This window comes from Lepus europaeus, chromosome 1 (genome assembly GCF_033115175.1).
Source record: "Lepus europaeus isolate LE1 chromosome 1, mLepTim1.pri, whole genome shotgun sequence".
Lineage (NCBI taxonomy): Eukaryota > Metazoa > Chordata > Mammalia > Lagomorpha > Leporidae > Lepus > Lepus europaeus.
In genome coordinates, this window is record NC_084827.1 from 155,549,249 (window position 1) to 156,702,681 (window position 1,153,433).

At 36.4% G+C, this 1,153,433-nt stretch overlaps 1 protein-coding gene across 1 annotated transcript; it reads right to left on the reverse strand.

The window, feature by feature from the left end:
- Positions 1-6,272: 6,272 nt before the first annotated feature.
- On the reverse strand, positions 6,273-818,817 carry ERBB4 (erb-b2 receptor tyrosine kinase 4). The gene is made up of 28 exons (XM_062197030.1): positions 818,778-818,817; positions 817,965-818,116; positions 604,184-604,370; positions 427,565-427,699; positions 394,408-394,473; positions 367,015-367,133; positions 362,500-362,641; positions 357,894-358,007; positions 356,923-357,049; positions 349,330-349,403; positions 347,495-347,585; positions 345,809-346,008; positions 321,195-321,327; positions 310,819-310,912; positions 295,298-295,452; positions 287,010-287,054; positions 253,892-254,024; positions 249,102-249,224; positions 246,549-246,647; positions 187,107-187,292; positions 60,696-60,851; positions 57,612-57,687; positions 53,491-53,637; positions 50,201-50,298; positions 48,653-48,823; positions 11,145-11,192; positions 10,084-10,381; positions 6,273-6,718 (listed from the first exon to the last, which is right to left on the reverse strand). The coding sequence occupies exons 1-28, from the start codon at positions 818,815-818,817 to the stop codon at positions 6,273-6,275; spliced, it is 3,855 nt and encodes a 1,284-aa protein (XP_062053014.1).
- Between the last annotated feature and the right edge of the window lie 334,616 nt (positions 818,818-1,153,433).

The following is a 1,153,433-nucleotide window of genomic DNA, read 5'->3' on the forward strand; positions in this document are numbered from 1 at the left end:
AAACCAGGTTTATGTCAACACGGAGGAGGTATGATTTGTTTCCTTCAAAAGGCCTACAGGCCTGGGGCACAAATCTACATGTTAGGGGTAAAAATAGCAATAAAGGCAAAGTGGTTTGGACAAGTTAGACTATTGCCTACAGGTATGAAACTGTGTTGTCCTATATTTATATATGGGGAAAACTCACTAGAGCATTAAAAGAACAAATGTCCTTAAAGAGAAAAAGTAGAGAAAGAACCATTCTATTAGATAGCATGGATATTCATTATAGTGAAACTGCACTCATTACATATTTGTTACATGTATGAACAGTCCAAAAAAGAGTTGCAGGTGGTTCTCAAAGCTGAATACCCTTTACCTTTATGATAATAAGACCCATCATTTGGAAAAAAGAAATTACAGCAGCTGTAAAACATTTGTGATCAGAAATAAAATATGACAAATAAAGTAAATAAGTTAAATTTCTGGTAAAATAACATCTCAGTTATATGTATAGTTTTTATGGAGAAACTAAATCTAAGCTCTACCTATGTTATGTACACACATACATACATGTGAGTTTCAAGACTGATCACACAGCTAACTCATTTCAAATTCCTACAGAGAAAAACATTGCATCAATTTTCACTGAAAAACATAAAATGTTATAAGATATCCTCTGTACAGTAATTTATTTAAGAAATACTTTAAACAACGTCCAAATTGCTAGGGTTTTCAATGGAAGAATCAGACAATTGAGGGCAAAGGCTGTCAGTATTTCAAAAAGTAGGGTGTGGGACCTCAATGATCCACTATGGCTTAAGAGCAGAACAGCATTAGGAGGGACACTTTGAACCAGGCTTGTAGAAAGTGAAGAGAACTGGGCCAGTTGTGTCAATGGGAAAATAGTAGGGATGCTGTTTTCTTCTAAAGTCTAGAGAGAATGGATTTTTCTGTGATCCCTAACAAGGGATCACATATTTGGAAAGCTGACTGTTGAATATTTTAGAAGGAAAAGCATGTGAATAACTCCATTAAGCTGGGGCTTAGAGTGTCTTCAGCCCATGACTCAGGAGCATTTTCTTCTGCACAAAGTATCACCTATCCAGGAATGAGGTGAGGTGGGGGTCTGCAAACGGGACACAAACTACAGTTTTGCACCTCTATTAAATCTACTTGAACAAGAGTGTCTGAAATTTCTACTATTTTAGAGAGACTTTTCTTTCAGTGAAAGGAACAAAACAGCCCATGGTGATAAGCAATATTCACTCATTCAAACACAAGGGTTCCTGGCCTGAAAATGTCCACAACAGTGTTGGGTTTGGAATTGTAGACAGAACTCCTATTGCAAAGGCATTAAAAATGTATTAATTCTACCCAGAAATATAAGAGCTGGCCCTGTTGTAATATCAGTACTAAGAAGGTCTCCACTGATGATAATCTTTCAAAGTTATGCCTGGAATATATCTGTATACTGACATTTGTTCTTAAGTAAACGGTAACCAGGAGACCCCAATCTACCTTTATGTGTTTACATGGGTACAAGGCTGTCCTTTGAAGTGACATATACCAAAGTCCATGAACACAAAGAGAGACAGAGCAGGATTCTCTGCTCAGTAGAAGTGAGTTTATCTGACTTTTTAATAATTGGAAACTTATACACCTGGACTTCTAATATTGTCTACCCTAATAACTAGAACCAAAAGAATGGCAATAAAGTAGCTTGAAATGATTAGATAAGCATTTATTTATTTATCAGAAAACTGTTAACTAATTAACTAATTCTTTGTTTTTTGGATGAAACAAGAGGGTCATTCTCTTATGGCCATAGTGGGAAAAGAAAATAAAGGACATGTCACAAATTAAATTTATTTGTTCATTAACTAAATGACACCACTCATGCTGTCTCTCCATAAGGTAATAGAACATTTACATTTCCTTTACTTCATTTTGAAGACTTCTTACTTAAAGTCATATGTAACATATTTGCTTGTTAAACTCTACAAGGTGGTGTTTGCAAATTAAAATGAAACTTCACTTTCCACTTAATACATTTTCAAAGAGATAAAGGAATGGAAGCATGAGAAAAAAATTGTAATGCTTTAAAGCAAGTTTTCACAAGTGGCACCATTCATGCCTACTTACAGCTAAATCTAACAAATAACAATTTTAAATGGCAAACTTATTTTTTTTAGTATGAAAAGTCCACCTTACATCTCTATATCCCACATCTTATTTTGTTACATTATACTTTGTGGTTAGTTTTCTAGTCTGATCTATTTAATAATATGAAAATCATTTAACAGCTGATAACCTAAAACTACATCTTACAGCATTATCATGGTTCTGTCCAGATATATACATGCTTTCATGATCACTTTTTCTATTACCTTATGAACTACATACACTAGCTAAATAATTAACAATTATAGATGGATGAATAATTTAAGTTTTGAAATAAAGGTTAGGTAATCTAGAAAAATTTGTATATACATTCTTTCCTGTCAGGCTTAAACAATTTTAATTTCCTTTTCATTCTGACACTTCAAAAAGCACACTGATCATCCCTTCACCTTTATCTACTAGCAGAGCCTGATGGTCTTTTTACTGATCTTTCCTTAGCATAGGAAATACGCACAATTGTCATGTCATTCCCTTCCTTTAGAAGGTTTTAATACATACATTATAACACTTAATAGAACTCTACTTCTCTCAAATTACAGATAGCTCAGTCATTCTTCATGAGCTATGATAAAGGAATCTATTTTTAGTTTGTAAAATTCCACGAAATTTGACTTTCTGCATTGTTGTTCATGCTATTTCAAGAATACTACTGGAGAAAGGAATCTTATTCTAATTTGTACTACTAATGTTATTCAGAAGACAAAGAGTTGCTCAGTGGACTAAACATCTCACCATGGTATTGATATTTTGTGGTTCTGGATATCACCTGGCTAAGAGGATACTTTGTCTCATCTGTTTAAGAACTACTTTATGCAATCATTTAACTCTAAAGATTTTCCACACATGGAAATAAGATTTCCCAGGATATGTATAATCAACACACTTGGTAATTTATGAAATTGGCCACTGTAATTTGAATATAAAATTTTCTTAAATTTATGTAATTTATTCTGCATATTTCCATGGATAAAACTGGACATTGGAATCTGACATTCCAAAACACTTTTCAGGCTTCCATTGCCATTTTGTCTTTATTGGTTTAAGTAAGTCATTGTCTAGAACAGATGAAGTTTTTTCTGTCTTCCTTTTATATACTCCAATTATGTTTTCCTGGGGGTGAGGGGACAAAGAAATCCTTAAACAGCTCAAACAAATTATTTACTACAGAAATCACTTGAAAGGAATAGTAGAGTGGTGCTATTGTATAGAATTTTTGGTCATTTTGAATTATATTTGTATCTACCCCAAGGTATTAATGGGAGATTACTTGACACATAAGAGTCTTGTGTTCTTGGGAGAAAGAATTTCCTATTACTTTAACAATAAAAAGTTCATTTTCTTTCCTTCTCTAAAATAAGTGATTCTGCTTTTATATCCCAGTAGAAACCACAGGAATATTGCAAATCAGAATGAAATGTTGAGGTATAGGATACGAAAAGGGTGTTGTCATGATGAGTTGGTACAGATTTATCTAGTAAAGGAGGCTTATGTTAAATTCTTCACAAGTACTTGCATGAGGTCCCATTTCCGTGAAGACCTCTCTTAACGGATGGGAGAACTCTGAGCAACGAGACTGTGGTCCCCAAATCATTTCACATCTTTAGCCCTAGGGAGTTTGTGTTAGAGCCGCACTAGAAGGGATCTCAATCCTTGGTCTTCTGCTGTACTGCCCTCTTTCAATTTGCTTCACTTCTCACATTATAAGAAGAGATCAACTCCAAAGACTTCCAGGTTCTAAGCCAAAGACCATCATCTGCTGTTGATTTAATGCTGAAATTAGAATCCAGATAGGCTGATTAGCTAGCATGCAATATCTTTCTAGACCAGCTTGTGTTTGGATAATAACATCAAAACTATCCTGTTTGTCAATTTCAGTAACTTGAAGGATTTTTAATTCATGTTCCAAATGAGTTCACAGGGGATGTCTCGCTAAGAAACTGAATTTATGATAGTTTATTACAAAATAGTTCATGTAATATGATTCCTCGAATCCATGAAAAAATTAAAATGTCATTCCCAATTAATATCCTGGGCTGTAAAGTTTTGAACCTCCTGTTTGAAGTTAGGGATAATATTCCATTTATCGGGCATAGCACACATAATACTGCACTTTTGGTAGATGGTAAATGGAAAGAAGTGAAATAAATAAGATTGGATGAATGAATGTATGCATTCACTTTTCCAAAATAGGCAGAAACATAGATTTACTTGTTTGTTTGTTTGTTTGTTTGTTTTTGTCTAAATGCTGCCTGCTTTGCTGATGAAAATATTTATTCTAATTGATTTCTTTTAAGCTATTGACCCTAACTTTTTGGTACCAATGCTTTAATAATAGGAAGGACTATTTAAAAAAAATCTAAATGACTTGGGCAGAATTTCTTAGAAAAGAGAGACACATCTAATTTTCCTATTTAAGGATTTGAGCCCTCTTTTTCCGGAAGACTCATCCCTGTCATTTGTTCCTATCACTCAACTCAGTAGGTTAAGTAGGTTAATCATGTATCATTCTTTCAAAATGAAAACATAATTAAGATCGTTCTAGAACTAGAATGCAGTGTGTGAAGAGTTATTATATTGAGTATCAAATAGTATGTTGGATAATAAAATAATTACATGAGAAGATTCTTTATGTTTATTTACAACTTTTGACCCAAGGATCTAGCCATACTCACAAATGTTTGTGTTTTTATTATATCAATTTATGTGCAAAGAATTACTTTCTACTCAATATAAATAGAGTCTTATACTAGAAATTCCATGGAATTCAAGCCAATACTTGTATCTCTTCATATGGAGCATACAAACTGAACAAATTTCCTTGCGGAGAAAATGTGATATCATATGTAGATAATGTTCTGGCTCTCTCACCATAATTCTTGGATACTGTCCAAAGTCCTAATTTGCTTGGTTTGGCATTTTCATTATCTTCCTTTATCTTAGCTCTTTTTAAAAAATGTACTTATATTAGTTAATTTGCTGGTTGCTTTCATATTGCTTCATTCAAAATCCAAAATGGAGTTCGGAAAAAAGAACAAATAAAATTATAGCTTAAGTGCAAACTACGTTTCAGAGTATCTTCCAGGTAGACATACCCAATCCAGTGTTTCTTCCAGTTCAATGGATTTCGTCATTGGACCACCCCTAAAAGTTTCAGTAGTTTTCTTGAACCATAAAGAACTGTCTCTAGTTTCCTTTCTACTCTTAAGACTACCAACTGCCTACCAAGTATTGTCACTTTATGGAGAAGAAAATGTCGAAGAATGTAAAATATGAGACGAGGATATATTCAATAGTGTCAAACATGAAATCTTGATTTATTGTTTCATTTGATTAATGTCTTGGTTTCCTCTCCTAATTTTAAATACTGTCTATTTAAAATAGTATCTATTTCACCATATTAAGTATCTCTTACTTAAATTCTGTCAAAAAGCTTTGATGTAAATATCCTTGTAGTTAGAACTTAAAGGCAAATATAGGAAAGAAACTAATATTAGGACCACGTCAAAGCAAAAACAAAATTAAAAGAATAGGCTTTAAAACATAATTACTGCTTCAAACTTTGATAGAGACTTAAAAACTGGTTGGCCATTCTTACTTCCTAAGATAGAGACTGTTGGCAAAAGAAATCGGATTCTCAATCTGAGTTACTAGTGTATGTTATACTAGAAAGGGCTATCCTTTTGTTCTGATGGAAACTTTAATATGGTTTCAGAGGAGTTGATTATGCATACATCAGTTCCTACAGATAGGAACAGATAGTACAGGTGTTTCAACCCTCTACACTAAAAGAAAAAAAGAGCTGAGAATTAGTTTGGCAGCAGGCAGTACTGCCTCATATGTTCAGGTCCTTTTCTAGCTGTTCCATTCTACTAACCAACCCATGCAGAGAAATGAAGAAACAGTGCAGTTCCACCTGTCTTCCTCTTTCAGCCCTTCCTTCTAATGTTCAAGTTATATAAGCACATAACTATCATTGCATCTCTATGTCTTCCACGGGGAAGTGTCAGAACTACTGGCCTTAGGGATAGAAGGAAGGCCACCAGAGCAAGAGAGGGGGTATGGAAACTGGAGTGGGCTTGTCTCTCCACTTCAAAACTACACAGCTGAGCTTATACCACAGTATTCCGGTGTCTGTAGGGTGGAGGAGGCAGCACAGTGCCTGGCTTCAGTGAGAACTCAGAGAGGTATTCAGGATTCTCTGCCACAATGGGCCGGATCCGTCCATTCTGTTTATAAAAATATTTTGTGCTGTACTCCTGCAGGTAGTCTGGGTGCTGAAGGGTGCTCCGAGGCGGCAGGCTGTGGTTCCAGTAGTCAGGGTTGTCAAATGCTTTCTTGGCCTTCTCTGGCACAGACAGTACGTTGTTCTTCAGGTACTCAGCATTCCCCAAGGCGTTGGCAAATGTGTTGAGGTACAATGGCTCATTCACATACTCATCCTCTGCCTTGGGTGGACCACTAGAAGCCTTGTGATACTCAGGATTATCCAAAGCTTGAAGGTCTCCATTTTTTCTTCGAGAAACAAAAGGATTCTCTTCCACAGGATTCAGGTATTCTGAAGGCACACAAAAATAACAGTTAACATATATTCTCTGGAAAGTGTCAGATGAAGGTTATAAACAAAGGTCAACTTGTTTGTTGAGAACAAGAAAGTCGCACACTTGTTTCTCACAGCTATTTGTGGATTACTAAAAATGTTTATGTGGAACAGAAATAACAAAGTTAATAACAAAACAAGGCAACAACAAGGTGAAGATCGGAATTCCTATCTCCCAGATTGTTTTTCTTTTCTTCTTAATTGTCTTTCCTACATATGGGACCAGTTATTTTAATGCTTCTTTTTTCTGGAAGTCAGTAATTTATATTAGAAAATAAGATTGCCTATCAGGCTAGAAAAATGTAGAGAAGTCGGAATTCTTATAAAGCACATGGTAAAACAAAGGACTAGTAGCTTAACTCCACACCACACTGAATAAAGTGAAGAAATAGTTGTTTTAGACTATATGGTTTCCTGTGAATGTCTGTACAAGTAACAAAGATCCCACTGAACTTTTACATGTAGGAAGAAGAGCATCTAAAGAAAAAATGAAAGAAAACATCTAATATTTTCTAGTTGGCTCTCTTGATGTTATATATGAAACTGCTTAATAAGAAAGTATAATTATAAAATTATTTTCAATATTTAATCATAACGGAAAAATAGCAAACTAAGTTTGAATCATATTAAATAGCTGTTTTGTATCTTGAACCAGTCATTTAGTGCCTATTTTTGTATGGCTCAGTCTACTAAATCCATCTGGTATAATAAGTATTAGCCTAAAATAAAAAAAGATGATAATTAATGCTGCTCTCCTCAAGCTTAATTGCATCTCTGTGTATATAATATAGATAACATATAAACATATACACACAGATGTAGCAGATACTTTTTTGGTTCTTGCTTTTACTGCACACACAAAACACTAAGTTATTCCTATTTTTGAGTCAGAACTTGGATATGGCACAAGTCTTTGTTCAGATGCCATCATTCTGAAATAAACTTTCTAAACCCTATACTTAGCCCAACAACATGTAGATGACAAAAATTCAATCAAGTTCCGAATATAAGCATTTTAATAAAGTTAACCATTAAGCATCATTTGTAAAGGTCGAAAGGCAATAATGAATATCCTAGATTCATATATATATATATATATATATATATATATATATAAATGAATTAAAGAAAGCTCAATAATTTATAAAACACTATTGATCCCAAATGACTATCTTGTGAAAAATGAAGTGCAACCTTTACTTTTATAGCTTTATAAATAGTAAACTTGTATTTTCTTTTGTGAATACAGTCTACTCATCTATTATCCTCATGTAAACTTACATAACCATCTGGTTATATATGGAGAAAAAACGTTATGGTTCAATGACAATCTTCCCAGATTGTCTGCTTTCAAGACAATCTGCCAAATCTTCAGAAAACCTACATATGTGTCACCAAGATACAGTTCATCATTAAATTAAAACTTTTCTATATCTTGACAGATTATTTTAATTTATAATATGTATTTAGGGAACCTCTAAATTATACTTGATAAGTGAACATAACCACATAGAAAAGGACTCATACTGAGCCATAAAATAGATTTTGAAGCTGCCACTGAAGACTCTGATAGACATGATCATTGCTTTCTTTTTTTTAAAGATTTATTTATTTTATTTTAAAGTCAGAGTTACACAGAGATAGAAGGAGAGGCAGAGAGAAAGAGGTCTTCCATATACTGGTTCACTCCCCAGATGGCCGCAATAGCCAGAGCTGTGCCGATCTGAAGCCAGGAGCCAGATTCTTCCATATCTCCCATGCAGGTGCATTAGCCCAAGGACTTGGGCCATCTCTACTACTTCCCCAGGCCATGGTAAAAAGCTGAATAGGAAGTGGAGCAGCCAGGTCTTGAACTGGTGCCCATAAAGCTGCAGGTACAGCTTTACCCATGATGCCACAGCGCCGGCCCCATGGTCATTGTTTTCTAATAACAATCATCTGTCCTATCCATTTCATGATGCCATTAACATGGAAGAAAGCACCTTGTGGCACTCCAAAAAATATTTTGAATCATTTGATGTGGATGTTTAACAATTCTACTCTAACTTTACAAAGTCATTGTTGTGTCTTGTAAAACCACAACCTGTTATTTTCAAGACTTGGAGGTATACATATAGGTATATAAATGTCACATCTTTAATTTTTGAAAAGTGTCTTAGAAGAAATCATAATTTCCCATAATAAACTATATTATTCAAGTGGCACTATTTAAATGGATCAACCAAATCTTTTATTGGTGCTATCAAAAGCTTCAGACAGGGGCCAGTGCTGTGGCGTAGTGGGTAAAGCTGCAGCCTGTTGTGCCAGCAGCCCATATGGTTTCCAGTTGCACCACTTCAGATCCAGCTCCCTGCTAATGTACCTGGGAAAGCAGTGGAAGATGGTCCAAGTGCTTGGGCCCCTGCATCCACGTGGGAGACCCAGAAGAAAGTCCTGGCTCCTGGCTCCTGGGTTCGGATCAGTTCACCTCTGGCTGTTGCAGCAATTTGGGGAGTGAACCAATGGATGAAAGCTTGCTCTCTCTGTCTCTTCTTCCCCTCTTTCTCTCTTTCTGTAACTCTGCCTTTCAAATAAATAAATAAATATTAAAAAAAAAAAAAACTGGGGCTGGCTCTGTGGCACAGTAGGTTAATGCTCTGCCTGCGGTGCCAGCATCCCATATGGGCGCTGGTTCTAGTCTCGGCTGCCCCTCTTCTGATCCAGCTCTCTGCTGTGGCCTGGGAAAACAGTAGAAGATAGCCCAAGTCCTTGGGCCTCTGCACCCACATGGGAGACAGGGAAGAAACACCTGGCTCCTGGCTTCGGATTGGTGCAGCTCTGGCCGTTGCAGCCATCTGGGGAGTGAACCAATGGAAGGAAGACTTTTCTCTCTGTTTCTCTCTCTCTCACTGTCTGTAACTCTACCTCTCAAATAAATAAAATATTTAAAAAAAACTTCAGATACTTTTGTTCAACAATTCTAACCTTTACAATCTCCACAGTAATCTATTAAACCAGTGGTTCTAAAAATTTTGTGACATGCTACCTGGCTGAAAAACCCTAATACAGATATGTTTAGTTAGTTCTTCTCAAGCTTGTTTATCCACATCACATGAATATGTTGTTAAAAATTCAGAATTCCTAAATGGGCCCTGAAATTCTGATTTCTTAAAATCACCCAAATAATGTGGAAGCTGCAGATTCAAAACCATATTGTAAGAAGCAGGAGCCTTGATCTCTTTTGGGTCACACATGCCATATAGTTGAACTATTTGCCAATTTCCGTTCCATTTTGATGGGAGGGGATATTGAAAAACAATCATTTCTCAACATTTAGTTTGTACCTTGTTTGGGTTTGTCTCTCATAGGAGTCATGTAACCTTCTTCATCCAGTTCTCCTCGTGGGCTCCGTTCTGGGGCAAACACAGTGGGGTCAGCACTGTACCTCTGGGTGCTGCTGTCCTCTTGGATATGGGGTGCCACCGGCTTGCGTAGGGTGCCGTTACAACAGGAATCGTCAAAAATTTCAGCTGTGGCACCCTGAGCAACTGGAGCTTCTGGGATTGTGCTGGTCGTGGCTCTATAGGGCACAGAAACTCCTTGTTCTGCAGTGAAACCCCCATCTCGGTACACAAACTGGTTCTGGTGATAGCAGAAACAGAGTTGGAGGGAAGTTGTTGTTAGGAAAATTAGTACAGAGTGAATGCTAAGAACAAAAAGGATATCACATCTTGCTTTTCAGAGAAGTCATAGTGTGAATTGATGTGGTTTCTTTACCTAGTTGCTAATGATTTGAATTACAGACTGAAAACATCTACAATTGGATTTTTTTCTTAAAAGGTAAATAAATCATAGAAAAATAATTTGGAAATAGATACTTTAGTTTTACTAATATCTGATACAATAAAAATATTTGATGTCCTTCTCTCACAATTGCCTATTTTTGGTGTAGAATTCAGTGAATTTTCATGGCATATAGTGTGGTCATTAGTCGTATACAATTCCCATTAAGAATAGAAGTAGACCAATAACATTTAGAACGTCCACATTTTCTTACTGCTTTTTGGTTACTATTACTCTGCGGAGAGTCGTCACTGAGAGTCTGGCTTTTTAGCACATGACCTATCCTCAAGGAAGTAAAGATAAGCTCCTCACTTGGAAGCATAATTTATGAGCCAGGTAAATCCCTCAGATATCAATCAAAAGCTAGTGTTGATGCATGGTATCTCAACTTTGGATTATCTACAAAGATAAAACACACCTCAACTACTGAATCTATAGCAAATTCTTAACTCACTGTTGGCAAAGGCAAGATGAAGAAATCATGGGGAGACAGGAGAGAGGAATCATGGTAAGCCAAGACCAAAAAATCCTAAAAGATGAAGGCTGATTGTGAAATACTTACTCCTGACATAGGGGTGTAGGCAGGAGGAGGGCTGTGTCCAATTTCACTCTAATAGGAAAGAAAAATGGAATGATGGATATAATAAGAGGCAATATGAATGAAAAAATAAAAAAAGACAAGACAAGAAAAATAAAAGGCACATGCATTGTATGAATCAAAGGGAAAAATGTGCACAACAGTGAATTTCCCTAAACAGTAAAAATGTATGCATTCTCACTGCAGGCAAGTTTATTCATATGTTTTGAAGAAATTAACATTTCAATTCAAGCCCTGAAAAGAAAAATTATATAGAAAAATTAAATTTTTTCAATAGATTAAAATTAGGTTCACAGAAATATTCTTCTTATTAACCCTAGAATGAAGGGAAAATCGGTAAATACAGTTGTAAATGAGGGAGTTTCCTTCTTTATGTGTTGAGTGACTGAAATTGCCACTTAGCACCATATTCACTTTTATAAGAAATATGTTTAGGATATAGATGTAGAGTTCAATTTGTCTACAACAATTTTTGCTATGAAGTTACAGTGATTTTTCCACTGTTTCAGCAAAGGGTCAACTTCTCAGCCTGTCCTTATAGAAAGACATATTCTTTTGTCTTCAGTATGCACTATTTTATTTTCATTCTTCTTTTAAAGTTAAGAAATAGCAGAAAATTTGGAAAATCAATTCCTTTCCAAGAAACACACTCTACATTACAATCAGTCAAAACTATGTTTCAGTGGTTGGAAAAAATACATCTATAGTTTTACAGCCTAATACTCCATCTTATGGGCTAAGTGAAAGAAGGAATAAAGTAAATATGGAGGACAATATTTCTTAGGGCAAGGAAAAGGTACTATATGAATCCCAACCTATTTCTTCAAAATGTCATATATATTTTATATATGTACATATGTATTTCATTCATTCATTAAACACATTTCTTGACTACGTACTATCTATGTGTCAGGAAATTTTCCACCTTGGTAGGCTCTGGGAATAATGAATAAAATGGACCAAAATGGTTAATTGTATGAAGTTTGCATTCTCTACATGTCAACTTCAAGTGAAGAGAGATGACTAAAATAAACCTCCAAGGCACCTACATCTTTCACATAACACACAGCTAGATATTCCAGGTGAGGGTTTACATAGGTTAGTGATTCATAAAACAGTCTAAGGCTCATATAGCCCCATGGAGATAATTTAATGGCAATCAATACAATTAGATAATACAATTTCCTTAATTAACTTCATCTGTTGGACTAATCAAGGAACAAGTTCTGAATCTGTGTAATGAATTTATATTTTAATTCTCCCCACAACTAAGATGTCATAGTGAATATTGACCTAGTTCCTTCTCTAGTAACATACTATTACCAGCAACTATATTGAGGGTTATGACATAGAAATCTATAAAACATTTAATAAGTAGTATTGTACAACATGCAGATTATTTTATACATTGTTAGAAGCCTTGGGCTACAGTGCCAATTGCGAGTGGTATGAGAATTTGGTCAAACATGAAACATCCCAGATCCTTCATTTCCATCTTTGGCTTCTCTATTTTTAGTGAAGATGAAGTAAGATGATGCATATAAATGAACTCTGTAAACTCTGAACTATTATATAAATGTAGAGGATATATAAAACTTAAATATTCACATCTACAAATTGAAAATTTAAAGTCAAGCAATCAAGATGCCAAAGCTACTCATCAAAGAGGTGTTTTTAAATGCTTACCTGTTCTCTGATTATCTTAAATATAGGCACAGTTTGCTATCTTTTAGAAAGATAGGAAATCAAATACATTTGTTTATAAATCTGAAAAAATAAATTTTCTGTACAGGCAGTGACTTGTAAAATATAAGAAAGATATAGTTGCCTGGTAGGACTTTATCATATTATAAACCCTGCTTTACCTTCACCATGAAACTTCAATTATTTAGCAAGTACTTAACAAATACATATTAAATATTTACAATGAAAGCATAGGCACTGTGTTAGATGCTGGAGATACCATGACATGGTAGGAAAGACATAATCCCTGACATTTTGAAATTTGCCATGATATTACCTGAGATTATTAAAAGACAATATAACAGTAAAATTAGGCTAAATTATTTTCAATTATGTGAATAGATAAGAGGGCTTCAAAAATTTCATAGAAATTTATATTATGAAAAAACTATGCATAGATTTCAAAAATTTCAATATCCCCCCAAAATTCAAAACTCCATTTTCCAAGAACTTTTTGAAATGCCTAGATATATCAGAAAGCAAGCTATTTTAAGTTATTAGTCATTGTTAGTGTTCCTTGACTTCTTATCTTCCAAGAGTTGCTGTACTGGGTCATGTTTGACTACAATCATAGCTGAGGAACTAGCATTGATTGCACATTTTGCATTTCATAAAACTGAAGGGATAAGCATTCAAATGAATAACTCACACGTCATTCTTCATCAGGAAACAGTTTATTATCTATATTCATGATCTGGGCTAGAATGCCTGCAATTGTAAAGGCATTGTGATAAAAAAATATCTGGACCTCTTTCAGTTTGTCTGTTCCAAGACATGAAGCGAGACTCTGCCCTATTAGGATGCATCCACTGTCCCTGCTTTCACAAGTCTTTCTGTCAGCAACCTGCCAACTCTGTATCTGGACATACTGCCAAATAGCATCACAGTAATTCGAGAGTCTTCATGCTTTGCTCCGTTTTCCGCATTAAAATAGAAAAAAAGTGCTATGCAAAACCCTGTTAGCATTCATTGTTTTAAGGGTTACTGGCTGCTTTTTATGCTTCTGTTTCCTTTTTTCCAGTTTGCATTTTTAAAAATCTGTTTTCCATGATAAAAAGCACCTCATTCATTCCCCCTGGAAGGGCAAAGCAGTTCCAAGGGAACATCTGTGAGGCCAATTAGCTGGGCTGGAAATGTGATATAATTGTTGTTTAAATATATTTAAATTACATGTTAATCGCTATGTCATAATTTATAGGCTTTGAAAATAACTTTTTGTACTTCAGAGCCAAGCCAGATTTCACTGGTTTCTGCTGTTTTTAGTTTGCAACAAGCTCTTCTATTCCTCTCTCCCTCAATTCCCTACACTTTAGAGCTGAACTTTTAATATTGGAAAGAATGACAGCTGCAAGTAAATTGGTTGAGTAAAAATTAAGATCTTCACAGCAGTTAGAATGAGCTGGAGTGACCTTAAAGTTCTGAGCAGAACAAAGCAGTGCTCTCAGTTAAAAAGCTTTTGTTTTCTCATTGTGCCATTTTCTGCTGTCCATCAAAGCCCAGCTTTGCAGATCTTTAGGAAGCAACACTGGATGCATCTGTTCAATTAGCTGGTGAGGGGATTTACTGTCAGCAGGACAGGGATAGAAAGAGGTGGGTTATGAAGGTGACATGGAGTTTGCTCCTGATGGGAGATCTCTAAGGGTGATGGATACAGTTGAGTTTAATTTTGTGACCACATCAACAGGATACTGAATGATTAACTTGTACTTAAATGCCAGAGGTTATGAAGAAAGCAAGAATCTACAAATACATCAAAGCTAGTGATCAATGCACTTTTAAATACAACATCTTCTAAAATGTACTTTTTAGTTGAGTGATAAATATTTGAACCTTTGTCTCATTACATGCATGGTACTTCTTGTATTGTTTAATATTTCTCTTAAGAAATTTTAAATTGTTAGCCAGATGGAATATGTCTTATTATATTATTCAAAATTACCGTACAAATTTAACTTCTTAGCAAACAAAAATACATGGCTAATGCTCAACTTCAACTACATTAAATGTGTGCCTAATGAGATACAATATTATCTTTAAATATTATCCTCCATAGTAACCAAAGGATTATAGTTTTTAGGGTCAAGAAATACTGCAAATTGGTAACTAAAATGGAACATATATCTGTAAAATATTGCCAATATATCATCACTAATTTATTATCCAGATACTTCAAAACAGTAACTATTAGGGATTCTCTACTTTGTATCCTTGGCATAAATGGTTACACTCTGATGGGCATTTTCACAGGTCAGATAGCAGCATAGCAAAAATGCTTTTAGTGTTATTTACAATTCCTGATGCATGGTGGTAACTCTATGTCTCAAACTGAGTACAAAATACCAGTGCTCTGAGACATCTAGTTTTAGAATATTCATTTGCCATAGAACAGCCAGAAGACAACAAAGTAAGGTATCAAAAACTAGTAACGACTGAGAGAAGCCCCCTAAGGTTTCAGCAGCTGACTTAAATATAATGAGATGTACTATACATAATGTCTATTATCTATTCCTGTATTATTTATTTCTTTGCTATTTATCTATTTGGTTTGATTATGTGGACTCTGTTTTTTGAAGACACTTTTTACTCTGAACACACAACGAATATATACACAAAGACAAAACAATCATGACCCTATGATCCACTTGAAGAAATATTGACATGGGCTTTCATTCTTTATCCGCTTTTTTGGAAACCTCCCTTTTTCTCCTGGCCCTCATCTACTTTCTTATCTTCCTTTTTCCTTCCCCACACTGTGCCTCAACTGTTTTCTCAAATAAATTCTCATGGTTTCTCTTTCTAGTTTTAGTAAAACCTAATGTCAAGGAGGCATCCAAAACTCATTATTCAGTATAAGACTCTAACAATTTTACAGTAGTATCCCACTCAGTTTATTTATATTTAAGTTAGTTACAAGGACTTAAAGTAGAAAGAAGTCATAAATACAATGTTAAGAATTAATCGTGTACACATGTGCACACACAAAGCTTTCAAACAAAAGGAAAATATGTATTATGATAAAATTATGCCTGGGTTTCAAAATTATTTTGCACCAAAATAAATATCTTTCAATTCCATTTTCCATGAACTTTTTATGTTTTTGTATTGTTTTGTTTAGGATTTATTTATTTATTTGAAAGGCAGAGTTACAGAGAGGCAGAGGCAGAGAGAGAGGTCTTCCATCTGCTGATTCACTTCCCACGTAGCCCCAATGGCCGTGCAGGGGCCCAATCACTTGAGTCATTCACTGCCTTTCCAGGCCAAAGCACAGAGGTGGATTGGAAGTGAAGCAGCAGGGACTTGAACTGGCATCCATATGAGATGCTGGCACTTGCAGTAGGAGGCTTTATCTTCTACTCCACGGTACCAGCTCTCCATGAACTTTCTGAAGTGCCCTCATAGATGTGTGTGCATGTCTATTCAGTCCTCCCTAAATGTGCTTTCTTGACCTAACATGATATTACATATATGTGTGTGTACACATTTACCTACCTTGCCCAGAGCAAAGCCAGCTTTGAAGCAGAAAGAGATAGTTTAAAGTAACTGGAGGACACAAAGATTTTCCATAACAGCCTTCTTGCTTATGGATTTATTGTTCCTAGTACAGGAATTAGTCAATAAATTCCTATTCCTGCTTGACTGGTGGCAAGTAAACTATTGTGTCCCCAGGCAGCAAGTCCTATACACTTTCCAAATGTTGATAGAACAAGAGGATATTCCCCTTTAAAATATTCATGATTAGATGAGTCAATAAAATGAAGCTGAGTCTTCCTCCTTTTACACTTCTCTGCTTTGAGTCACTGCTCTGGGCAGTATTATAAGATGGAGTCAAAAATATTATTAACCAGAAAGAAAAAGGGCAATAAAGAAACAATTTACATTAAGACCAACATTCCTTATCTACACTCAACTTATGTAATAACATGAATTTTATTACTCTCCTTGAGTTCAGTAATAACACAGAATTTATCTCTTGATCCTGGTACCAATTCTAAATTTTTGTTTGGTTAAGATAAGTTATTTTGCACGTATAGATTTCTTTTAAAAGCATGTTGTGATAATAGAAGTCCTTCCTAATTATCACTTAGAAACTCTTACTGAAAAATGCATACAGCTAGAAATCTAAACAGGACAATTTTCAGCAGGTGTCTACAGAGTTCTTTTCACTTAGAGAGGGAATGGCATTTTTTTCAACTTCCTATGCATAAGTTTAAGAACATATATTTCTATTGACATAGCTTTGTTTAAGGCTAGACATGAAATCTCCAAACAGTTTTTATTGTGTTTAAATTCATGATTAACCTGATGCTTCAAGTGAGTTCTAGAGCTGTTCCTGTTTGAGTAATTTTATCCCCATCATGAAGAGTATTAATCCATGAACAATGAATACGCTGGGTTGGGCAACTTTTGATGAGGAAAATTCCACAGATAGCACAAACAGCCTCATGGAGTTCTCTATCTCTAGGGCTGGAGTCCTCCATATTTTTCACTAATTCACATAGACTTTAATAAGTTCCTTAATTTCTTGGGCCTTGGTTTATTTAGCTCAAAAAGGGGGGAGGGATGAGGTAAAGCGCAAACAATGGGAATGATAGCTTCCAATGACAGAATTATTCACATGAAAAATGAATATTCTCCTTTAAGCCGACACTGTTAGTTATTATTATTATTATTATTATTGACAGGCAGAGTGGACAGTGAGAGAGAAAGACAGAGAGAAAGGTCTTCCTTTTCCGTTGGTTCACCCCCCCCGATGGCCGCTGCGGCCGGTGCACCACGCTGATCCGAAGCCAAGAACCAGGTGCTTCTCCTGGTCTCCCATGCGGGTGCAGGGCCCAAGCACTTGGGCCATCCTCCACTGCACTCCCGGGCCACAGCTGGCCTGGAAGAGGGGCAACCGGGACAGAATCCAGCGCCCCAACCGGGACTAGAACCCGGGATGCCAGGGCTGCAGGCGGAGGGTTAGCCTATTGAGCCGCAGCGCCGGCACCCTGTTAGTTATTAAATATTGTAAAATGTGATTACATTAAAACAACATAGCTTATAAAGTTGTCTCTTATGCATCTTTTCAAAGTACTTTAACCACCTTTTCTTTGTTTTTACTGAATGGAGTCTCTACAAAGTGTTACTTAGCCTTTAAGCAACATATGGATGTTTGTTCTTGGGAGGCAGAACTATACTTGGATGATGATTATTGAAATGCAATTTTCAAATGATAGCTTATAATATAAACTTTTTATTCTATAGATGGAGACACTGATGTTCCTAAGATTAATTTTTCAAGGTCCCACACCTAGCTAGTGACTGCATTAGAAATAAGATTCCCTGTTTTCCTCTGTTCTCATTATATCTTACAACCATGAAATCAGCATCTAATAAACACTAAGAAGTTTGTTTTAGAGATGCATTTTTAGGCTTTTCAGGAAAAAATATTTCTCATTCTTAATATGACTGAAAGCAGTTGCCTTAACCACAATGACATTTATTCAAGCTGAAATACATATTGATATAATCTTAAGGTGAATTTAATGGAGCTTTAATTTTAGATTATATCAATTTTCTTATTTAATAGGCTATTGATTTTAGACAAAAGGAATACTTTATAATATTAAATGCTGTAGGACACACTAATTAAAAGTAGAGTTTATTAAAATGATTCTTTATTTACAAAACAGTTTTCCCTCCATATAAGAGTATATATTATTTCAATATTCCAGCTATAAAAGCCAACCATTAATCATCAATATCTACATATATTCTTACTGCAGTTGGTATACTTCTGCCTACATTATGTTTATCTCTGTAATGTCTCTATGGTTAGATAATGTCTAGAGACTAGAAATAGTTTTAAAATAAGTAACCTGTAGAACAGGTTTGAAGTAAGAATGAGAAAAAAGGACTACAAACATTGTGTCTTAGATGCCATTACTTTAGAATTGTAAATTTAACATGTTGGCTTGGCTATAATAGGTTTCTTTTTGTACTATTAGAAAGTGATTAAATCTCAATTTTAGGCTTTCCTTATTTGTGCGCATGTGCATGCATGAATGTGTGTATTTGTTCATAGACATACTAAAAAAATAATAGCTTAAAACAAGATGACAAAGGCTTATTTAACCCACTCTAATACACTGTCTTTTACAGACAGCTAATTTGTGTGCTTGCTTGTGCATTGTTTTTACCATTTTCAAATATGGATATTACTGATCAGCAAATGAATTTTGTTCAATGAAACTCCATGTACAATAGAAATATTTGCTAGCAGTTATTTAGTTATTTCACTCATTTGTTAAGTTGTAAGACAAGAGCAAAATGTTCAAATTGTGTCTTTAGCAATAATCCATGCTTGAAAACAATAATGATGGTATTTAGAATAATCCATGTGTGAGAATGTAAAAAACATGAACATAACAACATAGTGGGGAATGGAGAGCACATAATATGGGAATTAAAACTGCAAATTTTATAAATTTAACTGTGGCATGTAGATTTTCTTCTGTTTTAAATGATAGATGTTGGCCACAAGCAAGCAATTCAATATAATACAGATAATGCCTTTCAGTGTTCATACCATTTCGATGTGGACCAGTTTGGAAACATCATCAGTTGTGCTAGGATATGCAAACTGTTCACCAGATAAAAACTGATTTTGTAACAATGGCTCATTTATCAGACTCCTGCACTTTAAGCTACCAGGTGGCACAGCTGTTGCTGTAAGTAAAAAGATTTCTAACAGTCCACCTGGAATTAGGACAGCTGGTTTTTGTGGGCTGATCTGAATAATGTTCTGTGGATACTTGGGTACTGCTACTGACAGAGCAAACAGCACATGACCGTCCCATCAGCCCAGAGCAAACACTAGTTACATTTCACTGAAATGGGCTGGTATTTACAACTGATCTGAGCCAAAATGAATATCAGATTGAAGGCAGAATCCCTAGAGAAAGCAGCTCTTCCCCAGAGCTACTTGTTGACCATAGGCTAAGCAAAATGTCCCTAAATCTGATTTTGCTGTGTATGAAAAGGACGAAAAAAATATACAAAGAATTCCTGCAACTATTCATGCTGCACTTTGGGATTTCCTGAAATGAAAAGTGACCAAGACTTTTAGTTCTCCATTTTCGCTATGTGCTGCCAAAGTCAACCAGATTAGCCAGGATCATGGCTATAGCAATTTCCTTTCCAGAACAGTTAGCACCTTACTTTGAAAAATTTAAAAATTAAATAGTCCTAAAACTAGAGAATCTGACATAAATATGTAATGGATGCCATAAAATGGCCCAATCACATGCTCTCTGTTTTCTGCCAAGGTAACAGAGATGGCAAGTGACTTTGCTTAAGACAAAACAGCCAGTTTCTAACAGGAAAAAAATCAGGTGGCTGAACTAGAAAATCATTTTTATGGTTTACTATGCAGAGAAAAAATTCTGCTGGGGATCCTTAGACTATGTCTTCCTAAGGCAGGGGCAGCCCAGGCGAAGCTATCCAGCAGGTGAAGGTTCATTTATTAAAGTAGGCTTCTCAATGTTAATCCTCCTTAATAGAACCCGGGGCCCATTTATTTCTTCCCTAGTTCTCTAGGAAATATGACTATACTGTTTTCTTACTCCTGGTGTACTATTCTGGGTTAGCAACTCACACTTCAAAACAGTCTCTCTTAGCTATACACTTATCTTCTCTTCAGGGACTTGTCTTTAGCTAAGCTGGAGGGTATCTCTTTAGTCTGACAAATTAACGAGGAGCATTTTGTCAAAATGTGTTAGTGGATCACTTGGACCTACCTCAGGTAACACTGAACTACTGACTCTCAATCCATACCCATAAAATTAACTGCTGGTCTGACATCCCCACAGGAACATTCCTGTGACATTTCAAATGTCAAAATGGAAAAGAGTGTCTCTCCATACTTCAAATGAGTCATTTCTCTTCCTCAGCTTGATCAGGGGTGTTCATATCATATCAAATTGTGCAAGTCAAATATCTTAATTTACATTTTAACAGTTTTATTTATTTAATTAATTTAAAAGAGAGCACATGTGAGATCTCCCACCTACTGGTTCACCCCTCAAATGCCGGCAGTGGAAAACTCAATCCAAGTCTCTCATGTGGGGACAGGGATTTTACTAACTCGAGCCACCATCTGCTGCCTCCCAGGGTACAAATTAGTAGGAAACTGGAATCAGAAGCAGACCTGGGACTTGAACCCTGGCACTCTGGTAAGGGCTGTAGGCATCACAAGCAACAGCTTAACAACTCCAACAAATGCCTCATCTTAGAGTTAGTTTTGATGTCACCTCTCTCTCACTAATATCTCCAGAGTTCAACCCATCTTTCCATTCTCATCGCCACTATTTTAGTTGTTTTTAAGGCACCATAAAATTTACCATTCTAATTAGGATGCTTTGAGAGCAACAGACAGTGCTATTAATAATTATGTAATGATAATGGGAATAGATCAGGGCTTCCTCTGGAAAACAGGCATGTATGATAAATCTTAATGATATACTATTTTGGCTAGGCTAGAGCCTTCCAACTCTCCTTGATCTTACTCTTTGCCATCGCACCAATCTAATATTCAAAATTCATCTCCCTGCTTAAAAATCTACAAGAACTAATATTACCTTCAGGCTAAATGAAGTCTCAATTTTCTTGTGGCATTGAAGACTTGTAATAACTGTGATCCTCTCCGATTTCTCCAGCCTCATGTCTCTTCCCTCTCTTCACTGACTTACAAATGAACTACCAGCAGTTCTTATGATAGGACATTCCCTCTAAAATCTCCAGGTACGACCCAAATTCTAAGTATTTCTTCAATGTTCTCATTGACTTCTTTGTCTTAGTACATGCCAATCCCATGGAAGATTATCATTACCCTTGTTATGTTTGATTATTGTTTCAACAAATATTTAACAAGAACTTAGTATGTACCTCACAGAAATAATTTATCAACTGTATCCTAATTGTTTATTTCATTAATATGTCTTGTTTGTTTAACTATGAGGCTATTTAGAAGAGATTTCAACTCTAAGTTACCATCACATCTATCTTTGATACTTAGCACAGTGCCAGGGGCACGGACATGGTCAATGTTCAATAAAGAAAGATGTCTTAAGACCAAACTCATCAATGACTCCATTGATGAAAACCTCAGGGTCTTCATTTAGTCAGTCAGATATGCTTTAAAGAATGCAGGATTTCAGCACTCTTTAAATTATAGATTACACATATCTCACTCCACAGATAGTTAAGGGTGGATCCTAAATTGAAGTTGAATCCAGATGCAATGATCTGACTGTTATATCACAGCTAGTATACTCCCCTGTCAATATCAGGTACTACTTATGTAAGCATTGTTTGAAATCTTCATTCTAACGTTAAAACAACAAAACATATTCTTACAAATGGTGAATGGTTGCAAATACAGGGGACATTTCAAATTTAGCTATGATAGTTTGGGATTCTATTACTAATATGACACTTTTGAGATACCATTTATTTCTTCTTTGAGGCCTGGGAAACTCAGGTTTTGGCTTTATCCTGAAGAATACAAATTGTTAATTAAATATAGTGGGAAAGATAGATCTTGCAGACTCTAGGCAGATGCAAATGTCCTTTTTCAACAAGTGCCTCATACCACCTTCCTACGTTTACATACTTTGAGGTATAGCACAGCCACAGAGTGAAGGGTATTTTTACATTTTTCAGAAAATATGTTTAGGGTAATCATGGCTTAGTATAGAAATTCAAACTGTATGTCAATGAAATTCTAAATCAAAATGAGAGTTCCATCTTTGAAAGAGTCCAACAGAACAAAGTGTTTGGTTACAGAAAAGCACCCTTACCCATGCTACACTACTGTGGAATGAAACCATTCCGAAATCTCAGAATCTTCATCTGTGGAATGGGAATTGTAATGCTTGCTCTTTTTGCTTTATGAGTATTGCAGCTTCATGTTTATGTTAAATATCTTAAAAAGAATACTGTAGTACTGTGCATTAATGTGTAACATGTTTATGTAGCAAGTTAAAGAAAATAAAGTTTGAATTTTCTAAGTATCACACAGCCATACTAAATGCTGCAAACCAAATAAGCATATATTTCTTATTTTGTAAGCATAAAAGGATTCAGTTACATGATAATTTGTATGAAAGCAGCTACATGATTGTTTTGCATATTCTGTCACAAATATCATTTGAAATAACTATCAAAATTATTGGGTGTTATTGGCATAAATAAAGTAGTGAGGAAGGGCAGATGTTTGGCACAGCAGTTAAGTTGCATCTTGCGATGCTTTTTTTTTTTTTTTTTAGATTTATTTATTTGGAAGTCAGAGTTACAGAGAGAGAGAAGGAGAGGCAGAGAAAGAAAGAAAGAGAGAGAGAGAGAGAGAGCGAGCAGCCTTCCATCCGATGGTTCACTCCCCAATTGGCCACAACAGCTGGAGCTGTGCCGATCCGAAGCCAGAGCCAGGAGCTTATTCCTGGTCTCCCACATGATGCAGGGGCCCAAGGACTTGGGCCATCTTCTACTGCTTTCCCAGGCCATAGCAGAGAACTGGATCGGAAATAGAACAGCTGGGACTCGAACCGGAGCCCATATGGGATGCCAGCACTGCCGCCTGCAGCTTTTTACCCACTGTGCCACAGCGCAGGCCCCAAGGGATGCTTTCATTTTACATCAGAGTGCCTAGTTCAAGTCCTGGCTCCTCCACTTTCCATCCAGCTACCTGCTAATGAGCACCCTGTGAGGCAGCAGATGACAGCTCAAGTGCTTGGGTCCAGGCCACCCAGGTGGGAGGGCCAGATGGAGCTCTGAGCTCCTGGCTTTGCCCTGTCCCAGCCCTGGTTGTTGCAGGTATTTGGGGAGTAAACCAGCAGACAGAAGATCTCTCCATGTCTTTCTGTCTCTTTTTCTTTAAAATAAAAAATAGAAATAATTTACATGCTTAATCGAATGTCTATAGAAAAACATACCACATTTAAACCCTAAAATATTCCTTTAAAATTAAAAACGATGTTTTTTCTTAATGCAGCACTAAATCAAAGTAAAGCCCCTCAGAACTCTTTCATGACTTAGTCATAGAAAGGTGTATATTAACTGTCCAATAATAAATTCCTTAACCAACTAAAATGAGTAAGGGACTGACCTAACAGTAGAGGTTATGGTAAACAGAAAGAAAATCTTTATTAGTTTTGCTTTCCTTAGATGATGAGGGTGAGAGAGTCAAGGGAACACAAACATTATAAATTTACATTTCTGCAGAGTGTGTGTTGGCCTTGATTTTCTTGAATCGCTTCTTCTGAACACTTGAAAGCATGCGGACTCCCACTAAGATCTGTCTGCGAATTCACACAGAGGCATTGTCAGCAGGCCAAGGAGAAGCCCTCAGTGCTGAACACGTGCTCAGATTGAATCTTCTCTTCCCTATGATTTCTGTCTTTTCAGAGAAAGCTGACACATTAAGAGAAGCACATAGTCATGTCGAAAATGTTTGAACTCTCACACTCTGTTTGGTGGTGCAAGAATCCCTATGTGACACTTCTTTAATAAATTGAGATCTGAAGCATTTTTAGATTTCAAATAGATAAACATTTTGAAGAAAGCTGCGTCTTGGAAATAGAGTATCAATATTACAGAAAAATGTTCAGGTTTGCAACTATAAAGTAATTCATTAAATGACTTGAAGTCAGAAAAGAATTAAATGGAATAGACATTTTCTATACCCAATTGGCCTTTCTACTAGTGACTACCAAACAAACTGAAGAACAAGACAAATGAGAAAAGCCTCTGGTATATATCCTGGGTTGTTTTGTCCTTTATTTTATTAACAGCACAATTACTATTTGTCATTTGTAAGCAAAGATATTAAATCAAGGTACCCCTATGTTTTGAAAAAAGAAAATATTAATACTTGTCCTTATGAATATAATCACAAAGGAAGGAATACTATGGTTGTCTTTCTTGCTGTAAGCCTTAAATATTTGTCATCCAGGATTTTCTTAGGAGTGCTTTTGTTTTTATTATTTAAAAAATATATGAGTATTTCCATTTAATTATTGTTTATAGCCATTGTCTGTATTCCCACTAAACTATGGTCTTTTTGCTTTTTAACTTGTTAAACTTCTTGGTAAGCTATTAGGCTTTTTACTATAATGTGATTTTAAAATATTACCTCAAAAACTAAAAAACAGAAAGAAATGGAAAAAGTAAGAGAGTGGGTTGGAGGAAGGGAAGGAGGGATATCATTATGTTCTTAGAACTGTATCTACAAATCATACTGAATCTTTTAAAAACTAATTAAAATTAAAATTTAACAAATAAAAATATACACGACTTCTAGTAATGATCTAATTCATTACTATCTTTTTTAGAATAACAAGGTCTTTAGAGAACAGTTACATTGGTCCTTCTCTTTTCCAAAGTTACTTAAGTTCTACAAAGATACTTGGTAGCTTAGATTTTAGTAAGCAAAATGATATATTCTTGCTATAAACAATAAATGAGAAGAGGACATTCTGATCATTCCTAGAACTGACCACTTAAATTCTTATTGAAAGGTGCTCAAAAGTCAGATGAAAGTAATTAAAAGTAAGATTATCACACTGGCAGCATCTAGGATTGTTATCCAGTCTGTTGCCATGCAAAAGCATATTGAATGTCAATTATGCGGGAGAAGATATTTCCAAGAGAGCTTGACATAGGCACAGGCTGTGAATTATTTGCTTTGAAATGCCTTCATATTCTCCTGCTTGGAAATTCTGGTCAAGAGAAGAGCAAAAACAAGTGCCAAGCTCATCCGAAGCATATGGTCAGGTGAACATTCATAAAATGTTTATTAGTTCCCAAATAAAATTTTAAAACATGCCAGGCCATCTTTCTCCAGAAAGGAGGAAAGAAGCACACTAAATGAAAGCTTCCTTGTTATGCTAATAAACTTCCAGAGTCCACCCCATCCATCCCAGAAGCCCCAGAGGAGGCTCCCACTAACATGCTCTTTGAAACCAGGAGCACATTAACTCCTGGCAGCCTGTCCTGCAGGATGCTGTCTAATCTCCGCTGCCCAGAGCTGGATTTACCGTGAAGTAATGACGCTGAAGCTTCAGGCTCTTCAATAATAGGCCCCTTCCAAGACCTGGTGAAGAGCTCAAGTCATCGGTTCACATGATTGTGTAATTTTTAAAATTTTACTCTGTAAACTATAAAGTGATATTTTAAAAAGTAAATTTTAGAAAGTAAAACTTTGAAAATTTTAAGGATTTTGATTAGCAGGTAAGAATTGCATACTTTTATGGGGTACAATGCAGTATTTCTTTATGTCTGGAGCCTGTTTCTTCTCCAGTTCCTGAGAGAGTGGATAATATGCTATTGTGAACAATAGTCATCCCATTGTGCTGCGGCGCACAAAAGTAAGGATTTTATTTTGCATTCTTTTTCTCAAACAGGCTCCACTCTCACACTTTTTTTTTTTTTTTTTTGACAGGCAGAGTGGACAGTGAGAGAGAGAGAGACAGAGAGAAAGGTCTTCCTTTGCCGTTGGTTCACCCTCCAATGGCCGCCGCGGTTGGCGTGCTGCGGCCGGCGCACCACGCTGATCCGATGGCAGGAGCCAGGTGCTTCTCCTGGTCTCCCATGTGAGTGCAGGGCCCAAGCACTTGGGCTATCCTCCACTGCACTCCCTGGCCACAGCAGAGAGCTGGCCTGGAAGACGGGCAACCAGGACAGAATCCGGCGCCCCGACCGGGACTAGAGCCCGGTGTGCCGGTGCCGCAAGGCGGAGGATTAGCCTAGTGAGCCGCGGCGCCGGCCCCACTCTTACACTTATAAAATTATAAGTGGATGGTCCCACAAAATCTGATCCACAACTCTGCTCTCACTGTTCCTGACAATGTTTCTTAATGCTTTTTCTTTATCAGAAATCTAGCAGCTACAAGCAGCCACCCTGCACATTCAAAGGGTTTCATGGAGTAGTTTTTCGACAGGAGAACATTCATTCCATGACTCGGCTCAGAAATCAGAGTCAGGATTCGTATGAGAGTCCTCCAAAACAGTTTGTGGAAAAACAGAATTAAGAGATAGGTTTATTTTTGGTGCAAAAACATTTTAAAATCCTTGCATAGCTTATCCATAACACATATTTTCACCAACTTTTTGAAGACTCCACGTATGAAGTAAAGATACAAATAATAACTATTAAAACTTCACTCAAACCTATCTCATTTTGAGGCTTATGCTAACTAATGACTCCACAGGTCCTTATCCTGGTAACAGTGACTGAACCGTCTTTGGAGGCACTGCCCACACTCACTTGATCAGGTTCAATGGTGATGCTCAGATTGCTCATTTTGACTCAGTCTCAACACCTTTCACCTTGGATATCACTGAATATCTTAGCATTATTGTTTCAGAGCTTCCTCCTTGCCTATGAGCTTATCTCTGCTGCACTTGAACTACCATATGGCTATACCTTAGCATCATGAAGAAAAACTCCCATTACAAATTTTAAAAAGACCTCTTTTTCTGACAACACTGTTGATTCCATTTCTGATATTCTTCATTGCATTGATTTCCTTTCTCATAGTCATCTGCCTTGAAGTAAACAAGATTTGGGTTTCAATCCTGTGTCACATACTGGCTATGCCACAAGCTACTCAACATCCCCAGTTTCCTTTAGACTAAAACTCAGAAAGAATGACCCCTTCTTTTTGTTAGTCCCATATTTTATGTGAATTTACAAACAAGAACCTAGTGTAACATTCAGTTCATAGTAGGCATACAACATTAGTGTTTACATAATCGCATAGAATGGTGTAGACAGCTGGATAAAAAGAAAGAACTTCCCTAAATGCTATAATCATATACTCACTGATCCTCAGTATAACCTTTAGATCCTTTTTCAACTGCCCTATCAGTTCTCAATTCTTGTGCAATTTTGATTCCTCTCCTCCACTGATAATTTCCTTGGTGCTACTGAACAATCAAGTTTTCAAGCAGAATGGTGTTTCTAAAAAGCCATGTTTTCTACACCTGTAGTGAGTCCTCAGCTTTGTCCATAAAGCCTCACCAGCACACTTCCCCATACCTCAGCTGATCTTTTGAAGCTTCCTGACACATCCCTTTTCCTGAATCTCTGTCTACAGCTTTGCTCTGGAGTCCCAGACTAATCTGGAAGGAAACATCTGAGAAGGACACAGAGTGGAGAACCAGGTCCAACAGCACAAGACTGTACACTTTATGTTGTGACCCTTCAATCTAGTCTACTAGGTCAGTTTTCAATCACATGTGCCAAACTCATGAAGCGCTGGTGTGAATTATTTTTGTTGTTGGAGAAGGCAAAGGGACTGAATAATGGATGTTTAGTAAGGGGAAAGATTCAAGATATGAGCACCACACCAAGAATCTGGAACCAAGGAAGAGAAGTGCTACCAGTTGTTGAGTCATGAGTTTGAAGTGCTTTCCCTAGAGTGTGCTGAATTTTCATAAGTAGCTATGGGAGATGCTATCACTATTGTCATTTTAGAGAGGCGTATACTTGGAGGATAGGGAACTGGCCAACTGTTTACACAACTACTTAGTAGTGCAGCGTAAATTTAAAAACAGGCAGTTAGACTTCAGATCTCCTGGTAAACTCTGCTACTGGTTTATCTAATTGCTTCAGCAAATAATTTCTACCCAGAGAATTCACAAAGAAAGGGAGAAGCTTGAATGTCTCCCATCTGCATAGCTTATCTGATAAAATTTCACCTAATGCTCAAGGGACAGAGGAACTTCCACCTGACATTTGGGTTAAACCTTATTCTTGGGATAGCACTATGGCACAGCAGGTTAAGCCACTGTCTGCAGTGCCAACATTTCAAATGGACGCCAGTTTGAGTCCTGGCTGCTCCACTTCTGATCCAGCTTCCTGCTAATGCGACTGGGAAAGCAGTAGAAAATGGCCCAATTCCTTGGGCCCCTGAATCCATGTGGGAGGTCTGGAAGAAATTTCTGGCTCCTGGCTTAAGCCTGGTCCAACCCTAGCTGTCGAGGCCATTTGGGGAGGGAACCAGCGGATGGAAGATTTCTCTCTCTGTTCTCTCTCTCTCTCTTCTTCTCTCTCTCTTTCTCTCTCTAAATCTTCCAAATAAATAAATAAATAAATATATTTTTAAAAAACTTATTTTTCCATATCCAAATTTTTTTCTTGCCTAAGGTCAACTTTTTTACAAATTAACTGGAACTTTCCCTAAGTCACTCCAGAATTTTCTCCACCTGTCCACTTTCTCACTACCTTTTGTTATCTCTTTGATTACACTGATTATACTAGTTCACTCCAAGAATGTTTGGATAGCCATTATTCTAGAAATAACCCATCTACCTCTGACCTCATGTTCTGTCTCCTTTCTTCCCTTTGCATGGAAAATTTTCAAAGAAATTCACACTTCTTGCCTTAACTCTTTAGTCAATTTTATTCTGCTTTGTACTAGTTCTAGATTCTACTGAAACTGCTCTAAAAAAGAATAGTGATATATCATAAAATGAGAAAAATAGTGATTTCCAAGCCACCATGACATACCTCACTTGAGCTCTAGATGCACAGATCTGATAAGCACAGCTATTTATATTCCAAAGTATTAATTTTATGTCCTTATTCTACTCCTCTATTTTCATACATAATAGCAATGTTAAGTTCTCAGTTGCTGGTTTAGTAAAATTGCTCTCACCCTTCTTTCCATTTCATTATGCATCATTCACCCGGTACCCAAAACCATCAATGACATTAAACCTTACATCTTATCTTCTCCGTCTTGGAAAGTAACCAGTCTTTCATTGTGTTAGTTCATACATCCAAAAGTTATCAGAATTTTCTTAGTAGACATAAGAAAATTGCATCCCTGTATACAACCTTGATTTGTTCAGATAATACATCATGTATTTTCCTAGGCTCTAGACTAACAGTTTTTCACTGCAGTTTCTAGGCTATTTACTTATTTTTAAGTTTCTTGTGGCAGGGTTGGCTCCAGCCTTAGTAGGCATTCATTAGATCAGGAACATAGTAGATACTTAAATAAATGTTTGGTGAATGAATAAATGATTGAATGAATAGATGTTCTTTGTCACTTGCCAGGATTAAGCATCATTTGATAGAGGTAAGTGCAATTTCCTGTCTAAATTAGTAGATATGTAGCCACTACCAAGACCATTCAGACAGCCCCTTAAAGATCAAAATTAACATTTATGAGTAATCTGATGATAAAAAAGGTCAAAAAGTCAAAATCCTTTACTGATGCACTCATCTTTAAAGTACTGAGTATTGACCTTATAACAGTGATGAAACAGCCAAGAAATGTCAGAGGCAGAGTGAGAGGCAATGCATCACTGTAGCAAAGAGTACAGGCTCTGCAGATTTGAGAGCCAGGCTGCCAGGTTCTGTCATTTCAGAACTGTGCCTCAGTTTCCTCATATACAAAATAGGCAATAAAATATTCAACATATAATAAAAATAGTAATGGTAAAATAGCAAAAGAGAGTCAAGAGTGAAATCTAGCATCAAATGTGTTTCATGATTTTAAATACATGTATAAGTATCAGACAATATGGTATCTATGATAAGAAAGGTGATAATAGGTCTATTTATTATTTAAACTGAGTAATTATATGTATTAAATGTATAGATATATAAAGCACATATTTAATCATCAGGAGTAAAAAATGAATTTATTCAATTCAACCCAGGAGTATCTAACAACTTGATCTCTCTCACACAGAACTACAGTACCTGGCTCTAAATAAAAAGAAATTCTATCAGGCTTCAGACAAATCTAAATTATGTACATCTCAACATCTCCAACATGCTAAGAATTTTAAAATACATTTTCTTCTTCCAGGGAGTGAAAACAATCAAGTAAGGATGTTACTAAACAATGCCTTGATTATTGTCAGAAAAAGCAAACCAATTTGGTTGTGGATTAAACTTCAAATTTTTCCCTTCTTTGATCTGTAGTACTTCTTTATCACAATGTAGTACAGTTTACATCAAAAGACAGGTTCCTAGTATTTGGAATTTTTCCCACAGTGGTCTACCCATCTCTCATTTCAGCCTTTGCTCAAAATAATAAAAAGCTGGTCAATAGCCATTCATTTACCGCGTCTGTGTGAAAACAGATCACAAATTAGCTTTTCTTTTGAACACTTTGGTATATCAGAATTCTAAACCTAAAAGGGAAGTGTTCGTTTGGGCAGGTGAGTGAGAAAACGGACTGAAAGACAAGATGCTTGTGATTAGGAAATGTTCAACTGCAGCAGGTGCACAAAGGAAAGCTGATGAGGAAGCCCACCCCCTACTACCCACAACCATCTTCTCCACTCTTTCTCCTGAAGTAATCAAAGGATATTCTGAACCTCTCAAAATGCCATCAATCCTCATTGAGAATTAAATAAAATCTCTCTCTCTTAAGTCTTTGCAGAAGCAATCATCATAGCAGGCTGGCCTAACAGGGAGCCTGGCAGACAAAGATGGATTTGTAAAATAAATAAATAAATATATACAGAAATTAAATAACCTCCCCAAAATCTGAATAGAAAGTTGATGATAATGTCCCAATTTTATTATATAAAGAGTAAAGAAACTCACAATTGTGCTCTCTGGGTCTTGTACAGTAAAGAATAAGCCTCTTGATGAGATTTTTTTACAATAAATTACAGCTGAACTGGGAATCTGGTGGCAATAATACTAAAACATAACCATCTAAACGATTTAGATAAAACATTAACATTCTAAATCTCAGTATCCTTCCAAGTTGTCCCTCCCTCCTCTTTGTTTCTGTGTGTAGCTTCAATTTTCTTCTCTAGCACTTTTTAACCAAGAGAAAAGTCCTCTTCTCATTGTTCAAAAAGGCTTCTTGTGCCACCTGACAATTGCTCAAGTGTAAGATAATTTTGCAAAGATCTCTGAAATGATCTTTAACATCAGACTCTTCTTTAAAAAGCAGTTTTTCTACCACATGTGGTCTCAGTGTTGTAGGAAGGTGTTTGGCAGTGACAGAGCCAGCACTGATAAGAAACTGAAAACAAGGATAAGTACATGAGATTCTTTCAGGTGAATCATTATTTAATAGCTAGGTCATTCTGGAATCTGCAGAGCTGACACTAGTTTGCTCCTTGAATTACCAAGCTCTTAACCAAGTTACCTGGTCATTTGATAAACCAGGAATTCTTCTGTACTGTTTAAATGGGATTCTGGTGTGAAAACAAAATGCCACACAAACCACTTTAATTAAACATTATTCAGATGAATGTTTGAGATGATGGATTTGGTAACATGATTTGATCAGGATATAGTGTGTATGTGTGTGTGTGTGTGTGTATGTGAGAGAGAGAGAGAGAGAGAAAAAGAGAGAGAGAGAGAGGGAGACAGAGAGGCAATCATTATATATTGATTAAAATTGAAACTACTGTTCAGTTATTACATATTTTGTGTTATAGAAATGAAAGTGATTCCTTTGTGCTTAATTATATTGCTTACAGCAGACTTTGAGGATATGGTTGGTAAGGATGTTTTTTAAAATATTATTTTGTAGGCTATAGTTAAAAATATTTCATAACAATTTCTCAATTACTTAAACAAATTAAAGAAACCAGAATTTTTTCATAAACTTCATTTGCATAATGATTAGGCTTATATTTTGCTTAATTATTATTTACTGGTGATAACATACTGAATTAACCTTTTCTTTTACCAAATGAAACTTGGAAGTTAAAAGTATAGACTACATGCAGGCCAGAGAGCGGATTCAAACTTCACTTTACCATATGAGCCAGAAACCTCATAAAAAAAACTATCTATGTTCCATTTTTGCCTTTGTAAAATGGAAATAGTTCTACTTCACAGTTATCTATGTGGTGAAGCTTAAGGGCAATAAATGCAAAACAATGCATGATCAATACATTGTAACTACAATTAAGTTTATGTTTGAACATTTTGAAATATTTGTTAAACTTGTAAAAATCATTTTATCATCAAGTAGATAATCACTGAGTCCCAATACAGACATTATTCTCCCTGCAGTTTTGCTTTGGTTTTGTCTTTATCAATTCCACTTGATTCTCCTAAATCATTAACTCTTGAGGACAGGGAGTCTCACAGAAGCATACCCAGTAGAGGACTCTACCTTTTCATTGCACGGTTAGCAAGAGCCTTTTAAACCAACTGATAACTAAAGCACATTAGACCTGAAGTCAAAAATCAAGATTTCCATGTTTTCAGACAGTAAAACAAACAGACAAAATAACAGAATCAAAAAAAAGAAACTATTAGACATAGATCTCAGAGATTGGAGGGTTCAGCACTGTGGTGTGGTAGGTAGGTCACCATCTGCAATGCCAGCATCCCATATGGGTGCCCGTTCCTGTCCTGACCACTCCACTTCTGATACGGCTCTTTGCTAATGTGCCTGAGAAAGCAGTGGAAGATGGATCAAGTGCTTGGGCCCCTGCACCCACATGTGAGACCCAGATGAAGCTCCTGGCTCCAAGCTTCAGTTTCAGCTTCTCTCACCCCTCATCATTGCAGCCACTTGGGGAGTGAGTCCGCCGATGGAAAATTTGTCTCTTAGTCTCTCTCTCTCTCTCTCTCTCTTTCTCTCTCTCTCTCTCTCTCTCTCTCTCTCTATATATATATATATATATATATAAAACTCTGACTTTCAAATAAAATAAATAAATCTTTGAAAGAGAGAGAGAGAGATTGGAGAACTACTTTCCACCTCTTTCATAAAAGTACAAGGACACTGGGTATATGTTGTATCTTTTCCAGTATCATTCCACATATTTGCAAAATTAGAGGATTTGTATTAGGTAGCTAAGGTCCCTTCCAGCCCCACCACTCAACAAGTACACAATGACATATGTCCCCCTTCTATCTAAACACCATATCGGGGGCCTGCACTGTGGCATAGCAGGTAAAGCTGCTGCCTGCAGTGCCAGCATCCCTTATTGGCACCGGTTCGAGTCCCTGCTGCTTCACATCCCAATCAGCTCTCTGCTATGGCCTGGGAAAGCAGTAGAAGATGGCCCAAGTCCTTGGGCCCCTGCACCTACGTAAAAGACCCAGAAGAAGCTCCTGGCTCCTGGCTTCAGGTACGCGCAGCTCTGGCCGTTGCAGCCATCTAGGGAGTGAACCAGCAGATGGAAGACCTCTCTTTCTGTCTCTCTGCCTCTCCTTCTGTCTCCGTGTAACTCTGACTTTCAAATAAATAAAACTAAACACCATAACAATAGTGCAAATTTAAAGAGTTGATCTATATGCTAGGGCCATGGACAAATCACACTGGTTACATTTCTATTCAGAGAAAACCTACTTGAAAGAAATATCTGAAAGAAGGACATACATTTTAAGGGAAAGCAAACAAAATGAAGTGCAAATGATAGGGAAGAAGAATATGTTGTTGATATGTTAAGGAGACCCTGGTATTGGTGTGTATGAATATGAGCAGAATATGAGTATGAATATGAGCAGAATTTTACATACAGAAAATAATTTTTTACATTTTTTTTAAAAAAAGGTTATTGCTGACCTCTCATCCTTCCCCAACTTTGAGGCTAAGTTCTAAATCTATTACTAGTTGAAAATCAGAGAAATCAGAATCATTTTGACGTATCTGTAATTTCCAAGAACTTGTTAGAATAAACGAATGCAATCAACATTATCTTCTTATATTTTAAAAACAGACAAACCTATGAAATATAAAGAAGATATTGCCTTCTCTTAAAACAAATAATCCACACAGAAAACACCAACATGATCTATATGTTTAAGGAGGTCAGTGTTCAGATAATGCTTGCAGCTCTGGGCAATTTTGTGCATGTGAGCTGGAGAGTAGTGGAAAATAAATTGCAATGACTGGTCAACTGGAATGATCCAGGCATTTCCTAGGATAAATGTTCAAAACTTCTTCAAATGTTAGTGACAATAGGGCTATCTATCATGTAAAGCAAGATCTAATAAACACATATAATTCAAGTTTCTTCCATTGATGAAAATAATAGATGTGCTCTAAATTGATGAGAGTTAAAAAATGAAAAGCATTGGTACAAATATATGACCAGGTGTTGGAAATATTAATTAGTATTATCTTTCATTGGGTACAATGTGAACATTCTATTTAGAAATTGATGTTAGGGAGATAATACAGCAAATTCTGTAAAATGACAAGGGCCTGAGTTAGACACATGGCAGCATGAAGAGTAGAATTTGAGAGCTGTTTTCTAGGAAGTCCAAAAACTAATTTTGTTTTGAGTTGGATCATTTAATGAAGTATAAGAGATTCAAAACCATATGTAAAGCCTTCATAACACTGACAACAAATCAGGAAAACTGAGAGAAAAATCTATCCAACATCCTCTGACAACCACAATTCTCAAGCATGTAAAATAGAAACATATTATGAAATCTAGGATTTTAAAAGTAACTTAAGAAAAAATCACTTTACATTTGCTCATGTTGAGTTTTTCATCGTGTTCTGTTCTGTCTTGGCTTCTGACCCATTTCAGATTTGCTCCACCAAAACCCCATTTCTGTTCCAAACTAGATCTTTATCCTCCACTAAAATACAGCTACAATAATGTTGTATAATCAAGCTGATTTGGTTTCTACTGTCATTTTCCTGTAATTTCTGATATTTTTCTCAGAATATTATCTGTTCAACTAGAAGTAAACTCGTTGAAGGTAGAATCTCTGTCTTCAAGCTCTGTACCTTCATTGTCTAATACAGCCTTTAATAAAAATTCAAGATATTAATTCATTTACTTTTTAGTTATAATAAATTAAATAATTTTAAAAATAAAACAAAAATGAGACAGTACCTAATGATATGGAGACTGAGTAATAAGAGCTCTTTCTTTTGTCTTAATTAAAAAAATGATAAAGTCAACAACAACAACACAGCTCCAAACATTATGTCAAGGATACTGTGCTAGAAACCTTGACATACTTTGGACCAAATGTAAAACCAATATCCTGAGATTACAGTCAGTTATCAAGAAGTACCAGCCACTGTTAGAATCGACATTGATCCTTGGTAAAATGCAACAAGTGTAGCCTTGTTAAATCATCACAAAATTCTCCCACTATATCATTTAGCTATGAGATGCTTCCTTAACATGTGCCTATAGGATTTTTCTCTTTATATCCAATCAGATATTAACAAGTGTATAGAAGTAATTCAAAATGATTTTGGTTATTTTCTAACCAAATATTTTTAGAAGAAAACATAAATGCATAAAATACAGTAATTATTTTGAAAAGTCATACTATGATATGGTAAATCTCAAGATAAAATGAACTTCTAGAGATTTCATCTTCTTGTCATGGAATTGAAGAAACTGAGCATGAATAGGTGATTTGACCAAGACCAAAGTGTTACCAAGTTGGTTCCAGAATTCTTATCACCACCAACTGAATGAAACCAGTTCCTGCAGTAGCAAGAAATGTAAAGGTAACTCAAGATAAAGAACCTCCTTTCTCCAACCTTATATTAGTTGAGGATTATAGCCTTAATCCCTGTGGGACTACTGAAATTTCTAGGTCCAGGGGTGGGCATTTGGCCTAGTGATTAAAAGGCAACTTGGGAAACTATATCCCATATCAGATGGTCTGGGTTTGAGTCCGCCCTAGATTCCAACTTCCTGCTATTGTGCATCCCTGGGGACACTAGGTAATGGCTCAGATGTTTTGGTCTCTGACACCCATGTGGGACACCTGGACTGAACTCCCGACTCAAGGCTTTGGCCTGACCCAACCCCAGCTATTGTGGGCATTTGGAGAGTGAACCAGTAGAAGGGAACTCTCTGTATCTATGGCTCTCTACCTCTCAAGCCAAAATCAATTAATTAAAAAATTTCATCTGCCTTTTGTCATTTGTGAGTTACCTAAACTCTCATTGCTCAATTTTCTTTTTTTTTTATGTTTTTTCTTTCTTTCTTTCTTTCTTTATTTATTTTAACTTTTATTTAATGAATATAAATTTCCAGTGTACAGCTTATGGATTACAATGGCCTCCCCCACCCATAACTTCCCTCCCACCCACAACCCTCCCCTCTCCCGCTCCCCCTCCCCTTCCATTCACATCAAGATTCATTTTCAATTCTCTTTATATACAGAAGATCAATTTAGTATGAAGATCTCAACAGTTTGCACCCGCATAGAAACACAAAGTGAAACACACTGCCTGAGTACTAGTTATAGCATTAAGTCAAAATGTACAGCACATTAAGGACAGAGATCCCACATGAGGAGCAAGTGCACAGTGGCTCTTGTTGTTGACCCAACAAATTGACACTCTAGTTTATGGCGCCAGTAACCATCCTAGGCTCTTGTCATGAGTTGCCAAGGCTATGGAAGCCTTCCAAGTTTGCCGACTCTGATCATATTTAGACAAGGTCATAAAAGACAGAGTGAGGATAGTAACCAATGATCCTAAGAGTGGCATTTACCAGGTTTGAACAGTTATACAGCATTAAGTGGGGAAGAGAACCATCAGTATACACAGGTTGGGAATAGAGCCATTGGTGGTAGAGTAGAGGTTATGATTACAAAGGAATGAGGCCCAAGTGTGCTAGACAGGGTCTAGAAGAAAGGACAGAGTCATTATTAGAGGAGCTAAGAAAGGTGTTGTCTAAGCTACAATTAAGTTTTCTGATTGAGAGGCAAATAGAACCTGATAGAAGGGGCTTGATAATAATCTGTTGGGCTTTAGGCCTTGTAAGTTCAGAGGCCCAGACCTATCTATCTCTTCCCATGGGGTATATCCTAAGGGAGGTGTGAACCTCCTAGGGGAAGGCACTCTGTTGACTTTCATTACTTAGCTGGCCTGGGAGGAGAGCTGGCCAGGTAAAGGCAGGGGGCATCTCTAACAAGAAATTTACAGTTCTGCCTGCAATGTTGCTGACCCTACTTGGCCGTCCCCTCAGCTGCAGTGGTCACTTTGGAAGTTGGGCTGAGTGAAGGGCTTTTCAGCTTAGAGCCAATAAGATCTGTGGCTCTGACCTGGGCATCCTTCGACTCCAGGGCAGGTCCATTTCCAGGGATCCAACTCTTGGCAGAGCTGCCAGGGCTCTTCACAAGCTGACTTCTGCTGAAGCCCAGGCTTACCACATTGAAAGCCACTGCAGTGTACTGGCCTGTTGGGTCTCCTTGAGGGCAGATCACTGTACAGATAAGCCATTAATAGGCCTGCCACCCATTGCTTCTGATGCCTAGCTTTCTTTTCCTCCTGGTTTGTGTTAAAGCAGACCAGAGGATGCAAGTCAAGGGAGCGTCCAAGTCCCATCTTTAATCTTCGGTGACCTGAACTACAAGTCTATAGTCACAGGCATGTTCTGTAGTAGTTTTTCTAAGGTAGACAATGCCCATGAGGAAAATTATATTCTCACTTTAAAACTTTCTTTCCCTTTGGTCTGAAAGGGAGGTTTTTTCTACTTACTGCTTACTTCGCTGATGGCGAAGTGAATCTAGCTATGAGATTATTATTTAAGTTCTTATTTTGGCTAGGCTATTACAGAAAAATGTTAGCCATCTCTTTTATAAGGTCTAAAGATTAAATTGTGCCTCCTACAGATTCCTTCATAATAGAATTAGTTTCCTAGCTTGAAGAGAATAGAGAAATGAAAGAATAAGTTGGGCTTAGAATAGAGAAATGAGGGAGCAAGTCCTAGATCGCTTGCTGACAATAGCAATATTACATGAATACTTAGCAAACCATTTCAACCATTAGATAACAACTTAAGAAAACATTTACCAGAAGGTCCAATGCCTTCTATAAATTTTAAGAATCATGTATTTGAAAACACCTCTTAAATATCTAACATGGTGTAGTTTGTTTAACCAGTAAACTGAAGCACAACCATGTAAAATGTTTTTAGTTTCTTTCTACCAACAAGTTTAAACCATATGATACACAGATTCAGGTCACACAAATTAAAATGTATCTTTGATTGATTTTAGCAGCTTAATTTTATGGACAATCTTATCTATAAGCCATTTAAAATAAAACTCTTAATAAAATTTCCTATGTGGACATACAATATGTACACACATATAACATAGCATAATAGACCAATATAGCAATTTTAATAATAGCTTTTAAAATCTTTAACTCTTTTTGTAGATTGCCAATTGATTTGAACTGCTTTTTGTTTTTAGATTACTTTAACACATTGCTTTAAGAGAGCATCAGAGTTTAATTCTATGTCAAAGAGAAATTGAGCTTCCTGTGATCTTTTGCTGTGAGGTTTCCTTCCTTTACCTTCTTTCATATTGGTGACCATGTTTCTGTGTTTCTGTGTGTAACACATCTTTAAGCATCTTTTGCAGGGCAGGATGAGTGGCAACAAATTCTTTCAGTTTCTGTTTGCTATGAAAAGTCTTAATTTCACCTTCATTCACAAATGAGAGCTTTGCAGGATATAATATTCTGGGCTGGCAGTTTTTCTCTCTTAGTACCTGGGCTATGTCTCGCCATTCCCTTCTAGCTTGTAGGGTTTCTGATGAGAAGTCTGCTGTGAGTCTAATTGGAGATCCTCTGAGAGTAATCTGACGTTTCTCTCTTGTACCTTTTAGAATCTTTTCTTTATGTTTCACTGTGGTGAGTTTGATTACAATGTGTCGTGGTGAGGATCTCTTTTGGTCATGTTTATTAGGGGTTCTATAAGCTTCCTGTACTAAGATGCCTCTGTCCTTCTCCAAACCTGGGAAATTTTCTGCTAGTATCTCACTGAAAATGCCTTCTAATCCTTTCTTCCTCTCCATGCCTTCAGGAACTCCTAGAACCCGAATATTAGGTTTTTTAATAGTATCCTGTAGATTCCCGACAATATTTTTTAGATTTCTAATTTCTTCTTCTTTTCTTTGGTTTGCCTGTTTCCTTTCCTGTTCTCTGTCTTCTAAGTCTGATATTCTCTCTTCTGCTTCGCCCATTCTGTTTTTAAGGCTCTCTAATGTGTTTGTCATTTGATCTATTGAATTCTTCATTTCATTGTGGTTTTTTGTCACTATCAAAGTTTCATGTTCTACTAGTTGTTTCATTTCATCTTGATTCCTCCTTAATATTTCATTTTCACGAGAGAGATTTTCTATCTTGTCCATTAAGGATTTCTGTAGTTCAAGAATTTGTTTTTGAGAACTGCTTAATGTTCTTATCAAATTTTTGAGATCTGCTTCTTGGATTTCTTCTATCTCATCATCTTCATAATCTTGAATTGGGGTGTCTTTTTCATTTGGGGGCATCATAGTGTCTTCCTTGTTCTTGCTAGCTTGGTTTTTGCGTTTGTTGTTTGGCATGTTGGAGATATTTGGTTTCTTCACTGTGGTGTTTTTTCTTGTTACACTATGGCTCTATATTAAGTGGACTGTCTGCTTTTGGTGGAGCCTTAGAGGCTTGAGATAAGTGTGGACTGAGAGCTGTGTTTGGTTCCTCAGGGTTGAGGGTGTGTCAAAGATGACACTCCCAGGTTAGGCGTGGTAAATCTCTCTCTCTTTTTTTTTTTTTGATTCAAAAGGGAAGTAATTCTGCACAGCTGAACGTAATTGGAGGTAGTTAGCAGGCAAATGATATACCCACAGGAGCCAGAGATTGGAAGCTCTTTCCCAAGGACCACACAGGGAATCTCTGCTGCCCTCAGTGTGGGCTCCAATTCTCCTGCAGTCTCCCACTGGGTTGCCAAGTTAGATGCCAATCTCCTGTTATTTCACCCCTCCCCCCAGAGTCAGGTTTTTCTGCTAGGCTCAGGGCCGGTGCAGACCTGAGGTTGCCCTGCTTATGACGTATGTCCAAAATGGCGCCTGCTCTTTGTCTTGCTCGCCTTGGAGGGGTGAGCGGAGAGAGAGAAACTCGTGTCTGTATCGGTCACTTTTTTAATTTTTTTCCCTCTCTCTTCTAGTTAGCCTGGTGAATTTTTCCCCACGGAGTTTCAAGCCTTGTTCCCTCTAGTCTCCTCTTTCAGCTTGCCCGCTGGTGTCTCGGGCTATTGAGGTTCGGCTCACCTCGCGTTCCAGCGCTGGTGCGTTGAGTCTGCCGCTGGTGTCCCGTACTTGGGCTTCCACGCTCTCCACGCAGGTCCACTGTGAATCACTAGTTCCGGAAGAGTTTCCTCTGCTGTTTCATCCCCTACTCTTCCTTGACCCTGCAGTATCTCCACTTTTATTAACCTGTGTGTCCTGCTGAACCATCAATGTGCTCCCTTCCTATTCCGCCATTGTTTTTTTTTTTTTTTCTGCTCAATTTTCTTACCTTTTAAAATGGGACTAACATTAGTACCTACCTCACAAGATTCTGTGGAGTAAAATTAAGATAGTTCATATAATATAAAACACTTTGCATAATGCTTTGTTATAGTACGCAGTCAATAATTTTAGCTGATATTACTATACTATTTTTATTATTTGATAAAATTGGAGGTCATTATTTTGATTTATTAACATATAAACTAAATTAAAACTGTCATATTTTCAAATGTTATTACTGGGAATAACACCAGTGTTTCTGCACTATCGTTTTGCTTGAACTTTCTCCTAGTTTATGTATCACCAGGATGCATATATAGCACAACATCATAAATTCTATCAGAAAGAGAAAAGTTTTGCTTGTATTTATTTTGTGGGTAGGGTGAGTAATTAAAAAACATTTCAAAAATAATTACATTGCTTAAGGTAATCTTATTAAAATATCTTTATTAATGTCATGAAAGCTAACCTGAGGGCAGGAGGTAGTGTAAAATAAAGCCTGTAGAATCACAGTTCTGTAGCAGTCAGAATATTCAGTTTACATTCAATTATTTAGAAACTGATACAATTTTTGAGATAAACTCCTTTATTTTCCTTCATATTTTACTTCTTCTGCTTACATTTTGCTCATTTTTCAACTTATTTATATATTTATCCTGTGAGAAAGACATCAAAAAGAGGAGGAAAATGCAAACCTATGAAATCTGTCTGCACTCCTTAGCAGATAAAAAAAACAAAGTGGAAAAATGTTTAAATTAAGTGATAGATCCCTTGTGGGTCTTCACCATTGTGGATGAGCCATCATTTCTCTGTCTCTCCCTGGCCCAGAGAGATGAGTTAGTTGATATGTTTTGAAGAAAGAGGTGGAACACTTAATCCTTAACACTATTTTTCACAAATAACTGAATGATCCTGTGACAGTGAGAAAAGGACCTGGTGGTGTATTTTTTTCTTTTAATTTGACAGGTAGAGCTATAGATAGTGAGAGAGAGAGAGAGAGAGAGAGAGACAGAGAGAAAGGTCTTCCTTCCATTGGTTCACTCCCCAAATGACTGCCACTGCTGGCGCTGTGCTGATCCGAAGCCAGGAGCCAGGTGCTTCCTCATGGTTTCCCAAGCGGGTGCAGGGACCCAAGCACCTGGGCCATCCTCCACTGCCCTCCTGGGCCACAGCAGAGAGCTGGATTGGAAGAGGAGCAACCAGGAGTAGAACCCGGCACCCATATGGGATGCTGGTGCGGCAGGTGGAGGATTAACCAAGTGAGCCCTGGTGCCAGCCCCCTGATGGTGTATTTTGACAAAAGACTTAGCTTAGCCTTATTGCAGCCATGATACCAGGCCTCAGTAGCAGGTAGGATAAGAGTTGCAAAAACCCCAGAGCTCACCTGCTGAGCTTGCTCACAAACTTAGCTTTATCTTCATCACCTTGAGCAATTCTGTAATCTATACCCACCAGATGATCATTACAAAGTGCTATCATGTCTCAGTTCCTTGAACTGTGCAAGCCTTGTTGTTACCACAGTGTAACTCACCCTCTTTCCTTCTGTCTGTCTAGCAACTGGTCTGTATACTCACTCCTCTACTGCCGCACCCTACCTTGGGCACTGTTTGGGTCTAGATTGTAACTGCCATGTTGCTTGGACAATGAGAAACTGGGGAAGAGACATCCCTATGGTAGGGATAAAAACAGCTGCATTTCTGAGGGTAGTGCCTGCTTCCGCCAGCGGGTCACTGCTCCTGAGGCTAGGAATCAATCAAAGCCTCATTTCTGCTTCCTTCATTTTTCTGAGGCTATCATTAGGTGGCCCTAGGTGAGCTTAATTCCCACTCTCTGTAATAGTACCATGAGGGGCTGGCATTGTGGCATAGTAGGCTAAGCCTCCATCTGCGGCACCTGCATCCCACATGGGTACAGGTTTGAATCCTGGTTTCTCCTTTTCCAATCCAGCTCTCTGCTTATGGCCTGAGAGGGCAGTGGAAGATGGCCCAACTGCTTAGGCCCCTGCACCCACAAGGGAGACCATGAAAAATCTTCTGGCTCTGGGATTTGGAACAGCTCAGCTCCAGCTGTTGCAGCCACTTGGGGAGTGAACCAATAGATAGAATACCTTTTTCTCTGCCTCTTCCTCTCTCTCTCTTTCTCTCTCTCTGTAACATTCTCTCTCAAATAAATGAATAAAAATATTTCCAAAAAAGAGTACATTGAAGCTTTTACATTAAATTTATTTAAATTTTATTTTTTAAAAATATTTATTTTCATTTCATCTAAAAGACACAGAGACAGATGGAGAAATATCTTCTATCTGCTAGTTTATCCACAAAAGTGCAAAAAAGGCCAAGGCTGGACCAGGCTGAAGCTAGAATTCCAGAACTCAATTTGAATATCCTCCATGGGTTTCAGGAACCCAAGTGTTGGAGTCATCATCTGCTTCCTCCTAAGGAGTGCTACAGCAAGAAGCTCAAATCTAATAGTGGAGCTGTATGCACTGATTCGGGATACATGCCTTTCTCTCAGTGTCCTAATTGCTGCGCCAAATGACTGCCATTACATTTTCTACTGTACTGAAACAAAACTACTTTCAGCCTTAATCTATTATTGATTTTTTCATCCCTGGCTGTGGCATAAATATACAATTCATTATATCAAAAATATAAATCCAAGAAACTAAAAAAAAATGAACACTGAATTTATCCATGATCATCAGAACAACCGATAACAAATTTCAAAATTATATTGAGCATCTAATTGAAAGTAATAGCAGCATATGAGCAAATAAATCTATCTACAAAGAAGGAGGAAGCAATGGAACCTAAAGCCTATCCCTGGACTGAATATTCCAAAGGAGAATGGCTGAACCATGTGTAAAAATTAAAACTCTGATCCACAACTTGCTGCAACCTGCCTGTTGTCTACAATAACCTGTTGTCTACAATAAACAGCCCAGGACGCCAGCCTCCTATCAATCAGATTTGCAAGGGGCCAGATTGCTATCTGTAATAACAACCCAGGAAGCTAAACAGTAACTTCTGTAACAATCTGCCATAGATGGCCAGAAGCTGATTAATAACTGACAGCTTCCTTTCTGTACTTGCTTCCAACTTAAGACCAATCACAGAAAGTCAAATATGCGTCCCTAAAAATTACTTCTAGTTAGCCTGCCGACTGCTTCACCCAGAAAAGAGCCTCCTATCAGGGTGTATTTGAAATCTTTCCTTTTTTTTTTTTCCTACAGAGTCTCCCCATCCACTCTGCTTGCCTTTCAATCTCTGTCAAAACATAAGTGTCAGTGTGTGGTTAACTCCTTGCTACCGCAAGCTCCAAATAAATGGCTTTGCCTTTCTTTACAAGTTCATTGTCATTTATATCCCCATTACTGAGCATTTATTACAGGTCCATCAATGGACAACATGCTCACATATAATACAAAGTGCCCATAGGACAGATCCTGTGGCCAAGCATTAAGCTGCCACCTGGAACAAGCAGATCCTGTATCATATTGGGTAGGGTCATGGTCTGGCAACTCTCCTTCTCATCCAACTTCCTGATAATGTGCCTCGGTGGCAGCAGATGATGGTTCAACTACCTGAGTCCCGGCCACTCTTGTGGGAGACATGGATGGAGTTCCACACTCCTGTTATTGGAACCAGCCAGGTGCTGCTGCTGCGAGTATTTGGGGAATCAATAAGTACATGGAAGATATTCTCTCTCTCTCTCTCTCTCTCTCTCTCACTCTGTGTTTGTGTGGGGGTGTGTGTGGGTGTCACTCTGACTTTCAAATAAATAAATAAAACTTAAACGGGTTAATCTTTGTGTTATTCTCTGAGAAACCTATTATTAATTCTCATTTCGTAGATGTATAGAACTGAAGTTTATAGAAGTTAAATAACTTCTCATTTCTCATTTTTCTACTATTTATATCATGCTGGAGTAAGTACTTCTTGTATATTGTTATGACAAGAATATTGGAGATAATATTAATTTCACTATAATACCAACAACTGTAAATTTGGTGAGCATTTTCTAGTGTTGTTTGCATTTGTGTTGGCCAAATTTCCAGGTAAATGATCAACTCTGTATTTTGAATTGACTCACTGCTTTAGTTACAACTTATCAAGATACATATGAATTCAAAATAATAAAATGCACTAGAGAAGCAATAACTTCTATAATTTATTTGCTACTAGAACACAACAGCAGAAATAATTTTGTTGTCTAGTACTAATTGCATCAACAGACTTTTCATAGATAAGAAGATGTGATTATTTATGAGATACAATATTGACAAAGAGAAAAATAAAGATTAAATTTGGGTGATTTTTAGAAGAGGTAATAAATATTCACTAGCCTGGTTCTAAAGATATCCTGCAATTTTTTTTTTTTTTGGACAGGCAGAGTGGACAGTGACAGAGAGAAACAGAGGGAAAGGTCTTCCTTTTCTGTTGGTTCACCCCCCAATGGCCACTGTGGCTGGTACGCTGTGGCCGGCACACTGCGGCCAGTGCACCGTGCTGATCCGAAGCCAGGAGCCAGGTGCTTCTCCTGGTCTCCCATACGAGTGCAAGGCCCAAGGACTTGGGCCATCCTCCATTGCACTCCCAGGCCACAGCAGAGAGCTGGACTGGAAGAGGAGCAACAGGGACAGAATCCAGTGCCCCGACCAGGACCAGAACCTAGGGTGCCGGCGCTGCAAGCAGATTGATCAGCCTATTGAGCCACGGCACCGGCCCCAATATCCTGCAAATTTTTTAAGATGAATTTATTTATTTGAAAGCTACAATTGCAGAGAGAGAGAGAGAGAGAGATGGAGAGAAAGATCTTCCACTTCCTGGTTCATTCTCCTAATGCCCACAATAGCCGGATCTGGTCTGAGCTGAAGCCAGGAATCCAGAAGTCTATATGGGTCTCCCAAGTGAGTGGCAGGGGTCCTAATACTTGGGCCATCCTCTGCCACCTTCCCATGTACATAAGCAGGGCACTAGATCAGAGGTGGAACAGTTAAACTTGCAAACAGGCACTGTCATAAGGGAGTCACAGGCAGTGGCTTAACCCACTGTGCTACAGCACAGGCTCCACTCTGCAGTTTTTTAAAGTTAATTGCTTAACACTCATAGAAGATATATATTATTGTGCTTATTTCAAAAATGAGGGACAAAGTTGTGGAGCCATCTAGAAAATTACCTAAAGTTTCTTGATTAGTGAGCAGTAAAATCCATATTTAAAAACTGAGTTGTTATTTGATTTCAAAGTTCACCAAAAATGCTTAGAAAATATTTGATCAAAATTCACTTTAATATGTTGTCTTAGCACATAATTTGGTAACAGAATCTAAAATTGAAGTAATTTATTTTCTAACTGTAAAATAACATGATTTAGTCTTCTAGGAAAGAAGGGGGAGGAAACTGCATTTGTATACATTAGAAATTACCGTAAAAGTTCTACAAAGACAGATTGAAAAAAAATAGTGCCATATAGATGACCAAAAAGGCTTTTTAATGCCTGAAAATATTTAAGCACAATTTTTTCCAAAACTGGAAAATAAATCTATAGATGACATTGTTTAAGTAATATTGGTAGAAAAGAAATGATCCCTGTAAGTCAAATTAGTTCTCAAATGACTTCTATTTCATCTCAATAATTCCATTTTTTTTCTCAAATCTTTATCCTAATTAAAATGAAGACAAATTTGGAATGTGAGAATTCATACAAAAAATCCATACTTTTGGTCTTTATGGCCAAATTTTGGCCTATAAGAACGAAGGGGGAAATTTTTTTCTTGAAAATTTACTGTTATAATAAAAAACCATGAATTTGCCGCTTAAAATTACACACATATAATTTGGCTATTTTGCATAGTATGCAGAGTTGGGGATACATTTCATTTACATATCTTAAAGACTTCCCTCTCTCCCACAAATTAAACTGGTAATCATTACGTACCAGTTGACTTAATTTTTAAAATTTTTCACTCCTCCCCATTGAGCATATGGGAAGTTTTCAGTTTGGACTACAAAACAAATTTTCCCTAGAAAGATAAATTAATTGAGGTCTCCATCTTTACTTCTTTCTATATCAGATCTTGTAGGTAGAGGTAAATCTGCAAAAGATGTGGGCTGGTTAGGGAATGCATTTTATAAGAAAATTACTGGGGAGTTTCCCAAAGAAGGCAAGTCACAGATGCTAAGGTTCATGTCAAGGAAAAGAGTATATCAAAGAAATAACATGTTCCAATAATTTAGAGACAGCTTACAATAAAATCCTGTTCTTCCACTGACTAGCTGGATGACACCAGTCAAAACACCTAACATCTCTGCAGTTTTTCTTCTGTAAGATGGGAATACTAATAATATAACCTTCTGGGACAGTTGGAAGGATTCAGAGGGTTATTCATGTCAATAGTAAACTCTAGGTGAGTATTATTTTTTATCTCCGAAATTCTGAAGTAAAGTTCAGGATATAACTTTATTTTAGAGAATGAGAATTTTCTTATGCCTGTGGTCAAGAGAAGTAGGGTACTGTTTGTTCTACCAGATGGATAATGTTCTTAGATGGACAGGGTAAACTAAGAGAAAGGAATTGCTTTCTAGAAAAGAAAAAAAACATTGTGTTTATTTTATAAATAGAAGAAACTTATTACAAACACAAATCCCCTACTTTTCCATGTACCATAATGGCCAATGAACATCTGAATGCAGTACTTATCATGTTGTACTTTGTCTGGGTGTGTGAATCTTTCATTAGCTTAGACTCTTGGAAGCAAGAGTATGTCAAACTTCTTTGAATTTCAAATGTGTACTAATGCTTTCTGGGTGGAAGTACTCAATCCATGCTGAATTAATGATGAATAGACTTTTAAAAATAAACAAATGAACAAATGCATGAATTTGACAGAGTTCAGGAAAAGAATGGTATTCTTATAGAGTGGGTTTAATATTTAAAAAGGAACAAATTATTTTCAGAAGCTTCTTTGAAAACTGAAATCCACATCTAAGGGATGACTCAGCAGGCCTCTCAACATGATTGATTCAGTTCAAAGGATTGCAAAGTTTTCTGTGTTTCTATTTCAAATTGACCAAAAACAGTTAATGTATCTTAAATGAGTGAAAGAGTTGTACTTGCTTTGCTCCCGGACTAAAAAGTCACATCATCTTTTTAAGAAAGAAACCTGGGAACCCTGTTCAGTAATATTTTTCATTTATTTAGGATGATATCTAATTTTATTTGAATTAGTTTTTCAAAATTAGGATTTATATCAATTAATTTGAGGAAAGTATTTCTTCTTTGAGAATCTTGAAAATATTTTAACATACATATTATATTATCCATGCTAGTCTTCCAAAACTGACTGTATTTGGAAGATTTAATGGGCATGGTTTTTAATCTAGAACTATATGATTGCTATGAAATTTTAGTACCTATCATCTTGATCCATGATTTCATTTCTCAGACACAATGATACATGCACATAATTATTTCTTACCCTATTTGAGTCAATTCTTGCTCTGGAAGTATAGATGGGAGGTGGGATGTTGAAAGCCTGAGGGACCAGATATTCCTCAGCATCCATCATATCTTCCAAGTCTTCTTCATCCAAGAGGTTCTGAAAGAACTTGCTGTCATTTGGACTGGGAAGCTTCATGCGATCATCTCCCTGAAAGATCGTCAAAAATGAATCTTCCTTTCATCTTAAGCATGGGATCTCTGCAGTAAATTTTGGCAATATCAAGACTACAGGTTGAAATGTTCAAGTATGCATTTCAAAAAACATTTCTTTTTTTAGTAAAACCACTAGCCATAAATAAGCCTATAGTATGCTTAGAGATGAAAGGGTAAGATAAATAAATTTAACAAGAAGAATGTGATGAGTAATTTTAGAGAGGAATAAAGCAGAAGGCTGTGGATGTTTTGAAGAGTACAAAAATCTATTTCAGATCTGAGAATAATGGTTGATTGTCAAGATGGTGTGTGGGTTATGACTTTAAGAACAAATTTAAAAAGTAATACATTCATCAATTTTTATTTCATTTGGTTGGTTTGGTGCTGTAAAGTTATTGGGATGCTTGGGCTCTGTGATGTGTTCCATAACATAAAGTCTACATTGTCAAAGTAGTAGCATTCACAATCACAGAACAAGTAGAAAATCGAATGAATGGGTGTGAGATGACAAAACCTCTTATTCTTCTCACCTCATTTATTTATTAACTTATCTTTACTTTTTCAAATTTATGACATTTTCTAAAAGTTTCAGTTAATGAAGGTTAGTTTTAGGGAAAAATATCTGGAAATCATTATCTTCAAAAAACTGCTTTTATCTTCATATCAGCCTATTGATATGAAGATAAAGAAAACCTCATATTACTGAATGAGCATAATTCAGTGTATCTAAAGTCCATTTGATTATAGTTTTGGTGAAAATCATCAGTGAAACACCATAATTTTTAAATTATCCAGGCCTTTTTCCTACTGTTAGACAAAAAATATTCTTTGGGCCTGTTATTTGATTTATATCTGCATCAAGTCATCTGAATCAATTATGGCTTAGATTCTGCATATATACCCAAATAAAAGAAAGCATTTCAAAATATTTTTCTAAGAAGTTAAATGTTAATATACTAAAACATTTGAATCATTTTCCTCAGGCATTAACAACATTAAAATAAAAATCCCTGTTCCTCTGATTCTGAAAAGGAAGATTATAATAATAATGAACATGAATTACACATAATGTTAATACAAAGTAGTGTGCTAGAGGCTGGTCTGAGGATAAAGACCTTTTTCTATAAATGTGCAATCATAATTATCTGGCTATTCCATAACAGAATCATGTGTGTAGTGTGTATAGTTAAGGGAAAGTGCTTAGAGGTGGTTTTGATATGCAGTTAAAAAAGCTCTTTCCAACTTGTTTCACATGGCAATCCACTTAGCTAATCAATGTTAGTGGTCATATCGATAGTTCCAAAAGTCTAGATGTTATTCACATTTAATATGATTTGCCACTGGGATTCTCTTAAAAACAAGTGAAATGTACCTGAATAACAAGATATCTTTGAGGGTCTCGGGCCATCCTTGAAAATTCAGCAGCCAGTTCCTTGAATTTAGGTCTACTGTCAGCATCAATCATCCAACCTGGAAATTCACACACAATCAAAATGTTAATATATCCACAATTAGGAAAAGGAAAATGTGAAAAGTATTTTTACAATATGATTTGAAAAATAAGAAAACAAAAGAAATAATCCAATAGGTAAGGTTCTATCTCAGTCAGTTGACATTTTTAATGCCATGCAATATGCTATAAAATAATGTATAATTTTTTTTGTTGATCTGATTTAAAGCTTATTTTTCGTAGAAAATAGGACATGGGTAATTATGATATAATCTAAGATATTTTTCATTAATGTGATGATATTTTTTTTGATGATATTTTTACAAAACATTTGCTTTGATGGTTATAAATGTGTTGACTGGAATATTTATCATTTTGTGACAGGAGTGACATGGAAGAAAAAATTTGGTTGCAAAAGTCTGGAGTGCAATAAAGAGGAAAAACAGGAATAGAGAGCAAGTTTCTCATGCTACCTTTCCTCTGCTGGAAAAAAGTAAAGCCAAGGGATAGGTAATGTTTGTCCAGCAATGGCCATTAGCTTATCTTTCCAGCATAAAAGTGCTATCAGAAAATTTCAGGACATGCATTATTATGGCACTGAGTGTCTAGATAAAGTGGGTCTTATCTCCCCAGGCTATGTTTATAAACCTGAAGTGGTGACAAGAAAAAAGGGATCAAAGTTCTCTTGATTTTCCTGCTGAATGAATCTCTTCTACCTAAATTTTAATTCTCCAAAAAAGAAGGGGTAAAACTCTCTATTAGTAAATGCTTTCCTGGTTTTATATTATTTTATGAAAGTTTCTAAATCATTCCCTATGTTGGTTACATGATCAATTTATAAAATACATGCATGTGTCTAAACTTTATTGCAGAGATGAATATCTAGCAATGTTTGATCAAATAAAGCTATTGTTTGTTTCATTGTTTTCTAGGAATTCAATCTTTATTCTTGATCTAAGAATCCTCTGCTATACGTTTGCATATCATTATCATTACCTACCTTTTTTCCTTCTAATAAAGCTCTAAAGGTCTATGTTCTACATGCATTCATATTTTAAAAATGCTTGCTGATGCCAAGATGCTAATGCAAAAATAGGCATTTCTGGAACTACTGGAGTCAAAAAAGGTTAACTTTGCAGTGAGTATTGGTTTCTCTCTAAGTAAATATTGAGTAAATAGAACTATGCTTTAAGAAAAGGGCATGCTGACCTGAACTGCAAAGAACATTTTTTATTTCTTCCCTCACTGTCAGAATGCATCACACATGTCATGAATATAAATCTGAGTAGACCAGGGTCCAAAGTCTCTTATTAATAAGATGCTTATTCACCTTCACCAGTTTGTTTCTTTGCTAAACCTGTGTAAATCAAAAGGGGAAAACCCCAGATTATACTAGGGAGATTGCTGTACGTTAATCTTACTTAAATTAAGTCAGGAACTCCAGAGACTTCCCTAATTCTATTTAAATTAAGGGCCTAGGCTTCCAAAACACATTTATAATACATATGTGTCTGGGGCAAAGGAAGGGGAATGAAAAGTAAGGCAGTTTGATGTAAACAAATGATCAAATTGAAAAAAATAAGTAAATACTCATAACCTTTTTCATTCAGTGTAGATTCATTTCTCCCCACTTATTGCTTTCTCTTGACTAAAACTGTTATGTCTATTTCTGTTAGATTCCGTTTTTTAAAAAGTATCAGTTTTAAGCTTTCTCTATGTTTAAATCATTTCTTCAAATAATTTATTTAGTTATATTTCCCATTAATATTGCTAACATTAATGTCATTAGTAAGAGTATTGTGCCTAGCTATCATTTCATGACAATTTTGCTGTCATGGAAATGATATGAATAAGGAGTATAAGAGACAGATAAATTTGACATCACATCACAGCATGGAAGCATGATACTGCTTTACATGAACAATAATCACATCAAACATAAGTGTCTACAAGCTTCTTGCACAATTGTTTTTGAACTGTTATATTTCCCAAACAAGAGAAACTTTTTTTTCCAGGAACATAATATTATAAAAATTTAACATACAGGCAATTCTTAGTATTTGCATGTATTTGCAAAACCACAAAAAGCATTCCTCTAACTGTTTTTTAGGCAGATAGATTATATCAGTGTGTAATTCCCCAAAGCAAAACCTAATATGAAAACTTATGACCTTGACATTATTAGAGATGCAGTTCCAGAAATGGGAATTAGTCCAAAGGGCAGTAACTAGGTAGGAATGACAGCAAGCACTCACAGATGTGTGAGCTAGCTACCCCAAGCTGAAGTAGCTACTCTGTCTTGCAATCCCATATTTCAGATGAATTTCAGCAACGTTTCTTTATTTTTTGCATTCAATTTTATTTATCTATTTTGTATTTGTTTGCATGCATTTCATAACTACAACTTTAGGAACATAGTAATTCTTTCCACCGTACCCACCTTCCCATCCACATTCCTACCCCTATTCCCCTTCCCTCTCCTGTTCCCAGTCTTGTTTTTTTACTAAGATCTATTTTAAATTTATACACAGAAGATTAACTCTACTCTAGGTAAAGAGTTCAACACTTTGTATAAGTAAGAAAAAAAAAAGAGAAAAAGAAAAACAGAAAACAAACAAAACACCAAAAAAATAAAAATAAAAACAAGAACAAGACTGTTCCTCCACAGTCCAGACAAGGGCTGCTCAAAGTCACTGCATTTCAAAGGTAATTTCGCTCTTTTTTTTTTTTTTTATAAACTTAATTATCCTTAAAGAAGAACTTAAGAATGATACATCTTTTGTGAGCACTTAGACATAACTATATTTGTGAGACATAAGAATATCTTCCACTAAAACAAAGTAATTCTTTGAGAACAAGTATTACTATTAAGTCTCATAATACAACTCCTTGAGGACAGAGGTCCTGCATGGGAGGTTAGTCTACAGTGACTCCTGTTGTTTATTTAACAATGAACACTCTTATGTATGATGTCAGTGATCACCCCAGGTTCTTGACTTGAGCTACCTAGGCTACAGAAGCCTTTTGGATGTACAAACTCCTTCAGTATAGCGACAAGGCCACAGGCAAAGTGGAAGCTCTCTCCTCCCCTCAGAGGAAAATACATCCTTTTCTGGTGGCCGCTTCAGAGAAACATTTTACAAATAGAGAGATATGGATAATTATTTGCTAAGAATGATGAAGATGATTATAGTAATATTTTGAGATCTTACATTTGACCATGACCATGTAAACATCGATAGTGCAGATGGGAGGCTGAGGCAAACGTTCTCCTTTCTCTAATAAATCAGGAATTTCTCGGGTTGGAATTCCATCATAGGGTTTTCCTCCAAAGGTCATCAGTTCCCATATAGTTACTCCTGCGTTGGAGATGAAATTCTTACATAAGCATATTAACAAGATAGTTGCACAAATCAGCAAAGTGCCTGTGATAAAAGAAAGCTTTGTAAAGACCAATTACAAAAGAGTTCCAAGAAAGGCTTTTCAGATTCCTATGCCCGTTATGAGAATCTGAATGCCAAAATCTTTGTGGAGGATTCAATTCTCATATTATTGTCTTGGAATTTCTAATCAATAGCAGAAATAATTTAAATTGTGTATCAGAATATAGAATCTGTTGCCGATTTGTACTTCTAAGTAACACTTTTTACTGATCCAAGTTGTGTTTCATTATACCAAATTATAGTCCCAAACAGTTAACTTGTTACATACATATGTATTTTTGTATTAAATAAATATGACTGATATTAGTTTTGAGATTAGCCTCTCTGCTATAAAAGCCCTTAAAGGAAAAATTCAGATACCTGAATGATTGATAACTTTAAATTATGGCAAGGAATTGTAGACCTTTTTAACTGGTACCAAAAAATAACTGGAATAAAACAGACTCATTTCTTTAGCACATATGGGAGGCTGAGTGAGGAGTGATCCATATGTAAAATACTATAGGCACAGTGGACGTCCATGAAATAGAAGTGAATTAAGAGCAATTTATTCCTTAGATAATGACACTACTTCCTTGAGTTACAAGAAAACTGGTTTCCTCTGAAAAAGCAAATATCTAAATGTTAGTATGCAAGGAGTCTGTTCTTATAATAATGATTCTGATGTATGCAATAAAATATGCACTACAGAGCTCCTCTCTACAATATGATAATTACATAGCTAAAAATTCACATTTTTCTTAAAAATAAAGATGCTTAAGTATAGAAATAGCTAAGTTGGCATAATAATATTACAAAGTGAATTTTGATCAATGCTTGTATACAACAGTCTTTTAATACAAAAAATCCATTAATTAGAACCATGCTTTATTTCCACTACCATCTCCAATGAATCATTAATTCAATTAATGCCTTCTTTGGTTATAACATTTGCCATTTCCTGATGATAAAAATACAAAAATACAAGACATAAAATTTATGTCAATTTTATGATGTTTTGTTAATGTTTATAACTTATGATTCTCAAATATAACATAAATATATAACTAGTGGTACATTTTAACTGCATGGTCTTTATTAAGCCTTAATTTTGCATATCAAGGAGTGAGCTTCATAGAACCAATGTTTGTTTGTTTGTTTGTTTGTTTCGACAGGCAGAGTTAGACAGTGAGAGAGAGAGAAGAGAGTGAGAGTTATAGACAGTGAGAGAGAGACAGAGAGAAAGGTCTTCCTTCCATTGGTTCACTCCCCAAATGGCTGCCACAGCCGGTGCTGTGCCGATCTGAAGCCAGGAGCCAGGTGCTTCCTCCTGGTCTCCCATGAGGGTGCAGGCACCCAAACACTTGGGCCAGCCTCCACTGCCTTCCCAGGCCACAACAGAGAGCTGGACTAGAAGAGGAGCAACCGGGACAGAATTTGGCGCCCCAACCGGGACTAGAACCCAGGGTGCTGGCGCCGCAGGTGGAGGATTAGCCAAGTGAGCCACGGCGCCAGCCAGAACCAATGTTTTTAAAATCCAGTGTCCACGAGGCAAACTGAATAAAAGTGAGAAGTGTATGACTTTTCTTTTGTAGTCAATATCATACTTTTACAGTATATATTTTATTAAAATATTTTATTAAATAGGCAATTATAATAGAGAAAGTAGCAGGTCGGAGCTATGGCATAGTGGGTAATGCCACAGCCTGCAGTGTTGGCACCCCATATAGGTGCTGGTTCGAGTCCCAGCTGCTCCATTTCCAATCCAGCTCTCTACTATAGCCTGGGAAAGCAGTAGAAGATGGCCCAAGTCCCTTGGGTCCCTGTACCCACGTGGGAAACCTGGTAGTAATGCCTGATACCTGGCTTTGGGTCAGTGCAGCTCTGGCCATTGTGGCCATCTGCGGAGTGAACTAGTGATCAAAGAGCTTTCTCTTTCTCTCTCTCTCTCTCTGGCTCTACCTCTCTCTGTAACTCTGTCTTTCAAATAAATATTTAAAAAATAGAGTAGATGCTCTCCTATCTCTGTCAAAACTTCCAATTTAAGCATGAAATAAAGCAATTAAAAATCAAAATAACAGAAAATATTCTATAGAAGTATGTAAACACAAAAACAAAACTTGAAATATCAGAATCACCACTTCTTTCTATAATAATCCATTCACCTTGTTGTGGAGATAATAATATGTAGTTAAACAAGGATGGCTTCTTGTAAAAGGAAAACTTACTAAGAAGCATACTCAAAACTTACATTGCAATTCCATAATTTGAAGATATATATTAGAATTGATTCATATTTTTATCAAAATAAAAATGCACCCAATGGTGATTTTCCATAGTGCTACAGTGTAAACAAGTATATTTCTCTCTGCCTTCTAGAATTTTTGCCATCAATTATGATACATCCTAAAAATCTTAGCATGCCTTATGAATATGGGTTGATGACCCAGACAATGTTTCAAAATGGAGTTTTCTCTCTCTTTCTCTATAGTCTCTCTCTCTTTCTTAATCTTCATCATCATCATCATCATCATCATTTATCATTTATCTTTACTGAATACTTTTGAGATTTTGCCATTCAACATGAGGAAACTTTTATAGCCTGAATAACAGAATTTTCTCAAAAGACAAATGTTACTATTAAAAATATAACTGTTTTGTCCACATTTGTTTCTTTATTTCTTTGTTTTAAGGTCACTTAAAATTTGCCTATATGGGCCACCATTGTGGCACAGCAGGTAAAGCTGCTGCCTCAGATGCCAGAATCCCATATAGGCACTGATACGGGTCCATGCTGCTCCACATCCACTCCAGGTCCCTGCTATTGGCTTGGAAAAACAGCAGAAGATGGCCCAAGTGCTAGGACTCCTGTCATCCACATGGGAGACCTGAGGAAAGCCCCTGGCTCCTGACTTCAGTTTGTCCAGCCCTAGCATTGCAGCCATCTGGGAAGTGGACCAGTGGATGAAATCTCTCTCTCTCTCTATTTGTCTCTCTTTATCTCTCTATAACTCTTAGATAAATAAATAAATCTTTTTTTAAATTTTCCTATAGCAGATTGCCACATCTAAGGGAAACTTAAGTAGAAAAGAGAAACAAAAATAAAAAAATATATAGTACACCATATAACATCCATGTTATGATGATATATAAATTTGCCATATAGTATCTGTTTATCTATATCACATAGTATTTACTATAAGCTTTATCATGTAATACATAAATGCTAATATTATAATCTGCATAACACGTTTCATGTAATATATGTTTATTTTCTTTGTATCATGTAATATCTACATATCTATAGTAGCTATATATATCTATATATTCTATGTATCATGTAATTTATATATATTTACTTTTTATACTAGTTTAAAAACTAAATTTCTCCAAGTATGCTTATGTCTATACCTCAAGCACATCATATTTTCTGTTTCTAAGCTGAATAAAACACATGTAGCTTTCATGGAAATTGTAGTGCCTCCTATGGCATATACATACACAGAAAAATCCACTTTATTTAAATGTCTTAAATAATTGTTTAAAATTAAAAGGTAAACCTAAGTTTATGTTTCAATTAAATGAATTGTACCATATTTTAAATCCTACCACCACAAATTGCTACCAAAGCAGACATATAGCACATGGCTATTAATATATAGTCAGTAGAGATATTATTATAACACATTTTAAAGAACAAAGAAATTACAAAACAGGCAGATGCTGGAGTATTTTTTAATGAGAGAGCTAAGAGTTAATTTTAGAATATGACTCTTGTAAAAACAATATGATTTAGAATATGATTCTTATAAAAAGGTTTCCTTAATACAATAAAATATTTGGTTTAAGATATTTTATACAAGCAACATATGTTTTTTAAAAGCGTTAATTCACAAGGAAGATTTATTTACCATAGCTCCAAACGTCACTCTGGTGGGTGAATTTCCTATAATGTATACACTCCAAAGCCATCCATTTGATTGGCATCTATTAAAAAAAGTGAAAGTTTTATAGTACATAAAATATTTTCTATATTTATTTCCCAAATGTCAGTTTCTTAACTGACCTCAACTATATTTTTTGACTGTGTGTATAGATATAAATATCAGAATATTTCAAAAAGTTCATGGAAATTGGAATTAAAAGACAAGTTTTCTTTGGTGTAAAAGATTTTTAAATTTATTCATTTAAGGAGTCTTCAAATAACTTACGGGAAATCCATAGTATAAAAAATAAGCATGGATTTTAATTTTTTTAATCAAAATAAATGACGTTTAGCTCAATTTTCCATGAATTCTTCAAAAAAACCCCATGTGTGTATATATATATATGTATATATGTTAAAAAATAGTATATATATATTTTAACATAAGAAAGAAATGAATTTAGTTTTATTAAATTCCAGTGAATTAACTCAGATGTGCTATACTTAGCTTTTTGAATAAAAGCTTCATAAACTGTGAAAACTAAGGAAATAGGAATAATTTTTTATACCTCATAATGTTCAGTAATTAAGTTACTATTTAATATTATAAACAAGATATCAACTCTAAACGGCTAACTTGCAGTTAAAATTGTGTTCCCATTTTTTTTTCTCCATAGAAAATAACATTTTTCACATTTTCAGTTATCCTTTTTCACACTTAGAGACACATTTTGGGAAACTTATACAATGAACTCTTTCTACAATTGCACCCTGACTTTCTCCTCTCAATATAATTCGGTCACTAAATTGCTTCAAGTCATGCATTCCAGAGGTAGCTTTGCTTTGTTCTCCAGCTACAAATGACCTCCCTTGTCTTGGTTAGCCAGAATTGAAACTATGTACCGTTTTCAGAATAGGAACCACATAAAACAGTGTGAGAGAATCAGCACAAATCCATCATCACTACAAGAAAAACAACTCAACCACATACCCTGCTCATGATGGGTCAGCAGAATGCATTTCAACTACGAAGGACAGCATTATATAGCTGGGAATATAATTAGGTTCTACAGAATAAAGATAAACACTTCTACTTTGCAGTTGAAAGCTGAAAACTAAATAGGCCTTTGAAATCATGAGGTTGGCTGCTCACCAAGGTGACACCAAGGTAACTCTATGATAGAATCATGGTATTCAGTGAAAGGGAACAGAAGACACATTGAAAATAATTTCCCTATGGGCAAGGAGTTAGCTAACTTTATGGACTACGGACATTGTGTTAAGAAGTAAGTGTAAATCACAGGTGGCTTGATAAAGACTTAATGGTTACCAGACATCTAACGCTATAATGAATCTTGCTTTAGACAAATCTTACAGCTGCATGTTCTCAAGACAAGTGAAGTCATGTAATTTATAGACTTCTACATTTATGCAATCTTGTAGTGAATTTCAAAGCCTTAGTCTCAAACTCCTGAAATTTTATAGTAAACAAGCAAAATAGGCTAATAAAATCAAGGAAAATCAGACAACTCCACAAAATTGAACTTTTTTAAAGAAAAGTGTGCTATTTTGACTTGTGAAAAGTTTGAATAGAGACAGATATACAAGAGTTTAGGATAAAAATCAATGTTAAGCATTTGAAAACCTAACATTGTAAAATATTTATAACATACATTTGAACAGTCCATGATAAATATGGCTCATGACAAACATATTTATATGACATGTGAGTAATGTCATTGTGTAAGTTTATGAGTCACCATAGATTAGACTGTATTAGGATATTTCATTTGGCCTATCCAGATCTAGGATTCCCTAAAGCATCTCCATATGAAGGCTACCTTAACTGATTCACTAAGAATGGCAATCCAGGGGGCAACACAGCAGATCAAGCAGTCCCTTGCAATACCAGTATACCATATCTGAGTGCCAGTGTGAGTCCTGGCTACAGTGCTTCCCATCCAGCTTCCCACTTATTGAGCCTGGGAAGGCAGCAGATTATGGCCCAAGGGCTTGCGTCCCTGCTACACATGTGAGAGACCTGGAGGAATTCCTGGTTCCTAGTATTGGACTCACCCAGGCCTGGCTGCTATGGTTATTCAGAAAGTGACCCAGCATATGGAAGATATTTCTCTCTCTCTCTCTCTCTCTCTCTCTCTCTCTGCCTTTCAAACAAGTAACTAAATAAATCTTTAAAAGCAGAACAAAGCAAAAGAATGTCAAGCTGAGCAGCAACTCAAAGAGGAAATCCAAGAACTGAGGCATGGACTGAGGCCATATAGTGGTTGAGAGTCAGGAACACAGTTGTTAGGCAGACGCCGAGACTTAGTGGCTCTGTTCAGGCCCCTGGGATATAGCAGATTATAATCTAGTGGACAAAGTCAGAGAACAAGGGAAACAGTAAACCATACACTGTGATAGAAGACAAAGAAAAAAAAATGAAGCTCAATAAAAACAATCCATTGTATCTGATATAAAGGGATTAGAAGTTAAAAAGGTTGTGAATCTTCCAAGGAATTGTGGTGCCTTTCAGTAGCCAAGCTTCTCTCTTGTCTATGAAAGCAAAGTGTGCCTCTTTGTGAGCCTAAGTCCCTGCTCTCAGACTGAATGGGCACTTCCTATGGTACTGTGTTAAAGTTTAAGTTCTGGAGTTCCCAAGGATCCACTCACATATCTTCACTGGAGCTAACATGAAGACCACTTGGGTCCAGACAGGCACATGCATTGCTTTGCTTCAGTTACCTTTGAGAAATGGAAACTGGAGATATATCTATCTTATCTATCCATAGATACATAATAAATACCTATCTACCTATGGATATATTAGACAGATATCAATATAGATATAGAGGATATATATAGTTAGATAATATAGGTATAGATATAGATATAGATATACACACATACACACACACATACACATTAGATCCTGGGCAGAAAAAAAGGCAAATATAAGAGGACTTTATAATCTTCTAAACCTCAGGCTCAATCATTTCTTCCCATAAAGTACAGAGTTAAAAGGCTATTATAGTCTACTTTCAAACTATATCGCTCACAAAAAGATACCTACCTTTCCTCCATCAGCATTATACTCTTTTTCATCTCCTTCCAAGAGTCTGGCCAGTCCAAAATCTGTGATTTTCACATGGTTTGGAGATTTTACTAAAACATTACGGGCTGCCAAATCCCGATGAACAAGCCGTCTTTCTTCCAGGTACATCATTCCCTGAAAAACAGCACGTTCCCAACAATAGTTGGTTAATGCCTACGTATGTTTTCCCATATACTGAAAAGGAGTCTCTTAGCATTCAGTTGAAAGTGCTTGATTTCTTCAAGTTTAGCCAGAATACTGGAAAATTTTCAAAATACCAGAAAACCTGGGGGGGAAAGCCAACTTCAAGTAGTTTTTGGCCTTTCCCCTTTAAAGATGAATGAATTACCTGCACATGAGCTAAATGTTAGATCATCTTTTTTCTTCAGATTTGATGTCCTTCCACAAACACTTTCATTAGTGAGGTGTGCAGGTATCTAAGCACATCAGCTAACAAATACTTGGACTGACCACAAATTTCTAATCATTTTCTTCTCAATAATTTGTTTACTGTCATCTTCCTCATACATCCATTTCAAGCAAATATACCTATTTATAATTTTAAAAAATATTTCACTCATAAAATAATAGTGCTAAAATCACCACTGTAAGTTCAGTAGAGGCCAGATAATTATAGAATTTTTATTAATTATGCACAGAATAAAGTGTACCCTATGGGTCTTAAAAGTCTATGATTTTTAAATGCTTTCATGACATTAGCAGTGATTATAAGAATTGCATAGTTTATAATGGCCCACTAATTAGCCTTTAATTTGCTGTCTTCATAAAACATATAAGCAAATTTAAAAATAAGATTTATTGATGATTGACAAAAGGTAAAATAGTTGGCTCTCACCCACAATACATATTATATATATATATGTACATTAATACACACATATCTTATACACTGTAGCTATACATACTTAGAAAAAATAATGTAATCCATAGAAGTAATAATTAGTTTATTAATTTTACTTCATCAGTAGCAAAACAGAGTTATTGAATCTTATCCTCAGCAAAATGTTTATATAACACTAAGGAAATAAACTCAGAGGCCTACATTAGGTTAGATTACAGTGAAGATATATTTAATGAAGAATTAGGGAAAATTCTATATTTGATGATTTCAATGATAAAAGTCACCATTCAAAAACAAATCAAAATTATTACAAAATGGCTGCAGCACAGTCTTCTGCCAATTGCAAATCAATGCTTTTGGCAGTTAACATTACAACTTCAGGGCTCTGATGGATTAATGGTTTCTGATATCAAAACAAAAGCTGTAGAAAGCAGACATATAAATCATACAGGTCAAAAAATAATGAACCGCATGCCCAGTGTAGTGTAAAGAGAAGATTGCTTCAAACAGCATCATGAGCCAAACTCCATATAAATGCCCATTAAACACAACCAATGGAGATAACACCTGATATGATCCAATCAGTCAGCAGTTAGGTGACACTGGATGTATTAGTGTTTTCTGAAATCAACTCACAAGTGGAATTTATGGGATTTTTGCCCTCTTTCCTGAATAGTGCTTTCTGACTACATCAAAATGGACATTCCTAGAGTAAGATAAATGGAGATGATATAGCCCTTACATGACTTTAAAAAAATCAAAAAAGAAACTTACTGCTTGGAGATAAAGCATCTTCATGTCTCCTCAAATAATTTTGTCCTTTTAAGAAATGTCCATAAAACATTCATTATTGTCTGTCTTACCATATTCATATCAGAATATGGGAAGTGTGTTGGTATTAGGTTAATATTCAGATCCACACACATTTATTTATAGAACACACACTAGCATGTAACCATTAAAGGCATCTGATCTCCAGTTTTCTAGACTTGCATCAGGAATTCTGTTTTTATCATTTATAATACTCCTCTGCCTTCTTCATGTATGAGTAACTGACTCTTCAACTAATTGATGCCAGAAGTAATACTATGGGGAAAATATTTCCAAGATATGCTTATAAAATGAAATCTGAAACATAAAATGAAAAATTATCATTGGTGATTGATTAAATAATGAAGAAGAGTAAATTGAGAATGATTCTGCTTTATTTTTTACTTTTATAATTTAACTAGATAATGATTCCTTGAGCCAAATGTCATACTATGAGAAATACCACTTATGTGTTTTTAAACATATTCAGCAATAGTGATATATATTATACCACCAAGGAACCAACTCACATTCACTATGAAATTTAAGATTGTGCAATGGTTAGAATGCTTATATCTCCACCCATTCATATTTTAAACCCTAACCTCCAAAGTGATGGTATTTGCAGGTGTGGACTTTGTGTGGTGAATTAATGAGAGCAACAGCCTTCTCAATGGTATTAATGATCTTTGAAAGAGACACCAAACTGATCTCATGTTCTCTCAATGAAATAAAGCCATAGTGGCTATTAACAGTAAGGAAGTGGGTCCTCACAGAACACCGAATTTACTAGCACCTTGACTTGCTGTATCTAGCTGCCAGAATTGTGGAAAAATAAATTTCTGTTGTTTATAAGTCATCTAATGCATAGTGTTTTATTATAGCAGATTAAGATACTCTAATGGCCCATTCTACAACACAAGCAAAACTTCAAAACTCCAGTAGTCCTTTGATACTCTGCACACAAAACCTCAGCATGTGAGAAACTACCTTGAACCTTAATACTGTTTGTCCAGAAAAAGTGTCTTTAAAAATAATGAGAACTCACTATAGGAGGCTAGGTGAAAAAATCTCTGCAGTATTTCTCTCCCCTAGCTGATCATCACTGAAAGAAATAAAAACAGAAGCTTCTACATCAACAACACCAAATCATCAAAATACATCTGTAGAGTTGCTTTGTAACTAGAAAGCATGATTGGACAGATGGATGCTTCCAAGTCAGTAATTATGATTGCCACCTCAAGTTCTACTTTCACACCCTGAATAAGTGTTGAATTATCTGTGGATTTCTCTCAATGTATTTCTCTGCATTATAGTCATTAAGATAGGATTTTCTTACTGGAAGATTTCTAATGAGTCACATTCTTTGATAGATCCACCAATATGAAATCACTCTAATTTAAAGTGATGGAACTGAAGAGGCACAGAGTTATTAGAAATAGCAGTCACAAAATTAAACCATATGAAGTCCCTGGAAGATTAAAGATGAATAAAGAGGGGTCATTCATTATAGTTAGAGGGATGATGACTTGTTTGGGGAAAAAAAAAACCCTCATACTCTGCCCTATAGCATCTCCCATGTTCTTTCTAGTCCATCTCAAGTAGAGTAGATTATGGGAACATTAATACCAACAATAAACATAGCTAATATCAACACAAGGCTTAGGACACAACAGACACTAAATGCAATACTTCTACTTTGGTTGGTTAGCTGAATCCCATGAGTTTTGCACAGTTTGCATGCCATTTCAAATACAAAAATGCCAAAATTATGAGAAGTGGAGTTTCTTTCTCCAAACGATCTGGATGGGAATTGGTTTCTTGCTGTAGGACTACACAGTTGAGCCTACCCCTTCTCGTCATGGGCAATGGAATAATGTAGGCACATAGTACACAGCTGTAAAAGATCCTAGTGGTTTCATGGAGAAAAAAAATCTGAGCTTTCTATGAATTGAAGGCTGTAATGCAGGTTATTGAATTTATTTATATTTAACATCTAGTTAAATTATAGAAACTCTTATAGTTTCAAAGGAATTTTAATTGTATGGTTTGGAGACTCCATTCTTGCTCTGACCATAGGAAAAATCAGGTTGTTGGAATTGGAATGGATGTAGATTCTACAGTCAATTTCTTGGTTCAAACCCCAGTTTTGCCATATTGTAGATGTGTGGTCCTAAGTAAATTATTTAACCTTTCTGTCATCATTTTTCTCCTCATTTAATAAGCACAATGGCATCTATCACAGTTTTCTGTGAGGGTTAATTAGCATGCATACTACACTCAAATACTAACTGACATATAGTAAGTACAGAACATACAAACCTTGATTATTGTTCCACAAATAAATATCAACCATCTGATAATGGACAAGAATTGCTTTCTCTCGTTAACTTGAATTGCCTCTTTCAGAAAATCCGTGAACCTCAGCTAATACATCACAGTGGGTGTTCAATAAACATTTGCACATTGTGATAAATATACCCATATCCTACTGATCATGATTAATATGCAGATACACATTTCAGAATTATTGTTATTCAAAGTGTTATTAAATCCTGGTTTTCCTGAGGGAGCTGTCATATAAGGAGAAAGAAAAAATTGAGGGATGTATTAAAAGATTTTGTGCTCTCCAAAAAATATATTTGATTTCAGGAGTTTAGTGAAGAAAAACGTCATGAACAAGATAGATGTAAAAGTCTTAATAGATAGTGAGGTGAGGTCTCCCAAATTATTTGTCACTAATCACCCAGAACAAAGACGAAGTTTCAGTGGATAGGTTTTGGGTGATATTTTGTATACTTCACAATTCACATACTACAGCCCAAATTTATTATAACTGCTAAGAATTCACCATTACACAAACTATTCAAAATTTACCATTTTTCATACTTTCTAAGGATGCGCTGTCTGCAAAGATGTGCATCACATATATCACACTAGCTAGAGATGGTCAAATTTTATTCTTGATCTTCAGAAATGTACTTTGATACAAAACTCAAAGAAATTTTTATTATAATTGAATTTAACATTTTAATATCTTTCAGAAATAACTCACATATAGGGCTCCTTGGAAAAAAATCAATGAGTGAATTGATTTTAAAATATTGGTATTGGTAAATACCTGGCAATGACCTTCTTACAATATTATGATATTTGAGTCATAATCATGTAGCAAAACCAATCATTATTATGTTTTAATTCCATGTGAAAATGTATTCTTCTCAGCTGCAGGAAGCTACAGAGAGTCAAGAGAAACAATACTATTTCTAACAATAATTATTTGCTTCTCAAATACTTGCTATGTGATAATTTGATAATTTCATCAAATACATGTGTAGAACTAAACATTTTGAGTTGCATTAGATTCCACTGGTCCTAATCTATGAAGTTACCAAGAATTCACTTTTTTCTGTGTTCATTCAAATGAGCCAAGCATTATTAATAACATAAAGGTTCAGGAGACCTAGCTTCATTTGAAAATATCCCCTCTTTTATACCTGTCCTTCTAAAATCAGTTCTATTCCTGAAGGGAAATAAAAATCCTCATGTATAAGCATGTTCTATGGAAAAAAAAAAAAACTTTTAGAGTGAAGAAACTGATTTTACACAAATCGTGCATGAAGGATAACCAAGGGGGCTCTGTAACTGTATCAACAGAGAAGTCTTTTCAAGCAGTAAAATCTGGTTTGTGGCCGAGTAGAAAGCACACAGAACTGATCATTCAGAGATGGAGAAGTCCTGGGCAAATTGCTAACTAGGTTTATGACCACAGGTACTCATTTCACTTCTGCTATAAAAGTGACAGATTGGCCTGAATGATCTCTGAGGTTACCTCTAGCTTTAAAGTTTTATTCCATGATAGATGGAACTGTAAAATATATCTATCTGAAATACTAAATTGTGGGCCAATAATAGACAGAGAAAACCATAAAGAGATAGAGTAGATGTCTCCCGTCAGGTGTTTACTGAGAGCCATGAATGTGTTCTGGTAAAACTCATTTTAGCTCATCCTAGGTTTAAGATACCAGATGCTAGAAATAAACCCTGTTTACTTACTTTCTGTTTAATCCTGGTCAATTTCCAGAGTACTCGTATGTTTCACTTTTCATATTCATTCTATGGGGATAATGATAATCTCTACCCTGCGGACTGTTTCAGGATTCAATGGCTCAATCACTGTAAAAACACCTAATATACAAAATATTCTGAGATACCATGTATTCATTAAACAAATGAATAACCTGAAATCCATCCTTATTATTGAAAATGTAATACGATGGCCCTAAGGAAAAGAAAGGCAGTCAGCTGAAACACTGCCCATTCCGCACAGTCAGATATAGTAATTTCTGATTCTCTTTCTAGTTGTTCCTGTTCAGAGTTAGAAAAACAGACTCATGTGGTTGTTCTGGCCTGGCTTAGAATTAATACCTCTTAATTCTCATACTTGCACAAACAGCTGTAATCTTTTTCTAAAGATTTATTTTTATTTATTTGAAATACGAAGTTACAGATAGAGGTAAAGAAAGGTAGAGACAGAGAGATGAGAGAGAGATCCTCCATCTTCTGGTTCACTCCCCATATGGCTGCAATGGCTGGAGCTGAGCCGATCTGAAGCCAGGAGCCAGGAGACGTGGGCTATCTTCCACTGCTTTCTCAGGCTCATTTAGCAGGGAGCTGGATAGGAAGTGGAATAGCTGGGACTCAAACTGGTGCCTATATGGGATGTCAGTGCTGCAGGCTGGGGCTTTAACCCGCTGTGCCACAGCACTGGCCCCAACAACTGTAATCTTCAAAAGACATGGTTAGGTTGTAGGCCTTAAAATGATTTTGAAATCTTGAGAATAACCTATTTTCTGTCATTTAAGTCATAAGTAAATATTATTTGCTATTTGAAATATGTTTTCTGCAAATAATCTCAACATGTTTATATGCATGTGTGCACTCGTACTTGCATGTAGAAGATGCTACAGTTAGCTGTCCATAAATCTCAGGACCGAGGCACTCATATCCTCAGCAGGAAATGCTGGCTGCTGATGGCTCTTATCTCATTAAATCTGTCCTGGGCTGTGACACTCAGTCCTACCACAGAGGGAGCTGCTTTGCTGGAGTTTTCTTCCTCTTACCAGAAGCAGTCCACATCCATAGGGGCAGTGATTGGTTAACGTATTGACAAAAACCTTAGCCCTTTAGACTACTGTGAATAGTTATGCCAGCTCCATGCTTCTTACTGGTATTGGATGAAGCCATACTGCAACTTTCTTGTAGCTCAACTTTTTCCTCTATCCCACACTGTTTTTCTCAATACCTTTTAGGTATTCCCAAGGATATTTGCAAAAAAAGTACTTCTTGCATGCAATCTATCTCAAACACATTTTTGGGAGTCAACTTAAGGTAAAATGTCTAATTTTTTCTTTTATTTTCCTTTAGGAATTCAGGTGGACAGAGTATTCAGCTAATCATATTTCATAATTCATATATCAGTTATCATAGTTCTCCTGTAATCTCCACCCAAATTACATTCTCTATCCATCATAATGGAGTTTTGCATTATTTTAACACATGATAGTTTGTGTATTGTGATGTCATGCTTTACTCATTTTTTAGATTTAAACACATTGGTATAAACAATCCAGTTTCTGCTTCTTGTCGCATTAAATTACACATACAACTAACAGACATGTACACATATATAACACATTTCGGCACTGTCGATTTACTATCTATTTAAAAACTGATGAGCACCAAATATTCCTCCATCTCCTTAACACAATAAACAATGCTGATATACACCATTGTGTAATGCTGTATATTCACTCAATAATATAAATAATATGCTACTCAATATTAATTTTAGCATAGGAATCTAGGTAAGTAATAACAGAAAAGTCATCCTACAAGAATAACATGGAGAGGGTTCTTGCTAAATAAGAACATTGAAATATAAACGTTATTGTATCTGCTTGCATATACAAAATGAGTAATATTTACTAAGTACTTACTTTGATAGAAACTGCTCTAAATGCTCTGTATGTATGGACTCACAAGGACCCAAAGAGATTTAGATTACTGTCATTCCCATTTGAAGATGAGGACACTGATGTACAGCCAGAAAAACTTACGTGCCCAAAGGTGATAGCTGGTACATGATGAACAGTAGCAGAGCCAAGATTTGTGTGCACCAGCTTTATTCCAGAGGCAATGATCTTAACCATCTTGGTATATGACCACATATATAAAATCATACTCAACAGACAATACAACCATATATGAAACTAACAAAAGAGAGTAGCTATAGTGGAATGACTAATATACAGTGAATGCCCTCAGAATTCAGTGAAGACTCTTGCACATGATACACATTATTTAAAAGATTGATTTATTTATTTGAAACTCAGAGTTACACAGAGAGAAAGTGAGGCAGAGAGAGAGAGAGAGGCTCTCCATCTGCTGGTTCACTCCCCAATTGGTCACAATGGCCGGAGCTGCGCCAATCAGAAGCCAGGAGCCAGGAGCTTCTTCCTAGTATCCCACGTGAGTACGGGGGCCCAAGACCTTGGGCCATCTTCTACTGCTTTCCCAGGCCATAGAACAGAGCTGGATCAGAAGTGGAGCAGCCGAGAACGGCAAGATGGCGGAATAGGAAGGGAGCACACTATTAGTCCGGGGGAGAGACAGGTTATAAAAGTGGAGATACTGCAGGTTCAAGAAAGAGTAGGGGAAGAAACAGCAGAGGAAACTCTTCCGGAACCAGTGATTCACAGTGGACCTGCGTGGAGAGCGTGGGAGCCCAAGTTCGGGACACCAGCGGCAGACTCAACACACCAGCGCTGGAACAAAGGTGAGCCGAACCTCCATAGCCCGAGACACCAGTGGGCAAGCGGAAAGAGGAGACTAGAGGGAACGAGGCTTAAAACACCGTGGGGAAAAGTTCACCAGGCTAACTAGAAGAGAGAGAGGAAAAAAAAAAAGTGACCGATACGGACACGACTTTCTCTCTCTCCACTCACCCCTCAAAGGTTAGAAAGACACAGAGCAGGCGCCATTTTGGACATACGTCATAAGCAGGGCGACCTCAGGTCTGCACCAGCCCTGAGCCTAGCAGAAAAACCTGACTCTGGGGGGAGGGGTGAAATAACAGGAGATTAGCATCTAACTTGGCAACCCAGTGGGAGATTGCAGGAGAATTGGAGCCCACACTCAGGGCAGCAGAGATTCCCTGTGTGGTCCTTTGGAAAGAGCTTCCAATCTCTGGCTCCTGTGGGTATATCATTTGCCTGCTAACTACCTCCAATTACGTTCAGCTGTGCGGAATTACTTCCCTTTTGAATCAAAAAAAGAAAGAGAGATTTACCACACCTAACCTGGGAGTGTCATCTTTGACACACCCTCAGCCCTGAGGAACCAAACACAGCTCTCAGTCCACAATCATCTCAAGCCTCTAAGGCTCCACCGAAAGCAGACAGTCCACTTAATATAGAGCCATAGTGTAACAAGAAAAAACACCACAGTGAAGAAACCAAATATCTCCAACATGCCAAACAACAAACACAAAAACCGAAGTAACAAGAACAAGGAAGACACTATGACGCCCCCAAATGAAAAAGACACCCCAATTCAAGATTATGAAGATGATGAGATCGAAGAAATGCAAGAAGTGGATCTCAAAAAATTAATAAGAACATTAAGAAGTTCTCAAAAACAAATTCTTGAACTACAGAAATCCTTAATGGACAAGATAGAAAATCTCTCTCGTGAAAATGAAATCTTAAGGAGGAATCAAAATGAAATGAAACAACTAGTAGAACAAGAAACTGTGATAGTGACAAGAAATCATAATGAAATGAAGAATTCAATAGATCAAATGACAAACACATTAGAGAGCCTTAAAAACAGAATGGGCGAAGCAGAAGAGAGAATATCAGACTTAGAAGACAGAGAACAGGAAAGGAAACAGGCAAACCAAAGAAAAGAAGAAGAAATCAGAAATCTAAAAAATATTGTCGGGAATCTACAGGATACTATTAAAAAAGATAACATTCGGGTTCTAGGAGTTCCTGAAGGCATGGAGAGGGAGAAAGGATTAGAAGACATTTTCAGTGAGATACTAGCAGAAAATTTCCCAGGTTTGGAGGAGGACAGAGGCATCTTAGTACAGGAAGCTTATAGAACCCCTAATAAACATGACCAAAAGAGATCCTCACCACGACATGTTGTAATCAAACTCACCACAGTGAAACAGAAAGAAAAGATCCTAAAATGTGCAAGAGAGAAACGTCAGGTTACTCTTAGAGGATCTCCAATTAGACTCACAGCAGACTTCTCATCAGAAACCCTACAAGCTAGAAGGGAATGGCGAGACATAGCCCAGGTACTCAGAGAGAAAAACTGCCAGCCCAGAATATTATATCCTGCAAAGCTCTCATTTGTGAATGAAGGTGAAATTAAGACTTTTCATAGCAAACAGAAACTGAAAGAATTTGTTGCCACTCATCCAGCCCTGCAAATGATGCTTAAAGATGTGTTACACACAGAAACACAGAAACACGGTCACCAATATGAAAGAAGGTAAAGGAAGGAAACCTCACAGCAAAAGATCACAGGAAGCTCAATTTCTCTTTGACATAGAATTAAACTCTGATGCTCTGTTAAAGCAATGTGTTAAAGTAATCTACTATGTTCTCTTGATGTCTGTTACATTCTAATTGTTCAAAAACAGCTGAATTTTTATTAAGAGCTATGGGTTATTTAAATATGTGCTTATTTTCAAAGATTTGAATAATCACCTTGTAACAATGATCTAATTGGGTCTATGTTATGTCATGATTTTAAGGAATCTTATTTCAACCAGATATTTTGGATTTTGAGCCTTCTTGGCATTCTTGACAGGCATTCAAAAAATCAAAGTTTCAAACTATCTGGACTCTAAAATTTCCAGGAAATCCTGGACTTTGGTTTTCCCAGTTTGGGCCCAACTGAAAAAATCGAAGGACCTATGTCTCTCATCTTATAGAGACACCAACTAATCAGGATATTTGGATTATATTAGAAGTACTGTCAAGATGTGATGTGGTACCAGACTTTAAGTTTCTATAATGGAAAATGCTATTAATACAAATGTTTGAGAATTAAAAAATCTAATGATCTTGTGTTATTAGACATGATAGTTATCTTAATGAGAAAGCCCCAGAGGCCTAAAGGGTTAAATACTTGTAAAATCCTATAAGTGCTTTCAAAAATACTGTGAAGTAAGCAAGTGCCTCTTGTTGGTTGATGAGTTTATAATTTTAAGCGACTTAAAGTCTTTTGTCATTCACAGTTATATATGATGTGCTGCTCATAAAACTAAAGTGTTATTGGTTCTGTGTTTAGCTGTCCTCCTATAGGTTCCTATGGACTTTTTCCAGCCACTTCTATTGTATTCAGTACTTTGGGATGGCTCTGTAAACAGATGAAGCCAATAATGTATTAACAGTACCAACTGAGAGAAAGTATGGTTAACTGAGGTTACTAAAAACAAAAAGCCATTCAAATCAATTGGCAATCTACAAAAAGAGTTAAAGATTTTAAAAGCTATTATTAAAATTGCTATATTGGTCTATTATGCTATGTTATATGTGTGTACATATTGTATGTCCACATGGGGAAATTTTATTAAGAGTTTTACTTTAAATGGCTTATAGATAAGATTGTCCATAAATTTAAGCTGCTAAAATCAATCAAAGATACATTTTAATTTGTGTGACCTGAATCTGTGTATCATATGTTTTAAACTTGTTGGTAGAAAGAAACTGAAAACATTTTATATGGTTGTGCTTAAGTTTACTGGTTAAACAAACTACACCATGTTAGATATTTAAGAGGTGTTTTCAAATACATGATTCTTAAAATTTATAGAAGGCATTGGATCTCCTGGTAAATGTTTTCTTAAGTTGTTATCTAATGATTGAAACTCTTTGCTAAGTATTCATGTAATATTGCTATTGTCAGCAAGCGATCTAGGACTTGCTCCCTCATTTCTCTATTCTAAGCCCAACTTGTTCTTTCATTTCTCTATTCTCTTCAAGGTAGGAAACTAATTCTATTATGAAGGAATCTGTAGGATGCCCAATTTAATCTTTAGACCTGATAAAAGAGATGACTAACATTTTTCTGTAACAGAATAGCCAAAATAAGAACTTAAATAATAATCTCATAGCTAGATTCACTTCGCCATCAGCGAAGTAAACAGTAAGTAGAAAAAACCTCCCTTTCAGACCAAAGGGAAAGAAAGTTTTAAAGTGAGAATATAATTTTCCTCATGGGCATTTTCTACCTTAGAAAAACTACTACAGAACATGCCTGTGACTATAGACTTGTAGTTCAGGCCACTGAAGATTAGAGATGGGACTTGGGCACTCCTTTAACTTGCATCCTCTGGTCTGCTTTAACACAAACCAGGAGGAAAAGAAAGCTAGGCATCAGAAGCAATGGGTGGCAGGCCTATTAATGGCTGATCTGTACAGTGATCTGCCCTCAAGGAGACCCAACAGGCCAGTCCACTGCAGTGGCTTTCAATGTGGTAAGCCTGGGCTTCAGCAGAAGTCAGCTTGTAAAGAGCCCTGGAAGCTCTGCCAAGAGTTGGATCACTGGAAATGGACCTGCCCTGGAGTCGAAGGATGCCCAGGTCAGAGCCACAGATCTTATTGGCTCTAAGCTGAAAAGCCCTTCACTCAGCCCAACTTCCAAAGTGACCACTGCAGCTGAGGGGATGGTCAAGTAGGGTCAGCAACATTGCAGGCAGAACTGTAAATTTCTTGTTAGAGATGCCACCTGCCTTTACCTGGCCAGCTCTCCTCCCAGGCCAGCCAAGCAATGAAAGTCAACAGAGTGCCTTCCCCTAGGAGGTTCACACCTCCCTTAGGATATACCCCATGTGAAGAGATAGATAGGTCTGGGCCTCTTAACTTACAAGGCCTAAAGCCCAACAGATTATTATCAAGCCCCTTCTATCAGGTTCTATTTGCCTCTCAATCAGAAAACTTAATTGTAGCTTAGACAGCACCTTTCTTAGCTCCTCTAATAATGACTCTGTCCTTTGTTCTAGACCCTGTCTAGTGCACTTGGGCCTCATTCCTTTGTAATCATAACCTCTACTCTACCACCAATGGCTCTACTCCCAACCTGTGTGTACTGATGGTCCTCTTCCCCACTTAATGCTGTATAATTGTTCAAACCTGGTAAATGCCACTCTTAGGATCATTGGTTACTATCCTCACTCTGTCTTTTATGACCTTGTCTAAATATGATCAGAGTCGCCAAACTTGGAAGGCTTCCATAGCCTTGGCAACTCATGACGAGAGGCTGGGGTAGTTACTGGCGCCATAAACTAGAGTGTCAATTTGTTGGGTCAACAACAGGAGTCACTGTGCACTTGCTCCTCATGTGGGATCTCTGTCCTTAATGTGCTGTACATTGTGATTTAATGCTATAACTAGTACTCAAACAGTATGTTTCACTTTATGTTTCTATGTGGGTGCAAACTGTTGAAATCTTTATACTAAATTGATCTTCTGTATATAAAGAGAATTGAAAATGAATCTTGATGCAAATGGAAGGGGAGAGGGAGCGGGAGAGGGGAGGGTTGCGGGTGGGAGGGAAGTTATGGGAGGGGGAAGCCATTGTAATCCATAAGCTGTACACTGGAAATTTATATTCATTAAGTAAAAGTTAAAAAAAAAAAAGAAGTGGAGCAGCCGGGTCTTGAACCAGCACTCATATGGGATGCCAGTGCTGCAGGCAGCAGCTTTACCCACTACTCCGCAGCACCAACCCCACATGATACATATTTAAGGTTTATGAACAAATCTCTTCATCTTTTCTGGGTTCCCCAAAGATGGTGCCCGAGGTACTTTAGAAAACAACTCTTTGTGATTTCAACCATGTATCTTCAATAATGTGAAGACTGACTGGCATTTACCTGGCTTTCAGTACATACTTTTGGCTGAATTAAATGAACCTTAAGGCCAAAATTTTATGTGGCTGTCCAGGAAGCAGGACTTCATATTTCAGTACAGGTAGAGCACATTTAAAGTATACAACATTTACGATAGGATGGGAGACAGCAAATGCTGCAGCTTTTAGGCCAAACCCCAAATGTTGCTGTCAAGCACCAGGGACCTAAATGGAGGTTCCATTCACAGATTGCTGAGCCTGGCAGAGATAATGGATGGTTTTTTCTTATCCCCACAATTCTCTTAAGATTTTTCATTTATGATTTTTCACAAGCTTTTGGAAAATCCGACTTAAGGACAGCCTTATTGGGAATTGAAAGCCCTCTTAGGGAAACCAAAGAGCAAAATAAATGAATAACATCAACAACAACAATGAAAGAACAAAAAGGTAAAATAAGCAGCATGTATGAGAAGCCTCTGCTTTCACACTAGATCTATTAGGAGTAAAAAGTTCATTGCCTGGATCAAGAGAATACCAAACACGTAACAGTTTTCCCCTCTCATTGACCTCTTGCCAACAGAATTACAGAGGGAGGAGTGAATCGTGCAACATCCTCACTCTCACAGGGAAGTGTACTTAAAATGGATTACTTCTGCTCCTTAGGCAGCAGATCAATAAAGATGTGGATTGCAATGAGAGCAGAGATGTCTGTGGGTTGTAGTATTTATCCTCTGTGTCTCTTTAGAAATTAATTAAAAATCAATGAAGTGTGCAACCTATTAATACAGCAACCACTAGATTAACAGATAAAAGATGCACCTTGCTTTGAGCACACATAATGTGCAAATACACCCCAACAGTATAGGGAGGAGATAGAAAGTCTGACTTGTTAGTTATGATTGAGCAGAAACAGATCAGTCATCCTGTTTTACATGGTTTCATGAAATTGCATGGTACTTGTTAGAAAAATCATGAAGCTCAGTGATGGGCATATGTACAAGTGTACTTCATAAAGACTGTGGAGGGGAGTGTGGCTAAGACACTGAAGGGATGCTTGCATCCCATATTGGAGTGCCTGGCTCAAGTCCTGACTCTAGTTCTAACCCAGTTTTTTTTTTAATGAACATCCTAGGGGGCAGCAGGTGGTGGCTCAAGTACCACCATGGGAAGGCACAAATTAGGTTCTGGGCTCCTGGCTTCAGATTCATCCAATCTTGGCTGCTACAAGCCTTTGAGGGCCAAAACAGCAGATGGAAGATTCTCTCTCTCTCTCTCTCTCTCTCGCTCTCTTTTGAGTAAAGTAAAATGTAAGAAAATCTACTTTAGGCCGGCACTGCGGCTCACTAGGCTAATCCTCTGCCTGCAGCGCCAGCACTCCAGGTTCTAGTCCCCGTTGGGGCACTGGATTCTGTCCCGGTTGCTCCTCTTCCAATCCAGCTCTCTGCTGTGGCCCAGGAGTGCAGTGGGAGATGGTCCAAGTGCTTGGGTCCTGCACCCGCATGGGAGACCAGGAGGAAGCACCTGGCTCCTGGCTCAGCGCAGCGCGCAGGCCGTGGCAGCCATTTGGGGGCTGAACCAACGGAAGGAAGACCTTTCTCTCTGTCTCTCTCTCTCACTAACTCTGCATGTCCAAAAAAAAAAAAAATCTACTTTAAAAAACAAAGTTTATAGAGAGATGAAAGATAAGTCTATTTTGAAGCAAAAAAAAATTGTGAAACCCATATTTTTTTCCTTTATGTATTTATTTGAAAGGCATAACCAGAAAGACAAAGATAGAGATACAGAGAGAGTCACAGGGATCTCTCATCCATTGGTTCAATTCCCATATGCCCATAACATCCAGGGATGAGCCAAGCCAAAGCCAGGAGCCAGGAACTCAAACCCGGTCACCCAAGTAGGTGGCAGGGATCCAATCACTGGAGCCATCACTAGCTACCTCTTAAAATCCACATTTGCAGGCAGCTGGAATTGGGAGTGGAGTTGGGATTACCCTGGCATTTCAATATGTGATGCAAACATCCCAAGAGGTATCTTAACTGCTTCATCAAATGTTTACTCTGCTTTTTTTTGCATAATCTGAAAATTTCCATGAGATCTTTTAAGATACCTTACATGTATCAATTTCATTTTTATTTCATTTCATATTTTTGCCTCAAAATCATTTTAAAACCTCATTTTCCATGCACTACCTGTTGAAGTCCCCTCATATATATAATCTTCTTTCTTAAGCCAATTATACCTAATTTTATGAAATGTTTTTATTACAAAGCTAAACTGCCATTATACAGACCCAAAGGATTTGAATAACTATTTTACATATAGTTTACTGATTTATGAGTACAGGCAGTTGTGCTTATTTATAACTTAGGACTATTTTTAAATAAGTATCTTCCCATGAAAAATGTTAAATTCTTAGAACTGTAAAATAAAGGTTCTTATGTGATTTGAAATAACTTGGTGTCCACAAACGGGGCTGTAGCACACATCATTCGGATAGGTTCTGCCTCTGTCTTATGTGCATGTCAATGGACCTGACCTACCTAAAACCTACCCAGCACATGAAAAATTCACAATGGTGCTGCCCACATATTTCTTTCTGGAAGCACCAAACTATTTCCCACATGCTAGCTCTGGCCCATGCTCTTCTTTCTCAGTTCTGTTCCTGAGCCACAGATTCCAGTTCTCATCACAATCAGAGTGCAAGCTCATTTTGATGCCCTTCCTTGTTTCATCCTTTTGCTCTCATACAAAATTCTAAGGTCTTGGCTCTGCTCCCTGAATACAGGCTAAGAGAAAGAGACTCCTATTTTTTTTTTTTTATCTTTGCTCTTTTTTTTTTTCTTCTTCTTTTTTTATTAATTTACTTGAAAGGTAGATTTACATGGGAAGGGAGGGAGAAAGATAGAGATCCTCCTTCCTCTGGTTCACTCTCCAAATGGCCGCTATGGCCAGAGTTGTGCCAATCAGAAGCCAGGAGCTAGAGATTCCTCTGGGTCTCCCGTGTGGGTGCCAAGGGCCCAAGGATTTGAGCCATCCTCCACTGCTTCCCCAGGTGAATTAGCAGGGAGCTGGATAGGAACTGGAGCAGCCGGAACTCAAACCCAAGCCTGTATGGGATGCTGGAGCTGCAGGTGGCAGCTTCGCCTACTATGCCATAGCATCAAACCCTCTTTGCTTATTTTCTAGCCCAACATTACCATAGAAGGATCAGATATAAGCCCAAAACTTAAAATGATAATGGTCTATTTTTAATTATTTCAACTGGTAAGAAGTTGGAATGTTTTCTGTCTTCAAGACCTGAAGATATACAATGCCTTCATTGTTCCTTGACTCAATCTGCTTGCACAGTTTTTGCAGCTCCTTGCCCCTTGCAAAATTTATCCAGGTATTTCTGGGTTCTCTCAGAAAGCTTCACAAGTGCTAATGAAAACTCTTTTTTAGTTCTTTTTTGTTCAGGGATTTTCCCTTTTTTCTGCAGCCACTGAAGCAGCAATTATAGCCCTGTAGAAAAATGGACATCTCTTGGGGACCACTATCTCTTCATGCCCTAGAAGCTGAGCTTATGATATTCAGGTTGGGGGATGATGCGTTTCCAATTTTCTCACCATGTAAGAGCCCTGCTGTTTTCCATGCAGCACTAAGGAATTGCCCTACCCTCTTCCGAACTTTGTGTCATATTCTGTCTCTGGTTGTATTAATAGCTATGCTTGAAACTCTGGTCACAAGCAGGCCTGTGTTATGGCACAGTGGGTTGAGCCACCACCTGTAACACTCACATCTCATATCAGAACGAAGTTTCAAGTCCCAGCTGCTAAACTTCTGATCCAGCTCCCTCCTATTGTGCCTAGGAAAGCAGCTGAAGACACCAACTTCTTGGATCTCTGCAACCTATGTGGGAGAACAGAATAGAGATCGTGGCTCCTGGCTTCAACCTGGTCCAACTCTGGCCATTGCAGCCATTTGGAGAGTAAACCAGGAGATGGACAATTTCTTTCTCACTCTGTCTCTCCCTACCTCTCCAGCACTCTGCCCTTCAAGTAAATAAAATAAATCTTAAGAACAACAACAGCAACAAAAACTAAAAGATTTCCCCTTTTTATGGCCACTTCCCCAACCAGATTCAGACAAGGAATTTCTAGCAGAACTATCCAGACTTGTGCCACTCTAAGAAGACAATCACTATAAGAGCAGGAGGTATATTTGTGTACTTGAGGTTTTAATGGTATACAATTGCCTCTGCTCTCCCCTCACTCCACATCCTGACACGACTGCCAGGCAAAAGGAACAATTCATAATGGGAACCTATATGCTGAGACCCTAATCAGGACTGAACTAATAATTAAAATGCATTAGTAAAGTATAAAAAGGTACAACAAAGAACAATTTCTTCAGCAACTTTAGCCACTGACTCCATAAAGGCTCAGACCTAGTCTAGGAGGTGGGTGTGAAAGACTGATCCATCCCTCTTCTCTAAATCCTTCCCCTTTTCAACCCAAATTCTTGTCATTTCCTCATCTTCTACCATCTGAAGCCTGCATAGTTACATGCACAAATGTTTTTCCATGCATGTGGAAACCCACTGCTTCTCTCATGTAGTCTGAGAAAGTCCTCAAGCAATTGGACCCAGCTTGTACCTACAGCTTCTTTTCTTGGAATTCCTCAACTGGAGCTTTTTGGTTAACTCAAGCTAAAAAAATTCTTCTGGTCTTTTGTCTTTGTCTCTCTGTCTCTGTTTCTGTCATTTCTAGCTAAGACCAACCACTGGGATTGTGAAGCATTATTTTAAAGTAACTTCATGGTGTAAGCTTAAACCAAAATTATTTCAGAAAATAGAAGGAATATACACATTAGGCTGCACCTCCTGTGCTCAAAATTTAGAAATGCTATATAGCATATTGTCCAATGCCAGCAATTTTAGATAAAGAGTGAAAAAAAACACTCAAATACATCCGAGTTCAGGTGAGCACTCATTCACTGTCCTGATTAGTTTGCCACACTATTTTTAAGAGAACTGAACATCACAGTAAACGAAAGAAGTAAAAAACTATGTTTTGGCTTCCTCAAATCCTAAAAAAATAAAGATTTTCATCTGACTGCCTCTCATTATTTTGCTCCAAACTCTTATGGATTGTTTACTGCCCAGAGCTGTGAGTGGTGTGTTCCTTTTGAGACAACATAACTCATTTTGATCCTCCTCACATTTATGAATTCCATCACATTTTAGACAGTCAATAAATAGTAGTTGATTGATTGCTTTCCCCCTCTCTCTACACCTATCTATTTATATTCACTCTTTCTGTTGCCTTTGAATCACCAGGTTAGCAAGAAGGAAATATCAACAATAATAAATGTACTCTCAAACAAGGAATCTCACAACAAATAAAAGTAAAGAAAGAGGAAAAATTAAAATATGTAATATTATTATAGTAACAGTCATATATTAACTCAAGATGATTTTTATAGTGTCCATTTGTTCTTTTTTTTTTCATACGAAACATCTTTTGATTTTCAAGGGTTACCTGCCAATGCATTATAATTTGCTTACTGAATATTTTTAATTATAAAACAACCTTGGGCTTGGGGGCTAAATAATATCTGCTTCCCTATAAAAGTAGGGAAATGAGAGTTGTTAATGCACACTTCCAAGATGGATTTTGGAAATTTTTCTCTCCTTTAAATTTCTTCTTCATTTTGCAGATTTAGGCAGCTCATATCCCGTATGGGAGAGTACTGAAATCACACATTATAAAAATCATGTTACAAAAGGTCATTGTCGGCCCATTCCTATCTACCTTTGACAGTGGAGAGGATGTAGAGAGCTGTAATAAAAACACTGGTCTAGGACAAGAAACCCCAACTTTCAATATCAACTCAGTCACTCATTATATGGAGCTATGTGTATGTGAACACAGGCATGTAATTTTCCCAGTTTGCCAGTCCCTGAATCTATACAATGGAAGTATTTTATTAGACTGTTGTTAGAATTAAATTAGCTACTACAGAAGAGTGGCTGTCAAGAGTTCATGTAAACACTCAACATTGATGATTTTTATTATTATAGTCCCTTTGTCCAGCACCCTGAATTATAGATGATTTTTGATTTCCAAAGCTTAACTTCCCAGTAACTTGCAATTTTCTCAATCATCCCAAGACATACTTTTATACTCAGAATCCCAAAGATCATCTATCAACTGACAACCACATCCCCTTGTGTTACTGTCTTCCCTGCAACAGTTTAATTCTATCAACCTTACCATTTTTCAACTTTGGTTTTTGTTTCTATACTTCCATTTCTTTGTACAGTTCTCTGAATGACATTCCACTTTGGTGTTCAAAAGAAAAAGATGAAAATGGTAAAAAAGAAAGTTCTCATAAAATTAATATAACTAAGACAAAGAAATCACTAAGGATGCTAAAACTAATATATCTTTAGCCTCAACTGGACAATCACTGAACCTAAGTGAGATGACTACATGTTAATCTTAAGAGCAAAATTTAAGTAGATAGAAAAAGCTACAAATACATACTGCACTCAAAGTTAAAAAGTAAACAGATATGTTACTCTGAAGATATTTATAATTGAATCCCACTTAATATATAAATCTGTCATTTATGTTTAAGATTTTTTCACTTTTTTCTCTTTTAGGAATACATTATGTGTAAAAATGGGGAGTAACTTATACTTGTCTTTGGGTGTATTCATTTCATTAGATTATCAGCTACTTAAAGAAACATGAGGAAAGACCAAGTATTATTTATTTTATCTTGATCATTTTCTAGGTGTTGTTCTCATAACATATATTATGTATACAATTAACTCTCAGTATAGTTGAAAAAGATAAAGTTTCCCTGTTTCTCTCAGCAATCATCTATGGAACAGCTTTATGTGCCGGGCACTATACTAATGGTTTTGAATAGGAAGATGAAATCACATTTCCTTCACAATGCTCAGAGTCTGGTGTGAGAGACTGATACAGAATGGATATGATTTGCTAACTCCAAAACTCTGTACCCATGTGGAGGGGTAGTGAGAACTATAAAAGGTGATGAAGTTGTTAAAACAGATTAATGTCGGAGAGTGGCAAGATGGCGGAATAGGAAGGGAGCACATTGATAGTTCGGCAAGACACAGGTTAATAAAAGTGGAGAACTGCAGGGTCAAGGAAGAGTAGGGGAAGAAACAGCAGAGGAAACTCTTCCGGAACTAGTGATTCACAGTGGACCTGTGGGGAGAGCGTGGGAGCCCAAGTTCAGGACACCAGCAGCAGATTCAACACACCAGCGCTGGAACGTGAGGTTAGTCAAACCTCAATAGCCCGAGACACCAGCAGGCAAGCGGAAAGAGGAAACTAGAGGGAACGAGGCTTGAAACCCCGTGGGGAAAAGTTCACCAGGCTAACTAGAAGAGAGAGAGGGGGAAAAAAAAAAGTGACCGATACGGACATCAGTTTCTCTCTCTCTGCTCACCCCTCAAAGGCTAGCAAGACAAAAAGCAGGCGCCATTTTGGACATACATCATAAGCAGGGCGACCTCAGGTCTGCACCGGCCCTGAGCCTAGCAGAAAAACCTGACTCTGGGGGGAGGGGTGAAATAACAGGAGATTAGCATCTAACTTGGCAACCCAGTGGGAGACTGCAGGAGAATTGGAGCCCACACCAAGGGCAGCAGAGATTCCCTGTGTGGTCCTTGGGAAAGAGTTTCCAATCTCTGGCTCCTGTGGGTATATCATTCGCCTGCTAACTACCTCCAATTATGTTCAGCTGTGTGGAATTACTTCCCTTATGAATCAAAAAAAAAAAAAAAAAAAAGAAAGAAAGAAAGAGAGAGAGATTTAGCACGCCTAACCTGGGAGTGTCATCTTTGACACACCCTCAACCCTGAGGAACCAAACACAGCTCTCAGTCCACAATCATCTCAAGCCTCTAAGGCTCCACTGAAAGCAGACAGTCCACTTAATATAGAGCCATAGTGTAACAAGAAAAAACACCACAGTGAAGAAACCAAATATCTCCAACATGCCAAACAACAAACACAAAAACCAAGCTAACAAGAGCAAGGAAGACACTATGACGCCCCCAAATGAAAAAGACACCCCAATTCAAGATTATGAAGATGATGAGATCGAAGAAATGCAAGAAGCGGATCTCAAAAAATTGATAAGAACATTAAGAAGTTCTCAAAAACAAATTCTTGAACTACAGAAATCCTTAATGGACAAGATAGAAAATCTCTCTCGTGAAAATGAAATCTTAAGGAGGAATCAAAGTGAAATGAAACAACTAGTAGAACAAGAAACTGTGATAGTGACGAGAAATCATAATGAAATGAAGAATTCAATAGATCAAATGACAAACACATTAGAGAGCCTTAAAAACAGAATGGGCGAAGCAGAAGAGAGAATATCAGACTTAGAAGACAGAGAACAGGAAAGGAAACAGGCAATCCAAAGAAAAGAAGAAGAAATTAGAAATCTAAAAAATATTGTCGGGAATCTACAGGATACTATTAAAAAACCTTACATTCAGGTTCTAGGAGTTCCTGAAGGCATGGAGAGGGAGAAAGGATTAGAAGGCATTTTCAGTGAGATAGTAGCAGAAAATTTCCCAGGTTTGGAGAAGGTCAGAAGCATCTTAGTACAGGAAGCTTATAGAACCCCTAATAAACATGACCAAAAGAGATCCTCACCACGACATGTTGTAATCAAACTCACCACAGTGAAACATAAAAAAAAAAAGATTCTAAAAGGTGCAAGAGAGAAACGTCAGATTACTCTTAGAGGATCTCCAATTAGACTCACAGCAGACTTCTCATCAGAAACCCTACAAGCTAGAAGGGAATGGCGAGACATAGCCCAGGTACTAAGAGAGAAAAACTGCCAGCCCAGAATATTATATCCTGCAAAGCTCTCATTTGTGAATGAAGGTGAAATTAAGACTTTTCATAACAAACAGACACTGAAAGAATTTGTTGCCACTCATCCTGCCCTGCAAAAGGTGCTTAAAGATGTGTTACACACCGAAACACAGAAACATGGTCACCAATATGAAAGAAGGTAAAGGAAGGAAACCTCACAGCAAAAGATCACAGGAAGCTCAATTTCTCTTTGACATAGAATTAAACTCTGATGCTCTGTTAAAGCAATGTGTTAAAGTAATCTACTATGTTCTCTTGATGTCTGTTACATTCTAATTGTTCAAAAACAGCTGAATTTTTATTAAGAGCTATGGGTTATTTAAATATGTGCTTATTTTCAAAGATTTGAATAATCACGTTGTAACAATGATCTAATTGGGTCTATGTTATGTCATGATTTTAAGGAATCTTATTTCAACCAGATATTTTGGATTTTGAGCCTTCTTGGCATCCTTGACAGGCATTCAAAAAATCAAAGTTTCAAACAATCTGGACTCTAAAATTTCCAGTAAATCCTGGACTTTGGTTTTTCCAGTTTGGGCCCAACTGAAAAAATCGAAGGACCTATGTCTCTCATCTTATAGAGACACAATTAATCAGGCTATTCGGATTATATTAGAAGTACTGTCAAGATGTGATGTGGTACCAAACTTTAAGTTTCTATAATGGAAAATGCTATTAATACAAATGTTTGAGAATTAAAAAGTCTAATGATTTTGTGTTACTAGACATGATAGTTATACTAATGAGAAAGCCCCAGAGGCCTAAAGGCTTAAATACTTGTAAACTCCTACAGGTGCTTTCAAAAATACTGTGAAGTAAGCAAGTGCCTCTTGTTGGTTGATGAGTTTATAATTTTAAACATGGCGACTTAAAGTCTTTTGTCATCCACAGTTATATATGATGTGCTGCTCATAAAACTAAAGCGTTGTTGGTTCTGTGTTTAGCTGTCCTCCTATAGGTTCCTATGGACTTTTTCCAGCCACTTCTATTGTATTCAGTACTTTGGGATGGCTCTGTAAACAGATGAAGCCAATAATGTATTAACAGTACCAACTGAGAGAAAGTATGGTTAACTGAGGTTACTAAAAACAAAAAGCCATTCAAATCAATTGGCAATCTACAAAAAGAGTTAAAGATTTTAATAGCTATTATTAAAATTGCTATATTGGTCTATTATGCTATGTTATATGTGTGTACATATTGTATGTCCACATGGGGAAATTTTATTAAGAGTTTTACTTTAAATGGCTTATAGATAAGATTGTCCATAAATTTAAGCTGCTAAAATCAATCAAAGATACATTTTAATTTGTGTGACCTGAATCTGTGTATCAGAACAAGGCCCTCAACAAATGGAGTTGAAAAACAAATGAAGGCATCATGCTCTTTTATTCCCATTCTCCAGACTGTGATCTAAATAAATCCCTTTCTTTAACAAATTGCCCAGACTGAGGTATTCTGTTACAGTAAGATAGCACATTAAGACAGAGGCATAGACACAAATAGAAGATGTAAAGGAAGTATTCAGAAAGTACAGAAAAAGAAGAGTGAAACAGTGGGCTGGGGCTGGCACTGTGGCACAGCGGGTTAAAGCCCTGGCCTGAAGTGCCAGCATCCCATATGGGCGCGCTGGTTCGAGATCTGGCTGCTCCACTTCTGATCTAGCTCTCTGCTATGGCCTGGGAAGGCAGTGGAGGATGGCCCAAGTCCTTGGGCCCCTGCACTCATGTGGGAGACCCGGAAGAAGCTCCTGGCTCCTAGCTTTGGATCAGCACAGCTCCGGGCGTTGTGGCCAATTGGGGAGTGAACCATCAGATGGAAGACCTCTCTCTCTCTCTCTCTGTCTCTCCTCTCTCCATGTAACTCTGACTTTCAAGTAAAATAAATAAATCTTTAAAAAAAAAAACAAAACAGTGGGTGACTATAGAAGAGCTCACAGGAGAGGAGGAATTTGAAATTGATAGTAATTGAAAAACAAAAAAAACCTTTTCTGCTATAATGCAAAAGCTAAACAACATTCTAGATACTGCAAAAAGCTCATAACAGGACTCCTAAAAGGTAATATTAAATACATACACCATAAAGTTCTATGAGGATGGGACCTAAGCCGATGGGGCTAGGAGTACCATAGTAAATGTCTAACTTAACTGCTACTACCTAACATGACACACAAAGCAGTTACTGAACATTTTGATAGAACAAATTGACATAATCAGATTTGGCAGTTGTGTAGGGAACAGACAAAAGCAAAGGACATTAGAAAGAATGAGGGGGACCAATTAGGGACTAAAATACTAGCTCAGAGCTATGGCTTACTGTATGACTAAATCAGTAACTTGGAGAATTACGTTTAGGTTGACAGCAGCAGAAAGAGATGGAAGCATATCAGTGAAAATAAGCCAGTAGAGAGGGTGAGATAACTCAGTTTTTCCAGGGAAAACACAAGAAATATCTCATTGTTAAAAGAATGTGCAATAGAAAAGTAGATTAGCAAATATGATAAAAAATAATGTCTAGAATTGTAGAAGAACAAACACAGAGTGTACTGTGAAGTTGGACAGGAATCAAGAGAGAAGTTCAAGATGAAACTGGTGACAGAATCAAGACAAAGGGAAGTCAAAAGGGTAGCTGAAGAGAGATCCTTGCATTTGGAAACGGAAATATTGGTGGTTTGCTGGGATTTCTGTGAACTCAAGAGTAAGTAGATTTGTAAAATTGTGATCAACAAAAAATTATATTCTTTTTAAAAGTATATGAATGTATAAATGGTCATTTTTGAGAAGGGAAAAGATAAGATTGCGGTTGTTCATCTCCTGCCCTCAGAGAATTGATATGTTTATAGGATGCAACAGAATCCGTGAGTCAGGAGAGATTGATGATGCAGGAGGAGAAGAAATGATGGAGAAATGCCCCAGCAGGTTTGAGGTCAAGAGTGCAGGAAAAGAGGTGGGCTTGGTCAAAGAAGGGAGACAGAGTCTCTGAACTGGCAACAAAGGAAAAGATGAAGCTGGAAGGAAGCAAAGGTGAGGAAGTTCATGTCTTCTATCATTGTTTTTCTCAGTAAATTAGGAAACAGTCACTTATACTGAAAATGAGAGGGAATACAAAACAGAAAGAAGGTGGTTTCGTGTGGCCCAAAGGACAAACACTGTTCTGATTTCAGTATGTGCACCTGCAAGTAAGGTATGAGAAGAGACTGGGAAATAAGCCTATGTTCTATGGAACACAGTAATTATTTCAAAGAATATTGAGGGGCAATGCAAGATAGAAACCATATACTTGTAATTGTATCACCTGGCTTGAGTGTTTTATTGTCCTTGAAAGCAGAGAAATTGTGTATTGGGGTTCATTTAGGGAAGGGTATTAGCAGGTATGTAAGACAAGAAGACAGATATAAGTATAAATGAATAAGAGCAACTTTGTAGGAATAAAAAGTTAGAAAAACTCTTAGAAGAAACTCAGAATGATTTTGGACATTATCACAAATTTTTAAGTGGTTTCTTTTTCAAAGGCTTTTTCACTGTTACCAAGAAAAACACAGGTTACAAAATATTTCTTCTAAACTTTTAAAAATAAAATCAATACCTCCAAGAATCTATTTTTAAAATGTTACTTATTAAAATCAAAATGTGAAAATATTACATTATACTTGCATAGCATCAGGTAAAGATGTATATTCCACAAACAATGTGACTATAAAAGAGACTTCTTTTTTTAAAATCAAATGAATAATCCATCTTTTATTTGATTTACCTTAACAATTTGACTTCCTACAATACCTCCTCTATTTTCTTTAGAAATAATTCATGTCTCCTGCCTAATTTAATTTTCTGCTGTCATATGCTTTTGAAATAATTCAGGATGGCACAATAGACATTTAGCTAATAGGACCTGCCTGTAAGAAAACTATAGACCCCCAATAAACCACTGAAAGGGTAGTATAAAGAAACAGCATGCATACATCATGGAACTGAACACACAGATTTCATGAAACCAGTGACCCTGGAGTACAAAAATCAGTGGGTTTATTTTGCTGTCAGAGTGAGTTTATTTGAATCCTAACTTGGCATTTCTTTACAATTAAGATCATGTTTGACAAAGCTGGACTACCTTTCCACAACTTTACAGCATTCAATATCTTTTTAAAAACATGTAATGCAAATTTAACACTTCTATCTTTTATGACAAGACTTAGCTCAATCTGAAATAATCACTGTATTAACATTTTTTACCCATTCAAATAGTTCAATTCGTTATTACAGAAACAGCAAGCATCCCCAGCCTGTCATTAATTCCTACTGTTTTAATTACAAGAAAAAATAGTCTATGGAAGGCTTTTGTGGATAATGGCACTGTAAACACAATCTTATGCAAAGATATGAAAATAAAACAGAGTATTTTTTTCTACATCAATATTCAGGTAGAAATACCATAATTTCTGGCTAGAAAGATGCCTGTTATAATGTTTCTTTCTTTGAATTTAGTCACAAAGAGACACTGCTTGGAAGCACATATTACTTTCAACTATTTGGAAACATATGACAGCTATATTCAAGACCAACATTTTTGTAAAGCAGTTCCACAACTACTAGGACTTAAAATAATTTTTTAACTTCTCTCAAACCATACTTAGTTCCTTTTTCTGTTTAGTGTGATTGCATATAAATGATGGGTAGCAGCATTAGGAAATTCAGGCTATTCAAATCTTAAATTTAAGTGCTATGTAAGATTTACTCAGAAAGAAAAAGCACTTTTTGAGTCTGGTAATTAATAGAATGATTAGATCATCATCGTTACAAAACTGAACACTTTATTAGAATCTTTGTTGGGGTCAGGGAAATAAGAGGAACTGTATAGTATATTTTGTTTAGGCTAATTATAACCACTATTATTTTTAATCTTAATAAGAATATATTGCTAATGGAGATTCCTTTGAATTTTCTAGACCAAAAGTGAATTTAAATCCAAACAATACCGAAGGATAACTAACTTTGAGCAAAGTATTTGAGCAGCCACCTGGTAATTTTCCAAGGGTGACAAGGGCAATTTGGAAGGTACCCCCACTCAACCTCCTCCCCACCTACACACACACATGCATGCAAAGAGAGAAAGAGAGAGTATGTGAAAGAAAGCAGAGAGAGAATATCAATGCAGCCTTGAGAAATGCTATAGGAAGAAACAAAGGCACAGATGGAGGTGGAAGATGAATTCTGAATGGAGAAAACAGCAATGTTTCTTAACCAAAGTAGGACTCAAATTACACCTTGAAGAATGAAAACAGTTTGTAATTTTAAGAAGAGCCATAAATACATTAAAAGCTCACCATTTACTCTTTTAAGATTAAACTCTAGCAATTATTTTAATAAATGCTTAAAATATTGATGTAGATCTATCTTCTGGATGTGAGACAGAAGTCAGTTCACTGAAAGATATACAGCACTAAGAACTCTAGGGGATTAAAAAATAAAGATACCCTTCATATTAATACATTTAAAATATTTTTGGGCAAGCTACACAATCCAATTATTTATATTCAATATATTTCAGTGTTCCCAAATAAAAAAATTGATATATTTTTAACCACTATTCTACTTATACTCTGACATCAATTTTAATCACCTTTACAAACTAAAATTTGTTATATCTGAATATGAAGTCACTTTAGTAACTATCAGTGCACACCTCATATAAAGTCTGATTCTGATAAATAATTTTTGATTTTCTGGTGATAATATTTCAAATTTATACAGAACCATTTGGAAGGACTAGATAGAATTTATATTAAAATCAAGTTGTATTTTCATGTTGTTACTGTATTGTCTTGAAGAGCTCTGCATGGCATAGTGTTGCTGGACGAATATTACAACTAGCATGAAAATGTTTCCTCAAAGCTTTAAGTGTTTTATAAAATCTAATACTTTGTATTTCAAAACCAATGTTCGGCTACTATTTTCATCTATTAACATTAAAGTAAAGTTGTAGAGATGTATTAAATTAGCAAATGGTTATTCATGATACTATAACCCAAATTGAGTTCTAACTCATGAATGTTTTGTTCTTTTTCTTCTAAGGACAGTAGCTTATATTCACTTTCTAAACTGAACAGACATAGTTCCTATGCAATTTAGATGAAATCTGAGTATGAAATAGAAGGCACACATACCATCTGTGAGGAAATATCCTCATCCCTAATTAATATGCACCATTACTATAGGCCATTTCATTACTGAAGATGAGTTATAAAATATCAAGTTGGGTTTAGTAAAAGAGTGCTAATTTAATGAGATTGAGAAGTTACCTACATGAATATTGTAGATATTGGCTACAATATTTTTTTTTTTTTTGACAGGCAGAGTGGACAGTGAGAGAGAGAGACAGAGAGAAAGGTCTTCCTTTTCCGTTTGTTCATCCCCCAATGGCCACTGCGGCGGGCGCACCGCGCTGATCTGAAGCCAGGAGCCAGGTGCTTCCTCCTGGTCTCCCATGCAGGTGCAGGGGCCCAAATATTTGGGCCATCCTCCACTGCACTCCCATGCCACAGCAGAGAGCTGACTGGAAGAGGAGCAACCAGGACCAGAACCCGGGGTGCCGGCGCCGTAGGCGGAGGATTATCCTATTGAGCCGTGGCGCCGGCATACAATATTCTTTTACTAAGGAAGGATAACTTATGTAAGTCAGAGGGTTGAACATGAGTGTGGTTAGAGAAAGATAAGGCTAAGCCTCTAGAGGCTTCCTACAGAATAGATGACCATTCGACAAGTATTTATTGGAAATCTTTATTCTAAGCACTACAGATAATGGTAAACACTCATAGCACTTGCTAAGTGATAAACACTTTCTTGAGCACTATTTCTGGCCATGGACACAGATGGCATGGAAAAAGCGATGACAGAGTGTTGGTCGGATTTCATTGCTGTGACAAAATACCTGAAACTGCCTTATGTTGACAAAGTTTCTGAGTATTTAGCTCAGTTTAGGAAGTGGAAGCTTCAAGACAGTAAGCCAGAGAATGAGGAAAGGCATGCTTTGCTCTTTTATGACAATCCTTTCATGAAAACTACCTTAATCTCTTCCAAAGACAGATTCTCCAGTGATTTAATGACCTCATACTAGCCTCCTCTTGTTTAAGGTTCCACCTTGGGGACTAAGCACCCAATAGACGGAACTTTGGAAATACACTCAATCCACACCGAATCATAGCAGGCAGTTATGGGGGGGACATACTGAATCCTAGCATTTGAACAAAGCTATATAAGTTGGTTTCAGCAGTAAGATCAAACTACATGCAATCTCTCTATTGTGAAAGTTCCAAGTGAGTGCATTGTTTCCCTCAGTTAACTGGGAGAACATGTTTTAGACTCTGGCTACGCTACTGAAGGCTACACAAAAGCATTCTTTCTCCAAATAAAACTTATCTTAATATCTCTAAATAGCTCTTGGTAATGTCTAGCTTAAAGTGTCAGGCAAATAGTGGCTACTAAAAAGGTACTAAATATCGTTATTAAGAGTAAACTTCTATTATCTGTAGACTTGTTTTGTCACACCATCACCATCACATTTCATTGGAAACAGAAATCTAGGAAATTTATTTTTTTACTTGTATTTATTTCTAAGTACATTCTTTCCAAGAAATAGCTTTACTTTCATATATTCAGCACTTACACACAAATAATTATACTTTAATTAATGATGAATAAATATATTCTGCTTAACAAACAACTTAATTTTTGGTTTGATCTCAATAATATATTTGGAATAAAATAAGTAAATCTTATTTATTTGCATCTTCTTCATAAATAGAAAAATCACTGTGTACTCTTTTTGAATTATTTCCTCATATATTCCTTAATGAATCAACTAAATATCAATGTACACAAAAAACAAAATATGAAGTAGCTCCATTATCAACTACTTCAACTTCTAGCAGATTAGCTATACTAATACCAGTACCACACTGGCCAAGTTAAATCACGGTAAGTAAAAGGTATTGGATACTTCCTTTGAAGTTTTTCTTCAAGCACTATACATTTCGTAGCATAAAATCTTAATTACACTTCAAAGTCATCACATTGATAGAAAATTTTACTGGGTTTTACTAAAAACGATGTTTTCGGTAGTCATGTTGAATAATTTGGTATTTCTAATAATGGTTTAAGAATATTAACTACTGAGACCAACATAATATTGAATTGTACAGTAAGTATGTATGATTCTATCTCAAAACAATAAAGGATTAAATGTCTCTCATAGTGTTTTAATTTAGTAAGAAAGAAGGCATTAAAAACTGAATCACTTCCATCTTTAATATCTTCCCCTAATAACAGACTTCAAGGAGAAAATTTGAAACCTAGTTTCCTAATAAATTGCTATTTTTTATCAAGATGTATCTTTTCATTCAAGGTGCAAGATAATGATTTCAGCAATGAAATGGTAACACTTCAAGAAATGTGTAAATTAACATTGACTAAATTTTAAAAAATTTCATACTGATCTCATTTAATAGGAGTGTAATTAATGTCTTTAAATTTTAAGGTCTCTGACATATTGAGCTTATTTTTTTTTTTAGATTTATTTATTTTATTTGAAAGCTGGAGTTACACAGAGAGAGAAAGAGAGGCAGAGAGGGAGCGAGAGAGGTCTTCCATCCGCTGGTTCACTCCCAAATTGGCTACGACGACTGGAGCAGCACAGATGCGAAGCCAGGAGCCAACAGCTTCTTCCAGGTCTCCAACGTGGGTGCAGGGGCCGAAGGGCTTAGGCCATCTTCTACTGCTTTCCCAGGCCATAGCAGAGAGTTGGATCGGAAGTGGAGCAGTCAGGACTCAAACTGGCACCCATATGGGATACCAGCACTGCAGGCAGCAACTTTACCCACTATGGCACAGCGCCAACTCCCTTGAGCTTATTTTTAATGTATGATAAAATTGTCAAAATAGTAGATATTGTTCAAGGTCATTTGATAGCACAACTACAGAGAGCTAGTCATATTAAAAATTTGGTTTATTCAATGTTCCCATCTATATAAATATTTTTAAACTTTCCTGATGTTCCTCTTTTCATTCTGTAGTATTCTTTAATATAACTAATTCACTCTCGGATAACAAGCACACACACACACACGCGCAGAAACAGAGAAAAAGGAAAATGGAGTAGTATATGAGAATCAGTTAAGTGCATAATGTGTTTTTGACTACATTCACTGGACACATTTTCAGATGAAAAGCTCTAATGTTTTCCTACATTCATTTTGAAACATTAAGGTATTTTGGATCTTAACTTCACACACTTGTGTCATAAATCAATACCATCATCTCATTCACAAGGATATAGCAAAGCAACAGACATAGACCCCAGGACAATAGGTGTATTTTGTGTTGGATCAGGCTAACTTACATTAAAAATATGTCTGTGGCAACAGTACCATCTGTTCACTATTCTGTGGAGTTGTTTTTGTGCTTTAATGTACCTGAGATCGCTGTACATAATGGAATAAAACTGCTTCAGATAGCTGTCTAGGAAAAAAAAAGGCTAAAGCAATAAAATCCAGTAGTTGTTGTAGGGATGGTAAAAACACAGAAATTCTACAGAGTCTCATAAGTGGAGAACATGCAATAAGCAATTTACTATATAAATCTTAATTTTCAATAGCATTCAAAGATCTTCAAATGTCTTTAGAAAAAGATTGCAAATAACTCCCCAGACATGTACCTACAATTGTACTAAGTTCTCCCATCCTCTTCAACAAGCAACATCCATGATATTTCTTTTTCTTTTGGAGTTAATTTGTGAATTAATAACAGTGTAACTCTAGTATATTCTTGTTGCATTTATACATTTTGTTAAAAATTATATATTAACCACACATTTCCTTTAAGCATATTTGTAACCCTAGAATACTTAGGTCAACAATATGATTATGATGTATTACTACTTAAGTGTTCTTGAATAAAATTCACAGGCATCAAGGAGTAGAACACTGTGGATATACTTAAGACATTACAAAACTGAAAATAGATTTAATTTATTATAAACCCATTCATTTTCTCACTTCATGATTCAAATTTCTATGACAATACTTTGTGGTAGCAAGAACATTAGCTCCTCAATTCCACTGATGTCAGTAGTTCTCTAATGTTAAGATTGCTAAAGCAGATAAAATCCCATTTTTTTTTTTCATTTTGGCAACTTTAAGATGTTTAAGGTAATATGCACAAAATCAGAATTTTAAAGAGTACGTATTAACAAGAGAAGGAAACAGAGGATGTCAGTTAGGGAGTTATTAGTTTCATTTTTAACTTCAGATCTTCCAACCCCTGTTTTAATTGGGATCATTGTAATTGATGTTACTTAGTGTCTAGAAAGAGAGACCCATGAGAGCTCCATTAGCCTTCTTAGGATAACAAGCAAAGGTAATAACTTTTCCTATTAAGCAAACAAAGACCATGGCCAACTCTCATTTGGCTTGTCAGTGCCTTCCTGCCAGGATGGTTCTGCTTTCTCACTTGTGTTAGGAGCTGGCTGGCTAGCAGGCACACAGGGTGTGCTGTCAATAATGCCTGGTGAGTTTTGAAACCATTTCCTAAATAAAACCCTTTCAAAATTCTATAAACCATTATTTTTCTGACTGTGTCAGCTTTCACTACCACTTACAGCAAAGAGTATGCTTTATCCTCCATGATGCTCCTCTAAGTATTTAGCATCCTTTTTATTTCTCTCTCCAATAATCATTAGCACAGTGGAACACAAATTATTCTTTTTAATATGATCATATATTTCCATATAAAAATGCTCTTACACACACGACTTACATTTTTTGAGCGTGTGAAACAGAAAATTCAGTATTCCATAATCTAGCACCCACTTTCACTGGCAAGCTGCAATCTTGCAATTTGTATGTCAGAATCACTTCAATATTCATATTCCATACTTTGAGGGGACAAAGGATTCACAGTACGGTTTTACAACTATGAGCAGTAGGTGGCAGCACTGATCAGCTGCCTTTTGTTTTTGTTTTGTTTTGACAACTGAAATCGGTTTCTTTACCATTAAAACCAAAAAAGCAAAAAGGAAAAAGTGTTGGATGTCCATATGCCTACCTATAAAACCCATATGGATTTCTAATAATTTGGAAGTGCAAAGTAAAATGATGACTTAAGAATGAAAATCACAACACAGTTTCTTTATTTCTTAGCTTGTTAGTATGTAATCATTTACTGTTTATTTTGCCTTTTTTCTTTGTTTACTCTGTAAGTAAAAAATTACAAACATGAAATATGTTCACAAGTAAAGTGTTCTGAAGTCAAGTGCTTTCCAGTTAATTGTTGCCAGTGTTAGGAGAGCTCTTTCTTCATCCTCTCAGGTTCTGCACAATATACACAGGCTGAAATACTGTGACCTGGCCCCGAGTGACTTTCTAAGGAATAGCCAGGAGTTTCAGCCAGTTTACAGAACAGTGCTTTGATGTCTTGAAGATTCAGGCAATGGTGTTGTGGCATAGAGGATAAAGCTGCCACCTGCACCACCAGCATCCCATATGTGCACCGGTTGGTGTCCCAGCTGTTCCATTTCTGATCCAGCTTTCTGCTTATGGCTTGATGGGAAAAGCAGAGAAAGATAGCCTAAGTGTTTGGGTGCCTGTCAACCAAGTGGGAGACCCAGGGGAAGCGTCTACCTTAGGACTGGCCCAGGCCCTGCCATTGTGGCCATTTGGGCCTGGACGAGAGGATGGAATCACTCACACTCTCTCTCTCGCTCTCTTTCTTCTTTCTATCCCTCCCTCATTCTTTGTGACTTTCAAATAAATAAATAAATAAAATTTTTAAAGATTTTATTTATTTATTTGACAGGTAGAGTTACAGACAGTGAGAGAGAGAGAGAGAAAGACAGAGAGAAAGGGCTTCCTTCCACTGGTTCACTCCCCAAATGGCCGCAATGGCTGAAGCTATGCCAATCCAAAGCCAGGAGCCAGGTGTTTCTTCCTGGTCTCCCATGTGGGTGCAGGGGCCCAAGAATTTGGGCCATCCTCCATTGCTTTTCCAGGCCACAGCAGAGAGCTGGAGTGGAAGAGGAGCAACCAGGACTAGAACAGGCGCCCATATGGGATGCCAGCGCCACAGGCGGAGGATTAACTTTGTGTGCCACTGCACCAGCCCCATAAATAATTATTTTTAAAAATATTTGGGCATTGAACATGATAAGTTGCTTGTTTGTTGACATTATTTTAACCACATACATTTATCTAATTGTGCATGGGCACTCATATGGACAAACTTATTGGGTGTACATTCATGAAGAGTACGCATCTGTGAGGCCACATATATAATGGGGGAATCTGAGGTAACATTGTTCAAGTCTGATATTTTCTCACTTGTTAAGTGGATAATCTCACTAGCTACCTTGCAGATTTGATTGAGAAATGAATTAGGTATTTTGTAAAAGGCATAACTTTATTTTATCCTTTATGGCTGTTTTTCACTAGGTATTAATCCATACAAGCAATATAAAAATATATCATATATGATTCTTTAGTCCTACCACTTTGCAAAGTGCCACACAGACTTTAAGTACTCAATAGATGTATACTTTAAGAAGTTTTTAATTTTAATTTCTAGTTTTTAACAGATTCGATGTGAGTAGTAAATATAATTCTAAGAACATAATGATGTATCCTTCCTCCCTGCCTCCTATCCTCCCACCCTCTTTTCTTAAATCAGTATTTGCAAACTTCCTAGATACAGTGAGTTTACAATATAAATCAAGCTGGTCAATCTACTGAGGTGAAGCCTAGTATCCATTCAGCATTCAAAGAGGACCTCAAATTTAAGCCCAAATTTTAATAGATGTGTTATGTATGTGTGTATATGTTTGTATGTATATTTATACACATATCTATTTCATCTGTGTATGTGTATACATATACACACAGCTATATAGGATTAATATAAATATATTTCAGTGGTTTAGTATACATGTAAAATATTTGCATTATCACAAAGGTAATGATTTTTACATGAGGTAGTTTTTTTGTGAAGCTCTTATAAATATATACATTACCACGTTTAATGTTTGTGACAACTATTTAGCTAGAAATATTTAATACTCAGAAACCTGAGCCTTAGGATTTTAAGAGACTCACTGAAACAGGACTTGCTGAAAATCATCATGTCTTCACACTACACCATGTGAAATGTACTCACAGAGGCATTCTTTTCTTGCAAGAGTTGGCCAATACATTTTTGTTATATCAACCCTTTGAATTTGGCCTATACAATATTCTTAGATTAAATGGTTTGAACAGATGTATTTAAAGAGAATACTTCTTAGTTTTCCCCTCAATATCATAGATATATTTGTGTTTTGTAAACTAAATTCCTCTACCTGTAATATTGCACTAGACATTGGACTAAGTAACGTATGCATTAGCAATAGTAATGACAGTCAGAAGGAGGCAATCATATTTACTATCATTCTCACGAAAGCCCTCATTGAAGAACCGCACAATAACTGCCACTTATCTTAGAAAGGTAGCAATATAGAACATCAAATTTCCCAGGTTAGAGCTGATCCTTGAATATGAGTTGATGGGGCTGAGGCCTTTGCTTGGTCAACAACTGCTCTCGAATTTTGTACAACGCGATGAGGGTCACAGAAGAAGAGCACTCAATCATATAGTCTAACCCACAAGAGAGTGTTAAGGTTAAACTCACAAGGAAAGTGACACAGCTTTTTCTCTCTCACATTCCTCAGCCATAAATATAATTTTCAGAGTTAGATATATTCGAGGATAATTGGATTTTTATGATTCAACTTTCATTCCTAGCATCATTAAATTGAGATTAGAGAACTACTATCACAGCTTCTCATGCCACTGTTAAAAGACCACACCGTAAGTCAGAGGGATCATTGGTGTGATACAGATTTCACATTAGTTCACTGACTTCAACTTATTTGCTACTTCAGATCCTTTTGCCTCACCCGCATCCTGGCCTTTGGCATATTTTTTCTCATTCTGGCCAGCATCCACAATGAGAATTCTACAGAGCTCCAATCAGTTTCATGAAGGAACAACCAGAAATGCCTTCCCTCAACTGCAGGCTGTATACTCTCATTGCTCATCTGTTGCCCTGATGATTTCCTGTTTACCCTGAATTTACAAAACGTGCCCAGGTTTTGTGCACATGCAACATCGAACAGTAGAGCAGCTAGCCTACTGCATGTAAGCCTTTGACCACTTGGTGACAGGACACTCTGAATGAATAAACTCTACCATTAATCCTGAGAGGTTTTATTTTTATTTTTTTTTTGAAATACAATCATCCAGATGACAGAAAGACTGCTCCATCAGATGAATGAAGTTTTCTCTGACTGCTGCTTTCCTGATACTGTACTCTATAAAAAGGAACACAAAAGCTTCTCCCTCATGTATTGCTTTCTGGGAAACACAGGCTTAAATACCCATTACTAACAAAAATAGAAAACCCAAACCAAATACACAATAAAATTCCTCAATTGTCATCAATACCCTGCAAATATTGAAATGAGGAAAGTCACACCTCACTGCAGTTCCAAGAACAAGTGTTAGTGATTCAACCAAATGATATGGGATAGGATTTCTTTTCTTTTTTTCTGGTATGTAGTATAAAATGATTAAAATTTTAATCTTCAGAATTTAATTCAGAATTCTATTTCATTATTATAAGCATTTTCATAAGCAAAATTCATGGAGAAACACCTGAATTTTAATATTTTTCCAAATAAAATCCTGATTATTTAAGTCTATTTGAAATTCACATCACCACAAATAAATGGCTGATTATATAACATGTATACCTAAGCCAACATGTGGCAGTGTTCAGAAAAAGTTAAAATAAGAGATTTTCTGATTTCCTTATTCCAAGGGAATCTTATAGTCCATCTTGTTCCATAAAAAGATTTAGGACAAATGATTGGGACAACACATTTGTGGTCAACCAACTATTTCCTTGCAGTAGGGACACTTTCACTGTTTGAATAACCCATGATTTCTTTAACATTTTTCTCTATCAAGAATTCAAGTAATTCCATCACTTTTTTTCTGGGGAAATGGCTCAAAGTCACAAAAGAAGTCTCTGGAAAAAATATTGTAATTTTGTTAATCTCTTGGTTGTTCTTATCTACAGAATGAACATTGAATTGAGCCACCTTGAGGGTCATAAACATTTATTCACATGCACATACCTTGGCTGGTAATCAACATCAGATACTGCAGAGTATGGAAAAGATGAAAGAATATAGTTTAATTAGGGTCATAGTAGGAAGCTGGAACACCAATAAAAGGAACTTCCCTTCTAAAAATCCCATACTGTTGGGAACCTCCATAGTAACCTTTTTCATGACCCTCTCAGCTAAGACCAGATCACACATCTAGGAATGTTTGAAAATGACAGAAATATTACTATGAATAATTCTTGTGAAAAAATTATAACTATTTTTATTATAAAATTGAAACTGTATTTCTGATAGCCTCCTTTATCAGTCTGTACCCTTTTAAGTCAGGCATTTTTTCTATTGCTGACCATGATCTGATTTCTACCAAATTGTGATTACCTTAAAAGTACCATTTAACATTTATCTTTGTAAAACTTAAAACTTTTAATGTTCAACATTGTCCCCTGCATGTAAGAGATCAGTAAATATTTTCTTTATAAATTAATGCATTGTTGTTAAACCTTGATCAGTCTATGCATTGCTACATTGCTTTTTTAGTGTGGGTTAATACCCATTAACTCAAAGTTGAAAAACTGAGGGTAGCCCAGGCAAACTTTAAATGTATTCACTTTTAAAATCTGGTTAATAGAAAATGTGCTAGTAGAATATTCATCTTGGATAAACTTACAAAAAATTCTAGTCATTAGTGTGTATTATATATTTGAATAATTTCTTATATTTCAGTCTGCCATATTAGAGTATAGCCAGAATCTGGCTTCATAGGTAATTAATACAATCAAAAATCAAGGCAAATATTTTTTGCATTTTCTTTTTACTTTTCTGTGCATTTTTATTTCAATGTTACTTGAATTTCATACATTTTTACAATAAAATAAATTTGTGATAGTTATAACAAATATTAGAAGCTGTCAAGTCTAGTCTCAACTTGGAGAACACTGTTTCTCATTTATGTTATTGATGTTATCCACTATCTCCTTTGACCATGTATACTCCTGTCTTTTTTTTGGTCACTAGTCTTCCATCTTAGAGGCAAAATATGAAGTACAGGAAAGTTTGATATGATATTGTGTTGTAGATTAGAGATTTAGTACTCATTTTATTTCTTTTTGTGTCTCCTACAGATTGGAGGAAATCCCTGCTCCTGAGAAGCTTATCTTGTTTCAGGTTTAATTTAAAAGGTATATGAAAATTCATCTGTGTCACTTCAAAATACACAAAGTTCATTGTTATATTTTTCTGAAGTGACTGGAAGGCAAGTTAACTGAGTCATTTTAAAAATGTGAAAGATAAGGAGAATGTTTACATTTGTAAGTGGGCATCTGCATTATTACTTGTCAACACCAATGATACAAAAGAAATCAGAGCTGACCTTTGCATGAAATAACATGAAGGAAAAATAGGAATTGACTACAGAATGAATAATTTTTACTTTTTTTACAAAAAGATTTGTGTATTTATTTAGAAAGTCAGAGTTACAGAGAGGGAATTTTTCATCTGCTGTTTCACTCCGTAGATGGCTGCAATGGCCAGTGCTGGGCCAGGGCAAAACCAGAAGCTTCATCTGTGTCTCCAATTGGGTGGCAGGGGCTCGAGCTCTTGGGCTATCTTCTGCTACTTTTCTTAGGCCATTAGCAGGGAGCTGGATCAGAAGTGGTGCAGCCAGGACACCACTGGTGCCCGTGTGGCATACTGACTTACACACCATGCCACAATATTGGCCCCATATTCACTTTTTAAGAAAGTAGAAAAATGGGAAAAAAAAGTCAGACACGTCAGAGGAATTCATTGGGAGACTTTTTTTTTCCTTCCTTTTCCTTTGCATGAGATCCCTTCTTCTCAATTTCCAGGCTACTGGAAATTATTTTTTTCTAACTACTTGACATTGAAGATAATGATAAAAATATTGATTAATAAACTAATGTTTATATTTGACCTTGGAAAATTTCTACCAATTGGAGAAATGGAGAAATTGGAGAATGGGAAAAGTGCAAGAAAAAAGAACCATACATATTAAAAGCATATAAAGATACATACATAGGAGAAGGGAGATATATGCACTATGAAAATATGGACAGGCAGGAGTGCGGAACAATAAAGAAACTAACGAAGCAGACTTCTAGAAGAAGAATCTATTAAAAGATAAAAACATTAATTAAATGGATAAACTTGAAAATGAGAGAAACAGACATGACATTGTATTTTTGAAGCACTCTGGTACAATGATTATAAGACTGTTGCTCAAATATTTATTTACTTATTTGAAAGGCAGAATTACAGAGAGAGAAAGAGAGACAGAGAGAGAGAGAGAGAGAGAGGGAGGGAGAGGAAAAGAGAGAGAGAGAGATCTTCATCCACTGATTTACTCCCAATGGCTGCAACAGCCAGTGCTGGGCCAGGCCAAAACCAGGAGCCCGGAGTTTCTTCTGGTTCTCCCACAAGAGTGCAGGAAGGGGTCCAAGGACTTGTCCATCTTCCACTGCTTTCCCAGGTGCATTAGGAGGTAGCTGGATCAGGAGCAGAGCAGCAGCATCTTGAACCATTGCCCATATGGGATAGTGGTGTCACAGTGGAGGATTAACCTGCTACACCACAATGTAAGCCTTGATTATTATTTTTTAATTTGAAAATAGAAACATTAGAGCATTTAAGTTATTTTAGTGTGAAAGTTTTTTTGAAATTCATGCATACAAGGAGTCTTCAAATAGTTTTTGGAAGGTGGAACTAAGGTGCTATGGGTTAAGCCACCACTTGCAATATTGGTATCCCATACCAGAACACAAGTTGATGTCCTGGCTGCTCTACTGATGCAGCTCCCTGCTAATGTGCCTGGGAAGGAATCAAAGATGGCTCAAGTGATTGGGCCCCTGCTACCCAAGTGGGAGACTCCAATGGCATTCCAGGCTTCCAGGCTTCAGTTTGGACTACCTCTCACCATTGTGGCAATTTGGAGAGTGAACCAGTGGATGGGGGATCTCTCTATCTCTTTCCCTCTCTCTGCAATTCTGCCTTTCGAAATAATAAATAAATCTTTAAAATGTTTGTTGAAATATATGGAAAATAATAAACTCATCTTTGAATTCTGTTTACTCAAACTTATTGATGTGCACTTGTACAAGTGAGGATGAAAGTAATCTGCAGGCCAGTTATAATTGTTGATAGGATTATCTATGAGATGAATAGGAAAGCTCATAGGAAGCAAGATTCACATGTTTCAGAAGGTGGAAAAATGATTTTTTTTAGGAAATGACCCAAAAAACCGGCTTATTGTGCGAGATAGCTTATTCTAGTGCTTACTTTGAAAGAGCTGTTATGCTTCCCAGCATTCCTAAAAAGTTAACATTCTTAAAGCATGTAATTACCTTAGCCTTCCTTCTCAAAATCAATATTTTGTAACTATTCACTTAAAGAAAAACTATTCCCAAATTTCTCAATTTTCATTTTAGTTTATATTTTGTTGGTATTAACCTGACATTATATCACTAGACAGCAAACCCAGTAACAATTTTTATTTCTCTTCAGTCTAACACTAATTTATATATATATTTTTTTGACAGGAAAAGGTAATGAATCTAAGTTCACACCAAAATTTAATCTGATGGAGAACAATTTGTTGCTCTTTAGGACTAACCTAAAAAGAAGGATTCTGCTACAGCATTTTAGTCCATGCTAAAATGGGTAAATTAGAAGCAATTTAACCATTTTAAAATTATCCCAAAAAACGGGGGTTCTGGGAGGCTCAGGGGCTCAGACGGAATGTACTCTTGAGTGAAATGCTATAATGTTCCTGCTTGATTATGATCCCAGATCGGAAAAGGAGCTAAGATGTACAGTGCTTATCAGTGTCATTGGTAATTCTCCTTCATCTACAAAAGAGCAGAGCTACTTTAGTTTGAGGTTTCCTGGCTCGGTTCCTGCAGGGATCATTCATGAAAAAATTGCAAAGCTACTTATTTGATTAAGAAGGCTAATTTAATGCTGCTGCAGGAATTCTACACAAACACCTCAGTGATTTTGCAAATACTCCTTCCTGGGTTCCTTTGGGAAGTCTCCAAGGTGCTAGATCAGCATTGGTTTGCAGAAGCACACAGTCTGCTCATGGTTTCATTAAACGTAACTGAAAGTGGGCCTCATTTAGCATTACCCAGATGGTAAAATTGGGGCTGATTATCTGCTCTTTGCAAGCTGAAATGCGCTAATGCTAATGGGTCAGCCAGCACTTCACAAAATTTAGTGGACGGAGGATGCAGCTGGGAGCAATTTAGAATGCAGACTCTATACCCCCACTTCCAGAGATTCTCACTCTGTGGATTTGGCTAAGAAGCAGCATTTAAAACATGTATTTCCCAACTTTCTTCTGGCAGGTCTTTCCAGGAAGTTGAAGAGCAGGTTAAATGGTCCCTCTATCAAATAGTGATTTCCAATCACACTGAAAGCAGCAGTCCAATTCCCTTCAATGACCTTAGATGGTCTAGTCCCCTATTACCTCTCTGGTCTCTCTCTCCAGTCATTGACTGTACTCCAGCCATAATGGCCCCATGGCTATTGCCTAAACATATAAAGAATGCCTCCACCACAGGGTTTTGGCATTTATTCTTTCTTCCTTTGAACTAAACTCTTTCCACAAATATCTGCATGTCTAGCTTTCTTATTTCCTTTATGCCTTACCTCATATGAGGGTATTTCCAAAAGTTCATAAAAAATGGAATTTTAAAAAGTTTTGGTGTGGGGCCGGCGCTGTGGCACAGCTGAAGCGCCAGCATCCTACATGGGCTCTGGTTCAAGACACGGCTGCTCCTCTTCCAATCCAGGTCTCTGCTATGGCCTGGGAAAGCAATAGAAGATGGCTCAACTCCTTGGGCCCCTGCACCCACATGGGAGACCCGGAGGAAGCTCCTGGCTCCTGGCTTCGGATGGGCGCAGTTCCAGCCATTGCGGCCCTCTGGGGAGTGAACCATCAGATGGAAGACCTCTCTCTCTCTCTGTGTGTGTGTGTGTAACTTTGACTTTTAAATAAATAAATAAATCTTAAAAAAACAAAAGTTTTGGTGCAAACATTTTTGGAAATTTATGCATAATTTATTCATAACATGCATTTTCCACAAACTTTTTGAAGATCCATTTTGTGTCACTTTCTCAAAGAGCTATACTGCTAACACGATCTAAAGTTGCAACACCTCTCTCTATAACTCCCCGTTCTTTGCTTTATATTTTTTTTCTTGACCACCTGTTATTTTCTGATTTCTGTAATAGAAGATAAACATGACAAAAGCAGGATTTTGTTTTTGTTTGCTTCACTGATTTGTATATGCCCAGCACCCAAGAAGCTCCCTGGAACATGCATAATAGATAATTATCAAATAGTTATCAAACATATGAATTAATAATGAGACATCGCCTGGAATTATGCAACAGTGTGGCCTTCCAAACAATTCAGATTTATCCACATAAGCTCTTTGGTCATAAAAATATCAATACAAATATGGCTGGAGTTCAATTTCAATAATCTCAGCAATACCAAATCAAAACTCAATTTCAGCATGTTTTAGAGGGCCAGTAAGGTATGGTAGGCAGATATTTTGTCAGTGCTGGGGGCTAAATATATTCTGTTTGATACAGAATAATAGAATGAAACTTTTCCTTCAAGACAGAAAAGCTGGATTTAAGTCATAGCTCTGTCCTTCAATAACCATGTGGTCTTGGTCAAATCACTTGAAGATTCAATTTAAAAAACATATCATTAATCTCAAAGATGCATGCTCTTATCTACAAAAAGACAAAAATAGTAAATGTTTCTGTCAGCCTATTATAGAATCCTGAAAATTAAATTGAGAAAAGCAGGTTTTATATTATAAGTATTACAAACATATAAGCAAGTGCAGAGTTATAATCTTTCACAGTTAAAATGCTAACCCTTTAGGACAGACAACTGGTAGCTCCTAGTGGACCAGACCTTATCATATCCATGAAGAGACATATTGACTTTGGGACTTGACTAGAAGATTCTTTTGGACAATAGGATATTAACAAGCAGAGGCTTGATAATCACTTGCTCATTAGAACTTACACTCTTTCAAACCAACTGCTGTGCTATGCTGTCAAGAGGCCCATGCTGCACTCCCCAGAAAGGAAAAACCACATGGAAAACACAGGAGTGAGTGAGCAGCTATCTGGGATACCCTGGCTCCAACTGAGAATAAATTGATGGATGAGAGGTTTTCTTATCCAATCTGGCCTCATCTGAGTTCCCAGCTGAAGGTATGAGGGGCCTCAGGCACACCATATAGAAGAGAGGCACCTCCCATCTAGGGTTCGTTCAACCACGGTATCAAGAGAAATAACAAACTGCTGTTTTAAGATATAAATTTAGGAATGGATTATATTGTCGCTACACATAATTGAAATCACTAGGTTTCTGAAAATGACATAAAGGATACCTTCAATAGCAGGAATTCTAGTGATTGCAAGAAGCAGAGACAGCATAATAAAGGGAGTAGGAGGGAAATATCCATTAAAAACTCTTAAAATTAAGCATATTCTCACCCACTTCACTTATTTTTGAAGCCTAGTACATAAATTACTACTTATTTGTATGAGAAAAGAACCCCAACTGGAGTCGTAGATGTAGGTAACTTAATAATTGAAATCTATGTTGGACAAACAACAATAAAAAAATGCATTGAAACTTCCTGTCAAGTTTTTCTAAGACTTTCTAGTTGAGAGAGGCCAACCCACTTTTAGAGCAATTTTGAATTTCTATTCTGTAACTTAGAGTGGTTGCCTCTTGGCAGGAGTCTATTGTTAATGATTAGGACTTCTAAAAGGGAGCAAATCCTCTAGCAACTTCCAGATTTACCAGTGGGGATCTGCCCCTTGGTGAATAAGCCGCATGGCTGAAATTTCAACTGGGGTGTTAATCAGTTCTGAAGCTAAGTTCAGAATAACCAAAGGTCAGACCCTTTGGGCTGTGATTCTTGCTTTGTGGTAGTATAGTCCCTTTTGGAGGCATTTTATCTAGCATTTCGCAAAAGAGTGGAAGTGAAGAAGTCATTGTGAAAGTACACGCAGTCACAGGGAATTTTATTATTGTTCAGACAGAAATCTTCTGAACTCAGAAAGAACCCTGACATTTTTAAAAGAGAGATTGCTAACCCTTTACATGAAGTCTCTCTGTCCTCCGAGTTGGCATTGTAGTCAGCACAATAGCTTTCACTTTCTAAGCAACAAGGTTGGGAAGCTTTTCAATGTGAGGTAAAAGGTGTCTTCCGACTACAAGTAAGTAACATGTTTTCATCCTCTTTGTAGTTTCTTTTTAAAACCAAAAAGCACATTCAATGATACAGTGAAATATGAATGAGTTTTCTTTTCCAAATTTGTCATGAACAACCTTGCTGTTGCCTAGGAAATCCAAGGCTCCAAGGAGTCGGACCGGACCATGTGTTCAGTCTAGCACAGGATTCCAAGCTAAATTCTTTGGTCTTGACTTATATGTGTCACAACCTGTGTCCAACAAAATTTCAAAGGTATCAGAAAGTTGCACAATTCCTGAAGCATTCTCTAGTTGAAAAATAAAAAGACACACTTTGTGGCAAAGTAGTGCCTTTAATTTATCATGTAAACTCAACAAATTCAGTGAAGAGAATGGAAAAAGTCACGAAAGTGCCAGGGTTTACAGAAGCTTTTTAAAAAGTAATTCATCTCACACAGTCATCACATGAGGACATGTTTAATATCTGAAGTATATGGAAAACGCCAAATTACAATGCTCAAGTAAAAGTCCAGGTGTGTCCTGAGGAAAAATTGAAACACTTCCATGTTACAAATAGTGACGTATCTTTTCTCCTCTCGTTCCCTCTCCCTCCCTTTTTTTTTTTTTTTTGACAGGCAGAGTGGACAGTGAGAGAGAGAGACAGAGAGAAAGGTCTTCCTTTTGCCGTTGGTTCACCCTCCAATGGCCGCCGTGGTAGGCGTGCTGCGGCCGGCGCACCGCGCCGATCCGATGGCAGGAGCCAGGTGCTTCTCCTGGTCTCCCATGGGGTGCAGGGCCCAAGGACTTGGGCCATCCTCCACTGCACTCCTGGGCCACAGCAGAGAGCTGGCCTGGAAGAGGGGCAACCAGGACAGGATCGGTGCCCCGACCGGGACTAGAACCTGGTCTGCCGGCACCGCAAGGCGGAGGATTAGCTTAGTGAGCCACGGCGCCGGCCAACTTTCTAACATTTTATTGAATGCTTTTTTGTGTGAATTTTATAATCAGCATTATACATTGAAACCTTTCTTTCAAGAATGAAAAAGCAAAGTTTTTAAATGTATAACAAATTATGTGAGTCCTTTAAAAATTATACAAGCCTGTGAAAATGGTATTAAGATGCTTATTTTGGTGCAAAAATGTTGAAATCTATGCATGCGTTTTTCAAAATTCATATCTTCCATGAACTTTTTGAAGACACCGTATGTGCATGTATTTCAAAATTTTTGGAACTAAAAATGCTTTATCTTTTTGTTCCATTTTGCCATGAGTTTCCTGAAGTACCATGTCATATATAGTACTGGGATCTCAGATGTGCTACAGAATGGTCTCCAAAGGTCATGTTAACAATTATTCTAAAAATCTTTTTGTTAGAATAAAGAACCCCAGAAAATTTACCTTGTGCTTCTGCCATGGTTTAACACTAGGAGTTTATGTTTTAAAGCAATATACTTGCTCCAAAGTAAGTGCCACCAATTCCACAAAGACTAAGAAATACTACAGCAGGATGAGTATTCATTGTGAATCAAGAGAACTCTTTTCTTGTTATCCCTACCTCTGGACTCAGCCCTTGCTAGTTTGCTTATCTCAAAAAAGGAGACTTGTTATCTGATCTATCTGCCTCCCTGGGTTGTTGTGAAGCTTTTTTTTGTCTATGTGCTCAAACTATGCAGTGAGCTTTATCCTTACAGAGACTCTGGGGAAAACCTTCCCTGGAAAGTCTAAACAAAAATAAAAACATTCTAAACAGACTGAATTTCATATCTAATACAGAGTAGTTGGAGGCAATGGAAAGGGAAAGTGTGGAAGGAAACACAATGCTAAATACCTGCTTGTTTTATGTTACTCATAATTGCAGGTAAACATCTCCGTCACGTTGGAGCAGAGAGACTAAATTCTTCCTGGAAGCTGTAAATCCGTGCCTCCTTCTCCTCTAATCCAACAAAGGGTGATCACCAGGTAAAACAAGTGACTTTGGCACTAGAGCCTCAGGCAGTATGCATTGTGACTCCCAAAATGTCTGTGGAAATGGAACTACCTGGGCTTGGACCTTGAATTGAAAATCATGAATTACTTTCTTTTGGGGAAGCCTGAAGGAGCAACCTAAGGATAACTTCTGTACCCAAATATGAAGCAGCTAAAGATGGAGGCCCAGAAAAAGGGACCGTAGTTTAAAAAAAGAAATGCAGTTGTAAGTGGATGGATCATACCCAGTGAAAGGCATGTGTTAAAATGCCAGTACATTTGTGGAATACACAGAAATAATATCACCTTTATTCATCATGTGAATCACTGTGGAGAAATTAAAAAGGGAAGAGGAAGAGACAAAAGAGAGGAGAAAACCTACATTTTCTAAAAATGAAATACTCCATACAGGCAAGGATGTACTAACATATATTTGTGAATCTCCACAAAACAGAACACTTGGGAAGAGGAAGCAAAGGGAAAGAAAACACAGCACTGCTAGGCTAAAAGAAGACAGGATCAAATGCTTGGTTCTGTGAGAGAGACAGTGCCGCAAAGTGGCAGAGCACGCCAACCCCTGTGGGGATTTTTGGCCATGATGTGTGACACAGACAAGAGCATATTCAAAGGATGAGGGCAGTTTGGAGGAGAACAGCACTCTGCTCATGGGAAACCTATATGAAAATGTGTAAGTTATAGACACAGGGGAATCTGGATACAGGAAAAGTGCACTTATTGTGACATAAGGAAGTGGCAGAAATGACCCCCAAAACTACACATCCCCACCTAGATGGGGTCATCAATCTCAGGACTTGGAGCAAATTAGGGTGATCAAGGAGGGCTACAGATTTTGATGCTGAAAAGAAAGGATTTGTAAACAGGAGAAAGTCAAAGTGGGAGGAATATTTTACACCCCCAAAATATAAAATAACAGAAGAATAACGCGGTGTGTGCTTTTACTATAAGCCTCTGGAAATATACACCCTTGGGTAGTTCAGATCCTGCAGAAGAATAACAAAAAAACTGCATACTCCTACAAAATATATATGTATATTTTTCTTCAGTTAAAAAAAAAAAAAGAAAAAAACCCTCAAGGTGGTGAGTCCTGTGTTTCACAGACAGCATTGTCAACTCGTCTGGCAGAGATGAGAAAGCTGACAGCCCTCCAGAGGGCTGCGTGCAGAAGTCTGGAACGGCAGAGACCTGATCCCGCATGTAATGAGACCAAACAGAGCTGGAGGGAAACTGCTCGCAAGCCCCTCACACGAAGAATTCAGCAGCAGCTGCCTGCCTGTCATGCTTCACCTTCCTCTCTATGGCCTTCCCTTTCTGCAACAGCGGGGGCAACATGAAAAGGCTGCAGTATGTTACGGTTAGGTCAGTGTCCATGTAGGCAATGGTCTGAATATATGCTCTCATTTATCCGCTTATGCAATACATAAAATTTGTGCATGTGCCTGGAGCTGTGCAAAGTGTTTGGCATGTAGTGATAATTAAGATACACTTTTCACTGAGGAAGCCTTCACAGCCTGGTGGGGAGATTGGAAATGTAAACAAATAACCATGTGTACACCAATGATGCATGTGCACTCCAAATCAGCTCAAACCTTATCACAAACAATTCAATTCAAAGAAACTGTATGTGTGTGTGTGTGTGTGTACACAGGATTCACAACCTTTAAGATTTTTTTATACAAAAGAAAAAATGTATATATATATATATATATATATATATATATATAGTAAAAGAGAATGCAGGGTTTTTGTTATTGTCCTTGTTTTGTTGTTATCTATCTATCTATCCTCTATTTATCTATCTTTCTTTCTTTCTTTTTTTCTATCTATCTATCTATCTATCTCCTGAGGAAGACCTTATAATTACAGAAGATTTTGGCCCTGTACATAAATTTGTTCGGGACTACAGTCTTAAATGAAAAACAGAATTGACATAGCTTTTCCATGATAAAATTTGGTTTGACAAACTGGGTGTTAATTGGAAGCATTGTCCTATCTAAATCACATCTTAGTCATATAAAAATCTTTGTCATGCAAATGCAACTGGAGGTTACCTAGCTTTGTATCCTGGATGTGGAGTGTAATTGCTTATCTTCTGCTTTCTTTTTAAGACTAAGTAAAGGGTTAGCAGAACAAAGACATTGCTCACTGCCTCCCAGTGGGAAACAGTAAACCTTAAGCGTGTCTAAGAGGGTTTGGGAGTGTTGAAATATAGAATTTTATTAAGAGAAATACCTGAGGAACTGGTTATAACCATATTTGAAGGCACAAAGAACAAAGCACCAAATCTTCCTAAAGGCAATTGGTGACTCAATTCCTCCCTCCCTCCCTCCTTCCCTTCCTCCTTCCCTCCCTTCCTCCTTCCTTTTTTTCTTCCTTTCTTCTTCTCTCCTTCCTTCTCTACTTCCTTTCCTCTCTCCTATTTTTTCTTACTGATTTATTGAAGAACAAAGAGCTTCATTCATTGTGGTTGCTGCAGCAATCAAAATGTTCATATTCAAATGTAATGAAGGGCTTATCCCACAACATAAATGTAATAGCCCAGACTTGAAAATGGTAGTTTTTTCACTTTGTGTTGCTATATGGGCAAAATGTTGAAATCTTTACCTAATATATACTAAACTGATCTTCTGTATACAAAGAGAATTGAAAATGAATCTTTACATGAATGGAAGGGGAAAGGGAGCGGGAAGGGGGAGGATTGCGGGCGGGAGGGAAGTTATGGGAGGGGGGAAGCCATTGTAACCCATGGGCTATACTTTGGAAATTTATATTCATTAAATAAAAGTAAAAAAAAAAAAAGAAAATTGAGTTCTTAATCAACATTGCCATTTTAAGAGCATTACTAAGTTCTCAAAGGGAAAAAAGAAGGGCAGTGATAGTGGCACAAGCACCCTTGACCTTGATTACATCCAGCTTGGCTCCTCTTTGGCTCTCTGACTTCTCACATATTAGATCCTCAGGGATAAAATTGGAAAATATCACAGAACAGTTGTTCTTATATGAAATCTGAAATCAGCTACCACATCACAATTTGGATGAGTGGACTGAAAAACTGCGCAGCTGCATGGATTGTTTTTCTACCTTCATTTACTGGCAACTCTTTTGATGCATCAGTTTCAGTAATTAGTAAAGCAAGTATCAATATGTGGCACAGAGATGCCTTAAGATAACTTTTTTAACTTTTATTTGATAAATATAATTTTCCAAAGTACAGTTTATGGATTACAATGGCTTTTCCCCCCCATAACCTCCTTCCCACCCACCACCCTCCCATCTCTCACTCCCTCTCCCATTCCATTCACATCAAGATTCATTTTCAATTATCTGTATATACAGAAGATCGATTTAGTATATATTAAGTAAAGATTTCATCAGTTTGCACCCACACAGAACATAAAGTGTAAAATACTGCTTGAGTACTAGTTATAGCATTAAGTTATATATGGTCTCTGTAACACCTGAGAACTGCAAAATGTAATCCACTGGAGTGATGCTTCTCTAACATGACTGTACTGTGACTCGTCAGTGGTACTTGTGGCAATGCAGATTCTGATATCGTAAGGTCTGGGATAAACAAGTTTGTATTCCAGGTGATGCTAAAGTTGTTGGTCTATGCATCACATGTGGAATAGCAAGGGTCTAAAAAGCACATTGCTCAACTGCCATTTTCAAAATGACTGCAACAGTCTTTCATGCCACATCCTCCTTGGCAATCTAAGTTTGTTACTCCTTCACTGGGAGGTAGAGGAGAATCTGTTGATACATCTCCTTAAGTCTTGATGAGTCCTGTGATCATTCAGACAAATGGGATACAGTGAAACTGTACCAGTTTTGGTGATAGCCCTCAACTGGACTGGCAGCTTCAACATTTAGGCTTCGGAATCCAGATGCAATAAAGGGAGTATGGAACAAAGACCATTGTGATGTGAGGAGTGCAAGCCATGTGAGGAGGCCTGGGAGAATGAGACCTGCTACCTGAGGATGAAGACGGGGAGAAAGTCAGAGAGCATGAGGCACTAGTCATGTATGTGAAGAAGCCACAGTGAAAATGGCTTCTCCAGCCCAAGTGATGGCATATGAATCAGAGAAAACACTAGCCAAGACTTTCATGCATTCCTGATGCACAAAATCTGTACCAAGTTACATGGTTGTTTAAGATCCCAAGTTGAGAAGTTTGCTGCTACTCAGCAATAGGTAATTAAGTCAGAATTCATAAACAAGGCAATGTTATATAGACTAAAAGTGAAGACTAGCATCTTAATATTGTTTACATTTAATAAATGTGCTAATGATACAAGTTTCAAAAGAAAACTTGGAAGTGATCATGCTCCACTTCTGGAAAAATCATACGCTGCATTATATTATAAAAAAACAAACAAACGAACAAAAACAAATAAAAAAAACCAGTTTAGGGTCCCGTGCTGTGGCATAGTAATTAAGCCTCTGCCTGCCGGTTCTGGCATCCTATATGGGCACTAGTTTGAATCCCAGCTGCTCTACTTCCAATCCAGCTCCCTGCTAATGGCCTGGGAAAGCAGTGGCAGATGGCCCAAGTGCTTGGGCCCCTGCATTCATGTGGGAGACGTGGAAGAAGCTCCTGGATCCTGGCTTCAGATTAGCTGTTGTGGCCATTTGGAGAGTGACCCAGTGGATAGAAGACCTTTCTCTCTGTCTCTCCCTCTCTCTCTGTAACTCTGGCTCTCAAATAAACATTTTTTTTTTTAAAATCATAGCTTGTTTATGCAAAATTGCAGTTCAAACTCTGAAATAGTAATGATAATCAATATTTTGTTTTAAAATTACCATTTGTTTTGAGGTAAGTGGTAAAATTTGAGAGCTTTGTTGTTTTTTGTTTGTTTGTTTTTTAATGGTAGAGTTACAGACCGTGAGAGGGAGAGACAAACAGAAAGGTCTTCCTTCCATTGGTTCACTCCCCTAATGGCCGCTACGGCTGGCACTGCACCAATCTGAAGACAGGAGCCAAATGCTCCTTCCTGGTCTCCCATGTGGGTGCAGGGCCCAAGCACTTGGGCCATCCTCCACTGTCCTCCTGGGCCACAACAGAGAGTTGGACTGGAAGAGGAGCAACCGGGACTAGAACCTGGCACCCATATGGGATGCCGGGCCAGAGGTGGAGGATTAACCAAGTGAGCCATGGTGCCAGCCCCTGAGAGCTTTTAATTGATATTAGTATATACTTTCTCTGTGTTGCAGAAAGGAAAAATAAGTGTCATTTATTTTCTCCTCAAATTGGGAAAATCATAATTTTAGTTATTGTTTAACAAACAATAATAGTTTTCACTATGTACCAGATACGCTATAGAAGGTCTGACATTCAAATATATTTTGAATAGAGAAATGAAAGGAAGAATCAGCATCATGGCATAGTGGGTAATATTTCTTCCTGAGATTCTGATATGTGTCCTGGCTGCTCCACGCTGATCCAGCTCCCTGCTAATGGCCTGGGAAAAGCAACAGAAGATGGCCCAAGTGCTTGGGTTCCTGCTACCCATGTGGGAGACCCAAAGAAGCTCCTGGCTCCTGCTTTGGCCTAGTCCAGACCTGGCCATTGCAGTCACCTGGGGAGTGAAGTGGCAGATGGAAGATCTCTCTGTCTCTCTCTCTCCCCACCACACTGTGTGTAAGTGTGTCTCCCCCTTTCTCTGTAATTCTTTCAAGTAACTAAGTATGTAAATAAATAAATAAATAAATAAAAGGAAGAGTTCCTCTGTCCTTACTGAAATCATAACAGACAAGGAATATTATAACAGGTGGTAGGTAACAGATGAATAGAGATCTTGAGATACAGAGACACAGTAGATATAATCATGTGTGTGTGTGTATATATATATATATATATATATATATATATATATATATAGTGTTCAGCATATAGGCAGAAAACTGAGCTGAGAAAAGTTTTATATGAATGTCATAAGTGAGAAAATGGTTTACTTTAGTCTTGAAGGAGAAGCAGGAGTCTGACAGTAAAGAAGTCTTGATAATAACTAACCTTTCTCAGGTACAGAATATCTCATATGCACACTAAATATAAATATTAAATAACAGAGAGAAATGGCAAGTGCAAAAGTTGTCCAATATGCAAAAACAGCACATTGATGAATAGAATAGGACTAATTCAATCTATGATAATTCAGAGGAGGCAGAATTCTTGCTGCAGGGAGACATTGCAAGCTTTTAAGTTGACAAATGATCTCTAACCAAATCTGTACTTTGAGAGATCCCCCGTGTTGGTGAGTATAAATTGGAGGAATTTAGGACTAGAGGTAGAGATATAAATTTGGAGGTTTTTACAGTAAAAATACATGTAAGGCATAGTTCTAAGGGATGGGAATAGGAATGTAAAACACTGGTTTTAAAGACAGTTTGGTGTTAATAATTCATGATAATCACAACAATAATAATGATAATAGTATTTATTATTTTCTATTATGGGACATCATAGGCTAATAAATGTATACCCTCAAAAGATACCCATGTCTTAAGCTTTGGAAACCATGAATGTTAGTATATTGGGGGAACAAAAGGGTCTCTGCAAATGTGACAGTGAACGATCTTGACTTGGAGTAACTGTACTGGATTATCTGGGTGGGTCCTAAGTATAACTGCTAATATCCTATTATGACAGAGGAGGTGGGAGATTCTGCACATATAGGTAAAAGGTAAGGTGAGGATGGAGGGCAGAAATCAAACTGATGAAGACACAATTTAAGGGATCCTGGCAACCTCCGGAAGCTGGAAGAAGCAAGGATCAATTCCCCCTTAGAGACTCGGGGATATCCCTGCTAATGATTTGATTTCAAGTCCAATGATCCTGATTTAAGATCAGAACTTGAGGAAATTAAATTTTATTTGTTTTGAGCCATCATTTGTGGCAAATTGTTACAACAACCAAAGGAAATTAACACATGACAATATAAATATTTCTTGAATTTCTCAGCACTCTTGGGTCATCTTCCTGGTACAAGGAAATGCACACTGTCAAAAAAGTGAGAATATTTGCCTGCATTTCTCCTGGAAATATTTTACTTTTCACATACCACGGGAATTTAAACCATAGCCCTTTGTCAAGTTAACAGCTTTATTCCAAAGGATAATGAACCATATTTCTATCACATGAGAGGGCCAAATGTTTATAGCCTGGACTAGACGTTTAGTATAAGCTCCTTGGGAGCCAGGAGGACTGCAGCTCTCACTCCCTACTTAAATCTCAAGGACAAATGAAGCAAGAACTTGCATGTTAGGAAACACTGACCAGTGTTACCAGCTGATTCTGAGTCTGAACAGCTATGCTGGCACACAACTATCAAAGTGAATTGAAGATGAATATATCTGCTGGTCATAACAAAAAGACCACAGATAGATCTGACTGCTGGAGAGGAACATAGGTTAAAGCAAAAATCCATGATCTTTTCCATTTTGTCTTCGAGGAGCAAAGTTGTTGTTTTTTTCTTTCCTTTTATGTACAGAGGGGACAGCTGCCTCTCTGTTTTATAAAATGGCTAAAAAATATTTTTTCTCTGTTCTTCCTCACTTATGGAGTATCTGGTCACTGTGTAACAGAATTTTTCATTTTGATTTTATTGTGTTGCTTTAGGAATAAGGGGTGGAAAACAGAGGCCCACAGGTTATTGTATAATTAATAATGAATCTGTCTCTGGTCTAGAAAACCTCATATGCACAGTAAAGATAAATATTAAATACTCAGCACTTACATTCTAAGAACTTCTGTAGATCTTGGGGGGGGGTTCTTAAAAAGTTCATAGAAAAAAGTTAACAGATAAGTTTATATGTTGCAAAAGTTTTTGTAATCCATGCATAGTTATTTTAATAGAAAATTTTTATTTAATGAATATAAATTTCGTAAGTATAACTTTTGGTTCATAGTGGTTCTTCCCCCCATAACCATCCTCTCACCCGCAAACCATCCCATCTCCTACTCCCTCTCCCATCGCATTCTCCATTAAGATTCATTTTTAATTTTCTTTATTTACAGAAGATCAACTCTATACTGAGTAAAGATTTCAACAGTTTGCATCCACACAGAAACACAAAGCATAAAGTACTGTTAGATTAGTTTTAACATTAATTCTCATGGTACAACACATTAAGGACAGAGGTCTACATGGGAGCAAGTGCACGGTGACTCCTGTTGTTGATTTAACAATTAACACTCTTATTTATGACATCAGTGATCACCCGAGGCTCTTGTCATGAGCTGCCAAGGCTATGGAAGCCTCTTGAATTCACAAACTTTGACCTTATTAGACAAGGCCATAATCAAAGTGTTCTCTCCTCCCTTCAGAGAAAGGTACCTCCTTCTTTGATGGCCTGTTCTTTCCACTGGAATCTCACTCACAGAGATCTTTCATTTAGGTCACTTTTTTGCCACAGTGTCTTGGCTTTCCATCCATGCATAGTTTTTTTAATGATATACATTTTCCATGAACTCTTTAACGGTTGCATGTGCATAGATTTCAAAAATTTGGAGAACCAAAATAAATTTATCTTCAAATTCCATTTTTTCCCTAAACTTATACATAAGGGAAAACTGAGATTTCAAGAATTCAATTTCATTAGAATCACATTAGTATGAGGGTACATCAAAAAGCTTTTTGAAAAAAGGTATTAACTGGTGATGTGCATTTTTCATGAACATTTTGAAGACTTCTCTAAGTAAGTCAATCATGCTTCCCCATAGCATATGAGTATGTTGACCCTAGAGCATATGCTTTGAACTGAGAATTCCATGACAGACGTTAGAGAGGGAGGTAGATAGACATCCTAGAAGGCTCTTGCATATGTCAGTTCCATTTACCAAGAAGTATATGACCTAATAAATATATTTTAATCACAAAAGATAATATGTACAATTACCAATACAATGATTTCGATGTACCATAAAATATTTTTTCAAAAACTTTCAACAAGTGAAATTGTCATATAATCAGATATATGGGTGGTAAAGATACAAAATTCTGAGTCTTTGGTATGTAAGTGAAGCTTTAGTTTTCATGACCCTTACCCTCCTAAGAAGTCTTTAATAGGTAATAAGAGAACAGAAGTGAGTCTACAACTCTTTCCTCAGTTTCTACTCTGTCAGATTTACCAAACCTTCACAATAACACGAGCCAATTCCTTAGAGTCTCCCTACCCCATCTCCCTCCCATGTGTGTGAACATGTGTGTGTGTGCATGTGTATGTAAATGTTGACTTTGTTTCTCTTTTAGCTTCCTCTGAATAACTCTAACTAATACATATTTTGTCATTTTTTTCCTTGGAGGAGTCTAATATACTATAGATAAGAAGAGTCATAAAGATATACAGTAGGGAAAAAGACAAAAATAAATAAGTTTAGGAATACATCTTCATTCTATAAAACTATAAAGAAAAGCAAACGACTATAAGAAGAGTCAAATTAGAGGTTACTTCTGTTGGAGGGGACTGTGACTGGGATGGGGCACACATATCTCCTGGAGTCTGCAAAATGTAGTTTTTGACCTAAGTAATGATAATGAGGGTATTTACCCTGTCAATCACATTGCATTAAGGTCTCTAGATTTGTGTAAGAATTTATTTGTTTAAAGAAAGCAAAAAAAAAAAAAGAGAGAAGGATAATAATAGTCACTATTAATAATAGTTAATGCAAATCTGTAAATACTAGTTTTGGAAACCACAAATTTAGTAAGAATTTTAAATTTTAAAGTTCAAAAGTAACTTTTTATTGACTAACATTTCGCTTTGCCTATGTGGAACAACTGTATTATTATCATTAATAAATAGAATGAAAAAATGATACAAAAACAGCTAGAAAAAACTTTTTACATAATAGCTGTCAGAGAATGCATTCAAAAGTCCATCAAGGTGGTATTATAAAGCCATTCACCACTGCTAGGTTAGAAGTGGTTAATCAAAGAATGACTCCTTGAGCAGCTGCCCAAGCTAAAACATCCCTTGGCACATGGATTCTTGGCACTCAAGGCCAACAGGAAGCCAGATCTACTGTGAAGTTCCTGCAAGTGCACATTCAGCCAAATAAAGAAGAGTTGCCAACCATATTAATGGGATCACTAGAAAACAGTCTATTAAAACTACAGAGTGAGAACTGAGCAAAGTATTGGAAAAAAGTAACTTTTTCAATACCAGAATTGGCCAGAAATCTACAGTTAAGAAACAAACAAACTCACTGAATCCGAAGGATTCTTGGATTAATATTTGAACAAATAGGGGATAATACCAAGCAAGAGTCCTAGTACTTTCACAATTTAATGTCCCTACATGCAAAGACAGTTGTGTATTTCCAAATATATGCTGGTTGTTTTTAGTTGAATGTGCTATGAACACCTAGAAATGTGTGCATTCAAAAAGAATCTCATATTCCTTACCCCAAAACAGTTTCTCTTCCTAACATCCCTGTCTTTATTTGTGGCACAATCTCAATCTGGATTTCCAGAAATCAAGCAATCTCTCTTCCTCCTCACACTTCATCTCCACTCAGAGGCCAGATATATTTAATTCCAAAACTCTTGAAACACTGCTGGCATCTGTACACTTAAGGCAATAAAACACACTTGAATCTATAAACTTCTCTTCATTCCTGCTTTCAATATCCTAATTCATGGTTTTATTCCTGTGTAGACTACAGGTCTCATAACTCAGCAATGCCATTTTCCCTCTATTCAAATTTATGTTATGAAACATTACTTAGTTAACACTGCAAAAGTGAACAAAAATATCTCTCTCCTCCACAAACAAAAGTAATATCAATAACAAAAAATCAGAGCCAGCACTATGGTGTAGTGGGTAAATCTACCACCTGAAGTGCCGGCATTCCATACGAGCACTGGTTCGAGTCCCAGCTGCTCCACTTCTGATCCAGCTCTCTGCTATGGCCTGAGAAAGAAGTGGAAGATGGCCCAAGTCCTTGGGTCCCTACAACTGTGTAGGAGACCCGGAATAAGCTCCTGGCTCCTGGCTTCAGATTGGCGCAGCTCTGGACTTTGTGGCCATCCGGGGAATGAACCAGCTGATGGAAGACCTCTCTCTCTTTCTCTCTCTCTCTCTATCTCTCTCTTTTTCTCTCTCTCTCTCTCTCTCCCCCCCATCTCTCTCCTTCCACACCTCTGCCTCTCAAATAACTAAATTCTGCCTTTCAAATAAATAACTCTGCTTTTTAAATGAATAAATAAATCTTTTTAAAAAATCTTTATATGTGCATTATCTACAGGGTAATATTTAAACTCCTCAGGCTGATAACATATCTTATCATGCTTCCCTAACTTCATGCGTGGTTTTATCTGTCTAGCAACATTTACGCATCCTTCAGCCAGTCATATAGGCTTCATCCTGTCTCTACCCCACACTTTGCATCATCTCCCTTTGTCCCAGGTCCCTCCTGGAACTCAGTGCCTCTCAGACAAGAGTGTGCATCAGAATCACCTGGATGACTTAAAACACAGATTGCTGGGCCCCAGTCTCTGGGATTCTGTTTCAGTAGTTATGGAGCAAATCTAAAAATGTACATTTCCAACATGTTCCAGGGGCTGCTGAAGCCAGAGGTCTGGGATTATACTTTGTAAATTACTGATTGAATAACTTCCCTCTATCTCTTCTTTTATAATAAATTCATCACTTATGGTTTCATAAATTATCATTTCTTTCTGTCTCGGGTAATGCATCTAGTGCAAAACCATGAAAACATTCTTCTTCCTTCTGAATGCCTTAATGTTATATTTCTGTTTTACAGCAGTTAGGTAATTTGCTTTTCCTAGAATCATGCAGTAAAATTTAATTTTCATTTTAGAGTTTACACTCTTTGAGGTTGGTGTCCAGGTCTAAATTTTCTAAATTAGAGACCAATAGCATGAAGTATGGAATATTAAATCTATTATACATAAAAATAAATATTTTCTGCCCACTACATAAATATATCTGAGCACACCTACCTGCTGCACCTAAATAGATTTGTCTGCCTTATAAATACATCTGAAATTGTGGCTCTACCACAAATACTCATCCGCAAATAAATGGGTAAAGGTAATATAAGGTTGTCTTTTGGTCAAAGCTTGGCTTTTGCATTGCATGTGACCATGCTTTGCCAGCGAGTTTAGGACTACTGCTGTGCTTCCATCTGCTGGAACCAATAACAATGTTTTGGGACAAAATATTAAAGCACTTAAATTCTTAAGCAAGAGCACCATTTGTGTCTAAATCTGAGATATTTAACACTGCTTTCTCTTTTCTTTAGAGACAGCAAATGTTTAAGGCTAAAGTGATTTTGAATGTAATGGTCTCCCAGAAAATGCAGAACAAAGTGGCTGGCATAGGCATACTGAAGTGTGGTGTAAATGGCTGTCTATGCCAGAAAGCACTTGAATATGTAATCCATCTGCCACTACTGGAGCTGACTTAATCCTTTATCTTTCTTTTGCTGCTTTATTTCAAGTCCCATGCAATAAGTGTGAAAGCATCTTTAACTTTCATATTTTTACTTTTGCTATAGGGAACTGGCATGGTATCCTAGAGAAGAATCATCTAGAAATAAGAAGTCCTATGTTCAAGTTTTGCTATGACCTCTACCTCGCTGGTGAAATAGTTCATCTCACTAGGTTTCACAATTTTTATGCATCAAATAATAAGAACAGATACGTTCTGTTGATCTCTAGCATTTTACAAAACTATTTCTGTCTTGAGTAAAGTAGCCTTCATGGTATTATAACACATCATTGTCTTAAAAGGGTTAATGCAGCCACTGAAAATTAGTTTTCATCTGAACCAAGAATAGCACACACATTATACTCATTGCCACCGAAATATAGTTAATTCATACACTGCCATTTCTATTATTTGATCACTTCTGTATATCAGCATGACATAACTGCTCGATGCACTTAAGTAGGACTCACAACTGCTAGTCAATTGGCTCCCCAATTACATAGCCATAACAGTCTATATCTTTTGATTTTAAATAGCATTATTTCCATTGTCAGTATCCCATTATGAGGTTACAGGAACATTAGTGAAAAGTAATTGAATACCACTTTGAACTTGGAACAAAGCTCAGTGGGCTGTTTCAAATGTAATGCTAAAATAATATGAAAGAGATAATTGATATGAAGAGATGAAACAACAAGATGGAAAAAAAAACACAAGGTGAACACACATGTTTGAATTCTAAGAGATCAATGGTATTCTATTAGTTTTAGCTTCTAATTAAAACTTTCATTCCTACTAGGCTGGAAATCACTTTCTCCCTCTTACAAACCAGTATCTATTCTCTGGAGAGCTGGCATCCTTGTGCACAAAGGATATGTTCATGGTTATGTACTCCATGAGAAAAGAAGCTACTCATTTGACCCTGTGTCTCTCATAATGCTCAGAGTATTTTATCAATGTATTTAGGAAAAATGTGTTGAAATAATTTCATTTGTTTTGAAATCTTAAAATCTACATGTTACAAATGAATACAGTGCACTTCGATTTTAGGCTTCTGGTCAAGATGGAGGGATATTGTGCTTTAATCTCCCAACTAAAACTAAAAGTTGTAAAAATGGAAAACTACATCCATCAAACAATGGTAGTCAAGACACGGGATAACAGACAATGAATAAAGTGCTCTCTAGAAGATAAACCTTAAGATTGCCCCAACACACTTTTTGGATTATTTTCCAGGCTACAGTTCAGACATAAGGAACCCAAGAAGATAGGCAGTTACCTTTGGTTGAGTAAGTGAAGCCAGCAGCTGGGGAAGACAAGTTGGCCAGAGTTCACAAGGCAACACAATCAGAGATGAGGGAATCACATAAAAAGAATTGTAAAGTGTCCTTCCTTGAGGACTTTTCAGGAAATTGATCAGCTCGTGAATGTGAAAAATTATGCACAGTCAGGTAAAGAGCTATTACTTCAGGGAACAGTGCCTGATGTTCTCACAGGCTCTGGATAGTTCCCATACCAAAAGCCAAAGTAGAAAGCTTCATAATTCAGGAGGTAACAGTAAAAGAAGAAAGGTCATGCCTCAGTAATGGTAAAATTAACCCTGGACCTAATGCAGTTCTGGTACAGACTAACAAAGATTAAAAAGTAAGACCTATTAGTTATTTTTCAAGTAAGTTAGCTGCATCTCAGAAAAAAAAATCAAGAATATTTATGAGAATAAGAATAATCTGGTTGTCAGCAAGTAAAAATTAACATTTGGATATCTGATCAAAACCAAAAGGTACACAGAAGCAGAAAAATACAATCAATACTCCAAAACTGACCCAGCAATGAGACAAATGATGTTACTAGCAGACAAAGCCATGAAAACTATTATTATGATTGTTTAAGAAGAAAAAGACATAGAAAATATAAAAGAGACACAAACTGAGCTTCTGGAGAGTAAGAAAAAGCCCTAGGATAAAAAGTATTTTGGATGGAATGGAACCTGATTCATATTTCAAAAGAAAAGATGAACGAACTTGAAGGTATAGAAATGGAAACTACCAAAAACAAAGCCCAAAATGTAACACAGAAAGAATTCATGAACTGATTGACAAAAGAAGTAACCAAATACATGAGCAACTGGAGTTTCTGAAAGAAACAGAACAAAAGGGAGTAACTGAGAAAAAAATATTGAAAAAAGTAGTGGCCTCAAATTCCAAATTTGAGAAATACTGTAATCTCACAGATCTATGAATCATTTATAAGCCCCAAAATAAATAAACTGATAAATAAATAAGCAAACAAGCTATTCCCACGGCATGATCATAGTTAAATTGAGCAAAAAAGTTAAAAATCATAAAAAGAGCCAGTGGGGGAACACATTACTTATGAATATAGATAAGGATGATACACATTTCTTTTTGGTAACAATGCAAGTTGAGCACTACATCTTTAAAGTATTGAATGAAAAAAAAATTCTGTCAACATAGAATTCTTTGCACAGAAAGAAACATTTCAAAAACAAAAGTGAAATAAAGACTTTCAGAAACTTAATGAATTTTAAACTAGCAGACCTATACTACAAGAACTGTTGAAGGAAGTCCTTCAAACAGATAGAATCTGACATTGCAAAGGCACACATAATGCAAACATGAATTCCAAATTTGTTGATCTAGTTTCCAAATCCCACCTTGCTTACTTATCCTTGCTCTTGCTCACTGGCCCCCTTTTTTTTTTTCTGTAGGAAAACTCTAAATCAGCCATAAAAATAATCTCACTGTCATAAATCACCTAGTTGGACTGAATTTCTCAATTTTGTCTATTTGGTTTTGGCCCAGTTGAATTTGTATCTCTTTAAACTAGACTTTGTGGTCTGAGTTCATTTTAAAGTGTGATTTTCTTCTCTGAAATTCTTTTTTTGTACTATACCATTTTCTATGGGTGTCTTCTTCCCCTCATTCAGACTTCAAATTTCATCAGATTATTAATCTTTGTCTGGAATGTCCTAGAGCACCCTCTTCCTTAGCTTTGGGAGAATAACAGCTAATACATAAACACTCATTAAAGATAATAAAGCACTGAGCATTTGAGGATTGATTCAGGGATCCTAACATTTATAATTTTAATTTTTATGAAAGAATGCATTATGCTTTCCAATTGGTTTACAAATGAATATTTGAAACTCAAATTCATTCTTATATTGGTGTTTATCTATATCAATATATAAATGTATTCATGCATAATAAACAGACTGTAGTTTTCTCCATAGAAAGATAATGTAACTAGGCACACTACATAATTATTACAAGTTTATAGCTATTAGCAAAAATTATTTCATCTTTCTTGTCCTGTGTATCTGCTGATAGCTGGAGTCCAAGAAGAAGATTGCCTTGCTTTTTCCCTCTTAATTAATGCTGCTCAATGCCTTTTCATTCCCAGGTGCAAAAAAAGACAGTTAATGAATGCCACACATAAATGAGAAACAATATTAAATATTAATTTTTACCACATTTTTGTCCTCAATAGCGTAGAAGGATTTTCGCTAAGGCGTTCCTTTTAGTGACCTCATTGTAAATTGATTCTAATACATCTAAAACTTAAAAAGCCATTGTTAATAATATCTTCAGTTCTAGAGCAATGCAAGCTCCAGGAATAACCTCAAGCAGAATGAAAATGACAGTTGCAAAACTTCTAAGACAGACAGCTTTCTATTCAAAGTATGAAAATACATTTTATCACCTTAGAGCTGCTTTGCTATATTTAACAGATGGTAAGTTAGGAACTCAGGGTCTGATTTTAAACACATTTGGGGTCAAATCTTATTCCTGCATTTCCTATTGCCATGGGTAGCCCTGTACAAGCTACTCAATTTCTCTAAGCCTCAATCTTCCTCCTGTGAAAAATATGGATGATGGCAGCATCCAGATCACAGAATTGTGGCGAAGTTTAAATCACTGTAAGATGTCACATGCCCAACACACAGTAAATGTTCAATACAATTTAGATAAAAAATATTTTTTAAAAAAATGTAATAATTTTTAAAACTCATGTTGATGAGTACCTTTGGTTCAGCGTGTCATTGAATAAAACATAATAGCTTGGGGCTGGCACTGTGGTACAGTGGTTGACGCCCTGGCCTGAAGCACCGGCATCCCATGTGGGTGCCGGTTCTAGTCTCGGCTGCTCCACTTCTGATCCAGCTCTCTGCTATGGTCTGGGAAAGCAGGGGAAGATGGCCCAAGTTCTTGGGCCCCTGTATCCTTATGAGAAACCTGGAGGAAGCTTCTGGCTCCTGGCTTCGGACTGGCGCAGCTCCAGCCGTTGTGGCCATTGGGGAGTGAACCATCAGATGGAAGACCTCTCTCTCTCTCTCTCTCTGCCTCTCCTCTCTCTGTGTAACTCTGACTTTCAAATAAATAAATAAATCTTTAAAACAAAAGAAACATGAGTAGTAGCTACTCATGTTAAATCTATAAAATAAAATATAATAGCTTAATCAAAGAGAAACTCATAAAATTAATTAATTTTTCTTTAAAATATAGTTGAAGGATTGGATGCTTAACCTAGTGGTTAAGAAACCTGTGTTCCACATTAAAGTATATGGGTTTGATCCCCAGCTCCTGACTCAAGCTTGCCATCAGTGCAGTCCCTGGAAGACAGCAGTGATGGTTCAAGTAATTGAGTTCTTGTTACCAATGTTGGAGCCCCGGATTATGGTGTTTGATTCTGGTTCTGACCTGGCCCAGCTCCAGCTATTGTGGACATTCAGGGAGTGAACCAGTGGAGAACAGCACTTTCTGTCTCTTGTATACCACCTCCCCCAGATTAACTTAAACATATCTATCTATCTAAAGAACATTCATTAATGTTGAGGCTACTTACAAACTGTGTTAGCCTAACAATAGATAAATCTAAACAAATTAATCACTACAGCATTATTTTACCTCCATGATACCAAGTTATTCTGGCCAACATTTTTTTTATATACTTTTTTTTTTTTTGACAGGCAGAGTGGACAGTGAGAGAGAGAGACAGAGAGAAAGGTCTTCTTTTACCGTTGGTTCACCCTCCCCATGGCCGCTGCCGTTGGCGCGCTGCGGCCGACACACCTCGCTGATCTGAAGGCAGGAGCCAGGTGCTTCTCCTGGTCTCCCATGGGGTGCAGGGCCCAAGCACTTGGGCCATCCTCCTCTGCACTCCTGCACACAGCAGAGAGCTGGCCTGGAAGAGGGGCAACCAGGACAGAATCCGGCGCCCCGACTGGGACTAGAATCCTGTGTGCCGGTGCCACAAGGCGGAGGATTAGTCTAGTGAGCTGTGGCGCTGGTCCTGGCCAACATTTTTAAAAACTGAATTGAGTAAATACTGTGGCATTACGTAAATATACACTTGAAATATCTCCTTCTGCAAAGCAACTGGACATTTCAAAAGATTTGAAAATTTCACTATGAAAGTCTGAATTTCTGAGAAAATAAGTGTCCTTTTTTTAAAAAGAACAAATGACATTGTGATGTTTCCATTAGTCTAGAGCTTGAATAACACCCATTGGTAAGGTGATTCAAAAGCTGATGATACTAAAAGGAGATGGTGCCTTTAACTGACCCAGAGAAAAGCAAGCAGCAGGAGAATACTATGCTATTACAGTAAATTTCACTGACAGTACAGGGCTGTGGGGGTTACTGAAAGGGAAAGGAGCTACACAATAACCACTGGCCAGAGTAATTAGCTGGGGTAATGAAGAGAGAGGAGAAGTGTGTTGGACACTGAAGCCCTGAACTGTCAGCATTATTGTTCTCCGAGGCTTTGGAAGAACAATGCTCTGCTGAGCCTTCAGTAATCGCTATACATGACTACTCATGAAGAGAGTAATTAAGAAATGTCAGTGCTTCCTAGAAAAAAAAAATTAGCACTCATCAGACCACACAGAGAGTTTCCCTGGAAGAATCAAATTTTTTGTTGTGGATCTAAAATATTAACAGAGCAGAATTTGTACTTCATGTAGTTCAAAAGAGTGAGCTATGAATAATTAAACAAGCCCAACAATGTGATTCCCTCCCCCAGCACGCCCAGATCCCATACTGAAAGAACTGGCTTTCCATGCCGGAGCGAGGAAACGCTCCTGAGCATTGCTTCCAAAGCATCTCACACCCCCTGCCCTCCAAGTTACCCTGTGCCACATCATCCTGCTTTATTTTACCATACTATTTATCACTGTTGGAAATAATTTATGTATACATATATATATATATATATTTATCACGCCACTAAATTTTAAGCCCCAAGAAGGAGGAGATATGGTCCTTTTTATTTTCCATGTCATTGTAAGTGCCAGAAGAGTCCCTGGTAGTAGTAAATGCTAAACAAGTATTTCTTTTTTTTAAAAAGATTTTATTTATTTATTTGAGAGGTAGATTTACAGACAGTGAGAGGGAAAGACAGACAGAGGTCCTCCTTCCGCTGGCTCACTCTCCAGATGGCCGAAACGGCCGGAGCTGCACTAATCCGAAGGCAGGAGCCAGGTGCTTCCTCCCGTGCAGGTGTAGGGGCCCAAGTACTTGGTCCATTCTTCACCTCCTTCCCAGGCCACAGCAGAGAGCTTGATTGGAAGGGAGGCAACCGGAACTAGAACCGTTGGCCATATGGGATGCTGTTGCCACAGGTGGAGGATTAACCTACTACACCATGGAGCTGGCCCCTAAACAAGTATTTTTTAAAGTAAAATCATTGAGGAACAACACTTTTCCTAGGGTAAGTATCATATTGAACCTCATACACATCTGAGGAAGCTATGTTTTTAGTTAACAGCAACCAATTTTATTTAAAAATTCAGCTTTGGATAAATAACACACTAAAGTACTATAATATATTATAAATTATGGGGTTTATTTTGCTTTTTTAAGAATTTTTTTATTTAAGAGGTAGAGTAAGATAGAGAGATAGAGATAAGGAAGGAAGGGAGGGAGGGAATAAGGAAGAGAGAGAAAGAGAGGGAGGAAGGGAAGGGAAGGGGAGTGAAGGGAAGAAATAGTGGAGGAGAGGGAAGGGAAGGAGAGGGGGGAAGGGGAGGGGAGGGGAAAAGGAGAGAAACCGGGGACACAATCTAGGTCTAAGTCTCCCTTATAAGCGTAGGGACCCAACTACTTGAGTCATCACCTGCTGCCTCCCAGGGTCTGCACTAGCAGGAACGTGGAATCAGGAGTGCAGCTGGCGCTTAGAACCCAGGAATTCTGCTATGGGATGAGGCATCCCAAGTGGCATCTTTAGTCACTGCGCCAAATGTCCATCTCTGTGTTTGTTTCTGATTTTTCAGTAGGCTGAATTTAAAACATAGAACTTACTTGAAAGTTATTATTAACAAATTCATCAATGTAATAGTTCAAACTTTTTACCAAAAATGAAGGTTGTGCTTATACTGCAGATGACAAATTGTCCAAAATATTTTCTTGCAAAGTAGACTATTAGGGAAACGAAATCACAGACATACAGAGCAAGAAGGTGAGAACACCCATTCTGTACTAATGAGGCTAATCAAATCAAACACTCTTCTCCCATTCCATTCCAACTTATTTACTTTGCTCTTTGAATTAAGCAGTTGTGTCTATATGGCTAATTGTAGCTTTGATTCTCCAATTTGCTCTTTAATCAGATTGCATTAGAAGTAAATATTTATCTCCCCAAAGTAGTAGACTTTATGGCTTGTGAGAAACAAAAGCTAATCTTTTGCATTTTCCCAGGTAGAACACATTTTAATTCAGGACAGAAATAAGTTGAGTCCCAAGAATGAACAAAATATTTTGTTAATTTGATAGAAATTAGCTGAAAACAGAATTGATAGTGGTTTCCAAATAAGATTCTTTTCACCACAGCTGGCTCCTTATTGTTTCACTAATTTTACAATAAGAATAAATGGGTAGTAAAATTGTTTTCTAACTTGAACAGCTCATTATGATGACCATTAAACTGTATGCATAGTGGCAATGAGTAGAATTTTGACAGCCAGAATGTCTGGATTTGAACCCAAGCTCTGTTACTGAGTAGCTATATGACTTTGGGCAGGTGATTTAATTTCTATGATTCAGGATCCTCAACTACAAAACTCTGGACCATAATAATATCAACCTCAAAGCATTGTTGAGTGTGTTTTATGAATTAAACCTGTAAAAATCCTGAGATAATGCTAAATATTGGCTATTGCTGAAGTAACTATTAAAAGCTATTTGCTGGTTGCCTTGTAGCCTATGCTCACTTTGTATTTATCAGCCATTGTCAAGTAGTGCTTCTATCTATTTATATATCTGTCTACCTACATAAAATGTCAATAATTTAATGAGACATGTGAAATTATACAAATTATACAACACTCTATTTGCAAAATTGAGGATAAAAATGAATAAAAACATTGTTGATTTATATTTCAATTGGATTTATAGTATCAGAAACTGTGCCAGTCCCTGGAGGTACTCTGGTGAAGAAAAACAGAATAAGCCCCTGTAGTTATGTAACTTATTGGCAAGGCAATAATAATTTCAAATAAATACACACATATAATATGACAAAAAGCATATGAAAGAAAATGCACAGCACCGACACATTCATCCACTCTTTCAGCAAATATATTTTAGGGACTATCATGTCACATTCAGGAGATAGGCATCATGATCAAGATATACCAGGTTTTGGTTTTACAGTTATAATGAATATAATGCCATGTAACGATACCTATTACTTTGAAGACAAGAGTCTATTTAGAACACTTTCTTATAATATCTTGAACAAATCAAACTCAATCTTAGTTTTTCTGTTTTAAAATCGGTAAAACAATAATTTATTTTTCTGTATAATTTTCACTTTAATTACAATACTCTGGAGAGCTTCCATGCTAAGATGTTTTAAATCCATAGAAATTGCAGCTCTCAGGGAAAAAATCTTGAAGTTCCTTTGTTACTTAAAATAATACAGGACCAAGGGTGGGAAGTAAAACATTAGTAGAAATAGTAACTATAATAAAAGTATTGATATTGATATTAGTGTTAGTCTAATAAAAGATAATCTTGGGAAAAATACACCATTTTTGACATCTTTCTTTAAAAATATGTACTTATTTATTTGAAATGCAGAGTTACACAGAGAGAGAGACAGAGAGAAAGAAATTTTCCATTTATGTTTCACTCCCCAGATGGCTGCAACAGCCAGGGCAGGGTCAGGCCTAAGCTGCCGGTGTCCCAAGTAGGGACTTAATCATTGCACCACCTACCTTCCCACCACCACCACCACCTCTGCCTACTTTTTAATTGCTGCTATATCCCTCTGACACTGAGTTTTCATCTCTTCCTCACATCGGACCATTCCTCACATTTCAGCTCACAAATAACTATTTTTAAAATTCATTCTTTAGATAAACCATTCTAACCTGGTGTGTGTGTGTGTGTGTGTGTTCTTCCTGTTAGACTCTCTCATGAAATTCATTACTTCTTTCTTCATAGCATTAAGTATAAAGAGTTATATGTTGATGTATTTATTCCTCAGTGGCCTATCTTGCCCACCAGACAAGCTACATGGAAGCGGAAGTGATGATTGTTTTCTGTTGAATACCAGCACCTAACAAGGTATTTTACATGTTGAATTAGTTCAGCTAGCTCCCTGTTGTAAATAATGGGCAAGCATGGAAAGACATTCAGAAGTTACAAAAGGATAAAGAATTGAGGATTAATACCAATTCAAGAAAGTGTGAACGTCTCATTTCCTGTGGTTTGGGAAAGACCCAAAGGAAGATAATAAAGTGTCCTTCAGAAAAACTTTGCATTTTCTTTCCTTATCCCTCCCTTATATTCTTTGTATCCTAATTGGCAATACAGCTGCATAAAACAGCAGGAAAAGACACATCTTTGATGCTGGTTGTTTGATCTCTAGAAAGTTATTGCACAATCACATATGAGAGTGGGTTATTTTTAGCCACAGTTGTTTGTAAATTAGAAAATAAGAAACTGTATGGTGTTTCAGGAATTGATCATTTAAAATGTGCTCCTGGAAAGAGGAGCCGTGTCATTGTCGAATCCATATTCACCATAGACCCTGCTGGGACTTTAATGTGACACTATCTCTGTCCTTAATGTGCTGTACATTGTGATTTAATGCTATAACTAGTACTCCAACAGTATTTTTCACTTTGTGTTGCTATGTGGGTGCAAACTGTTGAAATCTTTACTTAATATATACTAAACTGATCTTCTGTATATAAAGAGAATTGAAAATGAATCAGAGTCTCCTGTGGAATTTGTGGAGTTTCTTAAATCATAAGATGATAATGTTTATACTTCTAGGACAAAAAAGTGTTCACACAGAAGGGAAGATTTACCAAAGTCTAATTTTGCGGAAGTGTTATTTGCAATTTGTTGGCAATTTGTTCCAGGAGACTTTTCTTTCACATCATTCAGCCTAAAACAAAATTATAGTCATGAACCAAGTTTCGAAGTGAATTTAATTCAATAATTTTGTTTTATAGATGAAGAAACAAATTCTTGATATGAAATGACACAATCAGGGTAGGATCAGGAGAGGATTTAGTATCTTCTGCAGGAAACTTAAAACTCCATCTTCTGGCCGGTGCCGCGGCTCAATAGGCTAATCCTCCACCTTGCGGCACTGGCACACCGGGTTCTAGTCCTGGTCGGGGCACCGGATTCTGTCCCGGTTGCCCCTCTTCCAGGCCAGCTCTCTGCTATGGCCTGGGAGTGCAGTGGAGGATGGCACAAGTGCTTGGGCCCTGCACCCCACGGGAGATGAGGAGAAGCACCTGGCTCCTGCCTTCGAAACAGCGCGGTGCACCGGCTGCAGCGCACCAGCCGCTGCAGCCATTGGAGGGTGAACCAGTGACAAAAAGGAAGACCTTTCTCTCTGTCTCTCACTCACTATCCACTCTGACTGTCAAAACAAAACAAAACAAAACAAAACAAAACAAAACAAAACAAAACAAAAACTCCATCTTCTATGACTGCCAAAAAATACATCACAATAATCCTAAAAACTGATCATGAGTGGTTAATATATCTAATAAATATGTAGAATATCAAGGAGAGATTCCACTCTCACATTAAAACATGTGCATCATCAAATATTTATTGAATTCCTACTATGCTAAATTGTGCTTAGTTTGGTAATTATATCACACTACAAGCAACAGATTATAAAGTTCTTAAAGTGGTAGAGTCGTTAGAAGGAAGAGTGGATTTACAAATGATTTAGCTGCTAAAGGAAATCATAAATGAAGTCAGTGAAAACATTTCAAATGTGAATTGCGTTCAGAAACAACTTTTTTGCCTTGCTTTCATTTCTGCACAGTTTCTCTTTCAGAAATGCCTCCTCTGGTCACGTCTCCAGTACAAATTTGATAAATGCAAGGAAGCATCAAGAAGTTCATGGAAAATGAGCATTATCTTTTAACTTCATTCCTCTATGAACATTTTCAGTTAAATTTGATATTTAATGGTAATAATAATATTGAAGCCTGGGGATTCCAGGTTTGAGGCATAGAGAGCTACAGACTACATTTCTTAAAGCATTATATACTGCTGTTGGTGCCTACGGTCATTCACTACGTATACCATCAAAATACGACCCATAGTCCAGTGGCCCATAACACAGACTAATTCAGAACATAGTAAGTCGCAGCAAAAATGTCAAATTTACCTTAAGGGGAAAAAAGACTTCAGCAAGTAAGGTTTGTTTGTATTTGAATAAGATGTATTATATAGATGAAGAGCAAAAATGTTGATCTAAGAATTGGACTACCTTGGGAGTTTAGGAAAAAGGAATGGTCCAATGAAAATATTTTCACTGTCCATCTGAACACTATAAAGTAAGTAGAAGTCTTTGCCAATAAACTTAGCTATTTTGATTCTATGGCAAACACCCAGGGTTTAGACTTGCATGGGGCAAAGTTCAAATTTTCTCCCTGCCACTAAACCTTGATCAAAGTATTTCATTTATATTTCTTTTATATTATCTGTAAAATGTGCTAATAAGGCTGTAGTAATAAGGTTTATCATGAAGACTGCGATAATGTAAAAATAATCTACCTACCAGTGAGGACTTACTATGTGACTGGCACTATTATAAGTATCTACATGAAAATTCTCCTTTAATGCCAATTAAACCCTATGAGGCAATTTCTATTTAAGCAGGTAAAATAATAGTGTTCAATATCTTTCTGCTCTTCTCAGCAAGGATGACAGAAAAAAAGGAAGATTCAAAACTAGATTATCAGATCTCACAGCCCACTGTCTTAATCTCTATTCATACTACCTACCTTTACCTAGAAACACAATAACTGACATAGGAATAAAATTCAATAATAAGGCCAGCGCCACGGCTCAATTGGCTAATCCTCTGCCTTGCGGCACCGGCACACCAGGTTCTAGACCCGGTCAGGGTGCCGGATTCTGTTCCGGTTGTCCCTCTTCCAGGCCAGCTCTCTGCTATGGTCCAAGAGTGCAGTGGAGGATGGCCCAAGTGCTTGGGCCCTGCACCCCATGGGAGACCAGGATAAGTACCTGGCTCCTGCCTTCGGATCAGCGTGGTGCACTGGCCGCAGTGTGCCGGCCGCAGTGGTCATTGGAGGGTGAACCAATGGCAAAGGAAGACCTTTCTCTCTGTCTCTCTCACTGTCCACTCTGCCTGTTAAAAAAAAAAAATCAATAATAAGCCTTTCTACTCAGACCCACCAATTGTTTCAGATATCTAACTGGTTTCTCTTGTTCTGGCGCTTACTCACTAATGAAGATTTAGTAATTAAGCTTTGACTTTCCAAGTAAGTTTACCTCCAGCCAGAAAAATTGCTAATCATGGCATTCCAGGCTGCCTGATATTAGGTTTGTAAATTATTAATGGGCACTCAGGTTTTGTATATCATAATGACTGATTAATTTTAGCCAGAAAGACAGAGTGACTCTTCTGAGGGAAGGGTTCTGAGTAATGAATGCTGAATCACGAGGTCATTTGAGAGGTTATTATTTAGCTCTTCCAGTCGTCATTTTGAACCTCTTTCTCTTCAAATTTTTTAATATATATGATTTTTTTTAAGATTCACTTATTTACTTGAAAGTCAAAGTTATAGAGGGAGGCAGATATTGAGAGAGAGATCTTCTATCCACTAGTTCACTCCCCAGATGGCTACAAAGACTAGTGATAGAACAGGCCAGAGCCAGGAGATGGTAGTTTTTCTGGATCTCATATATGGGTGCAGAGGCCCAGGCATGTGGCCATACTCTACTGCTCTTCTAGGCCATTAGCAGGGAGCTGGATAGGAAGTACAACATCTGGGACTTGAACTGGTACCCACATGGGATACCAGCATAGCAGGCAGCTTTATCCATTATGGCACAACACTGGCCCCTCTCTTCAGATTCCTATGGTAAGATATTCTGAACTTTATCTAAATCACTTATAACATACTTTTGATATCATACTTCCCAAAATATTGAAAGTAAATGCTTGATTTATTTTCTCTTTTAGGTAGAGCAAAACCCCTCCACCCAATATAGTATATTAAACAAACAGAACAATCAAATATATTCCTTCTAGCCCTCAATTCCCTTGCTTAACCTTGTAATGTTGCAATTAACTCTTGGTATGACTAACTCTAATACTCAGATACTGGGAGGAAATGCTCATTATTAAAAAGTCTCTAAGAAATGCATTTCCTTCAGCAAAAATTTTTTTAAAAGGGGGGGGGGATTCTGAGTAAGTGAAACACAATACCCAAATTTGGAATAAAAATTTTAAAGCAATTTTTAGTTACATTATCTTATTCAGTACAATCCACATAATAAGAGAAAGTGAGTTTACAGCTGGTTTGAAATATACATTATACATTTTCTTTTTTGACAGGAAGAGTGGACAGTGAGAGAGAGAGAGAGAGAAAGGTCTTCCTTTTACGTTGGTTCACCCTGCAATGGCTGCTGCGGATGGCGCGCTGCAGCCGGTGCACCACACTGATCCGAAGCCAGGAGCCAGGCGCTTCTCCTGGTCTCCCATGCGGGTGCAGAGACCAAGGACTTGGGCCATCCTCCACTGCACTCCCGGGCCACAGCTTTTTAACCACCCCACAATTAAGTCTTAGGACACAATCACTTTTCAGAGAAGTTATACTATCCAAATTCTTAACATTGTTAACTAGCTTGAGAAATAAGTATTTCTGACAACTTGTTTCCTTAATCCAATGATTTTCAAAGCAGGGTCTTTAGAGGGCATCAATGTCATCTTAGAATTTGCTGGAAATGCAAACTCTTAGGACACATCCTTTACATAAGTGTCCCCTGTCCTCACCCTAACAGTCATTTAGTCTCTACGAAATCAAATGGATAAAAGCTCTTGCTTTACCACTTCCTAATGTATGAGCATGAAAAAAATTTTTTATTTCTTCCAAGGTTCAATAATCTCCCCTAAACTCTCTCTCACATGCTTAAATGTATCCAATTCGTTCCATCTCTTAATCTTCTTCATCCAGCCACCATAACTGTTACCCAAAGCACTGATAAATTTTCTAACTTGTCTTCTAACTTTACTCTTATTATACACTAATCTATAGTGTTCTTTGCAGTGAATAAAGGGATAAATACAAAACTATCTCTATGATGTTCATTATGCTCAAGCTATTGCACACTTATGAAAACATTAGTGGTTGGAATTTGCATATGTTGGGATGGAGGTCCTGATTATGTTGGAGCAGAAAATGGAGTAGGAAGTTATGGTAATATGTCCAGCAGAGAGGAGAGAGCTTATGATAGGTAGTACTATGAGGAGGAAGTGCTTCCTTTAACTTTCAGCAATTAAATGTCATTTCTACACATGAAATCCAATGTCATCTAGACTACAGGAGTTCTGTAATTAGATAACCCATAGCACTCTTTACATGACCAATATAGCACTTTCCCATTGGTAATCTATGCAAAAACCTGCTCAATGTGTTTTCAACCACTGTTCCATTTCTTAGATGTTCTGTTCCCTCTGCATTACATCTATGCTCATTATGTAATAGGAGCTTGAAAACATTTCTTCAATATAATTTTTAAAAGATTTATTTATTTATTTGTTAGGCAGAGTTACAGACAGTGAGAGGGAGAGAAAGAGAGAAAAAGGTTCTCTATCCAACCAGTCACAACTGCCAGAGCTGGACTGATCTGAATCTAGGAGCCAGGAGTTTCCTCCAGGTCTCCCATATGAGTCTTGGGGCCCAAACACTTGGGCCATCTTCCACTGGGAAACATTTTAGAAAACAAATAGGGTTTCCTTTTTCTTGCCTAATAGCTCTGGCTAAAACTTCCAGAACTATATTGAATAGCAGTGGTGAGAGTGGGCATCCCTGTCTGGTACCAGATCTCAGTGGAAATGCTTCCAACTTTTCCCCTTTCAATAGGATGTTGGCCGTGGGTTTTTTCATAAATTGCTTTGACTGTATTGATGAATGTTCCTTCCATACCCAGGTTGCTTAGAGTTTTCATCATGAAAGGGTGTTGTATTTTATCAAATGCTTTCTCTGCGTCTATTGAGAGAATCATATGGTTTTTCTTCTGCAGTGTATCACATTGATTGTTTTGCGGACATTAAACCATCCCTGCACACCAGGGATAAATCCCACTTGGTCTGGGTGGATGATCTTTCTGATGTGTTGTTGCATTCTATTGGCCAGAATTTTATTGAGTATTTTTGCATCTATGTTCATCAGGGATATTGGTCTGTAATTCTCTTTCAATGCTGCATCTTTTTCCGGCTTAGGAATTAAGGTGATGCTGGCTTCATAGAAAGAATTGGGGAGGATTCCCTGTTTTTCGATTGTTCTGAATAGTTTGAGAAGAATTGGAGTTAGTTCTTCTTTAAATGTCTGGTAGAATTCAGCAGTGAATCCATCTGGTCCTGGGCTTTTCTTTGTTGGGAGGGCCTTTATTACTGTTTCAATTTCTGTCTCAGTTATGGGTTTGTTTAGGTTTCCTAGGTCTTCCTGGTTCAATTTAGGTAGGTTGCATGTGTCTAAGAATTTATCCATTTCTGATAGATTTCCCTGTTTGCTGGGATATAAGTCCTTGTAGTAATTTCTGATTATTCTTTTTATTTCTGTGGTGTCTGTTGTTACATTTCCTTTTTCATCTCTGATTTTATTGATTTGGGTCTTTTCTCTTCTTTTTTAAGTTAGTTGGGCCAATGGGGTGTCAATTTTGTTTATTTTTTCAAAAAAACCAGCTCCTCATTTGGCTGATTTTTTGTAATTTTTTTTATTCAATCCTGTTGATTTCATCTCTGATTTTAATTATTTCTCTTCTCCTACTAGATTTGGGTCTGGTTTGCTGCAGATTTTCTAGATCCTTGAGATGAATTGAAAGCTTATCTATTTGGTGCCTTTCCGATTTCTTGATGTAGGCACCTATTAATATAAACTTTCCTCTTAACACTGCTTTTGCTGTATCCCATAAGTTTTGGTATGTTGTGCTGTTATCTTCATTTACTTCCAGAAAATTTTTGATTTCCCTTTTGACTTCTTCTATGACCCATTTTTCATTCAGGAGCATGTTGTTCAGTCTCCATGTGTTTGCATATGCTCTAGGGATTCCTGAGTTGCTAATTTCCAACTTCATTCCTTTATGGTCTGAGAAGCTGCATCACATGATTCTAATTCTTTTGAATTTGCTGAGACTTGCTTTATGGCCTAGTATGTGATCAATCCTAGAGAAGGTTCCATGTACTGCTGAGAAGAATGTAAATGCTTTCTGTGTAGGATGAAAAGTTCTGTAGATATCTGTTAGATCCATTTGGGCTATAGTGTCATTTAAATCTACTGTCTCTTTGTTAATCTTCTGTCCTGTTGATCTGCCTATCTCTGAGAGTAGAGTATTGAAGTCCCCCAATACTATTGTATAGGGGTCTAAGCCCCCCTTTAAGTCCCTTAACAAATCTTTTAAATAAACCAATGCCCTGTAATGAGGTGCATATACATTGATAATCATTATATCTTTCTGTTGAATTGATCCCTTAATCATTATATAGTGTCCCTCTTTGTCTCTCTTAACAGTTTTTGTGTTAAAGTTTATGTTGTCCGATATTAAGATTGCTACGCCCGCTCTTTTTTCATTTCTATTGGCATGGGATATATTTTTCCAGCCTTTCACTTTCAGTCTGTATGTATCTTTGTTGGAAAAATGTGTTTCTTGTAAGCAGCAAATAGATGGGTTTTGTTCCTTGACCCAATCAGCCAATCTATGTCTTTTAACTGGACAGTTCAGGCCATTAACATTGAATGTGACTATTGAGAAGGAGTAGCTTTGCCCTGACATTTGCCAGATATTTTCTAATACATGTTTTGAATTTCCTGTGATCTTTTGCTGTGAGGTTTCCTTCCTTTACCTTCTTTCATATTGATGACCGTGTTTCTGTGTTTCTGTGTGTAATACATCTTTAAGCATCTTTTGCAGGGCAGGACGAGTGGCGACAAATTCTTTCAGTTTCTGTTTGCTGTGAAAGGTCTTTATTTCACCTTCATTCACAAATGAGAGCTTTGCAGGATATATTATTCTGGGCTGGCAGTTTTTCTCTCTTAGTACCTGGGCTATATCTCGCCATTCCCTCCTTGCCTGTAGGGTTTCTGATGAGAAGTCTGCTGTCAGTCTAATTCGAGATCCTCTGAGAGTAATGTGATGTTTCTCTCTTGCACATTTTAGGATCTTTCCTTTATGTTTCACTGTGGTGAGTTTAATTACAATGTGTCGTGGTGAGGATCTCTTTGGTCATGTTTATTACTGGTTCTATGAGCTTCCTGTACTAGGATTTCTCTGTCCTTCTCCAAACCTGGGAAATTTTCTGCTAGTATCTCACTGAAAATGCCTTCTAATTCTTTCTCCCTCTCCATGCCTTCAGGAATTCCTAAAACCCGAATGTTGGGTTTTTTAATAGTATCCTGGAGATTCCCGACAATATTTTTTAGATTTCTAATTTCCTCTTCTTTTCTTTGGTTTGACTGTTTCCTTTCCTGTTCTCTGTCTTCTAAGTCCAATATTCTCTCTTCTGCTTCACCCATTCTGTTTTTAAGGCTCTCTAACGTGTTTGTCATTTGATCTATTGAATTCTTCATTTCATTATGATTTCTCGTCACTATCACAGTTTCTTGTTCTACTAGTTGTTTCATTTTGATTCCTCCTTAATATTTCATTTTCACAAGAGAGATTTTCTATCTTGTCCATTAAGGATTTCTATAGTTCAAGAATTATAGTATTTTTTTTGTTCTAGTACTATTTTTTGAACTCTGTAATTAACACACAATTATTTTTAAGTGTTTAAATTTTAACTGAAAAGTGATCCCTGTTAAATGTAAGAGTGGGAATAAGAGAGGGAGGAGATGTACAATTTGGGACATGCTCAATCGGACTTGCCCCAGATGGTGGAGTTAGAAACGTGCCAGGGGATTCCAATACAATCCAATCAAGATGGCATGTACCAATGCCATCTCACTAGTTCAAGTGATCAACTTCAGTTCACAATTGATCACACTGATAGGTCTAAGAGTCAAAGGAATTACACAAACAAGACTAGTGTCTGCTAATACTAACTGATAGAATCAAAAAGGGAGAGAATGATCCAACATGGGAAGCGGGAGACACAGCAGACTCATAGAATGGCAGATGTCCTAAATAGCACTCTGGCCTTACAATCAGCCCTTAAGGCATTCGGATCTGGCTCAAGAGCCCATGAGAGTATTTTAGGCATGGAAAGCCAAGACACTCTGGAAAGAAAAAAAAAAGAAGAAGAAGAAGACCTAAATGAAAGGTCTCTGCAAGTGAAATCCCAGTGGAAAGAACGGGCCATCAAAGAAGGAGGTACCTTTCTCTGAAGGGAGGAGAGAACTTCCACTTTGATTATGACCCTGTCAGAATAAGCTCGAAGTCGGCGAACCCTAAAGGCTTCCATAGCCCTGGCAACTCATGACTAGAGCCTAGGTAGATTACTGATGCCATAAACAAGAGTGTCAAATTGTTAAGTCAGCAACAGGAGTCACCTTACGTCTCATGTGGGATCTGTCATTAATGTGTTTTCCAATGTGAAGTAATGCTATAACTAGTACTGAAATAGTATTTTTATACTTTGTGTTTCTGTGTGGGTGCAAACTGATGAAATCTTTACTTAGTATATGCTGAATCGATCTTCTGTATATAAAGATAATTGAAAATAAAAAAAAAAACACCTTGGTTTTAAATTGGACATTGCATAGAAAATTAATCAATTTTTAAAAAATATCATGTAGGATCTCTGTCTTTAATGTGCTGTACATTGTGATTTAATGGTATAACTAGTACTCCAACAGTATTTTTCACTTTGTGTTGCTATTTGGGTGCAAACTGTTGAAATCTTTACTTAATATATACTAACTGATCTTCTGTATATAAAGAGAATTGAAAATGAATCTTGATGTGAATGGAAGGGCAGAGGGAGCGGGAAAGGGGAGGGTTGCGGGTGGGAGGGAAGTATGGGGGGGGAAGCCATTGTAATCCAAAAGCTGTACTTTGGAAATTTATATTCATTAAATAAAAGTTTAAAAAAAAAGAAGAAACAGCTAGGACTGAAGTCAAAATTCAGCAGAATGGGAATGACAGAGATAGGAGGAGGAAAAGGTATACACATTTGCTAAATAATTAAGTCCTAACTAGCCATACTTGGCTAGAGGAAATGAAATGTACTTAATGGAAAAGTAAATATTTGTTTCTTAATGTCATTAAATTTTAATTAAATTTAATAACTGAAGTATGAAAAAAAAGAAAACAAATAGGGTTTCCTAATACAAAACATGCCGAAATTGGTGGCAGTCTTTAAAAATAGGAGAAAATGTCGCTACGATTTGGGATATAGTTGATTTCAAAGAATTTTTAAAGATCAGCATCTTTAGGAAATATAATAATCATATTGATACATTTTGAATAAATGAGAATACACTAGTATTTGATTTGGCAGACTAAGGCTATAAAACATATTAATAAAAACAGGGAAAATAGTAACAAAAGAGAATATAATTTATATATAATTCCTTGATGGAAAAATAATGTTTAATAGACCAGGAATAATAAGCACTGTGGAATCTGTTTTTAGAGACAAAAGGATGGATCTAGAGCATAATAATAATTGGGAAGTCTTTAATACAGCAGACATTCTTGAGATCCTATGTTTAAGCCACTATTGCCTAGAAAAATTGTATCAAAATAATTGATCAAAAAATTGTATCAAAAGAATTCCTTGTACTGAATGACGAGTGAAAACACCATAATTGGTCTTTTGTGACGAATAACTACATCTACTACATGAGAGCTGTTAATAATGTATGCATGAATATGTGAAAAAAATTCTATTTCATTTTTTCTCTTATTTGCAACACCAGAGTTTCTTCACATATTCATTATTGTGACAACAGGTTGAATTTGCAATTCACCACCTGCCTAAATAGCATTAACCTTTCCATAACCTTGTAATATCACGGTTATGCTTTGTCTGATATCTGAATTTCCCTAGTACAAACTAGGAAAAAAATACATTGTCCTCTCTGTTAGCATACATCCGTCCATTCCTGAAGCCAATGTAAGTAAAGTATTATAGACAGATGAATATTAACATTTGAAATAATTTTCATTAAAATGGATTAAATAGCTCTAAAATAATCATAAAAATGAACTTATTTGTAAACAGATCTTAATGAATGCACTGTAATAATAATTAGGATTATCATTATAAATTTATATATCATTTTAAAATTTACAATCTGTATTCACAAACATTATAAGCATATTAAACAAGGATCTATACAACATGTCAAAAATATAGGTGGGGCTGGTGCTGTGGCGTAGCAGGTAAAGCTTCCATCTGCAGTGCCAGCATCCCATATGGGCGCTGGTTTGAGACCCGGCTGCTCTACTTCTGATCCAGCTCTCTGCTGTGGCCTGGGAAAGCAGTGGAAGGTGGCCCAAGTCCTTGGGCCCCTTCACCCACATGGGAGACCTGGAAGAAGCTCCTGGCTCCTGGCTTTGCATTGGCACAGCTCAGGTCATTGTGGCCAACTGGGGTGTGAACCAGAAGATGGAAGACCTCTCTGCCTCTCCCTCTCTCTCTGTGTAACTCTGACTTTCAGATAAATAAATAAATCTTTTAAAAAAACAAAGGCTTATCTTCTTCTATTTCCATAGTCATAAATAATCTTCATACTGATCAATCCTATTGTTATTTCTTAGTTCTTATCTACTTTATTTGTCAACAGCACTGACATAATTAATTATTCTCTCTTGAAAAATTCTGTTAGTCCAGTGTTCCTGCTGCCTTTCAGATAGCTCCTTCTTAGTCTCTTTAGCTTCTTAGTCTCTTTTGCTAGTTCTTTCTTATCTCTCTGATATCTTAATTTGGTGTTCCTAATTTGGAATTAATTCCCTAATGTGGAGTATTCTGACTTTTTCTTTTTCTTCTTACAGTGACTCCTTATGTGATTCCAGGTTTTGAGCACCACCTAGATACTTACGATTCCCAACTCTCTAGCGCCTGTCTGGACCACTCCCATGAATTTCAGAACCCCATATCCAATTTCCCATTGACATTTCTCTTTGGGTCTTAAATACTATGGGCCCAAATCTGGACACCTGCCAATATCCTCTCAAGATAGATTATATACCAGTTCTTTCTATTTCTTAACAGCCACACCAGTCTCCCTGTTGCTCAGATCACAACCACTGGTATTATATTTAAAACCTCTCTCTAATATTATATACCTTCTTGTAAACTTTTCTTCCAAAAAATAAACAAAATGACAACTTTTCAATGTCCTATTACTATCACCTTGACCCAAGCTACCAGGTCATGACTCACCTTGATTATTTTCCTGTTGGTAGCCCTGCTTTACTCCCGCCGCTCTTTCCGGTAGTCTAATCTCAACATAAATGCTAAAGAAATCCGAATACCACGGTGGTTATCTCACCTGATTTCTATGTATTGAACACTGCAGTGGTTTCCACCTGACCTGGTAAAATCCAAAATTCTCACAAATACCTAGAGAGCCCTGGAGGAAACTTTCAATGTTACCTTCCAATTGTCCCTTGTGTTAATCTCTGTCTAAAAATTGGGCACCCACTGTGCAGGACTCTTTGGTGTTCGTCCACTATGCCAAGAGGATTCCTGTCTCAAGACTTTTGTTTGTCCATGTTTTCTTTCCCCAGGTTGTCCTTCAATCACCCGTCTCCCTGATGTTATGCATGTGCTTTCTCAACCGTTCTCAGCAATGCTCTCACGGGTTTATCAATCTAACATTACAGACAACCCTGACATTTTATATTCTTTCATATTTTATCTCCTCCCTTGAATATATTTTCCATTAAGGAAGGATTTTTCTATTGTATACCCTAATACATTCCTAGACCTGGATTAGTCCTGGTACACAGTTAGTACTTAATAAATATTTGTCACAAGTACTCATGAGCAGAATTAGAGTTGTTAGTATAGTATACATGATGTCAAAATCTAAACTATAATTAAATGATTTTTGAAAAATTTATTAGCAAACAGCATTTTTTTTTTTTTACAGGCAGAGTTAGACAGTGAGAGAGACAGAGAGAAAGGTCTTCCTTCCATTGGTTCATCCCCCAAATGGCCACACTATGGCTGTTGCTCTGCGCTGATCCAAAGCCAGGAGCCAGGTGCTTCCTCCTGATCTCCCATGCGGGTGCAGGGCCCAAACAATTGGGCCATCCTCCACTGCCTTCCTGGGCCACAACAGAGAGCTGGGCTGGAAGAGGAGCGACCGGGACAGAATCCAGCGCCACAACCGGGACTAGAACCTGATGTGCCAGCACCGCAGGCAGAGGATTAGCCTAGTAGGCCACAGTGCCAGCCATAAACAGCATTCTAATAACTAACTATATTATAGTAATTCTTAAGAACACAGAAGTTGCCTGTGTTGTGGCACAAAAGGTTAAGTTGCTGCCTATAATGCTGGCATCTCATTTGGGCACTGGTTCTAGTCCTAGTTGCTCCAATTTCAAATCAGCTCCCTGAACCTAGGAAAGCAACAGAACATGGTCCAAGGACTTGGGCCCCTGCACCCATGTGGGAGACCTGGATGAAGCTCCTGGCACCTATTGTGGCCATTTGGGGAGCGAACTAGGGGATGGATAATCTCTCTCTCTCTCTTTCTCTTTCTTCTTCTTCTTCTTCTTCTTCTTCTTCTTCTTCTTCTTCTTCTTCTTCTTCTCTGTATATCTATATCTTTCAAATAAATAAATAAATAAATCTATATTTTGAAAAAGAAAATAGGAAATTTTAGGAAGCAGAAAGAATAAAGATACAAGTCTGATTTTAAAAACATATTGAGAATGAGCATATGTGAGTTGCAATGTGCAATGTTTAGCCTGTGTTTACTTTTATATACTTTCCTTTAAATTTCTAAGTGCTTTCAAGAGTCCAGAATATGTACTGTAATCCACATGTTTTAGAAAGCCTCTGATACACGGCTGGTATTCAACATTTGTTATATTATACACCTATTCTGTCAATCTATAAAAGAATCACTGATAGGAAATGAGATATATGAGAAGAAATAAAGGCATCATCTACTTGAACAGGAATACACAAGACAATGGAGAACATTATGGAAAAGTTTTGTAAGAAAACACTACCATAAAAATGAAATAGGGATATATGTTGTTTTAAAAATAGGTAAAATGATAGATCCTGCTATAAGTAATTGGATATAATACGGGGAAATAAAGGTATGAAAAATAGCACATTTATTGGAGTGGATGATGCTCTTATAAGAGAGCTTATTTATTTCATGGAAGGTCCTTTATTTGAAAGAGTAAATAAAACATACCATGCTACTCACACTATATAAATGTGTGGTATGAAATTCAAAATAATGTAAACTGCTTAATTTTTCATGACATATATTTTAGTCTACTCACAAAAGGCAAATAGGAAGAAACTTCAAAAGCCAATGTGTTCAAGTTGTTTGGCAGCGGGATGACAAGTGTATGAGGAAAGAAATACTATAGGCAAGGGTCTGTCAATAGTTCATCCATGGGTGGAAGCATTATGTACCATCACCAAGAGATCTGCATATTTTAACAAAGACAATGTCAGTACCCCATATAGAGCACCACATGAAGCCCTTCTCATTCCCTTGGTGAGAGCTTTGTGTGTCTCCTATTCACAGTTTTCCAAGTAAACAATTGGCCCTCCACAATACAGGCTGGCTTCTGGCATACTAAGCACTTCTATAGCACTTTGTACTCTGGCAGTAAAGTCTTCAGCATGCCTATTCATTATGCAGAGTTTGCAACCCACTCTAGCTGTTTTACTACTCTGAAGGACATGGAATTGGAAATTTTACACTGGTAGTATAACTTGCTTATTTCTCTGCTATGAGACTAATTCTAAGATAGTTTTTGGTATCTGAATACTAATGTTATACATACAATAATATAAAAAGTAATATTAATAAGCATGATCAAAATAAGATGCTCATAATTCTTTCTAAATTTCACCACTGACAATATATGGTACACATTTCAGATTCACCAAAATTTCAACTATTGTTAAATACATATTATGTTACATGGATGGTTTGCTAATGGGCCATTTTTTAAAAAAAAACATAAATAGTTAGTTGACATAGTAGAAATCCCAAATCTTTTACCAGAGAGCTATGCCTACATTATGCTAACTGCTTGGCAGGAAATTACAAAGTTGTTCATTCCTGCAATAATTCTTCTACTCAGTCTTTTTTTTTTTTTTTGAAGATTTATTTATCTGTTTGAAAGGCAGAGTTATAGAGAGGCAGAGGCACACACATACACACAAACAAAGAGAGAGAGAGAGAGAGAGAGAGAGGTTTCTTCCATTTGCTGGTTCACTCCACAAAAGGCTGCAAAGGTTGGAGCTGGACCAATCTGAGGCCAGGAGCCAGGTGGTTCTTTCAAGTCTCCCATGTGAGTGCAGGGCCCCAAACACTTGGTCCATCTTCAGCTGCTTTCCCAGGTGCATCCACAGGGAGCTGGATCAGAAGTGGATCAGCTAGGGTTCAAGCCAGCACTCATATGGGATGCCGGCACTGCAGGCGGAGGCTTTACCCGCTAAGCTGAAGAGCTGGCCCCTATCCAGTCATTTTTTTTGTTTTGTTTTGTTTTGTTTTTGTTGTTTTTTTATTTGCCAGATAGAGTTAGACAGTGAGAGAGAGAGACAGAGAGAAAGGTCTTCCTTCCATTGGTTCACCCCCTAAATGGCTGCTACAGTTGGTGCTATGCCGATCCAAAGCCTGGAGCCAGGTGCTTTCTCCTGATCTTCCGGGTGGGTGCAGGGCCCAAGCACTTGGGCCATCCTCCACTGCCTTCCCGGGCCACAGCAGAGAGCAGGACTGGAAGAAGAGCAACCGGGACAGAATCCGGTGCCCATATGGGATGCAGAGGCGGAGGATTAACCAAGTGAGCCACGGTGCCAGCCCCTTATCCAGTTGTTTTAACACTACAATTGTCAAAGCTATTTTTGAGTTCTATATTGACAGAATCAATTTTACTCATAGTTTCATTATCATTTATGACCAATTAAAAGGATATAATTTAAGCCACATTACTTATTCAAATATTTCACAAAGCATTCCCATTTTATGAATAACAACAGATGTTTACTTATATTTTTTAAATGTTTATTGATTTATTTTCATCTACTTGAAGAGGAGAGAAAGAATGAGAGAGAGAGAATCTTCCATTTGTGCTTGTTAACTCACGCAAATGTCTCCAACAGCTAGAGTGGACAAGGTTTAAGCCAGGAGCTCTGAACCTGGCTGCCATCACCTGCTGCCTATAAAGATACACCAGCAAGTAGTCGGATTGGAAGTAGAATTACCAGGACCTGAAGGGGCACTCCGATGTGGGATGGGCTACAACAAGCAATGGCTTAACCCATTCTACCACAACATTTAACCCATATTTGAAATTCTTACTGCTTTATATTTAGAACAACCATTTAACAGAACTCTAGCTAATAGGCTGAAACATAGTTACTGGAAAAATAGATATTATTGACAATAACTTATTTACCATATTAAAGATGATTTAATTTATTAGCATATTTGTTTCTATAAAAATATGAACCTAGCCTATTTAAAATATAACCTAGAATCACGTTCGATTCTATTCAAATGATCAAGTTACTTCTTCAATATTAGTAGCTTGCCATTGAATTACTGAATACATGCTTCTCTTAGGTCACTTAGGGAGAGGGAGTAGGAGGCAGGACAGGAGTGGGGGTGGGAGGGTGGGTATGGGGAGAAGAACCACTATATTCCTAAATTGTACCTATGAAATTTGTATTCACTAAATAAAAGCTTTAAAGAAAAGAAATGTAAAGTGAACACCTCAATAGTCACAGTTCTGTAAGTATATCATGGCTAACATTTCCAGAGTACCATTTTTGTGGATTAGTTTTATACAGAGTTTTCTGACACCTAAATTTTGAGAAAGGTGTTTATCTCCCACTGTGAAGACTGGTTTACCAGGTCATTCTAATTCTCCCATTTTTTAAATAGTGAATCCTTTGGTATAATAGGTTTGGCATTAATGAAATTAAAGGTTGTGACTGAGTAACTGTAATGGTCTATCATTTTGAAAATAAACATTTTTTTTTGTCTCAAGTTTTATTTTTTCTCATTACTTTAGTAGGATTTGGCATGTATATTTCACTGGAAGGCCATTATCTGTTCATAATGTGCAATTCCATTAAGAATATTACCTAGTTAATTTATAAGTCACCACCTATAAAAATAAATAAAAAGATAAATATCCACCAGAAGGTAGAAGGAAAGGAAGCATTTTATGTCTCATTTGAAAAGTTTATTAAAAATCTCCTCTCAAAGTAGGAAGAGTTACAAAATAAACAGCAATTTAAACAGACATTGTCTTATTTTGCTTCTCTGCTAATAAGATAAATACTGTTTTATGAATTTCTGTCTACTTCTCTTAAGAGTATATGTACCTAAACATACTCACCTATATGATATAATATATTTGTTTAACAAAATCATATAAAACCGCAGTTCATCTAACCATATTTCTCCCCCGAAAGGAATAATTTCATTTGTTTTTAGTTTAATCATGTCATTGAAATCCCCCTAAATTGTAATATACTTCTATTATTAAAGGAAATATACAAAGTATAATGTATCATTTTACATTGCTAATTCAGAGACACCTTAATGAACAACAGTTACTCAGTTTTATAGTATGTCTCAGAACATTTATTAACTATTTAGCTACATTTCCTCACCTGTAAAATAAATCAAATTGTTGTTCACATTGACAACTAGGTACTTCATATTTAATTTTTTTTTTCTCTCTGTGCTTAAAGCCAATGAAATGAGTTCCAAATGGTGGAACTTTGGTGAACTGTGACAAGCTGATTAGAAAGATCTCAGGAACAGTGGATTCATTCCTGTGTTCTTCATACCTGCCTGCGGAGCTTTAAATTCTACCTGTCTTAAATAACAATAATCTTGAGAGCTTGCATGTACTCATAAAATGCCTCTGTGTCTTCCAAAAAACAAAAGTGTGAATAGGATATGATTCAACAGCTGAAAGGATAACTTTGCTGGACATTTCATGCTCAAATTAGAGTGATATAACAGAAAACTAATATGCCAAGTGGGAAGTAATTTCTGTAGTTGTCTCAAGGTTATTTATTCTTTCATTATGATTATTCTTAACTTCATCAAAGTATAAGCTCATCAATTAATTATAAACATATTTCTTTCATAAAACTGTATTATAAAGCAATTTATCAGGTTAAGGATACATTCCAATGGAACCAAGCAAAATTTCATGACAGTGGGTACACTATGAAGATATTATCTCTTACTATAACATTGAAAGTTGAAAGTCTGCAGTTCTACTATATTTTCTGATGTCTGTTATACTCAAAACTCATAATTAGATCTTCACGAAAACTTAAAAGTGCAGTGTGTGGGCTGGAAATATTGATGAAAGTTATCTTTGATGGTTAAATTAAGGGTTTGTAATCTCTTAGACAAATTTTGGTTTTACAGATGCCTTGCCTATAACGTGAACTTTCCACACGTGTATTTCTGAGACTCCTTATGAGTACGAAGGTCACAGTACTGCTTGTCATTGACTCCTTAGATAACTCACTAAAATGCTTCACTGGAATACCTGGCTCTGTATTTACTTTTCCTTGAAGTTGTCATTCAAGATGACAGGGCTTCATTAATCTACTTCATACATAATATAATCTTGAGATTGGAAAATGTTTTCAATTATTTCATATCTCTGAAAAGCACTGTGGTTATTAAAAGTCACTCTATAGTTCTCTACTCATTTCATCATTGCTATACTGAGTTATTTCTTCAATAACTGTCTATTGTTTCACTAACTTATCCTTTATTTTGAGGAATCACCAAGATCAGACATGCAAATAACATTTTCTCATTCCATAAGAGAATATGACAATCTAGGTGATTTTCTCTTTTGTCCTGATATTATTTTAAATTTTGCTACAGTACATTTATACCTTGAAACAAACAACATTCAAGGATTTTTTCCAGGTAAAATAGTGTAAAATATGTAAAAGCCCTTAGTTTAAACTTTAAACAATAATGTTAAAACTTCAAGGTATTATTAAGAAAAAAAATATACAACAGAAAGGCCAGAATGCATATTGGAATAGTTACAACTAATTCAATAAACTCTGAGAGAATTATCAAATTCAAGTATTATTACATTAAAACTGCCTACTTGAGGCCATGACACAAATACACTCTAATTTAAGTGAATCATTTAAAATTTTTTGAAGTGTGCCCATATATATAACCCATTTTGTATCTTCATCATTGCCTGGCATTGTATGTTGTACATGATAGGAGCTTGAATAAAAAAAGTGAAGTTAATTACAGGTGATATGATCTGACAGCACTGTCAAAGTGTTAGTTATTATGACTCAGTTACATAGCATAATTTTATGCATGTTCTTGAATAAATACAGATAGAAATGTTACAGAGAAACAAGACTGATATACTAAGAAGTAACACAAAAATGAAAATGGACCATGAGCATTACTGAAGAGAATAATTTAATGGAAAATTCCTGTGATGTTTTACCCTGAGAAAGCAAAACTTGAGCCCTAGCGACCCTAATAAGAAATGACAAACCTTGAAAAGCTATCTATAAATTTTCTTTAAAGCAGCATGCCTTTCAGATAAGCAAAATTGTTTTACATTGTTACCAACTTCTATAAATGCCAGTTCAATTTCAGAAGCTATTGTTTAATTGTGATCATATCAAAGAAGAATTTTTCCTAGAGTAAAAGCACTAAAAAAACCTGGAAAGATTATGTTAATAAAGCAAATGTATCTTGTTTCCATAGTAACTTTGGAAACTAAAATATTCACAAAAGTCTTTTTTTTCCCTCTATGCCACTGTTTTCAGAGAAGCCGGTTAGTTGATTACCAGCTCATGGATCATAAGCCTTTAATGGTGTCAACTGAAAGGCAGAATGTTGGACTTCCATGGAATGATACAATCCTACATCTAAGCTTCTGAAAATAAATCAAGAACACATAGCATGCCAGAGGGTACTCAAAAACTATTGTGTAGACAAGACGCAGCTTCACAAAATATGGGCTTAAAATACAAAAAATACCACATAAAGTCATTTCTTAATGATAAAACAATTAATAGGCTTGAAATATAAAATTGGGAGCTATCTTAGGAAAAAAAAAAAAAAAACTGGAAACATCTCTTGTGGAAGTTTGGCGAGCTCTTGTGGTCTACAAATCCAGCAATCAGAGTGTACCCATTTGTCTTCTATTTTAGGATAGAAATTTGGGCAACTCTTTGATTAAAATCACCTGTCCCATTTGTTAATTCCCTTCTACTATTACTGTCACTTTAAGTGTTACTCCATCATTCTTGGAGATAGGATATCGTATGTAACTGGACTAAATATTAGTGTTTACATGCTTTCAACAGAGCACTGATTTCAAAGCTGAATGATTCCCTTGGTTTATTTTTTTCAAAGAATAAACAAACAAAATATCCTCAAAAGCCATTTTTCTGTAGAAGGGAATTTGGTAACAATATTCAGACATTTACAGGTATGTGAGAAATCACTTTTTTTTTGACAAGTGCACAAACCAAATTAATTTAAATGCCTACTTTTGTAACTATCTCCACATATACATAAAATTTCCCCTTCTAGCCAATAGAAAGTTGTTATTTTTTAATAGTAGATGAAACATTTACTCCTCATTTTCAGAGTGCTATGCCTTTAAATTTTAACTAAAAATTTAAAGAGTTAATCTTAAAGTACAAATCTTTAAAAGGGTATTTTGATCTGGGTAAGAATATTCCCAGCTTGTCACCCACTGCCATGTTTGGAGATTTGCATAATAACACAACTAAACACCTGACCCATCTCTGCATGTAGAAATTAATAACAAAGATCTTTTTCCCTTCTAGGTGTCCATTGCCATAGTTACCTCAGAAGTTCTGAAAATATGCTTAAATAAATGAAGTCATGTAGAAATTAATCATTGACTGGAAAATAACTTTTCATGATGAGGTCAGGCTTTTGTTTCTGGGTCAGGCTGAAACGTTAGACAGTATTCTGATTTGAGCAGAACTGATTTCTTCTGGTTGGAGATCAGACTTTCAGGGTCTTACACAAAACCCTGGCTTGCTTCAGTGTGCAGGGATGGTTGCTTTATGCATCTGTTCCCTCAACCCTCTAAAGCAAACTTTTATCCATTCCCTTTGGAATGGTGAGCCCTGACAACACGTTTTTAGTCAGAGTACAGTGAAAATAACAAATCAAGGACTGGTCTCATGGGACCAAAGACAGGCTGGGAGATTCTAGTGATGGACCATTCGTTTTTGAAGGACTAATTAATGCAGGAATTTGGAAGACTTATGTAGAGATGAGAGAGGCTGAAGTTATGAACCTTAATACAAGAAAAATCAGGACAGGAGGAACAAAATTCAGAGCTATCAACGAGAAATAGACTTCTGAGACCAGCTTTACTTGTTTTTGTGAAAGGAATAATTTAGAGAAATTTCAGTTCTGTGGAGTATGTAAAGAGACAGACACTCTCATGCATACAGGATTGAAAATCAAAATGGCTCAGACCTATTATCAAGATATTTGATACAAGATATTTATTATCAAGATATTTAAATCTTTCACCAGTAATTCTACTTAAAAGAATCTTTCTCAAGGAAATACCCAGAAATTTTATATAAAGAATTTTAAATAGGAAGCTTGTATCATTTTATGCCACCCAAATCACTTATAATAGCTGAAAATTCAAAGTATTGTCCTTTAAGATTCTATAGCTATGTACAAAAATGACATCCAAATCCTCTAAAATAATTTAAACAAAAATTATACTACTCAGAGATAAAGCACAGAAATTAAATAATAATAATGTTATACTGCTGTTCCCAGAAGACATATAGCAAAAGTTAAAGACATATTTTTCATGCAAAGCAATTGTAAATTGAGATCCTTTGTTTGGGCATCCTTCCTCCTGTCTTTGAAATCCTTAATTGTGTACATGAGAATTTTCTCTGTCATTCAGGTCTATTGTGATAAACTGGGGACAACTCTGCCCTGTAAATCTAAGAGGATTAATCCTGGGAATGGGGCAGAGAATGAAAACATACTTGGTATTCAGTTTCTTTTTCAAAGTGCAGGAAAAGAAACCTTGTCAGACCTTTAGGTCCTTGATACCTTGGGACACTCCCACACAACCCATATGCATAAGAATTGAGCGAAGAATTGAGTGAAGATTCAGGGCTCAGCACCAATAAATCAAGTAAGCAACTGGCTCATAGCTCAGTTTTGCAGTGGTCTGGAGTCCTGAAACTGATACTGATGACTCATCACAGTCAAAAGAATCAGATGTGCTCAAGGGATTGGGGTGGACCATCTCTAATTCTGCCATGTCCTAAAGCTATGACTTCATAAATGATTAGTGTTTTGTGCTTTTTAGTGTCTTACAAATTTTCTGTAATGATCAAGTAATGGGGAAAACATTCTGAGTAAATTCAGAAAGGATTTTTTTTTTTTTGTTTTTAATTTGACAGAATTATAGAGAGTGTGAGAGAGAGACAGAGAGAAAGATCTTCTTTCTGTTGGTTCACCCCCAAATGACCACTACGACCGAGCTACACCACCGATCTGAAGCCAGGAGCCAGGTGCTTCTCCTGGTCTCCCATGTTGGTGCAGGGCCCAAGCACTTGGGCCATCCTCCACTGCCTTTCTGGGCCACAGCAGAGGCCTGGACTGGAAGAGGAGCAACCAGGACTAGAACCCGGCACCCATATGGAATGCCGGTGCCAAAGGTGGAGGATTAACCAAGTGAGCCATGGTGCCAACCCCCAGAAAAGATATTTTTAAAGAAGTCACCAATTTCCAGATAAATCAACAACCATTTGGAAGCTTGTACCAATTAACTCACTCACTTATTTGCTCATTTGGCAAGTATTTATTGCATATGTCTCATATGTTGTAGACCTATAGGAGCTGAAGTTGTAAAAATATATATTATGAATTCTGCTAGGAGGTTGGTGGTTTGGAAGTATTGAGGAATAAAAAGCTATATAGGTCTTTAAAACTTCCCTAACCCAGGATGAGAGGAAAGTTCATGTGTAATGCCAGATTTCTGATTTATATATGAGGAGATAGGAGTAATGTTTGTTAAGTAAGAAAATATATGTTTAGATTTAAACTAAAGATCAGAAGAGAGATTAAAGAATAGCTAAAAGGAGACATCATGAGCTCATTAGATATATTGAATATAAATCCCAAGGAGCTGCTAGATATTTAGGATTTGGCTTGGAGACGATTAGGTTGCAAACTCTTTGTGAAGACATCCGTTCTCCACTGTTACACAGGGTAATATGGAACATAATGCAGTATGGCAGGAGAAAGAACAATCAGAATCAATGCTAGTTGCAGTACTGGGATGTGGTCTTGGCTAACCATGCTGAGCCACACATTTTCATTTAACTGGTGGATTGAAGGCTGTCTGTATGGAGAAGGCAGGCAAGCAATGGCAAGACAGGGTGTGAAGGTATTTGGGGTCTTTGAGGCAGTGACTGGTTATTAACTGGTATGAATAATGTTTTAATATTTCTGCCACCATACAGCCAGATCTATAAGTAACATGTTGATTTTAGCCTTGCCCTTGGGGTCTCATAGCTTTTCTTCTTACTTTATTTCATTCTTAATTACTGAGCAAAACTTATAAAGAGGAAGTGATGTTAAATAATGGAGAAATGAAGCTTTCCCACCCAGCAGAGTTTGGAGAAAGATTGTTGCATCTCTTGGGAGCAGATTAAGTGGTAGAAGCAACAACCTGTAACACTGAAGCAAACAGAGCAGGAGAACCTTGCAGTAATAGGGACATAGCTAACTCTGATCACTGATGCTTTGGGTCTTAGGTTATTACCTCTCAGGCAAAGGCTCACGGAGATTTATTTTTTTCCCTGCAATGCAGCCAACTCTTTTCCATCACTGGTCCTGATTCTCATTCCCTTTCTTAGAGAGCTTTTAGAGAAAACTATATTTAATTGAAATTCCTGCACTGGAGAAAGCCACTCTTTTGTAAATAGCAAAATAGCAATTTAATTAAAATTTCTCTGCTTTACTCATTTAAATTTCTGTTGATATTTTTCATGACTTACTGAAAAGACAGCACATTTCAATGAAGGCATATTGTAATGGGAGCCATAAATTAGTTCTAGGGGCAAATCATAAAAATATTACTAAATACTAAATATTACTAAATAATAAATATTACTTAATACTTATCTGTACCATAAGAGTAAGGTTGTTTTTGAAATAATAAATAGTTATCTTTCAGTTGTATACTTCAGTGACTTGAAAATTTGGATCACTTGCCTATTATGGGTTCCCATTTTCTCATCTGAAAATAAGAATATTTTTTCTTAGCCAGTTTTCCTTATCTTTTCTAAATTTAATATTCTTCAATGAAAGAGAATGCTTTTATGGGTGAGAGCTGATTTTTTTTTTTTTTTTGCATTTTTACCCTGTGGTCCTTGGCCTTTATGAACTATAGAAACACCTTACAGAAATAAAGAGGGCTCAGTCTCTGACAGTTATATTATTTTGTGGTTAGCAAAACACTAAATTTGTATAAATTACCAGAAAGTAAATCATTGTGCTTACATAAATTACATAAAACTCTGACACATGTATTATAGAGGCATTTTCAATCTGTTTGTAGTTCTGAAATCCAAAAACTAATTGCCATTCCCATGAACATAAATAATGATACAAAATAAAGAAGGTAGATTTTATTTTTGGTATCTCCTCTGTTGATAATCACAGAGAAATATGAGATGACAGCTTCCTTTTATATTCGGGCAGCCTGTCAAATCTTAGTTTCTTTAATAGTTTTCCCTTTGAAACCCACCCATCTTTATTTCCACCTGGTCTCATTGTATAAGTCTAATTACTTGCCATTGCTTATCATGTATCTACTTTTATTCTTTTAAATTTCTTGTAAATATGTTTTTCCATGACTTCTCTTATTCCATAGCATTGAATATGAACAAAGGCATGAGGCCTGGAATGAAATTATTTATCTTCTAGGTATCTCCTTTTCCTACACCTGTAAAACAGGGACGAAAATCCTTCCTACCTCACAGGACTACTCATTTAAGAATTAGGGGCCGGTGCTGTTGGCGCAGCAGGTTAAAACCCTGGCCTGAAGAGCTGGCATCCCATATGGGCGTCAGTTCTAGTCCTGGCTGCTCCTCTTCCGATCCAGCTCTCTGCTATGGCCTGGGATAGCAGTAGAAGATGGCCCAAGTCCTTGGGCCCCTTCACCCACGTGGGAGACCTGGAAGAAGTTTTGGCTTTGGATTGGCTCAGCTCTGGCCATTGTGCCCATTTGGAGTGAACCATCAGATGGAAAACCTTTCTTTGGTCTCTCTATCTCTCTGTAATTCTGCCTATCAAGTAAATAAATAAAATATTTAAAAAAACATAAAGTGCTTTAATTATTCATAATTGTAAACATGCTTTTGTATTACTTTATGTGATTTTATACTCATTTGTATGGAAATATGCTTTTATTTTTATAATAAAATATCATCTTATCACTTCATTGACTTAGATTGCATGACTTATTTGGCAACAATTTAATTAACTAATATCAAAATGAGTGGGTTTTTAACATTGCTTTACAATCTAGTTATATGCATTATAATGTCTTTTTAAAAGGCTATCTCAAAGAAACTTAAATGGAACACAAGAGTAAAATATGACCCTTGTGATAAAGATGAATGAGAACGCTCAATTAGTCAACAATATGGAAAAGAGATTTAGAAGTCAGGTACATTTGTCCAGCATAGAAAGCACAAGAGTACTATAACAGAGCCTAAAAATGAACATGCGATTTAGAATTAGCTGAAAACTATGCCTAATAAGTAAAATTATTTCTAGGAGAGCAAACTTTCTAACAAAATATTTATTCCTCTTTAAGGAAGATTAACACACCTACGGGTACATATGGTTTATACTTGAAAGTGACCATAGTGTCTTTTGCCTTCCTGAATACTATCACTTCTAAAATAGGCAGAAACAAGTTGGTTTGAATTTAAAAAAAAGGGTCAATTTCAGGTCATCTTATCTGAGTCTCTCCTTCATATCATAATAATTAACAAGTAAACTTTAAATGGTCTAATAAATAAGGAAATTTTTGAGAAAATTAAACACTAGATACAGAAGGTACCACTGTGCACTGTTAGGCAGGCAATATAAAATAAGATCTAAGATGGGACTCTTATCCAGTGAAAACACACTTCTCTTTGCATCAATTAACCTTATCTACTTCTAATCGCACTACTATCCATATTCATAATTCAGAATATCAAACACTCAAACTAGTTAGTTGGCCACATTTATGATTACGCAATTGGGTATGGGTTTCTCTTTTCTGTTTAAAGTTGTAGATCAAACTGGCATAGCTATATGGCCCCCACCCCCTGCCTCCTCCACTGCCATGGATACTGAAGACTTTTCATCTCCGAGCAGATGGCTACTGAAATCACACCACTGATACTGCAGTGTGGATCCAAAGAGTTCCTGGATAATGCTTTGAGCTTTCTCAAAAATTAAACCTGAAAAGTTGTTCAAATTCCAAATTTCATATGAATAGGACTAAAGGATATATAGAAAAAGGTCACTGAATCTTGAAGGTACAAATTCAAGCAAAACAGCTGAATATTAATACATATGTACATATATTTGTACTTACATTTCTAATTGCTACCACGGAAAAATAAAAATAGATATTCTATATAAATATTTTTATATTTATCACCTATTTTCTAAATCCTGTTTTGGTTGAACTGGAAATAGGAAGACTTATTTATTCAAGAGAGTGATCCTGGACATTTTCTCACTGAAGAAAGATCAATTACTCTATATTTGTATTTATCTCCCAGTCTTATCTTGACAAAAAGAAATAAAAATGGATTTCCTAAGGTCTTGATCTATTAGCCATAGTTCTCCCATTTCAGGAGATGAAGTCTCTAATATATGAGGTGTCTGCTGTCTCCAGCCACTCCTACTCTTCTATTTATCTGAATTTCCAATTGGATCAAGTTTAGAAGATGTCTGAGGGAGATGGGAGATTCTCCTTAGAAACTTCATATGGAAAAGTATGCTATGTGCTTCAATAATAAATTTTTTATATCTTTCATTCCCAAAATTCTAAGGAAATAAATTTAGCTTTTGTCTTACGGTATTCATTTTTCACCGAAGTTGGCTTTAAGTCTAGGAAATATATACTTAAGAAGCATTTATACTTACTCTATATTGTCATATAGAATATCTATCAAAGGTTAAGGGAAAGAGGGTTGCTGAACAAAGAAGAAATTATCTAGGACACAGGTTGGAAAAAATACTGCCATTAAGCGAAATTAACATGTGGTCTAGATTATTTTTCTACTGCTAAGAAACAGAATGAGTTTCCCTATTAAACAATGGTAACCAAAAAAAAAAAGGAACAGGAAATGACAGAGAACAAAAACCATATATGGATCACAAAGTCCCAGATACGTTCTATCTGGCTCTTAGCAAAAATTTGCCAATCCGGGCTGGCACCGTGGCTCACTAGGCTAATCCTCCGCCTGTGGCGCTGGCACCCCGGGTTCTAGTCCCGGTTGGGGCACCGGATTCTGTCCTGGTTGCTCCTCTTCCAGTCCAGCTCTCTGCTGTGGCCCGGGAAGGCAGTGGAGGATGGCCCAGGTCCTTGGGCCCTGCACCCACATAGGAGACCAGGAGGAAGCACCTGGCTTCTGGCTTCGGATCGGCACAGCATGCTGGCCGTGGCAGCCATTAGGGGGGTGAACCTACGGAAGGAAGACCTTTCTCTCTGTCTCTCTCTCTCTAACTCTGCCTGTCAAAAAAAAAAAAATGCCAATCCTTTTTATAAAAGGATGGAAAGCAACAAGAGGTATCTATTAATTCAGATTTTGCTGATAAGATATATCAATGATATTATTGTTGCAAAGTAAGAAATTTTGAGTATGTGTAGGAAAGGCAACAGGATAAGAAACAACACTGGATAGTATAATTTATGATTTTCATTAAAGGAAATTGCAATGCACACAGCAGTTATGGGGAACCTGGAAGGAAAAAGGAACTGTGTTAAACATCCTGGCGCTATTACATCAAGGGTGATATCCACAGACAGAAGGTGACACCTACAGTCAAATGGGGATTTCCACAGACAGAAGATGATAGGATTTTATGTTCTGATAATCAAAACATCAAGCAATAATAATAATAATAGTAGTAGTAGTAGTAGTAAGAGAAAAGATATCTGAACTCCAAAATGTTCAATGTTTGTCTTTTTTCTATTGCTCAAAATCCTTTTGACTATGTAATCTGTGTTTTAAAGTAAGAAATTGTCCATGTTAAAAAAATTACATATTGTAGAGTTGCTCCCTTTCTCTATCCTTTTCAAATATATGACACCCTAGAGATAGCACTGTTAACAGTTTTAAAATTTATACATTTCTATGCATTTGCTTATATAAGCATTTAAAATTTGTACTATCATCATATAATTTTATATTATTTAATATGATGTAAATACTTAATATATAACATATGTATTTAATATATATTTAAGATATATATGTATATATATAAATCAGTTGCTATTTATCCATTTCACACAAGTGGAAATATATAATATTGATTTTTGTGTCTATTTTTTTCCATTTATTATATTATATGATTCCAGAGCCTTAGAGATCTTTCCATATCTATAACACCTAGGCACACCCTATTATTTTTAATTGCATCACAAACTTCCCTACATGTATTCTTTATCTATTTCCTTTCTTTTTAGATATTTAGGTTCCCCATTTTGCCATTACAAATACAGCATAATCTTTTGCCAATGAGTTCTGAAGTTTAAAATTTTCTTCCTGTTGTACCTTAACTTCAGTTGTCACTTTCAAAAGCTTGTTTGAATAGTTTATTTTATTATTTTTCTTAAGCACTTTTCCCAACAGAATTTTTATGTCTCTAAAGAACTGGATAATCTTAATATTCATTTATTTTAAAGTTGAATTTGGGAAAGGAAAAATTGCTTGGTAAACATTTAATAATCTCATTGAATAGAGATATCAGTATTGATATATAAAGAGCCAGAATTATCCAACTATGCAATCTTTGAACTCTCGCTATTAGAAGAATATTCACTAGACAACCTGTGTTTTAAAATGATTTCACATAAGTTTAAAATATGCAGTGAGTGGTAAGTCTAGATTACTTTTAGGGGCTTCCAACCTCGAGGTGTTTTAAACAATTTTTGGTGCTAATTATTTGCTGTACATGATTGCATTTCCTCTTAAATCTGTTCACATACGATAATAGTATGGACTAAAATACATGAGCTGGAATTTTTGATCAGACTTTCTATGTAAAAATAAATTTGACTAAAAATCAGTAAATTTGGACAGTTCTTTATGCTCATAATTAGTAAAAAGGCAATTTCTCAGAAGACTGACTCCTCTATGGTCCCCTGTAAATTGACATATTAACAGTATACTCCCAAAACTATTGTTCCAACACGACTAATTATTTGTCATTGCTGGAAGTGCATATGTAGCATTAATTACTTTGATTTGTTCTTACCTTCCTTAGCAAATAATCACTTCAGTTTTTAATCCTCTTCAGAGTAGGAATCTGTTGCTACTAATTGCTACCATATAAGTAATTATCTCCTCTTAATAATTTTTCTTCTTATTGTTTTTGTGCAGTAAGTGTATTGGCTGGTTATTGCAGGCTAACCCCCACACTCACCATCTCCATCTTCCCTAATATACTTGAGACAGGATTTATAAAGGTGGATATTTGGAACTTCTATGTGATAGTAAATAACTTAGGACAAACCAGATTTTTATCTTTCTCATCCTCTCTAAAAGGTGCTACTATTCTTTAACCAGGGACATTACTCTCTTTAAAAATCCCCTGTGGATGTTAACTTTGCAAGCAATTCACACTAAATTGCATAAACTCTACATCCTCTTACAGGGCATCATTACATTGTGGCCTCTGTGGATAATCATCGTGATTTGAAATGGCCAGTGGCAACTATATCGCTGACATTTATTATACCATCCTTAGTGGTCTCTTTACCATAGTCATAAGGGAAGCTGCTTTGTAACAGTAGCAATATTAATTGCTACCATTATCTTACCTCTCATGTTAAATTTTGGGTCAAATGATTGGTATAAGTTTAAATGAGCAGTCAGGGATGAAAAGGACAAAGGAGTAGGAGGAAAATACATGACTACACTTGAGCCCTGCTGCATACTGAGAGGTAATTTACACAAATAGGCTAGACTGAAACAGATGGGAAAAGGGAGAGAGGGGGAGGGTTGACTAATGACACCTGACTGCCAAATGACCCTGTGGGTTTGAAGGCTGGCAGGACACCTAACACTGTGCCAGCAGCCACTTGGAACTGCCCGGTTCTCACTCACATTTCATTTAACAGGCTAACCTTGGTTTTTATATTGTTACCCCCGCCAGGGAAATTTATACCATATCTAATCATGATTCAGAAAATATACATTCTAACTGGTCTCTCTTCTTTTAGAAGCTATGTGTTACAGAACTGTTCAGGATTTTACTGTAACAGTAGCCTTTGCTTCCAACAGGGAAAATTTGATTCATTTGTTCCTTTAAGAGCCTCTTGTAAACCTATGGTATGTGGCACCTTTTGTTGCTTAATAAGAGCTATGGTGAAAAAAAGAAATTATTTATTCTGAAATTATACCTACATTATTAAGTCCTTTGCTCATAGTGAAATTTGTTTGATCTTGACAGGTGAGGCGTTCCTAAAACTATATATAGTGGACCCCTATCTGTCTCCTATTCACTTTCATACTTAAAACTTTTAGTCTCTTTCAACTACTAAATCAATGTTCACTGGATACATATTAAAGTACATTGTGAACTTGAAATCAAGAATTTTAGGTAACACTATTTGTTATCCTACCAAGTACCTAAGAAAACTGAAAAAATAATTTAGCACTTGTGTGCTTCAGTTTTCCCACATCTAAAATGGGAATAATTTATTCTCTCTAGTCCAGTAGTGAAGAGCATAAAGAGAAAAAATGTGAAGATGTGTGATGTGGGTAAAGATCCGCATAAAATCCAGATTGCTTAGGTCATTTGAACATGTATAGAGTTTATTTCTAGTGACAGTGCAGAAGTTCCTAGCCAATTAAAACTTAATTTAAAAACTTCTAATCATTCTATGTTAGCTAAGAAGACATACGACATTTACAGGGATCATGATACTGAGTGTTTTTAAATAGTATTTATGGACCTTAAAAGATCAATACAGGTACTTAAACAGTCATTTTCTTTATTTTTTTGTTGTTGTTTCTTTAAGGAATACCAAGACTATATGAGAGCAGTGAGTGAGGAATACTGACTGAGGTCCTGACCATATTTATATTCTTAATTCATTCATATAATATTAAATGAGCATCACTGTGGTTATCTGAGAAGTGATTCTCCTTCCCTATCCTGTTGCTGCCTACTGAGCATCTTGGAAATTAAGTAAGCACCAATAGAAAATGTGCTACATTCTAGAATTTCAAAATTTTCAAGTGAAAGGAAATTCTCAGGAATATATATGTCCAATCTGGTAATAATGTCACCCCACCTTCCATACCTCATTTTTCACGTCTGAGTCTACAATGGATTCTAAGTTTGGTATAATTTATATTGGTCAAAACTGAGGGCTAGAGGCTATTGGGTTTAGAAAGAAAGAAACCTTAAATTGAGAAAGGCAGGTCCTCCCTGAATCAGGCAACGTTCCCTGTGACAGCCACTGGGAAGGAGGTTGCAGATGGAATAAATGTAAATTAGAAGGCTAATAACCCTTGGGAGAATCTCACTCTGGGCCCTGGAGTCCTATATGCCTGAGAGAATAGTTGGATGGTGTGGAAAGATGCAAAATACCAATGATAGCCAAAGTGAGAATTCAGAAAGAAAGGGAGAAAATGTGAGATTAATGAAGAAAACTGGAGAATTCTTGAGATTAAGAGAGAAGCATGGGGAGAAGGTAATCAGAGAAGCAAGCTACCAAGGAATGGGAAGATGATAGTGAATTTTTTATGTCAACTTGACTGGATTATGAAATACCTAGAAATACAAATTGTTATTTTAGGTGTGTCTGTGGGGGTGTTTTGAAAAGAGGTTAACATGTGTGTCTGAGTGGACTAGTTGGGAAGACTCAGCCTCAAAGTAGACAGCCCCATTGACTGGGCATCTGTTGAGAGAAAATATGCCAAAGGCGAATTGATTTCTTGCTCTGAGAGCTGGGACACACTCTCAATCCTGGCTTAGATATTAGTTGCTGGCTTTTGTACTTCAGGACTCAACACCAGCAGCCCTCTTGCTGGTGCTCCGGCTTTTGGGCTCGAAGCAAGAGTAAAACTCTTCAGTTTCCTGGTTCTGAGCCTGTTGTCCTTGAACTGAGCTGCCCTCCGGGCATCCTAAGGACTTCATCCTGCAGACCACCTGTCCTGGGACTTCTCAGCTGCCATCATGGCATGAGCCAATTCACCCAATAAATTCCCCTTCATATATCTACATATCTACTCTATCGATCTTGTCTCTCTGTAGACAATGTAGATCATTCTTTCTTCCTTGCCCCTCGACTAGGGGCAAGGCAGAAAGAATGGCTGAGGCATTTGCCTTCCCATTATAACTTTGACCTGCATCTCACTCTGAATTCTTAGCAGCCAGATGAGTGTCTGCATAGCCTATGAATTTTAATTAGGGTGCTTAGGCCCACAATGCAACATGAAATTCACTTCCACACCTGTTCTCTCCTCACTCTTCTCCCACCCTAGAAAGGTAGGGCATCAGTAGCTGTTAAGACAACTTTGATATTAAGTACAAAAGCTTTTTTGATTCATCAATCTCAGCAATACTAATTTCATTTAGTTCTAAAGACAGAATAGTATAAATATACATATAGTGGAAGGCTGAAAACAGTTACTTAGTTTTTAAAAAATTACCCAGAAAATCAGTGCAAAAATTCAAAAGGATAAAACATGTGATTTCTGAGTTTGTCATAGAAGCTCACTTTGTTAAATTGGTTGAAATTTCTCAAAATAATGAAAAAAAATTTCTTTAAAAAGAGCTATGAGTAAAAGCTTTATAAAACCATGTAGTTTGGCAACAGGAGACACAGGAACACAAGATAATTTTTAAGTATTTTCCAGGGGTAAGAAACGCTAAATTGTCCACTTCCTTAAATAAATTATTCATTTTTAAAACATCCTTCTTCAAAATGAAAGCTTTAGATATCTAGGTGCTTTTACTTTGATATAACTTCTACTCAGGAAAAAAGAGATAGTGGTTGAAGAAAGTATGTTTTCTTAAGGTGCATTCCTGTGATATTAACATAAATATAGCTTTCAAACACAACATTAAAGTCCAACTCATCATTAAAAATACTTTAGTGAATTTTAAAATTTATGCTTGTAGAATACAAAATGTAGCTTGAACTGAATTAAAATCCCTAAAAAGTGTAATGCATACAGAAAAATCAAGATTGATATTCATTTCATATTTTATCAATTTATAATAGATTAAATATAAAGACAAATTTTGTGTAAATTTCTATAATTTTCCTTTACTCCAATCATTTTCAAAGACCATTTTTTTAAAAATCTGGATCCCTTTCCAGATTTCTACAAAACTCTGGGAATCAGAAGAGGATTCAAGATATATACTACAGGGCCAGTGCTGTGGCTCAGCAGGTTAAAGACCCAGTCTGCAGTGTGGGCACCCCATATGGGCACCAGTTCAAGTCCCAGCCACTCCACTTCCAATCCAGCTCTCTGCTATGACCTGGGAAAGCAGTGGAAGATGCCTCAATTCCCTGGGCCCCTGCATCCACGTGGGAGACCTGGAAGGATCTCTTGGCCCCTGGCTTCGGATGGTCTCAGCTCAGCTCTGGATGTTGCAGTCATTTGGGGAGTGAGCCAGTGGAATGGGAAAATTATCTCTCTTTGGCTTTACTTCTCTCTGTAACTCTGTCTTTTAAAAAACTAAAATTGGGACTGGCGCTGTGGTACAGTAGGTTAATGCCCTGGCCGGAAGCACCAACATCCCTTATGGGCACAGGATGGAGACCCAGCTGCTCCACTTCCAATTTAGCTCTCTGCTGTGCCCTGGGATAGCAATGGAAGATGGCCCAACTGCTTGGTTGCCTACACCCACCTAGGAGACCTGGAAGAAGCTCCTGGTTCCTGGTTCCGGACTGGCACAGCTTCAGTCGTTGTGGCCAATTGGGGAGTGAATCATCAGATGGAAGACCTCTCTCTCTCGCTCTCTCTCTCTCTCTCTGACTTTCAAATAAAAATAAATAAATTTTTAAAAATATAAATAACTGAAGTAATTGTTAGAAAAAGATATACCACAAATTGTTCTGTTATCTTGGAATATAATTCATCCGGCTTTATTTAAAGGATCAAGTGATTTTCTCCGTCCATCAGATAGATGATTTGGTGTCATACTAAACATGTCTCCCTCCAACCTTTCTAATGTAAAGGTAATGCCGTCTAAGAGAGAAGGTTGAAAAAAATAGGGGCTTTAAAAAATCACATTGTCCTTATCATGTTTTAATGTTCTTCAAGTAGTGGAACAATTCTTTCTTAAACTAAAAACTTAAATGTTCAAAGTTCTTTCCATAGCTTATTGCCATTTACATAGCCTCAATTCATTCAGCACAGTAGCCATTGTGATAATATTGTTTTTAAGTTTTTGAAAGTCTTTATCACTTATACTTGATTTCATATACTGTTTTCTTATAAACATCCTAATATACCCATAAGTGATACCAAATGCCAATTAAGATCCAGACTAGTAAGTCCTGGTGATATTGCTGATATCAAATTTATTGCCTTGTATAAACAATTCAAGCTCATTTTGCTCATTAAGTATTATTATAATGATACCAGCACCCACAGATCATGTCCCTGAACTATGTGCTAATATGAATGAGACATATTCATATCTTATATGAGAGTACTTCAAAAAGTTCATGGAGAACAGAATTAAAATATAAATTTATTTTGATATTAAATTTTTGAAATAATGCATTTTTTCAGAATACACAATTCCATGAACTGTGTGTTATATAATCTATTCCCAACATACTTTGAGTACTTCTCTGTTAAACACTGTGCTGGGTGGTACAACCACAGGCAAGTATGTGATGGAAGAAAGACATAAGCCTCAGCCATTCTCACTCATTCCCCCCAAAAAATAGGTAAACATTGGAATGTATTCCTTGCCCTTGAATCTCAATTGGGACTCACACCATATTGCCTTTACAGCCCGCATTCTCTTCCAGGTTCCCAAGGCCCGACACCTGAAAGACCTGTTCCAAGAATTTACCTCTGCTTGTTACCCTCACCCCCACCCCTATCCCTAGCCTTCCTAAAATATAAAAAGGCCCAGCCCTGGGGTCAGGCCCTCTGCCACATGTTCCAGAATGTGCGTGCTGGCAGTTGGTCACCCACCTGTACGAATTTATTTTCTATGAATAAATTTGTTCTGGCTATAGATGCATATACTGCCTCTGCTCTATTCTGTGCCTCTTTTCCTAAGAGTATGTAGTATAGAGCAACTTGCACAAATGATTAAGATGTAATAGAATACATCAAAAAGATATTTAAGTTCTATAAAAGCATGCAGGAAGAGGAAAACACACGATGGGAAAAAATAAGTTTCTGGATAATACCTAAGAAGATAATTAAATTTAAGCTGTTTTGATTTCTATACAGGGTTATTAGAAAAAGCTTTTCAAAAGATATTAAATAACTTTCATGTTTGCTCTGTTAAAATCCATACATGAGTTATGTATTCTTTTAAAAAATAAATATGTATTTATTTATTTGAAAGGCAGAGTTAGAGAGAGAGAAGAGGGAGTGACAGAGAGATCTTCCATCCACTGGTTCACTTCCCAGTGGCTGCAACATCTAGAGCTGGGCTTGTCCAAAGACAAGTGCCAGGAGCCAGGAGCTTCTGCCAGGTCTCCCATGTGGATGCAGGAGCTCAAACACTTGGACCATCTTCTGCTGCTTTTCCAGGCAAATTAGCAGGGAGCTGGATCAGATGTGGAGCAGCCAGGACTTGAACTGGAGCCCACATGGGAAGCTGGCACCACAAGCAGAAGCTTCACCTGCTGTGCTACAGAGCTGTCCCTGAGTTTTATATATACATATATACACACACATACACACACACATATAACTGTTGCAACTTCCACTGATATATATTTTTTCCTCTTTTTCTTTCTAACACTTCTTTGTGCTAATTGTTAAATGTATCATTTTCATCAGTGTTATCGTTGTGAAGCTCATCAGTTTCCCACTATGTATAAAAGGCATCATTAAACTCTTATAGTGCATCAGGCACTGTGTTAAACTAAGTTCTTTGCACAGGTTAACCTACACATGTAATTTCTTTACACATGGTGAGTTAGGTTAACGCTCACAATTCTACAGGGAAATACTTGTGTTATCACCACTTTACAAATGAAGAGTCTGAGATTCAGAAAGATTAACTAGATCAAAGTCAAAGATATAATACATGGGGGAGGCAGAGTCCATATTTTTTACATCAGTATTGATCCCATTACTTAGGTTCTTTTGATTTCTGAGTTCCATCATGGATTATTAGCTTCATTCCACAGAGGAACTCTTCATCCTCTTTAATAAACTGGAGCATAGAAAAGCATGCTTCAGGTCCTTTACTTTTACCTATAGAAGGAGATCTGCTTACATTTATAGCACACATAATTGGGGAGTGCCTTAGGCAGAAAGACAAACATAGCTCATGGCCTGCAGGTTGTTGGAATAGTTTCCTCGGTGCCAGAATACTTGGGCATCAGAGTGAGGCAGTCTTGTGTGACTTCCCCTGGACATTCTTTGTCTGTAATAGTGAGGAAAACTCTCTGTTCACTCTCGGCTTCTAGTTGTGACACAGTAGAGTGAAAGAAGGGGGAGGAGGTTCTAACTGAAATCCAACTTTCACATCCCTCTTGTTTTTTCCTGCATCCCTTGTAATTGTGATTCAAATGACTTGCTAAGGTCCTTTTTTATAGCTTTGCCATACTTTGGATGACTCCTCTTATTAATGTTCAGTATGCCATAGGAGCCAAGGTCAGAGGTTGAACAGCTGAATAATCCCTGATTTGCATGCTTGAGGCACACACACACACACACACATAAAGATAAAGGCATTACAATGCCAAAAGGCATAGTTTACTAGAAAATACAGTCAGAAATTGTTCATAAGAAGGAAAGGCCAAAGTAATGCAATCAAAGCCTTATGCTTTAGGAGTCCACTAACCTCTGAATTGGAAGTAAATTAGCATTTTTGCCATTTATTTTTGGTGTAGTAACTCAAAAAGCATTTTATCAAACATAATCATTTATCCATCAGCAAGTGATTGTAGAAGCCATATTTTCTCCTACTTTTAATACCTGTATATCCTTTGTTGAGATCATCATTTATATACTTCATCAAAACCCCCTAAGGAATCAGCCTGCCTCCCTGGACATAGATATTTTGTATTTTAGATGCCAGGTCAGAAAAAGAACCAGCAGAAGATTTTAAATGTCCATATTTCACAGACAACTCTCTAATATCACCTAAGTGTATCATGGAATACTATTTATAATTAATATCTGCAATATGCTTTCTTTTTTTTTATTAAACTTTTATTTAATGAATATAAATTTCCAAAGTACAGCTCATGGGTTACAGTGGCTTCCCCCTCCCAAAACTTCCCTCCCACCCACAACCCTCCCCTTTCCCGCTCCCTCTCCCCTTCCAATCACATCATGATTCATTTTCAATTCTCTTTATATACAAAAGATCAGTTTAGTATAAATTAGGTAACTATTTTAACAGTTTGCCCCCATATAGCAACACAAAGTGAAAAAAAATACTGTTGGAGTACTAGTTATAGCATTAAATAACAGTGTACAGCACATTAAAGGCAGAGATCCTACATAATATTTTTTTAAAAATTAATTTTCTATGCCATTTCCAATTTAACACCAGGTTTTTTTTTTTTTTCATTTCCAATTCTCTTTATATACAGAAGATCGATTCAGTATATAATTAGTAAAGACCTCATCAGTTTGTACCCACACAGAAACACAAAGTGTAAAAATACTGTTTTAGTACTAGTTATAGCATCACTGCACATTAGACAACACATTAAGGACAGATCCCACATGGGATGTAAGTACACAGTGACTCCTGTTGCTGACTTAACAATTTGACACTCCTGTTCATGGCGTCAGTAATCTCCCTAGGCTCTAGTCATGAGTTGCCAGGGCTATGGAAGCCTTTAGAGTTCGCTGACTTTGATCTTATTCCGATAGGGTCACAGTCAAAGTGGAAGTTCTCTCCTCCCTTCAGAGAAAGGTACCTCCTTCTTTGATGGCCCCGTTCTTTCCACTGGGATCTCACTAACAGAGATCTTTCATTTAGGTCTTCTTCTTTTTTTCTTTTCCATGGTATCTTGGCTTTCCATGCCTACAATACTCTCATGGGCTCTTCAGCCAGATCCGAATGCCTTAAGGGCTGATTCTGAGGCCAGAGTGTTGTTTAGGACGCCTGCCATTCTATGAGTCTGCTGTGTATCCCACTTCCCATGTTGGATCTTTCTCTCCCTTTTTGATTCTATCAGTTAGTATTAGCAGACACTTGTCTTGTTTGTGTGATCCCTTTGTTTCTTAGACCTATCCAAGCCATCGAATGTGAACTGAAATTGATCACTTGGACTAGTGAGATGGCATTGGTACATGCCTCCTTGATGGGATTGTATTGGAATCCCCTGGCACATTTCTAACTCCATCATTTGGGGCAAGACTGATTGTGCATGTCCCAAACTGTGCATCTCCTCCCTCTCTTTTTCCACTCTGAAATTTAACAGGGATCACTTTTCAGTTAAAATTTAAACACCTAAGAATAATTGTGTGTTAATTACAGAGTTCAACCACTAGTACTAGAACAACAACAACAACAACAAATACTAAAAAGGATAAAGTATTACATTGTACATCTAGAGTCAGGACAAAAGCTGATCAGGTCATTGTTTCTTATAGTGTCCATTTCACTTCAACAGGTTTCCCCTTTGGTGCTCAGTTGTCGCCGATCAGGGAAAACAAATGATATTTTTCTCTTTGGGACTGGCTTAATTCACTCAGCATGATGCTTTCCAGATCCCTCCATCTTGTTGCAAATGACTGGGTTTCATTGTTCCTTACTGCTGTATAGTATTCTATGGAGTACATGTCCCATAATTTCTTTATCCAGTCTACTGTTGATGGGCATTTGGGTTGGTTCCAGGTCTTAGCTATTGTGAATTGGGCTGCAATAAACATTAATGTGCAGATGGCTTTTTTATTAGCCAAATTAATTTCCTTTGGGTAAATTCCAAGGAGTGGGATGGCTGGGTTGTATGGTAGGGTTATGTTCAGGTTTCTGAGGAATCTCCAGACTGACTTCCATAGTGGCCTAACCAGTTTGCATTCCCATCAACAGTGGGTTAGTGTCCCTTTTTCCCCACATCCTCTCCAGCATCTATTGTTGGTAGATTTCTGGATGTGAGCCATTCTCACCGGGGTAAGGTGAAACCTCATTGTGGTTTTGATTTGCATTTCTCTGATTGCTAGTGATCTTGAACATTTTTTCATGTGTCTGTTGGCCATTTGGATTTCCTCTTTTGAAAAATGTCTATTGAGGTCCTTGGCCCATCTCTTCAGTGGGTTGTTTGTTCTGTTGTTGTGGATTTTCTTGATTTCTTTGTAGATTCTGGTTATCAACCCTTTATCTGTAGTATAGTTTGCGAGTATTTTTTCCCATTCTGTTGGTTGCCTCTTCACTTTCCTGACTGTTTCTTTTGAAGTACAGAAACTTCTCAATTTGATGCAATCCCAAATGTTAATTTTGGTTTTTACTGCCTGTGCTGCTGGGGTCTTTTCCAAGAAGTCTTTGCCTGTACCTATATCTTGCAGAGTTTCTCCAATGCTCTCTAATAATTTGATGGTTTCGGGTCGTAGATTTAAGTCTTTAATCTACGTTGAGTGAATTTTTGTGTAAGGTGAAAGGTATGGGTCTTGTGCAATATGCTTTCATAATTTCACTTTATAAATAATTTTATTTGGCTTGTATGTTGGCCAGTTGTGAACACTTAAGATCACTTTGTTATGACCAATATAAAAAAAATCCTAATTATTTCACATCACATTTGTTTCGCCTGGTCCTTTATGTCCACTTTCATGCTAAGATATGCACATGTATACTCTAATATTGTACCTTACTGAATTTATATACTATTGAAAATAGCAGGCAAGTCAAAGGTTGTCCTGAAAACTTGTATTTTCAATTTTATTTAAACCACTTTAGGGAATTGAGGATTTATTTGACAGCTTTGACTGAGTGGGCAAGGTAGTAAAATTCTTTTGCTTAGCTAAAAAAATCCATTTTATTTAAATTGAGTCCCCTTTATATTCTTAAGAGTGCATTTTCAAGTGCTTCAGAATTATTAATTACCAATACTCCCACAGGAGTGACCTCTTTGGGGTCCTAAAACACAATTTTTCAAGGGTATGCAGTTAATTTACTCACTTTATCTGATTCAAAGTAGAGATTTTTAGATTCACTCAATCCCAGTGGGGAAAAGCACACCCTAGACAGTATTTCCCTGTTAAACAACTCTTATTTGAAGTATTCAGAGAGTATGCAGGCAGAATAAGGTGATCGCATTTTTCCTTCCTATGTTATATGTATTTTGAAGATAGAAAAATTTAGACCTTACAATGTAGCAATTTCTGTTGACAAGAAATTCAATTATTGGATTGCAAAGGGGTTGTTTTGCTGATAAAATTTCTGATTCTAGTAGTCTGCGCCAATGTTTCTTCACTTCATAAATTGTTTATCAGCCTTTCCTACACACACCAGTAGGGAAAACAAAAAAAACACGGCACTAACTCTGATGTAGTAGCATCGGTAGTTCTGAGAATACCATTTCTGTGGGTTGCATTTTCAGTCTTTATTATAACTCTCCCTTGCCTACAATTCAATTTCTTTTAGACCCATATGGTGCCAATTTCTTGAAAGCTTTTTATAGTAATATTAAAAATCTCAATCTAAATATCAAATTAGAAGCCAAATCATAGGATATAAATCTATGTGGGCTCACAAAATTTCCCCTTCAGGCCTTGAGATTCCAGTAATTTATTTCTTTGTTTCTTATGAGGAATAAATTGCTTTTAATGTTGCATTTTATAAAGGGCTTAAAATGAGAGGATGTCCTCCAAAGTATTTGACTTTTGTGGTATTTTTCAAAACAATCATATCTTAGAAAATCTCAATATTTGAGCAATGATAAAAAAATTGCTTTGGGCTGAAATTTTGTATTCTGTATCACAGTCCACAGGAAAATTTCACAGCCAAGTAATAAACCTGGAAGATATGGGTTTATAATGGAAATGTTGACAGACTCTAGCAGACCCTGCTGTAATATCTTGAATCTGATTTAAAAGAGGTTTCCAATAATGCTTTTCCAAGCCAGTCTTTTGGGGAATGCAAGTTTTTTTTTTAAAGGCTTTTCCACTATCTCTACCTCAATGATTGATGAAAAAGTGTAGAACTTGTGGCCAGACACCTCAAGGCACCTGTGAATAAGATCATGGGCACCTGTAACAGAAAACCAAGCATAGGGAGACCACTGTTCTTTAAGAAGCCACCCAGTTAAAGTCCTACTGCAAAGAGATGTGATAAAATGACAGGCCACAGTGGTTACATGGATTATATTGGCATATACTCAGGTGATGGAGTAAACTATTACCACATTTAGTTACATTTAACAGAAATATTTTATTGTAGGACAATAGTAAGGATAGCTGTGACTAACATAGGAATTATAAGAGCATATAGGTCATTCATTACATTATATTCTATGCTCTACCACATTCTCCACTAAGGTATGGTACAAACTTTACTGAATATGACAGGATGTAGGAAGGATTTCCTTCAATTATCTAACTAAGATGAAGAACCAGTTAGGCCTGAGTGTTATCAATCTGAAGTCACTGCCTTGCTCCATCTCTAGAACAGTGCAATATGGAGAGGCAGTGCTTGGAAAAGCTTAGATAAAACTGAGAGGAAGATTATCAGAGAAGAATCATGCTCCATATTTATTATCTTGGTGACTTTAAAGTCATAATGTGACCTATGTACATCTCAGTGTTTTTATGCAAAATGGGAAAATATTAACAATAATAACAAAAGTGATACTAACAGGTACTATGGGTGCTAGCATATGCCAAGCAGTTTTAGGTTCATTACATATATTAATTCATTTAAACATTTAATAATACCCATCTCATAACTTCGATGTAAGAATTAAAAGAGGTATTCCATATGAAGCCCTTGCCATAATGTCAAGTGCATCTCCAATGCAAGTGTTAGTTAATTTTGTTATTAGAAAATTGATCTTGTTTCATGAACAACACTTAAGTTAAAGAGATATAAGGTCAATTATTTTTCATTATTGGTTGTGTTGTGATTGTCACTGTAGATTTATATAAACCAAACTATGACAAGGCAACTTTTTTTTACAAAATCCCTGATTGGTATCAGTCAAGGTTGGCCATGTATCAGGTGCTCGGAGGAAATCAGGTAATTCTCCCAATCCCACCAAAAAATGTGTTTATTTGTAAACTTTTGATTTAGGGATTACCCACATTCAGAGTGGCCCTACATTCTTACAGTTCATAACGAGAACTGAGACATTTCAAGTTGATCTTCTGACTTATATGACAAAGTTTTAAAGAAATAAACATTCTAAAATCTTCACAGCAAAATATTGACAGCTAGGCTCTTAACATTTTTAATAGAAAGCTACAGATCATAAGTATACAGCTCAATGAAATTTCACAAATGGATTACACGTGTATAACCAACACCCAGGTTACCAACAGTACTGCTATCAAAAAAACCATTCCATAACTTATGAATATCTTTACCCCTGTATAGAAATTAGTTTAAGGATATTCTTATTTAGTATTTAATGTATTCTGTGTCAAAGCTTTATAAATTTATTTTATTTTAGTAGAACAGCTTTAGTAAACCTTAATACAAACCAGAAAGGACATAAAAATACAAAGAATTAATCATTAATTTTATTAAAAAATAGTTCTAATTTTTGGGCTCAACCAAGGCTGGCATTTAATCTACAAGGGACTTCATAACAAAATCCTTGGCTTAAACCTTATGTACTACAATTTCTAATAGAGCAGCCCATTAGTAAATGATATTCATGCTAATGTACTTGCTTGGGGCAGTAATTATCAGAGTCCCTAGTTCTGGTCCTTGCCAGTGAATATGAACCAGCGTGGTTGATGTAGTATTGTAATTATACAATTAGCCTTGTCAAGGCATAGAGCATTGGGAATAGCAGGATCTTGAAGCTTACAACGTGGCTGGCTGATAGATGACTATCATTAAGCTCATCCTTTGTTCACTTTGTGATGAGGTAGATACTGAGCTTAGGAAAAGACTCCTTAATGAAGGATAAAATACTTGACCCATGGCCATTTTTCTTCATGTTCTCATAACTGCACAGCTCACCATTTCTCTCCCCAGCTTAACATATATTCTGTTCATCTCTCAACTTAGCCTGATGAAAAATAACAAACAGCTGTCAACAAGCCCTTTCTAATTGTTCAAATTTACGTGATGCAAAGCGAAATTTGGAGCAATATTGTTTAGCTTGATACTTCCAAACATGATAATAATGGCTCTCAAAATCTTACATTCATGTTCATGTACTTGTATACATTATTAGGTTGAGCATTCTGGAATGTTGGCTACATGGAGTTACGGTCAAAACTCAAATTCTTCCTAGTAATCTATCAACAGTCAAGAAATATAACTTAATACACACATATGCATATATTTATGCAGACATGTATGTTATGTGTGCATATGCATATGGGGTCATACATATAATTTATGCTGTGTTTTGTTTTGTCATTTATGATATCAAAGAGAATTATTCAAACTTTTTGAACCTTCTAAGAAGGGAGAAGATTCGTATAAAACTTCCACTTCCTTCTCTCAATCACTTTGAGCCTGTCTTCATTATTAACCTAATTTTCTCCCCTACTTTCTATGCCCTTCTGGGTTTGATTGGGCTATCTTTCTTCTGCAGCCAGTGACCTGCTTAACCACTTTTCTATGGTAATTAGAGGTTGCAGAAGCAGTAGTGTAGATGTTCCCACTAAGTAATTGTAAGAGGATCTGTTACTACCTCTTTGATTCTGTTGTTGCCTTCTTTCCCCATTACATAACTACATAGAATCAGGTTGTGCTTCAAGCTGCTGTGCAATCTTTAAAGATGTCATTTCAAGTGAGAATATCAAACTATTGATGTTAGAATCAAGCAGCATCCAGATTATTCTATGTTCATTTTAGTATACAAAACACAAATTTGGAAGATATTTAAAAATCAAAATCATAAATATTGATCTTGGCAAGACTTGAAGGCAATTAAAGTAGAAGATGGGTGTGGTTATGAAGGGATGGCATGAGATACTGAAATAGTTCCCTATCTACACTGTGATAGTAATTATATGAATCTATAGATGTGATAAAATTATATAGAATTACATGCACATGTATACAAATGACTTCATGTAAAATTACTGAAATCTGAATGAACTCTTTGGGATGTAACAATGTTGATTTCCTGGTTGTAATGTTGTAGTACAGTTATGCGAGATGTTATCACTGGGGAAATTTGGTAAAAAAAAAAAAAAAAAAACAAAAAAACTGGGAACCTCTTCCATTTTTTTAGGAAATTCTCATGGATCTACAATTAATTAAAAAATACTTTATCCAAATTGTTATAAAATAACTATAAGGAGAAAGTTGGATAATGGTCATGTGTGGAAAAAATGATCTGTATTTTATTTTCATTCCCACTATGGCTTCTCTGTTTGCAAGAAAATCACTTGTTCTCATTCTTTGCTTCTCCTATCTGTAGCAAAAATGCAAGTCTTATCTATCTGAATTACTGTAAACATCTTGAAATACATGGTAAAAGTAGCATTGCATACATGCATCTGAATGATCATGAATATATATCACATCTTCTGGACAGCAATATTACAACACTCATCTACCTCTACAGTTTTAGAAACACAAGCCATAGGGGAGCAATAAACTAGATATGCCACTCCTGCCACTTTGATTTTGCATTTGAGAAAATCACTGTGCTCCTAAAATCTTACCACAATACCAATCCTTATATAGTCATGACAAATAAATGTAATTGTGAACACTTTACACACATGAAGTATAATTTAATCCATTTGGATTGCATAGCTTTTCTTGTGTGTGTGTCAAAAAATTACATTAAAAGAACTAGTTACATTGAAAAAGAAGAAATTAAGTTCTTTACTTTCCAGATGTGTATGGGAGCTGAATGAAAACCTTTGCCATTTACAGAAAGGAGTAACTTACAAGCAGAATTGGAGGTGCTCAGCATGCCAAACAAAGCCACAGGCAAAACAAAGCAAGAGGGAAGCTTGCTATTTTATAGGTTAGACAAGAAAGAACCTAAATGACTTCATCTCTAAGTTAGAGACCTTCATATTTCATGCAAACCCCAGGAAATAATTAAGCCTTCAGTGCAATTCTGGGACCTGTGCTCTAAAAACTGCCTCAATAAACTTCCTTTTCATCTGGTAGTTTCAGGACTCTCTTTTATCCCTTACTACCTTTTATAGATCATCCTCCTTTAAGGCAATGGGAATTTGGCACATAAATAAAAAGCATGAGATTGTTTCTGGGAGGGATAAACATGATTCAAACTCAGCCAGGTGCTTTATCACCAATCTGGGAGGCTGCAAAGTTATCAGACATTCTGATAGAAAGACTGAGAAGTAAAACCATTGGAGGGAAGGGAGGAATTAAAAAATAAATAAATAAAAATGTCTGGACAATAAATTAAATACACAGAAGTATATGGGAGCAAAAATAAGCTAACTGCCTCTCAATTAAATTCTTTAGGTGGAAAAAAGTTCATTATATATTTTTTTAAAAATTAACACAAGAAATATGTGACCTCATATTTTACACAAAGTCTTTCTGAGACTAAAGTAGTCAGTCATTCTACTCAACTTGCAAATCAGGGGCCCATACATGTTGCAGAACTGAGGCTCAGGAGTGTTGCTGGCTATCAGTGAACTTAAACTAGGGCATGTGAGTGGCAGGGCAGGCTATGAATTCATATCCTGCCACTGTCACTAAGAACTGTGTTCATAAATGGACTGTATCGCTTCTTTAAGCTTCAGCTTCCCCTCCTCCAACAGAAGCACATTAGATGGTCTCAGAGCTGGCCTTGTGAATACCGAGCGAGGCCTCGGGGTTCCACAAAGCCCTCTCAGTGCCCTCTTGCTGCAGCAGTGACAGGTTGGTGTGGTTCAGATTTTAACCAAGGTTTCACATGAAGACCCAAATTCATCCCTTTAAGACATTTAAAATCTCTGAACTGGATGATCTTTTGGACTCTTCCTGCATCAAATTTTTCACAGGGCTTGATAATCATTTTTAAAGATTCACCAGCTCCACAAAGAGATTGTTTAAGTTTGAGTTCTTCCCATGTCAATTTTTTCCTTTTTTTTTTTTTTTCTTTTTTTGACAAGCAGAATTAGACAGTGAGAGAGAGACAGAGAGAAAGGTCTTCCATCCGTTGGTTCATCCCCCAAATGGCCGCTACGGCGGGCGCTGTGCTGATAGAAAGCCAGGAGCCAGGTGCTTCCTTCTAGTCCCCCATGTGGGTGCAGGGCCCAAGCACTTGGGCCATCCTCCACTGTCTTCCCAGGCCACAGCAGAGAGCAGGACTGGAAGAGGAGCAACCAGGATAGAATCCAGCACCCCAACCGGGCCTAGCACCCAGGGTGCTGGCACCACAGGCGCAGGATTAGCCTAGTGAGCCACGGTGCCAGCATCCTTTTTTCTTTTTTAAAAATTGTATTTATGTACTTGAAAAGCAGAAGTAAAGAATGTGAAGGAGACTGAGAGACAGACTGAAAGATATGCCAACTTTCTATTGCTTTCCTTTCCTTTTGTGTACACAGTAAAACACCTTATTAAGATAGCAGTTGTGTTTCAGTTTGCTGGTTTGGAATGAACATGAAAGCCCACGTGTTTCTAGTCTGTCTGGCTATCTAAAATGAACTTTTAAGAATTTTTTGTACTGTAGAACCTAAAATTACAATTCCAGGGGTGGGCATTGGATATAGTGCTGCTTGCAACATACATATTACATATTGGAGTACCTGGATTCCAGTCCTGACTGCTCTGATTCCAGCTTCTTGCTAATGTGTACCCTGGGAGGCAACAGGTTCATATGGTTGGGTTCCTGCCAACCAAGTTGGAGATCCAAACTGGGTTCTTGGATCCTGGCTTTGGTCTAGCCCCAGATGTTGTGAGCATTTTTGGGATAAATCAGCAATGGGAAATCTCTTGTCTTTCTAACTTTTAGAACACAAATAAATAAATTTTTAAAAAGATTTATTTATTTCAAAGGCAGAGATACAGAGAAAGAAGGAGAGAGATCTTCCATCCACTGGTTCACTCCCCAAATGGCCAGGACGGCTCGGACTGGGCCACGCTGAAGCCAGGAGCCAGGAGCTTCATAGGGGTCTCCCATGTGGGTGCAAGGACTCAAGTACTTGGGCCATCCTCCATTGCTTCCCAGGCACATTAGCAGGGAGCTGTATTGGAAGTGGAACAGCTGGTATTTGAACTTGTGTCCACATGGGATGTCGGCACTATATCCTATACTGGCCCATAAATAATTTTTAAAAATAAAATTAAATGAAATTGCCATTCTGAAGCACCAGCACTCAATAGATCAGCCTTACTAATATTGTGTCATTTGAGAAACTAACTTATTTTTTCTAGAAGTGGACATGATGGAACTTTCACATGCTGGACTAGTAGAAGAGGCTGAACACCACAACATGGAGGAAAATTCGGTTCTCCAAGACTGAAGAGGGAAGCGGACTCACTGGTGGGGGTTCCAGAAGGGACTTGGGGGTGGGGTGGGGTGGGGAAACCCCTGTTCCTACTCTTACTCTGTACCCAGAGCAGAGCTAGGCCTTGCATGAGATAGTGCATGGATGGAGTCCCAGGCTCTGGGGCACTGAGCAACATAAGAAAAGGGTTTGTAGGAACTTACTCTGTGTGGACAAGGTGAATTACATGAAGTAGGACCCTGTCCTGGTCACTTAGGCCAAGTTCACCATAGAGAGAGCCATTCCACCTATCCCCCACCCTCTGCAAAGCCTAACACAGTCCAGTGAAAATCCCAGAGCCACCCAACAGATTACCCATTGACGTTAGATCTAAAAGCAGTAAAACACACAATCCAATAAAAAAGGCAGGGAAACAATAATTTGCAAGTTGTATAATTGCACGTTAAGCCTTTGTTTGCAATGTAAATTAAAATCCCATCAAGATTGCATTACCAATGCCATCTCACTAGTCCAAGTGATCAATTTCAATTCACAATTGATCACACTGATAGGTCTAAGAGTCAAAGGGATCACACAAACAAGACTAGTGTCTGCTAATACTAACTGATAGAATCAAAAAGGGAGAGAACGATCCAACATGGGAAGTGGAATACACAGCAGACTCGTAGAATGGCAGATGTCCTAAACAGCACTCTGGCCTCAGAATCAGCCCTTAAGGCATTCAGATCTGGCTCAAGAGCCCATGAGAGTATTTTAGGCATGGAAAGCCAAGACACTCTGGCAAAAACAAACAAACAAACAAACAAAACCTAAATGAAAGGTCTCTGCAAGTGAGATCCCAGTAGAAAGAACGGGCCATCAAAGAAGGAGGTACCTTTCTCTGAAGGGAGGAGAGAACTTCCACTTTGACTATGACCTTGTCTAAATAAGATCGAAGTCAATGAACTCAAGAGGCTTCCATAGCCTTGGAAACTCATGACTAGAGCCTAGGGAGATTTCTGACGCCATAAACAAGAGTGTCAAACTGTTAAGTCAGCAACAGGAGTCACTGTGTACTCACTCCTTATGTGGGATCTCTGTCCTTAATGTGTTCAATGTGAAGTAATGCTATAACTAGTACTGAGACAGTATTTTACACTTTATGTTCTGTGTGGGTACAAACTGATGAAATCTTTACTTAATATATACTAAATTGATCTTCTGTATATAAAGAGAATTGAAAATGAATCTTGATGTGAATGGAATGGGAGAGGGAGCGGGATATGGGAGGGGTGTGGGTGGGAGGGAAGTTATTGGGGGGAAGCCATTGTAATCCATAAACTGTACTTTGGAAAATTATATTTACTAAATAAAAGTTTAAAAAAAAATCTATCATTGGAAAGACAAAAAAAATTAAAATATGTTATTTCAAAGACAAATAAAAGGAAAAAAGAAACAAAGGAAGGAAGGAGGGAGGGAGGGAGAAAGCGAGGGAGGGGAGAGGAGGGCAGGGAAGGAAGGAAGGAGAGAAGGAAGAAGAGGAGGAAGGAGAGGAAGGAGGGGATGGCAGGGAAGAGGAGGTGAGGAAAATGGAGAGGAGAGAAAGGAAGCAAAAGAGAGAGGTAGGGAAGCATGGAGGAAGGAATATCATTATATTCTTAAAATTGTCAAAATAAATAGATAGGGGCTGGCACCCTAGCAAAGCAGGTAAAGCTGCCGTCTGCAGTGCCAGCATCCCATATGGAAACAAGTTCATGTCTCAGCTGCTCCTCTTCTGGTCTAGCTCTCTGCTATGGCCTGGGAAAGCAGTAGAAGATGGCCCAAGTCCTCGGGTCCCTGTGCCCACAAGGGGGACCCAGAACAGGCTACTGGCTCCTGGCTTCAGATTGGCTCAGCTCTGACCATTGTGGCCATCTGGGGAGTGAACCAGCGGATGGAAGACCTCTCTCTCTCTCTCTCTCTCTCTCTACCTCTACCTCTATGTCTCTGTAACTCTGCCTTTCAAGTAAATAAACAAATCTTTAAAAATATAAATAAATAAATAAATAAAATACATAGAAAAGAAATGTACAGATTCTGCAAATATTCACTGATTATGCTATCCAGTGAAAAAATTTACACACTGCATCTCTAGGAAGTACTTAAGGACTTATCCATGTTTTTTAGTTTAGTTCCTTATTCTTATGTTAGTTTGCATTATGACTCTGTGAGAGTCACTGAAAATATTTATCCTGAGTGACTAACACCACTGACTTTCTCAAAAGGTCCAGTGATCAGGTGGGCATTTGGCCTGGTGGTTAAGACAACGGTGAAGACATCTGTGTCCCACATGGGAGTAGCTTGATTTGTCTGGGCTCTGCCCATAGTAATCCCAGCTTCCTGACCTTGCAGACCTGGGATTCGACAATGATGGCTCAGAGATTGGGTTCCAGTCACCCAGATGGGAGTCCTGGTTTGAGTTCCTAGTTCATAGCTTTGCCCCAGTGAGGATCCACTGTGGGCATTTGGGGGAGTGAACCAGCAGATAAAAACACATCTGTCTATCTCTCTCAAATAATTAAATGTTCTAAAAAGATCCAGTGACAATCCATCAGTGCATGCAATTCAAATTTAAATAACTAGTAAAATTATAAGCAATATTTGTCATTCTTGTTTCTTCCAGAAATTAGTAGACTACAAAATAATTTCATTTTAATTTTAATTTTGAAATGTTATTTAACAAAGTTTACCCATGCTTCTAATAGTATGACTTCTAATTTCAATATTAATCTTCTTCTTGCCTTTATAAAACATAAGCATTTCTCTGATCCAAAACATACCCAAGGAATCCATTTAATCAGTTGGTATTCACACACTTCTAAAAAGTCCTAAAAATCTTTATCATCTTATTAAATATAAAAATAAATGCAATTTTCTCTTTTCTCTTATGTTACTAGTGCTCTGCGCATGACTGAGTCCATACCTACCCATGGAGTCTGGTCTTCACAAAAAATAACTCATGCATTTACCAGGCACCACTCAGATTTTATTCTCACTTTCATTCATACAAAAGGAAATGGCTGTATCAAATGGGAAATGAAAGCTTCCTGTTACTCTGTGTAGGGCTGGCTAAAAGAATATTTAAAGTAGTAAAGAAAGACACTCAATGAAGGTTCTGCTCATGTAACCAAGTCAAAGTTTAAGGAAGACATCACATCTGTATACACAAGAGGAATTTGTTCTTTAATACAGGAAAATGCTTTCCTTCCAATCATTGTCAACTACATTTTTGGAATGAGAGAAGGTAGTCTTTTCCCTTACTTTTTAAACAAATCCCACACTTCCACCAATGGCAAAGAAAAATAAGGTGCATAGACACCTTTCCATGGCCAAAAAAAAAAAAATCAATTTTTGCAAGTTCCAATTAAAAATAGGATATGGACAAGAAAAATAATTTGTGAATTAACAAGGTGAAGCAGGGAAGGAATAAAACAATGTTAACTGAGAAAATCTATTAAACTGACCTAAAAATCCTGTTGACCCTTAAGGCAATACAAGTTTTCTCAGCAAATATATATGTCAAATCAATCTACTTGCAAAAATATTACTGAGCTATTACTATTTGTGAAAAAAATCACTAATCTGAATATTTTAGTTAAATAGGTTAATTATAATTCTTTAAAATATGGAGCTATTCCTATTTCAATTTCCTTATGAAAGAACTTTAAGTTTGGGTCAGTTTACAGCTTAATCAGGAAATCTATAGGTAATCTTGAAGGATACAGTGGGACACTGACATATCTTTATCAACTGGATTAATTCAACTGGATTAAATGGCAAACTACCAATAAAGCTGAGGATGGTGTGGCGGGATTTGTTGCAGCTGTTAAGATTCTGTTTGAGACATCAGCATTCTATTTTGGAGGACCTGGATTTGAGTCCCAGCTCCACTTCCCTTCTAGCTTCTTGCTAACACACACCCTGAGAGGCAGGGGTGAGGCTCAAGCACTTGGGTCCCTGGCAGCTGGCACTCTGGGAGATCCACATTGAGTTCCAGGCTCATGCTTTGTTCTGATTCAGCACAGGCTTTTGCAGGCCCAGGGACTGAATCAAGGTATGGAAGATCTCTGTGTCTCTGCATCTCTCTCTCTTTTAAAACAAATAAAATAAATAAATTATATAAGTTTTTAAATCCCTGGGAATCCTATACTTGAATTAAACTGCAAATCAATTATGGCACCAGAAGAAAATCTGACAAGTAAAATAGGTCAGGAAGGCTCTGAAGGAGGTTTTGGGATTTTGAAAAAACAAATAGTGGCCTACATACTAGGTTTTTGGGTTTTAAAAATACAGTGACAGCAAAAACAAGAATGTATAAATAATATTTTTCCTAAGAGTCAGGGAGTAAACTTAGTGTAGTAATAGGAAATCAAACCAATATATACCTTCCAAACTTGAGACTGAAATGTCAGAATTTCCTCTTTGCTCTTCTTCATTAAAGGACTGCTGACTAAGAATTACGCCCTCATCAGCTCACTGATAATGTTTATCAATATTAAAAATAATCTAATTTTTTAAAAAAGATTTATTTACTTATTTTAAAGGCAGAATTACAGAGAGAGAGGGAGAGAAAGAGATCTTCCATCTGCTGGTTCACTCCCCAAGTAGCCACAATGACTGGGGATGTGCAGGCCCAAACCCAGCAGCCAAGAGCTTCATCCACGTCTCCCACAGTGACACAGTGCCAGCTCCAATAACCTAATATTCTAACATGAAAATTAGAAGCTAGGTTATGAGCACAAGTAGAACAAGATCTTAGAAAAATGAGTGGAAAGCACAACGAAGATGGGAGATTCCAAGTTCTTTCTTCCAAAGATTAAATATATTAAATATTAAATGTGAGATTTCCTCCTGCCTCCTGACCATCATGGCCTAAGAACAGATGCTGGGCCGGCCCCGTGGCTCAATAGGCTAATCCTCTGCCTGTGGCGCCGGCACACCAGGTTCTAGTCCTGGTCAGGGCACCGGATTCTGTCCTGGTTGCCCCTCTTCCAGGCCAGCTCTCTGCTGTGGCCTGGGAGTGCAGTGGAGGATGGCCCAGGTGCTTGGGCCCTGCACCCACATGGGAGACCAGGAGAAGCACCTGGCTCCTGGCTTCAGATCAGCGTGGTGCACTGGCCACAGCGCGCCGGCTGCAGCGGCCATTGGAGGGTGAACCAATGGCAAAAGGAAGACCTTTCTCTCTGTCTCTCTCACTGTCCACTCTGCATGTAAAAAAAAAAAAAAAAGAACAGATGCTAAATCTTTTATAACTGGGGTTTAGAGGTCAGGTATTTAAAAAATTTCTTCAGTGGAGTTTCCTAGCTATACATGGATGTGTCTTTATATTATTCATATCAGATATTATCCAAATAATCTATAGTGTTCATTCTCATTTTATACTAAGCAATGTTCTTAGTGTGTTACAAATATAATAATATTAAATATTTTCTACATGATTACTCTGAAATAATCTCTATTATTGCTTCAATTACAGGGACATAATGAGATTAGCTAGCTTTTCTAAGGCCTCGCTGCTAATAGTGACTGAGATGGGACTTGAACCCGGGGAGTCTAGTTCTAGAGCCTTGGGGTTTGACACAAACCAGTGCAAATTAAATCTTTTAAATTCTTAATTTTTAGTATCACTGTGATTAGTACGTATGACGCATGGCAGTTTACAGAATGGTTTTGAGCTTGTTTCATAGTTTCTAGAACAATAGAAACAATTCCTCCATCATTCATGTTCTCATGAAGATAATACAAAATATTATTAAAGATTGATTTTTTTTCTTTTATGGCACTGATGATGTGACATAACTAGAGATAAAATGCCATGCTTCTCTCTACTCCTCAAATCTAGAAATCTGTGGAAAGAAAGGAAGCCACTTGCAGCTGCAGTGATATGCAGATGTATGGAAAGGAAACAGTGCAGAGTTTAGAGACTTTGTTGAGGAGTCAGAGTTACCTGTTTTGGAAACCAGGTGCATCAACATTATCAGTGTGTCCTTTCACACTTTATATTCTCATCCTGTATAAACTGGGGAGATACACAGATACTTCAAAATGTTCACAGAAAAATGGAATAAAGGAGTAGGTATGTGGCATGGCAGTTAAGCCGCCAGCTGAGATGTCCACATCCCATACTGGAATACCTTGGTTTGAATTCAGGCTCAGCTGAATTCAGCTTCCTGCTAGTGCACAGCCTGGGAAGTAGCTGATGATGATTCAAGTACTTGGGTCCCGGTGTGGGAGCCCTGGAGTGAGTTCCTAGCTCCTGGTTTGGACTTGGTCCAGCCCAGGCTATCAATGAGCATTTCTGCTACTTTCCTAGGCACATTAGCAAGGAGCTGGATCAGAAGTGGATCAGCTGTGATTTGGACTAATGTCCATATGCAATGCTGGCATCTCAGGTGGCAGTTTTATCTGCTATATCACAGTGTCAGGCCCCTTAACAAATTCTTATTGCACTTTTGATAAAAACCCAAACTTTTTATGCTAAACTGGATTACCAAAACCATGTTCTATTGGGATATCCATGGCATAACTAATAAATCTGTCCCACTTGGATAATAAATTTCATGGTCCCCATATTGGTATTGGCCTCTGTGACCTGTCCTTTGCTTAAATAGACATTTATAGCCAAAGTTTTCTCCCACTTAGTGGATTCTCTTCTTAGTTCTGCGCTATAATTTAATTTCTTCAAATTCCAAACCAGAGTATTTAATTCTATAATTAGTTGTTTTCATTACGGTGTACAGAGAGAAACAGGCTCATGTGGATATTGTTTACCCTTTTCTATCCCCCATCAGCATAGATTCAGGTATATGGTAGATGTCCATACACATTTGTTGAGGAATTACTTGTAAATTTGCTTTACAGTCAGCAAGATGTAAAATGCAAGATTCACATTGTGTGAATTTAAATAATAAAAGTGTGCTCAAGATGTTAACTATCAAAGTTAATACAGAAGTAGAAGAGGTTACATCTGCCTGGGGAGAAGGATTGACTAGGGAAGGCTCTCTAAAGGGGAAAAGTCCAGTTAGTGCTATTAGATGAAGAAGGCCAGGTTATGTGAATCAAGAAGCTATTGGGGGCAGGCATTTGACATAATGGTCAAGGTTAAGTTGAAATACCAGCATCCTATATTGCAAAACTTGGGTTCCATCCCCAGCTCTGGCTCCTTACATGAGCTTTTTGTTAATGCAACAGCAATAACTCAATTGATTGGGTCCCTGCCAATTAGGAGACCTAGATTAAATTCCCAGATCCTGGCTTGGGCCTGTCACAGCCTCAGTTGTTATTTGGAGAATGAACTAGCAGAAGGAAGCTGTCTCTTCTTTCTGCCCCTCAAATAAATAAATAAAGTTTACAATAAGGAACTGTGGCAAAAGACTTCTAAACAGAGAGGATGGCATTTTCAAGGTAAAATGGTGCAAAACAAGGTGATTATTCAATACATTCAAAAGTTTCTATAATTAGCATATAGAGTGCTGCATAAATGATATATTAATGTCATAATCCATAAGGACAAAACCTAATTGTGAAGGAAATAACAGAATACACAGATAGCTAAGAACTTTGAAGTTTAGCTTTGTTTTTAGTTTCAGTACTAAGATGACTTTAAAATTCCTATTGCATGTTTAGCTCACCTTATAAATTATAGAAGTTCTCAGATAAAATAAATCAGCCTTTGAACAGTTATATTTCAAATTTAATAACTATAAAGAATATTCACAGTTGAGAGTTTGTCACATAATATTCACAAAATCATAATACAGAGTCCACAAGGAAATTAAATTAAGATGTACAGGATATAGAACTACACTGGGACTATCCCTTAAGTAATTTTTTGGGTTTACATTTTAAGATGAACATGAAATTTCTCTTTGTGACAACATACTTTTACTCAGTAAGAGATTATAAAAGTAAATAGGACCAAACAACTGGGTAAACATTTTGAAACTTATGTTATACAAATGTAAAGGTGAAAATTATCAATAGAATGTGTAAAATGTCAGATCACATATTGATTGAATGAACAGCAGATATAGCAAATTAAAACTAATTACAGCCTATTTATCTTTGAAGAGAAAATTTTCAGAAATATTCTCAGAGCATGTAATCATAAATGGTATCTTTGAATGTAAAGAACGTTTTTCAGAGGTTACACAATGATGGGCTACAAAACATGGATTCTATTTTGAGCCCCCAGTGCTTCAAAAGTTTGAGCTAAGAGTTAAGTTGGGAGAATTCACACAAAAATCCATAATTCTATCCCTCTTGAAAAATGGGAATATCAGATAACCCTGGTAATACTCCTCAAGCCACAGTGCCTGAGAGGAAATTCGATGTTTTCTGTATCACCACAGAGCCATCTCCCCCATTGCACCAGGCCACTAGTCTCATGTGTGTTGCATGTATGAATCCTGTGTCATACCCAAAGCCCAATCATTAAAAATGAATGGAAAACATTGAAATGTCTAGGGAAATGTTTATACTTTGACCATTTGTAATAGTAAGAGTTAAGCACACAGGGTATTGTACCAAAATCATCTAAAAATGCAACGATTAAGAATTCAACCTTCTTTTTTATTGGTTTTGCTTGTTAACCAGACTATACTAAAATGAAGAAAAAGTCAAGAAATCCAATAAAGGCATTTTCCTCTCTGACTAGTAAGCTACGTGTTTTGGCCTCTGGTCACTACAGCTTCAATGGCAAAGTACCATAATCCAAAAACTTCTAAGTACAGCTGACTTCTGTATCTACATGGTTCTACTTCTAGGGCTTCAACCAACTGTGGATTTAAAATCCTTGAAAAAAATATGCATCTTTGCTGAACTTGTACAGACTACTTTGTTGTCATTATCACCTAAAAATACAATATTACAATACTTACAGAGTACTTACGGTTTATTATGCATCATAAGCAATTTAGAGCTGATTTAAAGTGCAGAGATAGGATGTGTGCAGGCTGCATGCAAATGCTCAGACTACTCTGTTTTATATAAAGGACTCAAACATCTAAAATTTTGATATCCATAGGGGTCCAGGAACTCCCACAATTACCTCTAATGGATACCTAAGGATGCTTGTATAGCATGTATTTTATCTGTCATTTGTATGTCAGTAACTTTCTATATGTATCTTTCAATATAGCAAAAATAGGCTATTTTGTTGATTGAAAGACTTGACATGCTTTCTGTACCTAAACTGTTCTAGATTAGAATAACCAGAGAAATTTCACTTACATAGTGAATGTCAGCACTTACCTTAGCTATCTGTACACACCAGTTAAGCAGCAGCTGTGAGCCAATGTTGTCCTTGTGTTCATGAACATAATCCAATAGGCAGCCATGGGGCATAAGTTGGGTAACCAGCTGGATGGTTGGGCTCAGACACACACCCAGTAACCGGACTAGGTGTGGATGGTCCATACTTGCCATTATCAGAGCTTCCTACAAAAAATATATATAATATTGTCATCTCAACTCAATTTTATTTACACTTATAGTTCTTCAATTGTATTCATAGTCTGATAATCATTTTGAAGATAAACTCTCACTAAATGAAATAAATTTAAAATAGACACTGTTTTCATTATTCAATCCTTAAAGTTATGCAATTCAATGAAATTAAATAAAAATAAAGACACACATTTACTAACATGGAAACCAATATTGAACAATTCTCTATAAAATTAATAGCATTTCTCTTTTATAATATGAATAATATTTTACTTATTTACTGTCAAGTAAACTGAAACTAGTCCTAATTTGCACTGTGGATTTTTAACCTTTGATATTGGTTCTAGAGTACAATAATGCAAACAATACAGATATTTGGAAGCAGGGTAAGGTAACCCAATTTTCAGTTATTTGGTATTGGTGTTATTGATACAGAATTGGATACAGTGATGTAAAATACAAAAATTTCAACATAAAGAATTATACTCAGAGGCCGGCGCCGCGGCTCACTAGGCTAATCCTCCGCCTTGCGGTGCCGGCACACCGGGTTCTAGTCCCGGTTGGGGCACCGATCCTGTCCCGGTTGCCCCTCTTCCAGTCCAGCTCTCTGCTGTGGCCAGGGAGTGCAGTGGAGGATGGCCCAAGTCCTTGGGCCCTGCACCCCATGGGAGACCAGGAGAAGCACCTGGCTCCTGCCATCGGATCAGCGTGGTGCGCCGGCCGCAGCGCGCCTGCCGCGGCGGCCATTGGAGGGTGAACCAACGGCAAAAAGGAAGACCTTTCTCTCTGTCTCTCTCTCTCACTGTCCACTCTGCCTGTCAAAAAATTAAAAAAAAAAAAAAAGAATTATACTCAGGATGCTCATTGTTAATTTAAATAGGATAAATATTTCAATAAGATACTTCATTCCATAATTTTACCTTTATTCAAATTCATTTCATCTGTAAAATATAAGTGATGTATTCCTCATAGATTTGTAAAATTTGAGGGCAGGTGAGACTATAAAACTTTGTCTACTCCAACTTTCTCATATATTGAAATGAGAAAAATGAGTCTGAGTTTCTTTATCACTTTGCTGAATACAGATAAAAAGTGGACATCTGCTGGGTTTTTGTGTACCCTAACATTTGCCTCCAGAAAGTTATTTTAAGTGTCTTTTCTACAATTTGAGGCAAGCATAATCATAAATGGTATGCTTATGCATTTTATTATAATTTGATATGTACAAATAAAGTAACGTTCATCTCTTATTAAAATAGTAATAAAATTCTGCTTTTATGAAGTCACACAGAATCACTTACATAGTATTTCTGTCACTATTTCACAATTAGAGAAATCCACAATTAGAGAAATCCACACTGTAGCACATTTTGCAAAAAAGCAGTCCTGAACTCATTAAAAATGTCAACATGATAAGACACATCAAGAAGTGTGTGATGATAAAGTTAAAATCCATTATAGAGATAAAGCCATGCTGGATCTATGGAAACATCTATTCAGTTTCAATGCCATAATTGATTATTTTATATTAAATAAGAAATAATTTTATGTTAAATATTAGATATCTATTAAACTTATACTGAATTTATTCTGTTTCTTTTTTGGTAGCTGTGTGTGTCTGTGTGTGTGTGTGTGTGTGTCTATCACTTGCACTTATCATTACGAGTGTAACTTTTATGACCCCATACTCAGGGTGTCAGGTCCATAAGTGAAATTTAGGAGCCTCCATTTACAACAAGAACTCTAGGTAAAGCCACTAGGAAATAAGAACTTTGAGAACCTGTGGCCCATGTTAATATCTGCATCAAATATCTCAGTAATCCAATGCAAAAGCAATAACACACAACAGTGTTAGACCCTTTTTATAACCATATGAAGCAGCCTAAGAACACAGTAGTTCACAACTCTGAAATGAAGAAATGAGGGCTTATTGGGACTACAGCCCCAGTTCATATGACCAGTCAGTAGCAGAATCAATCTTAAAACTCAGGATTTTTGATTCTTAGTGAAAGGTTAGTTCCTATGATAGAAAAAAAAATCATAATTTTTATGTCACTTCCAATAGCACTCCACACTAGACGTTCATATTATTAAGAAGACAGACTTAAGCACTTCATAGGAGCCCATCTGAATGAATTTGGCCCATTATACTTTAGTTCTTGCAGACAACTGGAAAAAAAAACAACAACAACAACAACACACTTGTGTTTACAGGGAAGTTCTCCTCACATAGAATGTGCTTTGAGAAAAAGCCATAGAAAATTTATTTCTTTGATTTACTAAGGCTAATACTTGATATGTGTCATTTCCTAAAGAAAAAGAGAGTGATGGAATTTAAGATAGAAAAAAAGATTTTGAGGTGATTGCAGCCTTTTTCAGGTTAAAACATGTAAAGTATTATAAAAGTATCATGTGTTTTTCCCCCAACTACTTAAGGAATAATAATAATTCCATTCTAAGTATACATTTGAAAAGATTACATTACAGAAGCGTAAAAAAAGTTGCATGAAAGTTCTCTTTTAAAAAATTGATTAGTAAGTCCTGGCAAAAAAGCTGGGTTTGTATTAAGGAAAATTGCTCATCACACTACAAAGAGTATTTGAAACCAAATTGCAGAGTATTTGCATAATAGTCCTCTTTTTTTTTTTTTTTTTTTGAGAAAGAAAAGATGAACAAGACACTAATTGTAGGTTTTATTTTTTTCATAAAGGAAATAGCAGATGGCTTTTTTGGAGGGTAGGGGAATAGATAAAGAAAAGGGAATGTGGATTCATTTAGTGTGATGAATGGCATGGAAAGGGAAAAAAACTCAATATTTTAATCATAGAGTGTTCGGTTTCAATAAATTACTTTGTGTTAAAATTAATTATGTTCTCTGTTACTTATCTCTGTGTGGGGCCTATGGAAGCAATTTTGGAATCTGTTCTGCTGTCGCCAGCAACTGTCTGCGAAGGCCACAGGGATAAATACAACTTGACAGGTACATTATCTATTTTTATAGAAGTAAAACCATCCCATGTCTTTGTTTCCCTTTTTGCTGTTTAAAAAAGGTGAATTAGAAGTTTTCTCATTGGACAGAGGGGAAGAATGTAACAGGTGCTATACTGAAAACTCTTAACACAGAAACACTTTTCTGTGTCATGATGTCTAGTTTGAATAAGGATATTTTGTCAAGCTACCAAGGGTCTACCAGGGTACAGACAAAAAGCACTGCAGCATGTGTGCTATTCGTCTCAGGCCATATGCTATTTGTATCTCTATTTCATTCTGAAGGGAAGACATTTCTGTACAATATTACAAGTGAGCAATGCCATTTTTCACATTAAGGGATCATTTTGCCCAGCCATTAGATATTTATACCTTGCCACTTCAGCTTGTTTTCTCACTCATGTTGGTCAGTGGTTTCAGAAAAAGGAAAGGGAAAAAAAAATACGGCCACCAGAAAAGCTATGGGCTATTTTGTTGAAAAAATGTTAACTTCAGCCAAACCTTTACTGTTTCATTATGTGTATGGACCATTAATTCGATAACCTCCAGCTGAAAACTGGGAAAATCTTATTGTATCAAGGATAAGGAGATAAAAATGGGTATAGAGGAAAAGAAAAGAGAGATAATTAGTACAGACATAAAAAAGTGCACTTAACACAAGTCAGATTTGTTAATGCTTGAAATACATGCTGACCTTAGAGATAGTGAGGGTGATGGTGAGGCAGAATACAAAGAAGGTAATGATGTACATAATGATGAAAAATGAAATGAACCTATTAGCCAATCTACAGATGGTACCAAGATAATAAAATAAATGAAATTTGCATCTGTTCATTCATGTCTAGAATAAATAATAATTTACTTGTGCAAGTAGGTGAATAACAGTTGGGCAAGCTGAATTAATATGTTCATCAGTTCAAGTTCATCAAGATTGTTCAGTGGTCATAATATTACCTTCCCATGCATGGCATTATCAAAATTACTTATTGTTTTATTCATTTAAGAAGACAAATAAAGAGACAGTGACAGTGTTCCTATCTACTGGTTTATTTTCCAAATGACACACAGCTGAGGCTGTGTTGAGGCCAAATCTGGGAACCAGGAATACCATTTGAATCTCCCACATGGGTGATGGAAACCCAATTACGAGACAATATGTCTTTCTCCAAGGGTCTGAATTAGCAAGAATCTATAATGAGGAGCTGGAGCTGGGAATAGAATCCAGGTATTTCAATACGGGATGCAAACATCTTAACCAACATACTAAATGCTCAAACCTTCGGGGTCTTTTTTTTTGTGTATGTACCTCAAAAATAAAGATTAGAAACATTCTAACCTTTGGAATCATCAGTTTCTCATCTTCATTTTGCAACTTCATCCACTGAGTGTCCATATGATAGATTTAGTCATTATTTAACTCAGACACAAAAGGAAGACCTTTGTTAGGTAGTTTACATATTATAGAATTCTATTTTTGATTGTGTTTTCTCCCTCCTTCCAGAGACCTCTTGTTACATGGAATTTCTGTTCATTCTTTCTATATTTTCCTATCCCTCTAGCTATATACTCACTTAAATATATTATTGAAGACATGCTCACTGTGTGCCTGCGACTATGATTGAGTCAATGTCTACAGTACCATCTTTATCCTTATGTAGCTTTTATTATATTGGAAGAGGCAACCAGTAAACAAGAAAACCAGTAAATTATAAAACAGATGGATACATTAACTATAACTTATATTACAGAATGTGGAGAAAACAAATAGGATATCGTGATAGGAAATAAAATGGTGGTTTCAGATCTCCTTTAGATAGGGGTCACTAGGAAATGTGTCCCAAGACGTGATTTTTGAGAAGTCAAATATGCAAATTCTAGGAAACAGCATTTGAGGCTAAGCAAGCTGAAATAGGTTGACATATTTTGGAAGCTCTGAGAAGGCTCATGTGCCTGTAGTTTCTCCAGGGCTATAATAATACGAGATGAGATTGATGATACATGTAGAGCATTTGGGGTCAAGCCCATGTAGGATTGTAGGAAGAAGACTGGATTTCTTTATAAATCTTTTAATTCCTTGTGTCTGTTAGGCTTCATTCACCTTTACCACAGCCTCATCACAACTGGTTACAACTATAGTGAAGTGTTTCTGTCATCAGACCAGACACCACCCGCTCCATTGTTATTCCATTTTGTCATTATTTGATGAAGGGCAACTCTCTCCATCTGCAGTCATAAACCTTAAAACATTGTTAAAGGAAGGCAGAGATTTATGAGGATATAGCCTAAATCAATTTTGAATCTCCAAAATAACAGTGATTTATTTTAGTTTTTAATTTCTTGCTTTTTTTAAAAGATGCTATCTATTTATTTCAGAGGTAGAGATACAGAGAGAGGGAGAGACAGAGTGAGGTCTTCCACCCACTGGTTCATTCACCAAATGGCCACAACAATCAGAGCTAAGTGAATCCGAAGCCAGGAGCCAGGAGCTCCCTCTCAGCCCTCCCACATGGGTACAAGGGCCCAAGCACTTGGGCCATCTTCCACTGCTTACCCAGGTCATAGCAGATAGCTGGATTGGAAGAGGATCAGCTGGGACACAAACTGGCACCCAGATGGGATGCTGACGCCACAGGTGGAGACTTAGCTCACCATCTTTTTAAAGATGCATTTTATTGTACATCTCCTCCCTCTCTTTTTCCACTCTTAAATTTAACAGGGATCACTTTTCAGTTAAAATTTAAACACCTAAAAATAATTGTGTGTTAATTACAGAGTTCAATCTGACTTGCCGCAAATGATGGAGTTAGAAATGTACCAGGGGATTCCAATACAATCCCATCAAGGTGGCATGTACCAATGCCATCTCACTAGTCCAAGTGATTAATTTCAGTTCACATTCGATGGCTTGGATAGGTCTAAGAATCAAAGGGATCACACAAACAAGACAAGTGTCTGCTAATACTAACTGATAGAATCAAAAAGGGAGAGAAAGATCCAACATGGGAAATGGGATACACAGCAGACTCATATAATGGCAGGCGTCCTAAACAATACTCTGGCCTCAGAATCAGCCCTTAAGGCAGTTGGATCTGGCTGAAGAGCCCATGAGAGTATTGTAGGCATGGAAAGCCAAGACACCATGGAAAAGAAAAAAAAAAAAAGAAGAAGACCTAAATGAAAGATCTCTGTGAGTGAGATCCCAGTGGAAAGAATGGGGCCATCAAAGAAGGAGGTACCTTTCTCTGAAGGGAGGAGAGAACTTCCACTTTGACTATGACCGTATCGGCATAAGATCAAAGTCAGCGAACTCTAAAGGCTTCCATAGCCCTGGCAACTCATGACTAGAGCCTAGGGAGATTACTGACGCCATAAACAAGAGTGTCAAATTGTTAAGTCAGCAACAGGAGTCACTGTGTACTTACATCCCATGTGGGATCTGTCCTTAATGTGTTATCTAATGTGCAGTGATGCTATAACTAGTACTGAAACAGTATTTTTACACTTAGTGTTTCTGCGTGGGTACAAACTGATGTGATCTTTACTAATTATATACTGAATCGATCTTCTGTATATAAAGAGAATTGGAAATGAAAAAAAAAAAAAAAGAACCCTGGTGTTAAATTGGAAATGGCATATAAAATTAATTAATTTTAAAAAATATATTATGTAGGATTTCTGTCTTTAATGTGCTGTACAATGTTATTTAATGCTATAACTAGTACTCCAACAGTATTTTTTTTTCACTATGTGTTGCTATATGGGGGCAAACTGTTGAAATCATTACCTAATATATACTAAGCTGATCTTCTGTATATAAAGAGAATTGAAAATGAATCATGATGTGATTGGAAGGGGAGAGGGAGCGGGAAAGGGGAGGGTTGCGGGTGGGAGGGAAGTTTTGGGAGGGGGAAGCCATTGTAACCCATGAGCTGTACTTTGGAAATTTATATTCATTAAATAAAAGTTTAATTAAAAAATAAAGATGCATTTTATTTACTAGAAAGACAGAGTGACACACAGATGGTGGGAGAGAGCTTTTTTATCTGCTGGTCCACACTCCAGATGACCACAAAATCAGTTCTGAGACAGGCTGAATCCAGGAGCCAGGAACTACATCTTGGTTTCTCATACTGGTGAGAGATGCCCAATTTACTTCAACTATCTTTAACTGCCCTCCCAGGTACATCAGCAAGAAGCTGAATTGGAAATAGAGCAGCCAGCAGTTGAACTTGCACTGTGATATGGGATGCTAGCATTAACCAACTATGCCACAAGGCTGGCTCCTAGTTTTTAATTTATTAGTGAATACTTACTTCATTTACTTTGGCCTATATATCTGGAAAGAAAAAAAAAAAAGCTTTGTATCTTTGTCAAATGTACTCTTGGTATTATTTCCTTCTGTTCTTTTTTTTTTTTTTTAATTTTTGACAGGCAGAGTGGACAGTGAGAGAGAGAGAGACAGAGAGAAAGGTCTTCCTTTTGCCGTTGGTTCACCCTCCAATGGCCGCCGCAGTAGGCGCATTGCGGCCGGCGCACTGCGCTGATCTGATGGCAGGAGCCAGGTGCTTCTTGGGCCATCCTCCACTGCACTCCCTGGCCACAGCAGAGAGCTGGCCTGGAAGAGGGGCAACCGGGACAGGATCGGTGCCCCACCGGGACTAGAACCCGGTGTGCCGGCGCCGCAAGGCAGAGGATTAGCCTAGTGAGCTATGGCGCTGGCCATATTTCCTTCTGTTCTTTAAGCATCATGTTACCAACAATTGTCTTTAGTGCAACTTCACCTTCACTCCTTATTGGCATCTTCCCTGTATGTACAAACATATTCAGGTGTCCTGCATTCTAAAAAGGAAAGTGCCTTCAATTCTACCCTAACCCTATGCTGGAAGCATTGCCAAGTCCCATGTTGTTTATTTCTCCTTTTCACCATATTCACAAAGTCAACAAAGTTCTTTTCTCATTGTTAATTTTTTCTGGCCTTTACTTTTATTGTTTTATCTCACTCATCACCCTTCTTTTTAGAAGTCCCTCTGATGATAGTGTGTTTTCCTATTAATTCTTCACTCTGTCCGTATTCTTGTGACCAGTATTGGCACCGGCTTTTCTCTCTGGTATCTTGAATGTGGAAAAAATACGTTTGCTTTATTACTAATATTATTTGCTTTATTCTGTAATGTTTGGCTTCCATATAGATTTGTTCTCTAAACGCTCAGGAATGAACATATTTTATAGTTTTAAAAATGTGACAGAATTGCTAAAAACATGTAGCATTAATATTACTTTTTGTGACTTATCATGATCTGAGTTTGAAGTAATGTAAACAGCACAGCATTTTTTTTCTTCAAAAAAGAAAACAAAATACATTATCAAAATCAACATATATGTTATATTCCAAATATAATTGTGCTCATAATCTGATTCTTTATAACCCCTATAATTCTGGCTTTTGTACCAGGGCAGGTATTAATAGGCTTTTATATATGTATATCACTAATATTATAACATATATTCTATTTTATTAGAATTCCCTGTTAAAAGTATGGTGTCTTTAATTATTACTTTGAAACTAGTAATATTAATTGTATTCATTCTTTTATCACCAAATCCTTGTAGAATATATAGCTCATAACAAAGATACAATTTTATGAACAAATGAGCAGAATATTCATTATATTCTGCCTTTCCCTTCTGCTCCAACCGAGGAATCAAACCCATATTTCAAACATCTTCTGATCATTTTGACTTAGGGACTTCTTGACATTAAGTATTATGCAAAAAAATAATTTTCCCATACCACCTTGCCTACTACATTTTTACTAACATTTCAAATTGCAGGGACAATTTTGAATTCAGTTTCAAAATGTTGGATTCAGATTTATCATTCACATTTCTATTTTCCTTTCACTCTATAGCTTATGATTTGTCACATGCTATTAATTGAGTATTCCAAAGTATTAGCATTTTATACAAACATACATCCTTCCATGTATTAGTATTTTCTATGTCTCAAATTGAGGTTCACCTCATCAATGTAAAAAAGTTTTTTTTGACTGTTTAGCTGTAACTTATTAAAAAAAAAAAACCTTGAAAATTTCTGAATGACTACATAGATATCCTTAAATTGCATATATTCAATAAACAATGTTGATTTCATTTGATATTCTGGAAATCGCAGTGCATTTTGAAACAAAATTTAGCTATGCTTTTACTACGATTAATGACTTGTGAGCTTGGCCTGCATGTTTCTACTTGTCCCTCCTGTTCCCTTCCCTACCTTGCCAATAGCTCAGTGAAAAAGAATCAAACAGTTGATGACAACAAGGCACCTTGCTCCCTGGCTTTCCTTTGGGTTCAGGTTGAGGGTAACCCCCAGCCTCCCACTCTCCAATTCTCTATCAAATGCCACAGCTGCTACCAAGTTCAAGATAACCTTCCCCCTGCTCCTTTCGGCTTACCAGTGCCATTCCTAGCCCTAAGGTACTTCTACAAATCTTAGTTTTCATTAACACTGCCCATAAATTTACAAGAACCCTGTCTCTATATTCTCTTCAGTATCTCCAACCTAGTGTGCCATGTGTTTCCTGTTGACATTCTTTTAATGAGTAAGTCACTTAACCTAACATTTGTTTTGGGAAATGACAGATGAGGTGACTGATGAAAAATACATGTACACATGGTACCAGGTCCCTCTCATGATGCCCGTGGCAGATAGCACTCATCAATCATTGTTTGGAAGATAGATAATAGCTCCCAAATACGCTTACATTCTAATCTCAGGAACCTGAGAACATTACCTTATATGGGAAAAGGGTCTGTGCAGTCGTGACTAAATTAGAGATTTTAACAAAGGATCATCCTGGGGTTGACACCGTGGTGCAGCATGTTAAAGTACTGGCCTGCAGCACCGGCAGCCCATATGGGCTCTAGTTCAAGTCCTGGCAGCTCTACTTCTGATCCAGCTTCCTGCTAATGCGCCTGGGAAAGCAGTGGAGGATGGCCCATGTCCTGGGCCCCTGCACCCATGTGGGAGACCCAGAAGGAGCTTCTGGTTCCTGGATTCAGATCAGCTCAGCTCCAGCTGTTGCAGCCATTTGGGAAGTGACCCAGTAGATAGAAAACCTCTCTCTTACTCTCTCTTTCTCTCTCTCTCTCTCTCTGTCTCCACCTTTCTCTGTAACTCTTTCAAATAAATAATATAAATCTTAAAAAAAATTGGATCATCCTGATTATCAAGTAGACCTTAAAAGCCACAAGTATCCTTATAAGAAAGGCAGAGGGAGATCAGATATGGTTGCAAACAGGAGAAAGCAACGTGAAGAAGGAAGCAGAGACTGGAGGGATGCATCCACACACCAAGAACACCTTCAGCCATCAGAAACGAGGAAGTCTGAACAGATTTTTCTCTAGAGCTTCTGGAAGCATGCAGTCCTTCTAAAACCTTGATTTCGAATGCCTGCCTGGGATATATTTCACTTATTTAAGCCACTAAGTTAGCAGTGATTTGTTACTGCAGTCACAGGAAGCAGACAATCAGGTATACTTTCCCACCTAAAAAGAGTAGGACACATAATTGTTTCAGCTCAGTGGTTCAGACAATAAGAACTTATTATCTGGGGAAGGTAAGGTTAGGTAAAGCACTGTTGCCTGATGTTATACATATTTTTAAAATTGGGGTCAGTGTTTGGTGCAGCAGTTGAACTGCTTCTTGAGATGCCCACTTCCCATAGTTGAGTGCTGGATTGAATCTCAGGTTTACTTCATTCCATCTTTTTATTAATGTCCACCCTGACAGGAAGCAGGTGATGGCCCAGGTAATTGGATCCCTACCTCCCATATGGGAGACCTGAACTGAGTTTCTGGCTCCTGTCTTTGGCCTGTCCAGCTCTGCCATTGTGGGCATTTATTTATTTATTTCAAATAAAATAAATATGCAGGCAAATAACTAAATAATATTAAAATAAATTAATTAAAAATTTATGTTGCTACCAATCTAGTTTACATATATATTATGCAGATACTTTTAATTCATTTATAAATTAACATATATACTTAGTAGCTAAATGACTAAGTACAGGCAAAGAGTTTATCAAAGAACCTAGCAGATTCTTAAAAGTGTTAACTATCGCTAAATTTTATTAAGCGAATTATCTCTAAAGAGAGTGTAATCATTAAACAGTAAAGGCATGACAGAGAATCTATTTAAAAAAGTAAAGTTGCAGGGTGAGTGGTCACTTGGAACTTTTAAAGTCTAGTGCTTTAAATTTAATGTAATCTGTACATTAAAAATGCAAAGCAAGAAAATTGACAAAAACCTAAACATTTTTTTCTGTCAGCACTTTACCAGCTATTCTTTTCTGATTTAAGCCCAGGGAAAGCTAGAAATATCTCTTCCCACTTTCAGCATAAAGAAATCATGAAGAATTGGGAAATGGCCAAAAGGAACTTCCGGAGTTTCAAGAGAACTTAAATGACTATATAAATTTGTTCTTTATCAAAGAGTAATAAAGGGATACTAGTGAATTTTTGTAGTTAGGGTAGAACACTGCATAGCCTAGTGATTCAACTTGAAATGTTACAGAAAGAGAAATACAGAGGGCTAACTCAGGAGAACAAGTTCAGCAAGCTCCAATAGGGGTCTTTTTTTTTTTTTTTTTTTTTTTCCTGACAGGCAGAGTGCACAGTGAGAAAGAGACAGAGAAAGGTCTTCCTCTGCTGTTGGTTCACCCTCTAATGGTCGCCACGGCAGGCGCGCTGCAGCCAGCACACCGCACTGATCCGAAGGCAGGAGCCAGGTGCTTCTCCTGGTCTCCCATGGGGTGCAGGACCCAAGGACTTGGGCCATCCTCCACTGCACTCCTGGGCCACAGCAGAGAGCTGGACTGGAAAGGGGGCAACCAGGACAGAATCCGGCGCCCCGACCGGGACTAGAACCCGGTGTGCTAGCGCTGCTAGGTGGAGGATTAGCCTGTTGAGCCATGGCGCCGGCCCCAATATGGGTCTTATAAAGAAGATGCTGCATTGTGTTATTAGGAAGGAAAGTAAAAACGTACTAGAACCAGAATAAATCGTTCCAGGCTACAGATTATTCATTACAGAGGAAATAACAATGATTCATTTCTAATTATATCTATGGTTTTCACTTTTTCTTTTTCTATATGAAAAAAGCTTCTAGAGAAGTTCTTTGCAGCTTTTTAGTTCTTTGTAGGAGAGTACTTTAAAAGCTCATGGAAAATGAAACTAAAGAGGACCTTTTTCTGGTGCACAGCTTTTTGAAGTTCATGCATTTTCTATGACTTGTGAAGACTCCTTGTAAGCATACCTGTGGTCCTCCTAAAGTCACATTTTAAAGAATTCCATCAGGTAGTAATCACAATTACTACTTTGTGTTGAGTTGTGTCTGGTGCAATGCTAAGTGATTTTACATATGAATGCATTGTATTCTAAGGACAATCTTGTCTGAAAAAATTTATGTCAATTTCCTGATAAGGGGACACCTATAAAATGGAAAAGAAATATGTCAAGATCTTAATGCTTTTAAGTATACTAACTGGGATTCGGATCTGTTTCTAATTGTATCACTGCCAAGACTTTTCACCAAGTTGTCTCTTCTGGGGTTACTAACGTAACCAAGTAGATTCAGCATATTTGTTGATTTTCTTAATGTCCTAATAAGAATGACCACTGGTAAGAGTAACCAGTTAATGGAATCTGTACAAAATGACATCCTAACAGACACTATGCTTTTTTTGACAAATCAAGGGAGCACAATTTATTCTTAAGTACCTGAATTTAATCCTCCAATAATACAATATTAAATTACTTTTGCAGGAGATATTCTTAGTACAAAGAATTGATTTTAAGATTGATCAATCTGCATCTTGTAAAATTACATTGGGGTTAAAATAGATCAGAACCTAAATATGAAGGCAATAGCAATTATTTAATCACTTAGTCCTTTATATGGTAATTTGTGAAATTTGGGGAATTAATAATAACAATACTATCTTTCAAGATACTTCATAATCTTTAAAGAAAGCAGCATTCTCTGTTTTTACTCTGCATTTATAAACTCAGTTAACTATTGGCATTAATAATTAAAGACATGTAACACAATAAAACTAGGAAGCCTCCCCCATCTTTGCAATTAATACTATATCTCAGACATACCACAAGTAAAAAAGCAGACAAAATTGTGTTATTTACAATCCACCCAAGATAAAATAGCAAGTGATTTAATTAAGCCTTTCATGTTTCACAGTCTCATGTTCATATATGATAATCCATATATAGAAATAATTTCTCCTGTCATTCATTTCTTATCTCCTCTACTTCCATAATGAACTTAATTATTATCATTAGATAAATTAAATTTGAAACTATGATTTATATGCAAGTCCTTATATTAAATATTCATGTTGGCACGATTTTAATATTCTACACTGATCTTGATATCAAGGGCATCTAGGTAAATAACAATGAGTATAATCTTATATTAATGTTACTTATTCTATTATGCTTTTAATACAGTAATAATAAATAATATTACCTCCCACTCAAGCAGAGTCATAACAATCCGTGAGAGACAATATATGGTGTCACAAAAGACCTCTACTGCTAATGCCTTGACTGCAGGAGACTCTAAGTCAAAGGAATGTGTGGCTTTGTGTGTAGACACATTGTGAGTGGTTAAGAAAGTTTCCGTGGAAAATAGAATACCTCATAAAACTTCTGCAATAGGGCATCTGCTGAATCTGGTATTTGAAAATAGCCACTGAAAACTAACCGAAAGTTTAGAATTGGGTGGTGTCTTGAATTTCTATAAAGACTTCCCTAAAAGAGGTCAATCCACAGCCATTGTATTCTTCACCTGCTACTTCAAATAGTAGTGTAGATCATGTTATAGTTGATGTTATATGTTTCCTTGTTGATATCAGTATTCATTTTGTGAGTCCTGTTAGCGAATAGTTAGATTCTTTCACTTACTTATTACATTATTCCTGACACTGCTGGAAGGATACTGCATATAATTTTACAAGGGCACAAAAATTAAAAAGCCATATATTCTATTCTAATGTAGCTCATTTCCTAATAAAAGTCTTTAAAATTAGCTTTTAAAAAGGTCCTGTATATTAATAATTATTATAAATACTTATGATGTAAGTTTCATATAATAATTAATTGAAGAGAGTGTTTATCTTTTAACTGAAAATAATGAATGAATGAAATCAAAGAATTTGAGCTCAGATATTTGTATGAGGGAAGAACATGACAAGATAGCAAGGTATAGATATTGAATCACGGACTCTAGGGTAGGCCTTATGTTTTATCAGTGTGCCATGAAGCAGTCACACTGTCAAAACCTCGTTTCCAAGCTATGTAATGGCCTCTGTGTGAAACTTTCAATGTGATAATCCTATGCAGTTTAAAAGGATATAGCATAGGGTTGCAAGATAACAGTTGTCCAAAACAATTAAGATTTTTTTCTTTCTAAAATTAAGAAAGTAGTGAAGTGTGGAATGCATTAGGAATTCGGACAGATCAGCTTCTGCGGAGAACACGCACCAGGCTGAAAGAGCTTCTTTATACATCTAAATTAAGAAATTTTTTTTTTGTTAATAGAGAAAGCATACATTTATCTTCCTTAATAGAGGGCACCAAGAAAGTTCACAAGCAACTTTGTGAATAGTAGCATGGTCTCTTGTTCCCCTTTCATTCAACAAAGACCTCTTTTTTAGTTTTCAGATGCTGATCTGAATCATTTTGTTTGAAGAAAACTTAAACAAGGTCATTTTCATTTACTCATTGAGTTTTCATTAATAATAGTCAAAAAATAACTTCAACGACATACTATCCTACTATGAAGCATCTTCAAAATGTTCATGAAACATGCATGTCACAAAACCAAATTTACAGATTTCAAAAACTTTTTGCAGCAAAATTATCTTTTAAAGAAAAAAAAACCTGGCAAGTTGGTGCTAAGGCCTACAAGAGTTTAATAATGGCTGACATTTGCAATTTATTCTAAACAAGTGAGGTCAATTGAATAATAATGATCAAGAAATTAGTAAAATTTGGCAACACTTCCCAGGATAAATCACAGGGAGAATCTGGTAGCCAAGATATTGGCTGGGAAACTACTGTACATGAGACAGTAATGCCATTCTTACTTATTTACTTATTTATTTAATATCCAATGACAGATCTCCCAACTCTTTTACTGCCAAAGTTCTTGCAACAGCCAAGGTTGTGCCAAGCCAAAGCCAGAAGCCAGAATCCAGGAACTAAATCCAGGTTTCCCATGTGGGTGGCAAGGAATTGAGTTCTTGAGCCATCACCTGCTGTCTCCCAGGGTATGCATTAGCAGGAAACTGGAGGCAGAACTCAAACCCAGGCACTTGGTTGTGGGATGCTGGTGCCTCAAGAGGTGTCTTCATAGCCACACCAATCCCTAACCAAACTCCTATCCTTTGTAATGGGATTCCAGCAGATACACTGCCTCCAGGGGGATCTGGAATGAGTACTGGGCTTGCCAAAGGCAGACATGATTTTAAAGGGCTCTGGCTTGTATCTGTTAGTCTCTGGGGGCTGAGATTGCATATTTTTATTCTTTTTTTTTTACCTTCTAAAATATAACAGAGAATCAAGGTCAACTTAACTAGAAGATGATGAAAACATGTTCCAGACACTGGATAAAAACTTTTCCTATTCTTTCTGAACACAACTGCCAAATTTTAACTGTCTTTCTCAGTACTAGGAAGATTTCTGTCACTAATGTGGGTAGACTTTTAATTCTCAGCATTTCTTTTTTTTTTTTCCCCACCACTTCTACAATTACTAGCACTTTCTCCGTAGTCCACTTTGTCTTGTGACTGCATTTCCCACCCACTAACATTTTATGTTAGTATTGGTCAGTGTGAGCTATTGCTTTATTTACACATATCCTCAGCCTTCTAAAGTAGGCCAATTACTCATTATCCATTTTGCTACATGTACTGAAAAGGGCAAAAAGTCATGGAATTCAATAGACACTGATTGTTCTTCTAAGCAGTTCTGGAAAAGGAAACAGAAGTAACAATAGTCAACAATCAATGGAACGTCTAACAACATCTCCGTGTTCTTTACAGGTATATGCATGGATAGCTTTCCAAGAGTAGGTTCAGAGATTTTCATTTGTGGTTTCCTTGCTGCTAGTCTACCTCCACATATGGAGACAAAATAAACTCTAAGGCAGTTCCACTAATCTGTTCCAGTGTTGAGCATTTACAGTTTTGTGGCATCCAGAATTTCTAAAATCTCTGCAAATTTTAACTAATTCCAAGGAACTAATGGCCATGATCTAAGTCTTTCCTTAAAGAACTAAACTGAACTGAAATAGAACCATTTTTAAAAGACTAAACGTATGGCCGGTGCCGTGGCTTAACAGGCTAATCCTCCGCCTTGCGGTGCCGGCACACCGGGTTCTAGTCCCGGTTGGGGCGCCGGATTCTATCCCGGTTGCCCCTCTTCCAGGCCAGCTCTCTGCTATGGCCCGGGAAGGCAGTGGAGGATGGCCCAAGTCGTTGGGCCCTGCACCCACATGGGAGACCAGGAGAAGCACCTGGCTCCTGGCTTCGGATCAGCACTATGCGCTGGCCGCAGCGGCCATTGGATGTTGAACCAACGGCAAAAGGAAGACCTTTCTCTCTGTCTCTCTCTCACTGTCCACTCTGCCTGTCAAAAAAAAAGACTAAACTAAAAATATTTCAAGAGTTAAAAAAAAGGATATTTTGACTTAGTAGAAAATGTTTCCATTTCAGCTAAAACCCTCAGGAATTAGTTGTTTTAGTTTGTTTCATCGGGGAACTGGAAAATTACTATTACATATGAACATAGATTACCTACATTAAAAGTAAAATAATTCATATATTCAGAGTAGTTATTCATCAAATCTTCAAATGGTATGTAAAATCCACTCATAAAGTAAAACCTTCCCTTTTTAGATACTTAATTGAAATTTATATAAATTAAAATTCAGAAATGTGTTAAAACATGTACTGGAACATCATAACCTGAAATTTATTTCAATTTGTATAGAAACTACATATTTGAAGGTTCTTTAAAACCAATCTCAGTGATTTTTAAGCACAAACTAAGCAATTAAGTGTTAGGTGTGATTAAAGCAGCAATGCACTTGAGAATATCTGCAATATCAGTACAAAATTATGGTACTTTCTAACACTAAGGAATTTTTGCATATTTTCTTCTAAATGTGATAGATATATTAAACACTTCATTTAGCAGTTATCAGATGACTTAGATGGCTTTGAAAATAAATACGTAAAAATATTCTGACCATGAGCTATAGGTTTCTAATGGAACAATGTGCTTTTCAGAGAAAATATCAATAATGGAATTCATTTGATCAACACTTTCAAATGTTTACTAAGCACTTATTATGTATCCAACCATTTTTCTAAAAATATGCATCAATTGCATACCACATGATATTCCAAACTGTTCTATTTCACAAACTTTCATGCCATTGTCAACATAGATAAAAAATACGATTGTTTATTGCTTAAGAAAGGACAAGTATTTTCAAATAGTTCCACTGGATGGTGGAAAGGTTGAGAGGAATGAATTTTTATAAAATGTTTAAAATTTCAGAATAAGCTATAGTAAATAGAAACTAGAGCCAAACACATCTGTAAAATAGTAAATACATAATAAAATATCACTTATAAGTTACTTATATTCCCAATATTTTTTGAAATACAGCATAGTAAATTTTCTTATATGAATCACTTTTCTATATTTTCACAATGCTTTGTTTTCTAAAATAAATAAAAAAAACTGTATTAAACCATGTACTCATCAAAAGCTAACAATTAAAACAATGTATCCGTTATAAAAATTTAGGCTATAGAAATTAGCTATAACAAATGAATATCTATAGAACTGCATTTTATTCCCTTTAAATTAAAGAAAACCCATAGGAATTAAATCTAGAAAAGCATTTTCTGTGGATGTGACGTTAATATAAACTGTGTAACTGGTGAACATAGGCATAAAATAAAGAGGTCACAGAATTTTTTTGGCAATTATATGAATTAACAATGATTTCTACTCATTGTTGAATACTAAAAATGTCCCCACAAAATAAGAAATTGTTCTTTTGATTTTTCCCTTTGATTCCCTTTAATAGTGAAACTCAAACAATTTAAAAGGCAATTTGAACTTCTATTTTTCATTTGGCTATGCATTTCCTTTGGAATCATTTTTTAAATTATATAATATGACAAGAGTGATAATATACTAGATACTCTCCCTATTAATTTTAAAGTAATTGCAAGAGCAAAAGCCATGTCCATTGTGCATGTCTGAACTGCCTCAAGGAAGATCCAATTATAAACTGATAGGTTTTCAACACATGTAGCTTGCATATTAAATTCAGGTACACTGCCAAAGTGAGATGTCTCTTTTGTTTTTTTACACTCACAATAACTTTCAGTTAAACTAAAAATTTTCAAATATGTTAGGATTAGTCCTTGGCATTTCATTTTTGTTCTTTACATTTCATATATGTATATATAAAATAATGTTCTAGAAATGCAATTCACTGAGTAAATAACCATATGAAGATAAATGTTCAAGAATATGACAGTGGGCACCAGTGCATGATTTATAAAGCAACTTACCCTAGGACTCATATTTTAACTGCTGCTAATGTGTTAGTTGCTAAGAATATAAGTGGGCAACTTTATTTCACATTTCTTTCAAAATATGTCATACCCAGTAATAGTGCAGTATATACTGACTTACAAAAAGATTAAAATATAGTTTGAATACTAGACTAGCTTCCTAATTTACTGAATTTTAAACCTTTGCCAGGGACTTTGGCATATTAAGATTAAAAATGGGAGTCGAGGGGCATTTGGTACAGCAGTTAACACACTGGTTGAGATGCTCACATCCCATTTCAGAATGCCTGGTTTTGACTTCTGGTTCTGCTACCAATCCCTTTTTCTTGCTAATGTGGACTTGGGGAAGCAGCAGGAGATGTCAAGTATGTGGGCCCCTGCCACCCATGTGGGAGACCTAGACTGAGTTCCTGGATTATGACTTTATCCCTGTGGATTAACTCTATTGTTTCCTTATGGATTTTCTGTCTGGTTGATCTGTCCTTTGCTGAAAGTGGCATATTGAAGTCCCCCATTACTATTTTATTGGAGTTTATGTCTCCCTTTAAATCCATTAACATTTCTTTTAAATAGCCAGGTGCCCCGTAATTTGGTGCATTTATATTTATAATAGTCACATCATCCTGATGAATTGATCCCTTGATCATTATATAGTGACTTTCTTTGACTTTTTTTTTTTTTAACAGTTTTTGTGTTAAAGTCTATTTTGTCTGATATTAGGATGGCTACACCAGCTCTTTTTTGGTTTCTATTAGCATGGAATATATTTTTCCATCCTTTTACTTTCAGTCTATGAGAATTTTTGTTGGTGAGATGTGCTTCTTGTAGACAGCAGATAGATGGGTTTTTGTTTTTAATTCATTCAGCCAGTCTGCGTCTTTTACCTGGAGTTTTGAGGCCACTTACATTCAGTGTGACAACTGTTAAGTGACACCTTTGCCATGCCATACTTCCATTAATAGTCCTTTTTTTTTTTTTTTTTTTTTTTTTTTTTTACTTTGGGTTTCCTTTGTACTTACATTGGGTGATTTTTTTGCCTCACCTTCTCTTGTAGTGATGTTCCTTTTTCTGTGTTTCTGTGTGTAGCACATTCTTGAACATCTTTTGTAGGGCTGAGCTGGTAATTACAAATTCTTTCAATTTCTGTTTGCTATGGAAAGTCTTTATTTCACCTTTATTCATAAATGAGAGCTTTGCAGGGTATAGATTCTGGATTGAGAGTTTTTTCTCTTAAGACTTGGAATATATCTTGCCATTCTCTCCTAGATTGCAGGGTTTCTGATAAGAAGTCCACTGTGAGTCTAGTTGGGATTTCTCTGAATGGGATCTGGAATTTATCTTGTGCACATTTTAGAATCTTTTGTTTATGTTTTACTGTGGAGAGTTTTACTACAACGTGTCATAGGGAAGACCTTTTCTGGTTGTGTCTATTGGGAGTTTTGTGTGCTTCCTGTACTTGGATGTCCCTTTCTTTCTTCAATTTGGGGAAGTCTTTTGTTATTATTAAAAATGTCTTCTAATTCTCTCTTTTCATGCCTTCAGCAACTCCTAGGACATATATGTTGGGAGATATCTTGTAGATCTCCAACAGTGTTTTTTAGTTTTCTAATTTCTTCTCTTTTTTTTTTTTTGTCTTACTGTAAAATTTCAGAGATTTGTCTTCTAGTTTGGATATTCTTTCTTCTGCCTCAGCTACTCTGTTGTTAAGACTTTGCATTGCATTTCTTATTTGACCTATTTATTCTTCATTTCTAGTATTTCGTTCTGATTTCTCTTTAATTTATCAATTTCATAGGAAAAATTTTCATTTTGTTTGTGAATTTGCTTCTGATTTATTCTATGTAATCTGGTGATTAATTTTCTGAATTTCATTTCTGGTATATCCTCAATCTCTTCATCTTCACCTTCTACTACTGAAGTGTTATAGTATTCCTTTGGGGGCCTTATAGTGTCCTCCTTATTCTTATTTAAGTTTCTTCCTTTTTTTGATATTTGTGGCTTTTTTTTTTTTCATTGTCTGGTGGCTTTTATCTTTGGCTCGTGTCTTTGTGTGGCTTAGTGGGACATCTATACTTTCAGTGAGTCCCAAGAGGTATGTGCTGGGTGTGGCCTGGGTGCTCCATTCAGTACTCCCAGGTGGAACAAGGATCCAAGGTAAGGCCCCCATGGTTATCTGGATGGAGGAATGTGTTTCCCTCTTTTGGTGTGACCCTCCCTTCTCACAGCTGCAGGATGCCCTGGTGTTAGTCCCTGATGTGTTCAGCACTCATTTGCACTGCTTAATGAACTGCACCTTTGATCTGTGGAGTCTTTCCTGTGTGCATGGCTACCTCTGTTATGAGCTGATATAGGTTTGTGGGTCTTGGGAGGGTGTGCACCACCTGCCTCCTGGGGCACAGCTCACTTCTCAATGTTGGTGGGTAGGCATGAGCTTCCCATAAGCTGGGCTTCCTTTTGCCATACAGCTTGTGTCGAGAAGGGGGGAGAAATTCTTCTGAATTTTTGTGGCCCTTGCTGTTTGGGTGGGGGGTGGGTGACCCCCACTATTGCTGAATGCAGGCATGGGAGGTAGGGGTGATAGCCACTTCCACTTGCCTGCATTCCCACCGCCAAAAAAAAAAAAAAAAAAAAAAGGGAAGAAAATGGCTTCTCCTGGCTGGCTGCAGGTCTCTGTGGGTCAGGGGAGGGGGTAAGGAGGGAGGTGTACCACTTCCTTATTTATTAATTTTTTACCCCTACATGGAACTTCAAAGGCCGTTTGCCAAGTTCTCCCTCCTGCTGTTATCTGCAGCTCTGTGGACCCACGGATTCCCCTCTCACCTGATCTGCCAGGGCCAGCGTCCCTCCCAACCCACCAGGTCCAATCTTCCACTATTTATTTTTTTTTTCTTATTTGCTCTTTCAGTGACCTGGAACATCTTTTATTCTTGCTGGGTTTCCCACTGGGAATTTCCCATGGCTTTATCTTAAGCATGTAGTTTCTCTCCTTTTTAAATACTATTTTTGCCCCACATCATTCAGACTGTCCTTTTGCTGTTCTGCCATCTTGGAACCCCAATACTTAGATTTCTACAGCTATTTTTGTGGTCATTTTCCAAAGTTCAAGAAATTTACATCAAAACATGCTTTCTTATTTCATTACCTTTACATTATATCAAATAAATAAAGTAGAATTTTATGAGTGAAACTTTGAACTGCAATAAACTAATGCAAATTAAAACACCAAAGAAAAATTAATTTGTATGAATAAATGAAATTCAGAAGGCAAAAGAAGGAAATTGATACATTTGATTTGAACATATTTATGCACATTATCAAATTCCATAAAGATCTCAAAAGCCATATGACAAACAAGAAAAATATCTGCAACTCTTCTAGAAGTTAAAATTGCTAACATAAAAAGCTGACAGAATTTAAGAAGCAAAGCACAACCAATCCAATTGAGAAAGAGTATAGATAATGAAAAGGTAACTGGCAGAAAAAGAAATCCAGAGTTGAAGAGTGTCATTCACAATAAGGGAAATGCATATTAAAAGTACACTGGAAATATTTTCAAAATGTTAGATACTGATCTAGTCAGCAAATATTTTTGGTAGCCACCATATTTTGTAATATGAGATCTTCCCTTTTCCTGATGTAATATTTCCTTTTACTTTTGCTTATTACGTGATGACCACTGCTTACTATTCCCCAAACGATGTACAGGGCAGTGATTTCTGCAGGACTCCATTTGAATATTTTTCTAATTTCTTTTTAGTTGCTAAGTATAGGATCTCTATTAATTTGAAACCACAGTAAAAGTTGAAGATGTGGAGATATATGAGAGTACTTTAAAAAGTTTATGGAGAATGGGATTAAAAGATAATTTTTATTTTGGTACAAAAATGTTTGAAAGTCATGCATAGTTTTCTCATATTATGCCTTTTCCATTAAGTGGATGAAGACCTGTAATATATTTTGCATTTACCTTGGCTTTAGCTGTTTACATCTCTCACAAAATACACATATACTGATGGGAAACATTAATTCCAGACTCATTTATTTAACTAAATTCACTGGATAGTTATGGAACAAAATGTGTATACCCTCCAAAGTTATATTCAAATCTTACCCACCACTACCCCAGCGTCTGACCTAATTTCAAAGCAGGGTTATTGCAGACATAATTAATTATGATGAGGTCATATCAGAGTAGGATGGGCCTCTAATCCAATATGACTGGTGTCCTTTTAAGAGGACAACTAAGGGCAGGTATTGTGGCACAACAGGTTAAGCAGCTACTTGGGATGTCCATATCCCATATAGGAGTGCTGGTACAAATCCCAGCTGCTCCACTTGAATCTAGCTTCCTGCTAATGTACCTGGGAAGGCAGCAGGTGATGGCTCTATTACATGAGTCCTTGTAATCTAAGTGAGAGACCAAATGGAGTTCCTGGCTCCTGGATTTGGCCTGGCCCATTCCTGTCTGTTTGTGGACATCTATGGAGTGAAACAGCCAATGGACGATCTCTACCCCAACTCTTACTTCCCCTCTGTCATGCTGCCTTTCATAATAAATAAATATTTTTAAAAGGAGGACAGTCATGTGAAGACACAGAGACAAAGGGAGGATGATATGTGAAGGCAGATTGAATTGATGCCCTACGAGCCAAGGAACACCTAGCACAACCAGAAGCTGAGAAACTCAGAAGATCCTGCCCCAGAGGCTCCGAGGTAATGTGGCCATTCAACGCCATGATTTTGGGATTCAAGCTTCCAGAATTCTGTGAGAATAAATGTATTTTCAAGGCAGAAACCAAAAGATCACTGGAATTCCATGTGTCACTTTTTAATTGGGAAAAATATTCCAAATATTTCATAATAAATGCACCCTCTGTTACATAGAACACGGGAAAATACCTGCTGGCATAATTTCAAGTAGAAATATAAAATGAAACAACCTTATGAGTGTATCTGCTATAATATAAAAAAATTACAAAAACATATACCCTTTGACCTTGGATTTATGTATCTGTAAATTCTTCCTATAGGTGTATCTTCATAACAACAAAATGACATACATTCTTCATCCCAACATTGTTTGTAATAACAAAAGTGTGGGAACCTCCAAAGATCCAGCAAAAAGGACAACTTAAATAAACTGTTATATAGACACAAAGGGTCATAATTTGCAGTTGTTAGGAAGAAGGTGAAACTTCTCTACGTACTGATGTAGATAGATCTCCATCATATACTAAATGGTAAAAAGCATTGTATTATAATTAATTTCAAGTATGACTCATGTAACTTTCAAACTATTACCACAGATAGGTACTATTATCATTATCATTTCACAGATGATAAAATATATCTCCAAGACGTTAAGTGATTTGTCAAAGGTCACACAGCTCTTAAGTAGTGGAGCTTAAATTCTAACTTGGCATTTTGTCTTCAGAAGCCATCATCATAATTACTGAGCATCTAACCACTGAGGAAAGCATATGGTATCTACCAGTTTTAAAGGTCAGCCATTAGGCACTGGAAGAAAGAAATCAGATTCAGAATTTTCTGCCTACAAATAAATCTTGGTCTTGACCATGCATGTCCTTTTGCAGTACTTATTCTGTATAATAACTGTCTCTATTATAGACCATATTGGAAATACATATGTGTCTAATTCACTATTTTGATTTTATGACACAAAATATGAGATCATCAATAAAACTATGCTCAAATCCTGAAGACAGAGAATTGCAATCTCAATTTTTCAAATATAACAGGCAAATATTGTCCTAGGTAACATTTTAAGTCAACAAAATTTGGATGCATCAAAAAGGATTCTGATTTGTTAAACTCTAATATAATATTCAAAAAGCATTCATTTTTAAAATTTTTATTCTTACCAAAGCAAAAGAAACGCATTCTTACTAAGTAACTTCTTTCTTTAGGTTTATATTTAAGTTAAAATGCAGTATCCACATCTAGAAAACATGGCAGTCTGAAGTTAATTCTATGGAAACAATGTGAGAAAATGCCAATAAAAGCTCAAAGCTAGTTAAAGTTAAATCATTAAATCAATCCAGATCCAGCTTAAAAGAGATTTGAGGTCAATGTGAGTAGTCCTTATGACTTAGCAATCAGCCTCTTCCATTTTCATACCGACCACTTAAAAATATTTTCAATTAGTCCCAATTTTTAATACCCATGAGTGGAAACTTCATAAAGTATTCATAATGTTGAATGGCTTGTAACTGAGATTATATACCAGAAGTGGCTAAGTGAGGTTTTAATTACATCTATCAAAGATTTGAAAAGTCTCTTCAGAAGTATTGTCCAAATTAAATTCAAAATTGATTATGGAGTGAAAACTATTCTAAAATGATTACCATTGATTCATTATATTCAAATTCCTACTTTAAATTTAGTGCTATTAAAAATATCTGAGTTTTGTGTATTTTAGCATCCAACATAATTTGTGGACTCGGAGGCTAATATTCACTTTGAGGTATCATTATGAAAATTGTTAATCAGGTCAACAGGTACAATACCTCATTATTGCTCTATCATTATCATTATGAGATATTAATAAAGTTTTCCATTTTTGAATTCATAAGTTTATTCTTGGAAGGAATTGTTTGGTATAAAGTGGGAAGAAAAATAAATAGTTGATATTAGCACAAGGAAGAGTTGTCATGATAAGGCTAAACATATTTTTCAATTTATACTAAAAATATCCCTAGGGACAGGTTGTTCATTCAATGAAATCTTGTTATCATGTTACTGGGCAGGAAGATAAAGAACTTAAGAACTTTTGGCATAGTGCTTAAGTGGTTGCTTGACATGCCTGCATCCCATATTGAAATGCTTGTGTTCAAGTCCAGGTACCCTCCTGATTCTAACTTCCCGCTAATGTACATCCCGGGAGGTAGTAGGTGATGGTTGACGTATGCAGGTTCCTTCCACCCACATAGGAGATCTGCGTGGAGTTTGTGTATTTAGTTTTTGCCTGGCCCAGTCCAGCTTCACATTTGGGGAGTGAATCAGCAGATGGTAAATCAATCTCTCTCTCTCTTCATCTTTCATATAAATAACATGGATAAATGTAAAAGAATTTTTGAATTTTTGAAACTATTTATAATCATACAATCTTAAATAACATAATTCTTTCCAACAAACGTGATCCCAAAGCACTTGAGCCATGTAACTGACTTCACTTTTCCTATTATGATAACTCTTGAGGTATGTTATAATATTAGCACCAAAAAGCTAAACTAGAAAGTTCTTTAGTGGCTACTCAGCAGATAATAAAGATACTGATTCATCTCTTATATAATTGAAAACCTTGGAGGTAATTGGAACATCATTAACTAATTACTTATTCAAATAAGCATGTTGTTATTAATCAGAGTTATGAGGAAAGCCACCAGCTTCCATTTTCACATTGTACATGATAAACATTCATTTATCTGTCAAAAAAGTAGAGAAGGACAAGGAAAAGAGGACACATTAGTTTATCACATAAGGCTTCTATTTTTGTTCTTATCTTTCTGGTTTTATCTCTTGTCACTTATCCAGTGAACTATGTTTCCAGACAGGCTTTTTGGAGCTAGACTCAAACATGCTAGGTCTTTCCCTGTCACCATGTTATTGCACATGATGGTCTTTTACTTCCACTCACTTGATCACTGACAGATCAAATTCTGTTCATCCATTGCAATCTGTAGTGCAGTTGAACTAATGCCTTTTCTGTAAACTCATCTCCAATCCCCCCTGAGCAGTGCAAATGCACTGTTTTCTGTGGGGTTCCTTAGCATATCATGTGTGCTTTCCTGATAGAGTCAGCTGCAGTTGTGTTTTCCCAAATTCAACTCTGGAGTCCTCAAAACAAACAGAATGTCTCATATCTCTGTATATTTTGACACCCAACACAATGGTTGCTACTCAGTTTGATAACAAATCGAAAGGTCCTAGTTGAGTCAGTTGGACTGCAAAGTGAATTCTGTCTGAAATACATAAAGTGTGTAATTAGAGCTGAGTGCTTTATTGAAACTGAGTCTCAATTTCTGCATTTTTAGGATAGAAATAATATCTACTTGGTGGAGGCTGTGCAGGAAGTAAATGAGTTATTTGTATCATGAAGCATAATATCTGACAGGTAGTAATCGTCCAATAAATGAGTGGTACAAAGGAGGTATGAGAATTGGAAGTAAGAGAGACAAACAGGATGGCAGGCTTATTCAACAGCTGCAGAGCTGAAAGAGGCCAAAGTTGAGGCGGGGAAAGGGAATCTCCCTCTGGTAGCTTAAGAAGAGGACTCTAAGCAGCAAAGGCCAATAGAAAAACAGAATTACAAACAATGTAATCGTTCTTTTTGGAACAATAATGGGGCTTGCTTCATCACAGAACAAGTATGGGAGAGAATGCACATTTGGGTTTAGCATGGCTTGTGGCTGGCCAGGTGACTTAGCAGAAAGTTAATGGGACAAAGGAATAGACTGGATGGCTATAAGAAAGCAGTTGAAGTTATTGATGATTGAACAAAGAAGTAAGGCAGGCCATCACAGCTAACAGACTTGGAGGTGAGAGAGGGCTTACAGGTTCTGAGTGAGGCCAAGAAAAAATGTAATGAAGTGTGGAAGTAAGATAAATATAAGAAAAGGTGATTATGATCAGAGTGGAAATGTATAGTTTAATTTCTCAGAGGTAGAACAACTTTCATTAATACAAGGCAAATCTATATTATTTCTGGACATGCAAAAGGCAATGAATTAATATCTCCTAAAATTTTTCAAATCAAATCCACACCAAATTCTAACCTTTTTCACATCTCCCTAAAGACCCAATATTTATTAAGCTCTGTGTTCTCTGAAGCATCAACTATAACATTTTATATGAATCTATCTTGCATTCTTCCAAGTATTTCAACTTCTCCCACCACTTACAGCACTGACCATTGTAAGTTACATTAGTGTCTACTGTCATAAAATGATAATGCATTACTTGGCACCAGGGTTACAGAGTGGGTTGAGCACAGAGATTTATTTATTGAGTCACTGTGTGCAAAAGGACCACTGCCAAGATCAACCTTCAAGGAAAGATCTATACTATTGGCAGCCAGAATTCAGCCCTACAACTTTTCAGGTGTTTCCTCAGTGGTGCAATACCACTTTGCCCACACTTAAACCCCTTTCCCAGGTGACCCAGATCTAATAATTGATGGATGTCAATTTCGGGACATCTTTGAAGAATCTTTATAACCCTACAGCTAAAAAAAGAGTAAGACAAAGCTATAGTCATGCCTGAAGCATAACTTGATGTCCCTCTCTCTCCAATCCTAATTCCTACCCCCAACCCATATTGTGATTGAGCCACAAAGCGTTCCTCAATAACATTATGCAGACTATATTCTATATGAGAGTATACTTCCTGTGGAATCCAACTATAACATAACCACTTAAAATTAATTGAATAATTTGCTTTTAGAAAAAAAATTAGACTCCTCAGAAGCAGATACAACAGCAAATATGAAATGTTTTATTAATTTAACTGATAAGTTTATGTAAATTAGAGATAAATTAAATATTATAACATAGGTACTTATTCACAAAGTATTTGTTAGCTATATTCTGTTCCAAGGATTTGAGGAGCAAGTGAGACTGGTATAACATACATAAAAAATTTACTGCACCTATAGAAATAGTGAAAGTTGCCTAAAAATGAAGATAATAATATTGGAAAAGTGTTTTGTGACATTCTATATAGGTAAATTTCTTTTTTTTTTTTTTTTTTTTTCTTTTTTTTTTTTTTTTTTTATTTTTGACAGGCAGAGTGGACAGTGAGAGAGAGAGAGAGAGAGAGAGAAAGGTCTTCCTTTGCCGTTGGTTCACCCTCCAATGGCCGCCGCGGTAGCGCGCTGCGGCCGGCGCACCGCGCTGCTCCGATGGCAGGAGCCAGGTGCTTATCCTGGTCTCCCATGGGGTGCAGAGCCCAAACACTTGGGCCATCCTCCACTGCACTCCCTGGCCACAGCAGAGAGCTGGCCTGGAAGAGGGGCAACCGGGACAGGATCGGTGCCCCGACCGGGACTAGAACCCGGTGTGCCGGCGCCGCAAGGCGGAGGATTAGCCTGTTGAGCCACGGCGCCGGCTATATAGGTAAATTTCTTAATGAAGGATCTTTCATGTTTGTATTATCATAATCTCAAACTTCATAAAGTAACTAAAGATGAGATCAGTAGCATTCAAGACTGAAGGTATAAACATTATGAAGGGTGTGGCAGGCACATACTCTGCATAAACATATCCAGTTTGTGAACAATTTATAGATAGCCAAATTGCTTTCCCTTATTTTGCCTTTATGAGAATAATTTTTTTTTTCATCTTCATATGTATTTGGGAAGCTGTTTAAATTACAGCCTGGAGAAAAATCAACTCATCTCAAATTGAGAACTAAAAAAGATTCAAATAAAATATAATTTAAGAAGCATAATATCTTTTCTGGAAGAACTTCTCATAGAATAGAAAAACAATAAGTTATAAAATTGTGGACATCGGCTTGCCCAGAAAAGTTAGTTAATGAGACAGGCTGGAGAGTAGGTATGAAGGAAGACTTTGTGCTGGCTACTGAAGAGTATTTAGTAGGACTATGCTAGGAGATGGGAATTATGACAAATCTAGAATTGTGAACTAAAGGAAGACCCTCTAAAATACTACATGAATGAAGTCACTAAACTGATAATAAAATGAATATAGTAAATGGAAGAAAAAAAAGATGATCTGAGATATACCAGAGGAATACAGTGCCTTGGAAATAAGCTTTGAATTTGAGAAAGAAAATAAAATGCAAAAACAAACAAACAAACAAAAAACAACAACGAATGTCAAAATAAGAAAAGAGATAAAACTGTAAAGAATATATCAAAGACAAGAAGGAAACATATAGTTACTGGAAAGATTTATAATCAAATTAAGATAACTCTTGCAATTCAGTATTTTTCTAGACTCCAGACAACTGGAAATGTGCAAAATTAGAAATGTCCATTGAGGAGAGATCCAAGATGACAGAATAGGGAGGGAGCTTACTACTCTAGTCTAGGGGAAGATAGTTTAAAAAAAAAAATGGAGAGAGTACAGTCTCAGGGTAGAGTTATGAAGAAAATGGCAGAGGAAACTCCATGTAAATTAGAGGGACACTGTGGACCTAAGTGGAGGGTGTGGACATGCACAGTTGAAAACTCCAGCAGCTGAGAGCCTCAGCACCAGCTCTAGAGAGTAAGGTGAGACCAGACTGCAGTAGCCCAAGGCAGTGGCGATAAAGCTGTGGGAAGAGTCTGGCGTGAGTCTGGCTTGGAGCTCTGTGGGGGACAGTGTACCTGCCAAACTAGAGGAGAAAAAAAGGGGGCACGTTTCTCACTCCCTGACCACCTGGCAAGGGCATCCTGTAACGAGCTGAGAGAGGGCAAGTACCGTTTTGGATATACATAACAGCTGTATCAGCTGGTTTCTGTGTGCCTAGTAACTAGCTGAGAGGAGATACCTGAGTCTGGCTAGGAGAAGTGGCAGGGGGCTGGGAGCTGGTGACTGTTGGGAGGCTTGTGTGCTGGGACTGTGAAAACACTGTGGTTGTATGGGAAGGCACAGGGTGTGGCTGGAGCTTTGTGCAGTCACTGTGAGTGGATCCACACACTCAGGGCTGCCAAATTCCCTGGTGAGGGTCATTGCTGTGAAATCTGTGCTTACATCAAGGACTGCACTGATCCTTTATGTGGCTCTTGTGGTGGCACAGACAAATATTGTACCCACTGGGGCTAGGGTACAGGCATTAGTCTCCTTTGAGGAGAGGTGAGTGTGAGACTACACCAACAGAGCAGAACAAACTTCCTCTCTGACTGAAAAACAATCAAAAAACAAAAAAGGAGGAGATTTACCACACACAACCTGGGTGTCACTTTGGACACTCCCTTCATCCTGGAGCATTGAACAGAGCTCCCTGGCCACACCTACTACATGCCTCTGGGTATTCACTGAAAAAGAAGACATTTCCTAAGCCACAGAGGTATAGTTTAAAGATAAAAGCCATCACAGGGGAAAAAAAAATGCTCCTAAATGAACAGTGGACAAGTCCTCTCAAATAAGATCATGAGGTATTTGCATTCTAACAGCATCTTTGTCAGCTATGTGAAGTTAGGCTAAAAAAGTATTAAGCCTATGTTCAGAAAGATCAGGAAAAGACCAGATTAAAAATGTCTTTACAACTTGATATTGGGCTGATGAGTAGAGAACAGTTGTGGATGACCTGGGTGACTCAGTGGATGGTGTCACCATTCATTCAGACCAAGGACGTAGGTTTAAGAACAGGTTTAGAAGCACAAATCAGATCACTTTGGAGCATTTGAAGGGAGGGCCTGTGGGTCCTCCATGTTCTTATAACAAGTAAGCAGTAGCTATTTTGTGCTAGGTTTCAGAGGAAACACTTTCAGAAGATAGACTTAGAAAAGAATGGGGAAACATGTTTTCATTTTAATCTGAAGTATTTTATCATTTGAATTTCTACATGTATTTCTTTTTTATAGATTTAGATTAATTTTAACTATGTTCTTTATTATTTATTTGAGGAGAGGGGGAGAGACAGAGAAGAGGAGAGAGAGTGTTTCTATCGATTAGTTCATTCTTCAAATGTTTATGACAGCTGGGGTTGGGCCAAGGCCAAAGCTAGAAGCTGGGAATTCATTCCAAGTCTCTCACGCCTTAAGCACTAGGCTAAATACCTGCTCTGCTATTTTATTTTAAAACTATTCTAATACAGTGAAAATTTAACATATACATATAAGCATACCATGTGTTAGTAAAAGAGAAAATTGTTATAAGGCAGATAGCATCCAAGGTTGAGTTAGAAATTCACTACCCAAAGCTTTGATGGTGATATATCTGATAGACTCTAAGGCTCGAATTTTGTTATTTCTCATACAGAAAATTGACAGAAGGAGACATTTTTGTCAATTCATGGATTTGAATCCTTTCCTGTCACTTACTAGCTATGGGACTTCGGACCATTCAACAACCATCTGAGAATTCAATTTCTTCATTATACAAACTCTATTCTATAGATTGCTGTGAGACTAAATAGGGTAAAATACACAGAGACTTTGGCATTGGTCCTAATATACTGTAATTGGTGAAACACCAATGACTTAGAATAGTCTCCAGGGCAGTTTGAGAGCAAGTACTGACCTCTTAAATTTCCTGTAAAGTTATTAGCAGAATAACACTGGGGTTTAAGAAAAGACTTGAGCTGATTGTTCTTAATAGTGTACCCACACTTCAAAAGTTTTACGAATCCCCTGAAACTGAATAAAAACCATGGTTGAAAAATACATAGGCACACTTTTTATGAACAAAGGATCCATAGCTTTCATCAAAATTTTCAAAAGGATCTTTGAACTTGAAAAAAGAAACACTAAAAAAAGTGAGAAGAATCCCAGCTTTAGGGTGTTTTTATTTTGGCCTATAAAGGAAATGCGAGTATTACTGCTGTAAAACATGGCTATCCATGCTAATTTCAGGTAGTTACCTTTAGCCTTATGTAAGTATGTGTTCTCGAGCTTCCAGGCTCACAAAAAATAATCCCTTGTTCATTTTCCTTTTTAGCTGTCAAGTTAGATAGTTTGATATGTTCACACATAGTTCCCTGGGGGCTGGCACAGTGGCACAGCAGGTTGGCTGGCTGTGATGCCAACATCCTAAATGAGCACTGGTTTCAGTACAGGCTGCTCCAAGTCCACAAGCTCCTGCACCCAAGTAGGGTATCCAAGTAAGTTCCAGGCTCCTGACATTGGCTCTATCCAACCCCGGTTGTTGTAGCCAACTGGGGAGTGAACCTGTACCTGCAAGATTCTCTCTCTTTCTCTCTCTCTCTCCTCTCTTTTTCTCTCTATCTCTCTGTCTTTAACTCTCTCTGTCTTTCAAATAAATAAACATTAAAAAAATTAAGTTCCTTCTACCAAGAGGTATGCAGTTGTTAAGTGTCTGCTTTGCCTAGATAATTCTCATAACCTTACAGTCTATGAAAAGAGCAGATACTATAAGCATTTCTGGAGCTCTTATTATTAGTTAGCAATGCCACTGCCAACATCCATCATTTGGTAATTAAGATGGGGAATATTTTTCCTTATATTTAAGTCAAATAAGGTAAATTTTAGTCACAAATTCCCAATATCCTTAAACACTAACCTTTAGGAAAAATTCAAAGAACATAACTTTTAAATTCAATCTAGGAGTTAGACATGTTCTTATGTATATCTCTCAGAGCCCTAGTAATAGTTAACAATATTGTTTCTTAATATGGGTGCTTAGGACATTTTTTGTTTCCATGTTTGTGTGACAATATCATAAACTTAAAGAGCTCTGTGTCATTCAGTAATCAATCACTGTTCATGCGAAGTATGTTCAATGCTGTTCCTTATGGAGAAGCTTTCCAGAGTATCATGAAATTACTGGATGGCTGGCATTAGTGGATGATAGTCTTTAGTTTCATTTTTATAAAATCTAGTGGGAAAAAAGATAAAACAACAAAGGACCTCTCCAAGGCTTTTTCAATCTAAACTCCTGCAGGACTTCCACTATAGTACAGTAGGTTAAGTATCTGCATTTTTTTCTGCTCCTTTCCAAAAATCTTATGAAAATGAGAATGAAAACATTATAGAGACATGAATCAAAATCACATATAATGAGAAAAGTGTAACAGCAAGTGAAAAGCTGTCAACAAACTTCATGAAAAGTGGAATAAAAGAAGGCAGCAAAACCAAGAAAATATCAAGTGCCTAAAAAGAGATGGAAATAATGTAAAAGTCATTTCATTCAGGAGAAAATGTAGACAGCAGACACTGGAGATTTTAAGAACATGAGAGGATTTAAAAGTTTGTAAAGAGAATGATATTTTAAGATTTGTTAATTTTGATGCACAAAAATTCTGAAATTTTTGCCTCACTTTTTCATAAGGTGCATTTTCCATGAGCTTTTTGGAGACCCCCTTGTACAGATGGTAAAATTCAAAGAGGGGTTGAAAATAGAAACTGCAATTAAAATCCCTATAATATTAAAATTCAACCTAATTCTGATATTCTGTATATTCAGGGTAGCAATTATCTGCTCCTCCTCATCCTGGCCAAGCATATAAAAAGAAAAGTTTAAAATGGCAAACTGAACCAAAATATACACAATTTGGAAACATCACTCACAGCTGAGATTGGAAAAGACTAACTGTAAAAAGTCATTGTTTTCTTTAAAGTCTACATAATGAATCAAATTACTTGAAACCATTGCTAAAAATTTCAGTAGCCAGGTGTATAATTTGTCCAGCAGGCAACTATAGACATCACCCTGAAAAGCTAGATGTTCCATGGTGGAGGACTCAAACAAATGGTCATACATCTGCTCACAATAAAGGGCAAATCACCAGATGTTTGTGGAAAACTTTAGTTCCATTAACAGAATCCACTCAAATAAATAGAAAGAGGAGAACCACCAAGAGGTAAGAGACAACACAGAAAATAGAGGAAAACACTAAAAATTCTGCATCCTGACCAATGAGAAAATATAGTGCATTTATCAATGAAGAATTGTGTGTTTTTTAAGAATGAGGATAAAAAGCAAATTAAGAATATAATCCATGATGTTCATAAAAACAACCTGGAAATAAAATTCAAGAACATTCTCAGAAAAATATGTAAATTTGGAAAATCTTTAAAAAATCAGAAAATTACAAGATTTATGTATAAGGTGCAATAATTAACTATAAATTCCAGAGGAACAGAAAAATAAAATAGCATGATCAAAGAAACCATGGGGAAAAAAACCCAAATTGTCAAATTGTAGGATATACATTTCCAGTTTCATATGATCCCTCAAGAGCTCAACATAGGGACTGGCATAGCAGGTAAAGCTACTGCCTGTATGGCACTGGAATCCCATATGGGCACTGGTCCAAGTTCCAGTTGCTCCACTTCCAATCCAGTTCTCTGCTAATGCACCTGAGAAAGTAGCGAAGGATGGCCCAAGTGTTTGGGCCCCTGCACCTTTGTGGGAGACCTGGAAGAAGCTCCTGACTTTGGGCTGGCCCAGCTTAGGCCTTTGCAGCCATTTGGGGAGTGAACAGGCATATGGAAGATCTTGTTCTCTCTCTCCTGTCTCTGTAACTGTGTCTTTCAACAAAATAAATAAATCTTTTAAAAAGGAAAAAAATAAAAGCTCAACAAGATGAGTGAGGAATAAAATGCCCTCAGAAATTAAGAATTTGGATAATAATAAAAAAACTTTTCCAAATATTTCCAAGAGGAAAAACAAGAATTCAAAATCACAATGGCATTGTACTTCACCACATTGATACTGGAAATAAGAATAGAGAAATATGCAAAATATTGAAGAAAAAGAACTACGCAAACTATTAAGTGAGAAGTAGAAAAAGTATTTTCAACAGGTCAATTCTCAGAAAAGAAAGGGAAAATCACCATTATCATACACCCTTCTCAGGAATCTATAAACGGAAGACTCTTGGGCAAACAATCAATGTATTGCCTCTCACCTACAAAAACGCACTTTGGGCAAGATGGCGGAATAGGAAGGGAGCACACTATTAGTCCGGGGGCAGAGACACTTTAATAAAAGTGGAGAACTGCAGGGTCAAGGAAGAGTAAACCGAGGTAACGAGAACAAGGAAGACACCATGACGCCCCCAAATGAAAAAGACACCCCAATTCAAGATTATGAAGATGATGAGATCGAAGAAATGCAAGAAGTGGATCTCAAAAAATTGATAAGAACATTAAGAAGTTCTCAAAAACAAATTCTTGAACTACAGAAATCCTTAATGGACAAGATAGAAAATCTCTCTCGTGAAAATGAAATATTAAGGAGGAATCAAAATGAAATGAAACAACTAGTGGAACAAGAAACTGTGATAGTGACGAGAAATCATAATGAAATGAAGAATTCAATAGATCAAATGACAAACACGTTAGAGAGCCTTAAAAACAGAATGGGCGAAGCAGAAGAGAGAATATCAGACTTAGAAGACAGAGAACAGGAAAGGAAACAGGCAAACCAAAGAAAAGAAGAAGAAATTAGAAATCTAAAAAATATTGTCGGGAATCTACAGGATACTATTAAAAAAACCAACATTCGGGTTCTAGGAGTTCCTGAAGGCATGGGGAGGGAGAAAGGATTAGAAGGCATTTTCAGTGAGATACTAGCAGAAAATTTCCCAGGTTTGGAGAAGGACAGAGACATCTTAGTATAGGAAGCTTATAGAACCCCTAATAAACATGACCAAAAGAGATCCTCACCACGACATGTTGTAATCAAACTCACCACAGTGAAACATAAAGAAAAGATCCTAAAATGTGCAAGAGAGAAACGTCAGATTACTCTTAGAGGATCTCCAATTAGACTCACAGCAGACTTCTCATCAGAAACCGTACAAGCTAGAAGGGAATGGCGAGACATAGCCCAGGTACTAAGAGAGAAAAACTGCCAGCCCAGAATATTATATCCTGCAAAGCTCTCATTTGTGAATGAAGGTGAAATTAAGACTTTTCATAGCAAACAGAAACTGAAAGAATGTGTTGCCACTCATCCTGCCCTGCAAAAGATGCTTAAAGATGTGTTACACACAGAAACACAGAAACATGGTCACCAATATGAAAGAAGGTAAAGGAAGGAAACCTCACAGCAAAAGATCACAGGAAGCTCAATTTCTCTTTGACATAGAATTAAACTCTGATGCTCTGTTAAATCAATGTGTTAAAGTAATCTATTATGTTCTCTTGATGTCTGTTAAATTCTAATTGTTCAAAAACAGCTGAATTTTTATTCAGAGCTATGGGTTATTTAAATATGTGCTTATTTTCAAAGATTTGAATAATCACCTTGTAACAATGATCTAATTGGGTCTATGTTATGTCATGATTTTAAGAAATCTTATTTCAACCAGATATTTTGGATTTTGAGCCTTCTTGGCATTCTTGAGAGGCATTCAAAAAAATCAAAGTTTCAAACAATCTGGTCTCTAAAATTTCCAGTAAATCCTGGACTTTGGTTTTTCCAGTTTGGGCCCAACTGAAAAAATCGAAGGACCTATGTCTCTCATCTTATAGAGACACCAACTAATCAGGCTATTTGGATTATATTAGAAGTACTGTCAAGATGTGATGTGGTATCAGACTTTAAGTTTCTATAATGGAAAATGCTATTAATACAAATGTTTGAGAATTTAAAAGTCTAATGATCTTGTGTTACTAGACATGATAGTTATCTTAATGAGAAAGCCCCAGAGGCCTAAAGGGTTAAATACATGTAAAATCCTACAGGTGCTTTCAAAAATACTGTGAAGTAAGCAAGTGCCTCTTGTTGGTTGATGAGTTTATAAATTTAAACATGGCGACTTAAAGTCTTTTGTCATCCACAGTTATATATGATTTGCTGCTCATAAAACTAAAGCGTTGTTGGTTCTGTGTTTAGCTGTCCTCCTATAGGTTCCTATGGACTTTTTCCAGCCACTTCTATTGTATTCAGTACTTTGGGATGGCTCTGTAAACAGATGAAGCCAATAACGTATTAACAGTACCAACTGAGAGAAAGTATGGTTAACTGAGGTTACTAAAAACAAAAAAGCAATTCAAATCAATTGGCAATCTACAAAAAGAGTTAAAGATTTTAACTCTTAGGTAGAAAGAAACTAAAAACATTTTATATGGTTGTGCTTAAGTTTACTGGTTAAACAAACTACACCATGTTAGATATTTAAGAGGTGTTTCCAAATACATGATTCTTAAAATTTATAGAAGGCATTGGACCTTCTGGTAACTGTTTTCTTAAGTTGTTATCTAATGGTTGAAACTGTTTGCTAAGTATTCATGTGATATTGCTATTGTCAGCAAGCGATCTAGGACTTGCTCCCTCATTTCTTTATTCTAAGCCCAACTTGTTCTTTCATTTCTCTATTCTCTTCAAGGTAGGAAACTAGTTCTATTATGAAGGCATCTGTAGGATGCACAATTTAATCTTTAGACCTTATAAAAGAGATGGCTAACATTTTTCTGTAATAGCATAGCCAAAATAAGAACTTATATAATAATCTCATAGCTAGATTCACTTCGCCATCAGCGAAGTATACAGTAAGTAGAAAAAACCTCCCTTTCAGACCAAAGGGAAAGAAAGTTTTAAAGTGAAAATACAATTTTCCTCATGGGCATTGTCTACCTTAGAAAAACTACTACAGAACATGCCTGTGACTATAGACTTGTAATTCAGGCCACCAAAGATTAGAGATGGGACTTGGGCACTCCCTTGACTTGCATCCTCTGGTCTGCTTTAACACAAACCAGGAGGAAAAGAAAGCTAGGCATCAGAAGCAATGGGTGGCAGGCCTATTAATGGCTGATCTGTACAGTGATCTGCCCTCAAGGAGACCCAACAGGCCAGTCCACTGCAGTGGCTTTCAATGTGATAAGCCTGGGCTTCAGCAGAAGTCAGCTTGTGAAGAGCCCTGGCAGCTCTGCCAAGAGTTGGATCACTGGAAATGGACCTGCCCTGGAGTTGAAGGATGCCCAGGTCAGAGCCACAGATCTTATTGGCTCTAAGCTGAAAAGCCCTTCACTCAGCCCAACTTCCAAAGTGACCACTGCAGCTGAGGGGAAGGCCAAGTAGGGTCAGCAACATTGCAGGCAGAACTAAATTTCTTGTTAGAGATGCCACCTTGCCTTTACCTGGCCAGCTCTCCTCCCAGGCCAGTCAAGTAATGAAAGTCAACAGAGTGCCTTCCCCTAGGAGGTTCACACCTCCCTTAGGATATACCCCATGTGAAGAGATAGATAGGTCTGAGCCTCTTAACTTACAAGGCCTAAAGCCCACCAGATTATTATCAAGCCCCTTCTGTCAAGTTCTATTTGCGTCTCAATCAGAAAAATTACTTGTAGCTTAGACAGCACCTTTCTTAGCTCCTCTAATAATGACTCTGTCCTTATTTCTAGACCCTGTCTAGCATACTTGGGCATCATTCCTTTGTAATCATAACCTCTACTCTACCACCAATGGCTCTACTCCCAACCTGTGTGTACTGATGGTCCTCTTCCCCACTTAATGCTGTATAATTGTTCAAACCTGGTAAATGCCACTCTTAGGATCATTGGTTACTATCCTCACTCTGTCTTTTATGACCTTGTCTAAATATGATCAGAGTCGGCAAACTTGGAAGGCTTCCATAGCCTTAGCAACTCATGACGACAGCCTAGGATGGTTACTGGCGCCATAAACTAGAGTGTCAATTTGTTGGGTCAACAACAGGAGCCACTGTGCACTTGCTCCTCATGTGGGATCTCTGTCCTTAATGTGCTGTACATTGTGATTTAATGCTATAACTAGTACTCAAACAGTATGTTTCACTTTGTGTTTCTATGTGGGTGCAAACTGTTGAAATCTTTATACTAAATTGATCTTCTGTATATAAAGAGAATTGAAAATGAATCTTGATGGAAATGGAAGGGGAGAGGTAGCGGGAGAGGGGAGGGTTGCGGGTGGGAGGGAAGTAATGGGAGGGGGAAGCCATTGTAATCCATAAGCTGTACACTGGAAATTTATATTCATTAAATAAAAGTTAAAAAAAAAAACGCACTTTGATATACCCTGGGATAAACAACGGATCCCTTTCAGCACTTCTCCTTTACAGTGATCCTGGTGTCAGGTTTTTAAGTAAAGGACTCTGCAAGAACACTGAAAGAGGAACCTGCTCCCTACAATTTCTGGCCCAGGGTTGTGGGGTGGGTGGGGCAGGTGTTGGATGTGTGTGTAGGGTCTGCAGTCTGGGTGTGAAGACTTTCAGTACAGTCCACCCCAGCCATAAGATCAGAACCAGGTCAGTATTCTATGTCCTTGAAGCTTCAGCCTGGTGATAGTGTTTTCAGAGTCACTTCAATAAGTAAACCAGATTCCTGTGTGGTTTCCTGGCTGTGCACACCTCTTGCCAGTTAAAGTGCTTTGGCTCTCAATAAGCCCTGGTGCAGTCTCGCTCCAAGGGCCTTCTTGGACAACACTGGAAGTCTTCTCTCAGTCTGTCTGGATTCCCCTGGCATCTGAGCCACCAGTGGTTGATCACCTGCTCCCCAGCCTACCCTCCAGTAGATACTTTTCTGCAGAACATCTCCAGATTAGCTACAGGCTGACTGAATCAGTGAACTGCTCTGCTATCATTTGGCCAACCACACGTACTCAGACTCTGAACTCCAAGTTTGTCCTTCTTTGCATTCCCCCCCTCACTCGTAAGGCTCTATAGAGAATTTCCCTATGAGTCTATCATAGCACTTCTTTTACCCATAATCATTCTGTATAATACACTCCCCCTGTTTAACCCACAGTGTGGTTTCTATTTCTTGATTGGCCTCAGCCTACATTTGTGCATTCACTAAAGTGAAACATTAAACCAAGAAGGAAAAATATATAAGATCTAGGAAATAAGGGATCAAACTCAGCTCAAATGCAACAGGAGATTCTGAATGACGAGGAAGAAAGGGCCCAGAATTAAAGCTGGGCCTTTGACACAGACACTATTATTCCACACTGCAGCATGAGGAGAGAATTCTTAAAGAAGAATTTCTTCCAAATTATAGAGAAAAGTGCAACTGAGAAATTTATTCAAGTACCTGACCTTGGAGAAAACAGAATTCTGTTAATATGTCTGGGATTAATTATATTTGAGCAGATAGGACACTTAGAAAAAAATTCCTTAATATTACAATTAGCAATGAAAAATACTTACACAGCAATAATACAGAATAATTAAATTATCATTATAATTTAAAGAATGCTATAAATACTATATAGGCTATATGAGTGAAAAAATGTGTAGAAAAATACATGAGCATGCTGAATATTCATTTTCTTTGTTAGGAAGTCAAGGGATTATATTTTAAATATATAGATATTGCAATATTTTAATTTTAAATATATCAAGATATTGCAATATAAACATACATTTAGAAAGGTGAAGGAAATACCAGAAAAAACAGCTAAAAATGTTGCCTATGGAAAGCAAGATCCAAGGTTCCAGCAGTAAGACAAAATGTTGTAAGCTTAGTATTCCTATGTACTTTATAGATATTGAGTGAATAAATATATATTTGTGTATGTATATAATATCACAAGTATATCTATATTCATTACTTTGATAAATAATTAAGAAAAAAGTCTCATTAAAAATCCAATGCAAATATGAATGAAATCATGTATTGCTTGTCCTTCTGTGCCTTGCTTTTTTCACTTAACATAATGACCTTCGGTCCCATCCATGATGCTGCAAATGATAAGATCTCATCCTTTTTTATGGCCTAATATTATTGCATTGTGTATATGTACCACGTTTTCTTCATTCATCAGCTGATGGACGCTTAGGTTTCTTCCATTTGTGAGCTATTGTGAATAGTGCTGCAATGAAAGGACTCTTTCACTTGTGGGATTGTAAAGTTGACCTCATGTAAGTTGAGTACAATGGAGTAGGGTAAAGCTGCTACCTACAAAGCTGGCATCCCATGTAGGTGCCAGTTCGAGTTCTGGCAGCTCCACTTTTGATCCAGCCCCCTGCTAATGGCCTGGGAAATCTGCAGAAGATGATCAAGTGTTTGGGCCTCCGCCACCCACGTGGGAGACCTGGAAGAAGCTGTTGGCTCCTGGCTTCGGCCTGAGATATCCACTCCCCCTCTCTTTCTCTGTCTCTCCCTTTCTTTCTCTGTAATTCTAACTTTAAATGAGGAAGTAAATTTTTTTTTTTAAAAGAAGGTTACAATGGTGGTTACCAAAGGCTGGGGTGGCGGTGAGGATGGAGGGAGGGCAAAGGTTGATTTACCGGGTTTCTAAGTCATAGTTATGTGTAAAAAGTTCTGGTGTTCTACTGCACAATAGGGTGATTACAGATAATGATAATGTATTGTATATTTCTCTTAAAAATTTGAAGAAGAGGATTTTCTGTTTTCACTGTAAGAAAATGCTAAGTGAGGAGATAGATATATTTACCCTGACTGTACATTTACAATGTATATACATTCATCAAAATATCACATGGCACACCATAAAAATGCACAATTTTTTGTCAGTTAAAATTTTAAAGAAAAACTAAGAATCCATTACCAAAGAGAGATAACAAAAGGGAATAAGAGGAAAGACAAGAGAAAGATAGGATCATGAAGTCTGAAACAAAGATTTCTGCTAGTCTTTCTGGTTAGAATGAGGAGGAAAGCGTTAACACTTTAACAGTCATGGGTCAGGTTGTCTCCATGGCTCTCCCTCCCTCCTCACTCTCTGGCCCCAACTTTTCTGAATCTTCATCTTTATGTAATGCACGTGATAAAATTGCTGGACTATCAGTAGCCATTCTTGAATGATCAGACTGTATCCTTTTCATTTGATCCAGGGTTAGACACAATTCCAAACCAAGCCAATGAGAATCTTTTCGCTGAACTCTGATCCCTAGATTTTGGTTAATGGTGCACTTCAAACAAGATAACAAAATCATGAAATAAGAAAGTTCTCTGTTAATCTTTATAGTCTTTAATTTGCTAGTTCCAGGTCTCTCCCAAAGCATAGATATACTTCAAGTATGTGGGTTCCACCAGATTTCTATTAATTATTGAAGCAGGGATATTTAATTTACTTTTTAAAATTGAAATATTACAGGAACCACGATTTTTAAAGAAATTGTTTCACCTCTCTCAAATTACCCATTACTTTATAAAGATTAAGTTTTATAGTCTAATAAATAGGTCAATAAATGTTGCAATGGCAAATTAAAAAAATACCTGCTCCACCAAGTTGATAGCAACAGTGTTCACAATAGCCAAAATATAGAATCAATCAAGGTATCCACATCGAGATAAAACATGTGGTGTACATACAAACACACACACACAATGGAATATTATTTAGCGAGAAAAAACAATGAAGTTCTTCATTGGAATCAAAATGGTTAGAACTAGAGGTCATCATGTTGAATGAACTACACCAGACACAGAAAGACAAATACTGCACGTTCTGCCTTATATGTGAGAGCTAATTAAAAAAAAAAAAAAGAAAGGAATTGTCTATGTATATCAGTTTTGCTGAAAATACAGTGTTTTCTCAAACTTTGTTTTAAATCTTTGTCAAAAAAATTGATAGTAATTATATTCTACTATAGTCTTAATGATTTTGTAACTATTTTAAAATTTACTTTAAATGAGTGAAGTTGGACAACTTTTCATTTGAATACTATGTATAGCCCTTGCCTATTTTCCTGCTCAATCATGGTCTCTTTATTTTTTATTTGCTAAACTCTTTATTTAATGGAGTATTAAGCCTTTGATTATAATGTAAACTAAGAAATGTACCTCAAAAATAAAAAATAGAAGCCAGTGATGTGGTGTAGCAGGTAAAACCACCTCCTGTAGCACCAGCATTCCATATGGGCACTGGTTCAAGACCCAGCTACTCCACTTCTGATCCAGATCCCTGCTAATGCACCTGAGAAAGCAGCTGAAGATGGCCCACGTGCTTGGGCCCCTGTCACTCATGTAGGAGACCTGGAGGAGGGTCTTCACTCCTGGCTTTGGCCTGGCCCAGCCCCGGCATTGTGGCCATTTGGGAAATGAAGCAGTGGCTGGAAGATTCTCTCTCTCTCTCTCTCTTTCTCTTTCTTCTCTCTTGGAAACCCTGCCCTTCACATACTTCAATAAATCTTTTAAAAAATTAATTAAAAAAGAAAAAATGCCTGTTAACAGGGAAGATATGTAAATACATCATTATTCTCTGTAAGGTGTTATCATAGTAATCAACACCCTGAGAAAAGAAATATGATTGACAGTCAATTTATATGAGCACAGTGAGTCATGGGATTTCTCTAAATCTTAACGGAACTTTTACCTATTTTGTTTGTTCATCTGTTTCTCTAAAACCTAAACTGATTTTGTTTGTACTTACTTAACAGGTAAGTTTTACCTTGAAATTATGTCATTGACATGTTCCTGAATTTAAGAACTTGAGAAAGAGAAACCCAAATGATAAATATCACTTAGTAATCCTCCAAGGCCTTTTGTCTCTGAATACTTTATGCTCTAATGCTAATTTGTAAGTCAAATAGTTTAGGTGTGTGCCAGTGTTCAATTCAGTCTTATCAAACTCATAGCACAAAGAGACCTTGTAATGTAATATCTCATCACCAAAATGACAGATAACATAGGATCATGCTTCAAAAATGTCTTAGCTAGCAAATACACATTTTTAAGCAGATTGTTTGGTTCAGTTAAATATCAGAAATGTCTTTCATCAAGTCTTGATTTGCCTGACTATTAACATTGAACCAACATTGTCTCTTTGGAATGCATTTCATTTGAGGGGATGAAAATAATACCTTGTATTACTAACAAAGATATCTTAGAAACTTCATTTACTATCCTCATAATAACAATTTGGCATATACCTTGCCCTTTAAAAACTGGAACATTGCTGCATCAATTTGAATTGCTAATGGGAAAAAGAGACATGCAGGAAAAATTCCTAAATAATAAGATGTTCTTAAACATAGGCTTTCATTTTCTTATTGTGAAAAGTTGACATTAATTATGCAAGTCTCTCTAACTGTACTTTAAATCTGGATGGTCTTTGTTGCTTTATTTTGAAGATGAATGGAAGATAACTTCTTCAATACATGGGTCATAGTTAAACTACACAAAAACTTTCTCTTTTTCTTTCTCTGATTTGTTTTATGATGTTCAAGCTAATGAAACTTTTAATCTAAAAGGTAGAAAATAATGTATTGATTAGAAATGAGCTATGGTGCGCAGAGGCCAGTGCTATGGCGTATCAGGTTAAGCTGCCACCTGCAGTGCCAGCATTCCATATGGGCGTTGGTTCGAGACCTGGCTTCTCCACTTCTGATCCAGCTCTCTGCTATGGCCTGGGAAAGCAGTTGAAGATGGTCCATGTGCTTGGGCCCCTGTACCTGCACAGGAGGCCCGGAAGCTCCTGGTTCCTGGCTCCTGGCTCCTGGCTTCAGATTGGCACAGCTCCTGCCATTGCATCCAACTGGGGAGTGAAACAGTGGATGGAAGACCTCTCCCTCACTCTGCCTTTCCTTCTCTCTCTGTGTAACTCTGACTTTCAAATAAATAAGTAAATAAATCCTTAAAAAAAAAAAAAAGAAATGAGCAATGGTGCATGAGGCTTGTCATTAGTTAAATGTTAAATTCACTGAAGGAAATGTTTTGTACATCAATCTTCAATCATTCTAGAAAATGATATATTTTTAAGCCTATGGATACAAGAAAATGAAAGTATCCTAGCAGTGAAGGTCTCTTCAGATTTAACAGTAATTTCAGAATGTACTCCATTAGGGAAATACAAGAGTTCTTACTCATTGCCCATCTCTTTGCAACATATGTTCTGCCGCAGTTTTAACCTCCTGAAGTCAATAAAAGTTGTGGCAGTTGAAGAAGTGATTTACTCTAAAGAGAATTTACAAATATTGGAACTTATTTCACCAATCCCAGTTTAGTACCAATTCAAAAACGTGCCATCCTGAAGAGAATCTGATTGAAAAGATGGAAATTAACTCAGAGTATTTCATCATAATGTCTTGAGTTACTTCAAATGTGATTTAGCAAATAAACATTTCCATGCTAATAGTGACAATTTATTATTATATTTATTAGAATCTGCCAGAATTATAAAAACAGTAATTTATACCTACATAATGCACAGCAGAATTAAAAATTACTTTAGTTTTCTAAACAGACCTGGAAAAGTTCCACCTTAAAATTTCTTTTACAAAACAGATGAGGTGTGCTGCCCATTTGACTCCCAACTTTGACAGCAGAAGTAGAATTTAGACCAAGACACAACTCTCAATTCAGTATTTCTTCTAAAAAGTAGAAGTCTCTCCTAATTAGCATTTAGAAATTTCTAATTAAAATAAATTTTTTTCTAATATTAAAAAGTAGACCTTTCCATTAAGAAAAATCTAACTGAAGTCATCTATAAGTTTAAATTAGTTATATCGACATTCAGAGGGTGCTAAATCCCTTGGATAATAGGTGGAGCATTAAATAAAGGAATGTTATACCCTTTGCACTTTGTGTTTCTGTGTGGGTGCAAACTGACGAAATCTTTACTTAGCATATACTGAATCGATCTTCTGTGTATAAAGATAATTGAAAATGAAAAAAAAAAACCCTAGTGTTAAACTGGAAATTGCATACAAAATTAATCAATTTTTTAAAAAATATCATGTAGGATCTCTGTCTTTAATGTGCTGTACACTATTATTTAATGCTATAACTAGTACTCCAACAGTATTTTTTCACTTTGTGTTGCTATGTGGGAGCAAACTGTTGAAATCTTTACTTAATATATACTACTAAACTGATCTTCTGTATATAAAAAGAATTGAAAATGAATCTTGATGTGAATGGAAGGGGAGAGGGAGCAGGAAAGGGGAGGGTTGCGGGTAGGAGGGAAGTTATGGGGGGAGGGGAACCCATTGTAATCCATAAGCTGTACTTTGGAAATTTATATTCATTAAATAAAAGTTTAAAAAAATAAATAAATAAAGGAATGTTAATCTGTAATAACAATTCTGTTTACTTCAGAAACAGTGGAAAGATTTTATGCTTCATTGGGAAACTCCTCTACTGTGTTTCAGTTAGAAAACTCTGCCAGCAGAATCATATTTCAACAGTTTATAAATATTTCAGTCCTCACATGTAAATAGGAATATGTCCTTAACATTATACATGCTTATGTTGTAAAAAATATAGTTATTTCACTTACAAAAATTTACTAAGGATATATGTAGACATAATAAGAAATTACAACCAGAATTAGAAGAAATACATGTTATGTTGAAAATGTACTATTTTTTTTTTTTGGTTGTTGACTTTCAGTGACAATTTGATTTGCAAATGGAAGAGTTGATTTATCTGTAATGTACCTGCTGATATGTATATACCTCAAAAATATAAAGGTAAACTAAGAATATTGTTATGATCATTATATGAGGAATAAGGGTGTGCATTAGTGAAAAAACCTTCTAAAATATGTTCATACCAATAAAACAGAGAGGAATTCATGGCATTTTCTGGGTGAGAATTTATAGTGAGAAATTCTTAATTAAACACTTTAAGTGACAACTACATTAAAATTGATAGTAATAAGCTTTGCTTTTAAATAGAAAAAAATTTTAACATAATATTTAAAAATATATTTGTTATAAGAATGTACAAGTTTTTGGTTTTAGCTTATTTTTCAAAAATGTATTTGAAAGGCAAAGTTACAGAGAGAGAAGGAGAGAGAGAGAAAGAGAGAGAGAGAGAGAGAGAGAGAGAGAGATCTTTCATCCACTGGTTCATCCCCCAAATGGCACCAATAGCTGGGGCTGTATCAGTCTGAAGCCAGGAACCAGGGGCCTCCTCCAGGTCTCACACTTGAGCACATGGGCCAAAGTACCTGTGCCATCTTCTTCTTGTTTCCCAGGCCCACTAGCTGGGAACTGGGTTGGAAGTAGGATGCTGGTGCTGCAGATTTACCCATTACGTCACAGCACCGGCCCCAAGAAAGTACTAGTTTTAAAATGAGGTATTTTACCTATATACAAAAACTATATTTCAATAATAATATAGTATTTTCAGTTAATCAGCATTAAAAGAGTTATGGGGACATATTTTTATATAAAAGTATTCTCTCAAAGAAGATTGCAAAACATATACATGCATACACAAGCTAAAATACATAATTACAACAAAATTAAATAAGGATAGAAAAATAAAATTAAGCGAGGGATGAACTTATTTTCTAAAAGGCATACATTTCATTACATAAAAGCTCAAGCTTTTCAGCAATGTGCACAAAAAGAAAAAAAAAAACACGCACTGTAGTAGATATGGTATAAAGGTCAACATCAACAATGAAAAACTTGGATACATCCAAAGAAATTGCAAGACCAACTTCGGTATTCTGGTATCAGTGAAGAATTGAAAAATCCCTAAACTCATTAATTATAACACTTCTTTTTTCTAACCACCTATCTGGTTGTTTCATCTTGATGACACCTTTGTTTTTGTTGTGAATTTAATATGCTACAAACTTCAACATCACTGAAGTGAAGGCAATGTCATGTTAGTTACATTTTTAAACGCTAGAATACATACACAAGACTAGGCACATGGCAGATGTTTCACAAAAGTCCATTAAAAAATAACATAAACCTATCGTAAACCATCCTTTCAAATTTTTCACAGCAAACTTGGTACTCAGTAATCGGGTATTACAGATATGGAACAGCTTACAAACAAAGATATATACAGCCTATTTGGAATGCAAAAATACAAAGCCAAAGTTGAGAATGATTTGGAATTGACTGTCCTAATATAGGTCAGAATTTATTCTCTTTTAAATTCAACATTATGTTAAAAACTATAGAATGCTGTATTTTGAAGCATAGAACTACAAAGAAAAAAATAAAATATTTTGTAGGGATATAAAAAAATAATAGGGAATATAACTGAAATCAAATGGCTCTTTAGATCTTAATTATACATTATAAAAAAAAGAGAGAAAATAACTGGCTCCCTTGGCTACTTTCTTACCAGGAAACAAATGAAAAACAGTAATTTATTTCTAACCATAAATCCCAAATGCTTCATTTTCATTTTCCTCAAGTTAACTTTCTCACCTAGCTAAGCAGCATTTTCAATTATTATTAGCTGCTGGTCCAATATCAGCTGACCAGTATCCATCAAACTCTTGGTTCAATGAGCTTAAGGACTCCCTGGGAACTCCACATATGCAGACTTGTCCTTCCAGCTTCTAATTATTTCCTCACAGATAATGGAACATTTAAGTTCAGAGAGGTTAGAGTCAATGTGTAAGTGGATCAAAATCCTAGATAAAATTGCAGTGGCAAGGATCATTCAAAAAACCCCACTCTTTTTAGTTGTAAGATAAAGGACCCTCACTGATTGTTTATTCTTCTGTGTCAAACTGGTTTTATAATTTGACTCCCTCAGAGGTGCTCTTTCTTCTCTAATCACACTGTGTCAAACCATACATAAACTGCAAGTGAAAGACATTAGAAAGAAGGCTTCTTAGAAACTGTAGTAGCATATAGAAATGTCTAAAAGAGTATATTTTTTAAAGAGAAAGAGAGACCTTCCATTTGCTGGATAATTCCCCAGATTCCTGGGACTGCCTGGCCTAATGCCAAAGGGAAGAGCTAGTAACTCAATCAGGTCTCCCACAAAATTGGCAGGATCCCAATTCCTTGAACCATAACCAATGCTGGAGTCAGGAACCAGAGGTGGGTATCAAATTCAGGCACTGGATATGGGAGGCTGGAATCTTTACCAAGGGTCTGAACCATGAAGTCAAACACCCTTTCCACCAAAATATCTCGGTATGTGTTCCTTCTTGGGAGGAATGGGGGAAGCAAGCTATTTATGTATTACGTATAGTACAACTTGCATTTTAAAAAGCTCAAAGAAATATAGATTCCTTGTTCATGAAAAGTGATAATGATGAAGTTAAGACATTCATGTAATATCATGTATCGGACATGTTTGTGCTACAAATCCAGAGGATTTATCTATTCTTTTTCAAGAAAGTCACATATAGTTTGAATTTCTAATCTGGGAGTGAGAGTGAGTGATTTAAAAGTCATAGGGAGCCCTCATAAGCCAAAATAAAATGATAAGGCTGTCAACAGATAACCTCTTGAGCAAATTTTGATTTCCATCAGTACAACAGGTAGCTCAAGAATTCAGAAGAAACAAAACTCTACAATTTAACTGCCATATGTTCTATTACTCACGGAAATTGTCTTACTTGGGCAATGTAATCTTTTAAAGGAGGAAAAATAATAGAAGGAGAAGTCAGTAAAAAGGAGCTGGAAAGCTTTCGATTCAAATTCAGGCTCTGTGCACCCTTACTAGGTTTGGATTTAATTTCTAGGTGTAAATTTCACTGTACTCACAAAATAGGCAAGTGAATACCCCTTTGCAGGCATTTCTGCAGCAACAAACACTTCTTTATTACTTTATAATTTTCAAATTTGATCGTAATTTCACTTATTTGCTTCTAGAAAGTGTTTTCAAAATATTTATGCTATCAATATTTGTTTCATGGTGAAACATGATCAAGAAGGACATGATAGGAGCAGGCATTGGGTGTCTGCAAGCCATGTCAAAGTGCCACGCTTCAAATTATGCCAAGTTTTTGATCCAGCCTGCCTGTTAATAAACAAATTGGAAGTCAGCAGGTCATAGTTCAAGTACAGGAGTCCCTGCTACCAACATGGGAGACCTGGATTGAGTTCCGGGCTTGGCCCTGCCCAGGCATTTGATGACTAAACCAGCAGATGCGAAACATTTCTCTCTCTCTCTCTCTCTCTCTCACCCTCCCTCCCTCTCTCTCTCTCTCTCTCTCTCTCTCTCTCTCTCCCAAATGGATGAAAATATTTTTTAAAAGGACATGCTAGAATGCTAGACTAATCAAGAAAAACAGTGCTAGAATCCTCTCTTTCACTCTGGCTTTCATATATCATTGAATGAAGATTTTTGTTCAAATATACTGTAATGAATTTCCATATTGTACAGATTAGCTCTTGCAGTTAAAAGGGGAGAGGTTATTATGACACATGAAACAATACTCAAGTCCATTCCTGTTTACTTAGTATCTTGGCTAAATCTACAATATTTTGCCAAGTCTGTGTATAAATTACTCCATGTAATCCAATCTGCTAAATGTGAAGTTAATATCTGAACATAAAGGTCTGTAGCAGCCTGGGGTGATCTGTGTTAACTTCAGATGACCTGCTCACTATGACCATTACTTAGGTGTTACAAGGGTTTTAGAAAATGAACTAATAGAGCTTCTGTTCAGAAATTCTTTTGATGCAATCAAAAGAAAAAAAAAAAGACCCATTTTCAGGTTGTTTAGGTTCAGCCTGTGCTTTGAAAACAGTAGACACAAATCTGACTGACAGAGCAGTCATAGGAGGTAGAATGAAGACTTTTTAAAATAATCATTTTAAGAAAAGTACTGTAATGAAAATTGGAGACGTCCTTGTGAAGTACTTATGTAATATCACTTCTAATGAAACAAACCATGTGATCATGCAATAGAGACTTGCTCAGTGGTGTCATTTTACATACAAAGGGACATTAAAAATTATGAAGAGTAGATTTAACATTCAGCCAATTCACAGTGTGTGTGTGTGTGTGTGTGTCCACAATGTATGTGTATATTTATATATAGATAGATATGAATATAGAGAATATATATATATATCTCACTACACTAGGTAGATATAATGAGAGAGAGAGTGTGTGTGTGTATATGTGTGTGTCCCATGGCAAATATCACAGCATGGGAAGCCTTCACTCATTGAACCAAATCACTGCTTTATGAACAACTACCACGCAATCACGTCACGTAAGTCTGTATGACATATAATGTAAACCAGGAAGTTATGAAGATGATCTCCCCCCTAACAGAAACAACATCTTGTATTCTTCAATATATAAACATATTATTAACAAAGCAATTCATATGAAGATCTGATATGTCTAAAATTGCTGATTTTGTGAAAATTCTATTTTCTGATCTTTGTTAGCATTTTGGGCAAAAATTGTCTAAGTCATCCTTATTGTGAAATATTATTCAATTTGGAGTTAGCAATTCCACATGGTCGGTCTAATTTTCTTCCTGCTCTGTAACACATCCTCTAATCATATATGAAATTATCCATTGTAATGATTAGAGAACAGAAAACTGGAGGATACCTTTAGTTTGGAAAGCCAGGCCTTCTATTGACTACTGATTTCTATTCATGAATTTGAATACTGGTGCAGAAGACTATGTGCTCTTGAGACATATCCTTCCATTCATACAAATTTAATAAGTGCCATGGATAAATAGAAGCACTCAGAATTTACTAAATTATGATTGAAGTTTGCAGACAGCAATCTGCTTTGGATTTGAGCACTCTCTTTGAGGTCTTCAAGGGAGAAATTAAATGTATTGGAATGCAAAAATTTGTCAAGTACTTTGTCTGGTTTCAAACACTTTTATTTATTGACCATCAAGGCAATATATAAAGTTCAAATTTTAGAGTAGCTACTAAACTGTTAACTAGCAATGACTTCAATTACTTTCACTTACTTTTGCAAAAATCTGTGACAAAAATCACTGTTTTTTCCTTTTTACACAGGATCCTATCCTTGCTTCTTTATCTCCATTGGAATAGAAATAAGCAAGCAGGAAACAAGGGTTTGGAAGGGATTGTAACAACATATTTTGCTCTGGGGAGCAAAAACTATCCAAAATTGCTGTGAAGGGGAGGACATTGTGGTGCAGCAGATTAAACTTGATGTTTTAGACACTCACATCCCATAGCAGAGTACCAGCTTTTTTTTTTTTTTTTTGACAGGCAGAGTGGACAGTGAGAGAGAGACAGAGAGAAAGGTCTTCCTTTTGCCGTTGGGTCACCCTCCAATGGCCGCCGCGGTAGCGCGCTGCGGCCGGCGCACCGCGCTGATCCGAAGCCAGGAGCCAGGTACTTCTCCTGGTCTCCCATGGGGTGCAGGGCCCAAGGACTTGGGCCATCCTCCACTGCACTCCCCGGCCACAGCAGAGAGCTGGCCTGGAAGAGGGGCAACCGGGACAGGATCGGTGCCCCGACCGGGACTAGAACCCGGTGTGCCGGCGCCGCAAGGCGGAGGATTAGCCTACTGAGCCGCGGCGCCGGCCAGAGTACCAGCTTTGATTCCCAGCTACTGCTCTTCGGATCCATATTTCTGGTAATACATCTTGTGAGGTAGGGATAGTCACTCTAGAGTCTTTGGACCCCTACTGCCCATGTGGGAAACCTGGATGGAGTTCCTGGCTCCTGGTTTTGGCCCTGGATGGGCCTGGATGTTGTGGGAACTTGAGGAGTGAACCAGCAGACAGTAGTGCGCTCTCTCTGTCACTAGACTCCCCAAGTAGACGAAAATAAAAAAAAAAAAAATACTACAGAGGATCCAAGTAAGTCAAGAGTAAGAGCCGGAAAATGAATCCTAGTACTGATGCTGATATAATGGATGCATTCACAGACAAGCAGTCAAAAGGTTATGTGCAATTGATTTCTGTGTGAGAACTAAGGCAGGCTACTGGCTTCCTGTATGCAGGAGAAAGTCTTTCAGGGGTTTTCCTGTTTAAGGGATTTCAGCGGGTACATGAGCGCTTTTACAGAGTCAAAAATGAAGGCTTATTTCTCAGTGATATGTTTTGTGCTCTAGATTCCTAACAATGTTTAAATTGAATTTGTAGAAAGAAATCAGGGAAGAGAAATACAAATAATAAGGAAAATGATCCAGGTACAATGTGCCAGACACAGATAAGACAGCTGACAGGGAGACTACTTCGGAGATTAATTAGGTTAGAATAAGTGAGGGCTTCAAGCAAGAATAATAGAAACGTTTAAAAAGTCAGAAAAAAAAAATTCAGTCTTAACTGTGTCCTTTTGTTGTGCTTGCCAATAGAAGTATAGTGGTGGAGTCAACAGACAGATTTTTGAGAAAGTATATTTAAGTTGAGAAACAAGAATAATTAGGATTTGATTAGCTCTAACTGGGGAATGAACACTCAGGCCAAAGCAATGACTGCTCTGGTTTAAACGATGTGAAAGAAAGGGAGGGAAAAGAAAGATCAGTGGGGAAGCAATCAGGGGCTCTGAAAACGAAGCATCTGGTATTTTACTTTAATGGAAGTAGTAAAGGATTTTATACACATGAATAACATAATTTGAACTTTGTATTAAAAAGTTGGGAGATCAAATTAGAAAGTAGCTTCATTATCCAAACTGAGTTAGTTAATGGATCGTGGCAGCAAAATACAAAAAGAAGAAGTGCTCCATTTATATTTTTGTCATAGAACAAAAACATTTGAACTAGAATTAAAAGTGGATAGTTTGAGGGCCTTTGACAGTCAAAAGTAAATCTCAAATTTCTAGTAAGGACAATTGGGTGGGTAGAGGTGCAAAATAGTAACACTAACAGCAGAAGAGAATTAGAAGAAATTAGAAGAAAGGATGTCTTCGTCCTTTCTGGAGATGTTAAATTTGAAATCCTTCTGCGATTTCAATGTGGTGATCACAAGGATGGGGATGATGTCAGATCTACAAAACAGATGAATGATGGGATTTGATAATCTAGTGAGCTGATATATGGAAAATATGTAGATTGAAAAGAAAATATAGTGGCCAGTGTTGTGGCACAACTTGGGATGTTGTCATCCCATATCAGAGTGCCAGTTCAAGTACTAACTCTTCTGCTTCCCATCCAGCTTCCTGCCCATGCACTTTGGAAACCAGTGGGTAATGGCCCATGTACTTGGGTCCCTGGCACCCAAGTGGGAAAACAGGATCAAGTTCCTTGCTACTGGCTTTGGCCTGGCCCAGCCCTGATTTTGTGGGCATTTGGGAGTGAACCAGTAGATCGAAGATCTCTCTCTTCTCTCTCTCTGTCTCTCTCTTTCCTGTCTTTCTCTCTTTTTCTGTCACTTGTGCATACATACATACATACATAAACCCTTTTTTAAAAAAGAAAAGAAATCTGGACTCTGGCACTAAGAAATTTCAATATTTCCAGGATTGCTACTGCCTCCATGATTTAGAGAAGCAGGGAAGATGAAGGTTTTTCTACAAATGGGATTGTAACGATGAGTCATGAATCTATGTTGACTATAAAGGGACAGGAGAATGGGCGGCAGCAGAAGGATAGTAAAAGACTGGAAAGATTCAACACAAAGAGGATATACTGGAGGGGCACAGAGATGTAGGTAGGCAACAGAGTGTCCAAAACTGACTTCAGATGGTGTTTTTGCTGACAAGCGGGTTCTATATAGCTCAAAAATATGAATAAGAGCCAATGAAGTGAACTATAACTGCAATGATTTATTTTAGTGACTGGGGAATTTTGCTTGTCTTTGCTTTTCTTTTCCTTTTTAGTTGAACTTTGAAAGACTCCAAATTCTATTTCCTATGTAGTTTATGGATACTCTTTCTGAAGTATAATTTTACCATTAAAATCAAAATAACTTTCCTTAATTATTTTAGCTGTAATTTTTCTTACGGAAAGAAAATTGGTTAACTAAATTTTCAAGATCATGTAAATAGTATAGAATTTTGTGACATATAAGTAATAGACCTAATAAAAAGAAATTCTGAAATTTTTCATCCCCAAAATTCATGAATTACAGTCATAAAAGCAAATGAACAAAACCTACAAACCAAAAAGAAATAATTAAACTAAATAATATCCATTTTTAGAAAATCAGTGATTTAGTATGACATAAGATCTGGCTAAGTGTTACTGTTAACTATGAGAAGCCAAACATGTGAAATTTTGTAAGGTGAAAATGTTACAGAACAAAATATATTTTTCAGTCATTATGCAAGTCTGCTGTTACCTGAGAGAAAATACAAACTTCCCATAAATTGCATTCATCTCACACTGTTAATATTACATCAATTAGAGCTGAAAACTCCAATCAAAATACTGAATATCATAAAGGCAATCCAGAAAAGAGAAATAATATAAACACAATTTTCATGAACTTCAGAAAACAGTTATATAAGAAAAATGAAATTTCTTTTGGTATAAGAAGAAGGAACCAATTTATTTTTCTTTTGAAATCAATATCACCATTTAAACAAAAAAAGTTGGCTGATTTAAAACAGACTGCCTTGAAGCACCTTATTGTGAACCATGTGGGAACTTGATGTGGGAAAGCTGAAAATGAAGCCCAGAAGATTCACGTAAGCACTAACCCAGTATTGTTGATCAGTCATTGGAATTTAGGATAATTACAGAATTTCTTTCATCCTCAGCTTGTTTTTTTTTTTTTTAAGGAAACAAATAATTTAGGCAAAACATTTAAATATGATGTCAACTTATATTAGGCTTACCGGGAAAAACAAAGAGTTGTGGGAACACTGAAGAACCTGTCTGCTTTTAGCAGACCAGAGCTCTTAATTCCAGGAATCTTGCTCAATCACATCATTTCTTAAACATGTACTCACAGCATTTGGTGGCCTTACAAAACAAACAACTGCTCCCCACAACATTTCCCCACATACACAAACCCTGCATTTCCCCAGTGAAATGGTGGCTTTTGAAGCGAGAACTAGGAATGAGTAAATGCAAGCATTCTTATGAAGGTGGACCTTTGGACTCATTTTCTTAATGTTGTTCAATGTGATCTTCCATTATGGGAATGAAGAATGTACCAGCTATTCACTACTGGTATGTTATTATTGTCATTATAAATCCATTAGACATATTCGGGTGAGCTAAGTAACAGCCCTGTGACCAAATTCTCCTTTTCTTGCTTTTAGTGTAACATTTAATAGAGTACAAACTGCCTCTTATTTATTTTTCCCTTTAATAAAAATTCTAAGGAAATATAAAAGTCTTGTCTCCCTTGCCCTTGGATATCAATATATGTGTTGGATATGGTGAAAATTCTGTATATTTAGTCATTGCATTCCTGTCATATATTATAAGATCCAGTGAAGTACAGCTATATCTAATTAATATAAGGGTAGTAATTATTGAATCTGGAATATTCTACTTTAAGTGTAAAGTTAGAGGACAGCTAAGTCTAATGCTTACTAAGAGTATTCATTTTCCATTGTTTTTGGAAAACAATGGAATAGACACACACACACATATATATATATATATTAAAAACTCTTACCTCTAAAATAAACTACTTTCTCTCAAATTCTTGTTTCATGAATTCTGCTCCTTGAAGAACCCAAATTCAGACATATATCAAATACATTTCTATTATCTTAGTAACTCTGAGGTATTTGTAAATTTTAATTGAATCCTTAGGTCCACATTATAAATAATTTTGCTTATACAAAACATGATATTGTGGTTTGATATATTATTCAAATACTTAGAATGATCTGCACACATATCAGATGAGCAAAAATTGTATATATAAAATGTAAGTATATGTCCACATTAACATAGTGCCAACCTTCTTAAAATACTGAATTCATGGTTGAGTTACTAGTTAAACTGTGCTTTAATAACTGTGATACTATCCTTATTATGTTACAAAAGAAGTCACCGAAATAGTAGGAAGTGTTTCTACCTGACAGTGATGGAGGCTCTGCTGACAGCAGTCCATCAGTCTTTTAATTTTCTAGCATCTATTCACAAGTAGAAAAGACATCATCAAAATATTACTGCTTTTTAGTTCCAAAAAGAACAAACTTTTTGAGTCTGGTGGTTACCAAGTCCATTAACATCTAGGAAAATGATTCCTTTCATGGCTCAATCAGAGCCTCATCTGAAATTCTGCAGAAATCGAAGACTTCAAGCTGCCATCACCACTTCTGTTTCCATGGGAATAGAGTTCAGATCAAGAAAAAATGATGGGGTTAGGAGCTTTCAAATAATAATTCAAAATCATGATGAGGTTTTTAGAGTTTCTTTTTTTGGTGATTATTTTATAGCCTCTTAACCCCCTTTTGCCAGTCTGTTTCCATGGAAATATGACAAAAATGGCTGTGCAAACCTCCAGCAGAGTTTATTAGAATTCTTGTGAATGTCAGTTTTGGCTGTAGCCTAGGCTGTACAAGATCTTTTTTATATGAGTTTTGTATGTGTACTACAGTGTTTCCACTTGCAAGTTTTCCTTATAATTTCTATTTTCTTTAAAAATTCCTTTAACCAACTTATAAATGTGGTAAGATCAAATTGAGTGATTGGGACAACATCCGGAAAAGCTTCACTTCCAGATTTTAATATAAAAGCCAGGAGATTTAGCTGTAAAGACTGTTAAAACATTTCAAAATTTGTAGAAAGGAACATAATTTAGTTACTGGACTCAATGTTTCTTACATAGGTGTTGGTAGTTAAGCAACACAATTCATATTTAAAATAGCACTAATAAGGCACAGAACTGATCAGACTGGCTAGCTTGGATCAGTTGATTATCAGTTCTACTACATAATAACCAATACTAAGTTAAAAAGTTTTTACAAGATGGTTAGGAATATTCCTAAACCAATTATTCAAGGTCATAGACTGAGCACCTATAAAATATACAAAAGGGCTTATAAAAGAAACCGGGTAAAAATATATCAGGGTCTACCCTTTAAAAAAAGAAAATCAAGTACATATGCTTGCATCACCTTTCATAGAAAGGTCATTTGAAAATCAAAATCATTATTACTGAAGACATAATTCTAAAAGATACAGAAAGAACTCATATGGCTCTCTGATAGAACCCCTGATAAGAGATCTTGTGTTGAATGTGAAAAAATAACAGCCTGCTTCATATATAGTTTTATTCCATTCAGCTTTCTGAAATTTGCTGAAGCACTCAATCCACAATTTTTGCTAAGGAAAACCTTAAAATTCTGATTGACCTTATAAAGCACTTTTATCCTTTAACATGCTCCTGTTATTCTATAGTTGTAACTTTCTACCTATAGAGTCATGTCTTTTGAATTTGAATTAAAGAGTAAAGTTTCACTGGGTAATTTCCATCTGACTCAGATTGGTTTTTGAGTTAAATTTAATAGACTAACACTATAGAAGCTAATATTGATAGCTTTCAAATAAATAGATAATTATGAAATGAAGCAGTCCAACTAATTTTTCAAATCATCATCCCTATTCCAAAAATGCAATTTGGCATAGCAGTTAACTACACAGCACTTGAAAGGTAGGAGTGACCCTCAGACCAAGTGTAGTCTGCAGCTTATTTATTTAAATAAAGCTTTATTGGGACAAAGTCACACTAATTGTTTTATTTTAACTGTTGATGATAGCTGCTTTCCCACCCAAAAGGACAGAGTTGAGAAGTTGCCACAGAGAAGACTCTGGGTCTTTTAGAAAACATTGGTTAACTTCTATTCAAACTTGCAACTTTAGCTTAAATAGATCTGCCATTTCCATACTTTGTGACCTTGGATTAAATTGTCAAGATTAAATTTCTGAATTATTTATAACAGTGCATGTCATATGATGAAAACTTAGTAAATACTATTTACCTAGAACAGGAAGCACTTTGTAAATATTATTGACTTATTATTACTATCATTACATCAACACAGCGTCCTAATACTGTTCAGTGTAACCAGTTTTAAAATACCCACAATATTTGATTATTAAATGCAATCGTTTGTTTATAGTTTCTAAAAAATGCATGCAGTGCAAATTATGTATTGTTTTCATTAGAAAGATATTCACCTAAATTTAACAATATATGTGAAAACATTATGTCTCTCACTCAACATGTATAAAATTCATCTTGGAAACTGCAAATAGATTCAAATTCCAAAGGCAAATTCTAGGTCACTATCTAGTTAGATATCAGTGAACCAAAAGTGATCTCAACTGGTATTAAAGTTTCTTTAACTCTAAAGTCATACCATTTAGGGAAGAAACTTTGTAAGTTATAGAGCATTTTTTAAATCTCAAAGCAGTAAATTTATTAATACATACAACTATGATTGCCTGGGTTTCTATACTTACATCCATGAACTCCACATTGGCCTTGGGACCAGTTGTCTCATTGAGAATCTTGATAGCCACAGGGATCTTTACTGTTTCTCCTTCAGGTACCCAAATACCCTTTCAGAAAAAAAAAAATAAATCTAGCTTATTACATATAAAACATTTGTAGCAGCAATAATAAAATCTGATTAGACATCTGAATCCATTAATTTCTTAAAAATAATTTAGTATTTATGTATTATTTCATGCAAACATTTATTTAGCACCTGTTATATAAATTACTCTGCAAAAATTCTACAGGCTTTCTTTGTGTAAAGATGAGTTATATATGTAGTCTGTTTTTCAAAGTGTTTTATATAACTACCAATTTTTTTTAAAGATTTATTTATTTATTTGAAAGTCAGAGTTACACAGAGAGAGGAGAGGCAGAGAGAGAGAGGTCTTCCATCCGCTGGTTCACTCCCCAATTGGCCACAACGGCCGGAGCTGTGCTGATCCGAAGCCTGGAGCCAGGAGCCAGGAGCCAGGAGCCAGGAGCTCCTTCCGGGTCTCTCATGCGGATGCAGGGGCCCAAGCACTTGGGCCATCTTCTACTGCTTTCCCAGGCAATAGCAGATAGCTGGACCGGAAGAGGAGCAGCCGGGACATGAACCAGCGCCCATATGGGATGCCAGCACTTCAGGCCACGGCATTAACCCACTGCGCCACAGTGCCAGCCCTATTACTATCAAATTCAATATGTGTGTATTAAAAAAATGTTAAATAGTGAAGAAAGCATTGAAGTAGACTAGAATAACAGTTTCTGATTTGGATGATATCACAAGATTTTGAGTTGGCTATTCTGTTTTTAAAGTTCCTATTGTCTTATCTGTAATTTGGAATATTAAGCTAAGCACTATAGGAAATTCTCTTAGGCTTTAATATTATCTAATTATTCTACAACTAAGATATTACAAAGTATATTCTCACATTCCTCAAGTTCATATTGATTTAAGAGTTAGTTTTTGAGGTAGTTATTTAAGAATTAGTTTTCACAAGCAAGCACTAGGGAGTACTGAAAATATGAATTAGTATATAGTATTAAACTGTGTGTGCATGAAAGCTTTTTATCATCTCTGAAGTAAATACAAAGTATTTTTCTGAGTCATTGTTTATTCTATCATCCTGTAAAAATATAATTAAAATATCTGGAAAGGACTATGCATTGAGAAACTATAATGCTGGTAGACATTGTGGGTAGTACAAGAATCAACTAAATAATAGCATTTCTGAATTCAAACTTTTAAATAAAGACAAAGATTTTGATAAAACACAAGAGTACATAGATTATATAACATTTACTAAAAAGCATATTGTCCCAAATAAACACAGATGCAAATTTGAGATCATGAGGAGGAAAAAAAAATCACTAAATCTCAAATTTTAATTTATTGGTCCTGACATCAAAAAAGACATGAAAATTAACAAGCTAAATTCCTTGTGATAAAATTTTAGGTAGGACTTAGTCTTGAATTATAAAATCTCCAATTTGGAGATTAGAAAAGATATTAAATAAGCTTTCATAATACCTATGGAAATTGATCAATCATTTATTAATTTCAAATTTCATTGAACAAAATGTGTGCACTAAAATTCTATGGCCCGCGTTGAGTCGCAGGGCATCCCCTATCAAAATGCTAGTTCAATTCCTGGACGCCCTGCTTTCAAATTATCCTTTCTGCTAATGTACTGAGAAGGCAACAGAAAGCAGCCCTACTGCTTATGCCCTTGCTATCTTCGGGGGAGGCCAGGATGAAATTCTTGGCTGCTGGCTTTGGCCTGGCCCAGACCTGGTTGTTGTACTTATTTGGGGAATGAACCAACAGATGGAAAATCCTTCTCTCTCTCACTCTTTTCGCCTTTTCTCTGTTAAACAAGCAAACACAAATTCCATCATTTGTACTATCCATTCTCAGATATGTGTCTTATATATGTCTTTCCTTCTATCTGACTTAGATTTTGCATATAAAGGCAATTTTATAGTTTGTAAATATGGCAAGAGCATCAAAACCAGGAGAACTGATTGGTAACCATTAAACTATGTAACTAAGTAGTCAGATATGATTTAGGACATTGTTCTAGCCCTTTAACACATCAGCACATCCCTGTGGAGTCTAAAGAGATCAGGCAGTCGACCTAGAATGATGAGAAAAGAATAAAAGAAGAGCAAAAGGTTATGGTACATGGCAGAGGATGTCTGCGATTCCACAGAGAACTACACAGGTGGAAAGGGAAATGGCCTGAGGATGGGTATTTTGGATTTGCCAAAGGGAAAGATGGTATTGAGAGGGGCTCAGAAAGTCAAAGAATTACACTTGGCTTTGTACTATTCTTTCCCACCTTTCTATTAAGACAGTATTCATCCTAGCTTATTTAATAAAAAAATAATGAATTCATTTGTGCAGCATCTTCCCAATACTATAAATATCTTTCTCTCTGAATTTTAAAAAGAAATCAGGCTGTCTAAATCAATCAATCACCTTGGCTATATTTTTTGTCTAGGCTGAAATAAACTTACATAATTGCACTTACTTTATAAACGGTTCCAAAAGCACCAGAGCCAAGGACTTTCACCCTCTTGAGCTCAGTTTCTTTCAGAATCCGAAGTTGAGCTTGATTAGGTGCTGTGCCACTGGGAGTCAAGGGCTCCACCAACTACAAAGCAACAAGAAGGAAGTTGTACAACTTTCACTCCAATAAGCACGCCTTCTCTCCCTCTCTGGTTCTCTGGCAGACATGTGAAGACATACAAACATATTTGTCTGTGACAAACAACATTCTTGTTACATGGGCCACTCTCTCTCTCTCTTTTTTTTTTTTACAGGCAGAGTGGACAGTGAGAGAGAGAGACAGAGAGAAAGGTCTTCCTTTGCCGTTGGTTCACCTTCCAATGGCCAGCGCACCATGCTGATCCGAAGCCAGGAGCCAGGTGCTTATCCTGGTCTCCCATGGGGTGCAGGGCCCAAGCACCTGGGCCATCCTCCACTGCACTCCCTGGCCACAGCAGAGAGCTGGACTGGAAGAGGGGCAACCGGGACAGAATCCGATGCCCTGACCGGGACTAGAACCCGGTGTGCTGGTGCCGCAGGCAGAGGATTAGCCTAGTGAGCCACGGCGCCGGCCTACATGGACCACTCTCAACTGCTACAGACTCACGTCTAGGCACTCCTTCAGAATCTGTCCCTTCTCTTCTCCCACTCGTGGCTGGGATAAACACAGGAAATAAATATGTGCCCATCTTGAGGCAAACTAGTCTAGGAAATCTGATGCATATACACAAATAGGAAACACTAGTGATTTAAGTCTAGCTGGGAAGATAAGACAAACAATAGATGAGGACAAAAACAAGCATAATGCAAATATTGTATCCTAGGACAGTAGTTTTAAAACTTTAGTGTAGGCATGAATTTCCCAAGGTTCTTGGTTAAAATGGAGATCCTGGTTCAGTAGGTCTGGAGCAGGACCAAAATTTTGCACTTTTACAGAATTGCTATATATGATGGGAGTCACTGAGTACATTTTAAGAGCAGGGCCCTAGTGTACCTCCTAGATCAAGCATTCTATGATAAATCATAGCATTCGCGCTCACAAGTGAATGCTACAGAATGCAAAGGGACAAAACAATCATTGGGAAGGGAGGCCCACCATTAGCTTTGGCTTCCTAAAGAAAGACTTGAATATCAATCTCAAGGTAATGAAAATATATTGACATTAGGAGGGAAGCGCCACTGTGCAAAATAGTTTGGGCACAGAATCAGGGAGAAAGAGGAAAACATAATGGAATACAATCAGGAGTTAGGTCTGAAAGGTGAGATTAAAGTGCAGAACACCATGTCATGCAGTGGGCTGGGTGTGGCCCAAAGATGCTAAATTAGCCTGATACTTTTAGATGTCAGAGTTAAGTTGTCATTGAGCTGGAGAGGATGAAAGCAAGCAAAATGTATGAGAATGTGTGCCATTTCCTTGCATAAATGAGAAAAAAAATTTACACAAGAGAGAGGCTGGCTACCATCAAGCTTATATCCTATGGTAAAAGTTTTTGTCAATGCTTGAGGAAAGAGGCAAGTGGGCGAAACAGGAGGATTTTTTTTTTTAAGTTAAAAAAGAACTAAACTTTAAACACAGATAAATAGCCTGTTCTTTCTCAGCATAAGGAAATAATTAAGGGCTACTCCTACTCAAATTGTCTTGAAACCACCACTGTATTTCAAAATGTCTATTTACAAGGCTAAGTGCACTGTAGCCTTCCAGCTTGGGTATTATTATCATGCTTCTGTGAACATCATGGCCTACTTAATTAGTGGAACAGTCTTGAGTGTTGGTGAGTGTAGCAGTAACAGGAATTTAGGACAAATATATTAAAAAGTATCAATAAGAGTTTTTTTCTAACAATTTGGGAACGTGCTTTTATTTAATTTTCAGATTTAGGGTGTAAAAAGTATAAATGTGATTATATATAACTGTATTCAACTCACATTTTAAAATTTTCAGAAATAAATCACTAAATTGTATATGAGAACACCCTTTGGGTTTGAAGACAACTTCTAAACAGGAGTTGTTTGGTGGATTTTGACTTGCATACACTATTTGGAAAATGAATAAGATTTATGAATCCTCTTTCAAAATCACATGCCAAAGTCATATAATGTCACATTCAAACTTGGAGAGAAGGCTTCAGTACTTTGAACTTTACATATATATGTCTTCTCTCATGCCAAAATTTTATTTATTTATTTATTTATTTTTGACAGGCAGAGTGGACAGTGAGAGAGAGACAGAGAGAAAGGTCTTCCTTTTGCCGTTGGTTCACCTTCCAATGGCTGCCACGGCCGGCGCACCACGCTGATCTGAAGCCAGGAGCCAGGTGCTTCTCCCACGGGGTGCAGGGCCCAAGCACCTGGGCCATCCTCCTCTGCACTCCCGGGCCATAGCAGAGAGCTGGCCTGGAAGAGGGGCAACCGGGACAGAATCTGGCACCCCGACTGGGACTAGAACCTGGTGTGCCGGCGCCGCTAGGCAGAGGATTAGCCTGTTGAGCCACGGCGCCGGCCCAAAATTTTATTTTTTAAAAACTTCACAGTTTTGTCTCTGATGTTTAGTTTCTACAAACTAACCATGGGTATCATTTAAAAAATTCTACAGACATACTTTCTCCAGAATTTGAATATAGCATCTTTAAAGGAAGTGTATTTTACATTGTGAGCCAACAGTGAAATGGTGGAAAGAGGACTGGATTAAAATCTGAGGACTGTACACCAGTGCTGCCTCTCACAGACTTAGAAGTAATTAACCTGCCACACTTGGCTCCTTACTTCCCATCTGTAAACTAGGTGCAACAATAATTACCTTAGAGGACAGAGAAAGGGAATGAGATAGCATAGCTGGAAAATTCTGGAGTGCTGTCTGGCATATGTTAGGCAGTGAATGTGTCAGTCTTTCAGGGACAGACTCACATATTATCAATACATTTTTGAAAGAAAGCATCTACCAAAGCTTCAAGCTTATAGTCTATCTTGTATTTAAAAGTATAGTTTTTAATTTTATGCTTGTAACAGAAGAAAGAACCTAGAAAAATATGATTTGGGGAAAGTATATTATCTTTAAAAGTTTGCCTACACTGTATTATACTTTAAAAGCATTCCAACAATATATTATACTTAAACAATTTATTCATCTCTGATGCAGAGTCCTAACTTCAATATTTAAGAAGTTAAAGTGATCCTTTTAAAAATTATTCTTCTATTGCAGTTGGTGTAGAAAGATCTTAAATTTAAAATAATCAGGCCCTAAGCAATTTTTTTTTTTAGAAAATAAAAATCAGTTCATAACACCAGTACACGTTTACCTAGTAAGGAAATCGAAATTTCAAGGTCATTCTTTTTTTTAAAGAAAAAAAAATATATATATTTATTTATTTGAAAGAGCTACAGAGAAAGAGAAAGGGAGAGACAGAGACAGAAGAGAGAGTTCACTCTCCAAATAGCTTCAGTGACCAGGGCTGGGAGCCAGGAGCAGGGGCTTATGCATTTAGCCCATCTTTTGCTGCTTTCCAGGCACATTATCAGGGAGCTATCCTGGAATTGGAGCAGCTGGGATTCGAAGTGGTGCCCATGTGCAATGCCGATGCTGTAGAAGGTGGCTTAACCCACTTAACTACAGCACTGGACCCTCCAGGTCATTCTTAAAAAGTACCTCGTTAAAAAGCAAAACAAAACAAAAACAAACAAACAAATTCAACACCACTCTTTTCATAGCAATGAACTTTTCCTGTACATGGTTAATAGACTACTTTCTCTTTTTTAAATTCAGTTATCTGGATGTCCACTGCTGTTGAAAAACTTTACTTCCTCTCCAACTCTACTTTAATGTTCAGAATTCTCTCACTGAATGCCCCAAGCTGTCAATGAGGAAAAATTCTATCCAGCTCTAGCCTCCTAGCTAAACAGAAAATGTGCACAACAATGTGTTCCTTCCAAACTTCATTCTGGTGAAAGGTGAAGGTTTGGAAGTGCAAGGTTGAAAGTGGTCAAGTTGGTTTTCTGTAAACAGCCAGGTTAACATATGGATTACTACCATATTTTTCCATGTATATTGACTCTCTTTGTTTTGAGTATCTATTGATGAGACAGCCTATTACAATTTCAGAAAATTCTAATCCTTAGAAAGTATTTTCCTGAAATTGTTTTTCTCATATTCTGTACAAAGAAAACTATCAGCTTGCATGCTAGAGAACTGAATGTGGCAATATAAAAGAAATTATAATAACTTATGGGTAATTTACATATTCACAATAAGCACTATGCATAATATTAAATGGATCCCATAAATTGAGTTGTAAGGGCTTTGTGATTATCCTGTAAGCTCAGTATTTCACTGCTGGTATAATGATATCATTGGTTGCCAATTGAATGATTTTAATTAAACCATACATTGCTTGCCTATCTGGTTATATTTTGAACTAGAAAAATTCTCTATCACTTTCTTAGTTCTACCACTGAGATATCCTCTCCCCAGCCACTTTCCAGTTTTGTTGCTCTTGATATACCCTCTATGGACAGCTTGCTAACAGGAGCCCCACTGAAGAAATAGATTTCTTTTCTCTCCAGTACAACAATTTCCCTGACCCCTACCATCTACTTTTGAAGCCATGCACCTTCCTCAACTTTTTCTGTAGACTCTGATTGTTCATCTGCTCTGTTTAACATGCTGTATTCCTTCATCAGGATATTGAATACAATTTTCACTTGGGTTAAGAAAACTGAGTATCTTCTAGACCTAATGAACATCGTTAAGCACATCAAAAGAAGAAATAAACAACTCACCTCTGTTTCCAGGAATCTTCTCAAGGCTCTCTTCTTTTTGATGCTCTTCCTTCTAACATACACTGCAAATGTCAGACCCACAATGACCAGGATAAAAAGCCCACCAATGACTCCAGCTGCAATCAGGGGAGTTCTGTCAATCAGAATGGAAAAAAAATATGAGGAGATAAAAGACAGAAATAGGAAAGCAGTTGTTTAAGATCTTATTTACATTTTACAAATCCAGTCATTTAGAAGTAATGCAAGTAAAAATGCATTAGTTCTATAACACAACATTTTTCATGGTTAAAAAAGGTTACATTTTTGTTTTGCTTTGTTTTATTCTTAAATAATAAACCATGCTCATAAAGCTAATCCTTGGGAATGAGTAGCCACAACATGCTTTTTAATTAAAAATGCAAAATTTGGTCAAAGAATGGAGAACACATGCCAAGTGTTGATATGGGAACATTTACAATTGTTTAAATTATACTATGATCTATGAATAAGTGAAATATATACTTTAATTGTATTGCTATAGACTGTAATTCTATTTTTAGCATTTTCTCTAGAGCAAGCTTTCCCAACAGTGGCACTACTGACATTTTGGGAAAGATACTAGATTGTGGTAGGGGTTGTTGCATGTATTTCAGGATGTTTAACAGCATCCCTGGCCTCCATCCACTAGGTGGCAATCTTACTACTATCTCCATTCATGATAGTATCACTAGACATTGCTAAACATCATCATTATTTGGGAACCACTGCTGTAAAGCAAAAATGAGAGTGGTCTGGAGAAATATGAACCTTAACACTTCCGGAGTGCCAGGGTACTGGTAAAATGTTGATATTGAATAGAAGTGCAATTGGAAACTGATAAGGATAGCCATGGCAGGAAGAACAGGAGAAAGATAAAGAATTGGGTCAGATAATTTCAGTGAGAATGATGGGAATGGGAAATTGCATTAATAAAAAGTGTGTGTAAGCAAACGTATACTCCCAAAGTTCTGTACATTAAGTATTACATGAAAGGTGTGTATAATACCAAATTGAGATTAGCAAGAGGTTGCCTGGAGACTTTTATTGTTAAAATGTTTATCCAATATATTACAAAAGATATAATTTTGAAACTGATCACTTATTGTTTTCGAAGATAATTTTTCCTTGCTTGAATGGTAAAACTTGTGGTTTTCAATTTCTTGTTCTACAATAGAGCATTTTCAGTGAGTTTTCAGTGTTCAGAGTTTTGAAGTCTATAAATTTTGTATGCTGCAGAAAATAACCAGGAGCAAAACTCATAGGTGTACCTAATAAATATTTGACTATGCAACCATTATAGATATTGAAACTAACAAAAAACTACTCACATTCCTGTATTTTCCATAATAAAATATCTAATATTTTATATTCCTAATTTTTAGAAGGACTTACTCTATGTAGCTACATTAGTTTAGAAAAGAATTACTTGCTTTTGCAAAATAAACCATTACTCAAGATGACTGAGCAGAAATAATGATAGTGGATGACTGTAATTAAAGTCTTGAAATTTTAAGGGGGTCGTGGGGGAAAAATCTGAGTAACTACTTCTAGAAATGAAATCCTGTCTTTCAAAGATTATGACTGCTATATTGTCATATAAAACTGCATAATAATCTTAAAAAGTAGTTCATTCTAAAGGTTGTTTCCTGACAGCTCTATGTACTATAGCACACTAAAATGTTGCTATAATTCAACTAGATTTTCCTAAATGGGATATTCTGAAGATATAAAAGCCTATGCTGAGAAAATTAAATTACAGTCTGGACACAAACTCATCATTGTGATATGTTTTGGTGTATCTAAGATCATATTTTTGAGAATGCCAGTTAAATATGTATTTAAAAAAAATTTTGGTTTTCAACTAAAGGCATTTCTGCTCAAGAGCCTAACATAAATTGGAAAGTCACTAATACAGGAAGAATTATATTTTCGTTTCATAACTTGAATTTTTTTAAAGGTTTATCTATTTTATTTGAAAGGCAGAGTTACAGAGACAGAGGAGAAACAGAAAGAAAGAATCTTCCATTCACTGGTTTACTCCCCAGATGGCTGCAACGGCAGGAGCTGGGCCAGGCTAAAGCCAGGAGCCAGGACCTTTATCCAGGACTCCTACATACGTGCAGGTGTCCAGGTATTGGGTCATATTCCATTGCTTTCCCAGGAGTATTAGCAGGGAGTTGCATTGTAGGTATAGCAGTAGGACTAGAACTGGCACCCACATAGGATGCCAGGGTCAAAGTGGCGGCCTAACCTGATATGCCATAATGCCATTCTCAAGTTAATTTGTTTTAATTGCAAAAGACTTATATATAAATGAAAACAGTATCCAACATAGATTCAGGCAAACTCTGAACTTTATTTGTTACACAAAAGAATACCTGGCATATATTTATGAACACACAAGTCAATATATTAAATAAAATGTTCTATCTTGGTTTTTGTTCAAATGTCTTAAAAATGATCCCTTCCAATAGTTAAGATATTTTTATCTTATTCCAGTAAAGATCAATTGTCATGTCATTACAACAATTGTTCATGATAATCTAAATGAAGTATTCAAGACTCAAAACACAGCTATTTGGTTTTATTCTCAGAGTTTATTTTCAAAATTTTCACATAGAAGTTTCTGATTATTTTTTTTCTTCTCTTACCACTCTATAGGAATGACCTGAAGAAACAGATAACTACAATTCCTGCACTTAAAAATCACAAATAAATGTTAGACATTTCAAGAGGCAATGATTTTCATAGAACAGCCTCTTGAAAAAGAAGTCATTAGCTACAAAGAAGCAAAGAAAAATTGATAAATGGGGATCATCTATAAGACACATTGGAAGTTCTATTTAATAATGACTGTCATGAAAAAAGGGGATGAAACTAAGAAGATTTAATAGACATAACAACCAGATGTGAAATATAATTCTGGATTTGATCCTGGTTTGGATACTTTTAGGATAACTTGAGATCTAAATATAGATTAAATAGCAGATGAGATAAAAGTGTGCAAGTGTCTCAAGGTATGGACCATCAAAACTGGAAGTACTGGGTTATAAAACATTAGGATCTTAATGTGACAATGTTTTTGCATAGATATATCTTTATAGACCTGAAATAATACAAATAAGACTTTAAATAATAGTTATTTATTGGAGTATGAAAAAGTACTCTTATTTTTGTATTTTACTGTTAATTTCCCAATTTTTATAATATATTTATTATGAAATAATTTATTAAATTTTGGAAAAATACAGAAAAAGAAATCATTGTCTAAAAGCTTTGTTTTGTAAAAATGAACTTGTTTTATTTTTTCTTGAATGTTTAGTTCGCATTTTTAAATTAAGATTTCATTTTACTATTCCCTGTCCACTTTAACAGTCTAAGTACTTTTGCATATATTTTCTATTCATTATAGTTTAATGTGTCTAAACAATTTAATTACCATTATGCTTCTTACAATGAACATCATGTTCCATAAAATCAAGCTAATTGGAAAAGTTAACACTATTTACATATTTCCTGCTTCTCTCAACTTTGAAGATTCACAGATATTTGCAGTTGTAGGTTAGACACCTATTTTTCTCCATGAGTTAATGCTTAGGGCATATGAGTTCCCTTTGGTTCAGGAGGACACAACTACTTAAATTGCTTCTTCAAATTGTTTCATGTATCTTCAAGGTTTAATGCTGGCTATTGTCAATCAATCTGTTTCTGAGAATGTTTTCCTCCAATATGTAACTCAGGGAACTCATGGATGAGACACTATTGAAATCAGAACAAACACTAACAGAGCTAAAATACTTTGCAATCCCTCGTCTCTAAGAGGAGTAGTATTTGTTGGTTGGTTTATCTATTGACTATAAATTAAAAAGAATTGGGACACTGTAAAGTATAAATAATAGGACAATTCACATGTCAAGTACAAGCTTATACTAAAAGGATGTAACCCATCAATAGTTTACCTTATTCTGTGATTTGGAAATAGTGTAATGAAACTGATATTATCCCACTACTCATAAAACTAATATCATAAGGATTCTGAGTCACAAGTGATCTGTGGTAATTTGTTTAAAAGCATATAATTTGGTTTTCATAATTCACTTAGAAATTCAGAGACCACACAACATATTATATTCAATTATCTTGAATGCAATTAGCCCATAAAAGAAAAGTGTCTTTCAAAAAAATAGTACTCATATAAGAAAGATACATTCTTTTCATTGATTGTTATATTTGAACCATGCTATTCCTCTTGCTACAGAATATAAAATGTAGGAGTACATATAAGACCTTATTTTTAAAAACACTCAAATATCCTTCTGTATATCAGATTATAAACAAAGGGAAGTAAAATCCACACAATTTATAATGAAAATTCAAATGTTTCTAAAAACTGCTTTCTTAGATGCATTCCATTTAATTTGAGAGGCTGGCTAGACTTTAAAATGACAGTGAGGCTCCATCATTTGAGGTGGTGACTAAGATACCACAGGTCATATCACGGTGGGTGCTTGGGTTCAACATTTGGCTCTGGCTGCTGACTCCAGCTTCCTACTAATGGAGTCCCTGGGAGGCAGTGGTGACGGTTCAGGTAACTGGGTTCTTGTCACTGACTGAGGAGACTTAGATTGAATTCCTGGTTTCTAGCTTTGGTTCAGCCCACTCCTGGTCTGAGCATTTGGGGACTGACCCAAGGAATGGGAGCTCAATATTTTCTCTATCTGTCTCTCAAATAATAGTGATGACTCAAGTAATTGTGTTCCTGCCACCCATAAGGGAGACCTAGAAGGAGTTCTTGGCTTCTGGCTTTGGTCCTGGCCCAGCTCCAGCAGTTGTAGCCATTTGGGTAGTGAAATAGCAAATCAAAGCTCTCTCTAGTTATACATCTGTATCTCTGTCTCTCCATCTCTCAAATAACTAAATCTTCTTTTAAAAAAATCTAGAACAAAGGACTTTCAGCTTTTCATTGAAAAGAAATAAATGTTTGAGAAGATGTGTATGTTTACTATACAATGTAAACCATATGATACTACACAATGTAAACAATAGTCTGGCTTTGAACCAGTGGATAGAATAAATCTCTCTCTCTCTCTTTCTCCTTCTCTCTTCCCCCCCTTTCCCTCTCTCTCTCCCCCTCTCTCTTTTTCTCCCTCTCTTCCTCTCTGTCTCTCTGTCTCCCACTCTCTCCCTCTCTTTCTCTCTTCCTGTCTGATAAGTAGGTGGAAAAAAAAAAAAACCTTTTAACAAAACAACACATTGTATACCACAAAAATGTAGTATGCAATTGTTACATGTCTGTTAAAATGTTAACAGGAAACTGGAGAATATTATGTTAAGAGAAATAAGCCAAAAACAGAAAAACAAATCTCATCTATTCGCACTCATTTGTTGACCTTATAAAAGTTGATCACATACAAGCCAAGCGTAGAATGGAGGTCTTTAGAAGCTAGGAAATGTAAGGGACAGGAGAGTGAGAGTGTAGATTATGGATACCAAAACACACAGGAGGGGAAGTGGTTCTGATATTATATAGCAAGGTAGGGGAACTATACAAAAATTACTTATAAATTTTAAATAACTAGAATAAGAGTTTTAAGGTTCCCAACACATAGAAATGATGATATTTGAGGAGATGGAAATGTCAATTTTCCAGACTTGATAATTATATATTTTATATATGATTAAATTACATAAATTAGTACAAATAGTATATACCAATTAAAAATTAAAACTGGGGCAGTGTTGTGGCACAGCAGGCTAAGCTTCCACTTGTGACAACAGTATGCCAAGTGGGAATGCCAGTTTGACTTTCAGCTACTCTGTTTCTGATCCAGTTTTCTGCTAATGTGCCTGGGAAGTCTACACAAGATGGCCCAAGTACTTGGGACTCTAACATCATGTGGAAGACCATGCTGAAATTCCAGCCTCAGATCTGGCGATTGTGACCATCTGGGGAGTGAACCTGTAGATGGAAGACCTCTTTCTCTATCTTTCCCTTTTTCTCTGTCACTCTGTTTTAAATAAATGAATATTAAAAAAATAAAAACAGAAAATTTCAGTTTCTAAATTCTTCCACCCAAATTTAGCTCCCTAAATCACAATATACAACTGAAGATAAAAGATTAATACAAAATAGTGGAAGTTTTGCAGTAAATATTTTAGAATTTTAAAAATGCATATTATTGTGAAAAAGCAGTTTTTTAGAGAAATGGTATACTAGTCTATTTTAAGCTAAATATATTTATTTGAGAGGCAGAGAGCTAGAGGCAGAATGGATGAAGGAAGAGAAAGAGAGTGAGAGTGAGCGAGAGAGACAGCACAAGAATTCCCACAGTGGCTGGCACTGGGTCTGTCCAGGTCTCCCACTGGAGCAAAGTAGGGACTTCAGCCTTGGCATCCAATATGAGATGTAGGCAGGGGACTTAACCTCTAGGTCAAATGCACTTCCCCAAAGCACTGTTTTGAATAACAAAATAACATTATTGAAAAGAGTCTAAATTTATTAGAGGGTTTTTTTTTATCAGTAAGTAAAATGTTCCTTTGATTTATAATATGGGTGTATTTTTCTTTATTTTTGGATTACAGAATAATTTTCAATTAATGATAAAGGAAACAACCTGTAGTCATGTAGTACACAAAAGTTCTCTAATGAAACTGACTTTAAATCAAAGAGCTCTGCTTTTAGTAGGCTAAGTTAACTAAATAATTAGGTGATTGGTCTTCAAGAGTTGTTGGATCAGAATTAAAACTGTTTGGGTATTTATTTATGGGCACAACTACAGGTTAAACTGAAAATGGATGTAGGGGGTATTTTAATGTACACAGCTGGTAAAACAAAACAACAATCTAGTCAGATAAATTTAATAGTATACTAAGTGGGACATCTTCATGTAACAAATTATAAGCCTCAAAAAAGTGACAAAATTTTGTCTCTAACATTATTGTTTAATCCTTAAAATTCTATGTGACTTTTCTACATAGTGGCGTGTTATGGCAGAAAGATGTCCGAGTCAGACCAATCCACATTTCAACTGTGTGTCTATTGCTAACTAGTTGTAAGTTTTGGGCTGCTATCAAATATTTCTTCTTAAATATACATAACAGCAATCTTTATGGTAACAAACAATAAATGTGGTGGAGAACTACCTAGTCTTACATTTGTGAGATAGAATGAATTGACCTCTAGAGTCCATATTTAGTACCATCATCAAATACTTATAATCTTAGGCTAATCATATACCCCATTTGGCCAGGACAGTTTCAGTTTTTGCTGTTGAAGTATGTTAGTAATAAATGGAACATGTATCCTACCATTAGCCCAATCTAAGGAAATCTATGTTACCTTAACACGCACACACACACACACACACTCACACAGACACACACTAATTGTAGAATTGTCTTAGTATTACTTCCAGTAAATGGTACTTGCTTAGAAGGTAAATTCATTACTGTCTCTAATAAATACATATTACTTAAATGAATGTTTAGTAAATTAGGGTCAAACATGTAAACTTTATTTTAATATGTAAGTTAGTAACACTGCCTATCATATTTTGTCTTATATTTCTTCTGAAAGACTCATAATGGCTATAGACAAAAGCATGAGTCTATCATGAACCAGAGGCTAAACATATCCTCAGATCTGTATTGTATGTTTCCTAGCTTGTTCTTACTATAAGAAAAATGTAGTTGATCAAGAGTTTATTAACTTTTTACTAAAAGAAAATTCTTAGAATCAATTCTCCATTGATGACTAAGACAAATAATACAATTTTGGAAATAAGAATATTTTAAGTATTTTACTATGTAAGCAGTTTTCACATTGAAAAAGACATATTCAAATACAAATAACATAAGATGTGACTGCCATCAAGAACTCATGGGTTTTATAGCAAACCTAGTGGCACTAACAATCCATTTCATTTCCAGTGGAAACTAATAAAAATAAAAATGAAAATATCAAAGTCTCTCCATCCTGATACAGACACAATTCGCTTTTGTAGAGCTAAATGAAACGTTTATTTGGTCAGATATACTAACATACGATTTATTTATTTTTTATAGAATGATTGTGGACTTTCCATTCTCATAATTCCCAATACTTGTAACTTTTATAATTAAGAGTGTTTTTTACATGCCTTACATAGTTTCACAATAACTCTGCATCATTAATCTTATAAACCTCATATAAAATATAAGGAAATGAACTCTCAGAAAGGCTAAGGTATGCAGGTAAGATTAAACATAAATAAGAATGCTAACGTTTTATAACTTGAATTCTCAAGCCCATTAATTTTCAGCCAAAATATACTGTTTCACTTTATGAAGATGATTAATTAGAATTGATCGTTTAGAGTATACAAATAGCATTCATCAGGTTTACCTTAAATACCTATGCCTGACAGTAAAAAAAACAAACAAAAATAAATGGATATCAGTTTGTTTAGGTGCTCTCATAGACCCTTTGTTTTATATTTAGTTTCATCTGAATACATTGATTCTATTCACACTATCATTTTTTTCTGTATTTCTATATTCAATACAGTTTAAATCCATTGTTAAATCCATTTATACTTCGGGGAATAAAATGTATTGGTGGCATTATTTGTCTTTTATCTTCATTTTATCTTCTCAATGAGAAAACAGTTAAGGGGACTCTTCTTTTACTGAGAAAACTGGATCTCCTTTAAGAAAGGCACGGACAAGCAGAGTCTATCATAACAGCAACCATGCCTGCTGCACTGCTACTCTGTTCAGCCTTCCCTGAAACAGTCTGGAGTTCAAAGAGAGACCTTGAAACACAAGGAAACAGTGACATTCCCCAGCAGACATTTTAAGGGTTACTGCCTAGGGCAAGGAGAATTACATTAGCAGACTTTTTTTCTTCTCTCGTAAATTGTGCTTTTTCTGACCCAGAATTCCACCTGCTCTATAAATATGACACTTTTTTTTCTTTTTGAGCAAATGATAGTGATCTGGGTCAAACTCTGAAGTGTCAGACATCAGTTGACAGTTATAGTCTTTACTTGAAGAGACCTAGGTTACTATAGTATGTCTCTGTCCTTTGATTAGGGCATGAAATTCCTCAGCTACATTAAAAATAATACCAGAATTCTAAGTGTTGAAGCAAATAAATCAAAACGTTCTTTCCCTGTTCTTAAGGAAATTAAATATTTTTGACCTGTCTTCTTATGTTAAAATTTTTCCAATGATTTTGCAATATGTGAATGTCGCATCTCATTCTATAATAGTGTATGTGAGTAGAGACACTATCATAAAAGAAATATATAAATACTACATGATTTCTAAAATTATTGGGATTAGTCTCTGAGAAATTTTTGTAATAGTTTCATAGTGATCCCTTCCTTCTCTTTCTAGAAAAAACTTATACCTATCTATGTGTTCTTTTTTTTATAATATTTGAGAAGTACATGAATTTTTTATTTGATTTATAAGCAACCATTATTATTGTTAAGGATACCACTTTGAGGCCGGCACCTCGGCTCACTAGGCTAATCCGGGTTCTAGTCCCGGTTGGGACGTCAGATTCTGCCCCAGTTGCCCCTCTTCCAGGCCAGCTCTCTGCTCTGGCCCGGGAGTGCAGTAGAGGGAGGCCCAAGTGCTTGGGTCTTGCACCCCATGGGAGACCAGGATAAGCACCTGGCTCCTGCCTTCGGATCAGCGCAGTGCGCCAGCCACAGCGCGCCATCCGCAGTGGCCATTGGAGGATGAACCAACGGCAAAAGGAAGACCTTTCTCTCTGTCTCTCTCTCTCACTGTCCACTCTGCCTGTCAAAAAAAAAAATAAATAAATAAAGGATACCACTTTGAGAATATATGTATATGAATGTGTGCATATATGTATATATGTATATAATTTATCTGTGAATTTCTGTAAATCAAGCATTGAAAAGGAATTAGACCAGAAAATATCTTCTTTTAACAAAGTTTGTTTTCTAAAGAATTCAGCTGAATTTTTGGTGCTCATATATTTTTTTATGGTTTATACTGACTATACAGTTTCATAAATGTCTATTTTAATACAGTCATTTTATCATTATCTATATTCTTACCCTATGTAGGATAAATACAAATACATTTAGGGCTACAAACTAAATATTGCAAACATTAACTACAAAATACATTAACTGGCACCAGCATGGTGGCACAGTGGGGTAAGCCACTGCTTCTGCCACCAGCATCGCATAGCGGAGTGCCAGAGCCAGTTCTGGCTGCTCTCTTCTCATCCAGCTCCCTCCTAGTGCACCTGGGAAGGCAGTGGAGGATGGCTGAAGTACTTGAGACCCTATCACCCACATGGAACACCCAGATGGAAGTTCCTGGTTCCTGACATCAGTGTGCTCAGGCTTGGTTTTGTGGCCATCATGGAATGAACCACAGGGTGGAAGATATGTCCCTCTGCCTCTCACTGTCTATGTCACATGGCTTTTCAAAAAATAAATAAAATCTTTAAAAAACACATTTAACCATTAAGTTCATTTCATGGACAAGGTAATCTGAAGCAATAGATGAAAAGCTTAAGAAATTGAGTATATAACTCTATCAACTTAAGTTTACCTATGAAAGTTCAAACGTGGTAAGGAATTTATTACTTTCTTAATTAAAAAAACTGCCTAAACACTACTCTGGGAAGGTATAAATCCTTGTGGGCAACATTCTTTATTTCCATATTCTAAAAGTTTTCTTTACCTAAAAATCCTCATTTCAGATATCTGTGTTGCTAACAGAGATTATATTCTGTTGGTAAGTTGTATCTGCTTTATCTATGAAGCATTAAACTGGCACATGAGTGTCATGTTTACTGGGTACAACTGCATAACATGGATTTAGAACAGTCCTATTTTCTGAAGCTTCACAAATATTAAAAGTCTATCCTCTTTATATACAACTCTCTATATAAAATGTCTCTAAATTTTTAAATCATATTTTAGATCCACAAATTCTTGCTTTAGACTAATACAAAGTTTTTGATAAAATGTTTGCAAAAGGAGAACAGAACTCTTAAGAAACATCATTCCTCTGTATTCAAATAACATGTGTTTTACGTCTATTGACCTGCTGGTAGCCCCATTTCCCGCTATGGATCATCAAGTGTTTATGGAGCAGACAGTGGCCTGCAAGAGTACTTTAGATTTGTGAAGTGAGATGGGAGGGGACTTCGTGAGTTGGGCAGTCATGGGAAAAATAACAGGATTTTTGGAATATATATATATATATATATATATATATTGCTTACCTAAATAAGTTTACTAGATATTCTTGCATGACTAATGAGCAAAATTAATTTTTCTAGGTATTTTTTATGTGATATATTAAATCTTTCTTCTAATATAATTATTTATGTATAATGAATCTGAGGTAGATTATATGACTTGTCCAAAGTCACAAGCATTCCAAATGTGTAATCAAGATTTGAATCCTGGCATGTTTTGTTCCAAAGTCTTTTCTCCTATTGAAATGTGATTATAAGAACATATTACAGAAATTATTCCAGCAGAAAATTATAAAGGTAAGCAGGGAATAGATGTATTAAGCAAGGCTAGTTAGTTGGCTATTTTAATAGTCCACATCAGTTTATCAGAGACAAACTAGGAAAGTATTAAAGAAGAGATAGAGAAAAAGGTAATAAGGGGCTGGCGCTGGTGGCACAGTGGGTTAACGCTCTGGCCTGAAGCGCTGGCATCCCATATGGGCACTGGTTCTAGTCCCGGCTGAGTCTCTTCCGATCCAGCTGGGATAGCAGTGGAAGATGGCCCAAGTCCTTGGTCCCCTGCACCCGCATGGGAGACCCGGAAAGAACTCCCGGCTTCGGAACAGCACGGCTCTGGCTGATGCGGCCATCTGGGGAGTGAACCAGCAGATGGAAGACCTCTCTCTCTGTGTCTCTACCTCTCTCTGTAATTCTTTCAAATAAATAAAGTAAATCTTTTTTTTTTCAAAGGTAATACAGCAAAGGAATTAACAAAAAGTATAAACTTAATGCATGGAGAGATGAAGGAAAATTCAAAGGTGGCTCTGCTTGTTGGCATCGGGCCTGGGTGGGTTTAAGGTTGATGATGTCATTCTTGGACATGTAGCATCAAGAGAGAAATAACATTTGGAAGGGAGAAGTATTTGTCCTTTTGGATCTATGGATTTGAACTTTCACTCTACTTTCAATTTTTTTGTGTACAATTGTTACTCATTTAATTTCAAGATCTATACTTGTACTGGTTTAATTAGTAAGTATACATTTTTAATTAAAGTCACAAGCAACTTCATGCCTTTCCATTTAATTTTTTCCAATAATTTATTTCTCCTCTGGGAAAGTCCAGAGGACTTTTTTTAAATTTCTTTTTTCTTTCTTCCTCCTTTCCATTTTTGAAGGACTACATTATTTCATGTACTTCTCATTACTTCTTTGATCTCTTGTCTTATGTATATACTGATCTTTTGAAACTTATCATTTGTTTGAGTAACAAACCTTTTTTTTTTTTTTTTTGACAGGCAGAGTGGACAGTGAGAGAGAGAGACAGAGAGAAAGGTCTTCCTTTGCCGTTGGTTCACCCTCCAATGGCCGCCGCGGCCAGCGCGCTGTGGCCTGTGAGCAGCACTGATCCGAAGGCAGGAGCCAGGTGCTTCCCTGGTCTCCCATGGGGTGCAGGGCCCAAGAACTTGGGCCATCCTTCACTGCACTCCCTGGCCACAGCAGAGAGCTGGCCTGGAAGGGGGGCAACTGGGACAGAATCCGGTGCCCCGACAGGGACTAGAACCTGGTGTGCCAGTGCCGCAAGGCAGAGGATTAGCCTATTGAGCCGCGGCGTCGGCCCAAACCTTTAAAATACTTGATACATTTGAAAATTCTGTTTTACATTAAGGTGCCTTTCTCCATGGGTCACAAACTGGAGCAAAATGTTTTATTAAACTTTTGTGGATCTTACTGTTAACTTTGAGGTCTTAATGGTGCTCCCCATTTGGTGAATTAAAGTTTGATATTTAATTTCACATTTAAAAAACTTTAATGAAAAAGTTCAAAACAGTTATTCTGAAAGAGGTCACTTTAAAAATATATTTTAGTAATTTCCATAAGGAACATCCTTATTTTGCAAATATAAACTTGTGATTCGTGATTTCAACTTTATTGCCATTAGGTAACCCAATTTGATCCCATTTTGCTATCACATACACAAGATTATCTTGCCTTAAACTTCATGTGTCTTCTTTATATACTTGTGGACAAAATTTGATTTAGATATTCATAATTATTCTTCCTTGGATTCTTTTCTATTTCCAGGTAAATTACAAGTGCCACAAGATTAGAGAGCATCAATTATACATTTTTGCTTGCTCCACTCTTTCTACCAATAACAAGATTGCTAATGATTATTATTAAGTGAATCAGATAGCATATGGGACATTTTAGATGATAACATATTTGTGAAAAATGTAATCGCTCCACTTGATCTGACTTTTTTAAGTATATGGAACAATTTTGGAAATAGAAAACACATTCTTTGCATTAGTTTCTAAATAATTTGTCTGCAATTGCTCGCTTTACTCTAATTCTCTTGATTTTTGGTCAAATTCTCATCACAGTTTTAGCCTCTTCTCTATTACATCTGCCCTTATCAAGCTAACACTTTCTTAGTGTAAAATCAAACAGTCATTTTTTAGAGCTAATCTTCATCAGTCTGGAGATAACATTTGTCCTGAGTGATTCACTCTGCTCTTCTTAAAACACTGTCTTCCCTTGAGTTCCTCACATCCTTTTCTCTAGGTTTTCCTCTATTCGGTCAGCCCTTTGAAAATTATTTTCGATATTTCTTTCCTACTTCTCTGACCTATAAAAGTAAAAGGGTCCCAGGACTCAATCATTGAATTTCTTCACTTCTCTACTTATATATATTCCCTAGAGATAATGTATCATCCATCTCTTTATCTATGTAATGATAATTTCCACTTTTATAAATTCAAACACAAGTCTTTTAAGTATTAGAACTGTGTCGCATACATTATTTTATTTCCTAGGAGCTTAGCTTATTTTCTAATAACAAGAAGCACTAAATAAATAATTATTACATGCATAAAAGAATGAATAATCTACTTCCATAATTATTTGCATACTTTTTATAATCTTAAACCAACCTTTAAAAATATATACATCCTGCAATAATTTAGAGCTTCCTATATTATTTAAACTTAACAAAAACAATTCTAAAATATGTATCATCAAAACAAGTTACTTATATAATGATTTTCTAAACTGAATCTGATGTGTATTTAGCATTTGCTTATTCTTGATTTCACAATAATAGGTAAAATAACAATTTCTCCCTGAATCAGTGAAATTAATCTTAAACAAGTTAACTTGTGTGTGCCTGTAAGTCTGGTTTCTCTGTCACCACCACCACAATGCGTCAAAGTTCCTGGTTGACTAGTCCCCTGCTCCCTAACACCTTCAAACAGCTAAATAATAATTTCCGCAGTCTCTCTGCATCTTTGTGGGAACATACATCAAATCTATGCTAATGAAATGAAAGAGTATGTTCACTGGAAGAATTAATGGATAAGGTGAGTGGAGACAATGGAGGCTGTCCCTCCACTTCTGTCCTTGGATGTAACACAGGTGTTGTATCCATTTTATTACCAACACAGAAGATTAAGCCTGTGACACAGACTCTGGTCCTGAGGTTATTGATACCTGGAAGTGGTTACAGCTTCCTCAACTTTAGACTTATGTTATATTCAAAGATAGCACATCAAACTCTTTGTTGAAGCTATTTATAACAGGTTTTCTTGTACTTGTGGCCCAGTAAGTTCCCAGCTAGAAGAAGGAACTATGCCCATATTTTCAATTTTTTCTTTTCTTGCATTGTAACTATCAAATGCCTTATATCAGGACAATAGGATTTTTAAACAAAAAATGAAAGCATTGGTCCTTCCCTTCCTAGTTAACACTTAATAGCCTTGGAGACTCTCTTACCTCTGCTTAATTATCATATCCTGTTAGTCATTGGCCAGGCTTTACCTAATTCAGCCATTTATGAAACCTTTTATGAGGGGGAAACATAGGTAGAGGAAGTGCCCTATACCTTTAAAGTAAAGTGTAAAGTGTCCTCAGAGAAATACGTTATGAATTGTGGAATTTAAATATGTTGTAATGGACATGTTAATTGTCACCCATTTTCAAATGATGATAAAATACAAAAGTAGCAAATTTCTCTAGATCTTATGCATCTCAAGGAAATACAAGTATGTAGTGGAAGAGCAATTAAGAGGAAGCAAGAAAAACAGAGCTCTTAATTTGCATTTATCTTGGCAAAATACAAGTACCTCATTTTTAAAATTTCTGGGTCCACATAGATTGGAAGTAACTCAAGGGAAAGAATGAGAGGGTCAGGCTATTTCAGTCTACTCCATTTTAAAACATTTTACTGAGGACTTGGAGGAAAGACAAGTCCTCCTTCAGAAAGATTTTTGGTCATTGCACTCTAAATAATGTTTTTAACATAGCATGGCCTATTTTTATAGTGTAATTGGAGTTTTATTTTGACCAAATTTGCAAAAAAACACATTTAAAATTATCTGAAAACAATGGTTAGTAATATAACCCCCTTTTTAACTTATATAAACACCCAACCCCTAATTAAAACACATTTCTAATTAGGGGTAAACCCATTTTTTTTAAAAGCACTTGCCTAGAAAATGTTATGATTCTGCAGATGCTCTGCATACGAATTCACAGCCTCCAGATAATGTAATAGAAAAAAAAAATCGAACCTAAGCCAATTCAAACAACATTGCAATAATATAATACTGAGACAATTTTATACTTTGCCTGAAACCATTTTAATTTACATGCAAAAGAAATCATGACTACTAAGGAAAAAAACCCACATCTACATGAAACATTCTTTCCCTAGCTAGAATATTAATTTTTCAATCTGTTCTTTGTTATTTTTCTATCATTGAAATTATGTATAGTATTAACATTCAGCTCTGTGGGATGCTGTATATTATTTATGAGCATCCAGGAGAGGCTATTTTAAAATCTCTTTTTTTAGTAAGTGGTCATCACAAAAATAATCCAAAAGTAATATGGAATAAGCAAAGCATTTTCCTTTAAATGTCCTTATAAACTTTGCTTTTCTCAGTCTTTTAATTTTCTAGATTACACATCTTTATTTTTCCATCTGGAATATTATCTCAGCAAATGCTTATTTTTACTTATTATCGTGCCAGATGAGTTTACGCAAAATTTCAGTTTTTCTTAAGGCAAAAATAAGAGACCAAGAGAGAGCAGTTACCAGGCCCTAACTTCACTCTCTGCCACTGAGTTACTGCTGAAGAACACTATCATTTTTTCGTGGGTACATTTGAAAATAGCCAAAAAACAAAATAAAAACCAAAATCAAAGAAACAAATTAAAGATAGTATACAATGGGCACATCTTGCAAAGTTCATTATAGTTATCTTTTATTATCAGTAATGATAGTCAGTAATTTCAAAGATACACAGAAAGAGCGAGAGATAGGAAGGTAATGAGAGAAAGAGAAAGAGAATAGAAAGAGAGAGAGAGAGAAAGAGAAAGAAAGAGAAAGAGAAAGAGAAGAGAAAGAGAAAGAGAAAGAGAAAGAGAAAGAGAAAGAGAAAGAGAAAGAGAAAGAGAAAGAGAAAGAAAAAAAAAAGAAGTCCTCCCAACCAATTTAGTCTTAGGCTTTAAAAATATATATTAGGTATTGCTATTAGTAACTTATTCTATAAGCTTTACTTATTGTTTCAAAGTTGTATAAGATCAAAGCTGTCCCATGAACTGCTGAAATATTAAAGAGCTGTATATGCATAGCTGACCATTCAGAATTATTTAAAAGCAATTAATAAATCAACAAACTTTGAAAGTTAAACATAGTTATCCATCACATTTTCTCTAAACCATGATTAATGGCATCATAAATGAAACCATAAAAGCATTAGAAGACATTTCTCAAACACATACTCAAACACATGTACCAATTTTTGGTGAAAAATGTATAGCCATACTTTGATGGATCTAATTTTAGATAGGTATAAAATATGTTAAATTATATATTTTAAAATGAGACTGTAACACAAATGTTTTCTAACTCAAGTGCTGTAACTTCTATAATCTTAATGTGTTTCCTATTTGAATTTTAAATATCAAGTAGAAAATTTGAATTAAAAACAGTGTTGTTAATGTGTTTAGTTAATTGCTAACTGGACAAATTTTTATAAAACAGTGTACACATATAATATTTTATGACTGTTAGTCCTATAATTTTTAAATGTTACAAGAGAAGACACAACAATGAAAAAAATTTATGTCTATTGATTTGGAAGGTTATGCATGATGGACCACAGGTCCCTATTATAAGCTGCCAAATATCACATAGAGTATGCTCCCATATTTGTAAACAAACAAAACCTATACTGTTAGATGAATGTATTAGTATATGGATAAATATACTATCATGCAGATATGCCCACATATCTGCATTTAATACACTGAACATATATTGCTCTTATAATTTTAATCTTCATTTTAAAATAGGTTAAAGAAAATAACTAACCTTATAAGAACATCAGGGAGAACAAAAGAAAAAGAAATATGTAAAATGGGGCTGGTGAACTTTAACCATAAGAGGATGCTTTCGATTTAAAAGAAAAGTGTATCAGACAAACTGCTCAGACAAGAACCACTGCTTGAAGATAGATTTACTTGCATCAGTACAATAACAAGTCAAAGAAATTTTATTTGTAAGGAGCTTTATCATACTTGCTTACTTGAGAGAATTTGAAAAAACTGAAATGTGAACATATTTCCCTATTTACTGATTTACTAATGCATGCTCTGTACATGCACAATTGCTGATATTTGCAGAAATGGTGTAATTTGGAGTAATTGTTATATATCATCATTTTGTAATTAACACTACAGGTATTAAAATTTGTTAATTGCCTCAAAATGCATTCAGGATGTTATTAGATTCTGATTATATATTTAACAGTCTTCTAATTTAATGAGTTCAGAGGCACATATAGCGAACCACAACCTGCTGTTTTCCTTGCAAAAACAAAACAGGTGACCTTCAAGTTGGATACATGTAAGGCAACACATTGCAAATAACTGATAATTTGTGAATTAATGTCAGAATACTCTAAATACAGAGATCAGCACATTTTACATTTCATTTCAACTGCCAAACCATCTCTCCCTTCACACAAGCAGATATCCTAAAACACCTCTCTCCCTTTTGTCAAGATGACCTAATCTACAGCTTCAGAAAAAATACAGAACATTAAACAGAAATCCCCTCAAACTTTGCCTACCAGTACTGTACATCTGCATCTTTCTCTATGTGCTACATATTCCCTCCTGATAAAATGATGAAGAGAGGTTCTCTTCTTTCCTTAGCCTACTATTTTTCAATATATTTTGCTTCTAATTCTTATTGTATCAGGAAACTGCTATGATTGATGATATCTTCGCTTTCCTGTATCTCTAACTTTTCACATCATGAAGATCTTCTAAAACAGACTCAAATTTCACTCATCATCAAAATACCTTTCTGTTTACTTTATTTCTTCTTTCTCTTTTTCTTCACATCTAAAATTTCTCAGAAGGTTTCAATACCTGGCTCTTTATATTTCCATATTTCCCATTTATTTCTACCTCATGTCTGTTTGCGGAGAGACTGCTACATCTACAAATGGAATTTTCCAGTTAGCACCACATGGATATTTCAAATTCAAAAGAAGTTCAGCACATCCAATCGTAAACGTAGGATGATCAAGTTAGGAATGTCCAGTTAAGGTTGCCCCCATCCATCCAATCTTACAAGCCAGAACCTAGGAATAATTATTAATAGTTTCTATACTCAAATCCTTCATTTGGTCATCACTGACATAAAAATAGATCTTACCTCTTCTTATTCTTGGAAAATAGAAAGGAAGAATTGTGATCACAAACATTTAAGTTCAAATCTTTGTTCTGCCACTTACTAATACACTGAGTGTTCTCCCATTTGTATGATGGTAATAGAGATAACTATTTGTATATCTTTGTGAAAATTAAATTTGATGTTGTAGTACATCTGACAGATATATATTTGGATTTTTGAGTTAGGTAAACCAATTCACAGCTAGATATGATAAGCTTTTGAAAAAAAATAAACACTGACAAAGAAATAAAAACTAGTGGTTGGGTTTTCCCATTTTCCCATCGGCTCTTGCTTTGCTGGTGGGTAGAACAATATAGCTATCCACTCTGGTATTTGAACTTAAGATTTTAACCCCTAAGATATGGGATCCAGAGGCACAGTAATGAAATAGCTTTGGAAATAGGTTTCATGATTTATTTTTCTCTTGAACAAGTAAACTTTTTATGGTACAAGGTTTTCGTTGTTGTTTTATTTTTACTCCTCTGAAAGTAACGATAATTATGCCATAAACTACTCAAGCATATGGAATACTTTACTTTGAGCAAAAGAACAGAATGTCATAAAATTACAATGGCTACAAGCATTCAGTTTATGAGAGGTGAGTTTCCCCTTCCTTATCATTCATTCTTTAGTACTAAGTTACCATGAAATTATGAGGAAATTATACCACTTTGGGTTTGAGGAAGGATGGTAGCAAAGAATGAAATTCACTGTGAGGGAATTTCATTGGTAAATCAAAGTGTTCTTCTGTTAATTAGCTTCTGCCTACAAATAAAATATAGAAAAAATAACTATGTTTATGAAAGAATGATTAGTTAGGGAATGTGCTGAGGTAATAAGAAAAAAGCATGAAGAGAGCAATCTGAGTTAATATCTACACATCATTTTATGCAACCATGTCACAGAAGGGGGTCCTAGTTAATTAGATTCCTTTAGTTAAACAGGAAATATGAAAAAAGAAATGGATACTTGTTTAGGGCCTAATACAATGTATGATTATGCAGTAGGATAATTTTAACTGTTTTCTGAATATATAGCTATATATGCACACACACTTTGGCCTATGTTTAAATAATATTTCTGCTCAACTTTACTCATTTCTGATATTAAATAATTGAAATAATATCTTAATAGAAATATTGACTATAAGCAACATAATTTTCAGAATGTCTGTGCAATGTGATTCCAAGTTTTTGAGTAATTTTCTATTTTGAAAATGGACAATACTTGGAATTCTATAAGCAGATCCAAATGATCATATTTAATCTTTTTTTCTTTAAGAAGTTTGCAAGATCTGTTTGCATATGTATATACAAGTACAAACAATATGATTCATCCCATGTGTAACTTATTGAGGCTGATGAACTAAACATCCTTCCATAAATATTCAAAAGCATCCCTTCCACTCTTAGTGCTGTATGTAGAACTCTCTCTAAAACTGAGTATTAATTCAGTTTCGTGATGACCAGGCTAGAGTAGTTCCCTCCCACAGGCATATAATGTAAGATTAATAAATAATTTAAAATATTCTAGTAGACATATTTTGAAAGAGGAATTATAATAAAATTTTATTTACCCAATGTGTCCCAAATTATTAACATTTCAACATGTAGTCAATGTAATGAGTTAGTAATGAGACATTTTACATTCAATTTGTATACTATGTCCTCAAAATAGAGTGTACTTTTTATAATTACAGAGTATCTCAATTCATTGTAGCTGCACTGACAATGCTCAATGACTAAACATGGCAGTGTTACCATATCGGACAGTGCAAATGTAGAGCAGTCTTTGAGAAGACAACAGTCTGAAGACTTAAGAAGAAAGACCATGAATTTGGAGTAAACTTGGGGACACTTCCATTATCATTTTGTCTATGAGGTACTTCCTACTAATTCAGTATTGAGTACCTAGAGATAATATGGACATTGAAACTTCACCTATCAGTATATAGATGTACAGAAAGTTTATGGTTTTAGACTAGAGACAATACCTTACTGCTTATTTCAAGTTCTTTTGTAGGGCAAGAAAGGATTAAATTACATGATGATAGTAAGACCAACTTATCTTTCAGATATAAAGGTGGCCTTATATTGTAAAGTTGCATGAGATCCAGAAAATGATATTTGCAAAAGCCTTGCAAGAAAAATTGTAATAAGGCATTATTGGAAATGTTATGTTTAAGTCAACATGATAGATAGATGTGGTAGGCAGAAATTGATGCTCCCAGAATTATAGCCATTGATATATTATATATATATATATATATATATGTGTGTGTGTGTGTGTGTGTATACATTTTCTCCTACTTAATGGAACATTACCCTAATCAAACATAAAGCTAGGTATAAACATAAAAACTACATTCTGGGTGTAATTAAGATTCTAAATCACTTGATTTTAAGAACATGACTAGGACCAGTGTCATGGCATACAGAGTAAAGCTGCCAAGTGCTAAGCCAGTATCCCAAACGAGAGCTGCTTTGCGTCCTGGTTGCTTCACTGCAGATCCAGTTCTATGCTAATGGCTGGGGAAAAGCAGCCAAACGTGGCCCAAGTACTTGGGTTCTTGCCACCCATGTGGAAGACCTGGAAGAAGCACCTGGTCCCCAGTTTCAGCACTGGCTGTTGTGGCCATCTAGGGAGTGAACTACCAGATGGATGATTTCTCTTTCTCTCTGTCTGTCCCTCTCTGTGTAACTGACTTTTGAATAAATAATTTTTTTTGAAAAAAGACAAAGGGCAGAATCTTCAATCTGCATCTAAAGGTCAGAGAGGGAAAAAAAAAAGAGATGCAAAGAATGAGAAGGATTTGAAGTGTTATTGCTGACTTAACTGAGGGGAGTTTGTGATAAAATTTGAACCCAGGGTCCAAAGAAGCTGAGCATAGTATTAGCCAAAAATCAGCAATGAAATGATGACTTCATTTCCACTACTTTAAGAAACTTAATTCTGCTAATAATTTGAATGAATTTGGAAGTCTAGAGAATGCAGTCCAGACAGCATCTTGGTTTTAGTTGGTGAGATTTTAAGAATAGACCCTTAGTTAAACTTTGCCTGTACTTTTATTTTTTATGTTTTTTCCCCATTTTATTTGAAAGAAAATAAAAGAAACAGACAGACAGACAGATACAAACAGGCAGAGTGTGAGGTCTTCCATCTATTGGTACATTCCCCAAATGCCTGTAACAGTCAGAGCTGGGTCAGACTGAAGCCAGGAACCTGAACTCCATCTAAGTCTCCCACGTGGGTGGCAGGAATCCCACTATTTGAGCAGTTACCTGCTTGCTTCCCAGAGCGCACAATAGCAGGAAGCTGGATCACTAGCAGAGTAACTAGGACACCTACCAGCCTGCCTGTACTTTTACCAACAGACTTATATGTTTGATTATGAAGTTCTGCCATTTGTGATAATTCATTCTACAAGAATAGAAAATAAATAGTACTTAAAGTGGTTCTCTCACTTTAAGTACTCAAAGATATTTTTATTTATTTATTTATTTTTTTATTTTTGACAGGCAGAGTGGACAGTGAGAGAGAGACAGAGAGAAAGGTCTTCCTTTGCCGTTGGTTCACCCTCCAATGGCCGCCGCGGTAGGCGCGCTGCGGCCGGCGTACCACGCTGTTCTGATGGCAGGAGCCAGGTGCTTATCCTGGTCTCCCGTGGGGTGCAGGGCCCAAACACTTGGGCCATCCTCCACTGCACTCCCTGGCCACAGCAGAGAGCTGGCCTGGAAGAGGGGCAACCGGGACAGGATCGGTGCCCCGACCGGGTTTAGAACCTGGTGTGCCGGCGCCGCAAGGCGGAGGATTAGCCTGTTGAGCCACGGCGCCGGCCTCAAAGATATTTTAAAATCACTCCCATTTTAGTTCACAAATAACTAATCCGGGTCTATGATATTTTGAATCCTAAAATAGGTTTGAAGGCCAAACTATGATGCCCTAAATTCTAATCCACTATTTTCATACTGGTGATGTTTAGTTTAGTAATTCAATGTTACATACTTATTTTTTTCTATAAGGAACTGAAATCATTTCATACACTAAATAAGCATGCTTCTATGAATTGAGCATAAAAAGTAGTTGTAAGATGAAAAATAAATGCTAGATGTGGTAACCGTATCATTTACAACATATTAATTTGAAGTCATTCAATTAACAGTATGTGGGCACTGACTTATGAGGAGATGCTGCCTTTAAATAGTTTACTAATTACCTTCACATGAGTTGTTAGCACTAGGTTAAATTTGTTAGATGCCATTTGTCTTTGCATATGTATATAACTTGCTTAGCACATAACTGCTACTTTTCCACTACCTTTACATTCTGTCAGCGCATCTCCTTATGTACCATGTACAGAAATGTTTGCAAGCAGGTTCTGTTTTCACTTGGTGGTAATGCAGAGAGATCTTAGGTGAAGTGTTATGAAATAGGACTGGTATTTCTAGAGTGTACTTTATAAGGAAAGAATGCCAGAAGTCAAATAGCACATGCAATATACCTTTAAAACTATAGATTTGCTTAAAGAAATGTGTCAAGGTTTCAAGAATATTTTTCACTATTTTATTTTTATTTTTAGTGGCAGACATAAGATTGCCAATAATTAATTATTTCAGTAAAACTTAAGACATTTTTGAGATAACATGCAAAAGACAGTCCTGACATCTTTCTAAATTATAAATTAATATAAAACATGATAATTCCTGTATTTTATAGGAAAGAGTGGAAGATATGTATTCCTTTTTTTTTTTTTTTGACAGGCAGAGTGAATAGTGAGAGAGAGAGACAGAGAGAAAGGTCTTCCTTTTTGCCGTTGGTTCACCCTCCAATGGCCGCTGCAGCCGGCGCATCTTGCTGATCCAAAGCCAGGAGCCAGGTACTTCTCCTGGTCTCCCATGTGGGTGCAGAAACGAAGCACTTGGGCCATTCTCCACTGCCTTCCCAGGCCATAGCAGAGAGCTGGCCTGGAAGAGGGGCAAGCGGGACAGAATCCAGCACCCCAACCGGGACTAGAACCCGGTGTGCCAGCGCTGCAAGGTAGAGGATTAGCCTGTTAAGCCACGGCGCAGGCCAATATATGTATTCCTAATGGTTCACTCTATACATTCAGAATTTTTGCTTTGATCCTTAACTAGTTATGAGCAAATTTTTAAAAGTTCATGGAAATGGAGTAAAAAATATATTTTCATGCAAAATCTGAAATCCATGAATATAAATTATCTTCAAAATGTTCATTGAAAATGCATGTTATAAATAAAACTATGCATGAATTTCAAATTTTATTTTACACCTAAATAAATTTACCTTTTAATCCCACTTTCCACAAAACATTCAAAGTACTCCTATCTAATCAACATCTTTCCCATTTAAAAATGCTGTCTTTAGACCTTGTTGTAGACCTAAAGTCAATGCTCTTAAAAAGTCTGGCACTTCTACTTCCAACCTCACTTCCTGTTAATGCATCCTGGGAGGCAGAGGAAGATGTTCAAATACTTGGGCCCTTAAAACAAATATGGAAGATCCTGATGGAATTCCAGGTTCCTGGTTTCAACCTGGCCCAGCTCTGGTTGTTTCCAGCATTGGGGGAATGAATCTGTGGTTGAAAGATATTCTCTCTCTTTCTCTCTCTCTCTCCCTCTCTCTCTCTTCTCCCAACTTCACCACTTCTTTCTGACTTTCAAATAGATTAAAATAAATTAACTTTTTTTTTTTTTTTTTACAGGCAGAGTGGATAGTGAGAGAGAGAGAGACAGAGAGAAAGGTCTTCCTTTTTGCCATTGGTTCACCCTCCAATGGCTGCTGCGGCCAGCACATCTCGCTGATCCGAAGCCAGGAGCCAGGTGCTTCTCCTGGTCTCCCATGCGGGTGCAGAGCCCAAGGTCTTGGGCCATCCTCCACTGCACTCCCGGGACACAGCAGAGAGCTGGCCTGGAAGAGGGGCAACCGGGACAGAATCCAGCGCCCCAACCGGGACTAGAACCTGGTGTGCCGGTGCTGCTAGGCAGAGGATTAGCCTGTTAAGCCACGGCGCCAGTCTTAAATTAACTTTTTTTTTTTTAAATGATTTATTTGAAAGAGTTACAGAGACAGAGAGAGACAGAGAGAGATCTTCCATCTGCTGATTCACTCCCCAAATGGCCACAATGGCTAGTGCTGGGCCAGGACGAAGCCTGGAGTCAGGACTTCATACAAGTCTCCCATGTAGCTGCACTTAGGCCATCTTCTGCTGCTTCACCAGGCACCTTAATGGGGAGTTAAATGGGAAGTGGAACAGCCAGGACTTGAACTGGCACTCATATGAGATTCTGGTGTCACAGGCACCACAAATGCAGGCCCCATAAATGACCATTTTTAACAACCTTCTTTGACTTCCGCTCATAAGTGTGGATTTTTAATTTGCTACAATATTAATATCTCTAGAACTCTTAAAGTTTGGCTAATAATGTACCAGCATATGGGTATCAAGGTAAAAGCCACTATTGCAACCTTGTAATACTAGATCCTTTTCTTTAAAGCTCCACCTGAACTCTGTGATCAGTGATTAACAACCAAGGGAGGATGCTCTGTACTTCCCTCATTATCCTCTGATAGCTTTGGTATTTTCTGGATGCTCGGAAGTGTGGGACAAAAATCATGCAGGAAAAGAAGAAATTCACCCATTCTTTTTCATCTCGTTGCACTCTCTTCAAAAGTAAACTTAATATACAGGATGCAGTGGACTGCGGAGAGACTTATAATAAAAGGGCCGTGTACTTTTATTTATTGGACTTATGGATCATAATGCAGCTGCCACTCATCTAAGGTAACTATCCATGGGCAGTTCTGTCCATTTGAGTGGGACATAACTTATGAACTAAGTTCCTCAGGGGCAAAACAAACACAGGAAAAAACTGGGCCATTTGTGAAAGTGGTGCCAAGATATCGTCTTTCTCATATATCACACATGGGTCACACTGCTAAAGGATAAACTGCTATGTGACCTCTCAGGTAATAACCAGCACACCATAAAGTAAAAGTAAGACACAGGCATTGCAATGTGACAAGAATAGGAAATGTTTCAAACAGCCCATATGAGAGTGAATTAAAGTGAGATCAACTACTTTATTTTATATTGTGAAGCACCTTGAATAATTGAATTGGAACAAATCATTACATAAAGTGTACAGATATTTTGAGGTTATAAAAATCTCTCACACAAATTCAAAAAGAATTGTTAGTTTACTGATTTATTTATAACTAACATAAATAAGTGCTTTTTTTTTTTTTTTTTTTTTTTGGACAGGCAGAGTTAGACAGTGAGAGAGAAAGAGAGACAGAGAGAAAGAGTTATAGACAGTGAGAGAGAGACAGAGAGAAAGGTCTTCCTTCCGTTCTTTCATTCCCCTAATGGCCACTACGGCCGGCGCTGTGCCAATCCAAAGCCAGGAGCCGGGTGCTTCCTCCTAGTCTCCCATGCAGGTGCAGGGTCCCAAGCACCTGGGCCATCCTCCACTGCCCTCCCGGGCCACAGCAGGGAGCTGGACAGGAAGAGGGGAAACCAGAACTAGTACTCAGCGCCCCAACTGGGACTAGAACCTGGGTGCCACAGACGGAGGATTAGCCAAGTGAGCCATGGCGCCAGCCTCAAATAAGTGCTTTGCCAATAGATCCTTTGCCTATTGAAATTAACAAATTGAGGCCCTTCTGGAATAAGTGACTAAGACCTTAAAAATATTGGATATATTTTTGACAAAAAAAATCTAAAACAGAACAGAATTTTACATTTTGTTATGTCAGAGTTATGAAAAGAGTATATGTAAGCTAAAATAAATATCATAAAAAAGACTAATAAAAAACTTGCTGAACATATTTCTTCATAGGATTTTTGAGGGAAAACCATCAATAGTAACTGCTATTTTTAAGGCATTTAATTCAGATAAGAATAGGAAAAGTAGGGAGAGGTTCTAAAATATCAGGTATTATTTCCAATATAAGTAGAATATTCTAGGAGACTAAAAGTTTTTTTTTTTTTTTAAATTCCGTTCTATCTTATCCAGTCTTCCTGGAAGAAATTCCAGTGGCAGCCTGTAAGGTAAATGAAGTGTGGAAAACCAATTCACAAATTGCAGGCTTGGGAAAGAATAACACTGCTTAGAAAATGAAAGTCGATCAAGATTGGAAACATTTCACCTGTTTTCATTTAAATTTTCAATCTTTTTTCCCCGCTGGTTTAGGAAACAGAATACAGCATAATGGGGCAGTAGGGAATAGGAACTCTAAATATTTTGATATGGCCACATTGACATGCTCAATGTAATTTTCTCTGACTAAAAGAAAACTAAGCATTTGGATCATTTCCCAGTTAAAACAGTTTTTATGGAATTTAAAACAATCATTTTTAATCATGATTTTTCCCTTTTTAATGCAGAATTCTTTTCAATTAATTCAGAAAGATGTTTAAAAACTATCATGGAATTTAAAAATGGAAATGACTTGAAATATTTCTAGACTAGCCCTTTGTTTTCAGTGAAATGTGAATGTACAATAAGCATTTATTGCAATATTGAAGACGTGAAAAAGGATATACTTAACACTTTTACTTCTCATCCAATCTGTGTCAAAATGAGCCATACACTTTTCTAAAGCAGCCAAGCAAAATCCTTCATGTAAATTCTAAATTATCTTACAAACAGAACCTGACAAATCAATGAATTTTAGCAAATCACAACAACTGAAGAATAGAGTCACATTGCTTTTAACTTCCAAACAGATACTAATTAAAGAATCAGGAGTTTCCAAAAAGGAACAATTAGCTATCTGCCATCCATTCTTTAAAATCATTTCACTTAGATATTTGATACACAATTCAGATTGCTTCAAAACTGAGAAACTTTGATGTTAGTCCTGTAGTTACTAACCTATTTGATTAATGATCCTGTGGCATGTAAAGTATAATGGAGCACAATTTCATGATATTTTAAGAGATACTTTTATGTCAGTATTTCAAAAAGGGGTAGTAATCACCACACTGAACATGTATGATGGCTCCTGTGTGTTATCTTATTTAATCTTCACATTAAATTGAGGACATAAAAGAATTCCCATTCTTATTACTACTTGTTGAATTCTTTATATAGTAGAGGGTTAAGCCTGCAATTATAAAGAAAATTTAAAGTATGTCATTGTGAAATTTAAAAGAAAAATAAGAAAGAAAGAAGAATGGAGGATAGAGGTAAGGAACAAAAGATGTTTGGGTAGGAAATATCATTATGTTTTTAAAACTGTAAGTGAGAATATAATTTTCCTCATGGGCATTGTCTACCTTAGAAAAACTACTACAGAACATGCCTGTGACTATAGACTTGTAGTTTAGGCCACCAAAGATTAGAGAAGGGACTTGGGCACTCCCTTGACTTGCATCCTCTGGTCTGCTTTAACAAAAACCAGGAGGAAAAGAAAGCTAGGCATCAGAAGCAATGGGTGGCAGGCCTATTAATGGCTGACCTGTACAGTGATCTGCCCTCAAGGAGACCCAACAGGCCAGTCCACTGCAGTGGCTTTCAATGTGGTAAGCCTGGGCTTCAGCAGAAGTCAGCTTGTGAAGAGCCCTGGCAGCTCTGCCAAGAGTTGGATCACTGGAAATGGACCTGCCCTGGAGTCGAAGGATGCCCAGGTCAGATCCACAGATCTTATTGGCTCTAAGCTGAAAAGCCCTTCACTCAGCCCAACTTCCAAAGTGACCACTGCAGCTGAGGGGATGGTCAAGTAGGGTCAGCAACATTGCAGGCAGAACTGTAAATTTCTTGTTAGAGATGCCACTTTGCCTTTACCTGGCCAGCTCTCCTCCCAGCCCAGCCAAGTAATGAAAGTCAACAGAGTGCCTTCCCCTAGGAGGTTCACACCTCCCTTAGGATATACCCCATGTGAAGAGATAGATAGGTCTGGGCCTCTTAACTTACAAGGCCTAAAGCCCACCAGATTATTATCAAGCCCCTTCTTTCAGGTTCTATTTGCCTCTCAATCAGAAAACTTAATTGTAGCTTAGTCAGCACCTTTCTTAGCTCCTCTAATAATGACTCTGTCCTTTGTTCTAGACCCTGTCTAGCGCACTTGGGCCTCATTCCTTTGTAATCATAACCTCTACTCTACCACCAATGGCTCTACTCCCAACCTGTGTACTGATGGTCCTCTTCCCCACTTAATGCTGTATAATTGTTCAAACCTGGTAAATGCCACTCTTAGGATCATTAGTTACTATCCTCACTCTGTCTTTTATGACCTTGTCTAAATATGATCAGAGTCGGCAAACTTGGAAGGCTTCCATAGCCTAGGCAACTCATGACGACAGCCAAGGGTGGTTACTGGCGCCATAAACTAGAGTGTCAATTTGTTGGGTTAACAACAGGAGCCACTGTGCACTTGCTCCTCATGTGGGATCTCTGTCCTTAATGTGCTGTACATTGTGATTTAATGCTATAACTAGTACTCAAACAGTATGTTTCACTTTGTGTTTCTATGTGGGTGCAAACTGTTGAAATCTTTATACTAAATTGATCTGTATATAAAGAGAATTGAAAATGAATCTTGATAATGAATGGAAGGGGAGAGGGAGCGGGAGAGGGGAGGGTTGCGGGTGGGAGGGAAGTAATGGGAGGGGGAAGCCATTGTAATCCATAAGCTGTACACTGGAAATTTATATTCATTAAATAAAAGTTAAAAATAAAAAAAAAATTGTATATATGAGGGGCCGGCACTGTGGCATAGCCAGTAAAGCCGCTGCCTCCAGTGCCGGCATTCCATATGGGTACCATTTTGAATCCCGGCTGCTCCACTTCCAATCCAGCTCTCTGCTATGGCCTGGGAAAGCAGTAGAGGATTGGGCCCCTGCACCTGTGTGGGAGACACGGAAGAAGCTCCTGGCCCCTGGCTATGGATCGGCGCAGCTCTGGCCATTGTGGCCAGTTTGGGAGTGAACCAGTGGATGGAAGACCTCTCTCTCTCACTCTGCCTTTCCTTCTCTCTCTGTATAACTTTTTCAAATAAATAAGTAAATCTTAAAAAAAACTGTATATATGAAACACATAGAATTTATTCCCTTTTTATAAATAAAAAAGGAAAAAATAAACATCTTTTTCCAGATGAGAAACATGCTAGCGCCAGTATTTGAGCTCAGGCTTACATTCAATAATTCCTACTCTTTTTCTATAGAATGGTCTACAGGTACATTTTCTTGGGAATAACAGGTTAGATAGTCTTATCTACACATCATTATTGGCCATAGTTACCTACATATAGCAAAGCTCATCTTAATTAGGTGTAATATCTGACATGACATGGTACAGCCCGCAAAAGCGGGCAACAAGATGGAGAATTCCAATACTACTTTTGTTTAAAGTTTGAAAACATTCAATCTATAATAACAGAGTCCTATAACTTCAGTTATGAGCATTACAAAGCACAACAGATCACTATGATGTTAAACTTTTCTCTGCTTCTGTATACTGTCCTAACCTACTGTCATCAGTAGTAGGGACTCTCCTTATGATCAGGATTCACTACTATAGAGGGAGAAATGGCCTCCTTTCCTTTAATGAGCCCATTATAAGGGGCAGAGTCATCCATATCCATCAAATCTCCCTCGATGACTTCCAGACTCTCCTCTCCCCCTAGAAGGCAGGTTCTCCCCTTCCTGAGGTTTGAAAATCATATAGATATAGATATAGATATAGATATAGATATAGATATATAGATATAGATAATCTATAAATATCATATAAACATATATCAATATAACTATATACACACACAAACATAACAATATACATATGATAACATTTATTGAATGATTTCTATAAGTCCAGCACTATCTAATAACACATTAACACATTAAATCTTCTCAATCAACTTATAAACTGTATTAATTTTTCTCATTTTATATATGGAGAAAGTGGGATTCTTATACTTTAAGGAACTTATCCAGGATAATAAATCTGAAAATGAAGAGTCCAGCTGTAAATTCAAAAAAATCTCATTCCAAAGATAGTACACTTAACCATTACACTACTTTACTCCTAGTGAGTCTAATGGAATTATTACGAGGAAATCATCAAAACAAATGTGAAAAAAAAAGCTTTTTAAGATGAAAGTACAGTGACAATCAGTGGTTTGATGAGGAAAGCTTATTTCATGAATATCGGAGGCATCTAAGATAAACCTTGGCTTGCAAAAGTATACTTTAGATTTTAGCTCTCTCATCACCTCGTTCTTTCTCTTTTCCCCTCCCTTACTCTATCCCTTCATCTCTTCATTGTTTTTTCAACATTTTTACCTTGTTCTAAGCAGACACTAACCAGTCTTCATTATGCCCAAGTGTCAAAGTGCCACTGTTTCATTCTTGTACTTACTTTCATTTGAGGATTTAATTTCTCTATTTACCTTGTTTTAATTTATCATTTCTTTGGTCATTTTTAAAAGATTTAGAGATAATACCATATGAATGAACAACACCATGGCTCACGTCAGTGACATGGATGAATCTTGTTAGATACTTAGCAAAAGAAGCCAGAATCATAGAGTACAGCTTTTATGAGTAAGTTTATATAAGGTGAAAAATATACAGTAATTTACAGTGTCAGAATTCAGGAGAGTAGCTAATCTTGGAATGGGGTACATGGAAGTTTCTTGGGTTTTTACTATTCTGCTTCTTGATCTGGCTAATGGTTACACAAATGTTTCATTTTTGGAAGTCCACTGACCTTTACACTTACATGATTTATGTTTTACAATTATGGTGAAAATTTAACCGGCAGTATTTCACCTCAAATTCTCACTTTGCTAATTGTAGTTTATCACTATTTTTTTCTTCCTAAAATATGCATTCCATTTACTCATAAATAAAGCTAACATTATTTCTACAGAAGATTGTAAAGGTAACATTTTCCTCTTTAGGAAATGTTATAAGATTTTACTATATATTTTAAAAGTCATGTTTATTGAGGCATGATTTATATACAGTAAAATTCACCCTTTACATATTTTTATGTTCGAGATGACGTTATATAATTTTTGACAAACACATACATTTGTGCAACCACCACCACAAGCAAAATGAACAGCTCCCTTTTCCCCATAAATTCCCTCCTGTTCTGCAGTCAACCTCATCCCCCTCCCTCCAGCCCCTGAGAAAACTGATCCATTTTCTGCCCATGTAGTTTTGCCTTTTCCAGAAAGCCACATGGAATCATACAGGGTGTCGACTTTGCAGTCTGGCTTCTTTTGTTAAGCATACTGCACTTCAGATCCATCCATGTTGGGTGTGTGAACAATCTGTTTCTTTTTATTGCTCAGTAGTGTTACAATGCATAGGTATACAGAAAATGAACAGCATGTAAGGTCTTTCCAGTTTGAGGTGATCATGAATAAACTACAAACATTTGTGGATGAGTTTTTGTGTGAACATGGGTAATACAATTTGTTTTTTAATTCCAAGTAATACTTCTACCTGTATAAAACAGTTTCTATATTGCCTTTGGTCTATGGTAATTCTGGTACAAAGAGATGTACCAATCAATTAAAAATAATGGAAAAATTCAGAACTTGAAATCTAATTAAGTAGTAAACACCAGATAAGCAAAGATCAACTCTTGCCAATCCCTCCTCTTAAAATAGTTTTTCAATAATCTACATAATTAAGAGTAATAATATCCTAGTAAATTCTAATAGTACCTTTAAACTGTATAAAATAATTAATAATTTATATTAATAATTCTTTAATTTGTGTAGAATTAAAAATCAGTGACATTACTAGTTAGAATTCTCGAATCACAATGAGTGAAGGAGAAAAGTGCTTTTTATTCTTTAATAACTCTTAAACAATTACAAATTTAATTCCTTTGGTTAGTACTTTTCGTTCATGATAATTGGGAAAAGGATTTGAGTGACAAAATGGAAACATGGTAGATGTTACCTAGCATGTTGTGGTAAAGTGGAATGGCCCGTCCATGGGTAGTAAATGCAGTCATGACTAGTGGGACCGTTACACCTGCAGGCAATTACAGAACAGAAAACATCATTCTCCATTCAGAGTGACATGCACACACATGCACCAGTGCTCACACATGGAGCCTTGGAGGAAGTACATGGGAAGCAAGCACACCAAGTACCTATCCATGAGGCCGATGCAGTCTTCAATACTTGAGCCTATGCACCTGCAGAAGATGCAAATTTTAAACAAATACAAGGAAATAAAAATTAATCACTTTTAGAAGAAGTACAATAAATAATCATCAAATTACTAGATAAGTTATAATTATTAGACAATTTTGAAAAACTATGAATTCAAAACCAACAAAATGTTTTTGGTTGGTTACACATAGAAATGACTTGCAAAGAAATGTGTCACAGCGAAGGAAATTTTAACCTGCTACTGTGGATAAGTTCCAAATGCACACAGCTAATTTCCAGAGTTTTAATTCCTTTTCCCCATTCATAATTCTGTCTTGATGAATAGTTATAATTATTTTCATATATATAATTTCTCTTAAAAGGCCTTATTATTAAGTAAAGACTAAAATCAATAAAAAAGAAATCTGAGCAATTGAATATAGTATACTAACCTTCTATTTAATGCTCATTGAAGATTGATTTTGGCAGAAAATGAGTTAACATGCTTTAGTGCTATTCTTATGGATACTTTACATAATCAGATTATTCTGGTCCTTGGTTGCAACTGTCTTTAATACATACTTATCTTTAAACATGAATTTATTTAAAAAGCAAATTAACTGGTTTTACCATACTGCAGTTTATCTTAATGTTCTCTTTGAAAATAGCAGTGCCATAACAGTCAAACAAAAGAGGGTTTAAACTGCCATAATATTAAACTCAAAAAAGAACAAGTAAATTCTCTGTAAGTGAATGAAAACCTCCACATCCAGGTAACTAAAGAATCCACTGAGATTTATATAAGTATACAGAATTCTAATATATAGTCCCTAGGATTTCATTTTAAATAATTATAGAAATATTATTTCATCCATCTTCCAGTATCCTTGAATTGTATTTTGCTTTTCTCCCATCAGAGATATACAACTCCAGGGCATTTTCAAGATTCTTCCTACAACTATGATTTATAGAACTTCCTAGTATGACTGGCTATAAAGATTTTATATGTTTTTAAACTCTCAATTTTCAAAAATGAAAATGAAGTTGAAGTTAATACCACTATATAACAATATAAAAGGTGTTCAGATAAGAATGCTAGACTATCCAATATATTTTAGGCATTTTTACTTTTTTTAAATGTTTTTTATTTTAATTTTTAATTAGTTTTTAATAGATTCAATATAGTTTATAGATAAAATTTTGAGAATATGATGGTATTTCCTTATTCCTTTCCTTTGTCCCTCCCACCCCTTCATTGCTTCCACCCTTCCATGTCTCCTCCTTCTTCCTCTCTTTCTTCCTTCCTCCCTCCTTCCTCCCTCCCTTCCTTCCTTCCTTCCTTTCTTCCTTCCTTCCTTCCTTCCTTCCTTTTATATTTGAGATAACATCTTCTAAATTTACATTACAGTAAAAAGGCTTAATATGTAACCAAATAGGAAGTTTAACCTAGTTTGGTGGGAATACAGACAATTGCTTTAAACAATAATTGAGTGAAAAAACCTGTTAACTAATTTAGTTGATCTAAATATATATCTAATTAATAATAAAGTCACTTTGTCTGTTTCATCAATATCTGATATAACAGTTCCAGTTAGCTGGCAAATTATTTTTGCTTTAATTTTGAGGATTCTTTTTGTGCAACATAATAAATAGAAAACATCTTTTAAAAAACAAAGCAAATAGGAAATGCAAGATATAGCACTTAGCATTATGCATAATCCATAATCAAAACCATTTATAAAAATGGAAAACTAACCCCTAAAAAGCTTCTAAATTGTCTTACATGGTTTTCTTTTGATTCTATTCTGAATAACTTAGCTTTTTCTAAGTTCTTTTTATATCTCTTCTTCAAAATGCATTTTGATGAAGTATTGCCATTTTGTAAAATTAATAGTCTACATTCTATTTCCAAGTGATAATCTGAAAAGCTATGGTTAGTTTGCAATCATTATAATAGCCCTTGAAAGATACAAATATTTAAAATATTTGAAAGTGAAATTCAACTTGAAGGGAAAGTGTGAGTAATGAAAGATTTTCACCCATTCAAGAAATCCTGTGTTACATGACTACAAGTGATCCTACTGTTCTAGGAGCTGCTAAGAGAAAAAAGAAATGAATTAGACACTTCTGTTCTCAATGAGCTCACCATTTAATAAAGGAGCCAGATGCATAAACAGATGTGTATTACATAATGTGAAAAATGGGATAAGAGACATGAACAAGTGGGTTAGGGGGGTGTGAAGGAGGCACACCTCATTGAAGCCCTGAGGTCACAGAAATCCTCTTGGAGGAGCAGGAAAATTACACGTTAGGGATGTGAGAGTTGGTTTGTAATGGGTAAAAAAACAGCAGAAACAAAAGCATAGATCTGGAGACATGCATAATGTATATGAACAATCTAAGACAATTCTGAAGAGTTAGAAAGATATGAAGCAACAGGGAAAGGAAAAAGAAGGAGCTTGAGTGTTAAGGGGAGACGGACTTTGAAGACTACTTACTTAATAACAAACTAAATGAAACGCAAACGCTACTATAGGAGGTTAAGGGAGTAGTGAAATTGGTAGATTTGCATTTTAAATAGATCTCTTTGCCCTGTGAAGGTTAGGCAGCTGGAAGCCAGGTAGATTTCTCTAGCACAAAGACTCTTATAATCTGTGATAGAGATGACTGTGCAAAGCTAATGAAATAGTAACTGAGACAGAGGCAGAGTGGACAGATACAAGATATGTGTTGAAAGGTATGGGGATAAAAGAGAAATTAATGGCAATTTAATGGGAGGTGAAAGATCAAAGGGGTTAAGGATGACATATTTCCAGCTTTGAGAATGGTGGAGTTATCAGTGAGGGAATTCAAGAGGCAGAGCATGTTTCCTTGAATGTGATCAGAAGGCTTGATAACTTCACTTTCGTGTATCCAGGGTTCAATAATATTGCTCAGCAGTTGGAAAGATGAGTCAGCAGCTAAGGGAGTTCCAAGAGAAGGCAGGAGTATAATGATCTGGTTTGAAGTAGCATACAGAAGTCTGAAATAATGTAAGTGCTGATAGATGGCTGAAGAAGACTATATAAAGTGATAAAAGCAGAGGCTGGTGATTGAAATCCAAGGGGCTGTCACAGCATATGACAAAAAGTGACATTCAAAAGCATGAGGATATATAATTAAGGAACACCATATAACTGCTGTGTCCTGGAAGCCAAATGAGGAAAGCGCTTCTAAAAAGAATAGGTGATCCCAGTTGCTCCTCTTCCAGTCCAGCTCTCTGCTGTGGCCCGGGAAGGCAGTGGAGGATGGCCCAAGTGCTTGGGTCCTGCACCGCATGGGAGACCAGGAGGAAGCACCTGGCTTCCGGCTTCGGATTGGTGCAGCGCACCGGCCATAGTGGCCATTTGGGGGTTGAACCAATGGAAGGAAGACCTTTCTCTCTGTCTCTCTTTCTCACTGTCTAACTCTGCCTGTCAAGAAAATAAAAAAAAAAAATTTAAATTTAAAAAAGAAAGAATAGGTGATCATCAGTGTGAAATGCATAGAGGCCTATTGAGGGAAGAACTGCCAAAGGGTTTCACTTGTCTGCCTCAGGGTCTCTAGAACTCAGCTGAGAAGAAAGTTGAAGTGGAACAGGAGAGGAGGGCCTGAGGCAGCAGGGTGTAAGGCCAAGAAAGGTTGTTGAGGAGATGGTGACAGGATAGTTGAGTCTTTACACGTATTTATAAGATGAGAACGAAAGAAAAATGAAAGAGAGGGTATGAACGAAATGGCATCATCCTTTCTAAATACAGGCCACTGTATATTAAGCAATGTATACTGTATTTCTACTCTGCACTTTGTATGTATAAGCAACAATTAGCATATGCAATTTATATAGATTCAGCAAGACCACAGAATAATAGAATATCTAAACAATCAGAAATGCACAAAAGGTAATAAATCAGGTTATGGAAAATTACAATTATCAAATAAATTAGTTTTCAAAGATAAAATGTGTACAGAAAAATCAGAAAAAGAACCCATTGCATGTCTATCATATTACATAACAATATCTGAAATTTTGAATATTGATTTGTGTTTACTGTCTGTTGTTTAACGTAGTGACTTATAAGTGCCTTGATGTAATTGTATAATCAACATACATTAGATATTTTGACAAAATCTCCAAATTTTGAAATAAAAATGGAGGCATTAAAAAAACTTAACTTGAGATTATAGATTTAACAATTCTGTAAGTGGCCCTTCTTTCCTTCTTTCCATAAATGTAAATTCTGTCACTATAAATACAAATTTTTTTAAAAGATTGATAGGAAAAGACTAACACATTTGGATGAAATTTAATAATATGAAACAATGTGATATTAACAAAAAATAATGAGTTTTAAAAATATTTCTCATGAAATAAACATTTCAAATCACATCTAATTTATCATGGTTTGGTTTGAAACAAAACCTAAATTGGGGGCAGGCAACTAGCTTAGCAGTGAAAAGACCTGTTGAGATGCTCATGTTTCCCCTTCGGTGTGCCTGGCTTCGCGTCCTGAATCCATAGCCACTTCAGTGTGCCTGAGTTTGAGTCCGGGATCCATCACCTAACTCCGGCTTGCTGCTGCTGCAGACCCTGTGAGGCAGTGGCGTGGGTTAAGTCCCTGCCTTCCATATGGGACAAGTGGACTGAGTTCTTGGCTTCCAGCTTTTGCCCTGGCCCTGCCCTGGAGGTTGCAGGAATTTGGTGAATGTAACAGCAGATGGAAGTGTGGGCTCTTTCTGTCTCTCTCTCTCTCTCTCTCTCTACCCCCCAAAAAATAAATAAATAATTTTTTTAAAAGTTGTGTCTTCTTCCTACTGGCCCCAATAGACTTCACCTCATTCCTTTTCTCTAAAAACAAACAGGGGCTGCTGATGAGGAGTAGTGGTAAAACCACCACCACCTGCAATGCTGGCATCCCATATGGATACCAATTTGTGTCCTCCATTTCCTACTTAGCTCTCTGCTAGTGCACCAGGGAAAGCAGCAGAAAATAACCCAAGTGTTTGAGCCCCTGCCCCAGGTGGGAGACCCTGATGCAGTTCCTGGCTCCTGAGTTCTGCCTGGCCCAGCACTGGGCCATTGCAGCCATCTAGGGAGTGAACTAGCAGATGGAAGATTCTCTCTCTCTCCCTCTCTCTCTCTTTCCTTCCCTCCCTTCCTCCTTCTCTCCCTGTAACTTTGATTTTCAAGATTAATAAATATTCAAAAAATAAATGAGCATGAACCCAAGTGATGATGTACTGTCATTTCTTTTTAATAATAAATTTAGTTTACAAGTCCTATTTTAAAACTCCTATCTTACTAATTTCAAACAGGAAAACCATCCCTCAGCTTTAAATTCTTGCCCATTTCTCTAAAGCCCAGCGGAGAAGGGTCTGATCTCTAATAGAGGTGTAAATTGAAGAACATAAATTCACTGGACTGTGAGTTCATGGAGGTCAACAGTGGTGCCTTGCTCAATTCTGAACTTGCCTATCAATGCCTCTGAGCAGGCATCCAACACAGCAAAGTTGGAGAATGAATGAAATGAGAAAAGCCTGCTAAAATAAGAGTCTCTGGTCAACATTAGATGAGACAATATATTTGTTTTTTCTCCTCTGGGGATATTAGTAAGAATCTCTTGATAGAGGCTGAGTGAAAAACCAATTTTAAAAGTAACTAAATAATGTATTAGAACCAATATATTTAATGTACATTTTGAGTCATAAAACACTTTTAAGTTATTACCTAGATAATTTTATTTTCAAAAATCATTAAATGTTATTTAAATAAGAATTTTCCATCTGAAAAATGCAATTTAAAAGACTATTTCCATTAACTTAATTCCTGAATTATCTGACATAATATTGGCACATATAAAAGGAAAGCTATTTTCCAAAGTGGAGCTAGCATGGTGAGTTCATACGTACTGAGAGGTCAGTTATTACATGTGTTTAGGAATAAAAATAGTCCCTCATTTCATTATCCCCACTGCATCTGTGATTTTTCGAGGAAAAGAACACACTAATGGTCTGTTTGAAAAGAAGGGACTCAGTGCACTGAACACATCAGTGCTTCGGTGCAGGATCTCAAAGCACAAAGGCTGTGCAGTAAAACAGTTCATGTGGAGATTAGGGAACTTATGATTTCCTCGCTGGAGATTCCTCAATTCTTTCTGGCCTGGAAACACAGCACTTTTATGAAGTGAATGGATAGGGACACTATGGAGGCCGTTGGGAAAAGGAAAGTAAAAAACAAAAATCCCTCAGGAATAGATCAGTAGATAATATATTTTTATCTTGGGAGATATCAAGGAGTACAAAATTCAAATTCTCTCTCACCTGCAGCCTAGAGTTGATAAAGACATCTTCCTGCCTTTTTTTTTTTTTTTTTTTTTTTTTTGGCAGTGCCCAAATGACCTGGTGAGATTTGTTCCCTAAAACTCTTTTATCCTCCCTTTTGGCTGAGATCCAAATGTTGCTGCTACAGCACATTGATCTCTTTTCATTGTCCCCTACTTCTCCTTCCCCTGCTATATATGTTTTCTTTTATTATATAATCATGATTTAAAGGGAAGACACCAGCCACACATCCTGAGTATGGCTCTGTGATCTCACTTTCATTTCCCTAATGGCTTCATTGTAATTAGATTTGCAAAAACAGCGAAAGGTCTCATTTTGAATGGCAACAGCTGTTGACATCAACATTATATTGAATAATTTACTGGTTTAATTTTAGCTGCAAAACAATAAAACCCTCTTGTGGATGATTTTAGCTTGCAAAGTTTTCTCTTCCTGTTGCTGACTCTTTCTTCTGCTCCAGCCACACCAGTTGTTTTTCCATGAAATATTCGTAACTTAAGTGTGCCAAAAACTCACAGGGGGAGTAGTTTATTACTTCCAGTTTCCTTGAAGCAAAGTGTTTATGTATTTCAAAATCCTCAACCTTTGCACTTCTGTGTAAACCAATGAGATGGCAGTGAGTTCTTCCATACTGAAATGAATTTGAATGACAAATATGTTACCTTTTGAGAATCTGCCACTTCATAGAGTGGCTTAAGTTGGTTTCTGACCTGCAGAAAACTGTAGTAGCAAATAAAAATTGATGTTTTCTTGGCAGAAAATGATGCTGTTTTGTTAATAGCTTCAATGTTCCCTAACAACTAGTTTTTAATCTGGCAGAAAATCTCTGTGGAATCTCATATAGAAGCTAGATAAAGTACTCAAGATGATTCTCAGTAAAAGTGGGTATGTTTCTATGTGGATTTACACATACCTGTGGGCGCTCAAACTGGAGAAAGTGCTTTATAGACAGTAGGAAGATAGAGTACAGAAACTTCCCTTAATTCTAAAATTATTCACCTCATGGAGAAAATAAAAAATCCTTACAAAAAGAGATTTGCTATAGTTTTAACAAATAGGTGTTGGCATTTGTTCAATGAGTAATGTTATTTTTTTCAGGTTAGTGCTTTTCTCCTTTCTCTTTTTAAAGATTTATTTCTTTGAAAGGTAAAGTGACAGAGAGATGGAGAAAGACAGATCTCCCATCAGGTGTGTCACTCCCCAAATGGCCACAACAACTAGAGCTGAACCAGGCATAAGACAGGAGCCAGGAACTTCATCTGAGTCTTCCAGAGGGGTAAGAGGAACCCAGGTACTTGGATTATCATCTGCTGCCTCCCAAGCACATAAGCAGGAAGCTGTATTAGAAGTGTGGAGCAGCCTGGACTCAAATCAGCACTTAGATGTGGGATGCAGGTGTTCCACGAGGCAGCTTAATCCACTGTGCTACAACACCTGCCTCTTTATTTCTGTAGAATATGTTCATTATTCAGTGGTTATAGGAGGAACCGTGATAAGATTATCTTCATAAAATCTATTTGTTATTTTAATCTGCATATCACTAGGTTTTCCTTTATATTTTATCAAAGAGAGATGTCCTCACTTTAAGCTAACTGTAACAACAAAGAAATAAAAGCAGACCACCTCTGTGAAATACTCAATAAACACAAATATCAAAAGTAACATTTCAATCATTTCTGTTATCATGTAGCTACAGTAACATTTGTAAGAACTGTCATAATGCATCCAAAGTATATCTGACACCAGCTTCTTGAACCTGTCAATAAAACACTTATAGGCAAATATCAAGCACAACTATCTCAGAAGACACAATTTTTGTTCTTTAAACCATTCTCTAAAATCAACATATTGTGAGGCTATTCTAAATTTAAGGGATCGGCTAGCAATACATACAAGGTTCAGTCTTTGCCCAGCAAGGATGCTTACTTACCCTTGGGTGCAGTTGGGGTGGCATGGATGGCACTCCCGATCCTGATCTGCATACTTGAAAATGAAACTGTTTGCCCCCTGTATGCCATCTGGACATTTTTCCACACAGTTTGGGCCATCCTTAAAATGAGAGCACTTTGTACAGTTGTCAGGTCCCTGAAATGTGAAAAAGAAAAAAAAAAGTGGGAGAATGATAAGTGGGTGCCATTTGGTCTGGAATGTACTCATATGGTTTAGCTGCTGAGATATCAGTAGATGGCAAATAAATCTTCCTCTAAGGAACTGTAGAACCATTTCAGCAGTACAAATGTGGATGTAGTTGCTGTCATACAAATTGTGCTAAGAAGAATCTTCAAGTTCAGTTTTGGTATCCTATATGTACTAAAATGTGGAAAACAATTTAGCAATATATATTGTTCTTGAAATATGTTCTTTAGGCCGGCGCCGTGGCTTAACAGGCTAATCCTCTGCCTTGCGGCGCTGGCACACCGGGTTCTAGTCCCGGTTGGGGCGCCGGATTCTATCCCGGTTGCCCCTCTTCCAGGCAGCTCTCTGCTATGGCCTGGGAAGGCAGTGGAGGATGGCCCAAGTGCTTGGGCCCTGCACCCCATGGGAGACCAGGAGAAGCACCTGGCTACTGGCTTCAGATCAGCAAGATGTGCTGGCAGCAACGGCCATTGGAGGGTGAACCAACGGAAAAAGGAAGACCTTTCTCTCTCTCTCTCTCTCTCTCTCTCTCTCACTATCCACTCTGCCTGTCCAAAAAAAAAAAAAAAAAAAAAAAAGAAATATGTTCCTTTTTCAAATCAATACTGTCTGGATTAATTGATTTCTATGTCATACCTCTAATGTGATTTTACAGCCAATTCATTAATTAATTTAAATTATTTCTTGGTTAATTTAAGTTTTCAAAAGAAAATTAGTGTATTCTTTTTGTGTTATTTTGTGACATTATAGTATAGCAATATTTACTAGTAACATATTTCCCCTGGGGTCTTTTATTACCATTATTGGGAATATGTGAATGCATTTACTAAATAGTTAATGAGAAGTATACAACAGTAATTGGACAACAATGAATTTTGTATGAGTAGGGTGAAAACTTTCCTTTAGCTGAAAAATGACTTCATTTGAAAAATAAAATTTAAAATATATTGTGATTGAATTTATCAGGTATTAGGCAGTATGACAAATAAAAGTAATACAAGATTATTCTTAATTTGAAATAAGCTTGTAAACATTCTGAATATTATATCTCTTTTTAGGGATGTTAGCAAATCTGAATGATACTGAGAGCCAAATAAATTTACATTATGATGAGCAAATACAAAAAACTTCACATTAATAGACTAATATTTTGAAACTAAGATTAAACATCTAAGATTTTTACAAAATAAAAACTAGATAGGATCTAGTGCAGTGGATAATAAACAAGCAAGAAACCTAACAGTACATCTTCACATCAAAGAAAACTAAGGATATTTTTTCTTCAAATGCTATTTTTCTTTAGAGATGGCCATATTTTTTTTTAAATTTTTTTTATTTGACAGGTAGAGTTAGCCAGTGAGAGAGACAGAGAGAAAGGTCTTCCTTCTGCTGGTTCGCCTCCGGGCCGGCGCTGCGCCAATCCGAAGCCAGGAGCCAGGTGCTTCCTCTTGGTTTCCCATGTGGGTACAGGCGCCCAAGCACTTGGACCATCCTCCACTGCCTTCCCAGGCCACAGCAGAGAGCTGGACTGGAAGAGGAGCAGCCTGGTTTAGAACCCGGTGCCCATATGGATGCCAGCGCCGCAGGCAGAGGATTAGCCAAGTGAGCCATGGAACCATCCCCATAGAGATGGCCATATTTTCAAACATTCATCTGTTCTCAATAATATCTACTTTAAAATTATTTTCGCTTCTTTTTGAATGCCACATTATTCTGGGATTTCGCTTCTCTTTGGCCACTCCTCCCTGAAAATTTTAGCCCTGACCCATTTTCCCCCAGCATCTATATCCACTACTAGGTTCTACAAGTATTATAATTCACACTGAAGACAACTCAGACAAATGTTACATGAGGTTTATAAACAAGGTCAATTTGGAAGCCACCCTATTGCACAAATATGCATGGAACTATTCATTAGGTAACTAGGAAGATTTGTTTGCTACCCACTAAAGGAGATCAGCTCCATTCATTGCAGTGGCTTAGATCCCTAAACAAATGTTAATGGAGTAACAGCCAGACGCTGTAAATTGGTGATACAAGAAACCAGGAAATCAAGAAATGTAATACTTTAAAATTTAAAACTGAAGGCTGCTAATGAATAATAGTGGTTTAAAGAAGAAAACACAATCAGGAGGATAATTTTGGAAATCCTGAGACTGGTGAGATTCAATCAAGCACCTGTCTATTTCACTTTTTTAATATAGGCTCAAACAAAAAATATAAGAAGCTGTGAAAACTAATCCCCATTCTACTCAAATCATTTTCTAATCGTAACTTCTCATTTCCTCCAAAAAAACCCAGAATACTTCACATGCTTCCAATTTTAACACCTGCTCATGGGTACTTAGGCACATAATACCATCTATAATACAGAATCATTTACTGTGCAAGTATTCTCAATGGCATGATTTATTGTACAAGAGACAAGCTTTTGCAGAACACAGAATAAAACTTGCTATTAACAAATTAGGCAGTTATAGTCTGAATTAGGAATTATTTTTCTATTAAATTTTTGTAATATATGATAATGTCAAGGTGAAATCAGAAGATATAAAAATTCAAGAAGCAAAGATTAAATTCATATTTAATCTTTAGGTATATTAATTATTTTTTATTCTTCTTTGTTGTTTAAGCATATCAACTATTTGATTGTATTATCACTATTTGAAATGTAATATGCTAAGCTGACATTACTAAAAAATGTCCTGACAAATCTCAAAAGAAATGAAATGTACTGATTCCCATTTAATTTCCATAATAAAGAGACTTTCAGAAATATATGTGTATAATGCTCATTCTTTTATCATTGTATTCCCAAATCTTTTAAGAACCTAGGTGCAGTGAATGAACTATCACAATAATAGAAAATGGATATGAGATATTCTTCTTTATCCCTGAACCTAAGCTACCTTTACACTCAATAATCTGTCCTGGGAACTGAAAGTCAGCTGTAATCCTGGTAGACACATTAATTTTTTTCTTGGGATGATTTTTTTTCAGGAAGCTAATGTAAGAGACACAGCTACAATATTCCAGTATCTAATTCTATTCTTCCACCTGTATGGGAAGAATGTAATTCCCCTCACACTAGAAGTAAAGCATGGCTTATTTTGGGCAGGTGATACAGGAGATGGTCAGTGCTAACGTCTCCAGTCTTCTCTTTTCCTGTTACCATGATTCAAGAGCTCCCTGTGTCTATGGATGGGCCATACATTCAAGGTATCCTAGAATGCTAGGATTTCACAGGGAGGGGAATGCATTTCCCAGGCTTCCAGTACACTTTACATAAAAAAGAGTTAAACGTTTTTTCTGAAAGCTACTGTCTTGTGCCAGTTATTTGCTATGACAGCATAACCTTTCATTTTTCTTTTTTTTTTTCCCTCTCATTTAAGGAATACGAATTTCATGCATTTCACATATACAAATTTGGGAACATGGTGACTCATCCCTCCCTCCCTACCTCCCACCCACATTCCCACCCTTCTTCTTCTTCCCTTTCCCATTCCCATTCTTATTTTTTACAAAGATCTATTTTCAGTTAGCTTTATACTCATAAGATTAACCCTACACTAAGTAGACAGTTCTCCAAATAGTACAAAGAAAATAGAAAAAAAAAAAAAACAAACAGAAACAAACAAAAAAATTGTGGGGCTGGCACTGTGGCATAGTGGGTAAAGCCACTGCCTATAGTGAGGACATCCGATATGGGTGCTGGTTTGAGTCCCAGCTGCTCCACTTCTGATCCAGCTCTCTGCTATGGCCTGGGAAAGCAGCAGAAGATAGCCCAAGTCTTTGGGGCCCTGCACTCATGTGGGAGACATGGAAAAAGCTCCTGGCTCCTGGCTTCAAATCGGCCCAGCTCTGGCCATTGTGGCCACTTGGGGAGTGAACCAGCAGATGGAAGACCTCTCTCTCTCGCTCGCTCTCTCTCTCTCTCTCTCTGCCTCTGCCTCTCTGTAACTCTGCCTTTCAAATAAATAAACAAATAAATAAATCAATGATCTTTTTTTAAAAAAATAAAACATTGTTCCTCAACAGTCAAGACAATGGCTATTCAAAATCATTGCATAATACAATGTCAGTTTCACTCACACATATTACCTTTTAGTTACTGTATTAGTTACCATAGACAGAAAGAACATGTGATAGTTGTCTTTTTGTGAGTGGCTTATTTCATTAAGTATAATGGTTTCCAATTGTATCCATTTTGTTGCAAATGACAGGATTTTTTTTTTTTACTGCTGTGTAGTATTCCATAGTGTATATATACCATAATTTTCTTTTCCAGTCTTCAGTGGATGAACATTTGGGTAGATTCTATATCTTAGCAATTGTAAAATTAGTTGCAATGAACATGGAGGTACAAATCACCCTTTCATATGCTTATTTGGTTTTCTTTGGGTAAATCCCCAGAAGTGGGATGCCTGGGTCAATACGGTAGGTCTATATTCAGCTTTCTGAGGTATCTCCATACTGACTTTCACAGTGGCTGCACCAGTGTACATTCCCACCAACAGTGGATCAGGACACCCTTTTCCCCACATCCTCACCAGTATTAGTTGTTTGTTGACTTCTGTATGAGAGGCATTCTAACAGAAGTGAAGTGAAACCTCACTGTGGTTTGGATTTGGATTTCCTGATGCTAGTGATCCTCAGCATTTTGTCATGTGTCTGTTGGTCATCTGGATTTCCTCTTTTGAAAAATGTCTGTTCAGGACTTTGCACATTTATTAACTGGATTGTTTGTTTTGTTGTTGCTGAGCTTCTGGAGCTCTTTACAGATTTTGAAAATTAATCTTTTATCAGTTACATAGGTTGTAAATATTTTCTCTCATTCTTTCAGTTGCCTCTTCACTTAGCTGAGTGTTTCTTTTCTAGTGAGGATGCTTCTCAGCTTGATGTAGTCCCATTTGCCAAGTTTGGCTTTGATTGGCTGAGCTTCCAGGGTCTTTTCCATAAATTCTTTCCATATACCAATGTCTTATAGGGTTTCCCTTATGTTCTCTGATAATTTGATGGTAGCAGGTTGTACATTTAGGTCTCTGATCCATTTTGAGTGGATTTTTGTGTAAGGTGTGAGGTAGGGGTCTTGTTTCATACCTCTGCATGTGGAGATCCAGTTTTGCCAGCACGATTGGTTGAAGAGACTCTCTTGGATGCAGGAATTGGTTTTTGATCCTTTGTCCAAGATAAGTTGGTTGTAGATGCAAAGATTGATTTCTGGAGTTTCTATACTGTTCCATTGGTCTACATGTCCGGATTTGTGCCAGTATCAGGCTGTTTAGATTATAACTTCCCTGAAGTATGTCTTGAGATACAGTATTGTAATGTCTCCAGCTTTGTTTTTGTTGCATAAGATTTCTTTAGCTATTCAGGGTGTTTTGTGCTTCCAATATGAATTTTAGCATCATTCTTTCTAGATCTGAGAAGAATGTTGGCATTTTGATTGGGATGGCATTTTACTTTTCGTTGTATGGACATTTTGATGATAGTGATTCTTCATTTATTTTTTTATTTTTTATTTGACAGGTATAGACCATGAAAGAGAGAGACAGAGAGAAAGGTCTTCCTTCTGTTGGTTCACTCCCCAAATGGCTGCTATCGCCGGCGCTGCACCGATCTGAAGCCAGAAACCAGGTACTTCCTCCTGGTCTCCCATGCGGGTGCAGGGGCCCAAGCCCTGGGACATCCTCCACTGCCTTCTCAGGCCACTGCAGAGAGCTAGACTGGAAGAGGAGCAACCGGGACTAGAACCCAGCACCCAAATGGGATGCCGGCACCTCAGGTGGAGGATTAACCACGTGAGCCATGGCGCCGACCCCAATGATGATAGTGATTCTTCCAATTCAAGAACATAAAAATTTTTCCACTTTGTCTTCTTTTATTCCTTTTTAAAATGTTTTTGTAATTTTCACCACAGAGATCTTTGACATCTTTGGTTAAATTCATTTCAAGGTATTTAATTTTTTTTGGAGCTATTGTGAAAAGGATTGATCTTAGAAGATTTTTCTCAGCTATGGCATTGTTTGCGTATACAAAAGCTATTGATTTTTGTGTGATGATTTCATATCCTACTTTACCAAACTCTTTTTTGAGTTCCAATAGTCTCTTGTAATCATGTCATCTGGGCCGGCGCCGTGGCTCAGTAGGCTAATCCTCCGCCTTGCGGCGCCGGCACACCGGGTTCTAGTTCCTGTCGGGGCACCAGATTCTGTCCCGGTTGCCCCCCTTCCAGGCCAGCTCCCTGCTGTGGCCAGGGAGTGCAGTGGAGGATGGCCCAAGTGCTTGGGCCCTGCACCCCATGGGAGACCAGGAGAAGCACCTGGCTCCTGCCATCGGATCTGCGTGGTGCGCTGGCCGCAGCGCGCCTACCGCGGCGGCCATTGGAGGGTAAACCAGCGTCAAAGGAAGACCTTTCTCTCTGTCTCCCTCTACTGTCCACTCTGCCTGTCAAAAATTAAAAAAAAAAAAATCATGACATCTGCAAATTGGGATAGTCTGACTTCCTCCTTTCCACGTTGTATCTTTTTGATTTCTTTTTCTTGCCTAATGGCACTGAATAAAACTTCCAGGGCTATATTAATAGTAATTGTGAGTCAGCATCCTTGTCTGATTCTGAAGTTTAGTGGGAATGCCTCCAGTTTTCCCCCATTCAGTTAAGATACTGACTGTGTGTTTGTCATAAATTGACTTGATTATGTTGAGGAATATTATTTCTATACCCAATTTGCTTATGGTTATCATTGTGAAAGAATTTTGAATTTTATCAAATACTTTCCCTGAATCTATTGAGATAATCACATGGTGTTTGGTCTTCTGCTTCTTAATGTGATGCATCACATTTATTGATTTGTGGATGTTTAACCATTCCCCTGTACATCAGGGATAAATCAAACTTTTTCCTGGTGGATGATCTTTCTGACATGTTGTTGGATTCAATTGGCTATTTTGGGGGTGGGGGGGATTTTTACAGCCCTGTTCATCAGGGAAATTGGTCTATAGTTCTCTTTTTTTTGTTGTTTCTTTTCCTGGTTTAGGAATTTAGGTAATGCTGGCTTCACAGAGGAAGTTTGGGGAGATATCCTCCCTTTCAATTGTTTTGAAAAGCTTGAGAAGAATTGAAACCAGTTTTTCTTTAAATTTCTGGTAGGATTCAGCAGTGAAGCCATCGGGACCAGTGTTTTTCTTTGTTGGGAGGGTCTTTATCACTGATTCAATTTCCATCCGGGATATTGGTCTACTAAAGTGTTCTATGTCTTTATGACTAAATTTTGGTAGGTTGTATGTGTCTAGGAATCTAACCATTTCTTTTAGTATCCAGATTTGGTAGCATACAGCTTTTTGTAGTAATTCCTGATACTTCTTTTTATTTCTGTGGTATTTGTTACATTTCTTTTTTCATCTCTGATTTTATTGATTTGGGTCTTCCAATGGTTTTTTTTTTTGGGGGGGGTGGCAATGATGTGTCAATTTTGTTTACTTTTTCAAAAATCTAGCACGTCATTACTCTTCTGTATTTGTTTTTGCTTCAATTTTGTTTATTTTTTCTCTAATTTCAATTATTTCTTTCCTCCTACTAATTTGGGGTTTGGTTTGTCATTTTTTTTTCTTTTTGTCCTTGATGTGCACTGATAGCTCATTTATTTGATGACTTTCTAGCTTTTTGATGTAGGCACCAATTGTAAAAATTTCCCTCTTAACACTGGTTTTGCTGTATCCCATAAGTTTCGATATAGTGTTTTGCTGTCTTCATTCATTTCCAATGATTTTTATGTCTATTTTGATTTCTTCTATGACCCACTGTTCTTTCAGGAGCATGTTGTTCAGTCTCCAAGTCTGCATATGTACTAGATATTCTTGAGTTATTGATTTCTGGCTTCAATACATTGTTATTAGAGATGCATTGTATGATATTTATTTTTTTGAATTTGCTGAGACTTGCTTTATGGCCAAGCATATCTTCTATCCTAGAGAAAGTTCCAAGCACTGATGAGAATAATATGTATTCTGTAACTGTGGGGTGAAACGTTCTAGAGATATTGATTAGGCTCATTTGGTCTATAGTTTTGATTAGCTCTGTTATTTCTTTGTTGATTTTCTGTCTGGTTGATCTATCCATTGATGAAAGTAGGGTATTGAAGTTCCCCATTACTACTGTATTAGAGTCTATGTCTCCCTTTAGATCCGTTAACAGTTCTTTTAAATATCCAGGTGCCCTGTAATTGTGTTCCTATACATTTATTATAGTCCCATCTTCCTGTTGAATTGATCCACTAATCACTAAATAACATCCTCTGTCTGTTTTAACAGTTTGTATGTTAAAATCTATTTTATCTTATTAGGATGGCTACACCTGACAATTTTTTTCGTTTTTGCTTTCCATTAGCATGTAAAATCTTTCTCCAGCCTTTTACTTTTAGTCTATGTGTATTTTTGTTGGTGAGATGTGTTTCTTGTGGGCAGTAAATGGATGGATCTTGTTTTCTAATGCATTTGGCCAGAATGTTACTGGGGAGTTGAGGCGATTTACATTCAAGGTTACTATTGATAGGTAATGACTTGACCCTGCCATTTTTCCATGAATATTCCTATTGTTTACTTTGGATTTCTTTTGTATTTTTACTGGGGGGTTTTCTGTCTTCACATTCTTTCATGATGATGGCTTTCTTTCTGTGTTTCTGTGTGTAGCACATCGTTTAGCATCTTTTATAAGGCTAGATGAGTGGTGAAGAATTCTTTCAATGTCTGTTACAGAAAGTATTTATTTTACCTTCATTCATAAATGAGAGCTTTGCAGGGTGCAGTATTTTTTTTTTTTCCTCTTAAGACTTGGAAAAGATCTTGCTATTCTCTACTAGACTGTAGGGTTTCTGATAAGTCAGTTGTGAGTCTTATTGGAGATCCTCTGATAGCAACCTGGAATTTCTCTTGTGCATATTTTAGAATCTCTTCTTTATGTTTTACTATGGAAAGCTTGACTACAATGTGTCATGGTGATGATCTTTTCTGGTCATGTCTATAAAGAGTTCTATGTGCTTCCTGTACTTGGATGTCTCTTTTTTTCTTGAAACTAAGGAAGCATTCTGTAATTATTTCACTAAATAGGCCTTCTACTCTATTCTCTCTTTTCACACTTTCAGGAACTCCTAAGACCCATATGTTGCATTGTTTGATAATTCCATAAATCTCCAACATTTTTTTTAAGTTTTCTTTTTTATTATTATTTTTTGTGACAGGCAAAGTTAGACAGTGAGAGAGAGAGACAGAGAGAAAGGTCTTCCTTCCATTGGTTCACCCCCTAAATGGCTGCTACAGCTGGCGCGCTGTGCCAATCCGAAGCCAGGAGCCAGGTGCTTCCTCCTGGACTCCAATGCGAATGCAGGAATGCAGGGCCCAAGCACTTGGGCCATCCTCCACTGCCTTCCTGGGCCACAGCAGAGAACTGGACTGGAAGAGGAGCAACCAGGACAGAACCAGCACCCCAACTGGGACTGGAACACAGAGTATCGGCACCTCAGGTGGAGGATTAGCCTAGTGAGCCATGGCACTGGCCTGTTTTTAAGTTTTCTAATTTCCTGTTTTTGTTTTTGTTTTTCAGTCTGACTGAATGATTGCCTAAGATTTGCCTTCTAGCTTGGATATTCTTTCTTTTGCTTCACCAATTCTATTGTTAAGGTTTTCTATCATTTTTTATTTGATCTACTGAATTCTTCATATCTAATATTTCATTTTGATTTCTGTTTAAAAATCTCAATTTCATGGGAAAAACTTTCATTCATATCATGTGTTTTTTTTCTTCAGTTCATGGATGTGCTTCCGGTCGCTTTTGAGTAATCTTATGATTAATTTTTTTAATTCGATTTCCAGCATTTCATCAAACTCTTCATTTTCACATTCCAATATTGTAAAGTTGTTGTGTTCCTTTTTTAGGGGGTAGGGGTCATGGTGTCTCCCTTATTCTTATTTCCTGAATTTCTGCATTTATTTTTAGGCATTTGTGGAGTTAATTTTTGTTTTGTTTTTCCTCTGTTATCTTTTATTTTTGAGCTATTCCACTGTGGCTTAGTGGGTGTTTGTACTTTTAGTGAATACCAAGATGTGTGTTATAGATCTGGCCAGGGAGCTCTGGTCAGTGCTTAAGTGCAGATCAAGTATCTAGGGTAACACTCAAGCTGGGCATCATCACTCTCCTCTGGTTAACAGGGGGGAGAAGAATGGTCACCTCTGGTGGTGTGATCACCTTCTTACCTCCTCTCCCTCAAGCTCAGCAATGCCTGGTGTTAGCACCCAGTGTGTTCAACACTAATCCTCACAACCATATGTACTGCACAAATGATCTGCGCTGTTCTCACTGTGATCACGGTTCCCACTGCAATGAGCTGCTCTCGGCAACCAAGGAGCTCCAACAGTATGCAGCAGCACCGAGTGATTGCCCAGAAACCCAGCTACATCCTGCCTCCTCTCATGCAGTTACAGTATTTTCAGTCTCAGTACCCAGGGCTCCCATGGCCAAGGAGTGCAAGGAGGGTGGAGTGTACCCTCTCCACCCTGCTAGCCTGTCCAGTTCACAAAGATACTGAAGGGTTCCCAGAGCTGCAGCTAGACTCAAAGGCAGTGGGATTTGCAGATATTTCTCCTCTGATAAAATTCCTGGTCATACTTGTGCACAATATCTGCAGGCCACAGTCCCACTGGCTTCACAATTGTGCTGGGCACATACATGAGTGCTCATGGGCATCACTTCCCTTCCATCAGAATGGCCCAGATCCCTGAGGGGAACATTGTGACTGCTCATCCAGAATGGGAAAAAAAAATGCAGTCCACTAAGCTCTCCCTCCAGCTGTACCAACAGCAGCACAGACCCATGCAGTCTGACCTCACCTTGCTCATCAGAGTGGGTGGTGTTTCTGGATCCAAGCTGCTGGGTCCTTTGTTGTGTTCTTGGTCATTGCTGCTTGTCTAGCACAACCTTTATTAACCTGACTTTACCAGCTTTATTAGCTTTTATAAAGATGCATTTTAAAATCCAGGCTTCTCCTATCCTTTTTCTTCTCTTGTTGCTTCTCTAGCCTATATTTTGTTCTTCTGCACCTTTGTCTAATTCCCTTTGCTTTTTTTTTTTTTCTTCTCACATTCCCACTGTTAATAGGTCTGTACAGTAGTAGTGAAGGTAAGATGGAATGAATAAAATTGTAAAAAAACAATACAAAAAGAATAAAAAAGAAGTCCAAGTGCAGACAGACGAGGGCATAAAAGCAAAGAACTTCCTTTATCTCAAATCTCTCTTTTTCAAAGTTATCTAGAATTCCAGTGATGTTTAAGTAGGATAATACCTTCCTATTTTACATGGAACAGTCACTTTCTCAGAAAGAATTTTACCTTCACCATACTAAAACCATTATTGCCTGAAAAAAATAAATAAAATAAAAAATGTGAGAAATGCCCCATTCCTTAGCCTTCTACTGATTTGAGTTCTTGCTCTCTCTGATCTCTGGGCATATCAATTCCTAATTTTTATACTAGGCTGTAATCTTATTTATCTGTACGGGTAAATGCTGGTATTACAGAATAAGGTATTCATTAAAAAAACTTATTTCCTCTCTCTTAGTTATCAAATAATTTTGAAAAGTGGAAGAATCTTAACTTTTAGACTGTTTAAAGTATATTTTTATAAATTGTCTCATCCTTTGAGGAACACATGAATGGATGAGTAGACTGAAAAAAAAAACATAGAAATTGACAGAAATTTAAAAAGTACTTATTTGGGGTCAGTATTGTGGCATTATATGCTAAGCCTCTGCCTGTGGCTCCAGCAACCCATATGGGTACTGGTTTCTGTCTGGTTGCTTTACTTCTGATGCAGCTTCCTACTAATGTGCCTAGGAAAGCAACAGACTATGGCTCAAGTGCTAGGGACCCTGCAACCATACCGGAGGCCCAGAAGAAGCTTCAGGCTCCTGGCTTCAGATGGGCCCAGCTCTAGCTTTTGCAGCCATTTGAGGGAATGAACCAGGAAATGGAAGACCTTTCTCTCTGTCTCTCCCTCTTTCTGGCTGTAATTTTACCTCTCAGATAAATAAATAAAATATTTTTAAATGTAATTATTTATTCCTATAATTTCAAGCAACAGGAGGTAGCATGATGAATAGAAAGAAAGTGGAACTGACAAACGCCCTAAGATTTGACACTGAAATTATGATCCCATAGAGCTAATATATTAAACAATTCTTCAACTTTTCTGAGATTATTCCTCACTGGTTAAGTGTGAGACACATCTAAAAGACACTGAAAAAAAGTATGTATAAATACATGGCATGCAAAGTAGCTCACAACACTCTATACTGCCTGCTAAATCATGAATATGAATTTGATTCATAGCGCTCATAATAATTCTGACTTCTGGTTAGTAGGTAATGTAGTCATGGAATTTCTTCATTCTTGAAAACCAATTTAGTCATACTTATGGGGCAGCTATTGACTTCTCTCATTAAGGAAAGTTAGACTTTGCTATAAATTTTAAAATATCAAGTTCTCATAGGAGAGATCTTCCCCATGAAACTAACTCTAAAAATATGGTATATTAATAAACAATTAACACTACTCAACAAATTAATTTTCTATCTTTACAATTTATTGAACCCAACATATTAATTAATAGGAATATTTGATTATTTGAAAAGTAAAAATGGCATTTAAAATCAAAATATCATAACTTAGATTCATTTTTACTATACAGAATAATATAGATGGAAAAAGACTAGTATGAAAATTTAAATTGAAATATGGAAAGAATGGCTCCACACTAAATTCTGAGAAACTTTTTTAACATTTATTTATTTATTTTGTCTCTAAAAGCTTATTGTAAAGAATCAAGTATATATAACACTCTTTATAACAGTATAAAATATTAAAGAATACACACATATAATGATGCAAAATGTTTTTCTCAAATAAGGTTTGGTTAAACCATGGTGCCTCCAGTCAATGACGCCTTATGAAGCTAAGTAAAAGCTTATATATTGGCATTGACACGTGCCCATGTTACATAACGAAAAAAGTAGGTGACAAAACAGTATGTATGGTAGAGTTCAGGTTTTTTATTACTATGCTTTTTATTGTGTGTGGGAGGGCAGCTATTCTCACTGATACTGCTTGGATATTCTTCTACTGTTAGTGTCAACTTTCTGTCCTAACTAGTCTCTGGGGCAGGCAGCATCTACAGTTGGCCTTAGGCACTTCTGAGGGCAGCAGGGCAGGTGTATACCCATATTCTCAAACCACGCTGGACTCCCAGTGGTGATTGCAATGAATCATGTGATTTCTACATAGGATATTCATATAGCTTTCTTGAATAACTTTCATTCTTTGCTAGAGATGGTTGCATGGAGGGCAGCTGTGTCTTTTTGGATCCCTAGCCCTCATTATGCATATGGTTTCACCATTTATTTTTTACTCTGTTAATATATTAAATACTCAGCAGTAGGCTAGCTGATGGAGTCTGATGCAAAGAGATTGCTACACAATATTTTTTTTGAGTAAATAAACAAGAAATTTCTTAGACATTTGTTTAGAATAAAGGGGGAAGGATAGAAAGGGAAATTATTTTATGTGCAAAAACAAAAATTTAATCTAGAAAATAGTAATAAGAAATTTTCAGTACAGTGACACCCATGATGGTTCACAAATGAAACATTAGAAAATTTGTCAGTTGCTCATGGTTTTTCCACAGGTATTGCTGTAAACCTATGTCCTATATAGACTATGTCTGGACTGAGAGACATTTGGCCATCTCCACGCTTGTTCAGAGGAGATGGTCAAATGCTTGACATTTTATTTGCACATTAAGTTTTAGTCTCTCTGAAAGATGATACTCTTTTCATTCTCTGGCTTAGTCAAGAATTCACCTAAATTATGTTTTAAATCAACTCTTCTACTTATATCACAACTTGCTTTTACTATCCAGTACAGACATACATTCCCTATGTTTCATGACATTCTTTACAGAATTCCCATTTCTTCTGTGGCAGAGTAATGATATTTTGCATTACCATCCATGGTGGAGAAAGAAAACAGCTGCATATGCCCTTTGCATACTTACTTGGAGATCATTACATATTAAATTGCCTTTTAGGCTTTGGTTCTTCAGGCCAATAACATCACTTCTTTTTCTCAGAGGTCTGATTTCCCAAGCTTAAGCATCCTTGTGGTAGTCCTCTGAATTGTCCAAGTTTTCCACAATCCTACTTTAGATGAAGTTCCAGAACGGCTCATTGGGGCCTAATGGAAGTTTGGAGGTCTCAATGATACTTTTTTCTAAGCTAATTAAGTGCTGAAGCAGCACTCTCATAGAAAAATTAATACTATTTAATTTCAAATGAATTTTTATGGAGCAATATGGAGCTCTTGGCTGCACTCAAATGTTGGTTCCCAAAGTATCTACTGAGTATCTACTCAATAACACAGATAAACTGGAAATTTGTCTACAGAAGGATGAATATGACACTTTGGAATGGCAAACGCATACTGACCGCATATCCAGGAAAAGCCTGAATGATGGAAAGCAAAGAGAGGTCTAAAAATAATTACCAATTTCTCTCTAATACCAACTTCAAAGTATGCATGATAATTCATCCATGAGGACTTCCCTAATCCTACAGTCTCTCCTTAGATTCTCAAAGTGAATTCTACGCTCTGCCATTGTATTTATAACAATGCTTTAGATTTTAGTTTGAGTATTGACTTCCTCCTTCTCTCCACTGTACTTCACACTGCCATGACACTGAAATGATGAAAGAAGGTCAGAATGTATTACAATTCTCCTTGAATACATGAACTTTGGCACTTGCCTATCTTTCCACATTTCTTTTCAGGTTTTCTTGATTACAGAGCTCAGGAACCACTTCTAAAGGGCTTTCCTTGATGCCCCAATACTCATTTCAAAGGCAGAATTAGTTTCTCCGTTAGTTGCGTTCCAATAATAACTTATGCCTATTTATATCATATCAATTGTTATGCTTTAACCTAATTACTTGTGCATCCCTGTTTTCAACACTGCAATCTCCCAGGACAACTTAGCATCTTATAATTCTGCTTAAATATATTATCTAGGGAATAAATATTCATGACATTGAATTTTTTAGTAGTTCATCTCTATTACTAAACTGTAAGCCTCTTGAGGATAGAATATTAAAAAAAGTTTTCTTCTAGTATCCTATAAATACCTATTGAATGAATGGATAACCGACAAGACAATGACATAACACTGATCCATGATACTAGTTAAGCCAACAGAGCCACAGATGTATTTAAGCTTACCGGTCCATGGCATGTAAGGAGGCCATCTTCCATCTTCTCACATTGGGGGTCACACTCCACACAGATGGAGCCATTCTCAAACTCCCGAAATTCGCTGTGAAAACATCAGCTGCATGAGGAGGTGTAAGCAAATAAGCTGTCATCTTAATAAATGAAGTAACATCTGTTAACAGTCCTATTGGCAGGGTAAATTCTAGAGTTTGTTTCTTGATGAGCCAGGAGCATCAGAACCATTTCCCAGTACATTAAGGAATAAGTTTTCCATTAGGAGAAAAGATAAAGTGAAGCCAGATGGCTCCTCTTGCCCTCCATTGTATTCACCGATAGACTCATTCTGGAAACTTCTCTCCTGTGAGAGAGATTCTCACAGTCTAAAAATAAGAAAGTGTAACTCTTCTGATGACACAGCAAAACTGTTTTTACCTTTATGCATAAAGCTGTGCCTGTTTGTCTCTATATAAAATGTTATTCCTGGCTGAAGCTTTAATTTGTGAACTCTGAAGGAACTATTGTAGTTTTCTTGTTGCTAAGTTACATGAATGTTCCCCATCCTTGTCCTTCAAATCCCAAGACTCTTCAATTTATTTTTGGTGAAACTTCAAAAAACACTTTGATTTCTTTTCTTCTTTTAAAAAAACTGCCTTGGAGAATTAGAAAAAAAGTCTTTTTATAGTAGATTTTATTTTCTTAGATTATTGATCTAATATCATAACATCTTTCTTTAGCCTACATTCTTTTTGAAGTAATTCTATATGGTATAAGATTTTTAAAAAGTTTAATGGTAATATCCTAAAACTTTCTAATTGAAATCTACTGGAATTATGGTCATCTTTTCCCATACTCCTATATTTCTGTGGCTATTTGTATATTGTACGTTATGACTACATACATTTTCCAAGTAATGCCTATAACCAGTTTTCATTTGCATAATTGGATGTCAGTTAGGAACAAGATGTTTAAACAAGCCCATTCCTACTAATATACAAGAATAGGGTATTGTGTAAAGATTGTTTAAAATGTCATCTATGACTCATTAACAAAATTTCACTGTTTGTAACTACATTATTTTGTGCATTTATATATTGAGTTATCATTACAAACTAATATCATTATTATAAATATTACAACAATGGATCAATTAAGTGATAAGTTCAAATATATTTTCTCCTCACATGAAGTATTCATGTTTTCCTCATTTGAATACTTTACTCTTTTTTTTTTTTGGACAGATAGAGTTAGACAGTGAGAGAGACAGAGAGAAAGGTCTTCCTTCCGTTGGTTCACCCCCCAAATGGCTGCTACAGCCGGAGCTATGCCAATCCGAAGCCAGGAGCCAGGTGCTTCTTCCTGGTCTCCCATGCGGGTGCAGGGCCAAAACACTTGGGCCATCCTCCACTGCACTCCCAGGCCACAGCAGAGAGCTGGACTAGAAGAGAAGCAACTGGGACTAGAACCCGGTGCCCATATGGGATGCCAGCACCATAGGCGAAGGATTAACCAAGTGAGCTACGGCGCCAGCCCTACTTTAGTCTTAATAAGCCACTGAATTCCAAAGGGTTGAGCTATGTTTTTTGTTGGTTGGATTAAGAGGTTAAAAAGTAAAACTATATATATTCCAAGGCAGAATAACTTTTTTTAAGGAAGAACACAAATAGTTTAATTATGTACATAATGCATAGTTAGTTGCATTTTAAGTGTTGCAATTTTAAGTTGCATATAGTTTGTTTCAATTCAGACTTTGTGAATTTTCTTAAGCTTAAAATCTCAGTTACCGGGCCAATGTTGTGCCATATCATGTCAAGCCGCCTCCCTCTATGCCAGCGTTCCATATGAGTACTCGTTTGAGTCCCAAACATTCCACTTCTGATCTAGCTCCATGCTAATGGCCCGGGGAAAGCAGAGGGAGATGGACCACATAAGCAGAGGGAGATGGACCACATGGCACTCACATGGGAGACCTGAATGCAGCTCTCGACTCCTGTCTTCTGCATGGCTCAGAGCTGGCCATTCAGGCTATCTGTGGAGTGAACCAGTAGATGGAAGCTCTCGCCCTCTTTCTCTCTCTCCCTCTCCTCCCACCAACTCTGCCTTTCTTTTTTACAAAATCTCAGTTACGTAGAACAGGTTTTCTTTTGGATGATTCATACAAAATGACTGAGTATGGTGGACAGGGATGGTTAAATTCCAAATGAAATTAAAAACATGGTTTGTATAGTGAAATCATATGACATTGAGAGCAAACCCCGAGATCTTCAGCTAATTACTGGCTTTAGATAATAGTTTCTTTGGTGATTAAAGGGTTATGGTACTAAATGAAGATCATAAATTTTATACTGCTAGAACCGGGATAATGCTTCTCTTACTCTTCTGCAAAAGCCACTTTTCTACTTCTAAAGTTGAGTATAAAATGTATGTTGTTATGATTTGATAATAGTTTGGATGTCCCCTGAAAGGTTAATGGGTAATAGATTAAAGGCAGAAACTTGATGTAATTATGGCATCTCAGTGGCAGGCCCAGAGGGGTCATGGGGACTGAATCCAGAAGGAGGTTTCTTGAGTGTTAGTTACTTAAGGGTAGTTCAGTCTAGTCTCTGCTTCCTGGTTCAACATCGCTCTGCATGAGTACTCCCACATCAGTTGGACACCTGAACCAATGTGGCCACCTGAATTGAACTGTGAACCTCCAGAACTATAAACTACAACTTTTTCTTTGTAAGATAGTTCCTTTTAGGTGTTTTTTTTTTTTTTTTTTTTTTTTTTTTTTTTTTTCTGACAGGCAGAGTTAGACAGTGAGAGAGAGACAGAGAGAAAGGTCTTCCTTCCGTTGGTTCACCCCGCAAATGACCGCCATGGTCGGCACACCGCGCTGATCCAAATCCAGGAGCCAGGTGCTTCTCCTGGTCTCCCATGCGGGTGCAGAGCCCAAGGACCTGGGCCATCCTCCACTGCACTCCCGGGCCAGAGCAGAGAGCTGGCCTGGAAGAGGGGCAACCAGGACAGAATCCGGTGCCCCGGCCAGGACTAGAACCTGGTGTGCCGGTGCCGCAGGCGGAGGATTAGCCTAGTGAGCCGGGGCGCTGGCTTCCTTTTAGGTATTCTAATTAAAGTACCAACAAGCTGACTAATACATAAAATTGGAGAGTTTTGGGGGTCATTTTTTGGATTACGCCAGAAGATGTGGAAGAGCCTTTAGAATTTATTTTCAGGAAAAGGTTAGAAGAGTTTGAAGGATCAGGCTAGAGAAAGATTTCAATGCTGCAAGCAGAGTATTTCAGGCAATTCTGAAGTCTTATCAGAGTGCTGGTGGAAATGTAGACTGGAAGGGCCATGCTGACGGAGTCTCAGATGAGAATGAAAATTCTGTTGGGAATTAGACTACAGGGAATGCTTGTTACGTGGTGACAAAGAACCTGGGTTTTTTGTGTCCATGTCCTGAGACCTTTTGGGAAGCTGACTTTAGAAACAGTGGAGCAGTTTGGTGGAGATTTCAAGGCAGGGAGGTTTTCAGGCTGTAGCACGGGTGCTATTGGCTGTGTCACAGTGAAAATCGGGAACAAAGTGGAGAAGAGTTGAAAAATCAGGAACATTCTCATTCTAGCATTGAAGCAAGAAAGAACAAGCGTGTTTGGGAAAGGAAAGTGAGATGGCGAAAATGTCTACCAATAAGATTAATGCAAAGAAATGCAAGCCATGTACTAATGGGTACATGGGAAATAGACCCCTAATGGGAGAAAGACATTTTAGAGATCTTCAGGCAGTCCATTCCATCACAGTCCCATCAGAGATCTAAGAGTAAAAATTTGTTTAAAGATTTCCAAGGAAAAATCCTTTCAGAAAGTAGCCCCTAAGAAAACTGCTCACCCGGGATTAGCTCCAGATTTGGGTTTGCCAGTCTAGGCAGGGCTCCTGCTGCAGCAGACCTTGGCGCTGTCCAAGTAATGCTGATTTTGAAGACACGTAGAATACAAGAGGTATGGGCTCATACCTTGAGGCAGCACCACTGAGATTTCAAAGGAAAGCTTGCAGGACCAGAAAGAGTTGTGCAACAGGGTTGGGGCCTCTGCATGGAACAATGCCCAATGGAGTTTTGAGAATGGAGCTGCAGAGGAGACCTCAGAAAAGTATAAGCGTCAGCAATGTGAAGTACCCACTGAGGAAAACTATGAGCAGTGTGCAAGAAAAGACTGAGAATATCACCATCATCACTCCGTACCTCATAAGAGTAGTCATGTGGGCAAAGATCAACAAGCCATGGAGACACGGAGGCCTCCACCTATACTATAAATGATGTTCCAGACAACCTAGGAGCCTAGAGATTGGTCACAGGAGTAGAATCATTGCAAAGAGTCTTCACTAGGGCAATGTTAAGTGGAAGGGTGAGGGTGGAGCTGCTTCATAGCCCTACCAGGGCAATTTCTAGTGGATCTGCAAGGATGAGATAAAACCTATGAGAACTGCAGCATGAGTTGTAACTCACAAAGCCACAGTGGTGAGGCTGCCCAAGCCATTGGGAGCCCAGTCCCCAACAAGTGTTCCTAAGGAATCCCCAGACATAGAACATTAGTATTTAATGTTTGCCCTGTTGACTTTCTGTCTTGATTTGGCCCAATTAAACCTTGCTATTTCCATGCGTTCCTTTTTTTGAAAGGGAAATTAATGACCTGTGCATGTCCTTGCGTCTTGGAGGCAGGTAACTTTGGTTTGGACTGTGCAGGTTCACAGCTAAGGGAGTTTGCCCTCAGGCTAAGACAAGACTGTGGCTCTTGGAATTTTGGATAATTGTTGGACTGAGTTCAGAGCTTCAGACTTTTTTTTTTTTTTAAAAGGAAAAGTGAAGAGATGGGGATGGTATCTTCTGATTCATTTTCCAAGTGCCCAGAACAGTCAGGGCTAGGCCAACCCAAAGCCAGGAACTAGAAACTCCATCATGGTTACCTCTATAGGTGGAGGGGTCCAAGTACCTGAGAATCATCTACTGTCTCCAAGGCACATTAAGAAGCTGAATAGAAAGCACAGAGTAGCCAGGACTAAAATCAGGCACTCTAATATGGTTGTAGGTATCCCTAATGGTAGCTAAATCACTGGGCCACAATGTTTATCCTTACTTTAGGACTTTTTGGATATAATAAGTATATATTGGTCTGAGCATGCATGAGGTTTTGGGATTTAGGACATATGGTATGGTTTAAATAGGATTTGGTTCCCCCAAATCATGCACATCTTTAATCCCCAATGTCTTATATTAATGGTTAATACATTATAAACACTTGATCTAATTATGGAATCTGGAAGGTAGGCCCACTGAAAGGTTTTTGGGTCATTGAAAGTGTGCTCTTAGAAAGTAGGTCTTGTGAAAAGGCTGGTTATACAAGCAGAGAATGCTTCCAGTCTCTACTACTTCCTGGTTCACCATGTGATCCACCCTCTGCAGGCATTTCATCCTTATCAGATGCCAGACTAGTGAGAGTACCCAATCTTGGACTGGGAACCTCCAAAACTGTAAGCTCAAATAAACCTTCCTTTCTTAGAAGCTCCTCTCACATATTTACTTAAAGTGACCAATGCTCACTAATACAGTTCTGGTTGCTTGTGTATGAAAAGTCATGAAGAAAACCTATTGCCTTTTCTTCCACATATTTTCAATACTATGGCTTTTGCCTTTCTTTTCTGATCTCAGAGAAGATCCATTTTGTAGTCTGTAACTTATTATTTCCATTTTTAATCATTGTCTCCTTCATTGCTCTATTCTTCCCTGTCCACTCATGTCTCTAACATGACTTTTCCAGACTTCCTGTTTTACTGAGATCTAACCCAACAAATTCATCCATTGAGTGTGAGTATTGCCTACTGGCTTTTGTTCATCTGTTCTACGGTAATATTTTTCTATACGTGCCTTATCTTAACCAATCCTGTGATTAATACTAGGTGATTTCACATCTAGCCTTTCCTAAATTTAAATTCAAGAACCAACACTTAAGATTATAGGCTTTAAATACCTCAACTTCTCTAAGCTTCAGTTTTCTAAATAGTCTCTGTAAAAGGGAAAATAGTTTTCACTTAGAGTTTGCAATTATTAAATGCAAAAATGCCTGTGAAGATCTTAGAGTAGTACTCTCTTTGATGTTTTCTGTTGGTCTTAAAAGTTTCAGAAGAGTTGCCAGATAAGAAAAGTTTTAAGGCTCCATTGAAAATTACCTTTCTCTTTCATTTTGATTGCTTGTGTATTGTAGTTAAGAGTTGCTGAAATACAGTGACTTCTATGACCTGGATTTGAATGCTAATCAGCCAGCAATTGCCTGATTTTCTCCTTTTTCAAAGATTTTGTTTCTCTACTAATAGTCAAACTTATTTATATAAACAAGCTCCCTGATTTTGGTACATGTGTATGTATACTGATTACTTTCAGTAGCTTTAAAGATAACTATTCTACTTAGCCATTTAATCAGCTCAGTTTAATAGACCAAAAAAAAAAAAAAAAGAAAAGAAAATAATGATCACAATATTCATGGTAGGAACTCTAACAAGAGCTTACTATGCATTTTCTCATAGGATAATCACAACTATCCTTTAAAGTTGACACCACTGTCATTCCCATTTTTCATATAAAAAACTGAGTTTAGAATTACTGAGGTTTTTGTCTGAGGTTTGACAACTCTAGTAATAAGTGATAAGTTAAGATTTGAATTCATTTTCCCTTAAATGTTGCCTTTATCACCAGGCAATAGAAACATGCCAGTACCACACAATCTCAGGTGAGGAACCCAACAGTGGATACACAAGACTTTTACATGATACTTTCAATTATTATTTTTCAAATTATCTATGTTTTGATTTTTCTAGGACTCCCTTAGTATTGCATTGAGAAACATATTTGATATAATGGTGTAAATACGGGAAATGTTAAACTTAATGTTAAAACAGTCAGGTAACTTCTCTTTGCTTAGGAAACTAACATTTTTCCTACAGTATGCTTCCTCTGTTTCACAGAGATGGAGATAGAAAAAGATAAATATAACCACATATTTATGAATTTGATAATTCTAAGAAGTTCAAAGCTAGCCTGCCAAAGAAAAACAATTTTATTCTGAAAGGGAACAGAATGGAAGTCAGCCTCCCTGAGCTCTAGTTTTGACTTGATTCTCCTCTTCTGTTGTGAATTTAGCCAGCATTTACTTAGAATTCCCACTATTAATGGCAACAGTTCTCATTGATGCTGCTAGACAAAGTAGTTTCTAGAATCCATTCTCTCTTTAGAACTGCTCATATATATTCACTAAATGTTTAACGTAACATTTGTCTAATGAAATTAAAGTCTGTTAAGTTTAATGTTTACAGCATCAATTTCTACACAAACAAGCACAATTTGTTCTTAAGGATTTTATGTACAGAAAACATCCTTATAAAAATGTGAACAACCATGAATAGAATACGAGACAAACAGCACGTCATAACTTACTGTTCATTATCAAATTTGTAAGCCAATTGTACCTCACAAAATTACACATTAACATTTTTCTGAAAAATGATTACATTCATAGTTTATTTTATAGTTAAAATTTAAACTTAATCCCCTCCCCAAATTGCATGAAGGAAATTGATTTTGATCATGTGAAAAAGAGACATGTCAAATAGCCCTGGCAACTCATGACTAGAGCCTAGGGAGATTACTGACGCCATAAACAAGAGTGTCAAATTGTTAAGTCAGCAACAGGAGTCACTGTGTACTTACATCACATGTGGGATCTGTCCTTAATGTGTTGTCTAATGTGCAGTGATGCTATAACTAGTACTGAAACAGTATTTTTACACTTTGTGTTTCTGTGTGGGTACAAACTGATGAGATCTTTACTAATTATATACTGAATCGATCTTCTGTATATAAAGATGATTGGAAATAGAAAAAAAAAAACCTGGTGTTAAATTGGAAATGGCATAGAAAATTAATTAATTTTTAAAAAAATATTATGTAGGATCTCTGTCTTTAATGTGCTGTACACTCTTATTTAATGCTATAACTAGTACTCCAACAGTATTTTTTTTTTCACTTTGTGTTGCTATATGGGGGCAAACTGTTGAAATCATTACCTAATATATACTAAACTGATCTTCTGTATATAAAGAGAATTGAAAATGAATCATGATGTGATTGGAAGGGGAGAGGGAGCGGGAAAGGGGAGGGTTGTGGGTGGGAGGGAAGTTTTGGGAGGGGGAAACCATTGTTTTTTTTTTTTTTCTTTTTTTTTTTAACTTTTATTTAATGAATATAAATTTCCAGTGTACAGCTTATGGATTACAATGGCTTCCCCCTCCCATTACTTCCCTCCCACCCGCAACCCTCCCCTCTCCCGCTACCTCTCCCCTTCCATTTCCATCAAGATTCATTTTCAATTCTCTTTATATACAGAAGATCAGTTTAGTATAAAGAGTTCAACAGTTTGCACCCACATAGAAACACAAAGTGAAACATACTGTTTGAGTACTAGTTATAGCATTAAATCACAATGTACAGCACATTAAGGACAGAGATCCCACATGAGGAGCAAGTGCACAGTGGCTCCTGTTGTTGACCCAACAAATTGACACTCTAGTTTATGGTGCCAGTAACCATCCTAGGCTGTCGTCATGAGTTGCCAAGGCTATGGAAGCCTTCCAAGTTTGCCGACTCTGATCGTATTTAGACAAGGTCATAAAAGACAGAGTGAGGATAGTAACCAATGATCCTAAGAGTGGCATTTACCAGGTTTGAACCATTATACAGCATTAAGTGGGGAAGAGGACCATCAGTACACACAGGTTGGGAGTAGAGCCATTGGAGGTAGAGTAGAGGTTATGATTACAAAGGAATGAGGCCCAAGTGCGCTAGACAGGGTCTAGAACAAAGGACAGAGTCATTATTAGAGGAGCTAAGAAAGGTGCTGACTAAGCTACAATTAAGTTTTCTGATTGAGAGGCAAATAGAACCTGATAGAAGGGGCTTGATAATAATCTGGTGGGCTTTAGGCCTTGTAAATTCAGAGGCCCATTGTAACCCATAAGCTGTACTTTGGAAATTTATATTCATTAAATAAAAGTTTAATAAAAAAAAGAGACATGTCGATATTGTTTTTTTGTCATTTTGATATAAAATGCAAAATTATAATATTATCAAAGATCATAAACAGGTTTTAAAAATTGTACAATTTATGAGATTTCAGAAGAAATTAAATAAAGAAATTTGAAACTTCATTTAAAAAATGTTGAAAATCTTTCAATTGAACAATATAAGAAAACTTGACTTGGGCACAGCACTAAAAAGTGCATTATCCCACTAATGAAACACAAGTATTAAGCATAAAATGCTATGTTGTGATAAAGCGATTTTATGAGTATATGAAATGGCATGCAACAAGATAAACAGTGGATTTTATTACTGACAATGTGATACTACAATAGTATCAGGGAATTTTTAAAAACTCGGTTTAAAATATTGCTTAGGTTATACAGAAAGTGAAAGAATACTTTCAAAAACCTCCTCAACTAGAAATTAGAAAGGTAGTTATTTTAAGCAGTTGTCAAAGATACATAAATAAGAGCTTTCCTAAAACAGTAATAGATGTATGATGTATATAGAAAAAATAAAAATTTATCCAATAACTCCAGATGAAAATTAATAGGAAAGTATGAAAGAAAAAAATCCAGATCATCAGGACATATGGGAGGTAGGATTCCATAAAATAATTGCTTTCGTAAAGAAAATAGAATACATTTTTTAGTTTTCTTAAGTATACATTGCTATATTAGGAATTGTCTATTTTACTATAAACTATTAAAATGTACATAATAGCTAATATACACATATATTAGGACTTGTTATTTCAAATAAAATTATTCTTCCATAAAACAATTCTATTTGGGGCCGGCGCCGTGGCTCATTTGGCTAATCCTCCACCTGTGGCGCCGGCATCCCATATGGGTGCCAGGTTCTAGTCCCGGTTGCTCCTCTTCCAGTCCAGCTCCCTGCTGTGGCCCGGGAAGGTAGTGGAGGATGGCCCAAGTGCTTGGGCCCCTGCACCTGCATGGGAGACCAGGAGAAAGCACCTGTCTCCTGGCTTCGGATCGGCGCAGCGCCAGGTGTGGCGGCCATTTGGGGAGTGAACCTTCGGAAGGAAGACCTTTCTCTCTGTCTCTGTCTCTGACTGTCTGTAACTCTACCTGTCAAATAATGAAAACGCAAAAAAAAAAAAAAAAAAAATTCTATTTGTTGACTCCTTTATGCAATAATAACTGTTAAAAAATCTTGGCCTACACAAACATTCTGAAATTTCACCATTTTTTATACTGTTAAAATCTGAACTGATTGGCTCACAAGGTAAATATAACATTGTGAGATGCCTTACCCATCATAGAGGTTACAAGACTCAATGCAGATCCTTCCTCTGCTAAAGCGGCGGCATGACAAGCACTGGTCCGGCCCAGGTCCCCAGCAGCCATCATTTGAACACAGATGGTTGCACACCATTCCTTCAGCAGCTACCAAATACACCAGAATCAGGGGAAAAAAAAAGAGAACATTGTGTCAAAACTTTTAATCTTCCTGAGTGAAGCTATTTCTGAAGGAATTTGTTTGAAAGATATCTGTATCAAAACAACTTTGTTTACCTACCCTGTCACCGTACCCCACTCTACCTCCAACTTTTTTTCCTTATGGCAAGGTTCTAGTCATTTTGTTTGCATAGTAATGCTACATTTTTCATAAGACTAAACAAAAGTTAATTGCTAATATAAAAGTATAAGGAGAAGTGTTAGGTAATAGCTTTCCAAGGTAAGGGCCAAAGCGTATCTTTTCCAAGACAGCAGTTTGCTCCACTAACACATTACATTAGCTTCAATTCAATATGAGAGCTTCCAGTAGAAAAAGAATAAGATAAATATACGTGTGTGTGTGTGTGTGTGTGAAAAGAGTAAAAGGATGAAAAAGAAGAGGGTTGGCAACTGGTACTGTGGCATACCAGGTAAAGCTGCCACCTGCAGTGCTGGCATCCCATGTATGTGCCAGTCTATGTCCCAGCTGCCCCATCTCCAAGCTAGCTCCCTGTTAAAGGCCTGGGAAAATAAGTAGATGATCCAAATACTTTCTTGGGCCCCTGATACCATGTGGGAGAAAAGAATGGGGTTCCTGACTCCTGGGTTCAGCCTGTTCCTGACCTGGTTGTTGTGGTCATTAAAGAAGTGAACCAGTGGATGGAAAACCTTTCTTTCCTCCTGTGTTAATCTCTGTTGCCTCTGCCTTTCAAATATATATATATATATATATATACATATATATATATAAATCTTTAAAAAGAAAAAGAATATTTGGAAGTCAATAAAGGGCAGGGGAGGAGGTACAGAAATAAAGTACAACTGTTTTACAGATTTCTATTTTAGTCTGACTAAGCCTACCTGGATATGGGTCAAGTTGGTACATGGAGGAAAAAGTTTTGAAAACGTTATTCAAAAAGTTATAGTGGTTATTTAGAAAAAAATGTACAGATTAAAATAGTAAGCATGGTCTTTAGTCTTATCTCTGCTTTTTGTTGATGGGAGAAGTAACACAGAATTTGATGTTCATGTTTTAAAATTGGCACTTAAGGTTCATCATATCACCCCATGTTTATACTGCACAACATTTATATGCAAACAGGGCTCCCTGGTATATTATTATTTATATGTCTTAATACAACTGTGGTGAGAGGATACTAGATATCGAAAGAGAAGTTCTATAAAGACTTCAAATGTTATTCCAGCACCTGAAAAGTGATTTCAGGCATCTGAAACACAACTTATAAAATGTTAAGAATTATCAAGATGAAAACATCAAAGTCAGTTTTATTTCCTTGTTAGTTACCAACTGACTCACTGTGGTATGTGAGATTTTCCGGTGAGCGCATCTGTGAGTGGGGTGGGAGACCACTGGGTGTGTTAGTGTAAAATGAGCAGAGGATTCTATTTGTGATGTCTGTAAAAGTTAACTTTTCTCATGTGCTTGGGAGTGAATTGCCTGCATCTGTGATTCTGACTAGTTTTGAACAGGGAAATAGACCTCCACATTCATATTTTCTTTGTCCTTTACCCTGGGGCTGTAAGTAGGCTCCTATGTCAAAATGTGTAAAATGTTTTCTCAAGGCAGACTCAGGCCTTTCAACAAATGCCTATATAACTGAATAATCTCTCCCAGTGTTGTTTAGGAAGAGTGTGTGAAGCAGTTTTATTGAGGTATACATGACATAAAATATACTGCTCAAATGTACAACTTGATACGTTTTGGCATATGCATATAATCACAAGCCACATCCATAATCAAGATAATAAACATATCCATTACCTCCAGAAGATTCCTTAGGAACTTACATAAGCCTACTCTCCCACTCCACTCCCCTTAAACAACCATCGGTCTGTTTTCTATTACTCATTGTCTACTAGTTTGTATTCCCTAGAATTTTACATAACGCAATTGTAGAGTGTTTGCTTTTTAATGGTTTCTTTCATTCAGCATACTTTTTGGAGCTTTATCCCTGTGGCTCTGTGTACTGACTGTTCCTTCATTTTTATTACTGTACATATACCAGTGATGATATTCCACATTTTTAATCCACTCACGTATTTATAGATATGAGATTGTTTCCCATTTTTGGCTATTCTAATTAATCTAACTCGAACATCTGTGAACAAGTCATTGTATACACATACGCTTTCATATCCCTTGGGTAAACAGATAGCAGTGGAATAGCTTGATAGTATGGAAAGTATAGCATTAGCTTTATAATAAATTGTGAATGTGGTTTACAAATTTTCACAATTTTACTTTTCCAGCAGCAATGAACATAACTGGAGAGTTGCATTGCCAACACTTGATATGGTCAGTGGTTTAATTTTAGTGTTCCTCATTGGTATGTGGTGAATCCTGATTATGGCTTTGATTTGTAATTCCCTAATCATTGAAGATGTTGTGAGCATATTCTTGTGTGAATATTATTTTATATTTTAATTTTTAAATTTAAATTTTAATTAGTTTTTAACAGACTCAATGTGCTTTGTAAAAACAATTCTAAAAACACAATGATATTTCCTTCCTCTCTCACTCTCTATCTCCTCCTTCCCCCTCCAAACCATCTCTCCTTCTCCCCCTCCCTTTTTTTTTTAGGTTTTTGAGATAACATATTTTAAATTTACATTACAGTAAAAAGGCTTAATACTACACCAAATAAAAAGCTTAACAAGAAAAAGCAAAAAAGACGTAGTTGAGTGGGAATATAGACAATGGCTATAAAGAATTGGATGGAAAAATGACCATTTCACCCATATTTAGTAAATTTTAAAGTAAATACAGATCATTAAAACTATATTTTCCTTTTGTTGAATACATATGCAGAAGCATAATTTCTGGGTCATTATAGTAGTAGCATTTTAATACGTTATTCCTTTTTAAGAAAAGTAACAAACTGTCCTTTAGAATTCTTGTACCATTTTACATTCTGACCAGCAACATTTAAGTTATTCCATCTCTCTATATCTTCTCCAGAATTTTATTTTCTCATTTCTTAAAAAATAAAAACCATCCATTCTGATAGTTGTAATGATAGGTGATTAATTATAATTTTTGTAAAATAGCTAGTAACCTTGAGCATCTTTTAATGTGCCTGTTTATATTTTTTAAAGATTTATTTATTTATTTGAAAGTTAAGTTACATAGAGAGAGAAGGAGAGGCAGAGAGAGAAAGAGGTCTTCTATCCACTGGTTCACTCCCCAGATGGCTGAAATGGCCAGAGCTGCACTGACCTAAGGCCAGGAGCCAGGAGCTTCTTCCTGGTCTCCCACATGGGTGCCAAGGACTTAGGCCATCCTCTGTTGCTTTCCCAGGCCATAGCAGAGAGCTGGATCGGAAGTGGAGCAGCCGGGACTCAAACTGGTGCCCATATGGGATGCCGGAACTGCAAGCGGCAGCTTTACCCACTACACCACAGAGCCGGCTCTGTCTCTTTATATTTGTATATCTTTTTCAGAGAAATGATTCTGTCCATCTTGATTAGATTGTTACTGAGTGCTTTGATCTCTTTATGTATTTTTCTTTTGACATCTATCATTTATGTACATACATATCTACCTATGTATATCTAATATATGTGATTTTAATCTTATTTCCAATTCTATAGCTTTGACTTTCTTTCTATTGCTAGGAAATTTTTATAGCAAATATTTTTAACTTATATTAAGTCAAATTTAACAGTTTTTTTTCTCTTATGGATAATTCTTCTGTTATGAAATATGTTCCCTTTGCCAAGTCTTATATCCCAAATAATTGCACTTTTTTTTTTTCTAAAACTTCTACAGGTTTGCATTTTACATTTAAGTCCATTATCTATCTTTACAGGTTTGTACAAGGTTTAAGATTGAGATTAGTGTTCACTTTTTGATCTACGGATATCCACTTGTTCCAGGATCATTAATTCTACACTTGATCTTAGCCAAAAGGCCGATTGGCACTGGACCACTAATTCTAAATCTTCCTTTAGGAAATTTCTTTCATACTTTCGTAAGAAATAATTTGGGTTCTCTATTCTGCTTACTTTACTCATCTTTATGTTTAAAACTGTTCATCATGACACAGTCAATACTGTAGCAATGTAATAAATATTGAAATTGGGCACATTAATGCTTCATTTAATGCCTTTTATTTTGCAAACCTGTGTATCAATTTGGGCAGAATGGATAATTTCATGATTTTGAGTCTTCTAATTCATAAACATTGGAAGCTTCTATATACATCTAGATCTTTGCATTCTTTCATCCATATTTTGTAATTTCAGTGATTATAAATTTTGTTACAGTTTTCATTTCTCTGTTCATATGTTAGTTTCTAGTGTTTAGATAAAATCAAATTTTATGTTTTATCTTTTTTCCTATTATGTCTTAAATTCATTTATTTACTTTGTGTATTTTTCTACAATCACGTCATCTGCATATAGAGATGGTTTTATTTCTTAATTTTAAATCTGTATGTCGTGAATTCTTTATTTATTGTCTTATTTTGCCAACTAGCACTTACAATGAATAGTGAGAGAACAGTCTTTCCTTTTTTTCCAGTTTAGTGGGTAAGAATTTCGACTTTCATCATTAAGTATAATGTTAGCTCTAAGACTTTTTATAGATAGTTTTTATCAAGTTGAGAAAGTTCATTGTCTTCCTGTTTTTCTGAGATTGTTGAACAGAAATGTGTATCAGATTGTTCAAAGGCTTTTTTTCTGTACCAATTGATATGGCTATGTGATTTTTCTTGTTCAGATTGTTAATATACTGTATTACATTATTTGATTTTTAAATATTGTGCCGTCTTACAATCTTGAAATAAAACTATTTGGCTATGCCACATAATTTTTTTCATATATTCCTTAGTGCTATTTGCCACTACTTTGTTAAGGATTTTTGCCAGTATACATATGCTTGAGAGAGACAGTTTTCAGTTTCTGTTTTCTTTTGTTCACATGTGATTCCTAATTTCCAAAACCACCATGCAAAGTAGAAATGATCATTTATTTCACAGGCATACAGAATCGCAGTCTCCGCTGCCTTGGTCTGCCAAGGTCTGCCTGGTCTCCTGTTATCTGGGGAAGTGACACCACTTGCCCTGGTAAGGAGGACAAGGTTCCTCACCACAGCCTGGTGACTTTCAGTCTGCACTATCCATTCCATTGCTGCCATGGGTGAAGTTGCAGTCAGTTTTGTTTTTTGTGTATCTGGGGTAGGGAAGTGATTTTCACATGTTTTTATCTTGCTGGTCTGCAGCCTCCTGATCCTTGGGGTAAACAAAACAGTATTTTGTTGGGGATTTTTTGATCTGCACCTACTGGTATTTCTGAGTTGCCAGTTCATCACTTCCATATCTGATATCTGAAGTAAAAAATAAAACTCAGGGACCTTATATCTGGGTTGTTCTTTGGGTCCCAATTTCACAAAATGGACTACCTCTTCACTCCACCTTTCAGAATCTTAAATGTCATGTCCAGAGATTTTAGTCATACTTCAAATGATGAGTTGTAAAATTATGTCTCCTGAATCTTCCCAGAAGCAGAAATCCCACTATAGGTCTTCAATGCAATCTTTACAAATATACTCTTGCTTCATGTATATTTTAAGAATTTGGACTACAATATTTTTATTTCTCTACTTCTTACTTAGGAGCTATTGTCATAATTTTGCCTTTCCACATGCTATTCACCCTGCTGTACATTGTTTTTCTTTTACTTTAAGCATGGAATTATCTTTCAAAGAGGATTAAATAACAATGACAACATTCTATTTATTTATACATGTATCTACCATTTCTCATGTTCTTTTTTCTATGTATTGGTCCGTATTTCCTCTGGTATTATTTTCCTGCCTGAAAGATTTCTTTTAATTCCTCGTTGAAATCTTATTTTTATTTGAGATATAGAAAGACAGGGCACCTCCTCTCCCTACCCCACCGCCTCCTAAAACGTAGCATCCATCCACTGATTTGCTTCTCAAATACTTTCAATGGCTTAGACTGGACCAGGTTGATGCTAGGAATTGGGAAAACAATCCAGGTCTTCCACATGGGTGGCAGAAATCCACTTACTTCAGTCACCCCTCTCCCTCTTAGGGTCTGTGTGAGCAGGAAGCTGGAACCAGGTGCTGAAGCTGGGACTCATGCCCAAGTAATCTGATGTGGACATGTGGACATGTGGCATCTTAAATATGTGGCCAAGTGCCCACCTACCTTTACCATTTCTTGTCATACAATTGCCTATCTGTGCTGCTCTTTCCTCTGGTACTGCCTGTGACCTCTTGCTTCCTTAAGCTCCCTGGACTCCCAGCTCTGCCTCCTCACCTGAATGCCTTGGGTGTTTCTCTGGATTCCTCCTCACTGTATCAACAGTCTAAACTTTTTTTTTTCTCAAGACAGATAGAGAAGGTATAAGGTTCACCACACTTATTTCCTTAGTCTCAGGAGTCACATTCTTTCATCATCTATCACCATTCTATTGCACGCTGTTATTTCCTACATTTTGTTATTTTAATTGTTTCATGAAAGAGGGCAAATCTGACCCTGTTCTATTTCAGACAATGTAGAAATTATATATATATATTTTAACAATCCAAACTGGGATTACTTGCTATTTCTTGTTTATAGACAGAACGTTTTTATATAATATTTCTCTAAAATGCTTCAAAATCTCTGTTAACCATTCTCTAAACTTTACTGAAAATTATAAGTCTTCCTACTTTACTTAATTTTCTCACTTTATAGTGATTATTTAAATAAGATAAACATTTCTACTGTGAAGGAAAAGAGACAGAATATTTTCCTGTGTAGTTAACTATTCATGTTCTTATATATATTGATTATTTTATGTAATTCATGAAGTTTATCTTCATTGCTTAATTATGATTCTCTCTTAAAGACTTATTAAAGTATAACATTATCACTGTAGTTTCTTATAATATGGAGACTCCTCCCCTAAAAAGTTGAATTATCTGGGGAGTGAGCATTTAGCCTAGCACTTAAGACACCCACAACCCATGTCAAAGAATGTGGGTTTGATTGCTGGCTCCAGCTCCTGAGTCGAGCTTCTTGTTACTGAAAATCCTAGGATCCAGTAGTGATGTCACAAGTAACTGGATTCCTGCCAAACATGTTGGACACCTGAATTGTGTTTCAGTTCCCAGTTTTGGCCTTGGCCCAGCTTTGCCACTGTGGGCATTTGAACAGTAAATCAGTGGACAGGAGCCCCTGCCCACACCAATCCCATCTCTCAAATAATAGTTTTTGAAGTTCTGGTTATTTGGAAGGCAGAGTTACAGAGAGGGAGTGTGTGTGTAGGGAGAGAGAGAGAGATCTTTCATCTTCTGGGTCACTCCCTAAATGGTCACAAAGGCCAAGGCTGGCCAGATCAAAGCCAGGAGCTGGGAGCTTCATCCGGGTCTCCCAAGTGGCTGCAGATTCACAAGCACTTGGGCCTCTTTCACTGCTTTTCCATGCGCATTAGCATGGATGTGTGCTGGAAGTGGAGTAGTTGGGACACAAAATAATGCCCCTAAGGGATACTGGGAATTACAGGTGGTGGCCTTACCTGTTATGTCACAGTGCTGGCCCCTCAAATAAATTTTTAAAAGTTGAATTACTTGATGCTATACTTGGAAATAGCTATTCAAAATGAGATTATTCATTACATTAATTGTGAACCAGTCGCAAATGTTATTTCTGATTTATTCATAAAACACTGAAAGAAGTTTCACTGCATCAGTAGAAATGGAATATTATCACAGAGCTTATATCATTGATTCCTTAGATGTATAAATGACTTCCCAGTAACTTATGAAGATGTAAAGAATAAGATAGTTTAATAAAGCTAAGTAGCGGTCAGCATTGTGGCATAGAGGGTAAAGCCACCACCTGTGACGCCAACATCCCATATTGGCACCAGTTCGTGTTCTGGTTGTTCCAATTCTGATCCTGCTCCCTGCTAATGTGCCTAGGAAAGCAGTGGAGATGGTTCAAGTGCTTGGAACCCTGCCACCCATGTGGGAGACCCAGAAGAGGCTTCTGGCTCCTGGCTTCAGATCGGCCTAGCTCCAGCCATTGTGGCCATTTGGGGAGTGAACCAGTAGATGGAAGAGCTTTCTCTCACTGACTCTCCATCTCTCTATGTAATTCTGCCTTTCAAATAAATAAATAAATCTTTTAAAAAGCTAAGTAAGTATAAATGAGTAAACTTAAATTTTAAACAATAGATGAAGAATTAGAAAGTAGCAAAGATTGATGACATGAATAAAGTTATAAAACTTTTAGCTATTAAGGTTGTTTATCAAGTATTTCATGTTCTGAGTTGTGCATGTACACAATTATATAAGACAAACTTTATCATCAGAGAAAATCTTGAAGAAGGAAAGGAAATATCAACAGTTACATTATCAGAACTTTTAAAGACAAGTGGAGTGTATTTAAAATTATCCACCATACAGTCATGAATCTCTGATGATTTATCTGTATCACCTTTGTATACTTCCTGAAAATACAATCCATGCTTCAAATTCTTTATCAAGTTCTGCCTAAGGCCCTCAAATACATTCTCAGTTTCCTTCTTAAAGATGTTGAAAAATCTACCTGCATTCCCTCATCACTGCCTATTTTATGAACTTCCATGAATTTTTGTTCCATTTATTTTATGAACTCACATTATTTTTTACAGGTTTTATATCCTCTTATTCCTTCTCTCTCCTCTCCTCTTCCTGGAAGGTGACAGAACATTACAGGATGTGGAAAGGTGAAATTGCTCTGATTTTTTTTCCTTTTTTTTTTTTGCTTTTTTGTTTAAGTTTTGTTGTTGCTTGGAAAGGAAGCTGTAGCTTCACCCAAGAACCTATCTTCTTTTCTACTACCTACTGCCTTGCTGCATCTTTATTCATATGTTCAATACCAGAGTAGTTTTGGGTCAGAGAAACAGTGCATACTGGAAGGAAGTAATAACAAACTAGGAACCATAATAATTACTTTCTTCTCATTCTTTCCAAACCACCAGATGATGGAACTGAAGGGCTACGGATCATTTTTTCCCAGACTGAAACCAAGGAAAGTATCTGCAGACAGCATAAAACAAAAGGCCAAGGAAGCTACTTCTTTGAAATTCTTAAGAGAACAGAAGTTTTCTATCAGCACCAAGAATTCAACAGCCCTCTGACCTCCTAGAGAGATAGACATGTGTGAGGCAGTAGATGCTCTGTTCAATGGCTTGCAGTTCAAAAGGCCATTATAAATGTTTCTAAAGAAACGTTAGCAATGTAGTTATTAGGAAACCTTTAACTCCCTGTGCTTTTTTCTGGAAACTGTAAAATAGATTTTTCTTTATCTCATCTGAATTGTACCTGTCTGCTAAAAATTTGGAGAGATAATAATGTGCTTAATATTTTGACCTTTATAGATACTGTAGTTTCATTAAAATAGAGGCATGCTTGAAATAATGGATTCTGCAATATTGCTGCATATGTGAATGTAAATGGATTAATTCTAAAATAGTGAAATGGGGTACCTTTTTACAGGCACAAAAGCAGAAAATAGATCTATTTCATTTTAGAACAAAATGATCGATGCTATTCATATTATTTGCCATACATGGAAGCATGAATTTTACTTTGAATGTATTTGGACAGGTACAATAATTGTTTAAGGATTAAAAATATTGCTTAATAATAATATAAGCTTTGTGGTCATAGGTTCAAATCTTTACTCTTTAATAAGCCATGTAGCCTTATCTGCATGTTCCTTGTTTGTAACATTAATAATATTTACCTTTAAAGACCATGATGAAGACTAGATTTCATATTAGTAGAGTACTTTATAAAAAATCCAAATGGTCTAACATACTTATAAGTAAGCATACAAAAATGTAGTCCAAAGAAAAGTGAAAACATGAAGGCATATTCATGTGTTTAAAAGCATTCACTGAGAAACTGCTTCCTTATGATGGACATTGCTAAAAGCTGAAGTTGTTAGAGAAATATGAACTAAAATACATATTCTTTTACCTCATGGAACTTAAAGACAGAGTAGATGAGGTAAGAAAGGTACATAGGAACAGTTAAGATGAAAGGAGTTGAAAGGTAATGGGAGTTGCACTCTAACCAGAAAAAGCTAAGGAGTGAATGAGATTAGCACTTTTAGAGAACAGGCGGGACAAGGGCATCATGGGAAAGCAGCACCCAGTAAGCTAGCAAAGTAAACAGGGTCCAGGTTATAAAAGGCCTCGGTGACCATTTTCAGGATTTTGCATATTGTACAAAAAGTGGTAGAAAACTATTGAAAGGTTTTATGCACAATAGTTAAAAAGCTTGTATTTACAAGTAGTCATTCCAATTGCTTTGATGGAATTGGTATGGAAACAGGAATGAACATTGGGTGGCAAGGGAACAATAGCAGTAACAGAAATAGGCACGTGAACCAGGCAGCTCAATTAGAGTTCTTTCCACAACACCGATTCTGGAAGAGAGAAAGTTTGTGGTTTTAAATTTGTATGCATATTTTTTAAGGATGCTCTTAATATATCCCTGCCAGGACCAATCAACTTTTATTACAAAGAAGAATTTATCTAAGAAGAAAATCCACAACAACAAAACAAACAACCCACTAAAGAGATGGGCCAAAGACCTCAATAGACATTTTTCGAAAGAGGAAATACAAATGGCCAACAGACACATGAAAAAATGTTCAAGATCACTAGCAATCAGAGAAATGCAAATCAAAACCACAATGAGGTTCCATCTCACCCCGGTGAGAATGGCTCACATTCAGAAATCTACCAACAACAGATGCTGGAGAGGATGTGGGGAAAAAGGGACACTAACCCACTGTTGGTGGGAATGCAAACTGGTTAAGCCACTATGGAAGTCTGTCTGGAGATTCCTCAGAAACCTGAACATAACCCTACCATACAACCCAGCCATCCCACTCCTTGGAATTTACCCAAAGGAAATTAATTTGGCTAATAAAAAAGCCATCTGCACGTTAATGTTTATTGCAGCTCAATTCACAATAGCTAAGACCTGGAACCAACCCAAATGCCCATCAACAGTAGACTGGATAAAGAAATTATGGGACATGTACTCCATAGAATACTATACAGCAGTAAGAAACAACGAAACCCAGTCATTTGCAACAAGATGGAGCAATCTGGAAAACATCATGCTGAGTGAACTAAGCCAGACCCAAAGAGAAAAATATCATTTGTTTTCCCTGATCGGTGACAACTGAGCACCAAAGGGGAAACCTGTTAAGTGAAACGGACACTATAAGCAACAATGAACTGATCAGCTCCTGTCCTGACTTTAGATGTACAATGTAATACTTTATCCATTTTAGTATTTGTTGTTATTGTTGTTGTTCTAGTACTATTGGTTGAACTCAGTAATTAACACACAATTATTCTTAGGTGTTTAAATTTTAACTGAAAAGTGATCCCTGTTAAATCTAAGAGTGGAAAAAGAGAGGGAGGAGATGAACAATTTGGAACATGCTCAATCGGTCTGGCCGCAAATGGTGGAGTTAGAAACGTGCCAGGGGATTCCAACACAATCCCATCAAGATGGCATGTACCAATGCCATCGCACTGGTCCAGGTGACCAATTTCAGCTCACAATTGATAGCTCTGACAGGTCTAAGACTCAAAGAGATCACACAAACAAGACAAGTATCTGCTGATACTGACTGATAGAATCAAAAAGGGAGAGAAAGATCCAACATGGGAAGTGGGATACACAGCAGACTCATAGGATGGCAGATGTCCTAAACAACACTCTGGCCTCAGAATCAGCCCTCAGGGCATTCGGATCTGGCTGAAGAGCCCATGGGAGTATAGCAGGCATGGAAAGCCAAGATATCATGGGAAAAAAAAAAAAGACCTAAATGAATGATCTCTGTGAGTGAGATCCCAGTGGAAAGAACGGGGCCATCAAAGAAGGAGGTACCCTTCTCCGAAGGGAGGAGAGAACCTCCACTTTGACTATGACCCTATCGGAATAAGATCAAAGTCAGCGAACTCTAAAGGCTTCCATAGCCCTGGCAACTCATGACTAGAGCCTAGGGAGATTACTGACGCCATGAACAGGAGTGTCAAATTGTTAAGTCAGCAACAGGAGTCACTGTGTACTTACACCCCATGTGGGATCTGTCCCTAATGTGTCGTCTAAAGCCAAGTGATGCTACGACTGGTACTGAAACGGTATTTTTATACTTTGCGTTTCTGTGTGGGCGCAGACTGATGAGGTCTTTGCTAATTAAATACTGAAGTGATCTTCTGTATATAAAGAGAATTGGAAATGAAAAAAAAAATAACCTGGTGTTAAAATGGAAATGGCATAGAAAATTAATTAATTTGAAAAAAAAAATTCTGTAGGATCTCTGTCTTTAATGTGCTGTACATTGCTATTTAATGCTATAATTAGTAATCCAATGGTAGTTTTTTCACTTGATGTTGCTATATGGGCAAAAAGTTGAAATCTTTACCTAATATATACTAAACTGATCTTCTGTATACAAAGAGAATTGAAAATGAATCTTTACATGAATGGAAGGGGAAAGGGGAGGGTGGCGGGCGGGAGGGAAGTTATGGGAGGGGGGAAGCCATTGTAACCCATAAGCTATACTTTGGAAATCTATATTCATTAAATAAAAGTTTAATAATAAAAAAAAAAAAATGCAAAAAAAAAAAAAAAAAAAAAAAGTAGAAATGGCGAAAAATATGAAAGCTTTGGGTATCAGAGCTCTAACACCGTTATCCTGGTATATAATTTAAATATGTTTAAATTACCACAAAAAGTAGAAAAAAAAATGACAATCACAGGATGATCAAGCATGTTGGTTTCCATTTCTAATGGGTCCGTATTTTCAATGTAAATTCACCATATTGACTTTGGATGGAGTATGTTTGTCTTGCACACACTAGATCAAGCATTCATCTTGAATTATAGAACCATACTCTCTTTCAGATAAAAAACCAAAATGTTAGATGGTAGGAAACAAATGATTCAAACAAATGGTATTTTCTTCCTTGTTAGAAATAGCTTAGCTTGAGCCGGCGCCGCGGCTCAACAGGCTAATCCTCCACCTTGTGGCGCCGGCACACCGGGTTCTAGTCCTGGTCAGGGTGCCGGATTCTGTCCTGGTTGCCCCTCTTCCAGGCCAGCTCTCTGCTGTGGCCAGGGAGTGCAGTGGAGGATGGCCCAAGTGCTTGGGCCCTGCACCCCATGGGAGACCAGAAGAAGCACCTGGCTTCTGCCATTGGATTAGCGCAGTGCGCTGGCCGCAGCACGCTGGCCGCGGCGGCCATTGAAGGGTGAACCAACGGCAAAAGGAAGACCTTTCTCTCTGTCTTTCTCTCTCTCACTGTCCACTCTGCGTGTTAAAAAAAGAAAGAAATACTTACATCCCATGTGGGATCTGTCCCTAATGTGTTGTCTAATGTGCAGTGATGCTATAACTAGTACTGAAACAGTATTTTTACACTTTGTGTTTCTGCATGGGTACAAACTGATGAGATCTTTACTAATTATATACTGAATCGATCTTCTGTATATAAAGATAATTGGAAATGAAAAAAGGAAAAACCTGGTGTTAAATTGGAAATGGCATAGAAAATTAATTAATTAAAATATATATATATATTATGTAAGATCTCTGTCTTTAATGTACTGTACACTCTTATTTAATGCTATAACTAGTACTCCAACAGTATTTTTTTTTCACTTTGTGTTACTATATGGGGGCAAACTGTTGAAATCGTTACCTAATATATACTAAACTGATCTTCTGTATATAAAGGGAATTGAAAATGAATCATGATGTGATTGGAAGGGGAGAGGGAGCGGGAAAGGGGAGGGTTGTGGGTGGGAGGGAAGTTTTGGGAGGGGGAAGCCATTGTAACCCATAAGCTGTACTTTGGAAATTTATATTCATTAAATAAAAGTTTAATTAAAAAAAAAAGAAATACAAAACCAAATAAAAAGATAAAGAGATAAGGGAGTTAAGGGAGTGAGAAAATGACTCTGACCTACAACTTTGCCAAAGAGAGTCATTACAAATGTACTAAGACCTATAGGATATTAGGACTATAGTGTTTTGCATATGAGAGAATGTTAAAATGTTTATGGAAATATGTCTTAAAATGTATATTACAAAAATTATGCATGAATTTAAATTTTTTACACCAAAATAAACAGAGTTTAATTTAAAAAAAAAAAAAAAAAAAAAAAAAAAAAAAAAAAAAAAAGAAAACAAAATCAAGCAATTAGAGGATTGAGCCTTGGTGATGTGGTTTATTCCCCTGGATCCAACTACACCTGAACAAATAGCGTTTGTACTTCTCGTTTCTGACAACTGATATGCTCTTGTCTTGCCAAAAGCAATTTGAGTTGGATTTCTGTCACCAAAAGAACACTGAAGTATATTTTTATTGCTGCTGTAAAAAATTTCCACACATTTATAGTTGCTTCAAAATATGTTCGGTCTCTCTATAGTTCTGGAAATTGGAAGTCCAAAATATGTGATAAAAAACTAAAATCAGAGTATCATCATGGATGACTCTGCAGGATCCATTTAAGAACATGCCCCTGGCCTCCACAAGCTTGTAGAGACTGTTCTGGAATAACCACTTATAGCCACACCACTCCAACCTCTGTGTTCTTGGTCACTTCACCTTTTATTTATTGTATTCAAAGTCCCCCTTTCTTCATCTTGTGAGGACACATGTGATTACATTGTGGCCTACCAACTTAACCCAGGGTAATCATGGCATCTTAAGATCCACAAGATCTTTTGTGTCTCTTTTTCCATATAAGGTAATATTTACAAGTTCTTAGGACTAGGATGTGGAAGAAGTGTATTATTCAGCCTACTGCAAGGTCTAAATTCTGTTGCAATAAGCTCTATGGATAGGGAAGTTTATATATATGAAAGCAAGAATGGCATTGTATATATTTACATGACATTATGTACCCATAAAATATTAGAATGAATCAAAACCCTAAAGTTAGGGAAGTAGGAGTGGAACAGTAAGTGCAGAGATATAGTCATCCACAGCATTAAATAGATGTTACCCAATGCTTGTTCATCTTAAGGAGCCAGGTTGATCTCTCTCACCTGCATCAGACCTGGGCAAGAAATTCTCACAAGAGGAGGTGAGAAGTAGCAATGAAAAACAGACAAAAATTTGAAAATACTTGAATAAGCAAATTCCAAGAATAGTGAAAACATTACATTTCTCAGAATAAACATTAACTATAATAAAGTAAAATAAATCCATGGTATTTTATTAAAATGTTAAAGAAAATAAAATTTAACAGCACAATATATATTGTATAGTAATTACCCAATTAATGTGTAAACTATCATTAAATATTCCTTTCATTTTATTAAGTGTGCTGCTGTTAGTAAATGCAAAACAAGAAGCCACCTGCTATTATAGGATGCCTTTAAAGTTTACTCTTCAGCCCTGTCTCCCAAAGCTGTTATTAAATGTATGTATTATTAAATGTATTAAATTCAACTGTGAATTTTCCTGCCATAAATTCTTTGTGAGGGAACAAATACTCACTGGAAGAAATTAATGGCCAGGACCACATGTTTTCACATATATTTCAGACAATAGAATGATAGGGAGAATAAAAGGGGATGGGACAGAGTAGAATTTCCCAGAGTTCTCAACAGATTTCTGTCTCAGAATAATCTGGTCTATATTAAGAATGCAGAATCCCGGTCTCACATCACACTGTATGTGTTCATTTCATAGTGCTGGTAGAACAAAGTGCTATAAACCTGGTGGCTTTAAAACAACAGAAATTTATGTTCCCACAGCTCTTCAGGCCTCAATTGAGGTGTTGGCAGGCTAGTTCTTTCTCAAGGTCTCAGACTAGGAATCAGATCCATGGCTCTCACCTAGCTATGGCTGGTTGCCAGCAATCCATGGTGTTCCTTAGCTTGTAGCTGCTTAACATCAATCTCCATGTCTGTCATCACATGGTCTGTCTTCCCTCTGAGTGTGGTTCTCATTTCTGTCTCAGTGTCCATTCTATTTTATAGGTCACAAATCATTGTATTAAGGAGCCACCCTAATCTAGTATAACTTCTTAATTTACATTTTAATTATGTCTCCATATATCCTCTTTCCAATAAGGTCACATTCAAAAGTTCCAGGGCCTGGGCCTTTATCATTTGTTTCTGAGGGACACAATACAACTGAATACTGTCTGAGCAACATCTGGAAAGTGAAGCTCAGATTTTTGTATTTTTCAAATTTAATAAATTAATTTGGGATGCAGAAGAACAGAGGGAGTGAGAAATGAGAGTGAGAAAAAGAGAGAATGAGAGAAAGAGGGAGAGTGAGCAAGTGAGTGGGTGAGCTTATCTCCTGGTTCACTTCCTAAATGCCCAAAAGCAACAAGATTGTGTCTTGCTGAAACTGGAATCCAGGAACTCAATTTAGTTCTTCCATGTGTCCCAGGAATCTAAATATTGGAGCCATCACCAGTGTGCCCCTTAACAAGAAGCTGGGATCAAGAATGGAGCCAGTACTGAAAACCAAACAATCCAATAAAGGATGAGTCCAAATGTCTTTCTGTTATGTACTTTAAATAATTAAAAGTTTTAACCTTAAAATTTAACTCCACTGATCTATACACAAGTCAGGTTAAGATATTGCCATGTGTGCTAACAATGCCAGCCTTCAGTCATCCTTCACTTTGTTGTGGAAACTCTCTTTCTGCCTTTAGCGTTTCTAGCCTAGATAATACAGCAGATAATATTTTCCTGAAACTCATTGGGAACAGTAACCATTTACTTCCCCTTGGATAGGAACATAGACAACATTTTGTAGTATTATTAGAAACTAGACATTGTGCTGTCTCTAACACAATAAGGAAACTTTATTTAGATTTTGTTTAGTATGTTGAATTATTAGTTCAGTGTAATTAACATTTTTTATCTTCTGATTACCTACAATATTACTGACTTCACTATAACCTGAGTTACATAATTTCAGGTTCATACTAACTGTGGTTTACTAAATAGTGAGAAAGACTTCATTAATTTTCCAGTGAAGATCCAAAGGACGATTCTTTTAACGTGGTAGGGAGCATTTTGTTTGTACATGCAGGATTATCTAAGATAATACAGGCTGGGCTAGAGGTGCACAAATGAAAGGCAGAATATGAGGCTAAAAGGAAGAGGGAAAAATCTCATATTTGCTATACTTTCTTCAAACCAATTAAACCTTAATTTTTAAACAAAGTTCACTTTTATAATACATAACATATTAGAAATGATGTTGATGGTATCACTTGCACTGTTTATTTTATAGAATATCAAAATTTCTTATAATATTACAGAAGTAAAATGTTTAATATCTTATTTTTGTTACAGGAACCAGAGAAAAGCATAAAAAAGAAACATTAAGACTCATTGCTTCATTCTTCATTGGTGTCCCCTACTCATCAACTCTTTGGATTAAATTCTAGAAACACAGTGACTTACTGCAACGTTGGATCATGATGCCATGCAGAGGGTTCAGTAATTAGCTATTTTTAAATTTTCTTTTATTTGACAGGTAGAGTTATAGACAGTGAGAGAGAGACAAAGAGAAAGGTCTTCCTTCCGTTGGTTCACCCCCCAAATGGCTGCTACAGCTGGCGCTGTGGTGATCTGAAGCCAGGAGCCAGGTGCTTCCTCCTGGTCTCCCATGCTGGTGCAAGGGCTCAAGCACTTGGGCCATCCTCCACTGCCCTCCTGGGCCATAGCAGAGAGCTGAACTGGAAGAGAAGCAACTGGGACTAGAACCCGGCGCCCATATGGGATGCCAGCGACGCAGGTGGAGGATTAACCAAGTGAGCCACGGCGCTGGCCCCTAGTAATTAGCTATTAACTACACTTTTGCAGTGTCCTTTTTCTAGATTCATTTTCAATGAGACAGATTATTCTGCTAGCAAACCTCAGGAATATAAAAGTGTACTTAAGTACAATGAGCCCTCTGAATTCTGCATCATGGGTTCAAAATCCGCATATTCAATCATATATATATAAATGTATATTTGTGTGTTTGTATATATGTATATGTGTACATATATATTTATATTAGATGTGATAATGTACTTTTTATCATTATTCCATAAATAATATAACAAACTATTTATATAATATTTACATTGCGCAATATATTGTAAGCGATCCAAACATGATTTATAAGCATATGAGAGGAAGCTCACAGGTTATATGCAAATATCCTGTATCCATTTAGTAGAGACCTGAACATCCTCTGATTTTGATATGTACAGGAGTTTTGGAACCAATTTCCTTGAATACCCAATGCTTATTGTATTCCTTTTATGTTTTTATGCACAATTTATATGTTTTCCATGATCAAATACTTGTCTATTGAAAGATTAATGTAAAAATTCATACTTTATGCATTTTTAAACTACTACGTCTGTTACAAATCAGAAAACCTATTTTTAAAATACCTTAATTAGAAGAGAAAATTAAAAAAATAACATTTTAAGGGATTCTCAAGAACAGACTTTACTCAATAAGATCTCAGGAGATCCCTTTTAAATTCTTCAAGTCCAGCTTTCTTTTAATAACTATTCAATTTCTTCCCTGTTAACAACCGGTTGGTATGCTTCTTGCAAATTTCTAATTTACCAGTTTAATAAAATAGATATTTCTTCTGCTCCTAAAAGAAAGAACTCTGTATTTCCCTTTCCATTTATTGCTTCCCAATAAAGGATTTTCACTAAGGAAATGTTAAATATTATATCTTTTATACCATATATTGTGTGCATAGGTGAGTTCATACTATATCATCAGTTTTTATTTGGAAAATAAATAATTGCTTGATAATACTACTAATAATAGCAAACACATAAGCCATGCATTCAATGAGATAAATATGTTATTAGTTCCATCTTACAAGTGATAAAACTGAGGTATGGAGATGTTAATGGTTTTTATCAAAGGTTAGATATTAGCTTTGCTAGAATTAAAACTCATCATCATGGTACAGTGTGTTAAGCTGCTCTTGGGATGCCTGTATCCCATATAGGAATACCAGTTCCAGTCCCGGCTATTCTACTTCTAATCTAGCTCCCTGCTAAGATATCTGGGATGAAACAGATAATGGACCAATTTCTTGGGCCCATCGCATCCATAGGGGAGGCTCTGATGAAGTTCCTGGCTTCTGGCTTCTAGCTTTTGCCTGGCTCAGTCCTGGCTCTCATGACCATGTGGGAGTGAACCATCAGATGAAAGTTATCTCTCTCTCTCTTCTTCTTCTCTCCTTCTCACTTTGTCTCTTTGTCTTACAAAATGAACAGACATAAAAATACATTTAAAAATCCTGGCTATTGACCCTGAGTTTTGCCATGGTTGAAAGTTGTTTGTCCTTATCATTGTAACAATATTGAAAGGCAGTGGGACTTTGAGGAAAGTAATTGGGACATAACTGCCCCATGAAGATATTAATGCTGATCTCTTGGAGGGTGTAGCAAATTAGTTACTGCAAGAGTAAGTTTTTATAAAAGAGCGACCTGCCTCCTGACTTCTGTGTCTTGCTTCCTCTCTTGCCATGTGAACGCCCTCTCAGGCACTCTTACATGAGATACCATCTGTCAGACTGTGATGAAGCCAGAAGGCCCTTACCAGAAGCTAAACAGATGGGGCAGCCTCATGTTGGACATTTAGTGCCACAAATTGTGAGCTAAATAAACATGTTTATTTTATAAAGTATGCAGTCTCAGGTATTTTGTTATCACAACACAGAATTGAAATATGACAAATGGACTCTTAAATAATATGTTATATAGGGAAATTACAACATATATAAGGAACAAAATATGAATTTCATTTTTGAAGAACTTTTTCAAATCCACATGGAAAAAACAATTTCCAAATTGAACTGATATAATCAATCAAATGGTTTATAAAAGTAGAGTAACTAATTAATCATCCTAGAAAAACAAAGTAAATGTCAAATACGTGTAAATTTAGAAGATGTTTTTGCCTTCAGATAACTGAAATTTAGAATATTAGATAATATCTGGTGTTATAAAGTCTTACAAAATATTCCTGATCAAACAGTTCTTGGGACAAGAATAAACTGATCCAGTACTATTTTTGAAAGATGATATGTGAAAGAAAACATTTATGTAGGTTCACTTACACATGAATTCCACTTCTAGGTTTGTAGACTCAGGAAATAAATGCAGGGTATGTGAAGTTTTTATGAACTAGAACACATATTAGAGTAGTAATAATAATATGAAAAATGTAAGTAATTTAAATTACCATCAATATGGTTGACATTCAATCAATACCTTTAATACAGCTCTTAAAAGGACAAAAAGAGCTTAAAAAGCAGACTCAGGGAATTTCACAATATACTAAACAGATGGCATAGATGGCTGAACAGTATAAAAATATATATGGTATAATTCCATTTATATATGAAAATGTATATATTATTTTCTTCAGTTATCAATATACAAGAGTACTCCAAAGAGTTAATGGAAAATGGAGATAAAACATAATTTAAATTTTGAAACATGTATGTAAGGATTCTTATAAAAGTTAATGAAAAATGCATACTATGAAAAACTGCATGGGTTTCAAAATTTTTTACCAAAATAAACATATCTTTTAATTTAATTTTCTGTGACCTTTTTGAAGTAACCAAGTATCACACATATATTTATGAAAAAATCTTTTCTTCTTTATATATTTTGATATATAACAATAAAAAATGTACTTCAATAATTGGAAAAATAAACATTTCAATTTTGAAAAATCAATAATGAATTTAATTTCTATTTTATACTGCATTTAACTTTATATGCCCAAATAATTTAAAACATGAGATGTATAGGCTCAAATGTAACTAGGATTCTCAGGGGCTGGGATAATATTTATATCTACATTGTTCATACATCAGTGTTAAATATTTATGCTTAATTATTTTAAGAGATTCTAAATACCTTTCTTCCACCAGCATCGTCATTTTGTTAGTGCCGTAAACACATAGATGAAAAAGGCAGAAAATATAACTTTTCATGTCCTGAAATTTCTCACAATCTCAATCTCTTCAAACCACAAAATCTGCTTTGAAATATTTGACTTAAAAGAGTAAGATTGCTCAAATCTCTGTCACCCATTAAGGATGACGTGAAGTTTTTCTTTTATTGTCATTACTGCTTTAAATCATGTAGAACTCCAAATATCACTCTCTTAAATGAAGAGTTGCCATTTCTTTAAGTTAACAAATCAACTCCCAGATTTAAATCATAGAGTATTTTGTGATGCATTGCATGTGCACATGCATACTCACATGCACACCTCATGAACAAGTATGCTTGAGTTGTAGCAAATATTTGTGTACATTCCTTTGTATCCTGTCTCTGTATGGTATGCAAAGAGAGGATATCTAAAAATGCGATGTTAGCAGTACATTTAAAATGAATCAAATTTTGGGGCCAGCGCTGTGGCACAGTGGGTTAACGCCCTGGCCTGAAGCGCCGACACCTATATGGGCGCCGGTTTGAGACTGCTGCTCTACTTCCGATCTAGCTCTTTGCTATGGCCTGGGAAAGCAGTAGAAGATGGCCCAAGTGCTTGGGCCCCTGCACCCATGTGGGAAACCCAGAAGAAGCTCCTGGCTCCTGGCTTCGGATTGGCACAGTTCTGGCCATTGGGGCCATCTGGTGAGTGAACAATCAGATGGAAGACCTCTCTCTCTCTGCCTCTCCTCTCTGTGTAACTCTGACTTTCAAATAAATAAACAAATCTTTAAAAAAAAATGAAGCAAATATTAAGCTTTCCTGTTTAAAGATAGTACTATGCATGATAAGGATGTGTTAATCATAAGTGAGGAATCATTGTAGGATCACTGTAAACATCAGTGGCAGCATTTCTGAGGTCAGGTTTGCAGCATAATTACATTTCTGAAAGTTCAGGCATTTGTGATTTTTATGGGTTGAATGTGCTATGAGACTGAAGTCCAAATTTTGATAAATGGATTTCATGCAAAGTATATTTATTCTAAGATGTTAAAAATGAGGAATGATATGCTCGATTTTATACTATAGCATCACAAAACTGTATTTCTTCTAACTGCTTCATTTCATTCCCTAACTGCAAAATAAACTCCATGCATGCAGAACAAGAAAATAAGTTTATGGTCTGAAAAGGAGCTCAATTCAGTCCAAGAGGCATAAGGTTAATGCAGAGTTAAGAACACTTTGGGTTTTCAGTTTATTATTATTATAATTTTTTTACTCTCTTGGTAATGTGAAGAGTTTAGTGATATTAAAATATGTAATTTATTGAAATATACTTTTTCCCCATCTTGATTTTTTATATTTGATTTCTTTCTGTATTTTTTTGTCCCAGTTGCTTTTTTGTAAAGTATCAAAAAGATAAAAGAAATATGGATGTTTACGGGATCTATTAACTGATTGTGTCAAGGAGGAATATTTTTCTATGATTCTTTTATGTTTTCCTTAGATATTTAAAAATCTTCAGTTAACTTCTTATCTTTGAAAGGCAGTGGTACAGTGTGTTATTTTGTTTGTTACTTTGTTTTTGAAGGAAGTAGATGGAAAAGAGTACATCCCTGACTTAGGAGAACATTTATAATCGGCATTGAAAAGGATTCTGTTTCCCTGCAGTGAATCACATACGTTTCCAGGACATCTACATACACATAACAGATATATGGGCGAAGCATACTTTGTCTTAGGGATCAGCAATGTATAAAACTAAAGAAGCAACTCAGGCCAAATAAAAAGATGATTCTCATTCCATATGAACATGCGTACTTTGACACATTAAATTAGTGTTTATATTTCTTGGAACAGAAGAATATGTGAGAACTGTAGTTGGCTCAAAGCAGGAAATTCTTATTACAACAGAACTTTCTCTGGAAAATATTTTATGGTTCAAAACCTCCTATAATGTAAGTGATTTCCTCACAAATTAAAAGTCACATTTTATGAAAATTGATAGCCTGTGCTGCTGTGAATTCCTTTCTGGAGGAAGGTAGGTTATTAGTAAATAAATTAATTCACTGCCTACTACAGTAAACTTAACTTATGTTGTCCTCTTATGAGTTTGCAATTTTTTAAAAGACCCTCTACTATTTATTTACACATTCTCTCTCGTCTGTCACTTTCTCTCTTTCTCCTCTCACATTTGTGTGTACCTTTAGGATTGCTGTTCTGATAATGAGACCAAAGGTTTCCTTCGGAAATCTGTCTTCTAAAAGCAACTGACTCATCATACCTACAAGGAAGATAAGCATTTACAAACAGATTATCTGCATTTGGAGACTTTTTTATTTGGCAATTATCATAAATAAAGCAGACAGTTATATGAGTAGTGGTAGCACTTATAGGATAAAGAAAAAGTAAATAGTACTCAGTAGAAAAACATGGAAGAATTAAGTATTAACCATTGGAGTTTCAATGTTTAATAGTAATGGAATAATCGTGTTTCTATAAAAATGTTATTTGCTCCAGTGTGGAAAAGAAGTGAAGAAGTAGAACAAGAAGTAGAAAAACTGATGAAGAAATGGAGAGTAATATGCCTGTAAAAATGTATTCACAAAACAATCTTCTTAAACAAGAAAAGCTTTTGAGTACTATTTGAACAATATTTTTCACATATTTCTAAAAAATGCAGCTGCATTTTTCCTACCACATCCAAATGGCAAAACTAGATTATCCTATGTTCTAAATTCATTGAAACCAAACAGCAGAGAATTCAATAAGGTGAGTTCCATAAACTGATTGAATTTGAGGAAATACCTGGATGATTATTAAACATTCATGTGCTCAGGTTCCATCTAGGCCTATTGTGTCTAATTCTGCTAAAGGACAGTTCCCAGGGTTAGGCAAGATGTTTTCAAACATGAAAATTTTTATAAAGGCACCTTTTCTGATTATTTTATAGGATGCTAGTATTTATATCTGCCTTCCTTTTTAAAGGATGTGTTAAGGGACTGGCATTGTGGTGTCCCAAGTAAAGCCCTCCACCTGTTGATGCCAGCATCACATATTGGTGATGCTTCGAATCCCAATTGTTGCACTTCCGATCCAGGGAGCTCCCCACTAATGCACCTGGGAAAGCAGAGGAAGATGTCCCAGGTTCTTATGCACCCACATGAGAGACCTGAAGGAAGCTCTTAGCTCTTGGCTTCAGTCTGGCAGTTGTAGCCATTTGATGAGTGAACCAGCAGGTGCAGGATCTCTTTGTCTCTCCCTCTCTGTAACTCTGCCTTTCAAATAAGTAAAATAAATCTTCAAAAACAAAAAGGTAACAAGGCAGTAATTCTGACTTCTATATTTTTAATTGTTTGGTCTAGTGAAGAATGGGAGAAAAGTTTTTACATTTCTAAATCTTAAGTGCTTGGGTGATGTACTTACTACAATTTTCAGCTTTCCTATTGTCCCGGATCACTATTCGTTGGTTGATGGTGCTGAAGAGCGTTGTCCAGTTAATGGTATGATAGTAACACAGGTTGCTGTTGTCAGTGATATAGATGTTTCCTGCACTGATTTCCTTTAGAGACTGGAACTGCAGAGAGGTGATGCCTTGTTGCTTGAGGATAAGCAAGGAGAGGCCACTAAGAGGGAGACCAGGGGTGGGAGTTAGGAGTGGAACAATAATGAAACAATAATGAAATGCATTCCTGAAGTGAAACAAGGATGTCTCAACTTACACCAAACAATGTCACTAGAGAGTAAAAGGAGATGGAATCAATATATCTGAGCTCAGAATGGTTCTTCTTTACATATTCTATACAGTCAGTTTAAAAGTAAGTTTAGGAGACATTAAAAATTAATTACTGAGCTGGCTTGGAGATGTGGGAAAAAGTTCTCTAAGAATTAAATAATCACTTTGCATAAACCAGTTATAATTTCAAAGAAATTGTTTTTAATTCAATGTAGTCCATACTTTTGTAATTATTTTTCTTGTCCATTCTCTAAAGAATTAATATACTTCCAACATCCCCATATTTCAATCAGTTAACTAAAATGACTTTACATCTTGGAGATCAAAGATTTCCCTTTTCATTTACAATTTTAAATGAGTATTTAGAATTGTTTTCCAAGTTGGAATGTGCATGCATGTACGCTCAGTGACAAAGGCAGAGACAGAATTTGTTCTCACAAAATTTTTCCCTACCCATCTTGAGCAAGAGTTAAAATGCCAAAACAATGTTTTTCATGATTTATAACATTTTATTCAATAAATAGTAAAATATGTTTGCATATAACACTTAAATACACATTATTTCTCGACTGTCCTTTTTCACAAAGATCCTTTTCCCTTTAGATTTTGAAAATCTTTTATAGATATTCTTGCCATATATTTTAATATAACATTCAATGTACTTTCTATAACATTATTATGAAATATTCAATGACAGTATTGATTTTAGATACCTTTCAGATTTAAGTAGACAAATTAGATAAAAATCTTATTATATAAATTGACTTCTAATCTTTCAGGAATAAGACCTTCATAAAGATAACATATGAAATAAACCTAAAATAAAAGGAATGCCTTCATAAAAAAAACCCTGTGTATTTTCATCATGTGAATTTAAAATATGACAATAGGATTTTAGAAAGTGTTTTTATAAGCTCTAATTTTTGTCCATTTATTAACCAGTGCTGCATGAACAACTGTGGATAAGTGTCTGAAACATCAGCCCTGGGAAGTGTGGTTAAACTACAGCCCCAGAAGGGAAAACAGAGGCTCCTGGTACAAGATTATACCATATACACCTAAACTATTAGCAAGTCACTCAGTTATATCATTTAGTTATGATAACATACGAGCAAAAAGAAAGTTCAGTTTTATAGTTCACATAATGCATTCTATACTTGCAAAACACTATTATTATGTTAAATGATAGGTAGTTGAAAGAAAGAAAAAAACTATGCATTACACATCATCACAAGAGGTATCTTCATTGATTTATCTTTGTAACTAACAATAGAAACATGATATTCTCAGAATCTGTAAATCAGTAAGATTTAAGATTTTGACTTATTGTACTCAGGTAATATAGGAAATTTGCAGCTTTTAACATATATACTTACCTATAGAGTACTCTTCCACCAATGGTGACCAAGTTGGAAAAAACACTGAAGTCAGTCATGTTTGGGGGCCAAGATTGTATGTTCAAGAAACCTACAAGTGATTAGGACAGTAAGACTATATCAGAATATCATTGTCAATATTAGTAATAGTAGTGATTATCCTTGAAATATGATGAAAATGTATTGAATGTGGGCGGTTAAGAAAAGAGCAATGAACATATTTACCTTTGAAGCATCCCATCACATTTTATTTTTTCAAGATTAAGTGTCAGGGTTTTGGGGCCATAATATTCAATAAATAATTAATATAAAAATAATGAGCATGGGGCCACTATTGGAGCATAGCAGATTAAGTTACTGCCCGAGATGCTAGCATCCTAAAGGGGCACCAATCCTGTCCCAGCTGTTCCACTTCTGACCCATCTGCTTGCTAGTGGCCTGGGAAAAGCAACAGAAGATGATCCAGGTATTGGGTCACTGTCACCCATGTGATAGACCTGGAGGAAGCTTCTGGATCCTGGCTCCAGCCTGGCCTAGTCCCAACCATAGCTCTGTAACTCTTTCAAATAAATAAATCTTAACAAAAATAATGAGAAATATATGTATTTCTTATATGCATGAAAGAGTAAAACTATATATGTTAAAGAATTAAATGATTCCATTTCACTCATATTTTAAATTTTAGAATATTCTAAAATTTATTTTTAAAATATATTTGAGAGAGAGAGATGGCTGGGGCTAGATCAGGCCAAAGCCAGGAACCAGCAACTCAATCCAGGCCTTCCAGTGGAGGCAGCACTCCAGATACTTGAGTGATTAGCTGCTGCTCACCAGGGTACATATTAGAAGGAAACTAGAATCAAGAACAGAGCTGGGATTCAAACTCCAACACTTCAACATGGGATGTGGGCAACTCAACCAGAATCTTAACTTCTAGTCCAAACACCTGCCCCCTCTTTTATTTATATAATTAGAAAAAATATAGAGCTTCAGTTTACCTGAAATTCAATTTACATGCATACTTGTAAGTGTCTACCTTGCCTTCTATACCATTTATGTACACAGCTAAACTTACTGATTGGATTTTCTATTCTTCGATGGTAAATACATGACTCAAATCTACAGACTCAGTCAAATGCTGTGACAGCCTTCAAGACACAAGTATGTACTAAATGAATGTTCCATGTTAGTCATATTGCTTGTGAAAAGGTAAACATAAAAATATGGTTCAGTGGGGGTGGTGATGTGGCACTTCAGGTTAAACTGCCACCTACCAAAACTGGCACCTCATGAACACTGGTTCAAGTTGGCTACTCCACTTCCAATTCAGGTTCCTGCTAATGGGCCTTGGAAGGCAGTGGAAGATGGCCTGAGGGCTTGGGCCATGGCCACCCACATTAGAGACTTAGATGGAGTCTTAAGCTCCTAATTTCCTCTTGGCCCAGCCAAGATGTGGCCATTTGGAGAGTGAACTAACAGTTGGAAGACAACCTCTCTCTCTCATGTTCTCCCTCTTTCTCTTTAACGCAGCCTTTGAAATATATAAATAAATATGAAAACAAAAACATGGATTCAAAGATCAGCTGACATCTACAAAAATGTAAAATTAAACAGTAACATTAAAATTGTAAAGATATTTGTGTTTGTAATTCCACTGGCTTTCAAAATATGCAACAAAGCTAAGGTATAGGACACCCATTGTTCAAAATTACAAGAGGTTTTACAAACTAGAATTTGCTTTGAAATGAGTTGTTGATTACAATATTATATAATGTTTAAGAAATCACAAAAATTTATCTAGCTCATAGTATAACAACTGGACTTTTTAAAATTACCTGTTATCTCTCTGACTGTCCGAAAGACATTCAGTTTCTCTGGGTCTATAGCTTCAATTGCATTGTAAGGATCCCTAGAGGAAATCAAACAAAAATTTAGCCAAATTTAAAATTTGATGAAGAGTGAAAATGTGGGAAATGATACAACAATTATTTCATTCAAATTGAATTTTAAGTACCAACAGAAAGTTAAAAATATGTTGTTCAATGCTAGAAGTGGAAGAAGATTGAGAGGTATTTTTAAGAGATTTTTGATCACACAGAACAGGATGTCTTTATCAAATGTTCTTAGATTATAGTAATAATTTGGTTTCACCTATCCTGAAGAAACTCCCAAAGATAGTAAGTCTGCAGATGAAACACTTTTATTTATTTTGCTTTTGAAAGTTTATATACTGGCAAGTACATATTCTGAAAGTAAACTATGCTGAGAATTCAATTTAGGATCCTGAAGGCAATCTAAATTATATTTGAGGATCATAAAAAGTACTGAAACAAATACAGATAAAGTTAACTCCTTTTTTTGTCTCAGCACCGCCTTGATCTGTTTGTGAATTTTCATAATATTCATGTAACATTATATTAAAGGTATTCTTCATAGTGATTATTTGGAATAGTCTTGGTCCTATCTAGCTCATTTCTATTTACCTTTGTAACACAGGAACTATTTGCAACCATCTGTAGGAATTATGCTAACATTTGAAAACAAAGCTTGCAACAAATTCCACGATACTCAAAAGGTGTAGTTTTTTAGATGTTTAAAAATATTATCTCTTAACCCATAAATATTAATGATATTTAGATATAAATATACATATAGATATGAATATAAAGTATCTTTTAAAATTAAATATTTAATGATATTTTTCATTTTAATCCTCTGAAAACACTTTTCAGTTATAACATGGAAGTATTTGCTTACTTGGATGTTATACAAAACTTTTGATGGTAATTCAAACAACACTTTCAGCTTTTTAAAATTAATCAGTTTATTTAAAATGTAGAGACACACAATGAAAGATATGGAGCTCCCATGTTCTGGTTCTCTCTGGGGATCCAAAACTGGGAGCTGGAAACTCAATCCATGTCCCCTATGTTAGTCCTAGGGACCCAGTGACTTGAGCCAGGTAGTACTGCCACTCAGAGCCTGCAGTAGCAGGAACTTAGAATCTGGAGCCAGGAGTGAACCGTGGGTACTCTGATGTGGGATGCAGATCTTCTAACTACTATCTTAACCAGCAGGTCAAGGAGTACTTCCATTTTGTTTTTGTAAGAAATACATAATATGTTTAAAAAGTTTTATTACATAAAATACATTCTGTGATATCCTGGGTAAGTAGAGTGTATAGATTAAATATTCCCTTTATAGAAGATAAATCTTACTCATTGTTCATATCTCTATAACTGATCAAATCCTTTAAGGACATTGAACTGAGGTTTTATTTGTTTTGTTTTGTTTTTGTTTTTAGAAGGATGTACATGTCTGTAGCAATCAAATGAGTTTTATTACTGCTGTGGACATCTTTTTTTTTTTTTTACCAATCTATATGAACATTCTTTTCATATGGGGAATAATCACTATGCTGCATTTATTAATAATAGGATTATCAATCAAGGGATTCCACAATATCCTGACAAATAGTAAGTTTATGGCCTGTCTCCTGGGAATCTGAATCTGAACTTTAGCATTTTGACATCCCAGAATTTGAGCCTCGAAAATAACTATCAGGTCCTATAACCTTGATCTCTGGAACCACCTTGTATTGGATTTCAGAAGTTCGTTCATCAGCATATTCTTCTACAGTGTAAACCACCCCATATCTTTAAAAATCATTCACTTGATTAAATTACTGTTTCAAGCTACGAAATGCAATCAATACAATGTACTACTAGTGTAACACGGAGTGCTACCAAAAACCAAACACTGGATATTGCTGAGATTAGAGAAAGAGTGTGAATGTATTTCCCTACAATTCAAACATAAAATATTGATCAGACTTTTCTCAATGCCACAGAAATCTCTCTCAAAAGCTTCCAGTATAAATTAAATGTTCTGAAAAAATCAGTCTATTTATAAGTAAAGAAATATGGAATGAGTAGCTATGCTTTTGATGAATATGATAGCCAAAAATTAACAGCTTTCAGTGTTTATTCTTGTGATGAAAAACAACGTATAATTCAGCTGTAGGAATATAATTAAATACCCTGGCTTTATTGAGGAAGACTCAAAATTCAAGGCAAGCACACAATAATCAGGTCATTCCAAAGCTTTCTTGAGAAGGTTCCAGGTTGCCAGGAATGAAATGAATTCTGAACTTTTAACATGAAGTTCAGTGGACCACAGAAATTTTATATACTTAATTCTCGAGATTCAGGACTCTCGTAAAATACGCTGACAGAATTCCACTTACTAGCTTCAAAGTACCTCTTGGGAGTTCATCATACAGTCACGTGAAATCCATAGTACTTTACAATCAAGAACTTTCCTACCTAAATTCAGAGCTGTGTGAAAGAACATTATGTGTACCTTGTCATTGTGTTTGGTGATCCAAAATAAAGTTCAGGATAAAGTGAGAGGAACATATTTTCACAATACCACTGAAATTACATTTTATCACCAAACCTATTATCTCTCTTCCATTGTCCATCATCACTGCCATCTATCAGGTAAGTCTGCCCTTTTGTGCAAGTGCCTCTTTGTGATACAGCCTCAACATGCTTATTTAGCGAGCATCTTGTTATTCTAAACACATGCCTATGAACAGTGTCAAGCATGACAAAATGTGAAAGGGGAATATTCCTATAGAAAATCAGAGGCACTGAGCTTTGCATGGGATTCCTTTTTTAAATAAGGAAATAAATGCCTATTTCTGTTTCTGACAATGGAACTACTGGGCTACAAACTGATCATGAAAATTAGCTTTCTTGACCCCTCTCATATATTAAAAATTTAAATGAAAATTTGCCAATAAAATTACTTCCTGAAGAAACTCTTCTCATTTAATTATAATTTCTGCCCTTTTATGAGTTTAAATAAATATCTCCACTATTTTAATAAAATCATGCACTACTATTAAAATTTAGTTTGTAAAATATGGAAGATAATAAAGGAATTAAGTGAAGTAAAACATTTCTTTACTAGTTTTCTGTTTAAAATGCCCTGTATTATCCACCTTTTAAAAATCCCTCTCTTTCTCTCCACATTCACAATTTACATGTACCAGTATACCTATATTTTAAATATGTATCATAAATATATACTTTATAGATATTATATACATATACATATACACATGCATATATATTTGATGCCCACTGAATTAATTTCACAGCTGAAAGTGAAAGGATTCAGAATGTATGTTTCATGTTGGCGAGAGACTCAGAGTGAGCAAGTGGATCATGCTTTCACATTTATTTATCTTGAAAAATGCCTCATACATTAAGAAACAATAATATTAATTATAAATTCACATATTCCAGGTTTAAGTGCTATGATTAATGATAGTCATCTGAACTAAGAAGTATGGTTTATTTTAAAGAAAGTTTTGCCTTTATTTGGGTTCCAAAATAGTCTAAAGGACTATAATCAAGTCTATAAAATAATATTTGTTGTATAAAAAATTGTAGTATAAACTAGACATGGTCACCAGTAATTCTCTTTTCTACTGCCTTCTCTTGCATCAATTTTCATTGCTTTTCATTTTCTTGCCTTTCTCTTTCCCTTCATCCCCTCTTCACTCATTAAGGTTTTAAAACTGTTCTGATATGGGCCGGCGCCGTGGCTTAAGAGGCTAATCCTCCGCCTTGCGGTGCCGGCACACCGGGTTCTAGTCCTGGTCGGGGCGCCGGATTCTATCCCGGTTGCCCCTCTTCTAGGCCAGCTCTCTGCTATGGCCCAAGAAGGCAGTGGAGGATGGCCCATGTCCTTGGGCCCTGCACCCGCATGGGAGACCAGGAGAAGCACCTGGCTCCTGGCTTCGGATCAGCGAGATGTGCTGGCCGCAGCGGCCATTGGAGGGTGAACCAATGGCAAAAAGGAAGACCTTTCTCTCTGTCTCTCTCTCTCACCATCCACTCAGCCTGGCAAAAAAAAAAAAAAAAAAAAAAAAAAAAACAAAAAAACAAAACTGTACTGATATGGCCAGCGCTGCGGCTCACTTGGCTAATCCTCCACCTGCACCCCGGGTTCTAGTCCCGGTTGGGGTACCAGATTCTGTCCCGGTTGCTCCTCATCCAGTCCAACTCTCTGCTGTGTCCCGGGAATGCAGTGGAGGATGGCCCAAGTGCTTGGGCCCTGCACCCACATGGGTGACCAGGAGGAGGCACCTGGCTCCTGGCTTCGGATCGGCACAGCATGGCGGCAGTAGCGGCCATTTGGGTGGTGAACCAATGGATAGGAAGACCTTTCTCTCTGTCTCTCTCTCACTGTCTAAATCTGCCTGTCCAAAACAAACAAACAAACAAACAAAAAAAAAAACTGTACTGATAAATTCAAAGTACATTTTATTTTAGGGGTTTGGCATTATGGCATAGTAGGTAAAGCCACCACCTGTGACGCAAGCAACCCATATAGGTGCTCGTTCGAAGTCCAGATGCTCCAATTCCTATCCAGATCCCTGCTAATGATCTGTTAAAAGCAGAAGAAGATGGCCTAAGTGCTTGGACCCCTGCTTCCCACATGTAAGACCTGGCTCCTGGCTCCTGGCTCCTGGCTCCTGGCTCCTGGCTCCTGGCTCCTGGCTCCTGGCTCCTGGTTTTGTCCTGGCTTGGATTCAGTCATTGGGTCCATCTAGAGAGTGAACCAGCAGATGGAAGATCTTTCTATGTCTCCCTCTCTCTTTCTAATAAATAAATAAATTACTTAAAAATTTTGTTTACTTGCCACAATAGTCAGAGGAAATAGGTATCTATTATTAAATCACTTCTCAATTTTTAATTGGAAAAACTTGCTTGACATCAAAAGATTGCTACTCAATGGATCTAGTCCATGGTACAGCTGTAAATCAAATTTCAGTCTAGTCTGGATCAAGTTACTCAGGTAGAAAGTCTAATTCTTATTTCCAGAGGTTTTTTTATTTTAAGGCAAGCTTTTTAACTTTTAATCCACATGAGTTGATTTTCTGTAAGTCATTTTTCACCTGGATTAATTAGCATGATTTACTTTCCTTAGAAATCTGGGTTAGTAAGCTTTATAATATACTTCTAAAAACTTCTGAATGTGAATTCCCTACTACACAGTGTCTTTTATAATCCACTGAGATATCTATTTCAATATTTTTGTATTTACTTATTCAATTCTCTCTGACTCTAGATCATAAATGAAAATATGTAAATAATTTTATAAATTGCATAAATCCAAATTTTTAGCATACAGTTTGATGATGACCCAAGACTAAACTAGCTATCCTGGATCTCACTAGATCAACTGTTTTTCAAATATTTCTAGCCATGATTTATATGTGAGAATTTTAACCATTACATCCCTTTAGTTGGTTCACAATTCATCTATCACAAAATTCCTGCAGTACTTCTCCATGTGGGCAATACTACTTCACTGAAGGAAAGTTGGAACACTTGTTGAGGTGTTTTAGTTATAGTCAAAATTGGGGGACAGTATAGTCTTTTATTAATAACCCAAGGTGAAGGATGTTCAATGTCTCTTACAACAAAGAACTGCATCAAGTCTTGTAGAACCTTAAGCTGATCCTATTACACATTTAGAATTTCGTGTGTGCAATCCTCATGCTTGGTCATACTTTGTATTTAGTTCCATAGTCATGTTGGCCTGATTTCCAGGAAAGTTATTTTCCTCTTTCTTTTGTTATGTAACAATACATCCGGTTACTTATTTTCTATTCCACTGGTCAGCTGTCCCTTGCCTCAGTAGTTCTCTGTACTTATTATACAGAGATAATTTACATCTCATTTCTAAAAAAGCCACACTTTAATGGAGACTGGATATGTCCTATCAATACATATTTTGTTACATATTAGTATTTCTTCTTTAAAAAGTATCTACATAATTGTAATGATTTTAAACATTATATATATAAGTAGGATATATTATGTATAAATATTACTTCATAGTTAAAGTATCAAAAGCTTAATAGATAAAAAAGAAGTTTGAGGACTGATAGCTATGAAAATCACTTTTCTTACACAATTCATGAGAATATGATTTCAAATCTCCCTCCACAACGATAGACTTGGCATTATTTCATTTATTATTTACACATGGATGCAGGCAATGTTACTGCATTTTATTTCTCAGAAGACATTATTAACATGATATGATCGTCCATTTATGGTGCTATATAGTTTTGAAAAGTTAAAATGTAGATGTATTGCTTTACTAAATGTCATATATAAATTGAATTACAAAGATGCGTTTAAATACTATCCCATGTCATTTACTCAATGCACCAAGGAGGCTAAGGCAGCAACGTAAATGGATTCAGAGGACCAGGGGAACTGTGGTAAAGTCAACTGAATGGGTCCCATCTCGAAATGGCTGATGCTACCCAGCTCTGACAGATTATAGCAATGAGACTATAGGCTGGGAAGACTAATTCTAAATATTTTTTAAAGAGAAGTTAAAATAGTTAGTCTTAATTAAAAAAAAAAAAACTGCTCAGGACACAATTCTGGACACAGTATATACAGTACCTGATACAGAACCACATTGAAAGCTACACTTTAAAGTAAGGAGATATTTTATGCCATAACATATGCAATAATTCATTTGAATGGAAAGAAATTTTTCTATTGCTCTTTCTGTTCCCATTTGGACATATTTACTCATAATGTGTTAAATTATTTTGCTTCTAGAAATGGTGTGATGCATTTTCAGGGTAAGATTTTGAATTGAAATATGTCAGTGACATTTTTTATTTCTTGCCTGTAGTGCTAATATTCAGGGATTGAGAAGTAACATATACAAACAGATAAAATATAAAGTAAAAATACTGACATTTTTATTATAACTTAAAGAATACAATGTTGGTGTTTTTTCCAGTTAAAACCAGCAGGTGTTTCTGTAATGAAGGCGTCTAGACAATGTTACAATTTTAATACCAAAAGGAAATTCATTTCTCTTACTGTGGCAGTAAATTCCAACTTAGAAAAATAGAGAAAGTGGCTGTCTGAGGACTGAATGTTTCTGAAAGAAGCACATGAGAATTTCACCTTATTGATTTGTTTCATGTGAAAATAATAATTTACATTGCATTGATTTATCTTGGCCTAATAAATTAGATGTTTGCACGAAATTCGCCATCTCACACATTTATATTGTTTCCCGAACATAGGTAAGATGAAGCCAAGACTGTTGAAAATTATGCCTTTGAAGAGAATGACCTACAAATATATTTTAGCACAAATACAAATTTATATTTTCAAACCTAAGTAGAAGCATCCCGAAGCTCCAGTTTGCCACTGCTGCTGTTGATCTGGCCCTTGCTTTTCCAGGCAAAGAGCATTAATGAAAGATAAAACTCTTCTGGGTCATGAGGAATCAAACCAACAAAGCTACATAATCTCTTGAGCTGTGTTTATATTTTATAAAACAGTCTTGTACAAAAATGTAATACTGACCCATGAATACCAGTGACAAGGAAAATCAAATTCCCATTGATCTTGGTGCAGTTTATGAATTTGTCAATGTTACTGGAATCCACAGTCTGGGCTGACATCAACGATCCCGTGCCAATACCATCACAAGCTGCAAAAATAAGATTCACTGTCAGGTGGCTGGGAAACTTGTTTTTGGTCAAAAATCTTTGCATTTTCATTTAAAAATAACAATATATTTGTGAGTTGTAATCGAAGTCAGTAATCACTTAAATATTTATACTTACATATAGATATAGATTATTATCTATACTTTCTAAAGGCTCTACTTAATTAAGAGAGAGACCATGTAGCCTAAAAGTAAGTCTGAAGTTTGCTCTTTTCCAAGGCAGTCCTTGATACTTTGAAAAGTTTAACTGCCTTTTGGAGATTCAGATTGTTCTTTTGTACCTATTAATTTCATTTTCATTCTGGTGAAGAATTTGAGTACTCATGCTGGAAAGTCCATCTTTCTCCACTAAAACACAATAGCATGAATTATCTGCAACAATTATTTAGCGCTTATGGAAACCTTGTGATTTCCCTATATTATTTTTGAAATGCATCCCTTGTTATGCTTAGGAGATCGTTTTGTATATATTGAAAGCAATTAATACATGTAGTAGTGCTAAAATAACAATGTGGACTCTTATTTTTGCAAAACTTCTACTATGTGCTACAGATAGGATAAAATGGAACTTCATTTCTGAGTTCATTCTGATGTTTTTTGTTTGTTTTTTGATCATAGTATGTAAATACACAACTCAAACTAGTAAGATATAACATCATGACAGTTAATAATTTGGGAACTGTCCAAAGTCATGTAAAGTATGTGGGGAAATGTTTGGTTGTGTGAGTAGGTATATTCTGAGAAGGTAATTTCATTAGCTTATTAAAAAAGGAAAACCTAGGTATAGACCCCTGTTTTAACCGAAATAATTTTAGTTGTAACTCACCTTTTGGGCAAATGTCAGTACAAGGTTTGCACATCTTAATTCCATTTTCTTCTACTTCCATCTTGGAACTAGGGCAGGCACGTACACAAGAACTGGAATCTACCACAAAATTATCTGATTTTTTAAGAAAAAAAAAGTAAAATAAATGTTCACTCTCAGCAAGTCAACCTCAAACAAGATATTCTAAGGTTTGAAAATGATTAGCATCTTTGACAGTATATGTGTCTCTTCCTCGAAAACAACTCTTTGTTTATGCATCTCAACAAGAAATATTCTATCCAACTATCTACATTCAAAACCCTGGGCAATGTTTTTAAGAACATCTATACTTGTATAGCTGCTGCTCCACACTCTGAGTTGACCCCAAGATAGACTGTATTTCTTTTATAGACTTAAGAAATGACATGGCATTTAGTTTGTGTTTTTTCAATAGTTCCAGGTCATTTCATGTCATGATGTATGTTTGAAGTCTTAAAAATACTTCAAATTCATGTAGTCCAAATGAAGCATAAGTCAAAATGCCTTGAATTGAGAGAGTGCACTCTATGCAAGAAGAAATGCTTAAAATGCATTCTTTCAGTAGGGTGCCATGGAAATGTCTCATATATTTCCACAAAGAAACAACATTAAGTGGAGAAAGAGTACTTTAGGAAAGATATACAAACCGTCAAGGAACTTCTTACTACCTCACACTTAGGTGACATTTTTAGGATTCCAATGACCTAGGATATTCCAGGACATCCCCTCCATACACATATAAATATATAATCCCCTTCCACAATAAAGGGAGAACACAACATTCACTAGGCCGCTGTGAGTTTGAAGGCAGCATCCTTCCATGCCTGAGAATATTGCTTCGGCCCAATATGCAATGGTATAGAAGACTTCTAGCCTTGAGGGGTATCCCATAAAGGAACTGGCACAGGTCCAGACTTTCTAACAACCAATTCTGTTAGTTGGGGTACAAGACTCAACATGCTCTATTATATTGGAAGTATCTATGCTGTGTGGAGTTATGACAAGTCTCAACTGGAAAATCACAGCAGAGACCCACAGGTTTCTAGAGCTAAGCATTGCTATCTGTAGTACAGGATTGTTTCCCAGTTATGAAAAGTTCCTGACATGCTCTGGGTCCTGACAGAGATGGAACATCTAACCATGTGTCAATGATCACAACTGACCATCATAAAAACAAAACAAAATAAAACAAAAAAACCAACATCTGTTCATACTGGATTATATAATTTTGATAGATCCAACAGCAAAATCACAAAGCTGAAGCAGTGCATTTGTGATGGGATATGAGTAGAAGAAACACAAATAAACTGCAGAAGCAGGTATTTTTGACCCCCATGCCATCCTCCACTATGCTAGGGCTTCACACTCAGCTCATAACTATGGCTACATTCAGACTGAGAGGGGCACTTCTGATAAACTGAAAGAGGAAAATGAAAACTAGTCTTGGTGTGGGTGCAAGCTGATGGAGACGGCAGTTTCCCCGCAGCCTCACTTAGGACCGGTCTTGAAAGACAGTGGGTATGAAAGTCCTACCAAGGGCACAGTTCTGGGTAGTGCAACTGATAACTCACTTTGTTTGGATACAGAAGCAGTCTGACCTTAGACTACATGGAAACTCACACCAGGGGCTTGCCCTGGAGGAAGAAATACTGAAAAATCTGGAAATGAGAGACTTCGAGGCACAGTATATAAATGGATCCACAGGAACAAGGTGCAAATTGTGTCTATTTCTATATTCTTAGCAACATGTATCAGCAAGCTTCTACCACCAAAGAGGCACTTCGCTGAGATGGCATCAAAGCCCAATGCTGCTTTCTTTTCTTCCCCAAGTGTTGACTCTGCAAATATTCCCTAATAACTTAATCTCTGTCTCAGGGGATTCCAACCTGCAACAGGTGAATATACTAATATATTAAGTACATAACTGCACTTTCTGCAAGCTCTTGAAAATATTTTATAATTAGACACCTCCGCATTGCTGCAGCAATTTATACCAAGTAGAATAAACAGAAATTATAAATAGCCTTACATCAATTAGGCTCAAGTTTTGCTGGCAAATGACTTTTTAAAAAATACATGTTGCTAGGCATTTTTAAAGTGTCAGAATTATGGATTAGAAATTATAGACCCATAGTGAGAAGCTAAATGTATTTGTTTTTCTAGAATAGCTCCAGATTAACAAATCAAGCCTTGCAAATTAGAACCAACATGATCTGAATTTTACAGAAGCCAAATACTGAAGTATTTTCAATTAGTGTGTATTTTGACTACATAAACTAATCTAAGAAAGAACTTTCAGAAGTTACTATATATATAAGGTAAACTGGGCTTATTATTTCATAAAAACTTTAAATCCTTAGCCTCTTGCTAGAGTATCCAAATGACAGCCTTCAGATGAGCCACTCTAAAGGCTTTAGAAAAGAAAACAAAATTCCCCAGTTCAGATTTTCCTGGTATTTCTTCTATTCCATCTCAAATATTGGTCTTTAACCTTTGGTCTGGAATAAAAGATAAAGCAACAACAACAACAAAATCTCAAAAAAGCACAGTTTTGATAGTCTGCAGGGAAGTCATCAGATTTTGAAAATAATAGAGTAAGAAAACATTTGTCAAAAAGAAAAAGTATAATATCGAGTCCCATCATACACTACTCACTACTTTCTAGCCCCAAATTTTGCAAGGATAGTAAGATGATTAGATCAGAGGATTTTAAATGAAGGATATTATTTTGGATATTGAAAAATTTAAGATGGAAATTTCTACCATGCTAAAGATACTGTGTATGCTACTTTAAATGCTAATTAAGGGCCATCTCCAAACATAATTATTCTATTAACCAATACAAAATATTTAATAACAATAATTAGATTTGTGTTTTCAAAGATTTTTTAATATTCCACGACTCTTATTCTTTTTGTAAAGATTTATTTATTTATTTGAAAGGCAGAGTTACACAGAGAGGAGAGGCAGAGAGAGAGAGAGGTCTTCCACCCAATGGTTCACTCCCCAACTGGCCTCAATGGCCGGAGCTGTGCCAATCTGAAGTCAGGAGCCAGGAGCTTCTTCCAGGTCTCCCACGCGGGTGCAGGGGCCCAAAGACTTGCTTTCCCAGGCCACAGCAGAGAGCTGGATAGCGAGTGGAGCAGCCGGGTCTCGAACCGGCACCCATATGGGATGCCGATGCTTCAGGCCAGGGCATTAATCCACTGCTCCACAGCGCTGCCCTCCCCCCACTCTTATTCTTATGTCCTTTTTGATTTTTATAATGGAAAAAGTGAGGAGGTATATGATTATTAACTTTCACATCTTAAAGAGCAAGAGAGAACTGGTTTCCTCAAAGTCATGTGATTCACAAGTAGGTAAAACCATAAAGTATAGCCACTTTAATCCCATGCCCCTAATGTATTACATACACAAAGTGAAGATGGCCAACACACCTGTATGATGCAGGTTTCTAAGTCTTTCTTTAAAAACAAGTATGTGGATTAAAATAGGGATTTTTCAGGCTTTGCAATAGGTAAAACAGAGGAAGAAAGTGTCATTCGTCATTTGAAGCAAATTAATTAACTACAAAATTTCAGTATATACATGTACCCTCAAAAATTTCATGGAACACTCTTATTAAAAAATACTATGCATGGATTTCAAACTTTTTGCATCAAAGAAAATTATCTATAATTCCATTTTTACACAAATTCTTGGAAATACCCTCACATATTATAGTAAATGGCTGATTAAAGTTATGCTGGTCAATTGGATTCCTCAAGATAGGTCACTGGTTTGCTAAAGCTCTCTTAATATACATTTTATATTTACTGTTTTAAGATTCTATTTGAGGGGCAGGCGCTGTAGCACAGTGGGTTTATGCCCTGGCCTGAAGTGCAGGCATCCCATATGGGCGCCGGTTTGAGACCAGCTTCTCCACTTCCCATCAGCTCTCTGCTGTGGCCTGAGATAGCAGTAGAAAATGGCCCAAGTCCTTGGGCCCCTACACCCATGTGGGAGTCCCAGAAGAAGCTCATGGCTCCTGGCTTAGGATCAGGGCAGCTCCAGTCGTTGTGGCCACTTGGGGAGTAAACCAGCAGATGGAAGATGTCTCTCTCTCTGCCTCTCCTCTCTCTGTGTAACTCTGACTTTCAAATAAAGAAATAAATCTTAAAAAAAGATTATATTTGGTATTATATTTGGAATTAAATTTATACTGCTGTATACTCTAATATAAAAGCATACTGAGAAATAGTTTTAGGTAGAAACTGATTCTTAGTAGAAGTCAGCTCTATCCATTACATATTTTCTTGCCACTTAAGCAATTATTTTTCTGATAAATAGTAAGATAAGTTAAAAATGAGGTACAGTGAAAATAATTAGGGTTTAGGAATAAACAACATTTCACTATTGCTGTCAAATTTAAGATCATTTAAATTTATTTGTACTGATTGCCTTATTTGTCAAATGGAAGTTACAGAAATCATATCCAAAGAAATTCATAACAGTATTAGAAGTTTCCAAGTGAAACTAACTTGAATGAAATGTCATCATTTTCCAAAGATGACCTAACTGACTTGGCTATTTGTATTGTGTGACTTACGTGGGCATTTCTTGACACAGAATGCGCCATAGGTGTATTTCGCATTGAAGTTGTGCTCCAACTGAAAAGTGGTTGGATTGTAGACAAAGGTTTGGGGACACTGAGTAACACATGCTCCACTGTCATTGAAATTCATGCAGGCCTGCAACACAGGAAACATTACTTTCATTTACAAATACATTTCATAATACTCACTAATGAAGCAATAGCACTGTAACAGTTTAATGAAAAGGTTGCATTCTTAGTATATATCAGCTTCAGAAAAATAGTAAAATGTAATAGTTTTATGGCCACTTCTTTGTATAAAATTTCATAAAATGTTTTTGTCTGATATCAGTAAATATCTATCACTTTTAGTTACTGATATTTAAACTACTTAATATTTACTCACAAATTTAGAAACTGAACATTGGCTTAAATGCTTTAAGATAGTTAATAATAAAAAATGATTTTTAATCTGATTATTCTTTGAATTATTATACTCAATATCAGTTAAGCATACATTTCTCTAACTTTTAACAAAATGATACTCTATTTTTTGTGTTTCTTTTTTTAATTTTTTTTATTTAGTAAATATGAATTTCCAAAGTACAGTTTATGGATTACAATGGCTTTCCCCCTCCCCATAATTTCCCTCCCACTCGCACCCCTCCCATCTCCCACTCCCTCTCCCATTCCATTCACATCAAGATACATTTTCAATTATCTTTATATACAGAAGATTGATTTAGTATATATTAAGTAAAGATTTCATCAGTTTGCACCCACACAGAAACACAAAGTGTAAAATACTGTTTCAGTACTAGTTATAGCATTACTTCACATTGGACAACACATTAAGGACAGATCCCACATGAGAAATAAGTACACTGTGACTCCTGTTGTTGACTTAACAATTTGATACTCTTGTTTATGGCGTCAGTAATCTCCCTAGGCTCTAGTCATGAGTTGCCAAGGCTATGGAAGCCTTTTGAGTTTGCTGACTTCAATCTTATTCCTACAGAGTTATAGTCAAATTGGAAGTTCTCTCCTCCCTTCAGAGAAAGGTACCTCCTTCTTTGACGGCCCTGTTCTTTCCACTGGGATCTCACTCGCAGAGATCTTTCATTTAGGTCTTTTTTTTTTTTTCCAGAGTGTCTTGCCTTTCCATGCCTAAAATACTCTCATGGGCTCTTCAGCAAGATCCAAATGCCTTAAGGGATGATTCTAAGGCCAGAGTGCTATTTAGGACATCTTCCATTTTATGAGTCTGCTTTGCTCTGTATCCCACTTCCCATGATGGATCATTCTCTCCCATTTTGATTCTATCAATTAGTATTAGCAGACACTTGTCTTGTTTGTGGGATCCCTTTGACTCTTAGACCTATCAGATCCATCAATTGTGAACTGAAATTGATCACTTGGACTAGTGAGATGGCATTGGTACATGCCACCTTGATGGGATTGTATTGGAATCCCCTGGCACATTTCTAACTCCACCATTTGGGGCAAGTCCGATTGAGCATGTCCCAAATTGTACATCTCCTCCCTCTCTTTTTCCCACTCTTATATTTAACAGGGATCACTTTTCAGTTAAAATTTAAACACCTAAGAATAATTGTGTGTTAATTACTGAGTTCAACCACCAGTACTAGAATAAAACAAAAAAAAATACTAAAATGAATGAAGTATTACATTGTACATCAACAATCAGGACAAGAGCTGATCAAGTCACTGTTTCTCATAGTGTCCATTTCACTTCAACAGGTTTCCCCTTTGGTGCTCAGTTAGTTGTCGCCAATCAGGGAGAAAATATGATATTTGTCCCTTTGGGACTGGCTTAATTCACTCAGCATAATGTTTCCAGATTCCTCCATCTTTTTGTAAATGACCAGGTTTCATTGTTTTTGACTGCTGTATAGTATTCTACAGAGTACATGTCCCATAATTTCTTTATCCAGTCTACTGTTGATGGGCATTTGGGTTGGTTCTAGGTCTTAGCTATTGTGAATTGAGCTGCAATAAACATTAATATGCAGACAGCTTTTTTGTTTGCCAATTTAGATTCCTTTGGTTAAATTCTAAGGAGTGGGATGGCTGGGTTGTATGGTAGGGTTATATTCAGGTTGTTGAGGAATCTCCAGACTGACTTCCATAGTGGCTTAACCAGTTTGCATTCCCACCAACAGTGGGTTAGTTTATTTTTTACTTTTCTTTTAAAAAATATTTATAAAAAGTAAGCAAATTTCATGTATTTCATATATTCAGTTTGAAGAGCATAATCATATTCCCACCCTTACACTCACATTTATTTAAAGGACTTGTGCTTAATCTTACAGTCTGGCACTGACAACTTAATCTCTAATTCTACAAGCTTGGCTTTCTTCTGAGTTAGTGATTGGAGAATTCAGTGCATTAGGTAACATATTAAATATAATCATCACCTTTGTATGTGAGAAAACATTGTGGTGGCCACTTAAATTGGGCTTAAGAAAACAATCTGACAACTGACCAACTGATTACAAAGTGCATGTAATACCAAAATGTAATAAAGAACCTAGTTATAGTTAGCCTGTAATTAAATAATATATTCTGGTTTGTTTGACATCTTTCATAAGGCTACACCCTTTTGCAAAATTCATGACATTCAAATAAGACAGTTTTATTTCTGCTGACATATTTATATTGAGAACACATTTTAGTAATATTTTCAAATTCATTTGAGAAGAACTCAAATCCATTCTACCGCTGGAGAGTTGGGTATTTGATAGAAAAAGAGGATATATGTATTAATACATAAAAGTATGATTATCAAAAGTGTTGAGATAATTCTGTTAATTAAGAAATTAAGCCTCCATAGGAATAATTTAGGAAGGCAAGCTAATGTGAATTCAAACTAAGTTTTATATTTCATCACAAATTGTCATACTGTCAGTTATTAATAAGCATTAATTTATTCTGCTTCCTCAAAACATTTGCTTCATCAATTGTTGTTTAGCAAGCACTTTATCACAAACATGACAATTCGCTGATGATGGTCTACTGGATGCATAATCAGAGTGAGATTCACTGATGATACATTTCTCACTAAGATGACACTTTCTAGAAAGAATCTATTAAAAACCAATCTAGGAACCTCAGTAAGTTTTAATTTATGGCCATAAACTTTGTGTATCCTTCTAATTGCTTTACTGACTTACTTTATGTAACACTGTACACAGATTGCTTGGAAATGAAGGAACACGTAAGCCAGAGGACAAACACTTCACCTTTCAGACAGCAAACAAAACAAGGGAATCTACATTCAGGTCTCTGTCTGGAATTCTTGAATATTCTGTACCAGATGCCAAAAGAATCACTGGACCATTCCACAAAAGTAATGAAATAGAACTCTGTGCCTCACTTGGCACTCTGTTGTCATGATAATGGAACCATGAAAAGAATTCAGGGCAAAACTTTTAAGTGAGAGTTTTTGATATTGTTGCTTATTACTGCTTTTGTTTTGATTTGCTAATGTATCACCTGCAGTGTTCATTGCTGTCAAAATCAAATTTCCTCCTACCCTGCCCATCCTGGTGACAGACAAAAGGTGTCAGTTCAAGACCAGCTGAGAATAACTTTAAAACTTTTAGCATTTTGACTTCCTTTTCTCTGCCTGCTTATCTACCTATGCAGCATATATTTTTTGTTTCACTATAGAAAATGGTATTTACAGTGAGTTTCTTGTGAAATTTTTCAAAAGTCAGAAATTATAACTCCTAAGAGCTTAAATTTATATAACTTATTTATGAAAGTAATTGTCAATTTGAAAAATAATGCTCAATTTTACTATAATATGATTATTTGCTGGAGATGTGAGAAGAAGAAAGAAAATATTTTTAACAATAAAACTTTTTTTGTGATTTTTAGCTTAAGCTTAAGGTAAGCAAGGGTTTGGTGTATATGGAATTGAGCTAATGATACCTCAGAGAATCACTTATATACTTTCCAAAGAACATAAACAATTATATCAAAGATATGACCTTAAAATATAATTAAAGCAGTCCCCAACAAACTTAATGTCCATTTTAACAAAAGTTTCCTCTTCTAAAATAAAAATCACATAGATTAACATGAAAATTGCTTTAAATATGCAATAAAAATCTTAAAACTTTTGAATATTAGTTTTCAAACCGTATAAACTGGAAAAAATCACAAATTTGTGTTATAGCCTTGAAATTCACATTGGCAAACAAAATGCAAATGACTTCACCCACAAGACTCAATAATGTAACAACATAAACAGGTAATAACTATTTTGGGAAAGATATGTTCTCTTTTGTGCTCTAGAATAAATTTCATCTGTGATATAAACTATATCACAAAGACACAATTCATTTAGTAGAACAGAACAATGCGTTCATCAGTAGCCAAATCAGTGAGGGAATGCTTTCTTGTAGGGTGCAGTGCATTTCTTAACCTAAAATGGCTAAACTTGTTCTTGCTGTCTGAGCTAAAAAGCAAAGGAAGAGAGAGCAAGGGAATACTGAGACGTACAAAGCAATCGGTGTCCTTAGGTCCTGAGCAGCCCCCTGCACATTCTCGATGACAGCAGTCACTGACGTAGGGCCCGTAGCACCTGCCATCACATTGTTCCGCACACACTGTCCTTGTCACTGCAGAAGACAAAGATGGGATCTCCATCAAAGTCAGTCAAGCGTGAGAAATTCCTACAGTTATTTGCAGTAGTTGAGAAAAGCTGAGTTCTGGGAAAGCTGTTTCTCAATCCATCACTGAATCAATTCAGTAAGCATTTAGTGAATCAAGTTTGCAACTCACTAAAAACACAAAAATGAAAATCCTAAAAATTAATTTGCATATTTTGTTTCTTATGTCTTTTTGTTTCAGTAAATAATTTTAATGCTTTTCAAAACTCACTCAACAACAGTCAAATTTGAGATAAGTGAATAACATATTTGTCAGGTTGGGAAAAAGTAAGCAATAGAATCAATTCATACAATGAGCATAGTAAGGTCCTAATGTAGAAGATGTTCTCAGAAATACATTTAAGAATTCAGTAGGCAGGGCATTTTATGTAGGGAAGGGGAGTAGCAAGAAGAATGGTTGAGAGAGGGAGAAGGGAGATGGAGAAGAAAGGAGAGAAAGAGAGGGGAGAAGGAAATAAAAAGGAAATGAAATTTACAGCAAGTATAACAAAAAGTTTCATTGGTCTCTTAAGATCCTTTAAGTTGACAGCATCATATCAGAGCATTCTTTAGCAAAATAATATTATGGGATGTGCATCAAAATTGCAGCCATAACAGTCATGACTGTATAGTTCACTTATCCCAAAGAGAATTCTTTACAGAATTTCAAAGTACAAGTTTTATATGACAGTGCAGCACTTCATCTCATGGCTTTTGTATTTCCATTTTAGCATTGTTTCTTTTACATTTTTGACTACCACTTCAAGATCCTACCTGTTGGGCATTAATATTTTCAGTTTCTGTCTTTTTTTTAGGGCTACAGGCTCATTTCTGCATGAAATATTCATAATGTCCTGTGCATATCACATAGAGGTAAATGACTCTCAGGTCCAGAACTGAATTCTCTATGGAGCGGCAGTATGTATATTTTCAGTCATTTGTGGAAATGCCCATTTAGACATCCCAAGCTGTACACAGTGAAATGTAGCTCACTTTCCCACCACCACCACCACTGAGAGCATTCTCTTTGTTCCCTGTTTCAATTCAAGAGCATCATACATCTAGTAGCTCAGCTAGAAATTTGGCATGCATTGTCCATGTTTCCTTTCCCTTCACTATGACTTCTCATACCTAAGAAAGTTATCAAGTATTAGCATTTCTGTTTCTTTTTAAAAAATGTATAACTTATTTTAAGAAATTTACTAATATATTAGATTTCCTGGATCACAGCACATGCATGATAATTACTACAATTAACATCAATTTTTTGTTAAGAAAAATAAATGATATTTAAAATTCCATAATTTTACAACCTAATGGAATTTCTTTTTTTCTTTTTTTTAAATTTTATTTAAGGTATAAAAATTTCATGCATTTCATACATACAGATTTAGGAACTCAGTGATTCTTCCGACCTTACCTTCCCTCCTGCCCATGATCCTACTCTTCTTCCTCCTTTCTCTCCTATTCCCACTGTTAATTATTAACAATTCCACATTTCTATTTCTTAAATATTCCTCATGATTCCCCCGCTCTCTGTTCCAACTTTGTTCAGAACCTCATCTCTAAGTTACTACACAGTTGTATAAGGTTACTCAGATCTCATCTTTTCCTTCCAAAGAATCCCCCTTGTTCTCTAAAAGTGATGCGTTGAAAACATAAATCAATCTCTATAAAATCAGTGTTGAGTCAAAACATTAACAACTTACTGGTCATCTGATACTCAAGGATTAAATCCTTAGCAGTGGACAGAAGTCCTCTCAAAAGCTGATCCCACGCCTGCCTTTGCTGGTGTTTCTTACCAGGTGTCCACAATCTGCAGACAGAAACACTATTGGGCAATTCCTGTTTCCTTGCAGAGCATGATTTTGGGAGCCTCATTACCTTCGCAGAAGGCATTTCTCCATGGCAAAAACCTTGCCTATCTCCATACAGCAAACGCTCACTCTAAATCTTCCCAGACACTTCCCCAAGCTGTGATTCTCTCACTCCTGCCTCTGAATAAGCAAGAAGAGAAGCTTCATAGAGCGGTCTATGGAATCCGAAGGCCTGGGCTCAAGTCCCAAATTCATCCATGTGATATGGGCAAATTGTATGACCACTCTGCATTTCATTTTACTATTTTAAAGATGGTGTTAGAATTAGTACTGATATAATAAGAGTGAAGACAGAGATATAGGTATAAAGGGATTAACATGGTCCCCATTACTCCTGCCCAGCAGCAATTAGGTATTATTATTGTACTTACTATAATACATTGTATTTACTTTTCCATGTTTGCCTGCCCCACTAACCCCTGAGTTTGTCGAAGTTTACTTTCCTATAGAATTTTTATCCTCAGTGACAAGTAAAGTGTTCGGCACTTAGTACACAATAAATAAGAATCTTATTTAAGTAAGTCAGTCAGTCAAATACTGCCAACTCAATGAAAGTATCTGCTGAGACCACAGTTCATTATCAGAGGGATAGCAACTGTGAAACACAAATTTAAAATACCAAGAAATAGAGCACATCAACATTAAAATATTTTAGAATTATTGTTAGCATACATTATTAGACTTATTAGATTTAAAAGCTCTTTAAATACTACTGTTGGCAGGCGCCGCGGCTCAATAGGCTAGTCCTCCATCTGTGGCACCGGCACACTGGGTTCTGGTCCCAGTCCGGGCGCTGGATTCTGTCCCGGTTGCCCCTCTTCCAGGCCAGCTCTCTTCTGTGGCCTGGGAGTGCAGTGGAGGATGGCCCAAGTGCTTGGGCCCTGCACCTGCATGGGAGACCAGGAGAAGCACCTGGCTCCTGCCTTCAGATTGGCGCGTTGCACCGGCTGCAGCGTGCCGGCCGTGGCGGCCATTGGAGGGTGAACCAATGGCAAAAGGAAGACCTTTCTCTCTCTCTCACTGTGCACTCTGCCTGTCAAAAAAAAAATACTACTGTTGATTATTTCATAACTCCATATTTTTGCTTGGATTCTTTTCCAAGGAATATGTTGATGATATTCATCAAGTAATTCATATTTGAAAGTTAATATTTCTTCTTTTGGATATGATGATATTACTCCCTAAACAGTACAAGACATAGAAGCACCAAAATCTTATGATATTTTTATCATAAGTTTATATTTTTGAAAAAAATAGATCTTGATTTTGTATTTGCAAGTTGTGCTACATGAAATGATGACAAACAATTTGTTATAATTATTATAGTATAAATTCTACATAATCAGCCAGTTTGGCCTCCTCATTTACTTTCTTTGTCTTTGACCAATTCACCTTTTCAGTGATGCCTGTCTCTGTTTAGTACTGAGTCTTTCCCAGACAACTGACTCCTGATGGACCTTCCTCTTCTTTCTTCTGTCTTCCTTTCTCTAATTTTTTTGGCATAACACTGATCACTACCTAATATAATCTGCAATTTGTTTATCATATTTATTTTATTTTTGGTTATTCCAATTTCTAGAACAGTACCTAGCATTCATATAATTTTATCTATATTTCTATTACATACACTATATACACTCCTATATAACAAGTACCTAAACAAATTACATCTACCCATTATATTTTCATCATCATATATTGTGCTTACATTGATGCCCCTTCCTTTTAACCTGTATATTTATTTATATGTGCAATTTGCAATTCATCCTACATAAAGGAGATATTTTTAATAAATGGTTTTATGAAGAATAGATTTAAATATAGTTCTTGACTTCCAGATTCAGTAAAGCTCTTTTGACACACCATGAGTCACTAATTAAAGTAGAAGAAATAAGTTAAATAAACAAATTACTGGGTTTGAAATAAGTGTTATCATAGGACAGTCTGTTAATTTGCTTCTAGGTGACAGGCATTGCTAAGCTGGAAATTAACAGTGTGGAGTTGAGTCAACAATCATATCCTAAAGTCACATCATATTTTAATGCTAGACACACATATCTTGTGCTAAATTCTATTTTCTGTGGTGATTTATGTAACTATTCAGATTTCCTTTAATTTGGTCTTTTCTATCAAATGTGGAGAACAATGAAGAAAATATTAAGATAATTTACCCCAAATTTATTTTCAAATTATTTCTTAAATGCTCACATTAAAATAATTTCTATGGTTGAATGTACTACTTAAATATGAAAACAATGTTATAATCAAACACAAGCTTACAAACTTAATAACAATTGTAAAATTCTAAAACCATGTATTTTAAATTTTTCATGTGTTTTGAGTCAACTTTATTTTTTTAAAGGTAGTAATTTCTTCCATAGATGGTCAAATATTTTAAATTTTTTCTGAACCCTTTAATCTCAGATCAAACAACTTTAAATTATTAGTAGTATCTATGATTATGTTTAAAAGCTCCTTAAATAATACTGTTGGTCACCTCATGACTCCCTATTTTTACCTGGATCCTTTTCCACCTTGAACATTGATGATATTCATAAAATCATGCTTAATGTTTGAATATTAAAAATATCTTTCAGTTGGACATGATATTATTCTGTACAGAAAAATGCAAAGAAACATCTCTCTAAATCATTATGCAAGTGCATAAATAAAAGTTTTATTTAAGATGTTAAAAAGGAATTACAGAATTTTACTGCATACTTTATAATTGATTTTTTAAAAAGACAGTTAAATAAATTTTTAAAAATAGCACTTTTTTGGGCCAGTACCATGGCATAGTAGGCTGAGCTCCTGCCCGAGCTCAGCATCCATGGGCTCCAATCCTGTCCTGGCTGCTTCTCTGAGGAAACCAGAGAAGGATGGCCAAGGTGCTTGGGCTCCTGCAAACACATGGGAAACCCAGAAGAGGCTCCTGGCTCCCAGCTTCGGATAGGTTCAGCTCTGGCCATTTCGGCCTTTTGGGGAGTGAACCAGCAGATAGAAGATCTCTCTCTGTCTCTCCCTCTCTCTGTCTGTAACTCTACCTTTCAAGTAAATAAATAAAATCTCTTAAAAAATAGCACTTTTCATGATCAAGATTTTCACATATAAAAATTTCAAATGAAAATTCTGTAAGCATGAATGCATTTGGAAGTGTTTGACAGAAAATAAGAAGAACAAAACAAATTAATCTCTAAAGAGTGATATAAGAGGTTTATGAAACATTTCTGTACATGGTTTTGTAAGAATTACTTTTACAAAGAAAATATTCCCTTTGCACACATCAAGGATTCATGCAGGATAAGTGGAAGAGCCCACAAAGTAAATCTATTTAACAGCAATTGTTGATTAATAAGCATTACTTACTTAGTAGAAATAAACACATCAAAATGCACTCATTTTTATTATGATGCAGAAACAAAGCAAAAAAAAAAAAAAAAAACCCTTCGTTTCTAAAAACAATGAGAGAATTCAGCCTCCAAAGGCACATTAACTAAAAATTGCTTTGGTTTTATTAATTTCCATCCTTGCTTGAATATTTCATTAAAATACTTCCCTGTTTTAGTATCCTTTCTAAATTGCTTCACTGGGTGTATTAAAAATTTGGGTCAAAATTTAACTAGCTTATTCATTGGTGGTTCACCACTAAATAGGATTTTTTTAAAATATAAAAGCACAACCTGGAATTTAAACTACTTATTATATTAGAGTCAATAATTTGGATGGGAATTCATTCAAAATATCCCTGAGAATCTGATGGGTGAATCACCAAGAATCAAACCATGGTAAGGAGAATATCTCTCACTTACAAAATTATATTATTTGTATATAGTTTTATCTTATCAGAAACAATTGACTTCATTACTTCTTTAAACACAATAACTAATATTGTGATTAAAGTACCTTTTGATACAGATTTATTTAGTTACTTGAAAGTCAGAATTACAGAGGGAAAGGGAGAGTCAGAGAGAATCTTCCATCCACCAGTTCACTTCCCAAAGGGCCACATCTGGGTCTCCCATGTGGTGCAGGGGCCCAAGCACTTGGGTCACATTCCAGTATTTTCCCAGGCAGGGAATTGGATCACAAGTGGAGCAGCTAGGACTCTCACTGACACCCATACGGGATGCCGGAGCTACAGATGGCAGATTAACCCACTATGCTACACGGCTGGCCCCTAAAGTTATTTCTTAAGAACAAGATGATCTTATTTGAAGAAGTATGGCAATTTGCTAATTCAACATGGGTTTTGTTGGATGGATGGAACTGGAGGTCATTATATTAAGTGAACTAAGCCTAACAGAGAAAGACAAGACCCACATGAGCTCATTCATATGTGGAGCCTAAAGGAAGGCAACTCAAAGGACTGAAAAATCCCTTGGCTGCCAGACACTGGGGAGTTAAACAGGATGGAGAAGAAAGGGAAAGATGGATTAATGAGTCATACTTTAAGTCATACTTAGAGGCAAAAAATTCTTGTGTTCTACTGTACAGTAGGGTGACTACAGACCATGTACTATAGATTTTTCTTTTACAAAAGGCTGGAACAAGGTTGGAATGTTTTCACAATAAAGAAATGTTAAGTGTTTGAGGTAATAGATATGTTTACACTAATTGGACATCATACAATATATATACGTATTAAAACATCACATCGTACTCCCAATAAATATGTACAATTTTTAGGTGTCTATTTAAAATTTGGTTTTTAAATATTTAAAATATATTGACTTTGGGGGCCGGTGCTATGGTGCAGCAGGTAAAGCCGCCACCTTCAGTGCCGGCATTCCATATGGGCGCTGGTTTGTATCCCGGCTGTTCCACTTCTGATACAGCTCTCTGCTATGGCCTGGGAAAGCAGTAGAAGATGGCCCAAGTCCTTGGGCCCGTGAACCCATGCAGGAGACCCGGAAGAATTTCTTGGCTCCTGACTTTGGACTGGTGTGGCTCCGGCTGTTGAGGCCATCTAGGGAGTGAACTGGTGGATGGAAGACCTTTCTCTCTGCCTCTTCCTCTCTGTAACCTGCCTTTCAAATAAATAATCACACACACACACACACACACACTTCGACTCCTAAGAGTAGCAAAAGAATGTCACAGTAAAAATATCTCTGCCCATTAAAAAATAAGTAAAACCAATTTTTCAGTTAAATCTTTTTAAACTTCTTTTCTGCTCATTTTACTCTGTGCCACTTCTCTTCCTGTATCCTGTTCTTCCTCCTACTTATCTCCACCATTCCCTCTCCCTAAGTGCCCTTTTTAAAGGATTAGTTTATTTATTTGAAAGTCACAGCAACAGAGGGAAAAACAAGCTATTTGGTTCACTCCCCAAAATGCCATAACAGCTAGGGCAGGCCAGGCTGAAGCCAGGAACTAGGAATTCCCAGATCTCCCACATGAGTGGCACAGTACATGGATGTCAGAGGCCCAAGCACTTGGGCACATTAGCAAGGAGCTGGATTGGAAGCAGAGTATCTAGGTTTTGAACTGACACCCCAATATAGGATACCAGACTCAAACACAGAGCTGGTCCCCATAAATGTCTTTTGATTTTCTTTGTTTTCTGTACATTTTTACTCATTTATTTTCATTTTATTTGAAAGAGAGACAGAGATCTTCCATCAACTGGTTCACTCCGAATTGCCTGCAAAAGATGTGCATGCCACGACCAGGTGAAACCCAGGAATCAGAAACTCAATCTAGGTCTTCCATATGGGTAACAGAGCCCTGTGTACTGGAACTATCACTTGCTGCACCCCAGGGTAAGTGTCAGCAGAAGGCTTGAACTAGAAGTAGAGCCAGGAGTCAATCAGCCGTCCTGGTATCGGATGTAAGCAGTGTTTTCACCACTGCACAAACACCTGCCCGGATTTTCCTTCTCTTTGCTTCCTCTACTCAGGGGCTCTGAACTTGGGCTCAGTGAGATCATCTAGCAGGGTCTTTCAGACTTCAATGTGGGAATATTTGTGCAAATGAACATTTTGACTCAGTGGACGCAAGATTGTCCATTTTCCATAAGCTCCCAGGTAATGGTCACAGATCACATTCGAGTACGTGATACATAGTATTTTTAAAAAGTACAATGCCTGGGATCAGCTAATCCTTACTGAGTCAAAATCACTGGCAATGTTACGACGGTAGCTTTGATAGACACAGTAAGTTCCTCAGGTCATTCCAGAAGTGTAGAGTTGAGAACCATTGTTCTATCCAGTTAAAATGGGACAATCACTTAAGTCACTTACATCTTTTGAATGGCTGACTGCCTGGTTATTCTTTGTCCAAAACTTAAATCAAACTGATCGTTAGCTTGAATTTCCTATTTGTGCTTTAAAAGTCTCTATCTTTAGTTAGGAAATTAAACAGAAATCTACATGCAAGCAGATAGGGAGATACGGTAAGAAAATGGACTAAATTGGGCTCAGAAATAGTTCTTGGATGGTTCTGAAGGCAAAAAGTTGAAATAAAGAAGAGAGCATCATAAAACTGTTGACGTACTTCACCCAGCAGTTGTCAGCATGATTAGTCATCCTGGGGAAACACCCAACTTGTTGCTAAGCACATTTCAACTCTTATTTATTTTCTTTCATTAGTATTAAATGACCTTCAACTGCATGCTGCCTATATTATTTCTGTTTTTATTGACCAAATTTTAACAAATGGTATTCATGAAACACACCATGTCTATTAAACAGTACTTCAATAGGATGGTTTTGATGTTCGGCTGTTTTCAGTTCTATACTTGGAGGTTTGATCAAGAAGAAAAATGCTTTGGTTAAAGCAGAAGTGAATTGGCTTGGATGTAAGGAGGAATTTATTGAACTGAGAGAGTGATAAAAACACTGTAATGAGTGAGTGAATGAGCTTCTTGAGTGTTTATTTGTCAGTATTTTAAGGAAAATCTCTTTTGGATTCTTAGGCATCCCTTTAATTAAACCCAGGGCTTGAAGAAATGTTCTCTGGAGGACTCTTCTGCTTTAGGATACAATATTTGTTCCTATGAGTGGTGAAATTGTGACTAAAAAAATGAACACTTTGAGTCATGTAACATGCTTTTAAAAAGCTACCATCATCAGGATATACATTAAATAAAACATATAAAGCTCACAGACCACCAAAGAACAAGTATTACTTAAAGATAGCAAGCTAAAATATCTAAAACATCAGGCTTAATGAAACTAAAACTAAACTATACACTGCATGAATACTTCCAATAGGGAATAATTTGACACAGATCTGAGCCCAGGGCCATGTAAACTCGAAGAATTAATAGGAACAAATGAAATAAATATGTCTGGCCCTCCTCTGAGGTTCTGATTAAGTAACTCTGTGGAAAGTGCCAGAAAATCCATTTTCTAAAGTTTACTTATTTTTATTTATTTGAAAGGCAGTAAATCACAGGGAGAGAGAGGAGAGAGAGAGAGAGGGAGAGAGGGAGGAATCATCCATTCACTGGTTCACTCCTCAAATGCCCACACCCGTCAGGCCTGGGTCAGGGTGAAGCGAGAAGCCCAGAATTCCATCCATTTCTGTCACATGGGTGGCAAGCACTCAAGTGCTGCCTTCCAGAGTCACATCGGTAGGAAGCTGGAATCAAGTCAGGACATGAACCAGGCAGTCTGAACTGCGATGCACTCAACTCTAGCGGCAGATTACCCCGCTGTGCCACAACATCTACTCCCAGAGTAGATTTTACAGCCACTACTTTGGACTTTATGCTCTAGGACACTCTTCTTCCTGATGAAAACTTCTTCCAGCAGGGTCAAAACATTTATTCAGAAGCAAAAATAGGAAGTAAGAGCGTGGTCAGAAATTAGAATATTTCTAGTCTAGATCTCAAACGAATTAAGTCAAAAGGCATTGTTATACAGAGTAAGATCTCATTGTAAGTTGGTTTCTTGCTTTGGACAATGTCATAAGGTCAAACATATATAAAAAGGCTCTCAAAAGTGGTATTTATTGTTTTTAAACACTGAACTCTAGCAATGTGGAATTATTAAAAAAACCTTGGGCTTCTCCAATGAGCATGATTCCAATCATACCCATTTTCATAGCTCAGAATAAAACCTAGCTTACTTTCTTTTATCCTTAATTGCAACTTAGGCTGATATGAATTATTTAAAACTTTTCTTTAAAGATTTATTTATTTATTTGAAAGTTATAGTTACAGAGAGAGGGAGAGATAGAAAGAATCTCAAATCTGCTGGTTTACTCCCCCAGAAGGTTGCAACAGCCACAGCTGGGCCATGCTGAAGCCAGGAGCCAAGAGCTTCTAAAAGGTCTCCCAAGAGGGCTGCAGGGGCCCAAGCACTTGGGCCATCTTCTGCTGCATTTCCCAGGCCATTAGCAGGGAGCTGGATCAGAAGTGGAGCAGCCAGGACATGAATTGACAGCCATATGGGATGCTAGCATGGTAGACAGAGGGTTTACCAAGTGTGCCACCACGCTGGGCCCCCTAAGTTCATTAATGTTATGTAGTTCACCCGAGAACCATGAGAAATACTTATGCAGTCCCTACTGAAGCTGTAACTCAGAGTCAGTTAATAAATTTAGGCTGTATTTTGGCAGTTACTAATCAGGTTCGACCTTTGTCCCAGATAAATCCCTGTGGGCCCAAGGACTATGACATAATATTGTTAGTTATGTCAAAGAGAAAGAGATCTTGTCTAATCCATTCTCCATCACTGGCTGTTTTATTCATTTATTTAATGAAGTTTCATTCAATCAATTTTGTAAAGACATACTCTGTGTTTCACTGAGGGACCTTAAAGCTGATTTTCAACTACACTGTTTGCCACCAGGGAAATCTCCCTTATTAAATGGCTATTAACATCACCAAAATTTATGAATAAGGATTCAAAAATAATATTGACCTATTACATTTACTATCTAAATATTCTTGAGAGCAAATATGATTTATTTTGCACATTCCTCACAGGATTGTAGATGCTGGTTTCAGGAGAATAAATGAAGAGTCTGAATCATCATCAGAAGAACACAACTAGTATTTCTTTAAAAAAATACATTTTTATATTAGAACTGAAGAATGCATCTTACAGTCCACCAATAAATGATGTGCTGAAGGTAAAGTAATCAAAATAGAAACAACTATCATGGACTTTTCACAAACCAAGAAATGTTGGGGAACTCACAGTCAATATGTTGAAGTCACCTTGCTTTATAGTGAACCATATAACTCTACCCTCAACCTTTATGGAAACATACCAATCAAAAACTAGAAAAACACTCTGTCTTTTCTTGACCCCTATGCATCTTCATGGATATGTTTTACATTAAGTAGCACAATGACTGTCTAAATAGAAGAGCCAATGGAAGTGGGATGGAAAAGAAACACAGCTCCATAAACTACTTCAAACACTTCAAACACTGATAAAGTAAAATGAGCAGACACATATCTGTTTTACACCTCTGCAAAATAATTTCCTCTGAAGTCATTTTAATAACACAATTAGGAGTGCGATAATGAAAATTAAGACATTCTCAAATGCTCTTCAAATACTTGTCTGAATTTGTAGATTCCAGATTAATTTATATTAAGCATCTTATGGAAACTTACATGTGAGTTCTTCAAACCATTTGTAGAAAGAATTAAAGATGAGTTTACTTTAGTATAAAAATCCTGGGGGCCAGTGCTGTGGCATAGTGGGTAAAGCCACTGCCAGCAGTACCCGCAACCTATACAGGCATATGGGCACCAGTTCGAGTCATGGCTGTTCCATTTCCCATCCAGCTCTCTGCTACAGCCTGCGAAAGCAGTGGAAGATGGCCCAAGTCCTTGGGCCCCTGCACCCACGTGGGAGACCTGAAAGAAGCTCCTGGCTCCTGGCTTCAGATCTACACAGCTCTGGCCATTGTGGCCAACTAGGGAGTGAACCAGTGGATGGAAGACCTCTCTCTCTCCCTCTCTCCCTCTCTCCCTCTCTCCCTCTCTCTCTCTCTTTCTCTCTCTCCCTCTCTCCCTCTCCTTCTCTCTCTGTGTAACTCTGACTTTCAAATAAATAAATAAATCTTTAAAAAAGAATGTTCTCTGATTTTCCAATAAATGTACATTCATCTTTAAAAAAAATCCTGAAATCCATACATAGTTTTTTTTTTTTACAATATGCACCATCCATGAACTCTATTAAGACTCCAGGGACTGGTGCTGTGGCATAGCAGGTGAAACCGCTGCCTGCAGTGCTGGCATCCCATTTGGGTGCTGGTTTGAGTCCCAGCTGTTCCACTTCTGATCCTGCTCTCAGCTGTGGCCTGGGAAAGCAATGGAAGATGACCAAATGTTAGGGCCCTTACCACCCATGTGTGAGACCAGATGGAGGTCATGGCTTCCGCCTGGTCCAGTTCTGGCCATTGTGGTCACCTGAGGAATGAACCAGCAGATGGAAATTCTCTCTGTCTCTCCTTCTGATTTTCAAATAAATAAATACATTTTTTTTAAAATAAAATCCCACTTGCTGTACAAAAAATATAACAACCTAGCTCAGGACACATATACATGATGAAAACTTTTGAGGCATAATATAATCCTTAATTACATGCAAAGCATTTTGATACTATACTTCCTACTTTAATCTGGTCTATTTATTCTAACTTGTTCTATTTCAATAAAAATTTAATGTTGGTCAGGGACACTGAAGTAATTGAATAAGCTACTAACAAGTTGCAAGCAGCAGTTCGAAAGCACTGCTTAATTGCATAAAAAGTGCTGTGTCCAGCACAGCAGGGTGTCAGGTTAACTGCAAAGTGGAACAAGTCCTATAGATTAAGGAAGCAGATGGAGGTCGAAGATTTTTTTTTAAAGATTTATGTATTTGAAAGTCAGAGTTACACAGAGAGGAGAGGCAGAGAGAGAGAGAGAGGTCTTCCATCTGATGGTTCACTCCCTAGTTGGCTGCAACTGCCGGAGTTGTGCTGATCTGAAGCCAGAAGCCAGGAGCCAGGAGCTTCTTCTGGGTCTCCCATGCGGGTGCAGGGACCCAGGGACTTGGGCCATCTTCCACTGCTTTCCCAGGCTATAGCAGAGAGCTGGGTCAGAAGTGGAGCAGCTGGGACTCGAACTGGAGCCCAGATGGGACGCCGGCGCCTCAGGCCAGGGCGTTGACCCACTAAGCCACAGAGCGGGTCCCAAGGGTTGAAGATTTTGATGTGAGGAAACCAGGGGACACTCTGTCCACTACCAAGGTGGAGGCAGAGACAGCCATCCAGAAATCTGCTTATTTCAAGTATTTATTATCCACGGTGATGTGATCAATTAATCATAAAAAATGTGCAGTTTCATGGAAACAAGATTTTGTGATGAAGGAGTTTAAACATAGTGAAAGAGGGAACAATGGGGAGTTTTAGTGTTCACAGGAAAGATGTGTTTGCTTGCAAGCTGGGATTAAGAGAACAATCACAGGGTGGAGGAAACTTGAGGAGGACTAACTATTAACAGGGGTCAACCCCACTTGCTGTTTACTGGAGCCCATGGCATTTCCTTAGCTGCCTCAGCATCATGTCAAATGACCTTTGCCTTTGTTAACATAACTCGATAGATCACCTTTGCGATCTGGCCAAGCATGCCTTCAGCAGAATTCAGGCCATGCGGTGGTTTCTGAAAAAATCTAGGCCTCTAACAGAATTCAGGCCATGTGGTGGTCCCCAACAACAATGGTTAAATTAGGGGCAGGCATTGTGTGTGGTGCAAGGATAAGCCACAGTGTGGGACTCAAGAAAGAGAGAAAGAGGTCTTCCATCTGATGGTTCACTCCCCATTTCACAGAGGGCCTGTCTCTGCTTTCTGTTCCAATTTCCTGCTACCATGCATAGGAGAAAGCAGATGACAACACAAGTACTTTGGTCCCTGCAACCCGCTTTGGAGACCTGGGTAGAGTTCCAGGCTCCTGGTTTAAATGTGATCTAATAAATGCTGTTGTGATCATTTTGGAGTGAATCAGCTGACGGAAGATCTCTCTCTCTCTCTTTCTCTGTCTCTCTGTTTTTCACTGTTGCTCTGAATTTCAAATAAATAAAATCAAATACAATTTTTTTTTTAAAAAAGAATTAGGAAATTAGAAAAATGGCGCCACGGCTCACTAGGCTAATCCTCCGCCTTGCAGCGCCGGCACACTGGGTTCTAGTCCCGGTCGGGGCACCGGATTCTGTCCCGGTTGCCCCTCTTCCAGGCCAGCTCTCTGCTGTGGCCAGGGAGTGCAGTGGAGGATGGCCCAAGTGCTTGGGCCCTGCACCCCATGGGAGACCAGGATAAAGCACCTGGCTCCTGCCATCGGATCAGCGCGGTGCACCAGCCGCAGCGCGCCAGCCACGGCAGCCATTGGAGGGTGAACCAACGGCAAAAAGGAAGACCTTTCTCTCTCTGTCTCTCTCTCTCACTGTCCACTCTGCCTGTCAAAACATTAAAAAAAAGAAAAAAGAAAAAAAGAAAAATGAACGTGAGGGCTCCTTTTATATTTGTGCAGCAAATTAACCTTCTAATGAAATCATGAACTCAGAGGCACTACTTTTTCTGAAGTTTTAGGATCACAGAGGTTATGGAAAATCACAATATGATAAATGCATAATATCAGCACAAAAATGCCTTCCCTCTTGGATGGTGCCTCTGAGATGGGCTGTTCTCTGAGGATTATGCTTTTTAAATTCTCACTCTTGTTTGTTCATTGAAATTTGGGACAGTGAAGTCTAAATTTCTCCTGGATGGCAGCATGTTAAACTCTGGGCCAAAATCGAAGAACATTTAGGGAAGATACTACATCTGTAGATATTCAATAAAATTTTTATGTGTTATCAATATAGTGATAAAAGTATCATACTTATGATATGGAAATAAGTTTGGAGATTGTCAAAATTATTTTAAAAATGCCATAATAAAGAACATATAATTTATTTGTTGCTCTTTCCATTCTTAATGTTCTGAAATTACATGTGTAGTATGTTTTTAGGGAAAAGTAAGTAACTGCAGAAATGTAAAATGAAAAGCAAACCATTCATTTCCATTCCACAGGAATAACCAATGTCAATGTGGGGGTGTCTGTATATCTTTGAACTTATTATTATGGCTCCATAGTAGTATAACAGCAAAGACAGCACAAAATGCACAACCAAAGCTAACTCAAAACGACTCAACCACATTTTTAAAATTCCACGGGGGGAATGCATCAGCTTCTGACAAAAAAAATCCCATTTCTCTACATTTCTCAACACCCAGGGAATCTCTCACACCCCTCCCTCAGAGCTCTATCATGCCCACTCATCTTTCCCTCGCAGCTTGCTCCCAGTAGATTCTGTAGTGCAATGACTTATGAGAACTGCATGAGGTAATACATGTGAACCTGTTAGTGCAAAGCAGAATAATTTAGTAAGTGAGAGCAGAACAATGGATGGCCATGGGAGGGTCTCCGGAGGTATCTGTTGGGCTCCAGCTTTGACGTTCCATCACAGCTGGGCAGATTACACAAATCACTTAACCTCCCTGTGTTTTGGTTTCTTCATCTATAAAGTAGAGATAACAATTGCACTTCTCTCATGGTGATGTTTGGAAAATTTTATATATTGTGAGAAATCATTAAGCAAGGAGTAGTGCTTAGTATTTAGTGAGCACTATATAAATATCTGCTGTTGGTATTGTTAAGTAATGAATAAATTATGGCAATCTTGCTTTTCATTAAATTTTATATTAAAACGTTTCATTAAATTTTATATCATTAATATTTTTCTGTGGGAACCTAAATATAGTGTTCCTATATTATTTTTCAAAGTTCTATATTATATGGTCATACTCTAATTTAATTATCTAAGATTTTATATTATTTGTATTTACTACTATTGTAAGTACTGCTGTAACAAATACATTTTGCATGTATACTAACTTGTTATAAGTGGCGAAATAATAAGTTCCCTTGTTCAAGAACATGTTTATTTTAAATCTTTTGACACAAATTTTAAATCTTTTGACACATAATGATATTTACCTATATTAATCTACCAAAATAATTCAGCTTGATTCATTCCCCATACATTCATCCTGACTAGCAATCATATGAATATATTGGGTTTTTAATAATTGTGTGTCTTTTATTATAAGAAAGGCTGAAGAATTTTTACAGATTTCATGTATAATTTTTAATTTGAAATTTTCATTATTAATATTTTGCTATAAAAATACAAAATACTAGGGCTGGCACCGTGGTGCAGTAGGTTAATCCTCCGCCTGTGGCACCAGCATCCCATATGGGCGCTGGATTCTAGTCCCGGCTGCTCCTCTTCCAGTCCAGCTCTCTGATATGGTCTGGGAAAGCAGTAGAAGATGGCCCAAGTCTTTGGGCCCCTGCACCCATATGGGAGACCCGGAAGAAGCTCCTGGCTCCTGGGTTCAGATCAGCGCAGCTCCAGTTGTTGTGGCCATCTGGGGACTGAACCAACGGAAGGTAGACCTTTCTCTCTCTCTCTCTCTCTCACTGTCTGTAACTCTACCTTTCAAATAAATAATATTAAAAAAATACAAAATACTATAATGTAGTTAAATTTATTATTTTTTCTTTTTCTTCATTTTAAGGAAGTTACTACTTTAAAAAAATATTTATTTTATTTATTTGAAAGACAGAGTTACAGAGAGAGGTAGAGACAGAAAGAGAGGTCTTCCATCCGCTAGTTCACTCCCCAGATGGCCAGTAACAGCCGGAGCTGCGACGATCTGAAGCCAGGAGCCAGGAACTTCCTCCAGGTCTCTCATGCGGGTGCAGGGACCCAAGGACCTGGGCCATCTTCTACTGCTATCCCAGGCAACAGCAGAGAGCTGGATTGAAAGAGGAGCAGCTGGGACTAGAACCGGTGCCCATATGGGATGCCAGTGCTTCAGGCCAGGGCTTTAACCCACTGCATCACAGCATCGGCCCCAAAAGTTACTACTTTTTAATATTTTAATACTTGATGGAGAATATTGTTCTGCATATCTCTTCTTTTTAAAATAAATAAATTATTTATTTATTTGAAAGGCAGAGTTACAGAGAGGCAGAGAGAGAGAGGTCTTCCATCTACTGGTTCACTCCCCAAATAGCCGCAAGGGCACGAGCTGAGCCAGAATTTTCTTCCGGGTCTCCCACAGAGGTGCAGGAGCCCAAGCACTTGGGCCATCCGCTGCCACTTTCCCAGTCCATAGCAGAGAGCCGTATAGAAAGAGCAGTAGCCGGGACTGGAACCGGCACCCATGTGGGATGCTGACACTGCAGATGGTGGCTTTATCAGTTACCCCACAGTGCCAGCCCCCCACAGTTATTCTTTTTAAATGCCTAGGCATTAATGAAATAATTTCCAGGGTATTTTAGACTATTTATGTTCAATTAAAAAGGAACCATTCAGAATTGACTGAAGATGGCTAAATGTATAGCTTAATTTTAGAATTTTTACTTCCATAGTGCAAATATTTTCATCTTAGAAAGTGGTAATTTTGGGGCTGGTGCCATGGCACAGTAGGTTAATCCTCCGCCTGTGGCACCAGCATCCCACATGAGCACTGGTCTAATCCTGGCTGCCCCTCTTCCAATTCAGCTCTCTGCTATGTCCTGGGAAAGCAGTGGAGGGTGGCCCAAGCCCTTGAGCCCCTACACCTTGCATACAGGAAGCACCTGGATCCTGCCGTTGCAGCCATTTGGGGAATGAACCAGTGAAAGGAAGACTTTTCTCTCTATCTCTCCCTCTCACTTTCTGTAACTCTACCTCTCAAACAAAAATTTTAAAAGAGAGAGAAAGTGGTAATTTTTCATGAATTTAAGTTTTCTCTGGTGTCTCGGTCTAATACTGCAGCCACACACTCAGCACTCTCAAACTTAGCCTGCATAAAAGTATCTCTTAGAGTATTTTATTTAGTATTACCTGCAATTGGTGACAAATGGCAGTCTGTTTTTCAGTCCTGTTCTCCCTCTATGTTCTAGTCAATGAAATAACATACATAATATAAAGACATACATTACACCCTTGTAGAGGAAAATAATCATCCTGGTTAAAAGTCATTCAAATTCAATACTGAAATTGGAACCAAACTCAAAGGCATTATATTGTGGTCACAATGCTCTATGAACTCCGTTATAACAAAATTCAAGGGAAAAGAGATTTTAGATAAACCCAAAATGACTGTCTCCAATGAGGTAGTAATATTTGAAAATTATTTTTAAAAAACAGTTTAGATCTACGCTTCATAAACTAATTAATATAGCGATCATCTTTTCTGAAAAACCTATGGTAATTGAGAGAAGCAGCTATGATAACATTACAAATGGCCATATGCTGCACAAAATTTATATTTGCTTGAGAAAGGAATATAACTTTGTCTGATGTTTAAGGAATTCCCATTTATTTTAATATAATGGGCAAAGATATGGCTTGACATAAGAGAAATTGACCATTATCCAGTTACCTATACTTATTCTCTTTGATCCCTATGCTGTTTACTTCATTCTTTCCTAACCAAACAGATGAATTTTAAAGAGAAAGTGATACAACTCAGATTAATGCAAGGCTCAGCTCTAAAGAGGATCTATTTCTCCAGCCTTGCCAAATTCCTTACACAAGAGAGTGAAATATAAGCATTTGGTTTTCTAACAATGAGATCTCACGAGTCGTCTTTCCTTTCCTGTAGCCAAGGTATCCAGTTCATCAGAAGCAAGTCACAAGTAGGTAATTTTCAAAATATCTCTTTTATAGCCAAATGTATTTACTCTAATAACAGCCTAAATCAAGATAAGGTGCAAATTTACAAACAACACAGGGTAAATTTTCATCACTATCAGAATAACAAAATTATTTTAATAGTATTTCATATCACCTCCAAATATCTCTTCTCAATGATCTCTCACTACTCCTACAAATGTGAAGTATTCACTCTCTGACATCTGTTTAAATTAACTATCTCCACAACATCCAGAGTTTGCATTCTCCACAATCCGTATCTATGTCAATACCATTTATATTGATAAAAATCTATAACTATATATGCATACTATACACACATACACCCACATATGCCTATCTAATCAATGTGCAAACACACGCACACACATACAAATACACACAAATAACCTAACCATGAAAGGATGCACGTACATAAATAATCTTTTTAAATGCTTTGCTCAAGTATACAATGGATCTTGAAGAACTTGAGGTTCCTAAAATTGCATTAACTTAGAGCTGATGTCCCTAGTTCAGTATTTTTTCTGATGCCTATAAACATTCCTCATCATACCCACAGCATGCTCAGAGAACAGACATGATTTTATATATCTCCTTTACATCTCTTAAGCCCTCAGCATGGCATTAAGCAGTATCTCCTCAATCAAATTAACTGTAATATATAGAGTATTTCAAATAAATATTTCTCCTGGAAGTTATAATGGAAACCTTTTTGCACTTTTAAATCTTTGAAAAAAGTAATATAATTAGTGAATGAGATCAACCTGTGTCTAAATGAACAGTGTATCAGAGGAGATTTCTCTCTTAATTTCCATAAGTAAACTATTGGGTCACTTCTTGAAATGTTAAATGTATACAAGTAATTAGTCCATTATAATGTTACAACATCTCCAGAAACTATAAATCCAAAAGAGGAACATAGAAAATAATTGAAATCAATAAGAAGGCTTATGGACATGCAGAGTTATTAGTAAAATACAAGGATTTTAATTAAAGATGTTGGCTTTTAACAAAGGCTCGCTGTTATTCTGATTGATCGAGTCTGCTGGCTCAGCTCTTTCACAATTCCCCATTAGCTTCCACTTAATTTTCTCCACTTATAATTGAATATTTACCACCTTGGCATCTTCTTTTTAACAACATTTGTTCCACAGACTGTAAATACAATTATGTTAGAAAAATTATATGTGTGTGCATGGATATGAGTATAATTGGTTTATTATTTTCATAATTTGTCATTTGGTTTCATAATCTATAGGAAACTTTTGGGCATCTCATGTAAAATTTATAATTTAATATGGAGCTGCTACATTTGTTGCTAAATTTTTGAGGAAAAAATAAATATCGTTTCCTTTGATTTTTAATATGCCACTCCAAAAGGGTGCCACAGGTACTTTAGGACAAAGGAAAAGCTATTACTAAACATACTGAAGTTTCTCCTAAGAAAGAAAAGGATGCCTAAATCAAGATAAGGTCTGGGGGTTGCCCCCCACTATTAAAGTGAAAATTTATTTCAACTGTTGAAAGTTAATTTTCTTGATGCACAAGTATAGTCAATTACTGAGGAAAATGCTAAATAATTTCTAACTTTTCCTAATAAAGTCTATAATACTTGTAATAGAAACAATAAATAACTTACAGCATTGTTTGGAACCAGGTTTTATTCTACAATACAGCAATACCCCTATTCACAATTATTTACAACAAAGAAATACACTACTTGTATTAATTTCATAGTTATTTTTTATTTAAAAAAGATTTTGCTAGCATCTTGCTAGGAAGAATAGTGTAATAAGAGCAAATTCTACTACCATAACTTTGGTTAAAATGATGCCTTAGTTTTAATCAATTAAATGGACATTTTAAAGGATACAACTATATCTGTTCAGTTAGTTGAAACATGCATTTCCTCATTAACTTTTGTGGTGTAATATTTTGACTTAAGAGACAATTTTTTAACCTATGGTCAAATGCATTTATATTTTTCAATTAATTTCTAAGCAAGAAACGTCACCTGCAAAACAAGTTAAAAGACTGAAGAGGGTATAAAGTGATTGTCAGCCTAGAAAATTTCAATTCTATTGTCAGCAATTGAAGACAACCATAACTACTTCAATGCACCATGTGTGCAAAGGTTGGGACAATCAGATGGTAATGTTTCGGTATATGCTTCTCCCCTTTCCTCACTCAAAACGCAGTAACTGAGCTGACATCAGGTCTAGATGGACAAAAGGAATGTGCAAAATGAAACCCCCACCCTTTCTGATGATAGGAGACTGGAGAGAGCTGCCCTGATATTGCGCTTAAAGATAAAAGAAGGACATGCAGTATCTATTTTAAATGAGATAAATGCGCTTCATATATCTTGCAGGGATGGAGATAATGCCGTTCTTTTCATCATTATTATTTATTTCTTTAAAGCTTAGTTTCTTTCACACCTACACTATACAGCTCGGACCTCAGGACTCAGTTCTTATGAATAAAGAGAGTTGTCATTCTTAGCAGTAAGCCTGCTAAATAATGCTTCCATAAGCTTCCGACTTCACATAGCCGATAAGTTTGTCTCCCCCCCGACAGGACTACATTAATCCACTGAATCAATTCACTTAAGCTGCACTGTGGAGCCAAGCGGCCACGATTTAACTGAGCTTAAAAGTACTTTCAAGTCTGAGTTACTGCTCCGTGTGTAACACAGCCCTCAGTCTCCCAGCATAAGCTCTATTTTGACCCTTTGTAACTATGTAAGAAATAGTCTTGTTAGGTTTATAGGGTCAGGATACTTTACCATCAAAAAGGATTTGTAGGGAGTGAATTTATGTTGCTTTAGAAAATCAGACTCATGATCAGATCCAGCACTTGATTAGATTATACAAGCAAAATTTATTTGCATAAATATTTATAAGATTATTTAGGTTGTCTAAGAAATTTTTAAGAATTTATGTAAAAAGATTTTATATTTTAGAATAGCATTTTATAGGCCAGCGCCGTGGCTTAATAGGCTAATCCTCCGCCTTGCGGCGCTGGCACACCGGGTTCTAGTCCCGGTTGGGGCGCCGGATTCTATCCCGGTTGCCCCTCTTCCAGGCCAGCTCTCTGCTGTGGCCTGGGAGTGCAGTGGAGGATGGCCCAAGTGCTTGGGCCCTGCACCCGCATGGGAGACCAGGAGAAGCACCTGGCTCCTGGCTTCAGATCAGCGAGATGCGCCGGCCACAGCGGCCATTGGAGGGTGAACCAACGGCAAAAAGGAAAACCTTTCTCTCTGTCTCTCTCTCTCTCACTATCCACTCTACCTGTCAAAAAAAAATAGCATTTTATAAATAGCTTCTGGTTCCAAAGTGTACACTTTGAACTTCACGAAATTTTATAGAAGAACAACAGTATGCTTAAATTATTGAAAGTGCAACCAAACAGCTGTGATAATCAAACTATTAGAAAAAATGAGTTGCAAAATGTTAGTAAATCATACTAAGAATTTATAGTACCCTTCCATTTCAATAAAGCTATTAAAAACCCAAACCTCCCCCTTTCCTATGTTTAAAACCTGGGCCTCCTGCAGACCTCCCCACCAGCTCACCACTGTCCTGACTGGTATCTCTGTGTCCCTCACATCTCTATTCAGTGATGTTTTCAACACTCATCAGCAGTCTTTGCTTCATTTCACCCTAACAAGTCATTCGTTATCAGCAGCTTATTCCCCAGCCTGGAGCCTGGGCATTAGTCTTCACCATGACTTCTCCCCGTTACTCCAAGAACATTTACAAGGAGGACATACCTTTGGGGAGATGTCAGGTGAATGAAGCATATTATTAACTGCAAGTCCTTTGCTGAGGTGGGGGCTCTTAGTTATTTTTTCCTTCCTTCCCTAACTTATCAAATGATTCAAAGAAAAATTATTCATAAAATACAAGAAAATACTTGGCAGATCATCAAGTTGTATATCTCCAGAGAAACCCTTACTAGAGGGTTTGCGTCATAAAGGAAAGAAATAAATGTTCAAAAAATACAAAACTATGTCTTTCTGACACTAAAATGAACTTTTATATGGCCAGTCAACAAAAGCAGAATATTGTTGAAAACTTCTATGGCATATTTTCTCATTTTTATGAAGATGAGTCCGAGTTCAACTATAAATACCTTTCAAGGATTCCTATGGGTAACAAATACCCCTTCATTAACAGAAGAGTCACTGGAAATCTAAAGGAATCCAGGGAAGATACATTAACATTTTATGGTTATGCATACCTTAGCTCTATGCCATCTCTGGATTTCTCATATCATTATGGAATCTCTCTCAAATTCTAATTCCCAAAAAATCATAATTATAAAATTCATTTGTTTGAGTCGTTCTAAAACAAATTTTGTCACAGGATTCTGAGCCCTTTAAATTTGGACAAGTGATTTATCTCTCAGTAGCTCAGATACGGAGAGAGTACCAGAGCAAATGCCTCTACCTCACTCTAGAGCTTGAGCTTTTCATTCCCCAGCCACCAGGTGTCAGTAGAGTTCACCAGGTGGAACTAGCCTGCTGTAGCCTCTAAGATATTCACTCAGATTTAAAATGGAGTAAGTTTTCTAACAATATCTCTCTTAGTTTATTACAATATCAGCTGTAATATACTCTGCCATTAGTATAGAGACAAAAGTACTTAAGCACTTCAACTTCATTGTTGTATTGAATTTCATTGTAAGAACAAAAGAAGACATCTGAGTTAAAAGATTTGGTAACTGTGATTTATAAAAATGAAGTCACTTTCTCATAATAGAAAGTGGTATTAACTTGGATTTGTGCTACATAGATAATTTCATATCCAGTACCCTCTACTACCAAACGGTGCAATGTTGTATACAGGAATTGGTATTGTCTTTGGATTTGGAACCATTAGGTTGAAATCTCAGGTATAAGCTGAGTAAATTTAACAATCCCTTTAATCATTTCCTCAGCTCACATCTCCTCAAATGTAAGATGAGGTTTCTAACTTTTCTCTTTAACTCACAGGACTGTTGGGAAAACGAATTGTAAAATATTTAATAAACTCTAAAGCTCAATGTTAATATACATTATCCTAAAATTTGTACTTGTGCATGTAAGTGTTAGAAGCATACGAGTGTTCATTAAACTTAAATTTGAGGGACTCTGTGATCAGTAAGCCAATTTTAGGTAATAGCAAGCTTAATTTCTATGCTGAAAAATCAGATGCATTAGATGACTTCAAGTCTGATGATTTGAAACATGAACCATGTCTTGATGATCTCAGTCAAAATGCCCTTCTACTCTCACATGGAATAAACTCCCATTCAAATGTAGTAGGATACCATGCATCTTAGGGCAACTAAGGACACAAGTGCAGCTGGACCTCAGGCACACCAGAGAAACAGGTAAACATTATTGACAAATGTTAACCCCCCTGTCTCTAATTCTCCGTACAGTACAGCTGCTTTATTCTTCAGGGTCCTTGAAGATCTGTTACTTCTGCTTCTTTAACGCAAATGGTTCAAAAATGGGAACATCAGTTAGGCTTAGTATCTCTTCAGGTTCAAGTTTCTAAGGTATTAAAACCAGTATCTCTGGATCCCGAATCTAATTTTCCTAGGAAGAAAATATGACTGGTTCAGCCCAAGTCAACTATCTACTCTTATGACAAGATTTCTCAATCCTTGAAACTATTAACATTTTGTAGTGAAAAGCTCCTCATTTTGGAGGGTAGGGGGTTGAGGGGGAAGGGGCTCTTCTGTCACTACAGGATGTTTGCTAGTCTCCACCTCACTAGTGCCAGTAAGTGTTCTTTCCCCACCTGATTTGTGACAAACAAACCTGCTCAGGCATTAACAGATATCCTGTGGGGAGAAAGTCACCTCCATCGGAAAAACACTGCCCTGTAACCAACTGTAAAGTGTCACGTAGGAGGCTGACACTTTGGGACAGTGGGTTTAAGCCACAGTCTACAGTGCCAGCATCCTATATGGAAGCTGTTTCAAGTCTGGGCTGCTCCACTTCTCATCCAGCTGCCTGCTAATGTGCCTGGGAAAGCAACAGAAGATGGTGCAAGTGCTTGGGCTCCTGAATCCACATGGGAGACCCGAAAGAATCTCCTGGCTCTTGGTTTCCGTCTGGCCTAACCTTGGCCATTGCAGTCATTTGGGATGTGAACTAGTAGATAGAAGATTTGTGTCTCTCTCACTCTCTCTCTCTCTGTAACTCTCTCAAATAAATAAATACACCCTTTTTAAAAAAAGTGTCATGTAGAACAAGCATAGCTACAGAGGCTGATTCTCTAAAATGAGGTAGTTCAGATAAAGCCATGTGTCTACATGTCAAATGTCCTAAAAGTTGTCCACTGTAACAATAAGAATTGTTGCTGAAAATTAGGGCATCTGTAAGCTTTTACCACCATAATCGAACCTATTAATATTTCTAGAATTGTAAGTATTATATGAATTTCATGAAAATTTAACTTTCAATCAAAGTTGGGGAAATCCATTTATCTTGTTTTCTCATTCTACATTAATACAGAAATATCCAATTGAGTTGTATATACCATAAACTTGGAAATCACTATATTAAAATAGAACAGGAAAATAAGAAACATAGGCTTTCCTGAACTTTGAATGAAAACATGTACATATATAACCTGACAGTCATGCTGAATTTTTTTCTATAAAAATACATGTAAAAAGAGACAAATGAAAGTAACAGAATTATTTCATTTACCAATAGTATCATTAAAAATACCATATAGGATTTTGGGTTTGAAAAAGATGGCATAGACCTGTTTATTCTTCCCAGCAAAGTTTTACTATAAACCCTGGAAATACTTGCAAGAAGCAATCAAAAGAGAACTCTGAAAAGTGCTGGGAGAAAATCAGTCTGGGTTTGGAGATAGCACTGAATTACCGACACAAGGACAGGGCTTTGTATATCCTCCATCCAGCAGAAGAAAGAGACTCCTACCAGCATTTTCCAAATATAAACTTGTTCATTCCACTGGCTCTAACTTGAGGCCCTTGACATGCCTCAGTGAGTGGGGTTTGGGGCTCAGACTCCACTGCCCCACCAAAGTGGCTGCCAGGAGTAACCCTCCAGGCAGCCCCTTTGATCTCTCTGTAAAATAAAATAAAGCAAGCAGAAAGTGAGTGAGTAAAAATTCTACCTTCAGTTTGACATCTCACAATTTCTTTGCCATGAAATAACTAGTGGATGTCCAGGCGCTTTAATGATTTCCATGGCTGTTCATCATTTCGTTTTGCAGGCTTGCAACGATTTTTCTTCATTTTAGAAATCTAGAATTCTTGCAAATGGGCACATCAATGTCATCCCTGTATTATGTGAACCTGGGTTTCAACTTCTTTGCTATTGAAACATTGTCTTCAAATATTGCAGTGAATGAATTCCATGCAGTTATCTAATCTTATTTTAGACTCCTGCTTAAAATCCCTGTCAAAACACTCCTGCCCTAAAACATTGTTTCTACTAAATAAGTTAATTTAAATCTACACTGAAATACTATTTTCCTCTAACTCTTTGCAAAGACCTAAAATTTTGATAATACACTCTTCTGTCCAGGGAACAGGGTGACAGACATTCAGATAGTTTGCTCCTGGCAGGGGGACTTATTACAACCTCAATAGAGAAAAACATCTCCATTTGGTGATCTCTCTGGATGCAGCTACACTTGTTTGTGATCCTGTGAATCCCACTTCTAAGAAATAATACTTCAAATAATCCACACTCACATACATACATTTAGAGAAATTAAGTTGTAGCACAACATACACAGCATGCTAACATTTCAGTAAAAATTGAGGGAGATACATATCCATATTTCCTTAGGTATGCATACATTGCCTTTTGAAGAATATACTAGAATATACATATGGTGACTATGGATGGTTGAAGGACAAAGGTGGGGTACAGGTAGGAAAATAATTTTTACTTTTTTAAATTCTATACATTTTAAACATGAGGATACCCATGAATTTTAAAAATAAATTTAAGTAGTAACAATGATTGTTGAGAATATCTTTTCTTATACATTTTTCCTTTAGCAGCTCACAATAATTCTTTTTGTATTTACTTTGCTGAAACACAATCCAGTCTTTAAATCTTACCAAAATGTCTATCAAATTATTTCATACTTATATCGTTTATGACTAATTCAAGAAAAACTATACACTAAGGACAAGATGCATTGATAGCAAAAGTGAATCTAGATCCATAATTCACATACTTGATATCTCTATGCCTCGAACAGTGCCTGCCTGGAATGTAGGAGGGACATAGCATCATTTGTTTTTCTTTTTCTAATGAATGAACAGTGATATCACTACGTGAACAGATATTGAGATACTCAATTAACCTGAAATTGAGTTATATCATTTTGCACAAATTTGGATTTCCTATGTCTACTGATGCACAGACTTGAAAGTCATAGCCAATATCACCACAGCTGTGCTGTTGAGATTACTAACCTAGAAACCACAAAGAAATAGAAGAAGCAATTATGTATTATGTCTCATTCAAAAGTAATGACATTAGGCAGCTTTCTTCGACAGAAGAAAATCTACCAGAAGGAGACAAAGCTCTTTTTAATGTTTTAGATGACCAAATGCATGAAAAAAATATTAAAACTCCTTGACCACTTCCAACCTATATTTTCTCTCTGTTGAACACTTACAAGTCTGGCAATGATTTTCTGTAGGTCCCCAGCATCGGCCAGTACAGGACTTATGGCAACGCCCACCTGTAGAAGAGGAAAAAGGAGGAAAGGTCACCCAGATTGTAATCTTTTACTCCTTGACTAGCAGTAATTCCTTAAAGGAAATACTCTTACTTCTTTACAAGGATTTTTATGTCATACTAGAGTAGACACATAGTCTATAAAATGCTCACTTAAGTAGCAAAACCTGAAAGTTCATTATATGTGAAACTTAGGTGCATTCTCCTGGTATTCAAAATCATTTAAGTCTTTTATAAGAAAATGAAATCCGTGACCTTTCTCAGAAAGTCAGAAGTAAACAGTTATTTTAAATAAATTTCACTTTGACTATTGAACATTGTTATTCTATTGATCTATTCTATTTGAGATAATTTCCAAAGCTCATAACTCACTGAAACCAACAGTTACTAAAAATTAAGGGGTAGAGGTGTGTTGCAGCTATTAAGCATATACTTGGGGCACCTGAATCTAGATCAGAGTGCCTGGATTCAAGTCCTGGCTACTTTGCTCCCAACCCATCTATCTGCTGATGTACACCCTGGGAGGCAGCAGGTGATATTTCAGTCCTCAGGTGCCTGACATCCTCGTAGGAGACTTTCATGGAATCCCAGCCTTCTGTCTTTGTCCTGGCCCAGATGTGGCTATTGCAGGTATTTGGGGAGTGAACTAGCCAATGGAAGATTGTCCTCTCTGTCTTTCAAATAAAATGAAAATTATATCTTAAAAAATTAAAGTAATAGCTGAAAAGAAGTTGAAGTCTATGAAAATGGACACATTTTTATACACCTGATAAACCATCGGGATAAAAGGTGAAATCAAGCATTTTAAAAAGCTGAATTCATGCTGGCACTCTAGTGTAATGGGTTAAGCCTTCGACTTGCAGCATCAGAATCCCATATGAGCACAGGTTCTTGTTCCAGCTGCTCCTCTTCCAATCCAGCTCTCTTCTATCACCTGGGAAAGCAGTAGAAGACAACCCAAGTGCTTGGGCCCCTGCTCCTGCATGGGAGACCCAGAAGAAGCTCCTGGCTCCTGGCTCCTGGCTTCAGATGGGCTCAGCTCTGGCCATTGCAGCCATCTGGAGAGTAAACAAGCAGATGGAAGAGCTGTCTGTCTCTCTCTCTCTCTCTCTCTCTCTCTCTCTCTCTCTGTCTATAACTCTACTTCTCAAACAAATAAAATAAAATCTTTAAAAAAAAAAAAGCTGAATTTGAAGGGCCAGTGTTGTGGCATAACCCCATCACATATAGAGGCTGGGTCCTGTTCGAGCTGCTCCATTTCTGATCTAGTTCCCTGCTATTGGCCTGGGAAAGCAATGGAGAATGCCCTGAGTATTTGGGCCCCTGCCACCCATATGAGAGACCCAGATAAAGCTTGTGGCCATCTGGGGAGTGAACCAGCACATGGAAGATCTCCTTTACTCCCTCTCTCTCTGACTCTCCTCTTCTTTCTGTAATTCAGGCTTTCAAATAAATATTTACAAACCTGATTTTTTAAAGAAAGCTTTATTTTTATTTACTTAATATTCATTTCCAAAAGTGTTATATCTGCATTTTCAAATATCAAACTTCACCTCCTATAGTGGTAAAGTACGACATCTGCTTTAAGCATTTGTCTTGATAGAAATCATTGGACCACAGAGAAATTCCATAAGGACTCAACAAAAAGATTATTAGAAGAAATCATGGGAAATGAATTTCTTTGAAGTTTATTTCTGAGTTTTGTAGGTTCATTCTAAATTTCTGTGGGAAATTGTCTCATTTTTAGTATGAAAAATAGATTCAAAAATCTGTAAAAACTTTCTCCTTATTAAACCTTCTCTGTTAATTTTCTAATGTCAATTGGGAGCTGGAATACTCTTAATTAAAGCATACAACAAAGGAAATTATGCTGTAAATTTCCTTTTTTTCTTGACCAATCCTCAAATTGGAAATTCTTCTAACGTGAGGGTTTCTGCATCTAATGAAAAAGACCAAGAAAGGCTGTAATGTTAAATATCCACACACTTTTTTTTTTTAAAAAAAAAGAATTATTTGTTTATTTAGAGGTAGAGTTACTGACAGAGAGAGGGGGAGACAGAGAGAAAGGTCTTCTATCTGCTGCTTCATTCCCCATATGGCCACAAAGGCCAGAGCTGGGCCGATCTGAAGCTGGGACCCAGGAGCCAGGAGCCAAGAGCCAGGAGCCTCTTCCAGGTCTCCCACACAGGTGCAAGGGCCCAAGCTCTTGCGCCATCTTCTACTGCTTTCCCAGGCCATAGCAGAGAGCTGGGTTGGAAGAGGAGCAGCCGGGGCTAGAACCAGCACAAATAAGGGATACTGGCGCTGCAGGCAGGAGCTTAGCCCACTATGTCACAGTGATGGCCCCCAAATATCCACACATATAAAACACAATTCCTGGCTGCTCCTCTTCCAATCCAGCTCTCTGCTTGCGGCCTGAGACAGCAATGGAAGATGGTTCAAGTACTTGGGCCCCTGCACCCTCCTGAGAGATCCAGAGGAGGCTCCTGGCTCCAGATCAGCTCAGTTCTGGCCATTATTGCCATTTGGGGAGTGAACCAGTGGATGGAAGACTTTTCTCTTTGTCTCTCCCTCTCTTTGTGACTCTACTTCTCGAATAAATAAATGAAATCTTAAAAGAAAAAAAAAACACTATTTAGCAAATCCACTTCCTCTGGCTGAACTTCAGACCTTCCTGATGATCCAACCTTCTAGTAGTCAGTAGTATAAGGGTACTTCAAAAAATTCATGGAAAATGAAATTAAAAGGTGCTAGCATTGGGGCTAGGAAACTTTTAGGGCTAAAAGTACATGCATAGTCCATGTATATATATATATATATATATATATATATATATATATATATATATATTGATAATACAGAGTTTTCTGGAATTTTTAAGCCCTTCAGATGCAAGGATTTAATTTTTTTGTTGTTGGTACCAAAATAAACTTACCTTTCAATTCCATATTCCATGAAACTTTCGGACTCACTTATACTATTTTTAAATTAAAACAAAACTTAGACTTAATTCCAGTCATATTAAACATTTTGGGATTCTTGCTGTAATAGAGTTTATTTAAGCAATTCTGTTTGTGAAACACTGATGCTGACATCACCAGTGTATAATATCCTGTCACTGTGCCATCTGTTTATTTAGATCTAAACACATTATAACTACATAATGCAAGCGCATTCTAGCTGACAGGAAAAGGACTCCATCTGGCCTGAACAATATAACTTTAATCAGTGATAATGATAATTATTATTAAAAACTTACTGGAGTTCCTTTATTCGAATCTAATAAATCTGAATTGATTTATACCAGCGGAAATTAGAAAGGACTGTGAGACAAAGTGGGAAGCAGGGAAAACTTTTTGGAATACAAACTTAGGGAGACAGCAGCCAATGTTAATGTGTTTCCTTAGATGTGTTAGAATCCTTTAAATTGACCCTTTAAGTAGCCTGTTCATTGAAGATAGGAGAAGAGGACCATGGTCTACCATCTAATCTATCACTTCTTTAATTTTGTGTGGGGCTAAAAAAATATTTAGCTTTATTCTTTGTGACCAGAATACTATCTTGTTGGAAAGAAAGCAAGAAACAATAAAAGGAAAACCCAAGCACAAGAATCAACAGATATTTAATACTCTCAATACGTCCCTCTTATTGGATTAATTTTTTTCTAACATCTTGGCTTTCAAGTTTCAGGTTAGCACTCACCAGATGCAATATTACTAGAAATGATGTTTACGGTTCCTGAAAATCTATCAAGGGAAATGCTACCCATTTGGAAAAAGTGATATAGTGCCCTCCCTCCCACCCCCCGACACACACACAAAAGGTTAACTAAACTAACCTTGACCATCTACTTGCTGCTATTTTAAAAATATATATTTATTTCTTTATTTGAAATTCAGAGTTACACAGAGGAGAGGCAGAGAGAGAGAGAGGTCTTCCATCTGCTGATTCACTCCCCAGATGGCCGCAACGGCCGGAGTTGCACTGATCCGAAGCCAGGAGCCAGGAGCTTCTTCCAGGTCTCCCATGTGGGTGCAGGGGTCCAAGGATTTGGGTCATCTTCCACTGCTTTCTCAGGCCATTACAGAGAGCTGGATTGGAAGTGGAGCAGCTGGGACACGAATCAGCACCCATATGGTATGCCGACACTGCAGGCAGTGGCTTTACCTGCTGTGCCACAGCACCGGCCCCTACTTGCTGTTATAAGAGAGATTTTTGGATATTTTCCATTCTTCATTTCTTCTAAGCAAATATATCTATCAGTGGGATAAAAACAGTCCTGTCACAACTGTCCTTCTTCCATTTTATTCAGTATTACTTTCTCTCCCTGTCCCCTTTGTAAACCCCGAGGAGATGATCAGTTGGCCTTCATGTTTCAGAATTCTATTACCATGAATGCACAGCGAGCTGGATTGGAAGTGGAGCAGCCAGGTCTCGAACCAGCACCCATATGGGATGCCAGCACTGAAGGCAGCGGCTTTACCTGCTACACCACAGTGCTGGCCCCAGCTTTGATTTTTCAAAATGGCACACTACTGTTTTCACTGAATTGTTTTGAGTAAGTAAATGTCACAAAATCTGACCAACATCTCTAGTAAGGGATATTTCCACATTAACCCATTTACTAAAATTTCAAGCCTATACCTAAGTTTGATTTTTGAGCATAATTGGGCAGTGTAGTTTTATAGAATACTCATGTTCCATTTGTTTGAAAAGATGCTTTAGGTTTTTGTTTCCACTGTTTTTCCACACAAAAGTGTAACGGGGAAGATGAGGTAGATAAAGGGTTCCATGGTAATTATTTACCTACATAGAAAAATGCCAACACTTCCTACAAGCTCTCTCTCCCACCTTATTTCCATCCATCTATTCATAATTATTTCATAAGCTATTTGTACTGTGTATAAAGAACTAAGTTAAGCACTAGGGATAAAACATCTAACTGAAACAGATATGGTTAATGCTTTCATAAACAGAGAATTCAGTACTTTTTAAAAGATTTACTTTTTATTTGAAAGTCGGAGTTACAGAGAGAGAAGGAGACATACACATACATACACACACACAGAGAGAGAGAGAGAGAGAGAGAGAGAGAGAGAGAGAGGTCTTCCATCTGCTGTTGACTCCTCAGATGGCCACAATGACCAGGGCTGGGCTAGGTCAAAGCCTGGAACCAGGAGCTTCATCTGGCTCTCCCACGTCAGTGCCAGGGCCCATGTACCTGGGCCATCCTCTGCTGCTTTCCCAGGCACACTAGCAGGGAGTTGGATTGGAAGTAGAGCAGCCAGGACTGGAACTGGAGCCCATATGGGATGCTGGTATCACAGGCAAAGGTTAACCCTCTACGCCACAGCACTAGCCCCTTAATTCAATATTATTTTGAAGGGAAAACATTGTGACTATTCTGTATTTCATGTTCACCCTCTCTGAATTATAAATAAAGCCAAAAATTTATACTTTTAAAAGCCTTCTGACCTCATAGACATAACCAAGTTGAGCTACATCATTCCCAAAGGAATACATACCTACTGGCTTAGAAGCATACTGAATTCCTTACACAACGATTTATCTATGTGATATCTAAAATGAGGTCACACCCCCCCCCCCAGAGCATTTCAGAGGAGAGCATAGGATGAGAATGGCCTTTGAAAGGTTCATTGTTTGCCTAAATGGAAATGCTTCATCCAGAATCTAATATCCTATTGTAAATTTTCCTCAGCCTCTGTTTTAGGTATGAAGTATCCTCAGGAGGCCTTAAACTCCTCTATCACTAGTATTATAGTGTGAATTAGTTTTATAAACTTTATCTCCCAGGAGTATGTTTTTTTAAAGGAGGATCATAAAGAGAGAGATTAGACTAATACCACAATATGTAAATGAGCACAATGTTTTGCCCAAATCGGCCCATTTCCATGTCTCAACTTGTTATGTGATATTTTTCCATTGTTTATTGCACTAATTCTTTTAATACTATGTGAGAAAATAATACCACTTTTTTAATTAAAAATAAAGAATCTGACATTTCCAATGACAGCAGAGTAATTTAAATTAATATTTCCTGTCATTCTGGCTCAAAGAGATGAAATAATCCACAAAACAAAATCTGTCACTTTTAACTGTTTCATGCTCTTAAAATAAGAGCTGATTATTCCACATCAGCACTATTTTAATTTATAGGACATCTCCTCTGCTTTGACAATGCATTATTTATTATCGAAGTTAGAGAAATGTGACTATGTTTTTCTTTTATGCTTATTTAGCAGTTGTTACTGAAACTTTAGCTTTTGCTTTGTGTTTTAGGAACTTGAGGCCCTGAGCCTTTTTTATATTTCTAAGACTCATAAATTCATGCTAGAAGTTTTGCTTGTTCATGTAACTGCCCATCAGCAGAAATGGGATTCCATTTCTACTGCTGTAATGCTTCCTGCAAGTAATACGCCAGGACAGTTGAATAGTTACAAAATACGAAGTCACTAGCAACCATAAAGGATTATATCCTCAAACTGCCTCTAGCTAAAGGCAGTGCAGTTGGATCTCCGAATTCTTCCTTCAGTCCTTTTAAAAACTGGCAATCTTGACATTTAAAATTCTTTTTTACTAGGGAGGGATGTGAAAGAATAATATCTTTTTCATGACCATGTAATTCAAACAAGGGAAATGGAACCTCAATGAAAGTCTGTGTTAAACCAGTCTCTGCTCTTGGTGATAAGATAAAAGGATGAATAAGTCAGTGCCCTGCCCTCCAGAGGATTTCTAGGTTTAGGAAATAGGTAGAGAAATAGGCAAACAATTATTATAAATGTAATATTTCTTAAAATATGGTGTACATAAATTAGAGAGGAAGGACTGGAGTAAGGCTCTGTAGAAGGCTGTGAAATTCAGTTGTGCCTGAATGCCTATTTGTTCAGCTCAGAAGGAGAGGGAAAGAAGTTCCAAAGAGAATGATAAACCAAGCAATGGCACTGAGCCACGGATGAGCACAACTCTTGGGGGCCACATGATAGTTAAGATCTCTTCAGCCTAGTTTGCATAAGAAAAAGATCTTGAAAACCTATAGGGACTGGCACAATGGGTCACTTGGCTAATCCTCTGCCTGCAGCACTGGCACCCAGGGTTCTAGGCTGGAATCAGGAGACAAAGCTTAGAATCTAACCCAGCACAACAATGTTGGACAGGGACACCAGTGTCTTACCCAGAAGGTTAAATGCCTACTCCTAGAACCCATGGCTTTAAAAGAGCAACCCCAGATTCTGAAATTGATGGTACCAAGATGGCAGAGTCTAGAAGAGACAATGGCTTTGCATATGGTTCCAAATTCTGTGAGCATCATGCCATATTTTGAAACAGCAATCTAATTGTTATGCTTGGTAACCAAACTTTCATACTTAAATAATGTAAAAATACCATAATTCTCCATGTCCCAGTGTTTTCTCCTTGATTTGTGGACATAACTCCTCCAAATTCCACTTTATCCTGGCAGCACTAAAAAATACATAGATTGCTTTTTCAAATTTAAATTATTATAAACTACTTAAATGATAGTAAAGTTTCAATATGATTTCAGCCAATGATATTTTCATAGCAATGACATTACTGTAAGGTGGAATTGCTCTTCTTTATCAGATGTTAACACTTTCCTTGTTCTTCTCTGATAGCTTCCATTGTCCTGGATTTATTCAACCCCACACTTTTGTTATGTAAATTGTCTTTAGTTTTTATTCCAGTAAAATTCAATTTTTCTATCTAGATTGTTAATTTGAAAGTTAATTGCTGAATGGAAAGTTTAACTTTTATGTATTTTAATAATCTGAAAAAAATGGGCAAGTATTTTCACTAGCTAGCAAAATGAAGTTAAAAATGAAAAATATATACAATTGGAATTTTTGACTTCACAGTAAGTTAAATTTGGAGTTACTTCAAGTAGTTTAAGTGATCACTGTACTGCAAATAAGTTGGTAAGGTGAACCTCAATAAACTTGATGTTTCTATAAGCACCACCATGTTTTTCAGTCAAGCAATCTATAGTCCAAATCTATATGTACTCGGGCGATGAGGATTAATTTTAGGGGCAGGCATTGTAATGCAGGAGGTTAAAGCTTCCACCTGAAATGCCAGCATCCCATAATAAAGTGATCCTGACTGCTCTGCTTCCAATCCAGCTCCCTGCTAAAGTGCTTGGGAAATCAGCAAAAGATGGTCCAAATAGTTGGGTGTTTGCCACCCACGTGGGAGACACAGGTGGAGTTCCAGGTTGTCCTACTCCTGGCCACTGAGAACCTTTAGGGAGTGAACCAGAAGATGGAAGATCTCTTTCTCTCTCTGTCTCTTCCTCCCTCTCTCTCACTCAGCCTTTTTAAATAAACAAAATGAATCTTAAAGAATGATGACTTTTAGGGGATGGCACCGTGGCGCAGTAGGTTAATCCTCCGCCTGCGGCTCTGGCATCCCATACAGGTGCCGGTTCTAGTCCTGGTTGCTCCTCTTCCAATCTAGCTCTCAGCTTTGGCCTGGGATAGCAGTAGAAGATGGCCTAAGTGCTTGGGCCCCTGCACCCACATGGGAGACCAGGAAGAAGCACCTGGCTCCTGGCTTTGGTTCGGCGCAGCTCCGGCCTTTGAGGCCATTTGGGGAATGAACCAATGGAAGGAAGACCTTTCTCTCTGTCTCTCCCTCTCACTCTCTGTAACCCTACCTCTTAAATAAATAAAATCATTTTTTTTCTATTCTGTTCTGAGACTTAGTTACAGAGTTGATATCCAGATTGTGCACATGCAGGTGCATGTGTGTATGTGTGTGTGTGGTTTTTTGTTTGTTTGTTTGTTTGTTTTTTTGACAGGCAGAGTTAGACAGTGAGAGAGAGAGACAGAGAGAAAGGTTTTCCTTTTTCCTTTGGTTCACCCCCCAAATGGCTCCTACGGCCGGTGCTGCACCGATCCGAAGCCAGGAGCCAGGTGCTTCCTCCTGGACTCCCATGTGGGTGCAGGGCCCAGGCACTTGGGCCATCCTCCACTGCCTTCCCAGGCCACAACAGAGAGCTGTACTGGAAGAAGAGCAACCAGGACTGAATCCGGCGCCCCAACCGGGACTAGAACCCAGGGTGCCGGCTCCACAGGCGGAGGATTAGCCAAGTGAGCCACAGTGCCGGCCAATAAATAAAATCTTTAAAAAAATGACTTTTAAACAGAAGTATGAAATATATCAAGTTCAGTCTGCAGAGTTTCTATCTACTTCACTTCTAAGGGCTCGACTCTGAGACTTCCAGAACACAGCACCACCTCAGACAGGATTTCAGGCAGGATAGCTAGGCAACAGACACACAGAGTTGTTCAAAGGTTTGAAGGTAATGTGTTCTGCCAAAATTTTCAGTTCTCCTGAGACATTCAGACAAAAAAAAAAAAGAAAAGAAAAGAAAAAGAAATCAATCAGCAAGAGAAATGACAATGGCAGAAATTTCCAGTACAAAGAGAAAGGTGGAGAGTTTTGGGTTAGGAAATGAGGGACGGTGCCAAGTCTTCGAAGCCTCTTAAATCACAAATGGAGGCAGCTAACTAATGTATCAGGATGCTGCATGTAGAACTTTTTACATATATAATCAAGAAGAATGATCATATCAACACAAATTTACAATTTTTACAGTTTAAAAATTAGTAATAATCTATTTAGAACTTTAAATGTTTATTATTGATTATACAGACATAGATACACTCATGTGATCATAAGAATGACTAATTAGAAGTAATTTAATACATATTATGACTAAAATGAAATGAACATTTGGGGCCGGCGCTGTGGCGCAGTGGGTTAATGCCCTGGCCTGAAGCGCCAGCATCCCATATGAGTGCTGGTTGGAGACCCGGCTGCTCCACTTACGATCCAGCTCTCTGCTGTGGCCTGGGAAAGCAGTAGAAGATGGCCCAAGTCTTTGGGCCCCTGCACCTGCATGGGAGACTCGAAGAAGCTCCTGGCTCCTGGCTCCAGATTGGCACAGCTTCAGCATTGCAGCCAATTGCGGAGTGAACCACCAGATGGAAGACCTCTCTCTCTCTCTCTGCCTCTCCTCTCTCTGTGTAACTCTGACTTACAAATAAATGAATTAATTTAAAAAAAGAAATGAACATGAGAAGACTAAAAGAATAATACTTCTCAGTGAGAGCAAAAACCTGCTACAATGCTACTCATGATATTATTGTTTTCTATTTCTAACCTCTTCCCAAAACATCATAAAAATTCCTCAAGCTACTTTAACCAATAGAAATATCTTCAAAGAAAATAATGTCAAATGTGCAAAAAAGCATTTAGAAAAGTTATACTATTAATAACACAAAATGACTCAAAATTATAAGGGATTTTTTTCCTGAAAATCTAAAAACTTTCATATGATACTGTCAAATATTTGTTCCAAATCAAGCAATAAGAAAGCACTAATTATCACTGTTAATAGCTGTTAGCACAGAGTAAAATATAGGAATTCCACCTACTGCGGAACAGAATTAGTTCTAATCAATGTCAAATGCATTTCTGAACATATAAATAAAGGGTCTGAACAAAGTGAAAAAAACCCTTTCCAGCAAACTTAAGAATACATTAAGATGTGCCTACAATCAATAGCAGCATTTGTAAGGATCAGTTACTATAAAATTGCCAGGGTCATAAATTGTATCCAGGGGCATCTTTCAAAGTATGCTCTATCTAAATGATACTTCCTTGGCTGTCAATAATGCAAAAACTGTTTTTTCCTATGTGTTGCTTCCAGGGATATTCTAAGTATTTTACCCATATTAACTAATTTAATCCTCCTATGATCCTTAAAGGCTGACATTCTTTAAAACTTGTATCTCTAGCCCAGACCAGGTGGAATGCGAATGTATACTTCCTACTGCTTTACAAAATATCTCCAACAGTATGATTAGCAGGTGTTTGAAAATCTACAGGTCCAAAAAAGACCTATCTCTGTAGTCTTCTGCAATTCAGTCGATGACAATCCCTTCAGAAACTCACACTTAAAAAAAAAAAAATGGAGTCATCCTCTGCTCTGCTTCCTTTTCTCACAACACAGATCCCAGTTGATTATATAGGCAGCTGTCCTACATTCAAAAATGCGTGGAGTGTCCAGTCATTTCTTACTACCTGTGCCATCATTATTGCAATACAGGCCACAGTCATCTCTTGATTGGTTTAATGCAGCCATCCCCTAACTGGTGTCCTACCTTCAGCTTGGCTCCTTAGAAACTTTACTCAACATATTAGAGTAATCTTAGACCACATCAAATCTCCTAACTTCCCTTCTCTTTCAAAGAAACAGACTCCTTTCCAAGCTCCGATGACCCAACACTTGGCCGTGGCCTCCATGCCTCCTGAGATTCTGCTGCTGGCCCATTCCCCTCACCCTCATTCTTCACTGTTCTTACTCCATAGAAGGATCACTCCCCACGCTGCTTGTCCTGCTTTCCTGCTTCCTTGATTTTCTTATGATTCTACTGACCCATTGCTATTCAATATTCCAGATGGCAAGCCTAGATTTTGTTCACATACATGTTCCAATTAGAAATATTATAAAATGAACTAAAACATAAAAGAAAAAATTCTTAACCTTTGCTTTTTTTTTTTTTTGCTTTTCCTTGCCTGAAGTTTACATGTACTTTGAAAATAATATAATATGTGACATAGTTTTATGACCTAGCATTTTCATTTATATTTTAAACTAAATATCTTTGGCTGATATTAAACAAACATGTTTCTTTTCTTTTAATGGGCACCTCATATCATACAGAAATGCCATAATCTAATTAACTGTTTTGCTTTATGGGATAGTTTTGTGGTTAAAAGTAGGAGATCAATAACACATAGCTACTGATAGAATAAAAAAGGGAGAGAATGATCCATCATGGGAAGCGGGAATACACAGCAGACTCATAGAATGGCAGATGTCCTAAATAACACTCTGGCCTCAGATTCAGCCCTTAAGGCATTCGGATATGGCTCAAGAGCCCATGAGAGTATTGTAGGCATGGAAAGCCAAGACACCCTGGGGGGAAAAAAAAAAGACCTAAATGACAGATCTCTGCGAGTGAGATCCCAGTGGAAAGAATGGGGCCATCAAAGAAGGAGGAACCTTTCTCTGAAGGGAGGAGAGAACTTCCACTTTGACTATGACCCTGTTGGAATAAGATCCAAGTCGGCGAACTCAAAAGGTTTCCATAGCCTTGGCAACTCATGACTAGAGCCTAGGGAGATTACTGATGCCATAAACAAGAGTGTCAAATTGTTAAGTCAACAACAGGAGTCACTGTGCACTTGCTCCCCATGTAGGATCTCTGTCCTTAATGTGTTGTCCAATGTGAAGTAATGCTATAACTAGTACTGAAACAGTATTTTACACTTTGTGTTTCTGTGTGGGTGCAAACAGATAAAATCTTTACTTAATATATACTAAATCAATCTTCTGTATATAAAGAGAATTGAAAATGAATCTTGATGTGAATGGAATGGGAGAGGGAGCAGGAGATGGGAGGGGTGCGAGCGGGAGGGGAATTATGGGGGGGGGGGAATCATTGTAATCCAGAAACTGTACTTTGGAAATTTATATTTACTAAATAAAAAAAAAATAACACATAGCTTTAAATAAAACTGCACATTAACAAAATATGCTATTTGGCCAGCGCCGTGGCTTAACAGGATAATCCTCCGCCTTGCGGCACCGGCACACCAGGTTCTAGTCCCTGTTGGGGCGCCGGATTCTATCCTGGTTGCCCCTCTTCCAGGCCAGCTCTCTGCTATGGCCCAGGAAGGCAGTGGAGGATGGCCCCAGTCCTTGGGCCCTGCACCCGCATGGGAAACCAGGAGAAGCACCTGGCTCCTGGCTTTGGATTGGAGCAGCGTGCCGGCCACAGCGGCCATTGGAGGGTGAACCAACAGCAAAAAGGAAGACCTTTCTCTCTGTCTCTCTCTCACACTATCCACTCTGCCTGTCAAAAAAAAAAATATGCTATTCAGCCATAAAAAAGAGTGGAATCCTGTAAGTTTCAGTACAATTGACATACTGGAGGCCATCATGTTAAGTGAAATAAGTCAGACATAGGTAGACAAATATTGCATGTTCTCCCTCATTTGTAGGGAGTAAAAACTACTCAGTCTGAAGACAGAGTATTGATTATTTGTGGCTGAGAGGAGTGTGAAAAAAGAGGAAGTTTGACTTTAAAAATCTGACAAATATACAAATCTGAGATCCTAATTCTAGGGGAAGCTGGGTGTGGTTTATATATAACAAATGTATCATTCAAATAGAAGAAACAAACAGTAAGAGAAGCTGGTGTGGAAAATATGCTGACTCTGTACTGTTTCACAGTTCACAGTTTTGTTTTGTAAATTTAAAATTATTTTCAAATTAAAAGTTTTTTAAAATGAAGCTATCACTAAACTCATCTCATTTGTCAGAAGGCTTGGCATTCATATAAAGACGATTTGGATATGTGAAAAATTCAATTTTATCTTTCATTATATTCTTCTGGAAAACACTGTTGGGATCTGAAAGAGTTGTATGAATTTGTAGATGACTGGCACACATATCAGCCTATCAGATAAAAGGATAGTTGTGAGGGCAGGTCGGGATTGATGTGCTGGTTCTAGAAATGTGCCCCAGGCCTCTGTATACATCTATCAAATCTGACCTTTTAATCACTGAGTTGGATACAACATTTGAAATAAGCTCAATATATTTGCAAATGACACAAATTTGGAAAAGACAGTGGATGACCTTATGGAGGATAGCCACACAGATTGCAAGAGAACTTGGTGATTGAAAAGATGAGACAAAAGTAGAAGTACAAAATCTAATAGTATCAATATAAATTTCACATCTGTGGTCTCAATCCAATATATTTCTATAAGGTTTACTTAGTTATTTGAAAGTCAGAGTTACAGAGAAGGAGAGACAGAGAGAGATCTTCAATCTACTGGTTTATTTCTCACATGGAAACAAAGGCCAGTGATGGGCCAGGCCAAAGCCAGGAGCCAAGATCTTCATCCAGGTCTTCCACATGGGTAGAAAGGGCTCAAACACTTGAGCCATCTTCAACTGCTTCTCTTAGGCCATTAGCAGGGAGCTGGATTGGAAGTGGAGTATCTGGGACACGAACTTGTGACCATATGGAATGCTGGCATCACAGGCAGTGTCTTTACTCACTACGCCACAACACTGGTCCCTCAAATCAATATTTCATGTAAATACCCACTTTATGTAGATATCTACCCATAAACAAAATCTATCAAGGCATAAGGCATGTCACAATTTCAATTCTCACTCTGATTTTTTTTTTTTGTCATTTTCCGAGTATGTTGGTGAACTTCCCTTACTTTGTTTTTGTTCTTGATAGTTTATTTTTATTTAATTGAAAGATGGAGCAGCATAGACAGAGGAAAGGAGAGCAGGAAAAAGAGGTGAGGGAGAGCACGAGTGAGATTTTCCTTCTGCTAGTTAATCACTAAATTCCTATAACAACCTAGGTCGGACCATGCCAAAGCCAGGAGCCAGGAACTCCATCCAGGTCTCCCACTTAGCAGGCAGGGACTCAACTATTTGTGTCATCATCTGCTGTCTCCAAGGTTGCACATTAACAAGAAGCTGGATAAAAAGCAGATACAGAACTCTTACACTCAAAGACTCTGACATGGGATGTGGGGTGTTCAAAGTGGTAGTTTAACATACTGTGCCACAACACCCTCCCCATACTCTATTTTTGTGTTTGTACTCTATATTTGTCTCCAACATCAAGGTACATCCAATTCAACATAATCCAACCTAGATAACATCATCAACTACATCAACCTTACCATATCATCTAACATTTACTGAGCACTTTAAACATTCTACACAGGGGACTGTTTTACACATATCAACTCATTTATTTTTTACAACACTGTAACATAAGTAGTGCTATTTCTCATATTATCTAGGTAAGAACATTAAAGCATCCTTTAAGTGGAGCCAAAGACTTGTTCTGTATAGCATACCAGCCCTTTCTTGTCATTGTTTTTACATGATATGTTTGCTAGTCAAAATTGTTTACTCATATCCATTTTTTTTCCATTTGCAATTAACAATTACTTTGCTTCTATTACTCGCTTATTAAAGTTCAGCAGTAAATAGGGATAAACAAATTCCAGTTAAATATAAACACATCTTAGTAATTGACATTTATTTCTAAAAGAGAATGTGGTAAGAAATTAGAGCCCAGAATTTAGGAACCTAAAATATTCAAATTACTATTGAATATATAGGCAATTTAGTATATTTTCATTTATTTCTCTAAGTGTTCATATAAATGAAGCAATTACAAAAGTAAGTGTTGATAAAATGTAGAAAACACTAGCTTTGAAATAATTCTTATCTGTCTCCAGTTTCCAGTATTTACAATTGGTAGGACTTAGGGAACTTTAAGAGGTGAGTTGCCTCATTAATAAAATGTAGATGATAATCGCACTTGATATAAATGTTAGCAAAAATTAAGTGGAATAATATATGAAGTATATAATAAGCATATATTTTCCCCTCCATCCTGCATCACAAGATTGTATATAACAGGGATAGCTATCTGGCCAAGCAGTAAAGCTGACACTTGGAGCACCCACATCCCATATCAGAGTATGTATCAGGGCTCTGGTCATGGCTCCATGCTGCCTTCTGGTTTCCTGCTGACTGCACTGTAGGGGACAGTAGGTAATGATTTCAGTGACTATGTTCTTATCACACATGTGGGAAACTAAGATTAATATCCTTGTTTCCCACTCAAACCTGACCCAGCCCCATCATTGCAGGCATTTGGGGAGTGATCCAGCAGATGGGAAAAAAAAAATTTGAAAAATACAAAAAAACTTTCAAAAACATCAAAGAGGGGCTAGCATTGTGAAACAGTGGGTTAAGTCACTGCCTGTAACACTGGTATCCCATATGGGTGCCAGTTCAAGTCCTGTTTGCTCCACCTCTAATCCAGCTCTCTGCTAATGCATTTGGGAAAGCAGCAGAAGATGGCAAAAGTACTTGGGCGCCTGCACCCACATGGGAGACTCAGATGAAGTTCCTGGCTCTTGGCTTTTGTTTGGCCAAGACCCAGTCATTGTAGCAGTTTGAGGTATGAATCACTAGACAGAAGATCTCTCTCTCTCTCTCTGTAACCCCACCTTTCAAATTAATAAATAATACTTTATGAAAACATTGAAGAGAGACAAGGAGCTGCAGTGAGGCAGAAGTGGTGAAGTGGAAGGTAACTTAAGTAATCTGGAGACAGAAGTGCTTACGAATAAAGATTGAGATGATCAGTAAGGCACCACAGGTCAAGTGATAGGAAGGGGGCAGGGAGTGGGTGACACCTTAATCATTTTGACAGCCTTGGCAGACAAAGACAAGTGAATTTCAAATGTCTGTGCATGCTTTGGCATGGCATGCAAATCTACAGTTTCAGCAAAGACATTAATAATGCAAATCCTGCAAAATCTCGCTCTGCTACTGGTACTTCACCCTCTCAAACACTTGAGGCTGATACGGATGGAGGGAGAGGTGGAGTGGAGGGAATATTTCAAAAGTTGCATCAGAAAGAGAGAGATGAATTCACAGATGGAGTAAAAATTAGAATTAGTGAAGATTAGGTGGCACTGAAGCTGGGGTCTTGTCCTACTCTACAATTTTCATCCATAAGAGTGAAACCATAACCACCCACATGACGTAACAGCAAAACTCAAACAAAGTAAATTTACCCCTCCCACAGGACATTATGTGGGGTTCAATGCGAGAGCTTTAAATTTTTCTTATTTATCAATTTTCTCACACAACTCTTACTCTCTGAAGTCTCTCATTTACCACAAACCTGCCCCAATCACTCTTCTCTCTCTCACTGCTTTTTCCCCTTAAAAAGCTTTCCGTCTTCTCACCTCATCCACATATATCAACATTACGTGATTGATGGACTCAGCCAACCTTCATCTCTCTGACTCAGTGATTCTTGATCCATCTTTTATTGTGCCTCCTGCATGTGCACTGCAACACACTAGGAATACTTCCCCATGTGTGTGTGCATATGTGTATGTGTGTGTGCATCTGTCTGTATATGTGTATATGTGTATGTGTGTATGTGTATGTATACATGTGTATATGTGTATGTGTGTATCTGTATGTATGTGTGTATGTGTGTATCTGCATGTGTATGTGTGTATGTGTGTGTATCTGTATGTATACAAGTGTATATGTGTATGTGTATGTGTGTGTGTGTATCTGGATGTATATGTGTATATGCGTATGTGTATGTGTGTGTGTGTCTGGATGTATATGTGTGTATGTGTATGTGTATGTATCTGTATGTATATGTGTGTATGTGTATGTATACGTGTGTGTATGTGTATGTGTATGTGTATGTATGTGTGTATCTGTATGTATACATGTGTATATGTGTATGTGTGTGTGTATCTGGATGCAGAAAAGCAGGCGGTCTGCTGGGCTGGACGATTCATGCAGACACAGTATGATTGAGCAGGTGGGGAGGAAGTGTGTGAATCTTCCTGTATTTGTCATTTTTATCTTGACAGAGTAGTCAGTACTCAAGGAGCAATGTTCTATATCACCATGAGCATAAAGAAATTTCTAATAGCTGCGTGTAGTATTGTCCCCATGGACAGCCTTTATTTTCATCTGGTCTCCACTTGACAACTCCAAGAATAGATCCATCTCCTCCATGAATTAATAAGAAATGGGTATTATCACGGGAAAACTCAGATGGATCAAATACTTACAAGCTCCTGAAGGGAAGGAGCCATTGCTTTATTCAGAGTTCCTAACAGTGCTTGAAGCACAGTAGGCTTCCCATATTGAATGCACCACCATTCCCATTACCAATATCTTCACATTCGTCCACTAACACAGCTTCTTCAATCCTGAGTAAATTTGGAAAGGTCTTATAATGTCTGTGGTTTGGGACTTTATAATTATGGCTGGGGCCATTAATCTTGTAGCCTCCCTTTTTTATTATATCTGAGATAGAGATGGAGTTTTGTTACAGATTGCTAGCCTGTAGCAGTCAGTTGGAGAGATGAGATATCACCGAGACAGATAACAAAGAAAAATGGGTAACAAATTGGAAAAGATTAGGTAGCTCCATGGCACTATATTAAATAGACTCTTCTGAGGTCTAGTAGTCAGAAGTCTCATCTTATGTTACTTTCATTTTTTTTTATCTGCCAAAGGGATTTGGCTCTTTGTGTCTGTGTGTGTTTGTATCTCAAAGTCCTCACAGTTGAAATAAAAACACCTCACATTAACAAATAGGCACATTTCTAAAATGCCACTGAAAGCCTAAGGAATGAAAATGTGATTTTAAAATTGATGGAGGTTATAAAAATGTGACCCAAAAGGCATTACAGTAAGTAATAAGCCTAAAATATCTTGATGTGGATGCTTTCATTAATTCACCTTTGAAGTTCATATACAAAAACGAAAATTCCAATATAATGGATTTATAATATATTTTAAAAATCCAATTCCATCAACAAGCTATTTCAGCGGAGTTTCTTCCTGATGTGCAACTAGACAGATCTAGAGAGTGAGTTATTATTTATAGGAAAAAGATAAATGATTTGCAAACCACTGCATATACATCTATTGTATTCTATTGCAAATTATTTATGCTTAAGTATCACCCTGACTACTTATCACTTTGATCCAGTTTCCTGTTTTCTAAAAAATATTTTTCGTCTTGTAATTATCTGAAATACAAATCTTCCAGATAGAATCAAAGGCCTTGTCAGTTAGCGTATTAACAGCCTTAAGCATAGCTTAGATAAAATGCAATTTTATTACCTTTCAGACATGGTCCTGGATGATTTAGTTCTCAAGACAATTTTAGGTGGAAAGTATTACTACTACAGATTAGGAAGCTGAGGGCAGAGAAATTAATAACTTGTCCAAGGTCACAGAGTGAGTTTTAAGCTGGGAACTGGGGTTCAGAAAGTTGACTTCAGAGCCCACAATCCTAATCAATATAATGAAGTATCTAATCTATGTTAACGGACAGGAAAACAGTCAGAGTACCCAAAATAGATGAGAACACACATGGGAAGACAAAGTAAGTCACAAAAAGGCCTGATTCTAAAAAGCTTAGTACAAATACTGAGGAAGTTCAATGAATTTTATGAGGTCAAGAAACCATTAGGAGGGCTGGCACTGTGGTATAACAGGCGAAGTTTCCACTTGTAGTCCTGCATCCCATATGGGCACTGGTTGGTGTCTTGACTGATCCTCGTCTGATAGAGCTCTCTACTTTGGCCTGGAAAAGCAGTGGAAAATGGTCCAAGTGCTTGAGCTCCTGCTCCCATGTGGGAGACCCAGAAGAAGCTCCTGGCTCCTGGCTTCAGATTGGCCCAGCTCTGGCTGTTGTGGCAATTTGGAGAGTGAACCAGTGGATGGAAGACTTTTCTCTCTCTCCTTCTCTGAAAATAACTCTACCTCTCAAATAAACAAATAAATCTTAAAAAAAAAATTGGGCAGATATAAAGAATGTGATTATCAGCACAGACACTTATTCAAAGTCACCTAGGGAATGACTTCCATGGAATTCAAAAACATGACTTGGGGTGAGTTGCCAAATCTTTGATGTAGGTCAGCAGATAATAAGGTAGGGTAGAGAGTGTTACACATTATTGTCATGAGCATTGAAAACTGTCATATCCCATGCCTCTCTTTAACGAAACTGTGAATGTATTTGCTTATAAACAATGATGGTAAGAGAAGGGTGGTCACAATTTAGGGTAGGAAATAGGATAGTGGTGTTTCCAGGTGAGCAGGATTCAATTATAAATAATAAAATAATAATTTTTAATATTATTAAAAGCAAATCATGTGGCAGGTGATAATTTAAATATTTGATGGGACAGGTGTTCGACTTAGTGGTTGGAACCGCTGTGTCCCACATTAGAGTAGCTGAGTTCAACTCCTAGCTTTGGCTCCTGATTCCAGATTCCTGCTAATGCAGACCCTGTGAAGTAGAAGCTGATGGCTAAGTGGTGGAACCCTGCAATCCTGGTTATAGAACACTTCATTGTTTTATAAACTTTTAGATTTATCAATGTTTCATCTCAGTAAAATCAATTTCTTTTTCCTGGAGCACATACTTTGACATATGTTTTAGATAACTAGTTTAATGTTTTATTCTATCTCTTGAGTATGGAGTTTGAATTTAATCTCTAGAAAACACTTTCATTAAAAAAATAAACTACCTAGATCAAAATCTTTGTTTACTAAAGGGTGAAGAGGTAAAAGAATAAAAATAGCAGATCAGGATACCTACATTTGAGATAACTTTGTGCATTTTTTACTCAAGCTATTCTATTTCTTTGTATATTTCCTTTACTTACATTTCAAAGGAGAGAACTTTAAGAGAAATGTCATTGAATACTTCCTCTAGCTCTCTTCCTCTGCTTAAAAAGAGCACCTGCAATTGGCAAAATAATCACTTTTTTAAGATTTATTTATTTATTTATTTGAAAGTCTGAGTTACACAGAGAGAGAAGGAGAGGCAGGGAGGAGGGTCTTTGATTGCTGGTTTACTCTCCAATTGGCCACAAAGTCTGGAGCTACGCGGATCCGAAGCCAGGAGCCAGGAGCTTCTTCCAGGTCTCTCAGGTAGGTGCAGGGGCCCAAGGACTTGGGCCACCTTGTACTGCTTTTCCAGGCCACAGCACAGAGCTGGATCAGAAGTGGAGCAGCCAGGACTTGAACCGGTGCCCATATGGGATGCCGGTGCTTCAGGCCAGGGCGTTAACCTGCTGCACCATGGCACCGGCCCCCAAAAAGAATCACTTTTAAGTATAACATAATTTATTCTCCACTGACGGGAAAGATATTAAATAAAAGTTGCTTACTGCTGCTTGCAAGTATCTAGGCTTGCAAGATTGCAAAGTGGGTTAGTCTCCTAATCACCTTATTCATCTTTCCCCATCTCCTTGGAGAGGAACCACTGCCCCAACCATCTAGTGTAATGGACAGTCTCTTCCACATCTCCACTCCAAACTAGAAAATAAAGTGGCTCAATGTGTGGACACCAATAGGAGAGGGAAGACACAAGTAAAATTGTCTTGGAAATGTTATGTAAAGAGAATTCTGAATCTGCATATAAGCTTTAGTTATTTGTAAATATCTTCCTTTTCGTGTCTTTCTTTAAGAGATGAAAATTTAGAGGGAAGAGGGAAAACAGTGAGCCTTTTGCATTGTACTAACTTGTGAAACTGAGTTATATGAAACCAATTACATTAGCAAAGATGAGTATGGGACTGGTATTCAAAATCTGTGACTGATGCTTGCAGAGCAGGATAGACACCAAATCACTCCCTACCATTATGTAGTAAATATATCACAGAGAGAGGAGAGAACTATCAGCACCAGTGTTGTGGTAGGGTAGGGAAAGCTGCCAGCCACGTCAGTATCCCATATGAATGCCAGTTCTTGTTCTGGCTGCTGCACTATGGATCAAGCTCTCTGCTAATGGTCTGAGAAAATCAGTTAAAAATGGCCCAAGTGTTTGGGCCTCTACCATCCATATGGGAGATGTGGAAGAAGCTCCTGGCTCCTGGCTTTGGCAGGTGACCATCTTGGTGGTGAACCATCAGATCGGTCTTTCCCTCTCTCTCTATAATTTTAAGTAAATAAAAAAAAGAAGAAAGGAAAAAAAAAGAAAGAAGAGGGGAATGTAGAATAGAATTAGTAGCACTGTCATTCTCTTCTACACACTGCTTTAAACAAAGGTTTTACATTTTTATTTAAATCAACAATAGAAGGCTTTGTAAATCTCTATTTTATGTTAATCAGATATTATTATTTGAATTAAAATAATTTTATGTAGTAAAGACAATTACTTTGTGCAAATTAATTCAATCTGTATCTAATTCTTCCAGGTTTAGAATTTTTGCAAACTTAATGCTTTCTATGGAAGTACACTTGCAAAAATGTGGAAAACAACCAGATGCCTCTTACTTTTAATCACTTCACATTAATGTTCCTTGTTTTATATTTTATGTCACCAATTTTTTTAATTAAAAAAAATTTCAAAGCAGAGTTAACTGGTATTTATTAAAAAGGAAATAAAGTTTATTCAAGGAAAGGGAAAAATTGTATGAAAAGCATTGTTGAGTTTCAAAAATCTCTAATTCTTTTTTACAAACAAAAACTCACTATTTTAAAAAGTGGGAATTAGTATTTCAAAGGAAAATGATTATTCTTATAAACTGATCTTTAAAATCTCTCTGAACAGTGTAAAAATATTTTATAGTGTCAATGACCTTTAGTTAACTCATAATATATCTTCTTTTCAATAAAAATTCACATATTTTTGTGCAAAGGCTTCTTAAATTTATTTTAAAATAAGTTTCAGAAAGTGATAAGATATGACGTCTGTCCTCAAATGGACAGTTTGAACTTTAGAGACATCCTTTAGTGAAGTTTGAGCTATTCAACCATTCACGGGTATGCAGTGATGGGTATGCTCAGTACTAGAAATCACTCTTTCCAAAAATGGAATTATGGAAGGGAGTCTTTAATTGTCTGTGATACACCGGGCCTGATACACCGGGCCCAGAAGGACACAGGCATTTAAAGTGTTGCTACTGTTACTGTTGCAGTTACCAATACAGAAGTTTCAACGAACTATAGAGCTACATATTCTCTAAGAAGGGACTCCTTATTCAGAAGCTGACTCCTATACAGCAATCATAAAGACCTAAAATGTGTGCATCATAATATATTTGCTGATCATTTTCCCAGCATAGATATCCTACAGTAGCAGTTCTAGGATACCTGGATTTGTCCCTAGAATCAATAGGACTTTGACTATAGTCAGATCCCATCCTTAACAAAAATTTTCTAGGGCAGAATCTTTTGGAGTGAATTTTGATGCATGCCCATATTTGGAAACCATTAATACACAGTTGTTACCTGTGGACACAGAATACCTTGTTCTTGTGAACTACTAGACCATGATACAGAAACCTGTGCTAGTCACTCTGTAAAAGTATTTCCTCTCGTTATAAATCATGGTCAAGAAGAAGAGGTAATGTTCATTGGGTGGAGACTAAGTCTAAAAATATTAGAAGATTGAAAACTGCCATTTTAAGAGCTACAGCAGTGTGTTTGTGGGATACAGAAGAGTTATTTATTTCTTAGTTTATTTATTTATTTTGAGGTACAAACTTTTGTTTACTCTGAAAGGGATGTTTCTGTAACGTTTTTGTCAACATAAATCTATCCATTATTCTTGATATAAACTGGGATGCAAAAGGTAATTTTTTTAGGATTTATTTATTTATTTGAAAGTCAGAGTTACAAAGAGACAGTAGAGAGGCATATAGAGAGAGAGGTCTTTCATCCGATGGTTTACTCCAAAATTGGCAGCAATGGCCAGAGCTGCACCCATCCGAAGCCAGCAGCCAGGAGCTATTTCCTGGTCTCCCACACAGGTGCAGGGGCCCAAGGACTTGGGCCATCCTCTACTGCTTTCCCAGGCCATAGCAGAGAGCTGTATCTGAAGTGGAGCAGCCAGGTCTCGAACCTGTGCCCATATGGGATGCCAGCACTTCAGGCCAGGGCATTAACCTACTGTGCCACAGCGCCGGCCCTGCAAAAGGTGACATTAATGCAGAGGCTAGATATATTGTTTAGTAATTTTAATGAGAAATATTAGCAGAAAATTATCCTGAAGAGTCAGCTCTTTCCCTGTATAAATTTTTAGCTAAATTACTCTCTGTCTAAAGAGGTGATTCTTTCTTGAATTGTGTGTGTGTGAGTGATTTCATTTAACATTTGCCCCCTAGGGATTTGAGCCATACTTCTTTCATACCATATGTGATATGTAGTCCTAATCATCAGAATAAAAAAAAAATGGTAAGTCACCGAACAGGGCTTAACCCAATATTACTTCTTTATGGCTATTGATACACATGGAAGCACTGTGCAGTCAAGTATTAGATTTCCTAGAATTTTGAGAGCTGGTTGTTTAATACTGAAGGAGTAACAAAAGTTAGTAATGTAATAAATCAAGTTTAATACCACCATACTTTGAGAACTTAATTCTTTACTAGTTCAAGAAAATTATCTATATGGAACACAAAATGCAATACTAGTTTGGATTTGGCAATTATTTAAAGATCTAAGGGGTTGGCTTTGTGGCACAGCCAGTTGAACCCTGATCCCATAGAGACCCAGGTGCTCGACTTCCTACTCAGCTTCCTGCTAAAACATTCTGGGAAACAGCATAGGATGGCTCGAGTGCTTGGGTCCCTGCCACCAATGTCAGAGATCTAGATGGAGCTCCCAGCTCCTGATTTGACCTATGCCAGTCTTGACTGTTGTGGGAATTTGGGGAGTGAACCGGTAGATGGGAGATTCATCTTCATCTCCTTCTTCCTCACCCTCTCCCACTCTTTTTTTTTTTTTTAAGATTTATTTATTTATTTGAAAGGCAGAGTTACAGAGATGTACAGACAGAGAGAGAGAGAAAGATCTTCCATCTGCTGGTTCACTCCCCAGATGGCCGGAGCTGTGCTGATCTGAAGCCAGGAGCCAGAAGGTTCTTCCAGGTTTCCCACATGGGTACAGGGGCCCAAGGACTTGGACCTTCTTCCACTGCTTTCACAGGCCATAGCAGAGAACTGGATCAGAAGTGGAGCAGCTGGGAAATGAACCAGCACCCATATAGGATGCCGGCACTGAAGGCAGCAGCTTTACCCGCTGCGCCACAGCACCAGCCCCAGACCCATCTTGCACTCTTGCTCTGCCTTTCAAGTAGATGAAAATATACAGAAGAAATGTAATATTCATTAAAATATAAAGTTTTTAAAACTAATGGTTTTAATGTATGTGGAACATTTGGCTTAAACAAATGATTGATGTTTGTGAATATATTTATTAATTTACCAATCCCCCTCTCATCTAAGTTATTAGGTGATGTTTGGCTTCCAAAGACAATTCATAATGAATGGTGAGGGCTGGCACTGTGGCATGGTGGGTAAAGCCAGCACCTGTGGCTGCGGAATCCCATATGGGCACCAGTTCATGTCCTGGTTGTTCTGCTTCTGATCCAGCTCCCAGCTGATGTTCTGTGAAATAGTAATAATAAAAAAAAAGATGGCCCAAGTGCTTAGGCCTCTGCACCCATATGGGATACCTGCAGGAAACTCCTGGCTCCTGGCTTCAGATTGGCCCAGCTCTGGTTTTTGTGGCCATTTGGGGAATGAAGCAGTGAATGGAAGCTCGCTCTCTCTCTCTCTCGCTCTCTCTCTCTCTCATTGTAACTCTACCTTCCAAATAAGTAAATAAATCTTTAAAAAAGAGGAAAAGGATTCGGAGCTTTTGAGGTGTGTTTTTTTTTTTTTTGAGTCTTGTTTAAATAAAGCTCTGGTATTAACTTTGGGCCACTAAAACATACAGGAAATACACAATAAGATGTCAATTGAATATATAACAAAAATATAACTACATATTCTAAAAATCCTTCTGTATATGTGGTTAATTCATATGAAAAAAGTCATAATCAGAAGGTATTTTTTCTTTAGCAGAAGAAATGACACAGATTTTGATATATATTAACTTATATAACATGTTATTGCTCAACATAATCTTATAACTTATAATATATAACTTATGTTATTGCTCAACATAATCTTGTGATTAGCCAAAAACTGTGATTTTCCAGCCTCGAATATCAGTAATTACAAAGAATTCCCTTACCTGGCAGATCTCACTGGGGAAAGGTTCACTCTAGATACCAGATTTGCTGCATGGACAATGTATTGTGATGTCCAAAGGGAGCTGTATTCAAGGACTTGGGTCTTCGGGACATCCATGCTCCTGCCCATATCTACATTCCTAGCTTAGGAGCTCCTAGTTGGAGGCCTCTTTATGGATAGCCCTCAAGAAAGACCTGCCTTGCATATCCTTGTTGGAACTGCCTTAGGAGAAAGCATGGGGAGGCTTTGCATACATCTTTCCTCCACTCTGTCTCAGAACTAAATACCTTTCCACTCAGGTCTTGCCCCTTCCTTTCCTCAGTCCACCAGTACACAAAACTTCCAGAGATTGTGTGCAGGGCTCCCTTGGCAGTGAGATAATCACTATGTGTTTATGCCTCTGATGCAGGTGGATTATGCTTGGCACCTGTTCTCGGTGGAAGACTGAGACTGGGGGATTTGGTGCTTTGCTGGGTGCCTCCTGCTCACACTATCACTATAAGTAAGGGATTTGACTGTTGCTTTCATTTTGTCTTGTTTGATTTGACCACTCCAGCCCCTAGCAGCTTAGCTCTTGGTGCAGTTAAACTCCTGACACTTTCTTCCTTTTATAGATGAGCAAATAGAAGCACTGAGAGTCAAACTGAGAGCTCAAGGTCAAGTTGCTGGTAAGCAGCAATGCCCGATTTCAAACAAGACAGTTTAGTTTATCAAACCCATTCTCTTAACTACCCAATCTTCTCTGTTGGGAAGTATCACTGTCTCTATTTCTATATTAATGTTCTGATACATTCCCATTTGCTTAATTTTCAGGAGGTAATATATTTCCATCATTTTTATATTCTTGTGGTATTGGGAGTTGTTATTATAATGCTCATATAGATGAAGCATCATTTTATGTATTCTGTATAACTCCTCATACATTGAAGGTTAGTCTATTAAATGATTTCATTGCTGCACCTATCTAAGAGTGTTAGAATGCTATATACCAAGTCCTGCTATGGATTTGTAACAAAAAGACTCAGCTTTCCCTTACCCTCCTAAAGTCTGGATCAGAATATCCCAAGAGCATTTTAGAAAACACAACTTGGATATAATTTTTAAGTCATAAATTTTTAATTGAATGGTATTATTTTAATTGGTTTTAGACAGTTCAAACTTTTTTCTCCATTGTTTCAGTTATAGACCAAATAAACACCAATAAAAAGAGCCAGGTTGGACCTCATCAAATGTTTCTTTTATGCAATAAGAGGTAATACTGTACCAAAAGACACATTTTGTGGCAGTCATTGGCCCAGTGGATAAGATGCCTCTTGGAATGCCCACATCCTCTATGGCAGTGCCTGAGTTCGAGGCTGAGGTCTGCTGCTGACTCCAGTTTCCTAATAATGAGCACCCTGACAGGCAGCAGCTAAAAATTCAGGCTTCTGGGCCATTGCAACCCACAAGGGAGCCTCAAAGCTTGAGTTTCAGGCTCCAGATTGGGACTGTCACAGCTCTGTCAGGTGTGTGCATGTGGGGAGTGAACCAGCTGATGAAAGATCTGCCTCCACCCCTGCCTTTCAAATAAATAAAAATTAAGAAATAAAATTTTTAAAATAAATATACTGAGAAATATTTTGCAAAGTATCACTTAGGAATCAACTATTCCTATATAAGTTATAAATATACAAAAGTATTTTACAAATTACCACCTCTTTGTTTAAACATTAAAGGAAAAGCATACATATAATAGAACATAAAGGTAACATTGTCTTACATTATAAAATTAAATTTACCACATAGATACAAGTTGTAATTTTTAGCTGAAAGAGACTGATGTGAATAAGATGTCCCTGGGTTGTAACTTTTACTTCACATTCACTCTTTTTTAGATAAGTGATGGATGTAAGGAAATACGCCTTAGATTCATCTGGTTTTCTTGCTTATGAACTTCTATAGTTTGGATATTTTTGTCCTCTCCAAAGCTCATATTGAAAACTTACTCCCTAATCAATAGTGTTCTTATGGGGCTGGCACTGTGGCATAGCACTGTGATGCTGGCGTCCCATATGGGCACTGTGATGCTGGCATCCCATATGTCACTGGTTCAAGTCCCGGCTTCTCCACTTCTGATCCAGCTCCTTGCTAATGTGCCTGGAGAACAGCAGATGGCCTGAGTGCTTGCACTCCTGCACCCATGTGGGAGACCCAGAAGAAGCTTTTGGTCCCTGGCTTTGGTCTGGCCAAGCCCTTGTCATTGCAGTCACTTGAGGAGCAAACAGGGGATGGAAGGTCTCTCTCTCCATCTCTTCCTCTATATCTCCATAACTCTGTCTTTCAAATAAATAATCTTAGGAAAAAAATTAGTGTTGGTAGGTGGGGACTGAAAGTATACAGTCATGAGGTCTCCACTCTCACATATTAATGTCACTATCAAAAAGGCCTGTAGGAATGGGTTTGCTCTCCTTGCTTCATGTGCCATGTGACCCTCTACAGGGTGCTATATTCAAGAGGCCATTCTGGAAGCAGAGACTGGGTCCTTAGCTGACTTCAGACCAAATGTGAGTGTTTGGACTTCCCAGCATCCAGAATAAAGAGGCAATAAATTCATACTCTTTATAAATCCCTCAGTCTCAGGAATATTGATACAGCCACACAAATAGACTAAAACATGAAACTACCCATTTCATTTATTTACCTATTCAGTAAATATTTGTTATCTATTCATCATGTCCTACAAAAGAGGATGCAATGATGCATGGGGCTTGTCCACAAGGAATTTACATTTTAAAATAGAATGCCAGGTTCCATCTCTGGTCATAATAGCCACTTGCGAAAGGTTACCCAATCTAGTGTGGAAAATACTTCTTGGAAGGTGTGACACTGAATGTCTTAAAGTATGACTAAAATTTAATCTGGCAAACAAAAGAGGAAGAGCAGTACAAACAAATTTTAAGGACTGCATTCACAGAGTTAATACCAAGGGATCTGCTGAAAACTCTAAACCATATGATTTTACTTAGAGTTGTCCCTAAATTTGTCAGTCTCTGTGACAGAGTTTTTAACACATGGTCGTGTTAGAGTCCACTAAAAAGTGCTTTTGCAGGCATTTTGTCAGATATACTTTTCAGGACTGGAAGTAAGGAGAATAATTAAACATATGGGCTCTTAAACAGGAGGTCTTGAACTCCTACAAGGGTTCTGGGTAGATTTTAGCGTTATCAGCTACAATGTAATCAACAGAAACGATGATATGATTTATGTTACGTTTTAGTTGTTAAGTCATCTAAAATACTGTTTACTTATTTATTCTTAATGGTGGTAAGAAACAGATGACATATAGTTCAGTGGTGTTAAGTATATTTACATGGTGTGCAAGAGATATCCAGAACTTCCTCATTTGCAAAGTAGGAACAGTATTCCCAATTAATAGTAGCTTCTCATTTCTCCGTACCCCAAGCTCCTAGTAACCACCAGTCTACATTCTGTTTCTGTAGGTCTAACTACTTAGAATATTTGAAATAAATGGAATCACACAATACCTGTCTTTCTGTGACTGACTTATTTCCTTTAGAATAGTGCTTCAAGTTTCATCCATGTTGTAGGATGTGGCTACATTTCCTTCTTGAAGACTCAATAATATTCCGTTGTATGGATATATCATATTTTCCTTATCCATTCAAATCTTCTTGAACATCTGGGCCCCTTCTACCTCTTGGCAAATGTGAATAATGCCGCTATGAAGATGGATGTGTGAACATTTCTTTGAGACTTTCATTTTGTTTGGATATGTACCCAGAAGTTGTATTGCCAGATCACATATGCTAAATCTATTTTTAATTTTTGATGCACCACCATCCTGTTTTCCATGGTGGTTGTACCATTTTACAAACCCAAGAAGAGTCCCTTCTTCTTTCCCTTCTTACAACCCTCAATCATTGATTTCCTTTCTTCTTCTTTCCCTTTCTTCTTCTTTTTATTTTTTATTTTAATAGTAGTCAACCTAACGGTGAGAGATGATTTCATTGTGGCTTTGATTTATTTCTTCTCCCTAATGGTTAGTGATGCTGAGCATCTTTTATATGCTTGCTGATCATTTGTATGCCATTTTTGGAGAAATTTCTATGTGATCTTGCTCACTTTTAAATTGGGTGTTTTTTTGTGATTGAGTTGTAGAAGTTCATCATATTCTGGATTTAATACCTTATCAGACATATGATTTACAAATATTTTTGCCATTCTGAAGGTGGCATTTTCATTCTGTTGATAACGTCTTTTGATGCACAGACATGTTTCAGGTTGATGCAGTCCTATTTATCAATTTTTGCTTTTTAACAAATCTGTGCTGTTGCTGTTATATCGAATAAATTATTGCCAATTCCAATGTTATGATGCTTTCCTCCATGCTTTCTTCTAGGAGTTGCATAGTTTTAGAACTTATATAAGTTTAGTTCTTTAATCCAATTTAAGTTAATTTTTGTATATGGCAATGATAAATGATCAACTTCAATCATTTGCATGTGGGTATCTAGTTTCCCTAACAGTATTTGTAAAGGGGACTGTTCTTTATAAACTTATGTCTATCACTTCTTCAAAATTATATTATATATTAATACTACTGTTATAATTCTTAACTTAATATGCTAATGAAGAAATATTACTATATAACATGCCTATTATTAAGTATGTTGATAAATATATTTCAATATAATTTAGATTCTCTGTAATCCTTTGTAATTTATTTTTGTACTTAGTGATTTTTATTTATTATGTCTTAAGGCATTTATTTTGTTTTATTTAATCATTTAAAATATTATAAGATGGGGCTGGCCCTGTGGCATAGTGGGTAAAGCAGCTGCCTGCAGTGCCGGGTTCCCATATGGATGCCAGTTTGAGTCCCAGCTGCTCCATTTCTGATCCAGCTCTCTGCTATGGCCTGGGAAAGCAGTGGAAGATGACCCAAGTCCTTGTGCCCCTGCACCCACATGGGAGCCCAGGAAGAAGCTCCTGGCTCCTGGCTTTGGATACACCCAGCTCTGTCCATTGTGGCCATTTGTGGAATGAATTAGCAGATTGAAGACCTCTCTCTCTCTCTCTTTGCTCTTGCCTCTCTGTAAATCTGCTTTTCAAATACATAAATAAGGGGCCAGCACCTGGCTCCTGGCTTTGGATTGGCACAACTCTGGCCGTTGTGGCCATCTAGGGAGAGAAACAACAGGTGGAAGACCTCTCTCTCTATCTCTACCTCTCTGTGTAACTCTGTCTTTCAAATAAATGAAATAAAGCTTTAAAAAATAAATAAATCTTAAAAAATAAAGTATTATAAGAAGGGGAGAACAAGCTTCCTCAGAATACTACAAAGATCTATGGCTTCAAAATGTATCAAAAATTGAGAGAATATTTTAGTAGCTCAGGAATCAGATGAACTCTTGAACTAAGGCAAATGTTGTAATAAATATGTAAAATAAATACATGGCCAAAAATCAATACAACTTGGTGATCAAATGCCAAAACTGATGAGAAAGTGAAGTCAATGATGATCACCGAAAGTTTAATTTGGGTGACTGGTTGGTGGTGTGTAGTCCTGGGAGTCATGAGGTCACTAACAGAAAGAAGGTGGAGGAAGACACTAACTCAGAATAAAACACTAGGATACCAAAATTCAAAGAATAGGCCATTCATTATTATCATCTATAATATCATGTAGTATATACAATGTGTCAACAGAGAGAACTACTATGTGAGCAATAAAACTTTCAAAAGCAATTGGTGGTTAATTTGTGAAGGATCACTTGTTATGAATCTACTCTGCATTTATAATTTTTGCACCTGCAATTATTTGCATGCAAAAAAATGCTGCCGCAGTTGCCTAATTATAGGCACAAGCATCCAAATTTGCCCTCTAAAAGAACAGAATAAAGAGATACCATCTGTGAATGTGCAGAAAACCCCTCAGACCTTTCCCGCTCCAAATCCTGTAAGGCATGTGGGAATATTTCCCTTTTGGCTTTTGTCTTAGGCTTTATTTTTGGCGGATGTCATTCATGCATAACAAAGTAGTCATTCTGATAAGTTGAGTGTCAGCAGGCCTTTCCTCTTGCCCATAGAATATACTTTCCCATCCCCCAAATATGGTATGCACCATAGGATGAGCAGACTGAAAACAGAAGCCATTTCTAAAACATATCATTTTCCTTGTTAGTGTAAGCCTGCTCATTTTTTTATTCATATATGTTTTTACAAGGTAAGCAGCTTGAATACTGTAAAGACAAAAATGCTAAACAAATTTCTGCTCAATGGTGACAAGAAAATTATATTTCTCTACTTAAAAAGTTTTAGCCATTTATTAAAAACACGGCTGTCAGGTTTGATCAAATATATTCATATTTCCCCATCATATTATTAGGGCCATGATGAAATTTAATAATTGTCCCTTGATATTTGATTTCCTACAAAGCGTCATAACAGAATCAGCACCATAGCAATAATTAGTGAACTATATGGAGACAGATAAGATTTCAGGTGGGAAATATGTAATAATAGATGAGAAATATGAAACCCAGGTTAACACTTGATAAAAATTCTAGTCTCATACAAATGTCAGTAAAAATAAATGTGGGGACAACAGAGGCTGCATTAGGAAATGAAACAGACTGCAGACACCATAATTTTCAAAGATTTTAACAAGGGTTCAAATATTATTTGCTTCCTATTTAATCACATTAAACACTTCAAATTTGATAAATCCTCTGATAAAAACAACATCCATCTTAAAAATGGAAAATTCCTTAGATTATTAAGCTAATGACTAAAATAAGAATGTAACATATATTTCTTCCATATTAACTCTGTATTTCTCCTCTTTTTTAGTATTTGAAGTTATAAAAAAATATTACCATGAAGTTTTTAGGGCTAAATGAAGGCTTAGGAATTCTAAAATGTTTACCTGTTACTTATTTACTTACATAAATTAGAGCAACTAAAAAGGTACATTTTTTGTCCTACTACTTTTATTTCAGTATAGAAATACTAAGAGTTGACACAGTCGTTAGGCACCAGCCTTACCTGTATGGATAATGGGGCACCTGTTTGGACACTGACATAAGACAATATAAATGGAATTCAGCCAAGAAGAACAAGGTTAAGAAAATGAGAATGTGTGAAGGGGAAACACCATTCCAGAAAGAGAATTAATTAGAAGTACATGTTTGGCCAGCCATCTGTTCTGTCATATGCATCTCAACATTTCAATGGATGCAAAGTTCAAAATATTATGAATAATATAATAAAGGTGAGCCATTCATTTTCACTGGAAGTGTCAGAACATTGGAAACATTAAAAAGGGTGAAGCTACTCACATCCTGAGCTACCATTTGTTGATACCAGAGTCAAATTTGAAGGCCATGGATTCCGAACAATGTCTTGCCAATGAATTGTGTCTGCATAACAAAGGAATTTGTTCTGGTCCACATAGACACCACCATTCAGGATTTCTGTATTAAAAAGAAGAAAATTTGTGGTCAAAATACTTATTGGTGAAATAATAATCAACAAAAATTATTTGCTCTTAAACTATTTTCAATGTTAAATCAGTTACACTATTAACAGCCATGAGATCTTTTAAAATATCTTTCACTAAGTCATATATATTAGTTGCAGAAATTTGCCAAGATAGAATAATACACAAGAAAAAAAAAGTAACTCATAATTGTAACACTAAGGCAGAAGTACTGTTAACATTTTGGTACAGGATACTGTTTCTTTTTGCTTTTCCCCTGAATTATAATGATATTTTATTTTTTTTAATTTTATTTAAGTTTCACATATGTCATACATACAGATTTAGGAACATAGTGACACTTCCCCCTTACCCTCCCTCCTGCTCACACTCTAACCCTTCCTCCTCCTCATAGTATTTCATAACCTACAAGTTTGATTTGATATTATGCAGTGGATATTTAATGGCAATTATCTACTGTTCTAAATTATTTAATGAGAATATGACACACCAGAATATAAATTAGATGGCAATTATCTGATAAATCAATTCTTGTTGGTCATATACTTATCACTGATGACTCTTTGATATACCTTTCATGGGGCAGGCATTTGGTGCAGTGGTTAAGCTGCTATGTGGATGACCATTTCCCATTTGGGAATACCTCACTTTAAGTCCTGGCTTTGCTCTCCATTAAGCTTCCTACTAATGTACAACTTGAGAAGAAGCAGGTAATGGTCTCCTACCATCCATGTAGTAGATCTAGAATGAGTTTCCATTTTCTGGTTTCAGCCTTTCCCAGCTCTGACGTGGTAGGCATTTGGGAAGTTAATCAGCATATGTGATATCTCTCTCTCTCTCCTTCTCTGTGCATTCCTCTTTCTTTTAAAAAAAAACTAATAACTAAAATATTTTTGAAATTTTGCAAGTTTATTTTAATGTAATATAATGCAAATATTTTAATAGTTTTGGTACAAGTTGTCATCTGCACTTGAAAAAAGATTGTTTCAGTTAATGAAACACTGATTGTAGTCAGTAGTAAGGAATTAGCATGAGGCAGAAGCTAAAATTAATGCTTCCAATTACAAAAATATTATTTATAATCACACATGGAATAAAAGAATGGCCAATTATTGATCAATGATAACACAAAATATTATAAAAACTCTATAGTTCCTTGAAACATGGGCATAGCTGTGAGATAAAATTCAGTAAAACCAATTTCTAGGTAATTCCCTCTCTCACAACAGTGTCCTTTATTGACTAACTTGTCCCCTCTGAACAGTGTCTAATCACATCTGTGGATTGTCTTCCAGATTGTTTTAAATTATTCAGAAGAAAAGTAAAATATTTCCTCTGGGAGTTCTACTCTTAGTTAAAAAAATTGGCTGAAACGCATACATAGAAATTTGCTATCCAATATCTACATTTCCTTCTCTTGTCTCCTACAAAAAACAGATTTAAGTATTCAGTTACAAATATTAAAGCCCAATTAACAGTAGTTTATATAGATTGGGGATTATTTTTTCTCAAATACTAAGAAGTCAGTTCAGGTTCTTTGCCATGCCTATTTTCTGCTCTGTCATTCTGTGTGATGTTTTTATTCATTCCAGGCACAAGGTTGGTGCTATATGTAAAGACACCCAAACCGAAGGCAGAATGAAGGCAGAAATGCAAGCAGGTGCCATCTTCCCAGTGAAGCTTTTTGTATTTGGGAATAGATGTTCTTCTACTCCAGGGCTATTTTTGCCTTTCATTGGCTTGAACAATATCACATGGCTACCCTTACTGTGAGAGTGAATGAATCTACTAGAAGTTAGTGAGGAAGAAGAGCTACACTCTCTCTGTCTCCTATGGTAGGCTTGAGAAAACATCTCCTGTATAATACCCCAAGAATGAAACAGCATGTGGTAGAACAAAGTGATAGAACAAGAGAGGACCGGGGCCGTGGCTTAACAGGCTAATCCTCTGCCTTGCGGTGCCAGCACACCGGGTTCTAGTCCCGGTTAGGGCACCGGATTCTATCCCGGTTGCCCCTCTTCCAGGCCAGCTCTCTGCTATGGCCCGGGAGTGCAATGGAGGATGGCCCAAGTGCTTGGGCCCTGCACCCGCATGGGAGACCTGGAAAAGCGCCTGGCTCCTGGCTTTGGATCAGCACGATGTGCTGGCCGCGGCGGCCATTGGAGGGTGAACCAACGGCAAAGGAAGACCTTTCTCTCTGTCTCTCTCTCTCACTATCCACTCTGCCTGTCAAAAAAAGAAAAAAAAAAACCCAAGAGAGGTTTGTGAAATGAAATTAGTGAGCACATCCAAAGTGCTGTACTGTATTGTATGCATAAAGTCTTCCAGATTAATTGTTATATTGCAAGGTTTGCTACATTTAAAATCAGTCATATAGCATCACCCTTCCACTGACTTTTGGCATCATTTTTTTAGGTAAGGAAAAATATAAAAAGAAACAAAAAAGAAATTAGATCATCTTTTTACTTTTAAAACTCAGTTCATTATTTTCATGGCCTAACCATACAACCTTCATCAAAGCAGAAGGGAGATGTAAGACATAAAAGAGATTGTGAGAATGGATTTCTACATTAATGTTTGGCATTAAGTTTCCATCTAAGAAATGTGACAATCTCATACTAATAGCTTTCTCATGAGACATTAGGTGATACTCCTCTGCTCTACGAATAATTCTTCATTTGGTGACAAAAAAAGGAGATTTTGACTGCTATCCAGGAAATGACAGCTATTTTTCAGTATACATTTGCAAAAGTTCTATTTTAGAAAAACCGAAGAGAAAGGTAATAGCTCCAACATGGAGAGAGTCTATTTTTCAGGAGTAACATTTTAATACAAATAGTTCACACTGAAGGAACACGGTATCAATCTCCAACTTCCTATCTAAAAAATTTGAAATTGAATCAGATTATATTATAATGAATAGTAATATTATCAAATCCCTTCCTTCATCAAGGTTAATCTGTTACCAATATTGACATTTGTTTCTTAGAAATACGCCGTATAAGAGCTTGGCTTATACTTTGAAAAGAGATTTAGAAAACAGATCATAATAACTCAAGTATAATCTTACATGTTAAAATTTCATATTAAGATACAATCATGATCAATCTAGACAATACTTTTATCATCCCAAATGCAAAATCCAACATCTGCTAGCAATTCTGGTCAGGAGGATTTATACATTTTCAGCACTTGATGATAGTTTATCTCTCTGTGTTTATGTTTTCCATGAAAATAATCTTTTTTCCTTTGTGTTTGGCATAGACACTACCGTAATATTGAATGACAAAGCTCAACAATAAGAGACATTAGGTTTCCACTTATATACACAGGAGAGTTTTAATAGATGCTTTTCATCTCATATATTCTTTTGATTAACTTTATTACCTAAATATTTGCCAGTCAATAATGCTACATTTGCACTCATACATTTTTAGTAAAGTTTTTAAAACTTTATAGCTTAACAAATATTTTTAGATTAATTTAATATGTGTTGTGAGAAGACATTCTATTTGGTTTAATCCTGTATTAAGAAAATTCTCAGGAATGGATACTGATCTGTAAGAAAGCTCTTATAGATACAAAATATTCACTCAACAGAGGGACAGCTAATATTTATGTCTTGGATGACTACAGCAGTTTGACTATAATTTTAGGCAAGGGAAGAAGACAAGAATTATATAAAGAGAAAAACTTGAGAAGATATTTTTCTAACAAGATACAAGAAAAACGAATAGCTATATTTTAATCTATCTGTGGTAATACACAAGTACAGCAAACTTTTCAACGAACTATAGTAAAGATAGATTGGAAGGAGTAACTTGTGTTATAATAAAAAGCTTGCTTCCCATTCACATGAAATTGGGTGACTAATGAAATTTTAAGACCAGAATAAAAAATCAAGAAGGTTTTTAAAACTAAGGAATACAGGCAAATAAGGCATACATTTAATTCTATTCAAAGGTGCATAAATCCTGGAAGTGTGCAGGGACACAAAAAAGTGTTGACCTATTGAGTGAGATCAAGGTGATGACATTCCAGTCCATTTCAATTCCACTATAGAAAATATATTAATGTAAATTAGGAGAGACACAAATAGATTCTTGGTTATTTAATCAATTGTTAGAAAAAGCTACTATGAGTTTTCTTATCATATTATATAAAATATTTCCAGAGAGTTCATAAAACACAGCAGTTTCTTCTTAATAAATATCATAGTTAAATACAGTAAGATATATTAGATATGGCACTCTATGAAAAAAGTATTAATTCATTACTGACAAATTCCAGAAAACACTTTAATATGTTTGTGTCTCAAACACTTCCTACTAGATTAATGCATGCCAGTCAAGTAAAAGATGTCAGGAATCTTTTTTTGTTCTGTTTTTAGAGAAAGTAAATTGTAATCCACACTAATCTCCAATATGTTGAATATAATTTATGTAGAGCATACATTTGTGACTGAAATATAATAACACTGAACTCCACGAAGGCAAAAACATATTTTTCAGTGCTGTATCAATAGATTCAAACCTGCACTAATGGTTATTCAATGAATACTTAAATTTAACCAGAAAAAAAGTACCATGGATCTGAAATGTACTTAAAATTAATTTCTGTTGTAATTCCTAATATATAAACTTTATTGAGATCAAATCATAATAAGAATTAAAGTTACCTTCTCCCATAATCATTCTTTAGGTAACCACAACCAATTTTATGTTTCATTAAATTAGAGGCTATTTCCATTTTGTTCAAAATTGTATCCCCACTAAATACAAGTCCCAAGAAGATATACTGTAAATACTTGCTGATGTAAAAAAAAAAAAAAAATCTATGTACCTCTCTATGGAAGATATAAGCTGGGAGGTCAAGGGGAAGAACAATTAAGCTCTCAGTAGGGGTGCCCTCATCATGGATACTGGGTATCCATGTTACTGGGGTCAAGTCCTGGTTCCATTCCAGTGGATGAGAATGCCATCTGTCTGTCTCTCTCTCTCTCTCACCCTCACGCCCTCTCTCACTTTCTTCCTCTCTCCTTCCCGTTCTTCCTCTCTCTTTCTCTTTCTCTCTCCCTTTCAAATGAATAAATAAATATTTTAAAAAGGCAAGGAGTGGCTGGCGCCACGGCTCACTAGGCTAATCCTCCGCCTTGCGGCGCCGGCACACCGGGTTCTAGTCCCAGTCGGGGCACCGATCCTGTCCCGGTTGCCCCTCTTCCAGGCCAGCTCTCTGCTGTGGCTAGGGAAGGCAGTGGAGGATGGCCCAAGTGCTTTGGCCCTGCACCCCATGGGAGACCAGGAGAAGCACCTGGCTCCTGCCATCGGATCAGCGCGGTGCGCCGGCCGCAGCGCGCCAACCGCGGCGGCCATTGGAGGGTGAACCAACGGCAAAAAGGAAGACCTTTCTATCTCTCTCTCTCTCACTGTCCACTCTGCCTGTCAAAAGAAAAAAAAAAATGGCAAGGAGTGCCAATATGTCATCTGAAAGAGAATGTAAAGTGTTTGTGTCTTAACTTTTCAGTTTGCAAAGGTTTTGTCCACTTGACTTTCTTTCCTGGACTCCCATTTGCATGAGTCTAATGAAGAAGGAAATGTTTGTGTTCTTTCAATGACCCCTTTTTTTACTCCTCATTTAAAAAAAAAAAAATGTTAGGTATTATAGTGAATCAGGGAATGAGTTTCCATTAACAGAATCATTGACCTTTGCAATATATTATCTCAAAATAATGTGGTAAAATACTGAAGCATAGCTTTATTTCTCTGTCCTGTATGAAATAGCCTAATCATGATGCAACATCCACATTGAAAATACAGCTAATATGACCTCCTTAGTAGTTTTAAGAAGTTGAGAGAATTGCTTTGACCTAATGCACAATTTTTAACCATTTCATAAATAAGATTTAAAGTCTTTCTCTTTTCTCAAAATAAAGATTATAATTTCAAATACAGTTAGATATATCCCACTTAGTCTGTATGAATGAATCAACAGTAAATATTTTACTTATAAATCAACCAGCCATAATGATCTAATAAGCAGGAATGAAACAATTTCTATCTGTGCTTGTTTTGTTGTATAGTGGTGCATTTTTAAGTCAAAACTTTAGAAGTAGAATAATAGTAAAAAATAATAAAGATTAAAAATAGTGCAATTACCTAATTACAGTGGGGCATCTAAATAATGCATATATCGGATATATATATTACCCATCCAAGCCAAACAATACAATCGAAAGTCAAAATTCAAAGTGGCAAAGCTGATCTTTGAGTTAAAGCTACACAAAGCAGTCACAGGACTTTCTCGGACATAAAGCAGTATAACTTTCACACTGTCATCACCATAAGTCACATAATTCTGTTGGTAGACAATGACACAAAAGTAATATAGCTCACATTATCCACCTGAAATACTAAATGTATCATCTCTGCAATGGACTTGGTCCAGTTTCTTGTATCTTTCTCAAACCCAGACCTTTCAACTGGGAGTACAATGAATTGCTGCTACCCCACTGGGTCAGCCCTCAAGGTTCATTATTAATAAGCAGAGACTCTAAAGGCTAATGAGAACCGGGTGCTTGAGGAGACAATGGCTCATTCATCATCAATCAAGCTTTGAAGTTTTTATACAGATGATTTAAGAAGAGTTGAAGTGTGCAAAATTGAAATGTCACATTTGTGTTGGGAGTGGAGAGAGGGTGATAATGTAAATGAGTGATGTAACCTTCTGTATTTCAGCTCAATGATCAGAGTCAAAGCTTACAGATGCAGATACTGACGGTTAGGAAGTAACAGGGGACACTTTTTCAGTGACAGTCAGGCAGTTTCAAGAAGAAATTATTGGGCCTGTAGGCTGAAATTCAAATTAAGATAGAAAAGAATATTTTCATTTCAACTGAACGGAGCTAGGTAAAAAGTCATAGTGTTACAACATATTAACGTATGCTTCAGAGTACGCTACAATTCTTAGCTGCATTATATTTCAGCTCCTCTGAGAAGTCTCCTAGGAGCATCTCGTTCTTATAGGTTACCTCTGTCTGCCACAACGCTGATTATCTGAACTGCTCATCTGACATGGATTAAATGGAATCTTAACTTCATTTATATATATATAAAATTATATATGTAATATAATTATATTATATAACTATTTATCTATTTATATATACATACTTTGTCCTTTAATTCAAGATGTATATAAAGTTATGAATATATATTTAATTATATATATATATATATATATATATATATTCCTCTCCTATCTTACAGTAGATCCCTCAGGATAAGAATCATGGGACCATTCTGTGTCCCAGATGCCAAAGAAAGTGTCAAGTACATGATGGAAAGTCAAATGTATTTGAAGATTGTGATGAAAGTGACAACATTTTCAGGACATGTCCAACATTTGTAAATGGTATTAGTTGATTAATGGTAGCATTATATTATGATATATAGTAGATAATGTTTGTATTATAAATCATAAAATATTGAATAAACTTACAACTTAATGTGAACTATTGTATTAATTCTTCCTATTAATTAGGGTAGTTGTAATCCACTTAAACTCAGATGTATTCTCTGGAAAAAATTAAAAATAATTTTGTATTTTAGTAATATTTATATTATTACTATAGGAGTTTGTTCTGAAACCTCATTATATAATACCATATGTGTGTAAACATGACTAATGTTTTTCTTCTAATAATTTCTCCCAAAGGAAATATCTCTTTGCTCTTTTATTTCTATTAAATCAGAATAACACATTGAAAAATTCATCTATATTGAAAATTTGAGATTTACATTATTTCCTTCATTTCTATATTTAATTAGTCATGGTTCCTAAAGAAAATCCCTCATAATGTCTCATATCCACCGTTACTCTCTAATTTAGTTCTATCATGTAACACAGACTTAACTTCCAGCTTCTAATCTTTCCTCCCTATGGATCCATCTTGTATATTAAAGTCATAATATATTCTACACTACATGTAAATAGGTAGATCAATTAATTTATCCTCTAACATCTAGCCTTTGAAGTATAAAGACAATAAGACTAAACCTAGCTAAATGCATAAAACTAAAGCCCAAATTTAGTTTTACATTAACTGCGTGTGTGACTTTGTCTACCTTTTTGAGGTTCAGTGTTCTCAACTCTGTAATGGAGGCATTAAAGTTGCAGTATCTATCAAGCAGTTGATTCTATTATATTTTGTACTTGATTATTACTTAAATAGCTGTTTATTGATTGGAATAAGCATGGGTTATGCTTCAGTGTATTCATATTAATATTGTATGACTTAGTATTAGATTAGGTCGCAGGTTAAAGGGCAAACAGCTTTATTTTTCTTTTATATAAGTCTAGTTAGATAATTCAAGGCCACTATGGAAAACCCACAATCATTAGAGGCCTAGATTCCATCTTACTGTTTCTCCACTACCTTCAATACAAAGTAGTTTCCAACTGGCAAAAATGCAACAAACCTGCAAAACATGGAGGAAATCATGCGAAAGAAAAGAAAAGAACAGAGGTTGTTACAAGTTGTCTCTTAACAAAGTTTCCTGGAACTTGTACAGGACAATTACAATCCATTGGTTGAAATCAGCTGGGCACATGGAAGTTGGAGAACCATAATCTTTATCTTGGTGGTCATATAACTAGCTAAATTTTATATCACTTAAAAGCAAAAGAATGGGTGAGCTTGACTCCGTTGACTCGGTGGTGCCGACATCACTTGAAACACCTGCATCCGATATAGGATTGTCTGGTTGGGCTGTGGTGCTATTTCCTGCCAATGCACATCCTGGGAGGCAGCAGGTGATGGCTCAAGAACTTGGTTCCCTGTAACTCACTGGGAGATCTGGATTGGTTTCTGGGCTCCTTGTTTCATCTTCGACCAGCCCTGGCTTCTTTGTGCATTTGAAGAGTGAACCAGCAGAATGCAAATTTCTCTCCCCCTACTCCCAAGTAAAGTGAAAATAAACATATAAAAATTTTCAGAACAGCTAAAGAGCAGTAATGGATTTTGATGGAAAACTGGGGTATCTATCACATTGATTCAAAATGAAAAAAAAAAAAAAGTCTGTGCATCATCTGGATGTTTACAAAAAATAATCATATGACTTTCATGCATCTAAAGTTTTTTCAAACTTTTTCACTATGCATACACAATTTGTATATATCATATGGAATTAATTACAAACTAAACTCTCATATAACCAGCACTTAGATGATGAAATACCACAAAAGCCTTCATCACAATTTCTTCTTGCTTCAATCCCTAGCAATACCTTCACCTTGAATTTGAACAAGATTACTTTTCCCCATTTCTGTATTTTACATAAGGACACATGCTGTAAATATTATTTCATGTCTGGCTCCTTTTGATAAATAGTATGTCTGTGAAATCCATCTACATGGTTCACTTTCTAGACTGCATGCTATTGCATACTTTTTAAATTCTACATTGATGGACATTTGAGTATTTTTCACATGTAGGCTCCTTCAGTAATGCTATGGACATATGAAAATATGTCTATTGGTGACCACATGCACACAATTATGTTGTACACATAGATAAAACTAGAATTGCTGGGTAACAGTGACAATTAGTTTTCCAAAGCAATTTTTTCATTTTATATATCCCTCAGTTATGTAAGAGAAATAAAGTTGCTTCTTAATCTTAGCAATCCTTGTTTTTTGTTCCCTGTTTCATACAGGCATTCTGGCCAGTGTGTACTGGTATCATTTTAATTTACACTTCCTCAGGGATGAATGAAGTTTACTCTCTTAAATACTATTTTTGAGGTGCAATTTTTTAAAAAAGAGATTTATTCTTATTTCCTTAAAGAAGGCTCTTACATGAGAGTATCTTCTAAAGGTCATGGAAGATAAAATTAAAAAATACATTTTGGTGAACAAAATTTTGAGATTGATGAACAGTTCTTCTATATGCATTTTTCATGAATTTTTGAATGGATTTCCAAAAATTTTCCATCAAAAACTTATTTTTATTTCATTTTCGACTTTTTTGAAAATACTCTCATATGTGTGAAACATTTATAAAGAACTGTCAAAAATAATCTATAATTTATTAGTAAATAATTGATTAAATGTTCATATATGCCTCATATTTTTTAGGTGGAAGGATCTGGTTCCCTGTCTTGAAAATTACACTTTATATTAGAAAAATATAGCCAATTCATATTTATAATTATAAAATAAAGAGTAACATATGAATGTTGTGAGATATAAACAAAATTCGCTTAGGTCAAAATTATAAAAAAAATTATCTAATTAATATTTGGTAATGGGGATAAACCTAATCAAATGTATATGAAGAGAAAGAACGAAACATTTCTATGTTCTTGCTATTAAAATAGAACAAAACTCCACACAAAGCTCAAATATTTTTATTTTTCTATATACCAGAAAGTCCTCAGTACAGACAGCAATCCTCTTAAATAACTGCTACAAGTTTCCAGAAGATGTAATTGCTTCAGTAGAAGAAATCACTGGAGTTCAATGTTCTCATTACCAATAAAGGGGCAAGTCATATTAGTACCCAGAAATGATTTGTCCCTTTATTTCACAGGCTTTAATACAATAAGCCTGGGATATACCACAAGGTCACTTTCAAATATCTCACCTACTATATTAGTTTGTATGGTTTTAATAACTTTTCTCTCAATGTGTGATTTCTTCAGTATTTCTTCTTTATATTATTTCATAAAAGTATGATTTTTCCTGACGACAGTAATAACATATAATAGTGCTGTATATGTTTGTTGCTGGCAAGCTAAGACTTGCAAATAAAAGATAAAGTAAGGGAAAGAAGAATGATTTAATCTTATAAAATGATTACATAGTTTTCAAATATATTATGATTAAAAAGGCTATATAAGAGAATACTGAAAATACAAATATTTGAATTGTGGGTATGGGTATGACAGCTAAAATGCCTATAAATGCTAATGTTAAAAATAACATGTGAAGACATTTCACAAAGTAACATTAAATATAGAGCCATAAAATAAGAAGGCAAAGAAGCCAGTGCTGTCACAATTTAAAAACCATAACAAGTACATCTAAATTAAATATTTCTTTGAAAATGGAGTTTTAATCTGGAGAAAATCAGGAAGTAATGATTGAATAGGAGTAGATATCATTTTATTAAGCAGTGGCTGTCAAAATACAAAATATCAGGCAGCATGGTAAAATAGAAAAAGAAATAGCTTTTTAGATTGGTTTGTATATAGTTTTAAATTAGTGGTAATTATAGACAGTAAAATGGACAAATCTTAAGCTCTACATACTTAGGTACATGTTACGATTATATACTTCATTTCCATGTCATGTGGTTACCACTCAGCTAATGATACAATTTAATTCTCTTACTCCAATAATTTTTCCTCTCTGTTTGCTAATTAATAACTGCCAAAGCCACTATTCTGACTTCTATCACACAGATTAGATTTACCTGTTTATTAAGTTCATTTAAGAAGAATCATACAGTATACAGTCTTTCACCTATCTTCTTTTACTCAAAATTACCTTTTTGAGATTTATTTTTATTGTTGTCTTTGTTAGTTGTTTGTCATTTTCATTCGTGTGTCCTGGGCCATTGTACAAATAAGTCTCAATTTATTTAATATTAGTTTATACTTTAAGCACAGCTTTACTACATTTCCTGTATGACTGCAGGCAAATTAATGTAGGTTTCTCTTCTGTTACCTGTGAAATAGGAGTAATAATATTTATCTTGTGTGACAATGAGAATTACCGATTAAGCATATAATACACCTGGTACATACTATGGATTCAAAAACTGGTAGTTATTTCTAAAGAAATTACTGATGTAGTTTAGAAACCTTTTTTATTCAGAGTATTTTAAAATCTATGCACACTGGTTGAATTAAAGATCTTTCTAGAGGAAAGAAGACCAAATGAAAACTTCTGAATGTCACATGAAATCATCGATAAGTTTGGTGCTTAGCATAACAATTTTAGAGCTAGACACACTGAACTAAAATACTATTAAATGCCTTTTCCAAAGTTGGTTAATACAAAATTGTGTTTCTCTCTATGCAGAATATAGTTTATTCCTAAGGTCAAGGTCGTGAATTCTGTGACATCTTTTCTCTTCCACAGTGAGTAATCCTTGATATCTAGTTAAGTTAACCCTCCAGATCTTTCTGTGATAGCATTTAGAACTGCGAGATTTCCCTCTGTTCGGTGCAGATTGCTACACAGTTCTAGGCCACAAAGCTTCTACTGGCAACCAGCTACTACTGTGCTTAAAAAAAAAAATACATTCCAAAGGACCATAAGTGAACTGAGCTCTTCTCCATGGCAAGGGTCTGGCATTGCTACTGCAGCAGATGGATTCATTAAGAAACACTGAAGATTATTAAACACATCTGTGTAGCTTAGGGTTAAGAACGGTAGCAGGACTGCTCCACACTTTGGTTAAATTTATTGAGGAATTTTTAAGGATTATTATTATTAAACTGATACAACAAGGACGGCAATAAAGACTGGATATGTAACAAGCACTGCTACTATAAAATTGTTTTTAGATACATGGAAAGGTTGTTACTCTTGAGAGTAGACTATCATTAAGCACTAAACATGTATTTGCTTAGAGATGTTTAACAACTAAAGCTATACAAATAAGCTATTTGCTGAAAAAAATCACCAAATCTTCTGCAGGAATCTATTTACGTTGTATTTAATGAATCACTATGTTCTATAGCCACAGAAACAGTAATTTTTCCCACTGTAAAAATTATTTTCATATTGTGACACCTAATGTCACAGACAGGCTCCAGTATGCAATAGTATACTCTGCAAAATGCATTATATTTTCTAAATTAATATACACTCGTTATTTTAGGATGATTTCATATTTTCAAAGATAACAAATATGACTTAAAAAATAGTTGGGGCCGGTGCTATGGCATATTAGGTAAAGCCACTGCCTGCAGTGCTGGCATCACAAATGGGCTCAAGTTCTGCTGCTCCACTTCTGATCCAGCTCTCTGCTATGGCCTGAGAAAGCAGTAGGAGATGGCCCAAGTCCTCAGGCCCCTGCACCTGTGTGGGAGACCTGGAGGAAGCTTCCGGCTCCTGTCTTTGGATCAGCCCAGCTCCACCATTAAGGCCATTTGAGGAATGAACCAGTGGATGGACATCTTCTTTCTCTGTCTGCCTCTGCTTCTCTGTAACTCTCTGCCTTTCAGATAACTAACTAAATATTTTAAAAATTAAACATTAAAAAAAAGTTTGTGGTATTTGGCTGCTATTTGAGAGTGGATATGAAAGACACAAGTTCTAAGATGCCTAACAATGCCATATCATTCAGTCCACGCAGCATCTTAACAATGAAGGTGGGAAAAATCAAAGTGATATGGGTACTCTATTGGCTATGGATTGAGACTAAGTAACCTTGACTCTTCTTAGTTATTTTCCCCATGTGTAGTCTCCTTATCTATTAATATGGGGTGCTAATAGTAAAAAAAAATTTAAGGAGAAAATGAGTTAACAAGTAAATGATCATCGTGATTCTCATACAGTAAATATTCAATAAGTGAATTACGATTACTATTCCTACAGAGAAAGCAGGAGACAATTCTCTGTAAAGCAGATTTTTTTCCACAGTGCCTGATAATTTTCTCTGCTCCCTCCATCTTCTACAAAGAAACAGCTGAAGGTTGCTGCATTTACTAATTTCTTTCTTGAAGTTAATTTCACTTCTTTTTTTAAAAAATTTTTGTTTTAGAAACTTAAATAACTTTAAAGAAGTATCCAAGAATGATCCATATTTTGCAAGCATTTAGACATAATTATAATACAACTCTTCGGGGACAGAGGGCCTGCATAAGAAGTTAGTGCACAGTGACTCCTGTTGTTAATTTAACAATTAACACTCTTATGTATTACATCAGTGATCACCCGAGGCTCTTGACACGAGCTGCCTAGGGTATGAAAGCCTTTTGAATCCACAAACTCTGTTAGTATTTAGACAAGGTCATAAGCAAAGTGGAAGTTCTCTCTCCTCCCTTCAGAGAAAAGTACCTCCTGCTTTGATGACCACATCTTTCCACTGGGGTCCCACCCACGGAGTTCCTTAATGTAGGACATTTTTTGCCACAGTATTTTGGCTCTCCATGCCTGAAATACTCTCCTGGGCTTTTCAGCCAGAACAGAATGCCTTAAGGGCTGATTCTGAGGTCAGGGTGCTACTTAAAATGATTGTCATTCTATGAGTCAGCTGTGTGGACTGCTTCTCATGTTGGAGCAGTCATTCCTTTTTAATTCTATATATTATTATTATTAGACACTTAATCCTATCCATATGATCACTTTAACTCTTAAGATGGTATTTTTAACACCCAGCTTAAGGGGATTTGGGGCCCCATGGCAAGTTTTAAAACTGTATGCTTAGATGTAAGTCCTTAGGAATGTATGAAGAACTAGACAGTTTCACAGATGCAAACTTCATACACTGCATAATTACAACTTCAGGAACGTGTTGATTCTTCCTACTGCGGCTGTCCTCCCACCCATAGTCCCACCCTCTTCCTCCTCCCTCTCTTATTCCAACTCTTATTTTTTACTGAGACCTTTTTTCAATTGACTTTATACACATGTGTAATTCTGTCAAGTAAAGAGTTCAACAAATAATATATATAAAAAAAAGCTGTTCCTCAACAGTCAAGACAAGGGCTGTTCAAGTCACTGCTTCTGAAGGTGTCAATTTCACTCTTAATAGATCATTTTAAACTACTTCTGTGAATTGCAGATGCCCCTTTGGTTTATTATGGGTTCTGAACAACCATAAATTATTTAAGATTCTTAAGTCTAGAAATTTCTTTCTTTTGTAGGGGAGTATATATGAATCTTACACCCCAAAGTTAGAGCAAATGAGACAGAATGATTAAGTAAGTTTCTAAATGACTCACACATAGCCACAGATCCTGCCAGGATTTCAATGCCTGCCTCTCTGGCTCCAAAGCCCCATTGTTCACCATCCCACTTTCATATCTCTTCATAAATACTGCCACTATTTGAATAATTATCATTCAGTATTTCTCTTTAACCTTACAGAAATACTACAGGGTAATTATTACTTGTCTCATTTTACATATGAGAAAACGGGAAGTAGAAAGCTAAATAACTAGCAAGAGTTCTAGGGAATCCGGAATCCAATTGCTAAGTCTAATGTGGAGTTGGAATCCTGCTTTTAAACTTTTAATTCTTTGCTCCTCCACCCTTCAAGGGAAAGACTGAGAAATCTAAAGGAATAAAAAAGTCCACACAGAGCTGAGGCACAATTCTACCTTATGTAATCCACTTCTAAGTATAATTAAGAACTCGCAGTAATTTCCCAGAAGTCCTTTTTAAAAATATTTTATTGAGTTGAAAGGTAAAATTATGCATTTAAGAGATCTTTTCTACTTGAAAAACTCTGCACTTAAAAAAATCTTGGCTCTGTTAGACGTCTGGATTTTATCCCAATCTCATCATTGGAGGTGTGTTCTTTTTGCCTCTGTCGAAAGTAGACACAGAGGAAAAGGCAGCATAATACGACTTCAAGCATTCCGCCTACTTAAGGAAAGGTCCTTCAATTCAGTAAAATGACTGAGTTAAAGAAAAGGAAGGAAATTTTGTTATTTCCAAGTACTGTGGGAACTCTGGATGCTTACTTGGTCCTTGGAAACTCTACTTTAATGAACAAGATAAAATGATTTTTAATTGCCATACTGAAAATCATAAAACTGAGAAGAATTTGCTTTTATGTGTATTTCTAAAATAATGAACATAGGTAGGGCACTTAGTCCTCTCAACAAAATTTGCATAGTCTTTATAAAGTGTTTTCTTATTAACTGTTGAATAATTAATACAAAGACACCTAAAGTATAAAACGTTCACATCAGTGAGCTCAAATCAATGAAATCTTATTGTTACTTTGAGCTTAGCATTCTAATTACCTTAAAAGCAAATCAGGAATTTGATGGAAGGGAAAGAGACTCAAAACTAAAGCGTGTGATTAGACACACCCTTATCACAATATCTTCTGTGCAGGTAAACATTAAATTGTATGTCACTCAGTATTATCTGGAGACTGAAGTATTTTCTTGGAGCATACATTTTTTAACGTACCCTTTAATCTTTCAGTAGTTACGTAATTGCATCTTTAAATATGTCCATCAGAAAATTTTAATTTAAAATAGTGGGAAACACAAGACAATTTTTAGGGGAGTTCAGAGTATTTTATTAATTTATTTATAGTAATTTCATAAATGTATTAAGATAAAATACAGCACATTGTCCAAAGAAGGGATTTTACTCAGCCCCTAATAAAAAGATATGTTCAATTTTAGAGACATAGTTGTCTCTCAAAGTAGGAAGTATTTAACTAAAATTCTCTAATGTAAAGCTGAATTACAAAGGATATTTTTAGAGATTTATTTTTTTGAAAGACAGAGATACAGAGAGGGACAGATTTTCTATGTGCTAATTCACTGCCCAAATGACCACAACATCCAGGGCTGGGCCAGGCCAAAGCCAGGAGCCAGGAACCACATCTGGATCTCCAGTGTGGATGGCAAGGGCCCAAGCACTTAGGCATTTGCCTTTGCTTTCCCAGGCACATTAACAGCGAACTGGACAGGAAGTATCATCAAAGTGCAGGCATTGCAGGTGGTGGCTTAACCTAAGGTGAAATAATACTGCCAAGATTTTTTTTTAGTTTTATGAAACTAGATATTTCATTGTGAATTCAAAAAGATTTAAATTAGATATTTTAATCATACTTTCAAAAAAGAATATTGAAAGATTATCTAGTGTATAGTTATATTTCTATAACTAATTTAGTTTTGTGGACATGTTTATAGAACCAAATCATGTTTCAAATAATTTTACATTTAAAGTAAATTTTGGCGATAATCTACTTCAAGCCATATACATTAAGATGCAAAGAGAAAAGAAAAACCAATCAGGTGAGCATAAAAATTTGGAATATAAGTAGTGGGACTATCAATATGAGTAACAGTAACACTCTCAGTTCTAATTGCTATATAGGTATCTTCCTTGAATACCACCACAAATTATTATTTACTGAGAAGCTATACTATTTTGAGAACTGCTCATAATAACTTTCAAGCGGCTCTGGTCCTCTATTTTCTTTTTTTTTTTTTAATTTAGAAGCTCAGAATAATTACATGGCAACATCTGGCAAATATTGTTCCAACTTAGATGCTAAACAGAAGTATGACAAAAGTGTGTGTGTGTGTGTGTATGCACACGTGAGCTGAAATCAAGAAAAAAAGAATGATTTCATATCTTAAAATGAATTTTTGAAATAAAAATAATTTAAAAAAATAATTTCCTTTGTAGTCATTTAATACTTTACTTTCTGTGGAGCATTGAAAGTTATAATCTAAATTGCAACTGAAGGAAGCTTAAGCTTTCTGATATGCACCTAGCTATTTCCATGCTTCAAAGCCTACGTTACCATCTGCTTGTTGGCAGGTGTAATTAATTAGCTAAGTGGAAAAGACGCTCCCTTTTAGAGTGAATAGGAGGAGAGGAGGGAGAACTCTGTTAAAGCCCAATTCTAGGCAAACCCTACGGCTGGGTGCCTCTGGGCAAATTTCCGATGCTGCAAACTCATTGAATTTAATGGTTCTTAATTTCACAAGATTTCTAATTACAGCTAGGATAATAAGATGTGATCCAAAAGTTGAAATAAAGTTGGCATCTTTTCAGGGAAAATCCTTTCACACATTGTAGACATTCTAAAGTGTAGCAGTTAATTTACTTATATACATGTTGTCCATTTATTCACTCAACATTGTTAATAAGTCATTTGAATCAATTTGGCAGTTGGATGGCAAATACATATTAATAATAAGGAATGTATCATGTTATATTTTGTCTCTGAACCAATATTTCTTTTCAGAATAGTTAAGGAAAAGTCCATCCAAGCTATAGTATTCCTCATATAATAACTGAAAAAAGGACTACATGCTACAAACAATCATGGCAGGAAATATATATACAAAGATCATAATACTTGCTACAATTTTACTCATATTCATATTTCTTATTGATAATTAGTCCAGAAGATAATGAATTCTATAATATCTCCTCCTTTTTTAATTTTTATGGTTTTATTTATGTATGCATTTATTTGTTATTTATTTGAAAGGCAGAAAGACAGAAACAGAGAACTCCCATCCATTGGTTCACTGCCCAAATACCAGCAGTGACTGGGGCTGGGCCAAGTCAAATTCAGAAGCCTGGAAGTCAATCAAGGTTTCCCATGTGGGTGGCAAATACTTGTGCCATCACTTGGTGCCTCCCAGGGTGCACATCAGCAGGGAGCTGGAATTGGAAGGAAAGTTGGGACTTTCAGGCCCACAAATATGAGATGAGGGTTTCCCAAGTGGGTTCCGAATCACAGAGCCAAATGCTTAGCCCAACATCTTCTTTTTTAAATGCCCTTATTGACAAAAACAAAAATTCTGTCTTAAACTTCTAATCGCCTGAAAGTAAATGTTAAGGCAAGGTGAGTGTACAGAATAGAAAGTGGGTAGGGGCCCCAAGCCACGGCATAATGGGTAAAATGCTGCCTGCAGTGCTGGCATCCCATATAGGCGCCAGTTCAAGTCCCAGCTGCTCCACTCCCAGTCCAGCTCTCTGCTATGGCCTGGGATAGCAGTAGAAGATGGCCCCTGCATATGCGTGAGAGCTCCAGAAGCTCCTGGCTCTAGGCATCAGATCAGCCCAGCTCCAGACATTGCAGCCATTTGAGAGTGAACCAGAGGATGGAAGACATCCACCCCACCACCGCCTCCTCTGTACCTCTGCCTTTCAAATAAATAAATAAATCTTTAAAAAAAGAAAGTGGGAACTGTTGAATAATGGAAAGCACCTTGCACAACTCAGAAATGTCTGTGACCAACAAGCTCAAGAGGAGAGTCACCCAAGTCACTGCAAGTTTAGCTTTGTTCTGAGGGGCAGACTTTCAGAATTTATTGGTAATACCTCCAATTTTAACACTATCAATATAAAGCAAAGCATTTCTGCTGACCAATTATAATCTTTGGGAAGGCAGTTTACCACATCTTGGATATAAACAACCTAATCTAACAAGTTATTGTGGAAAACCATATGGAGATTCCTCAAAAACTTTAAATGAGATCTATCATATGATATAGCTATCCAATTTCTGGGACTATATTTAAAGGAAATGAGTCAACATGGGAAAGATATCCATGCACTCCCATGTTTATGTAGCGCAATTCACAATAGCACAATATGGAACCAATCTATATGTCTATCAGTGGATGACTAGATAAAGAAAATGTGGTATATATACACAATGGAATATTAGTCTGTCATAAAATGAATGAGATTATGACATTTACAGCAAAATGGATTGAACTAGAGATCATTATGCTAAGGGGTTTGAGTCAGACACAGAAACAAATGTTTAGGTTTTTCTCTCATATGTGTGAAAGTCATACTATTTGGTATATAAATATTTATAAACATTGTCTGCACTGAATTATACCAGTTACATAATAACATACCTTCTTTTCTCACATTATAATCATTGTCATGAATTGCAAATTATGTGATATTAATACATTCCACGGGCTTTTGTGAAAAATATTATCTGTGTGTGTGTGTGTGTGTTTTATGGAGAGTAAATACACAGGAGGAAGCATACATATTCCTCAGAAGATAAAATCCTATAATTGACAGTGATATTAGCATGGAATTGTTTATAGAATTAACTTAATGGTACAAAGAAAATTAAAACTTAAAGGGAATTTTAAGATACCTGGGCACTTTACGTTAGCTCCTTCTCTCAGTTTTTTTTCAGAATTGTAGCCTCCATTTCTTAGTTGCCTAAAAATGGGTGGATACCTCAGCAGTGGGTCCTCCTGAATCATTCTCAACCCTAATCCTGTTCCATCTACATATGACCAGAAATTCGACTAACTTTTAAAGATTTATTTTATATGAAACTCAGTTACACAGAGAGAGGGAGAGACGGAGAGAGATCTTCCATTCGTTGATTCACTCCCCAAATGCCACAACAATCAGGGCTGGGCAAGGCAAAAGCCAGGAGCTAGGAGCTTTATCCAGGTCTTCTACATGCAAGAGGTCTAAACACTTGGATCATCTTCCACTGCTTTTCCCAGGCATTAGCATGAAGCAGGATCAGAAGTGGGATAGCCGGACAGCACCCATATGGGATTCTGTCATCGCTGGTGGTAACTTTACAGGCTATGCCACAATGCTGGTCCCTAGACTAATTTCCTTTGAATTTTAATTAATTTTATTTATGAAAGAGAGAGAGAGAGAGAGAGCGTGAGCTTCCATATGCTGGTTTATTCCTCAAATGTCTGCAATGCCTGGGATAATCCAGTCAAACCTGGAAACTCAATCCAGGTCTTTGACATTTATGGCAGGGACCCAATTACTTATGAAGTCATAGTTATTTAAAAGGATTATATTAGACCACAAATCAAGTCTCAGCAAATTTAAAAAGACTAGAATCATACTCTTTATCTCCTCAGACCATTAAAAAAAAAACTAGAAATCAACAAGAACAATAGAATACTCAAATAATTGTAAATTAAACAACATACTACCAAGTGATCAATGGGTCATTGAAGAAATTAAGAATGAAATAAAAAACTTTTGGGAAATAAATGGAAATGAAAACACAATATATCAAAACCTGTGGTATACAGTAAAAGAATTATTAAGAGGGAAGTTTATAGCATTAATTGCTTACATAAAAAAAGAAAAATGTTTCAAATGAAAGATCTAATGATACATCTTCGAGATTTAGAAAAACAAGAACAAACCAAACTGCAAATCAGTAGAAGGGGAGAAATAACAAGCATCACAGCAGAAATAAATGAAATTGAAACTAAAAAATAGTACAAAAGATCAACAAAAAAAGTTGATTTTTCAGAAAATAAACAAAATGGATAAACCTGTAACCAGACTAACAAGAGGAAAAAAAGACAAAAAATAAATAAATAAATAAAATTAGAGATGAAAAAATAGACATTACAATGGACACCACCAAAATACAAAGAATTTTTAGAAACCACTGTGGAAACTATATTGCTAATAAACAGGAAAACCGCAAATAAATGGATAAATTCCTGGTTTCATATAACCGACAAAGATTAAAACAAGCAGATAGTAGACACTCTAAACAGACCCATAACAAATAATGAGATCGAAGCAGTAATCAAAAGTCTTCCATCAAGGAAACGTCTGGGAACCCCTCTCTCTCTCTAGCCCCTCTTTCATCTGCCTTTCTCCAAACTATATCTTTTCTCGCCCAGATAACTGCATTGTGTCTCCATATGTATTACCTTGCCTCCAATTAATTAATTTACTACATTCTGTCAGTGTGACATTTTCAAATCAAAAATGATTTGATTTATAAATGGTAAAATTGACAAAAATATGAGTCTGAAATAGTAGAGATTTGAAAATGTAAACAAACAATAAAACAGAATTCTATCAGAAGAAACAACCAATGAAGAAACAAATGTTCTTGAAAATGACAAATACTGTACCTGAGAAACTAGTTAAAAGAAAGAATATTTAAAAAATCAAAGTACTTGCAGAAGTGAAAAAAAAGAGACCACTAGAAAACTAATCAAGAGACATAAAGAGTACATTCAAGAAGTACAACATTGTGAGTTTCAGAACAAGAGAAAAAATAACACATAAATTATCAAATAATCGAGAAAAAATAATTCCCTTTATATTAAGGGAAAGGGAAAAGACCCAGAATTTTATATTTTAAAACAAAACAGCAGATATATAGAGTCTATATTTGGAATTTCATAATCCTAAGAATCACATAAAATCTATGTAAGGAGGAAGTGCTGACAGTTCAGCCTAATGCTTAAGCACTAGTTAAGATGCCAGCTCCGTATCACAGTCACTGAGTTCAGAACCCCACTTCACTGCCGGAATCTAGTTTCCTGCTAATGCAGGTGCCAAGACATAGCAGTGATGACTCAATAATTGGGATCACACCACCCATGTGGGAGTGCTGGGTTGAGTTCTTGGCTTCCATTCTCGTTTTAGTATTTAGTGAGAGAACCAGCAGAAGGGATCTTGCTTTCTCTATCCTCCTCCCCCACTCCTTTCCTCTCTCTCCCCCCCCCTGACAGACAGACAGACAGACACACACACACACACACAAGCAGAATTTTTGAATAAAAATAATAGAAGAGGGACATGAAGGGGGCAGAGAGAACTGGAGTAAGAGCAAGAAATCTTGAGAGGTGGAGAAAAGGGATCAAAATTACATCAGACTTCTCAGCAGGAACACTTACTATACATTAAAAGTTACACTTCAAATGCTGATTCATATTCTGTTAGCTAAACATAGCCAAGCCATTAACCACACTGATTAATTAATTACTAACAATAGCTTAGAAGGAGACATTTTCAGAAATTCAAAAATCCATGGAGCCTGCCATGTGGAATAGCAGGTTAAGCTGCCACCTGTGACACTGGCATCTCTCATGGGCACAGGTTCCAGGCCTGGCTGCTTCGCTTCCAATATGACTCTCTGCTAAAGAGCCTGGCAAAGAAGCAGTAGACGGCCCAAGTATTTAGGATCCTGACTCACATGAGAGACCTGGACAGGGTCCAGGATCATAACTATCCTGGCCAAGCTCTGGCCATTGCAACCACTGGGGGACTGAACCAGTGGATGGAAGATCTCTCTCTCTTTCTCTCTCTGCTGTAACAGAGTACCTTTTAAATTAACAAAAAAAAATCTTTTATTCAAATTCAGTAATTTACAGTTTACCATTTTAAATAAATGTTTATGAAGATATCCTTCATGAAAATAAGGGAGCAAAACAAGAAGGCTGATGATATGCAATCCAAGAACCTGTCTAGGAAGTCAGAAAAGAGAAGTACCAGGAGCAACAGAACTAGAGGAAAACCAATGTGGACATGAATTGGTGAAATAAAACTCTGAGTGGCTAGCATTGTGGCTTAGGAGGTAAAGCCGCTGCCTTTGATGCCAGCATCTCCAATGGGAGATGGTTCATGTGTAATGCCAGCATCCCCTATGGGCACCAGTTTGAGTGTTGGCTGCCCCACTTCTGATCCAGCTCACTGCTGGTGACCTGGGAAAAGCAGAAGAAGATGGCCCAGGTACCTGGATCCAAATGAAGTTCCTGGCTTCTGTATTTGCTCGGGCTCAGGCCTTTGTGAACGTCTGGGGAGTCAATCAGTGGATAGAAGATCTCATTTTTAAAATGCTATAATAAACACTCTATACTGATTTTCAATCAATATAGGCTGAGGAAGTGTTTCTCTCTTCTTACTATCTGTAGAATTTTTAACTTAGTTTAGGGTTAATTTTATGAGTATAAAATAGACTGAAAGTGGATCAATGTAAAAATTAAAAGAGAGACTAAGAAAGGAAGGAGGAAGAAGGGTGGTAGTGTGGGCAGCAGGGTAGGTAAGGTAGGAAGTATCTCTATGCTCCTAAGTCTGTATATATGACATACATGAAATTTGTTCACCTTTTAAAAAATATAAAAACAACATTGGATTCTGGAAGGTTTGACCAATCTTTCAAAAATTTCTTAGAGTTTTGGGGGTGATGCATTTGACTCCTTAAAAACTTCCTTTAAGAATTAGGGAACACTCATATGGCCAGTTGCTCATTAAAATTTCTCAGGGATTCAAGAATGTACTGAATGTGAGTCAGTCTATGAAGTCAGAATGTGTTCTAATGACACTAAAATATTACTCTACTTTTTCCACAATTCTCGACTAGAGAATAAGGTTTCCAAATTATTGAATGATACAAATGCAAAAGCATTAGAAGCTAGATTATTAAAAAATAGTGTATTTCTGATATAAATATTACCAGTTCTCCTGTGGAAACTACATATATTGATGTATTGTGAATTGAAATAAAGATGACTATTCCTAAAAAAGAAACCATGATATTCTAAATACATGTAGAGATATGTTAATAACATCAGGGGGTCATTGATTTTCACCATGTTAACGTGTTATTTGTTTTTAGAACACACTGAGAAAAGAAAAAGCTGAAACAATTCAGTGATGGCCACAGAGTTCTTTTGGACATGGTTGCATGATGTCAGGTGTCAGTGGCAGGTGGGTCTTGAGTCACAGTGCTGTGAGGCTTTGCGGCCTCTGACATAATGAATCCTGAAAGTAAAATACAAGCAACAGGAACCCAATGGGGCCAGTCCTATGGAACATTCTGTGCTTACATCAAGGAAGAATTAATGTTCCTCTGTCTCAAAGGCTGCCTTTTTTCAAAGTAGGCCAGTGTTTCTTTCTATGTTATTCCATTTATTTTTAATTCAGTTAATGTTTTAAGTAATACCAGTACTTTAAAAAACACTTTTTCTGGGAATGTTTTCTCTTTGACTCTGTAATACTGTACTGTCCCTATCCTAAGTCTATAACATCTAATGTATGTAGAAGTCGATTTACTTAGAAAAAGAATTCTAAAGGCCGGTGCCGTGGCTCAATAGGCTAATCCTCCGCCTCGCGGCGCTGGCACACTGGGTTCTAGTCCTGGTCGGGGCGCCGGATTCTGTCCTGGTTGCCCCTCTTCCAGGCCAGCTCTCTGCTGTGGCCAGGGAGTGCAGTGGAGGATGGCCCAAGTGCTTGGGCCCTGTACCCGCATGGGAGACCAGGAGAAGCACCTGGCTCCTGCCATCGGAACAGCACGGTGCGCTGGCCCCAGCGCGCCGGCCGCGGTGGCCATTGGAGGGTGAACCAACAGCAAAGGAAAACCTTTCTCCCTCTGTCTCTCTCTCACTGTCCACTCTGCCTGTCAAAAAAAAAAAAAAAGAATTCTAAGTCAATAAATTAAATTTGCTTATTCCTTTGAGAAACCTTGCCCCTTCATTAAAATCTTGATTTTAATCTGATATATTTATTTAATATTTTATTAATTATTAAATAAGATTTACTATTTAATAAATTTAAATAATTAAAATTTCATTAAATTTTATTTAATAATAAATTAATAATTTGTTTATTTAATAATACTGGTGGTAAAAGTATTTAAACTTATTCTCAAAATTAATTCATCAATAAATTTCAAGTATCTTATATTAGTCCTTTCCTCTAGTCAGAGAATTGGGAAAATCATAGAGAATTATGCTTGTGAAAATATTATACATAAATTAAAAATATTAGAAATCTGCAAAATTTCTAGGACTAGTGAACTAATTATTAAAGTGTGACATGTTCAAATACTAAGTATTATATAGCTGTTATAAAAGCATGTTTTTAAGAATTTTAAAATTTGGGAAAAATTTTATGACTATACGAGCAAAATAATATGGATATCTAAATAAAGGTAGGAGTGCAATTTATTTAAAACACATCTTAGGCATATACATTCATAACACACATATGTAAATCTAGAACAAAGTACCTTGCATATTAGTGAAATTCTTAACTTCATATCCCTTATCCAAAAAAGTGTCTAAAACTCCTTGAGAATAAGATAAAATAGATGACATGTAAGTATATGAAAGCTTATCACAATTTTGCTAAACAATAAGATGTGTGCGTACTAATTACAAATGTAATTTGTATGTAGTATATAGTGTATAGTAATATGCAACACAATTACATCCTTTATATGATATGCAAAATATTGAAATGAAGACATTTCAATTAAATCATCATAAAGGAAATTATACAGGAAATAAGAATAACAATCAACAACATTTAACATATAAATGCAACCAGGGCCCAAATATAATTTTAGGAAGTTACTTATTTATTCAGTAAAGAGCAAGGCAAGATTCATGGTAAGATGGATAAGAAGCATAGTCAAAATAAATAAATAAAAAATTAATAAAAAAATAAAGAAAGTGATCCTTCCAAAGTAATATTGCAGACAGGTAGAAAGTCATTTATCTGATGAACCACAGTCTTTGACCTGGAAGTTTATACTATCTTATATAACAAAATCAATTGCAAAGATTCTCTATAATGTGCTAGCATTACTGTACTGGAATACAGTGGCATGCACTAAGTTCCCAAGTCTGTGCTCACAGCCACTATTGCAGTGGACTTTAATCAATGGCATACTCAAACACATGAAAACACAATTGCCAGCTGTGATGAGCAAATCATAGGTAATGTGACCACACATCTGATTCTGGGGACAGGTCCAACTGATATTTGTCCCAGAGTAATTATAAATAATTTCTCATTTTCCTCTCAACATGTTTCTAGCAAGAACAGTTAATTGTATGGTTACCTCAGTTATAAACAAAAATAAGTGTTTAAAAAATCTCTGTATGATTAGTCTTCACTAATGGAATGCTAAAATCAAAATTTAAGTAATTTTAAAACCTCAAAATGATGCAAATTTCTGCCAGATAGTGACTTTTATTGGGATATTGTGACAATATAAGAGAGTAACAGCAGTGTCCCTGGACTTGATTTAACATATTGTAAGTAATAAAAGCATAAAGTGTTTTAGTTATTCAAAATGATATTTTCCTAATATATTTTCTTTTTTTTAAATTTTTATTTTATTTTATTTTATTTTTGACAGGCATAGTGGATAGTGACAGAGAGAGAGACAGAGAGAAAGGTCTTCCTTTTTGCCGTTGGTTCACCCTCCAATGGCCACCGAGGCATCGCGCTGATCCGAAGCCAGGAGCCAGGTGCTTCTCCTGGTCTCCCATGCAGGTGCAGGGCCCAAGGACTTGGGCCATCCTCCACTGCACTCCCGGGCCACAGCAGAGAGCTGGCCTGGAAGAGGGGCAACCGGGACAGAACCGGCGTCCTGTCCAGGACTAGAACCCGGTGTGCCGGCGCCGCAGGCGGAGGGTTAGCCTGTTGAGCCACGGCACCGGCCTTTTCCAAATATATTTTCATAAAAATAATTTACTAAAGAAAGAAAAATGTTTGACATTATCCAGGTGTTATATATTCTTGTTTTGCCAAAAAAAGTAAATAGATTTCTTCTTAAAAGAGTAAGGTAAAAAAGAATTAATCAAATTTCTAGGGATAGGGCCGGCGCCGCGGCTCACTAGGCTAATCCTCCGCCTTGCCGCGCCGGCACCCCAGGTTCTAGTCCCAGTCGGGCTGCCGCATTCTGTCCCGGTTGCTCCTCTTCCAGGCCAGCTCTTTGCTGTGGCCTGGGAAGGCAGTGGAGGATGGCCCAAGTGCTTGGGCCCTGCACCCGCATGGGAGACCAAGAGAAGCACCTGGCTCCTGGCTTCAGATCAGCGTGGTGTGCCGGCCGCAGCGCACCAGCCGCGGCAGCCATTGGAGGGTGAACCAACGGCAAAAGGAAGACCTTTCTCTCTGTCTCTCTCTCACTGTCCACTCTGCCTGTCAAAAAAAATTTTTTTTCTAGAGATAGTTAAAAGTGTTAGGAAACATTTTTAAATAGGGAATCGTCACCTTTCAATAATTAAAATCTGTCAAATATTTAATTTTCAAAAGGTGCTGTTATTGTGAAAAATTCTATCAAAATATCTGATCCATTAAAATAGCACAAAACTAAACTTCTGCATTTTACTGTCTGGGGTCTATAATGCTTATAAAAATACAAAATTATATTTAATTATTCATAAAATACTCAGTTATGATATAAAGATCTTAATGTGTATCATTCCTGATAATATCTTTATTGATATTTACAAAATACTTACAAAAATGAAAAAATAAGTCCACTGAAAAATTTATTGAACACTTTTATGATGCTGAGGAAAAAACACACATCTCAGATAATTGTGGATAAAATCGTTACAATTACATAAATAAATCACTAACAGCAACCACCCACAAAACACAAAACTCTCCTGAACAAATGATCGAGAAGTGAATTCATAGAAAAAAGCCTTGCCATCCAGTATGTAGCTTAGTTCCTCTATTTGTGGAATTATTGTCAGTGGTTAGCTAGCAATAGCGCTGTAAGCACTGCTCTACGTGGCAGTGTTTTCTGTATGAGGCACAGAACTAAAGGCTTGACCATAAGTGGCCATTAAAAAATCCCAAGGCACCTTTCAGGGAAGCAATGGTGTTTGCCTCAATGTCCTGGCTTGATTCCAGCTGACTAATTGCACTGGGCCTGCCTGGGTAATTGCAGACTGTTATAGTGTAAGAATGCATCTTCTAGTTTGCTTATAGTGGCCGGGTCTTCCTTCGAAAAATCCATTCTCATAAGGTCACAGGAGCGATTCTTTTGGCTGGCTGACATTTCTTCTTAATAAACATGAAGACCTGGGTTTGCTTAGCATCTATTCAAAGATAAATGGCATCCCAAAGCTGAACTGATAATGGAATTTTGGATGTGTTTTGTAGATTTAGTCAGGGAAACCCTTTAACTTGGAACCTCTTCAGAGAGCACCATCTTGTTAAAGGGGGTTTTCTTAACACAGGTAGGCAATAACACTTTTAGTGAACCTCTCTTAGGTATGGTTGAAATACTGTTACTCTATACAATGTAAAATAGGTTTGATGTGTATGTGTGTGTGTTTTCAAGCCTATAATTATAAATATTTTTTTAATTTCCAGAATAACGTGAGTTTTTGCTGGGCATAAGTTTACCACAGTAGAAACCATATTTCCTAGTGAATCTTGCAGCAAAGTATGGGCAAATGTGTATTCCTCTTCAATAATGTGAAGTGGGCAGAAGTGATGTGTGCCATGTTTGCCTTTTATCTTTAAAAGGAATGTATGAGCCCTTATATTTTCCCCCTCAAAGGCACATGGGTGAGAGCCATTTTCAATTGTACATATAAGAACAACAACCAATAAGACAATGATGCCATAAAATGGAAAGACTCTATGCCTCCAACATCATGGAACCACACTACCAGCTGCAGGTTGAGGTAGACTCAAACACATGTTTTTAGGCTACTTCAAGAGAGAGATTATAATATCTGTTTTCAAAAGCTATTACTGGTAAGGTGGTTCAGGATTTCTTATAGTCTATATTAACTAATACAGCTGATGTTTTACATTGCTTTTATCTGTTTTATTTAAAAGTGGTCTTATGGTAACTAGCTTCTTTGCTTTACAGAAATTCTTTATATCACAATAAAAATACCTTCAAAAATCTATAACATTTTTAGTATATACCAGGTGATCTATTTAGTGTTTTATTTACATTTATTCAATTTAATCCACAAGACTATTCCATTAGCAGGCCATTGGTACAACACCCTATTAAAGGATATAGAAATAGATTAAATAGCCTAAGGCACACACTTTTAAATGACAGATGTGAGACAGAGCTTCAAGCAGTTTTCTGCCTGTAAAGGCCCTAAATTTCACATGCCAAAAGTGCAAGGCTGGTAATGCAAATCAGAAAAATGTGTGCAAATAGACTGTGACAAATCGGGGTTCACACTCATTTCAAAGGTGAAGTTGCTTCACAATTATAACTCACCTTGCAAGAATGTATACACAGAGTAGAATGATACACATATTTTTTTTTCTTCAAGAGAAATGGGATATCCTAATTTTTATTTTTAAAATTATTTATTTAATTATGAGAAAAAGAGAGAGAAAGAGAGAGAGAGATGACATCTGCTGGTTCACCCCTAACATGCCTTGTCATGTTTGGAATTGTGCTGCGGACCAATGCTGATAGCCAAGAACTCAACCCAGATCTGTCACATGGGTTGCAGGAACTAAACCTTGTGAGCTGTCACCTTCAGCTTCTCAAGGTTGCATCCGAAAGAAGTTGGAGTCAGAAACTGGAGCCTGGTATCAAACCTAGGTACTTCGATATGGGACATGGGTATCTTGACCAGTGTCTTAACCAGTAGTTAAATGTTGGCACCTTTATTTTAAATTATTAGAATATTTTTTTGCTGTTTAAGAGATACCACACTGCACAAATCACTCATGTAGCCAATGAGTGGAGAAATCACAGTGCATTACAGGTATGATAAACACACATTTCACCATCTCTCTAAGAACAGAATACTATCAGATAAAGTAGAGTACCCTGAGAAAAGAGAGAAGGTCTACATTTAGGCAGTCTTCATAAACTACGAGATATCTCAGCTAAGTTTTCAATCACTTGTATTTGCTAGCTAGATAATTACAGGTGTTGGGAAAGAAGGATGTTCCTACGAACAACAGTCTCCAACTATTAGAAAGTCTATCTTCCTATTTTTGACTATTCTAAAGTGAGCACAAAATAATGATAATCTTTCACTTAATAAAAGATAATATGTAACTTCTGAAAAAATGATAATTCAGGTAGCCCTTGAAATAAATACTTTAAAATCTGGCTCTACATTCTCGTTATCTAGAATGTTGAATCTCTTTATGAAATAAATACTGAATATGTTTTTATTTTACAAGTTCAAAATGAAGATGGATTCTTTAAGGAATGACATGCTCAGTTCTCTTATGGGTGGTGAAGTAGGCATCTAAGGAGAGAATAAAGAGGAGGAAATCTAGTTATTCTTGTCTTTAATTGAGCACTTTTTCAAATAAATTTATAACAAGTCTTGTCTATGATTTTTTTGGATCAGACTCCAAAATTGCAGGCAACAAAACAAAACCACACAAACTGGATTATAGCAAAGTCAGAAGCTAAAGCACAGCAAAAGGAAACAATGGAGTGAAGAGACACGACAATATATCAGAAAATATTTGCAATCTTATTATCTGACATAGGATTAATATCAAGAATATATCAGTTTTGGGGCTGGCGCCATGGTGCACTAGGTTAATCCTCTGCCTACTGCGCTGGCATCCCATGTGGGCTCCAGGTTCTAGTCTTGGTGGCTCTTCTTCCAGTCTAGCTCTCTGCTGTGGCCCGGGAAAGCAGTGCAGGATGGCCCAAGCGCTTGCCCCTGCACCTACATGGGAGACCAGGAGGAAGCACCTGGCTCCTGGCTTTGGATTGGCGCAGCTCTGACCTTTGCAGCCAGTTGCGGGGGGGGGGGGGGGGTGAACCAATAGAAGGAAGACCTTTCTGTCTCTCTCTCTCACTGTCTGTAACTCTACCTATCAAATAAATAAATAAATAAATAAAAATCTTAAAAAGAAATAAAAAAAGAATATATCAGGAACACAAAAATCTCAACAACAAAATCAACAAAATTACAAAAAATCCAGTTAAGAAATGGACAAAGGACCTGAAAAGACAGGTCTCAAAAAAGAAGACAAATCGTCAAAAAATATGTAAAAAAAGTTTCATATAATTATCTGTCAGGAAAATGTGATTCAAAAATCAGAATGTGCTATTACATCACTCGTGCCTGTTATAAAAAATACAGAGTAACAAATACTGGAGAAGACATGGAGAAAGGGGAATTTATTCACTGTTCATGGGAACGTAAGTCAGTACAGTCAATACGGAAAACACTATGAGATTCCTTAGGAAAAACTAAAAACAGCTTCCACATGACTGGCAATCCCACTAGTGCACACATATTCAAAAGATATGAAATCATTGAATCAAAGATAAACCTGTACCATCATATATATTACAGCACTGTTCACAAGAGCCAAGATACAGAATCAATCAAAGCACACATCATCAGATGAGTAGATAAAATGTGAAAAATACACAATAAAATACTATTCATCCATATATATGAATGAAATTATGTCACTTGGAGAAAAATGGATGGAACTGGAGTACCTCATGTCAAGCAAGATAAGCCAGACACAGAAAGACAAACACCACATATTATTCCTCTTAATGGGGAGTAACTCAATCTGAAACAACAATGATTACTAAAGACTGAAAAAGTAGAGGGTAGAAGGATATTGGATAATGGGTACCAAACCAGATCAAAAGAATAACTTCCTAGTGTTAAAAAGGATAGTAGGGAGACTGTAGTTCACACAGCTTAGTAGACAGTGCATGAACAAATAGATGAAAGAAGTTCCACATCTCTGAACAAGAAGTAATTTTAAAGAAGGAGAAATGTTGATGATCCTGTTTTGAGAATACTCATTCTATACTAGTATTGAAATATCACAGTGTGGCCCATAAATATATTTAATTCTTATCAAGAAAAATTTTTAAAAGATATATATACTCTAAAATATGTAAGTTTTACATTTCTAAAATATTTAAAATTATAATTTTGCTCAAATTTATACCATTTGAATATAATATTAATAATAATTATTAAAGAATGTAGTTTCATATAGCCATATTATTTTTCTGGATAATTTTCTGTATTATTTATTTCTAGATGCTAGAATATAAACCCAAATAATAAGATTTAAACCTTGCCTAAAATCTCCCATAGCCATTATTTACCAGTGGTCCAGAACCCTAGCATTGTTATTTATATAAAATCATTTTTTATTCATTTATTCTATGACCAACCACTCGGCAAAAGACCCAGTGCTAGGATTCAATGTTAAAAACTGAAATGACATAACCTCTCCACTAGGAAAACATTATCCAAATAAAAAGACAAAATTAATTATCACAGGAAAACATACACACAAAAATGGAGATTTATACAAAGTGCAATGGGAGAATAAAAAGAGTACTGGCATCTGCCAAGGGGAATTAGAAAAAGCTTTAGTCTGAAAGTTGTGGAATGAGCAGGAACTTCATACGAGCAGGACTGAGGAGTGAGTCTTCCAGGAAGATGCCCAGCATTTGCAGGAAATGGAGGTGTTAAGAAGTAGCTACACCCAGTAACCATCAAAAGCAGCTGTGTGTCTCTACAGCACACATACCACAAACAGGGCAAGGATGGACATGACACAGAGCTGACAGGCAGGTGGGACTTTGAAACAGATCATTGTTTCTTTAGGTATAATAGGAAAATATCAAACACATCCTAAAAAGATAGGTGGTATGTGACAATTTTCAGGTGAATCTAAGATTTCTGAAAACTGTTCTGAGAATGGGAAAAAACAGGGATGAAAAGAACAGTAAGGATGGTATTGCAATAGTCTGGAGGGAGAGGAGTATCTGACCTGGAATAGAGGCAGTGGAGATGAAGACGAGGCAGATTTGAAACAGAAACAAGAGAAATTTTCATATTTTTGATGTGAGTTTGATAAAGGAGATGAACTAATGAATTCCATGTTTTTGACTTGAATAAATACCAAAGTTTAAAACAGATGAGATCAGTTGGGAAACAGAAAACAACACATCGATGATTACTTGGAGTTTAGCCTGAGGTGCTTGTGGGAAAAATCTTATTATATTCAAATATTAAAAGTATTATTCTAATATTTAATGGTGTAAGAGATATATACAGATCCTCCAAAAGCAGATATCTGCAGGCCAAAAATGCATAAAAAAAGGTTTTCACATTTTAATAACAACAAATTACCAAATGAAAAATAGGTACTAATATATGCCTACATAGCCATAACTGCTTATGCAAGTGCAAGTGGAATGAAATAGTATTTCATAGTAATAGCTAATGGTGTTGTAATATCATTTGAGTATCATACATCTAAACTTTTTGATCAAATAATCCATGTTCTAGAAGCTAGACTACTGAAACCATAGAAAATCATATGTACACAATTTTTTTTTAACAGGGATCAATTTTCAATTGGATTTAAACACCTAAGAATAATTCTGTGTTAAGGAAAGAGTTCAACCAGTGGTATTAAGAAAAAACTAAAAAGAATAAAGTAGTGAGTTGTTCCTCAAAGGTCAGGACAAGGGCTGATAATGCCATTGCTTCTCATAGTGTCAATTTCACTTATACAGGTTTCCTTTTAGTTGCTCAGTTAGTTGTCACAGATCAAGGAGAACATATGATGTTTGTCCCTTTGGCACTGGCTTATTTCATTTAGCATGATGTTTTCCAGATTTGTTGCAAATGACCAGATTTTTTTTTTAACCACTGTGTAGTATTATGCACAGTACAGATCCCATAATTTTGTTATCCAGTCTTTTGTTAATGGTCATTTAGGTTGATTCCAGGTCTTAGCTATTGTGAATTGAGTAGCAATAAACATGGAGGTGTAGATAGACAGCTCTTTTATTTGCCAATATAATTTCCCTTGGGTAAATTATAAGGAGTGGGTTATCTTGGTCCTATGGTTGGGCTATATTCAGATTTCTGAGGTATCTCCAAACTGTCTTCCATAGTGGCTTTCCCAGTTTGCATTGTCACTAACAGTGGGTTAGCATGCCTTTTTCTCCACATCCTCACCAGCATTTGTTGTTTGCTGATTTCTATATCAAAGGCATTTTTAACCAGGGTGAGGTGAAATCTCATTGAGTGGGAATAATAGATGGAGAAGATGTTCAGTTTGGCACATGTTCCCTTGGACTTAGCCCTAAAGGTAAAGCCAAAAACTTGCCATGGGACCCCAAATCTCATTAAGTTGACAGGTACTAATGGCATCATACTAGTTAAAGTGATCAGTTTAAGTTCATAACTGATCATAAAGATAGGAATAAGTGTCAAAGGGATCACATAAATAAGACCAAGTGTCTGCAAATAATAATTAAAAAGGAGAGAACGACCCAACATGGAAAGCAGGGCACACAGCAGATTAATAGAATGAAAAATGCCCTGAACAGCACTCTGGCCTCAGAATCAGCCCTTAAGGCATTTGGATCTGGCTCAAAAGCCCATGAGAGCATTTCAGGCATGGAAAGCCACGACACTGTGGGGAAAAAAAACAAAACAAAACAAAACAAAAAAAAAAAACAAACAAATCCTGCCTGAAAGATCTCTGTGAGTGTAATCCCAGTGGAAAGAAGGGGCCATCAAAGAAGGAGGTACCTTTCTCTGAACGGAGGAAAGAACTTGCACTTTGATTTTAGCACTGTCTAAATAATGTTGGAGTTTGTGCACTCAAGAGGCTTCCATAGCTTTGGCAGCTTATGACAAGAGCCTCGCGTGATCAGTGACATCATAAATAAGAGTATCAACTGTTAAATCAACAGGAGTCACTGTGTACTTGCTCCCCATATAAGACCTCTGTCCTTAATGAGTTGTACTATGAGAATTAACAGTAAAACTAGTCTTCAAACAGTACTTTATATTTTGTGTGTCTGTGGGTGCAAAGTGTTAAAATCTTTACTTAGTATAGAGTTGATCTTCTGTATATAAAGATAATTAAAAGTGAATCTTAGTGAAGAATGGGATGGGAGAGGGAGTAGAAGGTGGGAGGGTGGATATGATGGGAAGAACCGGTATAACCCAAAAGTTGTACCTATGATTTATATTTATTAAATAAAAGTTTTCAATAAAAAAGAAAATTATATGTACAAATATGTTCACTGATGTATTATATAATTAATCCAACAAATCAAAATCTATACAAATGGCATAAGAAGTTTGGGAAAGTTAAATAAAATATGGCATGAATGTTTAATGGAATATTACACAATTATTATTGATTATATAATGATTAATTAATACAACTGTTCTAAATTTTATTATTAGTTCAAATTATCTAGCCCCTTTGTATATACTTAATGCTATCATGGCTTCTTTGTAGGAAAATTGCACTTCCTTATTATCTGACTTTAGACTTCATCATAAGACTTGCTTTCTGTCAGTCAGGTGGCAGAAGTGACCATGTGTCATTGCTAAGTGTAGGGCTTAATAGGCATAACACATTTTTGGTCTCCCTCATGAGCTGGGTCATAACTATAACAGTTTCTAATGCTGTTACAGGTGTTAGCTGTTTACCTGGAGCTGCAAATAAACTGCATGGAACAAAACTGCCAGTCCAACCCACTTAGACCTGATGCATGAAGTAGAGCTTCCCAATCAAACTCTGTCTTATTCACCAAATCAGATATTTAGCCAACCGCAGAATAACTGTTTTATCATCGAGTTTCAATAAGGTGATTTTGAAAGCATCATCTTTAAACAATTCTTTGAAGACATTAATGTGGAAAATAACAGAAAGGAAATACTCCAAAATTAAAACTATTGATGTATTGGTGTTTTAAGTTGGTGAGATGCCAGAACCATGAAAAACCCAATGAAAATATTTTCATGTAACTGAGCTGTAACCAAGATATAGGATAAGAATGCCTTAAAGGTTATCAAATGAAATGAATCATTTTATGAGTATGCAAGTTAAAAATAATAGATATGCTACTTTGTTTAGATTATTTTTCTTATATGAATTAAATACTAAAAATACTTTTTTCCCTAAACACAATATTAAATCATTCCTAGGAGAATTTATTACCTTCAGTCTAAAATAGAGAATCTATAGAATCTTAAACAAACTTATTAAAGTTAATATGCCTTCCCTATGCTAATATGGTATATTAATTGGAGATACAATCCATATTTTCAAAGCTTTTTCAAAGTACATTATTAACTCAAAATAGTTTCACAGTGTAAGAATGTCATTGACCAAAATGGGGCTTATATATTCTGAATAAGATTTTTCTTCTATAATAATGATTTTGTAATTTGTTGATAGGTAGCACATTCTAAACTTTTCAGTATTTATTTTCATTTAATTATTGAGGACCTAGTTGGACCATTTACAGTTACTCAATGTTTGCATTCATAGAAAGTACAAAATGAAGATGTAATAAACAACATGCAAAATTGTATATAAAAAAGAATGCACTGGCATGAACAACATGAGTGAGAGTTTTTATGAGAAAGTCCATTTTTGTGCAGAATGGTGATTTAGACTCCCTGGTCTCTCGCTCCTGACTCATATTTGGAGGACTCTCATCCAATCTGTGTACTTTACATCAGATGGCAAGTGCTTTCATGTTGCCCTCCAGCTGCCAATAACCCTCCACTGAAGCATTTTATAAGTACAGCTAAAATTTTTTTTTTCTACTTCATAGGTTTCTTTCATCCTTCCTTTGAAAGTTTAAGCAGCCGTGATTCTCACTCCTCAGCTAATTGCTTTAGAAAAATAGCATCTAGTAAACTAAGTTCCCTAAAGGGACCACTTAATAAGTTTCCTAGTCCAGGAATACTTATTATTTAGCAAATGCTACCTGGATGTGCCTTGATACTAATTAATACAATTCAGTTGCTTGGTATCTCTGGAAATACAGAAGACTATGGCAGGAAATTCTTCAAACTATACCATTTAGGCAACTGTATTCTATTTATACATGATCTCCTTATGCTAAATTCAATTCATAATAATTCTATTTTCTTGAAAAAATGAAATGCTACAAACAATTTCTCAAAGTTAATATTTTTACAAGTTTTCCTAACTAAAATACATAAATTTTTTGTTTATTAGAGTAGAATTATGTGATTTTAAAAATATATGTTTATGATTAAAACAAATTGAAGTGTTGGAAATGATTATTTGATGGATAAAATTAAATGAGGTCTAAGAATAGAAACCAGGACAGTGGAACACACACTAACTCAAAAAGATAGTTATGTATTATTTTTCTTATTGTCAATAATGTTGGGAAATAAAATATATTTATTTTAAGCAAATTTTCAGTAATATCAACTTAATTAAGATATTAAATAACAGACTGAAATGGTAATTTTTTGGTAAGACATGTATTTGACTTTATCTTTTTTTGTATCTTTATCTTACATTAGGGTATAGTAAAACTTCTGTATATCCTTGCCCATCATAATTATGTTTTAAGGAAATTTATGATTACATATGAGTGACTGACTTAAATACAGTCAATAAATCAAAGAAGAGGAATGAAGCTATTGCAGGGCTGGAGAGAGGGTAAAATTTCTTCCAAATGGAAAGGGGAGGACAGAATATTCTTTTATCTCATAATTCACTGTAGGTTTTTCATTAGTAGAAAAACCAAGTAGGTTTCAAAATGTCAAACAGTGAATAGTTTGAATAAAAATAAGACACATAGATTTACTAGCATAGTCACAATGATAAGTAGTTAATAGTAGTGAGCATATGTTGTCTATTTCCAAAGCTTTTAAGAAAGTACAAAATTGAGAAAACATACTTATGAACCATTTTTATTTTCTTAATGGAAATACTCCGAAAGGCTTCATGAAAAACAGCAAAAGATGCCAATGTATAAATAACAAAATGAATCCATTATCTTTTATTATTTTTGTCTTTTCTGGTTTCTATAACATAATAATGAAATCCTGTTTCTTTGAAACAATATTGTGAAATTTTCTATTTAACAAAACATTTTTTTTAGTCCCTAGCTGATGATCTAGTTGCTCTGAACATTTAGCAATTCATTCAACATTATCAAATACTCACAATGTTCTTTGAAGGATACAGAGACAAATGTGTATCAGTCCTGGACCTCTAGAAGTGTTAAATCTAGTGAGGAAAATAGTTTTAAAAGGTGTTTATAAAATCAAACTGGATTAAATAAAATAGTCAAAACTGTGGAAAAATAAATGTAATATATGTGCCATAATATACTTGTACATCATAGCTTGATTTAATGTATATGAAATAATTTTGTTAATTTTGGGGCTCTAGGGGATGATACAAGATCTCTGATCACTTTGCTTTCTTTATTGTTTACTTGACAGGCATCTATGTATCTATCTAGACAGAAAGAGAGTGTATGTTCCCATTGACTGGATCACTCGCTAGTGGGCCAGGCTGAAGCCAGGAGTAAATAATTCAATTTAGGTCTCCCACATAGGTGGTGGGAACCCAAACACTTAAACCATCACTACTGCCCACCAAGGTCTGCATTAGTAGGGAGCTGGAGTCAGAGGGCAGAGCTGGGTATTGAACCCAGGCACTCCAATATGGGAGACATCTTAACCATTTACTTCTCAGCTTCCCCTGCCCAAGATTTTTCTAAATCAGACCTCCTCAGTATGACTATAATACTATGGATATTAACAGTCCACATAAAACTTTCCTAGAATCAATCTATATCCATGACAACATGGTAATCAATCTATGATAAACTTTTGGTTTACTACTGAGAACTAAAGAAATGGACTAAAATATAATCAATGCAAATAATCTCTGAACTTTAACATTTCAATGCATTTTGAAATGAAGGTTTATGTTGTAAGAAGAATTGCATTAAACACTGCTATGGTCAAGAATCATAAAGCACATAATATTTCCTCTTTCCTTTGTTTAATCAAATACATATGATTGCCTACCATATGTCAAGCAATGTGCTATGAGATGTGAATACTTCATAAACAAATACATCCACTATTTGTGCTTTCGTGAACTCTACCATTTCAAGTAGACTTTCAAAAATTTCATTGAATAATGAGTCACGGAGATTAGAAAAAAATAATTCACCATAGATCCCTCTTGTTCTACTTTCCATAGCCATTTCCATCTTTTCACAGTCTACATAATGTGCTTCTTACATTCAAGAAGATTGTTAATCTCCTCTTCTTCCACCCCCTGCATGCCCATCAAAATATTAGCTCCACAGAGGCATGGATCTTTCTTGTCTGTTTTATTCCCTAGTGCCTCTCAAGCACCTAAAATGGTATCCGGCATTTGATAAATATTTGTTAAATGAATGGATTAGCCTGGATTTGTTTAAAATCAATATTATGCAGAATGAGAACTAAAAATTGAAATTTATCAAACTTATCAGGCATTACTCTGATGGCTACAACAAGATAAACCAATAAAAGTTGATTAATTGTATAGCAGAACACAATTAAAATACAAGTTTATTATGCTGCACATTAAAAAGATTCTCTACAACTTTCATAGAGAAATGTATTTATAAAAATGTATGCTTGGAGAGAGGTTCCAAGATGGTGGAGTAGGGAGGGAGCTTACTGCTCTAACCCAGGAGAAGAGAGTTTAAAAAAAAGTGGAGATAGTGTAGTCTCAGTGAAGAGTTAGGGAAAAAATAGCAGAGGAAACTCTACCAAAATTAGAGGGACACAGCAGACCTACATAGAAGGTGTGGGCACCCATGGCTCAGGGCTCCAAAAGCCGAGACTCTACGCACCAGTGAAGGAAAGAGGAGGTGAGACCAGACTGCAGCAGCCTAAGCCACTGGCAAAAAAGTGGCAGGAAGAACCTAGAGGGAACCAGGCTTGGAGCCCCGTGGGGGAAAGTGTGTCAGCCAAACTAGAGGAGAAAAAAAAAAAAAAAAAAAAAAAAGGACAGGACGGACATGTTTCTCTCTACTCGATCACTTTACAATGGGATACTGTAACAAGCCAATAGAGAGGGTGCCATTTTGGACATACATAACAGCTGTGCCAGCTCGTATCTGGGCCCAGCAGCCAGCTGAGCAAAGACTCCTGACTGGTGGAGAGAACTAAGAGGGCACTAGGAGTTTGTGATTGTGTGAAGCTTCTGAACTGGGACTGTGAAAAAAACTGAGGGTGTGTGGGGGGACTCACAGTGTGGTTGGGACTTCGAACAGTCTCAGTGGTAGACTCCACAAGCACGGGGTTTTCTGGTGAGACACATGGCTGGGGAATCTGAACGTACACTGAGGACTGCACAGATCCTTTTTGTGGTCCTTTGGATAGAGCAGCCAAATATTATACCCACTGGGGCTGGTGCTCATGGCCTTCTCATTCTACCACAGTCTACATTGAAGAGAGGAGCTCAGCTGAGCAGAATATACCTCCCTTCTGATTAAAAAAAAAAAAAAAAAAAGAAAAGAGAATATTTACCATGCCAAACCTGAGTGTGTCACCTTAGGCATGGCCTTAACCTTGGAGAACTGAAAAGAGCTCTCTGGCCACACCCAATACAAGACTCTAGAGATTCACTGAAAACAGACATTCCACTTACCTACAGAGTCATAGTACAAAGATAACAGCTGCCACAGCAAAAAAAGAAAATCCACAACAAAAGAAGCAACCCACTTAAGAGATGGGTCAAGGACTTAAACAGACATTTTTGAAAAGAGGAAATCCAAATGGCCAACAGACACATGAAAAAATGTTCAGGATCACTAGCAATCAGGGAAATGCAAATCAAAACCACAATGAGGTTTCACCTCACCTTGGTTAAAATGGCTTTCATACAGAAATCAACAAACAGTAAATGCTGGCAAAGATGTGAGAAAAGGCACCCTAATCCACTGTTGGTAGGAATGCAAACTGCTAAAGCCACTATGGAAGACAGTTTGGAGATACCTCAGAAATCTGAATACAAACCTACCATACAACCCAGATATCCCACTCCTCAGAATTTACCCAAGGGAAATTAAATTGGCAAATAAAAGAGCTATCTGCACCTCCATGTTTATTTCAGCTCAATTCACAATAGCTAAGAAACGGAATCAATATAAATGACCGTTAACAGAAAACTGAATAACAAAATTATGGGATATGTACTCTATGGAATATTACACAGTGGTTAAAAAAGAATGAAATCCAGTCATTTGCAACAAAAATGAAAGAATCTAGAAAACATCATGCTGAGTGAAATAAGCCAGTCCCAAAGGGACAAATATCATATGTTCTCCCTGATATGGGGCAACTGAGCACCTCAAAGGAAACCTGTATAAGTGACATTGACACTATGAGAAACAATGAATTTATCAGCCCTTGTCCTAATTGTCGAGGAACAGCTTTTTTTATTTTTACTATTTTCTTTTTCTACTTAATACCATAGGTTGAACTCTTTACTTATAACAGATTTATTCTTAGGTGTTTAAATACAATTGAAAATTGATCCCTGTTAAAAATTAGAGATGGAAGAGATGTACAGTTCTGCACACATTCCCAGTGATTACACCTAAGGGTAAAGCTAAAAACTTGCCATGGGACCCCAAATCTCATTAAGTTGACAGGTACTAATGGCATCATACTAGCTAAAGTGATTAGTTTAAGTGCATAACTGATCATAAAGATAGGAATAAGTGTCAAAGGGATCACATAAATAAGACCAAGTGTCTGATAATAATAATAGATATAATTAAAAAGGACCCAACATGGGAAGCAGGGCACACAGCACTCAGAATGACAAATACCCTAAACAGCACTCTGGCCTCAGAATCAGCCCTTAAGATATTCAGATCTAGCTAAAAAGCCTATGAGAGCATTTCACGCATGGAAAGCCAAGACACTGTGGCATAAAATGGCCCACTTGAAATATATCTGTGGGTGAGATCCCAGTGGAAAGAAGGGACCACCAAATAAAGAGGTACTTTTCTCTGAAGGGAGGAGAGAACTTCCACTTTGATTATGGCCCTGTCTAAATAAGGTCAGAGTTTGTGGACTCAAGAGGCTTCCATAGCCTTGGCAACTCATGACAAGAGCCTTGGGTGATCAGTGACATCATAAATAAGAGTTATCAATTGTTAAATCAACAACAGGAGTCACTATTAGCTTGCGCCACATGTAGGACCTCTATCCTTAATGATTTTTACAATGAGAATTAATGGTAAAAACAGTCTTCAAATAGTATTTTATATGTTGTGTGTTTGTGTGGGTACAAACTGTTAAAATCTTTACTTAGTGGGTCGGTGCCGCGGCTCACTAGGCTAATCCTCCGCCTTGCGGCGCTGGCACACCGGGTTCTAGTCCCGGTCAGGGCACCAATCCTGTCCCAGTTGCCCCTCTTCCAGGCCAGCTCTCTGCTGTGGCCAGGGAGTGCAGTGGAGGATGGCCCAAGTGCTTGGGCCCTGCACCCCACGGGAGACCAGGAGAAGCACCTGGCTCCTGCCATCGGATCAGTGCAATGCGCCGGCCGCAGCGTGCCAGCCGCAACAGCCATTGGAGGGTGAACCAACGGCAAAAAGAAGACCTTTCTCTCTGTCTCTCTCTCACTGTCCACTCTGCCTGTCCAAAAAAAAAAAAAAAAAAATCTTTACTTAGTATAGAATTGATCTTCTGTATATAAAGATAATTAAAAATGAATCTTAATGAAGAATGGGATGGGAGGCCAGGTATATGGTGAAAAACCATTAAATTACAAAAGCTGTACTTATGTAATTTATATTTTTAAAATAAATTATGAAAGTTATTAAATAAAAGCTATATATATATATGTGTGTGTGTGTATATATATATATATATATATATATATATATATATGCTTGCAGCAGTGCTGTGGCTGTTAATATGCCTAGAAAAGTGCAGAAGATTGCCCAAGTACTTGGACCCCTGAACCCATGTGTGAGATCCCAATGCAGCCCCTGCTTACTTGCTTTGGCCTGGACCACTATTGGCCATAGTGGTCTTTTCGGTAGTGAACAACAGATAGAAGAAGTTCTCTGTAATTCTGCCTTTGAAATAAATAAATAAGTCTTTTTTTTTTTTTTTTTTTGACAGGCAGAGTGGACAGTGAAAGAGAGAGACAGAGAGAAAGGTCTTCCTTTTCCGTTGGTTCACCTTCCAATGGCCGCTGCGGCCAGCTGGCGCGCTGTGGCCAACACACCACACTGATCCAAAGCCAGGAGCCAAGTGCTTCTCCTGGTCTCCCATGCGGGTGCAGGGCCCAAGGACCTGGGCCATCCTCCACTGCCCTCCCGGGCCACAGCAGAGAGCTGGACTGGAAGAGGAGCAACCAGGACAGAACTGGCACCCCGACCGGGACTAGAACCCGGAGTGCCGGTGCTGCAGGCGGAGGATTAGCCTATTGAGCAGTGGCACTAGCCAATAAATAAGTCTTTAAAAACAAGATATGCTTGGCCTGGCACTGTGGTGTAGTGGGCTAAAACTCTGCCTTTGGTGCCAGAATCCCATATGGGCGCCAGTTCAAGCTCTTCTTCTGACCCAGCTCTCTGCTACGTCTGGGAAAGCAGTAGAAGATGGCCCAATCACTTGTGCCACTGCACCCACATGGGAGACCCAACGATGCTCTTGGCTCCTGGCTTTGGATCAGTCCAGCTCTGGCCGTTGTGGCCATTTGTGGAGTGAATCCGTGGGTGGAAGACCCTTCCTTACTCTCCTCCTTCCTGTCTGTAACTCTACCTCTCAAGTAAATAAATAAAATCCATCAGATGAATAGAAAAGAAAATGTGGTATATATACACAATGGGATACTGTTCAACTATAAAAATAATTAAATTCTATGATTTGCATCAAAATGGATGCAACTGTAGGACTTCATCTTGAGGGTGATAAGCCAGACACAGAAAGATAAATACTGCATAGTCTCCTTTATATGTGGGGGCTGAAATTAAAAAAAAAAAAAAAAGGAAAAAAAAAAAAGAAAAAAAAAGAAAGAAATGCCTGTGTGCACCAGCATTGCTGTAAATATAGTCCAGTCAAATTTTGTTTTATATCTTTGTCAAAACAATGGTTAAAAGTGATATACTAAAAAAAAAAAAAAGGCCGGCGCCGTGGCTCAACAGGCTAATCCTCCGCCTTGCGGCGCCGGCACACCAGGTTCTAGTCCCGGTCGGGGCACCGATCCTGTCCCGGTTGCCCCTCTTCCAGGCCAGCTCTCTGCTGTGGCCAGGGAGTGCAGTGGAGGATAGCCCAAGTGTTTGGGCTCTGCACCCCATGGGAGACCAGGAGAAGCACCTGGCTCCTGCCATCGGAACAGCGCGGTGCGCCGGCCGCAGCGCGCTACCGCGGCGGCCATTGGAGGGTGAACCAACGGCAAAAGGAAGACCTTTCTCTCTGTCTCTCTCTCTCTCACTGTCCACTCTGCCTGTCAAAAATTAAAAAAAAAAACAAAAAAACAAAACAAAAAAAAAAGATATACTTGTTTTTTAAAAATTTTTGCATGGAAACATTTACCTTTAATTCTATTTTTCCACAAACTTTTAAAAGTGCCAGATATTTCTTCATTCATCAAAATAATTTAAAGAAAACCTGTAAACATATTTTACTTAACAAATCCCTCGGTTTAAGGAATAAATTGAATTTCTTAGCTCAACAGTTATTTTCAGAGATATGTATTATTTGAAGAGCTGTGTTTCTGAGTTTAAGTACATGCAAATACAAAGTATTTCATCAACTTTGTATTCACACACATGAATCCTAGGGGCTATGTAATATAAGTGGGTAATTTATAGTCCATAGTTCACTATGGGAAAGAATACAAAACTAGTTAATTTTAAAATATGATTAGATTTTGGGATTCAAAATAAAATTTAAATAGTTTGAATCACACTCTGTCTCTGCCTTATGCAAAAATCATTTCTTCCCATATTGCATGCAACTCTGTTCTTATCACACCAAGCTCTCATTTACTCATTCATTAATTCACATGCTGGTTTACAGAGTGGTGTTCTAAGAACTTGGAGTTACCTATGAATCTTTGAGTTGCTATTGTGAGAAGATAATTATCTGGTGCAAAACAAAGTAATACATTTTCATTTTGTTTGACACATATTTTCCAGTTGGTATTCATCATTATTGGCAATCTATACTTAGTTTGTGTACATGCTTATATACTGACTTTGAAATTTTAAGGGATAATATATCTTTTGGTTTCAGTTTGTTAGAACTGAATTATTTTAACTTAATTAAATTTTCTGATAGGACAAAGTATGTTTTCATTTTGCTAAAACACATATTTAATAAAAAATTGCCAAAACCTTAAATCAATGAAATTTCACTCTGTACTGAGTTTAACTAATTAGTTTACAAACACTTTCAATCCATTTATATTGCTCCATGATAAATATAGACCTGCCAGTTTTCTTCATTTGCACATGTCCAAATTTTGAAATCATTTTATTTTCATTATGAAAGTTACATTATTTTCATTCTTTAAGTCTCATTATTATGTCTCATTACATATTGGAGTCTGTAAGATCCCTCTGTGAGTGTTCTGGGCCAAACCCCTCATTCCATAGGGGAGAAAGCAGAAGCAAAGAAATCAAGTCTTGGAGCAGTGGAGCTATGTTAGAATTCTCATTTGGCATTTGGTCTGCACCATGTTCATTCCAGGATTCCACCTTGACTGTATTCTGCAGAAAATAGATGAGCTTAAGATTGGAAAAAGCTCAAGCAATGTGAACAATTCCAATGTGACTGAAATAGAATCTCAGTGATTTTCTATCAACCCAATCGACTTTTACACACGCAGTTAGATAGGACATCAAAGTTCTGTCAGCTTTTCCTCCATATTGTGTTCATGTCAGAATACTTTCTTTGAATTTGTGAAATACACTTTGCTATTACAAATTTTGTACTTAAATGTTAACTAGTGTGGTTATCACTTCTCACCAGAAATGAAAAACAAACTGTAATTCTCAAAGAAGATAGAACAGCCTCTAATACTTTTTCCAGATTTTCTCCCCTAGCACGTGGCAAGCCTCCACATCTGCTGTACACTGTGATTAAGAACAGAATCCTAGCCTTGGCAACTCATGACGACAGCCTAGGATGGTTACTGGTGCCATAAACTAGAGTGTCAATTTGTTGGGTCAACAACAGGAGCCACTGTGCACTTGCTCCTCATGTGGGATCTCTGTCCTTAATGTGCTGTACATTGTGATTTAATGCTATGACTAGTACTCAAACAGTATGTTTCACTTTGTGTTTCTATGTGGGTGCAAACTGTTGAAATCTTTATACTAAATTGATCTTCTGTATATAAAGAGAATTGAAAATGAATCTTGATGCAAATGGAAGGGGAGAGGGAGCGGGAGGGGGGGGGTTGTGGGTGGGAGGGAAGTTATGGGAGGGGGAAGCCATTGTAATCCATAAGCTGTACACTGGAAATTTATATTCATTAAATAAAAGTTAAAAAAAATAAAAGAACAGAATCCTCATTGTAATCTGTTTGTGTGTCCTAAAATTCTGGGGTCATCATAATTCCATGAAGATTTACTCAAATCAGAAGTAGAGCTGGTGCCATGGCTCACTTGGTTAATCCACTGCCTGCAGCGTTGGCATCCCATATGGGCGCCAGGTCCCAGTCCTGGTTGCTCCTCTTCCAGTCCAGCTCTCTGCTGTGGCCCGGGAGGACAGTGGAGGATGGCCCAAGTGCTTGGGCTCCTGCACCCACATGGGAAACCAGTAAGAGGCATCTGTCTCCTGGCTTCAGATTAGTATAGCTCTGGCCGTAGCGGCCATTTAGGGAGTGAACCAACAGAAGGGAAACCTTTCTCTCTGTCTCTATCACTGTCTAACTCTATCTGTCAAATGCAAAAAAAAATAAGAAGTAGATTAATCAGAGGGACAGGAGACCTAGCACACATCCAAGTCAATTTTCACATATTTTCTTTACTTTAGCATCTTAAATACTTAAAACACAAACTACTTAGATAATAAACATGGAATACACAGAAAAGTTAGGGTCTTGATATTAGAATACACTCAGTTTCCAACAACACACACACCCTTCCTCTCCCAAACTGAGTTCTGTGTTCTTCATTTATCTTTCATTATGCTTTCATTTATCTCTTGTTTCATTGCATCTATATGTGTTTATAAAAAAGTTTAACATAAGTTTCTAAGTAAGTATATCTACATACATATATATTCATGTACACATATGAGGGATCTTCAAAAATTCAAAGAAAATGTGTACTATGAGAAAACTATCCATGGTTTCACAATTTTCACTAAAATATCTTTTAATTCTATTTTCCATGATTTTTTGCTGTAGCTTTGTAAATTATTTTAGTTATTTTTTGCTTTATTATGTATGTATTACACTATTAGAAATCTTTTTAAGACTGTTTTTATTTAATATTAGATTACTGCAACTGATCCATACAATCACATGTGCTTCTAGTTCATTTGTTTTGGTTACTAATGAATATTCCATTGGGTGGTTTCTTCATCTAACAATTACTTGCAATGTCATCACCCTGTTTCAGTGTTCTTCACAGAGCATACTGATACATGAACCATTAATTTGTTTGTTTATTGTCTGCCACTCACTATTAGAATATATTGTTTTTAAGGATAGTGATGTTGTATATCTTGTTTATCATATTTTCTCCAAAAATTCATTTAACTGATACTGCACAAATCATTCGATCAGTTAAATATGGCAGACAAACTGCCCTTCTTGAAATTTCGCTAATACGTCAGCTTGTTTTTTATCTTTGTCCTACCCCCAAGTTCTACCACAGCTCCATCACTTGCTTGCTTTATGATCTTAAGCAACCTAAAATATGATCATTCTTTTTACCAATCTATATTTACAACTGTACAATGAAGACACTATCAGTGCTATGGAACTCCTTTATGAAAATTATAAACTGGATAAAATATATAAAATATCTAGCATCTATTAAATGTTCAGTACTAGTAACAAGTACTACCATTTTTTTTACCATTACCAGTTTACTTGGGTTGAATTTAGCTTGTATCCCCTGGGTAATGTTCATTTTTCAAGGCTGAGTTCCACTTTCATCTCCTCCATGAAAGCTCCAGATACCTTTATATCACCTGTATACAGCCAACACAAGCTCACCACTTTGAATTTGTTAGTTAACTATTCCTCCAACAACCTGGAACAGGACTATAAACTCCTTCTTCAGGGCTATGTCCATGTTGTGAATGAATGACTAACCCTTTGTTCCCAATGTCATACTCACCAAACACCATTCAAATGGCTAACTATAGCTGTCAGTTATTGCAAGTTATTGTATTTGACTAATTAGGTGATACAAACAATATGTGGTTTTCTGATCTGTTTCCTAACAATCACATTTAGATATCAGGGGTTAAAAAAAGATGCTAAATTTGAGAAGTCTACTCTGCTTGGCCAGGTAACTAACTGATTTTTCCTGACACCATTTTACTATGACACACTTAGTTCATTCATGTTACTTCTGTTTTACACTGTTTAATTATAGATATTTAATTAGCAACTTTTAATTTGCTTATTTCTCTATTTGTGATCTCTAGATTTCCTATTTATTTTTCTGGCCATATAGAAGCTTCTAAAAATGAGCATGAATTAACAATGAAGTTTGAAAAGCAATAAATATTGTCCTACATGAAATTAGTATATCAAGATGAGTATAAATTTTATATTTGCATCAATGGATAATAATGTTTTAATGTTTAAGTATGCCACACGGAAAAATACAATATAACATAGGTATAGAAATGTTGACAATAATAAAATGAAATGAAATTTCACTAACATTATTCTTTAATTACATTTTCATTCATCTTGCACCATGAATGGATAAGGCTTTGAGATAGCACATTTAACAAGGTCTGCATATGAGTATCGGGATGTAGCCATATAAGATCTGAAAATCTACCACTGATGATAATCCATTCTGTTAAACTATATGTCAAGCAAGATTAAAACTAATGGAATGCATTAGAACATAGACTGGAAAATACTTTTTTTAAATATATACAGCAGTTCATAGCAATATGCATGTGAAGGTATAGAATGATACAAAATATCATTTATTAATTAAAACTACTAAGTTTGGGGACAAATAATAAAATAATGATTTAAAACTTCTAATTAGAATCACTTTATTTTTTCAGTTCTTAGTTTCATTTGGAAACCCAGTTCACCATTAACTATGCTTTCAAGATTTTTCAACATTTCATACTTTGTGGCAATAAGGTAAATGACAGTATATGGTACAGTGATGACAATAAATAATCTATCAGGTATGTAAAGAAACTATTATGTCCATCTCCAATAAGTCCATTCTAATATTGAAATAGATTGTCTTACCTATGAGCTGAAACAGTACAAACCATATGTAGGCTATTCAGTTGGGCAACGATAGTTGTCAGGCCCTTGTTAAAAATTTCAATCTGATGTTATTCCATTTCCTCCTCAATAATTTCCATTCTACAAAATGTATTTTTTCTCTAATAAGTAGACAAACATCCCAGCACTGATGTTTTCTAGTACCTCTACAAATAGGACTACTATTTATTACTTAAAAAAAAAAAAGACTTGAAAAAAATCTTTGGAATTTTATGCATCCTAATATAAACATTAAATATGACTTAATTACTAAAATAATAACATCTGTACTGTATTAAGAAAAGGAAATAGTCAACTTATGTTTCCTTTTAACAAGAAAGTAGACCAGAAATGCTACAACCACAGGACAAATGTGGTGTGAAGTCCAGGTGACACATTCATTTTTGTTCTCCCCAAGAACGTTTTCAGTTGTCTGTACTGAAAATGACATAAAGGTAAAGAAACATTTGAATGAAAAATTCACATAGCTGCTACAGCATTTATACCTCTCATATCACAGCATTCAAATTGGTTTCCAGTAAATATTAACTACTATGCCTCATGCTGCTGATAGCATGAAATGAAGTCATAGATCTCAAAGGAGTGTTGATTATTCTAAGTGATGCATGTGCCTGGATACTCTGTCATTGCTGAAATTAATTTTTTACATCTTACAAATTAATAAGAAATACTTAGAGGATAACACTCTTTCTAAAACACATTATTAAAACCAGAAAGACATTTATTTCCTTTAGAAATATCATAAATAAACTATGATTCTATTTCTATAATAGTCCTGTTGTCTCTGATAATCAGATTTGTCATATAAAATACTTTCAGATATATGTATTAAGGATACTCCTTATAAAACACTGAAATAGGCTTTTTTCTTGAAAGTCATGATAATTTATTTATAGATATATATAGCCAGCTACTTTGTGTATCTGAAGGGTTTAGAGTTCCATGATTCCTACTTCAAAACGGAGCTAAGAATACAAAGTATGTGCAAGCAATTCAGAATGCAATAGTCCATGGTGATGTCAGAAGCAAGTTGAAGAACACATTCTGTGTCTGAACACTTTGAAATTAAAATAACTTCACAAATTGACCTGGCTAGAACAACATCCATTTACAGGTAAATATGCTGGTGTCTAGATTACAAAATCCTAGGTTCAGATTTCAACTGGACAGCCCATGAAGTCTCTAAAACTTTATTAAACATTTTTATGAGGCTCATTATTTGAGAGGTGAAGATAAGAATACTTCCTTCACAGATAGATGGGAAATAACATCTAAGATTAGATATGAAAATTATCTAGTACAGTACTTGACAAACCGTAGATACTCAGTATATCCCTTTCCTTTTTTAACCTCACTCTATCAGTTAGGATGACTTTGGGTACAACTGCATTAAAGAATTCTCACATGGCTTTTCAAATAGGAAGCTTGATCACTCCATATGAGCACTCCAGAAATAAGGCAGTTTCATGGTTGGTTAACTCAGTGGCTTATAGGTGTCTTACTTCCCAAGTTACCTTCATTCTTCTGCTTTGCTATTCTCAGTATCTAGCTCACAAGGAGCTCTATTACCATTGGTTTCTTTTTAGGGGAGAGGAAAACTTTTCCAGAAGCCCCTTAGCAAAATTTGCTTCACCACTATGGTTAGGCATAGTAAGAAAGCATCCCTGTGTTGTTTACAAAACCCGACAAGGAGAATGGATTACCACAATTTGATTAGATCCACACTTGGCACTGAGCCTTGGATAGGATCACCTTTCCTGAGGGATGGAATTAAAAAAAGAAAAATGAGTTTCTTTAAAGAAGGAAGCAAAGATAATGGGTTGGCAACCAAATGAATATACTCATATTGGATTCTATAAATTCGTTAATTTCTACTTCTATTAGTTTTATGATTAGCATAACTATTCATGTAGAAGATACCTCCTTGGTTAATGATATTCACATTCCCACTACCAGTCATTCTAGCATCAAGCTAAATGAATATCAGATTGGACTGGACTTAGTGATTTTTAAATTGTTATTACTTTAAAATACCCCTTTTGGGGTAAGCATCTACTCTGGCATTAAGATGCTAGTTAAGACTTCCACATTCCATATCAGAGTACCTGGGGTAACACCTGGGTCTGGATCCTGACCCCAGCTTCCTACTAATGCAGACTCTGGTGTGAAACAGGTGACATCTCGCTTGCCACCACATGGGAGACCCGGATTGAGTTTCCACATCCTGTCTCTGATTCCATCAGCCCTAGCTCTTGTGGGCATGTGGAGAGTGAACAAGAAGATGAGAGTACTCTCTCTAAAATTCTTCTCCCTCTCCTCTCAAGTACCCCTACCCTTTGAAAAGGAAACCTTCTAAAAGAATGGCCATTTATTTAAGAGACAAAAGCAGATCTGCCTGACTGAACTGAAGCATGGCAGGTAGGTGACAGCCACAGCTCACCAATGCCACCCCTAGACACCTATTCAGGACATTTACTATGAAAACTAGCTTATTATATAATTAAAGTCCTTCTAGCCCTTCAATTTTATGACTATAAAATTATCAATATGTCACCCTGCAACAATTTGCCATTAGATCAGTTTGCTCTAAGATGTATTCGATAGGGTGCCTTTTTTTTTTTTTTTGATAGGACAAAGGAATGTCAGGAAGATAACTGAAAAAATAGCATTCAACACAACTTAAAGAGGCTCCTTGAAGGAAAATGAAAAATGAAAAACAAAACAAACAAAATCACTCTAAAGTGGTCCTGAGCAGAACAGGAGGCACCATAAGAGAATTCTAGTCCTGTGCAAAGACACATGGTAGTGTTACCAGAACAGCTCAACAACTCACAGACTCTAAGGGCAGCTCTCGAAGGAAGAATGATGGAAATAGCTGGGGGTAGGTCCCAAATGAGTAGTCCGAATCACAGAGCCTTTAAAGTAATTTCTATGTCAATTTTGTTTTTATTCACAAGTGGGTCAGTTTCAAAAAAGGCCATTGACTTTAAGAAAAGAAGTTGTAAATTAATCATATTAAAAGAACGGGCAACTTTATTATTTGTTCTAAACAAGCCAGGAAGAAACCTAGGTGACTAACAATTTGAAAGACTGAAAAGTTACTGAATGTGATGTAATGAATATGAAGGTAGCCAATGCAAGACCTGGCAAATAGTGAACCTCAGAATATGTTTTTAATAAAGCTTTTATTTAATGAATATAAATTTCAAAGGTACAGCTATAGAAATATAATGCTTCTTCCCCCCATACCTGCCCTCCCACCGCCACTCCCATCTCACCTCCTACTCCCTCTCCCATTCCATTTTTCATTAATATTTGTTTTTAATTAACTTTATATACAGAAGACCAACTCTATACTAGGTAAAGACTTCAGCAATTTGCACACACACACACACAAACACAAAGTATAAAGTACTGTTTGAGAACAACTTTTACAGTTAATTCTCATAGTACAACTTATTAAGGACAGAGGTCCTACATAGGGAGTAAGTGCACAGTGAATTCTGTTGTTGATTTAACAACTGATACTCTTATTTATGATGTCAGTGATCACCTGAAGCTCTTGACATGAGGTGCCAAGGCTATGGAAGCCTTTTGAGCCCACAAGCTCGGTCACTATTTAGACAGCGCCATAAGCAAAGTGGAAGTTCTCTCCTCCCTTCAGAGAAAAGTACATCCTTCCAGCTGAGTCTCACTCACAGAGGTCCTTCATGTAGAACATTTTTTGCCTTAGTGTATTGGCTTTCCATGCCTGAAATGCTCTCATGGGCTTTTCAGCTAGACTAGAATGCCGTAAGGGCTGATTTGAACCTCAGAGTATCTTGGCAGGGGCAAGAGTTAAATGACAGCCAGCCACCACTTGGGACACTCATATTCCAAACTGCAGTGCCAGATTGAGTATCAGCTATACCAACCTTCTAATCCAGCTTCCTGCTAATGCACTGGGACGAAGCACATGATGACTCCAGTAGTTGGGTGCCTGTAATCCAAGTGGAAATCTCAGTTGGAGTTCCTGGCTCCTGGTCTAGGCCTAACTTATCCTTTGCTGATGTGGGCATTTAGTGAGTAAACCAGTGAATGGGAGATTTCCCTGTCTCTCCCTCTCTCTGTGTTACTCTGCCTTTCAAACAAAATAAATGATATTTTAAAAGAAAGTAGTACTATAAGTTGAATCCCAGAAAATAGAAAACTTTTGTACACTCGGTAACAGGGGCAAACTTCAAGATGGAGTAGTAGCAGATGCTTGTTTTAAATAACATCTGGAGAAATCTCTAAAAGATGCTGGCCTGGAGGCAGAACCTGAAGTTTCCCCTATGAAGGAGCAAATGTCAAATTGTGAAATAATATAAAAATGGATTGTATTCCTTAATGTATTGAAAGCCTTTTCCTCAGTGGATGCAGTTCTAAGCCTTACACTCGGTGGTCAAGCACGAGAATCGTGACACCAGCAACTCTCTGTAGAGGGATCCTACTGTCTGCTCATGTGATATTATCAGGGAAAGATCTTTATTTAAATCTACCAACATTTTAAAAAGCTAATGAAAAATGAAATTATCAGATTTCAGTGGGTTGAATCTTCACCCCCAGGGTCTACTTTTTTTAATCATTTCTACCCACTCTCTGACAATTCCCACTCAGTAAACAATTATGAAAAGGACCAAAGAATAGATTTCAATCTCTAGAAATTAGGCTCCGATGTAATTCACAGTCCTTCCACTTTTTTTTTTATAAAAATGCGTGCTGATTTATTGAGTTATTTATTCGAGAGGAAGAGACAGAGTAAGACTGACAAAGAAAGTGACGGAGTTCACATGGAACAACTAGGGCTGGGCTGGAATGGAAGTCAGGACCTGGGAATATAACCCAGGCCCCACGTGAAGAGCCTTTACCATTGCCTCTCTCTCAGGCAGGAAGCTGGAGTCAGGAGCCAGGAGTCAAACTCAGGCACTCCGACGTGGGAAGCAGGCCTCCAAAATGGGGCCTAACTGCCAGGCCAAATGCCTATGCCATGACTTTTTTGGACATTTCTTAAATATATATGTCATTCATGAAGAAGTTGGAAATGTCAAATGAATTAATAATTTGCAAGCATTTTATAAATGATGGACATGCTGGATTTCCCAAGACTACTTCACATTTTAAAATCCACTGGAGGATCTATGGGGGCTAAGCAAAATGAGCAGATATACTCATTGGCAAATATGAGCAGATCCACTGATTATAGCAACCAAAGTAAGGACACAGTTCCACATCTGAAGGTGAAGAGGACATAAAAATGTTGAATCTGCAAGAATCCATATGCGGGGTTACTTATGCTATCATCCTCACATGAGGGGTTATCTGTAACCACTGTCCCTTTAGCAATAAACCTGCAGCAACATGTGGGTGGTGTTTCTGCAAGGAAAGTTCCTTAGAGACTTAGCATTGTCACCTTTTATTAGAGACTGGTCACATACCTAGGTGCTCTTTGCCTTGTACTTACCAAAATTTCAAACTCATAGAAGAAAAGCAGATGTTCACCATAAACCACACTGATCAAATAAGATAGGTGCATTAAATCATGTTTATCAGTTGAAAAATGGTGGGTTCACTACAGAAATCTCAGTTCCCAGATACCAGTCAAGTCCTTTCTATGGATAGCAATTTCAGGTATGCTTTGTTAGCTCTTCTCTGTATAAGAGTAGCTGCAGAGTAACTTACTATATACTATTATATAACATTATAATGATAAAAGATACAAATTAGTATTGCTGTATAAAATATTATATTAAAAGAAAGCTTTAATTTTAATAAAGTATAATGAACAATATACAAAGTCACCAAGGTAAACAAAATAGTTATACATAATAGAAGAGAAAGATAAAACAAAATACTGTTTCTTCTCTAAAAAGAAAGTCAGTTTTAGGCAATCCAAGAAAAATACAATTAAATAATTCTACCTTTAAGACTTTTGTTTTTTTCCAGAAGCATTTGATTATGAAGTAGACATAGATAATAAACTTGTAGGATTGAATGGCAAGATCCTATAGAAAAATATTTTAAAACTCTAAAACACAATATGTCATATATGCTAAATTGTTGATATGTTAATCCTAGTAACACTAATTTGTCATTGAATCTGTTAAAGGGACACCTCTTAACTTGGGGTTTAGGATGAATTTCTACATAATAGAACCATATAAACAAAGAAGCAAATTATGGAAAGGAAAAAAGAAAGAAAACCTAAAATCTTCAGAGCTAAGCAAGGTGGAGAACACTTGAAGAATTTCTTCCCCAGTATCCTAAAATTGCTTATGAAATTCAGACATAAGACATAAAGAGAAAGGTTAAAAGTAGTTGAGTTATTGAGCCAATATTTAAGTGAATAACTTTAAAACTGCCTTTAAGTATATAAAGGAGCATTATATAGATTCTCTACCAAGGAAAGCACCAGAGGCTTAATCTAAAATAGAAGATTTAGGTTAGATAAAGGAAAAATTCATGGACGATGAGAGTTGTTTAACACAGATTGTAACACAAATTCTCCTCTGGATACATTAAGACTGAAAGGCTTATGTAGGTAAGTGTTCAAAATCATAGTCTTTCAGTCCAACCATTCAAACCCACCTCTTACTAACTGTGTAACTCATGGCAAGTTATTTTACTGCTCAGCAACCCGGAGTAGGGTGGGGGGGCTAAGGATTGGCCGAATGTGAAGTCGACTGACTTGAGCATCCTCATCCAGATGGCAGATTACACAGAGTGCCTCATGAGCAATGGCTTTGCCACCAACAGAGTGAAAAAGTGGGATGCTGACAGTCAATGGTGGAGCCTGCTTTGCCTTATTTGATGTGTTTTCAGATATTTTAATTTGCTGTTCTTGTATCAGCCTATATGAGTGAGTTCATGGAAGTGTGGCTAGATGAATAATTTCTGTGTTTGCATGACAGAGGAGGATTTAGGGTAATGTAACTGATCCTATCCAAATGTTTTCCAAGCCTTTGACTTCCAATGATCTCTATAGGCCACGACCTCTATGTGGTCTCTGCTTCAGACATTGCTTTTCCCATTAAATTAATTGTTTTTTTTTTTTTTAAGATTTCATTTATTTATTTGAGAGGCAGAGTTACAGAGAGAGGAGAGACAGAGAGAAAAGTCTTCCATCCGTGGGTTCACTCCCCAAATAGCTGAAATGGCCAGAGCTGAGCTGCTCTGAAGCTAGAAGCCAGGAGCTTCCTCCAGCTCTCTCACACAAGTGAAGGGGCCCAAGCACCTGGGTCATCCTTCACTACTCTCCCAGGCAATTAGCAGGGAGTTGGATGGGAAGAGGAGCAGCCTGGACAGAAACCCACTCCCATATGGATGTCAATAACGAAGGCAGAGGCTTTGCCTTCTACACCACAGCGTGGACCCAAGAAATAACATTCTGAAACAAGTGTTAAATATTACAATTCCATACCTTTTCCTTAAAATACAGTAATTTTTCCACTTTTACTTAATTTATAACAACTATTAAGGATAGACATATTCTAGAAAATAGATATTATCAAATACATTAAAAGTGAAATATTTTAACCATTGTTTTCCCATTGACCTTCTCATTTCAATCCCCAGAAACAAATAAAATTCATATCCTTTACTGGTGTTTATGGTATTTTCTATTCATGTGAGTATATATTAAGTTGACAGTGTATAAATAACATTGCATCATGAATAAACCAAATTAAATAATATTATACTTTTCTTAATTGAAATTTTTCATACTTGAAAATATAGTTTAAATTAACAAATAATTCCATAAATATACTAATGAATCTGTAACTTGGACTATAACTTTATATTTTGGAGGTCACAATTACTGTTTTAAGGTATATGTAAACTATATCACCTTCAAACATGTTGGCTAGAACTGAAGCTAGTGTACTCTGATTTTTCACCCAAGAAAAAGCTATTTTCTAATCATTCTACTGTGAAATTTGCTTATAGCAAGGAAAAAAGAGAAGCAAAAATGATTTACCAACTGAGTAAACCAAGGTAGTTTTACTGTTTGTGCCATTCTTAATATCTAATAAAACAACAAACCATCTCTTTGCATAGAATTAAAGATGAATTTTTACATAATGCATCCCCACAAAAAAGCAAAATATAGAAAGGAAAGAAGAAAGAAAATCTGATCATCATTCTTTACTGTCATCTCTCTTTTCTGTGCCTTGAACTCTAGTTCACTCAAAAAGTAGCTTTTTGTGAATAAATATACAAGGTATAATAAGAAATGAAACTTTACCTTTAAATGATACCTGGGACTTTTTGTGACGAATACAAAGAAAACTGCATTATAAGTGCTAAGGTGAAAAAGACTCAAAATATTTCTGGCAAGTATTTAAAAAAAAAAAACAACTCTTGGCTCAGTTTTTCCAGGTGCTTGTAACTATTTTCCATACTATAGTAGATCCATGCCACAAAATTACCATCACAGATTATCATTCAGCATCATCATCATCATAATAGTCACAATGATTATAATAACTGCACTTCTTTGTTTTTCTGTGCAGCATAATCATTGATACAAAGTTTCTATGTTCTCAGTCTTTCAGAAAACATAGGAGAAATTTCTATGCATTGGTACTACAAGTGAAAATACTTAGAACATTGTTGTAAATTAAAAATGCCTCTTGCTTTTTTTTTCTTAAAGGACCTTGAGCACTATTGTTTTAAACTGATACTTTTTGTCTAGATCGAAAGTCTATAAGAATGGTCCCTGACATTCCTGAGTATACAAAATAATCTATGGAATTAACGTTTCGAGTGAGTTCAACTTCTATTCCTTGTTTTCATTAAAAAAAAAATAAGAAGAAATAAAGCAGCCTTACTAAGAGGTAATGTGGACTAACGTTGGTGCCCTTATTTCTGGTGTTACTTAGTCCTATTTCCTACACAGCATGGAGGGTAACTGAGGGAGAAGATGAAGCTGCAGAGTTACCTGGCTTATTTGCTTTCTACATAATGAAACTTGCTGCAGTTTACATGGAAGGCACAGCATAACCAGTTAATAGATTACCTATTTGATTAAACTAACCCTCACGAAAAGTACCATTACTGTCAAAAAGATTTTCAAAACTATTGAGGATAACACTAGTAAGGAAAATACAGAAAAACGGCAAGAGTGGCAAAGCTGTTACTTTCAGAAGTACTAGCTCTTGATCCACATTATGCCAGGGGAGGCAGGATGAGCTAATCAAATCTGACACAAAATTGACAAAAACTCAACAATATCAAGCAAAACTATGCAATATGGATTTATGTCCACTCTCATTAATGAAAAACCATGTCTCAGCAAGCTTTTATGCTAGAAATATTAACTAATAATACAAGTGCACTTATGTAATTTATAAGTGTATACTTTTTTTTTTAACAACAGGGTATGCAATTTAAAGTTTGGAGATCATTTTGACTGGGAAAATGGCCAAATGTTTTAGACTAAGTTAGACATTTTAATAATGTTAAATAATTAAATTTATTTTTCCTATTGTCTGTAAACTGGCAGCATATACCAGTGTTTGCTTACATTGGTCAATTCCATTATAATGAAAAATGTAATTCAATGGCTGTAGGCTAAATTTTATACTAATCTGAGCACTGAAGAGTTGAAACAATAAAACATTGATTTAGTTTATGTGAAAAGTTTAAGATAATTCCCTCCCGAAAAAATAAAATCAAGTCGTATAATTTCAAGCTGGAAAACTGCAGTTGCCACTGTGTTTAAACAAATGCACCTTTAGTAGTTGCCAACGCACCACACTTTTGTTTGCAGAAGCAAAAGGGTTACTCTGAGGGATTCAGGACCACTTTAACCCTAACAGCTACTATAATCAAGAGTAACTTTCACAACTCTAAGAATGTGAACCAAGATCATCAAGTGAGAATTCTAATCTTATTTCTAAAAAAAAAATCATACCTGAAAGTTAATCACATTAACTGTGATAATGTGCTTTTAAGAAAGCAAATTAAGTGCCATGACACACTTAATTGTTCATTTAGAAGTCCCCATCTTTTGACATACCATAGATAAATACTGCTGAAGAAATAAAATATGGCTTTAAGACAAGGTGTACAACAATAGCTATATATTTGGATATTTTGGAAATGCATCCTACTTATCTTTACTTAATCTCTAATACGTTTCACACATTATGCTTTGTTGATTTATTCTAGCTATTTTCCTTAAATCAAATAAGGAATAATGAGAATATATAATTAGTCAAGGTATTCAAAACGTTTTCCTTTAATAAATTACAGTTTCTTGTAATTTTCAAATGTTAATAATAAATCCACATGTGATTGCTTTAGAATTACCAATTGTATTTACACAACTCAAAATGCACATATCCCAGAGACAATAGATAAAACCCAGAAGTCTCCTCTTTTTTAATGTCATTTTTTTTATATTTATATTAAAAGGAACTACAATCACACACTAAGTATTTTATTTTGTTGTTACTAAAGATAGTTTTAAATTGGGAATTATAATTTTCCCTTTTGTAGGTCATTTATACTCAATATTTGTTTTTCTTTTAATAATCTAAATTTCAAAAGGATGCATATTAAGCAGCTGCCTGCATTGCCTGCATCCCATATGGGTGCTAGTTTGAGTCCTGGCTGCTCCACTCCAGCTCCCTGCTAATGTACCTGGGAAAGCAGTGGAAGAAGGCTCAAGAGCATGGGGCCCTGAGCCCATGGGGGAGATCCCAATGAAGCTCCTGGCTCCCTGCCTCAGTCTGGCTCAGCCCTGGCCACTTAAACAATTTGGGGAGTGAATCAATGGCTGGAAGACCTCTCTCTCTCTGCAACTCTGCCTTTCAAATAAATAAATCAAATCTTTAAAAAAAAAATCCTCTTTACAGGGCTTTGAAAGAAAAAAAAATTAAAGATAGTTATGGTTCTAAATAAGTCAATGAAACACAGCAAAAAAGATTTTAAAATTTTTTGACTAGACATACCTAAACTAGTTGCATGTGTATGCTACTTAGTTTTATTTGATTCTATTTTCTGTTTTAATAATGTGTGAAGTCTAACAACAAAACATTTATTTAATGCGCTTTAATTATTTTACCTATAAAAAGAAGACTATTTGCTGTGGATAAATATTGTATTTGAAAACATCGACTCCATAATTCAATAGTAGCTTTTACAATTACTTGATAAAGGTAGTACATGTAAAAGTCTAAGCAGGTTTTACAGTATATCTAAGAAAACAGGTGGATGTCTTAATAATAACATTTAAATTAATGACAATGCTTTCACAAATGAAAAATATGAGATTCAGAAGGCTTAAATGAATTGCCAACTTCCTAGACAGCAAGAGGTTGAAGTGGGTCTTGAACCAGTCTATCACCAATGCTGTCTATACTATATTGCCCCACACATAGTAATATATTTTGTCAAATAAAACTCTGGAAATAGATAGCCTTGGTTGTTTCAAGTTCTGTGTCAGTTTGAGACATGAAAACACTGATGTTTACTGGATGAATGGAAGTATGTAAAATAATACTTATTAACTATAATTATTACAAAGTGTTTAAAAGCAAGTTAACTTTTCTGAAAAGTTGAACAGTTCAGTCACTTCTTACACCACCATACTCTACATGGCAAGGATTTTCAATGAACATGCAGTATCTCCCCTCTGAGAGTGGGCTTTGCTCTTATTTCCAACCCATTCCCTCCTTATGTCCACCAGGTGGTTGTTCTTTCCAAGACTTTAGGTGTGTGATATCTTGTTCTCAAAAATACCAATGACTCAAATATCTGATCAGAATCCATACCATATTCCCACTTCTACCACCAAGAAAAAAGCCCTGCGTCAGAACTTACAAAACTCCTCTACAGATAATTTTAATGGGCAGCCAAGGTTAAGAATCACTGGCATAGGACTTCTCTGTTCAATAAAGCAGCACTAAATGGGTAAAATCCAAGGAGGAGTCATTAACACACTAGGAGGAATGACTGAGTATCATTCCTAGGAATCTGAAAAGCCTGTTTTCCATCAATGATTTTGGTATTAGCACTAGCTAACACAGTTAGCAGGTTACAATGCCAGTGTCTACCATAATTAGGAATTTAAGAAATACATATTAAGTTTTAGCTCTTTATCAATGGGAACCTCAACTTGACTTTCATATATTTAACTTCTGTAAAGGTTTCAAGATCATTTTTATGAACCCCAAAAAAGACTGTATTTTATGTTGGGACACTTACTCAAAAAGTTGAATGTTGTACAAAATACAATGACCTGTTGAAAACCTGTTCTATCTTATCTGTTTTCTGTCAGAGTGACATAAGCCTTTCCACCTACAAGGTAAAGAGATATGCTAATTTGTTAGCCCTTTTGTTGTCTGGTTATCAAAAGACATGAATGACACTTAGGATTTGAAAGCATGCAAATTATTTCTTAATCTTTATATATTCCCTGAATTGTCAATTAGCCTTACGAAATGAAAAGGATAGGAAAGCATCATTCTCAACAAAACAGCATAACAAATAAATAGCTTTACAATCATAACATGGTTTGTTGATTTCTTTTATTTCATTTACAGTGAATATCACTCATGTTGTCCACTATAGAAAATGTTATCCACAGGGCAATTCTCTCTAACTTTGCTAGTGTTAGCCATATCATTCACTGTAGCAGAGGAGATTAGGCTGCTTTTCAAACATCTTTAAGCAAGAATATTCAGATGCTTTAGCAGCTGCCCAGCTTCTTAAGAACTCACTAATCCTTTAATCTCCAGACACTTTTTTTTCATAAAAGATTCACAAGCAAAACAAATGCAATATGGATCAAAAAATTTAATCAGAATGCTTAAAATGCAATTACATTCATCAGGGTGTTCTGTTAGGCTGGGTATTAAATCTGGGCTTTATTCAATATCCTCCTTTTATTATAAAGCAATATTTTTCCACTCTGTAAACCATCTGATCCCTAGGCTAATGTCCTCTCTCCCTAAATATTAAAAAGAGAAAGCACTATGAAAAATGAGATGGAAAATATACCGCTTATTTCAGTGCGAAAAGTTCAAATTAGATTCTTCCTGAAACTTTGTCTTCTAAATGTCTAGACAATTTCACCACCTAGAATTCTAAAGCCATGCTTTCAAACAAAAGCTACAGGATCATTATCGTACTTCAAATGTCAAATGTATATCCTCCTACTCTCCTCCTCAATTGAGTAAAAAACATCAACATTTTGAACTTGAAAATGATACTAATGTTCCTAATTCACATTTGCAAAGTTTAAAGCCAGTGTTTGTTTCTGCAAGCAAGCAGAATAGCTTCACAAGTTTAAAAACATCATCTTGGTTATATTTCTCCAATTCTCTATTTCACATCTAATAGCATTCAACTGTAACAATAGCTTTGAAATACAGAGCTGTCTAGCACAGCATGATTTGAAACAGTTGGGTGCTTCTTTTAAGTCTAGACCCTAGCTATAACACTACTGGTTTGAGTTTTGTAAGACACGTGGAAGTTAAGTGAAGCAGTGGAGGGAGTTCAGGGATTTCTACTGACAAATGCCATCCTTGGAGTAATAGAAACTTACTTAAAAGATGCAGATGCATTAAGACCTTAAACTTAAGTTAATATTTGGTGGACTGTTTGGAAAATTTTAAAATGGCCAAATTATACATTATTCCATGATACCATATTTTTATCTTGTCAAAATGAGTTTATGCAAAGGAAAAATTAAATGAACTTTTTTTTATTCCAGTTAATACATGTAAGGTGAAAAAAGAAATAATTGTTCAAATGAATTACCACAGTCCTATAATTAGCCATCAAGTGATCATTGCAGTGATGTTAGTCTATGTAATTAATTCATTTGCACTTGTTATAGTGTCAATTTAGTACACAAGAAGTCACAGCAAGAATCAGCAAGGAATTCAAGGTTTCCACCAGCTGAATGCAAAACTGAACTTATATTCTCTAAAGAAGAAAATGGCCACAGGCAAAGTTATTTTAAGACCATTGATCCTACTAATTCTAATGACATCTCACAATTGGTGACACCCCTCCTTGACGGTGTGCTCAATATTAATTAATTTATTAAGTCTGTATAATAGAATATGACTGTCTTCAGCGTATATTATAAAATTGTCCCATCTAGGTTTCTTTTTTCTATCTTATTATATATAATATATATATGCACATATATATATATATATTTGTAATAGTTACTTATATGACGTGCAAAAATTAAAAACTAGAAAAGTTTTCTACTCTGATCAAGAGCACATAGAGGTCGGCCGGCGCTGCAGCTCAATAGGCTAATCCCCAGCCTGTGGCGCCGGCACCCTGGATTCTAGTCCCGGTCGGGGCACCAGACTCTGTCCCTGTTGCTCCTCTTCCAGTCCAGCTCTCTGCTGTGGCCTGGGATGGTAGTGGAGGATGGCCCAAGTCCTTGGGCCCTTCACCCGCATTGAAACCAAGAGAAACACCTGGCTCCGGGCTTCAGATCAGCACTGTTCACCGGCCGCAGTGGCCATTGAGGGGTGAACCAACAGAAAAGGAAGACCTTTATCTCTGTCTCTGTCACTGTCCACTCTGCCTGTCAAAAAAAAAAAAAAAAAAAAAAAAAGAGCACATAGAAAAAGACATAATGCTGGGCTGGAAACCCAGACCATCTGACTAACCCCACACTCTTCTTCTCCAGTCTAATTATGCCTTCCAAACTTAGCCTGTACTCTGAACTTAATTCTCTATAAAGACTAGAGTCAGAAGATATTCTGAGCCATAGATGTTGCAATGTTAGCTCTCTGATACTAAACTTACTGAGTGGAACAATTAGAAATTTTGACTCTGGCCAAAGAGGGTCTTTTTCTACTGTACCTCATATGTCCTGTGTAGGATGCCATGGCTAGGCAGAATATACCCTGGATGACACAGTAAGATGTACAACAAAATGTTCTGTAAATACAATAGCATTATAAGATGTATTCCTTTTATGGAGATTGAAATCAAACCTTCTATCCTGACATACATGTAACCTAGTATATATAATAGAGAAAGATGCCATAAACAGTGCATTTTAGGTTTTTGCATTTTTCAAGTTTGCAGTCTCACTTATGGACTGCCTCTTTATGAACTGGGAAGCAATTAGAAAGCAAAACCTATTAATTTGCACACTTGTGTATTATTGCTTTGTAGGGTGGTTCAGAGGTAAATTTAAGAGAGAGCCGCCTTCTTAATATTTTTATTATTATAAAGAAAACACATAACTATATTTCCCTCCCTCCCTTGCTCAATTCCTCCTCTGTCCTTTTTCTTATCTTTCCTTTCATTTTTGAATAACATACTCTCAACTTTATAATCACAAGCTTAATGCACCACTAACCACAGCGATCAACAAGTAAAAATTAGAAAGACTACTGTTCCACAGGAACATAGAAAAGGGCAACAAACAATAACCAAATCATAAGATCTCAGTTTCATTCTTATACATCATGTTTTTTCTACTCTATATCAACTACCACGTTCCAGAGAATACTTACAATCAGTTGTTATTTTTGCAACATTTTAAGTATATGGTAGTCTAAATTGTCAATTTCAGCACTCAAAATTATTCAAAAAAGACTCCAGTGAGCTAGGGATTAGGCACCTGGAAGTCTCCCAACTGAATATAGTGCAATGGCTGAAGTCTTTGTAAACATTCCAAATATGAGAGGCAGTTGAAAGGAAGGCATTAGTAACAAACACACTTATCAGAGTAAAACAACAGGTTATAAACTGGAATGTTACTAACAGATGCTCAGCTGAGCTTGACATTTGTCACATTTATTCTTTATAGTACATTTTGTTACTTCCAAAGAAGTGGATTCACTGAGAAAAATACACACAAAATGTTTTTTTCTCATCAGGTAATACTTCAAATTTTACAACTAATATAATGATTCCCATACTCATCTATTTTTTTTAAATCCCTGCTAATTTTTAGACTACAGAAAACTATATTGAGGTATATGTAAGCAATGACTAGTTATTTTTCTAGCAAAAATATGGAAGACATATATTTCCATATAAACATCAACATGAAAAATGTTGTGGCTAGATACTTCTGTTTTATGAAAAGTATTCATATTTTATTTATCACACAATCTGGGACAATTTTGGTAGCAAAAGTATACATTAATAACTAACACTAGGAAAACAGATGGGATTATTTCTAGCAAACTGGGACATATGGTCACCATATTCATAAAACATGGCTGAAGAATGTGCACTCTTAGCATATAATTCAAAGTTTGATATATAATTCTTACTTCTTCATTATAATGAATTAAAATCAATTTTAATAAAACAATGAAAATATGGAATTTGATAGCAATAAAACAAAATAATTATTTTTCTTATCCATGTTTAATTACAAAATTGACTTCTACCTTGAGCAACACTCTTTAAGATATGTGCAAGTTTTCTTCAAGATCTTCCAAAGAAATTTTTCTAGACATATTGACAATTACTTATTATTCCTTTTTTAACGGTGTGGAAGAACCTAATCATTACTTTTTCTGGGCTTTTTTTAATAAAGAAGATTTTGTTTAATTTTTATTCTGAAAATGCAAAGGAATAGAGACCTTTGTAAAGACAACAACACAGATACCTACCAAGTGGAATTTCTATTAAAGTTACATTTCTGCATTGGCATTCCAAAGTATAATCAAAGTTTAAATATCCGGAGGCAAAACAAAGTATAACTATAAAGATGGTGGAAAATAGTGCATTTCATACACAAATAGCATGGATTGGTTTTGATAATGATGGCAGGGAAAAACAAATTATTCAATAAAGGTTTCTTCATGGATGTTGGCCTATTCAATAAGCTTTTCCTAGGTTTTCAATAGCACATTCTGAGTTGGTCAAATTTTCTCCAAGCCCTGCCTGAGTGTAACTGTGACATTTCTGCCATCTAAATTTCTAAGCTTCCATCACAGTTTGCACAGACTGCTATATTTCTGCACTGAAACTTGTAAGCTTTAATTTGAAGCTATAATGGAAAGAGGCAGCTTGCTAAATTAGCAATGTTTCCCCAAGAATTATTTCTCGAGTAATTATCTCTCCAAAAATTATTTGTCAAACTATATGGTAAAATTTTGTTACTTGTTGAGATTGACTTTTTTTTAATTTTTATTTATTTATTTATTTATTTATTTGACAGGCAGAGTGGACAGTGAGAGAGAGAGAGAGAAAGGTCTTCCTTTGTCGTTGGTTCACCCTCCAATGGCCGCCGCGGTAGGCGCGCTGTGGCCGGCGCACCGCGCTAATCCGATGGCAGGAGCCAGGTGCTTATCCTGGTCTCCCATGGGGTGCAGGGTCCAAGCACTTGGGCCATCCTCCACTGCACTCCCTGGCCACAGCAGAGAGCTGGCCTGGAAGAGGGGCAACTGGGACAGAATCCGGCGCCCCGAGAGATTGACTTTTGAGTTCTACTATAAGATATTGCTAATTTGTTCCCTAAGCAGCAATAAAAAAATTATTCAGCATTCAATCTAAGGAAACATACACCAAGGATTATAGAGAACATCCATAAATCGGGTTTAATTTCATTCCCAAACATACAATCAAGTAGGGGACAAAAGAATTTAGAGTATTAAGAAGTATATGAATCAGTAGGTCCAGCATTCAGAGGACAGAAAGGACTCATGACTGGGATAATCAGAGATTTATCAATGAGTCAAGAATTGGCATAGATGGAGGAGTCATGGATGGAGACTACAAAGACAGCAGAGCAGTCTGGATGGAGTCTACAAAGAGCAAGGTATTTGGAGAATGGCATTGATGCCTATGGGTGGAGAATACTAGTTTTATGTGTAGGGGAAAAGTGCAAATACGGCACTGATCAAGAGTTCAATGTTATCTACAGACATATTGGAGAACATGTTCTAAAATAATTTTTCTTTTTCCTGAAACTGTGGGAAATCTAAATTTAATCAATGATAGCTATTAACATAAGATGATGAAGACTTTAGATTATGATGTGTACCCATTTATGTGTACTACGTTTACGGCAGAACATCTGGAACTTGCAATTGGACTCAAAAGTTGTTTTGATCCTGCTCTGCCTGATAATCAACACAACTGAAGAGCAACAGTTGATCTTAAGTTGTTTCAGACAATCAAATTCCAAAATAAATGACCACTTTCAAAACTAAATACAGCTGACGAAAAAATCTGGCACACACAAATCTGGTTTGAATAAAAATTCTGCTATAAGAATATTTTGTGAGATAGTTACACAAAATAATTGAAAATATTAATCAGCCCCACAGTAATTTCATTCAGTTTCCACTTTCTTCACTCTGGTCTAGGCCCTCATCATTTCATTTCAGTCTCTTTTGGTTCTTGAGTGCAGGTAATGTCTTTAAACTTTAAAGCATATATTACTAGCAGATTCATCATTCCCAAAACACCACTTTCAACAGATTTCTCTGTGCTGAAGCTAATAGCAAAGCTCTTTAACTTCAGTAAAAGGACAGAAAATGAGAACTCTATTTAAACCTTTATTTTAATGACTCAGGATAAGCATTACATATTTTAATATAGAAGATGGTTGATTTTATGTTGAATCTATACTGATACTGGCTTTGAACTAAAAAAAAATACAACAATACATAAAATCCTTGGCATTATTTTATTTGGGGGGAGAATTAAGTAACTCAGCCTTCTTTAAGTAGTACATAGTGTAACAATCAACTTTTTTTTTTTTTCAATTTCCATCACTGTGCTCTATCTAATCTTCAGTGGGCAAAACATTTTTTCCCTTATGGTCTACATTTATTTAGTTTATCTAAATAAATGAGGAAAACATTTCACTCTTTCTCCTTTGGGCTCCTACTCTTTGTTACAAAAGAATAGGCATTTCTAAGCTCAATGCTCTATCTAAAGAAACTCAGTTTTATGACCCCTTCTCTTATTATATTACTGGTGACTAGAATCTAGTTATCTTCTCAAAACAAAGCAAAAACAAAAATAAATAACAAAAAGACCATTACCATTTTTTAAAGATTTATTTATTTATTTGAAAGTCAGAGTTACACAGAGAGAGGAGAGGCAGAGAGAGAGAGAGGTCTTCCATCCAATGGTTCACTCCCCAGATGGCCGCAACTGCCAGAGCTGCACTGATCCAAAGCCAGGAGCCAGGAGCTTCTTCCAGGTCTCCCATGTGGGTGCAGGGGCCCAAGAACTTGGCCCATCTCCTACTGCTTTCCCGGGCCATAGCAGAGAGCTGGATCAGAAGAGGAGCAGCCAGGACTCGAACCAGTGCTCATATGGGATGCCAGTGCTTCAGGCCAGGGCGTTAACCCACTGCGCCACAGCACCAGCCCCGATTATCATTTTTTTAAAAGAATTATTTTTATTTATTTGAAAGAGTAACAGAGAGAGGTAGAGCCAGAGAGAGAGAGAGAGGTCATGCATTCAACTGGTTCACTGCCAAAGTGATCACAATGGTCAGAGTTGAGCTGATCCGAAGCCAGGAGCCAGGAGCTTCTTCCGGGTCTCTCATGTGGGTGCAGGGGCTCAAAGACTTGGGCCATCTTCTACTGCTTTCGCAGGCCATTAGCAAAGAGCTGGATTGGAAGAGGAGCAGCCAAGACTTGAACCAGCACCCATATAGGATGCCAGTTTTGCAGGCTGGGGCTTTAACCCACTATGCCACAGCTCCAGCCCCATTACATTTATTATATTGTCTTAAACCCCTAAATTTTTAAAGTGATTGCTGTTGGACAAATATTGTTGTCACTATGGTTTACTACTGGGTCTTTTACTGTCAATTGGTACTTTCTTTGATTCTGATCTCTTTCTCTGTTTGAACTTGGTTAAAAAACATGGTGTTAAGCAGACCAGTCCGAAGGACTCTACTCAGTATCTTAATGCTTATATTGTTCCAAACTGGAAATGTGGACTAGGTCCTTGAACAACTGTATGACAGAAACTAAATCATCCAGATATCTTGCTCTTTCTTTACTCCCACAGTCCATCAGTTGGTTGATGGTTTCAAAGTGAGACATTTACTTTGCTGTCATCAGGAATCTCCATGCATTTTAGGTTAAAACTTTTATTCCAATCTGGAAACTTTGGTCATGATTCTAGAATATCTTAGGTTTACCTGTATGATTCGTTTAAAATTACAGTGTCTATGACTGTTCATAATCTGCTGATGACCTCTGGAAGAATCTGACCATTATATATTAGGCATACTCCTTAGTTCTTGATGGCCCAGATCTGAAAACCATTTGAGGGAGGGGTGTTACATTTGTTCTTTAACTGAAAGATATATCTTCATTTTTTTCATGTTTTTAAAAAAAAATTTTGTGCTTTCTTTTGCTGCTTCTGCCATGTCAATAGCCAATTTTTGGCTTAGCATTGAATGCTCTGTGAGGAAGAAGCCAGAGACCTCTGAAGACATGAAATGAAACTTTACATTTCCTTCATACTAAGAATTTGGAAGGAGGATTCTATGATGGCTGAATTGGAAAAGATATGCCGATTTTTGACAAGAGGAAAAAACAGAAATTAAGTGGAGAAAGTGCATTTCCAAGGGACAGTTGGAGAGAAAAGTTTTCAGTGGAAATTATACAAGAAGAAAAGGGACATGTTGGAGTGGGGTAAAAAGAGCAGACACAGAGCAGTGAGCAGGGACACCACACATGACTCCCACAGCTGGGGCTGGAGAGGATGTCACCTTCTGAGAGCTAGGCGAGGGCAGATTGCAGCAGCCTGTGCTAATGGTGATATTGCATGAGGGAGATCTTTGTGGACCACACTTTTTGAGGGTCAGGGTATTCACCTTTTCCAGGGAAAGAGAATGACGTTTTTTTCTCTTCCCATCTACCAACAAGGGCACCCAGCAACCAGTGACGAGAAGGTGCCATCTTGACACCAATAGAAACTATGGTGGCTCTTCTGCACATGACTAGAAATTTTACCGGAAGGAAAAATTCATCCACATCCCCAGTGATTTTAAGTCTGGCTGGGAAGGTTGCCAGGGGCTAGGTACCCTCTTAGGATTGTGAGGTGCCTCCATCCTCAAACCTATCACAGGCTCCAGGGCTCAAACTCTCAAGGTGGAGTGCCCAGAGGCAGCTGGCTCTGAAAACAACTCTGCTCTCTGTGGACAGGGCAGGCTTGAGGAGCAGAGAGGAACTCTTCTGCGCCCCATGATTGTAGGAGCCTTGTATGCTCTGACTGTGGGAATTCTATCACTGCATGATAGGGTGTGGGGTGCAGCTGGGTCTCTGGACAATGGTTGTGTACAGCATCAGAGGCTCAGAGCTCCCTACTGGCCTGAGTGGGTCATTGTAGAAGGTTCTGTGCTCACACCAAGGACTGCACAGATATTTTGTATGGTTCATGTTCCAGTGAGGACGGGGGCTGTAGACAGTGTGGGCTAATCTGAGGCACTGATCACCTTGGAAGAGAGGAAGTGAGGTTACGATTATGCCAACTTATGTTCATACACTCCCTTCTTCTGAGAATACAGGAGATCTACCATGCCCTACTTAGGTGTCACCCTAGATTCTCACCCTACACTTGAGCACTGACCAGAGCTCCATTATCTCATTCAGCACACACCTCTGGGTATTCACTAAAGGAGGAGACACTCTGCTAAGCCACAGAAATATAGTTCAAAGATAAAAACCATCAGTGGAGAAAACCAACAAGTGTTTATACACACACCTAAAAATAAATGCAGAAATACAAGAAACAAGAACAAGGAAGACAACATGACTCCCCTAAATGAACATGACATTTCAATATTAGAATGTGAAGATGACGAAAATGATGAAATGCCTGAAAAACAATTTAAAAGAATGATCCTAAGATTACTAACAAGCAATGAGAACCAAATTCATGATTTAAAGAAATCCATAAATAACCTGAATGTAAAATTTTCCCATGAGATAGAGATTTTGAAGAGAAATCAAAATGAAAAATATTAGAAATATTAGAAGGATTCAATATATCAAATAAAAAATACATTGGAAAGCCTTCACAACAGAAAAATAAATAATAAAATAAGACTAAATTAAATAAGAATGAAAGAATATCTGAGCTAGAAGGCAAATTTTTGGATATCTTAGTCAGACCTAATAGAAGAAGAAATTAGAAAAATTATAACAGTGAGACTGATTGGACATTATCAAACAAACCAACATACAGGTTTTAGTTGTTCCATAAGCTGTAGAAAGAAAGAACGGAATAGAAGGCCTATTTGGAGGAATAATAACAGAAAACTTTGCTCATTTGGAGAAAGAAAGGGACATCCAAGTACAGTATAGGACTTCTGATAGATATGACCTGGAAAAATCTTTACCACGACATATTGTTGTAAGAAATTCAACAGTAAAACATAAAGAAAAGTCTCCAAGATGTATAGGAGAAAAACAACAGATTATCTTCAGAGGATCTCCAATTATACTCAGAACAGATTTCTCATCAGAAAACCTAAAGACTAGGAGAATGGAGATGCATAGCCCAAGTATTAACAGAAAAACAATATCAACACATAATACTGTGTTTATAAATGAAGGTGAAATAAATATCTTCCATAACAAACAGAAATTGAAAAAAAAATTGTCACCACTCATTCAGCCTAACAAATGAAGCTTAAGAACATGCTACACAAGCCGGCGCCGCGGCTCAATAGGCTAATCCTCCACCTTGCGGCGCCGGCACACTGGGTTCTAGTCCCGGTCGGGGCGCCGGTTCTGTCCCAGTTGCCCCTCTTCCAGGCCAGCTCTCTGCTATGGCCCGGGAGTGCAGTGGAGGATGGCCCAAGTCCCCGGGCCCTGCAACCGCATGGGAGACCAGCAGAAGCACCTGGCTCCTAGCTTCAGATCAGCGCGATGTGCCGGCCGCAGCGCACCAGCTGCATTGTCCATTGGAGGCAAAAGGAAGACCTTTCTCTCTGTCTCTCTCTCTCTCCCTATCCACTCTGCCTGTCAAGAAAAAAAAAAAAAAGAACATGCTACACATAGAAACACAGAAAGATAGTCATCATTATGAAAGAATGAGAGGCAAAAAATCTAGTAAAAGTGCAAAGGAAATCCAAAGCAAAAAATAGGAATATTTACAGAAAAATGGCAGGGCCATATTGTTACTTCTCAATAACAACCTTGAATGTAAGTGAACTAAATTCCCCATTTCTAAGATACAGACTGCCTGAATGGATTTAAAAAAAAAAAAGACCCATCTATTTGCTGCCTACAAGAAACACACCTCACCAGCAAAGATACAGGCAGACTGAAAATAAACTGATTGAAAGAGATATTCCAAAAACAAGCAGGTGTAGTCATCCAATTATCAGACAAAATAGACTTTGACACAAAACTGTGAAAAGGGACAAGATATTAGGTAATGATTAAAGGACCAATTCAATAGAAAGATGTAACTATAATAAATGTATACGTACCCGATGCCAGGGACATGGCTATTTAAAACAAATGTTAATGGATCTAAAAGGAGATATAGACTCCAATACAATAGAAATGAGGGACTTCAATAATCCACTTTCATCAATAAACAGATCAACTAGACAGAAAATCAACAAAGTAACAATGGAGCAAATCTATACTAAGGGCCAAATGGACCTAACTGATAGCTACAGAACATTTCATCTCAGAGTTTAATAATATATATTCTTTTCAACAGCGCATGGAATTTTCTCTAGGATAAACCATATACTAGGTCATAAAGCAAATCTCTGCAAATTCAAAAAAAATAAAATCATACAATGTATATTTTCTGACTACAATGGAACGAAACTGGAAATTAACAAGAATTTTTAAGGACCAGTGCTGTGGTATAGTAGGTTAAGGCTCCACCTCTGGTGCTGGCATCCCATAAAGGCATTGGTTTATCTCCTGGATGCTTCTCTTCCAATCAAGCTCTTTGATGCTAGCCTGAGAACACAGTGGAAGATGGTTCAAGTGCTTGGGCCTCTGTACCCACATGGGAGACCTGGAACAAGTTCCTGGCTCCTTGATTTGGATGTCCCATTTCCATGATTGCAGCCATTTGGGGAGGGAACCAGCAAATGGAAGACCTTTATCTCTGTCTCTTCCTCTCTCTGTAACTCTACCTCTCAAGCAAATAAATAAAATCTTTTCATTAAAAAAAAAAAAAGAATCTCTAAGGGCTCGTGCTGTGGCGTAGCAGGTAAAACTGCCACCTGTAGTGCCAGCATCACATATGGGTGCCAGTCCAGAGGCAGTCCCAACTGCTCCACTTCCAATCTAGCTCTCTGCCATGGCCAGGGAAAGCAGTAGAGGATGGTCCAAGTCCTTCGGCCCCTGCACCCATGTGGGAGACCTGGAAGAAGCTCCTGGCTCCTGGTTCGTATTGGCGCAACTCTGGCCATTGCAGCCAATTGAGGAGTGAACCCGCAGATGGAAGACCTCTCTCTCTCTCTCTCTCTCTCTCTCTCTCTCTCTCAGCCTCTCCCTCTCTCTCTGTGTAACTCTGACTTTCAAATAAATAAATAAATCTTAAAAAAAGAATCTTTAAAAAATAGGCAAATCCTTGAGACTGAACAACATGCTCCTTAATGAACGGTGGGTAATAGATGAAACCAAAAGGGAAATCAAAAAATTCCTGGCAATGAAGATAATAATACAACATATCAAAACGTATAGGTTACAAGAAAAGTAGTGTTAGGAGAGAAGTTTATAGCAATTAGTTCCTATATATATGTATATATATATATATATATATATAATCAAAAGGCTCCAATAAGAGACTATTGCAACTCATAAGAGAGTTTGGTAAACTTGAAGGATATAAAATTAACACACAAACATCAATATCCTTTGTATACACAAACAATGTCATGGGTTAGAAAGAACTTGAAAGATCATCATGCACAGTAACTCCAAAATTTTAAATATCTAGGAATAAATTTAACCAGGAGGTGAAATATCTCCATGAAGAAAAGTACAAAACATTAAATAAAGAAATAGAACAAATAGAAGACAGCAAAAAATGTAAAAATCTTCCATGTTCATGTTTTGGAAGATTTAATATAGTAAAAATGTCCATACTATCAAAAGAAATTTACAGATTCAATATGACCCTAATCAAAATATCAACATTCTTCACAAACCTAGAAAAAAATATGCTGAAATTCATTTGAAAACGTAAGAGACTGCGAATAGTTGTAACAATCCTAAACAACAACAATTAAGCTGGTGGCATCAGATACTAGATTTCAAGACATACTACAGAGCAGTTGTAATGAGAAGAGCGTGGTTCTGGCACAAAAATAGACATCTAGACTAATGGAACAAAATAGAATCCCCAGAAATCAATCCACACATCTATTATCAATAAATCTTTGGCAAAAGAGCTAAAATCCTGGAGAAAGGACAGTATAACCAACTAATTGTGCTGGGAAAATTAAATCTCCACTCGCAGAAGTATAAAACAAGACCCCTGACTTACACCTATACAAAAAAAAACAACTCAAAATGGATCAAGGATCTAAATCTACAACCTGACACCATCAAATTATGAAATGAAAACAGGGGGAAACTCTGAAAGACCTTGGTATAGCCTAGGCTTCTTGGAAGAAAACCCAAAAACACAGGCAATAAAAGCAAAATTATACAAATGGGATTACATCAATCTAAGAACCTTCTGCACAGCAAAGGAAATGAAAGGAAGTGAAGAAGCAACTGACAGAATGGGAGAAAATATTTGCAAACTATGCACTGATAAACTATTAATATTCAGAATCAGTTTTCAAAAGAGGAAATTCAGATGGCCAACAGAAACATTAAAAAAATGCTCAGGATCACTAGCAGTCAGGGAAACGCAAATAAAATCCACAATGAGATATCACTTCATCCCAGTTAGAATGGCTCTCATACAGAAATCTAAAAACAATAAATGCAGGTGAGGATGTCAGGTTAAAGGTTCCCTAATTCCTTGTTCGTGTATTGTAAACTAGTACAGATTTTATAGAAGACAGCATGGAGATTTCTCAGAAATCTGAAAATAGATCTACCTTATGACCCAGCCATCCCACTCCTGGGAATTCATCCAAAGGAAATCAAATAAACTTATGAAAGAGCAACCTGTACTCCCATGTTACTGCAGCTCCATTCATAATAGCTAGGTATGCATCCTACCAGATAGCCATCAACTAATGACTAGATAAAGAAAAGTGGTATATATATTCACTATGGAATAATAGCTGTAAAAATGAATGAAATCCTGTGTTTCACCACAAATTGGCTGGAACTGGAATCATTATACTTAGTAAAATAAGCCAGTCCCAAAAAGATAAATATGCTATGTTTTCCCTGATATGTGGTAACTAATAAAGTACAAAAAACATAATTTATCTGAGTGAAATTGACATATTGAGAATTGATTACTGGTATAGCCCTTTTCTCCACTGTTTTTTTTTTTCCTTACTTCTTTACATAGTGGAGGGTTTATCTTATGATTATAAAATAAATTTAAGTACGTCATTGTAAAAATTAAAAGAAAGAATAAAGAAGGAAGGAGGGGGGGAGTATGGGAGGGATGGAATGTAGGGTGGTATGTATTATTATGCTCTTAAATATGTATATATCATTAAAGTACTCCAACAGTATTTTTCACTTTGTGCTGCTATGTGGGGGCAAACTGTTGAAATCTTTACTTAATATATACTAAACTGATCTTCTGTATATAAAGAGAATTGAAAATGAATCTTGATATGAATGGAAGGGGAGAGGGAGCGGGAAAGGGGAGGGTTGCGGGTAGGAGGGAAGTTATGGGGGGGGGGGGAAGCCATTGTAATCCATAAGCTGTACTTTGGAAATTTATATTCATTAAATAAAAGTTTTAAAAAAAGTATATATCAAATCCATGAAATTTGTTCATTTTATATAAATTTAATAAATTTTTTAAAAAGTAACCAATTTTTGCCCAAAGGAATCATATTTACATTTTCTCCAAACACTTACAGCAATACATTCATTAATTCTTTAGTATTACATTTATTAAATGATAAAACTGCAATGTTTTATCATTTAAAAACAAACACAATACTAATTAAAATTCATGTTTCATAAGTATGGAATGAGCATATTTTTCTGTGTATGTAATGCATTGTGTGTGCATATGTGTATATATTCTAATTTATACACATAGGGGATTTCTATTGAGCTTTTCTTTGTTATTTCAATTAGTTTTTAATAGAATCAATGTGATTTGTAGATACAATTCTAAACATATAATGGTACTCCCTTCTCCCTCCCTCCCCCTCTCTCCATTCCACCCTCTTTTCCTTCTTATTAGTTTCTTACTTTTTGATTCATAATAAGTCACCAGTTGAACCTTTACATAAAGGGGAAAATAGCTCTTTTCCACAAGTGGAACAATATCAGAATGTCTGTATTTTCTCATTGTGCCTTTAGAAAGTATATTACTAATATCAATGACAAAAAATCAGTCTTAATCCAAGGTTTTACAAAAATAAAAATATATTCTCAGAGAGTAAACACAGGGATAATATCAAGATAGTTATATTATATTTAAAATCAAGGATTTCATGGTTAGAAGTCTGATTCCTTGGTCAGGAAAAATAATCCTTGTGCTAATCCTAATATTACCCTTTCTGTATTTTGACTAACTTTCGTATAAAGATTTTATAAAATTATAACACTCATAGAAAAATTAACAATACGTTCTTCAATAAATCTCACAGGTGAAAAACAAAAGTAAAGCCACTTATTTAGTTGCCATCTCATTTGAGATACAAAGTACTGTCTTTGCTCAGAAGTTCCCTCTGAACTCCTTCAAAATCACTACACTCTTGTCTTTCAACAGGCAACAATTGTAGCACAGTGGGTAAAGCCACCACCTGCAATGCCGCATCCTATATATATGCTGGTTCAACTCCTTGCTATTCTACTTCCTATCCAGCTCTCTGTTTTGGCCTGAAAAAGCAGTAGAAGAGGCCCCAATTCCTTGAGCCCATGTAACCATGTGGGAGACCTGGAAGAAGCTCCTGGCTCCTGGCTTTGGATTGGCCCAGCTCTGGCTATTGTGGCCATGTGGGGACTGAACCAGCAGATGGAAGACCTCTGTCTTTCTCTCTCTTTCTGCAACTCTGCCTCCCAAATAAAAAAAATATTTTTTTAAAAAAATACTTATCATGACTTATAAAAGCACATATTAGTGACAATTGTTTATAAATATACAAAAGGAATCATAGCACATATGCATTTGTGTCTGTAATCTTTCACTCAACATTTTCTTTGTGAGATTTAAAACTATGCATGGATTTCATAATTTTTTGAACCAAAATAAATGTATCTTTTGATTCCATTTCCATGACATTTTTGAAGTATCTTTCTATATGTTTTATAAAATTCTTCTCCCATCAAGTGACTTGTCTTGCTACTGTCAAAATGATTTCCTTTGTTGAAAAGGAGCTTTAATTTTAACAATTCAGATTTATCCATCATTTCCTTCATAGTGAGTTGCTGTGTGTGCGTGTGTGTCTGTGTGTCTGTGTGTATCCTCAAGACAATGAAGGAATTTTCTGTTTTTTTTTTAAATGGAAGTTCAATTTCCACTTCAAACAAACAGAGAATCAAATAATGTTTAATGTTATCATACTTAGAAGGAATGCTAGTTAATCTGACAGTTATTAACAAAAGCCTAATAGTAAATATTATGTTTAATGGTAAATGCTAAAATCTTGAGAACATCCCAATGACGCGGATTATTACCTCGTTCATTCAAAATTTTACTCAAGGTCCTAGCTAGGAAATGAGTAAAGAAAAAGAAATAAATGGTCGAAATATAGGAAAGAAAGAAGCAAAACTATGATTACAATGTGCAAATACATTTGTGGACACAGAAAATTCAAAATTCTTCTATGATTATTTCAAATTACTATGTAAATTTATAAAATCCCAAGATACAAAATCAAAATACAAAAGCAACTGTTATACTAGTTCTAAAATTATTAAAACATAATTTTAAATATATAATTTTTGGTACTGGCAGTACACAAATAACTGCATACCTAGGAATAATTTAATGAGAAAAGGATACTTCAATTTTAATCTTGGTTTAAAAATTACTATGTGAATATCATTCCCAATTGTTAGTCTGGTGTCAGGAAGTCTTCATGGGTTACTCAGTCCTCAAGTAATATCCTCTGATTTCTAATAGATAATTAAATTTTGAGCTGTTTAGTATGGGAATTTAGTCACTTTTCTCAATCCTAGCCAGTCTTCTACTTTCTCCCTATTCAGAAGGGAAGAAAGCAAACTTCTAGAGACATTAAGAAGATACTTTCTTGGCTTATCTTATTTCTTTCAGAATATTTACATTCAATACAAGTATTACACAAGATATGCTTCTCTTTTCATTGACATAATACTAGATGACTGATGTTCAATGAGATGATAAAAAAGCAGAGGAACAATGAAAGAGTGACACTTGGTGTTTCATTATCAACAATTTAGATCTCAGATAAGTCAAAATTTTTTAAAGAAGATAAATGGGGATTTTAAAATGTAGAAAAACAAGAGTTAAAAGATATATTTATTTTGGTGCAAAAATTGAAATGCATGCATAATTTTTTTCATAAATATATATTTTTTCATGAGTATTTGAAGTCCTCTCATGTTATATGCAATGTGATTTTATGGTTTGCATTTGAATATTCAGAATTTTGAAACATATGTTTCCAAAATATTCTGTTATGTTTTCCAGTTGTCATTTCTAGAAAAGTACTATATTTTAGCTTGAGTTTACACCTTTCTACCTTTGTGTGTTTTTCTTAAATATTCTTTCTGTAATGGAAGGATAATGATAGGACATGCCAAATGATATTTCTAACATCCTTCCTCAGCAAATTTTTTTAAAAAAGTGAAAATGATGATTCAGTCAATTAAAATAAAATAAAAAGCTAATAAATAAAACATGAAAGTCTAAGAAGTATTACATAAATAATCTCTTTAACACATGTGTATATCATACATCCTATTCCTGAAAAATTTTCTTCAGCCTATTAACCCTCACAGCAGACCAGACTAGAACAGCTACACTATAGACCATGTTGTATAGTATAGACTCTTATTAAAATAACTTGAAACTTGCTTTTTTCCTTTCTCCTCAAGTTTTTCTTTAGCATGGTTTCTGAATCATAATCAAAATATAAAAATAAAAAAGGAACAATAGGAATAAGAGGAAAACCAACTTAGTATGAAAATAAATGGCAATTTTACAAGCCTTGGAATATTCTTGGAAATAAAATATTTTCAAATAAATTACTTCCCAATGTTAATACGATTATTCTACCTGAAACTGTTTCACAAGTCTACTGCAAAAGTATACATGAGATTAAAGGTTAACATCTTACTCATGGTCACAAGCAACTCAAGAGACAACATGAGTATCTGAAAGGAGGTAACTTAGTCTCCCTGTGGGGCAAAGTATGCACATGATACTCTTGGATTAATGTGTACTAGTAAGGATCCCACAATAATACGTTCCTTATTATCTGATAAGGAAAATGGTGAGCACCTCCAGGATCTGCGTGGTTGCCAGTAGTACAGAGCAGGACAGATAAAAGTACGCTGTTCTTTCTATAATTTGAAGACATGCATATGTGTTTTTTCAGTGTTAACACACATTTATACTCATTTATAGACAAAACTACATTTACATTTACACACATAGAAAGGTTCTTCAAAAAGTTAATGGAAAAAAGCACATTCTGGAGGACTATGCATGGATTTATTTTGGGGGGACACTAAGATAAATTTATGCTTCAATTCCATTTTTCATGAACTTCTTGAAGTCCTCTCATAAGTATAGTTCTTAGGGAAATAAGACTCAGAGTGAGATGACTGGAGGACGTGGGGGAAAGAAAAGGAGAAAGAGATAAAGTACAGCAATCTAGGCAGCAATAGCGGGGTGGGCAATGAAGATGGGCTGCCTGAGGTACACAGCGAGGAAAAGCAATTTGGCAGCTCAGGAGACCGTACAACTTACTCTTCTCATCTAATAACTAATTGCATATCCAAAGTTATCTGCTTTGATTCCACAGTGTTGTAAATATATGAAAGTATATTCAGTAAATCAGCACCACTTGATATGAAATGCAGAATTTATTAAAAGTCAAAATAAATGTTTAAAGTACAGTAAAATAAAGTCCATATCATAACTTAGTTGAGACCATTTTGAGCTGGCTTACCAACATAACCTTAGAGTTATATAAGGAACACAACTCCGTAAGCTGAGAAATGAAGTTTAGCAACATCATCATTCATAAAAAGAAATTTTCCTTCTATCAGCAATAAAAATTTGGCCAATATTGTCTTCTGCTATTACAGAAACCTGGTTAAAAGTGAATAAAATTTTGAGATACATGTTAGACATAGAACTACACTTTCCATTAAAATGCAGTATGCTGTATGTTTTCTCCATTCCAAGTAAGAAACGTATTTCTTAATGCAACCTGTTAATACCCTACTTCATAGCCCTCACATATATACTGCTAAAATCAGCTGTCTTTCAGAGTCACATGTGTCATATAACCTTTAAAAAGTACAAATATATCTGATTCTAAATTTTTACAATCATTATAGAAATACTATAATATGCATGTTTTTATTTTATAAGCTTAGATGATAAAATTATTCAGGTAAATTTTATTTTTTTAAAGAACCATGCTGCTTGTGTTCACTACAACTCTTCAAATAAGTTTTATGATTCCTACAAATAATCATGACTTTCTAGCAAGACAGTCCCATGGTTTCATCATGAATATAATTGAAGGAACAGTGGTTTTTCTACCTACTACTTGTTAAATTATTTATTTAGTGGAGGCTTCAGCTTGTGATTATAAAATAAATTGGAAGTATGCCATTGTAAAAATTAAGAGAAAAATAAGAAAAGAGAAAGAGGGTGGGAGAGAGTGAGGGAGGGAAGGGAGGGCAGGAGGTATCATTCTGGTCTTAAAACTGTATTTATGAAATACATTAAATTTGTTCCCTTTATATAAATTAAAAAGTAAAAAAAAATTGCCCCATTAAAAAAAAAAAAGAAATGATAATGGTCTCAGATGGGAAGCAAAAGCTGTAGGCAAGAATACTGCAAATGGCAAGTGCAGTTAGTCAGTTATATACCCAAAAGTGATCAGTTCTGACAGACTCACCTCAGTGTGCAAAGAGCAAAAATTGTTAGCACTGATGGATAAGAAATGTAAAAAATTTCGATTAACTTCTTGCACACGAATTAGTAGTTCATTTCAAATTTATACTCATTCTGTCAATGGTAAAACACATTTTAACATAATCATCAAATTCCCCTTTCTATTCCCTACAATTGTATAAAACACAAATGGTGAATATTGCTGTCATAATGAGTATCTGTCAATAATCAGTTTCATTCTGGAAGTCTATGTAAGCAATCCAATTGCTATTCTAAGTTATGAAGGGGTCTAAAACAGCTCTTTCACAAATAATCAGGAAAGCATACCATGATTGTACGATGTTGGTCATGGTGAGAAAAAAGATATTGCCTGTACTCTTTGTAATTTGACTCATTTGTGCTTTTTAATTACCCCAATTATTTTCTAATAGTTCAACATTATTCTGATTAATTTCTCATGACTGGGTCTTCACAAGATTGTTATAAACCTAGTTCTCTTAAATTGCTGCTTTCTTTGTCTGAGCAAGCATCAAGAAACTAATAAATCAAGTTTATTCATGTCAAATTTTAGATTAAAAACAGATTGCTCCTTTTATGTGATAACGAAGTTCAAACGGGATGAAGTCACCTCAATTATCATGGTTCTCGGGTTTTATTGTATACTACCCATCTAAGATAAATAATTATCTAGGCCCTCTAGCTTGCAAATGATTCACACATTTAAAAGTCTATAATTTTCTGCATTTCTGCCCCCTTGCTGGCACAATTAAAGCTTATTGACAGTGAATATTGAAAACTTATTTGTCCATAGAAATAACATGATGTTATGGAACCATCAGAGAGATAATTACATAAATTACAGAAATTTTGACAACATTTTATTTAAATACTTAAAAATAAGAATATGAATCCCTATATTAACACTAGAACATTACAACACTAACATGGCATTATGGCCTATAACTAATTTGCACTAAAATACTTTGCGATAAATATAAATAAATAATACTACTTATTTTGAAGTAGAAGGAACCACAACTCCAAAACAATTAGGAAAAAAATCAATGACAATATTGATGGAACACAAAAACAATCTGAATATTGACAGTAACAATAATATGAAGATAAAACTACTACTAGCTGCAGATAAACAGTAAACTGTTTTTATAATAGGCCCAATGTACAATAAACAAAGAGTATTGCATGTTTGTGTGTGTGTATATATTTGTACATATACCATATTTTAACTGAATATTGAGGGATAGCAGATATATACAATAAAAATACATAATTAAAAGGAAATACCTTTAGAAGTGAATATACTAAATATATATAAAATAAACATTTTATAGCACTTAGATGTTCAGCTACAAGCCATATAAGAATTAATTGTATGTAAACTTTCTATACACAGGGATGATTTTGTCTCATTGAGAACATAGAGGATCCATGCAACTGACTAGCTCATATTGCTATTTCACTAAGGCCTAATGAGATAGAGTATTATGAGTTCTCAGAAAAACTCAAGTGGACAGAAAAAATTAAGTCAGGTTATTTTTGAGAATTAAAGATAATTGTAAAAAAATTAAAGAAGCATGTTACACTAGCTTAAGTGGTAATTGACGCTTCAGGATGGGCACAGGAAAAGCAAAACAACTGAACAAACAACTTAGTAGGTGGGACTATGGTGTGTGATCAGTAAAGAGCAGGAAAAAATAAACTAGGATTCAGAAATTATCGAATGAAATAATAAATGTTTAAGTACGGTTGAAGCCAACATATGATTTCTTTAAATTTAAAGCAAACGTAGATAATATCATAAAATATAAAATATTTATTTTGTTACTTTTTAACTTTTAAAATTACTTTAGTTGTAACTGAGTCAACATAAAATATAATTATCCTGTACAACTGTAATTGAGTTTGTTGTTAGTGAATTATTCATAGACACTGACAAAGGAAGAGTCATATCTCTTAAAAAGTGTTATTCAGGTCCTGGTAGCAGGACATGAGCATTCACTAAATTTAGAAGAGATCATTTTCAAGTGAGAACTCTGACCTTTTCCATGTTAACTTTTAATATGCCCCATATTTATTTCCTTAAGGGAAAAAATAACAATTTTACATTTATATCATCATCATTTTTTTTTTAATTTATTTGACAGGCAGAGTTATAGACAGTGAGAGAGACACACAGAGAAAGGTCTTCCCTTCGTTGGTTCACTCCCCAAATGGCCACCATTGCCGGTGCTGCGCCGATCTCAAGCCAGGAGCCAGGTGCTTCTTCCTGGTCTCCCATGAGGGTGCACGGGCCCAAGCACTTGGGCCATCCTCCACTGCCCTCCCGGGCCACAACAGAGAGCTGGATTGGAAGAGGAGCAACCAGGACTAGAACCCGGTGCTATATGGAATGCCAGTGCTGCAGGTGGAGGATTAACCATGTGAGCCACAGCACTGGTCCCTATAATCATCATTTAAAGATGAAAATCACAGCTAATATTTTTAAAGCTGAATTAATATTATCAGTCCATTTTCATCCATAGGAGATAAAATATCTTTATAACATATTTTTAATTTAGTTGATAATATTTATTTGATTTTTTCAAAATTTGCTGGTTTTATTTTATATGAAAGGTGAGGGAGAGACAGAGCTAGAGAGAGAGAGCGACAGCAAGAGTAAGAATGAGAGTGACAGTGAAAGTGAGACAGAGACAGAGACAGAGATGGATAAAGAGAGAGAGAGGGAGAGAGAGAAGAAAGTTATCTATTCTCTGGTTGGAAGAGAAGGCTTCCATCCACTGGTTCACTTTCACCTCAGCTAGAGGTGGCCCAGGCAGATTTAAATGCTCGGAACTCAATCTGAGAATATCCCTTATGGGTGACAGGGATCCAACTTCCTGAGAGGTACCTGCTGCCTCTCAGGGTCCAAATTAGCAGGAAGAGGTAATTAGGGGTAGAGCTGGGGCTCAAACCCAAGCATTACTGGATGTATTTCCCAAATCGGGTATTGACTGCTTCCCCAAATATCCACCCTTTACCTGCTTCTTTATATATACATGGCAATATCACCTTTTGGAGTCATGGATCAGAAAAAGTCATTTTCTGTGCCAGTGTTGTGACTTAGTGGGTTAAAGCTGCTGCCTACAGTGCCAATTCGATTACTGGCTGCTCCATTTCCAACTCAGCTCTCTGCTAATGCACCTGGGAAAGCAGGAGAAGACAGCTCAAGTACTTGGGCCTCTGCACCCAAGTGGAAGACCCGGCTCCTCACTTCAGACGGGCTCATCCTGGTCCTTGAGGCCATTTGGGAAATGAACCAGTAGATGGAAGACCTCTCTCTCTCTGTGTGTGTGTGTGTGTGTGTGTCCCCTCTCTGTAGTTCTTCTTTTCAAATAAAATAAAATAAATCTTAAAAAAAAGAAAAATAACTTTCCAGACATTTTTGTTCAAACACACCATTAATAGAAAATATCCAGAAGTCAAAAGTAATTAGATTAATTCATCAAGAGAACATTGCATACTGGAAATTCTTGTGTTTTCCATCACTGAATCTTGGCTTATTGCTTTCATGATACAATAAAGTAAATGTATAGTACAGATACTTTGCTCAAGGAATTTGAAAAAGAATGAGCTGCATAAAAATGTTGATATTTGATCATTTTACTTAGAAAAATCAATTTCATAAGATTTAACTTAAAAATAGCAAAGCAGGAGAAAGTTAATGCCATAAAAGAAAAGTGCATGAAGCAAAGTAGGAAGTGACATTGTAACTCAGTACACAAATCCACAGAGGTCTTACATTTGTAAGGTTCTATACACTCACTGGAGAAATACAGAATCATTTTACCTATGTTTGTAAAATCTCCTCTTGATTGACACCCTGCTGCACTGAGAGGGTTCTGAGGTATGACCTAGAGGAAGACCACATTAAAAGCACTGCTAGAAGTGCAGACATTTGGCTTAGTGATTAAGATACTGTTAAGACATTCAGATCCCACATCTGGGTACCTGGATTCTTGTCTCTGCTCTTGCTCCCTATTCTGACTCACAATTCCAGCCTTCTGCTGGTGTAGACCCTGGGAGGCAGCAGGTAATAGCACAACTAATTGGGCTACTGTCACCCACAAGAAAGATCTAGATTGAATTCTTGGCTCATGGATTTGGTCTGGCCCACCCCTGGCCATTGCTGACATTTGTGGAGTAAACCAGCAGATGGAAGCATTCTCTCTCTTTCTCTCTTTCTCTCTCTCAAATAATATCCTCTCTCTCAATATAAGGAAGTTAGAGCAAAAGAGGAGAAGGAAGAGGAGAAGAGGAGGAAGGGAAGAGGTGGAAGGAAATGGAGGAAGAGGGAGAACATACAACCATAACAGCAGTGCTGTGCAAGAACCCAGGCAGCATCTAGTTCTATTGACAGTGGCAAGGGGCCAAGACCATCAGCCTTGCTACCCACTGACTCCTGATTTCCTCAACACCCAGGCATGAAATAGATAGGAGGATAGAGATAGGTGTTTACTTTCAGTATCGTGCCATTTCTTTTTTGTGGTATGTATGAACAAAGAAATTTGTTTTTTAAATTATAAATTGGCAAATTTATAATTATATAAATTGATGAGGCACAAAGTGATGCTATGATATATGAATACAATATAGAATAGCTAAAATCAATCATGTTTGCATATAATCACCTGAAATATTTAATATTACTAATGTTCAGTACTCTATTATTCTATGCAACAAAGTTAAACACAAAAAACAAGCAAATCAATTCCCCTAAAGATTTTGTTTCATTTGACCATTTCTTGATTCCTTTGTAAATCCCCATGGATGCTCTGGCCTAAGGCCCTCTTTTCTCACTTCTCTTCTAAGCTTCTGCCGCTGTCTCCTCTACCCTAGGCATTTGGCCCTGGGGAACAAGCAGGTCTTTTAAGTTTGCAAACGTTCTCCATGTACTCACCTCAGCGATTGATTTCTTGTTCCTGAGAGTCTCTTTGGCTATACCCAGGAACTCTTTTGATTGCAATAACAACTTTAGGTTGCTTTATGCCTGTACTTATCTAAATGCTGGAGGTTCAGGTCCAGGAAGTCCCTGACCCCACTTCTGTAAATTGACATCAGGATTCAAAAAGCCCAGAATGCAGAAGGTGGCAGCAAAACCATCAATGAGACGGCTTGCAGGGCTGCTGATAGTTCAGAGTGTTCCAAGTCATTCAGTAGAGCAGCAGCTGCTAAGCAGAGCCCCAGCATCTCTCCAATCATCCCTGTCCCAGTGTGGTCCAGGAGTAGTCTATGACAAGCATCCCTCTGTGCCACTTTGACCAACTGGCGGGAGACATGCATTAAGCTGAGCATCAAAGTTGTGGTCTCAGTGAGCCAGTCTCAGTGGTCCAGCTCTCTAGGGCAAAGGATCACCAGGCCGAGACCTCCTTGTCCTAGACAAGTACAGTTCCACAGACACTGGCAGCTGGGCCCTACCTGTCAGGGAACCTTGGCAGAAACCAAGAGCACCTGGATTTCCATCCTGAGGCATTGCTTGCCCCTAAGGACCGTGGCAGAGAGCCAGAGTCCCTGAAACTCCCCAGGAGGAATTTGTCCCCAGGAGGATCTCCAGCTACCACATCAATTAACGTGTAAAGCAAGCAATGTTAATAATTGATGTACTGTTTCATTACAATTTTTATTTATTTGAGAGAGAGTGCTCCCATCTACTAGCTCAGTCCCCAAAGCCCACAAATTCTGGGACTGGGGCAAGGTGAAGCTGGTAGCTGGAAATCCAATCCAGGTCTCCCAAGTGGGTAGCAAATTATTTGAGCTATCACTGCCACTCCCCAGGGTCTGCATTAGCAGGACTGGAGTCAAGGACTAGAGCCAGGTATCGGACCCAATTATTCCGATATGGGATGTGGGAGACTTCACCAACAGAACAAACGCCTTTCCATGTGTGGTCATTGATAAATTCAAAAATCATGTATAGTGCTGGACAGATGTAAATTACTGAATAGTCTAGATGTGCTGATTTTACAAAACTCTACCATGCAACCTCTCAATTCAATGGTAAACACAAACTTCTTTGGGCAACAGCCTGTCTTTGCTTACATTTTATGAAAAATAATAACACATAGGAAAAATTTTAAGAAGTTGTATTTATCTGTATAAATTTCTCATATGGAATGTTATCTTGTTAAGTTTTCAAATGTTTCAATTCCCAGGAATTGCATTTAAGATTTCTGAGCAGCAGCTAATGAAGATTCCACAATTAAAATATCTAAGTGGAAATGTTTAAATATGGTGTATAAAATCAAAATATTAACAGCAACATCACAGAAACTCCATATTGAACTGTGACAAATTTTTCTGTTTTCACATTTGAATGATTGCACTTATTCAACATTTTCACATTTATTTGATACAATAACATTATGTTAATATCTCCCTACACAGTACTTCTACTGTTGTTATTGTCATTCCTTTAATTATTATATTTCTATATTTTTCTTTTTTTCAATTTTTATTTTAAAGGTGGATAAATACAGAGAGACAGAAAGAGAGAGAAAGAGAGAGAGTGAGAGAGAGAGAGAGAGAGAAATATGAATATTCCATCTGCTGGTTTATTTCACAAATGCCTACAACAGCTGGGGCTGGGCCAAGCTCAAGCCAGGATTCTGGAACTCAGACTAAGACTCTCATGTGAGCGGCAGGGACTTACGTACATGAACTATCATCTGTTGCCTTCCAGGATGCATATTAACAGGAAAATGGATTAGATGCAGAGCCAGGACTAAAACCAGGTACTTCAGAATGGGATGCAAGGGTACCAAACAGTGGCTTATCTACCATGTCTCCCCTCCATATTTTCCCTTATCTTTCAACTCTGACATACTATTCTAATTGACTAAATATTCAAACACGCAAATTTAGAAGAAATAGATTTCAAGAGAAAGATTCTGAAGGACATGAGGAAGGTGGGGAGAGAGAAAGGAGAGAGAGAGAGAGAGAGAGAGAGAGAGAGAGAGAGATGATTCAGCAAAAGCTTTTTTCCCCCATTTATTTGTAGATACAAGTCTAAGAACATTTGCTTCGATTGCCTATGCTTCTGAGCTTATTTCCAAGAAGTCTTTGCCTATGCCGATGTCTCAGAGAGTTTCTCCAATGTTCTCCTCTTGTAATTTGATGGTATAAGGTCATAGATTATATCTTGATCTATTTTGAGTTGATTTTTTTGTATAAGCTGTAAGGTAAGGGTCTTGTTTCATATTTCTGTACATGGAGACAAAATTTTCTCAGCACCATTTGTTGAACAGACTGCCTTTTTTTCCAGGGATTGATTTTACTTCCTTTGTCAAAGACAAGTTGGTTGTAGATGCATGGATTGATTTTTGGAGATTCTGTTCTATTCCATCTCTATTTTTGTGCCATTACCAGGTTCTTTTGACTGTAACTGTCATGTAATAAATCTTGAAATTTGGTATTGTGATGTCTCTGGCTTTGTTTTCATTTATAGGATCGCTTTAGCTATTCAAGGTCTCCTGTGTTTCCATATGGAATTTTCTCATCATTTTTTCTAGATCTGAGAAGAATATTATTGGTATTTTGATTTGGATCACATTAAGTCTGTAAATTTCTTTGGGTAGAATGGATAATTCGATGATATTAATCCTTCCAATCCATGAACATGGAAGATTTTTTTTCAATTTTTTGGTGTCATCTACACCTTTTTTAAATGTTTGTATTTTCATCATAGAGATCTTTCATCTCTTTGGCTAAATTTATTCCAAGGCATTCAAAGATTTTGGTAGCTACTGTAAATGAGACTGATCATACAAGTTATTTTTCATCCATGGCATTATTTGTGTATACAATGGCTATTGATTTTTGTGTATTAATTTTTATCCTGCAACTTTGCCAAACTCTCTAGAGTTCCAATAGTCTCTTACTGGAGCCTTTTGCTTTCCCTATATATAGCGTCCTGCCATCTGCAAGCAGGGATAATTTGAATCCTTCCTTTCCAATTTGTATGTATTTGATGTCTTTTTTTTTCTAATGGCTATGGCTAAAATTTCCAGGACTATATTGAACAGCAATGGTGTTTAAGTGGTAAGCAAAAGCTTTTAACCTACATTACACGAGGAGTGAGTTTTTGTTTAGCTCTAAAAGTAAATAGAATAATACCAGAAACATAGACACATTTATTTTATATTTGTTAAGATAAATATTGTAGAAAGGTAAACCAAAATAGGTTTAACTTAGAGAGGAATACTACTACTACGAAAGGAAAACATTATAAAACTATTGCAATGTTTCCCTTACACTGGGTGGCCAATGTCTTGTGAGTTCAACCAACCATGGATCGAAATAATTAAAGAAAAATACACATCTGTACTAAACATATACAGATGCTTTTCTTGTCATTACTCCCTAAATAATACAGTATAGCTACAACATAATTAACATAGCATTCGCATTACATTGAATATTATAAGTAATCTAGAATTAATTCAACTTAAAAGGGAAGATACATATAGATAATTTACAAATAGCATGCTAATTTAGATAAGACAAAGTATCCAAGGATTTTGGTATATGTAGGAATCCTGCAATCAAATCCCTGTGGATCCTGATTCATGACTATCTATATACTGCAAAGATTTCTGTTACTGCTCAAGTAGCATGGAAATAACTTCCCTGATTGTAAGACTAAATGGCTTTAGAAAATGTGCAGCATACTTGGTTCTTCCTAAGCTACTTTAGCAGTGGTATCTCCAGCAGATGATGGCTCAGGTACTTGGTTCCCTGACATACAAATGGAAAACACAGATTGAGTTCTAACCTAGGCTGCTGCAGGCATTTGAGTAGTGAACCACTGAATGGAAGATCTCTCTCCATCTATTCCTCTCTCTCCCACCACTCCCCTATGTGTGTCTCTCTGCACTTCAAATAAAAAAGAAAATGAATAAATAAATAGTAAACAGGTTCTTACTTGAAGTTACTAAATCTGAAAAGAATAAATCTAATTTAAATTTTCCAGTGGGGCAGGTGTTTAGTCTGGTGGTTAAGACGTTGGTTAAGACCGCTGCGTCCCAAAAATAAGCACTTAGGTTCTATATAGATCTCCAGCTCCTCACTCATGATTCCTGCTAATGTACATCCTGAATACCAGTGGTGAAGGCTCAAATAATTTGGTCCTGTCACTGACATGGGAGACCTTGACTGAGTTTCTGGATTCCTAATTCAGCATAGCCCAGTCCTGGTTGTTCAGCATTTGAGAAGTAAATCAATGGATGGAATATCTCTCTCTCTGTCTCTCACTCTTCCCCTTTCTCCCTCTCTCACTCCCTCTTTGTTTACTTCTCTCTCAAGTAAATAAGTATCTTTTTAAAAAATTCATATGATGATGCTCTTTCCAGGTAAAACAGGTTGTTAATATATTTATTTTTTAACAAATTGTATTTTTTCTTTGACAAGTCATAAGAGTAGTGGAATGTTGGGACCAGAAAGCAATATGCTAATTTTAGATTTTTAGATTTACTTTTAAAGTAAAATTGCAAGAACAAAAACAACTCTATTTCTGACTACTTGGTTGTCTGTTCAGCACAGCTATCTGTCATACAACTCCAAACATAACTTCTGAATCAGCTTTTCCCAAGTTAGTTAACGGGATTGTCATCCACTCCTTCACTCCCAGCAAAGAGCAAGAAGTCATGCCTATTTCTAATCCAATCCAACTACAAGTACTGCCAGTTCTATTTCCAAAAATGAATTATGAAATACTCACATTATTTCAATTTCTATTGATACTATGCTCCCTAGGAAGAAAGTGAGAGCCTCTTAACTCTTTTTAAAATGTAAAATAAATAACAGTATGCCCCCTTTTAAGCCCTATAATTGCTTCCTCTTGTAATTAGAATTAAATGCAAGCTCATACTGGGACCTATAAAAAGTATCCTATGATCTTGCCCCTGGGCTCCTCTCTGAACTTATCTCCTACCACTCCTTCTTTTGTTTATTATTCTTTGCAATGTTTTCTGTTTCAGGATCTTGACTAGCTTATTCCAGCCTAAGAACACCTGCCTCAATAAATATTTTATGGAATCTAGTATCAGAAAACCTAGAAGTCAAGCATGAAAATTCTTAGTATTTGGTTTGAGTTCTATAATATCGTATTACTATAGAAGTGTAAGTACAGGCCTTTGCAGAAAGTGTTAAAATGAGACAATCAAAGCAAAAGCAAAATCTATATATTCTTGTTTTAAAATCAAATGTAATTAAGTGAAGAAGCAAATGTACATAATTTTAGTTATATAAATATTGATCCAATGAAATGGTATTAGTTGATTGTGATTATTAACACAGTATCTTTAAAAAGCATTATCCATTCTTGTTTTCCTACGAAAATTCTCAATTATTTGCCAATAGAAGGAACACAATTTTAAAAATAGGCCACCATACCTACATGCATACATTGACCTAAATTTATTTTGGGTTTTATTTTGTTTTTCAAATGTTTTTAAATTCTAGCATGATTTAAGGAATACAAGAAATCTGAACTGTCAAAGAACATGAAACAGGTAGACTGTTAATTGATTCTATATATTTATATAATTATTTATTTTGATCAGTATAAATAATGAGATTGTGATGTTAAGTTATTATATCTGCTATTAATATTGTTAAGGGTTTGAATCAGCTATATAAAAATAACAATACAGGGAGAAAATTGGCAGATGGCCCTGAAACTCTTCTAATTCCTCAAGTGAAATCATATTATAGCTACTCACAAGGACTGAGTAATTCTGCAAATACACAGATCTGAACAGTGCAAAAATTTGTTATTATATAAGCAGTGATAAAAATAAATGCAGAAAATTATAAAATAATTAAAATGAAATTATATATACATAAGTGGCATGAATATAAAAATTATAATATTTTAAACATAAAAATCAGATGGAAGGCTAATATAAAAATTGCACTAAACTTTTTAAAAGAGATTATGGTTATTTATTTGAAAAGTAGAGTTACAGAGAGAAAGAGAAAGAAGGTGGGAGAGACATAGAGAGACCTTTCAGCCAGCGCTGCAGCTCACTTGGCTAATCCTCTGCCTGTGGCGCTGGCACCTCGGGGTTCTAGTCCTTGTCAGGGCACTGGATTCTGTCCTAGTTGCTCCTCTTCCAGTCCAGCTCTCTGCTGTGGCCTGGGAGGGCAGTGGAGGATGGTCCAAGTGCTTGTGCCCTGCACCCGCATGGGAGACCTGGGGAGGTACCTGGCTCCTGGCTTCAGATCAGCAAGGTGCACCGGCCGTAGTGGTCATTGGAGGGTGAACCAACGGAAGGAAGACCTTTCTCTCTGTCTCTCTCTCTCTCTCACTGTCTAACTCTGTCTGCCAAAAAAAAAAAAAAAAAAAAGAGAGAGAGAGAGAGAGAGAGAGAGAGAGATCTTCCATCTGCTGGTTCATTCTCTAAATGGTCGCATAGTCCAGGACTGGATTGGGCCAATGCCAGGAGGCTGGGAGTTTTTTTCCATGTCTGCTGCACTCCCAGGCATATTAGTAGGGAGCTCAGTTGGAAGTGAAGCATCCAGGACACAAACTGCCAAATTGGATGAACACATCACAGGCACTTAACCCATTATGCCACAACTCTGGCCCCATGTGTACTAAACTTGTAGAGATTTTTTTTTTCTTGTCATTATTCTCTAAATGATATTCTGTAACAGTTGTTTAAAAAGGATTTGTATCATATGAAGTATTGCAAATAATCTAGAGATGGTTAAAATATGCAGGAGAACACATGTAGATTATATGCGAATGCCATGCCATTTTGGATAAGGAATCTAGGATCTACGGATTTTCAGGTACATGAGGTTCAAACAAGACTCCACAAATCGTGAAGGATGACTCAATAAATGCAATAGAGATGTATGTAATACTTTTTGAAGAAAAGTATTCTTTAGTGTCATGGTATCTGCCTGGGACTGGGATAAATCCACACTATTCTTTAAGTTATCTGATCCTACTGATTCTATTTGATTTGGAACTTTTTTTTTTTTAATTTTTTGCCAGGCAGAGTTAGACAGTGAGAGAGAGAGACAGAGAGAGAGTTATAGACAGTGAGAGAGAGAGAGAGAAAGGTCTTCCTTATGTTGGTACATTCCCCCAACTGCCGCCACGGCCGCGCTGCGCCCATCCGAAGCCAGGAGCCGGGTACCTCCTCCCTGTCTCCCATGCAGATGCAGGAACCCAAGCACTTGCACCATCCTCCACTGCCCCCCACCCTGGGCCAAAGCAAAAGTTGGACTGGAAGAGGAGCAACTAGGACTAGAACCCAGTGTGCTGGCGCCACAGGCAGAGGATCAACCAAGTGAGCCATGGCACCAGCCCAGATTTGGAACTTTATGCTGGAGGATTTTCTTGAGCATCAGCACTTCCTTTGATTAATGTCCATCACTGCAGATCCTAAGTCAGATTTCTTACGTGACCTGAGAAAGAACCTGGCACGTTTAGAGGAGTGAAATATGACTGTCTACAGAGTGACAAGTCATGGGAAGCCAACAGAAGTTAAACTAGCTGGGAAAATGAAGGATATCAAAAACAGCAGGTCTTGCCCTTAGAAAACTTACCCTTGAATCAGTAAGATTTAGGAAATTAATGAAGTGTGTCTTATTTTTATGTGTTTCTCTTCAGGTTTTGTGAACTCCAATCATTCTCACTTCTGTAAGTGGATATTGACAAATGTGTTCTGTGATTAGCTGCCAGGATCTTACTAGTGTGTATGATCCTTTGAAGTGAAACATAAACAGTTTACATGAATCTTTTAGATGGTACAGTACAGATAACTCATGTTGAGCATGTTAAAAATGAATGAATAATATCGAATTATCTTTGCAAACCAATAAATAACATTTGTAAATTTTTATTTTAATTTATTTATTTTTGTTGATTTAGCTCAGATATTGGGCTGTTCTTGTATGAAAGAACTCCTAATTTATTGCACTTTGCATTTCCCATGATATTGATACTCTAGCCTTTGATAGTCTATGTTCTGAGGTGTAAACATAATAATTGATGAATTAACAAATACTTTAAAAGATTATCTGGTGTCTTGATTCATGCCTTTTGCAATGAATCTCTCAATTTTTTCAGACTCAATTTTCACTGATTTCTGAAATAAAGCCTCAAATGCATCACTTTCACCATATCTAAAACTCAATTTTTCTCACCTCTCAAGAAGTCTATTGTAACAGAATCCTAACCTTGATGCTTGTGTTGATTTTTCCCAAAATATAAACTCCATTGTGCTATTATTTACTTATAAATGTTAGGCGACTTACAATTTTCCTCTAAGATAAAAACTAAATATCCATTTCCAGCATATAAGCCCCTGTGAAATTTCATCTGAACAATTTTTCACTTGATTTTTAATCACTCCATTACTCGAATCCTATGATCCAGTCACACTGAATGGCTTTAATCCTGCCAGACCACACTACATTATCCTGAAACACAGTGTAGCACGGTGGTTCAGAGCCTAGGCTTTGAAGCCAGATTCTGAGATCACACATATAGATGCTTATAACTTCAATGGCATAAGCTTGGCTATAATGATATACTTACTGGTCCTTTCTCCACTCACTCTCATCTCAGTGAGTGTTTAATCTACCTTCTGCCTGCTCATCCCTCTAAGATTTAGCTTAAATGTAAGCTCATCTAACATGCTATCTCCTGTCTTCCCAGCTGTTAGGCTGTAATAAAGACTACATCTTTAATGTAGCATTTTGTCACCTGGTACAGTTATGGCCAGTTTGTATTCTTCCTCAACCATTACAAAGGTGACTTATAAGGCTGTAGAGGTCACTTGTTATTTTAGTAACCACAGTACCTAGCACATTGCCTGATACACAGGAGTTTTCAATAAATGTTTGTTGAAATAAGTTAGATAAAATTATGCCGAAAATAAATCACACTGCTTAAAATTCAGCAAAGGGCACAGGACTCAGTTCTATCATGTAGCTAAACAATATATTCTGCTATAGTGCACTTATTTCAGCATTCTAATAGAGTATTGGAAATATAAAAATGGGGGCTGGTGCCATGGCGTAGTAGGTTAATCCTCCGCCTGCAGCACTAGCATCTCATATGTGTGCCGGTTCTAGTCCCTGCTGCTACTTTTCCAATCCAGTTCTCTGCTATGGCCTGGGAAAGCAGTAGAAGATGGCCCAAGTCCTTGGGCCCCTGCACCTGCATGAGAGACCAGGAAGAAGCATCTGGCTCCTGGCTTCGGATCGGCGCAGCTCCAGCCATTGCAACCATTTGAGGAGAGAACCAGCAGATGGAAGCTCTCTCTCTCTCTCTGTCTCTCTCTCTCTCTCACTGTCTGTAACTCTACCTCTCAAATAAATGAATAAAATCTAAAAAAAAAAAAAGAATATAAAAATGATATTGATATATTTAGTGTGTCTCATTCATTCATGATTTTCAAACTCTCTACAGGAACTTCTAAAAATAACCCCACAATTTTATCTTGAAATTTCTATGGAGGCAAATGACTTATCTGGGCTACTGGCTGCTAGTGACTCTCTTGAGCACTGAGAAAATTCCCAAGCGTTCTGGTGGCACAGACTGCCATCTTCAGGAAGTGTAGAGCATCTTCCCTGAGATCTGTTGTTTCTAGCACTCCTGCAATTATTTTCTTCTTCTTTTCCACATGCTGTTTGGAACTTTAAAGCACTCCATTTAATATTCCATAAGTTTGGGAATGAAACTCAGCATATCTTAATGTATGTCAATCTCATGATAATTACATATAAATATATATTTTTTCAATTCCTAAGTACTAGTTGCCATAAAACAAGCAATTCCTCCTAAAAACTACAGCAAGTTTATAAAATTTGAGTGTTATCTATGTGTCTTCATTGTGCCATTGCATTGAAAATACAAATATTGGTATGCTAGAAAATTCTTAATAACAGATTTTTATAGTCAATGATTCATTCCTGTTCATTAATTTGGAACTTAGGCATATGCCCTCTATTGCTATATTTCTATTTTTAAAAATAGGACTATGAGTTATAGTACTGAATTAAAGGCCAATTTTAAAGACAGAAAATACATTTTAAAAGATCAAAATTCTAGAGGCCAACGCTGTGGCACATTAGGATAAGCCGCTGCCTGTGGTGACAACATCTCATATGGGCACCAGTTCTTGTCCCCTCTTCTGATCCACTATGGTCTGGGAAGGCACTGGAAGATGGCCCAAGTCTTTGGGTCCCTGCACCCATTTTGGAGACCTGGAGGAAGCTTCTGGCTTCTGGCTTTGGATCAGCTCAGCTCTGGCCGTTGTAGCCATTTGGGGAGTGAACCAGAGGACAGATGACCTTTCTATCTTTCCCTCTTTATATATGTAACTCTAATTCTCAAATAAATAAAAATCTTTAAAAGAAATAAAAATTCTAGTATTAATCAGTTCTATCTTCTAACAGACAAATTCAAAATCAATGGCTCTTCTGTCTAATATAATAACATTCATGTAAATAAAATGTTAGAAATCATATGAATCATATAAATTAAGGAATTAAAAGAGAGTTTCACAAATCAGTGTACAACTCCCATTGGCAACAGCTCTCTGCTATGGCCCAGGAAGGCAGTGGAGGATGGCCCAAGTGCTTGGGCCCTGCACCCGCATGGGAGACCAGGAGAATCACCTGGCTCGTGGCTTCAGATCAGCGAGATGCGCCGGCCATAGCGGCCATTGGAGGGTGAACCAACGGCAAAAAAGGAAGACCTTTCTCTGTTTCTCTCTCTCACTCACTATCCACTCTGCCTGTCAAAAAAAAAATATATATATATATTTAAAAAAAACAACTCCCATTGGTAAAGTGGCACCTCAAAAGTTGTAGGTAATTTTTATTATAAATAGCATAAGAATAAAAATATATAAATATCTAAATATACATATATTACACAGTATATATTAAATATATAAATATATAAAATATAAATATTAAAAATTTAAATAAAATAGAATATAAATAATATAGAATATATTTAAAATATAAATAATATATAAAATAAAAAATTATAATATATAAATATAAAATATATATAAATAGCATAAGAAATGAAAAACTTACATGAGTACTTCAAAAAGTCATTAAAAATTGTTTTTTGTTTTTTGTTTTTTGTTTTTTGTTTTTTGACAGGCAGAGTGGATAGTGAGAGAGAGAGAGAGACAGAGAGAGACAGAGAGAAAGGTCTTCCTTTTTGTTGTTGGTTTACCCTCCAATGGCCGCTGCAGCCGGCACTTCGTGCTGATCTGAAGCCAGGAGCCAGGTGCTTCTCCTGGTCTCCCATGCGGGTGCAAGGCCCAAGCACTTGGGCCATCCTCCACTGCCTTCCCGGGCCATAGCAGAGAGCTGGCCTGGAAGAGGGGCAACCGGGATAGAATCCGGCGCCCCAACCGGGACTAGAACCCGGTGTGCCAGCGCCGCAAGGGGGAGGATTAGCCTGTTAAGCCATGGCACCGGCAAAATTGTTTGTTTTAAAGCCAAACTTTTTTTTGAAATTTATGAATACAAGTGCTGAAAAGCTTTATGAAATGTGAATGTTATGAAAAACTATGCATAGAATTAAAAAAAAACTGCACCAAAACAAACTTATTTAAATTCATTTTCCATGATGAACTATTTATTAATGCTTATTTATTTATTTACATTTACTTGAAAGGTGGGGTGGGGAATGGAGAGAGAAAGAGAGAGACAGAGAGAGAAAGACATCTTCTATCTACTTGTTTACTCCCCAAATGCCTGCAACAGCCAGGGCTGGGCCAGGTTGATGCTAGGAATGTAGAATTCCATTTGAGTCTCAAATATGTGTGGCAGGGGCCCATGCACTTGACCTATCATTGGCTCCCTTCCAGGATGAAATAGCATGAAGCTGGATCAGAAGCAGAGTATCTAGGACTTGACTAGTACCACATTCTACAGCGCCAGCATCCCAGCGGTGGCTTACCCTGCTGTGGTGAAATGCCTGAGCCACATTTTTCCACAAAGTTTGTTCATTTTCATTCTCAATTCTATAAGTTTCTGAGGTATCAGTGAAAATCCCCAAGTGTACAAACTGGTAAAATTAAAAAAAAAAATACTGTTTTTTTTTTTAATAAAGAATGTCTGCTCTAGGTTGAATTCTTAATTGACAGCATATGAGAGTTCAATTACTCATTCATTCAGGTAGTGAATATCAACTTTCTTTTATAGGACAAGCATGGTTCTGGACCATGACATAAGTTTAAATAAGACTTGGATTGATTTCTAAGAATTCAAAGTTTGGTAAAAGAATACAATTCTAAATAACATAACATTGTCGTCAGTGCTACAATAAAGGTTGCATAATATCCTTATAAATACAGGAAAGAAGAAGATAACTTCCCTGGAAAAATTGTGGAAAGGCAGGCAATAAGAGAACACAAAAGCAGGAGAAAGAGCACGGAGAGACAGGCAAAAGGCATTCGTACAGAATTATTTTAGTTATCAAATGATATTTGTGTTAACCCCTATTCATTTGGACACTGAGTTCTGTTAGCTAATCAGTCTGATTTCTGCCAATGGATTAATTGACCAGATACTACCCCATTACCATATGCCTCTTAAGACCTTAGCCAAAAGCAGTTCAATGACATCAAGAAAAGGCTCTAATAATGGGTCTCTCAGTCATTCCTCTTGGGAAAATTTTAGAGTCCAGAGCCATATTTATAGTCCTGTGGAACACTGTATAAAAGGGCATTAATAGTAAGTATAGGACAACAGTTTACATCTTAATTAAAACATGGATGAAGGGAAGTGAACTCTTCCAAAAGCTGCTTAAGCAGTGATTTCCTATAGAAACTAAGGATATAGATTTCTACTGTAAATAGCTTTTAAATGTCTATCCAAAGGAGTTATATCTACTATAGCTTCAGGTAACAACTCTGACTATTCATTCTTCTTAAATGAAACACTCACTTGGTAAACACAGTGCCATAAGAATATATGTATTCGCTGTGATAGACAAATGGACAGAGTGGGGAGGGGAGGAGAAGGGGGGGGAGGATGAGGACGAGGAGGGGCGGCGGAATAAATCTTATGTGCTAAGGTGAGGAAGATACTAAGAGAAGGAGAGGGTACAAGAAGCAGTTCTGCAAATAAAAATCACCACATTAAATAAGCACGTTTTAGTATTACGCTTTGTAAAGTTACACATACATTTTAATAATTGCTTTTAATGATTATTCATGAATGAATTATTAATTAACTCTCCAGACTAAAAATATCATTCCATGCTTGCTAAATAACATTTCCCCAAATGAAAAAATACATATGAAAAGGCTAAAGCCTTTCACATCATTAGTACTGCTGTAAAGTCTTAGTGTTTGATCTTGTTATAATTAATGCTCAGTTTGTTAGAAGATTTCCACATCACAAATTACAACAATCATGTTCATGGATGGATATAATATAAGCAGAGAAAAATATTGTCTGTGAATTATTTTGCAGTGAGCCTGATAATGGAATTATATGTGTACCTATGTGAGGTTGTGCATAGAATTCAATGCAAATGTCATTCAAAAGGAGATGGCTTCTTTTCAAGCTTTCTGGAGAATGATAATTCTAAAGATCTCAGCCTTTGTTAGGATGTTCTGAAGGAAGATATAAAGTCCTTTCAATTTGTTCAGAAAATAGATTATCTAATGATCAGAAAAGCTATTTTGTCATCTTAACTTATTGAAAAATAAAAAAAAACTGAGTCACAGTAGAAATGTGCTAAATATAGATCAATAGATTTGAACTTTGATACCTTATTGTAATGGCCACCTAACCCAAATAACAATTACTCAAACCTGATTAGAAATAATTGCTAATTTTCTAGTTTTCTTTTTATAATTTACTTTCTTTGTGAGTGATATAATTTATGAATGTGTGTTAATTCATGAATTACTATGGATTTTCCTGAAGAACTTCATACAGTGGATGGGAAACCAGATTAACTTAAGTCATGAACCTATAATGCTGAAAATATTATTGAGTATGTAACAATATGCAATACGTGCTTTTGTGATGCTGTACACAAATACATCATCCTGTTTATGCTTGTGCTATGAAAAGTATCCATTAGAAAATAAAATCTTCTGTTACTTCATAATGGTATTCCATAAATATGCACAGTGAAAATAATTTAGCCAGGAAAGGAATGAATGAATGAATTCTCCTAAATTTTAGCTGGAATGCCACAAGTAAGCTAAATCTTTCTACTTCAACATAGCAGATTTCACATATTCTCCCTGATCTCTCAGAATCTCAGACTCTTTGAATCAGAAGGATCCCAGAGATCTATTTATCTCAAAGCTGATACATCAAAAGCTTCAAGAACATGTTACATATATGTTCACCAACTTGTCCAAGATCTGCCCTGTTTCCATTTCTTAAATTCTTTAATGATAAAAAAAAACATATATTGGGTGAAATACCAACACAAATGCTCTTTTGTGATTTCTGTCTATTCTTCAAAAATGTATAAATGGGGGCTAATGTTGTGATGCAGCAGGTTAAGTCGCAGCCTGAAAAGCAGGTAGCCCATATCAGACCATGGGTTTGAGTCTCGTCTGCTTTTCTTATGACCTAGCTCCCTGCTAATGCACTTTAGAAGGCAGCTGAAAATGGCCCAAGCATTTGAGTCTCTGACTCCCATGGGGGACCCTGGATGGAGTTTCTGGCTCCATGCAACCATTTAGTAGTAAACCATAGATTCACCATAGATTCACCATAGATCCAACCATAGATTGAAGAACTCTTTCTCTCTGTTGCTCCCTCTCTCTTTGCAAATATGCCTTTCAAATAAATAAATCTTTAAAAAATGTATACATATAGAATATTAAAAAGATTACCAAAATCCTACTACAAGAGGTTTTTACCATTGATAAACACTCATATAATTGTTTCCAAAGGTAGTGTCATATTTGTTCTACAACTTGCTACTTTAAATCACTTTTTTTTCCTAAAGATTTATGTATTTATTTGAAATGCAGCATTGTAAGAGAGAAGGAGATAGAGGAAGAAAGATCTTCCATCTGCTGGTTCACTCCTCAAATGGCCACAACACCTGGGGATAAGCCAGGCCAAAGCCAAGAGCTAGGAACTTCTTCCAGATATCCCATTTGGGTGCAGGGGTCCAAATACTTGGGCCATAGTCTGTTGCTTTCTCAGACCATTAACACAGAGGTGGACAGTAAAAAGAGCAACTGGAACTCTAACTGCTGGCTTCAAAAGTGACGGTTTAGCCCACTACACCACATGCTGGACCCACTGTCTTGAAGGAAATCTGTTCTTTTCAAAATAGAATTAGCTATATATTTTTTTTTCTTTTTTTAAAGATTTATTTATTTATTTGAAAGTCAGAGTTACACAGAGAGAGGAGAGGCAGAGAGAGAGAGAGAGAGGGAGAGAGAGAGAGAGAGAGAGAGAGAGAGGTCTTCCATCCAATGGTTCACTCCCCAATTGGCCGCAGTGGCCGGAGATGTGCCTATCTGAAGCCAGGAGCCAGGAGCTTCTTTGGGGTATCCCACATGGGTGCAGGAGCCCCAAGGACTTGGGCCATCTTCTGCGGTTTTCCCAAGCCATAGCAAATAGCTGGATGGGAAGTGGAGCAGCCGGGTCTCAAACTGGCGCCCAGATGGGATGCTGGCACTTCAGACCAGGGCATTAACCAGCTGCACCACAGCGCCGGCCCCATATAACTATATAATATTAAAATACATAAATATATTTTCATTTGCCCAACCATTTATTTGTGGATATTTTAATTTTTCAATATTCGCATAATATCCATTAATTTTAAAAATTCTTATACACTCATTCTTGCTCTGTACTTTATGTTTTCTTCAATGAAGCTTCTAGAAGTGAAATAACTGAGAAAAAAAATCTTTTGGAAAAGTATATTTAATACATTGCTCCAGAAATGTATCAATGACAACTAGGTATATACAAACAGGCATTAGAATCTTCACTCCAATTCTCCAAGTATCACTGGACTAAGACTTTGGCAATATGTGAAATTAATGTTAAAAACAATCTCATGCCTTATTAAAAATAAAACCTATTCTCATTTTGTTAGTTATATCTATGAATAATAAGGAATAAAGACTAAATACAGCATTAAGAATATAGTTCCCAGCTCCTTTTCACCGGGCCTACTTTGCTGCTGCTGCTACTACTACCAATAATAATTGTAATCAGAGTAAATAAAATAACAATAGGACAAGCCTTGAGATCCTTCTTTATTTTTTAGCTGTATACCAACTTTATTCTTTTTTTTAAAAAGATTTATTTATTTATTTGAAAGTCAGAGTTACGCAGAGAGAAGAGAGGCAGAGAGAGAGAGAGAGGTTTTCCATCCGCTGGTTCACTCCCAATTTGCCTGCAAACGGCCAGAGCTGCACCAATCTGAAGCCAGGAACCAGGAGAGATTCTTCCGTGTCTTCCACGTGGGTGCAGGGGCCCAAGCACTTGGGCCATCTTTTACTGCTTTCCCAGACCACAGCAGAGCGCTGGATCAGAAGAGGAGCAGCCAGGACTCGAACCAGTGCCCATATAGGATGCCAGTGCTTTGGGCCATGGTGTTAACCTGCTACACCACAGCACTGGCCCCCAAACTTTATTCTTATCCTTCCCTACCTAGTCTTCACCACCAGCTATACTTCTTAGGTAATTTTTGGTTGTGTTTACTTTTTTAATTTTCTTGATGTTTGTTAATGTAATTGCAAAGTAGGTCTGAAAATAAGGAATTTTAAATGACTTGTAGATGATACTTCCTCCAATAAATTAGATAAGGTTTAGAACTTGACAATGTAGCATCTCTGTACTCTAAATACATTTTATCTATGTGATCCCTTCAGGGATTAGTGCTCCATTCTAGAAGCATCTTAGAGCAAGGCCAAGTCCTTCCCTTTTGTGAGCAAACACTTAACGCTTTACTACTGCACAATTTTATGTCCCGTCGTACAGTTACACGGAGATTCCTCTTCGCAGGGTAGCCATCCTTCATTCTGTGGACATGGCATTTGTTTTTAATTTAAAGTCAAAGAAACCCAGCTATTTCCCTCTCCTCCAGAATTATGTATGGATGAAAACATAAATCACTATTTTTATTGCACAAAATATTTTGTTAATCTCTAAATAAATCAAATCACCCAAATAATGTTTTACACAAGGGTTTTTCAAAGACAAAACAATATGTGTACTATACTTCTGAGGAGAAATCCTAAGTTATGGCATGCATTGTCATGCTTAAACTACAATTGCAGATTAAAAAACAAATAAAAATGCTTTTAATGTAAGGAGCATGCAGGTCACGGTTTTTTTTTTTTTCAAGACAGACACATCTGCATTTCTTTGGTTGTTGGTTATTAATATTTCATTAATTTCCAAGCTACTGGAAATTCCCCTTGAGATATCATTAATAACATACCAACCAAATCAGCAAGATTATAGTCAAACTAGCCAAACCACAGAGCCCACTTAATTACCTAGAAATTTTAAGAGTGCTGAGCACTTGCTTTAATTTAAAGAACTGAATTATCCAAAGCTTTGATGATTACAAAGGGTCTTTAGCTTTCTCTGTTTTGTTGGTAATTTTAATTATTTCTCATGCTTTTCTCACTTAGGTGCATTCCTTTCTTTGCCCTTTTAGAATAAGAATGAGTAAATTTTGAGGAAGAAGAAATGAGTAGACAAATACTTCTGAAATAAATTAAAGAATGGACAAATATACAAGCAGGTAACATTCACACTATTAGCCTTTTTCTCCTAACTTTCCCAAGTGACACACAACATTTTTGATCATGGGAAATACCCAATAAATTAATAACATTAAATTTTGCCAAAATATTAACATTTCTTGAAATGTTCAAATCTGCTATTTAGTCTTAAAACATGAAATTTGCTGAATCTGAGTAATTCCTTGCATGCATGAATAGGCATTTTTGATTTAGGGATAAAGCAGTTCCTAACCTTAATTCTTTCTCATGTGTGTACCTTATTACCAGGCATTCACTTACAGGATTGTGCAGCACAGGAAAATGTCAGTTGTTTATTCACACTGTGGCCCTGCTTATTAGACAATTATTCTAGAATAAATAGAGCAATTAAAGATTATTATTATCAGTTTACATACCCTTTTCTCTTGTAAATGTACTGTGTTTCTGAGTATACCTCAGGAATGGTTCTGTGAAAGAACCACAGTCACAAAAGTGGTCATATGATGATTTCATTTGAACAAGTTTAAGAACAGGTAAAAACTGTCGATACTGATAGGAATTCAAGAGTGGATACCATGGAGTATCCAACAAGTATGGACTTGGAAAAGACACAAGGAGATACTCTTGATGTGATGGAAATACCTTGCATGTTTACATATTTATATACACAAAAAATAAGTTTACAGTGAAGATTGGTACACTTTCATCTGTATCAATCATAACCCGATTTTTAAAATGTTTTATCTACTGTATCAATAAATATGTTTAAAACTTAAAAACTAGAAAATCTTAGCGTAAAAAATGTCAGTAAAGGTTTCTATCTATTCCCTTTTCTCTGCCTCTGTTGTTTCAGTTCAAGTCCCAGTTATCCCACATTTTCACCACTGAGCCTTTGTTCTTTCTTAGTTTCTCTTTTCTTCCTTAATTATGGATCCTCAGATTCTAACATTCATTAATCTCTATTTAGCTAAATTTGATCATAAGTAACTGAGTTTGGACAATACAATGCCAGTGCAAGTGGTGTGTACAACTTTTAGGTAAAGTATATTTAAAGAAAATGATACATTCTTGACCCCTTTATCTTTCCCATTGGCTAGAGTTATGACATGATGCCTGGAACTTAAACAGCCTTTTTAGACAATGGCAGAATGTATGTGCTGAGGGTAGAGCAACATCTATACAGAACATGGGTGTATAAGTCATATCAGCTCAGAAATATCTGCTTCCAGATTTAGTTTCTACCCAAGAGAGAAATGTTTGCTATTTTACTTAAGTTACAGCTAATTTGTTGCCTTTCTTGTCACTAACAGCTAAACCTAATCTAAACTGATACATGTGATAAAAACATTTGTTTATATATAAAGAGAATCTTTCTCACTGTAGGTCATTACTCAGGCCTATCACTGGATCTTTTAAGAACATATTAGACAATGGTTTCTCATTAACTAAAAGTTTTCCTTCTATTCCAAGGATATTGCTATTATTTCTGACATAAAAATATGGTTATTATGAATCAATCATATAACCAAAGAATATGAAATCTGATTCTGCAATTCAAAAGAAAATATTTTGACAGGAAATAAAGACTTGAAGATAGCTAATAAGTAGTTAATACTCAGTATTTTGGAATTAAGGAATAGTTGTTAATATTTTTTATTTAGATCATTTTCTTAATTTATTAAATTTATGGTGTTAAGAAGTCATCATTGGGGTGCGGCATTGTGATACAGCAGGTTCAGCCACAGCCTGTGATACTGGCATCCCACAGGAGCACCTGTTTGAGTTCTAGCTGCTCCTCTTCCAATACAGCTCCCTGCTAATGGACCTTGGAAAGCAGTGGGGGAATAGTCAATTTCTCATCACCCAAACCACATTTACTTTCTACTTCCTTATATCTGTGTTGTTTCTAAGATAAAAGGAGCATCTGACCACCATCCCCCCCCCCACCAGCACCACCAAGTAAGAAATTATTTTAAAAGTTGGAAGATTTTTTAAGATAAAATTACTTTTTGACTTAGTATTATAGAAAACCCAAATAGTGATGATTTAACCTATTTATATAATTCTATTGATGGAAGACTCACACCTTAGTGAGGCTGCTAATTCAAATTTGACAGAGGTGTAAATAGTGGAAATGAGTTGTAAATTAGAACTAAATTATATCTCCTTTATAATTTCTACCCACCAGTCCTAAGTTCTGTCTCTGAAATAGCAAAGTACAAACATACGGCTTTCCCATATGAGAAACTAGGCTATGCCAAGTTTTTCCATCATTTTCTCTCTAGTATTAAGCACCTGCATCCAATAGTAGGTATCCTGATTTCCTGATCCATTTAATCCTCCCTTTTGTCTCTTTGTTCACATTATTCCTATTTTAACTTTTCTCTAGGACTTCAAGGCTGTGTTATTTTTCCCTTCTTAGCAATCCCTCTCTTTTTATCTCTAGTTTTGACATTCAAATAGCTATTCTGAACCGTGAAACTTGGCTCGGCTAGTTATTCCTGCATCTGGTTGTCCTGCCGACCTTTCCTGAAAGGCTGAGAGGAAAATGTACCCTCAAGTCAATCCCTTGTTTTGTTTGCTTATCTGTATTTCTACATGTGGAGCTCTTCGTCCTAAGATTCTGAACCCAAACACCACTGTGGAAACCCACAGTCTTCTTCAAAAAAGTAACATTGTACACAGGGAGAATTAAGACAGAAGTCATTTATTAATCAATCCTTTCTAGAAATATCCATTCCAAGCAACCTATATATATATATATGTAATATATATATATAAATATATATATATATATATAATTAGAGTAATAACAATATTATAATTTCCTTCTGCCTAAAGTATAAAATGCATTTCTGGAGGCAAAATGAATGAAGAAATATCTTAATCCTACTTTATATAAATCTTTTTAGGCAATGGTTGACTATATATTTCCAACAGTATTTCAGTGTATTTATACTTTAAGTGTTTTAATTATCTGCAATTAATCATTAGAAATTATTACTGCATGTATAGCAATTTTGTTGAAGAGATATTTAAAATTAAAACTCCTTCAAAGGTAATGAGGCCTTAAACATCTCTTCAATTTCAATCTGACCACAATTATCCAAAGAAACTCTCTCATAAATCATAATTTGTTACGACAAATAAGAGAAGAGTGAAACTCATGTTTTATACCAGAGAGAGGTCAAAGGCTACCATCTCCTCTTCCAGGTCTGAAAGAAAGTCAATAAATGAATCTTTGAAGCTTTCTTCAGAAAACCTGGAGCTTTAGTAGTAGAGGAAAAAACCTATTCTGAAATTGTACCTATTAAAGAAAACATAGAACACAGAGCTACACAAAATCTGTAGAGAAAATAGACAGCTGCTATAATTTTTTTAATGCCAAAGTGACTTTCATCATCTCTGTCATCCTTACACACGTTTTGTAAGGTGCTAAGACTCATGTTGGTACTTTAATATATGCAATTTACCTTTCCATATGTTAGAAAAAGTTAAAACCAGAGAACAAATTATGAATCAGAAAAATCCAAAGATGGGACAATTAAATCATTTTTATAAATTTTTATAAGTTGAATATTTTTACTAACTCTTATTATAAAAAAGAACTAAAGAGAAACAGGTGAAAATATGTTTCTAGTTTATTTCCAAAATGATAAATTCTTTTTAAAATTTTTTGACATTTGTATTTTCTGTTCCCTCTGCCTAGATATCCTCACAGGTGTCTGGTAGATCCCCCCGCTTTGTTTTTCCAGTTTGAATGCAAACATCCCTCTGCTTTTCCCATCTGTCCTATCTGAATTTCAAGCTTCACCAATCCACTAACTGTTCACGACCTAACATTTTCTTCAGGGTTACATGTATCTTCCCACTGAAATTCTGCAAACCAGCAGGTTTTTTTTGTTGTTGTTGTTTTGTTTTGTTTTGTTTTTTCTTTTGTTTACCACTCTATTCTCAGTGTCAAGAAGAAATTCAAAAGACACTTGCTGAAATGAAAAATTTAGGAAGGAAACCTAGAAATACTTATATGTCAATCATAATCAGTTTCTAATTATAAATGTAAGATGTTCACAGTAAAAAATGAACAAGTTCCCATTGATTTTTAAAAAGAGGCTTGACTTTTAAATGTGTGGAATAAAAACATGAAGTCATACAAATAGGAATACAATTATTAAGAATTTTAGAAATTTCATATGGCATCTTAGGAAGATGGTGTTGTCAATAAATTTTGGGAGGCATGTAAACAAGTGAAAGAAAGGCCATAATATTAATTTTAAAAAGTCTTACTTTGGGATTTCATTGTTTTTGACTGCTGTATAGTATTCTATAGAGTACATGTCCCATAATTTCTTTATCCAGTCTACTGTTGATGGGCATTTGAGTTGGTTCCAGGTCTTAGCTATTGTGAATTGAGCTGCAATAAACATTAACGTCCAGACAGCTTTTTTGTTGGCCCATTTAATTTCCTTTGGGTAAATTCCAAGGAGTGGTATGGCTGGGTTGTATGGTAGGGTTATATTCAGGTTTATGAATATTTTCACTTTACCTCCATACTGTAGTATGCTCCAAGACCAGTCACCACATTACGTCTTCTCTGCCTTCACTCCCTACCTAGGTATCCTCACCAATTTCTCTGACTTTAAATACCAAATACACATATGTTACTGAAAAACTATATGTCCAGCCCAGATCTTTCACTTAAAATCTAATCACTTCTAGAACAACTTTGTCAGTGTAATAGTCACATTTAACAATCCAAAATTCTTATTTCTATCTTTTCTTCAAGGATTCTGTCATTCACACAAAGTAGCCAGGGTGATCTTTTTTAGCATTTATAGTTTTGAGAGGTTTGAGATGATTGAAAATAATAATAATAATAAATAATAATAATAATAAGAAGAATAATCCTTATAAAATGGCAATGGGACCTTATTATTTCTCTGAACTTCACATGTATGCCATTTGCTCTACGTTTGAAAACATTAAAAAGATTGTTTAACATAGCTTTTTTTTTGTTTTGTTTTGTTTTGTTTTGTTTGTTTTTGTTTTTTTTTGTTTTTACAGGCAGAGTGGACAGTGAGAGAGAGAGAGAGACAGAGAGAAAGGTCTTCCTTTGCCATTGGTTCACCCTCTAATGGCCGCCGCGGTAGCACGCTGCGGCCGGCGCACCGCGCTGTTCCGATGGCAGGAGCCAGGTGCTTATCCTGGTCTCCCAGATTGTTTAACATAGTACAGAAATTGTGGAAGAGAGTATGGAAATTCCTCAGAAATCTGAAAATAGATTTACTATATGACCCAGTCATCCCACTCCAGGGAATTTACCCAAAGGGAATGAAATCAGCATATGGAAGAATATATGTACCCCCATGTTATTGCAGCTCAATTCATGATAGCTAAGATATGGAATCATACCAGATTTTCATAAACTGATGACTGGATAAAGACAAAGCAGTATATAGACACTATGGAATACTACTCAGCCATAAAAAGAATGAAATCCTCTTTTTGCAAAAAAAAAAAAATGCATGCAAATATATACCATTTTACATAGTGAAATAAACCAGTCCCGAAAAGACAAATACCATATGTTTTCCCTGATCTCTATTAACAAACAGAACACCAAAGATAAAATGTTTATGAGTGAAATTAACATTTTGAGATTTGATTATTGCTTACAGCCCTTGTTTCTACTCCTGAGGAAGTGTTGTTTTTTTTTTTTTCATACTATTTGTTGAATTCTTAATGGATTAAGCTTATTATTATAAAATAAACTCAAAGTATGTCATTGTAAAAATTAAAAGAAAGAATAAGAAGGGAAGGAGGAGGGAGGGTGGGAGTGTAGGCAGGAGGGATGTGCATTAGCAGGGTGCTGCATCAGAAATGGAGTAGCCAGAACTCAATTTGGGACTCCAGCCAAACAGGTGGAAGCTTAACCCCACTGCATCTCAATTCTGGCCTTGTATCAATATTTTTTTTAAAAGTTAGCTGATAGTTTAAAAGGCTTAGGAAATTATTCTGTATTTTTTATTTCTAATTCCTTTAAATTTTATCTTTTTGTGTTATATACTGCCAATCTTCTCCTGCATTAAATCTTTTGAAATGAAGTTTGTTCTAAGTTCAGTTATTTAAATAAAATAGATAAAGAGGATTCCTAATGACTGGATTAAATATATTTTTGTATTGGTGTTTCTTTTATACTTAATGCATGCCTTTAGCACCAAAGGAATAGGAAGTTACCTGAAGTTCATGGCCAGTGATATTAAAGAGGCATAATAGGTTTTCTTTCTGTGTCTATAGTTACAAATGTAAGTTACTACATAACTGGCAGAAGTAATTTATATAGGAGTATTTCTGAAGCTATTTATCTAACATCTATTCAAAAAGCATTTTCTGTACTTAAGTTGAGATAACCATAGAAATTAGCTAACCTTTCATGACACAGTGATGTAAAAATCCATTACTAGTTTTCAAAAATGCACTACTTGACTGGCAATTCTAATAGCAAAAAACTATCCCAGATTTTCAGGATCATTAAATTAAAAAATGATAAGGAAAGAAAATCATTAACTAATTTATATTTCTCTCCTAATGGGAACAGAATTAGTAATTACTTTTGCTGTTGAAATATCCTGTATTCAGTCACTCATGTCGAAATAGCATGCCTATCATTCAAGGTATGGGATCTACCAACCTTAAGTTACAAAAGTATTTATGGACTAGTAATTAAAGCAAGCAGTATGGACTCAATATTTAACAATCTGGAACATTATTCTCACTTTTCTTTTTCCTACATGCATTTGCCTTTTTCCTTTTATAGATTTCAATCACATCTGTCCCAATACTTTATCATTTTTAATGTTCCTCATATGTTTGATAAAGTAATATATTAACCAATTTTTGACATATGAAAAGAGAGAAGTATGGGAAAAGCTTGAATGTCCAACACATTCATTCAACAATTGTGAGTGCACGAAAGTTATTATGATCAGCCATTACAACTCAAATGCATTATTTACTTCGCAGAACAACTTAAAAGCACAAAAACACTAACTCCTGTAGCATTTCAGGCCACAGTTTTAAGCTGTGAAGCTGTCTTCACTTCATCTCCCTATTTCATCAGAGGCTTAGTAAACTCTCTGCCTTATTAACCTTACATTTTCTTTCAGTTCTAAATTATATTTTAACTTTAGACATTGTATCTACAGTAACATTTCATAATATACTTATTACAGGTTTTATATATGGTCAAAGAACAACTTATAGACTGTTCCATTTAAATAGGAATTATGAAATCAACCACAAACAAACTTTAGAATTTGCATAATGATAATTTCATTTTAAAAAGATTTGTAAAAATGCACAGTATTGTAAGTTATAATTTTTGAGTTGATGAAAAATTTGTCTGCATCTTCACTGGAGAATTCTTGAAGAAGGGCCCAAAGACAGAGAATTTATCAATACGATCCCTTAAAGAGAGTATCACTGATAGCTGGAGTCTACTCAAAGCATCACTTATTTTTCTTAATTATACAATGCTACGACCCTAAGCAATGAAAATGGTTTTTGTCAGATGAATGCACATTTCTTGATCGGCAACCAATCAAATGCTACATTATAAGTGAATAATCCTATCTAGAAATGTGAATTTAATAAAACTTATAAACCTATATTGTCAATTTCAAGTAAGCTCTTGGGACACTTCTCTTGTAATAACCAGACTGCAACTTTAGCACATCCTCCCGCACCAGCAGACGAGCTGTCCTACACCTATTCTTACAGAAGGGGCTGCTCGGCACTCACTCACCCCGGGCCTCAGCTTCCCACTGCAAGCTGATTCCAAATATAAACTCCTGAGAGCGTCCTGCACTGTCAAGTGATTCCTAAACATAAGGCACATTTAAGAAGGCAAACTTCAAAAAAGTAAGTGGCTTTTGCATTCTCAATTAGAAATTCTCTTCATGCTAGCAGGGATTTCTGAGTACACCAACACAGAGAGAGCAGTTGTTCCCATGTCTTAATATAGCACAGACCGAACATTTAGCCTTTATGCTGCCCAGTCAGAGTCTAATTACTATTTTATGTTTAATCTATCTCTCTCCCCCTCCCCCTTCCCTCCCTCCACCTTTCTCTCACTCTCTCTCTCTCTCTCTCTCACACACACACACACTGCTTTGCATTTCTCATAATAGAGTAAAACATAGATGAAAATAAAACAAATTCATTGCTCTTTAAAAGTATAAACCAAGAGGAAAAGATGTTTGAGGGATCTTTTTAAAAATGATCACCTCAGACTAGCCAAACTGAATTTTTCTTTTAAAAACCAGTTCCTTCAAAGTAACGCTATTTTAAGTAATTACCCTTTAGTAAAAGGTTTTGTGACTCTCGATTATTCATGCCGAGGGATAATTATATTTTCTAATCCTCGTGTTATATTTAGCTACTTACTAAGGCTCTGTAGAGGACATGAACTCTTAGGGCACTGAGAATAACTGTGCATCCCCAGATCTGTCACATGTCCACTGTTCCTAAGTAACTCTGTTTATTTACTAGATACTGGCAATGCCTCCTCTCAAAAACATAAATATTCATTTCCTGAAGTTTAATCAGCAGTGTTGTTTTACATAAAGTGGCATTTTCTAGTTTCCTGAGGAATATTTACAGGTCTGTTTTCTCCTCTATTTCAAAGCAATATAATAGGAATCAAGAATATCCTCTAAACAACCTCTCAAACCTGCATTGGAACAGCTATGTGCTGAAAATATAAGTCTTTAAACTTGATATGAGCACATTTATCCCTTTCACTGTGACTAGGATGAGCAAAAATACAGATCTCAATATTTAAACAGTTCAGTTGGTTTTATAAATTTTATATACACAATTTTTCTTTTTTGAAAGATACTTGTATTTCTTTCTTATTTTTCTATCGTTTCAGCAAGCAACATATCATAGGCTTCCCTTATGGAGTGTAAAGATCACGTCCTTAATGCTACAAGCCTAGCGTGCATTTTACTAGACCTGTGACTTCATGTAAGTAGTTATATTGTTATTCTGACAGTCTTTTTCTTGAACATGTAATGTCATTTTTCCTAACTTTCAAAATAAAGAGTACATTCAAGAAATGGGCAATTTTCAGTGATACAGAAAAGATCGTCTGGTAAGCAGATGTATCAGAGACCCCTTCTGTAAACATGACAGGTGCCCAGTGTTATACTGCGTGCAGGCACTGGGCCTGGCAGCAATAGTCAGTGGCCTGCTGTTGGAGCCCACAGAGTTAGGGAGAGGAGCACTCCTAATTTCTTTCAGTAAGCATGCACCACCTGGGGAAATTTCTCATCCAATGACTACCAAAGGATAATGGGGACGTAACAGTGCTTTTTGCCGTGGCTACCTCACAACTTGCACATTTATCCCATTCCAACATGCCATCTGCGATGTTTTCCAGCATCAGCATCTCCAAGGTGTAGGAATCACACGTTACTGGAGGATTTATTGCTATCTGCACATCTGGTATTTTTGGAATTGTCAAGGAAAATTGACAACCTAATAACTTTCCTACGTTTTATCATCCTTGATATTAGAACTCTAGTTGATGTTGGCATGCAATAAATGAAGGCTGTTCTGTGTCCATGGACATTTGTAAATGTAGACAAAAGGGGGGCTTTGCTTTAACATACACATTACAGCCAGAGTTCTTAATTTATAACATTTTAAATTTAATATTTAATTCATTTTCGAGATAACACATTTTAACTTTACATTGTACCCAAAGACTTAGTGGCTCTACTAAATAAAAATTTCAACAAATAAATAGTGAAAAGACCATATATAGTCCCCCAGGAAAACAGACAAGGGCTATAAACAATAATGAAATGAACAATGTTCAACTTCATTCATATAAAGTAAATTTTTTAAAAGTCACAAAAGTATTTTTTTAAAAAAATCCCCCCCCCCCCTTATCAGAGGGACTTGTTTGAGTTCCAGCTACTTGTGCTCCTGATGCCGCTTTCTTGGTACGAGCCTGGAAAGCAGCAGGTGCAAACAATGGGTTTCCTGTCACTCACCTGGGACTCTCCTATGGTATCCCTGGCTCCTGGCTTCAACTTGACCCAGGTCAGCTATAGGGAGCATCCGGGGGAATGAACCAGGGTATAGATGATCTTTTTCACCCTCTCACCTTCTCTCTGTCACTCTCACTTTCAAATAAATATATATTTTTTAAAATTTCTTTAAAAAATCCACACTCTAGACACAGTTTTAGAGGTAGATTATTATGTGGATCTGTTAGAAATTATGTGCTACTTTTATATTCAAAATGTTTTTTTTTTAAGATTTATTTGAAAGGCAGAGTTACAGAGGGAGCAGGCAAGAGAGAGAAATTAAAGAAATCTTCCACCTGCTGCTTCACCCCTAAATGGCTGCAACAGCCAGAGCTGGGATGGTCCAAACCAGCAGCCAGGAGTTTCCTCTAGGTCTTCCATGTGGTTCAAAGGACCCAAGAACTTGGTCATCTTCCCCTGATTTTCCAGGCACATTAGTTGGATAGGAACTTGAGCAGCTGGAACTCAAAGGGGCACCCATATTGGATGCTGGCAGTGGATTTAGCCAGTATGTCACAGCTCCAGCTCCTATATTCAAATGTTTGTTATGATTTTTCTAACTTTTTAAGATTTGCAAAATATTTTTCTATCATATTAATGTGAGAATTTCGTCATAGTAATTATCCACTTGATATGACATAGATAATCTAATGTATTAATAAACTCCTTAAAATCTGTATTTAAACTCAGAGTATCTTCTCATTATATAATATAAACACTAATTACTTTTTTTAGAAAACTAAAATTTTTCACCGGCGCCGCAGCTCACTAGGCTAATACTCCGCCTTGCGGCGCCGGCACACTGGGTTCTAGTCCCGGTCGGGGCACCGATCCTGTCCCGGTTGCCCCTCTTCCAGGCCAGCTCTCTGCTGTGGCCAGGGAGTGCAGTGGAGGATGGCCCAAGTGCTTGGGCCCTGCACCCCATGGGAGACCAGGAGAAGCACCTGGCTCCTGGCTTTGGATCAGCGCGGTGCGCCGGCTGCAGCGCGCCTACCGCGGCGGCCATTGGAGGGTGAACCAACGGCAAAAGGAAGACCTTTCTCTCTGTCTCTCTCTCACTGTCCACTCTGCCTGTCAAAAAGAAAAAAAAAAAAAAAAGAAAACTAAAATTTTTCACTCAGTGAAACTAATTATCTCTAACTTTATTTCATATACTATGTTTCACTGAAATATATTAAGCATTAATTCTATTGGTTTCTTTTCCAGAATTTCTTACATGTAATGCCTATTTTCCTATCTTTCAAAATAAAGACTACTTTTGAATTTTCTATTGAATTTTCTTTTTTATTATTTTACCATTTATTAAAATAATTTAAAATGTTAGTTTTCTCCAAATATACCACAATTTCCCTTCCTCTCATTCTAATTAATCAGATTTCTTGAATTTCAGATAAATATTAACCTTGACACTTCTAAAAGTATCACTTGGAAGTAATTAATATTAGTAATATTAATCCCAAGTCATATGATCAGTTAAAAACTTCTTATCCACAACTTTAATTAGAATGTTTAATTAAAAATCATATTGAATGGGTGTAAATCTTAATGTCTCATATTATTAAACCAAATTTGATTTCCTTGACTTAATACCTGGAAAATGATCTTGGTGACCAAGGGAAAGAATCTAGGCAAAATTAAATGAACAAATTGCAATAGAAATCAAACTTTGGAGACAAAGACCAATAAATGAGAGAGACATAGAAGAAATCACATAGTCTTTTGTCTTTAGTTCATTGGGGAAATGTGATTGGTTTTCTAAATACTCTTCATATATTTAAATAATTTAAATTTTGCACACTGCTTCAATTGGAAGGGTACTCAAGAATTATTTAGGTGTCTGATTATTTTTTAAAAGAAAAACTAAGAAAGCATAATATTTATTCATTTTCTAAGAAAAAATTTATCTCCTAAACAATATATTGATTAGAAAGAGGCCCGTATTAAATGTCTGTTTTTGTTTTGTTGCACTGATGACACTAAATGAAAAAGAAAGTGCAGTCTTTACTCGAAGTTCATCTTATTGGTTGCAAGAACTACAAGGTTTAATAATAAAAGAAAAACACAGCTGCCCATCTATTCTAGGGACATATTCTTACATATTTCATTTCATTTTATCAAATAGATTTTAAATTTCCAAAACTCAAAGCTTAGTTGGAAGAGCAAAACAAGAACATTAGCTAAATATAAAAAAAAAAAAAAAAACTATTGGAAGAAGATTCTGAAAAGAAGTTTGCTGTTTAAAGATAAAAGAACATTAGGGTCAGCCATGTCAAAGGCAAACAAACTCCATTCCAAGTATCCCCGATTTTATGCAATGATGGCAGAGTTTTGCTGGATGCAAACTGACGCAGGTGCATGTTTAACAGCTGCATAGGCAACACACAAACACACATATTCACCCCCACAGACATGCATGCAAAGCAAAATATAAAGCAGCTATCTTGAAATGTAGAGAACAGAGAACAATAAACATAGAAACCTCAAAAAATAATGAGCTCATATAAATGCTTGAACACTAGCACTCCATCTCACTGTGATTGTTTAATTCATAACAGTTCAACATTTTAAAGCACACATATCAAGGCTGAAATTCTAGGAAAAAATGATTTCTCCAAAAAACTTGCTGAGGGACCTTGAAGGTTATATCATTCTATAAAACACCATAACAGTATAATTGCTCACAAAGACTTATTACTAATATTTCATATAAACATATGCATATAAAATAGTACAACACCTTGCATTGATGAATCAGTGGTATTTATTAAATTCTTAGCAGTAACAGTATTCAGTAGTTGTGTTGAAAGTTTAGGTGATGAGATAAAAAACAATAATTATTTAATTAGAACTCAGATTTTATACTAACTTCTGTTTATTTATTTGTAGATACATTTATTTTACTAGAGTTTTAAATAACACTGCCAAGGTGGTTATGAATTTCACTGCAGAATCAGTAAAAGAGAGGCTGCTGAACCTTTATTTTCTATTTTAGCATAAAAGACTTGATGGTTACTGTACAACAGAAAACAATTATCTGTCTTCACAAGCACACAATTCACATTTTTGAAAAGATAGGTTCTATTTCAGCTTAGGAATGAATTAGTGAGAGCTCTCTTTCTATCTGAAAGGCAGAGAGACAGACAGAGATCATCCATCTGTTGGTTCACTCCTGAAATGTCCTCAACAGCTGAGGTTGTGCCAGAATGAAACCAGGATCCTGGAACTCAATTCAGGTGTTCCACACAGGTGGCATCACCAGTTACCTCCCAGAGTACTCATTAGCAGCAAGGTGGGATCAGCAAGAGCTGAGACTCAAACCCAGGTACTCTGATATCAAATGTAGGCATGCCAATCAGTTATCTGCTGCCCCAAACACCTATTCCCCTCCTCCCTTTTAAAATCATTAATATCAGTAAACAAAAGGCTCATCACAGATACTATAGGAATCACTACTACCTCCCGCTCACATTTTTCAGTACTCTTCTGATTACCCTGGGTCTACCTGGATAATCCAGGACAATCTTCCTAATTTAAGGTCAGCTGGTTTCATTCCCCTCTGCCTTTCATAGTTTCCAGATACTAGAATACGGATGTCATAAGGGGGCACCATGCTGTCACAAATTTCTCAACTGATCTTTTGGGAGCAATTATGAACTTTAATATTTGAATTCACTTTAAATAATATATAAAATCTTAAAACTATATAAGCCTCCTCCCGACTTCATTTGTTATTGTTTTCTTTGTTCCATTGTGAAGATTGTAAGGCCAAGTTATGGGGAATGCTCTTCCTGCCAGGGGTTCTTGTAATGGGTAGGTGCAGGCACCATGGCCTACAGGTTCTGTGTGTCTAGTATTCATTTTTCTTGGCCCCTTAGGTCTGTGTTGTGTAAAATAAGGCAGAGCTCAGACCATGGCTCAGTAAATGGGCGTTGTCACAGATAGTACTAATGGAACTGGACAGTACTATGCAGCATGGAATGAAGGTTGCTCTTATCAGCAGTTCACAGGATAAACTAAACTAATTTTCCAGTGAAATAAAAAAAATCAAAGTGGAAACAAGAACTATTCTTGTTGAACTTACATCAGAAGACATTTATGATAAAATTGAAATAAAGTTTGCAGTTCTTGAAATTGGCATTTTTAGTGAAAAATGTGGGAAATCATCTGGGTACACTGAATACATTTTGGACATTCCTGACTTGGACAACAGCATCAAGTAATGGCTAAATATTGTTCTTGTTGTTGGTAAGATGACCTGATTGCTGCTGACTCACATGGTAGAAAGATGTCAAGGCATGATTCTAAGTATCTCCATTACCAACGGAAGATCCAAGTTCTGCTACTGAGTATCTACTTGGGAACGGAGAGTCACATAGATTTCTTCTCTCATAGCCTCCCTGAGGCTTACAGGAGCGAGAGGGCATCATTGTGCAGAACATCCCGACGTATTTTGCCACTTCTAAATTCATAGATATTTGTGAAATGTACAATTTTTTTTTTTTTTTTGGACAGGCAGAGTGGATAGTGAGAGAGAGAGATAGAGAGAAAGGTCTTCAATTTGCCGTTGGTTCACCCTCCAATGGCCGCTGCGGCCGGCTCATCGCGCTGATCCCAAGCCAGGAACCAGGCGCCCCTCCTGGTCTCCTATGCGGGTGCAGGACCCAAGGACTTGGGCCATCCTCCACTGCCTTCCCGGGCCATAGCAGAGAGCTGGCCTGGAAGAGGGGCAACTGGGACAGAATCCGGCGCCCCAACCGGGACTAAAACCCGGTGTGCCGGCGCCGCAAGGCGGAGGATTAGCCTGTTAAGCCATGGCGCCGGCCATGAAATGTACAATTAAAACAGTATACCTGTGATCCCAAAACACCAGATATCTGATCCATTCTCTTGTGGGTTCAATGAACTCAATCCTACCTGCATGGATTTATTTTCAAATAACCATGGATTTCAATGAGTCCTTCAGGTCTCTCTATCTGAAGAAAAATAAGAAGCACTAAGTACTAATGGGTGCCCTGAGAAACTCGCTAAGATGCCCCAATCAATGCATGGTCATTGCAAAATACCTCACCAGCTTCCCAATTCTCAGCTGTAGTTTCAATGGTTACTGATAGAGCTAAATGCTGGCATTCCTGAAAGGAAAGCAAAAGTTGCTTCGAGGGTCCCTGACATATTCTTGTTACTACCAAAAATGATTATGAACCTTAATGTAAATGCTCACATCAAGCAGATAGAGAACTAATTTTACCAGGAACAGCTTAATAGGAAGGAGCCTGATTATAACCAATCACGGAGTGATAGAGTCAGTCAGACATAAAACTCAACAGTTTCATCTGGTCCAAAATGCTAATGATCATTATTCTTACATTTTCTCTGAAATACACTATAAAATGTAATGGCCAGCTGCTCTTTTTTATTTTTAACATTTAGAGGCAATGGAGATTAATTGATTTGCTTATGGGCAGACACACTGAAATTTATATGGATCTCTATAATGTTTTCTGAAAGTATGTTAGTTTGTATTTTATATGGAACTGCTCTTTCTCAAAAGTAATGACATACAAATAATTGTGAAATATGAAGTTATTTCTGACACATGAAGCCCACTAAAATATGCTTTGTTGTGTTACATGTTATTTCTTCTGAGTTAAATTTATGTAAATACTAAATGCTGTAAGGTATGATTTCTAAAATTAAGTGAATCAAAATGTATGTTGAAATTGGCAGCTACGTAAAGGTACTGTGATGCACGAACATGGTTTACTTGAGCTCTATCTTTCTCTGTTTCTCTCTTTTTTTTTTTATTTGACAGTAGAGTTATAGACAGTGAGAGAGAGAGAGACAGAGAGAAAGGTCTTCCTTCTGTTGGTTCACTTTCCAAATGGCCGCTACAGCCAGTGCTGTGCAGATCCAAAGCCAGGAGCCAGGTGCTTCTCCTGGTCTCCCAGGCAGGTGCAGGGCCCAAACACTTGGGCCATCCTCTACTGCCTTCCCAGGCCACAGCAGAGAGCTGGACTGGAAGAGTAGCAACTGGGACTAGAACCTGGCACCCATCTGGGATGCCAGCGCCACAGGCAGAGGATTAACCAGTGAGCCATGGTGCCGGTCCCCTCTGTTTCTAATATAGCTCACAAGTGTAACAGCAGACTACTTTCATAATGGTAACAAAATCATGGAAATGAGTTTGCTTTTTAAGTTGGTATTCTAGAGATACTGATGTAACTGATTTTTAATAAAACATGATATAACAGAAAAAAATCCCTAAACATATTCATTTATGTAGAATAATAAAGTAATGAAAGGTACAAGCCAATAACTGGTACATATTTGCTATTGTGTATACGATACTCAGGATCTGAAAAAATCTCAAAAAGGTGGCATTTGGGGGCTGGCACAGTGGCAGTAGTGGGTAAGCTGCTGCTTGCCGTGCCAGCATCCCATACGGGCATCCTGACTGCTCCACTTCCAATTCAGTTCCCTGCTAATGTGCCTGGGAAAGCCATGGAGGATGACACAAGTGCTTTGGCTCCTGCAACCATGTGGGAGACTGGCAAGAAGCTCTTGGCTCCTATCTTTGGTCTGGCCCAGCCCTGGACCTTTTGGACATTTGGGTAGTGAACCAGCCAGATGGGAGATATCTCTTTCTTTTTTCTCCCTCCCTCCCTCTCTCTCTCTCTCTCCCTCTTTCTGGAACTCTGTTATAAAATAAAATATTTTTTAAATGTAGTGTTTAAAAAATGGCTTGAAGTTAGTGTAAAACAGAAAACAGAAATTAGGGAAACAATTTCTAGCAAAGAGAACAGTTAAGGTCCAAACAGGATGTGTTTAGTGTGCCTGAGGCACAGCTAAGAGGACAGGAGGGTATGGCTACAATGCAGAATGAGGGGACAGAGGTGTAGATTGAGTGTGAGGGAGTTAAGAGGCATGATGCAGAGAGCTTGAGAATTAACTCAGAGAAGATACGCTTCAGTAGAAGAGCACCATGATTTGAAAAGCAGCTTCGTGGCTGCCATGTATTGGAGAAACTGTCACAGATCAAGGTTGGAAGTGAAAAGCCCAGTCTCGAGGCTCTTCTAATATTCCAGGTTTGAAACAATGGTGATGTGGATAACACTGGAAGCAAAGTAACGTGGAAGAGACATGCAGGCTTCTAGAAATACTGAAAAGAAACAGCAGCAAAAACTTACTGAGTGGAAGAAATTATAGTCAGCATAAAAATGATATAATTGGGTGAATGTGGCTTAAATTCAGAAAAATGGAACAAACAATAGGAGAAGCTTTTTAGAAGGAAAAAATCAAGAGCTCCATTTTTGGACACATTAAACTAATAGACCCCTGTGGGAGACCTGCTGTCAGATTGTACTAGCTATCATTCAAAAATCATTCGCTACTCTTTTAACGAAAGGTCTTCTGAGATTAAGCTGGGAACATTTTTTAGTCTCTTTTGAAGCTTGACATGGCTCTATGGCTTCTGTAGGAGACAGTCATGTATGCCAACTCCAGACTGAGCATATAGGAGAATTAACTGTGTTCTGGACTTTTCTCCATTCCTGCCACCAAAGGTCTCAGATGAAAGAGTTGTCATATAAACTTTAATCATCTATATGAGGAAGATTAACTGATACACTGCTTAAGTCAATATATTTTGGGATCTCATTTTTATAGCAGATTAGTTCCTGCCTTCACTAAAGATAACATCTAACAGAAAGATCTTGGCTGTTGAGGGGAGAGCTCAAGGATGAAGAAACACAATGGGGAGTCTTCAACATCTGCATAGTATCTGAAGATAGAAGACTTCATGAACTGTTGATGTCTACTCATTTTCTTTAGAACCAATTTTTTCCATACTCATGGACCACTCTACTATTATTAAATAGTTACTGAATGGCATGGTTTTGGCTTTTTTTTTCCCCTTTCATTATCACTTCACATACCCGTAACATTAGTCAGAATGCCAGGGACCCTTTAAGTTTATCAAGTCCAGGACAGGAAATGGATTTCTTTCCCTTGGAAGGAGAACTAGTGATCTATTTTACTATACAAAGATGGACTTTTTTTTTCTTTCACTGGGATGCTTAAGATTATCATTTTGGTGCTAAATACTATGGATTTCTTCTTATTAGAAGTCACATGTTGAAGATGTAGAAGTCACAGATATTCTGTTTGACAGATAGTATTTTTTTAAATTAAATATGAATGACTTCCAGAACTCACAAAAACCATAATGCTCCATGGAGTTACTCATTTTTCCAGGTCATACATGTACACAAACGACTGGACATTTAGAGTTGTCTAAGTTTGAGAATTCAATCTAAGAGTAATCACTGGAAAAATTGAACCCTTATGCACTAAGTTATACAACATGGTTTATCTGTAGAGATGCACTTCATTTGTAAATACCGGCCACTAAAACTTCATAGAGAAAATTCATAGTATAAATTCATGTATCATCCTTTTTCTCTAGCAGTAGACTTACCATGGTACTGGGAAAACAAACTGAGGTAAATTCAAATAGTAGGCATGTTACTTTACACAGATAAAACAAGTACAGGATGGAATCAGAGTTTCACCACACTGGTAATCAGAACTTAATCTCTGAATGATTCAAAAAAACAGCTGCAGTGTTGCTAAGCATACCTGTGAACATTTCAGAAAATCAAATTACAGTGATACCTTGTCTTAGAATTTCTGTTATGCAATCAGTTAATTTTCCTGATATTAATATATATTTTAGAAATTTTGCATTTTGGGACTGCAAACAGATGATGAGCTTTCTTATCTCCTTTGGCAAAGAACTATCCAATGAAGAACTATTAAGTAGATTTTCATCTTCTCATACTTGGAGTTTCAAACCTATCAGGGATTTTGGTTCACAAAACCTTACATAATGAATTCCTTTGGTAATCTACTATGGGGAAAAAATCTATATAATTAAATGAAATCACAGACATAGCTTATTGTATATCAATGTGTGTATACCAAACATAAATGAATAAATTTTATTGAGCCATGAATCTGAACAACAACTGAATCAAGTTGTTCCCAGATTCACCCAGCATTTTATGAAACCTATTATTCTTATCTGACATTACTGCAGTATAACAGACCATAGTGACATTTGATTACATTCTGTTTTATTATTGCTTTGTAGCAAATTGTTCTTACCAATAAGTGATAAAAATGCATAAGCAACTGTAGAACAAACATAAAGACATCCATTCTTCTTTTTGAATAGTAAGAGTTTCCAGAAGTGTACAAACAGCATAACACTTTATTTAGTCCATCTTGAAATAATTGTGCGACAAGTAGAAAATTAATATATTTAACATGCTAGATAAGAACACATTTCTAAGCTATTATAAAAGGACAACTTATGTATGTTTTAAAAAATTTCTTATCTGTATCTTTAGGACTGACCAGAAAAGGGAAAATATTAATTAATGAATGTAAGCTTACATGAATGTAGATTCTCAGAGTATTGAAAACAATTTTATTCTAAATGCTGACATTTGTGTGCTTATTTTCTTTTTTTTTTTTTAATTTTTTGACAGGCAGAGTGGACAGTGAGAGAGAGACAGAGAGAAAGGTCTTCCTTTTGCCGTTGGTTCACCCTCCAATGGCCGCCGCGGTAGCGCACCGCACTGTTTCGATGGCAGGAGCCAGGTGCTTATCCTGGTCTCCCATGGGGTGCAGAGCCCAAACACTTGGGCCATCCTCCACTGCACGCCCTGGCCACAGCAGAGAGCTGGCCTGGAAGAGGGGCAACCGGGACAGGATCGGTGCCCCGACTGGGACTAGAACCCGGTGTGCCGGCGCCGCAAGGTGGAGGATTAGCCTGTTGAGCCACGGCGCCGGCCTGTGTGCTTATTTTCTATGATATGTTTCAATGTATTTGTAGTATAGAACTGGGATATTTCCTGCAACAAACAAGCTATTTGAAAAGCATACCTTTTCTACCACTTTTTTTTTTTAAACAGGTAGAGTTATAGACAGTAAGAGAGAGAGAGAGACAGAAAGGTCTTCCTTCCGTTGGTTCACCCCCCAAATGGCCGCCATGGCCGGCGCTTGCCAATCTGAAGCCAGGAGCCAGGAGCTTCCTCCTGGTCTTCCATTCGGGTGGGTGCAGGAGCCCAAACACTTGGGCCATCCTCCTCTGCCTTCCCGGGCCACAGCAGAGAGCTGGACTTGAAGAGGAGCAACCGGGACTAGAACTTGGGGCCCATATGGGATGCCGGTGCTGCAGGCAGAGAATTAACCAAGTGAGCCTCATTGCCGGCCCATCTACTACCCTTTTTGACAAATATTTCTTGGCATTGAGTAATAACACACACACAGAGACACACATATAAAAATCCATGTACGTGCCTTTGTATATTTGCTTGTGCATATTGGACTGACTGTATCCATGTCCATTACTTCTCCATTTAAATACTACATACAAGGAAGAGAAAACTAAAGAAACTGATAAGAATTCCTAATTATTATACTTTCCAAAATATAATTTAATTCTTAATTATTATATTTTTTAAGCCTGGACAATCATTCTATATCAATTAGCTTTAATAAATTTAAATGGTCATATCTGCAGATTTAGCTTATTGTTTGAGTCTGTTATTACATAAAGTTATAACAATTTTACCCTTTTTGGCATGTGAAAAAATGTTATATTGAAATATTTGATATTTCATTTCAACCTATTTCTATTTATCCAGATGTTAGCTGCATTGGACCCATGTAACTAAAAAGAGTTTAAAATTATTTCACAAGAGAACAATAGGTCAATATTATCCCATCTCTAACCCTTTTCAAATCAAACTTTTTTACTCAAAATGATGTGACTTTTTTTTTATTTTATTCATACTTGTCAAAAACAGAATAATGCCAAGCAAATTGAATGATTTCTTGGTAATAACCATCATCCCAGTTTGGGAACATCACAGCCTGCAGCATCAATGTTTATGAGAACAAAATATATTTATTTTGTTATAGGTTTCCAACTCCATTTTCACTGGAAAATGACTCCATAATTTATAGACGTGAGGAACTTTTGTAGCTTGCTGTCCATATTTTGCTAACATGTTACAATGTGTAGGAGGCTAAAAATGAATAGTGATTTCAAGAATCCCACAGAAATTGCTTTAAGCTAGCTTAATTTCTCTGATGAAAGAGTGGACAACTTTATTTGATCACTCATGAAGATTTAACATGTTAATATTTCATTAAATATTTTTAAACACCATTATTTGTTTAAATGACTTGTAGAAGCCAACATAAAATCAAAATAATAATAATATAGAAAAGAAAATGAATCTAAATAATGAAAAGAAATACAAAAGAAGAACCAGGAAATATTCTGAAATAAAAACTTCATCTTATGAGTCTAACTTTATTTCCAGAAAATTGAGATAGAGTGTGGTCTCAACTGTTGTCAAAAGTAAATAAGGAAATGTATGTAAGATATTTAAAACACAGGTGGCCACTGGGGACAATTAACTGATTTCCTTTTAAAGATATATATTTTTTTTAATTTTGAAAGAATGAGAGAGTGAGACAGAGAGAGAGAGAGAGAGAGAGAGAGAGAGAGAGAGGATCTCCCATGCTTCCATTCGCTGGTTCATTCCCCAGGGCTGGGCCACACCACAGTCAGAAGCTAGAAGCTTCTTCCAGGTCTCCTATGTGGATGCTGGGGCCCAACCACTTGTGTCATGTTCTGCTGCTTTCCCAGGCTCATTAGTAGGGAGCTGGATCAGAAGTGGAACTGCTAGGTCTCGAACTGGCGCCCATATCAGATGCCAGCATTATAGATGGCAGCTGTGCCCACTGGGCCACCATGCCTGCCCCATGGGGATTTTTTTAAAATATTGAAGAAATAAAACATTTCAGGATCTGAAAAAAATGGCACCAAATTGGGACTATACATGACCAATTCCAACTAGCTCTTTGTAGTGTCTGTCCTTTCTTTCTTATTTTACAAAAAGGGAGAATTGAGTAAAATGATCTTTATTGTCAGTTGAGTATATCCATTTCCAAATAGTGAAATCAAGAATTAAACATATAAAAATTAGAGAAATTTTAAATGAGAAAAGGGTAGTTAAAATAAAACAGCAGAGAAGAAATAATTTGGCAAGACATCACAAATGGAAATAAAAATCAAATAATGATTGTAAAAATAGTGATATATTCAAAGCCAAAATTATAAACTAACAGATGAATAATAAAAAAGACATTGGAATGATATGAAAAAAAGCTTTGTAGATGGAGTCTGAGCAGGCCAAGTTGAAAGATAAATCATGAAACAAATTTCTAAACAGAAAAAAATCATTAGTTCACTGTGTAGCAGACCAAGATAGAAATACAAGAAAAAAATATAAAATTATACATTGAGACTCGGGAATTTCTATGACATGAATTTTCCATTCAAAGATTGTGACTTTTTTTAATAAAATACAATATCCCTATGTCCATTTGTAATTGATGTAACTGAAAACCTAAAATCATTACTATAAACATCCAAAAAATGCAATATACTGATTCTCTTATAATACTCAAACTTGGAAAACACCTTTGACTATTCACATCATTTGTTTACAAATGATTTTTCAAACATTTTGTTTATGCCCTTTAAGAATTTGGGGAGCATTTAATCATATTACTATAACACAGGATCAATTTCCAGATATAGAGATAAACCAGGCATGCTGTCTGTTTTTTAGAAGGTTTGAAGTAAGTAGAGAGATATGTGAAAAAAATTATAGGTGAAATTATAAATGCACATGTAGAGTTAAATGTTTTCTAAAATAGAAATCAAATGATAAAACTGCCCATATGTATATTTTATTTACTTTATCTACTTGAAAATCAGAGAAGGGAGAGGGAGAGGGAGACAAGAGAGAGAGAGAGAAAAAGAAATATCAATCTTTTTTTTTTACTTTTATTTAATAAATATAAATTTCCAAAGTACAGCTTTTGGATTACAGTGGCTCCCACACCCCATAAATTTCCTCCCACCTGCAACCCTCTCATCTCCCGCTCCCTCTTGCATTCCATTCACATCAAGATTCATTTTCAATTATCTTTATATACAGAAGATCAATTTAGCATATATTAAGTAAAGATTTCAACAGTTTGCACCCACACAGAAACACAAAGTATAGAGTACTGTTTGAGTACTAGTTATACCATTCATTCACATAGTACAACACATTAAGAACAGAGATTCTTACATGGGGAGTAAGTGCACAGTGACTATTGTTGTTGACTTAACAATTGACACTCTTGTTTATGGTGTCAGTAATCACCCTAGGCTCTTGTCATGGGTTGCCAAGGCTATGGAAGCCTTTTGAGCTTGCCAACTCCGATCTTATTTAGACAAGGTCATAGTCAAAGTGGAAGTTCTCTCCTCCCTTCAGAGAAAGGTACCTTCTTCAATGGCCCATTCTTTCCACTGGGATCTCTCTCCATGCGACCTTCCTACCTTCCTTCCTTCCTTCCTTCCTTCCTTCCTTCCTTCCTTCCTTCCTTCCTTCCTTTCTCTCTCTCTCCCTCTCTCCCTCTCTCCCTCCCTCCCTCCCTCCCTCCCTCTTTCTCTTCTCTTCTCTTCTCTTCTCTTCTCTTCTCTTCTCTTCTCTTCTCTTCTCTTCTCTTCTCTTCTCTTCTCTTTTGCCAGTGTCTTGACTTTCCACGTCTAAAATATTCTCATGGGCTCTTCAACCAGATCCGACTGACTTAAGGGCTGATTCTGAGGCCAGAGTGCTGTTTAGGACATCTGCCATTCTATGAATCAGCTGTGTATCCCACTTCCCATGTTGGGTCATTCCCTCCTTTTTAATTCTTTCAGTTAGTATTAGCAGACACTAGTCTTGTTTATGTGATCCCTTTGACTCTTAATCCTTTCATTATGATCAATTATGAACTGAAACTGATCACTTTGACTGGTGAGATGGCATTGGTACATGTCACCTTGATGCGATTGAATTGAAATCCCCTGGTACGTTTCTAACTCTACCATTTGGGGCAAGTCCGATTGAGCATGTCCCAAACTGAACATCTCAATCTATATCTGCTGGTTCACATCCCAAATGCCTACAACACCAGAGTTTGTCCAGGGTGAATCCAGGACCCTGGAACTTCTTCTGGGTTTCCTATATGGGTGACAGGATCCCAAGCACTTTATACTGTCATCTACTGACTTCCAGGATGGATTGACTGGATTATCAATCGAACTGGCACTCTGAAATGTGATGCGAGCATTTCAAGTGGAGAATTAATCCACTGCACTAAAATGCATGCCCAAGTACATTACTAAGCATTAAGTGCAACATATATTTGACATAAACAAATATAATCTAAATGACATGATAATTTAAAAAAATGAATTTACTTTCCTAAAGCAACCATGCTACATTCTTTTAAATATCTATAGTTCCAAATATTATTGATTGATGACATTACTATACATATTTTATGGAGATAAAAACAGATTAGAGGACTAAGTATCTTTTCAGGTCTAAAGAAGACACATGTGTTTTTACATATCAACACATTCTAATTAAAATCACAATCATGTTTACTTGGTAATTATATTTGTATTCAAGGCTTCCAAATTTTTTTCTGTAAGGATATGTGAAAAGATTAGTGGGAACAGAGATAAAAGAATTCAGGATGGAATACAGGGTAATTCTGCTTTCTCTCTGATTTATATCTGTTCAAATAGGCCAATTTTAATTGGTTTCAGCACTCTGGGCTTAGTCCCAAATACTAGTATTGCTTTCTTACAAATACTCAGAGTCCTAATATTACCATCAAGCCCTAAATTCATGGCTGATGATGCTCCTAGGAAGGAGATGATGCCCTAATATTCATTGATAGTGAATGATCTGTGTTTCCAACACAGACTATTACACTTCCTTAAGGCAATCATTTATTCCTTTTATTAATAGTTTCAATTAAATTATAAATAATTTATCTTGCATTATATTATGTATTTGTTTTCAAGTGCACATAGTAGGCAAACTGATAGAACTCAAAGATATAAATTTAAATTTGTGAGCCAGTGTTGTGGTACACCTGATTCAGCTCCTGCCTACAACCTGGGTATCCAATATGTGGCCTGGTTTAAGTCGTGCTGCTCCACTTCCAATCCAGCTCCCTGCTAACATGCTTCAGAAATAATCAGAAGATGGTCCAAGTGCTTGGGTCTCTGCCACTCAGGTTGGAGACCAGGATGGCATTCCATCTCCCTGCTTCAGACTGGCCCATCCCTAGCCATCATAGCCATTTGGGGAGTGAAACAGTGGATGCAATCTCTCTCTCTCTTTCTGTTTCTCCCTCCTTCTCTGTAATTATGCCTTTCAAATACATAAATATCTTTTTTAAAAAATCCAATATTACTATTAGTTTTATAATAATTTTCTTTCATAAAATTTGAGTCTACTAAAATTTTAATTGTAAATGAATGAAAACTTAAAATGGTTAATGACTACAATTTACCTACTTTAAGTAGTAATAATTAAAATGATAGTACTGGTAATATTAAATATCAATCTGCAAATATTTTGAAGTCTTGTAAATCTTAGATCTGTATTAAGTTTTGTGTAAACATTAACTTATTAATTCTGGAAGATTTAAAGATTTTTTTAAACTGAAACTCTTAACAAATTATATATAAGGTATTTCATAGTAAACTATTTTATGCTATATTATTTGATTCCATATTTGATTTATTCAACTATTCAAATATAATCAAATTTAAATTGCCATTTCATATCATCTATACTAAATTAAACATATCTATGATGCCAGCACTAAATTAATGAAAATAAGGAAAGTTTATGCCAGTGGATGAAATTATGTTTAAGTAGTAATGTTCAGGTTATGCTTCTTAATAATCTATTGATTTTATATAAGCAGAAGAAAACAAATAAAAATGTTAGAATGTATTTTATAAAATTAATAATCAGGAATTTGATAGATAAAATATAAACAAGATACCATTTTTCATCCATCAAAATGGTTAAAAATGCTAGGGTCTGTTCTAAATCAAACACTGCCAAAAATATGTAGAAATGTTGTCCTACTTATTGCTTGTATATATATGAATTTGGTTGGTCACTTTGAAGAATAATTTAAAAATATTTATGAAAATTTAAAATGAGTTTACATCATACATGTGCCTAAGAAAACATATTTAAAATGTTTAATAGGAAAGACACTGGAAATATATATTCTGTTGTTGAGAATATTAATAATGTCATACCATTTTACTATGATAAATTAATAGCACAAAATTTAGACTGCCAAAAAGTACCAACTAGATCTGTTTGTACTAACATTTAAGGATTGCCAAGACTGCCACTTTTGGAAAAGAAATGAAAAACTTAGGAGACCTACCAATTTGATACCCATGGTCATTGCCCCTAGGAAGGGCCGAGGATTAGGTAATGGGTGGTCAATATTGGTATAAGGATCCTAAGGTGAGGTTTCTTACCCTGGGTGAAGACTGAGTCACTGGAAACAGACCTGCCCTGGAGTTGAAGGGCTCCAGGTCAGAGCCATGGGCCTTGTTGGTTCTAAGCTGAAAAAGACTACACTTGGCCCAGCTTCCAAAGTAACCACTGCTGTCAAGGGAACAGCCAAGTAGAGTCTGGACATTGCAGGCAGAACTGTAAATTTCCTGTTACAGATACCATCTACCAGTGATCTTGAACATTTTTTCATGTGTCTATTGGCCATCACATCAAGGTGGCATGTACCAATGCCATCTCACTAGTCCAGGTGATCAATTTGAGTTCACAACTGATCACACTGATAGATTTAAGAGTCAAAGGGATCACACAAATAAGACTAGTGTCTGCTAATACTAACTGATAAAACCAAAAAGGGAGAGAAGGATCCAACATGGGAAGGGGGAGACACAGCAGACTCATAGAATGGCAGATGTCCTAAATAGCACTCTGGCCTCAGAATCAGCCCTTAAGGCATTTGGATCTGGATGAAGAGCCCATGAGAATATTTTAGGCATGGAAAGCCAAGACATTCTGGGGAAAAAAAAAAAAAGAAGAAGAAGACCTAAATGAAGGATCTCAGTGAGTGTGATCCCAGTGGAAATAACGGGGCCATCAAGGTAGGAGGTACCTTTCTCTGAAGGGAGGAGAGAACTTCCACTTTGACTATGACCCTGTCAGAATAAGATAGAAGTCAGCAAATCCTAAAGGCTTCCATAGCCTTGGCAACCCATGACTAGAGCCTAGGGAGATTACTGACGCCATAAACAAGAGTGTTAAATTGTTAAATCAACATCAAGAGTCACTGTGTACTTACGTCCCATGTGGGATCTGTCCTTAATGGGTTGTCCAATGTGAAGTAATGAGATAGCTAGTACTGAAACAGTATTTTTACACTTTGTGTTTACATGTGGGTGCAAACTGATGAAATCTTTACTTAGTATATACTGAATTGATCTTCTGTATATAAAGATAATTGAAAATGAAAAAAAAAACAACTTGGTGTTAAATTGGAAATTACATAGAAAATTAATCAATGTTTTTAAAAAATATCATGTAGGATCTCTGTCATTAATGTGCTGTACACTCTTATTTAATGCTATAACTAGTACTCCAACAGTATTTTTTCACTTTGCGTTGCTATGTGAGGGCAAACTGTTGAAATCTTTATATATACTAAACTGATTTTCTGTATATAAAGAGAATTGAAAATGAATCTTGATGTGAATGGATGGGGAGAGGGAGCGGGAAAGGGGAGGGTTGCGGGTGGGAGGGAAGTTATGGGGGGGGGGAGAAGCCATTGTAATCCATAAGCTGTACTTTGGAAATTTATATTCATTATATAAAAGATAAAAAAAAATAAATAAAAAAAGAGATACCATCTGCCTTTACCTGGCCAGCTCTCCTCTCAGACCAGTTAAGCAATGGAAGTCAACAGGGTGCTATCCCTAAGGAGGTTCACATCTCCCTTATGATGTCTCTTCTAGTACCCTATGTGAAAAGATAGGTCTAGCAGTGCCTGCAAATAATGAAGGATAGAATTAAAAGGGAGAGAATGATCCTACTGGGGAAGCAGGATACACAGCAGACTCAAAGATTGGCAAATGCCCTAAACAGCACTCCAGCCTCAGAATCAGCCCTTAAGGCATTCGTATCTGGTTAAAAGGCCCATGAGAGTTTCAAAGGCATGGAAAGCCAAGACACTGTGGCAAAAATGACCTGAAAGATAGATCTCAGTCAATGAGATGCCAGTGGAAAGAACAGGCCATCAGAGAAGGAGGTACCTTTCTCTGAAGGGAGAAAGGAATTTCCACTTTGATATGGCCTTGTCTAATTAAGATCAGAGTTGGTGAACTCAAGAGGCTTCCATAGCCTTGGCAGCTCATGACAAGAGCCTCGCGTGATTACTGACATCATAAACAAGAGTGTCAATTGTTAAATCAACAATGGAGTCACTGTGCACATGCTCCCCATGTAGGATCTCTGTCCTTAATGTGTTGTACTATGAGAATTAACGGTAAAACTACTACTCGAACAGCACTCTATATTTTGTGTGGCTGTATGGGTACAGTCTGTTGAAATCTATATGTATGTACTAAGTTGATCTTCTGTATATAAAGATAATTGAAAATGAATCCTGATGAAGAATGAGATGGGAGAGGAAGTGGGAGATGGGATGGTTGCGGGTGCGAGGGAGGTTATAGAGGAAAAAGCTGCAACAATTCAAAAGTTGTAATTTGTAAATTTATATTTATTAAATAAAAAAAGAAAAGATAGGTCTGGACCTCATATTTGGCCAGTCCTTAGCCCACCTAATTGTTATCAGATCTCTCCTATCAGTTTCTATCAGTCTCTCAGTGGGAAAACTTGCTCATAGTTTAGACAGCTCCTTTCTTAGATCCTCTTCTAATGACTCTGTCCTTAGTTTGAGACTCTGTGAATTTAAATTGCTTAATAGATTCATTTTTTCCAGACTTGAAACAGTGAAATTCTAGATGGCTATGCACATGAAACCTCAGATAGAAGCAGTTTCTGCAAGCTGGCACTGCCATTCCCCCTGAGAACCCACCATCTGCTAAAACCCTGTCTCGACTTTCCTTCCCAGTGATGGCCCTTTTCAGCCTGAAGCAGACAGGGAGATCATCACCCAGTCCACCCTAACAGATGTTAGGATGCATTCTTCTTGAGGATGGAATCTGGGAGTCAGATGGATTAACAGGCAGTCAGGGTGGTCCCAATGGAATTTGGGTTGTAGAGTGCCTGCTTCCCCCAAAACCTTATGTTTAACAAGGTCAGATGTACCTGCCTGCTCACACCTTGGGAGCTTCCAAGTTTACCATGAGAATAGCAAGGGAGTGGTCATTCCCATCCTCCTGAGCTCACAATTTATTGTGAAAACAAGTTACCTATCCCACCCTTCTGGGTGGTTTTTGTTTTATCATGAACAAGCCAGATAGGATAAAGGATTGTTAAGTCAGGTCTTTTGATGGGTTTGTCCCTACCTTGTAAGTGAATGTCAATCAAAATTGTGCTTAAAAACCCCTCTACCATCAGCTCCTTTGGGTTTTTTCCTCTCTTGTCAGCTCCCCTCCATGCGGCTCTGGCTAGAGGTCTTTTGACTCTACTAAATCTTGCTTTTTACATTCCTCTGCTTGTCCACTTGGAAATTCTTCTTCCACATGAAACAAAGAATCCAGGTAATAATATGTTCTCTGCCACTGTTTTCCCATAGTAATTTCATCTGAAAAATCCACCTGGTCTTTCAAAAAGCATCAACTATTTACAATTTGGAGAACCTGCCATTGTCTTCTGAAATTTGTATTTAGTCATGGACTAATTATGTCTGCACATTTATGTGTAGTGGTTAGAGGATTGATAAATTGTGTTTCTTTAAAAATATTTATTTATTTACTTGAAAGTCAGAGTTACACAGAGAGAGAAGAAGAGGTAGAGAGAGAGAGAGATCTTCTATCCGCTGGTTCACAACCCAGATGGCCACAACATCCAGAGCTGCGCCAATTTGAAGCCAGGAGCCAGGAGCTTCTTCTCCCACGTGGGTGCAGGGGCCCAAGGACTTGGGCCATCCTCTTCTGCTTTTCCAGGCCATGGCAGAGAGCTGGATCAGAAGTGGAGCAGCCAGGACTCCAACCAGCACCCATATGAAATGCCAGCACTGTAGGGGGCGGCTTTACCCACTACACCAATTGTGCTTTAAAAGAAATAAATATGTTAAAACTAGAGTCCTATTTTATTAATAACTATTAACCAGTACAGAAAAAGAGTGCATTTGTCCAAACCAATATCTATATCTATACATAAATCTGGCTAAAATAGAAGAAACATTAGCTGTGATACAAATGAATTTGTAGTTTATAAAGAGGAAACTTTGTTGTTAAGTGTGTATAATCAACTCATGTCTTCTGTCAATTCCCAGCCTCCTCAAAGCAACTCAAATTATTTAAGCTTTGTAAACTTCAAAACTAAGCCCTAGGGGCCTGTGCTCATCGAGTGGGTGGCAGTTCAAGTCCCAGCTGCTCCACTTCTGATCCAGCTCCCTGCTGGTGTGCCTAGGAGAGCATCCGAGGGTGGCACAAGCCCTTGTGCCCCTGCACCCACATGGGAAACATGGAGGAGGCTCCAAGCTCCTAGCTTCTGATTGGCCCATGTGGGGAGTGAGTCAGCAGATGGAAGACCTGTCTCTCGCTTTGCCTCTGCCTCTCTGTAATTCTGTCTTTCAAATAAATAAAAAAATCTTAAAACACACACACACACACACACAATGTAACAGAGCTGAACTGTTCTCAGAGAGTTTGGTGGTTGTCGAACCTTTATAAAATTTATATAAGTTCCATCTAGATCTGCCTTCAGAAGCTAGATTTAAGTAGTAAAATCTAAAACTATGTGACAGAGTTTCTAGCAATAACACTATATTTGTAGAATAGTTTTCTCTGAAAGTGTAAATGGATTTGGACACAGAGCCAAGCACTGTGCTATGTGTTCCAGGGATATGTAAAAAAAAAAAAAAAAAAAAAAAAAAAGAAACATTTCCCTGGCTCTGAGGGAGCTTACACAGAGAAGATGGAAGTGGGGTATCATGAAACATTACTTCATGTAGCTTTCATTTATCGAGTGTGGCAAGCACTGTTAGAGGTTTCCTACACTAGTCCATTTGGTTGTCACAATAACAGACGCAGAAATGGAAGGATTGGGTCATTAATATGCTACATGTCAAAGAGTAAGTAAGTGACCAAACTGGAAGTGAACCCAAGCACATTGTGCCAGACTCTGTCATCCTAACTACAACACTATCTAGTCTTTTAATCATAACCCCATTAATCATCTATAATGTGTAGTTTTTCAAAAGTGTTAACATAAGTATAGGCCTAGAATAAAACAGCTATGCTGTAGATGTGATTTAAAAATCATGATTAGAAAGGGAGAGAGGGATCAGCATTATTTGAGAGTCAGATTTCAGATGACATTTGATTGTGCTGGTAGATTCAGCGTGCATTAAGTCACTAAAGTGTGATGAAGACAGCTGTGCTTTGATCACATCTTAGTTTGAGAATAGCTACTATGGTGATGATAATTATTTACTACAGTGGCAAGAAACTGGAGCCATTCCACTCAGGAGCCAATGGAGAAACTATTTAAGAGAAAATGAGACTCCACGCTTTTCTGAGAACCAAGAAAAAAAGTGAAGGTTAAGATAATTTTTCAGGCACCAACCTCATGGACCTTTAGAGGTCAAGATGAAACCTTCAGATGAATTAGACATGTCTGTGCTTTCTAGATTAAAAGAATGTGGCGCTCTTAAAATAGATGGGGATACAAGTAAAACTGATGTAGCACATGAGAAAGGTTTCAGGGATCATGTAACAAGTTAATTTTTGTTTTTACTTAGATGCCTCTCCTAGAGATGTCTTTTGGAAAGTAAATATGCATGTTTAAAGTTTAAAGTCATTTAAAGTTTTAAAGTTTAAATTTAAAGTTGTATTAATCTCCAATATTAGTGATGGAATGGACCAGGAACTATGAAATGTAAAACATTTAAAACATTCTTGATACCCATACACCATACACTTATGCCATCCCCATGTATACTGGAAATCAGAAATTCCTTAGATATGCAGTTTCTAGTAGAAATTGGTCTATAATCCCTTCTATGTAACTTGTCTCATACAGTGAAATGATCTTTATCCATATTGCAGCACACCAAAGTTTAAAGTAGGAGGATTCAGTTACAATAAATTTAGCTGTACTCTATGGATTTTGGGAAACATTTTTTCATATCGCTTGGTGGGATTTAATATTAGGCTTGTGACAGTAGTCACTACCACTGTTCTTACATAAGAACTACGGGAAACATAGTAGGGCTGTATTTCTTGGAAGTTAGATTTTGCCAAATGCTGTTTCTGCTGGAATATGAATAGGATACATCATTTCCAAGAAGAGCCATTAAGAGATGGTATACAATTACCTAAGTTACCTTTCCCTTGCCCTAGGAACACAGATATCTCAAACAGTGGAGCATCCCTCAGCTTGCATCCTTGAGAAACAACCATTTTGGAACTAAGGTGCCAGCTGAGTCTAAATAGTATTAAAAAAGAGAGAAAAATAATAATTTTAAGCCACTGAGACTTTGATGTTGGTTGCTACCACAGCATAATCTAGCCTATTTTAATTGATATACTACTAGCTGCTATGGTTTACCTACTTACATTAGCCCTAGCCTTGACGGTTTTCTGGATAAGGTTTTCTTTTTCCCTTTCCCATACAAGCCCATCTTATCCCTCATTTCCAAAGATGTTCCTTTCCCAATCATAATTCAACAAGTAGGAAGAGTTTTAACTGGTTTTGTGAATTACTAGATCTAAGATTCAGTTTTTAATATGACAATTTCCAAAGTAATGGATTAGCAGTCTGTAAAAATAGAGAATAGTAGATGCTTCTTCAGGATTCCAAAGCTCCTTCCAAGTAAGAACAAAGGTTAAGTTCGAGAGGAACTGAGTAATGGAATTTTCCACCTTGAGATTTCTGGTTGACCCTCTTCCTAAAACCACCTCTTTTTGTGAAAATGAAATTAAAGAAAGAACTCATTTCCATTAGCCAATATAATTAATCTTCTGTTCCTTCTTTCACATAACTTCTAGGCATGGAATACAAAGACAAGAACTAATTACTACAAACAGTATTACTATTCAAATAGTCTTATAATAATGTGGAGGTTAAGTTCATACTTATTCTGGAGACACATTTCATGAGTTTGGAATCTGAATCAACCACTGAGAGCCATGATGAGTTTATTACTTAACCTCTCTGCAACTTAATTTCCTTATCTGCAGAATGTGAGTTTTCAAAATGTCCTAATGTTTTCACAAGTTTTTTTTTAAGATTTATTTTTTTTATTTGAAAGAGTTACACACAGAGAGAAGGAGAGGCAGAGAGAGAAAGAGGTCTTCCATCTGCTGGCTCACTCCTCATTTGGCCACAATGGCAGGAGCTGGGCTGACCTGAAACCAAGAGCCAGGAGCCTCCTCTGGTCTCCCACATAGGTGCAGGGGCCCAAGGACTTGGGCCATCTTCCACTGATTTCCCAGGCCATAGCAGATAGCTGGTTTGGAAGTGGAGCAGCCAGGACTCAAACTGACACCCACATGGGATGCTGATACTGCAGATGGTGGCTTTACCCGCTAACTCCACAGCACTGGCCCCTATAAGTTTTAAATGAAATAAGATTTTCAATATGCCTGGCACAATCCCTGGTATTTAATAAGTATTTTTGTTTAATAAATATACTTTTAATCTGTTTTTACAAAAATTTGCAATTTACATGCAAATGTGTTATTTTATGAGGCTTCAAAAACTTCAAATAAAATTTAATATAAGTAGTTACCCTCATTAGATGATTATATTATATATATATATATATATATATATATATATATATATATATAGGGAGAGATCAAAATCAAATGAGATAGATACTATATAACAAAATAGATACTAGCTATATAAAACTTAATATGACCAAAGAATGGATGAAAGAAATAGAAAATAGCTTCAATAAATCTGCATATGAGTGTGAAGTGTTTTTAATTTCATCTGATCAGGTCTCACGGTATTCATGTTTTGGAACTCATGAACTGGAACATTTTAAAATGGTCATTGACCACAGAAAGGATTAACATGATTTTAGCTTTTTAATACAAAATATTTAATTTTTGGATTTTATCAGGCACAATATAAATGCTTAGTGTTTTAGCCCCTCAGAGGTAAGAAACTGTTTACAGTTCTATTTCCATGCATGGGCTGTGATAAACAGATCCCAGAATAGCTGGAGTAGGACCAAGGCAGGAGTTCAATATGTAGACATATTTTCATGTGTTGCAAAGAAAAATTCCATGAACTTTGCCAAATACATTGATCACAACTCTAGAAAACAGTATCTACTCTGAAAAATATTCATATAAAGTTCATGTTATTATGAAAAACTATTTTTTGAATTGTAGAAGCTATTCCATTTCACTTAAGATCTCTTTCTGTGTGTATGTGTTTAATAAGTCAAAACTTTGTTTCAATCTTCATTCTGAGTTAATCCACTGTATAAAAGACAAAAATCTGGCAAAAATTACTATTGTTTTAAAAATGCACTTGATGTAAACATTGACATGAAAATGATATTTGATGTAGGATCACTTCACAAGGAATTAATTAATAAAGAACGCAGTCAAAAATGGCCAGTTTCAAACAGTTCTTTTGGTTTATGGCACATCTGATTGTATAATGTATTTATTACTGAACTCTTTCATTGTAACACAGCATTTCATCTTTAATAAATATAAAAGTCAAGCTTATCTTTTCATAAGTTTTTTTTTTTCATTTTCATTCCTAAAACTGAACCAATGTTTATCATGCTACAGGCTATGGCACATATAAATCTTATGGGTGTTAACAGGTGTGTCTACTTATTCAGTGAAATCCTGAATGGTGATACATTTCATTCTGAGATGTTTATTACCCCCAGCATAAAGTCAATTATATTTTTGTAATTAAAGTTTTAAACAAAATCTCTGACTCTAACATGAATACATTGGCATGGCATATTTCAACCTTGACTAGAGCCCTGCATGATGAGTTTAGTAACAGTGCACAAAACTCCTCTCTACATGGAAAGCACTTTTAAATCACTTGGAAAACAAAAAGCCATTAGCTATGATTAGTAAAGCTGTTGACAGTTCTTGGAGGGCTGTAACTTTTTTTTTTACAATGTTCTGGCTGTGATTTTGAACTGACTCAAACCTAAGAGCAATTATATACACGTAGAATTGTGTTTTCTAGTCAGCAGGTAACATGCAATTAAAGTTTTGTTAGCAACCTAAGGCACAGATCACTTTAAACAACATATGTGATATAGTATGTAGGACTGAAAATACAGCTTCTGAATTATACTTAATATTGAAATATTTTATGTATATATGTTACAATCCACACAAATGTATACTTTAAAACATAGTTGTAGGTGCCAGTGCGGTGGTGTAGCAGGTAAAGCCTTTCTCTCTCTCTCTCCCCCTCTTTCTCTCTCTCTCCCTCTCTTCTCTATTATCTCTGCCTCTCCCTCTCCGTAACTCAAATAAATAAAAAAATCTTAAAAAACACACACACATCCAATCATTTCCCTTGTATTATCATTTCTAAATCTTCATGTGGATATTTTAGAAAATACTTCTTTTCCCTGAAAATAGTAAAATGCTGCACTTCAGAGAGTAGTTAAATAAGATTTATAAAAATAAGTGCTTGGGGCTGCTGCTGTGGCATAGCAGGTAAAGCTGCCACCTGCAGTGCCAGCATCCCATATGGGGTCCGGTTCCAGTCCTGGCTGCTTCACTTCGTAACCAGCTCTCTGTTATGGCCTGGGAAAGTAGTCGAAGATGGTCCAAGCCCTTGGGTCCCTGCACCCGCGTGGGAGACCCAGAAGAAGCTCCTGGTTCCTGGCTTCGGATCCGTGTAACTCAGACTTTCAAATGAATAAATAAATCTTTAAAAAAAAAAAAACTACTAATGACAAAACAATGAAAATTGTTAAACCTTTCCTTTTTATCACTTAATAAGGTTCTCCAAGTCAAAGGCAGTAATAGAGATTTGAAATTCAGAAGTAGTTGGAAATAATTTGTTATGCACTTTGGATTTGACTGAAAATACCATGAGAGCATTTCAGGCATGGAAAGCCAAGAAATAGTGGCAAAAATGGTTCAGCATGAAAGATCTCTGTGAGACCCCAGTGGAAAGAAGGGGCCATCAAAGAAGGATGCACTTTTCTCTGAAGGGAGGAGAGAATGTCCTCTTTGCATATGGCCCTGTCTAAAAACCAACAGAGTTTGTGGACTCAAAACGCTTCCATAGCCTTTGCAGCTCATGTCAAGAGCATCGGATGATCACTGACGTCATAAATAAGAGTGTCAGTTGTTAAATCAACAACAGGTGTCACTGTGCACTTGCGCTCCATGTTGGATCTCTGTCCTTAATGTGTTGTACTATGAGAATTAATGTGAAACTTGTCTTCAAACTGTACTTTATACTTTGTGTGTCTGTGTGGGTACAAATAGTTGAAATATCTACTTAGTATAAAGTTGGTCTTCTGTATATAAAGTGAATTAAAAATGATTCTTAATGGAAAATGTAATGGGAGAGGGAGTTAGAGGTGGGATGTGAGTGGGTGTGGGAGGGAGGGGATGAGGTAAGAAAAATTATAGCCCTGAAGGCTATACACATGGAATTTGTATTCATTAAATAAAAACCTAAAAAAGAAAATTTGTTATGCACACAGGAAGGGAAATACTGCCTAGTAACAGTTATCAACTTGTTAGTAAAGTTTTTTTTTTAAGAAAAGCATACTTTCTCAACCAGTTAACATTGGTGAAATTTTACGAATAGGTAAAATCTTATGGAGATTTTTAATTTTTTTTTTTTTACCAAAGGTGTAAACATGAACAACTTATTTGTGCTTCTAGACTTTTTGCAAGACAGAAAAAAAAAAACACATTACAGGAACAAAATATCTATGGAGATATTTACCAATGTTTGAGATTATAATGCATTTTCCTTTAAAATATAAATACAATCTTTCACAATAATTAGTGAAGGTTTGAGTAGAAAGGTATTTCCATGTCTTACATTGATCTCATTTTCCCTTTGTACTCTTTTGATTCTAGATTCTAAGAAACACATTTTTATTTGGAGGGGCTGATTTTTGTAATAGTCTGCATTTTACCTTACACTCTACTCCTTGCCCCAATGAAACAGAACCAAATAAACCTAAAAGCATCCATGAGGAATTTCAAGCTTCACAGCAGCTGAAAAGACAAAGGCCAAGGAAAACTGCAATCTGACATGGAGAGAATGCCCAAGAAGAGCTGAAGGGAGGAGGCTGAGTCAATGGGTTACCACCAGGAATGTCTCAGGGTCACACCAGCACCAGGCTTGACAGGGCTGGCATCACAGGTGTACACTCAGCAGGATACACACACACACACACGTTTTTCTCTCTCCCTCTTTTATTACATATATTTATAATGAAGGTCAGAAGCTGATAAACATTATCAGAAAGCATGGTGTCAGGAGGACTGAATGCCCTTAAAATAAAACCCATTTTCACACACAGTACATAGATATTTAGAGTATAACATTCTATGGTTTGATTTGGAATCACTGAAATACTATTGCAAATTCATTTTTGTTCAATGAACACAAACTGCTTTGCATATATAATGAGTTTTTGTTCATTTTCATGTTATGGTATTAAATAATTCCACAAATCAAATATAGATCTTTAGATTACTTTTTTTAATTTAACGAACAAAGTGTCAATCCTTTTGCCTCTTCCATGCTTCCCAAAAAGTAAGTCCTGAAAGTGTTTTGCACGAAGCTGTTTGTAGTAACAAATAAGATGCATTATGAGAGAGATGCAGAGTTGTGTTCATGGATGGAGAATGATTTTCAGTTTGGTTGCCAAGCTAATGAAACATGCATGACTAGAAGTACCATTAGCAAATTTGTTATCAGTCTCATAGTTTTTAATAATGGAAGGTTTAGGAACTTCAAAACATAGAGAAATGACATAAATCAGATAAAAATTAGCATGTGCATGCTGGAGGGAATATTATGCTTCTCAAAGTATTTATATCTTGAATATTTTCTCTTCAAAAGCAAAGGATTTTGTAAAATGTGTTAGGTACAGAATCAACAGACATGGATCACGTTCTGATCTAGGAAGAGGAGTCATGTGAGAGCAGCCGACTTATCCAACTCCTGTGGATTCCAATTAACAAACTTTCAACAAATGTTTACTGAATACCTCTTCCATCCCAAGTGATCAGTCAAATGGCTCAAATTATTTGTGGCACAGTGGAAAGAATGTACAAGTTATGTTTCAAATGTGCATTGTATGAGACATTAACATGAGTTATGTAATGCTGAGCCTAGGCCTTGGAGGCAGAAAGTCTAGAATTCCAAATTCAAATTTTCTTAGGGCAAGCTAAGTGACTAAATGGTCTTTAACACTTCTACAGCTACCTAACCTATAAACATATTATTCCTAAAAATCAAATGATGGGGAACAATGGAAGCTCAATAAACTTTAGTTTCCTTCTCAATTATCACTTTAACTCTGCAATTAGGTAGTATTGAAATGACAGTCAAGATGAAAGCTACGTTACAATTGTTTAGCCACAGATGATGTTACTGCTTTTCTATTTTAAGGTGAACATATGAGTCAGTGTTCAACTGAATATGATTTTGAATTTAGGTTTTCAGTAGTGGCAGTATCACTACAGACATATTTCTCCCAGCCAATATCCCATATAAGAAAATAACAAAGCTACAGAGCTCTGCTACTGTTGAAAAAGAACAATGGGTTTTAGGTATTTTACATATTATTCATTGGGAAAAATACTCTCTGTTGCAGTGGCATATCACAGTTGTATGTGATACACTGAGCAAATGAACAAATAACTCCTTGTATGATAAAATTATTTTCAGGATTATTCATGTAGTAATTGTACTCTGGATTTGTTGCCAGGTTTTAAAATAATAGATTTAAAATGACATATAAGTTTCATTTTTCAAGTAATATTCAAAACCAATAAAATATTTCATGTGTGAACTAAAATGGACTAGTTGGCAAACTGTATATTTCACCTTGTAGCTTGCATTCAGATTCAACATTTATAAATTTAAATGCAAAGTACATAAATAATCACAGAATAGTAGACTTCCCATAAACAAATTCTATTGTTTCATCTTTATAACCATAGTTAATAATTGCTAAATCTGAAACTATAGGAATATTCAATGACATAATGCTGGGATATAATACAGAGACTGAATACGGGGATAAGTAATATCATATGGTAACTCACATTAACTGAATACAGAATTATTATAAGTCACTTTGAACAAATGTACTGCAAACCAAAGTTTATGTCTGAGGCTATATATGGTGGGTAAACTGTAGAATTTAAGAGTTTTCTAAATTTACTTCCATGTAAAACAATGTTTATTAAAGGAAAACAGATAAAATGTGCTAATGTGAAGCTTATATAGATATTTTAAAAGTTCAGTAGTAACCACGGAACTTTTTAATAACTTGGGTAATTTAAAAATGTTTTCAACAAAGCTATATTTTATAACTGGCACTGTTTGCCTTACACAGTACATGATAACAGGAAATGCTGGCTTTTCTTATCAGTTTGCTTTCTCCACAACGTACTCCATCTTCCTCGCCACTGAGGTGAAGCATAGTTGAATGTCCAGAGTGATCACTGACCCTATGTCAGAATTTTCACAGGATGAGGTCTTCCTCATATACCTACAGAATTAGCCAGGGTATCACCTGCTATGGTAAGAAGAGCAACACAAACATTGTATCCCAAACATGTGGTGTTAGAAATTTCTTCCTCGTGTAAATCTTTGGAAATTTTACATACCCCTTATTTAGGGATTATGGCAGGAATAATACTGATTTGCAGGCAAGAGCTTGTGACAGTGGTTAGACACCTCTAGTTCATGTAGCATCAGGGGACCTAGCTGGTCACCTTGCCATCTTTATTCTGTCCGTTTTGAGGAGCTAGATTCATGGTGGTGAAGAACAGGATGAGACATATTTGAAAATATTTTACAAACTAGGCTTAAAATTGGATGTGCAGAAAAATAAATAAATAAAAGATAAAAATGGGATTTGCTATTTCTACTCACATTTTACTGACTAAAACATAATGACATATCCACATCAAACTGCAAAAGAGACTGGGACACTTGTTCAAACTTTATCTTGAGGATGAAGAAGAAACAGATATTGATGAGCAACTGGTCATCTCTACCATACTTATTTACTATCTCTCTAAACTGATTTGGCAAGAATTATCAAGATAAATTACCTAGATATTTTAAAAGTTCAATAGTAACCATGGAATTCTTTAATAACTTGGACCATTTAATAATGTTTTCCACAAAGCTATATTTTATAACTGGCATTGTTTGCCTTAACACTGTATATGATAACAGGAAAAGCTGGTTTTTCTTAAAGGGGTAATTTAGTCCAGAATCTGATAGTTTCTTAAGTTTCAATACAGTGTCTGACATTCTTTACTGTAGCATTTTTCCATATGCTTTAGGTCACTTGCTCTAGTTAAAATATAATTGAAGGGAAATGGGATGGCGAAGATCAGGCATCATGGGTGAAATTTCAGACATTAACTCATTCATCTCAGTAACAAATTCAATCCAATATTATATTAAAACAATCCTTTTTCCATTGACCTGCACACATCACCTGAAGACTTGCTAGGCAGTGAAGTAGTATCACCCATATGCTCTTAGGGCTCTCTTACATCGTCACTCAATTTACCCAGCCCCTAAAAACAGGAACAATCCCTATTTATGCAACCATAGATTGGAATGTTTTCTCTGCACTCAATCCCATTTTGTACCCAGATGACTTATGTCTTTATTTTGTATCATGGCCTTCTTATTCATCATCCAAGCAGCTTCTCTCCTCTGAAATGCATATCAGGCATTTCCCAACTTACCCTCTCAGAGACTGCACTATCTTCTAAAGAGCTGTTCTATCCTAGGTTATACGGAATCAAAGTGATCATTAATCCATGTCACTGTGTACTAATAAACAAGGCTTGCTAAATAAAGTAAATGCCACTAATAATAAAAAACATGTTGAAAGCCATAACAGGAAAGCCAAATTATTTTCTTTACAACATAGACTTTCAGCTACATTGCACAAAACTTAAAAGTGATTTTTGATTCCATAATATGGCTGTAAATGATTACATTAGGACTTAACTAAATTACATTTCTCAACATAAGTGCTGCTATAGTTGATAGGTTTAGGTTTTGGAAGACAGAATGGAGGAGGGCAAGGTAAAGTTAGTGACTCATGGTTAAAACATATTTGGGGGGCCGGTGCTGTGGTATAGCAGGTAAAGTTGCAGCCAACAGTGCTGGCATCCCATATGGGCTCTGGTTAGAGTACCAGCTGCTCCACTTCTGATGCAGCTCTCTGATATGGCGTGGGAAAGCAGTAGAAGATGGCCCAAGTCTTTGGGCCCCTGCACCCAGTGGGAGACCCAGAAGAAGTTCCTGGCTACTGGCTTCAGATCTGCACAGCTCCAGCCATTTGGGCCATTTGGGGAGTGAATCAATGGATGGAAGACCTTTCTTTTTCTGCCTCTGCCTCTCTGTAACTCTTTCAAATAAAATAAATAAATCTTTAAATATCACATTTGGTGCAACTTTGAAAGATAGTTCCAGGCCACAAATATTTTACTGCTTAGAAATTGAAAGAAATTGTTGGCTAGTATGAAAACATATAGTGTGCATATCTTTTGTTCATTTTATACATAACACATTTAGCCTAATTAAAGGAAACAGGCACTATACGTTTTCAGGATACAAAAGTATAAAACTACTACCAAAGCAATGGAAAGAACATTTGTTTTCATTTCTGGACTCTGAAATAAGGAAATCATTTCATCTAGTGTCCTATTTCAGTAAATAATGAGATTCTGAAATAAACAGCAACAATCATAAGGCTTCACAGAAATAGACTGCCTTAAAGCAAAAAAGAATAAGTGCCATATAAGTTTTAGACTCTGGGAAACATATACGTAGAGAAAGAAAACCAAGAAATAGAAGACAGTCAAAACAATCAAGGTCCACACATGATACTGTGTTCTTTGAAAAATGATTTTTCAAGTAGAACTCAGTTTGTTGATTTGTTGGTTGGTTTTTGTTATTTCAAAATGATGGGATTTTTTCCCTCCTATCTCTAAAATATTATGCTTACAAAGAATACTTAATTAGCATGATTATTGGCAAAACTACAATGGTAAAAAAAGCACACTTTTCTATGTAGTTTGTTCTACTAAAAAAATAGTTCCATCTTTTACACACAGGAGCATATTTCTTATGTTTATTTTTCTAGGATCCTAAGGCTCTCAGAAGGAGAAAAAGAAAAAACTATAACTATTTTTTTTATCTTCCTGAAATTTAGAAAGAGTTCTGTTTCAGAAAATTATTTAACATAGGTCATAAACATACAGTATTCACATAACCCCAAAGGCAGCAAGAAAGATTCCTTAAAGACAGAGGCTGGACAATGATGATTTGTTAAATTTGCTGAGTTATTTGTATGAGAGAAAAAAAATATTGTTAAATCTCATGCCGGGAACTTCATTTGTATGTACGATTATATTTTTGAATTTTCCTGAGAATAATAAGTTTAACCTTTCATCAAGAGTGGTTTGTTCTCAGGAAAGCAAATCCTCCATCTGCAGCCCCAACCCACTCACCTCAGGGAACAAAACTCCCATTGTCCTGTGGAGAAACCAGCAATGTGAACACTAGAGGACTGCACCTGTCTGTTCACTGTTATCAAATGCCAGCCTTGGGGCTACCCCTGGTAAGTGAACTCTGACTTCTAAACCGCAGAGCAACATAAATGCTCCTGAAAACATCTTTTGTGTGCCAACAGAAGTTTAGCAGCAGGCTTGCTTCCTGGGAAGAAAAGGAATACCCTCTTACCATTGAGCCTCAAGTTGTATTAATCCTTTGCAAGCTCAATATGAATAAAGTTGTATTCACCTGTCCATGGTTGTCCAGCTTTAGTTTAGGGGAAAGAAAATGAAGGACTCATGACAAGAAAAATGATATTAATATGCTATCAAAACTATAGGTGTCTTGTGAAGAAGTAATCACTTGTATTGCTTATAGGGATTTTGAATATCCTATCAAGTTTTAATTTTCATGCTTATCGAAAAAGCCATTTTTCAGAATAGTTTCTCCTAATCTACAGCTCTCAAAGGAATGTCAGCCTTTGATGATTTAGATTAAAAGTCTAAGGGAAAGAGATCTTCGAAGTGTATACTCCCTAGCAGTTTTAATTAAATATATACATACTGATAATTACACAAAGAAAACGCTTATGAGCAAGTAACAGGTAGTCACTTCAGGGTCATCTCTCTTCATTCTGCTCTCAGTACAGTTCATGATCTCCAGTGCTGGGTATGTGATTTTATAAATGCTGACTGTTAATGGCGGCAAGTTTATGTTTACCATTAGTGTATGTGTGTGTGTGTGTGTGTGTGAAAGAGAGAGAAAGAGAAAGAGAGAGAGAGAGAGAGAGAGAGAGAGAGAGAGAGAGAGAATGAGGGAGGAGGGGAGAGGAAAGAAAAGAGAAGACTATAACTGCATAGTTCATTTGTAATTTACTCTTTTACTCTTTCTCTTGGCAAGATGTTTCAGAAGAAAGCCATGTATTTTAAAACATAAAAAATAAAAGAAAAAATAAAAGAAAACCAAAAGGGTTTCTTGCGAGACAGACCCTAGAGCAGTTTGAAAACATCAAATAAAACCCCTCCAGCATGTTCTCCCCATGTGATGCCTTTGTACACTCATTTCAGCCTGTGGGCACATTTCCCATGACACACAAAAGGTTTCAGTGCCATGTTGATAGATATAAACACATATGGATTCCTCATTTGCCATTCTGTCTACCGAGTTCATACAGATTTCTATAAAGTTAATTTTATTTGAAAATGAATTGCTGGAAGCCAAATATCATTTAGATCATGAACAGAAAAGGAGCATTATAACAAGCTGATTATGTGGTTCCTTGGCTATGTGTCAATGACACACAATATGCATTGTAGTGCATAATAGAAACTACACACACATACACAAATGGTCTTCAAAAAACACATAGAAAATACATATAATGATAAAAGCTATCCATGCATTTCAAACTTTTTGCAGCAAAGTAATATTATCTTTTAATGCCATTTTCCTGTGAGCATACTGAGGCACGCTCATAAATATATCTGTGAATATATGTTTGCACATTCATCTACACATATACATAACTGCATCAAAGTAATGAGAAATAATATGTGTGTGCAAACATATTCTCTTTGTTTATTCTCTATTTATGCCACAAGTTCGCTGTTTCTCTTTGCTCTTCTGATTAGTTATTAGTTATGTGCTTAGTTCTGGGTAGGCATCTGCTTTTTTTTATATTTGAAAAACCTGTTGACCTATATAGACTTATTTCTTTTTATTTTTCTATAAAAGAGTCTTTCTAACATAATGAGTAATGTGAGTAATGTTTTATATTTTATAACTTTTTTATAAATCATAGAATTCAAAGAGTTAAAGCAAGAAAATAGAAATAATTGTTCAATATATTTTCATTCCATGTAAACAAGAGCGTTGTGGCCATTGTTTACATTAGAAAACACATGGTCTTGAATACAAAAATATAAAACAATTTGAGAACTTTTACAGTGGTTCTGAGCAGCTAGTATAAATATGAAATATCTTACTTATGGAAAAGAATACATATAGACATGAAATTTCTTCAAAAGAGACATATGATATGCCACTAAGATGTCAATGCTAAGCCTTTATCTTTGGAGTAAATGTTCTAATTTTAGAATGCAACCCCCAAGCTTCCTCCAGTTACTGAGTCTGAAACCAGCAGACTGCAAGTGTCTCAGATCTCCACTGTTTCAGCAACACATGGTTCACTTCTTTTTCACACACTGACAGATCCAGCCATGGTATAGCCACGGAACACCAAAACACCATCAGCATTAGTCTGTTCTTCAGACGTTTAAGTTCTGAAGCCACCAATAAATGTGTGCCTTAAGTATTTTTAAAAGTTACACAGAAACTTCTTATTAAATTAGAACTTAGCCATTTAAAATAAATCATCAAAATATTTTAATGCAAAATCAGGAAGAAAATTGGGATGAAGGATGTATAATATTTCTGCTTTTTTAGAACTAGGTATGAAATACTTGGCCATTCAAATCCCATTCCTACTTGTGTAATGGAGATTTAAAAGGCAGTAATAATGAATGAGTTTCAATATGTATAGAAACAATCTCTGGGAAAACAAATTCTTACCTGAATGGGTGGCTCTATAGCTCTACCCAGGAGGGATATTTGAATACATTGAGAATAACTAAGAAACTAAGAAATGAACAACAATGAAAATTTTCTTGGCACCACTGGGGAGCCTGGACTTTTACTCAGTATTGAAAACCAACTAAATTGGTTTTGTTGCTCAGCTCATGCTCTTTTTTTCCTCCCTAAAAGTCATCCAAAGTTTATTGTTTTCCTTTGAATCTTACCAACGAAATAAAGTAATTTGCTAAAAGAATAATGGGTCTACCTTTAACAACACAGATTTAAATGCAAATGCACTTGGAAAATATTCATGCAGTATCTTGTTATACCTGTTCTAGGAAATAAACACAGAGTGAACAATCAAATCCTAATAAAAGTCCCTACATATGCACAGAGTTGCATTGTTTTTCTTATTAAATCCCTAAACTTCAGTATCCAAGTGTTCAGAGCTAAAATATAATCATTCTCTGTTGAACTGGAAAGTGTGTTGTCATGTCCTCAACTGTCCTATGGCTAGAACTTGAGCACTAAGAAAATGTGACTCATATTTAGCCTTGAGTTTTCTAGGAAAACGGGTACTATTAAATGCAGGCATTATGAAGAATAAAAGGGAAGAAGAAGAAAGCAAACTTTAAAAATTCTTCTTTCGGGAGAGGCGGCAAGATGGCGGAATAGGCAGGAAGCACACTTAGTCCGGGGGGAGAGAAAGTTTAATATAAGTGGAGATACTGCAGTGTCAAGGAAGAGTAGGGGATGAAACAGCAGAGGAAACTCTTCCGGAACTAGTGATTCACAGTGGACCTGCGTGGAGAGCGTGGGAGCCCAAGTTCGGGACACCAGCGGCAGACTCAACGCACCAGCGCTGGAACGCGAGGTGAGCCGAACCTCCATAGCCCGAGATACCAGCAGGCAAGTGGAAAGAGGAGGCTAGAGGGAACGAGGCTTGAAACTCCGTGGGGAAAAGTTCACCAGGCTAACTAGAAGAGAGAGAAAAAAAAATAAAAAAAGTGACTGATACGGACACAAGTTTCTCTCTCTCCGCTCACCTCTCACAGGCGAGCAAGACAGAGCAGGCGCCATTTTGGACATACGTCATAAGCAGGGCGACCTCAGGTCTGCACCAGCCCTGAGCCTAGCAGAAAAACCTGACTCTGTGGGGAGGGGTGAAATAACAGGAGATTAGCATCTAACTTGGCAACCCAGTGGGAGACTGCAGGAGAATTGGAGCCCACACTGAGGGCAGCAGAGATTCCCTGTGTGGTCCTTGGGAAAGAGCTTCCGATCTCTGGCTCCTGTGGGTATATCATTTGCCTGCTAACTACCTCCAATTACGTTCAGCTGTGCGGAATTACTTCCCTTTTAAATCAAAAAAAGAAAGAGAGATTTACCACACCTAACCTGGGAGTGTCATCCTTGACACACCCTCAACCCTGAGGAACCAAACACAGCTCTCAGTCCACACTCATCTCAAGCCTCTAAGGCTCCACTGAAAGCAGACAGTCCACTTAATATAGAGCCATAGTGTAACAAGAAAAAACACCACAGTGAAGAAACCAGATATCTCCAACATGCCAAACAACAAACGCAAAAACCAAGCTAACAAGAACAAGGAAGAAACTATGACGCCCCCAAATGAAAAAGACACCCCAATTCAAGATTATGAAGATGATGAGATCGAAGAAATGCAAGAAGCGGATCTCAAAAAATTGATAAGAACATTAAGAAGTTCTCAAAAACGAATTCTTGAACTACAGAAATCCTTCATGGACAAGATAGAAAATCTCTCTCGTGAAAGTGAAATATTAAGGAGGAATCAAAATGAAATGAAACAACTAGTGGAACAAGAAACTCTGATAGTGACTAGAAATCATAATGAAATGAAGAGTTCAATAGATCAAATGACAAACACATTAGAGAGCCTTAAAAACAGAATGGGCGAAGCAGAAGAGAGAATATCAGACTTAGAAGACAGAGAACAGGAAAGGAAACAGGCAAACCAAAGAAAAGAAGAAGAAATTAGAAATCTAAAAAATATTGTCAGGAATTTACAGGATACTATTAAAAAACCCAACATTCGGGTTCTAGGAGTTCCTGAAGACATGGAGAGGGAGAAAGGATTAGAAGGCATTTTCAGTGAGATACTAGCAGAAAATTTCCCAGGTTTGGAGAAGGACAGAGGCATCTTAGTACAGGAAGCTTATAGAACCCCTAATAAACATGACCAAAAGAGATCCTCACCACGACATGTTGTAATCATACTCACCACAGTGAAACATAAAGAAAAGATCCTAAAAGGTGCAAGAGAGAAACGTCGGATCACTCTTAGAGGATCTCCAATTAGACTCACAGCAGACTTCTCATCAGAAACCCTACAAGCTAGAAGGGAATGGCGAGACATAGCCCAGGTACTAAGAGAGAAAAACTGCCAGCCCAGAATACTATATCCTGCAAAGCTCTCATTTGTGAATGAAGGTGAAATTAAGACTTTTCACAGCAAACAGAAACTGAAAGAATTTGTTGCCACTCATCCTGCCCTGCAAAAGATGCTTAAAGATGTGTTACACACAGAAACACAGAAACATGGTCACCAATATGAAAGAAGGTAAAGGAAGGAAACCTCACAGCAAAAGATCACAGGAAGCTCAATTTCTCTTTGACATAGAATTAAACTCTGATGTTCTGTTAAAGCAATGTGTTAAAGTAATCTATTATGTTCTCTCGAAGTCTGTTAAATTCTAATTGTTCAAAAACAGCTGAATTTTTATTAAGAGCTATGGGTTATTTAAATATGTGCTTTTTTCAAAAATTTGAATATCTGCTGCTCATAAAACTAAAGCGTTGTTGGTTCTGTGTTTAGCTGTCCTCCTATAGGTTCCTATGGACTTTTTCCAGCCACTTTTATTGTATTCAGTACTTTGGGATGGCTCTGTAAACAGATGAAGCCAATAATGTATTAACAGTACCAACTGAGAGAAAGTATGGTTAACTGAGGTTACTAAAAAGAAAAAGCAATTCAAATCAATTGGCAATCTACAAAAAGAGTTAAAGATTTTAAAAGCTATTATTAAAATTGATGTATTGGTCTATTATGCTATGTTAAATGTGTGTACATATTGTATGTCCACATGGGGAAATTTTATTAAGAGTTTTATTTTAAATGGCTTATAGATAAGATTGTCCATAAATTTAAGCTGCTAAAATCAATCAAAGATACATTTTAATTTGTGGGACCTGAATCTGTGTATCATATGTTTTAGACTTGTTGGTAGAAAGAAACTAAAAACATTTTAGATGGTTGTGCTTAAGTTTACTGGCTAAACAAACTACACCATGTTAGATATTTAAGAGGTGTTTTCAAATACATGATTCTTAAAATTTATAGAAGGCATTGGATCTTCTGGTAAATGTTTTCTTAAGTTGTTATCTAATGGTTGAAACGGTTTGCTAAGTATTCATGTGATATTGCTATTGTCAGCAAGCGATCTAGGACTTGCTCCCTCATTTCTCTATTCTAAGCCCAACTTGTTCTTTCATTTCTCTATTCTCTTCAAGGTAGGAAACTAATTCTATTATAAAGGAATCTGTAGGATGCACAATTTAATCTCTAGACCTTATAAAAGAGATGGCTAACATTTTTCTGCAATAGCATAGCCAAAATAAGAACTCAAATAATAATCTCATAGCTTGATTCACTTCGCCATCAGCGAAGTATACAGTAAGTAGAAAAAACCTCCCTTTCAGACCAAAGGGAAAGAAAGTTTTAAAGTGAGAATATAATTTTCCTCATGGGCATTGTCTACCTTAGAAAAACTACTACAGAACATGCCTGTGACTATAGACTTGTAGTTCAGGCCACCGAAGATTAGAGATGGGAAACGGGCACTCCCTTGACTTGCATCCTCTGGTCTGCTTTAACACAAACCAGGAGGAAAAGAAAGCTCGGCATCAGAAGCAATGGGTGGCAGGCCTATTAATGGCTGATCTGTACAGTGATCTGCCCTCAAGGAGACCCAACAGGCCAGTCCACTGCAGTGGCTTTCAATGTGGTAAGCCTGGGCTTCAGCAGAAGTCAGCTTGTGAAGAGCCCTGGCAGCTCTGCCAAGAGTTGGATCACTGGAAATGGACCTGCCCTGGAGTCGAAGGATGCCCAGGTCAGAGCCACAGATCTTATTGGCTCTAAGCTGAAAAGCCCTTCACTCAGCCCAACTTCCAAAGTGACCACTGCAGCTGAGGGGATGGTCAAGTAGGGTCAGCAACATTGAAGGCAGAACTGTAAATTTCTTGTTAGAGATGCCACCTGCCTTTACCTGGCCAGCTCTCCTCCCAGGCCAGCCAAGTAATGAAAGTCAACAGAGTGCCTTCCCCTAGGAGGTTCACACCTCCCTTAGGATATACCCCATGTGAAGAGATAGATAGGTCTGGCCCTCTGAATTTACAAGGCCTAAAGCCCACCAGATTATTATCAAGCCCCTTCTATCAGGTTCTATTTGCCTCTCAATCAGAAAACTTAATTGTAGCTTAGACAGCACCTTTCTTAGCTCCTCTAATAATGACTCTGTCCTTTGTTCTAGGCCCTGTCTAGTGCACTTGGGCCTCATTCCTTTGTAATCATAACCTCTACTCTACCACCAATGGCTCTACTCCCAACATGTGTGTACTTATGGTCCTCTTCCCCACTTAATGCTGTATAATTGTTCAAACCTGGTAAATGCCACTCTTAGGATCATTGGTTACTATCCTCACTCTGTCTTTTATGACCTTGTCTAAATATGATCAGAGTCGGCAAACTTGGAAGGCTTCCATAGCCTTGGCAACTCATGACGACAGCCTAGGATGGTTACTGGTGCCATAAACTAGAGTGTCAATTTGTTGGGTCAACAACAGGAGCCACTGTGCACTTGTTCCTCATGTGGGATCTCTGTCCTTAATGTGCTGTACATTGTGATTTAATGCTATAACTAGTACTCAAACAGTATGTTTCACTTTGTGTGTCTATGTGGGTGCAAACTGTTGAAATCTTTATACTAAATTGATCTTCTGTATATAAAGAGAATTGAAAATGAATCTTGATGCAAATGGAAGGGGAGAGGGAGCGGGAGGGGGGAGGGTTGCGGGTGGGAGGGAAGTTATTGGGGGGGGGGGGGAAGCCATTGTAATCCATAAGCTGTACACTGGAAATTTATATTCATTAAATAAAAGTTAAAAAAAAAAATTCTTCTTTCATTTCAGAATTGAAAATTCCATGCAAGAGGTATCAGGTGATTTATCTAAGGTATATACAAAAGCAATGAGAATATGGATCTTCTGGTTGCCAATGAGGCTAGAATTTACTAAAAATCAACTATATTTGCCAATAAAGAGCCAATGAGGAGTATATTTAATATATATGTGGGCAGAATTAACTATCCACTTAGGAGAAAGTATATCAAGTGTGCTATTTTTATAATCTAGTAACATAAGTTTCCATTTAGAATACACAGGCTAGATGAGAACTAATCATAAATCAACATTCTCATGCTAAATCTAGATTTCATGGTTAAGCTGCAATAACTTTATCTCTGAGCTTTATTTTTATTCCTTTGCTTTTCCAAAAGTATTTGTGACTTTACATTCGAATTGTGAGTCTTAAAGACAAGAGCTACCATGTTTTGGAAATTGTTTTATATTTTTTCAGGAATAAAGAGTTTATCAGACAAGTAAAAATGGCAACAATCTGAGTTGGCTGTTACACAAACATTATAGACATATACAGATTTACAACTGTATTTTCATTTTGATCTCACTAGTTTTATTACATTTTTTAAGAAGGGCTTTTTCTACAAGCTAGTTGGTTTAAAGATGTGAAAGATCTCTACAATGAAAACTACAAATCAATAGTAACAAGAATGAAGGGGACATACAAAAATAGAAAGATATCCCGTGTTCATGGACTGGAAGAATCAATATTGTTAAAGTGTACATACTATCCATAACAATTTATAGATTCAATGCAATCCTCATCAACATTCCAGTAATATTTTTCATAGAAATAGAATAGACACTACTAAAATTTTTTTTTTTATTAAACTTTTATTTAATGAATATAAATTTCCAAAGTATAGCTTGTGGGTTACAATGGCTTCCCCCCTCCCACAACTTCCCTCCCGCCCGCAACCCTCCCCCCTCCCGCTCCCCCTCCCCTTCCATTCATGTAAAGATTCATTTTCAATTCTCTTTGTATACAGAAGATCAATTTAGTATATATTAGGTAAAGGTTTCAACATTTTGCCCCCATAGCAACATCGAGTGAAAAAACTACCATTGGATTACTAATTATAACATTAAATAGCAATGTACAGCACATTAAAGACAGAGATCCCACATAATTTTTTTTTTCAAAATAATTAATTTTCTATGCCATTTCCATTTTAACACCAGGTTGTTTTTTGTTTTTTTTTTTTTTTTTCATTTCCAATTCTCTTTATATACAGAAGATCACTTCAGTATATAATTAGCAAAGACCTCATCAGTCTGCGCCCACACAGAAACGCAAAGTATAAAAATACTGTTTCAGTACCAGTCATAGCATCACTTGGCTTTAGACGACACATTAGGGACAGATCCCGCATGGGGTGTAAGTACACAGTGACTCCTGTTGCTGACTTAACAATTTGACACTCCTGTTCATGGCGTCAGTAATCTCCCTAGGCTCTAGTCATGAGTTGCCAGGGCTATGGAAGCCTTTAGAGTTCGCTGACTTTGGTCTTATTCCGATAGGGTCATAGTCAAAGTGGAGGTTCTCTCCTCCCTTCGGAGAAGGGTATCTCCTTCTTTGATGGCCCCGTTCTTTCCACTGGGATCTCACTCACAGAGATCATTCATTTAGGTCTTTTTTTTTTTTTTCCCATGATATCTTGGCTTTCCATGCCTGCTATACTCTCATGGGCTCTTCAGCCAGATCTGAATGCCTTGAGGGCTGATTCTGAGGCCAGAGTGTTGTTTAGGACATCTGCCATCCTATGAGTCTGCTGTGTATCCCACTTCCCATGTTGGATCTTTCTCTCCCTTTTTGATTCTATCAGTTAGTATTAGCAGATACTTGTCTTGTTTGTGTGATCTCTTTGACTCTTAGACCTATCAGAGCTATCAATTGTGAGCTGAAATTGATCACTTGGACTAGTGCGATGGCATTGGTACATGCCATCTTGATGGAATTGTGTTGGAATCCCCTGCACATTTCTAACTCCACCATTTGCGGCCAGTCCGATTGAGCATGTTCCAAATTGTTCATCTCCTCCCTCTCTTTTTCCACTCTTAGATTTAACAGGGATCACTTTTCAGTTAAAATTTAAACACCTGAGAATAATTGTGTGTTAATTACTGAGTTCAACCAATAGTACTAGAACAACAACAACAACAACAAATACTAAAAAGGATAAAGTATTACATTGTACATCTAAAGTCAGGACAGGAGCTGATCAGTTCATTGTTGCTTATAGTGTCCATTTCACTTAACAGGTTTCCTCTTTGGCGCTCAGTTGTCATCGATCAGGGAAAACAAATGATATTTTTCTCTTTGGGACTGGCTTAATTCACTCAGCATGATGTTTTCCAGATTGCTCCATCTTGTTGCAAATGACTGGGTTTCATTGTTTCTTACTGCTGTATAGTATTCTATGGAGTACATGTCCCATAATTTCTTTATCCAGTCTACTGTTGATGGGCATTTGGGTTGGTTCCAGGTCTTAGCTATTGTGAATTGAGCTGCAATAAACATTAATGTGCAGATGGCTTTTTTATTTGTCAAATTAAATTCCTTTGGGTAAATTCCAAGGAGTGGGATGGCTGGGTTGTATGGTAGGGTTATGTTCAGGTTTCTGAGGAATCTCCAGACAGACTTCCATAGTGGCTTAACCAGTTTGCATTCCCACCAACAGTGGGTTAGTGTCCCTTTTTCCCCACATCCTCTCCAGCATCTGTTGTTGGTAGATTTCTGAATGTGAGCTATTCTCACCGGGGTGAGATGGAACCTCATTGTGGTTTTGATTTGCATTTCTCTGATTGCTAGTGATCTTGAACATTTTTTCATGTGTCTGTTGGCCATTTGGGTTTCCTCTTTCGAAAAATGTCTATTGAGGTCCTTGGCCCATTTCTTAAGTGGGTTGTTTGTTTTGTTGTTGTGGATTTTCTTGATTTCTTTGTAGATTCTGGTTATCAATCCTTTATCTGTAGTATAGTTTGCGAATATTTTTTCCCATTCTGTTGGTTGCCTCTTCACTTTCCTGACTGTTTCTTTTGAAGTACAGAAACTTCTCAATTTGATGCAATCCCAAATGTTAATTTTGGTTTTGACTGCCTGTGCTGTTGGAGTATTTTCCAGGAAGTCTTTGCCTGTGCCTATATCTTGCAGGGTTTCTCCAATGCTCTCTAATAATTTGATGGTTTCGGGTCGTAGATTTAAGTCTTTAATCCATGTTGAGTGAATTTTTGTGTAAGGTGATAGGTATGGGTCTTGCTTCAAGCTTCTGCATGTGGAAATCCAATTTTCCCAGCACCATTTATTGAATAGACTGTCCTTATTCCAGGGATTAGATTTGGATCTTTGGTCAAATATAAGTTGGCTGTAGGTGTTTGGATTGATTTCTGGTGTTTCTATTCTGTTCCATTGGTCTATCCATCTGTTTCTGTACCAGTACCATGCTGTTTTGATAACAACTGCCCTGTAGTATGTCCTAAAATCAGGTATTGTGATTCCTCCGGCTTTGTTTTTGTTGTACAGGATTGCTTTGGCTATTCGAGGTCTTCTGTGTCTCCATATGAATTTCAGCATCATTTTTTCTATATCTGAGAAGAAGGTCTTCGGGATCTTGATGGGTATTGCATTGAATGTATAAATTGCTTTTGGGAGGATAGACATTTTGATGATATTGATTCTTCCAATCCATGAGCATGGAAGATTTCTCCATTTTTTGGTATCCTCTTCTATTTCTTTCTGTAAGGTTTTGTAGTTTTCATCGTAGAGATCTTTAACGTCTTTGGTTAAGTTTATTCCAAGGTATTTGATTGTTTTTGTAGCTATTGTGAATGGGATTGATTTTAGAAGTTCTTCCTCAGCCGTGGCATTGCCTGTGTATACAAAGGCTGTTGATTTTTGTGCATTGATTTTATATCCTGCTACTTTGCCAAACTCTTCGATGAGTTCCAGCAGTCTCTTAGTAGAGTTCTTTGGGTCCCCTAAATAAAGAATCATATCATCTGCAAAGAGGGATAGTTTGAGTTCGTCCTTCCCGATTTGTATCCCTTTAATTTCTTTTTCTTGCCTAATAGCTCTGGCCAAAACTTCCAGAACTATATTGAATAGCAGTGGTGAGAGAGGGCATCCCTGTCTGGTACCAGATTTCAGTGGAAATGCTTCCAACTTTTCCCCATTCAATAGGATGTTGGCCATGGGTTTTTCATATATTGCTTTGATTGTATTAAGGAATGTTCCTTCCATACCCAGTTTGCTTAGAGTTTTCATCATGAAAGGGTGTTGTATTTTATCAAATGCTTTCTCTGCGTCTATTGAGAGAATCATATGGTTTTTCTTCTGCAGTCTGTTAATGTAGTGTATTACGTTGATTGTTTTGCGAATGTTGAACCATCCCTGCATACCGGGGATGAATCCCACTTGGTCTGGGTGGATGATCTTTCTGATGTGTTGTTGCATTCTATTGGCCAGAATTTTATTTAGGATTTTTGCATCTATGTTCATCAGGGATATTGGTCTGTAATTCTCTTTCAATGTTGCGTCTCTTTCTGGCTTAGGAATTAAGGTGATGGTGGCTTCATAGAAGGAATTGGGGAGGATTCCCTCTTTTTCGATTGCTCTGAATAGTTTGAGAAGAATTGGAGTTAGTTCTTCTCTAAATGTCTGGTAGAACTCAGCAGTGAATCCATCTGGCCCTGGGCTTTTCTTTGTTGGGAGGGCCTTTATTACTGTTTCAATTTCTGTGTCAGTTATTGGTCTGTTTAGGTTTTCTATGTCTTCCTGGCTCAATTTAGGGAGGTTGTATGTGTCCAAGAATCTGTCCATTTCTGATAGATTTTCCTGTTTGCTGGCATACAAGTCCTTGTAGTAATTTCTGATGATTCTTTTTATTTCTGTGGCGTCTGTTGTTACGTTTCCCATTTCATCTCTGATCCTATTGATTTGGGTCTTTTCTCTTCTTTTTTTAGTGAGTTGGGCTAATGGGGTGTCAATTTTGTTTATTTTTTCAAAAAACCAGCTCCTCGTTTGGCTGATTTTTTGTAATGTTTTTTTGGATTCAATCCTGTTGATTTCTTCTCTGATTTTAATTATTTCTCTTCTCCTACTGGGTTTGCGTTTGGTTTGCTGCAGATTTTCTAGATCCTTGAGATGACTTGAAAGCTCATCTATTTGGTGCCTTTCCAATTTCTTGATGTAGGCACCTATTGATATAAACTTTCCTCTTAACACTGCTTTTGTTGTATCCCATAGGTTTTGGTATGTTGTGCTGTTATCCTCATTTACTTCCAGAAAATTTTTGATTTCTCTTTTAATTTCTTCTATGACCCATTGTTCATTCAGGAGCATATTGTTCAATCTCCATGACACTACTAAAATTTGTATGTAACCACAAAAGACACTGAACAGCCAAAGCAATCTGGGGCAATATTATTGCTTTAACTCTTTCAAAGATATTTTATATTTAATGATCAGTGAAATGTAACAAAAGAATTCATGGACTACAGTAATTCAAGTAACTACATGAAACAGTTGGATAGCAACTTAAAATTATGCTGGGATACTCTTTAATTAATCACAAATAGGTTGATAACCTATATTGTGACCATTGATGTATTTATTTGACACAAACCATAATTAGGTTTTCTTAATTTTTTAAGAGGCACTTGAGTCAAGACACTAATTCTTGATTTATTGCTTTTCTGTGAACACCGCGGGTCCATGTGTGAAGTATGAAACAATTTTAATTACAAAGATTTATCATTGTGACATGTAATTTCTAACCACATAAAATGACTATGTAATGCATACATGTGAAGTTCAGCCACAAATTCACTATATGAACAATGGCATCACTGACATAGGCTGCTTCCTTTCTTCATTTAGTTTTTCTAATTATGCTATATAAAAGATGGATCTTTAGCTATGCGAAATAGTTTACCACTTTATTATATTTTTCATGTTTTCTTTGCAAAACATACTAAACAGTACTCTTTGTATAAGACTATAAAGTTATTGTCAAACTAAATGATATTTTATAGACATTTGATTATTCTGGATTATAATTGTACACATGAATTCTAGCATTTATATTATTTAATTTTCATCCTAACTGTGACTTAGATTATATATATCTAAACATTTAACATGTATATTTTTAAAATATTTTCAATTGTTATCTCCTTTCTAGTATCTTTAATCAGATATTACTTTTGGAATAATATAGTTGAAAGATCACAAGGTTAACAGAACAAAAACTCATCTTGAGTGATTATTTGTGCCCTCTGGGACTAAGACAGAGGGATTAGAAAATCTATAAATCCACTCGACCCCACATTCTATATCATTCTCTACTACTTTGCTTTTGTAAAAACAGATTACGATTTTTATTGTTCTTTAGTCACAAAATATGTCCCAGGTTTAAATGTAGTATTTCCTTCCCTGATTTCTAGGTTTGAAATACACTTATTTCATAAATAAAACATGAACTCAAGTAATATGGGATGGATTTTCCTTTGGAACACACAAAATTGTATAACTAGTTAGAGAGTTTCCAAACCTAACAGGATTATATGTACTTTAAAAATGTCAAAGTCCCTTGCATAGTCTTATCAAAAATAGTCCCCAAAACATTACTATTTTTCACAAAGAGAATTTGGTCTAAAAATGATAAAACCAGAACAGATATCTTATCAAATTATCTCAGATGCACACATATGTGCATATTTTTAAAGAGGTAAAAAACACCTACTATTATTCCAGAAATAGAAAAAAGAAGTTATACATATTTAATGTAAACCCCAGATTGTTAACCTGTTTTCTTTTATTAAGATATTTCAAAGTGATATTCTTTATCAGTTGTCAAATAAAGTATGGCTTTAAATAGTATCCTGATCCTTATTTTAAAAATACAAAAACTGGCCGGCGCCGCGGCTCACTAGGCTAATCCTCCGCCTTGCGGCGCCGGCACACCAGGTTCTAGTCCCGGTCGGGGCACCGATCCTGTTCCGGTTGCCCCTCTTCCAGGCCAGCTCTCTGCTGTGGCTAGGGAGTGCAGTGGAGGATGGCCCAAGTCCTTGGGTCCTGCACCCCATGGGAGACCAGGAGAAGCACCTGGCTCCTGCCATCGGAACAGCGCGGTGCGCCGGCCGCAGCGCGCTACCGCGGCGGCCATTGGAGGGTGAACCAACGGCAAAAGGAAGACCTTTCTCTCTGTCACTCTCTCTCTCACTGTCCACTCTGCCTGTCAAAAAAAAAAATACAAAAACTGATATGACTGTATCTATAATTAGTGTATGAATGAAATTATTTATAAAATTACCTATCCTATTTTCCTCCTCCAATAAGTTATTATTTTCAAGTAATAGGTAAGTAGAATAATCTTATTGACTACAGACCTTTCTCAAGACTTTCATTTTTCCTCACAATGGTCCTCCTTCCTTCTATTCTCTCCATAAAAATAAATTTTGGTAATAAAAGATTTATAGAAGACACTACTTTTTGAGCATTTCAATCAAACAAAACATACCCCAAATATAATTTTGTATCTGTTGCTTTCTATTCTAGTATTAATAAAGTAAAGGCTGTGACATCAAGGCCCAGTTAGAAAAAATTCAACCCATTCCATTATTATACCCATGACTTGAGAATTTACCATCTGTAGGAAAAAGCCTAAATAGCTTCATAAATACTTTTCAATATTATAAAACACAATTTAATCTATAAACATCTACATCTATATCAGAATCATTTAATTCCTTAAGGGTCTATACCAAACAAAATTTCATTAAGATAATAAAGAAAATCTTCACTGACGAGATGGCTCTTGGGCCATATGCATAATTTTATGCATCCTCAACTCATTCATACATAGCAGAAGATGATAAGAGTCTAGAGTAATGTGACCTTCTTCCCTCTCAGATCTCTACACTATGCTGAGAGAAGGAAAATCCAGAATTATACTACCTGAATCAAGTCTGAACTCTGGAAATTATTGCATACACTGTCACATATTAATATTTTAAAACTACAGTTTATACTCAAAATAGAAATAAGTATCCTACAAATTGGAGTTATTATAAGGACGAATAGAATGTTTATTTTATTTTTTTCATCATATTTTAAAAATTTTATTTAATAAATATAAATTTCCAAAATACAGCTTTTGGATTACAGTGGCTTTTTCCCCCCATAACATCCCTGCCACCTGCAACCATCCCATCTCCCACTCCCTCTCCCATCCCATTCACATCAAGATTCATTTTCAATTATCTTTATATACAAAAGATCAATTTAGTATAAATTAAGTAAAGATTTCATCAGTTTGCAACCACACAGAAACACAAAGTATAGAGTACTGTTTGAGTACTAATTATACTGTTAATTCTCAGTACAACACATTAAGGACAGAGATCCTACATGGGGAGTAGGTGCACAGTGACTCCTGTTGTTGATTTAACAACTGACACTCTTGTGAACAGAATGTTTATTAACCAAATCTATATTGCAAATTCTTTTCTAAAAATTATTTTTTAATTATTTGAAAGGCAGAGTTACACAGAGAGAGAGCGAGAGAGTACAAGCCACCATCCACTCGTTTACTCCCCAAATGGATACTACTGCCAGGGCTGGGACAGGCTGAAGCCAGGAACCCAGAGCTGCTTCTGAGTCTCCCAAGTTGGTGCAGGAACATAAGCACAACTGGCCATCTTTCACTGTTTCCCAGGCCATTGGCAGGGAGCTGGACAGGAATTGGAGAAGCCAGGTCTTGAACTGGCACCCATTTGGGATGCTGGCATCACAGGAGTTGGCTTTACCTGCTACATCACAACCTCAGACTCAGTAAATTCTCAATTTTATTTATTTGAAAATCAGAGTTATAGAGAGAAGGGGAGGGAGTGGGAGATCTACATCTGCTGGATCAATCTCTAGATGGCCGCAATGGCTGGGGTTGGGCCAGGCTAAAGCCAGGAGCCTGGAATTCCACCTGGGTTTTCCACACAGGTGGTAGAGGCCCAAGCATTTGGGCCTTCTTTTGCTGCTTTCCCAGGTGCATTAAAGGGAAATGGATCAGGAGTGGAGTGGTCAGCCCTCAAACAGGTACCCATATAGGGCACTGGCATTGCAGCCAGTGACTTAAACCACCTACCCCACAAGAGCAGCCCCAGAAAATTCAAACAGATAGTGTTATTTTTATTATCAACAGTAGGTTGTATCATATAAATATTTTTCTAGGTTCATGATGCTGAAAAGGGTAGGTAAAGTCATTAAAATATAATTCTATGAATAACTTAAAAATTATCAGAATTCATACGTGGATTTTTTTTTAGGATATCACTTGAAGGGTAACTTTACCCAATATCATGCCATTGAATATTAAAGCACAAATATTAGAGAATTTGGGGGCACCAGTAAAAATTAATTATATATTTATTTGTTAATGATTGTCCAAATATACTGAAAAGTCTCAGTTACAAACAAGAGGGGCTGTCCTTGTGGCACAGCAGGTTAAGTTGCTGCTCATGGTGCCAGCAACCTATATTGGAGCACCAGATCCAGTCCCAGGTGTTTCACTTCAGACCCAGCTCCCTGCTAATGTGCCTGAGAATGCAGTGGATGATGGTCCAAGTGTTTGCTGGGGTCCCTGCCACCTAAAGTAGAAGACCTGCATGGTGTTCTAGACTCTTGGTTTTGACATGGCCCGGCTCTGGCTATTGTAGCTAGGTGGGTAGTGAATCAGCCAAGGAGAATCTCTTTCTGTCTCCCTCTTTCTGTCTTTCTCATTCTCTCTCTAACCTCCATCTGTCAATCTGGCTTTCAAATAAATAAATATAATAAAAAGTAAAAGAAGCAGCTTCTTCACAATAGCCAAGGTATGGATTCAACCTAAGACAAGAGGACAAAGAAAATGTGGTATATATACAAAATGGAATATTAAGCAGCTACCAAAAATGAGTGAAATTCTGACATTTGCAGCAAAATGGACAGAATTGGAGGTAATCATGTTGGTGAAAGATGTCAGACACAGAAAGACAAAACACCTGATATATAGATGCTAAAAATAGTTTATCTGCACTAAAATTACTGATCACTAGAGAATAAAAAAAGTGAGGCAAAGGGTCCAGAGGAAGTTTGAATAACAGGTACCAAAACTGTGTGAGATAGAAATAATTTCTACTGCTCCATAGTACAGTGTGGTAATGATAGTTCACAATAATGAATTATTTACTGATTGAAGACCCAGAAAAGAGGAGCAGATAAGCATCAACCACAAAAAAAGTAAGAAAGTGGAAATGCTAATTGGCCGATTTCATCACTCTATGCTGTCCTTAAGCATTGGTATATTGCACGGCACTCCATAAAGCATGCAAATATTATTATCAATAAAAAAATTTAAACATTTTTAAGGGATCAGTGCTGTGGCATAACAAGTAAATGCTTGCAGTGCTGGCATCCCAATGGACACTGGTTCGAGGACCAGCTTCTCCACTTCCAATCTAGCTCTCTGATATGGCCTGGGAAAGCAGTGGAAGATGGCCCAAGTCCTTGGGCCCCTGCAACCACATGGGAGACCCAGAAGAAGCTCCTGGCTCCTGGCTTCAGATTAGTGCAGCCCCAGCTTTGCAGCCATTAGAGGAGTGAACCAGCAGATGGAAGATCTCTCTCTCTTCCTCTCTGTTAAGTCTGCCTTTCAAATAAATAAATCTTTAAAAAAATTTCAAAAGATACAATTAAAGTTTGAGGTCCCTATATTTCACAGTTTATGAAAAGTCAAGAATGGTCTTTCTGATACAGCTTTCCCCAATGTTGTTAATATTGCAAGATCAAATCTTTACAACATTGAGAAAATGAAATTGAGTAAAATAAATGTCTCAGCATGAAGTAAAAGAGTTATGGATGGTTGTTTTTCTTTACTTTATCAGTAAATATTCAAAATTATCAGGGTTATGAATCAACAACCAACACAGTTTGACTTGCCTTGCTAGAAGACATAGACTATATACTGTATAGGAGGGTTTAGAGTATTAAGGAGGGAAGGGAAAATATTCTGAAAGCTAGAGTAATAGTTGTATTGAAAGTCCAGGTAGACTGCAAAGAAAATCATCTTTTCATGTTGATACCCTGCAGTGATCCCCAGATCCACTTGATGTGTATTATTAAAACAGCACTGGGGGTCATTATGCTATGTGAAATAAGGCAAGCACACAAAGAAATATATCAAATGATCACATTCATATTCAAAGTCAAAAAAATAGGTGGACTAATAGAAGACAAAAGTATAATGGTGGTTACCAGAGACAAGGAAGGGAAGTGGGAAGGGAGGATAGAGAATTTTAGATTGACAGGAATTAGGTTATAGCTAGATAGTAGTCCAAAGTTCTATATTTTTACATAAAGAATAGTGACTATAAATAATGTAAAGGTACTGTATATTTTCTACTCAAAAATTAGAAGATAGGAATTTGTATGTTTTCATCATGAAGAAATGTTAAATTCTTGAAAGGATAAGTACATTTGCCCTAACAGGACATTACGTAATGCATACATGTAACAAAACATAATATTTAGTAAAATATTGAAAATGTTTTTATAAAATACTTTTGATTTTATTTAAATAATAATTTATTTATTTTGAAAGGCTGAGTTAAAGGGAAAAGGAGAGACAGATTTTTCTTCCACTGGTTCACTCCCCAGGATAGCAGCAACAACCAGGGCTGGGCCAGGCCAAAGCCAGGAGCCAGAAGCTTCTTCCAGTTCTCCCATGTGGGTTCAGGGGCCCATGCATTTGAGTCATCTTCCACTGTTTCTCCCAGGCCATTAGCAGGGAGCCAGATCAGAAGTGGAGCAGCCAGGACAGGAATTAGTACCCATATGGGATGCCGGCATTGCAGGAGGTGGCCTTACCCACCATGTTACCATGTTGTGCATCCAACCTGCTGGCACCCCTTGTATTGTAAAGATTTATTTATTTTTTTCCATTATTTTTTTCTTTATTCTTCATACTATTCAGTGTACAATTAACTGAAAATTGATTTATTTTGAAAGAGTTATAGAGGGATAGACAAGAAGAGAAAGAAAGAGTGTGAGAGAGAATAAACATTTTCCTTTCCCTTCCCTTCTCTCTCTCTCTCTCTTTCTTTCTTTTGAGAGAAAACAAGGAAACTGGCATTAGTCTAGAGGTTAAGATACCATATCCCATTTGGGAATACCTGGGTTGAGTATCCAGCTCTGGCTCCTGACTCCAGCTTCCTGCTGGCGTACCTCTGGGAAGGCAGTGTTTGCTGCATTAATGAGTTTCTGGTTGCCATGTGGGTGACTTGGATTGCCTTCCTAGTTTCCTGCTTCAGCCCTAGCCCAGGCCTAAAATTGCAAGTATTAGTTGAGTGAACCAGAAATCACACAAACTCTCTCTCTTGCTCTCCCTTCCTTCCTCCCTCTCTGTTTCTTTCTCCCCCTCTTCTTCCTTTCAAAAACAATTAATTTTTAGATAAAAGAGAGCAAAATTTGAAGAACATTCCTAGGTTAATTGACTTTTTCCAAAATTTGAACTGTATACACTTTATTTTTGCCAGTAAAGTCAATAAATCAGCTAAATCTAAGGGGATAAAGGCAATAATTAAAATTTCCTTGTTTGTTAGTAACATTTATTATTATAACAGAAAGTGTTGGACCATGCAAATTCTCATTCATCTCTTCTGTGATAGATACAAATAAATGGAAAATCCCATTCGTCAGTTACACTTACAAGATCTAATTATTTTTATTGCATTTTGTTTCATATACTTCTACAGCACATAATTTCATTATTAAAGTAGCAGCAATTTTGCTATGACACTAGGAAAGTAATACATTTGTTGAACCTTACTGTCTTTCCATATCACTATATTGTCTCAATTCTAAAACACATTTTTCTTATTTAATATCTTTAAAAGCAAGATTCATCTTATAATCTTGTTCACTTATGTTGGGGCTTTTACTTTGTCCTTTTTTAGTGGGGCCTATAAATAACAACAAGAATGGTTTCTTAAAACTGATGGTGATTCACATTTGATGAAATACTCATAATAGGAGATACCTATTTCAGAAAATATTTCACAGAGGAGCTTCCATTGTTTAATCTATTTGTTATTATCATGAAAAGAAATTTTCAATATAAATCTGGCAATCCTACAGATATGGACAATGTCTGTGCCAGAAATAATTTTAATAGATTTTTCAAAAGTCTATTATGATAGCTTAACCTCCTAGTGATCACCTCTTTCAAACAGAGACTTTGGAACCTATTTTTAATTAGACATAACATTACAGAAACTAAAGGTGAAAAGTAAAACCTCTATTTTTAAAGAGTGATATTTATGACCAACAGAAAGCCCAAGCCATAACAACTAGCAGCTTAAAGCACATTTATAAGCAATGCATGCCATCTAGAACTTAACAGACTCAAATATAAAACATGGTTAGGTCCTAAAAAAAATGACATATTTAACATTTTACAATTTTATAGGCATAGCATGTTTTCAATGACTATAAAAATATTTTTAACCAAAGGCATACTTCTTTTCAAATAATAAATTATATTTATTTCAGAAACAGTATTTAATATTGTAATTTATAACAACTTTTATAACCATTTTACTACTAAGTATTCTTATTACACTCTTGAAGATGAGCAAACTGAATTTTAGTAAGTTGAATAACTTGCCTCAGAATAGGATTTGAATCAAAGGAGTCCAGATGCACAGCCTGTGCTATGACTGTTCTAGTCATTCTTATAAACCCTGTCTACTGTGCTGGCTTCTGTAAAATATGCTGCTCCCTTAGTGTTGGAGTAACATGAGTGCAATGGCCACACATGGCTATTTAAGTTTAACTTAATTAAAATTAAATATCAATTTCCTCAGTCACATTAGCTCCACTTTAAGCATTTAGTAGCCATACTTGATACCAGCTACACTACTTTGGAACACAAATTGCATAATTCCACTATTAAAAATAATTCCACTGGACAGTACTCTTTTAAAGGAAAAAATAGATTAAAATGGAGGCTCTTGACACCACACACAACTATGACTATAAAATGGTCATAATAATTGGAAAAATACTTCCCCAATATTTGCATATTGCAGCAGTAGGGTAAATATTTGCCATAAATATAATATTCATCATGAGATGACAGGCATGTAGAGATAATCTGGATGGTTCATATCTCAGCAAAATGTCTTGAATATACAAGTAAAATAAGGCAAAGCTAATAAATATTTGAACTGACATCCCTTACTAAAATTATTCTAAACACAGTAAAATTGAATCTATTAAATGTGAACATTGGGCCGGTGCTGTGGCTCAGTGGGTTAACACCCTGGGCTGAAGCACTGGCATCCCACATGGGCGCCGGTTCTGGTCCTGGCTGCTCTTCTTCCAATCCAGCTCTCTGCTATGGCCTGGGAAAGCAGTAGAAGATAGCCCAAGTCCTTGGGCCCCTGCACCCGCGTGGGAGACTTGGAAGAAGCTCCTGGCTCCTGGCTTAGAACTGGAGCAGTTCCGGCCATTGCAGCCAATTGGGGAGTGAACCATTGGATGGAAGACCTCTCTCTCTCTGCCTCTCCTCTTTCTGTGTAACTTGACTTTCAAATAAATAAATAAATCTTTAAAAATAAATAAATAAATGTGAACATGGTAAAATGCTTATCAGCCTTGATTTTTTTAAAAAAGATGTGTTTATTTATTTGAAAGGCAGAGTTACAGAGAGGAAGAGACAGAGCCAGAAAGAGAGAGGTCTTCCATCCGCTGGTTCACTCCCCAGATGGCTGCAACGCCCTAAAGCAATGGCCCCAAGCAGCCTTGATTTTTTAAAAAGCCATGGATGAATGGCAGTGGCTATGGAATAAGCTGTGAAATTTCTCAAGTCCAATTTCATATTTACAATATTTTCATTTTATATATTTCTTGGTAACTTTTGCTAACTTACCATCCCTGCCTGATATATTTAAGTTTTATACAGTAATCGAAAACAAAATAAATTATTTCTAAAATACCACCACTCATGTTTAAGTATAATTATAAGCTGTCACGTCTAAGTGTGATTATTTACATTTACAGTCAATTTAATATTTCACTGACTATTGTCTTTCCTGAATAAAATATCTTAAACATCACATTTTAGAATCTGATTATTATTTGTAGCTCTTGTCTATACTTTTGAGGAACAGTGTTTTTTTTCTACTTACTATTTGTTGAATTCCTTACTTAGTAGAGGGGTAAGCCTGTGATTCTAAAATAAACTGAAAGTATATCATTGTAAAAGTTAAAGGAAAAAAATAAGAAAGGAAGAAAGAGGGAGGGTGAGAGTATGGGCAGGAGGGAAGGTAGGGCAAGAAGTAGCACTATGCTCCTAAATCTATATATATGAAATACATGAAATTTGTTCACCTTATATAATTTTTTTTAATTAAAAAAGAAAAAAATAGGAAGAAAAACAAACCTAGATTCTGGCACAAGGTACTCCTTATTAGCTACATAATCTCAAGCCTGGTTTTCTTAGATATAAAACCAAGATATAAATATTTACCATGTCAGCTTAACAAGGTTATATGTGAAGCAAATATAAGGAAACTAAAGGCACTCTGTTAAGTGCACAATTTCTTAACAACATGTCATGATTATCATATCTTTGGTAAACATTGCAAGAAAACAAGTAGCCTCATTTCTGAACTCTGATTAACTGAAGGTTTTGGTATCTGCTAAGACTGGGGCTGCCTTCTCTTACTAAACCAGATGATATTTATGCGTTTGTATTGTACAGAGGCCTGTCAAAGATTCAACATGTTCTTCATTCCCTTTAAAATACAGATTTAGGTTATTTCAAGGTATTATCCATACTGCTTCCAATCCTCTGACAACAAATCTGAACGTACAATGATCCAATGATTCTGGCCCCAGCATCGCTGTGTCTCCCTTGGTGACTGGGAAGGGATGCAGAGAACCTGTCAATTCTTTACAGTTCAGTGTCTGTAAACCCAACAAAGATAATATCCCGGGGTGTGGGGTGGTAGTGGGTATTCTGACATATTTACTGCTTTCCTCAGAGTGAAATTATAGACCCACAGAGATAACAAATCAATTTTTCCTGTGCATAGGTGATCCCGAGGTGCAAACAATCTCCACCATTTTCTGTGATATGCAAAAAGTATACTTCTTCAATAAAAGAGCTTTAAAAGGGGTTTGATGATTTTAAAACTTTTCTTCACTTAGAATACTGCATTTCCTGAGGGAAGGACATGTACATATTGGCATCTATCTGTACAGCAAGAGAGAACAATCACAAAAGTATAAGGTCCCACTTAGGATTATTTTCCTGAGGGACTCCTAACATGTTAGACATGTCTCAATGCTTCCTGAAGAATATTATAAAATTAAATAGATTAGCCTCCAGACATTGGGGACTCCAAGATCCCTGAATGGGACTTAAATGAAGGTAAGTGCATTTTATTGCCTGAACAGACCATGTTATGGGTTTGGTCTGAAAACGTGTTAGCCAGTGTTGAAGGAATTATCCTGTTCCATGGGAACTCCACTCTGCTACCACCACTCCCCACCCTCACCCCCATGGCTTATTTCTCCACTGTTGACCTCCTCTCTGCTTCCTGGTGCTGCAGAAGAACAAGCTCTCAATCCCCATTCATTCACTTCCATAAATTGACTCATCAGTTTCCTAAAGCTAAGAATAAGTCCCAGAAAAAAATGTTGAAATGGCCACTGTAACTCTCTGATCTCACAACTATAACATTCCCTCTTTTGAAACGTGCTCTTGTTTTATCTACAAACATCAATGCATCGTTGTTATTTTCCTTCGAGTCAATACACACTCTTACATGACAAGCAAATGACATTCTTTAAAAACATTGATTAGAATATCATTTCTAGAAATAGTGGACACAATCTAAAAATTGACTTGTTCATAAGATGGTGGCAATTTTTCTATGATTCTTCCTGAATCACATAATTCTCATTATAGATTAGTTTGAATATTCATTTTTCCAAGTAATTTATACTTCAGCTAGTAGTAGTCTTAGAATATTTTTTGGCTGCAAATATCACACTGTGCTGACTAGTTTTTCTAATGTAAATGTAGCTTTGTCGAACATTCTATTTAGTAATAATCCCTGAATTAGACTGGTTGAACCCACTCAAACATTACTAAGACCTTTCACAGAGCAGTTGAAGAATGCTCAGCAAAACTAGTGTCAGAAACACAACTCAGCACGAGTATGTCCCTTGTCTGGGTCAAGACAGATGTCAGAGCCAATGAAGGGTGAAATATGATGATGGAGATTTGCAATGAAGGACTGAGGCAACAAGTGCTGGCCAGAGACGCTGAAAGGCAGGAAAGGACTGCCGTGAGGTGGTGAAGACAGCACTCTTCCTGAGACAGTTAAGCCTCAGGCTTCTCATTGCCAGAGAAACAGATCTCATCCATGAAGCGGTTTCAAAGTAGCATCAGAAGACACACTACAATGTGCAGATTCTTTTTCTCTAAAGGATTCACATCCATAGCCCCAGCAAGGCAATAGGAATCTAAGTGAACATTCAGAAACAGACAACAATAGTTTTGTCAGTGTGTTGACACAAAGGAATGCAAACACAAAACTGATACAGGTAAAGAGAACGAAGGTTTTCCAAGCATTCTCTACATGAAAAATGCCATAGCTGACAAGTTCCCTGCTTTATTTCTTTAATGCCTATAACAACGCTGTGACTGAGAATCTTGTTCACTGTTTTCTAGATAAAGAATCCAAGTCTCAGAGGAGCACCCAGACTGTAAGTGGAAGCTCAGGTGTTTGAACCAGATAATTCTGACTCCATATCCACGCTCTTTGAATGACACAGAGTTAATTTCAGGTGGGCTGGCTATTTTAGTAGGTTATTTATTTGATCATTACTGAATAATGTCAAGGGATAAACTGAAGGTATTGTGTTACCTTGATGTATTATTTTAATGATCTATGCACATTTGAAGGGGAATATTTGAATGAATTAATTTATTCCTTCCAAATTCCACAGTCTCATAATGTATATAGCAAAAATTCAAATGCTTTAAGGTAAAATTTGTATATATTAAATCTGTACCCAGGTTATTATACTTAGTCATTATAGATATTATCCAATAGATAGATGGACTAAGGTATTTCTCATAGATTCTCTCATATATGCAAAAACATATAAATAAACTTTATAATATTATCCATAATTAGTTACATATAAGGTGATTTATAAATTTCAGAAGGGGAGAAATAATAGCGGTTTTGAATTCTCAGTGTAATGAAACTCTTCTTTGGTTTTTGGTCAGACTAGTGAATAAATAGAAACTTCTAAACTTAGAGTTGCAAATGTAATATTAAATGTTGATTTGAATTTTGAATAGGAATACTGATTAAGAAGAGTTAATTTAAAAAGCCAGCAGGATATCATCACTGGGGTTCACTGATAAAAACCAGAACCACAAACAAGTGACCTTAGCAGAGAAAGGGATATCCTCTCCAGCCATGTCCTCGTTGGATCCAATGGCCTTGAGACTGAGCTGGTGAGGTGCCTGAGGGACATACTGATGGAGTGTGGTCTCTCCCCTGGCCAGAAAAGGCTGAGCCAGTATGATAGGGCACCTAGAGTTTGCCACGTTTCTCATTCTCTTTCCGATTGTGTAGACAATTCTTAGTCTAGGGATTGCATTTGGTGAAATGATAATATAGAAAGTTTATTCGCAGCATCTTCCTCAATCCTAAGCAGTTTCGTTGTATGCATTTCTATCCTAACCTAGGGTATATTTCTTGACATTCAGTCAAAAACTTTACTGTTTCTGTCCCATCCCTTACCTTTTCTCCACAAGATAATAAATGAGTGAAAATTAGTTGCATCCAATAGATGTGAAAAGGTTAGCTAGATATTGCGCTTCCATTTTTGGGTAACATATCTTTACTCAACCACAAGTAGTGTTTCTCATACTTTAGCAATCATCAGAATCACTGGAAGGATGTTGTTGGGTTCTACTCCCAGAGTTTTTTATTTAGTAAGTCTCAGATGAGACTCAAAATTTTGCATTTCTAATAAGAACCCAGATGATGCTGACATTGTTGGTCCTTCAAGAATCCAATAGCGGAGTCACACTAACCAGTCAGATCACACAAATAAATTCACTGAATCTAGACAATCTCTCTCACAAAAATTTGGGGCAAAAAATTTTATTCACCTATTAAAATATCTGGACAATTTCTAAATTTTCCACCTTTGTTGTACTTTTGTTGAATCCACATTTCAAGACAGAAACTAATAACTTAAGCAAATACACTTTTCAAAAACAATATATATCTTTTAATCATTGATAATTATGCATTTTCAATACTGCAAGAAAAAATATTACAAGGCTTTCAGGCAGAGCAAAGAACAATGTTTTGATATAATGGTCATATTTTAGTATGACAAAAGTTAAATAACTGTCACAATCATAAGTAACATGGTGTAGGCTCACTGAATACATAAGGTAAGGTTATATATAGTAGCATTTTGATTAAATAATTTTTAAAAATATTTCAGCATACAGATATTAAATATAGAAATGAAGAAACTCTTGGAAGAATATTTTTTGTATGGAAGGATTCTTTAAATGCCAAATCTTATTAAACAATAACAAGCCTCAAATATAATAAAAGAATTCAAATATTATAAAAAGCTTAAAGATAAATTCAGTAGTTTTAATGTTTCTCAAATATAATCAGTGGAAAATCAGGAAAAAACCACAGTACTCCTTATATAAGCTTTAACCAGACCATATTTTTAGATTCCTAATTTCAATCATTCTGTTTTTCCTCTACCCATTTCATTTCCAAGTCCTTCCTACTATCATTATTTTCATGTAAGTAGCAATTTAGAAAAAAAATCTCATTCTATATAGGAAAACTATCTTTGAAAGCAAGAAAAGAAAAAATGATGATGAATGAAACTATAAATTCTCAACAACTTGCATTTACCACCATTTCATCAATGCCAGAGCAATCATGTCCAAATAAGTAACATAATCATTATTCCTCTTGTTATCCAAAAGATTCCAATTTTATCTCACATGTTTGGCTAACTATAAAAGCATTCCTGACTTAAAACTGTTTACTTCATATATGCCATAAGTGAAACAATTTCTCTAACTTGACAACATTAACCTTGTTTTTTACTTAGTATTTTAAGCTAATATCTCTAAATTGTTTAAATTTTTCAATGTCAGGAAATGATCACTGGGTGGACTCAAAACTCATAAAAAATCACTGCATATTTGGCTGTAATATATAGATCATATTAATTTATATCAAGTTAACAATATAAAATCCTTTATACCACTGCTAGGTGCTAATTAATTACTAATTAACCCATTTTGATTACAGGTAGACATGACAAAATTGATGAATAGAGACCTTATGCCAAAATGCCTTTGACTGGAACCTTCATAGGATATGAGCCATAGGAACTGAAAAGATATCGGTAGCACTGCAAGGACCAGCTGGCAAAATAAATTCCTATAAAGGGTTTTTCATGGCAAGATGGTAATTATAGATTTCTAATATTACATATCTCAAATCTTGAAGACAAAATCACTCTGATAATACTGAAGCACTATAAGAAAGAATAATGATGGCATTTAGTGAGTTACTGAATAAGGGAAATAAAAACTGAATAAATTATATATGCTTTCTAAAAGCAAAGTGATTGTGTAAAAAAAAAAAAAAAAGATTAGCAGAACTGGATCTAATGGCTTGGGTATTACTGAACTTTAACAAGAGCGGCAGCTGTGGTGTTACTGCAGAGATTTGATGATATGGTCCACTGTTCACCTGAAACCACCAAACATAGCATTCTTAAACCTGCTTCATATCTCAGTTTTCAGTCACTGAGCATTTCCTTGGAGTGCACTTCTGTTCAGCTGAGATACAGTATTACATATCCTTCAAGCTGCATTTAGTAAATCTGTAAATAAAAGCAAAGGCACCACAGGATAGCAGGAACCTAAATGCTTTAGAGTGTTCTTCCGTCTGCCACATGCTGTGGTAACCATACGTGCATTTGTGTATTGCATTATGTATACAAATAAAATCTACCTGCTATTTTGGATATTTTTCTTACCTGTCAAGTTCTTTAATCCAAGTTCCTGAAGTCCAAAGTTTCCATCTTTTCTGTAGTTTAGAAATATTGCCAAAGCATATCGATCCTCATAAAGTTTTGTCCCACGAATAATGCGCAAATTCTCCAGAGGCAGGTAACGGAACTGGTTCAGAGCCACTAATACATAGCCTGTGACTTCTCGAATAGACTGAAAAGACACAAACAGTTGTAGGTTTTAAAAAATTATAGCTAATTTGTTGGTCTTCCAGGTAGCCAATTAGATACAATTTAATTATAATTTCAAGTTTAAAGTTTAAGTACACTAGTTTCCACACCATATTTGAATTCTACATCATCTTCATATTTATATTAAATTTATACTCCAAGATTCCATCGGGATAGAATCTCATTTGAAGCATAAGGTGTATGTCTTTTGGAAAGTCACAGATATGCTTACAATAAAATAATGAATATTTTATTAGCTATCTTTTACACCTGAGATTTGAAGTCATTCTCTGGTGACTACAGTGAGATAAGTACACCTAACCATCAATCAAACTTTACAGGAAAAAAACAAATCAGTAAACTACCATAAGTAAAATAAAGCAGCATTAGTTTGTAGACGGAGGATTATATTGATGCTGCTGGACAAACGTTTAGTCCATCAATTAAAGACATCTGCACTCCACATTGGAATACGTGGGTTTCATTTCTTGCTTTGACTGCTGACTACCACTTCTTGCTGATATTGACCTTGGGAGTTAACAAGGTTGGCTTAGGTCATTGAATTATTGCCATCCAAATGGGGAACCTGAATTGCAGTCCCAGCCTAGCCCAGCTTAGCAGTCACTTAGTCAGGTAACCAGTGGATGGGAGATCTCCCTCTCTCTCTCTCACTCTCTGCCTCTCAAATAAGTAAATAAAATTTTTAAATCCTGCTAGAATAGGTTTAGTGCTAAGCTTATCAAAGAACATATTCCCTGTACATTCCTAGAGAACACATACATAAACAACACACATTCAAAACTGATTCCTGCCTACAAATTCTTTACAACCATAGTTTATTTTTTTTACTCCCTATTACTTATATTTGTCTAGAGTATTAGTTAATTACTTGAAGTTTTGTGACATGTGAAGGTTTATAAAAAAATTTTGAGTTTCATATAACTTAAAAGTTTTCAGAAAAGAGGACGAGCTCATCATGACGGTTATGAACACACACACATATCAAGTAAACAAAAATCTAAAAATATATAAATGCTCTGAAGTACTTCATTTCATGTCATTCTAAATCTTTAATTCCAGATGCCCCATTGCTCCGTTCTTGGTATTGTTTTTTTTTTTTTTTTTCTCACTCCTTTGATGACCTTACCCAGTTTCAAGGCTGAGTATCCCAGTTTTTATCTCCCAGTTTTTATTATTTTAGGAGATTTACTCTCCTAAAGTTCCAATTCACATCAACTACCTATTCAACATCCTCACTAGGCTATGCAGCATTGAGTTATACCTGTCGAAAACCGAACTTCTGTATTTCCCAGTCCCTCCAAAAGCCTTATCTCCACTGAAATCAATCCACACTGCATGGTTTCCAGTCCCAGCTCCTGCAGTCATTTTGGATGCCACTCTCAAACTCCAAATATGACCCATCCTGTTTGGTCTGCTTTCTACGAGATCTGAAATCCAACCCCCTGTTGGATTTTGATCCATTTTGATCATCTGAGCACCACCACCCGTATCTAGAGTTGTCCAGTAGGCCTCCTTGAATCTATTTCTGAACTCTTATGGTGTATTCTCAGTTTTGTCTTGCCTTGATTATTTTAAAACATATGTAAATCATGACAGTTCAATGCTTAAAACCCTGAAATGTCTCCCAAGTCATTCAGCAATAGAGAAAGTCATGTATTTCTCTTCTGTTCAAAGACCATTATCCATATTTGGCTACTGAGCAATGGAAATCTTAACTAAAATGAATTGAGATGTAACACAATTATAAAATGCACTACGGGAATCATAAACTGTATGTTGAAGTAATGCCTGAAATTTAATGTTCTGTAATGTAGTTATTGATGTTACCTATTTCTTTTTACCTTATGGTGGCTATGCAATGTTTTTTATTTACATTTGTATGGTCGTTATATTTCTGTTAGAGAACAGTGCACAATAGATTCTGATCATCAGTTCTTACACCCCCTTTTAACTCTCTGCCTTGCTTTCTTTATTCCAGTTATATGAGTTTCCTTGTTGTCAAGTGTGATGCCATCTCCAGGTGTTCACTACAGCCTTGAGGGTCTGTGTTTCTCTATATCTTGGATATACTGAATAACTCCCTCAGTGCCTTTAACTTGCTCGAATATTACTTTTCCAGTTAAAGCCAGATCTGCTTCATCTATTGAATATTTTCCCTGCTCTAATTTTTACAGTACTTTTTATCTTCTAACATATAATATAACTGATATGATTGTCACAATTAGCATTTATAATATGCCCTTCCCATGTCCAGAATATAGCTGTAAAAGCACACTGATCTGCTCACTTTTTATTCCATGAGCCTAGAACACTGTCAATAAGAAACCAACAGGTGTTTGTTGAGTATTCTGGCCCTTTCTTGGCCTCATCCTTTACAATGATCAAACTGTGGGTAAAAGCAAAAGGCCAATCTCTCCTTCCAGACTATGTTCCAATTTCTGTGATTTCAGCATTATCTTCCTAAGCAATCGCACGTCTTCATCTAGGCCCGAGATCCTTTTTCAGAGTTCAGTCCCCAGAGAGCAGAATGTGCCAACGGGGACTGCACAGTTGCATAGCAGGTAAAGCCACTGCCTGCAGTGCCACCTCCCATATGGGAGCCGGTTCGAGTCCCGGCTGCACCACTTCTGATCTGGCTCTCTGCTGTGGCCTGGAAAAGCAGTAGAAGATGGCCCAAGTCCTTGGGCCCCTGTACCCATGTGGGAGACCTGGAAGAAGCTCCTGGATCCTGGCTTCAGATGGTTGCAGCTCTGGCCAGTGCAGCCATTTGGAGAGTGAACCAATGGATGGAAGACCTCTCTCTGCCTTTGCTTCTCTGTAACTCGGCCTTTCAAATAAATAAATAAATCTTTCAAAAAAAAAAAAAGGAGTGTTCCCACAACATGCATACATCTAGTAAGGACAGGTGGTCCAGGTGCAGATGTTTCCAAGGAAAGTGGACAGATCCTGGATGTGTGGTCCAGAACACAAGCTACTTTCAGGCAAGATCTCTTATAAGGCAGTTAGAACTGGATGGGGGAGAAGCCCCAGGCTGAGGGGCATCTCTCTCCATTCCACCATCTCCCTGAAAAGCCTAAAAGTTCTAAAATTGAACCTGGTTATCCTAGTTTTTTGTACAAATAGATCCACAGTGATAGGATAAAACATTTTATCTGCTATTTCTTGCTCGCTTTATGACACAAAATTATTCTTTATATTCTTGCTTCTGTTTTCACAATTTTAGAGATGACCATGCTGCCAATAGAAACCTAGAAGAGTAAAATTCTAATGGAGCAAAGAAAGATATGAAGACACAAGGGACATCTGCAATTACTCATTTCTGGCATCACATTGGGAACTATGAGCCACTTGGGTATTCCTAGGACACTGAGTGTCTGTAGGTGAAGAGATGACTGCTTAGGGCAATAGAAAAGAAATATGAGAGGTCAGTAGTGTCAAGCGGTGTTTGTACACCACATTTATTTGAAATTGTACCTACCCCACAGAATTTAGCCTAGAGTTCTACAATTCCTCCTTCAACCTCTGTTCTGGTGGTTGAGCTATTGCTTCTTCGTATTCTTAGAAATCAGGTCATAAATACATTCTGACATTATATGTTCTGAAAAGTAAAATTCATTTCTTTTTAAGAATAATCCTTTAACTTGTACATAATTATGGGCTGCTTTGGGACACAATGATAGCATGAAAGCCAACACTAGAAATAGAGGCTATATTATTAATACTTTGTCTAGAATATGTCATAACATGCATCCTTTCTCTTAACAATCCTCCAGCCTTGCATAGGTGGTGACTCCCCTTATCAAGAACTAGAAATTCATTGGATTATGGTGGGATGGAGGAACACATTAATGGGATTAGCCAAGAAAATGCAGATGAAGCCCGTTTGAGTCAAAGAAAAGTTTCAGAGCGAAAAAGCAATATGAATAGACATTTTGCAGTGATTACTAGAGGGAGAAATCTTTCTAGCTATCAGCAGATAAAGATGTAGCACTTAGCATGGCATTTGGAACAGACATTAGCAGAAGCTGTAAATATTAATGGCTCTAAAATATATGACAGATGGGATGTGAGAACAACTATGAACACACAGAAAAGGGTTAACTACTATAGAAGAGGAATCCAAGTGACTTTTTAGCCACAGGAAAAGAGTAAACTACAAATCAGTACATTTTTCATTCACATTTTATTCAATGTATTTATATTTCAATTAATTGCTTTATATTACATAGAAACTTCTCATTCCAGAACAATATATTAAATTATCCCTAGAAATACTTTTGTTACCTTCATAGAGGGCCAGATTAAAAGTAACAGCTATTCCCTGGCAAAGATTCTGAGACTGGAGGAATTGGTGTCCAAATGTATCTCTTTCGGTATTTATTCTGTATATTATTCCCTGGTGGTGAAAGTAGTATGTGTAACTGAAACCTTACCTTAACAAACACCCTTTTGTTATATGAACCCTGCATATCATTCTAAATTGATGCCAAAAAGGAATACGTCCAAGCAACTTTGAACAAAACCAGCCAGAGTGAATTGTTGATAATGATAGTGAGAACCCTATTCACACTATCTCTTATATTCTTCTGTCCAGAGAATAGGTACAAATAACTGGACAGAAATTATATTAACCAATCTCTGAGATCAACATTTATATGTAGAGATATTCATGGATGCAAAAGATTTTTTAATTAAAGGAGATAAACATACAATTCTTATATGTAACAGAAAACACGTTGTGCCTTCATTTTAATGTCTCTTTTCTGTTTGCTCATATTCACAGTCATATTTATCAGGTATTCTTCAAACCTTTCTATGAGCAAATATCTTTTTAAAATCTCAAAATGAAACTCCACTGCTGAACATGAATTACAACGTGCAATGATTGTAAATAAAATTACACGAAACAACAATAGAAGGATTGTATGATCATGAAACAGAGTCAATAATATGCCTTGATCAAATGTTAGCAGATCTGGGTATAATTCAAGAGATATATTAAGCTATGAGTCAAGTGTTGTAATACCTGACAAGAACATGGCTAACCATGGGAGTTACCACTAGTGGCCATTTCTAACGGTCTTTCAATCATCAGAAACAATCTGAGTAGCAGAATGCTGTTACTATTTCAGAATTTTTTTTAAAGATTTTATTTATTTATTTATTTATTTGAAGACAGAGTTACAGAGAAGCAGAGGCAGAGAGAGAGAGAGAGAGAGAGAGAGAGAGAGAGAGAGAGGTCTTCTATCACTGGTTCATTCCCCAAATGGCTGCAACAGCCAGGGCTGCACTGATTGGAAGCCAGGAACCAGAAGCTTCTGCCTGGTCTCCCACGTGGGTAGAGGGGCCCACAGACTTGGCCATCTTCTACTGCTTTCCTGGGCCATAACAGAGAGCTAGACAGGAAGTAGAGTGGCCGGGACTCTAACTGGTGCCCATATGGAACACCAGCACTGCAGGCGGCGGCTTTCCCCGCTACGACACAGTGCCGGCCCCTATTTCAGAACTTTCTATAAAAACACAAATAACTTTTAAAAGTATGGATTTAGCCTGTAGAAAAGTATAATGGAAAATATGATTTGTTTACCAGGCAAAACTAAGCTCAAAATCTAGCCTTTGTATTCAGTTGTGTTACAACCTGGATGAGGTTCTTCATTCTCACTGAATTAGAGTTTCTGAAACTTTAGTAAAAGAGAGAGCAATATTTCTATTACACAGCCATTGTAATATGATTGGAAGATATAGGAAAAGTGTCTGGAAAAATAAAGTTTTCAAATAGATGTTAGTAATTATAAATATTATATTTTATAATAGCCAGACAGCTGAACTGTCTGCAGATAATCTGAGTTGAAAATCAAATTACAACATCATTACATAAGAACTATTGTTTTTAATCTCTCTGCCATGTCTGCATCTTACCTCTAAGATTTTCAATGTATTTATAAATTTCATAAATGGTTTCTTGTACTCTTTCTGTGTATATTATAGCTCTTCATATAAACCCTGGCACTTACTGCTCAGCTATTCAATAAAAGCTATTGAATACAGTCAATTTGAAAAGTGGAAGGCAATGCTGAAGGTCTCTTTAGATATTGTATTTCATGGAAAATGATTTTATGAACTGTCTGCTAATAAAAACAATGTTTGAACAGCATAATCACGCTTTTTCCTCAAGGATCATGGTAGTAAACAGAAATCATCAGGATGCCCAGCAAGGAGAAAGCACTGTCTCTGGTTCTGGATCAGAAAGAGTTTAGTCCCAGAAGTGCAGCCTATTTGTCAACTGAAGAAAGACTATCTATGTAAAGACATATCATCCACCATGAGGTTTAAGGTCAGTAAACTGATTTCTACTGTCAATGTGTGCATCTACAGCTGCTTTGTTTAAGGAGCAAGTACAACTGAAGATTATTAAAGCCTTAAATGCTTCAAAAGGCTTCTAACCTAAAGGTGAATTTCTTTTGCTCATGGCATTTAACAATGGAAGTCACACAAACACACAAAGGAAAATAAATATAAAATCTGATCAATTTCACATACCATATAAGCAATAACCTGGGAAGGCATGAGAGAATATGATTTTTTTTCTAAGAGAAAAGAAATTTTATAACCATTTATTACGTATAATATTTCAGGCAAAATGTAAAATCTGTAGTTATAAACTTCCTGGGATTTTTCAATGAATATCATTCAGCGATTAGATGAGATTCTAACAGTTTGCAGGGTTAAATTTTTATCTCCAGATTATTCCAGGAAGTCAATCCTTATTAATTCCAAATTTGAATTTCATTTCACAACTCTTATAACTAATAATTATTGTTGTAGTTGAAAGCAATCCATTATTATTTTTTGTTGTTGATTTTCTCTAATTTCCTACCTAGTGCAGATGCAGAATAGCTCCCTAAATGCGCCTTTATCTACCTTGACTTTGAGTGATTGAAGTACCTCATAATTCCTGAATATTTAATCAGTGTTTGGGAACAATTTTATGCACATTAGAAGCAATCACACATTCTCAGCTAAACCTGGTTCCTAGGTTTTTCCTACTCAAATTTCGCATCCCATTCATTTGTTATTTTTCTTTAGTAAAAGTATCTCTTTGAAAGTATGCCTATTTATTTTTGTTAAGACCACTCTAACAAGTCAAAATAGTGTTGAACTCCTAAGTTCTACTCCAGTGTTCTACGTGCTCATACCCAATTACATATTGTCTACAAAACACATTCCACCAGATCAGACAACCACAATTAAAACAGTGATTACTGATGGTCCGTAGAGGGTCAAGTTATCAGAGAGAAGAGACTGAGAACTACAGTGACAACAGGGGCACCAAAAGGCGGTAGCAAGTCCCTTCCATTAGTATTCACTACAGAATGCAAGTGTTCTCGGAGGGTGACAAATGCAGTGGCAAACTGTAGTCCTTCTATCAGTAAGCTTTCGATTAAGTGTCCCTAGGAAATTAATTTCTCTCTCTGCTCCTCATACCATGCATAGGAATATATAAAACAGTGACTATGATCGGCTATGACACATTATTAAGAAGTCTATCAGAAAAAAATTAATAAGCATGTAGCAAACATTACATATTCCTCCTGCTTGTAGAGATAGTGTGTTTTGCTTTGGAATTCCGTTTTTAGTATTCCCACTGTCTTTAAACTCAGATGATTATGCCACCTGAAAAGTGGAATTCAAGGTCTGATCTAATTAGCTTTGGGAAAATAGAGTAATGTGAAATGTCATGTACCTGACTGTGGTAGAGTAGAAATCATGCTCATTATACACACCATGAAATAGCATTCAAGGAGAAGAAAATTTGGTTCAAGGTATCTTTGGAAAACTGCAAACTCTTAGCCAGTCTCTCCAGTGCTAGAGCTGCTATAATCTCTAGTTTCTAAGAATATGTGGACCATTCAATCACTGACTGCTTAGCTCTCAATCCATGGCTACTTAGTAGTAAATGACTTTTGTTCCATTGAAAAAGGGCCTGCTAAAGTTATACCTCCATGATTAACCACCTTTTTTTTTTCTTTATCCTGTATTTTCCACCACTGTCTGGAAAATTCTCAGTAGTACCCCTTCAAGTCTACATTCCCACTGGCTCTTCATCCCCAGACATTATCTTTGCATCACAGAATAGTTACACTAGATTTAGGTTTATTAGATTAAATTTATTTTAAAACTACCTCTGTACTCTGGATTCCTAAACAGCAAATTGCAACTTAACTTAGAATGAGAACAAATGGCCAACTAACATAAGAACATTCAGGGAATTCCAAAAAGTTCATAGAAAATGAAATTAAAAGATAAGTTCATTTTGGTACAAAAAATGTTGAAATCCATACACACAAAGGTCTTTAAAAAGTTCATGTAATATATATATTATAGAAATTACATGCAGATTTTGGAATTAAAAGATTCTATTTTTCTATGAACTTTTTGACAGATCCTCATATTCATCTAATTGAGCCTCAACCAATCATAATAATTGAACTTCAATCATAGACTACCAACTGTTCTGGCTATGTCCAAGTAAGGCAAACGTCTCATCACACCAGGCCTAAGGAAGGCACAGACTGAGCTATAACCAATCAAGTTATTTTTCTATGACATTTATTTTGCTGTCCATAGATAATGCCTGTCCTGTTGCTGAGTAGAAATCTTTGTATCTCTTCTGCTTCTGAGTGCTAATTCATGAATTGCTTTTGTCTCCACTGAACTCAACTAAATTTAATTTGCCTTAAAATTTTAATAGGTTATACAAGTTAAGTTGGGAGCTTGTGTAGATTCCTTTATATCATCACACATGTAACTCAATTTTACACATTTTGTTTTTAATAAAATCATGCTATTAAAAATTAAATCCACTGTAATTAAATATATATGTAAATGAAACTTTATTTTCTTTATTTCAAACAGGCAGAATTGCTTCTTTTAAACCTCAATTTCAAACTGGAATTTTACAACCATCAGCAAATAATGAGAATATATGATAGAACTGACTTTTTCCTGTCAAAATCACACATTAAGCTCCAGTGATTTGTGAGATCAACTTTGAACTGAAATCAGATACTGCATAAATTCTTAAGTCATAAGAATATCTGGACAACTTTAAACTTTATTTAGGTATAGATACAACTTAAATTAAAAATTGTTGCTTGTCAACAATTTAATACAGCTGAAACTACACATGAATCAAAGCATTGACATTTTTATTTGCTTTGTGCATATGGTGGTAAATATTCTCCAAAAAGAACAAACTGGTTAGCACAAGAAAGCCAAATGCTTAAAATATTTGGATGCTGCCTTCTAGTTAACTTTTGTCTCCATTACTTATTGACCTTGTGTAAGTAATTTAACCTCACTTTCCTCTTCTTCATATTAGGACAAATTCATGCTATATGCTTAAATGTTAAATCTAAAAGATATTATTAATTTCTCATTCATATCATTAGTGAAATTTCGGAAGTATTTGCAAAACATAATTGTATTATAGGGAGGGTAACAAACACATACATTTGATCATACGATTGGTTAATTAAACAGTTGGTACTCCCTAGTGCACAAAGGTGTGAACTCAGTCAGATTGCCTGTTATGGGCTGATTTTTGATGCCTCCTTCTCAGATTCATGTGTTGAAAGACTAACCCCCAAACCTGAGAATGTGACTGCATTTGGAAACAGAGACTTTAAGGAGGTGATGAGGTGATCAGGTTACATTGAGGTCATTAAGGTGGTCCCTCATCCAATATCACTGAGTCCCTTTAAGAAATTAGGACACAGACATACAAAGTGAAGACACAGGGAGAAGCTGGTCACTTACCAGCTAGTGAGCCTCAGAAGAAACCAACCCTACTCACACCTTGGTCTCACACTTCCAGCTTCCAGAACTGAGAAGAAATAAGTATCTGTGGTTTAAGCCATGCAGTCTGCAGTTGGTCATTATGGGAGCCCTTGAAAATTAATTCACTGCCTGAGTTTATGTCCCAGCTTTTAGCTGTGTTAGGTTGAGTAAATTATCTAATCATTCTGTGCTTTAGTTTTATCACCCATCTCATGGATATTAAGATCCCTAAATCTTAGGATTATTTCAAGCACTGAATCCCTATGTTGCTTAATAAAAGGCCCTCAGTATTAGTACAAGCTTTTACTTTTTTATTTTCTTTATGTAATTTCTCTTGTTTTTCCAAATCCAGAATGGTAACTTTTCTGTAGTATGCTGGCTTTCCTGCATAGCTTACATGAAATCATGGTTTTCTACTTCCAAAGGAGCAACTATGTATCACCAAAGCTTAGAGGAGAAAACCGCTTGATATTATTTCAATCTATAATTGAGAGTGACAGTTTTATGTCTCAGGTCTTTTATAAATGTAATTTTTTTTCCCCCTCTCAAAATTTAAAAGAGGAAAATGGGCCTTCATGTTGTCTGACAACATCTGTCTCCACTGAAAAGCATGTGGGAAAAGACCTTTGGGGATTCAGAAGTTAGAGGTGACTGCTTTTGTGACTAGTCTGTTGTTATTTTTAAATGAAAAGGGTGAGCAATTTCAGAAACAGGAGAGCCAAAGCATCAGGCTTGGATTTGACAAGACTGCCAAGCTTTGCTTTTAATATTTGTCTAAACATTTGGCCATTAAAACACAAAACAAAGGCTTCCTTAAAGTACAAAGGGCAAATACTCATTATAATCATCTCTACCAGTGACAGCAAAGTCTGATGTTACGTATGATGCTCTGAACATGCAACTCAAACATGAACAGCAGCCATTCTAGGGACATCTGTGAGTATAATCAGGACTATAAATACAGCATTACATTGAGGCCAGTGACTTGTGGATTGAAATTTATTTTTTTTGAAAGGTAGAGCTACAGACAGAGAGAGTGAGAGACAGAGAGAAAGGTCCTTCATCCGAAGGTTCACTCCCCAGACGGCCGCAATGGCCAGAATTGAGCTGATCCGAAGCCAGGACCCAGGAGCTTCTTCAAGGTCTCTCACGTAGGTGCAGGGGGCCAAGCACTTGAGCCACCTTCCACTGCTTTCCCATGCTATAGCAGAAACCTTGATCAGAAGGGGAACAGCCAGAACATAAACCAGCGCCCATATGGGATTCCAGTGCTGCAGGCAGAGGCTTAGCCCACTACACCGCAGCACCAACCCTAAAAGGTTTTATTGTGTAAGAATTCCTGTGTAAGTCACAAGTTTCCAAGAAGCTGTTTTCTGTTTGTAATAATTAATTTATGCTTAGTGTTTTCTCTGTGGAAGACATTTTTAATGTCTCCTGTCATGTGTTGATTGCACCACTTTATGTAGTATCTGTTTTACAAATACAGAGACTAAAGTGAACAAGTTGCCCAAAGTTAACCAGACAAAAAGGAGAAAATTCTTTTTTAAAAAGCTTTATACTAGTATTAAAAAACCATAATGGGTAAGCAGCCATTCAGCCTAGTGGGAGAGACACTCTATTTCCACATTGAGTTTTGTCTGGGTTTGATTCCCAGCTGAAGCTCCTGACTGCCACTGCCTGTCAATGCACACCCTTGGAAGCAGCAGTGAGGAAGCAGTAATGACTCCTGTACTGGGATTCCTGTCAAACACGTGAAAAGCTTAGAATGAGTTCCCAGTTCCAGGCTTCCACGTCGCCCAGTTTTTGCCATTGTAGGCATTTGGGGAGTGAACCAATGAATGGGAAATCTATCTGCTTGTCTGTCTTCTTGTGTCGCAAATAAAAATTTTTAAAAAAGCAACAATTTTTTAAATGAAACTTATTTCTAGACTTAAAATACAAATCCTTTAAAATATTTTCTTAAAAAAAATTCAACAGCCTTTGTATACACAGGCAATGCCACGGCTGAGGAAGAACTTCTAAAATCAATCCCATTCACAATAGCCACAAAAACAATCAAATACCTTGGAATAAACTTAACCAAAGACGTTAAAGATCTCTACGATGAAAACTACAAAACCTTACAGAAACAAATAGAAGAGGATACCAAAAAATGGAGAAATCTTCCATGCTCATGGCTTGGAAGAATCAATATCATCAAAATGTCTATTCTCCCAAAAGCAATATATACATTCAATGCAATACCCATCAAGATCCCGAAGACCTTCTTCTCAGATATAGAAAAAATGATGCTGAAATTCATATGGAGACACAGAAGACCTCGAATAGCCAAAGCAATCCTGTACAACAAAAACAAAGCCGGAGGCATCACAATACCTGACTTTAGGACATACTACAGGGCAGTTGTTATCAAAACAGCATGGTACTGGTACAGAAACAGATGGATAGACCAATGGAACAGAATAGAAACACCAGAAATCAATCCAAACATCTACAGCCAACTTATATTTGACCAAAGATCCAAATCTAATCCCTGGAATAAGGACAGTCTATTCAATAAATGGTGCTGGGAAAATTGGATTTCCACATGCAGAAGCTTGAAGCAAGACCCATACCTATCACCTTACACAAAAATTCACTCAACATGGATTAAAGACTTAAATCTACGAACTGAAACCATCAAATTATTAGAGAGCATTGGAGAAACCCTGCAAGATATAGGCACAGGCAAAGACTTCCTGGAAAATACTCCAACAGCACAGGCAGTCAAAACCAAAATTAACATTTGGGATTGCATCAAATTGAGAAGTTTCTGCACTTCAAAAGAAACAGTCAGGAAAGTGAAGAGGCAACCAACAGAATGGGAAAAAATATTCGCAAACTATACTACAGATAAAGGATTGATAACCAGAATCTACAAAGAAATCAAGAAAATCCACAACAACAAAACAAACAACCCACTTAAGAGATGGGCCAAGGACCTCAATAGACATTTTTCGAAAGAGGAAATCCAAATGGCCAACAGACACATGAAAAAATGTTCAAGATCACTAGCAATCAGAGAAATGCAAATCAAAACCACAATGAGGTTCCATCTCACCCCGGTGAGAATGGCTCACATTCAGAAATCTACCAACAACAGATGCTGGAGAGGATGTGGGGAAAAAGGGACACTAACCCACTGTTGGTGGGAATGCAAACTGGTTAAGCCACTATGGAAGTCAGTCTGGAGATTCCTCAGAAACCTGAACATAACCCTACCATACAACCCAGCCATCCCACTCCTTGGAATTTACCCAAAGGAAATTAATTTGGCAAATAAAAAAGCCATCTGCACATTAATGTTTATTGCAGCTCAATTCACAATAGCTAAGACCTGGAACCAACCCAAATGCCCATCAACAGTAGACTGGATAAAGAAATTATGGGACATGTACTCCATAGAATACTATACAGCAGTAAGAAACAACGAAACCCAGTCATTTGCAACAAGATGGAGCAATCTGGAAAACATCATGCTGAGTGAATTAAGCCAGTCCCAAAGAGAAAAATATCATTTGTTTTCCCTGATCGGTGACAACTGAGCGCCAAAGGGGAAACCTGCTAAGTGAAATGGACACTATAAGCAACAATGACCTGATCAGCTTTTGTCCTGACTCTAGATGTACAATGTAATACTTTATCCTTTTTAGTATTTGTTGTTGTTGTTGTTGTTCTAGTACTATTGGTTGAACTCAGTAATTAACACACAATTATTCTTAGGTGTTTAAATTTTAACTGAAAAGTGATCCCTGTTAAATCTAAGAGTGGAAAAAGAGAGGGAGGAGATGAACAATTTGGAACATGCTCAATCGGACTGGCCGCAAATGGTGGAGTTAGAAATGTGCCAGGGGATTCCAACACAATTCCATCAAGATGGCATGTACTAATTCCATCGCACTAGTCCAAGTGATCAATTTCAGCTCACAATTGATAGCTCTGATAGGTCTAAGAGTCAAAGAGATCACACAAACAAGACAAGTATCTGCTAATACTAACTGATAGAATCAAAAAGGGAGAGAAAGATCCAACATGGGAAGTGGGATACACAGCAGACTCATAGGATGGCAGATGTCCTAAACAACACTCTGGCCTCAGAATCAGCCCTCAAGGCATTCAGATCTGGCTGAAGAGCCCATGAGACTATAGCAGGCATGGAAAGCCAAGATATCATGGAAAAAAAAAAAAAAGACCTAAATGAATGATCTCTGTTAGTGAGATCCCAGTGGAAAGAACGGGGCCGTCAAAGAAGGAGGTACCCTTCTCCGAAGGGGGGAGAGAACCTCCACTTTGAGTATGACCCTATCGGAATAAGATCAAAGTCAGCGAACTCTAAAGGCTTCCATAGCCCTGGCAACTCATGACTAGAGCCTAGGGAGATTACTGACGCCATGAACAGGAGTGTCAAATTGTTAAGTCAGCAACAGGAGTCACTGTGTACTTACACCCCATGCGGGATCTGTCCCTAATGTGTCGTCTAAAGCCAAGTGATGCTATGACTGGTACTGAAACAGTATTTTTATACTTTGCGTTTCTGTGTGGGCGCAGACTGATGAGGTCTTTGCTAATTATATACTGAAGTGATCTTCTGTATATAAAGAGAATTGGAAATGAAAAAAAAAAAAAAACAACCTGGTGTTAAAATGGAAATGGCATAGAAAATTAATTATTTTGAAAAAAAAATTATGTAGGATCTCTGTCTTTAATGTGCTGTACATTGCTATTTAATGCTATAATTAGTAATCCAATGGTAGTTTTTTCACTTTATGTTGCTATATGGGCAAAATGTTGAAATCTTTACCTAATATATACTAAACTGATCTTCTGTATACAAAGAGAATTGAAAATGAATCTTTACACGAATGGAAGGGGAAAGGGAGCGGGAGGGGGGAGGGTTGCGGGCGGGAGGGAAGTTATGGGAGGGGGAGAAAAAAATATTTTCTTAAAAAAAATCATGCTTACTTCCCTGGGTAGATTCACTAACAGTGTACAATTATGATTTAAGAATAATTATCTTCCTGAGGCTACTTTATTACAAAAATATAGCTATATGAAACTCTATCTCAAAAGTAGCTGCTACATGTCTCACACATTTTTAAATTCAAAATCTAATTCCACCAAATTAACCCCATCATTTCCAATCTTAGTCTAACTAGAAGACTGGCCTAAAAAGAGGACTCAACCAATAAGATTTATAATGACCTGAGAGATAATTTATATCCTTTCATTTCTTTAAAAATAAACCATCTATTTTAACATTTTATGATTTAAACATATATTTATCTTGTTAAAAAGTTATTCTATATGCTGGCATATATTGCCCACTTCTATTTCTGATTAACATTTGAAGATTCTTTCAGCATGATTTCTAAGAGTTGCATTTATGTAGAAATGTTCATGTGTATGCTTTCTGCACTCTCAAGTATACTTTATCTGCAAACATTTCCCTCCAGTTTTCCTCCTAATAGAACTTTACAGTGGAGAAATCATTATAGTATCATTTAACACAGGATATACATTATTTACAGGATACAAAGTTTATTGATTTTAAAATGACTTCTTTTTAAGATTTATTTATTTATTTGAAAGAACTACAGAGAGGCATTGCAGAGAGAGAGAGAGAGGTCTTCCATCTGATGGTTCACTCCCTAGATCGCCAAAACTGCCTGAATTAAGCTGATCTGAAGCCAGAAGCCAGGAGCTTCTTCAGGTCTCCCATGTGGCTTTAGGGGCCCAAACTTGGACTATCTTCTCCTGCTTTCCCAGGCCACAGCAGAGAGCTGGACCGAAGTGGAACAGCCGGTACTTGAACCGGCTTCCATATGGGATTCCAGCACTGCAAGCGGCAGCTTTACCCACTACGCCACTGTGCCAGCTTCCCTAAAATAACTTCTTTTAAAAAAAAAAGATTTTATTTATTTATTTGAGAGGTCGAGTTACAGACAGTGAGAGGGAGAGATAGAAAAGTCTTTCATCTACTGGTTCACTCCCCATATGGCCACAAAGGCCGGAGCTGTGCTGATCGCAAGCCAGAAGTCAGGGCCATCTTCTACTGCTTCCCCAGGCCATAGCAGAGAGCTGGATCAGAAGAGTAGCAGCTGGGACAAGAACCAGTGCCATTATGGGATGCCAGTGCTGCAGGCAGAGGATTAAACCATTGCGTCACAGCTGCCAGCCCTAAGATAACTTCTTAAAATAGCATCTTTTTGCCCATCTTGACTTCATTCATCCACCAAACTACACTTACAAACATATTAGAAGCTATAATGTTTTCTGGGATGCATAAAACATAACCTAGTCCCATGGAAGTGCACAATCACTGTGGAAAACAGACACATAAAGGAGTAAAGGCAATGAAGTGTTCAAGGTGTGACAATGGAAGTTTCATAAAGATTCGAGTGTTAGAAGTATTGAAGATTATAATGTGGATATGCAAAGTAACCCATGTATAATTCAGTCTGAAGGAAGTTCATGCAGAGGAATAGCCAACTACCTAGCCCTTAAAAGGTTATTATGTATTCATCAGAATTTTAGAACCTAGATTGTGATCTTGAAATTCACTTGCACACTAAAAGAAAACATTACTAAATTTCTGATATGTATATAGAGAAGAAACCATACAAACAAGCCTAAAAAATGCTGCTGTGGTAGAGAATGAGGAAAATAGCACAAATTACTAAGATCACAGCAAAGGAGGTCAATCAGTTAAGAGAGACATTGCCTGGTCAATGATGGGGCAATCTGAATGTCAAAAGAAATTTTAATTACCACAGATTAATTAAATAAATTATAAATTATAAAATTATATTAATTATCCATTAGTCTAATTCATTTTTTGGAAAATGTGTATGTGAAATAAAGTAACAAAACATTCATCAATTTCCTGTGTTTGTGGTAACATTACTGAATACATAATACATTAAAGGCAGTATCTAGTCCATTTGGGATGTTATTAAAAAAACTATCACAGACTGTGTGGCTTATAAACAACAAAAACCTGTTTTTCACAGTTCTGCTGGCTATATGTCCAGAATCAAGGCACCAGGAGGCTCAGTGTCTGATGAGGGCCTGCTTGCTGGTTCACAGAAGGATTTTTGCTGGGTCTTTACATGGTCTTTACATGGCAGAAATGGAAATGGCATAGAAAATTAATTATTTAATTATTTATTATTTAATTAATTATTTTGAAAAAAAAATTATGTAGGATCTCTGTCTTTAATGTGCTGTACATTGCTATTTAATGCTATAATTAGTAATCCAATGGTAGTTTTTTCACTTTATGTTGCTATATGGGCAAAATGTTGAAATCTTTACCTAATATATACTAAACTGATCTTCTGTATACAAAGAGAATTGAAAATGAATCTTTACACGAATGGAAGGGGAAAGGGAGCGGGAGGGGGGAGGGTTGCGGGCGGGAGGGAAGTTATGGGAGGGGGAGAAAAAAATATTTTCTTAAAAAAAATCATGCTTACTTCCCTGGGTAGATTCACTAACAGTGTACAATTATGATTTAAGAATAATTATCTTCCTGAGGCTACTTTATTACAAAAATATAGCTATATGAAACTCTATCTCAAAAGTAGCTGCTACATGTCTCACACATTTTTAAATTCAAAATCTAATTCCACCAAATTAACCCCATCATTTCCAATCTTAGTCTAACTAGAAGACTGGCCTAAAAAGAGGACTCAACCAATAAGATTTATAATGACCTGAGAGATAATTTATATCCTTTCATTTCTTTAAAAATAAACCATCTATTTTAACATTTTATGATTTAAACATATATTTATCTTGTTAAAAAGTTATTCTATATGCTGGCATATATTGCCCACTTCTATTTCTGATTAACATTTGAAGATTCTTTCAGCATGATTTCTAAGAGTTGCATTTATGTAGAAATGTTCATGTGTATGCTTTCTGCACTCTCAAGTATACTTTATCTGCAAACATTTCCCTCCAGTTTTCCTCCTAATAGAACTTTACAGTGGAGAAATCATTATAGTATCATTTAACACAGGATATACATTATTTACAGGATACAAAGTTTATTGATTTTAAAATGACTTCTTTTTAAGATTTATTTATTTATTTGAAAGAACTACAGAGAGGCATTGCAGAGAGAGAGAGAGAGGTCTTCCATCTGATGGTTCACTCCCTAGATCGCCAAAACTGCCTGAATTAAGCTGATCTGAAGCCAGAAGCCAGGAGCTTCTTCAGGTCTCCCATGTGGCTTTAGGGGCCCAAACTTGGACTATCTTCTCCTGCTTTCCCAGGCCACAGCAGAGAGCTGGACCGAAGTGGAACAGCCGGTACTTGAACCGGCTTCCATATGGGATTCCAGCACTGCAAGCGGCAGCTTTACCCACTACGCCACTGTGCCAGCTTCCCTAAAATAACTTCTTTTAAAAAAAAAAGATTTTATTTATTTATTTGAGAGGTCGAGTTACAGACAGTGAGAGGGAGAGATAGAAAAGTCTTTCATCTACTGGTTCACTCCCCATATGGCCACAAAGGCCGGAGCTGTGCTGATCGCAAGCCAGAAGTCAGGGCCATCTTCTACTGCTTCCCCAGGCCATAGCAGAGAGCTGGATCAGAAGAGTAGCAGCTGGGACAAGAACCAGTGCCATTATGGGATGCCAGTGCTGCAGGCAGAGGATTAAACCATTGCGTCACAGCTGCCAGCCCTAAGATAACTTCTTAAAATAGCATCTTTTTGCCCATCTTGACTTCATTCATCCACCAAACTACACTTACAAACATATTAGAAGCTATAATGTTTTCTGGGATGCATAAAACATAACCTAGTCCCATGGAAGTGCACAATCACTGTGGAAAACAGACACATAAAGGAGTAAAGGCAATGAAGTGTTCAAGGTGTGACAATGGAAGTTTCATAAAGATTCGAGTGTTAGAAGTATTGAAGATTATAATGTGGATATGCAAAGTAACCCATGTATAATTCAGTCTGAAGGAAGTTCATGCAGAGGAATAGCCAACTACCTAGCCCTTAAAAGGTTATTATGTATTCATCAGAATTTTAGAACCTAGATTGTGATCTTGAAATTCACTTGCACACTAAAAGAAAACATTACTAAATTTCTGATATGTATATAGAGAAGAAACCATACAAACAAGCCTAAAAAATGCTGCTGTGGTAGAGAATGAGGAAAATAGCACAAATTACTAAGATCACAGCAAAGGAGGTCAATCAGTTAAGAGAGACATTGCCTGGTCAATGATGGGGCAATCTGAATGTCAAAAGAAATTTTAATTACCACAGATTAATTAAATAAATTATAAATTATAAAATTATATTAATTATCCATTAGTCTAATTCATTTTTTGGAAAATGTGTATGTGAAATAAAGTAACAAAACATTCATCAATTTCCTGTGTTTGTGGTAACATTACTGAATACATAATACATTAAAGGCAGTATCTAGTCCATTTGGGATGTTATTAAAAAAACTATCACAGACTGTGTGGCTTATAAACAACAAAAACCTGTTTTTCACAGTTCTGCTGGCTATATGTCCAGAATCAAGGCACCAGGAGGCTCAGTGTCTGATGAGGGCCTGCTTGCTGGTTCACAGAAGGATTTTTGCTGGGTCTTTACATGGCAGAACAGAACAGGGATGTTGCTGGGTTCTCTTTTACAAAGGCACTATTCTCATTCTTGAGAGCTCTGCCCTCGTGATGGAATCACCTCCCCAAAGTGCCATCTCAAATTCCATCACTCTGGAGATTAGGCTTCGATATTTAGCTTTGTGGGATACAAACATTCAGTGTATAAAAGGCAGCATGCCTTTATACAGTATTCCAACTAATAAGTGAAGAGTAAATATTAAAATTAGAGTATGGGAGCTGGTGTTCAGCCCAGCAGGTAAGAATCCTGCATCCCACATTAGAGTGCCGAGGTTTGATCCTGATTCTGGCTCATCCTGGTTCTGGCTCTTCACTCTAGCTTCCGCTAATGCAGACCAGGCAAGGCAGCAGGGATGGCTCAGGAAATTGGGTTCTTGTCTCCCACATGGGATATCTGCATTGCATTTTTGACTCTTGGCTTCAGAATTGAAAGGGTGCCCTTGTCATTTGGGGAGCATATATCTTCTCTCTCTTGCCCTCACTCTTGCTCTTACTCTCTAAATAAAGTCTAAAATAAAATAAAATTAGAATGCATTGCTCCATTAATTCTAACTAGTGCAAGATGTTAACAATAATATAAACTGTGTGAGCCAAATGGAAAATCTGTACTTTATTCACAATTTTCCTATAACACGAAACACTTTCTTAAAAATGACAGTTACTGGCTGGCGCCATGGCTCAACAGGCTAATCCGCCGCCTTGCGGCGCCGGCACACCGGGTTCTAGTCCCGGTCGGGGCACCGATCCTGTCCCGGTTGCCCCTCTTCCAGGCCAGCTCTCTGCTGTGGCCAGGCAGTGCAGTGGAGGATGGCCCAAGTGCTTGGGCCCTGCACCCCATGGGAGACCAGGAGAAGCACCTGGCTCCTGCCATCGGATCAGCGCGGTGCGTCGGCCGCAGCGCGCTACCGCGGCGGCCATTGGAGGGTGAACCAACGGCAAAAAGGAAGACCTTTCTCTCTGTCTCTCTCTCACTGTCCACTCTGCCTGTCAAAAAAAAAAAAATGACAGTTACTGGGACTGGCGCTGTGGCATAGTGTATAAAGCCAATGCCAGCATCCCATGTGGGCACTGGTTGGAGTCCCAGCTGTTCCACTTCTGATCCTGCTCCCTGCCTATGCACCTGGAAGGAGGCAGAGGATGGCCCAAATCCTTGTGCTCCTGCACCCATGTGGGAGACCTGGAGGAAGCTCCTGGCTCCTGGCTTAGGATCCTCTAAGCTCCAACTTTTGCAGCCATTTGGGAAGTGAACCAGCAGATAGAAGTTTCTCTCTCTCTCTCTCTCTCGCTCTCGCTCTCTTTCTCCCCCTCCCTCCCTCCCTCTCTTTCCCTTTCTCTGTCTCTACTTCTCTCTGTAAGTCTTTCAAATAAATCTTTTGAAAAAAATCACAATTATGGGGCCAGCATTGTGGCAGAGCAGGTAAAGCTGCCACCTGCAAGGCCAGCATCCTATATGGGTGCCGGTTAGAATCCCTGCTGCTCCACTTTCATTCCAGCTCTCTATTAATGTCCCTGGGAAAGCAGCAGAAAATGGCCCAAGTTCTTGGTCCCCTGAACATGTGTAGGAGACCTGCAAGATGCTCCTGGTTTCTATCTGGGTAAGCTCCAGCTGTTGTGGCTATTTGTGGAATGAACCACGGAATAGAGATTTCTCTCTCTCTCTCTTTCTCTCTGTCTCTCATTCTCTCTGTAACTATGACTTTCAAATAAATAAAAATAAATCTTTTAAAATTGAATAATACAACTTTTTTAAATGAAGCATTTTGCCGTTCCAAAATCCATTGTGAATTAATAGCTCTAGTTATGCCACAGCCATGGCTAGTAACTGCACATTATAGCATAGTACAGAAAATCATTAGGAGACAATTCTCCATTGCATTTAGAAATGGCTTGCATTGGTTTGGTTTTCGACTACTTTTCAAGAATGTCTGATAAAGTCACTTCTCCTTCCAACATGGAAGACAGATTGCACAGTAACCTCTTCTATAAACTTGAGATTTTCTAAGCTCAGACTCCCACAATTTTGACAAAAAATCCATACTGTAAACAGCATCCACCTGTTCATACTTCTCAATGACTCAGGAAAATGGGAACCAACATTACTATGAAGCTTATGCTCACTGCTGTGCCATGTGGTTTTGTGTTTTCTGCCAACACAAATGACAGCCTAACTGATGAGCCTACAAACAGTCTAAAATCTCAGGCACTTGATAACTCTTGACAACAACCAGACGTTATATGCTTTCAGCTCAATGAACACACCACCACCTATGGTTACATCAAGAGGATTCAATATGAGTAAGATAAAGTATCTGGATCCCATTGCCAATTGGATGGAACTAGAGAAGGTGGAGGAACATGCTGAACTCTATGATGAGTATGCAACACACAGATAGATAAAATAAGGAAGTACATAAAGATATCCTTCAGTTTACCACATCTCAATGTTTGATATATGAATTTAAGAACCAAACAATTTCAGATTGCACAGGATTCCTCGCTCTGAAATTCTCTGTATTCAAACTCAGGAGCTGAATGTTGGTAAGGAACAATCAATCAACTTAGGCAGAGAGAATAATATATCTAACTTCAAAGTGTCTTCAAAAAGCCTGGCGCTGTTCACAGGTATAAGATTCCTGAATGGAAATTGAGGCTGTGAACACAGGGTACTCAATTGGTGAGAGAAAATGTAGGAATTTAGAATCTTATGTCAGGCAACGGGAAATTTGTGGCACAATATACAAGGAAATTAGGCTGTAAAAAATTTTTTGTAAAAATTTCTCTATGGTTACATTGTATAATGCAACCCACTTGTATAAATGGGTAAAGATGTGAGGGGCTGGTGCAAAAGGAAATTCTTGTCAAGAAGATATGATGAAGGCAAGGAATAGTTAAGAGACATGGTTGAGATTCAAGCCATCTTTCTGAGGTGGAATAATAAATATGTTAGTGACCTACTGATGTTGTGATTGAGAAAGTACAAGAAAAACAAAATGATAGAAGTTTTTAGATTAGTAAACTTGGCCGGCGCCGTGGCTCAATAGGCTAATCCTCCGCCTTGCGGCGCCAGCACACCGGGTTCTAGTCCCAGTCGGGGCACCGATTCTGTCCTGGTTGCCCCTCTTCCAGGCCAGCTCTCTGCTGTGGCCCAGGAGTGCAGTGGAGGATGGCCCAAGTCCTTGGGCCCTGCACCCCATGGGAGACCAGGATAAACACCTGGCTCCTGCCTTCAGATCAGCGCAGTGATCAATGCCGGCCACATTGGAGGGTGAACCAATGGCAAAAGGAAGACCTTTCTCTCTGTCTCTCTCTCTCACTGTCCACTCTGCCTGTCAAAAAATAAAAAATAAAAAAAAAAAAAGATTAGTTACTTGAAAGTTTTTCTGGGCATACCTGGGATACGAAACAAGTCTATGGAGAGAATTTTACAAACACTATATGAACTCTGGGTTCTCTGAAGCAAAACTAATGTTTTCTTTCTTTCTTTTTTTTTACAAATTTTTAAAATGAAATTGTTATCCACAGATCTCTAAAATTTGGATAGAAGGCATGTGTTTCTGATACAATTTTCTATGTGTTTATGTTGTAATCTAAAAATGTCACATTAGCAGCTGTGATTTCACAGATGTCTATGGATGTTAGGTTATATTATTTGTTGCATAGGTGGTTCTCAGTGGTTCTCAACAGGTATGCTTGCTTCCTAGGAAGCATTTGGGAATTTCTAGAGATATGTGTGGTTGTCAGTTTTGGGAAGAGAAACGCTGCAGATACTGAGTGGGCAGAGATGTAGGATGGTGGTGACCAACATGTATGTCCAACAGTTCTCTTTCCCTCATCCAGCAAAGAATTATCAGGGCCAAAATGTCAATAATGCCCAGGGTGAGAAACCTTGAAATAGATTTATTAATGTGAAGCAACTGCTTAATTTTATTGCTTGTAGATTAACTTTTAGATTTTTCTAGAAGTAGTATATATTAACAATTTCTTCTAGTGTATCATTAATATAACTGCTAGAGTATTTATAATGAAAGATACATAGTGTTATAGTATAAATATTATTTTCTTAAGCTGAATTTATCATCAGACATAGTCAAGAAACAGAAAAATAAATTATTAGATTGATAGAGGTATATGGATAGATGGTGATTGGATTAATAAATATCTTCTCAGATTGTCTACTCATATGGGTAAATTATAAAGAAATCCATCCTTTCTCTTTTCTACTTTGTAACCTAAGTTTGCTATGATAAAGCTGTCTATATCAATCTTTTTCATTCACTGTTAAAAAGTTTGCCTAACATAACTTTGAGACAGTAAAGGTATTACTTTATAAACAAACAGTAATAAACAAATTGACATAATTTTCCCTTATCTCTGAAAAGATATCTTTTGCTACAAAGAATGCATTTTCTAGTCCCCAAGTTTTATTCAGTAACCAAGCTAATTTAAATATAAAAAATAACAATGCCTCCCTGATAGTAACAAATGAAAAAAAAAAGGAACCGTCTCATCCTAACTTGTTACATGTGCAGCAGACAAATGCCTGTGATCATTTTTTAAGTTATTCTCATTTATTATGTTCCCTTTAAGCCAACCAGACAAAGATACATGGTGTTTCTCTCTCCTGAATCAACTTTACCACCTTCTTCCTGGGAAAGGATTTATTCATCACACCAGGCATTAGCAATGAGTGAGAACTCTGGGTAACACTCCCAAGGCTGGGGTACTAAGTTCCTGGTGTGATCACCTGCACCAGAGACCTTGATATCCTCCATTCCATTCAGAATGAACGTGGGTGCTGACTTGATCTTACTGCACTCATCATCTTCATCTGTGCCATCACAGCACTAGCATTTTATATGCATGTTACACTCTGCAAAGCACTGTAACACAAGTCAGTCAAGCTGCACAGATTTTTGTGAGAATTAAAGTACAAATGCAATGAGATGTTAAGTTCATGAACTACAAGAATTTTAGGATCAAATAAATATTAATAAAATGATGACATTGGTGACATTTAATTTAATACTACTGAAACTCACCACAGAAAAACTTTACACCTCTCTTTCCTAAAGCTTGCTCTCTTAATCCTCCATTAATTTCCTAAAGCAGCCCTGGCACTACAATCTAACGCAATCTCTATGAGCTGACACAAAGAAATAAAACTTACAAAATAATTCATGGTAAGGTCTGTTTAGCTGATAAAGTTACCTCAAATCTATTTTAGAAAGTGTTAGTGTATAAAAAGATAGATAAAACAAATTAGGTCATGAGGATTAAGTTTCTGCAGAAGGATGTTTTTCTAATACTCAAATCAACTCTGCAGTAATTCACAACAGAACTATTATCATCACTCCTAACTGCCACTGCTACCATTCTTATAACTGATTTCATGTTCTGAGCACCTACTATATAGCTGGCACTGTGTTCAATGTTTTACCTACAATACTGAGTTCAATTGTTATTATCCTCATCTTAACTTTTTAAAGAAAACATACCTAGTTTGATTTGTTTAACTATCTCACATTCCCTCCACAGATGCTAGTACTAACGCTGCATAAATACAAGGCATTTATGATACATTATTATCTAATTCATATAACTATTTCTGTATTATCATGAAATTATCTCTGGACAGTGACACACTAAAAGGGAAAAAGAGGCATGGTACAGGAGAATACTTTGTGTATCAAGGTAATATTGAGAAGCTAATATTTTCTGGCACTACACCAATATTCTTAGTATTTTTAAATCTACAGATGTTAGGAGAGGTATATAAATAAATATTTTTTTGCAAAAGAGAAAAAGTTTAAGATAAATCATAGATACAAATGATCTATATTCTGTATTCATTTTTAATTACTACAAACTACAAATATGCCATTTGCTAAATGTATTTGTCTGAAATGATCACATTTGAATAAAAGCTCTGGTGCTGAAAGATTCTCCCCTATTTAACAGCTCCACATTTTTTTTTTTTTTATTTTAGCTCAAAGGCTGGAAGAAAAGTAATGCTACTAAAACTAACCAAACTGTTATATATACAAGTTTTTTTTTTTAACTGATAAGGCAATTCAAAGCAGAAAATGAAAGTCATTACTATTTCCAGAGGAAACCACACACACAGAGAATAAAGGGTATGAGATTCCGAGTAGTACCGGTGACATTGAAACTTGAAAGGAAAATCCTTGCAGCAGAACTTAATTAAGGAAGCCACTGGTTTCAGTTCATATTCTGTACATGTTTCTATAAACCTAAAGTTATAGAAATGCATTTATTTTTACTTATTTTAAAACTTTAAACTCATGTTCGAAGAAAAAAAAGCAAAACATAATTATCATTATGATTACATATAAGAAATTCATATGAATTAAACAAAATCTTTAATATCTAATTTTAAGCAATAAAATGGAAAAGATAAATTCCTCTTTTGGTGGCACAAGGCTAATGAGATTTTAAAATATTAGAAAACAGGGACCAGCGCTGTGGTGTAATGGGTAAGACTGCTGCCTGTCATGCTGACTTCCCATATGGGCGCCGGTTCAAGTTCCAGCTGCCTTACTTCTGTTCCAGCTCCCTACTTATGTGCCTGGGAAAGCAATGGAAATGCGTGGGCCCCTGCACCAACATGGGAGACCCAGAAGAAGCTCCTGACTCCTGGCTTCAGATCAGCCCAGCTCCAACTGTTGTGGCCACTTGGGGAGTGAACCAGAGAATGGAAGACCCCTCTCCCCTATCTGCCTCTCTCTGCTTCTGCCTCTGCCTCTCTGTAACTCTGCCTTCCAAATAAACAAATAAATATTTTTAAAAAATACTAGAAAATATTACATTTCATATCAGTGCTTAAGTATCATAGGCTCTTTGATTTTTAAATAATATTATATCAAGTATTTTAATACATTACTTGAAAAAACTATAGTCCATCTTTCTCTATGAGAAGTGCATACTTTGGAATTCATTTTGACTAATCTGAGTTTCATTACATCGTTATAGAAAAGAGAGAGAAAACTAATGCCAACAGAGATAAAGTGAATTTAGCATCATAAGTTTCCAAGTTTGGTATACTTTTATTTGCTTCACAGTATTGGTCATGAATTTCAGGTAGCAAAATATGTCTTTTTTTTTAAACAACAATTGCATTCATAGTGTCTAACATTATACTTCATATATATTAACTATTAAATATTTATTAAATTCAGTTAAGAAGGCTAAAGATCATTTTTTTAACCCTTAAGTTCTGACACCAGGGTTCTAAGAGGATGCACACCTGAATATTGCTCAAAATTTTACCTCTGTGGGATTTGTTCGAAATAGACTATTTATTAATTGCCTTATTCAGGAAGTATTCAATAAGGGCTTAATGCCAGGTCTGGCCTTTCTGGAACACTTAATTGAAGACAATATGAAAATCTTTCTAAAAGCTTGGCATGTAACAGGGAACTGGAATAAGTAAAGAGGGTGGGGGCAAGGGAGGGGTGATGAGAGGGTGCAGTGGGAAGTATCACTATATTCTTAAAGTTGTATATAAGAAATACATGAAATATGTTCCCTTTATATAAACCAAAAAAAAGAAAAATATATAAAATGTTACATAAATGTCATACACAATAATGAAGTAATAATTTTGAGAAATTTGAGTGACATACATCAGCAAATTATGAAATAATTAGGGGCAAATAGTTTCCTTGTTTCAATGGTTTAATTTTCATTCATAAATACGGTAGATAAAATGAAGAATTACCAAAAAGAAATAGCAACATCTTGAAAATGTGTAAGCAGTGGCCACAAGGAAGATGGTTAAATTATCCCTAATAAGAAACAAACAACATCTCAGAAAATGACCAAAACTGGGTTTCAGTGATGAAAACAGATACAGGATATGCTTGCAGAATATACTGAAGATAATAATAACCCTAAGCACAATGTCATCTAGCATAAAAGTAAAGAATCAAAGGGAAAGTAAATCAGCATAACATGGATTCAGTTAGTGTGTCTTTATGAGATTATGCTGTATTATTCATTTGTTAAAAATCTGCAGCTAGGGGCCAGGAGAAAGCCACAAGCCAGCATCCCATATTGGTGCCGCTGTGTGTCCTATCTGCTTTACTTCTGATCCAGCTCCCTGATGATGTGCCTGGGATAGCACATCCAAGGCACTTAGGGCTCTGCCACCCATGTAGGAGACACAGATGAAGTTCCTGGCTCCTGACTTACATTTGGCCCAGCCCTAGCCATTGTGGCCATCTGGGGAGTGAACCAGAGAATGGAGGAACTCTCTCTCTCTCTCTGTCTCTCTTTAACTCTAAATAAAAAAAAAAATCTTTACATATTTTAAAATCTACAGGTAAAGAATATACATAACAATTTAAAAAAAAAATTTACTATGTGTTTGAAAGGCCTAGTTACAGAGAGAGGGGAAAACAATGAGGTCTTCCATCCACAGGTTCACTCCCCAAATGGCCACAGAGGCTGGGGCTGTCTAGGAGTCCAGAACTCCATCTGGGTCTTGAATGTGGGTATAGGGGCCCAAAACTTGGGCCATCTTCTGCTACTTCTCTAGGCACTTTAACAGGGTGATGAATCAGGACTTGAATATAGTTGTCTGCCACATCACAACATTGGGCCCTATACGTAGGATTTGTTATTTCATATCTGTGACTCAATAATATGCTAATTTTACTTAATCATTTAGACTGTGCACATTTTTTCCTGCAGTGATATATGTAGTGACATTTTAACTATGTAAAACAAACAGTAGTCCAGCAAGATATCACACAGTTTCACTGAAATTGAAACTACACATTTATTTGGGATATGCATATTTTCTTTTTTTTATTTTTTATTTCATAAATGTGAATTTACAAAGTGCAACTTTTGTATTGTTGTGGCTTCCCCCCCAACCTCCCTCCCTCCCGTGGCCCTCCCCTCTCCCTCTCCCATCCTGCCCTTTATCGAGTTTCATTTTTAATTACCTTCATATACTGAAGATCAACTTAGTATATACTAAGCAAGGATTTCAACAGGCTGCACTCACACAACCGCACAAGGTATAGGGTATTGTTCGACTAGTAGTGTTTTTAAGTTTCATAGTAAAACACATTAAGGACAGAGATCCTACGTGGGGAGCATGTATCCAGTGACTCCCGTTGTTGATTTAACAATTGGCACTCTTATTTATGATGTCAGCAATCACCCGAGACTCTTGCTATGAGCTTTCTAGGCTATGGAAGCCCCTTGAGTTCACCGACTCTGAACTTGTTTAGTCAAGGCCGTGTCACAGTGGAGGTTCCTCCCTCCCTTCAGAGAAAGGCGCCTCTTTCCTTGATGGCCTGTTCCTTCTGCTGGGGTCTTGTTCACCAGGGTCTTTCATTTAGATTGTTTTTTGCCACTGTGTCATGGCTTTCCATGCCTGTGAGACTCTCATGGACCTTTTAGCCAGATCCGAATGTCCCAAGGGTTGATTCTGAGGCAGGAGTGCTGTTTTGGGCATTTGCCATTCTATGAGTCTGGGATATGCATATTTTCTTACATACTAAAGTCATGTAATAAAATTATCAGGCTCTCTTAAAGTGTCATTTTCTTGTTGCTTTCCCCTTCAAACTGAATATTCCTTCGCTTTCTTTCCTCATCTCACAAACTTGATTCGAAACTCCTTTATGCATCACTGTTTTTTCAAGATGTACAGCACAAGCTGCAAGAAAAACAAGTGTAACTGAAATTGTTTAGGGACACACTTCATGAAGATTTTTTTCTAGGGTTTGATGTTTAAGCAAATGGGAAAGATTTAAAAAACTGCCTTGCCAGTTCCCCAAAACTTTACAACAAGAAGCATTAAAAATATATATCTTATACAGATTTTGGTCAAAATGAAAAAAGGCCATGATTAAAAATGAAGGTATTTTCATATAAGAGAACAATATTTGAAATTTATGAAACTACTATTGTCACAGAATATTTCACTCCATCATTTTGTTATAATTTTAAATAAACTATCCTTTAAATGTTGCTGATATAATTTATTTATTGTTCCAGACTATAAACATTTCAAATCATAAACTGAAAATGAACTTTTAGCTTAGATTAAGCCATAAATAAATAAGGGACTTATATTCTTGCAGATCACTGAATCAATCAGAATGAATTGTTAATCATCTCTTCTTAAATTATGCATTTACAGGACCAGAGTGGTAGCCCAACAGATTCAAGTGCTGCAATCCAGGCATTCATCTGGGTTCAGGTTGGTGGCCCAACTGTTCTACTTCCCATCCAGTTCTAACCTAATGCTCTTGGGAAAGCAAAACATAGCCCAATTGCTTGATCCCTTGCACCCATATGGGAGACCTGGGTGAAGCTCCTGGCTTTAGCCTAGCTCAGCATTTGTCCTTACCACCATTCAGGGAGTGAACCAGCAATGGAAGATCTCTCTGTCTGTCTTGGAATCTGTCTTTATTTCTCTATATATAACTGTGCCTTTTAAATAAATCAGTAATCATTTTTTTGAAAACTCTTTTATTTTTAATGGACAGGGGGGGTGCGTCACTCTTTTCAGATTCATAAGTTTTGCAAAGACTATTTCCATTTTATTTTGTACCCTCTCATCCATTGCCTTCCCTATTTTCTCCAATTCACGGAAGAAAAGTAGGAAGGGAGGGAAGAAGGAAGGGAGAGAGGGAGGGAGGGAAGGAAGGGAGGAAGGAAGGGAGGAAGGAAGGGAGGGAAGGGAGGAAAGGGAGGAAGGGAGGGAGGGAGGAAGGGAGAAAGGGAGAGAGGGAGGAGAGATAGTTTCAACCTAGGAAGGAATCCATTCAAAATGAATGCAGACCAACACAAGTAATATACATTTTGTACCAGAAAAGAGTTAAAGGTCTCCTCTTTTATTTGCCATAATAGAGTGCATTATACAAATAGAAAATAAGTATTGAGGAGATAAAGGACACAGGATTCTTGAATTAAAGCAGAAAAACAGAGTAACCTTACATTGCCCAGTCATACTAAGAATGATAGCAAGCAAAAGAAAATTGAGAAGTCAAAAACACATTTAAACAAGACCTCTAAGCAGGCAGTGACAAAAATGAGGACATCTGCAAATGACACCAATAATTATCACAGTAAAAGGAGACAACACATTATATTCAGAGCAGACACACAGAAGGGCCTCAGCCATATGTTATGGTATATATGAGTTACATGAGTTCTCAGCTTTCATGTTAGAAAGAATTCATTTGAATTTGAACTGAAAATATCTCTGTCAAAAAAGCTTCAAGCTCTTTAACAAGGAGAGCCTGAAATCACTGTATATAGTATATATAAACTGTATATATAGTCACCTCTTATATATATATATATATATATATATATATATGTACATATATATTATATAGTCACAATTCATTCTTATTGATTCAGTGATCTGCAAGAATAGAAATCTCATAGTTATTTATGGCTTAATCTAAGTCAAAAGTTCATTTTCAGTGTATATATACTACATATAGTATATAATCACTGTATATAGAAGAATATTTATCTTGGGAGTAGATGTTTGGCATAGGGGTTAAGATGCCAATTAAAATACTCATTTCACTTTGGAGTGTTTCTGTTTGATTCCCTGTTCTGGCTACTGATTCTAGTGTCCCTCCAATTCAGACCCTAAGAGACAGCAGGAAATGGCTCAACTGACTGATTCATTAACACTCATGTGGGAGTTCTAGATTCAATTCTCAGCTTCCAGCTTCAGCCTGGTCTAGTCCTGGATATTGTCCATTTGTGTTCTCTCTCTCTCTCTCTCTCTCTCTCTCTCTCTCTCCCTCATCCCCTGCCTTCTTCACTCCTGCCTCTCAAATTATAAATTGCTTTGAAAAAGCCTATTTTATAGTAAGCTATATATAATTTTATGTACACATTTTTTTCTACAGTTTATTAGGTCTTTCTCAATATAATTGTTGACTTATTGGATTTATAAAATTGAGAGCTATAGAAACTCTCTAGTCATGGTTGAAAATGAGCATCTAAATGGAATACAAGGCAGTTATCTTATTGCCCAGAGAGAGCACCCTTACAGAGGATTGTATCACTAGGGTTCTCTCTGGGTGAGTCTCAAATAACATTTGCTATTTTATTATCAGTGGCCACAACTAGACAGATCCTTTTATCTGTGCAATAGCAATGCCCAAGATAGTTTTGGGATAATAATACACCCTCCATGGATGCTGGAAGGAAGGAAGAAAAGAGAGAGAGAGAAGGGGAGAAGCAGAGAGGAGGAAGTGGAATAATAAAAGAAAAGAGCACTGTAGACCAACCCTGACTTTTTTTTTTTTTTTTTATTTGGAAGTTAGAGCTACACAGAGAGTGAAGGAGAGGCAGAGAGAGAGAAAAGGGTCTTCCATCCACTGGTTCACTCCCCAACTGGCCGCAATGGCCAGAGCTGTGCCAATCTGAAGCCAGGAGTCAGGAGCCTCTTCTGGGTCTCCCATGTGGGTGCAGGAGCCCAAGGATTTGGGCCATCTTCTACTGCTTTCCCAGGCCATAGCAGAGAGCTGGATCAGAAGTGGAGCAGCCAGGACTCGAACCAGCATCCATACTGGCAATGCAGGCAGTGGCCTTACCTGCTAAGCCACAGAGCCAGCCCCTCTGAGCTTAACTACACTTAGCTTTGGTATAAACTATGCCATCTGATTATATAGCTGTGAGAATATTAACTACGCCTTTTTTGTCTTTCATCTTTAAAAGAGAGAAGTCTACTATAGGATCTCTAAAGATTTCCTCCAGCTTTAATTCTAATGTAAAGAAATTGCCACTACATAGCAAAATAAGTATAGGAATGCAATGCTTATTCCTTTTAAATATTTTCATCATGCAGAAAATAAATATTCAATAACTATGTTAACATGAATACATTTATGGGATTATCATAAAACTATATAATGAGTGATTTCAAATTTTAAATATTGTGTATAATGCACATAAAACTTAAGTCAAGAAATATAATACTTCCCATTCTTAAGTAACTGACATTAAGCAAACTAAATCATAGTATCAAAATCTCTTCCAATTTTTGTCTAATCAACTGTGAGTTGACTGACTGTAAAACATTAAATTGTATCACATTTGTGTAAAAGGCTGAAACCAAGTCCCAACATCCATTTTATGTAAGCATTTACCTGAATGGTAGAAAGAGCAAAATAGAGATACAGAGATATCTTTACCATGAGTTCACTCCCCACATGCCCAGAAGAGCTCCAACCGAACCAGATCAAAGCCAAGAAACAGCAACTCAATCCAGGTCCTCCACCAGGGTGCCAGGGACTGAACTGCTGGTGCCACCACCTGCTCCATTCCATAGTGCACATCAGCAGGAAGCCGGAAAGCAGAATGAGCTGGGACTGAAACCCAGGCACTCTGATTTACATCAGGAGTCCCAAATGGCATCTTTTTTTTTTTTTCAAAGACTTAGTAATTTATTTCAAAGTCAGAGCTACACATACAGAGAAGAAGAGCCAGAATGAGAGAGAGAGAGAGAGAGAGAGAGAGAGAGAGAGAGAGAGAAAGAGAGATTGGCCTTCCCTCCACTGGTTCACTCCCCTGTTGGCTGCAACAGCTGGAGCTGGGCCAATCCAAAACCAGAAGCCAGGAGCTTCTTATGGGTCTCCCACATAGGTGCAAGGGCCCAAAGATTTGGGCCATGTTTTACTTCTTTTCTAGGCTGTAACAGAGAGCTGGATCGGAAGTGGCGCAGCCAGGTCTCCAATTGGTGCCCATATGGGATACTGGCACTGCAGGCAGTGATTTTACCCACTATGCCACAGCACTGGCCCCCCAAATGGCATCTTAAATGCTATACCAAATGCCCACCCCTCACCACATTTTTAATAATGATATATTTTTGGAATTTCAGAACTGCACCTGTACTTTTTGTAGAACAACTTCACTTGGAAAGACAAGGTCAAAGGAAAAGTAGTGTATCAACTTTCAGAAAGATGACTTACAAATAAACTACAAGTAGGCCGGCGCCGTGGCTTAACAGGCTAATCTTCCGCCTTGCGGCGCCGGCACACCAGGTTCTAGTCCCAGTTGGGGCGCCGGACTCTATCCCGGTTGCCCCTCTTCCAGGCCAGCTCTCTGCTATGGCCCGGGAGTGCAGTGGAGGATGGCCCAAGTCCTTGGGCCCTGCACCCGCATGGGAGACCAGGAGAAGCACCTGGCTCCTGCCTTCAGATCAGCGGGATGTGCCGTCCGCAGCAGCCATTGGAGGGTGAACCAACGGCAAAAAGGAAGACCTTCCTCTCTCTCTCTCTCTCACTATCCACTCTGCCTGTCAAAAAAAAAAAAACAAAAAACAAATAAACTACAAGTTATACACTGTATACTTAATTGATATTATTTGAGATTTCTTCTATAGGATAAGCTAATTTACTACTAAGGTTATTTATCAATATTAGAATTTCTTATCCAAACATGTGCTTCAATACCTGCACTTCATTTACTTCTCATATACAATTTCCAATACATCATTTGTAACAATATTCAGAGGAAAAATATCTTGCAAATATTACTAGCTAATGCATTTAATATCAATAATCATTTCAGTCTCTAAAAAGCCAGTGTTTGGGATTTTCTACATTCTAAAATACTTTACTTTCAACCAAAATATACCTCAAAAATTAAAGAAGCATTAAGAAAAATTGTCTGTTTCCAACTGGTCACCTATTTCTGAATAATATTATTTTACACCATTTTTTTCCTGTGGAAATCTTTTCTGTACTTTAACTGCATGTGACTAAGAATGTTTTATTTAAGATTCACCTAGCATAAAAATATATTTTTGACAATACAAAAATATTATAGTTCACTTCACCTACACTACTTTACATTCTTCTGTGCAAAACAGTCAGACAAGTTATGGTTTCTTCCCTTGTTGAAATTAAAGTTAACTCATTGGAGGTTTGCACATTAACATAATACGTCCTTTGCATCAACTGTTCCACTGGAGTTCCATAACCAAGCTGAATCAATTAAAATAGATAAATTTCTAATAAAGTAAAACTCTACACCAGAATTTCATCACTCATTCCCTCGGGAATGAACAGAGATACCTGAGGCCAAATTTACTTAATTGTTCCATGATAAAGTCTTGTGTTTAATCACAGACTGCTTCAAAGAATTCCCGGCAGTTTTAATTAATTAGCTTCATTCTTTGTTCATTCACAGAATTGAAAAAATTTTATACGTCTTATCTTGGCTGAAAAGTCATAATTTATTTTATTTTGTTTTTCTATAAGCTTCAGGGTATCACAGAAACAATTTTTACCACTGGGAATGGAAGGCGAATCAATATCTACAATAGTTATTCAGAACTGAGTAAGCCATTCAGAGATAAACTGCAGATATTTCATCAAAAGGAATTTAATTTAAAATAATTTAATATGTTTCAATGATATATATGATTCATGTCTTGGATTTGCTTTTTTTCTAGACTTAATATATATATATATATATATATATATATAATCCATTTGGTAGATTGGGTTGCATATTATCTACATTTTAAATGTTAGTTGTAGTCAACCAGTCAATGATAACATCTAAAATGGTTTAGTTAAAAAGAAATTAAATTGTCTCAACAAGTTTCTTAAAACAAATTACATATCCAAGACTTGCATATTCCAGGACAGGAAAAGAAACAAATTGAAGTCAATTAAAAAATACCAATGTCTACCAATGTGATCCTAGGCAAGTTACTTAATCTGGCTATAAAAATAGAGATTTTTAAGACTGTCTACATATTGTACGCTGACTGAAAGACAGAATGAATGTCTGTAAAGTTTTAATGAGGTTTTTGTGTAAAGATGATTTAAATCAGAGTCACTACTCAAGTGGAATACAATCAAAAAAGAAAGGGAAGAGCTACCATGAAGGGTATGTCCCTCTAACATTGAGCAGAGGTAGAAATGTCTGAACCTTTGGCTAGGGTTGGTACCCTGGTAATGAAGTAGCCAAGCTCCCTAACTCAAAGAGATAAAGTTTCTATTGAGGCTCAATTTTTCATAACAATACCTTCATAACACCATTTATGCACCCAAGTCTTTCCCTTAAACTTCCAGTTACAAGGAGAGAATACCCTTTTGATTTGAAAGGGAGGGATGAACACAGTAAAGCAAGAAGATCATGAAGCAGTCGTGCACATACATGTATTTGGTTTGTGACTTTTGTCAAGCCACATTCTGATCCAGCTTATCTAGGTTAGACTTCATAAGGTAAGAAACACTTGGGCTATGCCACTGAGATTTCATTGCTGACCTGTTAGCACACCTACTGTTCTTTCTAGGTATCATTCCCATCTACTGCTCCTCTGCTGCTCTGAGGATATGTTAATATTCTAAACCACTGAATATCAAGGTGTTATTTAACTACAAAATACAGTCATTTCATCAACTTGTGCAAACCCAGTCTAAAGTGACTGACATCACAATATTTTAGATACCAATCTGATCTTTAAATAGTACCTTTTTATCAAATTTAACCACTGTATCAGAGAAACATCTAATAAAAATTTGTTAGATATGGGGGAGGGGTTAGGATTATCTTCGGTCTTAGAGTAATTAGAGCATTTTAAAATTTTAAGATTTTTCATGAGAATAACAATACAGATACACATATCATCAACTCTTTCTTCCTTAATCACAACCACAGAAACACAATAGACTAAGATAAACAAATATACAAACTCTCTCCATAATATCTGAGTATGCCCCAAAGCTGCAAGAGTTCCATTTGTACATAGAGAAATTTTTTTTTAAATTTAATTAGTTTTTAACAGATTCAATGTGCTTTGCAGATACAATTCTTTTTTTTTTTTTCCTTTTTTGACAGGCAGAGTGGACAGTGAGAGAGAGAGACAGAGAGAAAGGTCTTCCTTTTTGCCCTTGGTCCACCCTCCAATGGCCGCCACTGCTGGCGCACTGTGGCCGGCGCATCGCGCTGATCTGAAGCCAGGAGCCAGGTGCTTATCCTGGTCTCCCATGTGGGTGCAGTGCCCAAGGACTTGGGCCATCCTCCACTGCACTCCCGGGCCACAGCAGAGAGCTGGCCAGGAAGAGGGGCAACCGGGACAGAATCTGGTGCCCCGACCAGGACTAGAACCTGGTGTGCCAGCACCGCAGGCAGAGGATTAGCCTATTGAGCCACAGCGCCAGCCACAGATACAATTCTAAGAACATAATGATATGCCTTTCCAAGAAGGAATTTTTTTTAATTATTAAAAAGATACATATTCAAGATATATCTTTGAAGTAGATATCTAAAATGATTACCTAAAAGAATTAAAAGAAATTGTCAAATTTTCTTAGGTCAAAATAAACAAATTTATAATAGCAATTTGTATGTCAATTTTACATATATATTAATTTTAAAATGAATTTAATCCTTATGGTATAAGAATAACAGTTTTTGTAACTGCCCTAAATGCATGATTTTTCCATATTCTTCCTTATTATTGATTTTAGCCCAACTTTTAGCAAAATTATGCTTTTGGTAATGCTGAAAATTCCTTAATGCAATGTTAATTTTAAAGAAAATTATATATTTTAAAAATATCTTTTTTTAAGTTCTTTCTCTTAGACCATTTTATGAGGCTTAAACAGCCAATAGGGTAGAGGAAAGGACAGTAATTGGATTAATACCCAGCATCTTCTTCCATAATTTAAATACTATTTTATTATCGTTAAACAAATGTTTACTTTTTAAATTGATGTCTTTCTTCATAAGAACATACGTTCCATGTTTATCTATTCACATGTGGTTCCTATCTAAAGCTGTGCCTGACACTATGGTACTTACAAATTGAAATATTAAATTATTGAGACATATTTACCCAAATTCACCATATAATTACTGACTCTCCATTTTTTTAATTGCACATGTCACATAAATCCAATATTATAATTTTTGTTAATATGTGTGTACATACATTCACTGGTATTCTCATTTAGGCAAAACCACAAAACTCATGACAAAGTGACACAGTGTTACCAGTGAGTTTTCTTTATGGTCACATTTTGTGGCATTCTTTTCTGAATACTAAGGGATAAAAATCTGACTTTATGATGTAAATAAAATGGTATAGCTCTATTCTTTGCAAAGAGTTTCTGGACAAGTGATCTGTCCCTTGGGGAAAGGGAGTAGAATTGAGACTAATCTGGCAGCAGGAATGAATTGATGCACCATTTACTTGTATGCTGATTACGTAAGGTAGTGGGAAGTGGACTAGCAAAATATATATATTTCAGAGGCCGGCGCTGTGACATAGTAGATTAAACCACAGCCTGCCACTCTGGCGTCCATATAGGTACCAGTTCATGGCCAGTCTGCTCCACTTTCGATCTGGCACCCTGCTAATGCACCTGGGAAAGCAGCAGAAAATGGCCCAAGCCCTTGGGCCTCTGCACCCACATCGGAGACCCAAAAGAAGCTTCTGGTTCTTGGTTTCACTATGGCCTCACTCTGACTGTTGCAGTCATTTGGGAAATGAACTAGTGGATGAAAGATCTTTCTCTCTCTGTCTCTCCCTCTGTAACTCTGCCTTCCAAATAAAATAAATGAATTTTAGATATAGACAGATATAGATACAGATATAGATAGATATAGATTTAGATATATAGAGATATAGATATAAAGATATATAGATATACTTGTACAAGAGAAATGTGGTCAAATTTACAGAAGACAAATTCCAGAAGACTACTAAGAACCACTGAGATGTTCTTGAAAGCCCTAACAGTAAGTACATCAATTACCTAACTGAGTGGACTGACATGGTACTAACATAGTGGTTGAAATATGTTTTCTTAAGCTTCATTGCTCTGAATGATTTTTTTCAGCTCAAAACATTACACTTAGTAAATCAGCATTTGCATTACCACATGTATTTACTGCCACATGCCCAAGGAAGATACTAACTTCTACTTAAATGCTGTTTATTTGTTTGTTTTAAATAGTGTGAGTATATGAGGGACTGTTTTCTAGAAAGAGAAAAAAAAAGCCAACATCACAAATCATTCTCCTTAATCAACTCAGTTACTCAATGACATATTATTTAAATTAGAACAGCTTGGAAACTGATATTCCACAGTCCTAGCAGTAATTATTGTTCCTTCTTTGGATTTTGATGACAGAGATGGAGTGGGGTGACAACTTTTCTTAACAAAGATGGAATAAGATGGAATAGGATATTCTCCATTTTCTTTTTTATTCAAAATGAAGTTTCTGGTTTAAATGTTTATATTTGAGGGCTAATCCAAAGAAATGCCTTTTTCTTAATGCCTATCAAATAATACATACAGAAATATGGGTAAATATAATTTAACAAAATAAACTTGTGAAATTAATTATTTCTTTTACTTCAATATATCTCTGGATGTGTTTTTAATATCCTGAAGACTAACTTATTCAATATACTTTTCCTTTCCAATTGTTTTTGCAAATTAACTCTGTCCATACTCAACCAAAAACAGAAATATGCAAGCATGTGTACTCTCATACTGCACTAACAGTCTGATTTATCTTCATTGGTTGCAAATGAGGTAGACAGTTGCAAATTCCAAATCACATGAACTTTGATGGATAGTATCAATATATAGAAAAATCTGAGTATCAGAATGAATTATATTTCAATTCATATTTTCTCCAACAAAGGTGAACTGGCATCACTGTAGCTCAAATATAAATAATAGTTTTAATAATTCTTATAACATTCTTGTCAATAAATTTCTAGCTTTGATAGTCCAACGTTTTAGTAATCAACATGTTATTCAATTGAAAGTAATTCCATTAAATACTTACAACAAAAACAAAAAAAGAAACCTGAGCTCACTTGGAAATTAAAATAGCTCTAAAAATACGTAACCCTCACTTCCAAGGATTTTACTTCTATTAAAAAAGTTAAAACATGAACAATGTTGAATACAATAAATGCCATGTGAGAACCCAGGAGACATTTTGTTTACCATTAAGTTTGACTTAGAATTCTGTTAATGAAGGCTGTGAAGAAAAAGCAATAGTGAACTGGTAGAAAATGTATTTTTCTCAGCTGCATTTCATAAGTTTTGTGTTCTCTAGTTTAAATAACTTCTCTTAATAGAATTTGGATGGATGACCACTTTTCAGAAATTACTCAATACACTGCTTTATGAGCAAATACTAACTTGCAATAGGATTGCCCTTTATGTATATGTTTTCCTATGTGTTAGTCAATTATCTTAAGTAAGCAAGTCTATAAATTCCTTCTCTATCAATATATCAGCAGAAAATTTTGAAGCATTGAAATATCTTGATAAAACAACATTTACTCATCCAACTTCCCAGTACAGAAGACTATATCAATTTATCTACAAAAAATGAAAGCCTGCACATGAAATTTATGGTTGGAATATTTGCTCTATTGCACCATTTTATTAAGTATGATTTCAGTGAGAATTTTTTATGAATTCTTAGAAAAAATATATTTCTATATAAATGGATCAAAAGGGGCCAGCACCGTCGTGCACTAGGTTAATCCTCTACCTGAGGCACTAGCATCCATATGGTTGCCAGTTCTAGTCCCGGTTGCTCCTCTTCCTGTCCAGCTCTCTGCTGTGGCCCGGGAGGGCAGTGGAGGATGGCCCAAGTCCCTGGGCCCTGCACCCACATGGGAGACCAGGAGGAAGCACCTGGCTCCTGGTTTCAGATCAGCTCAGCTCTGGCTGTCATGGCCACTTGGGGAGTGAACCAATGGAAGGAAGACCTTTCTCTCTGTCTGTCTCTCTCTCACTCTGTCTATAACTCTGCTTGTCAAATAAATAAATAAAATCTTTAAAATAAATAATAAATGGATCAAAATATGAAAAATGCTATCAACCTTTTAACACAATGTATTCCAGTGGGATTTCTTCTCTTTATATTAGCCCCCTTAGTCTATTCGCTAAACAATATAAAAGTATTTAAAATTCACACACCTCTGATAGTGAAAATATTTTTGAGCATGTTTCCCTGTGTGTTTTTAGTTTGTTATTTATAAACACAAAACATTTATATTTTACATGTGTGCTATTCTACTAATATAACAAAACACCTCAGCACTAATTTACAAGTATTCACCATTAAGTTTAGTGAAACATTAGATTCAACATTGCAAAAATCAGTATTTCCAAAAAATAAACATGCATTTTTTATTTTATAGAAGATTTGTTTGTAAATTTCAAGGAAATTTTGAAGTTCACATACTATTAGTAGCTCATACCTCAAGATGCAAATACATCAAAGATAATATCCAGAAATCCATATTTTATGTGACTTTACCATGTCAATTTTTCTTACTTTCTTGTCAGATTTACATAGATCTTCCATGCTTTAAACACTGGAGTATAGCTGAAGAACAGCAGGAGTAGATGTATCACGTTGGCATAGGTTTTATTTCCCCTCTTGTACTTATATTTTTATTTATCCTCAGTTCAAGACTTAATGGAAGAATTTTCTTTAACTTTCTATTTTGTGCAGTGTTGTTTTAGTTAAATATGGGTAAAAATCATTAGACCAAGAACCTATAATACGCAGCAATAAGCTGAAAGTCAAGCAGTAAGCAAGTGAGGGCAGTACTACTTATCCATCTGCATCATGGGGTTCCTAGCCTTCCTTCAGAGCACCATATATTAAGTGTTTTGAAATGCACATTTAACTTGCAAGCAGATTAAGTAAGTGAACCAGTGTCAACCACAAATTAAAATAGTCTGTGTTTTTATTCTATAAGTAGGATTATATTCAAAGAGCAAAATTCTAACAATCCTGTTGTAAAGAAAACTTTGGAACTCATACTGATACATTCTAATAGAATGAATTTCTACAGGTTTCAGTCCAAACTCTTGGTATGGCATTCAAGTCCACTTTGGATCTGCCACTGGTCTCTATACCACCAATGCAGGCTATGCTGCATTGACACTGAATTACTTCATTTTCTTCAAACATTCTATGCTTCTATTCTGTTCTTTCTGTTTTCTCAGCATGGATTAGCCTTTCTTATATCTCGTTGGGTTTTTGAAATAGTCACATTACTTCCAGCAATTTTTCCCTAACGACTTATTTGTACACACCCAAGCAGAATTAATCCTTCTCACCACTGTGCCTATTCCTGAAGTCCTCTATAGAACTTATAGATATTTGCATTTGCCCCTGAAATCCACATGAACTTGTACACATGAGTTCTTTCATATTTCCATGCTTGAATTCCTATTTTCTAACACACTGAGTAGCTACTCAGTAACTGTCATTGAATGGACAAAAAATGACAGTAGCTATTTTGTCTGGTGGAGAGAAATGCACCAAATTTTATAAAATCAGTTTATAAAATCAGTTGATAAGTTGGGTTTATATACTACTTCATAATTAATTAACATAATATCTAACTCTTGGTGCTTACTAGTAGTGATATGTTCAGTAAAAAATAAAATTACTTCTCATTAATAAATTATAAAATACTTAACAATATTGCAAAAAAAACAAGAAAGAAGTATAAATCAGAAAGGATTTCAATGAATTAGTATACATAAAAACAAATATATATTAAGCGCTTTCCATATGCCTAGCTAAGAATTCATGATAAGACACAAATCCCACCCTCCTATAATTTTAATACTAATGGATGCCACAAGCAGTGATGAGGCAATAACAACTTAGTGACAATTGGTGTTACTAAGAAGTTCTACTGGATGCTGTAAGAATTTGTGAAAGCGTACTAAGGGAGCCAGAGTTTCAAAAAGACTACCATGAAAAAAGTGATCTTTTAAATAGAAAATTGAAGGAAAAGACTGAATCACAGGAATACTGGAAAGTTCCAAGAAAAGTTCCAGGAAAGTTCCAAAAAGAGCTTTCTAACTCTAGAACTGAAGTCAAACTCCTACTGGATGGATTACTGAAAATTAGAATATGATCAGAGGAGGAGGTAGAGAACTGCAGCCTTCCAAGTCATCATCAGCAAAAATCATAAAAGGTGTTGGACAAAAGGAATCCTGGTAATCCTTTTGATAAAAGCAACGTGTTAACAGAGAAGCCTCCTAGGTTATTGGATACAATAGGGCTCTGTCTGAAACTTTTTCCTCGGTCAGACCACTGTGTCACTTTTTAGAAACACAGGTTAATTTTTGAGAGCTAATGGAAGTACAAATGATTTCTGTTCACAGTAATGCAAATGAATTTTTCTCATAATGGTAACATTAATTTCTTTTATGTAGAGAAGATAATTCCAAAATAAAACTTGGTCTGTAGAATATAGTTTGCATCTCTTAAAAGATTAATTTCAGCACTCCTTATTGCTGATCTATGAGGGTTCTTCAAAATTTTGCAAAGAATGAAATTAAAAGTATGTCTATTTTGGTGTGAAACCATTTTGGTATGGAAGATTTGACTTATGAAAAAATCATGTGTGGATTTCAAAAAGTTATTGCATCAAAAAGAGACTCTTAATTTCATTTTGGCACAAATCTTTTGAAGTATCCTTGTATGTCTATCCTTTGAAAATGTAGTAGCAGCTTACATTAAATAAAATCTATGATACATTTTGATTTTATATTGGTATTAGAATTATTATTTTTATCATTTTGCAAATTCTAATTTACACTATCTCATAGAATTTCAATTTTATATTAGAAACAATGGAACTAATGAAAGGATATTGAACACTAAATAAAATGGTCAATTGTGTAGACAATGAGTTAGAAGGTGAAAAAATATTGGGAGAAATATTTGTGATCTAAATTATATTGGGAATTCAGGTGACATGGGAATGGTATGAGTGAAAGTAGAGACAATTGGTATAGACAGAAATGGTGTGATTCAAGAGATATTAAGGAGGAACATATAGTATTGGTGGTAGGTATAGGGGAAGGAAAATTAAGGAAGGATGACTTCATATTTCTGGAACAATAAATTGGGTGGATGGCATTACAAATTATTGAGAAAACAGAGGGCATGGGATAGAAGAATTTCTATTTTCAGAAGAATATTTGCATACATATAGTGTTTATTCAATCTGTAGTCAGGGAACATTTCTTTATTGCTGGCATATTTTGTCATGTTTTATAAAAACACTTTCATAGTTTAATTAGTACATGCCACTAGGGGGAAAAAACACATACTGAAGGTAAAAGAAATGAAAGTCTTACACTATTTGCCATCTATAAAGTGACTGATCCACAGCACATTATTATTTAGAAATCATTATTAAGAAAATAAAATATGGATGTTTGATTGAAAGTATTAGACCTGTAGGTTAATTAAACTTGTAAACCTAAGCACTTAGAGATGAAAGTCACTTACAGTTAACTATTGCATCTACTTAAATGCATTTTAAACATCAAGAATAAGATCTGCTTCCTAAGTAAATATTATAGAAGCTGCCAATGACATTCTTATAACTATAATTTATAAACTACTTAATATCATATTTCCGTTTATGAAAGAGAAGTAATGTGTAACTGATCTATAATATAACATTATAGTAAATTTCTTAGTACATTCAGGTTTCCATAACAAAGCATAATAAATTAAATTATTTCATAAACAGCAGTCATTTATTTCACAGAGTTCTGGAGGCTGGGAATGTCAAGATCAAGGTGCCAGAAGATTCAGTGTCTGGTGAGGGCTGTCATCTTTTGCAAAGAATTCACCATCTTGCAGGAACAAAGAACAAAGGGAGCTTCCTCAGCGGAGCAACTGGTAGCCGAGCATGGGTGCCATTCATGAAGGTAGAGTGTTTATGAATTAATCACTTCCCAATGGCCCCTTTAGTCCATTAATGCTCTCCCTTCAGGTATTAAGTTCCAACATATGCATGTTAGGGGTACACCAATATTTAAATCATTCTATTTTCATTGTGTTTTACATAGGACATTGTGCTTCCCCCAAATGCAGTGTATTATAATAAGTCATCTTTAAATGTCCAGGAAAAATGTTAATGTTCCTTCTTGGTAACAACAATTATAACATTTGTGCCTGAGGCTGTCATGCATTTAAGTGCCAAGGTCTTCAACTCGACCATGAATTACTAAAAAAAAAAAACATTTTGTCTCGAATTCAATGGTGTTTCCTCAATACCTAGCACTTTGATGGATTAATAAAGACATTTAATAAATGTTAATAAAGAATAATACATAGCTAATTCTATTTTATTAGATAAAACAACATAAAGCCATGTTAAAAAATTTATCATATAACACTTAAAGGGTTGTTTCATTGTAAATGTAACATAATTATCTTTTGGTAAAATTGCAAAAAATGCATCCATAATCCAAACATATTAATAAACTCACTGATTACCATTTGGTTATCGGCAAAGAAGAGTTTTACCAATGTCAGAAACCTATTTATAATGTTAGTGCAGACCATGCAATTTTAAAAATTAGTGATTCAGATAGTAATGGTGATATTGGTAACTATCTGAATGCTATAGAAAGAAGAGGTAGGGATGGGAGACAGGCACAGAAGAAAAGACATATATTGAAAAAGGAATCCCTTTCTTATTAGATTTTTCAGTATCTCTAATACTTCTCATGACTATAGTGAATTCAATAATAAACATGGGAGTGGGTCTAAAATTACTTTCTAGAATAACTCCAACAGAATAACCTTAAAGTCTAAATCACTGACCAAGTCAACCAGTAATGACACTGTTCATAATGACATATGTAGCTCATAGCAGGAATGAATGGAGCAGAATATTGAGTACTAAAAATGTCTAAATGGTGCTAACAACTAACTACTCCAGTCCCATAATACTGGTGTTTCATGTATTAAAAAAAAGGAAATGGGGGAATATAAATAATGTCCCCCAAAGTTCACATGTAACCAGAACCTCAGGATGAGACCTTATTGGAAATAGGATCTTTGTAGATCTAATTGCTTTTATTAGGTAACACTAAATATGGGTATGTGCCAATCTAATGAATTTTATTCTTATATAATAATAATAATTACAATTAAAAAGGGGAGAAATGGCACATTGTGGTACAACAGGTTAAGACGCCGTTTGTGGTGCCGGAATCCAAAATTGGTGTGACAGGTCAAATCCTGGCAACTCCACTTCAGATCCAGCTTCCTACCAATGCTCCTGGGAAGGCAGAACAAGATGAACCAAGTACTTGGGTCCCTGCAACTCATGTGGGAGACCAGGATAGATGACCTGGCTCCTGGGTTTCAGGCTGAACTAGACTTGATTCTTGCAGCCACTTGGGAAGTGAAGCAACAGATGGAAGATATCTCTTCTCTGTCTCTGTCTCTCCCTCTCTTCCCATGGCTGTGAGTTTCTGATAGACAGACAGACAGACAGATGGACAGATGATAGGTAAGTAAAGGCAGACAAAATTGCCACAGGCAACAAATAGAGTGATGAATCTCCCATCCAAAGAACAGGAATGATATTTAATAACCACTAGAAGCTAAAAAGGCAGAGAACAAATTCATCTTAGAGCACCCAGGGAGAATGAACTGTACTAATTCCTGCTTTTGGGTACCCAGCCCTCCAGAATAGTGAGAGAATGCATACCTATGAGTAAAGCCACTCTGTTGGTGCTATTTTGTTAAGGCAGCCCTAGGAAACTAGTACACTGTTCAAGTTCTTTATAATGTAGAATAGGAGACTGAGATCTGCTTTAGTAAATGATTTATTCAGTATCATCAGACTCATAATTGTTAGAACCAGTATCAGAAGCTATTGTCCACCAAGTAGTACTTAATAAGTTGATGACTTATTAGAATCACTGCTATTTACATTATATGCACGGAAAACACATATATGAAAGGAAGCATTATATCAAAACTGATTTCTTTTTCACATTCAACCTAAATAACTTCACTTTCATACTTGAGAGGCAGTATAGCCTATTGCTCAGAGGCATGGGCTTTTGGGACAGATTTCCAGAATATGGCATGCTCTACCTCAATGATCTCTCTGGGATAACAAACCTATTCACTGCATAGGATTGTTGTTGAGATTAAATGAGATGATATTTGGAAGCACCTAGGACACAGTGTAGCACAGTAGAAGTTCTAAGTTTGTTGGCCATTTATTATTTCTGAAAATCCTTACTAATTATAAATAAACATTTAGAATAACTGATCTAGGTCAAGTAAACCTTATTTACTCTTCACATAATCTATAGCAGCAATAAAAGTAAATGATAAGAAAATATTCTCACAAAAAAGAGACTCAAAGGATATGTTTACATTATTTTGTGAAATATAAAACCATAACAAATAAATACTAATAAAAATACTTGTTTTAGTGATAAACATGTAAAATACCTCATACATGGTTATTTGATTTATCTAGGGATTATTTTGTTAAATTATTTAGTATATAATTTAAGATATTTTAAAAGCAATTGGGAGTTACAACATCATTCAAATTAACTCAATTGCTCCTGGTTTATTGAAATCATTAAAAGTCAATTAGGTTGTCTTCGTGACAATTTAATTCAGTCGTTTTACCTAACTTTTCTACACACTTTCTTATCTTCCAAGGCTACAAAGGATGAGACAATGACGTGCAGTAAACACAAATGTTTCTAGTTTATTCCCAATATTCACAGGCCATATTTACAAAAATTATTGGCAGGACTGTCACTGTGGCAAACAAGGTGAAGCCTCTGCCTGCACTGCTGGCATTCCATATGGGTGCAGGTTTAAGTTCTGGTTGCTCCACTTCCAATTCAACTCCCTGCTAATGCACCTGAGAACGCAGTAGAGATGGCACAAGTGCTTGGGCCCCTGAAACCCATGTGGTAGACCCAGATGAATCTCTTGGCTCCTGGTTTCGGCCTGGCTCAGCCCCAGCCATTGCAGCCATTTGGGGAGTGAACTAGCAAATGGCAGACCTCTCTCTCTCTCTCTCTTCCCTTCTTTCCCTGTATTTCTGCCTTTCAAATGAATAAATATATTTTTTAGAAAGGAAAAGAAGCATTTAGAAAAAAAAATATTGCCAATCATGTAAATATTCAAAATCCTCAAATGGTTGATAACACATTTAACCAAAACTAACCTTTAAAATTCAAGAAAAGAATTTTTAAAATGAAGCATTCAATATATGGTGTGGATTAAATAGAAAGATTTTATTTAAGTTCTCCTTACATGTAGGAGCTAAAATTTAAAAATATTACTAAAAAGAAAAAAAAAATGCCTGTGTGTATCTGTTTTGCTGTAAAAACAGTGTTTTGTCAGGAAACAATAATTTGACCAGCTTAGAATCCACTACTAAAGTTCATAATTTTATGGGCCACTCCATTTGGTGAGTTCATTTTCTCAAATGGCATTGTAAATTTCTAACATTTATATGTCTTAAAATGTGCTTGATATGGGAAGTAATAACGCAATTACTTTTAATATCTACTGCAAATCTTAATTAAGACTTCTTTATCACCAGGCTTAATTAAAGAAATAATTTTTAAAATAGAAAAATGTTTTAGAGTACAAATATTTATATAGTAACTTAACATCCTAGCCATGAGTTTAAATTGTTAATTTTTAGCACAATTATCATTAGATGCATAAGCTTTTAAAACGTGAGATCCAACGTATCATCATTTAAGTTCTATATCACATTGCTTATTAGTTTGGCAATCTCGTTCATGTTGGATTTTCTGCATGTCTCATTCCCACCATCTATAAAATAGAGGTCCAAACCCGAGGTCCACAAAAGGCCTATGAAGAACCAAAGGATCTAAGAATCTTTGCTGTAGCACTGTTTCTTTTGTGTTGTAAGTGCTCATTATAAGACACTTTCATTAGTGTATTGAAGCTATTTTCACTTTTTGGCAAGTTTATTATTTCGATTCTGAACATTAGAGACCAAATGCTCTTTACTATGTCCCTTATCTAGGCTCTCTTTCATGCATGGAAATAAGATAGGTGTTAAACACATTAATTTACTCCAGTGAGTTTAGTTAATGTTAAATCATTTACCCAAGCAAAAGACTGCTCTTTTCTCTTTCATTTGTTTTTCATTCAACTTACCCTCTCCCTCCTCCACATCTTTCCTTTAAATATGACTACTGGAGTTCTTTTTTTTTTAATCAATTTTTCTGTGTTTTCCAAATCCAAAGTCATCAGAGCTTCAGTTTTCTTGTAATCTATTTTTTAAATAGATCTGAGTTTTGAGCCTGCATTATTACAATTAAGCTGCCACCTGGACCCTATATCAGAGCTCTGGTTGAAGAACCAGCTGCTCCATTTCGGATCCAGCTCCCTGCTAATACCTGGGAAGACAGAGGAAGACGACCCGAGTACTTGGACCTCTGTCACACACATGGGAGACCCTGATGGAGTTCCTGGCTCCTGAATTCAGCCTGGCTCAGCCCGAGAACCAGCAAATGGAAAATCTCTTTTTCTCCATCCCTCCTAATGTCTCTGTCATTCTGCCTTTCAAATAAATCAAATATTTTTTTTTGACAGGCAGAGTTAGACAGTGAGAGAGTTATAGACAGTGAGAGAGAGACGGAGAGAAAGTTCTTCCTTCCATTGGTTCACTCCCCAAATCGCTGGTATGGCCGGCGCTGTGCTGATCCAAAGCTAGGAGCCAGGTGCTTCTTCCTGGTCTCCCATGCGGGTGCAGGGATCCAAGCACTTGGGCCATCCACCACTGCTTTCCCAGGCCACAGCAGAGAGCTGGACTGGAAGAGGAGCAACTGGGACAGAATCTGGCGCCCCAACTAGGACTAGAACCTGGAGTGCTGGCGCCATAGGTGGAGGATTAGCCTAGTGAGCCGCGGTGCTGGCCTGCCCTCATTCTTGATAAAAGATTATTCAGTATATTCACCTGGCAAGGCTTATGTTTCTCTCTCTCTCTCTCTCTCTCTCACACACACACACACACACACATACACACATACACACACTTTTCCTAATTGTTATAACTGCTAAAAAATGCTAAAATGTACTACACTGTTCATTTGAAATTTATACTATCAAGAATATAGACAACTGTTTCCTAACATTATTTCTTCAGATTCATTCTATGTTGCAATTATTCTATTTGTTATTTTATAATATCTATACCATATATATATATATATATATTTCTTATTTTTAAATAATTTAAAATAGCAAGGGAAAATCCTTTTTCCTATCCCGTTTCAATAACACTATTCACGGAAATTTTCCACCAGGAAAACCATTTAAATTAACTACTATTAGTAGAGACCAAAAATTTGGAATCACCCAGTAGGTTTTTCACTGTTAGGAGGCATATGGATGATTTTGGAAGTGGGGAAATTTAATGTATTTCCATTCTAACTTTAGGAACTTAAAAAAAATGTGTCTTTATTGAATGTGGTTAATAATCTATTAAAACACTGCTTTGTTCACTGTCCTAAATCCATCCATGTTTGTTTTTTTTTTTTGAATGCCTCTCTTGAAAACAGATCTCCCCTTTATTAATATGTATTCCATGTATAAAATGAGGATGAAATACAATCATTCATCTCTTAGCATGTATTCACTACCAAATTCACAATATAAAGTAGTATCATCAATATCAGTGATGTTCACAAGTCAAGGAATCCCCCTAAACAATATGAGCAACTTACAATGAAAAAGGACAGAGCATTGCTGTGAATGTGTTTTAACACCCCCTCCAATTCTTTGCAAAATAAAAGAGAGGATTTATCAGATCATTTCCAATCATGAATCTGTCAGCCACGAAACAATCTGTAGGTATTTGAATAAATGCCTTTTCAGGAAATGTGAAACTAGATTTTTGTGTGGGTGGTGAACTGTATAAGGCTTTAGAAACTTTACTGCTCTATTATAATTAGAAAACCATAAAAATGTCTGTGGGACTAACATAGTTAGTGCTGTAGGAGTGACTGCAACTTCAATGTATTTCTGTATATGGTAGGCATTCTACTTATTTTTTACAAAGTATTATAAATGTCCTGAACACATTATCTTGAAACATAGAATATTTGAAACAACTGTACATTTGTTACAAGGTCCAATAAGAACATTCTGATTGCTTATTCTGAGTGTGGTCTTGTACCACATTGTGAAGGTAATAGTTAAAATAATAAAAACAAGAAATAAGGACTTTGCAAGAAGTTACCAACTCAGAACTTTTAGCAAGTTAAATTAAAAATACTCAGCTAGTTACACTCAAGTTATCTGAAGTGGATAGGACGTTAACAAATTTAGAACGAGGCCACTTAAATCTGTTTGCTGGATGCTCAAATGAAAAGTTCAGCCAGGAACATGTAAATGGTTTCCTGGAGCAGTCTCTCATGAGGATATCTAACATTGCAAAGTTTAGAAGACAGATATACAATAAATAAGCAATCATGACAAGACACTGAATTGAGGTCAATGTTGCTTCACGGTGTGTTAAGCCAATCCTGTGATGCTACCACATCAGTGTAGGAATGCTAGTTTGAGTCCTGACTGCTGTGCTTCCAATCTTGCCCCTTCTTAAGGTACCAGGGAAAGCAGCAGAGGATGGTCGAAGCACTTTAGTCCCTGCCACCTACATAGGAGACCCAGTGGAGTTATTAGCTCCTGCTTCAGCCTGGCCCATTTCTGGCAATTGCAGCCCTTGGGAGAGAGAGAGTGTGTGTGTGTGTGTGTATATATATATATATATATATATATATATATATATATATATAGTATGCATACACATATATATAGTATGCATACACATATATATTCACAAACATATATACAGACATATATATATATATACACACACACACACACATACATATGCATCTTTCACGGTCTCTGTCACCCACACACAAACCTTTCAGTTTCTAAGTGGACCACCTAAATCAGGAAGCTAGGTAACAATGGTATACAGTCCCAGTGGACTGTGACAGCAGAAGAAAGGCCAAATAAAAGGAAGCCTAGGGCCCACTACCAACTTAAAAATAGATATCGGGGGAGGGGGGGTCTGGAGAACATTTTTGCATCCCTCCAAAATTCATACATTGAAGCCATAATCCCTAAAATCCTGGAATGTGCCTGTATTTGGAATTAGTCTTTTAGGAAGTAGTTAAGGTTAAATGAGGTCAAAAGATTGGAACCCTAATCCAAGAGGATTGGGATCTTCATAAAAAGAAGAAAGTCTGGGGACTCAAGCTCACAGAGGAAAGACAGTGACAAAAGGAAGATGGTGGACACCTGCAAGACATGGAGAGAGGACTCAGCAGGCACCAGCTCCACAGGCTCTTTGCTCTTGAACTCCCAGCCTGCAGAACTGTGAGACTAATAAATTTATTTTGTTTAAGCTGCTCAGTCTGTGGCAATTTGTTAACGCAGCCCTAGCATCCAAGACAACCCAGCAACCTGATTTATAGAAAGAGAATACTGGAGGAAGGAAGACAATGCTATCACTCTAACAGATTATGTCAAATTCCATTACGTTTTTCATCCTAGCTAAGATTTCTTTTCTTTTTCTAATAAATCACAGATTATAAGAACTCCTAGCACACTATGATTATTAAGCAACTTTATAATTTTTCTACCCAATTATCTATGTATTATATAAACAGATTTATGGAAGGAGATTTGATTGATTATGGTATTTATTTTCATTTCTATAAAAAAAAACAAAACAGCAGAACCCAGTGAGAGACAGAATTACTTACCTACCCATGTTTCTTGAAAAAAAAAAAATCAGATTCAATGCTATGTTTTAAAGTAACAATTTTAAACTTTGTTATCTGTAACTATAAAGGTATCTTTTCACTTATTTTATGTATTAGTAAGTAAAGGAGGAAGATAAGAATGTTATCTATACTATTTTAGCATACATGTCTTGGGTACATCATTGCTTTACATTAAAAATTTAAATTCATTTATTTGAGTGGTAGACAGAAAGAGCCAGGCAGACAGCTTCAACGTGCTGGTTCACTCCCCTAATGGCCACAATGGCTAAAGCTGGGTTGAGAGCTGGAAATAAAATCCAGGTCTTCCATGTGAGTGGTAAAAATTCAACTATTTGAGCCATCACTGCAGCCTCCTAGGGCCTGCATTTGCATGAAGCTGGAGTCAGGAGATGCAGGCAAGTATTAAATCTAGGAACTCCAAAACAGACGTTTAGGTCTCAACAAGTGTCTCAAGCCCTACATCAAATGTCCACCCCTGCTTTAAATTTTTATAGTCAATTATATCAATTTACTTTTAATATCTTACATTATTTCCATACTTAGAAATCCCTTAATATCTAATAGTTCAATATTTACCTGTGTTTTCTTCTACATAAGATTTGGATCATATTTAACTTCTTAATCTATTTGGAACTATTATTTTTTGCTTGAGGTGTAAAGAACACATTTGCATTATATTATCCAAATATTTTTCCAGACAACTATGCATAAGTTCTTTTCAGTGAAGAAGTGTCTACCTTTCAGACACAAGAACTGTACTCGGAAAGTTCTTTAATCCAAAGCACAGCCCAGAGACAAAGCCTTTGATACCACAATGCAGAAAGGAATTGAATTTACACAGAGACAGCAACAGCAAAACCAGCAAAATTAACAGGGAAGGCATCCCCAGGTCATAGATAGAAGTCCTAATACAAAGAATGCCCTCGTTTCCTAATGCCTCATAAAGTTATGTTTCAGAACATGGATATCAAAAATTACAGAGTATGGAATCACTTGAAGCTATTAAGGCCTTTCATTCTTGGGATTCTTCTATTTTAATAGTAAAATTCTTCAAGTGCCACAGTTGCTATTCCAACAGAGAACAGGATGCAACAGGGAACACAGAAGACAAACCCTGAGAAAGGCGCATGCCCAGAGCCATTTCCCAAGAAAGGCACACACCCAAGAAATGGATTCAACAGTTTATTTCCTACACACCTCATGTCAGACCAAAATAAAATACTTTGTGATCAGATTTTCTTTATATAGTTTTCTCTCATATTCTCTCTATAATGGTATGTGTAGTATGTGTGCATGTGTACATATGTATGCATGTGTATATATTCAGTCTACATCATTGAATAAACTCGCCAACAATAAAGTCAGCTGAAAAAGCAGTTGATTTTCAAAGTGACCAGTATAGGTAAAATAGTTCTCAGGAAAACAGGTATTCCCTTTTGGGTTTATTATATAGTGTACACCAGATAAAATAACATCTCTGTCTTGATGTTTACAGATAACAGTTCTTAAAAAATCTGTTTTTAACCTTGGAAACTTTAGTGTCCAGATATACACTAATTAGCACAACTATTTCCTTTCAAAATTCCAAAATTAATGTTAAAATAATATTATCATAGAGGTATTTAGTGGTAAAATATTGTCATCATTAATAGGCAAGATTTATATCTTTCTATAAAGTAAAAATTTGACTATATTATTTATTCATGTAGCAAAAACCTCATATTGAGCTTGGATACTACATTTGTTTTATTATTTATCAATCTTCAGCAATTACTGATCAGTAGAATTTGTTTCTGTATTGGGCAATATTTGAAGTTTAACTTTGGAACTTCCTGCCACAATTTAAGAAATAAAAACTGATATAAGGTCTATAATAAGACATTACCTGTCTTATTGCTGGTTATGGCTACCAGGAAATTATTACCTTGACTTAGTTCACCAACGAAATCTCCTTAGAAATTGAAAGCACTCACAGATGAAGTATAATTAAGGTTTTCTCCAAGCTATAAACACAGGTGCTCACTAAAAAGAAAGTATTAAAGATATTTGTTTAAAGCTGTAGGCTTCTACAAATACTTGCTGAATACTACAATATTTTACACTCAAATCCTAATTATTCAGGTTTGAATAACGATTCCTCATTTGGCTGTGCACTTGCTTGTACAGCAAAAGGAGTTTTCACATAGTTGGTCCATTCATTAATACGTTCTCTTTAGGTGTCAATACATAAAAGATGGGATTTTGTGATCATATGTGTTCAATTTTAACCAGTCAATATAGGAAACAGGGGTGAGCATTGTGGAACAGCAGGATAAGCCTCCACTTGGGACTCCCACATTCCACATCAGAGTTCTGCTTCAGGTCCTGGCTATTCCAATTCCAAACAAGCTTTTTGCTAATGCACCTGCAAGGCAGCAGTTAATGCCCAAGAACTTAGGTTCCTGTCACCCATGAGGGATACCTGGAAGAAGGTCCTGACTCTGGACCATTGGCTTCAGTCTGACACAGTACTGGTTATGGGGCCATGTGGAGAATGAACCAGGAGAGGGGAGATCTCTCTCTGTCTCTTCTTCTTGGTCTGTCCCTCTGCCTTTCAGGAATATAGATACTTAAAAAATATGAAACACAAATGCCTTTCTGAAACATAGATGGATTTTGGATGCCAGAAAAGATCAGAGGAAGTTTCACTGCTTTCGTGGCATTGACAGTTGCTCTTGTTTAAGGACCAAGTGTTACTACGGTGGCTAAAGGTTTCTGATACCAACTTGGACTCCTCTAACTGTGAAGCAAAGGATAAAATAGAAACAGATGATATATAATTTGCAGTCTGACAAAGACAGGAAACATGGGGAAAGGACCTTGGTCAATGTGTCTAGAATCTTGTATTCAAATCCTGTTTACTGCAGTAGCTATAAATATAAACGTTTACCTTTTCTCCATGATTTATCAAAGAGGTGATGAACCAGAATTCCCTCCCTTTCAATCTTGCTAAAAATCACAGTCATATCAGCAACACTAATTCATTCTATATCAAACAAACTTCTTTTAGTTTCTAGATTGTTTCCTCTCTTCAACATTTTGTAACTCCTCTAATAACTTTCAATTGTAAAGAGGACATGCATCTAAACTATTTACTGAAGCAAGTAACCTACTCAGATCTAACTACTGTTTCTCAAAATACAAAAATAAAAAGCCAAATAGTCCAATATTTTGAAAAATTTTAAATGTCCGCCAAAGTTCACAAATTGAATTATATATCTTGGAAAATGCATGATAAAACTACTAAACTTTGAAATCAAAATGAGCTAGTTTTACAATGTTGAGCAGTAATCAATTTGCAAATAATCATGTACTACTGAGAATTTGTTGCTTTACAATTAGGAGAATTACTTCTTTTAAAAAATCATTTCTTGATAACTTGGCTCAAAAAAGACACTTTTTTGTTTTTTATTTTATTTTATTTTTTAAACTTTTATTTAATAAATATAAATTTCCAAAATACAGCTTTTGGATTACAGTGGCTTTTTTCCCACATAACCTCCCTCCCACCCGCAACCATCCCATCTCCCGCTCCCATCTCATTCACATTGAGATTCATTTTCAATTATCTTTAAATTCAGATGATCAATTTAGTATATATTAAGTAGAGATTTCAACAGTTTGCACCCACACAGAAACACAAAGTATAAAGTATTGTTTGAGTACTAGTTATACCATTCATTCACATAGTACAACACATTAAGGACAGAGATCCTACATGGGGAGTAGCTGCACAGTGACTCCTGGTGTTGATTTTACAATTGACACTCTTATTTATGACGTCAGTAATCACCTGAGGCTCTTGTCATGAGCTGCCAAGGCTATGGAAGCCTTTTGAGTTTGCCAACTCTGATCTTACTTAGACAAGGCCATTAGTCAAAGTGGAAGTTCTCTCCTCCCCTCAGAGAAAGGTATGTCCTTCTTTGATGGCCCATTCTTTCTGCTGGGATCTCACTCACATAGATCTTTCATTTAAGTCACACTACATGTATTTCTTGTCATGAACACCAAGCATATTTCTCCATGGCTAATATACTGCGCATGAATTGCACTATATGTGAAGAGCCTAGACTAATAAATCCCTTTGGATTTCCACAAATTCTACTTTTTTAAATACACAGGTCATGGAATTACAGACAGAGAATTAATTATTATGGGGGTTAGTGTTTAGTGTAAATTGTTTGCCTGTGATCCATATAAGGTGGGCAAGTTCAATTAAGGTTGAACTGATTCCAGCTTCCTTCTAATGCACACCCAGGGAGCATCAAGGGATGACTCAAGCAATTGGATCCTAGCAACCCACATGCAAGACCTGGACTGAACTTCTAGCTCACAGCATTGGGTTGGTCCAGCACTGGCTCTCGTGGACATTTGAGGAGTAAACCAGCAGATGACGGTTGCCTGTCTCTCTCTTTCAAACATTTTTAAAATGTCAATTAAATAAACACATAGTCAAGATATCACACAATTGAATATTTTATAATTACTTAACTGTGTATAATATTCATATAGGAGGATATTGATGGGCTGATATGTGTGGATACGTATAGTAATGCACACATGTGTACACATCGTCACCTTAAGAGTATGTCATGAATAAGGAGTAATATTTAGTACCATTAGTACTTATGTTTATACCAACGAAATTTATGAAGTAAGCAGAATGACTTTAATAAGTAACGTTATAATTTAATTTGTACAGTAATGCAGTTCTGTAATTTATTTGTTTCATTTTTTTGAAAGGCAGAGAGGTAAAGAAACAGAGACAGAGATAAAGATCTTGCATAGGCTAGTTACTCCCTAAGTGCAATATCATTGCTCTGTGTTCAAAAATAAACTAAAAGTTTAGTTGTATAATTTCTTTAAAAACGCATAACCATACCTTGGCTGCAGTTGTGGGGAATAGATGAGACATAAATTCACTATTTTATATTGTGAAGTACTATTTAATTTTTCCACTATACCTAAGAAAATATTATACATTATTTAATTAGCATTATCTCAATTTTCCTCACTCACTGGGGAGTAACAAAAATGCCAGTATTATTCAAGTTAACATTTAATAATTTAGAAAAGAATTATAAGAAAAATATTTAATCACATCTCATGGTTTTGAATGTTTTTTTGTTATTTTATTTATCAGGATATTACTGCTTTAATTAAACTACAATAAATCTTTCAGTAAATTTATAATGACTGATAGGTAATCATTTCTGACCTATAGCGGACTTTTTTAAGTAAGAAAACTGGTTTTTCTTATATAACACAATGCCTCTTCTTTATGTGCTTTTTTTGTCTGCCTTAATTAAAGTGACAGAATATATTAGTAATTGATTCTGTGATAAAATAAGTAATTATAATTAATAGGTTTTAAGATCATTAGCATAAATCAAATTTCTACTGGTTTTTTCTTTTGTATTTTCAGAATTCATATTCTTGAGGGGGCAATGTAAAACACAGTTGCAGACTTGCCTTGACTACCTGGGTATACAGAATATTTTCTTTTCTTCTGCTTTATAATAGTCTCCTGAATGATTCTTGAAAAGTTCTGAACATTTCAAATTCCTGGGCTAATATTTAATTTTAACTAGCTGCAGATGCTTTGAACTAAGAACAATATTAACGCATTATCATAAAGCTAAGCAACTGAAAATAGAAGAATCAAGTGACTATGTATAAATTCCTATAAAATCAACATATGCCTAGAAATTTCTGAGGATCACTGCTTTGTGAATCAATCATGTTCATTTATACACTAAATGAATCATGGCTATAAATGGGACACTTAGCTTCAGTTCCTTTTGCTACTTTATAAATTCTTTTTGTGTTCAAAATTGCTTTACTTTTTCAATGTTCATATTTTTGGATTAAAATCATCTTACATGTTTAATATACTCCAGAATATATTTTCAGTAAGCTTAGTTTGGTGTTCAGAAACAAGTCAATGATTCATTTCTATCTCTATTTTATTAAATCTATTTTAATATTGCATCAGTGATTATTATGATCCTACAAAATTATAATATTGTTCTTAGTTTCAGTGTGGGGGAATTAACAGAACATTCAAGGAGTTTAGCAATTCCTTTCTAAAATACTATTGTTGTCTCTAAGCTTCATGTCACTGTCTGGAAAGGAAAACCATAATGGAAATTGTTAAATTAATAAAGGTTTAACATTACTTACCTTTCACATTTTTCACATCAATAAGTCAAAGAAATGCAACCAATAGACACCACTTTGGTATTCATCAATATTACCTTTGACAACCTTCGTGTGTGAAGACTGATCCTCAGGTTTGCACAACTTCGGAGACACATGGACATTGAATTTAAATGGTCAATTACATAACACTGACCTTTGAAAAATGAGAAATTAAAAATCATACTATTTTTCTACTACAGATGGAAAGTTTTCACACTATCAATTGTTGGCTACTTCACCAGACTTCTGCTAGTGATGGGGAAGCTGCTCTGAAAGTACAAACAGTGTAAGAAGGAGGGATGGAGGCTTAAGAAGAAATGGACAGGAAAGTAACATTTTCCTCCCGTTTAGTAATCATTTTCCCTCCACAGTATGGCACATCGAGCCATAATTAAAAAGAATTAAGAATCAAGAGCTGTAAGCAAAATAAATGAGTGCTACAAAGAAATGCAACTGAGACAAGGACAATCCTTCAAAAGCTGAATTTTAGTTGATTTCCATGCTAAGTGAACAATTCTTAAAACCATGATAACGTGATTAATAAAATCAGAAAATATACCTACCAAAATCTATACAAAGACAAAATTACAAATATATATTTTAGTGATATGTCCTTATATCACAAAGTATACTTATTTGTAGAGAATTACAGGAAATAAATATTATGCAGTGTTAACTCTGGGCACTAAAAAGAACAAAAAGTATCCCTGAACTAAATACAACAAAAAGAAATAAATGATATAGAGAATTACAGGAAATAAATATTATGCAGTGTTAACTCTGGACACTACAAAGAACAAAAAGTATCCTTGAACTAAATACAACAAAAAGAAATAAATGATATCTGTCACTGAGCAACTATTCCCATACATGAAAGAAAGAATATTTAGACATGTCTCAATTTTACAATGTATGTTTCAGTGAAAAATAAATAATATAAACACCTGAAATTTTATATGTTATATTAAGACTGAGTTTTCAACATATAAACTTTGTTTTAATGGGCCCTAATTTTTGAGTTATTTTAAAAATGTATATTTCTGAATATTAATTTATATCTAGTCTCCTATACTAACGGGTTATTAACTTGTTTTATTAAGCAATAGTTGTCCAGGTTATTAATTTAATTTTATATATGAGCAGTGGTTGTTAAGGAAAGGGTTATAGCTTCAACCCATACTAAGAGTATACCCCAAAATATTGAAGTGTGTTTAAGGTAATATGTCCTTACATTAATGTGTTTTTCCACATATATGCATATATACATTAAACTCATATTTTCTGCCAAGGGTTTGAATGGTTTTATTCACTGTTATATTTGCTTCCTGTGAACAATATTTATTTTCCATGGCCATTCATCACTGTCACTTGTGCTAAGAGGCTATGTTAAGATTTCTGCCTAATACCCAAGGAAACTAGATTTATCGGTAGGGAAATCTTTAGCTACAGCTACTAAACTGCCATTAGTGGAATTCTTAACAGCTCATTACCACAGGAAGATGTGCTGTGTACAGCACAGTTTAAACGAGAACCACATTCTTTTTTTTTTTTAAGTTATTTGTTCATCTTGCATTTACAGATCTCAGCATAGTAGAATTAACTTCAAAATCATTGCAAGAAAAAAAAATGACAAGATGAAACTCATCTTTTAAACTGTTGTGAAACATTTAAACAAATATGTACAAATTGCTTCTTCCAAGGAGTAGCAATGTCTTATGAGGCAACTTCTCCACATTTAGCCTCAGAAAGAAACGCACCTAAATGGTTCCAATAAAGAAGTAAATGAGATAAATGCAACCTCCTAACAGCCTGGACCATTAAATAGTGCATACTTGGTAGGATTGGGAATTTGCAACTTACAGTTTGGCAAATATTTATATATTATTTTCTAAATAAGTACTAGTACAGTAAAAAAAAAAAGTGGTCAAGAATAATACTGTATCAAGATGGTATATATATCAAGATTGAATATAATCCTCTTTCCCATGCCAGTTCCCATTTATATGACTAAAAATGATGCTAAGATAATTCAAGATAAAATTGATATTGGCAAGACAAACAATTAAAATATTTCTAGACACCAGAATTGAGATGGTAGTGACTTTAGTGAGAAAAGAGAAACCAGAATCTTGGATTCCACTACCTAAAATTCAAGATGAATCAGCTGATAAAAGGAATACAGGTTAGTAAAAGGGATATTACAGGGGGATTGACTGTACTCCATATGAAACCAGTAACGGACTCACCCTTATCCCTCTCTTCCTGTATTCTATCATACACATACCTGTGATAGCGAGAGAAAAACAGTCAAGCTTGTCCCCAATACCCTCAAAAAGCAAATTCTAAAAGTAAAATGAAGAGGTAACAGGGAAAATGTTAGAGGAGAATAAGAAAAAAATATAAGACAGGCAACAAACAGAATCAACATCAAAATAAATAGATAATAATACAAATCAGAAGAAAGTTTAGTATATTGTAAATCATTTTAGTGTGAGTCAAAAGAATCGTTTATTCCCATGAAGCAATGTTTATTATGAAAAAACAGAAGTATTAGAAATTTAAACTGTGTAAAAAATTCAGTTGACTAGCCAAGAGGTAAAAAATAAAAAGAAAGTGGAAATGAAAAAGAAATAGATTGTAAATATTGAGCTCTAATGTTTTGATGGTTGATAATGTAGGAATTAGATTATGATTCTTCTCAAATATCTCAGTGCCAATTCCTTATGATAAAAGATTGAGGAACCACATTACAAAAGCTCAAAAATTGCTTTCAACTCTAAATTTTAGATATTCAGGTAGGATAGCAAAATAAGGACATCCTTAAACAATTCTTTTTAATTAATTAAGTAATAAGTTATAACTTTCAGTAAACATAATTTTTGAATAGAAACATTAAACTCAAGTCTTAAATGGAAATAGGTATGTTATCACTAAGAAAAGGAAATGGAATATTCAGCTTTTCCTCTGAGTTATGTATTTTTTGCAAGTAGAAGTTACTTTTTTATCAAGAAAATAAAAAAGAAAAATGTATTTGAGCTACATAAAAATTGCTTGTGAGATAATAGCATAGCACACAAGAAGCAAAGATCAAAACAAGCATCCAATAAAGAAATCCAGGCTTTAGAATTAGTGAACCAGCAGATCCAAGATGTCCGAATAGGGAAAAGATTTGTTGATTTTGATAATGGGAAGAGGAATTGCATTCCCAGGGGATAGTAGGATAGAATTTTGCAGTGGAAAGTCTACAGAAAGAAGAGAGACTATTCAGCAGTGGGGATGGTACAACCATGCAGCAGCAAGCAGGATGCCACAGGTGAAACAAAAAGCGGCTGATGAGGACACCATATTCTCTGAGCAAGGTGAGAGGGACTTGCAGCAGCCTATGCCACTGGTGATATGCCAGAGGGAGTACCTCTGGGTCCCATCTGTCTTTGAATCTGGCCTGAAGTGTTAGCAGGGGCCAGGGTGCCCATCTAACCTTGTGAAAGGAGAGTACATTGCTTTCTTTTGTCACCAAGGTGTCTGTTCACTAGCAAGGACAAAGCATAATCTTAATAAGGAGAGTAAACGTTGCTGTGGCCTGCACATGACTAGGGGCTTTTAACAGAGGGATAAATCTGCAGTCCCCACAGACTTTGAGTCTGGTCTGGAGAGTTGGCAAGGTCAGGGTGCCCACTTAGGTCTGTGAAGGGAGGGCATATAGCCGCCCCCGCCCCCCCCCCCCCCCCCGTTAAGGCATTGTCCTTATGTTCCCAAGGTGGAGCACCAACCCATCTCTGTCTGGAAGACAGCTAGCTCCAGAAATGCTGCAGCTTTCTCCAGTGACGGGGAGGCTCCCAGGGCTGAGACGAGATCCCCTGCTCTCTGTGTGACAGCCCTGTACCCAGTGACTGTGGAAATCTTTTGTGTGATAGGGCATGGGGTGTGGCTGGGTCTTTGGGAAATCACTGGGTCTGGCTCCAGAAGGTTGGAGTACTTGAGTACTGGGGTGGGTCATGACAGAGGGCTCTGCACTCCCAATGAGTGCATAGATTTTTGTGTGGTTCATGTGCCTGAGTGGATGGAGTGTGCAGACAATGTGGGCTCACACTGAAAAATTGGTTCTCCTTGGCAGAGAGGGGTGAAGGCTGTGATCATACCCTATCCTCTGCTGACCATAGAGGAGATCTACCACACCTAACTTAGATGTCATTCTGGAATTTTCCCCACACTTGAGCACTGGCCTGAGTTCCTTGGCTACACCCACCACAAACCTCTGGATATTCACTGAAGGGGCAAATAACCCACTAAACCATAAAGGTATTTTTCAAAGATCAAAGCCCTTAGAGGAAAGAAACCAACAAGTACTTCCACATGTGCCTAAAAATTAAAAGTAGAAACATAAGAAACATGGACGAGGAAGACAATATAACTACCCAAAAGGAACACAACAACAGCTGACTCGGCAAGGCAGAAGAAAGAATATGTGACCTAGAAGACAGATGTTTGAAAGTATCTCACTAGACCAAGGGAAAAAAAAGAAAAAAAAATGAGAAAAAAATAAAAGTAGTATTTGAGATTTATGGGATACCACCAAACTACCAAACATACTGTCTTAGAAGCTCCCAGAAGGTATGGAAAGAGTGAATGGATTAGAAGACCTATTTGGTGAATCACAGTAGACAATTTCCCTAATGTGGAGAAAGTCAGTAATATCTAAGTATAGGAAGCACATAGAACTCCTAATAGGCATGACCAGAAAAGATATTTAACATGGCACACACTACAATCAGATTTCTCATCAGAAACCCAACAGGCTAGGAGAGAATGGAGAGACATAGTCAAAGTCCTTAAAAGAAAAAACAACAGGGGGCCGGCGCCCTGGCTCACTTGGCTAATCCTCCGCCTGCAGCGCTGGCATCCCATGTGGGCACCGGGTTCTAGTCCCGGTTGCTCCTCTTCCAGTCCAGCTCTTTGCTGTGGCCTGGGAGGGCAGTGGAGGACGGCCCAAGTCCTTGGGCCCCTGCACCCGCCTGGGACACCAGGAGGAAACGCCTGGCTCCTGGCTTCGGATTGGTGTAGCACGCTGGCCGTAGCGGCCATTTGAGGGGTGGACCAGCGGAGGGAGACCTTTCTCTCTGTCTCTCTCTCTCTCTCACTGTCTAACTCTGCCGGTCAAATAAAAAATTAAAAAATTTTTAAAAAATTTAAAAAAGAAAGTGAAAACAACAAGCAAAACTACTATTAACCCAGAATAGTGCACCCACTGAAACTCTCATTTATAAGTGAAGATGAAATACCTTCCAAAACAAACAAAAGTTGAAAAGTTGTCCCCACTTTTCCAGCCTTATAAAGGATACTTAAGGGTATGCTACACAAAATAGAGTCACCATCATGAAAGAAAGTGAAGACAGAAATTTCAGAATAAAAGTACAAAGGAAATCCAAAATACACAATAAGAATATTCAAGGAAAAATGGAAGGATTACATCATTACTTATCAAAGACAACCTTGAATGCAAATGACCTAAATTCCCCAAGTAAAAGATGCTGACTGGATGAATGGATCAAAACTAAAACCTCATCTATTTGCTGCCTACAAGAAACACAACTCAGCAACAATGACACATGCAGACTGAAAGTGAAACAATGAAAAAATATATTCCATGCTAATGGAAATCAAAAATGAGGAGTTGCCATTCTAATATCTGAAAAAAAAATAGACTTGAACACAAAAACTGTTAAAAGATACAAAGAAGGTCAATGAATAAGGGATCAACAGGAAGATGAAAATATAGTAAATGTATATACACCTAATAATAGGAGACCTGACTACTTAAAACAAATGTTAATGGGTAAAGGGAGACATAGTCTCCAAAATATTAACACTGGGTGACCTCAATATGCCACTTTATTCAATGGCCAGGTCACTAGAAAAACATCAATTAAGAAACAAGAGAGCTAATCTACACTATTGACCAAATGGATCTAAATTGATATCAAGAGAACATTTCATCCACAGCTGTAGAACACACATTCTTCCCATTACTGCATGGAACTTTCTCTAGGATAGACTATATGACAGGCCATAAAAAAAGTCTCAACAAATCAAAGAAAAAAAAAATTGAAAGTGTATCATGTATCTTTTCTGATCACAATAGAATAAGCTGGAAATTAACAACACTAGAAAATATGCAAACACATGCAGACTAACAACATGCTCCTGAATGAACAGTATTTCACAGAAAAAAATCAAAAAGTTCCTAGAAATGAATAAATATGACAAAACACATATCAAAACTTATGGGATCAGAGCCAGCATTGTGGTATAGAGGATAAAGCCACCACCTGCAGTGCTGACATCCCACATGGGTGATTATTAAAATCTTGGCTGCTCTACTTTTAATTCAGCTCCCTGCTAATACACCTGGGAAAGCAGCTGAAGATGGCCTAAGTGCTTGGGCCCCTTCACCCACATGGGAAACCAGGAAGAAGCTCCTGGCCCCAGGCTTTGGTTTAGCCTAGCGTTGGCTGTGGCAGCCATTTGGGGAGTGAACCAGCAATTGGGAGATCTCTCTCTCTGTCTCTCTCTCTCTCTAACTTTCAAATCAATAAAATTAATCCTTTTTTAAAAGATGTATTTATTTATTTGAAAGTCAGAGTTACACAGAAAGAGGAGAGGCAGAGAGAGAGAGATCTTCCATCTGATGGTTCAGTCCCCAGATGGCCGCAATGGCCAGAGCTGTGCTGATCCGAAGCCAGGAGCCAGGAGGTTCTTGCAGGACTTCCACGTGGGTGTAGGGGTCCAAGAACTTGGGCCATCTTCTACTGCTCTCCCAGGCCATAGCAGAGAGCTGGATCGGAAGTGGAGCAGCCAGGTCTCGACCCAGCGCCCATATGGGATGCTGGCGCTTGAGGCCAGGGTGTTAACCCACTGTGCCATAATGCTGGCCCCAAAATTAATCCTTAAAAACAACTCATGTGATACAGCAAAAAACACTGTGAAGAGGAAGTTTATAGCAATTAGTTAAAGGCATCTAATAAAATGTTTTAAGAATACATCTCAAGAATACAGAAAAATAAAAACAAGCAAAATTCAAAATTATTAGAAGTAAAGAAATAATAAAATTGAGAAAAATAAACAAAATAAAAACCAAACTTTGATACAGAAGATCAGTGAAATGAAGAGCTGGTTTTTGTGAAAAGTAAATAAATAAATAAATAAAATTGATAAACTATTGGCCTATGTAACCAAAAAAAAAAGAGGAGAGGGAGAGAGGATAAAACATAAATTGATAACATCAGGGATGAATAAGCAGATATTACAACAAATACCACTGAAATAATGAAGAATCATCAGGAATTACTACAAACAGGTATATGGCAAAAAATTGGAAAACCAAGAAGAAATGGATGGAATCCTGAACACATACAACTTACCAAAATTGAGTTATGAAGACACTGAAAACCTAAATAGACCAATAAACAAGATGGAGATGAATCAATAATGAAGACCCTACGAACAAAGAAAAGCACAGGAACAGATAGCTTGACTACCGCCTACTATCAAGCTTTTAAAGAAGAATTAAATCCAATTATTTTCAAACTATTCAAAACAATTGAAATGGAAAAAAGTTTCCTAAGCTCCTTCTATGAGGCCAGCATCACCTTAATTTTAAAACCAGAGAAAGTTACAACAAAGAATGAGAACTTTAGAACAATATCCCTGATGAAAGTAGATGCAAAAATCCTCAACCAAATATTTGCTAGTCAAACCCAACCACACAGCACAAAGATCATTTTCACAGACCAGGTGAGATTTATCACTGGTTTGCAGGGATGTTTCAACATATGCAAATAAATAAACACGATATGTGACATTAACAAATTGAAGAATGACTATGTCAATAGATACAGAGAAAGCATTTGATAAAATACAACATCTTCTCATATTAAAAATCTTAATCAAACTAGGTATAGATGAACGTACCTCAACACACTCAAGGCAACATATGATAAAATCACATCCAGCACCATACTGAATGGAGAAAAGGTAGAAGCATTTCCACTAAGATCCACAACCAAAAGAAGATGCCCACTCTCACCATTACTATTCAATATAGTTCTGGAAGTTTTAATGAGAGTCAAGAAAAAGAAATCAAAGGGATATAAAAATGAAAGGAGGAAGTCACATTATCCCTGTTTGCAGATGACATGATCCTTTATATGGGATACCAAAAAGACTTCACAAAGAAATTATTGGAGGGCGGCACCATGGGTCACTTGGCTAATCCTCCACCTGCGGTACCAGCACTCCGGGATCTAGTCCCAGTTGGGGCACCGGGTACCAGTACCGGTTGCTACTCTTCAGTCCAGCTCTCTGCTGTGGCCCGGGAGGGCAGCAGAGGATGGCCCAAGTTTTTGGGTCCCTGCACACACATGGGAGACCGGGAGAAAGTACCTGGCTCCTGGCTTTGGATTGGCACAGCACCGGCGGTAGTGGCCATTAGGGGAGTGAACCAACGGAAGGAAGACCTTTCTCTGTCTCTCTCTCACTGTCTATAACTCACTCTCTCTCTTTCTCTCTCTCTCTCTCACTGTCTAACTCCGCCTGCAAAAAAAAAAAAAAACAAATTATTGGAACTCATAAAATAGTTTGGGAAAGTTACAGGGTATAAAATCAACACAAACACAAATCAATAGCATCATATATACAAACAATTCCATAGCTGATAAAGAAGTTATAAGATCAATCCTATTCACAATAGTTACAAGAAAATTTAAATATTTTTAGATAAATTTAACCAAGTATGTGGAAAATCTCTACAATGAAAAATACAAAAAATTAAGGAAAGAAATAGAAGACACACAAAAAAACAAAAAATTCTTCCATGATCATGGATTGGAAGAATTAATATCATCAAAATGTCCATACTATCCAAAGCAATTTACAAATTCAATGTGATCCTAATCAAAACACCAAAGACATTCTTCTCAGGTCTAGACAAAACAACTTTAAAATTTATATGGAATTACAAGAGAGCCTGGACAGCTAAAGAAATCTTAAACAATAAATATAAACTGATTTTCTGTATATAAAGAGAATTGAAAATGAATGTTAATGTGGATGGAAGGGTAGAGAGAGCGGGAAAGGGAAGGGTTGCGGGTGGGAGGGAAGTTATGGGGGGGTGAAGCCATTGTAATCCATAAGCTGTACTTTGGAAATTTATATTCATTAAATAAAAGATAAAAAAATATAAACATGAAAAAAAATACAAACCTTGGTTATCACAATACCAGATGACAGGGTTGTAATAATGAAAACAGGCTGGTACTGGCACAAGAATAGATACATAGACCAAGAGAACAGATAAGAGACCCCCAAAATTAATTCAGGCATCTACAACCAACTAATCTTTGACAAATAAGCTAAAATCACCTGTATTAGCCATTACATAACTGCAGTTCCTCATTTAAAATATTTCCCTTAAATTATAAGGAAAATAATGACAGAAGGGAATAAAAAATTAGGAAGGGAACAAAAACATTTAAGTGCTTATCTCATTTCTCATGTACATTGACTACTGTTGTCATTATTGAAAAGAAAATCATGGGGATTTTGCAAATTAGAAGTGATTAAGTATTTAATAAAATCTTTTTTTATTATTTCCAAAATGGAAACAATGAAATGCAATCATAAATTACTAGCAGGACATATTGCTGAAAAAGTATTTTGAAAATTGCTCTATAGGAAGTTGGTCTGATTATGCTGTTGATGATGAGTTAGTGCAGGGAGTTGAGGAGGAGAATGACATGGTAAAGTAATTTAAAGAACAAGGAACATATATATATATATATATATATGTGTGTGTGTGTGTGTGTGTGTGTGTGTGTATTATAGAATGTCTTCAGGAAAAGAGAGAAGTTCAAAATTTTAACAAGAATTCATGCATGGGACAGACATTAATAAAAGAACAATAATGGCACAAACAAGGAGGGGAAAATATTAAAGAGATGAGATATTTTTGAAGATAAGGAATTGGACATTGGAGCAGAGGGATGATGAAAAAGAAAGACATTAAATATTGGCAATATCTTTGCATTTATTAGCTAAAATAATAGTAACCCCATAAAAAAGAAACAGAAAAATAGAAAAGTACAGCATATTAAGATATAGCTGAACAAGAATTAAGATTATGCCTCACTAAAGATCTTGTGTTGCAACTAACGGTCTTGGTTGAAATTTAGAAGTCTTCTGCTTACTTTTTATCCATGAGGGGAACTGAAAGATAATTTTGGAGATGGAAATTGGAATGCAGAAAGTTCAGTTCAGGCGATGTAGCTACAACAATGCTGATAATTATACAAGGTCACAATTTCCTATAGAAAGGACAATGAGGACTCGGGGGGACAGAAAAGTAAATAGTATGAAAATATAGTAGGGAAGAATCAAGTATTTTCTGGATATCTACTTCATATCTAACTTGAACTTTGTTAAGTAAGTTTTCATAGATGCAAAGTGAATACCATTGTGCCCATTTTACAAAAAAAAACTAACTAAGGTTCCAAGAAGGTAAGGAACTAACTGAATTTTCCTGCTCAAGTGTTGCTAGAGTAGACTTAGAACCCAGGTTCGTTTGTACAGCAGCTGCACTGTCTGCTGAATACGACAAAGATCACACGGGTTGTTTGAAGATCGAGCAATTCTAGAGTGCTGTCTTCCAATTTTAGAACTAAAGGACACGGAGCATGATCAAAGCATTCCAAAGCATGTTACATCAATTGTTCAATGAGTCCAGTGAACCTCAGTGGGAGCGATTCAAAAACTTCAATCTGAAGACTTGAAAAACTCAAGGTACTGTTGACATGGCATTTGTTTTTCATTTTAAAATCTAATTCTAGTGTAAATCTTTAATTGCCATCTCTCCATGAAAACCTGTAATGACCACATCCACATCTTATCTCTATCAAACTCTATAATTTTTAGCAAATAGATTAAATTTAATTCTTGGTTCACCAATGAACAGTGACTGGCAGATTGTTTATTGTCTTTTTATTTTTAATCCAAGTATAATTTGAGATGAATAAGACATCAGAATCAGTCTTCAGCAGATTTATGATATTTTTTTCTTTTTTCCACATTTATTTAATAAATATAAATTTCCAAATTACAGCTTATGGATTATAATGGCTTCCCACCCCCATAACTTCCCTCCCATCCACAACTCTCCCATCTCCTGCTCTCTCTCCCATTCCATTCACATCAAGATTCATTTTCAATTATCTTTATATACAGAAGATCAATTCAGTATATATTAAGTAGAGATTTTAACAGTTTTCACCCACACAGAAACATAAAGTGTAAAATACTGTTTGAGTACTAGTTATAGCATTAATTCACATTGAACAACACATTAAGGACAGAGATCCCACATGAGGAGTAAGTGCACAGTGACTCCTGTTGTTGACTTAACAAATTGACACTCTTGTTTATGACCTCAGTAATCTCCCTAGGCTCTTGTCATGAGTTGCCAAGGCTATGGAGGTCTTTTGAATTCACCGACTCCAATCTTATTTAGACAAGGTCATAGTCAAAGTGGAAGTTCTCTCCTCCCTTCAGAGAAAGGTACCTCCTTCTTTAATGGCCCATTCTTTCCACTGGGATCTCACTAGCAGAGATCTTTCTTTAGGTTTTTTGTTTGTTTGTTTTTGCCAGAGTGTCTTGGCTTTCTATGCTTAAAACACTCTCATGGGCTCTTCAGCCAGATCCGAATGCCTTAAGGGCTGATTCTGAGGCCAGAGTGCTGTTTAGGACATTTGCTCTTTTATAAGTCTGCTGTGTATCCTGCTTCCCATGTTGGATCATTCTCTCCCTTTTTAATTTATGATATTTAATATTTAAATTTTACCTTCATTTTGATTCTAGATTTGCTGTCCTTGTCAGGGAAACTAAATTAATATGAAGACAATTTTGCTAAATCTGTGTGAATTTTTTAACAAATCATGTCAATTAGCATCAATATCACCACCATGAACATAGAGCAGTAGCAAATTTTAAAGTTGAGTAATTTATTTTTATACATATTCAAAGAAGTAAGAGTGAAAGACTATGGCCCAGAATGTCCTCAAAGGAGAGCAAAGTGGTCTAGTACAGAGACATAGGAGACAACAAGAGTAGGATTGTTATTCAAACTCTACCACTCAGGGCTGGCACTGTGGTGCAGTGGGTTAACACTTTGGCCTGAAGCACTGGCATCCCATATGGGCACCAGTTCGAACCCACCTGCTCCACTTCCTATCAAGCTCTCTGCTATGGCCTGGGAAAGCAGTAGAAGATGGCCCAACTCCTCGGGCCCCTGCACCCGCGTAGGAGACCCGGAAGAAGCTCCTGGCTCCTGGCTTCGGACCGGCACAGCTCCAGCCATTGCGGCCAACTGTGGAGTGAACCAGCAAATGGAAGACCTATTTCTCTCTCTCTCTCTCTCTCTCTCTCTTTCTCCCTCTCCCTCTCCCTCTCCCTCTACCTCTCTCAATCTGCCTCTCCTCTCTCTGTGTAACTCTTTCAAATAAATAAATAAATCTTAAAAAAAAAAACAACAAAAAAAAACAGCTCTACCACTCTAAGGCCAGTTGACTTTGGGCAAGTGTGCACATTCTCTGAGCCTCAGTTCCTTCAACGTAGATTAGAATAAAAGTCTCTATATCCCAGTGTTAGTGAACATTAAATTAGATTATCTTTGTATAACAGGTTATGAGTACACTGCACAGCTTCTTTAAGTGCCTGTCAAATGTTAACTATTATCCATAGCATGACTATTATTGACAAGATTATTCACCATATTGCTTTGAAATCCAGATATACATTGACTGTAGTATCTTGTGATGACAGAAGATAAGCTTTGGGAAATTTAAACTATAAGACAAAAATATATTGTAGAGATTAAAAAATTAAGATGGTACCATTCACAATCTTTTTTACACATTAACAGCAGATTTTAAATCTTTATTTTTAAGGCAGAACTTTGAGTTACTGACTTGACTCCTTTCTCCTTCAAATTTTGGAGTCTACTTCCAAAAACACAGCATCCACCACAAAATAAGATACCTATAAAATGCAAGAAGGAAATCTCATTTGTCTCTCACAATACTAGTAAATATATTAACTTGAACCAAACTGAACATCCTATGCATCCTGACTCCTACTGACACCTAAAGTTCCTTAAATCTTGAGCCATAAAATGCTCTTTCAGCTGATTAATTCTTGATCCATGCCAATCAAGGATAAGTCTGCCAATTCATTTATAGGGAACCATTTCTAAGCCTTTTCTATCTTTTTTTTTACTTAACTGAGTAGTTACAAGATTTACATATTTCAATTACTTGCCACTGCAAATAAAAGAAAGCAACATGAAACTTTTGAGCCAAATTCCTAATACCTTTCAGCCAGACTCAATAACCCATGGAGGAATAGCTGGAGGAATATCTGGTTCTATCTATTGCAACACTGAAAACTGTTAATCAATTATAGGTTTTTTATTGTTACTATGCACCCCCCAAAAGGACATGTATTAAAATTTGATTTGTATTTTAATCATTTTGACCTTAACTATATTTTATACATGTGTATGTAGGTATATATATATATATATCAATATTGTCAATATATAATTTGGTTAAGTCAATTTAAAAAATATGTGCATTTTGAGATTTACCAAAATTACATATTTCCATCTTTTAATTCAAAAAATGGCATATCTTTTCACTGTCTTTTCCCTATTTCTCAGAGGTACTGCTAAATGATTCATTTGCATATGGACTAATTATTTCTATTTCTATTATTTGCCTATGTGATTAATTCAACTGGTACACATTAAATTATTAACTAAACAAAATATATTACTTTCAATTCCATAAATAAGCCCAAGCATAGACATCAACATATATAGTCCTTCAAATGCAAAATGCACACAAAAAAATCTAATGGGCTGGCAATCCTTCTGAACTTCTCAGTCAAAATCATGGTGGTAGGAGGGCAGAATAAGGAACCTTACAGTCATGACCTCCAGAGGGCAGACCTCGAACATATAAAGTACCAGCTTCCACAGCTCAGTAATGGTAACTGGGTCTTGAAACCATTCATATCTACAGGCAAATACTTTTTTGGACATCTACAAAATGCTAGGCACAGATAGTAAGATGGAATCCACATGGGCAATGACTCAGTGTAGAAATCAGAGTATGATACAATGTTCTGCAACTCTGGGAGATTCCAGGGAATACATACAAAGGGCATTCATATTAATGGGTAGTTTCCTGGAGGAGGTAGATAACTAAGAAGAATATAAATTAGACATAAGATTTCAAATGAATATACCAAATGTTAAATATAGTAGATACATAAGCTTCAGGTAAAATATATAGAACATATATATGTAGTTCAGAAAGACTCTTATAGGACAGCGATAATACCTGTTAGATTTAAACGGTACTAATAACTTTTTTGTTTTTGTTTTGTTGTTGTTGTTGTTGTTTTTTGACAGGCAGAGTTAGTGAGAGAGAGAGAGAGAAGAGAGAGAGAGTTATAGACAGTGAGAGAGAGACAGAGAGAAAGGTCCTCCTTTTTCCATTGGTTCACTCCCCCATGTGGATGCAGGGCCCAAGCACTTGGGCCATCCTCCACTGCACTCTCAGGCCACAGCAGAGAGCTGGACTGGAAGAGGAGCAACCCGAACAGAATCCGGCGCCCTGACCGGGACCAGAATCTGGGGTGCCAGCGCCGCAGGCAGAGGATTAGCCCAGTGAGCCACGGCGCCAGCCACTAATAACTCTTAAGATAAGCACAAAGGAAAATAAATATTGATAGTTGATTTTACATATTTTATTTATTCTCATGTGTTAAAAACATCCTAAAAGTTATGTATTAGAACTGCAAAGAAGTGCTTCCATGAAACTATGGCCTGCCCCTACCCCTGCCCTTAAAAACAAAAAAAAAAAAAAAAAAAAAAAAAAGAAAGAAAGAAAAAAAAAAGACAATACGAATATTAGCCTAATTTAAAACTAATGATCAAAAATAATCACCTAACCACTGGACCAAGAAAATAGTACCTGAATATGCTGTGGAAAATAGCATTTGGAGATATTTCAAATATTATAAATCCCAGGATCTTTATAACTACTCTTTATCCTAGGAAAACATTTTGAAAATACATGTTTCATTAAGTTAAAAATGCTTTATATAAAAATTATTTCTACTCATGAACTATATAAAGGTTTTACAAAATGATTCTTGTTTTTAGAATGCTAAATTTTAAAAAGGATTCTAAATTAACAAACCTCAAATTAAGGTATAACTCAAAACTCTAAAATATGAAATAATAGTTCAGTATGTAATAATTCAGTATTTTCTTGATTTCATCACCCACACAGCACTGAAATCACTCCAAATAACATGAATAATATTATAAATACAGTTAAATAATCCAAAAGCATTACAGTTGTTAGGGAGATGTGTTACCCTTATCCTTGATTTTGAAAAGTTTGACTTGAGACTATCAACTTGAAAATTTTAGAAAACATCTAAAACCCAAATCAAAGCTAAGCCCCGCTTGGCCCCCTGGCTTACAATCTGTGGCGCAGACATGCCAGTGTCTCAGGCTTTACTTCCTAATGGGTGTGCCCCATTGTTCTAGACTGATGATTGAAACAAAAGCTATCTTTGGTAATATCTCTATACCTGTATATATCTTGCCAATTTAAAAGAGAAATGGAGAATTCCATTGTCAATGTTGTAGATGAAATAATTCTGTATTTCATCAATTCTAAGATGCATATCCCTTCATATTTTTACTTCACTGAGGATGTTATCCATACTAAAATTAACAAGAAGCCCCCAGTTTAAAATATTTTTGTTACTTAGAATAACAATTCAATTTAATATGAATCACTTCAGATTTGCTGCACTGTATTTAGCACAGGACAACCACAAAACACCAATAATGCTAATGCTAACAAGTGGTTACTAGCTAACATTTGTTGATTGCTCTCAATGTGCCAGATTCTGTTTGACTCTATTATCTATACTAAATAATTTAATCCTCAAGATCATCAGTAACAGAGAGGTTAAGAAAAGTGTGGTTAAGCTGACAGCAAATCTGTTATTCTCCTGGAATTCAGGCCTTCCTTCTATTTACACTCCCAAAAAAATCTTTTTAAATTCATCAGGAATGTATTTTTTACTATTACAATATAACTTACTCTATCTTAAAGTTATCAAAAATACTAAAGGAATATTAATCTGCATGTGCTTTTATTTTTTTAATTTTAATGTTATCATTCATTACACCATCATAAAGATTATATATTACCAGTTCTTATTATGGTAAATAACCTCCTTAATATTTATATTTGAATATAATTATATACCAAAAGAAATACCCAAATATCAATCTTTTTATTCTTTTTTCAATCAATAGGATAATGTGCCACATTTAAAAAATATTTTACCACTGGTCATCCCAAATCACCTGCTTCTAGAAATATTTCCGTATTTGTTAATGATTTTATGTTATAATTTATGCTTACCTAATCCTTATCAACTACACAATTCTAAGTAAACAGATTCTCTACTTAAATTTATGATATTAAGAAGTCACCTAGAAAAACCATCGATGAGGGACACAATTAATAAAAACTGTCACTTAATCAATGAGTAATTATCTGATTTTCAACACAGGCAGTATTTCCAAATTTTAAAAAAATATATATATATATATATGTACATCATTACAAAATATTAGGGCCTTCCTTAATCAAGAAAATTAGAGTAATTCTTAATATAAAATACTTCATTGTATTGTAGTAACCAGCAGTATTGACATTGGACTGTGCATATTCTGGCTTTTTGGAAAAACATTTGATGAATGGGTGAATGTATGGCTGAATAAATTAACGTTAAATAAGTATATTCATCTATCTTTTATTTATAAGCCACTCAAATTGATTTTTTAATTTAAAATATTTTTCATTTTTTGTTGAATTATATTTTTACAACTCTACCAATGAAAACAACACTAACTTTAATGTGATTCGTTTATCCCTTAATCGGCATTATTTTGTTCTGTCGGTCTACAGGGAGTTCTTAAATGTGATAAAATGTGAAGTATGATATATCAAAATTATGTTAAAATGAGCACCCTGAATTAACCAGAGTGTTTGATTTTGGATACCCCTGCCACACAGTCAAGATTTATTTATTCAATTATGCGATCACTCACTGGTCAAATGTGTTCTAATTTCATTATGTGGGGCACTGAGGACTTGAAATAAATGAAATGGTGAGTTTCTCATCATTGAGGAGCTCATAGCAGGTGTTTATGGCATATCATAAAACAATGAATAAGCAAAAAAAATAGAAAGCAATACACATGTAGTGGCTATACTCAAGAATATACAGAGGTAAAAAATCTATGATTGTGTTTGTTTTCAAAGTTCATTACATTGTAATATATCCATCCTGTATTAATGAAACTACAAGCCTTAAAATTATTGTCAGACTTATAGACTATATTAGCTATACTGAATAGGTAGTGTCACCTACAATACCTCACAGGAGGTAGGCAATACCTCAACGATGTCAAGCCCGTGAATAGAATCTTTCCCAAAGAGAAAATCAGGAAACTGACAGCATTTGGATGAGTGTATTTATTCCTAGGTTCTTTCTATTCAGTCATCTAGTTACAGCCATATAAATCAGCTGCTGCTCCCATTTCATCAGGGAACAAAATCCATGCTTGACATGACATTTGTCGTTGTCTTTGTGGACAGAACTCTGATGATTATATTTATACTGCCCATGGCTTGTTTTACAGATTTGCAAGATGTTGTCTATCAACAGAAAGCTTAAAATAAAGAGGATTTACTGAAAATAAATTTATTATGTATTCATCAAAATAAAAAATAATTGAAACCTTCTTATAGTTACTATTGAAATACAGTGTGTTGGATTGGTGTCCCCTGCCCCAGCACTCTAAAACACAATAGTTCACCCAGAGCCTGTCAATGTGTCCTGATTTGGAAAAGCATCATGGTGAATGTAATTTAGGTAAAGGATGTTGAGATGAACTCAACCTGGATTCTTCAGACAGGCTCTAAATGCAAAACCAAATGTCCTTATAAGAGAGAAAACAGAGCAGATTTAAAATAAGCAGAAGAGAAATCCCTATGGAATGATGCAGCCACAAGCCAAGGAACACTTGGAGCAACTAAATACTCAAGTGGAAAGAAAGCATCCCCCCTCACCCCCTGGAGCCTGCAGAGAAGACAACACCTTGATTTTGGTTTTCTGGCTGTCAGAAATTTTAAGAGAATAAATCCCTGTTGTTCCACCAAATGTGTGATGTACTGTTACAGTAGCCATAGGAAACTAATACAAAATAATTTTTAAAAGTCTTCCAATTGATAGAAAGCAGTTGAAAGTTGAGAATGAGAATGATATTGAAATGAGATTGTGAGGTTTTATCTAGGATTAAAATTCAACTTGAAGATGCAGTAATGAACTGGGCTCATCTCTCTTTCCCCTTCATTTCCTATCTCAGTGCCTGGTTTCATTGCATGCAACTTATCACATGATACTCTTTTTTAGGGCTTGGGTACGTGTCCTATGTTGGACAATCTTCCACAGAAATTCATGTCTACAAAAAACTGTGACTATGAACTCATTCGGAAATAGAGTCTTTACAGATACAATCAAGTTAAAATGAAATTACAATACTATAGTGGAACCTAAGTCTATCTGATGCTCTTACTAAAGAGAGAAATTTGGACCAGAAGCCACAGGCACAGTGGAGGAGGGGACTGAGAATGGCATGCCAAGGATTTCCAGCACACACCTGAAGCTACAAGAGGCAAGAAAGGACTTTTTCCTAGAGCCCTTAAAAGGATTATGGTCCTGCTGACACTTTGATTTCAGACTTCTAACCTCCAGAAGCTTGAGAAAATAAATTTCTGTTTTTTCAAACGACACAATTTGTGATATGGGAATAGTACTTTCCTCATTTTTGAATGTGGAAAACAACTTGGATTTAAGGTCCAAGGACCTTAACTTTTAACTCCAAAAACACTGAAAAAAAATACTGTCTTGATCCAGCTCAGATTGCCACTGTGGGTGCTGGCTGGAAAACAGTTGTGAGACAGAATTCTGAAGTGCATCAAGAATAGCCCCCATTAACTAGAGAAGGCCAGCCAGGAAGATTGTAGAATGTGAACTTGCATGGTCTATGTGGCACATATTCAGGGTCTCCCGAAAAGAGGTAGGTGCCAATTTTAGGGGAGCAGTGCATCCTGGCTAACTAGATCAGGGTAAGAACATGGGGTCAAGTGAGGTCAATAGTGTTGTGTTACATAGCTGGCATCCAGCAAATATTTGCTGGAATAAGCAAACATTTCTCATTCATATGACAAAATTATGATAACTCTGAATGAAAAAACACAAAGTTATTTTAAAGAAAAAAAATTATTTTATGAAACAAATCCTATTTAATTAATTCAAGAATTTTTATGAAAATCTACTGTGTACCATATATGAGACGAAGGGTGGCTAATAATGAAATGCAAAAAGAAAATGTTCTTTTGCCAAAGAGTTCACTGTCCAATTGGTGAGACAAACACAAAAACAATGCCATTTGAATTAGTTTAGAGATACAGACTAAGTGCTTGAGAATTAGTGAAGCAAGTCTATAATTCTGTTGAGGTGATATGTGAACTGCTTTCCGAAGAGTAAGCATGTAAATTTTTCTTTGAGAAGTACATTACAATTTGCCAAGGGTTGGAAATATGACTAAGCATGGAGCATTCAAAGAACATTACATTATTTTAGTGGTACTAAGGTTTACTACTGGTAAAAGAATATGCAGAGTGTAAAAGGAGAGATGACATCAATAGTAGACCAAAAGGTGATACTAATAGCCTTAGCCAAGAGACTTACTTACAGGAATTAAGATGAAGCAATTGTTTCTAGCAATAGCACTAAACAATGATGATCCTTAAGATAAGAATCTCTAAAGTTCTGGCATATTTTTCTCCAAAATGATGAAGTTATTTCTAACTAGCTTTAGCTATTCAGAATGGGTGACTCTGAAAAATGAATATTTTAAAATTGAAAAAATCAAGAAGGCTTCGTGAAGGAAACATTACTAAATGTATATCTTTAAGAGGCTCATGTCCTCCAACTTCCAAACAGAAGACCAAAATGAAAAGGAGAATAATTAATATTGGCTGTGACATAATTTAATAATTTAATCACAGGAAATGACACACACTATAAACAGGTCAGTTAATTATTTACTGCTAATTCATTAGGAAAAGAAAAGAAAATAATTCCATATCTGAATTGAAGATAGTATTAGCACAAAAATGTCAAGGTTTTAAACCTGAAGGTTTGTCCCCCACAAATCAAGGCAAATGTAGGCATATTTTTAAACTAATATTTTTGTGTACGTTATTTTTTAAATATCAAAAGTTATTTTGCTTTTTTGAGACATGAAACATAAATGATGATGGAAAGCAGCCAATCTGTTAAGATAAAGATCCATTCAATAATAACAAAAGGGGCTGGCATTTTGGTACAGCTGGTTAACCCATCCCTTTTAACAACAGTATCCATGTCAGAGTGTCATTTCCAATCCAGCTTCTCTCTAGTGCATTGGGAAGGCACCAGAGGATAGCCCAAGTTTTTGGACCCCTGCAGCCCAAACTGAGACACAGGTGAACTTCCTGGCTCCTGACTTTGGCCTGGCCCAGCCCTGGCTATTGCAGACATTTGGGGAGTGAGCCATTAGATGGAAGACTTCTCTCCTACTTCCCCCTCCCACAGTGCCTATGTGTGTCTCTCCCTATATCTCTGTTGTTCTGCCCTCCAGATAAATAAATACGTCTTTTTTTTTTTGACAGGCAGAGTGGACAGTGAGAGAGAGAGAGAGAAAGGTCTTCCTTTTCCGTTGGTTCACCCCCCAAATGGCCGCTGTGGCCAGCGCAGCACGCTGATCCGAAGCCAGGAGCCAGGTGTTTCTCCTGGTCTCCCATGAGGGTGCAGTGCCCAAGGACCTGGGCCATCCTCCACTGCCTTCCTGGGCCACAGCAGAGAGCTGGACTGGAAGAGGAGTAATGGGGACAGAATCCGGTGCCCCGACCGGGACTAGAACCCTGTGTGCCAGCACCACAGGCAGATGATTAGCCTATTGAGCTGTGGCACCAGCCAATAGAGCTGGGGTGCCAGCCAATAAATACATCTTTAAAACCAAAGGACACTGTGGTCAGCACTGTGCTCAGTGGGTTAGGTTGCCACCTAGAGTGCCAGAAACCCATATGGGTGCCACTTTGAGCGCTGGCTGCTTATTTTCTGATTTCAGCTCCCTGCTAATGCACCTGGGAAAACAGAGGAGGGTGGCTCAAGTTCTTGGACCTCTGCACCCACGTGGGAGTCCCAGAAGAAGTTCCAGGCTCCTGGCTTCAGTCTGGCCCAGTCATGGCCTTTGAAGTCATTTGGGGAATGAACCAGCAGATGGAAGATATTTTTTTCTCTCTCCTCCCCCTCACTTTTTCTCCATCTCTCTTTCAAATACATAGATTCAATAAATACACTTAAAATAAAACATTATTTTTTTATTTTTTCACGCATATAGAAACTCTTTCTGTGAAATGGTTTTCATCCTTTCCCACAAGCATACTTTAATGCTAAGGAAATGTTTTAAATTATCAAAAATCATTTCTTATAGCAAAACACTTAATATACACCAAGCCATTCCTGTTACCCTGATTTTAACAAGCCTGAGTGTTCATGTAACACACTAGTAGCACTCACTAGTGCTGCGCAAGTTTGAACAATGAAGTCCATTGCAAACTGTACTCTTACCTTCCTGGAATACAGCTCAACACAACTTGCTTTAAAATAATTCTACTCATTTAAGTTTTCATGTTTAAACAGCAAAACATTATGTAAAGTGACTTAAAATGAAACTGGACAATAGAATATATATTCTTTAAGATAGAACATAGAAATCTGCAGGAGTCACTGTGTACTTACACCCCATGTGGGATCTGTCCTTAACGTGTTGTCTAATGTGAAGTGATGCTATAACTAGTACTGAAACAGTATTTTTACACTTTGTGTTTCTGTGTGGGTACAAACTGATGAGGTCTTCACTAATTATATACTGAATCAATCTACTGTATATAAAGAGAATTGGAAATGAAAAAAAAAAAAACAACCTGGTGTTAAATTGGAAATGGCATAGAAAATTAATTAATTTTTTTAAAAAACTATTATGTAGGATCTCTGTCTTTAATGTGCTGTACATTGTTATTTAATGTTATAATTAGTACTCCAATGGTAGTTTTTTCACTTTATGTTGCTATATGGGCAAACTGTTGAAATCTTTACCTAATATGTACTAAATTGATCTTCTGTATATAAAGAGAATTGAAAATGAATCTTTATGTGAATGGAAGGGGAAAGGGAGTGGGAAAGGGGAGGGTTGCGGGTGGGAGGGAAGTTATGGGAGGGGGGAAGCCATTGTAACCCATAAGCTGTACTTTGGAGATTTATATTCATTAAATAAAAGTTTAAAAAAAAAAGAAATCTGCAGGTAGGTGTTTAAAAATTAAAGGATGGATACTACATGCTATTGTAAACAGGTCAAGCATAAGCACTCATAGATCTACAATATTTAGAGTGCAATTTGATTGATTAAATCTGGGCATGGCTTTTTCAAAAGGATTTATTGTTTAATTAGAAACTCTTCTACCCTTTCTCACTGTTCCTCCTCAACAAACAACCCAATGAATATACGGATTACAAAATCAGAAATTTGGAACAATTAAAATGAGAGAAGCTCAGGAAATAAAACACTTAGCCTTAGATTTCCTGTTTTTATTTTTATTTTTGTACTTTTTGATAAAAACTCACTATTGTGGAAAGCATACACAAGGAAAGCATTTATTTTCATAAGGACAAATACTGAAATGAACTGATGTTTTCATTCAAACCCTGGCACACATAATACTGATGTCTTTTCTTTCCAAGTGCTTACACTCCCTTCCTATCTTCATCAGATGAACTCATAGGCATCCAGTTTTCTCTTTGGGCTATACTCAAAATCTCCTTTCTCCATCAGTGTTCTTGTATCTTCTACAGATCTTTAAATACTGTTGATCTGCTTCTCTTGTGTATTACTGGTAAAAATTTTTATTATATATTATGTACTAAATATGTTGCTATAATACTTAATGAATAAAATCGTGATTCACTAAACATTATGAGTAGGCACAATGCAAACTATTTATATTCATACCTAAATTACAAGTTAATGTATATATACATATTATATAATACATATGTATATATACATATATAATGTATATATACACCCATTCTGTATATAGAATGTGTATATATAAGTATATATACAAGTTAATGTATATATACTTGTATATAATGTATATATACAAGTTAATGTGTATATATATAATGTATATATATAAGTTAATGTATATATATAATACATGTATATATAATATATATTCATGTATTATAATTTCATTTTTCATATCATAGAACTTATATCAGTAAATAATTATCCTAAGTTCACTCAACTCATACGTATTTATTTTGTATTTTTCTTCCTCATCAACATCTGTTCATCAGAGATAATATATAATCATCTTAAACCCTGAGAGGCTCTCAATAGATGCCTATTTAATAATATATTTTCTATAAATTAAATATGGCAATCTATATTACTTTAAAAATCAACTTCCTGGAGTGCTTTTTGATGTTATTTTGATTTAAAATATCAGATGTTTTAAATTCCCTATATAAATAAGCAGTTATTATTATATGTTTTGCTGTGTTAAGATTATGGGTCATATATTAAATGATATAAAATAATAACTTTTAAAATCACTTCAGAGGCTTTACAAAACACTTGCTGTGGATCAGGTTTCAGGGAGAATGTGTGATCCCTAATATTTTTCAGCTAATCAAAATGTACAGTTATCAATTTTCAAAAGTAATCATATGTTATAGAAAGATATTTTTAAAGGCAGCTGCCCTCTTGCCATTTAAAAAGAATAAATACCGTTTTAACAAAGCAATGAATGAGTTTTATGCAGTGTAGACAGATCATGCAATATATATTAGCTTTTAAAAGACCTCCAATTGGCCGGCGCCATGGCTCAACAGGCTAATCCTCCACCTAGCGGCGCCGGTACACCGGGTTCTAGTCCCGGTCGGGGTGCCGGATTCTGTCCCGGTTGCCCCTCTTCCAGGCCAGCTCTCTGCTGTGGCCCGGGAGTGCAGTGGAGGATGGCCCAAGTCCTTGGGCCCTGCACCCACATGGGAGACCAGGAGAAGCACCTGGCTCCTGCCTTCGGATCAGCGTGGTGCGCCGGCCGCAGTGCGCCTACCGCGGCGGCCTTTGGAGGGTGAACCAATGGCAAAAAGGAAGACCTTTCTCTCTGTCTCTTTCTCTCACTGTCCACTCTGCCTGTCCAAATAAAAAAAAAAGGGGACCTCCAAGATATGTACCATCATCACTGGTATTTTGTTAATGAGGAACTTGCATAGGAAAGGTACACAATTTGCCCAAGGGTAGGCAGCTAGGAGGTGGCAAAGCCAGGATCCCAGTGCAGCTCTAAAGTTCATGATCCTACCACCATTCACTCCTGCCTCATATACTCATCTTTCACACTTTTTCATTTGAACTTGTAGTGTCTTTTCTCCTTCAATAAATCCCATACCATCCAACTGTTCTACTTGTTTTAAAACACACAACAGTAAACAACTGACCTTAATTCTCAAACATGTTGCTAGCTTTTCATTAAAAATAGCTGAGTGTTGAATATACCAAGGACCATAAAATTGTTTCTGCACCTTTTATTGATATATAGCTTGTACCTTATTACTTGTTCCTCCCTTTAAATATTTTTGTTTTTTTTTCCAGCTCACTGCCAAAGAAATATTTCTGTAAACTGAAAATCTATTTCCCATCTTCAAGGACTCACCATTGTCTATGAGGTTGCCTGAACCCATAGCAGGGATTAAAACAAACAAGAGATGTTTTCTATAATTAGATGCATGACCTACTCCCAAATTTTCCACTCCAAAGTTTGTGCTTAGGCCCCTTTGCCTGCATTGATCCTGAGTTTCAGTTCTCTCTTCCTACACAGAAGCCCCTCTCAATCATTTCACACGTTTTTCAAAAGGCCTTAGATTTGTTTCTGTTCTCCCATCTCCTCCTCCCAAGGGATTTGAATGTCCATGAATATCATTCAATCTACCAACTCAAAAAGAGGGAGTACCCACAATCATCAGTTTTAAAATGGCTCCAGCTCTCTCCCATTTTCCACCACAAAGTCTAACATTTCCTTTAGGATCATAATCCCCTCTCCTCTTACTGTGAGCTTCCAAGTGCCAGTATTTGAGGCCTTTGACCTTGAACAGTTTTGGAGTGCAAAGATATAGGGCTGTGAAAGAATCCTTCTGCATTCCATACTCTAAGAAGAACACAATCCATTTTTACATTGTTGGTGACCTTGCTATGTTTTACAACAAAATTGAGTATTCTCTAAATAAACAGGAATATCTTTGTTCCAATTTTGAGACCTTGGATCTCTGAAGAACAAAAATAAATAATGCATACAACCGACATGCACTGGCTACTAGAAATAATGTACTGGAGAAAATAAACTACAAATGTCTACAACTGCTAAACAGTTGTTTTCTTTCAACAATGGGTGGAGGTTTTTTTAACCTCTCTTTCTCTCTCTCCCTCTCTCTTCTTGCAATTTGTATGCCTCCTACTTGGTTTTCATCAAGTTCACATCAGGGGAACCCTTGGATAATCAGATAGAAACAGGTTCAACATAGGAAATGCTCAATAACCAGTGGGAAGCAGACCCAAATCCTTAATAACCAATGAAAAACAAGGTAAATCAACAAAGAAAAAATACAAAAGAATTAAAAGATAGAGAAAACAATTAGAGATAATCAGTTAATTATAGAGAAATAAGTTCACATTAAAAACTGTCATAGTTACATTCTTCTGTAATATATTAATTTCTAAAGGCTTATTTTGGATAAATACATCAAGAATAATCTAATACTACATTCTGCTAGATTAAAAATAAAACTAGTATCAAATATTAGTTAACATGCTTTAATCTTTGTTCTCTAAACTGGATTTAACAATTTTTCAATATAATGGGTTTTCCCTGAATTTCAAGACTGTATTTATGGGGTGAATGAAAGTCCGCATGATGAAATCTGAAGAAAAACAGCAACAACAACAAACAAGCAGGCTTGTGATTTATATTTTTAGCCACTAGGTTTTTACTTACAAAGAATTTAATTTGACCTATCTTCCATAGAAAAGCTGCTTCATTTTATTGTATTCATGGGCATTCTCAATATTTTCATTCAGGAGATTCTCAATTTTTGTACTCTAACATCTTTAGTGGCCAATGGATGAATCCTGGGTAGAATGGTATTGTGTGTGGCTCAAAGTAGCTTAAACAAAATAAGTACTTTTAACTTTTATAAATAACATTTAAATATCTTTACAATATGATAAAAATCATATATATTCTCCTGAAATTCTTTAAGGATATTGCATACTACAGGAAGATGTGTTTTATTATGAGTATAGTACTCCAGCTTTAGAATAAAAATCACGCAAACTCAGGTTTTGTTCTTTATGATACTGAACGACTGTTATTAAACTCCTCTGTGCTCTTTTCTCCAAAATAAACCAGATTTAAAATACATACATTTGTCATATAGACTTTAATGATGTTAAATAATTTTTAACAATGAATTGCAGTGAATATAATCATTTGTTTATTTCCCTAGCTGAAGCTTTATACTAAGGATGACAACTGCCTTTACTGAGTGGCAACTATGTAGCAATGCTTCACATGCAGCTTTATGTAAGTCCTCAATACATCCTCAAGAGAAGATACTGTACTCGTTTTATAAATGAGAAAATGAGACACAGGAACATTAAACGTCTCTTTCAGAGATATTCTGCAAGCTAAGATAAATTTTGCCTTTCTTCTGAGGTATAAAGCACATGTTCTTTATAATAAATAAGCAATGCTATCACATATACAAAATAATATTTATTCCATATATACTTTGCCTTGGAATATTCAATGGGATATTAATAATGTTTTGGACATCAACCAAGACTCTCAGTAGCTGGAAATAACCAGTATATCCAAAACATCTTCAAAATTTCATGGATTGCACAGCATTGTGTCATAGGAGGTAAAGCCAATGCATGAAACTCTGGCAACCCATAGGGGCACCCATCCGTGTTCCAGCTACTTCATGTCTAATCCAGCTCCCAGCTAATGGCCTGTGGAAAGAAGTAGAAAATGGCCCAAGTGTTTGGGCCCCTTCCACCAATGTGGGTTACCTAGAAGAAGCTCCTGGCTCCTGGCTTCAGCTTGGCCCAGCACTGGACATTAGAGACATCTGGGGAATGAACTAGCAGACAGAAGATCTCTCTATTTCTCCCTCTCTCTCTTTGTAAACTCTGACTTTCAAATAAATAAATAAATCTTTAAAAAGCAAGTTCATGGACAAATGTGTATTATGAAAACAGTACACAGGGATTACAAATATTTTTACAGAAAAATAATTCTATGTTTTAGTTGCCCATTCTTATGAACTTTCTGAAGCCTCCTAAAATTAGTGAGTCATGTGATGTATCCCCATTTTGGCACACAGTGAATCTATCTCAAAACACTTTTCTCATGTACATTTTTGTCCATCTAGAATTTTACTGATAACAAGTGCTAATGGTCTCTAATGAATACTAGCAAATATTTCTACTTTTGACTTCTAACATACACTGATAAGAAAGATCTTTCAATGTGGAGAAAGAGGCTTGCCATTGCATTTCATGGCTCATCAAGGAAATAGCCACATGAGATATTAACACGAGACTTAGCCAAGTAGAGTCAGAAATGGAAAATATAACTTATGGCCAAAAACAGTGGCCAGAGGACAAGAAGTCCTAAAATAAGTATAACTAAACTGAAATAAATTATTGCCAGCCATGAGAATAGTTTTAGGCCAAAGATTTACCACATACCCAAGATGAACAACAAATCCTTTCAAATATTTGTTTAAGAGCATAACCAAGTTGTAAAGGGAATATAGTTACCAGAGATAATAGGGTCACCTGACTAGTCAACATGTTTGGAGTTTCACATACCCAATAATTCTCTCACCATTAGCCTTATCCTATGATAAAGTACACACAGAATTGCTCTACTTTCCAATATTTCATGGGGATTGGACATCTTAAACACAGCACAACATCACCAACTAAATGCAGTCTATGGATTCTATAGACAGAATATCTTCTTCCATAATGCATTTGGTAGTAGAACAGTATAGAGAAGCCTTGAAATATCATCTCTAAGGAACTAGAGCTTAAAGTCCACTTGTTTTTTCTTACAATTTGTTTGTTTCATAAATACCTTCATAAAGCTACTGAAAGTAATATATACTCATATACTAGATGAGAAGAAATGCATGCACCTGGTGAAATTCTTGAATAGTTTCAGAGTATTCCTAAGATCCGCATAAGCATGAATAGTAAACCTAGTCAAAGACTCTCTGGCTCTGCATTTATCAGTTATTTTCAAGATATCTTTCAATGAATGGAAATGCTTCCTCCCTGCTTTTAAGTTATTTCCCAGCATTCTTAGGCAGTATTCTAAGTGTGCTTTAGGAAACAGCCAGCACTCCAACTGGTAATTTGAGGATACTTTAATAAAGGGACTATTTGTACAGGTATACACAGGGTTTAGTGGAAGAAATAAGAAAGGGTTAAAAATCCAATGGTAGGTAACTGTGGGGAATTACTACATTAAGGAGCATAGGAAGCAGAGCTCATAGAAGCTCATTCCATCTCCTGCTGCTGCCTCCATCGGTGTACACCAACAACAGAGGCCAGAGGACAAGAAGTCCTATTGATGCAATCCACAGAGGTCAACTTTTGAAGGCACAGAACAGCAGAGAGAAGGTAGGGACAATGAAGAATATACAAGAGATCAGCACAGCAGCTTTCTTCAGAAAAATAACATGGTTTTGTTCAGGAAGGCCTTAGAAAAAAATTGATGAATAATCTGTATGATGCCACCCTACTACATAGTCATTGTTAAAGATCAGCAATGGAAACTTTTACATATTTCTAGGAAATAAACCTTACTTTTCCATATGTGATTATTTATTCATAATCTATCTGCAAAAATTGATGTGAGGATATTCACAGAAATGCAAACATAAAGTCTGTAAGATAATATAAATGACAAATGGGAAAGGCAAGGGGAACATAAGAAACAGAAAGATGATAATGATATGAGGTCAGGGAATAATTCTGTTTTTCTGAAGTACAAAATAAACTAGAGACAGGGCCCATATTTAAGTATTCTAGCAATCAATGTAAAGAAGGTAACATTCATAAGGCACATTTTGAAAATATAAAGAACAAACTTCTTGCTCAGGAAAGTATGATGTCTACAAATGGGAAGGTGATTGTTAAGTAGATACTCGTGGAGAATTCTGTTATCTAATGAATCCTTACTGCATACAATATTTGCAGAGCATGGGTTGGTTGTGTATTGCTTAGGGCTTAAGATGAAAAACTCCTTTATTAAAGCAAAAGAGTTATCATTATACTAGGAGTGAAATTTCTTCAAAGTTCAATAGAAAACGAAACTATTCAATAATCTTCTACTTTGTATTTTCACTCTTAAAAACAAAGGCTGACTATAACACCCTAGAATGTAGTACATAGTAAACATTTAAGGAAATGTCTTTATTAAATGAATAAGAAACCCAAGAATTATGAGCCTTCTTTCCTGTTCTAATTGACATTTCCAGATTCAGTGAATCCTGGGCCACTTTTTAATGAAAAGTATCCCAGAATTTTATAATGTTTCCCTGAGAGTTTTCAACATTATTTTTCTAAAGCAAATAAAATACATCTGCCTCTTCCCATTGTACTTGATTAAAGTGTTACCCACAATAGTATTCTCAAATTCCCTATGTTTCTTAGAGCTTCTGTGCTCTCTGATCACTAAATTAAAAGCAATATTATTATTAAGTGCCACAAATTTTTTTCTGCACAAATTTCTACCTACTATCTCTAGCTATGTTAGTGACATTTGTCTTATTAATTACTTGTATTTACTAAACACACAATTGGTGTCAAAGAAACAATATCTGCTTTCAATTACATTTTAGTGTCATTTTATTCTCCAATCTTTGGGAAACATCCTACATTACTTATGACTGAAAATTTCAGCATTTTAGTCCATACTTAGTACTAAGCACTTTTTTCAGAGAATGGAGTCTGTATATTTTGATTCCAAGTTTATGAATCTGGTTAGAATATGAAAACTTGGTATCCATAAACATGTGTTAGTTTCTCAAATATTATAGTAAGATAATGGATTTCTTACTCTTACAGATGCCTAATTTTATCATTTCATCTTTCAGATATTCTGACCTACAGTTCTGATTATAAATCCTTAGAATTTTTGAATTCTTACTGGTAGGTACAAACATTACTTGTATGATGCCCAGGCTTTAACAGATAATCCCAATGTCATTTATTTAAACTTATTTGACAGGTAGAGTTATAGACAGAAGGAGCAGAGAGAAAGGTCTTCCTTCGATTGGTTCACTCCCCAAATGGCCGCCACAGCCAGTGCTGCACCAATCCGAAGCCAGGAGTCAGGTGCTTTTTCCTGGTCTCCCATGCAGGTGCAGGACCCAAGTACTTGGGCCATCCTCCACTGCCCTCCCGGGCCACAGCAGAGAGCTGGACTGGAAGAGGAGCAACCAAAACTAGAACCTGGCGCCCATATGAGATGCTGGTGACTCAGGTGGAGGATTAACCAAGTGAGCCACAGTGTCGGCCTCCAATGTCATTTTTTTTAAAAGGAAAGCTTAAAAAGTATTATTTGAAGGAAGATTAGGAGGGTCTGTTTGGGATTTTTCTTTATAGTTTTATATTGTCTCTTTCAAAAGTTTGCTATAATAATTGACATGATCACCTAAGAAATAATTCATTTCTTTGGGTTAAGAGTACTCTCTGTGGGCTGGTGGTGCCACGGCTCACTTGGCTAATCCTCCGCCTTGCGGTGCTGGCACCTCGGGTTCTAGTCCCGGTTGGGGCACCAGATTCTGTCCCGGTTGCTCCTCTTCCAGTCCAGCTCTCTGCTGTGGCCTGGGAAGGCAGTGGAGGATGGCCCAAGTGCATGGGCCCTGCACTCTTATGGGAGACCAGGAGGAAGCACCTGGCTCCTGGCTTTGGATCAGCGCAGCGTGCCGGCCGTAATGGCCATTTGGGGAGTGAACCAATGGAAAGAAGACCTTTCTTTCTGTCTCTCTCTCTCTCACTGTCTAACTCTGTCAAAAAAATAAATAAATACTCTCTGTGAAAAAGTGAATCCCCCTAGTGGAGGAATTTACCTTCATGTGACATTTACACAATTAGATGACAGTTCTTTATATGGATGATAGGAGGGATATGTTGGTGGGCACAAGTTTGAATCATTTCATTTATCATAACATTTTTCATTAATGTAGAATTTAGAGCTCAATAATTTTCTATAGAAATCTCTGTCATGGTGCCAGAGCTGTTGGGTAGTGGCTAAGTCTCCACCTGTGGTGCCAGGGTCCCATATGGGTTTTTGTCACGCTTGCTCTGAGCCAGCTTTCTGCTTAGGGCCCAAGAAAGCAATGGAGGATGGCCCGAGTGTTTAGGCTCCTGCACCCACATGGGAGACTGGAAGAAACTCCTGCCTCCTGGCTGCACATAAGTCCATCTCTGGTCATTTTGGCCAATAAGAGAATGAACTAGCAGATGGAAAACCTCTCTCTCTCTCTCTCACTGTAACTTCACATCTCAAATAAATGGATTTTTAAAAAATCTAAAAAAAAATAAACCTCTTGTTATGGAATATTTGCTGGGCCAGTACAGAAAACAGCATATAAATCATGGAAATACTCTTCAATCAGATTTCCAGTCTGAACATGGCCCAAGTTTTTATGATCATCTGATTAGTTGTATTCACATGTCTCTCTTTAAGCTTATGCTCTACATCAGAATTCTTGTTCTGGGGGCTAGCGTTGTGGTGTAGTGGGTAAAACTGCTGTCTGCAATGCCGGCATCCCATATGAGCACTGGTTCAAGCCATGGCTGCTCCACTTTGATCCGGCTCTCTGCTATGGCCTGGGAAAGCAGTAGAGGATGGCCCAAGTCCTTGGGCCCCTGCACCAGCCTGGGAGACCCGGAAGAAGCTCCTAGCTCCTGGCTCCTGGCTTAGGATCAGCCCAGCTCCAATCATTGGATGGAAGACTTCTCTTACTTTCTCTCCCTCTGCCTCGCTGTAACTCTGCCTTTTGAATAAATAAATAAATCTTTTGTTTTTTTTTTTTTTTAAAAATTCTCATTCTACTTAATTTTTTAAGACTATTGTCACTCATTTGGAAATTTGATCACTAATGTCTTCTCCAGTTTGGAAATTCATCATTTTTTCAAACTGCCTCCCTGCCTGCCATCTCTCTTTCTCTGTCTCTGTCTCTGTCTCTGTCTCTTTCTCTCTCTTTCTCTCTCTCTCTCTCTCTCTCTCTCTCTCACACACACACACACACACACACACACACCTATGAAGCAGAATTTTAAACATCCATCTCTTAAAGTAGAATTAGCCAAGATGCTGCAACTGATAAGTGAGAACTGTTTAATACAGAAAGTACTGTAATGGAAAACTACATAAAATAATAATTGTACTCTAAAATCATGGATAAAATTAATGCACTTTGTTTCTGTATTTAGTAATTAAATATATGCGGTTTAAAAATGGAGCATGCAGGCTGATGTCATGGCTCACTTGGCTAATCCTCCACCTGCGGCGCCTGCACACCGGGTTCTAGTCCGGTTGGGGCGCCGGATTCCGTCCCAGTTGCTCCTCTTCCAGTTCAGTTCTCTGCTGTGGCCGGGGAAGGCAGTGGAGGATGGCCCAAGTGCATGGGCCCTGCACCCACATGGGAGACCGGGAGGAATCACCTGGCTCCTGGCTTCGGATTGTCTAGCGCGCCAGCCGCCATGCACTGGCCGTAGCAGCCATTTGGGCGTGAACCAACGGAAGGAAGACCTTTTTCTCTGTCTCTCTCTCATTGTCTAACTCTGCCTGTCAAAAAAAAAAATGCAGCATGCAAAAATACTGATAGTGATAACGTTGATTTAAAATTGCTGTTTAATTTCTTTTTTGAAACAAAGAAAAAATGTATTGATTTGATAAAGAAGATTTCACCAAATCGAATCTCTCCATGTGTGTATTGAAAGAGCAGTAATACTTAATTTGGGAAGGTAATACAGCTTTTTCACAATATCTAGAGGATGAAAAATATTTTTGTGATAACTTTTAGAGCATAATATAAAATATACAACAAAAATATGTACAAAATGCTGGTTTTTTTGTTTGTTTGTTTGTTTTTAGAAAAACACATCAATCACAATTTCTGGAAAGTAATTAAATAATTCATGTGGCATCTTCACTAAACAACTAGTTTTCATTGGTGTTTTATCACCCAAATTTTAATTGGATAGTTTTCCATTCCATTTTTTTCCTTCTCTTCTCCCCTTTTCTCTCTCACACACACATTCCACACCCAGGATATTCTAAGTGTGATTTGACTTAAATCTTTGCATTTCAAACTGCATAATCACAGCATAAGTGTGCAAAAAAGTGTTTTCTTTTTTAGTTATATATAATCTTAACCCAGATTAAATGACTACAAATACAGACTAAAAGCATAGATACAAATTATATTTTGGCTCTTTTCTTTTATACCATCTTGTTCCTTTTTGCTATCTCTGTTCTTATTTCCAAAACAGACTATGCCTCTTCAAACTAGTGCTTTGTGAAGTATTCTAAAAACAAAAAGAGCTTTGTTAACTTTATAACAGTATTATTTCTAGTAAGATATCTCCCCTATTTATGACAATCCCAGATAATTAATCATAATAACGATGAATACAAAGAAAATCCTTTGTTTAATCATTTTCATGAACAAGTTCTAAGATAGAAACAGGCCCAAGTTGTTCCTTAGATCTTCATACTTCTTAGAATTTCATGCCAAATGTCTTGTAAGTCATTTTGACATTCAAAAGGAACTAGATCAAAAAGTTTCTGTTTCCCTTTCTAAAATAATTTTTCCTTATTCTTTTACTGACAGTCTAACAACACTTATCACTTCCTACTCACCTCTCACTCTCTTCATGAGTTGGCCTAAGAAATCAATGGATAAATCAAGTGACATAGTCAACCACATAAAAGAAAAAAAAAAAAAAAAGGAATCATGCATTCAGACTGGAAGATTTTACTGAACAGCTGGTCTAAAACCAATCCTCAGATCTGAACTCCAAAGAACAAGGTTCCAGTTGGAGCCCAATGTAATATGAATAATAAAATGTATATCAAGATGTAACAGTAACCAAGAATCTTGATTTCAGGAAAATTTATGTTTAAATTTCATATCATTTCACTATGTTGTGTGATATTAACAACATTATTAGGATTCCCTGAGCTATCTCTTTTATTAAAAAGTCCATTGACATCTTTTAAAAAAATAGTTATTGCAAGGAAACTATATAATGTTAATTTAAGCATATAGTAGATATCTAACAAATGAGGGCAAATATCCTTGTTGGTGTCAATGATAACAGTTTAGAGAAAGGGAAGGTCACGGCAGCTTTTAGACAAACTGGTACACGGTGATCCTTGAAGAATAAATATGATTTATAACAGAGAATGAGGAGGGCATTTGCATCAGTGCAGAGAGGATATTCTCAATGTGAACTACTAGTACCATATCAACTATGAGAAAATACTTGAAAGGGATTATGATAGTCATCCAATTTACAGATCAGCTCAGAAGCATCACCAAACACATTTTAAAATACTATTCTTTGTTTAACAGTCAAGAAATGAACTCAGAAAATGATTTCCATCATTGTGCTTTGCATGTTTCTGTATTTATGGGGAGCATATATAGTGACATATAAAGTCTTGTCCAAAGAGAAAATATTTTTTAAACTGCTGATATTCAAGTGCACTCCTGAAAATTATAGATAATTCCCCTTGCCCACTAGAAAACGTGAACATTTTACTTGTGCTTGTGATACAGTTTTTTTTATCTGAGACACCATATCATGAACTTATATACCAAAATCTGTTGTATTAATTATATCTTAAGCCATAATACATTAGCTTATCAAGAATTCATCAATTTAGAAAATGAAAGCTTCCCTGAGAACAAATATTCCAACTGAAAATTAGAAAATATATTCCTCTCTCTTTTCTAAGATAAACCATAGACTCATTAAATGAAGTGAGGATCCAAAATTCATAATAAATTCTTCTTTTTAATCAAAATATAATTAGTGATATATTCTACTGAAAGGTCAGTCTAGAAAATAAAGTATATTCAACTTGCTATGTTGGTGTGATTTGGGAATATCTGAGCTGCTCTGAATCTTAATTTATTCTTTGTACAACCGGAATAAGAGTAACTGTTTCTCCCATAAAGCTACAGTGAGCATCAAAACTAAGAATGAGCATGCAAATACTTTGGAAACTATAAAGCATGATGTAAATATTATCATTAATGTTTGTATTAAATGGATAGGTAAGCCAAAGCAAGCAATCGTACTAAATGTGATGATGGGAAAATTTTAAAGGACAAGTCAAAAAGAGGCCATTAAAATAGCAGCGTAATGCTTATACAATATTTATGAATCAAACAATGAGTAAATGTTAATAAATATATCAGTATAAGGTATACATTGTTAAAGTATCACAATACAAGATTTTAGTCATTTTAAATGGCACTGATAGTAAAATTTAGTATTGAAAGCTATCTCAATAATTTTATTTAAAATAATACGCATGGAGTCAGTGTTGTAGCATAATGGGTTAAAGACACCAACTGCAATACCAGCATTTCATATTAGTGCACGTTTGAATCCACTTCTGATACTGCTCCCTGCTAATGGCCTGGGAAAAGCAGTGGAAGATGGCCCAAGTGCTTGAGCCCCTGCCATTCACTTGGGAGACCCGGCTGAAATTCCTGGTTTCTGGCTTCAGCCTGGCCCAACCCTTGCCCATTGAAGCCATTTGTGGAGGGAAGCGCAGATAGAAGATCTCTCTGCCTCTCCCTCTCTCTCTGTAACTCTTCCAAATAAATAAATAAATTTTCAAAAGTAAATAAATTAATACATAAAATTACCTTTGAGCCTCACAACACAGTATTTCATAAGTGGATATCAAAGACTATAACTATTTTAGAAAGATGACTAAATGATCATTTTATTGAATATAAATTCTTATATTCAATAAAAATGTAGGAAAGGGGATTTAAATTCTATTTATTTTGGATTTTTAAAACAAATTGTATTAGTGTTATATTTGAAATGCAGAGAGACAAGAACAGACAAACAGAGATCTCTATCCACTGGTTCAATGCCAAAATGCCTGAAACAGCTAGGACTAGGTCTGGCTGAAGCCAGGAGTCTAGAAGTCAATTCATTTGCCCCAGACAGATGGAGTGACTTGAATCATCACCTGCTGCTTCCCAGGGTGTACTTTAGCAGGAAGCTAGAATCAGAAGTACTCAAACCCAGATGCTCTGACAAGGAATGTAGGTATCCCAAGCAGGGGTTTAGCTGTGCTAAATGCTGGCTTACTAGATATTTGCTAGAAGCAAAATAAATAGTGAATTATTGTGAATATATCACTTAAAATATATTAAAAACTTTCTAATTAGAAAATATTAAATACTGGCACACATGACACTAAATTGTGGATACAGTCTTTCAAAACTAAATATCATTCTCTTTCTAAAATATCAAAATATCTCTTTCCATGTTGTTGTTTGGGATATTTGTTTGCATTAGCTCTTCCTAATATTTGGCAATGGCTGAAATTTAGTTAATTTATGCAATTTCAGATAGTCTGTAGGAAAATGACCTTCTAGCATAACTTCTGTTTCAACACAAATAAAATGTAATCAAGACATGTGAATATTTTCCAAACTAACTTTTTTAAGAAAGTAAAGAAAGTTACATTCATTAAAATCAGAAAAGAAAATTGCATTTTCATTAAAATAACTTATTACTTAATAATGCTACAATATTTAATTGAAACTAACAACTAATGCTAAGAATAATTTTTAACACTTGTATTTGCAAATTGCTCACTTATCCATCAAACACTCATTTAAACCACATTAAGATAATATGTGCAAGGCACAATTTATTCATCTGTTAGTGGGAGGTAGAATCTGCACTATTCAACATTTTGGGCTTTAGTTTATTTATCTATTAAGTCTGGTTAATCACGAGTAGCACTGGTGACAGAGGTATAAAAATACATATTTTGAAATATTTTTGTTAAATTGAAACACAGAATAAAAAATGTTGGTGAGAAGTTGATGTACGTATACCCATTGATACAGTACGAATCTTAGGGTCTTAATGGTTGGTTATATGACAGAAATTTCCAGGTTCATAAGCCAAATTGGGTGCTTCTTTTATAATTTTATAGAAGTTCAAGTGTTTATGCCTTTTTTTTTAATTAAGCAATTTGAAGTTGTCCATAAATAAGATCGATATTATTTTAAGTATAAAAGCAACAGATAGCAGTATGAGTACTAGATTTATCACTGATCAAATCTGTCATCCCATGAGAATGTGGATAATTAAGGATCTGTGGGACTTTTTTAAAAACACAGAATGAGTATGATGTCTCTGTTCTAACTCCTTGACTTTGGTTTCCATCTCTCTTAATTCAATTTTGATTTAATCAGTTGCTTCGAAGGACAGTATTCTTTCATGGTGATAAAGAAGAACACTATAACAAGTTCTGACCCATAGTCACAAAAAAAGAAAGCTAGATACATCTCAGATTTACATAATCGTCCTCAGAACTGCAGAGTCCTAGCCATGATGATTTCTAACTGTGGAGCATCCTGAACATTGTATTGAGAGAGCAGGAACAGAGACTCATCGTATGAATCCTGGCCATAATGATCTAGAAAAGCTCTGAGGTTCTTCAAAATCTGCAATAGCAAGGAGCTCAAGAAGATCTGGCAAGAGGGAGTGACAGGAATCGCGAGGTGCTGTCTGTAGCTGGCAGACAATTCTGGAATCTGTCTGTGAACACCAGCACTCTCTTCAACTAATCAGAAATGCCCCTGGTTTCTTTTTTAGCTTCAATTTCTGTGTGTTTTGTGATGCCCTGTCACATCAGTAAGAAACGTACAATTTTGTGACACACTAGAGACCTAACAAGTTTGGTTCCTCTGGATTTTTAATACCTCAAGCCCTTGTAACTGAGGAAGTGACTAAGCCAAACCCTTCAAAAATATACCCACATTCTAATCAATCCACTGTATTAAAAGAAATTAAACTGTTATCCGAGGTTTTACCTTCTTGCAAATGTCTCCTCTACCTGACAATGGTTAGCGGTACAAAAACAATTATGATGCATTCCTTGTACAGTTTTTAACGAGAGCCCTGACTTTTAAATTTCAGAAACGCAAATTTTCTCATAAATGATACAATGGAATGCGGATCAAAAAGCATTCTTAGTTGGTTCCAGTAAATCATGGAAAGTATTTTTGTCTTGTTTTCCATTTCAGGCAGGCAAACACAGCAGGTTTTAAGGGCTGGCCACCACTGTTTTTAAGAGCTACTGTGTTTTAAAGCTAAAAGAGAGCATGCAGAGAAGGCATTAAGGACAATTTTGAAAGTTTCCCTTTAGTTCCCTCAGTCTCCATAATGGTACCCTTTCTGGTCTTCTTCACTCTTCAAAAAGGCCATCTACCCAAGTTTCCTGTACTTTCTCTCCCCCCCCCCCCCTTTATGGCTGAGACCACTCATAAGAACATTCATTTTTATGTAGTGTCAAAAAGACTTGACACAAACAAATTTATGTGAAAATGTAAAATTGTATTGCAAAAAGTGGGTAGGAAATGGACACTGTATAGTAGGATCATATGGAAGCTTTTTTACACAATGTATGTATTTATTTATATTTTAAAGATTTATTTATTTGAAAGGCAGAATGACTGGGGGAGGAGAAGCACAGTGAGAGAGAGAGAGAGAAACTTTCTATTCACTTGTTCACTCCCCAGATGTCCACAACAGTTGGGGCTGCAACAGGTTAAAGCCAGAAACTACACAGGTCTTCTACATGGGTGAAAGGGATCTAAGTACTTAAACCATCATTTGCTGTTTCCCAGGCACATCAGCAAGAAGGTGAATTGGAAGCTCAGAAGCTGTGACTGGAACTATTGCTCTGATATGGGACGTGGATATACAAAGCAGTGGTTTAACCTGTGCCCAACACCTACCCCAATATGGTCAGATTTTTACATTTAGTAGAGGCTCAGAGCATACTCAGACATAACTAACTCCTATAGTTTAAATTATAAAGGGTTTGATATCTATGTAACATTTTCTATGAATAACATTTTTAAATGCTTCAAGATTGTATTTAGGGCTTAAGTTCCTAAGGCAATCAGCATGCACAAAAAGATACATTCTGAATATTCATGACATCATGCTTTCTACAATTTACAACATCTAGGATATAGATTCTAAAAGATAAGAATGCAAACTTGATTTGAATATATTTCTTTCATATCATCTCTCAAAAGATTGCTTCTAATCTATTTTTTTAAATCTATATCCGTATTTCTGAGGTTTCATTAAATGGTCTGACTTTTTTTAACCTTTTAGATTTTATGTATTTAATATACAGAATAATATCTAGTATTTATATCTAGTATTTAATCTATATCATATCTGAAATGATGTGACAGAATTTGAAATCAAATTCTCACAAGCATTATTTCTCTAATGTATCTGAACTTTGCTCTCACATAAACTTTTTCAGGTTCTGTATTGTACGACCAGTGGGCACCATCCATGTATCCTAAGGCATGAACATTTCAAGTAAATAGCAACCATTGGGACCACTACTGTAAGTGGCATCCCTGGGCACCACCTACTGTGTTTGCCAAGTCATAATTTTGACTTAGTCATCATCTTGTACAAATCACTTCCATTTTCTACTCCATATCCAAACAATCAGTCCTATCTAGCCTACTTCAAACATAGTCTCCTTTTCCTAGTTTACCTTGCATGTTTTAAAAGAGTCCTGCAATGGCCTCCTAACAAGATGGCTTCTCTATCACTACTTTCTTCCCTATCTTCTCTCTTTCCTTGTTACTAGTTTTCTTGCTGCATTATAAAATTCCTCAATCTCCTGGTGAAATGTTTTCTTTTGGGATAGTTGGCTTCTTTAGTAAACAACTATACAAAACTCACATTATTTTCCTAGGAGACTATGATGTTTTAGTTTGGGGTCTTCCATAAGTCAACCCTAAATCACAGATTCAAACATAAATTGGTTTTTGATGAGGTAATTCCGGTAAACAAGATTAGAGGAATAGGAAAGCGTAAGAATGGGATAGCACCAGAAAAGGACATATTATCAATATGGGGCCAGCGCTGCAGCTCAACAGGCTAATCCTCCACCTGCGGCGCCGGCACACTGGGTTCTAGTCCCGGTTGGGGCACCGGATCCTGTCCCAGTTGCCCCTCTTCCAGGTCAGCTTTCTGCTATGGCCCGGGAGTGCAGTGGAGGATGGCCCAAGTACTTGGGCCCTGCACCCCATGGGAGACCAGGAGAAGCACCTGGCTCCTGGCTTCGGATCAGTGTGGCGCGCCGGCCGCAGAGTGCCGGCCGCGGCGGCCATTGGAGGGTGAACCAACGGCAAAGGAAAACCTTTCTCTCTGTCTCTTTCTCTCACTGTCCACTCTGCCTGTCAAAAAAAAAAAAAAAATATATATATATATATATATATATATATGGTTATATATGTTAAGTTCTTTTGAGACCCTGTGGGTCTTCAAAGTATATATACCTAAGATTTTCTTTTTAGCACAATGGCAAGTGAACACGTGTATTAATATACCAAATTCAATAATTGGTTGTGGACTAATCCTAGAGGGACATTAATTCTCTACCATTTCTGCTGCCTAGACTGTAGCAGAACAGGCAAAACCTCCAGGAAAGAGTCATAGGAGTGGGTAGCATACTATGTGGCCGCAAAGCTACAAAATTCTAAGTACTGAGAAGATATAGGTGGGCAAAAGGGAAGACATATTGAGGTGTATCTCTTAATCTTCTCACATTAAATGCCCAGCTAACTTTTCACACTTTTACAAGCCACTAAGATGCAAAATTTTCTACTTTTCTCAGACATGATAGATATTTTTGTAGTTCCTTCTGGCTTCATTCTTTGCCCCAGAAAACTCATGGGCTTTATGACCTTGCTAAAATGTTACCATATTCATGGTGTTAGTTCCTTTCCAAGATTCTAAATTATTACAATGTACTGCAAAATGCTATAAATTTAAGTAAAATGTCAATCATTTGACCAATCACCCAAATGTTTCCAAGTAGACCCATTTCATCAGAGTATGAAGCTTGATTTCTGATTGTCTCCTATGCCATTCTACAGTAGGGGTCATGACGCGTCACAGTAAAAAGTATCAGAAGTAATAAGGGTGTCTGGTGTACTGTAATCACTGTATGAGTGCAATACTTGCTATTGTTAGTTTAATTCATGTAAGAATCACTCAGAAACCTTTTAAAAAATGCAGATCCCCAGCCCACAAACCTTAAAACTCTGGTTCGGCAGCTGGGCTCCAGGAACCAGTCTGGAAGCGATCACACCAAATGACTCGCCGTTTGACAGTTCGTGGTGGGATGTGAGACCTCCAGGGATAACAGGGATGCTCTCAATTTATACTTGCTCTGTGGTGTAATTACTAGCAGTGACTCCTTTCACATCCAAATGTGTCCCTTGCTTGAACCAAAAATTCAATGGCCACTTTAATTATGGACCATACCCTGTGGTTACTGTTTTGAAAAGAGTGGTTGAATGTATATGTCACCAGGTTTTCAGGAAACTTACATTTTTACACTTAATATTAAATCACATAACAGAAAAAACTCAGAGGCAGAAGAAGACACAATGATGGTTATCATGGTGGTTTCCCTGTCCACTAACCTGTTTCCTGCTGAACCAATCCTCAGTACACAAAGTGAAAATTAACAGGGATCCTAAAGGGAAAGAAACTTTGCTATTTCTTAGTATCTCCTTTGAGCAGGAACAAGAATGACTCTGCTGAGTAAAATAATATTGCTAAATGTCATTTTAGAAAATAGACTGTAAATCAAGATTCAGCTCACTAATGAATGTGTAGAATTTTCAAACATGCCATTTTCAGTGCAGTGTTGACACGTCTCCTCAGATAAAAGATAATGACTCCTGCTTGGCTTTTCAGTGAGTTACATTTCTATAGTTATGTGGTCATTGGAAGTGACACTGCAGATCTGCTGTGTTTGTTCTGAGTTGCTGTGTTGTGGTTATAGTGCAAAACTGAGAAAGACTAAAGCACATCAAATGTATGTGTCAAGTTACTTTCCCACTTCTTTTGCCTCAGGCTGATTAACACGAATTAAATTTCTCTCTAATAAATGCAAGATGTTAGAAAGCAGTATGGAAATGACACATACGGATTCTGCTGATTATGATTTTTAAAAATTCCAGCTCCTTGAATGATTCACTAATGCACAAAATTTCTTTTACTCCACACTTTCTGAGAGCTTAAAAAGAGGAGATAACGGAATATTACAGGCAGTGATTTTTTTTTTTACTAGCTTTAGCACTGGGACTGTTTATTTTGATAGGTTAAATATGCAAATAAAGCAGATCTATTTAGTAGGGGTATAACTTCAAGAAAAAAATTTCAGCAAGCTGTTTTTAATAAGAATGGAAAATAAACAAGCATTTGTTTGAAATCAGCACTAGTCACTTACTAAAAATGCATAGATTCATACTGTTATGTTCAAATACAAACAGGAACCAGTTTACTACAGCTTTCTTTACCATTTTTTATAAGTTACGTGTTTAAGCATCTACTACCATTCTACCAGATGAAATATCTTAGATATATACATAATTTTCAAAAGGTAGTATCTAGAGAAAAACATAGCTTTCTTTAATCCAAATAAAAGATGAATAAGAAAAAAAGTTATTGTTTAGTAGCATATGATTTATGGGGAGGGGATGTTGTTACTTTCCTTATTCTACAGATTTTTGATTAGTTTAAAAATAAAGGAAAGACGGGGGGTTTCTGACGTAGCAGTTAAGGCCCCGGTTAAGACACCTGTTGGCTAAGCTGCCCCTGTCCCCTGTGGGAGTGTCTCAGTTTGATGCTCACCTCTGACTCTTGATTCCAGCTTCCTGATGACGTAGACTCTGACAGGCAGCAGTTACAGGTGAAGTGCTGGGGTTCCTGTCGCTCATGTGGGAAACCTGGGTTGAGTTCCCAGTTCCCAGCTTAGCACGGTCAGCCCAGCACTAGCTATTGCAGGTCTATGATGTGTCAAAGAGCAGATAGGGGTATTCTCTTTCTCTCTCTCCCTTCCTACTTCTCTCTCATAAAGATATAAATTTTTAAAAAGGATAAATATGCAGATAAACACAAAAGTAGTTCCTGAAAAAAAAATGCTTAGAAGAGATGCATATATGGGATCAGAATCAGAGTAAGACAGGAGGGTACATAAGTTTTAAATTTTCATAGAAATGAAAAGGAGTGAGGACAAAGAGCAATAAAGAAGACCAAAGTCAAAACCAAAAACATCTCACAGCATGAATAATTTTACATCCACTAGAGAGCTGATCGGGAACTGAGGAAAGGATAGCGAGGAACACTAAGCCTATTCATTAGTGCCTTATCTATCACAGTTTAAAAACAAATAAATGGTAGGGAAAATAGTGCTCACAGAAATATTACAATATTCCATTTTGGACTATTTGGGGTCAGATTTCTAGTCTCAATTTTTTTATTTATTCCTTGGATATTGTTAGATTTGAAATTTAAATAATATATTAGTGATGTCAAGATTAGTTTACTTATGAAGGTAGGGGAGGGCACTTGTGGGCTCAGAGAAGAGCTGGCTATGTATCTAATCATTTGCATGATTATAATATTTTATTAAGTTTAATAATGCAGCTCAAGGCAACCAAAATAATATACCAGATTATTAAAATTGATAATAAACAATTAAGAACAAAACTCCTCATATATTTTTCAAAGAGCCTGCATGTTAAAATATTAAAGGCAGAAACCCTGTCTTAGATTTATTTTTAAACACAAGAAAAATATGTAACCTTCACAATTTGGCTTTTAATATTTATAAATTAACGATAATTTTTAAACAAAATATTTTAATTTTGGTCTAGGAAATGGTAAAATAAAAACTGTACAATTCTAAGGGTAACATTTACATTATGAGAATCAACAGTGGTAATAACTTAAAACAGTGACATGATATTAAGAAATAGTTAAAAATGAAGGCTCTAAGGTCACAGAGACCTTAGTTTTATTTAATATCAGCTCTTCCACTTATTAGCGATTTGATCTTCAGTAAATTATTTAACATCTCTATGCTTGAGTTTACTCATGTGTAAAATAGGGATATTAATATCAAATGAGGCTGTAAAGATTCTATAAAGAAATGACATAACAAAAGTACTTAATGCCAAAAAATTGTGGAAAAAAAAACTCAGTAAATCATAATCAATAGTGAATCACTGTGCTCCCTCATTTAACTGCAGAAGAAAACAAAATCCTTTAAACTACTGCAGATTTAATGAAATGTAGACACAAAATCCTCTTTCTTGTCTTTTAAAATCAGTAGGGGTTATGAGCAAACAAGCTACTGACCTATTCTGTAGATAGTATGCTTCCCACTGGTTGTATACTTAATAAAGATAATTATCCACATATTAAAGAAACCCTTTGTGTCAGATTCCTAATCTTTCCTTCTTCTCACTTTTACATGCCCCTCCAGAGAGACTTCTCAGTAGGAAATATCAATTATGCATTTTCCCTATCTTACCTACATTTTCTATTTATAATGGCTCAGGAGTAAGGCAGACAATTAGCTCTGCTTTTGACTATTAAGCTATTCCAATGAGCAAAATATACAGAAAAGAAATAAATATCTAATAAGTCATATGGCTTCATTAGTTGACATTTTGATAATTTTCCCTCTCCTTTTTTAATTCTATGGGGATCAGAAAGAGCTAATCGTTATGAGTCTTAGCTAACTGACAAAATGAAAACTATCTTTTAGACTGATTGATGGGGAAATAAATCCATGGTGATCAGTACAATCTAATTTACTTATTTCCTATTTCAAAAAGGAAGCTACTGAAAGAATAAAAACTATAAAAAATGTATGCATTTAAAGGAGTAGACAATGGCAGTATATAATTTAAAAGTAAATAAAATTATATTATATGTAGATTAATAAAGAAAATCTGGCCGGCACCATAGCTCAATAGGCTAATCCTCTGCCTTGCAGCGCTGGCACACCAGGTTCTAGTCCCGGTTGGGGCGCCGGATTCTGTCCCAGTTGTCCCTCTTCCAGGCCAGCTCTCTGCTGTGGCCCGGGAGTGCAGTGGAGGATGGCCCAAGTCCTTGGGCCCTGCACCCTATGGGAGACCAGTATAAGCACCTGGCTCCTGCCATCGGATCAGCATGATGCGCTGGCCGGGTGGCCATTGGAGGGTGAACCAACGGCAAAAAGGAAGACCTTTCTCTCTGTCTGTCTCTCTCACTGTCCACTCTGCCTGTCAAAAAAATGAAAAAAAAAAATCTGGGAAACTATTTTAATAAATTGTGGTTTTCTTTATTAATATTAATATACTATCTCTAATTTCATAATTACAACAGAAGTTATATAAATGTAAGTAACTTGGAAATGGCATATTGATATGAGCTGCTGATAAAGGGTTAACTCAAAGAGATAATGTTACTTGAACAAGTGCGTTACAATATTTTTCAACTTCGGTTTTGTTCTGATGATTTTAGGAAATGACTCCATCAAAAATATACTAACTTCCACTCCATTCTCATCGAACATTTTCTACAAAGAGTAGAACACTATTTTAGATAATAACTTAGATAAAGGCATTATTTAAATGTTTATTCAGAGGCTAAGAGTTTAATAACAGAAACTTAACTCTCCTCTTTTAGCAACACTCTTAAAGGAAAGATCTTCCTAAAATTCAACCCTAAATCAATCTTTTGTTTCAAGCAATCAATTGTTCCCTAACTGCAATGGAATGAAGCCCACACTTGGTGGCATAATTTAACTCTACTTGTGATGGCTCTTATTTGATTCTCTGCCTCCACTCAGCTCCCAGAACTTAATACACATTGTCAAGTAGCCTATAGCTGGTTGCACATCCCATGATCCTTTCGAAAAACGCCATGACTTTGCATCTGTTAGTCCTTCTCTCTAAGATGTCTCCTTCTCCACTCACTCCCAACTGGTCCTACCTATCTGCAAAACTGTCATCCTGTAGCAGCTACAGCTCAGGTGTGAACAGCAGTTGGATCACCAGTTGTTATCTTCTGTAACATCAGAAAATACATACACTTCACTCGTTGCCTGTATTACACTGTTTTATTTCTATTTCTACATTTATTATTATTCTCTACTAAAATATATAATCTCTGAGATTAGAGAGTGACATTATATTTTCCTCCCACTAGAACAGGAGCTAAATGAAGCCAAAAAATATCATTTTGATCACAGCTTATCTTCAGGATCTTATATCCCTGGCTTATGGTTTGCACTCAGAAAATACAATACTTCAGAGTACCTGAGCCAAACAGCCATAAAATAAAAAGTTCACAAATTGAACTCATCCTAAAAATAGATTTTATGTTTAGGTTTTTTATTTCATATGTATGAAAAGAGACCAGAATTTCTTAGTGATCATATATACGTATCCAACCTGGGGCATACACAGCTAAAACTTTCATGAACATATCCCCAGTTCCTCATTTACTACAGAGTGAAAATTTTATCAATTTTACATCAACAATTGATTAAAATGCCAAGTATTTAGTTCAGCTACAAGTCAGCAAGCTAATAATATGGGAATTCCTCTACCAACCTCATCACTATCTTGAGACATAAATTGAAAAAGCAAGTTAGCTACTGACCCCAACAATTCCTTTTCAACGCCTTCCCTTGAACTGTGAGAACCTCCTCAATCACAACTTGATTTTAAAAAGTAAAAGCTGCTAAATCCTAGTTCAACAACTTGCCTTGTTAGAACAAAATACCATACTATGAAAAGCAATTTTGGCTGGTGCTGTGCCTCACTTGGTTAATCCTCCACCTGTGGCGCCAACATCCCATACGGTGCTGGTTCTAGTCCCAGTTGCTCCTCTTTCAGCCCAGCTATCTGCTGTGGCCCTGGAGGGCAGCGGAGGATGGTCTAAGTCCTTGAGCCCCTGCACCTGCATGGGAGACCAGAAAGAAGCACCTGGCTCCTGGCTTTGGATTGGCACAGTGCTGGCCGTGTGGCAGCCATTTGGGGGGTAAACCAACGGAAGGAAGACCTTTCTCTCTGTCTCTGTTTCTCACTGTCTATAACTCTACCTGTCAAAAAAAAAAAAGCAATTTGCAGATTCAATGTGATCTCAATCAAAATACCAATGACATTTTTCACAGATCTAGGAAAAAATGATGCTAAAATTCATATGGAAACACAAGAGACCCCAAATAGTTAAAATAATCTTATACAGCCAAAACAAAGCTGGAAGCATCATAATACATGATTTCAAGACATACTAAAGGGCAGTTACAATCAGAACAGTCTGATACTGGCACAAAAACAAACTTGAAGGCCAATGGAACAGAATAGAAACTCCAGCAACCAATCTCTGCATCTACAACCAAATTATCTTTGACAAAGAAGCTAAAAATCATTCACTGTAGCAAGGAAACAGCGATGTGGAGATTGTATTCAATGTGAAGAAGTGTGAAACTAGACCCATTCCTAACACCTTTCAGAAAAATCCACTCAAAATGGATCAAAGACCTAAATATATAACACCATAAATTACCAGATAACATTGGGGAAACCCTGCAAGCCATCGCCACAGGCAAAAACTTCTTGGAAAAGACCTCAGAAATACAAGCAACCAAAGCCAAAAGTGACAAATAGGATTACACCAAGAAAGAAGCTTCTGCACTGCAAAAGAAACTCTCAGTGAAGTGAAGAAACAACTGATAGAATTTGGAGAAAATGTTTGCAAATTATGCAACTGATAACGGGTTAACATCCAGAATCTACAAAGGGCTCAAGAAATTCAACAATTACTTCACAAACAATCCAGTTAAAAAATGGGCAAAGAATCTGAACAGGCATTTTTCATAAGCAGAAATTCAAATGGCCAATAGACACTTGAGAAAATGTTCAGGATCACTAGCCACCAGGGAAATGCAAATCAAAAACACAGAGATTTTACCTCATTCCAGTTAAAATGGCTCTCATACAGAAATCAACAAATGATAAGTGCTGGCAAGAATGTGGGGGAAAAGTAGCCTAGTCTGCTGCTGGTCCAGCAAATGGGGAAGACAGTATGTAGATACTTCAGAAATTTGAATGCAGATCTACCATATGATCCAGCCACCCAACTCCTGGGAATTTATCCAAACCAAAAGAAATCAGCATCTGAAAGAATTATCTGTACCCCCATGTTCATTGCAGCAAAATTCGTAATAGCAAAGAAATGGAATCAACCCAGATATCCTTCAACTATTGACTGGATAAAAAAATTGTGGTATATATATCACTATGGAGAACTACTCAGCTGTAAAAAAAAATGAAATTCTGTCTTTAGCAACAAAATGATGCAACTGGAAACCATTAAACTAAGTGAAATAAGCCAGTCCCAAAAATACAAATATATGTTTTCTCTGATCCTAGGTACCTGAAATACAATGTACTGGAATGAAATAGACATTTTCTGATTCAATTATTGTTTACAGCCCTTGTCTCTTCTGTTGAGGAACAGTGTTTTTTTTCTTTCCTTTTTCTTCATAATATTTGTTGAAATCTTTTACTTAGTGTAGAATTAACTACATGATCATTAAGTAAACTGAAAACGGATATTGTAAAAATTAAGAGTGGGAATGTGAGAGGGAGGAGGAGGAAAAAGTGAAATGTGGATGGGAAGGGAGCGTAGGGGAGGAAATGTCACTAAGTCCCTAAATCGGTATATATGAAATACACGAAACTTGGATAACTTACACAATTTTTTTTAAAAGATTAAAAAAAAATTGGGACTAGAACCAGAGCTGATATGGAATGCCAGTACTCTGAGCAGCTGCACCAAAAAGCTGGAATTCTGTTTCAGATTCTTAAAGGAAGGACACACAGTAGTGCACAGAAGAAGGGAGCTATGTGCCAGACCTGAGGGTAATAATGAACAGATTCCAGACTGAGTTCATATTCAATAGGTATAACTCATTTATGTCTTCTAACAAATCCTAGTGTTAGCTTGACTGGTGAATAGAAGCAATTAATACATTGCACAATAATCTTGGTAAATAAAAAAAAAAAGAGCAACATGAAGGCTGTGATATTTTCTGATGAGAAAGTTGAGAGTACACTTTTTAATCTTGCTTTAATTAGGAAGCATATACAAGCAATCCTTAAATATATGCCATGATACCAGACCCTCCGGCACCATAAAGAAATATAAATCACAGACAAACAATTTTTTTCTGTTTATGATTATATGGTATATGGTATACATGCTTAGATCTCTTTAAAAATACTAATAACTACCCCTATAAAACTTTATAATTTTCTGAAACACTGGGGATATGAGTCGGAGTTGTGGTATAGTGGTTAAAGTTGCCACCTGTGATGTTGGCATCTCATATGAGTGCCTGTTCAAGTTCTGGCTGCTCCAGTTCCAAACCAGCTCCCTGCTAACATGTCTGGGAAAGCAATGCAAGATGGCCCAAGTGCTTGGCCCCCTGCAATCACACGGGAGATCCAGATGAAGTTCCTGGCTCCTGGCTTCAGATTGGCCCATCTCTGGTGGTTGTGGCCATTTGGGGAATGAATTAGCAGATGGAAGCTCGCTCGCTGTCTTTCTGTGTGTGTGTGTGCGTGTGTGTATCTGTGTCTCCCTCTTTCTATAACTCTGACTTTCAAATAAATAAAATAAATCTTAAAAAAAAGTCTGGGGATAAAAGTAAATATGAAAATTAAATATCAAAGATACTAGATGTACAGTTAGATTTTATCAACATGGTATACATGGTCCAGAACAATTTGGAGTCTGTTTCCAAGCAGAGGAACTTGGAGCTACAGTAGAGAAAGTTATTCAGCTACTATGTTTTTCTTTTTCATTTTTGATAACAACAACAATTTTAATAACAAAAGTGACAGAGCAAGTGCCCATCTGCTGGTTTACTCCCCAAACGCACATAATGGCTAGGGCTGGGACCAAAGCCTCTGAATCTAAGAACTCAGTACAGGTCTCTAATATGAGTGGCAGGGACCCAAGAAATGAAGACTTAATCAATGCCTCATAGAGTCTGTACTACCAGCAAGCCGGAGTCAGGATCTAGAGATGAGTATCAAACCTAGGGACTCCAATAGGGAAGATGGGCATCTTAACTGCAGCATTCTTAAATTTATTAATTAATTTCCATTTTACCTGGAAAGCAGAGAAACATAGATATTGCATAAGCTAGTTCAATCCTTAAACCGCAATAGCAAGGGGTTGGCCAGTCTGAAGCCAGGAGCCCATAACTCAATGCGGGTCTCCCTCATGGGAGGCAGGGACACAAGTACCTAAGTCATCTTCTGCTATTTTCCAGGATGTGCGTTAGGACCAAGCTGGATTGGAAGTGGAGTGGTCAGGACTTCAACAAGAGAATTCCAATATGTGATGCAGGCATCCCAGTGGCACTCAACCTCTGTGCCACATGCACACCTCTTCAGCAGAGTCTAAACCTCCAGGCTTAATGCCCATCCTTCCTAACATCAGCTTTAAATCGCCAATCATCTTTGGAGTGTCTCATTTGTTTTCTGTTTGGTTTTGGTTTTATTCAATAAAAGGATATATTTCACTTAGAAGAAAACCAACAAAATGCAGAGGTGGAGGTTAGCATCCAGCCTGGACTTTTCCTTGTCTCTGAGTTTTCAGGTCCTAACAACAACATGGAAATCCGCTACATTAGAGCAGGAATGTGTCTGCGGGATCACAGACACGAGGCAAGTCAGCATCAGAAAGCCAGCAAATGGCTAAGAATTAGCCAGAAAAGGTAACTGTGGTATCTCAAGAAAACCAAAATTGTTATTTTTAATAACTTTTCTAAATGTAATATAACATTTCCCAAATTACACAAACAGTACTTATTTCCTGCAATAATCAAGATGTAACTGGGACAGTCATTGTGATGCTGTGGGTTAAGCTACCACTTGGGATACCTGCCTCCCATATAGAAGTGCCTGGACAAGAGTCCCACCTCTGCTTCTAATACAGTTTCCTGCTAATGTACACCGTGGGAAATTGAAGATGATGGCTTATGTACTTGGCTCACTGTTACCCAAGTGGGAGACCCAAATGGAGCTCCTGGTTTCTGGTTTTGGCCTGGCCTAGCCCTGGCTGTTAAAATATCACTTGTTCGTTCTCTCTCTCTCTCTGCCTCCCTCCCTCCCTCCCTCAAAAATAATAACAATGTAACTAATTATACTGTTAAATAACATGCAGGTTTTCTGTCTGTATGTGAGTTAAAAGAGACACACTGGGTTTTCCAACTCAGAAATCAGGGGACAAAAGCAAAGCAGAATTTAAAACCACACTTTTCCAAGCAACACGGTAAATTTCATAGAGCTGAAGTAATCATTTGATATTCTAATCTATATAAGAATACTAGCCAAAACAAGAAAATTTAGATGGGCATCAGTGAATGGGATAAAACATTTCCCAAAACACTGATTCCTAGGGTACCATGAATAATTTTTAGGATCTCAGGTATTCTGGAAAAACTTTGCCATTATAGTTCTTTGTTTTTAATTATTTTACAGGAAAGTATTGAAATCTCTTCATATGTATACATATACATATACATATTTAAAATGCTCACTATATCCCATATGTCATTTTCATAATGGTGATAAAATAATTATGGGATAACTTTTATATACTACATAGAGGTTTCCTATACTTCTATGTTGGAGAATTTTCTATATTTCCCTCTATAAATATAACATAAAATTCATTATCCTAGGCTATTACATTTACTTTTATTAAACATTTATTTATTTATTTCGAAGTCAGAGTCCCAGAGAGAGAGGAAGGGAGGAAGGGAGGGAGGAAGGGAGGGAGGGACTGGGTAAGGGGAGAGAGAGAAAGAAACAGATTTTGATCTTCCATCCACTAGTTCACCGGCTAGATGGCCTCCACAGCTAGGGCTGAGCCAGACAGAAGCCAGGAGCCAGGAGTTTCATCTGGGTCTCCCACATGGGTGGCAGTGGCCCAAACATTCAGCCATCCTTTGCTGCTTTTTTCAGGCCATTAGCACGGAGCTAGATAGGAAACGGAGCAGCTGGGACTTGAACTAGGACCTGAATGGGATGCCAGTGTCCCAGGCTGCAGGTTTGCTCACTGTACCACAACGCCTGCCCCTACTGTAATCCATTTCATTTAAATTACTGGTTTGGTTAGAATTATTGACCCGTCATGAGAGATAGAGAAAAGTTAGACATACATCTTACTGAACAAATGATTACATGATGAATTACTGGATTAAGTATTCAAAATCTGATAATTCTTCATTATAAAATTTGTTCTCAGTTTTTTATATTTTGTGTGTGTGTGTGCAAATTGTTGAAATTTTTTCTTAGTATAGACTTGATCTTCTATGTATAAAGTTAACTGAAAATGCCTTTCTCTCTGTCTCTCACTGTTTGTAACTCTGTCAAAATAAATAAATAAAAATCTTTCATAAAAAAAAGAGGGGGGGGGCGGCGCCATGGCTCATTTGGCTAATCCTCCGCCTGCGGCGCCAGCATCCCATATGGGCACTGGGTTCTAGTCCCGGTTGCTCCTCTTCCAGTCCAGCTCTCTGCTGTGGCCCAGGAGGGCAGTGGAGGTTGGCCCAGGTGCTTGGGCCCCTGCACCTGTGTGGCAGACCAGGAGGAGGCACCTGGCTCTTGGCTTCGGATTGGCCAAAGCGGCCATTTGGGGAGTGAACCAACGGAAGGAAGATCTTTCTCTCTGTCTCTCTCTCACTGTTTGTAACTCTACCTGTCAAAATAAATAAATAGAATCTTAATGGAGAATGGGACTGGGAATGGGAGATGGAGGAGGAAGTGGGGTGGGAGGGCAGATACGGTGGGAAGAATCATATATTCTTAAAGTTGTACATATGAAATTTGTACTCATTAAAGAAAAGGTTTCTAAAAATACATACATATATATGTATATGTATATATATTCATATATATAAATCTGAAATCCTATCATTAATCTGAAATAGCCCTGCATTTTCATATTTGCAAGGCTTTTTCTTGGAACTATAGTATCCAACAGCATCTTACCTTTATCAAGTCCCCATGATTTTCAACAAAGCATATCAAATACATATTAGAATGAGGATTCAAAAATGTTTTCTGAAATACTTATACCTCAGATTTTTCTTCTATTTAATTACATATGCTCTAATTTTCAAAATAATTATGAGTGGATCATTAATGTTTTTTTTTCTTTCTCCATAATAAAAAGAAAAGAGACTTTTCTAGTCATTGTGTTGCTTAGGCACCTTCCAATTTCACTGTATCAAGAAACTGTGATGTTGAACTTACAGAAAAAGCAAAGTTTGTTTTACTTATGGCTGATGTTACTCAGTTAGGTGTTGGCTTGAAATTTAAAAAATGAGAGTCATAGAAAAATAATTTTATTTCTTAGTTATTAAGCAAATACACTTTCTTGAGCTTTTTTCTGGTTCCATCGGACATGAACATTTTCTCTATGGAATGATGAAAACAGAAAATTAAAAGTAAATACAATATAAAATACAAGTATAAATGAGTCTGTGTGTATATTATTAACCATTATGATACAGATTTTGTTTAGAGAAAAAAGCCTACAGTTTCTTTTAAACTGGTAGGCTTTGAATTGTAGTGAATTTAAATGATTAATATCCTTCCTACCCTGATTCTATCTCTAAACAAAATAAAAATTCAATTATTTGCTCACCTGTTTTATGAATATGTATTAAATTCTCACTGTGTTCCAAATGCTATGCTATTTTTTAGAGGGTATATAAAATGAACAAAATAATTTCTGCTTTCATGATCCTCAAGCAAAGGAAATAGAAGGGAATCAATGGTAAATCCAAACATCTAGTAAAGAAAATTCATGAGCGTTCAGTATTTATTTGTAAATAAACAAGCAATTTGTGTACACACACAAAGTGTATGTATGTGTGTATACATATATATGCATATGTGTATATACATATATGTGTATTTCTGTGTGATTTATATGGACTGTATATTACTGAAGAGTACTGACTGTATATCATATACTCACTACCTTTGAATTTTAAAATTTTTGAGGAGTTAGAAAGAACACTAGTTTCCTCATTGTATTATTGAACTGACCTCTGACAACTGGAATACTCCAAAATTATGTGGAAGGTCTTAAAGAGAGGATGTTTTCAAGACAACATTTTGCTTCTTTAATACACAGTTGTTCTTTCATTACAGATTGAGGGCCACTATAACCAATATTTGAAAAGAAAGTCACAACATAATTCATGAATTTGTTTTAAAGTTTTAAGAACTTCTTGTTAAATAGGGCTGAGCATTGTTCAGTAACTCTCACGCTGAATGGCAATAATCAAAGACAACTTTACATGACAATTACCATGTACCAGCTTCAATGGTAACAGCTTCATATGCATTTTTAATTTCCTAACAATGTTGCAACATAGAAAATACCACCTCTCCTAACTGGTGAAATGTTTCAGAATGGTTAATAGATTCAGCATATGGGACTGTCTTCACTCTAAAGCTCCTTGTACAATAGAGATGTCAAATACCCACAAAAAAAAAAAAAATCCACCTCAACCCAACCATAGTTTTCTAATTGTATTTAGCAACATTCTAAACAAAAGAAATCCAAATATTTTCTACCCCTAATAGAATGATGTGAAGAGAAGTGTGTAAGTATGTAGTTTACAAAATTTGTGAACCATTTTTCCATGTTCACTTTTTCCCTAAGTTCCAAGAAAATAAAGATCATAAAAATAAAAAAGGAGATATCTTCAAAATGCCAGTTCTATAAATATTTTAACTCAAAAACTATAATATTAATTTTGTCACATTAGAACCACCTAGATCATAATGATTTAGCTTGAATTTACTTTAAAATGTACACTGCTTTGTTAATAGTTTATACTAAAGTTTAATTTTTGCTAATTGGAGTAATATGCCATGCTTTTGGTAAATTGAACCACTGTATTCCCTACCCCATTCTCCAACTGATTTAAAGAAATGCCTTGCATGTTTTTCTCAATTGTGTGGCTTATTTTACCCCATAAAAAGCTGATGTGAGCATTCAAGAGAACATTCATGAGAATTTAAAAATGCATCTCTTGGGTTGGGCCTTTGGCTTAGTACTTAAGATGTGCGTGTGTTGTACAGAACTGATTGGGTCAATTCTCAACTTCAGCTCCTGATTGAAGATTTTCACCAATGTGGATCCTTGGAAACAGCAGGCGATGGCTCCCTGTCACCCATGTGAGAGACCTGGAGTTAGTTCCCAGCTACTGGTTGCTGGCCTTGGCCATTGCAGACATTTGGGGAGTGAACCAGCAGTTAGTGCATCTGTCTGTCTTTCTCTCACTCTGTGAAGGTATCTGCCTCTCAAATAACTAAAGAGTAAATAAATAAAAATTCACCTCCCTATATAGCAATGTGTAATTATTAATACTGATATTTTACAGCCTGCTATCTCAACAGAATCAACTTCAGCACAGATTGTAGTTCCAGAAATGTAGCCCTTTTCATTTGAAAACAACTTAGAGCAGTAGGGTATCACTCTAATTCCTCCACAGACTCTTCTACATTTACATCCCCACCTAGCATAGTAACTCCTATGTGTGTTAATCATAGACACTTGGGAAGTTTATATGCACTGAGCAGTGTAACTAAATAAACTTCTTTGTGAACTTTTCATTTTGGCCTTCAGGGTGCTTTTGACCCCTTCTTTTCTCCCTGGGAGCAGCTTCATGGACCCTCCATTGCAACCAGATTGAGATCATCTTTCATTGCTCTCTTCAAATTTTGCAAATATTTTAAAAGAATGTATTTATTTGAAAGACAGAATGAGATAAAGAGAGGAGAGACAGAAAAAGAGTTCTTCCTTCTGCAGGGTCACTTCTCAAAGGGTCCTAAAGTCCTGGGGCTGATTCAAGCCCAAGCCAGGAACCAAGAACACTGCTCTATTCTCTCACCTGAGTGGCAAGGGCCCACATACTTGAGCCATCTTCTGCTGCCTTCCTAGGCACATTAGCAGGGAGCTGGATTGGAAGCAGAGTAACTGGAACATGAACCTGTACTCCGATATGGGATATCACAGCTGACTTAACCTGCTGCACCACAACTTGTCCCCAACGTTGGCACATTTAATTACCTTCTCCTCTACCTACATAGATTCTTTTTACCCTTCACCTATCCACTCATTAAATATGGCTGAACTACTCTGTTGTTTTCTGAATGCACAAACTTTTCACAAGGTCTTTCAACAAGCTCTTAAAGTGACTCTGGGAGAAGTATAGAACAGGGCCAGCAGAATCCTATACCACACCTCATGGCTCAAATCCCATGAGATATGTGACCTTGACCAGGTTACCTAACCTCTCTACTCCAGTAGGTATTCCCATCTGTAAAATGGGTGAATAACAAGAGAGTGGAAACTGAATGTATTAACATATATAAAGTATTTAGAACAGTATTACATATAGGTGTACTATCATTTTTATAAAAAAAAATGTTAAGTAGGTTATAAAATTGAGGCTGCCTGGCCAGCACCATGGTTCACTAGGCTAATCCTCCACCTGCGGTGCTGGCACCCCGGGTTCTATTCCCGGTTGGTGCACCAGATTCTGTCTTGGTTGCTCCTCTTCCAGTCCAGCTCTCTGCTGTGGCCCAGGAAGGCAGTGGAGGATGGCCCAAGTGCTTGGGCCCTGCACTCTTATGGGAGACCAGGAGGAAGCACCTGGCTCCTGGCTTCGGATCGGCACAGCGTGCCGGCCATAGTGCCCATTTGAGGGGTGAACCAACAGAATGAAGACCTTTCTGTCTCTCTCTCTCTCTCACTGTCTAACTCCGCCTGTCAAAAAAAAAAAAAAAAAATTGAGGCTGCCTATCATTAGTTGCCAGTGTTTTGTGCTCCTAGTTTTTTTTTTTTTTTAATAATCTCTTCAGAAGATGTTTTATAAGTAAACATATTAAACATATTTCTGGGCTATAAGTGAGGAAAAATTCAGGTTATATTTTGGTATTAAATAAAAGTTCAGCAACTATACCTCACTTAGAAAAAAACTGCTCAGGTATGTTAAAGCATAATTATCACCATTTCAGTTTGGAGAACTGTTCCATGTATTACTTAATTTTGAGCCTGTTTAATTTTAAAGTGTTTAGCTGGTTTAATGATGAGAAGAATACAAAGAGAGACAAAACTGAAAAAGAAATAGCAGCGACATGGATCATGCCACATAAAAAATGTAACAATGAGTGGCATCACATATTCAAATTACTGTGTTCTTTCATGGCATATGTGGCTGAAAAATAATAAATTATGAAAAAAGGGAACCAGAAAATAATAGTATCCATATAGAAAATCCTATTCTCTACAAAAGCTCAAAGACATCTCTCTAGTGTCAAAGGCATGTCCTTCAATATTTAACTTTTTCACTCTTTGTTCCCTATCTCAAGTTGAACAATACGTTAATTACCAGATGAAGCGTTATAATTACTCTAACAGCTCCACTCTTACTTATAATTACTGCATCAACACTTTCTTTTTCATATGCTTCAATCTATACCTATTACATTGTCATGATGAAGACACATTAACATTATAATACCGTATAATTAGCTGATGAGCAATTAAATTATTCCACTGCTCTTGTTCCTCTTTGCCAAGAGGTTGCTTCCAAGCTCTATTATCTCCTCTTTCTCTTCAGTTTGCTTTAGTGGTTCTTTTGCTCCCTAAAACAAAGAGCCTCCTAAGCTGTATTCAAAGCATTTTGATTTCAAATTCATAGTGAATAAGTGCTCAAGTTGGTAATGGCTGAAGAAATAAACTGGCATTTTAGGCAAGTTTAAATTTATTTTCATTTTTGTTCTGATAAGGAAGAATTACACATGTGTTAATGCAATAAGACACAGCAACATCATTCTCTCTAAATATGGATTCTTGTTGTTTTAAAAATTAAAATTTCCCATAATGTACATTAAAACTCTTTGGACTAAATTAGGTACTATCTGAAATATAGCCCTCATGAATTACTTGACACATCCTTGAAATTAAGTTTTTACAGACACTTTGAAGCCTTAGAGACTGGAAACATAAAACAGGATCACAAATGCTTTTATAGCCAACTGTGACATTATATTGCCCAATGAAAGCAATCAGGCGCTTCACTTTATTATTTCCCCTTTGTTTTTCCTTAGGGTACATATGGCTATCTGACTTGTCCAGCCGGAAAGTAATCTGAATACATTTTCCTTTAAATGCCCATGACCTGTCATTTTAGCCTGGGCTTCTGAGGTTACAAGAACTGGATCTCTCACCTTGTTGAAAGACTTACTTTAGTTCACATAAACTTGTAAAACCAATTAACTAACAATTTTAATGAGCCCCAAAACTTGGTGTCCAAGTGGTTTACAAATGTGATCATGTGCTGCCCTCTATATTGCAAATCAGTTCAGTTGCTGTTTAGTACATATTTTTATGAAAAATAAAACTTTCTTCAACAATTACTTTGAAGAAACATTATGAGCTATGAAAGAAAGGTAGAATTCATTTCATAAGCAAGGCCTCCGTCAGTAAAATGACTTCACTGTTTTAGCTCAGTTTCCATAGCTATGTAGCAAAGGAAAGTCCAGGGAACACAAGGATCTCATATGCAGAACGTTGCCTCGTCACTGAGAAGAGTCAGGTGAGCTCAGCCAATGTCAGAAAGCCATTCAGAACTATTACTACCAATACATTCGAAAGTAATGATAAACAGGTTGCCTCTGACTTGATATAGGAAAGTAAGTGCTTAAGAGACAATTACTTAAGCATTAATCCTTTGCTACTCAAAAATCCTTAAACATACACGATATTTGCAAACTAACAAAGATTCAAATCTCAAGCTTTCACAAAGGTATGTTATTTATTTTGCTTTAGGTAAAAAAAATTCTCCTTCAGATAAACTGCATTAGCATTGCTATTTGTTTTGAATTATGCTAGAAAAATGAAGTATATTTAATCACTAATGAATGAGAGCCTCTAGGTAGAACAAAGAGGTAGGCTACACATAATATCAGATGTAACTTGGTCTACTAAGTTCAAAATATCAAAATGCAATATAGGGATAGGGAGTTGGATTAATGGTTAAGACATGGCTTGAGACACCTGCATCTGCATTCCATTTCTAGCTCCTAACCAAATTACAGCTTTATGCTAATACATTCCATGGCAGGCAGCAGGTGATGGCTCAAGTACTTGAGTTCCTGCCACTCATGTAGGAGACCAGAGTTGAGTTCCTGATTCCCAGTTTAGGCCTCACCCAAACCCTGACCATTACAGAATGTCAGGAGTAAATGAACAGATGGGATATGTCTTTCTCTTGCTGCCTCTCAAATAATCACTTTATAAAAAATGTAATAAAGATTAACATGCCAGGATTTTAGATTAAATCTGGCTGGAATCATTAGAGACTCCTACTTGAAATTTAAATTATTAATCCATTGTAGATAAGAATCTTAGGGGCTAGCACTGTGGTACAGTAGGTGAAGCCACTGTCTGCAACCCCAGCATCCTATATGGGCATAGGTCCAAGTCCAAGTTATCCCACTTCCAATTCCTCTCTGTTAGTGCATCTTAGAAAGCAGCAGAAGATAGGCTAGGTACTTGGGCCCTGCCATCCACATGGGAGACCCAGATGGAATTCTAGGCTCCTGGCTTTGGCCTGGCCCAGCCCTGCCCGTTGCTGCCATTTGGGAGTGCACCAGCGGATTGAAACCTCTCTCTCCTCTCTCTCTCTCTCTCTTTGTAAAACTGCCTTTCAAATAACTAACAAAATAAGTGTTAGAAAAAGAATAGGAGCCAATGTTGTGTTATTGTAAAACATCTGACATTGGCACAATGGCATTTCACATGAGCATGAAGTCCTGGCTGCTCCTCTTTAGATTCAGTCCTTACCAATGTGCCTAGGAAAGCAGAAGATGCTGGCCCCAGTGCTTGGGCCCATGCACCCATATAGGAAATCTGGATGGAGTTCTAGGCCCTTGGATTGGGCGTGGGTCAGCTCTGGCCATTGTTCCCTTTTCAGGTAGTGAACCAGGAGATGGAAAATTTCTCTTTCTATCTCTCATTTTCTCTCTGTAACTGTATTTTAAATACATAAATAAATATTTAAATCAAATAATCCTACAGTACTTTCCATTATTTGCATATGGTTAAGGTACCTCTTATTTTTGCCTCCAATACAAGGCTCCTAGCATACATTTTAAAAGCAAAGAGAACAAGTAAATGAGATTCTGGAGGAAAAGCTTGGCCCTTACTACCTGTGTGACCTTGAACAAGTTATTTAATCTTCTTATGCCTATTAGAGGCCATAAAATGATAGAAGTGCCTATCATGTAAGGTTAACAGAAGGAGAAAATTTAATGTAAAGCACTTAACACAGTGGCTTGTATAATGTGATCACCTAATAAATATTAAATATTATCATTGTTCACTATTATTAGCTTAAAGGTTATTTTTCTTTCTGTCTTGGAAAACATGTTGTACAAAGTTCAAAATCACCAAGTGCCAGAATTTTTCAAAAAACACCTAGAAAAGATCTTAATTCTTGTAATCCAAGTGCCTTAAGTATACTTTTAAATGTATACTGTTGTGTATACAGTTTAAAAGTATACACTTGTGCCCCGACTCCCAGTAGCATGTTTTTCATGATACTAATTTATATAATAGATCCATGATTTGGATTACAGTCTTTTTTAAAAAATGGAATTTTACGGCCAGTCCAATTGAGCATGTTCCAAATTGTTCATCTCCTCCCTCTCTTTTTCCACTCTTAGATTTAACAGGGATCACTTTTCAGTTAAAATTTAAACACCTAAGAATAATTGTGTGTTAATTACTGAGTTCAACCACTAGTACTATAACAACAACAACAACAACAAATACTAAAAAGGATAAAGTATTACATTGTACATCTAAAGTCAGGACAGGAGCTGATCAGTTCATTGTTGCTTATAGTGTCCATTTCACTTAACAGGTTTCCCCTTTGGCGCTCAGTTGTCACCGATCAGGGAAAACAAATGATATTTTTCTCTTTGGGACTGGCTTAATTCACTCAGCATGATGTTTTCCAGATTGCTCCATCTTGTTGCAAATGACTGGGTTTCGTTGTTTCTTACTGCTGTATAGTATTCTATGGAGTACATGTCCCATAATTTCTTTATCCAGTCTACTGTTGATGGGCATTTGGGTTGGTTCCAGGTCTTAGCTATTGTGAATTGAGCTGCAATAAACATTAATGTGCAGATGGCTTTTTTATTTGCCAAATTAATTTCCTTTGGGTAAATTCCAAGGAGTGGGATGGCTGGGTTGTATGGTAGGGTTATGTTCAGGTTTCTGAGGAATCTCCAGACAGACTTCCATAGTGGCTTAACCAGTTTGCATTCCCACCAACAGTGGGTTAGTGTCCCTTTTTCCCCACATCCTCTCCAGCATCTGTTGTTGGTAGATTTCTGAATGTGAGCCATTCTCACCGGGGTGAGATGGAACCTCATTGTGGTTTTGATTTGCATTTCTCTGATTGCTAGTGATCTTGAACATTTTTTCATGTGTCTGTTGGCCATTTGGATTTCCTCTTTCGAAAAATGTCTATTGAGGTCCTTGGCCCATCTCTTAAGTGGGTTGTTTGTTTTGTTGTTGTGGATTTTCTTGATTTCTTTGTAGATTCTGGTTATCAATCCTTTATCTGTAGTATAGTTTGCGAGTTAGAAATGGTCGAGTTAGAAATGTGCCAGGGGATTCCAACACAATCCCATCAAGATGGTATGTACCAATGCCATCGCACTAGTCCAAGTGATCAATTTCAGTTCACAATTGATAGCTCTGATAGGTCTAAGAGTCAAAGAGATCACACAAACAAGACAAGTATCTGCTAATACTAACTGATAGAATCAAAAAGGGAGAGAAAGATCCAACATGGGAAGTGGGATACACAGCAGACTCATAGAATGGCAGATGTCCTAAACAACACTCTGGCCTCAGAATCAGCCCTCAAGACATTCGGATCTGGCTGAAGAGCCCATGAGAGTATAGCAGGTATGGAAAGCCAAGATATCATGGAAAAAAAAAGAAAAAAAGACCTAAATGAATGATCTCTGTGAGTGAGATCCCAGTGGAAAGAACGGGGCCATCAAAGAAGGAGGTACCCTTCTCCGAAGGGAGGAGAGAACTTCCACTTTGACTATGACCCTATCGGAATAAGATCAAAGTCAGCGAACCCTAAAGGCTTCCATAGCCCTGGCAACTCATGACTAGAGCCTAGGGAGATTACTGACGCCATGAACAGGAGTGTCAAATTGTTAAGTCAGCAACAGGAGTCACTGTGTACTTACACCCCATGTGGGATCTGTCCCTAATGTGTCGTCTAAAGCAAAGTGATGCTATAACTAGTACTGAAACAGTATTTTTACACTTTGTGTTTCTGTGTGGGCACAAACTGATGAGGTCTTTACTAATTATATATTGAAGTGATCTTCTGTATATAAAGAGAATTGGAAATGAAAAAAAAAAAAAAAACAACCTGGTGTTAAAATGGAAATGGCATAGAAAATTAATTAATTTGAAAAAAAAATTATGTAGGTTCTCTGTCTTTAATGTGCTGTACATTGCTATTTAATGCTATAATTAGTAATCCAATGGTAGTTTTTTTTCACTTTATGTTGCTATATGGGCAAAATGTTGAAATCTTTACCTAATATATACTAAACTGATCTTCTGTATACAAAGAGAATTGAAAATGAATCTTTACATGAATGGAAGGGGAAAGGGAGCGGGAAAGGGGAGGGTTGCGGGTGGGAGGGAAGTTATGGGAGGGGGGAAGCCATTGTAACCCATAAGCTGTACTTTGGAAATTTATATTCATTAAATAAAAGTTTAATAAAAAAATGAATTTTAATCACAAAAATTATAGCATGAAAACTACTTTTAAGTGTATAATCTCTTGCAGACCATTTGTACTCTTGCCATTATTGAGGATATAACCACAGGTTTTTTTATTCTATATGAGGAAACCAAGATCATATTTCAGTGTTAATATTTCTGCACCATTCAATTAAATTACTGTTCTTTTGCTAATCCACATAATCCTCTCCTCTTCTTTTAAACAGTACCAGAATTAATGTATTTCTTTCACAATTTTTTTCATTTGTTTATGCATTTATTTCCATCTACTTGAAAGACAAAGAGAGAATGGGGAGGCAGGGGATCATCTGTCCTGCTGTTCATTCCCGAAGTACTAAAAGAGCCAAGGCTGGGCCAAGTGAAGCTAGTTTCCTTCTGGGTCTCCATTCTGGGTGTCAAGGACCAAAGCAACTGATCCATCATCTCCTTCCTCCCAGGATGCATTAGCAGGAAGCTGGATCAGAAACACAGTGGCTGGAAGTCAAATCAACAATGTAATATAGAATGTGGGCATCCCCGCTCCACCACAATGCTTGCCTCTATAATGAGTTATTATATCCAATGATTTCTGAGATATTTCTCCCCTATCCAGGACTGCTGTTCTTCTATCTCAATGAATTTTAACATCTACTGGATTATCAAACACTCTTCAACATTCTTTTGAAGACTGTATAAATTCTCAAGCCCAAGTAATAAAACTTTGGATGAAAGTATTCAGTATCTCAAAAGAATATGATAATTATGGCTTGCTAAAGCTGTCTGGAGGATCTTTCTCCTACATTACATAAAATGGATACCCTCATGATTGACAAACTCCTATCTCTAAACACTAACAGTTACAGGAAAAGGAACCAGAGAACACAGTAACTGAAGCTGGGAAAATTTTTTTCCAATTTTTTTAAATCCTTTTTCTTCTCAGTTCCAACTGTTACATGTTGTTTTAGGGGAAAATAACAAACACTAACATGGCTTTGCAAAATAGTTAGGAAATTAGCATCATCAGTGCCTAACAGTAATGGAGTCAAAGATCTACAGAGCTTTTGACACTTTATTTCCAGTCATGTAATATTAGATACCATGATAGCCATCATAAGTTTACAATGCTTTATTCTCACGGCTATTTTTATTTTTTTAATATGCCATGTGACTCTCATAGCAAAATATTAGTTATCAGAGCCAGAATTGTGGCACAGCAGGTTAAGTTGCCACCTGTGATGTTAGCATCCTATATCATTGCTCTACTTCCAATCCAGCCCCTTGCTAAAGCACCTGGGAAAACAGCAGAAAATGGCTCCACAGGGCAAATCCAGATGGAGTTCTTGGCTCCTAGCTTAGACCTGGCTGACACCTGGCTATTTTGCCTATTTGGGGAGTGAACCAGCATATAGAAATCGCTTTCTCTCTCTGTATCACCCCCTCTCTCTCACTCTGCCTTTCAAATAGATAAAATATTTTTAATGTATCAGTAATTTTGCCTTCTCAACTTGGCCTCTGGGACTTGGATTCCCACTTGACCATTAAAATAATTAATAAAAATGAAACTAATATTTCATTTTGGAACTATATAGTAGGAAGACTCTCAGTGAGTTTCTAAATCCCATTCCCCCTAAAAGTGAACTTTCAGACAATCCAAACTATCACTGAAATTTTGGACGCATGCAGAGTTATGTAAAAGTGGGTAATATATGGAAATGATACCAGTACCGATATGAAATGTCAGTAAGACCCAAGACTTACAGATGAACATTAAAAGGCTTCCTTTCCCCTATTTTTTACACCTGGATTTCTTCTGCATCTAAGAATAGCTATTACAATCAAAGAAGTCTACTGAAATAACCAAGAGTGACAATCAGCTGGTAACTTCAAAAGAGAATACCACATTCCCTGATGCTTCATTTTCAAATGACCAGCAATGTATCTCTGGTTGAGATTAACCTTTGTAGCTACATCACTAACCATGAGAACAAAGACATTGAACTCGTCTACACTATACCACCAGTATAGCTGTGGAAAAAATTATTTTAGGCTTGGTGGTATGAGTGAATCTCTGATTCCAGCTATCACAACTTCCATATACAGTTTGTGTCTGAAAACAAGAATGTGGATAAGTGAATATAGATGGAAAATCTAATTAATAGTATTATTTTCTATCTATGTGAATGGAGGAAACAACTCCAAGAGGGTGGTTTTGAAATAGAATTATGGAAAATCTAAATATGGACAGACCTACTTTTTTAAGAAACATGAAGAAAAAGCAAAAGGAAATAGAGTCCCAGCACTCTGATGCTGCAAGAAACCTGAAGGAACAGAGTAACCTCCTAGGTTTACAGATGAGGAACTTAATCCCAGAGAGATGAAGGTCATGAACCACGTTTGTACATAGTAAAGAGTAGCACAGCTGGGGTTTAGTCTTCTGACCCTAAATCCTCTGCAGCAACGAAACTGTGAGGGAGTATTTTGCTGCTAGTAATTTCAATGTGCATAGAAGAGATCATTAAAAGTGTAGGATGAACTAGAAATGACAATACTCCTACATAAATTCATATTTATGCATTTACTATTAACTGGCAAGATGACTGATTTAGTCATCAATTATTTACCTTCATATTCACAATTAATACAGAGTGCAAACATACAGAATAATCTTGTATTATGGGCCACTTATTATTACATTTTTCCACTAAACTAATTATTTGCCATTGGAAACGAAAGCATAATCTTAAATCCAGGGGACTAGGGAGCCATGGCAACAATCCATTGGGTCTATGGAGAAATTTCTCCAAAGTAGTATTTTACTGAGTCATGTAGCATTTTTCTACTGCTTGTTCTCATGGGAAATATATTTTCCCCTAGAAGTTTCAGGTAAGTGAATGTTCTGAATGTTATACAGAGATTGCAAAGTTATATAACATTGAATATCTCTGCATATTCTAAAGAGTTCATATGTATATAATTTGGACATATATACCAACTATATACTATTTCTCTTTACCAGTTTGGAAGCTCATGCCACCCATCTGGGATATTTGGATTGTGTGCCCAGCTCCCAGTTTGGCCTGGCCCAGTCCCTGAGGCTGTTGCAAGCAAGCGGACAGTGAACCAGTGTCTGTCTATCTCCCCACAGCTGTCTCTGTCTCTGTCTCTCTCCTTTCATATAATAATTCAAACAAAAATATGTTTTGTTTTTTGTTCTGAATAAAAGCACTTTTCCATGGTTTTAAGCAAAGAAAAATGTTGCATTGAACCTAAATGCATATTTTACATTGTTGTCCTAAAAGATGAGTACAAATATCTTTTTAATGACTTACATCCTACATCCTTAACACTAAACAAAATCTATACACTTTCCAAATTATCCAGCAATTTTTACTGCAAATATTTATATATTTTAAATAATATATGAACACTAGCTGATTAATCAAGATAAAAATTTCAAATTATTCTTTTTGTTCTTAATGGCTTATCTGAATGTACTTGAACAGGAACAAGTACAAAATGCTCTCACAAAAATCACAGAGCTTTTCAGAAATGGAAGAATCTTAACCTTCTCATTTTGCCATTTGCCTTTGCTTGGAAACTCTCTTTAATATAAATTTTTAAAATAAACACGCATAGGATGCTTGATGTATGACAACTCTAACAGACACCAACTATGTTTTCACATAGTATAGAGTACAGTAGTCAAAAAATAAGCAAACAGAAATAGATGAAAGCAAATAGTTCAGAAAATTAAAGAGATATGATGAGATCAATGTGCATGAACAGGGCTACATTAGATTGGGTCCTTACAAAAGGGCTCTCTGAGAGATGATATTTAAGGTGAGTACAAAACTGACAGGAAAACAATGCATGTGAGATCAGAAAAGAACATTTCCAGGAAGATAAAAGAGCTATTACAAAGGTCTTTGAGTGGGAGCAGAAAGACTGCCCAATAGCTGGAACAGTGTGGCTACAGAAGGCAAGATGCTCTCAGAAAGATGGGCCAAATTAAATCCGACAGGATTTTGCTATTTTACAAACAGGTATGAATTTTGACTTTCATTCTAAATGCACCGATTTAAGCACTGGCAGGTTAGAACACTATGCAATTTGTTGTAAAATTTCAATCCTGGTGGCAGTTTTATAAAGATTACAGGGAGTATGGATGGGAAAAGCAAAGAAGCAATGGCTTGGAGCACAGGGCTAGAAGTAAAGATGGGGACAAGCACAAACATTTCATGAATGCTTTTGGAGAAAAACAATGAATGCAACTAATAGCTTGTGCAGTAGTAGGTGAGGGAAACAGAAAGCAAAGGTAAGCCCTTGACATTTGGTTTAAGAAACTTTCTGAATGGATAGCAGTGTCATAACTGGCAGTGGAAGAGTCTGGGAAATAATGCATTGGTACAAGGGAGAAGGGAGTTAATAATTCCATCTTGATAATGTACATTTTGAGATCCACATTTCCTATCAAAGTGAAAGTGTCACATAGGCACGTGCATATTTAAATCTGGAGTGGTAGGGCAGTGACAGGGTTTGAAAAATATATTTGGAAGTCATAGGCACATACATAGTCTTTAAAACCATGGGACTGGTAAGATCATCTAAGTTATGTATGTTGGTAGAGAAAGTACATATTAAACATTTCAATATTTAAAAAAAAGCATAATAAAAAGCATCCATAAAAGAAAGAAAGATTGTCTATTTAGTATTTTACTTGGAAAATTTTTAATTATACAATTAAAAGTAAAGAAAATAATGTACATCTATTCATATACATTTAAATATGTCACATAGTCAAATGGATATGCATAAATATATATTTCATAAGAATTAATATACAAGGTAAAGCAATTCTTTGGAAAGAATAAATTAACACATACAAGAGTAACTCAAAACTTCATGGGAAATGGAATTAAATAAGTTAATTTTTGTGCAAAAACTTTTTGGGGTCCACACATAGTTTTTCATGACACACAAAGTCCATGAACTTGCGAAGGCTCTTTCTAGATGTAAACACTCATAAGCAAAGGCTAAAACATTTCATAATTACTGGATACTCATGTTTTGGAGGCTGTCTGCATCACCTTGACCAGACATTTCTCTCTGGTAGCCTCGCGCCTAGTACCTCTGTGGTTGCCCGCTGTCTCATTGCTCCCTGCCTCTGCAATTCCATTCTAACACCTCTTCCTGATGCATGCTCTCGACCAAACCATTTTTTATTAACCTCTTGGAAATTACACCCTCTCTTTCAGCTCTCTAAATGTGGTACTCAAAATCACCTTCGTGCCCACTTCTGTGTGATCAACTCCATCAGCAGTTTTCACAGGATGAAGGCCTCTTATTTTATCACAGCACTAGTCTAGTTGAAAAGGATCAAAGTATGCCGAGGCATTGTAGGCTTCTGGGGTACACTCTGTGGTACACAGAGACTCTTACTATGTTTTGAGGGAGTCCAAAGTAAGAGTAATTACCTGAGGAGGCATGCATTTTCCACCAACAAGAATTTTTGTTGATCTATTAAGAACTACACCATATTCCAATTATTTAAATCTGAACATTGAACATTGTTAGCAACAATATTTGATCTTATAGTTTCGATTTTGTAGTGGATGAAACTAACAACCACAGATCAGGGAGATGGTGGGATGAGAGAAGGACTGAGGCAACAGCAAGGTGTACCCTGAAGAGGAGGAAACCTACCCTTCCCTCACAACCACATTTGGCTCTACTATCTGGTCATAGCAACCGATAGAGTAGGATTTATCATAAGGCTGCATAACGCACACACTTCACATCCCCTCACCTGCCTAGGTTCTTTGCAAGGCCCTGAAGTTATTTTTACACTAGAATTTCATGCTTGTATTGATAAAGTAGCCTTCCCTCAAGCTCAGGTTGAACAGGCCTCAAGCTCTTAAAAGGTGATTATCTCTCCAGAACCAAGATAAAGAGCTTCTGTATCTGAATGCTTTAGTTTAGTTGCCATTAGGTTTAAGTGGACTATAGATATGTGATGGCCTTCACCTTTTCAGAGTATTATTATGCATTTCTTAAAGAAATAACTGAGCAGTTATTTTCCTTACACCAAAAGAGGAGCAAAAAAAAAAAAAACATAATCAGACTGTAAGTTTTAAATCAGCAGAAATTTGTAAGTCAGGCAGTAAAAAAGCACCAGGATTGGACTTAGAATGCAAAATTTTGGGACCCTAGTTTACAGAAGAAGGCCCAGGGACAAACATTGTAATGTAGTAGATAAAGCTGCCATTTATGATGCCTGCATCCCATTTGGGCACTGGTTAGAATCCAGGCTGCTCCACTTCCAATTCAACTTCCAGCTAATGGCCTGAGAAAAGCAGTGGAAGATTTCTGAAGTGCTTTGGGCCCCTGTACCCACATGGGAGACCAGGAAAAAAGTTCCAGGTTCCTGGAAAGAAGTTGTTTTTATAAGCCTAGGAAAATTTTCCATAACATTTTGGAGGTTTTAAGTTTTTTTTTTCCCACAAAACTAACATGTACAGTACTAATAAATAAAGTCTTCATTCTTGAAGAGTTCGTTTCATGAAAGTAATTTCACATTGCATAATTCTCAGAAGGAAATACTTAAAAAGGGTTGTAAGAGGTGACACTACCTAGGAAAAATTGAGGAACATCTTTTGCTGTCTACCTTGACTAAAGATGTGCAATTCTAGGCAATTTTGGGGGGAGCATATTTACATTTAGCATCATAATACTTTTGTTGAGGAAACACTATGTGCCAGATACAAAGAAAGAAAGACGCAGAAATGAACTAAGGCATATTTCTCAGGGCAGTTGTTTGGCTTCACAGTAAGTCACAGGTTGGGATTCCTGCACTGTACATAAAAGGGCCTGGGTCTGAGTTCTGGCTCCAGTCCTGATTCTAGCTTCTTGCAAATGCACATCCTGGAAGGTACCAGCAATGCTCAAGTTCCTACAACTCAAGTGAGAGGCAAAGACTGAGTTCCCAGTTCCTGCCTTTAGCCTATCCCAGCCCTAACCGGTTGTGGGCATTTGGGGAGTGAATCAGCAGATAAGTGATCTCTGCCTACCCGCCTATCTCTCTCTGTCTCTCGATCTGACTTTCAAAGAAATAAAATAAACATATTTTAAAAATAAAAACATTCTCCTTATCTTAGTTTCAGTGACACAGATGATGGAATATCAGGAATCGATTCTCTAGTACAGCAGCTTCTTTGAATAACTATTTTGCATGTTGTGATAGAAAACTAAATGATAATTAGGAACCTATTAGCTACATATGCTTCAGTTATATTCAATTTCCTCCTGGAATGTGTAACCTCAGGCAACTAGCAATGACTCCTAGACAACTGTATCATAAGATACATTGCTATTTTTAATATTTTCTCACAAATTCAGACTAAAATATATTTTATTTATCATTTAAAAGCCTTTTACATATTCAACTTTCTTTGAAAGCATCCACTTTCTGTCTATATAACACGCTAGCCAGCAACTTTCACATTTCCATTTTTCACCAAGTTCTTCTAAAGATTTATTTATTTATTTATTTATTCCATCATGCCAGGAATCCCCTTAAATATCATGACATGGTATTTGCATATAGTCTGTATATTTTAAATCGCTACTGGATTACTTATAATACCTAATATAATATAAATGCTATGTACATCACTTCTATGTAGTGTATACCAATTTTCTGTATATCTGTCAGTAGCCATGAAGAAAAAAGCTGAGCATGTCTTAGAAAAACAAGAACTAGAAGAAAACTGACTTGAGGGGCTGCAGGGGCTTGCAGAGAACTGAACTGGAGACATCACGTGTGTGCCTAGCTGACTACAACTTTCTGGGGAAAACAGCCCCCTCCAGGGAGGTCTGTGTCTAAACAAAGTCCTTTTCCCATGAGCAGATAAAACAGATCATAGCCATCTGTACTTGCTCCCCCAGGACGAAACTGTACACAGGTGACCATGACCAGCCAGTGCCCCGGGAGTTGGGCAAGGACAGGGTGAAGGATTCAGTCTGGCAGCAGCGTGCCGACACTGTGTGGAGAAGCTCCTGGAAGTGGACAAGGAATTGGGCTTGGGGCTGGGTTGAATTGTCATTTCTCTTCGGAAAAAAAAATGCTATGGAAAATCTAGAGTATATCAAAACATTCATGGAAAAGTGGAATTAAAAGTTGTTTACTTCAGTGCAAAATTTTTAAATGCAAGCAACAGTTTTTTCATAATATGCATAATGTGCATTTCCTCAAACTTTTTGTTATACTGTATTGTTTAGGAAATGATGACAAAAATAAAGTCTGTACATGTTAATACAGACAGGGCTTTCTTTTTTTTTTTTTTTCAAATGTTTTTGGTCCATGGAAGCAGAACCACAGTTAAGCGGAGACAATTGTGTTCAATTGCATGTGTATACTATCATCTATTTATCCATTCGTCTATCAATAGATATGTAGACTGCTGTCAGCTTTTGCTATGCTGCTATGTAAAGATTATTTTTTTTTAAGATCTAAAACCTAGTAGAGTAGGTAAAATTCTAAAATGAGCACGAGACACCTATGCCCTTTGTACATGTCCCACACAATCCCCTCTCTCTGAGTAAAAGTAGAACTTGAATATGATGAACTATAATTCCATGATTGTACTACTTTATGTGGTAGGGGAATTTTGCAGATATAATTAAAATATTTATCAGTTGCTTTTGAGTCAATAAAATGGAGATTGCACAGAGTGGGCCCCACCAAATCAGGTGAGTCCCTATAAAAGGACAGAGAAATTTAAAAACACACGCAGAAAGAGAGAGGAGAGAGAGATCTATCCTGATTTCTGTGAAGAAACAAAGGACCATGTTTTCAATTGCTTATGGAAGGGATTATGAGACAAGGATCTTTGGGTGGCCTCTAATTACTGGGAGCTGTCCCTAGAAAATAGCATGCAAGAAAATGAGGGCTTCAATTCTGCATATGCTACATATGCTTCAGTTATATTCAATTTCCTCCTGGAATGTGTAACCTCAGGCAACTAGCAATGACTCCTAGACAACTGTATCATAAGATACATTGCTAAAGAGTTAAAGAGTTAAATTCTACAAATAACCAATGAGTTGAAGAAAATTGAAAGCTTCATACCTAATATGAGAGAGAACAATTTGTACAGACACCTAGACTTCGTCTAGTGAAGGTCTGAGCAGAGAAATCAGCTAATCTGTACCCAGACTCCTGTGCAAATAGAAGTCTTGTAGTTTAAATAAGAAATCTGTGCTTTCAGCTGCTAAGTGTATGGTAATTTGTTAGACAGCACTTGCAAATTACTACATCTAGTTTTAAATTTTGTGTAGAAATACTTCTTGATTTTCCTTCTTTTTCTTTAAATGGCAGCTACACTTTAATGCTATGGCACAGGACAGCAGAACTCTCATCCCAGTGCCACAAGGCCTGATAAGCAGCATGACATCGCAAGTTTCTGCATTAACAATAGATCAGGGAGATGAACACAGGTTCCCAGCAGCTTGTGCCCAGTGATCTCTGTGTTATCTGCCTGTCAGCATCCAGTACAAGTTGAGTTGGGAGTAGAAAGGGAGCCAGACTCGAGGCAGGAACCCAGGATAGGGCATGGAAGATGATTCAGGTGAGGCTGTCAGGGAGGGAATCCCATAAGCTGATGGCAACGGTGCTAGGTTTGGCTTCACTCAGAAGACACTCTCCACCACAGAAAGCTCTGGACTGGGCATGTTCAGGCCACAGAAAGTTATTCACCACTATGCCAGAGGCAATGATCTCACTGCCTCAGGTCACTGTGCTTGTTGTAATGAGAAGATGCAGGAGACAGGACAATTCTATGATTTTTAAGTGAAGTATTGGGAGGTAAGCCTTCCCTAATTGTTGAAGACATAGTAGCTTTCTATTGGCATCTGGTCAGCCGCTGTCTATCTGAAGAATTCCACCTTGAACATACCAGCCAGGATTTCTTCTGTCTCCCTGTCCAGATATGGGTGGACCAAGGCCATGTAGTCATTTCAGGCAGTAACACTACCCAGAGCTAAGTTACCCTTCCATATGCTGGATGTGAGCTATTTTTGGGAGGGAGCTGCAAGCATTACAGCTCCTGGTGTTGTTGGGCACCAGGAGATCATGCCTGTTCACACACATGCACCCTGAGATGCAATAACCAGCGATGGAAACACGCACCACAGGGATGGTATCAGCAACTCACCCTTGAACACACTGTAGAAGGTCTCAGACCCTCGGGCTCTCAGGCAGAATGTGTTGGTGAGTTTGGCCAAGCAGCTAGCTTCACTTTTGTTCTTGAATGAGGCCAAGTAATTGCACCTCTACATGCAGCACCAGTCTCTTCTCTATTCGCTCTCTAAGATTTATTTATTTATTTTCTTGAGAGAGAGAGAGAGAGAGAGAGAGAGAGAGATCTTCCATCTACTGATTCATTCTCCAAAGGACCAGAGCTGGGTCAGGAACCAGGAACTTCATCTTGGTCTCCTGTGTGAGTATCAGAGGCCCAAGTACTTGGGCCATCATCTGTTGCCTTCCCAGGATGTATTAGCAGGGTGCTGCATCAAAAGCAGAACAGCTGTGACTCAAACTGGCACTCAGATATGGAATGCCAGCATCACAAGCAGTGGCTTACTCTGCTGTGCCACAACACCGTGCCCTCCATACTTTCTTAAACACAGGCTACCAACCGTAAATACAACATCTCTATTAACTAAAAATCACCTCTAGGAACATCAAACATGCAATATGTAATATGCTTAAGAGCTACTGATATTTCTTCAACTTCTTACTTGTTACAAAAATAACTGGGTCTATATACAGGCAGTTCTGATTTTTGTTCAAATCAATCTTCCCTACTATTTGCTGTTATTGTTGCTATTTGTATGTGTGTCTGATTCTGGTAGCAGGTTGCATATCTGTATGTTCTTACTGGTTATGAGTTGGGAACAGAGAGTCATGATTGTTTCTACTAGACCTACAGTGAGAATAACTCAGCTATAAGTTATGCTATGACAGTTTCTGAACTTAAAATAAATTATCTTTTTATTTTTTCATACTATCCCCAGTATTAGATGCTATCAGTAATAGAATCATGTGTGTTTAAGTGAGATAATTTTATAAAAATACAACTTAATTGCTGTTATTACTACTTATTTCTTTAAAAATTACCATTGACTATTCTCTGCCTTGAAAGCAGTTTGCTATGCAAAATAGCTGGATACAAGGTAAAGTTTTTGTCTCCTCAAGTGATTCTGGTAAATCAGATAAACCTACAGATAAATTCCACTTCAACTGAAAATCAGAAGAATGGAGATAACTTATGAACTACCTTCCAAGTCTACACTTCATATAACATTTTACTAACTCATTGAGACAGAAAATGTACTATGATTTGAAATTTGGGGAGCGGGTGCACAGTGACTCCCATTGTTGATTTAACAACTGACACTCTTATTTATGACACCAGTAATCACCCGAGGCTGTTGTCATGAGCTGCCAAGGCTATGGAAGCCTCTGGAGTTCACAAACTCCGACCTTATTTAGACAAGGCCATAGTCAAAGTGGAAGTTCTCTCCTCCTTTCAGAGAAAGGTACCTCCTTCTTTGATTGCTTGTTCTTTCTGCTGGGATCTCACTCACAGAGATCTTTCATTTAGTTTTTTTTTTGTTTGTTTGTTTTGTTTTGTTTTGTTTTGTTTTTGCCACACTGTCTTGGCTTTCCATGCAGGACCTCTGTCCTTAATGTGTTGTACTTTGCAAATTAACAGTAAAACTACAACCAAAACAGTACTCTATGCTTTGTGTGTCTTTGTGGGTGCAGTCTGTTGAAATCTTTACTTATTATATACTAAGTTGATCTTCTGTATATAAAGATAATTGAAAATTAATTGTCATGAAGAATGGGATGGGAGAGGGAGTAGGAGATGGGATGGTTGCTGGTGGGAGGGAGGTTATGGGGGGGAAGCTGCTATAATTCAAAAGTTGTACTTTCAAAATTTATATTTATTAAATAAAAGTTAAAAAAATAGAAAACAAAAATTTGTACTCATAATTTTTTTAAAAAGTTAAAAAGAAAAATAAATAGAAAATCTTGAAAATAAATTGGACACAATGGCAGATTAATTATGACAAAATGATAATTCTAATAGTCATAAGGAAACAGTGAAATAAGATTCATTTTGAGCTGAAAGAATAAAACTCAAACCAATATGGTTGTAAATCTAAAATAAAGGCAATGTAAAGTAATCTTCAGGTAAAATAAAACTAATTCATTAGGATCCTATATTCAAGCAAGTGTGTGAAATTATGTAAGCTGAGAGGCAGATACCACAGAGTAATTTGGACATTTAAGAACTGGTGATTAGTGCTTAAAATGGTAAGCTATTGAGTAAATGTTAAAGTCTTTACTTTGCCATATTTCAAATATGTACATCTCTTTAAAGATTTGTAAAATTGTCTTGTATAATAAAACTATGTCATAAAAGACAATAGAAAAAAAAGAAATTTGGTAAAATGTTGGGAAACTTTTTTACAGATAATGTAATACTAAGAAGGGATAGGATTCGAAGATAAAGTAGAGTTACCTTTTGTTAAAAAGACATAAGGTCTTGACAAAAGATCACTGCAAATATGAGCTTTTGGTAAATTTATTCCTTGTGTTTTTAATCTCTCACTTGCCCCATATTTGTTGTATACACTCCATGTACATTCTATACTGAAGCACGAATGGATCCATGACTAACTCAAGTTCTTACATCTAAAAACATCCTAGCATGGAGTTTAGATGGAGGGCATCTCAGGAGACTGCAGCATCCACAAGCACTCTCTGCAATGCACATATTGAAATGCACATAACTAATGTGTTCACTTTATTATTTCAGTTCTCTTTGTGAATGAGAAAATTTTCATTTCCCCTGATGTCTGCAGTCACACACAGTGATAAAAGTGCTTTGGGCCGGCGCCGTGGCTCAACAGGCTAATCCTCCGCCTTGCGGCGCCGGCACACCAGGTTCTAGTCCCGGTCGGGGCACCGATCCTGTCCCGGTTGCCCCTCTTCCAGGCCAGCTCTCTGCTGTGGCCAGGGAGTGCAGTGGAGGATGGCCCAAGTGTTTGGGCTCTGCACCCCATGGGAGACCAGGAGAAGTACCTGGCTCCTGCCATCGGAACAGCGCGGTGCGCCGGCCGCAGCGCGCTACCGCGGCGGCCATTAGAGGGTGAACCAACGGCAAAGGAAGACCTTTCTCTCTGTCTCTCTCTCTCTCTCACTGTCCACTCTGCCTGTCAAAAATAAAAAAAAAAAAGTGCTTTGTTAACACCCTGCCCACATACAACAATCCTCCTGAACTGACTTTATCCCTTTGCCCTTCCCCCTCATTCCTTGCAATGATCCTCTTGTTAGAGCATTGGGCAGAATATCATTAAAAACACAAAATAAAGGCATAATATTTTAAGTGGCAGTGACACTTCTCTGCTGCTAATACTTACGGAATAAACAACTGTGTGGTAACCAATCCCATACACTTTCACTGTACAATTAAGTATTACTGTCTTAAGTATCTGGACTAGTATGGAAAAAACATGAATTGCATTTATGATCATAGTGATCAGGAATAATGTGTCTTTCTCATTCAATGCTAGTTTTTTTTTTCCTTTTACTTGTTGATAACTAAGACGTTTGTATTTGTATTTTGTTGCCTTAATCATGATATCCTGAAATAATGTAGAGACAAATAATTACTCTTACGACTACCAACCCACTTCCAGATAATGAGTATTTCTGCTTTACAGCAAGAGAAGGCACATGTGCATGCTTCCTTATTAGACAATCAGGACATATAAAAGAGCAGCATTTCTGTAGCAAAGAAATACTGTAACTGGAATAGCAATCTGTCTTCCAGAGAACAAAGGCACTGCCATAAAGAGTCCAAGTGCTTGCTCTTTGCCAACGTTCCCCCAAGTCTGCAGACATGTTTAGAAAGAATGCCTACACCTCCTATTCAGAATTAAAAGGGAGCTCTTCCAGGCTTTGAAAGGTAATACTGGGGTTATGCTAGAGTCAAGTATTTTATTTCTTTGTTCTGCATTTGATTTCATATTGTTATACAAATCGTTTAATTTCTTTAAGTATTTTAAAGTAATTTCTTTAAATCGATCTTTAAGTTAAATTACTTTAAGTTAAATTGCTTTAAGTTGTAATGTATAAAATAGCTTTAGATGTAAGGAATAAACATGAGGTATGAGGATAAATTGTTATCAACTGCTAGCTATTTAAAACATTTTACCATGAAGTCATTGAATATTCACTATAAGTTATTTTAAGGCTCCTAAGTATGCATTTAAGAATGATTTTCAGCAATTTTCATAATATACCAAAAACTGATGTTTCTTTTGCCTTATACACAAGATCCTTGCTCACAGTAGCTGAAATGTGAAAGTCGCTGAATTCCTCTATTTGTAACAAAAATACTTTTCTTCAGTAATCATGAAAGCACAGATATTTAGTAAAATGCCCACACAACTTAAAGAAAATAAAATCACAAAACAACATAATCTCAAAATTGATATGTTTTCTTCTTTCCCTTACTTTTCCCCAATCCCTTCCCCCAAGGACTTTCATTTTATTTTGTTCATCAGTTCCTCTTTATTTTCATGGTTAATTTTTTTTTTTTTTTTTTTTTTTGGACAGGCAGAGTGGATAGTGTGAGAGAGAGACAGAGAGAAAGGTCTTCCTTTTTGCCGTTGGTTCACCCTCCAATGGCCGCTGCGGCCAGCGCATCACGCTGATCTGAAGCCAGGAGCCAGGTGCTTCTCCTGGTCTCCCATGTGGGTGCAGGGCCCAAGCACTTGGGCCATCCTCCACTGCCTTCCCGGACCATAGCAGAGAGCTGGCCTGGAAGAGGGGCAACCGGGATAGAATCCGGCACCCCAACCGGGACTAGAACCTGGTGTGCCGGCGCCGCAAGGCGGAGGATTAGCCTGTTAAGCCACGGCACCGGCCTCATGGTTAACTTTTACAACAGTTGGAATTTCATTAGCATTTAAACTACTATTACCTATTACAGTTGCTATAATGTTATTCTTATATTACATGCTTATCAATTACATAAATACTATGATGTCAAAATATTACAAAACTACCCAGATTTTAAAAATCTGATTTGGGACAGAGAATCAAAGAGTTTCAGATTTTACTCTTAACACTTAGAAAACCTGTGTTCTCAGTTTCCTTATATGTAAAATAGGAATAAAACCCAACAGGATTATGGTGAATGTTTAAAAGTTACTTCAAATGTAGCTTTTCTAAAAAAAGTATATAGCATTCCCTTCTCCAAATCCGTTACTTATCCAAAAATCCAATTTCAGTAAGGGGCAAAATCATCATGGTTTCCAAATTAGAATCCAAAAATGATTAATTTCTCCCATTGGCCCAATTTAAATATACAGTACCCCCGATCTGGTAATATCCTCCTGGTAACATCTTAAAAGTTCCATTATGTCCCACTTCTACTGCCAACTCCGGAGTCCAGGTTACAGCTCTATTTCACACAAACTTCCCTCTACACTCTTAATTGGTCTCCCTGCCTCACTAGTCTTGCTCTTTTCACATTCATTCTCCTTTATGAAGCCATCGTTTCAAAAAATTCCTATATGATTGTATCACTTCCCATTTAAAACTTTTGAAAGATTTCCCTTTGCTCTCAGAATAGAAACCAAATCCCTAAAGTGTCTCACAGAGCACCCTTTGATCTGATCCTCCATTTCTCTTCAGCTTACCTCTTGCATTCTCTATTTCACAGTAAGTTCCCCAGACTCCACAAGCTATCTCACAGGTCTGATCCTTCGCCTGGAAGGCTCTTGCCTCTGCTTTGTATGACCGAATCTTACAATCAGGTTTCAAGTACATCTTCTTCAAAAAGCTTTTTACAATCCCATAGTTGGCCAAAATCATTCTCCATTCTCAACAAATAATATTTAAATTACATATTAACAGTTGTTCTTCTGTAATAGAGTACAAGAATGGATGGGAGAGAAGCTGATAAAGAACAAGAGAGAAGAGGGGAAATCAAGACTTTTGAGACTGTGATGTTTATAAAGAAAGATGGACAGTTACCTTTTTTCATTCATTCTCTAACCTCAAGAAGCAAATGTCTCCAACAGACAAATGTTTGCCCTGATTCATGGTAACTAATATAAAGGGCCCCAAAAGTGTAATGCATATGAAGCAATTGACATTTTGAAATTTCATTATTGTTTACAGGCCTTGTCTGTACTCTTGAGGTACAGTGGTTTTTCCATTTACTACTTGATGAATTCTTTATTTTGTGGAGGGTTAAACCTGTGATTATAAAATAAACTGAAAGCATGTCACTTCAAAAATTAAAAGAAAACATAAGAAAGGAAGGAGGATGGAGGGTGGGAGCAAGGGCTGGAGGGAGGATAGAATGGGAAGTTTCACTATGCTCTTAAATATGTGTATATGACATAAATGAACTTTATTCACCTTATATAATTTTTTTTTTAAAAAGGGGGATGAGTGTAACCTTGCCCTCATCTCAGAATCAGTGTTTCCCACAGTACTATGAAGACAGTCCATTATATACTCACATAACTTGAGGGAGAAGGAAAATACAGCATAATGCCCAAGAAATTAGGAAAGTAAAAATAAACAAATTGCATTTGTTTTTGTTTGTTTGTTTTTTGACAGGCATGACAGGCAGAGTTAGACAGTGAGAGAGAGAGAGAGAGAGAGAGAAAGAGAGAGAGAAAGGTCTTCCTTCCATTGGTTCACCCCCCAAATGGCTGCTACGACCAGCACACTGCGCTGATCCGAAGCCAGGAGCCAGGTGCTTCCCCCTGGTCTCCCATGTGGGTGCAGGGCCCAAGCCCTTGGGCCATCCTCCACTGCACTCCTGGGCCACAGCAGAGAGCTGGACTGGAAGAGGAGCCACCGGGACAGAATCCGGTGCCCCAACCGGGACTAGAACCTGTGCTGCTGGCGCCACAGGCTGAGGACCAGCCAAATGAGCTGCAGCACCAGCCAGCAATTGCATTTGTAACAGCCTGTCCCTCTCTGTATCAGAAAAGGATACTACCATGCTTATCCTGGACCAGATGTGGACCATGAAGGTTAGGAAGAAGAGATCTAGGGCCATTTTAAGTCTTCTTTCAGAAGACAACTTGGGATGGAGAAGGACTTTCATTGGGATGACTCTGGGGGCACTGCATCACCATCAAAACAGTGCATAGAAGGACTGGACAGCTCAGAGAAGTATGCATTCTTAGTCTCTTCTTCTGGAGGTGACCCTAGTGACAGGAATGTCTGAAGAACTCATAATAAAACACTGGCTTCTTGCATCAGGTGTCAGGCCATCTGCAAGGAAGAATTTCTCTTGCTTTCCATTTCCCTCCTCTCCAATGCAAGTGTTACAAGTTGTAGGAAGCAAGCTCTGAGGCAGAACAAGGAAGAAACACAAGCCAACATAATCCCTTTTTGGAAGACAGTGACTGCCAAACAGTGGCCTTAACTGGCAAGAGAGCAGGATGCTTTACCTTTGAATGGAGAGGAAAGCATTGGTTAAAATCTTGGAATAGACATTCTTACACGAGAAAGTCATGTAAAATGACTGTAAAATTGCCTATTTTCTTAAATTGGAAGAAAACTCAAACTTTGTGTCCAAGTTCCTATCCATGGCCTAGAGCCAAGTATTCCCACCAAATAAATAATAAGGAGGCAATGAGAGGAAACAATTGTATTTCATTAGGCAATGCTTCATGCTTTACATCATGCATTAGACTTCAACACCCATTTCAATATTCATCACTACAGTGAGTCATTGTGTTAGCAGTGTTGGAAGTAGGGGTGTGGTATGGGCAGGAACTATAAAATGGACTTGCAAAAAGGGTCTTGAACACCACATTGGATTAAGTTCCCTATATACTGTCAAGAAGAATCTCACCTGCCCAACTTGTGAACTTTTTTGTCTCAGATATACCTATTATAAGTAGCAATTAGAATCTACCTTAGTGTTTTAACACAGTTTGATTTTTCTCTTCTATGAAAAAGGCATATTATTAATATTAAGAGGATGTATTTATGATTACTTCTCTATAGATTTATATTCACATGACAATAAATTTGAAATGAGATTAAATATCCATTTTAAATGGAATATTTACTAACTATAGTCTCATTCTAGCTTTCCTCTTTTTTCCTACAGGTCTTCTCAAGTCTTTGAAAAAGGAAATCCAGCATCTCAGATGGAATCAGTTGAGTAGTTTAACTGTAAAAATTCCAGGTCAGAATGTATAAAGACCATAATTAAAATATTTTAAGGGGACATTGGTTTGGGAATCAAATTGTGTATGATGTGATCTCAATCATTTACAGTACTCATAGGCAAGTTAGTTAACTACTCCAAAAGCTGGTGTTGTAATATTAAAAAAAAAAAAAGCAACAAAAACAGGATTGCTGTACTACCTCATGGAGTTATTGTGAAGAATAAATGAGATAAATTACATAATTGTTTAGAACTTTCAGTAATACAGCTGATGTAAGTGCTCACATGCATACATTGGAGACTTATTTAATAGTGGAACTAACTGAATAATATGCCTGTTTCATGCATATTTTTGTGTATATTTTTGCATCCAAACCAGGAAGCTAGTTATTTATTTATTTATTTTTTTGACAGGCAGAGTGGACAGTGAGAGAGAGAGAGACAGAGAGAAAGGTCTTCCTTTGCCATTGGTTCACCCTCCAATGGCCGCCGTGGCCAGCACACCACACTGATCCGAAGCCAGGAGCCAGATGCTTCTCCTGGTCTCCCATGTGGGTGCAGGGCCCAAGTACTTGGGCCATGTTCCACTGCACTCCCGGGCCACAGCAGAGAGCTGGACTGGAAGAGGGGCAACCGGGACAAAACCCAGTGCCCCAACCAGGGCTAGAACCCCATGTGCCCGTGCCACAGGTGGAGGATTAGCCAAATGAGCTCTGGTGCCGGCCAGGAAGCTAGTTATTAAACATAATAGTAGTACCCATTTAATTTGCAAAATAGTAAAGTAAAAAGTTTAATAATATTGTACTCTTTCAGCAACAAAACTGTTGGCTTAGAACAAGAAAAAAAATCTTAAGGAATTTCTGTTACCACAGGAATAAATAAGTCCATGACTTTATGACTTTTTAAAGGTGTGTGTGCATGTATACTCAAATTTATGATATTTAGCATATTGTAAATATGTGAAATTTTTAAAGCATAAAAATGACATATAAAATACTTTGGGTCTATCTGATTCGTCATTTGGAGAAAAGTCATGATTATCATTTTAGTAGCTAAAAACAAATCAGTGTCTGTTGTTAAAATGTAGTATAATAAAAGAGAACCAATGAAAATAGTAGGAAAATATAAATTCATATTTTACAGCCCTGAGATTTTATGGCCACAGTAACACATGATACTAAGCTCAACAACTATGGGAGAAAATACAGTATTGATAACATAATAGTAATTCATATATGGAAAAAAAAAAAACTAAGAGGAAACCAAGTAAATTCAACCAAAATAGCAACCAAATGCCATAAGTAGGCTAAAGCAGGAATCCAAGTAGAAAAATGATATAAAAATTAATCTTGTACAATCGCAGGGGCTAAGGATTTAATTTAAATGGAAGTAGTGCCCACTGTGGTCTGGTTACCATGTGTCAGCAGATCCCACCTGGTGGGTACCCTCTCTTCATGTGGCTCTTCCATGTTGTCCTTCAGCAATTGTAGCCAGTAATGAGCATTCAACTGGAGATCTCGCTGACCCCTCTGTGCCTTGCACAGACATGATAACTAAGACTTGGTGAAGTTAAATCACTACCTATATTACCAATAGGCACCAGATGAAATAAGAAGAGAAAAACATTTCCCTGCAGGAGAAAACAGGGTCAAAGAAGTCTACTAAGGAGGGGGTATCCCAGATGGATTTAGAAGAATAAATCATTTTCCCGAATGAAAGGGGATTTCAGGTCAAAAGGAAAACAACAAAATAGAAAACCATTACCTATAAAGGCCTGGTACACAACAGAGAAAAGTGTATCTACCACATTGATAATGGTCAGGTATAAATGAAGTATATGGGCATTACCAGTGTAAGTGGCGTTTAAAATATGAATGTACTAGGTATGTGCATGCCATGCTAAATAATGTTTACTCTGTTCTGAAGTTGATGAGGAACCCAGAAACCTTTCACAAAAGGAAACTAACGACAGGCTTGTGGATTTGAAAGGAGCCATAAGGGCTGCTTGAAGGACAGACAAAAGGGAAGACTGCGGATATTTTAGAAGGCAGTTTCCTCCTTTCAGGATCCTGCTGAAACATCCTCTAGGCCTCTTGACTTGGACGGTAGCCTTCATTCCCTTTTTTCTTCTTTACACTTAAGACTCCATTTCTTATGCATTTGTTATACTTACCTATATATTTCTAGTTCCTTGATAAAAATGACATTCATTAGAAGAGAGGATTGAGTTTCATAATAACCCTCTACACCAAGAGAGAGAGAGAGAGAGAGAGAGAGAGAGAAACCTCATATAATCATCACTGAAACATTTATTCAAATAGTACATAAGGCTACGCTTTCTGTGTGATTCCTAAGGGAATAATGCTATGCTGTATCCTATGACAGTGAGACCAATGTTGAAAAAATATACTGTGATGGTCATCAATATGAAAGAAGGTAAAGGAAGGAAACCTCACAGCAAAAGATCACAGGAAGCTCAATTTCTCTTTGACATAGAATTAAAATCTGATGCTCTGTTAAAGCAATGTGTTAAAGTAATCTATTATGTTCTCTTGATGTCTGTTAAATTCTAATTGTTCAAAAACAGCTGAATTTTTATTAAGAGCTATGGGTTATTTAAATATGTGCTTATTTTCAAAGATTTGAATAATCACCTTGTAACAATGATCAAATTTGGTCTATGTTATGTCATGATTTTAAGGAATCTTATTTCAACCAGATATTTTGGATTTTGAGCCTTCTTGGCATTCTTGACAGGCATTCAAAAAATCAAAGTTTCAAACAATCTGGACTCTAAAATTTCCAGTAAATCCTGGACTTTGGTTTTTCCAGTTTGGGCCCAACTGAAAAAATCGAAGGACCTATGTCCTCCTTGTAAAATCCTACAGGTGCTTTGAAAAATACTGTGAAGTAAGCAAGTGCCTGTTGTTGGTTGATGAGTTTATAATTTTAAACATGGCAAATTAAAGTCTTTTGTCATCCACAGTTATATATGATTTGCTGCTCATAAAACTAAAGCGTTGTTGGTTCTGTGTTTAGCTGTCCTCCTATAGGTTCCTATGGACATTTCCCAGCCACTTCTATTGTATTCAGTACTTTAGGATGGCTCTGTAAACAGATGAAGCCAATAATGTATTAACAGTACCAACTGAGAGAAAGTATGGTTAACTGAGGTTACTAAAAACAAAAAGCAATTCAAATCAATTGGCAATCTACAAAAAGAGTTAAAGATTTTAAAAGCTATTATTAAAATTGCTATATTGGTCTATTATGCTATGTTATATGTGTGTACATATTGTATGTCCACATGGGAAAATTTTATTAAGAATTTTAATTTAATTGGCTCATAGATAAGATTGTCCATAAATTTAAGCTGCTAAAATCAATCAAAGATACATTTTAATTTGTGTGACCTAAATCTGTGTATCATATGTTTTAAACTTGTTGGTAGAAAGAAACTAAAAACATTTTATATGGTTGTGCTTAAGTTTACTGGTTAAACAAACTACACCATGTTAGATATTTAAGAGGTGTTTCCAAATACATGATTCTTAAAATTTATAGAAGGCATTGAACCCTCTGGTAAATGTTTTATTAAGTATTTATCTAATGGTTGAAACTGTCTGCTAAGTATTCATGTGATCTTGCTATTGTCAGCAAGCAATCTAGGACTTGCTCCCTCATTTCTCTATTCTAAGCCCAACTTGTTCTTTCATTTCTCTATTCTCTTCAAGGTAGGAAACTAATTCTATTATGAAGGAATCTGTAGGATGCACAATTTAATCTTTAGACCTGATACAAGAGATGGCTAACATTTTTCTGTAATAGCATAGCCAAAATAAGAGCTTAAATTATAATCTCATTGCTAGATTTACTTCGCCATCAGCGAAGTAAACAGTAAGTAGAAAAAACCTCCCTTTCAGACCAAAGGAAAAGAAAGTTTTAAAGTGAGAATACAATTTTCCTCATGGGCATTGTCTACCTTAGAAAAACTACTACAGAACATGCCTGTGACTATAGACTTGTAGTTCAGGCCACCAAAGATTAGAGATGGGAATTGGGCACTCCCTTGACTTGCATCCTCTGGTCTGCTTTAACACAAACCAGGAGGAAAAGAAAGCTCGGCATCAGAAGCAATGGGTGGCAGGCCTATTAATGGCTGATCTGTACAGTGATCTGCCCTCAAGGAGACCCAACAGGCCAGTCCACTGCAGTGGCTTTCAATGTGGTAAGCCTGAGCTTCAGCAGAAGTCAGCTTGTGAAGAGCCCTGGCAGCTCTGCCAAGAGTTGGATCACTGGAAATGGACCTGCCCTGGAATCGAAGGATGCCCAGGTCAGAGCCACAGATCTTATTGGCTCTAAGCTGAAAAGCCCTTCACTCAGCCCAACTTCCAAAGTGACCACTACAGCTGAGGGGAAGGCCAAGTAGGGTCAGCAACATTGCAGGCAGAACTGTAAATTTCTTGTTAGAGATGCCCCCTGCCTTTACCTGGCCAGCTCTCCTCCCAGGCCAGCTAAGTAATGAAAGTCAACAGAGTGCCTTCCCCTAGGAGGTTCACACCTCCCTTAGAATGTACCCATGCGAGCCGTGTGCCGCGGATCACTAGGCTAATCCTCCATCTTGCAGCGCCAGCACACCGGATTCTAGTCCCCGTCAGGGCGCCACATTCTATCCCGGTTGCCCCTCTTCCCGGCCAGCTCTCTGCTGTGGCCAGGGAGTGCAGTGGAGGATGGCCCAAGTGCTTGGGCCCTGCACCCCATGGGAGACCAGGAGAAGCACCTGGCTCCTGCCATCGGATCAGCGTGGTGCGCAGTTCGCAGCGCGCCAGCCGCGGCGGCCATTGGAGGGTGAACCAACGGCAAAGGAAGACCTTTCTCTCTGTCTCTCTCTCTCTCACTATCCACTCTGCCTGACAAAAAATAAAAAAATTAAAAAAAAAAAGAATATACCCATGTGAAGAGATTGATAGGTCTGGGCCTCTTAACTTACAAGGTCTAAAGCCCACCTGATGATTATCAAGCCCCTTCTGTCAGGTTCTATTTGCCTCTCAATCAGAAAACTTAATTGTAGCTTAGACACACCTTTCTTAGCTCCTCTAATAATGACTCTGTCCTTTGTTCTAGACCCTGTCTAGCACACTTGGGCCTCATTCCTTTGTAATCATAACCTCTACTCTACCACCAATGGCTCTACTCCCAACCTGTGTGTACTGATGGTCCTCTTCCCCACTTAATGCTGTATAATTGTTCAAACCTGGTTAATGCCACTCTTAGGATCACTGGTTACTATCCTCACTCTGTCTTTTATGACCTCGTCTAAATATGATCAGAGTCGGTAAACTTGGAAGGCTTCCATAGCCTTGGCAACTCATGACAAGAGCCTAGGGTGGTTACTGGCGCCATAAACTAGAGTGTCAATTTGTTGGGTCAACAACAGGAGTCACTGTGCACTTGCTCCTCATGTGGGATCTCTGTCCTTAACGTGCTGTACATTGTGATTTAATGCTATAACTAGTACTCCAACAGTATGTTTCACTTTGTGTTTCTATGTGGGTGCAAACTGTTGAAATCTTTACTTACTATATACTAAATTGTTTTTCTGTATATAAAGAGAATTGAAAATGATGTGAATGGAAGGGGAAAGGGTGCGGGAGAGGGGAGGGTTGCGGATGGGAGGGAAGTTATAGGAGGGGGAAGCCATTGTAATCCATAAGCTGTACATTGGAAATTTATATTCATTAAATAAAAGTTTAAATATATATATATATATATTGTGTAGACAACTGCCTTTACTCAAAACCTATATACGAATGCATATACATATTTGTCTGCATATATCTATGTCTGAATACGTACTTCTACGTTTGTATGCAAATCTATAGAAGACAAGGTAAAGAGCAGATAGATATGTTGGAATGCGGTATTTACCTCTGTAAACTACACAACAAAATAGCATAGTGTAGAGAGACTTCCATTTGGAACAAGATTTGACAGGTCAGTAGAATCTGGCCATGATGTGATTTGGTATAGACAAGAAAGAGGGAAGAGGGAATAATATAAACCAAGGTGTTGAGGCAAAAATTTGGTAATAATTATTAATAACAAATGTCCTTATTTTCCCTAATTTTTTTTTAAATGATCACTATTAACTCTTTGTTCTTCTGAATTCAGATTCAATAAAGGGGCATGAATGTTGTAACTGGCCAATGTGTTTGAATAAGTCTAATTTAAAATATAGAGCTATTTCCATTACAATCATCTTTTAAAATTATGTGTGTGTTTGTGTGTATGTGGTTTCTCCTTCCTTGACATGATAAAATATAGTTTACTCAGTCATCTAGATGGTTTTACTGTTCCTCCTGCTAGACAAAACATGAGAGCATAGTTTCTCACTAGAAGAGATACAAACAATTATTTAGTGACTACAATCAAAGAGATGGCTGGACTGTACCTCCCAGGACGTTTCTTCACAGCTGAAGACTATCTGGTATGGATAGAAAATTATGCAAACTTGGTGAATTATTTTTTCCCTTTGTAAGTTAAGGGATTTAGATTGTGTGTCTAAATATTTGACAATAAAAAAGCAAATTCAAACATAAATTTCACTGATACAACCCAATAGAAATAAAGGTGATTTTATTTTCTGATTATTTAGCATAATATTATTTATGAGAATCTGTTTGATGTGACATATTCCAAGGCATTAATCAATTATTGCATAAATGTCTAAATAATATCTGGGTTCTCCTTTACTATTCAAAAGCCATTTTCTATGATAGTTTGTATATCATTCTCTTAATTTAGTGTCAAATTTGCACTTGGAAAGCAGCTAGAAATATCTGGCAAGATGTGAGAGAGAGGAAGTGGAAACTGTGAAAATGTCTTTAACGACTTGAACAGATTACACATCATTAATATCCCTCTGGGATGTCAAGTTCAAGATGAGTGGAAGTATTCACTGCTCACCAGTGAAGGTCAGGGAAGGAAATAGTCACTTCCTGAAAACTATTACCCAACTCCATAGATCTAGGATTAATTTACAGAATTTAATGCTTAGTTTAAACAGGAATGTGCTTGTTCTCAGTGAAGTGATGATGAAGTTGTCTGTAACAATCATAGGTTTGAGCTGGAATTGTTTAATAAGTGGTCTGGTTGGAAGCAATTGGTCTCCAAGGAATGTTAGGTAATTTTCCCTCAGTCTGGGTTAAATGTCATACCACAAAAAGAACCCTAATGACTAGTCACAGAGTGACTGCAGAACAGTCTTCTCTCTACCTTAGTGAAAGTCACAAAGGAATATAGGATTAAAACTAGCCACAATTATTCATTTGATTGGGTCTTAAAAGACTAACACTCTAGGATGTGGAGCAACAGAAGAGCATTTGGAGTCTTCTGTTTGGCTCTGACTTGTGTCATAAATGCCTCCAACATAATATATAGATAGATTAAGAGGGATTTCAGGAAAACATAGTTACTGCATGGTTTTCCACTGCTACTCAACAAACCTTAGCCTCTAAAGATTTACCTAGGAAAAGCAAAAATGATCTTGATTTAATAGGGAGAATAAGCAGTAAATAAAGAGGAAAAATATATACATGTCACTTTTCAGGAGATTGAGCATGAATGAGATGATGTGGAATATCACATACTGGGATCTCAGATTTGTTGCTAACATACCATGACCTCAGTGATGTGATATAGCCTAAAATTACAGTCTGATCATCTTAATGTATGCACTAGAAAGAACTTACTACCCTTGAGATTTATCAAGAAGGAAGCTATTCTAAAGAAGGAGCAAGTCACTTTAGTGTTTTTTGATTCTCAACTCACCCCTGCCCCTATTCATGCCTATACGACCATGGAGGAAAAATCTGAACAAGTAGGTGTGCAGATGAATCAACAGTTTTTGAAAAGAAAATCTAGTCTCCCCTTAGCAGTTACTGAGTTCTGCTACATTTATCTTCTGTACTTTGGAAATTTATATTCTATAATAAAAGTTTAATAATAATAAAAAAAAAAAAAAGGCCGGCACCATGGCTCAGCAGGTTAATACTCCGCCTTGCGGCGCCGGCACACCAGGTTCTAGTCCCGGTCGGGGCACCGATCCTGTCCCGGTTGCCCCTCTTTCAGGCCAGCTCTCTGCTGTGGCCAGGGAGTGCAGTGGAGGATGGCCCAAGTGCTTGGACCCTGCACCCCATGGGAGTCCAGGAGAAGCACCTGGCTCCTGGTTTCGGATCAGCGCCGTGCGCAGGCCGCAGCACACCAGCCACGGCGGCCATTGGAGGGTGAACCAATGGCAAAGGAAGACCTTTCTCTCTGTCTCTCTCTCACTCACTGTCCACTCTGCCTGTCAAAAATAAAAAAATAAATAAATAATAAAAAAATATTGTTTAAAAAAAGATAAGGGAAAATGTCCAAAAGCCCACCCAAAAATATTAGCATGTGAACTAACTTTGGAAAGCCAAACAGTAAAAGTGTATACAGGGAGGCAGACAATTGGTGCAGCAGCTCAGATACTGCTTGGGACACCTGCATTCCATGTCACAGAGCCTGTGTTTGAGTGTCCCACTTCACACCACATTCAAGATTCCTGCTAATGTACACCTTGGATGGCAGCAGGTAATGACTTAAGTAGTTGGGTCCCTGCCACCCATGTGAGAGATTTAGACTGAGATCCAGAAATCCTTGCCTTTGCAGGAATTTTAGGAGTAAATTAGCTTTTTTGGAGAGCTATCCGTGTCTGTCTTTACCCCTACTTCACCTCTCAAATAAAATTTTTAAGAGTAAAATTTTTTTTTTTTTTTTTATTTTTGACAGGCAGAGTGGACAGTGAGAGAGAGACAGAGAGAAAGGTCTTCCTTTTGCCGTTGGTTCACCCTCCAATGGCCGCTGCGGTAGCGCGCTGCGGCCGGCGCACCGCGCTGTTCCGATGGCAGGAGCCAGGTGCTTCTCCTGGTCTCCCATGGGGTGCAGAGCCCAAGCACTTGGGCCATCCTCCACTGCACTCCCTGGCCACAGCAGAGAGCTGGCCTGGAAGAGGGGCAACCGGGACAGGATCGGTGCCCTGACCGGGACTAGAACCCGGTGTGCCGGTGCCGCAAGGCGGAGGATTAGCCTGTTGAGCCACGGCGCCGGCCTAGAGTAAAAATTTTTTAAATAAGAGTGCAGGCAGTGAAAACAAACTGAACCAAATGTGATTATCTTGAATCTTAGAATCAGTGTAGAAACAAAGATAGTCTTTAGTATATTTTATGTCATCTATTAAGTTACATAGATAAAAATATAAAGCTAAAGGTAAAATGAATTTTCCAAAGTCAAAAGCTCATGAGCAGACACAGCTGGGATCAGTCTCAGGTTCCCTAATTCCAGTTAAATATTCTTTTCACTTGACTGCAATGGGTAGTCAGAATGGGAAACAATGCATATGAATTTGTAGTAGAATATGCTATAGTTTCATTAATTACATTATCTTCAAAATCCCTATAATTCTCAATAATTATTAATAATAAGCACACCTAAAGTTCTGAGATATTTCAACATGCTTATGGAATATTTAACATCTATCCAACATGAACTATCATTAAAATGTAACTCTTCACTAAATTAATATAATACATTGCTATCATATGTCAAAACAAAGGTTGATCACTTAATATTGCAGTATTTGGCTTACATATAAGGTTTTTCCTTAGAAATAAAATGTTAAAAGCTAATCAGCAGTCAAGTACAGGGTGAGAATTTACAAATACAGAGTTGTTGGGGGGCCGGCACTGTGGCGCAATGGTTTCACACCCTGGCCTGAAGCGCTGGCATCCCATATAGGTTCCGGTTCAAGACCCAGCTGCTCCACTTCTGATCCAGCTCTCTGCTGTGGCCTGGGAAAGCAGTAAAAGATGGCCGAAGTCCTTGGGCCCCTGAACCCACGTGGGAGACCTAGAAGAAGCTTCTGGCTCCTGGCTCCTGGCTTTGGATCAGCGCAACTCCAGCTGTTGTGGCCAATTGGGGAGTGAACCATCGATCGGATGGAAGACCTCTCTCTCTGCCTCTCCTCTCTCTGTGTAACTCTGACTTTCAAAGAAATAAATAAATCTTAAAAAAAAAAATAAAGAGCTGTAGACCCTCTCCTTCAGCAAAACAAATTATACACTGAAAATCATTAAAGAAAGAATAAACAAAACTCCCAATCATTAAAAGTGTTGGATCCTCGCAGAAACACAAATGTGCTGTACACTCTTATTTAATGCTATAACTAGTACTCCAACAGTATTTTTTTTTCACTTTGTGTTGCTATATGGGAGCAAACTGTTGAAATCTTTACCTAATATATACTAAACTGATCTTCTGTATATAAAGAGAATTGAAAGTGAATCTTGATGTGATTGGAAGGGGAGAGGGAGCGGGAAAGGGGAGGGTTGTGGGTGGGAGGGAAGTTTTGGGAGGGGGGAAGCCATTGTAACCCATAAGCTGTACTTTGGAAATTTATATTCTATAATAAAAGTTTAATGAAAAAAAAAAGGCCGGCGCCATGGCTCAACAGGCTAATCCTCTGCCTAGCGGCACTGGCACACTGGGTTCTAGTCCTGGTTAGGGCGCTGAATTCTATCCTGGTTGCCCCTCTTCCAGGCCAGCTCTCTGCTATGGCCCGGGAAGGCAGTGGAGGATGGCCCACGTCCTTGGGCCCTGCACCGACATGGGAGACCAAGAGAAGCACCTGGCTCCTGGCTTCGGATCAGTGCGATGCGCCAGGCGCAGAGGTCATTGGAAGGTGAACCAACGGCAAAAAGGAAGACCTTTCTCTCTGTCTCTCTCTCACTATCCACTCTGCCAGTCAAAAAAAAAAAAAAAAAAAAAAAAAAAGTGTTGGATCCTGCCTATGAACATAGAACAAATGGAGAAAAAGTCATTCAAGAAAATGTGCTAAATCCTGTCTGTGGAATTTGAGCTACAAATGGCTTCATTTGTGTTTTGAAAACTACTGAGAAACCATGCAGTTTCCTCTCCTACTGATTCCCCACCTGGGGATACTATTTTACCCTAGGAGGATCAGGCTGCTGGCATTTCTCATCCTCCCAAGGTCTCAGATGCAGAGGTTCTCCTTCAGTCAGACATAGCCCAGAGGATCATATCTCTCACTTCCTCAAAGACCCAGTGACATACAGCAGCTTTACCCAACATGTTGCAGGATAATAAAACCGGGGCCTGTATAGCTCTCAGTGTTCCAACCTCCAGGGCAGAGGTTCCATGCCAGGCATGGCAAGCTGAGACAAGGGACTGGTGGCCTCCTTCAATGTACATTGACAAGGGAGGAGGTCTCCAGGAAAAGCAGTCCCTTCCCTCAGCTCCAATACAGCGGCCCAGGAATTCTACAGACAGAAAAGCACGCCATGATGGTAAAGAGATCTACAATTCTGCTTTTGGAATGAGAATGCAGAACTCCATAATTAAAGCACTGTTAAAAACAGTAGAGATCTTTGTAGACCGCAACGAAAAAGAGGATGGTATCTCTTATGGAAACAATACAACAGCAGTGCCAGAAATTCAGAACACAAAAGAGGGTTTGGCACTGTGGCATAGCAGGTAAAGCTGCCACTTGCAGTGCCAGCATCCCATATGACCGCCAGTTACAGTCCAGGCTGCCTCACTTCCAATCCAGCTCTCTGCTATGGTCTGAGAAAGCAGTAGAAGATAGCTCAAGTCCTTGGGCCCCTGCACCCACGTGGGAGACCCAGAATGAGCTCCTGGCTCTTGGTTTCAGATTGGCCCAGCTTAGGCCATTGTGGCCATTTGGGGAGTCAACTAGTGGATGGAAGACCTCTCCCCCTGTGTGTGTGTCTCTCTCTGCCTCTGCCTCTCTGTAACTCTACCTTTAAAATAAATAAATAAATCTTTAAAAATACAAAAAGATATTTTGAAGATGAGCCCTCTTGTAGTCACAGTAAGAAATACACAAATCAACAATAACAACAGATAACTTTAACACATCACTTCCAAGGATGGATACAACAACAAGGTAGAATTCAACAAGAAATAGAAGATCAAAGCAACACCAAAATCTACTAGACTTAGACACCTGCAGATATTGTCATCCACTGACAGAATTAACATTTTTTCTCACATGCATATGATACATTCTGTAGAATAGATCATATATAAGTCCCATAATTTGAAAACAAAGAAATACTATATGAAGTATATTTTCTGACATTAATGGAGTAAAATTAGATATCAGTGATAGAGATAACTTTTGAAAATTCACAAAAACATGGAAATTATTAATTCACTCACAAATAACCAGTTGGTCAAAGATAAGAAATCAAAAAGAGCATTAGAAAGTACATTTAAGGGCCAACACTGTGACATAGTAGGGTAAGCCTCTGCCTGAGGCGCCAATATCCCTTATGGGCACTGGTTCGTGTCCAGCTGCTGCTCTTTCAATCCAGCTCTCTGCTATGGCCTGGGAAAGCAGTGGAAGACAGCACAAGTGCTTGGACACCTGTACCTGCATAAGAGACCCAGAAGAAGCTTCTGCTCCTGACTTTTGAATTGGCCCAGTTCTGGCCTTTGCAGCCACTTGGGGAGTGAACCAATGGATGGAAGACCTCTCTCTGTCTCTCCCTCTCTATGTGTCTGTAATTCTGCCTCTCAAATAAATATATAAAATCTTAAAAAAATAAAGTACTTTGAGATGGATTTTAAACAACACAAAATACTAAGACTTAATAGATAGACCTCAAAAAGCACCTACAGAGAAATTCAGAGCTGTCAACATCTATAGGAAAAAATTAGAAACAATTAAAATAAATAATGTAACTTTTTGTCTTAAGAAACTACAAAAATAAAATCAAGGAAAACCTGCAACAAACAAAAAGAAGAAAACAATAGTGATAATGGTACAAATAAATGAAATGGAAAATAGAAAACTAAAGAACAGAAAGATTTATTTGATGAGATCAACAGGATTGAAAAACCTTAAGGTAGAATGATTCACAACCACAAAATTGAAGACTCAAATTATTAAAATTTGATTTGAAAGAATAGACACTATCAGTCCTACAGAAATAAAAACAAAATAATTTAATCAACAAATGTTATGTCTATAATTAGATAACATGAAAATTACAAAGTCATAGAAAAATGCAAATTACAAAAACTGACTCATGGAAAAACATGAACAGAAAATCATTTAGGGACAGGTGCTTGGTACACTGGTTAAGATGCTGCTTGGGACGCCCACGTCCTATATCACAGTAACTGGATCCGAGTCACAGCTCTGCTTCCTATGCAGTTTCTGCTAATGCGGATCCTTGGAGGCAGCAAATGATGACTCAAGCTTTCTAGTTGCTGCCACCCATGTGGGAGACTTGGAATAAGTTCCAGTCTCCTGGTTTGGCCTGACCCAGCCGTAGTTTTTGTAGAAATTTGGAGAGTGCACTAGTAAATGGTAAAGAACCCCTGCTCTCCAAGGTCGGTGACAAGACAGTCTTGTCACTTCTATTAAACACTGCATTAGGGGTTCTAGTAAGGAAAGTTAGGTTTCTCCTAAAAAGACATATAGATTGGAGTGAGGAAAAGCCTTTTCATGGGTCATATAGTCTTACAGCAGAGAAATCTGAAAATATGCACAAATGATCTCACAATAATTAACCAGACCAGAAAAATTTCTAAATAAAAGACAATTTACCAAGATACCAAAAAAGAAATTAAGGAAATGATTCCATTTAGAATAGCAACAAAAATTAGTTAAAATTTAAAAAAAAATAAGTGTGAGATTTCCACATTGAAAACTGAAATACACTGTTGAAAGAAATTAATAGTTTGCATAGAGTTCTCTCATATTTTCTAATTGGGAGACTGTATTGTTAAGATAACTTACTAAATTGTCATATATACTCAATGCAATCTCTATCAGAATCCAAAATGGTTTTCTTACAGAAATTCACAAGTCAATGTTAAAATTCAAGGGACACAGAATACTCAAAATAACTTTTATAAAGAAAAAAATTGGAGGACTCAAACTTTCTTAATTCAAACTTGCTAAAAAGTTACAATGATTAAGAAAGTATGACACTAGCACAAGATAATAGACACATAGATCAACTGACTAGATCTCAGAGTTCACAAATATATACTCTCAGTTTCAAAATTCAATTTAAATATTTTGTATTTATCAATCATGTATAAATCAATCATGTCAAAATCATGCATTTGGTAGTCTTACCTTACAATAAAGCATATTTCCTTTCATAGATTGTTTAATCGCATTACTATTTCAAGTTTTTCTTAATGTATGCATATCTGAAAGTTTCCATTTTTCTAATGTGAACAATTAAATTTTCATGATTTTTAATATTTTTATTTTAAAATTATATTTATATCTGATTCTGATTAGGTGATAGTATTTAATGGAACTACAAATAAATTAATTCTATTACTAAACAGCATCCTGACCATCCTGACTAAACACCAAGTCACTGACCTTAAGTTCTTTTTTTTTCAAAGATTTTATTTACAAAACTATAAATTTCTTGTTAGAGATGCCACCTGCCTTTACCTGGCCAGCTCTCCTCCCAGGCCAGCCAAGTAATGAAAGTCAACAGAGTGCCTTCCCCTAGGAGGTTCACACCTCCCTTAGGATATACCCCATGTGAAGAGATAGATAGGTCTAGGCCTCTTAACCTACAAGGCCTAAAGCCCACCAGATGATTATCAAGCCCCTTCTATCAGGTTCTATTTGCCTCTCAATCAGAAAACTTAATTGTAGCTTAGACAGCACCTTTCTTAACTCCTCTAATAATGACTCTGTCCTTTGTTCTAGACCCTGTCTAGTGCACTTGGGCCTCATTCCTTTGTAATCATAACCTCTACTCTACCACCAATGGCTCTACTCCCAACCTGTGTGTACTGATGGTCCTCTTCCCCACTTAATGCTGTATAATTGTTCAAACCTGGTAAATGCCACTCTTAGGATCATTGGTTACTATCCTCATGCTGTCTTTTATGACCTTGTCTAAATATGATCAGAGTCGGCAAACTTGGAAGGCTTCCATAGCCTTGGCAACTCATGATGACAGCCTAGGGTGGTTACTGGCGCCATAAACTAGAGTGTCAATTTGTTGGGTCAACAACAGGAGCCACTGTGCACTTGCTCCTCATGTGGGATCTCTGTCCTTAATGTACTGTACATTTTGATTTAATGCTATAACTAGTACTCAAACAGTATGTTTCACTTTGTGTTTCTATGTGGGTGCAAACTGTTGAAATCATTATACTAAATTGATCTTCTGTATATAAAGAGAATTGAAAATGCATCTTGATGCAAATGGAAGGGGAGAGGGAGTGGGAGAGGGGAGGGTTGCGGGTGGGAGGGAAGTTATGGGAGGGGGAAGCCATTGTAATCCATAAGCTGTACACTGGAAATTTATATTCATTAAATAAAAGTTAAAAAAAATGAAAAAAAAAAAGATTTTATTTATTTATTTGAGAGGTAGAGTTATAGACAGTGAGAGGGAGAGACAGAGATAAAGGTCTTCCTTCCCATTGTTTTACTCCCCACATGGCCGCAAAGGTCCCAGCTGTGCTGGTCCAAAGCTAGGAGCCAGGTGCTTCACCCGTTCTCCCACATGGGTGTAGGGGTCCAAAGACTTGGGCCATCTTCTACTGTTTTCCGAGGCTGTAACAGAGAGCTGGACTGGAATAAGAGCAGTTGGGTCTCGAACTGGTGCTCATATGGGATGCCGGCACTGCAGGTGGAGGATGAACCTACTGCACCATGGCACCGGCCTCAGACCTTAAGTTCTATATATATCATTGAAGAGGTGGTGTTGAGAAAGAATAGCCACTAGAAATATTTTCTTTGGAATCCATATCTTTGTCTATCATAGTGACCATTTCTTGCTGTAAATAATAACACTTTGTATAAAAATATTTGCTAAACAAAGGTCTCTATAATCCATAACTATATTTCTAAGTCACAGCTGACCTTTGTATGGGTATGAAACAATTTCAATTAATGCAGACAGAGAAGTTTTTAAAAACCCTCAGGAACAGTTTCAAATCAATATTCATTGATTTCTGAGACACTATAGTCAAAGAGCAATACACAGAAGCAGATCCTGAAAGAAGTAGCCATAGACACTAATCAGAGAGCTAATACATTTACAAGGTAATGCAGCAGTTTTTTGGAGACGTTTGCATAATTAGGTGGTAGCATTTTCATGAGTGCAGTTTTTAAGCACAAAAAACAATAATGTTTCATCATTGCTAAAATCATTAAAAGCTATACACTACTACATTAATGTATGTAGTTTCAGAAAATGCTCAATCAAAATATTTATTCATGAGAAAGAATACTTTAGCAATAGATACACAAAGTATGTCATTTGTCTTTCTGGTTTTTGTCATGACAGCAGTTTGCTGCTGTTTTAAGGCTATTATGGTGAAACACATGCCATTTGAAGTAATTGTCTACATTGACTAAATATTCTTTTCCTGGTAATTTGATTCATGGAAGGAAAGGGACATCTACTTTTCTAAACTGTCATTTCGCTCTGTCGGAGTGTGTTAATAAAGACAGTAGACATGTATTGAAGAGTTACAATCTGCCAGCCAGGATAGTTACTTTTTATCTATTTTTATATTTAATTCTCTCAACAACATCATGAAGTAGCAGTTGGGATTCTCACTTCACAAATAGGGAAACTATGCTCAGAGAAATTAAATATTTTAGCTAAAATAGCGAGGCTTAGATTAAAATTATTTCTGACTTCAAATCCTACTGTTCACAGTGTTTTTCTAGGCACTAACTGCCAAGTGTTTGCATTCAAGCCAACAGTGAGTAATGACTACAGAAGCTACAACTCTAGTTTACTTCTACTAACCTTGGTGGATAATCTCCTCACCTGCGATTAACAGAATATCATATTTCTGCTTTTTAAAATGTATTTTTATAATACTTTCTTAAGAGAATCTTGTGTTAATTCACAGTTAAAGTCATCTTGTTCTATACACCATGGTAGCATGCCATGTGGCAGAAGTAGAGTGTTGAAAATTCTCCATGCTTAACTGCCTGAATTCACAAATTCTCATTATTTCATCTTTCTGAATTCACAATGTAGTCTCCCTCTCTGGCAGATTCACCTGTTACAATACAGGATATAACAGAGTGAAAAAAGTGACAGAGGTGACATTTCATCTGGGATGAATCATATGCAGTTGTGTCTTTGCCAAAGCAAGTAAGAGGGCTTGACACAAGAATTCACTCACTTCATTAGAATGCTGAAGAACTGCTTTAGATCTGCTTGTAGAGTTTCATTATAATAAACTACAGAGTTTGTCATGAATTCCCTCTGCTACTCAGTTTTAGCTACCATTTCTAACTTTGGCTGTTCTAATTGAGTTATTAAGCCACTCAAGTCAACAGATATTTAGTAAGTAGGCTCAGTTTGGAGGTATAAAGGTAAGGGTAAAGTCCCGGTGTTCATGGAGCTTGATTTCTTAGAAATGGAGTTTAATCACATGATTAAGTGAATGAGTGTATATTCAGAAGCTGCAACTAGTGCTCAGAAGTAAAGGAATATTGCTCTATGAAAGCATGAATGTAAAAATCACTGAAGTTTGAAAGATGATTCCTTGAGGAAATAATTACTGAACTGAGCTTACCATTGATTAAAGAGAAATTAGGAAAAAGAAGTAGGGGAATTAGAAAATCTTTAGGCAGATAAAGCCCAAGGAAAGAGGAATATTCTCTGTGGTGGGAGGAAGTTAAAAAGAATTTTGAGACTTAAGGAGATCAGCATTGATGGGGCTAAAGGGAAATCTGCAACCAAACAAAGGAAGGATTAGTACATATTAAGGATTTCAATCTTTTTCAAGAACAATTGGTAGTGACCTCAAGATTGTAGGATTCATTTGGGTTATTTGTAGAGGAGGATGAAAGGCTTGCATTTTAACATTTACAATTAATATAAGAAAGGTACTGATAGAAGGAACACAAGCAGCCTACTCAAAAGGTTAACTAATCCATTGCTGAAAGTCAATTTTATATTAAATAATGATCTTGACAATAGTACTACAATGTTAGTAATTGTAGAGCACTGTGGTAAGAACAACATAACATGAACTACACAAGTCATACATTAATGCTTATCACTTTAAAGATGAGAAAATTGAGGTTCAGAAAGAGGAAATCTCTGCCTCAATTATTCACCAGAAAATCAGGAACAGAACTCAGGACAACTCATTCTACATCTAGTCGTCATCCACTAATCCAAGATGCTTCAGGGTATATGTTTTATCTGGAGAACAATAAAACATAAAGAAAATGGTAACAATGCCTTTTCTAATGGCGTTGTAATATACCCACTTAAAAATTCAAAGTAATGAACAATAAAAATTAAAAATCACACCCTAAGCTCCTGAAAGAAAGCAAAACAAAAGCTATGATAAACATCACCCTTTTTCCTCAAAGTCTCAGCAGGAAACAGATACCATAGTTAAACTAGGCTATTGAAGCAAATTTAATAGAGAGACGAATAATCATGTTATAGGTAAAATATGAGGAAAAGTACACAGAAGAGCAGAGTATCCTGGGACGAGAAATAGCTGGTAATCATGCACATTCCTTGACCAAAGAGTTTAGAAGAAGAAGGATTCCTAAGACTAAGAAGAATTAAATGGTAACCCTTCTAAGCAGCCAGCTTCCTTGAAGGGAGGGTACTTCTCCTTCACCTGCTCAGTGCTTACCACTGGCTAAGCACAACTGGACATCAGAAGGCAAGAAGTTCACTTGATTTAGTGCACACAGGAAGTTTCCTAACTCAGAGTAGGGTGAAGCTGAGTGAGGAATGGATCTCCACAGCAGTGGGACGCAGTGAGGGACAAAAAGTACTTGCTCTTACCATCAGACTTCAACAAATAAGTCGAAGACATGAAGCTATAGCTACACAACATGATTACATTATTTTTGCAACCAGTATGATTTATGAATGTCTATGTATATTTTTTAAGATTTAGATATGTGAAAACATGTGCAACACAGTACTTTGATCAAGACAAGTGATGGCATGGCACAGCAGAAAAGCATGCATCTTGGATGCTTCCCGGACTTTGAAAACAACTGACAAATTACTCTTCACATTTGTAACTTGTGAGTAAAGAGCCATATGCAAATTTTATCACTCCTAAAAGCACATGATAGGGGATTTTCCATTAATCCATGTATATTCTAATGAAAGGCAATCATGAATAAAGTGGGACAGGCAAAAATTATGCCAAAATTTAGCTTCTCTATTCAAGCTTTTAGATGTAGCAAGCATCAGCTCTGTAAAAATGCAAAGCGATGCAAACCAAATTTTATAGAAATAAGGAAGTAGCATGGTAAATGCCAGTTGTATCCAGTTATGTATCTAGAAGAGCAAAGTGTCAAAACAAGATACTTAAATTATTTCTTATAGGAAGCACTAAACATCATAATGCACATATAAGAACTAATCTAAGCAATTGTGGACCATACTAAGGGCAATTCTTAGTAGGTTAATCCTATACTTACTTAACACATTTAATGGAAGATAAAATTTGTTCCATATTAAGTCAAATCCATTTTGATAATTACCATTTCAATGCACATTTTAAAAATGTAATATTTATACAACTTAACAGGTTTTAAGCTATTTTGATGAATACTGTCTTAGTGAATCTTCCAAACAATCTTGGGGAAATAACCAATTGCCTGCATTTTATAGGATGCTTAATATTCATAGAATCATAGGACATTAAATTTTGAAGGGATATTTAAGGATCTATTTGGCATCTGTTTTTCAAGCTCATCTTCTCTCATAACCAGACACCAATGTAGTGCTTTAGGGAGATGGATCCCAGGAATTTAATTTAAGCCTTTCTGTAGGTGATTCTAGAAGGCTGCCAAGTCTGGGAATTCTGAACCTCACCCACCCATCTACTCTGGCCCTTAGTCTTCTCTCCTCTCACCAAATAATCTATACTTTGCTTGAAATATGCTGGTCAGAGGGTGCTGGAAATTTCTAGGAACAACCCACCTTAGGACGGTATTAATTTGTTCATTCATCGCTAAATTATAGAACTAACATTCAAATCCAAACCTTGGTTTTAATTATAGGTCTGTGTTCACCATAATACATCTACTTCTCTCTTCAGACATAGTGGAAATGAGTATAAAGGTTAAGAAAATTTTCTTAAAACTAAAGCACTTTAAATATTAAAGTGTTATGCCCTTCAAAATTCTTTCCTAGGATTTTTTAAAAGAGGTACTAATTAATGGCTTTAGTTAATCCAATTCTCATTTATAAGACAAGCTATATTTATTTTTTTAAGAATTCTTTAATTGGAATAGTCTACTGAGGACTTTTTCATGCAATAACTGTCTTGGGACACTGGAATGTAATATTGAATATAAGAATTATAATGATATAGTGCAACTTGGATGAAAAGAGTAAAAGTTACAGAATCATTGAATTAATTACAGGTTAGGCATTTTTATTAAATAGCCTTCAGCCTTTCTCAGAATAGCTGGGTCACCTGGAGTAAACTGTATATTAGACCTCATCAATATAGTTAGTCTATCTCATTGTGTGTGGTTTATCTCAGAGCCAATATGCATGAAAAAAAAAATCAAAGTCATGTCTGGAGAAGAAGGTATAAGAAATAAAATTTTCGATTTCTTAAACACTTATGTGGTTTGTAAATTTCTCAGTTGCAAATAAACTATTGCATTGTTTGTTTTTGTATACAATTCATAAGAATCAACTGAATGGAAAGGCAAAATATTGATGCAGCTGCCATAGAACTTACTAAAAAGACCTTTTAGTGTGATCTCATTTATTTTTAAATTTAACTGCTAAGGGTCTGCATGAAAAATTCTCTTCACTGATGGGACATAACATCAATAAATCCTTAATTTTTTGGCTAAAAACTAAATTTTAAATATTGTTACTTCTGTTGGTACATTTATGATAAAACCTCATCATGCTGGAATTCAGTAGCTAGAAATACATCTCAGTTTGCTTTTAAGTTTAATGAATCTTAAATCTACTATGCTATTAAGATAAAGTAAAATCAAAAATTTAAGATGAATGGCTAAACTGTTAAGAAACAAATGCTATAAGAATAAAAATATTTTGTATTTATCAACTTATTAATGATTAATATGTTATTTAACAATACATAAAATATTTTTGAAGAGTTGTATTAACCTAATTCAAATCACAGTTTACATTTCAAATTAACTAAACATCATTTTTAAATATTTTGCACTTCAGACTCTAACTATTTTGACTTTTTAGATTATTTATTTATTTGACAATTATCTCCCATGTAAAGCCTAAAATGTTAAATCATGAGAGAGATAAAAAAATGAATAAGAGAGATGCTTTGCCCTATTTGATTTTATCATATGTTAAATGGGACTAAATAAGTTCACTTTAATCTAACAGTATTCATTAAGTGCCTATTTTAAGCAATCACAAAATGACTATATATCGGAAATGAATGAAATATGATGTCTCCCTCATAAGTTGGTTTCTGGTATCATGAGAAAGAAAAGTAAACAATAATTAAAATATATTATAATAAGTGATATAGGTGAAATATATACATTTTACAAGGAATTAAAATAGAGACACGAAAGTTTTTTTACAAGATTTATGACAGCTCATTGGTCTGTGAGGTAAAAGTCAAAAAGCAGCTTATTCTCTGCAAAATAGACTCCTATGTTCAAACTCACAGAAACCAAATTGTTCACTCAAGAATGGTTTGTGGGAAAACAGTTGGTTTCTATCAACTAATATTAGCCACATTACTCTCAAAATGTTCATTCATCAAGACAGCTTAAGGGAGTGAAAATGCAAGCCAGAGAAAGAGAACATACATTTATAATACGTGTAACCTCCGAAGGGTTTGCCATCAAGTATTTAAACTAGTTCTACAGGTCAATAAGGAAAAGAGGACACATCAAATACAAGTACACAAGAGATCTGAGAGAATATGTTGAAAAATAGGATATCTAACTGGTTACTAATTATGTGAAAAATATGCAATCTAATTAGAAATCAGAAAAATGTAAAATAAAGCCTCAATGAATTACTACTAAATACCTTTTATTCTGTATAGAATTAACATGATCAATAAAACAAAGATATGGAGCAATAGGGAGTACTGCAAAAATATTATTAGCACAACCATTTTGGGAGAAAATTGTCATTATTTACTACAATTTGATTAATACATACCTTATGATTCAGTAATTCAAATAAATCCCTTTAAATATATCCCTAAAAGACATATGTCCTACAAGGCATATATAAAAATAGTCATAGAAGCATTAGTCATAATGCACAAAGTCTGTATACAACTCAAATGTCTATCAACAGTGGAAATAATGAGTAAATGATCACACACACACACACACATACACACAACGATACATGGGAGAAAGATCTTCAAAAAGTCCACAGAAAATGTGAATCGGGGGAAAAAAGCTATACATGGATTTCAAAATGTTTTGCACCAAATCAATTCTATTCTTAAAAAAAAGTATTAATATATTTTAAAGTGATAGAGACAGTAAGAGAAGCAGGGGGAGAAAGGAGAAAAACAGAGAGATGACAGAAAGCGAGCACCTACCTACTGACTAACTCCCCAAATGCCTTCAACAAGCAGGGCTGCCTTAGGGTTCAAGTTGGGAGTCAGGAAACCAGTCCAGGTCTCCTACATGGTTGGTAGGGACCCAAATACTTGAGCTATCACTTACTGCCTCCCAGGGTCTGTATCAGCAGAAGAATCTAGAGTCAGGAGATGGAGCTGGGAATTGAATTTGGCATGAACCAAGTGTCTTAACCAGTAGATTAAATGTCCACCCCCAAAACACTTAGCGTTTAATTTCATTTTTCATGAACTTTTGGAAGCACACTTGTGTATATGAGAGGTCGTCAAAAAGCTCATGGAAAATACATAGTATGAAAAGCCTGCGTGTATTTCAACATTGCACCAAAAATAAACTTCTATTTGATTTAATTTTCCAAACATTTTTTAAATTTCTCTTATATATGTTTACATAATATAATAATACAGAACATTAAAAATTAATGAAGGATGGTTACAAGCAAAAACGTAAATGAAAATCACCAAACATTCTTGTGTAAAAGAAGGAAGTCAGAAAGAAATACATACAACTCAAATTACATAAATAACAATAGGCAAAATTAAACCAATTCTTAGAAGTCAGGGCAGTAGTTACTCTTCTGGATGAAGGAAAATAGTGATTGACAGAAACAAACTGGAAACCTAGTAAAGCTGTTCCTGTTAAATTTCTTAACTTCTGCACTTTGTGATAACTCATGAATTGTATATTAATGTTGGGTACACATTTCTATATATTTCTTACATTTCATAAATAATTAAAAGGGAACAGTAATACTTCATAACTCCCTGCTCCAAATTCTGATCTTTCAATAATGATATTATGTTCTCACATCAGAAAATATTTAAATGCTGGGTACCTTGTTTTTGTCTCAGAATAAAGTCTTTTATTCTGTTGACATTCAACCATATTAAAAAAGTATCATGATAATTCCATCATAATATTTTTGACAAAAAGTAATATAAGAACTGGCTCATCTAAAAGGAAAATAATTCCAAAGGTGGTAAATGATTCTCTTGATAATCAGACATAATCATTTTATAGTCAAATAGCATTACCAATTATTTAATATTAATTATTTGTCAATTTATTGCAAATATGTGATAATTTTTATCACAGATATAGACTTAGGCCACTTTATTTTCATGAACTGAATTTCATTTCTGTTTTCTTCTCAGCAATTATATATTTAATTTTGCTTTTTTTTGAACAATATTTTAATTACTTTTCATTTTAGAACTTCTTTTTGGTTTCAGTTTTAATTTCAAAAACTTCCTAAGGATTTAGTGACACATGCTTTATAGCCATAAATTATACATATATGCCTGACTGATGAGGCCAGGAGGTAGCTAAGAAAGAGGACCTGAGGTCAGCAGCTTCTGTGTGTTTGGGTGATGCAGGCAAGACTGCCAAACGCACCGCCCCACACCCTGCAACACACGCACACACACACACATACACACATACACACACATCTCATTCTATGAAGTGAAACTCTGCATCTTCTGCAGAACCACTGCTTAGAACCAGCATTGGTCAAAAATAACCAATATGCCTCATGGCTGTGTCCCTGAAGTGATCATTAATTCATTATAACGTTATTATAAAAAAAAATTACCCAGGCTGACACTTCTACTCTTTTAATGCGCCTGATGCCATGACACTTCTGAGATTTTCAAAAATGGGCAAGGAAATGGTCAGTACTCAAGTACTGCCCCAAATTCCACTCATTATGAATATTCAGTGTTTGCTATTAGATATGCTATAAAAGGCATTTACATTTATATGTGTACCTATGTATAATATACTATATATGTACATACATATTACATATATATATGTATATGTGTATATATATATATATATCATAAAACCATGGCATTCCAGAAACCAACTTCCTATGCGTTCATGCCCATGTTCTTTTCTTGGGTATGTACATAAGCTTTGCATCAAAACACATCTTATTCTTCTACTAATTTTGTCTTTTTCTCATCTGTGAATTCATTCTTGTGCCCAAGACCGTGACACTGATTAGGTTCTTTTGGTGTTGTGCACTGTCTTTCAATATGTACACAACTGTAAGTAACTTAAAGACACAATGCAGGTCATTCCCCATTACCAGAAAAGGTAAAATTAAATATGTATTTTTACACTAGGCTAATCATAAATTTCAATCATACCAAATTACAGATCATGAAATATAAAAGTTCACTAAGACCTTTATATTCAAAGATATTCACTACTTACAGTTGAGTGAATAATTCTTTCACTCTATTTTTGGTTTATTTGCAAATATTAGACTTACAAATATGAATAATTAAAGTCTTCTAATATTATAATACTAATTATTCCTAACTGGCATTATCATACTAATACTAGTATGTGGATTCTATTTTCTTAATAAAATTAACTTTATACAAATTGATTTATAAAATATATATATTCTTTTCCATTCAGTGTAATTATCTATCCATATCAGTCTATACAGATTTACTTCATTCCTTTTCATTACTTCAATTTTCTATTATAAGTAGACCATAATTTATTTAGTCATGTATTTTGACTAAATTTTGGGTTCTTTCCTATTTTTCTTTTTGCTATTAGATATAATGCTATAACCAGCATTTGCATATTTATCATACACATAAAATTTTCTGGAAGTGAGGACAATAAGTGAAAGGACTTAAAAGATCTCATTACTAAGAGAAATTACAAATTCCGGTGCACCCACCACAATTATATCTACCTTTATTCCTATCATGCCTGTCAGCAATGTTTCATTATTTTATTCTTCATATCTATTATTTTCAATATACTACAGCATCACTGACACAATTAACAATACCAATGAACTAATTGGTTTTGACCAAAGAAAAAATATGCATCCTCTCAAAATTATCAGTGGGGTTCCTGAGAAAGCAATTTGATATGCCTTAAAATTAAAGTATATGCTGTTTAGAATTTGCTGAATGACTAAACTTTTATTGTATTTATTGGCATAAGAATTCTGATGGGGCCAGCATTGTGGCACAGTTTGTTAGATCTTGGCTTGAGATGGTGGCATCCCATATGAGAGTGGTGCTTTAGTCCTATCTACTTACTCTGCTTCCCCTCTACTTTCCTGCTATGTTGCCTGGAAAAGCAACCAAATACGACTAAAATCTCTGGGTCCCTGCCATCCAAGTCAAAAATTCAGGTGAAGTCCCTGGCTCCTGGAATCACGTGGCCCAGCCCTGGCAGTTCTGGCCATTTGGGGAGTGACCCAGTGGATGGTAGATCAATTATTCTCCCTCCCTCTCCCTTTTCTGTGATGTTCTGCTTTTCAAATTAAAGAAAACAGACACTAAAGCCTCCCATAATCTTTTAATAGCTTCCATGCCAAAAACTTAATTATAAAGAGTTCATGAAAAACATATTTGTCACAAAAAATAAGATATCATCATATAAGCCTCAAGTTAGACAATGTGTCTTTTTATCAGATAAGTATTTTTCTGCAAGACCTACAAATCAGGCAACAAGCATATACACATGAACATGGATGTAAAACTTTGGATAGCCTTTCACAATTGGATTCAGATTCTGTGAAATATTTTTTGATAATACAAAAAGTCCATGTTGTTAAGACTGGATTGATGGATGGATAGATAAACAGGCAGAGCTAATTACAACTCAATAGATATAAACCTGAGTGTTAAGGGTACACTGTTCATTAAATTGGTCTAAATACTGTGGACTCACAAAACTGTGATCACTCATTCTTCATCTCATGTAACATAAAGAGAACAATCTTCCTCGTGTAAAAGGAATTTAACAAAGAGCTGATACTCTTCGACTTAAACAAAATAGGTAATACAGGATAGCACATTTATTCTTTTTTTTTTTTTTTTTTGACAGGCAGAGTGGACAGTGAGAGAGAGAGACAGAGACAAAGGTCTTCCTTTGCCATTGGTTCACTCTCCAATGGCCGCCGCGGCCAGCGCACTGCGGCTGGCGCACCGCGCTGATCCGAAACTAGGAGCCAGGTGCTTCTCCTGGACTCCCATGGGGTGCAGGGCCCAAGCACTTGGGTCATCCTCCATTGCCTTCCCGGGCCACAGCAGAGAGCTGGCCTGGAAGAGGGGCAACTGGGACAGAATCTGGTGCCCCGATCGGGACTAGAACCCTGTGTGCCGGCGCCTCAAGGCGGAGGATTAGCCTAGTGAGCCGTGGCGCCGGCCAGGATAGCACATTTAAGGAAGTGATTTCATAAATATTTTAAGGATAAGCTATATAGTATTTTTACAAGTAATTGTTATCCAGTCTTAAATATGCCATACATTATGAATGTATTTCCAGTGAACACCATAATTTTTTGTTAATTTACAATTGTATGTTTTTTAAAACCAACACAGCCTCAGAATTCACACAACTGAAGATGTAACAACAGATTTCCAAGTATCATAATTTAGCAGATGAGTGAGTTACAGAGTTTTATCTCATTTTTTAAGACACAGAAAAGAATAGTTCTTCAACTTTAAAACTTGGCTGAAGGATTATATTATAGGCATTTTAGCAATTTCTTTCAAAATTTCTTTTTAAAATTCATAACTATTGCACATATTTGTGGGTTATAATGTGACATTAAACACATTTACACAATGTATGCTGACCAAATCAGGACAATCAATATTTCTCCTTCTTGGACATGACCTTTCTATTAGAAGCGTGGGGCTCCTCTCATCTATTTGCTTATAAAATTTATAATAGGTTATTATGAACTACAGTTGCTCCATTGTGCTGTGTAACACTAGGAACTTATTCCTTCTACTAATTCTGATTTGTACATACAATGGAATAGTTGAAGCTATACAAAACAATGAAATCTTGTCATTTGTACCAACATGGTTGGACAGAAGTAGAGGATATTAATCTAAGTGAAATAAACCAGACACCCAAAGACAAATACTGCAGGTTCTCTCTCATATGTGGAAACAAGAAAATTCAGTCTAAACACAGACTATTGATTACTGGGGGTTGAGAGGGTTAGGGGGGCATAGAAGGAGTTTAGAAAATGGTTACCACGACTTGAGTTTAATTAGTGAAATTATTCAAGGCATGTACACTAGTTTCCTCCCTTTCGCTTCTGAAATTACAAATGGTGAATTATATCATATGGAAAAACACCTCTTCTGACACGTTTTGAAGTATCCTCTTACACTGAATATTATCTCCGTATATTTTATGGTCAACTGATAGGTCACTTAAAGATATTTCTAAAAATACTCTTTTGAACATTATAGTCTTCCCTAGGTTACTGAAAAATGAATCAATTCACAGTCTAATGTCAGGATTAGACATTATGTGTCTATTTGAACTTTTCACTTTTTCTGCCAATAAGACAGAAACCTTCAAACAAAGTTACAAAGTATTTCTGACATTCATGGCTCAGAGAGCAAGAGTTTCAAAGAACTGCAGAAGGATAGGTTGATTAAGTAGACATCCCCTATAAATCGACTGCTGACACAAATAAAAAGGGGAGTGGAGAGGGAGGTAGGATTTTGCTGTCTCAGTGATCAAGGAAAAACCATCTTGTGATATAAATGCTTTTTCTAGAGTGTCCTTGAATCTTCTAACGTCTATATGCTGTACAAAAGGGGAAAGTTATGCCAATCTATTGAGACATTAAAAAACAAACAAGAAAACAAATAAAATTTGAAAAGCTTTCTATGGGGTAAATCAAGTAATGCCATCACATCATATCAAAGGTATAAATCACATTAATCCAGTAAAATCATCATGCTCCTTTAGCCTTCTGACTGGTGTTAATATTTACCACATCAACATGATCTTTTCCTGTGCTTATATCTAAATGAATTTTCTGATTGAAAACACACAAGTCCTTATGAAAAGACTCTTCCAAAAGCCAAACTTTTAAACAGTCTCCTACTTCTACCACAACAGGACATGGAATTTGAGTAATTCTTTTCAAATATGTATCAGCTGCATCTGATTCTATAAACATTTGTACTCCTTATATAATTGAAATTGAAAACAACATTACATATCCAGGGAAAATTAAGAATATATGTAGGTATTTAAGGGGCTGTCAGCTCTGGGTTTTTCATATGTGACATTCATTCTCACAGGCAGAAACCATCAGTCAATTATGATCTATTTCACCTAGCAAACTTCAGACTTCATTAAAGTTAGAAAGATATTTTGTCATTTACTCATGAGATTTAACAATTTGCCAAGAATTGGCTGGTACAACTGTCTAGCAAAGGTTCCAAGAGCAATTAAAATATTACAGGATGAATACATGTTAGATAAAAAGCAGAATGATTTTTCATATTTATGAAATAATTTTTCAGTAGGCAACCTTCTCCTGGATGAACCACTGGAAATCCTATAATCCCTTGAAAGAGAAAACCTTATATAAGGATATCATATGTATACATATGTGGAACAATGAATCTTTACAACTTCCAGTTTTATACTTACAATTATATATTATTATATATACTGCAGTTAATTCATTTTAATATAAATTATTAACTATTTATATACTCCTAGTTGCATGAAATAATTGCTACTCTTAAAATATCTTGTCTGCATAATTTTCAAGAAACAAGGAGAAAATTCAAGGAGATTTTTATTTGCTTGTTAAATGTGGCAATATTGTTCAAATGATGTTAAAATTAAAGTAATAAATGCAGATTCTGAGCAAAGAAATTGGGAAATAAAGATGACTATAAAATATTATTTTATGAGAGCATTTGCATACTTTGCATAGTAAAATGGCATATGTGGGTATTATAATAGGGGATTTTTAAATTAAAGATTATCATTATGAAAGAAAATAGCTGCCATTTTTCAAAGTACTTCTTATTTTCTATATGAATGGCAATTTTCTACAAGTGAATTCATATGACACTGAGTCTTAAAAACTTAAAGAGAAAACTTTCTTGATAAGGAATGTTAAAAGAATTTTTGGGTCCCCAAAGGATTATAGCAAAGTATGTGAAGCAATGTCTCAGGTAAAATTAATAACATGGCAAAGAAAATATTTAACTGAATCATATAAACAGGTATGTATATAGAAATAGATATTAGTATTATTATCATATAGTAGTTAACCAGGACATTACACACATCAGAAATTCTCTACTCTGTTCTTTGCCAATGAATGATATGACAATCAATCTTAAGGGTGCTTATATTTTATATAAAGACTTATTTTAGAAATACATACAATATGTGCTTAACATCTAGTGATGAACAAATTAATAAGACTAACATTGGTATGATTGAGTGTATAAGAGGAAACTAAGTATCATTTATGTCTTCACCAATAAAAGTCATTTAGATATGACATTGGTACACAGGGAAAAGAAAAGAAATCCCATAATTAAAAAATGGGTAATATGGATATCTACAAATCAATTTATACCAAACAAATCTGATTGCTTCTTTTGACAGAATTATACAGTGAATGAATGAAGGGACACACTAAATGCAATATGTTTGGATTTTCATAAAGTACTTAATTCAATATTACATGAAATCAGCCTCTTAAAATTAAATAAAACTGGCTTGGAGCTGATTATTCTCAGGTGTTTTTTCTGAAAACCACTAACTGTAAGTATAGGTAATGATAAATGGCAACAGACAGAATTGGGAGCAGGCGTAAGCTACTCCCAAAACTGATTTAGGTCTTGAATTTTAGTATTTTCAATAGTAACCTGAATAATGGAGTAAATAATCCATACAAATGAAATTTAAAAATGACACTAACTTGGAAGGCACCATAAACACAGGAACAGTAAAACAGTCAAGAGGACGTAAACCAGGTTATAAAAAGATACTACACGAGACTGCCCACACTAGAGGAAAGTGTAAGTTAAAAGGTAATTTAGATTTACTATAGAAAAAATGCTAGGAAAAGCTTGCAAACAGGATGACAATTAGGTTAGCACAATCCAATAAGTAATGTAATATGGAAACTGCTTTACAATAGTCATGTACAAATTTTTTATTCATATCTCAATCCTGACAGATCTATAAACAGAAGGGAGTCTAGGAACCATAGTTTAAGCCAATTTCTGATTTTCAATATGGTACCCAAGATAGATCAATACATATACTTATAGAGTGACTTTACATGTTCATTTTTCTATTTTCTATATAAGGATTATTCATAAGAGGAAAAAAATCCTACTATAACCTCTCTATTGTTTGACAATGGATACAGTTAAAGGCCTTTTCTTCCCTCACAGGTGCAGTTAAATTATATGAAGGAAATATCACCTACACAAAAGATAATCATGAAACTAAATCTTTTGTAAATGACTTTTGGATAATCCACGGCACAGTGCTCCTGCTTTATCCATATAAATAATTGAGAGTCGATTGTACACACATATAAGGAAAGATAAATAGGAAGACAAATGACTTCCATGAAGAGATTATTACTTTACCCTACTTTATCCCCGTCTATCGGACAACTCGACAAATTAGAGGAGATTCAGAGCATTGCACCAAAAATGATAAAGGCAATAAAGTTATCCACTTATGAGAGTGAATTAAAGAAGCTAACTCATCTGACAGCCACGGGGAAGCTATAGCAGGCAACACCTAGCTATAACCTAAAAACATGTAGGAGGAAATGGATTATTTCCATGGCATAAGGCACATTTTCCTCTTGCTCAGACTCTCAGATACTCATAATTTTTTAAAAAAAATACTATTGCCTAAATTATTGTAAACAAAGTTGTCTTAGGCTTTCACTGCAGAAATGTTTTTGAAGGACTGAAAAATGAACTCTTGAATACCCTTGGAAAAATAGACTAAAGGTAGAAGATACTAGAGGAAGTCAAAAGGGTTTTGAAATTAGATAGCCCTACCTAGGTTAGATTCTTGGCTCTGCCACTTATTCAAGATTAAGGGAGATGGTGCTGGCACTGTGGCTTAGCAGGTAAGGCCGCCGCCTGCAGTGCTGGCATCCCATATGGGTGCTGGTTCAAGTCACACTTCCAATGCAGCTCTCTGCTATAGCCTTTATCAGTACTCTTGAGTACTCTTTATCAGTACTTTTCTAATTACTACTTGTTGAATTCTTTATTTAGTGTAGGATTAAGCTTGTGATTATAAACAAAATTCAAAGTATGCCCTTGTAGTAAAGAAAAGAAAAATAAGAAAAAAAAAAAAAAGAAGACGAACAGTGGAGTGAGGGAAAAAGGGAGAATATGTGGGAACTATCATATGAAATAAATAAAATGCGTTCCCTTTATATGAATCTTTAAAATGTAAAAAATAAAGAGAGCATGATAAATTTGATCATGAGATCCAAAATTTGAACGTTGCTTCTCCACTTAAAATTGTATGACTTTGATAATTTTTTTAAAATCTAAGACTCATGTTTCTTATTTGTCAAGTCTCAGAAGTGTGCTGTAGCTCGCAAGATCATAAGCACAACCTGCAAAATAGAGTGAATACAGAATACACATGCATCTTCCTTTTACTCCACTTTTATCTTCACCACACTCACCCATTTATTATCTGCTTATTATTTTATTATTTGCTTTTATTTTAAATGCATATGGCCCCATAGTTCACCATCAGTCTCAATATTCAAGCTAAATTTTGTGTAGGGAATGCATTTTTTATGTCTTCTCTCCTATATTTAATATTTTTAAATGATCAACTAATATAATATATTTGGAAATTACTTAAGCTCAGATGATATCACTAATAAAAATTAGCTTAAGTACATCTAAATGTCTGCTGTCTTTGTTTCATAAAATCTCATAGTTAAAAGGCTATATTTATGTATATTCTGTTCAACACTAGCTAGGTGATAAATAAAAACTTTTGATAATGGATGACAATGCAGCATATACTCAACTTCTTTCTGCTCGACTATGAATTTTTCAGTTTGGCATTAGTATCTGGAGCCTGACACCTGACTGAAGAGCAGGGAACAAGCCAGCTGGGCTTACGTTATATTCTTTACTTGTTTATTTTTGACAGTTGTCAGTTATTTTCATAGCAAAAATTATAAAGTAATATAAACATATTAAACTTGAAACTGGAATCTTTTAAGAGTTTAGATTTTCTTTTAGGAAACATTTTATAAACGTCCTTTTTAAAACTATAATTTAATAGTATTTATTGAGCACTTATTATGTGAAAAATAGTTATGCCTTCCTCAAAATGTGTCGATAAAGAGCTTATTTATAGAGAGTAATTAGAATAGTGTCTCTTGTGTATCTCCTATTAGCATTGCTTCATTGTGAGGAACCTTTATATCAGAAACACATGGTTCCAAAGATATGAAAAATGACATTATATTCCTTCTTAAGTGGAATAAAAGGTGATCTAGTAGATGTCCATTGTGTCTAACAGAACCACAATTCTAACTTCCCCAATCCTCTCTTTCACAAGCCAATGCACTGATACAGTGATATTGGGGATCAACAACTTTTATTTCTCTTACAAACCCAGAAATTTAGAAAAGAAAGATCACAGCCAGAATAATCTGAGAAAAACCTTTAAACCTAAGATAATGTACATGGGTAGAAGAAAAACTTCAAAGACAAAATTCCTAGCTGCCCACAGCCAAACTATTCACCTTCTAGGTCAGGATACTGAGCTTCCAATAGTCTCTAATGGAGCCTGTTAGGAACACGACCCCTATCCCTAAAACCTGTCTCATGTTACTCATGGCAACTTGTACTCCAGGCATGCTTATCTACATGCAGTAGTGATCCAGAGCACGGGCATCTTAAAAAGACCTTCTGTCAATTGTTGTGTCTGTAAGTAAGATACCAACCTCATATGATATAAACACATACAAAAAGCAAAAAACAACAAACAAACAAACAAACAAATAAAAAAAACCTCTCCCAAAGGCCATCACTGGAACACTTGTCAAACATACATAAAAAAATGAAGTGCACAACATTTTTCTAAGAAGCTCAGTGACTAAAGGATAAATGCCACAAAGAAAAAAATACGTCAGAAACAAATGATACCACACCATACCATATGTAGACTCTGAATGTGTACATTTATAAATCAGAGCATACCATTTATAATAGCAATGCTAATGTCACTAATTTCTAAACCACATTCAACAGCTATAACTTTGTCATCTGTCTTTGTTTCCATACCACAGCATCATGGTGCTTGGCATGTAGTAAGTATTTAACAAACGCATGGTGAATTAATAAAATCTATTAACAATCCTCACCCTGCTGGGTTTCTCTGTGACACTTCCAGCAGCTCAGCACTCTACACAGTCCAAACAGCTTGAGAGGTGAAAATTTGCACTCTGGTGAAAAGACTTCTAGACAGGAGGCCAGGAGACAAGGATCTTAGTCTCAGATATGTCTAGATGTTTGCATCAACTTTCCTCATCTATAAAACATGTTTGCTGCACTAAATATCTAAGAGCTAAATGCTAATGACAATGTGTATATTTTAAGTACAAGGAAGGTAGAAAAGAGTCAGAATCACAGTATTACCACACACTTGTGGCTTTGGGCAATTTATCTAAATTTCTGAACTTTAGTTTCTTCTTTAGTTGAAGAATAGTATTATTATTTTCCTTTAGCTATAATGAAAATCAATTAAAACATGTTTGAGGCACCAGGCACAGTACTTAGCACTTGGTACTTAAAATCATTATCTGGCACTATTGTTCTTACTATTATTTGCTTGCTTTTGTTGTAATATATCCACTCTTCTCTGAGCCAGACCTAACAGGAGCATTCTTCACTAATGAGCATCTAGTGGGAAAAGTTCAGCAGGGAGAGTACACTGGACTTCTGCTGGATTAAGGACAAATCAAGTCACCAACATCTAAGGGTTACTGAGCAGGGTGCTCTTTGATAATAAATAGAAGTTTTATGTTACAGGTATTGTCTTACTTTACAGTGGACATGAATGAAACACTAAATCACATTAGAGGAGGCCTGGAATAAGTATGTTTATCAAAGGGAGACATGGATTTTAAGATTAAATATCAGGACTAGAAGAATTATTATGAAAGGAGAACCGGATTGTATAAAGGACATATTAGCATACATCCAAACCTAGGTGCAAACCATAACAAGAATTTTGATAATCACACAAAATCACCACTTAAGGGAACATGGATGTGCTCCAAACGTGCAAATGTTGCAGATCCAGTGAATGAAGGAAATGAGATCAAACTCTGGTTGGTAGTCCCTGATAAGGACTAAGAATCGCCAAGTCCAGTTACCTACTTCTCTCTGCTTGGTACCATTCTACTTCCATACATGCCAGAGCTAGAAAGAAGCAGCAAACATGGTGCTGATGACCAGGAGCTTTGGAATCTAACAAATGGAAGAGCAAACAGCTCACAGGGATTATCTATATGCTTAATATACACAGCATTCAGTATTCAAATTATTAGGAGGTTCATTTCAAAATAGCTCATCAAAGTCCTTTTTTTCAAGCAAATATATTAGCTTGAAAACATATTGGAGACATATCACTTTTCTTGCTTCTTTAACCTTAGAACAGATTCCAGGGAATAATTAGTAATGTCAAAAAATGTTTTGGCATTTGGCAGGTTGATTAAGAGGCTGCTTAGGATGACTGCATCCCAAATCAGAGTGCCTGGGATTCAGTCCAGCTATGTTTCCAATTCCAGCTTTCTGTTACTGCACACCTGGGATGGTGCCATAAGTGGCTCAAGTACTTAGCCCTGCCATCAATGTGGGTGACCTGCATTCAGTTCCAGGCTCATGGATTCAGCCTACCCAGGCCCTGCAGTCGCAGGCACTTGGGGAGCAAACCAATAGAAAGATCTCCTTCTCTGTCATCTCATTAGTGTGTTTGCCCATCTCTCACTGCCTTTCCAATACTAATAAATAATTAATTAATTAAAAAATAACTTTGAGGTAAGTAATCTACTCCTTACCTTTTAATATTTAGAATGGAATTTGTTTTCATGTAAATATACCTGTATGCAAATATTTTAAAAGGACTTAACACTTAAAGAAAGTAGTAAAAAAAAAATAAACAAACTACACCATGTTAGATATTTAAGAGGTGTTTTCAAATACATGATTCTTAAAATTTATAGAAGGCATTGGACCTTCTGGTAAATGTTTTCTTAACTTGTTATCTAATGGTTGAAACTGTTTGCTAAGTATTCATAATATTGCTATGGTCAGCAAGTGATCTAGGACTTGCTCCCTCATTTCTCTATTCTAAGCCCAACTTGTTCTTTCATCTCTCTATTCTCCTCAAGGTAGGAAACTAATTCTATTATGAAGGAATCTGAAGGACGCACAATTTAATCTTTAGACCTGATAAAAGAGATGGCTAACATTTTTCTGTAATAGCATAGCCAAAATAAGAACTTAAATAATAATCTCATAGCTAGATTCACTTCGCCATCAGCAAAGTAAACAGTAAGTAGAAAAAACCTCCCTTTCAGACCAAAGGGAAAGAAAGTTTTAAAGTGAGAATATAATTTTCCTCATGGGCATTGTCTACCTTAGAAAAACTACTACAGAACATGCCTGTGACTATAGACTTGTAGTTCAGGCCACCGAAGATTAGAGATGGGACACGGGCACTCCCTTGACTTGTACCCTCTGGTATGCTTTAACAAAAACCAGGAGGAAAAGAAAGCTAGGCATCAGAAGCAATGGGTGGCAGGCCTATTAATGGCTGATCTGTACAGTGATCTGCCCTCAAGGAGACCCAACAGGCCAGTCCACTGCAGTGGCTTTCAATGTGGTAAGCCTGGGCTTCAAAAGAAGTCAGCTTGTGAAGAGCCCTGGCAGCTCTGCCAGCCAAGAGTTGGATCACTGGAAATGGACCTGCCCTGGAGTCGAAGGATGCCCAGGTCAGAGCCACAGATCTTATTGGCTCTAAGCTGAAAAGCCCTTCACTCAGCCCAACTTCCAAAGTGACCACTGCAGCTGAGGGGACGGCCAAGTAGGGTCAGCAACATTGCAGGCAGAACTGTAAATTTCTTGTTAGAGATGCCACCTGCCTTTACCTGGCCAGCTCTCCTCCCAGGCCAGCTAAGTAATGAAAGTCAACAGAGTGCCTTCCCCTAGGAGATATACACCTCCCTTAGGATATACCCCATGTGAAGAGATAGATAGGTCTGGGCCTCTTAACTTACAAGGCCTAAAGCCCACCAGATGATTATCAAGCCCCTTCTATCAGGTTCTATTTGCCTCTCAATCAGAAAAATTACTTGTAGCTTAGACAGCACCTTTCTTAGCTCCTCTAATAATGACTCTGTCCTTTGTTCTAGACCCTGTCTAGCGCACTTGGGCCTCATTCCTTTGTAATCATAACCTCTACTCTACCTCCAATGGCTCTACTCCCAACCTGTGTGTACTGATGGTCCTCTTCCCCACTTAATGCTGTATAATTGTTCAAACCTGGTTAATGCCACTCTTAGGATCATTGGTTACTATCCTCACCCTGTCTTTTATGACCTTGTCTAAATATGATCAGAGTCGGCAAACTTGAAAGGCTTCCATAGCCTTGGCAACTCATGACAAGAGCCTAGGGTGGTTACTGGCGCCATAAACTAGAGTTTCAATTTGTTGGGTCAACAACAGGAGTCACTGTGCACTTGCTCCTCATGTGGGATCTCTGTCCTTAATGTACTGTACATTGTGATTTAATGCTATAAGTAGTACTCAAGCAGTATGTTTCACTTTGTGTTTCTGTGTGGGTGCAAATTGTTGAAATCTTTACTTAATATATGCTAAATTGATCTTCTGTACATAAAGAGTATTGAAAATGAATCTTGATGTGAATGGAAGGGGAGAGGGAGCGGGAGAGGGGAGGGTTGCAGGTGGGAGGGAAGTTATGGGAGGGAGAAGCCATTGTAATCCATAAGCTGTACATTGGAAATTCATATTCATTAAATAAAAGTTAAAAAAAATACAGGCAAAAAAAATAATAATCATTTAAAATGTTTCCCAGTTCACTTCTGTGAATTTGTACCACGCATTCTGAATAGCTTCCAAGTATGTCTGTTTTGGAGGTAGGCACTTGGCCCAGGAATTAAATGCCAGCTAGGATACCACAACTCACCTGGTTTGATCCTTGGCTCCAGCTCTTAATTTCAGCATGTCACAAATGCAGAATCTGGAGGGAATAGTGATTGGATCAAAACCCCTGGATTCCTGTCACCCATGTGAGAAACCCAGACTGAGCTCTCAGTTCCCTATTTCAGGCCCCTACACTTTGAGAACATTTGGTGAAAAAACCAGTGATGGGAACTTTGTCTCTTGGTCTCTGTGTGTCACTCTCCCTGTCAAATATGTAAGAAGTGTGTTAGTATGTGTGGACTCATTGATGATATTCTTCATGAAAAAATGTCTAAAATAAAATTTCCAATTTTAACTAATCATTAGGAAAATAAGTTATGTCATCGCTATCATATTCAACATATAAAACAAGCTACTCTAATGGTTATACTTTGAATACACCAATGCATGGAACTCAATTATTGCTAGTGTATATTCATTAAGGACTAAGATGGGAAAGTATTTTGGTGGTTGGAAATGTAACCAAAAAAAAAAAAAAAAAAAAAAAAAAACTAGTACAAAATCCAGTGTGGCAGAAATAGCAAAAGTTATTGGGTATGCTTGGAAAAGACAGAACTAATAAAATAGAAAGTAAGATTATTCAACATTTAAAAAACCTATATATCATCCTTTAGAAAGAGTACCCTGTAAGGCTGTCTAACAGAATTGAGGTGATGTACTCAGTTAACATACATGATCTCTCCAAAGTGTATCCACTGAGTAACACCTTCTAACATTTTCTCCGAAGCACACTGTGGCCATGTCACAACCACTTCCTTGAGGTGTCAGCCATGCCAGGGTATGGATTGGCTTTATAAGATGCTCTCTTTTGTGGTAGTCAGGAGGTGTACAACATTTTGTTTTCAGTTGCCCTTATTGCATACTTTTTCTAGACAAAAGAAATATGTCTAAATGACATATTTATCTACCAAATCAATTAAGGAACAAATCAGAATGTTAGAATAACTTCTTTATTTTCTAATGGGTTTGGTGGGAAAGGGTGTGGGGGGTGAGGATGAAGAACTTATTTTTTATATTTTATTTCAAACAAAAACTAGACTGATTCTTACTAATATTTAAAAGGTGAAATTCAGGCTCATATTTTCAGACAGACCATTTCTGATCCTTCCATGCTATATACATTTTCAGTTTCCACTGTTCACTCATTTCTCTTGTTATTGCTCTTCTTCAGTCTTCAGGGTAGAAGATGACCTTGGAGGTCATATAATAATGCAAGGCCTTTATATTATACACGAGGAAACTGAAATTGCTTAGATTAAAAAATCTTCCTGGAATTGCACTATGTTCTCATGTGATTCTCTTTACAAGTTTACTAAGTTTTTCATTTGACTGATGCCACTAGATATGTATTAAAAATCATAAATATAGTACAGGGCTTTCCTAGAGTATTACAAACATGTGCTTCTAGTTTCTACATGTGTTTGGCCAGATTTCTTTTTATAATTATAATGCCACACATCTTAGTCACCACTATCTCTCTCAATTACTGCACTGGGTTTGCTCAGTTACTGCCCCCTTGCTAGTGCATTCAAAGCAAGCAGAGTTCGTCTTTCCAAAATAAAAATTTAATTATTTTTCCTTTTTATGTCATAAAACCCCAAGGTTTTCTGTCATTCTTGTCACAAAATCCACACTCAAATGCATTTTGCCTTTGCCTACCTCTCTGGCCCAGAGCCGAGCACTATGCTGACTTTCTTGTGAGCTGCTTCCTCTCTGTGGAATGTTCTTGTAATCTTCTTGCAGCTGCTCCTTGTCACTCTAGCTTCAGCTTGAATGGCCTTCAGAGGCCTTTTCAGAACCCTCAATCCAGTTAGTTAGACTCATTATACCACTATCACTTCTATTATTTTTTCAACTTTTATTTAATAAATATAAATTTCAAAGTACAACTTTTGGATTATAGCGGCTTTTCCCCCCATAACCTACCTCCCACCCGCAACCATCTCATCACCCACTCCCTCTCCCTTCCCATTCTTCATCACAATTCATTTTCAATTATTTTTATATACAGAAGATCAATTTAGTATATACTAAGTAAAGATTTCAACAGACTGCATCCACAAAGAAACACAAAGTATAGAGTACTGTTTGAGTACTAGTTATAGCGTTAATTCACACAGTACAACACATTAAGGACAGAGATCCTACATGGGGAACAGGTGCACAGTGACTTCCATTGTTGATTTAACAATTGACACTCTTATTTATGACATCAGTGATCACCTGATGCTCTTGTCATGAGCTGCCAAGGCAATGGGAGCCTCTTCAGTTCACAAACTGTTTTATGGATTATTGAATAAATCATATTAATTTGTGTAAGTCAATGGTCTATGGGTTTAAATAGAAAAATGAATTACATACCAAATATTATGTAAATAACTAGTATACCAACATCAGTTGTGACACTAATTTAAATCAGTTTAATGTATACCACCAAATAAAGAATCCCCTGATAAATCTCTCACTCAATCAATGTGTGATTGATTAGAAAGCTTTTGCTTTTAAAAAAAGGTCAGATATGAGCATTTCCTTCCAGTGAATTGTCGACTGCTACTACTCAGTAGTACTACTCACACAAAAGACTGAATAAAAATATTGTATTTTCTGATAAATTCTGTACTAAAAGCCATATAATAGGTAATTCTCTAATAAAGATATTTTTATTATTTAAGTTTGGAAAATGTTTGTCTGATTATGGTAACATGAAAAATCAGAATAACTGTTATATGCTGTTAATAATTTGAATAATAAAAGCAAAATAATAGAGTATCTACAATGTAATGTATTGGAGTGAAACTGGCATTTTGAAATTCGATGATTGTTTACAGACTTGTCTTTACTGTTGAGCAAACATGTTTTTTTTTTTTTCCTTCATATTATTTATTGAACTCTTAGTATGGGCTAACCTTATGAGTAGAAACTAAACTGAAAATAGATCTTTGTAAAAATTAAGAGTGGAAAAAGGGGAGAGAGGAGGAGGGGCTGGTGGGAAGGGAAGGTGGGAAGAATCACTATGTTCCTAAATCTGTATATATGAAACTTGTATACCTTAAATATTTTTTAAAAAAGCAAAAAGTAGAAAAACAAAATACTGCCCATTCAAGTCCAGGATTTATTTAATTAAAAATAGAATTCTGAAAAGAATAGTAATAATATAGCTGTTTCTACTTGCTCTGGCTTTAGTATTAATTTGAGCAAGAGTTGGAAGATAAAAGCAAACAGAAATGTAAATCAAAAGTTAATATAAGATTGTATACAAAACTGATCTGACTTTTATCATTAATTGAAAGAGCCCCATTTTTATGATTGACTCATGATGATAAATTATAAAATAAAAATACACTAATAATACTACGTTTGGGGATTCTACATAATTCCGATTAACATTCAAACAACTTCTGATTGGTGGTTAGTATTACTGTTAGTCTTTCTGGCTGAATTGTGCATCATCTTTATGTCTGGCGACTATTTAATTTGTTCCTTTGTTTTATTGTATCATTGTTTCATATGCATTGCATAATAGTTAAATTTTACATAGCTTATAGCTAGCAAATACCTTTATTCTGAAATCTCTATCTTTGAAAAGAACAAGTTACTTAGAGCAACCTCAACAACGTTTTCTTATAAAATTTCTGCTAGACCTTCACAATTAAAAATGGCCTATCCCTATAATTAAGTGTGATTATTAAGTTGACTTTAAAAGTGGCTACTAAGTTCCCAACAGGAGTTCATAACTAATATTTTCCCTCAAGTTGACAAAAAACCTTTGTATTCAAAATGTATTCAGTGTTTAAAACAAAGAAAAGTAGAACACAAAGAATAACTGCATTTCCCTTGGGATAAAACAGGGAGGAGGGGGCTCAGAGGAGCAGGAGAGAGGTAAAAAAGTTCAGACAGATATGCTAAGGTTGACTGATATGAGGGTGGGGGCCTTTACTGTGGTGCAACAGGTCAAGGCACCACTTAGGATGTTGGCATCCCATACTGGAGAGCCAATTTGAGTCCTGGGTACCGCTTCTCACAATTCAGCTCCCTGCTAATATGCCTTGGGAATCAGCAGATGATGATTGACTATTTGGGCCCTTGCCTCTCACATGGGAGACCTGAATGGAATTCCAGGATTCTGACTTTAGATTTGCTCACAAGGGACTAATGCAACCATTTAGGGAGTGAAACAGCAGCTGAAGATGCACCTTCAGTGCTTCCTCAACCTTGTCATTCTCTCTTTCTCTTTGACTCTTTGTCACTCTTTTAAATTAAAAATAAATAAATAAATAAATCTTTTTAAAGAAAGATTAGTGATCTGGCATGCACAAATCTCTTTGAAAAATACATGTATAGATAATCTAAGTTCATTTTTTGGGGGAAGAAACTTAAATTATCTTAAATTATATTTTTGAGTTCTGATTTTACCAGGCAGGAAAACTAAAATCTTAGATGATTTGGATATTATCAATATCCCTACTTCATTGACTCTTCCTTAGAGATTCATCTCATTTCCATGAAACTGGAATGAAGTATCAGGAACTGAACAAAAAATGTATTTGCAATACTATAAACCCCATTTATCACCACCAATGACCCCTATATCATTTGCATGTCTCTTAGGGGGTAAGCTACTATCCTCAGTTGAAAACCACTAGGCCAGTTGAAATGAGGAACAGATAAAAAATTAAAGATATGTTGGATCAAAAACTGATTTAAATTCTAGAAGTACTGTGCAATGTATTTGCATATGGCCAGGGAAGAGAAAAACTAAAATAATATAAAATGGAATACTAAATGTGGGTAAATTGGGTAATTATAGCTGACTTTGAAAATATTTTTTCACTCATCTTTTCTAAATAAATTTTATTTTATACTAAAAAAATTTAATGCATTTTTTAAAGTTGAAGAGGTAAAGCAAAACTCATTAAATGCTGACCTCTGAACTCCACACAGTGCTCTCATTCTGGAGGATTAGTAAAGGAACCTTGATGAGCAAAGGTGTCTCACTCATTGTTTTCTCTCTCCCTCATTATAAGGAGTTCTTGCATGTGATTCTCCTTCCAGTTCCACTGCATTTGGGGAACCTCTATGACCTTGGATAGGTGATTACATCTCAAAGTCACAGGCAACAAGTTTTTAGTAATGGCCAATGGGAAGCAAATATCTTTCTTAAAATTATCTAATTATAATAATGGTGTATTTATGATTTTCATATATTTTGTGAGGAACATGTTAAATGGTTCCATTTTAAATGCCAGAAGATTATCATACCAAGTTATTAGAATTATAGAATAGGATAGAGACTATTCATATACAATGAAAACCTTATTTACGCATGAGGTTGTTCACAGATGTGTTTAATAGTGCTCTTAATCAGCATTTAGAAATTAAAATTTAGTAACTTAAAAAAAGAAATCTTTTTTGCTCCAGAGAGATGAGAATTATTGCAACATCAACATTCCCATATGGGCACCAGTTCAAGTTGCCGCTGCTCCACTTCTGAACCAGCTCCCTGCTAATGCGCCTAGGAAAGCAGAAAAGGATGGTCCAAGTCCTTGGGCCCCTGAAACCCCCTTGGAAGACTGGTATGAAGCTCCTGGTTCCTGGCTCCTGACTTCAGCCTGGCCCAAACCCGCTGTTGTGGCCAACTGGGGAGTGAAACAGTGGATGGAATAGTATCTCTCTCTATCTCTCCCTCTCTTTCTCTGTAACTTTGCCTTTCAAATAAATAAAATAAATCTTTAAAAATATTAAAAAAGAAACATACCGGTATTATTATTTTTATTGCATTAGAAACAAGTTCACATTAAAAAACTCAGTTGGGGCAAGGATTTGAAGAGATAATAGTAATTCCAAATTTCCTGATTTTGTGAGTCTTCATATTTCAGTTAAGAACGATCTATGAGGATAAAAGAAACCATATTTTTCCAGGAAGAAATTTTTTTTAAATATTCAATATGTAATATCTAACTAATGCCAGTCTGGTCAGATTACTATTTATTCGTCTACAACAAGTTTAACAGGTTATATATGTTCATTGAGTAAATTATATTTGTTGAGAAATTTTATGATTAATGGCAGTAATTTTAGGATACTAGTCTGCAATAAAATTAGTTATGAGAGAAACTAGTGAGATAAATTCTATGATGTTAATTAATACATCTATTAATTTCAGTTTGCCCAAAATGAAGCTAGATGATCTTTTTCCCTTCTCTAAAGCAGACAATCCCTTTGTACCTTATTCTATTCCAGAAAGTAAGAGCCATAACTTAACAATATCCCTTCCAAGAGGATACAGGAACCCAGTGGAATATCTGACTAAAGAAGGGTTTCTGTAAAAATAAGCTAAAAATCTAACAATTGGAGTTTTGCTTATAAGGATGCACCACCACCTAAGTACTTTGAAGCATAGCATGTCACTGAAAGTCAGTAAAAGCCCTATGTGGTAGATATTATTATTGTCTGTACTTCTAGATGAAAAAATGAGAAAGATTTTTTCAATACTGTGGGAAAAGGAAAGAAGCAATGGAGCACAGCAGATGCAAGGTGAGCCTAATCTAATCATCAGAGTGCATTTAACATGTAATTCAGAGATGTGAGAGGTTACCTGTAAAATCCAATAATGGAAAGGAGAATAGCAAAGGATTGAGGAGTGAAAAGGAAGCCATTCCCCTGAATCTTAAATCTTGGCCCTGAGTAAACAGTGAAATCTCAGGCAAGTTATTCAACTTTGTTGTAACTAGGTCCTCTCCTATGTAAATGGGGAGACTGATAGTTCTTACCTTGTAGTATTATGGTAATTGTGAGTTTTTAACTTTGCCACATGTTCAGCTGTTCTTATAATATAAAATACAAGTATCTGCTGTTATTATCATGTTATTAGTTTGCTTTTATGTAATAAATGAGTTGCAATCAGTAATCACTATATAAAAATAAACACTTTAATTTTCTGATACATAGGAAAAAAATATGTGTGTGTGTGTCCATAGAAAGAAATGATACATTATTGTATTGACAGTAGCATAACTGGATCCACTTATAAATTAGTGGTTGAAAAATATGAGTCCTTATTCTTCAAATAAAACTGTTTAAAATAAAACTGTGAAATTGTGTACCGGTTAATCATTATTAAATGTTTATGAAATAAATACATCGTATGAACTTTGAATAAAAGAAATTAGAAAATGGGATTTAAAATCATATGAATTCTGAAGCACAATTACTAAATATTTAATAGAATGTTTCACAAAACGTCAAAAGTAATCTTCTGGGGAAACAGGGATTGCTTTGGTCCTGAACTACTCATATGGCATCTCTTGTGTCCTATTGTCACTGTATAAGTCATCTTGATTGCTGGCTTATAAGAAGTAGTTGGAGAAAAAAGTCACCAGACAGTTCCTGGATTCCAATTTGCGATTTAAAGTACTGAAAACAACTGGCATTTGGCTTTGTATTTTTCTATGAACCACAGACATGCTGTTATCAAAACAACTCTTTTGTGTTATTCCCCTACATTATCACATTGATTTTATTAAACTTGTTCCTTGTTGATTTTTTTAGATGCCAATCTTTCTCCTGGGATCCAATTCTAAGGAATTCATAATGGAGAAGATGATTTTTGATAGGTGCATTTCAGAAACTTCCAGGATTCTAATAAAAACCCTCAAAGTTCGCCTAACACCTGAGAGAAAAATTAAAGTTGTATAAATGTTTTAGAATTAAGTGTGAGGGAGATATAAAAAGCAACAGAATATTAATTGTTTTGTGATACAAATCAAAGAGAGGAGAAAAAAGGCCTGGGACTCAATTACTAAAGTAATTTTAATTTGAATCAGTCTGAGTGTCAGAATGTAGAGCACTTATGACTAAATTTCTCAAAAGGAAGTAAGCTTTAAATATAATGGGCAGAATTGTGTGATGAGAAACCAGAGCTATTTTCTACATGTCCTAATATTTTGACAATATTGGAAATATGCAAGGAGAAGAAAAAGAGAAAACGCACATCGCAGCGATGTCATGCTTATTTTTTTTTTTTTTTAATTTAGAAAAGAAAAAGGAGAACCGTGCTTCAGAGAGACGTTCAGGTTTAGAGGTGAATTGAAGAGAAGGAGAATAAGAGGTCAGTCAGTAAAGAGTATAGAGGAGACTACATCTGAGAAAGAAATATTTAGAAAATCCTACACTTTAAAAATTAAGCAGAATAACAATGTAGACTTTATGCAAGGCAAGCTTCACGTTGAAATAGGAATAAAAGGAAAACAAAATGCCATAGTAACTACAAGACATTCTCAGAGAACTTGGTTAAAATATTAAATAAAAGGTCCCATATGCTATTCATTAGGAGGCTTTGGATGTTCTCTTCTAAGTGATGGAAACAAAGCTTAAAGGACCATTTTGTTCTTCAAAGTAAAGCAAATGTGATTTCCTAAAGTTTGTTTATAAGAGTGAGCCATTGAAACTCACACACTACACACTGTATTCATTTTTGAAATGCACTGACCTTTTCTAAAGAACTATTTTTTTGCTAGTTGTAGACTCATAACTTAGCATAATATAAAAGTAATCTCTGTCTTGAATTGTCTTAGACCTGAAAAGCTTTTAAGCCAAGAGAAGATGTGAGATGAAGGGGCATGGAAATGGGGCATATATTGGATTCTACTCAGCTGGAATCCTTTATACTTTGCTTTTCAAAAGCTCTGTCTACTTTTGCCTACAGGTCTCCTAACTTGATCCTACTTCCATTTCTCCCATTGTTATTATATACAATGTCCATTTACTCCCCCATCTGTTAAGATAATGGTAAGGAGGAAAACACATAGATGAACATTGAGGCAATCATTATTATTGAAATTTGGGAAACTGCAACCCATTTAGAAACAGCTTAATAAAGTAATTTAGGGTACAGTGCTGAGGTGTGGTGGGTTGAGCTACCACCTGCATTGCTTACATCCTATATGGGCGACAATTTGTGTCCTAGCTGCTCCACTTCCAAAACAGTTCTCTGAAAGGCCTGGGAAGAGCAGCAGAAGATGGCCAAGACGTTTGTTTGGGTCCTTGCCACCCACGTGGGAGACCCAGATAAAGCTGCTGCATCCTGGCTTCAGCCTGGCCCAGCCCTGGCTGTTGCAGCCATTTGGAAGTGAAGCAGTAGATGGAAGGTCTCTCTGTCTCTGTCTCTGTCTCTCTCTCTGTCTCTGTCTCTCTCTCTCTGTATCCCTTTCAACTAAAATAAAATGAATCTTAAAGGTAATGTAACATACTTATCTAGTGCCTGCTGATGATGCTGTATGCTAAGCAGTGATGAAATATAGATGAAAGATAAATGATCTCACAAGAATATGACAGTGTAGACACTGGGGCTGGTGTGTAGAGATAAGCAGGAGAATCAATAGTCATAATTTGATCATGGATACAATGATATTCAGAGTATGTTGTGGAAGGGAAAGAAGAAACTCATTATCTTTAAAACTTACAGAGGCAAAAAATGCCTGTAATTAGAGGTAAAACTTATGTTGAGTCCAAAGGACCATAGGAATAAAAAAAAATAAGTAGAGGGTAACAGAAGATCCTTTCAGGTAAAGAATATGATGATGCAAATAAAGACCTGGAACCCTAGCAGAATAGTGGGAGATAGGTTGATGATAGAAGATAATTAACCCAATTAGAAAGGTTGGCCAAGGCAAAGTAAGATATTCAAGAGAGATATATGGGCTTCAGAGATAGGTTTGGACAGGAATGAAATACAACAAGATAAGATGAATTATGATAACAGAAGGCATGATGAACTATATTGTTCTATTAATGTTCCAATGGTGATGCAGAGAATGGGGTAGCTAGAAAGAAAATAAGATTTTTTTTTTTAATACATAATAACAAGAGCAAACACATACACGCAGACACAAAGAAGAAAGAGTCAAGCAGGTGGGAACTCACTCCATAAGCATTAGAACATTCAAAAGATTGAAAAAAGAAGAAATGGTTAGTGGCATCAAATATTACAAAATACAGGGGCTGGCACTGTGGCTCAGTGGGTAAACGCCCTGGCCTGAAGCACCTGCATCCCATGTGGGCGCTGGTTGGAGACCCGGCTGCTCCACTTCTGATCCAACACTCTGCAATGGCCTGAGAAAGCAGTAGAAAATGGCCCAAGTCCTTGAGCTCCTGCACCCATGTGGGAGACCCAGAGGAAGATCCTGGCTCCTGGCTTTGGATTGGCACAGCTCCAGCCGTTGTGGCCAAATGGGGAGTGAACCAGCAGATGAAAGACCTCTCTCTCTCTCTCTCTGTAGGTGTGTAACTCTGACTTGCAAATAAATAAATGAATCTTCAAATATTGCAAAATAGAATGATTGGAAAAATGTCCGATGTATTTAACATGGATCACAATTAGTAATCTTGAAATTCCTGTTGAGATAACGGAATACACTTCACAGTATTAAAGAATAAGTTACATGTTACCTAGTTACAAGAAATTTTGAAATAATAAAAAGACAAAAAAGTAATTCCTTATCTTAAATAGTAAAATAGCATCTATCCTCCATTTTGAAGAGCTATAGTGCATTGTGACAAATGTGTCTTTTGAACCTCCAACAGTCCGGTGTGTGCCTTGCTGCAGCTTTACTTTGTTGGACTTGGTAGCAAAGCATAATTAATAATGCATCTCCAATTTGTACGGAACAGCCATAAATATGAAATGATTTCTCCCAAGGCATAAAAATACTCACATGTAGATCTTGCTATCTTACGAGTTCCACCTCATCTGAAAGCCTTAACTTTGGCTCTAGGGCAATGTCAATTTAGTATTCTACTACTTTAGAAGTTAGCTCTTTATAGCTTTGTTTAAGGAATTCTTTTTCAGGAAGACATTTTCTAATTGTGTTCTTTCAGTACTCTCACACTCTACCTCTTTTTACCCCCCCCTTCCATAAAGTTATCTTTATTAAAGCTGATGGGGATTAAAAGAGCTATCAACAGTTCCCGAGATATCTGCAGCATGCTAATTCTATTTTAAAGATAACAGTGATCATACAGATATCCACCTCTAGCAAATCTATGCATATAAGTCAGAAGATGAATGATAGATATGACATAGCTTTTAAATAGCTGTTTGATTGAGATTGAATGATTATTTCCATGTTAAAGTGAATTGCTAGCAAGAGATTATATATCAATATTTATGCAGACATTACTGAGTTTTAGGACATTGTTTGTTTTTATTATGTTTTTTTATACTTCTTTTTGTTTCATTCTTGTTTTTTTTAACCCCAGGATAAACTGATTACTTGCAAAACATCCAACTGAGAAGAAGCTATGTTCTGGGCCGGAGCTATGGCATAGTAGGTTAAGCATCCACCTGAAGCACTGGTTCAAGTCCTGGCTGCTCCACTCCTGATCCAGCCCTCTGCTATGGCCTGGGAAAGCAGTAGAAGATGGCCCAAGTGCTCGGATCCACGCACCCACATGGGAGACCAGGAAGGAGCTTCTGGCCCCTGGCTTTAAATTGACTCAGGCTCAGCTCCAGCCATTGTGGCCATTTGGGGTTGAACCGGCAGATGGAAGACCTCTCTCTGTCTCTCCCTCTCTCTGTACCTCAACCTCTAATGTAAATAAATAAATCTTTTTTTTAAAAAAACAAAAAAAGCTATGTTCAGCATCAGTGAACCTTATTCAGGCCTCAATTTTAAATATCAGTGCTTAGTACAAGATGTACTAAGAAGATGTAGCTTCAAAAGTGAGACAATAAGGTGAGAAAAAGTAGTAGAGGATAGAGGAAAAAGAGATAAAATTTCCCTCCTTAGTACTGAGCCTTAGATACTGCTAACATATTTGAATCCAAATTCTACTTCTACTCCAATATACTTAATGTAAGAAACAAATATTATTATTTTCCTATTGGTCTTAGACATTGATGGAATACTTTAGCTTTGATTCTGACATTTCCATGATAATTCATACCACTGTTTAGTGTTCATGTAACTATTAGAAAAAATTTCTATTTATAAATAGAAACCTGTATTCTTAACATTATTTATTAACATTAATTATTAATTATTTATTGACATTAATTATTTTTAAGTAAGTTTAAGAAATCTGTTTGTTCCACAAATGATCCATGGCCACTATGTAGGCATGACACTAGGGTGCAGGATACAAAATCAAATGTCATAGTTCACAGCTGTGAATCTCAAATAGGTGGTTAAGTAAACATGTAGTTCTAATACGGTATGATAAATGAAATAAGTCAATACTGCAAGCAGTAGGGGCCAATTATTCTGCTTGAGTGGGGTGTTGAAAAGATTTTACCAAAAACATGAGTCTTGATCAAATGCCAACAACCTTTTAAGCATTTAGATAACTAGGTCTTAAGACCTTTAGAGTCATTAATGCAGAGTTCTAGAGGGTTGCTGTTCTCAGGAGATTTTGCTTTTTGTTTACTCTGCTTATTGTAAGTCACAGGTAAGTGGATATATTTGCATTGGTAATCATAGTATTTAAAAATCTGCTGACATTTTAGTGATGTTGTGTATGAGATGTGTGGGTGAGTCAATTTTTAATAACTATTTGTTTATCTAGATTTATTTAGAGCCAAGGGACCAGTCCTTGACTGGCGAGCCTGTTAGGAAATCAGCATTTTTTCCACATGTAAAACCTACATATGAAATGCTAACTTAACAATCATTAATATCGTTGAAGGACAGAAATGAAATGTATAGAATAAAATTTGAAAAATAAAAAGAACATCTCAGTGGGTGGCACATGGTAGGCACTCAAAATACAATTACTGTATAAATAAATTTAAAAATAAAACTACACATGGCTTTGCTATAATATTATACATTTAGATTAGGAAAAACATATGAAGCAGGCATTTGGCCTGATGGTTAAGATGCCAGTTGGGATGCCAACATCCCATAAGAGAACACCCTGGTTTGTACACCAGATATGCTCCCGAACCTGGCTTCTTATTAACGCACACCCTGGAAAGCAGTAGGTGATGGCTTGAGTATTTGAGCCACTCACATGTGAGATACAGATTTAGTTCTCAGATCCTGGCTCCAACCCAACAAAGCTGCAGCCCTAAAGATTGTGGGAATTTGGATAGTGAAATAGTAGATAGTAGCTGTCTGTCTGCCACTGTCTCTGCCTCTTTTTCTCTCGGCCTCTCAAATAAAGTAAATAAATTTAAGATGATAAAAACATATATTTTTACTCAAATTAATTTTGACATAGAAAAGTCAAAATTTTCTATAAATAAATAAACTACTTTCATGTGTCAAAGATTGCAACCTTCTTGAAAAAGAAAGCATTAGGCTATGTTACTAATGGAATATGCATACCACAAAAATAATCAATATATCCCCAGATAAATAATATTCTAAGAAGTCCAGGTCTATAAGAATTAAAATATCATTATGCTCTTAAATATGTATATGAAATCTGTACACATTTTATAAATAAAACAATGTTAAAATAATAGAAAGAGCCGGAGCCGTGGCTCAACAGGCTAATCCTCCACCTTGCGGCGCCGGCACACCGGGTTCTAGTCCCAGTCGGGGCACCGGATTCTGTCCCGGTTGCCCCTCTTCCAGGCCAGCTCTCTGCTGTGGCCCGGGAGTGCAGTGGAGGATGGCCCAAGTGCTTGGGCCCTGCACCCCACAGGAGACCAGGAGAAGCACCTGGCTCCTGGCTTCAGATCAGCGCGATGCGCTGGCCGCAGCGCACCAGCCACGGCAGCCATTGGAGGGTGAACCAATGGTAAAGGAAGACCTTTATCTCTGTCTCTCTCTCACTGTCCACTCTGCCTGTCAAAAATTAAAAAAAAAAAATTCAAAAAATAGAAAGAAATCTGAAAATGCTTATTTTCTGCCCTGAAAATTATACACTGTAATTAAATGTTAGTTAAATCAGAAATCTCTTACCAAAGATCACTAAACACTACCCATAGTCCACAATTTTCATTTCTTTTATTCCTTTAAGAAAAAAGAATCCCCTTGATAGTTTTTCATGAACATGGTTGCAACAGTCACAAAAACATGGTAAAAAATGTCCTTTCCTCCTGGAAGTTCATCAGCAAACTTGCTTCCCTGCCTACCTCACCACAAGCCCCCTCTTTCCCATCGCCACCCTTATCCTTGAGGGTCACTTCTTTTTTTTTTTTTTGTGATGGCAAAATATCTGCTTTCCCAATGTATTAGTTCCTTTGTAATATTTCCAAGTTATGATAATTCCATTCTTCAATTAATTATGTGCCCAGAACTCTTTTACTTGAACTTCTTTATTGCCTTCTTGGAGAAAATTGATAACATTTAGAAACAGAAAAACATCAGGTCATAATCTTTTTTTTTTTTAGATTTATTTATTCGAAAGACAGAGTTACAGAGAGAGGTAGACACAGAGAGAGTTCTTTCATCCTCTGGTTCACTCCCCAGATGGCTGCAATGGCTGGAGCTGCGCCGATCTGAAGCCAGGAGCCAGGAGCTTCCTACAGGTCTTCCCATGTGGGTGCAAGGACCAAAGGACTTGGGCCATCTTCTACTTCTTTCTCAGGCCATAGCAGACAGCTGGATTGGAAGAGGAGCAGCTGGGACTAGAACCAGCGCCCATGTGGGATGTCAATGCTTCTGTCATCCCCCTGTTTTTTTTTTGTTTTTTTGTTTTTGTTTGTTTGTTTGTTTTTGACAGGCAGAGTGGATAGTGAGAGAGAGAGACAGTGAGAAGGGTCTTCCTTTTTGCCGTTGGTTCACCCTCCAATGGCCGCTGCGGCCGGCGCATCTTGCTAATCTGAAGCCAGGAGCCAGGTGCTTCTCTTGGTCTCCCATGCGGGTGCAGGGCCCCAGGACTTGGGCCATCCTCCACTGCCTTCCCGGGCCATAGCAGAGAGCTGGCCTGGAAGAGGGGCAACCGGGATAGAATCCGGTGCCCCATCCGGGACTAGAACCCGGTGTGCCAGCGCCGCAAGGCAGAGGATTAGCCTGTTAAGCCACGGCACCGGCCCACCGTTTTTTTTTTTTTTTAACCTTTATTTAATAAAAATAAATTTCCAAAGCACAGCTTATGGATTATAGCAGCTTTTTCCCCCCATAACCTCCCTCCTACCCACAACCATCCCATCTCCCGCTCCCTCACCCATCCCATTCACATCAAGATTCAATTTCAATTATCAATTATCAAACTATCTTTTTATCCATACATTCTCCCATCCATCTATTCAATTATACAATAGATAACGCTTACTTGGACATCTTTCATCTAGAAGCTATCATTTTGAGGAATCTTTACCTTCTAAATCAGCACTGTCTACTAAAATATAAGTCAGCAACACAAGCTGCATATGACATTGTCTACCATCTACCTTTTAAAAAGTCAAAAAGCAGGTAAGATCAATTAATTTAATTAAATAATATATACTAGATATATTTGAATATACAACTGAAACAAAAATATAAATGAGATATATTATTTTGCACTTACTAAATCTTCAAAACCCTGTGCATGTTTTCTAATTATGGTATATCTAGTTTTTGACCAATGTGTTTTCCTCTTTTATATATACACACCAAAAAAGATATTTCTGAGTTTCAAAGAGAATAGAGTGGTTGGTTAGAAAGGGGGGAAAGACTGTCTATTCTCTGTTCCACAACTTTATTTCTTTTTATAGTGTTCCTTTTCATTTTATTAAATTAAAAAGAGACTTCCATTTTGAAAAATATGGACCCACTATTTTCTGAAAGTTAAAGACCTGTAAAATATTGTTAAATTCAGTGTCATTATTGAAAAAATATATTTTATGAAAGTACAGTGTTTGACTACATATGGCTTTTTAGGTACAATGCAAAAGAGAGGTGAATACTGTTGCTGAAAGCAAGTCATTGTTCATTTTCCAGGAATGAATGGTTCTGAAGAAATAGTAAGGAATTAGTCAATGCAAAGTAGTTCAACAAAGTGAGATTTGCTTTGTATTAGAAAAGCAATGAAGTAAGGACTAAACCATGTCATTATTTCTATTCATATTTTTAGATTTGTCCTAACCCAGTGTTATGCTTGCCAACCATTTTGCTTACAGTTCTATTTGACTTGTATTGTATCTCATTGAAACACCACAAGTTGAACAATTTTTGTTTTTCCCCTTGCACTGTGAGGTCTTGAAGTTCAAAGAACTGGTCTTGTTTGTCTTTTTATCCCTATCAGCTAATACAGTGCCTGGAACATAGCAGCATATGTTGTTCTATGTTAACCTAATTTGCAGTATGTGTGCTTATGGCATATTTTTACTTACTTAGAAAACAAATATTGTAATGTTGCAGTACCATTCTATATATGCTTGGCTAATAATATAAATTAAAACAGTAAATGCACAATTCATATGAAATTTACCATGCCGTTTATAATAAAATACAGTATGTGTATAAAGCAATATTTATTGGGAATAATTATTTGGTGTTATAGATACACAAGATCTAAGTTTGACATAAAGCTACAATGAAAAATTAATATTTCTTTTAAAAAACAAGTAAAGGGATTTTTTTTTAACTTGGGTCGTTTGGCTTTTCTTTTTAAATCTATTTTAATTTACATTTAAACTTTACTATACATTTTCTTCCCTAAAATTTGACCGATATTTTTCCTGGATGGTTCATTTCCTCTGCCGTGAGAATTGAAAATTCTAGCTTATTAAATATATTTAGATTACAGGTAAATTTTCCCACACTTTCTTCATTATTTATGATATACTTAAACACACAGATAAAACTTTATCTTTTAGTGGTATGCAGCTATCAAGCTATTTATCTTAATCAAGCTTAACCCCAGAACCTGATTCTGACCATCAACCTGCACAATGATGACATCTTGCCTTGGTCAAGGAAGATAAATAAAGCTGCTGGTGATCAGTCCCTTTTCTGTCCTCCTCATGCTCTTTGTTAGGAAGGGAAGATTTAAAATAATTGCATCTGTGGAAAATTTGTTTTACGGCTTCTTCAACGAAACAGAGTTGACACATCCTCTAATGCAATCGATAAAGAACAATATGGCCTGGCAATGACCCAAGGTTCTAAGTTAACACCAAGGTTCGGAACCGAGACCTGTGCAGACTCACTTTCCGCACTGACTGATGAATGTGGTGGTGTGACACCAGTGAACTGTGTCCCCTACCATCATTACCCAGAATTCCAGCCAACACAGCCCACCAGGCAATTGCTGACACAGACTTTAGATGTTTGCCAACTTTAGCTGAAAAGCTCTCTTTTTCAACTAAAACCTTATTTTAAAAACTCCACATAGAGAATTGGGGGCCAGTGCCATGGCTCACTTGGTTAATCCTCCTCCCATATGGGCGCTGGTTTCTAGTCCTGCTTGTTCCTCTTCCAGTCCAGCTCTCTGCTGTGGCCCGGGAAGGCAGTGGAGGATGGCCCAAGTGCTTGGGTACCTGCACCTGCATGGGAGACCAGGAAGAAGCACCTGGCTCCTGGCTTTGGATCAGTGCAGCTCCGCATTTGGGGAGTGAACCAATGGAAGGAAGACCTTTCTCTCTTTCTCTCTCACTGTCTCTAACTCTTCCTGTCAAGTAAATAAATAAATAAATAAAAACTCCAGATAGAGAACTGATAAAAGCAGAGTTACCCAGGGGAAAGATCAGGGTAGCACAGCCTGGAGGACCTTGATTGCCTTCTCCCCCAAAAAGATACAATGGAAAATCCCTGAGGAGAACTCTATTCTGATTCTCTTGTCTGCCTCCTTTCCTTGGCTTCTTCCCTTTTCTTTCCCCCTTTTTTCATTTTCCCTTCTTCTCAGTTTCCTCTAAGATGTCTTGTTATTGGCTGCACTTTTTTTTTTTTCCTATGTCTTCTTTTTGTGTTTTCTCTAAGAACAAAACACGACTGTTGAATAGGAATACTGGAGGCCTGAGCTACTGTAATAAGCCTGAATGCTGGCTACTTTACTTCTAAACAGATAAATATTTCAGGGCGGGCATTTGATGCAGCAGCTAAGTCACCATTTGGGACACACTCATCCTATATCGAAAAGCCTGGTTCAAGTCCTGGCTACGCTGCTTGCTATCCACCTTCCTGATATAAAGCACATCCCGGGAGGAAGCAGAGGATAGGTCAAATACTTGGCCCCTGCTACCCAAATCAGAGACCAGATAGAGTTCCTGGCTCCTGTCTTCAGTCTGATCCAGCCCCAGCTATTGTGTGCATTTGGGAATTGAACCAGGAGTTGGAAGATCTCTGGGTATTACTTTCTCTCTCTCCCTCTCTCCTCCTCCTTTCTCCCGCCTTTCTGATAAAATGAAAATAAATTCATTTAAATTAAATATTTCAAAGTCACTATACTGAGAACTACTCTTCAAAATAATCTATATTCTGAAATTATAATTTATATAATTTCTTTTTAGGATTTAAGTTTTTTAAGCTTAAGTTACTTGGTGTCATTTATTAACTAGAAGTTATTAATTAATTAATGTTTGTGGGCATCAACCAGTTGCAGGGAAAATGGGAAGGTATGAAGCATATGCAATATAAATTTAACTTGGAGAAACAACAGTTTCTAATCAACTATGTAACTAAGTGTAAACAAGATAGTGGGACCCCAGGTTTCTCTTGTTAAACCAATAAGATTAATGGTCTCAACTAAATGATTCACATGCCATAAATATTATACAGGACATAAGAGAATGGGGAATACTTTTCAATCTTAATGAAATCTTCAATTGAAATCACGTATACCTTAACATTTTTATAATCTATGCTTATACATCAAATTGATATGAAGTGGTTTTTGTTTTTCTTTTTAAGGTTCTGATATTTTTATTTTAAAGAAACTTTTGTTTCTGCATTGGAAGGATAATTCAATGATAGTATTTCTAGAACTTTTTTCTCTGAAAATTATTTTATTATATATTAAAAAAGACTTATTTATTTATTTGAAAGGCTGAGTGACTGAGATAGATAAGGGGAGACACAGAGAGAGAGAGAGAAAGTGAGAGAGAGAGAGAGAATAATCCATCTGCTGGTTTACTCCCCAAGCTAATTACCTCATTTAACAGTTGTGACAACACAAAAATTAGGTGTTATTAATAAATCCATACAGGTTAAATAACTAGTCCAACTTCATTCTTCCTTTTAAAAAAAAGATTTTTTTTTTGACAGAGAGAAAAAGAGAGGTCTTCCATCCGCTGGTCCACTCCCCAGTGCCCACAATGGCCGGAGTTGGGCCAATTTGAAGCCAGGAGCCAGAAGCTTCTTCCAGGTCTCCTATGCAGGTACAAGGGCACAAGGACTTGGGCCATCTTCTACTGCTTTCCCAGGCCATAGCAGAGAGCTGGATTGGAAGTAGAACAGCTGGGACTCAAACCGGTGCCCACATGGGGTGCCAGCACTGCAGGTCAGGGCTTTAACCCTCTAAGCCACAGCACCAGCCAGCATTCTTCTTCTTCTTCTTCTTCTTCTTCTTCTTCTTCTTTTTTTTTTTTTTTTTTTTTTTTTTTTGGACAGCTAGAGTTAGACAGTGAGAGAGAGAGAGAGAAAGGTCTTCCGTCCATTGGTTCACTCCCCAAATGGCCGCTACGGCCGGAGCTACGCCAATCCAAAGCCAGGAGCTTCTTCCAGGTCTCCCATGCGGGTGCAGGTGCCCAGGCCACCCTCCACTGCCTTCCTAGAGACCTGGACTGGAAGACAAGCAACCAGGACTAGAACCTGGCACTCATATGGGATGTCGGCACCGCAGGCTGAGGATTAACCAAGTGAGCCATGGCACTGGCCCCTGGCATTCTTCTTATAATTGTAGACTCACCCCACCCTGCTGACATGTGGCACTAGAGCCCATGGTCCAAATCATAACACTATAATGAATTCCTAAAATCTCATATAAGCACTTTCACATTTCTTATGATATCAAGATTGTTTGGAAGTAGAAGTCAAGTAGATTTTCACTTTGCTAAATATATTTTTATTTCAAAGTTGGGAAAAGAAGTATATTTTTGAAATTCTGTTAAATAATCATCACGAGCAAAGATTCTTTACATATTATCATTGCAGTTGACTCCTGAATGTTGGCATTCTTATCCCAAAGTAGAACTGAGGTTGAAAAAATTAAGGAATTTGTTTGAGGTCACCTCTATAGAATTTATCAGACATCAAAGTCCTTATTCTTTCAAAACATGCTATTAAAAAAAACAAGGCTTGGAGTGTTCCATTTGGAAATTCCTTAAAAACTAAAATTAGTTGACAGCTGGAAATGCTACTGGCTCCAAAATGTACCTTGTTCAGTAAAATTTCCTAAAATCTAAACTTCACAGTAAAACTGATAGGAAAAATCCAGAGTCATCAACTATTAGAAACACTTTGTAGTTTATAGATTAAGGAACAAAGTGTCACTGAGATCATATTCCTTGTGTGGATTATTGCAAACACTTGAGTCAGAAGCTTAAGTTAAAGAAAGTACATTAAGGGGCTGGTGCTGTAGCATAGTGGGTAAAGCCACAGCCTATAGTGTCAACATCCCTTATGGGTGCTGCTCCACTTCTGAACCAGCTCTCTGCTATGGCCTGGGAATGTAGTACAGAATAGTCCAAGTCCTTGGGCTCCTGCACCTGTGTGTGAGACCTGGCAGAAGCTGTAGTCTCCTGGCTTCAAGATTGGCCCAGCTCTGTCCATTGCAACCATTTGGGGAGTGAACCCGCAGATGGAAGACCTCTCTCTCTCTCTCTCTCTCTCTCTCTCTCTGCCTCTGCCACTCCTTTCAAATAAATAAATAAATCTTAAAAAAAGAAAGAAAGTACATCAAATAGCACTGAATGTATGAAAGTTCTAACCTCCAATGACAACTAAGGCCCTCTCAGTGTTGTGTTTCTATACTTTTACCAACTTTTACCTTCTCATTCTTTTTTCTTTTTTTCTATAAGAGAAATACACAAAATTTCAGACTCTAAGGCTTTAGCACTCTTTTCTTTTTTTTGCATTTGTATTTTACTATTTTGTAACTATGGTAGAAATACTGAATTGTTATTTTGGCTATAACACTGAATTTGATTTAAAATTCATAGGCTTATGCAGAAAGTGTTTCAATAAAAATAATAATGGAGTTGCATGTGAATACAACAATGAAAGTATTTTGAAGTCAAATAAAGTCATATAACATTGTTCTAATGTGATGTTTCCTTGTAACAAAAGAAAATAGGAAACTCTAAAGTTAAATATTTTTTCCATATTACTATCAGTTAGAGAGCATAAAATCTAGGCTTTCTGTTTTCCCATTAGCTAGTTGAGATAAGCACTATGGCAGAATTGAGTTGTGAATATGCATATTTTAGGCAAGAAAGAATAAGACACAGCATGAAAAAGAGTGTTATGAGACTTATATGCAGTATACAGCAAAAGCAGCTCAGAGAGTAGATACAGAAGCTTCTCCTTGTGGCATTCAATGAGTGAAACCATTAGAGGAGAGATCAGGGAAATGTCAACGAATTTTACTCAAGACAAAATGTAAACATTGTGATCTTGGTTAATAAGGTTTAACCTTCCTAAAACAAAGCACTCGTGCATCATAGCATTTAACAAGAGACTAATAAATGACAAGCATTCAAGACAAAAGGAATGAAGTTTTTTTAAAAGAGAAAGGTAAGTCGTGTTTTCAGGGACCATGACAATATTTCCTTTACTGCAACTTACAATTCTCCAAATCCCTGTTCAATAAACCTAACAAATGCCATAGGAAAATAAAATTGTAAAGATGGGTAGGAGTGAGATTCTGGGTAAGACATTGATTCTGGAAGTGTATTTAGCTACTCCCAAGCACTTCAAAGAATCTATAATTAGAAGGATAGAAATGTTACCCTTTTTAAAGAAGTCAAAATATAATTGAATTGCACAGAACATCTGCTGAGGAAGTAGCCTCACCCTCCAAGAAAATGGAAGAGTCCGAAAGAATAAAAGGAGTTTAGAATTTTTTAACTACTATCTACCACATGCATGAAATCTTGTCCTTCCTATCCTAGTCTTTTGGATGAGTAGCCACATTGGTAAGAGGCCAGATTTCTACAGTGGAGATGACAGGCACAGTAGAATGGATGAGAGGTTTAGGCTAAAGACATGTAGATTCAAGGCCAAGCTATGCTCTCTTTCTTGCCTTTTGACCTTGGAAGACTTTTTGTCCTTTTCTCTATAATAACGACAATATCATTGGATTTTCTCAAATATATAAGAAACAGGGCAGAAAAGAGAACTAACATTGAGTCGGTGTCTACACAGGACCAAGCTCTTTAATTTTATCTTTTTTTGTACTGCTTTTTGGTGCCAATGGCCCCTGCATCATATAAGGTGTTACACTAAGAGTTCCTGTCCATTTTCCTCATCTAACAGGCACCCTATTATATTGACAGAATGCTCTAATTGTTCAACAAATCTCTATTTTAAGCCAAAATTTGCTTCCTTTTGACTTCTGCCTAATTCTGTCCTCTGAAAAAAACTCAAAACTAGGCGTCTCCCTTCTCTGTGAGAGTCCCTTAAGTCTCTGGAAACAACTACCATGATTCTCTTTAGTACTCTCCTCACCAGGGTCAACGCACTCACTTCTTTCAACTGTTACTTTGGGACATGACTCTCTGGAAACATATTGTCCCTAACTGCCTATTAGAGACAAACTCTAGTCAGTCAATTTTGTCTGAAATGTAGTGCCTTTATCTGAACATAATAGTCCAAATGTAGTCTGAGAAAGTTGTTGAATTCGTCCTCAACAGCTTACAGACAACTGAACTGACTATCCCTTTAGCAACATTTGTGCTATCAGGAGACATGGTGTTTTCCTGAGCACATTTTGGGAAACAGGAGACTAGGAAAGAAGACATGATTAACCAATTTAATACTACTAATAAATAATGTGTATATATATATATATATATATGTGTGTGTGTATATATATATACTTATATATTTTAAAACACATTGCAACAACTTAAAGTTTCCCTTTTTGTAAGCTGCAAAGAAGGTCTGAGTTCTATAATGAAGGTGCAGAGGCCATGAAATTAGTTTAATTATCTGTAAAGTTAAACTTTGTTATGAGTTCTTAAGTAACACTCTTCAATATGTCCCAAATTTAAGTTCTGCCAGTCAGCAATGCATTACTCCAAACAAGTCAGCTACTCTTTCTGATCCCCAGTGCCTCTTACTGAAATGAAATTGCCGCACTGCTTTATGGGGGCAATGAGAATCTCTCAATTAAAAAAAAAATTCTAAATAAATACTAAGATTCTAAGGAAAAATTGTGTTATATTTCTTTAATATTAATAATTATATTTATTTGCATAGCAGTATTAAAGGGAGAGGAGAGACAGAGAGGGAGAGATCGTCCATTTGCTGGCTCACTCCCCAAATTGCTGCAATTGCTGGGACTTGATCAGGCTGAAGCCAGAAGCCTGGAACTCCACAAAGTTCTCCAAAGTGGGTGGTAGGGGCCGAAACACTTGGGCCATTTTCTGCTGCTTTCTGGGCACATTAGCAGGGAGGGAGCTGGACCAGAAGTACAACAGCTGGGACCAGAAACAGCCCTCATATAGGATGCCAGTGTCATAGGCAGCAACTTAACGTGCTGTACTACAACATGGCCCTGACCACAGTGACTTTAAATAAATTGCCTATGGTCACACAATCTGGTAGTCAAAACTTTCATGCAAAATTCTTTGAAACTCTTGTCTTCAAAAAGTGGAGAATTGTCCTCCTCCCTTGATTTGAAGAAGACTGAGATTTAATTCTAATTAATCACCTTATATTTCTTAAATGGAGGCATTCAAGATTTATGTTTCTATCTATGCAAAAGATTTTTAAAAATCTAAGGCACTTGGAAAACAAAACACTGTAGGAGCCATAATACATGTGTTAGTCATTAACATATTCCTATATTCTTGACTTCCTCTTGGCTCATACACATACATCCTGTCCCAGGATATGCATTCCTATGGTGTGGTTCTCTGCTAAGCTTGTTCCTTTCATGATTTGACTTCTATTACCATATTCCTCCATATGTTGGAGAGCCCCATCATAGGCACCACACTATGTAACTTGTGTCCTCTGTTTCCTCAAAAAGGATATTACATTGCTGACCCACGAGTGTTGACATTTCTACAACAGCCAACCTCAAGAGGAGTAGTGGGGCAGTCCATGTTGCTACTGCCTCACTAACACAGAATGGGAAGTGAGGACAACATACCCAACAAAGACGCAGGCCATTGACATCTGTGGCATTAGTTAACAAGATAAGAAGAGAAACACAAATGGAATTTGCCAAAGTGGCATTATCTGTGAATTTAATTACCAGTTCCTGCAATAAAAATGAAACTGCTCATCCTGATTCTAGATATGCTGTAATCGCATTCAGCAAACAAAAGGTTAAGTCAAACTTTTCAGGGGATTCCATTTCTTGGAATGACAACCAAACTCATTGCACAAAAAAAGGCATATAATCTCATTTTCCAAGCTTAACTTCTTGTGGTTGAATCTGATCATGAAACTTGAAATACATGTAGTATTTATCTACTCTATGCAAAAGGAAAGTTATAGTGATAAATGCTTTGCCAACACTTTTGTTCTCTGGCTACCCTCCCACCTGATATGACTAAGCCCCGACAGTGTTCTGTATTTGGGAAACAAAGCACCTGTCCAACGAGGCGTCTTCATGAAAAACTAAGAGCAACTCAAGAAGGCTGCCATCGGCTATCCTTGGAAACAACTTTTCTTCCTTTCTCTGCACTAGAGCCAGGACAACACATCTGCCCAACTGCCTACATTTGAGATCTCAGAATCTCTTTATTCTTCTGGCTCACTCAGCCTCTGTATTCAGTTAGTCATTAAGTCCTTCCCAGGTCCTAGCAATGAGCACTGAATACATCCCTTGCTTTCAATTGCCACTGCAAGCACCTCCCAGGCTGCCCTCAATATAATTCTTTGAATTTTAAAATAACATCATACTCATACAATTAAATTCCTCCTAATTAATACTTCCTTCTTGCCACTAGGCTTGCTATACTTTATTAATATCCTGTCATGTCTTAAAGTTTCACCACTATTTGACCCTCTATTTTCAACTTTCATATCCAAACCACTTTCCTGTTTCTTCTGTGGCTCAAATCTTTTCCCCTTGTGTCACTAACAAATATTTTTCCATTTTCTCATCTCTCTTCTTGTCCCACCATCTGTGAATTCAGTAAAAAAATAGAGTGAATAGGGATATAGACAACTAGGACACACTTCTTGTTCTCATGGAATTAGAGGTGTTCCTGGCATTCACCTTCTACACCTTGGCACTTACCAGGTTTAAGGACTGTTTACTAGTTTACCTCTGTATTTCTTTATAAAACATAGTTCCACAAAGTACAAAGATTGGCAGTCAATACATATCTATTGAATGAATGGATGTTTAATTATTTTGCCTATAAAGTCCAAGTGAAGTAGACAAATGGTTTCCAAAGTTCTCTGAGGGATCTTCCACATACCCGTGGCCACCTGTACTAACAGATCCTGGGTCTACTCAGAACACAACTGCGAAGATCTACCAGCCTCTCTTCTACCATAGTCAACCTAGTAAATAGTTCTAAAAGATTTTTTTTTCCTGTAAAAATCTCCCTGTCTTGTATCAATTTCCCTAAAATCCTGTTCTAAGTAGCAAATGATTAGTAAATAATGGCAGCCAGAAGACAAAGTGCAAGCCTGTAAAAAGTTCAAGAAGTGAATTTAGGGGCCGGCAGTGTGGCCCAGTGGGTTAAAGCCCCAGCCTATAGCGCCGGCATCCCATATGGGCACCAGTTCTAGTCCCAGCTACTCCTCTTCTGATCTAGTTCTCTGCTATGGCCTGGGAAAGCAGCGGAAGATGGCCCAACTCCTTAGGCCACTGCGCCTGCATGGGAGACCCGGAAGAAGCTCCTGGCTTCAGATCAGCACTGCTCCATCCATTGCGGCCATCTGGGGAATGAACCAGCAGATGGAAGACATCTCTCTCTCTGGTTCTCCCTCTCTCTGTAACTCTTTCAAATAAATAAAATAAATCTTTAAAAAAAAAAAAAGTGAATTTAAACCTTAAGTTTGTCCATTAGGTATATGGTCCTGAAAAATTTATTTCATCCCCTTGAGCCTAAGTTTCACTGCTTATAACAAAAGAAAGTTAACCTAACTGTCACATTTAGTCATGGTAATTTCTAAGAAGCCCCCAGATCATGCTGACCTGGAAATCAGAGAAAACTGAATCCCAGTAGGGTTCCACAGAGTCACCTCTTGCTGGGGTCTACCAGATACCAAGCATCATGATAAGCACCCATATCTTTTGTGTGAAACCAAACTTTGTATGAGGAGTTATTGCAGCATTCTATTAAATATTCTGATTTTGGGGTACAGATTTCCTAGATATGCTCTTGAAAAGTCTTATATTTACAAATACCTTAATTGTACCCCTTTCACTGCATATTTTAATATAATACTCGGGTTTAAAATAGAGATCAGGAGAAGTAATTACAGTATGTCTACAAGCATCACTTTCCATATTTGATTTGACACTTTTGCTCTTTAAATTATGCTCTCTGAAACTGAAGGGAGACCTTTAAAATTGATTTGGTCTCATGAAAAATTGCTCATCAAATTTTTCTGTGCTTTTGGAAAGCAAACAAAATGTTTTATTTTAAAGAGAAAAATAAAATAAATAAAAATGTATATAGCTATATAATTCGAAAGCTTTTTATTATATTCCAGGGTTCATTTTGAGAATCAAAAGGTATCCCACTGCCGAAATGCTTCTTTTCAGTTTTAAAAACACACACTAATGTCATTTTCTCTCTCCCTTTGAACCAAGGTCCTTGTTGCTCACAAGTTTAAGAGATAAACAACCTCTATACATTCAATTTCCTTGAACAAAGAGTATCAAATAATGCTAAGGAAAGATATTTCTTAGAATCTTCTCAATTTAAGATTAAGACAAGCCTATAAATTCTTTATACTTACATGTTAAACCAATTTAAATACCAGAACCCACAGAGATATAAAGAAACACTTTACAACTGCTCAGTATTCTAATAAATTAGTTTTTAATTTAAATACATTTGCAACAAGGGTATTTTTTTTTCTGGAAAGTGCACTGCAATTCAGGGACTTCAAAATGTTTAAAAAGTAGTTTTATTATTAATTATTGCTAGTAATAATAAATAAGTTTTTATTAAGTAGCTTTATTTTTAATAATATTTTCTTAGAAACACTGTATAGAGTTAATATTTTACATTAATTTGATTCTAAAACCTATAAAGTGGCATTTACATTTACATGTTTATAAATATGAAATTAAAAAGCTAATTTATTTTTACTTCTATTATCTTATATGCCTTCAAATATTTATTTTCCATTAAATATACAACTTTATTATGGATACTGTTTTATTTATTGTCTTTAATATTCCTACAATACTAATTGATATTTTATTTAATTTATCATGTAAATGATTAAGTTTTAAAAATATGTTTAAGTAACTAAAATAAAGCACACAGACATTTTTATCTTTAGATTTATTTCATAGGATTGCTTGGGGCAGGCATCATGACAAAGCAGGTTAATGAACAGCATCAAAGTTTTGAATCAATGAATATTTTCACATTAAATAGTACTTAATCTCCGCAGAACAAACTTGCCTAGTCAAAGTATAAATTTCATAGCTTTCTCAAATGCAGTACAAGATCTGTGATTACGTTTACTATAAACTCAAGTTTCAATTTAGAAGTCGGTCATAAATACATATAGGAAAATCACATATGTATTATGTTTAACAGTCTCAGAAACAGCTTTCAGATAATATCAAAGCACTGAAAATTCTACTTCACCCAGAATGTCTGCTTTGGTTCATGTGATGTGTTACAATACTATTCTCTCTACTTTGTTTTTCATAGTCTCTATCTCACTTAGCTAAGAGATCACCATCTAAATACAGACAATGTTTCATTTCATCTCAAGGACAGTTTTATACAAAATTCAAACAGAAAAAGAAGTTAAAGAGAGAAGTCAGTACAACCTATCTTATTCTAATGCTTGTTTACTCAGTTGATACAGTCCTTGAAGATGAAATTTCATTCAACTTAATGATCGTGGATTTTATGTATTTGATCTTAGCAACTCCTTCTTGCAATTTGTCTTACTAGTGACATGGAATAAAAATGTAGGCTACTCTACTCAAAGAATAAATAACTAAACAATACAAATACTTGATATAGAAACCTTATTCAGTATCTCATAATTTTTTAAAGATTTATTTATTTGAAAGGCAAAGTTAGAGAGAGGCAGAGGCAGAGAGAGATAGAGAGGTCTCTCATCTGCTGGTTTACTCCCCAAATGGCTGCAATGGCCAGAGCTGCGCCAATCCAAAGCCAGGAACCAGGAGCTTCTTCCGGGTCACCCACGTGGGTGCAGGGACCCGAGGACTTGGGCCATCTTTTGCTTTCTCAGGCCATAACAGAGAGGTGGATCTGAAGAGGGGCAGTCAGGACTCGAACCAGTGCCCATATGGGATGCTGCCCCTGCAGGAGGTGGTTTTACCCACTATGCCACAGTGTCGGCCCTTCCACCATTTAAGAGTTACAAACAAGACATTTTTCCATCCTATAAATTTTTTTACTGGTAAAGAAAATAGACTTTTTTTAATAACCAAATAATAAACGTGCCACATAAGAACTAGTATAGATTTAAAGGTTTAAGATCTGTGAACATTGATTCCCAAGTTTAAATACACCAAGTTAATCAATTTCCATGGAAAATGTATTTAAAAAACTGTACCCAAATATTCCCCACTGAAAATCATTTAGATCATATGAAAGTGTTTTAATCAGTGAAATACACAGGGAAGATTGCCATCTCCCTTCCTGCAGTGAAAAAAAAAATAAGATTTGTAAGCTGTTCCTTTATAATCCAATCAAGATATGTGCACAGCTGAAATATATATGCTGTATTTAAAAAATGTTAGGAAGGCTGCAGTTGTGGTGCATAGGGCTAAGCCACTATTTGCAACAACCACATCCCATATCAGAGTGTCTGTTTGAATCTTGGCTACTCTGCTTCTGATCCAGCTCCCAGCTAATGTGCCTGGGAAGGCAGCAGCAGATGGCTCAAATACTTGGGCCCTTGATATCCATGTGGGAGACCAGGATGAGTTCCTGTCTCCTGAGACTGAAGAGTTAACCAACATATGGAAGGTCTCTCTCTCTCTCTCTCTTTCTCTCTCTCTCTCTCTCACACACACACACTCTTTCTCTCTCTCTCTTTTTCTCCACCTCTCCCTCTCTCTCTTTATTCCCCACCATGTAGCCCTCCCTCTACTGCTCTTTCAAATAAACAAATGTGAGACTTATATTTTCAGTATTTATTAGAATGTGATACATGTTGTCCCACTTTATTATGCCACAGGTGCTTCATTTAAGTGATGTTTTCCTGCTACAATTTTTGTGTATTCTAAAATATGACTACTTTTGTCTTTCTGATTCTAATTCATCTCTCCTATACAATCACTCCCACATAAGTCATTCTATACAGTATTTAATGAGCTAAAAAACAAACATAGGTCGCGGTGGTAGCTTGTATTTAAACAAACCATTCAATGAATCACTTTCTATCTCAAAGAATAAGTACTCTATAAATCATCATTTATGTTTAAATACAAACATTTCAATGAAGAGTTTTGCCAAACCATGCTATGGAGCAGATAGCTTAGCCGAGGCATAGAGGAGGCTACAGGGAACTAACGCAAACAGAGAAAAACCATCTCCCTAAAGTGGTGGATTTAATTCTAGTCATCTACTTCAAACACCCAGAGGGCAATGGAAAGTAAGATGCTAAGGTGCCTAGCACTAGAAGAGGGCTGAAATGCAAATAGTTCAGTATTTTATATTGAGCCTGACTCAATGCTCATCCTCGCTGAAAATAGCTAAGAAGAAGGACAAGGTACGGTTTCCTGTTGCAACTTGAAATTCATTATTGCCAAGCATCTCTCCTGCCTTTATTACACCCAAACCAGGCTAACGAGACTAAGGTCTTAGGTTCAAGCCAGGCAGCCTCCTGTAGTCTCCGAGTTACAGCTTTCTCTTTCTTCCTGAATATGCTTAGCATTAGTCAGAAGAGGAGCATATGTGAAAGAAAGTATAGGTCCTTTACCAGCACTGGAAAAGCAAGACAAATTTCATGTCCTGTGGAGAATGGTTAAAAAGCAAACATCCTCATACATGGGAAAACCATGCATATCCTAATGAAAGAGGATGACAGTTCCAAAGCACTATAAAACACTAAGTTAACTAAAAGACCAAGGCTATAGTTGAAATTAAGAATAGGACATTTTATTTAGTACAGAAAAATGAGTTATTTACACAACTTCTATGAAGTTCCAGTCTTTAAAACAGAAGTTTCAGGGGACAGCGCTGTGGCGCATCAGGTTAAAGCCCTGGCCTAAAGCGCTGACATCCCATATGGATGCTGGTTCTACACCCGGCTGCTCCTTTTCTGATACAGCCGTCTGCTATGGCCTGGGATAGCAGTAGAGGATGGCACAAGTCCTTGAGCCCCTGCACTCACGAGGGAGACCTGGAAGAAGCTCGTGGCTCCTGGCCATTGTGGCCATCTGGGGAATGAACCAGTGGATGGAAGACCTCTCTCTCTTTCTCTAACTCTCTCTGTAACTCTGTCTTCCAAATAAATAATTTTTTAAAAAATAAAATAGAAGTTTTATATATTTTTCTTTTACATACAGAATCTATTTTACATATTGTCAAATACACAATAAAAGCATTTTCCAAAATGTACTACAATCTCATGAGAACATTTAATTTTTCTTATCTGAGGGAGTATATCATTAATTATCTCTTAATAGCAGTATCCCATACACATGACAAAATGCTGAGGATCACATGCCATGAGGGAAATGCAAATAAAAACCATAATGAGGTTTCACCCCACCCAGTTAGAATGGCTGTCATACAGAAATCAACAAATAATAATTGTTGGCAAGAAATCGGGGAAGAATGTACCCTAATCCACTGCAGGTGGGAATGTAAACTAGCACAGTCTTTGTACCTTTGTGGAAAACAGTATGGAACCTCTGAAAGCTGAAAATAGATCTACCATAGAACTCAGCAATCCCACTCCTGGGAATTTACCCAAAAGAAATGAAATCAGACTATGAAAGAGTTATCTGCATCCCCATGTTTACTGCAATTCAATTCACAACAGCTAAGATATGGAATCAACCCAGATGTTCATCAACTGATGATTTATACACACACACACACACACACACACACACACACATATATATATATATATATATATATCATGTGGAATGCTTCTCAGCCGTAACAAAAAGAATGAAATCCTGTCTTTTGCAACAAAAATGGATACAACTGGAAACCATTATATTTAGTTAAAAAAGCCAGTCTCAAAAAGACAGATACCATATGTTTTGCCTGATCTGTGATAACTAATAGAGTACAAAAATGTAATGTATAGGAGTGAAATTGACATTTGAGATTCAATGATTGTTTACAGTCTTTGCCTCCATTGTATAAATTAAGATATGGAAGAGGAAAGGAAAGAGGAGGAAGAAGGGTGTAAGCATGGGCAGGCAGGAGAGTAGAGTGAAAAGTATCACTATGTTCCTAAATCTGTACATATGAAATACATGAAATTTGCTTACCTTAAAAAATCCAAAAAAATCAATAAACAAATTAATTTAAAAACTGAATCTTCTGTCACTTTCAAAGTTATAGCCTTTTGTCCCCAATTATAAAATATTAATGTTGTAATTTTTAAAAATTTTAGTGGCTGACCTTGTGGCATGAGTAATTAAAGCCATCATCTGTAATGCTGGCATCCCATTTGGGTTCCAGTTTGTGTCCTGGCTGCAACACTTCCAGTGCAGCTCCCTGCTATTGGCCTGGGAAAAGCATCAGAAGATGTACCAAGTGATTGGGCCCCAGCCAACCATGTGGGAGATCCACATGAAGTTTCTGACTCCTAGCCCAATGCTGGTCATTACAACCATCTGGAGAGTGAACCAACAGAAGGAAGATATCTCTCTCTCTCTCTCTCTCTCTCTCTCTCTCTCTCTCTCTCTCTCTCTTTCTCTCTCTTCCCCATACCCCTAACTCTGATTTCAAAATAAATGAATGAATCTTTTCAAAATTATTGATATATTGATTTATTTTCACTCACAGCTTAATGATAAATGACATGTCTAATCACCAAGATTGAAGAGTTTTAGACCACAGCATACAGAGGTTTGATTACTGCTATTAGTACTACATATTTCAGATCTAAGAATTAACTGTGCAATATATTTATTTGTTCATGATCCTAATATATGCTATTTCCCATACAATTAGCAAATAACTGAATTAAGCCATAGATTAAAAATCACCATTTATTACAGCAATGGATGGGACTTCATCTCAACACTCCTTATGTATCCTCTACATTATCCTCTGCTTTACTCATAGTTGAAAGTTAACGGTTATTTGCTTAAAGTGGATATATAAAACAAAGAAAGTAAATTTAAAGTGTGAAAGCTGATGGGTCAGGGGCATCTTTAGAACAACTGGGCTACTGAATGCAAGCAGTAGCAAGGAAGACCACGGGTTGACAAAGGACAGAAGGCTCCAGGAATTTTAATGAAGGTAAAGGTCTTAATAGTTCATTCCCATTACTTGCTACAATTTGCCTTGTTATAAGAGTTCATAAAGTATGAGCCAACAGCACAAATTCTGTGATTTTTATGCCTTGCTGCTATCTATTATATATGTCTTAACCTTGTGGTGGCGATAAAGTACATAGTAAATAAGTTTTAGGGCCTTTTTTTAGCCAAATATGTGGTGCCTCAGAGGTCCAATGTTAAACATAGTCAACAAGATTTTTTTTCCAACAGAAATATAAAAAAATGAAGGTTAGAAGAACGCTGAGTTGAAGGAGATAAACATCAAGTCTGTTGTAATAAAATCATCTTGAAAAGAATGTATTACATTGCAGTAAAATTTATATTACGTAACAAAAATTAAAGGAAGTATCTCTAAACATTATACAGTTTTGTATTTTTTTATTATTTGTCTAAACATATTCAATCCAATTTCAAAGGCCCACTTTCACTGTGTTCCTGAGGCCTTGGGAGATGGAAGAAGGGTCTTCAAAAAGTTCATGGAAACTGTGTATTATGAACAAACCATGCTTGGATTTCAAGAATGTTTTGCGACAAAATAAATTTAACTATTAACTGCATTTTCCATAAACTTTTTGAAGTTCTCTCATATCAGCCAGGACATTTTTGTAATAAAAGGAAACAACCTTATCTAGTTTAACAGAGAAAAGGAGAAATCACTATAAAGTTAGTCTAGAATTCCAGGTATTTCTTGTGGAACCAAAAAGCTGGAATGTAATCAGTCTTCAGAAACAGACTGGAACCTAGAAATGAATGTTCCACATCTGTAGTTTGTCTTAAGTATTATTTTTGCTCTGCTCTTCATACGTATCTCAGTGTGTTGCCTCCATTCAGATGTGTGCACAGCTCTGACATTCAAACCATGTGACAAATATGGCTGGGCTCTGGTACCCAAGGGACCATGGAAAGGACATTTGCAGAAACAGAACATTCTGTCACAATTTCAGTTTTTTCTGGGAATGAATTCCAAACAGATCAAGCCTTTGTTTAATTCACACAGCTATTCTTTCAGTGGAAATTACATGGAAACCATACATCTGTAAAAAGAATCTTAGATGTACTTATAAAGAATGCATCATACAGCCGGCGCTGCAGCTCACTAGGCTAATCCTCTACCTTGTGGCGCCGGCACACCGGGTTCTAGTCCCGGTCAAAGCACCGATCCTGTCCCGGTTGCCCCTCTTCCAGGCCAGCTCTCTGCTGTGGCCAGGGAGTGCAGTGGAGGATGGCCCAAGTCCTTGGGCCCTGCACCCCATGGGAGACCAGGAGAAGCACCTGGCTCCTGCCATCGGATCAGCGCGGTGCACCGGCCGCAGCGCGCCTACTGCGGCGGCCATTGAAGGGTGAACCAACGGCAAAAGGAAGACCTTTCTCTCTGTCTCTCTCTCACTGTCCACTCTGCCTGTCAAAAAAAAAAAAAAAAAAAAAAAGAATGCATCATATGTGAAATTAGTATCTGCTACGTTTTCTATAGTGTTTTATACTGTTTCCAACTTCATTTTTCTCCATTTGCATTCCTTTTTCTAAAATGCTACTAACTTTCTTTGCATATATCCTGTGCTAAGTGTTGTGGTCTTACATGTACTCTTGAGTCTCCCAAAAAGTTTTCTGTTCTCTTAAGGCATTCCCAATCTAGGATACAGACAACTTCTACTCCCCACCTTTGTAAACAAATATATCATAATTAAGTATCATAATTATTAACAAAGTTTTAACACATACTGGTAGAAACAGAGCTTTTTCAACCAAACAACTGAAAAAGAAAATAAACTTTTAATATTTTAATTCTAATGAGTCATTTGAAAAATGAATAAATGCCATACAATGTCTTTTATATTTTGAGGTATTCATTTATTGAGATTGATACTAATTCTAGAAATACTGATCACACTCTCAGTTTTAAAAATACATTTATACCACTTATCTGACTATAGAATTCATGAAATTATCATAATTCTCTCTGTAATTTATAATCCACTAATCAGCTTATGATAGTAATATTTGGGACATATTCCTTTTGGTTTATAACAGATGCTCCTAAGAAGTTTGTAAATATTACTGGAAAAAATAAAATACATTTCAATGATGTAATTATTTTAACTGTATCTTAAAAATTCTTTTATAAAAAATAAATTCATAGTTGTGTAAATACTACATCTTTACCTCAAAGTTCCTCTGAAGTTCAGATTTTCCTATACCTATTCCAATAAATCAAAAGTTTTTTTTTTTTTAAAAGTAAGATTCAGCACTTACAACTGGCCTAATCAGAAAAAGAAGAGAGAGCTAAATGTTTCCACAAGGATAGGCTACCTCTGGGTAACTTCATATACACACAAATACATTTATATGCATCCATGTATCAGTGTATACTTATCTAAGTACTTGTGATTTCCTATGAATCTACTCTAAATGAAGTACAGGTTCTCTGAAATAGATGTAGTTATCATTATCATTATCATCATCTCCATCATCCTCATCATCCTCATTTTGGTTACAGCTTTATTTCCTTTTCGTAAGATGCAAGTGCCTGAAAAGTCCACAGGGGCAGAAAGGAGATGACTGGCTTAAGTCACCAGTTCTGATGTGATTGGTCCCCTGGCTCTCCTAGTCCTCAGACTGTCAGACAAAAGACAGACTTGTGTATGGTTGTATGCACACCCTGACAGGTACTTTTATCAATCTTAGGAAATTGCTCTAACTTTAGGGTGTCAATCATTGTAAGATTGTTACTCTTGTTGCTTACCTTATCTATTGCCTACAGTCATGGTTCCTGTCAGGCACAAGAGCATAGCTACTGGTACAAGTAAGCAGGTCTCTCTTTAAACATCATGACACCAACATCCACTCAAAAAGAAATAAGAGAGAAACAGCTTTACCCGCAGGAAGGACAGGTCCCGGTTGTGCTCAATGCTTGTTATCTCCAGGTTGCCCATGACCACCTCACAGTTTTCATAGTACTTGCGCAAGGCTCGGTACTGCTGCTCCAGGTCTGAGAGAGAGCTCAGTTTATTTTCTGTGCCTGCACACACTGCAAAGATAAGAAGATAATATTAAGCCATATAATCTTTATATATCATGCACAGTAATAATATCTTTCTCAAGACTCACTATTCTACAAGTCTATCCCAATTCTCTGAATTAAAATCTTTATATGTCTTAAGAGCAATAGGCCCACACAATGAAAAATACCTTCACTTTCATGTTTCTAAATTATATATGCTTATCACAGAGAATAAGAAGGCACAGATTCCACAGAAACACATAGCAAGGAGGAAAAACTCAAAATAACATCATTTGCTTAATCATACAAAGTATGTAAATGTATTTTATTTCACTTTAAGCATGATTTTAATTATTTCTATTAGGATTATTATAGAAATATAAATAAACTGAAATGTAAACATATCAAATGAAAAATATAAATACATCAAAATGAAAAGAAGGTGAAAACAATATTATTTCTAAAATATCTTGTCTTATAAGCTATTCTAATTGAGTAGATTTACAACATAATTAGAATAGCTTATTTTACAATAGATAATAAATATAATTTGAAAATGAAGATTGTTTTCACCATCTTTGGATGCTCTATAAGACTTCTAAAACACCATAGTCTTAAAAACAAAGTAAACAAATAAGATTCAACAACTTATTCACACATAATACTGAGATATGGAGCAAATTATAACTTTTATTGATATCAACTAGATCATCTCTGTGTATAATCATGAGTACCTGAGGAATGATACACTGATAATAAAAAAAATAAATTAGCCTGCCCTATTTGATGGGAGTTTGTGAATCTGTTCATATATGAGCACATGAAAGTACACACTTTTTTCTGTGTTGTGGGTATAGGTATTTTTCTGTTTTCCACAAATCAGATTTTTATTTATCATTTTTTATAGTGTGTAACTGCCTGTACATAATCTTTAGCAAAAACTATTCAATATAAAACACTATATCATGAATATTGCAATACTAGTATGCAAAGTTAAAGGAAAGAGATTGTAAATGAATATTATTTGAGTAAGTTAAATAATACACACTGAATTTAAGGCAAGATAAATGTATAAATTTCAAAGGCATGCCAGAAGAGACTTTAGTAATAAAATCAAGTGTTAGAGATAGAATTTACAAAAAAGCTATGATGCATGATGTGTATTCAAGAGAAGTGATTTGTATAGAGGAATGAAAACAAATCTTTATAAGGTTAAACAAATAATCAGGATCACAGTAAAGCCTGCCATTGCCTAAGAACACTCCAGGAAAAAAATAACTTAATTTAAAAGTACTGAAGAACATTGTAGCTCATTAACCACAATGGAAATGCATTATAAAAACAAAAAACAAAACATACATCTGTACAGTCTATCTAGAATTTATCAAAATGTATATCTTCTAGAAATACCCTATTATAAATCGAATGATTTCCCCATCTAAGATTTATAATAGAGTATTGAATGAGAATGTTAGGGAAGCTTATGAAAGAATTTAGAGAAATAGAACTGGCCAAGTTAAAAAAAAATCAAATCATATTTAACTGGAAAATATAGCTATATAGATGAGTTTTTCATTACTTTGAAATTTTGAGATACAAATAATTTCCTTTAATTTTCAACAGTAGCATATTTTTATATTAAAAACGTATGGGAGCTGGTTAAATGGCTATTGCTTTGAACCACTTAGTCTGGGGTACTTTGTTATGACAACTCCAGAAAAGCAACATAATCTTCAGACTATTTGTATCTGAAATCCACATAAAACAAATGTTAAAACAAAGACTTCCTTTCTCTCAGCTTATCACTTTCAAGCAACTCTTTTTCACTTCTGAGCTACACTCCTGCTTCTCCCTCCTACTATGCTTCATTTTTTGTTGCCTTTGAGAACAGAGCTTTCTGGAGTGATAAGAAAAACACAAATGATCCACAATATTCAGTTCTGTCTTCTTCCACAGCAGCAGACTGCATGATTTTTAAAAGGTCATGTCACACCCAAAATAAATATTTCATTTCTCTCCTTCTCTTGGAAATAAGTTGGCCAAAGGAGTAAGTTCTTACATGTTGTATGACACCTACTCAAACCTCTTTCCAAAAATGTACTTGGGGACTGATCGCCGCTTCATGCTTCCCTACAGTTTGCCACCAAGAATGTAGACATCCTTGGGATAAAACTTGAACTACAATCTTGAACGAAAGAACAAGTCATACAGTACAGAGATGGCTGAGAAGTGAGCTACAAGAGAACAGCATTTTCAAACTGTTGTCTTACATTGTCATATTACCATTAACATCAAGACAATGGTAGTATTGACAGTAACTGCTAGAATATTACACACAGGAAAAAGCAATTCTGGTTATGATATATGCTCTTTTTTTAAAAGATTTATTTATTTATTTATTTGGCAGATAGAGTTACAGACACTGAGAGGGAGACAGAGAGAAAGGTCTTCCATCCGATGTTTCAACCCCCAAATTGTCACAATGGCTGGCGCTGTGCCAATCCGAAGCCAGGAGCCAGGTGCCTCCTCTCAGTCTCCCATGCGGATGTAGGGACCCAAGCACCCAGGCCATCCTCCACTGCCCTCCCAGGCCACAGCAGAGAACTGGACTGGAAGAGGGGCAGCCAGGACCAGAACCTGGCACCCATATGAAATGCCGGCGCTGCAGACAGAGGATTAACCGAGTAAGCCACAGCGCCAGCCCCTGAAATATGCTCTTGATCTTATGCAACTGTTACTATAATGCCTGGTTGTTTGACTGAATTCATTCAATTCATAATCAAAGTACATGATTATTCTTGATCATCTGAATATTTTACTGGTTCTGTAGAAGGTGACCATATTATTAAAACTAGTAAACAATCAGGGAAAACCACATTGCTGCAGATAACTACAATAATATTCCACATAAGCAAGAAAAAATTGATTCATATAAATGTTGTTTGTCAGTCAAGATGAAAGTCCAGGATCTATTTTTTTTCATTATACATTAGAGGATTTCTTGGAAAATCCTTAGTCTATGATCTTTATTTTACTGCTTGCAGAAATATTTTAAAAATTAACATAAAATGTCTACTGAGAAATGTATTATTATATGGGTTTATGGAATACACATTTTTAACTATTCTAAATTCCAATGAAGACAAACATATTTACATAAAAGTACTTATAAAAGTAATTGGGCATATCTCCATATATTAGTATTAAATACACTGCACTATTCTAAAATGTATCCAATGCCACCTTACAACTAACATGTTATGAGCTTCCTTGTGTAGGAAAGAAAATCAACACTATAGTATTAATCTGTAAAAATCAATATGTAATCATCTAAATGAGAAAATTTCCATAGTATTTAGTATATTCTGATCTTTTCTGTAGAAGCATAAATGAGTTTGGGGAGATACACCTATTATTATAAGAGCAATACTAAGTATTTTTGCATTTTTCAATACTGCATAGATTGAAAAAAATATTTGAATGTGGATAGATTTAAATTCATAATAGATTTTCATTATCAACATTCATTCATATATTTTGTATAGTCCAAATGTTGACAACTATGTATAAACATCTCATAATAAACACTACCATACATTATAGTCACCAGCTTATATAAAAGATCCACAAAAAGATGCATATTCTTTGATGATGGATATCATAACTGGTCATTATTTTGTAACTGTTGATCTATATATAATGCAGTATTTTGCAAGAAATTATCATTAATATTTTCTTTGACATCAAAATAATGACTAGTGACATTCAAATTGAATCTCAACTCAAAATAAGTTTCCATTGTTCAATAAATGACCAGCTGTGTTTTACACATACTGTGTAAAATATAAAATTTGAATACTTTTAGAAATATTCATCAACAAAGAGACACTCCAATAAACAGAAAATTTAATTAATTAGAATGCTCTAATTACCAAATATCCTAGTTCTTAGTTTTTACTGCGTGTTGTTCAATTTAGGAGATATTTTTACATCAGTGAGGCTTTCCCTTATACATATGTTTGATTCAAATGATCTAGAATCAATAGTACATTCATTATATTCCTTAAAATGTATCATAAAAGATAGACTTGATTTTAAAGTATTAGTTTGGATAAATGCATAAAAATAATGTGCAATTCTCTTCATGGAGCTTTCACTGAATGCTTCACAACTTCCATTTGTCAATCGATTTTCCAATCAGGCAATGTATACAAGACAATGTTTAAACCATCAAGCTTCATTGATTTCACAAAGCTGTTTATCAAAACAGAATTGAAAAATCTTTTTCACCAACCAAAACATGTTTAACAAAATTCAGTCCCCTTTGCCAACACTATTATCAAGTTGTTAAACTATAAGCTTAAAATAGTTCAAGTTTCTAAAATCCTAAAATTACATGTATTCCCCAGAGTTTTCATTCCAAATTTAACTACAGGAGTGAAACTCGATGTGGGGCCTCGGTCAAATCACCAATTTTTCTATTTGCTATTGATTCCATTACAAATGTAGCTACACTTGACAACACAGGCCTTTTCTTCTTCTCAAATTCAGATTTATGTCCAACAGCACATGAGTTACACAATCCTCATGCATTAAAAAATCAAGAAGCAGGAGTTTCTAGAATGGAAACAATGTATAAGAAACATTAGCAATAATCCATATCAGTACTAAAGACCAAGTAATGCCTCTAGGATTGTTATGACTATGAAACCAGCACTTCATTTGTTTACAAATGAAAGATAGTATGAGGGGGAAAATGGAATTACATCAAGCTTTTGTCTAACTTCCAAGTCAAATGCCTACTGTGAGTTACTATTTACAAAATGAATAATTAGCATCTATTATTCAAAACATGTGTGCACACACACATAAACACACATACAAGGGGCCTTAAAAACGGTCTGTGGAAAAACTGAATGAAAAGATAATATAGACCTTTCCATGACCTTTTGAAAGCCCTGTATGTGTGCGCGCGTGTGTGTGTGCATATGTGTGTGTGCAGATTCTTGGTTCTCTTGCTGTGGAGAACACTGATCAATATGCCCTTGTTAATTGATTCCCCATATAGAAACCAAAATGATCTTTTTAGAATGTAAATGATTTATGCCATTCCCCTACTAAAACTTTCCTTCGCTTTTAATCAAACACTGTAAAACCCAAACTTGCTGTGATTTCTTATAAGAATTTATATTAGAGTCTTTGCTGAAATGTCGCCTTTTCTGAAAATCTGTCTCAATCATCTTATCTAAAACGGGTATCAGCTCTCCATACCTTGCACTCTGACTTCTTTTTGTTCTATTGCTATGTGAAATTTTACTAAATACTTGCTTACGTTTTAGCATATGTCTCTATGTTAGAAAACAAGCTCCATGGGAGATACAGCCTTTGTTCAGCACCTTGGAGAACAGGCATTCAACAGTGAATAACTATTTGTTGAATAACAAACAGATTTTTGTGTCACTGGGAAGCAGAAGACAGCCAAGACGAAAGTTTCCTGACTCCATGCATTTTTAAAGCCGAATGAACCTGAATAAGTCACTTCACCAATTTAAGTTTCAATTTTCACATGTACAGAGTGAAACCTTGGTGCTGAGCGTTGCTAATAAACCCACTTTAGATGTTATGAGCAGAACACTTCTAGGTAAAAATTGTCAATTCAAGGGTAGCAAGTATTCCTCCTTTCTTATTCTTAATATTCATAGATATCCCCCCTTTTGTTTAGCATATATTCTATCGTGGTATATAACAGAATCTTAATTAACTAAGATATTGGTTCAGACTGCAATGTTAAAGTTTATTATGTGCTTTCTTTCCATTTTTTTGTAGAAGCACTTTTAACTTATTATGGTGAGTTATTTATATGAACCATCCTCTTATTCCTGAGCAAACCATGATTAGTGTTCATATATTCCTTTATGAATACACATCTCTGTATTATGGTTTCAGTATTAATAATTATTAATTTAATATTAATATAATATTAAAAATATCCACCAATGTATTAAGATAGTTTATCAGACATCATTGGGCTCAAAATGATAAATAACTGAAATGAGTTTGCATTTCAGAAATTTCATATTCTTTTCTTTCAAAGTAGAGTGGGCAGTGGGAACAGCAGTGAAGGTGCAGCTTGGGACACCCACAATGTCATGTTAGAGTGCCTAGGTTTGAGACCTCACTATGCTCATGCATCCTGCTTCCTGCTAGTGCTCAGCTAGAAGGTAGCAGGTGACGGCTGAAATACTTGAGCCCTCGTCATCTACACGAGAGGCCTGAATTGAGTTCCTGAGTTGCTGTCTCTTAGCCTTGGACAGGTCCAGTCACAGATGGGAGATTTTGGGGAGTGAATCAGCAGATGAGAAATTAATCTCTCTCTTTCTGTATCTCTCTCTCTCTCTGCCTTAGAAAAGTAAAACAAATAATATTTAAAAATAAAAGTAGAAGATTAAAATACTAATACATTCCATAAACCAGAAATATTTCTCAATATAAAAATTGACACACTTCTCCCAAAAAAAAGTATCTATACTGTATTCTGTGAATCTTTGACTTCTACCACAATTCCAATGACTCCCAAAGAAATGAAACATAGAAACCACTGACATTAATTAAAACATTCTCTGAATAAAACCTGAACAAAAGGAAAAGGACCATTGGCCTTTGCGTATAGAGTTGTAGCAAGGAAAGGCAAAAACACTCTACAGCTCAGATAGAAGAAATCTAAGTCTATAGACTATCTTTACTGCTTTGGATTGATCAATGTAAAACTGAATTCATCTGCATTTTACCTGTTCTGTTTACTTAAACTGCTAGATTATATTATGAAGTGAAGTAAGCTCATAAATTGTGACTATCACAATAAATATAAATATAAATATAAATATATATATAAATATATATATATATTTATATGATGGTCTCCTGATGACAAATGGCATCTTTTTTTGAATAATACACATTAATCTAATCTTTTAAGTATAAAATTTTAACCGTTTAATACATCTAATTTTTCCATTTTATATTTCAAGACTAGCTTAGTAAAACTAAAACAGCTGCAAATGATTTTAAGTGTATTACATGGAATATCAACAATTGACTTGTAACTGCTTATATGCAATTTTTGTTCTGGTTTGTTATAATTTTTCTTGTAGTTAAATATCTTTTTCTTTAGCTTATATCTCATAAAATTCTTATGTTGAAGGTAATATAATATATATATATATATATATATATATATATATATATATAATACCAAGACTTCATAGATTTAGACATTATGCTTCTGTCATATATATTTGGACAGAACAATATTTCTCTTACTACTTTCTTGCCACGATTCTCTCCTCAATCTTTTCATTCTCAACTCTCCTCCCCATAAGCACACACACACACACACGCACACACACACATTAAAGTCTTTCTTTTTACTTTCTAGTATTTTTGTTTTCTGTGGAAGTGCTTAGGTCCTTAACTTTAATATAGGTACTGGACTTGACAAGCAATTAAAGCAAACAATTTCCACTCATCACAGCTTGCCAAATTAGTCATCTGCCATCTGCCCCATCATCTGGCTCTCCTTGAGGTCTTGCTGTGAATCTGGATGCACTTTCTCAGATTGAGAGGGACAGTGTAAATCTCCAAACTACTGAAATGCCAGTGGGAGCTAAGTATGTAAACATTAGCAAACATCTTTCTTCCCTAGATCGTCATGCCTTCAATCATCCCCTTGTGTGTAATAAAAACCAACCTGATTGTGATGTCTTATCGCTGGGAGACCTTTGCAGTTTATTGTAATTAAAGTGGCAGGATGCGAGGCAGTATTTTCGGTTCTGCTACTTAAAAGAAGGAAACACTTTGATGCTCCTAAATGATGCTATACTTACGTATCAAGCTTTATTTCTTTAGCATTGATAAAGAAATACATTAAGAAACAGGCTCTGGCCTTTCTCTTGTACTAGATTTAGAGTGAGGCTTCCCTTTTCATTTTGCAACATTGGTAAATGCTCACTTGGCTGATAACAAGAAAAAATAGTTTCTAGGGACAATCAAGCTGTAACAATGATGGGCAAAATTGAGAAATAGAAAGAGTGACACATGGTATTAGTGTCATCCCCATACTTCTCTGTGAGCATCCTATTCATTAAGACTTTCTCTAACAGAGGACTGCTCTATGGTAAGGGTGCCTTCCTGCAAATGCATGAAGGTATCTCTCTACTGGATGAAAAAAAACCCTGACAGGACACAAGCATCGGCCATCAGAATATTAGCTTTATTTTATCTCCATCTGTCCCCTGGTCCATGTGTCTGTTTTCAGTGATTAATTTGCATAATTTTACTCCAGTCCACACCACTGTCCTGAGTATCATCCAAACTTCTCATTGAGAGTGAAGCTGTATCTAAATATATAAGGTCTGCTAAAAACAAAAGACAATATGCTAATGTTAGACTCAGGTGAGAATTAGACTCAGGTGAGAAGAAGGGCTACAATAGGAAACATTGTTTGATCAGGAGATAGCACTACAAACACTATGTCATTCATTCATCTGTTACTACCAGCTCGCTGTCATTCATTTATCTATTCTGTCATGCATTTTTCAAAAAATAGTAAATGAATAAACATAATTTATGGTGTTCTGGACTAAGCATTAAAGCAATAATAAATATATGTATGTCTTCAATTTATAACATTTTACATTAGTAGTAGCTTTATGTAAATTTTTATAAATAACAATAGTGTACAAATTCAGCTAAGTTATTAAAATAATGATGGTTTTCATTCTGACTTTGATTCACTGCCACTGAACCAAACTTACAATCAAAGTGAAACTCCATTTGTCTATCATAAATGGGAGTAAGTACATAAGTACCCCCTCCAGTACACACAAAATATACATCATTTTCTGTTATAAAAGGTAGACATCATTTGTGAGAAGCATTATTCTGAGAAGTCTTGATGTACAATATACAGTGTTACAAAAAGTACTCAGCATCACCTACAAATAAATATCATATCTACAATTAATTTATCAAGTCAGCCAAACTGTATGTATCTGTTCTTAGGTCCTCTTTCTTTTTCAAAAGTTTTTATTCATTTTATTTGAGAGTTAGAGTTACAGACAGTGAGAGGGAGAGAGAGAAAGGTATCCTGTTGGTTCACTCCTCAGATGGTCGCAACAGCCAGAGCTGGACTGATCCGAAGCCAAGAGCCAGGCTCTTCTTCCTAGTCTCTCACATGGGTGTAGGAGTCCAAGCACTTGGGTCATCTTCTACAGCTTTCCCAGACCACAGCAGAGAGCGGGACTGGAAGTGGAGCAGCCAGGATTAGAACCAGCGCCCATATGGGATGCTGGCACCACAGGTGGAGTATTAACCTACTGCACCAAGGTGCTGACCCCCTTAGGTCCCCTTTCACTTGAAAAAAGGACCAGCAGAGTTGCCTTAACATAAATAAGATACAGGTATCTTTCAAAGCTGTTCTATTTAAGGCTGATTTTCAATGATGCCCCTATTCTAATTTCTTAACAACTATATGATTAAACATTCTGTGGCATTCTCATGTTAACTGAAGCAAGATTCACCATAGCCAAGACATGGAAACAACACACATGTCTCCCAACTGATAAACAGATAAAAAAGATATGGTACAAGTACACAAGACAATATTATTCAGCTATTAAAAAGGGTGAAATCTGACATTTGCAACAATATCAATGAAACCAGAGTTCATTATAAGAAGTAAATTATACACAGAAAGACAATTATTGCTCTAGCTCACTTGTGTGATTTTCAACAAAGTTGATCTGATAGAAGTTGAGAGTATTGTGGTGGTTAGCAGAGCCTAAGAGAGTAGCAGGGAGGGAAGACGACAGGTACTACTTTAGCAATAACAGGAGGTAGGAAGTTCTGGTGTTCTATTATACATTGTGTGACTATAGAAAACAGTAACACACTTTGTATTTTTCTACAAAAAAGTAGAAGAAAGGATTGTGTTTCCAGCACAAAGAAATGATAAATGTTTGAAGAGATAGACACTTTTACACTGATTAAACATTATACAATATATACCTGCATTGAAATGTCACAGGGTACCCCATAAGTATTTACAATTTTATCTATCCATTAGATTTCTTTTTAATTCAAAAAAGTATTTGTTCAATAATAAAAGAATAAACATTAAAATACATTACAATGCTCCTTAATTTTATCTAAGACAATTAGTAATACAAGTCTCCAAAATATCCCAGTTGGGGGCTGGTGCTGCCAGTGCCAATTGAAGTCCCAGCTGCTTCATTTCTGATCCAGTTCCCTGATAATAGCCTGGGAAAGCAGCAGAGGATGGCCCAAATGCTTGGGCCCCTGCACCAACATGGGAGACCCTGAAGAAATTATCAGCTTCAAATCAGCCAAGCTCCAGCTGTTTGGGCTACTTGGGGAGTGAACAAGCAGATGGAAGATTTCTCTCTGTCTCTCCCTCTCTCTGTAACTTTGCCTCTCAAATAAATAAATTTTTAAAAAATATTCCACAAAAACTACAGAAGTTCTGTAGCATCTGGTTCCATTTCAAAGTAAAGAATGCTATAACATTTCCCTTTTTCATATAAGATGTGACTAGTAACAAGATAAAAAAAAAGATACCTGGACTTGTAGGAATTAAATCATTTAGTGCTTGTATATGTTTTATTTACTGTGAATCTTTGTGAGTCTACAGAAATACACATAATTTTTTCTATAGAAAAGAAAATTTATATATTTAATAGATGACAAGCTTCATATGTACAAGCTATAGATAACTTGCCTTCTACTAGGGAGAGGGAATTGAATTAAGACCTGAATTTAGATTTGAAATTGAACACCACACCTGTGATGATAAAAAAAAAATCAATGTACAACAGGGACCAGAAATTCTGCCCCTAGACTTGTACCTGCAGAATGTGTTATTGGACCATCCTCAGCAAAGCAGCTCAGGGACTGTCTTCAACAACCCTCCCTAATCTCCATCAGAAAGCACAATAGACTCCCAGCTACTGGGAAGCTGGGTAAGAAAAAGAACCTAGTGCTTTGCCTTAGAGCTAAGAGCCTGATGGAAGCTGTGAAAATCAATCCCTATGTTTATTCAACATAGTACTGGAAGTCCTACCCAGAGCAATTAGACCAGAGAAAGAATTAAAGAGCATCCAGATTAGAAATTATGAGGTCGAAAGAGGAGATCTCACATATAGAAAACCCTGAAGACTACAACCAAAATTTTCTAGATAATAAGCAAATTTAGTAAACATGCCAGTTAAAAAGTCAATGTTTAGAAATCATTAGCATTGTTAATCACTGATAATGAACCATTTTAAAAAGAAAACAAGAACTACAAAAATTAAAGTACCCAGGAATAAATATAACAAAAGGGATGAAAGATCTTTACAGTGAAAAATTGAATCACTGATGTAAGAAAGTAAAGGAAAAAAAAAAGAAATGAAAAGAAATCCTATATTCATGGATTAATCAATATAATTAAAATGACCCTTTTACCCAAAGAAGTATATAGATTCAAGACAATTCCTCTCAGAATAACAATGACAAGAGCAGGCATGTGTCACAGCAGCTAAGCTTCTGCTGGAGATGCCTGCATTCCACACTGAGTGCCTGGTTTGAGTCCAGGCTACTGCATTTCTGATCTAGCTTCCTGCTAATCCACAATCTCAGAGGCAGCAGATGGTGAGTAAATTAGTTAGTCCCCTGCTACCCACGTTGGAGACTTAGATGGATGGAGTTCCAGGCGTCCAGCTTCAGAATGGACCGGCCCTGGCTGTGGTTGGCAACAGTGAGTAAAATCTCTCTCCATCTCTCTCACTTTCTCTCTGACTTTTGGAAAAAAAAAATACTGTGTGTGTGTGTGTGTCACTTTTCACAGAACTTGAAAAGACATTATGTGAATGTGGAAAACGAATGAAGAATCTCAATAATTAAAGCAATCTTGAGCACAGATTTCAAAAAAAGTGGGAGGGAGGCATCATACTTTGTGAGTTTAAAATATGTAACAAAGCTATAGTAATTAAAACAGCACATTGCTGACTTAAAACAGCATGGTAGTGACATAAAAACAAAGAGATCAGAGGAGCGGAAAAGAAATCCTAGAAGTAAACCTATCATATGCAATCCACTTATCTGTAACAGGGGTACAAAGAACATGTATTGGAAAATGGAGTCTTTTTAATAAATAGTGCTAGGAATAAAAGATAGTCACATTCAGAAGAATCAAACCAGCCACCAATCTTTCACCCTCTTCAAAAATCAACTCAAAATAGAGTAAAAACCTATGTGTAAGTCCTGAAACTTTGAAACTACTAGAAGAAAACAGGGAAGACCCTGGAATGGGCAAGGGTTTTCAAAGAACAGATCCCCAAAGCACAGAAAACAAAAACAAAAATAGGAATTGGGAATCATCAAACCCAAGAGCTTCTATATAGCAAAGGAAACAATTAACAGAATGAAGAGACACCATAATGTGGGAGAAAAATGTATAAAAGGGATTGTAAAGAACTCAATTCAATAGGAAAAGCACAAATGTGGGCACTAGGGAAAAGTATTTGGCTGAGTAGTTGAAACACAGGTTCAGACAACACACACACACACCTGGTCTCTGAATGAACCTTCCTGCTAACACAAATCCTGGAACAATGGTGATGGCTTGAGTGATTGGTTTCTTGAAACCCAAATGGAGATCTGAACTGATTTCCAGGTTTTGACCCAGCCCAGTCTCAGCCATCGTGAGTCAACAGTGAGTGAACCAATAAATGGGAGCCCTTTACCTCTGCCTCCTCTACCTTTATGTCATCTACTTTTTCTACCTCTACCTCTACCTCTTAAAAAGAGAGCATTTATTCTCTGCTGTGGCTAGGGAGTGCAGTGGAGGATGGCCCAAGTCCTTGGGTCCTGCACCCCATGGGAGACCAGGAGAAGCACCTGGCTCCTGTCATCGGAACAGCGCGGTGCGCCGGCCGCAGCGCGCTACCGCGGCGGCCATTGGAGGGTGAACCAACGGCAAAAAGGAAGACCTTTCTCTCTGTCTCTCTCTCTCACTGTCCACTCTGCCTGTCAAAAAAAAAAAAAAAAAGAGAGCATTTATTTTTCAAAAAATGGGCAGTAGATTTAAAGAGATTTTTTTCAAAGGAAGACATAAAATGGCCAAGTACTTGGAAAGATACTTAATATCACTAACATTCAGGGAAATTAAAATCAAAACAACAATGAATATCATCTCAGTCCAGTGAGACTGCCTGCACCAAATAGACAAGATAGAATGAGTGTTGGTGAAGGTGCAGATAAAAGGGAATCCTTACACATGGTTGTTGGAAATATGTATCAGTCAGCTTTTCCTTACATTATTAAAGAGACCAGGAAGGGGCTATTTAGTAGAAAAGAAGACTGATGTAGGCTCACAGTGTGGGATGTTCACAGTGCAAACCTAGGCAGTCCTATCAGTCTGGCATCAGATGAAAGCAGAACGGGTGCACAGGGAGGATCCCATGGCTATCCAGAAAGCAGAGAGATGAGCAAAGTGGAAGTGAGCTTAAATAATGTAACCTCTCAAGAGAACTACCTTATGAGCGCAAGCCCCCAATGGGGGCTTCCCACCAAGTACACCTCCTAGTAATAATTAGATCAAATCTCCATGTCTAATCCATTAACCATTAATGTAAGATTTGTGGAATCAACCCTGCAAAACATGGGCCTTTGGGGAAGATGGAAACTATTATCCTATCCATAACATAATGAGATTCTTTCAGTCTTAGTGAAAAACACTATGGAGGTTCCATGAAAAGTAAAAGCAGAACTACCGTATGATCCAGTGATCCTGCTACGAGGCCTACAGAAAGCCAAGGGAGTTTAAATAGCTCTCAGAGACATCTGCACTCCCATGTTTTTACAGCACTACTTGCCATAGCCAAGAAACGGAAACAATCTATCAACTGATGGATAACTGACCAATAGATAAAGAAAATGTGTCAGTGCAGTGTGTGTGTGTGTGTTGAGGGGTGGGTTGGAGGCCAGGCACACTACTTGCCATAAAAAAGGATGAAACTGCTCATTTGAAACAGCATGGATGCAACTAGAGGTAATTATGTTAAGCGAAGGAGGTCAAGCACAGAGAAACAAGCATCAAATGATTTCATTAAATGTATAATCTTAAAAAAAAATGATCTCATAGAAGTCAGGAGTATAAAAGAGGTTACCAGAGGCTGGATAAGAGAGAAGAAAAGTAAAGCTTGATTAATGACTAATATGTTATAGATAGACAGGAGTAAGAAGTTTGGGCGTTCTGGTGTATAGCAACATTAGATTGCATCCCATAAATATGTACATTTTTTATGTGACAGCTAAAAAATTTAAACAAATCCAGAAGGGTCACAAATATTGATTACCTTATGTCTACAAGTATTTGTTTTAAATTACATGTATTTGAGTTCAACAGTAATATATTTTATTCATGTAAAAATGCCAATAAGATGAAATATTTATATGTGGGGGACATATATCATTGATAAATTTAGAAATTCAGAGCTGTACTGTTAATAGTCATGTAATTATACCAAAAGCTCATGGCAGATAATGTAGGTGACAGTCATTAGGTTTTAAAAACATAACAAAGGAGTTTTCAAGTAGTACAATATAAACAAGTGCCTGTCCATTTGGCTCCCTCTCTCCCTTTGTTACTTATTCTCATTTTTTAAATTTTACAATGAAAAAAAAAAAACAGGTGAAACCTATCCAACTTTTAAAAATAGTTATTTTTAGAGTTACAAATTGGCTTCAATCAAGTTAGTGCATACAGATAGGCTACTCCAACACTTTAACTTTTAAGATCAAATCTTATCTCTTTTTCTCTTTTTATTAACTAGAACGGTTTTTGTAAAGAGTCTATCCATTCCTTCCTCCAATTTCTTTCAATTTCCATTCTAATTTTAATAAATGTCATTCCTAACACCAAGATACTGAGGTAAAACTCTAGTTAGCCAACTTCACTCTTTTCTTATGCCAATAATCTAAGCCACACATAGTCATAAATCCTGTCAGCTCAACCTTTAAAATTTTTCTAGGTCCTACCTTATTTTCTATCAGTCCCACTGGACTGGACTATCCCTAAGTCAAATCACTATGGCCTCTATCTGAATATTACAATAGCTTCTCATCCAATGCCCTTTTTTCTTTTCTTGCCTCCCTAATGCCTCTTTTAAGCCAGATATGAAATTATTTCCTATCTTTTAACCTTTAAGTCAGGTAATTTATCTCATTTGCTCTGATATCTCCAATGGTTTCTTATATCATTCAGAGTGAAATACAAGTTCTTCATCTAGGCCTTCAAGGATCTGTTGCCATCTGTACCTTTGCTACTATTCTAACGTCACCTTCTCCAATGCTTCACTTACTAAGTTACTGCCACAGCAGTTGTCTTGTCTTTGAACATTATCATAAAATCATAAAAAATTCTAGATGCATATTATCAATTTATGGATTGAATGTGTGGACCAGTAACAGACTAGCGTTGGTACAGTTATGGCATTTCAAGTAGCACTATTCCAAAACAACTGATAAAGTCAGCATCTTTACTCAGAATGTAAGCTGTATGAGGGCAAGGACTCTACTCTGTTCACTGTTATGTTTATAACATTTCAAGGACCTGAAACATAGGAGGCACACAATGAATGTTTAAAGAATAAATAGATCAATAGATGACCACTGAAATGATGGAATTCTGGTTAGTATTAGTTTATATGTCACCTAAAATATTTTTATATTCAAAATACTAGAATCAAAAAGATCTTAGATTTTAAAGTCCAAATTATATATATATATATAGTAAATATATATATATATATATATATATATATATATAGTAAATATATATATGTATATAGAGATGAGAAAATAGGGTGTACCACAAGTTACAGTCAGAAGTTAAACATCTAGTCAGGGACAGAAGTGGAATAAGACTCTTAATTTAGATTGTGTTCACATGGCACAGTGCTTCATATTTCACTGAAATCTTTCATGACACTGCCGAGCTTTACGGAAAGGACTTCCAAACATAATGATCTTTGTTAGCAGGAAAGCTTTATTATAAAACTTGGCTTTGGATGTAAAAGATTTATGCAATGAAAATTATAAAACATTGAGGAAACAAATAGAAGATGACACACCAGATGAGATGGAGCACATTCAATCCAGCCATCCACTCCTGGGAATTTACTCAAACCAAAAGAAATCTGCATATGATTTATCTGTACCCCCCTATTCAATGCAGCACAATTCATAATAGCAAAGAAATGGAATTAACCCAGATGTCCATCAGTGTTGACTAGATAAAGAAAATATGGTATTTATACATGATGGAGTACTACTCAGCTGTAAAAAAAAAAAAAAAGAAAAGAAATCCTGTCTTTTACAACAAAATAGATGCAACTGGAAACCATTATACCTAGTGAAAAAAGCCAGTGCAAAAAAAGACAGACATCATATTCTTTCCCTGATCTGAGGTAACTAATAAAGTACATGAAATGTAATGTATTGGAGTGAAACAGACATTTTGAGATTAGATGATTGTTTATATCCCTTATCTCTTCTGTTGAGGAACACTGGCTTTTCCTTTGCTTTGCTTTTTTCTTCATAACTATTTGTTGAAATCTTTTACTTAGTATAGGATTAACTATATGATCATCAAGTAACTGAAAAGGACTTTTATAAAAATTAAGAGTGGGAATATGAGAGGGAGGAGGAGGAAGGGTTGGAGTGTGGGCAGGAGGGAAGGTAGCGGGGAGAAATGTCCCTAAGTTCCTAAATCTGTATTATGAAATACATGAAACTTGTATAACTTAAATAAAATTTTTAAAAAGTTTAAAAAGAGGTCACACACACAAAAAAAGGAAAAAAAAATCTTCCATGTTCCTGGCTTAGAAGAATTAATATCATCAAAAAATGTCCATACTACCCAAAGCATTTTACAGATTCAAAGCAATTCCAATCAAAACACAACAGGGATGGCCCTGTGGCATAGACAGTTAAGCCTCTGCTTGCAGTGCCAACATCCCAAATGGTTTGAGTCCCGGCTGCTCCACTTCTGATCCAGGTCCCTGCTGGTAGCCTGGGAAAGCAGCAGAGGATGGCCCAAGCATTTGGGCCATTGGCACCCACATAGGAGATCTAGAAGAAGCTTCTGGCTCCTGACTTTGGCCTGACTCATCCCTGGCCATCGTGGTCATTTGGGGAATGAACCAGCAGATGGAAAGTCTCAGTGTCTCCCTCTCTCTCACTCTCACTCTAGCTCTTCCTTTCAAATAAATCTTAAAAAAAAAAAAAAATACCAGAGGGGCTGGTGATATGGCATAGCAGGTAAAGGCACCACTTGAAGTACCAGCATCCCATATGGGTGCTGGTTTGAGTCCTGGTTACTCCACTTCCGATCCAGCTTTCTGCTATGGCCTAGGAGAGCAGAAGAAGAAGGCCCAAGTCCTTGGGCCCCTGCACCAGCATGGAAGATCCAGAGGAAGCTCCTGGATCCTGGCTGTTTTGAGTAAACCAACAGATGGAAGACTTCTTTCTCTGTCTCTGTTTCTGCCTCTCTGTAACTCTGTCTTTCAAATAAATTAATTAATTAAAAAAAAAATCAGAGACCTGTTTCTAAGATCAGGAAAAACGGACCTAAAATACATATGGAATCACAGGACACCCAGAATAGCTAAAGCTATCTTAAAAAATAAAAATAAAGCTGGAGGGGTCATCTCTGTGGTGCAATAGGTTAATCTTCTGCCTTCAGTGCCAGCATTCCATATGGGTACCAGTTCTAGTCCCAGCTGCTCCTCTTCCAATTCAGCCCTCTGCTATGGCCTGGGAAAGCAGTAGAAGATGGCTCAAGTCCTTGGGCCCCTCCCTGTACCCACATGGGAGTTCAGAAGAAGCTCCTGGCTCCTGGCTTCAGATCGGCACAGTTCTAGCCATTGTGGCATTTGGGGAGTGACCCAGCAGACAGAAGACCTTGCTCTCTGTCTCTCCCTCTCATTGTCTGTAACTCTATCTCTCAAATAAATAAATAAAATATTAGAAAAAATAAAGCTGGAGGCATCACAGTACCTGATGTCAAGACACGTTGCAGGGAAGTTTTAATCAAAACAGCTTGGTATTGGCACAAGAATAGACATGTCAACCAATGGCAAAGACTTGAGGCCCCAGAAATTAATCCACACATCTACGACCAACTAATCTTTGACAACTGAGCAAAACTTAACTCCTGTAGAAAGGACAGTCTCTTCAACAAATGATACTGGGTAAATTTGATCTCCACATGCAGAAGTATGAAATAAGACCCATACCTTACACCCCATGCAAAAATCAACTCACAATGTATCAGGGATATAAATCTAAGATGTGAGACAATCAAATTACTACAGAAAAACATGGGGGAAACACTGTAAGATATTGGTATAGATATAGACTTCTTAGATAAGACCCCAGAAACATAGGTAATAAAGGCAAAAGTAGAAAAATGAGATTACATCAAGCTAACAAGTTTCTACACAGCAAAGGAAACACTCAACAAATAGGCAACTACAGAATGAGAAAAATCTTTGCAAAATATACATCTGTTAAAAGATTAATATCCAGGATATTTATAGAGCTTAAGAAACTCAACAAAATAAGCTATCCGGTTAACAAATGGGCTAAGGATATGAAAAGACATTTGTCAAAGGATGAAATACATATGGCCAACAGACAAATGAAAAGATGATCAGGATCACTAGCCATAATGGAAATGCAAAACAAACAAAAACCCACAATGGCTATCATCCAAAAATAAAAAAAATAATAATAAATGCTGTCAAGGATGTGGGGAGAGAGGTACCCTGATACACTGTTTTTGGGAATGTAAATGGGTACAACCATTATGGAAGACAGTATAGAGATTACTCAGAAATCTGAAAATGGATCAACCATATGACCCAGCCATTCCATTCCTTAGAATTTACCCAAACAAAATGAAATATGCAGATGAAAGAGTTATCTGTACCCCCATGTTTACAGCAGCTCAACTTACAATAACTAAAATATGGAATCTACTCAGATGTCCATCCACTGATGACTGGACAAAGAAATTGTGGTACATAGACATAGTGCAATACTACTCAGTCATAAAAAGAATTAAATCCTGTCTTTCGCAGCAACATGGATGTAAACTGGAGACCATTATGCTTAGTGAAATAAGCCAGTACCAAAAGACAAATATCATATTTTCTCTGATGTGTAATAACTAATATACAGAGTACAAAAAGTTCATGTACATGAGTGTAATTAACATTTTGAGATTTGATTATTTTTATAGCCCTTGTCTATATTCTTGAGAAACAGTCGTTATTCTACTTTCTACTTGTTGAATTTTTATTAACTGTAGGTTTAAGTATGTTAATATAAATAAAACAAAGTATTTCATTATAAAAATTAAAATAAAATTAAAAGGAGGGGGAGGGAGGAAGACAATGAGGGAAGGAGTAAGGTATGATGGAAAGTATCATTATGCTCTAAAACTGCATCTATACTACATATTTGAAATACAGGAAATTTGTTCTTTTTTAAAAATACAATAAAATAAAACCTCAGATCAAAAGGAAAAAAAAAGAATATTCGGCCAAACAACACAAGTCACTTATACAATGGCTCAACAGGCTAATCCTCCGCCTTGCGGCGCCGGCACACCGGGTTCTAGTCCCAGTCGGGGCACCAATCCTGTCCCGGTTGCCCCTCTTCCAGGCCAGCTCTCTGCTGTGGCCAGGGAGTGCAGTGGAGGATGGCCCAAGTACTTGGGTCCTGCACCCCATGGGAGACCAGGATAAGCACCTGGCTCCTGCCATTGGAACAGCGCGGTGCGCCGGCCGCAGCGCGCTACCACGGCGGCCATTGGAGGGTGAACCAACGGCAAAGGAAGACCTTTCTCTCTGTCTCTCTCTCTCTCTCACTGTCCACTCTGCCTGTCAAAAATAAAAAAAAAAAAAAATTAAAAAAAAAAAAAAGAAAACAGATCATTAGTAACAACTTAAGTTTTTTTTTTTTTTTTCAAATACTGGTTTAATGAGGTTAATATAGTTTTTTTTTAACAGTTTAACAAAAGTACATATTTTATATGTGCGCATATATATATATATGTTAATCAATATTACCTGATAAATATAATCCTCAACATTTTTAAATGAAGTCATTTCTTACAAATTGTATTTAAATGTACTACTCTAACTTGTATTTTAAAAGAACTTAATGGAGACCATTTAGTAAACAAATAATCTTTTTTAATGGAAATATTGTTTGTATTTTAGTTGCCTTGTAAATTAAGATTTCAAAGATAATATTTGTTTAAATATATTCACACTAGCAGCTGTACTTAACAACTGGATAATAATGTAATGTCACTGGATTAGAATATTAAATTATTTCAAATATTATAATCAATAACATTTATAAAGGATTGCATAATTGACAAAGTATGGGTGGGCTCAAATTAAGCCTAGTGGTTTAGATATCGGTTAAGATACCCACATCTCATATGGGTGTACTGAATTCTATATCCAGCTCTGGCTCCTAGCTCCAGGTTCCTGCTAATGCAGACTTTGGAAGACAGTGGTGATGGTTCAAGGACTCAAGTTCCTGCCAACCACGTGAGAGGCCTGAACTTACTTCCTAGCTGCCTGCCTGGCAAAGATTTGCTCATTGTGGTCAGTTGGGGAGTTAACCAAGTAATGAAAATGTTATCCCTCAGTCTCTCTCTCTTTCTTCTCTCTCTCTTTCTTCCCTCCCTCCTTCCCTCCCTCCTTCCCTCCCTCCTTCCCTCTTTTTTCCTCCTCCAATCTCCTCAAAATCAACAAAAATTTCAAAAGAAGGAGCCACTGTTGTAGCACAGCATTGTGGTAGCACAGGCGCCCTTATGGAATGCCGGCTCTATAGGCAGCGACTTTACTCGCTATGCCACAGTGCCGACCCCTGAACAAAAACTTTAATAAAGGAAGTAGGTATCAGGTTTGGCCTGGCACATCCCTGAGGCCAGGCATTTAAGGAGTGAACAAGTAAATGAATATGCTCATACTCTCTCTTCCCAACTCTCTTTCTCTCCCTTCCAAATAAATAAACAAAAATGGCAAAAAATTTAAAGCTTTATATGCAACTAAATGCTTATTCTTCAGACTGTTATAACTTTACGAAATCTGGTTTCTCAAATACATATAAAAATATTTGGAGTATTTTTTTTTTTTTGGACAGGCAGAGTGGACAGTGAGAGAGAGAGAGACAGAGAGAAAGGTCTTCCTTTTTTGCCATTGGTTCACCCTCCAACGGCCACCGCGGCTGGCGCACCATGCTGATCCAAAGGCAGGAGCCAGGCACTTACCCTGGTCTCCCATGGGGTGCAGGGCCCAAGCACTTGGTCCATCCTCCACTGAACTCCCAGGCCATAGCAGAGAGCTGGCCTGGAAGAGGGCCAACCAGGACAGAATCCGGCGCCCCGACCAGGACTAGAACCCGTTGTGCCGGCGCCGCAGGGCGGAGGATTAGCCTATTGAGTCGCGGCGCCATCCTGGAGTATTTCTATATTCCATATTAGTACACAGATAAATGTCTCCTCTGTGTATATTAAGCTTACAAAATTATAGTTATGGCACAAGAATCAATTTGGAATGTCAGAGATGTAGTTTAAAGGCTTCTCAAGCCACAGTCCTCTGATTCATAAAGCTGGGATGGTAATTTTATTTGCCAGACATGGTTACACTGGTAGTTGCATAACTACTATTCATTTATCTGCTGTCTGGGCCATCTTTTACCTCATGATTATATCACTGTATTTCTCAAAGAATAGTATTTCAGCACCAATTGTTATGAATGGCAGGATTGTCCAGTATGAAATTATCACTCTTCCTTCAGGATCAAAATATTTCACGTGCTATCCTAGAATTAACTTGCCCTATAAAGACTAAAGAATGAAGACTGTTTAGAAGTATCTCTGAAATCTTTGCTACATGTTGCTTTACAGGATTCCTTTGGTTTAAAAACAAAACAAAACAAAACAAAAACAAAAACAAAAGCAAAAACAAACAAAAAAAACCCTGCTGTAGACCAGTTAGCTTTAAAGTTATCCTGTCTACTTGCTCTTTAGTGTGTCACTTAATGCATCTTTTACCTAAAAGTCAACGGCTAAGTGTTCAGCTTTGACTTTGCCTATCCAGTCATGAGCCACATCACCAATACACCATCAGAAAAAGTTATAGGAGTATCGTTGTACATTTTTATTTCTTCATTCTCCCAGTCAGTGTCAGAATTCTCTGGCTTCTGATTATCTCTTGTCTTTCCACATCCATCAAAACTGCTCTTATTCTCATCAGAGCTCTGGAAAGCCCTATTTAATTTGACCTTACCCTAGCTAGGACCCATTGAACTTGATCCCAATCGACACTTCCTGTTCCTTCAAGGACACAAGGAGCATAGCCCACATTAGTGCCTGGTGTGTCCCCATTACAGGGCCTGATTACTATTGCATCTCTCATAATGGAGATCTGATGGGAGTCTGCAGTTTCATTTAGCTTTACATTACCCTGGCTTCCTGACATCATTGCTTGACTTTGCTGCAGCTAATGTCTCCAGTTTTCAGCCTAAGGATTTAACTGAGGTAACAAATTATTTGGTGTGCTGGTTATATTTTTGTATTAGGGCCTTTAATACACAAAAGCCCACTATGTCTGTTATGCTGAATGGTTCCAGAGGAGGAAATGCTTTCCTAGTTTTTACTCTGTCCTCTGCCTTTTGTCACCGTCACCCTGTTTTCAACTTCAATATTAAATAAATAGCTAAACGCAACTGCCAAAAATTGTTGACAATAGAACTCCAGGAGCATATGGTGCTAAGTTAGTAGAAAAACAGTTCTTAGATAAGTACGCCTCACTGAAAATATGTACTATTCCTTCTTGTTTCAAAAGTCAGCACACTTGAGGGCCAAGTGTTGCCTGGGGACTTTAACTTGGCATAAAGCATTATGTTGGCTCCAAAACAGTGAATTCCATAGCAACTCCAGCAACAGTTAACTCCTCTGGGACTCCTACATTATTTATCCCTGAACTGCTAGCTTTTTCCAGAGAGGGCCCTCATGATTTCAGGCATTTATTCTGCATAAGGTTTTTTTAATTAACAGCGCACAAACGCCATTTCTGGTGTGCAGTTAAGTCTGTGAACATGCCGACATTTAGAAATGCAGTAACAGAATTGTGCCAGGTACTTTTCCCACTCTAGTTATCCCTCAGAACCTGAGGCTAGGGGCTGGTGCTGGAGCACAGCAGGTTAAGTCACCATCTGCAGTGCCAGCATCCCAAATGGGTGCCATTTTGAGTCCTGGCTGCTCTACTTTCAGTCTAGCTCCCTGTACATGTCCCTGGGAAAGCAGCAGAAGGTAGCCCAAGTGTTAAGGCCCTGTTACCCATGTGGGAGATCCAGATGAATTACTGGCTCCTGGCTTCAGCCTGGCTCTGCCGTGGCTACTGCTACGGTTTTGGGAGGGAACCAGTGGATGGAAGATTCTCTCTCTCTCTCTCTCTCTCTCAGTCTCTCTCTCTCTCTCTCTCTCTAAAACACTGACTTTCACATAGAATAAATCTTCGATAAAAATAAATTGGATATTTATAATTAAATAAATAAAATAGGATAAACCTGACATGGGAAAAAAAAAAAACTGTGGAAAAGGATATTCAGAAAAATGTTCATTGGTACAGAAAAGACCTGATGTCATTACTCTTTGAAGAAGAGTCACAACATAATTATGAAATAATTGACTTTCTCCACAGTATAACATGAAAAGGGTCAACTCAGAGTCATTTAAGAGTTAAGTAAGACCGTCTCCAAGGCCACTGCCTACTCCAAAATTCCATGTTCAGAACTACCTAGGCATCCTCTAAGCACCACTTAGTAGTGGAACATCAACTGTGGATTATTGTACCCTAAAGCACACATGATAAAACTCAAAGATTACAACTCTGAGATAAAAATGAAGTGCTTCCAATGACTCTTTATCCACTATCACATATACCTATAAATTTTTAGGTAAACTCAGAGAAAGAAAGAAAAACAGCATCTTCTCAAGTAGAATTAAGTATACAAAGGGGGATATACTGGGGATCTACTTCAGTGTATAAAACTTCTCAAATATCAAATCAAGTCTAGTAAGCTAAAATTTTGTCGAGAAGTTTTGCTTTGCTGTCACTCTTTGACCTCACCAGTATCCTTCTATTTTAGGAACTGGCTATCTAAATTGCAGCAACATAAAGTGTCCCCACATTTGCAATTGTGAGCAGAGGAATCGTTAACCTTCTCATGTCTCTTGTATGATGTATTTTTTCTTACCCCTACTTTTCATTTTTCCATTCCTAAATATGCCACATTATCTTGGACATATCAGAGAACTCAGTTGTGGCATATAATTTTTTAATTGAGTTTCTGTTGTGTTGATATTTATTAAAGAATGACACTAATGAAGTCAGAGGTTCTACTTTATTACTCCACTCATCACCAGAGGGCAGCACAATTCCCCAAGAGCATTCTTTTGACTGGGAGAGAGAAAAGTTACAATGGCATACATGATGCCAACCTCTGCCTCACCTAAAAGTATACACCATTTTTTCCTATAATGAATCCAAACTACATACTAGCTGGATTCAGGAAATTATGAAGAGAAATGTGTCTGTTAGCTGCCACCTCCAAGTAATGCCGCATAGCACAAAGGGGAGAAGGAGAATCTCATCAGAGGTGTTGTTGCATATTATCTCTGTAAGGTACAAGAATAATGAACTTGTTACTTTCTCAATTGCTTTGCAGTTTGAAGTTAATGGTGACAGAAAAACTTATCAATGATATAATTTTCCGTAATATCAGGCGGAAAGAAACATAAGAAATAAAATGCACTACATGCTTTGTTAAGAATTAGGAATGAAAACAGGGGCATGATAAGGTTGACAATTAGAGAACACCACATTTTTGACTAGTAAATAAATAATTACATTGCTCTTTATGTTTTATTTGCTATATTCATATGCATTTATTCGTTTATATGGATTTCTAAAATAAAATGGGTCTTTAAAAAGTTAATGGGTAAATTAAGCCGGTGCCGTGCCTCAACAGGCTAATGTTCCACCTAGTGGCGCCGGCACACCGGGTTCTAGTTCCAGTCGGGGCGCCAGATTCTGTCCCAGTTGCCCCTCTTCCAGGCAAGCTCTCTGCTGTGGCCAGGGAGTGCAGTGGAGGATGGCCCAAGTACTTGAGCCCTACACCCCGTGGGAGACCAGGAGAAGCACCTGGCTCCTGCCTTTGGATCAGCGCGGTGCACTGGCTGCAGTGCGCCGGCTGTGGCAGCCATTGGACGGTGAACCAACGGCAAAGGAAGACCTTTCACTCTGTCTCTCTCTCACTATCCACTCTGCCTGTCAAAAATAAAATTTTTAAAAAGTTAATGGGTAAATTTTTAAAAATTCAATAGTATTTGAGAGCAACAAAGTCTATAATATCAACAGAGAAGAAAATATTCTGGTAAGTTTCAGGACACTGGAAATAAAAATAGCAGTGAATTGTTATATGCAGTTGAGAATGTTTCAAACACATCCTTATTCTCAACATCAAAGATGCCAATATATGGAGCCAGTGTTGTGAGTCTCAGGTAAAGCTGCCTGCTGCAATGCCAGCATCCTATATGGGGCTGGTTCAAGTCCCGGCTGCTCTAGTTTTGAACCAGCTCCTCTTTAATGGCCTGGGAAAGCAGTGGAAAGATGACCAAAGTCCTTAGGCCTCCTGGGCCCACAAAGTGGAACTGGAAGAAGCTCCTGGCTCCTGGCTTCAGTCTAACCCAGCCCTAGTCATTGCAGCCATTTGGGGAGTATACCAACAAATGGAAGATCTCTCGCTCTCTCCCTCTCTCGCTCTCTCACTTTCTCACTCTTGCTCTGTCTCTCTCTGTGTAATCTTAAAACAACAAATGCCAATATGCTCTTTTTTTTTTTTTTTGACAGGCATAGTGGACAGTGAGAGAGAGAGGCAGAGAGAAAGGTCTTCCTTTTGCCGTTGGTTCACCCTCCAATGACCGTGCTGATCCGAAGGGAGGAGCGACGTGCTTCTCCTGGTCTCCCATGTGGGTGCAGGGCCCAAGGACTTGGGCCATCCTCCACTGCACTCCCAGGCCATAGCAGAGAGCTGGCCTGGAAGAGGGGCAACCGGGACAGAATCCGGCACCCCGACCAGGACTAGAACCTGGTGCGCCGGTGCCGCAGGCATAGGATTAGCCTATTGAGCCGCGGCACCAGCCAATATGCTTTGTTTTTAAAAACCAAACATGCACACGTGCGCACACACACATACACACTTCCATTATCTCTGCTTCTTTATTAAATAATGAAATGTCTTTTTTTTTCTTTCATGCTCATATTCAATTCATCTATTCCTTTTTTTCCCATAAGATAATAATTGTTTTAGGACCACTTATTCTACTACTGCCATTAGGATTTTGCTGTTTTGTGGGATAGTCAGAAATGGCAACACAACACATTACTCTCATAAAAAGTGTCAGTTGGTTCAGTAAAACCCAAAGCGCCAGGCAGTAGAAGCATGGAAATCATAGACTATATAAACTTGCTTCATGGCAGGGACTGTGCCTGTGTTGTTAGCAGAGTCTGACTTCAGTATCTAAAGAAATATTAGGCAAGCATAAAGCACTCAACAAATAATTATTCATAAGTAAAATACAAATTTTCCCAGGATACGAGTGGGAACTTACAAAACTATTGTATTAGTTTGCTAGGACTTCCTTAGTAAAGTACCAAAAAAGGGTTTTAAAACAAAAGAAGTATATCTTCTCACAATCCGAGAGGCAGGAAGTCTAAAATCGAGGTGTTGGCAGGACCAAGCTGCCTTTTAAGCCTCTTATGGTGGACCCTACCTTGCCTCTCCCAGCTTCTGTTAGCCCTGCGCCTTCCTTGGATTCCAGTAGCAGAATTCACCTTTCGTTTTAAAATCCATTCATTCATTTTTATGAGAGGCAGAGAGAGAGAGAGGGAGAGAGAGAGAGAGAGCGCGAGCACGAGCAAGCCCAACACATTCACTCCCACAACACTCACAGCAGAAAACAGCTGATACAGGACTGAAGCCAGCAGTTAGGAACTCAATTCAGGGCTTTCAGATGGATGGCAGGAACCCAACTCCTTGAGCCATCATCACTGTCCCCTGGATTTTTATTGGCAGGTAGCTGGAGTAAGGAATCAAATCTAAGTGCTCTGATATGGGTCACAGGCATCTTAACCTATAAGCTAATAGCCTGCCCCAGATGTGAACTTTCTACCCCCAATTTCATATGGTGTTCTTCCTGTATTTCTGCCTTTACATGACTATCTTCTTATATGGACTACTTATATTGGATTAGGAGTGCAGCTACTTCAGTATGACTTCATCTTATAATCACATTTAAACAACCAACTAAGGTCATAGGCTGAGGTACATAACATTAGGACTTCATCATATATGTTAGGGGAATACAGTTCAACCCTTGTCAACTAGTGACTTTCGCTTTCTCTGTAGCAATTTTGTCCTCCTCAGCACTTTGACTTTTCCTCCTCAATCTTCCATTTCTTACCTTCCTTCTCCCCAAAATGGGATCATTTTGAGAACCGATGGATTAAGGAACAATGTGCTAAACCATGCAGACTCCCTTTTTGCCACCCACCTCATGATATTAACCATCACTTTGCCAGACTCATTCTGCTTGTGCTTGGTTTGGCTGTGCTACCAACATACAAATTACCATCGTTTGCAAGAACTGCTTACATTCATGCCTAATTATCATGCAGTAGAATAACAATTATGCATATCATTAAATTCATGTGAGATAATCTTCAATGTAAGTTTTATTTGATTACAGCACTAAACATTGTTCATGCATGCTTGGCTTTCATAGCGAGTTGTTCAGGAAGAATGGTTGTCTCTGCCACTTAAAAATAATGTCAGCAATATCAGCCATAACCCTAACCTTCTCCAGTAGAATTATGGACCCCATCACTTAGTATCTACCTTGTGAAAGGTTACTACAAACAGGTCTGGATTACATACAATTAATATCACCTATTAAACATGAATGAAAGTGGAATATCTTACTCTACATTTTTAAGCTTTCTAATTTGTAATCTGTTCTACTGAGAGATTACATGAGTTATGAGAACAAAGTATGTCACACCATTGCTTAAGAAAATTCTAATCTCTTGATTAATCTTTCTAGCCGCAGAGTGTACACACACACACACACACACATATATATACACACACATATGTGTATGGCATATGAAAATAAGCTTAATTCCTTTATTTTCTGCTTTAATGCATTTTGGAGTTATTATTCATTTTTAGCATATAAAATTGAACATAACATCAAACCAGCAATGTTCTCATATTTCACATCTAATGGGTGCATAATACCTTGCTATACACCTCACTCAACTTTCTTTTTTAAAGATTTATTTATTTGAAAGAGTTATACAGAGAGGCACACACATAGAGAGAGAGAGAGAATCTTCCATATGCTGATGGAAGTGGAACAAGCAGGACACAGACCAGTGCCCATATAGGATGCTGATGTTACAGGCAGTAGCAACACAACGGGCTCCAATTCAACACTCCCAGTTTATTTATGGAAATTTAAAAATTATAAAATCAATAAACATAAATTTTAGAAACTACAGGAATTATAAACAGGTACAAAAAAGAAAGATTCATAACCACACCACCTAGAAATTGATACTTTCCACACTTTGTAAGAATACTAGTAATATTACTGTTTCCAACTTTGCAAGTCCCACACTTATTCTAGGCAATCTTGATCATTTCAGTCGTATATATCTAAACAGAGTTTCTACAGTAAGAAATATTTCCTAGTATAATTTTTACTGATCACAAGTATTTTCTCCTACCAATAAGTATTTTAATATATCATGTGGTTCTATCGTTTTCTAATATTTTATCTTTTTAGAATACTCAATTATAATAAAACATAGTTTAAAATTCTGGTTCTTAAAACAGAGTTTTTATGGTCAAGCTGGGATCCCTTACTTACTACTTTTGTGATCTTGGCGGATTACTTACTTTTATGATGACTCAGTTTTCTTTATAGACAAGAATAACTGTGAAGATTCAATAAAATAGTCTACACAAAGTATTTAGGCATATATAATGTCTAAAACATTCTAGGACTTTTGTAGCTGACATCTGTCAATAATTAGATTTACACAGTGTGTTATTTTCGACAGCATCCGTTGATGACACTCCTCATTTTCCTTTTCCTCAGCATTTCAGCCTTCTTCAGAAGTGATTCTCTGACCACCACAGACCCTCATCTTTTATTGTGCATCATCTCCTTGGACAATTTCACCTAGTTCAGTGACTTTCTATGTACTGATGATGCCAATATTTCTATCTCAAGCACATATTATTCTTTCTCAGTTTTGTAGCCATACTTACAACTATTGTAATACCTACAATCAGATTTCCAATGGCCTTTCAAAACCCAACAAGTTCAAAATTAAACTTGTCCTTTTCTCAAAATGAGCCTCTCCTCTGTGTTTCTTTATTCAGTGAATGACCACTAATAGCACTTAGCTACTGCATGCAGATGATGAGCTATTTCCACTCAGTATTTTCCCTTCCCCACAAAAAACCTATTAGCAAATCACCATGAATCTCTACCCAAAATAGCATCGGAATCTTCATCTCTCTGCAACCCCACTGACACTTCCCTCATTGCAACATCTTTAGACTAGATTGCTGCAACATACATCTAACCTGAATTCACTCAAACCATTTCACATAATTCCATGTGATATTCTCTAAAACAAAAATCTAATCATGTCCCACCATTAACTTAAAATCTGAAATGGCTTGCCTAGTTTCTGTGATTAAAGGTTTCAAAGGCCATGTATCACTTGACCTCTCCTTTACCTGTCCAGCCCTACTTCTCTTCCGTATCCCCAGAGTCAATCTTGTCAGAACTCACACTCTTCATTCCAGCTTTCCCAAACTTTTCTCAGTTCCTCTCACCTTAAGATGATTATAAAAAGTCATTCCAGTGGCAATGTCATCTCTAGCTTCTATTCACTAAGCGAACTTCTTTATATTTTTAAAGATTTATTTATGTTTATTGGAAAGGAAAGGCAGAGTTACAAAGAGAAAGGGAGAGACAGAGAGAGATCTGCCATCCACTGGTTTACTTCCCAAATGGCCACAATAGTCAGGGTTGGGCCAGAATGAAGCCAGGAGCTCAGAATTTCTTACAGGTCTCCCACATGGGTGAAGGAGACCAAGCACTTGGGCCATCTTCTGTTGCATTCCAAGGCACATTAGAGGAGGGCTGGATTGAAACTGGAATACCTGAGTTTCAAACCGGCGCCCATACAGAATACAGGCTTAGCTGGCAGTGGCTTAATGCCATCACAATGCCAGCCTCTAAACTAACTTCTCAATCACCTGCAGGTATAGTCCCTGACTTCTACTTAGTATACTAAATGTCATATATTTAGTTATACAGAAGAATTTAAAATATCGATATATTTTAGACACAAGGCAAACAATGTTCTCCATTACCCCCCCACACACACACACACACACTCACAATAAAAATAGATGTAATAAAGTCAGAGTTACCTGGCAAGTTGGATTTGGTAGAAGGAAGTACCAGGTGTGAAAACATGACATATTGATTTCAAAGAGGAGATATAAGATGACATGTTTCAACACATTCCACCACTTTGAGAAAATAATAAAGTAAAATCTTTTGATTCTTTTTAAGTTTCCATCATCATCAGTACCACAGAAAATATAGCCATCTCCACAGCAAGTAACCTTCTGAGCAGAATGTCCCTAATGATTCAGTTTCCATTTAAAATTATACAGATAAGACCCTATATAGATAGAGAACTTATTGAATCATCAAACAATATATTGTCATCATCCCCAACAACCATCAAGAAAATTCCATAATATCTTAACACATGCTTTGCTCGGGAGCTTCAATTACTGCCAATGATTAGAAACAGATCATTAGTAAGCTTACTTTTGTTATGTTACTTGAAAGTATACTAGCAACAAGTCAATATTAAAACAGAGATTCAGCATTCTAACAGTAATGTTCAGAGCATTCTCTTCTTTGCTTCAGGTTCATGGACTCAGACTCACATAAATTCTAGAACAAAAGTAGTTTTCAAAGTCCCTAACCTTCCTACATCTGGTCCTGGGAGCTCTGACAGTTAAACTCTTTAGGAGACAATGTACAACCTACAGCTCAACCAAATGTATTCTACCATTGCCACTCTCAAATTCTTGAAACCTGTTGCCTAAGAAATTAGAGCTATCTACCACGGTTGAGTGTTTTTGTTTTTGATTCTTCCCTTCTACTCTCTTATCATCCAGTATTCCTGACTTTTTCAAGACTACATTTTTGCCCAAATGATCCTGGGTCTGGCCTTGTAATGTGATCTGACGTCCATATTGCACATAAAATTTAACCTATGCTAGTTCTCTTTTTTTAAAGATTTATTTATTTATTTGAAAGTAAGAGTTACACAGAGAGAGGAGAGGCAGAGAGAGACAGAGAGGTCTTCCATCCAATGGTTCACTCCCCAATTGACCGCAATGGGCCAGAGCTTTGCCGATCCAAAGCCAGGAGCCTCTTCCGGGTCTTCCACATGGGTGCAGGGGCCCATCTTCCACTGCCTTCCCAGGCCATAGCAGAGAGCTGGATTGGACGTGGAGCAGCCAGGACTAGAACCAGCACCCATATGGGATGCCGGCGCTTCAGGCCAGGGCATTAACCGGCTGCGCCCCAGCGCCAGCCCCTAGCCTATGCTAGTTCTAACCCTGGGCCTGAAAAGCGTCCCTTGTGCCACCATCCCTTTGATTTTGTTGCTAATATCCTCATGAGAATAGTTCTCAACGGGAAGGGAAGATAGGAGGGGAAAACAAGAATCCTAGAATCAAGTTCAGAACAGGATCAGCCAATCTGGGTCTGATAACATTTGCATCCATAAAGTCCTTTGTTTCAGACCTTCAAGAGAAGTTTTTCTATTTACATCCAGAAAGCCCTTTGTTCCAAGAGGAGCAGAGGTGGGGAAGCAAGACCATCTCCTTAAAACCCCCAGCCTCAACTGGACTGCCTGCTCAGCTCTCTGCATCTTTGCTGAGCCGCCCGCCTGGCCTGGCCGGGTGTACTCTCCACTCACCCATGCAGCCCCCCCTCTGCCCCAGTCTGAGGGACTGGGCACTCTCTCTCAGGTCCTATCTGGAGAGGTGCCCATCCGTCCTTACAGATGTTCCTTCTTAATAAACCTTGCTATTTTACCTCCCACTAAAAAAAAAAAAAAAAAAAAAAAAAAAAAAAAAAAAAAAAAAAGAATAAAACCATTGTCTGAATCCACTAACTTTTAGGATTTTTTTCTTATACAATAGTAACTGATATCAAACTCACTGAATTCTTAAGCTTCAGTTACTTCTTTAAAAAAAATGCTTGGCAGTTCTAAAAACAAATCTTTGCAGAAACCAGTATTTTTCCTCCTCTAGGTTTTTCCATACTTTGAGGCTATAAGCTTTCCAAAATTCTAGCCCCAATACCACCACCAATAGAGTTGACAAATCTTCTTCCCAAATTCAATAAAAACACAATTGCCAATGGCACAAGGGCACCCACTACTAAAATCTTGTCAAACAGAATATCCAGAAGTATCCTTCACTGGGTCATTACTGACTTTAAACAAAATCTGTATTTTTTGAAAAGCATAGAATATTTTGGCAAGTTGATATTCACATACTGAGATAGGATACAATAAATCTTATGGAAAGGCAAATATAGTATGATATAATCAAAACAGCAATGTTGTTTTAAATTTCTTTTAAATTCAAATATTATGATTTTTGCATATGACTACCATATGACACAGAACATTCACCTTTCATAAAGCATGAGCTAGCCCATTATTATATATGAAACCTCTCAGGAAAAACAAAGTGGTAACAAAATATAACATTTTGGAGATCTTATTTTGCCTAGTGCTTTGCTGAGCATTTTCCAGAAAACATTCCATTTAGTTATCACAACCAAAAGTAGGAAAAATAGCATTATTACTCTGTGATTAATGTTTGGAGGCAGTTTCTATGTCCCTCATATATTCATATATATTTATTCAATAAATATTTAATAAATATTTACAACAGAAAAACAGTGAGGTCCCAGGCCAAGACTCTTAATAACCAAACTACACCCACAGAAAAGCAAGGGGCGAGTCTGTGTAACCTCTACAGAGGTTCTCAAAATTGATTCCCCAAAGTGTTAACTAGAGTATATATTGAAAAGAAAATGACACATGCAGTCTTGGAGGACCCAAGGATTTGAGTTTTAATAATCTTTAAATTATTTGGATGGAAGCAGCCAACTGAGAGACTATAGACTATATCCTCTGATGGTGTTGGGCAATAAGAACAATAAAGACAAAACAGTTTTTCATCAAGCTACACATTTATTACTGTTATTATTAATTTTGCAAAATAAAATTGGAGTGGAACTATGTTAGTCCTGCAACATAGGGATAGAGAGATTGGTCAAAAAACTCCCAGATCTAGGACATTGAGGTTTTAGGCTTTTTTTGAGTACATTATTCTTGAAGGGACTAAGGACTTAAAATTAGTACGATAGGTTCATATTCTATATCTTTTTCAGTCTTTCCATGCACCGACTGTTGGGTTAAAATAGAACACTGTCATAAAAAATGGAAAAATCACCATTAAAACAAAATGACTGGAGGAAGAATACACATTCCATGCCGAAAGGTAGAGAAAATGTCAGTCATTATCTCCTCTCCAATTGGGTACCATAAAGGGATTACTATATATGGAAGAAAGCTAGAACAGAACAGGCTATTGTATTCCACCAAAATGAGGCAGGTTATAAAATCTAATTATGAACTTGGTATCGAAAGGTTAAGTAGATACTGAGAATAATTTACTTTAAAACACAGTTGCTAGCTATTGTGAATAGCACTGAACTTAAAATTTTTTATTCAATCATGGAATTGTGTGTGTATAAAGTCATCGAATTTTGTGTGTTGATTTTATATCCTGCAACAATACCAAATGCTTTTCTTATTTGCAGTAGTTTCTTAGTGAAATATGTTTGTTTCCCTACATATAGGATAATATCATCTTCAAACAGGGACAATTTGACTTCCTCCTTAATTTAATCAAGAACATGAAGGATCTCTAAAATGCAAATAACAAAACGTTAAAGAATGAAAATGGAGAAGACACATGCAAAAAATGTGAAGCTTCCATGTTCATGGGTTGAAATAATTAACATAATCGAAATGTCCATACTACAGAAAGCAATCTACAGAATCCATGTGATTCCAATCAAAATACCAATGATATGCTTCTCAGATCTAGGAAAAGATGATGCTAAAATAAATATAAAAGACTCCCAATAGCTAAAACAACCTTAAACATGAAAAATAAAGCTGGAAACATCACAATACCAGATTTGAAGACATATTACAGGGCAGCTACAAAGAAAAAAATAGTGTGGCACTGGCACAAAAATAGACATATAGATCAAATAAAAATAATTTTAACCCCAGCTATTAAAGCACACATTTAAAACCAATTAATCTTTGATAAAGAAGCTAAAATCAATCTCTGGAGAAAGGACAGTCTCTTCAACAAATGGTTCTGGGAATATTGGATCTATGCATACAGAAGTTTGAAACAAGACCCTTACCTTACACCTTATACAAAAATCAACTCACAATGAATCAAGTACTTGAACCTATGATCTGATACCATGAAATTGCTAGAGAAAAACAATGGGCAAACTCTGCAAGATACTGGCGTAGGCAAAGAATTCTTGGAAAAGACCCCAGAAACAGAAGAAAAAAAAGCAAAAATTGACAAAGAAACTTCTGCACCGAAAAGAAAACATTCAACAAAGTGAAGAGGCAATTAACAATATTTGCAAAATATCTGCAAACTATGCAACTGATAAAGGATTAATATTCAGAATCTATAAAGAGCTCAAGGAACTCAACAATAACAAAAAATCCAGTTAAGAAATTGGCAAAGGACATGAACAAACATTGTTATAGGATGAAATTCAAATGGCCAACAAACACATGAAAAAATGCTCAGGACACTAGCCATCGGGGAAATGTAAAGAAAATGAGATTTTACCACGTCCCAGTTAAAATGGCTATCATACAGAAATGAAAGACAATAAATACTGGTGAAGATGTGGGGAAAAACATACCCTAGTACACTGCTGGTGGGAATGTAAACTAGTACAGCCAATATGGAAGACAGTATGGGAATTCTTCAGAAATTCAAAAACAGATCTACCATATGACCCAGCAATCCCATATACCAAAATGAAATGGAATCAGCATATGAAAGAGTTATCTGTACCCACATGTTTATTGCAGCTCAATTCAGTATAGCTAATATATGGAATTTACCCAGATGTCTATCAACTGATAACTGAATGAATAAATGTGGTATAGATGCAATATAGAATACTACTCATCTGTTCAAAAAATAAAATCCTGTTTTTGGCAGCAAAATGGAAGCAACTGAAAACCACTATGCTTAGTGAAATATGCCAGTGCCCAAAAAACAAATATCATGTTTTCCCTAATTTGATGTAACTAATATACAGAGTACAAAAATATAATGCATATTATCAAAATTGATGTTTTGTGATTCGATAAGTTTATAGCTTTTGAGGAATAATGGTTTTTCTACTTACTATCTATTAAATTCTTTGCATGGTGGTAAGTTAACCTTGTGATCATAAAATAAACAGAAAGCATTTCATTACAAAAATTAAAATAAAAATAAAAAAGGAATGAGGAAGGAAAATGGGAGCATGGGTGGGATGGAGCATAGAGTGGAAAGTATCATTATGCTCTTAAATCTGTATATATGAAATACATGAAATATGTTAACTTTATATAAAATAAAACCTTTTTAAAACTGATGCCTACAGATAGTGGTTATCTTTTGGGACGAGAGGAAGAGTAATAATTGGGTGGGAATATGGGATGGGTTCTTGTATGTTCATACTATTCAATTTCTTGATTTGGGTTAAGATTATGTGAGTGTATTTACTTGTGATAACTAAATCATCATACTATGATACACAGTTGTCTGAAGGTATGTTGTACCTTAATTTAAAAACAATTTTCCTAATTAAAAATGTAATTTGTTAGAAAAAGAAAACATGGTTGCTTAATATTCAAGATTTATCACTGAACTTTTCCTTTAAGCATCCAGCATAGTAACAAATATAACTCTCTCCTCAATTTTAGGGCCAAAGAACACTTTTAGGATATATTTTAACAGTGTTTGTTATATTTTGTTTATTTACAAGACTCAGAAAAATATTGATGGATGCTATGGTTTGAAGGTTTTATTTTCTCACTGTTTGCTCAATGTTTTCGTACACACCAATACAATGGTGTTGAAACAGAAGACCTTTAAGACCTCATAAAATGATTAATGCCAATATCATGGTGATGGATTACTGATAAAAAGAATCAGTGAGTTCTTCCTCTCCCTCTTTCCCCTTCTCTTGCCTTTACGCACTTCACCATGGTATGACAAAGTAAGAAGGTCTTCATCAGATATGAGCCCTTTAACTTTGTATTTTCCCACCTCCAGAGTTGTAGAAAATAAATGTATTTTCTGTATAAATTACCCAGTCTGCTGTATTCTGTAACAACAATACAAACTGTACTAAGACAATGGCGGCTCAATAGGTTTATCCTCCGCCTTGCAGCGCCGGCACAAAGGGTTCTAGTCCCGGTCGGGGCTCCGGCTTCTGTCCCGGTTGCCCCTCTTCCAGGCCAGCTCTCTGCTGTGGCCCGGGAGTGCAGTGGAGGATGGCCCAAGTGCTTGGGCCCTGCACCCCATGGGAGACCAGGAGAAGCACCTGGCTCCTGGCTTTGGATCAGCATGGTGCACCGGCCACAGCGCGCCGGCTGCAGCGGCCATTGGAAGGTGAACCAACGGCAAAAGGAAGGCCTTTCTCTCTGTCTCTCTCTCTCTCTCTGTCCACTCTGCCTGTCCTAAAACAAAAACAAAAACAAAAACAAAAACAAAACAAAACAAAACAAAAAAAACAATTGGTAGGTGAATAAATTTCCTTCAGGGTACACTTTTGTGTCTTAACACTGAGTTAAAAAAGCAGTAACTTGAAAACTGAGAGACAATCCTTTATATGGCTTTTCTTAAAGCTAAACTACAAACTTTGCTCATGCCAACCTTATTTTAATGTTTAAGGAAATCACTGACCTCTAAAAATTAAGGAAGTTATGATTTCTATCTATCAGTGTTGAGTTTGTGATCATATGTATGTTGTGGCGGTGTCTCTTAGAATAAAACATTTCAAAAATGAAATCATCTGTGGATAGATTTCTTTACACATTATTCACTTAAACCTATGTATCACAGTATTTAACATGCTGGGAGTTAAAAAGCCAACGTGTTAAAATAGCACAAAGGTATGTCTGGGCTGGTTACTGTTGAGTGGCACTTAGTGTGGATTTACTCACTGCAAACTGTCCTTGATATGCTGCCTGTCTCTTCCTGGCAAATGGCAGTGAAGGTCAGTGAATCTAATTTGACAATAATGAGCCTGCTCTGCAACGTGTTATAATATTGTGGCCCCACTTCTTTTTTAAAAGGTATCAGCCAATCAAAAAGGCTGTTCAATGACACCAGGGAAACCCCGGGAGAGCTGGAGAGAGTCAAAGAACTGCGCTCTCGTATTTTTCTTTTCCAATAATGGAGACAGCAGAGGTTATGAACATGTTCAATATGCATTAAAACAAAACACAGCCTGATAGGAATGCTTTAATTAATAACAATTATCTTCTGCAGCATTGTGATTCAAGCCAGGTCTCCAAGCATGAAGGAGAAACTTGACACTTGTGCTTCTTTGTGGACAGAGAGATTTTAAGCAAAGTTAATGGAAACTCAGCGGATGAATGGTGCTGCAATTCAAATGTACTGTAAAATTACTGAAATGATTTCAATGTCATAGGACTACACTGCATTGCATTTATGACTATTACCCCTTGCTATGCTTTAGTGATATTTTGTCCAATATCTTATAGCTTATCTTTAAAAAACTGTATCTCAGAGAAAAATGCTGATACTAAAAAATACTAATGGTAAAGCATTACTATCACTTCTATAATTGCTCTATAAATATGCTCTATACACATTTTAAATGGTTTCTAATTTCTGTATAATTTCTGGAAAAGCATAGATGATTTATTATTACAAAAAAGATACAAGAGTTTAAATGTTGACACAACAGTAGTGACCCATCAATAGCTATACTCCACCCTGATATCTTTAAAATTCTTGGTTTGTATCCTAAGCTTGTATTTCTCAAAGGATGATTCTGGAATGTGATTTTCAGGGATAAAATTAGATAGATGTTTAAAACACATAATCTTGAGTCCTACACCAAGCTTCTAAGCACCTCTTGAGAGGTACCTATAAACCTACATTTTAACAAAATCTACAGATAATTCTCAAGCACATTCAAATTCAAGAAGCATGGTTCTACACAAGCAATTCTTCAGCTGGGGGCCCCAGAATTCAGGAATCCATTAACTTGGGATCAGAAAGGAACATCCTTTCATTTTCACTAACTCTAACTGAAATTTAGCATCCTTGATAAAGAATGTAGTCAACAATCACAGCAGTTGTAGAGTACCTATGTAATTGTCACAAAGAGAAGTCAGAGATACTTCCTAATAGATTATAGTTGTTGGAGGATTTCACAAAATATCATTGATATTGTTCACTACTTTGAAACAGTGTTAGTTTTTAAACTCCCTCTGAGGGCTTTTAATAGAATGAGTTATAAGTAAACACACATATACTATGTAAAATACTTCTAAAGAATCTTTTGATAAACATGTCTCAATATAGTTGCTTTTCCTTATAAATTCTATGCACTTAGGTAATATCTTTAAAAATGTCTCTGAATGGAATCCACAGGCTTCCCCATATTATATTAAGGGTCCATAAAACACAAATCAAAAAATCCTGTCCTAGCTCTCCTGGTGCTTGTATTTAGAAAAGGGAGTAGGAACTGGTAGAGAGAGCTAAATGGAAGGTATGCCTCTGAATAAAACAAATGTTCCCTGGCATTTCCTCTGAACGGACATGGATGTGGGAGTGTAAAGGAACATATAAAATTCCAATGTGTCTCAGAGGGAGGAGGCTGGGAAGCCAGAACAGGAACACCTGTCAGTCACAAGTGGCTTATTGGTCAAGTTCATCAGCAGGGGAGCTGAATTTGATCAGTTCTGCCATGATTAGTGTCACTGCAGTCAAGAGTAATTTCGGTATAAATAGAAGTGGTGGATAGAAAAATAATTCAGTTCATCCCTCCAAATTGTCTCAGTCAGCACAGACTTTAAAAACTGTCAGCACGAGGTAGGAAAGCACACATGCCCAGCCAAGCCTATAATTGTATTCAATATTCAAATATTTCAAACTACAGAATATTATTTTCAACAGGAGACGAAAGAAAAATCAATGTTGATTGTTCAGCTTATCTGCTTGTGAAAATAGCATTTGTGTATTTTTCATTGTCTTCTTTGGTAAAAAAATAAGCAAATATAAGTTTTTGCATTTCATCATAGTTTCACCCCCAGACCTGTCTTCTAATTCCTTAGATTACTACAACCGGTTTTGTCCAAGATAGAGACGCACAGTTCTCCTTCCCATCCTTCATCTTATGTGTCACTAAGTTATACTGCTTTTATCCCTCTAATATCCTTGAATGCCAGCCACTTCCCACATGCCCATTGCTACAAGGTTAGTTCAGAGCATCATTATTTTAAATAGAATTATAGGCATAGACTCCTAACTGGCCTTCTTGTCTTTATTCCTGCTCTTCTCAATACTTTTCTACATATGTTCATCAGACTAACATTTTTTAAATTTAAGTCTGGATGTCACTCCCCTGTAAAAGCACATTTATGGAATCCCACCACTCCTACACTGTATGCCATATTTCTTAAAATGGCTTATCAGCAATTCATGATCTGGCCTCAAGCTTACATTTCCAGCCATACCCCTGCCTTCTCGTCCCCACAGACTTCACATACGGTGAGTTTTTTTCCCAGGCAGTTCCAGCCCGTGGCACATGTTTGCCCTTTGACTAGAATGTTCTCTTTGCATGGCTAACTTCATCTGTCATCTCTTATGCGAAGCTATCCCTGGCCCCTCTTGGCTGAGTGAAATGTCCTTTCTAAGTGCTTGCCTAGTATTCAGTACTTAGTCCTTTTATTGCTTTCATTATGTCAAACTGTACTTGCTTGTTTATTGTTGAATCAGCTGAATTAACAAGCAGGATTAGTGTCAATTCATCATAGTTATGGCATTTGATCAGTGATTAAACCTAAGATAGTGCCTTTATAAAACATTTTATATATACACATAGAAAAATTTTTAGATATTATAAACTTTGGTCAAATGACTGATCAAAGAGAAAAAGTATATTTTTATTGAAATTCATAGCAAATTCACTCTGTATCTGACATCTAAAATTTCTGTTACACACTCAAACTATGTTTTATTAAGTTATGAATAAGAAGCTTGAATCTAAGTTTACTTAGATGTGAGGAAGATGTTTCACACAATAAGAATGCATTTTCTCCCATTAAAAGTGCATATGTTCCACATATAATTGTAAAATAATTAACAAAGGCATCCTTCACACTCCACTGTTTCTCTTAAGCCTTTTTCAGAGCTCATGTCAATGGTCTCATGATTACAGTGAATGCCTCAGTGCAGATAAGCTCCCTATCATCTTCCAGGTCTTCTTTCTCAGAATGACCAACATTCAGTTGGTAACATCCATTAATTAGAGTAAAATCCATGTCTGTAGTAATATTATTTTGCAGCTGCACAAATTAAGACTCAGAAAATAGTTATTTAATGAACAATCCACTGTTGTCTTTTTTAGCTAAAGTTCTACCTAAGTCGCTGTACTAATAGTTGCTTAGACTGGAGGTAAAAAGAACAGAGGGGAAACGAAACCTAATCTTAACACTTGTAACACTGATAAAAGTGAAACCGAATACAGAAATCTGAATGAATCATCCTGTTGCATCTACAACTGGGATAGACCCTTCCAAACTATAGGACAGATAGTATGAGGCGACTTCAAAAAATTTGTGAAAAATGGAATTAAAAGGTAAGTTTAATTTAGTGCAAAACAAATGTTGAAATCCATACATACATGGGTCTTCATAAAACTGTTGGCAAATGTGTATTATGAAAAAATGCATGAACTTCAGCATTTTTGCACCAAAATAAACTAATCTTTTAATTTCATTATTCCACAAACTTCTAAATTATCCTCATATAACCATTAGAAAGAATAATAATGATAACTAATATATACTGAATATTTATTAAGAGCAGTCACTATGCTAACTGCTTAGCATTTATCTGTGAATCCTCTGAACAAAGCAAGAAGCAGACACTAATATTAGCCCCATCTTAAAGACAAGAAATCCAAAATTAAGCAGTTTTCCCAGAGTTGCATAGTTAACAAATGGCAGAGATGAAAACACTGATTCCAGAGACTATACCCTGATACTTTGCACTTTCTAAGTCTAGAACTAGTTCCTACGTATCTCAGTAGCTACTGATTTTTAAAACCCCAATCTCTTGGCCCCATCATTTCCAAATGCACACAAAGCACCACCACATTAAACAACCGTAAATACTTGAAAACAAAATTATTCTTATAATACCATTGTGAAATGTACATATTGTTTCCTTTGTCAAGAATTCCTTTCCCCTTCTTCTCTACCATAAAAGGCTAGCATATTCATATTTCAAGTTCCATATCTGGTATTTACTGCTCTGGAGAGTCTACTTTGACTCCTTCAGAAAGGGACTTTCATTATAGTTAGTATTGTTTTATTAATGAGTTTATCAAGTAACACTGTATCTCTGGGCCGCTCCTATACCCAATAAGACAGACAATGGGTTCCCTGAAGAAAGAGATGATGTGTAATTATCCTTCTGTATGCCTTAGCTAGCCCAAGTACACAATGCAGCCCAGGCTCAAAAAGTACATGTTAATATGAAATGAGAGAGGGACTTGCTTAGCAATCATATAATGACAACACACAATCATCAAAAGGCGAGAATGAAAGATGCAGCAAGATACATAACTGATAAAACATTGCACAACAAAGAGCAGAACAGGACTGTTAATGTAGGGGAAAACAACAGATCAAGACAGCTTCACCTTTTGATCTGATAATCATCTAAATGAAATTCCGAATGATGACTCTGCACGATGAATGGATTGTTGAATTGAGCTCAATAAGGTATTTTTGAGGAAGCAGGTAGAGGCATGCATCTTGGCAAGTTTTCCATCTAATTTGTTTAGAACCAACTTTGCCATAAAAGAGTGCCACTTTCCAGAAACTTTGCTATTTATTCTTTGAAAACTATTGGATAAATGAGATCTCTTTGCAGACATGTACATACAAACATACATGTTCTGTCAGCAGATAGTCAGGAGGCACTATCTCTACCTCAAGTGTGCATGTATACTTGCAGAAGTCATTTAACTTCACTGAGCCTTCAGTTCCTTGCTTTTGAAAAGGTGGAAAAACCCATGTCTATATTTAAAATTCCCAGCCCATGTGGTGATTCAAGGAAAATATTCACAAATTCTCTGATACTTTTCACTTTAAGAGGTATAGTTCAACTCTCTTCCATTTGATGTGAGCTGGGTTTAGTGATTTACTTCTAAAGAATACAACATAGTAGAAGCAATGATAAGTCGCTTTTGTGACTACCACAAAAAGTCCAAGGCATCAGGCTAATACTACCACAGGCTCACTCTTCACTCACACTTTCAGTTAACTAAGTTTGGTGAAAATTGCTGCCATGTCATGAAATCACAAAAAGAGCCTAAATAAATGTCCAAACCATGAGAAAAGCAGGTCTCCAGTCAACAGCCATCAGTAAACCAATGCCTATCAACAATGAATGAGTTTGGAAGAGCATTCTTCAGCCTTAACCAAGCTTTGATTTAACCACTACCTGAGTTGACATCTTGGTTGTCACCTAGCAAAGACAAAAAGTCATTCTCAAATGACTTTCCTAAGTCATTTGGGATTCCCAGATCCTGGCCCACAGAACCTATGATAAAGAAAATCTTTGCTGTCAAAAGATGCTAACATTTGGTGTGATTTTTCATGTAGAAACATATAACTAACATAAACCAAAATCCTATACATGACATAAAATTTTGTGACAAAATTATTCTTCTTATTCTTGATGCTAATACTTTTCCCAGTGTCCAAAATGGTGGCAAACTAATTGTTAGTATAGATTTACTTCTTAACTAAAATTATTGAAGTTAGAAAACAGATTTCATTTTTACAATGTAGATCTACACATGTATTACTTACACACTTAAAAGGATTACAGTTAATATATTTTCAATGAAAAGGAACTCATTTAAATGCCAAGATGACTTGCATAATGTGGACTCCATGCTGTGGGATTTGCTTTCCCCAGTTGTGTATGACAGGCTAGTTGCAATTATATAAATGAATTGTTTTCTATCATCCTCACTGGTGCATTAATGAAAGTCTGCATGATTAAAGAAAAAATCATATCATTTGAAGACAGCAATGCAACCAGTTTAAACAAGTAGACAAATTAAAATCATTTTAATGGGGTTGGACTTTGGTGCAGCGTGTTAAGGCCGCAGCTTGCAGTGCTGACATCAATCATAGACACTGGTTCAAGTTCCAGCTGCTCCACTTCTGATCCAGATCCCTGCTAATGCTCCTGGGAAAGCAGTAGAGGATGGTCCAAGTGCTTGGGCCTCTACACTCACGTGGCAGATCTCTCTCTCTCTCTCTCTCTCTCTCTCTCTCTCTCTCTCTCTCTCTTTACCTCTCTCTGCAACTCTGCCTTTCAATAAATAAAAATAAATCCTTAAAAAATAAAATCATTTTACTAGCACTATTTTCCAATCCAATAATTGCTGAAACTGCTCTAAAATTTCTATACATCCATATTCAAGGATCATATATATTCAGAGCCAAACTTACATTAAAACATGATGAATGGTTAATATATTATTCTTAATTACTCTATCAAATTGACAAGCTGGCATCATTTTTAGGATTACTTTATGTTCAAAGCCTTAACTCAGGGGCCGGCGCTGTGTTGCAGCGGTTTAACACCCTGGCCTGAAGCGCTAGCATCCCATATGGATGCTGGTTCAAGACCCAGCTGCTCCACTTCCAATCCAGCTCTCTGCTGTGGCCTGGGAAAGCAGTAGAAGATGGCCCAAGCCCTTGGGCCCCTGCACCCACGTGGGAGACCCAGAAGAAGCTCCTGGCTCCTGGCTTCAGATCGGCGCAGCTCCGGCCATTGTGGCCAATTGGGGAGTGAACCATGGTATGGAAGACCTCTCTCCCTCTCTCTCTGCCTCTCCTCTCTCTGTGTAACTCTTTCAAATAAAATTTAAAAAAAAAGGCTTAACTCAGATTCTTTTTATTACTATAGGCTCCTCAAAGAATAATCCATGGTGAACTCAAAAGCACTGTCTTTATACAATGTAAACATTCTGTTTATATTAATCATTCTTTTCTCTAGCTGCCTCCTTACTCTTGATTTTTGCATCATTCTTTCATCAGCAGAGTAGATAACTATATACACTGAGCCCACTAATACAGACCAGTGAACAATGCACAGAGTCATGCCTGCCACAAGGAGCTTCAGACCCATCCCTATGATCGCAGGAGCTTGGGAAGCAGCTGTAAACTCAGAGAAGCCACGACTGAGGACCATGGAGATGGCAAAGTCCTGTTAAAAATAAAGATAAACTACTTTGTGTTGCTATGTGAGGGCAAACTGTTGAAATCTTTACTTTACATATGCTAAACTGATTTTCTGTATATAAAGAGAATTGAAAGTGAATCTTGATGTGAATGGAAGGGAAGAGGGAGCGGGAAAGGGGAGGGTTGTGGGTGGGAGGGAAGTTATGGGGGGGGGCATTGTAATCCATAAGCTGTACTTTGGAATTTTATATTCATTAAATAAAAGATTAAAAAAATAAAAAATAAAGATAAACTGATAATCAAATGGCTCAAAACCGTCCTCTCTGCCATTCACATTTCTTAGTAGATAGTTCATTCTCTATTCACATGACTCCTTCCTAGCCAAATCAAACCTTTTTTAAGGGTCAGCGCTGTGGCATAATGGGTAAAGCTGCCACCCTCTGTGCTGGCATCCCATATAGGCACAGGTTCGAGTCCCAGCTGCTCCACTTCCAATACAGTTATTCTACTATGGCCTGGGAAAGTGGTATAAAATGTTCCAAGTCCTTGGGCCCCTGGAAGAAGCTGCTGGCTTCGGATTGGCACAGCTCCTGCTACTGTAGCCAATTGAGGAGTGAACCAGTGGAGAGAAGACCTCTATGTCTCTCTCTCTCTGCCTCTCCTTCTCTCTATGTCTAACTTTGACTTTAAAATAAATGAATAAATACACCCTTTAAAAAAGCCTTCTTCATAATCAATATTTATCATATACAAACTATTAATTCATGTATGTAAATGATGAATAAAAATTAAAATAATTTTTCTTTGTGTATGTGGTTTCTTCTTCCATAGTTTTATTAGATTTTAACCATGATGTGGTTAAAATTTTGCAATCTATATTTTCCTCTTAAGGGAAGAGAGATGTGCATCTCATGATAAAATGATAAACTCTACTGGAAATTTTTGGGTCTAGGCCTAAGGGCTTTTCTTTCTCAGCAAATTGGAGAAGCTCTTCATGAATTCTCTTAATAATTTCTCACTGAGGACCAAGGCCGTCTGACACCCGATGAACTCTCCTTATCTGATACCATGACCTTTATCAAGGATCAGTACGAATGTAGCCCTAGTAGATTAGGATGAAGACACACTTGATTCAAAAGCAACCATTACTGCATGTATATTAGAAAATACACACTAGAAATACCAGTAACAAAATTCCAAACAAGCACTGCAGATGCTAACAATGCCAAAAGGGAAATAAAATTAGAATAAAAACAATATGTTACTGAAAATGGTATTTTTAATATCCCATATTCCTATCAAGAAGCTTGTACTGCTACACTAAAAGATTGAAGGCAACTTAAAATAGAACCAAAATAACAATAGCTCAGAAAGTCTCTCATCATTATCTGCTAAAAATTAGGACCACATTACTGATGGGCATTGTGTGCAACCCTAGGCCATCCTTTGAGACACCTATATCCAGTGTTAACTCATCTCTTTCTAGCTTTCTCTTAATGCACAATTTGGGAGGCATCTGTGATGGCTCAATTATTTGGGTTTGTGCCACCCAAGTGGGAAATATGGGCAGAGTTCTAGACTCCTAGCTTCAGCCTGGCCCAACCCCAGCTGCCATGAGCATCTGAGAGGTGAAGCAGTAGATGTGAAATCTCTCTCTCTCTCTCTCAGCCTTTCAGGCAAACGATTGGATGAATAAAAACTTTAAAAAAAGACATTAAAATGTATCTACATATTCTCCAGTCATCTATCTTCATATTTAATATTCTGCAAGTATAAATGAACAGTTTTTATGTAATTTCCCTCATTCATACCTCCCCATAAAGAGTCTTCATATTAACCTAATTAATTTTATGAGAAATTATTACTAAACCCATCTGCCTAAATTTTCAATTATCTTTACTTCTAGACAGAAGTAGCCACCTTGTGAAATAGCGTCTGGGTAATTCCTCCATCTGCATAATGTCTGCTGTTCTCTCATAGCTTCATACAGATATTAATGGCTTAAAAAGAAACATAATAAAGCATTAGATTTTTAATGCCAAACACTAAAGTGTTTGTACTCATAATAGAAGTTTGTCTTGGCCGGCGCCGCTGCTCACTAGGCTAATCCTCCAACTGCGGCGCCGGCACCTCGGGTTCTAGTCCTGGTCGGGGTGCTGGATTCTGTCCTGGTTGCTCCTCTTCCTGTCCAGCTCTCTGCTGTGGCCTGGGAAGGCAGTGGAGGATGGCCCAAGTGCTTGGGCCCTGCACCCGCATAGGAGACCAGGAGGAAGCACCTGGCTCCTGCTTTGGATTGGCGCAATGCGCCAGCCTTAGCGGCCACTTGGGGGATGAACCAATGGAAAAAGGAAGATCTTAGACAGCACCTTTCTTAGCACATCTAATAATGACTCTGTCCTTTGTTCTAGACCCTGTCTAGCATACTTGGGCCTCATTCCTTTGTAATCATAACCTCTACTCTACCACCAATGGCTCTACTCCCAACCTGTGTGTACTGATGGTCCTCTTCCCCACTTAATGCTGTATAATTGTTCAAACCTGGTAAATGCCACTCTTAGGATCATTGGTTACTATCCTCACTCTGTCTTTTATGACCTTGTCTAAATATGATCAGAGTCGGCAAACTTGGAAGGCTTCCATAGCCTTGGCAACTCATGACGACAGCCTAGGGTGGTTACTGGCGCCATAAACTAGAGTGTCAATTTGTTGGGTCAACAACAAGAGCCACTGTGCACTTGCTCCTCATGTGGGATCTCTGTCCTTAATGTGCTGTACATTGTGATTTAATGCTATAACTAGTACTCAAACAGTATGTTTCACTTTGTGTTTCTATGTGGGTGCAAACTGTTGAAATCTTTATACTAAATTGATCTTCTGGATATAAAGAGAATTGAAAATGAATCTTGATATGAATGGAAGGGGAGAGGGAGCGGGAGAGGGGAGGGTTGTGGGTGGGAGGGAAGTTATGGGAGGGGGAAGCCATTGTAATCCATAAGCTGTACACTGGAAATTTATATTCATTAAATAAAAGTTAAAAAAAAAAAAAGAAAAGAAAAAGGAAGATCTTTCTCTCTCTCACTGTCTAATTCTGCCTGTCAAAAAAAAAAAAAAAAAGTTTGTCTTAAATTGAGTATTTCTACTTCTAAGGATTCACGTTGATAAAAATCCATAGTTTTTAGAAGCTCACTTTCAGGCCGGCGCTGCGGCTCACTAGGCTAATCCTCTGCCTTGCGGCGCCGGCACACCGGGTTCTAGTCCCGGTCGGGGCACTGATCCTGTCCCGGTTGCCCCTCTTCCAGGCCAGCTCTCTGCTGTGGCCAGGGAGTGCAGTGGAGGATGGCCCAAGTGCTTGGGCCCCGCACCCCATGGGAGACCAGGAGAAGCACCTGGCTCCTGGCTTCAGATCAGCGCGGTGCGCCGGCTGCAGCACGCTACCGTGGCGGCCATTGGAGGGTGAACCAGCGGCAAATGGAAGACCTTTCTCTCTGTCTCTCTCTCACTGTCCACTCTGCCTGTCAAAGAAAAAAAAAAAAGCTCATTTTCATAATCCTTTTTGATCAATGGCTTTTTTAGATAAGAAGGAAAAATCTTATTTAAAGTAAATTTTGATCGAAAAGATAAGGAAAATTCTTATTAGTAATTGTCTGACACAAGACCACTAGACTCTTAAATTATATGACTATATAAATATTTTAGGAATAAAAAAAAAAGTCAAGCTACCACTAAACCTTATAAATTTGATATGAAGTACAATCTGGTGATAAAAATAGTCTCCCATGAATTGGGCATATTTCCTGAAGTGGTTGATGAATGACCTATAAAGCCTTCATTAAGCTTTGCTCCCATTTTTCATCATTTTATAAATAACAATACCAAGTATTAGTGAATTTACAGGCTAGAAAAACTCTTGGGTGTTAGAGGATATGAAATGTTGGGGCCAGCATTGTAGTGTAGCAGGTAAAGCTGCTGCCTGCGATGCTGACATCCCATATGGATACAGGTTTGTGTCCAACTTGCTTCAATCCAGCACCCCACTAAATGGCCTGGGAACAGCAACAGAAGATGGACCAAGTGCTGGGCCTCTGCCACCTACATGGGAGACCTGAACAAGCTCCTGGCTCCTGGCTCTGGGCTGACCTAGCTCTGGGCCCTTGCAACCATCTGGGGAGTGAACCAGCAGAAGGAAACACTCTCGCCTTCTCTCTTGCTCTCTCTCCCTCTGTGTGTGTGTGTGACTCTGACTTTCAAATAATTGAATCTTTAAAAAAATAAAGAATATAATGTATTATATCCACCTTCATTTTTTCATAAGAAACAAATATTACATCTATTCTATAGTCCTACAATTCTAGGCAGCTAGACATGGACATGAAAACCTATGTCAAAAAAATGATCGAGAGAGAGAGAGAGATTTGCACACAGGAATTTTCAGAGCAGCTTTATAAATAATAATTCCAGTGTCTATCAATAGATTAATACTGAAGATTTAAAAGGAGCAAATTACCATACATGCAGCAATACTCATTAACCACAAAACTTTATCTTATAAAAATCTTTACACAAAAGTATGTATTGTATGATTTTAACTCAAATGGAATGCCATAACAGGTAAAATTAATCTGTGATAGGAAGAAATCAGAATAGTGTTTACCTCAGCATATAGGATGATACACTGAGCAGGGCATGAGGCCACGTTTTAAGTTAATGGTAACATCTGTACCATGATAGGGTTTTGCATAACACAATTGCATTTATTTGATAAGACATAGTGAATGTGCACATAATATTTGTACAAATCATTTTTTTTTTTGACAGGCAAAGTGGACAGTGAGAGAAAGAGAGACAGAGAGAAAGGTCTTCCTTTCCGTTGGTTCACCCCCCAAATGGCCACCCCAGCCAGGACACTGTGCTATCTGAAGCCAGGAGCCAGGTGCTTCCTCCTGGTCTCCTATGCGGGTGCAGTGCCCAAGCACTTGGGGCCGCCTTCACTGCACTCCCAGGCCACAGCAGAGAGCTGGACTGGAAGAGGAGCAACAGGGACAGAATCCAGCACCCCAACTGGGACTAGAACCTGGGGTGCTGGCGCCACAGGTGGAGGATTAGCCAAGTGAGCCGCGGCGCCGGCCAATGTACAAATCATTTTATATGAACTTTATATCAAAGCAAAATACTACAAGCAAATACTCAACTCCAACAGCAGGTATGCTAATATATTTAGGAGAGAATGTACAGATTTCTGAAATTCACTTTATTTTTTATGTATTTATTTGAAAGGAATGAAGACTAACAAGACACAGAGACAGACAAATAGAACATACAGAGAGAGCTCCCATCCACTGGTTCACTCCCAAATGCCCACAACAGCCAGCGCTGGGCAAAAACTGAAGCCTGGAGCTAGGAACTCAATCCAGTCTCTCATAGGAATAGCAGAAAACCAACTATTTGAGCCATCACTGCTGCCTTCCAGTGTCTCCACTGGCAGGAAACTAATCAGAAGGCAGAGCCAGGAATCAAACCAAGGTACTCTTGATGTGGAATGCAAGAGTGCTAACCAGCATTATAAGCAGTAGAACAAATGCCTACCCTTGCAGTTCATTTCTTAATGTCAAAAAAAAAAATAAGTAAATAAAAACCTCAAATCTCAAACAGAGTAATGGTTAGAGGTAAATGATAATAGACATGTGGTAATAAAAGTACTATTAAATACTTATGGTAAATCAAGATTGGCATATTCTTTCCAATTTACTCTGTTTAACAAGTTTCACAACAAAATGGTAAGGTTATAACTATGTGATTTGCCTTCTAAACATATGAATTAAGGCAATGATTATTTTGAAATTCAGGCAAAACAATTTAATAGTAACTCTCTTTGGTTACTTCCTTTGGCCATTTCAAAATACTTTGCTTTTGTTTCATTTGGGAATGGAAAATCTTTTCCCTTACATCAGCATTCCTCTGTAAATAGTTTGCACACTAGGCAATAATTCTTTTTATCTCCTTCTGTTAGAATCTCAGAACTAGGGAATATCTTATCTAAGAGAAAGAGCAAAAATCAATTCTATGGCATGGTTTAAGTTTTATTTCCTCTTTCCCATCAAATGTAGTATCAGTTTGTGGACAAGCAAAGTGCTATCCACATTTAAATATTTCACATTAATTTCCTTCCCCTCTTTTTTCTCTCACTACCTCATGACTATTTTTCCAGTATTTTTAAAAATACAATATAAAATCAAAAAGGACAAATAAGAAAGCACTCTTTATCAAAAGGGAGGGAGCTAAATAAAATAGATTCCCATCAATTTAACTGAATTTGGTCACTACTACAAAGTCCACTACCTTTTGCTGAGGTTTTTAAGAGTTGTGCAACTCAACTTTTGATGTAACACATGGGTAGAGACTTTTATTTTTTAAAAAAATCTTAACACAAGTAATGAAATTTTGTTAATCAGTCTACAATAAACTGAAAATGACCCACAGAGTAATCAACAATTTTAAATGATTTATGAGGACCAATATCATTTGAGGTAGCACATGAAGAAGCTGCAGCTTGCTTTCACGACCTGTCTTGTCACATGAGTTCTGCCATTAAAAGCCAGTCACACAAATGATATTATGATATTGTAATCAGAATGTGGATTCCCACCTCACTATTAATGTTGGATTTTAAGAAAAGACCTTTTGAAGATGACAAAGTGAATGATTTTTGTAATTAAATAGGATACCATTAAAGATATATCAAGGGTAGATGTTGATGCATAAAGAGTTCTATCGTCTGATACAACAGACTAGCCACTTGCAAATTTGGTTTATGGTTAGTCTCAATTGATATGTGCTATCAAATGCAAAGTATATGACAGATTCTGAAGATGTATTATGAAAAATTAAAAAATATCAATAACTTCTAATTTAAAAATTTTAGATATATTTAATTAAAGAATATTATTAAACTAGCTTTACACATTTATCATTTATTTTTTACTGTAGCATTACAAGGCTAAAAACTGCACTTGTGAGAGTGGGCATTGTGTTGAAAGTAAATTAAGTAAATAAGTTAAGCCATTGCTTGGAATGCCTGCAGCTGGTTAGAGTGCTGGGGAGTGAACAGAGGATGGAAGACCTTTTTCTCTGTCTCTACCTCTCTCTGTAACTCTGTCTTTCAAATAAATAAAATAAATCTTTTTTTAAAAAACACACAATTTAATAAACACTGAAAATCTTAGTTTTGTTTGTATTTTTCAATATTTTACTGGATATGTTGTTAGCCTTTTTGGGTAAATATTGGAAAAGGGGGTTTTCTTCCTTTAAGGGAAAATAACTAAGTAAATAATAAATAATGTAATTCCTTCCTGCTTTTAAATTTCCATCCATCCATTAGATAGCTCTCATATAGTTACTCCTCATTTTGGTTTTAAATAGATAATTCTTTCTTAAATCATCTTGAAAAATTGTACGAATGAATATAAAATGGTTTTCTGCCTATTAACAATCTCTTTCAATTTCTTTAGAGGAGGACCGAATTTATGAGGCTCCAATTATCACTAAAAACGAACTTCTGCTTGATCCTTTTGAATAATTAAAATAAAAACATTGTGTTTGTGTCTTAGTAAAGGTATAATTATGCACTATCTGAATTTTTAAATATTTATTTATTTAGTGGAAGGGCAGAGAAACACAGAGAGGGAGAGGGGAAGGCATTGAGAGGGAGAGGGTAAAATGAGACACCCTCCACCTGCTGGTTCACTCCCCAGATGGCTACAACACCCAAGGCTGTGCCAGGTCAAAGCCAGGAACCAGAAATCCATTCTTATCTCCCACATGAGCAACAAGGGTCCAGATACTTGAGACATCTTCCACTGGTTTCCTAGGCACATTAGCAGGGAGCTGAATCAGAAGCAGATCAACTGGGAATAGAACCAGTGTTCTGATATGGTGTGCTGGCATCACAACAGTCAGTTAAATCTGCTGAGCCACAATGCTAGCTCATGTATTATTTGAATAACTCAATCAATCTACTGTATAAAAACTACTTGTCCTATGGATAAACTTAATTTTAAGAGTTGTTTTTTTTTTTTCACATTTCAATGGACAAGAACTTCAAGGAAAACATAGGAAAAATAAATATCATACCATACTTTATTAACTAAAGTTAGTCACACACGGGGCAAATATTGATCATTTCTTCCTCTATATCCATCCCTCCTGCCACGTTCCTTCATTTCTTTCACATTCCCATACTATGTACCTAATAATGAAACTTTATTTTATCAGATAATCAGCTTGTATTAAGGCAAAACAAGGTGAATGAGTTAAGTAATTATAAAGTAATAACCTATCTTTTTAAAATTTTGATATCTTGTACAACATGGATAGTTTCAAATCAATTTAAAAAATTTTTGCTTTAGGATATTACTTGTCTTTACTATTGAGATTTTTTTTAGTACCCCATGTAATTCTGCATCAGAGGTGCACATTTATTTCACTCACGAACCAGTATTCTAGCCCTGCAGATACAAAGATAAATAAATAAATAACCAAAAATCTATTTTGTAAGAAGAATAAATCATTTGCCCCAATGGCCAAATAGTAATTGGTCTCAACAAATCAGGACAATGAAATTACTTTGGCCAATGACATAGGAAAATCTGTGTGATCATCATAGCACCTGATAAAGGTTTTCCCTCCTTTTCCCTTTTCCTGATAAAATATCACAAAACTGATTGGCATAAATGCCTTTTTTTACTACTTGCATTTTCTTACTCTAAATATGGATATCATATTTAATGAGCAACAGTCACTATTTAAGGATAAAATGGAATGTATTTACTTGAGAGAGAGAGAAAAAAAGTACTCCCAGTTTATCCCTTCATTACATGCCTGCCATGGCCAGTGTGGGCTGCAGCTTGATCTAGAAGCTGAGAAGTCAATCCTGGTCTCCACATGGATACAGAAATCCAATTACTTGAGTCATCACCACTGCCTGCCAGGGTCTGCACAGGCAGGAAGTTGGAGTCAGGAGCCGCAGCTGGGTATGTAACCCAGCCATGGGCCTGGTAATGCGAATGTTGGATGCAGGTGTCTTAACAATTAGGCTAAATGCTGTACCAGCAACCATGTTCTAATCACACTTGAGGAAACTTAAAAATGACAGAATAGAAACATTCAAAATAACTTTTATATTATAAATGAGCAACTGCAAATCTTCTGCAGAGTACATCTTTTGCTTATTTTTATATATTTTTTTATTTTTAAAGTTTATTTGAAAGCCAGAACGTCAGAAGAGAGAGACAGACAGACAAATTATCTTCCATCTGCTACTTCACTCCCTAAATGCCCACAACAGCTGAGGCTATTTGCTTGTTAGTGGAAAACATAAACTGATTTTGCCCTAAAAATTATGTACTTGGGTTTTCTGTTTCTTAAGGTCAAATACAATCCCAAATAATACACATGGATGACTAAATCCTCAATCATTTTAAACTAACTTTTGTTCATAATTTCTACCTTAATCATAAATTCAATTTGTATAATAGGAACTGTTCACAATGATATATATTTTTAACATGAATCTATTCTTTCCTGTCTGGGCTATACAATTCTTATTTTAATTTTGGAAAGTTTTTTTCTGATAAGAATCATTCTTAACATTCTTAGCTTCAAATTCTATTCTGTATTTCTGACAATTCAATTTGGTTCAACAAATATTGACTGAGCACTTACTCTGTTGGACAGTAAATTAACCAGTTAAGGAAAATAGACATAGATTCTGCCCTTTGGCATCGTACAGATCAGCCCCGATCACTCCTTGCTATTAAGCTCAGTGTTATAAGGGATGGTAACAGGCTGATGTTCCTTGAAGACATTCTTCTTATCACTATGGAAGTATATGAGAGCAGCTCAAACTAAATGGTTAGAAAGGTGGTTGGCTGACTGTTCTGCAAAAAGAATACAATAACTTTCTATTTGTTTGGTACATTACATTTACAAAACACTTTCATAAAGATTGTCTCATTTTTATTTTAAATATATACTCTCAGAACAACTTGGTGAAAATCAGAACTTCAAATTTAACTACATAGAAGTGGCAACAGCTTATTCTGTTTTCTTTTTTTACAAATGAAATCTTTCATTTCTGCATTCCCAAAATCCTGAGAAAGGCACTGGAATAATTTTAGTATTCAGTCTTTTGAAAGTAAAGGGAAAACTATCCTCTTTGGAGATTTAAATGAGTTTTGTATCCAATATATTATATGAAATGAATGACAATTTGTTTTCATTAGCATTGTTCTCCTGGATGGCATATCTTTTCCTCAATGATGCTTATTTATGCACTGAGTAATGTTAGATATGCATGCATGCTTTCATTCTTTCAACAGACAGTTTCTAATGGAAGGCACCATGCTAAGAGCTGTGGGATAGAAAGACTTACATTTGATAATTTCAGATTCTTGAGGGGCTTAGAATCCAGTAGGAAAAATTGGGTATGCAAGCAAATCAAATGTCATTAATGCAACAGAAGAAGGAAAAGAGAAAAACTTTCAACCGGACTTATTCTAGAGAATTTAATGTAGTGCATGACATGTGAATCAGGTTTAAAAGGATGGCTAGGATTTCTAGAAAGAACATTCCAGTAAGAAACTGCAAAGCAAAGAAGTGATCGGGTGGACCAGTGCTGTTAATAAGTCTCATTCCTGAAGCACAGAATCTTTGTAATGATAACATTGAAGCAGTAATTCTTGTAATGTGACCTACATCTCACACTAAGGATCAGTATTTTAGTCAGATGAAAAAGACTTTAGTTCTAAACCAGTCCTATTTCAGAAGAAATAATGAGAGCTATAATATCACATGTGAAATAGATGAAAAATAAAACATGTGATAATACCCACTGATGGTAAAAATGTAAGAAACATATATAATATGTCATATTTGGAGAATATCCAAATCATTCCTTTTCCTTTGTAGGTAAAATTTATTAATATGAATAAGACTTCAAAATCACATACTCTTCAACCCAATAATTCCAATATTTGGGATTTATTCTAGAGAAATACTGACATGACTATGTAAAGATATATGTACAATATATTTACTTTGACAAAGGCATATTTTGCAAAAATAAAGGAACACTTCTCCATGAACACAAAAACCTAATTAATGATGTTTGTTGTATCCAGTTAGTAAAATTCAGGAATTAAAAATATAGGTCTATAGTTACTAATATTCAAAGCAAGTCAAAATACATCACCATGTGGGAAAAGGTGAGTTGCAGAATTGTATTAAATGGATCCGTTTTTGAAAAGTAACAAGCAAAAATCTGTCTCAGTCTCTATATAAGTGTATATATACATAATTAATATTCATTTTCTTAAAAATTGAGCCCTTATTATATACCAGACATTACTCTGTATGCTAATGAAACCACATTGAACAAAACAGACAAGTTTGTGTTTTTGTGGACATTATATTCTAGATAATCAACAAAATAATTACAAATTATTATTAATCACCATGATGCAAAGATAATAGGAGAGGCAGATACTGTTAGATAAGGTGTACAGGTAGGCTACTCTGGAAAAGTAACATTTGGCAGAGGCCAGAATGAAGTGAGCTCTGGAGCTGTGTCTTTGGGCAGAGTACCCTAGGCTAATGGAATAGCAAAGGCAGACTCAGAAGCATTTGTCAGGGAACAAAGAGAAGGTCAGTGAGAAAGAATACAGTGGTTTAGTGGAAAGATGGTGGGCAATGAACACCAATTCTTGCCAAGAAATATATACAGATTGTCGTTACAGCCATCTAAACCAGTAGAAACATTTGGTTCACAACAATAGCTATTGTGTAACAGGCTTCCATCAAATGTCCATAGGCACACACACAATCTTGCTTCACCATTAGAAAATCAATCTCTAAGCCACTTGAACTCTAGGAGAGTGTTGATTTTATTTTGACTGACATAAAGGCAAATTATTAGAGATTCAGAGTTTCCCTGAGCTGCATCAAAGGCAGTAGAAGGAGGCAGATGGAGAGAACAATGCCGTTTGCACACAGACAAGCCTGTTTGAAATCCTTTACAGATAGCCAAAGAGTTAAAAGAAAAGGACTACAGAGTATTGAGCCAGTACAATGAAGGTTAAATATGAGCTCCTACTGCCATGATTTATCCACTGAAACAGCTTGGAAACTTCTGAAGTAGTTCATATATCACAGAAGTAGAGGAAGTGAGTCTGCCTGTATAAACACACCTCAGGGCTGCTACTGTTCCCATTAACTGTCTGTCTCTGTAAAGGTCTGCCATTAGACAGATTCCTACTGTAGCTGAAATGATAGAAAACTGCAGGTACTGATAAAAATTAGAGGGAGAGTGTGTGAAGAACACTTACGAGAAGCTTTTCAGGGGAAAGGAGGACAAGGAATTATGTGATTTGACTAGTTTCAAATCTGACATTTTTGGATTTTCATACTGTCCACATTAAATGTTATATTGTTTAATGCTATATCAGTCTGTTATGGCAAGTGCTTATTGTTAAATATGTGCAGTCACTACTCTCTTTCATATATCTGCTGAATGTTTTGAGAATTTGCCTTTAATTCCTCTTATAATCAACAATCAAATGGAATAATGTGTACAAGAAAAATAAGTCAAATATAATTTCAGAATAGGGTAACTTTATAAGTACAAAGTACAGTGAAAGTGGATCTCAGCCAGCACTGTGGCTCAATGGGCTAATCCTCCACCTTGCAGCGCCGGCACACCGGGTTCTAGTCCCGGTCGGGGCACTGGATTCTGTCCCGGTTGCCCCTCTTCCAGGCCAGCGCTCTGCTGTTGCCCGGGAGTGCAGTGGAGGATGGCTCAAGTGCTTGGGCCCTGCACCCCATGGGAGACCAGGAGAAGCACCTGGCTCCTGGCTTTGGATCAGCGCGATGCGATGCGCTAGCCGCAGTGTGCTGGCCGCGGCAGCCATTGGAGGGTGAACCAACGGCAAAGGAAGACCTTTCTCTCTGTCTCACTCACTGTGCACTCTGCCTGTCAAAAAAAAAAAAAAAAAAAAAAAAAAAAAAAAGAAAGAAAGAAAGAAAGTGGATCTCTGCAAAAATTACAATTGGGAATAGGAGAGGGAGGAAGAAGAAGGGTTGGAGCATGGGCAGAAGGGAGAATATGGTGGGGAGTATTACTATATATATATATATATATATTTTTTTTTTTTTTTGACAGGCAGAGTGGATAGTGAGAGAGAGAGAGAGAGAGAGAGAGAGAAAGGTCTTCCTTTTTGCCATTGTTTCACCCTCCAATGGCCGCCGCAGCCGGCGCATCATGCTGATCCAAAGCCAGGAGCCAGGTGCTTCTCCTGGTCTCCATGAGGGAGCAGGCCCCAAGGACTTGGGGCATCCTCCACTGTCTTCCCGGGCCATAGCAGAGAGCTGGCCTGGAAGAGGGGCAACCGGGATAGAATCCGGCGCCCCAGATGGGACTAGAACCTGGTGTGCTGGCGCTGCCAGGCAGAGGATTAGCCTGTTAAGCCACAGCACCGTCCACTATATTTCTAAATCTGTATTTGTCAAATACATGAAACTTGTATACCATAAATAAAATTGAAAACATTAAAAATAGTTTATAATAAGGAAATATCATTATGTTCTTAAAACTGTTTTCACAAATCACACTGAATCTTAAAAACTAATTTTAAATAAATAAAATAAATTTTTAAAATCTTTAAAAAAAACTTCCAAGAAAGAACTTTACATACAATGGGACCAATCACCCAATTCTGACTTGGATTTGCTTTTCACTGAAAAAGAAATGCATGGCATTCCCAAAAGTCTTATGAGACTTAGGAAATTATCTGTTCTAAGTGATTCCTCCTGAGAGATTTCTATTAGTTATTCTACTTCTTTAAATTATATACAAGACCACATCTGTGGATACATTCAAGTTTGAACCAGTTTATCTTGAGACATAAACCACTTTATTTTCTGAAGCCATGCTATCCTGTGATTCCTTCCAAATACTGTCTTGAAGAGACTTGCAGTCATGAGGTACAAGAGTTGTAGAAAGTGGACTTACTCAAAAACTATGAATTCTGTTCCCAGGGGAAAACAGTTAAAGGTGCCCACATGTCATAGGATAAGGACACTTATGTACTTTTATTAATTGAATTGTGATACTTTTCCAAAATAACTTTAAATTAGTAATTTGTTAAGAACATCTTTTAAGGGTTTGGTATTGTGGCACAGTGGTTAAGCTACTGCCTGCGATGCCAACATCCCAAATGGGCACTGGCTAAAGTCCTAGTTGCTCTACTTCTGATCCAGCTCCCTGCTAATACATCTTGGAAAGCAAGAATGATGCACAAGCGTGTGGACCCCTGCACTCACACAGGAGACCCAAATGAATTCCTGGTTCCTGGGTTTAGACTGGCCTAATTCTTGCTGTTGCAGTCATTTGGGGACTGGATTAGTAGGTGGAAGAGCTGTTTCCTTCCCTCTCTGTAATTCTGCCTTTCAAATAAATAAATTTAAAAAGAACATTGTTTAGAAACTTGCTTTAGGGCCGGCGCCATAGCTTAACAGGCTAATCCTCCGCCTTGCGGCGCCGGCACACCAGGTTCTAGTCCCGGTTGGGGTGCCGGATTCTATCCCGGTTGCCCCTCTTCCAGGCCAGCTCTCTGCTATGGCCCAGGAAGGCAGTGGAGGATGGCCCAAGTCTTGGGCCCTGCACCCGCATGGGAGACCAGGAAAAGAACCTGGCTCCTGGCTTTGGATCAGCATGATGCGCCGGCCGCAGTGGCCATTGGAGGGTGAACCAACGGCAAAGGAAGACCTTTCCCTCTGTCTCTCTCTCTATCCACTCTGCCTGTCAAAAAAAAAAAAAAAAAAAAACTTCCTTTAAATCTTATATTCTATGTTACATAGGCAACTACTCAGCAATCGCTGATCCATTAGGATAAACATTCTTTCCAGAGCATTTACAAATATAATGCATAAATAAAAATGATAATATATGCAGCCACATATTCTGTGTAATATGTGCAAAATAGCATTAAAAATAATATGTCATGAAAATAACTATTTTGTCGTAGGCAACAGAAAAGTAACTTTTTTTTTTATTAAACTGACTTGGATACAAATTTTCAGTAAGGTTCATCACTCTGTATTTCCTATCAATTTCTTTCATTCTGAAATGCAAGTTTTGATTTCTGAAAAACCTCAACATATGAATTAAAAATACTGTTTTATAGATATAAATAGCTTTTGCATCACCTAATAATCTACCTCTTTGCCTTCCTGGCATAGATATTTTTTGCCTTTGTTTAATAATTAAGTTGCATACTCTCACGAATTAGCTTACTGATATCAAAAGTTATTTCACATATATCCATTCCCTTGTCCTTTCTACAGGAGATACTGATGACAACCAAACTCTACCTAAAAAAATTTCCCCTTTTTTTGGACAGAGCAAACCCTATGTTGACTCTCCTAGCATTTTTCCTTTTTCTCTCAGTCTTATTCTTTCTAAATTCTCTATTGTTTTCTTCTCTGGGGTATCCTATGAAATTCTGGACCTCTATATGTATTCTAATGAGCCATCGCCTCTATAGTTCTAGCTCCCATATCTAAGCTCAAGAATATATTTTCACTGCAAACCAAATTCACTCTGTAACCTGTTCTTCAGTCTGTTTTTTTTTTTTTCTGTATTTTACAACTTGATTAACAAACTCTACATCTCTTCAAATAGCAAAGTTACTGGTTATTTACAATATTTGTGCACTAATGTCTCATTCTTCCCATTACTCCTACCTTGCTTTCTTTTAATTCTATTACACAAAAGTCCTTTATATGCACCTCTTACTCTGAATGCTGGCTGCTTTCTTCCTAACTCAAGGGAAGGCTTCTCTTTCTGCCTCATTGAATTCGTCTCCCCATTTTTAAAGGTTCTGGTATTCATTCTGTAAATTTCATCATGCCATTTATTATGAGTTAGTATATAACTCCCTTGGCCTCACATTTCCATGTACAGGACTCTTGTTCCCTTCTCAACTGGGGTGGAATTATTTATTGACTGGGAATCTGGAAAGTAAGAGTAAGAAAACTCAGATCAGCTGTTTCTTCTCTCCCTGGAGTGAGCCTATGTGTGGAATTAGATGCTTTTCTGAGCACCAAGTCTACATCAGAGAGAAGAGATCTGATACTTTGGGAAACAAAACTAATTGTGTGGCAAAGTATTCAGAAGCAACTTTGCCCATACATTAAACACAGTAATCATTTTTATCTCCATCCTGAGTTGCACTTTCAGTTGGCTGTTAACTTGGGTGGGGAAAAAGACTATCATAACTAAACTTCAATTCCCATCATCATTGTCTTGTTAAATTGTTTTAATCACTTTGTTGAATAAAAAATTGAAATCCTTAAGCATTGTTGATACAATGTTTCACAATCTGGTCCAATTTTACTTTTTTTCCTGGGGTCATCTCCCATCAGTCAAATTGCCTGACCTAAAATTTCCAAAGATATACTACTTTTTGTCTAAATGGCTCTTCATTGTCTAGTTGTTGTTGTTGTTGTTCTGCTGGGAATGGCAGCCCCATTGTCTCTGTCTGGATTATTCATATTCTTTCTTCAAGATCCAGTGAATGTCACTATATCATTTGTATATCATTTGTAAACTCCCCCTTAATATCACAGACAGATTCACCATGGTTTCTCTTTCAGTGCTGAAAACAATCGTTTTACTTTTATGTCAACGTATCACCAGCAGTCTGGACAGTGCCTGGCAGACAGCAAGTAGATAATAACTAATGAATGAATGAAGCTAATTTCATTTAATTGGTGCAAAAACTGGCATGTATCTTAAATATACACATTACCAAAGATTTCATCGGTACATCTAAATCCTCTCTCACCTTTCCTCCATCTGTCGTGTGTGTGAGAGAGAAAGAGAGAAAGAGAGAAAGAGAGAGAGAGAGAGAGAGAGAGAGAGAGAGACTGACTAGAGGGTATTGATGGAGAGAAAAGAATCTAACTTCTTATTTCAATAAGCTAAATTTTCTATGATATGAAGGGAAGAACAGAGAATTTAAATTACTTTCAAAATATTGGGGGCTCAAAATAGATAACTTCAGCACAATGTTCAATATAATATTACCTCCACAAGCTGGAAATTAAGCTGAATTTTATTTCTGTGTTTTCATCAGAGGGGAAAAAATGAAGTGAAAATGACATGGATTTCCTTTTATTAAGATTCAAAGATTTATTATTAGTATATAGGATCTGAATTGACATATTTCCCTTTGTCTGAGTATATTGCTGAAATATGCACATGTAAATCAGGTTTGCAACAGTGTTACTATATGTCATTGTTACAGCTTTTTCGCAGTTCCAAAATACATAGAGATCATCCAAAAACAAATCTTCCTTGGAAAGAAGCTGAGTCCTATAGGTAAAGTGAGTGGTTTAGGGCCATCTAGAAGCTAAGACACTTTTGGGCTGGGAGATAAGGGTTTCCAACTGCTAGTTCTTATCATTCAATAAAGCAACTCTATAAAGAAAGTAAATTGTTTTTGTTCTTTTCAAAATACTACATTTCCCTGCTTACAACAAGATAGTAGGTATGGGCATTTGGCATATTAGTTAATATGCTTGAGGCAAGGGCCAGCATCGGGGTGTAGTGTGTAAAGCCGTGGCCTGTAACACCGATATTCCATATGAAAGTCAAAGTCCCAGCTGCTCCAATTCTAATCCAGGTCCCTGATAATGCCTCTGGGAAAGCAGTGGAGGATGGTCCAAGTGCATGTGCCCCTGCACCCGCATGGGAGACCCAGAAGAAGCTCCCAGTCCTGGCTTTGGCCTGGCACAGCCCTGACCATTGCGGCCATTTGGGGAGTAAACCATAGGATGGAAGATCTCGATTTCTCTCCCTAACTCTAACAACTCTAACTCTAACTCTAACTCAACTCTAACTAACTCTAACTCTGCCTTTCAAATAAGTAAATCTTTTAAAAACAGTTGCTTGCGGCATCTACATACTATATATGCCCCCATATCAATCGATGAGCATCCCTTTCATAACACATGTAACAGTGTATTATGGTATTTATTTCATATATAACACTGAATTTTTTTGGTAAATATAGTGTTTATATATACACACATACATATACCTACATACATTTTTGGAATGAGTAAATCCACTTAATTAACTAGGAGAAGAGTTTTTTTCCCTTATGAATGTGCTAAACACTGAGTGTGCTCCAAATAAACTTGCATGCACACACACAATAAAAAAGAGGGTGCTACAGTTCTTAGCTTTAAGAACATTATATCCTGAAACAGTGAGAAATAAACACGGCTGGGCTAAAAGGATAGTGTAGATAAATTATAGGAGAAATGAATGCAAAGAAATTTAATGACCTGTACGTTGAAAAGATTACCGTGGCCTGATGGGATTGATAATTGGAGAAGCAACTGCTGGCTCTTGGGCTATATTTGTGCTAGATTAGTTTTCCCAAAAGTGAATAATGACTTATGTTAATTTGTGAGCTGCTGTTTACAAGTACTAAAATGAATGTAAGTATGAGTTATTTTGAGTCAAGTTGTTATAAATCAAAGATGATGGATATTTGAGCTACAAAGTTCCTCTCTGAAGAAAAAATGTACAATTACAAACAAATACTCTGATGAAATATTTCACTAATTTGATCCTGTTGCATTATTGGGAGTGGTCTCCCAAATTTATATACATTTCTCAAACTATTTTATAGTATATTGAGAACACCCTTTACAAAGTAATGCTAATGGCATAAATATGGTGAGAAAGTAAATGATAGATAAAAAGAAGTAAGTCTGTGTGAACAGCACCTAGAAAACTGGCCAATTAAAGTAAAAAATTTTTGATGCTTACACTTACACACAACTAGGTCTAAGAAATGGTGATATAAAGCCACTCAGGTCCCACTGAAAGAGAATTGTGTTGTATTTTTGGTGCACACCAAAAATAACTGGTTTTGCTGATCAAAAAAAAAAAAAATCCTGTTAGGTACCAAAATGTAACATCTGCGACTGATATAATGGACCAATGACTGAAGCACACAGTATATCCTCACAGGGGCCACACTGCTGTTTTATTTATTCTTGCCCAACTGCAAAGATAAACTTCACTAAATACATGTGATATCTTGTCAGTTTGGGATAAGCATATTTTTCCTTGGACAGATGGCTGGAGAGTAAAACACCTGGATCATCACAGAGCTGCAAACTTATAATGATATTGAAAATATATGATTTCAGATGCAAGTCCACTTAAACAGAAAACATTCTCCTCAATAACATGCAGGACAATGCACCCTCTCCAGTTCTAGAAAAACTGTAAGCTTACATCATTACATTTACCTTAAAACCGACTATTCCAACATGAAAAGTTTATATTCATTGGTTACACCATCAAAGATTTGTTACTCTTTGTCTGAAACCTTAATAGTCAGAAATAAAAGAATATGCTGCTTACTGTATTTGCAACAGGACACTCATCTTTATATATAGGATGAATTCCTATCTTCCAGATTGTTTTCCTTAATATTACCAATTCTTCAACTCATTATTAGTACACTTAAGATTTCCCATTTCCTAATGGCTCACTATTCATGTAGAAGCATGCATTTTTAATTACATCATCTTCTGCCTCATTTGCAAGTTCAACTCTATATCCCCTAAGATTCTTTGACGGTACTCTTGGGGGTATTTAGTGAATATTTGCCAACTAAAGGTTTTATGGACAGCTAAATAGCCATGCCTTCTGTAGTTGCATAATGATCTTATTATGTTAAAGACTCAAAAAGTACTAGTAGTTATTTTATGATTTAGAATATGATCTAGGTGGCTCACATATGATAAATCATTTAATTTATTTCTTGGAATTGCTGATTATGTGAGAACTGATATTTCAGTTCTACAATCATTTATTGAGTCCCAAAGTAGTTAAATAACTTGCCCAAAGTCAGGTAGTTGCAAAGTGGTAAAGCCAGAATTGGAACCTAGGGCATCTGTCTCCAGATCATCTTTTTTTTTTTATCACACTTCTCTACTGCTTTTCACAATCTGACATGACTTATGATAGAATATAAATCCTTGTTTTATACAATCTGCCTAATTTTTAAAGGTATAGCTCTGAATATATCAACTACAAATCACAAAGATAAACTTTATTTTCTGACAGGCTACTGTTAAGTATGAGATATGCTATATATATTTGTATGTGTATTTATGCACATGTATTATGAAAGGTTAAAACAGGACAAAAATTCAGTAACATATAGAGTAAATGCAAAATACAGATCTCTATCATTCTTAGAGTACATAAATCAAATATTAAAATTGCATTGACTCAGATTATCATATGATATATACATATATCTACCACCCAGAATTTCAACTGATATATCACAGTTAAATATTCATTCAGAAAAAAATTCTCTTATGCTCCAATGTGTGTCAGTTATGTTGTATGACTGATAATTGTCTTAATGAAAAACATGTCACAATTAATAAAAATCAAAACTAATACCTGCTACATCCACTTGATGAATTAAAAAATGAGGAGATAGTCTTATGAAAAGAACTATACAAACAAGAGACTCAATTTCCAATTAGAATCAACATTCATGCATCTTCTGGCTCCTAAGGGTGTGGAGAAATCTAAAAAGTTCTGACCTGTACACATTTCATTCTATCCATAAAAGGGCATTAACTATCAAGAAAAAGTATGGTTAAGACATTTACTTCCTCTACATGGTTTAGAAATACGTTTGTGAAATCACTGATATGCTATGTAAGATACTACAAGTGTAAGATCCAAAATTATCTATGTGGTATCTTTACCACATTCTGAAATGTGGCTTCTGGTTGTAGATTTAGACTGAAAATTAAATTAACTTATTAACTAAAACAGTACTTACAGCAATAGATACAGAATAACAATAATAGTTAACATTCCTTAAACACTCACTCCATGTCAGAAATATTCTAATTCCTAATAATTCTTTTTTTTTTTTTGACAGATAGAGTTAGACAGTGAGAGAGAGAGACAGAGAGAAAGGTCTTCCTTCCATTGGTTCACCCCCTAAGTGGCTGCTTCAGCTGGCGCTGCGCCGATCCGAAGCCAGGAGCCAGGTGCTTCCTCCTGGTCTCCCATGTAGGTGCAGGGGTCCAAGCATTTGGGCCATCCTCCACTGCCTTCCTGGGCCACAGCAGAGAGCTGGACTGGAAGAGGAGCAACCGGGACTAGAATCCAGCGCCCATATGGGATGCTGGCGCCACAGGGGGAGGATTAATCAAGTGAGCCACGGCGCCGGCCCTGTAATTCCTAGTATCTCTTAACTCATTCAATCCTGATCATGATACTATGAAGTCAGCACTGTTATTATTCACATTTTAATAATGAGGCAGTAAGCATAGAAAAGTCACATAACTTGTATCAGTCATACAGTTAATTTCTGGTTTTCATATTTGAACCCAAGTGTTGTCACTCAGGAAACAACTTTAATCACAATTCTTGTCTGCTTTATGATCCATCCTGTTAAATATTTATTTCCAATTTTTCATTATTATAAATAACGTTAACTTGAGCATAGTGTTATTCATACCTTTTAAACTTGTTGTATTATTTTTAGAATAAAATTCCTACATATAAATGCTGAATTAAAAGACATACACATGAATCTTTGACAGGTTTGGAGTTGAAAAACAACACTATAAACTGCTAGTTTAACCTGCATTTTTTTGTTAATGAAAGTGGAGCACATTTTATTTCAGTGCTGTTAAAATAAGCCACAGAAATTTGGAGATTATCTTTCTAACTTCACTTTCAGGTACATGAAGTTGTTACTTGAGATTGATTGCTGGGAGTATTCACACCTTTGAAATCAACATAGGAAACCAGACTTGTTTTGTTCTGTTTTGCTTTGGAGAGTCAGTTAAAGCACACCAACATGCATAAGGGTCATTTGGGTATGTGTTTTGAACAGTCTCTTCATATTCTTTGCCCAGTAAGTGGTGTTTATTTGTTGACTTGCAACAAAGGTATTTCTATCTAGCATATTATAAACATGGAGGGGCAGTTATTGATTTCAGTAAGAATGACTTAAAACATTACTGAATTTAGCCACATATTCACATATGATATAGACACAATCTAAAGTGAAAAAAGTAATGTTTCAACTTAGAATCTGTAACAAAATCCAAATAATTTATTAGACATCTTTATCTTAAAATAATACATTGAGTTTACTCAGGTTGTTTTATAATAAAGGCTATTTAGGAAATGAACCAGTGAAAAGAAAATCTGTCTCCCTTCCTCTCCTCTATCACTCTTTCAAATAAATAAATAAATAGTTTATTTTTTAAAGGCATATATGCTTTTATGTAAAATCAAAACAAAATATGGTGAAGAAATCCTATAGTTCTACTGTAGCACAAAGAGTTTCAGGGAAAAAAAATGAACATTTTTGATTGTGAATGACCATCAGAACATTCTAAAATATATATTATATATATATTAATGTTAATATTGTAGTAGTAGTTAATATTGTAGTAGTGGATAGAGTTATAGGTAATCTGGATAACTTGCTAAGTAAATTTTAACTAGTGGGTCACACCACAGTTTTTGTTTTTTAAACAATAACAATATAACAATAATAATATTCCCAGAGATACAAATATTCATAAAAAAACTTTAGTTACAAAATCAAAAAGATGACTAAGTTAGTTGACCTAAAATAAACAGGATTTGAAATTTATTCTTCAAATAAAATTTATCTTGAGTTGTAAAAGGAATTTAATCCCTATCACCATTTTCACAAACCTTTGTACTTGCTATCTAAATATATGGAAATACTATATACGGGAAAAAATAAACATTTTTAGTTAATTTACAAAAGTTGACTATATGAGGGTTTTAAATTCCATTATACTAAAAAGAAAGGACACCTTTATAAGGACAAAGAAATTAATATTTCTTCAAAAGGAAAATCTCTAAAACCAGTGACCATGAAATTAATTTACACATATTTTTACTAATGCTGGTCAAGAACAATCAGAAACTAAACCACTTTTCTATGTTCCCAAAGATACCATAGACAAAGACCTTTTTCATTCTGAATCTATGCTTTAAGAACCTGAGTCCAAAAATGCCTTCTTACTGCTTTCAGCATGCTCTGTTCCCAGTGTTTGCAAAAGCATGAAATCATATTTATGAAGTGACCATACATATCACTAGCAATTTTGATAACTGTTTTTCTCCTTCCTTAGGTCATTAGTGGACTGAACATTTTAAAATGAAATAAAACATTTTATGCATCACAGAGTAAGAAATGGACGGAATCCAGGGGCCATGGTTCTCCGCTACTGTCCAGGGTTAATTCCCATTTTGAAAACTTTCCTTGAATCTTGACCCTTCCCTGAAATGACCTGTTTCTCTTTTCCCCCAACAACTCTTAACTGCATCTGTGTCTAAGGCTCAGTTGAAGACCATATTCCAGCCATCATTAATTGCTCTCTTCCTACCCCTAACACACAGAGCCCTCCACATACTTTAAATATATTCATATAGATTCTGAACTGGTTGATTCTGTTAGGGTCAGTTAGGTAACAAAATTGTACTGCAGTCCCCTGACAACTTCAAGAACAAATACTCACATCCGTCCTGGTACACTAAGCATCTGATGCTCAGACACAGCTTAATACATTGAACACATTGTTTTTTCTTTGTTTTGGTCTAATGATTTTATAAATCATTCAATATCACTCACTTTAGGGAACAAATGTCCCAATTTAACACAGGCTAGGAATAACAGAAATGAAACACTACATGAAAAATATGTTGATATTTAAAATCTAGAATACTTTCATAAATGACTCCAAATTTATTTCGCTGTAATTCAATACCAGCCCCAATGATCAACTTGTTTGACTTTCTTAAAGAGAAGTCAAGTTATTTTCTCAAGGCATGTTTCCCCCATCATGGATTCTAATCTCCTGTCTTCACAAACTGACAAAGTAAAAAGATTAATATCTTCATCCATATTCTCTTTCTTCACAACACACGCATCCAAACATCCATGCCCACTCTCTTACACTTACTATGTTCGAGATATGTGCTTGGTAGACCACAGATTAAAAATCAGCCTTATCCATTTGAAATCACTTCAAACCCAAATCTTAACTGAAGGTTTCAATTTTGTGGATACTTGGAAATCATATGCAATCACAAATAAATATCTTTCAAATAATATTTTTTAATCTGCTAACACTTCATAAGCATTTTCTGTTCCATCTTAGAGTGACAGTCAGCTCAAAGTAAGTCCTGTCATGATCATGAAGGAAGATGCTTTGGAAGAAGAGAATTTATGTAGGGCCCACAGTTCTAATCACAGGAGAAACAGGACTAGTCTCTGGATATTCAGTTAGTGAGGGGATAGAAGGAAAAATGACAGAATTTGGGAGAAATCTGTCTAAAGAGGATATAAAATAATCATAAAATCCATCAACTTGCGTCTGAGCTGTAGGGTAGGTATGAGGGATAGGAAGGGAAAATATTAATTTACAAATTGCAAGCATACTTTGGGCATTTTATTTCTCATGATGCATGTAAAATATCTATTTTAATGTTTTATAAATGTGATTCATTCTTTTAAAATGCAAATAAAACCACAAAAATGTATGAGATAGTTGTCTAATGAATGTTTAAACAGTAAAGTTAATTAACCTAAACTCTGAGTAATTTGTGTTTTATCAAAACAGTTACTTTAGTATTTAATTCTAATGTTTCCCTATAAGAAATACATTCCTTTTTAATTGTTTATCACCTAAAGAAAACCACAGTATTTTGAAATAAAACAGGTTTGTATCCTTCATAGAGATTTAACAATTAAACTAGATTAAGTGAGAACCATAGGACTGGCAAATGCCTCCAGAGGTCATTTAGACCATTCATGTTTCTGGCAAGCTTCATATAATCATTTCAAACATATGGCTAACTACCTTGTGCCATCTTTGTTAAGCAATCCCAGTTCTTTGCTCCCTGCACTAATGATGTATGTGCCTACAGACTGGTTTAACTGTTCTGTCTGATTTTCCTAGTCAAAAGTGTCAGATAATCTATCTAGTTAGTATGATATCTTGGTTATAGCAGTCAAACTGGATATGTGTTCAATAAACTTAGCTCATGTTAGGATTTACTTCACTGTTAAACACAAATAAAACATTCATTCAAGTGTTAACCTTAATCTGACCAAATTGTTTCTGAAATGACTACGTTTTATTCAGTCTTTCCTATCTGGGGTAAGATATTGCCTAACTCTTGCCACATTACTAAAGGTGTTATATTGGTTTCCTCTTCCCCACCTACTTGTGTAGGAAAAGAAAATGGAAATGTTAAAAGAATAAAACAGGGAATATAATAAGTCAACAATAATTTATAAGGAGATCTAAAGAAAGGTTTGTGCTATTTTTTTTAAATCAGCAGACTCAACAATTATATTTTAAAATATAATGCTAAAGTTACAGGTGTGTGATTAACACATGACAAAATGTTGCTACTTCTAATATTATAGTAGTTCTATCTAAAAATTTGATTTTCAGATTTATCTCAACCATTATTCCATCTTCATAGTCCATTTCCACTTATTAAAAATAGCATTTCTGCTTTAACATCACTTTTAAACATGCAGTTATCTGTTGGTATCAGCACAAGATTGCTTCTAGGACTCCCTCAGATAGCCAAATAGAAGAATCCTCAAGTCTCTTACATAAAATGATATGGTATTCACATATAACGTATACATTTTGTCCTTTATACTCTGACTCCTCTCTAAGTTACTTAGAACACCTAATACAATTTGATTGCTATGGATAGAGTTGTTATGTTGTATTATTTAGGAAATGATGACAAGAAAAAATTCTGTACATGTTCAGAGTATATCCAATTATCATTGGCCAAGAATAGCATCTGCAGGTGGTTGAATCCCCAGATGCAGAACCCACAGATATGGAGGGTCGATTGCATTATTTTTAGAATTGCACTGTTCTCTCTGCTTTAGACTAAGATCAGGCATTAGACATTGCTTAGCCTGACTCTAAGGTCAAAAGTAGTTGTAGTTTGATTGACTCTAATGTTGAAATGGCAAATAGAGGTATACAGACTAAGGTGGCAGTAGAAGATGACTAGGCAACAAATACAGATTCAAAATGGCATGGAAATTTAACATTTTCTAAAAAAAATTGTTATTGCTAATATGGGCTACAAAAATTCATGGAAAATGCACACTATTTTTAATTCCTGATTTGCTTGAATTGTTTGAAGCCCCCTAATATTGAGATTGTCATTTCAAATATTTTTTAGGTGCCAGCATTGTGGAGTAATTGGTTAGGCTGCTGCCTGCAATGCTGGCATCCCATATGGGTACTGGTTCGAGTCCTGGCTGCTCCACTTGTGATCCAGCTCCGTGCTAATGCACCTGGGAAAGCAGTAAAAGATGCCCCAAGTGCTTGGGCCCCTGCATCCTCATGAGAGACTTAGAGAGGCTATTGGCTTTGGCCTGGCCCAGCCCTGGCTGTTATGGCCATCTATGGAGTGAGCCAGCAGACAGAAGATCTCTCTCTCAACCTCTCTCTCTCTCTCCCTGAGCTCTTCCATCCCTCCTCCTCTCTCTGTAACTTCACCTTTCAAATAAATAAAATAAATCTTAAGATATTACTTTATAATTATTAGCAGATGAGATGGTCATGTGCCAATTAAATATTTCAACCAGAAAAAATGTATACACACATATGTATGTATATGGTCAATAAATATTCTAAAATATGCAATCACCGAAACAGTTTCCGATCAAACATATCAAAGCAAATGTGAAAAGCAGATTATGTATTAAGTGTTAAAATAGCATTTTAAAACTAAAATTCTTCATCCATTTGAAAATCAGAGTGATAGAGAAAGTAATAGTGAGACAGACAGAGATAGATCTTCAATCTGCTGGTTTATTCCCCAAATGCCTGAAACAGTCATGGCTGGTCCAGGCCACAGTAAGGAGCCTGGAACTCTATACAGATCACTCATGTGGGTGGCAAGGGCTGGGTGGCACGGGCCAAAGCACTTGAGCCTTCATCTGCTTATATGGAATTAGGGCATCAAAATCAGTGGCTTAACCTGCTGCACCCTCAGCAGCCGTATCCCAACAGCATTTTTAAATATTCAATGCTCAATCTGTTACTACTTTATAAAATTAACAACATACAACTCCAAAGGAAAAAAGACATTAAAATGACTTGATATGATATTACGAGGCTGTGGCCAGTGTTGTAGAGCAGAACAAATAATAATGCAAAAGCAGACAAATTATTCTCAGAGGCATGAGTGATCTTCAAGGTGAAATATTAGAAGTGACGTTATGAAATACAAATAATGTGACTGAAAGCTCCTGGTGTTCTGATAGATGGCAATATGTTCTCCTTCATTAAAGGCTAATTTTAGTACATTGACAGTTAACAACCTTGAAAACCAAGACATCTAATTTCAACCTTATAATATCCTTTGGTGGTATAACCTTGCAATATCGCACAGACACTACGAGGAAAATGTTCAAATTTGAATTTACTGTGTTTCTCCCCATGACTCTAAGAATTCTGTATCTTGACAGAAAGAGCCACACCAACCCAGTTCAAATCAGAGATCAGGCAGCAAGACACATCAAATCCCAAACCTCCCAGCTCTCATCTCCCTCCCCCTTCCTCTCCATTTCCTTCACACCTCCTCATCACTGTCACAGCTCTAGTCTAAACTACTATCTTTAGTCTGGATGCCAACATTGTCTCAAAAGGCTAGTTAGGATTCCTGCCCACCCCCTTATTCTCTTTCAGTTTGTTCTCTTTGTATCAAGAATGCCTTCTGTCAATAGAAAAGCTAACAATAGGCCGGGCACCACAGCTCACTAGGCTAATCCTCCGCCTTGCAATCCTCCGCCTTGCAGCGCCAGCACACCAGGTTCTAGCCCTGGTCGGGGCACCTATCCTGTCCCCGTTGCCCCTCTTCCACGCCAGCTCTCTGCTGTGGCCAGGGAGTGCAGTGGAGGATGGCCCAAGTGCTTGGGCCCTGCACCCCATGGGAGACCAGGAGAAGCACCTGGCTCCTGCCATCGGATCAGTGCGGTGTGCCGGCAGCAGCGCGCCTACCGCGGCGGCCATTGGAGGGTGAACCAACGGCAAAGGAAGACCTTTCTCTCTATCTCTTTCTCTCACTGTCCACTCTGCCTGTCAAAAAAAAAAAAAAAAAAAGACAAGGTGAATATTCCCTGAGAATGTTGCATACCTTAATTGTACTTGCAATGGGTTCACTGTCTGTCTTCCCTGTTAGAACAAAGCTACATAAAGACAAAGACTTGGTTCCTGAAAGGAGTTTTTATTAAATGCATGTTGAGCATTAATTGAGAACTGAAAATATTTGTTAATGTTTTCATATTTATTGCCTAATTAATGCTACTGTGCCTTTTCTGATTATTTCATCATTATTTGAAATGATTGTTGATCTATTCACCATCTATAATTTGCTGAGTAAATTATGGTTGTCTTTCCTCCTACGTTACATAGATTCCTCCTTGGATCATATTTTCTGCTTATCCTCTTGACCATTGGTTTTTCCTAGAGACATTTTATTTCAAGAATTTGTCAACTTTTTTTCTTATTGCACATGAAAGTGCACAATAATTCCACTGTGTCGTCAAACTATCAGGTTTTTATTTTTCACTCCTTCCATTCTGAAATATTTGCTAAGCTTTCATATTTGCGGCATAGCAAAGATTCAGTATTAAGAATCTACAGAGCCCTAAATTGCAGACAAATTTATATTCCACAAAGAGCTTAATAAAGTGCACTAAACATGTAACAAGGCCATGAGGTATACAACTAAAAACAAACATTAAGGAAAATAAGTGTGTGAAGCTAAATTTAAGGAAAAAGTCTCTTTTCTCATTGCAAATCTATTACCTCAAATATCCCAAAACTATTAGGATTCACATTTTTTTTTACTCAACAATCATTTATTACCCACGGGTTTTCTTTTTTTTAAACTTTTATTTAACAAATATAAATTTCCAAAGTACAGCTTATGGACTACAATGGCTTTTCTCCCCCCACATAACTTCCCTCCCACCCGCAACCCTCCCATCTCCTGCTCCCTCTCTCATTCCATTCACATCAAGATTCATTTTCAATTATCTTTATATACAGAAGATCAATTAAGTATATATTAAGTAAAGATTTCAACAGTTAGCACCCACACAGAAACAAAGTGTAAAGTACTGTTTGTGTACTAGTTATAGCATTAATTCACATTGTACAACACATTAAGGACAGAGATCCCACATGAGGAGTAAGTGCACAGTGACTCCTGTTGTTGACTTAATAAATTGACACTCTTGTTTATGGTGTCAGTAATCACCTGAGGCTCTTGTCATGAGTTGCCAAGGCTATGGAAGCCTTTTGAGTTCACCAACTCCAATCTTACTTAGACAAGGTCATAGTCAAAGTGGAAGTTCTCTCCTCCCTTCAGAGAAAGGTACCTCCTTCTTTGATGGCCTGTTATTTCCACTGGGATCTCACTCACAGAGATCATTCATTTAGGTCATTTTTTTTTTTTTGCCAGAGTGTCTGGGCTTTCCATGCCTGTAATAACTCTTATGGGCTTTTCAACCATATCTGAATGCCTTAAGGGCTGATTCTGAGGCCAAAGTGCTATTTAGGACATCTGCCATTCTATGAGTCTGCTGTGTCTCCCACTTCCCATGTTGGATGGTTTTCTCCCTTTTTTTTATTCTATTAGTTAGTATTAGCAGACACTAGTTTTGTTATGTGATCCCTTTGACTCTTAATCCTATCATTATGATCAATTGTGAACACAAATTGATCACTTGGACTAGTGAGATGGCATTGGTACAAGCCACCTTGATGGGATTGAACTGGAATCCCCTGGCACGTTTCTAACTCTAAGATTTGGGGCAAGTCCGATTGAGCATGTCCCAAATTGTACATCTCCTCCCTCTCTTATTCCCACTCTTATATTTCAAAGCGATCACTTTTCAGTTAAATCTAAACACCTAAGAATAATTGTGTGTTAATTAAAGAATTCAACCAATAGTATTAAGTAGAACAAAAAGAATACTAAAAGGGATAAAGTATTAAGTTGTTCATCAACATTTAGGTCAAGGGGTGATCAAGTCATTGTTTCTCTTAGTGCCCATTTCACTTCAACAGGTTTCCTTTTTGGTGCTCGATTAGTTGTCCTTGATCAGGGAGAAAGAAATTATGAGATATGTACTCTATAGAATACTATACAGCAGTAAAAAGCAATGAAATCCGGTCATTTGCAACAAAATGGAGGAATCTGGAAAACATTATGCTGAGTGAAATAAGCCAGTCCCAAAGGGACAAATATCACATTTTTTTTTTTTACAAATCTTTAGATAATTATATGAGGTTCAATTTCTAAACATGAAACAATGCTACTAGCATTTTAAAATATGACTTTTACAGGTTAAAGAAATTATCGGGAAAGGGACCAAAAGATGTAAATCAACTCTATGATAGGATCATCATATTATTCATCATATTAGATGTCTTTATAATGTTAATAACAATAGATTTTTACAGTAAAGTCTTACTAGACAAATGGAATAAAGTTTTCATAGGAGTAATTACTTTGCAAGTGATAGTTCTTGCATCTTACAATCTTTTTAGCTGTTCATTGCTAGTAGAGCCTAAAAATTCTTAACCAGAAGGAATTAACAATTTTAAATATGTATTACTGCCCTAAGTCTGCATTATTATTGTGGGTTATTTTGCAACCTACATGGATAGCCGCCGCTTGTGGCACCTGCAATTCATATGGGTACTGGTTTGAGTCTGGGCTGCTCCAGTTCAAATCTCGCTCTCTGCTATGGGCTGGGAAAGCAGTAGAAGATGGTCCAAGTCCTCAGGCCCCTGCATCTGTGTGGGAGACCCGGGAGAAGCTCCTAGCTCCTGGCTTCAATTTGGCACAACTCTGGCTGTTGCAGCCACCTGGGGAGTGAACCAGTGGATGGAAGATCCCCCCCCCCCTCTGTCTCCTTCTCTGTCTATGTAACTCTGACTTTCAAATAAATAAATAAATCTTTAAAAAAAAAGAATATAGGTCATTCGATACTAAGTATACATAACTCAAGTTAGAGCTCGAAATTTATTAGCCATCAGCTCATTTACACTGAAGGTTGTAACCCAGAGTCAATGTTACCCAATGAACATTTGAACACCTCCATCTGAGGGAGGAAACTCAGTTAATCTATTTCATTTTTTCGTGACACAATTTCTATCTTTATGAAAATATTTAGATGAAGTATTCCACATTTTTTTTTTGACAGGCAGAGTGGACAGTGAGAGAGAGAGAGCGACAGAGAGAAAGGTCTTCCTTTGCCGTTGGTTCACCCTCCAATGGCCACCACGGCCAGCACGCTGCGGCCGGCGCACCGCGCTGATCTGAAGCCAGGAGCCAGGTGCTTCTCCTGGTCTCCCATGGGGTGCGGGGCCCAAGCACTTGGGCCATCCTCCACTGCACTCCCTGGCCACAGCAGAGAGCTGGCCTGGAAGAGGGGCAACCAGGACAGAATCCGGCTCCCCGACCGGGACTAGAACCCGGTGTGCCGACGACGCTAGGCGGAGGATTAGCCTGTTGAGCCATGGTGCCGGCCGTATTTTACATTTTTATAAAATAAGACACTCCAAAAAGTTCACAAAAGCTGTATATTACAAAAAATAAGTATGAATATCAAAAATCTTTCTTACTAAAATAAACCTATCTTTTAATTCTATTTTTTCATTAATTTTTGAAGTACTCTCATTGATATTATGTGCCTATTTCAGAGCTGAATATTGTTTTAGGAATTAAGAATTCAAACCTGGTTCTATTAATTCTGAAAGCATTTTTGGAATTTTATTTTAAAAATGTATCTAGTCTGGCCGGTGCCATGGCTCACGTGGCTAATCCTCCGCCTGCGGCGCTGGCACCCCAGGTTCTAGTCCCGGTTGGGGCACCGGATTCTGTCCCAGTTGCCCCTCTTCCAGTCCAGCTCTCTGCTGTGGCCCAGAGAGGATGGCCCAAGTGCTTGGGCCCTGCACCCACATGGGAGACCAGGAGGAAGCACCTGGCTCCTGGCTTTGGATCGGCGCAGCGTGCCGGCTGCAGCGGCCATTTGGGGGGTGAACCAACAGAAAAGGAAGACCTTTCTCTCTATCTGTCTCTAACTAACTCTGCCTGTCAAAAAATAAAAATAATTTTTTTTAAAAAAAATGTATCTAGTCTAAAAATCATAAGACTCTAAAAGACTCATTCCACTAAATGCAAGTTTACCTAAGTTTCATTGCCTCTTCTTGAGGATCAGAATACTGACCAGGGTGGAACTAAGGACAGTTTTAAAAATTAAGATATGCTTCTCTCTCTCTCTCTCTCTCTCTCTCTCTCTCTCTCTCTCTCTCTCCATGCACACGCACACAATGTTTACCACTAAATATGTAATTTTATTAGGAAACGTAGCTTCATAAAACAAAAGTCTAAGGAAATGATTCTCAAAGATTGCACTATGTAAAAATCACATACAGGACTTATTACAATAGATATTACAGGTCTAATCCCCATTAAATGGTTCTGTAGATCTGTTCAAGAACTGGCATTTCAAGATGAGAGTTTTGGTGGAATAGGTTAAGCCACCACTTGTGACACTGCCATACCTTACGAATCCCAGCTACTCCCCTCCTGATTCAGCTTCCTACTAATGCACCTGGAAAGGAGCAGGTGATGGCTCAAAATCTGAGTCCCTATCATGCACGTGGGAGACGCAAATAGGTTTCTGGCTCCTGGTTCAGCTTGGTCTAGTCCTCCTGGCTGCCATGGCCATTTGGAGAGTGAACCAGTAGATGGAAGAAATCAAAGTCTCTCTCCTCCCCTCCCCTCCCCTCTCCTCCCCTCTCCTCTCCTCTCCTCTCCTCTCCTCTCCTCTCCTCCCCTCCCCTCCCCTCCCCTCTCCTCCCCTCCCCTCCCCTCTCCTCCCCTCCCCTCCCCTCCCCTCCCCTCCCCTCCCCTCCCCTCCCCTTCCCTTCCCTTCTTCTCTCTTTGGCTCATTCAAATAAATAAATCAATCTTTTTTTTTTAAAAAAAAGAATTTGCATTTCTAGGGGTGGGCAGTTGGCCTAGTGATTAAGATGGCACATAGGATTCTTATATCCCATGTCTGATCACTTGGGTGCAACTTCTGGCTTGGCTCCAGATTCCACACTCACATTAATGTACACTCCAGGAGGCAGCAAGTAATAACTATAGTAGTTACACCTCTGCCCCACAGCGGGAGGCCTGCATTAAGTTTATGGCTCTTGCCTTCTGCCTGACCCAAACCTGGCCATTGCAAGCATTTGAGGAGATGGGAATTTTCTATCTACCTCTGAATAAATATGAATAAATAAGTAAATGTTACAACACATCAGTGAATAAAAATGTATTGTAAAAATCATATTTATGTTATTTGAGGGAGAGAGACACAGAGAACAACAAAGAGAACCCTAGCTAGCTTCCACTCTTTGGTTCACTTGCCAAATGCCTAGGATCTGGGGACTCAATTCATGTGGAAGGATCCAAATACTTAATTCAATCCTTTCCACCCCCCATCATGCATATCTGCAGGAAGCTAGAATCTTGAGCAGAGCTGAGACTCAAATCCGGAGACTCCAATGTGGGATGTGGGAACCCAAGCAGTTCCTCAACCCTGCAGCACTTGCCCAACCAGAATCTCTGTTTCTTTTACCAAGATAATGTCTGTGCTTTTGGTCTGCGGGCTTTACTTTGAGAACCACTAATGTAAAGAATTATCCTATTTTTCTGTCATGACAAATGAGTTCTGACTTTATTTTTTAAAGTTGGAATGAGAAATGTTATTTTATAACTTCTTTATAAATATATGTACTTTTTTTTCACTTTTTTTTTCATGTTTGCTGTATTTTCTATTCTCTTATATTCACTCCTTAAAAACAGGATAGACTATTTATATGAAACTTTATTCCTACCTGAAATACAATTCATACTGATTTAAGCATTGGCATAATACATTGATTTTCATAATTACTGATCTTAATTTTCTTCTTTCTGAATATACAGTAAGATTCTCATTCCATGCATTTTGAGACTATTCATTTCATGTAGTTATCTTACATATATTTTTTTCTGTTTTATCATAATCAGCTCTTAGAACTACTTGAAAATGGTCATTGGATAAATTGCAAGAAATATAGAAAAATTATGCATCATGTCCTTATAATTGGATTTACAAATAACATTAACTCCATTAAAAACTACTCCATTAAAAACTAGAAACTAAAAAGGACAAACAAAAACATCTTTCATCTTCTTATCATGGACAGAGATCGTGGTATAACTCATGAAGTGTCTCAGGAGTCACGTTCCATGCCCACTAGTAGAGGGTCTTTATTTGGATTTCCAGCTAGTCCACCTGATATCTGAAATTGTGTGTAGTTACACTGCAGATCGATCAATAGCATGACTTGCTATCCATAGGGCGGTGGGGACACCCTCTGATATTTCCTATTTTTAAACAACTGAAATTGTTTTGTATTCCCTAAACCACATTGATCCATGAAGCTAATGATAGTTTTTACAAAAGCTCCCTTTTGTAAACTCTGTCACAGAGGAAACCTTGGAAAATTACAATTAACGGCAGGGAAAATGTGGGAAATCTTTTCTACTGTGTAACTTCACTGCCAGCTCCTGCTATGTACGAAATAAAGCAAGACCCACATGTTTTTCCCTCCTGGGTTCAGATATGGCTGGACTGATACAGTGGCAATGAAGATGGTTTATATTTATGCCTCCAGGGTGCCCTAACTCCCTCCCAACTAATTTGCCATCTTGTCCATTATGTGAACGAGTTGTAACGGCTGAATTGGCATTGCCCACACTTTTCCATTTCAGCAGAAATTTTAAAAGGAAGTTGTCACTCTGTAGGCTCAAGTGATGCCATCTGCTTTTCCATTTGGGGAAATGCATGTAAAAATGGTGGGGGAGATGTTAGGTATTTAATTAGAGGTGTACTACCTGTTTCCCCAATTTTCTCCAGTATGACACCTGCTGGGTAACAAACAGAACACAAATAAGAAGGCAGAAAAACAGTTCTTGAGTTGTGGGGGAGAAATTCTAAAATTAGTTTGGCCATAACAAATGGACACTTTTCTACTACATTAAGCCAAACACAAAGGTTTCTTTCATTTATAATGCAAGAATTCCCTGAACACTAGAACTGTAGTTCTCCAGTGAGTCATCATGTTATTCATATATAAATCCAGAATTATTTAGTTCCACTGTATTTGAAAGACAGAGAAGAGACTTTCCTTCCATCAGTTCACTACCCAAATGCCCACATCAGCCAGGGCTAGATCAGGCTTAAGTCAGAGAAGCCTTGGGATCAATCTGGGTCTCCCATGAGGGTGACAGGGACCCAAGTTTTGAGACATCATCTGCTGCCTCCTTGTTTGCTCATTGACAAGAATATGGATCAAAAAAGGAGGCGGGACCAGAACCCAGAAATTCATATGTGGGACGTGGACATCCTATGTGGCATCCTAACCACTGTACCAAATGACCACCCCTAAAGTGGAATTTAAGAATTTCCATCCAGAACAGATGTACTATTTTTGCCTGGCAATAAAATTTCCTGCCTTGGGATATACATATATGAGAAATTCTTTATTCATGACAGTAAAAGACATGTCATGTCATTACAATAACAGCTTCAATGGCCCAGTAATATTTATGACAGATTTTTTAGACAGTTGAGAGTGTTGTTCATCCAACTACTCAAGGTAATTTTTCCTTACAATTCCAGATCTATACCATTGTTTTGACTATGGCACAGATGTAATGCACATTTCAATAAAACAGTACATCTGGGAATTAACAGGCCAATAAAAAGGACTTTAAAGTTGCATTAAATTAGATTTTAAGACATCTCTTGCATTCCCAGCACAAATGTTAATGAAAATATAAATCTGTTATTAACTTTTTATAGCCCGGCAAAGTGATAAAAACAAAAAAATGAAGATTTATCATCATACTAGATGGACAGAATAAAATATAGTTAGGAAAAGAAACAGAAGTGCTAGTGTAGAGGTGAGCAGAAATTATACACATCCACAAACACACATCCTACACAGTCTTCATCTTCTTTCTAAAATAATCATTTTTATTCTGATCCCCAAGGCAGCCTGAAATTGATCTTTCATGAACATAAAGACCATGGAAATATTTTCTACTCTCTAAAATGGACTAGAGAATTGAGCTACCATATTCTGCTCCAGGGCAATACTGTATGACATATTCCTGTTCCCCTAACCTAACTATACCATTTATGTCAACAGTTTGCTGATAATACAAGGAGGCTTGTTCATTATGATCATAAACCTGCTAGTTGTTGCTTAATAACACACTGGTCTATTACAAATATTCATTGTTTAAATCATAATTGCACTGATTTTTGTATGAAGCAGGGAAATTAAAATGATGATACTGGAGACAGTTTTGTTTCAAAACTAATATAAGTAAAATTTTTGAAATCATATCCTTGCTGGCATACCTAATGTGTTTAGGACTTCTTATGTAAGTTGTAAAAGAAAAGTAATGATTCTCAAACAGTACCAAAATTATATACTTTCATTTATTAACTCACAAGGAAAAGGAAAATTTTAGAGTCAGGCTTTTAAGGACTCTAGCTTTACAACAAACTACTATTTATTTTCCACAGATTCATGAACAACATACACTGAAATGAAAATACATTCAAAATGCAACATAGTATAGGAAACTGAGACTGCTCACCGACTAATCTGAGAAGCTGAAAAATTACAACATGCTAAATTGTAGTAAAATTGAAATAAAAATTTAAAAATTTCATCGTGTATTAAAATGGCTTAGATAAATTTCTCATTAGTTCTATCAAGCATTATTTAATTTCAGGTATTACCTAATTCTTCATGTATCATAATAAATTATAAATTTGGTAACATAACTTTTTATCTTTCCCTTGAAAAAAATTCAGCTTGCCAATTCTGTATCTGAAAAGATTTTGAACAGCAGGTTACTACTTTCTGAGTTATATTTGACACCTGACAATTACCCAAGGCACAACTTCCTAAGAAAACCAAATAAGGGGAACTTCTGGTACTGTGATTAACATCCTTCTTGGGAAACCTGCATCTCACATGGAGTGTCTGGGTTTAAGTCTCAGCTCTCATCTGCCAACAACATGGAAGGTCAGGGCTTGAGTTGTCTACCACCCACAAGTGAGACCCTGTCCCAGACTCTGCTGTCACAGGCATTTGAGGAGTGAACTAGCAATTGGGAGAATCTCTCTCTCTCTCTCCCTTCCTTCTTCCCCTTCCTCCAAATAAATAAAATATAATTTAAAACAACAAAGATATCCTCTGATTGAAAAAAAAAAAAAAGACCAGTCCATCCAGGTGCTGTTTCTTAAAATTGTTAAAGATTTATTTCAAAGGCAGAACAAGTCACACGCACACACACACACACACACAGCCAGCCAAGATACAAGGTTCACTCCGAAAAGGCACACAATAGCCAAACTCTCACAAGTACTTATAATAGCTAAACTATGAGTGGAGTGAATGTCAATTATTTCATTAAGTGTTTTCTGAATACAAGCATATAATCTCTTTTCCATAATTGTTCAAGTCAGGTATTTTGAGGACTTCAGAGCTTTTGGACTACGAAATCAGGATACTTCACTGTCCCCCAAACTAGTATTTAAAGAAAACACAAAGCTTGGGATATTTTCTGGTTCCCTGGTCTGAGAGACTCCAGAATAGCAACAAGCAAGTCAGAATTCAATGAATACAAGTCAGATTTTATGTCCCTAGCACAAAGTCAGTGAAATAAAAATGATTAATAGGAACGTAGACAAATAGTAATTCCTATAAACTTGACACAGACAAATTAAGGTAACAGCTGAATAGAACTGATGAGGTTTTGACAAAACAAAAAGTTATAGAAAACCCTAAGCTATCTGGGCTATTTTTGTTGAGAAGTCTATAAAATGTCATAGAGGCCAGTGCCGCGGCTCACTAGGCTAATCCTCCACCTTGCGGAGCTGGCACACCGGGTTCTAGTCCCAGTTGGGGTGCCGGATTCTGTCCCGGTTGCCCCTCTTCCAGGCCAGCTTTCTGCTATGGCCAGGGAGTGCAGTGGAGGATGGCCCGAGTGCTTGGGCCCTGCACCCCATGGGAGACCAGGAGAAGCACCTGGCTCCTGCCATCGAATCAGCGCGGTGCGCCGGCCGCAGCGCGCCAACCGCAGCGGCCATTGGAGGGTGAACCAACGGCAAAGGAAGACCTTTCTCTCTGTCTCTCTCTCTCTCTCACTGTCCACTCTGCCTGTCAAAAAAATAAAAATAAAAAAAAAATTTTAAATGTCATAGAGCTGGTAATTATAGAATATTTATTTCATCTCACATATCAGTACTCATCTCAGTTTAACTAAGGCCCTCATCTCCCACACAATATAAAATAGTAAGAACCATTGAATTTCATTATACCTTGGGGGGTGAATAAGCTACCCAGGCACTTTTGGTGTCAACCAATCACACTAAGGGACATAAGGGAAAAGGAATATGTAGATAAATAGGAAAAGTTACGTGAGTGAACTGAAATTCAAATAAAAAGACTATGTTATAACTTTTCCTAACATTTGAAATTCCATATAATTTCAAAAACATGTTCCATCTTGTAAAATTTTCCAGAAATGTAAAATGGAAACCTATGAGAATTATTATTACTTTTATTTATTTATAGTATAAATAAATCTCAGAACTACCTAATAAAAAGTTGTTATAATTAATGTTAGTATTCATGGAACCTACATCACAGAGTTATTGTGTAAATTAAATCAGTTAATATTTATATGGAGGTTGGAACTCTGTCTTGCATAAAAGTTTATTCTAAATAAATGTAATATAATAACAATGCTAATGAGACCAAGTGGTTAGCAATTTTGCAAACCTTGATCAAAAACTATAGGAAATTTTGCTGGTGCTAGAAGCAAATAAAATTCAAAACTAATTATGTGTAATTAATATTCTCTTCCAAAAGATGATTATCACATTTCCTCTGTAGGAAAATGCAAAAGAAAATATTTTCACTTAAGAAAATTGGGGAGTGATAAGCAATTAATATCACACAACTAATTAATTAGCATCCAACATAACTATAATTGGAAAGTCTTAAACATGGTATGTAGCAGAGAGATTTTATAAACTGAACTTGAGGAATCAATTAGTCAGTTGAGTAGTTCTTGTCTCTGAATATGAAAATAGCATTTATGAAAAACTTTTCCAGAATGAACTTGAATGAATGGCAATTTTTTTAATATAAGTTGAAAAGAAATCTAACAAAACCCAGCTATTCATATATATATATATATATATATGTGCATGTGTGTATATATTATATATATGTGTATATATATATATATATATACACCAAATTTCTATTTTTTGAGAATTAAATGATTAGATATTATGAAAGTTCATTTAAAATTTAGTGTTCTAAGTTTTCTTTCTTTTATAACATTTTGATATTTAATCACCCTATATTTGTTGATAGCTCTCCCATTTTTCTTATGAACATCCTAGCATGCAAACCTAACTATGCTAAATTACCATTAAAAACACATAAAAATCAGTAGAGCATGATGTGTCCCTCTTACTCTACGTGAAATTCACTCTGAATATATTAGAGTATTTTAGCAGAGTTTGGGAGTGTTTATTTTAGCCCTCATTCCAACATAACTCTGGCTGACCTCACTTGTTAAGTGGAACCTGTGGCTCTTGGTATGGCAATGCTGGACTGTTACATAAAAAGTTGTAACTAGGGAGCACTAAACTTCTTTATTCTTGATTTAATCAGTAAATGCTTTCAGAAATGATGAGAAAAATAGAAGATTTTTATTTCTCATACTCATTTTTCATTTTATTCTCTGTGATGGATCAACTTATGGCATCTCCCAGTTGGTCTCCCTCCCTACCTTCTTGGCTTGTTTTCCAGAGAGCAATGCCTTACTGAAACTCAGTAGAATCTCAATCCCTTATGTGTCTTCTCTCTTGTGGATCTGTTAGGAATACCAACAGTTTACAATCATATATCCTTACACTTATTTCTTTAGTTTTGTAAGCATTTATTGTGTGCTTATATTTCTATATCAATATGAAAAAGTGGGGAGTTGGCCGGCGCCGTGGCTCAACAGGCTAATCCTCCGCCTTGCGGCGCCGGCACACCGGGTTCTAGTCCTGGTCAGGGCACCGATCCTGTCCCAGTTGCCCCTCTTCCAGGCCAGCTCTCTGCTGTGGCCAGGGAGTGCAGTGGAGGATGGCCCAGGTACTTGGGCCCTGCACCCCATGGGAGACCAGGAGAAGCACCTGGCTCCTGCCATCAGAACAGCGCGGTGCGCCGGCCGCAGCGCGCCTACCGCGGCGGCCATTAGAGGGTGAACCAACGGCAAAGGAAGACCTTTCTCTCTGTCTCTCTCTCTCTCTCACTGTCCACTCTGACTGTCAAAAATAAAAAATAAAATAAAATAAAAATAAAATAAAATAAAAAAAAAGGAAGAAAAAGTGGGGAGTCGACAGGAGAATGACTATGGTGGAAAGGATTCTGCCATGTTCATCTGTATTGTGTAATCTTTTCACAAGCATTGTTGCAAGTCAACAATAACAACTGCATTGTTTTCTACATGTAATAGGGTCTGAGAGAAGGAAGCATTTAAATAGTAATATGAATACAAGTTAAAGGTGAAATTAAAAACTAGTTTCAAAGCACCAAAAATAATCTTTTAAAGTACAAGTTTTTTTTGATGTGCAAGTTTTTTTTTCAAACTGATTTGGTTATCTTACAGTTTAATTTGATGTCAGGTGCCTTTGTTGGAGAGATTGCTGAGTAGTAATCATAAAGCCCAAGAGCAAAGACTATTCTGGTTTCTTCAATTTCTAATACTGGGGAGAATTTCCTCTTGTGAGCACTTATTATACCCAAGACCACTTATTCTTATTTTTATGATCAGTGGTTCTGCTTTCTCCTAATTTTGCTTGTTCCCACACTAAGCTAACAAAGATTTGCATGTTCACATGGATTTCATATAGCCTTCATTACAAGGAGCTATTTCACAGTAACCAACCACCAGCAAAGCCTGGCCAGATACTTAACAACTCTCTTGCACACCTCTGTAACCCCCACAGCTGCCACAGGGTCTGACTTCCTGGAAACAGGTAATGCCTAAGAAAGTGATATTATTGGAGTCAGGTGATTAATGTTCAGTTCCTATGAATGCCCTTCTAGTTCTATGTGGTTAAGCAAATTACTTAGTTGTCTTTATAAAATATTTAAACATTTAATTACACTACATTTAAAGATGTAATTTTTACATGTAAATGTAATTAATTACATTTAAAAACATTAATATGTTTAAAATATATAAAATATTTTAATTATTGCTTGGGATTAAGTAATAATATGTTTTAGTAGCAAGTGCTTTATGTAAAAGCTTATTATTATTATTATACATTGAATTTTTAGAAGTAAATAACCAGGAATGGCTTAAATGTAATGACATCCTCCATTTGGTCTAATTCACTATGAGTTGGAAGTCTCTTCTGTCTTTAAATATCTCTTTTATGCAGAGTTTCATGAATCCATAACTGATCACCAACTCTATGGTTTGTAATCTGCATTGTTGTTTTCTGAGAAGTTTGAAAAAAAAACCTGTTTGAAATTATATATGTTTAAAAATTATATTTAAAAATATGTTTATTTAATTTCTATAAAGACAGAGACAGAAAGCAAGACAAATCTTCCATCTGCTGGAAGACTCCTTAAATCTCCACAACGGCTGCTCTTGGGCAAGGCCAAAACCAGATGGCAGAACTCAATCCACATTTTCTACATGAGTGGCAGGGATCCAATCACTTGAGCCATCACCTGCTTCCTATCAGGGTACACATTAGTATGGAGCTGGAGCCAGAAACAGAGCCAGGATTAGCACATAGGCACTTTGATATCAGTTCTGGCCATCCCGAGAAGCATCTTAACTGCCAGACCAACCAACCACAAAATTCTTAACTCTCCTTTAAAATTCACTTGTAGAGGTTGATAAATGTTACTGTATACAGCATTGTATGTATAATACATAAAAAGCAGCTTTTACACAAAACATTGACATATTGGCACTTGACAATTTATCTAAACAATTTATCTAAACAAATCATTGACATATGATTTGTTTAGATTAGGATTTATATCTCTTATTGTAAGGAATGTCTATAAAGATCAAAAACAGAAAAAAAGAACTGATTAATGATAATTCCTTTTTATATGCAAGGGATGTTTTTGCTTCAGGGCCTTTACTGGATATTCACTCTGCCTGGATTGTAATTCTCTGCAAAGGCTAATTCCTTATTTTGCTTTAGGTTTTTACTCAAAAACCACCATTCAAGGGGAGCCGTTCACATGCCACCTTATCTAGAACTGTAATCAGTTTGCTTCTTTTCTCATTATTTTTTCTCCTTAATACATATTACTTTAACATACTATATAATATGCTTATCTTGGAAGAAGATATAGAAGGAAAGAGAACTTGATAAAGGAGAGGCAAATTTTAAAATATATAAAATTGGCTGAGCCAGGAGCTTATATTGGGTAGGACACAACTGAACATTTATAACCAGTAGAAAAATTATGATAAGGAAGTAACTTCACTAGTCTTGAAAGGCAACATAAGAATGATGGATTTAATACGAAGATTTTGATGTTAGTGTATGGTTAGAAGCAGGGGGAATTTAAACCATTATAAAGAAAAGCTTTACTGCTTGCTGAATTTATCAGAGAAAGAGATAGACATCTTAAAATAGAAACTGCCAAAATATGCCAGTAACAACTGCATCACTTTGAGCAATGCTATAAAACTTCTGGCCTTAAATACATACCTGTTCATCAAAGATACGTGTGTGTGTGTGTGTGTGTGTGTGTATATATATAATCTCTCCACTTCATAGTCTTGATCTATGCCAGCAGAAGGGACCTAAAAGCCCCCTGACTAATGCAGATGAGGTTTGGTTCACAGACAGAAACAGTTTTGTCAGACAGGACCTGCTTCTCAGGGTATGCAACAGTTACAGCATGGCACGTTATTGAAACGTGCTCTGCCCCCAGGAACTTTTGCTCAGCTAGCAGAACTAATTGCCTTAACCAGAGCTCTAGATCACACAAGGGATTTGTAAGGCATCTTCACTCTGCATGGAGACCTTAGTCTTCTGGTAAGGTAAGAAGAGCCAACCAGGCTCTATGGAAAACATCAAGTATAGAAATGTGTGCTTGGTAAGAAAGGTTCAGAAGGAAAGAGTGTTGTTGGTAAGAAGAGTTAAAAAGGAAAGAGCTTTTTATATAAGGAAAGGACATGGTTTGTAAGAATGACTTTATCCTGATGGCTAGTTTACTCTAGACTGGAATGGAAATGGTGAAATGTTTAAAGTAAGTTGAAGAGGGTGTGTGGAAGTCACAAAAGGTTATAAGAAAAAGAAGTATTAAACATGCTAACTGCTGCTCCAGGGGGTATCTGTGCCATGCTCCAGGAAGAATGTTGTTTCTGGGCCAGACTGGACAGGTACAAACCCAAATTTGTACTTTTCCTGGACAATTCCAAACAGCTCCAGGACCAGGCCAAGCAGGGCTGGGATTTCTGGCCTAACATCTGGTCATGGAAATCTTGGCTATTTCCTCTCCTTGGCCCAATAACTTCTGTAATCTTGCTGCTTCTCTTTGGACCGTGTGTTTTTAATGCCCTTGTTCGTTTTGTCTCTAGCAGACTAAGAGCTGTTGAACTCCAAATTGTCGTCAGACAAGGCTTCCAGCCCATCCCACTGGACGACCTGAGCAGCCCCCTGGACCGAGCAGCACAGTCTTTCTAAGGCTACTGTCACATACCATAAGACAGATAGCAAGAGGAAATACCCAAATCTCCCTCGACGCCCACATGCCAGCTTTGAAGAAGTTACAGAAGATGGAACTCCATCCATAATCCCAAAAAGAATTTTGGGTATTCCTCTTGAGGGGTGAATGTTAGGTAGGAAGTCAGTTATGAGCTTATGTGTGTGTGACAGGCCTAAAGAGAAGACATCTATATGCATCTGCATCTCAAAGTCATCCTAACAATGTTTCAGGGGAAGCCCAGATTTCACATCCTGCCTGCCCTGCCCCCTTTTACCTGATAACCTGCCAGGTGGAGGCCCTCACCCCTCCTGCTTCCTGCCTGATAAATCTTCCACAATCTCCCAGGTGCAGCCCAGTATCTGCATCTCAAACACCCTGCTCCCTTCCTCAGGTCTGATAACATTTGCATCCATAAAGTCCTTTGTTTCAGACCTTCAAGAGAAGTTTTTCTATTTACATCCAAAAAGCCCTTTGTTCCAAGAGGAGCAGAGGTGGGGAAGCAAGACCCATCTCCTTAAAACCCCCAGCCTCAACTGGACTGCGCGCTCAGCTCTCTGCATCTTTGCTGAGTCGCCCGCCTGGCCTGGCCTGGCCAGGTGTACTCTCCACTCACCCATGCAGCCCCCCCCTCTCCCCCAGTCTGAGTCTCTCAGGTCCTGTCTGGAGAGGTGCCCATCCGTCCTTACAGATGTTCCTTCTTAATAAACCTTGCTATTTTACCTCCCACAAAAAACAAAAAAAAAGAAAAATTCTTTAAATAATAATTATATAGCTTACTGTTTTCTCTTCCATTCTTCATACTTTAAGGAGATAATACAGTTTGAAGAGAATTTTAAATATAACAAAATATTCCCTTGCTCTATATCCAATGTATTTGGGCTAAAGTTAACTCCACTTAAATATCAAAACATATAAGAAAAGTTATAGATCTTTCCATTTTCTCAGCTTTCATTGCATCTGTCCTGTATTGAAGACTTTCTGACCCCAAAACTTCTTTATGTGAACACTCAATCTTTTCTATGGAAATAAACTGGTGTCACAGACACTTGAAATGTCCAACTTACATTCTTTCTATAACTGAATTGTCTGCATATGAAACAGTCTTCTTATTAAATATCAATACAGAACTGCATAGTAAGACATTAATCAAAACCATTTAAAATGCCTATTTCTCTTTTCATCTCAGTGTATGTGTATACATATATATACTATCAAAAGAAAGTAAGTTACAAGGTCATTATTATAATGGATTATCTGAATACATTTTCTCCAATTTCTACACTGCTCTTCTTTGTTCTGCTACCTTAGTGAAAACACTGAGGTTACAAAACTTTCCCCATACTCTACAGTAGAGTCATTTTGCCCCTCTGATTCAACAGAGACTTAAGTTTAGACAGCATTATATTAATATTGAAGTCACTCAGGTTAAAATTCTTTCTCTCTTTTTATTTTAAATGTTTTTATTAAAATACAAGCCCCCTACATTTCTCACTAATTAGTAGTGAACAATTCATATGGTAAAATTCTAACCCCCAATGTGATTGTATTTGGAGATAAAGAAGGAATTAAAATTAAATTAGATCATGGGTGGGGCCCTGAACAAATAGGATTAGTGTCCTCACAAAAGAGACATCAGTCATCTCCCTCCCACTCACCCCCTCTTATGGGGATATAGTGAAAAGGTTTCACCCTCAAGCCAGAAAGACAGCTGTTAACAGAAACCAACCATGTTTAATCCTGGACTCTATCTTAGACTTCTAGCTTCTAAAATTATGAGACAATAACTATTGTTTCAACTACCCATTATGAGGTATTTTGTTATGGCAGCCCAAGTAGAATAATTAAATTGGTGTGAGTTTCAACAAATTCAATCTTTACAACTGTGAAAAATGTAACACTGGTAATTTTACGTTATGAGAGCTGTGAGGTTTCTTTTGAGATAGTATGTTTAAAATATCTGGAATATAATATACAGTCAACAAGTTACTTGTTAGTTTTATAATCATTTGGTACAAATGAATACATAAAATTTTATGTAAAAAGTTTTTTTCAGGCAAAGTTCATTACTAAGATATTTTAGGAATACCACACACAAAGTATATGTATATTATACATTACCAGACAGAAAATGCATAACAGGTGGCAAATTTCACGAAGTTTAAATGCAGCATCACAAAGACAAGAAAAAAGTGTATCATTACAGCACCTCAATGTATTTACCACTTTATAATGGATATGCTTTTTCGTAATGGATAAGGAATTATTTAACATGATTCTAAATGAGACCAATACGGTCCATATTGAAAGTAAAATGAGTTTTAAATAGGACATTATTGTAAAAATGAATTTTATCCAACTTATCGTACAATATTTTCTTTTAAAGGAACTAAAATGCACTAATGGGGTTTTATAGGTTAATCAAAATGTTTACTACTTTCCATCCAGTACTCTAGAGTGGAGAAAAGAGACCCTTTCATCCAATTTAGTCAAATGGTCTATTTCCATGTCTCTAGTCTACTGGCTTGAATTGTTTTTCATCAGTAGATTGCAAGTATAGAGACAGACTAGGTGGGAAAGTTAGTATGGAAAAGACAATTTGCTGAGGAGGTCATTTAGTCTCTGGCTAAAAGGACATAGTAGATATTATTGAGTACTAGGACCTAATCTCAGCAAAGAACCTATTATAGCCTCAGGATGTGCACAAATGGGCAGAAAGTGATGAGAGAGAAGAAACAAAAAAGAAAAAGAGCAGCAGAATTCATACAAAAAAGATTTGGACATCATTCTGTAGGGAAAGTGAAATCTCTGATAAGATCTAATATTATGTAAACTGAAAAATAATAAAAGAAGCCTTTGAAAATACCTTAAATAAAATTAGCAGAAATGGAGAGTACATCACAGGAGTGAGACTAACAACAAAACACTATTTGTCAGAGGTTTTGTCTGTGATTCTTTGACTTTTTAATATAACTTCCACTGACTTTAAGAAATGCTCTACTTCCTATAGAATGTATTTTTGTTTTGTAGATCTTTGACATTTTATTTACATCATCTTGTTTATAACAGCCTTTATACTAGTTGCTCCAAAAATAAATCAAGTGGATGAAGACAAACAACAGGGTTGAGTGGGTTGGATGTAAAAACAGACAATTATTATTGAACTGTAATATTTTCAAATCTTCGTAATGACTGGTTTTCTATAAATCAAAGAATTGGGTGTCAGATAATGAATACTCAGAAAAGCTTTCTCTCTGGCACCTTCACCTCAATATTCTGCTCTAAGTCCTCTTTTCTCTTTATCCTAGAAATATTCTCTGAATGATCTCTTGCTTTTACTTATTTTCTTGTTTTAAATTTTAGTTTATTCACTTACTTACTTACTTATTCATTTAGAGAGAAACAGGGAGCGAGCTTCCCCACCTATTGGTTCACCCCCTCAAATGTCCACAAAAGTTAAGGCTGTGCCACACTACAGCTGGGAATTGGGAACACAATCCATGCATCACACATGAGTTCCAGGGAGCAAAGTAAGCCATCACCTGTTGCCTCCCAAGGGAACACTTTACCAGGAAGATAGCTATAGGAATAGAACCATGATTGTACCCAGGCTCTCTAGCACGGGTTCCAGGCATCCCAAGAGGTACTCTAATTACTAAGCCAAACACCTACCACCTACTTTTTTTCCTGAGATTTATTTATTTGGGAAAGGCAGAATTAGAGAGAGAGAGAGAGAGAGAGAGAGAGAGAGAGAGAGAGAGAATGAATCTTCCATTCTCTGGTTCACTCCCTAAATGGCCACAATTGCCAGGGGTGGGCCAGGCTGAGGTCAGGAGCTTCATTTGGGTCTCAAACATGGATGCAGGGGCTGAAACATTTAAGTCATCTTTCTCTGCTTTCCCAGGTGCATTATCAGGGATCTGGATTAGAAGAGAAACAGCTGGGACTTGAAGAGGTAGCCATATGGGATACCAGTGGGTGGTTTAATCTACTGTACCACAATAATGGTTCCCTTATTTTTTATTTGTTAATAACTCCCTCATTTTATATCTCCAACCTAAATCATGCTGCTGAATTCAAACTATCTTCCAGTCTATAGGACATTTCCACTCAGCATGTCTGTCTCATGCCCAAACCAAAGTCATTACCTATCTTCTGCCTTTGCACCTGGGTTTGTCTGTTTTCTCCTCATGTACTAATGAATGACTTTTTCATCTACTCTGTTTCCCAATCCAGCAAGGTAATGTTCATCCTTGACTCTCATCTTATCCCCAATCTAATTACTCTGCACTGTAAACATTACATCATATATATCTCTTCATTCATTCACTTCCTTATTCCACCGTCATTTTCACTGTGTCATTCCAGGCTACAATAAAGCTACTGTTTTCACAACTGCAGGTTCCATGAGCATCTATATTTCTCAGTTTTTACATAACTTTTACTCGTTACTCAAGTATTTAAGAACCACTACTAAAAGCATCCCTGGGGAGCATACATGCACACACCCACAAATGCAAGGCCTGATAATTTTCCTACATAGCACCTTGTCCTGCAAACAACTTACCAGGTTATAATTAATATGAGTTTTACCTAAAACATTGTAACTCTGAAATTTTCTGATTCCTATTTCCTTAGTGATTAACTCTGAGCCAGACATAGAGGTTACATTTTATAAAACATTATTTAAAATTCACCTACTGAATGAAGTAAAAAAAAATACTGTTGGGGAGACCTGGAATCTAAATAGAAGTTCTAGGTTCTATACATGAGGTCTGTGCTGAATCATAATCTTAGAAATGAGTAGACACTTAACAGAAAATTCTTTTATGTCTGTGGTAAAGGGAAACTTTTAGAAGATTTTATGATTTATATACAGAGACAGCTAAAAGGTATTACTGGAATATGGCAAAGCCCTCTAATATCATTTCAAGTAGTGACATGGAATCTATGAATTAAAAATATTTACAGATACTTATGTAACACAGATGAGTAAAAAGTCTAGAGAAATTTTGTGAAAAATATAAATGAAATCATACAGTTTCTCAACTAAAAGTAATGTTGCTGAACTATGGGTAAGAGTTCTTCAAAGAAAGATAAAGGATAAAGGACAAATACATTAACTTTATTATCACATTTACTAAAGTCTACAGGCTGTTTAATTGGTTTTCATTTTAGGTTTTGGCTGTATTCCCTAAAATTTCAAATTCTGGACCAAAATGCCAAGTGAATGGCCCCTTAAAATTCAGAGAATTCATATTTCTTCAGAGTTGGTAGGGTAATCCCTTTGTTATACAAGGGTAATACTACAGTTGATTAACATTAAGGTTTTCTTCAAAATGCCAAGACATACATAGGTAGGAATAGAACTAAAGTTAAGATATTCTGAATCCAAGAATAATGGTCTCATTGCACTGACTTTTCATTCTAAATCCTTACAACTGAGCACATGATAAATTTTCTCTGCTAACAGTAGATAATAAGATCACCTAAGAAGACAGGAGGTGAGACTGTGATTACCCCAACAGGCATGATCATACCCTCTCCTCTGTCCACAGTACAGGATATTTGCTATGCTCAACTTGGATGTCATCATGGATTCTAGTCCCACTCTTGAGAAATGAATAGAGTTCCCTGGCCTTAACCAGCACAAACCTCTGGGTATTCTCTGAAAAAGCAGACACTTCACTAAGCCACAGAGGCATAGTTCAAAGTTAAACATATCAGAGGAGAAAACCAACAAATATTTTTACAAATGCCTAAAGATAAATACAGAATTATGATAAACAAGAACAAAGAAGACAACATGACTCCCCAAAAGGAACACAACGACACTTCAATGTTAGAATGTAAAGATGAAGATTGATTAAATGCATGAAAAAGAATTCAAAACCATGATTATAGAATTACTAAGAAGCAATGAAAAACAAATTCATGAGTTAAAGAAATCCATACATAACATGGATGAAAAATGACATAGAGATTTTGAAGAGAATCCATACATGACATAGATGAAAAAATACAGAATTTTTGAAAAGAAACCAAACCGAAATATTAGAAATGAAGCATTTAATATGTCAAATAAAAAGCACAGTAGAAAACCTTGACAACAGACTTGGTGAGGCTGATCAAAGAATATCTGAGCTAGATGACAAATCTTTGGAAGTATGTCAGACAAAATATAAGAAATTCAAAAAATTAAAGCACTTTTTGAGATTTATGGTATACTCCCTAACAACCAAACATATGGGCCTTAGGGGTTCCTGAAGCTGAAGGAAGACAGAATGGACTAGAAGAACTATTTAGTGAAATAATAACAGAAAACTTTCCTGATTTGGAGATATAAAGGGACATGCAAATACAGGAAGCACAAGGAATTCCTAACAGAAATGAACAGAAAACATTTTCACCATCACATATCATAGTCAAATTTTCAACAGCAAAACCTAAAGAAAAGAAACTAAAATAAATGAGAGGATCTCCAACTAGATTCACAGATGATTTCTCTTCAGAAACTTTACAGGCTAGGAGAGTGGAGAGATACAGTACAATTGAAAAAAAAAAAGTCAACCAAGAATACAGTACACTGCAAAGCTCTCATTTATGAATGAAGGTGAAAAAAAGACCTCCCATAGCAAACAGAAATTAAAAGAATTAGTCATCAGGCGCCCAACCTTACAAATGATGCTTAGGGATGTGATACACACAGAAACACAGTATGATAATCATTATGAAAGAATGTGAAGACAAAACATCTCTTAGCAAAGTACAAAGGAAATCCAAGGCAAACAATAGAAATATTTATGGAAAAATGGAAGGGCCAAGTTCATATTCGTCAACAGTAACCTTGAATGTAAAGAGTCTAAATTATCTAAATAAAAGTCTCTTCCAGGCCAGCTCTCTGCCAAGGCCCGGGAGGGCAGTGGAGGATGGCCCAAGTCCTTGGGCCCTGCACCCGCATGGGAGACCAGGAGGAGGCACCTGGCTCCTGGCTTTGGATCAGCGCGATGCGCCGGCCGCAGCTTCCATTGGAGGGTGAACCAATGGCAAAAAGGAAGACCTTCCTCTCTGTCTCTCACTATCCACTCTGTCTGTCAAAAAAAAAAAAAAAAAAGTTTCTACACTCATCTATTTGCTGCCTGCAAGAAACACATGTCACCAACAAAGCTACTCACAGATTGAAAGGGAAAGGATGGAAAAAAATATATTCCATGCTAACAAAAAGCAAAAATGAGCAGGTGTATCCATGTTAATGTCAGACATTTAACACAAAACCTGTTAAAAGAGACAAAGAACATCACTCTGTAATGATTAATGGATCAATTCAGCAGGAAGATGTGACTATATTAAATGTATATGCATCCAATGCCAGCGTGCCTGGCTACTTAAAATGAATCTTAATGGATCTAAAAGGAGATATGGCTTCCAATACAATTGTAATGGGGGACTTCGACACCCCACTTTCAGCAATGGACAGATCAATCAGATCGAAAATTAGCAAGGAAACAGAGTTAATTGACACTATAGATCAAATGGACTTAACTGATATCTACAGAATATTTCACCTCACATTTGAAGAATACACATTCTTTTCATCAGTGCATAGACCATATGGGATAAACCATATGCTTGATAATAAAACAAGTCTCAGCATATTTAAAAAACCAAAATTAAACTACATATCTATTCTGACCACAATGGAATGAATCTGGAAATCAACAACTTAGGAATCTCTAAAAATATATAAACATATGAGACTGAACAACACACTCTTGAACAGTGAGTCATAAAAGAAATCAAAAGCAAAATAAAAAAAAATATTGGAAATGAATGAAGATGACAATAAAACATATCAAAACTTATGGCATACAATAAAATAAGTTCTATGAGGGAAGTTTATAGCAGTTAGTGTCTACATCAATAAATTAAAAAGGCATCAAATAAATAAGCTATCAATTCATCTCAAGGACCTACAGAAACAACAAACTCACTCAAAAGGAGTAAGAGGAAATAAATAATTAAAATTAGAGAATAGACAAAACTGAAACAAAAAATACAAAATATTAGTGAAAAAAGTTTTTTTTAAATAAACAAAGTTGATACACTACAGTTAAAGAGGGAGAAGATTTAAATCAATAAAATCAGACAAAAAAGAGATGCAACAATGATTTCCACAGAAATAAAAAATCATTAGGAATTACTGCAAACATCTGTGTGCCAACATATTGGAAAATCTAGAAGAAATGTATAGATTTCTGGGCACATAAAAGCTACTAAAATTGAGTCATGTGACATAGAAAACCTAAACAGACCAATAACCAAAATGGAAATTGAATCCATAATAAAGACCCTTCCAACAAAGAAAAGCCCAGGACTATATGGCACTGCTGAATTCTACCAGACTTTTAAAGAAGAATAATTCTTTTCAAACTATTCAAAACAATTAAAAAGGAGGGAATCCTCCCAAACACCTTCTATAAGGCCAGAATCACCTTAATTCCAAAATTTAAAAAAAAATGTACAAAAAACAAAGAGAACTATAGACCAATATCCCTGATGAACATAAATGCAAAATCTTCAACATATTAGCTAATCATATCCAACAACACATCAGAAAGATCATTCACTTGGAATAAGTGGGATTTATCCCTGGTATGCAGGGATGGTTCAACAGATACATATCAATAAATGTGATACATTACATTAACAAATTGAAGAATAAAAACCATATGATTATCTTAATAGATGCAGAGAAAGCATTTGATAAAACACAAAATCCTTTCATGATGAAATATTTAAGCAAATTGGGTACATAAAGAACATTGCTCAACACAATCCAGCCAATTATATGACAAACCCATAGCCAGCATCATATTGAATGGGGATGACTTGGGAGCATTTCCCCTAAGTTCCAGAACCAGACAAGGATGTCCACTTCATCATTACTCTTCTACATAGTTCTGGAAATTTATCCAGAGAAATTAGGAAAAAGAAAGAAATCAAAGTGATACAGGAAAGGAGAAAGTCAAATTATCCCTGTTTGCAGATGACATGATTCGATATATAGGAGAACCAAAAAACTACACTAAGAGACTATTAGAAAGAATAAAGTTGCAGGCTATAAAATCAATAGCCTTTGTATACACAGAAAAATCCATGACTGAAAAACAGCTTGTAAGATTCGTATCATTCACAAGAGCTACAAAAAATTTTAAACACCTTGGAATAAATTTAACCAAGGAGGTAAAAGATCCCTACAGTGGAAATTACAAAGCATTAAAGAAATAAATAGAAGAAGAAACCAAAAAATAGAAAAATCTCCCAGGTTCATGTGTGGGAAGCACTACTGTAATCAAAAATGTCCATACTACCCAAAGCAATTTATAGATTCAATATAATCCTAATCAAAATAGCACTGGCATTCTTCTCAGATCTATAAAAGTCAATGGCAAAATTTCATATGAAAAGACAACAGACCACAATAACTAAAGCAACCTTAAACAACAAAAACAAAGCTGGAAGTGTAATAACACCAGATTTCAAGACAGACTATAATCAAAGCAGCCTGGTACTGGCACAAAAATAGATACCTACACCAATGGAACAGAATAGAAACTCCAGAAATCAATCCACATATCTACAACTGACTAATATTCGACAAAGGAGCTGAAAGTAATCCCTGGAGGAAGGACACACTCTTCAACAAATGCTGCTGGGAAAACTGGAACTTTGCAATGTGTAAGTATTTTTTTAAATTTTTTAAAAATTTATTTGACAGGTAGAGTTTAGACAGTGAGAGAGCTAGAGAACAAAGGTCTTCTGTCCATTGGTTCACTCCCCAAATGGCTGCTACAGCCGGCGCTGCGCCAATCCGAAGCCAGAGCCAGGTGCTTCTTCCTGTCTCCCATGCTGATGCAGGAGCCCAAACACTTGGGCCATCTTCCACTGCCCTCCCAGGCTACAGCAGAGAGCTGGACTGGAAGAGGAGCAACCAGGACTAGAACCCAGCGCCCATATGGGATGCCAGCACCACGGGCAGAGGATTATTAACCAAGTGAGCCACAGCACCAGCCCCGCAATGTGTAAGTATTAAATAAGACCCCTACCATACACCTTAAGCAAAAATCAACTCAAAATGGATCAAGGATCTGAATCTATGACTTGATACAAGCAAAATACTAGAGAGGAATATTGGGGGAACTCTGCATGACATAAATAGGCAAAGAATTCTTGAAAAAAGATCCTAGAAGCACAGACAATTAAAGCAAAAATAGACAAATGAGATTACATCAAGCTAAGAAGTTTTTGCACTCTAAAGGAAACACAAAATATTGCAAAGTGAAGTGGCAGAAGACAGAATAGGAGAAAACATTTGCAAACTATGCAACTGATAAAGGATTAATACTCAGAATATATAAAGAGCTCAAGAAACTCAACAACAACAGAACAATCCAGTTAATAAACTGGCAAAGGACTTGAACAAGCATTTCTCAAAAGAGGACATTCAAATGGCTAACAGACACACGAAACAATGCTCAAGATCACTAGCCATCAGGCAAACGCAAATAAAAACCATAATGAAGTTTCACTTCACCCCAGGTTGAATGGCTCTCATACAGAAATCAGAAAAACAATAAATGCTGGTGAGGATGTGATGGAAAAGGTACCCTAATCCACTGTTGGTGGGAATGTAAACTAATACAGTCATTGTGGAAGACAGTATGGAGATACTTCAGAAATCTGAAAATAGATCTACCATATGACCCAGTCATCCCACCCCTGGTAATTTACCCAAAGGAAATAAAATTAGCCTATGAAAGAATTATCTGTGCCCCCACGTTTATTGCAGTTCAATTAACAATAGCTAAGATGCAGAATCAACCCAGATGGCCGTCACCTGAAGACTGGATAAAGAAAACGTGGTATATATATATATATATATATATATATATATATATATATACACACACACACACACACACACACACACTATGGAATACTTCTCAGTTACAAAAAAGGAATGAAGTGCTGTCATTCAAAAGAAAATAAATGTACTTGGAAACCATTATACACAGTGAAATGAGCCAGTCCCAAAAAAGACAAATAACCATATGCTTTACCTGATCTATGGTAACAGAGTACAAAATAATACAATTTATATGAGCAAAACTGACATTCTGAGATTTGATGATTGTACTGTCCTTGTATTGAGGAATAGCATTTTTTTCTTCTCACCTTTTGCTGATTCTTTATCTAATGTAGGGTTAATTTGTAAGTATAAAATAAACTGAAGGTAGATAATTGTAGAAGGGAAAAAGGAGGGAGAGTGGGAATGTGGGCATGAGAGGGGTAGGATGGGAAGTATTACTATGCTCCTAAACCTGTATGTATGAAATACATGAAATCTGTTCACCTTAAAAAATAAGAAATAGATAAGAGTATTACAATTAAATATTCCAATAAATATACTATTTTTGGTATGAATAACAAAATTTAAAAGATTTTAAATATTACTATTTAAAATATCTTTGAATATACCATTAAATATATCTTTCTCTGGCTATAGATACATGGCATATCTGTGCAGCCCAATATTATAGCCAAGAAGGACCTGTGACTATTCAGAATTTGAGATATACCTAGCACAACTGTAGAGCCAAATTATTATTTTTAATTTTAAATAAATAAATTTAAATAATCATATATGTCTGCAGCTAATGTATTGGACATTACAGTTTTAAAGTATAATTATGGACATTAACTTTCCTGATTAGCTGCTATAATTCATATGCATGATTATAAGATTGCTAATTTATATGTACATAGGCAATAAGAATGCTACATTTCATTAATAACTAGTAAGATTATTTTAAATACATTTAAACCACATGAAATACCACTACACACCTGGCAATATAAAAATTGGCTAAAATAAACAAAAACAAATGGGATTTTCATATACTGCTGGTAGAAGTATAAATTTGTACAACCATTTTGTAAAACTCTTAGGCAGTTTCTACTAAAGCTGAACATATACATACTTTGGTTCAATAATTCTACTCCTGTGTTAAACCGCTACAGAAATGCTATACATGTGCACTAAAGACATGCTCAAAATATTCATTGTTCAGCTATTTGTAATAGTTCAAAAATATTAAATGTGTTATGCTCACCAATGGAACTGAAAAATTATTGCCCATTCACACAAATGATATGACACAACAAAGAAAATGTTTGAAATACTGAGATACGTGAACCTCTGAAAGAATATGGATTCCATGATGCCTAAAACAAATGAATGTATACATTAGAAATCCTCACATGAAGTGAAAATAGGCAAAGTTAACTGGTGGCATTAGAATTACATTTAATTTGGGGGAAGAGAGGAGCCGTGAGGGCTCAGGCTTTTTGAGGTGCTTGTATGCTGTTACATGACACTGGAGTGATTATATGGCATGCCTCCTCATGTTACACACAGAGGTGTGTGATTAGAAATTCATCTGTCTTTTGTCTGTGTATCATACTTGAAAAGTACCATCAAATTTACCTCAGAAATTCTATTAGATCATATATGTTTGCTTGTCACAGTTCAAATATTTGAAAAATTATTGAAAAGTAACAAAAGCTGAAGAGCCTAATATAATTACTTTATCATTTTTCTTTATAAACTAATTTTTCTTTATAAACTAATTTTTTGTGTTTAGGGTACATACTTTAGAGAAGTATTTTATAAAATGAGTTATTATTTCTTAACACACAAGTCTGGTGCATTCTATCCAGTATGGGTAAAAATAATAACGAAGAAATAACAATTTCAGAAATTCTGTTTATCGAATTAGTTTTTATGTGTTTATTGCAGTTTTCTACCTTGAAGGTTAAAAAAGAAAATAAGCCTAAGAAATATTACCGATTATCATGCTATGAAGTTGCTAACAAGGACATTACTTTGCTATTTAAAAATAAATTTCAGTGAAGGAAATCCCCATTAGTAGTATGATATGAATATAGTTTGCATACATTATAATTACCTAACATTTGAAACCTCTATACTAAAATTTTGCTTTTCCTTTGGCTATATGACTACTTTCCTTAAATTGATTTATTAATTTTCAAGGTTGCTTAGCAGTTTTATCCTTTAAGCAATAATAGATGCAATATATCACAAAAACAAATTTTTAAGAGAACATCATTAGAGTGATGTAGCACTAGTAATAAACCCCTTCACACTTGGATGAACTTAAATCAGTTTCTCTTTATTGATTTTTGGTCATAACATAATTTTAAAGTTCAACTCAGTTAATAAAAAAAGATCTGCTCTGGTGTTATGGGCAAAAATACTTGCGTTGTAAGTTTCCACTTCATTTGTAGAAGAATGCTACATTTGTATCATATATGGATCTTGGAGAGATACAGCAACAAGAATATTATTTTATGATAATCTTTATTCATTCTATCTATTTCTTCTTCTATTTTTTATTGACATGAATCCCTTAATTCATCCTTAACATGATAGGATCCCATACAACACAATCGAACATTTATTTCCTATCACTTGATTATGTATATAAACTCATGAACGCTTATGTGTATGTGTTAAAGTGCAAAAATAAGTATTTCTTAAATGTATAAAAGGTACAACTATTTAAATATTAATTTTATGGTTATCATGAGAACATTCTAATATTTGCTAATAATGCAATAATTTCAATGTCTATTTTACCTATTGATGCAGATTGCCAGTCCTAAGCGAAGAGTGGATGGATTTTTGATATTATGTTTCATTTAACTAGTGTCAAAATCAACTAATCCAAATGGTTTTTAACACCGTGAATTAAAGATTTATGAAGGGTCTATCCAACAGATGAATTAATAACTTTGTCCAGAATTAAATAACTGAATGTACATAAAAAGGCAAAAATAAGTTGTATATAGTTTCAAATATGGTTGCTCAACTTCTATCTATTACTCTTCTTCCTGTCAAGTTGCATCTACTATAATGATTCTCATTTTCTCCCCATTGCAACATAACAGATTATATGCTATATATGGTCCCTAGGGCACACTCAGATATGATCTATGGCATTTACAAAATTATCAGCTCTCTACTGGTCTACCTGTTCTATAATCTCTCTTGCGTGCGCCTCTCTCTCTTTCTTTCTCTCTCTCACACACACACAAACTCAAACTTATCAGAATGCAAGAGAAGAAGAGTACAAACTAACATAATCTTTTATTTGCTCTATAATTTACAAAGTAAAATTATTTGCAATTTCCCTACTTCAATTTTAAATATTTCTGGAAATACCCCTGGTATGTGTTAAGGCTTCACATTAAAAAACCTTGTTCATAACACATTGAGCACACAATAAAAGGGAGAATCAGAGAATCAGACAATTAGCAATCAATACCTTTAGGAATATTAAAAAAAATAATTTTACTGTTAGCTTGGATGATAGAATCTAATTTTCATTGATTCTTGATTTTGAAAGCAAGAAAGTCAATGGGTATTTCCTTTATTCTACTGTAATCTAAAATGTACAAGCTCTGTATCTTAATTTACCTAGAGATAAAGGGACTATTTATGGAGTTAATGAGAGCCAAAGCCTACAGCACTCACCTACAACATCTCTCTGTCACAACTCATGAAAGTTTCGTGAAATCTTTGTAAGTTCAAGTGTTAACTAGCTTTCAAAAAATCAGTTTAAATGAGTTCACTGGGGCAGGCATTGTGGTACAGCAGGTTAAGTCACTGCTTACAATGACAACATTGCATATTAGAGTGCCTGGTCAAGATCTAAATACTCTCCTTCAGATCCAGCCTCCTGATAACGCACCTAGGAGGCAGAAAATGAAGGCTCAAGTACCTGAGTCCTGGCTACCCAGGTCGGAGACCTTGATGGTATTTTTGGCAACTAGCTGCAGCTTGGCCCAGCCCTGGCTGTTGTGGGTATTTGGGGAGTAAATCAGTAGATGGAGAATCTCTCTCTTTTTCTCTGTGTGTGTGTGTGTGTGCACGCACGCCTGTGTGTTACTCTGCCTTTTAAATAAATAAATCTTAACAAAATAATGTGTTCACTCATTCAACAAATATTTACTGAGCATGGCACCGAACATTAGGAATATAGGACAAAATAATAAGACACAGAACTCCGTCTCCAAATAAAAGGACAATCTAATTAGAAACAGATACAGGGGCAATTTGTCAGTCTGTAAAACATGACTATAGAGGGTGGCCAGGAAGACAACATGTGTTTGAATATAAATTTCCAAAAGGAAAAGGAAGGAAATGAACTCATTTATCACTAATATTCATGTTGTCATCAAAAGTATAAATAGAATTGGTTGAACAGTCTTCAGAATTGTAACTAGTTTCAAACCCAACTTTAAGATACTTGTCATATTGTACCTAGATAACTTTCTTAACCTATTGAAACTTCCATATATTAATCTATACAATAAGATTTTTTGAGAATTGAATAACCTATGAAATAACTTATCCTAGAAATATTCAGAGCTCAATGAAGTGTGGATTTCCTCTGCTGCTGTTTTAAGCCAATATGAATCAGAACCACAAAAATATTAACATCTATTTGTAAATGAGATATGACAAAAGTCAACTTATCCAATATTGCCTGCTAACTTCCATGACATTATGTGACATGATTATTATGAAAATTAACATTAAAAGAAATGGAGTTGTTGTTTGCTCTAGTCCCAAAGATTGCATTGTTTATGAAAGTTGCTTTAGTAATACTGGCATAAAACCTCCTGTTTAAAATATTGCCCACAATTGTAAGATCTACTTTGAGTTGCAATTCGTAAGAATTTCAGTTCTCAGTGGCTTTAACAAATAACATCTAATGCAAAACTGAAATTTTGTCTATAGGGAAGACTTATCTAGAAAACTATAGGCAATCCAATCCTTCCATAATATATGAAAAAAGTTTTTGTTTTATTTACAAAATTCTGTTCTTCCAATGGTAAACACTATCCTGGCTATGACATTAGGCTTTTATTTTGTTTGTTTGATGCTTGCTTATTTATTTTTAAGGACACCTAGATAGTAAACCAATGAGAAAATAGAGGGCAAATTCAGGCCAAGTTCCCGTGAGATTAAGTCTGAGACAGAACATCTAGAATTAATAATGTGTGAACCTGGAGCTAGTCAACCAGCTAATTGCCTTTAAAAATGTTCATCATTAATCCAGATATTACCATTCCATCTTAGTTAAATAAGGAATTTCATGTTGGCAAGAGAGAGTTTGTAGTGCTCATATCTCGCTCGAGGTTGACTGCACAGCTTCACAGTGTGCCAACAGCCCAGAATGGCATATGTCAGTATAGTGGGGTATATTCTGGTAATCTAGACTGTGTGCCTCAAAACAATGAAAGGTCCATGCTAATCTCTGCTTACATTTCATGTACAGAATGAGATATTCAAAATTCCCAAAGATGATGTTTATGATGTTTAAAATTCTAACAAAAATTATAAGGATGCCTTATATTACCTAGATTTTTAATTCAAGAGTGATGCCATTTTATAATCACTCAAATGAAATAATTTAAAACAAACTCAAACTTATGTCTTGCTGGGTACAGAGACGACAAAATTCAGTAGAGCTAAAACCATTTCTTATTTTGTCTTCTAAACATCATTACATTTCTGAAAAGCATACACATATAAGCTACAAAGAATAGGTTTTCATGAAGCCTCTTGATAGCAATGAACAAAAAGAAACTATGATACACTTATATTACAACTCGGAGGAACATAAACTTTAAAATTGCTTAATAAGCATGTTAAAAGACCTCATTTATAACATTCTTCAATACTCTCTGATACGAAAGAAGAAAAAAGATTTTAGAGCAATTCCCTTGACTTGGGATTGACAAGTTGTATTGTGATTCCAAACAATCCACTTTTTGATCACCTTATCCCATTTGCAATGGCCAAATTCAGGATAGCTGTGTTTGAGCAAAAGGAAAAAATCGAATTATATTGTACATACTAGCCCTGCCTGAAACATTCTGTTGCCACTAACTGAGCCTCCCTAGAAGCTAACAAGAACCAATGGGCAACAAAATCGCATAACTCCTATATCCTGATCATCCATCCCTGAAATTATGTGTCCTGAACTTCTATTCTTTATAAACACTAGTGTAAATTGTATATAAAGTCAAACTGATAACATGAAACACTGTTAGGAACAAAATACAAGCCTATACAACCCTCCGGATTTGTCAATGAAAATGGTGTTTCTTTTTAAAGTGACAGTTTTATAACTTCAAAAATGGGCTTCCATTTTTATAAAACATTTAATCTGGGAACAAAAAACATATTTTTTACTAACTTGCAAAAAATGGGATTTTTTTTTTCATCCATATTGCCAGAGGTGAAGCAAATTTCCATAGTGAAAGAAGTAGAAAATTTATTTCAACACTTGGAATACCTTAAGGATGAAGAAAATAGTTTTAATTTTGGATAATAAATCACTTTTGCAGCATTTCAAAGATGAAGAAACTTGCTATCAAAATAGAATTTAGTCATCACAATGCAAGATCCTCAGGCAATGAGAAATGCAGTGAAATATTTTTTCTCCTTTTGTTGTGGATCAATATTTTTGAGTATATAAATATATGTATTCATTGAATCCCTTTCACCTATTCTATTTCATATTTACTACAAACTTTTCAATCACAGAAGCCAGGAAGATCTATTTTAAATCTAAACACATAAACACACCATCAAGGAAATGCAAGTAAACACACACCAAGAAATAGCTTTTGATACAGCATTCTGAATGTCTAGAACTGCTTTGCTCTAGATATAAAACCAGAGATTTGACTTTTTTTCCTTGTCAAAGAATTAATTCCAAGCTATTTTACATAAGAGAAAGGATGAAGATACAGGTTTCCCTAGAGCTGTCATTTCTAGGTTAATACATACCAAGCGCTATCTGAATTCACTAGTATGTCTTTGTTACCCATTCTGTTTGAGATAACAACAAAGAATGTGTTGACAATGACCAGCCTTTCTGCCAAAAGTTCTTTCTTTGCACATACTTTCCCGTGGCTAGAAGGCCCTTCCTTCACTGCCAAATTCAATTAGCTTTCTTAACCTTTTTACCTCCTTGACTAAGCTAAATTCCTCAACTGTACACTCTAATCATTGAATGTTCTGGACTTATTCTATTGTTAACTGCTGTGATCAACTCCATAAAGAAGATCACATTCACATTTGCCAATTATTGTGTCTCTTGTTTGTACCTACAAGATTTTCCATATATGTTTTTAAACATATTGATAATCCTGGGGCCTGCATGGTGGTGCAGAAGGTTAAGCCTCCACATGCAATGCTGACACCCTACATGGGCACCACTTTGAGCCTGCCTGCTATGCACTTGATCCAGCCCCTGATGATGGGCCAGAGAAGGCTACAGAGGATGGCTGTAGTGTTTGGGCACTTCCACACACATGGAAGCCCCAGACTGAGCTCCTGGTTCCTGATTTCATCCTAGTCCAGCCCTGGCTATTACAACCATTTGGGGATTGAATCAGTGGATGGAAGATCTCTTTCTCTTCCCTCCCTCCCTCCCACCTTCCCTCCCTCTCTCTTTCTCTGTGTGTGTGTGTACAAATGTCTCTCTTTCTCTCTCCTCTGTAACTCTGTCTTTCAAGTACATAATTCTTTAAAAAATACTGATAATCCAATTCCAGATCTTTTCACATCTGAAACCCAGTAGGTAGCCGACTTCAATTCTCTCTCTACTGATGGACTCAAGAAACAACTGTACTTCATGGATCAGGAATCAGACAGCCATTTTGGAGTGGCAGTATGCAGTATGCAAATATGTACAACTAAACATAAAAATGAAACTTCTTGAAATGGATGGGGCTAGGGGGTCATAATTCAGATGGAAGATACTTCAATCAATATGAAGGAACATATGCTCAAGAGGTTCAGATAATACACATTAAAAGGGCATACATCTTTAGTTGATATACCTGCTATTTGTTTTGTAACAAAGGTGTATTTGATACAATATAACCAAAATTATGTTTGTCCTTTAATAAATATGTAAAGGAAAATATAAAGTCACAGATACATAAAGGAAAATACAGTCACATTTTTTAGCCACAGGGTTAAAATTCAGTCAGTACAGCAACAGTCAAGCTTTTTAATACACACATTTCAAGGTGTTAATGAGCTTCAGAAAGATGCAAATATTTTTCCCCAATAGCTTCATGTCTGACAAAGACACAGACACCCATACTGTCACTTATCCTCATTTAAAAGTCCTCTACCTTGGGAGCTTGTTTGGAGGTTCTAACAGGGGAGCGTAGCTGCTCGTATACCCTTGACCAAAGACCGGTCCTCCTCTAGCGGGGAAGGAGGGGAAGGTCGTCCTCTTCGACAGAGTGCGCAGCATCTGGAGGGACGCAGATGGAACGGTGAGGGAGGAAGGGGACACCCGCATAGCCAGCCAGATTAGCAGAACCAACCCTGGCGATCAATGGGGTGACAGATGTCACAGCCAGATCGCCTTGGGGCAGTTGTTGTGGCACAGCTGGATAACTCACCCCTTGAGATTCTTGTATCCTTTATCAGAGGGCCAGTTTGAGTCCTAGTACTCTGCTTTTGATGCAACTTCCTAATAATTCATTCTGAGAGGCAGTAGATTATAGCTTAAATGTCAATCCCTGACACCCACATGGGAGATCTGGCTGGAGTTCTGGGCTCCCAGGAATTATAAGCATTTTGGAAGTAAACCAGTGGTCTCAGTCTCTTTCTCATCCCTCCCTGCCCACCTCCACACTGTGTGTCTCCCTCTCTCTCACTCTGCCTTTCAAATAATTAAATCACTTAAAAAGTTCTGTCAGGTTCCATGACCTATACAAAGAGGGAAAACAATCAGTAGTTGTCAAAAAAACCAAAGAATTAGTGAGATTATTCCTGGGAAAAAAAACATAATCCATTTTAAAATTGTATCTTAAATTTTCTCCAAAAGTCTTTGGTTTCTTGACTTTATTGTTCTATAGGGAAGACTCTTACTGCTACTATTTCTCCCAAACCTTTTACCTCCTTGCAGCATCTACAGGGAACACCTCCACTTCTTCAAAAACATGGTTGTCTATATCTCATTATCTATAAGGAATATATGATATACAAAATAAGATAGTGAGGACAGCTTCTCCCCAGTCACTATGTGAGTACAGAGGTCAAAACATTTGGGCCATCTTCCTCTGATTTTCCCACACATTAGCTGGGAGCTAGATTGGAAGTAGAATAGCTATGACTTAAACTGGGTGCCCATATGGGATGCTAACATCTCTGGTGGCGGTTTTACCTGCTACTCCAGAATTCTGGCTGAGAAGCTAAACATTTTAAAAGCAAAAATTAGTACTTAAACAACAGCAAGAATATTACAGAAAATATGATTCTTTAGTCTTGACAAACAGAGTATATTTTCACAATTTTAGAGAAATATATGGTCCAAAATATAATCAGCCTGTTCTAGGGTTTCAGATTTCACAATTAGAAATATATTCTAATAATTACATTTGATTATCAGATAAATAGTTTGTGTGTGTGTGTTTGTGAGACTATCTCCCAAGTATTGTAACTCTGGCACTTATGAATGATTTGAAACTGGGATCACAGTTTTAGCAGACTGATAGGATGTAGAATAAAACATAAAAGAGGTACCAGGGAGATTTTAAAAACCAGAACATACGCATATCTGAAGATACCAACAAGACTATGATTTTATTTATTCAACAATAGTTGAACAAATATACTTGAATTATACTCCAGGTTCTTCTGAACAAAATATAGTATTTTTCTCTCCTGAGCATCACCCCCTGATATGAGTGGGAAAGGAGACATTAAACATGTAACAACTCTCCCCCTAAAATAGGAAGGCAAGAAATATTAGCCTCAACTGTGAAGGCAATCTGCAGGGTTTTATTTAAGAATCAAATTCAAATTCAGCTGGGGAATCAACATTCCCCAAGAAGTGACATTTAAGCTGGAACCTGAGGGAGAAAGAATGGAAAAATCAGGATTAAAGAAAAACAGCCAAGAAATTCTGGTCTCATGAATGCTAGGAGACCATAGTGTGTCAAGGAAAGTGACTTTGTTACATGCGGTTAAAAAAAAAAGTCAAGTTTGATAAGAGTTAAAAACATACCCTGGATTTAGCTGTAAGAAAATCATTGATAATTTGAGCAAAGCAGCATGGGAGCTAAAATCAGAATGGAATAATTTTATGTCTTAATTTTTTCATGACATACGTGTTCATGAACAAACTTTTTAGTACTACGTTCCTCCATATTGATTGCAGTATCTTCCATCTGAATTACTGTTGTAGATATATGATCCCTTAGCCCCATCAATTTCAAGAAGTTTCGTTTTTATGTTTAGTTGTATATATTTGCATACTGGATACTTGCCTCTATAATTACCCTGTATGAGCCTTTGCCTTAGCAATATCCTCATTATGTGAAACTTAATTATATATGCATTTGTCTTTCTAATGAGATACATATTCCTTCAAGGAACTTCTTGTCTCATGAACCAAAAGTTTATTACTCTCCACCTTGTTCAACCATACTCAGCCTCAGACATCCATAGGCTCTTTTAGACATATGCTCTCTAATTATTAGATTTTCAAAACACTGAGGATATGACTCAGTATTTTATTTGGAATGCACCATAATCCATTCTTTAAGTGCCAGAATAATCTTAAATTTGTCTCTTTGTTGAATTTTTTATTATTTCCTTTTTCAGATTTAAAACTATTTAAAAAATATGGTTCTGTGCTATTAATTTACTTTCATCCTCTAAAACTATTTTTAAATTAATATTACACTGATAAATCAAATTATTTAATGTATAAGCTTTTATCATCAGATGAAATATTATTATGCTGAACTATAGTGTTTTTATATTCTCTCACTGAATGTTTAGTGTTTGAATCTACTTGAACTAAAATGCAGAAAAATATGTTGTGAGCACTATTAATGAATTTTTTTCATAGATTACCTTCCAGTAAACACAGTGATCAACTGGCATAAGACCAGTAATTATATAAAATATCCATAATAGGCTATAAAAATTCATGTTAATTTAATACCAATTTTAAGTTTAAAAAAATCTTGTAAAATATTTTTTCAATGAACGTAGGCATGGTTTGACATGTTATATTTCTGGATCAAAAGCCTTCAATGGCACATTCAATATATTTATTCTGATAACTAAATACATTGATGCTATAATTTTAAGAAAAAATTTACATCAAATTTAAAAATCCAATTCAATAATCATATCCATCTTTTTTCCTTTTCTCAATATATATGAAATTTACTGTTCCAATATATGTAAATGAAATCTGGAAGTTAAATGTATAAGTCAAGCCAAGTCAGTGTACCATGACTTCATGTTTGCTCTCCTATAGTCTTCAAATAAAGATATTTACCTTTGTGCCACGAGTTTGACATCTAGAAATAACTAGGGTGTGATCAACAGGATATGTTGCATTTATTTGGGGAGGGAGGTGGAGATAACGCAGGCAAGGTTGCTGCTATAAATAAAAATAAAGTTAATTAACTTCTATTGCCGGCTGAGCAAAACTGATGATGGAAAGAAAACACAAATGTATTACTCTTTTGCTTACCCATTTATCCTCTAGTGAAAAGGAAAAGAAGGGGTAAATATTAAATATGTCTGTCATATTAACATCTTGGCAAAAACTCTGGGCAATTGAACCCCAACTGAATGCAAGAAGTAAGAATCATGGCAGACAAGCGGAATGCAGCTCAAACAGGTATACAGAAAGGGAGAAGCAATGTATTTAATGCTCCTATCTTTTAATGGGAGTTGGGATAAAAGTCAAGAAATGAGGGTAACAAATGATCTAACTGAAAATTATACTGGCAGAATAAACCTTTTGTTAATTTAAGTGATGTTTTGAACTTGCACTTAGACTTAAAGAATTTAAATTAGGGGCTTGCACTGTGGCAAAGCAGGTAAAACCACTACCTGCAGAGCCAGCATCTCTTACTGGCACCAGTTTGAGTCCCCACTGCTCCACTTCTGATCCAGCTCCCTGCTAATGCACATAAGAAAGCAGCAGAAGATGGTCCAAGTCCTCAGGCCCCTGTACCCTTGTGGGAGACCCTGATGAAGTTCCCAGCTCCTGGCTTCGGCCTGGCCCAAACCTAGCCACAGTGGCCATTTGGGAAGTAAACCAGCAGATGGAGGACCTTTCTCTTTCTCTTTCTCTGCCTCTCCCTCTCTAACTCTGGCTTTCAAATAAATAATTTTTACAGCTTCTCTATTTATAATATATAATTTTTATTACTAACTACAACTAAAATTATTAAGTGACAAACAAAACTCAACAAAATAATTGTTACTATTTGTTTTAAAGTGTGCTGAGAGTTACTATACTAAGTATGTGATAAATTAAGAATTAAATTTTTTCTTAGCATTTGTGGAAGTAATTTCTTCATTGCTAACCTTACATGAAGTTAAAAGAAATCATCTGGTTAGAATACATAAAGATCTTTTCTAACAACCCCATGTGTTTAAATGTGGTTACTGCATTGCAAGTCAAAAAAAAAAAATCTTAGTAATCTCATTATAAAAACAAAATCACTGCAACATTTGATCACATAATACAGAAATATATATCCTATTTATATAACTAGGATTTACTTAAAATAACACATTTAATGTATGCTATATAATTTGAATATATATTTATATATTAATATGGCATAGTGCATATTTAATAATTTGAATTGTTTCATATACATTTCACACTAAATGGGAACTTTATATTCAATATCTTGTCATGGGCTAGTTTTCTTTCTCTATTTCTATCTTACTCCTTACTTTTTTTTTTCCTTTTAGTTTTTATTTTCTTTAAAGATTCATTCATCTATTTGAAGGTCAGAGTTACACAGAGAGAAGAGGCAGAGAGAGAGAGGTCTTCCATCCAATGGTTCACTCCCCAATTGGTCGCAACGGCCAGAGCTGTGCCAGTCCGAAGCCAGGAGCTTCCATGTGGTCTCCCACACAGGTGCAGGGGCCCAAAGACCTGGGCCATCTTTCAACACCCTCCCAGGCCACTGCAGAGAGCTGGATTGGAAGTGGAGCGGCTAGGTCTCGAACGGCACCCATATAGGATGCCAGCGCTTTACAGGGCATTAACACTGCACCACAGTGCTGGCCCCTTTCCTTTTAGTTTTAAACTATTCCCAATGTTACATGGTCCTTATAATAAATAGAATTTCAGGATGGCCCCCATTGTATACTGGCTCCAGATAATCTCCTCCCCTTGAGTGTGTGTAGGTCATATGAATATGATATAAAATCATTCCGAAGTTATATTTTCTTGCTCCTCTTAAAAAGATTTTAGAAACATAATTAGTGTCATTAATCAGTTTACTTGAGTTAATGAAAATTATTGGGTGGGTCTGGCCTAATTTGGTGAGCCCTTAAATAGTCAAAGAGATTTAGAGCAGCAAAGATGCTCTTGTGCTGCCCTGGAACAAAGCCAACAGTAATGCTGTGAACTGACTATGCAGGAAATTGCATGCCTGGGAGCGGAGAATGGCTTCTGGGTTCTGGGATCAATCCCAGATTGATGATGGCCAGTAGGCATAAGGGACACTGGCCCTACAACTGCAGAGAGGTGAATTCTTTCAAAAATCTCTTAAAGAGCTTGGAAGTATATCCCTATCACCTGATGAAAACTCAGCATTGTCTGGTATCCTGATTCAGCTTTGAGAAACAAACACTGAGCAGATAGCCCAGCCATTCTGTACCTGTAGTTCTAACCCATGAAAGTAACATAATAAATCTGTCGATTTGAGGCACTGAGTATGTGGTGATTCATTATATAGTAGTAACAATGCAACATAGTCTGGGGCTGTATCTGAGTTATAAGAATTTTGTTCTCTAGTTAGTGAAACATAATTGTATATTTTGAGAGAAAGTTAGTAATCTTAAATTATTTATACCCAATGAAAAACAGAATCACTGACAATTTCATGTGCAGAATGACAGTTTCATTCCTTTATATCAGAGATTATCTGATACCTTCAGCAATATACCACATACTCCATATTATAAAGACCACAAAGTAATTTTCACTGGCTTCCTTAAATCATAAGTGCTACCAGATTACTGTCATACCCGATAAGAAACTAACAGAATACCCCCACACTTATACACACACATACAAAAATCCAGTTCTGTAATATCAGACAGGTTGAAATTTTTAGCAGGTCCCTGACACAGCAATGGCAGAAGCTGCCTCCTCCATTAAGGTGCTCCTGGGTCTGAGCTATTATGAGGGAACCTGGCTGCACAATGAAACTGGGAATTGCTTATAGGAAATATTTCCATATTACAAAATGTACACTACAAACAGCAACACTAGCATCAATAGATTCAAAGAAGGAATTATCTACACACATGAAAACTGGTTGAAAACCTTAGAAAAAAAGTGATGCTTAACTCTTTTCTTGATCACAAAAGGTAGTACATGATAATGTTCTCTGTATTTATGAGTGGTAAATCTCCTTTGAATAAAACTTTCCTAAATACACACCTACCTCAGAATATCTCTCAGCCTGTAGAGAAATCAATAATTTAATTGAATAGTCACTATATATTGAGAACCAAGTCCTTCAAAATAATTGATTTATGTTACCCTTTTCTTTCTCTTAAACAATGAGCATTAAATGAGCATCTAGAGACCACAGAGCACCATATAAACAGAAATAAATAAGTAATCACATGTTTTAAAGGTGCAGTTCACTAATAACTATAAAAATTTGCTTTTTATCAGCCTAGCTTCTGATAAGATTAAAGTCGTGAATACTGGGGAGTGTTTAAATAAAACCCAAGAGATTACTGTCCAGTATAAAAAAAAAAAAGTAATCGAGGAACTTGCTCTGAGTGGAAATCAATGCAAACTCACATAGCATAAATAATAATGAGGTCTATAGTGACAAGACAGTATGTTTTGGCATTGCGCTGTCAGAGACAGAGAATTCGTGGCTTCCTGCCAATCAAGCTGAGCTTAAAGGGCATGTCACAATGTTCATATCATATTACATTAATGAAAAGATTATACAAAAGAGAAACAGATACCCTTAACTTGATGCAGCATTCTATCAAACATTTCAAAACATTGGCTTTCACTTCCTCCTCTTTGTGTGGTCTTTCTGCTGGGTTCCTCACAGCAGATACACATTAGGAATTTTTAAATAATTACTTCGGTAACTAATCCTACTTAACTAAAATACAACAAACATTTACAATAATCTTAAAATTTGTGATGTGCAGTTTTAGAAGAATTCAACAAAAGCTAAACCTGTACTTTAGATTATTCGGCATTATAAAGTATTTAGGCTACCTCAAAGAACTCATACCATAGGTGCACATTTAGTTATGATGTATGTTAAAATGCAATATAATAGAAGAAAGGAAATAATTTATAATTAAAATCTCATAGCTCCAATAAACTGATGAGCCTTCAAGATCTTCAATGGATACTTGAATTCACATATTCACTCAGCAAGAACATTTTATTGTGCTGTTATATTCATTTTGCTGTTAAGAATTATAACACTGTAGGAAGGAAGAATCAGAAGACATAATTTGATCCTTCAGAGACCACCAGGTATGCAGACAGTACATAAAGAATTCCCCTTCTAGTTGATGCAAGGCAGTGCCAATTAAAGAGGGGATTAAATTTTATCAATGTAGCACCAGATATCTGCACAAATAAACAAAAATAACACAATCAGCTAGATGGTTATATATGTAATAGGAAACTGCCACAAACAAACTATTTCAAATAGTTCCTTTCTTGTATAAAGTTCAAGAGTAGTCTGGAAAATGAGTTTCAAATAATTACTTGAACTAGGTTAAAAACATATCAATACATGAGGTATGTTGTATAGTTTTTCTAAAGTCTATCTTTTAAAATGTTTATTAATATAAAGATGACAGATTTCATGTATTTCATAGCAATAGTTCTAAGATGATAACCATACTTCCTTCCCTCTGTCTTTCTCCTTCCTTTTTAAATTTTTTTCAAACACATAACTTCAATCCCCTCTGAAATCGCAAGCTGAATTCACCACTAGTCACAACAGCCAACAAGTAAGAAGTAGAAAGATCACAGCTCCACAGGAGTATAAACAAGGGCTAAAAACAACCATCCTATCACAAGATGTCCATTTCGTTCCTATACTTTTATTGAATTCTATATTAATTGCCATGTATCAGGTGAAATGTATGATGTTTATCTTTTAGGGACTGGCTTATTTCACTAAGCATAACGGTTTCTAGTTTGCATCCATTTTGTTGCAAAGGACAAAAACCTATAATCTCTGTAATTGAACATTACTGACAAAATGCCCAAGTGTTAACTTCGACTTGGACATATCTGTTTGAATTCATGGGGCGGGATGGAAGGAGAATATAAGTTCATATGACATACAAGCATATGTCATATAACTACATATTAGCACATAGGTGAATAAAGTGCTATGCAATTAAGACACATAGTTGGGAGCTGTCACTGTGGCATAACAGGTTATGCCTCCACCTGCAGCGCCTTCATATGGGTGCCGGTTCACATCCCCGCTGCTCCTCTTCCAATCAACTCTCTGCTTATGGCCTGGAAAGCAGTGAAAGATGGTCCAAGTGCTTGGGCACCTGCACCCACGTGGGAGACCAGGAAGAAGCTCCTACCACTTGGCTTCAGATTGGCCCAATTCTGGCCATTGCAGCCAGTTGGAGAGTGAATCAGTGGATCCAAATCCTCTCTCCTCTGTCTCTCTCTCTGGCTATAACTCTGACTCATATAAATAAATAAATTCAAAATACATAGCCTAAAATATGATTTAGCTTATGTATTATACACATGCATGCATACACACACACATATATAATAGTAAGATCTCAATAATATACAGTAATTAAGTTAAGAGAGAGATAGAAAATTCTATAATAGCAGATAATTAGAGTAACTCAGGAATCTCTTCAAAGAAAATATAATGATTTGGTAGAGCCTGAATGGATCAGTTGGAGCTGAGAAAGAGTTGGGGACAGTAATTTGGTGATGGGCAAATGTTCCCTAGGTAAAAAGAAACACATATACAAAAACAAATGATTAAATTCATGGCTTGTTCCATTTTGAACAGTAGCAGAAACAGGGAAGGTTTGAGAACAAAAGAGATCAGACAGGTAGTAAGGAGCCAACCAAGCTCAGTATGCACGTTTACAGAGAAGTCAAAGAAGGTCGGCTGTAAGAACTCTATAGCAGGGGATAGACATGGACAGGTTCATTTCAGAGTTCACTTAGCAGCAATGCCTTAGAAAAAGTTAAGATTAAAAGCAAGAAGGTAAGTTCAGCACTGCTACAATTGTCCAGCTGGGAAAGAGAGTATAAGAAATAATGAGAGGTTCAGTAATGAAGAAAGTACTATATGTAAAAAAATTCATGAGATTGAATGTTTGATTCCATGTGGAAGGCAGATTAGGAGTTGAAAATGAACCAATATTCCTGGGTCAAGTCATTGATTCTCTTAAAGTCATATAGAAGTAGATAAAGGGAAATTATATGAAAAGATCATGACTGCTGGCCAAAACTCAAGCAAAATGTGAAAGAAATGCAGAGATTAATATATAAATTAAAATGAGTTACAACATAAAAAAGATGTCCAAGTGTGGGTTTGTTACAAAAGTGTAACGTCATTCAAAATAAAACACACTATTTCTGCATATTTACTTGATTTCCAGTGGATTTTAAGTCACATAACAAGCAAAACTTATCTTTTTAAGATTTATTTATTCATTTTAAAGTCAGAGTTACACAGAGAGAGAGACGGAGAGAGAGAGAGAGAGGCCTTCTATCTGATGGTTCATTCCCCAATTGGTCGTATTGGCTAGAGCTGCGCAGATCAGAAGCCAGGAGCTTCCTCCGGATCTCCCACATGGGTGCAGGGGCCCAAGGTGTTGGGCCATCTTCTACTGCTTTCCCAGGCCATAGCAGAGAGCTGGATTGGAAGAGGAGCAGCCAGGACTAGAACTGGTGGCCATATTGGATGCCGGCACTTCAGGCCAGGGCATTAATCCACTGTGCCATAGCACTGGCCCCACAAGCAAAACTTAAATTCAAAATCCAGCTTATAGCCTCACAAAGACAACAAGGGAAGAAAAAAATTGCTTAAATTATCAAGCTTACTGTTGAACAGTCACACAAATCATCAAGTTATTTCATTTTCAGAAAAACTTAATTTTAAAATACTTATAGAAAATATGTATCTAGATTTCAGACAAGCTCCCCTACCTGAACTTAGTACATAAAGTCTGCAAAACTTGTTTTTAAATAATACCCACGCAGTATCTCTCTAACATATCTATCTGATTATATCTAACATTTTAAAAGCAAGAAACACTATATAAAAATCTTTCACTAAAGACAAGTGTGATAATTAGAGTCTCAAAATGCAAGTGAGTAGTGACATTCCATCAACCATAGGGAAACAATGTGTTTGCTATGGCATCATTGGATCTTTAAGAGAATTTTTGGTAAACTGATAGCATTAAACAAATGGGTTTATTTTCATTTATTGATACCTATACATTCATAAAATATACAAATTTAAGAGACTGATGTATTTTTCTTCAACATTGGAAACAGAACTAGAATACCTATGCCAATAATTTGGTCTACCAAAAATTATTACACTATGCTGTTTATGAAATTTTTCATCTAGTGTTACAGAATGTTAGAGAAAGATTTTGAAGGAATGATTTCAACTAATTAGCAAGAACAAACAATTCAGTCATCCCAAAAAGACAAACCTTAGGGCATCCAGAGTAAGGGATGGGGAAGGGGAGTTATAAAACATTTTCACTTTTATCTTCAACATGATTTAAATCATTTGTCTGAAATCCTGATGGGCTTAAACCTAGAGAAACCTGGAACTTACAAAATAGGAGGTTCTTTTTCTTTCCATCTTTTATTATTTCAGACTGAAATGGCAACGTGCCTAGATGCTACAAAGGTAAGTGCCAGAAGCAGCATTAAAAATTTGGCTCTTGTTAAATGCCTTCGAAGAAACCTCTATTTTCATCAGGAAATGGCAATTACATGGATAATATGGCCTGCCAAGGTTTAATCTGGAGAAAAGGAATGATCCATATGTGGATGTTTTCCTAATATTCATTAACATTTCCTGTTTGAGTCCTGATACAAGGATGGATGAAAATGAGGGTCAATACAACCCACAGCTATATATATATAGGTGCTTTTCTCTCTATTGTCTTATTCTTTCTGTACCAATATAACCAATCCTGACATATATTCGTTTATTTGGACAAAACTCCTAATCAAGTAGGATAAAAAATGATTGAGTTCCTTTTTTCTAATAATCTATCTCTTCATTATTTATTTACAAATAAAACCAAGTCTTCAATATCCATTTTAAGATAATAAACCAACCAAGTTTTTAATAATTTCTTTTATTGTCCCAAATACAAAGTACAAGCATAATTTCCTTGGATAAACAGTAACATGCCAGTCTTTACATTCAACTACCATTTCTTTTCTTTGAGACACTGAAGGAATCATGTGAAATCTCAATGTGTCGGTTTTCTCACTTGTCAAATAGATTTGATAACTGTATTTTTTTTGGTAAATAGCATTTATTAGAATGAAATAAGTTAAGATGTGCTCATTGCATATGTGGCACACTTTTAAAACTGTGTACGTGTTTTGTATAATTGTAATGCTTATATATCTTAAACTAGTGTCTTACCAATTCTAACATTAATGGGAAGCTGAACAGTTTTCCATGTCTTTCTCTATTTTTGAAAGAGGAGTGCTATCATAAAGAAGGCTTCAAAAGAAAACAATTAATCTAGCAAAATAATCTCTTATGTATAAAACGATTTAAATGGAAATAGGCAGGACTCTCCCTTCTCTTTCTCTTCTACTCATGTAGACAGTGTAGTAACATGAGACCTAACACTGTCTCCAGTCTTGGAATGCTAAGAAGGAAACAGAGTAGGATCCCTGAAGTATTATTTCTATTTGTTCTAAACAGATTTTTTTTTTTTTGACAGGCAGAGTGGACAGTGAGAGAGAGAGAGAGAGAGAGAGGGAGGAAGAGGGAAAGATCTTCCTTTTTGCCGTTGGTTTACCCTCCAATGGCCGCCGCGGCCGGCGCACCGCAGCCAGCACATCGCGCTGATCCAAAGCCAGGAGCCAGGTGCTTCTCCTGGTCTCCCATGCAGGTGCAGGGCCCAAGTACTTGGGCCATCCTCCACTGCACTCCCGGGCCACAGCAGAGAGCTGGCCTGGAAGAGGGGCAACTGGGACAGAATCCGGCACCCCGACTGGGACCAGAACCCAGTGTGCCAGCACCGCAAGGCGGAGGATTAGCCTATTGAGCCACGGCGCCGGCTCTAAACAGATTTTTTATTTAGTTACTAAGATTTAAAGAGGCACAAAAGCTAGAATATTGAAATATTACTCAAAATTCTAGACAGAAAATGAAGAGATATACATCAATAATTTTTCCCAAGTATATTAAAAAGTTTGTAAATATTATGAGATCACAAAAAGAAATGAAGTACATTAAAAATAAATTAGGATACACTTGGATTCCTACTTTTTTTTTGGATTCGTACTCTTAAACTACCTTTTTAGAATTCCACTTTTAATAACTAATGATGGTATTGATTATACTTTATATCTATATCATATGCTTTCTAAGAAAGCATCTTTGATTTGCTCATAATTCAGCCAAGCCAACTATAAAATTAGGATGGGATATAAAAACAGTATCCAATCAAAAAATTTAAAAAGAAATCGTGACAGAAATAGTATTTTTTAAAATATAATTATAAAGTGTGATAGTGCTCTATGTACACTATCTTTGTTTTGTGTTGTTGTTGTTTTAATTTGAAAGACAGGGAAAAAGAGAGCCCCTTTAGTCTCGTTCACTCCCCAAATGCCCACCTTGGCTAGGGCTGCACTGAGGCCAAAGTCAAGAGCCAGGAACACAATCCAGGTCTCCTGTGTGGGTGGCAGGAACTTAATTATTTAAGTCATCACCACTGCCTCTTTCAATTTGCACTGGCAATCAGCTGAAATTAGTAGCCAATAACCAAACCCAATTCTGCATTTTTAAAGTGTTTATGGTGTTGATGCTTAAGAACTTGAACTCTTTTGTTTCTTAATCTCAATGCACTGCTTATAATTGTCTTTCCAAAATACACAATAACCATGCTTCCATGAAAAAAACCTCATTCCAATTCAGAAATTAAAGTTTGAAAAACAATATGAAAAATATTTTAGTGTGAGTTTTATGAATGTTACAAGAAAACCATTAAAATATAGAAATAAGAAATGAAAAATTCATGCCCATCTACCTTTTCAAACAATTTTTGGTGACTTATATGAACAATGTGCATGTTTTTTGGTGATTTATATGAGCAATAATGTGCATGTATTTGTCTTATTTGAGATTTGTTTCTTTCTATACTTGACTTTTATTTCTGGTAAAAAAAACTTCCCAGAGTTATATACTTGATTATATTGACAGCATTCAATGTTTAGGTGTTCCCCTGTGCATTTTTAAATGAATATACACATTTTTATAGAAATATATAAATTTCAAACCTAAGCAGTTTTTAAAACTGAAGGACTTGATTGGAAACCATGTATTATATAAACAAACTAAATAAAGTTACCACTTAGCTATTGCAAAGGGAATATGAAGATCTCATATTTCAACTGAGTCTCATAACCATGTATATGAAATAAAACAACTTAATAAATTTAAAGCTAAGATTCTAATATGGGAAATCATACAACTATCACAAATACTATTAAATTGACAGAATTTTTGCTGTTGTTTCTGTTTTTCAGTCTTCCCATCTTGTATGATATGTAACAGCTTGAAGAAACTAACATGTAATATCTGAGTTTGGGGTAACATGCTAAGTAACTTCATTCCCAAAATTTTTCATAGAATAATGGAAAGAAAATGGATTTGGAGTCTGAGCTTTAAGTTCTGGCTAAGTGCAAGCACTTAATAACTAACTGTCTATATTATATAACTTAACATTCTAAGGTTTAATTTTTCCAGGTATACATAAGAGTAACAAATGTCTCGCATTTCTGACAGAAAGAGTTACATAGTGGATTTATATCAACCTCTTGTTTGGGGTAAAGGCTGATTTATTTATTAAAAGAGTCACAGAGGGGGAGAGACAGAATCTTCCAACCACTGGCTGAATCCCCAAGTGGCTGCAACCAGGAGTACTGGGCCAGGCTGAAGCCAGAAACTTCATCTGGGTCTCCCATTTGGGTGGCAGGGGCCCACACACTCAGAATATCTTCTGCTGCTTTTCCCTGGTAATTAGCAGGGAGCTGAATCAGAAGTGGAGCTTCAGGGACAGGAACCAACACCCATATGGGATGCCAACATCGCAGGAGGTGGCTTTTCCCACTATGACACAAGGCTGGCCCCTATCAAAGTATTCTGTAAGGAGTAAATAACCATCCAAAATATTATCAGAATGTTGACTTTCATCTCAGTTAGAGTCTCGAAACTACTTTTGAAGGCAATAGTCATCATTTTCCTCTTTATTCACATATTTTAAATATCTCTTCCAGTCCCACACTGCTACCTGTTAAGTTTAAGCTATATGGCTCAGCTAAATTCCATTTAATGTAAGAATCTCCTTGCTGGGGAGCATTGCTTTTATTTATAGTTTCTGGTTTGTCTCCACTCTAAAGCACAATTCAACTTTATCAGGGGGTTTTTGTAATGATAATGTAGAACATTTCTTCATACAGAAAGAGGTATGAAATAGAAAATTATGCTAATACATAAACACAAAAAGCAAGTAAAATATGAAAAATGTTTGTATCTTCCAGCACTCTAATCCTAAAGGGATTGAATAACAAGCTTTTCAGAGGAGGAAAATGAAGTTAAATGGATCATATTGTTATACATTAAGAGGCAAACTAATACACAAGGAACTGAAGTGGGGAAGTAACAGGATCACTTAGCTACAGGTTCTAAAATCCAAATTTTAGGTTAAAATACGTATTTGTTAGCTTTGTAGCAATGATTAACTATCTAAGTCATTCTGAATTGCTTATGAAATTTTGAATTCATAAGCTTGGTAAATCAAATAACTCTTTTTGATCTTCCATGAGGGTACTGTAAAATTAAAACATGACATGGATATTTGCTTTAAGGACTTCAGCATACATACTCTCCCAAATGACAACACTTGGGAATTTGAGAAAACAGCAGGAGCATGGGGCTGACATGTGGCACAGTAGGCAGAGCTTCCACCTGCAGCATTGGCATCACATACAAGCACCTGTTCGTGTCCCAGTTGCTCCTCTTCTGATCCAGCTCTCTGCTATGGCCTGGGAAAGCAGTACAGAATGGCCCATGTACTTCGGACTCTGCACCTGCATGGGAGACCTGGAAGCTCTTGGCTCCTGGCTTCAGATGGGCATATATCTGTCCATTGTGGCCATTCGGTGAGTGAACCAGTGGAGGGAAGACCTCTCTCCTGCTCTCTGTAACTCTACCTCTCAAAATAAATAATCTTAAAAAAAAATCAGCAAAGTAGAAAGGTCTTCCTCTTCTCCTCTAAAGCAAGCCATAAATCCTAGGAAAGTCACTCTGAAGTAGGAAGGCATACAGGTTAAAATCGATTAGGTTTGTGAGCTGGAAGATCACGCCTTCACCACGCCCCTGTGTGACCTCACACCCTATCTGATACCTTTGCCACGCCCCTGTGTGACCTCATGCCCCTACTTGGCCACACATGGGTGCCCACCAGCCAATCAGGTTAATTAACCACTCCCCTTTGGAAGTGAGTTAAAAGCCTGGGACAAGGTGTGTCCTGCCCTTCTTCTCTTCTTCCCTGGCCTCTTGCCAGGAGGGGCCTCGCTGTAGCCCTGCGCCTCCAGGGCACGTGGCCTTCGTGCCACCACCCTAGGCTTCCTGGCCTAGATGTTCCTCCACATGGCTGGTTCCTGGTGCTCGGTATGAACCCAGATTTATCTCTTGCTCTCACTCTCCTATGCATCTTTTGCACTAAATAAAAGCTTAAAATCTACCATGCTGCCTCGTTTATGGATGCAGGTATTTAGAATTCTTCTCTAAATATTAGGAAGAACCCTCTCGGGCTTATTAATAATGGGGATTTAGTAATAAAAGTATGGTGATATAATATGGCACCCCAAATTCCGATAGCATATGTAGCACCCCAGATGGTGCTTCTGGGGAACTATAAGAGGCCACATTTTTATATAAATTTTAGGGGGTCATTCCCGATTTCAACTCTGTTTGGCTTCCTCTTCTAACAAAGCTCATAAGTCCCACATCCCACACACTGGGAGGCCTGCATTGTGGCACAGCGGGTTAAGCAGCTTCCTATGATACCAGCATCCCATATGAGCAGTGGTTCAAGTCCTAGCTGTTCCACTTCAACTCTAGCTCCCTGCTAGTGTGCTGGGAAAGTGGCAGAAGACAGCTTTAGTGCTTGGGTCCCTGCATCCACAAGGTAGACCCAGATGGAGTTATAGGCTCCTCTCTTCACCTTTGGCCAGCCATTGGGGCTATATGGGAGTGAATCAGTAGTTGGAAGATTTGTCTCTCCTTGTCATTTGTAATTCTTTCTTTCAAATACATTAACAAATCTTAAAAAAAAAAAAAGAAGCGGAAGATCTACATTGGACAGCTGCCCTCCAACCCCCTTGAGGAAAGGAAATATCGTATCTCTGAAAACACAGGGGAAAGAGAATCATCACCACAAATGTGCCTTGTTAAGATCCCCCAGTTTATGGCCATTACAGCATTCCCGTCAATCTTCCAATTATATTTCTCCACAACTGCCTACTGTTCATCAAATCTAACCATAAAATGAACAAATTTATATGTTTCTTTTAGTTGTTTCTAAAGGCACAAGTCCTATAAAAGCATAAAATTTATTTTATTTTTTAATTTTTTTTAATTTATTTGAAAGGCGAAGTGGCAGGGGGAGACACACATATATATAAATACACACACACACATATACATACACACACAGAGAGAATGAGAGAAAGAGAGAATATTTTCAATCCACTGGTTCACACCCCAGATGACTTCCATGGCCAAGGCTGAGCCAGGCCTAAACCCAGACCCTGGAACTCCATCCAGGTCTCCCAGGTGTATGGCAGGGAACAAGCACTTGGGCAATCCTTTGCTGCTTTCCGATGAGCAGGAGCAGAAGCAGAAGCAGAAGCAGGAAGCTGAAATGGAGGCCAAGCAGCCAGGACTCAGACCAGAGCTCTGATACAGAATGCTGCCATTTCAGGTGACAGCTTAATCCACTGTACCACAGCTTTGGTCCTAAATTTGTATCTTCATTTTGTTAATTTGCCTTGTGATGGGGCCTCAATCATTAATCTCATAACAGTTGATGATGGGAATTTTTCTTCCCCTACACTGTTAAGTTTTTATTTAACTCTTAAGAAGATTGGCAGTGGGTACTGAATTCTTTCATGAAATCATATATAAAATGTAAATTTATTTTCAGGAAATGATTAGCAAGTAAATTTATTTTCATATAATAAAAAGAAAGCATGCAGGGTGGGCGAAGTGGGTTAAGCCACTTCTTGAGACTCCTGTATTTCATATCAGAGAACTTTGGGTTTTCTTGCCTCTGCTTCCCATCCAGCTCCCTGCTAATATGCCTGGTAGACAGCAAATGATAGCTCAAGTACTTGGGAAACCTGGATGGAGTTCCTGGCTCCTGAGTTCAGCCTGGCCCGGCCCTACCTATTGTGGACATTTGGGAAATGAAGTTCTGGGTAGAAGATCTCTCTCGTTCTCTTCGCTTTCCCTCTCTCTCAGTCATCCTACCTTTAAATATATAAAGAAATAAACCACTTATTAAAAATAACAAAAAAGGCCAGCACTATGGTGCAGTGGGTTAAGCTGCCATCTGTGGTGCTGGTATCTCATATGGGCAGCAGTTTTAAACCCGGCTGTTCCACTTTGATCCTGCTCCCTACTAATAGCCTGGGGAAGCAGGTGAGGATGGCTCAAATACTTGGGCTGCTGTACCCACAAGGGAGACCTGGATAAACCTCAGGGCTCCTGGCTTCAGGCTGGCCCAGCTCTGGTCACTGTGGCCATTTGAGGAGTGAACCAGCAGATGGAAGATCTCTCTCCTCTTTCTCTCTCTGTCTCTCCCTCTCTGACTTTCAAATAAATACAAAAAATATTTAAAAAAAAAAAGGTGTAAGTCTGAACTCCCTATGAATTCCATTGAAAAAATAAATAAAACTAACAACATCAACACATGAAAATATTGGTACTCTCCTTTATTTTATAAAGTATAAAATAATTTGAGTCACAAGAATATAGTAATAGTAATAATAAAGATGATCTGTCATCTCAAGTAGTTTCCCTTAACTCAGTAAAGACTATTGCTCATATATTGTTCTTATTGATAGAAATTTCTGTAGGGATGTGATAAAATATATTAGTAAAGGAAAATAATAAAACAATACTTATTACTTTTGTCCATTTAAAACAGCAATTATAATCCCCAGTTAGAAATTATTACTATGACTAAAAACAAAAAAAAAAGATACTCACACTGAACTCTCAAATTCTTATTAAGGATGGCATAGCAGAATGTAAATTTTAACATAAGCTAGCATATCAATTTTTGTTTTGTTTTGCTCTTTTTATCATTTAAATTGTGGCACTATAATTTGGAAGCTATGCGGCTTGTTACTCCAAGACAAATCTCACCTAAAAGGATATGGCAGCCTTCCACACTGTGGTCTGATTGCATTAGTCTGAGTATAGCTAAAGAAAGAAATATTTTGACAAGGGAGATTGCATTTGAACACATCAAAGTGTCAGTTCAGATATGTGGCATCTGAAAAACACCCTCCCCTTTTCCCTGTTGCATGAAATTTGCCACCTCTCATTGTCTCTTCCAGATGGTGTGTTGAGTTCTCTTCAGCTTTATTCCTAGAGAGCCCAAGTTGACATCAATCTGTTATGCCATTTTCTTGTAATACTAATGTGGCTTATTTATCAATGCCAATTAATCAACAGCACAGAACGAGTTCTTCCTTAGCAGCTAATGCAGTTTCATTTTTTTGTACTAGTAAAAAAAAATTAAATAGCAGTGACCAGATTGGCAAGGCGTGCATCTGGCGGGCTGTGGTCACTTAGGAAGCATTCAACTGATACAAAAGTGAAAATGTTTAATTAAAATTCTAAAAAAAAAAGAAGTTATAAGAAGTTATCTAGGACTTGAAGCAGGGATTGGCATGTATTATTTAATGGGCACCATTTCTCTTTGGGGTGATAACAAATTCTGGAACTAGTAGTTGCACAACCATGTAAATTAATTAATGCCTCAGAATTATATGTAAAAATGGCACAATGACAAATTTTAAGGTATATACATTTAAATCACAATAAAAATATTTTAAACCCTAAAAATTATCAAAAATCATATTTAGAAATTCTGATATATATATATATATATATATATATATATATATATATATCAATCTAGTAGAAGGTTGAGACTAGTTCCATGATATTAGGGAATGTAATTTGTTTCTCACAGAAAATTCATGTTTGTCTTAATGCCCTTTTTTCACAGTACATGGAAGAAAAAAATTCCCATCATATTTCTGAACCTTTAGCTTTTTATCAGTGTTACCAGCATCAACATCAGTTTACAAAAGATATAGGGGGCCGGCGCCGCCGCTCAATAGGCTAATCCTCTGCCTGAGGCGCCAGCACACTGGGTTCTAGTCCCGGTCGGGGCACCGGATTCTGTCCTTGTTGTCCCTCTTCCAGGCCAGCTCTCTGCTGTGGCCGGGGAGAGCAGTGGAGGATGGCCCAAGTCCTTGGGCCCTGCACCCACATGGGAGACCAGGAAAAGCACCTGGCTCCTGCTTTCGGATCAGCGCGGTGCGCCGGCCGCAGTGACCGGCAGCGGCGGCCATTGGAGGGTGAACCAACGGCAAAAGGAAGACCTTTCTCTCTGTCTCTCTCTCTCTCACTGTCCACTCTGCCTGTCAAAAAAAAAAAAAAAAGATATAGGAAAGTCTACATTATGATTGACAGTTGTACATACACACACACACACACATACTACAAAATAGGACTTATGGAGTAAAGAACTGTAATGTCCGAAAATTGACAACAAACAATCATAAACAAGTACATTTTTGCATTAAAGAAAATAAGGTGACAATTACAAGGCAAGTAGAAAGCCTGAAATAGATTAGTCTATCAAAATCAATTCATAAGTTGAACAGGAAGAAGTTTTGGCTCCTTCAATAAAATCTATAATGATTTTTTATTTCATAATGTAAATTTAAAAAAATAAAATCATAAAGTAGAAAAAAATAAGTGTATATAACCCAGACACAGCTTCCCTAATAACTTAGTCTACTTGACATGATTAAGAAATCACAAATTTATGATATATTCATAAAATTAATTAACAAATTCAACTCCTCACTTTTTGTCAAACACCCTCTAATCCCTCACCTCACCTAGCCTTCATTAAATGACAATTCTGTATTCAGAATGAGGTTTTTTTCTTAGTTTCCACATGTGAGGGAGAACATGTAGCATTAGTCTTTTTCTGTCTGGATTATTTCACTTGACATGTCCTACACTTCAATCCATTTTGATGCAACTGATAAGATAGAATTTAACTATTTTTATGACTGAATAATACTCCATTGTGCATATAGACTTTATTTTCTTTACCAATTCATCTGATGGTATACACCTTGGTTGATTCTACATTTTGGCTGTTGTGAATGGTGCTGGAATAAACATAGTGAGACTTATCTCTCTGATACAATGATTTCATATATTCTGATCATAAATCCAGTAATTGGATTGCTGGATCCTAAGGCAGTTCTGTTTCTAGTTTTTAAAGAAACATACATAGGAAGTGGGATACACAGCAGACTCATAGGATGGCAGATGTCCTAAACAACACTCTGGCCTCAGAATCAGCCCTCAAGGCATTCAGATCGGGCTGAAGAGCCCATGAGAGTATAGCAGGCATGGAAAGCCAAGATATCATGGAAAAAAAAAAAAAAGACCTAAATGAATGATCTCTGTGAGTGAGATCCCAGTGGAAAGAACGGGGCCATCAAAGAAGGAGGTACCCTTCTCCGAAGGGAGGAGAGAACTTCCACTTTGACTATGACCCTATCGGAATAAGATCAAAGTCAGCGAACTCTAAAGGCTTCCATAGCCCTGGCAACTCATGACTAGAGCCTAGGGAGATTACTGACGCCATGAACAGGAGTGTCAAATTGTTAAGTCAGCAACAGGAGTCACTGTGTACTTACACCCTATGTGGGATCTGTCCCTAATGTGTCGTCTAAAGCCAAGTGATGCTATGACTGGTACTGAAACAGTATTTTTATACTTTGCGTTTCTGTGTGGGCGCAGACTGATGAGGTCTTTGCTAATTATATACTGAAGTGATCTTCTGTATATAAAGAGAATTGGAAATGAAAAAAAAAAAAAACAACCTGGTGTTAAAATGGAAATGGCATAGAAAATTAATTAATTTGAAAAAAAAAATTATGTAGGATCTCTGTCTTTAATGAGCTGTACATTGCTATTTAATGCTATAATTAGTAATCCAATGGTAGTTTTTTCACTTTATGTTGCTATATGGGCAAAATGTTGAAATCTTTACCTAATATATACTAAACTGATCTTCTGTATACAAGGAGAATTGAAAATGAATCTTTACATGAATGGAAGGGGAAAGGGAGCGGGAAAGGGGAGGGTTGCGGGCAGGAGGGAAGTTATGGGAGGGGGGAAGCCATTGTAACCCATAAGCTATACTTTGTAAATTTATATTCATTAAATAAAAGTTTAATAAAAAAAAAAAAAGAAACATAAGGCAAGTAATGGATAAAGCTGCCACCTGTGATGCCAGTATCCCATGTGGTTACTCTCTTGCGTCCTGGCTGTTTCACTTCTGATCTAGCTCCCTGCTAATGTGTCTGGGAAAACAGCAGAAGATGGCCCAAGTGCTTGGGCCCCTATACACACATGAGAGATCTGGAAGTAGCTCCTGGCTCCTGGCTTCGGTTAGGCACAGCCCTGGCCATTGCAACTGTTTTGGGAGTGAACCTCTCTGTCTCTCCTTCTATCTCTGTAACTTTGACTTTCAAATAAATAAAATAAATCTTAAAAAAATCCATATTGTTTTCCATAGTGTCTATATTAATTTACATGATTTCCAACTGTAGATAAGAATACTGCAATCTCTACACCCTTGCCAGCATTTGTTACAAATTGCCATTTTGATAATAGTCATTCTAACAGGACTGAGGCGATTTCTCATCATTTTTTTCCAGTTTTTTTTTTAAAATTATTAATATAAAGAGAATAGATGTCATGTATTTCAATGATACAATTCTAAGATAACCAGACTTCCCTCCCCTTCTCCCCCTCCCTCCCTACTCCCTCTCCTACTTTCCTTTTCCATACTTTTTGGGATAACATAATTTCAATTTATTTTAAACTCACAGGCTTAATGCACCACTAGCCATAATGTTCAACAAGTGATAATGAGTGATACTGAGCATTTTTCATATATTTGTTGGCCATTTTTCTTATTTAGAGAACTTTATATTTAAGTCCTTTGTCCAATTTTAAACTGTATTAGTTGTTTGTTGCTGCTGTTGTTGTATTGATGTTATTTTTGAGTCCCTGATATAGTCTGGATATTTTTTGTCAGATAAGTAGCAAACATTTTCTCCCATTATGTTGACTTGTTTCGTTTGCTGTGTAAAATCTAAATGGGAAATAATGTGGTTTGTCAATTTTTGTTTTTGTTGCATGCGCTTTCGGGACTCTTATCCCCAAAAAATCATTCCTACGCTAAGGTCTTCAAGTGTTGTTGTTTTTTTGTTTGTTTGTTTGTTTCTTAGTTTCAGGTCTTACATTTATGTTGAGTTGATTTTTGTATATGGTGAGAGGTAGTTATCTTTTCATCCTGCATGTATATATTCAGTTTTGGCAACACCATTTATTAAAAAGACTGTCCATTCTCCAGTGTATTTTCTTGCCACATTTGTCAAAATTAAGTTGGCTACATGCACATAGATTAAATTTTGGGCTCTCAGTTCTGTTCCACTGATCTATCTGTTGATTTTTAAGCCAGTACCATGATGGTTAAATTACTATAGCTTTGTAGTATGCTTTGAAATCAGGTATTGTGATATCTCAAGTTTGTTTTGTTTTTTGATTTTCTTTTTCAGGATGACTTCGTTATGTATCTTTTGTGGTTCCATATGAATTTTAGGATTGCTTTTCCTGTTTCTGCAAATGCCATTGGTATTTTGATAAGGACTGCACTGAATCTGTAAAATGCTTTAGGTAACAAGATCATTAATATCTTATTGTATTTTAAATGTTTATTTTGTGTCATGTGATTTTACTAAATTAGGTTTTCAGTTCTAACAACTTTTGGTGGATTTTTAAATTTTTTCCTTGGACAAAATCATGTCATCTAAAACATGGATATTTTGACATCCAGCTTTCCAATTTCGATGACCTTTATTGTTTTGTCTTCCTTAAATACCCCTGGTAACACTTCCAGAGCCATCATAAATTCTCTCAAGTCTATAAATTATATCAGTAAAAGTGTTCTTTAACATAATTTTTAAAATTTAATTTCCCTGATTATAAAATAAATAAATGCTTATCACACAAAATTATGTCAACAAAAATATTTAAAAACAAAAGTAATTTATAAATCCTCCCAATGAATACCATGTTAGTGTATTTCCTCTTGAGAATGTTTAAGGTATGTGTCTGTGTGTAAGCATCTGAAACATTTGTAAAACATTTTCACATTGAGTATTTAAATGAGTGTTTTATAATTTCTCTTCATATTTCATGACTATTTCCTTTGTGCTTGAGTAGTTGACATTCTAAATCCTTAACTGGAAACTTTCCTCCTAAAACAGGTAACTAAAACGAATAACTAAAAAAGTCACATGCAATCTTAAATGTCATTATTATATATTTTAAATTATAAGTTATAGCTTATACAGACTTTATTCTTGTTGATATTGTCAGTGAAAGATACAGATAGTTCTTTGCAACACTGGGATGAGCTGGTAGAGAAGTATTAAGTACACTGTTAAAGGTAAAATTATATCATAGAAACACAACAAAGGCTATTATCATGCAAAACACCCTGACAATGACATGAAGGTCTGTCAGCAATTGCTGTCTTCAAGAATTAAAGGAAGCAACCACGACTGTGTATCTACTCAGAGGCCAGTCCAGCTGGTGTTGTCAACCTTATAACCTGGTCTTCACCTTGCTTAACAAAAGCTTGTCAAGGAAACAGACACAGCCTCCAAAATCCTTCTGCTCCCATTGGTGTGCTCTCTGAGGCACTATGCCTTCTTTGTAACTATTCACAAAAGGGGTGGTAGAAAAATTCATAGGTAAATAATGTATTTTAAATGACTTCATAGCTGAGCTCAATGTTGTGAGAATGTGACTTTTTAGTATTTAAGCATCATAAGTCAACAGGCTGTGTATATTTTATAGTGCACAGATGATCCATCTTCTGAGTTGGCTAAGCTATGTCCATCTCCTAGAGTTCTATGAATGTAGATCAATCAACCTCTCCAAGTTTTTATCTAAATCCCACATTATGAATATGGAAATGACAGTTCACATGTTTCTGAATTCACTAGTCAAAGTAGTTTAACACAAGAAAGTTAATTTATGCTAATAAGACCATTTTAGCAAAGAAGAGAACAGCAAATTGCTTTGTTTTAAAAGCTCAAATTAATTGGATTAATATTTCATTTTAAGCAGCTTGAATGTTATTACATGACTAACAAATGTGCATCAGGTGAAATATATTACCAAAAGAAAGGATGCTATCTCATTTCAGTAACAGAAGTCAACATTGCATTTATTTATTCAACAAATATGAACTGAACACAATGAAGCAACTCAGCTGAGATAAAGGGAAAAAATAGAATTAATGCCCTCAAGTAGCTTACAGGTTAGTACAAGAATACAGAGAATAAAGATAAAATACAAGACAGAGATATGATAAATGATGTAGCCCAAAAGTTAGTGGAACAACGAGGAGAAAAACTTTACAGCTCTGGAATCAGAAAAGGCCTAATGAAAAAAAAATGATATTCAAGGACGATCTTGAAGGAAATTAGAACTGTGATGGTTAGGTATATGAATTAGGCAAAACCACAGGAAGAGAGGGGCTAGGGAACAAAATCTTTGTGAAACTAAGACAGCAGCAGAGTTTCCTAACTTCCTATTTAACTAGATTTCTGCAAGTGCTCAGTATGCCCCAAGAGTACTGACCATTTAAGATATTTTCTGAAATTTCATGTTTCTTTTTTGTGGGGGATAGGGAGTGCTATTCTTAGGCTCCAGTTTCCTCCACTGAAAGAAACCTATAGGATTAGATGACTTATATCTTCTGATTCAAAATTTGCAAATAAATTTTTTAAAAGTTATGTTGTTAAATTGCCGAAAACACATTCACTTAAAGTATTTAAGGTAGCAAAAAAATCATAAAATTAGGTTATTCAACTTGAAAAAAGACAGAATATATAATCATTGTGTCACTGCTACTTACTTAAATTCTAAAGACCTATGATATCAGGCCAGCACCTTGGCTCAATAGGCTTATCCTCCGCCTGCGGCGCCGTCACACCAGGTTCTAGTCCCAGTCGGGGTGCTAGATTCTGTCCTGGTTGTCCCTCTTTCAGGCAAGCTCTCTGCTATGTCCCAGGAATGCAGTGGAGGATGGCCCAAGTCCTTGGGCCCTGCACCCACATGGGAGACCAGGAAAAGCACCTGGCTCCTGCCTTCAGATAAGCGGGGTGTGCCAGCCACAGTGCGCGGGCCGCAGCAGCCATTCGAGGGTGAACCAATGGCAAAAGAAGACCTATCTCTCTGTCTCTCTCTCTCTGTCCACTCTGCCTGTCAAAGAGAGAGAGAGAGAGAGAGAGAGAGAGAGAGATGATATCGTAGCATATCTTCCAGCTGCTATATAACATTGGTGGGCACACTAAAGCATCTAAGTAGATACGATTTTGCTAATGCAATGTTGTTTACTTTGTCTTGTCAAAAATCAGTATTTGACTATTAAACTATTAACATTTCAAAATATTTTGACTTTTCTTATGCATTCAGAATGTTAAGAAGTCTATGGATAAACGTTTCTAACTAATGTTGCATTGTTTCTAGCATATACTATTTAAAAATGGAAATTAGTGTGGTGAAATTATATTATTTTCTTATTCCATTTAAGTCTAAGAAGTTGGAGCTAAGCTTGAAAAATGTTGCAAAGAAAAAATAATGAAAGTGAATATACCCATAATGATGCTAACAGTGAGTGAGTCATTGCAGAATGAGGTTAATTAACAAATGTATAAATGAAGTTCTACTACAAATGGAACAAATGACATTCTACTTTTAAGGCCAAGGATAAACTTTGTGGTTCTTTATATAACAATTTACTGATCATCTACTATAAAAATCACAGGAATCCTGTAATGAATAAGAGAGCACTTTGTTCTCAATTCAATTTTGGAGAAGGATAAAGACAATAAGTCAATAAAAATGAGTATCAAGTAATGATAAGTGACAAATAATGTGTATTGAGACGGTGGCATGAATGGTAAGATCTGAGTAACAAGAATGATCCAGCTTTGGGAAGACCAGGAAAAGAATTACTCGAGCACAGAGTAGAGGTAGTTTCTGTGGGCAAAGACAAGGACAAGCACATAAGGTTTCAGGAATCATCAGAGTTTGGAAGATTTTGCATGGCAGCTTTCTGTATAGTAAATTATAATAAATTATATTTAGTGAATAATGGATTTGAGATTTTTAGTATAGATTTTGCATAGATTGCATTTAACTTTTACAACTAAAAAAGTCAAGGAACTCTACACTTAAAATATTTTAAATGTGTAGGACAATAATTAAATAAGATTTGTTTAAGGTCTACTTCAGAACTGATCTGCATAAACTTTGGGCTAATGTCTAACTTTTGAATTTATGTGCATGACCTTTTCAAAGCCTCAGCAAAATAGTTTTTGCAAGAACCTTCACAACTTTTCTTGTTACTTTAGGCTTTACTACACTCAATCTTTGTGACCTCTGACAATAAGGAGGTCCTCATATACTCGGTTTGTATCAAGGTTGTAATAAAACAATGAGATTTTATACTGTCAATTACAAAACCTAGTCTTACCAAATTGTTCTAATGGTCATACTATATGTAACTCCTGATTGTGATACACTTAAACGGAAGGTACTTGCCTATGTTGCATCAAAGTATGAGTTATTTCCAGTTCTAGACTACAGTCTTAGAGTAACAGTCTACTCTTTCCTTCCCTATGACATCCTGCTGGGGTCACCACAAATTCACTCACTCACTTAAAGAGAAAACTTAATAGCAGGGAAATAAGTAAGATCTCTGTAAAAAGGTTATACATACTCAGCACAGTTATTAAAATTAGATTAGTAGTAAGTGGTTCCTTGAAACGCCAAAATGCTCAGGTTTAGTTTGACTGGCTTCCTCTCAGTAATAGTCTTTCAGCAGTTGAATCCCTTCATGCTAATCAACAGAGATTATGGTGTCTGCAGCTACCAAAAATACTTTTCTATTTTTTTCAGAATTATTTGGACAAATTTATATTTTTTGCCAAAGTAAAATCAATGCCTATAGTCCAGGATTCTTATTTCATAACATAATCAAAAACCTGATTTCCACAATTAATCATATCATTACCTAATTGTATTAGGTGCTATTTTCAGAGACTGGGTCAGAAAATGACCCACATTTAACTCTCTGTTAGCACTCACTGACTCAGCTTGTTGTTTACAATAAGGCATGATAATGAAGCAAATCTACTGTAGTACTGATAAGTGTAAAAAGTATTGGTGAATTTTTATTTCCTGCTAAGAAAATCAAGGTAAGTACAAGCCAATCCCATATCATTAATAGTTTACACCCATACATATATGATATACACATACCTATATACACATGTGTTTATAAAATAATGAAGTCTGGAAAGTAGTTAAGAGCTAGCAGGACTCAAAGTAATTAGATTTGTGTGGATAAAAACACACTTAGCATCAAAACAGAACATACCATCTTGACACTGAAAAGAAAGTGGAGAAACATATTTAGTAAGAGAGGGAAAGCAATTAGTTGTTTATTTTAATGTACTTATTTATTTGAAAGGCAGAGTTACCAGAGGGAGGGAGAGGCAGAGGGATCCTCCATCTGCTGGTTTCACTCCCCTAGTGGCCACAGCTTAACTGTCTGTTTCACAACACTGGCCCTGTAACAGTTTACAGCTATCCTTTAAGCTTCATGTCACTTTAGTGAGAGAACAGCAAGACAATGAATGAAATTGGTGACATATCCAGATGAATAAGAAAATTGGATTTAAGAAACAAAGAAAAAAAAAGAAACAATGGAATATGAATGTTTTAATCAAACTTATGAGCCACGGAAGGCTACTGTTCCCAACTGAGCACTAAACAACAGAAATTTGGCTTTTTCCATATCTAGAAAATTCAAGAATTTTTGGTCTCATGTGCCAGTTAACCCACAAGCTGAAAAAAAAAAAAACACTTTTTGTTTATGCTCAACAACCTATATGACCACAGTATATGAAAGGATTTCAGTTTGCTACAGCAAACTTATAGCAAGTTCAATGCCAATTCATGTATCTTAAAAGAGTTCATGGAGGGAATGGGCATGTGGATGCAAGCCCCATATTACAGGACTTGATTTTGAGTCTCAGCTGGGTTATTTACAGTTTCTTTCTAATGCATACCTTGGAAGGCATCAGGTGAAAGCTCAAATACTTTTTTTAAAGGATTTTTTTTTATTTGACAGGTAGAGTTATAGACAGTGAGAGAGAAAGACAGAGAGAAAGGTCTTCCTTCCGTTGGTTCACCCCCCAAGTGGCTGCTGCAGCCGGTGCTGCGCCGATCCAAAGCCAGGAGCCAGGTGCTTCCTCCTGGTCTCCCATGCAGATGCAAGGGCCCAAGCACCTGGGCCATCCTCCACTGCCCTCCCGGGCCACAGCAGAGAGCTAGACTGGAAAGATGAGCAACCGGGACTAGAACCCGGTGCTCATATGGGATGCCAGTGCTGCAGGCGGAGGATTAACCAAGTGGACCATGGCGCTGGCCCCAGCTCAAATACTTGAGTCCCTGCCACCCATGTGGAAGACCTCGACTGAGCTCCTGGCTCTCAGCTTCAGCTTGGGCCAGAATAGCTTGTTGGAGGCATTTGTGGGTACCAGCCAACAATCTCTTGTCTGTCTACCTGCTTCCGAATAAAAGAAAAAAATAAATTTAAAATTGATGCAAAATTTCAACTATGAAAACACTATGAAATGGACTTCAAAAAATTTGTACTTAGATAAACTTCTCTTTTATGACCTTAAAAATTATTTATTTGGAAGGCAGTCTTCCAGAATGAGAGAGAGAGACAGAGATAGAAACAGAATCTTCCATCTGCTGGTTCACTCCTGAAATGTTTACAGTGACCATGGCTGGGCCAGGACTAAGCCAGGAGTCCAGAACTCCACTCAGATCTCCCACATAGTGCAGGGGACCAAGGACTTGGGCCATCCTCCAATGCTTTCCTAGGTACATTAGCTGGGAGCTGGATCAGAAGTGAAGCAGCCAGGAGTTGGAAACAGTGACCATATGGGATGCTGGCACTGCAGGCAGCAGCTTAACCCACTGTGGCACAAATCCAGTTCCTAATTTTTCTTTTAATTACAGTTTCCCATGCACTTTTTAGAGCATCTTTATGTGTACAAAGCAAACATATCTGAGACGTTCAAAAAGCTTACAGGAAATGAATGAGGCATAAAAACTGTACACAAACTTCAAGTCCACATTGTAGCTACTTGTCCAACACAGTATAAATATTTCCCAAGATAAATATGCTTAACAAACTTGCATTCAATAATTACATACAGTAATCACTTTAATTGGTATGGGCTTAAGTCTTCCAAACCTTTATTTAGAAAATGTGTGGGATGCTATCTTATCTTCTTAAACACAATGTATTGAACAAAATCCAACTTCACATTGGCAACTGCTGGTGATCACAGCAACACAATGATGCCTCTACACTTCTGAATGTATACAGTCATGTTTCTCAAAGAAATACAAACTGTTTTCCTTTTGTAAATTTCTTACAACCACATTGCTTACAAGTTGTCTGTTTCATCAATTGCTACTGATTCACGTGTGTCTCAGTTCTCAAAAATTCTACCTATAAAAGTTAAATTCATGGGTAGGTGTTGTGGCTCTGCAGGTTAAGCTGCCGTTTGGGATGCCCACATCTCAAATCAAAGTTTCAGTTCAAGTCCTGGCTCCTCGCCATTTTCCTGCTAATGCATCTGGGAAGGCAGCAGGCAATAGCTCAAGTACTTGGTTCCCTTCCCCTCGTATGGGAGACGTGAAAGTATTTCTGGGCTCTTGGCTTTGGCCTGGCACTGATCTAGCTGTTGTGATTTGGGAGTGACAGAGAAGATGGAAGATATCTCTTTCTCATATTTCTCTCTCTCTCCCTCTCTCTCTCCCTCTCTCTCTCCCTACCCCCTCCCTCTCCCTCTCCCTCCTTCCCTTTCTAATAAATGAATAAATACTTTTAGAAAGCTAATTCCTTAAACTAGAGTGTCAATTTGTTGGGTCAACAACAGGAGCCACTGTGCACTTGCTCCTCATGTGGGATCTCTGTCCTTAATGTGTGTACATTTTGATTTGATGCTATAACTAGTACTCAAACAGTATGTTTCACTTTGTGTGTCTATGTGGGTGCAAACTGTTGAAACCTTTATACTAAATTGATCTTCTGTATATAAAGAGAATTGAAAATGAATCTTGATGCAAATGGAAGGGGAGAGGGAGCGGGAGAGGGGAGGGTTGCGGGTGGGAGGGAAGTTATGGGAGGGGAAAGCCACTGTAATCCATAAGCTGTACACTGGAAATTTATATTCATTAAATAAAAGTTTAAAAAAAAAAAAGAAAGCTAATTCCTTAAAATTTAATTTACACTTATAACTGGGTATAGACTTTGAAGCTTTGTATAATTATGAACAAATATGTAAATTATCTCTAATAACATTGCTGGGATTATAAAGTGTTTGAAATTTCTCTAAATGACTTTTTTATATCAATGTTGGCTGCTCAGGAATCTCCTTATTTATTTTCTTATTTATTCTCTGTTCTAAATGGATGCAAATGCTAGATATTTAAATGCCAGGCAATTAAGCAATAACGTTATATATTGAAGTTGGGATGCTATGATTAGTTTCAGGTAATATTTGACACATGTAAAATTATACAATCTGAATTAATAATTAAATAACATTTAAACTAAATTCACAGTTTCATTTAATTTTCAATATTAGACAATGTCTGAATGAACTAATTCAATCATCTTTCTTTCATGTTATATCCAAAACACACAGTCCAGTTGACATTTTTTGTTTTTAAATTCTGTTAAAAAACAGAACATAACTAGTAGTTAAGAAAGTAATAGCATAAAATAATCTACTTCCCTCATCTTTTGTTTTCATTTTTCAAAATTAAAGAAACATTTTGAAAAAGACATTTCACAGACACTTGTACAATGTTCAGATACTGCATGACAGATTTTGCACCATGAAGGCATTTTAAAACTCAGGCCCACAATTATGACCTTGTTATTTTAATCAAATATCCTAGGACTGGAAACAACTTCAAGATAGTGGTTACAGAATTCTTTAAATTTTCTCACTTAGAAAACTGTTATTCTATTGAGGATATGTGGGACTTGACAAAATGTCTTTATACTTTGAATTTCACTAAGGAACTGGCTTTCTACTAAGGAAGAATTATATTTACAGTTTGCCTCTTATGTGTGAAAGTCCTTTCAGTAGAAGTTAATTGAAAACTAACATACTAACTAACCTATGAAGCTAAAGGCATTCAATATTTAATCATTAATTTGTTCGTCCCTGTAGTCATTTGATAAATATTTATTGTATATTTAATTTGCACTAGACATCATTCTAGGCACTTGGGAACAGCAGAGAATAAACTGAAATAGTCTCTTCCCTCAGATAACTAATATTCTAATGGGAAGAGAAAAAATAAGTAATGGAAATATATATTTGATCATAGTAAAATACAAAGAAAAATCACATGCAAAAATAGCATAGTGTCAATAAAGTTATTTTTTTAGTGAATGGTCAAGACAACATCTTATTTAGGAACTTTTGATAAACTATATTAAGAGAGTGAAAAGGGGAGTTATTCATATATATGGAAGAAACCTACACAGACATAGTTTGCCTGTTATGATCTAAGTATAAAAAGGGGTCAGCGCTTCAGGAGAAATGTCGACAAGTGGTTGGATTACTGATATATTTGAAATGTAGAACCTTGGAATGCTTTACATTTAGATGTTGTCTGCAACAGAAAGAAGACCAAGATAATTCCCAGATGTCTGGCTTGAACAACTGGGAGAAGCTTGCTGCTATTTACTGAGTTGATATATAAATTTGAGTCATCAATATATAGCACTGAATAAACCATGAGCCTGAATATGGTTGGAGTTAGAAAAATAGATGTCCTAAAATGAAGCACTAATGAGGGACTTTAATATTTAGAAGTAGGGGAGGTTAAATGAATAGAATAGATAAGAAAGGAAATCCCATTAAAAAAAAAAAAAAAACATTTCAAAAACAAGAGAATGGCCCTCTCTATCAAACTCTGTTGACAGATCAACTAAGATAAAAATTGAAATTGGAGCATACAACCTGAAGGTCATTTTTGAACCATAATAAATGCATTTGGTAAAATGTGTGACTGCAGTGTTTTTAAGAAAAGATGGTGGAGATAATTTAGAGACAGTAAAATTAAAGAAAGAAGTGGGATTTAAATAAGTATTTTGAAAAGAAAGGAAAAATAAAATTAACCTTTTATGTGGATGATACAAAATAGAGGACAACATTTCAAGGCCAATGAGAAGATGGCATTAGATGAATAGAGGAGCTGTTCTAAGCCAAAAGCATGGAAAAGTCATCCTACCAACAGGAAAGAACATGGCATGAGAGGGGACAGGTGGCAATAACTGTTGGTGTGATGGTGGGAGCATCTTTACATATCAGTGTATACATAGGTATTCTAAAAACAGAAAACTTGAAAAGTGACAAAATTCATCATGGTATCAACTATAGACATCAGACACTCAGAACCCTAAAAATGCATTAATATGGGAGCATATTCTGAGACCATCTACATAATTTCATTTGTATTTCTTTTAATACCTGTGACAGTTTGACATCTATATCATATGCTTAGATTGGAAAAAGTCTTCAGTTATATATTACATGCTTGATTAGCTTACTAGCTTACTATTTTTAGAATCAAATTGTCTTCAGATTTATTTTACTTAAAATGAGTAAACATCTTGAGTAGCAGTTGCCAAAATGACTTCACATGATCTATAACAGGTCTGGAGTCCATGTGCTAACATCTTAAATTTAAACTTGGTATAAGCATTCCATTAATCCTTTTATTTTGTATCTGCATTAAAAAAGTGAGATGAAATTGCAACTGTAATTTCATGTAAAAATATTTAACCATGTTGAAATAAAATAAACTTGAATGAACACCTTCAAATCCTGCTCAGTACTTTCTTGTGAGTTGACTGCATTATATTTAATGTTCCTCAACTGACCAGTTCTTTCATTTTTTCCCATTTCAAGAATACAAATAATTTTCAAGGAGTAAGTCTGCTTAACTTCTCCATTAAAATCAATGCTTCTCCAATTTTCACATATAAAGGATCACCTGGGTCTTGCTGACATGCAGATTCTGATCCAGTGGGTCTGGAGTGGGGCATAAAATCCTCTGTATCTGGAGATTGGAATGTATGCAATCTACTACACAACAGAACATTCCTGCAATAACGGGAATCTAAACCACTTAATGTTTGAAATTTGCACACAAGTTTAGATAATATATTTCATGAATGATTTTTTGAGTTCCTTTCAAAGTAGAGATCTGTTTAAAATGTTCCACTTACTATTGATATGCACATACTTAGTAAAGCACATAAAATATTCATAAATTTCAAAGCCTTCTTAAAAATGTTACAGTCTCTAATTTAAAAAAATTCATAACAATTCCTCAATGCAAATGTATCTGCCCATTAATTTATTTACCAGATTATTGCCTGTAGCACAGATCCTAATTTCACCTCAACCCACTCATTAAATGCAAAAATCAAAGGAAGGAAGACTATGATAAAAATGCATACATGTATGTTGGATCTGACAACATAGATCACACCACAGAGGAAACAAATAAACCAAATAGCATTATTTAAAATTGCAATCCTGTAAGTGGCAATAAATGTTTCACTATGACTCTGTTGTGCTGTTTTTCCCACACCTGCTCCCACTTGCCAGGTTAGACTGGTTCAATCTGCTCCACTGTGAGATCACAATCACTTGAACAAACCCCCTCAGGGCAGCAATATCCAGGCAGCCAACGCTGTCCCAGAAGAGCTCCTGACACAATTCCCTGTGAATCTGTAATTTTGTTTATGTATATTAAAAGCATGGCATAGGGAAAAGAGAGCATGCTACCAATGAAGAAATTTACCAATCTGCTTCCATAAAGCAGTAAGATCTCTGTAGAATATTTTGAAAATTCAGGACTCACAGTGTTTACACATTAATAAAGAATAAGGGACATACTAGAAAGGTACAATTTCACAAGAGACATCATTCCAGAGGTCTGGTTCCTATTTAAGACTTAAATAACAGATTATAAAGTATTCTGTCATATTTTATTAGAGATAGGGGTACTGTCTGAGAGAGCTTAACATTATTAGGATATTCAGAAGCCATTTAAGATCCTGGTAGAGAGTATTTAATAATGATAATTAGATGATTTCATGGTTATCAGGCTGCATCTTAATTCACCTTCACATGCACATAGGCACACACACCCGCACAGGCACACAGATACACACATATCTGCACATCTATGTATATGATATGCCTCTGTCATGTAAAAAGGTAGAATAAAGAATTCAATATTTCATAATACATTATTCATATACCAATGCCATCCTTCTCATTGTTTTACATTACAGGGTACTCATAAAAATATTCTCATCACTAATTACTATCATTAAAAGGAAAGAAATAAGAGTAAGGTTTTACTACAATGACCTCTCTGGTAGAATAAAATACATTAGAAAGCCAATCAGTCTTTGAGAGAGGGGTAAAGGAAGCAGTCATTTACCTCTTAAGTAGCTAATTCAGTAAATTTTCATTGCTCAATATAACTTCTTTTTAATTCATAATATGCTACAAAGGGCACAACTGCCTTATTCTGCCAATTATTTTTGTTGTAAAAATAAGAAACCCAGAGCAAATATATGAAAAAAACAAATTTGTATTTTTAAGACAACATAGTCCATCAGCTCTTGATGTAAGAGATATTTAATAACATTTACTTTTTCAAATCACTGGGTCACATAGAACATTCATGTCACTTAATTCAGACTGTATTTATTTATTCTACAAAAGAGAGCACTGATTTCTTTATCATACATTATCTCATTTGATTCTCAGTCACTTTCATGAAATAGGGAATGAAAAACTGTTTTGTTAACTAGCACTCTCTATTAACACATAATGCATTTTTATTTTTGGTTTGTAAGAACAAATAATTTGCCTTACAGCTACAGCAACAGCATTTTGTTACTTGAAGAATCATACTGTTTTATTCTTACTAGATTTTTAATAAGTTAGGTCAAGAAAAGACAAGTTTGATGAGTGTGATGGTCTGAAACAAAGGACTATAGAGCAAAACTTTATAAATGGAAATGATAATGAGAAAAAAATGTTATGTGTATTTCTTTAGAAACCTCTCCCAGAGATGGAAGGGAGGTGACACTGCTAAATATACACAAGGACATGTACATATTCAACATTACCACTTTGTGTACCTAGCATTACCACTTAATGTACCCAGAAATGCTGATGGCTATCCTCATTCTTTAGGCAAGAATAGACACAAAGAAGGTAAGTCAGTAACCTAGGATCTTGGGCTACAGACAAACAGAAATTATATTCCAATGGACCCATGGGATTCATAACTGAGAGAAATGAGTGAACTAATAAAGTTGACAAATTTCCTAGATAAAATATTTTGCATATGTAAAAGTCTAAACAAGTATCATGAAACATTGTAATAGTAGACTTTGGATGGAAGAAAACCTAGGAAACAGTTCTCTAGTAATTTAAATCCCAAACTTGGGGATTCCAGAAAGACTCAGACAGAAGAACTGTTTCTACCTAAAGTTCTGGATTACATTTTTGTTATCCTTTAGATGATACAGAATCTTAGAAAAGCCTGGTTTACTGATCACATTGTCCTCAATGTTTCACAATGCTGAAGCAATTTGAGTTTACTGTTTCTTATGCAAGTCCAAGATTTTCCAATAGCAATACAATTCTAACAATCCTTAGTAACTTACAATTCAACTCTTTCATTGTCTAATATTTCTATTATTTAGTACTTTCTCTGATTTCATAAACTTTAACTCCTATTTTAAGGTCTTCACAAGCATTTATTATTTTATATTCCTGAAAGGGAATTATTTTCCAAGAAATAAAATTTCAGTGCATTAAAGCATTAAGACCCCTGTCCCTCAAGTTTAATTTTCACACTCAGTGTTACAGAAACAAACCAAGGAATTGTTAAGAATTCACTCTAAATGCAATGTCATGCTTCAGATATAAAATCTAATTCACTTAATGAAGCAAAACATACAAACAGATTTATTTTAATTTTGTTAATATGTATATATTATCTACTGTGGTAATCTAAGGAGAAATTCAGTTCCCACCTGTAAACAGAATCTCATTAAATGCATGAATATATGGAAAAAAATGAGAAGAAATCATGGTCTAGAAGTTAAGGGACTATGATTCACAGTTAATAAAAAGGGTCCCCAATCTGTCACTGATTCAAGAATTTGCTCTTGAGAAAATATTCTCACTATTCCACAAGCTCTCAATTCATCCTGCTTTTAAAAGATATTTACAAACAATTTTGGCATTTAGATTATGTGTGAAAAAAATTTAAATTCTTAGCGGTTGGAATCATCATTTGCACACAACTGAATATAGGGATATCAGTATCAACATAACTAAACAATAAAAGTACAGTTCTGATTTTTTCCTTATTCTTAGCAAAAACTACATTTAAAAATTTAAAGGTTCTGAATGTGAAAGGTATTGGAGACTTCATTCTATAATTTAAAAAACAGTTTTGTTTTATTATTTTCAAGGCTTTTCATTGAAAACTACCCGTTATTTATATTACCAAAACACAAAGAAAGTAATTTGGATCTAAAAATATCTATTCAAGAGGTCAAACCTATTTATTTAAATAAAACCAAATTTAATAGAAACAATGAAAAAAAGATCCCCCACTATGTCAGAAAAACTGGGCATCAAATATTTCAGTTTGTATTTAAAGGAGGACAAATAGATTTTAATTTGTAATCTGACCCATATTTTATAAATAGCTTTATATGGTATATGTTTGTAGATTTTGTGGTAACTACAGTCTCCTATTCCCTTTTCTTTTTACTCCTTGTTCATACCACTTTTATAAAGATGTGTAGTAGAATAAATATACTGATACTTGCCTCCAAAATAATGAAAATCAAGTTGTTATCTCTAAAACATATAATGCTAAGGTAGTATGTCTTTAAACATACACACATGTGTGTAATACAATTAAATCTAAGTTTAAAAATATGTTTATTGGCCGGCACCGTGGCTCAACAGGCTAATCTTCCGCCTTGCAGTGCTGGCACACCGAGTTCTAGTCCCAGTTGGGGCGCCGGATTCTGTCCCGGTTGCCCCTCTTCCAGACCAGCTCGCTGCTATGGCCCGGGAAGGCAGTGGAGGATGGCCCAAGTCCTTGGGCCCTGCACCCGCATGGGAGACCAGGAGAAGCACCTGGCTCCAAGATTTGGATCAGCGCGATGCGCCGGCCGCAGCGGCCGTTGGAGGGTGAACCAACGGCATAAAGGAAGACCTTTCTCTCTGTCTCTCTCTCACTATCCACTCTGCCTGTCAAAAAAAAAAAAAATATATATATATATATATGTTTATTAACATCAACTCAGGGAAAATGTGTGCCATTTTCTTTACGAGTCATTGGGCTTATATATAACATTGAAACCATCTACCTGTAGCTGCCTAACTAGTAAACCCTAGTTCCAGAAATGTGTCTCTGGACATCATTTAACTGGTGCTCAAACAATCCAACAACATATGAATGAAGCATCTTCAAGCATGTTTTTCAGTACATGTAAAAATCATGACTGTCGTGATTTGAGTGAAAATTAAAGCTTTTGTAACTTTCATTCCATTTATTACACACTTTCTCTGTGACTCAAATAATGATTACTTAAGAGGAAAGTTGTAAAGGAAATCATTAAGAAAATCAAGAAATAAATATAACTCACATGAAGTGTACAGAAATATTCACCATAATATGAAATGCAACAATGAATGGACTTATGAATTGATAGTAAAATGCTAATTGTAACATTGAGGCAAGGAGTATGAAATTCTATTTTTATGTATGCCTGAGAAAATGTAAGAAAAATAGGACATTCTTCATTAAATCATTAAATTCTACATGTAATATATGAATGCCAATACTCTTTTTATCATTTTCTTTGTATGTGCAATATCAAAATAATAAACTAAAGTAAACATTTAAAAAGCTACTAACCGCCAGCACCACGGCTAAATAGGCTAATCTTCCGCCTTGCAGCGCCGGCACACCGGGTTCTAGTCCCGGTCTGGGCACCGGATTCTGTCCCAGTTGCCTCTCTTCCAGTCCAGCTCTCTGCTATGGCCCGGGAGTGCAGTGGAGGATGGCTCATGTTCTTGGGCCCTGCACCCCCATAGGAGACCAGGAGAAGCACCTGGCTCCTGTCTTCAGATCAGCGCGGTGCGCTGGCCACAGCACGCTGGCTGCAGCGGCCATTGGAGGGTGAACCAATGGCAAAGGAAGACCTTTCTCTCTGTCTCTCTCACTGTCCACTCTGCCTGTCAAAAAAAAAAAAATCTAACCAAAACTTCCTCTTTCTACCTTATAAATTATACTTTAAAAATCTATTCTGGAACAGCTACTTGGAAAGTCAGTAGTATACACACACACACACACACAAGGTGAGAAATTCCAGGCAAAACCCATTAAATGCTCTGACCCAAACCTAAGAAAGCAGCACTTGTTTAAACAATGACTTATGTTTCTATCCTGAAAATTAATGAGTCAACCATGTGAATACATCTACTGGAAAGAAAAAAAATGGATACAAACACAGATACTTTGCTTTTTAAAATATAATATATATATTCCATAACTCAAGCAAAGAAATCCACTGAAAATGTTTTCATTAAATACTTGTATAAACATTTAATGAGTTTAATTATTTTGCTTATTTTTAAATAAAACTTTCTGCCACTCAGAATATGAGGATATGTTTGCTAGGGAGAGTAAGAAAACCATGATGCCAAAATGATTTTTTTTACAATAAGAAAAAAGAAACAGCAAAAATAAAAGTTTAGGCTTAGTTTGGCCTGCAATTTGAAATTAGTGACATTTCCTATCTGAGGAAGCATACGCTACTGGAGTTAGAAAAAAATATGACTAAAGTTTGAATAAAAGTTTGTCTACAAAATCATAGAAAGCCAAAATTTGGCCTGTAGCATAAGCTTGCTTTGGTTCCTTCATGATGCATCCAAAGTTTGGTAAAGATGAGAATTAAGAAAGCAGGCTCTCCACTTTAAGTCTTTACAATGAGTTTAAGCAATTATTTTAAGAAAAGGGTGACAATTTGGAATTATTTTGAACATAACAAAATTTAAACATAAAGCCTTGATCGACATATGATAAAGTCGAGGTATATGTAACTAAAATGAAAGCGGACTCAATCTATCCCAAAAGTAGGAAAACCTGGTTTTTAATCCTGAATTTACCTTAGAAAAGCACATTTTGGGCCAGCATTGTGGCACAGTGTGTTAACCTGCCATCTCCAATGCTGGCATCCCATGTGGGAGCTGGTTCAAGTCCCTGATACTCTATTTCTGATCAGGCTCCCTGGTAATGTGCCTTGGAAAGCCGTAGAAGATGGCCCAAGTACTTGGGTCCCTAAATGTTGTTCAGGCTCCTGGTCTTGGCTTAGCCCAGCCCTGCGCTTTGGGGACATTTGTAGAATGAACCAGTGGGTAGAAGATCTCTTCATTTCACTGTCTCACTCTCTCTGTATCTCTCTCTCTCTCTCTCTCTCACTCTCACTCTCACTCTCTCTCTCTCTTTTAAAAAGATTTATTTATTTATTTGAAAGGCAGAGTTACAGAGAGAGAGAGAAAAATCTACCATCCACTGGTTCACTCCCCAAATGGCTGCAACAGCTGGAGCTGGGCCAATCCAAAGCCAGGAGCCAAGAGCTTCCTGCAGTTCTCCCACATGGGTACAGGGGCCCAAGGACTTAGGTCATCTTCTACTGCTTTGCCAGGCCATAACAGAGAGCTGGATCAGAAGTAAGCAGCCAGGACTTGAATCGGCACCCATATGGGATGCTGGCACAGCTGGTGGCAGCTTCACCTGCTATACCACAGTGCCGGCCCCCTCACTCTCTCTGTAACTCTTCCTTTCAAATAAATAAATCTTCAAAAAAGAAAAGCACATCTTTTTTAAGCTACTTTCACTACTGCAAAATGAGTAGTTCTGTGTACATATTTCTAAGACATTTCTGTATGTAATGTTTCATGCGTCTATGGCACCATAATACATGGAATACTACTGATTTATAACCAAGGTACTGATGGACTATATAGAGAAATTAACAAAGGGATATATTTGTACATACAAGTATAAATAAGTAGATGAGAGAAGAGGAGGAAATCAGATGGAAAGGAAACGAGGTATTCTTCAGGGGTTAAAATTCAGATGATAACAAGTACTTTATGAGCTTGGGAAAATATGTCAATATATATATGAGTATATGACTCACAAGCAGATTCAGAAGAATTTCGAATTTCCCAGATCCTCACATTGCAAGGCTTTTTTTTTTTTCTCTTCTGCTTCCCACATACATCCATAGCTCAGCATTACTGCATATATGACTAACAGTCTACTACCTTTGGCCCCATTCTTGTGTATTATGAAGAGAAAATGTTATAGAAGAAAAATCTGAATGGAAAGAAACAGCAATATCATTTGATAAATAATTGTGATAAAGTCTCTCTAAAGCATAGATTTTACAAAAACATGATTGTGGAACACATTGTTAGCAATCCTCCTGGTGCTGTGAAAGAAAATAACCTGCGCAATTCAGTCTTTGAATCAACCTGCTTCTCTACACAAGTGGCTTTATGTTGGCTAAAAAGAGAAAGTAAGGAATTCATTTCCGCACCATAAAAGGGTAAGTGTGAAGTGTTCTTGGTTTGAGCTATTGGATTCACAGGCTGATAAATATTCTAACTTTATGAATCACAAATAACAAAAGGAGAATTGTTACTCATCACTTACATGTAAAGTTATGTATAAACTATATTTTCAGGGCCAGCACTGTGGCGCAGCAGGTTAATGCTCTGGCCTGAAGTGCCAGCATCCCATATGGGTACCAGTTCGAGACCCTGCTGCTTCACTTTTGATCCAGCTCTCTGCTATGGCCTGGGAAAGCAGTACAGAATGGCCCATGTACTTGGGCCCCGGCACCCATGTGGGAGACCCAGAAGAAGCTCCTGGCTCCTGGCTTCGGATCAGTGCAGCTCCACCATTGCAGCCAACTGGGGAGTGAACCATCGAATGGAACACCTACCTTCTTCTCTCTCTCCCTCTCTCTCTCTCTCTGCCTCTTCTCACTCTGTATAACTCTGATTTTCAAATAAATCTTTAAAAAAAACTATATATTTTCATCAAAAAGGAACTAAATGAATAGTCCCTGATTTTCCTCAAATAATCACGTCTATTTGCTATCATTCTTTGTAGTGAATTGAACAGTGCACTTTGCCCAGTTCTCGCGACCTCATTTGGAATAACGGTATTTACAGAAGTTGAGGTAAGGATGAAGATAAGTTCATGGTGAATTAGAGTGTGCCTAAATTAAACAAAACCATCCTTAGACAAAAAGACCACACAGGGAAAAGGAAATGTGAAAATGGAGAAAGAGATTACAATATGGGACTACAAGCCAAAGAATGTGAAGGATTCTCAGCAACCAAGAAATGAGGGTAGAAGCATGGGAACAGTCTCTACTTGAGAGCTTCCATGGGCAACAACCCTACTGGCACCTTGACTCAGGGCTTCTGCCTTCCAGAATGGTGAGAGAATACATTTATGTTGTCTCTGTATAGAAACGTCTATAAATTGGTTAGCATAACCATGGATTTAAAAACTGATTACATGCGCCGGTGCCAGGACTCACTAGGCTAATCAACCGCCTGCGGCACCAGCACCCCGGGTTCTAGTCCCAGTTGGAGCACCGGTTCTGTCCCGGTTGCTCCTCTTCCAGTCCAGCTCTCTGCTGTGGCCCAGGAAGGCAGTGGAGGATGTTTAGACCCTGTACCCACATGGGAGACCAGGAGAAAGCACCTGGCTCCTGGCTTTGGATCGGTGCAGCGCACCAGCCGTAGCAACTATTTTTGGGGGATGAACCAATGGAAGGAAGATCTTTCTCTCTGTCTTTCTCTAACTGTCTGCCTGTCAAAAAAAAGTTCATGTAATTGAAATATCAAAAAGAAAAAATATAATATTTAATTATATAATATATATTATATAAGTATAATGTTTATATAAATATAAATAAATAATATTCTGGAAAAAGCTAATTTTATGAAATAAGTTCCTTTCTATGAGTAATATCATAGGAATATCATATTAGAATATTTTGCTTGACAGACTTTTCTCTATTCTTCAAAATGTATAATGTTCCAAAACAAGTAAGTTTCAAAATCCATGATACCTGCCCATGCAAGGGAGAAAAGACACTGGTACTTGACCATCAGAACCAAATCCTCACTGGCCTTATTTTTCTTTAAGATTTATTTTACTAGGGCCGGCGCTGTGGCGTAGTGGGTAGAGCTGCTGCTTGCAGTGCCGGCATCCCATTTGGGCACCAGTTCGAGTACCGGCAGCTCCACTTCCAATCCAGCTCTCTGCTATGGCCTAGGAAAGCAGTAGAAGATGGCCCAAGTCTTGGGCCTCTGCCCCTGCATGGGAGACCCAGAGGATGGAAGACCTTTCTTTCTCTCTCTCTCTCTCTCTCTCTCTCTCTCTCTCTGCCTCTCCTCTCTCTGTGTAACTCTGACTTTCAAGTAAAAATAAATAAATCTTATTCTTCTCTTGAGGTGAATTTTTAATATGCACAATTATATCACTGCTCTCCCAGAAAAGGGCTCAGTTTCAGAATCTCTTCAAGTATAAAGGACTCAAAAGCAATCAATTTGAGAACAGTTGCATTCCTGTTAGTTCAAAATTAAATCCAAATGCAGTCTGTTTATATAGAACACTATAGCTGGGCTGGTGGCTTGCCTTTCAGCAAGTGAAAGCACTGCATGGTCATATTTAACTGTGCTGGTGGAGGGCCAAGAAAAAGCTCTTCATTAACATATACTCAGTAATTACCAAAGGCACATAGACACATCTCATTTCTACCCTGCCATTATGCTCACTGGCCTGGAAAATGGGATTGGGCCAAGTGGAACTGTCCCAAGCACATGCACCGTATATTCCTGGAAGGAGAATCACACAACGTAGTCTAAAGACAAGGAGTCTGTGTACCTTAGCAACATTCCTGCAGTTTTTACACAGGTCCTGTTCAGAATGATCAAGTCAGGTATATCCCTACGCATTATCATTCAACCTTAAAATATTATGATTATAGGAAAGATGCTATTTCAATAAAAATGATTTTAAACTATTAAATACATAAATAATGTGAAAAAATAAATTTCACTCATTTTATGCATGAATCTGAGATTTAAAAACCTGAAAATTTTATGTGGAAACTTTTCACCCTCTATAGTCTATTAAATGAAAAGAGACAGGCAATAGAAAAGTAGCCATCAATCAATTACTATGTGAATTAACAACAAAATTGTATCTATAGGCTCATTATAAACTCTTTGTATCACATTCTCAAAAATTTGGGTTTCTCCTACCTTTCATCATGTTTCTACTTTGTGAGGAAAGTAGACCTGGGCTATTGTTCCCTGCTTCATATTCGCTCTGTGCTTCCCCCCAGAATTCCTCGGGTTGGAAGTCTCCCACCAGACTGATGCTAGCTAGCTAGCATTCCACCAGAGAGATACAACAGCAAATATGTTTTACCAGTTTTTCATTCCATCAATAGCTATCCAATACTGAAGACACTCTAGTTAGTCCAAGAAACAAAGACCAATAAGGACAATGCCCCAGCCCTCGAGAAGCTCAAAGTCTATTAAGACAAAACCTAATATACAACGCATTTATTTTCTCTGGGTCTTAGTGTCACAATTCATATGTGTGATTCTGTGGAAACATGGTAAAACTGAATAAACAAAATGAGGCAATCAGTTCATGATGACTGAAAGCTTTCATTAAGGAGGCCAGTTATTATCCATGCATACAGATTATATATGTATTTTTTTCTACCTTACAATTTTAATGTCACTGTACACAATAATGTGTAAATTAACAGGAACAAGCCTCTTGCTAACATTAGTAATAAAGAAATTAAGCAGAACAATTCTTTGGACATAATAGTGTGACATTTTTATATATAAGTAGAATTTAGGAATACTTTTATTTCATTTCAGAGTTCTGAGAAATTTAGTGAAACATGGCTTCCTCTTTGCCTCCCATTTTAACACCAGCAGAGAACAAGACATAGAGTAGTGTCCTCAACATGTCCATATATAGGAAAGAGGCTGAAGGCTCCAGTCTCCTAGTCTCTCAAATCGGCCTGGATAGTCAAACATAGGATTTTCAGCTAAGCCACCATTACCTTTCTTAGTCAAAAGCACTATGTGTTAAAATCTCAACCCAATGTTCTTTTATCATAAAAATGTTTTTGATGTTGTTCCAAGCAGTGGATTCCATCAGAGGAGTTAGTCAATTGAAACATATTTCCCTCTTAAACTGGTTGTGTATTCCAAAAGGCTACAATACAATTTTGCTTTCTCTTTCATAACAACTTAATAATTCATTTATTAATCCTCAGTTTAAAGTTGTTTAAAATATCAACTGTGAGCATAAATTTATTAAGGAGACACTTTTGTATGAGAAAGACTAGACCAGTAATAGTTATTTAATCAATAAGAATCTTGGGAATTTTAAAGAAAGTAATCTAAATTGGCATCCAGGTATGAATTATTAAACTTTTTTTAAAAGATTTAACATTGAATTGTAAAATAGAGGATCCATTTCCCAAGAAATAATTTATAGGCCCTATTCTAAGCATTGACATAATGAATAAGGGAGAAGTAGAATCTATCTCATTGGTTTTGGTGGTATGCAAAATTTGAATAAAATATACATTTCTCTATTCACCTCTTGAATATGACACCATAGTCTGGATCCAATTCAGCTTAAAAATGATAATGAATGATCCCAAAGCTTAACAAAATAACTTAAGAAATAGGAGAGAGAGTGGAGATTAAATTTACAAAACATTATCCATGACGTTAAAAAAAAACTTCTCTCCTTAGCCTGTAAAACAACAGAATACATCTAATCCATCAATTACTTCGTCTTTGTGAATTAGTTTAAAAGTAGGTGGTGAATGATCAAACACATTTGGAATATAAATCCAACAGAGAGTCACATGGGTCCTTTTATGAATCAAAGTTTTCACTTCTCCATGTCCTATGTGTTACTGTGACCACTGAAGCAGTGCATTGTATATAGGACACAGAAAGCCACTGCGCTAATCGGTCCCCACAGACCTGATGGTGCACTCTGCTGCAAAAGCAATTTCCATTTTGAACTCCACTACCCTTTAAGAGAACACTGGTGCTTCAAAAATAATCATATCATGGTTTGAGTGACTTGGAGTAACCATTTCAACTGCACGCACCCCTCTCCGACTAGATCTTTCCTTCCCTTGTTCCTTTCTTTGCCCATAATGTTAGGCTTAGATATGGAATCCCTTTCCTGTTTTTCCTGAAAGCTCCTAGTAGGAGAAGGGAAATAAATACCAGATATTTTCTTTTTCTCAAATAATTTTTTAAGAATAAGATATAAGCATATAAAGGGCGACTTTTAATAAGAGATTTCTGTTCTGGGGCAGAAGAGCTTTCCTTTTTGAATGGAAACTTATTCTGTGAAGATAGTCTCCCATGGAAAAGAAAATCAAACAAGGATGCTGTTTCAAAGGAGAACCCTTCCTTAATTCTGAGGGTTCCTTGCTTTCAATTATTTTGTTAGATCTCAAGGTGATTAGCAACTGAAACTACTATAATCCACTATCGCTGCTAGGAAGAACACTTCCAAATGGAGCTGCAATGCCTTCTCTGAGCTCATCAGATAAATGAAATCCTTATAAAAGGTCTCCAATTTCCCCTGCAGAGTAAACTAGCGATGGGATTATTATAATTTGTGAAATATTCTCAGAATATTTCTTCAGGATAACAAAAGATTTCAAAATATTTTGAATTAAAAATGCAGCTAAAGCAAACCTAAAGAAATTAGGCATTTTAACTTTAAAAAAAGGCAAATGAACAAAATGAGATTATACTCAAATTTTTCCACACAGTAGCAGCTATTTTGTGCCTGATTTTTAATCTTGATTTATTTCCATCAAACTTAGTAAAAATAAAAAATAAAAAAAACCTATAGTAATCCATAGTTTTCTAACTAGCATTTACCTGGGTATGGGGCTGTGAAATCTAGACTTAGCAGACAAATGAAGGCCAGAACATTCCATGCAGATGATTAAATGCTAGTCAGAGCCATTCTAAATTACAGCTGTGCACACATAGAGTATAAAAATGCCAAAACATTACCCACCACGAAATTCAGTTGCCTCTTGCTCAACAAGCCTTAATCAAATGGGAAAAGCTAAATTGAAGAGCTGCTTTGTGAACATGCATTTCAATAAAGCATAATGTTTGTAAAATCAGAACATGGAAAATGAGAATATCAATAGAAAGAGAATAATTTCCCATGAAAATTAAGCATTTACCATTTTCCCAAATACAAATTTAAGGAATATTGCTGCATACTGTTGCAAAATATCATAGGTAAGCTCATAGGTAAATAGACTTCAGAACATATAAACAACTTAAAAAATTTCAGAGATCCATATTAAATAGGTCCAAGCTGTTAATTTTAGTTTACTTCAGCCTATACTGCTTTATAGAGAAATTTATCTTGTTTAAAGATATTTTTAAATTGGCCAGCGCCATGGCTCAACAGGCTAATCCTCCGCCTAGTGGCGCTGGCACATCGGGTTCTAGTCCTGGTTGGGGCGCCGAATTCTGTCCCGGTTGCCCCTCTTCCAGGCCAGCTCTCTGCTATGGCCCGGGAAGGCAGTGGAGGATGGCCCAAGTCCTTGGGCCCTGCACCCGCATGGGAGACCAGGAGAAGCACCTGGCTCCTGGCTTCGGATCAGCGAGATGCGCCGGCCGCAGCGGCCATTGGAGGGTGAACCAACGGCAAAAAGGAAGACCTTTCTCTCTGTCTCTCTCTCACTATCCACTCTGCCTGTCAAAAAAAAAAAAAAACCTTTCAGTTATATAATGTACACAATAAACAAGGAGAAGCAAAACAAACTGGGTACTCAGAAATTAGAGCAGAAATGCCCAGAAAGCAAAGGAGATCTGTCACAATATCCCTGTATGAATTTCCACTGTTCAAGAATGCCCCTTGCTCTTAATGCTACTGTACAACTGTACAGTGGAACTTAAACTAAGCAATCGCGTAACTTAATGCTGTCTACCCAATCCTAGGAAACTGGATGTCAGTAAAAATCAGAAAGACAGGAAAGTACACTAATTGAACAGGCTTTGTGACAAGTATACTCAAACACCTTAAAGAAGTGTAAATTCAGGATGCAGCCCAGCCATACATCTTCATACATACTCAAGGGTGAGGAAAGCCAGATGATTTGCATCATCTATACACATAAAGAGCATATGGCTATGTTATCCACTGATTAGAAATGAGTCTTGTGATATTTGTAGTCCAGATTTTCTTTGCTTAGAAAGAATTTGTACATGCAATTATATGTATTCAATTTAATTCAATGCCATCAGGTTAAGTACTTAGAGCTATGGCAAAATAAGCACAGGTCCAAGAATTTCATATTTTTTGTCTCAGTAATGGACCAGACTAATATTCAATACTATCTATCATTAAATAAATAGTCATGGAAAGTTTCTCGAAGAACTTTATTTTTACACGTTAAACCCAATATGGTGGCTCACTGATTCATACCCTATCTTTTTTTCTTTCCCTGTTGTGGCATATACCCTGTTTCTTTATCCATAATTGGGCACGATAACCACAAGTACCTGTAAATACCACATATAAAAAAACTTTCTCCCTGCTTCCTCTTCAGGTTCTTCCTGTGTTTAATGACTGTCTCATAAAGCGCAACTATCAGGTATCAAAAACCATCTAAGTCAACAAAGGAGTTGTCTCTTCTCTTCTAAATGTACTTTTACTATGTTTCAGCTGTGATGGTAAGTAAACACATGTTTTATGATATCCGTGGCAGAAATGTCTTCTGTAATGCCCACAGACACTTAAAGGATAACATTATTGCCACATCTGATGACCAAGAGTAGACTTGTGATGAGAAAGTATGAAAAAACAAAACGAGGATTATGACCTTAGAGAAAAAATGTTAGTAAATGGGAATACACTTCAAATAGAATAATTTATGTGGTTACGATAGGTACGTCTTCACTTAGCTCCTCACAGTACCTTTGCACTTGAAGAGTTCTTCCAAATGACTAGGTCACGTTAATTCTCAATGCTAAAATAAGCTTCTTTCTTCACATTTTCCTCCTCCTCTGGCTTCCCTTCTCAAGATAGCTGCAAATTCTTTAATCCTTCTCCCACCAAAAAACATGGAAGGCTGGGTGGCAGGCATTTTGAGCAGTTGTTAAGATTCCACTTGGAATTCTTGTATTCCATACCAAAATCTCTGAACTCCAGTCTGAGCTGCACTTCCAATGTAAGCATCCTGCGAGTGCTCAACCCTGAAGGCAGTAGGTGATGGCTCAAGTAGTTGGGTTACTTCCATCTATGTGGGAGACACAGACTGAGGCCTAGGCTCTGACTTTCACCTGTTTCATCCCTGGCTAACGCAGGCATTTGGGCAATGAACCAATGATGGAAGGTCTCTATTCTCTCTCTCTATCTCTCTCTCTCTCTATCTCTCTCTCTCTCTCTCTTTCTTTATCTCTCTATCTCTATCTCTCTGAGTGTGTTTGTGTGTGCCTTTCAAATAAATAATCTACACAATATAGAAGGAGTATACATTCTTTTTTTTATTTTATTTATTTATTTTTGACAGGCAGAGTGGACAGTGAGAGAGAGAGACAGAGAGAAAGGTCTTCCTTTTTGCCGTCGGTTCACCCTCCAATGGCCGCTGCGGCTGGCGCATCGTGCTGATCGGAACCAGGAGCCAGGTGCTTCTCCTGGTGTCCCATGGGGTGCAGGGCCCAAGCGCTTGGGCCATCCTCCGCTGCCTTCCCGGGCCACAGCAGAGAGCCGGCCTGGAAGAGGGGCAACCGGGACAGAATCCAGTGCCCTGACCAGGACTAGAACCCAGTGTGCCGGCGCCGCAAGGCGGAGGATTAGCCTAGTGAGCCGTGGCGCCGGCTAGGAGTATACATTCTAATCTGGGCTATGCAGTGACTATTCACCAATATGTGACTATTCACTAAGAATGAATGACATGACATCAGTTCTGGCGTATTCTTTTTTTTTTAATTTTTTTTGACAGGCAGAGTGGATAGTGAGAGAGACAGAGAGAAAGGTCTTCCTTTTGCTGTTGGTTCACCCTCCAATGGCCGCCACGGTAAGCGTGCTGCGGCCGGCGCACCGCGCTGTTCCGATGGCAGGAGCCAGGTGCTTCTCCTGGTCTCCCATGCAGGTGCAGGGCCCAAGCACTTGGGCCATCCTCCACTGCACTCCCTGGCCACAGCAGACAGCTGGCCTGGAAGAGGGGCAACCGGGACAGGATCGGTGCCCCGACCGGGACTAGAACCCGGTGTGCCAGCACCGCAAGGCAGAGGATTAGCCTACTGAGCCGCGGCACTGGCCAGTTCTGGCATATTCTTTAAGATAACTAGAACATTCTAGTTACATTAGTTATTAATAATTATTTATGTCTTGAAATATTTGCTTTATAAGTCCTAGAGTCATCATCTAAGAAATCTTATTCCTAGGGCTGGCGCTGTGGTGTAGTAGGCTAAGCTCCCACCTGCAGCATCGGCACCCCATATAGGCCCTGGTTCAAGTCCTGGCTACACCACTTCTGACCCAGCTCCCTGCTAATGCATTTGGGAAAGCGGCAGAAGATGGGCCAAATGCTTGGGCCGCTGCACTCATGTGGGAGGCCCTGAAGAAGCTCCTGGCTCCTGGCTTTGGAGCAGCCAAGCTCTGGCCGTTATAGCCATTTGGTGAGTGAACCAGCAGAAGGAAAACCTTTCTTTCTGCCTATATCTTGCTCTCTCTGGAACTCTATTTATCAAATAAATAAAAACATCTAAAAAACTATAAAATTAAAATGTAAAAAAGAAAAAAAGAAATCTTATTCCCCTGAGGTTCTAATATTGTAAGGAAGCTCAAGCTAACCATTTGAAAGACTAGTACAGGATGAGACAGAGATGAACACCTCCCAGTTTTTTAGCCCCTTGCCATTCTGTCATCCTAGCTGAGGTTGCAATACTGTGCAGAAAAGCAAGCCATCTGCAGCACTTTGCTCAGTACCTTGTCCCAGAGAATGAAAATGTTTTATGCAGTGAATTATTTCAGTATTTCCTATGCAATGATTGATAACCACAATTTTCCCTATATTCCAATAACCTATTTATGTCCTTGAGCAGTTACCAGAGTATGTGATTAACATTGCAAACTTACTCATTTGCGTATTTAATGCCAATTTGTTTATAGAGTGAAAAATCTGTAATGGCCATGGCAATCTATGACAGATGTTCAGCATTGTTATAAAGCCTGCCAGCACAAGTGCATATTTGCTTAAGGAAGGAAGATAGACAGGTGATCTGATTGGTAGTAACACTGCTTCTTTTTAGTAACCCAACATTTCATCATAACTTCTACACAACTGACAGATTGATGTAAAAGAGATTAGGAAGATGTCTTTCACATTTTGTTTTTTTTCTAAATTGCATGTACACAACTTTCATCTACAAATGTTATAATGTCTTTTCTGATAATGACTCCAAAATTATCAAAAAGATAAATTTTATCTTATGGTTATAAAATTTAAACAGTTCTCACAGGATCTTCATTATTTTCTCACTTGTTCAAACAAATTTTCCAAGAATCATAAAGCAAAATCACAATCTCAGAGGAAGAAAAGCATTGCTATGAGCTATGTGTATCTACTAAAATGATTTTTTTAGGGGCCGGCATTGCGGGGTACTGGGTAAAGCCACAGCCTATGGTGTCAGCATCCAACAGAGCACCAGCTTGTGTCCCAGATGCTCTACTTCCACTCTAGCTCTCTGCTAATGGCCCAGGTGTTTGCGTCCCTGCCATCCACGTGGATGGCCCTGTTGAACGTCTTGACTCCTGGCTTTTATTTGGCCCAGTGCTGGCTGTTGCAACCATCTGAGGAGTGAAACCAGTAGATGGAGAATATCTCTGTCGCTCTCTTTCTCTGAGTGACAAAAAGGTGATGAATATAATTCTGACATAAGCAAAATATCTTAATCATTTTAAAGTTAAAATAAAAAGTAATGAGCAAGTTAAAAGATCTTAAAATAGATAGAAATATAATCAGAGTACCATTCTTTTTCCTCCTCCAGACACATAATTAGACTTTTTAGTTGACTCTGGCCATATTACTAAGATACAGCAAGCAAATTGCAAACAGAAGTGATGTGGCTTTTCCGAGCCCTCCAAATGCCCCACCCCATCCCAAGGTTTTCTTTTCTGCAGTGACTTAATATCACCTATCCCATATGAAACAACCCAGTTCTGGAGTTGAGCTTGACCAGGATTAGACTATATAATAGAACTAAGGAAAGAAAATTGTATTTGGTTAAGTCACTAGGAATACATGGTTTGAATGACGGACCAGCTTGCAATAATTATCATGGATCATATTGTTAATATAACTTTTAAGATTTAATTGAAGGGGCTGGTGCTGTGGCATAATGGGTTAATCACCAGTTGCAACGTCTGCATCTCATATGGGTGCCAGTCCAGATCCTGGTTGCTCTACTTCCAATCCAGCTAATTCCCTGCTAATGCACCTGGGAAAGCAGCAGAAGATGGCTGAAGTCTTTGGTACCCTGCACCCCCATGGATGAAGCTGTAAAATTGAGCTTAGTTTTTGTATGGTTAAATACCTATATTTTAAAAATCTATTACATTTGAGTTACTTGGGAAGTTAAGATAGCTGTTATATTTCTATAAGTGAATTTTGCTGTTTAGTGAAATATTTGTATATGTTTACTGAATAGTGATGGCCATTATGACAATTTTAAGTATGTGGATATCCTAACCAACACAGTATTTTTCCTTTCATAATTTCTGGAGAGATAAAGAAAAATATAGTTTACCACTATAAGTATATTGTCAATGACATTATAGAAATATGGGAAAAATTTCTTTATTATTACTATTTTGCTTCAGTTACTGGACTATCACATAAGGCATTCAAACTGTGTTTTTATTATCCTGTTGTGTACGGTGATAATATATAATTTCACAATGAGTCCTTGTTTTAATAAAACAAAAAAACAAATTGTAATACTACCTATTTAATACATTGAGTTTTTTGCAATCAAAACTAATAGATAGAGTTCAAACTGTTTACAAAAACAAACATTCACCAGTGCATTGTGAACTTAAGGCTTAAGAAAAAGTCCAGCTGTACTAGCATACACCCTCAAAGTGCATATGAGAAGCCGGCTATTGACCCATGTGCTTTACATTCTTCCAATGTTCTTAAAATGATTTTAACGGGTCAGTGATCATATTACTCATGTTTTAGAGCTGAAAAGTGCCTGGCATTCTGGCCCAGGAAGCTAAGTTGCTGCACATCATACCATCATCCTATATGGGAGGGCAGAATATGAGAGTCCTTGCTGCTCTGCTTCTCCAGGTCCCTGTTGACACCCCTAGGAACACAGGGAAAGATGGCCTAAGAATCTGGGCCTCTGTCACTTACGTGGGAAACTTCCAGGCTCCTGGCTTCAGCAAACTCCAGCCCTGGTCCTTGCAGATGCAAAGTCAGTCTCAGTCTCTGTCTGTCTGTCTGTCTCCCCCACACTCCATTTCTCTTTATCCCTTCCCCTCAATGTCTGTGTTTGTGTGTGTGTCCCTTTCTGGGTCATTCTTCTTTTCAAACAAATAAATCCTTTAAACAACAACAAAAATATATAGATGAGTAAATGAGCCACAAGAAAGTTACCTAACTTAGTTAGCAACTGGTGAAGGCATAATTTAAACCTAAGCATTGTGGTCTCAGGTTCTTAAAGTAAATTAAACCATCATTCTCAATTTTTTATCACAAATGAACTATTAGCTCCACCTCAAATGTCGTCGGTTTGACTGCCTCTTTTTTATTTGTCCCCCCATGGTGGACCAGAGTACCTACCGCATAGTTAGTAGTTCTCTAATGATTTTTAATTTAATGAAAGCAAAGAAAGATGTCATTAGATATCCATTCTCTTTTAAATAGCATATTACTATCTGCAGGGCAGAAGCAAAACGAATCATTGCAAATTTGGAAAACCAGGGCTGTGAGCTGTCATTCAAGGGCTGTGAAATCTTTTAATTCCTAATTCAAGAGACTAAACTGGCATGTCTTTTGGAAAGTAGGTGAGCACCTTATGAAAAAAACAATTAGGTGATTAAACACCAAGTTAGGACCCTACATAGCTTGGAGATGACTTTCCCTATGGAAACTCACAAAGAGAAGGGACAATGGGAAGAGAGGTTCTGTAAATGTGCACATGGATCATGGTCAATATCATACATCAGAAACCTTCCTTACCTAAAATTAAAGAAATCTGTAACTATTCATACTCATCCCAGAGATCATCCAGAACCAAAATGTGCCATAATATCAGGTGAGGAATTCATAGTTCAGAAGAAAATCACCGAGGGACACCAAAGATTTTTTCTGCCTTTGATTACAATTCAAAATCTGTTTTTTTTTTTTTTCAGGCACTTTAACCCTAATTTTTGTTTTCACTATTTATTTAATTTCTCAGAAACGCTATGTCATAAGACATCTGATGACTTTGTAAATGCAAAGGGCCAATGTTGTGGAACAGACAATCTAATGACATAGTGTTTAGTGTTCCCTAAAGCAGTAGACAGATGAAGAGAAACGGTGAACCGGCAACCTTAGCATAATTAAGACAAGCCTGAGTGCTTGCCATGGTGCCATTACATTAATCTCACATCAGTGGCACCTGGCTAAAATTTATGAGATATGTAAAAGGGGCCTTTCCAACTGACCTTGATAAGGGAGAGTTATTTATCACATGAGAGAATAGTCAGCAAGCTATGGGGAATGAGGTATATTAGAAGTTAAGTTGGCAGGGAGATTTAAGGGCAGTGGGCTGCAATACACTTTGACTGAAAAGATCAAGAGAAGTATTTCCAGTACTATGGACCTTAAACATCCTTGATAAGTAAAACATAAAGGCATAAATCATGTTAATAAGCGATAAGTATAAGAAGGGGCAATAGTAAATGCCAAGTTTTAAACTGATGCTAGGTCATGCATTTAATATTTTTAAATGTATGTTTACTGAATTAATGTTTGGGTTCTTTGTGACCACAATGGATTCCAAGTGATTTCACCCTAAATAAATTAGCAAAACATATTCACTGTGATTTACTGGAAAGCACTGCCTTGTTTTATTCATCATGGCATTTCCAGGGCCTAGCATAGAGACCAGAATGCTTTGATCCCTAAAAATCACCAGATCTTTTTTGGCTGACAGATTTCTGTTCAAATTTCAGCTCATACCACAGAAAGCCTCATAGCCAAAAAGAGAAGACCACAGAAAGGATTCCTTTATCAAAAAGACTTAGTTAAATGTTAAGTTATGTAGCATTAAAATGGGTCCAAAAACTTATCAAAAGACTTAGCACTATGTGGAACTGTCTTAGTTATTGCCTATGCTCTTGGTATGTGCTTTTTCTTACCAGGCTAATTGGACCACTTTATTGTCTTTATATGGTGACACAGACTCAATACACAACATAGTGGGTACTTCATAAATATTTGCCAAATGAATCTAACAAAAGGTATCCGTTAAATTGTATGGGTTAGAAACAGGAGTGTAATGACTATGTTTTAGATTATATTCTAACATATATATATATATATATATATATATATATATATATATAAATACTTGTTATCTGAAACTGAATTACAAGGCTGATAATGACAATTCTTCACCTAGGATGTCACAATGATAATTAGTATCACAATATTTCCTGATTTTTTATTGAAACATCTCCTTCATTCTTTTCCACAGTTGTCACTAATGTTATTAAATAAAACTTGACTACATAGGCCATAAAGTTTTGCACTTCAAATGTTTCAGTAGGAATTATGAAGCAAACACACTAGTTTGTTTTTGTTGAAGTTTTGTCTTCTTTATTTCTATATAAAATGCACCATACAAAATGCTGGTAGATGCAATATGTTGAAATTGCCATAACATGTGACATTTTACTTCTGTTCCTGGGCCAATGAGTCGGTACAGGGGTCCTTTATTTTATTTTTGTGTGATGGACAATTTGAAGATTTTCTTTTAACTTTAACAAACATGATTTAGTTTGTATTTCTACTAAAATGGCAATGGATGGATAAAATTCTCTTTAAACAATGAAAGCCTTATGGTCTATTCATTGAGGGGGAACCGCAGCACAGTTACAGAATTTCACAGAGAAAAACTACATTGGGTCAGCAGACCTGACTGTTTTTGGCTATGCCAGCATGAAAATGGCTTTCTGTATTTAAATTCTGCTTCTCTGCCACTGTACATTTGGTAACTCTTTATGCCAAGAGGCAAGACTAGTTGAAATCAGCAAATCCCCCAAAAAGATCATTCTAGCCTATCATCGTATCTTTAAACTACTTTATTAAAAATGAGGTACATTGGGCTGATATTTTAGAACTAACATAGAAAACCCACCTTTTCTTTTTTAAAAAAGCTCAAATAAAATACATCAATATTTGGAGGAAAATGTTAACTTGTTACAATTCCTAGTAAAAACACATCATTTTTAAATCTCAATTAACATTAATACCATACAGAAAATTAATCTATAATAATATTTTGTTGGCTCTATTTTGCATCTGTGTCAGAGGGAAAGTATAAAAGAATACTTCAGGAATCATGGAAGTTTTGTTTGGTTTCCTTTAAATGTATGTTGCAGATTATATAAACTTCATACTTCTGGAGGAAATGATTTTAAAATTAAATATAACAGAATAATTAAATACTGATCATGTAATGTGACTTTGGACCCATTTTAATGCTACATAACAACATTTAACTGAATATTTTTATAAATAATGATTGTAGGGTAGAAGAGAAATTAGAATTTATTTATAGAATTTCTCTGCATTGAATAACTCCATTTGAACTCAATTTCTCTTGCTTTCTAGAACTTTTACAGAATACAATGATAGGTACATAAAATATTATTTTTTCTGGACTTATCTCTGTCAGAATTCCATTGAAATATATTTATTTGAATCATTATAATTCCATAATGGAAATACTAGATTTCATCCAAATATTAGAATGTTGCTGATTTCTATTTGTAATAGGATTGTTGGGGTTGAAGAGGGTGCCATGGTTTATGTTTCATAATTCCACAACTGAACAATTCTTATTAAAGAAAATCTACTCTACACTTATGATCAACAAAGCACTATGTTCTCATCATTATTCAAAGGCTAATGCCATAACCATCATATCTTTCTTCTGCTCATCCTCATCTTATCAATTTTTCTAACTTTATCTTCAGATTAATTTTATGACTTTTGCTTTTCTATTTAATCAAAACAAATGGGGATCAATATCCTCAAGAAAAACGCCAATGTAAGGGGCTTAATTTTCTTCCAAAAAGATGGTGAAACTTGATGACCTTCCTTGTTTGTGTTGAAATGAGACTTTTTAAAATTCAATTGGAACCTGAAGAATGTAGATTATTAATTTGTAGTCAGAGCTGTTAAATTAAGGGCATTATTGTGATCTAGAAAAGTCCTTGCACAATGCTTAATTGTCAGAGAGAATTGTGATTATATCCTAAAGTTTTAGAAAAGAATTATTTATTCTGAACGAACTCAATTCATTGCAAAGATAAAATATTTAGAAAAAATTTGATCTCTTCAAACAGAAAACAATTTAAATAATTTTTCTTTAATAAAGCTTGAAAATCTGCCTTATAACATGGAAAACTGTTTGAATCATAAAATAAGATACACAATCTAAATACGATGCCCAGAGACTAGGTAATCAAGGAAAGGGGTTACCTCATTTCCTGTTTTAACAACCAGCCATCCAGTTTCCTCTCACAAATACAGTTTTCAGGTATATAGGCAATTTTTGCTGGCAGAACATGTTCATTAATTTGTTCATATAGCAACCAACATATTTTTAAAGTCAAGACAAGAAAATCAATTCTTTCATTTATCTGTAAATGCCTTGGGTCAGGGCACCTGGTCTCCCACTGGAATGGTTAATTCACTATAAATGTCTGAGAGAAAAAAACAAAAATCTTTAACACATGCTAGCAGGTTAATGAAAAATAAAGTGATTCATAGTTTTCCACACGTCAAGTACGTAAAGTCAATAAACTACATCTTAAAATTTTTATATATAAATTAGGCCAAAGTTTGACCAATCACATATTAAAATTAACAATAGTTGGTCTGAAACATATCTTAAATATCTTCTATACATTTTTCCCAGAAGTTTAAGCAGCATTTCTCACCTGAAAATAAAGTTAGGTAACTCTATTAACCCTGAGGTGGATTCCAGAGTAATGGAATCATTTGGTAAAAGGAAACGAGCCACAGTGTAAAATTTCATAAATTCCTGAATGCATTGGAAGTATCCTGAATCGAATTAAACTAAGGATGGACTGAATGAAGTCTTAGCAACTTTTGAAACCAGGAGAGGTCCTACAAACTCTCTTAAGGAAAGCTTTGGTTTTAGGTATCAGAAACCAAGAATTAGAAAAAAATACATAGCTTTCTCATGATCAAAAATATCAGAATTAGATAAATGGATTTAACAACTTGGTTCTGCATTCTATTCCTCATTATTTGACAGTGACACAACAAATTATGGGGAGGAATGAAATTTTTTTAAAAATCACATTCCTTTAGAAGTTATTTATTAAAACTGTTCTTCCTATACCCCCTAAGTTTTAATTATAGCTCTTTTTTTTTTTTTAGAATGAGGAAAAGAAAGAAAAAAACATATTTCTAAGGTCTGCTTTGTGGTACAAGGGTTAAGCTGATGATTATAATGCCAACATCTCTTACCAGAGTGCTGGTTCTAATCCCAGCTACTGCACTTCTGATTCAGCTTCCTGCTATATGTTTGGGAAAGTAGTGAGTGATAGATAGCCCAAGTATTTGGGCCTCTGCCACCCATGTAGAAGACTGGGATGGACTTACTGAACCACGTTTTGGCCTGACTCAGACCGTACTATTGAAGCCATTTGGGGAGTTAATCAGTGGATGTGAGATCTCTCTCTCTTTCTCTCTCTCTCCATCCCTCCCTCCCTCTTTGTGTGTGTGTGTGTGCATGTGTACACATGTGTGTTTCTTTCACTCTACCTTTCATATAAATAAATCTTTAAAAAATTTATATTTTTGAAAGTCATTCTCAAGTTTATTTTCTCCATATTCTAATTACTAGTTTCATTACTATAAGCTGTCTTTCTTTAAACGATTCTGATAATTTTGCCTCTTTTCACATCATATAAAGCAGTATGTGAATTACTTTATTTGTAAAATATAATAGGGAAATGTTATATAGGAAAGAATGTGTTAATTAAAATGTGTGAGTCATGTAAAACTTTGCAAATTTATTATCAGACTTAAGGACTTCCTTCTAAATAGATGCCAAGTCCAGTCAAATATAGGTATTTAGAAAATGGAAGCCATTCATTCAAGTGTTAGTTCCTCTGGGAACACATTACACATTTTTTTAAACATTTATTTGTAACAGTCAGGTGTACATATTTTGTTTCTATTATTTGCTCTAGCTTTCTGTATTCCAGCCACCTGGGTCTACCTGGTTTCTTTCAGTTCTTTTGCTACTTTGTTTCTTCCTCACAAGGCAGCTAAAGAGCCAAAATCTATTGTTCCCAGAAAATTTCTACATTTAAAACCCTGAAATCTATATGGTTCATTACATAATATAAAGCTTAAATTAATATATTATTTTACTATCATTTACCAAACAGTATTTTTCTTTTTTTTCTTTTTTTTTTTTTTTTTGACAGGCAGAGTGGACAGTGAGAGAGAGAGAGAGAGACAGAGAGAAAGGTCTTCCTTTGCCATTGGTTCACCCTCTAATGGCCGCCGCGGTAGCACGCTGCGGCCGGCGCACCGCGCTTTTCCGATGGCAGGAGCCAGGTGCTTATTCTGGTCTCCCATGGGGTGCAGGGCCCAAACACTTGGGCCATCCTCCACTGCACTCCCTGGCCACAGCAGAGAGCTGGCCTGGAAGAGGGGCAACCGGGACAGGATCGGTGCCCCGACCGGGACTAGAACCTAGTGTGCCGGCGCCGCAAGGCGGAGGATTAGCCTGTTGAGCCACGGCGCCGGCCAAACAGTATTTTTCTATTCACTTAAATTTTGTACTTGTATGTGTTGCATAATAGAATTTTAGGCCTATTTACCTTTCAAAATAGAAACAAGGGTAATTTGTACAACTCTGTTTCAATGTGTTATAAAGTGCTGCATTAAAATCAATTGTCTAATCCAACTGCAAAGCCTATGCCATTGAGCACAAAATGAATTTGTAAAAAAGAAAAAAAAAGTGCATTTTATGCTTTGAATGCCAGAATGTAAAAATATATTTTAAAATCATTTGATATTACATTCAATGTTGCCATGAACATTTTTATCATTTAGAAGTTATATCTGAGAAATTGCCAAAACTCTCAGATTATCACAATGTTCTCTAATGGTCACTAAACAACCATGAAGTAGACTCTTCTACCATCTGGACTTTGTCACATAGCCTGATGCTGTCCATAGAAAAGATTAACCTGGTAGGCACCGTAGGAATAATTTAATTCCCTCATTTTATAAGAAAGGGAACTAAAATCCAGAAAACCATCACGATTATAAACTAGGATACAAAGTGACTTGATGACAAAGCGAGGACCAGAACCCAAGTCTCTCAGTTGTGAATAAAAATCAGGCTACTTTTAGCCTGTGAATTCTGAGAAGCACTTTCCTTTCCCAGTAATTCTCCTTATCAACACAACAATGTGCTGTAAGGTGAGTAACTCAGACATTATCGACCTAATTTATTATGGGAATACACAAGTTCTGTTTGATTATGTGACCAGTATGAAAGTGACACAGTGACCTGAGTCTGTCTATCACCTGTATTTCAAAACCACTTCAAAGTAAATAAAGGTAGATGATGTATTAGTTATTCATTACAGACAAAAGTAATGGGGTATATTTTATAACACTCTTCAAGTTTTCCCAACTTGGCCAACTTCCTGAATCATTAGAGTCACTTGAGATGTTCTGGCTTTGCCCCAGACCCTCTGAATCACAATCTCCAGGAAAAGCGCCTGGGAATTTGTATTTTTAAGTGGCTCCCTCAGGTGATTTTGGTAATTAGCCAAGTTTAAGAAGCCCTGACAATATCGCTGAAAGTAAGAGGATCCCATCTTACATGACTACAATGTTTAGAAGCAAAAAATGCACCAATTGTAAAATTAACTCAATCTAGCTTCTCTCTTTTACAGAGAAGAAAGATAGATGTCTTTGTCACAAGTCAGTAGACAAACTGCCAAATACCACCTATATTTCTGGGTCAGAGACAGATTGGAATTCCACCAAGAGAAACTGGGCATTCATACTCAGTCTATTTCCATGGCAGGGACAAAACAATTCTAATCTCACTGATCTTTTCATTAAAGAATAAAGCAATCTCAGGGCATTAGCTGCTGACAGTAATGCAGACCATGGATTTTACGGATTAATCAAACCGCAAACAATCTAGAACATGCCCACAGAACAATTCTTTGTTTGTGTAGCACAGGAGAAAAATGGAAACAGTATGCCTTGAACTGTTGAGTTTAATTACTCAATACCATTTTCCACTTAAAAATCCATATGCCCATCAGCAGAGCAACAGTTTCTCATAAAGAACCTCTGTTATATCACATGTATACAGTACTACACCATTTTCAAAGACCTTTTACATATATTAGCACTTTTTATCCTTAGAGTAGCCATGTGGATTAGGTAGGGATTCTCAACAAATTGAAAGCATTTTTCTAATTAAAGCATCTTCTTAGCTGAATACAGATATTGTAAAGTGTATCTGACTTGATTTTGGTTTCATGCAAAAGATTTGTATCATCCTTCATAATACATGAAAAAAATAAAAACCTAAAATATTCATTATATTCTTATTTTAATGGAAAATGACTCATGCAGGACTGGTTTAAATGCTGAATTTAAGCTTTAAAAATAAAGTGAAGCAAGTAATCAGGCTACTACTTTGGATATGAAGCATGAAGATACTGATTTACTTTATCAAAATTGTTTCTTGTCCATATCAAAGTCTAGATCCTTTCCTCTATGCAGTAACTATGCTTAATGATAGTGACTATACTGAAATACTACAGTGAACATCTGAAAAACTGAAGTTTCCAAAATTTAATATGATGCTTATCAACATTCTAATTAAAAGTCAAACACAAAGATAATCTTTTTCATTGTTATTGCTTATGCACACTTTCATCCTGTATCTTTCCTAAAGCCCCCCTATATTTCAGAAAAACTTCTTAGTGTTATTATTTCTGTTAGAAGCATTTCAAAGATAAACTTTCAAAAAAAAAAAGGGTTTTGGATATATTAAACATAGTTAGAAATATTACCCTGTGAAGAGAATCCTATTAAAGTGAATCATAACAAAGAAGCACTTAGACACACAGTAATTTCTCAAAGTTTTTATTCAACTTAATTTTACCAACAGGTTCAGATAAGAATATAAGTTTTTCTCATGGGAGAGACTCCATCTGAGTTTCTAATTAAATAACTTTTGTATAGTTCCTTTTCTTTCCTGCACAAAAGGTCTTTTTTTCCCCCTCCATTCTCGCCCTTCTTCTTTCTTTGTTGATACTATTTACTCTCAAGCCTGCTCTGAACTCTGTCTAATTAGCTCTTGATAGATCTGCTGCCCTGTTTCCACAAACATTTAATTCTGCAGTCAGTCCCATTTACATTACAGCATGTTGCATTGTCTTTTACCAGCCTAATTTTGTTTGAGTGAATGTAAATCCCATTAAGCAGTCACCTATTAGACTGTGGCATATAAACTCCAAAAGCCTCTTTATTACAAGAGTGAACATAAGGCCCAATTGATAAAAGATTTCTGGGGCATTTCAATTTGTGGTCTACTTCAAATATTCTGTCTGCCTTCAGCTTAGCATGTGTTTTCAAAGTGTTTGACAGAGTATTTGAGTATCTTTCTGCCTGTGTATTTCACAGCAAGACATACATAAACATCATTTGCTTGCTCTCTTTGGAGGGAAAAACATTACTTACACCTAAACATATGTTAAATATGTACTTTTCCCCTTTATTTTGTCTTCCTCTTGGTGACCTGACCACATTACTTTTGAAAGACTGCATGAAAGTGTTTACAAATATCATGATAGCTGGAGGAATCTGCTGAAAAGCGCTCTTCATGAATATTTAACACTGTACAGAATTCCAGTAAGTCTTGTTGTTTTTCAGTGATTTTTCCGAAGACAGGGAAGACATAGTTCCTGACATACTGTCCACGAAATCACAAATATTGACATCAGAGATAAAGAGGTCTCTCTCACAACTTTGATGTAAAGGCCCCCAAATGAGAAAAACAAGATGTGGATGATAATATAAAGTCCTAGAAAAACAAGGTGTCCAATTATAAGGGCTACTGATATTAATACAATCAACCAGACTAGTGCCAAGTACCAGTTTCTAAGTGAGGGCTCAGCATATACTTTCCCTCAAGCCGAATGACTGGCTTAGCACTATGGTCACATAATCTTGTGTTTAGGGTAAGAAAGGTTCTCTTTCCATTTCCTCCTGGTAATAAACTCAGAAAGACACCCATGAAGTGCAAACCCTCAAATACAAAATTATTTCTCACTCCTGCAGGCTTGTCAAAGCCAATATTTCAGGAAAGCACAGGTTGCTGAAGGGGACTGTGAGTTTTTGCCTGCTGTGAGTCCCTAAAGACAACAAACATTCCAAGGGAAACTGTAGCCAAAGTTGTTAATAAATTCACACTGCTCTTTTGCCATGATGACAAAATCCAAGAGAAAACTGAATGAAATAATGGGTTGGTGCAAAGCCACAGTTATTTGTGTAGGAATGAAAGTATGTATGGTCCCAAATACTAGTTATGGAGTCAACCTATATTAAGAACCCAAACAATCATGGAACTGATTATGACAAATACATGGAATGTAAAGTGCATAATCATGAACAGACATTCAGCTTGTTGTAAAGAATATACAGGAAAAAAATCAGTTAGGTACTTAAACTGAACACTTTGCATTATTTAAAGAGGAGGAAAAATACTGCAAAAGAATTAAGCATCAGTTATAGATTTACAATGTAAGAATTTATAAGGGGGACTTCAAAAAGTTCATGGAGAAACAGCATCCAAAGACAAGTTTATTTTGGTTACAAGAGCATTTTGTAGTCCATGCATAGTGCTTTCATAATACACATTTTCCATGAATCTTTTGAAGATTTCTCATATTAACTCTCACCCATGGTTACAGCGTATAGCTTGATTGTCAAATGTATATCATAGAACCCTAAACATCTGAGCATTCAGAAACAAAAACACCCAGGGAGGTGGACATTTGCCTAAATCCCATATCAAAGTACATGAGTTCAAGTTATTGTCTATTTCCTTTTATAAAAAAAAATATTTATTTGAAAGTCAGAGTTACAAAGAGGGGAGGCAGAGAGAGAGATCATCCATCAGATAATTCACTCCCAAATTGGCCTCAACGGCCAGAGCTGCACCCATCTGAAGCTAGGAGCCAGGCTTCCCATGCAAGTGCAGGGGCCCAAGGACTTGGGCCAACTTCTACTGCTTTCCCAGGCCATAGTAGAGAGCTGGATTGGAAGTGGAGCAGCCTGGACTCCAACTGGTGCCCATATGGGATGCCGGCACTTCAAGCCAGGGCATTAACCTGCTGTGCCACAGCCCCGGCCACCATGGTCTACTTCCATTCCATCTTCCTGTTAATTCAGCAAGTAATGGCTCAAAGATATGGGTCACTGCCACCCATATGGAACATGCATATTGAGTTCTTGACCCCTAGCTTAGACTCAGCCCAGCCTCTATTGTTACGAGCATGGGGGAGAGGGGACAAACAAATGGACTGAAGATTTCTCTCCGTGTGTCTATGTTTCTCAGCCTTTCAAGTAGATTTTTTAAAATTAAAATTAAAAAATCCAGGAAAATATGTAAAAATTATTCTCTTGTTTGGCAGACTACTTAGTTCTTTTTTGCATGTTTCTGTTTGGGTTAATGGCTTGGTTAGATATTATATGAATGAGTGTGACCTGATTGCTTATCTTTGTGCCCTTTACATAGTATTAATGACATTTTTATACAGGTTTGATATATTCAGTCATACAGGCAGCATGAGTTACATGCTGGTCCCTTTGTGTGTTCTCACTTCAAATCTAACTGAGTCCAAGATTTCAGAGGGTGAGGTACATTTAGTATATGGTTATTTGTTTCAAAAACAGGAAGGTAAATAGTATTGCCTTGGCTCTTTTTGGTTTCTCAAGCTTGTCTGACTCATTCACTATTACTGTAAAATGTGAAAAACTTCAATTGGAAACTATTTTGTAAAGCTGTACAAATATTTTAAGTGGGCCTAGAAAAAAATGAGTTACAAAAAGTATATTTCAGGATTTTCAAAGTCATTAAACACATGAATGTTTTTGCATTAACAAAAGTTACTTTCTATTTACAACATTTATAACTTCAGTAACTTTTAAAAGTGTATTGGGGGCCGATGCTGTGGCACAGCACGTAAAGTTGCTGTCTGTGGTGCCGGCATCCCATACAGGTGCCAGTTTGAGTCCCAGCTGCTCCACTTCCAATCCAGCTCACTGCTATTGCCTGGGAAAGCAGCGGAAGATGGCCCAAGTCCTTGGGCCCTTGTACCCATTCACAACAGAAATTGCCCACAGAGTTCAGAGATGGACTGTGGCTGAAGCTAAAAGATAGGAACACAATCCAGGTCTCTTACAAAGGTGGCAGGGACCCAACTACCTGACCATCACTGCTGCCTCCCGGGGTCTGTATTAGCAGGAAACTGGTGTCAGAGGCTACAGTCATGAAATCCAGTACGGAACATAAGCATCTTAACTGCTAGGCTAACCACCCTTGCCAGTAACACTTTTTAAAACATCTCTATGCTACATCAAGACATCACATATCTATATCACTACAGATGTGTTACCCATCTTCTGTGAGCATCAGTTTTCTCTTTAAATTAGAAAATATGAAATAACTAGTTGTAAAGATTGAGAGATGGTTATAAAAACAAATATCTGTTGACACTGACCCACATCATAAACTGTGATAAGCACTGGATATGGAGTCGTGAACAATCCCTATTCCTCATGAAACTACAGTTGAAAAGACAAAAATTCTTGCATAAATATATCTCTCAATAAACTGTTGTGAACCATGATGGCCACAGCTGTGCCTATTCAAAATGTTTTAGTTTTGCCCTTCTATTAACTGAATTTTTTTCATTTTAAAATGCTTTGTTCCAAGGCATTCTTATGAATTGATTCCTCTGCCTACCTACAACAGGGAAACACCAGTCAACAAGATATCCTTATTTCCCTATCTGCAATGATAGGCTCTCTCTCTGGCAAAAAAGCATGTTCTTTGTGCTAAGAGTACAACTGTGAAGATAATGTAAGAAAATAACTACTTTTGAGTCCTTTTTGTCACAATTTGGAGAAACTCTGCCTAAAAGCGAAGCTGAAAGAGCGAACTAGAACTGAGATTTAAAGACAGTGAGAGTGTCCTGTAGACATGACCTCAGCTCCGGGTCTAAGTGTGCTTACAGACCAGAATGGTCCTGGACATTTTATTTTGTGAGCCCACAAAATCCCTTTGCTTGTGACAGTTCAGAGGTCTCGACCATACACAATGATATGGGCTACAATTTAAAAGTCCTGGATACAATATTAAAGTGGAGAGAGGTCAGTAAAATGGAGATATACCAGTACTTCAAAGAGAAAATTTCATGAGGGTTCTGTGATAAATAAACACAAACATAACAGTGTGATCGCTGTCACCATAACTATAATCCTTTATAGATTCTTCTAGGTCTTGATTTGAGGCACTGGGAATGATACTCCTGTCTTAAAAAAAAAAAAAAATAAGGCTCCTAAGAAGACTTTTTTTCCCTTATTTGCAATTGCAATTGCTATCTAATCTGCTACACTACCAAATGGAAGTGTATAGTTTGTTATAAATGCAGATGCTTTACAGAGGATAGCCTTGGAAATGAAAAAGGATAAGAGTATGGGAAGCCTTAGTGAGCCACTAGGCTGAGAGCTTTTGGGAATCCAAGGACAGTGTAAGAAAAAGGAGCATCCTGAACAAATGACAAAACATTAGAAAGGAAAGAAACGGAAGACAAAGTCTGTATACTCCCAAGTTTGGCTAAGGCCAGCCTGCCTACATAATTAATCACATACTCTAAATGATATAAGGGCAATTTGAACTAATATTTTCTGTTAATTTGAAAAATATAGTTGTAAAAATATGGAGGCAAGGAACAGGGGTTGTAGCACAGCAGGTTAAGCCACTGCCTGCAATGGCAGCATCACATGTCAGAACAAGAGTTAACATCCCAGCTGCTCTGCTTCCAATCCAGCTCCCTGCTACTTGATTTCTTGTCACACATGTCAAAGACTCGAATGGAGCTCTGGCTCCTGGCTTCCACCTAGTCTAATTCTGGCCTTTGCAACCATCTGAAGAGAGAACCAGTGGTTGGTAGTGATTCTCTCTCTCTCTCTCTCTCTCTCTTTCTGCTGCTCCCCCCGATCTCTGTATCTCTGCCTCCTAAATAAATATTCTTTGAATTGGGGTGAGATTTTTGTATTACAATTAAAATGCCATTTGGAGCACTCACATTCCATATCAGAGTGTCTGGGCCTGCATCCCAGCACCTCTCCAAGTTTCTAGCTTCCTGCCAATGTTCACACAGCAAGTAGTGGCTCATGTAGTTAGGTCACTGTCACTTACATGAGGCTTACGTTGAGTTCTTGGCTTCTGGCTTAGGCCTGGACCAGCCCTGGCTGTTGAGGCATTTGAGTATGGAACAATGAATGGGAGCATACATATGCTTTCATGCTCTCTCAAGTACAAAAATATTTTTTGAAACCAAAAAATATAATGAATTACATAACTTTGAGACCTGCTTTTACATTTTTATTCATTGTTTCACTGTAAATAGTCATAAAATAATCTGATAGATGATATTCTTTCTAGAGAAATACTAGATTATTAAAACTTGATAACCACAGTATCTTTGAATGCTTGAGAGTTACTTTGACTGATAAAAATAACATTCAGCAGAATGGAAAAGGTTCATGAGAAACTCTCTAGATTTCTGATGGAGATTTTCTAATTGCCTGAGTATCTTTATAGATTATTTGTCGCAATACTTCAGGACTGTGAATCATCCGTGCTTACACAAGCAAATTCCTTTCTTTGTGTATCTTTGGTGCCTATTAAATGAGTACCTGAGTAAAACTTTAAATTCAAAGGGAGTTTTTGCCTAGAGGAGGACAGCGAATTGGGCCCAGTGGGAGTTTAGTCTACTGGAAGGGCAGCTAGTAGCTAGAGATTTAACTACTAGGACAGAGTTGTGAAGAACAAAGGAAGTGACAATATTATAGGTGCTGTTTTTATTTGTTCCCTTACCTTTCCCAGGTAGAATTATTTGGGGAAAAAAAGTAAGTATAGTATCTATCCAGAAATTATACCATCCTGAAATTATTTTTGTTACGAAAAATATAACACCTATTTTTTTCAGCATTAAATTGGTACATATTTAAGCCTTTTTATTCTTTTATTTTTATAAGGGTAACTAAAACAGTTCACAGAACTAAAAGATAATTTTATTTTAGTGCAAAATTTTGATTTCCAAAGCCATCATTTTAAGTCTTACCAATGTCCATGTATGCATATATACATACATATAATAGTATATAGCACTGTTTGATAAGCGTGTACCCTGTCCCATATAAAATTATTAAATAGATTTTAAATTCCAGAATGTAAATTGAAAATGATAGGTCTATATACTTCAGTGGAAAAAGGCTTCTTTTTCTTTATCTCAGAGAGAGAGAGAGAGAAAGAGAGAGAGAAGAGAGCAATTGTGGGTACTGGTTCAATCTCAATGCCTACAACAGTTTGGGTTGCAGCAGGCATCAAAGGCATTAGCCACCAGGAACACAATCCAGGTCTCCCATATGAGTAGCAAGCATTGAACTACTGAACCATCACTGCTGCCTTCCAGGGTATGCATTTGTGAGAGGCTGCATTCAAGAACCAGAGCCAAAAACTGAATCGAAGCATTCCAGTAGGGGACCCGAACATCTTTATTGCTAAGCTAAATGCATTCTCCCACCTCTCAAGTTTAAATGGCAATAGATTCTATGTCTCTGGAAACATCAGTTTCTTATGACACACAGCTGATTAGTATAATTAGTAAAACAGTTCCAAGGAGGCAAGATCTCTTATTTGGTAGTGATATTCTTTTTCCATAGTAACAGGACAGCAACTGTTAACTTACATATTATATGCTATGCTGTGTTTCTTTCATGAATGTAATTGTGTGTGATATATGAAAAGTAAATTCATATTAAAGAACTAGTATAGTCGAAAAACCAAATATCAGCAAAAAGCAAATACTGAATAATTTCCACGTAGTAGCATTAAGCTAGGCAGTGTAAACACACACACACACACACACTTGCTCTCATGGAACATACAGTTTAATGAAACAAGAATGAAAAAAGTCACAATAATTGTGCATGTTTTAGCATGCAAAAGTGATTAATCAAAAGTTATGAGATCCCAGTAAAAAGGCAACCATTTCCACATCTATGGGTGTTTTCTATCTCTACTTCTTCTAAATATCACCTTTACCAATCCACACTACCCACAAAAGTAGATACTTACTATGTGAAAAAAGAGCAGTGCTTCCCCAATTAGGCATGAGTATGTGAAGGTCAAGTTAGAACATCCATATCTGTCTGCATGTGTTTAAGACAGATTTAGGAGTCACACAGCACTGGGCAACAACACCTCTTAAAATATATATTAGTGAACAAAGAAGAAAGCAGTGGTACAATGGTAAGGGACTCTGAAGCATGTGTGCTCATATTCCTGCATATGTTTTAGGGAGTTTTAGCATAATTCTATCATATATTTTAAAAAGTCTTTGTGATGAATTTCTTTTTCAGGGAATTTGAACAATTTTTATTAAAAGTTGGTTAATTCCATTGATAATGGTAAACTAGGCTCATTTGTGCAAGAATGATAAAACATGCTTCAAAGTGTGGTTACATCACCAGTACCATTCAGTTTGTTCTTCCAAACACACTACTTATATATTTCTTCTGTCATATATATGGAAGTCAATTAACTGTGCAGATGTATGTAATACAATGCTGGACAAAAAAGCAGGTATTCAAAAATAATTATTTGATAAATTATATAGGTTTTTTGCTTATTCCTGAGTCACAATGTGAATATTTATATCAATCCATACTAATTTAAATAACTACTTCATCAAAGAAAACTAAAGTAACACACTACATAGAAAATCTCTGACGTGCGTTCTCCTCATAATATTGTAAAATTCTGTCAGCTATATAACCATTTTTTAAAGTATTATATAGGCCTATTGCTGAAAACATAATAGTCTGTTATGTGTCTGCAGGCTATCATAACACTCTAAAGTATATTGTATCTATCTTACAGATATAGTTTAACTATAATTATGGATCTAATTCCTGAAAAAAAATAATGTTCGCTTTTAGTCTGAAAAATTAAATTTAAGAACTCCTACTTTCTCAATTATCAAGCACCTCTTTCCATTTTCCCTCATGATTTCCAGCTGCCGAAAATGCTTCTGACTTAGATTTATGTACAGATGGCCCTAAACTTTCATAGTTCGACTTAGTGATTTTTCCACTTGCCAATGGAGGGAAAGTGATACATGTGCGGATCTGGCTAAAAAGCTCATGAGAGTTCTTCAGGCATGGAAAACCAAGACACTGTGGCAAAAAAAAAAAAAAAAAAAAACCTAAATAAAGATCTCTGTGAGTGAGATCCCAGTGGAAACAACAGGCTATCAAAGAAGGAGGTACCTTTTTCTGAAGGGAGGAGAGAACCACTTTGACTATGGCCTTGTCTAAATAAGATCGGAGTTGTTGAACTCAAGAGGCTTCCATAGCTTTGGCAGCTCATGACAAGAGCCTCACGTGATTACTGACATCATAAATAAGAGTGTCAATTGTTAAATCAACAACGGGAGTCACTGTGCACCTGCTCCCCATGTAGGATCTCTGTCCTTAATGTGTTGTACTATGCGAATTAATGGTAAAACTACTACTCAGTACTCTATACTTTGTGTGTCTGTGTGGGTGCAGTCTGTTGAAATCTTTACTTAGTGTATACTAAGTTGATCTTGTGTATATAAAGATAATTGAAAATGAATCTTGCCGGTGCCGCGGCTCAATAGGCTAATCCGCCACCTGGGGCACCGGCACACCTGGTTCTAGTCCCGGTCGGGGCACCGGATTCTGTCCTGTTGCTCCTCTTCCAGTTCAGCTCTCTGCTGTGGCCAGGGAGTGCAGTGGAGGATGGCCCAAGTCCTTGGGCCCTGCACCCACATGGGAGACCAGGAGAGGCACCTGGCTCCTGGCTTTGGATCAGTGCAGTGCACTGGCTGCAGCGTGCCGGGCGCAGCGGCCATTGGGGGGGGGGGCGTGAACCAATGGAAAAGGAAGACCTTTCTCTCTGTCTCTCTCTCACTGTCCACTCTGCCTGTCAAAAAAATAAAAATAAATAAATAAATGAATAAATAAAATTAATCTTGATGAAGAATGGAATGGGAGAGTGTTTGGGAGATGGGATGGTTGAGGTTGGAAGGGAGGTTATGGGGGGGGCACTATAATCTAAAAGCTGTACTTTGGAAATTTATATTTTTTAAAATAAAAGTTGGAAAAAGAAGTTATCACTAGAAAAAAAAAGAAAAAGCAACATTTGTATATTTAAAACTGCAGTACGATACTCACACAGCGACACACAGCATCTCAGTTCCCAGTCAGCCACATCATCATGAGGGGCACAACCCATAATTACAATGTGCTGTGTTGCTAGCTTATACTGTTCTGTAGGCCGGATGTTATCACATGCATTTTTAACTCATGATAATTTCAATCTAGGATGGGTTTATTGGGATGTAAGCTCATTATATTTGCTTATATTTTGAGATATTTTAAAAGTATAATTTAAAATCATATTTTAATTTTATAATTGAAAAGAAATTTAGAAAAGATCTTCATCAACCTTTTCATTTTACAAAATCAAGAATGAGGTTCAGAGAAGTGAAAGAATTTAATACCAGAATTTGATGACAGAAATGCAACTAGAAATTAACTTGCCTCTAGTTCAACGATCTTTAAACACTTCATATCCAGCAATTACTAGAATTAATATTAATAGTGATACCAATTTCCAGTACAACAATTAGTGTTACATAGATAAAATAGTAATGACATAACCTAGTATACCTTAGTATCCTTATTTAAATTAGATAAGACCTAATTCAGCTAGTCAAAAAAAATTATGATGAGTCCAGTGTTGCGGCGTAGTAGGTTAAGCCTCCGCCTGTGGTCCTGGCATCCCATATGAGTGTCCATTCGAGTCCCAGCTGCTACACTTCCAATTCAGTTCTCTGCATACGGCCTGGGAAAGCAATGGGAGCTGGCCTAACGGCTTGGGCCCCTGCACAAACATGGGAGACCCATAAAAAGCATATGGCTCTTGGCTTTAGATTGGCCCAACTCCAACTGTTGTAGCCATTTTGGGAGTTACCCAGCGGATGAAAGACCTCTCTCTCTCTCTCTCTCTCTGTCTCCCTCTGACTGTAACTCTGCATCTCAAATAAATAAGTCTTAAAAAATTATGACAAAGTCACTTATATATATTTACTATCATATACACCAACAGTGTAGCAGGGTATCTTTTTCTCTCCAATCTTACCAGCATTTGTTACTTTTTGATTTTTCGATGTTAACCATTCTAATTGGGATGAGGTGATACCTCATGTGGATTTTATTTTCATTTCCCTGATATCTAGTGATCCCTAGCTTTTGTCATGTGTCTGTTGGCCATTTGTATTTACTCCTTTGTAGAATGCTTGTTCATATCCCTTGGTCCATGTCTTCACTGAGTTGTTTGTATTGTTGTCATGGCATTTATTGAGCTCCTTATATATTCTGGACATTAATACTTTATTGGATGTATAGTTTGTAAATATTTTCTGCTAATCTGTCAGTTGCTTCCTCACTTTGCTGATTGCTTTCTTTGCTATGCAGAAATTTCTTAGCATGATGTGATTCCATTATGACAATTCAATTCTTTTTTTTAACTTTTATTTAATGAATATAAATTTCCAATGTACAGCTTATTGATTACAATGGCTTCCCCCTCCCATAACTTTTTAAACTGCTAAATTTAATCAAATATACATTTTAATTCATGTGACCTGAATCTCTGTATCATATGTTTTAAACTTGTTGGTAGAAAGAAACTAAAAACATTTTATATGGTTGTGCTTAAGTTTACTGGTTAAACAAACTACACCATGTTAGATATTTAAGAGGTGTTTCCAAATACATGATTCTTAAAATTTATAGAAGGCATTGGACCTTCTGGTAAACGTTTTCTTAAGTTGTTATCTAATGGTTGAAACTGTTTTCTAAGTATTCATGTGATATTGCTATTGTCAGCAAGCAATCTAGGACTTGCTCCCTCATTTATTCTAAGCCCAACTTGTTCTTTCATTTCTCTATTCTCTTCAAGGTAGATAATGAATTCTATTATGAAGGAATCTGTAGGACGCACAATTTAATCTTTAGACCTTATAAAAGAGATGGCTAACATTTTTCTGTAATAGCATAGCCAAAATAAGAGCTTAAATAATAATCTCATAGCTAGATTTACTTCGCCATCAGTGAAGTAAACAGTAAGTAGAAAAAACCTCCCTTTCAGACCAAAGGGAAAGAAAGTTTTAAAGTGAGAATATAATTTTCCTCATGGACATTGTCCACCTTATAAAAAGTACTACAGAACATGCCTGTGACTATAGACTTGTAGTTCAGGCCACCGAAGATTAGAGATGGGACACAGGCACTCCCTTGACTTGCATCCTCTGGTCTGCTTTAACACAAACCAGGAGGAAAAGAAAGCTAGGCATCAGAAGCAATGGGTGGCAGGCCTATTAATGGCTGATCTCTACAGTGATCTGCCCTCAAGGAGACCCAACAGGCCAGTCCACTGCAGTGGCTTTCAATGTGGTAAGCCTGGGCTTCAGCAGAAGTCAGCTTGTGAAAAGCCCTGGCAGCTCTGCCAAGAGTTGGATCACTGGAAATGGACCTGCCCTGGAGTCGAAGGATGCCCAGGTCAGAGCCACAGATCTTATTGGCTCTAAAGCTGAAAAGCCCTTCACTCAGCCTGACAATTCAATTCTTAACAGCTAAGATATGGAATCAAACTAGATGACACTGGTGACTTGAAGAAAATCTGGGAAATGTGTTATGGAATATTATTAAACCATGAAAAGGACATTTGCAAAAAGGTGGGTGCAATTGAATATTACTATGTTAAGTGAAATAAGTCAGACCCAGAAAGAGAAATATCATGTTTTCTCTTATTTTGGTAGTGTATATGTATGTATGTGTACACACACACACACACACTCAGATATAATCTTAATAATATGATTTTAAAATTTACTGTATATGAATGAAATGGACATCTTTTCATTTGATTATTGTTTACAGCACTTGGTCTGTATTCCTGTTAAACTACAGTTGCTCTATGGTTTACTTGTTGAACTCTTTAATAGAGCATTAAGCCTTTTGACTATAATGTAAATTAAAAATATGCCATCTCAAATTTTTTTTAAAAAAGAGAAAGAATGGCAGATACAAAAACAGGAAGGGAGGAGGGTGGTTTCATTACATTCTTATATGAACTACAATGAATCTGTTATCCTTGGATTAGTATCACATTAACATGAAAATGGATGAGAACTCTGTTGTAGTAATTATCATGCATTTGCTGTGACCCTAAAAATGTAAGCGCTCATAAATTCCAAATGAAAACAGTATCTAACATGTAAAACAACTAATAGATTATTTGTTTTATTTGAAATATAAAACAATGGGGAGAAAAATACACTATAAGCATCAAATTTGTGTCTCAACTATTACCCAAGTATTCTTAAATATATTCAGTGTGATTTTTTACAGTAAATAACCTTTTCATGATTCTCCATTTTATTTCTTATTCTACTATTCAAAATCTTAAATCCTAAAAATTATAATATATTCAAATTAGATATACAAAAATTTATTTCAACCAGTAAATTATAATAGATACCAGCCTATCATAACAATACTTAGGATACTAGAAAAAAAAAAAAAAAACTTCAGAGATGTGGTTTTAAAATTCTCAATATTTAATATCATTTAGAATTTCTTAAATATTTATTTTGAACTTAGTAAAATAATTGAAATATGAGAATTAAAGTGCCCTAAAAGCAAATAATGAGACTATATGTAAGACATACAGTTCTATTTGCATACTGTAATCAGCCTCTGAAGTCAGATCAGGAAGTGAATGACTGTAGGGGCTTGATAGAGTATAAAATTTTGGATGCATAAATCTCAGTCAGGTTCACTTCCATATGCCTTAAGGGCAAAGCCAGGCATGATGCCTTTGCCGTGATACCTACTGAACTGGGTCATACGTGGCAATATTTGCTGTATGGTTCTGTGATGAGGCAACATGGGGAGAACCAGCTGGCCAAGGCTAATGCACCATCTGGACTGAAAAAATATTGCCAATTTCATTGGCAGAACAGAAACAGTGAGTTTATAATCGAGCTATAAATCACAAGCGGGTCTTGCAAGTTGTCAATTAAAAGTCTGATATATTGATGTCCTCAATGCATGAGTGACTTCTTGCTATTTAAATATAGCTATTTACATAATAAAACTTTTAAATATCAATCTTTATCTAATAAAAATTTGTTCAAAACACCCATAAGAAACAAATCAGCACATTATGAAATGTGACTTAGGTCATAACAAAAAAGGGAACATACTGGTTGATCATACAATTGTAGCAGAATTCCTGAGTACCTTAATAATACAGACTTTAACCTTAAAATTTAAATAATTACAATGAGAGAATTTTCTCTATCTTCCATTCATGAATCTCTGCCCAAACTGAAGAGAAACCATAGACATGTACTTACTCTTACATATGCATACACAAAATATTATACACAGCAACATCATAATCTAGTCAAAAGAACATAGGGTTTTAAGTCAGGTAAACCTGAACCCAAATTCTTGTCCTGTTGTTTCCTACTGCTATGGCATTATAGAAATTGCTTAATCTGTGTGTCTCACAGTGATTCACAATATGACAAGGGCTAACAATGCATGTAAAATAACAGTTAAAGAGTAGCGCTGCAGTAAATGATAGCTGTATCACAATGATGCAGAGAAATGCTACTTTTAGAGTCTTTCATTTATATATTGTGTGTTTTGCTATTCATCTCAGCAAACACATGAATGTTAATCAGAAAGCAGAGAACATAAAACTTAAACTGATTAGCAAAGAATTTTTTGCCAGACATTCATCAAAGCCAGATTTTACTCAGTCAACTCTTAATGTCTTTCTTGCCTTTTAATTTATTTTCTGAGGTTATCTTAATTAGACATGCCTCAGATTTCTTAGGATTTGCTACCAATCTATAAAAACTTCTTGGATCATCAGTAGACAAGACAAATCAATCAATAGCTACTATTCATTGAGCACTCTTATGTGAGGCAGGTTGCCTTAGATACTTTATAAGACGTAGTTCAATATATGCAACAATGATACATTAGCCATCATGGGGAACACCCTGGTGGTCAGCATTTAGATCATGGCTAGACTTGATCACGACTGAAGCATCAAATAGGACCAGACAGACCTTAAAGACCACTTGAAGCGTTCTACCTATTTCTACTCACCAATGTAAGTGTGCAGGACATGCTAGCAAACTGTTGAATGAAAAAGGAAACTAATCGAGGAGAAGTTGAACACTGATGGTTTCCAATGAGGAATTCCAGAAAAACAGACGTTGATCCATTTAATTTGAAGTATAATATTTAATAGTTCCTCAACAATAGGCTAAAATATTTCAAAAGCATATATTAGCTTTTGGACTAAGAGCAAAATAAATGCACTGAGATGAAGATAATTAAATTAGTTAGATCCTCTTTATCCTCCTCCCTCTCTACCTCTGAGCTAGATAACTTCAACACAAGCACAAGCACACACACCATCAATTCTCTGCCCTGCTCTGTACCTCAGGTTGCTGAACCTTTACACTGTATCTTGTTTGCCAAGTGGCCTCCATATGACCATGAACAATCTGAGGAAATATTTAGGGAGTGGAAGAGGACAAACTTTTAGGTATTCTGTAGGGCTCAGACCAGGGTGAGGCAAGGAAGGCATGCAGGGCATGCAATTTAAGGAAAAACTTTCAGTTGCTAACCTCACCCACCTTCCCTGTCTTTGGTGCCAAACCTCTACAACCCACAACAAGTACAGTTCCCTGCAGACCGACTCTCCCTTTTGATTCTGGTTTTCCTTGTATTGCAATTGTTCTGGCCAGCTCCACGGATGGCAGAGACTCTCCAATGTAGCCAATCCTTGGTTCACAACCCTTTGTTTATCGCTGTCCTGGCTCCTATCCTTTAAAGTTAAACTCTCCTTGGGGGCCAGAGCTGTGGCACAGTGGCATAAAGCCCTGGCCTGAAGCACTGGCATCCCATATGGGCACCGGTTCTAAACCTGGCTGCTCTACTTCCCATCCAGCTCTCTGCTATGGCCTGGGAAAGCAGTGGAAGATGGCCCAAGTCCCTGGGACCCCTTCACCCACGTGGGAGACCCAGAAGAAGTTCCTGGCTCCTGGTTTCAGATTGGCACAGCTTCGGCCCTTGCAGCCAATTGGGGAGTGAACCATCGGATGAAAAACCACTCTGTCGCTCTCTGCTCTACTCCCTCTCTGTAACTCTTTCAAATAAATAAATAAATAAATCTTTTTAAAAAAGTTAAACTCTCCTTGCCACAAGGACTCTGGCTGATGAAGCATCATTTCGGTGTTTTAAGTCAACTTAACACTTCTGTTATTATTCATTTAGTTCACTATCATTTCCTGAGTACATAGATTTTTGTAAAGATCACCAAACATAAGTGACCCCAAGATTAATTGTAAGCAAAATGATTTGTTTCAGATTATCAAATAAGTCTGTTCTGTTTTTCAGTTAAATTTAGTATGTGCACCCAAGTGTGTGTGATATGTACCTATGTGGACAAAAACTGTTTTATTAGAACAAAGTTCAATGTGTGTTAGATTTGATTTTTCATTCTTCTTCATCCCTACCCAAAATGACATTTTTAAAGATTAATGAAACCTTTGTGATCAAAACAAATCAATTCTGTAGCAAAAGTATGATCTAGTTTTTCCTTCTTCTTAAAGTTAACAATTTATAATTCATTTTGTGATAAATGTTATAACACTGAGATTCATAATTTTTTAATTAGTGATACTATATCTCAAGTCAGTACTTCCATTCTGTAAACAATAATCCTGAGTGAAAGATATAAGCAGACTTGTGAAATCAAACAATTATAATATAATAGGATCCACTTCTGGATATTTAAAAATAAATTTTTAACATAGCTTTTTTGATAAATATCTTTAGTATATTAATAATCTCAAAGTCGGAAATGTTTCCCAAAAATTTGAAACTTGATGAAAGAATGGCATAAATAATGAAAACTCAATTATAATTTGAAATTATAATTGCAAGTAAATATACTGAATGACCATTAGAAATGATTCCATTATTTCTTCAAGGATTTCTTTACCTAACTTACGTAAAATACTAGATGTAACACTGAGAACTTTATAACTAATTGTTAAAATATTTGAATTTTTAAATAAAATAGGTTTAATCACACCACAAAAAAAACCAAGATGGCAAAATTCCCAAAAATATACATACTCATTTTAAAATTGGAAACAGTTTTTATATCTGATGTTTTAATTATATAGTATTTTTTTTTGACAGGCAGAGTTAGACAGTGAGAAAGAGACAGAGAGAAAGGTCTTCCTTCCATTGGTTCACCCCACAAATGGCCGCTAAGGCCGGCGCGCTGTGTTGATCCGAAGCCAGGAGCCAGGTGCTTCTTCCTGGTCTCCCATGAGGGTGCAGGGTCTAAGCACTTGGGCCATCCTCCACTGCCCTCCTGGGCCACAGCAGAGAGCTGGACTGGAAGAGGAGCAACCACGACAGAATCTGGTGCCCTGACCAGGACTAGAACCCGGGGTGCCGGCGCCAGCCAATTATATAGTGGTTGGTTAATCCTCCGCCAATGGTTCTGGCATCCCATATGGGCGCCAGTTCTAGTCCCAGCTGCTCCTGTTCTGATCCAGCTCTCTGCTACAGCCTGGGAAAGCAATAGAAGATGGCGTAAGCCCCTGCACCCACATGGGAGACTTGGAAGAAGCTCCTAGCTCCGGGCTTCAGATCAGCTCAGCTCTGGCTGTTGGGGAGTGAATCAGGGATGCAAGACCTTTCTGTCTCTCCCTCTCACTGTCTGTAACTGTACCTCTCAAATAAACAAAATCTTGAAAAAAACAAAAGAAATGTAAAACATTAAGGAAACATTATTTCACTATAATTCATTTTTGTTAGCAGTTTTATAAAGAACTTAACTAAGAGACACTTTGATTCCACTTCCATAGTAAAGGTATTGTTTGTCTACAATGTGTGAACTGATCATGGTAGGACACTATCAGTTTCTGTTGGTGCTCACCTTTTCACTGACTTGAAAATCAGCCATATTGTATGCCACTTGGTCTTACACACAGAGCATACAATGAATTTACATAAGACTAATTTCATTAATAAATACAACCAATCTGCTAATCAGTTTATGTAATCTGATTCAAATGATAAAAATGGCATTTTTTAATTAAACTTTTATTTAATGAATATAAATTTCCAAAGTACAGCTTATGGGTTACAATGGCTTCCCCCAATTTTTTGCCATACCCCTGAACATCAGGAATTGAAAGTAATATTCTTTATGTATGATAATTTTCTTTTGGTAAAAATTAAACTTGAGAGTAGTTTTCCTTCCTGGATAGAAGGTTTCCTTAAAGTACCATCCTAACTAATCCTCAACCATTGTAAATTCTGCAGGGTCTGTCAAAGAACTTTAGTGCAGGTAAAATCAAGGTTTTGCCTCCCTGTTTTATTTTCCCTGGGGAACTCACTTCCTCAAATGTCTGGGTCACTACAATCTTTAACCTTTTTCATGATCCTCACTGAAATTCCTCCATGTGTATGATATTATAACTACTGATACCATTTTACAGATGAATAAAGTAAGGCATAATTAATAGCATATCCTAGAACATACATTGCTCATATTATAAGGAATTAAATCAACAAATCAGTGCCTTCCATTACACTGCTTTCCTATGTTATAAAGAAGGTAGGATTTCATAACTCAGAGGATATTCATTATTTTCCCACTTATTTATGAATCATCTGTGGGTCACTAAATCCTAATACTGGCATAAATTCTGACCAACTCTTTTTGAATACTGAAATGGCTACCTTCTCATTTAATTTTAATTTACTTTTAATTTATTTGAAAGGCAAAGAGACAGATGGGGAGAGAGACATACACATGAAAGAGAGAGGGGGAGGGAGGAGTATCATTTGCATCTGCTGATTCACTTCCCAAATGCCTGCAACAGCCAGAGCTAGGCCAGGTCAAAGCCCTGACTCTAGAACTCCATCTAGGTAACCCAAATGAACAGAAGGGGCTGGAGTACCTGAGCCATCATCTGCTACCACCCAGAGTGTGTATCAGCAGGAAGCTGGAATTAGAAGCAGAGTCAGGATTCAAACCCAGGCACACCAATACAGGATGCGGACATCCCAAGTGTGTCTTAACCACTGCACAAATACCCACTCATACTGTCTCAATTTTAAGATATAAAATTTATGGAATAAGTCTAAGTTGTTTACAAGTACATGATAAGAAAAAATTGTGTTTAAGTCATCATTGTTTTAAAAAGATCTAATAATACATACTTATTAAAAGTATGTGTTTCTCCACTAATACTTAGGATTGTCAACCATACACAAGAAACTGTCCTAGGTGTAGTGAAAACGTATTTAACTTGCCCTGAGATTTTACTTTGAGTCTCATTATTGAATATCTATGTATAATAAAGGCAGGGACACAGAAGTAATGACATACCATTATTTAGAAATAATCACTCCAATAACACCAGCATGGTATCACCATCTTAGGCATCAAGATAAACAGCAGGCCCCTGGAAAATTAGATTTCAAGCACTAATGAGCAGTGATGGCCAACCAAACAGCAGTCTACTGTTTGAAAAGATTGGCGAATCTTTATAACAGTTTTCTACAAACTATCTCTTTTCAATTCAGTTTGCTTTATTCACAGGACTGCTGCATAGCATGGCAGAAATTTTGTTTGTTTCTAGTTTGACATTTTAACTACTGTGCCCAACATTAGATCAGCTGGAGACAGTCTTCAAACGTGACTTCCAGAAAACAGATTTTTCGTTAAGATACAGAATCATGGCCCTACATTTTATTTCTCTTTCTTTCGTACCTAAACCATTGAAGCAAAAATGAGAAAAGTCATTACATCAGCGAATTAGTTCACCCAAGCAGTAGCCTCAAACCACAGGTTAATTTGAACTGTTCAAATATAATTACTCTAAAAAGGAAAGGATTCATTACTTTTGTGGTGTTTGCTGGTTCATTGCACCATTGTCGGAGATTGTCAATAAACAAATTACATCTAACACTGTGCCCTTCTGTTGAACAGGTCTCCAGAGAATATCTACTTGTACATTACGCTTTGTTTCATTTTTTTCAGTGTGACCCATATTCACATGCTCTTAGTTTCAACATTTTAAAACATTTGCAATTTCACATAACAATTACTTAAAGGCAATGAGAGCAGTCTAATATGAATAAAACTACTAAATAAATCATCTGTGTTACACAGGGTTTATTATCCAAGAATTTCATGAAATTGCAAAATTTAGAGTATAATAATATATCATAGTTTTCTTAGGACAGTGTCCACAGGTATTATCAGAACTATAAAAGATCCCAATATAAAATAAAAGAATAACACTTTTCTAGAAAAATTCTTTAATAGACTAAGATGGCTGCAAAACTGAGATGTTGAAGGGGAGAAAGCTATAGGAACACACTTACACATTGCAACCAAGTACTAAAGTTAAACCTATCTACTTTATAATATGTTCAGATGGTCCAAACATAAAGGAAATACAATCACAGTCTATTTTCAGATTAGATTAATTTTTACAAATGGACTCAGAAAACATGTTTCTTAACTTAGCAATTCTTTTTTACTCAAATGTGCAAATATCACTACTCTTTTTCACGCAGACATTTTAAAGGTACCTTTTATCAAAGCACAGTAATAATTCAGCATGTGCTTCACCCAGATCTCTAAAAAGTAAAGATCCTCACACTTACATAATATTTCTGATTCAAAAAAGATGGCTGGAAAGCAAACAGATATCTTCACTAACTCCTTTTACTAAGACAAGAATATACTCTCATATAAAGTGTTCCCCAGAAATTGTGTTAAAAGATTTTGACAGTTAAGTATTTGTATCTGGCTACATCATTATTACATGATACAATGTTGGATTGGTATACTTTCATAACATTTTCAAAATACTATATTTTTTTCTGAATCCATGACCTGCCATTTTCTTATCATAGATTCTTCTAATCACACTCATACACTAATAACTGAAAAACCCCAGGTCTCATTATTCCTATTTTTATTATATTTTTACAATTTTTTTTTTTAATTTTTGACAGGCAGAGTGGACAGTGAGAGAGAGAGAGACAGAGAGAAAGGTCTTCCTTTTTGCAGTTGGTTCACCCTACAATGGCCGCCGCAGTAGCGCGCTGCGGCCGGCGCACTGCGCTGATCCGATGGCGGGAGCCAGGTGCTTCTCCTGGTCTCCCATGGGGTGCAGGGCCCAAGCACTTGGGCCATCCTCCACTGCACTCCCTGGCCACAGCAGAGAGCTGGCCTGGAGGAGGGGCAACCAGGACAGGATCGGTGCCCTGACCAGGACTAGAACCCGGTGTGCCAGCGCTGCAAGGCGGAGGATTAGCCCAGTGAGCTGCGGCGCCGGCTATTTTTACAATGTTAAAATAAGCTTAAACATCACATAGCTCCATTAAGTGACAACCAACTTCCTCTAATGCTGTCTGAAAGCCTGACACAGGGTAAAAGGAATAGACTTAAAGAATAGAGATCAAGGTAACCCATCTACAGAAACATAAGCACTGTAGTATACCTCACAAACTGAACTGTAGTCTATACTATGTGTCTCTGAAGTGATTCAATCATTATGCAAGCATTATTAATTAGGCATATTATTTGACCAGGCATTATAGTAGGTATTGCACAACCCTCAATAAACATGCTAAATTTGGAAATTCTTCTAGTGTAGTGAGTTTGTAATAAAATCTTTTATACTCTGGACTGATGCATATGAGTTCATATTTTATGCACCATGCAATTCCAAGCACTGTTATTTGCACTGAAAACAGTAACAATGGACTCCCTGTATAATTCCTCCTAAAGGTCCTGATGCTACATCTTGTCATAATTGCTTGCTTCTCAAATAAGGGTGCGTATCTCAGGAGGTGGGCAAACTCCCAGGAAAAACATGGTTTTGAGACCTGGCAAGTTATGTGACATCTTATTTTTAATATGAAAATTAAAAATACATGTATAACTTTCTAAGTGAAAATATAGTCCAAATGACAGGAGTATCCTCTGTTACCAAGGTTACAAGAATGGACACATCAAAGCATCACTGTGCCCTGTGGCTTTGGATATTCCTCTCATTACCACCATCACCTAACGTAGAGTGGTTTGATAAACACCTGATGTGAATTTGGACAGAATGATTCTATCACTCAATAGACACATGACCACAGGCATGTTACTAAAATGTCAAGAACTGAGTTCCATCACGTATATTAGGAACTCAATACCACTTACTTCAAAAAACTATTCAGGAGTACAATATCTATGTCATTTGACATATAGGAAACTGAGAAAAAAAAATCAGTCTTTTAAGCCAAACCTACAGTTACTAGATATGTGTTGATGACACAATAACATATTTATTAATACAGCTATTTAATAACATGCTTGTATTTAAGTAGACCTAAGCTGTTTGGACAAAACCTCTCAATTTCAGAATACGTACTTCAGCTAAATGCAGCATAACAGAATCAATCATGCGGCAAAACAGCTTCTATTCAACAATTCTAAATGTTTGAATCTATGAGCCACCAAAATAAGGGGTGAATTAAATTACATTTTATTATCCTACATAATTGCAGTACAATAAAGATTAGCAAAATATAAGCTTCAGAATTTTCTAAGCAATCACCTTCCCTGTTTTTATTAGGAAAGCAGTATCTCAAAAGTCAAATTGTTTCTGTAGTTGAAGAAAGACATGAACAACACTTGTGAACTTCCAAAAACGGTAAAACATTATGATCTCCTGTGAAACAATGAACAAGTATTTTAATGTTACCAAAGTAATTACTGGGATTTTTTTATGATGGAATTTATTGTAATTCTTATGAAACCAGATGTGAGTGTATATTTTCTTAATTTCATTTAGGCAAACTGTCTTCACTTAATTTTGAAGTTATTCGTATTATGTTTGTATATAAACAAGTGTTTATGCTGAAGAGTAATGAGGAATTCACTCCCGAAAAAGTCATTTAGGAAGAGAGGGGAAAGAGTAATAACAAAAGCAGAAGGGAAGGACTTGAAGATTAGGAGAGAAAGAGGCAAGAAGGGGAGTGAAGGTGAAAAGACAACACAAGCTTTTATTTTCTTTTACTGTCAGAAACAGATTTACATTTGTATTCCAGGTGTCAGTGGACCAAAATAAGACAGAAAACCACCTTGAATCATATCCTTATCACTTAGTTATTTCTTTAAAGAACAAGAAAATCAGTGCTTTCAGGCAAAAGTGGCTATTGCTGCCTCTTACCATCTCCTCCAGTGCTTTGTGTGTTACATAGCATTAGACAAGAGGAATATTCAATATTTGCCCCAACTTTACCTTGTTGAGAAACACTGCAATTACATATATTTGATTATATCCTCTGTTTGGCCATGTCAGTATAGGAATAGTCCTTTGTCCACAGCTATAAAGACATTTATTCCTTCAACCAGGCTTAAGTTCACAAATTGGAAGGAACATGGTTCCACTGACATTTGATTTCTGTAAATCCTGAGGACAGACTCTATTTATCCAGCCCATGTTTAATATTGCTCAAGCCCTGACAGCTGTAAGAAAGGGAAGTAGTCTTTTAGAAATCTTCCTGAATATTAAATATATCTTAGAACTCAATTCCAATTTAATTTTCTAAGGATTACTTTTGCAGGACCATATATTTCTATTATATGGCTACCTTCCCCAAATGTATCATTAGTTTTGATGAGTTCAAATCGAATATTATTGATCAATAACTCAAAATTTAACTCAGCAGCGTTAAACTAAAGACAAATGTCTGAAATCAAAGACAGCCTTTGCTACAAGCAATATCTTGTTTAAGGAAGCCATGTTTTCCTTTAAATATTTATGGGATCTGCAAACTGTCTAAAGTAAGTAGAATTTCAGAGAAAATAAATACCTACTGAAATACACTTCTTGAAAAATAAGAATTAGAGAAATAGAGGACATATGGGTAAAATAAACAGAGAAAAATGATTTTAAAAATAGATCTCTCCTAGGGCCCACATTGTGGGGTAGTGGCCACAAACTGCAACAAAGGCATTCCATATGGGCACCAGTTCGAGTTCTGGCTGCTCCACTTCCAATCCAACTCCCTGATAATGGCCTGGAAAAGCAGCAGCAGATGGACCAAGGGCCTGTGCCCCTGCCATCCACATGGGAGTCCTAGAAGAAGCTTCTGGCTCTCGGCTTCAGGCTGGCCCAGATCCACCTGTTGTGTCCATTTGGGGAATGAAACGGCAGACGGAAGATCGATCTCACCCTCTCTGTAACTCTGATTTTCAGTTAAATAAATACGTCTTTTAAAAAAAGATAGATCTCTCCCAATTTCTCAACATGTAGAGTATAAAATCTGCTACCTTGTTCCGGTGCTGTGGCTTAGCGGGTAAAGTCGCCACCTGCAATGCTGGCATCCCACATGGGTGCCAGTTCGAGTTCCGGCTGCTTCCCTACCAATCCAGCTCTCTGCTGTGGCCTGGGAAAGCAGCAGAAGATGGCCCAACTCCTTGAGCCCCTGGACCCACGTGGGAGAACTGGAAGAAACTCCTGGCTCTTGGCTTCTGATTGGCCCAGCTGCAGCCATTGCGGTCAATTGGAGAGTAAAGCAGCGGATGGAAGACCTCTCTCTCTCTTTCTCTCTCTCTCTCTCTCTCTCTTTCTCTTGCTCTCCTTTCTCTGTGTAACTCTGACTTTCAAGTAAAATAAATAAATCTTTAAAAAAATCTACTACCTCCTTTTCTTCTTTTGATAATTATGCTCTGAACTCTACGGAGACATGATAAGCAGAAGCAGTACCAGATACCAGAGTTTTCAAATCATACAAGTGCTGGCAATATTGATATGGAGACAGTGTCTTTACCAAAAATGCTTCCAGCAGAATCAAAATTTTGAGATGTTCGGAAATCCAAGAAGATTATGTCTGATATGGACTGAAAATATTCACTAGAGCCTCAGAAAAAAAGCCAGAAAGCACAATGATGGAGAGAACAGATTTGAGGATGGTAAAAATCAGCGATTTCTGAGAAGAACTAAAATAACTTATTTAAAACAGGTAGCATTAAAAAAAGTCTGTAAGAATAGTAATAATGAAAAGTTTATAAAAATTAAACAGTAGTAGTAGTGGACACTCATTTATGATGGTTTATTAGAATCTGTATATGTGATATAAACTAAAAATAATAAAACATTAACAGGAAATGGGAAACCTGACAGTTTGTGGGAACAGAATGGAATCTGGTTGAGTGGTCCCCATAACTCCCTAGGCACTGAACAGTGATTGTAGTAAAGCCTCCAGGAATGTCCGGAGAAAGATGTGACAAAGGTAGGGAAAAGGAGGACTAAGCTTATTATATTTATTTATATGAAGGAGGGAGAGGGGGCGATGGCAAAGAGAGACAGATAAAGAGAGAACTCTCATTCACTTGGTCATTCCCCAAATGCCTGAAACTCAATCCCAGTCTCCAACTATTTCAATATCTTCCGCTGACTCCCAGGTAACATTAGCAGGAAGCTGGTATAAAGAGAACAACTAGGAGTCAAACCCAGGCACTTCATTATGGGATGCAGGCCTCCTCAACAGCATCTTAACTACAGATCAGAACTAATCTTAAGAGAAAAGTTCCAAAGAAAACTATTTCTCACCAAAATTAGGGAAAATTAAAACACACACATACATATAATTATTATCAGGGGTTGTCAAAGAAGGCAATGACTAATACAAGCCATATCTATCTTTAAAAACTTCAAGTCATTAAAAAAAATGCTAGGCATTCAATCCTGAATTTATTGTGGTAAACCCTAAGCCATCATCCACAACAGCAACTTTCTAGTTCAGACACACAACGTCTAGTCCTCAGCAACACTTGGCTCCTGCTACTTTTTATGCTACAAACTGCAAGCCATCCATCCTTCTCAATCTCCATAAAGCCATATCCAAATTCCTTCATTTTCTATCAACTTATTTTAATATTGTCATTTTCCTCTCTGAGAACATGACCTTGGAATAAAAAGAAGCCATTAGGGGAGAACTCCATCAACTTTGAATGCCAGCCGGCGTCGCGGCTCAATAGGCTAATCCTCCACCTGTGGCGCCAGCACACCGGGTTCTAATCCCGGTTGGGGTGCCAGTTCTGTCCCGGTTGCTCCTCTTCCAGTCCAGCTCTCTGCTGTGGCCCTGTACCTGCATGGGAGACGAGGAGAATCACCTGGCTCCTGGCTTAAGATCAGCACGGTGCGCCAGCCACAGTGGCCATTGCGGGGTGAACCAACAGAAAAAGGAAGACATTCCTCTCTGTCTCTCTCTCACTCTCCACTCTGCCTGTCCAAAAAAAAAAAAAAAAAAAAAAACAAACAAACCACTTTGAATGCTTCCACTTACCTTTCTTCTCAAGTCACCAGTAAAAGGGTATTTTCCTGCTCCAAGCTGATTTCTTTCTTTCCTATTTTTAAATTCATTCCCTCCCATCCCTTCCAGGATTACAACCACCTTGCAATATAAGTTTTCCTCACTCGCAAGTTCAAAACTTTTGTTTTAAGTGTGTCTACCACATTCTGGAAGCATGCTCAAATTTTTCCAATACAAAATACAAAAATAAAGAAACTCTTGATATCAAATTGCCCTCTAGAAAAAAAATGATCATTTTCTATATCATTCTTTCAAGAGCAATCTCAATTAACCTGCTCTCAGCTGTCTACCCAGTATTTAACATCTGAATAAGTGTTCTTCACTTATTCTCCTCACTCTGCCAGAGCTTATCTTCCAGAGGGCACCAAATGCCCCCAAAGCCAGTAAGCCCGTACTCTGTCCTTTCCTTCAGGACCATTCTTAAAAGTCTGTCTTGGCAACCATACTGCCCCAATAGTTCCTTTTTGGCCTTTTTTTTTTTTTAAGGAAACAACAAAAATCTTCCTTTGTCTACCTTATTTAAACATTGAGGCTCCCCAATTGCATCATTCTATCTGTAAGGTGACAACACTAAAATCTCTTTAGATTGGATTATATGGTATCTTTGCCTTATGTCCCAAAGGCAACTGAAACTCTATAGGAACATAATAGAATTATCTTTTCTCTCAAAACTTATTCTACCTCCTATATTCTAAAGCTGCATAAATGATGTCACCAACAGACAGGCTCCCGTGAGAGAAATGCTTATATTCCCACTTGAGGCTCTTTCTCAGTCATTTATCTTTAGATACTGTGCCAAAGCCTAGAATCCTGCACATTCTGGCATTAATGAGCTAATTTCAGTTTCCATAAATTTACCATTCAATTTCACTTTTTTTTTTTTTTTTTTGACAGGCAGAGTGGACAGTGAGAGAGAGAGAGAGAGAAAGGTCTTCCATTTTGCCGTTGATTCACCCTCCAATGGCCACCGCTGCCGGCGCACCACACTAATCCAAAGGCAGGAGCCAGGTGCTTATCCTGGTCTCCCATGGGGTGCAGGGCCCAAGCACTTGGGCCATCCTCCACTGCACTCCCGGGCCACAGCAGAGAGCTGGCCTGGAAGCGGGGCAACCGGGACAGGATCGGTGCCCTGACCAGGACTAGAACCCGGTGTGCCTGCACTGCTAGGCGGAGGATTAGCCTGTTGAGCTGCGGTGCCGGCCACCATTCAATTTCAGACAACCATGGCCTTAATCGTTAGATTGGAAAAACTCTCCCTGCACTAAGGCTACTTAAATTTAAAATTTTATTTTAAATATACAATCTCTATGAATCACTTCTGGAAAACTAACCTGAGAAAATGCACTGTCATGTACAAATTGGTACACCCAGTATATGTATTTGTTAAGTGCAGAAAGTACAATGAGAAAGACTAAGCTTTGCCATTAGGAACCTTAATATTTTATGTGGAAATAAGAATAAATAAGCAAATAATTATAATACTTTAATACATATACATATAGCACTCACAGTAAACACACAAAGAAAGGGACTATGTGAAAGTAGAAAATGTAATTGTTTTTTTTTTTTTTTTTGTATAACTGGTGGTGGTGGAAAGTAGGTGTTTGGCAATTTGCACTTTAATTAAAATCAATCACATAAAGTCAGTTAAAATTAATTATTTCTCAATACCCCCTTTTAGAGCTGTACCCAAGAACAGAAACATTCTAATAAACTCCGATCAAAATATTTTGTTGGATAGCCTAGAAACTTTCTTCCACTCTACATCAATAAGCATCTAATCAAGTTTGCTCCATGTGAGTGCTGGCCAGGGTACTTGGTACTCACTTTGATCTAAAGAACACACAACCTTTTTGTTTGTAGTATATCCAGAGATATATTTTCACCAATCAATCAGGTGTTGTATTCTAAGCCAGCCACACAAAAAGTATACAAAGTGTGCCAAATTACTCATAAAGCAATAGAAACTTTTTCTCTTTTACACAAGAGTGTTATCAGAACTGGACCAGAATTTTCCGTTGACTCAATGATGACAAAGGAACAAAAGGCTGGAACAAAATTTATGTGGCATTTTTCCACGCTGTAAGGTGTCAGATTTGGTACTCAAAAATCTGGACCCTTTTAGTAACTAGAAAAGACAAAGTTCTTCAGAAAATTTTCAACAAAGAAATAATATATAACAGAAATCACAATATATTAGGATGATTGGAACCTACAATAAAAAATAAGCAATATGAAGAGCACTTAATTTTTTATGTAATCAGAGAAAGATTAGAACCTATAGAAATTGCAATAATGTGGCAAGCGCTGTGGCTCAATAAGCTAATCCTCCGCTTGCAGCGCCAGCACACCAGGTTCTAGTCCCTGATGGGGCACCGGTTTCTGTCTCGGTTGCTCCTCTTCCAGGCCAGCTCTCTGCTGTGGCCTGGGAGTGCAGTGGAGGATGGCCCAAGTGCTTGGGCCCTGCACCCCATGGGAGACCAAGAGAAGCACCTGGCTCCTGCCTTCGGGTCAGCATGGTGTGCCGGCCGCAGCACGCCAGCCAAGGCTGCCTTTGGAGGGTGAACCAACAGCAAAGGAAGACCTTTCTCTCTGTCTCTCTCTCTCTCACTGTCCACTCTGCCTGCCCCCCCCAAAACAAAAAAGAAAGAAAAAAAGAAATTCCAATAATGTAATTTCATTTTAGTATTGTGTTTATGTTAATATATACATATGTATGTATGTGTAAATCAGGCAATTAAGGAGAATTAACATTTTAACATTAAAATACTGAAATACAGATAAAATGTTTTCTCATGTAAAGAAACATACTCAAGTTTCAGATTATCCAGCTCATTAGTACAAAGGTAATGTGTTTATTTTTTAGTAGTTAACACATTCTTCTTCCTTTTGAAACTACATAAAATACCAATCAAGGGGTTTTTTTGTTTGTTTGTTTTTGTTTTTTTGTTTGTTTTTTAAACTGGGAGCATGTTTTACAATCAGACCTATTTCCTAGGCATTTTAGTTTTTGTAGAACCAGTACTTAAAAAATAAAGAAAATCCTATTGATGTCTTAGTATCAGTATTAATGTACACTCTCTAGTGAGTACACATTCCATCAAAGATTTCTTGTCAAACACTATGTATATTTCATGATTTTTAGTCTGCTAATGGTGATTTTAGTATTATTCATCTAACAATCACTAATATTTAGTTTCCAAGATTGCAAAGAAAAATGAACATCATATTTTTATAATTCTGTTTATACAACACAAGTACAGTTGGCATGACTTTTCATGTTCATAAAAATATAGCCACACATTTTCTCTGGCAAGAGAAATTATCATGAGATGAATCTAAGCCAAACAAATACTTTCTAGTATTTTGAAATCCTTTTCAATATGCCTCACTATAGTAGAAGTTAGAATTAAAATAATACAACCTAGTGATGATTTTTATCCATGAGAATATTCTCATAGGAGTAAGAATTTGGCACAGCAATGAAGACACTACTTGGGATGCCTACATCTCATATTGGAGCTCAGGTTCAAATCCTGGCTCTTTTCCTTTCTATACAGTTTCCTGCTAACATACACCCTGGAGGACAGAAGATTATAGCACAAGTCCATGGGTCATGGTACCCCACATGGAAGACCCAGGCTGTTAGGACTCCTGGTTTCAGCCTGGTCTAGCACCTGCTGTTACAGGCATTTGGAGAGTGAACCAGCAGATGAAAGATTTCACTTAATTTGTCTCTCACTTCGCCTCTGTGCTTTTCAGATAAAATGGAAATAAAATTTTAAAATAATCACACAAAATGCCAACATTTTACCAAAACAAATTTCAACATCAAAAATAAAATATAGGCAATCTAATCATTTACATATTTTTAAATTATGTTCCTAATTATATTCCTGCATTTTAAGTGAAATATACCTGTTAACTCAAGCATGAGAACCTCATGAATTTAGAATAATTTTTCAAAATTCAAATTTTTTTTTCTGAAAAATACTTATTTTAAAAATAGCCTATATCTTTTTAGGCATCCTAAAATCATTCAGTTGGACCCACTGCTATTTATATAACTAAATCTTCCTAATGTTAAATATTTTCTTGACTGTTTATGCATAAACAATTAAGTTGTGGGTGTATAATCAGATATGCACACACACACATATTGATACCCCACCTAGTGCACAAAAGTAACAGCATGAGAGTATAGACAATGTAAATGATATTCTGTTTTTGTTTTTTATATCAAAAGGTTGAAACTCTCATATCTCATCCACCAAAAATACAATATTTAATTTTATTTGACATTCCTAATTCAGTAAGATTGTTGTTTCCTTCAACATGAGATACAATATTTCCCATGGGGGAAAAAAAAACTAACTAAAATCCTGCCTGACTATACAGAAACTCACAAATAAACCCCATCTCAGTACCATCAGGCAGCAAACTGGTACATGATGGATGGTTGCTTTGCTGAAATAGTCAGCCACAGACACCCCTTTGCCCCTCTGCCCCGCTGCATTATTTAATTACATGGCACCGGGGATACCAAGCAATAAAACTGCATTTTCATCCATAGCTGATTTCCATTTAGAACCTGTCAAGTTAATAGTGAAATAAATTGCCCTAATTGCCAGAAACTTCATCAAATTCACATTTCTTCCTTATTTTATTCAATATTTATTAAACTCCATGTCCTAACTTGCCTTCTTGGTAAAATCAAGTTTTTGAATAAATGTATATCCTAATATTCAGTACTGCCATTTATTAATTTCATTAGCATTCTAATTTAATTCTTGAAGTTTACATGCATTTTTCATCTAAACTTTATTAACAAATTTTATTCTGAATACTTTTAACAAATTTACTTAATAATTATTTGACAAGGAAAAAATAATTTAAGAATTAAAATTGTTTATGTCTTTTGTAAAAATAAGATTTAATTGTACCAATTGCTGTATTGCATTTTTAAATGACTAAAAGATTTGGTTTGCACAATTTATTACTCCTGAAATACTTTAACAATGCATGTGAGATAGTTAAAAATGTAAGGCCCAAATAAAATGGAATCATTAAAATTAGTAAGATAACAAGTTTCAAAATAAAGAATATATCAAACTTGAAGCCAAAACGCCAATATGCCAAACTAAACTGAATCACTCAAGATCTCTTCTAAGGTTTGAATATGATTTGGTCACCGAACTCACAGGCATTTAAACCCCAAAGTCATAAGTTAATGGTATTAAGAGACTGAAACTTCATTCATCCACTGTGTTTATGAGGTAGGCCTAGTGAGAGGTTCTTAGTCACTATACACCCAGAGATGATTCTGAGAGAGTTGTGAAAGTGAGTTGCTTCCAGTCACACTCTCTTCTTCCTGGTCTGCCATCTGATCTTACTTTGCCATTGTCACCCTATATAAATGCCAAGCCAATGAAACCATTGAATTGTAGACCGGAATCTCCAAACTGTGAACTAGGTAAGTCTTTTCTCTATACTTGCTTCAAGTAGGTCACTGTAGAAATGAAAAGGTGACTAATACAACCCCAAAATCTCAGTTTCCCCTTCTGCTAACCAAGGACCTTGACCAGATAATTTTTGCAGGTCCTTGTTATGTCCAAAGCTCTATCATTTGGTTGATAAGAAGAGAAGATGAAAAACAATAGTTCACTTAAGAATAGCATTGCTGCTCTGATTAAATAAAAATATTAGCTGTTGGATCCTCAGGCAACAAAGGAAGCACTAAGAGGTTTATGTCTCCCCATTACTTATCTAAAAAGTAAATAATTAAAATTATTGGCAAAAATAAGCACTATTACTTCAAAACGTATTATGTAGTACTTTGAGCTACATAACAAAATCTGTTTTTAAAGATTTATTTTATATCTTTCAAAGGTAAAGTTACAGAAAGACAAGGAGAGACAGAGAGAGGGGAAGATCTTCCATCTGCTTGTTCACTCACCAAATTACCACAACAACCAACACTGGACCAGACTGAAGCCAGGAGCCCCGAGTTTCACCTGCAGCTCCCATGCAGGTGCAGAGGTCCAAGGACTTGGGCCATCTTCCACTGCTTTCCCACATACATTACTAGGGAGCTAGAATGGAAATGGGAGCAGCTGGGACTCAAACCTGCACCCATATGGGATGGCAGCTTCACAGTTTGCAGCTTACCCACTGCTACAATGTCAGCCCCATACAATCTATTTGATGCCAATTATTAAAAAGTATGCAAAATAGTTATAATTTAACTTTTCCTTATGTCTACCAAGAACAAAATTATAGATTACTATTTTGAAAAGCATTTTGTTAGAGATTATAAGTAACACATACTAGTTTGTAGATTTCTGTTTCCTTGAAAAGCAGAGTGACAGAGATAGACCAACATCTAGACAGAAGGAAACTGAGACAGAGACAGTCTTCTACCTGCTAGTTCACTCCCCAAATCTTTGCAAAATCCAAGACTAAGCCAGGCCAAAGCCAGAGACAGGAACTCATCTAGATCTCCCACATGTGTGGCAGAGAATCAAATACTTGAATCATCATCTCTTCCTTCCAGAAGGCACATTAACAGGAAGCTGGATCAGAAGTGTAGATTAGACAGGTCTTGAACCATGCAGCTGATATGGAATGCAGGCACCCCAAGAGGCAGCTTAATTCTGAGCACCACAATGCTTGTCACTGGTTGGTAGATTTCTAATCACTTATCTAAATGAAAAATATGGAGAACTGAAGAGAATACATTCATAGTATGTTTCTGGGACTAGCATTTTCAAATAACAATCTTTTGGGTCATTTTCATCATATACATAATGTGATATTGAGGTCACAGGCTAATGTTTAAAATATAGAGATTTCTACGGACTTGATTTAAAATGTAGGTAATTTTAAGCCAAGTCAGTATTTTCTTTTGAAAATAAAATGACTTGATTTTTCTCTTTGCCCCAGGATGGAATACCACACCTTGATTCAAAGTTTTCTCAAGGAAGAGGTAAAAGCAGATTAAGACAATCAAGCAGCAGCTTGGGGTCTCCTTAAGTGTTCAAAGAATTGCAAGACTTAAATCCACAGTCATGTATCATAGTCAAGAAAGAGATGACCAATCATCAAGTAATGTCAAAGAAGGGGAAATGCAGATTCTTCTGATTTGATCATTACAAACTGCAGACATATATTGAAGTTATAATGTAGTTCGTTAACTTGTATACCTATTAATTTAAAAATTAAAAAGAAATAACTTTAAATATGAAGAAGATAGCTGAATTTTTGAGAAAACAATTGTGCATGCTTTCCTCTTTGCCCTAATTCTCACCTTGAAAAAAATTATTCACAATTTCTGTAGAAAATTAGATACAGGCGGGCGCCGTGACTCTCTTGGATAATCCTCCGCCTGCAGCACCAGCACCCCGGGTTCTAATCCCAGTTGGGGCACCAGGTACTAGTCCCGGTTGCTTCTCTTCCAGTCCAGCTCTCTGCTGCGGCCCAGGAGGGCAATGGAGGATGGCCCAAGTGCTAGGGCCCTGCACCTGTATGGGAGACCGGGAGGAAGCACCCAGCCCATGGCTTTGGATTGGCATGCAGCGCTGGCCTTGGCGGCCATTAGGGGAGTGAGCCAACAGAAGGAAGACCTTTCTCTCTGTCTCTCTCTCACTGTCTAACTCTGCCTGTCAAAAAAATTAAAAAAAAAAAAAAGAAAATTAGATACATACCCAATTGGGTTCAGATGAGAGCTGTTTAATGAAAATATTTAATGACTGATTTTGATATAAATGACAATAGCTGAGAAAACATGAACACATTTCCTGGCATATAGTGTATATTATAAGAGATATTAAATGGTAATTGAATCTGAATTCAGTATATACAGAATTACTCTCAGAAATAATGAAACAGCTTTTAGAGCACAGAAGAGGTGCTTCATTTTCTTATTCATTCACTCACACTTTTAAAAGGAGAGCAAGAACCTTGTACATCTAAACCTGTATCATACAAGGGTATCTTCAAAAAGTTCGTGGAAAGTAAGCATTTTTTAAAAAAAGCTATGCAGTGATTTAAAAAACAATAAACGCTAGCACCAAATAAACTTTTCTTGTAATTTCATTTTCCATGAACTTTTTTGAAGCACCTCCTGCTATTTAGGCACTATTTATAAATGAGACTGAGGAAACAGTTTGGTATGTAACATTTAGAGTTGGCATTTTCTCTATCAATCATCACTACTACATTCATTCTCCAAGTGATATTTCTATCAAAGGTTCTGAAAGAGCATTAAAAGTCAAAAGTTATTTGAAGTTACATATTTTGACCTCCCGTTCAAAGTGTCAAAGGATGATCAATATATACTGCTAAAATATCTTGCTTTCACTTCCTTTCCCTCAGAGAAAGAGAAAAAAATTAACAAAAGATGAAAATTAAATTGTGTGCCTAAATCTTCTGAGTTCTCCATAGATGGTAGCAGGGAATGAAGCTCAGGTATGTATTTACATGAGAATAAAGTTGACTAGAAGTATGGAACCAAAACTTCAACAGGCTTATGGCTCTATAGTTTGGTCAAGCTATAGGAACATCCTATTTGTAGTTAAAGTAAACTGCAATCAGTTTTTAGGTATATTGAAAAACTGTGGGGCCCAGCGCCATGGTGCGGTAGGTTAATCCTCCTGGTTCCTGGCTTCAGATCAGCACAGCTCTGGACATTGCGGCCATCGGGGGAGTAAACCAATGGAAGGAAGACCTTTCTCTCTGTCTCTCCCTCTCACTGTCTGTAACTCTACCTCTCAAATAAATAAATAAAATCTTAAAAAAAAAAAGAAAAACTGCATTAGAAAGTAAATTAAGAAAATACTGTTTGTAGGATTTGGGTCTATTACCCAATATTAGGTAAAAATAACCCCAGGAAAAGAAAAAGTAATATTTCTCCATGAGGTTCTTTAGAATTTTAAGTGTACGAAATTGTAAAAGTTACTTAATCTTAGAGAAGATACTCTCTGTTCTACCAAATTTAAAATGAGCATCACGGAATATTGAATTAGATGAAAGGTCACCTAACCTTAGTTCAAATTTCAAATCTTGAAAAGCATCAGTTTATGATATAATATGGAGAAAATATCCTATAACTTTTTAAATTCCCCAATTATTAATTACCCTCTGATTTGAGAACAAAAGTAGTTATACGATCCATGGGAAAATACCACCAATCAACATTTTCAGTTTGATATGATTTTTCCATGCACTTACAACAGCCAGTGCATCATGGCTACGATACTCAGAAATGTATGATATGCACTGATTAGCACATTTATTCATTGAATGTTGAAAACTTAACAGAAAATAGGTAGTTAGATAATTTAGCAAAGATGAGACAGTTTTAGTTCTTTTAAACCTTTAAAATGAGCATTATGAAGTTACAAAGAAACTAAAAGACTAGACTGAGATGTCTATCAGATGTGACTAGTATACAGAAAGCACTCAATATTTATTATCATTCCCTGGTTTAAGAAGCAAATGAGGACTCTTTAAAAGTAGTTTCAAGATGACATAACTAATTCAAACATCAAATAGCAATCAAATGCTCTTCAAGTTATTACTTAAATATATTTATAACTTCTTTATTAAGTGGCTATCTGTATCACAACTTTCAAAGCCATTACGTTTGAGGGCATTGTTCCAGGAAGCGGAGACTTCTAATTATTTTTTTTTTTTCAGAATAAAATAACAATTGTTCTACTAATGTTGAAAAGTGAAAAATGTAAAAGCTTATATGATGCATCTAACCTCAGAAAACTTTATAATTCCATATAATAAAAAGAAACTACTAAATTATAAATGTTTGAGATAGAAATGCTTAACTAATCTACTTGATTAATGCACATTAAATATATGCATAATTTTATCACACTGCACACCACAAACATACACAAATGAAAATAAATAAAATATTAATTTGTACATCAATTTGGGAGGCAATATTTGTAGTATGGGAGTTCAATAGTTGAAGTATAATTTCAAGGATCTAACTCTTCAAATGTTAAGGCATAGTGTACCTGAGTCCATAGAAATGGATTCATCTGGGCCAGCACCGTGGCTTAACAGGCTAATCCTCTGCCTTGCGGCGCCGGCACACCCGGTTCTAGTCCCGGTTGGGGCGCCGGATTCTATCTTGGTTGCCCCTCTTCCAGACCAGCTCTCTGCTATGGCCCGGGAAGGCAGTGGAGGATGGCCCAAGTCCTTGGGCCCTGCACCCGCATGGGAGACCAGGAGAAAGCACCTGGCTCCTGGCTTCGGATCAGCGAGATGCGCCGGCCGCAGTGGCCATTGGAGGGTGAACCAACTGCAAAAAGGAAGACCTTTCTCTCTGTCTCTCTCTCACTATCCACTCTGCCTGTCAAAAAAAAAAAAAAAAAAAAAGAAATGGATTCATCTTTCAAATCTGCAAACTGTCTTCTATTACGAATCTCTTCTCAATTCAAAGTCAGTCTATTGTCTTAGTTTTAATTATTTCATGAAACCCTAAATTAAAAATTCACTCATTTACCCATTATAATAATTATTGATATGGACACTATTTTTTTATTTAGTAAATATAAATTTCCAAAGTACAGTTTATGGATTACAATGGCTTCCCCCCCCCCCATAACTTCCCTCCCACTCACACCCCCCCATCTCCTGCTCCCTCTCCCATTCCATTCACATCAAGATTCATTTTCAATTCTCTTTATATACAGAAGATTTATTTAGTATAAATTAAGTAAAGATTTCATCAGTTTGTACCCACACAGAAACACAAAGTGTAAAATACTATTTCAGTATAGTTTTAGCATTACTTCACATTGGACAATACATTAAGGACAGATCCCACATGAGAAGTAAATACACAGTGACTCCTGTTGCTGACTTAACAATTTGACACTCTTGTTTACACTCACTCCTATCCATATTGCCAATTTCAAAGTAATGTCTCCACAATGATTGATTTAAATTCATCCACTTCACATAAAAGTACAATACTCCCTCACAACTAGTTATGGAAAACTACATCTACTAAAATGTTAAGAATTAAGCAGTTACAAACATACAGGTTATTTTTTGTTTGCTTATGTCTATTTAAACACACCTTGAGGTCTGTACAAACTACTAGGACATTCTTAGAAAATAAATGGAGTGAGTGCAAAAGTGATGTGCACAAAATGGGCTGATCATGTGCATCCAACTCTCCTCAAGTCATAAGTCATAGAAGAACCACAAGCTGGGTAGTTTTGACAGAACATATTTGCAACAAGTTTGGAAACAGGATTCTTTCAATTACCAGAAACAGTGAGAACAGAAGTCAGATGAGATCAAAGTGAAAAATGCAGGAAAAGCTATATTCTCATCTAAATGTCTACAAGGAAATCTATTAGAACACATGAAGACCTACAAACTAATACAGAGTGTAAGAGGATGCCAAAGGCCATTATTAAGATCACGGTTTAAACCCCTCCATCCCCAACACCGGAAACAGTTCAACTCTTTCCCTCATGCATCAATCGATATCCTCCCTGGATAGGCAGAGAGTCCTGAAGTCTCTTTTAGAATCTTTTGTAACATCCTGAGTACAGGTGAGGAGATAGGAAGAACAAAGTTATGAGTTCCCATTCAATAAAAGCACATGGGTGAGAGAAGGGCCTTGCCTATTTGTAAAAATGGGGCTTGCTAACTTGCCTGCCTTCTCAAATGAACATTTTAATATGAAGCATTATTTTGTTGCAATGTATCCTCCAGGAATTCTTTTAACTTAATGGGAGCCTGTAGATGGCCAATTTCCAGGCCTCATTGGGTTAGAAATTATGCACTTATTTCCATGAAACTATCTTTTTCACCTCACAACAATCAAAAACTCTATGAAACTATCAATGTCTATTTTATCCTAAAATTAATTAATTTTATGTTCAGTAAATATTGTTTAGGAAAAGTCACTGTTGGCAGGTAACCTCTCTAAATTATGAGATTAAATTGTCAAATTACAAACAAACGATTTGACGAAACTATTTGTAAGTATTTAAGCAGTACATGTAGTACTTCAAAATTAAGATAGAACTCAGCTATACAGTGAAGTAATTTTTGTCTCCTTTTCATATTGATGTGACCAAGAATTAAAACAGCAGATATTTATATATTGTATATATAAAGATATAGAAGTCATGTGTGAATGTTAAACAGCTTTAGAGAAAAACAAACTAAATTTTTCTTTTTTTAAAAAAAAGATTTTATTTATTTATTTGACAGGCAGAATTACAGACAGTGAGAGAGAGACAGAGAGAAAAGCCTTCTTTCCGTTGGTTCACTCTCCAAGTGGCCGCAAAGGCCAGAGCTGCACCAATCCGAAGCCAGCAGCCAGGTGTTCCTGGTCTCCCATGCTGGTGCAGGGGCCCAAGCACCTGGGCCATCTTCTACTGCTTTCCCAGGCCACAGCAGAGACCTGAACTGGAAGAGGAACAACCAGGACTATAACTCGGGGCCCATATGGGATGCGGCGCCGCAGGCAGAGGATTAACCTAGTGTGCAACAGCACCGGCCACACTAAATTTTTCTTTACTTCCTTCCTTTCGTCCTTCTACTTTTCCCTCTCCTTTATTCTTAGTTTTCTCTCTTTTTTCCTCTTTCCTTATCACCTTTCACCTCCCACTTTTTATTTTTTAAATTAAATCATAGGCAGTAGATTGTTTCCAAGAAAGAAGATAATACCAATTTATTATCATGAATTTAATCACAAATCAGAAGAAGCAAAGACCATGCCAATAATTGCATAGATATAGAACTTCCCCAAAAAATTAAACATATTCCTCTTTCACATTTCTAATCCACCTTCCTTATATCTAACTGAGATATAGAAAGCAAAAGCAAAAACTGAACAATATGAAATTTAGAAGTAAAAATTAAAATAAAACTAAAATTTCATAAAATCAATAAAGTTTTCAAGGAAGTATTAACTATATTACAAGTAAATCCATTAATTACATAAAAATTAGTGAATGTTTTTGCTAATTCTCAAAGAATACTGGGAATACCTGGGAAAGTTTCTTCTCACATAGTAAAGAATCATCCATCTATGTAATTTAGAAACTAATGCAAATATTCTGGTTGGACACTATATATTTTATCAGTTTTACCAACCAAAGTGTCCTATTTACAAATCAGTGCATTACTGATTCTTATATTATGCTTATTTAATATTGCCTACACAAATTAGAAGCTAGAAAACTAACCAACATTCCAGACTATAGCAATAACACTTTGATATAAAATAAGACAAATGTAACATATAAAAGTAGAGCCCTAACAACTAACTTTGAGAAATTAATAAATTTATTCTACCCAGGTAGGTCTATTTTGTGATAGTTAGCTTTTTCCTTTATATAACCGAATCATCTATTTTAAATACCTTAGCATATTCAATATACAATTTTTGTGAACATACTATAACTCTACTGTTCCTCTTGATATCACACAACACATTGATGTTAAAATTTCTCAAATTAAAATATTAAAATGGAAATTAATGCCATATTCTTCTACCCCACCTGTGTGGCAGTACCATTACCATACAATTTCATTTTAAAAATGAGATCTCTTAGAATGGTACTTTTATGAATATTCCTATAAATCACAATTTACTTTGGTTTTCTAGGAGCATTTATTTAGGAAATTTTCTAATTATATCCCTTACTTTATTCGTTTTCTAGATTTCTTTATCTGAATAACTTGGCTCCCATACGTTAATTTGGACCCATTTTCAATTTTCACTGATTGGTATTCATGCTCTTTCCCTAAGTCATCATAATACTAAATGAGGGGGCTGGCGCTGTGGCATAGCAGGTTCAAGATCTGGCTGCTCCACTTCTGATCCAGTTCTCTGCTGTGGCCTGGGAAAGTGACTGAAGATGGCCCAAGTCCTTGGGTCCCTGCACCCGCTTGGGAGACCCAGAGGAAGCTTCTGGCTCCTGGCTTTGGATTGGCTCAGCTCCAGCCGTTAAGGCTATTTGGGGAGTGAACCAGTGGATGGAAGATCTCTCTCTGCCTCTGCCTTCCCGTAGCTCTGCCTTTCAAATAAATAAATCTTTGGGGGGAAAAAAAAAAAGACAGTAAATGAGATTAAATCTCCAAGTTTTAGAGGCACTTTGCAGCATGAATTATTATTCATTATTATTCTTCCCCACCCCAGTTTAAGCACCTACAAACTTTCAAATCAACCTCAAACTCCAGATACCTTCCTAAACAGTGAAAAATATAGGTAAATTACCACCAATCGTGTGGAGAGTTAGAGGGCCACCTCCCTAAAACTAGGGAAAATGCATTTTAAGAAATTTGACAAAACTAGAACCTATCCTAAAAATGCCAACTTCACTAAAACACTTAATTGATGAAAGCATATTCTTTAATTATTTTCAAACAGGTGAATTTTGTCATAGATTTTGAAAAGAATTGAGTTCAAAATACTGAATTCAAGTTCACAGGAAAAGTTTTTCAAGCTTTCTTTGTCTATCCAATCCTCAATTTGGTTGCACTGTATAAATTACTTTTTTCAGCACAATTTTTTTTTCCTGAATAAATTCTCAAAGACTAGCTCCATGGAAAAGAAAAAAAGAAGAAGACCTAAATGAAAGATCTCTGGGAGTGAGATCCCAGTGGAAAGAACAGGGCCATCAAAGAAGAAGGTACCTTTCTCTGAAGGGAGGAGAGAACTTCCACTTTGACTATGACCCTATCGGAATAAGATCAAAGTCAGCGAACCCTAAAGGCTTCCATAGCCCTGGCAACTCATGACTAGAGCCTAGGGAGATTACTGACGCCATGAACAGGAGTGTCAAATTGTTAAGTCAGCAACAGGAGTCACTGTGTACTTACATCCCATGTGGGATCTGTCCTTAATGTGTTGTCTAATGTGCAGTGATGCTATAACTAGTACTGAAACAGTATTTTTACACTTTGTGTTTCTGCGTGGGTACAAACTGATGAGATCTTTACTAAGTATATACTGAATCGATCTTCTGTATATAAAGATAATTGAAAATGAAAAAAGGAAAAACCTGGTGTTAAATTGGAAATGGCATAGAAAATTAATTTTTTTAAAAAAATATATTATGTAAGATCTCTGTCTTTAATGTACTGTACACTCTTATTTAATGCTATAACTAGTACTCCAACAGTATTTTTTTTCACTTTGTGTTACTATATGGGGCAAACTGTTGAAATCGTTACCTAATATATACTAAACTGATCTTCTGTATATAAAGAGAATTGAAAATGAATCATGATGTGATTGGAAGGGGAGAGGGAGCGGGAAAGGGGAGGGTTGTGGGTGGGAGGAAGGTTGTGGGAGGGGGAAGCCATTGTAACCCATAAGCTGTACTTTGGAAATTTATATTAAATAAAAGTTTAATTAAAAAAAAAAAAGAAATGGGCCAAGGACCTCAATAGACATTTTTCAAAAGAGGAAATCCAAATGGCCAACAGACACATGAAAAAATGTTTAAGATCACTAGCAATCAGGGAAATGCAAAAAAAAAAAAAAAAAAAAAAAAGACTCTAGCTTCAAAAAGCCACCTTCAGTGAGTTACAGCATCCTGAGGTAGACAACAAGAAGTTTAGACAGCAGTTTGTGATATTACTTTTAAAAAAATGAAGTTAAATTAATTCACTTTAAATTTTAAATTCACTTTATAATCTAGTTATTAGGTTACTGTGAAAATTACTTATGAGGCCTCCACAATTTTTCAATACTATTTAAATTGTATAAAAAAGAAAAAGGTGGAACGCTAAAATAGCCTTAGTCCGGTAATCTCTATTTAAGAAGGTTTTAATTTCAAATTTTGAATGATATTTACTATAAAGAAGTAATTAGCCTGTGAATTCACTTTAAAAAGCCTGTGAAATGGAAATTAAAAGAAAATACAAATTAGGAATGAAAATCACAGCAAATTTCTTACCTATGATCTCTGTTCAATTATTTTAACCCAGAAAGTTTTTCTCTTAAATTTACTTTTTTAGGTTAAGCACATCATGATAAATCATCAAAAAAATATTTCTTCCATTACTGTAAACAGATGTAAGGACCACAAGTTTATACAATTGCATAAGCTGAGTTAATTAACAATCCCAGTTATATGGAAGAATTAAAGCTAATTTTTTTAAGTCTGGTCACAGCTTGAGGTATCTGTATTTTGAGATTATAGAAGTCATGAAAAAATTGGAGCTTTAAGTATTCTACATTGCAGATTATACTTTATACACCAAAATAAATAAGTTCTAAGTATTCATAATTAGGCAAGGATTGCAGAAAATGCTTATACGTAAAGCCTTTTAGTTATTTTAATATTTGATCCTACTTTATTGCTGCTTCACATAAGACCACTAGAGTAAAATGTTATTATGCATATTTGATATTCTCCAACTGCTCATTAATCATGTGGTAAAATAACTGACGAAGTGATGGTGAGTAAGTCACATATCATTCTAAAGTATCTGAACATGACATTGGGATTCTCTTAATTAGATCAGTTTCAGAAACACTAGCAATTCAGCAATGAGAACACACAGGTATATTTCTAGATAAGATTCACACAGACACACCCAATACACACAGAAACATACACACACTCACATCACACATATAATTATTAATTCTCACTTCTAGATTTCCTGAAAATTATTTTAAAACAGTCAAATAGCAACATATATCTTTGATTTAATACCAATTCTAGGTGCGAAAAATAAATATGCAAAAACTCCAAAACATCTTCATAAAATACAGTTTCTACCATATTTCTAGAACTATGCAAATATTCTGCAATATCTTGGCAGAAAGCAAAGTTGTTATGACTTTCCAAAGGCCTGTGTCATTTTGCCATTTCATACAATGGCATTCATTTCTCCTTTGTAGAAAATACAAAGATGAGATTTAAGGCATTTGTTGATATGCAACTATTTTTGACTATTAATGCTGAAATAAACATTTTATATAATACAATAAACTTCCTGACACAACAATGAACTAATTATTTTGTAATGAAAATAATTGAATCTGCTGAAGAATCATGCACTTCACATTATGGAGCTCAATACAGGCTCACAGTCACTCGGAATTAGCAGGATTGCATTATGAGGTTCCTCTTAATTTTTTAGCACATACATCTCCAAATATTAATTACAACAGGAAGAAGATAAGCATGGATTCTTTCAAGACAAACTGTAAAATAATGTTACAAAAAATATTTGAGTAACCAGAAGCATGGATAATGAATCCTTGGCTTTCAATGGCACAGTTATCCCTTAAGGAAGCTATTAATGTTTCATGGATCAAATCTTTTCATGTGTCCCTTTTATTATTTTAACCTAAATACTATCCTCACAAATAAAAACTTGATTTTTTTTTTCTGTTTTCTAGAGTTAGATAAAGCACTCTAAGAGTCACATGTGCTTCTAACCCCAAAGTAGTCTTTAATCAGATCTGATAGCATGCTCTTGTAGCAAGTGGATCTGAAGCGCCCCCTCTTTTCCATCATCAATCTTCCTCAGCCTGGCATTCATCAAGCTGCATGGCAACTCTCATTCACGCTAAACAAGCTTTCAGGTGAATTTACTTTGGAATCCCAAATGTTCCAAATCACCCTTTCAAAGAATTGTGCCCAGACAGCCCCTGGCATTCTGATAAAAGTGGTTTGTCAATAAAATGCTGAGTGAAACGGCTTGTTTGGAATGTATGGTGTCAGCTGAGAGACTGGTAGCTGAGCAAGCATCTTTCGAAAAAGGGAAAGCCTTTTAAGTGAATAAAAAAGCCCATTGCTTGGGGCAGGCATTTGGGGCTGCAGTTAAGTCACTACAGGGGATACCCGCATCCCATATCAGAATGCCAGGGATACAGTCCTGGCTCTCCTCCCAATTCCAGCTTCCTGCTAATGTGCACCCTGGGAGACAACAGGTGATGGCTCAAGTACTTGGATCCCTGCCACCCACCTCAGAAACCCCTATGGAGTTCCTGGCTCCTACCTCTGGTCTAGCCCAGCCCTGGCTGTTGCAAGCATTTGGAAGTGCTCACTCTCTCTCTCCCTCTCTCTCTCTCTCTCTCTTGTGTTTCTATGCCTTTCAAATAAATAATTTTTGTTTGTTTTTTTAAATAACCACTTGCTTGTGGTGACTCACAACTATGCACATATAATAAAACCTATTGAAGTATACTCATTAAATGGGTACAATGCATGTATGGAAAAAATATCTCAATAAAGCTGTGTTTAAAACCACTTCATTATAATACATGAATAAATACTATGTTAGTATTAATCCACTTGACAGCAGCAAGTTGTAGGAGTTACTTTGAGGCCACTATATTGAAGCTATATAGATTAAAATCAAGTATGCTTTTGTTCCCTTGCCAACTTATACTATGTTATTTATTCAAATTTTTCAAAATTGTGGAGTTAATTAATTTTTTCATTAGAAATAGAAAACTGAGTGCCTAACAAAATTTGTCTATGTCCCAATCCACATTTCATAATTAATGTAATATACAAACTTATTTATTTCTATTAATTTCTAATTTTCCCCCACTCAATAGGAAATTAGTCTACAGAGTCAACAATATAGGTTAAAGGGAACTGCTGGAAATTCATTAATCTCATTTTCTTTACAGAACATACATTTATTTCAAGTAGCAGAGTAACAGAGTTTTGTGGCAAATGAATAATGTTTATCCCATGATAATACATTGATGAAAGAATCGAATTTGGTCTTTGGTTCTCAAATTTCAGCCTTCACCAGGACTATGAATCGCTTTGACAGCTGGCTACACAGACTCCAGACCACATGGCCATGACTCAAATGCCTTTGCAAACCCCCAAAACAGCACTTGTAACAACCTAATACACACTCTTTAATTCAAGAGATTCTAAACTAGGAGGAATTAGTCATTTTTACATTATAGAATATGGCTAGAATATGTATTTAAACTTAATCTAACTTCACAGAATTATTTGAATTACAGATATTTCTAAGTAAAAATTCAGGAATGTATTTACTCCATTCTCACAATTTACAAAGGAAACAATTTATGTAAGAATCAACATGATGCTTTGAAGCATACACAAGTGAAGCTGTAAGACTAGAACTCGCTAATTCCTGGGTGGAAAAAAAGGCTTAATTTCCTACATTATGACTTATGCAATATTTTAAAAACTAACTGGGGGGCCAGCGCTTTATCACAGTGGGTTAAAGCCCTGGCCTGAAGCACCAGCATCCCATATGGGCGTCGGTTCAAGTCTCGGCTGCTCGTCTTCCAGTCCAGCTCTCTGCTATGGCGTGGGATAGCAGTGGAGGATGGCCCCTGCACCTGCGTGGGAGACCTGGAAGAAGCTCCTGGCTCCTAGCTTCAGATTGGCACAGCTCCAGCTGCTGCGGCCATCTGGGGAGTGAACCCGCAGAAGATGGAAGACCTCTCCCTCTGTCTCTACCTCTCTCTCTGTCTCTACCTCTCTCTGTAACTGTCTTTCAAATAAATAAAAATAAATCTTTTAAAAAAACCCTAATCCGTGTCAAAATAAGAACCTGAATTCTGATAAATCCACATTATGATTTTATTATTCTATGCCAAACAGAATTATATTTTTTTAGAACACCATCATACATGCTTAAAACAAAAACAATTTTTAACTGAAATCAGGACTGAATCACAAGTTTTAAAAAGCATATAACTTGTTAAATATGCATTGCAATTGCTTTATGACATTTTGGCTATGATCATCTGGTAATGACTGTACTCATTCCCCACCCTGCCATATTTTTTTAAATGTCCATTAAATAGAAATCAGAAGTATTTGACAAGCTACCAAACTTTTTTTTTTTTTTTTTTGACAGGCAGAGTGGATAGTGAGAGAGAGAGAGAGAGAGAGAGAGAGAAAGGTCTTCCTTTTTGCCTTTGGTTCACCCTCCAATGGCCGCTGCAGCCAGCGCATCATGCTGATCCGAAGCCAGGAGCCAGGTGCTTCTCCTGGTCTCCCATGCGGGTGCAGGGCCCAAGCACTTGGGCCATCCTCCACTGCCTTCCCAGGCCATAGCAGAGAGCTGGCCTGGAAGAGGGGCAACCGGGATAGAATTCGGCGCCCCAACCGGGACTAGAACCCGGTGTGCCAGCGCCACAAGGCAGAGGATTAGCCTGTTAAGCCACGGCACCAGCCAAGCTACCAAACTTTTCAAGCATCAGCTTAAGTTTTTTTTGTTAGTCTTTTCCTGAGCCTGTGAAAGAAAAAAAAAAAAAAAAAAAGAAAGAAAGAAATCCTTGGGGGGGGGGGGGGAACACATGGCAAGGAATTTTAACAAATATATATCCTACAATAACTTTGAAACGATGTTCAAAATGTATCTTTCAATATTCACATACAACAAGTGGTCAAAGAGAGATTTAGTAAAAATATAGGTTTTAGCCTTCCTCAAGATAATTACAGTATTGGCAAACTTTCATTGAATACTTACACTTGATTCAGGTGGCTTTAGAGTACTTCATTCTAATAATCCTATGAAATAAGCACTTCTATTACCTTCTATTATCCTTAGCTTACAAATTCTGTAAAATAAGTCTTAGTAGGATTGTAGAAATTGCTCAGAGTCACACAGAAGAGGTAGAAGCAGTCCTCAAAGAAGGTCTACACAGGAGTTTTTGTGCTTAAGGATTCAATATGCTCGTGTTTAATCTATAAACACATCTGCTGAGTGAGGTGTGTGGTTTTTTTTTTTTTTTTTTTTTTTGGAAATGTGGTATTTAAAAATCTGTGATGTCATTTCTTTTGTATCCAGACATTTCTTTCATTTACTTGTTTTACAAAATTAGAACAAAAAAAAAAAAAAAAAGCACAATGAGGAAAGATCTTCCTGATCTATTATTGTATGCATTTCATTTCTTCGCTCCTCAAAGGGATTGTTTTTAATGATTTCTTTTTCTCAAAATAAATTTTATTAGAAATAAATTGAGTACTCTGTATAGAAGAAGAAAACTCAAATTTTTCAGAAAAAAAAAGAAAACGTAACAAGATAATCTTCTTGTAAATTTGATTTTATTTAAAACATTTTGACAGTGGGGGACTACAGTTGTTTTCTGTTTGTTGCAAAAGAGAAGCTGACTTCTCTGAGTTGAAGAGAGCTGCCTGAAGCCCAAGTAGACTGAGTTATAACAAATAAACCTACTGAAAAGAAGTGTATTCCCTAAGGTTTTGCTTAAAAGACTTATTTTTTTTACCACCTAAGTCTTGCCTGAAGCTGAAATCCTGGCCTTCCTGGCATAGAATGGACGAGAGAGCTTAATAGAAAGATTTTCTCAGCTTTGCTGGTCAATGGTGTTTTGCCACATGCTATGGTAAGTAGAGCCAAGGGGACTAATCCCTGCCATTGTTCAATATTCTCTTTGCTTCAGGGTCATGGGATCATAAGCTTTCACAGTTAGGATCCAAATTCAATGATCCTGGTTATAACATCGCCGTGTTTATGTCGCCTCCAATACCTCTGCACTGTGAATTCACCACCACTCCAGACAGTTCATTTTGTGGGACAAGTCTAATTACTAAAAATATCTTCCTCTTTCAAGGGTCAAAAATGGGTCAACCTGTAGTGATTAGTAGCTTTTTTTTTTTAACTTTTCCTTTGCCACACAATATGTCTAATTCATTTTTCACATATGAGAGCCTTCAAGTGTTGGATAGCAATGAATGAAGAGCCCTCTGCCTCTTCAGAAGTCTACATTTCAAGCATTGTCAGACACTTCAATTTGCCTTACACTGGTTTAATTTGTTCTTGGCTGTTTGTTTGTTTTTATCATTGCTATTATTTTGTGATTATATTCTTTTTTTGCATTGGGGTTATATGCATTTGTTTTAAAACAAATACTGCCCCAGCTTTCTCAAAACTTCCAAATTAGTTTAACAGGTAACCATCAGCAGTATCTCTGTAGCAAACCAGAGCATATAAATCAATGTAAAAATTGAATCTATCTATAGCTTCACATAACATAGCAAAATGAGGAAATAATTTTGAATAAGTGACATGCTATTTCTCACAAGAAGCTGTGATTTTTTTTTTTATATCTGAGGTATATAAGCACACATTATCCAAATTTTTCAGTTCATGATTGAGAAGAGTGAAGCTCAAATGTATATAAATTACAGCAAAAGTCATAAGTCTCCTGTTTTCTCCCTAGGTAGTAAATAGACAAGACTTATCTTTTGAGTGAACACTGCCAGCCCCTTTCTCAAACCATACCATTTAAGGCATATTTGTTTTGTTGGAGAACTAAAGAACTACATTACCAGGACAAACTCATTTAAAGCTCCAAAGCTAGGAGCCAAGAACACAATACACTCTCACCTTTTCAAAATCTGGTTAAGAATCCCAGCATTTTTAAGTCCCCATGTAGGCAAGCAAAAGTGACTTTTTCTTATAGCCCAAAAGCAGTTAGTTCCGCATCTTTAAGGAGCACGTGAGTGGATCTCAGCAAATGAAAGTGCAGGGGTTACACTGCGTGTGAGAGCCTTAGGCATTAGGATCGCAGGTGTGCGGGGTGCGCAAAGGCTGTTACTTTCTGATTGGATAAACCTGCCAGGCAGCTTGCCCAGTTAATTCCCAGCTAAACATCTGTATTTTTCTGTGGGTGCTAGGAATCAGGCTAACAAATTCCTTAACTGCTTTCTCAGCGCAGGACCATGAAATGCTGTTTCAAGTTGTGTCTGCCCTCCCTCTCCCTAATAATAGTGAACAGATAAGAAAGAGCATTTACACAAAATATCTTCCTCCACTCCCTCATCATATTCACTCACCCCATATGAAACAGAAAAGTAAAATAAATTTTAACTGCAGTAATTCCTCATGGCAAGAACTGAAGGAAAATGCATCTATCTGTCAGATAAAACAGGATGCAGGCTGTTATTCTGAGTCCAGCAAACTGGAGAGGAAAGTGGAGTGGTGGATACTGGGGGCAGGTGTAAGCATTGGGGAAAGACATGAGGGCTCCATCAAAGAGATAAGGACAGGGAAACAGAAACTATCATCCTTAGGCTCTACTCTTTTTTTCCTCTAGCCTTTGCCAGGCCTGGGGCCAGTTTCCTTTTTAATCAGAGGTGGATCATCATGACCTGACTTTCATAACTTTCCCGTGCTGTTGTGAGAATCAAATGAAAGGATAATGGTAAAGTTCCTGGAGAATGGTAAAGCACAGCACAAATATATTATTATTATTTGACTCCAAAGGCTTGCTTAGTAAGGAAACAACACAAAATAAAGCCTGAAAAACTAATTTGGTGCTGGTGTTTTTATATTTTATTTTTTAAACCCAGGTAGGAAAGGCAGCAATAGCTCCTGCTATCAGAAATTGAATGAAAAACTCACTCTAGAATTCTGACACAAGATAATCAGAATGGTATTATAGACTGATGGTGATTATCTGTTTCATAAAATTTGTGTGTCACTATAAGCAGGTATTCTTTCAGTAATGTATATATGATACATTATAATTTTTTAGGTTTATGGCTTGTGATTATATAATTATAACAGAGTAGAGACTCACTATGTTTAAAGCAATCGAAGAATAACTATGTTTATTAACAGAGTGAGGGACCACAGAGTCACTAAGGTAATAAAGTGAAGCAAATGCCTACCAAATAAATCAGTATCTGCAGAAGTTGACAAGGGCTTAACTTAATCAGTTTCTAATGAAATACAGTCTGCTGAACTGTTTATACGATAGAATTAAAAATAAAAGAACAACAACAAAATCTGTGTCCTTACTAGCAGCTGGGCTTGCATTTCAGAATCTTTGAAGCATAATATGACATTAAGAACACCCCTGGTAATATTCACATTGAATTAAATGTCTAGCTGGCATGGTTCATGAATTACCAACCAAGAATACACTCTTCATCACCCTCCAAAGTGCTAATATAGTCAGTTGTTTTTGCAGTTGTTATAAAAATAATACAATGATGGAGTTTTCCCTTCTTGTGGTTTATACTTTAAAAAGAGACACTGGGGCCTGCACCGTGGCATAGCAGATGGAGCCGCTGCCTGCAGTGCCAGCATTTCATATGGGAGCCAGTTCGAATCCTGGCTGCTCCACTTCCAATCCAGCTCTCTGCTATGGCCTGGGAAAGCAGCAAAAAATATCCCAAATCCTTGGGCCTATGCACCCACATGGAAGACCTGTAAGAAGCTCCTGGCTCCTGGCTTCGGATTAGCCCAGCTCCAACCATTGCAGCCAGTTGGGGAGTGAACCAGAAGATGGAAGACCTCTCTCTCTGCCTCTCCTTCTGTGTAACTCTGACTTTCAAATAAATAATAAATCTTAAAAAAAAAAGAGCCACTAGGATGGAAGCACGCACTCTCTCTCTCTCTCTCCCCCTCCCGTTCTCCCTCCCTCCTCCCCTCCATTCTTCCCTGTTTGTAATTCTGCCTTTTAAGTAAATATATCTTTAAGAAAATCTAAGTAATTGAGAACAATGTGATATTCTGGGTATAATTCAAGTTTATATATGTCATAGAACAGAAGAAATATTTATATTTCTCCTCTCCCTTTTTGAGTCATCATCTAATAGAACTCTAGACTTTGAAACTTGACTTTTTACACATTCTTGCAAAATTTTGGAATGCAGTCTTAAAAGCAGAATTAAGCTCTTTCTGATAGGGAGGGAACTGAAGAGTAAACTGGCTTACCTGGAGTCTAGATATGCAACATTGGACAAATAATCTCACTAAGCTGAGCTCTCATTTTTCTTATCTTATAGTAAGTTCTCTTAAAAATGTTGCTGTGAGGACCATGTAGGACTCAAAAGACACCTAGGATAATATCTATCATTGGATGTAAGCTCAGCAAACTGCCTTCTACTTAAATTCCAGACCTCCTAATAAGCTGGAGGAAAAAAAAAAAACACTTGCCGTTTAAAAAAGCATTTTTACCTGAATATTAAACATCTTTTAGAATATTTCATCTTTACTTCAACAGATATTTTAATACACATACACTTTAGAACTCATATCACATTCACTACATGCTGGGTAACCATTGGGGAAGAGTTTATTAGATGAAAATAAGTCTGTTGTAAAAGATTTCCTTGCAATTACTTCACTGCCATTATCCTGGCCACACGCTCATGCAGCTTTTCAAATTAATATGCTTAGATTACTGAGTAATCAGAGCAGTGGAATTCTATGAGGAACTCAATTACTAAAGAAAATGATCACTCAAGCATTTGAGAAATCGAGGCTACATCTAATTTTGAATAGTGGATCATTATTGATATTACAGAAGCATTCAGTGCAAACACTTAAACATGTAGCACCAGCAGTGTTTCATTTTGTATAAAGATGGTAAACAGAACTAACTGCTTGCTGGTATCTTTGCTAAAGGTTATTCTGCCTAACTGAAAAAAGAAATAATGTCAATCTTGAAATCAGTACTTAAAAAAGAAATAAGGAGCTGATTGCTTGATTGAATAGAAATTGGATTGTTAACTCACATTTAAGATAAACAATTCCAATTTTTCTACTTGAGATAGAGTAATCTCATAGAGTAGAAATACTTTTCCAATGAAAGCAAATTTAAGAATTACTTTAGACATATTTCCATATTAGAAACTACTTTAATGCTTTCATCATTGCATTTTAATTATTCCATCACCAAAAGGCTCTCTTTTGACTAAATGATTATAAAGATCCATGTGCCATGTTTTCACTCATTTAATAATTCTTAATCAGACCTTCATTTTCTCCAAATTAGTCATCTTTCCAATTGAACACAGTTGCCTTTGATGAAAATGAGTTTTCTAATTCTGATTTTTTACCTAAGATTGAAAGCAAAGACTATTTTAAGAATGTTGTTACATCTTTTTTTTAAAAAGCAGTGAAATCAGGAAAAGTGATATGGGAAATGGGTTGGACTTGTTATGTTTATTGTGTTTCCTCTGCTCTCCTGGAAGGCAGGAAACAAATTTCAATATCCAGAAAGCATTGTTAAGAAGTCCAGCAAGCATTAGCTTTGTGGCCTTAGAGAAGTCACTTCACAAGTGCAATAACAGCATCATAGTGACAATGAGAGTGACTGCCACACACTGATGATGATGTAGCTACTGACAGCCTCCATAAAGTGTTACAAGCACAAAGTATGGTAGTATAAAAATGCTACAAAAATTATGATTATTCTGAGTTCCATTTTTTTGAGTTATCAGTCCCTAATCTTTTGTAGCTCTATGCCACACTGAAGGTATGCTGCAAGTTTTGGTTCCTTCCTCCAGAAAAATAAAACAGACATAAATATTAAAAGTTAATTAAATCTCATATCACTAAGTTATAGCTTACCAAAGCCACTTCATCGACTGCCCTGTTCGATAATCCCATTGTGGTGAAAGTCATCAGGTGCCTAGTCTGGAATCATATCCCCATACCTCATGCCATAGTTTATGTGACCTTTGTCACAAAATACTGCAGGGTTGACTCCATCAACCCATGTGAATCTACAGAACAGTTTCAGCAAGTAAATGTACAACATTCCTCAATAAACTGGGGAACTGATCTTTTTTCACATCTCTTGTGGACAAGAAAAGGAAGCATACTGCCACAATGGCTATTGGAAACCATCTTGGAATCACAAGAATAACCAAACCTAAATGAACCCCAAACTGTGACTAGCAGATTAAATTGTTAAGCCTCTTGCAAAAATCACCTACATTAACCCAAAATTTGCTGTTATAGCAAATAATGAGTTTTCTCGACATTTTCTTCCTATCATGACAGATATCATTTGTTCAGTGATGCTGTCTCAGACTGAAAGCAGCAGAACTAGTCAGTCCCTCACCCAGAAAACATCCAGCATACAAAGTGCATTATTATTTAACTCAACCATTGTGGTTTATATTGGAATTACAGCAATACTGCTAACAGCTTAAGAACAAAGGGTTTTAAAGATTATTAATGTGGTTAATTGTATTATGGCATTCACAGAACAATACCTGCCACATAGCAGGTATTGATTTTTGTGATGGTAAATTAATGAACCAGGGCATATGGCTGACTTTGGAAGACATACAGTTTTTAAAAGGTAGACCTTAGATTTTTCTGAGATGTCTAATTCATAACATTCAATATATTCCAGAATTTTTTTTTCACTGAAGTTCTGGAATAACATTCTTCCAGAAAAGTACACAAGCTGGGGCCAGCACTGTGGTGCAGTGGGTTAAAGCCCCAGCCTGCACCACCAGCATCCCATATGGGCGCTGGTTCGAGTTCCGGCTGCTTCTCTTCCGATCCAGCTCTCTGCTACGGCCTGAGAAAGCAGTAAAAGATGGCCCATGTCTTTGGGCCGCTGAACCTGTGTAGGAGACCCTGAAGAAATTCCTGGTTCCTGGCTTCAGATCAGTTCAGCTCTGGCTGTTAAGGTCATTTGGGGAGTGAACCAGTGGAATGGAAGACCTCTCTCTGTCTCTACCTCTCTCTCTAACTCTTTCAAATAAATAAAATAATTCTTTTAAAAAATTAAAGAAAAGTACACAAACATGAATGTATAGTTTAATTAATCAACACAAAGTAACCCACCCTAGGTAACCCCTATTCAAGCCAGGAAGTAAAATAGTACCTGTATCCCAAAAGAAGTTTTGAGCCCCTACCTCTAGAATACACCCACAATCCTTAGAATAATGTACTTTTAAAATAATTGAAAGTAATGAATAATACTCCATTTTATTTACTTTTAAAGGATTTTTTAAAGATATTATTTATTTATTTGACAGGTAGAGCCACAGACAGTGTGAGAGAGAGACAGAGAGAAAGGTCTTCCTTCCGCTGGTTCACTCCCCAAATGGCCACAACAACCAGAGCTGTGCTGATCCCAAGCCAGGAGCCAGGTGCTTCTCCTGGTCCCCCATGCGGGTGCAGGGGCCCAAGCACTGGGGCCATCCTCCACGGTCTTCCCAGGCTACAGCAGAGAGCTGGACTGGAAGAGGAGCAACCAGGACTAGAACCGGTGCCAAGATGGGATGCCAGCGCCACAGGTACAAGATGAACCTAATGCTCTACAGCCAGCGCTGGCCCCATAAAGGATATATGTTAATCATTTTATTAAAATTACTGTTGTTTAATCCCATATATTCCTTATACTAGTGATTCTTGATAGAGTAAACGAATCTGAAAGTAGTCCTCAAAAAGTGATTCGTATATTTTAAATCAGAAAAATAAACATATGCACTGTATTACATTCCATCACTGATCTTTTGGCTTATTTACCTCTAAAGAAAATGAATTATTTCTCTGAAAAGTGAAAGAAAAAGCTATCCTATTTAGACACATAAAACTGAGAGAAGTGAGAAATCTAACAAGAAGAGAGAAAAACTTTCAGAAATGTCTTAATTGATTGCCTAACAGTTATAACAGAAAAGCTTTCAATCTGAAACCCATCAATCCCTGGCTCTGCTTCACTATTCTACTTAATTGCAAAAAAATAAATAAATAAATAAAAATAAAAATAAACGTATTCTGATTTAGCTCGAACTTTGGGAAAATATGTAAGAATCTGTAGGCAATAAAGGAGCAGTTGCTTCTTTGTTGCTAAGTTGATCAGAGAGTTTAGCAGCAGCAAATATGTTTTTATAGTTAGTTGATCATTCCTGAGTAGTATTATGAGCTGCTTAGAGGAGTATGTAAGCCAAAGTCTTATAACCAAAACCTAAAGGCACATATGTGAAATGGAGTCTCATCACCAACCAAATGTACACATTTTTTTTTTGCAGTGGTGGTAGAGGAAGGGCAGGACAAAAACACAGAAGAAACAATATTCTCACAGTATTTTCCAAATAAAATTGCTTGTGTTTGATCTTATTGGCCTAATTATTTGTCAACAAACTACTTCTGTTACCAAGACATGCCAGTTGTAGAGTTCTGCCTGTTTACCTTACACAAGTGACAGGGCTCCAATAGATCCATGTCCAGATACATAACTGGAGGCCCAAACAAGCCGGGTTAAATCTTTCTGTATTTTACTAACAATAATTTAATTCAGGAGCTGTAGATCCCAAGATAGGATGCTTTTAGAATCCAACATAATATCATAATATTGTACATGCAGTTTCAGAAACATTGATCAATAACTATATTCATTCAACAATACAGGCAGAAAAAGTATACCAAGTAAAAGTTCACACATCACAACTTTTTAGTGTTGTAGCTTATTTATCATGCTACATTTATAGTAAGATAACTGATAAATTTATCTGACAAATCATTTTGATATAAAATGCATTTCAAAGCTATAGCACAACCTATCCAAAGGAACTCAATAGGCAATTCTCAAAAGAAGAAAATACAAATGGCCAATAAATATATAAAAAATGCTTAACATCACTAGCCATCAGGGAACTGAAAATCAAAACACAGTAAGATATCACCATGCCCCAACAGAATGATTATTATCCAAAAGACAGAGAGTAACAAATGCTGGTGAGAATGTAGAGAAAGGGGAACTCTTACACACTGAAGGTGAAAATATAAATTAGTGCTGCCATTGTGAAAAACAGTATGGAGATTTCTTTAAAAAAATAGAAATATACTTGCCATATAACTAGGTATGTACCCAAAAGACATGAACACAATTGTATCAAAGAGATACCTGTACCAAACAAGTTTATAGCTAAAATATGGACTCAACCAAAGTGTCTATCATCAGATGAATGGAAAAAGAAAATGTGGTATATGAACATAATGTAATATTATTCAGCTATAAAAAATGAAATCTATCATGTGCATCTAAATGGTTTTACCTGGAAAGCATCATATTGAGTAAAATAAGCCTGACATAGAAAGACAAACATCCATGTTTTTTCTTAAATGTTGAAGCTGAAATTAAGAAAAAAAATAATAAAAAATAAATGATTGTGTCTAACATTACTGCTTTAAACATATTTATTTCAAACTTTGTTTTATTAAAAAAAAGCTATGGAATATTTTAAAGACTTCATTGTTAAGCACATACAAAAAGTTTTATAAAAAAAAAAAAAAAACACCAAAATTGTGCTCATTGTATATGGTAATTTAAATAAACTTTTTTTGTCCTGGCCAAATATGTAGTGGATTACTTCCAATGATAACTTTCTTTAGTTTTTTTTTTTTTTTAAAAAGTTTCTCCCAAATGCTACAGCAAAAATGTCTTTAGTTCACTCTTGCATCTTGTAAAGGAGACAGAGTGTCTAGTATCACAGTGAGTGGTATATTTTGGGTTCTCTCTATGAATACTATTTAATTATGGTAGACATGCTCACTCACCATTCTAAAACCCTTTGTAACAATCTGATTCTTGACTTCGACTCTTCCAAAATTTCAAATATCATCATGACACAGATACCTTTCTTCTTTCATCAATTTATTCAATAAGTTGTTTTTTTTTTTTTTTTTTTGACAGGCAGAGTGGACAGTGAGAGAAAGAGAGAGAGAGAGAGAGAGAGAGAGAAATGTCTTCCTTTTTGCCTTTGGTTCACCCTCCAATGGCCTCTGTGGCCGGCACATCATGCTGATCCGAAGCCAGGAGCCAGGTGCTTCTCTTGGTCTCCCATGGGGTGCAGGGCCCAAGGACTTGGGCCATCCTCCACTGCCTCCCCGGGCCATAGCAGAGAGCTGGCCTGGAAGAGAGGCAACCGGGATAGGATCCAGCGCCCCAACCAGGACTAGAACCCGGTGTGCCAGCGCCACAAGGCGGAGGATTAGCCTGTTAAGCCACGGCGCCGGCCTTTTGTTTTTTTAAGACTCTGGATGTTCATTAGGCTTTTCATTTTCTTTTTTTTTTTTCTTTTTTCAATAAGCTTTTAAGAAACTAATATGAGGGCTATAATTCAATAATATATATAATAATATACAATCATGGAGGGGCTGGCACCATATCGCACTAGGTTAATCCTCTGCCTGCAGCACTGGCACCCCATGTGGGCACCAGGTTCTAGTCCCGGTTGCCCCTCTTCCAGTCCAACTCTCTGCTATGGCCCAGGAAGGCAGTGGAGGATGGCCCAAGTGCTTGGGCCCCTGCACTTGAATGGAAGACCAGGAAGAGGCAGCTGGCTCCTGGCTTAAGATCGGCACAGCTCCAGCGGTTGCTGCCATTTGGAGAGTGAAACAACAGAAGGAAGACCTTTCTCTCTGTCTCTCTCTCTCACTGTCTGTAACTCTGCCTGCTAATAGGCTTCTAACACAAATATAAAGAAATCGAAAAGCTGTTGCATGATTTGGCTGGTGCATATGTTGAAATATTGCATTGTATACCATAAAAATGCACAAGTTTTGCATGTTAAGCAAAAAAAAAATTTTTTAGAAAACAAGATATATTTGTAAACTACAGGGTTAAAATTGGCATTCTAAGGCCGGCGCCGCGGCTCACTAGGCTAATCCTCCGCCTTGCGGCGCCGGCACACCGGGTTCTAGTCCTGGTCGGGGCACCGATCCTGTCCCGGTTGCCCCTCTTCCAGGCCAGCTCTCTGCTGTGGCCAGGGAGTGCAGTGGAGGATGGCCCAAGTACTTGGGTCCTGCACCCCATGGGAGACCAGGAGAAGTACCTGGCTCCTGTCAACGGATCAGCGCGGTGCGCCGGCCGCAGCGCGCTACCGCGGCGGCCATTGGAGGGTGAAACAACGGCAAAAGGAAGACCTTTCTCTCTGTCTCTCTCTCACTGTCCACTCTGCCTGTCAAAAATAAAAAAAAAAAAAAAATTGGCATTCTAGATCCAAAACAGTATGTGCCTGTGAGTGTACATCTGTGTGTGTGTGTGTGTGTTATGATAATTTGGCAGAGAAGAAAAAGAATTCACATATTGCTAATTTCACAAAGAGTAATGACGGAATTCTTTGTTTTTAAAGATTTATTTGAAAGAGAGACTTAGAGAGAGAGGTAGAAACAGAGAGAGAGGTCTTCCATCCAATGGTTCACTCTCCAGACGGCCACAATGGTCAGAGATTTGCCAATGCAAAGCCAGCAGTCAGGAGCTCTCATGTGGGTGAAGGGGCTCAAGGATTTGGGGCATCTTCTACTATTTTCCCAGGCCATAGCAGAGAGCTGGATAAGAAGAGGAGGAGCAAGGACTAGAACCAGTGCCCATATGGGATCCCGGAGCTTCAGGCCAGGGCTTTAACCTGCTGCACCACAGTGCCAGCCCCATGATGGAATTCTAATAGTTATGACACAGACAAGATTATACTAAGTCACATGATAAGCAGAACAGTTTTTCATTGAGATGTTATTAGCCTTGGTATTTTCTAGTGGAAAAACAGAGATTAAGTAATTTGCCCATGGGTACATGGTTTCTCATTTAAATAATCAACATCACCTGTTTAATGGGGTTTTTAGGCAGAGCAAATTGGTAAATACATATGAAGTACCTCACTAGTTAATAGTCATTAAATAATAGTTACTCTTATTGTTATTAACATGCTGGGCACTCTTGTAAGTATTTTAATTATATCATTCAATTTGATCTTCACAATAACAATGTATGGCTTATTATTCCATTCCCATTTTATAGATGAGTAAACCATGAATCAGAAAAGCTAAGGGACCAGCGCCGTGGCTCACTTGGTTAATCCTCCACCTGCGGTGCCAGCATCCCATATGGGCGCCGGTTCTAGTCCCAGTTGCTCCTCTTCCAGTCCAGCTCTCTGCTGTGGCCCCGGAGGGCAGTGGAGGATGGCACAAGTCCTTCGACCCCTGCACCCACATGGGAGACCAGGAGGAAGCACCTGGCTCCTGGCTTCGGGTTGGCACAGAGCCGGCCATGGTTACCATTTGGGGAGTGAACCAACGGAAGGAAGACCTTTCTCTCTGTCTCCCTCTCTCACTGTCAATAACTCTACCTGTCAAATAAATTAAAAAAAAAAAGTAATTTTCCCAGGAATACTCAGTTATATGTGCTGCAAATGGGATTTGAACCTGGGCAATCAAAAGTCCTTGATTTCAAATACAAACTTATGGGCTGAGAACAACAATTATGCCCTTGGAGAACAAGGCAGAGTCCTAGCCTGTTAATAAAGTAACCAAGACTCAGGGTTCAAGCAGAATTTTGCTTGATTTCCTGGTCTTGAATATCCTAAGATTCAAAAAAGAAAAAAATAAATAAAAGACCAAAGTCATGCAATTGGTTATATACAAGGCAGAACAAAAATCTAAATTTAATTGGGTTCAGAAGTAGAAAGAGACAGTGATCTGTAACTGGGTGTCCAGGTTCTGTATGGGGAAAACATCCCATTTTCTAGAGTGAAGGAGTGTAAAATTTGATTCTGACACATGACTCAAAAAAACCACTATACACTTAAAATAGGTGAATTGTGTTGTACTTCAATTATTCATACTAAAAAAAATACTGTTGTTTATCTTTTGAAAACAAACCAAGTATGGGGACAACTTGTATAATTATACACTAGTCATCCCAGTAATCCCCAAGTTGGGCCTAATAATTGATATTTTTCAACTAATCTTTAAAAGTTTTTCCATTTAAAAACGACCCTAAAATCTTGTAGCTTAAAATAACTTTTTTTAAAAACCATGTCACAATTCTGTGCATCAGATATTTATATGGGACAACAGTGCAATTCTGTTTTTCATGTCACTGAGGAAATTCACAATGGCTTCAATCGTATGTCTGGAATCTGGGCTCTGACTGATTAAAAAAAAAAAAAAAAAAAAAAAAAACCTAGGACGGGCATTCAGCACCACCTACCTGTTGCCTGCCAATGCATATCTACATTGTCACCTGACCCCTGGGGCCTGCACTGAGGCACAGTGGGTTTAGCCACTGCCTGCAATGCCAGGATTCCAAATGGGCACCAATTTGAGTCCTAGCTGCTCTGCTTCTGATCCAGTTCCCCACTAAAGCCTGTAGGAAAACAGTTTAAGATAGTCCAAGTCCCTCGGTCTCTACCACCCACCTGGGAGACCCAGACTGAATTGCTGACTCCTGGCTTCAGCCTGGCCTAGCACTGACCATTTCAGTCATTTGGGGAGTGAACCAGAGGATAGAACATCTCTCTGTTTCTCCCGCTCTGTAACTCTGACTTTTGAATAAATATATAAATAAATCTTTAAAAAATGATGACATCAGAGCAGTCAGACATCTAACATGGTGGCTCAAAGTCCTAAGCGCCAATGTTTTAGTACAGAAAGTGGAAGCTGTACGATCATGTACGACCTTCCTTGTGACTCTCATGATGACACGTGCACTGTAATCTGTTCACCAAAGTCACAGTCCTTCCTCCATTCAAAAGAAGGAGAATCAGGCTTCACTCAGTTGGAAATAATAAGGTTATATTGTAGATGGGCCTGCTGGACTAGAGATCTTATTATGGTCATCATTTGAAAATACAATCTGTCATAACAGCATACAATAAATATGATCATTAATAGAGTTTTGAAGAGGAGTAATTCTCAAAACTCAGGTATCTGAAACATTGAAGATTATATATACCGTGGTATGTAGGGTAGGATGAATCTGAGGGGTTCATGTTTATATTTCCATGTTTATTCAGGCATTCAGCAAGAAGCTTCCTTTCTGCACAAATTCCAACTTCCATTCAATATATTATTACATTATTATGTACATAGCATCCCTTGTACTATTTTACAAAAAATTAATTTATATTCAAAATTAGTATTAGTTTTACATTAAGACTCTAATGTAGTAGCTACACACAGCTATGAAGTACCCCTTATAAAATATACAGTGCAGGGGGTCCAGTACTGTGGTGGAATGGGTTAATCTTCCACCTGCAGCGCGAGCATCCAATATGGGTGCCAGTTCTAGTCCTGGATGCTTCTCTTTCAATCCAGTTCTCTGCTGTGGCCTGGGAAAGCAGTGGAAGATGGCCCACGTGCTTTTGGGCCACCTGTGTGGGAAACCCAGAGGAAGCTCTTAGCTCCTAGCTTCGGATAGGCTCAGGTCTGGCCTTTGTGGCCAGATGGGGAGTGAACCAGCAGATGGAGGACTTTTCTCTCTGTCTCACTCTCATGTCTGTAACTCTACCTCTCAAATAATGAAAAAAAATCTTTAAAAAAATACAGTGCTGTGTGACTCTTTCAAATAAATAAATAAATCTTTTTCAAAAAATACAGTGCTAACCATGACTATTTTGGGACATGTAATTTCCTAGACTGAAATGACATTTGATGGCTTTTGCTCAAAATAAAATTGTATAGTCTATTTTCTAATTATTGTAATTCTTTCTTTAGTTGAGAATTAAGCCTGTGATTATAAAGTAAATTGAAAGTATGCTATCATAAAAATTAAAATGAGGGGAAAAAAAAGGAAAGGGAGGAGGGAGGCAGAGAGGATGGAAAGTATCATGTGCTCAAAACTGTATATAGGGGCCAGCACTGTAGCTCAGCAGTTTGACACCTTGGCCTGAGGGTGCCGGCATTCCATATGGGTGCCAGTTCGAGTCCTGGCTGCTCCTTTTCCGATCCAGCTCTCTGCTATGGCCTGGGAGGGCAGTGGAGGATGGCCTAACTGCTTGGGCCCCTGCCCCCACGTGGGAGACCAGGAGGAGGCTCCTGGCTCCTGGCTTCGGATCAGCACAGCTCCGGCTGTCGCGGCCATCTGGGGAGTGGATCATCGGATGGAAGAACTCTCTCTCTCTTTCTCTGCCTTTCCTCTCTGTGTAACTCTGACTTTCAAAGAAATGGATAAATTTTTGAAAAAAAAAAAAACTGAATATAAGAAATAAATGAAATCTGTTTATTTATTTATTTATTTATTTATTGACAGGCAGACTGGACAGTGAGAGAGAGAAGAGAGAAAGCTCTTCCTTTCCCGTTGGTTCACCCTCCAATGGCTGCTGCGGCCGGCGCGCTGCGGCTGGCGCACCGTGCTGATCCAAAGCCAAGAGCAGGTGCTTCTCCTGGTCTCACATGTGGGTTCAAGGCCATTGGGCCATCCTCTACTGCACTCCCTGGTCACAGCAGTGAGCTGGACTGGAAGAGGAGGAACCGGGACAGAATCCGGTGCCCCGACCAGGACTAGAACCCTGTGTGCCGGTGTTGCAGGCGGAAGATTAGCCTATTGAGCCACAGCTGTTCCCTTTATATAAATAAAAATAAAATGAAAAAAAAATAAACTACAATGAAAATGTCTCAGACTCAACTAGTGTGAGTACATCTTAAAAAGAATAATTATATTATGATATAAATAAGCATCCAGGGTTATAAAACAGTGATATAAACTGTAAGCACTTCTTCTAAGCTGGTGTCATTTACTGTTGAGAAAAGCATGTTGTCTAAATGTTTACCAAGGTATCTGATGCAACCCAACATAGGAAAGAGGCTCTGACATCCTTTATGTTGAGATAAATCCATCAGTCAGTGTATTCTGATCACAATATATAATTACTTTAGAATTGCTAACTTCCCTACCCCCCATTTTGTGTTCTCTTTTACTAGAATATTAATGTTCTGAAGAAATATACTGAACTAAGAAGGCAAGCAGCTATGCATCAATCACTGAAGTTCTGAACTAGTAACCTTTTCAAAAAAGTGAGTTTGAAGAAAACACAGTGGGAAGTAAAGTACATTTTAACAAGAAACAGGAAAAATGGGGTTCATCTTTGATTTGGACACTGACACCCACTATGTAATCATCCACAAGTCACTGAAGGGTCACTGGATTCTTTTTTAGTTGCAAATGAGGAATTGAGCAGTTCTGCTTTTTTATTTATTTATTTTTTTCTGTTCAGGATGGTGAAGATATTGCAACTTAGCAACAGAAAACTCTTTTCAAACAAAAATCAGGATTGGAGTAGGTCTGGATAAAAAGTAGGTGGGGTCATGTGGAGACACCCACTCAATCGTCCCAACTCAGTAGCCCCTCTGCTCCTATACCCCTACACTAACTACGTGTGAAAAATAACTTCGGGCCGACGCCGCGGCTCACTAGGCTAATCCTCCGCCTTGCGGCGCTGGCACACCGGGTTCTAGTCCCGGTCAGGGTGCCTGATTCTGTCCCGGTTGCCCCTCTTCCAGGCCAGCTCTCTGCTGTGGCCAGGGAGTGCAGTGGAGGATGGCCCAAGTCCTTGGGCCCTGCACCCCATGGGAGACCAGGAGAAGCACCTGGCTCCTGCCATCGGATCAGCACAGTGCGCCGGTCGCAGCGCGCCAGCCGCGGCGGCCATTGGAGGGTGAACCAACGGCAAAGGAAGACCTTTCTCTCTCTCTCTCTCTCTCACTATCCACTCTGCTTGTCCAAAAAAAAAAAAAAAAAAAAAAGAAAAGAAAAGAAAAATAACTTCATGGAAACCTATCTTCAAACCTTTAAGAAAACTTCTAAAACATAAAATTTGAAAACCACTGTGATACTGCATGTATCATAATCCATTGATTTGATCACAAACTGAACCTAAAATATATCAATGCTGATAGGACTGTGTTAAGGGAACTCTGCAAACCAATACTATATACACACAAACGTTAACATGATATAACAGAAACTTTTAAATAAGAAAGCAACCTGGGAAAAACCTGCTCTTACTCCTTCATTCTTTACACTACAGAATGGAGTCCAGGAAAATAGCAAAAAAAAAAAAAAAAGCAAATTTTTTAAAGTAAATACAAGATTCCACTCTAGAACTACTTTCCACTATATATCATGGCTAGAGATAAATAAACTAAATATAGTTAGGATATATTTTTATTGAGTACTTAACCCTCTTGGAGAAAATCAGACTTTTAAATACAATGCCCTTATTTTTAACAATAATCTCTTCAAGTCAAATATTAGTGTTTCATAAACTTTTTGCCATTCTTCTTAGCATCTTATCTATAGTTAGAACCATATAAGCATAAACTTGTTTAATAATAGGGTCTTCAACCAAAAGACAGACTTTAATCCAATATTTAAGCACAATTAATTCTATAGTCTGCTAGAGAAGAATTCCAGAAGAGCCACCTAACATGGGTACCATTGTTCCACCAGTTCACTCATATATAAATTAGGATTAAATTACTTAGGAGATTTTTTAGGCAAGTTAACTAATAAATGTCAGCATAGTTTGTTTCTTTAGAAGTAACTATATAAGTTCTTCTGAAAATGTCTTCATAACCTGATGACAGTAATTAAACCAACATGCTGATTTCACTCTTTCAATCCGAACAAACATTATTCTAAATTTATTTACTCTGTCCAATTTTTTTTTCATTTATTAAACTTTTATTTAATGAATATAAATTTCCAAAGTGCAGCTTATGGGTTACAATGGCTTCCCCCCTCCCATAACTTCCCTCCCACCCGCAACCCTCCCCTTTCCCGCTCCCTCTCCCCTTCCATTCACATCAAGATTCATTTTCAATTCTCTTTATATACAGAAGATCAGTTTAGTATATATTAGATAAAGATTTCAACAGTTTGCCCCCATATAGCAACACAAAGTGAAAAAAATACCGTTGGAGTACTAGTTATAGCTTTAAATAACAGTGTACAGCATATTAAAGACAGATATCCTACATAATATTTTTTTAAAAAATTAATTAATTTTCTATGCCATTTCCAATTTAACACCAGGGTTTTTTTTTTTCATTTTCAATTATCTTTATATACAGAAGATCGATTCAGTATATAATTAGTAAAGATCTCATCAGTTTGTACCCACACAGAAACACAAAGTCTAAAAATACTGTTTCAGTACTAGTTATAGCATCACTTCACATTAGACAACACATTAAGGACAGATCCCACATGGGATGTAAGTACACAGTGACTCCTGCTGCTGACTTAACAATTTGGCACTCCTGTTCATGGCGTCAGTAATCTCCCTAGGCTCTAGTCATGAGTTGTCAGGGCTATGGAAGCCTTTAGAGTTCGCTGACTTTAATCTTATTCCGATAGGGTCATAGTCAAAGTGAAAGTTCTCTCCTCCCTTCAGAGAAAGGTACCTCCTTCTTTGATGGCCCCGTTCTTTCCACTGGGATCTCACTCACAGAGATCTTTCATTTAGGTTTTTTTTTTTTTTTTTTTTTCATGGTATCTTGGCTTTCCATGCCTACAATACTCTCATGGGCTCTTCAGCCAGATCCGAATGCCTTAAGGGCTGAATCTGAGGCCAGAGTGTTGTTTAGGACATCTGCCATTCTATGAGTCTGCTGTGCATCCCGCTTCCCATGTTGGATCCTTCTCTCCCTTTTTGATTCTATCAGTTAGTATTAGCAGACACTTGTCTTGTTTGTGTGATCCCTTTGACTCTTAGACCTATCAGAGCCATCAATTGTGAGCTGAAATTGATCACTTGGACTAGTGAGATGGCATTGGTACATGCCACCTTGATGGGACTGTATTGGAATCCCCTGGCACATTTCTAACTCCACCATTTGGGGCAAGTCCGATTGAGCATGTCCCAAATTGTACATCTCCTCCCTCTCTTTTTCCACTCTTAAATTTAACAGGGATCACTTTTCAGTTAAAATTTAAACACCTAAGAATAATTGTGTGTTAATTACAGAGTTCAACCACTAGTACTAGAACAACAACAACAACAACAACATCAGAAGCAATTTCATTATTATTTCGTTATTCCTAGATGGACTATTGTTAAGATTTCTGGGATTATTCCTATGATCCATACAGAAAAGGATAAAGAGTTCAATTCTTCCCTAGATTGGAATTCAACTGCCCTCCTCCTTAGTGGAAAAGATTTTGTGATCTTTCTGATCTTGACACTTGGAGGGACAGCTGAAAGTTTTAAAAAGATTTAATAAATAAAAAAGACTGTATTTGAGTTTCTGTGTGGTAAGGTCCAAAAGAAAATTTGAGTTCTTCGACTGACAGTTACTGGACACTGTGCTGTAAACCACTGAATGAGTGAGTGCTAATTTTTTCCTTTTCAGAAATTCTACAACCAAATACAAGGGGGACATGACTTAAAGAATTGCTGGTATGGGACCAATTGGTACACTCACAAATCAGTGTGCCTAGCTGGATTCAAGCACTGGCTTCACTTCTGATTCCAGCTTCTTCCTAGTGTGCAGCCTGGTAAACAGGAGGTGATGGTTCACTGATGTAATCCCAGATAATTACAACGCCCTGTACAAAGTAGGTGCTAAATAATTACTTGTTGAAAAAATGAATAATGGAATGAAAGTATATATTCATAAATACATAAATCACATCATTTTATTAATATGCATCCAATATTATTAGTTTAAATGTTATTAATTATTTAGCAGAGGCTAACTGTAGTTAATATAACAACAGTGGTTTATTTTAGCACTTGCTATATTGTAATTAATATAACAGATTGTAGTTTATTTTAGTACTCATCATATTGCACTCTAATCATAGTTTCCATTGCTGGCTCAGACTATGCCTGTCTCCATAAGTTACAATCTTCCACGGGTGTGGTATATATTATACATTCAACAAATGTTACTTGAGTTAATGGTTGAATGGAACAAATCATCTCTCAGGATTCATATTTAATTTATCATAAACCTAACACCAATGAATGTAGATTATTTAGGCAAGATTCTGATTCACTCATTTAATTGCTCATTTCAGTTCATGACAAAATTCTCTATTGGTAAGGAAAATATAAATCCTAAGGAGATTGTAAACATGTCCCGGGACCATCATTCATTTTAGTGCTCCTATTTCATAATCAAACAAGTAAACAATTTCTGAAGAGATCACTTCATCAAGGTTTGCATTTGGATAAGTTCTTGATATCTTAAATAAAATATTTTTAATTCAACTTCTTGCTTATCAGTTTTACCATAGTATTTCTGAATCCCAAATAAGAGCTATTCAGTAAAACAGAATCAAATATTGTCTATGGTGATAACTATGCCTCTATAATTCAGTAAAACAGAATCAAATATTGTCTATGGTGATAACTATGCCTCTATAATCTAAAATTGTATAAAGAACTACATATTTGAAGGACCTCAAAATGAGGCATGGAGTAGTTTATAACACATACTACATTATATATAATTTGCATAATGTTACTTTTCAAAATATAAAATGTATTTCATAAATATTGCATTTTTGAAAACTTAAATTTACTTGAGCAAGTTGTATATTAAGATCAAAAAGAGGTACATCAGTGAAATCTGTGTTTTTTAAAACTATATATTGTTTTGTATACTTTGTACATATAAGTGGATTTAAAGCTTTCTGATTCATTACTGTAAAAATAATTCTTGAAACAAAAAGCAGTAATATTGATACATAACAAGAAAGTGTTCCTGTATTAGAACTGTATGTGATTTGAATTTATAAGAAATCTTAGACACCATTCATTTTTTCACTTTGGTACAGGTGAATTTCTAGGAAAAATGCATTATACTTAACATTCAATAAAAATTTGTAGGTTTTTAATATCTGGAGGAAAAGGAATATGTTAGATATGTTAAATAATAACTCTCAGTACAAAGAAATGATCTGTAATTTGAAAAGGATATTAGGGCAAATTAAAAATTATTTTTGCATCTATATCAAATTCTTCAGAAGTAGTGAAATAGAAATAAAGTATTTTAAGATATGCATGACCCCTACCTTACATCTTACACAAAAATCCACTCAACATGGATTAAAGATCTAAATCTACGACCCGACACTCTCAAATTATTAGAGAACATTGGAGAATCACTGCAAGATACAGGTACCGGCAAAGACTTCTTGGAAAAGACCCCAGAGGCACAGGCAGTCAAAGCCAAAATTAACATTTGGGGTTTCATCAAATTAAGAAGTTTCTGTACTGCAAAAGAAACAGGAAAGTGAAGAGGAAACCAACAGAATGGGAAAAAATATTTGCAAACTATGCAACCAATAAAGGATTAATAACCAGAATCTACAAAGATATCAAGAAACTCCACAACAACAAAACAAACAACTCACTTAAGAGATGGGCCAAGGACCTCAATAGACATTTTTCAAAAGAGGAAAGGCCAGCGCCGCGGCTCAATAAGCTAATCCTCTGCCTTGCGGTGCACACCAGGTTCTAGTCCCGGTCGGGGCAGCGATTCTGTCCCGGTTGCCCCTCTTCCAGGCCAGCTCTCTGCTGTGGCCAGGGAGTGCAGTGGAGGATGGCCCAAGTGCTTGGGCCCTGCACCCCACAGGAGACCAGGAGAAGCACCTGGCTCCTGGCTTCAGATCAGCGGGGTATGCCGGCCGCGGTGCGCTGGCCGCAGCGTGCCGGCCGCGGCAGCCACTGAAGGGGTGAACCAATGGCAAAAAGGAAGACCTTTCTCTCTGTCTCTCTCTCTCTCACTGTCCACTCTACCTGTCAAAAAATAAAAAAAATTAAAAAAAAAGAGGAAATCCAAATGGCCAACAGACACATGAAAAAATGTTCAGGATCATTAGCAATCAGGGAAATGCAAATCAAAACCACAATGAGGTTTCACCTCACCCCGGTTAGAATGGCTAACATACAGAAATCTACCAACAACAGATGCTGGCAAGGATGTGGGGAAAAAGGGACACTAACCCAATGTTGGTGGGAATGCAAACTAGTAAAGCCACTATGGAAGTCAGTCTGGAGATTCCTCAAAAACCTGAATATATCCCCACCATACAACCCAGCCATCCCACTCCTTGGAATTTACCCAAAGGAAATTAAATTGCAAATAAAAGAGCTGTCTGCACCTCAATGTTTATTGCAGCTAAATTCACAATAGCTAAGACACAGAATCAACCTAAATGCCCATCAATGGTAGACTGGATAAAGAAATTATGGGATATGTACTCTATAGAATACTATACAGCAGTAAAAAAACAATGAAATCCGGTCATTTGCAACAGAATGGAGGAATCTGGAAAACATCATGCTGAGTGAATTAAGCCAGTCCCAAAGGGACAAATATCATATGTTCTCCCTGATCGGTAACAACTCACCGAGCACCTAAAAGGAAACCTGTTGGAGTGAAATGGACACTATGAGAAACAATGACTTGATCCCACCTTGTCCTGACAAGGAACAACTTACTACTTTATTCCTTTTAGTATTTTTTTTTTTTACTTAATATTATTGGTTGAATTCTTTAATTTACACACAAGTATTCTTAGGTGCTTAAATTTAACTGAAAAGTGATCCCTGTTAAATATAAGAGTGGGAATAAGAGAGGGAGGGGATGTACAGTTCAGCACATGCTCAATCAGACTTGACCCAAACGGTAGAGTTAGAAACGTGCCAGGGGAGTCCAATTCAATCTCATCAAGGTGGCATGTACCAATACCATCTCACTAGTCAAAGTGGTCAGTTTAAATTCATAATTGATCATAATGACAGGATTAAGATTCAAAGGGATCACATAAACAAGACTAGTGTCTGCTAATACTAACTGGTAGAATTACAAAGGAGAGAATGATCCAACATGGGAAGCGGAATACACAGCAGACTCATAGAATGGCAGATGCCCTCAACAGCACTCTGGCCTCAGAATCAGCCCTTAAGGCATTCAGATCTGGCTAAAAAGCCCATGAGAGTTATTACAGTCATGGAAAGCCAAGACACTCTGGCAAAAAACAAACAAACAAACAAAAAAAAAACCCCTAAATAAAAGATCTCTGTGAGTGAGATCCCAGCAGAAAGAACTGGCCATCAAAGAAGAAGGTACCTTTCTCTGAAGGGAGGAGAGAACTTCCACTTTGACTATGATCTTGTCTAAATAAGACTGGAGTTGGCAAACTCAAAAGGCTTCCATAGCCTTGGCAACTCATGACAAGAGCCTCGGGTGAGAGCCTCGGGTGATTACTGCTGCTATAAATAAGAGTGTCAATTGTTAAATCAACAACAGGAGTCACTGTGCACTTACTCCCCATGTAGGATCTCTGTCCTTAATGTGTTGTACTATGTGAATGAATGGTATAGCTAGTAATCAAACAATACTTTACACTTTGTGTTTCTGTGTGGGTGCAAACTGTTGAAATCTTCACTTAGCATATACTAAATTGATCTTCTGTATATAAAGATAATTGAAAATGAATCTTGATGTGAATGGAATGGGAGAGGGAGCAGGAGATGGGATGGTTGCAGGTGGGAGGCAGGTAATGTGGGGAAAAAGCCGCTGTAATCCAAAAGTTGTACTTTAGAAATTTATATTTATTAAAGTTAAAAAAAAGCATTAAAGAAGAGTATGAGAGTGGGCAGGAGGGAAGGGAGAGTGGGAACTATCAGTATGTTCCTAAATATGTATATATGAAATACATGAAATTTGTGTACCTTAAATAAAATCTTAAAAAAGATATTATAATAAGATGCATTTTGTTTCAACTCAAATAATAGTTACAAGGAATGACATTCTATGAATTAATATAAAACAAATAACTGTAGTTAGAATCTCTGGAGGCAAAGTAACCAAAGCCTTCAGAATCTTCTGTGGGTTAAGATTAATCACAGCACACAGGAGTCAGCAATTTGAAACCTCATGGCAACAACATGAAATCTAACAGTGGGAGAACAAAGGCCATAGTGAAGGAACAAGAGCATCATGCTCTCTTTTACTTCTCAGTCCTCGTTTCCTAACATGTATAGGAATGCATTTTAGTAAGTGTTTCATAAAAAAGAAAGTACCACAGCTAATTTTTTTTAAATCTCTCATTTAAACAAAATCAACAGATTTCCCAACTTTGTCTACTCATAGCTTTTAATATGCTATTTCTTCTAAGTTACTAAGCAGACCTGGGGAAAGCATAAAGAGATATAATTTTGAAAAATTCATTTATATTAAATTGAAATGTTATAATGGTTTCACTGGTTTGTTTTCATTGTGATTTCGCCTTATCTCTGACCTATTTCCCACTGGCTTTTCTCCAACTAAGGAGTGGACTAGATTTTTAATTTGCAGTATTTGTCTGCCTTCTTTCCATTAAGATAAGAAGTTATTATTAGAGGTTGAAGACAATCCTAGAAATATACCATTTCCCTTCAGATTTAAGGAAATCTTTCTCTTCACTGTTTTGTTTTGCCTTTCCTTTTAGCATTTATGTGAGATATATATTTTATTTCCACGAAACAAATCGCTAATGATATCTTAAAAGCTCATGGACACATTAATGCATTTTTGAATGATATTGGATTTTTAGGCATTTAATTCCAATGACAAGAATTTTGTGTATTATTGAAAAGTTATTTATGACTCAAATATAAATCTCTTATACTTTGGTAACTCAAAATTATGGACAAAATTTTGTTTATTATGGGGGGCACTACACAGCTATGAATCCCTAAACTGCCAGTGAAGTGTTTTTAGCTTTTATAAAAGATGTTCTTGCGAGTACCTCAGAATCATAGTAGGACTGCAATTTGAATAATATTTTGGTAGGCTCATTCTAACTCTCTAGTGTCCCCTGACATTAGCCTTCCCAAATAACAGGAAAACATTTATCAGGTTAAGCACCTGAACTTACAGAAAGCACTTCTTAAGCTCAATTCACCTATCAATGTGTAGGAGATTCTGATAGTTAACAGTTCTGAGATGGTAAATATCTTTTCAAAAAATTTTATTAATGTAAACAGATTAGATTTTATGTATTCCATAAGTACAGCTCCAAGAAGACAACCACATTTTCCTCCACTGTTCCCACTTTCCCTCCTCTCTCCCCCCTTTTCATTAGTTTTTGCAAAGGCATAATTTTCATCTACTCTATATTCACAGGCTTAATTTGCTTTCTTATAAGTCAATGCTATTGCTCTACAGACCTCAATTTGGGTACCAAGCTTTAAGAATATAAAATATTGACTTGAAAACAAATTCCTTCATTTTCTATAAAGTTTACTGCTTGATGTAGATGATATCTTAATCCAGCATTTCATCATTAATCATGGCGCTAATATATTCATATAAATCTGTCTCCCCAACAAAGTTCTTAGATTTCCATTCTAAGAGTCATTTCAGGTCCTGTGCTATAAAAAGAACTATAAATAGCTTGGTGTTACACCTCTGGAATGCTATTTTCCCCAAGGCATTCTTCCCTTTACATAATTTGCTAAGGAAAACATTTATACAGTGAAGTTCCTTAAACCAGTATGACCTGGTCTTGATGTATCATAACATTTATATTATATTCAGTACCCAAAGGACAAATTCATATAGTTTGACATAAAAATGACTAGAATCATCAGGACTAATGGATATAATTTCCAATTCAAGTCTTAAGGGCTACAAATTTATTTACAATTTAAAAGTAACAAAGCCAACTGCATGAAATTTTGGAAGACACCTATTTCTTCCACACTTGTCATCCTGATCTTCAGTTTGAACCCTGAACAAATCATCCACACTTCCTATTGTTGGCACAATGTTATCTGTCTCTAGATTTCCATCCAAGTACAATTATCAGATAGAAAAACTACTACAGCACTTCATGGTAGATATCTGGCAGACTGTGCTATCTTTCACCATCTTCACTGCCACATCCTTTAGAGGTGAGTCTGTCTCCTTACACCCAACCCCCTGTAGTTCTCCCTGCTACAATTTAATTAGGATAGGAAGGAGCACATGCACCTAAAAAGACACATGAATTTGAGGTAGCTAATTTAATTTAGTCATATATTTTTGAAAGATCTACATCATTGATATCTGCTAAAAATACTTAAAATCATTTAAAATTTCATCAAAAGAATATTTAACATATTTCACCTTTCTCATAATGTTTCCACCTGTGAAATAATTCATGTAATTCAGGAAAAGGAGAGAAGCAGAAGGATAGATAATATACCCACCTAACTCAACAGTGAGTAAAATTAAGCGATTGGACATTTACCTAAGCATTGCACCAAAAATGGTTCATGTCCTTCTCCTAAGTATTTATTTAACTAATCTTCATTCCTTTTTAATTTAATACGATTAATGTATATTTAAATGGGTACTCCAAATTTCCATATGGAGAAATAGAGGAGTCATAGCAGTGTGCTTCAAAAAGTTAACAGAAAAATGGAATTAGAAGTTCATTTTGGTGCAAAAATTTTGAAAACCTACCCATACTTTTCTTTAAAGATTTATTTGTTTTTGAAAGAGTTACAGAGAGAGAGGGAGAGACAGATTTTCTATCTTCTGGTTCATGCCCCAGATGGCCGCAATGGCCAGGGCTGGGTCAGGCCGAAGCCACGAGCCAGGAGTTTCACCCCATATCTCCCATATGGGTGGCAGGGGCCCAAGTACAAGAACAATCTTCTGCTGCTTTTGCCAGGCCATTAGCAGGGAGCAGGACTGGAAATGGAGCAGCCAGGACACAAACCGGTGCCCATATGTGATAATGGTAATGCAGGCAGCAGCTTTACCCTTTAATGCACAATGCTGAACCCTATCTATACTTTTTTCCTAATATATGTTTTCCATAAACTTTTTATGGCATCTCCTGTGGACTTATTTCAATTTTTTGTACCTAAAGCTATATTTAAAATATATATTTTTTAATTTTTAAAAATGTATTTGACAGAGCAGGACCGAAAGAGAGGGAGTATGCACATCCAAAGGCTCGGATCTTCAAATGCCAGTGACAGGTAGACTAGACTGAATGAGAGCCAGGAGGGAAGAAGTCAATCCAGTCTCCACTGGACAGCAAAAGTTACCTCCCTGAGCCATCATCACTGCCTCCCAGGGTGTGCATTAGCAGGAAGCTAGAGTCAAGAATTAGAGGTGGGTACTGTAAGGCAGGTACTTAGATATGCAACATGATATCTTTTTTTTTTTTTAATTATTTATTTGACAGATAGAGTTAGTGAGGGAGAGAGACAGGGAGAAAGGTCTCCCTTCCATTGGTTTACTCCCTAAATGGCCGCTACAGCAGAAGCTACGCCGATCAGAAGCCAGGAGCCAGGTGCTTCTTCCTGGTCTCCCATGTGGGTGCAGGACCCGAGCACTTGGGCCATCCTCCACTGCCTTCCCGGGCCACAGCAGAGAGCTGTACTTAAAGAGAAGCAACCGGGACTAGAACTCAGTGCCCAAATGGGATGCCGGCACCGCAGGCGGAGGATTAACCAAGTGAGCCAAGGCGCCGGCCCCATAACACAATATCTTAACCAGTGTCTAACAACTACCCTTGAAGTTATTTATCTTCTAATTCCATTTCCCATGGAGCTTTTGAAATGCACTCATACAAGGTCACATGTGGTTAATTATGCACATGAAGAAAAATAAACTCATCTGTTCCACAGACTACTTCAAATTTCCTATTACATTCAATTGTATTTTTAAAAGAGAATTAAGGTGGAAATATTACCTGGCATAAATGTTTCTAGTGCATTGGTTTAAAAGAAAGTAATAAACTAAATAGAAAGTTTTAAAATGTAGTGTAGTATTAGTAAATCATATACTCCAGGCTAACCGTACAGGTATGTGTTGTTTTTATAAATTAACTAGAACTGGTTTAACCCCAGGGTCAGGTTCAAGTGGTGTACACAGCAGTCAGATTATAACTCAATGCAAATTTTGTCTCATTAAAAAAGTCACACATCCCAACACTTCATTTGCAAAATAATTGTGTACCTGACCAAGGTCAGAGGATTTTCCCTGTGTTTCTTTCCTTGAATGAGCTTAGCTTTTGAAAATGCAGCTTAACTGTGGGAAAGATATCTAATTTCTTTTCACTTGAGGAAGGACAAGGGGAGAACAAAATTTTTTAAAAACTTGTGGTTTTATGCCAATTTCTAATTTTCACATTTAGAGATAGAAATCATAAAAATATCTGTTTTGTTTTTTATTTTAAGAGGTGGTAATACGATCATTATAGTCGAGGAAAATCCTGATCCTATAATCCTTAGGGGAAAAAAGAGAAGATTACTAATACCAAAATACTTATAAATCCCATGGCTTGGTTATATACAACATATCCTAAATATCATCCTACTAGAAATGAGAGAAGAGAAAAAAAAAAAAAAGCAGAGCCTTTAACTCTCTTTGAAATTCATAAACATTTTCAGATTCCTGGCTTACTTTTACCTTCTAATATTCTGTAGATATTGTCAGGATATTTTCACTCATTTCTTTCTTGTATGAATAAATTCACTTATATAATATACCTTTTTGTTGTCGTCTACTAGATACTAGACCAATGTGTGTCAGAATTTATTTTTGTAGTTTCAGTTTAGATTCTTAGATATCCACAACTGATTTAACTCACATGTTTTATTAGTAATTCATAATGGGGCTTTTGCTTTATTTGGAAGGTAAATAATATCTCATTATTATGTCACCACATGTATTAATTATTGAAGTAGTAAGACCAAAATCTCTGGTTTTTCCACACAAAAATACTGTCTTAGTAGTGAAACAGACTTTAAGCAAGATTTTTCAGCAGTCTAGTAACCAATCAGTTTGAAAATAATCCAGGGGCTGGCACTGTAATGCAGCAGGTTAACACCGTGGCCTGAATCACCAGCATCCCACATGGGCGGCAGTTCAAGACCCGGCTGCTCCATTTCCGATCCAGCTCTCTGCTACGGCCTGGGAAAGCAGTAGAAGATGGCCCAAGTCCTTGGGCTCCTGCACCCATGTGGAAGACCTGAAGAAGCTCCTGGCTCCGGGCTTCGGATCAGTGCAGCTCTGGCCATTGCGGCCAATTGGGGAGTGAACCAGAGGATGGAAGACCTCTTCTCTCTGCCTCTCCTTCTCTCTCTGTTTAACTCTTTCAAATAAATAAATAAATCTTTAAAAAAAAAAGGCTATATTAAAAAAATCCAGAAATGTCTTAAATTTTAATTAAGTTGCATAATTTGCATACATGTAATCCACATGGTGTTGTTTCAATTTTCAGATTTTAAGCTTTTTATTTTTATTAAACTTTTATGTATTTATTTATTTGAAAGTGAAATGTAGAAAGAGACTGATCTTCCATCTGCTAGTTCATTCCCCAAATGGCTGCAACTACTGGGGCTAGGCTGGACAAAAGCTAGGAACCAGGAGCTTCCTTTCAGTCTCCCACATGAGTGTAGAAGCCCAAGAACTTGGGCCATCCACTGCTGTTTTCTCCAGGCCATTAGGAGGGAGCTGGATAAGAAATGGAACAGCCAGTACATGAACTAGCACCTATATGGGATACTGGCTTTGCAGATGGCAGCCCTAACTGCAATACCTCAACACCAGCCCCTGCTTTCTTATTTTTCTTAACATTTACAAATATTAGTTAGCTTGTTTATAGTTTCGGGAACATATTCTATTCTCTGTGTAATTCTTCAATGTGTACTTCTGTCACTGCTTAAAAAGGGTTGTTGTGTATTCAAGAATAAATGGGCCTTATTAAAAAGGCATAAGATTGTCCCTATTTAACTAAATGACAAATGGAAAACCCAATGTATGCCCCATAAGATACTAAAACAAGACATTTTGCCATTTCTTTATCTACTCATTTCAATTCTGATATAGGAAAGCATGAATAAATGGAGTAATCAATCTAGTTAGAGTCTATTATTCTCAGCAAGTGTACTTTGGAGTTGACCATGAATTTCAAACAACCAGTGGGCAGCTCCCTAGGGAAGGAACCAGTAGGAAATGATCATTAAGAAGGTGCTATGAATCCTCTTAGAAGAGCAACTCTGCATTGTTTTTAATCAATATTTTATTTTGTACAGATAATGCATTAACCAAAAGTATAATAGAAAACTAACACAGCTTGATGAAAGAGTTCTGAGAAAGTTAATCAGTAAAACTCAAGTATCCTATTGCCTAGGAGGACAGAGAGTAGAAGAAGACAAAATGACTGTAGACTCAAAAATGAGTGGATTAATACCTGACAAAGAAAATGACTTCAGCTCTATCAGGTAACCTATTCATGGCAGAAATTAAGTTGAAAGCTTTACATGCTTGTCATATTTAAGGATGGTCCCTATAGTGCATTCCTGCTCCATGTAGCACCAAGAACACAGAAAAAACAAAAGACGCTGGGCATTTGTCACAGTGATCAAGTCACTGCTTGGGATGCCTGTGTCCCCTGTCAGAGGGCTCGTGTTTCAGTTTGTGCTTCACTCTCCATTCTATTTTCCTGCTAATGCACCCCTTTGAAGGCAGTGGGTTATGGTTCAAGGGGTTGCATCCATGTCACTCATAAGGGAGACCTGGTTTAAGTTGTTGGCACCTGGCTCCTGGCTTCACCTTGGATGTTGCAGACATTTGGGGAACGAAATGAAGAATGGTAGATTCTCTTCCCCTTCCCCTCCCTCTTTCCTTCCCCCTCCCCCTACCCCCCTCCTCTCCCTCTCCTTTCTGCCTTAGAACTGAATAAAATAAATAAATATTTAAAAAGAGGGGATAGCATTGTGGTACAGTAGACTGGGCTGTCATCTATGATGCCAGCATCCCTATGGGTACCAGTTCAAGTCCCAGCTGCTCCATTTCTGATCCAGCTCCCTGCTAATGTGCTGGGAAAGCACTAGAAAATGGCCCAAGTTATTGGGCCCTTGCCACCAATGTGGGAACCCAGATAGAGTTCCAGACTCATGCCTTCAGCCTGTCCCAGGTTGTTGAAGCCATCCGGGGAGTGAACCAGCTGATGGAAAATCAATCAAACATCTATCTACCTACCTATGTATCTATCTATCTATCTTATTATCTATCTATCTATCTATCTATCTATCTATCTATCCATCTCCTTTTCTAACTGTGCTTTCATATAAATAAACAAATCCTGAAAAAATATTTTAAAGAAAAGAATTCAGAGACTGCACAGGCAAGGGGTGAAAACAGTCACACAACAGAGCCTAATCCTAGGGTAACTGGCAACAGAAGAAACCATGGAAAACACCTTAAGTAGAGGAAATACCTTTATGGCTCAGCATTGGCATGCACTTGCTCCAAACTGGAGCAAAGATAACTAGTGCTACATACATAAAGTTGTAATATGAATTTAAATTTGAAATGTGAGTTTAGGAAATTACAATTTGGTAGATTAAGAATCATACTGACACTGAAAACAAAAAGCTCTTTCTACATCAAACCTGAATAAAAAGCCTAGGTCAAACAAGGAGATCCAAAGATGCAGAATGCAGCCAATGTAGGAAGACAACTTGCAAAATAACAAAACAGAAACATTTTTGTATAAAATTGAGATGATAATATTACCTCTCTCTGAGTTGTTTTAGGAAACAATGATGATATCAACAGTTTGCTACTTTATAAGTTGGCACTTTGGATGTATTTTTTTATTTACTTACTATTATTATACCCTTTTAAAAATTATTTATTTGAAAGGTAGAGTTACAGTGGGAGAGAGAAGAGAGAAGAGAGAGAGAGAAAGAGAGAGAGATCATCCATTCACTGGTACACTTCCCAAACAGCAAGGGCTATGCCAGGCCGAAGCCAGGAGCCAGGAGCTGCTTTTGGGTCTCCCAAGTGGGTGACAGGGGCCCAAGGACTTAAGCTATCCTCTGCTGCTATCCCAGGCAAAATCAGGGATCTGGATCTGAAGTGCAGCAGCTGGGACTCAAACCAGCATCCATATGGGATGCCAGCACTGCAGGCCATGGCTTAACCCACTGCGACACGGCACCAGCCCCAATAAGCTGGCACTTTGGGTCCTCCAAAAAACACACAGCAAAACTACACTAGACACAATAAGGGACTGATTAAGGTAAACACATGGGCTAGAAAAAAAAAAGTGCTGGATCATAATATAAATCCAGACCTTGTAAAGGAGCTAGAGAAAAAAATGCTTTTGGGTAGAGAACCTTATACTGAAGTGCAGTTCAAAAAAAAAAGTCCAAAAGGCCTATGTTGAATCATCCAAAAAAGCCTGAAATAATAGCTTGATGTCCCTCAAAAACACTTGCATTTGTATCCTTGTCACACACAGTTATTGACCAGGAGCTGCCATGAAAAATGTTGCTTCAGCATTCTAGAGTTCAAGAGTGACATAGGTTGGAGACCAGAGAATTTTCATGTTGTCATTCAGGTACAACACTAAGAAATGAGTAACTATTAGCTAACATGATCATTTTAAAAGATCATTTTATGTATTATAAATTTTATTTTGGAAACACTATAATGAGTATATTGACCTTAACTTTACAAGCAGCAACTAATAAATGAACATCTCATATTCTCTATTTATGGAACACCCTAACAGCTGCCAATTTAATTTCTAGAACAATATCATCTTTTTCTTAATAATGGAACACAGTTACAAGTTTTCAGCATTTTAAATGCAGGGATTTTGAATGTAAGTGAATCCTTAAGCATAGGGAAGCTACCTGTCAATTTATAAATAAAACAGCTTTTTTTTAAAATTTCTTTTTTTGGACAGGCAGAGTTAGGCAGTGAAAGAGAGAGACAGAGAGAAAGGTCTTCCTTCCGTTGGTTCATCCCCAAATGGCTGCTATGGCCAGCACGCTGCGCTGATCCGAAGCCAGGAGCCAGGTGCTTCCTCCTGGTCTCCCATGCGGGTGCAGGGCCCAAGCACTTGGGCCATCCTTCACTGCCCTCCCGGGCCACAGCAGAGAGCTGGACTGGAAGAGGAGAAACCAGGACAGAACCAGCACCCCAACCGGGACTAAGAATCTGGGGTGCCGGCACCGCAGGTGGAGGATCTGTTTTGGATATTGAACATCCAAGTATAGTCTCAAGAAAGGATTCTGAGTCAAACAAAACTTTGAAAACCATTGTGTTATTGCCTTTCACCCTAATTACTTTATGAAGGTTACTGGAAAAATTTTTAAGTGTTGTGATAATGCGAGGAATAAGATTCAAGAGTCTCATAAATTTAGCAGAAGACAAAGATGCTTGAAACATTGGATTTTCAGCCTCACATTCAGAAGCCACACCTCTGTGTTTTCAATCTTAAAAAGGGAAATTAGTGCCTCAATAGTAATTATTCCTGCCCGACTGTCCAAAACTACCATAAGAGGTTCCTTACTCCAGTTTTTACAAGATCACTAAATTTTCTCTCTTTTACAAGTTACAAATAGGTTAAAATATAGTATCTTCAATGACTTTCCATACATTGGAATTTTATAAACATTTAAATAATAATATCCTTATATATCTAGCTTTTGACCTATGAATAAATAAGGTCCAAGCATTCATATCTTCCATTTACGGGCTTTCTTTTATCCCTAACTCATTGAATTATCTCATTAAACTTTAACCTAAGAATTTTTTTTTCTTCACTTCTCAAGTAAACTTCAATTCAAATTATCAACAATAAAATCCACAGTATTTACCTGGAATTATGATCTCAATTACTATCTATAGTATATTGTTTTTCATTTTTGTCAGTCAAGTCATCAATGAGCATGTTTACAATTTTCACATGACTTTGGCAGATCTTTCATAATCCTCTTAACCTATTGCTCAAATGCAGTCTGACAATGAATCCTAATAATACTCTTAAGACTTTAAAACTTTTCTCTATGGACCTAAGTCTCAAATGATTTCAACTACCCACTTCCAGTAAGAATAGATCATGTAGAAATAAAGTCAATATTGAGAGAGATAAATACATCCTTTTTTTTTTTAAACTTTACAATGCTGCAAAAGCAATAAGAATTCAGTAGAAACCACACTTCACATTTTGAATTCTGATCTTTTCTTGGGTAAGCAATATGTTGTATGATATTTTCTTGGTATGCTGGGCAGCAACAAGTGAGCCATGGCCCCAAGCCATGCCATCAGGAGGAGTAACAAACATCATGTTCTGTGTTGTTAAGCCTTGCCTGGTAGGTTACATGTATTTAGTGCATTTTGATTTAGAATATTTTAATGTATGATGGGTTTATGGGGAAGTAAATCCATTGTAAGTTGAAGAACATCTGTATTCCTTTATGCTTATTATTCTATCATTGTCCAGGATACTTAAATATAATTTTTTTTATCTTTGCTCATTCATATCTTACTAAAGTAAAAGGAATAACAGATGATTTGCTTGTTATAGTGAGAAGGATGTTATATATCACTATATCACACACACACCTGCATCTTGATTGAATGAATAAAACAGATATTTGTAATGGGGTTTTCCTGATCAGGGAAGCAGGACAAGAAAGCATAGATTTCCAACTTTTATAACTAGAAGACTCACAGAAACAAATCAGTGCCATCTTAGTCTAAAACAGCAGTTGACTAAAATTAATGGCAAAAACAAGCCATGGTATTAGTATTATACATAGTTACTCCCAGATTTTTCATAAAGTAGATGTATATCTTTTCTCATAAATACTAAAAAGTACCTAAGTTGATTCAACAAGAATATGTATCATTCATGCTGGTAGTCAAACTATTTAAGTTTAGTTTTATGCATTAATTTTCATACTAATCATTTATATATATGTTTATATTTAGCAAATATCCAGACTGCTCACATCATATACAGATAATGTTAGAAGTAATATTATATAATACATGATATCTTAGGAATAAAATGACTTCATTACAAAATTATTTTCCATTTATATACAATTGTGTTCTCTTAAAAGCAAATCCTACATATTTTATTTTTTCAAAAATAAATAAAAATTTTGTAAATGCCATTCATATAATTTGCTGTTATGTAGAAATTTTTAGAAAAGGAATATATAACTATGGTTACATGGATAGGGCCACTGATTTACTGTGTCATAAAAGAGAAAGTAATATATGAAGGTAGATATTAACAGAGGAATTAATGCCTTTAAGTTTAGTGCTCAGAATAATAAATGATTACAACAAGTTTCTTAACCTCCACACTACTGACATCCTGGAGCTATAACATTCTCTGTCCTGGGGGCTATCAGGTGCACCTTAGAGTATTTAGAAGCAGTTAGTCTCTTCCAAACAGATACAAGTAGCAGCTCTCCTCAGTTGACAACCAAAAATATATCCCAACATTGTCAAATGTCCCATGGGGGGCAACACTGCTCCAGGTTGAGAATTATAGGATAGAGGTAATAAAAGATACAACATTCCATTAGGAATATCAATAACAGTAACATACTATATGTTAGGCAATGAGCTTAATACTTTTATAGACATTATTTCATTTAATTTTTACAACTCTGTGAGATATGTACTGTCATATAACATCTTTATCTTTTAAAAATTTATTTACCTATTTGAAAGTCAGAATTACAGACAGAGAGAGAGAGACAGAGAGAGAATCTTGCATTTGCTGGCTCACTGCCCAGATGGACACTATATCCATTGAACTGTAATATTAAATCTCATTAAAACATTTATTTATATATTTTCAATTCATTTGAAAGACAAAAAGAGAGAGGGACACACAGAGAGAGAAAGACAGAGATCGTCCATCTGCTGATTTACTCTACAATAGCCAGAATTTGGCCATGCCAAAGCCAAGAGCCCTGAAAAAATCCAGGTCTCGCATCTGGTAGCAAGTCATTGAGCCATCATTTGCTGTGTTCAGAAAGCTAGATTGGAAACCTGCCAGGAGTAAAATCAGGTACTCTGATATAGGATGCAGATACCCCAAGTGACAGATTATTCAGAACATTAAACATCCATCCTTAAGTGTCATTTTAAAAGTTATTCATGGGGCCTACATTGTGGCATAGCCGGTTAAGCTGTCACCTGCAATGCTGGCATCCCATATGGGTTTCAGTTCAACTCCTGGCTACCCCACTTCCAATCCAGCTCCCAGCTAATGTCGTGGGAAAGCAGTGGAAGATGGTTCAAGTCCTTGGGCCCCTGTACCCATGTGGGAGACCAGCATGAAGCTCCTAGCTCCTGGCTTGGGCCTGGCCCAGCACTGGCTGTTGCAGCCATTCGGAAAGTGAACCAGTGAATAGAAGAAAGTTTCTCTCTCTCTCTCTCTCTCTCTAAATCTTTCAAATAAAATAAATAAATCTTAAAAAAAAAAGGTATTCATAACTGTTCCAGATTTTATATCCCTCCTCCCATCTTTGATTTACACTATTCCAGCCTTGGATTTATTGTTATGCTATGCCTCACAAGGATATTTTTCTAGAAAATGAGTAAGTTGCTTGCTTACTTACACACACACACACACACACTTAAAATTTCCTATCTGCTGGTTTACTCCCCCCAAATGCCAGCAAACAGGTGAGGCTGGGCCAAGGATATAGCTGAGAGCCAAGAACTCAATCCAAATCTCCCATGTCGGTAGCAGAAACACAACTACTTGAATCGTCACCACTGCCTCCCAGGGTAGAATCAGGAGCCAGATCCGAGTCAAACCAAGGTCCTCTGATGTGGATCGTGGGTGTCTTAACCACTAGGCTAAATGCCTGCCCCAGTTGTGTATTTTGACTTTTTTTCTGTTTATTTTCTCATCCACAAATAATATAATTAATCAATTGATAAGTAATTTATTAATAAAGCTACATTACCTTGGCAAGAGAAAGATAATTCTTTTTTTTTTTATTTGGAAAAGAGAAACAATTAGAATTTTTTTGAAAGATAATGTTTCGGCCGGCACCATGGCTTAACAGGCTAATCCTCCGCCTTGTGGCACCAGCACACCGGGTTCTAGTCCCAGTTGGGGCACCGATCCTGTCCCGGTTGCCCCTCTTCCAGGCCAGCTCTCTGCTGTGGCCAGGGAGTGCAGTGGAGGATGGCCCAGGTACTTGGGCCCTGCACCCCATGGGAGACCAGGATAAGCCCCTGGCTCCTGCCATCAGATCAGCACGATGCACCGACCACAGCGGCCATTGGAGGGTGAACCAACGGCAAAGGAAGACCTTTCTCTCTCTCTCTCTCTCCACTCTGCCTGTCAAAAAAAAAAAAAAAAAAAAAAAAAAAAAAAAAAGACCTTTCTCTCTGTCTCTATCTCTCACTATCCACTCTGCCTGTCAAAAAAAAAAAAGAAGAAAGATAAAATTTCAACCTCAGAATTGCATATACATATCCAAATGGATTCCTTCCTTTCTGTTACCTCTAGATTCTGAAGAGGGAAGATAAGGAAGAAACTAAATGCATATGTCATCTGTACTTACCAGAATAAGAAATCCTTGATTTTAGAATAAAATTTGTTTACAAGAATCAAAGACACCTTCAAATATACCCAAGATATAGTAAGGAAAAAAAAAAAAGCTTGCAAAATCTTCTACAATTAGAAAATTAAATACATGAGATAAAGAGCTACAGTTATGAGGCTCATATAAACTTGCAAATGATAAAGTTCAAAAATCATTTGCTAAGGTAGCATACACCGTAGGTGAACATATTCCAGAGTCCACATATGCTTGCATTTTGATTTTATTTTCAGAATCTATTCATGCTGCTTTGTGTAACTCCAGTCCATTATGTCTGACTGGTAACAGGTATAAAACATGTTGCAGTGGTAAATGCTAGTGTGATGCTCACCTTATGTACTCCTAGCTCCTCACTACTACAAACATCAACATATATTTTCATCAATACTTCCTGACAACACCATGTTTGAATGTTCTCTGGTAATACATAAAAAAGCCAGATCACATGTTAACGGCACATTGACTTTCACTAGTGTTTTTCTTTCAACTATTCCAGTGGGGTAAAGCCAACAAAATACCTCATTCATGGGATTATTTATATCAGTATTCTCCCATTTCCTGAAAATGTTTTTATAAAAAAAAACAAATTTTCAGGCATTCTTACATCTTCTGATATGTTAGTATTTCATAGAATATGGTTTATAAATCATTGCACAAGATGAAAGCAAAATGTTCTCAGTATGAAACATAATGAATCCTACCCAAAGAGGTGTTTCCTCTAGAATATATTAAAAAAAAAAAAAAGCTACATGCAAACACAAACCATGTCTTCAACAATCTAGAACAAAATCGTGGCGTATTTCATATGCTTTTTTCCAATATCAACTAATTTAAAACGAAATGCAGCTCAGGGACATAGCTTTCAGATATAACTGACTTAATTTGGGCAAAGCTTAGAGGAACGGAAGAACTGCCTAGTCTTTAGATAATCTGCCATAAATCTCATTTGTCTCAGATGGTAAGTTTTTTATAGCTTCTGAGAATCATGGAAATAACAAAATAGATCCCAGGATAAGTAACTGAAAAGCAGGTATTCTACACTAACAGCTGAATTTGAAGCTACACACTAAACAACCACATAAGGGAGTTAAGAAACTAGCAAAAATAAAATTTTCCATTACAGCGATTACTTTTTCAAAAACCACATTTAAAATATTATATGTAAATTTAAAATGTGAATCCTAACCCCAGATGGCTGCAAAAGGCCGGAGCTGAGGCGATCCAAAACCAGAAGCTAGGTGCTTCCCCCAGGTCTCCTATGCAGGTACAGGGGCCTATGGACTTGGGCCATCCTCTACTGCTTTCTCAGGCCATAGCAGAGAGCTGGATCAGAAGTGGAGTAGCCAGGACTCAAAGCGGCACCCATATGGGATGCCAGCACTGCAGGTGGCAGCTTTACCCACTACACCATAGTGCTGGCCCCCTAAAGTAACTATTTTGCCAATGAAAATACATCTCAAGGAATGCAGTATCAGTTGAGCACCATAACTGTAAAGTATAAAGATAGAAAACATGAGTATATTTTTACTGGAAAAAGATACAGAAGTACCACAATGTCTATTTTCCACTATTTACTTGTTAAGAAATTCAAGTCTGCATTTACATTTTAAGATGTGCAATCTATCAGAAGTCCATGTACTAGGGAGCTTATTTAAGCTGATAATCAGTGAACTTTTCTTTTAATATTAGTTGTCTAGACAATTTAACTTCCATTTTAGAAACACACTCTCAGAGGTAGAGATAATCAGCTCTTTGTCACAGCAGATAAAATAAGCTCACAGCCAAGAATACCAGAGAACTATTTTTGTCAGGTGCATATCTACATTTATGTTATCACCCTACACCAGCGGGTGTAGATCTACTATGTTTAAATTTCCTAATTACCTGACATCTATTTTTATGTTTTATGCCAAAAATATAATGTATTGATACAGAATATAAAGTTAAGACATGTTGCTGTAAAGCCAAATATATAATGTTCAATTTGTGTTTGGTCTAAAGTTGATGAAGCTTCCAAATTCAATACATGAAAATGCTGCTATTTTGTTTGATATCAAGCACTAAAATATACTTAGGTATATTTAAATGAAATCTAAGGGCCAGGTATTCAGGAAGAAAATGGAAGAAATCAGGCATAAGAAAAAAGAAACAATTAACCAGTTCCAAAATGACTGAGTTTCAGCAACACTAAACCCCATTTTTTTTACATGAAAGCAAATAATTTCCTAAGTACCACTGAAAAAATATTTTGTATATCACACTTATTGTTAACAAAAATAAAATCAAGAGTTTTCTGATATACGAATTAGCTGGGCTTTGGAGCTCCTGGAACAAGAGCTTGTCTGGCAGGGTCTAATCTAAAGGAGACATATCAGATAAATGTAAGTGCTAACACTCTAAGTCACAGTGCTGGGAAAAATGGTCTGGCAATCTTTCCCAAAGACCTAACTCTCCTCATGGAAACAACAACAAATTTCAAACTTAAAAAGAGTCTGATATGCATATAATATATAAATGTCAAAAGAAGAAAAAAATATATAGTTAGCACTTCGCATTTAACTTACAAAAAAAAAAATCCTCTCTATATAAATTGTGACATACACAACTGGCTAGTTCAAAAGCGCCTATGTCTCCCAAGACTTCCATTATTATCTCATGATGCTTTATTTTTGGTAAGTAATGACAACTTTGATGGATGCTTTTAAATTATTCCTAATTTTGTAATTGGGGAGAAAAAAAGGACTTCAAGAGTTATTAATGTATTGAAAATGAACTTGGGATGAAATAAAAGATATTGGGGAAATAATACATTTTTGATTATTAAACTCTCTTTTACTTCTTTTTCAGATTTGAAGAACCAATATATGGAAGAACTCTTAAGTTATTCGATTTAAAATTTTAGTTAATTCATGACATAAAACACAAATGCTCATTAAGTTTTAGTGATCTTTTAAAGAAAAAAAAAGTTGAGATTCACTAACATAATGTTTAAAACAGAATTTAAAGGGACATCCAGTCAGTCCATTCAGCTAATTTTGGGCATAAGACATCCAATCTTGAGAATTGCTATTTTTATCCTGTGTCAATGGTTGCAGAAGGAGGTAGGGGATTTTGCTCATTCCCTTACAAAATGATTAACTACAACACTTACTATCATGAGATATTTTATAACTCACCAAAAAAAAAAAAAAAACTGAAGGTACTACTTAACAGTAAAGGAACTTTTGTTCAAAAAGGTCAACGCAAAGGAAAGATGATGAAATCCTGTCATTAAAACTAAGCTTATTCCTTGAAGTGAAACACCTGCATGTTTCATCAAAAAATTTATATCTTTCTAATATTGAGATATTAGATATTTCTAATATTCTAATATTTCTAATAACTTTCTATTAGAAAAAATATTAGAATAAGTTATTATTGGAATAATGTTAGAATATTAAAATAAATATTAGAATAAAATATTAGAATAAAATATTAGAATATTCTAATATTTCTAATATCATTCTAATTTTGCTCCCCAAAAGCTCACATTTTGCTAAGGCATCTGCATAGAGAATGAGATATTCTCACACCAGACTACTGGAAAGTGTGACAACAATGCTTCCAATCTTATCATTTCCATTAGCTAAAAAGGTTCCGTAAAGTCATCCAAGGAAGATGAAAATGAAGGGGACCACACGTTCTCTTACAAAAGACTGAATAAAAAAAAAAATGAGTCTCTCACAAGAAAGAATGAATGTGCCACCCCAAATGAAAATAAACTATTGTTTTACATCCCAAAGTTTTAATACATTCTCACATTCTGACAAACAAGGAGCATCTGTTAGAGTGTGAATAAATTATTTCTAAAATTAAAAATGTAAAAATAGAAGAAAGTAAACCTAAAACTTGGTGGGCAGACTTGGTTGGAAATAATTTCAAAGCCCAGGGCATGAACTGCCTGCGCTGATAGGATACTGTGCATCTCCATCTCCCGTCACTGGGCCCAGCGAAGGGAGCACAGTACAGCGTGCTTGATCACACGGAACTCAGTTGTCTCTTCACCAAAGCTTGCTTTCAAAAAATGTTTCAAAATCTGCTCATAATAAAATTAATGACTGGCAACAAAACTTCCACAACAATAATCCATGACTTAAGAAAAAGTAGAGACAATAATTTGAACATTTAAGGAAATTTCTAACCAATATATGAAGAAGGCCAAACTTCCGTGGCGTCCTAGCTACACGTGCTATTTAACTTCAAACTTAAGTCAATCAAAATATTCTAAGATTAAGAATGCAGTTTCTTGGCCAACGCCGTGGCTCACTAGGCTAATCCTCCACCTGCGGCGCCAGCACCCAAGGTTCTAGTCCCAGTCAGGGCACCGGATTCTGTCCCGGTTGCTCCTCCTCCTGTCCAGCTCTCTGCTGTGGCCCAGCAGTGCAGTGGAGAATGGCCTAGGTGCTTGGGCCCTGCACTGCATGGGAGACCAGGAGAAGCACCTGGCTCCTGGCTTCAGATCAGCACAGTGCACCGGCCACAGAGGCCATTGAGGGGTGAACCAACGGAAAAGGAAGATCTTTCTGTCTCTTCTCGCTATCTACTCTGCCTGTCCAAAAAAAAAAAAAAAAAAAAGAATGCGGTTTCTTAATCTCTCTCACATACACACACACAGATTACACACACTCACACACTCACACATACACTCTCACATTTATTAAGTGTTTAGTAGCCCCAATGTGGCTGCTGAATACTACATTGGACATAACAAATACTAAACACTTCCACATGGCAGAATGTTTTACTGGACAGAAGCTGTTGTAGAGTGTATCCAATGCTTAGGACTATATTTTGTGATAAATAACAGAAAAACTCACCAACAGAAACTAAAAACAGAGTTAATTTTCTGTGAGAGAAACAAGACTGGGGTTACTATTTGCCAACACTTGTTCAGGCACTAACACAACTGATGACACCACAAGAACAGACCCTATCTGCTGAGAGTTTTGTCCTTATGCTCTCCACAACCTGGATTCAGAGAGCTGCATGTAGAAAATACAATGATGGCCGAAGCTACTCCTTGGTAAAACAAATGCTGTCCTAAAACTCGCTCATAAATTTCCACTTACGTCTGCTTGGTCTAATGGCCACTCTATGACAGGATTCTTCTCAAAAAGACTGGAAAGTAGCCACAGCAAAATCAAAGTTCTGTTAGCTAGGAAGAAGGGGACATCAATTCTGAAAAGCAACCAACTTTGCTTATGATGGTTTCCTTAAGATATGTCCCCCCAAAAAATGAATTATAAATTGTGGGAATTATTGTTTAGATTTTATTTTATTAGTTTATTTTATTTTTTGAGAAATAGAGTTTCCCTCCTCTGGTTCTGTCTCCAAATACCTGCAACAGTCAGGACTGGGTCAGGCTACATCCAGGAGCTGGGAACTCAATCCGTTTCTCATGTAGGTGTCAGGAACCCAGCTACTTGAGCCATCATTGGTGCTTCCCAAGGTTAACAAGAAGCTGCAGGAAGGAGCCAGAGGTGGGCATTGAACCCAGTCTCTCTATATGCAATGAGGGCATCTTAACCACTAAGTAAAATGCCACCCAGAAAAATAAATTAAAATATGAAAAATGAAGAACATTAAATACACTTCTCCCTTTTTGAGAAACAAAACTTAAGAAGGGAGAACCTACTGGTTGTCAGTCAATGATGAAATATCAATCACTTTTTTTCCTGCCACTGAAAGAAATAGCATTTTAAAATGTAAAGAATTCTAAATTATTAGTGTAGGGAAGTGCAGTGAAAAATGGTGAAAAATCAAAGCAGATTAATACTTCTAATGTGCCCTCATTTTGTGGTTAATATTCCTTATGTGGTATTATTTAACATAGGAATGAGTGAATGTTCCCAGCTGCCAACATGACCATTTCCTTAAGCATTTGGCTCAAGACCTTTAACAACACTATTTTTGTCCAAATGAACAGAGACTAAGTCCCATTATGGGGTAGCCAATAAAAATTTCATGAGACGAAGTTTAATAACATACACAAAAGCTTTACTTTTTTTTTAGCCTAGAGAGAAAAAACATAGCAAAAGACATTCTAGAAAACTTTTCATGAAGTAATAATTTAAGAATTCCAGTCACTTAAAGAAATATTAGTTGTTTCATAAGTAATCATATAAATCAAAATTGTGTAGTAACATGGGAGACTATACATGCACCATACACTGTGCAGTCACAGGATGGACAAGAGTAACTAATTAATTCTGAACTTCTCTATGAAAGACAAATAAACTTGAATTGTGCTAAGGAGTCGTATTCCTCTTCTATCAACACAGGATTCCATCGCCTAGTTTATCCTTACCAATGAAGTCTCTTAAATCTTTTATACTACTTCAATACTTATAATTAGTCTTTTGTCATATATAATTGGTTAATCAAGATAATGTAATTATTACATAAGTGAGGTTCAAAGCAAGTTCATACAAGTAAAAATGTCTTCAGTTAGGAGCTAGCAGGAAGTCTGGATCTAGCTAATGTGATACTTTTGAATAGCTGTAGAGGTGAGACACTCCTGAAGTGATTCTCAATTATCAGTGATTTCTAAGTAAAGAAAGCCAAGCCCTGATGATGAGAAGACACATGAGAGAAGAATACTGATGGAAGTTTCCAAAACAAAAAGGGTGGTCTATCCATTGACACTACATAGTATCAGAAATATATTTACATATAACATAAAAGAATACACAGAGTCTATGGTGACACAGTCACATGCATAGGCATACAAAACATACATATATACTGGAAAACACCTTGAATATTCCTGGATGTCTCATCCTTACACAAGCAATTTCAGAAGCAGAAATGCTTTTTTAATGCAGACCCGCCTCCCAAAACCTTACAGACGAGAGTGAGGCAGGCAATTGTTCCTGAAAACCAGCACTACCATTATGAAGTATTTCTGGGATCAAGAGACTATTTATGGGAACTTTCATTTACAGAAAGAGAAGCAAAAGAAGGTAATTGAAAAGAGAATGTTGGTATAAGTCACTTGATGTTTCCAAGTGGCTTTTTAGAAACTTGAGTTGAACTTGGAAATACTTGTACATCTACTTGAGGATTTTTATTTTTTTCCCTTTGTTACTTTTTCTCTTCTATTCTTTTCAGAAAGCCTCTATTAAATATATATTAAATGCAAATGCTTGTGCTAGACTTATGAGTACTATAATGTTGAACAAGGCACAAGTCCCTGTCCTCAGGGAACAGCATTATAGGGATCTTTGACCTTGACATTTAAATTTTCTAACTTCAGATTATTGTATATTATAATTAATACTTTTTTTTTTTTTGACAGGCAGAGTGGACAGTGAGAGAGAGACAGAGAGAAAGGTCTTCCTTTTTGCCGTTGGTTCACCCTCCAATGGCCGCCGCGGTAGGCGCGCTGCAGCTGGCGCACCGCGCTGATCCGATGGCAGGACCCAGGTGCTTCTCCTGGTCTCCCATGGGGTGCAGGGCCCAAGGACTTGGGCCATCCTCCACTGCACTCCCTGGCCACAGCAGAGAGCTGGCCTGGAAGAGGGGCAACTGGGACAGGATCAGTGCCCCGACCGGGACTAGAACCCAGTGTGCCGGCGCCGCAAGGCGGAGGATTAGCCTAGTGAGCCGCAGCGCCGGCTTTAATACTTTTACAATAAAATGTACCTAGTTTACTCTTATTTATGTAATACAAGTTATAGTTTGCTTTTAATTATTTATGGGGTCTATGCTTCACAGTATATAAATTCCACTGCATTTGGCTATTTACGTATCATTTTTGATGTGCCAGCTAAGTCCTCATTTATTTACAAAGATTACTATGTCTTTCATAAACTTCTTATGTACAATAATAGCTTAATATTACACAGGCCCTAAGAGTCTACATTATTGGGCTATAAGCAAACAGTATGAACTAAAACTTTAAAATGGACTTCTCCATGGTAAGTAGAAAAATAATCTATAATAAATTTAACTTTTGTGCTCCTTGGAAAGAAAAAGCCCTGATCCACAATCCTTATTAAAGTTCTCAAATAATCTCTGAACGTTGAGTGTCACTTGGCTCACTATGGAAACACCTAATAGATAAGAAGTCATGCTAAAATTTGAAGGCATCACAAGGCTTCTGGTTATTCTTACAGTTGTGAGTCCAGTTTGCCTAGTTATTCAGTAAAAGGCATTGAAAACCTTCATAAATAAACAAATGATCACCTTATGCAGTTAATTATACAATTTAATTATAATTTTTAAAGGATATATGTTAACTAAGAGAATGCAGGAAATACATGTGTGTATGTGTGTGTGTGTATATATATATATATATATATATTTATTTATTTATTTATTTATATGTAAACACTGCCACCTACAATATAATGTTTCCTCCTCACTTTCAACTTTTTCTACAGGTGTTAACCATGTCAATGTTAAGGGTAAATTTGAAATGTACAGTTCAGTCCCATTGAGACTAAGAGAAAAGTGCTAAATAAAATTATCTCTTCTGTATGTATAGTGATATGTCTCAAATAAACTCCCAGAAGTAAAATAGCTACTGTTGATAATTGTAACCATATTCAACTCTGAACATAAAAGCAAATTGACCTTTTCTGCAAAAAGCTGATTCTAGTACAAGCTAAGCACCTTTAAATATTACTTACTGATCTGAACAGCTCAGTGCATACCATGTTAGCCAATATGTTGAAGGGGCAGTTGACCATTTTGCTGTACTGACTGGAAAACTACAAAAAATTGCACATGTGTTTTCACATGTGAAGCAAGATTTCATTAAGCCAGTTGCACACACATCCATGAGCCAGGGGCAAGGCCAGCCGGTCTTTTCCAGATGCCCCTAAATTCTGTTGTTGTTTTTTTTTTTTTCCATTGAGGTTTATACAGAATAAAATATTATGAAAGATATGTCCAAAGAGTATTCTGGTGGCATAATTTGTTTCTTGAAGTTATTTCTACTCCTCCCAATATCAAAATTACATGTAAAAGCATTAAAATAAGATTTCAGAAAAAAGCATGCTCTTCAAAATTTATCATATATTTAGGTCTCCTTAAGGTAAGTGATTTCTGTTTTCCATGCTTATCTATAACAAGTTAATACATTTTAAGAAGCTCTTCTTTGTATTTTCACAAACGCATCCTCTACTTATATAACATAATCAGTCTTGTTTCCCAGATGAAAAGATGGACCCACAAACAAAACATCCATTCTTTGATCTTTTTTATCTTAAGGCTTTTTTTTTAAGATTTATTTTATTTATCTGAAAGGTAGAGTTACAAAGAAAGAGAGAGTGGGAGAGACAGAAAGAAGACTTCCATTCATAGGTTTACTCCCCAGATGGCCACAATGGTTGGTGGTGGGACAGGTTGAAGCCAGGAGCCAGGAGTTTCTTCCAGCTCTCAGAGCCCAAACACCTGGGCCATCCACCACTACTTTCCCAGGAGCGTTAGCAGGTAGTTGGATCTGAAGTGGAGCAGCCGGGACACGAACAGGCTCCTATGTGGGATTCCAGTGCTATAGGCAGAAGTTTAGCCCATTATGCCATGCCAGCCCCAGGGTCTTTTCTTATCGAGGTACTATAGAAATGCTCATGTTGAGGCAAGTTACCTGAACATCACCCATGATAACACTTTGTATATGGGAATAAAATGAAAACAAGTTGCTTACTTTTGCCATCTTAATAATTTGTTCAGCAAAACAATTTTTTAAAGATATATGATTAAATTCTAGATCTCATGATGAAAATACGAATATACTCTAATAGTATTACTTTTAAATATCTTTGATGATCCAAGACAAATTTAATTTTAAACATAATCATTTGAGTTTTAATTTATATAAATAAAATGTTTCATAAATATGATGCATAGCAGATATATGTGTCTTATCTTCACTTTTCTTTAAAAATATTTATTTATTTATTTGAAAGGCAGAGGCGGGGGGGGGGAGAGGTCTTCCATCTGCTGGTTCACTCCTCAGATGGCTGCAATGGCTGGAGCTGAGCCTATCCAAAGCCAGGAGCCAGGAGCTTCTTCCCAGTCTCCCACGTGGGCACAGGGGCCCTAGGACTTGGGCCATACTCTACTGCTTTCCCAGGTCATAGAAGAGAGCTGGATCAGAAGTGGAGCAGCTAGGACTCGAACCAGCACCTATATGGGATGCTGGCACTGTAGGCGATGGCTTTACTCACTACGCCACAGTGCCAGCCCCCACAGCTGCTCCACTTCTGATCCAGCTCTCTACTGTGGCCTGGGAAAACAGTAGAAGATGCCCCAAGTCTTTGGGCCTCTATACCCACATGGTAGACCTGGTAGAGGCTCCTGGCTCCTGCCTCCTGGCTTCGGATCAGCCAGCTCCAGCCCTTGCGGTCATCTAGAGAGTGAACCAACTAATAGAAGACTCTGTCTCTCTCTCTCTCTCTTTCTCTCTCTCTCTCTCTCTCTCTCTCTCTCTCTCTCTTTCTCTCTCTGTCTCTCACTCACTCTGCCACTGTCTCTATGTAACTCTTTCAAGTAAATAAATAAATCTTTAAAAAAGGAAATTGGGTATTCCTGAAGATAATTTGTCTCCACTTTTTTGCTTTCCTTCACATTTGTTTTTCATTTGCTGCATAGGTCTTTGTTAAATATCATTTCGTTCAGAACAATGAATTTTAAAATTAAAAAGTATTTTAAGTATAATATGATTACCTCTTTATTATTATAAATTATGCATCTCTCTTGATGATCCCTCATGCCATTAAGATAAATTATTAAGACCAATTCATCCAACAAAGGAAGGTGCTTATGTGGATCCATCTGCCCATCTGTGAAGCAGGAGTGCAGTGACTGTGACTTTAAAAATAATTTAACACCATCTAAAAGCAGTTGTACAAGGTTATTAAAGAATATTAAATTGTTATAGAGTTGTTGGAAATAGGCCAAAGATAACAGCAAAAAGTACTCTAAAATAAACTTAATATTTGAAAATACTTCACCATTTCTTTTTCTCATCTTCATCTAAGAGAAATGTATACTTGTATACAATGTAGCCCAGACACTGAAAATGGTTTCATAAACACATCCAACATTTTCCTTTTACCAGCCTCCTTTCAACTGTTTAACAATGAATAGAACAGAAGTGTAGCTTTCTATCAAAGGTGCAGTGTGCTGCCCTGCACTATGTGGGAGACTCAAAATTGTTCAGCCCCACCGTCACTTGGTTACTACATTACACTCTAAGAATATAGTAGGTAAGCACAGCAGGGGGGACAAAGTATCCTTTCTGAGCTCTGAGAGCTCAGATAATGGACAAACAATGATGGATTTCATGGTGATGGGTTCATTTGATTTCCACTGGCCTCATCCAGAATCTCCATTAGATTACATTGAACATAGTGTACTCATTGCTTTTCTATTTGTCCAAGTACATTTTCTAGGCCAAATCTTGCTATTGAGAGCTTTTCTAAATGGCATCCTATACATGTCTTAGTTTCTGAAGCGAATTTGCTTGATAGTAATAATATTCAAATATAAGAACTATTACTGACATTTCCATTTCTAAAATAGTAAACTCCAATTTTCCTAGGCATGAATACATCTTTAAAAGAATCACTATTTTAATCTTTCTAACACAGAATTCACAAAATCTTTAAGTGACCTGTGATGTTCACATAATCATATTATTAGTTTTAATGGCTTCATATACCTTAATATTTTATCAAATTATTTATTTCCCTACATATTCTAATTTGACAATCGACAAACATTTTACTGTCAAATCTCAAAATCTTTAGCTTTACTGTTATTCTAACAGTATTCTTTCTCATAAAATATTGACATGGATAATTCAGTTGAATAGCATATAAAGAATTTGTAAAAGTGTGCCATTCAATAACTGAGAATGATAAATTTTTATATGTGATAAAATTCTTATTCCTTAATTATAGAATTTTATGTGACATTTTAACTAATTTATAAACTAGGCGTTCAATTTGAACCTTTTAATTGTTTCACATTTGCTTGTCCTATCTAAAATATGAATTATTAATGTAAGTAATATGAAAAATGATAGAATATCATGATACTCAACTTTATTCAGACGAGAAAGCTAAATGTTGCCATTATTGACAACTCATTACAACTGAATTAAGGAACAAAGGTAAAGATATAGTCTAAACATTTGTTATCAATAAGTTACCATTATTAAACATTCCATTCAAATTCTAATTTTAATTATGAACACTTGATGTAAAAAACAGAGAAAAATATATATTATATATTAAGTGAAATAGTATATTATCTCAATTTAAAGCATGAGCTAGGGGCCCAGCGCTGTGGCTCACTTGGTTAATCCTCCGCCTGTGGTGCCAGCATTCCATATAGGTGCGGGGTTCTAGTCCCAGTTGTTCCTCTTCCAGTCCAGCTCTTTGCTGTGGCCCGGGAGGGCAGTGGAGGATGGCCCAGGTGCTTGGGCCCCTGCATCTGCATGGGAGACCAGGAAGAAACACCTGGCTCCTGGCTTCGGATCAGCACAGAGTGCCGGCCATAGCGGCCATTTGGGGGTGAACCACTGGAAGGAAAACCTTTCTCTCTGTATCTCTCTCTCTCACTGTCTAACGCTGCCTGTCAAAAATAAATAAATAAATAAATAAAAGCATGAGCTATTGATGTAAATGATTCAGTTTCAGTTATATATTTGTATAATTCATTTAATACTGCTGTGGTAATTTTTCCTCTGGAGATTCAGAGGATGGATGGAAATGAACCAAAATAAATCAATTGAACATCATGTTTTACAACACAATTTCCACAATATAATTTCAAAAACAACAAAATCCTCTATATCAAGTCTGCTTTTAAGTTAACTCAGTAATTTGATCAGTAAATTCATAACTGATCATAAAGATAGGACTAAGTGTCAAAGAGATCACATAAATAAGACCAAGTGTGTGCTAATAATAATTGATAGAATTAAAAAGGAGAGAACAGTCCAACATGGGAAGCAGGACACACAGCAGACTCATAGAATGACAAATGCCCTAAGCAACACTCTGGTCTCGGAATCAGCCCTTAAGACGTTCAGATCTGGCTAAAAAGCCCATGAGAGCATTTCAGGCATGGAAAGCCAAGACACTGTGGCAAAAAAATGACCTACAGGAAAGATCTCTGTGAATGAGATCCCTTGGAAAGAACGGGCCATTAAAGAAGAAGGTACCTTTCTCTGAAGGGAGGAGAGAACCTCCACTTTAATTATGGCTTTGTCTAAATAAGGTCAGAGTTCGTGGATTCAAGAGGCTTCCATAGCCTTGGCAGCTCATGACAAGAGCTTTGGGTGATCACTGACTTCATAAATAAGTGTGTCAATTGTTAAATCAACAACAGAAGTCACTGTGTACTTGCTCCCCATGTAGGACCTCTGTCATTAATGTGTTGTACTATGCGAATTAATGATACAACTAGACTTCAAATGGTACCTTATATTTTGTGTGTCTGTGTGGGTGCAAACTGTTGAAACATTTACTTAGTATAGAGTTGATCTTCTGTAAATAAAGATAATTAAAAATGCATCTTAATGAAGAATGGGATGGGAGAGGGAGTAGGAGGTTGGATGGTTTGGAGGTGGGAGGGTGGGTATGAAGGGAATAACCGCTATAATCCAAAAGTTGTACGTAATGAAATTTATATTTTAAATAAAAGCTTTCTTTAAAAAAAAAAGTTAACTCAGAGGGCTGGTGTTGTGGCACAGTGGGTTAAGCCACCTTCTGCAGGGCTAGCATCTCATATGGGTGCTGGTTCAAGTCACAGCTACTTGACTTCCATGAGTGCCAGTTCAAAGTCCCTTTACTCCACACTTCCAGTCTAGCTCCCTGCTCACGTGCCGGGGAAAGCAGCAGAGGATGGCTCAATTGCTTGGACCCCTGAACCGACATGGGAAATCTGGAAGAGAAGCTCCTAGCTCCTGTTTCAGCCTGGCACAGCCCTGGCCATTGTAGCCATTTGGGAAGCAAACCAGTAGAAGGATGATATGTCTCTCTGTCTCTGTCTCTCTTTTTCTCTCTCTCCCTCTCCCTTCTTCCCACCCAATAATTCTGACTTATAAATAAATAAATCTCTTTAAAAAAATTAACTCAGAATACTATGCCTTGTCATATTAAATGTTACCATATATATTTAAATTAGTTCTACACTTGCTATCTGGTATTAAATCTGAAATATTTAATTTTTTAAAATTTTGGATATGTATTTTTATATAATTTCTCTCTACCTATCTATCCATCTATGTTTGATTCAAATTACATTATTGATATTGAGCTTTTCTATTATTCCCAAAGGTTTAGATATGTTTCTACCCCCCAAAAAAAACAAAACAAAACATGGAATCAACCAACAAAATCTATATCAAATCGCTGAACATGACTTTCCACAGTTTTGTTTCTGACTAATGCATCCCTTTTTTCCTACCTTCCAACCTCACAAAGAAGAAGAGCAGAGGGCTGGCTAACCCTGGCTTAATTATCCCCATCAGTCTCAGAGACAAGGCGCTTAAGAGTTTTAGCAGCTGTAAACACTCCCCTGATAGCAGATAAGAAATCTGCTGAAAGGCGGTTTTGTCTGGGGAAACCTCAGGGGCACACCAGTTAATCATTAGTGCAATATTGTATACGCATTACTACATCAAAGGAAGCATAACCCAATATTCTATTGTGAAGATTTTCTATGTGTTTTTAAAGGTAAGAAAACTAATACTGAATCAGAAATAAAGATAAAATAAATCCATTTGCAGCAGAAACAATGCATGTGCTACTTTTCATTCATTTTGTTTGCCTCAAGAAAGAATAAGTCATTATTGATTTTTCTTTTGTATATACAAAGTTTCCATTGAAGTCAAAGATGTCATTTTTGCCCAAATAATTCGCATTTTTGTATCTAAAAGCATTGATGAGAAACAGAGGATGTCATGTAACCCAATTTTAACACAGCACTAGAAGTAAGACAATGTTATTCTTCCATATCAGTACTGTGTTTGTCTAGGGATCTATTTTGGAAAACTGGCACCTCACTATCCCTAACAAAGAACCTTTCTATCATTTAAAAAGGAAACCATCCACAATGGCCTTGTATTCTTTAAATCTAATAGACTTCTCATAGGCCGCTATCAAAGAACCTTACAGGCTCCCAAAGCCTTCTAAATATCTGTCCAGAGTCAACTACTGTTCTCCCGGCCCTTCTACCACTGTGTGAAAGCAAAACAAAACTCCATTTCAACACTCTCTGCCTTTTCCCAGACCCTTGCTCTAACATACGCCATTTTCCTCTAACTCAGTACCCAAACTCTAGCCCCTATCTCTGTTGGATTACCTCTCCTGGAAGCCCAAACTCTCTCATCAGACTTCCTTCACAAGCCACCTTAACCATTGCTTTCCTCCTGCAATTGGAAGTAATGTCATTTTCCTCAGAACTCCTTTAGCAACTTATCATATTAATGTCTGCCCTAATATTGCCCCATACTAGACTCAATCATAGTTGAAAAATGACCAAACTTGGGAGAAGAAAGTGTCTTTTGAAGAGGATTTTATGAGAGTAGGACAATTTGTTTCTGCCACAGAAAGCGATTATTTTCAATATTTCTATATTGCTAAGGGAGAGACATTAACCAACATTTGTGAAGCTATGCATAATAATAAATCTACAATTGATTACTAGTAAGTAATGTGACATTTCAAGTTCTCTAAAACCAACTCAAATATCTTCTATTGGTCTTTGACGAGTGATTCAGTGGTCTAGACTGAAGTGTCCTTAACCAATGACATGTGACTTAATCAGGGGGAAGAGATACCTTTCCTTCAGGTATTGATAAGCCCAGACTTTACAGTTATCATGTCTGATACACTTATAGTTTATAAATATAATTTTCTTAGAGAAAAATTTTTAGTTTTGTTTTAAAAATATTAATTTATTTATTTGAAAGTCAGAGTTACACAGAGAGAAGGAGAGGCAGAGAAAGAGAAAGGTCTTCCATCCATTGGTTCACTTCCCAGCTGACCACATCAGCCAGAGCTGCGCTGATCCGAAGCCAGGAGCCAAGAGCTTCTTCCAGGTCTCCCACATGGGTGCAGGGGCCCAAGGACTTGGGCTATCTTCTACTGCTTTCCCAGACCATAGCAGAGAGCTGGATTGGAAGTGGAGCAGCCGAGATTCGAACCACAGCCCTATGGGATGCCGGTGGAGCCTTACCTGCTACACCACAGTGCTGGCCCCTTAGGTTTGTTCTTAAACTACAGACCACTCAACATAGATTCGAAACAAATTCAACTTCTCCAACAAATAAAAGTTAATGAAAGAGTTAAGTCCGTTGTTGTTATTTTTAAACTCTCATACAAATGTGTAGTTTCTGCATTATCTGAACTCTATCCTCAAAGTCTGTAAAATTTTGAGCCCAAATTTTACTACAGAAAAGTGTTAGCCTAAGCCATGTTTTATGTAATAAAAAAGTCAATGTGGTTCATGATTTATATGGTGAAGGCCTCAATTACCCTGATCTGAGGTTTTCAGGAAGAATCTATAATATTTGAATCAAACCATATGTGCCCCTTGCTTTCCTCTGTCTAGACACCACTAGTCAAATAGGTTATTTAAATACTTCAAACTGATTGGGCAATGATACGTTCCTGAAGGCTGAAATCAAGACAGAGTGACTCCTTGTGAAGTTGATATATTCAAAAGAGGATGTGTGGAGTACAGATTGTATGTAAAGTAAATAACATCATAATTCTGGAATTCTGACGTTCAAAAACATTTTATGGTTCAAAATGTTACTGCACATAAACTTCTTTGTTGGTATTCTTATTAAATGATCAGCAATTTCAGCCCGATTTTTTAACAGAACAAAACAGAACAGAAAATCCTCAATGCAAATGGGTGCATATTCAGAAGAAAGCTTTTCCTTAGCAATGTAGGATAGTAGTTAGGCAAGAGGTTTGTGGCTTGGCACCTATTGTTTTAAAATCTATTCTGGATAGCTATATGCCCATAAGCAAATTATTTATCTTTCATGAATCTCAACTGATTTGTCTACAATAGATACATAATAATAATATCTTTCAGGAAGTGTTTGGCAAATAGTTATCACATTATTATTAGATTAATATGAGAAAAGGAGAACTATGAAAGTTTCACTCCACATATGAAAAGGAGAACAGGAAAATCAGCATTTCTAATACATTTGAATTTGATGAATAAATGCGTAAAATAAATTATAGCCATTTAAGGCATATAAGTTGAATGGATAAATCATTTAGAAACATTTTCATGTAGGAAGTTTTTTCTAGGTTATAAAACTGTTTCAGGCAAATCATTCAGCTGAACATTTTAAAGGATTATGATAAATATCTTGTTCCAAGCTATAAAGACTTTTTTACTCTGTTATAAGGCATTGAATTCAATAGCCATCATTATGGTTTTCTCTACTGGCAGTCAGATCTGGCAAAATCATGACTTCCAAATTTTTAACTATTTCCATCAATATGTTAAATTAAAAGCTTAATAACTTGAAATAGAAGTAACTTCAGTAAAGGGTAAAATCAGTACTTCAGTAAAATCAGCTACTGATTTTTAAAAAGTTTTACAAATATATACAATACACAGCTTACAATACAGGCATTTAGATCATCTATGGTATGTTTTATTTTTTAGCCATATAGCCACATATCATATTTTCTTAGCAACCTAAGGTCCATTTGATGTCCTACGAATTTACTCTAGTCCTTTAGTGTCTACTTTGATGTCATAGGAATTTACTCAAGCTCTCTAATTAGTAAATTTAAAAAAAGTATAACTGTCACTTCAGCTATTTAGAGTGATTATTTCCCCTCCTGACAATGACGCCAAATGTACTCACAGATGCTTCTGAATTACAATGTCCAAAGAATGCCACTTCTCAGTTCTTAAATTAAAAAGTGGAACATAAATAGCATATTTCCTAAATAGAAAACTTGTTTATCAAAACAGAGACAGTCATTGACAACACTGCCTGTATACCTAAGAAAACAATTCAATAGAAATACAGCAGAAAATTTTGCAATTTTGCTCTCAGAGAAATAAAAATATAATTTGAAACAAGTCTACGCTTATATACTTGAATATTTCTTTCATAAATAGTGTTTAGTTTTAAAAGAGCTGTGATATGACAGGTATCACTAAATGAAAATTAAAGTTAATATATTATCAGTTACTGCCAAATATTAGAAATATGTTGTGTGTATTTTTTAATTTAGGTCATGACAAAAAGATGAATATTTTACTTGCCTATAAAATATGAATTTAAGACATGTAAAATATGTACTGATTACATATTATATATATGTACACAGTGGATAAAATATAATTAACAATAGATATATTTATCTTTTAAGTAAATATCCTATAATAACTAGAATATCATATTTAAGCACCAGATTCATATTTATTTATTTATTTATTTTTTTTGACAGGAAGATTGGATAGTGAGAGAGAGACAGAGAGAAAGGTCTTCCTTTGCCATTGGTTCACCCTCCAATGGCCGCTGCGGCCAGTGTGCTGTGGCCGGCGCACCTCGCTGATCTGAAGGCAGGACCCAGGTGCTTCTCCTTGTCTCCCATGGGGTGCAGGGCCCAAGCACTTGGGCCATCCTCCACTGCACTCCCTGGCCACAGCAGAGAGCTGGCCTGGAAGAGGGGCAACCGGGACAGAATCTGGCGCCCCGACCGGGACTAGAACCTAGAGTGCCGGCGCCGCTAGGTGGAGGATTAGCCTGTTGAGCCACGATGCTGGCCACCAGATTCATATTTACAATATTGCAATATTACAAATAATTTAAATGATTCTGGACATTATAGAATGTTTCAATTAGGTAATTAAGTAGATGTGAGAATTTTGTTGTAAAAAATACATTAAAAATTGATTTCCATTGTATCTAATAGATGACTAAAACTTGATTATTTTGTTTAACTACAGAGTTTCAAAATAAAAACAGATTATTGATTGGTCATTATTCTTCCTTGTCTCTGACACAGATGCAGACAAATTAAGGTCTATGCTGATATAATTATTACACAGAATTGTTTGTTTCAAAACATGATATTCACATATATTGTGAATGAATTTCAAATCCAACTTGAACATTTAGATAACCTAAACTAAAGCCAGTATCTACAAAACATAAATAAAAATAGTTTAAATATTTTTCCTTTACCAAGTATACTTCAGGCATTTGTATTTGTTGCTTTTCTTTAAAAAAAAAACAACATATTTATTTGGAGAACATTTACATAAAATATTCCTAGATAATTCAATTTATACACAAATATGTACAAGAAGTTATCCTGAAATATGTATTTTACAATGCAGGGGAACAAATAAAAATATAAGCTTTGCCTACTTGAAAAAGGCAAAATATTCAAAGCAATAATATAATCCAATTAATTGTACAGAGTACTTGTTGTTTTAATGTTTAAATAGTTATTTTGGAACCAATAAAGCACAACTTTAATCTGTCAGGACTTAAAAAATTAATTTCTCAGTTATGGTAAGTTATCCAATATAGCTCTATATTTTATTTCAACCTACTAGGAAGTAGCATCTCAAGTAAACCAACCTCAATACATACTTACATTTATATGTGTAAAACCTGCAAGAACCTCCAATCCATTGTTTTTCGTGATAGCTACCTCTATAGAATTGAACTTCTGATTCACAGATACCAAAGAGATAATGGGAACAGAACTAAGGGAGGAAGAATTTGGCTTACCAAAACCAACATGCTGAAGATTATGAAAACCAGCTACTAAGCACTGTGGAATGGCCCAAGTCTACCCATCTTTGATAAACTATGTAATATACTTAATGCTCTATACTTAATATTTACTTCAAATGTAGAATAATGCACATCTTAATATTGAGCTAAAACTTCTTTGGCTTTCTTCAGTAGTTCTAATTTCTTATGCAATTAGCCTTTCTTTTGAATCAACCTAGCATACAGCCAGTTGATTGTTTAAGAAGATGGGAGCAAAGGGAAAAGGGAGAGTACTCTGGAAGTGATTCAGAGCATGTATTGCCAAACATTCTACACTGTGCATGCTATGCTTTTCCAAGTTGTCCTGTGCCCAATTAGAACCTGAATTTCTTTCTTTCAAAAAAAATGAATTTCTGTCTAAAGCCCCTTGACTCCTACTACTGCTAATAAAGAATTCTCAGTCAGCAATTTGCAGAGTAGGAAAGCCAGGGATAATGCAACTGGGCAGCCTTTACAAGCAAAACAAAACCCCAAAGAAAGGGAATAAAAAGGCTGACAAACAATGTAAGCTCTCCCATAAGGCTCATACTTATTTTTCTACCTTTAAAGAGTAAAATTAGAAGAGCTGAATCAGCTGTGACCATAATGATTCAAAGTTTTCATTATTATAGCAAATTATACCTCCACAATTCCAAAGGGGGCAAAAAAAGTTTTCTGGCTCATCAAAGGAAGCTGGAATGAGAGCCAAGGCCACTGACACTTGTGGTGGCAGATTAAGCTGTGAGCAGACTCTCAATAAATTCCATTCTCTCCCATCCCTAAAATACACTATTCTGGCTATTAAGACTGACTTGCATTCTATGCATGCCAGTACACTATCCATTCAGGATCACTTATTTCAGACGGAGACAGGGAAGGCAGTCTTCTGAATTAGGAAGCTGTAACAGATTAGGAGTGTGTGTGTGTGTGTGTGTATCAGACTGCTAACTATGAATGAATTACAGTGTCTGCTCCCAATTTAATCAAATATTTTGTGAAATTCTGTATTTAAAGTCGGTTTACATGTCAAAAATAGAGTATCTGTTCATTTAGTTTTTTGAAAAACTATATACATTTGAACAGGAATTAGTCCTTCTAACATCTAATATTGTTTCATTAAAACACAAAACATGGTTGAAAAGACATGATTAAGTCAGTCAAACAAAATTCTCAGTTATATAATCTATTTAATAATAAGATGGCTAAATTACCTTGTGATTAATGAAGATTAATGTGATTAATGAAATTACCTTTTGATTAATGAAGACTTTAAGTGATGATTAGGTATTTTTCATGTTGTTTTTCAATAATATATTCCCATTTAGAACAGAAATAACATATAAATCATAACAAAGAAAATATATATTTGTATACATAAAAAAGAAAATATGCATGCAATAATCCTAAAGTAAAATTATGTAAAATGAAACATTATATTAAGAAACATAAGCCAAATGCCCTTAAAATATTAACAATCCATTGCAAATTTATAATTACCATCAAACTGAAATAAATCTAAGTACTGATTAAAATCTCATTTCAAGCATAATTTTAGTAAATCCTTAGTTACATGGAAGGGACTGAAAGATATCATGTTAAGTAACTTAAGGCAAATACAAATACAAGTGACTTTATAAGGTCAAAATAATAAAGAATAAGTGCATCGCATGGGAGACCAGGAGGAAACACCTGGCTCCTGGATTCGGATCGGCGTATCGCCGATCATAGTGGCCATTTTGGGGGTGAACCAATCGAAGGAAAACTTTTCTCTCTGTCTCTCTCTCACTGTCTAACTCTGCCTGTTAAAAGAAAAAGAAAGAAAGAAAAAAAAGAAAATATATTCTTTAATAAGTTAATGTTTCTTCCATATTTAATAATGTAAAACCTGATGCCCTTCTCTCATTTTATACGTGGGCTTTACATTATTTCATTTACAAATAAAGACAATGGTTTCCAGTTAATTCTCTCTCTCTCTCTCTCTCTCTCTCACACACACACACACACACACACACAAAGTTAAAATGTGACAATGGTCACAAATTAATATAAGTTCATATTGAGAGCAGAAGAAATATGTCATTACTCAGTTTCAGGAAAAAATGCCTAGAAAGCAAAAGCCTACTCAATCTGATCTGCTGACTCAAGAATAGCAACTACGCCATGGAAGAGAGACACCTTCAGTCAAATAAATTCTTCTTCCAAATTTCACATGCCACTCAGCAGCACGCGAGGCACAGAATACAGGTATGACCTTCTCAAGGTTCTAGCCTCCCAGAGATAAAAACTTGGTGATGTCTGCTTAGAGATTGCTTATATACTACTCATGAAATAAGAATGAAGTTGAGAGAGTATTGAAATATTCCATAGCTATTACCAAAAGCCAAAAAAAAAAAAAAATTCTGGAAACAATGTGGAAAAAAGGAAGCTTATAACTGTAGATGGGAATGCAAATTACTATAGTCATTAAAAACAGTATAAAGCATCCTCAGAAAATTAAAAATAATCTACAACATGACTGAGCTATCCCACATCTAGATATATACCCAAAGGAAATGAAACTGCATGTGAAAAAGAAACTTGCACTCTCATCACTGCAGCACTATTACAAATAGAAAAGAAATGGAGTCACCATAGGTGTTTACCAATGGGTGGGCACATGAAGAAAATGTGTATATTACTCAGCCTTAAAAAGAAAGAAATCCTGACATTTGCAGCAAAATAGTTGGTACTAGAAGTCACTATGTTAAGCAAAAGAAGCCAGTAATAAAAACACAAACACTACATGTCTTTCATTAAACAATAAAATTACAAAAATAATAATAATCAGGGACCGGTGCCATGGCGCACTAGGTTAATCCTCCTCCTGAGGTGCTGGCATCCTATAGGGACCCTGAGTTCTAGTCCCAGTTGCTCCTCTTCCAGTCCAGCTCTCTGCTATGACCTGGGAAAGCTATAGAAGATGGCCCAAATTCTTGGGCCCCTGTGCTGCATGGGAAACCAGGAAGAAGCACCTGGCTCTTGGCTTCAGATCGACGTAGCTCCAGCTGTTGCAGCCATTTGGGGAATGAACCAATGGAAGGAAGACCTTTCTCTCTGTCTCTTTCTCACTGTCTGTAACTCTGTCAAATAAATAAATAAAATCTTTTAAAAATAATAATAATAATCAGTCTAAACTTAATGTGATTACTAGAGGTTGAAAGGGTGGGCAGAGTGTTGAAAGAGGGGGATAATAGGCAACAAAGCAAAGCCAATTAGAAAGAACAAGTTCTACCATTCCACAGTACAACAGAGTGACTACAGTTTCCTATATTTACTGTAGTATTCACTGTATAAAGAACTAAAAGAGAGAAGCTGGTAGCCTCCAACAGAAAGAAAAGATAAGGAAACAGAAAAGCTATTTACCTGGTTTGATCAGTTTATGCTGTATATATGGATTGAGATAATGCAAATGTACAACTATAACATATTTACTAAATTTTTTTTAAAAACAAAGTGATTTATTTTTAAAATGCCAGAATACTCCAGGTAGCCCTGATTTATCAGATAGAATTACCTTAGACAAGTCTATTCGCCACACCTGATTTGAAGATGCAGGCACTGCTAAAACACTCTCATTGTCTGTTTACTCCGCAAAGTACAGCCCCTGAACCAGCAGCAACAGCACGACCTGGATCTTGTGAGAAAGACAGAAACTCAGATTTCACACAGACCTTCTGAATCAGAATCTCCCATTTCATGCTAATCACAGGGTGTATTTGAAGATTGAAAAGCTCTTTTCTAGGACTAAATTTTTTAAAGGGATGATGGCAAAAAGCGGCAACCACAGGCTAAATATGGTCCATAATGTATTTACCTGGTTTGTCCACTACACAGTTAGAAATTATTAAATTACTTGTCAAGCATTAGAGGAGATAGAGTTCATTTCAAAATGAATGGGTTTCTTGATAATCTGGAAGATTATATAAAAATGTAATATTTCTGCATGATGCCAACTCAAGTAAGAGAACCTCTTTTTCCTCATAATAGAATTTACAGCAGTCCTCTTTATTCACTTGTTTTCCAATTGCCCTGGTATGCGTTTGGCTCTGCAATTCCTGCTCTCAAATCTTCTGTGCTTCCATAGACCAATGCATAAGGGAAAAACAAAACAAAACAAAACAAAACAAAACAGGTAATGGTAAGAGAATTTAAAGCATAAAAGTATCTGTCCTACATTAAAATTCTTATTTTATGATTTTTAGTTTTCCATGTTTTTCCCTCATTCCTATCCTTTTTCTATTGATTTACATTTGCTTAAATCCAAACCTTGCCACTCCTTGTATTAATATCAATATGTGTATGATGGTCTGCATTGGATTTTTTTAGTCCATCAGTTTTATGTGGCTTAACCATATCTCTAACAGCCTAGGAAAAATTTTTCTTCCTTCTGTTTTGAAAGGTGTATACTAATTTTGTTTAAAGCAGATTACCACTTCCAATTCATGTTTTGTAAAACGATTTTGAAAATCTCACATTTTCAATTGAAGAATTAGCAACACGTAGGAAAAACAGTAAAGCAGTAAAATAATGATTAGATGGGAAACTCTACACTGAGAAAAATACAAGGCATCAAGCCTAGAGATAGAAATTGTAAGTAAAAATGACAGTCTCTGGTAGCTACCTGGATACATGAGAGCATTTCAAAAAGTGTGTGGAAAAGTGGGAAAAAATGGAATTAAAAAACAAGTGTTTTTTAAATCTACACACAACTTTTCCATGCCATGCATTTTCCCATGAATTTTTAGATAATTTTAACAGAATTAATCAGATATATTGCCCCAAAAATATTTTTATGGAAGTTATGAAAACTGATATATTCTTGAGCCTTTATATATATATATATATATATATATATATATATATATACCTTGAGCCTTTAGTTTGAAACTTTCAAGAGTGATAATCTTCAGTTAAATTAATAGAAATTCAGAAAATGTGTAATACACTGGTATTATTTTCAGCCTTAATCCTATTATGTTAAAAATTTCATCCTCCTACATTCAGCCCTACATCTTGGTACTATTTTATTATTAAGACTATGGAAGCTATTTACTCTTCTGGAAAACAGAAAATACTCCTTAGGCTATGAAGGCCTTAAAAACTTTCAAGTTTTTTAATTAAACAAAAAAGTTTCAAACATAATGTCAATAACAATAAATGATAAATAGTACTATTTATCCAAGTTTTTTTTTCTTTCTTTTTTAAGATTTGTTTTAGTTGAGCGGCAGAGTTACAGAGAGTGAGAATGAGAGCGAGATCTTCCATCCAATGATCCACTGGCTCATTCCCCAAATGGCTGCAAAGGCCAGAGCTGAGCCAATTTGAAGCCAGGAGCCAGGAGCTTCTTCCAGGTTTCCCACGTGGGCACAGGGGCCCAAGCACTTGTACCATCTTATGATGCTTTTCCAAGGCCATCTGCAGGAAGCAGGACTGGAAGTGGAGCAGGCAATAAGACTTTAACCAGGGCCCAAATTGGATGTCAGGGCCACAGTTGATAGCTTTTACCCACTATGCCACAGTGTCATGTTTTTATTATGTTTCCTCAAAACACAAACCTTTACTTGAATAAATTACAGTCACTTCACATTCAGTGTATCTATAACATAAATTTATTTCCTCCACACAACTATTTTTATCTTAACTCACTGTTGATGTAAAACATACTGTTATCTTAAAAGTCACAAGTTATCTAATTTGATATGAACTACAGACACGGGTAAATCATGTCACCATATCCCAGTGGTTTGTTAAGAAAAGGCTGTTTCCTACATGTCTTCTGGATTTTCATGGCCCAACCGCATTGGGAAAAGTGTTCATGGATTTTCCCTTTCCTATTAATTCCCCTGAGACCTACCTCTTGTAATTTTCTCACTGATCTTTAAATACCCTATCATATTACTTTTGTATATAAGCATCAGTAATAGCTCCATACTGCTTCACATCAATGGAATCCAAATTCTTCTTAGCTTTTAATATCCTCAAATATCTGATCATTTTATCCCAACCATCTAAATACATCTGCTGCTCTATGAAATTCATTTTCTTTATTATCTCAAATGCAAACTACACTCTAAACTGCTTTTTTCTTTATATACTAATTTTACATTGCCTATACTTTGGTTTCTATCCTTTTAAAAAATTTCAAGGCATAAATATATTATTTTAAATTACATTACAGACATATACATATATAAATACATATACATACACATGTACATGTACATATACATATACTATGCATATACATTACATAAGCATACACAGAGAGAGATCACAATGGCCAGGACTGGGCCAGGTTGAAGCCATAAACTCAATCGAGGACTCTTGTGGGAGTGGCAGTGTCCTAATCACTTGAGTTATCACCAGTGCTGGCTAGGGCTTGCTTTAACAGGAAGCTGGAGCCAGGTCCCAAACCCAGGTCCTCTGATCTAGGAGGTTCATGCTATAACTACCAAGCTAACCACTCTTCTTTCCATTCTTTTTTAATTAAACAAATATCCATTAATCATTCACTGTGTACTATCTTTTAACACCCGGTAAAAGTTTCACTGTGTTTATAAAGCCTTTCCTGACTACACCAGCGCTCACTCATGTGCGTCTACCATTACTGGTAAATTCAGTAACTATACTTTATGAAGTGCTCACTGTTATAATATGCCCAGTTAAGTAACTTGCATGCATCTCCCTTGTGCTTCTCAACATTTCTGAGAGGTAAATATTATAATTAGAATTCACAGATGAGTCTGAGACTAAGCACTCACGGCACTTAGTACAAACCACAAAGTCTTACTCTTCACTCCTTTTAATGAGATGGCAAAAATACATGAAAGAGATAAAGTGTTGGCCAGCAAAACAACGGTATGCATAAACCTAAGGAAAGTCAAAATTTAATAATGTTTATTTTAATATTAATATCTGTCTACTTGGTGAAGTAAGACGACAATATCAAATATTATTATTTATATTGAATTATGTCATTTCACAAACTTGAAAAATATGTTATTAGCATGGACTAGCAGACCTGGGCCTTCTTTTATAATACCGGAGATCCTACAATAGGCCATGTTTGAACTAATTTCTCCACCAACCAGTCAGAAATCTCATGTCTCGGTTTTCCTTACTTAATGGAAAATCTACTAGATATTAACAGGGACACAAGACATAGAAAAGAGCCATGTACTCTCTTTGCTCTCAATAAATTAAGGAGCTCAGAGGCTCACAGTTGCAAACTGAATTTAAATTTATAAGCAGCTTCCCCTAAACTGCTTGGTTTCATCATAATGCAAAATATACAACTTGATTCTCAAGGGAAGATTTCTATTGATATAGGCCAAGGAACTTCATGATCTCCTCAAATACCACAGAAACACAGGTTTTCTTTGCCTAGCTTGGAAGGCCTTCTCTAATAAGAAGAATGGCCATCTCTCTGGACAACACTGTAGCTATGCCCAAGTTCTTTGAGTTCTTTACACACATCATCTCACTTTCTGCTCCCAAGTCATTGTACATGCTCATCCCTTGCTGAAATATTTTTTCACCCAACCATCGCTCCAGACAACAAAATAATAGATCAGTGCTAATGTACCTGGGAAAGCAACAGAAGATGGTCCAAGGGATTGGACCCCTGCATCCATGTAGGAAACTCAGATGAAGCTCCTGGCTCCAGACATCCACTTGGTCTAGCCTCCCTCCCTCCCTCGCTTCTTCTCTCTCTTTCCTCCCTCCCTCCCTCCCCTCTCTGTAACTCTTCCTTTCAAATAAATAACTAAATATTTTAAAAAGAAAAACAACAGAAAATATCTCTAAGTTAACAATACTAAAGTAATTTTAGTTGATAATTAAAAGGATGTAACAGTGATAAAGTTGATGACAATACTAAAAATCACCAATAGCAAAAAAAAAAAAATCACCAATAGCAAGATACAAAAATCCATTTAGATATATATTGTATCACCCAAATTTTAGAGACTGAAAACAAGTATAGAAGCACCTTCATTACTTATGCAACATGACACAGCTGGTTAAGGTGACACAGTTCAGTTTAAATTCAGTTAGAACTGATCTGATATCATTGTGTGAAGACAAAAACAACTTCTACAATACTTTTTGTTAAATTATTAACCAGATTATAGTTATAACTATACTTAGCAAATAACTTTTTTCTCCTTGTGGTCAATGAACCAGGGAGTAAATTCATGATACTGGTAATAATGTTTTTGTCACTATTATGTGGAACTCTGTTTACTCGAGGATTATTCCAGGACTTTCACAGCATTTATTAGCTCTTTTTAGGCAAAGTAATCATGAATGAAAATACTAAGAACAATGCTGTAGCAGTTAAAATAATTTATAAACTAAAATGTTACATGATAGGAAGTACTAAAATATCAAAATATGGTTTGTCATTTAATAGGAAATGGTTGAAAACTGATAATATCACTGGGTACATATAAAATAACATATTTGGATTAAATATTTGTGACTTCAAATACAGATCATTATATATCAAAAATGAGGGAGATACACTTTTTAAGTGGTAATTTTTAAAATACCAATAACACTACACATCACATCTTTAGCTAAAACATTCTTAAGAATGTAAGAGACCATTTTGACTGCGAAAGAAGTTGGTGATAAGTGTCAAAAACATCAAACTATAGATAAAAATAATAAAAAGCTAGCTATTTAGGACACAGTCATCATGGTGTAATAACAACCAAAACCCAACAAAAGAGAAGGAATGTACATCTCTTGCATTCTTTCTCTGAGACATTATAAGCTTCAACTGGCATAAAGGCAAATGTGTGTCTGTCTTCTGTGCACTGCTCTCAATATTATCATTTGCGCTTCTTATCTAGGTTTTTAGAAGGTTTCAATTTTTAAAAAATCATCTTACCTGAGAAATCTTGTGAATATGAAAACATTTGTATATTGCTAAATCTTAAGGACATTCTCACTTAGACGATGGAGAATAATCTGTAAGAAATTACTTGCTACTATAGTAAGAAAATACTGCTCAGTAGTATAGTGCCAATACATATCATTAAGTTGTTTTATTTGTAAACAGTGGGCCCAAACTTAAAGAGTTTCATGTGCAACTAAAACAATGGGAAGTTTAACTGATGAAGAACAGTCAACTGATACCTAATCTTGCCAGATCTCTTAACCAAAAACAGAAACTCTATGCAAAATTCTATCATTTATAGCGGTGTTGTCCCTAATAGCACTCTTGCATGAAATTGTTGTTTTGAAGTTATGTCAATAGCAAGTTGCTGGGCAACTCTGTCTTAAGAGAGTAAACGTGAGTTGTAACCTGTTTCTTAATGCTATGGTTTTAGAGGAAAACAGCCTGCAAAGAAGAATAAAGAGCTGGCAGCCAAAACACTGAGAAAATAAAACTTTTCCCCTCTATCTACACTGTACTGCGAGGCTGTAGACATAGAATTGTTGGAAAATATACAAAGAAAGTGCACTGTACCTTCTCTCTTTCCTAACACAGACTCTATCATGTTGTCATTGCTTTGTTGTCATAGTTTAAGTTGTTCTGTAATTTATAAGCCTTATGTGGTACTGTAAAACCATAAAGGTGGTATTAGAATGACATTTGGGAAATGTTTAAATGTACAGCTGCTTTGAAGAGGATACTAAAATGCCATTTTTACATAACTTCAAAAGTCACAATAGAACCCATGTTTCTTGTCCAAGTTAATAGAGAGCCCTGAACTGTGCATTCAAATCTCTCACAATTTTATTTAGAGATGTACATACTTACACTATGAGGAAATATTAAGATATTTAGTAATATTAAATATGAAAGATAAATCCTTTAAAATATTTTATTTATTTTTATTTATTTGAAAGAAAAAGAGAGAAAGATCTTCCTTCAGCTAGTTCACTCCACAAATACATGCAACAGCCAAGTTTCAGTCAGGCTGAAGCCATAAACCAGAAACTCAATCAGGTCTCCCACACAGTAGCAAAAAGAAAATTACTTGATCTAAAACCTGCTGCCTCCTAGAATTCACATTAGCAGGAAACTGTAACCATCTGTGGAACTAGGATTCAAACCCAGGCACTCCAGCTTGAGAGGCAGACATCTTAACCACCATGCTGAATGCCTGCCCTTGAGAAACTCTTTTTTGGTTTGACATGAATCTTCCATTTGCATTTTTTTCTGGGAAAGATACTGAGGTAACATCTGTGGAATCAGCTTGAGAGAGCCGCCTTCATTCATTTGAATAGCATTATTAAAATCACTTATTTTTTTTTTCTTTCCTTGGTCAAGGACACTCAAGATTGAACATTTCTATTTAGTCTTTTTTTATCTCTTGATTGTCCTTGTAGCACTATGATTAATATACCTCAAAGTTTTGACAATACTAACTGAATAAAGAACAGCACTGCATTGTATAATTAGACTAACCCAAGGTCTATACCAGATCAACATTTTATTATACCCTATGCATTACCAATGTCCTAGTTAACAATTATGAAGCTTTGCACAGACATGCAGTAATGAGCACTGCTTTTTTATGCTAAAGTTCTAACATTAATCAAGTGTTTAAAGGTGAATATTCTGTTCCATTAAAAATAGAAAATTTAGGTAGAGTCCTAAAAAACTGTCATTTTATTAAGACTCCCCTTGTCTTTTCTTTCATAATTCAAATATTTTTAAATTTACTACATTTATAGTAGATATAACCTAAATCCACTTTCATTTACCATTAATATCATAAATGAAGGTTTCAATTTTTGTGATTCATAGCTAAAACTTTCAAACAGTAGCTGAAAACATCTAGCCAAGTATTTCATTTGATTATCTCAAGAATTTGGAGAAATTCTGGGGCTGGCAATGTAGCCTACAAGGATAAGCTTCTACCTGTGGTGCAGGCATCCCATATGGACACCAGTTCAAGTCTCAGCTTGCTCCTCTTCTGATCCGGCTCTCTGCTATGGCCTGGGAAAACTGTGGAAGACAGCCCAAGTCCTTGGGCCCCTGCACCTGCGTGGGAAACCTGAAAGAAGCTCCAGGCTTCTGGCTTCAAGTGGGCCCAGCTCCCACTGTTGCAGCCATTTTGGGAGTGAACTAATAGATGGAAGACCCCTCTCTCTCTCTTTCTCTCCCTCTTTCCCTCTCTCCCTCTCTCCCTCTCCCTTTCTGTAACTCTGTCTTCCAAATAAATAAATAAATCTTAAAAAAAAAAAGCCTCCCCCTGTCAGAATGGCTACTTTCAAAAGGAGAAGAATAAATGCTGGCAATGATATAGAGAAAAGCAATTCTTATACATTGTTTATAGGAATGTAAATTACTGAAGCCACTGTGAAAAACAGTATGGATATTTCCCTAAAGTAGAAATGGAACTGCCATAATATCCAGTAATCCTACTTCTGGTTATATACTCAAAAGACATGAACTCATTGTATGAAAGAGACACCTGCCCCACCAAGTTCACAGCAGCACTAATTCACAATAGCTGAAGTATGGAATCGGCTAAGTGCCATCATCAAACAAATGGATAAAGAAAAATTGGTATATAAACACAATGGAATACCATTCAGCTATAGAAAGAAAGGAAAGAAGGAAGAAAGAAGGAGGGAGGGAGGGAGGGAGGAGCAAGAAATCCTCTCATTTGCAGCAAAATGGATGGAACTAGAGGGTATCATGTTGAATGAAAGTAACCCAAACATAGAAGTAAAGGTAGTATATATCCTCTCTCACATGTGTAAACTAAAATTTTAAAAAGAAACCCAAAATAAATAAATAAATAAATAAATACAGCTACATCTGGAGGGTTAACCAGTTGGCATAGTGGTTAAGATGCTATTTGGAATGCTCACACCCATAATAGAGTGCCTGGGTTCAAGTTCCCATGCCACTTCAGATCTGGCTGGCTGTTGATGTGCACACTGGGAGAGAGCAGGTGATAGCTGAAGTAGTTTGATTCCTGCTACTCATTAGATAGACTTCAACAGAGTTCCAGGATCCTGCCTTTGGCTTGTCATAGATCTGTCTACTGTGGGCATTTGAAGAATGAATAAGCAGATGGAAAAATCTCTTAAACAAATAAATAATCTCAAATACTACAGCAGTTGAGGATATACCTGGATACAATTAAAGAAAATATTTTTTCTTTCTGTTTACTTAAAGTCTACAAAAATATTTTCAAAGTTAAGGAAAGGCCTGTTCTCCACTTCATAAAACAAAAGCTTAGGCAGAATAGTCAGAATTGAATCAATGAAGTCTCTAATACAAAGAGGATGGGAGGGAGTTAGAAGGTTTATTTGTTGTTTTCATTATTTCAATAAAAATGATTGTTTTTACATAATTTAGAAAATACTTTCAATAATATCATAACTTTTAAAAAGATATTAAATGTGCTCCAATGTAAAACAGAATTTAGATTAATTATTCCTCATTCTTTTCTGTTTAAAATACCAAAAGCTCAAAGCATCATATTTTACAGGAAAAGCAATTAAAATTGGCCTAACATAATTAAAAGAAAGTGAGACACTTCAGTTAGGAAAAATTCAAAAAAGATTAGCTCAAAAGAAGTTCTATCTTAAATGATCAAGTAACTACTTCCAGAGAAGAATTGTTCACTCTGCATTACAGAAAATAATGTAAATAAACAATGTCACATCCACATAAGAGTGGACCATCCTGTGTATTATATTTTATTTTGTTGTTTGGAAAACCAAGAGCAGAAATATCACTATTGTATAAGTATATATATATAAGTGTAATATTTAGGCAAAATGATTAAGAAATGTGGGCACAGATTTTTCTCTATATTTCTTGGAAGTTTCCACTAATTCCAGTCTATTTATGGAAAGACACAAAATATAGAATTCCTTATTATTTTTTTCCTTTTTTTAGTTGAGGAATGCAAACTTTATGGATTTAATATATACAAATCAGGGAACATGGTGATTCTCTCTCCCTCTTTCCTCCCTCCCATCCATTTTTCCCACCCTTTTTCCTCCTGCCTCTCCCTTTCCCATTCTTTGATCCCAAAGATCAATTTTCAGTTAATTTTATACTCATAAGGTTAACCCTACACTAAGTAGAGTTCAACATGCGACTCCAAAATTTTAGAGCAATATGTTGACTATCAAATCTTTTAAACAATTATTTTATGACTGATACTTTCGAAGGTAGTGTGGTAGGCCAGCGCTGCGGCTCACATGGCTAATTCTCCTCCTGCAGCGCCGGCACCCCAGGTTCTAGTCTCTCTGCTGTGGCTGGGGAAGGCAGTGGAGGATGGCCCAAGTGCTTGGATGCCTGCACCCACATGGGAGACCAGGAGGAAGCACCTGGCTCCTGGTTTCGGATCTGTGCAGCACACTGGCCGTAGAGGCCACTGGGGGGTGAACCAACAGAAAAAAGCAAGACCTTTCTCTCTGTCTCTCTCTCTCTCTAACTCTGCCTGTCAAAAGAAAGAAAAAAAAAAAAAAGGTAGTGTGGTAGATACCAAGATAATTTAATAAGCATAGTTTAAGCTCAGAAAGTTAAAACTTGACTTAATGCACTGAAACATATTATACACTTAGGTATTAAATCTGCTGACTTTCAAGGATTCAAGGAAAGGAAAAATGATGAGGAGAAAAAATAGTTAGAGGGCTTCATGAAAGGTTTGAACATTTCTAGTAGTGAAGCACCTTCCAGGTTGAAGTAACAATAAACACAATGAATTGCTTTAGTGATTTGTATTATTGAAGACAATTCTCTACACACTCACTGTGAATAATTATGCATATATCTTTACTTTCTAGCTGACAAGAGGTTAATTTTAAGAACATTTTTAGCACCCTACAGAGCTTAAAGCACATTGTTTTGTCCAGAATTTTTTTTCTTTTTTTTTTTTTTTTGGCCAGGCAGAGTTAGTGAGAGAGAGACAGAGAGAAAGGTCTTCCTTCTGTTGGTTCACTTGACATTTGCTCAATTAAATTGCATTTGATTTTATGCACACGTTTTCTTAAATACTGCTTACTCCTGAAGGACTATTATGCATTTTATCAGTATCTATAAGTTGTAACTTAGAGTGTAAAGGCATCCTCCAATTTATGAGAGGTGCTACTTTCCAGCCTGGTGGCTATGAACTCTTAATGAACACAGAAGCTGCTTTTCCTGCCTCCAAGCAAAACATCATAAAAAGTAAAGCGACAACAATTGTGACCCTATCTGTGGAAGTTTATGAGACTGATTTGAGGACAGATTGAGTTACAATGTTATTGTAACACCTCATCAAAATTCTTTTCCAGATTTTTAGCAGTGACTTAAGACAAGTAGACTGGGCTGTTACTGCTGGGATCACTTCCAGCAACTTATCCAGAGCACCAAATTACCCTTTTCTGCTAACCCCAGTTATTTCTCTTTTTTTTTTTGGGGGGGGGGGGACTGAGCGAATATATAAGAGATGGGGTCCCTAGTGAATGCAGGAACAAAAGAAAAGGGTAGTGACATCTTCTGTACTATTCTGTTTCCAAAGAGACAAGATTCCTGAAAGGACTATGACATTATATTTGCCAAGAAATTTATGAAAAGGTCATGTCCAAAGACTCCACTTGATTTTCTTCCATAATCTTAAAGCTATTTAACAGCTATATTTTAATTTTATAACTCTTTCAATGTAGTAATATATATGCAAAGAAAAATTAACTATATTTAGGCACGATATGGCAATAATTTATGTTGGCACAATGACATAATTACAGCATTAACTTCCTCCATTCATTTCTACCTAAAGTCAGTTTTCTAAAGGTAATGAAAACGAATGTGGATTTTCTTAAGAAAACATCTAGCAATAAAATTTCAGGAGTGAATATCACTAAGAGAGAATGTTGCAAATGCAAAGAAAGGATGGTATTGTTTTTAAATTCCATTGGTTTGCAGCATATAAAAGCTATTTTACAATGTATCATTTTTCAATAAGAAAGAAAAAAGTTGTCTCTGTAACTATAATCTTCATGTTTATGGCAAAGAAAATTCAACAATGTTTGCAAACTAACTGGAAGATTACACTTTAATGCAAATAAACAACTTAAGTAAACTAATTCAGCTGTGAGGAATTTAGAGACTGACAAATTAACTCTAAAAACTGCAGGCAGTAGCAGTAAAAGTGCTTTTTTGTGTGATTTACTTTCGCATATTGAATAAATACATTATACTTGTTAGACTTAATTCTGTATTGAGAATAAGTCTGAGATGGGATGAGGAGTTTGGTAACAAGATTCAAATATGCTTTTAGTAAAGGATACACGAGAGGAAAAAAAAGTGAGTAAAGATGCTGAATGCATTCCTCACTCATGGACAAACCACATTTTCTTTTCTAACTGAACTGTGAAAATCCTATTTGGCCATACGAATCAGCATACAATTCAAAATCTAAAACAAGCCCAAACACGATCACCATTATTTGAATAAATTAAGCCATTCTCTTCTTGGTAAAACTCAAATGAAAATGACTCATTTCAGCGATTATACTTATGGAATCATCTTGAGGACCAGAATTGTGATTACTACTATTTTCATCTTTCTGGTTGCAATTAACCATAAAGTTGTAAACCTCTCAATCACAAAAGAAAGAACAGTCATGTGGGATTTTTTTGTCTGTTTTGTTAGTTGGATTTTCCAAAAGTCCATGATATTAATATAAACAATGTAAAAGGAATAAAGAAAAGCACCATATTTTGAGAAAAAAATCAATCAAATAAGATAGACATACCCAAACATAATTTGGGTTGAAATTTTTGGTTTCAAGTGATCTCATATCCAAAAGTTGATAGTTTTACATATAAAGAAATGAATTGCTTGTTAATATTTTAAATTTTCTGGCTTACTCACACTTATTTTTATAAAAATTACACTTTGTCCAATATATGTGTATTCAATATTTGTTGAAATGCAAAAATGTGCAATGAGTCACCCCTTCTATGTATCTTGCTCTTCCTAGGTCTTCCCCCATGACCCTCAGGTACTGTTTAGTGTCTCTTATTCCTTCTTGCTTGATATATTCTACCTATTTTCCTCAACTCCCATGGATTCATATTCCAGATAAACACTTACTCTGAAACCTCTTTGTTAAAATTCAGGTGTCATTATATATTTATATTCTGTCTCTCCCTGATGTCTGATGGGCATACTAAATCCTAGCTCTTCACACACGTCCTAAAATCCCTCCTCTTTCCTTTCTCTGGGTTTGAGGTACAATGGCACACTCATTTACACATGTCCTGAAGAAAGCCAGATGAAGTCAAAATGGCCAGCCAATTAAAAATGCCAAACTGATCCTCAACTCATCCACATTCCCTTAAGAACAATTTGAAAGCAAACTGTTACTAAAACAGTACTCTATACTTTGTGTGTCTGTTTGGGTGCAAACTGTTGAAATCTTTACTTAGTAAATACTAAATAGATCTTCTGTATATAAAGATAACTGAAAATGAATCTTGACGAATGGAAAGGGAGAGGGAGTGAGAAATGGGAGGGGTGCTGGTAGGAGGGAGGTTATGGGGGGCAGGGGGAGCCGCTATAACCCCAAAAGTCGTACTTTGGAAATTTATATTTATTAAATAAAAGTTAAAAAAGAAAGCAAACTGTTAGTCTTGCAGATTACCAGGAATGTTCCTTTTCATAAAACCAAATATAATAATTCATTATTTTAAAACTCATTAATAAGTTTCACTACCTTCCCCTATAAGACAAATTCCTTAGAATTAAATGAAGAGATGTAGACTCCAATTACATTTTATCTTCTAGAATTTACCCTAACTTGTCTAGTTATTGCACATAATACTACTTCATCTACTGGGAATAAACTCATTGTTCCTCTTGTTCTTCTAGAATTGTCGCCACCCCTTATTCAAATTATTCTCCTTACATTGTATCCATAAATTCTATTAATATACTAACTTAAAAAGTTTATTATATTATCTTTAAATTCAAGATTTCCAAATTTCTCTGATGATCTTCCTACTACTCTTTTACAGCAACAATTTTTGCTTTTTGATCTGTATGACCTTCAAGTTCTGCATAGATGCTTAATAAATTTTGTATGACGTCCTTAAGTAAGTGATTATATGAAGGAAGGTGACCAATCAATTTGGAAGAAAGTGGAAGACTCTAAGCAGCCATCATTATCTTATTTCTCCTTCTAGTATTAAAAATCAGCAAATATAAGTAATTACTATTTCATCCGCTTTAGAAACTCCTCAGAAATTATATACTGTGTGTATCTCTCTACACAGGAAGATTCTTATTTCTCTCTCTTTGGGTTGGTATGAGGAACTAAATAATAGCTCCCTTTTCTGGATATGGAACTAATTGAAAATAAACACTTAGTCTTTTGTTGGATTTTAGTTAAAATCAGCCCTCAAGGCATTCAGATCTGGCTGAAGAGCCCATGAGAGTATAGCAGGCATGGAAAGCCAAGATATCATGGAAAAAAAAAAAAAGACCTAAATGAAGGATCTCTGTGAGTGAGATCCCAGTGGAAAGAACGGGGCCATCAAAGAAGGAGGTACCCTTCTCCGAAGGGAGGAGAGAACCTCCACTTTGACTATGACCCTATCAGAATAAGACCAAAGTCAGCGAACTCTAAAGGCTTCCATAGCCCTGGCAACTCATGACTAGAGCCTAGGGAGATTACTGACGCCATGAACAGGAGTGTCAAATTGTTAAGTCAGCAACAGGAGTCACTGTGTACTTACACCCCATGCGGGATCTGTCCCTAATGTGTCGTCTAAAGCCAAGTGATGCTATGACTGGTACTGAAACAGTATTTTTATACTTTGCGTTTCTGTGTGGGCGCAGACTGATGAGGTCTTTGCTAATTATATACTGAAGTGATCTTCTGTATATAAAGAGAATTGGAAATAAAAAAAAAAAACAACCTGGTGTTAAAATGGAAATGGCATAGAAAATTAATTATCTTGAAAAAAAAAATTATGTAGGATCTCTGTCTTTAATGTGCTGTACATTGCTATTTAATGCTATAATTAGTAATCCAATGGTAGTTTTCTCACTTGATATTGCTATATGGGCAAAATGTTGAAATCTTTACCTAATATATACTAAATTGATCTTCTGTATACAAAGAGAATTGAAAATGAATCTTTACATGAATGGAAGGGGAAAGGGAGCGGGAGGGGGGAGGGTTGCGGGCGGGAGGGAGGTTGTGGGAGGGGAGAAGCCATTGTAACCCATAAGCTATACTTTGGAAATTTATATTCATTAAATAAAAGTTTAATAAAAAAAAATTAAGCATAGTTTTAAAAGTGTCAAAGCCACTATAAGCAGAAAATAAGATACACACAACAGTGTTTAAAAATTTTTTGGCCCTTTCTCTCTCTCTCTCACTGCCCACTCTGCCTGTCAAAAAAAAAATTGGCTTCACGTCTTTACATCTTCTATTTCTTCTGCTTAGGATATACTCAAATACCTCTGAAAGATATTTGATATTTGTAAACCTTTCAAAATAAGTTGGAGTGTGAGCCACAAGTACATTCATTGATTTGTAATATTTGCAGGCAGTGGAATAAAAGGAGAGCACTGCTAGATCCAGAAAACAAAACACACAAAAATATAAAACTAAATAAAAGATAACAAACAAAAACAAAAGACACTTTATATCTTAAAAAAAATAAAGGACATATTAATTAGGGCCTTTGTGTTTTTATCTCAACTAACGTTTTAATTTGAAAATTTGAACATTGCAAGTTGGAAAACATTTGTATTTCTAACATTTGGAAAGTACAACTGCAAGGGAATTAAGTGTCCTGTATGTTTGCATTCATTTGGATTTCTCAAGAGTATGCTTTTGTTTGGGCTAATGTAAACAAGTCAGCAATAAGGACGACTTGACAGTGAACTCTGGTTGCTGAGAACTCTGCACATAACAAGGTATATATAAAAACCAAGCTTAACTCATGCTTCTCTAATCTCTTGAATCTGAGTTCTGTTATCCGATGGAAGTAATACCAATATGAGAATGTTCTCATGCATTACAATATATTGCAAGCAATTATCCTCTAGGATATGCATTTGAGAGGACAAAATGCTGCTATATGACTAATATGATTGCACTGGCTAAAGTTTTACAAAAAGATATAGAGGATTTAGTAAAGTAAGGAAGAAGTGAATGGTGTTCCAATTCAGTTGAAATTATCTGTAACTTAGAACTAAGGGGTTGCTGCATGATTTTAAGCAAAGAAAATGAATGTCAGAAAATTCTTAATTTTCTAATTATTTTATTTGAAGTTGTGAGAGTAACACAAAGTAGGACCTTTAAGAGACTTATATTTTAAATATAAATAGTTGTTAGAAGGATCCTGAAATCACTATGAAACAGATACAGGTTAAATTCCTCAAGAATAAAAAGCCAGAATTCAGAGGGTGAGTAGAGTTAAAGAGGTTATGAATATTTTTCTGCAAAGTAGAGTTAAGGGTACACTGGAATGGACAAATGCAGATAGCATAAAGAGGGACTGTCCTTAGAATCAAAACAGATGCCACATTTAGTGCATTTTCTATCACTGCATCTTGAGAAAATTTCTCATTGTAGCTATATACATGCACACATACAATCTCTTAAAGATTATGGAACACTGAAGTGCAAGGATAATTAACCCGGGGCCAGCGCTGTGGCTGTTCCATTTCTGATCCAGCTCTCTGCTGTGGCCTGGGATAGCAGTAGAAGATGGCCCAAGTCCTTGGGCTCCTGCACCCACGTTGGAGACACAGAAAAAGCTCTTGGCACCTGGCTTCGGTTTGGCACAGCTCCGGCCATTGTGGCCATTTGGGGAGTAGATGGAAGCCCTCTCCCTCTCTCTCTCTCTTTCTGCCTCTGCCTCTCTGTAACTTGACTTCAAGTAAATAAATAAAATCTTTAAAATCAAAAAGAGATAATTAACCCACAATTACCAGGGCCAGTCTTGTGAACCTCAACATATTTTAAGCAGAAATTTGTTGAGGAAGTAAGTTTTTCCCTAAATATAAAAAGTGAGACAGCTACTGGATGGATATCTTTACTAGTAAAGAATGGACATAGGGGGCCAGTGCCATGGCTCACTTGGTTAATCCTCTACCTGCAGCGCCGGCATCCCATATGGGCGCCAGGTTCTAGTCCCAGTTGCTCCTCTTCCAGTCTGGTTTTCTGCTGTGGCCCGGGAAGGCAGTGGAGGATGGCCCAAGTGCTTGGACGCCTGCACCCACATGGGAGACCAAGAGGAAGCACCTGGCTCCTGGCTTCAGATCAACGCAGCGCGCTGGCCTTAGCAGTCATTTGGGGTGTGAACCAACAGAAGGAAGACCTTTCTCTCTGTCTCTCTCTCACTGTCTAACTCTGTCAAAAAAAAAAAAAAAAAAAGAATGGACATATTATCTCCAAATTTGTCTAATTCTATCTTTTAAATAAAAAAAAAGAATGGATATAGTATCTCTAAATTTTATTTCTTTTTTTCTTTTTTTTCAGAGTGCCAGTTTTGTTTATTTTTTACCTAAAAACCTTTTATTTAAGGTATTCAAACTTCATGAACTTCGTATATACAGATTTAGAAACATAGTAATTCTTCCCAACCTTCAATTCTCCTATCTGCACTCCCACCCTTCTTCCTCCTCATTCTTATTTTCAATTAACTTTATACTCGTAAGAATAACCCAACACTAAGTAGAGAGTTCAACAAGTAGTACAGAAAAATTTAAAAATCCATCCCTCAACAGTCAAGACAAGGGCTCTTCAAAATCATCCCATCTCAAAGTGTCAATATCACTTCTATAGATTACCTTTTAAGTACTCTAATAGTTACCACAGATCAGGGAAAACATATGGTATTTGTCTTTTGGGGACTGGGTTATTTCACTAAGTATAATGGCCTCCAGTTGTATCCATTTTGTTGCAAACAACAGATGTCCATCAACTGACCACTGGATAAAGAAATTATGTTATATATACACTATTGGATACTATATAACGGTAAAATATTACTTAATTTTTAAGCCTGAATGTTTACCCTTCCTGAAAGCCAATAAGTAACTTTTGTGGGACTCTGAAAAACTGGTGAGAAAGCATGTAGACTACAGATCAGGCATGTTGATGAGAACCACTGTGGAGAAAATTCTCAAAATCTGAGGTGAAAGGGGCATAAGCCAAATACCTAATTCCAGAATACTGTCAGTAAATGTTCTTAGGTTCTGATAAATGTGGTATAGTTATATAATTAGTACCAAATAACCTAAAATGGAGATATAAAGTACGATCAAGAAAATAAACATGCATGCTGAAAATGCATAGCCACTTAAATATCATGCTCCCTGTAAAACAATAGTATTATGTCACAAAACATGCATCAGTGTTCCAAAGTTGTAGCTTTTACTTTGAGTTCAAATTAAACTTCACTAACAGCTGAAATGTTGTTTCCAAAGGAAAACTCCTTCTGATAGCTTCCTTATTTCATTTTTGTGCTAACAGTAACCATAATTTCTCAAAAATTCAACTGTAGCTTGGAGTCACCCTAGGGAGTAAAATAATCCTTTCACTTACTCCTTTATTAAATCTTTTAGGAAATATATGAAATATTATGTACTTTTTAAGCATTCTCCAGGGCACTGAGAGAAAAAAAGTGAAAAAAAGCACACAACTCTGGATTTTATATTGTAGTGCACAGTACAATATTAAAATTATCGTAGTAACCATTTATTGGATATAAATTATGTACTTTGCATTTTACTAAAATTTACTTATTTTTCTTGTGTGCATAACTTTGATTCACATTCAGAGCTTTCAAAATATCTAGCCTTCAAAAACACTAAGAAGCTTGAAGAGAAAACTAAAATTTAGCTAACATAATAATTAAAATGGCTCAGTGACTCACGTGCAGAGCTGAGTCAAACCCAGATACATCTTAGTCTCAAAACTGTGCTCTTAATCTGCTATGCCACCAATCTCAAGAATACAAGAAGAGTCATGATTTCCCAATGAAAAAAAAATCCTGAGAGAGTAAGTGATTTTCCTCCTTAGTAACAAAATGGCCAAGTTGAACAGTCTGGAAAGAGAAATTCATTACTTAAATGAGGACAAGCTGTTAATGTAGAATCTTAAGTTACTAATCCATCTGTTAGTTATAATGTAACATCTCAAGAATTTTCATTTAAAACATATTTCAAGCATAGTCATACTACAAAAGGAATTTTCATTGTCATTGAGTTTAAGAATGTGTACATTTTAATTCTGCAGTGCAGGGACCTCATTTATTAACATTTTAAGCATCATGCAAGACGTATGAATCTATTTAAAGAGACTAAGAATCATTCTAAATATGTTTCATTTAATTATTTTTGATACAGTTTTAAGAAATAAAATTATTTTCCACCTGTTGTTTCCTGGGTAATCAGCACACATAAGGGGAAAAAAGAACCAATGTATAAAGTATTTCTAAAGTAACAACTCAGCCAAAACAATATGTTCAGAAAATCCATTCTTTTGTCTTCTTAAGATTTATATTGCTGAAGCACCATTGCTGACCTAAATGCTAAAAAGAATAGCTATGCTATGTCCTTCAGTATATAATGAAGGATTACAGAATGTAATTCACTGAAATGGAAGATTATTATAATCTAATACATATGCATTTTTCTACAAATGGTTTTATGAGCACTACTTCAAGGCTACTGCTTAAAAGACACATTTTCTTATGTTTTTACTGGTGTTGAATGTTTTCCTTGAGTTGTTTTTCTTCAAACATTCAGATATAAGGTAGACTCATATTAAAAAAACTGACACTAATTGATTTTTTCTAGTCCAAAACTGTCAGTTTATACGTAAGACCATTGTGATGTAAATAACATATAACCTTGAGGCCAACACTGGGGTGAAGTGGGTAAAGTGCCACCTGCAGTGCAAGCATCCCATATGGGTGCCGGTTCGAGACCCAGCTCCTCCACTTCTGATCCAGCTCTCTGCTAGGGCCTGGGAAAGCAGTACAAGATGATCCAATTCCTTGGGCCCCTGCACCCACGTGGGAGACCTAGAAGAAGCTCCTGGCTCCTAGCTTCAAATCGCTGCAGCTCTAGCCATTGCAGCCAATTGAAGAGTGAACCAGCAGATGGGAGACTTCTCTCTCTTTCTGCCCCTCCTTCTCTCTCGGGGTAACTCTGATTTTCAAATAAATAAATGAATCTTAAAAAAAAAAAAAAAAAAAAAACCTAATCAGTACCTTTTTTTAAAGATTTAATTATTTATCTTAAAGGCAGAGTTATGGAGAAAGGAGAGATGTAGAGAGAGGGATATTTGATTGCTGGTTCATTCGTCAAATGGCTGCAACAATAGGGGTTGGGTCAGGCTGAAGTCAGGGGCCTGGAACTCCTTTGCCCAAGAACTGGGACCATCTTCCACTGCTTTCCCAGGTGTATTATCAGAAAGCTGGGTCAAAACAAGAGTATCTGGGATGCATCAATTTGGGATGCCGGCATTGCAGGTGGTGGCTTAACCTGCAGTGCCAAAGTGCTGGTCCTTCATCAGCTCTCTTTCACTATTGTGTTCACATGATCAAAACCCATGAACAAGAGCAGCTAGTGTTTCTATTACTTTAACATCAGTAATTTCTCAAATTTCTCAAGATCATGGCCTTCATCAACAGAAAAGAGACTGCATAAATGGCACAAATAAAATCCTGTCTTTTAAATCACACACTTAATATTCCACCTACATTTAAAATGCAGAAGTTGGATCAACAATAAATGGAATTAAATTTTGATAGGTTAAATGATTAGCCAAAACATAAATGATTACTATACTCATAGTAAACTGTGTCTTTGAAGATAAAGCTTTTAGTCATGTTTGTATCAGTAATGCCTAGAACAGTATTTGAATTATAACTGATGTTTAATATGATTGTTGAATGAACAAATTCCAATTAAAATAACGTTTTATGTTCTTTGAAATGAAATCTCACCAGGTCCCAAATTAAATATTAACCCCTAAACTAAAACACTTAAAACTTCTATATTATATACTGTCATATATATCACAAAATAGCAGCTTCTGTAAAATTATGCATTCACCAAACCCCTTCTGTGTAGCAGAGCTGCTCAAACTGGAGCCTTGATCTACGATTTTACATCATATGTTTCTCAAAAATGTATGTGTATATACATATATATATATATATATCACATAAAGCATTCATATATGGTCTCTATATTCTAAATCCTAGAGAGAAAAGGGACCCAAAAAAGGACCAAAAAATAAGCAACATAAGTAATTTTAATTAAACAGCATTGAAGGTAAATGATAGAGTTTTTAGTCACATATGACTGAATGAGACATAAAACATTCACCATCATTATAGTTTTTATTGGCAAATTTTATTGGTCACTACAAGCACATAACCATAACCATCAGAATATAAGAAGGCTTTTAAGAGAGCCTATAAAATATATACAACAATAAAAAGAAATATATCCATGTCTCTGGTAATCCATTTGTCTACTCAGTTATTGTGGATCACTTAGACTGATGTCTTTAGCTGCCTCACAGAAATTTTAGCCATTGCAATTATCGGGTCATCTATCAATGCTATGATCAGTAACTTAAAAATAATGTTTCCTGTTACATAAAATGACTCTGAACAAAATAACTCAGAAAAATGGAAAGAGAGCAAATAAATTATAGAAAATAATGGAAGTCAAGATTCTTGTACTTAAAATTTAAGAAACAAGAAGACATAGAACAAAACAAAGGATAAAGTTTTGAAATGATTCAGAAGTTTCACATTTTAACTCATTCAACAAATATTTAAAGCTTCCTCTGTGCTGGGACCTGTTTGAAACTGAATTATGTTAGGTAAAAAGGATGTACAGAACTTACACTATAGCAAATAGAGGTATTTGTTCTGGGCAGAAATATCTAATGCAAAGGAGGAAATAAAAATGCCATTTATATGGGCCTAATCTAAAGTAGCACAGATAATTAATTCCTTATTGTCCTTTATAACCCAGCTCAATGCTTTCTTTATGAATCACTCCCTTTTTTGTGCCAAGCATTTCTGTGCAGTTATCATATATCACTTGTATTATATGTGTTTTACATTCACATTACATTATAGATCAACATATCTATGTCAATAAACCATGAGCTTCTTGAGTGTAGAGATTATATACTCTTTATGTGCCTAGAATCTTTCATGCTCAACACTATAATCAATTATTACTTATTCTTTTAAAAATTCTTAATAAAAAGCCAACCTATTCTTCCTTTCTATATAGAAGACTTTAGTAAATAGGTGAACTTTGAACTAGATGAGATTTGAGGGATAATAGGAGTTAACCAGAGAAGATACCATCTAGTGCAAAACTATGAAAGTAGGAATCCTAGAATTAGGAAGTGGTCATATTTTGTCTGATTTTACTTATAAATGCCTTCTCTCTGACTGGCAGTTGGAATTGCCAATTTGAATTGCTGATGTATATGACAGGGAGAAAATAAACATTGGGGAAATAAATTAATATTGTAAAGGTTCTAATAGGAGTTCCTGTTATAAAGGAATAAACAACCCCTACTTAAGTTTACTCTTGCAGGCATAATAAAAGGAGAATAAGTAGCAATGAAATTAGAAATGTCCCATAATGAATCATAAAATGAAGGAAAATCTAAATCCATTAATTTAAATTTAATTTTCTAAAATGCAGTAATATGTAATTTTACATAATATTAATATGAATCAATGTACTCATTTTTAGGATGTTACATAATTCCATCTCATATATTAGTTATTAAGCTGAAATAGTTAAAAAGCTACTATGAACAGGCTAGTGACACAGTAGGTTAAACCACTGCTGGTGACGCCAGCATCCAATGTCAGAGTATCAGAGTATCAGTTCAATTACCAGCTGCTCTGCTTTCAGTGTAGCTTCCTACCAATGTGCCTGGAAAGGCAGAGGATGGCACAGATGCTTAGTACACTCTGGCTTTGTCTTGGACTTTCTGCCTGTTGTGACCATTGAGGAGTGAACCAATGGATAGAAAATCAATCAAGCAATACGCACCCCTTTCTTAGTCATTCTGCCTTTCAAATAAACAAGCAAAACCTTAAAAACAGTAATATTTCCTTTTTTTTTTTTTAGAAAAGCTACTAAGGAGTAGTTGGTTAAATAATTTCTAACATGAATTTCAAATAAACAACATAAATTGAATTACAAACAAGTTATGCAAGGACATTAGTCACCACACTTAACTACAATATGAAACAAAAACCTAGGAAATTTGAGGAAATAGAACTTAATAGGTTTTTCAGCCTATGCAAACAAATACATGATTGATTTAGCATGGTATCAGTGTTTTATTAGGTAGCTACTCCCCTATCTTTTTTGGCTTATGAGAGTGTTGCTCCACAGCAACCACTCCTATACCATACTGCAGGATTTAAGATTTTCAAGGACTAGCAAAGAAAGCAACAAGAGAATCTATGGAGCTATATATGCCACCAAGCATGCCCTGGGTCAAATACACATGGCTCCAATCCATTGATGTTGCTGACCCTACTTGACCATACCCTCAGCTGCAGTGGTCACTTTGGAAGTTGGGCTGAGTGTAGGGCTTTTCAGCTTAGAGCCAATAAGATCTGTGGCTCTGACCTGGGCATCCTTCGACTCCAGGGCAGGTCCATTTCCAGTGATCCAACTCTTGGCAGAGCTGCCAGGGCTCTTCACAAGCTGACTTCTGCTGAAGCCCAGGCTTACCACATTGAAAGCCACTGCAGTGGACTGGCCTGTTGGGTCTCCTTGAGGGCAGATCACTGTACAGATCAGCCATTCATAGGCCTGCCACCCATTGCTTCTGATGCCGAGCTTTCTTTTCCTCCTGGTTTGTGTTCAAGCAGACCAGAGGATGCAAGTCAAGGGAGTGCCTGTATCCCATCTCTAATCTTCGGTGGCCTGAACTACAAGTCTATGGTCACAGGCATGTTCTGTAGTAGTTTTTCTAAGGTAGACAATGCCCATGAGGAAAATTATATTCTCACTTTAAAACTTTCTTTCCCTTTTGGACAAGATAGAAACTCTCATGAAAATGAAATATTAAGGAGGAATCAAAATGAAATGAAACAACTAGTAGAACATGAAACTGTGATAGTGACAAAAAACCACAATGAAATGAAGAACTCAATAGATCCAATGACAAACATATTAGAGAGCCTTAAAAACAGAATGGGCAAAGCAGAAGAGAGAATATCAGACTTAGAAGACAGAGAACAGGAAAGGAAACAGGCAAACCAAAGAAAAGAAGAAGAAATTAGAAATCTAAAAAATATTGTCGGGAATCTACAGGATACTATTAAAAAACCTGATATTCGGGTTCTAGGAGTTCCTGAAGGCATGGAGAGGAAGAAAGGATTAGAAGGCATTTTCAGTGAGACACTAGCAGAAAATTCCCCAGGTTTGAAGAAGGACAGAGACATCTTAGTACAGGAAGCTTATAGAACCCCTAATAAACATGACCAAAAGAAATCCTCACCACGACACGTCATAATCAAACTCACCACAGTGAAACATAAAGAAAAGATTCTAAAAGGTGCAAGAGAGAAACGTCAGATTACTCTCAGAGGATCTCCAATTAGACTCACAGCAGACTTCGCATCAGAAACCCTACAAGCTAGAAGGGAATGGCGAGACATAGCCCAGGTACTAAGAGAGAAAAACTGCCAGCCCAGAATATTATATCCTGCAAAGCTCTCATTTGTGAATGAAGGTGAAATTAAGACTTTTCATAGCAAACAGAAACTGAAAGAATTTGTTGCCACTCATCCTGCCCTGCAAAAGATGCTTAAAGATGTGTTACACACAGAAACACAGAAACATGGTCACCAATATGAAAGAAGGTAAAGGAAGGAAACCTCACAGCAAAAGATCACAGGAAGCTCAATTTCTCTTTGACATAGAATTAAACTCTGATGCTCTGTTAAAGCAATGTGTTAAAGTAATCTAAAAACAAAAAGCAATTCAAATCAATTGGCAATCTACAAAAAGAGTTAAAGATTTTAAAAGCTATTATTAAAATTGCTATATTGGTCTATTATGCTATGTTATATGTGTGTACATATTGTATGTCCACATAGGAAATTTTATTAAGAGTTTTATTTTAAATGGCTTATAGATAAGATTGTCCATAAATTTAAGCTGCTAAAATCAATCAAAGATACATTTTAATTTGTGTGACCTGAATCTATGTATCATATGGTTTAAACTTGTTGGTAGAAAGAAACTAAAAACATTTTATATGGTTGTGCTTCAGTTTACTGGTTAAACAAACTACACCATGTTAGATATTTAAGAGGTGTTTTCAAATACATGATTCTGAAGTCTCCTTTTCTACTCTTAAGTATTACTCTCCACTTTCTCCAGATAAGAATATTCTGAAAACTTTTCAAATTATTTTTCAACCTATGTGGTAATCTCTCTTTAAATAATATTGCTAAAAAATATTGCCAAATTGCCTCCTAAATGGATTGGATTTTACTAGGCTGCATTCACACCTGGTTATAAGATGACCTTCTTTCCTTAACCTAGACCAAACAATCCTTTTTAAATTCTGACAATCTTATGGCCAAAGAATACAGCATAGTGAGATTCAGTTTGTGTAAACCTGATTAAATATTAACATGCACCACCATTTCAGTTATTTACAGTTTTTATTAATAATATATCCATATTTTATTTATTTCTCTATCAGAACATCTAATTTTTTATTGATTTTGCAGGGTTTTTAACCCATTAAGGATACTAAACATTATTAAATGCTGCAACTAATTTTCTACTCAGTCTTCTTTTTTATTTCAAATGGTTTATGATGCTATTTTATTTTCTAAATTTTAATTTTTGATTTTTAAGGAATGCATTAATACACTAGATAATCAGGATCATAGCAAATGCATGTTAATTATTACAACACAATTCTCACCAATTCTTCTGTTAATATGATATTAATACAAAGAGAACTGATTCCCTGTATTCATGGATGCAATTCCAACAGTGATGCTTCCCTTCTTTGCTCCCTTTCTTTTTTCCTTCCTTTCTTTTCTTTCCTTTCTTTCCTCCTTTTTAACTTTTGAGATAAGATATTTTAAATTTAAATTATACTAAAAGGCTTAAAGCTCCACTAAAGATTTCTATAAGTAAAAAAACAACAAAAAAAAAGTAGTTTAGCAGGAATACAATCTGATTGAAATAATGATAACATCTTACATACCAAACTTAGAAATATGAAATACCTATCATTTCAAAATAACAGTTTTGAAGATTGTTATATGAAAAGGAAAATGTTCACAGTGATGATATATAAAGTAACTGATCAGGAAATACAATTCTCTGTATAGTATAACCTCAAAGGTGAAAAAGAGAATGTAGATTTAAGGTTTTAAAGAAACAGAAAAATAGCTGTTATCGCTGGGTGACAGGACAATGGGTGGTACTTTATTTATTTACTTATTTATTGTTTTTATTCTATTCTTTTCTCAGAAGCTCATATGTATATATGGTTTTTTAAATCAGAAAAATGTATTAGCAGGGCCAAATTCTATTCAGTGACAGCTTAAACCAAATATCCAACATAATAAAAGCTAATGCTAATTAAATATTTCTGTACCTCTATAAATAAAAAATTTGAAATCTATACAAGATGAATAGTTCATCCTAAGACACGTTTATCCAAAATGCCAATATGATCACTGTAGTGTTAATTAACTTTTATCGTGACAATATGAGTGGTAAGACCACAAGCTGAGTTCAACCAATAGTACTAGAACAACAACAACAACAACAAATACTAAAAAGGATAAAGTATATGTTGTTGTTGTTGTTCTAGTACTATTGGTTGAACTCAGTAATTAACACACAATTATTCTTAGGTGTTCAAATTTTAACAGCCTATTAATGGCTGATCTGTACAGTGATCTGCCCTCAAGGAGACCCAACAGGCCAGTCCACTGCAGTGGCTTTCAATGTGGTAAGCCTGGGCTTCAGCAGAAGTCAGCTTGTGAAGAGCCCTGGCAGCTCTGCCAAGAGTTGGATCACTGGAAATGGACCTGCCCTGGAGTCGAAGGATGCCCAGGTCAGAGCCACAGATCTTATTGGCTCTAAGCTGAAAAGCCCTTCACTCAGCCCAACTTCCAAAGTGACCACTGCAGCTGAGGGGATGGTCAAGTAGGGTCAGCAACATTGCAGGCAGAACTGTAAATTTCTTGTTAGAGATGCCACCTGCCTTTACCTGGCCAGCTCTCCTCCCAGGCCAGCCAAGTAATGAAAGTCAACAGAGTGCCTTCCCCTAGGAGGTTCACACCTCCCTTAGGATATACCCCATGTGAAGAGATAGATAGGTCTGGGCCTCTGAATTTACAAGGCCTAAAGCCCACCAGATTATTATCAAGCCCCTTCTATCAGGTTCTATTTGCCTCTCAATCAGAAAAATTACTTGTAGCTTAGACAGCACCTTTCTTAGCTCCTCTAATAATGACTCTGTCCTTTGTACTAGGCCCTGTCTAGTGCACTTGGGCCTCATTCCTTTGTAATCATAACCTCTACTCTACCTCCAATGGCTCTACTCCCAACCTGTGTGTACTGATGGTCCTCTTCCCCACTTAATGCTGTATAATTGTTCAAACCTGGTTAATGCCACTCTTAGGATCATTGGTTACTATCCTCACTCTGTCTTTTATGACCTTGTCTAAATATGATCAGAGTCGGCAAACTTGGAAGGCTTCCATAGCCTTGGCAACTCATGACGACAGCCTAGGGTGGTTACTGGCGCCATAAACTAGAGTGTCAACTTGTTGGGTCAACAACAGGAGCCACTGTGCACTTGCTCCTCATGTGGGATCTCTGTCCTTAATGTACTGTACATTTTGATTTAATGCTATAACTAGTACTCAAACAGTATGTTTCACTTTGTGTTTCTATGTGGGTGCAAACTGTTGAAATCTTTATACTAAATTGATCTTCTGTATATAAAGAGAATTGAAAATGAATCTTGATGCAAATGGAAGGGGAGAGGGTTTGGGAGAGGGGAGGGTTGCGGGTGGGAGGGAAGTTATGGGAGGGGGAAGCCATTGTAATCCATAAGCTGTACACTGGAAATTTATATTCATTAAATAAAAGTTAAAAAAAAATTTTTTAACTGAAAAGTGATCCCTGTTAAATCTAAGAGTGGAAAAAGAGAGGGAGGAGATGAACAATTTGGAACATGCTCAATCGGACTGGCCGCAAATGGTGGAGTTAGAAATGTGCCAGGGGATTCCAACACAATCCCATCAAGGTGGCATGTACCAATGCCATCACACTAGTCCAAGTGATCAATTTCAGCTCACAATTGATAGCTCTGATAGGTCTAAGAGTCAAAGAGATCACACAAACAAGACAAGTATCTGCTAATACTAACTGACAGAATCAAAAAGGGAGAGAAAGATCCAACATGGGAAGCGGGATACACAGCAGACTCATAGAATGGCAGATGTCCTAAACAACACTCTGGCCTCAGAATCAGCCCTCAAGGCATTCGGATCTGGCGGAAGAGCCCATGAGAGTATAGCAGGCATGGAAAGCCAAGATATCATGGGAAAAAAAAAAAAAAAGACCTAAATGAATGATCTCTGTGAGTGAGATCCCAGTGGAAAGAACGGGGCCATCAAAGAAGGAGGTACCCTTCTCCGAAGGGAGGAGAGAACTTCCACTTTGACTATGACCCTATCGGAATAAGATCAAAGTCAGCGAACTCTAAAGGCTTCCATAGCCCTGGCAACTCATGACTAGAGCCTAGGGAGATTACTGACGCCATGAACAGGAGTGTCAAATTGTTAAATCAGGGCCGGCGCCGTGGCTCAACAGGCTAATCCTCCGCCTTGCGGCGCCGGCACACCGGGTTCTAGTCCCGGTCGGGGCACCGATCCTGTCCCGGTTGCCCCGCTTCCAGGCCAGGTCTCTGCTGTGGCCAGGGAGTGCAGTGGAGGATGGCCCAAGTGTTTGGGCTCTGCACCCCATGGGAGACCAGGATAAGCACCTGGCTCCTGCCATCGGAACAGCGCGGTGCGCCGGCCGCAGCGCGCTACCGCGGCGGCCATTGGAGGGTGAACCAACGGCAAAAGGAAGACCTTTCTCTCTGTCTCTCTCTCACTGTCCACTCTGCCTGTCAAAAATAAAAATAAAAAATAAAAAATAAATTGTTAAATCAGCAACAGGAGTCACTGTGTACTTACACCCCATGTGGGATCTGTCCCTAATGTGTCATCTAAAGCGAAGTGATGCTATAACTAGTACTGAAACAGTATTTTTATACTTTGCATTTCTGTGTGGGCACAAACTGATGAGGTCTTTACTAATTATATACTGAAGTGATCTTCTGTATATAAAGAAAATTGGAAATGAAAAAAAACCAACCTGGTGTTAAAATGGAAATGGCATAGAAAATTAATTATTTTGAAAAAAAAAATTATGTAGGATCTCTGTCTTTAATGTGCTGTACATTGCTATTTAATGCTATAATTAGTAATCCAATGGTAGTTTTTTCACTTTATGTTGCTATATGGGCAAAATGTTGAAATCTTTTCCTAATATATACTAAACTGATCTTCTGTATACAAAGAGAATTGAAAATGAATCTTTACATGAATGGAAGGGGAAAGGGAGCGGGAAAGAGGAGGGTTGCGGGCGGGAGGGAAGTTATGGGAGGGGGGAAGCCATTGTAATCCATAAGCTATACTTTGGAAATTTATACTCATTAAATAAAAGTTTAATAAAAAAAAAAAGACCACAAGCTGAGATGTTGATTTAAAAACAGAGCTAAAATGCTTTATTACAAGATTTGCTTAGAGAGTTAATTAGCTCAATAACATTTACATATTTTTGTTGCTAAAGATAGTATTTTTTAAAAAGTGCAATAAGAGAAGGATATTTTTACCTGCTTTTACAATTTGATGAAGCTACAACAATGGTTCAAGGAAGTTGAATTCTTGTTTAAAAAAGGGGGGGGGGTTGCGGAGTAACACTCAGAGATTTCTATTCAACACAGATTTGCCCTGTTTTAAAAGATCCAAGCAGTTTATATATTAATATTTTAGTGTATTAATATAGATATTTCCTGAAACCAGATACTTTTAAAGATTTTTTTCATTTACTTGATAGGCAGAGTGAGAGAATGAGAGATAGATCTTCCATCTGCTAGTTCACTATAAATTTACCACAAAAGCCAGGGTTGGCCCAGGCTGAACCCAGGATCCAGGAACTTTATTGGGGTCTTCCACATAGTGGCAGGAACCAAGTACTTGGGCCATCACCTGCTGCTTCCCAGGTCTACTACCAGGAAGTTGTTTTACAAACGGATGAGCAGGGACTTGATCCAGCACTCCAATATGGGATGTGGAAATACCATGCTGTGGCTTAATTCACTTTGCTACAATGCCTGCTTAAGAAAGCAACTTTCATTTCAAGTTATATTTTAAAATATTCAGCTTATTCACTTAAAAATTTTCACATAAAGAAATATATCATTTATAAATTCTGCACATGGGAAGAAAAGACACAGGCAAATATTAGTGGTCCAATTATCATTGTATGACTGCCAAATTGATACAGAAGTTACTTTAATATTTGTTCATGAATGAATGCCTATATAATGATAACTGGTGGGAATTTTGTCAATATATTCACCTTCAATCCAGAGGTTGCTAAAGGAAGTCAAAGACTTTCTGCTTTACAAGAGATAGAAAGATATGTAAGTTTCTTTAATAGATATTTATTGAACACTGATTGTGCTCTAGTAATTACATCAGAAGCAGCATCTGCAGCAAGTGAACAAAGCTAGTCCCTACCTCAGTCTTGCAGGACTGAGAAAGACAGAAGAACAAATGTAACTGCAAACAGCATGATGAACATCATGACAGAACTTCAGAGGCTTTGAAAGTCTGCAGTCTAAGGATTATAGAAGTAAATGATATATTAGGTGAGCTGAACAGACTGTGATCCAGGCAGGAAAGACTCCCTTGAAAGAACTTGGAAACAATGAGTTATGGCTGAAATTCTACAGTGAGTGTGAAGGGGCAAGATTGCCTTTAAAGATGCAAAACTGGGCAGCAGTTTAGAATTTTTCTTAAGGGCAACAGGAAACCTTTGAAAGATTTCAAGTAGAGAAGGGGCATGATTATAATTGCACTTCAAATCACTCTTGCAAGAATGTGGAAGAATATGTGGAAGAGAATAGCCAGGAGGCTACTGTGGCAGCCAAAACAGGGAAGTGCTAAAACACCTAGAGATGCTGCCGACCTTGGGTGACATTTAAGAAGAATCAATAGGACTTAGCAATTGATGGTAACAGTGAAAGACAGGAGGTGTCAAGATTGACTGACTGCCGGACATGGGGCTCAAATCTATTTTTATTCAATACAGATAATTTCATATTAATGAGCACTAAATGATAACCACATTAAGAATTAATAATTCTTGAATTAACAAAATGTCATAAAATTTTCTTTTAAACAATAAGACCAATTTAGATCAATTCCACATGGAACATATTTTATTATATATTTTAGTATACAACAACAAAACCAGGGAGTACAATCTCTGGAGCTCAAGCTATAGCGCAGCATTATTCAGAAAACAAAACAAATTTTACAAACCTACTTTTTCTGATTATCTGCAAAAGTACAAGACATTTTCAACTGGTCATTATTTAAACAATAATTATTTACCCGTTCTTCCTACAAATTGTAACAAAAATGTTCAACTTTTAAATTTTTAGCAGAGCCTCTCAAATTAACATTTGGATGCATAAGTACAAACTAAGAAAGCTCTCATGTCAGTAGCTCAATAAATGTTAGCTGAATCTGTGGTAAGTAACTGAGTTGCTAGAGAAAACCATAGTCAGAATCATAAAGATACAACATTTAATGTTAATTTGAAAGTACCTATAAAGGAGTGCTCATGTGGCAAAGATTCATCTTAAAATCAATTGTGGACTTTATTATTTACTTAATTTATGTTTACTAATTCCTGTTCTCACTAAAGAAAGAGCTTTGAGATTAGATATGGAGCTGAAACACTGTTACAACATTATCAGCTATGCAAATTTGGACAGTTCCTAACCAGCAATTTAGTTACATTTTTGACTTGTAAAATACCATAACTTCTCACAGAGTTTTGTGATCAAGAAACATACTGTATATGAAATTATTACCTGATAATTAAATGTTTATATTAGATGAGCATTCTCTATGAAAGCCTGTTTTAAATCATATTAATTTGAAATACAAATGCTTTGTAAACATTTTTGTAGTTGACATTCATACCACTAAAATATAGCTGCACACATAACGTGGCATAACATGGCAAATATCTCAAGAAATGGCTGAACTTACAACAAAGTAATACATAAAAAAGCTCATATTATGAATGATTTATAATTAAAAAGTCATCACCTTGGGAAAAGAACCATTATGTTAATTATTCAAAGTTATAATCTTATTTTTGCATAAGTATCATTACTATATAGTTGTTTCATTTGCTTTGGAAATCTGTTAGGGTGGCCTATAGGGTAGAATAAGGCTCTTTCCTTGGTAAAGTAAAAGGCCACAAACATACATATATTAAAACCAGTGATGTCACTATTTACCTACCAGGATGACCAAAATAAAAGATAGTGAAGATAGTGACAGCACCAAATATTGGCAAGGACATGGAATGACACGGTTCACTCGTATATTGCTTGTGGGAAAGTAAAATAGTACAGCCATTCCGGAAAGCAGTCAGACATTCTGCTTTTAAGTTTAATCACTAACATGCAATCTCGTAGCTACACTCTTTGCCATTTTTCCAATGGTTATGAAAGCTTATATTCACACAAAAAGTTGAATACTAAATTTCTATTGACTTAACTACTAGGAAACTAAAATTAGGCCTTAGTATCCTTCAACAGGTTGAATGGTTCAACAATGTTTCTGTATACCACAGAATACTACAAAGCCTCAAAAAGAATATAAACACAACCCAGATAAAGCTCCAGGGAATTGCACTGAGCGAAGAAACAAAAAAGGTGGGGGGTGGGGGAGGAGCTGTCACTGTGGAATAGTAGGCTAAGCCTCCTCCTGCAGCGCCAGCATCCTATATGGGCACTGGTTCGAGCCCAGGCTGCTCCTCTTCCAATCCAGCTCTCTGCTTATGGCCTGGGAAAGCAGTGGAAGATGGGCCAGGTGCTTGAGCCATGTGGGAGAACCAGAAAAATCACCTGGCTCCTGACTTCAGATAGGCCCAGTTCTGGCCATTGCAGCCACTTGGGGAGTGGACCAGCAGATGGAAGACTCTGTCTCTCCACTTGTACTGCTGCCTCTCAAATAAATAAATAAATAAAATATAAAAGAAAGGAAGGAAATTCAGTATTTTATGTTTCTATTTACAGAAAAAGTGTTTAAAGGAAACAAAAATATTCAGAAGTAGGAGACAAATTAAGGATTGCCAAGAGTTAAGGATGCATTAGACTTGGGAGAGAGACAGATGTGATTATAAAAGAGAAATACAAAGAATCCTTGTGATGATGGAATGATCAGTATCCTGATAATGGAAGTAGACACCTACTTGGGTGATAAAACTATAGTGAACCAACACACACACACACACATGTGCAAGTAAAATCAGGGCAACCTGAATAAAAGCCCAGTGAGTTGTATCAGTGGCATTATTCTGGACAGATTAGAGTCCATTACCCTAAATGAAATAAGCTAGACAGAGAAAGACAAATACTATATGTTCTTTCTTATATTTGGAGTCAAATACCTAAACAAGTTCTAGTGTTCCACCACACAACAGGGTGAATATAGTTCATCATAATTTAATATATATTGTATAAAGCATTTGGAGAGAAAAATTGGTAGGCTCCTGTCTCACACACACACACACACACAAGAAAAGGAAATGGAAATCTACTTGGCTGGCCTAACGGGTTTACACTGTGAGTATGTGTTGAAATATTATACTGTATCCCATAAAAAGAAAAATATCATTTGCTGCTAAAAATTAACAAATAATCGACTTAAATAAGTAATATATTTACTGTATACAGTCAGAAAATAGAATCTAAAATAAGTAATAACTTAAAAAACTGTAAGGTCTTAACAAAATATATTTGATCTATTTTATTAGCAAGAATAATATAAACCAAGCTCATCAACATCATGTTTTGAAATTTGGCTTTGCTGAGATAATATAATATTTTTTGAAAACAAATAAAAAATAAATGAATTAATTAGTAGTTATAATTCAGTTACAGGCCTCTCTAATTTATGAACTAAATAAACACCAGCTCTTCTAGTCCTGACAGGAAATATTTGAAAAAAAAAATATGGTAGGGGTGAGAACTGTGGCACAGTAGGTTAATCCTCTGCCTGTTGTGCCGGTATCCCATATGTGTACCAATTCTAGTCTTAGGCTGCTCCTCTTCTGATTCAGCTCTCTGCAATGCCTGGGAAAGCAGTGGAAGATGGCCCAAGTCCTTGGGTCCTTGCACCTGCAGGGGAGACCTCGAAGAAGCTCCTGGCTCCTGGCTTCAGATCAGCTCAGCTCCAGCTATTGTGGCCATTTGGGGAGTGAACCACCAGACAGAAGACCTTTCTCTTTGTCTCTCCCTCACGCTGTCTGTCACTCTACCTCTCAAATAAATAAATAAAATCTTAAAAAAAAAAAAACACATGGTACTATCAAACAAAGTTAGAATAAAACAAAATACATCATGAAGGGAAAATAATGAGCTCTACTCAATTAATTGCTTTTTTTTAACTTTTATTTAATGAATATAAATTTCCAGTGTACAGCTTATGGATTACAATGGCTTCCCCCTCCCATAACTTCCCTCCCGCCCGTGACCCTCCCCTCTCCCGCTCCCTCTCCCCTTCCATTTGCATCAAGATTCATTTTCAATTCTCTTTATATACAGAAGATCAATTTAGTATAAAGATTTCAACAGTTTGCACACACACAGAAACACAAAGTGAAACATACTGTTTGAGTACTAGTTATAGCATTAAATCAAAATGTACAGTACATTAAGGACAGAGATCCCACATGAGGAGCAAGTGCACAGTGGCTCCTGTTGTTGACCCAACAAGTTGACACTCTAGTTTATGGCGCCAGTAACCACCCTAGGCTGTCGTCATGAGTTGCCAAGGCTATGGAAGCCTTCCAAGTTTGCCGACTCTGATCATATTTAGACAAGGTCATAAAAGACAGAGTGAGGATAGTAACCAATGATCCTAAGAGTGGCATTAACCAGGTCTGAACAATTATACAGCATTAAGTGGGGAAGAGGACCATCAGTACACACAGGTTGGGAGTAGAGCCATTGGAGGTAGAGTAGAGGTTATGATTACAAAGGAATGAGGCCCAAGTGCGCTAGACAGGGTCTAGAACAAAGGACAGAGTCATTATTAGAGGAGCTAAGAAAGGTGCTGTCTAAGCTACAAGTAATTTTTCTGATTGAGAGGCAAATAGAACCTGATAGAAGGGGCTTGATAATAATCTGGTGGGCTTTAGGCCTTGTAAGTTAAGAGGCCAGACCTATCTATCTCTTCACATGGAGTATATCCTAAGGGAGGTGTGAACCTGCTAGGGGAAGGCACTATGTTGACTTTCATTACTTGGCTGGCCTGGGAGGAGAGCTGGCCAGGTAAAGGCAGGGGGCATCTCTAACAAGAAATTTACAGTTCTGCCTGCAATGTTGCTGACCCTACTTGACCATCCCCTCAGCTGCAGTGGTCACTTTGGAAGTTGGGCTGAGTGAAGGACTTTTCAGCTTAGAGCCAATAAGATCTGTGGCTCTGACCTGGGCATCCTTCGACTCCAGGGCAGGTCCATTTCCAGTGATCCAACTCTTGGCAGAGCTGCCAGGGCTCTTCACAAGCTGACTTCTGCTGAAGCCCAGGCTTACCACATGGAAAGCCACTGCAGTGGACTGGCCTGTTGGGTCTCCTTGAGGGCAGATCACTGTACAGATCAGCCATTCATAGGCCTGCCACCCATTGCTTCTGATGCTGAGCTTTCTTTTCCTCCTGGTTTGTGTTAAAGCAGACCAGAGGATGCAAGTCAAGGGAGTGCCCGTGTCCCATCTCTAAACTTCGGTGGCCTGAACTACAAGTCTATAGTCACAGGCATGTTCTGTAGTAGTTTTTCTAAGGTAGACAATGCCCATGAGGAAAATTATATTCTCACTTTAAAACTTTCTTTCCCTTTGGTCTGAAAGGGAGGTTTTTTCTACTTACTGTATACTTCGCTGATGGCGAAGTGAATCTAGCTATGAGATTATTATTTAAGTTCTTATTTTGGCTATGCTATTACAGAAAAATGTTAGCCGTCTCTTTTATAAGGTCTAAAGATTAAATTGTGCGTCCTACAGATTCCTTCATAATAGAATTAGTTTCCTACCTTGAAGAGAATAGAGAAATGAAAGAACAAGTTGGGCTTAGAATAGAGAAATGAGGGAGCAAGTCCTAGATCGCTTGCTGACAATAGCAATATCACATGAATACTTAGCAAACAGTTTCAACCACTAGATAACAACTTAAGAAAACATTTACCAGAAGGTCCAATGCCTTCTATAAATTTTAAGAATCATGTATTTGAAAATACCTCTTAAATATCGAACATGGTGTAGTTTGTTTAACCAGTAAACTTAAGCACAACCATATAAAATGTTTTTAGTTTCTTTCTACCAACAAGTTTAAAACATATGATACACAGATTCAGGTCACACAAATTAAAATGTATCTTTGATTGATTTTAGCAGCTTAAATTTATGGACAATCTTATCTATAAGCCATTTAAAATAAAACTCTTAATAAAATTTCCCCATGTGGACATACAATATGTACACACATATAACATAGCATAATAGACTAATATAGCAATTTTAATAATAGCTTTTAAAATCTTTAACTCTTTTTGTAGATTGCCAATTGATTTGAATTGCTTTTTGTTTTTAGTAACCTCAGTTAACCATACTTTCTCTCAGTTGGCATTGTTAATACATTATTGGCTTCATCTGTTTACAGAGCCATCCCAAAGTACTGAATACAATAGAAGTGGCTGGAAAAAGTCCATAGGAACCTATAGGAGGACAGCTAAACACAGAACCAACAATGCTTTAGTTTTATGAGCAGCAAATCATATACAACTGTGGATGACAAAAGACTTTAAGTCGCCATGTTTAAAATTATAAACTCATCAACCAACAAGAGGCACTTGCTTACTTCACAGTATTTTTGAAAGCACCTGTAGGATTTTACAAGTATTTAACCCTTTAGGCCTCTGGGGCTTTCTCATTAAGATAACTATCATGTCTAGTAACACAAGATCATTAGACTTTTTAATGCTCAAACATATGGATTAATAGCATTTTCCATTATAGAAACTTAAAGTCTGGTACCACATCACATCTTGACAGTCCTTCTAATATACTCCAAATAGCCCGATTAGTTGGTGTCTCTATAAGATGAGAGACATAGGTCCTTCGATTTTTTCAGTTGGGCCCAAACTGGAAAAGCCAAAGTCCAGGATTTACTGGAAATTTTAGAGACCAGATTGTTTGAAACTTTGATTTTTTGAATGCCTGTCAAGAATGCCAAGAAGGCTCAAAATCCAAAATATCTGGTTGAAATAAGATTCCTTAAAATCATGACATAACATAGACCAAATTAGATCATTGTTACAAGGTGATTATTCAAATCTTTGAAAATAAGCACATATGTAAATAACCCATAGCTCTTAATAAAAATTCAGCTGTTTTTGAACAATTAGAATTTAACAGACATCAAGAGAACATAATAGATTACTTTAACACATTGCTTTAACAGAGCATCAGAGTTTAATTCTATGTCAAAGAGAAATTGAGCTTCCTGTGATCTTTTGCTGTGAGGTTTCCTTCCTTTACCTTCTTTCATATTGGTGACAACTAGTGGAACAAGAAACTGTAATAGTGATGAGAAATCATAATGAAATGAAGAATTCAATAGATCAAATGACAAACACATTAGAGAGCCTTAAAAACAGAATGGGCAAAGCAGAAGAGAGAATATCAGACTTAGAAGACAGAGAACAGGAAAGGAAACAGGCAAACCAAAGAAAAGAAGAAGAAATTAGAAATCTAAAAAATATTGTCGGGAATCTACAGGATACTATTAAAAAACCCAACATTCGGGTTCTAGGAGTTCCTGAAGGCATGGAGAGGGAGAAAGGATTAGAAGGCATTTTCAGTGAGATACTAGCATAAAATTTCCCAGGTTTGGAGAAGGACAGAGACATCTTAGTACAGGAAGCTTATAGAACCCCTAATAAACATGACCAAAAGAGATCCTCACCATGACATGTTGTAATCAAACTCACCACAGTGAAACATAAAGAAAAGATCCTAAAAGGTGCAAGAGAGAAACGTCAGATTACTCTCAGAGGATCTCCAATTAGACTCACAGCAGACTTCTCATCAGAAACCCTACAAGCTAGAAGGGAATGGCGAGACATAGCCCAGGTACTAAGAGAGAAAAACTGCCAGCCCAGAATACTATATCCTGCAAAGCTCTCATTTGTGAATGAAGGTGAAATTAAGACTTTTCATAGCAAACAGAAACTGAAAGAATTTGTCGCCACTCATCCTGCCCTGCAAAAGATGCTTAAAGATGTGTTACACACAGAAACACAATTAATTGCTTTTGAATATTCCAGTTAATAAGAAAATTCATATCAAAATGTTCAGCTAGTCCCTTTTTACAAAATAAAATAAAAGCTTATTTTTAGAGTACATCAATTTATAAACTTCTATATTTCTACACTTGATGTTAAATTTTCATAATACTATTTATCCAACATCGTTGGTTTTCATTGAAAATTTTAAAAGCAATGTATTTATTCAATTGTATTATATAATATACTCTTGCACACTTTGGTAAGTTAATCCAAATGGTAACATTTCACAAAACTATGGTATAACAAAATAATCAAATCGTACATATGTTCATTTTCTTTAACTACCCATCCAATGATAAACATCTATATTGATTCCACATCTTGGCTATTGTGAATGTGAGCATTTCTTCATATGCTGATTTCATTTTACATATATATATATGTGTGTGTGTGTGTGCATGCACATTTGTATATATATTTTTTTCCAGTACTGTAATAGCTGAGTCATATAGTAGTGTTTTGAGAAACTTTTGTACCCTTCTCCATAATGACTGTACTTAAATTTCCGCAAGCAATATATAAGAGTTCCATTTTCTTTACATCCTCACCAGCATTTATTATTTTTTATAAAATGTAAATATTTCAATAAAAGTTTTTTGTTTGTATACTCAAATTTTGGGAGCTCTTTAACTTAAAAGCAATTACACCTGCTATGTAAAGCAATATATAGATTCCCTCCAAAACTAAAAAGAGAACTACCTATCACATGATCCAGCAATCCTGTTTCTGGGCATTTATCCAAAAGAAATGAAATCAGGACCTCAAAGAAGTGTTTGCACTCTTGTGTTCACTGAAGCAGTATTTACAATTGCCAAGATGTAGAAAAACCAAAATGTACATTGACAGACAAATGGATAACAAAATATGGCATATATATATATATATATATACACACACACACAGACACACACAATGAATACTATTTAGCTTTATAAAAGAAGGAAATCTTGCAATATGTAACAGTATAGATAAACCTTGATGATATTATACTATGTGAAATAAGCTTGCCACAAAAGCACAAATACTGTACATGCCCACTTGTTGAAAGTATACACAAAAAGTAAAATCAATAGAAGTAGAGCACAGTGGTGCCTGCCACAGTGTAACCGGGAGTTGCTAATGAACAGGTTTAAAGTTTCAGTTATTCCAGATGAATAAATGCTACTGCACGATATGGTACCTATATTTAATAATATCCTATTGCACACTTAAAGATCTGATAAGAGGGTAGATCTCACATTATATGCACTTTTCACAAAAATAAAATAAAGCAAATCTCATCTTTAATTCTTTTTATATTTCCCTCAGGCAAGTCAGCTGCCCATAACTGCTCTTATCTCTGCTCCTGAAATCTTGATGGAGATCAATTAGTTAGGTAAACTACAGTAGACTGAAATTTCTGGATGACTTGAAACTACTGAACAAGAGTCATCATTTGTTGACTAATCCCTTTAGCAACAGGTATTAGAGTCCCAACGGTTAAGATGGAATGATTACTCATAGAGACTTTGAGAGAATAGACAAGAATCCTGAAGTGAAAGTAAAGAATAGCATATAACATCAGTTCCAACAGAATCTCAAACGTATGTTGTCCAGCAAGTTAAAGATAATCCTATGACTAGAACTGCTTCCTCAAGTTATCCTTTCCTCCTCCTCTTTATTCAATGCGCAGTAAATTTCTATTTACTTTTCAAAACTTAGATCAAATTTTGTTATCTCATCTGAACTAAACACAGAAACTATTTCTTCTCATTTTGTTCCCATAATCTCTCTGTGTTGATTCACTTGCATATTCATTTGTTGTTTAATTAAAAAATATTTTGAGCAAGAACTATGTGCCAAACATAATATCATGAAAAAAACTTCTATCTTATGGAGGCAGTAGGAAATGAGGGAAAAGCAGACATTAAACTTTTAAAAAGTAAAATGCATGTTAGATGCTAACAAAAAGTATAAGAAAATTAGCAGGGAAGGTGCACAGCAATTATGCGTTTGGAAGTGGTGTTTCCAGTTCTATACAGGACAACCTGGAAAGGTTTTGGTAGTGATAATAACATTTAATTAAATATCTGAAAGAGGTGAGTATACATTTTCATAATTGTACTAATCCATGTCCTTCTAAAGCTTACAGGTCACAACTGAATCCTTCTTGCATGCCAGCATTAAGAGAGCCATTATAAAGAAGGAATGTAGTAAGTTCATGTTGAATGAAAAACTTTAGCTTTCTTAACTTAAAGTTTAGTTGTCATTCAACTACACTATGCCTCCTACTTCAGAAAATTCTTCAGTCTGAATATGATGCTAACATAAGTCAGCAACACACCTAGAACTCTCTACGTGCTTATTGCTTGACAATAGAATTTAATAGAGAGATGACTACCTAAGTGTTATAACCCAACACATCTGAGGTACAGATGAAGAAAACTGAATGCTAAGAGTATTGAGGGAAAAAGATCAATACTACATACAATGTGTATTGATGAACTCCCTAAACCTACATTGTTACAACACAAAAAGGATTCTGTGTTAAGCAAATATATTTGATTGACTTCTGCCTCTCCTAATTTTGATTTTATTTCAAGTCTTTAGCTTATTTTAGGCATTTTCTTCCACATACTGGCCAATTTCATGTTTAGCACTATTGTCACTGATAAGAATATCAGGAGTTTCATGCATGGCCTCCTTGTACCTGCAACTACATACTAACTTTGAGAACTTCTTGCCTTCAAATACCTGCCTGGAGTAATACCTTATGCCCTAGTAAATCAATATACAAAGAACTCTTCAAGAAACCAAAGAAAAGTACAAAAATAGATATCACTTAGGGCTGTAAATATGACCACAGATCTCGAGCAAGCATGACCACTCAGTCTGGAAAGATAAAATGCTCAATTTCAGCATAAATGACTGCAAGCCATATTAAGGATAAAATTCCTACTAGTTATGTGCTGTTACAAATTGCAGATAAAACATGACTGCACACATTACAGTTATCTAGTTCCATTATAAGGACTAAATGATTTAAGATTATACAAAAGCCAGGTTGAATGAGAATAGGACAGGTACATTAATGAAACATTTATGTTTGCTGCTCATTGTTGAAAACCTTTCAGAAACTGGGAACAAACTCTGGTTCTCATTTGGGATAATGTATTTATGAGGTCATTGATCATGTTTCCAAAAATTCCAATACTCATATTATGAGTCCTTCAGTGATTCTCCATTACCATCTTGAAAAAGAATAAACTCCTTAGTATGACATACAAATGTCTTCATGATCTGGCTCTCCTCTCCCTGTCCACACATTCCACACCTTCCCATTCTTGGCTCTCTGTAGTTTCCTGAACATGCCATGCTTTCAACACCTACTCCAGTCTTTTTGAGCGTACTCTGTGCACAACACACTCTCCCTCACCACACTCTCCCTCACCTCCCAAAAGGGAAAATTCCCTTTAGAAAGTTTGTGTTATCTTAATTTGAAGCCTTCTATGAACTTCACTATCTCCCCTGAGTTAGGCACCTTCATTTTCTGAAAACTCTTGTTGTTGAGCTTATCACACAGTACTATTCAAGAAAATTTTATGTATTTTTCTCCTTAAATGGACCAAAACTTTTGAGGGAAATTAATATTCAGGCTGAATAAGCAATAATATTCAATTAAATATCTGAATATAAAGCAAAATAACAGTAATATTTATTAAGTGCTAATAGGCACTCTTCTGAGGTTTCAATTCATTTAATCTTTATAACAATCAATCATTGATAGATCATCATTCCAAAAATTGAGACAGTCATTTTAAGCACTTTGTGTAAGGCTTAGAAAGCTATTAAGTCCAAAAAGCAGGATTTTGAACCGCAGCATTCTGACTTCAACATGTATGTTTTCACAGTATACTACATATTGCTATTTCATGCATTATATATATATATTAATGTGCTTAAGTAAATAAATATACACATACATATAATTCAAGGCTATATATATTAACTTGGCCTATACATGACAACATTGCCATTCAAGAGTCAACTATAAATAGCAGTATAGAAGTTACTTCACTGAATTTGAAGTTTTAACAAAAGATTACTTGCTATTCTACAAATTTCCTTCTTTCTCATCAATATCATGGCTAGTAATTTTTAGAACATAATAACATAAAGATGTTTCTGTCTATTAAGTATTGTACTGAAAATATACTATGTGGCCAGCGATGTGGCATAGTAGTCTAAGCCTCTGCCTGCAGTACTAGCATCCCATATGGCTGTCCATTCAAGCCCCAGCTGCTCCACTTCTGATCCAGCTCTCTGTTTATGGCCTGGGAAAGCAGTGGAAGATGGCCCAAGTGCTTGCACCCCTGCACCCACATGGGAGACCCAGAAGAAGCTTCTGGCTTCTCTTTGGATAGGTTCAGCTCCAGCAGTTGTGGCCATCTGGGGAGTGAACCAGTGTATGGAAGACCTTTCTGTCTCTCCCTCTGTCTGTAATTCTACCTCTAAATAAATAAATAAAATCTTTAAATATGTATATGTATATATATATATATATATATACTATTAATATGCCCCCTGCTAAATCTACTAGATAACTTTGTAAAATTTGAAACTTTAATCATAATTTGCCAATTACAAATTAGATCGGCAAAATACTTTCCATATATAAGTTATCTGAATGTTTTTTAAAGAAAAAATAAAAAAAAATTACTAATATGTTAAACTAAATATGTTTACTAATATGTTAAACATTCCCAACGTTTTTTAATTGAATATTTTCTATACTAGTAGTTCCAAAAATTTGCCATCTACTGAAATTATCTAAGGATTTTGTTAAAATACTGATTCCTAGACTACACCACCCTATAAGTCCCCTAGCTAGTTCCAATTTAATTTATGTAGGATCAGTCCTGAGTATTAGGATTTTTTTTAAAGATCCCCCAATGATTCCAAAATGCAACAAATCTGGGAGCTAGAATTCTACTGAAATTTCCTTAAGTTAAGCCTTAGTTTTTACTGAAATTTAAGCAATGGATCAAGCAATTTTGTAAATGCAATTACACCAAATGGTAATCACCTTAACAATGTCATAACTGCACCTGTAATTTCTAGTATCAAATATATCTCCTGACTATCACATGCTTCAAATATAATTCATTTGTTCTTGGCTAATTCTCTTTACCATTAATGAAAATCATTTCTTTTTAAGCCATCCTGTCAAGGACATTTCACTGTCTAATCACAATTCTTAATTATGAGGAATTGCATTTCATTTTCATCAAGTATCAATTGCCTTATTCTTAAAATGGGAAAGTATGTAACTCAGATACAAAACAAGTTATTTAGAAAAGAAGATAGAAAAGAGGTAAAAATATAAAAAGAAACATAAAAATTACAGAATACTACATTCTCTTCGTAATTTCCATTCATAATCCTATGTATTTTATATAAATGTGATAAGTAAATAAAATAGCCTGGCAAAACCCAATACCTAAGTATTAAAACATTTCTACTTTAGCTATATATATATATATATATATATATATATATATATATATATATATACCCATATGCTATATTTAGCAGTCACTAGGACTATTCACAAAATTATGGTTCTCTTATTTCAGACCTATGATAGAACTGCATTTTCCCAATACAAAACTTGGGCATGGTCTTTTAACTTGGTTTGATGAAGGAATGGTTAAGATCATGAGTAGAAGCTTCAAAAGCCAGTAGAACATCAATGTGTTCTCTTTCCTTCTGGCATAACAACTGCCAAAGTCATAGATAGTGGCTTATCATCAGCCAAAGTAGAGAAGAAAGGATAATGATGATGTGAAGCAGAGCACCCAGGCCACTATGGACCTATAACATGAACAAGAAATAAATGTTTTATGTTTAAAGTCCTTGAGAATTGTTTGTTATTTTTACTTCCAATTCTTAAAGAAATTCAATATGCACATTTAATTATATATGCTAACTAAATTATGGCTATTTTACAAAAGTACATCACACATATAAACGAATTTGTTAACTCAAGAACTGGCAGTGCCTTGCTCTACTGCAGGTATGGGTCAGGATCATTAAATCCTAAGTGTTTGGAAGCAAAAGTGTTTCATATTTTGCAGGGTCTTTGGACTATCTACATATACATGATGAGATTATCTTGAGGAGGTGATACAACTCTAAAGACAAAATTAATTTATGTTTCATATTTACCTATATACATTATTCACATATCCTGAGAATTTTACAATATTTTTTGTGCACCTGCATTTTAACTCACTCATCAAACAAGGTCAGGTGTGGGATTTTCTAATTGTGGCATCATGTCACTGCTCAAAAAATTTTGGGTTCTGCAGCATTTTGAATTTCAGATTTTTGAATTAGGGATGCTCAACCTGTACAATATTTGTAAAACTACACCCAAGGTGAAGCAATGATATCTAGTCTACACTGCATGATAACTAAAGAGTTTTGCTTATCAAGCTCATAGTGAGAATTCATCAAGCACTTTTACTATTAGATTTGTAGAATAAGTTGTTGGTGCTACTTCACTGACACCATGAATCATATTCATCAGTCTCCAACATGATGGTAAATCACCAAATGATACAAATAAAAATGTTGATCATTATGCTTCAATAACAAATATACAACTAAATCTGTGTTCCAAAAAAACCTCATGTCAAACACAAATTTCAGATTTTCAAACTAAATGGTACAGCACTCTGAAGTCTAAGTTTGTGTATAAATACTGAAATAAACCAGGGCTCCAGCCACAGAAAACAATAAATCTAAAAAAGTAGACTCACTGTGTGTTACCTATTAAATAAACCTCTTAACTGATTAGTTACGAAACCTGAAAGAAATAATGATGTTTCCTTTTACTTTTCTGCATTTCCTAAGTAATTTCTAGGTACAGAATTAAATCAACAAAAAAAGTTAAATAACCTTTTATAGAGAAATATATGTTAAGCATTATTTTTTTACACATTTAAACTTTTATTTAATGAATATAAATTTCCAAAGTACAGCTTATGTGTTACAATGGCTTCCCCCCTCAAATAACTTCCCTCCCACCCGCAACCCTCCCCTTTCCCGCTCCCTCTCCCCTTCCATTCACATCAAGATTCATTTTCAATTCTCTTTATATACAGAAGATCAGTTTAGTATATATTAGGTAAATATTTCAACAGTTTGCCCCATATAGCAACACAAAGTGAAAAAACTACCGTTGGAGTACTAGTTATAGCATTAAATAACAGTGTACAGCACATTAAAGACAGAGATCCTACATAATATTTTTTTAAATTAATTAATTTTCTATGCCATTTCCAATTTAACACCAGGTTGTTTTTTTTTTCATTTCCAATTATCTTTATATACAGAAGATCAATTCAGTATATAATTAGTAAAGACCTCATCAGTTTGTACCCACACAGAAACACAAAGTATTATTGCCATTAATGCTGATAATTCAGTCACACATTTCTTGATGTATTGGTTAGTATTAGAGTGCAGGCTAAAATCAGAGAGTGAAGAATAAACACAGTCTAGTACACAACATTTTATATGGAAATTTCATAGAATTTAAAAATCATCACATATTAAAAAGAGGTTGTTTTATTTTTGAAAAGAAACTATCATTGAGAAGGCAAAATTTAAAAATACGGACAGATATACACAGATTTATTTGAAGGAAATTCTGTTTTTCATTTTGTTATTTATATTTCCTATATTGGTTTAGGAATTTGAACTTTGCTTTAAATTATGTGTAAGACCTACCTACAGCATGAAGTGCATGTGTGGTCTCACTGAATAATATTGTCCTTTCTCTTTTTCATCTTGGCCCATGAACACTTAAAGTAACAATTCTGAATACTTTCTTGGAATAATAAATTAGGTTAAAAAAAAAAACAAAAAAAAGTAAAGATGTGAAATTAAACATAAATATGAATGAACAGTTATATTACTTCCTACTTCATATTTATTTCATTTCATATTTTAACGTTGTTGAATTCAACTGCTTTTGTATTGACTATTCACCAGAAATATTTCCTTTTTTTTTTTTGACAGGCTGAGTGGACAGTGAGAGAAAGAGAGAGTGGACAGCACCGTTGGTTCACCCCCCAATCCGAAGCCCGGAGCCAGGTGCTTCTCCTGGTCTCCCATACGGGTGCAGGGCCCAAGGACTTGGGCCATCCTCCACTGCCTTCCTGGGCCATAGCAGAGAGCTGGACTGGAAGAGGAGCAACTGGGACAGAATCCAGCACCCCGATGGAGACTAGAACCCGGGGTGCCGATGCCGCAGGCGGAGGATTAGCCTATTGAGCCACGGCACCGGCCCAGAAATATTTCTAACATTAGACAAATATGTACATCTCTCACTATATGCACATATTCATATAGTTCCTCAATGATCATTTACTGTTGAGTAATTTGAGCCTTAAAATAATGAAGTACAGTTCACTCTTTTATGAATGACATTATAGTTACTAGGTTTGGTAAAAGTTTTACAATCAGCTGGTCAAATTTGCCTTTAGACAAATTATAAAGTTTCAGCTATACACAGAAGGTATTCAAAAAATTTATTTTACATAAAACTTTCTAAACAATTTCATTATAAAAATTCCATTGATTTATATTATAAAAAGGGAGTTCCAAGATAAAACAATTCTAAAATTACTTAATATTGGAAGTTAATATAATGTCTGAATAATTAGAACCCAAACAAAAAATTTAACTGTTTTATATTAAATTAATAGATTAGAGGAACAGAATTTGCATTTATACCTACACTGTTATATTTTATATTTCAAAATTATATTTTAGAGAGTTAAAATAAATCATTTCATCTTAGTAAGAATAGCTATTACTTAGAGACAAAAAGATGCTGGCAAGAATGTAGAAAGAAAGAAACTATTAAATATTGCAGATAGTAATCTTAATGAGTACAGCCACAATGGAGAAACTGTAGAAGATCACCAGAAAAGTAAAAGTAGAACTACCCAGTAGGGTAGACCCAGCTATCTCACTTCTGGATGTACATTCTAAGGAAAAGTCAGCCTATCAAAAAGATGCCTGTCCCACTCTGTTTCTTGGAAATCTTAAGACATGGAATCAACCTAGATATCCATCAGTAGATAAAATGGTAAAGAAAATGTGGATTGCACACAAGGAATTCTCATTCAGCCATAAAAAAAAAGATGCCCTTTTATTTGTAGTAAGATGGAATGAACTGGAGGATAGCAAGTGAAATAAAACAGACACCGAAAGACAAATACTGTACAATTTCTCTCTCATATGTGGAAACCTAAAGAAAGAAAGAAAGAAAAGAAAAACACTCTAAAAAAGCAATCTTTAAGACCTTTACCACCAGCGCCACCGTAGCTCAATAGGCTAATCCTCCACCTGCGGCACTGGCACATCGGGTTCTAGTCCCTGTCGGGACGCCGGATTCTGTCCCGGTTGCCCCTCTTCCAGGCCAGCTCTCTGCTGTGGCCCGGGAGTGCAGTGGAGGATGGCCCAAGTCCTTGGGCCTTGCACCCACATGGGAGACCAGGAGAAGCACCTGGCTCCTGCCTTCGGATCAGTGTGGTGCGCTGGCCGTGGCAGCCATTGGGGGTGAACCAACGGTAAAGGAAGACATTTCTCCCTGTCTCTCTCTCTCTCACTGTCCACTCTGCCTGTCAAAAAAAAAAAAAAAACAAAAAACAAAAAACAAAAAACAAAAAGGCCTTACCAAATTCAACTACATCATCTTTATAATTTTTTCTGCCCAGACACCTTCCAAAAGTTTTTTTTGTTTGTTTTTTGTTTTTTTTTTTAAATTCTACAACGGACATTTGAAAAACATACTTAGAAAGGTTTAAAAGGGTTCATCAAAAATTCATGGAAAATGTGTACTTTGGAATAAAAAAAACACATTTCAGAAACATTTTGAATTTAAAAACTTGCCTTTTAATTCAACTTTTCACAAACTTGGTGAAGGACCTTTCATTAAAATATTGATAATGGAGATAATTATTTATTGTGATTCCTATTCTGATGTACAAGTACTGCTAGCAGGAAGGGAATGTGACAGCTTTTATCTTTTCCATGGCTTTTGCTTTTACCTTTTCTCCCTCAGCTTGCTTATGTCAATTTATAAAATTCTACAAACTTTGAGTCATACATGGTAGCAAAAAAGTTATTATTTGAATTGTGAAGATCTAGTGTCATAGGTCTCAGAATTTGTTAATTGTTTAGAGTGAATCTTCTCTCCTATTTACTTTTGTAAACTCAGTGGGGAAGCCACACATTCTCTCTCCCCCCACAAATTTAGTTAGTATTTTTTTCATACTTCTTCCTTGGTGATGAATGTAATAATCTTATTTAGTCCCTAATTATCTTATTGTATGTGCTATTTCTATCAGCAGAGGTTGTCTTGACCTTCAAGGCTATCCACTTGGTACTAAGATAACACCACACCAGGTCCTCCCTTAGCTCTCCTCTGGTCCAGAAGAAAGACATTCTTCCTGAATCAACTCTTGACATCCAACTCAAGACTGACTAGGTCACTCCACAGTCACGGCAATCAGTTATCTTGTCTCTCACATACCCGTCTACCACACATACCAGTTTACCATGTCCCTCAAACTGATAAATCCTCTCGGATTTTCTTAAAGAAACACTCATGAAGACAATTATGCACACATCAATCTCTCCTCTGCAAGTCACTGGAGTCAGAATCAAAGTCCACTAGAACCTATCTTCATAAATTTTCTTAAAGCTGCTCCTGACTTTTGGTATAGTGGTTTAAGAACCTCAATCTTAGTTTTCCCCTTACTTTTTTCTTTGAAGTGGAGCATAGTAGTTTTATAGTTTGGAATGCAAGCCCCATTATCGTCAGTTCTCAGCTGTAACTTGCACTCCAGATGTACTCAAATACTTCCATAATTTTAAGTGAGGTAAAATTTATTTTATAAAATACTTCAATTGTCTGTCTATACAGTGTTAGTGTATTTTAAAAACAGATCAAACAGCATTTAGGCCCTAATTGGCAAGTTTTGTTAATGTGCATCAGTCTGTTGAACAAGATAATTCCCTCAGCACTGAACTGCAATATGTAGATACAGACCAAAAGACAGGAAACGGTATTTTATAGTGCTTTATATCAAGCAAAGTACTTGGGCATGTACTGTTATCTACTTGTAAATGATTTCAAATCAATGGGAAAACTAAATAACTACAGATATATTCCTGGATGTAAAATCAAAATAACTCAAAATATTACACTGTCTACACTGTTATTTCCCATCTACTTAACTGGATAATTCATTCTAATCTAATTTTAATCTAATTATGCTGATCAAAATTAATAGCGGTTTGAAGGAATACTACTCTAAAGTAGTTCTATAGTTTGTACACTTTGTCTCATGTTTGTTAATGGAAAACATGCGGTTATTTTTTAAAAACTAGTAACACAAACACTGCGGAGACAGCATAGGATAAAGGAAAAAGCCCTGGGCTCAAAATCATGAACCAGTTCACATCTGTATCCCCATATAATAGACTATTAACGAGGTACACAAAATTATTTTAAAAAGAATTTACCATCATATGAACATGTGCATGTGTTTACAATCATAGGAAGCCACACAATATTTATCTTCTGCTAATTTACATTGTCTATAGTGATTCTGTTCCAGAAAAAAAAAAATTTCCAATGATGAAACAAGAGTATAGCCCAGACAATTCACATCTATAGGAGTAACTTATTTTTTCAGATTATCATTCTTTAATTTTAATGTTAAACTGAAAAAATAGTGACAAAATGCCAGTTTTCCACTTGACAGACTTATGAAGGTCTTATGTGTGAACGTAGTTAACAATGCTCTGTTAAGGCACACATACAGACAACGTGGTTGTACTATACTGTTAAACACACATTATGCACACAAACACAAAAATACAAAAACAACTTAGTACATCTCTTGGGGCTTCATCTCTGAAATTTTCTGACTTCTAAGAGAAATACTTTAAATTTCAATAATAACTTGCCTTTCCACTAAATAGCTTCACTTAGAGTACTTTATGTAGAAAAGAATATTTTGTAAAACTTCTCAATTGGCAGATTGATTGCCCTGTTAGTGAAATGCTATCAAATTTATATTTTCATTCTACGTTTTTTTAACTAAGAACTTTTAGAAATCAAAAAAGATTTAATATTTGTAACTTAGCAGTCTGAATGCCTTTAGTAGGTGGAGGTATCCTGCATACCACAAGTTCATCTACAATTCAGAAGGCAGTCATTCTCCATGAATCCTCAAATACTACCATAATTTTATATGGATTTAAATTGCTTTATTTCAAAAAAAAACTCATGGCTTTTCTAATACAGTACATTTAAAGAAATCCCAATGCTCCAATCTTAGTATTTAGAGTCAAACTGATAAATTAAACCCTTAACTTTAAAATTTCTGATCCTAATAAGAATATGAAGTTCAACAATGCCTTACTAGGCTTGAAATATGCAGAAATTAGAAATGAGTACAACATTTCCTTTTTTCCCTAGCTTTCTTTCTGTCTCATATGAATCTGAACTAGAAAGCATATTGAATTGATTTAAATTGGAACCACAGAAAGAAGCTGGCTAAAGACACAGAGGCTAACTCATAGTCTGTGACCAGACTGGTTTGTCTAATGATGTAGTTGTTGTCACAATAAATGGTTACATGCACAGATTTCTGTCTGGTTAGACATTTGGCTTGAAAGAAACATTCAGAGAACGGAATCCAAACATCAACTAGGCCAAAAGTTGCCTTAAACTCTGCCAACCTGATGCTAATTCAACTAGGAGTAATGTGCTTTTTTATTTTTTCTTTCATAGCAAATGAGTCTTTGATTCAATTAAACTGAAACTGATGATTTCAGGAACACGTCTGATGAGATCATTATTCTTTTCCAGTAGGTCTGAAACCTAATTTTCCTGTCAAACGTCACTTACTTATTCGTATCCTAGAAGTAGAAGGAATTATCCAAGAACTGAGAGATGAAATTCTTTGGCTATGTAATTTGATTCAGAAGTAGGGCCCATGTTTTACCACTCATTTTATTTTGTGAATGCCTATTTTACAAGTAAATTTAGAGATTAGTTCTTACCTTAAATTAGCCCTAGTCTACCATGAGGATGGTCCAAGGAAAGTAGGAAAAACTTAATGAAAAAGAGAAATGACACTAAAACTAATTACATGATGTTCTACTTTTCTGTGTTTTTAACTAATGTTGGAATGCTGTGTATGTGTGTATTTGTAGATTTTTCCTCTTGCACAGTTGAAAGGAATGACATCTAGAAATTGTGAGGAAATACTAATAACTAAAGGATGTATCAGAATTATTTGGATGGAAAAAACATGTAAAAAGGAAGCTGTTTTCAAATAACTTGAAGAACAAAAAGATATATAGCTAACCAATATCAGATGTGTTTATTTAGAAGACACTGATATACTATAATCTCTATTAAAACACAAAAAGAAAATAACAAGTTGTATATCAATATGAATATCTAAATAGCACCACAGCACAGTATTTTCTAAACTAGGTTTCTAATATAGTTTATCATCCCCTTTGAAACAATAGTATCAGTTTTCTCTATTCTTATCCAAATGTATACTGGGGTTTCCCTTGGAAATATACAATAAATGGAGAGTTTCTTTTTCTATTCATCATAATATAATTCATGGGAACAATAAAAACTATAAAATTTGTGGAGTCTAGTACAAAGTATAAGTGTGGTATCCTTGATTCAAAATTAAGAATTTCAAGATGGCAAAAACAAAGCATGAGGCCTTTCTGAGCACAGGGCCCTGTATAACTATACAGATTACAGACCCAGGAAGCCAGCCAAGCATGAGACCATCACCAAAACTTTCTATTGACTCACATTTATATTGCTGCTAATAGGATTGAAAAAGACATTTGGGATAGTTACTAAAGGATCTTTTCCTGCCAATTCAATCAATGCAAAGTTACCCTCCCACAAGGTCCACCCATACCTATTTATTTGCCACATCAAAATGAACAGGCTGTTGAAAACATGGCAGCAGAAGGACAAGAAGTAGGGAAATTAAGACACACATCAAGTCCTCCAGTTTCCTGCCTTTGATAGAAGTGCACAATAGCGTACTGTTCGCGACATCCTTTCATTCCTTTGCTAGAAAGGTCTGGCTCACACCCACTGCAGTCTTGTGAAAAGATGCAACCCTCAGAGGATTTGGAAATGTGTGCTCATTTTCAACATCTTTTATTCATATATTCAAAAAGACAATAAATATAATATCTGCATTGAAACACTTAAACTTCACCTTGTTCTAAGTCATTCAAACTCACATAATATATCCACATAAAATATGAATAAAATATTTAAGACAAGATTAATTTAACACAGATATATGAACTTCAAGAAACACTCAAGTTAAACTCTTACATCATTATTAGCATTGCATTACATATATATATATATATATATATATTCAGAATATATATGTATATATATGGAGAGTGATCGCATACATATATGGAGAGAGAACGGGAACGAGAATGAATGAGTCTGGGGTCAGGACAGAACTTGAGCAAGGGAATGATTCCATTAATGTGGTCTACGGGCAAACTTCAGTAACAGTGATTATTTTATATTACATTTAACTTACTGGCAACTTTTTTTCAGTGTTACAAAGGTGACAGATAAACAAGATAATCTCAGCATTTTTAAACTCATTAATTTCATCAAATCCAACTTTATTTGATAAATGAGAATGACTTCTATTTCCTGTCATCTAAACTCCCAAGATAAGGCCTTTGAAAAATAGAATCATAAATTGTTTTCCCACAGGGAATATGTACTTAAGACAAGACATACTAACTAAAAAAAGAGGAAGACATGCTTATACTTTCATATAAATTCACAAAAATTAGCATTCAAGGTAGGAGGTGGTTAGCCTGGTAGTTAAGACATTGGTTAAGATACCCATGTCCTATGTTCAATACCTGGATTCAATATCCAGTTTGAGCTCTCAACTAACTTCATATAAATGCAGACCCTGAGAGCAGTGATGGCTCAATTAATTATGTTCCTGCCACCCATTTGGTAGGACTGGATTGAGTTCTTGAGCCCTAGCTTTGGCCTTAACTCAGCTTTAGCTGTTGTAGGCTTTTTGCAAGTGAATTAGCAGAGGAGTCACTTGATGTATGTGTGTGTGTGTGTGTGCGTGCACACATGTGTATGTGTGCATGCATGGTGTGTGTGTCTGGCCTCACAAATAAATAATTTTTAAAAATTAGAATTCAAGATAGAAAGATCAAGAGATAGATTTTATCTTCCTCATTTTGAACTACATACTATTTTAATTCCAAAGTTCACTTTAGGTTTATCCTGTACATTTCCAGTTTAAAAAAAAAAAAAGGTACATACATATTTTCTGTAATTTCTTGAGCCCACAATTTTTTTAATCCTCAAGGATTTGTGACAGATAGAGAAACGTCAAAAATCTATTGTGTGCTCTTTATTTACCTTATACTGCCTTAAGTTAACACACGATCTCAATAAACAGAAATCAGAACGAGAAAAAAAGTAGGTTATGGCAGCCTGACACATAACAATTAACTTGGATATTGATAGCTAAACTATATTCAAATTTTAATTTCCAGTTTAAAAAAAAAGGTAGATACATATTTTCTGTAATTTCTTGAGCCCACAATTTTTTTAATCCTCAAGGATTTGTGACAGAGAAACGTCAAAAATCTATTGTGTGCTCTTTATTTACCTTATACTGCCTTAAGTTAACACACGATCTCAATAAACAGAAATCAGAACGAGAAAAAAAGTAGGTTATGGCAGCCTGACACATAGCAATTAACTTGGATATTGATAGCTAAACTATATTCAAATTTTAATATTTCCAAATGAAAACCATTGCTTCCAAGTATATTTGAAAATTGATTAAGTAATTCATCATTTAGTACCTACTTACTATATTGGATGGTTCCAAAAGGATATTTCACTTTTAATGACACAGAATGGAGACATACTTTAATATTTTTAATGGGCTAAGTGTTTGTGTTCCCCCAAAACTCTTGTACTGAAGTTCTAACCCCTGATATGTTGATAGTATGAGGAGTTCGGGCCTTGGAAAAGTAGCAAAGTTTAGATAAGGTACTTAAGAGTGGAACCCCCATGATGGGATCAGTGCCCTTATAATGAGAGAAAGAGGCACCATAGCTTCCTAACTCTGCCACATAAGTACAAAGGGAGAACCCAGGAAAAGGGTGCCAACCCCCCGGCTCCCTGACCTTGGATTTCTGAGCCATTGAAAATTGTGATAAATCTCTGTCTATTGTTTAAACCAGAAGTAGTTTGATATTTTATGTTTTGTTAGAGCAGCTGCAGCAGACTGAAAACAATACTTTGCAAAAAAGTAGGAGAAAGCATTCTGATGAATTCCCATTGCTCAGCATTAAGCATAAATATCATGATATGTTGTAAAATACTATTCTAATTCATTTAATTCAGAGCATTTTCTAGTGTTCTTCATTTAGCAATTACAGTATCATGCCAAATATATCACTTAGAATAGTTTAGAAAGTATTATTTAGAGTAATTCAAAATCAATGATTTCTCCACCAATCAGGATTCTAAATCTTTTTTTTTTTTTTTTCTGACAGGCAGAGTGGACAGTGAGAGAGAGAGAGAGACAGAGAGAAAGGTCTTCCTTTGCCGTTGGTTCACCCTCTAATGGCCGCCGCGGTAGCGCGCTGTGGCCGGCGCACCGCGCTGTTCCGATGGCAGGAGCCAGGTGCTTCTCCTGGTCTCCCATGGGGTGCAGGGCCCAAAGACTTGGGCCATCCTCCACTGCACTCCCTGGCCACAGCAGAGAGCTGGCCTGGAAGAGGGGCAACCGGGACAGGATCGGTGCCCCGACCGGGACTAGAACCCGGTGTGCCGGCGCCGCAAGGCAGAGGATTAGCCTGTTGAGCCACGGCGCCGGCCAGGATTCTAAATCTTAAAACTAGCTTCATAATAATTTTGTATCAATAGGTTCTATCTTTGCTAAAAAATAGTCAATATCTATATGTAACTGAATTTCAAATAAAAATTTCCTTTCGATTACAAAAGTATTTCAATAATAAAATATTAAGTAGGAAAATCATTTTTAAAATACTAAATTGACTAGAGGAACACTTCTTAAATAAATTAATTGTGCTTCCTTACATTGTTAATTAAATAAGAACCACACTCAAATATTTTCTTCATTAGGAGATATAAATTATTTACCGCAAAATGTTTGTTTCAACAAACTACTTACAATGTAGAATTTAATGTAAGCAAGAATTATCTGGACATCTAGTGTCTCTGAAGTGCTTTAATCTCTCAATACTATAGTCCAATAAAGTTCATTTTACGATGATAAGCATATTATATGCTGAATTTTTGTGCAAATAGGAAAGTTTCAATTAAGGAGAAACAATTACACATTCCTTGAAATGTATTTTCATACATACAACAAATATTTAAGATATTTTATACTCTGCCTAAATGTTATTCATACACTATTAACTTCTATGTGCACAGTATCATAGCTTCTTTTTTTTAATCTTTCAGTTAAGGATACATTCAGAATTCACTCTGCATCTACCCTAAATTGCTATAGAAAACCTTAAAAAATTACATTGTCTTTCATGGAAGACAGGTATGGTGATTTTCCAGTCAATCTGTAAGTGGTACCAAACTCCATAATGAGCAATCACTGCAGTAGGTACCAAAGGGGAAGCAGAGTTGAATAAGACTTTGCCTGCTTTTGAAAATGGTGGAGATGGACATACTAAACAGGAAAATATCCAATCATCCACAGAGTTGTGCATATGTGGGTTCCATTAAAGAACTTTTCAGAAACGTACTAAACATAGAAAATAAACCCTAAGAAAAGATGAATTCCTCATCTTATGTTCAATGTATTTATTGCCTGTGTTGAGATTCCACATGTGCATTTGTCTTTAATGTATAATATCACAATATTCCATGTTTTCAACAGTCAAGCTCATGAATGTAGTAATTTAATTTATTAACTTAATCCTTTTCCAGAATTTTATATAATAATATTTTGAGGACTTCTTATGCGTTAGGAGTGAAATACCACTTATTGATATTTACATATTTTACCTTAAAGGCAGCTGAATATATTAGGCAATTAATCTATTACCTAGAACTTAATTTACATCTTACACTATAGTTAATAGGATTCAAATATTATTTATCTGAGTTCTTAAAAAAAAAAATCTTCCTGTATTGAGATAACTATTACTACAATGAGTAGAAAAGTTTTAATATACATTCGACTCCAAAATATAATTTCTACTTGTTTACACTATTTTGCTCAACATATTTCTTAAATACCTTCAGCTAAATAAAATGACTTCATTCTCACTGTAAAAATCATAAAAATTATATTATCAAGTACATTATGAAACCCAAAACATCTGGTAAGCTTTCAGAAGTGCTGAGAATATCAGATATTTGTACCTTGCCTTAATACATACATAAATCATTGTGATTTGTATTTTATCTTACATAATTCCTACCTAAATCTGAATTTCAGAAATGTTATATAAACTATTCAACAAAAATAGTTATATCTTCTCACACATTCATGTATTTATGAAAACTTCCAAAAAGTAAATTCAAGATAGTACAATTTAATTTTACAATTAGGAAACACGTTTGATGCTTAAGAAATGGCAAGGTATTGCCAGTTCAGTTATGCTCATGAATGGTCCCATGATAGAAATGAAATTGAAATTTCCATAGGTCATATCCATTTATTTAAACTCTTTTGAGCTATAATGTCTGACTAACTGGGGAGCCCTTATAGGTAACCTCTTCACCTGTATTCATGCTGTGTTTTGTTCTGCAAGAATTGAATCTATTCATGATTTCCAAATCTGTAAATCAAGAGTCTGAATCATAATCACATAGACCTTTTTCTTATTGGACAGTGTTTTCCTTGGTTCACTTTAAGCATCCTACTGAACGGAACATTCTTATTTCTGAAACACTGCTCTATGCTTCATAATAAAGCACCCTTCAGGTGTTATAAAGAGGGTGGTATATTTAAAACTCAGATGCCCTCATGGCATGATTCAAACCTGGTAATACTTATTCAGTGGTTCCCCTTCTCTGTAAATGACAAGCATCATGAAGATGAAGAATATTCTATTCCTACCACATGGCTCAGTGCCTCAGTCAATAAATATTTGCTGAGAGAATGAATAAGTAGATCAAAGCAGGTGTGGGCATCTAGA

Excerpts from the sequence above, each read along its gene's own strand:
- ERBB4 (XM_062197030.1), bottom strand. The coding sequence starts at position 818,817 with ATGATTATACACAGAGATGATCTAGTTGATATCAATAAAA. Across the intron at positions 367,134-394,407 it reads AGAAAATCATTGCCAGACTT|TGACAAGGACAGTGTGTGCG; the intron begins GTAAGTGTTCAA and ends TGTCTTCTGCAG. Across the intron at positions 6,719-10,083 it reads GAGAGACAAACCCAAACAAG|AATACCTGAATCCTGTGGAA; the intron begins GTACAAACTAAA and ends GTGTGCCTTCAG.